This window comes from Bombus vosnesenskii, unplaced genomic scaffold (genome assembly GCF_011952255.1).
Source record: "Bombus vosnesenskii isolate JDL3184/JDL3185 unplaced genomic scaffold, Bvos_JDL3184-5_v1.1 scf7180000013277, whole genome shotgun sequence".
Lineage (NCBI taxonomy): Eukaryota > Metazoa > Arthropoda > Insecta > Hymenoptera > Apidae > Bombus > Bombus vosnesenskii.
Genome location: NW_022882935.1, coordinates 2,770 through 1,156,202, shown reverse-complemented (window position 1 = coordinate 1,156,202; position 1,153,433 = coordinate 2,770). Strand labels below are relative to the sequence as shown.

The following is a 1,153,433-nucleotide window of genomic DNA, read 5'->3' as shown; positions in this document are numbered from 1 at the left end:
CGAGTATAAAGTTCCATTGATTTCACCAATTGTATCGAAGCAGACGTTCTTTGAACAAATGTACTAGTGTCTCGAATGTAACATCAGCTCGAATGTCAAGACATCGGCAAGAATATTCAACATCCATAATATCCCATGAAGAATTAATAAGTATATATAATTAGTAAAACGTTTCTCAAGTCACATCGATCAGCTCCATAATTTGAAAGGTGATGATGTTACAAACATGGTTCCTTAAATTTACCTTACAATTTACCATTAATTATGACAACTTCTTGCTACGAATGAGCTTCTCAAACTATTTGTTTCTTGGGAACTCGATATTGATATTAATAAAAAAATATGCAGAGTATTGGTCAGTTTGATTTCTGAGAGACTCGAGCAAAAAATTGCAAGATCGTCATATTGCAAGACGGCAATCATCGAAAAATAGTGATCGTCCAAATACGTTTCAGAAATCGATGAAAGAAGAGGGAGGAACGAAAGTATGATTTACCAGTGCCTGTATTAGCGTGAAACTATCGAAGATTGTCTGGATATTCCGTACAGAACGTGGTATATACAACCAGAACTGGACAGTACTTGTTCAGTAGCGTATAGGTATAGCGACAGCTGGGTGGTACTTCCTATAAAGAGAGTGGAATATCGTGCTAACACAGGTATTAATTCTGGATAGAGGCCAGAAGCTCAGCAAAGACTGTTGGAAGCCTGGTACACGGCCAACCACTGTCCGATTAATTATATTTTACGATTTAACCGGCGATCCACGCTTCCTATTCTCGCGTGAAAAAGAACGTAGCTATATAGACGAACGAGGCGTTCGACAGAATTCTACCTTTCTAACCAGGAATTATCAATGGGACTGTGCTTTCGACGGGATTAGAGAGTAATCCTCGAATTTAGAAAGTCGAACACCATTCAAGGGAAATAACGCAAGAAATTGCATTGCAGGTATTGAGTTGTGACTAACGCGAGTTTAATCAATTTTCTGGCGTGTGTTATGGTTACAGGATTAAACTATGGTTATCTGATTTAAGAAATTGTATTTGATTATGTTAGATTATAGGGCATATTCGTTCGTTTGTCATTTTAGGTCAGATTATTTATTTATCTTTCTTTTTATAAAGTGCATCAATAATTCAAGAATACACGAGATCGATTATAAGGTTGAATTGGTAGTTAATAACAGAGCATACTTGTCGTTTTGATGGATTTCACATGGATCCTTCTTTACAATTGCAGACGATACGCGGATACTTTTCACGAAATTGATGTCGATTTTTATTTACGTAGAAATATGGGAACATATAACTATTTGTTTTCCTAAATATCATTTCAATTGAGATCGTCTACGTAAGAATCGTTGAAGCGTGACTCTTAAAACCTTATTTTTACAAGTATGTCGAAATATTTTCGTATAAAATTCTATGAACTTTATCTCGGAGTAATAAAGATGAAATATAAATTAAATATTTTTAATCGAGAATAATTGATACAATCTCTAGAAACTCAAGTGAAAAGATTTTGCAGAAGGATGACACTGTAACAAGTGCATATTATAAAAGTGGAAGATCAAATTTTTTGCAAACCGTTTTCTCGCCAGTAAATTTAACAGAGAGAGTCAGATAAAACTCTTTCTAGCGTGTCAGAGCAAAATTCTGTTTTTTAACGAACTGTAGGTAAAGTGAGGTACAAAATCGAAAACGTGTCTGTGAACGCGAGGGGAAACGAGTTGGAATTTTGTAGGTCAGAAAGAAAATGGAAGAAGAAAGAGAGATGAAAAAGAGAGAGAGAGAGAGAACACCGACGTCGTAAAACAAAGGTCCTGGTCTGACCTGACTAGCTTAGTAATTGCCTAGATTCTTGGTTTTCTCTCCTGTTCTTTGTCAATGGTCCATTTGCCGGCATCTATATCAATTAAGGCTTGCGTCAACAGATCGATTTCCAACCTCCGTGAATTAACATTCTTAATTTGTTATTTCCAGAATTACAAAGCTACATTAAAATAGTAAAATCGTTAGAAAATTAAACACGTATATAAATACATACGTTTAACGTAAATTATTAAAGTAGAAATATTTTTTGTCGTAATAAGACAATTTGTTTAAATCTCTGTTTTCTGTAAAAGCTGCTGCTACCCTAACAGAATTTGTATACTCCAATCTTACGTTTGTTCCGACAAACAAAAGGGCTTCTACTGTCATAAAAAAAACTGTAGTACAGAATTAATACGAGAAATAACGCGTATCGGCGACGACTTTTTCGTGCTGCCTTCGATATTGACAAATCTTTTAACGATAGAAAAAAGCAATTGGGTTAGGATTACAGCTGACAGTATTTAAGATAAAGAGAAGGTTAACAATGTTAAGCTTAACAATGGAACCTTTAACCCCTTTTTCTTCCACCCATATCACCATATCTCCATTCTTCCATACATATTCCACACTAAAAAGAAAAAGCAACTACTGAGAAGGAATAAAAATCATCAAATACATAATCATCGACGTATTTTCTCTTCTCTTCGAACGTTAAATCGGGAAGATTACTTCAGCCGTGGAAATAATACCTTAGGCAAAATCAATCAGTGCTGGCGGACAGATTAAAGCAAATACACTAATCTCGAGAGGAAATCTCTTTTACAGAAGGAAAATTGTATGGTAACGCGTTTCACTGGTAGCAAACACTCAACCTGAATACATTCAGAGACGCGGAAACCGCCTTGCTCCGGCTCCTTTTTAAGGAAAAAGTCACCGACCGCTTAACTACTGGCAAACGGGAGGATCTTTTGCCAGTCTTCGTCGTTTCGCGATTCTCACAGAGCCTGTTTTACCTTCATCCCGTGCACGATGCACACCGTTCAACATCAACCGGTATTATACGGTGTAGAGGAGGTCCCTCATTGTGGACGGGTGTTTATGGGTAGCTTTTATGCTGGTCGGCAACGAGCGTGTTCAAAGCGCAGAATAATGCCAGGCGTTGATGCGTTTAGACTTTCTTTTTCTTCCTTACGACCGGTCTAACATTGCATTAACAGTCGTTTAGAACTCTTAGATCCCCTCCTCCTTCTCTCCTTCGATAGCCCTCGAATACGGTCATTTATTAACATTTTATTTCGTTAAGTAACAGGCCGCGCATCACTGTAATTCAGTTGCTACGCTATGGCTACTTTCTAGTAAGCGATCTGTATTTAAATGGAGCATGTTTAGCGATTGCTGCATTATGTAGTTCGTGCGAGTGTTTCGCTGATATTTCTGTGAAACAGACTATAAATGTTTAATGATTATGAATGGGCTATAAATGTCTATGCATAATTTTATAGAAAATTTTAGCTGTACGTTAGATAATCTGATTGTGATGATATTAAATATTCGTTACTTTTTAGGAATATACCAGATCGAGAAACTCTGGTACTTTTGTTTGTCCTCGAAAGAAAAGAAATCAAGTGTTTTAACTTTTCTATTAATCAGCTCTCGATATAATATTCATCGTTAATCATAGTTATCTTGACAATTTACTTATTCCATGAATTTATGTATCTACAGAATTTTTCATTTTACTCTTTAACATTCTAACACTGCTTCTAAGAATTAATTTAACTCAAAAACTCCAAAACACCTTTATGAAGGGAGTATCTGAATCATTTTCAGATAAACGTAAGTGCTTTCTTCGAGTGCTTTCTTCGAGCGCTTTCTACGAGAAGTCACTTTAACCCGCGCCGTATATTTAAACCGCAAGGCTACGTGCTAAGACGTCTCCGCCGCTCGCCAGAATTTTCCTCACTCCGCGTTTCCATTTCATCCAAGTATCTCGGACCTGACCTGTCTCATCTGTACTCGCCGAGTCAAATTAGAACGTCTCTTCGTATTTTCACGTACCTACGCTATCACGCACACGTGCACCCGCTAATTGCGTATACACGTGCGTTTCTACTGTCATTCTTCTCGTTCGCATGCACAATACGTGTATTAGCTAGTTACGCAACTAACAGCTACGATATGTGGGTCGGTAGTAACGTTGTCGCAGACGTAATGAAACGAGACTCTAAACGCGTGCAAATACGCGCTACGATCACACACGTAGGCATCATTCAACTGGAAACTAATCGAAACCGGAGCGTCATTTGTGTACCTGGACGAAACACGCATCGTGCGTGCGTGACCAAGGCAGAATACACCTGAAGAGGATCCACGACACCAGAGAAGTTTGCAGTGCTGAAATATGCTACAACGTAACAGGAATTTGATTTAAAAGTTTAACACTAGTGATTTTATTGATATTAAAGTATTACATACTTGTTAAAATTATAAATTTGTCAATTAAATTTGTCAGCTGTTAAAAGTCATAAAAGTCGAAATTTGATAGTCAATTGGTATCGTTGGATGGTAGGTGATCCATACAACTAGGGGAAAAGTATGGATCATAAAATAAATATTTACATTAATTAAAAAATGTATCTATTATAATAATTAAACGTTGTAGGACTATACGTTCAGGATATCGCAACATCTTGCAATTAAAAAGATCATAGTAATTGGAAGTATTTTATGTTGTTTATTATTAATTGAAAGAAATACGAGAAATTTTCCACGTTCTCAGAAACTTTTATAATTAACTTGCAAGGCCTTCCTTTACACATGGGCATCGTATTACGTTAACGATCGTTAAGAGAATAATTCCATGAATACCATAAAACTCTGGATCCGTGCATTTGCATGTAGTTAACTAGTAAACTAACATTCGTCGCTAATTTCTGCATTTCACTATCCTCTATTATATGTTAACAAATAACTATTCACGTAACGTTTGTTTCCATATTGTAGGACTTTATATACGTTTCACAAATATATTTTTCCTTAATAAACTATCGTGAGTTTTAATTTATGTTCTGTACCTAATTTCGTATATATGATGTTGAAATACGTATCAATTTGGATCTAAAAGCTAATCAATGAACGTATTAAAAAGATGAGAATGAAAATTGCAAAGCCATGAATTATACACTGTTAAAGGCATTTATATAATACCAAGTCATTTGTGAGGAAAGATAGAAAGAAGATGAAATGAATCGCGGAAAATGATTGTATGTTAAAGATATTTGTTCGAGAAATAAGAATTCCGTCCAAGTAATGAAAACGTTGAACGAACTTCAGAGTTAAGGTTTTATTCCAGAAGAAAAATATTTTGTTCAGAGAAGAGTTCTAAATCTTTAAAGCAATTATTTTCAGATTAAAAACGTTGAAAGAATTTTATATTAAGTGGTAAAAATATTCGATTCGAGAAAGAATTCTGTATCTTTAAAATAATTATATTTTGATTGGAAACACTGAACCAATACTTAATAAATTGATATGAAAACAACACAACTTTCCCGCTTCTATAGTATAACCTGATATTAATTAATGAATTATTTATAAATTAAAAATAGGAAGTACCTTGTAGTTACAGGACTGTGCGTAAAGGAATTGACAAGATTGAAAAACGCTTTTATTTAAGCATACGTACTGCATCAGCGGAATGAACAGTAATATGAGATTGGTAGAACGTTACGTTTCATTGATTCATTATGTTGAGTCTCGAAGGAATGATACGAGATAGATACAGTCTACAGTAATAAGATAATGTCCGTTATTCGGGATCAACTGTAATAACTTCGTTGGAATTCCCATGGCTATTAAATAATGAAATTAACGTAAGTGCAATAGAACATCAACCTCGATGACTAAGAAGAAATCCGATTCACAGTTTCAAATACGCGTGGATATATAATTTTCTTTAGAATTCCAGCTTCAAAGCGTGATAATCTCTGTGCTGGTACTGAAACATACCGAGTGTTTGCAATTATTGTACGACTGGAATTTTCATAAATAAAATACAATCACATCTTTTAATACTCTTTTTATTCGCGTAAAAAATGTTTGAAATGTTGATCATGTTATTACATACAGAGTTATACTCTTCGAATTGTATTATTAATACAATAACGAAAGATTCGTAAATTCTTGAAAGTTATTATCCGTAACGTTATCAATGTTCAATTCATGTAGTTGATCAGATACTGAGCGGTCTAAATACAAGTGGGAGAAAAAGATAGGAATCGAGACTTGTAGTTAATATACGCTAACGTGACTAATTCTCAAAGTCGTTTCATCATGCATATTATTTTGCATTCTCGACTTATGATCTCAAAATGAATATTACCTCTCCAGTCGTACCGCAAAAACATAATCGTAAAATCTATACGAATATAACGAAGCAAACGACGAAGAAGAAACACTCTCATCGAAAAAAAATCAATTTGCAAACCAATAAAAGTTCTGAATCGTATGAAGCTTGCAAGCACATTAAAAGGAAGCAGCCTCGAGTAGGTACTAGCACGAACGAAGAGATAACTTCATTTTTCGTTATTTGCATACATTGCATATTATGCTGCTCATTTTGTTTCATTTCCAAGCGAACTGAAATTAATATGCGTCGTCGGTACAATGATACCGAATACCATTACTTTTGTACAAATAATTTTATTGTTCGGCCAAAGATTTACGAGCGGGCTGAGGACGCGTTTTATTTTTTATCCGAGCTGTACCACCGCACCGGTTAGGTCGGCTGGTCCACTGGGTGAACGAATGATAGGTATCTGCGAACCCAGATCGATGATAGTGACGAATTAGTACCGCCCCAAGAATTTATAAAAAGAACAATTTTTTTCGCTCTTTTACTCCGGACGTTTCATCTCAAAGAACGATCATTTCAAATGAGACAAAGCAATTAAATTTCCTCTGTTTCGAATGTTATTCATTTTTGGCAAATATCTCACTCCTGTCGATAGTAATGCACCTCTGATTAATGGAATAAAAACAATATCTTTATTGCCATGGGGCCTGCCACTATTTACTATCAAACGAAAACATAGAAAATCACTAAGAAAAATTCGACGGATGAAATTTCAAGAATTTCTCCAATAATGGTATAGATGATAATAATTAAAGCGTCCGAATAAATTAGAGCTCGACATATCGAAGATTAACAATTTTGAAGAATTCGTTTGGAAGTTTCATCATCGCTAAAAAAAATGTCTAAAAACAGTACACGTGGATAATCAGTTTCTCAGTTATTTTCAGCAACTATACGAGCAGGAAAGAATCGAGTCCAGCTGCTGAAACGAGTTTTACAACTGGTGCGATAAAAAGTACAGGTAAACGACATACGCGCGTTTTACTACGAGGCGTGAATGTTAACTACAAATCTGAAAAAAAAGAACGTTAGATCTTAGAAGGATAAAACAATCTGATAAAAGAGAGCAACACGAAAATAACAAAGTCGTAAAATGTGGCTTGAAATTCGAACGAGGCACTGGCTAAGCTGGAAAAAAAATAAGTTTCTGAACTGCTAATACAAATGAAAACGATATCGGTATAACGGTGACAGTGCACGTTGCCGATCGTCCATGTCAATGCACCGAAAAGAAAACTGCAATCGACGGATCGAACAAGTACATCGTGTTAATGTAAACGAGCATTACGTAAATCAAAGAACGACGGATGAACCTAACGATACCAGAGCGTCCATTAAAAAAGGATCTCAAGCTTAATGATCAGGCTGGTTCGATCGCCAATGAGATCGACCTTGATCTCTTGCACATATACGCGAAGTATTCATAGATAGCCTCGATTATTGAGGTCGTCTTCTATGAACCGCTTGGAACTGTACATTTACGTAATCCCCTTTGTCTAACGCCGCATGAATGGAGATACTTTCCTACAATGCCGATTTAAATGGGGTCTTGGGAATTCGCTTTAAATCAAATTGTTCTGGTTATATAGAAACTACGTTTAAGGTTGAAATTATATTTTCACTTGTGATTTCAATTGCGAGTGATTAGATAGCATACGAGTGAAATAAATTGAGCGATTACTTCTAACGAGTAATTAATTATATAAATCACTCGGTGGGAAGATTCTAGGAAATGAATTTTTTTCTTTTACTATATCGAACCTGTTATATCGCCTGTTGAGATAAGAAAAATTACGTGCAAGTAATTACGATTAGTAATATCCTCGTCGCGCAGAAAGATAAAAGTAAACAAAACTCATCGAAGATATGAAACGCCAAAACGTCACGGTTGCTTATTGCGAACTACACTATCGCTCATTGACGGGATGCAAACAAAGTTCATTCATATTCTCGCGCCTATATTAATAATTCTGAAAACCGTAGTCAATTAGCATTTTCTTCCTTTGTATATATCTACTCGTATTTTTCCCGCGAGTTCGAGTAATATTAAATTCGTATCTCTAATTTCGAATATTTCGCCACAAGAAAGAAACAACGAAGTCGACGAAACCGCGTATTAAGCTGACTGAAAAACAATTTACAGCGTAGGCTGCAGTTTGAAAGCGGAACACGCGGCCTATATTTAGTCCGGGTCCATGAAATTAAATATAATAAGGGAAACGCAACGGGTACGCAGTGGTTCGTAGGTTCATAGGCTGACCGAGCAAAGCACACAAGGCAGGACTCGCAAATATTTAGCCCACTTGCGCACGGGCAACGCAAACAAATATCAAACCTGTTGACGAAGCGTGTATCTGGAGCTCGGTGTTCCAGAAAATTTCGTTCTACCGGCGAAACAGCTTGCGTACGAATTTTGAAGGTTAGGCGGGTCCTCCGCTCGCTTTCGCGGGATTCCAAATAGACCGGAAACATTAAAAAAACGAACGCGCCGGAAGTAGAATACGGGGAACTGGCTGTGACATCGTTCGCCGTTGCTATCGCGAAGCGAATAAGGACGAATTGCCATCCGGTTAAACCGGTAGGTTACCAGCCTAATCTCACTGTGTCCGCTAATCAGAAGACTCGTGTGACACGTAGAACGTGTGTCGCGTAACGTAAGGGCGATATACATATACAGGTGTTGGCAGAAGGGAAAAGTCGTTGTGAATAGACAGTTGATACGAAAGACGGCGCCAGTTGGACTCTTGGCGATTCCAGGTAATGTAACAACTCGCCGATAAAAAATACAGGTGTACAAATTTGCTACTGTTATCTTGAAATCATTGAGAAAATATAAAGCTTTTTATTTACGACATAGACGTAAAATTTTGCGATACTGTTTGAAAATTTGAGAATTTATTACATTGTAACATGAATTCGTTCGGTTTTTATATTTATTACAATGTATGTGACATATAGATAAAACCAGAACGAATATTTGTTACAGTCCAATACTTATTTACTATGTACATGAATAATCCCTCTGCAATTAGGCATAACAAGGAGACTGAGCTTAAGTAAATTGTATAACAAAATTCTCGAGCCGAATAAAGAGACATATGAAGAAAATGTATATATACAGGGTGGTTGGTAATTGGTGTTATAAGCGGAAAGGGGGTGATTCTACGCGAAAAAAGAAATCGAAAATATAGAATAAAAATCTTTTTTTAATTTTTTTTTTTTAATTTTTCCATCGAGACAACGATCTACAGTGAGATCCGTTATAACGAGACGTGATAAAGTGCACGCGTACCGAGCGAAAATTCAAAGTCGATTTACTCGAAAACAAAGCCTCGAACGAAAAATATTTTTATTCTATATTTTCGACTTCTTTTTTCGCGTAGAATCACCCCCTTTCCGCTTGTACCACCAGTTACCAACCGCCCTGTATATGATTATAGTATCTTCTGTATGTAGGTACATAAATCAAATCGAATTTCTATTTTCAAAACTATTAATTCCGAGTATATATAATACATATATAGATTATAAATCCATAATTATGGTTATTGATAAATATTGGTTGAAAGCTACCTTTACAAGAAACATACGTAAGAAGCAAATGTTAAATTCTTTTCAATGATGTTTTTATAATACTGTGATCATACGACGTATAAATATATCCGTTCTCTTCATACAGATAACAGTTTTCCACGAAAATTAGTTTCTATTGATTAAAAATGGGAAGGAAACGTTTGAACAATATTACGCGCGGTTCTTTGCTTTCGCTATCGTTGAGAGCGAGCAGACCAGCCTCGTGGGCATTCGTGCGGGGTATCGGGAGAGCGGCTTAACTAATTTTTAACCCCCTTCCTACTGACCAGTTCTCGTGCACCGAAGCCGACATCGACGTTTGCTGTGTCCAGGTAAATTCGACTGCACACGTCTGTCACGTTTGTACGCGAACAAAAACAATAAAGAAACGACCTCCAGCGAGCACCCATTGTTCGCTGCTGCGTTTGAAAGATTCATAGAAAAATTTTATATCTATATTAATATCGGCGACATCTCGATTTCGTTTGCGAGTTGGCATATGTCTCTCTCGTTGGAATTGTAGAAGTTGAAGCTTGTTGGAAAATAAAGGAGCGACCAGTTGATAAACGAGAACTGTCAATAGATTGATATGTTAGGTAAATAAAAAATGCGGTTCTGGCAATGGTGATTATTTACACGTTTAAACGGGCATGGCAAAGTTGTACATGAAAGTAATTACATAGTACTTTGTCCACTTTTATATGTACAAATTATGGAACAGTTAAACTCGAAAAATATTATTTTCGAAGGAATCATTGTATTCCATACAAATTTAAAGATAGAAAATGTTATATGCTTTGCGCAAAAAAATGTTCTACAACAACGCTTCGGAAGAACTCTTTCCACGTAATTTGGAAGAAATATAAAGACAGAAGAAATATCAATACCATTACAAAATTCAACGATGTTAATTGAAAAGAAATTGCAAAAGAAATTGCAAAGTTAACGTATTATACGTTACCTACCAAAATTCCATTCAAAAAATTAAATTCCATCACATGCAATACAAATTTCCCAAAGTCCTATGCAACATTTAGGTTATCAACTCAACGCGCATCAATACAAAATTAAAACGAAACTAGGGTCCATTCGTTTCGTACCAAAAGTTCGAACAAATTTAATTCTAATCCTATGAACGATCCACGTGCCGAGAAAACCAGTTTCGAAAGGGAGATCCGAGCAGCTGTGCATCGCGTGGTGGGTTATCTAATTTTCAACCCCACGTACCACGCGAATGGGCATAAGTTACGCACAATACCTTTCCCAGGTGAATGTAAAGACACCTTGGCGCCGAGCGAAGCGTATTGTTCGAAATAGCAGACTGCCAGGGGCGAAACGAACAAAAAAGAAAGGGCAGGGTGGGCCTAACCACTGTGTACAGACTCACCGAAATTATTAATTATGCTTTCTGTGCACGGATATCCGCGTGCATCCGGATATCCGTGACACGAGAACGCACGTGTGTTCTTCGTGCCGCTTAGAATGCACGAGCGTGCGATATGCGTATCACCTAACGCATCACTTTCACAGATCGTACATATCTTTCACGATCTGTACTTTACCTATTTGCGTCATGTGTAAATATATATTTTATAATTTGATGTATCTCTGATGTTACACCGATGTAACACTCTTCATAAATATTAGTATACTTGCTGATTTCAAACGTAATATGGAAATTAATCTAGATTATCCAAGAAAAGATTGATCGATCGGAATTTTGTATCAATGCAAGAACGCCGTTCAATATACATAACCAACCCAAAAGTATACGGACACTTTTTTATTTTTTAACAAACTGTAATTTAATTACAAGATTATGGGACGCGTTGAATCGAAAAAATAAAATAATATCACGATTGATAAAAATTGATCCAAATAGTGATTGCAAGACGTAATAGATATAGAGACGAGAAAGAATTAAAGTTATTATACTGAATCGATGAGACTTCTATTATTATTACATTGGATATGGGTTCGCTACAGTTTTACTTTCAAACGAGGTAGTCATGTTTCAACATTTTGATAATTTCAATAATTTCTAACAATTTTTCAAGATTACTTTTAAACAAATGCCCTAATACTTACTTATGATCAAGAATGTACATAATGTCTAAAGCGCGGTTAAAAAATGCAGTAAACGTTAGTTACTCCCTCGTGGATGAATGTGTAACGGGAGGCGAGATTTGAAATTGTAATTTGATTACGACAGTAATTATATCGCCTTTGAGATTCGAGATTAAGTACAGGTACAGACAATTATGGTACTTCGTAACTTTTGTAAGATAATAAAGCTGTTCCGATGACTGCTTAGTTGTACTTCTAATTTAGAAACTAACAGTGGAACATAAATGTTATATATCAGTATGAAACTTTTGCTTTTCCCTTTTGGATTTGATATTACTTGCAATGTTTGGTCTTCATTTTAAGTGGTGTAATTTATTATTTTGATTGATTGTAATAAGAGAGAGAGAGAGAGTATCAATCCTGTCATCAATGTTCTATAATTACATCTAGATTATCGTAGATGTTGTAATAGTGCACATAGATTATATACTTTATCGAAGTTAATATCATACGATAAACGTTCCTATTGATAAAATGATCGAATACTGAATATAGTAGACATAATACGATATTATGTTATCCTTGCTATTTTAATACAACTTACAATGTTTAGATTCTAAATTATATGTTTTAATTAAAATGTTTGATACGTGCAGCAAAATATAGTTTATATTTTACTGTTTAAAATAATACGTCCATTTATCGATATTCGCACAGAGGTTCTTACAATAAATATAGTCATGAAGTAAATTGAGAATCCTTTACATTCTTTCATCCATTTAAATTACAAATTCAAATTTCCAAATTTTCAAACTTTCAAACTGAAGTTTTTAATTTAGATTTATATTGTTTAAATTTAATAAGTAATTTAATCTTGATTCGTCAATCTACCTCATTTTTATCTGCCTAACTACGTCGTATATAATAACGGGTGGTAAAAAATTATAATATCGAGTTGATCTTCCTTGGCAAACGTGACTGCGAACGACGCTTTAATTTCTAAATAATTCAAAACATTACAGAACAATATATGCGGAGTGAAAATCAAATTCCATGGTATACAATTATCGTAATACAGAAGAAGAGACGGAATTTTTATTACAATGATAAATAAAAATCTGTTAGGTCTCGCTAATAAACGTGTATCACACGAGCCAGATATTTCAGCGCATAAATAATTAAACCGCTTTGACGATAAAATGTAAAATACAGCATATAAAAACAGACTTCTTTTTTTTTCTACAAGTATTATTAAAACGATTAACTCGTCAGGTAACCATCGTAAACGGATTTTTTAAACGCTTTTAATGACAAACCAATTTTACGTTTTAATGAACTTCTAGTACCTTCACATAACAATAAAACGTTCCCTCGTCCTTTAATTAATCGCACCGGCTTTACAACAATAGAACGAAATCATCGAACGTAATGATCGCTACGTTTCACATTTATTCGAATTATAATGCATCGACGAAGACATTGTGCCTGAACGAACAAGTACTTTTCATCTTTATCGTTTTTTAATCGTCCCGCTAATGATTGTTGCAAGAATATTTTCATCGCGGTAACCTAAATCTAAACAAATTATTAAACGCTACCTTAGCCACGGAATTTTAAAGATATCCTGTTTTTCGCAAAGTTGATTAAAATACGTGACGTGAAAGCGTTATTACATTTTCTTCGTTGTTTTATGGAATTATACGATTATAGTGTAATCAACATTGTTTCAAATGAAAAACCAAGTTGGTGATTTCGTTACTAGCTGAAAGTAGTCCTGAATGCTATTAAATGTTTTTGTATAGTGCTTTAAAATCATCTTTTATAATTATCTCTCAAGATCATTTTGAAAGCAAATGTCACGCGTTATATTGTGAGCAAACGTGTCGATTTAATCCATTACTTTACAAATTATTTAATAAAAAAAGATATAAAATTCTTCGCACAAATAATTAAATCCGACATTTAATTTCAACATTTCGTACATCAATCATCACCTTCTTACTAACTTTATCTTATAATCGATTAACTTCAGCTTCACCTCCCAACCAAACAAAATACACGTCGTTAAACAACTTTCCACCCAGGACCAGTTCCGCAAGAAATCTACTTCACTTTACCTTATATTCAACTCAACGTAAATATTTCTACCCTTCTCTATTCTTTATATTTCTCGATCCGTATTACTCGACACAATTTGCTCGGATTGTCCCTAATTGCTCGAAAATTTCAATAATTCCATCGTTGCATCGTCCGAGCAACGGCTCGAATCAAGTTATATCGTTCTCGTCACGGTCGTCCTCGTCTCGTTGCATTTGGGTCATCGCCGCGTTCGTTTCGCGACGGATTCCGTCTCTCCTTCTTTCGAATCGCGCAACAGGAATACATATCAAGGAGGGCCATGGACATCGGCGGCCCACGTAAATTGCAGTGGCTCGCGAAAGTATTTGATCACTTCTAGAATATTTTTACGAATATATCATTTATTTCGAACAAAACATTTAGGGAGGGAGAGAGTTACGAGGTACGATTAACGTGATTAGGCTGCGAATTTTTATGGATTTATGGGAAACCTGAAAATACACAGCATACGCATAATATGCAAAAATATAGAAAATATCTAAAGCGTGGTACTTTTTATAATATTCAATAGGAAAAATAATCTTTCTCCAAACGTTATTTTTTCAATTATATTCATAAAAATATGAATTCTCGTATCTAGATATCCTGTAACTTCTCACATATGCATATTCGTAAAAATTGTCTACGTCGAGCATTGGAATATTTTCACGAGCCACTGCGTCTATAATCTTAGACGTATACGACACAATTTCGTGCATCGTTCACGCGAAAGCAGTTCCGAGCACACAAGTGTACACGGACTTCGCTAAACTCGAACAACAGGTGTGCAACTCGTATCGATAGCTGCGGCCACGCTTGCCAAGGAAACTGGGTTAGAAAAAGCTATGCTCGAGACTCCACGGTGACTATGACTATCGAACGTCGTACGAAACGCGACCGGTGAACTTGAAAGCGAAACGACTCCGACATGCCGATTCGAGGTGGCGACGTGACTTTCCGAATGCTAATTAAAATGTTGGTATTTATAGAAAAGGAAGGAATTAAACATTGCCGAATTAGTAGAGACAAATTGTGCTTTGCAGGAGATCTGAGATGACTTTAGACAATTAGTAGATACTAATTTATGGGTTAAGCTCTATTTTGCAGTTTTTTCGTAGATTGCAGCTTGGACAAAAATTTAAGAAAATTGAGATAAATAATTAATTGAGAGATAAATAATTAATTAATAAATAATTGAGTTAAACAATTCAATTTCAAGAACATGACATAATAGTGTGGTTTTTAAAGTACCAAGAAATTCACAAGAGTAGATAACAAGAAAAGATAACGTATAAGGGACAAAGATTTCGAACACAAAAATTGAATTTGTTTCAAAACTAAAAATTAAATAAAATTAAATTTCTTCTAATTTGCTAATTATTGTCTAATTTGCTGAAACAATGAAAGTGCAAAGTTATACTACTTCAAAATGTAATATAAATTCAATTATAGTAATCTGTAAACAAAAATCGAAAGCAGTATACGAAATATTTAAGGGAGAAACAAAGTCATCCGATATTAGATTTAAGTCATTATTTTAATAAAGTATAAATCTGCATAATTTATGACTGACTTTCTGAACGATTACAGCAGCTAAACGACGTATTGTCAATAACGAGGTTTACAAGACCAATAACTACCCGACTCTATTAGCAGGAAGACAAGCGTGGAAAAATGGCTGGGCGTTGGAGGGAAAACGGCGATTATTAATTGCAAATTTCCAATCTTGTTCCATGCAAGATCAATCGAAAACAATGGCCATTAAAAAATCCATTGAACGCTCGAATCAGCGTGACGGTACTATAATTGAAGTAATTGGAGCGACACGATGTTGAATCGCATCAACAGACGCTCGACCGCCCGTAACTTGCGCGAACTAACACGTATTATTGTGTTTCATTTTGTTTCTCCTTTTCTAATTTTTTTTTTTTTTTTTTAATTTTCTTTCGAATTTATCGCGCGACGCTGTCTGTCTCTAGTAATGTCTCGGTATTACCGGGAGTCTCGATTATGTATCGACTCGTGAGTGTCACGTCTTGACCGTGGGACGAAAGGCAACCCACGTTACCTCGCATGATTTATAGACAATAAAAAATACGGATCTACTCGTCGTAGCATCGTGAAAGCCTCAATGATGGTCGGTTGCGTAGGTAGGAAACTGCGATCGTATTCCGTTTCAAATTTTATTCAATGTCTATCGACGATATAGTGACACGAAAGATTCGAAATTCCCGGTAAAAATATCATATCAAATTAGTTAATATCGTACATATATGTATGTAGATGTTGTATTAAATTCGCGTACAAAATTTGAAATTATAATACGAATTTTTAATTACGAATTAGATTTGTGTGAGGTTTTTTAATTTCAGTCAGGCAATCTCAAATTCCGCGCCAAAAGTTCCAATGGATATTTCAAATTTTAAATCATGTATTCTACATCTTTTGTTCTAGTTAAATAGTTTCGACTTTCGCGTGGACAATTTAAACTCATATATCGAATTTTAAATATGGATTTAAAGTTTTTAAAGCTTTCCTGTTTGTAATTCGTTATGTAAACTTTTTAAAAAGTACTTTCATTCTACGCAAAAGTAATTGGATTGAAGAAATTAGATAGTGGAAATTAGATTTTCGCGCTTAAAAGTGTTTCATCTCCGAAGCAAATATTAATCTACCAAATTACATACATATTAATGTAGAATTCGATTTCAATTGTAACTTACAAAGTGTCATTTGAAGCGCAGTTTGTAAATATAAAAGAGCAATATATTATCCAACCGGTATAATCTCTTAAAATATGCTTCTAACGGATTTATGGTTTCGTTGGGATTCGAATTCCGCACGCGCCACAACGCGAGAAAATAAACGTCGATTGAAATCGTATCGCGTAACGCTATATGTAACAGGTAAATCATTTCGATCGAATCAAAATTTCATCGTATTCTTACGGAATCTTAAAAGCGGAATTTATGCAATAACTTGCATATTTAAAGTAACTATACAAAAATATAAAATAGTCGTATATTTATTATTTTCTCTACATTACAATTATATTTAAGCGCTTCTCTGATTAACATTCCTACAGTATATTCATTGATTCATCATTGAAAAATCCCAAAATGTTGTCAATTAACTAAATTCTAAACTGTTTGGAACAATTGCACGGATTTACGTAACTAAATATGGCCGCCACAGATCAGTAACGGTTAAAACAGTTAAACGCATACATATATACTATTAAATATATACGACTGAAAACATAACGTGTAACTTGAAATCGAATCGTATTTGAATTAGCGTCACCGTTTGAATTTGAAGCGCGCCGAAGTTCAGACCGTATACTGGTGCAATGAAAAGTACATATGTATATATACATATTATTTCACTAGAAATATAATTTGTCACTCGTCCCACGGTCGTTACACGCGACGCATCTTATACAACAAGCACGAGTCAAACGTTTACATCGCATCCACGCGAGCTGTGATTTAACTGCGGCGAGAAAGGAACACCTGTTTTCCTGTCTTACTCCGAACAGTGTTTTAAAATGACTCAACGTTATCATGATATGTTTATATTTTTTTATTTTTCGTTTACCTTTCTTGCCACTTTGCTCGTCGCCACGCAAAAAGAATATTGTACACATCTCCTAGTTACGATACTATAGATATTAGGACACCACTGCAAATTGTATTCAAACTGCTTTTTTTAAGCGTTATATTATAAATTTATTATTTCATTCGTATTACACGTGTCTTATCGTGTAAAATACTAAATAAAATAAAATTTATTAGTCTTTCAATGTATATAACAAGTGTCCTAATATTTATGGCTGATAGTGTACATGCAAACGAATAAAATATTATCGACTCACTTGATGTTTCGGCCTGCTCCGTGATCGCACAAGTAACTCCACGCTTCGTAGTAATCCAATGGACAAGTGAAAATACACAATAACTACCGTTTCACGAAATAACACGATCTCTCACCAAGCACGAGATAGAGTAACGTTGTGCACCCTATCGACGAGAACGTAGCCACGAATTCGAAAACGCGGGAATCGCGGGAATCGCGGGAATCAGACGACACTATTGTTCGTGCTTCTGTCGATACAAATGGATCGTCGTGTTATGAACACCGCGAAGAGACGCGATGACGCGTCTTCCGAAATGCCCCTCGATGATGACATTAATGTTTATTTACACCGGTCACCTCACTCGCGGCTTTGAGAAAACGGGAGAAACCACCAAAATACGACGCGACACACACGATCTACACGATAGGAGAGCTCGCGGCAGACTGACAAGTGACAATCGTAAGCCGGCGCAGCCCCACGCGCTACGCTATCCCTACTCACGCGCGTACACGCCTCACGCATGTCCATCCTATCTGTCGTGTGCATGTTCCTTCCTCTCGTCTCTTCAATTATCCGAGATTCTCTAGGATTCGACACATTGCTTTGTAATAATTTTCGGTTTTCGGAACAATTACCTGTAACTCTGCCAGCCCGCCATACTGCTGGCAATCGACTAGACTACTGCGCCACCATACGGTAAAATATTGTAACTGCAGTTATTCAAAAATATCTCGATTACATAGTATCGAAATATAAAAATTAAATATCGTTTATATTATTTTCTTGTTTTACATTAATGTCTGATTGCCAGAAATAGAAAATAATTTACGTTTTTATATACATATATATAGGATTTCTATGTGAGTATAATTGCTGTAAATGAGTCTTGAAAGTTTAACACAATCAGTGCGAAGTTGATACGTATATCGATATTACTTTTGTCTATTTTTAATATTTCTTAATTATCTAACGTCTGTTCTAATAATTTTTTAAGGAAAGGTAATTAAACAAATTTTTTTTTATCTTTTTCGTCACGGAAAGTTGGAATCTTAATAATAAAATATAATAATAATGAAATGTATCGGTAATTAATTAGCTATACGCCTATCGATTAAAATCGATGTTACAAAATAGCGGGATGTGGGCAATGGAGGGTGTAGACGTTTCTAAGCGTTCGTGTCAACAATTTTAAATTCATACAAATATAATAATTTCTTTGTATATTTTGTGAATAATAGCGATAAACAGTGATAAAGTTGCGTTGTGAACTTTGAATTTTGAACAGTAACTGTCATATGATTTTTATGCATGTAAGAACGGTATGGAATACATGTAAGGTTATTCTGTAATTGTTTGCTACATCGCAATAGGAGGTACTCCTTGGTGTCAAGGATAAACTCAAGGTACGTACTTAATATTAAAGGAAAATTATCTTTTAAGGTACAGCGAGCTTTGTGAAAGAAATTCAAATGTATGCGCATAATAGATCTTACATTAGATAGGAAATACCATGCAATTTTAGTTTATACTTACACAGATACTTATGTTTCAAGCGTTTTAATATATGGGGGTAGGGAAGCGAGTGGGAACTATGTAATATATAATTGCGAACATTATTTCTCATAATGATATATAAATTCTGTGTCTTTCATGAGAATATTAATTGTTTTATTTGTAACTTCATAAATATGTCGTATATGTATCATGTATAAGTATATATATAAGTATAATGTATCATGTGTGAAGTATGTTGTTACAAAATTCGGTTTGTAATTGTAGCCGAAATAGAGACAACTTCGTTTTAGAATATACCAAATTTGTGATTCCTTTTACAGGTTAGTATTGTTGGATCCTGTTCGTTACAATTATCGTGCATTTGTTATTTTAAAAAGACAAATTCGGTATGCTTCAAGATGAAGTTTAACCCGAAACAAAATAAATAACAAATTTTTAAATAATAAGAGCAAATAATTAAGGCTTGTAACATAATTTTAATATATGTGCTTACATTATCTTTATCAGAAAATCATAAACAGGTTTATAAACAAAAATGTGTATACTTTTAACGCTAGATAAAAGACAACATTTGTCAAACATTTCTTAAAACATTCACGGTAATAACTGTATTGATCTTAGCCAATGATAACAGATGCGCCTCATGATATTGATCTGCATTATGATCGAGTTAAGGGTTTATTTTCTACTTTAACTACAGGAGAGCTGAGTCAATGGTCGGTATAGAAGCTTCCTGCTTGAGCAACGACCGTTGGAACAGCATTGATTTCATCTTTCCTCGTAAGATGGCAACAACTCCAACAATCGCGACTGCCATAGATATTAACACGGATAAAACTGTGGCCAACTTCAACGATCGATTAACTGGTGAACTTCGTCTAATTGCCGCATCGCTAATTAAAATCAAGAACAAGAAGTTGGAACCAAATTAGGTATGCGTCTTCAAGTTTGGGAGAATTCTGTGTGCATATTTCTAACTAGATGAAATGAATATTAGTCTGTAGTTGTGAAACATTCAAGTTGGTATCTAAGTATCGAGAACGACGCTATCTAATATCGTAAGAAAACTTGTTGATAAGTGAAATTTTAAGTTTGCAATTACGAAACAATATTTCCAATTTATGAGAAAGATCTACATTAGTGTAATATCGTAAAATTAGTACTTCTAGTAATGTAATGTAGTAAAATTTTAACCTCTAATTGTAAATGTAAATAGACAATTTAGAAAGCGTTTCCAATAACCGTGTTCACCTTAATCTCTTTTTAGTTTGTGAAATCCACTTTAGATGGAATTTCATGGCATTCCTGCTGTTAGCTCGAAATAAATTTAGGCGATACATTTTGCGGAATCGCCAGCCGAGACGATATTGTCTTAGTAAGTCTTTCGGTGGCGAGCAGCACACTGGGGAGTGCACTTCCTACGAAATTCGATACGGAGAGCAAACTCGATTTAAGCTTTGGTCTCTTGACTCCGGCATCCCCAACTATCGCAACCAAGTGACTCGCGTTTGCTCTTACTTACAGGAAAGGCGGAACCGTGTGTCTCCAGCGATATGTCGCCAACCACCATAAACTTGAAAAGGCTGCAATTAGACGTGCACTTAACACGTTTCGAATCCATATATTTTTGAAAGGGAACAATGCTGCTTTAGTCATCAAGGTATTGTGTTTCATTTGGTATATGATATTATTTTAAAAATTGACATCACTGCCGCAATAAGGAGCCGGCTCTATTTTTCAGTAAGGGTAAATCAATAAAGATGAAATCAAAGTCAATTCAAATCAAATTACTTTCTCAAATAAGCTTTGAATCTATAGTTAGATGATATTCGTATTAATAAAATTTCATTTTTTTTAAATATGAAACTTTTTTTTTTATTTATTTGTTGAAATTACAATCAATTCTCGCGTTGAGAATTTTCAGTAATTTTTCTGGCGTGGCGCAGTGACATGGCTGTTTATTTACAATAAGTTAATACTATTATAGATAGGTATAATTTATAAGTATTATAAGTAAGTGCATATGCTTAGTTTGGATAATTAAAAATATGAAACTTTGAATATGAAACTTATATCTTTGTTTCTTTTTCAAAAAGTATAATTTAAATATTGGTGGTGCTTCTTATTGCTGTAGACTATTCAGTTGTTATTGTAGAATAATATTACAAAACTTGGAGGAATTTTTCAACGCAAACAACCTTTTATTTTATATTTAACCGTATATATATATATTGTATATACGTTATACGCAGTATACATACAAGGTAACTAACCAATAGTATTATAAATTGCTTTCTCGTACGTTATTAAAATATTAACAACAGTATTAACAACAAAACAAAATTATTTTTAATTCATCATTCATTCAATGAGGTATTTGATGAAAGGAATTATCCATTTTGTATTCTCTATCGATCACTTTCAATTTTTTAAATAGAATGATATGTAAATTACTGCCTATTTAGATAGCCGTATAGTAAAATAAATATCTTGTATGAATGCAGTATTCCGTTTATTGAAAATGTGCACATATTTTTCATATGGAGATTGTTTTCTTCTTCACAACGTAAAATAAATTATCGTATTTCAATACGTCCAAGTTATTAATATAAACTGTAAAATTTATTGTTATAATTAACAACAAAATGCTAAGTATCAGACGTTGGCATGAAATGATTATTGATTAAATATTTATTAATAACAAGACGCTTCGGTTACATGAATAATTAAAATTCGTATCGATCAAGATTACAATATGCAGAATAATTTATTGCAATACTCGTTATAATATTCGTCGTAATTAATCATGCAATTAATATTCCACATTTTATTTCATAAAAGTGGTAACCAATCATTTGATGTGCAATAAAATATATCTCGTTATTTAATTCATCTGAATAAACGATTAATTTCGACGAAAACATTTAACGAAATTCAATAAAAAAATAAAAAAAAAAGTCGACGGGGCTAGGACAGTTTAACCCGATATTAGCTCGGACAATTATTGTCCCTCTGGCATTGTCAATGTTTCATCACACGATGCAAACAAATTAAAACGCGGATCCAGCTCCGGGTCGAGTAATTAAGACGAAGAGAAGCGAGACGGAACAAAGTGAGTGTCTGAGTTACAGTGAAACTTGAAGAAGAAAAATGGGCGAACAAAACGGCCGTAGGAAGGCGGCGAAAAAAAGAAGCCCGAAAGAAAGAGAAAAAAGACACAAGAAGGAGAAGAAGCTTGCAGCCCGGAATTGTTAGAACAATGGGCAATTTAAACGAAGAAAGGATTGAAGTAAACGAACGAGGAAAAAGTCATGGTAAATGCTGTTAGAAAATAGAATTTCACGAGAAAGAGGAAGAAAATCTGCTGGATCGAATGTTTTAGAGCGGGAAGGAAGCAACGAAATAGGAAGAAGTAACAGAAGGAAAATAGAAGTGTTTACAAGAAAGGGAGACGATGTAAGGGTTGCACTGAAAACAAAGAAAACGAGCGAAAGAGGTAGAATACGGGAACAAAGAAAAGAATTAGAGAGCTGAAGGGGTAGCTGAGGGAAGAAGAAAAAAGGGAAGAAGGAGAAGAAGAGGCCAGTGCTTATATAAAAGTTGGAAGAAAACACAGAAGCTGTCGGTGGCGGCTGAAGAAGGCGCGATGATAGCGAGGCTCGGTGGTGATATTAAGTGCTCTTTTGCCGGGCAGAGATGTCTAGGACGATGATGAAAGCGCTCCTTTATTACTTTCTCGTAGGTGCGATTTGAATTTCAAGAGAACGCTTGGCCAACCTTGGTTGATTTCTCAAAAACGGAAGACCAATTTGTGTTGGTTCAGGAGAGTTATTAATTCGAACTAAACACCCGCTCTCTCTTTAGCGCCTCCAGCCTTCTGCAACTTACTTAACAAACACAAATAATACGTTAAACGACGATAAACGGCCTTGAACTTTCGCGAGAAATTGAGTCGCATTGTTTGAGCTTTGCGCATCGCCATTGACAAAGATTTCGAATAATTAATTACTATTATCAGGCCCACTAATTTAAAACAATTGCACGACCTTCATAATCGTTTTTTCGAGAGGTTGAACCTCTTTCTGCCTTTTTCCGTTAGTTTTATCATTGCACAAATGCATATTTTTCCCAATTTTCAGTTTCAATATAATATTTCGCTATATATATGTCGCTAACACTTATGATAGTTTTGTATTTTGTCATCGTATTATTCTTCGATCACGGTGATTAAAATTTTAAAAGCTTCGTTATTCGTTTTGTATAACAATTAACAAACGACAAGTCGTAATTTCGGTGGTCATATTAATTCAGTTGATTAATTAACCATTATCCATTTAGGTCAATGATACAGCTTGCTTTTCAATCAATATTTACCAGTTTGTATCAATAAGCTCTAAAGCATATGATATAAAATATGGATATTTATTATGTATTCTCCGGAAATATAAAAAACAGCAAATATCTTCATCCATATCACCAATCGGATATCTTATTTTAAACAAGATTCAAAAAGCAATATTCTACCAAAACTACTATTTTAAAAAGTTTTACAGTAACATAATATTTTAAAAAGTTTTCTCTCTATTATCCCCCTTACATTATTATTACTCAACTCTTAAAGGGAAGAAGGAGGAAAAGGAGATACAAATGGAAAATTCCATTATCTTATGGGTTCGAAGAAATTCCTGGATGTTATACGCTTACAGCGTCCTGTAGCAATGAGAATCCAGATCCTTGGCTATTTACCCAGGAACTTAGTCGAGCTGGAAACGCTTTCGGATGCAGCATCTCGATTCCCGATCCAGAAGCTCGTGTTGCGCCGCAAAAAAACGTTTTCAAGTCTCTTCTTCCATTTCTTCTTATCCCCTGCTCTGATCCCTCAACCCCTTGTACGACGATTCCCCTTGGTTTCTTTCCATCGTCGACCTGCTCTTCCAGCAGAAACTGTCGATATCTTTCGACTTCTTCCTCGTTCTCTCAACCGGTGAAAGAGCCGGAATATTGAAGTTTTCGGTCAGTGCCCGATTTTAACTATACGACCGTATCTCCAACAGGCAACGAATCCAGACGCGACTCGACTCGACTCGACTCGACTCAACTCCACGGAGAAAGAGACACTCCAGCGTGAAAACGGGGGTGGCTGAGAACGGGGTTGGTTCGGTAGCCGAGTTGGAAACTGAGTGAAACAGACAGAAAGCCGGGGAACGAGACGGACAGACAGACGAATCCGAGAGTCGCTGGAGAGGAGAGTGGAAAAAGAGAATGGCAGAAGCGAGAAAAGCCGAGGCAGAGGGGAGAGAGGTGAAAGGAGCAGGGGCCAGATATAAGAATCAAACAGTGGGTGGCGAGGGAGATGGGGAGAGATATCGTGGGTGGAGTGGAGAAAGAGAGAGAGATGGCAAGTAAACGAAGCCCTTTTGACTTTCTGGGTCAGGAAAGTCGATTACTCGGCACCCCAGCGCCTGGGAGAAGCTCTTAACTCTTCGCCAAAGTGTAAACAAGCCTTGATGCTCGACGTGCATGAATCTAACGGGTGTATCATTGTTTCACTCGCTTCGTGGATCCCCTATCGGCTTGATTAATTATCGTTCATCGATGATAAAGCGAACAAAGAGCTACTCGAGTTTCTTTCTTCCTGCTGTTTCTTCTTTTTAATTTGATATTCCAAATTTATATCTCATTTTCAGTTCGGACGAAATTTTTGCGAAATATTGAAATAAGTTGACTTTGCTTAATGATTAGCATAGATCTGATATCTAAAATCGTGTGAAATTTTTTTACGGTATGTTTTTAAGAAATAGATCCTATCGTCGATGGTAATATTTTAAAAATTGTTTGAACGTTTATCGTAAACGTTTGATTATTTTCAATGATACTAATCGGAAACTAATTGCGTTTATATTGTCGCAGAATGATAAATCATACTCTTCGGTGTTAACTTCATAAACTGTGACACCCGGTAGAGAGGAAAGCGACCGCGTAGCGAGGAACGACCACCCGTAGGGGGCTTCGCAACAGAAATCGTAATAATTACTAATTAAGCAACAGGCACACTTGAATCCGTAATTACTGCTCCCTTGGCACAGCTACGCAACAATTTTTAATTATTACGAGCCACCCAACGGAGAACAATCTGAATGCCTGCCTTCCCTTCGAACGAAACACTGCCACGTGCTTTTTCTCCTTTTTCACAAGATAGTTCCAGCTTTTTATATCCTCGCTGCGCTGCTAATACGCGGAATACGTTTGTTCTTGGATTTTTAGATATTATTGTCTTTGGGTGATGAGCTGCAGCTTTGTTCGATATCTCTAAAATACGGCTCAATGCATTTTAATTAATGGAATTATTAGTTGTGATGACAGAAAATCTACGAATGTAATTGTACGTAATTGTATGATATTAGTTAGATGCATGATGTTGATAGAGTTAGGAACTTTTGATAGGATTAATTCTTCCATTTGTCAGAGCTTAGAAATTATTTAAGCATAGAATTAAGTTAGCAATCTTTGAATACTGATATTTATCGTATTTATTGTATATACGTATTGTATAAAAATTGTACTGTGCTGAACGCTTCGTTGTGCATTTAGAGGAGATAATACGAAGGTGGTGTAATTGATGATTCGGTACAAAGCTATTGGTCGGTGGTATTCCATCATAGGACAGATTGACAGGTCGATGGATTCGTTGAAGAGCTGATTTAGGATACTATTTGTCCGCTATATGTCGAAAATGACAAAACCTAACTCTGGACCAACACGTGATATTACAGTCATGTCGAGAATTTTTTTTTTTTCATTGAAACGAATTACGCGTTGCAATAATGGAAACCGATTTAATTAGTTTCATCTGATAAACATACACGATCAGCGTTGTTCCAGGAAAATAAACGATCCATCGACAACGAATCGTTGCTATTTATTATATTGTAACTATTTCCACGATACGACACAATGTTATCATAAAGTCTCTACGCTGTCGGTGAAGTTCCTGCAATGAAACGTTACACGCGAATTCATGGCGAAATGTGTTCATTAAAAATTTACATAGTCCATACGCGAAAGATCGTTTGCTGCCAAAAGAGATGAGTTTATTTATGTAATATATTTTATTTAGATTTTACGAATTAGTATGTACGACTGTCTATCGCGTAGTATGTATAATTTATTAGAACGCGGGTGAAACTTCACGAGGCATCGTAAGAAAGTATGCGCGAATAAAATCTTAATTAAAATTAGGAAAAACTTCTATGAAACTTGGTACGTTAAATCAACACCTAATGTAAAATTGTTCTTGGATGAAATCTTTTTGATTGAATTCTTTTAATTTACATGCAAATGTTAGGTTTTATTCAAGCTTTCGTTTAGATAAAGATGATTTGCCCGTAACATTTTTATATATTTTTACTTGAAATAAGTTTTACAAAGTTACATCTATACAGCAGCAGAAGCTCTGTATTTGAAATTTGATTAGTTATTATTCGTTGGCACGATACTCATTCATGTTTACGTAGTGAAACAATATTTGTCGTATATTAGGAATTCCTTCATTAAAAATACCGTTATGGACCATTTGTATGAAAAAATATTGTAAATGTTTGTCGTAGACGTAGTTGAAAGTATCAGGAATCTATATATTTCGTAAAGCTTATGAAATTCGTACACTACTAAAGGAACAAACTTTAAGAAACGATCGATGTTACTTAATTTTTAAATCGGAAAGTGAAACTTGTCTTGTATCGTTATGTAAATTCTCTCGTTCTGCTTAACTTCTCTCGCCAAAATAATTTTGTCATGAAGCGTAATTGTTCATGGAGCAATTATTTTCGTTAATGGGAACAATTCGTCTCAAAAGTTCTCGTATCTGGTGGAATATGCTAAATTATACATCACTTTCTATCTTGTGGAAATGAGCAGTACGAAACCGGCTAGGTAAATATCAGGCGTGGAAGTAAACTCTCTCCGCCATGAACAGCATAATTTTCAACGGTGTCGGTGCTATTTCTGCAACTAGTACAGTCATCTGTCACCCAGCCCAGCCAGTTATCAATGGTCTAACGAATGTTTACAGTAATTCGGTGCTATTATTCATTGGCGATTCTCTAACGCGAAACTTCGCTTAGATCAGGATGCGTTCAATTACTGCCGATCTCCTGTTCATTGGCATTGCTCGTGGATAATTATATCCATTAAATTACGTTTCTACAGTATAGTCGGATTCGTCGAATGACAAAGTCGACTCTTGATTGTCACCAACGACGTTTAAGTTGGCCGCGTCGATTCCTGTGGATTCCCTTGTAACTGCGCCCCGTTCATTTCGACATAATGAACGCTCGAAGCGGAAATGATCCTCTCTTGCTGACACTTTTCTTACTTTGGTCCTTTCAAAAGAGATATCCTTTGAACGCATCCGAAGCGAACGTAAAGGGAATCGAATAAGAAGGGCGGTTCAAAAATGATAAAACGAGGAGTTTGTTCGAAGCGATCAGGGAAGGTGTTGCTGTTCAATTAAAGCTTAATGAAAATTTTCGTTTTCGTTTTACACGATTTTTCACTGTGTGATCGTAAAGTAATGAAAGAGAAGATAGGTTAAATGAAATGGCAGAGCGAAAGGTGTGTTGGAAGAGATGAAAGAAAGTGTTGACGTTCGACTAATGCTGAATGATAGTTCCCATTTTAAATATGGCTACGTTGTTTGGCCATAAGACATAAATGATGTTCGGTCTTTCTTTTAAACAAATATTCTTTAGATTTAGAATTCTCTCAATGATCTTTCATAATACAATTATTCTTACTGTCATGTTAGATTTCATTTTTGACTAATAGTTTAATACACCGCGCAAAGCAATTAAAGGGAAACAGGAAAGTCCTACGGTCTTAATGTATCGACATGTCTCTCGTATAATACTGTGATAAAGATTGACTTAATTAACGATAATCGTTAAAAACAAATATAGAGAATCGACATAAAAATCAAAGTGATACGGATTTTCCACATAATTATTTTAAACGGCATATTTACTTGTATAACAATCAATAATTTAATATAAATGAAATATTTATCAGACGTAAAAATTACAATCTATCGTAGGATTAAATATTATCTTCTTCCAATTTATTACATAGGTATTATTTCAAATCGTGTGTTTTTCCATCACTTCCATCGACAAACATTGCACACGTTAATTTTAAAAGTTTCATATAAATTGAAGGCAAATGGGAGAATATTCGCAATAAAAAATAAACGTACATGAAATACATGAAAATTGGCGTGTGGAAAAATCGAACTATCCTCGGATTAATCGTGAGCGTCGATCAAAAAAAAATAAATATTATTTCAAGCGTAGAGGATGCAGGTACAGAGATTCAGGGCGTGCCAACGAATGTGAAACGAGTTCTTGCGTTTTAAGGCGAAAAGTTTCTCGTTAATCTCTTTTCAACGGAGGTTACGAGATTTTCAACCGCAACCGCATACAGAATCGTCGTCCACGTGCATTCGCATACACAGTGAAGCCATTTGAAATGGTGGCGAACGTATCTAGGTAAGCTGTGTAAGGTCGTCTTTAGAAACCGCAAACGACGCTACCCTACGGCGCGGTCATTATTTATTAAACTCGCGATTTAATAGCCTGGAATTCCTTCTCGTAGAAATATCAACGAATTCGCGCAGGTATGTTCTGATATTTATGAGCCAAGAACGAGTCTTGTGCGACAACGAACGAAATTGGATGAGAAAGAAAAATGGTTGTTTTAATGGGTAGAAAAGTTTCCAGCTTCAAAACCGTGTGTTTGTAGTTCAAATAATTCCTAACTGCTTAGTGCAATCGTGTTTTCGAATAAAAAATGTGTATCATGTCAAACAGATGAAACTCTACGACAAGACTATCAGGTTATTCGATCGTTTTATTTCACAAAAAATGATGAAATTGTAAAGGACAAGTCTATAACTTATAACTTGTAATTTGTCAAAAACTGCATTAACGTTATTAGTTGAAAAACTACTGTGCAATCGAGCTCGGATTATGTATATATATTTAAGCCAATTATTTGAAAGGGAAAAGCGTTCTCCAAGAAGCAAATATCTAAGTAATATTCAAATTATTCCAAATAACATACAAATACAGAGTTGTCCATATTGCAATTGCTAATAGCAATTTGCCTTTGCGAAATAGCGTCGTATAGCGTTCACCCTCGCGTGTACATTACGTTAGACGCGGCTGTGAAAGTAAACAAATCGATGTCATGAAATTAACGCGAATCGAATCATATAGGCAATCGACATCAAAGGATCAGTAAGCAAATTAGCACGGAATCATCGGTTACTTCCTAACAACCCCTTTAAAAGCAAAGAGTCATAATGGAAGATTTATAAACCGTGCAAATAATCCGTGACAGCCTCTCGATGCTCGCATGCATACGACGTGAAATACGATTCTCGCGGAAGCTCGTCTTACTTCGGACGGAAATGACGTGAAATGTGAACGTACACGCGTCATCCTTGCATTATGCCTCTTATTTGAGAAGGAAACCATATCTGACGCGTCACTACCGCCGCGCATAACTTGTTGAAACTTTGAAAATTAGATCTACGATACGGATATATGCAAATGTAACTTTCAAAGAATGCAACGTGAACGAGATGCAAGTTTTAAAGTACAATTGAGGGAGAAAATTTGAAAATCGCTAGAAATTGTATGGTCATCGTACAAGTAATGCGATTTTAGTAAAAGTGGAATAGAAAATTTGATGGAAAAAGACGAAGAATTATAATAGAATGAGAGAATTCGTTCTCTCGTTCTATTTCAATTATTCTGTTAATCTATCGTTCTATTCTATTAATCTGTTATGCAGAAAAATGAACAACCGCGTTACGGTTCTGACTAAATTATCTCGTTTATTTGTAAAAAATTTACGTTTGATGAAAATATGCAAGAATCGTCGTAGATGTGTGTAACGTTTCTTTCCAGTTTTATGCCAAAGATTCTTTTAAAATATTAAAAACCATTTTTGTTCGTTGAAACGAAATATTCTCTTTGAAATATAACTAGGTATTTTCGCAAAGTATCTACAAAATTTAAACGCTCGCGTGTTTAATTAAATTAAGCTGGAAGAACATTTAATTATCACGAAACGTCTAAGTAACGTCACTCTTCGAGTTCCTCTATAATTTGGACTTTGATGTACATTTGGATACTAAATTTCCAACAAGCTTTAGATTTAGTTCTAACAAGTCGCGCGCTAACTTTGATGTAACTTAAACATAATTCCAACCCAATTTGTATGCGCATTACAGACACGTATAAGGACAAGTCTACGAACTTGGACACTAGGGACTAAACTAAAGGATTATCAATACGTAGTTATCAACACCTGGTTCTCTTGATAAATTAAATTATAGTCCTTGCAATAAATCGTACGCATAAAGTCTTACCCATAACTTACACCATATACAATTTCCTTCAAACGATCTCAAAATTCTAAGTATCGTTATTGGTGCCAGCGTAGTGCCAGCGGATTTGGTTACAGTTACAATAATCAAATTTTAGTTGTGTTGTAAAATATACGTACGTCAAAGGAAAAGGAATTCACGCGACATCGGATGACATTTGCTAGGGCTGTGAATTTTCTTGAGAAATAAGCTCTCATAGAATTCTATCAGACACCGACTGCACCTCAGAAGATAGGAATAGCCCTATTATTCCTTTCTCCAGGGAAAATGGGAAAATCAAGAGAGAGATTCTCGAGAGCTCGAGGGTCAAAGAGTACTAGGAGTGTACTAGGACATTAGTTCTGAGTATATTCTGGTTAGAATATAAAGAAAATTACTATAGTCGACATCGCTAGAAATAATTAAATCGTATCTGTGTATAAAACACAGTGCCCATATATATATATATATTGTAAAAGACGCTATCCATTAATATAATGCGGTGTAGTATAATCGTAAAGAAGATCGTGTTAATTTACGAAAATTGATTCGCCGAGTCTATTTCTCGAGTCTATAGAATGGACAACTTGCGTAATATCCAAAAGCTTGACGAAATAAAAATTGCCACGCCCTATCAACCCTAGCCAGTGACACGGTCATCGAACAGACGACGTCATTCACCCGGCCGTTTTCTTTTTTATTGTCCGACGGTCCGCTTCCTTACGATATTCGTTTCGACTTTTCTTTATTTCCGTTTGCTTAACGGTGCGGCCGCGAAACAAAGAGGATGGACGCCGAGGGGCGGTTATCGCGCAGCGCTCTTTTGTGTCTGCTCCTCTTCCTGCGGGCTCATCACCCAACCCTCCGCTATTCCTCCGCGCGGTCTTTCGGCCTTCCATAACTTTCCATTCCTCTGCACGGTATGCTCGCTACTTCGTCTAATCACTGGGTACCTCGTCGAGCTAAAAAGGAAAACGGAACGCGGCCGGAAGTGGGCGGAGGAAGGAAAAGGGACGAAGCGAGGCAAGAGAAGTCACGACCCCTGCGTAAACGGCGTACTTGCGCGGAAAAAGACCGCGATCGAGATCACGATACTACCTTGCAGCCTACAGAAAGGCGAATCAGTTTTTTACGAGGTTGAAGGGTGGCTAAAATTCGTCGCATTCGTCTCTTGATGAAACATGACAGGCGGACAATTTCTAGTCAAAGTGGAAAGTTGTACGAACACGTAGATTGTTTGATGTGGGTTTGTAACTTTCGGCTTAAGAGAGATAAATCGATGTATGAATGGTTTTTAGTGTTTGTAACTGTAACACGTTTGTTTAATATCGATCGGTTTTGTTTGATGCGAAATGTGAGGTTGTACAATATGATACGTTATTGTTGAATTTTAATACTCCGTGGCTGTAGATAATTGTGAAATATAATAATAACAGAATCTGGATTTACACATATGGAGTATTAAAAGTCAATGGAATTTTGAGATATTTTTTCATTAACGCAGTTTGCGAACGTGGTTTTATCCTTTTATGTTCAATCGTATTTTGTAAATTACTATTTCCATATCAGCCAAGGGAGTCGAAACAAATTTCCGTTTCCAACAAACATTGTGCTGATATTATATCTGTAAGTGGAGTGTGTATTTCATATTCAATGATAGAAATAATAAGTCGGGAGCATTTTTATATAAATCGAGCTTTTGATTTGTCCCGTCAGATTGATTATAGCAATACTTTGCTTCGATCATAAATTTTCATAAAATTGTAATTTTGATAACACTTTGTGTTATAATAAATCTGCGTTGCTATTATTTTAGTTCGTCTAACAAATATACGCATTAAATAACGTGAATCTAAAATTATTGGATATTCGAATAACGAGGAAAATAAATCGCGGACTTTACGCATAATCATGGACAAGAGTGGAATTTCATAGCCACTCTGTTTCAAGGTAATAAAATGACGATGATGCCACAAAAATCAATATCCAAATTACAAGGGATTAAAATATACACGTAAATTCATATAAACACGAGCGGAAGATCAATTTTAAGCTACGTTAATCGATAGAAAATTAAGCTTCGTTTCATGAAACTTTATACTTGAAAGCAAGTATTTAAAGTATTTGAATATTTATCATAGAAAACTTTCGCGTATATATTGTGTGTGTTATATAAAACATTCTCAAATTTCATTAGCGCTGTAACGAAATACGATTGCCATGATTATATTTCTAAGATGTGAAACAAGTTTGAAAGCGTACGTTATAATTTATTGTAAACGTATATTTAATAAACAATTAGAATACAGAATGAACAGCCATTTTAAACACATGGTAAGTCTTAAGTATGACCCGGATAATCGAGCATTTAAGTACTTTTCTGATCTTTGCGAAACATGCACTCGTACTAAATATCTTGTAATTCCTACAGATATATATATTTCTTTAAATTTATTCTAAACTTATTAAAAAACAGTCAAATCTCGTAACAATGCTAATAAAACGTCAAAATGATTCGTATAACATGTGTAGCATATTCGTAGAAGGTGTGTACAAGTGTTTGAATACCTTCGCGAACCAGTGTATAAAGTTAGGTGAATGAACATTTATTGATCCGTACTACTGCCGTATTTCCCTTGTTTTTGTTAAAGTTATTGCGATTTCTTATGGGAATACCATCGTTCAAGCAAATTATTCACGAAGCGGACTGCGAGCGGAAAACAATTTATCGGTTGCGGCGTATTGAAAGTGACGAGATCTGGAATTTAGGATGAAAGATCGGATGGCAAAGGCCGAGAGTTTCGGTGATTGCTAAGCTCTAAAGCTGGCTGCAGTTTGTCTTCTACTCTAGAACCGTTCAATATTCCATGCCTGCCAATTCTCCTTCGATCGACGATTAAAACTGCACCCGGCGAATTTCTACAGCTTTCTTCGCTAAGAGCATTCAGGTTTGCAGGATCGGTTGCTGGATGTTTAATGAATCTAACGTTGGAAAGGGAAACGAGATATCGAAGGGTAGAATTGCGGAGAGAAATCTTGGTAAATCTGCGGTACTTTCGAACCTGAGATAACATAGAAATTGTAAAATACACCGAGGGTTTTGCTTAATCCTTCAATCGTAACCTCTTTATCACAGTTTTCATTCTAGACAGATAGTCCTCAAGAACTGTGCAAGTAAGATACATTCTACGATATATATTTTGTAGACTTTTTACAATTATTAAGGCATAAATGTATATGATGGTACTGACAACGGTTCTGGAAAATATGAAATTCGAATAATTCGCATTATTTTTGTTTCTGTCGTTTACCTGGCTTATACAGAACCTATAAAAAATTGTTAGCTTGCGAAGATCCATTAGATCTGTAAATTCCATCGTTCAAAAATATAACGATTTAAATAAATTAGCACGAGAACGAGATAAAGACTCCATCGCGTGTATCTGATGAATTTTTGTCTTCATATATTTCTTATTTACATTTTTATATAGTGTTCCTGAGAGCTAGTGCCATATTATACTATTTACTACTCATTGTCAGAGAACACGAAAAAATTATTATTCTATACAAAAGAACTCTTAGACGGATTAATCTCCTTTTTAAAGGGTTAGTTTTTGTAGTCTTATACGAAGGAACCGTAGTTAAGATTTTGATAAATTCTTTTTCACGAAAGTTTATACGAATTGGTGAATGGTCTATTAAATAATCGAAATCATACTTGGTTTCTTTTGATACTCTTCGCGAATAGCTTTTTTATTCATATAATCGCGAAATATTACATTAACCGTGTGATTACCATTTCAAAGTCTTCGAACCTTAAGTCTGCTTTTATCGTACTTTAAAGCGTTCTTTCACTCTATTTTTTAACGTTTCGTTGTTTCTTTCCCATTTGTACGTACACGCGGATTTACCTCAAGCTCGAGCCATGTGAGATGGTCAGTGACAGACGTCGAGCCAGCGCATTTTACTATTACCAACAGCTACGTACGCACTTGCGGAAAAAATATAGGTCATGGCGCTTCCCGGCTTTTCAACTCTCATTCATCATCCGCGCGTTTTAAGTACAAAGACTTTGAAGGCTTGTATCTTGGGAGCCAATTGAGATACTAGGTTGGAACAAAGTGCATTTTAAATGCACGCTTTCTGCTATTTTCAATTGTACTTGTCGTCAAAAATTTCGAACCCATTTACAATAATTGTTCGCATTAAATGCGTCAGCGCCAAGTTGAAAGAAACTGCGTTAACTTTATCCATTGGAAGCACCGTTTCTTGAAAAAGTAAAACAAGTAAAAAAGCAAATCTTGATTTATTACTGTAATTTTTTCATATTTATTTTTACTATGTGTTTGTTCAGGAAAAAATTATCTATTAACTCTTGGTCTTGAGCCAAGTTCTTAAACAAACATAAAGTTTAGCTTGTTGCTAATTGTGTTAGAATATGATAAACGGTATACAGCAGTATGGAAATGAAGATTACGTTGTTTAGGGCATTAGAGGTGCAGTAGAGGAGTGTTTGAACAGAGTAGTTTGTGATCATAGTGTCAGTAAAAGAGTACACGATTACCTAAGGTCTTAAAACTTAGTGTTTGAGTCTAACAAAGATTTTGACACGGAGTTAATTAAACGCGGGGGATATATACAGAGTGTCTCCAATTTTTTGTGCATAATATACCTAAACCACTGGTGTTGTTATATTGTTCTCGCGTCGATCGTAACATTTCTATTATTAACATTTCATCCTCCGTGTTTATCCGAGAGAAGGCTTGCTACAATATTTACGGATACCGATGTCAACTTTGATAAAGAATCCTGAACCAGAAACCAAATAAAAGATACATACAAGGAAGTCGTAAATCGTGTATCTACACGATATCAAACTAAGCTCACAGGCGGAATCGGAACAGCAAGATTGCATTAAACGTGATCGTCCATTTTTCTTCCCCACTGCTTCATTTCCAGAAATGGCTGTAAGATCGTTCTTCCTTTCGCTCCTTCCAGACCTCCCCGACGTTGCCCGTCTATCAGAGGACGTCCACGAGGCTGCACGTGAAACAATTCAGCTATAGCAGCCGAATGTTTTATAGTTCTCGTCCGCGTGTAAATTGCTCGTACGAAACGCAATTTCTGTCCGTCGGGACGACGTTGCGCGTTTCGGTTGTATTCGTGTTTTCTATCCGAGAATCGAAGATGAAACTAGAGGCATTCGGTTCGAAATGCATTGAGATTCGTCTAACAAATTCGACGAGTACACCGAGGATGTTCGTGCATTTATGGAAAATTTAAAGGAACAAAGATGCACAAAACGTAAATACATGGTGTTATATATAAAATGTACAAATTATTCAAACTAAAATATTCATTATGACATTCAGGTGAAACAGATATTTACGTAGTCTCCATTTCTTTATTCCTATTCGTTAGAATGCAAATTCGGACGAACAATCACAGTTTGCTGGCGAGATTCCGTAACGTGATCCGTGATAAAATGAAGTATGTATAATTCATTTCACTAAGATGCTCTTTTAACTTATAAATTGCTACAAGTTTAATTTACGAGGGACGATTATTTAAATTTATCATATTCATAATCGCTTAAAGAAGAAACATTCAGAAACTGTTTTAGACAACTTGGAACATAATTATTTGCGGCGAAAAGTAAAATTAAGGTTTATAAATCGATAGAAATTTGTTGAGTTCCGTGAAAAGTATATAACAGACAGAAATCCACCGATTATTTTCGAATCTATTACAACGGGTCTTTCGCATGCCGAAAGCTTTTCATCTCTTACGAGTGGAATTCCAAACTGATCAATATCAATCGAGTTACTCGATACTTCGATTACCAGTGACCTATTAAAGTCGAGCTATAAATCGTGCAGAATTAAGTAAACGTAAACTATATTTTCATTACCTTTTACTATCCATCCTGAGCGCTGTACTGCATTTGAAATACGAATCACGAACCAGATATTGCTCATTTCAGTAGAGAAATTCCAATTCGAATAATGGAGAGTAGCAATTGACCGATGGAAGGTGATTGGTAATGCAATTCGTGACATCGGATTATATATCGCCCAATTATAAATGCCATCGTAATATTATTACCATAATGCTGGCAATTATGCACGAAACTTATATTTTTGAAAAATATGAAAATTAGTGTGTTATTGAATTTTACACGGATTAATTATAATTTCAAAGCTTTATATCATTATCGAAAACTACAATTCGCATATCACACCAAATAACAATTTAACTGCAAATTTATTCCAAGACATATCGTCTCCTCCGTATTTACTGCAGGATCTAAAATTAATTTCATGTTTTTAAAAGCTTCTTTGATACAACCATATTCCTCTATATCTCTTGAAGCTAACATCATTCATCAAAACGACGAGCCGTCGACGAGTCCGAAGATACAAGTGGTTGGTGAAAAAAAAGCTCGGGTATACACAGCAGGCGCCATAGACGCCATAGTCGTTTGACATCGATTCACAGGCAAAAAAAGTGATGAATCGAGGCCGAAAGGTGACAAGCTACGTCGACGATGAGGAGGTTTTGATGTTGGTTATCGGTTAAACGGAAGTCGGTATCACCGGCATTTGCTGTCTCTGAAAGCTAGCCGGAAGAAAGCATGCCTAGATTGACAGCATCGTGCGCGAGCTTTCTTGTGCCGTTTTCTGTCTGATTTTTCCCGTTGTCGAAATGGGAAAAAGTGCCGCGAGAAGTTGCAACGAGGTAAAGATGCCAGACGGTGAGCAAAAGAAAGCGCAGAGTCGAATGGGGGGATAAGAAACGGAGAAGGGAGGAAGAGAGACAGAGGAAGAGGTACAAAAGGCGAGAACGAAGACGTTTGGTTGGAGCTGAAGACGGGCAAAACAAAAGGCACGATGTTGAAAACCAGAAAATGCCTCGTGGGTCACGACGGGCACATGGTTCGCGAACAAAAAGCCACCGGATCTTTCCCTCAGAGAAAAATATTTAATCCCCTTCGTGCGTTCGCCAGCTTCTCTGGACGATCACCGAGCCAGACTGAGAGTGGCATTTTGCATTTTAAAGGGATTTATTAGAATAAGAGTTATCCCGACCTCGATCTCGTGAGAAAATTGAGAGAAAGATTGGTCCTTTGCTGGCGTCTTTTTGAAACGACCTCTTTGGTACTTTTTTCACGACTCTATTTATAATTTGCAGTCCTCGAAGACAGGCAGGAGGTTTTGAGGGAATAATTTTTATTTTATACGGCTTTATGAAGAATGCTTTGTGTAATATACGACAGAGTGTAATATATGACAGATAAGATTTTTGATATTATCAATGTGCAACTTCATGCATTGCAATGATCTTTTAATTAGTTGTTGTGGTAAACTGAACTTCAGCGAATACAGTTCATTCTTTCGTGTGTGAACTTGTAGTACTCGAACGGGACACGGATAGTGGGAAGAACGGGCCAAGTTCTATAAATTGTTTGCTTTTACCTGGGTTTAGATAAATGGAGTTATTAAAAATTTTATTATTTGAGAATTTTGTTCATCCAGCTTTCGAATCGAGATCTGTATCACTTATTCCAGCACTGTGAAAAATGCTATATAAAATTCTTGTACACGGAATATCGGATCATCTGTGTACGCTAGTGGTCTTGGCATGTGAGTCGAGCAAACATTTCCGCAAGTTGTTATATGCAAACGAACTTTAATGTATTCCCTTTCTGATATTACTCGTTTATAGTTTCTTCTGATCCGTAATTGAAAATTCTGTAATAAGCAGAGCTCTCGTTTAAGCGTTATAGAATATGTATGAGGGCATCTAGAATGCATTAAGGAAGTATAATATAAATGGGTGTTAGTTTTTTAAAATATACAAAAGAGAATAATAGAATATACGCAATAGGTACAATATATTAAGAAACTACTCAACAGCATTTCGAAACAGGATTGCTGTCGTTGAGATCGCAAGATCAAATTTCACGTAGAAGCGTCGAACAGTCCTTTAACACTCGCGTAAATCATTCCTTTATCGCCTATCCAAGCCTTTCAACGATCCTCGATATCCTTGTATCGCGATAAATATACCATTTCCTCGCGGCAAACATCGAATGATTACCATTCGCGAGCAACAAAGAGTCATGAAACGTAACGACGATTTCTCTTCAATTGATCCGGGTTATGTTTTAATAAAAATCCACGTAGAATCCTCTATGCATATAGTCAGCATTCATATTCTCCCTGCACCTTCATAACATTTCAACTACGAGTCGTTCACCGCCAACGAGTGTGCTCCGTCGATTCGAATTCATCGATGGGAAGTCGGCTAAGCGCGCACACACACACACCCTTATAAACCGTTACGGCATTTATCATCAAATAAGGCCACGAGTTTTCATTAGTCCGGAGGAAAGAGCACGGCGAAATATGGGAAAATTGGAATCTCTTTTCCATGGCTCGTTTTCCCGGAAGCAGACGATGAGACTTGGCACGAAGAACGAACGTTGGCTCGAGCCACAGAGCCGCGGTGAGTCGCGGGGTTAGAAGGGAGTGGCGCCGAACGTCAGCGGGGGTGGTACCACCGGGGATGGTTGAAAACTAGCGAAATGTCGATTCACGGCGACGGTATCGAGCGGAGGGTCGCGTTTATTTGTTCGTAGAAAACAAAGGCCGAGCAACAGGCCCTCTGCTCTTCGTCACCCTCTCTGCTGGTTTCGTTCCGCTCGTCGCTTCCGGCACCTTCGCCCTCGAATCGAAGCTCACCCTAGCGTCGTCGACTGGTACCTACTTGGAGAAATCAGAAATTCAAGGGAAAAGAAGCTTCGAGTGGTGGAAAACGCGATACGTTTCCGGTAAGTCAGTTTCGTACCAGAGAGAGGGCACGATGTAGTCGATCGAGTTTTATGGTGGACTTGCAACTTCAGTTCATACTCGAAATGGAAATCTACGGAAAATAGAGAGAGAGAGAGAGAGAGAGAGAGAGAGAAGGTTAGAGGTTGGAGGTTGGAGAAGTTGGTCGAACATATTGAAATGATCGGGGCAAAACGAACTAGGCCGTGATCACGTACAGAGAGAACCACCCTGCTGAGAATGATGGAACATTTTTTCTCTTGCGTTTCTCTTTTTCACGATAAATCGATTCGACTAGAAATATTATTCCGGTTGAACGGCATGTGTCCGAAAAATTGATCAGATATTCCCTGACCGATGCTTCGGTTTTAGTGAAATTTTAGAGGACGCACTTTTTCTCGTTTCAAAGTTTACGAGCAGAAAGCAGCGCAGAGCTGTAGAACCGGCAGGATTTATGGAATTGTACCTTTCACAAACCGCCATTCGTTCCGCCGAGTGTTCTGTTTATCTGCGCTTTGATTTATATTCCATACATTAACAGATCGATTCGTGCTCTATATTTTTGAAATGTACGAGATGAGACAGCTTGATCGTCGCGAGATTTTAAATTTTCTGATATTATCGATCGATGGTTGGATATATGAAATTAATACCCGTATACGAGTACTATAAAAATAATTGTAACAGTTAACAGCTTTAACTTTGTTATCGATGGAATTATTAAATTTTGAAAGCTTCGAAATTCAATCGAAGTTTAATCGAATAAAATTACTGTCATGTATAATAGCGTTGAAAAATTTGAGAATTTTAGTTGCTCCTATTCGGTCCTATTTAATTATTTAATTACAGTTATGAATTTTGGATCATTGTTGATTTCTACTTTGATCAAAGAATGTTTCTGTTACTTTCGTATACTATTAATTATTTATATACGATAATTTACAATAATTAATACCTATCTCTTAACATAATTCTCTACAACAGCGTGAAATCGAATAACCTTCTTAGCAGTCAGAATTTTCAAGAAAAATAAATCTCAGATTGCACATTCTAATTATAATTACAATACTAAAACATTTGAGCCAAATCATCCAATTCATTAATCATCGTTGCTTAACAAATTCCAACACATGACTCAAACTGAACCATCATCCTTTCCCGATATCAATCTGTATTTTTCATCACTATAAACTCTCGAATCTCCTGTCAACCATAAATCATACACAGTTATTACGCAAAATGTTAGCTACATCGACGTCATTGCATTAATCGCGCGCCACAGAACCAATAGACGCGTAATTTCGAGATTCAGCTAGATACTCGTTTAGTTCGGAAGCCAGGTCGGCTTGTAGCCTCCGTTACCAAGGATTTGCATATCTATGAGTGCAGCCCGATGTATATACGTGTAAAGGGCTAGGTATACAGCGAATAGGAAGTCGGCGTCGCATCCTAGAGGATAAAGACGGAAATACGTGAGGTATAGTTTCGCAAGGGGATGAAAGGCGAACAGTGGAAGGCTGTGGATGCCGTAGTGGGAAGGTCGTACGGCTATTTGTAATTGTAATTAGCAGCAGGCCAATTCATTACACCGAGGAGAGACGTACGGCGAAATATGGTCAGGTTAAGTTTGACTAAACGACCGATTGACGACTTATATACAATGGCTCGTGAAAGTACTTGAACAATTTGAAAATTTCTATGTGTGTATTGTACATGTATAAATGCTTTTCTATCAGTTTAGAAGATCTTTCTTAATCTGTCTTATAATAAAAAAAATCGAACAATTTGAAGATACAGAACTTGTCAAATAACAAAATAGTTCCACAAGGTTTGACAGCTATAAGACAATACTTTGCTATTGCATATTTCTGTTTAAAGATCAATTTAATCGTGTCATAATGATATTATTTTAGAGATTAAACATGAAAAAGATGTGAGAGACTAAAACGCTCTTTTAAATCAGATAAATAACAATTGAATCGCGTATTGTGTAAATATCGGCACATCGGAAGAGAAAATAAGATAAATTCTGTCTCCCAAGAAACAGCAATCGTCCACAAATTACATAATCCAAGTTTTAATACGTACGAACGATCGAATTGTAATTTTGATAGGACAGAGACAGAGACTCCGGTGAAATGCTGTTCTCGTGCGATAATGGGATGAAGATTTTATGCAGGATACCGTATTATAGCTCCGTCAAGGAACGAATGAAACGTGACGCACTGAAAGTTTGATGGTATCTCGTGTGACGAAGATTGAGGAGATAAGGGTGGCTTTTTGGTAGCTTTGAGGAAACGAGGATGGTATATACGAGTTTCAGAGAATATCTTTTTGTTTTTATGTAAAGTGCCTTTTGGTGGGACATGCGAGAATATCAGACACTTTCCGCTGGGAAGATTCTTGAGGAAGTGATATGCTGATTTATGAGAAATGTTCGTAGTTTGTGGGTTAGGCAGTAGATACACAGAGGGGAAAAAAAGAATAATGGTGGAAGTTTCTAGCAAATGTGAAGTTTAGGTGGTTTGTATCTTAGATAGTTTATATACGAAATAAGAATAAAATAACTCATATCGGCGAAGAAATCATATTAGACGCGTAACTTGAAATTTTTATTGACCACCGATATAAAAATATTTCTATTATCGCTATATCTAGAATTTATTTCTTTAATTTAAGATTGTTTGTTAAACTTCGATATTCTTAGCTTATATCATGCTTGAGCTATGCTTAAACTGGAAAGAATAAACTAATCGTTCGCTTAAGCATGTTAAACTTCGAGATTGAGGTTGATTCATCCAATAAACGCTGGCTGAAAGTGCAGTAAGAATTGATAAGTTTCGAAATTACTCCACAGCGGAGGAGTTTCCTTGCAACAACACCTCTAGGATCTTCGCAGACAAGCATAATTTTAGACACTTTCTGCAGGCTATGCACGATATAAGCAGCAAGATACAAGCGCGTCGTATCTTCCATGAAATGGTCCCATAACTGACCATTTAACCAACAATAAAAGGGAAATTCAGTTTAGGACAGGGGGTGAAAAGAGAAAGTCGCACGTGGCCCTTCCAAAAGACAATAGCCGTGTTCTCTGATTCAAGAGTCGAGAATCCATGTGTCTAGGCGAGGCAGAAACAAAACAAGGAAACGCGTGGAGAAGTAAGTGGAATGACCTTTGTTTCGCAATGTTGGAAAATTCGGGAGCGCTCGCTGGGGACGGCAAAATTGAAATCTTCTTTTGTCACCTCGTTTCCGGTCAGAGAGTCTTCAACGTAACGAGTTGAATCCATTTAGGAGATACGACGAATGTTAGAGAAAATGAGATAGTTTCGTGGAACTGGGAAACCTGTCAGAAGGTCTGTAGGAAATCATTGTGTTGCTAAAGGAAATAGAGCGACGATAGGTATAACGAGGGTGATGAGTTCAGAAAGTTCTACCGCAATATCGCACATATTTAACAATCAAATATTTCAGAATCTTTTAGATTGCTTTAAGATGTATTATATAATTCTGCTTCGCAATTTCCTCCTTGTCTTTTAATTGTTCTTTGTTGTTTTTATTCGCCAACGTTATGAAACTTTCCAATCGACAGTGAAGAGCATAGAAAGAGAGAGAGAGAGAGAGAAAATTAACATTTATGAAGTCACATATTTAATTTGCAAATGGAGAATTTAAACTTTTATCTTTACAGTATGGTTCTTATTCGCCAACGATATATTTATACTTATATCTATACTTATATCGTTTCACAGAAAAATTCAATAGATTATCAAAGTTCTATAACAAATCACTCGCACCACCGGAATGAAAATAAAAAATTTTATAATATCCTGTATTTTCCTTTTCTTTTTTTTGCGAATAGGGAATTTTGTAAAAATATCGCGAGTTTCAGGGGCGGCGGAAATAACTTATGATGGGGTCGCTGACAGTGTTCAGGATACGTAGCGAAAATGTTTCGAGCTTCATGAATAATTCACTGGCAGTCAAATTTGAATTCGATATTTGTAGATTACGCGGTCTCCGCTTGCGTGTTCATTTTTCGACAGTCTCTCGTGTTGTTTATTTAAGCATTATAGTAATACACGCGATTTCAGCGTGAAAATCGCCCGTGATAGCTATTTTTCTTCCTTTTTTCTCGGAAAATACCCAACGAATTATCGCCATTGGAAAAATATTTTGAAACGTTGGCAGAAAATTCGTGGGCGCTAATTGGCACGCAAAAATGTTCAACAACAACAAAAATTGCCAGCGTAATTCGCGCTCTTTGTTACTTCGATATTTTTTTATTTTTGAATATCCCGTTCGTTGGAAACCGTTCGATCATTACTGCGCCACAATAAGCGCACTTTTTAGCTGGCGAATGAAAGAAATCAAATTATGTTCGGTATGCTCGTCGATTCGATTTCGAAAAGCTTGTTGATTGACGGCGGAATTACCGCAAATTTTTCATTCTACGCGGTTTTCATTCATCAGGTACCTTTAATTATTTAGTTAAACATTGATCAAATATTGTCCGTATTACAGCGTTCTTTTTTATCTTTTTCCTATCCTTTTTTCTTTTTTGCTCTCGCGTGTATTCGCGTATTTGCGGGAATATATTGTGGCGGATCGGTACCAACAGGACGCCGACAGGTCGAGGCATCAACGCGGTCGTAACACCTCCCGGGCGATCCGCGGGTACCAACCGCCAACACCAGAGGGCTACTACGACGACAACGAGTCTGTCTGTCTCGCTAGCGGTCGAATATACGGGCGCACGATACAAATACCGCACCTAGCGAGACTCCCTCTACGTCTAAGGCAGGGACTACCGGGCATAGTGTTACTGACGAGTCCACCGGTAGTCCCGGAACGAAACGCGAATTCTTTTTTCACCTGGCAGCGACTACACTTCCTACAATATTTTGACCGACGATTTACACTGCCAGTTGATCTGCATTTTGTGAATGCATTCACGTACAGTGTGTTGTCTAGTATCGTAATGCGGTAGGAAAGCGCGAAATACTATCGAGAAGATAACGGTAGCGTGGCCTGAATAAAATCATGTATACATTGTGAACTGTTGTTACCTGGAAAAAACAACGAATTGCTTTTCAAAAGCAATTTGTTATCTGTGGAGTTTCCATTTTCTTGTTTGGTAGAATCAGTAGGCAGATATTTACGCGTTTATGGAAATATCGATTTATATCTCACTAAATGTTGAAAAAATATATCTTATGCGTAAAAACGAAAAGGATCAAAATTATACGCGGATGAAATAATTGTATTTTAAAATGATACGTAAAATGGTCCGTAAGGACAAAAATATTTGTTCAAGAAATTATATAAGATATCCGGAATAAAATACTGGCTGTAATAATTAATAAATGAAACAAATATTCCTTCAGATTATAGTAAATAAAAATGTGAACTTGTGTAGACATTTATAGTGGGGTTATTAAGAGTGATAGCTTTAAAGTAGCAAATGATTCAAAGAATCTTTCAATCTGATGAATGGACTGCTAAATGCGTTAAAATCGTGTAATAAATCACTTTCGAGTTAGCATGATCGCAAATTGATTAGAGAGCTGGCAAGGAATGAAACAGCTACGATTAAGCAAAGGAAAGTTAAGGGGTTAAATGACCGAAACGTGGTTGGTTATCGATCATCCATCGTTCGAAATGTTCAAATGCACGTGCAGTGAAATTAGTCGGTGATTGATACTTGTTATCAAAGTATAGTCACGTTATGGCAAAGAGGCGCATGTTATTACACAATATTATACTCTTCCTAGTTGAAATATGTAATTTTAATTAAATTCAAATTAAATTAAACTTTAAATTTTTAAACTTTTGTATAAATTTTACTTTAAAGTACATTTTTCGAATGTGCATGTGAATTTAAATTTGAAGATAAAACGCATAATTAACGAACGTAGCTCGTGAAATGATTTTAAAAACGTTTCGAGAAAGCGGGAAAAATATAGCTTAATTATAGATCGTAAAGTTTTAACGCTGTTACGCGAGGTATATAAATTACTCTGTATCGAACAGCAAACAGAATTTCAATGAGCAGCTTGGATATAATAATTTCATCAAACGGATCGATTTTGCGTTTATTTTAAGTCTCTTTTATCTGTTTTCGGACCTATATGATAGAACGTAATAAAAGCTACCTGAAATTTTACCAAACTTAAATCAGTTTATAGCGGTATTTGAATGCGAAAATGTTTTTAAAGCCCTACGCGAGTTTTCATCGGTAAATATTTTTCATATCCAAGATTTCTCATCAATGGAATAAAAGCGATATTCGGGCCAATATGTGACGTATTCAAAATTGTTTTCAAAGAAAATAATAGCAAATTGCTCCGTTATAACTTTTCGTTAACAATGTTCGACTTTAAACATTGCCCATGATATGTCCAACCTCGAACATCATAGAATGTTCAAAAATTTAATATACATACATATTTTATCGTGTACTGTTTTCCAAATATCTTAATGCATGTACGATAATTTTTCTATTAAAAATTGAATCTTTGTACGAATATAAAATTTCAATCGTTTTCATGAAATGGCAATATAAAGAATAAATGAAAATGGCAAGATAGGAGTTTTGGCCGTAAAAGGCACTCGGTAAGGGTTATTAGCATATAAATAGGTATTAGAAATCTGTATGGTTAAATATGATAGAGAGAGCATAGATGTGTGCTCCTCGTATTATGTGCATTTTGACGAAGGTTAGTGCTGCCTTCGGGGCACAATCTCACCTCATCGAGTGGTTAAAATTAATAGAGATCACCGTAGTTATCATTCACAGACGGTTCTATGTTCGTTGGCCTGCTTCAGAGATGACAAAATGGAACGAAGTATAAAGACGAGAGTTCTATCGCATATTATAAAATACACGTATTTCACTGTCGAGTGTTTTAAACTTTCTACGCAGAAATAATATTCCTATACCATTTGTGATCTCAGTAGAAGGTATAATTATAAAGAACAAGAAAGAGAGAGAGAGAGAAATTACGCTTTAACAAATATAAAGTTTATATTTCAAGGTTGCAGAAAAATTTCGTAAAAGGCGAAAAATTTTCTGAAATTTAGTATTCAAGAAACGAAGGAATTGTTCCAAAGTAAGTTATGTACAAAATATTTCAATGTAACATATTCAGGTTTCAATATATAAATACAGTAACATCAAAAAGTAGAATGAAACACCTATCGTTAAAACTAGCCACGAAGAAAGGCATTCTTTAACTCTTATTCTAGCTTCGAAGAAGCAAATAGCGAAATTATCCATCATACTAATAAAAATAAAAAAAAAGGAACAATTCTGCAATACTGAGAACAAAACTTACAGAATCCACTGTATCTGTTAGTATATGTATTTCTATAAATGTGTTACACATTAGATTTGAAGCAATCCTAGAGAAGCGTGGTATTCGAAAGAATGGCATATTAAAGGTAAATGCATGGCAGGATACGAGTAGACGGCCCAGATTGCATCTGACAGACTGTCGTAGAATTGGCTGCGCATTTCCTTTTTCCTAGGGAGGAAGGTCGCATTTCCTTTTCACAGAGAGATGGTGGGAGAAGGGGAGGAAAAAATACGAGCACCCTCGTGCCTCCAAGAAGTTCTTTTCCACGAGGATGGTCCTCTCGACCAGTCGCCTCGACAAGCAATCTCACGAAATTGAACCGCGCGATTTCACGTCGTTTCGCAGACGTTACCGTTCGCGTTCCCCTTCCGGTTCCACTGGTTTTCATTTGCACCAGGACTACGGAAACAGTTCGAACGAAGCAACGATCGTGAAACGTCAGGCAAAGTTCGCAAATTTTAATAGCTGAGAAACGAACGTCGTATTCGATTAATTCCTGCATTGACAAATGATTTAAAACGAGCCGGATGATATACGATCAATGATCGATTATATCACGTGAGATTAAAGTTTCGGCAGCGAGGTGTTACGGTGATATCAATCACTATGTTAATTAAAGGGCGATGAACTTGTCGGATTTCTGAAATTGAGGAGATAATTCGTAATTTCATTTTATTTAAAGCTTTTATGGCGTGTTAACGATAACCCAGGATAAAATTGCTGATTTCTTTTTGGACAATAACCATATTACTGTAGTGATTTTTAATACAAGCGATTTGAGCGATATATTGAGCTCAATATATCCTCCTTTTTCAACTCTTCATTATCAAACTACGCAGTGTACCGAAATGTATCGTTCTGTTAATGTCTCATCGCTTGGAGAAGAAAAATAATTTATGTAGGAAACAACATTTGTATTTTTATCGAGAAGTTGGAAATACTTGATGCAACGAAAACGTACGTGTCTGTATAATTTAGTGAAGCTATTGATAAATATCCCAGAATTCTTTTTACATTTTTTTGGAACTAACAGTAAAAAGCTAGATTTGAACTAATGGGTTAATAGCTATTTCTAGATACCTATTGCTAGATTTGTACAATTCCTATATAAAACTTACTTATTACGATTTTGGCACTGATTTTTATTTTGTGTATATTCAAACTGTCACCGCCCGCGTTTAATCTTAAAACATACGCAGAGAATATTTTACTGGATAGAAGATATTCGAAAGCAATTTGGCAGCCGTTTAAGTTAAACGCAAGGGAAATATTGCAGCGTGGTAAATGATTCCATTGGAAGGTTGAGTGTGTTGGTCTTGAAAGTTCCATCGATTTTTGCTTGGCGCGCCAAATATGTGCCATCCTAGCAATTTTGTCATCGAATTGGAATTTATGCTTCTTGGACGCAAAACGAAGCAATCTAGTTGCAGCGTCGTTCTTGCCGTTATAGAACACCAATTTTTTCTGAGTTTCGTTCGCGGTACAGAGCGGCAATACGTATATACATATAAATCATACATATAAAGAATGCAATACGTGCTCGAAATATTCAATCCTTCGAATTATCGATTCTTCAAAGTAATAATTTACGATGATACGTTCGTCAAATAGTTATTGGAATTCAGGTTATACAAGGATGATCGATATTGTTTCGCCTCACAATATCATATGATAAAGCTTTTGACGGTTATGGCAAGCCAAAAAACAAAAGATTTAAAAAATGGGACAGGTGAAAAATGGAAAACAAAAAATACTTACTGTACTCCACTATATCAAACGTGTAACATCAGAGATTGTAACCGAATGAAAAGCAAGATTATTCTGTTCGAAACAGAATGAAATGAAACTACTTAATAATTTCCCTTCGGAGAAAAATCTATTTATGGTTTAAAAAATATGTTGCTCGAGGAAGGGAAAAGTTCATGTAAAATTCTCCCTATAATTAACGATCTCTTGTTCGAAGAACATATTTCCTCTCGCCGTTTCGCAGCCTGGATCATCGATCAAGCACAAAATTAATAACTTATATTAACGTCTCGCGTGTACACGAAGGCGTTTGTAACGAATAGCTATCGGTTGTTTCCGTCTCGCTTATTTTCCCGGTGATTTTTCTACCCGCAGACATTGATATCCAACCTCTGCCTCTTTGTTCCACTCTGTCTCCATCTGTCTGGTGAAATAAGTAGGCCCAGTGGGGATTAAAACCGAGTTCTCGTGTCATCGGGTTAGAGTACGTCATTTAGTGGCTTTGTTCGTTCGTACGCGTCTTCTTGCCAGTTGTCTCTAACACGAGCCTCAATTCTACGTAATTTTACGTCTACGAACGATCGTATAACATTCACGAAACAGGTATATCACGTCGATCATTAAAAGGTGAAACTAGACGTTTCCACGCGGTTGTTTTTTCCAACTTAACGAACGTTACAAATTATGAACATTAATTTTCGTTAAATTTGTTACGATGTTTTGTTGTTTGGACAGCTGATGGATATAGAACTTCCATTTATGTTACGATATTGGCATATATGACACGGAGAGAGATTTGTATTCATTTCTACAATCCTGCTGTGACGTTTAACAGTTTCGTTTAAACAATCGAAACAAAAATCATTTATATACACGCTGTGAGGTACGTCCAAAAGCAGGGCAACTCCATAAAGAGACAAACTATGGCAAAGTAATACGTACAACCTGGATCTCGATTCACGACACGCGATTCTACGCTCGTAAGTTAGAAACGAACATCACGACGATGCCGTCGTTTCCCTTCCGACACTCTTTCGCATGGTTGGGTTGAAGCGCCCGAGGATCGCCGAAAACTAAAGTCGTAAAATTATACGTGTCCCGTTCCCTCCTGGCCGATTTCGTGGTTCGCTGCTCCGTGAAGATATACACGCGTATAGTTTGAACAGAAAGGGGAGATAGAGAAAAGGGGTTGATTCGTCTATTTCAAGTTCTCTCGAGGATGCCGAAGAAGCAGAAGGAGGCCCATGGAGGAAGGGACTGGTAAAGTTGTTTGGCCAAAAGTACGGTGAACTCGGTTTGTAGGCATCGATCGGACATCTAACGAGCTCCGGCTAACTAGTTTGTACCGAGATCGTTGCCACGAACAGTCCTATTTGAATCTGACTTTCACGTGGTAAAATGCAACACGATCAAAGGTGATAGACACGTTATTTGTTTGCAGTGAAAAAACTTAAAAACTTACCCGCGCCTTCGGCGTCTGCTTTAGTCCGATGGCTGGTTGGCTTCTGTTGCTCTGCAACAATAATTGAGAACGCCATGGTCAGTCGAAAGCAATTAATACGTTCCGCAACATTAATTATGCCGAACTGGCCTGTAAATTCTATTAATATTCGACGCGTTTATCACGGTGCCTTAATTATTTTGGCCGTGCAGTGGTCTCGGGTAGTATGATTTTTTAACTAGGTTGCTTGGAAAATTGCAAAACCAATGGGATCTACCTTGAATATAATAGAATAGGATAGAGCGCGGTACTATGGTGGTCGCCTGTAAGGGAAGTGTATAAAGCAGGAATGTATTTGCAGAAGAATTTGCAGAGCAGGAATATCTGGCTGAAATCTTCAATTTTTCCCTTGAAGGAAATGATTTTTCAGTTCGTTGAGCCTCGATTGATATTGCTGGATCACAGGTGACTACGATAGTTTACTTGTTTGTACTTTGAATCTGAATTCTGGATTTTATAAAAGAAAACAAAATCAAATATTCTGAAATTCAATAACCTTAATCCAAAGCGTTGTTAATAATCCGCCGATGTTGTTGGTAATCCAACGATATTACTTGAAAATTAGTCATAACTTCTACTACGAAGATCTTTATATAACAATAACTTTTTATACATAGTGATATATAAATGTTTTTCGCGTGAGTATTGTTATAGAAAAAAAGAATTCTGATAGCGACGAAAATGTGCAAAATATCTTTGTTGGTAAGAGACTCATTAACCTATTATTCCAGATGAACAATATGCAATGAGCAAAAGTTCTCCTCTTGTATCTGACGATCAAAATATTTAATTCAATTTGCCAGATTTAATATAATCTATCTACTATCGCCAAAAAGTGGTTGTAATTGAAATCAGAGTATAGCAGTAACATTCACAGAGTTATAGTAATATTTTCCAGTAATGCTTCTTTCTATAAATTCTACCAGATTTACATTTCCAATGCATACAAATGTCCCTCGCTTTCACAGTGAAAACTGTAAACGAAGCATTCATTTTCTCCGCGATAGATAGAAAACAGAACGTCCAACATTTTTTTGGAGCGATGTAAAACGGAGGGGCAAAAATATTCTTCTTTTTTTTTTACTAAAAGGGACTCCTGTTTCGCAAATATCGTACGCAAATATTTTTGGATTTCGTGCAAACGCTTTTCAGGACCTACCATTCTTCATCAAGTTTTGTTTTGAAGCAAAACTATGAATCCCAGCGTTTTCTTCCAGATTGCAGGCAAACAAGCATTAACCAATCGTGACTTGCATATAGATAAGAGCGCAACTATATTTCAATTAAATGTAATGTACTTATACATCTGAAATAAATACAAAGCGTATACCTGAAATATGAAACATCTCGAACGAAGAAGTACTTTTTTATAATACTCGATAAATTATCAAATTATATCAATTGTAACGATTAAATTAATTGTTATAAAATAACATTCATTTCTCCAATTGCGCCTATAAAGATACGGATTTTCATAAATATTTTCAATTTAATTATAATTCAGGATCGTGCAAGATAGATACGCTAATTGAACGTGCAAATAGCACGAATTGGACTAAAATAAAATTAACTCGACTACGGTAGCATTTAGGTTGCCTCGTCATCAGATGGAAACTGTATGAATTCACTCGTCCGAGTTTTCCGTGGTTGTTGGTTAACGCCGCGCGGCCTCCGTTCCTCTTCGATTGGCCAATTAAGATTTACGCATTTCCAGCAATGACGGGCCGACACGAGGATGCTGTACGGTTCGACAGTTTCCCTGAATTTATCGTTTTATCGTTTGTTCCTATACTAGACAGATTGCGCATAGAGCGACAGGCCACCCTTCTCGGTCGGATTTATTCGCTGCTGGGGAAACAACATTCTGAACGCCATAAAGGAACGCGATAACGGCACTCCCCTCTATGGACATACGCGGAATGCTCTTTACTCTTTAAATATTTATAATGGGAATCAATTGAATGTGCTTTTTGGTCGATGTTCAAAGACATCTGTAGAAAAGTACATATTACCGACTTCTGATCTTCCAAAGGAATTATGTAGGATGACTAAGATGATTTTGTAGGAAAAAGAATGTCACGGTTGATTTACTTCGTCATAACCTTTAGTTGGAAATCTTCAACTTTGAGCATTATACAACATTTTCATTCTTAAACATTCTGGTATTTTTGGAAACGTACACAGCTACTACGCAGTATGTTTATGTTATCCAAATTCATTCAAATATGGTCATGTTTTGCATCATTTTTATGGGAAAATTCCGAGAAAAATGTGTTTCTTTCATTAATGAGTAAATAACGAGTTAGTTGGTAGTTTGTAAAACATAGAACTTTATATGCTATGTTATCAAACTTGCTCTGGTTCTAGAGAATTTACAAGGACTAACAATTTGTAATTTGTGACTCGTAAAATTTCGTTAATGAACACTAATCCAATCGTATAATAGAGCCCCGTTAATTAAAATACTTTTTGAATGTGTCTCGAAATGTACTTCACTTCGGTACTTCACCGTTTTCTTACACGAACCCAGTGACGACCTTAATTAACAGCGTGATTTATTATTCGCTGTGTTTCAAAAGCATCCTACAAACTTACTTCAACATTCTGATTAACATCGCGAGTAAAAGTCTTTTCTATAGTGCGATTATAAACGCGAATGATAAATTAATATTGTGCGTGAATTCGAGCTCAGTTTCGTCATGTTGTAACTAGAAACAAGGTACCGAAGTTTCTGGTATGATAATGTTGTACTTAAAATTGTATTTTGAGTATAATTAACGTGTTTTGAGCCCATTGTTGGAGTTTCGAAACGAGTAACGAGTTCATTTGTTATTAGTTTGATACAAAAATTACTATAAATTTATCGGAATTCAATGAGATTTTTATGTATTGATGCGAAATCTGGAGATAAAAATTCATAGAATGCACACAAGACGCAAAATACCTGAAATAGAGTAATTCTTATAATATTGAGGAGATGAAACGAATCTCTCCTTAAATACTAAGGTTTACCAGTAATTTTTGCTTTAGTTGCGTTTGCTAAACACAGATATTTACGAATCTATGGAACAGAAATTTATTTCATTCGCCAAGTTCGTCATTTTTGTATCTTCGAATTTTTCGTAAATAGATAAATTCCGCAACCTGATATTTGGATTTCGATTAATCGCCATTCTAACATCATACGAAATATTAAGTCTAAGAAGGCAAAAGTAACAAGATGAGGATTGCCAGCCAGTTTACCATATCTCGAGAGAATTCAAAATCAACAACGGATACTATACGGATGAACAACGAACGTGGTGCTAATTACGCGGTTTATCTCGATTAATTCCGGATAATTGCGTCCACTAATTAGTCCAATTACTCCGATGGTTCGGCATAGCACGAATAACACTTGTCCTTCACGACACATCCTCATTGGTCGAAATGTCGCAAACTCAACCGCAGCAACTGTTATCTTCCTAGGTTGGATCCGTGTATTTCCAGTTGCCCATTTGCAGAATTACTTTACAGATATCACGATACTACTTCAAAACAACTATGCTTCCCACGAACATATGTACACCTATTCCAATATGTCAGTTTGTAACTAATTTTCATTTAATTTGCCCTTTGCTAAAATTATTTCGTTTAACAGTTTCGTTACTGTACGAAATTTGATTAAATATTATTAGGTAAATGATATAGCACGATTTATTTCCAAACTTATACTTGCGTATGTTTAGAAAATTATTTACACATTCTAGCCAAATTTCTAAATGGAAATAATACATATTTCTCCATTAAAGCTATATATAATTTTAACATCAAAGCTACGAAACTTGTTAGAATGAAAGGTTAGTTAGATTTTTCAATTTCGTCTTTAGAAAGATCAATTTTGAGATAATAATATTGTTAAAATAGAATTATATAACATAGTAGTATATTACAGATCGGCAGTTTTAATATTGAAATATTATACATGGTTTAATAAATCCGTTTAGATAAATTATTTGAATATTTTCAAATCAGCTACGACTAGTGGATCGTTTGTTTGATTTCTCAATTCACGGACGTCGTAGACTTTACAACGAGAGTGACAACAAATGTCAACCGTTTACAGCAGTTTTTGCATGTTTATTACGTTCGTCGCCTCCCCAAGAATTTCTTACGCAGTAGCTCATTCAATGTCGTGACGCCCGATGCTGTGGTTCTCGTATACGCTACTCGTAAGTTTTCACATTATAATATAATATTATCTTAATAATTTATCAACGCTGCGCTTTTAACGATATTAGTTACATTATTTCTTAAATTAATCAGGATATTGAATGGAAATTCAAGAATGTATTTAAGACGCTTCGATTATTATTTCCAACTTATTTGTTTAACGTTATGCAAATTACATATTATTTGAAATATTTATGTCTCGCGTTGTCACACTGCGATGTAATTATTTTGCACGAAACGTTACTTAGTCCGCTTCATCGTTAAAAAGTATTAAGTGATAATGAGAAACCGAAATAAATGCTTCATTCGTTTGGTCACTTTCACTAAAGGATCAAACTTTTTCGATTAGAACTTGCTTCCGAGTAACAAATTTTCACAAATTTACGTTATTTTACTGTGAAAAATCGATGGTCAATGAGTATTATACCTGCTTGTATTTTTCATCAAATAGATCGTTCCGCAAATTATTTTGTAGTTACGACTGTTGGAATTATCGTAAATTATTCTACGTTATTTGTTGTCAAAAGCTTCCACAAAAAATGTCCACAATTTTTTTCTCCATAGAGATCGATGATACTGTGTCGTTTTATTGAAAATTCTCGTTTTATTTTTCATTCCCACATTATGCTTCGTTCATGCATCGAATATCAACGCATATGAAATCGTATTTCGTTCGAAATGGAATCGTAGTTTTGATTTTGCTTTGAAATCCATATAGAATAGATTAATCCTCGAGATAAATAATCGTATTTCGTGTCACAATATCACCTAAACAAGTTTTTTGAAGCTATGCTTCTCACGAATCCAGTTCGTTAAGCTACGATCCAAACAATGTTTCGTTCACGTGTTGAATGTTGAATATGGTCAAATGATTGCAACAGTGTTTGTAAACGCGAATTATGGTTACTGCGACACTTGAAAACTACGCAAAATACGGTGAAGTGGAATTCTACGTGCTATATTTGTACTTAATTGACGTATCACTTATTACTGAAGAGTCAAATATTACAGAACATTAATTAACCAAAATTACAAATTATTCACAAACATATTTAACATTTAATTAGAGACATACAAGTACGTACAGATGGTCTATTTCAAAGTTCACCATAAATAATTAAATTTCCTATCGTTATTCAGAAACAAAATCATTTAAGAGAAAAATAGAAAAATTAAATCCTTACTTTAAATCAACATTAATAAAAGCCTACGCGATTATCAAAAACACCGTCTGTTATCAAATGATGAATATAGAAATCTTATTCTCCTATGAAATAGGAACATCAAATAGAAACGGAAAATACATCTTCCAGACTACTGTTAAATTATTCGTACGTTTACTTACGTTTTAATTAGGAATTAGTCGATGGTTCAATTTGGTGGAATTTATACTGCCTGAAGAAAGGGATAGAGTAAGTCAGAAAAGTCGAGAAATCGAGTTATCTTATACCCCGGTTCTTTACATTAAGCGGCACACTTGGGACACTAATTTCTCGAGATAGCTTGAAATTTGTTTGTGTTACCCTCGTTTCCGGAAGTTCATTTATAAACGAAATCGAGGGTTTCGGCTGCGTCGAATCATTCTTGTTAATCCAACTCGCGGATGTTTATTCAAAATTGCGTCACGAGGTTGAAAACCGAAATCGATTTCAATTTTCACGTAGAATTCGTCGAATGGAGGTACGGTCGCTCGCGTAGTCCTTTCAACGAGCAATTTATCGAAAGTTCATTGCTTCGACTCCCTATTAAATGACGGGATGATTGCGTCGTTCGTCTCGAAACGGCGGCAACGACTCGTCTACGAGTAATCTCGCGGACATTTGCGGAATTCAAGCGCGGTAACGTCGCAAAAAATTCCTTGCCGAATAAAAAACGCGTGTAATCATCAGGCATGACTGCAGCGACAGACACAAACGAGCCGGAAATTTAATCAAACTTTGCTGTTTCTTGCTCGGACGATCGCCAAAATTTGGCAGCGAGGCAGATCAGTTGCCTCTGTATTCCTTATTCCTATGAGTTTTCTATCGAATTGTCTCGCTGCTTGGCCGATGGATAATAATCTCGAAGTAGCTCGACCCAGTTTCGATAATTGTTCACCGGTCTGGTTCCTTCGAGTTGCCCGATTCTTCGTTTGTTTTGTCACTTCTCGTCTTTTCTCGCCGTTGCCATTTTTCTTGTCCCTTCCTCTAGCCGTTTTTATCGGTGGTTTAATCGTCGAAATACGGGTCGCATCCTAAATGCCTTTCGTACCGGCGAAAGAACAAATAATTAACTCGGCCGGTTCGACGGAAGAAATGCAAACTTCGCGAGAATTCGATGCGAGAATTCTGTCTGCGAATTTGTTTTTTTTTTTTTTTTTACAGAAGGACAATTTTAGCGACTGTCGTTAAGGTACAAGAGTTTAGAGACGTTTCATAAAGAAATTTATTTTAATTTTTGAGAAGAAAGTTATCAAGATGCAAGTAAAAATGATCTTTGTAGATGATTAACGTCGAGATAATTTTGATCTTTCTTTTTCTTTCTGTTTTTTAAGATCAGTTTTTCTGCTCGTTCAACAGAACATTTTCTAAAGTACATATATGTGTGGAAAACGAAAATTTACATACTCGGTATGTAAAGCTCCTTTCTCAAATATTTTCTTTTCTGCAATATCGATGGGCGTGGTTTCATACGTTTGTATTAAAAGAATCATGAATATTATTTCAAAGGGATAAAGAATTCTTCTCTCCTACAAGTCCTCTTAGATTATGTGAATGAGTCTCCGAGAATATTGAAAAAATTCTACCTCTTTTCATGTTCCGGATAGTAGAGTTTAAGCGATAAGCGATGTGTGGGAAAAATATGAATTTACTTTTTAGTGGAAAATTATAAATTATATCGAATACTGTGATAAATCTTGAAAATGCCAGAACAATTTTGTGTTTAAAGCTATCAAATCAATTATAATTTCTAACACAGAAAATCTTCACTTCATACACACCATTTATTACTTTGATTCCTCAATTTCTAATATATAATCCAATAAAATTTCAGTCATATAAAATAACGTTTTAAATCGGACAGGTTGTCTTTAATATAATAGAATATAAGAAAACAAGTTCCTTTCGCGATCGCGTAAAAGTGTTTTGTCAACTATTCAGTTAAGAACTATCAGCCACTATTGGTTGGCAACGTAGGTAATTCGAGCTGGAAGCAAACCGAGTAGAATTGAAAACAAATCAATTTATTCGAATGAAACGTGGCACGGGGGTAGATGATGGCGTGAGTAAGTGAAAAATCCGTTGTTAGATCACGTACGAAGGAAATGAGAATCCCACTTCGCGGAGGAAGCACTCAGCCACCTCCTACGATGCTCTATTCGAATAATTATACAATCGCCACGAACCCTTTTTGCAATCGCCAGTCGAAGTTAGACTGATATTCAATTCCAGGCGAAAGCAAGTTGAAACTGTTCGAACCGAATGTTATTGTTAGAGTGATAGTCGCTCGAAGAAAATTGCGGTCACGTTCAGGTTTTTCCGAACCTCATTAGCGGTGTGAACGTTTTCACTTTGCTCCAATCTAGAATCTCTACCACTGAACGCTATCGAGATAATAGAAGAAGAAAAAAAAGGAAGATAATAGCAACAAATTGGGAGGAAATCGACTACGCTTAATTTTTTACGAAGAGTGAAATAAAAATAATATTTGGATAGATATTGGAAACGTTCGAAGTATTTTTATACTAATATTTATTTTCTAGTACATTTTTGTGAAACAGTAAAAGCCCATTTGTAGCAGAAAATATTTCATTCGTAAAATCTTTTGAAATAATCCGTCAATTTTTGTGAGTAACTTATACCGTCGTTTGTTTCAATATTTGAAATAGTAGAATCGTTATTTACGATTCTTGAAATTTTCCATTTGTAGGTTGGGTATTCTATATGAAATTACGAATATATTATTAAATATTTAATAAAAGTGGCATATCGAAGTTCTTAGTCCGTGTCGAGGCAAAGTAGAGTCAAAGTTGTACAGTAGTAATAGCCCTGAATTTTCTTAAACAGATAAAAAAGGTATTTTATAATAATTATGTTGAATAAATGACTGTCCTTCCTAACTATTATGAGCGGGATTTTTATTACAGTAGATCTGCTGTTTAAGGACGTTCTTTACAAATGAAATTTTGTAATATCAAGATATCTTGTACAAGACACAGAATGTGAAATAATTTAAAACACCCGTATCGTGCGAAAGAAACAGAGAAATGAATAATGTTCGCGTTGTTCTCCTTCCTATTTTAATTTCATCTCATTAAAAGCCAGCTGTCTTTTTTAAAACGTGCAAAATTGTGAGGGATAATTCATGAAAAACTTACATTGTCAAGAAATGTAGTTCCTGAATGTTGAAGAGGGGTCGTTTTACAGTAAATTCTTCGTTCCGAAAGAAATTATTACAAACGAGATGTTTTTACAAATTACAAATATATTATTTTTTTAAACTGTTATATTAAGATTCGTCATTTTTAATACGATTAGTTAAAAATGTAAAGGAATACACGGTACCGTGAGGTTAATGAAATTTCATTCTTATTTACCGATTTATCGATAATATTACGGGAATGGTTTTCTATTTTAATAATATTTCACGGTAAGAGAAGACGCTAGGTTTTATTCATGCCAAATGAATTCATTTTGCTGAAATGGAATCATTTTATTTCCTCTTGTGATCGATACTGTTGAAATTCAGCGAATATTAATTAGTCAGTTGGGATACTCCAATTGCGAACGAAGAACTCTACGCAGATTCCCATTAAAATTCGAGTAAAAACCGACAATACATTGTCTAGAACATAGACAGACGAAACGATTGTTACTTAATTAATTTCGTATTGATTACAGACAAATCTTTTTCTTGCTAGTCCCATTTTTTGTAACAATATTTATATTTCGTAAACTTCCCTACGCATCTGTCTTGCCATTAATTTTTTTTAAGTGTTATAATTCCGTAGTGCTTGTTATAGCGATAATTATATTTCTACGGATCGTTGTATATTTAAAGGAGAAGAATCAACAGTGATTTTAATTCTCTTCGATTTGTTTGTAAAATTTCACCGTTTTATTTCAATTCCCAGCTTTTGTAATAATACATTACGAAAAAATAAATTCAACTCGTTTCTTGTTGAAGAATTAAACAATGAAATCAATTACTCGAAAACAAATGGATTTTTTTGTACATAGAATTTCGTACATTTTTTGTAACTGTAATTGCTAAAAAATATAATTCTGAAATGGTGAAATGTTTGCTGGTTTCGTAATTTTTACAGAATATATTAAAAAGTAGTAATTGCTTTTCTTCTCCCTCCCTTTAAAAATTCATTGTATTACGAAGGATAATTATAGAAATATGAAGAAACTAAAATGCAAGAAAATTACTATCCCCGAGTCATTCGAGACAAGAATTAATATGATACACCTTCGTTTCATTTCATAAATTTATGTCATGAGTTACATTTATTAATAAGAATATGAAAGGTTACATTTATTCCTTTCGCTCATATTATATTTCTGACAAATATTTATCAACTGTATTATTAACTTTTCAACTCTTTGTTATTTATGTTGTTTGTAATGTACAGATTTTTTAATATACATATATTAAATGTATTTTTTTGATTAAATGTTATAGGTATTACCATTCTGTGACTATGAAAGAATTCAATAAGCCTGTTCTGAAATATCAAACTAATATAATTACGTAATATAATATCATTCAAAAGTAATTTTCAATGTCCAATTTATTGCGAGAGTGGACATATAAAATGCAATGGAAAATTACAGATAGCGGTGTTTAATTTATGACGAAACTGATTAACTAATTGCAGTAACTGTAATCGATATTATTAATTATTCACTGAAATTACTTTCATCTCACCTGCTAACCGTACTTAATCAAATTTTAATGTTCATTTCGTGGTTTGCACTTATTTCGAAGTTTGGACCACGTTTCCAGCGATTGTCACCAATATTTTTATTGTCGGCTAACCTTGCTTTAATATTACGTTCGCTTCTCTATTATGCAATACGATATGACAGAGAATTTTCGTGGCGTGCGAGCTTTATGTTGTTTTACAAGATTTTCACAGAAAGATAACATCGATTTACTGCCAATGGCATAACGTTTTTAACGTACATCCACGTACCAGACCGCAATAAAAAATGGGAAATAGAAAAACATAAGGAATGGAATCGTGCGTTTTATTCGATCTCTTCCTATTTGATCTTGTACGGGTAAAATTGTTCCCGTTGTGCTAATCCTTTTTTAATACTCAAAAGCAACGAAAGTAAATCCGAATAGCAGGAATTTAATTCCATTGTGCCAACCTTTTATCGGATCTTTGTAACGAATATTAGACATGTATATTGAAAAGCTAGAACAAAAAATAGTTCCATATTTTTCATAAAAATTAAGACCAGACGCGTTGAAAATATAAGGAAAGAAACTTTTATGGAACAAGCGTATCGCGAATCATAATATCTAAAATTATTATCTATCAGGTTCAATCTACTTCCGCGCAACGATAATTCTAGCTTTCACTAAATTGTTCCATAGTTTCGACGACGCCGGTAAAACATCGCGAATACTTCAAATTCCTCTCGGATTCCCCTGGAATCTCATCATCAAAGTCAACACCAAAGCAAAAAACAAAATGTTTGGTACGATACTAAAGCATCGCTTCGTTCAGATTAGTTAAGCTACGTAGCTACGTGGATTGAAACTGATAGAGAGTGTCTGACGGAAAATGAAAAAGAACGAAAGGATGTTGTAACTGTTTGAAGAACGCATTAAGTACAAATTTCTCAATTATGAAAATATTGATTATAAAAATTACAAGTTTTTAGACCATCTTCGATGCTTTACACAAAACTGAATTAAACTATAAGATAAGCTAAACTGAAACATCGAGCTTGCGCTATATTGTCGCTAAATTATCCATAAAATCGCAACGCTCCATCAACGTTTATCGCAAGGACAAGAATTGAATAGAATGTAGCGATCAGAAGAACGAACCTCGAAATAGTTCGTAATGCATTGCGTCGCGTTCAGCAAGCTTGTATCGCTTTCATGCGCCACACGATTTGGGCACAACGACGCGCGAAATGTCGAAAATAACCAACTGCTCGCGGAATAACGTGTAACGGCGAATGGTAGGAAGTAAAGCGTGCGTTCGAAGCGGCCGTTCGATAACCGAAAACCGGAAAAAGCTGTAGCGACGTATCGACGGGCGCGTTAAAACGCGACTCGGATATTTTGCAGCGAGCTGACCGACAATGAAAACTCAATTAATATATTGCGACCGACCTGAACGACGCTCGAAGTCGACCAGGTCGAATCAACGGCAACGACCAGTGGTGAAACGTCTTTTTTCTCTTTCGTTTCGTTTCATTCATTCGTTCGATCCAACTTGTCGCGCGACCGAAATGGCGACTCGCCTCTAAGGAACGAACTACATATTCTACTCCCCAGAGAACCATTTCCATATACGCAGCATGCGCTGTTTCGAACTTTCGATTCCTACGTTACTTTTATATTCTTTTTTATTTCCTCTTTACGATATCCGTATCCGCAGTTCTCTTCGTTCGTTGTTAAATTTTTTAATCGTTATCCAAGTATCTGGGATAATTGTATCGATCTCGAAGAAAATGAGATTTCATCTCTTTCCCGAGCAATTCCATTTCAACCGCCAATATTCGTATTTTCCTGGTTTCTAGTACCGCAGTGTTCGTTTATTGCTATATTTGTTTGCTCTGCCTGGGTTTTTGCTTTAAACGGTGTTTGAGGAATCGAAGTTGATACTGTTAGAACGCAACAGAGACAGAATAAGAGCGTATGATGAATTCTTTCCAGGAAGGAAAATGAACTTGATTGCAAATATCAGCAGCGACTCGCTTTGCGATAAAGAGTGAAATATTGAAACTGAAATGTGTCAAAATGGTGGTAGATGTTGTGCTTTGATACGTGACGGCCATAAGGTTGAAATCTCGTTACGATCTTCGACCGTGACTTTTCAGGTCCGAACCATAAAACATCCCTGTATCTGTCATAACGTCACTCTTTCACCGGCACTATCTCTGCGTCAACAAACAAATTTTCTACTGTTTCTACTATTTTCGGAAGTCAGCCAATGTCATCACTCTCACAATATGTCGATTTCGTATAAATTTTCATCACTTTCAACCAGATTATACGTAGGGCGTTGCCTATGCATATATCAATGTTAGATCTAACACAAATTCGTACATGATTCACCGATAGCTTTCGATTTTTCTTCCGATAAAGAAAGTGAAAAAATGTTGGTGTCGCTTCTCGGGTTACGACTATATCAAATTTATAACAATAACAATATAATAATAATTTATAATATAATTTATAAATAATTTCTAAAGGAATTGTAAACGAGGAAACTACAATAAATCCATTTCAAAAATTCAACGCAGCTATTGAATCCAACTAAATGTTCTAAAATTATCAGTAATCGAAACTATAACAACAAGAACGTATCTTACTGATCTTATTTGTAACTAACGAGAAAAAAATGAATCAAGGGAAGTAATAATCGTGTTCATAAAAACAAATGACATTAATTAACGATTGAACTTGCTTAAGCGAAACAGAACGGTTCAGTAAATTCTTAGCAAGCACATGGTACGGAAGGAAAAGCAATTAAACAGGAAATAATTTAATGTTTACGTGTAAGCCGTATCTTTTCGCATATTTAGATTATTAACAACACTAAAAAATTATATCTTAGAACCGTATCGCGCGCGAATCATGAAGTTTATCGATCACCCGTTCGTCGTGTACGTGCTTGGATTTTTATTAGAGGTATCTCGTTGCCAGAGTAAAACCTGTTATGAATCTGCCGAGAACAACGGCACTTTTGCCTGCCTGGAAAAATACGAAAGTATAACAGGTATCGGTGTGATTTCGTTCGATTCATTGCGTTATTTAATATTCTTCTGCCTTCCTCTGTTTTACCTATTCCGAGCGGTAGTTTTATCGTGTTTCTCTTTCTTCTCGAAGCGAATGTTATTCAATTTCAACCATCGAAAAGAAATTATTTCACTTCGTAGCTCGCTCGTGAACGGTATTTGTAATTCATAAGAATTTCAATCGTATTCCTTATAATGTGTGTATAATTAAAGAACAATACCGCGTTAACGCAACATTTCGCTTGTGATTGTTTCTTCTGTCACTTTACGTTATTGAATTCTGTTTTTATGTAATTATGAAAAATAAATGCTTGATACCTTTCCCGTTAGTCTCCTTTAATTTACATACTACGATTTAATATTTATAATAGTGGAATAATCGTGTTTCAAATCTTCGAAACATCTATTATTTTGTAAAAAATGTCCATTCCTTCCAAAAGAAAAAAATATGTAAGAGCTATGGTACTTTGTTCACATCTTTCAACAACGTTGCGTCCATGGAGAGATATATATTAATCAATTAAAAATAATAATCATATATTATTGAAACAAATGTTTTAATTATTTTATTCGCTGTTTTCAATAGGTAGATATTATTTCACGTAACAAAGAACCAAAAACTTGGAATTAACGACTTTTCCGATATAACTTAATTCGATTATAATGCCAAAAAAAATCAACTTGTATTCCAACTACGCAAGCCTTTACTTCCCAAGCATAAAACTCTTCCAAAATTTTATCTTTAGAATCGTTTCTCTCAAAGTTTAATCACAGATCACAGTTACAAACGTTACTTCATTTTAATTCAACGATCTCACAAAATTTTATACAATTTAATAAAATTCCTTCAGAGATATAGTTGAAATGACGACGAATTTAAGGAAATAGAACGTACGTTAAACCGTGTAACTGCTGACATTAGTTGAACGAAACACGAAGCAAGATTTCCAACCATGATGTCGTTTTACGTGATTGCAACGGGCGGGTTTGCCTTTTAAACTCACAAATCGTATTTCCCGGTTCCGTGATCATTCTCGCTTTTTCTATGGATCAGCCGCAAATTCGAACAAAAAAGTTCCTGTTTTATCTGCAGTTGCAGAAGCCGCGGCTGTACGGCAAATCTGATTAACTCGTCGTGGCACGTCGTTCCGCGTGGCACGATTTTTAGTGGGACATGCAAACACACGGTCCTATCCGGGTTCAAAGATGTCCAACCTAGCTAGAGGCTCTCTCTCGCCTCCATTGTTATCTCGGACTTTTGTGGACCGTAGAACGGATTGTTTTCGGCTTCGCTGTCGACAGTTTTCATTTTGCTATTCAGAAAACTGTTGACGGTTTTTGTTACGCCTTCGTTGTTGCCCCGAAGTGTTTGCCCACGAATCACCGTGACTTACAACCGTAGACGGAAAACACTTTCTCGGAAAGGCCTTTGAATTGCGAGCACCATCGATTTTCCCCGCACCTGCTGATACGTTTTGAAGACTTTCGAAACGTTCAAAAAATTCAGAAACATTGGGACAGTTAATGTGGCAAATGTTTATTTTCTGTGGTTTTATCTTTCATCGGTGGAACAGGAGACATCGCAGTCGTAGATTTAATTAAAAATTTGTTCACTAGTGGATATCCTTACTCTGTTCACAAAAGTATTCCATTATAGCAGTAGATGTTCGATATTTCACGAAATATTCACGATTAAAGTTTCAAGACTGTATCATGATTTTTAGTTAAGATAATCAGCAAATGATATACTTGCGTGAAGGTAACATGTTGGAATTCTATTCACACTCGTAAGAAAGTTGTTTTTTAAACAGTAATTTTCTTGCAAGAATCACGAATACTATTTTGTTATACATATAAGGTGATAGAGGGTCTGATATTTAGAAGATCTGTGGTACCTTGGCCTTATCCAGAGGAGTAAAAAGTGTTTATTCGAAGTAATTTGCGAAAGCAATGCTCTCGATGTAAAGTCAACTTTTATTATTTAAGAAGCTGAAGTTTTCCAACCGAGTAGTGTTCTCAGTAAACGAACGATACAATAATTTTGTTACGCCTGATATAATTGTTCGTTACATAAAAATACGAGAAAATTTGATAGATTTAAAATTTGACTTTAATAGCAGAAACAGTTAGTGTCTTGTAGAGAAAGAGGTTACTTCCTGGTACACAAAAGATAGAAAAGGGCTACAAAGGGATCAAAATGTTTCGCATAATGCTTCACCATGAAGTACCACGTTTTACAGGAATTTTTTTAAATAAACGAGGATAAATTTAGTGTACGTTGGTTTCCTTCTTTTACACGAACATCATTATCGTCTTAAACAAGAAGGATAGCGTACGTAACGTTAGGGAGGGTCATTAATTTCAATTTGCAAGGATAATCCTGAAAGATGCGAGGAAATTGTGCTCGAGTTTCCCGAGAATAACTGCATTCTGTGAATTCATAGGATGCAACTGATAACATGGTTGTACGAAATGCATGTAAAAAACATAATTAACCGTATCCTAAGATGAAACATATACTTACTCCTAATTTATATTTAAAGCGGTTTAATATGAAATCAATAGTTATAAAACAGCGATGGAATTATTTTTCCCTTAATTTTTGTAATTTTAAGAAATTTGTTGAGATAGTTTGGCATAATTAATAAACAGTTAATTACAGTGATAGCAGTCATTCGTTAGTACGAGGTAGTATTTCTGTGCAATTTACATATAGATATGACTTCATTAACACGTATCAGCAATCAATTGGTAATCATTCACGAATAATGATTAAAACTATCGATTACCAGAGAATGGTCCATCTATCAACTTATTATCTACGCTTGATAACTATGATATTGAACGATTTAATGGACTTTCGTCGATAGCAGTAATACAAATTACGATTTTAATTCATGAAACTTGTCTTTATGAAATCATTACTGCCATTAATGAATTCGAACGTCCATCGATCCAACAAAAATTGATATACAACATTCGTGCATAGGACAAAGAACGTACGAAAGCAATGTTCTAAATGTCTAGAACTGAATTCCTGAGGTATACGTTTCCAATTAAATTATTGAAACATTTTTCTTCTCGAACGAAAAACATATATAAAATAAATATGTCGTAATTATAAAATTCATTTTTAACTATAATTAATTCCAGTTAATAAAATATTTATCTATCGGAGGAAGGCATTATTTGCTTCGAAATACTTATATCCCTTAACTTTTTCAGCGAGCGTGTGTAAATGTGTTTGCACAACTCTACAATTTTTCTTATATATAAGAGAAAAAGAAGAAAAAACAGCGTTCGATGGCTGGAAAAAAATTTACAAACCGTGTCAGTGATTCCCAATTGGTTAAGCTACTTAAATAAAAAAAAAAGTTCCCCTGCGAGCGTATCTACATATCGGAACTCGAGCGTTTTAATTCGGTCTCGATCTAATTTTTTTGTTCCTTGCCCATACTTTTTCCCGTCTGTTTCGTGATTCTGAATATTTCGAATCGTGGCTATCGTATCGAGGCCGCGTTATTCATTTCACCCGTTCCGTTTTTACATTTATTCCCGGCGATTCAATCGCGGCCGAATTTTCCCGGATTCTCGACACGCGAGGCAACTGTACTTTCCGCGAAACCGTATCACCGCGGCGAAACATGACGGAAATTCTCGCTGGTCGAGTTACGCTCCTTTCTGAATTTACGTTACTCGAGCTGGCGTGTCTCGAATGGCTTAGAGTGTTGCGGAGTCGCGGCTTTTGAAACCGCAACGCTACGAACTTTCCCGCGATCTTTGGTGACACAACATTCCCACGATTTAATGCAGACAGTGTGACTGACTTAGAGAGTAAACCACTTATCCAACGTACACGCTCGAGATAGTTCGACGATACGGTTTGGAATTAACTCTGCCACGTCTTTTGCGTTATTTTCGATTCAATCGTGTCTTTTTATCCCTAACAAGGAAAATTGTACAGGGATAGTTTTGAACGCTAGAATTACGAGAGTGGTCAAAGTAAACAACATATATGCGTAGTAGTCGTTTATTTTTTTCCTTTATATTATGAACATTTTTTCGGATGTCTTTCGCTTTGATTTTCTTGCTACAAGTTTCATACTTTAGTCGTCGGTATCTCTAGTGATTTGTCTAAATGTTTTAGTTGGACTGTGCTAAAATTTCCTTTAGAATGTTGAAATTCCTTTTGCTAAGTGAAATGAGCGTGGGATTGGGACACATAAATCTGTAACGAGATTAAAGTTGTGTTGAAGCGGTAAAATAGAAAACGGTATTTTTAAAATAGGCAAAATAGCTTTGATTAATTATTCCCCGAAAGTTCTATAGTTCTACCTTCTAATTATTTATCTAAGCGGGGTATTATCCTCTAATAGGTAATATCACATATTGAATAGATATAATTAAAAGAAAATTGTACAGCAATGGCTTCCCTTTATTAATATCCCCGTCAGTTTTCCGAAAATAAGAAATATATCTACTAGCGAAACGGTAAAAGAAGAAACGATTGAATGGAGGTGACATTAATAGAATAAGTTACTAGCTAGCCACGTTTCAATGCCTTCTGATAATATATTATCGAGATCCATTTCGATCCAATTCCTATCGCACGAATGAAAATATATCAATGGGGTCAAAAGCGCTTTAAAGGCCAGTCACTTGGAATGAGTTGTCCATAGGATCGCACGAAGGTCCCTTTCACGCTATAAATCTCCTAAAAACGATTCTCTTGAGCTGATGTTTGAAAAGATTGCACCGGGAGCTTTTACGAAGTTTTATTTCCTTGATAATTCCAAGCTCGAGTGGTACTTTATCGATGGTCAAGGAAAGGATAATTTTGCCGGTTCCTCGTCTTTCGTTATAATGCTGTAAAAACTACACGTTCCTTTCAATGCAAGAATCAGAGCTGCGATTATTGGAAACTCTTCAGTTTACTTGTATTCGAAGAGAAAGAGCGAAATAACGTTATTTCGTCTAAACGTAGGTAGAATACCGTGGATGTCCAATATACTAGTTTCAATTTTCGTAACACATGCAAATGTTTATACATATGAAATACAGATTGAGAAAAATTTATATAGACTACAACTAGGTACGATCTACTATTAATTTCATTAGAAATAAAGTAGTATGGTAAGAAAAATAAATTATTTGACACATACGATACCATATTTAGAAGCAAAAAATCATACACGACCTGGTACGAATTTTTTGAAATTATTCGACGTAAAATTACTTGAAAGTCGGTAGCTTGAACCGAGTTATCGTAACTATTTGACAAGTTATCCGTGTCAAAGCGCTTCCTGAGTGACAAGGAATGCATTATTAATCGATCGGCAATTACTTGTACAAACTGGATGGACCAGAGCTGAACCGCAAGCGCAACGTCCATTAACGTCGCAAAATTCTGTCACCGATGCGGCTCGTTCGGCTTTTATTTTTCACTTTTCCCGTTTACATCGCTAAGCACGAGTCGAGAGCGTCGAAAGAAGGAGACATTAATTACATTAGAACGAAACGCGCCCGCTTGCCTAGACACTTGGCTTAGTAATGTGGCTGTAACCGGGCGACAATCAAACTAATCAGCTGATAAAATCCCTTAAAGCATATAAGGGAAAGCAGACCACCTCTTCTTCTCTTTACAGATGGCATTTTCATCCGGCGATTCTCCACGCCAGAAAATAGGAGTATTGATAACCATGATGAAGCCCAACCACTCAGTTAACAATACTGGGCTCTGCCATGCCTATGCCCAAACTGGTAGTTGACTGACCAACTTTCATCCCCCCCCCCCCCTCCTTTAGGAGAAGGGGCCCGTTATATAGCGACACCAACGTGTCCTCACGCTCAAGATAATTGCTACACCGTGTGTATGGCGCGTGCACGGGCCGCCCGCATCTCCAGCTCAAGTAAAGCAATAAAATAGAACAGTAAGTTTAGTAGCAATAGTATCCCCTCCTGATCTTTGATCGCGGCAAGAAGATCCGAAGTAGGGGTGGTCGCTCCACTAGGAAACGTCACACTGCAAAAGGAGGGTAGAACCGAGCTTTGGATACAGTAGTCCCGCCATTCGTACATATCTTCCTTACATATCATTCTACCATATATATTAATGTCTTTCCTCTCTCCTCTCTTCTTCCATTGTGTCTAAGGTATAGTTCTGCTAGGTAAGCTTTACTGAAGAGTCCTACTAGCAGATCTCGCACGAAACGTTTCTCTCTCCTTTTCCTATATTTAAAAATTCTACTGGCTCATTGGCCGACGTTCCAACTTAAGCACGCAGAGCAAAATTACGCTTTATAAGACCATAATAAAACCTGTCTGGTCCTACGGAATCCAACTATGGGCAACAGCAAGTAATTCCAACATTGAAATACTCCAACGCTTCCAATCGAAAACGCTAAGATCTCTGGTAGATGCATCCTGGTATGTTACCAACGAAGCAATACATCGCGACCTCAAGATATCCACAGTCAAAGAAGAAATAAGAAAATGTAGTAACAGATATATCATAAGAGTTAACAACCATCGAAATCCCCTAATTATTAAATTACTTAATACGTCGGACCAGATTCGCAGGCTAAGAAAACACTATCCTTTAGTCCTAAGTACTAGATGCAGCTAGAAATAGACTTACTGTAAATTAGTTAGTCATGTCACTGCACCACGTCAGAGAAACTTACTCAAAATTCTCGATGCGAGAATTGATTGTAAAGTGCTTGTAAATAAGAAAAAAATTTTTTTTATTTATGCTTTCTCAAGTCGTTGTTTGTTTATTTGATACTCAACATCTGTGATGGAATATCTAATATGGAACTCCGGTCGCCGGGATTCGAACACGAGTCCAAATGTTCGCATCTAAGGCTCTAACCACTGCGCCGCCGTCGACCGGGAGTAGTTAGTGTGGAGTGGTGGTATTTTGTTGTCGAGTGCCACCACAGTAAGAATCCTCTAGCGAGTAAACGAGCCACCGAGCATGGGCCAGAGACGCGAATTCTCTTAACTTTGTATTGTAGCTGCTGTTACAAAGGCTCGTGAAAAATTGCCCGTAAAAAAGGAAATCCTTTCTCTTGGTTAACTGTGAACTCTTTTACGCTTTTAATACCGATACAGTACTAGCAAAGATACTAGTAAACATAGAAAAAAGTTGTGGGCTTGATTAATTACTAGAACGGGTTACGATAGTATTTCACGCTTTTTAAAGTTTTAAAGTCACTCTATTTTTAAATTGGACTATTTTATAAAAATTTATACGACTAATTTTAATCTTTGAAACAAAGATATTTTTGTATCGTATAATTTCAATTCACCTTCCTGTCAATTTTCTGATTCTTTGTACCCTGTCAAGGTTTCCTTTTCCGCAAAATATTTTATAATTTTTTAACATATATTGTATAATTGTTAATTTTGTTGCAATATTTTTCAGAACAGGAAGATATCTTTTAACAAGGAGATAAGCGTGATTCGCGATCGAGGAAACTAAAGACTTCACAGGTAAACGAGACAGTTAATCAATATGATCATTGATCCGTCAGTTAACCCTCTCATTCCCGAATTATTTAACAGTCACAAATATTTATTTGTTACATAATAAATAAACGATTCATTCAGATGTAGAATCCTGGCAGAAATCCTTTTCATCCACTAAATATTCGAACAAATTCTATATTCCAAATATTTTCTCCAATCTTGCATATTATCGGCTTTCGACGCAATTTTTCATCTTTAAATTTTCCACTCTCGAATGCGCAAATATACGCATCTAACGATTAATTTTTTTATATCATACTTGATTACCGTGGGAACGAGAGGGTTAATAAATTAATTGTGATTATTAGCAGTAACACTAGAACGATTGCATAGTACAAGCTAAACCAGAGTTTATTCGATCGACTCTGATACGTAGGCAAATAAACGACAAACCTTAAATCACGTGATAAATCTTTCTCGCAACACAAAAGTCGCGATACAATTCGCAATTCAGAAACTCTCTTCGCCTCGCGATTTTTATGGCGTATAACAACAAGAATGAAATATTCGCCTTTGTGTCGCCGAATCTTTTATGCCTTCCATTCTGCTACTTATTTCGCGCGAATTCCCGGAAAGGAACACCGGCCATTACTGAATTGCATCAGAGGGAAATTGGCCTAGAAGCCAGCCCCATAGTCGGTTGGATTCTCCGTTAGGTAGGTTAGGTAACGCACGGCGGTTGAAAATGCGAATTCTCTTTACTTCTCTATTGTCCACCGTACTCGCAAAGGGAATGAGAGGAAGACAGCAAGAGCGAGAGAGAAAGAGAGAGAGAGAGAAAGAGCGAGAGAGAGAGAGAGAGAGAGAGAACTGGGCTAGGGAGGAAGGGGATATTTGCTCTTCTGGGAAAGTAAACTCCAGAGCTTTTCATACACGCGCGACTCGTAGCGCTAACCCAATTTTACCGGTACGACGCCAACGAAGCTTCGGCGGCTACGTTTTCACCGAGAGACGGGTTATTTGCCTTACCTACACGCCACTACACGGTACCGTCTTTTATACAAAGTATTGGCAAAGGTTGGAAATGTCCCTGTAGGAAGAGTGCGCCCACGACAGTTAAAATAATATCAGTTCATGGTGAGGAAGCTTCGAAAATATTATTTGTTAGACGCGCTTTACGTGTTTTGAGAAATTTCTCTTAGGGAGATAAACCGAAAGAATGTGGGGGTCGAAGTGTTTGCTTTAGGAGGGAGCGGTTATACATGGAATGTATCATGCTACACGGTGGATAATATCGATTATCGAGTATCGTACTGTTACTGTCTTTTAAGGGTTTTATTTTTTAACTTTGAAATCTGCGATTACTTTTAGCGATAATAATTTACGAGGTAGTGCTACTGAATTAATTCATCAGATTTATTGCAATTGTATGTTTCTCTCGGTTTTGCCTCATTTTAATATGTTGACTACCACGATTAGTCAGTAACGATTGGCGATGTGGGAATTGATTGAGACAATTAAATTAGAAATGAACAGTACATATTCGTAAAATTGTCAATATTTTTAATACTGTGATAACAACGTGAGGTACTACTACAAATAGATAGGAAGAAAAGTTTCAGTAAATTAATTTTCTGATACGTATATTCGGCTGTATCGTATAAAATTTGCATAGCAGATAACATGTTAACCCAAATGCAGCTAATCTCTTTTTTTATATTATTCAAAATAACGTTATCATCCCTTTATTTAGATTTTAAGTTGAATACGTTAATTTCATTTCCCTACGTTACTATTATTTAATTTAAATAAATTGTCATTCTTTCAAAAGAACAGAATCATAAAATAAACTAAACTAAGCATAGATAACACGAGTATATACAATTTCTAGTTCTTACTTCGCATTCATTTATATGTAGTAATTGAAAAAACGAATAAATTACGAAAAATGCAGATCGTACACTTCGTACCGAATGTAAAGTTGAAAAACAAAGTAAAAAGTGAAAAAGACCGTGGAATTCTTGTACCAAGTCTTTATTTAGACGAGCGTGTTATATAGATATGAAATCTGGAATTCCCTATTCTAAACACGTGCACGCTGCAGCAGGTGACATCGTCGTCGGATGACGGTATCTAGTTTTATAGCACGAACAAAGTTGTCTAGACGAAAAGACCGAGTGTGGAAGTAGTAGAGTGAAAGGTACACAGGGCTCGTAACGAAGTTTTCAAAGACAACATGGAGTTTGATATCTAACGAGTTCATTCTACTCGGCTGCGATGGCAAAAACTGCAAGTGGAGATCTCTATCTGCCACTCTTTCCGGCCAGGTCACTCATCTATCTTCGTTCCACCCTCCTTTCGCACCCTTCTTCGTCTCTTTCCCTAGCAACCAATGTTGAGAAACGCGAAATTCGTTCTCCTACCCTTCGCGCGTTACTCACCCAAGGCTTCTGGATTTTAATTTTATAAGAAATTATTGGCGTATAAGCGACGTACTTTGATCGTTCGAGTGTCTCTTATTACGCATTTTACGTTTCATATAATTGTTTTCTTTATACTTAAAGCGTGTTTCTACAATCAAATAAATATAAGATTCGTGGCACGAATTATTTCTATCTTTTGATGGAAACTTGCATTTCTTTCAATCAACATTATACACCTTTATATGGTTATTTTAACGTAAAATTGTAGTTTCGAAATAGCGTTTCTACGATATAATTTTATATACTATTTTAGATTATAACAATGAATATCTAAACGTGCAAAATTATAACACTATTGATCCCTAATTGACTAGGACACAGTTAGCCGGAAAAATGTTTGCTCGATGTTATTTTGTATTTTATATTTTTCAGGATAAAAATTGTTGAGAATTTGTATCGCGTAAAATGCGGAGTACAAAATAAAATTAAATAACTTAAGACCACTGTTATGGTCGACTGTTCTATGATGTAAAGACTATTTTTTTATTAAAATAAATCATTTCTTGATATATGAATAAACAATTATCTCGTAGCATATTCGTGATCATGTTATACTGCTTTTAAAGTAAAATATAGTATCTTTACTTTGAAATGTGGCAAAATTGTATTCAAATAAAAATAACCCTGCTGTAAAATGCACTAAGGTCGTTATAGCTGCCTATACATCGTTACACCATGCAAAACGAAAAACTGAAAACTTTTCAACATCCATATCATTTTCAATCGTTAACGCCCTTACCTCTGACTCCGGTGACTGAACGATTAGCGACGTTCTCGGTGGTTTCTCGGGAGGTACCTTTTTCAAAGTTCCAGTAAACGAAGCCACGGAAGCAGTGCTGGACGGTGCTGAAGCTCCCTCGTGACCGTCGATTTGACACTGAAGTCGATGGAACTGTGAGAACGAAGTACGGGACGTATCGGCGCGATCGAATTGTGGCAGACACGGCAGTGGCATCTGCGACATGTTCGGTATCTGAATAGAATTCGGGTCGCTGGTGTCGTGTTGAAGCCTAGGTGATAATTTCTCGCAGACAGACGATTGGCAGGATTGATGATTAGAGTTCTGTGTATAGGAAGCGGTCAATAACGTTTGATGATGACTGTGCGGCGTATTCTGGCTTTGCGACGTGCAAATCTTATCGGTCGGTTGTTCTTGGTGGTTGGGCAGAGAATTCGATTGAATCTGGTGGATCTCGTTTCCGATCGAATGCGGCTGAAAATCGGTCGATCTTTGTAATTTATCGCACAGCTGGTTCTGTGCTTGCAAACTTTGCAGACGGGCTTGTAAATCACTTTGTTGATGTTGAAATTGCGCCACTTTGTCGAGGATTTGATTTTGATTCTGAAGACACTGAAGCTTCGCTTGTAGATCGCTTTGTTGACGCTCAAATTGGCTGAGTTTCTCGGATATTAAATCAAGATTCTGTTGATTTTGCAGTTGTTGCTGCTGGGACGTCAAAGCGTCGGATTTTTCGTTCTGTGTGTCTAGTTGACTTTGAAGATTATCGCTCTGGCTCTTGCTATGAGTTAGTAAGCTGGTCGAGATATTGTGGCTTTTACGATGGCTATGGATTATATGATCCACTTGATCGATCGGTTTACCTAAACTTGTTTCACCGAAGTCTGTTACCACAGTTAGGACAGTCTTGGTATCTAACTTTGCTTCGCTAAGGGCTGGATACTGATGGCATATATTAGGACTGGCTCTTTGAGAGGGAGCCGTACTAGCAGGTGGTCCAAGGTTCGCTACGGATCCACTAATGGGCTGCTCGTCGAACTCCTTTCTCGAGAGTTCCATGTGCTTCGTTAGATCAGCACTAACGTGTCGCAAATGTCGACGTTGTTCCATTATAGTCCTCTGACTGATGTTGGGTATAGGTTGAAAGGCCGATTGAGTCATTCTAGCTTCCTTGCGATCATCTGGTTGATGTATCTGTCTCGGGTCCCTCCTTTCCTCGGACTGATTACGAGAACGTGGACTGGTGGAGAGCATTTGATTCTGCATCATGTTTCTTTCGTGTTCCTGTCGTTGTCGTTGTTCAGCCCATATCGTTAGCTCTTGTCTAGTCTTCTCGAAATTTTGATTTACAAACGACGGACTTTTCTGTCCTGCGCGATCCGCGGATCCTTCGCGAATCGGCATGAAAGGCATAGGAGACCTTCTAACGTCTTCCATTCTCTTGCCTTCTATGGTCATCGGTGACCTCCTATGCTCGTCGAAGTAATCGGATCGTCTGTTTTCTTGCGGTATCGCTACTCTTTGATTAGGGCTCACGTTACCCCATTCGGGCTTTCTATCAGCCCCTATGCTCTTCCTATTTTCTTGTCTCGTATCAAAAGCCATCGGCGATACTCTTAAGCTCGTATCCAATCGCCTTTGATCAGGCGGATACACTTGATTGGTTTCGACTCGTTTCGGATCCACCATAGTTCCGGTCTTCCTCGCTGGCATCAATATTTCCTGATTCGTGTCACCAGGGAACGTGAACGTAATCGTATCGTTACGACGCTGGAAACTCGATGTAACGTCCACGGAAATAGATTTCCTGTGTTCAGGTCTGGTCACATATAGACCACAATCGGTTACCACGGTTTCGCACATCTTTTCTCGACCAGGTGGATCTCCATTCGTATCGACGTACAGACCGTCCTGTCTCGTCCTAGGGTTTTGATTAATGGCTGTCAGGTATCTTCTATCCTGAGTATCGGTTACGATCTGTGCGCCTTGCACGATTATCGCCCCGTCGCTTCGGTGAATTTGTTCTTGCGGAGGATTTTGATTGGGGTCGTATTTAGGTTTCTGCATACCTGGAACATCGACACTCGCAGACTTTCTGTGCCCTGTATCGTGAGTAATCTTCGAATTACCTCGTGGTGGAACCATAGGTTTGGGTCCACGACTGGGTCTCTCTGTAGTCGCCATTGCGAGACCATGAGTCACATTTTGGGCGATCGGTTGAATGATAGGCTGTGTCTGATATTGTCCAAGTTCCTGAGAGAATCTTTGAGGATTCGGTGATTGTTGTCCGAATTGTTGAGCGGGATACATTCCAGTATGAGGATTATACGGTACCGCGTTCATTACTGTTTGAGGATACTGACTATAGGAATACTGGGGTTGCCCGCCGAATTGAGCGTAACTAGCCGGTTGAGGTACGACAACGCCTGAAAAGTACGGTGGCTGAGGACTGGCGGATTGAGGAGGCATTTGCGATCCGTGTTGAACAGTTACGTATTGACCCTGTCCAGTGAACATCGGATTCGCTGCACCTCCTTGATACAACGCAGGATCTCTATATGTTACATCCCTCGTCACGTAACCAGCTCTTTCAGCGTATTGAGCTTGTTGAGGATACATCTGTTGAGGTCTCACCTCGAACTGACTTCGGATCTGCGTGTACTGAGTTTGATCGTAATCAGGCATGAATTGAGGCTGCGCTTGAACCGGTAGGGTTTGTGTACTAGTTTGAGAAACATGTTGCGTCCTCTCGAGAGCAGACTTTTCCTGGCTGTACTGTTGGGGTGGAAGTTGTCCACTAGGGGGGTGTCTATCCTCGGGAACACCGACCACAGGTTGCTTCCTTCCAGTCAGATATTGACCTGTCTGCTGAGTTTGCTGTTGCTGTTGTTGTTGTTGTTGTTGTTCTTGAGTTTGGCCGGCTGACTGGTTCTGTTGAACCCTATCTTGAGAGAATCTGTCATATTCTATGGTACGATTTTCAAAGCCGTTGGACAAATCTTGTTTCGCATTGTCGGCAAGCGGCTCAGCTCGGCCGTTTTGACACGCTGTCTGTTGATTCTCCATCGTTTGTCCAACCTGGTTTTGTTCCTGGCTATCGTTCACCCCTCCTGAACCAGACTGCGACATGTTGGCGGCCCCCACCGACGGTCGTCCGCCGATGTAGCCGAGAATTCGCCCCAATCCGCACACCGTGACGACTTACCGTGCAACTCTCTGTTGGAAATCTAGATTTTCGCTTGAACGCAATCGTCACGGATCGCGTTTTTACGCCTCGTATATTCCGCTAGGTCGACTCGAGGCATGTAAACGTCGATATTGATGTCGTTTGCTCTACGCCCGATCGCTGTTCCGTGATCCTTATTGAGTTTCCTCTTTTTACGTTGTCTTCTCGGTGATATAAACCGTGAAGGGAATGCAACAAAATTTTTCGCAATTTTTTTTCTATAATTTGTTTTCTTAACGTACTAATTTTTGTTTTTAAACGTGAAGTGAATTCGTTGCAGTTTTTCGATTCGAATATTTGACTCTTCGTTCGTCGAGTAATTTGCTAGCGAATTTTTTTTCTTTGTTCTTTCGATTATCCGAAAATTAACGGACGAGTTCGTCACACTGTTCTTGCGTTTTATTTATCCAGATCGTTTGCATCCGTTTTCCCGCCGGAGCTTCGTTAATAAATCGCAGACGCACCGAATAATATTACGTGAAAATTTGGAACGTTTGTCCAGACAGAAAGTCTCTGAGTGCCGCCCTCGAATTTCTCATTTTTCCACGAGCAAATGAGAATGCGCAATTGCAAATGTAATCTCTTTTATTGCGTCCCTTTGACGCGATCCCCGTTTCGTTTCGCAAATCTTTATCAATTATGCGTTATTGTTCCTTTTTTTCTTTTTTACTTCATGGTTTCCTTATCATCGGACGACAGAACGGATATTACGAAGGAGAACTGTTTGCCTTTTTACTATTCCTTGTCCGTAAATAGCAGTTACGCTGAAACGTGTCAGCGCGTAACAGCTCGCTCGTATCTCTCAGTTATTTTCGTTCGTCGTGAAAATGTTACTCCAAAAAATGTCATTCAGAAAGCTTTTTGGCTGTCATCGTTTGACTTCCACTCGAATTTTTCATAAAATATTGCGCTTGCCACGTATAATTCGTCGTTTAGATATACGATTTAAATAGCAATTCGAAAGGACACGATTAATCAGTGTAAATTCCTGGAAATATTAAAAAATTGAATACTTTTCCTTTGATTCTTTCGTTTTATTATCAGTTTCTCGAAAGCTTTTGATTTCTGCTGGGCAGTTTCCGTTATAATTTCCAATAACTTTCAATCCTGTAGCTGTTAACTTTAACAATGACGATTTGACGATTAACTGCTTCAAGTTGAAAGACAACATTTGATTTTATTGTTTCAGTTTCGTATTATATAACTTTCTTCTTTTATATTTAACAATAGAATTAGTACTCTTTCTATAGCGTTGACGTAATATGTCGTACTCGGAAAATCTGTAGAATCGATCTGGAAAAGAAAGGCACGAAATGGTACTTTCCATGTATCTTTTATAATTTTTCCTCGTAATATTCGGCGCAAAGTAATAAAATTGCATTCACGGTTGGTTATTTTGCAGAAATTCTGAAGTAGAAAATTACGAGTTTCTGTAATCAGGACAAAGAGGAGAATGTGAAGAACTTGCTTTCAATTATTACGCAAATTATTATTATTAATTCAAATGAATACAAGGAATTCTTCTTTATCTTCGTGTCGTTGTTAACCGAAGAGATAAAATGGTAAAAAATGTAAATGTCAAAAGAAGTAAGAAATGATTTTTGTAGTGTCAGGGTAATTTATTTTCATTCTGGGGGCTATCATAAGTATCGACTCCTTAGACTTTTGGTCGAAAAAGCTGTAGAATCAATACCCAGATAAACAAATTTAACCAATTTTTTTCTTTCTAACTCCGTAAAAATGTCACACGCTGATAGTGTACAGTTCGAGCGGTACATGTCATAGATGACAAAACTAATAAAGATGCTTTTGATTTATTTGAAATTTTTACTTCTAGAAATTACATCGTTTATCGTTTCAACTGTTCGATCAACCAACCCGTGCATGACCATACTTCATGCACAAAGAAACATAATATTAGTCAGCGACCGTCAATATACCAATTCGGAGAGTAATCTTTCCTACTCAAGCTCAGTCAGTTTTCACGCAAATGAAACGTCCAGCAGCGGTTTCTCGGCGCGTTTCTACGCCACAAAACCATGACTGACGTTAGAATAGTGGAACGAAAAAAGTTGAGCGAGAAGTTGGCGTAAACTGGTGGCCATTAGTTCGGAAATTTCACGAACGACTTGCAGATGGAAGCAGCTCGGTGAAAGCGCTTATTTACCATGGCTAAGAGCGACAGGTCTTCGGGAAAGGCTCGTACAATCCGCGTTTCAACTTATCGCCGACAATGACAAGCCCCTGAACAAAGAGTCGGTTGCTTCGGAGACGATCTGTTTCACTCTGAGGAACGCGAATTGTTTTCGTGATTTCCCAAGTGCCTCGTGATCACTTTAGTTTCACGGAGTGGGTGGCGCCCATCTCTCATTGCCGGAAAGTTACTCCGTGGCAAACGAAGACGTTGAAAATTTCTCACTGTCGTGGAGAACGCCGTGAATTATCGGCTCGCGTATCAGCGTTTACTTTCGTAATTTCTTTCCTGACACAACGATAGAGATTCACCTTGATTGCTTCCCGATAAATGGAGAATGGTCATACGAAAGCGAGCTCGACAGACAGGATGTATTATGGGACAATTAAAGAAAACTCTTTCTAAGTCTCGTACTGTCGGCGAGTTTTTGTTACTTTCACGGGACCATTCGCGACATTTTATTAGCGGTATATCTTGTGAAGCTGGCCATAACGTGGAGGCTGTGGTGGAAAGTTGGATAGAAAGGAAGACGAAGTGTTGCGCATTTATCTGTAATAAGAGGCGGTCATAAGCCCGTTTATGAGGCTCCGAATTTCCCCGAACAGCTACTGAAAGCGTTTTAACCATCGGAGCAAATGGTAAAATTAATGGGATTAGAGATTACGCGAAACTTTTATTTTAACAGTTCCTGATGTTACGGATTAACGGTAGTTATTCGAGATGAAACTAAATATCAAAGTAGATTTAAGCTTTGTTTATCACAGTCCTTTGCGGGATTTTATGCGAAGTACCTGGAATATCGATAAATTACACACGCCACTTTGCAATTGACACTATCCATCGGAGAGTCTTAAATTAACGAACTTTGTTCGAAATGTTGCGATGTGCGTTCAACCGACGCGCATAAAATGAACATCTGGTTTTGTAAATAAGAGACTCCGATTTCATCATTCGCAGGCCTCCCAATACGCACTTCAAACCGTGTCTAATAACTAGTCCTCATACATGGGGTTGAAAGGATTACACATGAATGGCCATTTGTAGGTTGAACGTTGTGTATCGTGAAATATGAACTGGTCGAAATGAAAATAAACGTTAAATGAAACAAACAGCTCGAATTAATTTTATTGAAGACCAATTTAAGGGAAAAAACACTTGCTTGATTGTTGTAGCATAATATGACATACAGGAAATTGTTATTCCGCAGCATATACAGGGCATTTAATTTAAATAAACGTGGAAAGATGGAATGTTCAATATTTGAAAAAATTATACAAAGGAATAATATAAATAAAAAAAACATATACTAATGTTTAACATTTTCTTAATCTTGCCATAACCGTGAAATCTCTGACGATTATTTTTGAACGATAAACGACAGCTATTTTCTCTATTTTAAACCAACGTTTCCGCGTAATCGACAGTTTGAACCGCGTAATCAATTCACCGATTTGCAATCAGTTGTCCATTGTGTATTGTACAAATCGCTGTGAACGATTCTAATTACGCAACGGGGTATCGTATTTCACCTCATTACCTTTTCTCTCTGTTCTTACACGTGTATACGTGTGTAGAGCTGAAAAGGGTATCGAAAGAGGCGTATCACGATCTCGTTAGAAACGGATAATAAACAACTTGAGAGTATTCTCTCGAATGTGTCTAAGGAAAATTTCCTAGTTGACTGTGAGCGTGCATCCTCGTATGGATATCTTGCTTTCACGCTTTACATATTTAAAAGAAATATATACGCACAGTCGCGTCTACAAATATACGTGTGCGTTTCCTTCATTTTGAATAGCTTCAACTTTTTCTCATTACTTTGTAGGGCATATTTTATTAAAGCGCACGTGACGCACTTTATTTATGTTAGGGAGCGTTATAAATATTATATACAGGGTGGTTGGTAACTGGTGGTACAAGCGGGTGAAAAGTGGTGGAAAGGGGGTGATTCTACGCGAAAAAAGAAGTCGAAAATATAGAATAAAAATTTTTCGTTCGAGGCTTTGTTTTCGAGAAAATCGACTTTGAATTTTTGGTCGGTACGCGTGCACTTTATCACGTCTCGTTATAACGGATCTCACTGTAGATCGTTGTTTCGATGGAAAAATTAAAAAAAAATAAAAATAAAAAAAATTTGTATTCTATATTTTCGACTTCTTTTTTCGCGTAGAATCACCCCCTTTCCGCTTGTACCACCAGTTACCAACCACCCTGTATAATATAGTATCAGCTGAAGGTTTTATTTTTTCGATTGTACATACAACAAATTTTCAGCTGGTTTCTTTTTATTAATTTTGAGTTAATGCCAGTTTGATTTTTCTCTTCAATTCTTGGATTACATAGAGACTCCAAACTTTTGTAAGACAGTTTGTACTATACTATACAGATGGCATAAATATATGTACATGAAAGATTAATTATTAGGTTGACGTAGTGCATACGAGATGTAATCTTTTTAAGTAGAATTTAACTAACAATACTTTGGTAACGATTGTTCGGTTTCATTATTCGAGATTTATGCGAACGATGTCATTCCTAGAGTTTAACAATTTCTTAAACGAGCTATTATGATTTCTAGCAGTGTCTCAGTAATTTTCATAATACTTTTTTAAAATTTAAATTCGTATAAGGAACGTATCTTAATTGTATCGTATGCTAGAATCATTTGCCAATTGGTATTGCAATTTACCGTCTAGATTTATCCAAAGACCATATATATTTTCATAGCATTCGGTATCAAGATCAAAATAATTTGATATACCGAGAATCTATCGTGGAATTGCTGAATGGGACTAGATGTGCCACTGTATGTGTAATAGGGAAATTGTATTAGAGCCTGTACATTGCATACTCATTGCCGCTGTTCGAATATTTACTTTATATTTAGTTGTATCTGCACAGGTGTGTATTTATATCCTATATACTATTCGTGTTTACTAAGTGTGCTTTGATGAGTTTCCTGTAGATGTACAAATTTGCCATTTGCACGCATGTGCATGCTATTACGCAAATGCACACATACCTGAATCAATCGCTAATTAGTCAGTATGATATTTCCGTGTGAATTACATCTTACGTCTTGGTAGTTTGATTTAAAAAGAAGTGATGAGTTTGCACTAGATAAATATTATTATTTACTAAATATAGTAACATAAAAAATGAAGTATTGTCGATGCTAAAGCTTGCAGGTAATTCGTACAACCAATCCGAAAGATATTCGTCGCATATAATGGTCGTTATCTTCGTCGTTAGTAGGTTGCATCGAATATTAGAATGATTTTCCATCTCTGTGCCAGACTCTGTGCGTAGGTTTCGTCTACGCGATTATATTGCTTTATCGATCCTTATCAATTTCTCTGACACAAATCCGATATGAAAACGAAACTCAGAATTTAATTTCTCTACTTAAATTACATCATAAAAGTCGATGCTAAGTGACGTCACTTATTTTTTCCTCCTTATATCTGGTATTCAATTTAATTTCCACGTTTCGAGCTGCGTATAGATACCACTTGGATGAAACGAAAATAAAACAAAAGCGACAATTTAATAAAAAATCTAACACGAAAGACGATTCAAAGCATAATAATTTAATAATCTAAAAATTAATAAATAAGTCAATATGTATTAATAAATAAGTCAATAAATTATTTAGAATACTCGAAATTATACAAATTATAAATTATATAACTATCTGTAATACCGTATAATTTCTCATTTCTTTTGCGATCTGAATAATCCATGCAAATGGTTGATGAGATTATAAATAATGAAAGAAAAAAAGGAATGATTCCTATAGTTGCAAAAAATGTGTTATCGAATATCGATACATTTCAATTCACTTAAATAAATAAAACACATTCAATATCTTCTTTTATCGAAGTAGCGTGCTACTAGTAAGTAGTAATGTAAAAGTAGTAATGTAAAAAAATGCTCGAAGCTTGAAGTATTAAGAACTTGAAGCTTTAGACTGCCTCTGAGAATTTTCAACGTACCTGTATTTCACAAAGCAATTATCCTATTAAATTTGTCAGCATATTTTAATCCGCGTTAAGTATTTTGCAAATCGGTTATTCGTTGTAAATTCCCCTTATACGAATGCGGCGTGTAAGATAAAAGCCTGCCTAAAGCTGTCTGTCCAATCCGCGTAAGTCAGCTTTCGCGCATCGTGTGCGATATCTTTCAATCGCATTTACCAGTTTTACGTGATTTCTTTCCCGTCAAAAATTGAAACCCTTTACGTTTCAAAAAGCTCGAGTAAAATGTTACTCTCCACGTTTGTTCTACTTGAACGTTTTAAAGAAATGGCAAACGGATATTCACGAAAGGCACCATTCAATTTTATTTTACGTAATGCAACAACTTTTCAAATAAGATTCATAGAAGAATAGAAATAAAAATATGACGATGAAGTCCATTCTTGCAATTTTCTGATTTTTATGGATGAGTGGTGCAATTGAGGTTGCTTTGACGAAGGAAATAATCTATTAAGTTAAATGCACTATTTAAGGATAAGTAATAAGTTTTTATCAAATTAAAAAAAAAATTTGGGACGATTAATATTTTTGAAATATCGAAGAGGATGACAGGCAAAAATACGTGTTTAATTCCAAACTAAAGTAAAAAGATAGCTTTAGTGAGCAATTTTTAAATTACTCTCCAATAAAAAAAAGGGGGAGAAGATATACTTCTCCCATGGCCTTCGATTGAAATCAATTAAAAACTAATCCAATTCGACGTATTACAAATCTGAAAACAGAAACACACAAACTATTTAACACGTTCGCTTTACAGTCACATTCAGGCTTCGTTCATAACTGAATTAGTAGTAAAATCTCATTTACTCGTCCATAGCGTACATATTTAACCACGTGTGTGGTATATAGCGAACGTAGGGTATCAAACGTGAAAATTGACGAGAATCGATTTCGTTTCTATGAATCCAATCTTGCATCGGGTAAATTGTGACGGATTGAAAGCAAACCGAGAAACGTATTGTACGTGTTCGAAAATTTGACGAGCTAGTCAGTCCTTTATTTCGACATTCCATATATATATTTTTTTTTCTCTCCGCTGAAGTACGCACGAAGAAATTCGTATCGAATTATCGACTTGTCAGTCGTGAAGAGAGTTCACCGGAAACTGACGATAACGCGAGGTCGTCGAATGGACCACGACCGAATTACACCAATTTCCTCGGCCTCGGCGCAGTCGTCTGGTTATCGGGAGTGCGATCGACTGTCGCGATGCATCGGGATCAATTGAAATCGGCTTGAAATCCTATTACTTGCCAGTACGACAAAACACGATAACCCGGTCACTTGGGCATTTATTTCGAAGGACTTTCCAATTTTCTCGTGGTATCAAGAACAATAAGATGCTATTTCTATACCATACTCAGGCTTGTCGGAATCTGCACCACAAGCGGTTTGGGTATTTACGATTTCGTCTGGAAGATGGTTATTCGTAATATCGGAAGCATAGAAAAAGCAGAAAAGGTAGAATTTCTCTGGATATGGAATAAGGTGACACTCTTTTTATTTTCGAGTCTATGAATTTTAATATCTGTTTTTGTTATGTTGTAAAAACAACAAGACACGACAAGATTACGATTTTTTAAGTGAGTTATGGATTTATTTGGTGTTTCGAGTAATAATTGAACAGCTCGGTAGAAAAATACTACGACTGTTTTGTTTTCAAAAAAATAAAAAAAGAGTACAAGAAATGATATATGCATGAGATCCATATTTGTTTAAAGGATTCTGTTATGAACTTTCAAATCTTTATGAAGCATAAAAATAGAATATGTAATATAATTTCTCCAATAATATGTATTTGACTTTAATCATACTTTCCCGACTATAGTTATTCTTACAGTAAAATAATCACAAAATAGATAATACAAGGTTATATTTTATTTATTTTACTGTATCCGAATGCTCGAATAGCGTCGTCAATAAACAGTTCTCGCATCTCAAACTCGATTAAAATCTTAATATCTCTCATTGACGACAACCGTAATCAAAGGATTAATAAAGCTTTAATTCTCCATAAAAAAAACTTTGATCGTTATGTTCAAATTTTTCTCAAATTTCATTAGAAACTTTACAAATTTCACGCTACAAACAGTCATCGAAACAATACACGTCTGCATAGGTTCAAATGCGAATTACATGGACTGAAGCAACTATACCCAAGATTCATTTCGTGCGGTTTAATTGAACGATCCTCCCCGGACTGGCGTTGAACCAGATTTTCCCAATTAACGTATCGAGTTCCATGGTCGATCCGGATCAATTAAAAATTGCCAGTGGTTCGCTGGCTCGTCGCGAAACTCATACGTCAGACGTAATTGGGCAAATTGGCTTGCGGTGGCGAGAACAAAAAACGCAGGGAAAGTGATAAGTTTTGATTTAAAATCCACTGGTGGGCCAAAACGACCCGGGTAGTCTCTCTTAATGTGATCTGCTCTCGTGCAAATTGCGGCACAGTTCTCTAGGAACACTCAGATAGGTAATACATGTGCATCGTTACATGTGCATACATGTTACGTAGGCGAGCGTAAGAGGTCGATGTGGAATCTACGTTGGAATGAAAATTCCGGACTTCCTGTGGACTTCTATAGACCGCAACGCGCATGATAATGATGTCGAAGTTGCCTCGAGGCTGGGAATTCCTTCGATTTCACGGGTGTTAATTTGTATCGTGCCTGTGGCGTATATTTTGCATAATGCATATGTACGTAGAACATCGGCCGAAAGTTTGGAAACAGTATGATTACTCAGAGAATATGCTATAACGATATGCAATATATTTTTTGCGATTCGTAGTTGATACAATGAAATGTCATATAGCGAGTGTAACTTTGAGTGGAACTTGAATGGAACGAGCGAAATTGTGAGTTAAATGGTAATAATGATTCTTAAATTTATTTTTCTCCAATTCTCCATCCTTAAAGGATTCACCGTGACAAAGATGAGTCAAGTATACCTGATTTATGTTAATAAATTTCTTGGTCTTTTAGTTTCGCTGCGTCTAATTTTGACGAAAGTCAAAGGATGTTTAGAAGAAACGTAACTGTTAAAAGATAAGCTAAGACAGAAACGAAGTGAATATATCTTTAGCATAAGCGTTAATTTTATTTATGTGCGGTTAAAGTCATAAAATACTATACAGTTTGTTTGTAATTGTTGTTAGTAATACGAAAGAAACTGCCTGTAAGTGTAGCTAAGAAGTTTTCAGATTTATTATCGATAGAATATTTATAGGATGATCTGCATCGATATTTCCTGGCCTTTCTCGATAGCTAAATAACCCCTGACCCTATTCTTTCTTCATATTTACATTAAAAGGTACCCTCAACAGGGTAAAGAAAGTACATCAAAATTGGATGCTTTAGACCGATTCTATATAAGCTTATATTTATAATAAAATAAACGATAAAATTCTTTATGGTTAAAAATTTTCTATAAAGCTAATTATAACTAAAAATATATGAAATTATATATGATATTATCGAGCAGAAATATCGTGAACTCTAATATATTTGAAAAAACAGTGATGCCTTTATAATATAGCACATATATCCGTGCCAAACACGAGGCTGAAATTTCAATCTATTCGATGAGCGCTTTAAAACTTGTGTGATGAGTTTAGAAACTGGGGTACGGATTTGTTGGGACGAATAGATGGAGAGTGATTTCAATATGTAGATGCGTACTTCGATCAGTGTTGTTCGTTTTATTCATAAAGCTTGAATTTAAACCAGATAAAAGGGACACGTGGGATAAAAGAATACCCGTGCCTCTATATAGACACTTCACATTCAATCTGAAGCTATCAGTCAATACTTCGTTGTCACACTTTTCTAAAAGCACCAACTTTCTTCTCGCGATTGCTATCGATAGTACTCGGCATAGTAGCTTTTTTACATTTTCAACACTACCAGTGACACGCTTGTATATTAACACAGCGAACATTTTTTTCATTTCAAGCTGTATTAATGGAATCAAAGTTAAAGATAGCGTAAAAGAAGTACATATCCATGTACTTTACAGAAATTCATTTGAATTTTTTGAGAAATACATTGTTGCGGCTAAACTTGTAAATTTTGTTTAACGAAAGATTAAGGTGGTCGTAGTGTTAAGACTGACTGTAAACCAGTTTGCTTACAATTTTATCTTGGAGGACTTTTACAAATCGGATGAGTATACAGATGTAAATTTTAATTGTCGAAATGTAGATCTTAAAATGGCTGTATGATATTGCTGGAGAAATTAGACGAATAAGCGTGTTTCTTTACAAAATGCATTTTAACGTAACATTTCACAGCTTCTTTTATGTCAGATGTATTTAGATCTTTATAAAACTTTTTGCAAAAAAAAAAAAGAAAAATTCGATGCTGAGAATTAGTTTGTGAAAACTGAAAGAGTATTTTAATAATAATAGCAATAATGAAATATTTCACAGCGATGAAACGAATAAGTGAAAGACAGTCACGTGTAGCGATGGATACTATGTCCAAGGCTAATTAATGGGAGTTTCAATTAAGAAAATACATTTTTCTATCCTTCGAAAAGAAAAAGCGAAGGCCAGAACTTTACCAATATTTAATTCGATAACTCACTCATAACGTGAAATAAGACTCCGCAGTGGCTAATAAATCTCCCTCGTAGCGAATACAAAGTTTGACCCTTTTTCCAACAAGGTACCAGAATTAGTATACAAACAGGGGAAAATTTCCCAAGAAAGGTAAAGAAGAATTTTTAATCGCGTTAAATTGTTCGTATAAATTAGAAGGTGCTACCAGTTACACAGGCTTTTTTCAGGCGTTTGCATCTTTATACTTTTCCCAGTAGTGGCAGTTAGGTTAGGGTCGCCTGATTTTCATATTTATCATACCGTTCGAAAGTTTCTTCCCTTAACTCGAAAACTTGTCCCCTTCTCGACGGCTGGAGGCATCGATGTGGAAGCTTCGCTTTATTTTGTTGCTTTGAGGAGAAAATTAAACTCCGCCGATCGTACATTTCGCTTCCTTTGCCGACAGACTCGAAGAATGAAACGTCAACAACGAATTGACTTTGCACCCTCTTCTTCTTTCACCTCTCCTACGTTCGTTCTTTGGAACTCATTAAGTTGGCCGGTGAAAACGTATCCCCGTGCATCTTCTCGTGAAAAATGAACGATGTAATTTCCCGTTCGTTGTTTCAATTTCGTATAACCGTAGCGTGGAATCGTTCCAGCGCAGTTTTCAACTGTAATACGCGACACAATTAAGAAAACTTTGTAATTTAGCGCTGGGATGCACGCCAGCTAAACTATACTACACGAAATGTTAAACAAGGCGAATAAAGAAATCGTAATATTCGAATTTAATTTCTTGGCTATGTTGTTTAAACGGTATCGTTTAGTCATTTTATCGAGATAGAATCTCTCGTTTTACCGTGACATTAAAAAAAAAATTTGTTGAATCGTTCGATACTTCGCGAGAGTTTCTAGAACGTTCTACAACTTGGAATTTTTAGAAGTTTGATGTTTTTGGTAATTTTTTTTAAGCCTTTTTACTAGAAAGATATTTTCTTCCCATAACATTACACCGTGATATCTCAGACCATCAGATATCGGAGACCATAGAAGAAAATGTTCGAAAAAATGTGACGAAATAACATGATCGTGGAACTTGAAAGAATCACCGTCATGACACTAAGGACCCTCCGAGGACCGTAATAAATGAAGCGAGTGCTCGGAGACTCTAAAATCTTCATGGTTGATGAAAAATGCTCTCCTTCGTCGGAAAGAGTAAAAGGAAAGAAATAGAAGATTTATCAGTAAAGTTACGTCGTTAGACGGGGAAAGATAGAAAAAAACGAAAATAAATGTACACAAATCTACAATAATTATCATAGAAATGCAAAATTATCTGATAAATTTTCCATATTAATACGTTTCAATAAATTACCGATATTTCGTTCATATTTCTTTTACGTTCGGAACAATCATACATATATGCAATAGTGATAAAATTCTGACGCTGCATTAATTCACGATACGGACTGGAGGAATTTATTACTTTGAAATCTTGAAAAATTAGAAACTGTATTCTGTGAGAAATACGCGATGCATATAACGCGATAGGGTAGAAAATTCTTGAAATTCTTTACTCAAGTCTTCTTTCCAATTAATCGGATAGAGATCAATGGAGAAAGAATATTAATGAGTCGCTTGAATGGAAAAAGGAACAAACCAACAAAGGGCGCATAGTTTTTGCATTTTATCGTGACTGTACAAAGCAGAAATCTTTTGTTCGAGATTAAGGCAGTATAATTTCAAAGGATGCGAGCGATCGCGTACTATCGAGAAAAGATACGAAACAGAGTGCACAATGGGAAATGGAAGATGAGAAAGTTTACGCGAGCTTTCGTACGTTCCTTTTTATCGTCGTTAATCAGTCGTTCGTTACCGGTAACTTACTTTCATGTTCGCGATCGTTACAGACACTGGTCGACGGGACTCGACCCATTTTATTTCACCGCAACAACAATTTGCTCGCCATCGAAGATAGTCACGAACGCCAGGATTAAAGTTATGGACCGTCGAACAAAAGGCACCTCTGAATGAAAAGAGGGCCGCGTGTTAACAACAGAACAACAAAAATGTGAGTGATGAGGATGCGAACGTTTGCCTAAACCGATTCGGTTCTCTCTGTCGAATGAATAAAACAAGCTGCTTCTTTCTGTGTTCCTTTGCCGTTCCTTTTCTCCTGTGCTCGTATGTACGCACGTATGCACTGGTTGAGTCTTTTAAAAAATTATAACCTCGCCAAGGAATACCGCAAAATGGATGCACAAAGGAAGAAAATTTTGCGGATAAAAGGACGTAATCTGACTTGCTTTTTAAAGAAAATATTTGTAGCATTTCTTTGTTCCGGGTATCTTAGAAATGTACGTAGGTAAGAAACAGCGAGAACGTAAAATGGAAGAAGAGCAAGGGAGTAAATTTCGTAATTTTATTTTATAGCAGCTACTATCGAGTAAAATGAAGAAGAAATGTTGAAAAATTAGTTTATTTCGTAGGATACTGTTCAGTTTTTACGAAAAGCTTTTCTCTCTATCTGTATGAATTGCATTACAGATGGACTGAAATTTCTTTGTTGCGGACGTTCCTTTATCCCGAGTTAACATGATCCTACTCTGTAACAGCTTAACGTATTTGGTAATCTTATATTGTTAATTAGTGGTGCATTATACCGCGTTATATTACTATGAATATGTATATTCGTATTGCCAGCTTCTTCTGATTTTTTGACAATAGCGATTCATATAATTAATTCATTAATCAATCAATTAATTATTAATTCTACAGTTACTTCGTGAGAAGAGAAATTTTAGCAAAGAGCTCTACGGAACATTTTTTAAAGAGATGATTGAATAATCCACGAAACGTGTTCCAATATTTCTCGATTCTTTTACACGATCATGTTTCAACAATCTGTTATCCTTAGCATGGAAACTCGTTTCTCCTTTTTATTCCTTTCTCTCGTATTTGAAGGTACCTTTTGAATTCTCAGACTTTCAGTGACTTCGCACGACCATCTTCGCGCGTTCGCTTCAAAAAATCAGTCTTCGCGCATTCGTTTATTAATATCAATCGTGTCTTTTTCACGAGTTTTCAGAGAACGAAAGCGCGCATCTGCAATTCTGAAACCAGCCGTGTATTCTTGGCCGTGCTTTCTGCTTCCTGGCTGCCAGGAAAAGCCATAGAAATGGGCTCTCGCATAATTCAACAACAGTCAGACCTCAACGTTTCGCGAACCGGTCGCCAGAGAATTCCATCCTTGAAAGCGCCGCCGTGCCTTTTATTATCCTGCGGCTTGAGACCCGTTGTCAAAGCAGCTAGTGATTTAACAATTTCCCGGGATTTAATCTCCACCAGTATCGGACAAGCATATAACAAGGCAAACTGCTTCGTTCTGTCGATAAAAATCTCCTCCATCCCTGCCCTTCGAGCGTTCTTTGCCCAGCAAGATTTCAATCTCGTTTTTCCGCGATAAATGTCGGCTTGTTTGATATGAAAGAGGAAATCGATATTAGAAATCGATGTTAATCTACCTTCGTTACGGAATAATGTTCGACATTATTAATAGGCTGCAATTTACACGGCCTTCTGACTTCGACAGATTTGAATATTGAAATGCTTCCATATATTTTGGGCGATGTTTCCAAATAGTTGCACGATCGCGATTCTGTTTTTACGGCACACTAGAATTTCTCCTTTTTTCGTGCTTCTCTTTTTTTTATGCGGTAAAGGCAAAAATAACGAATAACGATACTACGAATTTATTATATTTATTAATAAGTCCATGGCGTTAGTCGTTTGAATAATATTTCGCATAACGCGGTGGTAATCGTAGCAAACGAAGACGATGGTTCGTTTATGTTTTATAGTTCCCATAAAATATGGTCGATAATAGTTTAGATTAGGTTTCTATCGTTATTAAACATGGTATATTATATCATATTCATAATATATACACACGTCTCTGAAAAAAATGTTCGTTTAACGTATCAAAAATATGAAATCCATCCTCTGGAAATTTAAATTTAATTATTAAAATTATATTCTTCAGAGCTACGTACTTGCTACCGTTCTGTAAAAATTGTACCCTCGTGTGCACGAGTATATGTATTGTTATATTTATAGTTACTGGTTACTACGAAATTATATTTCAAATAAATGATTTAGTGGAGCAACGTAACACAGGAACGATAAATTCCAAATCGAATACAAAGTACGTAAAAATTTGGTTGTCATAATAAATTCAGAATACGGACGACTACCGTATAACGCAATATTTCAACGCGCGATCGTTTCTCGTTAACATTTTTCGTAACATTTATCGCCGATGAAATCCGTTTGAAATTTTAATTACGCATAACGAAGACATTTCTGTTTTTTATGTTCTGTAGCTTCTTTAGAATCCGTACGAAATAGGTTATGCTTTCGAAGAATTTAAATTAAACAATGTAAGAACCTCATATGCTGCTTATCTCCACCTCAATTTCTCGACTTTCTTCCTCTGCGTTTCATCGCTGGTAGATCCATTGAAATTCCAAAATATTTTATCCTTACAAGAGTACGCGGAACACGTAGGAATTTCCTTTGCCTTCTATGCTTCTTTTCTGGATCGTACTTCGCATACGACGAGCGTTTATTCGCAGAAAATCACTTCGGTTCCTTTTGAAATACATATAATTCCTGCTCGTACGAATAAGATACGGATTCTTGGTTGTCTTCACGTCAATTTCATTTAATGAGCCGCAAACTTACGCAATTTCTGGTCTTTCCTTTATCTGTTTGATGTTAAATACAATAAGGAAAAGAGACGTTGCTATCAGTTGAATAGAATTGGTCGAATACTTTACATTATTTATTAATTTGTTCAGCAGCGAAGACGAGCTGATCTGTCCCTTCGTTCATCCATTTTTTAAATATAATATTTTTTTTTTATTAAAGATCCTTTATTTTCTCGCGTTTCGTGTATATCTCTTTATCAAATTTTTATACAAGTTTTATTCATTATAGGAATTTTCTTGCTGCTTGAAATATGACTTAAAATTTGACTTTAGTCGTGGTATGAACGTATCAATTAAAAAATTACAAGGTGTTTGAATCTCGGTCGCTGTAGCAAATATTCCTCAACGTTTTAATTATAAAGCATACGAAATAATCCTATACCGAACATTTATATCCAATGTAAATATACTTCTACATTCGAAATTTACTGTTGCAATTATGATTCTGCCTTTCGAAACCGCCTATATATCGATTCTAACTACTCTGCATACTTACATAACGAATAAAACGAGATACGTTAATAATACAGAAACGAAGTTGAAAATCGACGTCGATCACGATGGAAACTCATACTCCGGCGATAGTAATATTAATTTATCGATGTTTATTATTATACGAACGAATTGAATAATTCTTACTGATTGCACGTCAGCTACAACGAATTTGTACAGAAGGGAATAACATTTTATCGTACCGTGATTTCAACGGTACAATCAAGAATTGTTAACCTTCAATTGTATAATCCTTTCGCGTATAATAAAATATTTCTAAATACAAAATTTATCTGTCACAAGACTATAGAGAAATAATTTTATAAATCCATTTCATTCTTTCTATATCTTTTTACGTGAAAAAAGATTTACATTTTTGATTTCCTTTTAAAATTCAATACATTATTGAACAATTCATGTTGACTAAATTTAAAAATAAATGAACTAATCATGTTGACTAAGTTGACAAATCCCTCATTTGGATTTAGAAATAAATATGTATTTTTATTGCTCTTTCGAATATTTTGGAAAAATTGCCACAAATTTAGCCATACGTTTAATTATATCGAAAGTTCATGACACGAGAGTTTATATCTCTGCAACCAACAGATTGCTCCCATTTTTAACGCTATATTGTATTAAATATGTACCTACTTGTTTTTATCATTTATTTTCTATCATACTTGCATAGATTAAGAAATCGGGATCGATTTATATTTTCCTCGCATGGTCTTCGAATGTGGAAGAAGACAATACATACAAATAACGCCGACATACTCGAGATCTAATACACGAGGGTAATAAAACAGAAAACAGTTTACTCAATTTATGAATAGACACTGTATTTATTGTCTTCTTTCGATACTTTATATCTTGAAGTCAAAAATACGTATATGTTTGCAAATGACAAACAGTATGTATTTAGCAATGGATTAATAAGTAATAAATTAGTGAACAATAAATTTGTTGAAGAAAGTTCGTCCGAGAATAAACTAGGAAGCTTGCAGAGATGGGAAAGAAAGAGAACGGATTAAACGAAGGTACAGAAAGTGAAATGAGAAGGGGAGAAAGGGAAAAAGGGAAGAAAAAGGGAAATCGAGGGAAAATGCACACAGACAAACGATGTGGACGTCGACGTCGACGGGAACGAGGACGGATCTTTGCTGGTCTTGTACACGTTTTCACGCGTTGCTGCCGCATGAAAAACCTTCGTGACAAGATAAAACGTTTTTCGCTGGGTTCTGGTCTGAAATTTCCGCGCGAGATACATTTAAAATTTCCGGCGAAATCGTCGATGGAGATGTCCGCGTGTACGCGAATTCGCTGGCATTAATTTTGCAAAGTGCTACTTGCACGTCGCTTGCGTCAAGAGCAAACTCAACGTCGCACGTATTTTTATTTATTTAACGTTACTTCGTCTGTCTCTGCGCAATTTGTGTTTCTGTCTTACTCCTAGAAAACGCAACTGCCGCCTGAACCTACGTCGCGCGCGTTTCCTTCGCGTTTGTCTTCCGCCCGAATAAATTGGCTACGAATTAACTGAAACGAATCACGGTGAACGGCCAAGCCTAATTTCCATGCTTGTTGGTTCTCGATCTAACGGTTTAACCTCCGCTGCTATGTCCATTCAAACATTCTCCGTGCTCCGTTAACGTTCGTATTTGAATATGCAGATTTCACCGCGGATTTTCGAAATTAACGCGAAACTACTCGAGAAGATTTCGCTGTTGTTTTCGCTTGTAATTCGGTTAAAATGTTAACTTAATAACGTTAACGAGCGTAACTCCGTTGTCAAGTTTGTGTCTTTAAGGTTACGAGCTAACGTTGTTCCTCATTTTTCTTTCCTTTTCTTCGTCCTTTTCATTTTCTTTCTAATAAAACAAAATGAAAGTGGGATGGGAAATGACGGAATTTAATCAAGATTTCACTACTGTAATTTAACAAAAAAACGACCTGTGACGGTTTAATATTGCTTTTCGCTGTGTGAGCTTGCTAATCTACTTCGATTCTACCTTTATGTCTTTTCTTTCTGCTTTCTTTCTCATGTTTTATATTTCGACATAGTTTATAATTAATGTAAATCGATAAGTGAATGAAAAACGGAAGAAATTACTTTCACGTAATTTCTACAGTGCCTGTTTATTGCCATTGATATACAGTGGCTCTGTTTTAGCCAATTTTTATTTTCAAGATGTTCGACAAAATTGAATGAATTAGAATGTAATGTTCGAGTTATATGCTCAGATTTTTTCCTGTTTATATAACGATTTCTTTTTATGGTGTAACAACATGCTACCGAATTATTTCCTGACATAATTGAGCTTCCAAAATGGAAAAAAAGAATAACTAAAAGAATGAATAAATTCCTATTACGTACAAGTGTCACAGAGACTTTCCCAAGCATTAAAAGACTTTCGCTGACAAATTATACAGATGGTAAAGTTTGAACTAAATTGTTTAGATTGCAACGTTATTCTAAACTAACGTGTTATCGCACAAGAAAGTAACATTGTGAGTAACATAAACTAAATGCAAGTAATGTAAGAATAGTAACTCAAGAGAAAATGTTTTTCTATTTCTTCGTTTATTTATTCTAAAATGACTTGTACTGCTTGATAACTGCACACTCTTCTTCTACTCTGGATGGTTGAACCAACTTTTAGTGTCGTACATCCACGACATACATCATCGATATCAAAACATTCAGTCATATATTTTCTATTCGCATGTGTTTCGAGAATCATCGCGATCGAGAGTGAAAAGAGGTCTGTGCTTCCATGAATCTTACTCTTTGAATTGTAAAACGGCTTTCGATAGAAAACATCTCCATTTGTTCGAGTCGCGGATTTCCCCGTTCAGACGTTCGATTCAACGTTCAGGGTAATCGATTTTACTGGCTGCATGCAGCGATTGTTTGTCGGGACACGGTATTTGATGAATCCCTGTAGGAACACGGGCACTTTAACATATATCTGGAGCGATGTTTCGCTTGGAAATCATGCACGTTCAGTTTAACTCACGACATTAACAGCGCTTCCGCGGATATGTCACAGTAACTTATTTCCGCGGTTAGTATCGACCTGTGCTTTCCATTGCAAACGGTTGCGCGTCTCTAATCTACCGTTTAATATATATATATATATATACACATAGAAGGCTTATATATATATACACACACATATACAGGTGCATGTACAACTATAGAGTCGTGAACGCCACTAAAGTACCGCGTGGCGCGCATCATAATCGAATAATGAAACGAGAGAGCAATTGAGGCTGATGAAAGGATTTTTGAACGGATTAAATAAAAGCATTATCCTCTTGATCGAGGGAAAATACCGCGAAAAAAAGATCTCACTGAAGCACCGTTTACGACTGTGAATACATTGGAACGCGCGGTCCATGTTTCTCGTAGCTATGGTGAAACCGCGATTCCGATATCCGAGCCGAGGAACGTATTACTTACCCATAGAAGGTATCATATGTTTGTCGCCAACAATAATTGCAACACGGTAGCCTGGTTACGTATTTTCTACCGAGTAATGTTCGAACATCTAAAATAAAACGAAGTAGAAGTACCTCTTCTGCTACGTATATGCGTCATACAAAATGTACAACTAGAAGTGGTACAACCGAAAGTGAAGTTGTTCTAGATATAAGAACGAATCGAAAACGTGGAATAATATTGTCCCGTGCGAGGCTTCGTTTCGAAGAATTTCAAAGTCGAAAAGTGGGTGTACGTGCATCGAATTTAAAGTGTCGATCGTGCGAAATTTTGATTGTTTAATACCGAATAGGTAATCGTAATAGTCGTTCGCACACTTCTACTTTGTTAGTTTCATTGCCATTGTATAATTTACGAAGCCTTCCGACAATCGCCACGCGATCTGCTTAATAATTTATATTCGTTTTATTCTCGTGATGCGCTTTTAAAATTTGCAATGAACCATGGAAAGGCAATAATCGTTCTAATGATTGTATCACTATTTACCGAAGCCAAATATATTGGCTATTCGTTGGTTATGAATCGAAATTTATTACGCAGTACGTTAGTTTAAGGTTGGCACGTATTTCACAGAAACTGGCAATATCCTAGTTACAGAAACTCGAATTTATTGCTCGGAGTTTAGAACGTTCGCTTTTCTCACCCTCGATAACCAACAGACGTGTCATATCGTACAAGCTTCTGAAGGGTAAAGCAGAAATTAGTTTTTAACAGCTCTTTGATGTATTTAATAGAGAATTCAGAGGTTAAAGCGTGTTTTAGAAGCCAAGAATTTTCTCTATTAATCATGTGATTAATCAAAGGATAGATATATCGCATTTTTATTTGCTACTTGATGATACCAGTTTTAAAAAACGTATAAAAACGCTTCTTCTTTGACAGACTTTCTCGCTAATAACTAATTTTTCACATGTGATATTTCTCTAAATTGATTAAATTCCCCTCGATTTCTTGATTGATAATAATTTTGTGATCTTACAATGTACAAAGAGTCATAAAATATAGAATGTTAGCTATAAAGCAAATAACATTTCTGCTTCGAGAAGAATTACGAATGAACTACGATGTGAACTTCACTGTTATTTACAATCTTCCTATGCTTCAACCGACGCTTTTGGGTAATAAGTTAAACCCACTGACACTCACAGATGCGCCAGTGTGTGGAAGATGGTCCGTGAATAAGAATTCCGAGAGGGAAAATGCCGAGGACGAAAACACGCGAACTTGGAAGACAAATGGACCAATCAATCCAGAAGAAAAACGTTGTGCTCAACCACAAGCTCTATTAAATTTATGAACCGCTTCTAACGTCAATTTTCGGAATATTTTGTTAGATTTTTCTTTCTAAACGTAGTTCGAAGATTTTTTTATATATCCGATAAATTATCTGAGTCTCCATTTAGTCATAAAAAGTGTTGAAAAATCATATGATATATAATTTATTATATAATATGTATGTGCAAAAATATGTGAAATATTCAAAATGGATTATTTATTATAATATCTAGTAGATAAAAGTTTCTATACAGGTTCTTTAGTTTATAAGAATCTGCAGTCTATCGATAATATTCAAGATTTCTCACTCGGTACACGTCATGATATCTAAAATTTATCGCGTCAATATATAATTATTGGCTAATGAATATAGACAGTTAAGTGGAGAGAGGATGTCATAGAAGCCGCTACTTAATTAATCAAAGCCACCTCAGTGTCAGTAGATAATCGAATTTTCTGATTGCAGGCGATTGTACGTAATATTATAAGTATATATTAGATACATTACGCATACTATTTTAAATCGACGATATCAACACCAAATTAATATTTTGCATCTTATAAATCAGTAATTGGCATAAACGAAATTTCCGCGAGAGCCTTGCGTAAGCGTTTCATTCGAGTTTAGTTTCGAAACAATTGGTCCGCTCGGAAACTATGTTACGTAACATTTTGTTCGGTTCTTGTTATCAATCATTGCGTAATTGCAAAGCTAACGCTGTCAATGATGTAACGAAACAGTATATACGTACAGTTAAAATGTTAGAGAAAATGATCATCTTTAAACAGACATAAATATGCCTTAATATATAATAATAAATTAAAGAAATTTGGTACCATTGGCAGGGATATTTGAGTTCCATTTTTTTAAATTATAAGGAGTAGGTATTAACAAAATTTCCCTATTGATATTATCAATTTGCATAATAATGGAAAAGTAAAGAAGTCGAATATTCTTTAATTAAGGAAAGATTCAAGTTTTAATTAGCGAGTTTTCGTTTCCTTTCTTTAATATTCTCAACTTTAGACGTGGGAAACGGACGAGAGAAATTTTAAAATTTCATAAGATTAGTAATTAAAATTTCATGCATTAATGTTCCATATTTAAATCAGCATTAGACAAAAATTCTACATTTTACTTCGAACTATCTTTTGTATTTTCACTGTCAGGACGCGCCATCTAAATTTCTTCCCGTATTCAAAGTTGATTAATATCTTTCAATAAAAATTCAACGTTTATTATCAGATAAATTTACAGTGGTACGTTTGTAGAGATCTGAAAGTTGTTTGGTAAAATACACGACTAAAATCTTGCCTATTTCTTCTGTCATATACTTGTTTATATACACCACAATCTATAAATATGGAGACACACAAAGAACAAGATAAACTTCAAGAGATCTTAATGATTTTATACGTGATATGTGATCCATATAAAAGCCTATACTTATCCCAATGCTTATGAACGGCAGAGTACGTTCGAAGATGAGCGTCAGAAGCCAAAGTGTAAATTTCTTCCGCGCCATGTGGCGAAAGTCGTTTTCCAAGGAACGTGACGTCTTGGTCCAAGAATTGAGATTATCGAATAAGAATAAAAAACCCACTATCTTAATAGAAAACCGATGTCTATTCGATGGCGACCGTAAAGGGGCACACGGTCGCTTTGGAATAGTAATTTTCTAAGAGAAAGGATCATTAGTCGTGTCGCCACGTGCGCGGTGCAAAGCACAAGCTAACCAACGCTACCACGTATTCCTCGCGCGGAAAATAATTTTCTACGCGTGCAAACGCGCCCATTCACCTCTCTGTCTACGTGTAAGTACACGGCCATGCATACACGGTGTTTTAAAAGTTGGAGTCTGACTTCAGGATCGTGTACAATAGGGATTAAAGAAGATTTCACTCGGTAGGAATGCAGGTTTAAGTGGTCGGGCTGGAAAGAGCACGCTAATTCTTACACGTACTTTCCGGCTCTAGCGTATTATTTACTGATACGGTCACATACTAATTCGATCGCGTGGCGAAGAAAGATCTCTCTTGCTTCTAACAGACCCAAACGAAATCTTTTCAGCATCGTTGCTCTATAGGTTCACCTATAACGAATAAAAGAACAAAAATGACAGTAAATTTGAAGGTAGATTTCGAAGAATGGCGTTTGCAACATCGTTTTTCTTCATTGTCAATCGATAGAGGTGATTAACGTAGTTTCTGAACGGTTCATTGAAAACGTCGTAGAACTCTGAAACCAGTGACGCTTAGATCGACGTTTATTAAGACTTCTTCTCTTATTTTAACAAGCACCACGTACATATTCCCGATGTTTGATCCCAATTTTTGAAACACCCTGTGTATATACACGCGCGCTGCGTACGTCTATGTAAAGTAGAAATTGTGCTTTGTGCATACAGAGCGCCGCGACAGACCTCCAGATGTAACGTACAATTTGCCAAAGCGCACCACGGCAAATGGCTTTCGGCGACTTTCATCCTTCAGCATGGTTTCGAAGCCGTGGAAAAGGGCACCGAGAAAAGGGAAGGAACGAAGGCCAGGTCGCCAACGGGGGAATGGAAAGGAAAAGGCATTTCAGAGGAAGAGCCTCGTAAATGGCTCGACCTTTAACCTCGCGATTTTCGATAGGAAAATGTGAAACTCATTTCCCTGTCTGAAGCGTGGAATCGAAAGACGATCTACTTGTGAGTATCGTATACGAGACAAAAGGCATTGAATACTTCTTGGTTATTGCGCGGCGAACGAAGTGCAATCGCGCGGGAATGATTTGACCAGTCGTTGAATGGAAACGGCTCTGTCTTCTTAATCGTGTGAAAAAAAAACAATATATTATATAGGGATGGATTAAATTAATCGAATTTGTCTGTAACTAACAGTTTATAGCAGTCGGTCTTTTCATCTCTCGTACGAATTGAGTTTATTTTCTAGTTACGAGTTTCATCGTATTATGGAAAGAAGAAGGGAAACTCGTTTAAAATGAGTGAATTTTAAAACGGGTGAATTTTTGATAGTCAGATATATGTCGAGGGCTGATTTAAGGCAAGGATTGTGTTTATGATTCGTTGATTCAAAAATCATAACATATTCTGACTGGTGAAGTATCGTGTGTGCCACATTAATTTTGTGAAAAATTTAAATCGTATATGTATAATTTTCCAACATGATACGAAATGTTATATTTTTCTTCTTAAATATAATGAGAGTATAAATGTTATAATTTTTACGTAGTTACGTTACTTTAAACTAAATCAACTAACTGTAAAAGTATTCGATAATCATAAAAGTGGTGTTTCCAATCCAAATAATACATTAATAATTTATCCAAGTTGAAATTAAACACAAATTGCATTATTTATGAAGTAACTTCCACTGTAGAGGTGTTAGATCAAAGAATTCAATGTCGGAATCGCATAAAGCTTTGCATGTTCTTTTAGTCTTTTGCTCTTTTTCTGTTAAATTGTTCAGAACGCCTCGATACGCTTGGCCGCTTAACGCTTGATTTTATTATCTAACTATGTCGTGCAAGATCCTGTAACTAAAGTAGTAATTGTAGTAACAGAGTTAAAGTGGCTGAAAGGTGTGTGTAAAACTTTCATTCCCTGTAATTACCAACTTAAACAGATAAAAGTTGGAGATGTGTAGAAGTAGGACTTTGTGGAATAGTGGGATACTTACCGCATGGTCGGGGGAAATTTTTATGTTAAAACGAGCGAACTAGTCAAGGGAGGAAGCGAGTATTAAGTTGGCTACTTTCGCGGAAGTAACGACCTCAATGAAGTTTCGTAAAGTTGCAATAAAAGTGTTTTCAGGTGCTGACGATAAAACATTTTCTACGGTATTAAGATATTCCGATGGTTACTTAAAAATATTTCTGTAATTCTACAAGCGATTTATAACATGAGATTTTTTGTAATTTCAAAGATACTTTACCCCAATTTAAACAAGAAGTGCCTGTTAGAAATATTCGTTGTAGCAACAGGAAGAATTCTTTAAATCTTTTTGCAAAAGTTTAAAATTTATTTTGTTAATTTTTGTATTATATTATCAATGAAGTTCGGACGGTTATATGCAAATTCGTGTACTTGTTAACATAATTAAAAAAATGGTACCTATATCTTTATTATGAATATTTTATACATTTTTTAATATCATGCGTATAGATTTTCTATAAATATATAAATATTCACGGTCTACTAGTTACGAATCGCCTAAAACTGGCACGTTAAAATTCCAATCTTTTTTCAAAATCCGCAGTCTAATTACTACGAAACATTGCGCCAAACCACACATATACGCCATTCTCTAGAAGATATCAAAAACAGGTCATAATAAAAACCCAAAACGACGAACTAAAATAATCAACTCGGTATACAAATAATAATATCAACTGTTCCAAAGCAAATAAAATACTAAAATATTCTGCCTGTCTTCGATGAAACCAATGAGCCGACATAGAACTATCCAAAACTCGCGAGAAACGAAATTGAAGGTGTCAGAGTGTTTGGCGCGGGAAATCAAATTTTCCGTCAGTAATTATTCCGTTCACTGGTTCAAAAATGTCGCCGCGTCTCGAGCTTGGTTTTCCCAGAGCGTTTCCTGTGAAGCTGTTATTAAAGGTACACGTTAACGCGTCGAATTTATTCAGGGCGCGTGCATCGTCGCCCGATGTCGAAAGCTTTTGTAGCTTGTGCCGATGTGCGACGAAGGTGAAGCGTAAACACGTCGGCGTGTTTGCAGCCTTTCACGAGAGAAGCGAATGTATCAAGGGAAACCAGATGTCTATGGAGAAGCAGATGGTATTGTAGGGTGAGAAGTTGCGAGGTTAGCAGGTGCGCGATAGAACAACTAACGAAGAAACGTTTGGTTTCAGCTTTCTCGTTTCAATGAGCTTTTCCGTTCGAGAAGTCGACCGCGAGACGAATTTTCTGACATTCGTTCGTGCCTCGAGCATCGTCTGTTTCTGAGATTGTGCGAGATAAACAGAGTGCATCGCTGAAAACGAAAGATAAACTCCGTATCAGCTTGCAGTTTGAAAACTATCTTTCTATGGTGAACGTGGAATTTTATGGATTTATAAATGATGTTATTATGATTATTATTAAGGTTAATGTGGTTGGATTTTATTGCACGAACCGTAGAAGATGAAATAAAATGGTGTACGAATAGTCGAAGTTCACAGTAGGGGTATTATTAAATCTTAATATTATTGTAATATTCTTAATATTTCAATTATTCAAATTGCGATTTGATAATGATAAACGTTGGTATGTAGTTATGTATTACGAGGGAAACTTTATTGCATAGTTTAAGTAATATTAACGAATGATGCAAATGAGTCTGCTGCGGTGCTCCACTGAATAAGTAGAATAATCCAAGATTGGTCAGCCATGACAGAACGTGTGTTGTCGCTTGAGCGTTTCTAGACACTTGATATTCCTGGCACGATTTGGGTTAATTACAAAATTTTACGTAAAAGGATCTGTAATAATTTTATTATTTGTTTGGTATTTTAGCGGCATATAATAAAATATAATGGTCGAGCAAGATTAATGTTTAGTTCGCATACATATTGTTAATGTTAATGTTATTTGAAATATTCAATATTCTAAAATTATGCAATTTTTTAAGGTATGGGCTAGACGAAAAAGATCCTCTAATATGATTTAAAAAATTTCCGATAAATAATTCTTTTGACGTGTTGCTTGTTTTAAAAATGGCGAATGTTGGCTTTAATTTTGATATATTTTACTAATATTATATCTTATTTACTAGACATCGTATATTTCTTTAAAATGTGAAAGGTATCCTTGGTCGTAAATATAATTCATTTTGATTGAAATTCGGCGCCTTCAAAATATCGTAAGAAATCCTCTGTGGTCTGTTTTCGTACACGGAGATATTTTTCTTCGAAAGATTTGATTTCGTACAATCTGATACCACAGCAGTAGAAACGGTCTTTAAATCTTTGTATTATCAGTGTTGTTGAGGGCAACACGCTGTTGTGTTGTGTGGTCACGAAGGGAGGAAGGCAGAGAGCAAACATTCTGGATGGTTTATGTGCAACATGTATATGTATGTGGCTGTGACAGTAGAAGCAGATCCCTGTTGTCAGACTGTGATGCTCACGAGCAGACCAACGTTGCTCAAGAGAGAAACGATTCAAAGTTTAAGTCGCTAATTGTTCTTGGTTTTTCTCGCAAGCTCAGAGGATACGAAATTTCCGAGGCAATGTTTCTCTCATTTTCGCGTGGAAATGAAATGTATATACAACGGAGTTATAACGTTACTTTGAAACTAACTTCGGAATAATAACAAATAAGTTAAGATATTATATTATTTCCGCGCCAACTCTAATGAAAAATATTAAGCAAATAATATGAAAGTAACTACTAAACTATCGATAAAACAATATCTGCTTTAAATATAAAAAGCGACAAATTCTTGCGTTGGAAATGTATAGATATAATAAATGTATGATTTAATTTTTAGCGTACATTTTTATGCGAGATAAAATAATACAAAATGATATCGAAGGGAGAGCGATAAAGTAATCAAAAGTAATAATGGATAAAAATAGTAAAAATGAAATAATCAAGAAAGATATAAAAAACGTTTATCCTGTATTAGTTTGAGTAATGGTAGAAAATTTCAAAAAAATATACCGCGTCGCTTAATTCGCGTCGTTTTCGCTGTACACATTTTCTCTCTTATTAAATTATAAACTTGGTAAAAAAAAAAAAAGAAAAGAAACGACGGAAGGTTACCGGAAATCTATCAAATTGCCATCAACCGCGAATCTTGTTTGGTCTCACTTTTTAATTGGAGATTTTTTGCGCGCGCAAGATGAATACACCATAATCGATATTTTGTCAGGCAGAAGTAACGCTGCAAAAGTGTTTTAACTTTTATCGTTAATTCCGCGGGCAATTATTAAACCGGTGAGAGCCGAGATTGTGCAATCAGCACACCAGCGGGCAACTGAAACAACAATTTCTGGTTTCTTAATTGTTAGTAATGAATTGCCCGAGGCATTTGAAAACATTTATTCAAACTTTAATACAATCGTATGCAAACTGATACTTTTTAATTCTATAAATTCATATTTGTACATGAAAGTATGGAAAGTGAAGGTTATTGATAAATTCTGTGAAACCTTTTTAATAACAAATGTTTATTAAATACTTGTACTTAATGGAGCGTACTAATTTGACCAAGTCGAACAATTTGAAACTGATACTTTCCTATTTCGAGAGACTGCACGCAATTACAGACATAAAATGAATCATTTCAACATCGAGCTATTTGGGAAAGTGTCCGAAAGATATATAGCGGTTCGAGAGAATGGGAAAAGTTTTCTAGTACATTTGAAAACACCTTAAAACTTATTTACTTTATCACATGTTGACGGAGTTTTCTATTGATTCTCCCATCAGTGTTTGTTTTCTCTCGCCGATTTGATACAATTTTCCACGCGATGAAAATACTTGTAGCTAGAATCACTTACATTGCCATCTCTGGATTTTTCTTACGATTCAATGAATTTCACCAATAATACGAATCGAATTATCTAAGAAGCTTCGCATGTTAATACAATTCCTATACATATGCGTACGACAGCTTTTCTGCTTTACGTACCCACGAAGGAATTTTGTATCGACATATTTTTCTCGAACATATTTCTCCTATCTCGCAAATGTTAAGAACGTTAAAAACCGATACATGGAATTTATTTTATGAAAATGAAGAAATCCTCCAGTACAAAAATAATTTCCATCTTTCTAATCCTTCCTAGTTTCAACAAACTAGATCAATATTATTATTCTCCAGAAAAAGCTTGTACAGCTTCTGTGTTTCATTAACTTTCCATTTCCCTGGGGATAATTATTACCATCTTGCAAATGTGTAGATAATACATCAACGAGTTAATGGGCGGTAGCCTAAGTCACCGTATCGTCGCGATATCAAGGTAAAAGCGAGCGACATTACCGTGGAACATGCAAATTCGCCTTGAGGAAATATTTAACGGCCGAGACGATCCATTACACGCGCGGAACTTGTAACAATAGTTAATATTCACGAGAGAGAGCCGAGCGACTCGGTCGCGGAAGGCTTTCGCACGGTATCAAGTACGAAAGGAACCGTTCTATTCGCTCGACGTTGTCTTACAGCTATGAAAGTTGCCGAAACGTAAGCTTCTCAGTCTTAGTTGAAGCCCCCTGGTCCGCTATCTCTCACGGCGTCGTTCTTTCGCAAAGACCTGAGAAAATAGACGAGCTTTCTTCTCTTTTTCCGGATCCGACGCTGCGAAAGCGCTTCCACCGACTGCTTCTTAAAAGGTGAGCCATTCGAGCCGATGTCACGTTCTCCTAACTGCATTATAATTTCCATGGAAAATCGCGCACGGTCAGAAATTCGCTGGCAAAGTGCCCTGCAAGACGGAGTCCGGATACTGGGTCAAGGAGAACGTGATATCGCGCATCATGTTCCCATGAGAAGTTTGTCATCCTCTGTCGAATCTCGCGTTAATCAGCCGTGTAACATACGGAGCTTGTGAGAAGTGCAGGGTTAACGAAGTATTCAGAAATATTTTCCTCCCTTTATATTCTTTTCCTTTTTACACAGTGAGGAACCTCTTGATCTTTTCACGGTTAGATGCATCTTTAATTTGTAATTTTACCGTCGTGTATGAAGAAAACTCGTTCCGCGATCTGCGACTTTGAATAAAATGAATATATAATAGTTTTGAATAATTTTAAATAGTTTAGAACGAAACTGGATACACGTGTGTATAATTATTCTGATTTATAACACGAGGCAACGTAATATGATTTTACGATAAAAAATTAAAATTCGAAACACAAAGTAAAGTGAAAAATAAGTTTAAACGAACAGATCTATATTTCATCTACATTTCCTAAGACACTGTTTCATTAAGTAATCCTTGAAAAAAGTTTCTACATTTCCGTGATCCAAGCTCGTGAAGTTTTGCGAACACGTAACAATGAAGAAACTTTAAGAAACATTCCTCACCGGACAAAAGTAGAAATTGAAAGAGAAGTCGTATCTTGCAAACATAAAAGAGAACGATTCCGGAAGCTCTTCTCTCGAAATATCCTCTGTTCCGGACTAAACTTTATCATTGATCTTTCCACCGTATAACATATAAATGTGAAAATATCCGGGACTAATCCTTGATTAATCTAGTTCTCTCGAAGACACAAAATTCTAGCTCGTATTTTCCTCGTTCCACTAGAAAAATACGGTACAAGTGGTTCTTTCTACGTTCGAACTGTACGTTTCTTCTTCACGGCACTTTCGTGATTAAGTACGTTTCTGCTTGTGTTTGCTCGTGTATGTATCACTTGGTTATCAGATTTTTAATAACGCGCTTTTTCGTTCGACTCTTCACCCGGTTGCATATTTTTCGTTGAATTTTCCGCTACGTAATGACGTGCTGTTTCATTTATTATAAAGTAACTTACAAAAGCTTCGTCTTGCGTGAAGCATTCATAATTAACCAATTTTCATTCTATAGATTCTACAATATGCTACTGCGTCTTTAAATATGTTTCGAATACAACGGGGATCTATTTCTGTAATATTCACAGACAGAATTTTTGGGTGAACTGCATTATATATCACGTATATATTAAGAGGATCGCTTTTTAAATATAAATTATAGTTATATATATATTTAGAAATATCTTTTGGGATATTCAATGTGTAATAATACAGATTTAATTTTAGCGTTTTACTTTTGAGAGAACCAGCTAATTATACTTTTGCTTCTAAAATTTACAGACAGAATTTTTAAGTAGGTGTCTTGTATATTACACATGCATTTAAATGGATGATTCTAAAAATATGAATTGTAGTTGTGTGTTAAAACATCTTTGATGATCGATACGTAATGACAAAAATACGATCAAATAGTTTTTCTTTTAGTAGAATTAAATAGTTTTCGTTTTAAGTAATAATTATTCATTATTCACTAGTCGTATTGCATTTGGAATACGCAAGTATAAATAAAAATGCTGTTGTGAAAAGAATTGTGATTTTTAATGTTAATAATAATTTAATGTGTGTTTAAAACATTAACAGCAATATTTTAATATTCTAACATTTTTATGGCATAATGAGAGCAATTAAGGAAACACACATGATTAAATATGTTTGTAGATCTGCTTCGTTTAATTAATTAGTTTAATGAGCTGCATTCTGCTTTTATTCCTCTCCACATTTTTTTATGTTAATGTTTCTTTATAATTATTGTGTCACAGGAATGCATACTAAAAGCACGTGAGTACACAATGACTTCTAGGCGAAATCGTAAAACTAACAAATATGAGAACGCCTATATGCGGTGGTTGAGCAAAATATGGGCCACCATTTTTTTCAATCATCTGCTCGTAACGATGCTTTACAATACGAAGTATGGTACACGTAAGCCTTATAATAATAAATAATAATATTTTAATAAGCTTTGTATCTTCTAAAGTACAAACACATTATAAAATTATCAACACATTGTATAATTATACGTATTATACGTATCTTGTTTTTCATAATATCCACGGTAAAGAACGTTCTTCATATATTCGCATAACAAGATACATAAGTAAATATGCAACTAAAATTCATGAATAATGTTTAACAAAAATAAATACGTAAATATGTCAGTAAAATTCGGATCAATTTTGTGAAAGACTTTTTTGCATGAAATTTTGTCGCCTTTATCTCATTTACGTACTATAAAGTTTATTATGCTTTCTATATGCATGGTATATAATGTTTCTAGGAGTTAGGCGAATTCTGTCTGCGAAAATATTGTTTTTACAATGTTTTTTATATTATTTTTAATTTTATATTTCTGTTTCTTTATTATATGGTCGTGGATGGTAGAAACAAATTTCATGGACAGCCTTGTATAGAACACGATGCATTTAAGTTTGGGACTCGTTTCACTGAAAATAAATGTTTATTGTTCAGTTAATTAACCGTTTATTATATTATAATGTTAAGATTAATATACTCTTGCTTGACGTGGCTTTCATTGTACGATAGTGTTTTTTTTCTTTTTTTGTTTTAATACGTTTAATTAAGCATAGAATATATTTTGCTTCCGACGCTTCTAATTATCGAAAATTCATAAACACTTTTCGGTAAATTACATTCTCTTTGTTATGCTGTTAAAGCCTTTGTTGCATGCTGCTAATTAATATGCCGGCAATACGTCCAAATTCGTTCCACCTTTACTAATTATTTAATCATCGGCCGGTAATTTATTCTCTTAGTGCTTATAATTAAACTCTTTCAATAAAAAGTCACAATCAAATGGGATTCTTTCCAATTAAACAATAGCTAGAAAGTTCATTTTATATCCAATATTTATACGCTTCATCAAGTATAAATAGTTTAAATCATTTTTACCATACTCGGTTTCTAAAATTAAACTTCTTAACCTTAATTAAACCGAATTTCTTTTTATACTCTGAGAGAAATTGCATTCAATTAATTCTTAATAACAGACACACGTTTCTTCAGATAATTTCATGAAGAGGACACAACATATTAGAATCTCAGACCAATTCTACTAAAAACAAATTCATTGGTCGCTAAATTTATTCATGATTTATACAAATATAATTTTCATATAAATTTCGTAAAATCGTTGTTAACGTTCGAATCGATACACGTAGCGGAAAGCATAGTGCGGTATTCGAAGAATAGTTCACGAGGCAAGAAAAATTGCGAGGGACCGCCGAAACATTTTTTACAAGAGGAAAAACTCGGTCGAATGCGACCTACGCGCGCACCTATTTCCTTTTGGATTCCCGTAAGCTCGTTGGTAACTATCTCGGCAAGCGAGATAGAGGCGGGTCGGTAAACTTCGCGTTAATTTCATGCAGATTCGAAAGGGTTAGCGGAGCAGGCTTGTGAACGGAGTATAATCCTCGACGGTGCTGTATACCGAGCAGTGACGGGTCTATGGAAAACGTCTCGGCTCCTTCATCCCTCTTCTGTTTTCCCGGATTAAATGATTTCTGCTCGTTGACCTCCGATTATTCATTTAAAGATTGTAATTACGAATCTTCCGCCTTCTATTTTGTACCATACGCCGAAGAACGTTTTTTTGCTAAGCTAAAGCTGAAAGTTTCCGAGCTAAGCTAAGAGTTAAGCTTTTTGTAAATTATTTTGTAAAATTCTGAAAAATCGTTAATCTTTTCTTTTTAATTCTACCATGCCTTTATTTTTAATTTTGTTATGTCATATGCTTTTCTAATTTTCCTATGTGACAGCTCTTTTTAATTTTTCTTATTTCTATGACATTAACAATATCACTTTCATAGATACAACATAGATACAACATGCAACATAGATTTTCTTTCCTCATGCTGTTAATCACTCGCACGAAACCATTTCGATTTTTTTCCCTAGATTTAAAAGAATTTCGTCTTCTTAAATATTTTCTCATCTTCCTGAACGAAAATAGATTTAAATAAAAACATTCAGTCTCCTTGGTTTGATTCAACCTGCTTCCGTATCTAACAGTCGAGAGGAGAAACGATTCTTGCATTGTGAATTCTGATTTTAAAAGCTTCAATTTCGCGAACTTGACTCTTGGACAATTATTCCAGTAGACGATCAAGAAATTAAGACGATGAACGATAATAAGTACCAAAGAAGACGTGAAAATCGATTTTTCATAATCTCGAAAAATTTACTTTAACGTTTACTGCGAACATTTATTTTTTCGGCTCGATCGAAAAGCGGAAAATTGTGAAATAACGTTTCATAGTAATTTATACCCAATATATACGTTGAGTATTCCGAAATAGAGAGAATTTCTAGCATACGGCATGACGATGAAAAATGAAAACCAGATCCTAAGCAAATCTGTTAATGCTATAATATTTCAGAATAGTCGAGTGAACCAACGTGTTCAATAATAATGTTCCAAAGGTGTCTTAAGATGTTCGGTCAGTGTTAAGTGGAACAGTCCTGTGTGTGTCATTTGCTTTGTCAGATCTTAAGGATTCTCTGCGTACACACAGTAGAATCAGTCATCGTTAGGCGAAATAACATTCTGTGTTTCCATTGCTTTATCGGAGCTCGAGGCTACATCGTATCTATTCACTAGGATTGAAATAACCACGTTTGAAACAATTGGAACGTTCATTACAATGTATACGAGGATTAATTGAGAAAATTGTTATCTTCGTACTTTTAAAAATAAGGATAAACCGTGACAAGAGACACAGAAAGAAAAACGAGCTCGAAACGTGAATTTCGAAATCGTGCAAATTTGAATGTTCTTTTATGTTTTCGTTCGTTATCCAAATCTATGTTATGCAAGCATAAAACGAGACAGAAAAGCAGGCAAACATTGTATTAGCTTTCAATTAATAACGTTGCATCGTATATTTGTACACAGGGACCTATATTTTGAGGTTTGACTGTCGAGAATGTCGTGATTTGTCTATTGATCCGTGAAAAACAGAAATCTGTTTGTTTTGCAGATAGTTAGTTAGCAGGATAATACCAATATGCAAGAGGATATGTTTTTAAGCTGTAGAATTCCAAACGTGTCTTAAATCGTACTACGTGTACTAAATTGTACATCGTAAAATATCTTTCTCTACTCAATGTGCTTTGTAAGTTATTTTCCGCAATATATTAACATCAAATACTCCAATATTATCAAATATGAATTATTTCACCAAACATTTCCATCTACTAATTTAATGTCCCTTGTCATGTTACTTTACATCTTGTTACAACTATTATAGCCCAAAAGCCTCGTTTTTTACTACTCAGCATACATTTTAAATTATTTTCGATACCATGTGTATCGTAAGATCAGATACTGTAGACTATGGATTATTATATAATGGGAAATTATCCAACGTCGGGATATTTGCTAAACGTAAATATTTTCGAGGTACACGGCGACACCACGAAAATGTACAAGCTGATAGCTCGAGTCAGAAACTCTGATGGCGCTAATAGAATCTGTAGCCAGCAGGCACGATAGGTGCGATATTCGTGGCGGGCACAATGCATCGGCGATCGTTAATCGAGAAAGCTGCAACTGCAGAGTGCGACGGGGCAACGTTGTCGCATGTTACGTCACTCTGTATTTATCGTAGCCAATCACTATGATAATCAGCTGAAACGAAAATTCGCCCACCCTTGAAATTATTTGCGTTATCACGCGAAAACTAATTGCACGTGGCTAATTAGACAACAGTTTCGTTGAAAATTATTGGTTGACCAACGTCCCGTGCCAAGCTTCGGTCACGCATCGAAGGCTGGTTGAAAAGGAAGATTTAGGGCTTCTAATTTCGTTCGGAAGCCGATACGTGTAGAATTAATTTATTGCGAACAGCCCGTGCAAATTGACCCTACGCGCGTCAAATTTGGACGCTATTGGTAATCGGTAATTTATTAATGAAGAATGCCATTTGTTCTAGTTCTGGAAATTGGAAATTCCGAGATTAATTATATATCTGACGTGTAATTTAGTCTTTGTATTTTGCATTCCTCGTGTTACTTTTATTCGATTCATCTTTCTGTTATTCGCGATCTTTATATTTTACAAGATTTCTTTTTATTGATTTTCTGCTTTATATTTCTGTAGGTCTAACTTGGATTTCGAAATAGGAGTATGATAATATACGTTTTATATTTCGTTATAATAACGTTAAATTTAAACGACAATCAAAGCTCTTTACCTATTAATATTACAGCAGTAACTTTAACGTTGATGAATTCTGTTAATCCGTACAACGAACATTTTGCCTGTTTCCACTAAATACAAATTTTAGATTATTTAACGTTCTCTTTTATACACGTTTTATTGGATTATTGGTCGCAGCTGGCACGAAAACAGGCAGTCATCTATCGATTGACAGGTATCGATTCATCGCGTACTTTGCTTGCGTTTAAGTGCTCTCTAACGGAACTGAAGCGCGAGTGACACTCGAACAGCGAAAAATCTAGTACAATTTTAACGTTTGTTTTCTGACTGGCATTCATTTCCTTTAGCGGCGACCGCAAACGCGTATCTCACAGCAGTGACCATACCGAAAGAAATAAAAATATCCTGACGTAATACGCAGTTTAAAACTAATCTGCAGAAACACGTTCGCGAATTGAACTTTCCTTCGCGCGAGAAAATGCTACCTACGTATTTCAGTTATTCTGCCGAATAAATGTTTGATATTATGCCGATAATTGAATCTTTTTCATTTTCATACCGTACTGAACTAAACACGTTGAAAATTGCAAACGCTTGTAATATATATTTTAATTTAGCGTAATTAGTCTAATAACGTTTGTCATTTTTCGTTTGAATATTTAAACTCACTCGATTTTTACTTTACTCTGTGATATTTCTAAATCCTTCGCTGAAATACGTCAAAATTTCCAAACAATTTCTCGACATAATAGTTTAAAGTACAGCGTATTGCTTTTACGTAAAATACCAGAATGTAAGAATTTACATAAACTTTACTACTCAACTACAGTACAGCTTTATTAACTCTTTGATAATAGAATAACTGTCATTGAATCTAAGTTTCGTCTAATAATTTAATAATATTAATGTTAATCTAGCGTAAATATCAATCTATCGTTAATCGTATGCCGATACCTAACGCTATCTACATACGTACGCCAACGTCTAATCCTATCGATGGAAATCAGGAACCAAAAGCAACATTCGTCGAAACGTTGACACGTTCTAAAAATTGGACGAACGGTCGGTCAAGATCGCGCGACGTTAACCGATTTCCTTACCGGAGATGAATTCTCTCCTCAAAGAGTTAACCATCGACATCCGAGGCGGATGTTTCGCTGAGGGAGAATGGACGTTGCCGTCAGTCTGTTGTCGACGGGCCCGTAAAAAACAGAGAGCAGGGCGCATCCGATTCGAAACGAACGAGTACGGTAACGCAGAGCGTGGAAGAGGCAGAGAAGCGAAGAGGAAAGAGGAGAGAGGGTTTGGTAGGATTGAGAACGGGAAGAAGTGGAAAGACGAACGGGGAACGGGGTGAGGAAAACACGAAAAATGCATCGTGCTTTGATACACGAGAACGATGCACGATCGGTGTACGTGTGTACACGCGTCCATAAAGTGTGGAATGCTTGGCCACGCCCGATCGACAGTCTGGTGAAGGAGCACATGGAAGTTGAAAAGGATACCGAAGGGATGGAAAAGAGCAAGAAGGCTGAACCGTCGAGCGCAGGCCTCCTCTTGACTCTCGCTCCACCACCTTTTCACGTCTGTTGTTTTCGCGCTTTTCTTCGTCGAATCGTTGCGAGTAAATACGTTATCGACGAGACAGACGTCGTAAAATCGAACGAACGTTCGCCAGAAGAAACACCAGCGACTGCTCTTCCCTGTGTCGGACCAAGCAAACCAAATTTTAATCGCCCTTACTGTTCTCGCGCTCTCGTTATCTATATTCGAGAGACGTGTTTCTTTCTTTTTTTTTATTTCTCTTCCTTTTTTAATGATCGAGTTCGTTCGTTGGAGGAAGAACGCGAATTATGACATTTCCAGAGGACTATGGCCGCTTGGACGAGAACTTTTGTCGATACTTGGGCTTTCATTGTGCGACGCTTCGCGATCCAACTCGCCAACTTCTTTCTGACGGAACAGGAAATCGACTTGGAACGGCAGACACGCGTTTTTATTATTTTCGAGTTTAATAACACGCTTTGAGGAAACGTTTACGAAGCGTTGAACAAAGTGGAAATTGTCTGGCATTCGGTGGCAATAAGAAGTTTTAATGATTTCAGAGTGATACGAGTTGTAAAAGTGATAAAGATTGACCAGAAACAAGGAATTCGAGGAAAATTGTGTTCCGAGATACGCCGTAGATGGATTATATAAAAATTTACTCGCTGGTATTTTTACGTTATTAATCTTACGTTCCAATTACTTTGTGAATTTAATAACCGTGTAATTTTAAACGTTGAAGTTTAACGAAGTTGCTTATGTTTATTTGAAAGAAATTTTTCAGCTAATACCACATTCTTCTCGATTATAATTATATATGAACTTTTGTTCATGTTCTAAAAGTTACTGAGATAGTAGAGGAACGCTAAAACGATAGAAACGTATCCGCGTGTGCCAATAAATAAATCTCTGAAAAATCGAGATAAAAGTCGAATTGGAGCACAGTTGCTCAATGACTCGTGAACTCGAAAATTCAGTGGCCGTAGAAAAACAAATATCGAAAGAGAAGCAGTAAGTCGAGAAACGGAAACGAGTTGGAAACGCAGCATGAGTTTCACGGACGATTCGCGTTAATGGAGCCAAAGGTATAGTTCATCGATCAGAAAGACAACGAGACTCAGTCGGTCTGTTTGGCGATTCGAAAATCGTGGTCGGGTGAGAATGTATCCGAGGTCGAGGTTCGATAACGGACAGGCGCGGAATTCTTGCGGAATTCTGGCGAACGGAAGTCGAGGAATTCGAGACGAATGCGTGGGGACGTTCGTCTTGAGGCGTATCGCAGCCGGGCTCCGGTGACTATTTGGTATTCGCGTCTGCTCGGTCCTGCAGACAGAATTTGACGCATGGACAACTTAATGCCGACTTCGAACGAGTCTTCGACGTCGAGACGCGCGTTCCGTCTCTTGGATTCTATATATCGAACGATTCCAAGACTCGTGAATCTTACTTTGTCTCGGTTTCGACAAACCCATCTGTTCCATGAAAAATTATGCAAAAGACCGAATCGTACAAACCGTTTAAATAACTGAACGTTTGGAGACGAAGATGCACAGAGAATGAAATATCGATATAAAAATCGTTCGACGTGAAAAGATATTTTTGAGAAAACGATTCTGAAACACTCTCGCGAATGAGGAATAGATTTATTATATATTTGGAATTTTGTGAAGGTATTTGTAGATTGATACTAACAGATTGAAGAAATTTTATAGCGATTTGCAAAATTGTATCAATTACGTTAAAATTATATTCATAATCTATTTATTATAGCTGAAGGATAGAGTTACAGATGAAAATATACAGTTGAACGTGAGCTGGGCTAATTGAACGAGAAAGGATTAAAAGATTGTAAAGTACTGTTATAGATGAAATCACAGAGAGACGAATCGATGAAAATGTACGAATGAAAAGGATTTAATATATGTGTTGAAATAATTGAACGAAAACGGATTCGACGAATTTATAAGTACGTTACAAAGTAACAGAGAAACGTAAGAGACTTACCGTTTGAGTTTTATGTATAATATTTAATGCAGTTGAGGATTTATTGCCAATCTAATATGAAATACAAAGGAAGATAAGATTTGTTCATCTTCAGTTTCCTTCACAAGTTCTTTCTACGTGAAAATTACGAAATAGGTATAATTCGCTTAGAAAGAATTCTATTCGTATTCTCTTGTTAAACTTTCTTCCCAATAAATTCCATAATATCGGTTGAACCAGCGAACGTCGGAAAGAAGACAGAATGACGGACACCTTTAACGACTGAAACTTTTCAGGGATTCGGCGATGCAGTTTACGAAAATCACTCGAGGCGGAAAGTAGTTTTTCGATTATCCTCTTGGGTTACCAACAATTTCCTCCTCTTTGAACCTGAAAACGGTAGTTCGCGTGGTTCAATACCACCGATGGCGAAAATATCTCCTTATACGAGGCTTGTGCATCCTGGATCGAGGTTTGCGATTAATATTCATCAACGTATCACCAAGTTTCCAAGTCTATTTTCGAAACTTGGAGAAGGTTAGCTAACGCCGCGTTAGCGCAGATGTCTCGTGGAATATCGTAACGTTTCTTATTCGCAAATACTTATAAAAATGCACGAACGTGTAAGCGGTATAGACTACGAGAGAAGAAGAAGAAGAAAAAAAAAAGAAGTAAATGCAGCCGAGTGTAATGCGAGATTTCACAACAATGCGTGAGCTTTTCATCCGTCCGAGGCAGTCAAGAATACTATCCTTTTCAAGAACAACGTAGCGGAAAGATGCGCATTCTGAAAAAAAATCGACCATTATTCTTCCGTTCTCGTACCTAGTTGAGCAAAATAGTATTACAGTCTTTGGTTTTCGCCTGATGGAAGCCCAGCTCGTCCCTCATTCTAATGGGATTGCTTTTAAATTTATGAGCCGTTCGCATTAATTTCATGTCGACTTCCATTGTAGCGCTAATTTTCTAGATTAATATGGATTATACCAATTTCACAAGTATTATTATTATTGAATTCAGACCAATTAACTTCTATGGTTATTTGTCACTTTGTTCAGGTTAGAAATTAATATTGGCTGCTCGTTCTGTTCGCTTCTCGGCTCGCTCTCAATTATGAGAATTTATTGACCTAGCTCTACATTATTCAAAGTCAGTATTAGATATAACAGAATGGCTAGATGCGAAAGTATATAGTTTTGTTGGGACGGCCACCGAGTTCTCTGCAAATATTTTTCTCAGAAGAAGTCCGTCTTTGGAGATCCGCGGAAATTGCGTTTTCCCGTTTTCCACGAAAAAGCTAATTACACAGAGTGGTACTACATTCAGCAGTTAACAGATAGAACAATTTAAAAGTTAAAGTTTCGCTGTTAGTTAGGGAAATTTCTAATTAACGATCGATCGAAGGAATCTCTCGAATCGAGATACTTTATCTGCCTTCCTTTGGATTTGCGTAATTAAAGAGAACTTTTACTCATAGCCTGTTCCAGACTATTTTAGAATAGATGCCTGATCAGCGTTGACCTATGCTACTTACATGTACGTTTAATCGTTATTATGATGTTATCTTCAATGTATTCGCGTTTAATCACGACATTCCATCTAACATGTAACCTTTCCCACTGTTTTTCAATTATTCGATCGATTTTAATGAATTTGCAAAAGAATTTCTACGGCAAAGTTACCTTTATGTTGCGATAACCTTTGTTGTGTTCCATTGTTAATAAACCAACGCGTATATACAAATGTAAAGATTTTATATTGTAATAAGCTTCGTTATCTTCGATTGACAGTAAACTAGCTCGAGTACGATGTAAATATGAAAATGAGAGCTAGTTCTCGATTGTAAAGGAACCGTGTCGAACTGTCGTTTCATCGTTTCCGGGTATCAACCAAAATTCTCTGCGTTACACGTCGTGTAACGTTCCATCAAGCTCTTCGCTCGTTTTCACCCAACAAAACAAATATTTCCCAAGCGAAGTCGTGGCAACTGCACAAAAATCTGAACCATCGTTTATCGAAACCAATCATGCACGCGTGGTCCATCAGCCGTTTCCCTCTATCACGCGTCTGTCCGATTAATAACGACGCTATTCGACCCACTATTTTGTTCCAGCACTAAGCTTTCGATTTGGCAGCACACGCGAATGCGCCAGATTTTCTCCGTGACGTTTCATTTTTGTTCGACAGATTTGCTTCGTCGTGCTCAGTTACTAATGTGTCGAGCAAAAAAGAACGTTTCCTTTATTGTGATCTATTTTGCAAAAATACGGGCTTTCGAGAACGAGACAATGAAAGTATGAAACCTGTATCAAGGGAATTAAAATGAAATTAAAATGGAATTAAAACGGAAGTAAAAATTTAACACAGGAACAAAAACCAGATTTGTTTCTACGTTCCACAAAAAATCATTCGACTCTTCGAAAAATGTATTCTCGTGAATTTATGAAATCTCGATGAAAAATCCCAAATTTCTCACTTTAATCACTCTGATAGTTCCAGCGTACAATGACACGAATCGAATCTATTATTTTTAAGTTAAAATTCAATCGGTTCGTCTGTAATTCTACGGATGTATTCTGTTAAGCTTATCAAATATTATCATTCATACTCTTCTGTTATAAGTCCTTTTATTCCTCTTTTGAAGAGAAACGTATGTCAATATAAAGAGAATTTTGAAATCGTAGAAACCATTCTAGTTTAATGTATTCAACATTGCTCTTCCAATTCTTAACTTTCGTAAGTACAAATGTCTTATCTGCATTGACCTATACTACTTACGCATACGCTTACTCATTACTAGTTTCTTACCTTCAATATATTCATGCTTAATTACCACTTGTGCTAATTAATTAATTACTATTACTATATATTTAATTTCTATTTATAAAATTAATTACATTTAATTAACTTTATCCAACTTACAATTCACCCAAAAACATCGCGAAAGAAAGTTACTAATCCATAAAATAAAAGTAATACAAAATTCACAAGGACTTTTATAATTCATTTTCATAGCTTCTGGTTTATTAAAAGATATTTTCTAGTGGTAAACACATGTGTGAGTAATGTAGACATTTTGATAACGATATTTAATTGTACGACAATTACCTCTGCAGCTGCATTGTACATTTTTGCATGTTTTATTAAGTATTTGCGTTATCCAGATCAGAATACACAAGAAAAATAGATAACCGAAATAAATAACATTGTTTCAATAGTATGCTTCTACGTACCACATAAATATTGATTACACAGCCTTTATTCTACATGTCTCATAAATTTCACTGATGAATAAACAGATTAAAAATCAATGTGTAGAATCAACAGCCTGGAATATCTAACACGAGAAAGAGTAGTTAACCTCTTAACCGTATTTTATGCTCACTGAATAATTGTTTAACTAGCCTGTATTATTCACACTGCGAGCTCGCAGACTATAAGAATTGATAGACAGCCAAGCATTTTTCCTAGTAACTATTAATTAATGTTTCGATCAGAATACGAGTTTTGTTCTCAAAGGAGCAATTCTATTAGAAATGAATCGAATACAAGAGCATAAAAACTTTAATAATTTTATTGACAAGAGTATAGAAACTTAAAAATCATATCTAAAGAATATATCAAATTTTCTATTTAAACGCGTAGTTTCAATAACGAAACGTAGAAATTTGAAGATTTCACTGGAATTACGATGAAACTGTATTATATCTAGAATTGGAAAATACAATTTCATTGATAATGAATCTTGCATGAAGACTTTAAATTTATATCGGTATTGTGTTGCACTTTCTAGAATTATTGGAATAGTGTCTACTGGGCATAATAATCTCTTCCTAAAGGTAGAATTTCATTAAAAAGGAATAGAATATAGGATCATTAATATTTGAGCCGTTTGAATTTTCCATCTTTCCAATGAACTAATCAAATTTGCATTAGTTGAAACGTGTGGTATGATAAAAGTTAGCTACGAATAATTACTGAAAGGAAGAAAGGATCGTCCGTGGCTGTTAGCTTGTGATCGAAATTTAATCAACGTTCATATTTAGAAGGCTGCGCTGTCTGGAATGGGCGAGTAGATACTATATCGATGGGTTTGACAAGGCCGACTATATATGTATATTATATTAAAAGTACGGAAGTCGAAGATTCGTTAGAAAAATAATTATTCGATGGAAAGCTTAAATTCTCGTTGTCATTCTTGAAAAGAAAGATTTGTACACGTAAAATGTTTGCACAAATTCAAAAGTACTATTTCGAAAGATAGCTTTAATCACAGATTGAAATATATCATAAATATTTACGATTTCGTGTAATAAATAATATTTATATATTTTATTTGTCACAGATTGGATCATGAATTTATGATAGTACATTTCATAAAAATGTAAAATCAGTTACAAGGTACAATATCAGAAAGATATTAATTCTCGTAATATTTTTCATAGAAATTGATTTTTGTGGACAACCGTTACATTAATATTTAAAATGTCATAAAAAATTGTGCAATAGATAGCGCAAGATTATTTAATCTATTTAAAAAGTGAATCCTTTATGGAATCTAGACTTATTGGATAACATGTTAATCGGGTCATTCATTAATTAGAAACTTCTGTAATTAGGAAAATAAAGATTAATAAAAGCAAATCAATTTCAGTTAGCTCGATTTTAGTTCTTGGAAATTTAGTAGAAATATAATATGATTTATTTTTGATAGAATTAAAACAACCTAGGAAGATAGGGAATTTTTTAAGCAAGAAATTATTATGCTCTGACGATTGGCGATGTAAATAATGAGCTAATATGCCTTTCTCAGTTAACATATTAATAAACAATACTGTTTTTTTTTACTTCTTTCTATTTAGGTTGCGGACAAAAATTTCTTCTCCAGAAATATTTTTTACACTTGAATCGATTCGTATAGTTAAAAATTTATCATCTTTAAAATGAATGTAAGACAGAAACTAAAATTTACTATACCGAATACTTCTAAAGTGAAATTTGTTCGTAAATCGAATAACAATTTACAACTCATCATATCAATAACAGAATTTCAACAAATAATTTCTCAAACACGTACCGTCACGCGAGCAAAGATTAATTCCAGCATCGAACGATCGAGAATAACTCTCGACGTTTCTCCACGGTTCGTTGACAGTCTATCAGCCGTGTTCCGCAAAAATATGGGCTACCGATCAATTTTTCAACTCGCAACACTCGAAACAAGATTCATCCGCGAAAAGTAAATCTCTGGTAACATCCTATTCCGCAATTGTACTCATTCAGGCTCGTCGACAAATCTGGTTAGCTTACGCGGTATTAAACCGATCAATTCTGAAGTTTCTGTTAAAAGCTGAACGCTAAGCTGACTGCGATGGTCAGACATAACTAATGAACTATTCTGTTCCGGAATATACAAAAGAATATGCGTGATTTTCTTTTTAACAATACTCGTAAATTTGTTATCGCGAAAGAAGACTATTTGTAAGAAAAATTCTCAAATTTCTTAGAGTAATCGCAACAATGAGTTACAAAACATTCAAGAGAATTTTACCCGTTTTTTACAATTACTATCATCCTCGGTGATTAATTTTTTGCTCTTATTATTTTCAACATAGTTAGGCAGTATACACGCAGTCACGAGTATATATTGGAACTCTAAATTAAATTAAAAAGTTCTATTTTATCTGTCACAAGTCCAAATTATTCAACGTAAATTCTTTCTAAATTAAAATTATGTCCTAAAATTATGAATAATATTTTTCCCAATATTCGCCACAAGCTCGCGCTTCTGTCGATGAATTAAAGTAGATAGACTTGGCGAGACAGACATCGACGTAACAATGTACTGCCAACGAATCGTCAGGTCTTTCAAAAGAAACAAAACTCTGTAGCGTTACAGATCGTTCGAGAAATGAAATAAAACTAGAAATGTCGTAGGAATCGTAGGATTTTCTTAATCGTGGCAAGCGAAGCGCAAAATGCAACGACACCGTGTCCGTACCTAGGAGAAATTTGTCGTAGTAATAGAAGGGACGATTTCCTCGTAATGCGCAGAAGATCGAAGGGATATTTCGGCTTAAGACATCTTGCGGTGCATCTGTTCATGACAGATGTGTATTTCCATGCGGATAGCTGTGTATGGTTTTATACCTAACTGATGTGGCTTGTCGAAGGATAGTGAAGTGAATAAATTCGACGCGCAGGCAAAATCATGTACATATTTGATGCTCGAATATTGATGACATGTAAAAAGATTTCAATTTTTAGATTTAGAACGTTATATGCGAGGCTTAAATGGTTGATAATTACTAAATTGCAGATGTTTTTATATTTGTTGAAATAGAACATAAGAAATAAAAATTAATGATTTACAAAATAATTATCTTTTCATTCCTAAAGTTTTCTGCGTTTTTCACGCCAGGTGCGAAGCGCATACTATCGTATAAGTGCATAAATTTATATTATTAATTGATTGAATGTACTTGGTACATTGTATTAATAATTGCTATATGATGATATTTAAGATGTGAAACTAGTATTATGTTTGATAACATGTCATTTACGAACCTCTCTCGAACTTCCGGAGGATTACATTGAATACAAATGTATGATACGTCGATCGAAATATTCCTTTGAAAAGAGCATTGGCCTTTCGAGATGCATTCCCATCGTATTAAATCGAGAGTCCGAACAAAACGAGTCCTTACATCGAAAATAATAAGAATCGCTTGGAACATCTTTCAAAGTGAATTTTTCGCGCTGGGAACCACAAATTTCAGATCAGTCTGTTTTCTTCGAGCAAACTCAACTTTCCTCGTTGGAAGTTACAAAGAATACCCAGAAATTCAAAGTCCTGCGACGCCACGAGCCATCTCTAACATCAATCGAACGGACGTGTTTCCATTCGACAAACAGTTTCCATGCTTTCTCGTGGTAATTCGGCGATAAAGGACGGGAATTGATTATCGAAAAGGGAATTACAATAAGACACGGTGAAATTTAAAAACTTCATCGCGCTTAATTTAACGATGTTATGCACATTGAGCGGACTGGATCGAGGATTTAGGACAGGTCTGCTTTATGTCAGAACTAGACGTGGGTTAGATCAGAGTTCCATGAGAATCATGTTTCTCTTTGTATAGAGAAACGTGCTTTCACGTTGATAGAACTTTGATACGTTCAATAATTTGCCGGCAGAAGGATGTCAGACCATTTCATGGATTAATTCTCATTATGTTGCTATGATGATAAAAATGATGGAACACTTAAGAAATGTATGAATATTCACTGTTATAAATCTACACACGTTATATATATTTTCTCCAAATTTGTAGTCTTGGCGTGTACCTTCTGTATTACATTTCACTCATTAACGATACTTTAGCATAAACATTCGTTCAGTTCTTAATCACTCGTCGTTTACACGAATTCTCATTTCTACAGTAGTACAGACTGTTATTACACCGACATCGATGGGCGTATGGGAAGAGTACAGAGTACTGCTGAGCCACGTCCAGACGATCGATCGTGATGTCCTGGCTTCTTATTTCGGTGATGAGTAACCGCATAACCGCGAAGGAATATCGATCACCTAAATGGCAATTAAATATCCGACACCTTGCCGATCATTAAATGACGCAGTGAATAAAAAACAGGAAAAGAGTCCTCGTAAATATCAAATATTCTCGTCTCTCTCGTAAACTTCGTAAGTTACGAAGACAATTCAAATACTACTTTCTGAAACAATGTTTATAGTCGATTCACGTTGCAACGATGGCGGTTGTGTATGTACAGAAATGAGCGCTGCTTTTACGAGTACTCAGAGCTGGCAAAGTAGCAGAAAAGGAGAAGCATACCCTCGGAAGTGCAATCACGAATTATTTCCTTTTTAAGTTCGATAAACAAGCCTGCAACCGACGAGTTTTATAGCTTTAATTCCAGATCCTCGTAAGAAACTTGGATATTCATTCGCGGGAAATTGAAATGGGACAAACTGTCGCTGGGCCGCTTTATGAACTGCAAAACTTGATTTCGCCGACCCGTATTCGCGGCCGAGGGCGAACTTTTCTTCGAAAGTTGCTCCTTTTCGCTCCGCCGCCGCTGCAAACCGGACCGGTAACTCGCTGGTTTTCCTCGAAGTAGCGACCACCCTCGGATCTACCGCTGTTTCGTTACTTTTTCCAATCCTTTTTCCGACGTAGCAGGCGAATTTATCAGGGTCGTGGAAAGTTTGCAAATCAAAGTTGTATCGAAATGTTTCCTGACGCTGTGCTCCCTGTGTGCTTCCTCGCTTCTCGTTCGACGCTAACTCTGTTTGGTCTTCCCGATCCGCTTTTGGAAAGCAGCGGCCGACGTTTGACGAAGGAACGTTAAATGTTTTAGCAAATGGGAATTATCAAGCATCAAAGCGTAATGTACTTTCCATGTACAAGAAAATGTTGGAAGGTTTATCAGCGATCTGGTCATGAAATAATTACTGAGTTTTATGTACTTGGTGGAAGTTTTTGGTCGTCAAATTTTCATGTTCCAATCTCTTTCGTTGTCATACAAAGAAAGGAACTTTGTGGTTTAAAAATGTATTTGAAATTTTTATTTTTAATTAAAAAGAGTAGTCAGGCATATTCAGACACTTGCTATGGCCTGAACTGCTTCTCCTAAACGAAAGAAACGGATCTTCTATACAGTATATACGTATAGTTATTGCTTAGGTCTCGCGAAATGAGAGAGTTAAAAAATTGTCTCTTGCTGGAGAGCTTTATTGTAATTATTACAAAATATTATTTATATCCACTGTACATTATATGTATGTATTTCTATATCTATACAAATATTGCTTCGTTAATTTTACATGGTTATCATATTTCTCTTTGTTACTATCATGTTTCTCCGTTACTTTCATTGCCAAAAATCGACGTCAGAGAAACGTATTACTTTTATAAAAAGCGTATAACTTTTATAAAAAGAGTATAATTAAGTTGCCTGAATGACCTTACTTTTTAAATTGAGCAACTTGTTTGCAATTAATTAAAAGTTGCAATAATTTTCTAGTCGCGTTTATCTATGGAGAAGTTCATTCTGCGCGTCAATAAATTCGGAAATTTACAATTTTAACCTCAACGTAACAAATAGCCCGTAACGTGTAACATTTCTAATAACTACCTCCCGCCAAACAGGAACAGAGAACTGTATTCATCCATCCATCACGCTGAAATAAGAATATCATTTACCGTGTCTCCGTTCGCGCGTTTATATTTCGCGGGAAACACGTTTACGCGAGAAAAGCCTGTATATCATGATTAAGTCAATGCGAAGCGACATCAATACCCTCGCCACAATATTTCACAACGACGGGCTGGAATAGTCGACGGTAGGGTCATGTACCGCGTCATTGTGGCCCGTGTAAGGCCCCAATACATACTCGCGTCGTATTCATGTTCTAACAGTATTTTTGTAGACAGGTCATGCACTTTTACAGACAGATGTTATTTGTATAGACAGATGTACAAAGTTTAAAGTTAACATTTATATTAGTATTGGTATTTATATGGGTATTAGTAATTTATTGTAGTGAAATCGTAGAAATGTAGTGAGTATCGTGGACAAAAAGGCCTAAGAGATATCGGGTAAACCATAAGCAATGAGAGCCGAGGCGCCATCGGGGCTGTCACGACCGGCACACTTCAAACCCGATGGACTGATGATGGAGATAAAGATGTGGCGGCACTCGGCGACAATGTACATCACCGAAGGTCCTTCCGCCGAATGTTCTAGAAGGCGTGCGTGTCAACGGTCGCGGACGCCTAACAAACGCGCGGATAGTGGGGATATTGAGGGGTGACAAAGGAAAAATAACCGAATCCGATCGGAAGTCGAGTTGTAAGAGTCAGTCTTGAAAAGTCACGCTTAGAGCTCGGAAGCAAGTTGTAAACCAAGTGTTAGAAAAAATAAAGATCCTTTTTTATTTTTCATCTTAAATTTGCTTTTTATTTTTTTTTTTTTTTTTTTTGTGTGTGTGTTATTTTACGTGACAGGCCCGTCAATGTGTCGTCGGTCCTTTAATTGAATAGTTTCGTAGAAAAGGACTACGTGGCCGCGAGAGGTTGCGGAACACGTGCGTGGTGGGTCTAAGAAAAGACAAAGGGATGCTAGAACGTTCAGTGTCAGTGGAGAAGCCAGAGAGTGTGAATCGAGAAGTCAAAGAGTGCGAGTTGCTTTGTCGGGGTAGTGTTGCTAGCGTTGACGTGAGAGTGTGGTCCGTGTGAGAGAGAGAGAGAGAGAGCGTTGGATCGGTGGTGACGAAAGCTGCAAATTAACTATCGAGTTGTCTAAATTATAGTCCGTTATTGCGATTAGTTCACATTAAACAACCATCGTTTTTCCGTTTAATCAACATCTGTACAATCCATTTATCGTAAATAAATCATAATAATATATTTACGATATTACAGTATTATTTATATTATTATAGACATATTATTCATTTATTATTCGGCGTATAGTCCGAAAGTAACGCGTCTCTTCCATGCGCACAGTGTTTAATACAAGCAGAGCTTAATAAACGTGACCCAGCTCACAAGTACGTAATCTGATTATCACCATATGAATATTATCACCATAATTATTCCTTACTACAAGTCGCTATTTAAAAATCTTCATGTATCACACATCTGCGAATTACAAGCTCGTTAAATTCAAGAAGTTAAGACTACAATTAATCAACAGTGGACTATATATCGTTAAAATGTGGGGACAAAGTGACACGTGTCGACCATGTGTATAGAACTTAATGCGCCTTGACACAACGGCAACCGAGCTCGCGAACACGCGGCCCGATTAGAATATTATCGCCATAACAGCGTGTACAATGGCGAGTCGTGTGGCGATCTATGGTTTCACAGTGTCACGCATGCTATAAATTAACGCCACGCACCGGACACCGAGGGTCACTACTCGCACACGATACTTTACTCAGGAATTTCTGTATTTCATGTTACACGCTGCATGCGCGATCATTAAACGACGAATAAAATACAGTTGGCCGCTTTCCGCTAATAGAATTATACGTCGATTGATCAATAAGAAAGTCTCATCTTCCTTTTTAACTGCTTTTTTCTTTTTTTTTTTTTTTTTTTAAGGAATATGTAATTGTCATTAAATGGCTATGCAGATGTAACGTTGTTGACGATGTACAGTGTCAGTTCGATTGCACCAATCGATTATTTGTCAGTAGACTGTGGGTGTTTATGAGTTTATAGGAAATTTAAAAGTAGTAAAAATATATAGAATGCACACAATATGCAGAAATACGAAAATATATCCAAAGTATAGCGATCAATATAATATTCAGTGGGTGCAACAAATTTCTATTTAGGTTGCATTGATTTAGTTATATTCAGAAATACACATATTAAATTGCATAGATATCTATAGCTTATTTATTAAAGTATATTAAACATACGTCGCATAGGAAATGCATCTTCGTTTGACATACGTACTGTTATATGATTTCTGTGGGCATATTCTGTTGCGTTGGTTTCAATTATTAGTTTCAATTAGTTTCGATTTAGTAGTTATGAAAATAATGGGAACATCGATCTTATAGCCAAACCAATTTTCATATGTTTCCCCGAACAAAGAAAAATATAACTGTGAATTATTTCGAAATAGATGATAAAAATGGTGTCTTAAATTCTTTCAACACAAATTTATAAGTTAGTTTCTCGAAGCTACTTGCAACCATAAATGGTTGCGAAACTATGCGAACAAGTAGTTTAATATAAGAGTCCGATAGCGTTGAAAAGTAATTTTCTATTCTTTCACAGCTTTTTAGAAAGGATGAGTGTAAGAGTGACTTACACGTAAATATAAAGTTAGTTAAAGTTTAATTTTAATTCTTAAAGTATCTTTGATAAAAATGTTCCATTAGAAACCACGATCTCGATCTCTGATTTTTGAATCTAGGATTTGCGCAGTTGTTGCTAATTCACTCTACTTGTTCAGCTTATTTGCGTAATAGGCGATGCGTGACTCTCGTTGCGACGAGAATTTTCAATTTCCTTCTCTCGCCGTAATTGCGTTCAGTTAGTGGACAGAATTGCGAATTATATAGAAATAGAACAATTGTATCGTTTTACTTGTTTGAGTGTGTATTTATTTTTAACCAGTCGGTTCCTTTGATTTTTTGGTGAATTTTTGTTTTGGAGGATGATGGTAGTTCGAGGAGAATATTGATATTCCGTTTATATTTTCGTTGAGTCGGTGTTCTACGAATGTCTACAAATTTTGGTCTTTATTTGCTTTCGACTTTTTCGTAGCAGTTTTTGGTAAATATTGTCTGATAGGTGTATTTTTGAGGAGGTATTTCAAACCACGATATGTTTAAACAGGAAGATTATATTTTATAAAATATTTTTATTTTCTGTTTTAAAACAATAATCTTAATCATCCTATTAACTCAATTCTCTTTATAAGGGAAACCTTTCTTAACTGTTTTTCAGGTACTTGAATACAAATGATGAGTTAGCAAGAAAAATTAACGAACTCTTTGCACGAGCGAATAATTAAACAATTTTTCTAAAAACTTGTCCAATGAATCTTCTTCTTATATTTGAAAAATGAAACGATTTATCTTGTATCGTCTATCACAGAATAGTTTAGTAAAATGTATTTTCATAATCCGCATAATATTTTGAATTATTGCAACATGGTTATAATAAATTAAGAGAGGATGCATACAGAGAATGAAATATAAGTAGACAAATATTATAAATGATCGTACAATTGCGGATCAGAGACTAATATAAAAACTAAGTAAAATACGAAAGGATTAAATCGTAACTCGTTAACGAAACGAGGTGCATCGCTTGGACGCTGTGCACCTGAAATCTAAATGAGAAATACGAATTGAAATGCGCATTACAAAATTATCGAATCGTCCCGACTGAGGGCGTGTAAAAGATGCAAATACCGTAATAATCGATGAAAAACGAAGGCGCAAAGGTATAGAACGGTGTCCCGTCGAAATTGTAATATCGGAATATTGTAATGAGGCTACTGATATTCCTATAAATTCGCTTAATCGGAATGCATGTGCAGTTACGTTCGCCATACGTTTAAATGAAACTCGTAGAACTCGTTGAAGCCACTTCGATGACTTGGTACGTGCACTGTAGCTAGACATGTAGTAACTAAAATTAGTTAAAACTCGAAAATAATTCATTTTTATACTTTTTTAAATTTTGTAAAATTTTTCAGTCATCTTGAATTTTTTTAAACGAAAGTCAAGTGTGTTTTCTGCAATGAAAATTACGGATAATATTAAAAATTTAATCGACAAAATTTACATTATTTTTATTGTTAAATTATTATTGTTTACTGCCTCAAGATAACGCTAGAAGATAGAATATTTTATTTTATTAAAAACTTTGCAAATTTTGCTTCTACGATAGTATTGAAAACATGGTAGCACAAATAACCACGATAAGCACGGAACGTCATATTATATTTCATGTTCGTATCATTGGCTGCGCATCTTTACAATGCTGCGAAGATATAATATATAACTACATTATGCTAACATAAGCTTCATGTTTTCATCGAAATTCTACAAAATATTACTAAGTGTCACAGAAATTGATAAACTATTGCGATACCAAAGACTTTCGAGTTTCAATGTATAAAAATATTGATACAACAGCATATTACGAAATAATTAGACACGGAAAATGAACGAACTTCATCCATCGATTAATACTAATTATCTACGAAGGTATAGAACTCTATGATCAATTTAACGAAATATGAATATAAGAATTCATTTGTTTCGCTCAGTTTCAGTGGAGTCAATGTAGGACAGTCGCGATAGGAAGTACAGAAACGAAATAAAATATAAAATAGATGCGTTAAATTACAAAGGCTTGAGTATTTTGTGGTATAATATTTCTATTTTATTAATTTCTTCGCGGAATACTCGGCTCTTTAACAACAATGCGAAATCGCAAACAATGAGATACTCTAATTCGTGTACAATTGCCTAATAACGTGATGCCTGTGGACATAATGGTAATAGGAAATGCATTATATTCCGCGCAGCTATTTCAAGCCATTAAACGTTACGCATTTAACAATTCTGCGTCGTCCAATTTAGGTATCCCGACGAGGACATTTGGACGCAGAAAATTGATCAATCTTCTCTACGATATTAACTGATAACTGAAACAAAACGAGATAGAACTTTTATCGCCTTTTTAATTGTAGGTAATATCGCGGAAAAATAATTTTTAAATATTATATTTCTAAGAATTTTTATTTCAATGTCTCTGGACAGATGAAACGGTATAATTGTAAGACAGTTTTAATGGGGAAAAGAAATTATAATTAAATCTGATACAGAGCAACGTAAAATAAAATTATGTAGTCTTCATCCCGCAGAGTGACATCTTTTTCTCTACTTTACACTTTCGTTCATTGAAATTAATCAAATTACATACACATTTTCAGAATAAATTTAATCGTGTCCATGTAAAATCTTAGCTAGCATTTCCACATATTTCTTATATATTTCTCAACTTTCTAGACAATTTTGATATTAACTTTTGATATGCTAGACGATTCGGAATATTTTATCCTATCCATCGTATTTTATTCTAAATATTCTATTCCTAAAATTGACTAAGCACAGAATATAAAATTCAATACATATATATCAATGGTGTATATAGATGATATTTTCACGTGTCCTCATAAATGTTTAACCCCACTTAAAAACCAGGAAATTCACGAAAAGATCTCTAACAAAAAAGAAAAAAAATGCTACTACGTGGAATAACCGTGGAACGAACATTCCGAGCGGAAAGGATTTTAAAAAATGTATCAAGCCAGTCGACCAAGTGATTCATAAACATCCGCACCTTTTAGCAGAGCATTTCATACGATATCCCCTCCCACCTGTTAAAATTAATATCCACCCTCGAATTTACTGCGAGTACGAAGTCTATAAAAATTATAGGGAACGCGTTTATCTAGAGCCAGAGGCCATGTTGATTCATGCGAAATCGATATTAATACTGTTCATAAATATGGGTACGCGGCGAGCTAAGAATCGTTAATATCGCGAAGCGATTCTCGTTTCGACACGGAGCGGCGGTAACGTGAACTCGCTGTTAATTAATCGGACGTCGATAATTAAAGGGAAGCCTGGTTAGTTCGATGTTTGTCTCCTGATACGAGTCTTTCCCCGGCAAATATTTGTTCGAATGGAGCACGATGTTTCAACCGAAAATATAGTCACATGGTACCTTGACCGGTGACGAATTGAAATAATATTCGATTTTTATGTCATCCGTTGAGCAATCGATCGCAGCCTTGTTAAAAATTAAAATTTCGTTAAATTTTAATTATTAACGTCGGTAGATTTATTACGCGTGAAAATAATTGCTCGTAGGTCAATAATTTGTGAATCGTTGAAGGGTGAATGAGATAAATTTGCATCGAAGTTTGTTAAGAAAAAGTTGGTTTATTAAACGTGATATCCCCTTTTTAATTAAATATCGTTGATAGCTTTTATAGAATAATGATAATAATGAACGAACGTTTGTGTGGTTTAAGTTCGTTTCGATAACGCTGATTAAGAAAATACCTTTTTGGTAATCGTGATATTTTCTCTCGATTAAATACTTCCAATGGTTTTCTTCGAGTGAACGAATGATTATTCAAATACTTCGAAATAAGTGCAGAAGGAAGGATATAAATTTCAAGCTGAATTGTAACGTTTGAGTATAACATATGTTAAATTTTAATTTAATGAACGAAACTAGCATCTTACAGTTTTCACTTTAATTTTTCGAATATTAAAGTCTGAAATAATCGTAAATCGAATTTCTTCGTAATCTCAAATTAATAAACGTATAGTTAACGTGATCCTCTGCGTTTCTTGAGCTGATAACCAATTTAATCACACCATCGCCTTCGTCAAAATATTTCATGTAAGTTAAGATTCACACACGTATCGTACATACGGATCGACAATTTCTTTTTCCAAAGTGTGAAAAGCAAATGGAAACATAGATTCTAGACCCAAGCACCGTAACGAGCTGTTGTTAAAAACGAGAATTAAGTACGTACACTTCAATTCGAAAGTTTCAGCAATTCTGTTCGCAGTGGCGAACAAAAATCATTAAAGTTGGTATCTGTGCATATCGATATTAGTAATTTTTCTATTAGGCCTGTTTCATCATATTATTAATACATTCGTAAAATTTTATATTGCTCTCTTCTCAAATTTTTCTTTGTCTGCCACTATATATATTTGCCTCGTGCTATTACCGTTACTTTTAGAATTTTGGACATCCTTCTAGTCTGTTCTTTAATCTGTTTAATCTGTTTATTTTACAAAGCGCGATATCTATCCATTTTCTTCCTAACATTTCCTATAATCTCCTGAAAATCATTTACATTTCAAAGCGAAATATGATGGAGACTGGCAAGTATGATACTTTTGAACGGAGCTGTATCTAGGCGGAGCAGCCACGGTTAAATATCGAAGTATCGTTTTCCCATCTTTCTCTTTGGCCTTTTTCTTCGTTTTATGATAGTCGTTCTACGACAGTTCCACGAGCCACGGATGTAAAAGCTCGCATAAAATATCTTCGATTCATTTCTCGATGTATTCATGACCGTAACGCTGTCTCGAGGTTCATACATCAATGATAACGTCCTTATTGGATGGCACTGCGACACAGGGATTCCGTGTATCAGAGGATTAAACTATCGCGACATTCGAACTCCTGTTACGATATGGAAACGCGAATTCGCAGAGGAAACTCGTTCCGAGCTGCGAAATTCGTACAATTTTCCGCGAGATTGCATCCATAAAGATTTTATTAATTCGAGATGCAGCACCGAGAACAGGCGCCTTTTTTCACCGGCCGTTTGAAAGATTAAGCGTTCCATCGTTCTGCGATAAATAATTCTTCGCGAGTCAAGTTCCTCCGCAGGATTTATCGAATTTGATGTTTTAGTCCTTGTTTTATAATAAGTAGCTCTCATCGATTGGTCTTTAGCGTATTCCAAAAGTAATTTCATCGAGACGTAACTCTTCTAAATAATCCTTTGTTACATTTTCTGTGATTGGTTCGTGAGTATAATCATGGTTCGTGAAACATTGTGTTATTATTACTTTATTTTGTTTTGTAATGCAACAAAATCAAGATAGTGGAATTTCGGATAATAGGATAACCATTTTTTGTATCAAGCTTGCTTTAGTTAAATAGATGTGAAATTGTCAGTTTGTTTCAATAGCTTAAAGATTCCATATTTTGTGGCTATTAAATTACCTATATAATAATACATATAATAATATCTGTAACAAGATATAATGGAAGCTTGAGTACGAAAAGCTCTATTATATTTTAGATATATCAAATTTTGTTATACGTGCTACGAATATAATAAAATTATTACTATGGAAAGCCAATAAACGTTAGATGGATGCATGACGTTATTGCTTTATGGTCGTTTTAATGAGCATCCTGGATTATACATCGTAATTGAATTCACTAATGGAAATATAATATCGCGATCCGATTGTCAATAACAACAGACTTGTTAGATATTTCGACAATGGCAATATTTTTTGATCGGAAGAATGGTATTAATCTGGCTGTCGATATCGCGAACGTGACGTTTCCCATAGTATTACAAATAATACAGCCCCTGTAAAGTTTAAACTCGGGTACATCAATAAAATAATGCTGGTAAGCTTTTTACGAACGAACGTGTCCGATATTAATTGTCAATTTTCCACGTAAAGGTATAGAGGATTTTATTCTTCTGCTCTTTTTTCTGACTTTTCATGGAACAGAAGACTTGAATCGTATTTCCATCATAGTAGGAGAATTATATTATCGTGCAAGGTATTCCAATATGTGTATTGGCAAACCGCTTATCCGACATAGATAGACGATAAATGTATAATTTTTTAATAAAATTTCATGAAACGCAAGGTTTTTTGTTACGTACGATATGAGCTTCTGTATTCCGATGAAAAAGATGAATACGAGGCGCTTCAAAAGATTCTTTCGCGTAAGATAAAATGTATAAAATGTACAAAATGAAATTGTTATTGAATTAGGATATGTTTGAATTCTGCATCTCTTAGTGATTAAGATAATATTCGTTTCACAGAGCAGAGTAATATTTATTTGAAGTCGTAGCTGATCATACACAAACGTAGACGAATGTTTTCCTTTATGTTTCGCACATTCTTTAAATGACATAATTTTAATCGCATAAATGTTTTCATATTTTATTATTGACTTACTATTTAAGATGTTGTTGTTTGATAATTAATTAAATTTATTTTAGATTGCTTCATCGATAGAAGTAGAGTAACATTTATATTCAAACTAGAAGTCTTATACAGAGATAGTCTCAATAACTTTAATCCGTTCCAAAGTATCAGTCCCACTCATTATGCATAAAAGCATAACTTAGCTTTAAAGACGTCGATTTAAAAACTCTATTTTCTCTTATCGAACTTATTTCAACGAAACAGCCTCTTCGGTATTATTTCCAATTTGATACTAGGGTTCGCTATAGACACAGCTGTCTTTCCATCTATGTATGAGTATCCTCCTAGTATTTTTCCTTTCACTAAAATTATATAAATTCCTCTTATATATTTTTATTCATAATTGCTACATTCAAAAAAAATTTCTTTATACCAAAAATTACACAAATTATCAATTAATAGATATCAAACTTATATTCAATAACAATAAATAAATGTTACATTTGATAACATCGTGACTATAATGAAATACCAAAAATGATGTCCTCTGTACAAGATATACACGCGTGAACGTAGCTGGAGACCTACATGATTTTTAATCAAATTTTAATCAACATTTTTCAGATCTTTGTCGCTCCCATATCTCCAATCGCTCTATCTGAATTACGGTATCTGACGCTAGTCTAACGTCAAAGATCGATTCAGCTAACGTTCTTATCGACAAGAGGCGCAAATGACATGCTTCACCCCGCTGAATAAAGTATCGGCGCGTTAAAGTGGCTCTCGACTGATCGAGAGAACAACGCATGCTAATTTACGGGTGGCGCGCGCTGACTCGCCGATAAAACGAGCCACGCAGAATCGTACGGCCGTAGTAGCATGGACGCGCGTGAATGTGTAATGAGCGGCATATATCGAGCCACGGACTTCCTCTTTCCTGCGAGTCTTCATCCCTGCGCCCTTTTTCCGTGGTGAAACGCCGCATTGGTTAAGCGATATCTACGATAATGGTGGATACAAGTAACGCCGAAGCGAAGCTACGCGATTTACCGATGCGGAGGAACATTCGAACGAACGAATGGCGGGCAGATTTCGTTGGAAAAGCGGACACACTAGGCGCCACTTTAATTATCGTTAATGAATTTTCCCACGATCCCAGAAAAATTGTGCTCGCCAACGTTTTTCGTTCGACGCCATCCGATTACACGATCTTTTCAGGAAAATGTAGATTTCAGGTCCTCTACTTTTTTCGTGTCGTATTTTGGGTTTGGTAATAGACGTTTTTCGCGCGACGAGAGAGGAAAGCATAGATGAGAAGGGTAAGTTAGATTATGTGGCCTTTTAATTTGTCACATTTATTTTAATTTATTTTAATCCTCTGACAGCGCAATAAAGTGATGAAACATTCAGAACGAATGATTTAACAAATAATTGTTTCAAAATTGGACAGATGTGAAAAAAATCCAGGAATGGAAACGGTGGGGAAAATGGGCTCAGAACACCTGAGTGGTTTTTTATCTATCTCTGATTTTAATATCTCTAGAAACTTTCAGCTTTGGCTATTTTAAAATCTGCAACTTACGAGTGAATTTGTCCAACTGACAATAATCGGTTTTGATGAAACTTTCTCATATTGGACGCGAATATTTTTTTTGGAAAATTTTCATATTGCAGGATTGTAAATTATTTTCGATCTTTAAAATAATATAAATGTTTTTCAGTCAATGTGTCAGAAATTACTAGTTATACAGTCCAATATGCTGTCTCCTTTTTCCTTTTTTTTCTTTTTTTTTTTCGTAAAGTAAAATAAATTTCGTAAGGGTGAAAAGTTGAAATATGGGAAGAAATTCAGAATGTATTTGAGTAATCGTTTTATGTATTTACGGCAACGCATTTTGCACGGCTAACAGAGGATCCACCCTTCATCCACCTAACGATGAATTGGTACATAATTAATGAAGGGATTTGCATCGATCGATGCTTCAAGTTGATGGTTCGGTAATTATTTCGGTGGTATAACGAGGAAATTCGTTTGGTTGTTATAGAGTTTGAGATATGCTGTGATTGCTAGTAAATGTTGTTCAAGTGAGTTGTGGAATATGAATGACGCGTTCGACGTTTGATTTCGTATTGGAAAACAATGCTTGACTTTGTTTGTTACGAGTTAACAAAGAGATTCTTTTTCGAAAATGTTTGATCCTGAAAATACAGAGCAAAAAATTACTCTGAATTGTTGCATATTCTAAAACTCATTAGAACACCGGAACGAAAAGATTCTCAAACTTTTTAAATCCATTTCATTAAAATTTAAAGATGTAGGTACTGTATAATAGAAATTATTAGTCGACAGAACTTTAGAGGATTTCCTCGCCACTTTAGCACTTTAATAATTTATTACTTATCGAGTTGGAAACTTCGAACTTAAAAAATCAATTAAAGTTTAGTAGAAGAAGGTAATATTTCATACAATGGATATGATTTTATTCGATACTGTCATTCACTATTTTCTACGTTGTCGGTAAATGAAATTATTTAAATTGATAGATCTGCAATTGTTGTATTAAAAATGTTGCAAAGATGAAAAGAAATTTGTATAATAATGATATTACAAGGACGATAAAAGTTTAGAGAATTGGAATGCCATTTATTTAATACAATATCTGAAGTACCTCGCTTCGTAAGTGATTAGAACCACGAATTTAATTTAATTTAATTAACTCCATCAATTAACAATTCCTAAGTAAGACGTTTGTCTATCTATTTGTATGTTTCGAAAAGATACTACGTTATTGATTCACAGGGCGTCAGCAGTAGTATTTTATTGGAAGTCATTGACCAGGCAAAAGTTTCGCCGGCGAGTGTAGGTCAGATGTTTCACCGTTCATTCATGAAACTTTGATCATATCGTAACAATGTAAATCCTGGGGAAACATTAAAGAAGCGAACATGCAGTGATAGCGTAAGAACGTATTAAGAAATAAAAATCCTTTTAAGTGTGGAAGGAAATATTTATTGAAACGGATTCATTGGTTTAAAATAGTCACAGATTTATTATAATTATAGTGAGAGATTGCGCACAAACATGTTACCAATAAACCGATAGAAAACTCCTGCGAAATATAAATTTTACGAATCTTTTTCTGCAACTGAGTCACTTCAACTTTTCAAAACTTTAAATTTCTCTATAAAAATTACATATAAATAGTTATTATATCGTTTTATAAACTTAACAATTCGAATACTTTTAAACATGTAGCAAGATTCGCACTTATATAATTATTAATGTAACTATTAATTTATACTGCTACTACTAATTTTAATATTAATATTAATTTTTAAAAAAAGTTGAAATATTTTTTCCAAAAAGATGTATCCTAATAGTAATTTATAGTCCACTTTACTACTTCAGACCCAATAAACGACTGTTTGCCAGTTTATACGGAGCCGCTGAAACTTCCTAATCAATTTCGTAGCTAGGCTTTTTTTTTATATCTCTGGCGGTGGCAGCGCGAGGCTAGTCAAATATAATCTTCGTAAAATCGTTGTTAGTTCGCGGACTTCGTAAAACTCGTCATATAAAGCCTGTTAGAAAAGTTGGCGGTAACGATGTAAGTTAAAAGCGATCACGATACACAGTTTCCTGATGGGAAATTTATGAGTGCTACATTCACGTGAGTTAAAAAAGGCAGAAACTGATTCGTATTATAAAAATCATAAATTTTCATAGGCTTGAAATAGCACGAAAAGAACAGAGAGGAGCAATGTAACTGGACCTTTAAAAGTCAGCAATTTTATAAATATATTTTAACCTATCGTACTGCGAAATTTGCTGGAATTTGCAGAAATTTGCACGTTAATGCACATCACAGGATTACATTTCCCACGAAAGTGAAATAGTTGCTTTCATATATTTTAGCTCTCTCTGTTACGAAAAATATAGTATATTATAACTCGTTAAGCTTCTTTACCGTTAGGTTTTATCGATTTCTTCTTTAATTGTGCGATTTTTATAGAAATAAACCCGTACAATCGACTAGAATATCGCTGGTTGCGAATAGCTATTGATCTAGAAGACAAGATGAATTTTTGTTTAAAGTACTCTTTTGGTGATTCATTTCGAAGGGTAATATAAAATTTTATAATACTCTTTCATGTGTTTTATGTACTTATATGTTATTAAATTTTGTCATACTTTTATGTATCTTATAATAGACTAAAATTCCATTTATCTGAATTTGTCGAGAGGCAAACAGTTCATGTAACACGCACAATATGAGAATTCAAATAATAAGAGATTATTGACTCTCACTATTTATGATTTCTCGTATATAATTAAAGTTCCCATATGTATGTTCAGATAAGTTAAATTCAATATTGGTAAACCAAAATTTTATTGCAGCAAATAGAATCTCTAATATCTTTATTTAAAAAGTAAATAATTAGATATATAGGTAATTTTCCTAACTTCTTCCTTTCATCAAACAATCGATACAATTTAATATGAATTTTCTATCCATAAAATGAAATATATTCTTCAGTGTCTAGAATAGTGCAAGTATTCTATATATTGAGTAAAAATTTTTGACTTGTAAGATTTATCCCTGTGATACAATTCTATTCACTGACTCGTAAAATCTTGTTCTCCGATGCAATCCTTTTTATTGAGTCGTAAACTTTCTTCTCCTCGCGCAGTCCTTTTTAGTGAGTTTTAAAATCTTTATTCTCGGATTCGCATTGGTCGCAGCTAAAAATATTTGTCATGCCTATTTTCACCAAGATATTCGACACGTTTGTCATTTTTGCTTTCCTAAACCTAATTATATGAAAATGTTACAATTAAAGTTATACTGCACAATTTCGTCAGTATTTTTCAAATTCACCAGTTGTAAAATTAATGGAGTATAATTTGTGGAAAGAAGAATTTTAATACACAGCGTTACAACGTACTGGAATACCGTAAACATTTTTGGTATAAATTGCAGCATAACTTTTTATTGTGTAAATATGTTTCATAATTTGTTGATTCACAGTTTTAATAAATATGTAATTAAACATATATCTCATGAAACGTCGTATCATGTGTTGCATTTCAAATTACAGCTAATTCTCAATGTTATAATCCTAAACCAGTGTCTACTACTAATTTCCTTGCATTTTTGCAGAAGAAGGGTCGAGATAAAAGGATTTTCTCTTAACCTGAATACATTAAGGGAATAATTAACTTATAGTTAGTAATTAGTATGTAGTAGCTGGCCTTTTTGGCTGTCAGTTAAAATGATATCACGTTAAAAATATTTTTACATTTCCCCATTCTTCAGAGTAGCCATATGAAATCTTAATTTTATATAACATAGAATAATGAAGATGGAAAAAGGTACGTAAATACGAATTATAGTCACATAGTCGTAATTCGTATTCATTCGCTATTCATTATTCATAATTATGCATTCACATTTCATTAGTCACAATTATTTACAATATTTACAAGTACAAACATAAATTGTTCATATTTCATTACACATAGCTACTATATCGACTGTAATTTAATTGTATGTTCGCAATGAATTATGTGTGCAATTTCGCCACGGTATAATATAATATACATATATATATATATTTATTGTAATTCTATTCCCTAGGAGGCTATAGGTTGGCACTTGGTTAAAAATTCTCCAATCACTCATCCCTCCACGTCACAATTATATCGCACTCTGTAACAAAATTATATATACCGTGTACAATAATTTTGCCAATTAATAATTCTGCTATTTTTCGTCTGAACCATAGCAAAGTCATTTTATAAAGCAAATCTCGGTACACAAAGATATCGTAGAAAATTATTCAGAACTGCAGAAATTACCATGACGAAATTGTGCACGTATAAACTTGCTGCTCCACTCGATTCGAAGAATTTTTCAATTTCCCTACAATTTCCCCGAAATTGCGGCTCACGCGATATTTCGTTCTCGTGGCCTATTTTCACGGGCGAAGAAAGATCGGTTTCAATCTCTAAAGAGTCAGACAAAATCGGAAAGAATGCCATTTCCTCGGAGCGAATCGACCGACGAATATCTCTTCTCGCACCGATTTTGATAACGCTTCCGCGATGCAAATCTCGAATAAAGGTGAAAAGGTCCGATACATCAAGGCCGTATCTCCCAACGAAACATACCGTACGAATATGTAAAGCATCCGAGGTATATATCTTAAAGGGATTTCACGTGTCGGAGATGATCGATGATTGTGTTTCCACCTTGTATCGCGGATCGATGGTTCGCGATCGATGCCAGCGAAACGGAAAGTCGTATAGCATCTTGGCACAGACTGGCTCATATTTCACGAGTTACTCGAAATGATATTGCACCGTTCGCCTCTGCTGCGAGAATCGCTCTATGATCTTTGAACTGTGACCTGATATGTGTGTGTACGTGTACTGTGTATACAGGGTGTTCAAGTAATCGTGGTCGAATCGGTAAAGGATCGATTCCACGGCGATTCTACAAATATATCGAAAACGTAGAATAAAATTTGTTCATTGGATGCTTCGTCTTCGGTAAAATCGAATTTTTGTCTAGTCTACGTGAACTTGATCGATTATCGACTGTTGAGGATGATGGTGTTCTACGTGAGGAAATGGGTACAAAGTGTAGAAGAAAATTTCTCGTTCGAGGCTTTGTTGTTCAGAAGACTTCAGCATGTTCACTTGATAAATTTTCGAACCCAGAATTCTTTTCGAAAACCATGCTGATCGGACGCCACAAATTCGAATGCACACATTACGATCACGAAGACTATTTCTTAAAATTTTTCTTAAAATTTGCAATGATTCGCGCTGTCTCGTTATCGATAAATAAATGTATAATCAATGCAAATGCAACTTGACTATGACATTTAGATACATAGGATTTCCTGTAAAGTTTATCCAATAATTAGCTATTGATGCTCAATCTTTCATCCAATAATTCTTAAATCAAGATTGAAATATTTAGATGCAGCAAATGCGCGTATATTTTGACGCAGAATAAACTATGAAAAATGTATACTTCGTCACATTGTTTAATCGTTTCTCGTTTTTAATTCAGACAGCAGAGGGTAATTTATATCCGCTAGAATATTTATTATTACTCGCCAAAACGAGAGTCAACTACATCACCTCGGTACAATTCATTTTTCAAAGAGTTTTCAATTATACATAGAAACGCGTACACCGCATTTATGGCAAATGTGATTATTATTTAAATAGGATTGTTAATGACGCCCGTGCTGTCCGTCATATTAATAAAAAAATATATTGATATTGAAAATAAGGGAGCTTTATTGATAATTTTCGTTTTAGAACATCTTCTCGTATTCATGTTCCTATGAGGATATTAAAATGAAAATTGAAAAACATATTTCAATGCAGATGTTGAAAAATATCTTGGAACGAAGGCAAAAACGCGAAACCTGTACTATCAATTTTCATTTAGAATTTTTACCGTTTTGAAACCTCAATAAGGATATCAGAACGAAAGCTTGAAAACAAATCTCGATCCAGATATTGGAAAAATCTGGAAACGGAACTAAAAACGAAAAAGCTACGGCTCTAGTTTCAAAATCTCTTCTCGTTTCCAAATCTCTATAAAGATTTTATAATAAAAGCAAGAAAGGAGACCTGCATAAAAATATACAAAATACCTCTGAATGAAAATAAAGTTAGAAATGTTGCTTTCAAGCTGCATTTACAGTTTCTCTTCTGGTTTTTGAAATATCAATAAAAATATTAACGAAAGTTTAAGATTTCCAATAAAAATGTTCGAAATGTCTCTGAATAAAACTACAAATTTTAATTTTCTTCTAGATCGTCTTAGAATTGTGGGAAAAAAGCTTATCCGAATAAAACGTGTTAAAAATCACCCCAATAAACGTATTAAACTGAAAATTTGCAAAGAAATCTTCACGAAGCTATAGAAAATATCAGCGATTGAACGAATAACTTAATTCATTCGTGTTTTACCGGTGTCAAAATACTCTGGTAGAAATATTTCCTTTGTTATTTTTAACTCGTTAATTAATTCGCAAAGGACCCCGCGAAGCAAACGCAGTTTGTACGCGTAAAAAGACTTGTCGGACGAATTGGCCATTGTTGCGACGAACATAGGAAATTCGTTGCTCGTGTCGTGAAATAGAAGCGCAGATTTGTACGGGTAAAGTCGGATTATAACTCGACTTTCGCGAAATCCACTGTCACCGAAGTTCTCGCCAACGATGTTGGCGCGCATCGTAAACGCGATGGAAGCCGTGTCCTTTAAATTTTCGGGATGTGTGCATTTAACGTAACTGCGATGTCAGCGCACATAAAATCTCTGATTTATTAGAGAAACGTGGAAACATTTTAATGACATGCAAACGTTACGCAATTTCTTTTAGTCGCATCTGATGCCTGCACTGTGTAATAATTAGACGCGAGATTACCGTCGTTTAGGATAATTTGAATTTTACCACGTTTACCTCTAGGGAATGCTTAAAAAATAGAAAAAGAATTAATTAAATGCGTTTTTTTTTTGGTATACGAGAAACTGGTTCAACTTTTTTAATGTGATTCATTTTCGAGTAATTTCACTCGCGACAAATTCGTTTCCCATTGGAAATATGTATTAATTACTTCGTAATTAATGTTTCGTAACGCATCAGCCGATTCAATTTTTTAACCGAAGTTAATTAAAAGTCGAAGCTCGAACATATACGAAAAGGCAGCTGGATTGTTGAATTTTATTGAAAGGGAAGAAATCAAGTAGTATTATGCAAATGATTGTTTTTCGTTTTTTGTTTGACCAACTTCAGCCATTATGATACGAATACAAAACGAGAAGGTAAGATATCGTTCTTTTTTTCACGTTCGATCAAATGAACGCTAAAAGAATGCTAAAAGTAAATTTAGCTGAGACCTCTACCATCATAACGACTCACGTTCATCCACGAACGTGAGTGCCTCTTTTGAGTAGCATATAAAGAAACAATAGAAACAACGAGTGGAGCATAAAAACGTTTAAGAGCTGACGATCTCGATCCACTTTGTTAGAAGAGGCAACAGGAAGGATCGATTTACGAGGGGTGGTTAAGGGGCCATGAGAACCTAATCAACGAGACAGGTACACAAGTGTAGATAAGTGATCAAAGTGATAACACAGGCCAGGTCGATCATTTAAACAGAATGGATATGTGTCTCTTGGAGAATAGCAACATTAGAAGTACGAGGTAGTTGCGCTTAACGATGCAAGTTCATCAAATACAGTGAATAAAGTGAAGTATCTAGAAACACGTGTTTCCCTTGTTTCATTAACAAAAAAGCGAATAAAGTTTCCATTTCGTCAAAAGCTTTCTTCATTCTAAGCATAAAATTTATTAAAATATTTCATTGTCCTTTTTTTCGTTTGAAAAAAGGGATGAAAATAACGAATAGGTGTTAAAAATGATAGTTTGAAATTCCTGTCTCTTATATTGATAGTAAATTTTATAATGCAATAAAGCTGTAGTAAAGGAATTTTTGTACTGTCATACTGCAATAAATTTCATAGTCAGTAAATTTTTTAGTGACAGAAGCATTGTACGTGATTCTTTTTATCGCTACATGTAATACCACTTTGTTATTTTATACTCGTTTTGTGGTAGTTTAACCCTTTCACCCCTGGAATTCCTCTGCAGTTTTGAACAAAATTTTCGATGTAACACGGTTCAGAAATCAATTGAATAGAAATGAAGAATATTTTTAAAGACATCAATTAATATAAATATCAATGCAAATATTTTAGAATTATTAATTATATATTTTACTTCGATTAATACAAAAATATACAGCCTTTAGTCAAATGAGTTTCTCCGATTCAAAAACGGCGGGATATCGATACGAATTCATCGTAAATCGAGAGACGAAATAGTGCAACTTTTTCAATTTCGAATTATCGAAGCTTACGACAATCCCTACCCCCTCCACCTTCGTTCGAATAGACTTCACTCCTTATTCAGAATAAATTGCAAAAATCTGATAATAAATTTTGAATGGTTTCATTTCGCAAGAGCAAGTATCCTATAAAAGTCTTCTCCACGGTACTCATGCAAACTTTATTAAAGTTTGGATTAATGCTTAATGCGAGCTCTGTCAAACAGCTTTTGCTATCTACTTGATTAAACTTAGCATTTGATAAAAGCTGCCGCGACTTTTACATCTGGAAATATCACAGAATTCATTTCATATTTCTTTCGGGTGAAAATCGCTGTTATTTAATAATTTCAAACGCTGTGCATTTATTAAAATGCGAAGCACCATAGCAGAGCAATAAGTCACATTTTTTCATGTCTCACAGAGAAAAAATTTTTAAATTCAGTATGTTGTCAAACAACTTCATATTACCAATTTTGTTCTCCCTTTGTTTCACCAAGAACCGACTTTCATTGCTTCTGCCAATAAAAAATCGTGAAACTTGCATCTTACGTTAATCGTGCGCTGTCTAACAAGAATCAACGTCGATAAAAAAAATTTCCCTTCAAAAGGACAAAAACAACTACAAACTCACAAACAACTACCTACATACACTGCAGGCATGTAATTAATTAATTAATTAATATCTCTTACAAAGAACTTGGAATTCTGCGCCTGGAGGCACAACATGTCTAACCCTCTATCTCTAATTAGATCCTAGTTTGAGTATACGCGAGGAAGCTTCTGAGGCTACTTCATCCTGTTTGAAGGGATAGGGAGAATAAACAAGGGATGCAAGAGAAGAACGGAGACTAAATGGAGAAAGTCGTATTTCTACTTTGAGGATGTGGGATGCGATAAGCTATCGTTTCGCACTTGAGAGCATCTCGCAAGAATATGTTAGGATCATAGTCGGTTGTAGTACGGTGTACGTATCACGAAAATAAAAAAAATCCCCAATTAAAAAAAAAAAATCCCCAATCGGGCGGTGGAAGCAGAGGGCAATTTTTACGTCAAAAGCCTTTTAATATTCGACTTCTTCAAGATTTTAAGAGAGCATTGATAATTTATCAATGTTTTGATAAATCAATCAAAAGTTTGGAATCATTGTGCGTTGTGTAGAGTATAAGAAAATATTTTAGAAATTTCTTTCGTAAAGATCCGTTGGAACGTAGATGATTACTGTTCATATTTGTAGCATTAATATCGAACAAATGAGAGAATTGAAGTTAAGTTTTGAGACTAAACTTTAAAACAGTATTTTGCGTTCTGAATTATAGTTACGCTATGCAGTAAAATTTGGATTCTCAATAATAATCGATAGTGTAACGTAGAGATTTGTAATAACATGGAACGTTTGATATTATGAATTTTGGAAATCACGCGTTGAATTGCTTCGTCAAATTCGCTGTATTGGATGAAGCTTATTAAGATAGCATTGATGAAGCTTTGATAATAAATTGATATTCCAGTCTATTAACAATCGCTGTATTCGCCACTGATGGTTCACGATATCATATGCCAAATGTAAATTTTACCAAAAGTTACGGGTAACAGATATTTATATATTTTTAAAAATATATTACCCTGCAAAAATTCTATTTTACAGAATTCTCTATTGTTTTGTATTATAATATTATATAAAATTCTATATTCAGTGAATTGATATGTCAGGTCCAACACATTATAAATAATCAGTTAGAAAATCAACCATTTATTTTACCTAATTTTCTACAAACTTCATTAACATTGAGGCATTAAATAATCTAAAGAAATAATACCTACATAAGCTATTACTTTCTGTTCCTCTAAGTTTCTGAATATGACGAAAAATGATTTAAGGCACGGTATACTTCGTGAATTATAGCGAAAATAATGGACATCTTGTCTCGAGGATATTTTAACGAATTTATGAAGCAATGCCAGCTCTTTATGCTAAAACGTTGAACGAGAAAGAGATTAGAAGATAAAAGAAACAACGCGAGAAGGAAATTGGAAGGAAACGAAGGAGAGTTTTCTCATTTTTCTCTCGTAGCGTACCGTAAATGCTGACAATCAACGTTTAGAGAAATTGATTGCCCATCGCATTTAAGATTAACCTTAATTAATTATGGATTAACGTTGGCAGTGAACGGCAATTAACTATAGATTAACTCCTGTTATTAAATTACGTCTAATCGCGAATTGCGTTCGTTAGGAAAACAATTCACCAGATAATTTAGTGAAAGATGAAATAATAGTACGTTTGTTAGTAACATTTCCTACATACAAAATGCAACGTTCAATGTATTATTGAAATTCGTTATGGATAATAGAATTGGATTTAATCAATAATTTCGTATTTACAATGTGCTAGAAAAGTGTTCTAATATTCAGTATGAAACGGTAATTAAGGTTTTTTCCTACAACAGAATTGTTTTGAACGAAATATCAAAGTTTATTAATACGTATTATCATTATAGTCAACATACAGCATAGTAGATAAATATTTTTGTTTATCGAGAAGAATGACACATCCCGATAATCACCGATATCCTGATATTTACAAAAATTAGTTCTCAGTCGTATATGTCATTCCTCTAACAAATCGACCATAGTATGAAATCTATAAATATTACTTCAAATAGTTTCGAAAAGGTTATGGCTGCCATACGTGTTAATGTCAAACAGAAAGCTCGTTTTACGACAATCGTAAAATAAAACAGTTACTCTTACACGAGGAGTTTTCCATGTATATGATGTAATTTGAATATTTCACGAGCAGTGAATGACGATCGTTCCTTCCTTTTACATGGAAGAGATACAAACAATGCATTTTCACGGTTACAAAACTAAGTAACAATCGCATTAGACGTTGAATATTTTTTGTGCCAGATGAGGTTTACTGAGTTGTCTCATTTCGTGATTAAATAATCGTGAGTCCTTGGGAGCACGGTCCGTTTAATCCTTTAGAAGCCCTGTCTCTTCACACACGTCGCGAACGCAATTAGATTTTGCTGGCAATGCCAGGCTTGCTATATCAGCGAAGAGAATTACATAAAATTTCCACGGTCACGTAAACGAATCGTTTTATTCCAGCGCCTACCGACTCATGAATATTCCATAGATCTCATTATTTACGTGTATTAAATATTTATAAATTCTTATGCCGTAGCAAATCATGTAAAAAATTGCTTCAATTTTTTGTTCGTGTACGATAAGAAATGGTAGAATAGCACTGATAACATAAAATATATTTGTTTACATTAAAATTTAACTACTTTGTAAGTAACGATAAAATTGTATGCAAAAATTGTGAGTAAACTCTGTAATAAAAATTGATCGTTGCATCTTCATACGAAACGAAAGATTAATCATTCGAAGTTCGTGTCTTTAACTTTATGTAAAGTCTTCAATGAAATCTCTTGGAAACTCTTCAGCCAGTGATCACAAACTTCAAGAAGACACGCGGTCAGACTAGTAACACGTAACAAAAGTTGCTCGCAGTAACAAGACGAATCACTGTACGAGAATATTTGAAAGTTGAGTCTTCGGCAAATACGGATTCTTTTATGCATGCTTCATGGGACAAAGACGTATGTGGGAAACTGAAAATGCAGGGAAGTTATATTGTTCCGAGGTATCTGACCTCTGGAAAATACGATCGGGTGGTTTCTGTGCAACGAAAACGCGATTCCCTGCAACCATTTTTCTTAGTAATTTTATACGGTGAGCACATCGTGTACATTGTATACATTGTGTATACAATGTGTACTGTGTACTGTGTATACAATGTCTACAGGATTTAGAGTATGTTTGGGAGATTACGGGATTATGAACTGACCAGGAATAGATTGAATTTCCTACGAAGGAATTTTACGAAGTAAATTGGCCCGCAAAGTTATTTTGCGAATAATGACACATCACCCGCGATTATCCACTGTATATTAAAATTCTACTTTTCAAAAACTTATTTTTATTCGTGTGCTATTACCCAAAAATTATACTATGACGCAATATGTTTCGTTATTGCCAGGCACGCCGATCGTCGTATATAAGTTTCTTGTTGTTTCTATTCTGTTGCGCTTTCTTTCCAATTTATATTTCTTTAACGTTTTGACACATTTCTAATTTTCCTCGGTGTTCCGCAAACGTCTGTTTTATTTTGCTATAACTTTTATACTACTTGTACCCTATATATATGTCGGAGATGAAAGGACATCGGGGCCTCCCTTTTGGAATGTTAGCGAAAACCTCAATACCCTAGTTCAGACTTTTACTAGAGCTACACTTAAGTAATAAAACGAAGAAATAATTGTAATGTTCTAATCCGATTATGGGTGCTCAAGGTTTATGACGATGGGCTTGGGCTCGAAGTGACACAACGGGTCACTGAACGTAGCCATGGTCACGGGAGGGGTGTACCTAACAAAGGTATGGAATAATTATATAGCTCTCCTTAAAAGCAAAGATTGACCCGAGAGGTGGGGAGAGGACTATATAAGGGCAGTTCCACTTCGAATGAGAGAGAGTCTATTTAGAGGAGTACTGCTTGCACGTGAGGATCGTGTATCGCATCGCATTCGTCGTCCCGTTGGCCGTGGATTCGTTATCGAACCTGAATTTATTGTCATCGACATCTCGACCATCCGATCGCCGCTGTTACTTATAGCCTCTTGTAATAATCACGTTTGTACCAACAAATATCAGCTATAACCACGATGGCAAATTCGAGCGAAGGTTCGTCAAACGCCCAAAATTCCAACATTAACCTGACATATATTTCTCAAAATTCTACGATCCCATATTACATCCAATACCATAAACTAAATAGCAAGGGTGTATTAAAATAATGGTAGCAACGAACGCTGATCATTAACGTATGACATAGCCCACAACAAGGATGAAAGTAAAAAGAGAGAGAGAGGGGAGAGAGTGCACGGCAGGGAACAATGCAGAAGGAAAATACAATAGCACGGCGGAATGGAGGAATGCATTTTCTCCTTGTAGATACTCGACAACGATGTCCTACGGCGCTTGAGAGCTTTTAGAGAGATATACGCTTGCAGCTAATTCCCGGGACGATCCCTTCTAACCTATGAGGTGAATTCTTGCGGAAAATTTGAAGCTGCGCCTATGGAATTTTGAAAGCGAATCAGCGAGAACCGCGGGAGGCGTTGCTTCATCGAGCACCGATGAATGGAACTTTTAATGCGCAATCGTTGCTGCCAGAAGCGATGAATTGAAATTCTGAGAGCTGCATATGTCTATGTACTATGTGCATGTGTGTGTGTGTGTGTGTGTGTGTGTGTGTGTGTGTGTGTGTGGGAGGCGGGGAGGTTACGTACGTGTGAACGATGTTACATCGAAGATTGCGCGGTTGGGCTTGAAAGAAAGGAGCTATTTGCGCGAGGTAAGGGGAATATTAAATTGTAGATGATTGCTTTCAAACGAATCGAACCTCAAGGGTTTAATTCGAATTTTCGAATGGCTGATAAAATATTGGAATGTAAAATAATTGTTCAACCGATATTCTGTCAGAAATTGCAGTACAATGAAATTTCGTTTATTGGGATTAAATTTTAGTTTTCAGTTGAATCAAATTATCTGAACGTAAAATTCTATTATTTGAACGAAAGATCATAGCGAGGAGAATCACTGAACTCATATTCCATCAGTTGCTGGTATTTTTATTGGTTCACATAAATGGAGTTCTGTCGTGGAAGACGTTAAATTTTTTGAATAATTTTAGATCAAAGAGTAATAAATAAATATATAAATCGGTCCTCAGTTCTGCATAATAAGCAAATAAAATGTACGAGTAAGAAAATAATTCATGCGGATTATATACGAATTTGTACAGTTACTATAATTAGTTTCTTTCATTCTCAAGAGAATAACACTCTTACTGATAAAATGACATTACGATAAAACAATCTACATGAATGTATTTACTAGCCTCTTTTCTGCAGTTTTCAACTGCTAACTACATTTTCATATGAATACCTATCATAAACATAAATGATTATGCGTAACATTTAAACGTGATGAATATTTCCACACAAACCTTACCCTGCATTTCACTATATCACGAAGAAGTATACGGACCTAGATTATAACACCCTACAAAATCGGACAACGCTCTTCTCTTTCATCCTGTTTCAGTATATCAAAAAGAAAAAAAGAGAGTGGAATAAGATAGGAGAGTAGAGAGGGAGAAGGGTTGTCTGTGCAAATTGAAAGCAGTCGCCAGCTGTGCAAATGTCTTTTCATTAACTGTTGAAATAGGTTGGCAGATTTTCTGGAATCTCGGCCGGCGAATTATCTGTTCACGATTCGACGATCAAAGGCCGACAGCACGGCACACGCGTGACCTGGAATTTCCGGCGACTCAAGTAAATGTAAACGGAAACCGACCCTTCTTACTGCAAATGGCGGCCTGCAAAGGGAGATACGGTCTTGATCCCCTCGTTACGTGCACCACGAAATTTGCCAACCACCTGTAATACTGGTAAGCCGTAAGAACCGCAGACACCTGCAATTATGATGTTCATTTTCAACTGATACACCAATGTCGAAAACCAATTATACAATGCCATAGTCTCGTTCCGTTTTGTCCGTCAATTTAAAGCCTTGTTCCGTTTTGTCTATTGATTTAAACCCCTGTTCCATTTTGTCCGTCGATTTAAAACCTCACTCACGTTAATTCGAATAGGTTTGAATCCCTTTATTTGTTTGATTATTATTTAGTTAATTTGAGATATTCTTTCCACTCTGGTTTTTGTACTGCTGATCCTTTAAATTTGATTTTAACGTTGCTTCGACATCACCAGCAACGATTCGTTTTTATACAGCGATTCGTTTATATCGAGATCGTTACGATCGATGCGATTTTAATATGAATAGAAATTGTACGAGAATTTATTAAGTTCTCCTTTGAATTTAGTAGACAAGTCAATTGGCTTCAAGTAATTTCAGATATTTTACTAATGCGAATCTGTTGTTTTATTTGATTGGAAATGTGCTTCCAAGTTTCGAGCAAAGTTTTGCTATTCCAACTATTGCTTTTCTTGTAAGGAATAAAAATTACTAAGTCGGGTAATTCACCCCCAGAAAGTTTTCATTTTCAAACTAATTGTAAATGATTTTTCTGAACTTTGTTTTCACTCGTATCTCTCATTAAGCGTTGCTTCTAATCATTAATTAATCATTAATATTAAATGACGCGAATGAAGTTTAATCGGCTGTTGTTTCTACAAAATGAACAACGTTCGATTGTGAGGCTTTCGTCCGATTATTATCAGGCAATATCTACAATCAAAATTTTCTATAGAGGGACATTGTTTTGGAGTTTGATTCGAGCCTGCGTGATATTCATATTTTTGGTATTGTTCACTGAAATTATCCGAGATACGATGATATTGGAATTTTGATGAAATATTATATAGACGACATAGATAATAGGGAATAACATTAAATATTTCTCGGTGGAATTTTAATACGGCGATGGATAGAATGTTTGAGCATCAAAGAATAAAGCGCGGTAAACATCGGTTGAAATTAATTCAACTTCACCTCTAAATAATTGAATAGAATGAGTTTGCCCTGCAATCACAGATACGACGTTTTGATTGCATCGCTCATTAATCTTGTTCTATATTTACTTACTAGAATAACTAATTAAGTGTTTACGGACGCTTCGCAGTGATTTGCATTTAAATCAAGATTCGAGACAAAAATCAAAATTCGCTGACCACGTTCGCCATGTTTGCACATTCACAGGTCACGTTCATACATTCGCAGACAACGATTTCACGTTCGCGCGTTCATAAGCCACATTCGCATGTTTGCAGGCCACGTTTACGAACCACGTTCACCAGCAACATTGGCACGTTCGTAGGTTCGGCTCGCGAGCAACGTTCGCACGTTTGCAGGTCGCGTTCTCATGTTCAACAGTTCAGTCTCCCTTCGCGCCTTTCTGTCGTCATATACGAGATATCTTTGACATTGTTCGAAATCTCTATTTTGCAAATACTTATATATCGAGATAATTTTATAAATAAATAAACATTTAACTGATTTTTAATATACAATAATCATTTTGTTACAAACAGTTGAAAAATATGAATAATTTGAGCGAGTTATCAACGGTACGGCTTACAAAATTATAAGAACTATATGTGTCACGAAATTGTACAAATTATTAGTAACTCGTCATTTATAGATTCTCTGAGATTTTTTCCGATCATATTTCAATCGTTCTGTCTGGATGAAAAATATTAAAAAAATGAAAGTGACATAATTTGAATCAGAAAAACAAAAGGTTTCTGTTATCTGAAGCATATCATAATATAATTCTAAAGGTATGATACAATAGAAAATAATTTGTACCTTTTTAAAATATTACTTTTTTGCAATGCGGCACAATGTTAATGATTGTCTACGTTTAAACTGCATATTTTCGTTTTCGTTAGAGTACTTCGTCATGAAAGTGTCCGTCATTTTGTTCGGTTCTTCTTAATAAAGCAATAATTCACGGTAAACCGCAATTCGATGCCATTAATCGGGCACACAAACCGCCGATAAAGGGATCGACCTCTCTCTTGTCTAACTCGACAGCATAAATTTCGATTTCCCACTTTCTCCGTTACATATCGCGTGCTCGACATTGTAATCCACCACGCCGTCTGTACGTGACAACCTCTCATGAAGTCCCGACCAGACTTCATTCCAACAAATTGTCCTGTCCATGAATTAATCGTTTATCGTGTCATCGGTTCTGTTCTAGTTTGTTAGGCTACTTCTTCCACCAATAATCCCTTTATAGGTTTTATCCCCGATATTTGAGCAGAAAGGACAGATTTAACGAAGACAGCAATTGAAAGCATTCTCGGTAGTAATAGGATAATCGGAGAAATAAAAATTTCTTCTTTGCGATAATTTATTCTCTGATTCCAGCAATTAGAGAATCGAACGTAAAGTGACTAATTACGAGATTTCAATTAATGGAGAATTTGTTCCTTCGAGCGATTGTTCTTTTTGAAACAAAGGTACCCCAAGAGCTACATGAATCAACGACGTTATCGATTCGTAGATATTCAGTAACATCGGCGTGATTTACAAACTTTACATTCACATTTCTTTAAAATATCGTATCGTTCGAACAGTAGTCTTGCAGTATATTCAGTAACTTGCTGGTCAGATAACGATAGAACGACGCATCGAATTGTAATAAAAGTGTCACAGGATTCCTTGTATCGTTCGCTATTGGATGTGTAGTTTCTTCAAAATTGCAATATTGCAAGTGACATTTGAGAACGGATTACATAGCTGTGGATTTATGACAGTTTACGTATAAATATTATTTCTCTGTAATCTTTAATCATTAAAATTGGTTTACGTATTTGAAATAGAGGGTAGTATGTTTTATCGGTAGTTAATATATCGATTTCGTGTTATCTGATCAGCAATTTAATCTAACCCACTATTTTCAATTTTTTTCAATAACGCTGTTAACGGTGTTTGCGAAATGAAAATCTTTCACTCTTCCATTACAGAGTTAATCTGATATATCGATTCGCACAAATTGTGAAGAAATATATTTTATTAAACATTGCAATGAGTATACGGCGTAGTTAGAAACAAAGATCATCGATGTCATTGATATTTTGAAAAATCACAGATTAAATAGTAATTATTTAATTCCATCTTTCAAATTGTTAACTTTCGACATAATACATTTGTTGCAATGTTTGGTCACGAACAGATCGCTAAATAAAATAACAACGAATATATTATAAATAATAATAATAATAACAATAATTAACTAAACATATATTTTTACTCCCTCTTTTATCCTCTTGTTTATTTATAATTATCCTTGCGCGCATATTTCTTCCTCTTGTTCTATTTCTCTGTCTCTCTCACTGAGTGCAACCGTTGCGAAAAGACATGGACGGGAAGCTTATGATGGTATCCCACGATAATCTCAAGCATTCTGTTCAAATACTCTTCAGTCACACCTGTCTAACACCCTACACCAAATATCCTTCAGTCGCACGCCTATCGTTCTATTCCAAACACTCCTCGCTCGCTCAACAAAATCCTATCGCTCTCACGCGTTTGATTTATCGTCGTCAGTTTCACGATTTAACTTTCGTATCGAAATGTCCGACGAGAAAATCAAAGCGCGGTCGTTATTCGTTTCGAGAATAATTAAAATTTCATTGCAGTTCAAATAAAATCGAAACTCATCAAACTTTACTTCCGAATTCGCTAAATCGGGCTCGCTGTACAAATTGATCGAACGAACATTTATCAGTGGTTCGACGAACATTTACAAGTCGCGCATTGACATTGACGATATTTAGTTACCAATATGTAATTCCTCCCTTTCTCTTTATTTCTTCTTGTCAAGATGCAATTACAGATCAATTTGCGCGCAATAATCGCGTGCTCCTTTTACGATACTAGTTAAACGTCGGTCAATCGAATAATTTACCAGAGTTTCCAAGTTTCTGTCTGCCATAAATCGATACCAATCTAGCGTACGTTAACGTTAATCGAAGGCAATGTGTTGGCAGTCTAAGATGTTTAACGTTGTCCTCGTTGTTTGCAGAAAGCTGCAACTCGCTTAACCGAAGCGAAATGAAGTTTTGCAAGTTTAGCGCATAAATTGGAAGCCGTTATGTCTTCATTTATTCGAGCATTCTCTAAGTACTACTTTGTAATGCGATGGTATCTTAATAAAAAGACGTTCTCTCCGTCTTTCCTCTTTCTCTCTCGGAAAGTTGATAGATAACAAGAAGAGACGTCAAAGAGAATCTCGCGACGGACCTGTTTTTCTACGAAATCAAGAAAACTGTTCATTGGAGACTTAATTGAGAAGTCGATAACGAGATAACGGATGGAAGTTGAATTGAAGTTTGTTGATTCCTGAAATGGAGCTGTTGGCTCTATATCCCAGACGTTCTCTTATCGATCATTGTGTATTGTTTGCCGATCGTTCTTGCCCCGATCATTCTCGATTATAACTTAGTTTCGAACGATAAAAATTAATCACTCATGACGCAAAGAAACGAAAAGGTACGGAAAAGCGCAGCGAAATACGTTCGGCGTTTCAGCGTTCGATATTTCGGAAATTTGTCCGTATAGCTGTTATTTTTTGTTCGAAATATTTTATTGGCATATTAAAGATTTTTCTGCTATTTTATCTGTACTTTGAAATATTCTATTTAATTACTTTTTTTAATCCTTCCTCTTTTTTTTTTTTTTTACTTTTACCGAATGAGATTAAACTAAACAACAAATAATATTTTAACTCTGTATGTTCTAATAGTATCTTATAGTACGATCTATGTTAAAATGCCATAATAAAATACCATAAATAGAAATAGGAATTAGAACCTGTCAAAGATTTATAAGTACACACTATATTTTCTCAAGTTTTTTGAAATAGTACAAGATGATATCAGCTTTCTAAGATACTTCTTAGATCTTCAATTAAGTAAATCAGGTGATTAATCTTTTTTTAATAATTCTTGATTCAGTTTCAGCAATGAAATCCACCATTTTCAATTCAATAAAGGTCTCTTGCCTTCAGTTCCTATCTTAGAGATTAAGATCACCGTTCTTGAACTTCTTAATTGGCACTGAAAATTCCCAACTTCGTTTTCTACGTCAGTAGCCATTGTGGCTTTCGAACTCCTGTTGAATTCGTTGAAAACAAGTTATACTTATACTTACACGTTCAATATCTTTTTACTTCGATTCATTTAATACATCATCGAAACGGAGAATATTTTCTTTTCGTGGATATAACTTTATCAACGAAAGAAAATATTCTCAATGTTGTTATTTCAAAAATATTTCAGACTTCTGAACTTTATGATTCGATATTCATATTATTAAACAGAGAATATAATTCAAACGTCATACTCTGCGAAAAATATTAGAGTTCTAATAAGAGCGGCATATATCCTGTGTAATCCTTCTCAGCGAGAGTCTGCCACCAAACAGAATAAAAAGCAGGTTCTACTCCAAGGATAAACCATCCATAAATAAGGGAGTAGGATCAAGTTCGATCACGTCATGTTCCCTTTAGGATAATTCATCGTATCTTTTGGGAAAAGCTATCACGCGACCCTCGCCTGTAGAGGCCACTAGCCTAGAAAAAGCGAGGATCAATCACAAAGTATCGATCCACTCGTATGACCTACGGGTCCGCAAAGAGCTTCACGAGTACAGCAAAATTTCCCTTCTTCCGAGTTTTGTTCAATGACGTCGTCCTTCCTTACAATAAGTCCTCGTTCTTGCGCCAAATGCATTTTTCATTAAAAAAAAGGAAAAAAATGACAATTTTGATAATACAGTAATGTACTTGTACGGTAAACTTGAATTTTGAAAATTGCAACGAATAACGTATAAGGTGGATTATTATATAGAAATTAATTTCCTACAGAGAAAATTGAGAATGTGCCTTACCACGTTTTTTTTCTGTGTAATCTTCGTATAATCTTCGAATGGAGTCTTCGGTGAGCGATTATTCTCGCGTCTTAAGCTCAATTCTTATCTTCGTTTCGTCGTCTAATGACGACAGCCGTGTTTAAAGGAGTATAGCAATTTAATCGGATTAGCCACGTGCTGCTTCTAGACATTTCCCTGTAGACTGACTTGCCACCGTGTAAACATCATTGTAACATGCAAACCTTGTCATACGTTGCGTTGTACACGCGTCGAATCGCTCGGTGAACGTCTGCTGTCGAACCACTGTCGAACCACTGTCGAACTCAGTGAGGGCATTCATCACGCTAGCCACAATCGCAGACGCAACGAATGTTCTGCTCGATTAACCGATCCAACTTAATCGCGCAACTGCAAGTCAGAGGTTGGCCGTTATATCATACAAATTTTCCTATTGTTAACGATTTAATACAGAAGTTCTTAATGGACGTTGGTCTCGCCTGAAACAAGACTCGCAAAAGTAATAGATTTTTGGGGAATACAGGGTGGGTGCGGCTGCTCGTTATTTCAACCAGCAGCAAACAGCTTTTATTTATTGGCCCATTTTACTTTGGTCTTGCTTAGAATCGTGCCGCATTCTTGCTTCTCCGAGTAGAACGTGCTTTACATTAACTTGGTATATATAAAATGTTGTTTTCTGGAATCATATTTTAAATTCAGTTGTAGTTTCCTCGAAGTGTGTATAGAATCGAAACATAATTCCAGAAAGTATTTGCACTCCATGATGTTTATTATGAATGAATGCTACGCATTTACTGATTAATTAGATTCGAGCATATTTGATTTTGTATCGTTTAGTAATACTTTAGCATGACTAAAAATATTTAATAATATGGAAATGAAATATAGAATCTCATAGGAAAACACTTCATTAGAGAATAGGGATATGTGTAAATATTTTCTCGATATCTGTATACGCTTTGTTTAATGATTTACGGTTTATAAAAGTTATCGAAATCCATAGGATCAACAAATTCTTCTAACATTGGAATCCACGAGTACGAGATCGAAAAGAGAAATGGTATGACAAAATTTCATATTTCCATCCCTCGGGTTCTTTCGATGGTCGTCTTTAATATATGAGATCCTGCGTTATCGTACGAAGATATTGGTTTCCATCTGTCCGGCAGTGTAGACGGTATTTCTATCGATATGATCCAATAATATTCGAAATAATTACATCTTTCATCTTGAAGTAAATTGATCGTATAAAAGAAATATTTAATTAATTCTTACCTAAGTTTCGTAAAAAAAAAACGACGAATATTACCACCTTAACGATTTCTCTAAGCCATAAAGATATCCCCGAGTGTAAAACGTTGCGTCTTTCATGCAACAAATCACATTTTACTAGCGACATTGAGCGCAGAAATTCCGTTAAGATAATCCGAACATAGGAATTCATTAAGATCTCGCCTCGATAAACTGAGTAGCCGCTTATGCCGTCGGCAGAGCAAGCTAGCAATTTACCGGGGATCGCACATTAAAGATTTAACCTGGCAGATCCACTGCAAAGCTTTTACGATTGAAGATTTTCCTCCGCGGTCAGCTGAAAGTGCTCACAGTGCGTTTAACGAGCGGTTCGCGTGCGATGCTTCGTCGCATGCTCGTATTTCCGCTCGATCGTATATTGATATCGCTACTGATATCGTTTCACGACAAACTGTGTTAGCGTTAATGCATCTACATTAAGTCTGGGAACGTCTGAATTATTTGTTTCGCCGTCTTATTCCTAACGCTGACTTTCGCTGCTGTCAGTAAATATTAACACCAGTTTCAGCGGTCGTATTATTATAAAGTATTAAGAAAGTAATTTTATGATAACCTTGGTGAGTTGATACAAGGGTTGATAAAAATTATCACATTTTTGGTTGACAATTTTATAGGAATTCTAAACGTAGATATGTTTTGTAGAAATTCTAGAAGACTAACTTTTTATAATTAACGAAAAGGTAGAAGTTTGAAGAGTTGGTTGTTACGATATCTGCATCCTACAGAGAAATGGAGAAAGTATTGTACGATATTTCGGTAAGATTCGACTAAAACATCGTCTTAAATATTTCTACTTTCTATTTATCTTATAGCTGAAATGTATAATGATAATACGCATGATAATACGACCGACGTTGCTTTAGTGAAAGGAAAAAATAGCTCGTGGATTAGTATAGTCCTGAAAAAATTCATTTGCACGTATCTTCTTCGCAGCGCTTGAAAAGCGTGTCGTTTCTTCTTTATTCACGACATATGTATGTCCATATAAAAACAACATAATAATAACCGACCTCCTCCTTTCTTTCTCCTTCGTGTTTATACCTTAGGTAATGCTTCATGCGGATTTTATATACCACTAAAAGGTTCGTAAGACACGTACGAGAACTTTTTCGCCAGTTTCGTGTTTAAGATATGGAAATTGCTTTAATCCCTTTAAGCGATCCACACTTTTTACATCCTTCGTTAATAAAGTCCTTTTAAAAATGTCATTATTCATAACGAGTTTTATATTTACGCAAGATTTGCATTTCTTTTAGATCCGTTCAATCTGCGTAAATATATGACAATTTATAGAAAGTTTGTAAATAGCAACGAACAAACGTGCATTTTAATATAAATACACTTTTGATCTGTTTCAGAAGAAAATCATGGATCTAAGAAGACCGAGGTACATTTTAATCTTCCGCGATGGTTCAGCGTAATATTCTTCGAAAATGGTAAGTGAATCGATCAACTTTTTCATTATCCACACTTGCTGCACTTGATTGCACTAAATTCGATTAAATTCAACGTTATATTAGACAGGAACAATCAAAACCGGTGCAATACCCTATACGCAAGGTTCGGAACAATATTGATTTTTAATAATTGATTGTTGCTTTAGTTAAACATTTATTTACAAATATACCTCCGATTCGAGTCAGCTGTGATTTTGTTCGTTTATCGCTTGGAATATCTTTTGAAAATTTTCCAATTATGCCTACATGCATCGTATTATTTTCACATCGATTTACGATTTGTTTTTCACAATCATTTTTCATCGCAGTTATCCCTTTACAATAAGAACCATATTCAATATTATATTCAAGGGTTATTTGATTATAGTTATACGTTTTTGTAATTAACATATTGTTGATATATCTCTATTAAATTAAGTTGTTGAACAAATGAATCTATTTTGCATGTTGAAAATAACAGGAATAGTATGAAATACACTGTCGAGTCAAATTCGATGTAGGATCGCTAACTCTTTTCGGCTAATAAATTCTATTTAGAGTCAATGATTTACTTAATATTTATATTGTAAAACTATAATGTAAAGCCTCGCTCCTTAAAATTATGTATACTCTCCGCGTGTATACATTCGGTTCAGTATTCCTTTCAACAATTTTTTCAATTTTCTCCTTTTGTCAGACCTATAGGATATGCGACTAAACGTTTCTTAGAGAAATGATTTAGACACGAAAGAGTTGACAGGAATTTAACATAATCGTGATTACACGCTGGATCTTTAAATTTCCATCGTATCCGTAATCATCATAGTAAATCTTCCGATCGACGTTTACGATTTGCTATTCATTACTTCGCGTCGTAGATTCACGATACAGCTGCTTTGATTAAACGTCAAATTACCTTGATTGCGGCATAAATTGAGACATTAGAATCGGCGATTAATCAGGATGACTTGGTCGACGCGTTTTCCCGTAGTTTCCATCCCCGCGACTTCGATTTCCTCGCCAGATTGAAACAACACGCTAGTAACTTCGCGAAGCCTGTCATTATGATTTCTTCGTTGTTAAATCTTTGAAAGTTTCGCCTAGCGTTTCGTTCGAGCAACTTGAAATACCATAGTATCCTGTGTTAATTAAACGTTGAATTAAATCCAGTCTTTCCATTACTTGCATAGGGCTCGTTATTTAAATTGATTTTAATTAATACAATTATTATAAAACTGACTCGTTTATTCTGCTCTATCGGAGCCTTTTCAGAGAGCACAAAGAGGACTGTACCATAGTTTTACAGATGCTTTAATAACTTTTAATCATTTCTTTCTTTTCCCTTTCTCTATTCATCTTTCTATATTCCCCGTTATCTCGCTTTTTTAACGCCAAATTAATTTAACGTCACGTGATATGGAAGTTTCATATATATTTAGGTACCTATCTGCAGTATATACCTGAATATATTATAGGAGATGATGAAAATAATTGATTTTGTGCACTTGTGTTTCTGAGTCAATAAAAGTCAGTATTAATTTTATTAGAAGCGCTTGCACGTTCTCATTAATTTATTCATTGCGAAGCTAAAGTATTATTATTCTGATAGGTTTGATAGTTTCAATGTTAGTATCGAAAATCACTTATTTCTGGATTTTTATGTTTCGATCTTTAGATTTTAGTAGATAAAATGATTTGTGACAGGACCAAACGGAGAACTACAACTTCTTTTCCTTTAAAAAGGAAACGAAACTTTGATTGCGAAAGATTAAACGAGGAACAGAGCGCTCTATTTAAGTCGTAAAAATGATTCTTTTATCAAAATATATAAAAAATACATTAAAAAAAGAAACGTTTGACGATATTTCATTCCAGGAAATGCGGCAAACGCAAACGTTATCGGTGCGCTCAGCAGATTTCTAAAAGTCCATATGACGCTCCCGATCTATTGCCCTTAACATGCCATTAAAGTCGGACGTGATTTCCATTTCGATGCAAATCGCGTAATTACAGCCGATGATGAATGACGACGACAGAGTATCGAGCCGTGGCAACGAGCCGAAGCGTTCCAATGGCCAGGAACCGCTTATAATTCTCGAAAGGGGACAAAACGAATAACGATCACGATTGTCCTTAACACACTTTCGCGTACACCTTTTTATTTATTCTTCTATCGCGTTCCGTCACGATTAAACCCTCCACTCGGTTTCTTCACCTTTAAGTTTTTCATTAATCTTCCTCCGCTGGCTCTCGCCGCTCTCGATCCACCACTGATCCACATATTTCCCGATTACGACGATGAACGCGGGTTTTGTTCCATCGTACACCTACATAGATACACGTTGTTCCACGATTTTCACTCTGACACACGCTGCTAGACGATAATTAGAACCAGAGTTCGATTACGTCGCAATTCCGAATAAATTCCATGGGAACTATGATCGTAACTTCGATCTTTTCCGTTAGGGTTTGTGTGTCAGGCGTAATTCATGACGTGACAGTGACTGTTATGGTGTTTTTCAAAGAAATTTAGAATCGATTTTCAATAACGGTTTTAGGATATTCTTTTAAGCCTCTTTCTAGTTCTCATATTTTTCCCCTACAGATTGTACTATTAGATATGGTTTATGATACGACAGTGACGTGCTATTTCTGACAGTTACAATTTAGGATTTATCAGTAAAGGTATCAGGATAATTTTTTCTTTAAAGTTCTAAGGTTTTAAGCAATTTTAAGGCAGAGTTCCTTTAAAAGTTTGAGACATTTTAATAAAATGGCCGTTAATTTCGGGGGATCATAAATTTCGATCACTGTCAAAGAAACCGCGTTAACAATTCCGATCGTTTGATATTCTTTTTCAGATATCGTTGTAACGAATCCGCGCGAATATTCTGTAATATAATATTTATAAAAGATGTCTATAATTATGCCTATAATATTAGATAACAGAACTCTAGGATATAAATTGGTCGAAACAAATTGCAGATAGAATGCGTTAACGCAATGTTGGCACTTACTGTGTTAAAAAAGAGAAAGGGAAAGAGAAAAACATAAAAAGAAGACAGAGCAGAGTAAAATTTGCTGGCCAGCATAATCCGTGGACGGATGAATCCGGCGAATTTCAATTCTCCACTTTTATCAGCGCGTTTCACGTACGATGCAGAGGGTAATCCAGCGACCACCTGTGTACGCTGCTGGTGCAGCGGGTCATCCGATGTCGACTACCAATACGGACTGTCAAAACAGGAGGGTCGTGCTCGCCCCGAGGCTTCGAACCCCAATTACGGCTAATCAGTTTCGTCGATGACATCTTTGAGCCGTGCACGGCTTTAATTAGGAGCACGGATGTCGCTTTTTGTCCTTGATTATTGGGATCGACGAATCGGTACGAGCCTGTCCTGCAAGATATACGTGAAATCTCTACGAGCAACGATTTCGCGAATCTACAGGGAATTTTGAATCTATAGAGGTGCAATTCGCCCATAATCTCGTCCACCGGACTTGTGCTTATTTTGAACAAAATAATTGCTAGAATTTAAATAGATCTTATTAACTTCTGAATTGATTCTGTTGTTTATTAATTAAAATACTGCGGCTTTTTTTTTACAAATTTATATTTTCGATGACACAATACGGAAGATAGAAGCTTGGTTGAAAATTATTTTCCCTTCTTATTAAGTATTCTGAAAAGCACTGCACTTTGGATATTTTATGTATATCTTCATACTACGCGCACTCTGTATAATTTTGCAATTTCCTGTAAATGGAATAAAAATCCGTAATCGATCCATAAACTACTCAGTTGCATTAGAATATGCGCGATTTTATGCTATGAAACGATCCATATTGTGAAACGAAGTTGGCGTTTGCGTCAAATGTTAATATTTACGTAATGTCAAAGGTACGGATATTCTACACTCTGCTTCAAGTAGGCAAGTATCCGGTGACTTATGGACATGACAGTATACATACGTCGAGAATATCTCGATGGGTGTAAACGTTTATTCGATAATAATTGTCCAGACACAGTTCGATTGTGTAGATTCCCTATGCAAATGAGCCGTTTTGCATGAACGTTTTGGGAGCCACTTGAATACGATTGCGGTTACCCCGATCTACCGATACGCGGCTTTACAAGTTTGTTATAAACGCAGTATTCGTTATTTGCTGCCTCGTCCCGTTACAGAGTACTGAGACTAATTTTAGATTATCTTGATTATTTATCGTGTATTTCTGTTTTATTCGGTCGATAGAAGTGGTAAAAAATTCGAGTTTAATGTATTAGGTGCAGGAAGAAATTCTGTGCTTTTGGTTTAATATTTTATAGTATAATTTTGCAATTTAGAATGAGCCATTTGAATTAAAATTTGATATGCCTTATTAGGTTTTGTGATAAATAATTGCAATGATATTTAATAATATTTAACGAAGTCATATAATGACGTTACGAACTTAATTCTATGAGAATGAATAGACAAACAGGATTAACGTTAAAAATGTTTAGAATATAAAAATGGATCGTGAAATAGTTTATTTCCTACATGTAATAGTTGGTGTGCAGTGCTACGTAAAACGTCAAACCTGAATTATTCAAACTACATCAGCTGAAAGTTTTAGATGATCCTCATTTCAGAAATATTTTCCACTTTCATTAAAGTTCTAGAGTAAAAGTGCATTGTGAAATATTTAACAGCAATATTTGCTTCGCTAAACAGCGATAAACTTTGTTACCGGTCATATTAACATTTCATACCACTATGCTTCGTGTTTTCACTAACATTTCCTTTTAAAATTATGATATCAGGTATCCTAGTTTAGAAACAACTATATAAAACTAAATACTATATATAATAACTATATACAATTAAAAAGAAACAACTATATAATACAATAAACGTATAATTAAATAAAAATTTCACATATTGTATATTTAGTTATAATGAATTTTATATGTATGTATGTAAATTCCAATCACCCTAAAATCATTAAACATACGAGAAAAAGAGATGGATAAAAAGTTAAAATATGAAATTATGTCACAAAATTCTTCAAAGTATATCACACACCTTCAAGATTGAATAATACTACCAATTGTACAATCCACGATTGAAATTCCATCGAAAAATCATTGAGAAATATTATTCAACGAAATCGAATAATAAATCAATAAAAGTATGACAAATTTTCTATATCTGATCGCACTAAGAACGCTTCAAATTCGAACCCCTGAAACAAATATGATTGCACATAATCCAGGTTCCACGAGTTAAATTTTGTAAATGTCTATATAAATTTTCCACCATTTACTTTCCACCATTACGAACATGATCGATGCTTCGACGAAAAATGATTTATCTCATTATCATTAGCAATATCATTGAAACTATAGGACAACATCAGGTTTGAGTATTTCATTGCATTAAGCACATCTCGAAACCCATTCTCTTGGAAGAAATATGGTTACGCACAACACAAGTTCATTAAGTTTAAACAAATTTCTCATAAAGAAACTTTTAACTTCTCGGTATCCTCATGAAGCGTACAAATTCACGCCCAAATAACCTGCAACCCATTTTTACCTGCAAATAACCATCGAGCAATATGGTTAGACGTAATCGAAATCGGATATTCCTCGACAAACCACACCATTGGTCGTAATCAATACGATCTAATGAATCGTGAAATCGTCATAATCGAGACGATGGTTGATGAAACGAAGCTGTGGAAAGTATTCGTAAGTCGATACCACTAAACCTTAGGGTAGTTAATCGAACGCGGCGATGTTTGTAGGGGTGATTTCGTGGCCGCGTAAACAAGAACTTTCTCACCCTCGTTCGAGCAGGCACGCGAACATGATATCGAGAGTCTAGCATCGAGTGCCAGTCGCGAAGAAAAATGTTTCGTTAAACTCGTCGTTCCAGCCAGGTGTAAAGATTTAGATATATAACTTTGGAACGAGCTTACAACATTAAGTCACCGATTATATAATATATTTGTCCGTTTGGTTGAGTCGTACAAATTCTTTGCCACGTCGAAGGAAATTCAATTGCAGGGTTTTTCATTCGATCTCTTTGAATCGCGTCGTTTCAGCCTTTCAGAGACGTTAAAATGGAAAGGTTCCTTTGGCCGACACCTTGGTGTCATTTAATTCTCTCGAAGCACGGTGAAAGGAAAATTCTTAGCATCTCGTGAATGTACAAAAGAAACGTCGAGCTTCCGCTACCGGTTAACGCGAGGAAAAAGAGAGGACGAAGAAAATATGGCGAACGAAGAAGCACGTTCAGTCCCTCGAACGCTTAACGTCGTTGATTAACATCCAAATGAAAGCCTTCAATTCTGAAACCGCGGCGGAAGCCGTTACATAACGAGCTTTAAGATGCGCAGGAGCGAAGTTCATTGAAATGCTGATGATCTTCAGCCATCCGACGCGTTCGGAAAGCTAAACGGCGACGAAACTTGCAGAAGTCAAAGAGCGCTCAGGGACGCCATGATTAATTATAGACGAACGCGTCGAGGTTGGCTTTATGGTATTCGAATCTCCAAGTGCCGAAGAACAAATCCGATGATCGAAAGGAAGGGCAAGTTCGAGTAAGCTTCTCTTATCTCCTTATCGTTCTTTTAAGAGAAGTCAGCTGGTTCTTATCGTGCAAAAATCTGTGGAAACCGGCTAGTCTTCCGGTTGCAGCTCGAGAAAGATTCCAAGACTTTCATTCGGAACTGAAGAAGTTTCCGCGAACTCCTATAAATTTTGATGCCTCCCTCAGATGGGCCGAACTATTCTTGCTGCTCTTACCGCGAAACTCTCCCAAGATTACTCTCCTTTTTTGTCGCTGTTTCGCGGTATGATTCGGCTCGTTCGTTGAACGAGCAAGAGCGAAACTTTGAGCCGGAATATTACGAGGAATATCACGTCGAACTGTATGTCGGGGTTCTCTCTTATAGAACTTACCAGGCCACGTTTCGTACGCCAGCGAGCCGATCGATTTTCGTTATGAGGGTTGATTCACGTGCTCGCCCTAGCGACATAGGGCGGGAATCCACGACGTTTAAAGCTGAACAACAGAGCATAATCCAAAACGATGTACGCCACGACGAATCAGAAGGACAGGCTCGATTCTCGAACGTGTTTCAATGGGCTCATCGTGGAACCTGTTGGATGTACACCTGAACAACGTTTTCACTGGATCACAACTCTGACGCTGCTTGCGTTTAACACTTCACTGAAAAACTGTCGTAACTCGGCCTTTCTCTATCACTGAAAACACACAAGACTTTTCTCATTCGACGGAAAACGATTCCATCCACATGGAGCGCGACTGCATTTTATCTTCTCGACAAACGCCAACACCTTTTTTTCCACGAAATCCTTACTACGGATCGACCGCTAATTAACGAGTCGATCCAGCGAGCCCGTTATCTATAAATATACCGGTTGATTATACCGTTGTTTCGCTTGGATTCATCCATTCATCACCCGTCATTTATCTTTACCCTCGGTTCGACGCACTGATCGACGTTAGGATCGAGACACGAACACAAAGATACGTACTCTCGCGATCACAACGATTCTCCACCGAATAGACGGCTCTCCCGTATAAAAGGCAAAACTACACCGATTAATTACGTCTCGAGAGCAAATCCACGTGACAGTGTTTTCCACGAGCAACGTTGCACTATCGAAAGAACTCGAAGATCCCCTCTGCTTCGTGACCCTCCGATAATCTCTTCTCCTCCGGTATACTCGCTTGCGAGATCGTGAACGTAAACCTTCCACCGCCCAAACGAGATTCACTTTAGACCTAGCTGTAGTTGGTGAACACCTCTCTCGCCCCCGTTTACACCCCACTCCGCGTATGTCCGCGCCCGTAGCAACTTCTACAGCGATAGGAATCGACGTCCTTCTCACAAGGACGTTCTTAGAGGAGAGTCGATCGACCGTGCCACATGGACACCTAACCTCAAATTTCGAGGACAGGCTAGCGCTGCCTCGTGTGTCGCACGAAGACTCGCCGCGCTCGACCACGTGTTCCACAGAGAAAGGATCGTACACGTCCGCCACCTGCGATCCTTCCTTGCCAAGTGTTACGGGTGGCCGCGATATGACTGAGCTGTTCGCGTGCACGCGTCACTTCGACGAACTGCAGCGACCCGGAATTTGCCCCTCGTCCTCGACACTGAACCGAACGGAACACCACCAGCACACGGTCCCCTTGTCTCGTAGCGCGCGCGCACCACAACGTTCAATGATACGACCGACCACTGATACGACGGCCCGAGAGGATACGGAGCTTCATTCAGGACAGGAAAGTTCGCGACGGGACCCCCAGCGAACTCGACGCAGCGTCGCTCGTTCCGGAACGAACGACGCCCTGTTGTCGTCGCGGCACGGGGTGAACGCACGACTTTGCGGATGACGATCCGCGCCCTCCACCACCCAGAAACTACCTTCCGCCGCTACCGCCACTACCGCCACCACCGTCTCCACCTCCACTACCGTCACCCACCACCACCACCGTCGCCATCCACCTCCACTGCTTCTACAACCACCTCCACTTCCTTCACTAATACCACCCAACGGATTCACCATACAACCTTACCAACTCTCGCTATGTGTATGTTGAGAATATTACCAATACCCGTAGCCCTCGTTGCGAAATCCTGCTCTACTGCTACCGCTACCGACCGAGTAGCTGCTATCCAGCTTGAGCGTAGCAACATCAACACGCTGATATTAACGTTAATGTTCTGTATCCTCTCTCTCTCTCTCTCTCTCTCTGTACCCCTGACCGTATACATACACGCGTGTGCGTGAACGGGGTTACAAGATAACAGGGTTGTGAGATTATGTAGCGAAACAGTGGTACAACTGCACGCAGGGTTGTTTAAATTTGCTATCCGTCACCCGTGAAGCTTCGCTGTTGTTGCCCCGTCAACGGGGGTGACTGATGAACGACCCGTGAGGCTAGGACCTCCTCCTCTGAAAATTCTATTACACTTGTATCGCAGATCTGTTGCTAGCCTAACAACGGGAAGGTTGTTTCCTGAACTACTTCTGTCACGTTTGTCATTGCTGGGACCAGTTATTTTTTTGCTCTTTCAACGACTCCTGATAAGATCTATCTTAACCAAACCCTTTCCTGTATCTTACATAGAGATCCTACAAACACCAACTCGCTGGCTAGTCCTACGAGACCGCGGTATACCTACCGTGCACCGTTCAAACGTGGTTTACACCCACACTCGTGCTCGAGCTTCTATACGCCCCACCAGCTCGATATCGACACCTACAACGGCGTAGATCCAACGAACACACGGAGAAGCTCTCTCTCTCTCCCTCTCTCTCTCTCTCTCTGCCTGTAAAAAGCAGATCCTGCCGTACGAAATTCTCAGCCAGTGGTTCTCCTCGCGCAGGTCAGAGAATTCCCGTGACGGTTGACAAGAATCGTCGACAAGGGGCGGTGGTGGTGCAGAGAGAAGAGAGGCTGGTCCACGGGTATCCTACTCGCTCCCTTGGTGGTTCTCCTGGTGTGTTTACGGGGCGTCTCGACGCAGGCGCCACCACGGGGTTGGGTGGTCACGCTTGGAAGTAGCAACGTCGATCGAATCCCCAATTGGGTGGGAGATGTGGGCACCTGAGGGATATCGGGGTGGCGGGAGGTTTCGTCTCGAGGTTAGGGGAAAACGGCGAACCCTCCGCACACAACGGTAGACCAACCTATACGGGACTCCGATAACATCGCCGCGACGCGGTTACGCGCGTCTTTGTGAATGGAGACAATGCGGAACGTGGCAATCCGACGCGAGAGAAGGTCGCGACTTTCGTCTTTTCAGAGATATCCGGTTTGGTCATACCGATGACCCACTTCGAACGCTTAGTTCCCCCGTTTCGATTAAACGGACCTTCTCTCCGTGACGTGGATGATAGCTCGTTTCTTGCTTCGTTAATGTCGCTGTGCTGCTGGATATTGGTAATTTCACAATTGGATCGATCAGTGTGGTCATTGCGAATGATCGATCGTTGTCGGTCGATGGGATTTTAATTAACTTTTCGTTGGTTTTGCCAGTCCCGATCTCTAGTTGAATAGGCTTGATTTGATGGTTTTTAGAGCTACTTTTATTCTTCTATTCCGTCATATCGAGAAAGTAGGTGGAGAAATATATTCAAACGCGATTTAGTGTAAAGGATGATGTCAAATTTAGTAAAGGTTGTGGAGCATAGTCTTCTCGGTTTACTATGAAAATCTATAAAAATCGCCATACGCAATTTCTATATCGAACATGTTTAACTTGGTGACTTTTTGACGTGATTTTTGTTTCCTGTGTGCAACATCATCTGTAATCCTGCAGCAAGGTAGGGAAATATCAGGATCAAAATATTTTCATATAAAGTATTTTTATATAAAGGATGATGGAATTTTAATATAAATTATAGAGCATAATCCTATCGGTTTAAGTTGCTCAGGAAATCGATGTACCTATTTGGGTATTGTAAACGTCATATTGATTGATGAAACCTATACGAAGATCCCATAGGAGCAGCTTATGAATCTTCAGCATGATCCTATTACATTAGTTACTGTAACTTTGGTAGTGTGTTAACTGACAAAATTAAAGCGAAATAAGGCAAAGTTTACGTCGTTAACTTCTTTTTAAACAATCGTTGTTTCCATACATATTCCATAAATTCTCTCGCATCTTGACTGAATTAATAATTAAATGTTTTTTTATTCAACTAAATTTACTTTAATTTTTTCAAACGATTATTCGTAGTAATCAAAATTTCATATGCTCCTGCAAATGCAATTGGAATGCTAGAACAAGCACAAAGTACAATAGAGGCGACGCATTCGTTGTATAATGCATGTAAAAATAAGAAAGCTGTCACGCCTCCTGGTTCGATCGCATTGGCTCGTTCTTTGAAAAGGACAACGATTCCATACTCCCGTTACATAAATGTTTGGCACGAAAATATTTCTTCTATTTACAAATCGAAAAAGATTTACAAAATAATAGATTTTACAAAAGAAAAAAAAATAATAATAATGCATCTGAGTTAAGAAACAAATAACGTCGAAGAATACACTGCCCTATCCATGTGTCGAGTGTTGGTAAAAAAAAAACACTCTGATAGAGAAGAACAAAGTTATGAACAAAGAAACGAGGCAACAGTTAGAAGAGTATTACGATGGAAATGTGCAATTCCACGAACGTTCACGCAACTTCGAGCAACGACAAAGGTTGCATTTCGCATCGGGGGCCGGTTTGAAATCGCTGGCACCACTTTAGGATCGATCAAAAAAAAATTTGGACGAGCGCTCGACGAGGATAACTGTAACGAACATTCATGCTCGATAAAGAACCGACGAGAAGAGAATGTCGACGGATTGATGAATTAATAAAAAAAAAAAAAAAAAAAAACAACAAAGGGAAAGAAAGAGGAGGAAAAAAAAGAAATAGGAGGAAGAGAAATGCAGCAGTCGGACCCGTGACGGAGCGAATCAAGCTCTGAGATCGCGTTTCTCTTTGTTTATTCGTTCTTTATCTATTCATTCAGCCGCTCTTTTCAGGTTTGCCTACTAATGGAAGAGCAGTTGAGAGTGTGTCAGTGAAACAGGTCGATGTTCTGTCCGACGGGCCTGAATTGAATCCATAGTTCGTCGTAATAATAAAAAGAAAACGAAGAAAAAGCAAGGGAAAAAAGATGGGATTCCATTTGCTTGGCAACTCGTACGACTAATAGAAGAAGAAATCATTTCCACAATATGATCTGTATGCCAAGTTTCGCGTGTTTGTCTGAACCGTGGTTATGATCCATCATTCTCTTCGATCTGGTTTATCTTTCCTTGAACCCCATTATACCACCATGATCGAGTTCCTAACATATTTTCCGGGGTAATAGGCGATCGGTGCAACCCTTGAAAATGCTCGGTGTTTGACGAGGGTATTATATCAAAGTTTCACGCCAATAGGAGGCTGATAGTTTTTTGATGGAAACTTGGTCTCCTGTTATCGAGATGATATTTTGTAGAGATGAGTCGAGATATTTGTTATGGTCTTAACAATTCGACGTTTTGGCAAAATTTTCCGAATCTTTATGCATTTGTGGAATATTTTTCTGGGTAAAAACATACAAAATGGACATAGTGCGCAAGAACATAGAAAATATCTAAAGTAATGTACTTGTTATAATATTTAGAACTGAAGCAGTTGTACAGTTATAGTTGCATTGTACAATTATGTAATTATCCAAGTTTTATACATTTATATATTTTATACTTATATCTACATAAGTATTATATTTTTTTATGATAGAAAGTGTTTTAAAATTGAAGCATTGGGAACAGAAATCTAAAATTCAAAATTATTCAACAATGAAGTTGAAATTTCATGAGGATAGTGCAGGCTTTAATATGTAGATTATTGATACAGTATCGCTGCATGACGATGACCCTGTCAATTATAACACAATGCGCTCGAGAAGCGTACTTGTATTATAATAAATCATACTTGATCACAGCTCGTTAAAGTACATTTCCATTAGAGTGCATTCAGTTGTAGAACACGTACTGTGTTGAATAGACTTGATTATTGTGAGCTATGGTGATAGTATTTAAATACAATTCTGGAGGAAATTACATTTACAAAACATTCCAATGCTTAGTACATTACTTAATTCGGTACTCGCTCTACCGCAATATCAACTCAAAACAATATGTACGTATGTTCCTCATTTCGATTTAGAGAATTAAAATGAGCTATCCGTGATTATGTATCACGCCCAACTACAATTAATCATTGAAATCCATGAGATTTCAGAGTAACTTTATATACAACAGTGTCAACCGAGAAATTTACATAAGTGTCAGCACATAATAAATACGCTGAAAATACAAATAAAGTAACATACAAGAGCCTCTGTGCAATTTATTGAATTTCAATTACAAGCAATAACAAACGACCTTCAATTATTATATATAATACGATAATCATGATTATACGACATATAATTAAATTACAACTGTGTACAAAATTATATTACAAATTGTTCTCTCAGTTATCGAAACAAAGTACATTCTTTTTAATGGTATTACTTCAAAGCCTCTATCCAAATAAATCCTTTATTCGAATAAAAACTAAAGGAAACTTTAACTACGATAAACAACAAAAAATAATGTTCAATCTCTGTACTATTCTGTACTATTCTCTCTCACGTTATTACGAACTAGAATCTCTCTACCCTCTATTTAAATACAAAAATCTAAAAAATCTGTCAGACCAGAGACCTCTCCATCCGTTATAGGATCCAACTTCGTGCCTCAACTGTAGACTACATTTTCTCGTTACTGCGTTAGCAATCAGTCACCTGACGCACGACCATATGTATCAGCTATCGTCGAATAAGAGTCTGTTATTGCTCCTCGATTTACGAAACCCTTCGGGGATCGCAAACTCACGAAGGGTCGACGACTCTGAACTGCCAGCTTCCACGCGACTGCGTCGGTCTCAAGTGCAGCTCTTAGCTCGAAGGCTAAAAGGGCTAGGAATCTTTGAGCAGGAGAGCTTTCTGAAGGAGGGGGATATATATCGGCTTGCCCTAGACCTTCGTTTCCCTGGCGTTTTACTTAGCCTGAGCTTGCAGTTCTGCGTCCCCATTACAAGACCTCGAGATCACCTAGCCCTCTGGCTAGTCGAGCACCAGTGACCCACCCTTTTTTTCTACCCTTACCTTTCGAAGTGTCCCTCTCCTCTTTCCCTTTCCTACAAATCGCTCTGTACGTTCGTAGAAATTTTCTGTACAAAGCATTTTGAAATTTCTTTAGGAATGTGCAATTTCAAACGGATCTGAAAATGTACATAGAAATTACAGGATATTTATTGCAAGCATACACTTGGTAATTTGACTGTTCAAAATGTTTAAACAGTCAATTATTCGCTATATTAGTAAGCTATAATATTGTAGTCAGTGCAGTCATATTTTTAGCACAAATTATGGCTCTGGTCCAAGCCTTCATTCAAGGATTAGGTGGAAATTTGAGTAAAGTTATCTGTGTTTCTTCTTTTTTTCTTTGTACTTTTGTTATTATTGCACTGACGTTCTTTATGTTTATACTCTGGTGGAAATTCTCTCTCGTACACGAAATAAATAAATAAATAAATAATACATTCGTAACAGGTATCTAACTTTGTACTAATATTCTTCTTTCTTCAGCTTGTGTATACTTCGGATTTGTTTCAAATTTGATCAACGTAATCGGGATAGTCATATCTGAGCTTGCAATTCCGCGCCCCCATTACGAGACCTCGAGATTACTTAGCCCTCCGGCTAGTTGAGCACCAGTGACCCACCCTTTTCTCCACCGTTGCCTTCGAGTGCCGCTCTTCTCTTTTCTTTTTCTCCACTCCTCAAACCGTCGATTCCACGATTCCTCCCTCGTGCTACGCTCTTTCGTACGTCATTCCCTCGACCACGTTCCCCTGCTTTACACCCGCGCGCGATAAGGGTTCGAACAATGTGGGTTATTACAGAGGGAAACACGCAGAAGCCAGAAGCTACATACGTTAGCGCGACAAATGTTTTCGAAGCTCAGTTCGGTGTTTAATGCAAACGTTGCCTCGACGACCGTTTTCAGCTTTTCCTTTCGCTGATACGCGAGAAGGGTGTCTGGCGTTGGTTTGCTTTGGCTACGTCGTGCTTTTCGTCGCTTTCGTCGAGAGTGGACATGGGGTGAATTTCTGTTTTTGCGGTTAAGAATGATGTAGGGACTTGGCCAAGTACTTGAAATGTCGCGAGCCGAGTAACGTACGCTTTAGCCGCTACATTTACTCGCTCCTGTGTTTCCAAACAGATTAAATTTGAATTTGGAGAATTGTTACATTGTATGGGATTATCTGGAAAGCATAAATCGAATATTATCGTGTAGGACCGTAATAATTTGTACTACTCTTTTTTTTTCAAGATAAGAAGAATCGTAGCAGTAAATACTTTTAAATTCATGCTTCGCTGTAAATATTGATTTTTAATCGATATAAACAATGTCTTTAGCTAGGATCATATATCGAGCGATTATTTCCACTTTCTTATTTCATCGTTCTTCTCGATAAAAAGAAACGATGCTTTTAAAGTAACAATACGACACAGATGCTTAGTTACACGTATGTGCCAAATAATTGGAGAAGCAAAAAATAAGGAGAATCGCTTAGAAGAAGACGAAAGAAATGTTTGCCGGAAGCGAGACAATTCGGTCCATCCAATAATCGACTTGAAATCGAGTAAGAAAAGTCTCGATTGCCCTGTACGATACAACAGTGCAAAGTGAAGTACAAGGAAATGCTATAAGCGGTTGCGCGAAAAGAAGACGAACAGAAAGAAAGCGATAAAGTAAAATGAAAAGGGATGCTTCGAACATACTAAAGGAATTCAGTGTTCAACTAGGTAGAAAACTTTATGGCTGATTCACGGTATGATAACCACTTAAACTCATCGTCGAGAGTGACGCGAAAAATATTTCCTGTAGAATTTATTACATCGTCGATTTATCGATAGCCAACTTTCTCGCCGTACCATAGCGAATTTTTTTGCAAGTCGACTCCTCGCGTCAGATTTAAATTTTCAGAAGACTCCTTCGAATTTCCTAATTCGTCTAAAATTTTCCCAGAGGTACAAACCAAATGTATAACTGTTAATTTATCATTTTCTTATTCCCGCAAACAACCTTTACAAATTTTTCCTGCGTATTCTGAATCGTTATTTTACACGAACATAAATACACATAATCTTGACCAGTAAATCGTCCTCTTGGTGATTTGAATCAATTATCACGTTTTGCGTGTGATCAACAAACCACGGATTTTTATGCTTTTATGAGAAATCCAAAATAGAGTATTTATCGTAATATAAATTTCTATGGAAATTCCTATTGCCCTAAATTTCTTCGTAGAAATATAAAAATGCATAAAAATCGATCGATCTGGTAATCGATAAATATTCTAATACTTACGAAGGATGGTAGAATGTGCATAAAAACTTTCTGTAGTAGATATTCAAATATTTTCACGAGCTACCGTATTTCACGAGAGATATCACATTGATCTGGTTAATCGCAAACAATCGTTACTTCGTATCACGTGAAATAGGATATCGGATCGTAGTAGCTAGTGGGAATTTCGAATGGCACGAATCTCGAATGAAAGGGAGGATTTCCGCAAATCCAGCGTCCATGACGAGCGAACGTTGGAAAGTGTCTTGAAGTGCTAAACCGTGTGTCGATATTAATACCCTGCCGAAATCCGTATCGAGAAGGAGGGACCGTCCTTACTTCCGGTCCGCTCTTTGAAACTCATGCCGCTGCAACGTGCTCAAAAGGACGAAAATTTAGCCGAGAGAGATCCTCTGGCAAGGAGGAATAACGTCTCGCATATAAGGAAAACTCGTTACAGCCGAAAGCATGTCCTCGTTTCACGAACTTATCGCGAGAACGTTCTACAGCTCCAGCCAAGGTTCAGCATATTTCAGTGCAAGTACTGAAGCTGCTTTCTCAAGATTTTTATGTTTGGATAATGGAAAGCTATGAAAACGGGTAACGAAGATTACTTCGTTTGACACAACGTTTTATAATGGAGTGCGATTATAAATTGAGCAGATGATGTATTATGCGTGTTACACGTGTACACATTCACGACGTATATACGACCTTAACATTCCACAGGGTGATACAAAGTTTCAATGAATAGGATGATATCGTAAATTGCATTTACATCGATATAAAAATTATTAGCTTGTGTGTAGAGAATCTTGTGCCACCCTTTCCAAGTAATGTAAGGGAATATTGGCGACGATACGGACGAACGTTATACATACGTGTGTATTATCTAACGTTTTCTAAAGTTTAAACGAAGATGAATGTATTTAATGAATACCAGTTATTGTCTTTGAAGATCGATAAATACGAGATAATGGAAATTTAATTTAGATAGGATAAATAATTACTATTGCTGAGACTATAAAGCAGAATACAGCTTCACTTGTTAAAAAATTGCACATTACTATGAAGAATTTGTTCGAACGTGTTCAAATTACATAATATCATAATATCTGAAACTGAATTCTAGAATTGCTCTCCTCGAAAACTCAAGGAAATATATAAAAAATCCTCTGCGATCTTTGACGAATTAAATATTTCAAAATTCCATTGTCTCAATTTTGCCACTCCTAATAGCCTATTCGTCGATCGAGCCGAATCACGATATCCAGCTTCCTTTTCTTCACACTAAAATTGCAAAAGGAATAACAAGAAACTTTCCGAGTCCGGCGGTTAATCAATTAATCAATCACAGGGAGTGAAACTAACGAGGCTGCCGTGACGAAACAGAAACGAGCAGCCCGACTTCCTTAGGAACTTGGAAGCGGCTGTTCAGGAAGAAACGGGTTACTGCTTTGCTACGGTGTGCCGGAAGTGAATTTTCCAGTTGGATGCTTGCTAGCCAAGTTGAAAAATAATCGCGGAGGGGGATTAGCAAGGGCGTGAAGCAGCGACGTTTCGACCCGGAGGCGCGCAAGCTTGAGGGAAAAAAAGGGTGTTCCGGGAGAGAAAGCCTCGCGAGAAGAAAGCCGCGCCAAGCTTACGAAGCCGAGCTTCCATGTTAAAGTTCTCCTGCATTGCAGAGACTACACGATACAACTCGGCGAAAAGCCATCTTCTAATAAATTTGGCGACGCAAAGCAACTGGGAGAACATAAAATGCGCGTTCTCTTCTTCCATCCTTAACACAGTACGTCTACGCGCTGATCGTACGTTAAGACTGTACATTCTTAGAACGCGGTATATAATAAATAAATAAAAAGATTTCGAATCCTTGTAGAACTTTAAAAATTCCGTATATGTCACTTCTTTACATAAAGATTTTCGGATTCAGTGCTATCAAAAGTTATGTATCGTTTGTAAAATGTATCATCGAGATGAAAAGAAAGCCTAAGGTCAGTCTATGAATTTTGAAATTTTGCAATTAAAAGTCTGTCGCTTTAAATGTCTGTTGTATCATCCAGAAAGCATCAAATCCTTGATCCTAAAAATAATATCATTTATCCTAGCATAATATACAGATATAAAAATTCTGACAACAAGTAGGAAACTCTTACACATTTAAGTTGCTCATCGTCTCCATTGGCAATAAAGTTAATTTTCAAAGTATAATTAATTTTTAAATCCTAGAAAGTAGTATATATAAACGTCCGTAAGCATTATAAATTTTATATAAATTATAATAATCTGTAATAAATTGTAATGTTCTGTTCTAAATATTCCAAATATTCTGAACACCGTACAATGATTATTTGTATGTAACGAGCAACTACAGATTCTTATAGCGATTCACAGTCAAGTTGGTGGTTGTAGCGCAGTGGCGCGGAAATCCGGGAATTTTCTGGACAAAAGGAACCCGGAAAATGAAGTCGCCCGGAATCGGCTTTGCGAATAGCGCCGTAAGAACTTCGGAATTAAGAGAGGGTTGTGGTGAGGCGATAACACCGATAATGCGGAACCGTGGAATAGAAAGGATGCCAACTGGTTAAAAGATATGGCACGTCGATCGCGGATGTGGTGGTTCTTCGAAGATGGAACTTTGCTTTTCATGCCGCGGAAATATTTCGCTTTTATTTGTTCTTAGCCCATTTAACGGGAAGTTTTTCACGCAATCGTAAATTGCTGATAAGAAATTTACAAAGAATTTTGAGGCATCTTTATTATCGTAATGCTTGCTCGCACGAGTATCTTTGTGTATGGTAATGGTCTTCTTAGTTTAAGTCGAAAAAATTTGCATAAAACTGCCCACTGTTAGAGATTTCGTTGGGAAAAGAAACGAAAGGTGGTTCTATAAGATCGAATTTGGTACAAAAATTCTCAAATTTTCAATTCTTAATAATATCCATTCATATTCTCCTAAAATTTAGTCAATGGCCAAACATTTTCTCGTTCCTACATTGTTATACCTATTATACACGTTATTATTATTCTACTTGTTATACTTATACAGTATTATATCTATTTAGCAAATCCAAAATATATTTGGATAAAGCCAAAATTTATGTAGGAGTATAGCTTCAGTTAGTTGAACAAAGGTGATATATAATGCACGAAATGTGGTAGACTCGGTATTACCATTGTTATTCAGATTAGGAACTAAATTCACATAGTTTATACGATTTTACTTATCTTACGAGATGAAACCAGAAGAAGTTTCGTTTTATTGTTAAACTGTACAGTATTAAATGATACTCTCGTTATCTTATGTGGATTATGAAAGTATTTAATTAATACGCTTTTTATTATACAATTTATATTATTTAAAACCTATACTATACGACTTTATATAAAGAGTTCTCATATCGTTATAGAGACATAGACATTTGAGATTTTTAACGTCGAATGTTATATCTGTCATTATCAATCACAGACGATATAAAAATGGAGTTAAAAATTGTTACATGTTTGCTAATAAAATTGTTAATTATTTCACGATATTATTCCGAAGTTTCCGCAATTGATCAGTTGCTTTAAACGGTGAAAATGTACGGACTTAACGCACACAGCGCGACTCAATATTAATTCGCTTTTAAAAGCTTTCAATCAGTTTTATCGGGTTCCATCGATTTCGTGGCTCTTTATACAGGACAATAGAATTCTACACTCGTTTTCAGCGTAACGTTTACGAAAAGTGGAAACTATTAATGCGTTTAAGCATAATTTTACGTCCGTCTGTTTTGTTTCGCGAGGCGCAAAACGCGCAACTCGCGTTCCCCCGCTGGCCACCGAGAAACGAAATTCTCGTTCAGAGGTCTAAAGCATAGCACAAAGGCACATTAGACACAAAAGGCACACGAGATAGCGTAATCAGAGCTTTGTTCGTGGTCAACGTACGATATTTATTTTCATTGCGCAATTATTGCCGTAATGTCCATTTCTAATGCGCAATGTTATCGTGTTTAAGTCGCGTGAATTTCACGTACCAGAAGCAGGTATTCCTCATGAATTTCGCATAAGCAGATTCTGCCAATTTGTTGGCAAACTAGCGTCGCTCGCGTTATCGCGTAATTGCACAAAAATACAAGAAAAAGATAGTTAAATATTCCTTCCGTTTACTTTACGTTAAAATCCTAGATGCGTTTATTTGGTTCCTGCTATTTCCTTCTTCATTATTTTGACGCTTTTGATATTATTAGGAAATATACCGAATGATAATCATCGATTTTCATATAATTTCGACATATGGTATAGTTCCCAAAGAAATATTTTACACGTGTATTTTTGTACATCAGTAATATCTTATTTTAAAGGGATGAAAAGTGTTCTCATAGTCGAGAATAAGAAACATATTCAGACTGGTATTTTGAAAGTCGTTGTAGTTAAAAGGATGATCTATATATACTTTATATGTTTATATATACAGAACAATAAAAAATATAATGGCATGACGTATTTTTAGGATTATTTCATCTTTATATAAATAGGATATAGATAAAATAGACATCTTCCTTTGTGCACGATCATAATTACAAACTAAAAACTAAAAAATAATTCGTCCATTAGTGTAAATCTTCTAAAATGCTGGACAATAAATCCTTTTATTGAATTTTAATCGAGAAACTCGGCAAAAACTTCGGCTAAAAATATGATGAAACATTTTCGAAACAGTCTGTACATCTCTGTGACTACTTCACTCTCATCAAGTGCTCTAAAGTGCATCGGACAAAACAACAGACCTAATTGAATCGTTATTCAAGTAGTAGGATGCATATTCACGCAATAGTATCAACACCCTAGCCGAGAGAAAGTTTCATCGGAACACGGAGGAAAAACAGAGAAAGTGAGCGCATACAGATGCACAGAGTGCACGTACACCCACGTACATGGTTGCAACCATCCGATAACATCGAATGTACAGGGGTAAAAGAGTACGTGCACGTGCGCGATAGAGAAAGTGCAGTGGCATAGCGAAGGGTGCGAACGAAAAGAGGGTGTTCTTGGCGTGGTCGCTGATTTCAAGGCGAATTTAATTTGTTCTGACGGTGCGCGCCCACTGTGCGACCATTTAAATTGTATTTTGCAAAGATCATTACCGATGCTTGACGTGCTGCGGCTAATTGGAAATTAAATCTTGGAAAAGCACGGAAAAAATTCAAATTAATCGAGATACGAATTTAACAGCGGCAACGTTAATTCTAAATCAACGTTTATTTTGTATTTTGTTTCGACGAATAAATGACGTGAAATTATACTTCTTTTTCGTTTTATTTGCTGCAATTGCCGCGTAATAGTCTGAAATGTAGTCTAAATGTAACTAACGGCAATAAAACTGATTTTAAATTCTGTCGCAAATATCAGGTTACACGTTACTGCAACTATTTGGAAATTAAATATAGAAAGAACTGTGTGAAAATAGAAGATCAATTGATGTTACGTTTAACAGTATTTCGATGCGTGCGTTCAATCCTACATTTTGCAATAAATTTTGATTCAACGTTATATTCCCAGGAATTTCATCGTATAACTCCGCTGGCAGTCATTGTGATCACACAGGATCTTTTTAATTTGATGAATATTTTTGATAAGAACTGCTGTTAGATATTCTTTCTTATTATATTCTTATTATAAATTATTTAAACGTAATGAAAAATAAAATAAATGACGAAACTATAATAGCCGAATTTGAAGAACTTTCGAATTGTAGGACGCATAATTTTTATAAATCTAAACTAATGAAATTAATCGATCAATGAGAAAGTGCGCTGAATCATATGAAAAATACTTTGATTAAAAAACCACGCAATTAGAGTTTTACTAATTAATCGACTTAATATGTACCACCACAATTCGTTATGCGATAACTTTCCAGCCCCTATTATCTGGCCAATTAAACGCGACATTCAAAATATCGCCAATATATTGTCAAACACCCCATAACCGAAACAATAATCCCCGAACGCGTTTACGTAAGCTTCACCCGCCACAACACAGAATTCCAACGCAACCCTCGCGTCTTGCCCCCTACCAATCGCTTAATTACCGAATAATCATCGTGCCTGCGGACCGACACGCAGAAATCTGTCTCCAAACATACGTTCCGCCTTCCAAGCTACGTGCACCCCACCGAATATACTTCATTCAACTACTTCAACATTGCCAACAGCACTCTCGCGAGCATCCACGCGCGGGTGCACAAAAGCACAAAGCACGCGACGATGCATCGCGCTGTCGACACATCGATTCGACTTACGCTATTCTCCACCAGCCTCAACCCCTTAACTCCGACCCTATCTCTGTCTTCGTTTCACGGTGCATCTGGTTGTCTCCATGGACGCGATACGCTTACTAAATATACACCACCGCCCAAAAGTTTGTGATAGTATATAATTTATTAGATTAACCCAGAAGTAATGCGGAATTTAAAATAACGGATCCTGTTACCTCATCAGCCTCGACACTGGGAGTTTTATAAAGTTAGAGTAGAAAATTGGTAGAGTAGAAAAGATTGGAATGGAAAATTAATGGGAATAATAGGATAACTTACTATTTACAAAATTATAAATGCTAACATCCAAGATATTATAGAGTAATTTTGTTATTTAAAGAGTTTACTATTGTCTACCGGTTTGGACGGCAAACTATAAATACGACATAGAAGATTCCTCCAAATTCATAGAGAGACTGTCGTAATTCATTTCAACAATTAATTGTAACATACCGGAATACACGAATTAATAACAAACTAATGGTCAAAACTACTACTTACTGTCTCTAACAAATATATTATACACATTCCCTTCTCAAAAATCTCGAATCACTTACAATCTAATAACGATGAATTTTGAATCTTTTTATGGAACAGTACGAATAAATTTTGAAACTTTAGTATACCTCCAACGCATAAACATGGATAAACATTGATACAAGTCCACAAAATTGTTCGCCTAAGAACTTATGAGCGGCAGTGTACAGCCGCACGTAAACTTTTCCACCCTCTGTTGCGCGCGCGGTCAACCCCCACGCAAATCAGCCAGGCCAACCCTGGATAGGAGTTGCGGAGGGTTCGACGAAGAAGGGGTGCGACGTGTTTCGTGTTCGTCAGAAAGCTCGGCAGCACGAAGGAACGACGCTGAAAAGCACGACAAGGAAAATAGCAGGAACACTGGAGACAAGTTTCACCGGCGGGGGTGAAAAAGGGGCGACACGACGGGATGTACACCGGCTCCTTCCTTTGCAACTCGTGCCGCCCCCGAAGGAACGTGTCCCTGGTGGAATACGGTTGTTATATCTACGATATACTTCCGGGATAATAATTATTCCCATGGAGGGCCGTCGCGGACCTTTATAAAACAAGAATTCCCACCGCCTTGTGGAAGAGTTTATTTAACAGGGGTGGCCGAACTTCAGCGACGGTATTCGGTTTGCCCGGCGATTGTTCGCTGCGATGAACGTTGATGAAGTTGGTGAATGCCGCGTATTGTTCGCGATTACTTGCACGCCGGTCAATTGCGATTGTTTTGCGACTGTACGAGCTATTGGTATTTCGACGGATTTTATTTTTTGTTGGAATTTATAGATGCTGCTTTTTTCTTTTTTTTCTATATGTTGTTTCGTCGTTAAGGAACGAAGTTTAAGGAGAAGATTACTTCGAGTGAGAGGGAAGATTCTTCGTTTTGGAGATCTTTTTAATGGATGAATATGTTGAGGGTTGAAATTTGGGGTAAATTTGTCTGTGGTTCATCAACTCGGAAATTGCGAGGCGATAAAATATTACATATCTGTGTAAAAAAACTTAACCTTCGCGATAATATTATTAATTTCTTTTTAGTTTCTGTTTGTAGATTCTATCTAAGCTAAAATTAAACGTAAAGTGCTTTCATAACCTTAACGATACAGCAGTGAATATTTGTTGAAACAAAATAGCGTCGCATGGAAGGAAATATTGATAATTAGCGATACTGTGCATGTCTAATAAAAAAGAAAATAATACTAATTTAAACAATCTTGGAATATGTACAGAATTTCTAAATCTCTCGTCATACAAACTCGCTTAAATGTTTTGATGTTTTGTCTGTATTCTAAAGTTTGAGATAAGAAAATTGGATGCAAACGTGATGTCAAACTTTGATTATCGAGTTTTATTATTGCAACAGAAAGTTTCGAAGTATTTCATTAAGAAGACGGCCTAAGTTGTAATACCGTGAAAATTCGATCGTTTGTATTTTACTTGTATGTTTAAGCAAAGAATAGTCTTCGTTTGTAGTTCGTGTTTAATTTACCGAGTTTGTTGAAAAGTTTGTAATTATCTTTAACAACTATGACGACGAATTTTCTGATATGAACATTTAGTTTCCACTTTCTACATTGACTGCTCGAAAATTGTTTCGAAATTTAACAACTTGTACAAGTTATATCTCCTTAATATATCTCCAAAGAATATCGAAGCTTTTAATTTTTTTTTTCTTTCTTTTTCTTGCAAAACTCATCTTTGGATTTAAAACTGTGATAACATGGTATGACGTGATGTTTCGGGAATTATTTTATTACCATCTACCAAGTAGGTATTCTATTTTGCCATTCTATAATATTGTTATATATAATTTAGAACAGCCATTAATTCTTAGTTCATCTGTTAGAACGAAGAACGGTAGTATCAACAGTAATGTAATTTTCTCATAAGCGAAGGAAAATTAGGTTACAGAGTATTAAACAGATAACGCGTGGTTATTGAATTTAAATACTCATATTCGCTTCATTAGGCTTTGTTAGAAGAGTTAACGTGCCTAATTAAAACCATTGTAACACACTACGTGCTTTACATTATTCTGCGAAGAACCATACAATGGACCATTAACACAACTGCTCCGTATAAAACTATACACATTAGGGTTCCTATTAGGCTACTGATTATTTGTTTACTGGAAAACTCTGAGAAATTTTACTTTATCTAATATTTTACATCATAAATATTTTTATATATTTTCAGATTTGTTTCAAACTTTATCAACTTGATCGTTTGTATTTTATTTCATTGTTCGTATTTTATCAACACGATAATTGTATAACGTCGCACACATATTCTGCAGAATATATACACCATAGGTTTCCACAAGTGTCCAAATATTTTCGTGAGCCTATGTACGAGTATGATATTAATAAAAGCGAATAATTTTCGATTCAGCACTAGAATCACTGTCGCAACATTTATCCAATCGATCAGACGCATCGATAAATTGGCAGAGGAAAGAAATACAATAAATCTGTAACCGATTACTTTCCGTTGGACAAGCAACGTAGAATTTATTTCATCGATTAAATCAGCATCGCTCTTTCCCGTGTGTGTACATGTGTATCTTTTTTTCCTACATTTCGCCTGAAAACAAGATAGGATAAACTGCAATATTGATTTAACGCGTGTCAAGAAGGTAAACGTGTTATTGCTTTATTCGGCACGACTAAACGCTGTCACAAACGCCCTTGGCTACGACGCAGTGGACAGCCTGTCACCCTCCGGTGAAATCGTCCCGCTCAAACAACTTGATAGTTTAGCTCTCGAAGCGAGATTGTAAGACTTCTTCTCAAACGAATCTCCGTGTCGGGCAAATAGACACAAGCTGCTTAAACTCACCGAACAGATTGCTCTCGTCTCTATCCATGAGCATCGCCTATATTCCCTCGCCATCTGGAACCTATATTTTTGTTCAGATTATCGTTTCGAGACCAGTTCGTCCCTTGAACTTTACAGAATGTTCATTTCTCTTGCATTATTTCCCAGCCATCGACTACGACGGAGTCGGATTCGACGAAAACGCCGTGAAAGATGGAACAGCATGAATATTCATTGCTGGAAATTTGGTGCTGCGAAATTTGTTGCCGAGCGCTGTGAAAAGTAGGTTGGGCCGATAACAATTTTGGGTAGGTTACAAAATAGCTGAAGGTAGTGAATTTTTGTCTGCTTTTATTATGGAGATAAGCCTATTTTTGATTAAAAATTGTTGTGATCCCGACGTAATTTGGTAGCTTAAATGGAATATTTTAATAGGACGTAAGTGGAAAGAGAATATAATATACCGTTTAGGTTCAAAGATATGTCTTTCAAAACTAAATCCGTGAAATGTTTGAGAAAGGGACGTATGTTTAAAAAATATTTATAGATATAGCGAAAATATATATTTCGTTCTAAAATCAAGCAAAAAATAATTTAATATTAAATATGTTAACGAAAATATTAAATTTAAAAACTGGTCTCATCTAAAAGAATGGAATATGTGAACGCTTGCAAAGCGTTTATTTAACATTCATTTAACTTTATGAAGTAACAACCTATCTCCCGAATGAATTTTTTACGAGGAGCTCTTACCCTATAAATTTTTAATGTATCTGAAACTCATCTATGTAATTAACTTATATCGAACAGCGTACAAAAAATGACTCAAAATTATTTTGAAGATTCCGTTAATTGCTCTCATAGAAGCGACGTAAAGCAGACGGTCGGCCATTAATTAGTAGCTGGCGAGTTAAAAACGAAACGTTAAAAGTACGAAGCTCGGCGTTGACGCTACTCTGTCATTTTCCCGGTAATTAAGCAACTTCTGTTCGTACCGATATTTTTAATCGTGAACGACGTGGCTTAACCCAGATTTCAACCGGAACATGTTTTTACCTACAACATGTTAAAAGTCAATGGGGAAATAAAAAGATAGATACCGAGTCAAAAAAAAAAAGGAAGGGGGCGGAAACAGAGAATCGTACCGTGACATCGTATCTGAAAAAAAAGATAGAGGAAAAAAAAGAATGAGATACGAAAGAAGCGTTGCCGAATTTCGTTTCTCTTTTAGCGGTGTTTGCCGAAGAAAGGGAAAAGAAGAGGGTTGAAAAGGGGTTGAAACACCGCTGGAGGATTCAAACGACGAAACAAGTATCGTGTTGCAAAGCCTTGACGGATACAGACGTGCGCGACTCATTTTCGGAAGTGGTTCATTTTTTATTATTCCTTTTTCCCTCTCTGAGTCGTGAAATGTCGTTCAGGAGCGTATCCTCTCGATGGAACGTCGACGAGGTTGCATACGGGGAAACGCTGTTTCTCCTTTCTCTCTCTCCTTTCATTTCTTTGTATTGGCGGTGCTTTCATATCAAAATGATCTTATTGGATCGACGGAAAAACTAGCAGAACTCCCGCAAAATAATGGCGAGTAATGAAGAATATAAAACGGACTTTGTACGAAACATTTGAAGTTAATACGCGTAGTAAGCACAGAAGCTTAAAATAAGCAGGCAAATAGAAAGACAATTCAGTTGTTTTCATATTCCAGCTCTCTTTGATGGAATTTGTGTCTTAATTGATGCTTATTGCGTTGTTTATAATAGAATATCAGGCGATCGCTGCAGTCAAAGAAGAGAGAAGTGTATATAAATTAAATGGTATTTATTTTTTCTGCTGTTACAAACAGTTTACTTGTCTAAAGCATTTTTTGACGAGAACGAAAATGTTACGTGTAATATAAGTTATTAATACGAAACTAGCATTAAATATGTTACGTGTATATGATACGTATGGTATCAAATTATCTTATTGGCTACTAGTTGTCACTAAAAGTTAGGAATACTACCCAGATTAACATAACATAAAGAAATAATATCTATGAGTTTGTTGAAGTACGTAAAGGAACATATAACGATCTCAGAAGAACAGAAAATTGAATCATCGATTAATTAAGCTGAAAGCTAGTTTAATACGTTTATCGATGGAGACAATCGTCGGAAGTAACGGATACGGAAAAACATGGTACACCGAGCGACTCAAATTACAAGACAAATGTTCGAGGAACGGCTGGCGAGAGATGAGCACAACTCATTCTCGAAAGTGCTACGTTTCTCGTGGCTCCTTTTCTCTGTGCCAGCCAGGACACGCAATTTAGAATGCATTTCTGTAATTCAAAACGCAAGGAAAGTTTCCTGAATTCGAGAAAAAAAAAAGAAGAGAAAAGGAAATAGAGAATACGAGACAGGAAATGCCAGAGAGTTGCGGTCGAAGAACAGAAAGACGCCTCGCTGAGAAACTTTCCATCCGACGTTTATTTCATTTTCAAGCGAGTATAAAAATATTCTACAATACAATAAAGGAATTTGAAATTTCACTAAAAGATAGAAAGATAGGAAAATAGGAAACAAATTATAAAACACTATATTATAAAATGATCGATTATGAAATAAATCGATTTCGTTCTACAGATAAAATAGCGATACAATGGTAAAATTAATAAAGCACTTAGTATTGTATAATATGTTCAATAAATCGGAATTTAGCCAAGGCACTTTGAAAGATCTCACCCGTTAAAAGAAACTCTAGGAACGAGCCATACGTTGCAGAAAAATGGAAACAGACGTATATCTCTTTAGCTCTTCGTCTTTCTTTTGTACATATTTTTTCGAAGAAAGAACTAAATAATATCTTTTTTTACCAAACAAATATTTTATTATTTAACAATTTTATTCATTTCATGAATGAAATCTCTCTGATTATTGTGAATTCACGTTAGAACACTCAATGAAATTATCTTCCTTCGCAAAATAAAGAAAAACCTAATGATACTATAAAACAAACAAAATGCGTAAACTCCCAATTTAAATTCCATTAGCCTCCCAATTAGAGTTTCAAAAACATTTTTACGCGTACGCGCAGTATTACGCAATTGATCATACAGGCAAGAGTTCGTTGAAGAGGTATCTTTCTCTGTTCCACTCTGAAAACGAAGAGAATCGAATCGGAAACCCAGAAACAGCGATATCAGCAAGCACGAAGGAAGAACGCAAAAAGTTCACACGAAAGAACATGGAACAGAGAAAGAAAGGAGACAGGAGAGAATGAAAAAGAACTAGAAGGCTGGCAGAGAAAAAAAGTACTGGCACCGGAGAGACGCATAATAGCAAAGGACTCAAACGAGGAGACAAGTGTCGTGCGACAAAGGGCCACCGGTAGGGGTTGCGCACGACTCATTTTCGGAAGTGGTTCATTTTTTATTATTTACAACCTCGTATACATGGTCTCGCTATGCTTAGACTAGCTTCCACCCCTGTATAATCCGACTGGAAGGAATAAAGGAGGTGAAACGAATGGTATTGCCTGGAAAGAGAGACGAGATCGAATATAGTAATAGTCGCAGGAAATAGGGAAGAATGAACGGAGGTGGATGAAAAGGGGAAGAGAATAGAGAAGAGAAGATGAAAGGGAAGATCGAAAGGAAGAAAGGAGGTCCTTCTTGCGTGTGAAGGTGAGACGAATAGTATTGCATGGGAAGGGACATGAGATGGAATACAGTAACATTCGTGAAATGTGTGGAAGAATGAACGAAGCCGGATGAAAGGGAAGAAGGATGGAGAGTAGATAAAAGAAGAGATCGAAAGGAAGAAAGAAAGTCCTTTTTGCGTGTCACAGAGTGAAAGAGGGTTCGTCGAAGATGGTCGTGAAAGGGTCAGGATGGCTATCTGGTGTCGGTAGAGTAAGAATAGAGAATTCTGGGAGCGTTGTGTCACAGTTTCAAACGTCGACGACTTTGGAAACGGGTGAAGGCGGGTTGCGCGACAGAAAAGCTGCTTCGATAGATAGTTTCGAAGAGTTGCTGGCCCGGTTGGACCTTGTGAACGACTTTTCATCTGGCCTTCGATCATCGACTCGTCGAACGGCTAAAGTGGCCAATTTTATCAAGTTTTGCCGACGTAATTACTGGTCGGTGTAAATAGGACAACGAGCTACGCGATAGACCTCCTTCGACCTATCTTCTCGATATGGTTTTTCCTCGATCACTGTAATTAAAATGTAACTGGATCGGAAGGGAACGTTGCCCGATTCATGGGATTAAAGCGTTACGATCGAGGGATGACCGATAGGGACATTAGCGTGTACTACGTTCAGGGACGCGTTTGAAGTTTGTTAGCGATGCGAAGGAACTGCGTACTGAAGCTTGATCAAGAACTAAGAAAAAATGGATGAGACGTGCGTTAATTAGAATCATAAATGAAAAACATGATAAGTCGTATTTCTCGTGTTTTACAGAGCAATTTCAGAAATCGATATTAAACTATTAAAACTATTTTTTTTTTAATCCTTTTGATAATTAGATAGAAACTAACATTATTCGTTTTTTACAAAAGACTTTGAATTTATCATTCATTTTCGAAAGACTAATATCCTTAAATCCATCAAACTATCGCCTTCTATAATTATTTCATGACAAAATTCTTATTTCTAGCTACCAAATGATATAAAAATCAGAAATTTATCAAAATCGAATGTGTACATTTTCCTCTAATGAAATTTTTCTTTACTTTCTAAATATAAGAAAGGCGAAATTTTCTAAGAGTCATTAAAATTATAAATTCAAATGTGTGTAACTAACATTTAAAAATTAGAACTAAAAGTTACAACTGGTAAATAAAAAAAATTACTCGATCTACTATTTTACCTTCTGGAGTGCTTTTCCAGGAAACTCTCCAATTTCATATTCTACATAACAAAGATAAAAATAGTTCGATCAAAAACAGTTAACCTTTATTGCATCGAACGAATTGCTCCGTCCTTTTCGAGTTCATCAAACACTGAATTTCCCATCTCAAAGAAATGCAGCATAATAGTATCTTCACAGGACGAATTATCGATTTTAATATTATTTTGCGTCAAACGGTGTTTTAAAGGTCCAAGTAATCTCCGTTATAAAGCGTATACCCAAAGGATTCGGGCTGAATTAAGACCGACTCAACTACTTAGAAGATTATTTTTCGAGTTTATTAAAAGCTCACTAACGCGCGCTTTATTAAACACTCCATATCGAAATGATATTAAATTCATCGTCATCTTCATCGCTCTTTCCATTTGATTTTGCTTAAGAATTCGTTATTTTTGTGTAATAAAGTGTCTCGGTAATTCTGCGCTAATTGAAATAGAAAATATCGTACACAGTAACAGAAATATATTCACTGTGTGTGATATACGGCTTTTAATCCTGAAAATATTTCCTCTCGATTTCAACGGCCATTCTCATGTTTTTTTCATGTCTCACTCGTGGAAATTAACAAAATGAATATCGTCGTGCAATCTAAATCCTATACGCTAATAATGTACATTCCGATTTTTGTTTCTTTTCCTTTTTTTTTTTTTTTTTTATGAATATACATTGACGTTGTATGAGTAAAATGTCACTGGAAGCTATTGTTATTATGTGCAATTTCAATTACCTGAATACACGGCAGCTTTTAATATTAACTTTCAATATGTAGAATCACGTGCTGAGAATTTTATTTGACGTACAGTAGACGACAAAAGAAAGTTTAAATATAGATGGTACCTTTGCACCATAATTTTACAAAATAGAGTTGTGTATGTCTGACAAGAGCAATGAATGAATATAGTATATGTTTCAGCTGCTCGTCAGCAACACGTTAAAAAGTATCTTGCACAAAAATTACTAACACGTGCATATGCACGAACAAATTGCTTAGCAATTCCAAACCTTCTTTTGTTCGCTGTTGTAAATATTTCAATATTTTCAATATGTGCAAAATGTAATAGAGATTCCCAAACGTAACACTACGAAGAACAAAATTAACAACCAAACAATTTTTACCGTCTACTTCTCGGCCATTACGTTGCCATATACGCAAACCAGCCAATTCCATTTTAATTACGTGCTAACGGACAATCGAGAGCAAAATTGAGAGGCAAAGTTTGCCTCTCAATCGCCACTAAAATTTTTTTATCGTCACGTTAAGGCCGAATGCGACTCATATTGATCGTGCCTTGAATCGATTCGTTCTCAATTGTCATTAACCTAGACAAGAAAAACGCTGGAACGATGTTCCGGGTCTGAGGGAATGGCGAAGGAAAAGAGCCTTGAAATTGCAATTCCTCTGTAAAAATAATCGTAAAGTGTGATCCAAAGTTCCCTAATGCCACTTAACGTTTCTACAACTGCGGTGTCGCGACGATCTGGCCAGGAACATCTGCGCGATCGTGAATTTAAAGAGTTCTTCGTTCTTCAGCGGTAGGCAAGAAGTTTCGATTATGACATCAGCGATGTTACGCGAGGCTGCATTAGTCCTGTACTTAGGAAATTCGTGGGAACTTGGCCGAAAGTTTTTCACGATCATTCGAGGTGCCTTCTCGAGCATACTTGGTCGGCCAGCGCACGGCCACCTTTGTTAAATGTTAATGCTGCTGGGATTTAACAAACCGCTCGTTGACCTTATTACACGGAAAATGGAGAAGTTCATTTCGGGGTGTTTAATGAGAGGAAGGTGTATTAATGGAAAACGAACTTCTTGGAATACGTTTTGAGTCTGCTATATCATAGTTAGTAGTCTAGTATAGGTATAGTATGTATATTTTATTCTTTGATGTTGATATTCCTATCATCCATATCTCATCTCTATCCATATTGCACGTTTACTACTTTCTAAGCTACAGTTACATATAATTATGGCATACTGTATGAAAAATGTTATTTTTTAAGTGCATTCCATTATCACATTTTTCAAGTAAATTTTGCTGCCATATAATATTATTTGTTTGTTTTTACATATTAAATGTAGCTTGTTTATTGTAATTATAATAATTAGCAGATTATATGGGATTACGTCTGATACTCCAACATTCTTAATACTCCAATAAATATCGAAGTTTGTAATAATAGAATAAATACAAGTATAATTTTCCACGTTCGTTATTACATCATGTTTCATGTATCCATTTCAATATCTTTTTCACAGTCCTTAATCCTGCACACTCATAATCGCTTTATTAACTAACTAACACAAATTCTGAGCACAATAATCCGTTCACAACATTTCTACGTATCACGAACGCGATTCGATTGCTTGAAACTCGTTCGTCATCGTTTCGTCAAGCAATGAATGTCATAGTCCCATCCCCGACATATTTTTCATCGCCTTCTTCCAACTGATCGTGATTAATCGGTGGGTTCAAGCATTGAAAGCAATGGAAACGGAGCAGGTAGAGCGAATAAAGGGACAGAATTAATTACCGGATGCACTCGTTGCGTACTGATCCTGACTCCTCCATCTTGGAAAGTGGTATCGGATATCAGAAGAAGATTTCTTTAGAATAGCCATCATAAAAATGGAAAACGTAAATAAAAGCATAAAGATCATGATTAAAAACAAGTGTAATCCTCGAAACAAGAGAATTAAAGAGAAACATCTACAATTATTTAATAAAGCAAGCGTTACCCTTGTAAGATCTTGTCCGAATGTATTCGTCTCATTCACAAAACATAGTCGCATTGTTATATAAAATTATTGGGTCAGGTCCATGTTTCGCCAATAAACGTGTTTCATCGATCATAACTCTTTCGCAATGCTTTGAATCACTTTAAACTTTCTACCATTCAGACACATTTACACAAAGATTCGTAATTTCTAACTATATTTTTGCTGTACAACCGAATACCATTCAAGTAATTTTCATCATCGGGTATAAAATACACGTGAAATAATTACCGCGCGCTAATGAAGGATGACTGTAATAATTACGCATGTCGTTAATACTTTAAGAGTCAATCGAAATTACATGATCGGCGGTCCAATGGAAGTATGCTTTGGCATAAATCTGGCGCTAATTCACACGTCAATTAGATGCACGCACATCATCTACACACGTTTAATGACGCAAATGTCTCTCTCTCGCTCTCTCTCTCTCTCTCTCTTTCTCTCTCTCTTTCTGAATACGATTTATATAATATAACCGGAGAACATACATACACACGATATAGGGATCCGTAAACGCAGTGATATTATTTATAAATGGGATAGAAATAACAAGCTTAAATTCATGAGGATTAATGAATAATAATTTGCTGGTCAATACGCGGTTCATTAATTAACACTGTAATAACGCAATAGGTAACCCATTAATAGAAACGTACAGATGTCCGAGCATTTATCAAACTACATAGATCGAATATAAATCCTTTTTCTTCCATAGTGCTTAATGTGCTTACAAGCGATGTTTGCGTTCGATCGAAATAATTCGATCGTTTAATAAGAAAACATTGGCCGATTCTTCGAGGAGAAATTTAATAAAACAGGGATTTGTTGTTCCACGGTTTATTCCTACTGTTTGCATTCTGCAGAAATTGCTGAGATAGCGCTGTTGAAATATTGGCATTCCAAGGGTAAATATAATAGTATCCCTGTGAAACTCGTTCGTTAACGTAAAAAGCACTATGTCGTATTTACATCGTCGGGATATGCAAATTTTGAGACCACGCTCGAATTTTCGGGCATTACTGCAATAATTAACTAATTAACGAGCAGTCTTTAATTAGGTATGTATATAATTACGCTATAACGAATTTGGATCTACAATTCTCATTTAAAATTCAAACTGATCAATTATAATTTCTCTAATTCTCTAAATTTAATGACAATCTAATTTTAAAAGAAATAAAAACAATGGATTTTCATAAATACATTTATTGCAAATAAACACGGGGGACACGAACAATAGTAAATTTCAAGCTAAATTTTGAAAGATATAATTACTTTTTTTTCCTTCTTAATTTTGATATTGATCAATGTGATTTTTTAGTCGACTCGATTATTACAGTTTTCACGTGGCAAATTGTTTCTACAATTTTAAATATAAACGCGTGTTTTTATATTGCTTTAATCATTGGATTTTTTACGGATAGTCGATTTGAAACATTTGTTATAGTCGTAACGGAGTAACAAGAACTCCAACTTATTTTATTACAAAGCTTTAAAAGCATGTAACGAAGTATGGAGGTATTCTCAAGTTTTGCGTTCTGGAGTATCGTATAACCTGAAAATGCTTGGATTGCAAGATTTTTAATAGCATGTATAATACGCTTCCAACTACCATAAAGCATAGTCTAGAATATACGAGATATTTCCTGAGTTATTAACAGAAAAGAATTCCGATTCCTTTTACACATATAATAATGAAAGGATTTTTAACAAAGAAAGAAAGAAATAGGATTTATTTACACTCTTTTTTTATAGCATAACATTGCTCTTGCTATTCTCCACAATAAAGGAAATATAGAATATCGCGTTTCTTTTACGTATATGATACTGAAAGAACTTTTAAGAAAGAAAAAAAAGACATAAAATTTATTTACACTCCTTTTATAGAAATAGATCTTTATTATTCTTCAGAATAAGAAAAGTATAGTAGATTTTGTATTTCTAGAGGTCAAATTTATGCTTTATTTTTACGTATTATAGAATATGCTCGTCAAAAAATATTCATAGTGTTATACAATCCTAATTTTTCTATAAATTTTAGATTCAATTATAATATTGTTTAATATTCAATTCACTTTGTACATGTACCAACGTCATTATATTTTCATAAAAACTCGATCAATCAAAAAGTCAATTTGCAAAGTCTTTATACACTGCCCGAACTTATCAAGAGAAATTAAAAATAAAGATTTCCTTTTTATATAGTAAATCGTGTTATTATATATAATAAGTTGTATAATTTCATATCGAAAGTATTATTATAACTAACTTATGTTATTCCACATTTAAGGGTTGTATTTAGACTTTTGGAACTGATTATATTCTTCCTCTTAAAAATAAAAACATCGGAAATTTTTATTCTGTCTCATTTTATCCCATTTCGCAACTTTGAAGTTTCACGTCACACCTCGTTATGCCATGTAATTGGACACAGAGAAAATTCTACAAAATTTCTTTCGGGAAATACGCGGATAAAGTGATCAAATTGATATAAACTCGGTTAACCGTCGCGGAGAAGAAAATTAATGGTTTCAAATGGATTCCAGATTCATCTTCCTTCCTTCGAACAGCTGCTTCTTCTTGTTTCAACGATCGTCTCGTTGCTTTCGGGGCGTAATATTAATTTTCATTGTAATTATCCTGCCGTATTGCAGGCGACGCGCTGTTTCATCGCATAGTAATCATCGAGGTGGCGTAGTCGCGATAAGAATGCCGTTTCTCACGTTACAAACAGCATCCTTTGTTTATGATAACGGAAGCAGATCGCGAACGTAGGAAGATTGTATTTTGAAATATATGTGCGAGCAATATGGTTGAAAGTGGAAGAGATAAAAGTGCAATAAAAATCTGGACTTTACGAGACTTTGTAGAATAACATAGTCATTCCGCTGTCATCCTCGAATTTTTCATATTATAATCACGCTTTCGTTTCAATCGAGAAAATGGTTTCTTATATTTTTAAAATATCTTTGCTTTGGCTTAAACTTAAGTAAATTTTCTTAAGGATAGAAATATAAGATACGATTAAAAATGATTCAAAGAATGTGTGACGCGTTAACTCTTGTCGTTGAAACGTAGAATTAAATTTTCTTTTTGTGATGAAATGTGGAATCGCGTGTTACGCTGTTTGAATTAAATTATGAAATTTTAATTAGTGATATTGGTAAAAGAAAATAGTAAAATATGTTTAGGATTTATAGAATAAAGCTGTAAAATCAAATTTAGATTAAATTGTGGAATTTACTAAGGTTAATTGAATTAGAAAAATAAAATGGATAAAAAGGTTAGTTTATTTGAAACGATAACTCTACTTGTTGTTTTGTATCATTGTATCATTTCATCCAATTCCGATATTAAATATTATTAAAAATAGTGGATACTATATTAAACTCTAGCGTCTCGACGTTTGTGTAATGATTTGTATCTTTCGATTTTTATTACCATTCTTTTCTGCATTTTGAAATCCAAACTCATTCGAAATCAAATGCACTGCACAAATTAACAGCTTCGTATTTGTACTTGTCTGAAATGTCCTGATTAAACATTCAGATTGCTATTATCCAATACACTGCAATACACTTTGATTTACCAACATTTGTACCGAAGAAAAATGGCCCTTTTATATTCTCTCCATTCTTTTTTCTCTGTCAACGTTCGAAACGAACATACGAAACGAAGTTACGGAAAAACAATATTTCACCAACGTCCATACATAACCTGAAAATACCCCATCGTTTATAGTAGCCTCTGCGATATAGGCAGAACCTAAATTAAAGCATCAAATATAGCGATGCCGAATGATACACTGACATCCAGGGCTACATATGCAGCATTTTATTTTTTCCAGTAGGCAGTAGAGTATAGTTAACCTGTTTGCCTTGTAACATAGAGTCACGTTCTATTCAATAAAGACCCTATATTTACAAAAGAGTTTAATTTGACCTATAATTCTTGTTTCTATCTTTCAGATTCGAGTTTATTTGATATTATTTGACTAGGACTATTAATCATTACTCGTCACATTACTATGATCACTAATTATCGATCCTATTATATGGCATACTTACGTTATATCATATAACACTGGTTATTAAAAGATACTCAACTCGAATCTAGCGATATTACCATTTCCATGCAGCCTACCATTTTCTATTTATTTCATATACATTTCATGCAGTATTCTAATTAATTTTCCAATCGCCTTATTTCTAAAGCTCTATTACCTTTTTGCTCGCTATCCTAAACCCGAGTCTTTAAGTGGGACGTAATTCGACTGTAAAGTTACTACGTATTATGAAATACGATATGATATACGACAAGCTCGACTCTATACGACCGACGTAGTGTATATATCGTACTTATTAACGCCATTACAACCTCCATTCAGTGGCGGTTCGAATCAGATAAACGTGCCAAGAGCGTCGTTATTAACAAGCGTTGATTGGTCACAACCGGACGGTCTGTCATCGATCGACATGAGAAAATGATTCAACGCTATCTCTCGAGCTCGACAGTCTCCAGTTTCGTCGGTAGATGACGATCCGTAACCGTAACGAACAGGTTTAATCAGTGTCAGAAATATCCTGCGGGCTTGTACGTCCTGCCATGGCACATACTTTAAATCCACCGCACGATATCACGATCCGCAAGCGCGATTCGAATGTAGAAGCAGCGGCAGGCAATTATAGGATTATTCCTATTGAATTTCCCTGGGGAGGAAAAAAAAAAGAGAATGAAAAGAACTCGAACGGTTTACCAGTTCTTTTCTCTTTTTTTCCGTTACCGTCGGGCTTCCCGTGCGTTTTGTTTAAATCATACCCATTGTTGCGGAACGACGTGTGAGGATTTCGTAACGGGAAAGTACGAAAATATGGCTCTCCCTTTTCGTCGTTTCACCAGGCCAATGCAAATTGAAACTAGGTCGAAATTAAATGAACACGCCTGTTACCCCGGTTTGAGAACACGTAAGTGGAGGAAGTGAAAAGAAACGCGTTACATTGTTATGGTTTCGTTGCTTTTGTAAACTTTTTGTTTCGCTGAATCGTATAACAGAGGGAAAAAGAGGAGAATTTGGAAAGAATATTTATGTGGAATTCTTTTCCTCTAATTGTGCGCATTGAACGTGTATAATTAGTCAATTGTACAGAATAATTTTCGAATATTAGTGGAAATATTATATTATGGATTTTTATTACTCGCAGTTCTATCTAAATTGTAGATTTTTATTGTATTGCGATTGTGTGTTTGCGTCATCAATACTCTAACAATTCTGAGCATTGTGGGAAACTTCTAGCCGATAACATTTTGTTTGGCGTTCTCATTGACCACTTGACCGTAACACGATTACAGAACAGAATTCACAAGCCTCTTAACGTGATGGCATTATGTACTGCTGGAATCATGAATGTGAAAGCAAACTTAGTATGTTGAAGTAACCTACATACTCATTAGTCAATGACACTATAGGTAAGTGGGAATACAGATCTACTGTCACAGTGACAAAGATCCTTAAAGATATTAATATAATCCGTTACATCTCACATTTTTATTATTCGTTAATCATTCTATTCAGAGGTATTAAAAATCGTAAAGGTGAAACAGAAAATTGCATGGAACTCTTTTTAATAAAAATGCACAGACAAAATTTTATAAGACAGACATAGACTACGTAATAATCAATCGCTACTATCCAACATATTATTTACTGAAAATTTGATTAGCAGTGAACACGTTAAACTACCAAGAGAATTAAATTTATCTTCACAAAACAACCCATTACGACCCTAACCGCACAACATCACGCTTCATAGTATCTACATTGCCACGCAAACTATATCCTAGGATCAATTTTCAATCACCAGAAAAGCATCAGCCACTGCCTTCAATTATCATCCCAGCACAAATCTACTCTGCCGCATCTTCGATCTTTCGTCCCTCTCCCTGCCTTCTCTTCTATCGCATCTTGAGAACTTTCTCGTTCCAACATCGAGTTTGTAATTAGCACCACGAAACACGCTGCTGGATCATAATAAACTTTGCACATACGTTTCGTCCTGCCTATCTTCTCGCCTTTTGCATCATTTCCATCTCGAAGTTACCCCGTCTTCGTCGGCCAGTCTTCGCTTCCTCGTCGCTCTAGCATCTCTGTTTCATGGTACGAGCACAGGATGGATACGTTCATAGAGAAAGAGAAAGGGAAAGAGAGAGAGAGAGAGTTAAAGCAGACCGTAATAATTTTGAATTCGGTTAACCCGACTCTGACACCGAAGCGAGCTTCTCCGCTCTACTTCGCGAACGAGCACCCCATTTTCCTTACACCGTTGGTCTAGTTCTCTCTCTCTCTCTCCCTCTCCCTCTCTCTCTCTCTAACTCACTCGCTTGCTCTGGAACTGCTGCACGCCGAGATAACCGCAATGAATCATCGCCCCGATAAGCAGACACGCTCATTCGTGAACGTTCAGGCAGTCTCGCGGACCATATCGTATCGCGACACGGTCCGATTTTGGTGAACACCGTACCTCTGACTTTGGTGCAGCCAGACTCGGTGACATTGGACTTGGAACGGGGAACTTCAAATGATAAGGTACGTGTCTGTTTGAAGGTAAAGCTATCGCGAGTTGCTCTCGAGATTATTTTTCTCGTTAGTGGACATTAGATAACGACTACCCACGTCACTATCCAAGTTGGCAGCGTCAGCCATTACGAGTCTTAAGAGTTTGGGAGGAAATACTCGCCGACGACCTGAATGGCTTAATTAACAAGCATCCGCCCAGCAAGCGGAAGATTCGGATTCGAATCCCGGCCCGACAACCCGATCCGCCGAATATTTTTCTCCAGACAGTGGTACGGACAGTCGTCCGCTAGCGAGAGATACTTTCCAGAGTAAATTCGCCATAGTTTTACTCTCGAATGGATATCTACCTAAAAAGACTTGGTACGTATACGATACGAGAAGCTGTCGTAAATTTGATTAAGGAGATGGCACAAAGACAAAGGAAGTAAGTACTATACTCTATCGCTTATTGTCAGCGTTACTACACCGCTGATTATGGATATTAGGACACCTACTTATTACTCTAGAGTTGGGGGAAACTCGACGAATTTTATTTTATTGAGTATTTTATGTTGACACGTACGATACTGCACGTTGTTTAATGTCCAGTATCATAGTATACTGTCACAAATTATTACTGCATAGCCGGGTTTTGAACTTTGAATGAGATGGGAATATCTTCAGATGGTAGATAATTTATTGTATCACGAACTACATTGAGGTCGACGTACTCTCAAATAGATTTATAATCTCAGTTTTTATATATTCTGATCTGGTTTTACGCTCTCGTTGAAGTCATACTGCATGGTACATTTTTCCGATTTTTATGTCGATATTGGAGAAATTTGATACTCTATTACAGTAGTTACAAGAATTACGTGAGAATGTAATTCATTGACTAGTTTTGAGAGTATATGCCTGTCACTTCCGGTGTATGATTTATCGTAGTAGAAAATAAAGCAATTGTAGCTATTTTTAAACGATAATTCGTAACACTTTCTATGTTGTAGCGAGCAAATTTTATTAGTATTAATTAATTAGGATATTATATTATAAAAATATAGTATTAAAAAATCCATGATATATCTTATTATTTTAATAATCAGTAAACATAGGGTCTAAGGAGTTACAATTTGCGTTGCGAGGATTAGGAATGAACAGAAAACTCGTTAGTGTTATAGAGACTTTCAATTGAAGGTTGTAATACGTTGTGGGCTTTTATTTCCGTTTCGGAAAATAAAATGGAACACGAGAGAAATTGAGAATTGGAGCTTGTTAATTGAAAACGTGAATAGAGTTTTTTTGCAAGTTTTATATTTGCGTCATTGATATATATTAGATCGCCCGAAAAGTTTCTTTCGTTTTATAAGGAAATAATGGATGCACAACATTTTCCATTTTATATTATTTTATCGAATTACATATGATCCATTTTGTTTTATCAAAATAAAGATATATCGTTGTATAAAGATGCATCGTTGTAAAAGATGTGTCTGTAAAAGAAAGACACTTTTCGGACAACCTAATACTTAGATTTGTGCACAACCGTGATCAGGAATAATTTATTAATAGAAAATTTTCTTCCACGAATTAAATTTTTTAAATAAGAGTCGCTACATTCGATAGATAATAACAGCATTAAACAAACATATTTTATGATTTTCTAGGCCAAAAATTATGATAATTAATATAGAACAAATAGTGTGGCAGTGTTAAAATAAATTTTTTTTCCTTTAGTCCGAGAGTGGTACGACGTAAATCAGCGTAAAACTGTGAAACTGCTAGAAGGCTCAAACGATAAAACTTTTCCGTCGAGCTGCTTCGCTTTGGTCCGAGATTAATAATATACACGATGTGAACGCGTCTTAAGCGTCTCTGTTTTAATTAAATTGAAATCCGCAGTAAAGCTTATTAGACGCTCTATTAAAAGAGCCTGGACACGGCAAAGAGAATTATTAATGTGTTAAAAGGAGAACGTTGATAGAAAGTAATAACGATTTAGAGATAATTTCTAAAAATAATCTATGTTTCGCGATTCTATTTGAACATCTGTTCGGTTATTTGATAAAACAATTAAACACTAAGTAAGAATAAGTAGTTATCTATTAGTAATTAATCAATGTTTGCCATTCTTCTATTAAGTTTTCCATTTTTCTGTTACAAAATTAGTCTAGTGACAAGTTCCATTGTTTTAAACTAAGCTCTTGGAAAACCACATTTTTTATGGAAGAGTCGAGTATATGTATTTGGTATATGTATTTGCATATATTTATATCTTATTATAAATACGTGTTTTTTTTATGAAAATAACTGCATTGACGACACAATGGACGACACATTTGCTAAAATATATTTTGTGCCCATATTTTCCGTATTTACCATTGCCATCCGACGTTCAAATAAGAAATATACGTATAATTATACGTTAATTTAACATACTTCCCGTCGCTGCTCGATATTTAAACAAGAAGTTTAACCAACAAAAGTGTAAAATGAAAATATCTCCATACATCAAACAATTAAAATTATTTATTTAAAATCACTTTACATATAAATTAATTTTAAATATTACATAAAAATAAAATTCGTATTATGCATATTATTTCTCGATTGTATAAATTAATAAAATAATGAACGGATTGGTGAAGTGATCTTTTTAATTATGTAAAAATCAGTGAAATTCTATGTTTCGGGAGGTGTATCGTATACAGAATAGTACTAGGAGGAATTTCGATCGATCCATCGAATAATTCTCTATTGTATTCTACGGTATTAATTGAAAGATCGTGTTCATTCTACGTAGATTACACGATGTCGTCTATGCTGCAGAGTTCGGTTGAGCATAATTCCATGCATAATGCGATCTTCTAGCGTTTCCATTGACTTCTACTTATCTCCTATATTAAGAGACAAAATTTACTCTGATTTCATAAAAGAATACAATAGAAATAGAGAACAAAGTACGCCATACAGTAAAAGTAATCATTTTCAATTCGAGTATTCTGATTTTGAGTGGATATCTGATGTAAAATGGACATCTAATATATTTTAATTTTATGAAGATAATATTAAGAATAGCGTTAGCCAACAACTGTTGCCCATTGCAAACTAAGAAATAGCTAAAAGAATTTCACTTTAAACTCGGAATATAAAATGAATGATTTATGATAACAAGTTTATATTAGCGAAGTGGTTTCAAATTTCTTCCAAATTTACGCGGACGCGATACTCTTTGAAAATCGACGCGGAACACGGTCCGATCGATTTCGATAATTCTCAAACCGGAACAAACTAACCACCGCGAAACGACGAATCAGCGCGTAACGTTCGAATTCCACCGCTAGTGGAATCGATTTCAAAAAGTTCCTGCACGCGAGTCAGTCGTTCCGGTTGCATCAGGCAATTTCGATAATTCGCAAACGTTGTCACCTTTTCAATCGATAACCGTCCGGCACAGGAAATCATCTCGATCGCCTTCGTTTTAAATTACGCGAGATTAAAGTGCCAATGCTGATAGCGTTCTCGTTTAATCTTCGTTCTACCTTTGATCCACGTTTATTACCTATTTATGACTTATCCTCTACAATTGCGATTTAATGGAACGATATATATCAAGGTGCGCGTTTATTCAGAGACTTTCTCCATGCTACGTCTTTTAGTCCGTTTTTCCAAACTTTAACATCAGGAGGAATAGTATTTAGTGTGTTCACAATCAAGTTGATAAATTATATATATTGTACATGTATGCGTATTACGACTCCAGTGTTATAGGCAGGATACACAAAATTTATTTAGTAATGTATCAATTAACATGGAGTAGAATACACGAGATGTCATACTCGTATTGAAATGGAAAGTACAAGTTTAGGAAGGAACTTTCACGTTGAAGGGCGGTTTGTTCTCTTAAACCTGAGTTATCGCAGCTAAGAAAGTACGTAATACTTTTGACTATTTTTCAAGTTTGAGCTATTCACGATCTTTCCTTTTCAGAACTGTAGCTCATTTCCAGGCTTCCATGTTTCTCAATTTCATTACATATATCATAATACAAACTTCTCGACGCATTTATAGAAAAAATATGACATAAATAACAGTTATAACACCAGCATGTTGCTCATATGCTAATAAAACAAAGAAACAAGAATAACATAAAAATCACCCTAAACTAAACCAACTCGCAAAGGATATCCTTCAAATATTCTTCAGAATTCGACAACTCGAACGCAATGTTACAGTCATCCGGATAGACGGGATATTCACAACACGTGCCAAGAACTCTCAAAACTTCAACTCATTTCCTGATCCCTCGAAACCCCTCGAGGAGAAGCTCGCGTGACGCGGTGTGCTCTCGAGTTTCACGAAAATTTCGTCGAGGAATCTCGCATCAAGCGGTTAACTCGAGTTAATCAGGTCGTCCATTTGGTTTCGCGTTATTCATCAAGACTTTTGCGACTATTGTTCCGCTCTCTGATGAGCCGTGTCCTTTGAACGACTGCTTTTGGTAATGTGGAGCGTATCTCGCGGAAAAACGACTACTTTAATGGCTGAAACGCGATCGTGAAACGAGAAACGAAGACAAAACGAGTATGAGAAACGTTGAAGAAAAATATACAGTCGAGGAGAAAAATGAGCAGACAAGTAGCAGAAACAGATATCAATCAGGTTTAATGGAATTAGTATTGGCGTTATATACTTGAATCTTATTTATTATCAGCGTATTTTTATACAAATTTTTATACAAATTCATACTTTCAAGGATAGAATTAAAAATATAAAATACAAATACAAAATCTGTTTATCCGCTAAATTGCATATTTCATTTCCGCTATCTGTTCACTTATTGTTGTCCCCAACCGTAAAATCATGTCTTCAGAGAACGCGTTTTAACGATGTATCACTGTCGCACGCGTTTGAGGATATATTCGGTGCTAAAACAACGAGTAATGGGAACAAAATGTAATATAATTTCCGGTTGGAAATGCTAGGCACGCGAACAAAGAAATTTCGTGTTGAAAGAACCAGCTAAGAGAAGATTGATTTATTCACACAAAAGGAAATTTCTTCGGAGTGCATCGTAATCGAATTCTGGATAAAGTTTATGTCTTGCAAGAGGAACATAAAATTTACGCGACATGGATAAATGAACGCTTGGAAATGATTGTGGAAGAATGTAGAACGATCAGTGATCACGATTGACATTATTTAGGAACATACTGGGAAAGTAATGTCTGCTTTTGATAATACTCGGAGAAGGTTCGAGTGGACCATATATGACAAAATCATTTCCCGAACATGACGTTTAGAATTAAATTTCTCTAATAATACGACGCGATCAAATAAAGAAAAAAAAAAGAAAAAGAAAAGGAGGAAGGTAAAAAGCGGTAGATCATGAAACGCAGAATCCAAAAGGGTAAAAGGGAAGGGTGGCATCTTCACTTTTCACACGACGTCACACTCGTTATTTCATGCTCGTTAACCCCGGCCATCGGGTAGCGGCCAGTTCGTAGCCGGCCGCGTTGCTTTTTAATTAAAAATTCTAGCCGCCTGTAGACAGTAATTTGAATTCATAGGTGGCAGCCATTGTCTTGGCAAACGGCGCGTTCTCTGGCAGCGGTTTTTTAAAAAGATGGTCACAGTGGACGAACGTGATACTGGGACAGGAAGAAGCGGAGAAGGAGGCCGAGACACGGCGACGATAACAATAATTATCCTGCCATTTTTCTTCGCCAATTTGGTCGTGAAACACGTGGCGCATTTCGCGTATCCGTTCGCCTGTGTCCTTCCTGTGGCCTCGCCTTTACTTCCGACTAGATTAGAAACGGTCCAATTGTTGTCCTCGCAAATTTCCACGAAAATTTCCTTGGAAACATTTACAAGCCTTTCACGTCGTCGTGAACGTGATAAGAGAAGTTCTCGTTTAGCCGGCTGTGATTCTGCTAATTTTCCTTCGCTGGGATTTCAGAGCGTCCAATTTGTAAAGGTGTAATGATGAGTGATGGGATAAACGAGGCATTGTTAACACTGTTGAAAGGATTGAGAGATGATCCTCATACCAGTGTCTTGCAAGTAGATGATCTTCGTTGTGTAATTGAAAATTGTTGTAAATTCATCCTTTTTCGTTCTTGATTCTTTTCTTCGTAAATGGAAGATGTTTATCTCGAATTAATTAATTAGTGAAGATATAATACAAGAATCGTTACTTAAACACGTTAAATTTACGAAACGAAGTAAAGAGATTCAGATCGAGATCAAACCGCAGATAGAAACTGACTGTTATTTAAAGAATTAATAGAAACCGTACTTGAATAATAATTTGAATGGATAGGAGCATACAACGATATCAAGCCATTCAAAATCATTCAAAGGTACTTCCTGGGTCTATATGGTCCTCGAGAGTGTATAACCTAGCGAATATCCTATACTTTCTACCACACTCTACTGACGTACCACGTTCTGTGACTATAACTTGATATTCTGTGCCAGACCTTTGATACCTCTTGTAAAATACGAACTGAAATTATCCGTATCTGCAACTCGATCGCGCGCAACATGTTAATACTAAAATTGATAAAATCAAAACATATTTCAGTAGTGAATTATTCGAAAAAGGAATTTTCTCTCATCGAGGGCAAATTAAGGAAAAGCTTCGAGGAAGACTTCCAAATAAAATATTAAAGCAAATAATTTTTATATATAAATTAATTTACGTATGATACGACTGATTCATCCATAGTAATTGATGTTTTAAATGCACGTTTATGCGAAAAGAGCATGCAAGATGCGTAAGATCTTCCGATTCCTATCGTATCGAGCATGAGCCTCTGTTCTTCCATCCTGCGGCTCGTTCCAGTGCAAGACAAACTTTAACTGCAAAGAGCATATCCAACGGCGGAAAATATGTACGCGGCTTTTGAAACCTTCAGAAGATAAACTCGACGGCTAAATGTACTGGAAAAATGGAGTTTGATGATGCAATATGAGTCGAAGACGCTCATCTAAGAGAAAGTACACAAATGGTCTCTGCTTCGGGTTAAATTTTTATCCCCTCGTTTAGTTTATAGTCCACTAATATCGTGGCAGTTTCCTTAATAAGGACGTTTTGCATGATACTTTAATAACTTGGGAAGGACCTACAATTTCCGTGTAATTCACAATAAATTTCATCCAATTTTGTTAAACTAAAAAATTCCTTCGAAGACTTTACACATTTAACGAAACAAGTCTAAAATTATTATATTATAACATTTTCATATAACCGTATATCGTATATAGATGGAATACAATAAAATTATTTGACATGTGAAAAAATTATTGAGCCGAGTAGAATCTTCTATTTTCGACTAATTAATAAGAAATAGCAGTATGGAGCTTTTTACCAAATTTTATTCCATTTAAAAACCTTCTCAACCCCTCCAAATTCGTCTGGAAATAAATGCGAATCTAAAATTATTGCATTAGGTTGTCCCAGAAGTTTCTTTCGTTTCATATCGTATATAATTCAATAAAATAATATAAAACAAAACATATTGTCCACCTATTACTTCCTTATAGAACGAAAGAAACTTTTGGGACAACCTCATATCGTAACATCTCCGAAAATTAATATTCTAACTAACATACTGGCATAATAAAATTATTTGCTACGAAAAGAAGTAATCAAATTCGATTAAAGTGTCTTATACATGCAAAGAAAATTCTATCCAAATTTTCTACGAGTAATTCGTCTGATAAATAGGCAAAAGAGAAAAAATCCACTCGCCTCGTTTCATCTTGATCGCGAACACAGTTACCGCGGTAATTCCTTCCATCTGCGCGACCCTCTGCAATCTCCACGTTTCTTTTCATAATTCATTTACTTCAGATCGCGTATCCTTTACGAGCCATCAACCTATCTCCACCTTCTACCTAAATCTGCATGTAATTTAGTTCGAATAAAGTGAATTTATTTGTACCGCTTCTTCGACGTAACTGGACAAGTGCTTTCGTTATTTTTCATTTCCTTTCATGATGTTCGTCCCTATTACACGGGATATCCGGCTTAAGAGCACCTTGCTTATTTGTTACACGCAGACATTTTCTCGAAACACGCCGATAGATAGTATTCTTCCTTGGTATTCGGTTCTACTTCTTCGTTTCCGTATTTGTTCCGTCTTTGTGCGCTCTTTGTGCCGGATGACAGAAGAATTTCCTCTCGTGGATATTCGCTATTCGACATACTCGCTTAGTGCTTTTCTCGTGATGGGAGTTCAGTCGTAGAAACGGTATCACGTTCAACGATTCTAAGAAAACGCTTCTACGATTGTAGCGCGATTTAAAACGAGGAATGCGGAGGTATTTGTTTTCGTTTCCTTTTCGTTTGTTTCATTAGAAAAAGTATTGCTTATTAGGTAAAGCATAATTCCACTTTACTTGGTGTTGAATTGTTTTCCACGATATCGAACACGTTCGAAAAATTTCAAGCTTGAATGGAGGAATTGACTAGTTAGTCTAAAACGAGTAACATCTACGTTTCTAGATTTTTAAATTCTCATGTTCTTGCGAATATTTCTTACATTATATATTCCAATGAAACAATCCATACCGTAATAAAAAAAATATAAAAAAGGTAGCGACCAAAATTTACGATCGCGTCAACGTTCTGAAATACGAATTTCTTTATTCGTAGAAATGGCACAGCTGGGTTTACAAGCACGCCATCGTTGAATTCTGTTCAGTTGTTAAGTAGACAGTGCGCTAGAAACGTGTTCGAAATGTTTAGTAAAATGTTTATCTCTACGGAGCAATTCCGAAAGCGACGAAGCTGCCTCGTTCACATAGTTTCACTTTAGAAGTTTCACATAACAAAAATTCACATAGATCTTTCTTCAAATTAATATTATTCGAGCGATCGAGTACCAAGATTCTGATTAAAAATGTTACGATCGAGAGATTTCTCAAATATCAAAATTTTCTTCTTATTAAATCTTCCTCTGTCGATACGATCGCAGTAGAAATATACTCAACCTTTCTCGATAAACCACGCTCTCTTTTCTTATTGAGACTGTTTTTCGTAATGAGATTCATCTGTTTCCGAATGAATTCTTTTTTTAAATAGAGTACATACATATGCATATATAGGAATGTCTCTTGTTCGATAAAATTACTTATTACTTTGGTAGAATATTTATAAATAATGATAGAAAATTTAACTCTTCCAGTTACAGTAAACAGCTACATTTTTCTAAAAAAAAAAAGAACTAACTTCACATACAGAATTGACGAGAAAATATAACATACTTTTATTCTTCTTATTTGGTGGAACATCAGATAAAATCCCATTTCTTCCAAATTTGTCTGTTTCTCTTAGTTCTTCTTCTTTCCTCTACGTCAAACATCTAAAACAACAACCGGAAGCAAACAAAGCCAAAGTTAAAATCCATCAACGGCCTATCGCAAGAACTAACGTCGACGGTTGTTCTCGCTTTCGTTCAACTTTAGCATTTTTCCGAAAAAATTCCAGCGTCCCTCGCTTTTTTCTTTTCCCAACGCCGTTCGCGTCTCCGAGGATACAACGTGTCTCAACCAAGGTGCATTGCGGTCCTGTAATTGGACACCACTAATGCACCTCAACCTCGTTTGTCGAACGTGAAGGGAATGAAAAGGAAGAAACAGGAAAGATCGAGCAACCGCTAAGAACGAGAGGAAAAGAAGGAAAAGAAGGAAGGAAGGAAGGAAGGGTGGAAAGAAGAAAATGAAAAAAAGTGTAAGTCGATACGGAAGGCGTCGTTATTTGGTTTATTCGTTCATCCGATCTGTTTCCCCTTTGGCTCGCTAGTTTCTACGGTGCTAGTATATTTTTGTTTGCTCGTTTGAACCTTCTCATGCTTTATTTACCGAATACTTGTATTTATACTCCACGATATAAAGAGAAACTTTAATTGGCCGATTTAATGAATATTTTTGAAACTTGAAATGTAATGTAGTGTCGATACAAAATCAGATGAAAATGTCGTATGCGACACTAATTTGTACATCGACTTATTGTGATATGAATCGAAATTTGAGCAGTCCGAGATTAATCGCGTGTTCCATACTCTAAAAAGATCGTTCGTTTAGTTTTATATTTAACTAAATTCTAACTGCGTTCACTACTAAATCTTTTTGCAACTTCGAAGGATATACTAGATCTTTTTACAATAAGTAAAAAACAAAATTGTAATTAATTGACTCTCATATGGCTCTCATTCCTTTAATGGACAGTTAATTCGTCTACTTTATATTCTATTTATCGTAAGTGTTCTAAATAAAGTTTAGTGAGATTATCCCATTTTTGACAAGGTTCAGACACGTTATCTGCAGCGAGCATCGCATGTTACTCACAGATCACCATAACTCACGTTTTACAAAACGGGTTCGATCGATAAATTTATGTCAGTAACATTTCTGAGAAACGGTAGCTACGGATTAATATGAGTTATGGCCGCTACTCTTCATTCAAAATCAGATATTTAAAAACATGAAACTAACACGTTTTAACATTGCCCATTTAAATCGCACGATGTACATCGATTTCTACAAGCAAGTCTTATTTCGCAAATCTATCACATCGGATACTATTGCCAAACTCAATTTATTGTTTCCTATCGCAACTGAGCACGAAAAGGTGCATTTCCATCCAGAAATAAACTATTGACATCAGATGTGACCCTTAAGACGAAGCAGAATTGATCCGATCCGCTTCGTTAGAGCACCAAAAATACGTGAGATATTCCGGAGTCTCTTTTAGATGCTTCATCCTATATAAATACATATAAATAGCATATATGATGTATTGTAATAATTACAGAACTCTAACCAATTTCAATTACGATCATTTTATTCTATAATCTTAATTTACACGCAGACTAATTATACAATTTCTATCATATACGACGACTAAAATAATCAATCGATAAAACACCTCGACATAATGCAGATGAAAACACATAAACTGTATTCCAATTACTCTATCCACCATCGCAAGACACCATATATCTTCAACTCCTCTCCATCTATCACCTACGAACTCTCTTTCTTCTTTTAATTTCCAAGTTCTATGTTCTCGTTGCTGATCAATCCGACACTTTCTGCCGCTTTCTTCCTTTCATATCACCAGATCCGGGTTTCGTTCACTTTTCAGCTCCGCTATTCCATCTTGTCCGTTGTAACGCGTCGGAAACCGCCATCACTCGAGTTCCCGCGCATCAGTCGATACTCTTCAGCCACGCGCGCGTTTTTCATATTTCATTCCTTCCGGCGGGCCTGTACCTCCCGCGGCTTTGTCGTTCGTTTGTCGTCGGCACCCTTAATTCTCTGTTTCGTCGGGAACACACGCCGATTTTCTTCGTCTTCTCCTTCTCACGTCGCTTTATTATCCGTCCTCTGCAATCCGGCAGCGCCGTGACTTTCTTCCTTTCCGCAATTTCCCCGTTCGTTCGTTTTTGTGCTTTGTCATCTGGCCAGTCCTCGCGTATTTTCCGCCATCTTTACCTCGACTCCCCTTCCGTGTTCTTTTTATTTCTCTCAGCTATCGCGGTCCAGAGCCTCGGATTTCATATTATTTCCTACGCGCTCCGTGTTTCCTCTGTACCGTGTGCCGCGTTCGTCTCCTGCGGCCCATTATCCTTCCCCCGAGCCGCTCCTTCCATCTCCAATACGCGTCTCGCGTATATAACATCGTTGTTTTCCCTTGCTCGGTTTCCACGACGTTTCGCTTTCTCATTTTCCGCGTCTCGTAACACAGCCTCCGCCAACTTTCTGATCCAGCCATCTCGTAGGAATGGTCGTTAGACGCGATTCGAGGTTAAATTCCGCGGTGGAAATTGCGTGTATGGTCTGATTTAAGTTTAAGTTAAGCGTAGTGTAAATAATCGGCTAATGCGAGTAATTTTCATATTTCGGCAAAGGTTAGCAAGTCATTAATTAAAGTTATTTACTGCGTTCTGAATTTAATAATACGAAGTATCTTTTAACGTCGTCGAAATAGATCGTTCTCCGTAGAAACAGTGACATTACTGATTAACATTACGGAATAGTTGCTTCAAGTAAGAAGATTGTCCAGGAGTTGTATTAAAAGTTCATTCTGCAAAAATAACCTGCAAAGGGAAATGGAATTAAACGGAGAAAAAAAGAAAATGAATACGATGAAACAAAGTCAAGGCATTTTCACCAATTCCAGTCTAAAATTCTATCGCTTAGTATTTTTTGAAATGGTTCCCATCAGGCTAATACAATTTTGCAGAAATTAGTTCTACGAAACGGACAAAAGCTTCGGAGAAATTAAAAAGAACGAGGCTCTTTGTATACACAGTTTGACCCAGAGCAGAGAGAACGCCTCTTGAGCCATGGTATATCTCAAATTCATATTTCACCTTATCGCTAAATTGCTCTCTGTATGTTCAATCTCCGCTCCGCTCTCACTGTCCGTGGCGGAGTTAAAATTCCCTTGGCTTTACACAAGATGCGTCGATAAATTTTCTAAAGGGTGTCCTTAGAAAATTTTCTCAGACTGTTTCCTTAAGAAAACACGGAGACGTAGATGTTAGATAATGTTTAAATGATTACGCTTACGCAATAAGCTATTAGGCGCCACTTTTGATGTCACAACTAATTATGTAAGAAATTATGTACCATATATCGTATTACCTATATAATTAATTATACCAAATAATCGAGTTTAGGCTGTAAGCGATCGTATTTCAAAAAGTATGTCACATTGAAAAGACTGTTATTTAAGAATTGAGTCGAATTTCCAATTAGCCGAAGTACCAAGACTATTTCGATTTTTTAACGGTGTATGTTCGTTTACAAAATGGAATGACATAACATAACGAGACGTAATCGAATAATCTTGCAGTAACATAGTACGTTTGACGTTTCAAAAGAGCTTTTCCTATTTGATCGAATGCTTCGATGGAAACTTCGTGTTCCAAACTATACTCCGAATCTAAAATCTTGACAGCCGAAACTTTTGCCATCTTTTTACTTGTAGGTATCTAATAACAGCTATCGATCCATACTCTTCCCTTCGTCAAAAACGTATCAACGAACCTGTCATCTCTCGCAAAACCATAACAACAGAACACGAAAATATCTATTATTAGCACTGTCACAAAATCATAAAGGTAATGCGCACAATGACTTGACGACGAATTTCACAAGCATTAAAAACCATACAACTGACAAGTACACGATTCGATGAAGAGCACTTCTAAGATACCAGGTCACTTGAACTTGCCTCGCATTATCGTTGATCCCGTTGTTCTTACGTCATCGCAGTCACAGTCGCTCGTCATAGTCGAGGTCAGAGCTTCGCAAGTTTGCCCTCTCTCGTGGCGAGGGTGCTGCAGCTCGAGATAGAGTCGCCGATTCTCGATTGCTTCGAAGTATCCACTCGCTGCGAGCTGAATGCTTCTCCATCTTCGACAAAGCGCGATAATCCGACCAAACTTTTGTTCGACGAAGACGCTGGCTCGGAACAAGAGCGAGAGAGGAAGCATGAATACAGGATGGTGACTGAAGGAGCAGATAGAGCGAAGAGCGAGAGAGAGAAAGGATACGCAAAAATCGAATATCTATTATTCCGGCGGCTCGACGATGAAACGTTGAAGAGGGTGACTCGGTGATCCTCGAAAGTTCACCTCGTTCTTTTAGATTGCGTCGTTACACTATTTTCTTGGCGAAACCGAAGAGGCTTTCTGCTGTCAGCCGGTCGTTCGATGCTTTTCAGCTGGAGAACTTTAATGGATAAATGTTCGATTCGTCTTGTTTTTCGGTCAGGGAACAGAGATGATCGATGAGGGAACTAATGATAAAGTATATGACGATAGAGAGTAAGAACGATAAAGTACAAGAACAATGTTAAAAATAGGCGAACTTTCGGAGTCATTTGGATTGAGAAATTCTTTCATAGCGTGACTCTGCATATTCTGTGGAAATAATAATGGAAAGAGATCCTAAGACGTGTTTCATATGCGAGAACTTTACAAATTTTCCACAAAATTTGCATCGTACGATATTTCTTTAAAATTATCATGATTCGCGTGAATAATTTTCAAGAGTAACGTGAATAGCGATAAAATTTATGGCCTCGGTTCTGACGGTCCATCGAAATATGTTTGCTTAACTCGGTTGAACATTAATTTCTGGAAATCTGTTTACTCGTAGGAATTCGGTTGTGTTTCCCAATACTATTCTATCTATCGATGTTCAGTTGTTCGGTAGATGATGCACGAGAAACGTGTCTAAAACGCATCGTGTTCGTTTGTGTGGAACGACTGTAGAAACACCACAAACGTATTTATCTAACAATATCGAAACAAATTAGATTAGGGATTGAATCTGAACATCCGTATAATACGATCAGCGACTCTTAAGTCGAAAGGATGTTATAAATATATAATTTCATACAAATTACAATTACGATATAAATAAATATCAATTGATAACGAAAAATTATTTCGTTATCGTTTAAACGTACCTATTCGTTTCATGAAATATTAAACCTTAATGTTTAACTTGGCAAAACTACATTAGCTTTTAAACTGCGTTGTCATTGAAACAAGAACATTTCACTAATTTCTAATAGATGAACGCAATAATTTACAGAAATAAATCTCTGAAATGTTATTAACGCGAACAGTAAATACTCCTATAATCGTTATTTAACTAGAATACATAGAGTATTTGCAAAATATTTGTAATACATTAATAACATGCTATTAGTTACGCCATTCATTACGGATAATAGTTCGGTATTGAATTTGTTATGCGTAAACAGTATTATGAATTATGAATCCGAATGTATATTCGAGGAAGCAATCCTTCATTTAACGAGCAAAGAAGGATTATTGTACGCGGAAAGGGAGAAAATTGAATGTGTTAGGTCGATAGGTGGATAACGTGGCATTAAAAGAAGATCATCGATCCCTCCGATTTCCTTGGAAATTTCCATTTCTCCCGAATGTAATACGTTAAGGCCGAAAGTGGGTGTGATTTGTCTGCTCAACGATATGACAGCTTCTTTCGTGCCTGAGATCCGTCTTTCAAAGGATCGAAAAATATTTTTATCACAAATATAATACATAGTTAATCTTGTGGTATATATATCGTTGGAAAATATTATTATTTAAAAATGTTATTTTCATTACAAACTTGCGATATACAGGGTGATTGGTAACTGGTGATACAAGCGGAAAGGGGGTGATTCTACGCGAAAAATGAAGTCGAAAATATAGAATAAAAATTTTTTTTTATTTTTTTATTTTTTATTTTTCCATCGAGACACCGATCTACAGTGAGATCCGTTATAACGAGACGCGATAAAGTGCACGCGTACCGACCAAAAATTCAAAGTCGATTTTCTCGAAAACGAAGTCTCGAACGAAAAATTTTTATTCTATATTTTCGACTTCTTTTTTCGCGTAGAATCACCCCCTTTCCGCTTGTACCACCAGTTACCAACCACCCTGTATATGTGTATACCTATAAGAATATTATTAGCAGACAAAATTGTCAATATAGAAATACTTTGACTTAGAATTAGAATTTCTTTATGTTACACGTTTTATTACGATTTTGTTATACGAATATTCAGGAAAGAATGGTGTCTAACGTTCAGAGAGTGTATTAAAATCAACGTTGTACGGAAAATCGTTCAAGACTTGGTTCGGCAAAATGCAAGATTAATATCGTTACTTTATTATAAAATTCTGATCAAAGGAAACATCGCAACTGCCAAGATTTTTAAAACGCATCGATCTTTCCCAAATATCATAAATGTCGACTTATGATCTCAACTGAGTCGCTAATAACCTGTTATAGTGATCGATATGAGTCTAAACAATCAATTAAGAAAGACAGATCGGTGTGACGTTATTCCAACTCGATCGATAAATTATGGAAAATATTCAACGACAAGTAATTTGTTTGCACGAGCGAAGGCTCGTCCAATTTCTTAAAGAGCCACGTATACACGTGGAGAGATTCAGAGAGGCGATCGATCGATCGAATTTATTCAAGAAAGAATCGTGTCACGGGAAAAATAGCGAAGGACGGGCGGTGCTTTACGCGCTAACAAATAATAGATCGCGTTGCGATGATCGAGAGGGCCATTTATCTTTGGTGAATCACGGACCACGAAAGGAAAGAATAATGACAAAACGCTTACCTTGCCGGAGCCCCTTGAGTTGCATAAGAGAACGCCGGCAGCGTGGATCCTGTACTCCTTGTCGAGTTGCTCGTGTTGTCCTTGAATCTTCCTGTCGACAAAAGCGAACGAAGTTGCGTTACATAATAGATCCATCGTTCATTAATATAGAAAAGAAAAGATAAGTCTTGTCTCAAGCGTTATCGTTTTTTCATTTTCCATTTTCTGTAAGATATTGTTTCGTGTCTGACAAAGCTTTTAAACTGTCTATTTTCTTAATTAGTATTTAATCTTTAACGGGTGCAGGTTTTAAGAAGATCGACAGATTGGTGGAAACGCGACAATCGAAAGCCCGAGGTAATATTTTTGTAACATCGTGTGCTTTACGAATTTCGTAAAAACATGATATCGAGTTGCATAAATATTCTGCTATACAGGTGCAAAATTACGTTACGCGATATTTCCGAAGATGCGTTTTATTTGCACGAACGTCTCAGTTACGGTATAAAGCTCGGTCGAAAAGTTCTCGACAGAGATGTAAACTTCGTGTCACTTGTACCAAACTATTACTCACTTATACTCTGACTTTTAAACTTCTTTATGTTTGTTGAATACAACTTTCCGATTCTCCATCTTCCCGTAGAAGATACAGTTAATATTTCCCGTAGACTTGTTAACAAGCATTTCTTTAATCTTCCTGGTACTTTCATAAAGTAGCCGCCGTCTTTGTTACCGAACCATCTTTTCGCACAAATTTTCCACCGATATTCAACAAAAAGATTTTAAACTCTCAGTTTCTCAATTCATTTTCATCGTCGTTTTTATCAATTTTCCCTGTTATCTATTAAACGATATATTACATTATATGTATATAGTATATTATCCAAGCCCATAAGAACAATCAAAATAAAATATCCATAAACAGGCGGACAACGTGCATGGTACGTACCACTGTACGTTATGCGATCTCGTACAATCGCTATAATCAATTATTAAACATATTATCACGATCGGTTTGCAGCAAAGGCATATCCTCGATTAGTATCATCCTTCCCTAATTAATCATCCTGAAACATCGAAACCAGCCTTCGTTGCTGCATCCCTCTACCAGTATCAAACTTCATTCCACACGTACGTAGATATTTACACTTCTTCTAATTTTTCTTAGTCAACCTCAGTCGAGCAAAGTTACTCTAAATCAGCCTTGCAAACGTGTCACTAAACGGCCCCAACGCAACGCAAGAAGTTCATTTGTAGACAAACACACGACCTGTTAATTCGTCTGGGTAGGTTTCGTTCGACGCTTTAATTCGCTTATTAGATCGTAGCAGGACTCGTGCTTAATTCGCCTTTACGAACTAGCCGCGCAAAGTGACTCGACGAGAAGATCTCAGCGTTTCACGGTAGTTTTCCCAGAGAAAATGAGGAAGAAGAGGAAAAAAAAACAGCGGGACAAAGCGTCGAAACGAGCGAACAGCCGAGGCAACGGTGGGTCGTGCAGACAAATTTTTCCAAGCGAGTTCCACGGTCACGGTGATTTACGAATCGAAGAAGTTGCACCGATGGGCGAACGTCTTCGCGGAAAGTTCGGCAATTACGAGCGAGCAAATAGCCTTACAAATTCATGGCGCGAATCAACCGGCCGTCGGTTCCTCCGGTGAACGCCCGGGGCTGATGGCTCGCCATCTAAATTGAATACGCTCTTTCTATTTCGATGCTTTCGATGACTTCCGCTGTTTTTCCTTTCCACTGATTTGTTTGTTGTTTGACGTACTGTGTAGATTTTTAACGGATATTTACTTGAAATCCGTTGCGCGAATTTACGCGAATCGTAGGTGAAGGAAATCGAGATTCGTTGTTACAGGATCGCAAAGTTTCGTTAAATAATAGGCAGATTTTCGTTGGAATGGATATAGAACGACGCGACATGTATATCCGTGTACATTTGCTTCTTGTGATACAGCAAATTCAAGGAACGTGATTCTTTTGTGATTTTTACCTCAGTGAAATATAGAAATATCGACTCATCCCATAAGTAACGCGGCTTCTCTGAGAATTCGTTCTATTTAAAACAATGAAAGTTGCTGCTATAGGAGTTTCTGAGAAACTGGAATGAAAAACTTAGTAGGAAAGTGTAATGAATTATAAAAGATACGGTAAAATTCGTGGTTGATCGATTTTCAGGCGATTTTTTTATCTTCGTCTGGTATATGAAAATCAGCGACCGCGTTATTTATAGGATGATCTAATGCGTGTAATTTTTTGTGGTCTTTATCAGAATAAGACGTATGCGTTAAGATATAATTTTTAAGATATTTTCATTTGTACGTTATCTGAACACGTTCTGTTCTCTTAAAAAATTACAATTTTATCTAATCATACGAATCTAGCACGCTATTATTAATAACGAAGGTGATTATTTAACGTCGTTTACGTGTCAGGCAATCCTTCGTCTCATAATTTATAATTCGTACAATATCCTATAATGTAGTTGTACCGCAACCAGAGTAGAGTCAGTACTTTTTTAATCAGTTTAACTAGCATCGTGACAGCGTCCTGTGTGTGTGGCTCGCTGAAGATTGAGCGAATAAACCACCCAACCACCCCACTCAAGACTCGTATATCACTGTCGGCGCGTGGTTCATCCACGGGGTTACCTCGAAATCCCTAAACAATCTAGATTCTCTCGCTCCATCCTATGGGTATCTGCAATGGCAGCATGTGCGTCATACTTCCGGCCACATGATTATCTCGTGAAATAGAAAACCTGACAAGGGAAACCGCTTTCGAGGGAAAATGTTTCAAAATACCTATTTTTCCAGCATATAATAACAGTTTGACATCGTTGAATATTGAATTATTAATGCAAACAACTGTTTTCCCCGCATTGAGCACACGTGTTGCAGTGCCTCCGCTATACCGGGTTTCATTTACTTTCCCAATATCGATTTTATTTTAGAAAGAGTTTTATAAAAGTTCATCAATTACGCTCTTCACAATATGTCGTCGTTTATATTGATTTAGCGTTCAAACACAGGGCAAATGTAATAAATAGAACAAAATGATAAATATAACGCTTATAAAGAATGTAAAAAGTTAATATCTGGGAAAACGTCCCTGAACTTTGATATTAAACGCAGAGGATCTGTCTCTGCTCGAATTCCTCTTCGCAACTTGTTCGATTTTAAAATCTCAGAAGAAATTAAACGCATGACAAACTTGGCGTTATTCGGTGTTCGCGTAATTCAACGCAATGGCATAATCAAGCACAATGACTTGGAAATGCGACGAGAATGGGAGAATGACTATTAAATTAACGAGCGTGAATTCTCGTGGGAATTTTAAAGAATCTTTTACCGCTACGCTATACTTGTTGGGGAAAGTGTTTTTAAAACGTGGAACCACTCGGTCGATTTTATCACAACCGAAGACAAAGTTAGTTCTCCGCAAAATCTTTCTGAATATTTTACGTGTATGCTTATCTGAAGGGACAGAAGCTTTTGGAAAGGCACGAAAACCGGCGCTCGTCGAAGTCGTTGAATAAATTTCATTATTAAGTAAAATTATCTTTCTAAAGTTCTTCCGAAGTGTTGGAGTAAGAAATTGCGCGAAGGCGATTTAACTTTTAAACGTTTCGAAGAAGAAGTATCCAGTGAATGATAAGAAAAAAACGTGGAGAAAAATGACAATCTTTGAAAGGGACAATTGCTTTTGAGAAGAAGAAAAGCCTTAAAAGCTATTCGTTTCAGAAGTTGTATAATATAATGTATGAAATGGCGGTCCTATTTTTGCAATAAAAAAATTGTCGTCCTTCTTATATCATCTACACCGTCTCTATAAACAATTTTTATTTCATATAACAATTGAAGGCACCGAATAAAACAACAAAAACTAATTCAAAATCGATCAGAATCAAACCACTTTTTTAAACACGCTATAAATTCACAGTCGACTGATATTCGTCGTACCAAACTTTTTCACTTCTGAATATGAAATTTAACTTTTTAATAAATAATATCTATTTGTTTGACGTTTCTTGGAATAGTTAACGAAATTAAAAAATTCCTCGTCGCATCAAACGCCCCGGATACAAAGACTCCTTTCCCGAAATATTCCACCATCGTACCACGCTTCCATTTTCAACAAGAAGAAACAAAAAGTCGCGAAAATCGAACATCGAGCACTGCGTTCTCTCGTGATTCGCGTATCGCTCCTTCGTTCAATTTCTCAGCTCTCTCTGTTCTCGAGAGGAATCGTCAATTATTCCGTTGTTTCTCGCACGTGTTTGCCACGGAACGCGAAACGAGTGGAGCCGCTTTTGACTCGAAACGCTTAATTGGACTCGCGGAAACGATGGAACTCGGCGCGTCGCGATGCCCGTAAATTCGTCGTCGGTGTATAATCGACGAGGCGCGCCTCCAAGCGTCCGCAAACAGCGCCGAAACGCCGCACCGCGAGAAGCTGTGTAAACACCGCCCATCAGACGAGGAGAGAAAAACGATGAAAAAAGGAAATGCTCGGCTTTACATATCGCTGACTCCTGAGAATTTTCTCCTCGGGCTGTCGTTGGAACTCTCGAGACGCTCGCGTCCGCAAGCGTCTCGCTAGACGCCGCTCCTAATTTTCGGGATTTCAGAAATCCGCGTATGCACCTGTTAACGTGATCCTCCGAGGCTGGATTTATTATCAAGAACGCTGAACCGAATTTCCATGGGATAATAATTAGGCTAAGAGGGGTGACAGGGGGTGTTAATGCGAAGGAGCGATAGTTACGAAAGGATGCTCGATGAAACATTGCTTGGAAATTATTTTGTAAAAGTTAAACGATGATTGGAGAGTTCGAGTTTTGAAAGTGGAGGTTCTTGGAATTTTTGTCGTCGCGAGTCATGTGTGTTGTTATTGAGATACGTATAATTGTGTGTGCTAGACTAAATTAGCCGCGTAGTAGTGACACGCGTATGTGAATACGAATGCATGAAAAATTTCGATCGGATAGAAAACCTTTAATAATAAAAATTCTAATTGTTTTTAAGATCTGCTGTAGCGAATATATTTAATGGTACTCCTTAATGATTTACTATACTTGGATTTACTCTGTCAAGTAAGGAAGTACGAAGAATGTTATTATGTGCGTTTATGTTTATTATGAGTGTATTAATCTATGTTTCGACAAAAACAGAATATATTATTGAGATACGTATAATTTTGTGTGCTAGACTAGATTAGCAGCGTAGTAGTGACACGCATATGTGAATACGAATGCATGAAAAATTTCGATCGGATAGAAAACCTTTAATAATAAAAATTCTAATTGTTTTTAAGATCTGCTGTAGCGAATATATTTAATGGTACTCCTTAATGATTTACTATACTTGGATTTACTCTGTCAAGTAAGGAAGTACGAAGAATGTTATTATGTACGTCTATGTTTATTGTGTGTGTATTAATCTATGTTTCGACAAAAACAGAATATATTATTGAGATACGTATAATTTTGTGTGCTAGGCTCGATTAGCCGCGTAGTAGTGATACGCGTATGTGAATACGAATGCATGAAAAATTTCGATCGGATAGTAAACCTTTAATAATAAAAATTCTAATTGTTTTTAAGATCTGCTGTAGCCAATATATGTAATGGTACTCCTTAATGATTTACTATGTCTACTTACTTGGATTTACTCTGTCAAGTAAGGAAGTACGAAGAATGTTATTATGTGCGTTTATGTTTATTATGAGTGTATTAATCTATGTTTCGACAAAAACAGAATATATTATTGAGATACGTATAATTTTGTGTGCTAGACTAGATTAGCAGCGTAGTAGTGACACGCATATGTGAATACGAATGCATGAAAAATTTCGATCGGATAGAAAACCTTTAATAATAAAAATTCTAATTGTTTTTAAGATCTGCTGTAGCGAATATATTTAATGGTACTCCTTAATGATTTACTATGCTTGGATTTACTCTGTCAAGTAAGGAAGTACAAAGAGGAACAAATAGAGTAAAAAGAATGTTATTATGTACGTCTATGTTTATTGTGTGTGTATTAATCTATGTTTCGACAAAAACAGAATATATTATTGAGATACGTATAATTTTGTGTGCTAGACTAGATTAGCCGCGTAGTAGTGACGCACGTATGTGAATATGAGTGTATGGAATTACGTGTGTGCACAGCGTCTCGAAAAACAGGCGAATGTAACCGTTCCGTTGGCAGTGTGATATGGAAGATGCTGAGACGCGTGCACATGTATATCGACGAAGATCCTGGAAATCGTCTATTAAATAAATCTAAAACTATTTTAATATGAATTCTAAGTGTAACCTTAGCGTTCCTTTGCTTTTATTTCGGCGATTAAGATGCACAATTCTCAACAGTTGTGTTTCTAAGAATTGAACGGTGTGCGAGAAACGTATTGTCCGATGGATTAAGTCAATTTTTCTAGGGAAGTATATTAAGTAACTTTGCTCAGGCTCAAGAAGGTTAAATGGTATTTATATAAGAAATTTTTTCTAATTGAATTGCAAATATGTGAAATGTGAATACGTCGTGTTGGATAGAAAAAATTCTGTTGAATCATAATTATACCGAAAAGCGCCTTTTCGGCGAAGAGACAGCTGTCCTCGCGGTTTAAATTTTACTTCAGACTATTAAATTTAATACGAGAATAGAAATTTTTACGTCGATTCTAAAAATGTATTAAATATTCGTTTACTAGTTTTTCGTCGATGAAAAATAATATTTAAGAAATTAAATATGAAAGGATCGTTTAACGACTCCATGTTGCTTAAATAAACATTGCTTTATGCATTCTCTGTTTTTAATACTACCAATGTACAATGGTATTAAAATTTATACAAAGCTACGGAAATTTCTCGCATACCTGTCGTATACATGATATTGTTAGATTAGACAGAAAAACGAACGTAGTTTGCAGCTGAATTTTTTACAATCTGTATGCTTGTTACATGTACAACTATGAGAGGAATTCTCAGCGAAGAATATTTTCCACCATTTCACTGAAAATACGTTACGGCATTATCCGTTAAAAATTCTAGAACGCTTTTAGATGGAAAGAAACTGTTTAATAAAAATTTCCTCCTACGCTATTGTTATTTATAAATTATCAAAGAAATTTTTTAAGTAACATTCGCACACATTTTGCCAAATATTCGTATCCACCGCGCATGATAATATACGAACGTCGTTTCAGGAATGGACTTACCTTTTTCCAATTTTACTTCGTAACAAGGTACGAAAGTCGGTGTTCGTATTTCAAGCAAAAACTGAAATTAAAAATGATACGAAACGTTTCATAAATAATAAGCTGTAGAGCATAGAATTTCTATATTCGTTGGCTTGCACTGTAATTAATATTTGCCCCGATCATAGTTGCATAAAGTTTCGGAATCTAGTAAATCTTATAATTAAATAAACGTACATAAAAATTCTTCGTTCGATCCTATAACATTCCTTCGCAACTTTGCTATAAACATTCTGCGATCTTGTCTAACTTTAATCACAAATTGTTCCAATATTTTACAAGATGCATATCTGGTAGTACTTTGGCAGTTAGTTAATTTAAATATTATCGTTGAAGTGGTCACCGCTTCTAAGAAAACTCTACATATGGTCTTTTTAGTTTTCTCGAGCACCGAAGCCATCGACAGCTTGTAGACAAAAGACTGCGACGAAGACAGACCATAAACAGCTAGCGTGCGGATCTGGACCAGCTCGAATCGTATTCTTACTTATAATTACACTTCTATTTAAATATATTTTCTACCTTACAATTTATCCACGAGTTTCTCTGTTTACACATCGAATAACCTCGACAATTATGAAATTTAAACGGAGAGATACCAAATTTATACGATTGTCCGAAATGATGCTTTCCTTTTATAAGGAAATAATAGACGCGCAATGTTTTTTCTTTTATATTAGTTTATTGGATTATTGTTGAAAATGACAACGTGAGTTCTTACTCGCCATTCACGTGCAGATGCGCCAGTTGCAATAAACGGTAACTAAAAGATAGTTCTAGATTCAATCGATAGATTTAATCGATAGGTTTAACATATCCTTTTGTTGTTATCCCTAGTCCATGTAAGCGTAATGTAGTCCATGTAAAGGTTTTTCGGTTCAGAAAGGTGTGATAGATTTATTCAAAGAATAAAATAACAGCTACTGTGATCCCATCTCTGAATACAGAAATAACAACAATTATGCGCGAACATAATAATAGAGATAGAACGAAATGGGTCATACCTGATTCAATAAAATAATATAAAACAAAAATTCTTGTTCGTCTATTATGGTCTTACGAAGCGAAAGAAACAACCTAATATATCCGTCTTGCCTCTTTCTCTTTAAAATAAGTATACTTTACAGCTCTTTCGCCTTATAAAGCATTTAAACTAATCGAATACTTCTATCTTTATCGCGCTATTACGTTGAAACGAAACTTTGATCCGAACGTTTCTAGATCCGAATTCCAAGTGATACCGATACGAGAGTTTGAAATTGGGGTGCGGAAGAAAAGTGTAGACTTATTCGAAACTCGATATAGGATATATGCAGAAAATGCGTGTAGTTTATCTACGTTGAATGAAAGAAGTTGTAAAATGAAAAAAAGGCGAGAATGTATTTTACGTGTTATATCATCTGTTGGAATACAACGATATCAATCGCATGCAGATGAGGTGATCGATCGTACGGATTCTTCCCTTCGTTGCCCAGCGATATCCCCACTAGCGTGCGTTCGTGAGATGCACCACGGCGGCTAGCACGTGCATGCTCTTTCGATAAATTCGCCGGAAGAAGCGCGAGGATATGGATGAAACATTCTCGATGGGCACGTCGAGAAGCTACTAGAAGGTTCTGTGACACATGTGACGCCACACAGACACCCACACAGACACCCACACAGGTCACACTCATTACTGCATAGAGAGTGGAGTTCTAAACCTTTTCAAGGGCCATGGGTCACTAAGCCAAGTCAGTCTGAATAACTAGCCAACTGTCTACATTCCACAACACTTACTTATATTCGCTGTAATAATTGTTTAATAAATATCACGTTATATTATTCCAGCACAAACATTGCGTCTTCCACAGATTATTAATCTTAATTCCAAGATTAAATTCTAACATCATCTTTGCCCATTACAATTTCCCATGAATACGTAAACATCGGCAATCTATTTACAACTAAAATTTCCAACCCATTCAAATGTTCGATTTTTTACGTTTAATTATCCTCTGAAACTACAAAAATCATCTTTTCTTTCCATCCGATTCCGCCAACTTCCCAATCCAAACACCGATACCCGCGCGGATATCGCTAGAGTCTGAAGAATCCGTGGAAACGAAATCCAAGGCAAACGTCAGGACACAAAATTAGCTGGGCGTGATCGTAGGGACGGGAAATTCATTAATCGCGGTGTACTTTACGCGCGACGAAACGCGCTGCAAGTTCGCAGTTTCGGCATCGACTTCGGGACGACTCGCGCCGGAAGCTACACGAAACTGCATAATTCCACGGTAGTTTGATCAAATTGTTAGTCCGCCGGAGGACAGCCGCTAATAAATCTTGAACGAGTTAATCCTCTCTCCCATTTGGAGGAAAGAGGGGTACAGGGCTGAGAAGAGAAGCTCGGAGTTGGTGTTACGAGGGTCCGGTGCCAACTTGCAAAATATATTATTCGAAGGCTACGGCTCGGCAAAATGAATGTTTCCTTAGTCGAGTTTTTCGTCCTACCGCGGCCATTTCGATAGCTTTTCCAGGCAAGTTTCGAACACGACGTGACCGGGAAGAAAATTCGCCGATTATTTTCGCCAATGATACGCCATACACTAAGCTTACTTTCTTAAGACAAAGTTTTCTTTATATTTTTGTATGAATTTTTACTTTCCTCTTCGTTTTCCCAGTCTCCTATTTATTATGGAAAAAAGGGCCTCGTCTAAGAGGAATTAAAAACGTTGATTTTCGATAGTCGTTTCGCGTTATATTAATCGACAAATGTTTATTCATAGAGGTTTAATGGCATAATATGAAATGAGAGATTGTTAACGCGTTGACTACCTCTGGGATCACCGGTGGTAGTCGGTTAGACTCGTTATGATACTACAGGGGCCACCGACGATGTCGGAATTGATACAAGTGTTTAAAGCGATGAACAGACTCTCTAAATTTTGTACGTTTCTAGCGTTAAGATAGTATTCTGTACGACAATGCAACACGATGCGTGGTAATACGTTTAAACAGTTATAGGTTTTAAACGTATTTCAAAATATATTGTCCTGAAGCAGATAAGAACATTTTAGAACATATGTGCGTAACAATTTAAAAGATAAATATGAAATTTAACTTGTATGTGTGTATGTGCTTTTATCATCGATATCACTCTCTTCTCAAATGTCATAAAGTGACGAAAGAAGTTTGATCAGTATTTTAATAAGAAGCACAATGCGTTTAATAGAACTGAAATAACATTTCATCTTGTGTAAATGCTCGTTCCTAAATTTCTACAGGACGGTTAAAAAATGGTCCTCGTATATTCGATATAAAGTTATTTTACTCGTATTTGTAGTATCGTATTATTCTTAACAAAATTTTTATAGTAAAAAAAATATTACACGCCGATAGAAAAGCACACGTGCGTATAACTTCGTGAGTAGAGTTCGTCTGACTAAATGTGTACTAATTCTACTTACGATATGGCGTGCAGCAATTCTTGTCGCTGCTTCTCTTTAACTTTTACACTTCCCCCTTCTTCGAGTGCAACTTGCAATTCTCTTTGTAGGACTGCTAATTTTCTGCGTTCCCCTTCCAAAAGCAAGGAGGTAACCTGCAACAAAAAGTATAAATTCCTAATTAGAAATTCTGAACATTGAGCATTCAGGAATGATCAAATTTTAATAATATTTTGTAAATAATTACTATCATGGAAAGTATATGGGAATTCATTTCGCTATAAATGGCAATAAAGAAAACACTAAGAAATCATTTCATTTAAAAAAAGTTGTAAATTATTAGACATTACTGTCTGAAAACGTAATATATCCTGCAAATGATAATGTCTTTTCTTCCCTTAATTAGCTACAAACGGTACATGTTACGAACGAAACACAGACGTGACATTATATAGGATTTCATGCGATATCCGGTAGACGTGTTATTACCCACAAACGATATCGTAACGCCAACAGTCGAGAACAACGCACGCTACGTACAGTTTTCTTTTTTACCGATAATCAATCCAATCTCAATCGATCGCAAACCGTCAGACGATAAAAGAGATAGATTGTCAAAAAAATCTTACAAACTAGAAAATCGATACGACGATCTATCTGAGCAACCCATGGCGCGTAATTCGAAAATTTCACCGATGCATTCTCTTCGATCTTACCATGATCTCCAATGCTATAATTCCTTCTTCCAATACATAAAGACGAACTTGGAACAAGAATAATTCCTTACACAAGTAAAGGGAGGGAAGAAAAGTTTTCTTAGAAAACTTCTTCCAGGAACGAAGGATCGAGCGTGGCGCGAAATTTGCTTTCCTGTTTAGCGCGATAACGATCTCGTGGTCTCCGTTTCTTGGTCGTGTTCTTCTCTAGGTGCATGCAACGTTTGCACGGCGATGTACCGGGTGTAGGTGCATCCACGTGTGTGTCTGCGGCCACGTACCTCGCTGAAATACGTGGAACTTGCCTAGATATATTCGAGGAGATACGAGAACAAGCGGCGTAAGACGCGAATGCGCGATCTACTAGTTTAACCTGCATGCGAATGCGTCTCGTAATTGGTTTAAACCACTGAATTTCTTACGAGTGTGTGACTTATTATTCCCAGATTATGCGAATTCGAGATTGGCCGAGTTTATATCTTTCCTGTGGATTTGAGGTGTTTACCGTGGTAAGCGTCGTGGTGAACTTCCGGTGAATGATAGTAAAACGTATTTGTGTTGTGGCGAATGAATAAATTTGTGCTAATTGTATGGAGTGAAAATGGAAACCGAAATAATTTATAGAGTTGGAAATTGGACTACAAGATTGATTAATTCTGGCGAATCTGGAAAATTAATGGAGTTAGGTACTCAAATTAAACTATGGTTTAGAGGCGATTAAAGTTGTAACAATAATAAATGGGCAATCGAAGATTAATTGGATTTGAACATTTTGCGTAAAACAGAACTTAAATTTGTTATGTTAGACTTATGAGAATCTAATGAATTATATAATAATCGTTCAAAGAGTATTTCTGATGTACTTGAAAGACAAAAGTATAATCCAAATATAAAAAGTTCCATCAATTTCCTAGAATCTGATTAGTAATCAGAATTATAATGCATTGCAATTAAGAAAAAGAATATAGAAATCGTACGTACGATTTTTTAATTTAGAAATTTACAATCATCGTAGTCGAACAATCGAATCCTAATTTCTTCACGAGATTCACATTCCATGAAACGATGTGGTTACCAAAAAAAAAAAAAAAAAGGAAAGAAATAGAAATTACAGAAAAATTACAGGAATAAAAGGCTTTTCGAAAGGTCTAAGAAAAACGAGGGATCGTGTGCGTTCATTGGACAATAGGAGAAAACAAAGCAATGAAACAACGTATACTCTCGAGCTGGTAACAAACTGCGATATGGTATCATTTGTTGTAGTTGGGCAACACTCACTTTAGCCAGTAATCCAGGAAACTTTATCGTGACATCACATTTTCGCGTCAAGTGGATCGAAAAGCTGTTATCAGTTGCAGCAGAGCTTCGATAGTACGAGATATTGACTCGCGGAATGGTGGTCAGCTAGACCAGTGGTCGAGTAGAAAGAGCAGAACGTCGATGATCATTCGCGATCACTAGAATTTTATTCTTGTAAAAATGATATCGTTGCGAGGACATTAAATATTTTAATTTAGTCGAACTGACTTCGATTTATATACAGGGTGGTTGGTAACTGGTGGTACAAGCGGAAAGGGGGTGGTTCTACGCGAAAAAAGAAGTCGAAAATATAGAATAAAAATTTTTCGTTCGAGGCTTTGTTTTCGAGAAAATCGACTTTGAATTTTCGGTCGGTACGCGTACACTTTATCGCGTCTCGTTATAACGGATCTCACTGTAGATCGTTGTCTCGATTGACGTTATTTTTTTTAATTTTTTAATTTTTAAAATTTTTAAATTTTTAAATTTTTAAATTTTTAAATTTTTAAATTTTTAAATTTTTAAATTTTTAAATTTTTAAATTTTTAAATTTTTAAATTTTTAAATTTTTAAATTTTTAAATTTTTAAATTTTTAAATTTTTATTCTATATTTTCGACTTCTTTTTTCGCGTAGAATCACCCCCTTTCCGCTTGTACCACCAATTACCAATCACCCTGTATATATATTAGGTCGTCCGGAAAGTTTCTCTCGTTTTATAAGGAAACAATGGATGCAGAATATTTTCTATTTTATATTATTTTATCGAATTACGTATGATCCATTTTGTTCTATCAAAATAGATATCACAACGTTCGACAGATTGGGTTTCGTGTTTGTATAAAGATGCGTCGTTGTAAAAGGCGTGTCTGCGAAAGAAAGACACTTTTCGGACAACCTGATATATGCAAATTGTCGTATGCAAATTTGAATATTTTCGATAGAAATATTATTTCACTATAATCAAACATAAAGTAAAATCACTAAGTAAGATAAAAATATAATGGTATTTAACTAGTTGCGTTAAAAATACATACGATATACCTGTTTATAAATTCAATCTACATATTCCTCTAAAATTCTGTATTATTTTACGTTACTCGGCTACTTAAAATTTCTTTCTATATTTATCGTCCAATTTCTTCCTAATATGCAATCAACGATCAACTAAGTACAATAATTTTTAATTCGACAGACATCTTCATACGCGTCATTCGATCGTTCATCGATGACGCTGATCGATGAAAGAAAAACGAATGGAAAATTGAACTTCCTCAACTTGCAAAACAGCTTTATTCATACGATATACGATGAAACAGAGGAGGAAGATATTTCTCAGCGATGCAGCTATTACGATTACCTGGCAGTTGAGTGACGTTACTCGGCTACGCAGATTATTAAAGATATAATTCTCCATGTTGGGTATAACAGTTTCTTTTTCCATCGAACTAACAAGGATATCGAATTACGACAGACAGGATAATAGCTTAGATCTTCGTAATCGTCTTTTAACGTAGCGACTATAGGAAGGGCATAATTAAAGAATTACATAAACTCGCATTTCGACAGACATCCTGCCGAATCATATTTCTAACTCTTCGTTTACCGGAAAAAGCAACAACGATCGATACCAGGCAAATTGTTCCTGCTTCGTCTTTATTATTCTTCGTTCTCTTCTCCTTCTTCTTTCTCTTGTCATCGTGACGATGGTCTTTCACATGCTTAAACAAACATAAGCGTTTGTTGATGAAAGAGAAAACCTGTCTTCCTTCATGGATGAAGGTTTAACGTGCGTTTTATTATGGGAAATGGACGCTCCTTGAAGTCTGATATGTAAATTTAAATACCTGCACGTTTGAGTTTTTCAAGACATTTTAAATAAACTCTGTCTATCGTCTAGCTCTAAACTATTGTGCTTTGTCGTGTTCGTATATTTTATTCTCTTATCTGTTAATTTTTTTCACAGATCGTCAACATATTGTAATTTAATTTCTTCCATCGTCCTGTATCGTTCTATTCGTAGAAAAATATCGTTCCGTGTCATTTTAGAAATTTAGATACGTCTGCCATTTTACAATATCGAAATTAAAATACTTTCTAAACTAATGAAACTTTGACATAAACAAATCGACACTGTTTTTTATGAGAAACGACAAGTTACATTGATATATTAAAGAATGTAAGATCTCATTTTAAAGAACGTGAGTTCTTGGTCAGTGACCTGGCTTGACCTTAATGCATCCACGTGGAAACATTCTACTTACATTTTCCGATGTCTCCCTCGACCTCTCGTAACCCTTAAAAGCATTCTATTCCTACTCATAGCATATTCCTTCAAGTATAGTAGATTATCGTCAACCGTTCTACATACGTAGGTTCTTTAAAAAGATCATAAGATTTTATAGGTTTTCAGTGTTTGAAGAATAAAAAATATTTAATCAACACATGTTAAAATATCAACATCCCGACTATCGAATATTGCTGATCAAGATATCGTTGATGTATATTATTCGTTGATTGCTATATCAAATACCAAATTTCATTTCACTCCAATATTCATTTCGTATTACTAACAAAATTACTGTAAATTATTTCTTTGGCAAAATCATAGTCAAAATGTATTGACTGACGTTTCAATTACAATCTCGTTCCAATAACGATTCTTTATTTCTTCAGAAACCATAAACATAATTTTCTTGTTAATATTTATTAAATATATATATACAATTTACTCGTTATTTATCAACGACAATAATTACAAGCATCGATTTCACACCATCGCTCGACAGACTTACGAAACAAAATTATTAAAAAAAAAAAAAAAAAAAACAAATCAAAAGCCGTCAGAAAAACGAGCCACGATGCAAATGCACCGCGAAGTCCGATCGAATTTCGTGAAATTGCAACCGGTGCAAAAATAACTCGACCTCGTTCGCGATTCGATCGATCGGCCGGACTTTCCGATCGCGGAAAAAGCGACGCGAGAAAAATCGCTCCGTTACGGCCTCGATTAACACCTTAACGACAAAGCATAACAAATAGTATCTTAACTATTATCTGTGGCGAATACGAATTAACATTTTACGCGAAATAATCACACTGCAGACTATAAACACCAGGATCCCAGTATACTTGTTACGTTCATTTATTACGTAGACTCTAACAAATAATATTTTTCGCTATGTGAGAACACACACGACGCGAATATACGATGACAAATTTATAATAAGATAATTATATAATATAAAAGCAACGGAAAGCATACAATTTGTTCTAAATATTAGTAGAGTCCTTTTGCACGACAAATTACAAGTTAGCTATGGATCATCGATTTGTTTTTATAATTTTTCGTTAAAAGGAATAATCAGAAATCTTGTATTTCGCAAAATCTTTCTCTTCAAATGTTGTTCATTCTATCGGCAAACTGTAACTGATAATTTTACTGATAATACAAATTTAACCAAATATTATTTTAAAGACGATCCACGTGTCCTAATAATTCGTAGTTTAGTTTTCTTTACATTTTTATACGAATTTTTACTTTCCTTTCTTCGTTTCCCAGTCTCCTATTTATTATGGAGAAAAGAGTTTTGTATAATTATTTATTACCGATAGTGTAACTACGAATCTTATTTTGCCATGTTACGTAAACGCTTCGACTTTGGCGAAGAAAATGCACAAATGTAATATTTCGAAAATAGTCGATTCAAAATGTTGAATACCTTTTTCCATCCTATTTAGTTATTGTGGCAGGCAGTGAAAGGATTAAACCTGTTTCCTTACGGACGTATTTCCTTTTGTCGTACGTAATGACAAAAGTCTCGAGGCAAATGGCTGCTAGAGGAGCGAAACGAACGAAATTATCCGCGATGAAAGGAGTAAACCGTGAAACGACAACACTAACCTTCGCGAACTAGCAAAAAGCAAGCAGAGAAGGGAAATAAAATATATTTCCGCGTCACTTAGGACTTAGACGATCGTTTGCCGGTGCATCCGCCAGTCTCGGTAACTTTTTGCATCATCCGCTGTCAGGACAACTGATTGTTGAATGGAGACGGAGAAAAGATAGGGGATAATTGAGACGTGCGTTTATGGCATTTGAAACGACTGTGTATACACTCGAGATTTATTGGGATATACGTATGTGTAAAATGTTTCCCAGTTATATCATGATCGCTTGGGTCAGAGTAACATTTAGAAGCGGATGTTGATAAATGTAGATTTATATTTTTATCGCCAAGATACTAAAGTTTGTTTCCAACAAAATTACGATTTTCCTGCTTCTTCGATGCCTATATACATACCTGGTTGATTATATCAATTGCACGTAAATTTAGTTATTGTCGCAACTATTATAATTATTCTCGTGAGTCTTCTTAACACTTTCGTTTATACTAATGAAATATATTCGAACTTCGTTGTACGTATATTTTGAGTTCAACAGTTTTGAAAAATTTCCTCCAAAAATAGCATACTCTAAACTATTATATTTCGAAAAAGTCTTTCTCTGCTTTGTAATTCTTTCATACTTCCATCTGTGCTAATGAAAGAACAGTGGACGTTTATTATTTATTTATGAAAAATTTAATCGTACAGAAACGTATAAGCTGCATATGATATGCAAGAATATAGGAAATATTCGAAGAAAATTATATTCCTAAATATAATATTTGGAGGATGAAGTAAATTTCTGTTTAGATTTTATTTCCTTAATTATATACTCGACAATCTAAATTTGCATAAACATCCCAGTCTACTAATGAGACTCACTCGAACTTCATCGTGTTTCTGCATTAACAGTCTTCAGAAATTTCCTCCGATAATGCCGTATGATAACCTATTTCAAAAAATCCATTCATCACCGATATCGCAATTCGTGTCTTCTGCAAACTTCATCAATTATACGATCGTTAAGAAGTAAGAAGTCCAGTGAATCGTCGAGAATTTTCAACTTAACATTCCACGTCGGTTGGCAGACCTAAACGCGATTAATCGATAGCCGTCCGACGAGCGCGGTTTCAGGCATTTGCGAAATGACATTTAATCGAATCGACGAAAAGGAAAGGAGGTGGAGGAAGACGGTGAAAAAAGAATTATTATGACGGATGTCGTAATTTCTTTGGTCGGTGCGTGGCGCATCGGTCGCGCCATTATCCGGTTACGCTTCCATGAACCCAGGACTGTTTTCACTTTTACGCGACGTATTATCATAAACACCGCGATCAAAATGATGGACCACCGTCACGATCCACTTCGATTCGTTTTTCAAACTCACTTGTGGTTTGTGCGTCGTTTGGACCACAATTTCGTAGTCGTTCTGGTACGTTGATGCGTTTTTGAATAGGCAAAAACTTTGAGCTTCTTGTAGGTTCTAGGAAATAGGTTCGAAGTTGCTTTTTTAACTCTTTCCTGATTATGAACATATACAGGATGGTTGGTAACTGATGGTACAATAAAAATTTAAAAATTTTAAAATTTTAAAAATTTTAAAAATAACGTCAATCGAGACAACGATCTACAGTGAGATCCGTTATAACGAGACGCGATAAAGTGCACGCGTACCGACCGAAAATTCAAAGTCGATTTTCTCGAAAACAAAGCCTCGAACGAAAAATTTTTATTCTATATTTTCGACTTCTTTTTTCGCGTAGAATCACCTCCTTTCCGCTTGTACCACCAGTTACCAACCACCCTGTATATATATTTATAGCGAAGATAACTCGAAAAATATGGAGGACTGAAGATTCCAATCCTATTAATTCTTAATAATTATATAATAACTCTCGATACATTTCTTCAAACCATGAAAACGTAGTGCGATAGACAAGAACGTATAACATGAAACTTTTATCGTAGTTGATCGATGTATCGTGTGCTCCTAAATTTTCAAATATGAGTCTATTCCAAATTCTCGATATCTTGACTCGCGCCATCGTAAGTTTTATCCTGTCGTATGAAAGAGAACGTTCGAGACGTTTCTGACGAAAGTTGGAGAATACATTAGGTCGATCAAAAGGATCTTCAGTTCTGGCTGTTTTGAAAAAGATATCGTTTCGATAGAATCTCACTTATGCTTGTCGGAGGACAAACAGTTTATACAATAACATTTCGCCAATTTTTCCCACTGCCTACTATTTTTCATTCGTCTTATAGCAGTTGGCGTTTAGATGCGTCGGTTCAACTGGCAGAATATCAGTTACTCTGAAATTAATTAAAATTTCGTTCGAGCAAATGGAATTCAGCTAAACGAAACTCTAACGTTACACATCCATTTTACAATTTCTCGCGTCGGATCCAAGTCGACCACGTAGACTCACGCATTACAGCTGATCGACGATTTAATGATCTCGTGACTCGACATTACCCCGTGGTATACATCGTGGCGATTAAAGCTACCAGGGGTCGATTGAATCGGGACGCGACACGATGTTCGTTCGCCGGGCATTAAGCCGTGTCGTTTATAATGAGCCGCGTCGCGATTAATTAGACTCGCGCCATATTGCCGGGTAATTAATAAAGCCTCATCGGTGATTACGATAGAAGCGAAGGGTAACATTTTATTCAGGGCCTGGTATATCTGCTCGGTCGATCAAATTATGTTAGAACGGCCACCGTGGCCCTGCCATCGCATAACATCTGTTTGTTCGATAATTCATGAAGCTCGTCGCGAAACATTCTGCTTCTGGTCTCTCCGCCGTTATTTTCTTCCTCTTCCAGACTCCCCTAGTTCTGCTTTCTCGCACGTCTTTCTCTCTTCTTATCTTATTTCTTTCCCGCGTTTTCCTTTTCGCGTCTCCTATGCATTAGCCTCCTTTAGCGATCATTAACTTTGTCACTAGGAGGTTTCTGCGTGGTTTCTTGGCTTCCTATTTTCATTTCGTGTACGGAGGGTTGTATTATACTGATTTTGAAGGAAGATAACATTGATATATACAGTAGCAGATGTACGTGGATTAGGTAAATGAATTTTATGTAGATGAAGGGCGCACGATATCGTATTTTTGTAAGTGACGAATACCGATCGGTAGATTACGAATGTTCGTCCATTAGCGTTCAGAGATATATAAAATGTATACGTAATACGTGAAAATATGTAAAATAATCAAAGTAAAATATTTTGAAGGTGAAATGTAACTCTAGTCGGGTTATATTCGGACGCGCAAGAAGCTAATTATTCAACGATATTTGATGACAAAAAAACTGATCGGTCAGCTGAAACGGGAAGTCGTCGATTACTCGACGATTATATTATCGAAACGAAGTAACCGTTAACCGGTGTAAGTTAGAACAAACTAATCTAATCGCTTTTGTAAGAATATAGAAAGGCTCGATCCTGATAGTATGTCTGCTACTTAAATGGAAAACTGGCGTAAAAAGTAGCGTGGATCTAATCCTTGGATCGGGATAAAGGCGAGTTAGTTGATCGTTACGTTTCATGACAGGGAATTATTAAGAAATCTCCGGAGAAAGGTAAGATTGTGGCAAAAACGAAATTACGCTGTTTCGTTCATCCGTGATCACATTACAGAGAGAAAACACGTGATAATGTCGCAAATTCTTCGCGATGATGTTCTTCGCCATCCGATAACAAAAACTTGTCTTGGAAGGCAGAAAGAGAGAAAGAAAGTTAAGCTTACTTTATTATCAGAAAATGTGTATCAATATTAAATATATATAGCTTCTTTCGTAATTGAAGTTCATACGCGTTCACGGTTTATTGATCTTCTAAATGTTGGTTATTACAGAAGAATTCTCTTTAAATTTTATTGCAAACCAGCAAAGAAATATTATAGGTTGTTCAACTCGGAATGATAGATTTCTCAGTCGTGTAAAAAGGTTTGCAACATTTAGTGTTCGAATATATATCGAATAATAATAATAATTAGAACATGATTAGCGAGTTCTTTCAATCATTTTATTGTGTATTGTACCTATGGGTATAATCGTTTCGGCATTTGTAAATTAACGTTTAGAAACTAAATTGATCGTTTCCGTTTTTTGTAGATTCGTTAATCTCAGTAATCTATGTAATTGACATTTAACTTTTTAGAGAAAAGATTGAATAACGAAACTGCGATAGAAAATTCGTTCGAAGGCAAAACTTCTGCCAAAAATTACGCAATCACGATACAGGTGAAACATTGTGAAACGATTTTTATGGTCGTTGAAGCGTGGAATGGGTAGATATAAAACGTCGACGTAAAGATTGGCAACGAGGCCGGATGAAAATCGATTGCAGGTGCTCGAAACGGCGCGAAACCAAAGAATTACGTACGATCGACCGATTCTGCGTGACCGACAGAGCTTTCCAATTTCGATCACCTTTTCGTCGATCGGCTCTATAGAAGAGAAAGGTGATGCCTTTCTAAAATGTACGATCGATCGCCTCTGATGAAAATCGATCGCAAGAAACCGGAAGTGAAAATGCATTGCCACGATACTACCACGCAAACTTTTTGCTTGGTGAACTGTGTTTTGTTACCTTTCTCCGTTAATTAGAGTGGCAGTTATGATGGAGCGGAAACAACGTCGATAAATGAATAAATTGCAATTAAGATAGTTGAAGGATGTCTTCGAGAAAAATGCTAGGTAAAAGGAGAGATTATGGAAAGATAGTTAAGAAATAAAAAAAGCTTATCGAATAATGTGACACGTTTATGGTGAAAGATGTGTGTCAAGGAATATTGTGACGGGAATGTATGTAGGAGGTGTAGAATAAAAGAAATTTATATCGGTTGAAGCGTAATCTCATAAAATTTTTATAGTATTTTTCTCGACTGTTCACTTTTCTCTTCTTTTTTATTTTCTTGCTTTTATTTCACTCTTATAGACGTTATCTTATTTCGACGATCAATTCTCTTCATAAAATATTCGATAAAATCCTGAGTCTATTGATAATTTTTAAAATTCGAAAAGAACTGCTTCAATTTGAAAGATCCTAAGTTGAGAAACGATTCGGGAAATGGTTAATTTATTGATCCAGATCTTTAGAAGGATCATTGGACGGAGAAAGGCGATATCGACGAATCGATCGATCGAGGAAGAAAGAGAGTCTGTGCAACAGACTTTCTTTGGTTGCTTCGGTTTCAAGTAGCCATTTGTTTTAGTAGTATGTACTATGCTTTCTGGGTCGTGCCTCTCACTGGCCTATACTCACTCTCTTGGCAAAAGTGACTATTGAATTTGCAACCCACCACCTTGTACGGTGAATGGGCTATCGATTCCGGATCGAATTTGTTTCTGACCTCGACAAGGATACCGGAGTCGGAGCTGAGTTAGACACCTGCCTTCAAAATAATTTTATTAAGCGTTAGTTGCGAGAACCTTTACACAATTCTATTGACGATAAAATAAGAGTTCAAATATCCGATCTACTACTTTAACATATCAGTTCATTCTCAATCTTCTTCTAATTCTGTTCCTGATGAATTTAAGTTGTTCAGATTGCGAGTACCGTTTCATAAAATTGCAGTTGCGCGCAGAAACTCGAAGAATTTGTCGAGAGAGAAACAAATTTAATTTGGTGTTGGAGTATTTTTCTTTAATGTTTATTCAGTGTCACAGTGTACATTTACTACTTTATGTTGAAATAATATTGATTAGATTATAATATTTGCAACTGGTCATCCGCAAGCATTATATGTCGTTCGAAATTTATTATTAGACGAACCAAATATAATTTTTCTTTCCAATCTGTTTCTCTTATTTTAATTCAGGATATGAGATAGCACAACTGTAATGTATAACGTTATGACTAATGATACCGACATCGTATAATATCGTCATTGAGATCGTATTCATATAGTAGAAATATTGCAGAAGCAATTACCTCGAGCTGCACGCCGAAGAGGTCTCGCGATCGACCAGGTCTTGAGGTTTCTAACTCCTGCATTTCGGCTTCTCTCTCTGCCAGTCCCATTTCTCCAAAATATCTGAAACATAGAAATCAAGAACAATTAAATTTACTCGTAATCTCTTACTTTTCCGTCATACAAAATTCTAATTTAATTCGATCTAAGGTGTTTCGTATATTTGTTGGCAGAAATAAAGAAAGTCGCTTTGTTCTTGTTCGTGTCTATACAAAAGAATCGCGATTGTTCGAACTGATAACATACGCAAAAGACTTATTTATTTTATAAATATTAATGTTAACCATACAGAAACAAAGTTTATCGAATTAAAATGTAACAGTTTCTTTTCTTACGGAGGACTATTCTTTCTAATTTTCCATTAATCGATATTCCGATAATCGATCGTCCCATTAATCAACGTTTTGCTAATCGAGGTTCTACATGCAGAAAATAAGAGGTAAATACGAAATCGTTGAAAGGTTATGATGTAAAAGGAATTGAAAGGTAACTTATTCCGATATATGTACGTGTACGTATACACGATGAAATGTATTATTCGGTGGTAACTAAAAAGATTACAAACTAGGAGCCCATACATAGATTAAATCTACGCAGTCCTCGAAAGTGTGCATAACAGAACAGTAAGTTTGGAGATCGATAGAGATCTATGTTGTTTCGCGAGATAGATCGAGATTCGGTTGATCTTTTGAAACTGGTGTTATATAGCAATGGAAGACAGGTTCTTCAGGTTGATTATTTGTATAGAACGTATGACTTGTATTGCAGTGAGACAGGTTGCATATTTCGTGTTATGCAACGTACATATTATCCAAATTCCCGTAATTAAACGTAACTTTTTATTGCAACGATTGAAATAAAAATTATAATAAGCTTTCTGTTATCATTGGATTGTTACAATGTGCTACATAAGCATTGAAAAAAATTGATTTACATAATGTTATAGAGTAGAGTGACTATGAGTTGTCTAATTGATATGCATTCTATAAAATAACGCATGCTGCATGTAAAATAAATTTGTAAATAAATTACCGCATCTATATCATATACGTGTACATAAAATATACGACATTTAGATACGTTGTATAATTATAACTACTGCTGTGGATTTGCAAATGGTAGAAAAGTTAAATCGTCACGAGTACGACATCACTGTGTTTAAAGTATCCGATTATATAAAGCGTTCCAGTCTTCGATGAAATTATAGACATTTTGAGAGTTATTCGTCGGAAGAATAATAATTGCTAAGAGCCATCAATTATTGATACCCATTATTGATTCGTCGTGAACAAATATTAGAAAGGAAAAATTCACAATGAATATAAATGAGGTACTAGAAGGGAAAAAGCTGTACAAACTACAAAATATTTCGTTGAACTTTAATAAAAATGATAAAATTAAATTTCAATAGAAAAATTTCTGTGTTTTCAAGTGTTCGGACACATCAAACATATGAACGGTGTTTATATCACCGACACCAAATCCGATCGATAATAAAACTCAGAAAACAACTAGAAGAGAAGCTGCGTAACGAGGGTCCGATCAGAGAGCGAGAGATTAAGTGGTTAAGTGAAACAACGCGCGAGTTTTGTACACATTGTTCGTCGGGATGAGTGGTCATGAATCATACGAGACAACGAGAGAACAATCCCTCGATGCTTGCAGGTGCAATTAAACGTCTCTAAACGTTGCGTGCCAAGCACAGCAGCAAATCAACTTCCTTCTTCCTTCTCTTCCCTATCTCACTGTCTACCTCCGTTCGTTTCATTCGTTCCTTTTTTTTTTTTTTTTTTTTATTTTGTTACGGGGACTGTTCTTAATGCAATTAGAAGAAGATCGGCGCGCGGCAAAACCCACGCGAAAACTCGTAACAATACAATGCGTCTCGCGGAAACAATGGATGCACTTGGAGCTTCTCGTACGCGCATCGACCTTAACGATACCGCCGACAGCGAGATTATTCGGTAATTATTCGTAATTAATTTCGCGGTGACGTTCGAACGACTGCGACTGCCCGGCATTGTCTGGTGGCTTTCACTGAATTATTTTAATTGCGTTAAAATCGATCGGATGTTCGGAGAAGGTATCGTGCAATTATGGAAATCGATGATCGGACCTACAAGTAGCATTGCGGATAAAGCTTTAACGAGGGAACGAAGATTTATCGATACGTATATACGTGTAAATATTTGCAACGTGGAAGTGATAAGTTGTTACATTAACCGTTTTGTTGGTTATTTCACTCTTTTATTGATTGTTGATTTAACAAAATAATTATTAACAGAAGTTACGTTTGATTAAATTATCCTCCGATGCGTCGTAATTATTTAAAAATTATACGGAAAAAAAGAATGTTTCAAGTAAGTAAATGTTAATAAGTTTGGTAATAATTATCTTAAATTATATAGCAATGTGATATTAAATGATTCGTTCCTGTAGTTTTTTATTGCGAAGAAGCAAGTTTTTCTAAATATCTGCAACGACAATTTATCACGTTATACGTGTATAGTTATAGATCGTTTATTTTTTTATAGTATAGGTAATAATACATTTTTTTAAATATATTATAGCCGTAATAAACATATAGATGGAAGATTAGATATGGAGTTTATTGTTTTTGTGTAATAAGAACGTATGAATATTTATTAGATGCAGAGAAAGATTTCACATTTTGTTTTACGATTTGCAGCAGTACGTCAGATTGAGATATCCTAGAGTTCTGTAGCGTGTTTATAGCGTCGGCATCAAATTTTTAAAATATCGTGCCGTTTGTCATTTTCTTCGCGATATTAACTCAGAAAAGCATCGTGAATACAATGGCAGTCGATAAAGTGCATATTCAACTCTGCAATGCCCTTGCATTTTAATCTAATAGAAACTATGCTGAAGTTGTTGAAATCATTCTTTTTCCTACTCTTGACGCCAATGCAGTAATATTGTATATATATTTTATGGAAAAAATATTTTTGATACTATTTTCCTTATAAACACTTCAGTAACTGATATTCCGATCAATTGATATATTGCGATCCCGATCTGCCATAAAAAAACGAAATTATATGATATATTGTATGATAATATGTAATTAATAGGTAATTTTATAGAATTAATTTTATACATACAATTAACTACCGTAAACTTTATTATACCCACAATAATTGTGAACTATTATACGACATTTCATGTAATTATATAACAGTATATAATTTGATACAAGAAAAGATGTTCAGCAGAATAATCTTATAAATGCCTTCATAAATTCTTTCACTTCACAATGGCTTACTTCGCACCTTTTATACTTAACTTCGTCCGACGAAATCAAAGTGAATAACTCTATTCGATTTCGCAGTTTTAACGACTCTGTTTCGTGTAACCAACATGAAAATGTCAAGCTGTCGCGTTAGAAAACCTTCACCGTGGTACTGCGTCAGCGATTGCGTTACGACCGGTAGATACCGGCAATTAGATTCTTTTTGTATGAAAGTTTCGTTGGCTATTTATCATTTCGCGTTCAATCATACTTACCGCGAAATACCGTGGAATTATAAGACTAGCTTTCCGCTTAATCGCTAGAGAACCATCTACCAACATTAGCCTTGCCCCTCATCTAACGCACGATCCGCTTATTATATTGAAATGATGCGCACCGCAGCTCGGTTTTCCACCTTTCCGACCAGCCTGCGTCTGACGAAACGTTATTTTGCAACGAGAACCAGCCAAGTTTCATACGAGTCACCATCGGATATTTTATAGAATTTATTCTCTTGGACAATTCGTATGTTCGAAAGTGAATCGGCGAGGAACAATGTTGCGAAACTTTGGCGCGGAATTTCGTAAAGGAAGCAAACATCGCTTCCTGGACGCATCCTACTGTTACGAGATCGAAGAATGTTAAAGAAGTAGAACGTACGATGATTCAGATTCTGGCGTGTTTCGACTTAAACTTATCATTTTACAATCGAATATTTTATAGGGCAAATTTTCCCTTTATTATCCTTCGACGATGGAGTATGTTTACTCTACTGGTTTTGTAAAAAAGATTTGTTAACCAGTTTTATCGAAAACAAATATATTTGTACTTCATTCAATTAATAATTTGTAAAAGAACAATAACCTATTACATTTCGATGGATTGTTTATATGCTACGAATTCGAGGATTAAGGTATTAACGAGGAACAACACCTTGATGTAATAGATTGATTTTATCGGAGCTTGGACCCGTAATCAAATTAGTTTTGGTGTCATTTCGAATTTTTATTCGCTTCTCCATCTAAAGCTTAAGAACATTTACACGGAAATTAGAAAGATTAATCAGTAGTTAGTTACGGCATTATATTCCTAAGCTTCTGAACTACTTGCGTTTGATTCGTTCGACCTTCGCTCTCTACGATTACTCATTCAAAACCTCGGAACACCTACTCGCGCATTTATCTTTATATTATCTACAAATCTACAAGTAAAATTTCTCTTAACATATTTACAATTTCATGTATTCTATAGTAATACTAATATATTATATGCCATCTTTTCGTCCAGACAAATACGCCTACATAGATATTTATTTATGAACGGATCAACAAATTTGTACGATAATCTTTTTTAAGCGATCTAAATTACGATATAGCAATAACGCAACCGAGAACAAAGCAGAAAATATGTATTTCGTTGCCACATGTGAAATTTCACAAGCGCGTACAATTTTTCTGAATTAAATGAATAAACGTGAAGCGGTATTTATCGCACATCCACTTAAACGTAACATGATTCTAACATGAGTCGTATTTTGTTAATTATCGTTTCAACGGAAAATTTCATAAGCTTCAAATAGTAGCCATCAATTAGAAAAAGAAACAATGATAAAAATGGTAAAATACCATAAAATGATAAATGGTAAAACACGAAAGTACGCTTCAAAATTGCACCAGACAAAGAAATTCCAGAAATACGAAAGAAATTATCACATCACTAACCACCATATATATATCAATAAACATTGATCGTAAATCAGAAAATAACGACGGCAGAATAAAATGTAAATACCAGACAGATAATTCCAGAAACACGAAAGAAATATGGTACCACATTTCCAACTTGCTTGGTTAAATCCCAAATATTAAACACGAAACAGAAAGTAACAGTGACAGAATAAAGTACGAAAATACGCTTCGAAGTGGTACCAAACGGAAAATTCCAGAAACGTAAGATGCTCTAGCTAGTGTATGGTGGAAGAAGCGTGGGTTAGAGGCGGAAGTAAAGATGGTCCGGAGGTGGCAACGCTAACGGGATCACCGATACGGATCATTAGCGTCGACCGATGTACCTGCGAGCGTTCGACCGAACGCGACCACGAAATCGCTCGGGTTGTTCGGATCGCGACCAATCTTGAAATCAAGTTGGCTGCATCACGTTGCCGGAATTTTCGCGTTTCGTTTTCCATGCCGTGAGTCACTGTAACTGCTGTTGCGAGATCCAACCACCGAGTGGTTGCGACGGAATCGCAACTGAGCGCGTTAAAACGATTTACTGAAATTACCGGAGACTTCCTCCCTATCTTCCTTCTTGTAGCTTTCTCGTCGTTTTCGTTCCCCTCGTTTCGTTTCCTATTGGTCCGTCTCATTTCGTTGCGACAATCGTTTATGCAAATGAAAATTCGCCGCGTTAATCGACGTGACCGCTTTTCGTTTAGAAACCTTCTCCTTTCTTCTTGTTCGTCTAATTGCAAATTACGACTAAAAATGAGTGTTTGTGGAAATTCAAGTGTTCGTTAGGTTATTTAATTGTAAGGTATTTGGTATCGTTTTATATATTTTGTGAAACAGATATCGTTGATGATTCCTTACCAGGTAAATTGCAGAATATGAATTCTGAAATGATATAACTAACGCCAAACTGTATCGCTGATAATTTAATCCTATTGATAGGAAAGATACTTCTCTGAGACGATACTTCTCCAGATTGAAAGGAGTATTTGTTTAGGGAACTTACAATTAGGAATTTGATTCCTCTCGTCTCTGTAAATTTATCATTGCTAACTATGGAGATTAAAGCTGTCGCAATTAAAAAGAAGTTCATTCGCAAAAGGATCTATTTCTTTATTGATAAATTTCCACTATCTCTGTTCAAACAAAACGATATACGAATCGTGTATTTTATAAAATTCGAAAAATTCTTTTCAGAACATAGATTCGATCCAATGGATTGTTTCAATGATAAAGGTTTATTTGCTGAGGGATATTTTCCCGTTATTAAATAAAGAAATATTTGCAATATTTCTGCCAAAATGGATCCAGTATTAAATTATTCTAGTTTAATAATCAATTAATAAAAAAGTATTCTCTCCAATCTCTTGCCAAGAAAATACAAATGTCATATATTTTAAAGGATTCCAAAAATGCTTTATAAAATCGGATATTAATCGACGGAGTTTTAGGAAAAATCCATTGCAAGACTACATTGCAAAAGAACGTGTTCTCCAACAATGTTAATCCACCATACTTAACCCAAACCACTAACTATTCTCCGTATTGTTAAATACCTTGTATTTCGAATAACCAATTTCAACCATTATTTCGCCACTTCGATATTCTTCGCACCTTTTACAAACTCGATACTCCTATTTCCAACACCCCATCAACGATACCTGAAATATTAACAAATCGACAGAAAAATCCAACGCTCTCGGAGAATCAATCCCTCCACACCATCAATCAAACTCACATCAGAATCATTCGGGGCACACCCACTCAACACGCGATTCGTCACGCGTTCGTTTCTCCGCCAAAAGTGCGCAAAAGGGGTTGAGACCGATGTTGACGCGTGAATTCAAAACACGCGTTGCCACGACGCTCCGGAAGCGAACAGGCCTCGTTATCGATTACAGGAAAAATTCTTTGTCATCAACGACCACTTGTACATATAAGGTGTCCCATGAAAATAAAAACCGAATAAATCCACCAATATGTCTGACGGAACATTGCGAATCTGAACGAAAGATCGTGTGTGCCTATCGCAAATCAAACTGAGGAGCAACTCTACATTCCGTAAGTTTGTCAATTTTCTTACCCGAAGATGTGATTAGTCTTGAACTTCTTAGGAAAACAAATTATTTATTTTCGTAAGTTTATTTCTTGGAACAAACTGACATAAGCGTGCGTGAATTTCACGGAAATTCATAAAAATGATTTAACCTTCCATACATTCTTCTTCGCTTTTCAATTTATGCGGTTGATCGATATAGCTTCCGATTCGTTCGCTTTCGAGATAATTCTTCTTTACTTTGCCCAAGCGAAGAGTCGTTTTTCTTTTTTCCTAGGACACGTTGTACATGTGTCTAATATGAGAACGTCGATGTGCGCCTTTCCTTATCAAGACCACGTGTCAAACTGTACGCGGATGGCAGTGGACAAAGTCAACGTTAGTTAGTCGAACATCGATCGTCGGAGCTGTCCTTTCTTCCAACGAAGATAATAATTAAAGTTCCAACGTCGGTGGCGTTTTGAACGGTTCCCCCCTCATCCCCGTTCCTGTCGTGTAAACAGGCCACGTACTACGCGTTTCAAGCCGCCCACGATGGATAAATAATAAGCAGCAATAACAACCTGCCAGGTAGTACGCGGCTTGCGCGTTATTACGTGCTGCTTTTATCTACCAGCGGGATCTCCAAGAGCTGTATCGCACCACCCTTCTTTCGTTTCGCTCACTTATCAACTTTTACCACGTGGAGACCCAGCCAGAACATCGCTGTTTGGTTTACGGCCGAGATTCGAGGAGACGCTTTTCGTTTTTAATCCTGCTATGATCCTTTTCATCTTTCTTCCTTTCTTTTTCGTATAATTGAGCTCGAGCTTTATTAACCCTTTGAAAGAAAGAGCAACTTCACTTATAAATGCGTTGCATTATTGGGAAGATTTTAGAAGTAGCGATTACTTCGAAGTTTCCTAAGGTAGCTAAATTGTGAATAACAGTTAGGAAAAGTTAAAAATTCGAGAGTAGAAGATTTTGAGAAAAATGATACTTAAATAATAATTACAATTAATTCGAGGTATAACAGCTTAAAATATAATTCTACATTCACGACATACACGAATAATTAACGAAATTTGCATCAGGATAAGAAATTTGTACGTTCATCGACGCTGTAAAGGTATACCGCATAGAGTTGCTATAATTCAATTATATATTTAAACATAACATTAATAACACGATTAAACATTCGAAAATTGAGATAGTATATTTAATTCCAACACTCGATAAAATAGGTAGGTGCCACGGCTAAAACTCGTTAGTTGAATAATTCCAATATTACGTCAGCATCATGGTCCACTTCGATTTCCCTGTCAAGCGACAAAAATGTTTCCATTTCCGACAAACGAGCACGCGCTCGGGAAAATTCGTGAAAACTTGAAAATCTTGATTCGAATCTACTACTATCGATCGCATAATACACCGTATTTACAAGTGGCTGCTCGGGGCCGCGTGGTCGAGCTATCGCGATCGGTTGTCAGCGCGAAATTTCAGACGAAATGTAGGAAGGTTAGTAGTAACAGCAAGGAATATTTATTCCAAGAATTACGGGAGCTGTATTAGCGTGCACTCGTCCAGACAGGTTCCACGAAGGTGCATAGGCGGCTCTTATGCACGCGATGCAGTTCGTTACGTTAAAGCGGAGCATGTAAATGAGTCTACACGAGCTCTCCTCTTCTTTTTTCTTTTTTTTTTTTTCGCGAACAGGTAGCCTACGAAGAGAAAAAGCAATCGGAATGCGCGTATATTTTTTTGTCTAATTAACTTTATACGATGCTACCGGTGTTGTACCTCGAAATTAATCTCGAGAGAGAAAAATAACGAGGCTTTCAGAAAGGATCACCGTTTCCAGTAAATTATTTGAATGTTTAGGCTGTATTTGTCAAGGGTTTCATTAACGGAGAGAGTAACGAGGAATTCTTATTATGACACTGGTCTTCCTGGAAGTAATTTTTGGAATCGAGAAAAAAAAGGAAGAGAAGGAAAGTAAAATTCATAGAAATTTCTGTTTCAATAAAATTTGGTATCTGCTCTATTTTATAGAATGAAATTTGGTATTAATAGCTGCTAGCTAAATTAATCAGTTATTTCCGTATGGAATACGATCAGAAGATACGTATAGCGTTCAAAGATACAAAATATCGAAATTAAAATACCTGTTATAATATTCGATAGGTGAAGAAAATTTTCCATTTAGGTTCCATTCTTTTAGTTATGTTTATAAAAATATGAAATTACGTAAATATATGTAATTTAATCACCATATAAGGGAAAGGCTTTATAAGGCTTTTAAATTAGATAATCGAAATACACATAGCTGATAAAACTTTTGTATTTAATAAAAATGTAAGTTTACAGTCTTCTTGGGATCGTTGACTAACTTTCTACTTATCTTCGCTGTTTTCTTTTTTAGTTAGCGATTGGTAAACGTGAACACGTTTTCACTATTGTCCTTCTGCACGTCAACGTGTCTCACAATTCTTACGTTTAAAGATATACAAGAAATCATAGTATTGCAACACGTTTCTGTTCGTCGGGTTTCCTCCGCTTTTATTGCTGAAGCTAGTTAAACAAATCGAGATACATAACAATTTCAGTATACACCTGCAATTTCTTTTCATTTCTTTTAATCGAACTTACTGTTTGATCACTATTAAAGAACAAAGAGTATAATTGTAGGAAATTGTAAAATCTTCACCTATGCTTCTTATTCGCAAATTCCCAAATCGCACTTGTACGACGTCCACTAATTAATCCAACGAATTATCAGTGACCGACAAGAGATTCGATCGATCGGTGCTCCTCGAAGGACTCGACGCTACTCAGCAATGCTCGAGGATGACTCATCCGCTTGAACTCACACGAAATGACTTCCTCTCGTATATACCTAGCGGCGTTCCGTTTCGACGCGGAGGATCACTGAATCGCGCCGCGGAATCGCGATTCGCTCGCGTGGCGAAACACGTCCCGACTGTTTCCAATCGACTGGACTGCCGAGTGGAAATTAACACGAAATTCGATTTGTTACGGGCTTGGTAATCCGGCGCGGTTTCTGCTCACCGGAAATCGTGCGCGGCTTATCGAGCTCTGATGGACAGATCACCTCGAAGGCAAGTAATTAGAAGATTATTACGCGTTATTAAGCGTAATTCTTACGAGATGAAGACGCGCAAGGAAGTTGAAAAAGCGATGTTGCGAGAATGCCGGAGAAATCGAGAAACACGAGAACACGTTTTGCTTTTTCTTGCCTGAAGTTTTAGAAGCTTTTCAGCATTCGGTAGTTTGATATCGATCATTGATAAGTGGCAACCGTTGGTAATTTTTCATTTTTCATTTTCGTCCATTTCTCATTTCCCTAATTTACCGTTGTCCTTGATGTCGGACCGATATAACGGTAAAGAATCAATATAATCAGCAGATAAATAATTGAACTGCAAATTTTTTTATTAGGAATAAATAACAGATGGAATATATATTTTTGTGTATTTAGGTATAAGATTCTTTGAAAATGTTTGGTATGTTGAATGGCAGCATTGGAATTTTGATAGAAATCAGATGATTTCTTTTTCCAGTTTTAGATTGGAATAATTCATTTACAGATACATTAAATCATATGTATACAAACGTGTTAATGTTAATGCGTTAACTTTAAGCGAGAGATTGAGCTATAGTTACTTGTCTTTCATTTATGTAAGTTTATACTGAATGAATTTAAAAAAATACGATCATTGAAATTCCTGTTCCAATTTGATAAGGATCGGTTAAAATTATTAGCAATAGAATACAGGAAAAACATATAAAGAGCGTGAAAAATAGCGCAGATATCTTCATCGTAACGTCGTTAGATCGTACATATGATAACTCATAAAAGAAATCTGTTTTATATCAACTTTTAACAACAATATTAATGTAAACTCGATACAGTGGTTGAATAATATCGAGTTTATGTTCATAATTGAATAGTCAAATTTTGATACCTTGATTTTTATGATATTCGTTGTCGTTATATCCACTGAGAATTTTTATTCATTTATGAGGGATTTAGAAATGGTGAAAATTTAACTCAATTTTTACATATGGCAATTTTCATGATCTCTATTGGCATTATAACCGGACAGATTTGCATGCATTTATACAAAATAACCGTACAAGCGTAAAAGTTCATAAAATGTATTCTCATTTAAACTATAGCGATTTCTGCCGATTATTGCAAAGACAAAAAGGATCGAATCGTACAACAACACAACTGTAAAAAATAAATTTTTAATGTAACATTAAAAGGACCATAAATTATAGATGGTACCAAATAAGAAATTAGAAAACCATCGATTTAATCAACCCTGACATACATTTGAAGGAATGCGTTTCCCTACTAGTGAAAACGAAAGACCGTTCCGCTTGAAGATGACGGTCAACGAACGAACGATGCACGCTGAGTGCAAAATAAGAGGGAAACGACAGAATTGTCCGACTTCTCCGAACGAGTCGAGTCCATTTGTGTGTCGTCAGGCTCGATTCCACTGCGCCAGATACCTAATCCTCTCACCTCGTTGCCTTTGGTTCACGGATCAGATTCCATCGAACAGCATTTGCATGTTTCCTAGTTCCGTGTTCGACACAGTGTATCGTTTGCATGCTCGTTTCATTTTCTTTTCGAACGCAATCAGGTTCTCACAGTGAAATTTATAAAAATCAAATAGTGGTTGATCTTTGTTTTACAAAAAAGTGAAATAATATCAAAGTAGTTTAATTCAAGATATGTATTACCTATCGGAGTCATTATGTGCTTCGTAGAAATCATTTTTAGTGTTCTTAAATTATAGCAGGTTCCGGTATGAACTAAAAAAGCTAATATCTAAGTCCCCTGAAATATTTATATAAATGTATATTTCGCTAATTATACGATTAGCGTTTCTACGTTGTCATTACATTAACTTTCTAAACACATTACGGTATTGGAAATCGACACGAAGAGTTATAAATATAAAAGCTTGATAAATATCCTAGAATTTTTGTGGGTCTTTTAAATTCCCAGAAGAAGGAAAATTAAGCTTGAACATACATAACCACCTTGCTTACTGAAAATTCTCAACGCGAGAATTGATTGTAATTTCAACAAATAAATAAAAAAAAAAATAACCACCTTGTCTATTAAGGATTAATCTATCTAATTGATCTGCTAGATCTGGTATATGATACTTTAATCGCCAACGTGTTAGTTCTAATTTGAAACAACTAATCTCAAAATAGCGATATAAAAGCACGCATTAATCTAAAATAAAAATATAATCGTCCTATTAAACGAACAGAGTCGCCTCCTAAAGACATACATGACACATACCAATAATCTTCTTTTTTCTTCGCTCGGTGTTATCATAAAAATATTGAAAACGTGCGACAAATTAGAAACGATAAAAGCGATTCGACTATTACACGCGTTCGCATCCGGAAAGGAGACTCAAATCCCACTCCGGACCCGCGATACTCCGCGAGAACACTGTGCAAACATTTTTCACCGTGAAACGACTTCCGGCGTGCTGGTTCGCCGAACGGAACGAGCTATTATGGCGACCGATGAACTTCGAAAGTGCAACGAATGTTCGCCGTAAACTCCGTCGCCTTTATCACAGTCTACGTATCGTAGCGCTCTGTGTCTAACACTGTTGCTTTTGTTCGTAATTAAGAGTAATTAGACGTGCCACCGATGTAACTTGCTAGGTGCGAGCGTATAATTACTTGTAAAAAGGCGGATGAAATGGCCGCAGCTTAATAAAGCATGTCATTATCTTTGTCTTTCTCCTTTTCTCTATCTTGCCCCGTCTTTTGACCGTTCTCTCGACACTTTTTCTCGCATGTGCGCTCTTTTATTTCCGGCAGAGATGTGAGACGAGCGTGCAGAATCGAGGCGCCTTTACGGCCCTACCCCCTTTGAACGATTCTTTTTGCCATTTTTTTTTTTCGTCTTTTAAACTTTCCCGCTATTCTTTCCGTCCGTTTCTCTTTTAGAGTTTTGATGGGGCGATTGTTTGATCTAATTCGATCATTAGCGTATTTGTTATTGAACATTTTAGAAGAAACTGCACGTTAGAAAAGTGTAAGCTTCTGCATAAGCATAAGAATTTACGATGTTTGTCTTGAAACTTACTCCGTCTTACTGCGTGACAGTGATGAAAAATACTCTTTTTGATATAAGATGTTTTACAATAAAAGGAACAATCGGGAATATGAAATTAAATTATGCGTGTAAGATGTTTTAAAGATGTTAAATAAAATAAGGAGGATTGTACAAAGTACCGGGTAATTAATCTGTATGCGAATATTTTATCGTAAATGTTCATTAATTCGCATTCGTAATATCTTCGCATGCTCTTCTGTTCCTCTTCTCCTTCTTCTTCTCTTTCTACAATTAGCAACTTTACTTGTTAGCTGCTTCCTTTGTTTTTTTCTGAACTCAATCACCAGTGTGAAGAAAAAATGCAAGGCCATTAATAATATCGCGATACAACCTCAAGATTGCACTAAAATTAGTTGTAGAAAGGAAACACGATATCAAAAGTGAAAATTTATAAATATTAAATATTTCGTTATGTTACCTTAAAGTCAAATTTATTACCACAAGAACGATGAATTAAGAAATTTCGTCTTGGAATTAAAAGCTCGATACGTTACATGGTAAAATTACAGAAAAAGGGAAATTAATTTTAACGACGCTTGATTTATACCTTGCTTTTCTATCTATGAAAACTTTGCACATAAATTAATTCACCAGAAGCTTTTGATTTTAAAGTGACACACGATGCTCATAACTCATCCTTCATAAAGATTCAGATATCCTGGCCACTATAAATCTTTATCATTTCTGCTTGAATACTAAATTATTTCTCTGGTATGACAGAACAAAGCACAGACTGCTTCCGCGATAAATCTTTTTCTCTGAAAATATATGACCAAAAATTCTATTTAAATCTAATGGTAATCCTTTTATTTACATGGAACAGTTTATCGTAAATATATGCTGAGTGACCCATAAAAATAAAAGTTCGGTTCTGCGTATTTTTAACTACATACTATTTAACACGTTCTGTATTTCCATATTCAAATGCAATAATAGAACTATTATACATGCATATATGAAGCAACGATCTTTCTCACCATAGTGTCCGAGTATTGATAAGCATCGCAATAAATTTGCATAAAAATCCGTAGTTTAATAACAGCCAATTATTAACACCAAATCTACCTATGCTTCCTTTAAATTTCTTTCAACTACAGTGAACGGCCAATTCCGAGAATTCGGCCGCTTATTCCGACAAATTTTTGTGAAAGCACTTAAGCTACCGAATTACAGCGTGCGAACGATGCCGAGTGCATGAACCCTTGTTGTCAACGAGCCGTACGAGACCAGCTTCTGGCTGAGCAAACAAAAACTGCATAACTGTGCAGCGCACGTGCCGGTTGAGAAGTGCGATTAACATGACCGGTAACGGCAAGTGGGTCACGACTACGCTTGGATAAAGTCGACCGATCAAGAACACTGGCCGATCCGTGACCTAGACGCCTCGACATTAACCCGCCACGGTCTATTCTTTTCCAATGTGATCCTTTCGTGATCGCCGCGCGATTGATGCACGATTATGGACATCGAAAGTCCTACGATGATGACATCGTTGAAAATGATAGTAATTACAGATGCACAGAAATGGATCGATCTTGGAGAAAATCGTTTCTATTGGTTTCGGTATATGGTATGGAACGAGTGGACATAGAAGATGCAACGACTTAGAATCGTGTTACGTCGAATTTATTTTGATGTAACTTTCCGATTTATCCTTTTGTATGATTTGACTGAGATTAACTTGTCATTGTATACTTTGTATATCTTACAGGTGGAGCCTGTATGTTAATAATCGCTTGAAATGTTAGGTGTCTGAAAAAATGTTTGAGTCTTTACGTAGCTTATGCAATGAATTTATTAAATCATTGAGTTTAAGAGTATGAAGTCTCTGAAGAAGGATGATGTTGCTCGGGTTATTCGTAAATTATTTCAGCTCAATAGAATCAATAAATCAATTAGAATGCATCAAATAATGTGCACAGCCGTATTAGAGAAACAGTAAGAACATGCTGAAATATTTACAAATAATTTCAATATAAAACGACGCGTTTCGACAAAATTCCTTCTCAAAATTATTAAAAATTGGATTTAACTTTTTGTAACGCGAACAGTCACGGACATTGAAACGTTTTATCTATCAGATTATGGAAAAAGATCTCTACCAGATAACATCGTAATCCTCGCACAGAGGAAATGCAACGTAACATTCGTAATGCTTGCATAATCCAAGTGCACGCGATCGTCCATAAATCGCTCAATCTTTCTGTTCGAGATATTATTTATGGCCAGAGTTGTATTTTCACCGCTTACACCCACGGAGGTTTAGCTGTCAATCCTTTACGTGAGATTACGACGAGCTGTCGCGACGATACGTCGCACAGTAGTTCAAAATAAAAGAAAGTATCTCTTTGATTATTAAGTAAACATATATTTTTCATTATAATTCCGTCGTTACGTCGTACAATGGACCAGAAGGAAAAAGTTATTTTTGGACGTTAAGTAGACAGAGTTTTTTTTATTATAATTCTATTATCGAGCCACAGAATGACTGAGTATAGAAAAGAATGATTCTGTTTAGCGTTGAATAAAAATTGTCATAGCAATTCTATTATTACATCGCACAGTATTTCGGAAAGTTGCTTTCTTTTTTCTTAACCTTAAGCAAATAGATGTTTTTCTAAATTTGCCTAAATTATGTATGAAGTTGTTCGACTTATTGTTTAATATTTTATTATTATATATTGATAAAAAATAATTATCTCCGTACTAAGTAATAAAATCTGAATCACTATGCGTCGGTAAATCGGGGAAAAATTAAAGGAGTGGCTAAATCGGAACGATCTATGGTCGATCATGACGAAACGATTTTATTTCGCACTATATATTATTTGCTGTTTAGTAGATACAATGAAAAGTTCAGTCGTAAATTCGAATTGTAGAAGGAGCATGGAATTGATAGGTTAGTGGGAAATTGTAGAGTAATTTATGGTGTGAAGCATAAAACGTAACAGGTGTTCTCTATGAAATAACCCGTTTGCGTGGTAGTGAAATGATTTCTGTAGATTGCCGTAGGTGTTGCGGAGGCTTTGGTTGAAATGATTGCTAGATGCTTTTTGCAAAGGTGTATACCTATAAACACAGTAAATTAAAAAATCATGTGAGAAACAGAGGTATGCACTGGAAGGTTTTGTAAGCGAAGAATTTTGGTCTTTAATAGAATTACGTTTCTCGTATGTGAGCTATACAGAATCCTAATTGATTTCGTTAAAATTTGTTGATTCTGATTCTCTAACACTTTTTTGTGATTAGCGTCGTTAAAATTGATAATTCGGTTTATCAATTCATACAACGTTTGAAAACTTTAAAAAATAATCATTGAACTATCGTAGACACTGGTCTAAAATAATACCAAACTATCAATATCAATATTCGAGAACGAAAGAATACGTTGATCTTATAATTAATCTATGTATGCGAATTTTTGCATGTTATGCGCATTCTGTAAATCTTCGCGTCTGTTAATTCCCCATAGACGCGTAAACGTGCACAAGTCCACTACTAACAAATTCGTTTGGGCAAGGAGTTCTTCTAGAATCCGAATTAATCGTACAAAGAAATACTTTGACTTATAGAAAGACCTAACCAGTAATCTTTTTAAGACTTGGATATAAATACTATGGCAAGTTGTAATTAAAAGTGCATTAAAACTTCCTCGACGCGTTCACATTTCTCAGAACTTGTTATATTAAGAATAAAAAGGAACTTTAATTCAGAAAGCAATAAAACTGAACACGGAAGGGTAAATAAATGTCATTAGGAAGAACTAACTAGGAAATGAGGTAATGCAGGGGCAGTGACGGTGAAAGGGAAGAAAATGAAGATTAAAAGTCACGTCATATCGCTGGTTGTCCATAATGGCGGTTATACAGTGAGCAACCTCGGTCTCTCTGCCGTCTTGTTTCGTTAGTTTGGTACGGGCCGTGGATTGGCCCGTCATTTAAATGCCAACGTACCCTCGAGACCGCCACGAACAGCTCTGAAAACAGCCCCGGTTCAGCGATAGGGGAAAGAATGGATAGAAAGGGTAGCTGCTGACAATTCGTCGAAATGCCAGTATTTCGATTCATCAACGCCCACTCTCTTATCCGACACATTTCTTCGTCAACGTTTGTAGTAGATCAAAATGCTGAAGATTCACTGTTCGATATATTTTCTAATTTGTAGAGTTAGATTTCTCTATTAACAGATATTAATTGTATTCCTTTATCAGTGCTTACTAATTTTATTAATTTATGTTTCTTTTATTAAAACTTTATTAACGGAGTACTTTTACTACGAACAATCATTTTTTTGTTCAAAATGATCGTATCTTTTAAATTAATCAAAATACCGATAGCAAAATGTCAGGATATAATTAAAGCACCTTTGATTAATATTTCATTGTTGGCGTGACCTGTTTCGTTATTGTAGTGTCGATAGATCTTTGTCGATAGAACATTTTATTTCTTTTTATTTCGAGCAAAGAGTAATCTTCGGCAAAAGGCAATGCTATGTAATATAAAAAATTGTTTTCTCCGTGACAGCGTAGACAGTTTTAGCAAAAAATGAAGTAGGTAGCATTTTCCGGTAAGCCATGCGGAATATAACTTGTCAAGTGAAGAGAACTCGTTGCCAATTTTTAGAGCATAAATCTTGCTGAAAGATGCCGGTAAACTTGCATGATTTTATTCCGCGGTATTGCGTCTGCTGGTTAAAAAGTATACCGCGAGTACCTGTTCGAATTTTCACTGGATGCAAGCTACATTGGCCAGGCAGCGAGCCAAACTTTTAAATCTTCAATGAATCACTTTCTGACAATAATACGAGCAGCAAGATGATAGAAAACGGACAATAAGAATTTCACAGCAGCTCAGGAAATAAGATACGTCTTCATAAGTCATCCGAGATTCATAATTCCGTCAAAGTGTCAGCAACGCGAAAAAATTCAGTATTAGTTAAATATTTTACGTCACTCTTCGCAATATATAATTTATTCCTAGTTCTTCGCAAAATATTTACAGACTATAATTTTTAAGTATAATTTAAAGATAGATATTCGTTGTTAAATAGTTATATAAGAAATTAAAAGTTCAATACCTCAGAGATTCAGAGTCTTGTTTCTTTTAAAGTTGTATCACGATACGAACGATTCTTACATATCAGAATTATACTAAATAATTCCTTTGAAAAAAGCAGTATTGATCGCTAATTATTTCTCTACTAATTTCTAAAGTTCTTCTTTGATTAGTCATTTGTAATTATTCGAACAACGCGTTTTTTCTTACCTAAATATAATCTGTAAATAGCAAACTATAATTACTACAACTTTTCATGTGAACTTACGAGTCACGTGTGGTATTAACTCGGAATATTTGAAAAAAAAGAGAAGTAATTTGTAAAAAAGAAGTCGTTCATTACGAGCAACATATTACATCTTATCTTTGTTTGTAAAATTTATTACAAAAAATAATCAGTTTTAAGGCGCGATAAGATGTTATGGTAACATTAAAATCATACATTGCATTGTTTTCTTCGAAATGGATTACATAGTAAGCGTTATTACTTATACAAATAAGACCTGCGCTTTTTAAAAATTAATACATAGACCATTCGTAATAACGTAATAGGAAAGAAAATTACAATGCGAAAGTATACAAATTATATACATCCCACATAATAGACTGACTCGTAATTAAATTTGTAGCTACAATTTCCAAATACTCGCATTCGCGTGTCTAAGAAGCATAATATGCAAGTATGTATCTACATTTGCCAGAAAATGCCCGGTAAAACGAAGCCAAAGCCAGTAACGCAGAATTTATGAAGGAGAATATACATTTTTCTCGAATCGAAGATCAGCTTCGACTTCGAATCACGTATCCCTCGTGACCAATATCTGCGTGTTTCAACATTGCTATCCGAGCAAACCAAAAATACTATTCGCATTTGCAACCAAATATTCTTCCCGCTTCGGTATTTTTCGTATGTACAGAATACATCGATATGGAAGTTTATTCCCATAGATAACGTGTTCGCTGCTTTATGGGCCACTAATAGTCCGCGATTGTTATCAGAGATAAGACTCCCATTAAATTAACAAAACTTCTCTTTTTCTCGTTCTTTAAACAGAATAGGTAGAAAAATTGATGAAAATGGGAAATTTGAACGTTTTTATATAATTTTTTAATTCGATGTTTAAGTTTCAAGGAAATTGTAAATCTTCTTATGCACAAAATCTATCAATAAGCGAAACGTTACCTCTTCTTCTTATTGCCTTGGTCTCATTTGTAAAATTCTACCAAAATTAACAATTTTTTACAGAAATAAAATTAGCAAGAGTAGCTGAAGTTTACTAAAATATAGAAATTGCGATAATAGCAAATTAATAAACAGTAATAGCGCTTGATATTAAATTTAACTCGTGTGTTAGAATGTCTACCAATACTGCGTTTTTACAATTAAGTTTATCGACGATTTATTACCAGCCGATGTCAGGTATCATTGCTTGAACTAATCCTATCAAAGTTTTTCCCTATCAATTTCGAGGAAGCTTTATCTAACTCGTAATTTACAAATTGTATTACAGCCTGGCGATAAAGAGCTTCACCGAAGCAATAAAGATATTCCAAGAACTTTGATAATAACGAGTTACCAATAATCGGTCATAATTAGAAAATGTTAAAGAATAAAATAATTGCCGATCATTTTATCGTTCTTACGATAATTTTGTAGCGAAATTATCTAATACATATATTCTATCGAAAATAAGCAAGTGTGAGGATACTTTTGAGCGTTAGTGTACGTCTACACGGGGCGCGGTATCGACACCTCGTAAAGCAAGAGGAAGTCGTACCTTTCTCGTGTGTGTACACGTCGCAATAAAACGAGCGTACACGCGCCGGTACACGAGTCGTACACGAACATAAAGCAATATTGATCCGACCTGTACGTTCCAGGTTGATTTTTCTTCGTTAGGAAATTCGACGAGCGTCCGGCTTGCGATAATATTTTGTTAGGTTCGTTATCGCCGGAATAGCCGCCTACATCAACGTCGACGACATCAGGAAATTGTACAAGGATAGGTTGTGGACATTTTTAATCACATGTAGCAACAACGACGCGGTGGATCGATATATTAATTATGTATGATAAACAAACTGTGGATGTTCGTGCAGTTTCATATATTTATAAACGTAAGTTGAGAAATGGAATTTAAATAAAAATTTCTTTCACCTATTAAGCGTTAGAATCTATAATTTCTATTGGATTTTCTATATATTTTTACAATTTAGGATCCGTAGATTATTAATTGGTAATAAGAAGAACTTTTTTTAAAAGGTTTATTGAGAATTAAGAGTTTTCTATTCCGATTTCCTTTAAGTTTTTCTTTTAACGATCGACAGAGAATAATAAAGTGTATTATTGTATTTAAGAAGACGTTGTTCTGTTAAAAATAATGCTAAACATAATTTTCATATATCGTGTACGTTTATACATACGAAAAAATTGCTGACGTCGACAATTACGTTTCTCTTGAGACCTTGACGGACAAATCAATCTCAACATTAAATATATCATAGTACGTGAAGATAAAAGAAAAACAAGAACAAAAGAATAAAATTAATCATGTATTACAATACATTAAGTACTTTAATATCTCGCTTTCGAAATGAGATTAAAATAACCGTGAGTTGTTGGGTAAGAGTTACACGTCATTCTTTGTACTCTATAAACACTATGGCAGCGTATTCACATAAAAGGAATGCTACGCAAACCTGCTAAAGTTGTTTCCATCGTTATAACATTACGTTTCGAAAGAACTTCAAAGACTCCAAATTCCTCGTGCGAAGATTTAAAATTCTATCTCAATCATCGCTTAATGTCACATAAAATAAATTAGAATTGCACTTGGAATTACAGTTACCATAAAACGATTTAAACGCTTTATCCAAACTCATAAAAACTAGATTACTCGTATAGAAAAGTTCCGATAAACAGCGTTTCCTCGTCAACCACGTGAAATACGTAACCTCGAACGAAACCCAGTTCTAAATGTCACTTTCTAGAACCTTTTGAGAATTTTTATTCCGAAACATACCTATAACTGTTGGCGACTATTTTTAGTTTCCGCTGCAAGTGAAATTTCAAATATTCGTGCACGAAAAAATTAACTTCAACTTCGATAATAATAATCTGACGTTCTGTTGCCACGCAGCCAAGTATCCCACACACGAAATGCAATTGCAACGAGGTGGAAAATCACCGCGCAGAATAATTACGCTGATTAAGTCGATAAAACAAAGGCCATCGTATAACTGAAAAGAGAAATATATATGCGCTTCTATTGAGGGTTATCGCACCACTCTATATATCGGCACCTCGTAAACGATATACAATATAGGGGGAGTCATTGATCTCCCGTTTACGCGAATCGCAGTAAAAGCGGTGTACATAGTTCTGGTATCTGTTTCGCACGCACTGGGTATCGTCGATGTGTAGTACTAAATCCTCGTCGTAAGTTAGATAGAATTACTCGGATAATTGGAAAATAATAATAAAATGCAATTTAATTTAATCGGAAATCTTTCAAGTTACAGTACCTAGGATCAATTTTAAAGCGTAGATGGTGCGGTTACTGTACAAAAGTATTTAGAAATTTGTAAGTAATTGAAAAAAAAGAAAAAGGTTAATATTCAATAGTTAAATTATAAGATTATAAATAGGTATCGATATGCAAAACGTCTCGTAAGCTAAATTAGGTATGATATAAGCTATGATATATTTTAAAGAAAGAAAAATTGCTGCCAATTTACGAGCGGTGGAATTTTCATCTTGTGAAGCAATAAACCCCTGAATTGTTCCGTTCGATCTTAAAAATAAACGAGTACAAGCCGACGAGAACGACTTTTCACGTGGATATAAAGAGTCGCTAATATCAGCGGTATATTTTACACCGTGATTAGCATTACTAAAATCAGGATAAGGCGTCATAAACGGGCTCGTAAAAATTAATTGAGCCATTCAAATTAATCAAGTTCGTAGATTATGTACGAGAAAAATCGCTGTAGAAAATATGATGTATCAACTTATGGTATACAATGTTTCCTTGTTTTCTAAATGAGCCTATTAATTTCAACCGAATTAACATCACGCACAAAGGTTAACAAACTCATCATAAACTAAGATTACCTAACTAATCTCTTTAGCGCGAGAATGAAACTATCTGTTCGTTTACACCGTTTAACTTTTCGTTTGAAATGTTTCTACTTCGATTAAACTAAATGGAGATATGAGAGAAACGAGTAGCCTTGTTTCATCGAATATTATCTAACGAATTGACTTTGGGAATTGCTAATTAGACACGATCAAAGGTATTAACAATTTAATAGCTCGAGCCAAATACGCAATCTGTACGCTGTACAATCTGAATAGAAATTCACAGAGAACTAATTTGAAAAGTAAAATAAAATTGAACGTATTGATGTGAAAGCGTCTAACGACAAGTTGGTCTTTAAAACTCTCAGTCGTGAAAAGCAAGATCTGTAACTTATAATAATAATATATTCACAATATTATTTAATTTCAATTTATTGCTACGCAAGTAACGCTCTTAATCCCTTTCGAAAGCTACGTACGACAGAAACACAACAATTAAATCGTATCACGGGACCATTCGTCGAAACGAGCCATTCTATCGAAAACCTGTAAAGCAGCAACGCGGAAGTCGTGATGGCAATAAACTCGAGCGTTCTTCCTCGGTCCGTGTATTCGCTGTATCGTCCAACAGGACAGCGTGACCTACGCGAGCTGCTTGAAAAATGCGCGGAGGCTGTGTTTAGATAGCGGGCTTAGCAGCTCGTTTAACAGGCGAAAGGGGGGAAAAAATCACGGTTCGTTTAGCGACACGCGGTTATATAACCGCGGTGGTGGTGGTGGTGGTTCGCGTTTTCAAGAGATCCTCTCTCGACTCCAGAGACCGTGAGAAATTCGAGCTGGAGTGCCGGGTCGATGATCCTCGAGGAACTCCTCGACGACCTTGAATTGGGAAAAAAACGCCTGGTTGATGATACGCGACCACCGGAAATCGCACTTATGGCAGGCTTTTCGTGGTGAAAGGAGAAATGATTACGGTGAACGAAAGGTTTTGTCAGCGTTAATAATATGGTTAATGATCGCGAAGGAGACTGTGATCACAGTGGTTTGGATTGTTTTCGAAGAGTGGCGCAGTTGTGTATAGGGAGTGGTGACAATTTTAGAAGGAAATTGCGGAGTTTCGTATAACAAAGGTATCATTTGATGTAGTTTTCTTTTCATGGGGCGGTTTAGAGGCACACGAATTGAACGTTTGGGATGTAGGAAATGTTATATATTTAGAGTTTTAATGCTTTTGTTGATCAATCGATTTGTATGATACTGAAATTCGATTATTTACCTGAGTCATAATACTCGAGTAACTATCGAAATTTCAAACTTTTGATATGACATGAAAATATATGAAAGATTCATCCAACTTTTCTGAGAATTCTCTTTACCTCTCGTCGTAGAACCAATCGAGAAACGAACACCAAAAAAGAACGCAAAAATAAGAGAAAAATGAAAGAAACGGTAATCTAAGGTGCCATGATCCAAGAGATCTACGCTAACTCGCCACAGATCGAAGATTCCCGCGATGAAATCGAGATGAGCAAGTTTCCAAGGCGTCTTGCAATTAGTGCAATATTTATCTTCTCGTGTTGCTTCACGGCCTACCGCGAAAGTCCGGTCGGAGAGCGCAACAGAAAGGGTAGGAAGGAAGTTTTCTATCGATCCGCGGCGATGTTTTGAGGTCAGGGCGCTGCGCCAGCACTGCGGCGACGGGGCACCGCGATGCCTACGTCGAAATCGTCAACAACCACGGAAACCATGACCGATGATCGTCGTGCCGACGACAATGATCTCTCTCGTGACTGTCCATGGATATGATCGCAACCCTCGCGCCCGGAAGTCACACGATTCTACGACCTTAATATCGGCCGTTTTCTTTTCCTTGGTCTACTTCCGGCAACCGCAATGCGGAGGAGCCCGGTTGCGAATCGCTGCAAGGAAATCGCTGCTATTTCTATTTTGTTGGCGAACTCGGTAGAACGCAAATACATAGTCGTTGGACAGTTCATTGCGTTTGATTTATTAATTTACTGACTGAAGAAGTGCGTTGACTCGTCCTATTTTTTCGAAATTATCAATATTTTGGACTGTGTTTATAGGAATTTTGAAAATTCTTTTGAGAATTTTAAGTAATATATTTATATTAAAGATATTACGTCATTTCATAAGTTTTATGAGTTTTCCCTTGTGGATTTTCAACGAAGTATTGTTATTCAAAGCAACATGTAGTTTCTTAATTACTATTTAAGTCTTCAATAGATTCAAACGCATAGTATTTAATAGAATCGACAGAGTAGCAAATGAATGGCGACTGGAATATCGAATCAGATCAAAGATATCTATAGCATTGTGTATAAGCATCGTGGAAAAGTATAATTGACGTCTAAAATTGTTGACTGATTCGATTAAATTGCTATAATCGAATATTGTGTGTATTTTGGAAATTATGATAATTTTAGATGCTAGTTTAGGAATTCAATGCGTAACCAGATTTTTGTACAATGTAGTGAAAGGATATTTTTAGTAGGTTTCAATGTAGATAAGTTGATAAAATTGTAGATAAAATTGTAAATATGTAGATAAAAAGATATGTGTTTTTCAGCAGTTTGATACAGCAGAACAAAGTTTGATACATTTCGTGGATAAAATATTTATTTCGCAGAAATTAATTACGATACTGAACAATTTTTACAAAAAAAGCTGAGAAGGAGAGCTACAAAATAACTGAATATTACTTTGCTGTTTAGGAGATTAAATAGACTAATGTTACTGTTTTATGTCCTTTCTCAAACTAATGTAAGGTGTATCATATAATAAAACCTTAAAACATATAGCACATATCAAATAATTAAGGAGAGAACTAAAAGTATAAAATAACAACGTTTCGGTAATTCCTAGGACAAAGTGCAATTACTCTAATTGCCAAGGAAAATAGTGTAAAAATATCCACGACCCAGCATTAGCCCTATTAAATCTAGAATGCGTGTGCGAACACTGAAGTTTTCACTAGGGAAATATAAAAATATCTCTCGTCAAATATTACCCAGAATATTTCACACAGCTTGGGAATAGGATTAAAAAATGCACGGAATTAAAATATTTTTCGTAGAACGAAAATACAAAATAGTACAGTAAAAAGCTATTATATTGTATATTGTAACATATTATATATTGTATATATCCTATATATTAGATATTGTATAAAATTTGTAAAATCGTTTCTAACAAGCGAGAAATTTTCTATATAATAAAAACTACATTATTTTGTATAAAATTCGTAAGATCGTTTTTAACGAACTAGAAATTTTCTATATGTAAAAAAAACTTTCGTAGTAAAAAATTCAATTTCTCGTTAAATAATAGATATCTCGTAAAAGTACAAATTATAGTAAACGAAACTGAACCAATTGTTGAAGTAATTACTTCAAGGAAAACTCTAAACCTTTTCTTTTGTATACTTGCGACACGGACACCGCTGTTTCGAAAACAACCGCTGTTTTAGTGAAGCAAAAAATTAAAAACAACGAGAGGTCCATATTATTGTGCTCTTCAATATGAATGTTGTATTGGGTTACAAGGTCTAGAAACAAAAGAGCTATAAGTAGATTCTTCTTACTGTTTCTTGTAGCCTTCAGCTAGAGTTACACACTAAGGTCAACTTTTTTGGTAATAAATGTATGCTTTGCTATAAATGTATGAACGTGCTCCCTATCATATTCTACTGTATTGTAACACTGAAAGAGTGAAAATCTGGATCAACATACACTATATATCTGTACTTATACTTGAACCTATACTTATTTCAATATATTGTTCTATTACAAATTCATCCATTCGTTCCTCTGTCAGTCAACCTCGACACCAATATTCTAAAACCTGCAACGAGCAATGTAATTTCAACAAAGAGGAACCAGTCACATTATACTGAAAGTGTTACGTTAAAACTTCGAAAAACACGTTGGATCGTAAGAAGAATACAAGCGTACCCCATTTCTTTTTCTTTTTTCTTTTTCGGTATCAGTTTCCCTCCATTAAATCCGCGTTACGTTCACAATTCTGCCGGATGACCGCAAGAAAAATACGAAAAACCGAGGATCACGTTAAACCAAATCACACTCCACGGAAGTTAAAGAAAGGAGATCAGTCGGTTGACGAAAAATCGAAGGAAAAGAAGCCAAGTTCCGGTGCGTCCTATCAGCTGTCTCCTTGAACGAGGTCGTGGCAGGTGGGCGTCACGCACCGTGGAATATATTCTGGAACGTTCTCTGTCCATGTATATCACGCGTACGGTGCTGAAGATAAAGAAACGAGGGAAAAGGGAATGACGCGGGGCAACGAAATTATCCGAGTGGCCGCAGACGTTCTTAATGCCACTCGTAACGGCACGACGCGGCGGAAACTGAAGGTACCAGGGTCGACTATTACGCGCCAGCTGTTCCCTTGCCCCCTGAATTTCTCCCTATGTAGCACTATCTGTCCTCTCCATGCGTGTAACGCTTTTCTATGGTGGGTGCGGGACGATTAGACTTGCTCTCTTGTGTCTCCTTAATTTGGGTTTGCGTGGCTCCGTTGGGAAACGTTTGGTGGGCTAAAAGCGAGGATTGTATGTTGGGAAGTTTTGTTCGGGGTTTGGTTTGGCTACCGTTCGTGTAATGAGACATAATCTAATGCAAAATATGATAGATGTAAATAATGAAAAATAAGTAAGTCAATTAAAAAAATGGATTATAATACAAATATGTATATTACAATTCCGTGATGTGACGGACAGTTTTAGTGGTGAAGTTCACCTTCGAACTGGTCGCACCAACTAAAAACAATGACGTGTCCGGCTGAGCTCTTTGTCGACACATCGGTCACTCTTGACCCACATATTGAAGTTACAGATAGTAATACCATTTAATAAATATTTTGCCAAAGTATTATTTTTCATTTAGCTTGTAGAGGAAATATAGTATTTTGCTTGACGTGTGGAACCGGCTCGATGATGAGAGTTAATAGAATTGTTACAAATAATAGATTACAAGCAAATGCAATTTACTATCAAAAACAAACAATTACGTAAGAAAGGGCAGGAGTGATAAAATCTATCATCGTGAAGCTAATCGAACGGAAAGATAAAATAGAAATGGAAACCAATTTACCACGACATACAATGTGTCTCTAATTTATCACAAATTGTGCCCGCTACGAAGTACTTATTTAATATTTATCGTGTATACGTTCAAATTACACGACGATTTACGTGGTTTATAAGCCGATAAAGGGTGATTGCTCGTGGATGAACAACTACGTATCGTCGTGTATGCGCGCGTGCTCACATATGCACATGTGTCAGGATGGCTGAACGTACGTTGAACATACGTGGACATGAATGACCGCATGGCATATGGCGTCCGTAGCCATCCCATACGGCGAATACTCTATCATTTTTTACGTTTTTTTTTTTTCTTTTCGGTTCTTACCAACCGCTATCTCACCGCTTCTGTTAGAGCAGCTAGTTGCAGGCCTCTTCTCAGGGAACATGGGGGGAATTGTGGTTAAGTAATGAGTTACTTTAAACCGGCCTTCTCCTTCATTTTGCGTCGGGGAGTGTACTACCGCGGTGGCTGGACTGCGTTTGCGGTGGGATTTTAAATATCGCTGCTGGATTGAAAGGGTATAGAGGGTAGAGCTCTTTTAATATTTTTTATGGAAGTTACTGTTAGGCTATATTTTTCAGTTCGGGGGTACTTTTAGCGGCTGTCTGAGGAGCCAGAGAACGGTGATTGTGCTGGTAGTCAGGGTTTCATGATGGGAAAGGTGGCATGGTACTCTTAAGCGAGGAAAAGGAATTATATACTTATATACTTATGGCTATCTTTTTACGACGATATCTTTTAATATGGGTTCAGCTGAGATTTAAAAGAAAATGATGGAAATTGAAATTTGTACGTAATAATAGGTTTGTAAGGAAAGATGGACTTTTTAAGTGTATTAAATTGTTTTTCTATTCCGATGTTAAAGTGCGAAAAAATTTTTACAGGAAATGGAAGTACATAAAGGTACAAAGTAATATATATAGGAAACGAGCATTCTCTTCTTGGAAACTGTAAAATTTCCTATGAATCGGTTCATTAACAAATATCGCTTCTCTCCATAGTCGGGCACAATAAGGTTAAAATCTGATACACTTGCCAAATAATTTTCATTCGCTATAATATAACCAAGGTTCCATCCAAAAGCCCAAAATCTCCCTATGCGTAGACGTATCTGGCCAAAAAGCGAAAACCAGATTTTATTCGAAGCGACGTTTGCTCAACGGTATGACTTTGCATAAATTTCCGTCGTTGTATTCGATTGAAAGAAGTTTTCTCGTAAGGGCAGTTCCAATCCCATAGCGCAATCCTCCATTGGCGCAAAAGTAAGTCATAGAAAGTCTCTTCCCTTCGGTGACCATCGTTGGCGTTTCGCTCGTGCACGCGAGACGTCACGCGACGCGGACGAAAGTGCCGATAGAAAAGTGAGTCGATTTTATATAGGCGCGTTTAATGACAGAGCTAGCTACAACGATTTTCATGACGTGTTCCATCGACGCGTTTCCTATATTTCTACTCGTCAATTACCCTCTGCCCGCAATAAACTGTTTCCTCGTGGACATGCAACCGGGTATTATGCAGGCCGGGATCGTAAAGAGAAGTTCGCAAGAGTAATACGAACGAATCGTGCGTACTCACGCTGCATACTTCGACTACGATGGTTTTAATAGCATTTTACCGAAGATTGGATATCACAGTGGCAAATTGCTGCAGTTATTTGAAAATACCTCTAGTAATAGCACGATGTAGTCTCGGGAAGATTATAATTATTAGAGAGCGGGTTAATTACAGTAGATATACATACGAGGATGAAGGAAATTATTAAGTATTTATTTATGTACTTTTTAGTTTGAGTAAATTGTATGTATACTGTGGTAATAACAAGCTATAATATATTTGGCGCATACATGATACATTAAAGTTGTATAAATAGATCTGAAATTGTGGATTTATTAATGATATTAGGTATTTTTCTGAACAGTGAATTATTAAATGTTATGTTCTCCAATTAAACATTTATCAAAGTAAATGGAATTGTTACGTAAATAAATAGATAAATAGATATAAAATCCTATTAATAATATCAATTTCTTCCTAATAGCAGGTTGTTAAATTAATTCTATATTCTTCAATTAGAAATTTATCGACGTAAATGAAATTACTGCCTGTAAAGTTAATTTCGAAGTAATAACAGAAGCAGTAGGAGGTTCGATGTAGATATAATTGAAAAAGTAATTTCGACATAATTAGTTAAATATGTTATGTCAATCGCTTCGCTTTTTCTCTTCCCTTTACTTCACTGAGTTGAGACTAGCTCTATAACAGGTATTTCCAAGATACATACGATCATCTTTACTGAAACCTTGGTCATATTGTCCTCTCACATCCACCTTTTAGATATTCGATTCTTTCTCACATTCCTAATACTCAACGCTAAATAATTCTTCATAAACGTTCGTACTAAACGTGTTCCCATATCATAATCTTCTGTAACTTTATCGCCTAATTTTCTACTAATACATATGCCGCGAATCCCTAAATGGTAGTTTGAAAAAAGCTTCTAAAAAGATATCGAGAAATGTGAAGAAGCAGAGAAAGGTTGCATTATGATAGTTTAACGTTTAGAAACATTAATTAATAATTTTCTAATGTGTACACTTTGCACTCAGCTTTAAATAATTATTCAAATTTCTAAAACGTATCGCAAAAAAGAGCAGAGAAAGGGAGGAAGAAGGACCGCATGGTGGTTGTCTAATTTCTTCCTAGTGAATTTTCCACAAAGCTCTGAATAATTGCCGAGAGTCTCCAAAATACAGCAAGAAAGCAGAGGAGACGGAATGAAAAATCGCGCGATGTCCGTCTAAAAAGTCGCAGGCCCGGGTTCCCCCATTTTTTATAGTCATCACGGGGAAACGAGTGGCCGATAAAAAGTCGAGCAGCCCGGATCCGTTTGCCCGGTCGGAAAAGCACCGGTATGCTTAATAATATTCTCGTGACCCGAGGCTGGTTAACGGGGAGCCCTCCGGTTGCTTATCGATCCGTGAACCGAGTCACGCGAACCGTCCAACCGCCCTGAACAGTCTTCCGAGGTAACGTGGACTGAAACTTTCCTTCCTTCCCTCGAAAATTTCAGCCACCCCCGAACGGTGAACCAGATCATGATTTCATAGATCAACTGATCGAAGGAAAGCCGGAATACTATACAGTAAAAGACCATTCATTGGAACTTGATTAAAAATTGTAATTAGCGTCCAATCGAATTGACTGCTATCGATCGAGTTCTGAGTGAACTTTTATTGTTTAATGATTATTATTTGGCAGTTTCTCTTAACGAAAAATCAGTAAAATCCTATTAATAAAGTTGTACTGTATCAAAAGCGCAAAGCTTTGTTTGTATTTGGAATAATTAATTGCCTTAAAATATGCTTTATAATTTATCAGGTTGACTAAAATTAACAGACTTTTCGAAATGACTGACCTCGGATTTTTCTATGTTACAATTACGTACTAGGAATATAAAAATACTTTTGACGAAATTAGTGTTGAGATAAAACATGATTACAATTATATATTTATAGGATATTTGATCGTAGACAGATTATGCTCGAATTTAGCCTTAATACGTTGGCAAACAATAAAATTATAATTAGTTGCTACGTAATCGGCTTCACGAAGTGCACAGAAGTCTTAAGAGTATACATGTTGAATGATTCTCACGTTGCAAGTTGGTTCCTTCCAGGTCGTGAAGTTGGACCAACTGATTTCAACGCCTAGACCGAATAGTTACTTAGAATAGATTGGATAAAGTTCGAAGATTACAGTTGTTAGGATTTAGAGGATTTTAGAGGGATAATTTATAGAACGGTAGAAATTTTCTTTCTTTAGTGTTTTCTAATTCGTGGGTCGCATAAAATATCAATGACGAATAAATCGATATAGAGTTGGGAGATTACAGATATTGTTTCGAAGTTTTAAAGGGAACATTACAATATCTTCTTCTTCTTTCATTCGACTGAAAATCGTTAAGAATTTTTACGCCTATTACGATCTAATTCTTCGATACACTACAGCCGTATCTTTGATTCATCGTTTGATTGACTAAGATACTGCCTTGATCGATATCGTATATTGCGTATCAATCTAAAACTAATAATTTTATTTCTATCTTGACATTAAATCGCAATAAATGTTTCAACATAGTACATATATACTTGGAATATTTTTCTAGATCGGTAGAACCTTTCATATTTTTTACGATGATTATCGTATCAAGAACAGCCTGATAAATCCAACCATATTCGTGAGGTACCAGAAATTCTTTGCTTTATCAGGCTATCGGTAACTATATCGGCGTGGCCATGCGACTCAAGAACGAAAGGATTGAAAAACGAGAAACGGATGAAGACGATTCACAAACGATAGTCTTGCAAATTCACCGATTCTACTTTGCCGTCTCCGATTAGGCAGCTTCCCTAAAAAGATTCCGAGGCTACGTACCGCGATGACCGTTTCGTAGTCGTTCCCAACTTTACATTCTAGACAGGGGTGAAGGGTAGCGGGATTGGAGGAGGTAGGTCACGCGAAGAATGGGCGGAGATTCCAAAAATAGGACCATTACTGATAAGGCCTAACCGAGGCGCTCCCGTAGGTGGGTGCGCGGTAGTAACCGATGGCAGGTGATAAAGCGGGGGAAATAGGGTGAGTTAAGGGTGCTGGTAGGTGATGATGGCGTTGGGCAAAACGGTGAAACCACCTAAGTCGATGCTTTTTCGTAACGACGCAACGAACCGCTTTACTGGCTTGGTAAGCTACGCTACTCTCGAAACTTGCGGATCACATAGCGAGAAATAAAATAAAAAGTTGAAACCTTCTCGACGCTGGGTTCTGTCTGTATCTCGAGTTTTAATTACGCGTTTAAGAGGATTACGGTAGAGCCATGTAGTAGTATTTAGTATCTCTGAACCGTGCAACAGCTAAATTGATCAACCGTGACGGATTTAGATAAATGAAGTTCTAGCGTAATTGGGTAGAAGGGTCGCTCGCAAAGATTCCGAATATCGGTAAAATGATTTCGAACTTTAGAGAGAAGATATTATAATATAGTTAGAGGACACGTGTGGAAGGTAGTTTACAAAGTTCAGTATTCGAGAGAGGCTGAGTGAACTTGGGAAACAGTAGCGAGGATATGAAAAGATAGAAGGTAGAGTCGAAATTTGGTCAGGTAGTGACTAGTGAAATCGATATTGATTTCATGATAGACTTGATTTAACCAATGAACTGTTACATTGAAAGATGTAGTAGAATTTAATTTTAGAAATTCGAATAATAATAGTTTTAATCCATAAAAACTTTAACATTTCTAAATATAAAAGGTACAGAAACGCATTGACTGGAACATAAGATATATTTAGGTACATATTAGAAATGAATACTTCTAGCGTTAAATATATCTCTAATCCCAGTTGCACGAAGCACTTTACATTCTCAAACCTTTATACATCTACGAAAATATCTTTCACCATCCGATCCCAAACAACTTTGATACCGGTATCTATCACCAATATCAACCTACCAAAGTAACGCCACTAAACATCAACGACGCCGCCTACGCTCGACATCGATCCCCGTTCACCGATATCAGTAGCTGTCGATATTCCGACACGGCGAAAATCCATCGTATAAATAAGTATACAGACTGGTAGGATCGACCTTCGCGGAACTTCCGTCGCTGGAACGATTTAGCAAAAGGGCACCGAGGCAGAGAGCGCGGACTACAGCGAGGAAACTCGTTCGAGACTTGGAACGAAACGAGACGCTTTCGAGCGGGGGTGCGCTGAGGGTGGCGCGACCAAGGGGGCGGTAGGAAAAAGGCACAAGAAAGGCTTGAGTGGCGTTCTACGAGGGAATCGCGTGACTACTCACGGATCAATAGTTTGCTCCTATATGTGTGCACGGGGTTCGGTTTAGGCGCCGCCGTCCGTTACCAAGGGGGCCGCGGAGAACGAAAATCGGTGCTCGCCTCGAACCGCTTCCGGGAACGTCTGCGAACTCATCTATTAAGGTATAGCGAAAACTTATGTTTTCTGTTGTGTAGGAACTTTCGAAGCTTAACTGTAAAACGGCTAATGGATTGTATCGTTTCTTTTAGTTATTAAATTGGTAATTAGATCACTGAGTAGAAAATGTTTCTCCCAAATAAGATTTCAATCGCGCATTATATATTCAACTGAAGCAATTACCATATGATTCATTATCGATCAGTAACTAGTCTTTGGTTAGTTTAGGTTTGTAAAAAATATCGAGTCTGGAATTCTTGTAAGCTTACTGTGACAATTTTTCTTCGAATAATCGAAATGTAAGTACATGTATATTTAAATACTATTGTATTTACTTAATTATTTATCATTTACATGCGATTTATTATTGAATTATTAGATTCCTTCTTCTTTAACGTGCTTCCAATTTGTTCCTCAATCGTGGAACAATTTCCAAACCATTAGACTAATGGATCCATCCCGTTTAACAGACCACTCTCAAAACATACACTTAAGATCAACACCGCTCGATTTACGTTCAAATCCATTATCCCGTAAAACTCGCCCTTCCAATACACTTTACCAAAAAACAAAACGACAACTGATCTTCTCAATCATCGGACAATATTCCCATCTCACCGTGTACAAAAATTCCCATCGGGAGGAACAACGCTGCGAGCGGATATTTTCAAGAATTTACTAACGCCAGGCGAGAAGGGTGGTTTTCACTATGATGAGCTGAAATGTGTGCGCGGTGGGGACGTTGTAAAAATGGCAAATTATAAACTATAAATCCAACGGAAAGGTGGCCATTTGTGGCGTAATGCAAGAACTATGCGGCCCGGAAACGAGAACGAAAATCGCGTTCTCCTTGTGATTTCAACGTCTGCCGCGCGTTACACCGCGGAACAACCCTTATTACCGCGCGTACGCGCGACGAGGAGGCTCGAGCGGAAAAGGTCGTGGCTGGAAGAGAGAAGGCGGAACGCGGTAGTAGAGCCTATCCACCAACCAGTAATGGCAGGTCGTATCGATCGTAACGAAATGTTCCTGGAAACGTGACGAGCTTCGGGCTGCTTTCGCTTCGTCCATTTATCGGTCGCGTAGCGTGCGTACGAGCTTAGAAACCTACGAGCCCACCCCAACTACGAAACTCGCGCGAATCCCGCCAGTTCTCGCGATTTACTTCCTCGCGAGTTTTAGAATGCGCTGTAGGTGGAAGTTAGTCGTGGAGATTTGGAGTTAATCATGGAAATTGCCAAGTTACTCAGCTTCGATGATTTATTTTGAAACCATCGCTAGAAACAACTAATTTTGTTTTTTCTTTTTATATAGTAGAATTATCATGTATAGATTCAAATAACTAATTTGTAATTTTTCATAGAAATTTTATAGATTTGTGGAAATTTGAATGGAGTTTCGTAAAATATATAGGTGAATGTTCGTTTCGTCTCTTTTATTATTTATTTATTCTTAGTCTATGCTTTTAGGCTTTGGACGACTTTCGGTTTACATCTCTTATAATGCCCTTACGTCACATCTGTTTCTCTTACTCTAAAATTTCTATTGTTATATACTGCTTATATCTATCTATTGCACCTTGCTTGCTCTCTCTCTCTCTCTCTAATAACTAACTACTAACTTGTTTCGTCTCTTTTATTCATTTGGTATAAGTTTGGTACTTTGGTTACTTGCTACTTTAATTGTAAGTCAACGGTTTATTCTTCATTCGCTTCTTTACTATCTTTTCTCGGACGCGCGTCTGGTATGCTTTTATGAAACCAGACAATCGATGTACGTATAAATGTTAGATATTATAAAATTACGTGGTCAGAATTATTCATAAGAAGAAAGAAATTGGGAAGTAACTGGTTAGAGACTTGGAGAAGCATAGTGATTTTAGTAATTTATGTTGAGAATTAAATATCAATTGCGTAAAAGGATTTTTTGTTATTGTTCTTTGGTTCTAAGATATTGAAATACGTCGTGAAGAACTTCAACTCTTCTATACCTACTAATTCTACGATACTACGAAGATATTATAAATCGCTTTTAAGTGATTTTTTCTAGACCAGCTGCCTGAAGTGAAAGGTCAGATCTTCTGCAATGATTCAGGGTGAGTAAGCAGAAGCGATAAATTCATCAATTTAAATTAAGAATGTAATTCTTCGATCTAAGAACGATTCCCTATAATTTTCTCTATCGATTGTGTAATACCATTACATTTTTACAAGTCACCCTCGATAACCTAAAACGTCTACCTGACGACAAACTATTCTCTGGTTGAGCATTAAGAACTAATTGCGTTTCGTAGCTTAAAATAAAATTGAAATTACGATGCTGATTCCACCCAGTAATCTACATTAGGAAAAAATTGAAGTACTTATTGCTTGTCTACTTAAACTTCTGCTTAAATAATAAAATTCTATTTTCTTCGCGTTGCGAGATATACATATAATACTTCTCACTCGCACGAGCGAAGATATACGAATAAATAAATATAAAACATAAGTAAAATACGAATCATTGAACGCTAACTCCAAACAAAAATACCGCGATACAAACCTTGCATAGGTAAACAGGAATATATCGATAAAGTATCGATAGAATACAAATTATCAACATCGAACTGGATAATTCTATCACAAATTACCAGAGCAACGCTTCGTTTGCTCGATGCACGATCTTATTCTTCGCCGGTAATCAAAATCCACTTTCAGAAACAAATTACTCGCATTTGGAATCGGCGTTGTCGCACCACAATACGATTCATCCCCTTAATGAAGTCCATAGGAAACGAGACTTCGCACTTCCTTCATTTGCATTGTCATCCACCACATCCTTGTCCCCGCCCCTTGAATCAATCGATTCCCGTCGCGAGGCGTAAATAAATTACCTCCGAGTGAGTCTGCCGTTTCCCTCCGTCTTTCTCTTCCACCTTTCTTCGTTCATCGTTCTCGTGTACACGCGAGACACGGAGACTCTTGGTACGTGCGCCACGATTCCGGCAGTCCGCGAAATGATTGATGGACTTTTTGGCGTTTTCTCGGTAAAGGCTTGGTATCGATTCAGCCGCTCATCCTTATGTATTTATTCGCCTGCGACGTGCGTGGATACGCATGCAAAACGAACGTATTTCCATAAGCGTATGTATCTGGCGAAACGGCGTGTACCTTTGTACGACGACTAGGAAAAACATTCGCTTAATTAAACCCCTTGGTGACGAACGTGTGCGCGATCGTTTCGCGATGAATCGTTCGGACGTTGAATGAAACGTGTAAGAAAATTTTCTGTTTCGCGTGAATGAATTTGCGACAAAGAATGAATGTTTTATTGCTGTATTTTATAAATCTATGGTTGAAGAGGAGGATCGATTTGGTAGAAAGCAGTGGAACTATTTAATTTTTAATAATAAATAAAATATTTATTTTTAAATAACGAAGTAAATTTTATAAGAGAATGGCTTTGAAGGGAATTGAAATTTTTGTTTTGAAATGAGATACGCTATGTTTTGTTAAATGGAAAGGATTGTAGATGTTCTAGCAGAATCGTTTAATTGTAATAATTGCGCATATGAAGACTTAACTTTTATTTACTATTTGACATTCCAGTGTTGTATTTACCCTAACTCGCTTCAATTTCAACGAAGAGTTAAGGTATCTGCTATTGAAATATAGTAGACTTGCTAAGATACAAAATCGTACTTACTTGTAGAGTATTTATTTTTAAATAACTCCAAATAAACGAAGCTGTGTCGATTAAAACCTTCAGAAATTTACAAATATCTTTAAACAGAATCTAATTTTTCTTGAAATTCGTCGTTGCGAACGTCGTACTGAAAATAGTAAACATAAAAAGAGACGGAATTAAGACAATATTAATATACGTATTGTACAAGATACATCTATAAGCGATATACAAAAGTACCAACACCATCGCATTAACAACAAACAAAATTCCAAGAAAACAAGAGACCACGAACCAAGAAATTTATCAAAGCCAGAGGAAAGGTAAGCGCTTCAAGTACACCGATTGTACATTCATCAAAACGTGATCATTTTTCCAACTAAAATGGCGTTTCCATTACTCGCAAAACCCGATTGTTCGAACGTTCTGACAAATGGAAGCCAGCTCCGCGTTGTCTATCATTTGTTACCCAAATTAAATCCAACCCGAGCCTGAAACGATAGAAGCAGCCGCGTTGAAAGCGGTTTGTGGAACGCCGAAAGGAGAAGTAGAGGGGCGAATAAACCGGAAGTACGGCCTCATGGTCGCGCAGTTCATTCAGACTCCGCTTTCAGGATCAGGCTAGCCTGTCCGCGAGCGTTCCTCCTCGTTCGACGTTAAACCACGTTGTCTTTCTCTTATTTTTCTTTCTTCCATCGCCGCGTACCGTGTTTCATCGCTCGAACAATAGAGCCACGATGCCGTAATGCACGCCAGAGGGTGATTAATAATTCCAGGAGCAAGCCGAGGCACGAAATCCGAAACATTTCCGGCAAGCGCGATCGCGGCATCGCATGGAAACGCGCGTGGCTCTCGGAAAACTTCCTGTGTTTGCGTTGGACGACACGCGGTTAAACAGCGGTTTGAAGTCGATTTGACGATCAGAAACTAAGAAAACAGGGCTTTCGTAGACCGAAGTGACCTTTATTCTGAAATTCCTAGAGAATTTTTCGATTGTTAAACTTTTAGGTTTTTAGATATGTAAGCTTCTAGATATTTAAGTTCTTGGATCTTTACATTCTTAGATTCCTAAATTTGTAGGTCTTGCCACTGTAGATTTTTCGATTTTTAGATATCTAGGTTTTCGAATCTTTAGTATTTTCAGGCTTTTACATCTTCAAATTATTCAGCTGGAAAAATTCACTTCGCGAATTTTCGCATTGTCGTGCTGTGATCCTCTCCGAGATTTGTATATTTTATTACGGGGTAAATTTCAGCAAAGAAATTTCAAGAGATAAATACGATACTTAAGCACACAGAAAGAAGAATAATTGTACGTTCCGCGTTATTTACACACGGTCGTTCACGCGTGTGCACAAACATTAACGTCTCCAAAGTACCGTGAAACAATCCAGACAATTAAAATTCTTCCTCCGTAAAGAGTCGTACGGCCGAGTCCCTTGAGCCGTTGGCCACTTTAGAACTAGGGTCAAGGATAAACAATAATAATAACAATTAGTTTTAATTGGTTGTGGAGCTATCAGTACGTTTCACGAATGGACATTTCGAGCAGTCAGTCACGCCCCAGACGGACAGAATCGTAAATTTACGGTTGGTGTGCCACGAGACGGAAACAGGGGGAGCATCAGGTGGAAGCGGAATTATGGACCCACCTGCCTTTGTACAAGCGGTCCCCTGCGTTATGTTTCTAGTTTGATTCTAGTTCTCTTGCACAGTATGTTCTCTGGAAAAATTTGCACATGGCTATTTAGCGAGGCATTGTAAACTAGTCGACGTACCGTGAAGCAATATGCTTAAAACTATTCGAGATAGGATGTTAAAACGTTGTACTTCTTTGTTGATAATTTCTTTATCGAACAGAAATTTACATTATGGGCTTTCTTCCGTGAAGATAGTTGCTTTATTTTTGTAAACAATATTTATTAAAGTTGTTATAAATACTTATTTATATAAAATACTTCACTGCGTTTAGAGAATATTTATGTGATCTTAAATAGGAAAATCAAACAATTTGGGATCTTTAACTAAAATTACTTCTTATTAGCTGTTTACTAAAAGATAATAATTATTCTTCTAGTTACCTTTGGCCACGTAACGATTAATTTGCACGCACGCAATTTGATGAATGTAATAATAAGAATTTGAAGGAGGAAATGGAAATTGTGTAGCAGTTGATGCGAGTGGAGATTCATATTACGGTGTGTTTAGCTATCTTCTTAATTGTCTACGAGAGATACGAACCAAGTTGTTCAAACTTAAATAGTTGCTCTTTTAACCTGAAAATAAGGAAAATTAAATTGTGTATGTATTGTCAGATATTAAATAATATATGATATATTTATTTGTGTAATTAAGAAGAAACTTTATATCTCCAAATACGCAGACAATATATTACAAATAACGCAATATCGAATACTCTCAAGTATTCGCGTAGAAAAAGAAAACTCGACAAATAGTGCCGACCCTAGTTTACCTAAGCAACCCACGCCTCTATCTCGCATCTCATCTGGGCACGAAAAATTTATGCGGGAAATGACGTTCGTGCATCGCGTGTTTGCTCGCACGATTATGCTATACCACCTAATACGACGTATATTAATACCGCAGTATAATATACTAAGACTGATGATTATACCAAAAATCCACAAGAAAACTACAACTCTCGAATAATATGAAAATCTCGAAATGAAAAATGTTTGTCGTGATTCTTTCGAGTCTTTATTAAAATTTATATTGCAACATCCAACAAGAAGAAGATACTTTAAACATAGAAAACGAAGAAAAGGGCAAGAGTACATATTTGGTAGTTGCATATTAAATATTCTTTGCTAGTTGCAGCAACTTGCTTCTGCGAATTCCTTATCGATTGATCCGCGATTCAGGCGACAGATAAGGGCTCTTGAAACCCCTGAAGCTATCGGATCTCAATATCAAAGAAGTGTAATAAATTAGGCGAAGAAACTATGCTAAAAATACTCAACAAAAAGCACGATTCTCAAACGAAATCTCAAACGAAAAATATCTATTGTTATACGGATGGTTCGGTGATACCTGTATTGAAATTTTTGTCAAAATCTCCATTAAAAGAATTGATGAACATAGAGAGAGAAAAAAAGAAAAATTCGTGTATTCTGCCTGATGATTGCAATAACTTGACAGCGCAAGTTTTCCATCGATTGACCCGTGACTCGCTGGACAGATAAGAGTTCTTGGAACCCTTCCGCGCTATCAGATCTCGAACGAAATGCAATAAATTAGAAGGCGAAGAAACAAGTAGCCGTAATTCATCGATGTTTATCAAAAAAATCGTAAACTAACAGATAGAGCAACCTTGTCGCGAGTCTGTCCACGTGGGAGGAGGTTAAGGACAGTCACGCGGGACACGAAACAGTTAAAAATATCGCTGCCTGAACAAAACGATCGATTCGAGGACGAGGAACGTTGTGGAAGCTCGTAACTTGGCCCACCAGTCGAACAACATTAGACAACTTTGACAAGCTTGAAGTATAAATTTAAGTCGTTAGAAGAAAAGAAAGAGAAAGGTAAGTCGATTTGTTGGTTGATGAGTGTTCTACTTTGTGGAGCAAATTTTTTCGTTAATTTGAGGCGAAAATTTGATAATTGCGATATTTGTATGGAAAAGAATATTGCGAAAAATACGAAGAAAAGAATCATTGGTTATTGTGCAATTTTTGATGCGAATGATCCCTGTTTTCGTGAAGTAAGTACGAATTTTAAGTTCTCCGAAGATTTGAGAAACTAAGAAGTTTGCACATCAATGGCTCGTTAATACGGATTAATTGACTAAATAGACAAAATTACTTTTTTGTTGTACGATTAAAGCAATTTATACCTTGACATTTTATATAGAATTCGATTAAATCAATATGAAATAAAAAGTATCTTAACTCTCTATGACAGATACGACGTATCTTATACGTATCTATCGTATTATGATGTATTTATCCATGTGACTTATGTACTCATACGCTTTTCCATTTGTAAAAAACAATGTGTTTTGAGTCACTTTTTTTTAAAAAAAAAAGACGCATTGTAGCAATAGCGATCAACAACTGCTATCGCAATATCAAATATCCTCAATACTAAAAGCAAAGCTAAAATCCAAAACTCTAAGTCCGAGTGAATATTCGAATATCTCGAAATTACGTAAAAATATGAACTACGTTTACTTTTCTCGATATTTCTCAATACTCAGGAAATTTAAACAAAGGAACATCGGCGAAAGCAAACCGACAAATTAAGATTAAAAATCACAAAGCACCATACAGTCGACTCAAGTTTATCCAGCGTCTCATAAACGTCAGCTATGCTTTCTCAGGTTCTTTAATCCCTTTTTCTCTTCTCCTCTTCGCAAAGCGAAACCGATTCGTTCGCGTTCCTCGTTCATTGTGCGCAGAAGAGCCGCATGAAAGGCAATTCCACAATGGGCGACCGACGATCCGGTTGGATCTTTCAATAAAGCCAGTGTTCCCTGGTCCCCTTGCCTCGCTCGTCGCGTTCACTCACCGGCGAATACGACTTGGAATTAAAAGTGAACGCCGATAGATCGCGAATATAAGAGGCCACGTCACTTCCTATTTCCGGGTACGGGACGATCCAGATCGCGTAACGCCGAAGCTGCATTGCGACTCGTTTAGAATTCGCTCTCATTTTGATTTTTTCATGGAACGCCGCTGCAGCTGAACAGTTTCCTGGGTTACCGCGATAGACCCATGGTTATCACGTTTCTGTTACGACAAGGAAATTATTTAGTAATTGTCGATTTATTTAGAGCGTGTTGGGTTTCATGACAAGGGAATCAGAAAATTTGGATGGAATTTTTTTATAAAAATGAGGATGAAGAAAAATTGAATGGCACTTGTAGGTGAATGTTAAGAATACATTTGTCGTTATGGGATTATTATTTTTATGGGAATTTTATTTCTCAAAATATTAAGAAATACTTAGATCTACAAGTTGTTTCAATAATATGAGACTGACAAAGGTTTGTAATTAGTTTTTCTGTTCCAAATTGTAGGAGATAATTGCATAATTGTTTTGAGATTGTACAATCCACAGAATGTTTAATAATATAAGAGCAATAAATACATGCCGCAAAATAAGATTTAAAGATGACAAAAGCATATTAACGCTCTGTTATCGTATAAGACGTACTGCAGGAAGCAAATGGAAATCACCATGGCGCCAGTATTAAAAGATGTCTATACTTACTGACGTCATTTCACATACCTGAATACGAATTAAGGGTACATAGATTGGATTATTATTTAGTGGTACGTCGATCTTTTATCGACTTGATTAATAACAGTCCGTTGTGAAATTATGAGATTTAAAGTGAAATTTTAAACGTGTCGAAAAATGAAAAATATTCTCGTCCCATTAAATTTGTCTATTATCGAAAAAACTAGAATACGCCATAAAATTATGGACATTGTGCGTAATAAATGTGGAAGTAGCACGATTTTTTGATACAAGATATACCTATTTGTACAATAACTGCCCAAAACTTTTTAGCGAAATTGTGTATTCTATCTTCCAACTTTCTTTCATTTCCTACTGAAACCGTACTTGACATATTACAATCTTACTCGAATACGTTACTATTCGCGACGATTTTACGGTCAGAAAATCGAAAAGACATTATTCTCGGTGTAACGACGCACCATTAAAATCCTACGAAGCAATCTCTGGCAATTTCATGAAAAGATTCAACGCCGTTTTGTGTCCAAACGACGCGACACTTAATTGTGTCCATCATTTGCTCGATGTCAACTTCTCTTACGTCAACGCTAGTTATATCCTTATGTGGCAAAATACACAGAATTACACAGAACAAAGTACGAAAGCTTCAGACGTTCCTGTTTTTCCGAGTAAACGCGTACTAGGCGATACAATAAGATAGACGCGAGGATAATAAAACAAATCGTCGGTAGCGTGTTATCTGTGCATTTTAATATTCATGAGTTACGCAAAATTGGTGTCCGTGAAAGGATCGAATCTAAAACGATCGATTCGTAGCTTTATTTTATTGCACGATCGTATCGATGATAATTACACGGTTAAGGTCTTTTATATTAGAAAACAGAGGGAACCGTGGATAGTGTCTTTGTTGATTCTAGATTGTGAAAATCACTTGGATAATAATAACCAACGGTCTGGAATAATTAGCAGGTTTAAATACTAATTCTTTAAGATACTAGATAAGCCACGCGGTTAAATTCGATCTTAATTCGCCCCTCTTTACAGCACAGATTCGTATCAACATCCATACGAAATGATAGATGACGACAACACACGGAAGCAGCTATGTGCGTCGCGATCAACAATGCCTTTTCTTCTTTTGTCGTGTTTTTATGGATGAACGTTATCTGTTCTTGTGGTCTAAGGGTGGTTCCGAGATTTAAAAGTGGTCTTCTGATTTTTATTTCTCGTATAAAGAGAGGAGATGGGTCGAAAATGGATCTCGAATTGAAAATATGAGTTGAATGTAGTATAGCAAATTATTACCCTTCCCCTTTGTCAAACGCATATCTAAGCTCTTATTACAAGATTCTTACAATTGGACGATCAGAACAGTATACTTAAAAAAATTAAATTTTTTACGTACATTTCAGTAATTCTAGTAATCTTATTTAATCAGTTTGTGTATATATATTCAACTTAAACATTTTGTTCCTGGAACTTCGATCTTGGTAGTCTAATAATTGATAGGCAGCCAAAAAAATGATCATAAATTATTCTTCGGAAAATTTGTCAACGGAAAACCTCTTTTAACAACTTCTATTTCTTCAACTAGTTCTAATTCTACTTATTTAATCTTCCTGTCAATATTGTTCTTCTATAAAAACAGAAAACGATTATAATAAATGAATACAAGAATTGGATCGTTGCTTTGATAAATTCAAAAGCAATGCCAGAATTAATTATATGTCCTGAGACTTAATAGCTAGCCTTCCGACTTTTATTTCTTCTGTAAAAGATAACCGGTGACTCGGGAATAGATTTCGAATTCAAAACACGAGCTACACGCAACGTATCGTTACATTCCTCTTTCTGGCGAGGCGCGTGTCCAAGTACTCGTACTAAAAGAAACAGAAACGTGAACAATTCCCCCTTACTCGACTTTCCTAAAAACCAAACAACCAACCAGAAGACAGAAGTCGAATCGTAAACGTCGGAAGGTGACGGCTACGTTGCGGAAGCGGCGCCGTGAAGAAGAGGGGAAAGAAAAATCGCATCTCTTGGGAAGGGTAAAGCGTAGAGAGAGGTAGCGTGACCGGTGGTGGCGCATCGCGACGGAGTATATTTCTTCGGGGATCGATCGATAGATCACGGCCGTGCATACGTTGGCCGCGTAATTTCGTGAATGCACGCACGTAGCCGAGCCGACGCACCGAGAAACGCAGGTGGTGGCGTGCAACGATAGGCGCACGGTCTGCCCGAACACCGGCGTGATCTATAATAGCGGCGGGTGGTGGTCTTGTGTACACGCGGGGCTGGCATGGCAACGGGGTCGATAAATAGCCCGGCACGGCACCGACTTCCGATTTCATCGTCGATGCTGCCGTGCCACGCCGGTATCGTGGCCTGTACCGGCATTCCCCGCGGTCCCAGCAATTCGCCTCTAAATCTTCGTTCAGATTAGTCGAATTACTTGAATTCAAACGGCTTGAGTTTATGTTTATACGAGTCGAATTATTCAACTCGAGGACGTTGACTGGAAGGAATCTGGGTTTAGGTGAACGACTGGAAGTAAGTAGGTACGAAGTTTCGAGTGGCGGATACTTAGAACGACGACGAGGACATGGATGATACATGCAAGCATGAAAGTTGACGTAACAATTTGTTAAGTTATAATATCGCTGTTACTTTGAAGGCAACCAATGGTTGGAAAAATCTCGGTTTTACTTAAACGTTCGAGCGATATTTCGAGTAGGACAACCGGTTCACATTTATTCGAACGTAAGCAATTTGAGTCGTAGTTCACGCTAATGTTTCTAACGATCTTTGTTAGTATTTTGTAGGTTGTTACATTTCTCTGTACTTTATACCTACGGTGGTAGTACGAAGTGATAAAAACAGGACAAAGACATTTTTACGGTGTCCGACTTTCCAATTACGTTGAGGGTGCGTATGCAAATTCGTTGGTTAAAGCTTCGTAAATAAAGTTGTCTGATACGAAGGCAAATTACGAAAGTGGTTAGAGTTCTAAGGTGTAATTAAGACGTAATGTTTAGCTGTACGGAGGGAACATATCTTTGAGAAGGTAATATTATATATTATGTATTACTATATTAGTAACTTTTGCAATACTGCATTTATTAACGAGTTGAAATTACATTTTAGAAATCGATTCTTTTATATTCATGGAAGTCGTAGTGAAAATCAATCGCACAAAATTTTATAACGCGCGATGAAGTCGACTAAAGATGCTTCATCGATGTATACTTAAAAAGAATCTTTAAATTCTCAAGTTAACAACATTCCGTATTTACACAAGTATCGATTATTAAATTGCAAAGTGATGTAACTTGTAATTAGAAATTATGCAACCGGTAGTAAACGTTTCCAAGCTAGGAATTTAAAAAATCTGTCACTTTCACATCCAAGAATTGCAGTAAAAAGAATACAAATATTACCTAACTATACCGATGAAAAATGATTTCCTCGACTATAAATTTGCCAAATCTGTTTCAATCCATTTATCAGTGAGATCTACGCAATTGTAATAACTAACAAAATCATCGTTTCACTTTCTGTCGTGCTTTTCACCATTAAAAAACTAAATTTCACCTTGTTTCCCTTAACAGACTCTCTCTACTTAAATATCATTATCTGCAAATTATTTTAACGATCTAATCGTTATTTGTATTAAAATATATCAAGGAAATTGTACTTCCTCGTGCTTAGTTAATTATATTATAATTAATGCTGTGTTTAAAAGGAAGGAGGAAAGGGAAATCCCTCGGTAACGTGCTAAGATCACGAAAAAGTCGCAGCTGCCGCTTCTTTATCTTCGCAACACTTAACAGAGAGTAGCATGACATTTAACTCAGAGTAACAAAGCCGAGGAACAAAAAAGTAACGTTAATTTCACCGGATAGCCGGTAGCCCCCGCATTTGCAACCTGTCGCGATAGAAGCTCCTTATCTGAGGCAGGTGCGCGTCTCTGAGAAAATGTAGACGCCAGTATAATAACTTCAACACAGCACGTTCCAATGTGTGCGGACCGTTTCCTTTTCGCTGCATTAGCTGGACGAATCGCTTTTACAATTATTATTCTTTACGCAACGCGACTCGAGAAAGCGAAAAAGCAAATGTTACATAACTAATTTGATGAAAAAGTTATTACCTTAATGATAAATTTTTCAAACTCATCCACTTACCAGTCCGATCTTTACAATTGTAATATAAAGTAACAAACTTATCATTTCAGTTTCTGTCACATTCTTTAGCATTGTAAACATAAATTTTATACTTTCTCCTTTCACAAATATATTATTTCAATACTTTGACGTTGATTTAATGTTTCTTCGTTCTAACCGAGACGCTATCAGAATTTCTATTTTTATTTTTTCATATGTTTTCTAGGACCATGTCATTTCCATCCAAATCCAACGTATTGGTTAAACTTTTGTATAATTATTCCCGTGTTATTCAAATTATCCGTTATTAGTGTAAGAATAATCATACTTTTGGAAAGATAGTACGTATATTCGGATTAATGTGTTTGATTATAATACGCATTACTATCCCTAAGAAAATATTCATAGATCTTGTTCATGGACTTGTTTAGAAGCAGAGAGAATAATTATGTGATTAATTCATCGAATGTGAATCATCGCTATAGTTTATATAATGATAATGAACAAGGCAAACCCTTAGTCGATTAATGTAATACGATTCCTGTTCGATCAATGTAATACGATTTGCATGACTAATAATCGTTATAGCAATTAGATGAAATTTTTAATTAATTTGTAAAATAATTGGAAGATGTTCCTTTAGTTATGGTATATTCCGCTATTATTATTATATCATAGATATTTAGAAGGAAAAAAGTTAAGCTTTCTTACATTAGATTCTAAGAAAAACTGGATTTCTATCTTTTACAAGAAATATAAAATGTTCGTTACAGTCTTGCTTGTCTTCCTTTAGAATATATTATCTCCAAAGTTACAACGCTTCCGAATATAACTATGATGTACTATGGTATTTATTTCTTTTTCTCGAATTCTTCCTTCACGTCTACTTTATAATATTTTAAAAAATAAAAAATTCGATGAGAAAGATAAAGGAGGAAGGGACAATAGAAACGTAGAAGACTTTAATCAAATATATTGTAATCTCTTTATTTATTTTATTTTATTTCATTTACATTTTATGTGTTTCATTGTATTACTAATATTCCATATTGTATGCATACGTATCTTTGCATCGTACCTGAAAATTTTGAGATCATTTTATCCATTGGTCATCCACTCCTACAAAATATAATTTTCCATAATTTTACTTTCATTCGTATTTATTACACATCTAACTAACGGTAGTGAGTTGTTTATGTACAGGTTCCAACTTAATAATTTACAATTCAGAAGTTGCAAGTACTTAGTTCTTTTTAAATAAATCTGCATTAAAAATTGCTTTTAAACAAAATTGATTAATACATAAATTACAATTTTGCAAAAGTAATCGAGTCTATTATTTCCTGAAAGGTTTCTCTAAATTTGCTTGTTATACTAAAAGCATTTTAGACAAACGATTCTTCTTATATATATAAAAAAAAAGAAATTACGATTAATGTATAAAAATGTAAATTCCAGCGCTAAACGATAGCAACATTAAATCTCATAACTATTTCCAATAATTCTATAAATCTAATCCAATAACGCATTAACGATAAATATCATTATTTTCCTCGCAATATATTTTTCTGAATTCATCTATCAATTCAGTGCTTCAAACGAGTTAATTTCATTTCTAAATACCTCTTGCGTTTGAGAAAGTTTATGAGAAGAGCAAAGTAATTTATCGATCATTGACGTTGTGAAAGGATCGTAAACTTCCTTCCTTCATTAACGCTTCCATATATGATTTTTTATCAATTTAACCGATATCTCTTTTAAACTGATCCTACGTAACATTGATCGTTTTGCTGCTTATCGACATTTAAAGAAAACACTGATAAAAATTAGTTTAGATAGAATTAGTACTAATTTAGCCACAGACTAAGTACGATTATCGCCTAGCAATTTTCTATTTCCGTTTCATGTAAATATTGACATTTTTCTACTGTGGAAATCGATAGTAAATAAAAAAATAAAATAATTTTCTGCAACAACGAAGAAAAGTTGTACCATTTAATTCACCGTCAGAGAAATATATCTCTATATGATTAAAAAAAACCATATTGTTAAGATTATTATGAAATTCACTTCAAAAATGTTAATTAATCGCCTTTGCTCTTTAGCTTAATTTCTAGTTTTTATTGTTTTACTTATCATTCTCTCCAACCATTCTTTATCATTTTCATTTTTAACTTCTATTATCTCAATTGTATATTTTTGTTCTTATTGTTCCTTCTTAAACGCGTCTCTCCCTTTGACCAAAGATACAAAATACGTTACTCGATCTACGAATGTAAATGCAAAACGGTTTTTGTTCGAAAGTAAACGGAGCAAATCGTCGTTGAGATGGTTTCGTGCGTCTCATTCGCAACACTACGAAGACGTAGTTAATCTTCGATCGACAACAGAAACGACACGCTCGACGGTGCAACCGTAGATGCATCGAGCGAAGTGAATCTTCTCCAATGCATCTACTTTCACCGATTAAAATGAACAACACGCTCGAACGATTCTCCAGGCAACCATCCTCTTCGATATTCCTCCTAGAATCGATATTCGATCGAGTGGCCACCTAGCTACCTGTCTTTTCGTGTCGCAAGATCTTTACTCTCGTGATTGACACGATTGTTAAGATCATTAGGAGTCGGTATAATAGAGCTGCATGTTCGATATTGTAAAATGCTTCGTTGCAAAACGATTTTCGTCACCTTTTGCTCGTCTTCTTTAGAGTTTGCTAATGGATTTGGAATTTGATTGAATCGAGATGGTAGGGCTTTGTAATTGTTTGAAAATGAAAATAAAGGGTGTTATAAATTATTATACATTTGTAATGCTACTCAGAATTGATAGAAAATCTTATTAAAAGGAACCATTAACTTTACGCTACTACATTAAGAATATTTAAGAATATATTTAAGACATTAATATACTAAAAAAATCGAAGAATTCAACAGTCGTTCACCATCAAAATCTGTTAATTGGGGCTCCTCGTTATAGATCATTTTACGGACTTTTATACCCACGAAATTAAAAGTTAATAAAGACGAATGAATCTCTATTAAGTTGATCTCGGTTCCCGCAATATGATGTAATTTATTTTCCCAGGTTGATGCCACGTAAAAGGTTGGATCCTGACAACGTGAAGTTAACCCTGCTGCAATCTTCGAACATTTATATTTCGGTCTTGCTTTCATCTTAGCAAACAAGAAGAATTTGACTATCGAAAATCATCAAGAAAAAGTAGCAAAGTTAAATAGAGAACTGATCGTATCGAAACCAAATAATCCAAATAACAATATAATTCGTCTTTTCCGTTTAACGAGTTAAGTTGTCCTTTCTCTAAAACAGAAGAAATATTTGCCAAAGATGCGAACGATTTCGAAAATAATTAGAAATTATTATCGGTATGATCGATCGTCCACGGTGAATCGGTATCCAGCAAGTGATGGCATTGCAAGATCCACGATTATACACTGCACATCTGTGAATTCTTCCAGTGCCAAGACCCGCCAGAACCTTTCCGATGTCCTTGATCTTCGTTTCCTCCTCCGCTTTTCCTCCGTCCGTGCTTGTGCAACATATTTCCCTTTCTCTTTCTTCTTATTTTACGCTCGCAGCACGTGCTTGTCGATGTCGTGAACCGTTTCTCGAGTAAATCGTTCGATCTTGAACAGAACCGTTCCTGCGTCGTTATCGTATTAGAACCGTTAAGTAATTTATAATGAGACAAAAAGTACATTAATTTACGTCGTTAGCTCTGCGCTCACTTTCCTCGATATCAATCTTTCTGCAGTCGGATTAAGGTAGTTAAAAATTGTGAAAATATTTTTTCTATTGTCTTATTAGAGAAATACTCTGGATATTAGCGTAGAGTGATTACCGTATCTTGCGAAGTAATTACAAAGTAATTCTGTCGGGTAGAGATGGATGATAATACTCTTTAGTACGGTGTCAGAATGATAAATTACGTTGAATTGTTGGATTCTGTGTGTATCAACATCGTAGGATTGTTTCATTTTTTATAATAATTTAGTAGTTAATCTACGAAGTAGAAATAAAAAGAAACGTATGATTATAGTCTTTCGTTCCATAAAATTGAAAAAATGAATTACGTTGAAATACTGGAGATCCTATACAGATTAATGTAACATAAGACACACGCCCATTTTGTACGACAATCTTAAAGTGGTGAAATAATTTTACAAAATGAAGATGAATCAAAATATGATATTTTTCATTTCTTCCGTGCTGCAAGATCGACATGATGAATCGTATTAAATTGTAAAAATCCTTCGTGGTATATACTTTCTATAATAATTTGCCAATCATTCTATAGAAGATAATACAAATATACTTGAAGACAATGCCCGTACGAATCACGAATTTCCTATGATTTACACAAGATAGAAGTTTCAAAAATAGTCAACAAATTTTCTATAAAAAATCTTCAACCAAAATAGAATTTCCAATACATGAACTTATATAACCATCATTCCTTTATCCGTAAAAAAAATTCCAATGGAAGAAACGAAAAAACCATCCAATTTCACACCGCTAACGCTGATCCATCAAAATTCGAGCAGGTAAACGAAAGTAGATCGTTTCGAACCGCGACGGCAACAGTGTCGAGATTTTACGAAACGAATTCGATAGAAAGCATTTTTTTGCTACGTGGGCGACGAGATTTCACAAGGGATTTGCGAAACGCGTTGACCTGCAGCAACGGTCGGTGAATGATTTACTAGCCGAGGATCAAATCGATTGCGAATTGAAAGTCCAATGAGCTGATTCTGTTAGGATTTCGCGAGACCGATCTTTATCGAATTGGCAGAAATGGTAATCTTCGGTTATGCGCCAAACAGTGAGTCAAATCGTATTACGCATACGTTGAATCGCTGGTCGAAAAATAAGTATAACTCTATTTCGTTGTGAAAAATGTTTAAAGATTAATGCTACGCGTATTTAGCGCGGAATGAGTTAAAAATAATATTCCCTCTTCCTATCAAAATTATCATCGTGTTTGTTCCACATGTGAAATTTGCGAAAAGATATTTGGTACGAGTAATTATGGAAAGAACGATTGATTTATGTGATTATTAATGAAATTTCTAAGATTGAAAATATGGAAGGAATTTGTTTTATCAGATAATTTTGTTTGTAACTAATTTTATAATTTGTGAACTAAAATTCGAATTAATTACGATAATTTGATTAATTTTCCATTGATTCGGTCAAGGAGAATTCTTCTGAGAAATCTTCCAATGCAGTATAATTTCTTTTAACAATTAACCAAGGCTCCTTGGTGATTATAAGGTCGTAACTAATTAAATGAACATTTCGATAAGAAAATATATATAAAAATGAATTTAATAAGCGTTTAATTCTGAATACAACTAGCATCCATATCGAAACACAATTATGAGAACAAGCAAAGGAAGTAAAAAATTAGAACTTTGGCGATCTTATCATGATCATAATCCATGATAAATTTACTCCATTTCAAACACACAAGGATCGCGTTAAAATTACATACATCTAATAGTTGCTTCCAAGTAACTGCAACGTAAGACCTGTTAAGGCTGTATTAAGGTAATCCGTAAAAAATGCAAACAACAGCCGCATAAAGTCAGTATAGCCATTTGAACGTATTAAATTACTATAAGCTTAACACTCAAGTGGTATTATTTGTTCATTGATGACGATGGCAATTCGTTCGTATTAGAATCAGGTTACATAATATGTAACTTAATATGTACATTGAATTTTACGTTGGAAAGAAAAATTAAATGAAATAAAAATATTTGTTTTACATTTGGAACATAAAACGATAAAGTTATGTCACAATTAAACCGACTCGTTATGTTCAATCTGCTGCTAAGACATATATTTTTATTTGCAAACATAAGTCAGCAAAGCTAAATAATAATGTAACATTAGATGGTATATGAAATTCCAAATGCAAAGATATTCACATGGGAATCATTCATTCCCTATAAAATAAAATTTTATCAATTACCATATTACAATAAGTGGACACTAGGATCAAATTCAAATTATACAGAATTAAATATCGATCCAATATTAAATCGCATTTCAATGATATTCATTAATTTTACACAAATTATACAAATCATTAATTTTCTATCGAATAAAATTTTACCAAATAACGTACTGCTACAAATCGATAGAATCGTACTGAAATTATGCAAAACCAAATAACAATCCAATATTCGACTAAACAACATCGATATTTAGATAAAATTATACAAAATAATAAAATAAAATTTTATCGATATTAATACAATGAAAATCTGAAATTCAACGATATTCTCGCGGAAACCATTTACTTTCCGTAAAGCAAAATTCTAATAATTACTCCACCGCTATATAAATTAGTGGAATCGAGTTAGAATTACGCAAAACTAATTTCGGTCGGATCGAATAGAGAATAGCCGGCGAACAAGCGGCGGGTGAGGTCTGTATCATGATCGAGCCACAATCGACGCAATTATCACGGCTGCGCAAAAAGCTGACCGCCATGGCGAGGTCGTTTATAGTGCATGACGAACGACAATAACGATTCCGTGATAGAGTCGCCAAAAGTTTTCCGGCCGCAGCTGTAAAACTCTTTCGTTTCCTGTTCGACATCGAATCGAACCGTCGCGCCACTCTTTTTCCTTTCTTTGCTCCACCCTGCATTTTCTTTTCTTCCCTGTCCCTTTCTTTTTTCTCGTTGATTCGTCGAAATGATTTCGTCACGATTCCCAACCGCGATAAACCGAAACGAAATGGTTCACGTTGCGATATCGATGGCGTGCAAGCGTTGCGAGGATTATCGCCGTGAATCGACGAAAAACACAATGAGCGAAGAAAATGCATCGTCTCGCCTTGCCAACTTGGGAAACTTATCGCGCTTAATAGACAGACGTAAAAGAAGTTTTCTAAGAAGCGTAAAACGAGATATCTCCAAAGTAGAATGTATTGCAGCGATTTATTTACGTGAAGCTTTAGGCTATTGATTCAGATCGATTAATTAAAAATGCGAAGGTGGCTTCATACTTTGTTAATTAACTTGAAATTTTTGATATTATCTGCTATTAAATAAACTCGCCGGACGTATAGTAGTTTTAATGTAATTTGTTTCAAAGATAAAACGGATATATTGATAATTCTTTTTATGTGTATTAAAAACGATTCAAAAATACCAATTAAGTGTATAAAAAATCACTTAAAACGATAAATACTGAAGCAGGATAAAAATGTTTAATATAGAATTAATATAATTTTGTTTCCCAGAAAGTTTTTAGAATTACTTTAAAATTTGTTTATAATACTAGTGGAATACGAGAAAAATAAATTATGTTTCATTCTTGCTTGAAGGAACAATTTCAAACGTCTTCGAACCACGTGTTATGCATTCCATGCATTCTTAACCACCTCTCTATCTCCGTCGTTCTTTTCATGTGCGATTCCATCAATTCGCAAATTCCATGAAATCATCTACATAACGATATTTCAATTAATAAAGTATTAGAAATTTGTTACTTTGGATATAATTAGTACATCAGAAATAAAATTAAATTGAAAAACATGAAAAAAGTAATAAAAAAAAGAAAAAACTTATGAAACGAAAAGTTCGAAATAATACACGCAATATCAAAATTTAAACGATCAGCCAGCCAAAAATAAAATATCACTTTACATTAAAATCTATTTCAGTATTAACTTGATCGCACCTGAAAACAGTTTTCAGATCAAACCTTCTCATAAAAATTTCTTGACTTTCGACACAAAGAGAAGTACTTCACAAAATGATAAATTTTTCAATCATCGATATTAACACCACCAAAAGCAAAAACAAAAAGAAAATGGACTAAAGTAAACCCAAATAAACACCAAATACGATAAATATCATTACCGATATTATAAACCAAAAATCCGAAAAATGAAAAAAGGCTCGAGGCTGTTTCCACAAAATTCAAGAGATCCAATTTCTATGCAATTTTTTCGTCGCGTGTATTCGTAAACGATACTCAATTTTCATTGCATATAAAAAAGTAACTATACGATTCTAACGAAATATAATTTTTCGGCGAGGAAGCGACGTGTTCAACGTGTACCTGTCCAAGGTAAAACGATCGCGTGAACGAAATGAAGAACGACGCACGGGCCGAACGCGGCACACGAACTGAACACGAAAAACCGACTGGACCCCCTCGTGAAACTTCGGTACCGGTCGCCTGGTGTCGTTTCAGCGTTCCATTCGGTTCCGCTCGGTTCCGTTCAGTTCCACGGAAACCACGATACTGATGGGCATCGAGCTTCTCCTGCGCGCTTCCCTCTTTTTCGCCCCCATTAATATACTCTCTCTTTACCTACGTTTCTCCCCTCGATTCGACCACGTCTTCTTTGACCTTGTTTTTCCCTTGTTTCTTTTTCTTCCGTATTGAATTTTTTTTCATTTTTTTTCTGTTATAACAAAATTTCTTTTTAAATTCTTGCGTGCGTAGCTGTTATTTAGAATAATCCTTTTAATAAATTTCAGGTTTTTAAATATTTCTCAGTGACTTTTTAGAACAATTTTGCTAAAGATTTTATCAATTTTTTTCCATGTTTGTCCAGCATAGCTGAAATTCTTCTTTCATTTGTAAGTTATGCGCGAATCGAATTTGACGCGAGGAATTTTGTACTGAAATGTTTGTCTTTTTTTGATATTTTTCTTCTTAATTTCATACTTTGAAATTTACTTTACGGGTGTATATCCTTCCTTAGTTTACCGTCTTAGTGTCCATTTAATTACTCGGTTAGTCTTTGTTTCCTTAAAAGAGTTACTCCTCGCGACATGCTTTAATTTACAATAGGATAAATTTCTTTTGTTCTTCGTTTAGTTTTTTGTAAAAAAAGAATTCGATCCTTTATCGTTTTCGATGCTTTACGATCAAATCATTCTTTCCACTATAATCCGTTTTACCTTCTACCACAAACCTTTCAACCACATTTTCAATATTCTCCCCTTTATGTTCTTCCTCCTGTAATTCTTAATTCCAGCCCACTTTCTACTTCATTTACAAGATCTTACCCTGAAACTTTCCCTCGATATTACACCCTTACTTCGTCATCAATATCATCTTACCGCTGAATACTTCATCTATCTCATCAATCTACCTCTGCGTTTCTTTCTTTTTTAGATACTCTACCACAGAATTAGGTAGATACTCTACCATTAAACACTAGCAAACATAATCTAACGAACCTAAACACCTCTCTCTCCTCTTCGTCCCTCCAATTTCCCCTTTACCACAATCTTACAAAGAAACATTTCCCTAACCAACTTCTAACTATTAGTACCATCAAACGTAATCCAACTAACCAATTTAAACACCTGGCTTCCTTCTTCGTCCCTCTAGTTTTCCCTCTACCACAATTTTAGCGACATTCTCCAAACCAACCACTAACCATTATTACTACCAAGCATAATTCAACTAACCAATCTAGCTACCTCGTTTCCTTCTTCGTCCCTCCAATTTCCTCTTTATCACAATTTTATAAAGCGACATTCTCAACGAACCTCTGACCGTTATTACGAATATAACTTCATCATGCCGTATCCTCGTCGTATCCACGAATTACTCGACCTTACCGCGACTCTTCCCTTTTTTTTCCCCTCGTCTCGTTTCTCTCACCTGTCTTCACTCCGTCTCTTCCTCTCTTCCCTCCATCGGTTTCCTGTTTCGCACGACTTTCGGCCGCCAACGACTGACCGAGACTACCAAGCCGCCGCGCGAGCAAGCGTGTCCGCGGGGGTGGCCGTTCGCCGCGACTGCGCCCCTTTTTTCGCCACGACCACCCCCTCCAGCTACCCTCTCGGGCATCGCAGCTCGTACGCGACAACACCGTACACATTCTCCGAACGGGACTAATTTCCTCGTGTTTTTTTTTCCCTCCTCGACCGTACGGTAATTTGTCGCGTCGTTGCTGTTGCGAAATTGTTTGCAATCGACCGCCCCTTGGTGGACGCTTCTCCGCTTTCCTCAAGAAAAGAAAAAAAAAAAAGAAAGCCTCGGGAGTGTTGGAATAACTCGATGATGGATGATCTTTCGGTTTGGATTAGCACAATTTTCAGTTTTACCCTGGAATTTTGTTCGAGTTTGACTCGTGTCTGTTTGTAGGATTTGCGTTAACGTTTGCTGTTGGAGGTAGCGTTAGAAGATTCGTAGTGTAGTTTGTGTTGTATTTCACCGGCTCTTCGTGGACACGTCTCTGCTCTTCTCTGGAAAAAACGAGAGTTCGAGGTGTTTTGAAATAATACGACGATGAATCTTTTGACTTGGGTTAGAGTATTTTCGACTTTATTCTCGAGCCTTATGAGAGTTCGGCTCGTATCTGTTCGAAGGGCTTTGTATTTAACTTTGTTGTAGCATTAGACGGTTTATAGTATTGTTTGTATTGGTCCTGAGTATCGGCGGTGTCATTAGGAATGAGAATATTTATAGGATCATAATGTTAAGAATTCTAAGAAAAATAAGTAGAAGACAAACAGAATATACGATATATAATCACGAAAATAAATAGAAATGTCAAGTATTGTAATATTCAAAGAACAAATTAGACTCTACTTAAGAATTTCGTGGAGAAGAGCAAAGACTGGAAAATCTCCCCATTTCGTAGAAACGGTCTCCGTGTGTTTTATAATATCTCGTTGAAAGAATGGCTTGATAATTTTTATAAAAACGACGCAGGTAAATTAATCTAGAGAGGAAAATGAAGTCACGCAAGAAGGTAGTCGCTGTGTTAAAACATTAATCGTCTATACTGTGTGAATACCTGAAGAAAATGGCGAAATTTTTAAACGACAAAGGCACGTTATTTCGTAATTACCAATGATATCTACATAAGCTTTATTTAAGATTCAAATTTATCACCGTCCACTAAAGTCATTTGACACCTTTTTCCGGAAAGCTCTAAATAAATTATCCAACTCCTATCGCACTGCTTTTATCAACTTAGATTCTTTTTATTCGTTTCGTTATTCATATTTTCTCTACTGTACGATTATTTATAGAATAATATGACGAGCCAAAAATCTCAGTGATATAAGTCAAGATTCTAGTCACGTATTTGAGCTCTTAAAAATAGCATCCTCTTAGTTTCATAATTAGGTAAGTTATAATTTTATTCTCTTTCGCAATACGAGGTAATATAGCGAATTTTTATAAAGATAAACGAGGAACATTGTTTTATAAACTATAATAAATGAACTGATTTATATCACTATGATTTTCATTCCATATAATATTATCAAAATACTAATATTTTCTTAAAATTAGAAATTCTCGAATCTGTCATCGTTAGATACCAAAAAGAACATACGTGAAAAACAAATCAACAACACAAGTTTCTAAAAGTAGCTTATAATATGATACAAATACCAGCGTTACCTATAAAATTTCAATAAAACAACTTTTCAACTCAGTTGTTCAAACTTTGCCCAATGGAATATCAAACAATCTCTCTTTATTTTTATTCCGACTTCTTCCTCTTCTTCCTCTTCTTCTTCTTCTTCTTGTTCTTCTTCTTCTGCTTCAAAACACAAAACTTCCAAATGATTTATATAAAAATTACCATAAGATTACCATAATAAAAATTCTTTGTCGCATTATTTACCAAACCAAAGCTTCGTTGCCCGCGGCAAAAATACTCTAACGACCACAAAACGATAAAGAACGACGAACGTAGAACAACGAAGTAGCAAACACGGTTGCCATAAAAATTCAGCGAACGCCATTTGCATATTGCGAAAATTCTACTTCGGTGTTAGATGGAATCCGTGTTCGTCGAAAAACGAATCATGCAGGTACGTGGTTTGGCCAACCGGAGAATCGCTAGAAATTGAAATGAGCGCGAAGAAAAGAAACGGGCAATTCGGGTCGAGAAAACTGGAACGTCCACGTTCCTCCCACGCGTTTCTATCCGCGATCGATAGTAACACGTCGCTCGGACTACACTGTTGGCATAATCAATACGGACTGATATATCTGTAATAGGAGCGAAAGACAGCCGGCTAGCAAATGGTAACAAAAAAAAATCCGAGGGGGAGAAGAGAAATAGCGATGATAGATCGTTGACGGACGAGCACACGATATAACTTGTCATTCGAGGAAGGGCTGACTAGCCGCAAAAATTGCGTGCATCCTGGGACAATGCTTATTCGTGTTGTTTTCCCTCGTGTGGTTGCTTGTACGAGTCCTTTCCTCGTTGCTTTATTTGAATAGAAGGTAGTTTTATAAGACGTACGTGATATTTTCAACTGTGATCGTAGATTTCTCGAATTGATTCTTTTTTAGTATTTTCGATACGAAAATGGTAAAAATAGTAGAGGATTTATATTGCGTTTGGTAGATAAAAGATAAGACATGTAGAGCATGTGAATTGTGATTGAGATTGAGAGACGTTAAATTAATAAAAATTATAGTCTTTAATATAATAAGTAATAGAAAATGATGAATATGGCGAATCCAATAAGCGAAGTAACACGCGCGCGGAATTATTAAATTGTAATTGAATTTTTAAAAAGGATTGCAAAGATGATAGGAATACTATGAACCAATTAGATTCGATAGAATTACTTTAATCAAATAAATGTTCGAACTTTCGCGTGTTTGTGATATCAACGTGAAAGTTTAAGATTTATAATGAATGGAAAATATCAACGTTACGATAAATCTTTAGATATCAGGTAGTTTATTTTTTCAGTTGCGATACATTCCGATGTTACGTGGATAAACGCGATTAATACGTTCAATTCGAATTGGCTTTAATTAAGCTTTCAACAAAACGTAATCAGAGCATCACTTTTACGAGTATATCAAAATTTCTATAATTCGTAGAAGAATTCTACAATAATTAGTTATCTTGTCTTTAATTCGTTGTACGTACAGTATGAAGGGAATTTAATTAAAATTAATTACTTCGTCTCGTTACAAGCACTGAAAGAGCGGTAAATTTGTTCATTTTCAAAGCCTATAAACTCCAATCTCCTTTCAGAAAATATTCATTTTTGTTCGCACGTTTGCATAGCACTTTATTGCGAGTGAAGGTTAAAAATTTAAAAGTTCAAGTTTCCAAGCAACCATCGACTGACGATAAGTTTTACCGACTACAGGTAGATTCATAAGTAGTTTCGTGTTTCTTATAATGAATGTCGATTGTCTCTCGTCTATGTATTTACGTCTTTGTAAAATATTATAAAAGTAGTATTATAAGTGAGACTGATTATGAACTTCGTAAGTAACGAATAAGTATTGTCTCATAAAATATTATCGACTTATCCTTCACTACGCTTTTAATACCAAAATCGATATGTGTCTAAAAGGAAAAAACTAAAATACAGAAGTTATCAATTACATCTTTTAATTTAAGGTGTAACGTTAATTTGTGTAACTTAATATTTCAAACAAAGTAAGGATTTGAACGACTAATAATTAATAACAAATTCTCTTTTAACGTTATACTAATTAAATATGAACTGTATAAATATATAATTAGAATTTTGTGTCATGCAAATTAAACGAAACACTGAAAGAACATTAAAGAACCTGTATATTATCATCAATATAATTAATGTAATTACGTGTTGTTAATTTTCCAACAAAATTCCGTTTTATCCCCAACGTCATATACAGAATAAATTAATTTATATTATATTGTTTATTACATTATTAATATTAACTTTTCTATTCATATCTTAATATAATCATATTCTAACAATTTATATTATTATATAAATAAACATTATGTACTAATCCAAAATCGAAAATGAATAAAATACATTTGATTTGAATGTAATTCTACATAATGGCAGAAAAGTATTAGCTAGATGCAATAAAGAAAACTAGGAAATTTAAATTATTTCTCAGATTCAGAAACTTGTACTCAATACATCATTATTTCCTTATATCTCTTACTAAAGTATCAATGATTGTAATGAATATCAACGATTTTAATGAGTATAAATGAGTATAAACGAGTAGTACTTATATTGCCACGTTATAATTAATAATACCATCAATCTTCTAACTAACTATTAGACGTATCTACCTACTGTAATTACGTAGAAACATCAGTGAAAGTATAGTAAGCTCATCTCCAAATTACATCATTAGTCTGTAATCTCATTTGAACGCTGCACATGATTTCTCTTCTCCGAGGCATCATCGAACGAGGCACAAAGAGAAGAGGAATTACTAAATAGTCATAACAATTTATTTCGTCTCAATCTCGTGTCAAAGAGTATTGCGCTAATTGAGAAGTTCAAGATAGTAAAGGATGCAAGTTCAAAAAATAATAAAAAACGAATCACTTCGTAGAGAAAGATTCCATGCAGAATGTAACAAACAGAAGCTATATGTACTAGACATTTGTTTAAGTATCATTAACATTTTACCCACGGGGCATAGTATAAAGTACCTATTATACAAATAAATACGTGTAATTAATTTTGCACATTGTTTTACCACTTATTTTTCCTTTTCCTTTCTTTATAGCGTTCGAGTGATAAGTGGATTGTTTCTTGTACTTGTATGATTCATCATTTCAACCCATCAATTCCGTAATACACAGAATATTCGTGTTAGAATAATTAAACCTAACTAATGACAAGCGTGGCTTACTTATTAATCCAATTTCATGGCTGTCAATTTAGCTTTGTTTAAACAAGACAAAGAACACCGCAATATCACGTGCAAATAATATTGCAATCAGTCGCAAGTTGTTATTGTATAGCACGTATTCGCGTATGCACGCGTGGAATAATCGCTAACCAACTTGCGTGCCTTTACAATGTAACAGCCTTATGTATTCATAAAGTGCATCAATTATTCATCAGGCTTGGAGCTGAATGGGCCACGAGAAGAAAATCGCTAAATTTCCTTGCTTTCTCAGGCTTACTTGTTAGCTATGTTTAAAGAAATGCGAGACGCGAGATGATCCATCGTCGATTATGTAACTTTTTTGCAATTATTACAAGCTCAATTACGATGTTGGAACACGGAAGAGGTGTACGGATCTGATGAATAACGCGAAAGGAAGCAAATATAGATACTTATACGCAGGTATACACACGCGTAACAACTTATGCGTATAAATCCGATCGCAACGGGTCCCGTATTACGAGAGAATTAGAATTAAAACAGATCTGCAATTATAGAAAGTATCTAATTATAGAAACGTTAAATGATAGAATAGTATCCAATGTGATGTTCGTTTTCAAGTGTTTTGTTGGGAAAGGGTTGGTCAAGGAATAGCTTTTTCTGCTCGATGAAGATATTAATTACTAATTTATTAGTAAGAGAAACAAGTCGTTTAAGAAGAATTTACGAAGCTACTTAAGGAAAAAGTGTTTGAAATAAACGCTGCACATACTGCTTTATAATATGTTAATTCTCTGAAGATAAAACATCTTCCCATCCTTCCCAATTTTTTCTTAACATGAATTTTTTAAACAAATTCATAGAAAATAGACCAGATAGTCCTGATGGTTCAGATAGGCCACATAGTTGAGAAATAGACCAAAATACGTCATCCATAAAAGTTAGAAATAATTTCAGTCTAGTCTTACAATGGTCAATTAAACGGAAACTTTGAATAGCACGTTTCGAAGAAATTTTTATTGACAATTCTGTTAAAACTAGAGCTACCGAAGTGGTCAAAATCGATGGTTGTTTGCCATAAAATCGGTTTTATAAATTTACATCGATCCATTTTAGGGCAGTTGACTGATGTATTTTAAAATACTTGTATTATATAAATTTCTTCGTACACCGTACATTTTAATTTGTTGCTCTTAAACTCCACGAATTATATACTTTATATATTTTTAAAATCTTACGCTGTAATAGTTCCAGTGTTAAGAATCCAATCGTTTTGCTCGCAACGACCAAACATAAGACAGCGAAGCACAAAGCGAATCACATTCTGTTATCTACCAAGCCCTGCAACGGATCAAACGACTTCCATTCTCTCAGCGGAATTAAATCGAATCAAGAATAAAGGGTAAGGAAGAGACGGAGCGTTGATTTACTCGGTTCTCTTGGTGCCAACAGAGACTTTATCTTTATCGTTGGTTCGCACGGTCTGTAACGGTGCTGAATTCCCTTGGGATCAGTCGTCGTGGCACAAGTGTAGGATGCAAATTCGCCCGACGAACCCTTGGAATTCGACGACGCTTCCGCTGTTTTGATCGCGGTTCACCGAGAATTCACAGCTACGATCACGTCGCATTTACATCTGAATAAGAGCGAAAAGAACCGAGTGAACGCGCTTTCAATTCGTGTGTATTGCGAATTCTACTTGAAAATAGGGTAGAGCATAGGTGAATTTGCTGCTGATTGAGTGGCAAGTTGGATGCGATTTTGATCACGTATTTCAGGATGAGGTTACGGGGTTGTCGCGTTTAAAGGAAGATAGTTTCTGGAGAGCAAATTTGGGATATTTGTGCGTGTTAAATATGTAAAAGATACGTAGTATTTCAAATACGTGTATGTAAAAGTGCAAAATATATCAGCAATATGTTCGGTATAGGGTAAAATTAAAGGGTAGAATAAAGAGATAACAATAAGAAGACGCAAAGTAGACAATTGACAAAGTAGACAAGAACGCAAAATAGAAAATTTAACACTAGAAATACCACGCCAGTCGAAACTACTGGTTCTACAATTTTACAAATGTGTCAACCCTCGCTTGGGGATCATGATCCCAGATGAATTAATAATGTATTACATAACATGGAATTCCTTCTGTAAGAAAGTAATAAATCGATAAATATAAAAATATTCCATTACTACGTATTTTTTAAAAACCAGTCATTTTGTCTGGTTTTGATAGAAATAGCTTCGTATTAACTATCGGTAGTTCTAGTGTTAATGATAATTTAACACAGATTTTAAGTATTTTCGTGTGTACTATAAACCGTATGAAATATTTAATTTGCGATAGAATATTTAACGATAGATATTTAACAATATCTTTGCAATTATTCCGATATTCTATGGTCTGTTTCTTCATAAGCTGTTTCTTCGAACTTACAATTTGCAGGTAAGATATAATGTTTATCTACTTCTACGTATAATATATATATTAAAAAATCATAAATGTACGACTTGATTAATTAATTATTAATTAATAATTAATTAAATTAATTATTAATTAATTAATTATTAATTAATTAATTAATTAATTATTAATTAATTAATTAATTAATTATTCTTGATATCGGCTAACCTTCAGAGGAAAAACATTACGAAAGAAAAGACAACGCATTGATCTTCCTATCCCGGTGTTTGCACACAGTCATATTGATCAATCGTCTTCCATATCTAAACAGATATGCGGAGCTTGCGAAATTTCTTTACACAGAATTGCAATAGGTACAGGGACGCACTTGAAATTTCTTTATGTACCTACATATAAGTACACTCGATGGAAAGTAAGCGAGGCAACTAAGGTGGTATTTTGTAAACGTAATTTTATCGACACGAATCGACACACTTAGAAGAATTATCTATTTCACGCTCTCACAAGCATTTTTCAATCATTTCTAAATCAACAGAATGTCATGTTATATGAAATGTCAATTTTCTAAATCATTTTTTTTTCCAACAACTATTTTTATCTTTTTATTTGAAACTGACAATTTTCTCTTTCAAAGATGATTTTAATTTCTTCACATTTTTACATTATACAAACGCATTTTTTCGTAACTCGTTGAAAATCAGATATTTCGTATGTTAGAGCTTAATATTTCTTCATATTTTATAAATATATTACTGTTTCAACAGTTCAAATATCTTCCATTTTAACGCTGGGAAATAGGGTAATCGAAACGGGCGATCATTCGTAATTTTTCATAATTTTATAGATTTACAGCGATGCATTTTGAAAGATTTCAGCGATCTTCTATTAAATTTCTAGATAAACTTATCGATTTGTCTTTTATGTTCTATTACTTGTACATACATATTTTGTATATCCTTTTACACATATTTTCTTCGCATAAATTACGTCCAGATATCATTTTCCATATACACAGAAATTTTCATGTTAAGTTTCTCTTTCATATGAATTTGATACCTACGTGCTTCAATCATCAGCAATGCTGCTATTAAACTCTGTCTAAAATCTTATGCAATCAGCCAGAAACAAACGCTAAAGGACATTGCTCGAGAAAAGGAAAAGGAAATTAGCATACACGATTCAAAGATAGGATGCAAATCCATCGCCGATCGATCTTCCGTACACGATCGATCGTTCCTCTACGATCGGCGTGTTCTACATTTAAATACGCATGAAGATCGGATCGATTACGAAAATGTCGCACGTGGAATAGCAGAAAATCACTGCGTGTTCGTTCAACGACGTCCAGAAAAATTTGCGACAGGAGTAGGAAAAAGACAGCAGACAAACCAGAGATAGAAAGTCTATTTGCATAACGAGCCACTGATAAATCAATCTATTCGCGAAGAAAGGAATTGCGAAGTGAAGCGTCGACAGGAATAAACAAGCGTGCAATGTGAAACGTGATTTCGTTTCGACGCTCGTTTCGATCATTTCTGCGGTGGATTCGTGTTAATTGACGGTGAGATCGTTGACTGAGTATTCAACGAACGGACGTAAATGGGGAGAAAAGCGGCAAGTATCGGCTAGAGCGAAACGGTAACGTCACGAGGTACCGTTATGTACATTATTCGTAATATTAGATTGATATTCGTTTGATATGATAGTGGCGTTTAAGATGAACGATGCTTTGTAATAGCATCGTGGAGATCTGGCAGATGCAATGACGAAGAAATATATCGATGGACTAATTTCTCCAAATTTCCCCATAAATTTGTCCTAAAGAATATGACCTTTTTACCTACGTAATCTTTTTTGTAAAATATGATTTTCCAATAATAACATTCAAACAAGAGTAAAAATCATGTACGATATTTAAACGATATTTATTATAGATCTAAAAACAGTATAGTTACCGATAGTTTTAGTTCTTGAAACTTCATGTAGAAACTTCAGAGCCATTACTTTTTTGGTTCTATATTAATCGCAAAATGTTTTCAGAATCGATTCTTCTATCGATTTTACAATAATGTAAATCTTACGCTCATCGCTTTTTTAACTCTCTTCTATTATCCATTTTTATTGCCCACTCTTATCGCGCAGTTGCTTAATAATATGAATTACGATACCTTGTCTAAGCTTTAGACTCGAAGAACAGATTTTACGAAACGATCGGACGAACGATCGTATGTTTTATCAATGTATACTAAAGTTTACGGTAGTTGCTCGGTACACGTGTGAGTACGATTAGCTCGTAACAAACATCGTAAGCTGCTGAACGTAACTTTTCTTCTCGTAAGGGGAAGAGATTCGACCACAAGCGGTTAACAAATAAATGACGAGGCTCGTATTCGATGCGTAGTTGGAGATTTCTCCGATCGAGTCGAGGTGAGCGCGAGCTGAAACTTTTCAACGAAGAGCAAAACGTTTCCGCGTTGCGCGTCTCTCTACGGCAGATGCGTGCGAAAGGAACAACTGAACGCGAAAGTTCGCGTTTTATGACCGTGGCATTACGCCGGCGGCAGCCCGGTTGAAACGTTAACGATCGAAACGTTTTCCTGTCTAAGCGACGATGATTCGACGAGTTTCGTAATCCGAGGGTGAAATGCTCCAGCCACGCACACCATCATCCTCGAGAAAAGTTGAGAAACGTTTGAAACGCGTTCGATTACACTACGTTGGATACAAGTCAAGTTTCTGCCACTCACAAAATCTCAAGTAAATCTTAAAATCTTTTCTAATTCGAGCTTCCAATTTTTCGAACATTTAATTCGACAAGTCCCGAGATCCTCGAATTAACTTTGTCAAATCCACCCAAATGAATGAACTGTATAAACAAAAGATATTAAACGCAACGCAGAAATTCCAATCCCTTTCTATCATTACCCATTACACGATAATTTTCAACAAAATCTTACAAAATCAAACCATCGTAAAAACCGTCAAACCTCTCACATTCGATCTACAATCTTACACGTATTTCACGAAATAGCAATAAAAAAGGAAAAAAGGAATATCTTTTTGTCTCGTGCTCTCCAAAGTGAACTTCGAAACTTCGCTGTTCAATTTCCCGAAAGTATGCCTATCTACGTACCATTGCATAAAGGCACCGACCTCTGCGTAAAAAGGTACAACGCACCTATCAAGAACAGCTCATATTCGCTATAGCGTATCCGAGAGATCAAGGAGAAGACGTATGATCGCATCTTGGTGGAGCATCTCGAAAAAAACTATCGCGTGCGTTTTAGCCAGCTCGGTGGACGACTCGACTCGCGTTCCTGGACGTTCCGCTTCTTCCTTGTCCGCGCAGAGGCGGCTAGAAAAAGCAAAGTGACGCGCAAGGCAGCGAGATGTATCTTGGGCAAACGCCACCACAAATCACCGCGATCGTTTCGCGAGAACGAGCGGAACCAAGTCCCTCTGGACGTCTTCTTCTTCTTCTTCTTCTTCTTCCTCTTCTTCTTCTTCTTCTTCTTCTTCTTCTTCGACAACGAGGGGAAAAAGAAATAGCCGGAAAAAGAGGGGAAAGTCTGGCGTGGAAAGGCTCGCGAGCACCATTTTCTCGCCTTCGACCAAGAAGCTTAATTGCGCGGATACCGTTTTAACGAAGTTGCGGGGAGAAGTTAATAAACTCTGGCTGAGCAATCAACGCTCATCCATCAGTTATATCGCGCCGTGTAAAACCTTATTGGCGAGTCGTGTTATGGTATACTATATATGCTCGGTGCCTTACTGTCTGCTGTCGTTCACCACAGAGAAACACTCGTTTAAATACTTAAACGCTTTCACCGTAGAACCTGTCGTACGTCCGAGAAATACAAACTATCAAGACTTATAATTATTACGACGAACAATTGGGTATCCTTCTTTTAAAATCTACTGTACAATCCACTACGTCTTAAATGTAAATGCGCGATATATATAAGGTTCAATTCTAGGATAATTCTGAAAATCGAGTTTATTGTGAAAATACTTAAATGAAATACAGAAGTAAACAACAATTAATAACAGTAATAATTAAATAAACAACAAGCAATTAATAACAGAAAACAATAAATAGCAAGTTCTGTGCAATGTCTACCTGAAAATCGAGAATCGATTTTCAGCGTCCTGAGCTACCGATATTTCTCCGTCAATCTTCAATGTTTTAAATAATTACTCTTCTTCTGTGATTTTGTCTATCTCCGATGTTGGTCTCTGTCCGTCCGTTTGGGAAATGCGTGTCTCTCAAAATGGCTCTGCGTAAAACAAAGAAAGCCGCTCTGTCCGTGAAACAAAAGAAGTCGTGCTGTCCGTAAAACAGAGAAAGTACCCTTGTTTATCCGCATTTGAACTCTTAGAGAGTTTACATATATATAGGAGATAATATTTGTTAAGTTTTGCGATATCGTTATTTTAATCGACGGTGAAAAGTTGTTTTAAACGACACGAAAGTTTAAAGAAGGCAAATATGGGAACGAAGGTGAATCGCGATTCTCGATGAAAGTCTTAAAACTATGACTCGCAAAGTTGAAGACTTGTATGGCTGGAATTTTCTAATCTGAAATTGAATCGAAGTTGAAACTGGATTCGGACGAACAGGTATTGACGAATGTAATACGAAGCAAATCTTTGGAATTCCTTTGTAGGTTCGATAGTAAAGTTGATCCACGTTCGTTTAAAAGATTACAACATTAGTAGTTTGTCGTGTAAAATCTTCCTAATCAAAAATCATCTTCTTTATGTCATATTGCTCGTCCAAAAATTCAGATACGTATACGTAGCTTCACGATTTTGGAACAATCGAAACAATTTTTACAACGTATATATTAACAACGTTAACGAACAGAACTCGTGGAAATGTAAGTAGAAATAGAAAATCCCACGAAGACATCGATCCTTAATCAGTCAATTTCGCGATTAAATCATATCTTGTAAGAAACGAGTAGCTGTGGAAGAACTTTTGAACGACCGTGTACATCCGATTCTTCTGCCGGCGAAACCACAAACAACACCATTCACAATATCTCTCCACTTGAAACCGATCCAGACCACGATGCTCGCAATCGAGGTCATACTCGTCCATAAAAATGGACGCGTTCTCGCGCCACTCCCCTGATTGTTAATCGAAGACGCGATCGAACTACGAAAAACAGAGAAACAAGTGGGCACGTTGGCTTAATTGCCGAGTTAATCTTCGAACAAACCACGGCACGCTGGTACAGTCGATCAACGACAAGAGGTTTCTTATTTTCACGAGGGGTATCGATAATCTTGCACTTCCTACGACGCTGATTACGTTCCTTTCTTCGTTTTCGTTCGCCAGAATGGCGCCGCTCTTCCAACGATTCGCTACGATTCTCTGAATCCTTGTCGTATATCTCGATCGACTTGGAGCGTGCTTATTAACCTCTTTTAATCGCCTCTTTAATCATTCGTTAAATATCGACGAGAGCGCGAAAGGAGAGACGTAATTCTTAAGACGATTTTTCTGTATCCATTAATCGTCGTAGTATCCATTTCACGATCGTAAAGACGAATTCGTATAAATTCTTATAGCTACGACCTTTCACTTTTTAATCTAATTCTTTAAATTAATAAATCTTAATAAAAAAAAGATCTATTACTATACGTGATATGATAATATTTGTATTTCTGTCCGCCTTGACTTTTGCACAAGTTCGGAATATCGTTGATCTTCGTAATAAAAATTGAGAATTTCATGGATTCTCCATTAAAAACAAGAAAGACGGATGAAATATCAGTGCAGAAATTGAATTTCATCGAAACAAAACTGCTATATCAGTTTTACAAATTATCGCGTAATAATAGAATCTCGTAGTCATAATCGAGTAACAATATCTCGAAATTGTATTTCCTGATAAAAGCAGCTGCAGTGCTTGCGAAAAGCCTCGGCTCTAATAATTTGATTGTACAAATGAAATAGCTTGAAAGTACTTGAATATGCAAAGTATGAAATTTTGTCATATTCTCAAATCTACTCTGCTCATCATACTTTAACGTTAAATAACTCGACCTAAAGTCCTGCCCAACTTAACGATATAATAATCTACTTTTTGTTAAACATGTATTTAAAAGATATAAGTCCCAGAACTCTACTTAATCCTGTTGTTTTCCTCGGATTCTTATTACATTCTATATACACAGAGTATTATATTTTTATAGATACTATTAAAATAAATAATTACTAAATATTTAATTTGATATCCAATATTATTTCACTATTGTCTCTGTACGTTCCATACATTTTACGAATAAAACGTTCCAAAAGAGAAGTAAGAAGAGCAGAACGATTAATGATCGAAGCAACAGCCCTAATAAATTCTCCGTAGCTCCGCAAAATCACCAAAGATCTCAGGGATCCGCAGATTACTCACCACTTTGCAGTTTCTCCAATCCCAACTGCTTCCCACTTCCTCCAATTCCACGTTTCACTTCACAATTCACCTGCCATCGGAAGATTCACCTCCTGTATTTATTATTCTCACTTTCCAACCCCGAGCAACGTCCTCGCTATATTTCGTCGTGCTCGGTCCAGCACGGATTGTCCTAACGAGAACAAAATCGGTGAATAGAGACGCGCGATTAATCAAGCAGAACCCGCGTGCTTTTATCGTGTCCCTCGTGCGGAACTTTATCGTCGCGTTGCAGAGATAATGCCGGGCCGTCTGCACGCCGACACGCTCACAGCGTCCCCGAAGCCCGACGCGCGTTAAATCGTGTAGAAATCCAGGTTGGATGTGCACCGGCCTGAAGCCGCAGAACTCGCGTCCCTGACCTGCTCAACCGGTGGCCTCGATGAATCACGCGACCGGTAGATCTTCGGCAAGACAATCGACGAAAGTTCTCAGTCGGTTGCAGGGTCAGGGCACTCACTTTCGATTATAGCCAAACGTTTTGTTTCTAATTAATTAAGTAGATTATTTCGTTGGATTTGGTTAGCAGATTGACCCTTTTTAACGTCGATCGATAGCCAGTTTCCGCGGTGTTCTGTTATTGGCTTTCTTGCTTCTCTAAGGTTTGCAAGCTTCTTATAGCTGAGTTCTAAGAACTCACACAGGGCACTCACGTTCGATCGTAGTTAAACACTTACTTTACCTGGTCTTGGTCTTTACTTGGACTTTACTTGGTCAAGAAGATTATTACGTTGGATCAGAATGCTAGATCGATCTTTTAACGCGATTCGATACTCAATTTCTGCAGTATTCTATCGTCTCTTTTGCTTACGAAGCTTCTATACGATTTCCAAGCTTCTTATAGATTGGTTCTGGAGAGATTCTGTAAAACGCTGTAAGCTTTCGTTAGTTGGTTCCGTAAAGTTTGTATAATTGTGCACGCGGACGTTCGTGAACTCTTACAGTTCACTTTTGTAGATTTTGTACAACCTTTTAACTTGATTTTCTTGTTGTTTTCTCAGAATAGCGTAGGCTTCCTCGATTTGCTTCTTCTTCGACTTAGGCGTAATTCTCTAGCAGTTTTTAGTACACTTTTATAGATTTTCGTATGTTTTAAGACTTTCTTAATTTACTTTTGGAGCTTTTGTAGAGTACTACAGTTTACTTCCGTAATCTTTGAAACATTTTACGGCAAAATATTGCATACTTTTCTTGCTTGCTCCCTTAATCTTTTACAGATTACAGTAAGCTTCCTTAACTTATCTCTATAGCTTTTGTGAAATTCTCTGAGAATCGTTAGCACGCTTCTGTACCTTTCGTGAAGTTCCGTAAACTTCCTCAACTTGCTTACCTAGCTTTTACAAAGTACTAGGAAGCTTTCTCCGCTGTAGCGTTAACGAAGTTCTCTGAACTTTTACACTTTTCTGTCTTTCTTTCGTCGATCTATTAAATCTTTGATCCTTCTTCACCTTCTACTTTCTTTTTCCTTTCTTCTACTGCGAACAAAATTTATATAATCTTTGCAAGCTATCCTTGCATCGTAATTTAGTATAATTGTCTTACGCTGAAATCAATGGCCTGTACGCACACTCGCCTTCAATGAAGTTTTAATTTTAACGAATTACTTTTAATTAGAGAAACTCTTTTGTTTCGAAAAGTAATAATTAAACGAATAACTTCTGAAAATTTGCAAATTCTATTTCGAAAAATTTGTTTGCGCAAACAACGGGAATATTATACAAATTAACGAGAATGCTTCGCTGGGAAAAGTGAGTTATGAAATTAGAAAAATTTATAATTGATTGCAATAATTCTACGCGGGTAGAAAGTATGTATAACGAAGCTGTATTTAATCCTGATTACAACGGAGTACACTTTTACGAAGTCTTAAAATTCCTTCCTTTATTATCTTCAATAATCTCGAGTTTCTTATTTTACGAGAAAGCTCGTGGTATTCCTTGGGAACAATAAATTCGTGGCCTTCGAGTTTAATCTTCAACGATGTTGCAGCCCTTAATTCCAGAAGTTGTTCGAGTTCGTTAGACTCGATTGAAGTGGAAGTTTCGCGATTGCGGTTTAACTTCCCGATACGATATTTCACTCGATTTTATTACACTTTTGATCAACGAACTCCTCTTTTGATTCGATCTTTGATTAATGGAAGAAATATGTTTCTACTAACAATGTTGCGATTGGAATCTTATTTCCATTGTGAAAAGCTTCGTTTCGTGCTGTACAATGTCCATTGAATAAAATGATCCGAAGAAAAGAAACGTTTCATAGAAGCACGATCACTGAAATAAGGATTTCTGATTTAAAAAAGCAATAAATATTACATCGAAACGGCGATTCTCTATCGGTTCATGAAGATTTAATTCAATCCCGGAACTTTAAATCGAATCCGTTGTTGCTATATTTTTCTACAAATCGACTCCTCTTTATCGTGTCAACGATATATTATTCGTTATCTTCGAAATGTCAATACGGCTTATTATCAGGTTGCGTCTGAATAGGCTTTGAACAAACTAAGCCGGTGATTTATTCCACGATTTTACACTACGATCCTCGATACGACACTTTTCAAACCGGTTTTCTCGCCTGGTTATCTCAATTCCCTCGCTAACCTAATTCTTTCTTTTCTACTCTAATGATCGCCGTATCTCTTCGATTAAAAAAAGAAAACGAAAAAAAATCACTTTATGAATCATCGAACTATTATCGATTAATTTACTTATCATTTAGAACATTTCCCGATCTCGATTTCCTAATCCCAAGACCAAGACACTTTGCTCGTCTTCAAAGGAAACAAAGTTATCGGCTAATCTGAAGCTGTTTTTCATTCAGAACATTTCTTTAATCTTTCAAGAGTACAAAACACTTAGATTCTCACGAAGAAAAAAGTTATCGATCGCTCGTGCTAAAATTTCCTAATCTCCAATTTAAGACACTTTATTCGTCCTCGCTACGACAAAAGAAATAATTACCGATCGATCACGCTAAAATTCCTTCCTACGGTGAACTGTGAAACTTCACGGCGAACAATTTAACCTTTCACTGCACGTGTTCGTCGAAACTTCGTCTCCGCCAAATTTCCATCCTTAGAACCCGCAATACTCGGATTATCACCCGGCAACTTGCCAATCTAATCCCTCTGTGGTACCGGGCCTCGTTTTCCTCTCGATCGGACAGCAAGAGACGAGGAACTCTCGTGCCAGAAGACAGAACTCTCGATCTCGAGTTCCTTGGACTTCCTCTTGAGAGCAAGTTAACCAACAATCCCGTGGTGTAGCTCTATCTAGATCAGCAACCTGTTGATCAGTCCTTTCGACGACTACCTTCGTTGCACGAGTCTTAACGAACAGATACCCGATCGAAAGTTTGCAATTTATTTAGAGCCAGATCTCGTCGAACATTGATCAGCTATTTGAATTTCCGATCGATTTTCTCGCGGTTAGGTCTTTGTGCACGAGATTCGTGACGATACTGTCGTCGTGAAACGATAGACTAGTCGATAGTCGCTGGAATTACGCTTTCGAGGCTGCTTCAACTGGAAACGGATTCGTCGAGGCGTCCAAACTTGGCCATCCAACTTCTAGATGTCCAAGTTGGACTCTGCGGCGTTGAATCGGCTACTGGGTCTTCCTAGAAAGTGCTTGGTACTCCCTGATTGGAGGCAAAGACGTGTTATGATCGATGGAACATTTGTCTCGTTGCATTAAGCGCAATTGTTTCTTAATTGTACAAAGGTATCGTAATTGGATTTGCTTCCTATTGGTTCTTCGACTGTATCTCTTCTTCTCTGATAAAGTAACGGTTGACCGTGAAGATTTTTTAATGTTTGCAGATAATATAGAAAGACTCTTTTAAAGGTACTTTGTTAGCTTTGTTGAAAGTAAGAAACTTTCTAAGATTCTTGTACCGTTTCTTCCTCTTATTTATTCCGCAAATTGTTTTATTCAACAATCTTACACGCGTAGGAAAGTTGTGCGGAATTTTCGAACGATCACCGAGTCTTCGCAACCAATAGTTCCCTTCTCTTACGAATAAGAATCCCTTAGAAATCCTATTCCACTCTGCAAGCACGACTGATGTCTCTACTCACTTCGTCGCAGTATCAACCACGCTCCTAAGCACCAAACAACCCCCCTGAAACACACTTCTCGACTTCTCTTTACCGCGTAATAACAACAATCACACATACACGCACAACGAGTGTCTTTCGATCTTTGCAATTTTATCCAGACTTTTGTCAGAGTACAAATTTCCAGCGACGATCCTCCAACGATTGCAATTTGATTTCTCAATCTATTTGCTATCGACGAGTCTCGTGAATTATCGCGATATCCTCCGAAAGGAGGATCGAGAATAGATCAAAACATCGCGTTGCTGGCGCGAACGAGGATCGAGTCGACGTAGGAGCGCGCAGACCGCGCGTTTTCGAACATGTTTCCCGGCGAAGTTCGATCGATTGGGGGCCGCGATATCGCTCGATCGGTAAGAACGGCGGCCGAGGGTTTGGCGACGAGCCGGAAGCGGCGGCGCGACCAAAATGGCGGAAGGTCAGGGTTCGCGCGGTAGATACGGACAGGACACGCGACAACGAGACCGATCGGAAACGTGTCGAAGGATAAAACCGAGCGCACGGCGCAGGTAAGAGAGGTTTTCGAGCAACTACGAGCCGGTCAGAAGGCGGCGTGTCTTTCTCCCCTGCATCGTGCATCAACTCGCCGGAGAGAGGGAAATGGCGAAACGATGGTAGGAGGTAGAGTGTAGTGCAAAAAGTACGCGGGGAGGGGAGACGTAGGTGAACGCGATAGATCTCTGTTCTCCGGGAATCGGTATCAGGATCCCGATTATAGATCAGATTAAGTACAGTACGTATTCGTACGCGACGATCAAAAAGACGTAGTCGTCTTTGTATAATGCGATCAAAGGATCGCAACTACCGTCCAATATATCGCGATCAAAAAAATTCCAATCACTCTCGTATAACGCGAACAAAAAAATTGACCTCGTGTCACGCGATCAAGAAATTGCAATCGACCTCGTTCCATATTTCCACGTTTTTTTTTTTTTTTTTCGTGAATTTTTGAACGAAAATCCTAGTGATCATGCCCGTATATATTGGGAATACTCTTCCTCTTTTAAGAAGATTTATAATAAGATTTATAATAATATTTCGTGTATAGCATAACGCGTCAGATACTTTGTAACTTGAAAAATAAACTGTAATCTACGTTGTCGTGCGTGATGTTTCTTCGCCTAGCTTGAATCCTGGAGGCGCCCCTACAAATATCGCCCACATATTTTTTAACCCTCGTGTTTATTTCAAATTATCGGTACCACACTTATCATCTGTAATTAGTGCAATGTCAATGTCGAGAGTAAAAAAGAAAGTGTTACGTTTAAAAAGATACTTGTTGTTAGTAAGATATCGCAAATAATAGCAAACGATATGAAAAATATTTCTTTCTGAATGGTATCGTAAGATCACGCATACACGCTATTAAAATTATTTCTTCGAATGGAATTTCAAACATCCATCAACTGTTACGTCTTTATTAAGTATTACGTTCCTCGCAATTTTAAACGTCCATCATCTGTTACGTCTTTATATTAAGTATTACATTTTTCGCAACAGGTATTACATAATCGAGATGATGCGTTAATAAATTTAATTGCCGGTTAATTTGAAAGTCACTGAGAAACAAGCGGAGATATAACGGAGATCGAACGAAGATACATTTTTTTAAAATAATGCTATATGTACTAAAGCCACGCTCTATTTCCATGATACTGTTTCGTCTGGAAATTGCCCGTCTGAACCGATTCTGAAAATGGAAATCATTAATTATCTGCGCGCTGCTAAAACGGTTAAGGAACATCACGATGTTGAAAGCTTGAGAGGCCGGTTTTTACAGTTACGTTTATGAAAATATGTACGTTTGAAATAGTAAACTGTGAGTGCTTGAATTTCAATAAACCGGACGAAACTTGACGATTATCTGAGAATTATTTAAAGCGAAAATAAAGACTCCAATGTTAGGAATTTTTAATAAAAAATGATTCAAGTAATTGTTTAGTTTTTAAAATGTCAGTTCTTAGCTGGCAACTCCAAACAACTACTGACAGATTTCGTAGTCTTCTTTTTACGATTGTTAAAGTCACGCACGAGTCTAGCAAAATTGATGTTCGCCCTTTTTGAGATAAAAACATAGTTATACGTATTACATCACTTTAATTACGGCTAAACCTCTTGGGAAAAAAACTAATTAACTTTAGTTTTATAAGTTTTCCAATTTCATTACTCTGTTGGATAATTACTGTTCGACTTGTAGAAAAATACTAAAACAAATAACTTTGGACAAAATGACAAATGACAAAAACTTACTCCTATGATTGTAGTTATCTTAAGAACGTAATTATTTATATTAATCTTAATTCGCAGAGCAAATTACAAATGCAGTAATGTTTGTAATATCGCCATTTTTGTCTGGTCTGTAATTTATCGAGTTGATCAAAGGTATAACTGTAGAACAGCTCGATTATGTGGCATACTTCTTGTAAAATGTTACAGGTCGATAGCTGTAGTTTTAATAACATTGTAGCGAACACCAAGTAGTTTCGCATAAAACTTAATCGGCTAGAAACAAAGTAAACAAATAATAATCTTATCGACCGGAATTACTGTTTTATCAAGTAATCGATCTTTCACAGGTTCCATAAGCGAAGAAACATGTACAAAACATTGTACAATTCATAAAATAGTATCAATCGTAATCTCCGTATTACGATAATCCCAACAATACTATTTGTTGACTAGAATTTTATAATCAATCTTCTGATATAGAAAATTGAACGTATTTCTTTTCATTTCGAGTAAAACTTCACTAACAAATTTGTTACTTAATTTCGTATTAGGATAAGGAGATTAGAACTTTACAAAGTTTGTCGAAAAATCTCTTTAAAGATCGCTTTTAAAATTATCTTCGTGTTAATTTTCTGAAGGATTCGATATAACTCTGTGAAGCATCGATTCGTAACGTTCACATGCTTGCTGTTGTAGAACCAACGTTCTACAAAGGAAGAAACATTTCAAAGACGATGCATTCGAGTCGCAATTTTACGCACAGCTGACTTCGCTAACCCTTTGCTGTCAGTTGGTTCCTGCCTAAAGCAACAGGTGGTCGTCGATGCCACGTGTCGATCCTGGAAACAACCTGCAATTTTGCATTTTGCAATCGCAGAATCTAATCAAACCAGCTACAACGATTTGAATAACGTAACATGATATCATCGACGTTAATTTTGCAAATTATTCGGATAAAAATAGGTTCTGTACCGCTATGAATTAGATTTAGCTGCATTTTTTAGAAGGCTGGGATAATTTCAATTGTTCGATACTAAAGATACAAAGTGTGTTTTCCACGAACAAAATCTGATAATTAAAACTAATATAAATAATATCTATAAATAAGATATAATTTCCATTTGTTAGGAGGTTACGATAATTTCAATTGCTCGATACTAAAGATATCAAAGTCTCCTTTTCCACGAACAAAATCTGATATCTAAAAGGTACAAATCTGATAATTGAAAGTAAAGTCTAATAGATGCAAAGTAAAGATCCAGAAAATCGGAGCAACGATACGTATAAAGAAGATTCGAAGACCTCGAATGAAAATTGCTATTTTATAAAAATAAGAAGATTTAATAATTCCAATTAATGTTTATTATTTTAATATTTAATCAAAGAGACGTGGCACGTGAATGAATTACAAAGTAGCCTTTGCCAATCTTTTAATAGCTCGTATATTGTTCGATAGGGATTTTACAGGTGTACATTAATGGGAACAACGTCGTAAATGACTCATCGTAAAGACAGCCGGAGTTTTGTGTCCATCACGCTACAAATCGTTTAATACGTGTTCGATACAATTTGAACCATCTATTTTAATAATCGGTAGACTTCGTTCCTATACATACGGCAGACAGATATACAAGAACATCATATCGTACAAAATAGTAGCAGTAGTATCACCACCAGTTTCGTTCCCACGGATTCTCCTTTTATATACGGTACCCTCTCATTGACCTTCGGTATTTCCAGCTTATCGTTCTATTTCGTAACAAATCTTATAAAAATACGATCTTCTAACTCTTTATTTGGCCACCGTTCCATTCTTTTCTCTATTCGTTTCTCTTCCTAATAAAAATACACAACCTTCCTTTCTTCGTTTCTGAATTTTAGATATATTTCGTAAAAAGTACGATACTCAAAGAGCTACGATAAATCGTAATTTTGTACCCCGTTTTCCTTCACCTTCTTTTTTTACTTTCAATTGAAACTACGTACGATAATGAATATATGAAATCAAATAGTCTCGCCGAAATCAACCCACAAAAATCTCATTTTTTCTTTGCTTCTCCGCTTTGACGAAGAAATTAAGAACTACCATAAATGAATTATACAGTGACGAATCAATGATAGGAAAATAACAATGTATCTAGATAACGAATATTGATGTATTTCTGAAAAAATATATAAAATATTGAAAGTAAAATACCTATTACGATATCTAATAAATGAAACGAATTTCCATTTTGATTCAATTCCTTCAGCGATTTCCTTAAAAAAATACGTGTCCATAAAAATGTACATCCACATTGTTCCAGCAATAAGCATACAAAATGATACCTAAATATATAAATAAGAAGTTTGATAAAGGCTTAATTAAATTGTTGTCTCGGCCTGACATCAAGAAACTACTAGATATCAATAAAATAAACAAGAACTCTTTTTAACCGGACATTGAGAAGTCACATTTTATTTTTAAGATAGTACCAAACATGAAACAAACAATAAACTTTGTTAAGCAATTTATCCGATAGTTAACCAAATTATCCTCGATCGTTTCAATCAGTCGCCAAATAAAGAGTTAAAACGCTTTCACCTTGTAGAGCAAAGAATCGAAACGATTACAGTGGTCGTCGCCTCGCTAGTTGCGCGTGTGTCTCGATCGTACATCGTGGAAAACATCCTCTCGTTCACGTCGAAATAAGCTTCTAAACCGAAACTCAGTGGCGTTGGAAAAATGGTAAAAATGGAAAAATTCGATGCTTTCTCTCGATTTTGCACGGTCGTTTTCGTCAATAAATATATACCGTACACAGAAATCGATCGAAAGAGGAAAACAATTGAAACATCACGGAAGGACCTTATTATCTACAAAAAGCCATATTAGATGAGCCATTCGATGACGAAAGACTTTTCTCACTTTTCTACTCCAACTTCCTTTCTTTTGCTCTTCTAATTTTCTCCTTTCCTTTTCGCTTTTTTTCTCTTTTAATTTGGTTGTTCGCTTATTATTTCTCTATCGTTTCTTTTGTACTTGTTTTGTCCCATTTTTAACCCTTAAAGGCTACCATGAGCGAAGTTTCACTTTGTGCACAAATTTTGTTTCTTCGTAATATATTAATCGTACGTTATATTCAACGTTACTCAGAGTTTTGTCTTATATTAATAATTACAATCGATAAATTTCCTACTTTTTTATTGCATACAATAAAGACAACGCTGAAACTGATTGACTGAAACTAATTTGAGTAAACCAACAGAAACTAATTTTTTGAAACGCGCTATAAATTCACAATCGGCTAATATTCCTAGTTATAAACCTTTGTATTTCTAAATATCAGACACACTCGAGTATGAAACCTATAGTTTACTCTCTCTTCCAACAAATACAATTTAAATTGTTGCTGCGAGCCCGTCAATTGCATTTGCTTGACTTCGTCATTTATGAAAATAACCAAAAATGTGCCGAGCCAGGGGTGAAATTTCATTCACGATAGTATTAGCGAGACTTTCTTGAACAACAGCTTCTAAGGGTTAATTTTCGTTTTATCCTCGGTTATATTCGCCGCGTGGAACTGAACGACGGATCAGAGGACTAAATGAAGGATTAAAGGCATTTCGACGCGTGTATAAATATGTAATGTAAATAAACGAGGAAAGAGCTTTGATTTCCTTCCACGAAACCAAAAACGCACTCGGGGCTGTTGTACTATGATCAATGATTTTTTTATTAAACAAATTAAATACAAAAGATCGCATCTTTTTTTCTCTGTTTTCCTTGTTGCTCGTACTGTCGACCGTGACGCGCAGTCGCTCCATTCTCGAGTTGATATAAATAATTAAAAACAACAGAAGAGAACGGGGGAGGGCAAGGGGCATTAAATAAAAAGTAAAAGAAGTCATCGAGAGGTAAAAGCAGGGCGGAGATCGTGGAAGAAGACGTTAAAGGCTTTTTCTACATGTTCTGACTCTCCCTCCATAAACATACTTGCATGCGCGCATTACACAAACGTTTCGTTTAAAATTAAAGGAAGAAGGAGAACTCGAGCTTCGGCAATTCAAGACCAGTGAAAACTTAATAATCGCCTGTGGGTCATCGTATTACTCTCATTCGAACGATTTCGCTCATTTCTTACAATTTCTTCGCTTATCCTCGCTTTCATCTCAAACCACGAAGTTCAATTCATTTTCAAATTTAATAAGAATGCGTTTTTAATCGAATAACGTTACGTCATATGACAAACGTCATTAGTAATTTGCCGATTTCATTCGTCGATTTGTTAAATTTGAATTTCGCGGGCAAATGAAGCGCAAATTGAAAAATTCATAAAGAGCGACGAAATCGCGAAAATTGAAACAATCGGTGAGACGTAAATGCTCCTTAGAATGAACCGCGTATCCTTGAACCGCCAAAGATGCAAAAAGAAAAACGAACAGAGGAAAAGAAAATTCACGAGCAGGAAGATCGTTTCGGGGAAAAGTTTGTAAAAAAAATACAAGAGATGATCGATCTTACGATAAATGACTCGGATGAAAAAGAAAAGGGAACGGAAATAACATCTTTTCCTGCCTGTTTCGTTCGTTTGTTCCTTCTACGATCGAGTTACGAAGAACCTTCTGATCGATATTTTAAATGCTGCTGGACACAACGCTCGCCATTGTCAAACACTTCCTTCGAGAACTTCTAGTACAGACATGTTACAAGTTTAATAATCACCACCATCTTTAAAAGTGAAAATTGGTAATTAAACAAATATAATATGGAATAAAATTATATATATAATCACGATCATGGAAAATTACCTCTATTATGTAGGTCCAAAGGATGACAATTTTCTTTCGCGTCTGAAGGTTAGAAAAAAGAAAAAAGTAATAAATAATTATGTAATCAAGTAGTGGAAACAAAAAGAGTTGAATTAACTCCACGAAAGGTAAAATTTCATAGTTTGAATATTCTAAATTTTAAACATTATTTAATTTCTATATATTGATTCATTTATGAACTAAATGCAGTTGAAATTAAGCTACTTTCTCAAGCAGTAAAAGTATTTTGTTCTCAACTGAACAAAAAATATATATGATGGAAATAAAATTTAAGATCTGTTTATTTGTTTTAAACCTTCATGTGTTACTATATTGAAAAAAAGTAAATATTAGTAAAAAAAATTAACAAAATATTTTATTATTGTAATATATTATAAATATAATTTATGATTGCGTATAAAAGGTATGCTGTTATCACTCGAACATGACACTTGTGAGTATATAATCTATTTTCACCTACTTTATAACATTTGTATGTCATATTTATCTTACAGTATGATATTTATTGTTTCGAGTCTTATTAAATTTTTATAAGGTACTACATAGTAAACAACAAAAAGCGCGCTGATGTTTGTATCACATTCGTATGTTAACATTTTGAATGTAATTTTTTGTTATAAAACATTTCTAATAAAACGTTTATATGAAATTTAACACAGATAAAATGCAATCTTTCTGACAAATAAAGAAATTCATGGCTGTTTTTAAGATTTTGCAGAAGGTATTACATTATCATCACAACACATATTTGTTTCACAGTCTTTTCCAGTAACTTTAAAGAAATTTAATAAAGAGAGAGGAGAATTTCTCGGCATTTTAGATACTTTTTGTGGTTCTGTCGATCGTGATCTAGTATTTCTCCTAGCAAGCACTGTACAAGAAACAGGGCTAGCCGACTTTTCTGATAATGTTTTTCTGACTTTTCCATATTTTTCTCTTCGTATTCTTGTTAACCAATCGACATTTTCTTTGTACTTTTCTGGAGATAACTGAAGTAAATGCGGCGCTGTGCCATCAATTACAAAATTTGGAAGATTCAACGTAGGTGAAAAATGAATTTCGTTATTCCTGTTTTCTCTACTAGATGAACTTGTACTGGGTTCATCAGATTCGTAGCCTCTGTTCAGTGACGAACTATTATCATTACATGGACTAAACAATCTTCGTGCACCACGATTTTCTAAATGAATACGTTTTGCAACGCGAGCAGATGTGAGGTTTTCTTGTATAGGAGATAAAACTGACTTAAATTTTCCATCAGACCAGGATCCACTCATCATTTGAAAATAATTTCTTTTCATTGAAGTAGTAACATTACACTGATTTCGACTATCTTCTACTTGATTGTAAGCATCTGATGAACTTGGTCCAGGTGTAGCATCTAATGAAAGAAAGAAAATAACATTGATAACAATATAGTAGTTATGATAGTTTAAATATTTTATGATTACATACTAGGCGTGGTATCAGATCCTGGTGTATGTTCTTGAGATATAACCCAACGTCGCGTAATAGTTGGTGTAGTTTCAAGTTTTAGATTTTCCAATGGATTTTTATTAAAGATAGCTTCTGCACGACCACGTATTTCTATTTCTTCATTATCTAGTTTATGTTCATGGCCAACTCTCCAAATTCGATGGCACGAATCATCAGAACATGTTACTATCTATTTAATTTTCAAAGGGGTATTAATGTTACATATAATAAATTTTAATATTAAAAATCAACAATGATATCGTTGTTAATACTTTTGTTTCTCGAACACTAGACCAGGCAATGCAAGTAACTTCTTCTGTATGTCCTAAGAGTTGTACAATTGGAGCTCCTGGTTTGTTTGTGTGCCAAATATATGCAAGTTCATCACTGGAACCACTAGCAAGATAACGTCCATCAGGACTTAAACAACTTTTAACATAATAAGTACGATTTTGATGTCCATAAAATTCTGCAACTAATATATGCAAAAGAAATAATAATATTAGTATTATTTTAAAATTTCATATCAATAATGTTTCTTATTATTATTCTTACTTGGTTTAGGATTGTAAGATGATATATTATATGCATATATAATATTATCCATACAACTTGCATATAGTGTAATTGTTGCAGGACATATTAACAATGACGAAAATCCATTCCTTGTACTATGTCCAGTATAATTCATTGTATGTTTAGCTAAAGGATCCTTTTTGTGAACAGTATAGTTTTTACGCAAATCCCAGACTTTTATTAAACTATGTCAATAATATAATTATTACTTTATTTGTTCATTAATTAGTAATTCATACAAGTGTATATTTAACTTACTAAACTTACCCATCTCCAGCAGAACATGAAATTAAAGTGAAATCATCTTGAAATACCAAACCAGTAATACTTTGTGCTCTGGATGATTGAGTGATTACCCTACGCTGTCGTACATTACTTATATTTCCAACATTATGTGCATTAATAATACAATTATCTGGTTTAGGTCGTTCATAATGATTAGCTCTAATATCCCATATCATGATAGAGCCATCTCTAGCTCCAGTTGCAAATACAGCTAAAACATTTTTTTTAATTAATATTTTGTTTTGTGCAATATGTATGTCAAAGCATATTAAGTATTAAAGAGATACCTTGATCCTGATAACGAAACACTGCAGTCTTAACACTTCTAATATGAGCATGGAAACAATCAATTTGTCTTATTTCAGAACCAGATACATCCCAAAGTCTAGCAGTATGATCTCCAGATGCTGTAACTAGTTTTAATTCTCCTGGCATCCAAGCAACATCAAATATTGCATTACGATGTGCCTGAAAGATATCAATTAAGTATATTTTTCTTATAGACTCTTAATAATATACTTTATGGTAACTTGATTTTATATGTAAAAGATTAAAGACTCAATACAATATAATAAGCATACCTGTGTTCCTTCCAAAGGTTGATTTGACATACTTTTGATATCTGTATCTTGTAATGCAATCTTTCCATCTTCATTAGCTAAAGCAATTATTTGTTCGTATCCTTTTGTAGTACAAAATCGGCATGCAAAAACTGGTGGTTCTGGATTAAAATCCAGTGCATCTGTATTTGGTGTTATACCTTTATACACATCATCTTTATAACATTTCAAACGATACAAAGCAACATCATAATCGTGTATTGATGCTGAAAAAATGTTTGTTTCTTTAAAATTCACGTTTTATCTTAAAAAATGAATATCATGCACAATCATTAGATTAAATACAACATTATGTTGGGTCACGTATAACCTATCATTTTTATATTCGCAATATATTTCAAAATCTTTTATTATATACGATCATAAAATGCAAATTACCAGATCCTTTTTCTCGTTCTACAATAGAATGCACTAAATTCATTCTGAAACTGCATGAAATTAATATTTATTACACAAAATAGTGTAAATACTTAAATTGTAAGCGGGAAAATCTGTCAGTTTTCCCGCACTTCTATATCAAGATAGTCTAATAGGGACATTCAATTATGGTTGAGCAATGGTAGGTTCACAAGTAAAATTTTTTGAGAATAAGACTGAAATAAAGATCAAAGTCCATGTCATGTTCAACATTTACTGGTACCAGAGAGGAAATGGTAGTACATAAGTAACCAGTAAAAAGGAATAGTAATATATATAAAAAGAAGCGAAATTTTTAAAAACTGCTAAATTTAAAGTAATTTTGAATATGCATTCTCTCGCAAAAAATAGTTTTTTAATGAAGAGAGGATTTCCTAAATATGGTATGTTAAATTACTTTGTGCTATGAATCATTGTAGAACAATAAAAACAATGCAAGTACATGATTCGCAAGTAATGATTCTTAATTATTTAGGTACAAAGTACAAAATTGGAAACTTTAAAATAAAAATGATTTAATAACTTTTTATGAGCACTGATGCTATTTATACAGTGTAATGATTTTTTACTAATATATAGTCAGTCAATAAATTTATTTAAGATTCCTAATTTTATAACACACTTATTATATTTATAGCATAATAAAATAGATACAATTATTTCCAAGTGCAAAATATACTTATTAAATATGTTATGAATGTGTAATTTATTTGTACTTTAGGTTCTGCAGTAAATTATTTAAAAACAAATAAGTTTTATGCAACTAAAAGCAATCATGCTGCTAAAAACATTGTATATATTGATGGTGTAAGAACACCATTTTTGCAATCTGGAACAAGTTATAAAAACTTGATGGCATATGATCTTGCCAGACAATCATTAGTGTAAGTTAACCTAAACACTAATTTTTATGCTAATTCAATTATAATAATATATCATATTTTATTACAAGGGCCTTACAAAACAAAATTAAATTTCCTAAAGAAATTGTTGAATACATTGTTTATGGTACAGTAATGCAAGAAATAAGAACTTCAAATATTGCGAGAGAAGCAGCTTTAGCAGCAGGATACAGTGATCGTACTCCTGCACACACTGTAACAATGGCATGCATCAGTAGTAATCAAGCTCTTACAACTGGTATGGGTTTGATTGCATGTGGTGTGTATGAAGTGATCGTTGCAGGTGGAGTGGAATTCATGTCAGATATACCAATTAGACATAGTAGACGTATGAGATCATTGATGTTACAAGCTAATAAGGCAAAATCAATTGGGCAAAAGTTACAACTTCTTACTAGTATTAGACCATCATATTTTGTACCAGATGTATATTACCTTTTATAACAAAATTATACTTTAATTATATCTACTTATATATTATATTTAACTGTACTTATATAATCGTAGTTACCTGCAGTAGCTGAATTTTCTAGTAATGAAACTATGGGACATAGTGGTGATAGATTAGCAGCTGCATTTGGAATTTCAAGGAAAGAACAGGATGAATATGCTTTGCGTTCACATACTTTGGCTGCTAAAGCACAACAACAAGGACACCTCACAGATGTAGTTCCCTATAAAGGTAATATTAAAATAAACGAAATAAATAAAATATGTTAATTGATCTGGGTATCTTTTCTAGTTCCAAATGTAAGTGAGGTAGTAAATAAAGACAATGGTATTCGCGTTTCAACACCTGAACAATTAGAAAAATTAAAACCAGCATTTGTTAAACCATATGGAGGAGTTACTGCTGCTAATGCATCTTTTTTAACTGATGGAGCATCAGCAGCTTTGATAATGACAGAAGAAAAAGCTCTTCAACTTGGTCTTACTCCAAAAGCATATTTAAGAAATTTCACTTATGTTTCCCAGGATCCTATTGATCAATTGCTCTTAGGACCAACCTATGTTATACCACAAGTAATACTTTATTGTCGTTAAATGTGCATTTTTAGAATTTTAACACATAATGTTTCAAATAAATTGTAGATACTCCAGAAAGCAAAATTAAATGTTAAAGACGTTGGAGTGTGGGAAATACATGAAGCTTTTGCGGGACAAATTTTAGCTAATTTAAAAGCATTAGATTCTGATTGGTTTGCACAAAATTACTTAGGAAGATCTTCAAAAGTAGGAGTACCAGATCTTAATCAATGGAACGCATGGGGTGGATCTTTATCAATTGGTCATCCATTTGCAGCAACTGGAGTTCGGTTAGCTACACATACCGCGAACCGACTTATCAAAGAAGATCAACAATTTGGAATAATTGCAGCTTGTGCAGCTGGAGGACAGGTAAAAGACATATAAAAAATAATTCACAATTATTATTATCTTATATTTATATTAAATAGATTTATTTTAATAACTATATGAATTATAGGGTGTTGGTATGATTATGGAAAGGTACCCTGGTGCTAAGGTTTGAGATGCAAAAAGGGGAAAACGAACGAATATAAATATTCCAAAAGAAATGTGGATATTACTTTAAAGAAAAGAGATTGTGTACAATTATAGTGTATGATAAAATATATATATTCTTTATAAGATAAATATATTAAAAAAAAATTTTGTATGTGATTTTTATGAAAAAAATTGTGTATTATTTGACATTTTTTGCGTACAATTTTTTGTTAATATATCTAATTTAATGCAACATGAAAAAGAGAAGGAAGTGATTGTTCTGTTAAATATTGTCTAACTGCATGATCTAAAATAGTTTTTATATCTTGACATCCATATAATACACGAGCTTTTAAAGACTCAAATTGAGACAAATGCAACCTTTGGCCTGCTCCTTGCGCTACTACTATCAAACCATCTTTTGATTTACTATCACTATTTGGTAATGCAACAACAGACAAAGTAACACCAGGAGCACATTCTTCTAGATAATTTGCATCTAGTACTCCTCTCCCTAATGTATTATCTTCATCTTCCGAAGATGGATTATTAATTAATGTTACAGTGCAACCTATAGCATAATTCTACAAAAAAGAAAACAATAATAAATTTAATGGTAAAGGTACTTTTTCCAATGAAAGTTACAGGACATTTGTTTCATTTTATATATTACCTTGATAGGAATTCCAGCATCAATTAAAGCAAGTGTAGCTGCATTTACAGATGTACAATATTCACTTCCATCAACTTGTAATGCTTCTACATAAATATCTATCTGTGAGCGAGGATATATTTCTAAATGTATTATGGCTTCCATTGCATGTTTTAATTGAAGAGATCTTTCTTGCGACTTTCTATCTCCTCTTGGTTTGCGTTTACGTTCTCCAGAAGATAAACTAAATACCGCCATGCTATATTGACAATTCACTATGCCTTTAGTTGTATTTCTTCCTGTAGAACCTCTTGGCTAAATAAACATAACATTAATCGTATATGGTTCAATGTATTAATATAAAAATTATAACGTACGATAAGTTGTTAACCTGATGAGGCCCATATACTGTAACCAAAATTTTAGTGTTACCCTGTTCGATATAAGCACTTCCATCGGCTTGACCAAAAACACCCATTTTTACACGAATCTGCCTTAATTCTAATGCTCGCCTACCATCTGGACGTAGCCCACTTTGATCTTCAATATTTTCTGCTTCGATCATTTTTCTCAAGAATTTTAAAACCAATGTAACCTATAAGCCTATAAGATAAAACTAGATCGTGGATTTGGACCGGTCTTAAGTGAGTCCCTTGAGTGATTTGACCTAATCGATCTCAACTTTAGCTGAAAGTACAAACTATTGAAGATTTCCTTATAAATTTATAAGAAAGTATTGCATTGATATACTTTTTTTCATAAATTAATTTATTTCAAATGTTTAAATCTAATTTAACTATTTCATTTATTTGAATTTGAAATATCAATACTTTCATAGGATTTATTTAACTAGTAATGTTTATAAACATATAGTGTTTCATAAACATTTAATAACGTTCCGTTATAAAACATTAAATAAAATATGAAGATAGTGAAATGCACATAAAATAAGATATTTTTAACAAATAACAACTACATAATTACTTGTATCATTTTATTTCATCTTTATTTTTAAAAAACAGTTAATACATTTCAATTTGTTTTTTTTTTTGCCAGTTTTTTGTACTAGTTCTATTCTAAAATTCCTAATTTTTCTAATACATCATGTTTATCGTTAAAATAATTTTTATACCACATTATATGATTATACTTTTCTTCAATTGTCATATATGGGTTCTTTGAAAGTCCAACACATACCAATTCCATAAAATGTCGTATTGGACCCTTAGGAGGACACCATGGTATCAACTCACGTTCTAAGAATACATGCTTTGAGAAATGCACATTTTGCTCCTTTTCCATCCCTATATATCATATAAAGAATCATATTTATAAGTTATATATAAAATAACACAGTCTAATTTTTCTACTCATACCTTGTTCATTATCTATAGGAAATTTCCATAGTTTTCCTTCTTTAGACCATTGAATCATTTCTTGAAATGCATTTGTAGGGTATTTAGATGTTAAAAATTGCAATTGCTCCCTTTCCCAAGTGTCCCACATTTTAAGTTTAGGAACATCAGTATTTTCCGGAAAATCGTCGAAGATTCTTTCATAATCTATATTATCCCTATAAAAAATTTTTTAATGGGTTAAGCCATAAATTTTTAGATTTATTTAATAAAATATGCAACCTCTCATTATCATCAATGATACTGGATCCCTTTTGCTGGCTCATTAGTTTTGCAATTACAGATGATTTTCTCAGAGTTTTATATTTTGGTATTTCAATCATTGATGGTTCCTTTTGTCTTTCATATTTTCTTTCAAACTTATCACTAGCATCCCTTACTTCCTTTTGCTGACTTTGTAGCTTATGAATGACAGACGGTTCCATTCGTCTTTCATATTCCTTTTGAAACTTATCATCAATATCCTTTCTCATACTTGACTGGCTTTTAAGCATTTCAATTATTGATGGTTCCTTTTGTCTTTCATATTTTCTTTCAAACTTATCACTAACATCCCTTACTTCCTTTTGCTGACTTTTTAGGTTATGAATTATAGATGGTTCCATTCGTCTTTCATATTTCATTTCAAACTTATCATCAATATCCTTTCTCATACTTGACTGGCTTTTAAGCATTTCAATTATTGATGGTTCCTTTTGTCTTTCATATTTTCTTTCAAACTTATCACTAACATCCCTTACTTCCTTTTGCTGACTTTGAAGCTTATGAATGATAGATGGTTCCATTCGTCTTTCATATTTCATTTCAAACTTATCATCAATATCCTTTCTCATACTTGACTGGCTTTTAAGCATTTCAATTATTGATGGTTCCTTTTGTCTTTCATATTTTCTTTCAAACTTATCATTAACATCCTTTACTTCCTTTTGCCGACTTTGAAGCTTACGAATTGTAGATAATTTTTGTGGTTCTTTAGATTCATTATTAATAGTCCTTGTCTTATCTTTAGCTTCATCTTCTTTACTACAAATAACATCAATATTTATATAATTTATTAGGATCATTTATTAGAATAAAAATATAATTTAAGCAAAAAAGTTATACTTAAACCTTTTACTGGATGTATTAACTATAGTCTGAATTTTACTGATATTATCTAACAAAACTGAAAGAATTTTTCCTTTATCTTGGTCTGATGTTGTAGTTAAAATTTGGGCTGCTTTGGTTAACTCATGCTCTATGATGAGAAATTTCTTGTCTTATTATGCATCTATCTTAAAATAAATTATAATTTCTTACCTATTTGTCTTCTTTTTCGTGCTGTTTTTGCACTTTGTAAGTAGTCTATACCTCTTAATTTCTTCAGAGAAAAGGAACATGAAATAAAAATTATAAGCATAGACACACATATTAAAAGAAATAAGTTTTATATTAAAGGTAGCGAAATATTTACATCTCTAATTTCATTAGAAATTTCAGCATCCGAATCAGAATCAGAAGAAGAAGAATCAGATGATGATGATGACAAATTAGTTCTTATTACATTAAACGTAATATTTAACCTTTGAAATGGCAATATAATTTGAGTTTTAGTACTCCTAGAAGTTAATAATTATGGGATTATGTAATATTATTTATTTGAATTATCATGTAGTTCATATAGAACTGATAGATAGGTTAATAAGGTTATTAAAATTATATAAATGAATACTTACTTCGAAAGAAAGAACGTAGCTAACATTTCGTTACGTTATTATATACATATATTGCTTACATATATACACTATTTTATTCTATTTTGCTATAAGAATTAATTTGCTATTAAATCTATAGCACAAATTAGTCAAATTCTAAATTACCATGTTACGGATTGATCCTAAATAAAGTCATTCCTGATTTTGCGAATAATATGTTTGTTAACAGTAAACTTAACATATATATTTTCTAATAAAATATAACTTTTTGATAAATTGTTTCTAAAATTTCATTTTAAAAAAATGTCAACATTACTCACTTAATATGAGCGTATAAATACATATATATGTACATGGTTACATATAGATATGTACAGTTTATAGAAACATGTTTACTACTTTTAAGTCTAATTTTCAACTTTTCCAACTCAGAAATTTTGTTTAATAAGTTGACACATATCTTACGTGTATTTTTGTATATTTTTGTAGATATTCCGTTTGAAATAAATAATGTAAATAAAATATGTAATGTTTTCAATTTGGTTTTGACTTACCTTAAATGAAAGAAAAATATATGTATTTTTTACATATTGAAATTACGTCTTATATTTCTTGATATAAAATGTATTTGATTTTTATGAAAAAAATGGTTTATTTACAAATTCGTAATTTATGAAGCTAGTTTATTGCATACACATAACAATATAATGTATCTTTTATTTTTCCTTTGAAATTGTGAGACAAAATATGTTATTAAGGTTTATGAAGTTCTATATCTCGTAATGAGATACAATAACTGGAAACTAGGAATTTAAGATACAATTATAATTTATAAATTTACATTTACAAAGCTTATAGTATAATTTTAATATTAAAATAAACTTACAAAATAATGCTATATCAAATATTAAATGGGTCGTAATAAAACCCAACACCGCCAATCTTGTAACAAAACTTAAAATGTAAAATAAATTGAAATTTCAAAATAATGGAAAAATTTAAAATTTATGCATTATTGTACAGCAAACGAATTATACTCTGACAAGAAGTTTACAAATTATCATTCCTCTTGTCAGTCACAAAATTTAAAAAAATGATTGTTTGGCAAAGCAACTAAAGTAATAATATTACATACGTGCCATTAAAAAACTTAAGTGAGCTGCATGCGTAATTACAAGGCGCGTTCTTTATCATATTAGTTTCTAGTAATTAATTAACTTATGCTTAATACCTAACTTGTTACTGTGATTGGGAAAATAAGTCAATTTAATGAAAGGTACAGCAATAAATTACGTAAGTGAATAAATATATATCAAAATATATGGTCAATATGAAACAGGTCCATTTATACTGCAATAGATAAAATTTCCTTCGTTGGACACATATAACTTTGGCTCTTTTTGCATGCCAGGGTAATAAAAAATATCAAATGTGTAAATGTGATATCAATCAAGACGAAGATAAATGGAGCATTATGTTTGGATCTTCTAAAGCTGATAATGGTAATTCACTTTTCTCTTCTTCAATGCGGGCATCTGAGACTTTTAGGAACTTAATCACCTTTTCAGTAGCAGCAATTCCACAGCTGCTTACTTCATTCTAGAATAAGTTATTCATATATCCAAATTTTCTGATAATTTTTATAGATGTGTATAAATAAAACAATTAAAAATAATTACCGATGCCGTTAAATTCATGAAATTGAAGAATTTCTGAAGTACAGACACCATAGTAGTAAAATTATTATCTGGAAGTCTACTGCGTACCAACAATTCATAATCCTAAAAGTATATGTATTACATTATTTTCTTCTATAGTATTAGCATTGTAATTTTAAACTTAAAAATTTATTACCTTATTATCCATTATTAAGTAACCAAGTAAAAGCACTACATATGCTCCTATTAAAGTATGTTCCATATGACGTCCCGCTTTTTGTAATACTACAAAAAGAATTTCTAAAATTATATTTTACAAAATTTATAATATCTTAAACAAAAATTATACAAACATTTTGTGACAGTTTCTTCAATGAATTCCTCTTGAGATTTAGTTGTTGTCGATACAGTTTCTGTTTGTTCAGAATCTTTTTTACCATCTAAAATAGCATCGGTTTTTTGTTCTTCGGCACGTGCTAATTCTTCTTGTTTATAAAATAGATCGATTAAACATTCTACTCCACTTTCCTCTGCTGTTTTTTTACAGAAGTAAATACAATATATCAGATCCACATCTTCATGAAAACAATATAATTTGTAAAATACCCACCGTCAAAAATATTTTCTATTGATGGGGGAGCTTTAGATTCGATAAGCAGCTGTTTATTATCATCACATTGTTCTACTAAATTTATTAATAAAATCAAAGCTAACATCATCATATCAAAACGTTTCTCTTCAGGAAGTGACTCGGGGACACGCAATAAAAGATACAAACTGCAATCTAAAACACCTGGTTGCAGGCCTAGTGATTTACTCCCAAAAGCTGAAATAATTATAAAACATTGTATTATACATTGGTAAAAGTAAATTATTAATATTTTTTGGAAGATAAAATATAATAAAGTCCTACATTGTCTATTAAATCGATGTGTAAGGTTAATAAGAACCTTAATAATAGCAAACAAGCATTCTCTAATAACAGCACCAGTGGAAGTTTTATCACTTGGGTCTATAGTAGGATAAATAGGAATTTCTTGTCCACAAAGATGATATAAATTTGCTAAAGTGCTGACTAAAATTCCATTCTCATATTTCAATAAATATACTTGATTTTCCTCATTCATATGAGTAACCTAAAAGAATTTCAATTAAAAAGGATAAATAAATGTATTGTAAACCGTATTATAAATTTTAAGTATGTATATCATTATATAAAACATAGATCTCACATTTTCTAATACACGTAAACATCTATCAACTTTACGCAATTTGTCTAATAATGGATCTGTCCAACCAGATTTTGTAATATTTTGGGTATTAATATGGCGATGACAATCTCTGATAGTCTTTACAATATGCTCTAAACCTCCCAATTCTCTAAGTTCTTCTTTAAACCATTCACCAGCACGTTTGGATGTAAGACTAAGGAGTGTTTCCATAGCAAGTTGACCAACCTAGAATTAATTTATGATATATTTGTTCATTTACTTTTTATATTTCTTTCCTGGTAATTATGAATAGAAATAATACTTACTGTTATATTATCAAGATTTAAATGTTTTGCATGTCCTTGAGCTTGAATATCAGCACATAACTGACGTACTTTTTCTTTATTTTTTAGAAGTTCTGCCCGACTAAGGCCACAATCATCAAGTGCATCTTTGTGACTGGCATCAGATTCTAACAAACTTAACATTAATTCTAAACAATCACGATCTAAATCCATAGCTAAACGATCTTGACTTAATACAAACATTACTGTTGCTGTACATAAAGCAAGACTCTACAAAACACATAGAGTTTCATTTAAATTTTCACATATATTATTAGACCTGATAAAATTTACATATATTACATTCTATGAAAATAAAACGTTACCTGATCTTTTGTTGCATCATGAAGAGCTTTGAAGAATTTAGCAACAGTGCCATGAGCACGTACATGCATACGAAATGCAGGTGCCATACATTTGCTTGCCAATCTTATAGCTGAAAGGCAGCGAGTAGCATTTGGATTGTTTTCTCTTAAAGTGTCTAATATATATTCAACATCATCATTAAACTCTTGAAATTCTCCACTTTCTTGAATTTGATGAGCTTTTTTCACATTTTTTACTACAGTATAGAACTAAAAAGACAAGTATTGTTCAATATCAAATTTGTAATAAATTAATATATTACAATGCATAAAGTATACAATGTACATACTCCCTTTACTTTCTTGCCACAGCGAACACTAGTTATAGCATCAGATTCATCTTCAAAATCTGCATCAGCTTCAGGGTACTTTACAACTCTTGTTAATTGTGAAGGATCGAATTCTTCTTCATAAGCTACAGGATCTGTACCACTATGAGATCCTGAAGCAGTAGTAGGTGTACTATTTCCAACATTAGAAGTATCTGTGGTACTAGATTCTTTATCACTATCACACCACTTGTGTTTGTACAAAGCTCTTCTTTTATTTCCATTTGTAGTACCTGTTGAGCGACTTTTAAAAATACTACCTTTCTTAGTAGCAGGCTTCTGAATAGTTGTACATGGAGTATTTAATGGTTGTAATTCTGTGACTGTACTAGTTACATGTAATGCTATATCATTTTCTGCATTACCACTCACACCTTCACTGTCATCACTCCCAGAAAACCAATCTTGATCAACTAAGGTTTTTGCTGTAGCTGTGTCATTATCAATAATACGGTTAGTTTGTTCTGTCTCTACTTCAGGATCAGGTTCTGGAGCTGGATCTGGTTCAACTTCTGGTTCTGTTTCTGTTCCTGAACCTAATGCTGGTTCTGTAGCTGGACCTGATTCTGGTACTGGGTCTGATTCTGATTTTAATTCATGTTGTAAAGTAGGTCCAGAAACTACTTCATTTGTTGGAATATCTATAGAACAGTGTTGGACTTCATCTGGAACAACTTCTGTATTTTCCTCAGTCTCTGAAGTATTCATCATCATTGGTCTTGTTTGCATAGGGTCAGAATCACTTGACAATATATCAATTAATTCTTGAGTTGTAGTTGGCAGTGGTTGATCACGCCCAATTAATGGTTCAATTGCTGGCTTACAAGAGTACGTAGAACCACAGTCAGTCTTAACAATATCATAATGAGATATTAATGTATTGTTGGAATCAGTTACAGATTTCCTAAGGGTTAAAGAAAGACCAGAACTATGTGAATTGGATGTTACTGGTGCTGTAGAGACAATAGAAGATGTTGTTGTTAAATCTAACTGCAGATTTTTTGCTCGACTACGGGTAGTTCTGCGCATTTCTGAATTTTCTAGAGGTATTGATACAGTCGAGATAATGGGTTCTTGAGAACGAACTGCTTTATGATCAGATTTAACATTCACATCCACATTAAAGTTTTTACGTTCCATATCTACTTTTGTGGGACTGATGAGGGGTGTAGAAATTCTATATGTTTCAGGTTCTGGCTGTTGAGTGTTCTGCACATTCCCATAGACTAGTCGTGCTGTACCTTTGCATATTCTCAATACAATAGGAGGTTTCCCTTCTTCTCTAATAGGAGGATCATTATTGATTCCTTCTAAAGTATCTGTCACTTTTTTAGCTGGAGCATTTGATACTTTTGTTAAGGATTGTTTTGGTTGTAGTTGTGATGGTGGTGGTGGTGGTGGTGGTGGTTGTGGAGAGATTTTTTGAGCACGGGCTCTACCATAATGTGAATCAGGTACTTGTCTATATATTGCCATATCCTGGCGAGATTCTTCTATTGAAGGTGGAACATTTCTACTTTTAAAAAATTTCTTAGGTTTAACAACTGGTGGTGCAACATCTGATTTATTGTCAGGATCAGTTTCAAAGGAAAATGGATCTTTCCCAGAATTTACACGAGCATTCTGATTTCCATAATCAAGCTTTACTCTTTTTGCACCAAAGGTATTGTGAATATCATCTCTCCTTCCTATAAATGAAATAATATTCACATAATTTCCTACAAAATTTATTCTTATTTGTTAAATCATTAATCATATAAATATTGCAACTGATAAATGCACAATGTATAGGTAGATTTATCTTCTGAATAAAATTATATATATAAAAGCAAAGTATGTGAAGTATATAGAATAAAACAAAATCTTACATTAAGTAATTTTTTAACATTCTATGTTGTTAGACACTAAATGTATGTTTAACATTTATTAATTAGATATAAATAAATATGTGTGACAAAGGATATAATTTATATTGACAAAGAAAGTACATACCATTGATATTTGTACTCCTTATAGATGTAAAAGATGTTATACCCCATTTCCCAACAGTGCCAGCTGATTTAGCAGCGGAAGGTCGATTGCTATTTTCCCTAAAAAGCTTATCAAATTGAATACTCCCAGGTGTCACACTACTGACCTTACGGCTGTAAGATTTTGTGTAACTACGGGACGTCATACTGTATTCTTCAGTATTTCAAAAGTGTTCCACATCTCAAAAGACACAAATAATATTTCTCTTCATTTTTTTAATTTAAGCATGTAGGAAATAAGCATTGATTGTTTGCACACTTGCGGAGAAGTGTTATGAGGAAAAAAACCTCAATTCATCGGAATCGTTGTTCGCGTTGATAATTAAAAACTTGAAATAAAAAATCAAGAAGCAATATCTTCGGAACATATGAAAGAAACAAACGCCATGTTTCATTTGCTATTTACCCCGATGCACAAATATATGAAACTGTAACTTCAAATTCGATTTATGTTCGGAAACATTGTTCTTATCTTAGTTATTCTTGATCCTATATTTTTACACTTAGCTTTAATTATTATAATTTTTATATGTCAGCATAAGTCCAACTAGAAATATTAGTCATAACATGATCTTGAGCCATCTGTCGATGTTTTTCGTTTCAAGATTTAGATACATACCATACACAAAAAAAAAAACGAGTAATACAATATACAAGATTGTAATACTTGTCGTCCTATCCAGTAGGTAGAGCTAAAATGCTATCTTCTACCTTTTATCTACCTTACCGGTAGAAAATCCTCCAATCAAAATTTATTTTATGTAATAAATGATGAATTGTGCTTTATGTGAATTTCAAACTCAAGAATCTTTAACTTTTAAGGATTCTTAGAAACAAATCAAATTATATATATATATTGTATATACGCATGGACATGCATATATGCAGATATGTATTTTGTAGATATGATTTCAATATTTTTCGATCTCACATTTATTTTATTTTGAAATATTTTACTGTATCTTAAGAAAGTATTTATGAATGGAATTAGTATTTTATACAACAATAACTGTTAAAAAAGTAATCAATAATTCTTAATTATGAAATATTATAGTTATCTATTTTTTAACACCGAAACCAAAGTTATTTAATTTTATATATTTTTCAATAAATTAAATATTGCATGGGGACATTTTTTAGGAACGAAAACACTATTACGATACAATTATACAACAGCCAATAAAAACCGTATTGAGGAAACTTACTACATAGAAGTGATAATCTGTCAAATAATGCTTGCAACTGTCAAGTTTTACACATATCTATACATATTTGATAATGTTTGTTGCTTTAAAAATTACATACATATAATTCTGCAAATATATGTACTGTTTTTATGTGTACCAAATGAAATTGAACAGTTTTTGTACCTAAATTGAAAGAATATATACGAAATTTTACTTTCTCTTTTTTAATTTTTAAAAGACATCAAACCAGAAAGTAATCTATGAATTTAGGCGTGTTTAATAGAGTTAATCTTAAGGTAATGGCGTAATACTTTTTTTTGTATTATTATAATATTTATTACAATAATTTTTCCATTATTATAATATTCTAATTATTATATCTATGTAGGATACCCAAGGAGGAATGTATTCCGAATGGGCTTCTCTAAGTGTTTTGATTCAACAAGGCTCAGAAGAAAGTCAAAGTGTCCTAGAAAAGTTTTCTCCTGGAGCAGGAAAAGAAGTTGCTTTATCTATTGTACGTCAGTTGGCTGCAAATCTTGGCATTACACAAGCAGCTGAGCCTAGTCCATTATGCACAGATAAGGAAGTACAATGGTGTATGGAAGTAATATGTTTTGGACTATCCTTACCTTTGGCTGAGCATGATACTGTTAGAGATTGTGTTAATGTATATTGTGAGTGGTTGTCTGCACTATATTCTACACCGAAGATATGTGTACCTAGACCAATCATAGATGATCCTAATTTCTATGCCAGAAAAATAATCAGCCATTTTCATAATTTATTTGTTCCACGAAAAGGAGAAGGTAAAATAAATCACTGTAATAAAATAAATCACCTTTTTCATATTTTCCTTTTGTTTTTTATATGTTTTTATAATACATAATGTGAATTTCTAACTCCAAAAAAGTTTAGTATTAATTAAATATTTAGCATGTTGGATATATTTTTATCTAACAGTTATTATCTTTTCCTTTGTAGTCTGGCCATTTTTATATCAGGATCTAGGTAATTTTGTAACTAAAATAACCACATTACATGAAGGACTAAATATAAAGAAGTTACATTTTAATGATAGTTATAAATACTTAATGATTGTAAAATATTAAATATTATTTACAGGAACAGATACAATTAATAGGCAAGCTGTTTTATGTCATAGAGTACTTAGAACATTGCAACAAATTGCAAGAGGACCTGCCACTTTAGAAAGAGAAACCTGGGAGAGTTTATTATTATTTCTTATTGGTATTAATGATGCACTTTTAGCTCCTCCAGCAACAAGAGAAGATGCTGGAGAGCAGTTATGTGAAAGAGTTCTAGGTGTATTGTTAGAGGTATTATGTTTTTGTAAGAAAAATGTTGTTATTGAATAAGCAGTTAAGCTAATAATTATATAAAAATACTTTTAGGTATGGTTAGTGGCATGTGAACGCAATTTTCCATCACCACCATTATGGCGCACATTAAGAGAGTCATGTCTTCGTTGGCGACACAGATTAGCATTGGTAGAACAATGGAATCGTGTTTGCCTTGCTCTTACAGCAAGGCTCTTGCAAATTATGTATGGTCCAATGTTCCCAGAATTAAAAATAAGTTAGTTATTTCAATTTATAATTTATTATTATATACATAATTATATTGTTCTTCACATAAGTAATTTATATCGTTATTAGACATGTAAATAATATACTTAGGTGAAGAAGATTCTCAACTTGTGCCACCTACAATGTCAGATGAAGCAGTGGCTCAAGCATGGTATAGATTGTTGCGAACTATAGGTGATCCTGTTGATCTATGCAGACCCGCTGTTATTTCACAGACTCAAGCATTTTTACAGTATGCTATTGCAAGTCCAAATGTAATAGATCCGTGTCAACATCCATGTTTACAGAGTTTGCCACAAATATTTTTAAAAGCCATTAAAGGTATAGCTGGACAAGTGGATGCTTTCCTTGGTAAGTACATATCTATATAATTGAATTATGTAAAGTTCTGTAATATCCAAATATAACTGATATCACACTTTTTTGGGGATCATATATATGCAAGTTATAAATTGTATATTCTACAAAAAAATTAAGATGATCTGTTTCAACACTTTTCCTATTTACTTTGAAATACCTATAATAGGATATGGAGTTTCCAACTTGCTTTGTTGGTGATGGTTGCACGCAGTCACAAATGTTTTAGGAGTTTCACAGGCATGTTGCTGGGAAGAATGTTGTGTATCTACCATCACATGTGGATCTGCTAGCACTGGAAGTGGAGGTGTAGGATGGGATAAATCAAGTAATAAGGATATGACACAACCTTCTCCTACACCTCCAACGCAACGCAGACTTGCCAAAAGTTTCAGTGTAACACCTTCTGCAGTGACTAAGGGTATTCAGCACTTATCTTTCGGTGTTTTATATTTATACACATGTCTTCTAAAATTGTATATATTTTTATCAAATATTTCTTTATATTTCTTCTCTCTCTCCTTTCCTATTTTGGAGAAATGTTACATTCTAAAAACAAACTGTTAGAAAAATATATTAAATTATCATTTATATTTTATAATTGTTTCCTATTATAGGAATTCCAAAAGCTTCCTTGATTGGTTTAACAACAAGTCGTGTGTCAAGTACACCACCTATGTTGATATCTAATTCAGGACCATCTTCAGCTTCAAGTACAACATGTAAGATGTAATAAATTATTTTTATTCAATAACAATTTTATTTAGAACATTATAAAATCCTTATATTTATAGCTATGACTTCATTAGTCCAAGACATTAGACCTCCTTTAGCTCCAGGGCGGCCAAAATGTAACAGTATATTACATCTTTTTGGTGAATGGTTATTCGAAGCTGCATTTATAGGTACTGATGGATGGTCACAAAATTTACCACGTAAGCATTATTCGATGCAATGTTCAATTTGATTAAGTAATATAAACATTAATGTTCTCAATAAACAGAACCATCAGGTGCATCAAAACGTCCATCTTCCGTACTTGTTGAGGGTCCTAGTTCTTTGCAAGAAACTGTTAATGATGTTCCACCAGCTCTTTGCATAGATCGTTATGAATCCGGAAGAGCAGAAGCTTTGGGAGCACTATGTCGAATATTTTGTGCTAAAAAGACCGGAGAAGAAATTTTACCTATTTATCTAGCTAGATTTTATCAAGCAATGAATCATGGTCTTAAAGTTGACGAGGTAATAAATTATTCGTTATAATTTTACACATATAACATTTGTAAAAATATATATAATCCGTATTTAAACCTTGTTTACAGTCCCGAGAATGCGGTGAAACGTTAGCAAGTATTCTTTTGAATTCTGCTGATTTATTTCGTCTAGATCTAAATGGTGTACAAGTATTAGTGCCTGCAGTAATATCGGCTTTAGAAACTGTACTTCCAGAAAAAGATTTAAAACTTAAATCTAATGTTGTATCAAAACCGGACTTACGAAGAGCCTCAATACATTTGTTAATATCAACGCTGGCGTTACCTCTACACTTTCAAGTAACTAATATATATAAAATATTTGTTTTATTATAATAATACAATTGTAAATTAAATAATTTCATACAATTTATACAATTTTTATCTTACAGAACCTTACTATCAAGGAACTTCCAACATTTCTAAGTTCGATGGTTACTGACAAAAATCATGTAACGTTTGCACAGTTAAAATCGAGACTTATGAATTTGCTTATAAACGCACTACAAGTTGAAACTGATTCTCAGAATACTCATATGTTGCTAGGTAATATTGCTTCAATATTTAATATACAACAATTTTTTATAATTTATTTTCCTTTTTAGGCGCTCTTCTGTTAAGTGTACAAGACTCTGCAGCAGCAGAAGAAGTTGAGCAAGTCACACAACCTGACGCTCTGGCACATGATTCTGCCGTAAATTTATTATCATCAGGTTTGTTATTTCGTGTATTACTTAAATGGTATTAAGTTGTATCTATACATACTGAAATTCTTAACATTTTTAAAGAATTATTCTAATGTTAAAATTCGAAAGGTAATTCCAAATTACATTATTCCAGTAATAATAACTGGAACTAATATTTCATTATTCGAGATGGCAACTTATTAACATTTATCAGTTGCTTGTAAATTAAAATTGAATTTTGCTTTATATCCAATGCAAGATCATAATGCTTAACATTACTTTCTTGTATTTGCTTTGTACGTGCTTCTGTAAGATGTCATTCATTTTTATTATTATAAGTTATGTTTTGTTATGCATTCATCATTGTACTGTTTCATCATTGCTTAATAGTCACCAGCGATTCTGCCAGTCAAATAAGTATATCCAGTGACCAACGCTCGCTCGGTGACACCTCTGATATTACAACTCTTCAAGAGGAATGTGTTGCATTTGGTAAATACAAGTATTTTTTATATTAGTTTTGTGTTTAATTATCGTGCATATAAGAAATGTTGTGAAATATCATCTATTTTTATTTCGATGTTTTTGTTATACATTGAAGCTTTCTTTGGATAACATTATGCAAAAGCTTGCATTTCAAAAGATTTGTAACATATATTGTACATAGTATTTTGAAAATTAGTTAAATTCGTACGTTTTTTATAATTAAATATATGGATTACTGTTACAGATTCAGCTCATGCTCTTTTTGTAAGAGCTACATATTTAGTTTGTCACAGATTAATATCATCATGGAAGACAGATTTAAATATTTCTCTAGCAGCTCTTGAGATATTATCAGGATTAGCTAGAACACGTATTCGTGAAACAGGTAAATTATAAAATTTATCAAAATATATAATAGTATTTTTTGATTTAGGAAATATGCCAACTCATATAATTTTAAATATTTTATACGCAGCAAGGAAATTAACAGGTTGAATTATATTCTATGATACAGTTTATAGTTTAAAATTTAATTACAAAATACTATATTTTTAATAAACATTGCAGATGCTTTAGAATGTAAACGGGCTGTGAAATGGCTCTGTGACTATATTGCATATCAATGTTGGCGTCCACCACCAGCTCATTCTAAAGATCTTCATTCTTCTATTGTTGCTGCATTTAGTTGTTTAAAAACTTGGCTCACTGCTCATTCACAACTATTACAAGTTATTAATTTATTTATATCTAATTGCAACAGACGTTAGCATTGCAACAAATTTATACTTACAATTAGAATCATTCTTTTAGGATAAGGATTGCTTAACAACAGTTCTGGAAGTAGTCGAACTTGGTGTGTCAGGAACAAAAAGTGTAGGAAAACCTGGTGAACCCATTAAAATGAAAGATGAGAAAGAATTAAAACCAGCATCTATGCGTGTTAGAGACGCTGCTGACGCGCTTCTTACCGTCATTTTAGAACAAGTATATTAGGCAATGTTATGATTGACAAATAATATATTTATGAAAGTATTTTAAGTAAATTTATTTGTTTACAGGTTGGTTATTTCCCTAGTGCATGTGGAGCACAATCATTGTCATCTTTACTAGATGAAGTATCACTTCTCCGACATTGTAATAGTTGGACTGGCGGTCGAGTTCCACGTCAAGCAGCAGTTGAAAGATTTCGATATTTTGTTGCAGAAAATGCTACTATATTAGCATTATTAGAAGAACCACTTGGAAATGATCAAGATCCACAACCTACTGTAACTGTATTAATACGTGGTCCATTTGGAAGACATGCTTGGACGATGCAGCTTCGACATTTACCAAGACATAGATCTAGTATAAGAAGTGTAAATACAAATCCAGGTCGACCACTGCCATTAGCTGAAGCTGCTCCACGAACAGATTACAAACCTAAATTTTTTCCTGATAATGTAGATCGAATTCCACATTGTAAAGTGTATGTTAAATTTCATCAACGTATTTTAATTCAATTAAAAATATTAAAAAATGGGATTTTATTGAAACACCCAAATTTTATTTAGGGATGAATCTATTCCAAGTTTAGAAGCAGTTATGAATGATAATGATGTAATCAGAAATGAACATCAAATTTTGACACAATTGTTAGAACGTCAAATGAATATTGAAACAAAATATTGTGATGGAAATGATAAAGTTTCAGAGGAAAAGACAGAAGAATGTGTACCACCTCACATTTGCCACGAATTTCAAACTGCACGTCTGTTTCTAAGTCATTTTGGTTTTTTAAATATCGAACCTAAAGAAAACAATGAATCTAGAAACAGTGGCCTTACTGCTTTAGATCCAACCATTCCAGGATTTTATTTAGACTTAGAAACTTTAGATAACATTAGTCCAAGAACATGTGATACTGTTTACATTTTTTATGTAAAAGCTGGTCAAAAAACTTCTACAGAAATATTATCTAACGTGGTAATTACATTTTTTATTTTAGAATACTTTATCACTGTATATTTACATCTATGTAAAGTAGTTTTATTTTTATAGTTACATGAATCGAATGTATCATCGAATTTCTTAGAATTCTTAAATTCTCTTGGCTGGCCAGTTTCTGTATCAACACATGCCGGTTGGACTGGACATATTTCTACTTCATGGAGAGTAACACCACAATTGAATGTACCACAACCAGCTCATAGTGATCATGGTGGAGCTCTTTATAATGGCGATACTCATGTACTTTATTGGGCAGATGTTAGCTCAGAAATTGCATTTGTTGTACCCACTCAGTTAAACAATATGGTAAATTCGGACTCACTGGAGGAAACAAGTTATGGTAGTGATATCAGTTCTAATCAAGGTACAACTTAAAACGAATGACAATGTATTAAAGAAAATAATATTATATTTTGTGAACGAATTATACAATAATTAATAATTGCAGTTTGGTTTGAAAGAAGCATTAGTGAAAGTACTTCACCTCGAAATAGTGGGACAGGACAGAATACAATGCAAAACTCGCGAACAATGTCACTTGATTTAGAAAAACAACCACCTAGTTTAACAGGATCTAATTCCTGTACCTCTTCTAATGTGGATTTAGTAAAACCAAGAAAAACAGCTAAACAAGTTTTACCTGTACAAACTGACATTAAAATTATGGTTGTTTGGCTAGAGAGTTTAGAGGATTTTGCTCAATTTCCAATTAGTATTATCACTTAAATAAAGATATTTATTTATTTTAATCAAATAAAGGAAATTTTATAATCCCATTTTATGTGCAGGTGATCTTCTTCCTTGTACTTATAGCGGTCTTGAACAATCAAGAGTCATTCAAGTATCAGATGTACAAGTAATTTTTCTCCAAGCTCTCAGTAGTGGATTAATGAGAGTCAGATTGCAAGGTCCAGTTTCTAGAATTAATTTGGCCACTCCACTAATAGATGGAATGGTTGTATCTAGAAGGGTATTGGGAACACTTGTTAGACAAACAGCATTAAATATGGGACGTAGGAAAAGGCTTGACAATGATAGGTATATAAAATTATAATTATAGTTTGGTCATATTAATATGTACAATATTTATAATATTTTACAGTTACCACCCACCACATGTACGTAGACGTTTGAAGATTCAAGAAATGGTACAAAAATATAAGAAAAATTTAACCGAACCAGAGCTACTAACACTTTTATTTAGTAGTACCCAAACTTATCAAATTTAATAAAATTAATATAAATTAAATTCACATCAAATTACATATATAATAAAGATATATTTCTGAATAATAAATATACATTACCATAGAATGATAAATTTAATTTTCCCATACTTTGTAATTTAGAATATAACTGTTTATTACACATGTATAATATTCAATATTTATATCATATTAAATCATGATCATATAATATTCATTATATAATATTATCATATATAATATAAAATATAACACATTCAAAATTAATATAGGAGGATTTTGGTTATATGAATAAAATTTTAGTAATGCCTGATTAACTGAACTTTAACTGAGCTCCTATTATTTGAACTACCACCGAGCCTCAATCTACTTATATGAACATGGAATTGTTTTAACAATAAGGTTGAAACAGTAGGGACTGTAGGGATACGTGTTATATAATATAAATTGGCAACATTATTATGCATTTAAAAGTACATGTTTCATGGAATCTCTTATATAAGCATGATCTATCGACTGAACGAAAAATCATAGCTGTTGGAGAGAAATAGGTGGACTCTTATTATATGAACAACCTAGTTATATGAACTAATTCGTTCCGTGACAGATTCATATAAACAGGGTTCTATTGTACTTATTTATAATATACAAGATGTTTCTTTTATCTCGAAAAATTAAAGTACCTCGTAAGTGATTGGTTCCAACAAAAAAATTCTTTTTACAATTATTGTTTGATGCGAAGGGCACGTCATGTGTTGCAAATTATATTTTTACAGGTCGGATGATGTGAGGAGACATTAAGGTCAACTTCATTTTTTTAAATGGGACTATATATTTTTTAATACATTAATCGATTTATCTCGGCATTAGCTATAAAAAGGTATTAACCTATTTATATCGAAAAACTACTAGTTTAGCAGATATTTTAACTTTAATTTCTCAAATTTAACGTATGAAAGACAAGGAAAGCGCGAGGCGGTATTTACGTTTTCTTTGTATATTTCATTTGATAATTTAAAGTGAAAATATCTGCTACAGTAAAGAGGAAATGCCAAACTAACATTTTTCAACACAAGTAGGTTAACTCTTTTTTATAGAGAATGCCAAGATGGTTCGATCAATGTATGTATTAAAAGATATATATGGTTCCATTTAAAAAAATGAAGTTGACCTTAATATCCCCCCACTATTGGATCTGCAAAAAGATAGATTGCATCACATAATGTGCCCTTTCATAGTAAATAACATTTGTTTTAAAAAAATATTTTTTTTATAAGATTAATGCCTTACGAGATATTTCGATTTTTTGAAATAAAGGAAACGCCCTGTAGATATGTAGCAATTAAAATATTTGAATCATTGAAAATATGTTATGTAACTTGTACAACAATGTTGGCTTTCTAATTATAAGACAAAATATATTTATTAATAATGTCTATAATTGTAAAAAAAATAACTATATAAAACAAATACTGCACAATTATATACTCACGTCATTTTTTCTTCCTTTGCTTTTTATATCTATATTAATGTTACAGTTATATAAAATGTTTTCCAACTATGTTAAATATAAAGTAATATACTACAGCCAATTAAGAATTAGGTTCCTATAAAATTGTTTTATCAATATACGTATAAAAAATATTATATTGTATCATTGCTTAAGATATTATTAAATTTTAATAGGAATAGACATGAATAATCAAAAGCAAATCAAGCGATTAGTAGAAGTGTATTTACACATACATTGCGTTATTATCTTTTATATCAGTACGCTAAATATAGCTGCGTCATTCTGTGACTTTGCACATTATGTAGTATCGTACACGTACATTGTTATACAATTTAATGAAATACAAAGTAAGAAACTCCTGATATACAGTTACCGTTTAAAATCGAAATTAAAAATCTTGTATACAATCAATCGTTATCTCAATAGACATTGTCAAATATTGATAGAATATTAATCTTTGGTATCGTATAGCTTAAGTAGATATCACACCTTCGGAAAAGCTTTATATCACGGAGACTTTTTCGTATATGGAAATCAAACCATAAATAATCTTTATTTTGTTCTTTCGTAATAGTAAAATGTAAAGTACAATTTTTCATTTAATTTTTTTTAGTTGCTCTGTTAGATGAAGAACTAGGATATGAAACATACAAATTGACGTAATTTATATTTGATCTGAAAACTTATTTTGATTAAAAGAAGTGTTAAAACTTATGTTGATTAAAAAAGTGATTAAAAGAACCTTTCATACATACTACAATACAGCATATATCAAGAAATATGGCAATGAAAAATAATTACATAATTCGTTATATCTCATGACAAATCAGAAAAATAAGCATAAAAATACAAGATACGCAGGTATTTTTAACTTTAAAAAGGGATATATACTTGCACATGTGAATGTAAAATCGTAATGAAAATAAAGAACTAGATATACATCTTTAAAAGAAATAAAATATCTAGAAATTCTTATACTTTAATAAAAAGTTATGTTACGTTTTAAATATATTGTTTTATTAATAACATATAAATTATTTATGATACATTTTAAAAGTTTCTATTATTCTCATTTTATCGAGTTTTCCATTTTCGGTTTTACAAACAATTCTATCTTTTTAAAAGTTGAACCGTTATTTCAGAATTTTGCGCATGTAATGTAAGCGATGACGTAATGCATCTTGATTGGGCAAATAAGCCAATGTTAAAATGTGAATCGGTCTCTATTCAGACACAGTTTACGTTTGTTTGAGAAAGTGAGCGGATAGTTGTGTACCAATTAGTTTTAGATAGATATATAAGGTAATATACATATAATGTAATTGTATATTTCTTCAATTGAACGCCTTCTAGTTGAGTAAGATCATTTATTGAAATTAACTGATATCTGTGTGTAGTGTAAAACACTTTATCTTGCTCAAGAAACCTATAAAAGGGTACCGATAAGTGTAATTCGGGTATATAACTGAAGAAAAAACCTATGAAGTAGCAAATGTATTTTTATGAAAGATCATACTATGGATCAATTTTGCGGTACTGACTTTTGGGTAAGAATTCTACTTGTACCTTCGATATGTTTTTGTTTTATTTGTATTATAAGATTTTTAAATTAAACTATAGATTATATATGATATTTGAAAATATAATATTATGTTTAATATTAAAGAATAGAGATATTAAAACATATTACTTGTATTGTTTTAGTAGTATTTAACAAATTTCAAAACGAAATATAATAATGTAATTTTGTTTAAATTAAGAAAGAATTTTTGTTATAATCTATAATAATATATGTTTAATACAAATGTTGTAATAATTCATATCTCCACATTTTAGAATAATAGTTTAACATGGAATACAGAAGATCCAGACATCACAGAATGTTTTCAGAAAACTGTGTTGATATGGGTGCCATGTACATTTTTATGGCTATTCTCTGGAATAGAAATTTATTATTTTTTAAACAGTAAAAGCAAAAATATCCCATACACATGGTTATTTATCTTAAAACAAATACTCATAGTAGCATTGATTATACTTAGTATTGTTGACATAGGAACAGCTATACATAGAAGTACTTATGTCAAAGTTTATAATGTTGATTATTGTACTCCAGTTATAAAAATTATTACTTTTGTAAGTATTATTAGAATATAGATTATTAAAATAGATTACACAAAAAATTAATGAATTTGAACTTACATGCTAGTAATATCATTTTTTTAACATTTTTATAGATTAAGGCAGGTACTTTAGTAATATATAATAAAAAATATGGCATGCAAACCTCTGGACTGTTATATTTATTTTGGTTTCTCCTTACCATATGCGGAGTTGTTCAATATAGAAGTTTATTAAGGTTATATATAAATAACGTATGTAATAATGGGTTCAGTAAATAATCAAACAATTGATATAAATTCATTATTAATTTATTAATTCTTTTTATATCATTTTTTTAGCACGAAGTTACTTATCCATTTATATCATACATGATATATTATCCAATAGTGGTATTTCTATTCTTATTGAACTTCTTGGTTGATGCAGAGCCTAAATATTCAGAATATCCCAACGTAAGTAAACATATATCATATTCTTAATACGTGACATTATGCATGAAATAAAACATTAGGATTTAATGTTCTATATTGTATTTATAGGTTGAAAAGCCATGTCCAGAACAAAGATCTTCGTTTCCAGCAAAAATCTTTTTTACTTGGTTTGATTCAATGGCATGGAAAGGTTTTAAAACACCTCTAGAAACTACAGATTTATGGACAATAAATCCAGAAGACACAGCTAAAGAAATTGTACCTAAATTCAACAAATATTGGAATAAAAGTGCACAAAAAAGTAACAAGTAAGTGTGATATTTATAAATATTTAATATTAGAGAATAAAAATATAGTAAAAATGAATGAATAGAATCAAATAAATTTTATCATATATTACATTAGTAATAAGATATCAATTTACTTTCGCTAACAAGAGTATTTTGGACTTACTGTAGGTAAGTTAATTAAATCGTATATATAGCTGAGCATATAAATATAAACTTAAGTTTTATCTGTTTCTAGTGTACAAAATACTAAGGCATCATTCAGAAAATCATCTGGTCGAGTAGATTTTAATAATGAATATAAGAAAAAGACATCATCAGTTTTGCTTCCTCTTTGCAAAGCTTTTGGTGCCACATTTTTATTTGGAGCTGCACTTAAATTCGTGCAAGATATTGTAATTTTCGCTAGTCCTCAAATATTAAGGTAAGCAAATGAATTTTAATGTTCTTTATATTAAAAATTAATTACATAAAATCATAGCTGAAAACTAATGATGCTTCTAATATAGGTTACTCATCGATTTTATTGAGAAACCCGAACCGCTATGGAAAGGCTATTTTTATGCAGTTTTACTCTTACTTACAGCTACATTTCAAACATTAGTTTTGTCTCAATATTTTCATCGTATGCTCTTAGTTGGATTACGAGTACGTACTGCGTTAATTGCAGCAATTTATCGAAAAGCATTGAGAATATCTAATTCCGCCAGAAAAGAGTCAACAGTTGGTGAAATAGTAAACTTAATGTCCGTGGATGCACAAAGATTTATGGATTTAACGGCATATATAAATATGATTTGGTCTGCACCAATGCAGATAGTTTTAGCATTATATTTTTTATGGGAAATTTTGGGGCCAGCTGTGCTTGCTGGTTTAGCTGTTCTACTTATTCTCATCCCAATAAATGTCTTAATCACTAATAGAGTTAAGACACTACAAATTAGACAAATGAAATATAAAGATGAAAGAGTTAAATTAATGAACGAAGTACTTAATGGTATAAAAGTATTAAAGCTATATGCATGGGAACCCTCGTTTGAGGAACAAATACTGAAGATACGTGCAAAGGAAATTAAAGTACTTAAAGAAACAGCATATCTCAATTCTGGAATAAGTTTTATCTGGTCTTTTGCACCTTTTTTAGTAAGTTTTTAAAGATGAGTTAAGGATGAACATGATTTTTATGTTTACCTATGTTTTTATTGTTTTCTTTCATTATTTATTTACTTTTTCTTTTTTTTTATAAACTTTGTAGGTCTCACTGGTGTCCTTTGCAACCTATGTACTTATAGATGAAAACAATCGTTTAAGTAGCAAAGTTGCTTTTGTTTCACTCAGTCTTTTTAATATCTTAAGGTTTCCACTTTCTATATTACCTATGATAATTGGTAACATGGTTCAGGTAAATAAAAATTTCTTATATTAAATTACAATGCAATCACGATTTTTCTTTTTTAATATAATGTATAATACCTAGGCTTATGTTTCCGTAAAACGTATTAATAAATTCATGAATTCAGAAGAGTTAGATCCAAATAATGTCCAGCATGATCCATCTGAATGTAAGTTTCTGATGATTTTTATATATTTGCGACTATTACGTACTGGATATATCATATATATTAATGTGATGTAGCATACACATTATTAATTGAGAATGGCACCTTTGCATGGGATTTGGAAAATATTGAAAGACCAACATTAAGAAATATCAATCTTCATGTAGAACAGGGTCAATTGATAGCTGTTGTTGGTACTGTAGGATCAGGGAAAAGTTCTCTTTTATCAGCTCTTCTTGGAGAAATGGACAAAATAAGTGGTAGAGTCAATACGAAAGTAAATACTTCATTAGATAAATGTCAAAATTTTTAATATGAAAGATTTCTTTATGTTATTATATGTTTTTTTTATAAATAGGGTTCTATAGCATTTGTGCCTCAACAAGCATGGATTCAAAATGCTTCGTTACAAGATAATGTTTTATTTGGGAAGTCAATGCACAAAAATGTATATAATCGCGTAATTGAATCATGTGCATTAAATCCAGATTTAAAAGTGCTACCTGCGGGTGATCAAACTGAAATTGGAGAAAAAGGAATAAATTTATCTGGTGGGCAAAAACAGAGAGTATCATTGGCAAGAGCAGTGTACAATGATTCCGATACTTATTTTTTGGATGATCCATTGAGTGCAGTAGATTCACATGTTGGAAAACATATATTTGAAAACGTAATTGGCCCTAGTGGTCTGCTTAGGAAGAAAACTAGAATACTTGTCACACATGGTATTACTTATTTACCTGAAGTTGATAACATCATTGTTCTTAAAGATGGTGAAATAACAGAAGTTGGAACTTACAAAGAACTTTTAGAAAAAAGAGGAGCCTTTTCTGAGTTTCTAGTGCAACATCTTCAAGAAGGTATATACCACTTTTTCTAATTTTTCTAGTTTCTTCTATTCAGTTTCTATTTAGGTATTCTATTTTGTATTAATTTTTCATTATATTTTTCATGAATCTAAGTTGGAAATCGTAAGTCAGTGAAAAAAGTAATTGCGATTCCTTTTCCTACTTCAATTTATGTGATTGTCCAGAAAATGGTTTATATTGCATTTGGCTTGTGATATTAGAGTATCAAGGATGTTAGTATTTTTTGCAATTTGCTACTATTAAAACTTATCAGCCAGCTTGTAGCATAAAGTAACCTTCACATCAATTTTGTTTCTTACTATTCTTGTAGCATAATATATTTTCTCCTTTGTTCAAAAGAGAAAGATATGCATGTAAGATTTTACTGCATGTTAAATTTGAATCAGAGACTTATTGAAATGAAGTAACTAGTGTTATAATTCTTTCTGTAATTTATTTTTGAACTATTGAAATTAACAGCCATGATTTGCTGAATGCATTCAAGGTTTTGTTATTTTAATGTAAAAGTGTATCCTATTACTATTTTCTAATTTCAAGATACTATTCAAGATATTTATCCTTTAATATGTTATGTTAGTTTATATTTTTCTGTGACAAATTTGAAATAGTACATGCTGATGGCGGATCAGAGGCAGATCTGCATGAAATTAAACAACATTTGGAATCTACAATTGGATCAAATGAACTCCAACAGAAATTAACAAGAGGTAGATCAAGAATGTCAGAAAGTCAAAGTGAATCTGGTTCAATGGTTGATAAAAGATCCTTAAATGGTTCGTTGAAAAGGTAAAATTATATTATATATTATTATATTTATATAAAATATATTTGTTATTATTTATATACATATATCTATATGTGTAGATCTTTTATTAATTTTTTAGACAGTATTCTACAAGTAGTCAGCAATCTGGTACTTACGAAAATAGCAATAAGATAAAAGAAACGAAGTTATTACCTCCAAAATCAGGAGAAAAATTAATAGAGGTGGAAAAAACTGAAACTGGAAGTGTAAGTTGTTATTTTTCTTATTTGATAAGATTATTGAAAAAAATGTAATTTTATGTATTACTTTTACTATCAAGGTTAAATGGCGAGTCTATTCTCATTACTTCAAATCCATTGGTTGGTTTTTATCAATATCGACAATTATAATGAACGCTATTTTTCAAGGATTTAATATTGGTTCAAACGCTTGGCTCAGTGTATGGTCAGACAGTAATTTAACAACTTATAATAATACAGTCGATCATGCTAAACAAAATATGTATCTTGGAGTTTATGGTGGACTTGGTCTTGGTCAAGGTATGTTCTTAAAAATTTATAATTATTTGTCTTTTGATTAGTGTTTCTTAGAATTAGAATTTTACAAATAACAATTATATAAGGTAAGATTATCTCCCAAAAATATGTAATATCCCAAGTATTTTTCAGTACAGTAATTGTCTTATTTATCATAAATTAAATATTGTTTTAAAGGCGTGTTCCTTCACAGACTACACAGTTTTAAGACAATTAAATTTTGTTGATTAATTTTAAACTGTTATAATAAAACAAAATGTGCTTGTACAAAATGCGTATGTGACTAACTGTTTGTATATAAACATTATAAAACCATTATATTTTTCTTATACATTTTGTTTGAAATTACGCAATTAAAACTAAAATACTAACGAAATCTTAAAATATTAGTGCGAGTGCGGTTTGCTGTGTTAACAGAATATTTATAAATAAAATAAAGCTTTGTAGAGATATATGTATGTTTAAATGCAATTATTTCAATTACTTTTGCTGTTCAAAATTAATTTTATCGCATTTTATCGCAATTAATATGTCGCATGTACTTATTTACTTTATTCACTGATCAATTCACATATATGTATAAGCTCATGTAATATTTATGTATAATATTTGAGCATGAAGTAGAGAGATAACAAAGCTTTTTATTACCTATCTATTATCAAAATATATAAATTTTATATGTTTTATATTTTTAAATTTTCATACTTATTATAATCCAATTGTTATTGAAACTGCAAATTTATTTATTTTTTATATACACATAAGTGTGTACTTTATATTTCTATCTAGTCAGGTTGAATTACTAATAATATTAACATGCTATATCATTTTTTCATAATAATAGAACAATGATTATTTACGTAAAAATGCACTTTGTAGTAACCAGTACTTAAACAAAGAAAATTTATCATTCAATGTTATTTTTTATACTATAATCTTTACAATCTCTTACCAATTCTGTTTGATACTACATCGTTTTAGAAAAAACAGTAATGTAATACTTTATACTTTATCACAAACATAAAAATTTGATCAATCAGTATTAATGAAAAAAATTTATTAATGAAAAAATTTAAAGTAGTATCTAAAATTTGAATACGTTTGGAATATAAGAATTTGTTTAAAGAATAATAGCGATTAAAAGATGACAGTAGTAATGTGCACGTTTATTAATTAATTTATGTTACTTAGTTAATTTTGTTAGGATAAATAAAGTTAGGTAATTTTGATGTAAGGATTTATTCATGTTCTGTTAATATGCTACAATAATATCAGTATCTTTTAATTATAAATGCATCTTAATACATGTGTGACTGTAAAAAGGGACTTGCACATGGTATTAAGCAGATGGTGAGAAATAACAAAACTCGATATTATTGCTAAAAAGATTAATTTTTCATTTAAATTTATAATGTATGTGAAATGGAAATATTGCAAGAACTGATGCAATTCTTGATATATAATCGTTAGGTTTAATGATATACCAAAGTTCTCACCAATCATTGTAGGCGTGACAGTGCTTGGAGGGGCATTAATCTTGGCAAAAGGAACGATACGCGCTTCCATGCATCTCTTCGAGAATACGTTGCAACGTGTTCTCCGGAACCCAATGTCATTTTTTGACAAAACTCCAACCGGTCGAATTCTTAATCGACTCTCTAAAGACACTGATGTCATTGATAATACGCTGCCATCCATACTGCGTTCTTGGATTACTTGCCTCTTTGGGGTATGATATTTTCAAGTTGTAAATACTGTGCTTAACAAATTCTAAATCTCATCAAAGATTATGAATTAAGTTTATATCCACTTACGCAGTGGCTATGTTTAATAATGGTTCCAATCATTTATATCTAATTGTGCTCATAAAAAAATATAAGCTTTTTAAATATAAAAAGAAATTGAAATACAAATGTTTGCATGCATATACAGATCAAAGGGTTTCATGCACTGATTATTTGAAAAAGAAAGTATTTCTATTTATTAACGTCATTATAATAGTCAGTCAATAGTTATTTTATTCACAAAAGTACATTAACTTATTGGACAAGTGTTCGTTAAAAAATGTTTGAGATTTTATTCATAATCTATATTTTCTTAATGTAAAATCTAGTAGAATTCATTCTTATATTTGGGGATAGATAAGATCTTACTTTAATTCATGATTATGTTTTCCTTAGTATAATAAAATATATTGTGTGGTGACCGTATTTTGTTAATATCTACATATATTTTGTTGGAATGTTAATATATATTTTGTTTAATCAATATCAACCACCATTTTAATGTTTAAATCTTATCATAAAAATTGTAATTAGCAATAAATGTCAACTTTAACAATCTTTTGATACAGTCACCAACAATCTATAGTATAAAAACCTACAGAGCAATAATAACATCATAATCAGTAAGGTAATGGACACAATTATACAATCAATGTTTTTATAAAAAAGTAACATTGCTTGTGCTTCAAAGTAGTACATATCTTTTGTATCAAATATGGAAACTTCTCTAAGTATGCTTGATTTGCTTGTGTATTGTTTCATTATTCATATCTGGCATGCCACACCACAGCAAACTTCACCACCTCGCATAACATAAGACAGATTAGTATTTTTAATTTTTTCATATTACAAACTTATAGTTGTTAAAAAATATAGATGAAATGAACTTCTATTTGTTTATGGATACTAGAAGTGAATAGTGCTTTCAAACCATTCTTATTATATGATAATAAATTATATTATAAACTATTTGTTTTGAATAAAACTTCAAAATAACAATGAAAAATTCATATAAAAATATTAAATGGAAAGAATTTATAGAGTGCCTTAGATTCTTAAAAATTTTGGTCATATTTGTACCATTTTATTAGAATGGTTACAATGAAAGCAAATCATGTCTGATGTTGTAGCGATGGCGAGTTTTTTCTGCGATTTGGCACCGCAACTGGGCTGCTGGCTGGCTGCTCGCCAGATGCACATAATGATGCTGCGTGCAGTGATGCGTGCTCCATTGACCTTCTTTGATACGACTCCTACTGGTCGTATTATCTCCAGGTTTGCTAAAGATGTCGACGTACTGGACACATCTCTTCCCCAACAAATTTCCGATAGCATCTATTGTTTGTTTGAGGTAATTTTTGGAAATACCTGAACCAAATTAAGATGATTGACTATAACCATTTCCATGCTATAATTCCTTAAATCATAATTCATTGGATGCTCATATACTTCTATTTCGCTAAAGGGTTGGTATTTCCTGAATAATCATCAAAAACATCTTGATCATTTAATCATTCTGCAATCTTACATCGAATGATGTATTACATTACTTCAATTATAATTCTTTAATGAACTCTAAGTATTTAATAATGATATGTAATTTTAAATAATTTGGTGTAAAAACATTGTGTAAATTGAGATCAAGTATAATTGTGTCCCTTCCAATAAATTACTATTATAATTTATTGTGTTAAAATTACCGAATATGAAGAGAGTATGCCTGTGTAGCAAATGGTAGAGATGCTGGTGCAAGCATTCTTTAATTGAAATGAATATAGTTTTGTACTCAATTGTGTATTAATGTCTGGAAATATAGATATGGGTGCTTCATCTAAGAACTTGCATGATCATTAACTCATAAGTTCTTTGTATCAAAGCTAGTTTCTGGTTACTATTTCATGATTATATACATGTATTTATATGTATTGATTATATGTATATGAGTGTTTGATTTTATCTTTTGTTTTTATTCTTTAAGGAATATTTTTTTTACTGAATATTATCTTCATATTACAGGTCATAGCCACTTTAGTGGTTATAAGTTTTAGTACACCAGAATTTATAGCAGTCATAATACCAATAAGTGTAATTTATTACTTTGTTCAACGCTTATATGTTGCATCCTCAAGACAGTTGAAACGTTTAGAATCTGTTTCAAGATCTCCTATATATTCACATTTTAGTGAAACAGTTTCTGGTATGTAAAATATTTATTTTATTATTGATTTATAATTTTAGAATAATTAAGTAGCAAAAATATATAATTATGTATAGTTAATATCAGTAATTGATTTATTAGGAGCACAGATGATTAGGGCATTTGGAGTGCAAGACCGATTTATTCAAGAATCTGAAAGTAAAGTAGATTTTAATCAGATGTGCTATTATCCTAGTATAATTGCAAACAGGTATAAATTTTTCCTACAAATTTTAATGTCAAATGAATATTAAAGTTAAAATGATTATATGAAATGTGATTCATTGTTTTGTTGCAGATGGTTAGCAGTACGTTTAGAAATGGTTGGAAATTTAATTATTTTCTTTGCTGCATTGTTTGCTGTATTAGGTAGAGACACTATACAATCTGGTGTAGTTGGTTTATCAGTTAGTTATGCTTTACAAGTAAGTTATACATATAAACGAGATATGAGATATATGCACTACTCATTACTGCTTTCATTACTGAGTAATGAATAAAAATGTTGATTAACTTGATTTTAAAACAAATTTTTATAAAAATTGTCACTTTAGGTTACTCAAACATTGAATTGGTTAGTACGAATGACTTCTGATGTTGAAACTAACATAGTAGCTGTAGAAAGAATAAAAGAATACGGAGAAACCCCTCAAGAAGCAGCATGGAAAAATCCAGATTATACAGTACCTAAAGATTGGCCTTTGCAAGGGCGAGTAGAATTTAAAGATTACAAAGTTCGTTATAGGGAAGGCTTAGACCTTGTTCTTCGTGGATTATCATTTTCCGTTAAGGGAGGAGAAAAGGTTGGCATCGTTGGTAGAACTGGTGCTGGGAAATCGTCTTTGACATTAGCTCTATTTAGAATAATAGAAGCAGCTGATGGAAAGATTATTATCGATGACATTGATATTACTAAATTGGGACTTCATGATCTAAGATCTAGATTGACTATTATTCCTCAAGATCCTGTATTATTCTCAGGAAGTTTAAGGATAAATTTAGATCCTTTCAGTTATTATACTGATGATGAAATTTGGCGAGCTTTGGAACATGCGCATCTTAAATCCTTTGTAAAAAGTGAATACTATTTTATTGATAAATAGTATTGAGAAATTACGTGGGAAATATAATGTCTTATTACGTTTTAGACTTGCCAAATGGTCTTTTATATGAATTATCAGAAGGTGGAGAGAATCTAAGTATAGGTCAACGACAATTAATATGTTTAGCAAGAGCATTGCTTCGGAAAACGAAAGTACTGATTCTCGATGAAGCCACAGCTTCAGTTGATTTAGAAACAGATGATTTAATTCAAACAACAATTAGACAAGAGTTCCAAGATTGCACAGTTCTTACGATAGCTCATAGACTTAATACAATTCTTGATTCAGACAGGTATGTTTTACAAGTTTGTAATATAATTTTCAAAGTAATGATTGATATTAAATAAAAAAACTCCTAATAGGGTCATTGTGCTGGATAATGGGCGCATCATGGAATATGATTCTCCAGACACATTGCTGCATAATTCGACTAGTTTGTTCAGTAGTATAGCTAAAGATGCAGGCCTTGCTACATAGATAAAATGCATATCGCAAATACTGTATAAGCAATGAAACAATGATAATTTCTAATCTATGAATATATAATAACAACAAAAGGTATAGCAATTCATTTATATAGAGAAAGGCAAGGTATGCTTAGATTTGAAAGAATCGAAAATTTTGTAGAGCATTTTTCAGTCAAATCTTACATCATTTTTAAATATTATCAAGCACAGCCCATTTGTAAAGTAGTACGGATGTCCGTTACTTAAAGTACTGCCATTTTAGCGGCACAGTTGTGCTGAGTAGCAACAATTTTTAAACACGTATATATTGTTTTAATAATTTAAATTTTGTAAGCTCAAGCTTACACAGTATATAAAATTTAAGCAACGTACAAAATACAACAGTATTGTTTAGTTATTTTTATTTCCATTAAACTTTATTATACCCATACTGCCTTATTTTTATTTTACATCACAGGAATTATATATATACAAATACGTAGCATCATTTACTTTTGCTGTTGATTTGTCTTGGTTAAAATTGTTACTCCATTCTGTACTGTTTGACAAATATGATGCATCTTCAAGCTGTGTAAATAGTATTCTCTAATATTTATGAATTTAAGACAAAATAAAAGATTACAATTTTATATAATATATGAAGGTTTTATTTTTATTGTTTAATATTTTAATTTTTCAAATATTATAAATTATGTACGTTTTATACATACAGTATATTAATGTACAAAATAATAGACTTCGCTAATGCCATGCAATCTTTAAAATGTAGTAAAGAATAATTAAATTCTGCTTCGTTCACAATTTGTCACGTTTTATGAATATTATTTATAGTATTGTACTCGATAATAATTGTATTCTTAATCTCACATTTCATTGTTTTCAATTATTTTTGATAATTACTTCGAGAGAATAAATGCTTATATGAACACAATTATAATTGATATGGTACTAAACAAAATAATACAAGAACATTCACGAATATGTAGATGTTCCTTGACCTCAAAGTAACTGTATTTTATGAATATATTATAGATATATATGTATAGCAATTTGTACTTTAAATTGTTTATAAATCTACATTACATTGACATTTTCATAGCACATTTTATACAAAAAATTAGACATTTGATTCACAAGTATTGTTGCTTCGTTTCCTGGTTACGTCAAGTCAAATTTGTTAATAAAATAATTCATTCCTTAATTTAGCAACACTAATGCTCATTTTCGAAAATCAAGTTAGATAAAAATATTTCAAAGTCAATAAATTATATAAAAATAAAGTAACTTTAACTTTTTTTCCTTTTTATTTATTTTCATAAACAAAATATTCTATTGCTGGTAATTATGACAAAATTAAATATTCGTAGAAGACACTGATTTATTAAAAACAATAATTATAATTTTGTTTAATAGCAAAGATAACTTAATTTTTAACATATTCATCATGTAAATCGTTTAAAATTCACTATTTTTTGCAAAAATATGTTACAATATTCGATACGTATATAGACAACAGTAAACACAAAATATTTGACGCAAGATTTATATTACTTATGGTTCATTATATATAAATTTGATGTACATATACTCATTACAATATTTGTGTATGTAAGCAATCAGAATTACAGATCGTTTCATGTATATATATATTATATATTATATATATAATTATATACATTATATATATAATATATATTATAAATTATATATATAATTATATACATTATATATATATATATATATAAACAATTTGTAGCTTGGAATATCTTTAAACATTCAAATAAACTTTACATGTATATGTTTGATTTGATATAAAATAATGAAGATTATTACAAAGCATTGAAACGTAAACGAAATGTACGAGTTTAAATCAAAGCATGGTAACAACTGCTTCCTAAAAAGAGTACATATTTATAACATTCTTTACAATTGCACTAAATCTTTTTCTAACATTTTGCCGATTGCAATAAACATTGATATTCTTATTCAAGCACATCAATGTCTCTGCGAGACTTTTCAATTAGCTAGATCTTAAAAGCAAAAGAATATATACATACACACGTAGTTATATTAAACTCACAAAGGTATACATTAATGCGTATAGATATATCCTTTGGTACTAATAAATTTATTAATTTAAGATAAAGTTTGAATAATATATTTAACGCTAACATTATGCACCAGACATTACTCGTTCTTTTTATTTGCTTCACTTTTTGGACGATCTTTGATAGATTCTTGCTTTTTGTCTTTAATCATTTTAACTTCCATTTCGCCAGAAAAGCCAAATTCATTTACTCTAGCATGATCAGTTTTATATATCCATCTTTGGTACAAAAATATAAAGAAAACGATGTCATCGCGGAAACAACCAATTCTATATAATGTTGGCATCTTTACAACAAATGCAAAAATATCATCAATAAATGTATTTAAAAATTTATAAGACATCATACGCCATGGAAGATGTGCCACGCTTTTTAATTTGTAATTAATAAATAACTGTGGTGTCATCATAATAAATCCAAACGTTAATAAAAACCCATAGAGCATATTAAGAACCCAAGAATACCATCCTTTATGTTCTAAATACATCAATGAATAAATTGCATATCCTCCTAGAAGAGGATAAAGAGTCCACGATAAATATTTAAAAGCAAGCCTATCATATTCTTTTGTGGATGATTCTACATATGATCCTTTATCATGGAAACTTATTTTTGGGAAGATATTGAGTATTTTTGAGTTTCTATCAACAGTAATATTTACGACCTTATTAATTTTCCATATTTCTATGCATAAACCTATCGCGCAACTAATCCGAACCACTGTATTTGTGTCGTTGTCAAGAACATACAATGAAACAATCAATGATTGAAAAACATTGAAAAATACAGATCGAACTGACAGTCCTTCCAATGAATTACGATTGTTCCAGAATTGTATATCTAAAAAAATACATAAAAGAGCATTTAAAAATAATTTATAATTTAATAATTGTCTATTTATAAACATTAAATTACTTATTTTTAACTTTACCATTTTTAAATGCTAAAAATTCGAATACACTGTGTAATACTGATACAATTATAGTCAGACCCAATAGGTAAGGATTAGTTTCCAATAGTGTTTCTTTTAAAGTATCTTGATCATCGTCTTCTTCGTCTGTTGAATCTCCTATATAAAAATATTATTAGAAAACTTTGTTTGTACTTACTTTAATGTTATTCACAAAATAACATACCCATAAGTGAAGATATCCATTTATTTCTCATTGACTGAGCTGCATAAATTTGCCACTTAAATAATGAAAGTGGTTGATAAGTTAATCTAAGTTCAAGCTCTTTAACAGTATCATTTAAGGGTTGATAATCTCTTTGCATATTCCAAAAATCGTTCATATATATTATAGGCTTATAGAATTTCTCACCAGGTAAAAAATGAATATCTATTGAAAAGAAGTATTTATATTAATTACATACATTTACATAAATAAAGATTAAAATATGTTAAGGGGAAACTTACATGTATCTAAAGGTGGAGATATTTGACCATATACCCAGTTAGTATGATCTGTTACTAAATTAATGGTTAAATTTGGATGCCAATGTGATAAATATTCTTGATTCATTAGTTCAGCTTTCTACAATGAATATGAATATAAATATCTTTACTTTCATATATATATAAAATGAACTACAAAGTATACACACCTCAATTTCTTCTTTACTTGCAGTAGTTTCACCAGTTAATAGATTGTGCCTTTTTTGATATTTAACTTTTTTGAATTTATTTAACATTTTTCTAGAGTACGACATATAATCTCCTGCATAGTTTTTTCCATCTTTGGGGTTCGGAGACTTTCCACTTTTAGTGACATATATATGAAGATATATAGACCCATTATTTTTTAATTGATCGGTTGCAACGAATTTATAATTTCTAACTTTTGATCCATCTTGAAATGGTCCACTGTACCAATCTCCATATACTAATCCTTGTTCTAACCATACTAATGTTCTTGGATCATCAAATTGCTTAAAATTCTCTGATTCTGATAAATAAACATGTAAGTCAAATAATGTTCCATTTTCAAATATATTTACAGCATGTGAATGTGCTGGATTGATAACACCAGGAAACTGAGAATTATCAGTTTGAAGTCGTCTGAATAGATGACTGATACAATAGATGATGAGGGCACGTATAATTAAGGATTTTGTTATTGCGAAAAATGATTCTAGGCGTGTTGGTTGATATTTTTTCCTTTGATCGTCAATTTCTGCGTTTACCTATATATATATATATAGAAGAAAAAATAAGTTTTTAACATATAACTTCGATAAGATTAAAATAAACGAAATTTGCAATATCATCGCTGTATTGAACAAAACAGGTTGCAACGATTATTTACATTAGGTTTATTACACCACTAAACAATTATTTATATATCATTGATAAATTTACAAATTTGGTAAATTATATATTATACTGGAATCAATTTTTAAAGAACTTTTCAAGTGAAATTAACATGTGAAACGACAATAAAATTAAGCTCATTACTTTTGATGAAATACGATAAATATTTCCAGGGATAAAATAAATTGTAAAATGAGAAAATACAAGACAACAATACATATAATTAACGCACATCTCTTTCTTCGTTGTTTTCTGTAGAAACTAATTCTCCATTTTGTTGATTGTTATCCATACTATCTTTGATGCTTACTTCCTTACGATCGTGATTATCATTTTCAGCACCCACCATTTTTGTGTTCAGATTGTTTCTCGTGCCCGTTTATTGGCGTGTATTCCCTTTGCATTTTCAGAGGGAGTTGTACATACCGGATATACAATATATTTCATAAATCACATGTTTCATGACACTGAACTTGAATTCCTCGTATATTTAATCAAATAATATAAAATATATGCGATGAAATGTATTTACTATTTTTGATATTATAACTAAATTCGTTAAACTTATAAATAATAACACATAAATTGATTGTTAGTAAAATTATAGATAATTTATAATCATTAACATTCCAACTTAAAAAAAATAAAAACGTAAAATACGAACTAGTTCTCTGTCAATTTTCAACTTTTCTAAATAAATCTCTTTTAATAAATGCTATTCAGCTTCATGTCTGTTGTTATATTACTAGTGATATCTAACTAGGAGAATAAATAGTTAATTAAGATTGGACCTGAAAAATCACATGTTTTGGCGGGAATAATGTGACATCTTGGAACAGGTTAGATGCAACCTGTTATCAATTATTGTAATAAACTTTTGTGACGTTATTGTATTATATCTTTAAATTAAAATTATGTGGTGCACTACGCCTGAAATTTCATGGCATAATCGTGATCCAGTTTTAAGTATTGATATACAGGCTGGAGTTTATGAAACGCCAGAGAATGAAATTTTTTGGCGACTTGTCACTGGCGGTGCTGACTCGCACGTCTTGGTAATATTATACAAATAATTCGTATTAAATATTTTTATATTAAATATAATCTAGAATAGAAATTTTTATTTGTGAATTACTTCATAAAATTAGATATGGCATTTAACAACGAATGATAGTGGAGTTGCTACTGTGAAATGTGTAACCGATTTAGAACGACATCAAAGAGCAGTAAATGTAGTGCGATTTTCACCGTCGAAAGATATTTTAGCATCAGGAGACGATGGTTGGTAATATTATAAAGGATTAATTAGGAAGAGATTTTTATTAAAACTAAAATACATTGCAGAATCAACTATAATTTTATGGAAACAAAAGGAGGACTGTGAATTTTTTATTAATTCTGATGAATCTAAAGATAAAGAAAAATGGATTTCCTGGAAAGTATTAAGAGGACACCTTGAGGATGTTTATGATATCAGTTGGTCTCCAAATTCTGATATGTTAGTTTCGGGATCTGTAGATAATACAGCTATTTTATGGGATGTTCACAAAGGGCGTTCTGTATGCATATTATCCGACCATAAAGGTTTTGTACAAGGAGTTTCATGGGATCCTTGTAATCAATATATATCTACAATAAGTACAGATAGGTAAATATATTAAATGTTAATAATATTTGTGATACTTTTAATATAATCATCAAATAATTTGTTTATAGGATATGTCGTTTGATTGATATAAATACTAAAAGGACAGTGCAGCGGGTTTACAAGGCAAAAATTCCAACACCACCAGACCATCCACTAAAAGATAAAGTAGTACGCTTGTTCTATGATGATACTTTTAAATCATTCTTTAGAAGATTAACATTTTCTACCGATGGATTATTACTTATTGTACCTTCTGGTATAATTGAACCTTTAGAAACTACTGAAAGAATATCTAATACAACTTTAATTTTCTCAAGATATAATTTAAAAGAGTAAGTTATTTATATTTTACATATTAACATATGATTATTATTATATAATAATCTAATTATATAGTAGATATAATGTGATGTCATTTTTAGACCTCTTCTACTTTTACCTTCTTTGGATGATTGCACTATCGCAGTTCGATGTTGTCCAGTTTATTTTGAATTACGAAAGGATGGCCCAACACCAGTGATAGCATTACCCTACAGAATGGTGTTTGCTGTTGCAACTCAGCATTCAATAATGATTTACGATACACAACAAATTTCACCAATTGCTGTGATATCAAATATTCATTATACCAGATTAACTGATGTTGCATGGTAAGCAATGATTACATAACATTATTTTTAAATGAGAAGAAAAAATTAATCTATTTGATGCTCCTAGGTCAAGCGATGGTAGAATATTAATAGCTTCTTCAACAGATGGATATTGTTCTATAATACAATTTCAAAAAGGTGAATTAGGTGAAGAATGTAAAAGGCAAAGTAGTACCACAACAAAATCTACCACTATTAATAATGATTTTATGCAATCTACGACATTAAATTCTAGTGCTAAAGATACATCAGAAAAACATTTATCGACCAACGATATAGATAATAGTGCTATGGATATTGAGATTATAAAATCAAAAGAAAAAGAAACTTTCATTAGGAATCCAGAAAGTGCCTTAAATCAAGATAATAAATTATTAGATAACATTATTAACGAGAAAAATGACATAAACAATAAGGAAACAGAAGAGACTGAAGATATTGTATTAGTTTATAACGAAGAAAGCACTACTGAAGTTACGAAAGCAAATATAAAACATACACCTAAGGAAAAAGAAGTGCCATTAATAATTTCTAATAAAGCACCCCGAAGAGTACAATTAATTACACTTTCTAGCCCAAAGGGATTTAAAAAAGAGTAATTTCGAGTTTGAAATACGACTAGCAATTAAAAAATATATTGACATATCTATATATATTTTTGTAATATTTCCTTTTGTATATTATATTTTGTATTATTGCAATAAATATATAAATTATAGATTTGATTTATGACTATTATCGTCTTCCATTTAATTTATTAATTTTCGTTTAATTTTCCGCGGCATTCGTTATATAGTACGATATAATTAATTAATTATGTACAAATCGTATATGACCATTATAATATTTTTATTTATATTTGTATAGCCGTTCACATAAAAAAAAATGCTTGTAATTCTGATAAATTTTCATAAATTGTTTCATCTCCTTTATTTATTACCTAACGAATTATGTAATCTATTAATTATTACAATTTGACGATACGTTTGAAGTATCATACAACTTTTTGTCTCATTTATATTTTAACTATACGCGGACACTATAGCAGTAGCCTTTGTCACCTGTGAAACTTAGAACAGATATTATATATCTATGAATAATAATATGGCGTATCACAGTGATCTGACTATTCGTTCAGTCAGACAGTAGTTGAATCGTGGTTCGTCCTGACACGTTTTTTCACCCTTAAGATTTTACATCATCAACCATGGTAAGTATATTAATTATCATACATTTTATTGTTATTTCATAAAAATTGTAATTAAAAGCTATAATTATAATCTATTGTAGTTAAAGTTATTTTTAATAATTATAGTTATTATAGACATCGATTAAAAAAATTTTAAATACAAAAATTTCAATTTTCTTATTATATTATCATTGGGAAAGATTGAATTTTCGAATACATATAGTGATTCTTATATGCTATAATAGTTAATAGATTATAATTCAATTCAAAACTATGCAGTACTAACATTGTGTATAACCAGCATATCCTTTAATTATAATATACTGTGCTTCCTTCTAGTTTAATCGACCGATTAGAGAACTGTCAATAGCAAATCGTGTATAAGACAGTTCCCGAAGTTAAGGTTCATACAACGAATACATTATAGTTGGATAAATATTTCAGGGAATCAAGAGATCGATTTTTAACTAACGCGGCATAGAACCCAATAAACAAAACTCCAATTTACATATTTACAACTTGAATTTCAATTTAGCTTATTAATTGCAATGCAAATAATGTTTAAATAATATCCATTTTTGTCTTTGAAAATATATTTAAAATACTAACGATCGAACGAAGTAAAGTTTTTAACTGCTGGTTAGTACGAGTGTTTCATAATTCACAATCGGAAGATTTCACAGAAGACAATTAAGTTGGTCGTTTTAAAAAGAATATCTCAAAATATTCATGTTTACCGCAAGAAAAGTAAAAGAAACGTAACAATTAAATTGACGCGTATACTCTGGCGAGAATCGTAATTTTAATCTTTTTAAATTCATATTGATGTCGTAATAAATTCTGTTTTGCATTAAGAATTAAAATATTCTCTAAATTTAATTACATTATAGAGTAATAATAATCATAAGTGTATTAGTACGTATATTTGAATGTATAATATACACGTGTATAGAAAAATGATCGATCGAATCGGTAGTTGTTCCTTTCGCTCCGAAGATCATTTGTTTGGCGACCGCAAAATTGTGTCACGTACAAAACGATGTTCGATCAAGCTGCTATGGTTACAGTATGTCAACCTGTAAAAATCGATTTTTAGCATGATGCACCTAGAGAATGTAAACTACCGGAAGAGTCTATGACTCTCCTATGCCCCGTATGCATAGCGGCAACGAGTCGATCTCTAACTATAATGTCCTCTTTTAGATCGCGACTAGATTATTAAACGAAGATATGATAGGTCAAGGTAAAAAAGCTCTGCGATTGACTGACAGGTATAAGATTGCTTTATGTCGATGGAATTTCGACATGTCAGTTCGACAATCACATCGTGCTGAGTGCTTTAACTGATCTAGTTTAGAAACGTACAAGTTAAGTGATTCGCTTATTTCAATCTGCCGACGTCTTTTATAAACCATTTCAACGGAAAAATTCGATCCCATCTATTTCTAACGATGAAAATTCCTATTTCATACCTTTTTAAACAACAAGAAACAGCTTATGCAACTTATGTCATTTGAGATGTTTCACAAAGCGAAAACGTATATAAACGTTAATCGAATACAATTAAATAGTAGTTTTAAATATTCTTTTGTTCGTGCTTTGTACTTTTTATTAATCGTCTCCATACAAAGTAATTGATGGCAAAAGAGTTACATTAAAAGATAATGGCAAAAAAGGTATGGCATTCAAATTATGGCAGACAAAGTCGATAGTAAATTCAGACGTTTCATTTTTATTACTACGGATCTTCGATCGTAATTAAAATCGGTTTATAATAATAGTGTTAAATACGGTTATGACAATTATTAAATATTTTTATTCATATATTATTACAGCGGGAATGTATATCCATTCATATTGGACAAGCTGGCGTCCAAATGGGTAACGCTTGCTGGGAACTATACTGCTTGGAACATGGAATTCAACCTAATGGACAAATGCCCAGTGATACCACCGTTGGTTACGGGGATGATTCTTTCAACACATTCTTTTCCGAGACCGACTCAGGAAAACACGTTCCAAGAGCCGTGTTCGTTGATCTCGAACCAACAGTAGTAGGCAAGTTATTGACGAAAAAGTCTCGATTTCCTTGCTAAAATGTTTCCATGATGTTTTAGATGAGGTTCGTACAGGTACATATAGAGAACTGTTCCATCCGGAGCAGCTAATCACGGGCAAAGAGGATGCCGCGAATAATTACGCGCGAGGCCATTACACCATAGGTATACGTCATACGTGCAATTTGCGTAAATTGAAAATTTGAACAACGAATTATCTTTACTCTCGTTTTCTTCGTCTCTTTCAATTTTAAATTGTATTCTCTAGGGAAAGAAATTGTAGACCTGACTTTGGATCGAATTCGCAGACTCACTGAACGATGCAAAGGTCTGCAGGGTTTTCTAATCTTCCATTCGTTCGGTGGTGGCACAGGATCAGGATTTTCGAGTTTAGTGATGGAAAGATTGTCCGTTGATTATCCAAAGAAAAGTAAATTGACTTTCAGTATTTATCCCGCGCCTCAGGTAAACGCGATTAAAAATATGAACTTTTAATATTCGTTAACGGTAAATTATAATAATTATGTGTTATATGATGAGTTATTTATTAGGTATCGACTGCCGTTGTAGAACCATATAACGCGATTCTTTATACACATCCAACATTAGAACATTGCGACGTGGCCTTCATAGTTGACAATCAAGTATGTATTCCTACTCCGTATCTGCGATTCTTATGATCAATCAAAGTTCAAGTTTAAAATACCATCACTTCGCGCCTTCTATATCAATTTATTAATAATTGATAACGTTTCACATAGGCCATTTATGAATTATGCAGAAGGAATTTAAGCATCGATAGACCTACGTACACAAATTTAAATCGTTTAATTGGACAAATCGTTTCATCAATAACCGCAAGTTTACGATTCGATGGAGCTCTTAACGTTGACCTTACCGAATTTCAAACAAATTTAGTACCATATCCGCGTATTCATTTTCCTCTTGTAAGTCAGTTATAAATATTTCGTAATTCTGCTAAAAATAAAAATATAATATATATATACATGACTTATTATATTTTTATTTTATATGTACATATATAGATTTATGTAATAATGTTGTAAAATTTCATTTGTGCTCTACGATACAAATATTTCAAACGTTTTAGTAAGACGTAACAAAATTTATAGCTTATATTCTGTAGGCAACTTACGCTCCAGTTTTATCAGCTGCAAATGCTAGTCATGAGAGAATTACAGTAGCGGAGATAACGAATTCGTGTTTTGAACCAAATCATCAAATGGTGAATTGTGATCCGCGTAGAGGAAAATACATGGCAGTTTGCATGCTTTACAGAGGAGATGTTGTTCCCAAAGATGTGAATGCTGCTATTGCGACGATCAAACGACAGAAACACATTCAATTTGTCGAATGGTGTCCGACTGGTTTTAAGGTTCGTTCGACAATTATGTAAGACAATTTTTCCTTATATGAAAAAGAAAGAGGAATATTTAACGCGGCCTTTACAAAACAGGACTGCATAAGAAATATTTTAAATTAGTTAGAAGACATTAATCCTTGTCAAAAATTCTAATTATACCAACGGAAGAGGTAGTCAGATATAGTTAAATTCCAGTCACATAGACATAGAATTGTATTTTTTACTACACTTTTTGTAGGTAGGAATAAATTATCAACCGCCCACTGTGGTACCAGGAGGTGATCTTGCAAAAGTAGAAAGAGCTGTATGTTGTCTTTGTAACACCACTGCAATAGTTGAAGCATGGGCTAGAATCGATAATAAATTTGATCTGATGTATGCTAAACGAGCGTTTGTTCATTGGTAAACTGATATCTCTATTATTTTGTGGCATTTAAATTTGAGAAGAAGTTTTTTAATCTTCCTAAACCTTTTTAAATATAGGTTTGTCGGTGAAGGTATGGAGGAAGGTGAATTTTCGGAAGCGAGAGAAGACTTAGCAGCTTTAGAATTGGATTATCGTGAAGTTCAAGAAGACGCAGCAAATACCGAAGATGAAGAAGAATATTGATTCTTTAAATGTATCGAAAATGTATTATTTACACTCAATTTTCTGATTAAAATATAATAAATAAGATTAATAACTTGCGCGTTTATCGTGAAAATTTATATTTCGTTTTCGTTTGTACTATACTAGGTAATATGATCCATGAACCAATCATTGAATTTTACTGAGTTACTGAGAACAAAAATACATTTTATTTTACAAGTATAACTAGTTAATTATCTGAAAAAAAATAAAACAACTGTATTTTAAAAATGTATACTATAAAAATTTAAATATAAGTTATTATAAAATAAATTTTACATAAAATATTATTTTAATCCCCCCCCCCTAATTTTTCTATGAAGGAATCCTCCGCTAGTTCAAAAATTCTGTTTCTATAAAATTTTCATTCAGCCCTACTAATCCGCTGCGCACGCTCTATTTGCGCTTACTCGAGAAAATGTATAAAAGGACTCTTTAGAATACTTCCTATTCAAATTTTCAAATTAAAAATTTTCAAATTTTTCAAATTAAAAGTATAACAAATTGAAAGTCTCGTCAATAAGAATTAGGCTCCATCAATTGTCATGTATTATTCACCCGCCATATTCATTTACATATCTTCAATTTCGAAAACTTTTCATGTATCCAATTTTTTCTAACGCAAATTACGCATTGTATTATAATAAAACAAAATTCTGTAATAGAATAGATATCTTATCAATAAATAGTATTAATTTATGGCGTGTAATAAGACATCCAATCGGATTCCTCATAGTGAATCTCCATTAAGATTTCGACATATAACTATTTGGAAAGCGATGCAAGTATTAATATTTTTTAACATTACTACCTGGAAAATGATACTAACTTGAAAAATACGCAACCTCCAATCCTGGGTCCATTGCATATATAGTTTATACGTATATTTTATATGCATATGTGTATTATATGTATATTTTTTCAAAATTCTTTTTTTCCCTTAGGCAACAAGTAAACTGTTAACACCCATTGCGGGTCACCGTGGCATATTGTAAAATATTACAAGGCATGTTTCGACCGTTCGCGGAGAGACGCGGTCGCGAGGAAAACGCGTCAGCGAGAGGCGTAAATTCTCGCTACGATTCGGTTAATCGACGCCCGAAGTAGTCGTTCCCCTGTTTAGGTTAAGATAACAGAGGTGGTTAAATGAATATGACACAGTAGAGTAAGTTATATTTCACCGTTTATTCCAACAACTTATAACGAAGGCAGTTACGCTGGTGCGTATGTACGAGATGAGTGAGTGACTGATCTACGGGTGTGTATACCCGGTTAAAGGATGTTGACCGTTCGAAGGATGTAAAATCAGTACTGTCTTGGGAGACGATGCTGTGTCGGAGGAAAGCTAAGGATGGGTGTGTCTAGCGCACGGGACCATCGGATTTGTTGGTGACGATTTTAGTTAGGAGAGTGAGGGAATAGGCTTCTTTGTTAATTGGTTAAACGAAGGGTCTTAACCGCCCTCGAGAGAAAGTGGTTAGTGGGAGGAAAGTTGCATCATACGTGAGAAGAACTAACTTTCCCTTGTCAAGCCGTGGTAGACAATAGTCTCTAGAAATTCTTCGGAAACAGACGTTTGTTTGGTTTGAAGGACCTCTACTAGGAAATCTATGAGATTTATGGAAGGTACTTGAGACTATTGAGGGTACGCAGTGAGTATCCGAAGACATTTGGCTGCCATCTTGCCCGCGGTGTCTGGCCTCGGCTAGGTAGAGTGTTAGGCGACGTAACAAGGCATTACACAGGATATCACGTAAAATATTACAGAGACGTCGTGGGATGCCTGCGTGAGTGTATTTAGTTTTAATTAATTATAAGATAGATAAATTAAGATTATTGTGCGCGCATTCTATGCAATGATACCCTTGTCTATTTTAGAACGAAAAATAAAAATCTCTTGTCTCATCTCCCTCTCGCTTTTCGAATAGAACAAAATTGTCACTTCATGATCGTTCGGTTCTTTCAAGCTGTAGCGCGACGTACTCACTCGCACGTATATCGGCTACGAACAAGTGATCAGACATTCGATAATTTGTAAGTCATTCTCTCTGAGCTGGCAGTTATCCTCTCTCGGATACTGCCTCGTCGTTCACGCGACGAGACCATGGAATTGTTATTGCACCGGCACTGTCTGCGGAGTCCAACCGAGGAATCGCAGCCTTGACCGATTTTTACTAGCCGAAATACTGGTGTCGGATCCTGTAACTCGACATCCTCGGTCAGCCTATTCAGTTCTTCAGATCCCCACTGTTCAGTAATGGATATGTTCCGATTGCTATGCCGTAAATGCACGAACTTTGACTGATCCACCGCAAACATTGTCGGTTTGACCTTAGACAGGAATAAGGGTGTGCACGTGCAAAGAGAAAGTAGCTGCGAAAGAAATAGGGCGGCAGAGATAATAGGGTACCTAAAAGATTTACATGAACGGACAACGACAAGATCTCGAGAAAATCCAGACTCCTTCAAGGGCCATACATGATTTGTTTCATAACTGCTAATTCAATACGGCTCTCAACTGAACATTGCTTAACGAAGTGTTTCCTTTACCAAGTTCTGACTTCCTCTTATTTGGCTACACTTAGTGAATATCTGGACAACGTAGACTTTTTTATTCGTGTATACAACTAATGAGTTTAAATTTCCCCCTCGGTTTATACGAGATGTCTCTAGTCTCTAGATTCTAGATATAATTAACGAAACTATATTCAGACGACTATATTAAAGACAAGTTCATGTGATAACGTAGTATATAAGAATATTGTTTTTCTATCCTAAACATCAGCAAACGTTATCATGTACATTTGAAAACATTTGTGTAACGATAACAAAATACTATATGATACGCGTAGACATTTACGAAAGATTTTTTTACTATACTCACTATTTATTACTTACCGAGTATATATTAAGTTTTATAAAATAAAAGTATTACAATGTTAAACCAACAATGTGCGATTTTGACTGTCATTGACTCATATATCCAGCCACTTTTAATCCATGTTTTATCCACTGATAAACTTGGTTAGTTTAGTACATAAAATATGTTATGATAATTTATAATTATATTATTATATTCTTTTATTCTTTTATAAGGAGTTTGCTGCAAAACAATTGAGATAGATTCTATGTCATCCAGTTGTGGGAAAGTACAAGGAGATCGTTTTAAATTATCTATACCTTATGCTAAACAAAATTTAACTTGGAATGTTCTGTTTGATTCGCAATGTCCTGAAATGGGACCTGATTTCATATTTAATGACAATACATTCCTAGCAGATATGGATGTGGATGCATTATCTGCCAAAGTACCTAGTCTTGCTAAATGGAATCCCAATGATGAAAATGCATTATTGAATGTTCTTAGAGAACTTTTATCATGCTACAAACAACATCAGGTTTGTGATTGTTACATATAAATTTTTTAATACTGGAACTACATCAAATTTGATACATTTTTCTTTTAAATCAGGTACAATTACTTCAGAAGCAAGCTAGATTACAATTAGAGTATAATATGCTAATGAATTCAGGAGAAGTCAACACAGAGGATGTTGAAGTAATATTGTTACCATCTAGTTCTAAACCAACGGAAGCTAGATTTTTAATAAGTTTATCAGTGGATGTTTCGCAGTTAGAAATTCGTACTTGTAAATCAGAAAGTGACATTGCAATGCTTCTTGTAACATTTTCTGGAACAGATTGGAGTCGTATTACTCCACAACTTTATTTTTCAAAATCTTTAGAGGAGTCGCTTAGTGGAACAGGTGAATTACATTTACCACACTTTCCATCTGACACATACCTACTACGATATATACCAAAAGTAAAAAAATATATTGCAGGAAAGGTATGTAACTTGTTTTAATTTTGTCCTTGTGCTATAATAATTATGAATAAAATAAATATTGTTTTAGGTAAACTCAGTTGTCCAAAGCTTAAAGAGAAGAAGAGATTATATAGCAGCATGTTCATTTATCCACCATAAATGTCTTTTAGAATATGATTCTATAAACTGTAAATATGTGACATTTTTGGTATGTGTAGATGACTTTTTTGCATGTGTGCACATTCGATTTCCATTTGGATTTCCTCAAGAACCACCTCTAGTTGAATTACGCTCAATATATCATTTGACTCAACGTACTGCCTACAGTGAAAGACTAAAATATCCTTATGATGTTTCATGGTCGCCAAAGTTTATGGTAGAACGGTTGTGTCAAACCATTTACTCGTATTTACAAACATTTAAATTCAATTCTATCAAAAATTGTTCAGGAAATCAAAGTTAGTTTATTACATAATTTAAATTATTTTAGTTACTTGTTACATTAACATAAATCTCTCTTTGTACATACTGATAATTATTCTTTCTAAATAAATCCATATAAAAATAAAAATAAATATAACACTACCTACTACGAGAATAACCAAAAGATTATTTTATTATTATTTAATATTAATATTTATTTTCTATATAATCGATAATAATAAAGTATTTTATACTTATAAGCGTGTAATTTTATATGTAAAATTAAAAACTTTTGCCATATACATGTGTATATAAGACAATGTCAAAATGTAAACCATTGGAATCTGCGATAAATTTCAGTTTCGCTGTTCAATCGACTCATTGTCGTGTGAAGTACATGATGATCTCGAAACGATTTCGAAGGATAAAATAAAATTAATTTCATACGTACAGTTTTTAATGCAAGTGCTGAAAGATATTATTAAATAAAAATAATCAATATTTTCTACTGAGATTAACATTTCTTTGCATTAATAAAAAGAATAATCACAGTTTACTGTAAGAGGTTATATTCTTTCCCACTATACATACATATATTTGTATGTAACAAAATTAATAAATGATATCATATATTAAGGGTTATATAAAACCTTCCTTGTCTAACAATAAATTTATTTTTGGAAGAGCATCATATACCAGTATGCTGAAATATTTGAATCAAACGGAAAGCATCAATGTAGATAAAGATTTATTTGAGAAATATAAGTTTAGCGTCGATCAATTAATGGAACTTGCTGGCCAAAGTTGTGCTATTGCCATTGCTCGTACTTATCCATCGCTTAAAAATTCTAAGCAAAAAATTTTGATTTGTTGTGGCCCAGGAAACAATGGTGGTGATGGACTTGTTTGCGCTAGACACTTAAAACAATTTGGATATTTGCCTGAAATTTATTATCCTAAAAGGACAAGCAATACACTGTATGAAAATTTACTGCATCAGTGCATTGAAAATGATATTCCCTTATTAAAGGATGATGTAGAATACATTGCTTCAAAGCAACTTCATCAATTTGGTCTTATAGTGGATGCAATATTTGGATTTAGTTTTAAGCCACCTATAAGGGATACATTTATTCCCATTATTCACCTGTTAGAAAATACGACTGTTCCAATTTGTAGTATTGATATACCATCAGGTTGGAATGTTGAAGATGGACCACCTACAGAAGGCGGAATAAAACCAGAAATGCTTGTATCACTAACAGCGCCAAAATTATGTGCTAAAAAATTTGAAGGGAAGTATCATTATTTAGGTGGTCGATTTGTACCTAAAAAATTGGATAAAGCATATAGCCTTAATCTACCTGAATATCCAGGAACTGATTTAATTCTTTTGTTAAATTAAGTCTTCATACAAACTTTAATTACTTGCATTTTTTATTACAAATATGTACAAGAATCGAAAATAAAATATTTATAACTGTTGATAAGCAGCTATATTGTTCTATATTTACAGATATATATTTTATTTTCCATAGAAATACTGTACATATATATATATCCTACCTGTATAATAAAATAAATGTGAGCAATGTGAGTTTTTTTATTTATGTTAATAATATTCAGTAGCTAAAGAAATAGCTTTCGCCTATAGCATCGCCATGACGAATCTTGCACGCAGTTTGACATTGTTTTTGTTTCGTTTTGATTTAAATCCGTCGCTACATGTACTTCTTTCATGTATATCGACGGCGGTTAAAATCTAACAAATTAACATTCATGAATGCTATAAACTGCTTATGGGCATAGGGATATATATATTCGCATGTACATGTAGGCGGTACATCTATGTCCCAGATATAAAGAAGTCTGGACCTCGATTCCGGACATTCGCTAGAGAAAAGTGGAACTTAAAAATAACATTAAAATAACAACTTTATTATCCTTGATGTTCGCCTTATTATGAACTATAAAATGTTCCTCATTTATATTTTATATCACGGATTTCGCTCCATTTCGTATATTGTAAACAATATACGCTTAGTGTATAAAATGTTGACAAATTAATTAATTTATTAAAAAGATATATAACAGGAAATTTACATGTTAAAGTATTCTATTTCCTTGAATATTTTGCCTGTTATTTAATAATATCTTTTCTTGGCGTTTCTTTTCCTCCTTAAATGCTTCGCTATTTGCCTTCCGTTCTATTCGCCTTTCCTGAAATTAATAACAAACAATTTTTTATTTGTATTATATGTTTTTGGCTTGTTATGTATGTATACAATTAGCATGATAATTTTACTCTTCTATATTCTTTAAGTGCACTTTTTCTTCGTTTTCTTTCTTCCGTAGTTTCATTTTTAGATCTTATACTTAATGTACTTAAGGTAGATTTCATAGTTTCTGCAACAGACTGAGGATATTTTGGTTTACAACTTTCATTTTCCTGATCAAATTGAGCCAATGTTTTAGCAGTCAATTTTCCAAGACACCCGTCTAAAACATTTTCTGGTATACCTGTTTTTGGATTGACTTTGATCTTTCGTGGATACTACAAGAGAATTCACACATCATAATTTCACATAACAAAAGGAATAAAATAAATGAACAATTATTCTTAAGCAACAACCAACCTTGGGTTCAGAAATTAACTTTGGATGATTATAAATATTACTGTATGTACTAATAATACTTTCACAATCCCATTTATCTTTTTCTCTTGCATTAACTACAAGTTCTTCTAAATGATTTTCATCCTCGGAGCTAGAATACTCCTTTTCCAAAATTCTCACTCTATCTTTCATCAATTGTGCAACATTATCTGCCTATGAAAATGAAAAGAAATGTGCTTAATTCTCTCTATTACAAATGCAGCTACTATTAACTTACATCTTTGTTTTGCTGCTTTTCAAATTCTGCTGCACACTGAAGAACTAAATCTGAGTTTGGTGCAATATGTCCTTCAATTTCATCACAATCTAACGCGCCAATTTCATCTTCATCGTATGCTATATACATCTGTATAAATAATGATACACGTTTATCAAATAAAATGTATAAGGAGTTGGAAAAAGGAGTCCTCTTGAGTATGGGTGTGATTGGCTATTTCTTGTAGACTCAACATAATCATAAAATCATAAAATTAAACTTACATATTTATCGTGAAAGTATCATATATACAAATGAAACAATATAGTAACACGTAGTGGTGAGTGATAGGGAGTAGTACCACCCTTGATCCTGTGTACCCAGTAAGACTTCTTTCCAGCTATGTTCAGTATATCATATCAATAAATACTTACTCTTTCAAATTTATCATCAAGAAGAGTAAGTTGCTTGTTTCTTCTTATTACGCTACTGCTCATTGAATATTCTGTAAAACGGGATTTTGTCTCTTCTTCTTTAAAGGTGTATTGAGATCCATTTAAACTACACACTTCATCTTGTTCTTCGTCGGATAATTCCAAATGCCCCTCAGATGAAACATCAGATACTTGATCTGACTCATTTAAATCATATTTTTGAGATATAAGTCAGCCATTTTATGTACATAATGTATTCTTATAGATACATACCACTTTCTTCTTGTAAAATTTCATCATCGCTGTTGATTGCATTAGCTAATTCTACAAAATTATCATCTAATTGATTTTCTGGATCATCATAGTCGAAATCATCATCCATAGCAGCAACTATATCTGGATCTAAGTCTAGTTGCAACCCTGAAACTGGAGCTGCTTTATTTAAAAGACCAACTTTTTCTTCTACATTTGAAGCAAATACAGAGGATGGTAAACTAATTTTTGGCATATTTGTTTGATCATTTGATTTTGAAGTTGTACAATCCACGCGTTCCCATTCAGCTGTCAAAGAATTAACATCTTTAAGATGTTTCAAATAATCATAATCATCATCAAAATATATTCCATATTTTCGCTGCTCCTCTTTACGCTTATTATCATCTATCTTTTTTTTCTCGAGTTTAGAAGCTTGTGTATGTCCAACAGGTACAAGCACGCGTTCTGGTGCTGTTTCATCGGCGATTAATGGATCTCTTTGTGATCGATGAACTAAATGAAATGTTACTGAATTTTTCTTATCAATGAATTTCTTTGTTTTTCCCTTCGGCTGAAAATTGTAAAAGATCAGATGCATAATGTAGAAATAACCTAATGCACAAATATGTGTATAACCTCATTAATATACTAACTTACCATTTTTTAAATATTTTTTTATTCAACAAGTTTAAAAAATTCAAAGACAGATTAATAACAGAACATTTACTTAAAATTGCTTAAAGATTTAATTCTACAATCACTGTTCTGATCACGATAATGCATATAGATTTGCTCTATAATATTTTATATGACTGTAGTTCCGAGCGAACGCGGAAGCATGCGATTTACAAGTAGTTCTCAACCAAGTGGGGAAGATAGTATTTATATACACATCATATACATATTTAAGATGTAACTGTGTATGTGTACATGACATGACTGTACACATGATAACTAAATACATTAGCATCATAATTTTTATACAGTTTCTATTTAAAGTAACAAGATGATAATAAAATATGCCATTTATATTAATAAATTACATATAAATATACTGGAAAATGAATGAGATACATTTATCGTGTTTGAGTCTATTGTTGTCTTCCCTACCAGTCATTGTTATAGCGTTCACTATTGATATTCGATAAATACGTGACAAGCCTTCAAGGGAATACGGAAAATGGGGCTATTTGATCGTTTAGCAAATCTTTTAGGTTTTAGGAAAAAAGAAGTAAACGTTTTAGTAGTGGGCCTTAATAATAGTGGTAAGTCGACGGTCATAAATAATTTCAAACGCGAGGATGACCGTTGCATAGACATAGTACCCACTGTTGGGTATAATGTTGAAAAATTTTCATGTAAGTTAAATGATAACGAGTGAACGACATTCGATGTTGAATTGACGTGCTTAAAGCCACATTTCTATACTATTACTTGCACTAGTTGATCTGATGGAGCACTAATTGCCGGTTAACGTAATAGAACAAAACAAATATATTATATTTCAAATAAGATTTATTTTTAAATAATAAATATATATATATATGTATAAGCAATATAAACAATATTTTGTAGATTCTATTAGGTAAACTATGGAATATTCATATTACAGAAATTTCTTAGTCTTTTTAATTCTATTATGAAGCACATTGTGCTTTGAACTTTGTGATTTTGATTGAATTAAAGACTTCACTTTTTTTCTCATTTTTCTTTGCAATAATTTTACAGGTGTATGATTCTGAAGTGTATCTCTTTTAAGTTTACTTGTTCCCACAACATTCAAATTATTTTCACTTGCGATATCACTAATATCAATATTAGTCGATAAATTGACATTAGAAGAATGCTGTTCATTTTGACATATTGGAGTACTGGTAACTGGTTTATTTAATTGTTCATTTATTTGCTTATCTTTCAATACGGTTGCATCAGAAAGTATAGTATTAACATTATTTTGTAATTTTGAGTCGTTCTGTAAATTTGATTTGACCTTCAGTTTTGTCTGTTTTAATTTCTTTTGTTTTGAATTATTTACATTAGGTATTGATTTGATAACACTAATATCTTGCTGCCTCACAGACTGTTTAATATTTTGCAATCTCTGCTTCTTACTTTGTAAGGGGACAGAACTTTGATCAGCTTTATATGTACTTGAAATGTTAAGAAACTTTTTTTCTTTTGATACTTCTTTCTTTTGTCCTTTTTTTACCTCCTGTTTCTTGCTCCAAAGTATTAAAGATTTCCTTTGTGGCAATGTAAAACTATCTAAAAATCCTTCCGTTTCCAAATCGCCCAAAGGCTAAAAATACAAATGATGTTTTTAGTTGAATTTACAATTTTTGCTAGAAGAAATTAAAAATTTTACATACATTTATATCCAGTGGACTATCTTCGTTATCTTCTTTTGCCCATGTAAATGCTTTCATATCCAATATATTCTCAAATGCTATATGTAAATCAAATTGCTTAAAACACACTAAAGATGATTTTAGATAGTTTTGGAAGTTTTTATGTAGTCCATTCTCTGTTACCGAATCTATCTCAATTTTGTATGGCCTGGTTTCATTAATATTATATAAGAGATATATTATTATAGTTATATATGAATCAGTATTTTCATTATGCACCCCCATCAGTTCTAAATTAATTTGGGTGTATCCTAAATTTGTTTGTAACTTACAGTTTTTTATATGAGAAATATTATGCTAAAAATTAAAATAAATATTTAATATTTTGTTTCCAACCGTTATGTAGAAAAATAAGTTCATAAGCTATATGTACCATCAATGTTGTGTATTGTTCTTGTCTTATGAAATAGCAATCTATATACTGTTTACAAATTTTCAAAAAATGAGGTACATTTTTTAACTCATGGATAGGAAAATCACATATCACATCTTGTAAGTCAATACCCATTGGCATCACCCATTTTCCTAAAATTCCTTTATATTGGTCATTCAAAATTTGTACAGCAAAAACATTATTTTTGTCATATTTATTCAAAGGTGAAAAATTAAACACATGTTCCTGTTTTGAGAATTTGACACAGTGAAAACCGGAATATCTATATAATTCGGACTCTAATTGTAAATTGATATCTTGAACTTCATCGATTGTCAGGCACTTGGTAATGTTTGAATGAACACATTTAGTGTTCCCAAATTTTAATATGTCCAAACTACATTCAATTTGCAAAATTATAGATTTCAATTGATGTATTTGAGTTTTTAATCTGCTTTTCAGTTCATCTATAGAGCCTGAAATTGAATGATACTTAATATATTATCTTCATCACAAATGTTATAGGGTTAGACTTTTTTAGATGAACGTATAGCTTACTTTTATTTTCGTCTGAATTTTTTTCATTAATAATATTTTCTAAAATATTATGTACTTCCATACTTTTTAATAATTTATTTACAAGTCGACTATTACTTTTAAAGACTATCGCGTCAATATATCTCCATTATACTTCTCTTCAGTGATTCTCATTTATTTTAATATATAAAATATAAATGATGGTGAAGGAATAGGTGGCGCCCCATAAGATGAATAATATGTACATATTTCATTATATGCAATAATGTATTTATTGAATACACATATGTACATTTACGTTTCTCGTAAATCAATATTACCTCGTTATTTTATACTGTTCTTTATAATCGCATACCATAGAATACTAATAATACATTTTAACATGTTTTCAGTTAAAAATATTAGTTTCACGGCATTTGATATGTCAGGTCATGATCGTCATAGACCATTATGGGAACATTATTATAAAGATTGCCATGGTATTATCTTTATCATCGATAGCAGCGACAAATTACGATTGGTTGTTGTCAAAGAAGAATTAGATATGCTTCTCCAACATCCAGATGTAGCTGGTATATATTATTTCCTTACTTTTTCATATTGAATATTGTATGTCGTGTTTTCTTTATTGAATTTTATTTATCGAATATTATAGGACGTAAAATACCGATTCTCTTTCTGGCAAATAAAATGGACTTGCCTGATTCTTTAACCACTGTCAAACTTGTTGCTGGGCTTGGTCTTGATCGTATACAGAACAAACCCTGGCATATACGAGCGACAAATGCAATTACTGGAGAAGGTTTACAGTTAGGCATAGAATGGCTTACAGATCAAATTCGTGACATATATATAAATAAAAGATAAAAATAAATTTAATGTATCCGATGCTTTAATGCTCGTGAAAGTTAAGCAGACAACAAATTAATCGATTATATAGTCTGTTTGAAATTCGACATTTAAATATTTCAGACAGCGATTTCATGAATGAAATTGAAATAGAGAATGAATGAACATTATATACTCACGTGACTCTAGTCATCAACGAATCTGTTCAATAATAGACGAATGTACATATGTACATTGAATTATATTTGTACCATAATTCGTTCACACATTGCTCGATAGCAATGATTATTATTTAACTGTATTATTTTGTAAACTGTGTATTTCTGTCGATAAATTTTACGATACATGCAATAAATTTATGTATCTCTGATAGATGGCGTTTCCAAATGCTTATTCTACGTCAGAAATTATTTGTGCGTGGACTATAAGTACTGTGACTGTGTGTGATATCGATTGGTGACATTTGACAAGACGACGTGGATTTCTTAATTAATATAATTTAATGTAATATTTCGAAATATTGACAAAAAGATGAAGGGAGATTTCACGATTTATGTTTTATTTACACTTTTATTTAAATTTATAAAATGTAACAGTGTAAATAAATATGCATTGCTTATGCCGAATGTTACATCAAGTAGGGTAAGTAAATACAGAAATATTTAGAGAAGTAGTTTTGCATTTAACTGTATATTTCAAGATACCAATATGAAATATATTTTTTTATATGTGTTTAACGACGTTATAATTAATATCTTTCTCGTTTTAACGTTTCAATCTAATGCTTAATTTATGTCAAGCAAATAATATAGGAACAATACAAAGAGATAATGATAACATATTTTCCTTATTTTTAGGAGGAATTGTATTTGTGTACCCCTGTTAAAGTAGATCCTTCCCAGAACTACTATTTGACAGGTTTTGAACCAAATGCAATGGCAGGTGTTCATCATATACTTTTATATGGTTGTGGAAAACCTGGTAGCTCAAAATCAGTATGGAATTGCGGAGAAATGGGACATGGTATAAATAATAACGAAGATACAATCGTTCCCTGTGCAGAAAATTCTCAGGTATGTAATATAAAATGATGTAGAAGAATAATTTAAGAATTTAAAGAGAAATATTATAAATACCTAATTATATTATCATTTTATATAGATATTATATGCCTGGGCCAGAGATGCTCCAACATTAATTTTACCAGAAGGGGTGGGTTTCAAAGTTGGTGGGGACTCCTCGATTAAATATCTAGTTCTGCAGGTCCATTATGCGCATACTGCAAAATTTCAAAATGCTGGCACTGACGACTCTGGTGTATTTCTCTATTACACATTACGTCCATTGAATAAATTAGCTGGTGTTCTCCTTTTGGGAACTGGAGGTGTTATACCACCTCGAAGTACAACATACATGGAAACAGCTTGCAGAATAAAAGAGAACAAAACTATTTATCCTTTTGCATATAGAACCCATACTCATTCACTCGGTAAAGTAGTTTCTGGATATTTGATAAAACCAGATTACACTTGGATAGAATTAGGCAAAAGAGATCCTTTAACACCTCAAATGTTTTATCTTATACATAAAAATGTTTCTGCTGAACAAGGTGATCAAATAGCAGCCCGTTGTACTATGCATAGTACACGCGATAGTTGGACATACATTGGTGCTACTAAAGCTGATGAAATGTGCAATTTTTATTTGATGTATTATGTTGAAAATGACGAACCACTATCTATGAAATATTGTTTTACCAGTGGTCCTCCTAACTATTATTGGAAAAATGCTGGTCTATTTAATATTCCTACTATAGAGGCATCTAGTTTATAATGTAATATCGATTTTAAGTGTCCCGGTTAAAAATTGGTACAGATATGAAGCTGTTAATCAGGCTGTATACGGATGAACTTCTGAAGCGGAAGTATCTGTGTGATGCCGAGTTAATAATGAAAGTACTTTATCTATTTGTTACAAAATAAAATTTGTTTTCAGATTTAAGTTGACATTGCTCGCACTTTATACAGTGTGTTGTGTATTATTATTTATTACTTTTTGTTATTAATAGTTTGTATACAAAAAAGAGTACTTAATTAGTTTTATACAAGTATACAATGTACACTAATGTTTTACATCCAACTGTAAAGAAAATAAGATTTTGTATCAAGCCTACTATCGATCAGAACGTTTCTAATGTACCTGCTGTTAATTTCAATTCATTATTATTGCCCATGTACAGCGAGAGAAGAAATATCTATTACTCCAGAAAAACTCTATCTTTTCTATTAAAAGTCTTTAATTCAGTCTAATATAATCAACAAATATTAACTAAAACTATGGCATCGGTGATATTTTTTGCCATATCTATGAACCATATACATGCGTTAATATAAATTATCTTAGTTAATATTTTTGAAAATTCAGCAATGCTTCGAAAATTAGAAGAAGAAGACGTCACTAATAATTAAACGTGATAGAAAGTAAAATATTTTCACAATATAATACCTATATCGTATTATGATTATGATGTGATTTTACTTTATCTCTAGGTGTAGCAATTAAAACTTATATTGCAAGTTATACAAAAGATGCAGAGATGCATTTCTATGAATATTCATTTAATAATATTGTTTCAATACATTAATAAATCATGCATATATTATAAAATGTCTCAGTTGCATAATTCTCATTTCGCTTTCCTTTCACGTTGAGCATAGGGATACGGATTGCAATTTTTATTACTATAGTTTTATAAATACATGCAACAAAAGTGTTTTGCAAAGTTTATTCTCTTAAGATTTAGTTCTCTTGAAAAGTATGTCGATAACCTTGGTCGTACGTTTTTGGAAAACAAATGAGCGGAGAAAGTGCAATGAGTATATAAAAGAATCTATTGATGTGGTCGAGCACTTTCAAAGTTACCGATTCTCTACTCGCTAAAGAAACGCACGATATTTCACCGATTTTAAGTTCTGCATCGTTTTTCGTACTTCCATATAGGGCAGAACAATTTACACGAGGAACATCCTAATTCATTCGTTGTTCCGTGGAAAGAAAGTTAATACGTGTTTTCACTGTTTTCGTCGAAGTTGGGCGGAGAGGGAGTTGGGTGAATTCATTTTTAATTATATTTCAAACTTCTGAGTTAATCATATTGATTTGTAAAGTTATTACGTGTAAAATTGAAGACCGGTTTCTTTCTTTACATCGTTTATACTTCAGTGCGCTCTTTTTCTTTTTTTTGAGAACGATTTAATATCAACGATCGCGCGACTTTGTTACGAAGAAACAAAAAGAAACGATGTAATTCGCTATGAAAACCAAGCGATTCCTTTTGAAAAGTTGCATACATAAATTTATATCGTATATTTGTTTTCCCATTATATTTACCTACGATGTAGCTTCCTTCCTTTCGTACGGGTGTAAAAGAAGTTATACAGAAACGAAACATCGATGCTGCTATATACAAAATCAGAATGGATTTTTATGCGACAGAGTAAATTAATTATAGATTTAGTTCTATGAAAGTAATTGATTCCACGATGAAGCGTAGTATTGAAATAATACGTTGCTGTGAAAGTAAAATTGACTCGAAGCCACGGTATACTTTATATTTCCGGTTCTTAAACGTGTTCCTTCATATATGACGACTTACGACTTCGTTAGTGGCTTGGTTGTTTCTTTTCAAACTTAAAAGCTAATAAAGGTCAGGAATTAAGCTCATCAACAGGAAAGAGAATGTTGTTAGAACAAGAACAAATACGATACAGCGCGTTAGCCTATAACGTTAGATATTTCTGCGTTAACATACATTTTTCCATTAAACAAAAATAGGACGTTGTCGAGATCTGTTAACTTCTGGTTTCATCAACGATTATTCAAGAAAGTTACTTAAGAATATTTAGTGTGATAATTGCGCTGAATTTTTCTGAAACGAAACCTTCAACTTTCGTTTCAAACTTCTTAACCTATAACATCGAAACGAAAACGAAGTGCATTCCGAAAGAACCGAATTGTTGTAACTTCTTCACCTTCTTCCTCCTTCTCTTTCTTCTTTGTCCTTTGTAAGGATACGTATCTTATCCTTTATACGAAACCAAAGACTATCATTTTTTTTTAGTAATATTTATACATATATATGTATGAACATGGGACGCGCTGATCATAACAATCAGAGTTCAGTAATGCGTCAATGAAAACAGCACGTCACGCGCACATAAAAGTATCATCGTTGGTAAAAGCATGTCTCGTCGTTAGGAAAGCGACCGAAGCACATGCAGCCCGATCGACCATACATATCCTCTGCAGACAACTTCGAAAGTAAGGCCTCGATCACGTTTTGTTCGAAGCAACTTGGGGCACGAACCAAATAGACCCGACTTAAGTTTTGTTTCTTTCGTTTCTCTCCCCCTCGCTATCCCCCTTCCACATTTTCCTTATTTCTTTTATCGAGCTCTATTTCTCATTGTCGATCGTAAATTACGCTTCGTGGATCTTCTTGCCTTTCCATTCCACAAGAGGAAGCGATATAACCGAGTTATATACAATAAAGTCGAATTACGAATCGCATTTTTCTTTTAAAATTCAACTCGGCAGATTTCCATTTCAGAAGCGGCCACCGCCTTACGGTTAATTAATGCGCGAAAGTCTACGATCTAATTGAACCGTGTACTTGGATCGTGCAAATTTTCTTAAAGGCAACCGTCTTATCGGTTTGATTTCGCTACACGTATAGGTCGTATGAACCAGATATTACTGCAGACTAGAAGTCCGATTAAGCTTTAGATTCGAAAACATATCTTGCCCATTAACGGCAAACGAGGCTACATTGCGTCGAGTCGAACGCGCGTATTTGTCAATGTGGCACATCTTCGAAGAATTCTAGCGAGAATAGATACGCGTTAAACGCTCGGCTTTCCTTCGATAGTATTTTTGTATGCTGTACATATTTATTTCCCCCTCTTTTTTCTTTTTTCATTTTTTCTTTCTTTCCCGTTCTATCTCCTCCTCCTCCTCCCCCCCCCCTCTCCTCCCTCCCTCGCTCGTTTCAACGCATCGCTTTATACACGCTCGCTCAAATTCTTCGATTCTATCGGTAAGAACAATCGATACTTTGTGCCTTCGATCTAGCATCGGACGATCTAAGAGATCGCAGAAGACGGTGTAGAACTATCCTTGGAAATTTATCCCAGGAAAGTTTAGTCGATACATTATGCGTAAAACTGTGGAACGTTTGGAGGATACGGGGTTGTGGTTGCACCGCATGGTGGGATGCATCGTTATGGGGGATGTAGCTGAACCCAACGCTAGCGATAACTCTGCCGAGTGCAAAATCGGTGGTGAGAGAAAAGAGGGTGATGGGAAGGAGAGAGAGAGAGAGAGAAAGAGAGAGAGAGAGAGGCACGTGGGACAAGAGAGAAGTCGCGATTGGTTAAGTCGGTTGGAAAAGCCCGTCTGACTCCTCGACCGGCCGGCACTTTGCTCAGTTCTCCACTGCGCTTCGAACGAACCGGAGCTTTCGCTAAACAAATCCGACGAGAGTCTCGTTACTTTTCGCGATTTTTCGGTTATATCATACATATCCACGCACGCACAAACATACACGCACACACGCACGCATACGCACAACTCAACGATCGATCGTTTGATTTCGCAGTTCGCTTAAAACAACTCGGTTTGTATGTTTATCGCTCGAGAAAGATAATCTTCCAAATATTTTTCGTCGAAGAAATTTGTCTCGTCGTTTCGGTCTTATTTCTTGTCTTGGTTCTCTTGATTCCTCATCCTCGTCCGTTACCCTTGCCGGTTTCTAATCGTTCAAAGACAAAAGAAAAGAAAACGTAACGAAAACGAGAGAGATTACGGAGGAAGAGAAGCTATGCCCGTGAACGAGAAAACGTCGTTAGTTTTTGTTTAAGGTTCCTCGATAGATTTACAGCTATCGCTTCCAAATAGAAGGGATTACTGGTACAAGGAAAAGGGATTCGCTACAACCGCGGTAAGTTTTTTCCATTTCTTTTCATTGTTCTCGTTTCTGCGTTGAATAGTACGAGCGAAGAACCGACGAAGCGACATGTAGAACGAATACGCTATGCGTATAAAAAGAGGAACGCTTAAAACGCATCTGCAACATACGATCATATTGGTTTTACGCATTCGCCAGCTTGATGTTCGAACGTCGAAAACTGGACCATTCCATTGACAAGACGGATGTGAAACGTTTGAGTTTTAACGAAAGATTTCTCGAAACAGCGTAATGCCGCGCGTATACAGCATGCATACAATTTGTGCATGTACGAACGAAAATGAGTTCACACTAATGCTACCCATTAACAGGAAATTCGTACCGCGACACGCGAAACCGTTGCCACCGAGGATTCGTGAATACCGTAGGTTCCAACGTATCACCGAAACTTGACTCAAGCGCGGCTTTGATTTAAGCACGATTCAAATTTTCTTTATACGTAAAAGGATACCGTTCTTGTTCGTTTTACTTTTCGCATGATTTGACCGTTTCCATCGTTCCTAGTCTCTTCGAGAAAATACGTTTAACAGAGAAGCGAAGCTTGTGCGAGGAACATTACGGTTTCTGTACGCAATTCGTCCACGTATAGCTGTCACGAATTCGAAAAACACGTTACAATAGCCACGTAGAACGAAATAGTCTATCGTGGGAGAATTTCAATTATAGGTTATAAGAGCCGAAAGGCTCGCACAGCATCGAACGAACCGCGGTTTTCTATGCTCGTGCAATTCGTGCGATTGTACGCTCTTTAATCGTTTCGGTTTACGGGTGTACTTATCGATTTCTCGCGCTAACGCGATCTCGAATTCAGTACTCAAAGCCACCTTTTCATCGACGTTAATTATTTTCCACGTTTACTTAACTTAAGAAGGAACGTCATAGGTCTATGAATACGTTGCTAGAGGATCGTGTCTACGCGCGATTTTAAATTTGACGATTAAATTGGAACGAGAGACGCGCAGAGAAGCGAACAAATTTTGACGGATCGAGTTTCTCAGACATTCTAAGTGTCAAGAGGTGGAACTCTACGTTAGTTGTTTAAACTCGGTTCATCGCGTACCCAGTTAGGGTTTCTGCAACGCGAACGTACGAATTCATCGGCGAACGAATGGAAATTTCTTTAATATCGAATCACGCCGGAAACTGTGACATAGACTTGGCAAGGCTTTTACTGAAATCAACTTTTTCATGCGAATCAGCCTAAACAGCGTTCGCGGATAACACATATAGAAACTATTCGAACTAGGTCGCCATCTTTTTTCCTCTATTCCGCAATACCGTACTCGGGTATCCAATCCCCGATTGGACTGTTGGCGCGCGCGAAATTACATCTGTGTCTTTCATCGACATTCAGGAAGAGTGCCAAAGTTTCTTCTCCGTATGTAGCGTGCTCGCTTGCAAGAAACCGCTCTTCCATCCTCAACATCCTATTCTTTCGATCGATGATGTTATGTACTTGTTATAGGTTATATTCCAAGACGATTACGCTATTTCAAATGCGATGCGTTTCACGTTCGCAACTGTCTCGATGTTTAACAGTTACACCGGTCGAAAGCCCCATCGATTTTCTTGGAAACTAATTAAATGCGTTTCGACTTAAACATATTACGCGCATACTACAGCGGCAGAGTACAGGTATAATCGAAACACTTTTCAGTAATAGACTCGCAAATAAATTTTCGATACGACAGGATATTGCATATACATGTGATTCATGATCGCATCTACGTACACGCAGATACGAAGTGTTCTCGTTCTTCTTCTTCTCCTCTGCGAGTCTCCTACGAGCACGCTGCGTATGGATATCTTTCTTGGTAACCAAGAAACGGGAGCGATGCTTTTGTCTGCGACGATCTTCGTAAAGTCAAAGAAAAATTGATAGATATTCTTGTATCGTTGACGCGCTCCTACTTTCTGTATATAACTCGATCGAAAGATTCATATGACAAGAACATTTTCGATATCTAAGATTCGAGGTTTAAGATTCAACGAGTCGAAAAGTAGAGGAGACGGGGAAAGATCGTTGGAAAATATTAATTTTTCTATGCACACGTTTATGAAGATGCAATAAAATATCTGTCATGCTAAGGAAAAGAGAAGCAGAGAAAGCTAGAGCCACGGGAGGATTCGATATTTTACGAATAACGAATTTAATCGAGCAAGAAAGTTTTATTTTATACTGCGCACCTTACTACGTCTTTTTTCTTTGACAATAAAAAGTATCGATCGATATCCAGCGAGCCAGGGGAAACGCAAATCAAGAGCAATTTCGTGAAAAGGTCCATCGACTCTCTCGTGATTTTAACACGATGGCAGACTCTTAAATCGTTAATCGTCTCGATCGAAACTTCGCTCGCTATTCGATCAAAGAAGTTTTATAAATTTCGCGAAAAGGGACAAGAAATCAATATATTCGTTTTTTTTTTCTTTCATTTTAACAACAGCGTCATGCAACTATAACCATACTCGACGACCTAAATTACGGATTGCAGGCAAAGAATTCGCTGGAAAAGAATACGAGCGAAAGAAATACGTCCCTGTCTTGTTGTCGTAATTTATTTCATGGGATTGATGCCGTTCACGGGAACCCATAACTTTCGTTATTTCTCCAATCAGGCGGAAGACCACCTAGAAAAGAACCGGTGAAATCCTCATCGATGTAAGGAGCGAACACATGTAAATCGCGTGACCCCTATTCGGGACACGATTCCAACGGAAGTACAGAAAATCTTTACGAATTATACGGAACTACTATACGTACTTTCTTCTTTTAGGATCTCTGTATTAACGCTTCTGGCCCCCTCCCCTCTTTCTCTTTCCCCCTCTCCACTCCCTTGTGAAAAGAAAGAAAGAAAGAAAGAAAGAAAGAAAGAAAGAAAGAAAGAAAGAAAGAAAGCGAAGACACGCAAAATAGCGTCGTATAGTGGCAATCGATCGATCGTGTGTTAATTCAATGAGATTTTTACGTGGACGCGTAACCAGCGAAATCGGTGTTACGTTAAGCAACGACAAGGGTTCGATCGGTTTCTCGGATCGAATTGTCAGCCTTATCTCGACGTCTTGACGGGCAAGGTCCGAGGTCTGCGGGCCGACTACTTTTTCTCGCTTTTGCGGGCTTTTATTGCTCGCGCTACGTCGCGTCCAGCCGATCGGGAAAGATTCGTGGGACAGCGTTTCGGCACGGTTTCGCATGAGTATCCCGTACACAGGAGAGGCAACCACGATGAAAATTTCATCGCACGCGAGAGGAGGAGCGGTAGCGGGACCGAACGGCCTGCATACGTAATACACCTTCTTAGCTAATATAGGCCGGTTTCGTTTTGGGGCCACGACTCCCCTCGCGGCCCCCTTGCCGATGTGTCTCGTTAAAGTCTTGTTTCTCCTTTCGATGAAAAGAACAGCTGTTTTCGTTCTATCGGACCCCTCGATCTTCGCATTTTCACCACGCGCCATCTCGCCTCTGTTTTCTTTTCACGACATCCGCTAGACGTCCACGATGCGCGCTTACTCATCGGCTGCAATTACGATCACGATTGTCTCGCTTTCGTGCAGCGAACACTTGCATTGCCTTGCCTCGCGATGCTCAGCCTCTACTCGCTCGGCTACTAACCTCGATAGGTAATTTCTCAACTTCAACATCTCGAGATACCGAGACAGCACTTTCGTTCGAACGCGGCGATTTTGTTCCCCGGAAGCTGCTGGTCGCACAGGCCAACTTCAACGTCGATCGTCCGATTCCCCCGGATCAACGTAGCTGGAACGTGGGACGTGATCGTGCGACGATACCTTTACACACTAATACACGGCACACGGAAATTTTACAGGCATTTACAGACGCGTTCACACGCGCACGATAACCTTGTGTGGTCCGCAGGAGAGAGATAAAGTGAAACCATGGGGCCACGCTGTCTCGCGAGCCAACCTCGATCTCAGGGCCGTTCGCGCCGCACCGTTTCTTCCCGCTCCGGTTTTCATCTGCCCTTCTCTTTTCATCTCTTCTCTTCGTTCCTCTCTTTTTCTCCTCTCTTCGTTTCTCTTCTCATTCCTTCCCTTACCTTACCTTACCTTACCTTACCGTACCGTACCGTACCGTACCGTACCGTACCTTATCTTACCTTGCCTTTCCTTTTCTCTTTCTTCTCTAGCCCTCTAAATAACAGCCCCGTCAATTCCCATATATTACACCATGATAGTAAAGTTTTAACAAATCATCCGTTTGTTGCTCTTCCTCCTCCAGATTCTCCACCTCCCCCTCCCCCCCTCCCCTCTCTCTCGATCTCAATCTCCGCGCTTTTTTGCTTTATCGTTGAACCGCGTGCAACCAACAAAAAGTAATTAAGGGCGCTGATGGCTACAATTTTCTGTTTTTGGCACACGGTGAAACAGAAGTATATTTTCGAGATACCGGTAAGACGTAATGTGCACTACATGGTTAGTAAGCAGGGACGGTCCGATGGCGGTCCGTGGATAATTTTTCGCACGACTGGAACGGTATTCGAACAACCTTAATTTCGCTCTAATTTTTTCCCCGCTAATTACATAAGTGCGCGAGTATTTCTTTAACTCGACTTCTCGTAGGTTCGTTGTAAATTCGATTTCTGTAAATCCGACGATCCGCCCGCGACGTTTTCGTCTTCGCGTGTAACCGCAAAGTAACGTACGACCGACCAAACGAGTAAATATCAGGCGCGAACATTCGTCGTGCGTTGTGTCGCGATCGATTTAGAAAGTGTTCGCGACGACGCGTTTTGTTATTCATCGAGAGACGAACGTCTCGTTTGGTGTAGCGCGAAAGCCAAACGCGGCCCGACAATCCCAACGGTCTATCGACGGTCTCGCGAATCGATTCGGAACGAATCGGATCGGGGAGGTGCGTTCTATAGTAGCGGAAACGATAACGTCGCTATCGACGCGCTCAGAGTTATCGCAACGTCGATTAAACGTACATATTTATATATATATATACGTAGTTGCCTTCGTAACGCTGTTGGAAAATTTCGGATGGACATTGTTTGTTACGTTCGATCGGAAGTTCAAGGTCGAATCACGGCGAATCAGAAGGCGGCATCGTAGAAGGCGGCATTCTTTGCTTGTTCGTTCATGCTGGCCACGTTCTTTCTTTGGGAATCTTATTCCAGCGACAGAGGAGAGAGAGGATCTCGGCGCCCGGAGCACCGTCTACCGTTACCACGTGTCTCTCTCTTTTTTTCTCTCGTTCCTCGTTTCGATATACATACATACGTTGTACCACGATCGCACGTGCAAATACCATGGAAACCGCTTCCAGCGGACTTTCTGAAACCTGTGCATTAACAAACATCCCTTCGTCTCGACCTACTACTGTCCGTTTTTCAATTGAACAGCGCCGACTCTGATATCAGGATAGAGATTAGGAAGTAGACGCGACCAAGGGATGACGATGTTCGTCGTTGTGTGACTGTTGCGTGTCGTTACAATGATTTGCACGTGTTTCGGGTGAAAGTATTACCATCGCGTCGTATCGTTCGACGCTTTTGAATCCGAATTCACGGGCGAGTTTCGCGCGTGCGCACGCGCACGTGCGCGTACCTCGCCATTTCAACCGTCTTTTCTGGCCCACTCCCCGAACTACAGTCCCCTTTTACGGAATTTATTAATAACTCGCGTATAAACGCGACCGACAGAACAAACTCAAATTTCACGCAAGCGCGATCTTTCCCCCGAGCCTGAACTTCCGCGTCTTTCGTCGATTAGCCGCGATTGATTTCGAGCAGGACGAGAACAGTTCTCGAACATCGAACACGTTGGTAGCGCCTCGTCGCGGATGAAATCCGACTAAACAAAGCGATAAGATAGCGAAAATCCGAGCGCCTTAGCACGAGTGACCATCGGGGCAACATCCGGTCGCTCTATCCGTTCTCAGAAGTATACGATCGATGCCTTTTCTCACTGCCACGAATAAAAGAATTTAAATACTCGCCCTAAAATCATGCGAGTCGGTCTTGAACAGTCACGCCTAGTGCTCACGAGTGTATTATAAAGCAGAAAAAAATAAAGTTTCTTTTTTTTAAATTTCTTTTTATTTTACGCGACAACTCTTCTCGTTATCGCTGTTCCACGCATCTCGATCGATCTTGAACGAAGCGTATTCATCGAACGAAACGACTTGTCGATACTCTCGGAAGAAAAGATACGAATACGGAGTATCGTGAACGTGTCTCGATTCCAGAAATTAGAATTAGATTCTATATCGTTGTAACGGAAGACTGAAACTGGTTGATAGCGCGTAGCAATGCTACCTTATCAAAAATTTGACTGTTTCAGAAAATGTCGAGGAGATCGGCGAATCTACTACGTAGATGGTTATTTTTGGTGGGGCTGATCTGTTGTTCGTCGTGTCAAAGCGCTTCCTCTACGTTCGAAAACAAGACTGGTAAGTCACCGATTTCTACCTCAATTTTCCTTCGTTTTTTTCTTTATCCTTTATTCCAAATAGATACCGTAGACGAGAACATTAGAAATATCTAGCCGATCGTAGAATTTGTCGAAGAATACGATCGCCTATTGGGACGACTTGATTAATCGAACGTTAGATTACGCAGTCGTCGACGTGCTCTTCCGTATGCGAACGGAGAACGGTCGCGACACGATGCAATCGATGTCTCGCGTTACGGCAATTTTTCCCGTTGAGTATTTTAATTTACGTATCGTGGAAACTTCGTACGCCGTCGAAAATGTTTCGAATCGATCGAAGCGAACTTCACCAATTCGAAATCGTCGCGTGCCCTAGGCGTACGTGTATGTAAATGGCGAATATCATGGAATCGCTTAGTTTTCGACACTGTCGATTGTCAACCATTCTGCCGCCAAGCGAATATTTCAATCTATAGACACCATAGATTTGTATTTAGTAAAAACGTATTGCCATTTGGCGAGAAATTTTACATATACATCTCCTGTGTGCCTAAGCGTATGTGTCGGGTCAGTAGGTCACTCAGCTCGGTGCTAAAAGAACACTCACGCGTATCGATACACATGCAACGTAGGAAAACGCTTGTATACACGTGTGGCGTATGCTCGCCTGTTAGGCGATACACACCCAACATGTATATACATATGTACCTCTTCGTTCGACCTTACTTTATTGGAATAATCCTTTTCGAAAAATTGTGTGTGTGTGTGTATGAGAGAGAGAGAAATAGAGATGGAGAGAGAGAGAGAATAACGTACGAGCGTAATAAGTGCAATATAATAAATAAGAGAAAGAAGTAACGTGGTAAATTCATTTATCGTTAAATCGGTCGTTAAATTTATCGTTAAATCAGACGCGGCATTTGATTAAACTCTTGCAACGCGACTAAACAGTCAGCGATGAAAAATTTGGAAAATAGATAATATTTATATTATCCCTGGTATTTTCCAAAACAATCGAATTTCTGCTAAGGTAGCGTTGCAACGTATATATATACGTTGGTAACTGGTGGTACAAGCGGAGAGGGGGTGATTCTACGCGAAAAAAGAAGTCGAAAATATAGAATAAAAATTTTTCGTTCGAGGCTTCGTTTTCGAGAAAATCGACTTTGAATTTTTGGTCGGTACGCGTTCACTTTATCGCGTCTCGTTGTAACGGATCTCACTGTAGATCGTTGTCTCGATGGAAAAATTAAAAAAAAAATGTTTATTCTATATTTTCGACTTCTTTTTTCGCGTAGAATCACCCCCTTCCCGCTCGTACCACCAGTTACCAACCACCCTGTATATATGTCTATGTATTGGGTTTTTAATAGGAGTGATTTGAAGCTAGCGACAATAAATCTGGGACACGAAAGAAATTCGTTCCTCTTGTCCCGACGATAGCAGGGAGTGCAAGTACTTAACCTTAATGAATCTTTGCTCAGTTGTCAACGAATGGAGCAAGGTGCTCCGACGAAAAATAAAAATCAGGCGTACTAGACGATTATACTTAAGCCTGGTCCAGACTGACAGATTATCTGTAAACAGTGTACATGTCGCCAGGCAGTGTAAATACACAGATTTTTCTGCGAATTTTCCGCGGGCAACACATGCGGTTTGACCGTGGATAATTGTCTGTTAGTCTGAACCAAGCTTTACGTTTGCTCGTTTTCGCCTATGTATACGTACCATCGTGTGCGAGTATTTCTTGTTTGGCCAGACACTCGTGCGATAATTTTGAGAAAGTAGAGACGTATACGTATTTTGTATTTCGAACGTCGTGTATGCGTCGTCCTTAGTCGCATGACACGAACGAACACGATCCGACCGCAGTTGTAGTTATTTCTGCAAACAATTTACTATCGCTCGCGCGAATCCTTGCAACTCTGAAGCGCGTACAACGAACTTGGATAAAATACATTTTTACCACTACGTGCGTGTTCGTGACAGTGGACGACGCGAACGAGAAAAAGAACCAATTCGTTGAGAGACATATTCGCTTTGCCATCCCCATAGGTCATCTCTACGCGACAACCATCGTTCCCTTTTTCTTCCTTTTTTTTTTTTTTGCAGAGCTCGCGTTTTCTCCTTGCACTGCACTGTCGCGTCGAGACGATCGGTTATTTAAAGCACATCAACGATCGTTACAAGCAGAAATGGACAAGAGAAATCATTCTGCTGTCGCGCCGTCGCACAATCGATATCGTTTTTCCTCTTTGAGCGAAAACGTTTGGCAACGTCACCGCGTCCTATTCATCCACTGTTGCGTCTTATAACGCGTCGCTTTAACTCGTTTGATAAATTCGTTGGTACGGAACCAGATTGTACAGCAATGGGATTGATAGAATTAGTTGATTTCGATTAGAACGAGCAAAGAGATTGCAGTCGATTGTCGATTGATCGTTCGATACGACTGGTTGCTGTTCGTTCGAAAATATACAGGGTGGTTGGTAGCTGGTGGTACAAGCGGAAAAGGGGTGATTCTACGCGAAAAAAGAAGTCGAAAATATAGAATAAACATTTTTTTTTTAATTTCTCCATCGAGACAACGATCTACAGTGAGGTCCGTTATAACTAGACGCGATAAAGTGCACGCGTACCGACCGAAAATTCAAAGTCGATTTTCTCGAAAACGAAGCCTCGAACGAAAAATGTTTATTCTATATTTTAGACTTATTTTTTCACGTAGAATCACCCCCTTTCCGCTTGTACCACCAGTTACCAACCATCCCGTATTTCATGCGTTCTATTCAGATTTTCCACGCGTTTCTATCGTTTCGTCTTTCAGCCAAGTGAATCGAACTATTTTGTTTGCAGGCCAAAATGAAGGCAAGCCGCGGGTATTTTCGCCAAGAATGGATTACGACGAGTGGACACCGCTTGGCCGTGGAGATCCTCTGAAGAACAATCCGACCTTCGATTATGTTCCTCCTGTGCTCGATAGAGTTCAATATTGGCTGGATTCTCACACGACCGAGCCATCCGCGAAACGCGACGTCCTCGTTTTGGGAGTTACCGCGAAGAAAACCAGCCCCAAAATAGCGGAACAGTTTTTGAAATTCGTAGACGGGCCAAAATTCACGAGATCGAATCATCAGGATGTTCCGTATAGAAACGATTTCACCGGTAGCACCGGTGCAGAACCGCCGAAAGTCGTGAGAACGAGCAACTTTCGAAACGGGCCGATCGACTATAGGAATCAAAATAGAATTCAATCGATACCAGCTAGCTATTATCCTAGTCCGTTTTACAATCAAAAGACAGAACCTTACACGATGATGTTACCACCACCGTTGACTCACAAGGACAAAATCGTCAGCTTTGTCGAGTCTACTCAACAGCAGCAGCAGCAGCAACAGCAGCAACAATACAACACGCAAACGGAAGAAGGACCCGTGCTTCAGGACCCACAATTCTACGCTTCGCAACCTCCATCGAAAAGTTACAACCAGCAGCAACCGGGAAAATCACAATTCCAGTCTCAAACTTTGTCCAAGTTTTCTCAAAACAAAAGCCCGCTTCAAACTGTCTCTATGCAAGTGGAAACGATCAAGAGCGTGCACGGTTCTTCGCCGTCGCAGCCTACGAAGCTCAAGTACGAAAGCGTGGCGACCACGCCATCCGTTTCCTTCGAAAAGTCCAATCTGATTTATCAGTCGACGCAAACTTTATCCGGCGGCTGGCCAACCGGTAGCAACGGTGTTCCGTCGTCGACGTCGACCATATCGGACGCTAGTCAATCCATTCGGCATACTACCGATTACTCTCACGATCAATACGAAATCGATCACCACGTCGCGGCGGCATCTTCGAATCACCAAGTTGTCATCGAACAGAACGCGAATATAATAGTCGACGGAGACAACAACAAGGACGAGGATGTGATTATAGGTCAAAAGGAGAAGGTCGATTCGTCGAATACGGTGTCACCCGTTACAACGACCTCTACGTCAAATTTCGCTGATGATAAAAAGGAAAATACGGACGAACGGAATACCACCCGATCGTCCGAAAAAATGCACATCGTTATCGCTAATTCGCCCCATAGCCTGGACACTGAGACGACGCACGAGACGAAAAAAGGGCAAGTGGCGGTCGTGATGCCGGCCAACTATTCGGAAAAGAAGTTCACTCATGCTGCTTCGAGTTCAGAATTGAAGCCGCCGGAAACCACCGCTGTAGCCGGTCTCGTGGAAAATTCGACGACGATGGGAACGGAAGTGGGAATCGAAAGCTCGTCGAAAAACGAGTTTCAGCCAGTTCGAAATTTACCGATCGAGTCTTCGATCTTTCCACAGAGTTCTCAGTCCACTGCCATTTTACCGAACAAATTGATGCCGACCTATCAGAAGCAGCACCACGCGGTGCATTTCCACTCGACGATGGCGCCGTTTTCGTCCCGACATCCTGTCGATTCTTTGCTCGCGTTTGCACCACCGCAAGCTCCACTTTCTTCGATCATGCACCCACAGGGTAGACCTAACCATGGGACGATGCACCTTGCCGATAGCATGCGTCCAACCGTTGGTTTCCGAGCTCCAGTCTCGATGTCGATGTTTCCGCCGATGACACATATGCACGCACCGCCTCCGCCCATGAGGTCAACGATCGATCATATCGGATCATCGATCGTCGGAGATCAGTCGAGCGCGCATCGATCGCCGCCGCAGTTACAGAATTTGCCCTCGATGTTCATCGATTCGCCACCGCGAACTTCGACTTTGATCGCGCACTCGATCGCCACGGAGGATCATTATTTCGATCGGCATCGATCTCGCGTACCAGAGACCACTACGTCTATCCTTCCCACGCCTACTTCTCTTCCTTTTTTGCCTACCGCTTCATCGTCCTCGGTCGAGAATTCGGCTTTGGCCGTTGTCGACGCAAACACGCGACATTTGCAAACGAACGACCGAGATTCTTCGGGGAAAAAGGCACCGGCCGACGAGAACGAGCAAGAAGAAGACAGAGAAAAGGAGAAAGAGAAAGTGGAAATGGAAGTGGAAATGGAAGAACAAGAGAAGCGGGAGAAGGAACGAGACAGCCGGAAGAAGATATCGATCGGGTCGTCCTCGGTTCGTCCTCCGGACTCGACGACTCCTCCGATCACTACCATGCCGAGCTTGACCACGGATCCCATCTTCTCGCATTATAAACAACCGGCCAAACCTATCCGTGGCCCGATGTACCTTATCATTCAAGGCCATTCAAAGGTGAAGACTTACAAACCTACCGTGAGCAAGCACGGCGTACCGGTAGAGGGAAACGAGATCCCGGAAAGCGTCACCGAGAGACAACTGTCGAAGTTCGAGCAATTCGTTCAAGAGAACACGAAAAACAGGAACAGCGCGACAGCAGCAGCGATCGAGAAGAAGAAGACGGAAGAAAAGGCGCGCGCCGAGAAGCTCGCGAAAGCTCGGCAAAATAATCTGATGAGTCTGGTAGCGAGCGGTTTAGCAAGTTTCACCGTACCACCTTCTTCTTCCGCGGCCGAAGACGAACGCCGAGGAAACACAGTGACCACGATCGAGATCAACGCCAATTAAGACTGTTCGCGCAGACAGGTCAACGGATTTTCTTGCAAAACGCGACGATACGCTCCAAGCATCAATACGAAATCGAGATTCGACTTGGCTCTAGGTTCCACACACCTATTACGATAAACGCGAACGTCGTTTTATACGGAACACGACAAGTTCGATCGTACGAAATTCGATCGAGCAAATATCACGTTCGAATCGGTCGAACCAGCAAATATCCGCAAGCTAATCGAAATAGCAAACGATAAGAATACGCAAACGCGAATCCGCAGCGAGTTCGTTCGATCGTAATCTGTCGGATATTTGGCTCGCGTTTCAACGATCGAATCTCCTTCGATTATTTTCAATTACTTTGTCACGTAATTACGCGATCACCTTTGCAGAGGCTCATCGTGGTAGATCCGCGATCAATCGACCTAGCACGGTCTCTCGTCTTCGATACGAGAACGCGCGCCAATTTCTAATGTGCCAGTATATGTACACACACACGATCGCGCGTACAAAATAAATGCGTATAAATTATTGATACACGCATGCGCGCATATACGTAGATATATGCGCTCATGTATACGTATAAGTGAAATATACAGGGTGGTTGGCAACTGATGGTACAAGCGGAAAGGGGGTGATTCTACGCGAGAAAAGAAGTCGAAAATATAGAATAAAAATTTAAAAATTTAAAAATTTTAAAAATTAAAAAAATAACGTCAATCGAGACAACGATCTACAGTGAGATCCGTTATAACGAGACTCGATAAAGTGCACGCGTACCGACCAAAACTTCAAAGTCGATTTTCTCGAAAACGAAGCCTCGAACGAAAAACGTTTATTCTATATTTTCGACTTCTTTTTTCGCGTAGAATCACCCCGTTTCCGCTTGTACCGGCCAGTTACCAACCAGCCTGTATACGTCGCGTGTCGTGACGAATCAGCGGATCGCTCAACCTAGAACTGTTTTCAACGCGTAAATTATTATTGTAAATTATTGCACGACCGATTGTCGTCTCGCGAAACAGTCTTTTCACTTGGTACCGTTCTTCCTGTTCGAAACAATCGATCCTAGCTCGAACACGCACTTGGATGTACACGTGAAAAGGTGCAAGATATCCATGAAACGTATTTATCGCAATATCGTATGATAATATCATCGATTATTATCACAACCATCGCGATCGATGATATATCTGTTGTATCGTTACGTCGATACACGATTACCGCTTTTCCGATCGATGTGACTCATGCACGTTTTATAAGCGATTCGATCGGTCCAGATCATCGATTACTAATTCGACGCAAATATTTACATCCGCGTTCACGATCACGTTGACGCTCACGCTCACGCTCACGATAAGAGTCAGATTTCCATAGACGTTGCCATCGCATACAGTTCGTATTGTATTATTAACGCTAGTCTTACGTCTACCAGTCATCGTGCTTATCGTATATACACCAATATCCAACTTCGTATTTCAATCGTTTTATTTACTTGTTGAAATTGGTTACGATCGTAGCGGCGGTGACTGTATGTCCGGTCGTTATCACGACGATACTTAACAGTTACGTTTCACGGTATTACAAAATACAAAAGGTATCGCGAATTCGGACGTTACACGACGAGTAAAAACGATGGTTTGTGCGTGGCAGCGTAACGGGTCACGTACTCGATATTATAAAAGGTGTACGCGAAACGGATTCGGAGCATCGTTTTCGTACGTACTCTATAAGTGTGTACTATGTTACGTACGATGAATTGTACCTGACGGTCACACGTTTTGTTGTTTTTCCGTTTATCAATAAATTATCGCATTATAGGTTACTATAATTTCTACTTTTGCAAGCGTCTATCCAGACTTATTTTGCCAGTTGCTTTCGAACGTTTCGGTTTCCGATGGGAGGAAAAGATCGGTCACGAGGCGTCGCGTCATTTTTATCGACCATCGTTGATACGTTAGGATCGAGAAAGAAACGGCGATCGATTACGCGCGTCCATTGAATGATTTATCGGCGAAACGAGGTTCTCCGGGGGGAACAGCGTTCGCGCAATGTTGAAACTGTTGAAACGGTACTTGATCGCGATTTATCGGCATTAACGTGCCTTAATTTTCGCTTTTTACTTCGAACAGTTTTCGATCCTTCGAAGTAAGCTTCCCCTTTCTTTCTAATCAAAAGTTACAATTTTTCGATCGTCCTGCGCGATGCGTCGCGACGACGTACCTCGATCCTTTCCGACCTATCGAACAGAAATGGCAAAATGGTGTGTCGAGAAGCGTCGATCCGATTCACCGATCGTTCGTACCTGTACAAAGTAATGTCGTACGCAAAACGAAAAGAGAGGAGAGAGCTACGTCGAAGGACGACAGGAAGGCGGAAAGCTGAGAAGAATCGGGACGAGTAGAAGGAGGAGGTCGAGGTGCATCGAAAGTACGAATTTAAAGCTAATTTATGGCGTAATTTAGCATCAATGTCGATAACATAAATCTGTCACAGAGAGGACAGGGGATCGAACCCTGTGTACATGGACATGCCGAGAAAAAAGTCGACGAAATAACGTTACCGGCACGTAGGACCGACGAGCACCGACTACAGATACACCGCGGCACATGTCTCTTCTCGAAACAGCTTCTTACAGCTTCGTTCCCATCGATCCGCACACCATGACCTAGCCGCTGCTGATTCTTATCGACTCCACATAATCGAACAATTAACAATCCGCTCGTTCTTTGTCGTATTACACGTAGCGTCGTTAACTTTCTTTTCCTTTCGTCGAGGGGTTTCTACGGATCGCAACGGAGAGATCGCTTTTAGAACTCGTTGCTTCAAAACCTCGAAAAGGGGTCATCGAACGTAGAACATAGAGCGAAGAACGCGATGTTAATCGACGCACGAAAAAGGGTTCCATCGCTGGGAAAACAGCGAACATCGAACCGTCGATTATCGCTTTGCTCTCTGTCCTCGTTCCTGTAAAAGACGAAAGCAAAGACGACAGATACCATCGTCAACGACAAAGTTAAGGTTAAGCTAGGTTCGCTTGTAATAACCACTCAACGTCGATGTAGGTGCGATCGATGATAAGGAGAAAAACACGGACGAAACGATTCGTTCGATTTTTCAACATATTGGCAAGATTACCGAACACGAGCAACCGGTGTGAAAAGTGGGTCGACCGACTCGGGTTAAAAACGAGATTGTACAATTAAAAGGATCGGTTGGTTACAGCGATTGGGAAGAATTTCCGCTGGGAAGAGACTCGATAGCAGCAGCACTTTAAAACCGTGATTATTTATTCAGGGCCCGAAAGGAAGATACGGAACGTGAGAAAAATGTCCGGCACGAACATTACGTTGATGCGCGTTGATTGAGAGGCACGATGGAGGAAAGGTCATGCCCGTCACCACCTTAATAAAAGTTAAATGGGCGCGGGGATGAGCTCGCGGCATTATCTTACCGTTAGCAGTGGATGCGACGTGGTGGGTATTATCGATACTCACCGACTCGACGCGCAAAAATTCAACGCGGATCTCCTTCGAGCTTCGCCACTCGTCTTCGAGTCTTATGTTTATACACGTGCGAATCGGCGTAGCGAAAAGGCTGCGCTTATATTAGTAACGCGTCAAGCTGTTTACCGAGAAACGATCCGAGCTTAGATCAAACGGAAGAACGTTATATTTATTTCTAGGAGAATCGTGGAAAAAGTTGTTCTGCCATTTGTGGCCGATCGTACGCGCCACTTCCATCCTGTTGCAGTACGCTGTATCCTACGCATCCTTCCCTTCTGTTTTCCTCGTATTTCCGCCCTTTACTTAAGACTAACGCGTCTGACTGCAAACTGTCTATTTCTTGTCATTTACACCAGGCTCGTCGATCGATTCCAATATAGTATATGTATACACGTAAATTGTTTCACTTATCGTCGGCGTCGATCGATGGAGCATCGGATGTATGTGTATTTCCAGGCGAATTCCTTCAAGATGGAATCTTTTAATACTCGACGAACACACTGATCAATGATTAATAATGGTAAATGGCTTGTTTCTCTTCGTTCTACGTTTTCGTCCTTGTCTGATCTGTATCGCGTCGCGCCGCGTCGTACCGCGTCGTACCGCGTCGCGACGCAACTATAATCTGGAACGTGATGTTCGTCTACGTCTACACGGGAAGCACAGGCCTCATTACACCACTGTGGAAACTAGAAACCAGTTGTAAAAACTAACCCAATATCGGTGTCTCCGTATACCTCTCTCCCTGCCCCTTCCGAGCTCAGCTTCGAGGCTCTCTTTAGCCTCGCTTCGACTCTGGTACCTGGAACCCACGCAACATTTGCTACTTCCCTAGATCCCTGGCTGTTGTTGCAACCAAGTTTACGTTTCTAATCAATGAAATCGCAACGAGATAAATCTGCGACGTCGAACTAACAGCAAACCGAGATCGAGGGAATCGCATGGTTACTAAAAGTTCGCAGTGATCTGACGATGGAAACGAGTCGAAAAAGATGTCGTTAAGTCGAACGGCGCTGCGCGTCTGTATCTAATTCCTATTCGCCGCCGATCGCGCAATCTCGGTGTATAGCTCGTGAACCAAGTAAAGTCCTCTCGCTAGATACTCGATCGTTGAAGATCGTTGAAAACGCGCTCGCGGTAATTCTCAATCGCTTAGTAATGTTATTCTAAAAAGAAGGAGATCGTAAATCGTTTCCGCCGTGTCGTACGGATCAACAGCGGGATCGACAGTTTCTTCAGATCGTATCAGATTTACGGCTTCGTGCGTGTCTTTGCGTAAGCGCATTTGCGTCTCCATTATATACGCTTTTTCTAGTAGGTTAGAACGCGGTTTCGCGAATTTCACTCGGTCAAGCCAAAGAAACTTTCACGCTACACAATTAGTACTTGTACTTTGATACTGCTGATTCAAAACGAGACACGAGATCAAGAAATTGAAGTGGCGGTGGCGAGAGTGGCTTAGAGCTCGCGCAAAGAAACGAAATATGTATGTAGTACGTGAGTTCTAGAAACACACTGACGACGACGCACCGACGACGCGAAGACTCGTCGTTTCCTCGTATCGATGAATCGCTGCGTGTCTCTCATCCGCCGTACACCAACCGCTTCCTGTCGCACGCATCCATCATCTGCCTCTCTTTCCCTTCTTCACGACTATATGCGTCACAGCAACCGGTAGCTATAGTTTTTGCACGACGAAACATTCAACGAACGAACAGCAAGTTCGTATTTTCGGCGTCAAGTTTCGCGATACACAGTCCAAAGTCTATCACGCGCGACTCACCGATCGACGTAAGATGTAAGTATGCGAATACAGTACGTACGTGATAGAACGCGACCCAAGTGTTTACACGTTTCTATGGAATTCCACGACCTCTTTTCGTTCTTTCTTGTCCGTTCGAGAACCTTCGTACATACATATATTTCCTCCAGGTTGTGCGGTTTGTCCTCCGTATACGGAATACAGATACAGATCGTACTACCGATCGCTTAGCTTTTCGTACGGGCGATGAACGTTCCTTATTAAACTAATTCTAAGCGAATAGCGCAGATTCGACGCGATCGTCACCGAGTCTTCCCACCGGTGAAAGTGGAATGGAAATCACATCCTGCTCGAGTAGAGCAAACTCTTGCTCGCGTGTCACAAGTCTCATACGGTCTACGTCTAGTGAATGCAGTACAGTACGACCCGCGCGAGAAGAATGTTAACGTAGATTCGAAACGATTCAAAACTAGTGCGTTTCGACGTATACCGACATCTAGGTACTTACTAGGTAGGTAGGATACGAAAAGAAAGTCAGTCACCGATTCGAACGGCGTGGAAAGTGTCGTTTGGTTCCGGGTACGACGACCCACCGATCTTTCGCGTAGTCTTCCACACTATTTACTTACGTACGACGTACGTTTCGCGACGCGCGGCATCGGTTCAAACGAGACAATAATTGTCGAAGCTTGCTTGCGTCCTCTTTAGACACTTCGTTCCCTTACGCTGCCAAATACATACGTAATTGTGTCTTTCGTCGTCTTTTTCTCTGTAATTGCAAGTAAGTTGTACCACTTCCACTTCTATCCAGTACGATAGTACATATTTACATATAGTATACCAGTTGCATAAAATATGACAAAATGACGCAAACGAACGCGATATATCTATTACGTAAACTTACTATTTATTAGCATAATTATTACATGCGAAACGATGGTCGTAAACTTACATATCAAAATGATTAACCAATGCGGATACATATTACGTAAATGTAACTATACAAATATATTTATATCACAGTCGTAGACAAAGAAATCAATACGTTAGTCGATATCGAAGTTATTTCGTACATACAATCAAGTGTTTAGAGATCATCACCGAAAATCCCTAGTGATTTGAAGCAGGCAAACACGTTCGATAGTTATTTCTCACCGATAAATAGATTGACGGTATGCTTGAGCGCGAACAATTTAATTATTCTCTTGATATTCCTTATACGATACGCTTTAACGATGACAACAACGACACTACGCGTCTTTGGAACAGAAAACATACTGTTTAACCACGCTTCTCCATTCCCATTTTTCCTATCTTTCTCTTTTCTTTCTCCTTCTCTCTTCCATCGTTTTTTCACACCCTATTAATCGATGCCAATAACGTTAATAAACTCTGTCTAGCAGCAAAAGTCCCATGTCGAAAAACGGTTAGTGGTAACGATCAACGTCGAATAACGAAGATACGTGTTAACGCTATTATCATTATCGTGTCTATGTTTAACGCGTTTTTCTAAATATAGGACGAATGATAAAACCAGTCTTATCGTAGTCGTTATTCGGACAGAATTCGTTAGTTCGATACGCATTACGTTGGAAGAGTGATACAATTTCTTGGCTGAGCATTCGAACGCGTTATTAAAAAAGGAAGCATTTTGTCGTGAAACCGTTAGGATGCGACACAATAAAAATCCATAAAATCTGAAAAATGCCTTCGATTTTCTGTTCGCTTCCCTCGACTCGTGTTTTATATCCCACCCACACTACGTATAGTATATATATATATATATATATTACGTACATGTATTGAATTCATTCGAATTTGTTCAAATGGGAATTTTTTTAAATTTCAGAACGACTCGTATATAACATTAACATTTTAATTCGTCGTGCCGCATAAAACTCACTGACGATACAACTACAGCGAACTTTAACGACAAATGTGAAGACAACGATCGAAATGAGCGTGGCATCGCTCGTTAATGATGGATGCCAAATGTTTCCAAGAGAATATTATTACAAGAACTCTTAAATAAACTCTTAAACTCGCACCAAGTATTTCAAAGACGAGATGTTGCATGTACCATGGGTTGTGCTTCTTCGAGCAAAATCGTTGAATTCAACGATATTCTTAAGAACACAAACCTTCGAAAGTTACGATTATAGTAGAAGGAATAATAGGCTATTTGTTTTGATTTTTCTTCTTCTCGATTCGAGAATTTCTTGCTTCTCAGGCATCTCCGAGCGATCGAGATTCATAACGATTCTTCTTCTTCTTCTTCTGATTAGTTGTTTTTTTTCTTTTTAGTCTTACGAAAAGAAGGAAGACCAAAAAAGAAGAGAAAGGGAAGAAGAACAAAGATCAGTCGATACGTTCCTTTTGCTTTCTTCTTCTGCGATATTATATATCGAGATAAAACGCAGTAGAAAGGCGATAGATCTGGCAAATCGTCTGATTTTGTTCGTCCTCGAAAGCTCGAAGGGTATATGCCATATTTTTCAGGTAATCTTATCTTATCGGATACATAGATCCCTAGAACATAGGCGCAATAGATGAACGAGCAACGCGACAGAATCTGAACAACTCTACGAATCTGAACGATTGCCCGGCTTCTCGTTATCTCAAAAATTTGCTTCCAAAGAATTTTCTAGCTCGTTCAAAGGCGGCACCATAGTTTGAAGGGAAAAATATCGGGATCGATCGGCAGCGTCGACGCTCGTCACGTGCTGAAATTGACAGGGTTGGCTGATATTACTCTTGGCCGGTAAAACCACTTTCTTCTGCACGGGCTTCTTCTTTTTCTTCCCTGGTATCGAGAGACTAATGTTCTCTGGACAAGAAACGAGTCTTTCTATGTGTTGCCAAAGGTCGTTCGCGGCTTTCGGATTATCGAAGCTGAGTCCCGCGAGGCGCGTGTGATCGGACGAAAGACACATCGTATGAAAAGCCGGGCCCGATACCTGCGAAACATAATTTTTCAAAACGAACTCTAGTCGTTTAGTAATTACTTATAAATTACCGATCGACTGACCGACAACATGTCTTTTACCTTGTACGACGACAAATTGTCGATGGTCTCCCTCCAAAGAGTAAAACAAGTGCCACGTTCTGCCAACAGAATTTGAATCCGCCTCTTGGATCTCGATCGGGTTTCTCCAAGATCCAAAACTACCACGGGTATGCCGGTAAACCGAAGCTCCCATCTTTCGGTTTGCGACGCGCTTCCCAGATACAAGTTGGCCAACGACTCGCAAACGAACACCTGTTGTCGTTCGAAAGAAACAAAACGATGATACAATACGTACACTTGCATTTTGGCAAAGAGCACGCACAGCTTCGCTTACCTGAGACTTCAAACCCCTGAAAAACGTTTCCAGTTGTTCCCGTTCCATCTGGCTCACTGGCTCCAAACGCGATTCGTCGCTGTTTTCAGAACTATCGCTACCTTCATAGCTAGACGTGGCTGAGGTGTCTGCCTCTCCCGTCGACGATAATCGCCTCCTCGCAGCTCCACTGTATTCACTGTAGTAGGAAGAACTGTGCAGCGACAGGTTCGACTGCAACGTAGGGCAGGAAGATGCGTATACCGGCGGCGGGGCATTCATCTTTTCCTGAAAACCAAACAAACGATTGCACTTGTTCGATCGGAATCGAAAGCCCATAACCACAACCCTCTTGTTTATTTCGCGAGACGGAATAGAAGCCAAACGAAAACAATACAGATATTATACGAAAGTACCAAGATCCATGTCAGTGCTCTGTCATTCGATCGTTCGTTTGTTCCGAGTTAACAGGGAATGTTTCTCACGTATCTTTTCGATCTTTTGACGATCGACCGCGTCTAGATAAAATGTTACACGAAAGAACCATCGGTGAAATCGATGACGCGACACGATCCACGATTATTCCTTCGATCCTCTCCGTCTGACTTCTTCACGGGTTAAATTTGACGGCGACTATTACGATGACGTTGATGGCGCGACGACACGTTCTCTGCGCTAAAGAACAAAATGGTACGTGTTCGATCGAATACGAAATGCGAGAGGCACAGTCAAAGTGAGAAACATAAGGGACACACCGTCCGATAGTAGCATGGATAAAGCTAATCAACCAATAACGTTTTAGCAACGACCCACTTAATCATGGCGAGAAAAGTTCCACTCTTGTCCGACCTTAATTCGATCACAGCGACGCCTTTAACGAGTTAGTCGGGTGAGTAATCACGGTCTAAGTGCATGGGTTGTCGCATCGTCGCACGGGCGATGCCATTATTCGGTCCCATCGTTAAGAATTCCCTGATAAAAGTGTCAGCCTCTCGATTAAAATTTGACATCGACGTCTCGTCCAATATTAGAATACGTTACGTATCTACGTTTACCGCGAAAGTGGGAGAAGGAATGGTCGTTTTCGATGAACTCGACGCTGTCGTAAAGTTAAGCGCGCGCATAGGCCGAAAATGTCATACGTAGAAAGAAAACAATGTGAAGCACGAAGCGTGACGATGAGCGACAGAGAGCAGTCTCCATGAGAGATTTCTTTTCATCTCCGTAATGCGTATATCATATGTATTAGGTACGCGCGACGTAAGGAAAAATTAGAGAAAATTTGGGCAAAGCTATCCTTATACTGTTATTGTAGTAGCTGCCCGCCCTCACCGCTGTGACACGCCCGCATACTTAGTTTACGCTCTTCGAGTAACGATATTCCTACACGCTCGAGAATCGAAAGGAGAATCGATAGAAAGATGGCGGTTCGTGTGCGAGTGTATACGAAACGTATTGTGCGTGCCGGAAGCGCATTATCTACGTTATCTATAACGATATAACACGCTCGACAAGGATGCACCATTGTTTTAAACCGGCAAGAACTTGGTTCTTGGTTTTGTCCGTAGATCAACTGCCGATAAGTATGTTCGCGGACTGTTTCTTTTCGCGTTCTCACGGGACGACCGATTGTTCGCAGCCGTGGGTACAAAATTCTCTGTGCCCTCCCATCCTAGAAAAATCTTGAGGACGAATCGAAATCGGTGATTATAACAAAACGAAAGAAAACGTACGTTGACGAACTAAGCAGCAACGAAACCTGTTTCTACTCGTAACTTGACGAACACGGATGTGCGGAGTGTGTGCATACGCGCAGGAAATTCGTGGGAGTAGTCGGCAAAAACGATTTTACAGAAAGAGATTATTGATTGATTATCGCAGGGAGGAAGAAAGGAGAAATCGATAGCGTGTTGTACGTACATTTGAATATTTCGACACTCGTATAATAATTGCAATTTGATTATTCTTACAATCGTATGAAGCTGCACGCGTAAGTAGCAAGATAATTTGTACTAATCTTAATGCGAGCGTATTATGTAGATATACTTTCCGCAAAATTGTCTACACTCGTAATTTGTACGATGACATCATTCCCATCGCTACTTTCCAACTGTCACACTTATATCGGATCTCTCTCACGCGGAACGCTTTCTTCTCCATTCCGTTATCTCTTTGCCTCCATCTTTCAGTCGCGTCGTTCTTCTTGCGATGCGCGACGAACGTTCGACGCTGCGAATAGAAACACGATAAACGCTTGGTAAAACGTAGCGAAACCCGAAACCAACAGTTTCGGACGTACGAAGCTCTTTTCAGTTCTCCTCGCGTCATGTCATTGTTCGCCGCATACTATTGTCCGTTATTACATACCTTCGTTGTGCCCTTGTTTCGCGAATTACGCTTACCCAAGGCTGCGTTCAAACATCGTGGACATTCGCGTTTATTCATTTCATACGTGTTTCATACGTGCATATATGTTTCATACAACTAGGTTTTCGCGCGCCCACCGATCGATCGCCAGCCATTCAACAAACTCAGGCTATAGAGAGCAACGAGATCGGTCTGCGTCTCTGTGAATTATTGTCAAACGCGCGGACTTTTCTGGTATAGCCGTAGTTGTTGTCCACAGAAGTTGCACGCAATAACGACGGGCAACGGCAGAGACGTCGCGTCGTGTTACTCGAATAACTAACCATGAGTGAGCAACAAGTATCGTAATTATTACAGAGCTGCGAACGACGGCCGTAACGAGGCATGCCGTCATCTTCGTCAACAACTGGCTACACCCCAAAGAAATCGTCCACATATTTTGTCGAGTTCGTTCAGTTTTATCAACTCGGTATTTTGATATCGATTATCTTCTGCGTATACTACTGATTCCAGTATGATAGCTTACGGTAGTTCGCGAGTTACGTAATGGAAATATAGTACGAGAGACGGACGGACGAGTCCAATAACGAGTACCTAAGTCGTTGCTCGTTACGCGTAAAATGTAAGTAGTAGCATCGTGTCGTAAACACGCACATCTATATTTATTACATTTTTTTGCTAATGATTTCCGGATGATTCACGTATTATCAAACATCCGTAAACGTGGTACATCGCGTATACGATAAAACCAGAACGAGATGCCACCGTACGTGCGCATTCGATGCATGAAAATATTTGCAAATTATCGATTATCAGGCCGCGAAAAGAGAGAATCGAGACGCGTGAGCTTACGCAGAAAAGCTCTTGATTCGCTTGTCTAACAACGAGAGTGGTCTACGTGCACGTGTCGGTTAAGCATGCAGCTCTTTGTACGCATACAGTTACGATCACCGCTACAGATGACCGAACCTCTTAGCACTCTGTATATGTAGCTACGTGTTTTCAAAATATCGTTCGGGAGAAAGTAACAGATACAAAAGGGTTTTCGTAACTCGAACATCGAGTACGTAGCAAGCGAGGTTTATACGAAAGCGATGTAAACGGAAAACGTTTATCGATGGACGATACCATTGATAAAGGCTATCGACGTTTGAACATCATCGCGTCGTTAGTTGGCGATTCGTGAGAAGCAGAGACAGCGCGCAAAGACGATAAGAGCGTCGACTATCTCGCAGAATACACGCGATATCAATTTAGAGCTGATGATTTGTTTCCGCCTACGTAGTCTCTTAGTCATCGAGTCCCCTCGTTGAATATCAACCGGACAATGTGAGATGTCTTTGAAATTGCGTCGCCAGATACATATGTATTATATATACGTACATATATAGTATATATATATATATATAGGTACCCATGCGTATTCCTTTTTCTGTTTTATTCGCCCGTTCATTTTTCGTTAATATTTACCGCCAGCATCAGCTTCCATACGCGTAATAACGTCCATGTAGGTGAAGCGCATACATTTGCAACGTATCGAAAAACGCGGTAGAACATGCGCGTAGATTCTCGTCACGTGTTTACATGTTACTCACGCAATTAGTCATCGTTATTGATATAAGCGGTAAGAAGTTTCTCATTCTCTAACAAACACGTACGTAGTATGCATATGTGGTACGTAGGTGCTTGCATACTCATAAGTTGATACGGAAAACTAGCAAGAACGTCGAACGTTGTTAACGTATGTCGTGGTTAATTGCGTAATATCGCCAAGCGATTATTCACTCTTAACGATCAACGATTCATCTTGTGTAACTATTCGTAACGATTCATAGGAGTATAGCAGTATCGGTTATAATTTGAGAAATTTGAGAAATTCACGATTATCTCGTTCACGTTCTTTACACAATACCGTGGTCCTCTTCCGGGTTGCCTTCTTCTCGAGCTATCCCAGATTTTGCTACTCCGTCATCAGAATATGCAAATAGTATCTGCGATCGAGTCGATCACTTCTCCCGATCTTACCGTGAGTTAAGGCGATCGGTGTTGCGATTATCTAACTCCTAGCGCGTTATTACAAATCGACTTTCTTTATCCGCCCAATTATATTTTTTCTCATATACAGGGTGGTTGGTAACTGGCGGTACAAGCGGAAAAGGGGTGATTCTACGCGAAAAAGAAGTCGAAAATATACAATAAACATTTTTTCTTTTTTTTTAATTTTTTTTTAAATCTACAGCGAGATCCGTTATAACGAGACGCGATAAAGTGCACGCGTACCGACCAAAAATTCAAAGTCGATTTTCTCGAAAACGAAGCCTCGAACGAAAAATTTTTATTCTATATTTTCGACTTTTTTTTTCGCGTAGAATCACCCCCTTTCCGCTTGTACCGCCAGTTACCAATCACCCTGTATATTCGTATTTCTTTTTTGTTTCCTTCGTCGTGCATCTATCGTTGTTCTCTACCGTAATTCCTTCTCCTCTTTCTCGTACCATAACAGCTGGCTTGTGCTCGTTAATTTTCTAAATAGACGAATAAACAAATTACGCGTCAACGAAACGATATCGTTTCAACTGATCGATAGAACGAAATTTGAAACCGTCGCGCGATCATCTACGATTACTCGTTTATCCGTTTGCGACGCGTAATACGCGTACGATTACTTTGCCAAGGAAGATATTCAAGTTTTCACGTAGGAACGACGACAGTTTGAGAGTTCGAGCGCGAAGGATGGATCGATGAAACAGGGTTCTGGGAACAGGTTATCCTGGCAGAGGGGAGGCTGGAGGCGAAGAACCTCGATTCCGAAGCTGCCCTTCGGCGTGACGTCATCGTCCGCTATGCATCAGGTTATCGTTCAGAGTTGGCGTTGCTCAAGACCGCTTGCCGCTAGGACGAAAAATATTCCTCTACCATCGTCCATAGTTATTCGATTCTCCTTCCGATATTCGCAAAATGCTGCTCGAATATAAACATCGTGCTCTCTCTTTTCCCCGCCTCTCTCTACCTCCTTTCTCTCTTTGACAATCGGTTGTTTAACGGGACTGCTTTTCGCTCTGCCGACTCGTTGTTCCGTTCGGTACAAGCCATATTAGGGTTAAGTTCCTTCTGCCACGTTAGAATTCTCTCGGCAGGGTATCTTGTTTAAGTCGAAGCGATTCTCGCGCGCGAGTTCGTATAACGAGGAAACGAAGGCGATCGAGCGTGTCTCGGAACGCCGCCAGACTATAGGAAATATTCCCTCGTCTACTCGAATGCGAAAACGCTCAAACGAAACGTTCCGTCTGCACAAATGTCCGGCCTAGCAGTCTGGTCACGTTCGCGGAACGTGAGTTATCGTCCTCGAAAAATAATAACGCTCTCTTCAGGGCCAGCCCGTATCGTTTACCTTCTACGAGTGTGTCTACGATTGTTCGGCGAACGCGACGTCGTGCGAGTAGCATTTATTCTCTGCTCAGCTCTCGTTTCGATGCTTGATTAGCCAAATGTCTAGGAAAAACAGTTTCCGCGCCGATCCTATTTTATTTCGTTCGACGCTGATCAAAGTTGCGATTAAAACGGCAATCTCGTGAGAATCGCGCGAACGCGGTGTGGCGAGAACGCGAGCCAAGTTATTCGCGTTCCGTCAGGATTCTCCTTATGCAGATATACATCTTTTTCCTTTCTAGACTCGTTAATACGCAGAACCTTTTCAAACCGACTCGAGCCGATTTATGCCGCGCTATATTTATAGCGCTTCGAACAGAGCTTCCGCGGTTTCTGCTGCATTTTTCCTAATAACGACAAGCACAAAGTGGCACGAGAATAATTAAGCAACGTGCAACCGATACGAAATCGTTTTTGTTCCGATAGTGACTGTAACACCATCCGTGTTACCTGTGAATTCACAAGAAATTACATAAAGTCGTTTTAGTCCGTGGTGATAATATATTCTTGACGTCGTGTCGCGAACAATTGTAGCGAACGTTAAAGCCAGTAGCGAGACTGCGGTAAGAAAAAAGGAAATAAAGCGCTGGAATTTGTATAGTCGGCCCAAGCCGCGGTCTTTTACGTTCGCAAAGATTCCTAAACGAAATATGTAACAAACAAGTATATGTAAGCGTATATGACGCAAGCGTCACGAGTATTGTCTGCTTTCGACTGGTTTCGGCCAACCGGATATGAAACAGACTCCCAAGGGTTAAGTTAAGAGGCATTAACGGACAAACAGAACCGTTAATGATTCATTAGCTCGTATACCAGGATCACGGCAGTTAACCGGTCACTTTAGTTCGCGTGTCCGTCCGAGATACAACTTTACACGTAATATCATTTTGAAACAGCCAAATAATATAAAACAGTACGGTTCGATATTTTAACAGTAGCTCGTGGTGCGATTCGATCGTTATCGCGCTCGCGTTAGATAACGTTTACGGTGACTATGCGTCGATCAAGAAACTTGTATATTAAGTTTTAGCAGCGGAGGCTGAACCGGCCGACCTACAAATCGTAAATTCGACCTTGTTCCAACCTGTCCTCTCGGTCAGTCTTCCTGTTTCGAACGAGGTTTTAGGGTCTTGACGCACGATGCTCGCTCGTAAGAAGAAGAGACAATCTCTTCCATAGCAAATATTTTCCAATTGCAAATGATAATTTATCACTTATGGAGATAGTCAATGTCCTTGCCTATCTTATTCCTTAATTATTCTGTCAAAAGTCCAGGACGACTAGTAGAACAGATTTCGACGACAAACGATTTCGATGGCGTAAATAAATTAAAAAGACTCGTAAACTAACAAAATATCTTCGACCAGATGTTCACACGCGCGCTCGAATTTAAGTCTACGGTGGTTTTCTTCCTTCTTCTTCTTCTTTTTTCTCTCTCTCTCTCTCTCTCTCTCTCTTTCTATCGAATATAGCGTAAAAAGATGTTAAGTTCCCTAAGGGTCATAGTCCCTTTTAGTCGGATGAAAGAGAAAACGAAACGCGACATACTGCTCCGGCGTACCGAGCCGGTTGCGTAGGACAATATAGCTACGTGTATGCGTACAGATTGTGTCCGTCATTGTATCTGTTTAACTCGTACACAGTCGTTTCTGCATCGTTGCTACGTTTCGATTTGGTTTGTTCACGGTTAAACAAAAGGCAACAGATACAATTGAAAAAAAGCAAACTTGGTTATTTTCGTTGAAATAAAAAATGCGAAGCATCGATTGCGAGGCGAAGCAGACTTGTCTCTCTACTCTACGTATGCAAAATGTGCGGCGAAGATGCGAGCAAAGGAAGAGAAGGAGTTTGAAGAGAAAGAAAAGACGCGCGATGGCTCTTCTTCGGTTGGTTGTGTTCTTCTTAAACCGACGATAAATGTGTTTCATCGGAATCGTTGTTCATTCATTCGCCCGGCTCTGCCAAACGCGGAGGACGTCGTAAAACCGGTTTAATTTTAAAATGTGCGTAGAATCCATCTATTAAAAAAATGGCTCGTTTTTTACAGGCCAATAACTCTATCGCCGCGATCTTACGAGTCTGGAACGCGAGAAGAAGAGTTTGGAAAACGCAAGAGAAGAAGAGAGAGGAAACGTAGGTAAAAGTAAAAGTAGTAAAAAATGGACGCTCAAAGTGCTGATAAAGTCATCGTCTTACGTATCTTCTTCGTATTCGTTCTTTTCTTTCCCCTTGTGTGCGCCGAATGATATAAGTTCGAGTCTTTCGTATACAAGTAAATATCGCTTCTTGGCATTGATAGCGACGCAACTCAATAGATGTTTCTATTTTTATCGCGTAGAACGTTGTATTTATAATTTCGTCAGTCTTGTGTCAGAGGGCAATTGCATTAGTAAAGCTTGTGTTTGGTATTTTCAAAAACGTCGATACTAAGAAGTTTCTTCTCTAAAGTGTACATTTTTTAAGTTGTTCCACTATCAATGTCAAGTAGCGGTATGTACGTGCACGTGTATAGCTATCTATACGCGCTGCACCAACAAACACCTCGACTTGACGCAGGACCATTCTAAACGGGGACATTAGAAGAATGAAATGAACAGCCCTTTTCGACCATAGACAAGTAGGTTGTCGCATCTACTACATATAAGCGGAAAACCTCTATGACAACCACAATTTTGTTCGTTCCGCTTCTAAAATACGAACCAACAGGTATATATCATACATATTTAAATGTTACGATAAAAGATCGTACTTCAACTTGTACTCACTGTGATAGATTATGATCGTCATACTGGTTGTACGACATAAACCATCGATTACTTTCGTACATAGGTAACCGCGCCTAGAAGTTGAATTTGTCTTTCTTCGATACAATTCCAAATATATACAGGGTGGTTGGTAACTGATGGTACAAGCGGAAAGGGGGTGATTCTACGCGAAAAAAGAGGTCGAAAATATGGAATAAGAATTTTTCGTTCGAGGCTTTGTTTTCGAGAAAATCGACTTTGAATTGTCGGTCGGTACGCGTGCACTTTATCGCGTCTCGTTATAACGGACCTCACTGTAAATTTTTAAAAAAATTAAAAAAGAAAATTTTTATTCCATATTTTCGACTTCTTTTTTTGGCGTAGAATCACCCCCTTTCCGCTTCTACCGCCAGTTACCAACCACCCTGTATATTATTTTTTAGGGTGCTCTAAGATTAGTAATATATTACATATCGTCAATATTTCAAGGTTCTTAACTAAAAGAATCAATATTTATCGTCGATACGATGTTGTCAATATTATACGACCATATGATGTTGAGAACTTTGAAATATCGACGATATTATTGATTGTATGTGGACAAAGCCTCGTAAACCGGTTTCGTTCGTTAAACCTCTCTTACTCGAAATATTCGATAAGAAACAGCACACTATAACTCGAAGACCTTAGATTTTTCCTTAAGATGCTTAACGAGATTCGGTTGAAACATGAACCCACCGGTATACAATTATCGACAATTACCTATGCATATGTCTGACGCGTGTAACCGTTAAAAATAAAGAACGAACTTCACAGTTACGCAATAATTAATTAAATTAAAGAAATTAAAGAATATTTTAAGAAATTAATGAAAAGAAGAATTTAATTAAATCAAAGAATTAAAGAAAAGACGAAGCGAAGACAAATGTGAGCACACATTACGAACACAGCGCGATAACCACCAGTTACGTACGTACTTATTTAACTGAGAAACGTTGATTGTTCGAAAGGTTCTCGTACAATGTCTCTTTGAAGTTGTATCGTTTGGAAGGACAAAGTCTCGTCGTCAAACGAAATTGTATCTGTATCTCTTGTCCATTGTACCACGTAAGCGAAAGTTACGAACAAGCTCTTAAGGCGAAAAGTGATTTTATACGTTCTATGATAGAAATATGGAAACTGGTCGAATGTCGCGAGCATCTTTTTCATCGCGAAATCCGAGTATCTTTCGTACCGTGACCAAGGCGAGATTCCTACACTGGTTGGGAAGCGACTCGGGACCAACGGAAAAGTTTACAGAGAGAAAGAGAAACCAAGTGTCGGGAGAAAGGTGAAGAACGAGAGGCTAAGGAGACCGGACGATAGGTCGATGAACCGGACAAGAGCCCTGGGCCTCATTGCCTCTTCTTCTCTGTTCTTTTTCTTTCCTTTTCACTTTGCCCCCTTGTCGTTATATTTCTCTGCTTCGGACTTTTGCATAACATAAGTGCGCGTATCGTATTTTAACTCGCGAAGAGCACGAGATACCTCGTCCGTATTTGGATAGTATTTAGAGACAGATATCGGATGTAAAAAGGAAGATAAGAGGAAAAGCAGGAAAATGAAATGGAAACGAAGTAATGCGGAAATGCGAATAAACGTAACCGTTGTTAACGCAAAATTAATCTTGTCGTAGTAAGCAAGCAGCCGGGCAAAACGCAATCCGATTTCTCCCCGATCGTAACTTTCAATGTCGTGGGTGAACTGGCTTCGGCTGGCGGGTTTCGATTGCTCGTAGCGTGAACGGATATCCGGAGAATCGTGCGGTTCTTACTCTCTCGCCAAGTTCTAGATTCCTGATTTCTCTGACCGCGCGAGATTCATACTCGAGCAACCATGTTACATATATGTAATAATGTATATGTATATAGTATACACACAACCACACACACACACACACACAAAATACTAATTACTATATTCGTACGTGTTACATAGTGGACATACATATATATACAGGGTGATTGGTAATTGGTGGTACAAGCGGAAAGGGGGTGATTCTACGCGAAAAAAGAAGTCGAAAATATAGAATAAAAATTTTTCATTCGAGGCTTCGTTTTCGAGAAAATCGACTTTGAATTTTTGGTCGGTACGCGTGCACTTTATCGCGTCTCGTTATAACGGACCTCACTGTAGATTTAAAAAAAAATTAAAAAAAAAAAAAATTTTTTTATTCTGTATTTTCGACTTCTTTTTTCGCGTAGAATCACCCCCTTTCCGTTTGTGTCACCAGTTACCAACCACCCTGTATATATACGCGTCGACATGTTCACGTAACAGCGAACAAACGCACTTGGAAAAACTCAAGTTGTTTCTTTCGAACTTAGACTCGCTCGATAAGTATTTCCACTTTCCGTTTTTTACCTGCGATTACCAGCCGCGTCATTTCCGTTGCGGCGTATTTTTGCACTCTAAACAAACGAACACATCAACGCGACTACGACGAATTAACGTTAATTGTCAAAATCTAGATCCACATCGATGAGAAGTTATCGTTCGTTGCGGCCACGCTGTATTGAGACGATAATGGCGACGACACGATGGAACAACAGAGTTTCTTAAAAATTTAAAAAAACTATCGTCCTAATATAAGCGCCTTTTTCCCAAGAATCGTACTATATGTTCGAAAGAAGAAAAAAGAAAAAAAGAAGAAAAGCGGAGAATTTGTATCAAAGTGGGAACGAAACGATATTCACCTTGTTACGAAACAATATTATACGTACGACGAATTTCATTGAAAAAACGGTCACGTTCGATACGATTTATTCGCTGCGTGTGCCTGACATACTCATCTAATTTTCAGGTATGCTATCGATAGTCAGTTCGCGTGATTAGTTAAGCGATTTCGCGGTTCTGCGTTCCTTCCCTGTCGCGCAGTTAAGTCGGTCCAACGCTTACCAACGTTCCAAGGATTGCTTGTGAACTTTATTCAACGGATTACGAAAATAAATATGCTCAGTCAAACGATTACGAGTCTCTTTCTTCATGCTGCAATTACAAATTTCAAATTTTCCCAGTTAGCGTTTTCATCGAGTTGAGATATCGAGCGTACGAATTGCGCGAAAATTAATTATCGTAACGAAATGGCGTGCGATGGGTAGACATTGATCGATTTAACGTGCGCGCAACACCGAGTTACGGTTCGTAATCGCGTTTCCCTTTTGCTTCTGTTCCCGCGTTCTGATTTCAAGTAACAGACTTTTTCTTCTCTCGAGAAAGAAGCGAAGTCACCGTCGTCGTCTTTTCCTCTGCAATTCTTTCAAAAAGGATTTTCAGTGTCTTCTCCCAGTTACCAAAGAATTAAAGGAGAAGGGAGAACAAGATACGCGTTTGATGGAGCGCGAATGTGCAAATTGAACTCGTAAACTACGAACGCTCTGTGTGTATTCAACTTTACGACTCCTGCGCGTAGCGCAACAACGATTTACGGTTAACCGAACGCTTTGTTATCCTCGTTAACGGAAACTAATCGTAGGCGTGGACAAGTTCCCCTAACGAGTTTAACGCGCCGAAGATCTTCGATCCCGGGATAAGCCCGTAACCGCTCATCGTGGCGATCCACTGAAACTACAATCTACAAAATCGAAGGGAAACAACGCGCACAGGTGGTTTAATGCGGTGGTCGGGACGTGAACAATTTTTCAAATCCTATCAATGAGTAAATAAACATCGTTGTAAATTAGGATACCTGCCTGCTGCAATGGTTATTGTGGAATCTTGTGATCGTAATCGAAATAGTCCGGGTGTTCTTCGATATAAGTACGAAACAAAGTCACAGAATGCACAGGAAGAATCGGTCTATCTAATGTTTATAAGGAGCAACCAAAATGTGAAATTCGCATCACGTATCGACATAAATACAGCCGCGTTTCTCGCGATTTACCGTCTATAATAGTGATATTTCTTTCTCTCTCTTTATTGTTAGTAATGTAGACAGGCGGATCGGTCGCGTTGCTGCGTCCTTTTCCAGAGGAACGCCGATGTTCCTCGTTCTTCTAATTTTCGAAGTTCAAAGCGTCGTCGATACGTCTACGCACGTTCGATCGAGTAACATTCGGCGCAACGCAAATTCCAACGGTACAAGATTTCGGTTTCATCTGTCAAAGATATGTTTAATGGATCTCGAAACTCGACATTTCGAAATATTTCGGCAAACTTGCCGCTAGTCGGCTAAGTACCAATTTATATACATACATAAATGCGTGTGTCAAAGAAAATGATATACATACTTACACGTCCGTGCAGAGTAATCCGCGAAAGGTTGGGGGTCTCGAAATCCTGTTTCACGTTTAGGGACGAACACGGGAAAGATTCAAACGCGTCGATCGTGCATGACTGCTGTTGCCACGATGACAGCTCGTTCGATACACCGATCGACGCGCGTCACCTGATCCACCGATTATGAGAAGCGACTCCTTCGCTTAGGGTTAGAACGAGTCGATTAATCGAAGAGGATGTGTGAATCCACGTCGAAAGGAGTTTCTCCCGTCTCTCCCTCTTTTTCAGTCTTATCACTCGGCGACGTGGTAAAAGAGAACAAGAGATAGGTTACGGACAGAATAATGGAACATTCGTGTGCTAGCAATTCTGAAAGAAACGCGAAAGCGACGGAAAAACTCTGCCGAAACGACGCTCACGAACAGTGACGATAGACTGTAGACCGAGGTTCCTCGCGGAGTCGTGGAGACTGAGGAGCAGCTTGGCGCAGCTCCGACGAATCGAGTTGCTCGACCGCGCGCGTACCCTTGCGAGCAACGCCAGAATTGCCCAGAATTCCCAACGAACACCACCGTGGAGGCGCGCGAAGCGCGAACCGCTCCGGCCACCAGCACGTCCGAATCTCAATTCATGTACTTAATCGCGCATCATGCACTGCCTCGTGTCGTGACGTACGACACAGTTCGTGTTCACGCACGCCTTCTTCGCTAATTTACTATTCTTCCATGTCTCCTCTCTTTTTTTTTATACTCGTCTTTCGTCGCTCGACGTCACGTCGTCCAAATATATCCATTTTTTTGTCGACGTATCCTTTGAATTTAAACTCGTTCATAGTGTGTTCTAACTTTGTGTTCTAACTTCCAGCTCACTCGCATTTTGCTTTTTGTGTTTGTCCTCTACTATCTTTCTGCATATTGAAAATTAGATATTTACTTGCATACCTGAAAATATTACTATTAGAAATATGTTACGCAGAAAAATGATAACAGAAACACGCAATTTTTCCCGCGTCGATATTGTCGATTTTGTCCACGTTCCTGTATGTTATTTCGACCGAAAGTCGATGGAAATCTGATAGCGTTCCAAGTTATTATTGCTACACGTTCAATGCAATTTCTTTGCATATTGGAACTAACGACGCTCGCGCTACTCTCGCGTGAGAAACATTTATGTCGAAAAGCTCGAATATAACGGATAACGACTGGAACGTATCGAATTCATCGAGTTCGTTGCCCTTACATACACGTCGATCCGCGGTGAATGGTTTGCTAGTTAAACATCAAATTAACCATACTTAATACACTTTTGTTTACAATTAATTTCATTCCCGACGCAAAGTGCAATGTCCTGATTTACGTGATTATTATATATATTATATCTTTAAAAATGTATAGATTGTATACGAGGGACGGAGGTTCGCAACTTGTACAAACCAACAATTACTGCTCGTGTAATTTTGGTTCTATCTTAAATTACATAAATAAAGCTTTTATTTTACAACTTTATAGATATATGTACAATATGTTATTTTAGTTATAATTGTCAATAGAATCCCACTTCTTTCTTACTGTTAAATTTATAAAACTCTATGTCCGTTCGATACAATGTCTTTTTTTTATCAAGCAGAAATGGAAAAATCTAGTTGATCGTTGCTGAGGCATTGTTGATTGTTGTTGTTAAAAAAGGTGGCTTCACGATAAGAAAACTATTAGTTTATCTTACAAATAATAGGATTACTGCCAAAGAGAAAATCATAGATGTAAATACAACAGTTGACGTTGCCGAATTGCATTCGTCCGTTTCGCAGAGTTTACATGAACCGTTATTTTCGCAGAAATCATCTTCCGTGGTACAACCCCTGGATTCCGTGCCATTCTCTATAAGAGAAAAATACATGTGTAACTAATTAACAAAACCTAAGTTCATTTACGTGTTTCACGTCAACACAAACTTCGAATAAACTATGCGTATCGAAAAAATAATATAGAAAAATGCCTTACCAATTTTTAAATAACAGTGATATGTAACGTTGTCATTAACGGACTGTATTCGTGGGAACCGACCGATTACACTTCTACGCTTTCTATCAGTATTCATGTCAACTAAAAATACATATAAAAAACATATTATGTACTGTAAAGATATAACAAGTATAATTTGTAATTTCATTTTGCACAACTATCCAATCTATTATATTTTTACTGTACGTTATGAAACAGGAGCTGAAACCCCCTTCTAATACATCAAAGGAACAACGATTACAAACTGAATCATACGAGATAAATATTACGTTTCTTGCCTGAAGCGTTGGTCGTTGAGTCAGTCGTGACTGAAGCCGTGGCCGTTGATTTATTCTCGGCTGTAGTATTTTCTCTTGGTGTAGTCGTGGTCGTTGATGGTTTAGTCGATGGTTGAGTCGATGGTTTAGTCGATGGTTTAGTCGATGGTTTAGTCGATGGTTGAGTCGATGGTTTAGTCGATGGTTGAGTCGATGGTTTAGTCGATGGTTGAGTCGATGGTTTAGTCGATGGTTGAGTCGATGGTTTAGTCGATGGTTTAGTCGATGATTGAGTCGATGGTTTAGTCGATGATTGAGTCGATGGTTTAGTCGATGATTGAGTCGATGGTTGAGTCGATGGTTCAGCCGATGGTTCAGCCGATGGTTCAGCCGATGGTTCAGCCGATGGTTCAGCCGATGGTTCAGCCGATGGTTCAGCCGATGGTTCAGCCGATGGTTCAGCCGATGGTTCAGCCGATGGTTCAGCCGATGGTTCAGCCGATGGTTCAGCCGATGGTTCAGCCGATGGTTCAGTCGATGGTTCAGTCGATGGTTCAGCCGATGGTACAGTTGGGGTTGTATTCGTGTCTGGAGGATTTATCTTGCACGTTTCCGTGGAAACTTTCTGTTCTTTACACGAATCGCCGTCGCATTTGAAGCACTTGAGCGTTCGTTCCCCTAATTTAAAGACAAATATATAATATCTGTTCATATGTAAATTTAAAAATTATACGTGGATATTTGATTGCACTGATACATTACCCGATTGCGAGGCAACGAGTCCGATCGTGAACAAGATTATTAAAAATTCGTGCACTCTCATGTTTCTTGCTATAACTATTTAATTCACGTCGATGCTACGAATGTTCATCCACGAATGCTGAAAAGCTTGGAGGTGTAGAAATACCCTTTGCTGGCTTATCATGGAAACTTCACCCTTATCGGGATAGATATCTTCAATCAATATCACTACCTTGACAAGATACGCGATTAACGTATAAAAAATCATATGCCGTTAATTTCTTGTTCCTCGTTATCTGTGTCTATTTCTTTATCGTACTGACCTCATTGGCGGAAAGGAAATTGTATTTTTCAACGGATCAAAGAAACGAAGTATCGTTGCTTGTGAATCATGAATCAGTCTTCATTCTATAAATGATATTAATTTTGCGCAATTTTACAACTACGTATACCATAAATCGTATAATGGGATGATCCGTTTAAATGATCAAACGTATGAAGTAAAACATTACTTCAAATATTACAAGACACAATTTATTCAATCGTATCTATATCTTATACATTCTACATATTATTATCTTTTTAAGTGCGATATTCGAGCAAATAAAAGAGAAAAGAACTTTTAGACGGTGAGATGCTGATATTCAAGTAAAAAGTTAAATATTCGTCACTGTTCAATTTTGTTCTATCTGATCTATTTAATTTCTTTTTAATTAGATTTAATTTACCACAGTTGTTGGAATAACTATTTTTCGAGCAATATCTGTTTTATATTTCATATTCTACTATCGTCAGTTGTCAAAAAATATAATGGAAACATTTCTTTTATAATTCGATAAGACATCGAGTAAAATAGGTGATTATCTTGGGACGAATAAAATTTTTAATTAAGATACAGAAGATAGAATCGATGTGATAAGATAAGTAATGACTATACTTCACTATTCGATTAATTGCGACGATTGATCTAACGTCACTGAAAATAATGGCGAAATTAACTACCCCGTACATGTTACACGTATATTTGATATTAGTGAAATTTGAATAATTTTCCTTATACAATCTTATTTATGTCGTTCGTAATATTCCACTCCAAGAAATAAGCAACAAGTGGACGCTCATCGGTTAATGCTATCGGGATGCAGCGATTACGTGATACGATCATTAAGATTTGGCGAACCTCGAATCGTATGTATACGAGACGCAAAAAAAAGCACCTAAAGGTGCGATTGCAATATACAACGATGGCAAGCAGGTGACTTCTATGCTCGTTATTATCTTTAAACAACGATTTCTGGCATCTACCTATACATATATGGGCAAGGGTTGCGGAAAAATTCTTGGAAGGCCAACTTCCATGATTGCTTTATTTCTATCAAACATGCAGTCGTGTAATTCTATAATTTCAGAATATCGTTTAAGCTTTAAAAGGCTTATTTTTTAAGCTTTAAGGAAGAATCTTATTTCCACTTTCGTAATCGACGTTTTAATATTCTTTACACATGGGCTATAGATATGCACGATGTAGTTCAATATAACGAATACGATAGACAAAAGTAATAATTTTGATATCGCAGAAATAGGTAGCTATTAAATATAAGATAAATTAGCAAAAATTATGCTTGACAGATACAAAACGTATTAAAGATAAACACGAAACGACAATAATAACTAACGCTAAAATGATTCTCACTCTAAATCGCGCCCTACTCACTTTTCACTCTGTTATTGTTCTAAACTATCGACTGTAACTTACTGATTTTTTTTTTTTTTTTTTTTTTTGTGAATTTACACGTTTATCTTAATGTTTCTTTTGGTGCTTTTGGTGGACAATATGAAGGATATAACGATAGGTACTACTTCGTCGATAATTTTAACGATTTTTTTCGGGTATAAATAACGGAGTCGCGGACGATTTCGACAAACACAGGAAGATCGCACAAGTTACATACGTAGCAATAACAGACATTCGAGAACCATGAAAGCCATGAGATTCTTACTTTGCGTTGCAGTCATTTTTATGATTGCCTTTATTTCTGCGAGCAATGCTAACCCAGAACCTAATCCTTCGCCAGAGGCGGTAAGTTACGGATTATTTTACCCTTGAATTTGTTGTTTGTCCACGGTCATCTTCAAAATATTTGCATGCTGCTTTTTAAGAAACGATATTCCACTTTGATTAACTTCGATTTGGGAAACATTGGAAGTTTCAATAACGCGTAACTAGACCTGTTAAACTTGATTCGTTTACACGTAACCTGTACGATGCTATTGGAATTTTTGTGTTTCTTTTCAGGATCCGAAAGCAATTAATATAATGAAAATCTTAGGAAAACTTGGAGTAGCGTTGTCTCACTTGAAATAACCGACCTCAACGATACGTGTACGACGGGTGCAGGCACGACCAGCGGCTTTTAAATCTGACGAGTTTATGTGCATATATGTATACGTAACTAATTAGAAACATGTAAAAATTGGCCATATAAATTTTTTGTCGTTTGACTACACATATAAAAGTTTTTGTCATTGCATTTTCTTTCGACGATCCTTATTCCCTTTTTGTCCTTCCGTCTACTTTATCCGATTGAAATGACACAGACAGCCATTGTTAGTTTCTAAATAGATAAGCGCAAAAGCGATAGATAAGCAGAACGCAACATATTTAATCGTCATTTTCACATACACAGATATATCCATGATCGCGTGCTTTTGGTTTTACGTAGCTGATTAAGTTATTTATCGATACTTTATTTAATCCACCGTGTACCTCGATAGAAACCTAGTCCCGTTCTACTTAATTAAAAACTAAATTCACGATTATGTTGACAATCAACGAAATCTCTAATCAGCTAAATTATAATCAAAATAATCATCAAAATTAGAAAAGATAACTCCATAGGTACTACCACTTCATCTTTATTTTCCGACTTTCATCCGAGTCCGACCGGCATGTCAGTATACTGTCCGCGCCCAACGTGAAGACAGATTCGTTACGAAACTTTGCAGTTAATTCGTTGAACCGAGATCAAAGAAAGATGTGCTCGAACAGCAAATTTTCAACGAAATTTTGTTCGTGCTTTCGATTCGCGATCGATAATTCCTAATGGACGAAAGAGTGGCCAAGGTGTGAATGAAACGTATCGTTGTTAAATAGCTGTCAGCTTTGACAATATTGTTTCCTGATACGTGTTTATGCGTGAAAAGTAACATGTACAATGTACTTGCTTGGCGTTAAAATAGTCGTAAAGCGTGTGTTTGTACGTAACGAGAAATAAGGAGGCCAATGATATTCAAGTAAAAAGTCAAATATTCGCCAGCGTTCAATTTTGTTCTATCCGAGTTATTTAATTTCTTTTTAATCGTATTTAATTTACCACGGTTGTTGGAGCGTCTATTTTTTCCAATTATATCTGTTTTATATTTTATATTCTACTATTGTCGGTCGCTAAAAAATATAATAGAAACTTTTCTTTTATGATTCTATAAGTCATCGTATAAAATAGATGATTATCTTGGGACTAATAAAATTTTTAATTAAAATACAGAGGATAGAATCGATGCGATAAGATAAATAGTGACTATGCTTCACTATTCGATTAATTGCGACGATTGATCTAACGACACTGAAAATAATGGCAAAAATAACTACCCCGTACATGTTACACGTATATTTGATATTAGTGAAATTTGAATAATCTTCCTTATACAATCTTATTTATGTCGTTCGTAATATTCCAATCCAAAAAATAAGCAACAAGTGGACGGTCATCGGTTAATACTATGGGGATTTGGCGAATCTCGAATTGTATGTATACGAATCGCAAAAAAGGCACCTAAAGTTACAATTGCAATATACAACGATGGCAAGCAGGTGACCTCTATGCTCGTTACTATCTTTAAACAACGATTTCTGGCATCTATCTATACATACAGGATGGTTGGTAACTGGTGGTACAAGCGGAAAGGGGGTGATTCTACGCGAAAAAAGAAGTCGAAAATATAGAATAAAAATTTTTCGTTCGAGGCTTCGTTTTCGAGAAAATCGACTGTGAATTTTCGCTCGGTACGCGTGCACTTTATCGCGTCTCGTTATAACGGATCTCACTGTAGATTTCTAAAAAAATTTTTTAAATAAAAAAAGAAATTTTTATTCTATATTTTCGACTTCTTTTTTCGCGTAGAATCACCACCTTTCCGCCTGTACCGCCAGTTACCAACCACCCTGTATATGCAACGGTTGCGGAAAAATTTTTGTAAGGTCAACTTCCATGGTTGCTTTATTTCTATCAATCATGCAGTAGTGTAAGTTTATAATTTCAGAATATCGTTTAAGCTTTAAAAGGCTTATTTTTTAAGCTTTAAGATGGAATCTTATTTCCATTTTCGTAATCGACATTTTAATATTCCTTACACGTGAGTCGTAGATATACACGATACAGTTTAATATAACGAATATGATAAGCAAAAGTAATTCTCACTCTAAATCGCGTTCTACGCACTTTTCACGCTGTTATTGTTCTAAGCTATCGACTGTAACTTACTGATTTTTTTTTTGTGGTAAATGTACACGTTTATCTTAATGTTTTTTTTTTTGGTACTTTTGGTGGACAATATGAAGGATATAACGATAGGTATTACTTCGTCGATAATTTTAACGATTTTTTTCGGGTATAAATAACGGAGCCGCGGACGATTTCGACAAACACAGGAAGATCGCACAAGTTACATACGTAGCAATAACAAACATTCGAGAACCATGAAAGCCATGAGATTCTTACTTTGCGTTGCAGTCATTTTTATGATTGCCTTTATTTCTGCGAGCAATGCTAACCCAGAACCTAATCCTTCGCCAGAGGCGGTAAGTTACGAATTATTTTATTCTTGAATTTGTTGTTTGTCCACGGTCATCTTCAAAATATTTGCATGTTGCTTTTTAAGAAACGATATTCCAAGAAAACATCGGAAGTTTCAATAACGCGTAACTGGACCTGTTAAACTTGATTCGTTTACACGTAACCTGTACGATGCTATTGGAATTTTTGTGTTTCTTTTCAGGATCCGGAAGCAATTAACCTAAAGAAAATCTTAGGAAAACTTGGAGTAGTGTTGTCTCACTTGGCATAACCGACCTCGACGATACGTGTACGACGGGGTGCAGGCACGACCAACGGCTTTTAAATCTGACGAGTTTATATGCATATATGTATACGTAACTAATTCGAAACATGTAGAAATTGGCCATATAAATTTTTTGTCGTTTGACTAGACATATAAAACTTTTCGTCATTGCATTTTCTTTCGACGATCCTTATTCCCTTTTTGTCCTTCCGTCTACTTTTACGCGATTGAAATGGACACTGATAGTCATTGTTAGTTTCTAAATAGATAAGCGCATAAGCGATAGATAAGCAGAACGCAACATATTTAATCGTCATTTTCGTAGTATACACACTTTTGGCTTTACGTAGCTGATTAAGTTATTTATCGATACTTTATTCACTCCGCCGTGTACCTGGATAGAAACCTAGTTCCGTTCTACTTAATTAAAAACCTAATATATCGATACTTGTGCGAAGAAAGCTAAAATCACGATTATGTTCGGAATCAACGAAATCTCTAATCACCTGAATAATAATCGAAATAATCAAAATTACAAAAGATAATTCCACAAGTACTTCCACTTCATCTTTATTTTCCTACTTTCATCCGAATCTGATCAACATGTCGGTATACTGTCGGTGTACGCATCCAACGTGAAGACAGATTCGTTACGAAACTTTCCAGTAAATTCGTTGAACCGAGATCAAAGAAAAATATGCTCGAACAGAAAATTTTCTGTTCGTACTTTCGATCGCGATCGATAATTCCAAATGGACGAAAGAGTGGCCAAGGTGTGAACGAAATGTATTGTCGTTAAATAGCTGCTAGCTTTGACAGTGGATCGACAATATCGTTTCGTGGTACGTGTTTAAGCGTGGAAAGTAACATGTACAGTGTACTTGCTTGGCGTCGAAATAGTCGTAACGCGTGTGTTTGCACGCAACGAGAAATAAGGAGGCCAAAGATGACGCCTTTGCATTCACGCATTCACGTTCCTGCAAAGAAAGAGGTAGTTCACTGCTGGCCAAGTTCAGGGCTAACCAGTATACGACGTACTACGTGTAGGTATGTGCTGTACATAGTGTACGTATGTACTTTTCTACTAAGCAAGAAACACGCCCCATAAAATCACGCAACCCTGCTTCTTTGCTCTTTGGAAAACGCCATAGCGTAAAAGCCGAGTTTATCTGCAATAATAACTTCCAACAATATCGCAAATACATACTATCTATGATTACTTTGCTTTTTTTTACCGTTCCCATTTCTGTTGCTCCTTTTGTATCGCGATACCGTGGTATTTAACGTGGCGTTTTTTCTACACTCCGAAAGACTGCGTATAGACTCAAGGTAATAGTGGCCGGTAGAACAACTAAAAATACGAATTAACGGCAAAGAAGGAGAAAAAAGGAAATGAAAATACATTTCGTTTGCTTTCGTCTGCGATATCGGTCCTCTGGAATACGACTGGACAAGAAGACCAGGAAAGTTTCGAAAAGCCAGAGGTCTGTTTGCGTAGTGCTCGACACGCATATAGTGCGCGGCACACTTTGGTTCGAGCAGGAAGATACGAGATACGAGGCTCGAACGGATTCGCATACTGCTAGACGATGTTCCTTTCGTCCTCCTTGGTCCCCTCTCGTCTACCTCGCTGCATCGCGTTCCCGCGCTCAACCAGCACAGCAACTTCAGTCTCGCTCTCTACCGTCTGCATCCTGGAATGCGGTTGTTCCACTCTACACCGACGCTATACACCAGCTCTCCTCTCGCTTCCAACCGAGTCGCGTACGCAACAATGCTTGTGACATAAGAAATACAAATCGGAAGAAAGAGACTACTTCGTCGTTTGTCATTTTCTTTTCTTTTCTTTCTTTTTTTTTTTTTTTTTTCTTTTCGTCTAATCAAACTTCTCGTATTTCTACGTGCTCGAAATATTCGTACGTTTAACGCGGTAATTGCGTCGATCGACGCAACGTCACGGAAGTAGGCTGCTTCGTACCGGTCGTTTGTTGAATTCGTCTTCGACATCGCGAAGATCCGGCGGATCTGCAAATCCGCTGTCTTCGTAACGAGCGCATCGCGACCCTGGCGATCTAGGAGGATGCATCGTATGTATGCTGAAACAGAGTGGTTAGCGCGTTTTCGCTACTATTTCGTTACTTTCGATCTCGGTTTCTGATCGCAACAGGCACACGAGCAAAGAGAAATTGCTCGTATCGCGTACGAGCAAATATCGATAACGTTCTTTTCTATACAACGCTGTATCAGTTATGGCACGTTTCTCGCACGTATTCTCAGATATGTGGAAAAAGAAAAACCGAATCCGACCTAAGCAAACCGACATTATCGTCTATGAAAGATAAACCGAAGATGGGGCTTTACCTTGTACATCTGGAAGGACTGGTCGTATCCAATGGCTCGTCGTATCGGCGCGACAGCATGGTGAAATCACGATGTGCCGCTATTGTTTTTTGCAGTCGCGAAATTATCTCGTAATCGGGTGTGCAAATTGGTTCCGATAATAATTTCACCACGGAAACACGGAAACTTTGCAGCTGAAGGAGGAAACCGTAACGATTGAAAGATCGAAACCACGCAAGCTCGCGCGATGTCAAGTTCGTTGGCAAACGCCTACTTACCTGGGATTCCCTTTTCGTCATCTCGGAAAGATTTTGTTTGACTTGCGCCAGCTCGTCCCTAAGCAGTTGCAACGAATGGTCGCTGATGGATCTTTCCTGCTCGGCAGTCTCGCTCGTTGTTCTCATCTGTTCTTTCAAGAGGGTTAATTTTCTGTTGCATCGAGTTCTCAGCATCTCGCTCTCGACCAGCCGTTTTTGAACCTCTTCTATCTTTCGACTGCGTTCCAAAGCCGCTATCTAGTTTTCAAACATCGACTCTCACCACTCTGTGTGTGTGTGTGTGTGTGTGTGTGTGTGTGTGCGTGTGCGTGCGTGCGTGTGTCGTTTAGCGCGGTAAGAGGAAACAAACAAGAAGATTACTTTGTAATCCGCGGCTTCCGTCAATTGGGCGCTTAGCTCGCGATTTCTTGACCTCTCTTCCAAAAGTTGAACTTGCAAGCGATCGGTTTGTTTCGACAACTTCTTCGCTCTTGAAACGAACGATTAGTCGTCAAGGTGGAGAAACGCTTTGCAACGTTTTCCAATTGCTACCTATATTGCGGAAAAGCGCGGTAAATTCGCTGTACGTGTACGTACCGAAGATTCGCTTCGTCTCTCTCGCTTTGCAGCAACGATTTCATTTTCACGCTGTCCTCTTGAAGCGATAATTTTCTGCGAAGGAGATCCAAATGAAGATCCCGGCGTTGCAATTGCTCCCGAAGCGTCCTTACGCGACGCTGCAGCTGATACACCACCGAGGTCTAAGTAGCAAGGGAAACAAGAGAAAGAAGAACTGACAGACGCGTGAACTGTGAATAGAATTGCGCGTACGATAATAAAAGCGTGTTATGGTCGCGACAGAAATAGCGTTCTCGAGCGTCGTCGTCGCGTCCCATACGAAATAAAATTCAGAAAATTGGACCATTTGGTAAATCTCGCCCGCCAATTTGGCTTACTTCTTTCATAGAAGGAAGCTCGTGGAAGGATCGCTCGCGTCGAATCCTCGGTAAGATGGTGTAGTCGCAGCACGAGAACTGCGCGACCGCGGAAACCGCAACATTTGCGACGCAAACAAACACAGAACAAACGAGACAACACATTAGCAATTTGATGGAGAAAGTGAAATCGAACCTCGAGTCAGTTGGATATCTCGTATTTTTTACCTTATCCACTAATTTGTCGGTTTCTAATCTGGCCAGTTGCTCGGCTCGTATCAGAAGCGATTCCGTTTGAAGATCGAGACCCATTTCCTCCGAGATCTCGTCCAATTGCATCGCTTTTCCTAGTCGGTTGAGAAACGTTACGAACTGGAACAATTCGAAACGCACGATACGTACGATCGATCGAAATCACGTCGCTTTAAAGCCGTCGCTTTACACGTGCGCGCGTACATCCGTACATGTGCATACGGTTACCATTTGTTTTTCTCTGCGCAGAGATTCCTTCAACAGCTCGCAATCGGTCAACTCGGTTTCTAATTTGCGAACTTTATTCCCCAGGTCCGATCGTTCGTCCTCGAGATTTCGCATCTTCGCCACAGTCGTTTCGATCAATTCGCCCTGCCGAGTAGTCGATTCCGTCGCCGCGTTTACCTTGTCTCGAAGCTTTTGAATCGCCTAGGCAAGAGGAAAGATTCGTTCAACGAATTACGAATTTTCCGTTTCCACTCGACGCTTGCGTGCAACGGGGCACGTTATCAAACGTCACGTCCTTAGATAATAGGAAAACGAATAAGAAATACAAGAGCCTGATCTTTGTTCTCGGCCAAGATCTCCCTAATGCGATCCTTAATGACGTTCTCGTGAGACTCGATGAATCTGTTCGGACCGCTGACGAGCGTTGCCAACGATTCCAAAAGGTGGCGTAACTCGGTTTGCGCGCGCTGACACTTTTCGTCCCGTTGCGTCAGATCTTCTGCGAAGAAGAAGAAGGAGGAGAAGAAGGAAAAGAAGAAAGAAGAGAAGACGAAGAACGAGAAACGCGAAGAATATATTCGCCAAACGAATCACCTCGCAGCTGTCCGATCAACGCCTCTTGATTCGATATATTTCCGGTCGCGTTGCTTATGCTTCTGTTCGCGTTTAACAATTTATCCCTCAACCCGTCCAGTTCCCTTTCCGCCACTTTGTATCGCATCTCCAGGCATTCTTTGTCCTGACAAACAAGCGATCGAGATCTCTGAGTTCCGTCAGCGGCAAATTTCGCAAGCACGCGCCTCGAGAGATAAACGGATACCTGTCTGAGACGATCCAAGTCGACCAATTGCGAAGATACTTGACGCTGAAGTTGTTCCTTCTCGGCTACGGTACGGTCCAACGCATCCCGGCAGCTTCTAAAGTCTACCTCGGCGGTAGTCAGTTGCGCTTCGATACTCGTACTCTTCGCGCGAACGCGATTCGCTTCTTGCACCAGCTCCTCCACTTTGTGCATCACGATTTCAGGACTAGGATGAACGGTTTCGCGATACTCGACGCTCAATGCGTTCGCCAATCTCCGCGTAAATTCCTTTATCGAAAGAGCATATCGACCGTGTAAACGACAAATCGATCGATCGCGATAAAATCGGCTTGGAGTTTGCGGATCAAACCTGAAAACTTGAACGGGCTCGTTCTCTCGATTCGATCTCTTCCGACACGGTCTGTTCAAGCTGACGTATCTTCTTCTCGTATTCCCGATTCTTCTCCTGATGATACTTTAAATCTCGTTGCAAAGAACGTAGCACGGTCTCGTTCCTTCCTTGGCTCGTATAAAGATTCCTCTCGCGTTCTTCCAATTCCTAAACCGTCGAATAGAGAAAGAACGAAGGTCAAATATTACCAACTAAAGAAGCCGAAAGTGACCTGTATGCGTTTCTTCAAGCTCGACACGATGGAATTCTGTCTGGCTGCTTGTTCGCGAAGTTGTTCTGCCTCTAACTGCAACTCGGCTATTCGTTGATCCCGGAATCTCACGAGATTCTTCGTTTCTTGAAGCTAGGCGCGAACATACTGCCGATTATTATTATCCGACTATCGCATCGCCGATCAAAGTCAGATGGAACAGGTTTACCTCGGACATCAACCGGTCGCGTTTATACTCGAGTGCTGCTAGCTCGCTCCTCAACGTGGTCGTTAGATCGTGGGTCATGGCTTCCTCCTCGACGATCTACGGTAACAGATTCAAAAGCTGATATATCAAATATATCTACTTTCTAGCGATATCAGGGAACGGCCATACAAGCGACGCTTTATTCGGCTTTTATCTGATTCTTAGAGTCACTCGACGAAGCTTCGTGAAACGCAACGTGCAAGCGGCGTTCTATCTTCCGCTTCCGATTTTATTTCCGTGCGATCGCTTCGACCGTGCACGCTATGCCGCCTACGAACGCGTTGTCTATCCCGGGTGATCGTTTCTAGTACGTTGGAAAGTATTCGAAAATTTATGTCTTAAGTTAATGTCCTAGCTCCCGAGTAAAAAATATCCGCGTCGATTTCGCGTTTCGATTCGTTTGGATCGAAAGACAACGGTTTTTTCGAATACACGGCGATGAAGCTCGTTGCCTTGAAACTCGTGTATTTCGTCGATAATTTCCTTTACAGCCACTCGCTATTATCAGATGCTCTTATCCGTTTTAATAGGAAGCCTATGCCGTGGTAACGGCACGATTGTCATAGACCAGCAAAGATTTACAGAAACATACCGATTTAATATTTCGCGGCTGCGACCACGAATGCGCAAGAAACCGAGTGCAGACGAGGGTGAACGAGGGAGACAGGGATAAAAGCGTACGGCGACAGGTAGAATCGATTGTATGCAGCAACGCTATGGCAACCGAGGTAACCCCTGGCCACTCGCGTGCCAGTCAATATCTACGTTAAACAAACGCACGATCCAAGTAATTGGACGATCGCTGACGAAAAAAAAAAATAAGCAAATTCGATTTCGATCATGATATCGTCAAATCGGCTAATTCGAAAATAAAATACAATTTGTTCGATCGTGTCGGTTGTTTATCATCCGGCGTACTAGCCGCTCGCGTAGATCGCGAGTAATCGTAATCGAGGGGGAAACGAGTTCGACAAATTGCATCCCGTACGTACGCAACTAGTCGTCGTTCCCCGTCGATAGTCTCCTTCGAAACGAAATCCTCGTGCAAAATGTGAACGACGAGTGGTTTGCGATTGCGTTGACATCGACAAAAGCAAAAACAAACTATCAACGCGAATGTTTACGCGGTAGAAAAAGAAAGTGCGTTTGACGAGAAGAATTTGCTAATATGTACAGTCATTCCACGTATGTATGTATCTAATATAGATATGTGCAAATAAACGGGTGCGTCTAGGCTCTTGTGATAGATTTGATGTGACGCGAACGAAGAACACCTTTCGAGGCGATGATATACAAAGCGTTTGGAAAATCCGAAGGTCCTCCTCGGTGGCCTCCTTTCCTTCTTCCGTAGCTTCCCTCGACTCCTCCGTTTCTCTTCTTTCTTCCTCGCACGACATCTTCCTCGCTGCTCTCCGACTCTCGAAACTTTTCAGCTTCTACACTATACATATGTATACAACTACGCGATCGTTCCACGTTGCGCGACCACTTAAAAAGAAAGATCTGCTTTCTTCATTGACATTTTATTAGAAATTCTTCGGAGTAACGAGGGCCTCCGAACGCAACGTTCGAGGGTGTAAAAGCGTTTCCAACAAAGAGGACGCGTCGATGCGCAACGAACCGTCGTTTTAGCATCCCCTTCGCGACGCCGACTTCCAGGCAATCGAATTTCATTGATCCCTAGAAACTACCCTCCGTCTTTTTCAACTCCCCATCTCCGATAAATATCTTCAAATATTTTTTAACATTGCTCTCTTTCTCTCTCTCTCTCTCTCTCTCTCTCTCTCTCTCTCTCTTTGTAGAAAGTGTGCCATACAATCGCGTTTCCATAATATTCGGCGATATGCAATGTCATATCTTTAGAGTATAGGTGAATTGGCAAGATTAAACTTTTCTTAATTGCACTCTAAAAGCGATATGCCCGATCGTAAGATTACAGGTAGGAATTATAAGAAATGATAAGCTACTGCTACTTCGTAAGAAAACTGACTGATAACATAATCAATTCGCCGTTAACGAAGAAACCGTTGATCGTCTCTCTTCAACGATAAGGTTCCAATTTTTAACGGTTGAACGATTATGTTAGTCGATTGGAATCAGCGTCTGTATCCACGAGTGCGAAATTCGACGATCATTCAAATTGTATCGTAATAATCGTAATTTAAATGGTCGAAGCTAATTTCCATTCGCGCGATCTCGATAACTAAAATACTCCAGTCGATTCGTCTATGAAGCAATATTTATTGTACGTTGAACAATGACAGATTGAAATACGCCTGGCAGACTTTCGATGCACGCATTACATAGATAACGATCGTTCGGACTTAACGATTGATTCGGATTCTTATCAAGTCAAACGTGTTATATCTCTAAGTGCGTGCTGCCTACAATACATCGCTTGCAATTATACGAACAGAAAACTATGAACATTACAATAAACAACATTTACCGTTACACGTAATTAACGCCGTGAATCTTAACAACAAATGGAACGTTTAAACTTTACGAATAAATTTTATAGTCACGTTCGGTTCTTATCGGTTGACTTTGACCAATCATTAGTCGCAATTCGGGTATTAAAATTGCACAAAAGGACGTAAAATTTACGCGCCACATTTATGACTGTAATAACATTGTATCGCAATAGTAAAGATGATCGTGATTGTACTGATCCGTTGATAGGGGACGATATTTTTGTTAAAATTAGTTTTAGTGTTTGCGTTCGATTATATAAATACATTTGAAATGCTGTAATTGTGAGAGAAGAAAATACGAAGACTACAAATGTATTACTCAGCAGTTCACTTATCTTACATCAGCTATGACCCTGAACCGAATGTGATAACTGTTATTATATATTACATAATTATCTTGCTGTTAATACGTATATACTTTCTTTTTGACATTAGGTATTTAGAAATCGAATGGGATATGGAATTTTTCACAGAACCTCGTAAAAATACCAGTCGTTGGGACCCTTCCAGGCAACAAGGTCGATTAGTGAACAGTTGTTACGCGAATTGCAGATATGTTGCGCATATTATTCATCTAAATGTAAAACTCTAAATATAAAATAGAATACGATTTCTTAAACTAATATTCAAATAAAACAATAAGTTCTTTGCAATTTAACAGATATAACATCTAGCGAACAATACCTGTTCTCATAGTTAGAGGTAGAGTACGATACAGGGATACGTCACAGATGATAAATCGTCCTTGATACACTTATCCTTATAAATTCTAAATGCGATGTAATGTAATGTATAAATGTAAATAAACTAAGTAACATGTAAATTATATCGTAAGTCAGAGTAAGGGATAAGAAAAAAGAGTTAAATGGTTACGGTTAAAAAATATGACAGGTATAATTTGAATTGGCGCGCGAAAATTCAAGTAACAGGAAGCGAAGTACATGCGATATGGCTTCTATCATTACGCCACCTTTCGTTGAAATAATACTGTCTTAAATTATGTAAGAATTGCTGGTAAAACAGAAGAAGGAGCACAATGAACTAGATTAAATTAATTAAATTCTAAATTATAGAGACATTGACTAAGTACAGGATGGGTCCGTCGTTACAGGGGACTTCGTTCGGTCGTATATGTACACAGTACATAGTTCTGAAAACTGCCGTGGAAAGGGTAAAGTCCTTAACGCCGAGAGTTTACTTTAGAAATCGATCACCACAGAACGCTGGGAACAAACGGTTAGGATTTTGTATTTCATGTCATCCTTCGATGAAGGCAATAACTATGATCGAACATAAAAAATATAAACTAAAAACCACATAAGAGGTACAGAATAGACGTGACATTTAATGCTTTTTCGTATCCCACGTTTTGGGAGTCGCCTGATATCCTTACTATTTTCGGATCACATGCGACGTTATCGATCGAGCATGGTACTTGTTTGAATAAAAACTAAAGTCTTGTATAAAAATATAAATAAAATATAAAACAGGGTATGCAATCGTAAAAAAGTATAGAATTCTATTCTTCTATTATACTTCAGACAACATACACACTGTCAAAATAATAAATTATTGCAGAACAATATGTAGATGATTCGATTAATTACTTTCAAATAAAATTGTAATTTCATACATCTGAAACATAGAAATGTGAATTTTGTATGCTTCCTATTTTCATCTTTGTATACTCAAATCAATTATTAATTATGTATTATCAAGTATAGGTAGTCTGACTTACAATCGGAAATTCGCAACACAATTTATCAGTGACCCAACAGCCAAATTACGTCTAATGGTAAAATCAAAAGACTAACGAAAGAAATAGAGGGAGCAACAAAAAGAGCAAAAGATGAACAAAATTTTATGTCTGTAGCTAAATACATACATCGGTCAAGCACCCAATCTTCATTAACATACTAAAACTAAGCCTTGAATTGGCAAAAATCGCAAAATCTCGAATGAGTTGGCGGTATGTGCATTCGATGCTCTAGGTTGATGGTAAAACAGCCTCAAAAGGATTTAAGTACACGACCCTTTCTTTCCGAGAACTTAATCGAGAAATTATGTTCTTGGTACAGCAATTTCGTATGATTTAAATTTTTTGATCACAATTTTTACCCGCAAAATTGTAAAAATATATAGGAATACTACAGTAAATAAAAATAACCAAAAATTTATCAAAATAAGTTGTACAAATTTAATAAAAACAACATGTCAATACCAATTGATTGGATCAATGTATGAATTGATAAATACGAAATTTAAAAATTATTCATATTGTATTGTAATAATCGTAATTTAAATCGGTAAAGCTAATTTCGATTTACGCGATCTCGATGACTAAAACACTCCAGATGATTCGTCTATGAAGTAACATTTATTGTACGTTCAACAACAACAGATTGGAATGCGCTTCGCAAACCTTCGATGCGCGCATTAGATAGATAACAATCGTTCAAATTTAACGACTGATTCATGCGATCTTCTTATCAAGTTAAACATGTTATCTCTTTAAGTGCGAGCTGCGTGCAATATATCACTTGTAATTATACGAACAGAAAATTACGAACATTGCATAAACAACATTTACTGTTAGACATAATTAACACTGTGACTCTTAACAATAAATAAAACGTCTAAACTTTACGAATGAATTTTATAGTCACGTTCGGTTCCTATCGATCGACTTTGACCAATCATTAGTCGCAATTAGGGTATTAAAATTGCACAAAAGGATGTAAAATTTATGCACGACATTTATGACTGTAATAACATTGTATCGCAATAGTAAAGATGATCGTAATTGTACTGCTCTGTTGATAGGGGGAAAATATTTTTGTTAAAATTAATTTTAATGTTTGCGTTCGATTATATAAATACATTTGAAATGCTGTAATTGTGACAGAAGAAAATGTGAAGACTACTCACTTATTTTGCGTCAGCTATGTCTGATCCTGAACTGAATAGAATAAATGTTTTTATATATCACACAATTATCTTACTCTTAACAGGTATCTACGTTCGTTTTGTTGTTAGGTATTTGCAAATCGAATGGAATATGAGATTTTGTACAAAACCTCATAAAAACACTAGTCATTGAGACCCTTCAAGGTGGTATGATTGGCAAGTCAACAGTTGTCATGCGAAGTGTAGATATGTTTCGGATATTATTCATCGGAAATATAAATATGTAAAATAAAATACGATTTCTTAAATTAATATTAAAAAAAAAACGATAAGTACTTCATAGATTAACAGATATAACATTGGACGAGCGACATCTGTTGTCATACTTAGAGATGTACGATGTAGGCATGCGCCACAGATGATAAATCTCTTGATACGACTCACCGTTTTAAATTCTAAATTCTAAATCATACAAGCATTGACTAAATACAACAGATAGACCCGTCATTATATAGAACTCCGTGTTTCAGATTCTAAAATACCAACCTTGGCAAAATCAGAGTGTCTCTTACACCCTCCGCAATTTACAACGGCGTACATAGGAATTAGGTATAATGTGTCCATCAAGACTAGGTCGTAAACGTAAACAAAATTTAATTACTGCGGTTGATACTCAAATGTTACCTGTTGGCAGTCGCAGTAATCAAATTCCGTCTACGTTTACTGCGTCGTCTCGTTGGACAAACTATTCGTACGTGTTATGATTTAATTTGATTAAATAAAGTCAGTTATTTAGTTGAAAGCATAAATCATGTTTAGTTTGAAATAAAATTATATTTTTAATAATTATAATAACAGGAAAGAGAGAGGAGGAAGAAACGTGAAAATAAATGAAGAGAGAAAGAAAAAAGGAGACAAAATGTAGAAAGAGACGAGAGAAAGGTAAAAAGCTATGAGAAGGAAATGAAATAAATTATACTTTGTCTACAATAATAACAAAGAATGCAAGCAACTAATAATGTTAACATAACCACTCAAACCTCTATTCACGGTCATATAAACACGTCTCGACACTCATATGGCGAAAGCATAAAAGGAACCATCCGAGAATTGAGTCGTGAAAAATCAACATGGAAAATAAGGTTTACGTTTTGCGCATCCATGAAATGCTATGAATGTTTCAGATAAAAACAAAAAGACTCTATTCATCGTTGTCTTACATGTTAATTTTTCACGATTTGTTTATATGACCATATGTATACTTGCATCGATAAAATCACATACGATGTGAAAATCGTAAGATTGGACACGACAAAACTGGCACGAGTGGTTGAATGTCAGATCTATCCTGTAGTTACAATTAGTCAACGGTAGAGGGCGTGATATGATAAAATTTCTGATTTTTCGAACGCAATCAGTTTCAGAACGCATAACACCAATTTCCATAAAATATCATCTCGTCTCTAGTAAAAATGTGTACAAGTGTGTCATCTATACTAGTATTTTTTCTATGATACTAGTGTCCTAAAGTTTTGATATGGGCACATTATACACGTTAATATGTGGTTAATATTGTTTAAAATCATCTAAAAACTTATATAGAAGCTATTTTCGTTTTACATAAATTGTACTAGATGTTGTTTCAGTTTTGTCACGTGGGTTGCAAGACCAAAATTAATGCGACATTTTTAAATGTTACACGACACTATGTAAATAATTTTGCCTTCCGCCTTACTTTACCTAATATGTTTATAATTAACCACTTATAAATTTTAATTTAGGCAAGGGCGATAGTTAAAATTCGACGAAAAGAGAATGACGTCGCTGATAATGAAGTAAAACATGAGAAAACAAAAACACCAATAATAAAATGTAAAAAGCAGATGTATGATTTTTACGAAGGTGATAAATTTTCCAAAGAAAAACCGATATTGGCCAGTCAGAGCTGGAAAAACAGAAAGTCTAAAGGCGATCATTTCTTTATATACCCTTACAACAATGTATTTTTTGTTTATAATAATTTGTATCTATAGCTATATTATTGTAATTCTTTTACCGATCGTAATTAATTCTTCAGGACGTTGTGGAAACAAATGAGGAAGTTGGTTCTGAAACATTTCAGGATCTTGATGTAAATGCTTCTTTATGTAATAATTTAGAAGATTTAAATATATACGAACCTTTAGAAATCCAAAAGCTTGGAATACCAAAAATTTTTCAAGAGTGTAATGTATTAATAGCAGCAGAAACAGGATGTGGGAAAACATTAGCTTATCTTCTGCCATTGATAACTAAAATTGTGTTATGGAAACAAAAAGAAGAGCAAAGAAGCATAAATACACCATTAGGATTAATCGTAACTCCTTCAAGAGAATTAACAGTACAAATCGGGGTTTGTAGCAATAATTTAATATAATCCTTTCACTTATGAGAAGAGTGTTTAAAAAATATATTCTTTTTCTTAGTTGCAACTAATTAAGCTATCTAAGCACCTTAATATTAAAACAAAGATAGTCACTGGTGGGAGGACAAAAAAGATAATATCGGATCCTCCTGTGGGGAACATTGATATTCTAGTTTGTAGTTTTGGAGTTGTTAGTAAATTGACAACATTTGGTATATATGATCTCGCATTTGTAAGATTTGTCGTGTTAGACGAAGCAGATTCTTTGTTTCATTCTTCCTTTGAGACAAAGCTAAAAATATTTCTGAGGAGAATACCGGTATGTAGAATAAAAAAATAGATAAAGCATTCCATGAAATAATTATGCACGATAATACTTCTTAGTAACTACTTTAATTTGTATAGATTGGGTATCATCAGTACGATACAACTGAGAATGAATTTCCTAAAACAGCCCAACTCGTTTTAGTCTCTGCATCAATTCCGTCAGGTCTTAAAACTGTGCTGAGCGACATCATAAATGTAAGTAGTATGCGAATTATTTGTAAAATAATTTCATTTTAAAGGATTATAATAACTTGTTTATAGATAAATTCTTTGGAACATGTAACAACGGAAAAATTACATAGAATACTGATTCCACAAAAGTTTGTAAGATTAATTCCAAGCCAAAAGCCCATAGAGCTTGTGAAATATGTAAAAAGCAAAGTATTAAATAAACAGCGTGTAATTGTATTCAGCAATCGAAATAGTACCTCCTATTGGATTTCCTTATTTTTACACGAATGCGGTGTCAAAGTTACAAATTTAAATGGCGATATGCCATTACATGTACGACGAGGAAAATACGGGGAATTCCTAAATGGCAAAACAATGGTGTTATCTACAACGAACGGAGGATCCCAAGGTTTAGATACAATAATGGTTAATCATATCTTAAATTATGATTTTCCCTTAGACACGTCCAGCTACATACACAGGTATTCAATTTAAATAAGTGACGATCGTTCTAAATTCTAAATGCTCTATTTGAAAAAGACAGTAAAGTATTACACATTTTATTTAGATGCGGTCGAGCTGGCAGAATAGGTACCATAGGTGTGTCCAGAGTAACAAATTTTATTTCCAAACCGGGCGAAATCGTCGTAGTTCAAAAAATTGAAAGGGCAGTTAGAAAAATGAAACCAATACCTGTGTTTAACCTTCTGGATAGGGAAGACGAAAAGGAAGAAGAAACAGAATACAATTTTACAGAGGAAATGATCGAAGATCTAGATGAAGTCGAAAATATTCCATACTGAAATTTATATATTATGAATAAAAAAAGGACGTTTGCTTGTTATAAAATTTGACCGCTTTTTCAGTCACTTCTATTATTTTCTTTCCATTCTGTCTATTTTCGTGATACACGTTCGCTGATACGAAAAGTCTTCTGTGAAGCCTTTGCAATGAATGTGGATAGGGTCGAAGAATCTATCCAAGTGTCATCGCCCTTAAACCTATTCAGTTCTATTAAAGGTTCGACTTTTAACAAAGTTAGTAAGAAATGTTTGTTAACCCTACGCTTGGTGTTGATTTGTTTTATCTTTGAAATTTCAAAATTTTATGTTTTTGGTTCGAGAAAGGATGCACCCACACATGTGTTTCCATTCATCCGTCGATCCAATGTTCCGTCATGTCCGGCGACACTCCCACACTGACCGCCTACACGTATCGCAAGCAGAACTTCTATAATAATCCGGACCGTGCGTCTAGACCAGTTTATTACTCGCATTGACTTTTAGTGAAATTAAGCGTGCTTACTCGTGCTAACATTTGTCACTCTCTCTTCCTCTCTATAAAGGGTGTGTCATACAATCGCGTTTCCGTAATATTCCGCGGTACACAATGTCATGCCTTTACAGTGCAGGTGATCACTCATGAATCAGCGAAATCAAATTTTTCTCGATATCTTAAAAAATGTTTACCTCGATCGTAAGTTTAGCAAAATATGTATCGGAAAGATGTATCAAATTAAAATCGTTCTTGTTATCTGTTTCGTAAGAAACGATAAGCTACCGTGTTACTTCGTAAGAAAAATGGCTGGTAACATAACCAGTTTCTTATTAACGAAAAAAACTGTTAACTGTCGAAAAAAGAAGAAACGGTAATATAGTAAATAGGAATAGAGTAATGAAAATGAATTACATAATTAGTATTAGTGGTTGCGTGACACGTAAGACATACATGGGGGAATTTCATAGATATACGTCCAGATGCTCGAATTAAAAACCGTCGCTGTAGGTTAATGAAAGTATTTTCTGAATAAATTCAAAATCTTGTATATAATTCTTTAAGTAGGTACATATACATATCTTCGTTCGAACATTGACAAACGACTGCCCCAAAAACATTGTACATATTTCAATTATTTAAAAAACGATGTCTTGCAGCTTTCGTCTCCCATAGCAACTATAATCCGATATTATAACAGAGCATTCGATGTTCTAATTTAATCTTAATTTCTGAATTAAAGAATCGGACACGGCTGACCTGTATTACAAAGAGTCAATTCGTTGAATTACGGTCGCAGTGAATCTGATTAGGACAAACGTTAGAACATTTTCGACGATTCTCTGTACAATTTTTTAGTTAGTCGGCATCATCAAATTTATGAGTAAGATAGACTTAGTCGAAGAAGAAAAAAATGATAGAATCTATTTCTCGGGATATGAGTTACGACTTTAAGAAAGAGAAGAATGTAAAATTGAAAAAATATCAATCGTACAATGTGCGAGTACATATGTATTATATATAAAAATAATATAATAAATAATAAAATAAAAATATATAGAAATAAAAATATTTGATATGTTCTCGTCCGCCGGCAATTTATCCTTGTAACGAGCGGTATAGTTTCGAAGAGACGCGAACGTCGAAGTACAATGGAGTGGGGATCTCGGTGGCTGTCGTCGTAATAGAAGCGAACTCAGTCGTTTTGCGGCGCGCAACCTGTTAGCGTCGTGGTATCGTGTACGGTGATATGATCTACGGTTTCGTTCCATTTAACGTTCATTTATACGATTTCTTTGTTCAAATAGAAATCTCGTAGTGTTTCGTCTGTTCACGATTAAAATCTAAAAAGTATTACTTTCACGCAAAGGGTAATTCGAAATTCATGTACCGATATCGTCGAAGGAAAGGATACGGATCGACACGCCAGGTCCGGGTTGACGAACCCTCTGTGAAAGAGGCGGACACGTCGGTTCCGTAAAAATGCAGCGCGTCGTTGGAGCATTTGGTTAACACGCAATATACCTGCAAGTCGCGCGCGAACGATACTCGGCAAACAACGTTGTGAAAATCCAGTCAAACAAGGGAGCAGTTTATTGCGTTGCACTTGCAGTAGTAAGGAAACTGATCAAGAAAAGGAATTTCTCGGTATATGTATTCGGAAGAACGACAACAACGACGACGACGACGACGACGACGACGACGACGACGACGACGACGTATCGGCAGCACGTTGTTGGATCGCTGCCCTGGAGAGAATCGAGTTTCAATCTCGAATCGATGGATTTTCAAACTCAACCGACCAAACTTATATATAGTACGAGCGATCGTGCCTTGCGAAGTAACCACTTTGCATCAGGCAAAAATATATCGTGAATTCGTACAACGTGTTTAATAACAATACATCTGATTGATCGTTGATCGTTCGATCGGAATCCAGTGATATGTGCGAAGAGAACCGAAGCCAGGAAGGGACGCGAAGATAGGAAACGTGCGTGCTGAATGAGTGGTGTGTCAGTGGGAACGATTTCGTTTATTTTGTGTCGATAAAAAGATTCGGAAGCCGCTATATTGGAGAAGAAGCGAGAAAGCGGCGTGCCGCTCTTCTGTGTACCGCGGCAAAGGCGATCGTCGCAGCCCGAAAATGTAAGTTCTCTCTGAATCAGTAGGTTACTACATTTCTAGAATGAATATCCGTTTCCGGTGCATTTCGAACGTCCGGTAAGTGCAACTGTATTTGTGACGCGTTTCTGAGAACGAAGTCATCGCGATACGATACGATACGTTATACGTAGAGTATATACACGTTCGAGTGTAAATCTTTGCTAGAGATTTAAAACCGTTTGCCACAAATACAATTTTCCGGAAGGTGAACGTTTTGCGAAAGAACTATCTCCTGCTGCGAAACGCTAATTCATATTCCGCAAGAAAGTTGGGTTAATGTCGAGGAATACCGGTAGGTGAAGGTCACCGTTGTTCACTGGACGCCAATACCGTAGTACCAGTGAATTCGTGGCGCTGCAACACATACATACATACATACATACATACATACATACATACATACATACATACATACATACATACGTATATACGTTTGTAAATACGTACGTATGTACGTAACTACATCATATACGTATATATGTATGTATATACGTATATGTAGCGTAGATTTTCTGCTAATCGAGTAGCGATTTCTCATTTAAATTTTTATAGTGTATTATATATTTTTTTCTTTTGCCATTCGCAGAGACTTATTGAAAGAACGAAGTGTATACTTCTTCGCGTAACGGCTTTTCCAATGCCTAACCTTAACCACGATTTTTAACTCTTTTCAGTCTCCAATTCTCCAACTTTTTATTTTGAAAGTGCTTCTTCTATAATCGTAACCAGTGTATTTCGTTCTGTGAACGTGAGTGTGTAAGGTAATTTTTCACGATAATTGTACGGATTGGTCGTTTCATTGACTTGAAATGGAATATTCGAGGGCGTGATGCGATTCGATCGACCACCCACGTGTCTGCGAAATAGCGTTAACGAATTCGTTCTTGTTTAACATTTTAACAGAATAGATTAATCGAGATAAACGATTTCGTATTTTTGTCACGATCGGCGTAACGTCGAATATACTTCTAATATATTATATTTATACGTATACGTATATTTATACTGGTTAGAGTCGCAAATACAGTTGACCGTCCAGTACATTTTACGATCAATATGTATTTTTACGAAAAAGCGGTGAAAACGAACGTATCCCAATGTAGCCATTCCAGGGAGAGAAAACTTTGCGCGTAGCGTATAATGTTATTGTATTCTCAGCACGTATAGGCATTGGGAGTTCGTTATTACGCCTACTTCCGGTGGTCAGTTCATGGCGTGGAGTCGCTCAAGCTTTAACGGGCTGCTCGAATATTTCAAGTATACATATATTTCTCTCGCGATGGAAAATTTGAACGTGTTCCATGCGTTTGTTTAACATATACGCTAAAAAAAAAAAAAAAAAAAATAGCCGAAAAAATACCTACATTTGTGTCGATTTAAAGCATATTCTAGACTATGCGTATCTGTATAGAAATTTCCGGATGCTTAGAAACACGGACGAGGAAAAATATACCTGAACCGAATGGTTCGTGTGAAAGGCCCAACCTACTATTTGAAAATTCCGAAGAAGAACGCCAATCCCAGATGGAATTTTAGGACAGCTGCAGGCGCATACCTAAGCCATACCCAGGCAGACTTGCCTCGGGTCTACAGATATAATAGGCCCGTAAAGTCGATCCCTCGTCCTAACTCCACTCCCTTCGAAATTGATAGATAAAAATTACTCCGCTTTTGCTCAGATTGTAATCGAAGTAGAACTCTCGTTTAAAAACATTTTGCCCGCTAACTCGTACAATATCAACGACTTTCTAAACTCCTGACCACAGAAGTGGAAAATCTTTCCGTTTACCGGTAGATGACTTTACTCGATCCAGTTGTTTAAAATCATCATGCCCGAGATGTTTGTTCGTCGATTGTTGCAACACAGTCCCATTACTACTATATCCACGAGACACAGAGAAGAAGCGGAATGTTAGCGAGTAAACGTGTTTTTCCTGAACGACCTATATCGTGGATCGCCTAGGGCCTAGACTGTTTCCTGCAGCAATAACCTTCCCACTAGAGACGAATATATCGTCGGTGATCGTATGCCGGTGTTGGGTTGACAGGATACAGGTTCTTTAAAAGTAATCAAAGGCAATTAATTAAAGCCGGATGCGTCGATTGACCTCTGAATAAGTTTGCCAGGGTTCGAGCACCGGAGATTTGGCCCTTTCGTTCCAACTTTCGAGCTTGTTCTTCGTCGTCGTCGGCCACTGAAAGCGATCATGCTCGATCTAAACGCGTCCACAAACTCGTTCCATATCGAAGATCGAAGAAATTGTATATAATCGTTGTAGCAGATACAAAACACCGATCGTAAGGTCGTAAGTACATCTAAGCGTAAAAACAAGATAAAAATAAATTCGTTTTTTTCACAACACTGTCTGCCGCCGTCTTTCCATCTATTTACATTTCTATTTCGATTTGTGGAAAAGAGGAAAAATTAAGATGGGAAAAAAAAACAGAAGAAAAAATACAAATTCAAATCGAAATAAGGCAACGAAAGGATCGAATATCCGCGCGACAAAATTCTCGTAAATGATCGTCGTTGGAATTCCAGGTCGTCGAGGGGAGCGAACTCTACCTACCTATACACGATAGAGCATATGCTAAGCGATACATGTAAAATAAAAAGAATCGAAATAGCGAAAGGACAAGCTAGAGCAGTCCAGCTCGTAGGCTGAACGATATGCGACACGGGGATCGATAATTGCGACGAAATATATAGAATTTAGTGGAAACAACGGAACGAGCGATTCTCGCTGGGAAAAATCGAACGCGAACGCAATACCTATGCACATATGTATATACTGTTATATCACAGCGTGCGGCTAACTGTAAAAACATCGAACAAGGTAGTAGATGAACGTCTAGCTACTTACGGGCAGCGTTGTCACCAGTGCGTACGCTCAAGTACGCTGCGTCGGAAAAGCACCGTCACCTGACACGCGAGCGACCACGAGACCCCTTGCCGAGAAGTTTGCTTCTCTCTGCTAGGAGGAATAGCGGCTCACCATCTCATTCACCGACTCTCGTTTTACTTGTTTTATGATTTGCAAGTGCTGCTTCGTCTCGCACCTGGAACGCTGTATATCCGTATAATTGCGAAATAAAACGACGATCTATGCCATCTTATACGAAGTTTAGCATCTCGAATACGTTCAGGATCGCCCTACGATCTACAACGGCGAAGCTTTCGTCACGCGATTCGGTAAAGTCGCCTGATTTTATTTTGGCTTTGGTGAACGCCTGCTTTCACGATCCTTTCGTCGAAATACGCGTAACTCGCGCGCTTATCCGTTACGAAAGTAACCGTGTCTTGGAAGAAACGTTCCACTTGTCTTTTTACGGAGGTGCGAATAAAACGCACGCGTAGCATGGTAGTACGTAGCGGTTTCGATGATTTCGAAGCGATTCAACTTCCCGTTGGGGAACGCGAGTTGACTCGCGTCTCGCCACAGCTTTCCAAGCGATTCCAACCGTTCGGCTCGACAATGGTAATTTTAATTTCGTGGTCGCGCGTCGATCTTGCTCGCGTTCAAATTCGCGAGCGATTCGCGTTTAAGGACGGTGCCGTATTAGGTCAGTAACATTCGGGTGTTTCTCGAGGTGGAACGAAGAATAATAATAAGAGGAATCCAGCAGCCTCCTCCTTCCTCCTTATCCTCGATTCTCTCAGTTGGGTTAGGCTTGCCCCGAGTGACTCTTCGAAGTAACGGCATCTCGGACGGCATCCTCTTCCTTCTCGTTCGACTTTGCGCCTCCGAATACTCTCAACGTTCGCATTCACCGACAACAAGCTCCCCTCCGCCTTTCTCTTTTTTTTCTTCTTCTTCTGCTCCTCCTTTCCTTTTTCTACTCACTGGCACGCACGCACGCTGCGTTACGCGTCAAGGGACGTGCTTGCTTGTGGATCGTGAATGCATCTGAGAATCTCTTTCCGGCTGTGAAAGTTTCTTCCCTTGGATACGCCATGTCTGCACCTACGAAATACTTCATCGATAAGAGACGTTTGCGCGTAAAATACGTGAACGCGTCAAATCGATTTTCTATCGTTCTCGATCCCTCGATGACGTAACGCTCCGAGATGAGTAATCGCTTTTCGACCAGTGACTATTGGTATCGTATGTAATCGATGAGAAAGTTTACGTCGAACTTCGACTAACGATAATTCCTTCCACGAAAATCAACTCGAACAGCGACCAAAGGGTCAAACGAAACGGCATTCGAACCTTACGTTTGTTCGCGCGAACAAATTGTCGAAGCATGCGTTGCGTCGACGAGTAGCGGACGTTTCAGCGTTATATATCTATCTACGCGTTGAAACGCGTCGTTTCTCGGGTTTCTTCGGCCGATGCCAGGAAATCTATGTAACGAAGAAATCGTAGAAACGAGACGTTTCGCAAATCGGCTTCACCGCGCGTCCCGTTTCAATTTTCTGGGTCATGGTGCGAGCACGGTGCTCTTTCTCGGCCTTTCTATTTCGGTGCACTCGACTCCTCGTCGTCCAGCTTGTCTTCGCGTCATGCGTTAACCTCGCGCGAACAGAAACACCAGGTTTTTGTATCTTCGATTCGCTCGGTCGCCACGGGAGTATCTTCTCGCGAGCAATTTCGATAAATATCCGAAAAGGCTGTGACATTTCTTCGCGTTCCTACGACTCTGAACAGGTGGCGCGCGACTCGAAATTCCGTCGAAATCGAATCGAGTGGATCGATTAGTCGAAAGAAAACCGTGAATCGAGTGAAGTCTCCGACCACGTTATTCGACCGTAGTTCGATCGACGCGATGAATGAACGGTTGCCTTCCTTGTTAGAATGCGACGAACGCGGGCCAACTGTTGGCGATAAACGCGGTTTTGACAAACGCCCGTTAGATTTCAGGGGTGAGAATCGAGTGACATTCGAGCAAGGTACACCCGTGACGAGATATCGTGGCGGCGATGGCTTTCACTGAGCCTACTAACTGTCCCAGAAGATAAAACGGCACGAAACGAGCAACGTAGTAGCGCGACAGTATACCTAACCTTACGACCGTTTGCTGCGATTCGATTTTACGAAACTCGCCTTACATCGAAATTCACGGAGAAACGAATATTTTCTGGCAACGTGTCCAGATAAAAATCGGCACTTGCGGACGACGACAGTGGAAAAGGGAAAGTGGAGAAAGACAAAACGCAAACGACTCCTTGCTTTTCATGATTCGAGTTATTACGCTATCTCTTGTAATTCTCGTTCCCGCTTTCACCGTTTTCGCGGAAACAGCCGATCCCAAGGAGAACGCATGGACAATACGTAGTTTGCGCGTAAATCGTAATGCCTTTGTAATCGTTCATCGTTAAAGTAGGAAGCAAATTTACGAACGAACTTTGGATACCTTTTACTGGAAAGTTGGAGATCGGAAAACCAAATGTACGGCGGTGCATAATAAAAGGAAGCGATAGAACGCGAATAGATTCCGATAGGAATTGCGCGAAGCGGCCGATGTTACGCGATCTTGGTTGCATCGAGTACCGGACACGAATCGTTACGCGTCGAACCTTTCGTCGTTCCAGCGGTGCTCAAGAAGATCGCTTCCAGCCGATAACGAAGCTGGTTGCCCTACCAGCGGAACGCCTATGAATAAGTCGGTTTCCTTGCGTAACGCATCCTCGGACATGCCGCGCCGCGATCCTCTTCCTTCGTCTTTCGTTGATATTTTCTCGTGGTACTCGGAAACGTCGCACGTTCAAAAAAAGAGAAACGGTTCCTTTCGCGTCGCTCGTGATCCACTGCCTCTCTTTCTTTCGTGTTGACGCGCCAACGACTCGTATCGTCAGCCGTCGTATATACAGTCGTATATACATATCAAGACGTTGTTCGTCGTCCTTGCCATTTTGTCCTTTCTTCCTTCTTTTTCTCTTTCTTCGCAAACAAATACACAAGACGGTGCATCGCTGGGCTTTCGCGATCCATTAAACTACATATCGTGTAGCGCGTGGATAGGCCCGCTGTGAGAGTAAAACACGCTGCGACTCGGTCAAGCTCGATTCCTATTCTTCGAATAATCGTTTTACGGGTAAAAAGAAATTCTTGTTCGAATAGAAATCGCATCGAGTAAGCTACGTCGTTGATTAAACGGTCGCGCGGGGGTTAGGTAGGTTAGGCAACTATGGAAGAACGGGTGAAGAAGGAGAGAGCGAGCCGAGGGGCGGAGGGAGTGTAGGGGAGGACTTCCGGTGCTCAGGGCCGTAGCTCGCCCTCAGCGTTTATTCTCGACTCCCTTTCTCCGGGCAGTACAAAGGACTCTCTCCGGATCGTCTCGAGAAGCGTCGCATCATCGCTAAACGTGTCTCGAAAGGAATCGCTTTTAGTTTTTCGAAGAGATAAGGAAGAAACCATTCTCATCGACCAGACGAGACGAACATGCGTGCTCCTCTGTATTTCTAATATCTTCGATATTTTACGTTTTACGTAAGTGCGAGGTTATGCGTTACAATACGTAGCGGAAGCAGGATAATTTTCAAGCCGGTTGCGTTCAATGCCGTAAGTAGATCTCGTTTGAAATCTCTCGTTTAGATTAGGTTCGAGGGACCACTCGATGATATAGCGTTACGTATCCGATGGATATAAAACGGAGAGCGATCGTAAATCATAGTCTGTGAAAAAGGCATTCGATACCAGCGCGGCCGCGGCTCTGCGTTCGACTAGCATTAATCGTAATTAGAACTCGAGAAGCGTTAAAGCAGCTGTCGGTGTGTGTCGCATCGATCTCACGATTTACATCACTCCGCATACAATGCAAGTACGAAGTTTTCTTTATTTTTCGAACAATAGTTTCTTCTCCGATGCTCTTCGCACTGTATTCAAACACGTAAGTCCTTTGTCTGTCATAGACAAACGAATCGGGGAACGACCGAGAATCCTTTGCCTTTTTTCCTCGTCCGAATATCGGTAAACTCGTTTGCTGTCGTATCGTACGTATAGTACGATAAGGAGCTATCGTACGTTTCGAATAGCGGCTTCTCGTTCCAACGAAAAGCTCGAATACGTTCGAGTTGAAATAAACAGAGACTCGTGCGTCGTCGCGTCCGCCTTTTCAGACATCGAGCATGCCTTTGTTTCTCAGCGGGAGCCCGTTACCTTCTTCTCTTCCCATTCCCGTTTTCTTAGATTCCAGATCGCACTTGCCACCCCATCGACGTGATTTCTTCCCGGTTAAACGTTGAACCATTTCGCGGCTCTTCGTATCGATAGACATCGAACAAATATGGAAACTGTGAAATATAGCGAGCACGATAGATGGCCTGCGCGTGTTTATTCAAACTTGACTCTCCATCGTCCTTCCATCGGCTGCTAGGCAACTTACAATTATCGGCGTTGTTCGTTTAGAGTTTCGAAGTTTCAAAATTGTCCTCGTAAGACGATGTTAGTTGCGCGTAGATATCGACGCGCCATACCTTTTCGTAGGATGGATTTTCCAAGGCAGAGAAGAGAAACGATTCTTTTGGCGGGTCATCGACGAACGAACGTCTCGCTCCCGAAAAACGATCGCACCACGGAAACGAGGGTAACGACCGAACGAACGAACCGAATGGCTGTGTATTCTCAGGCGAGTTACACTCACCGCGTGCGGACTCGTTGCGTGGACGGCTGCCAACTTCTCTTCACGATTCTCGATTCCATCGCGAAGGGTCAACGATCGAACGCTCCTTGTATTTCGCAGCGAGAAAGAATCTATCGAACGCGATTTATCGAAACGAACGGTCTCCGATTACGTTTCGAGTCGGACGGACCGTGACCGAGTACGAAAACACGCGTGGCTCGTATCTCGTATGTATCGTTCGCATCTTTGCAAACTCGACGCGTGGTCGCGTTCCAACTCCACGTTGGCCCGAAATATCATATTATTTTTATCGCGAACAATGCACGACAATGATCGCGATACGAACGTACATATTTATAGATGGTCCGTTAAAAATCACGTATCCGGACCACGAAGGTGCCGAACGAACAGGCTCGTAGTACGGGACCGGTCTTTTAATTCTTTCTTTTTCTCAGTCGCTCTCTCGCTCGATAAACGCCCTTCGTACTCCTGAACGTGCTTACGGACGTACTCGTACTCATTGGCATAGACCACCGCTGCTTTAAGAGCAACGCTGTGCCACAAAACGTCGTCCTGTCGCGTCGGTGGACGACGTAAATACGCGATCAATGAAACTGGCAATGAAATATCGCGTATTTATTCGCTCAAAATCAATGAGTAGAACAGCGTATATCTTCGTGAATGGTACAGGGTGGGGTTGGTAACTGGTGGTACAAGCGGAAAGGGGGTGATTCTACGCGAAAAAAGAAGTCGAAAATATAGAATAAAAATTTTCTTTTTTAATTTTTTTTTTAATTTTTTTTTTTAATTTTTGTAAAAATTTACAGTGAGCTCCGTTATAACGAGACGCGATAAAGTGCACGCGTACCGACCGACGATTCAAAGTCGATTTTCTCGAAAACAAAGCCTCGAACGAAAAATTCTTATTCTATATTTTCGACTTGTTTTTTCGCGTAGAATCACCCCCTTTCCGCTTGTTACCACCAATTACCAACCACCCTGTATATTATGTCTGCGTTATATTTACGAAGTAAAGTTTGCTCGTGAAAAAAAAAAAAGAAAATAGAAAAGCAATTGAAACGAGACAAATGGGCGGAAAGAGGAAAACAAAAGGGTCAGGAGGTTGAAATTGAAATCGAAAACGCAGAGAGAAATCGTGGCATATGCCAGAACCTTCTGCAGTGGAACGAGAGAATGAACGCAGAGGATCGGCTTTGCGATCGCCATATGTTCCCTCGAGTATCTTCGATTCGCTAGGATCGATTAGCGAACGTACTAATTCACCGTCGCTTCGACGTATCGCTAGAAATTCGTCGTACTTTTTACAACGCAAACTTTTTCCACGTTTCTTCCGACGTTTTATCGTTCAAGTTGATCGCGTTCGATTTTCACGAGTTGTTCGAAGACGGAATATATCTCGCGAGTTCCTCTTTAAAATTCTACTTTCCGATTCGCGTATAATCGTATCGCGTCCTAACCGAATTACCTTCTTCGTTCTACGATAGCGTTCAGGTTTGCCACTTTTGCCGATGCACACGTGTAATCCTACGATCAAACGCGCAACCTGCGATCGGTGTTATAGGACCGTGCGCCTATTTATTAGCCTATCTACCATATTAAGGAGGTATTCTGGTCTAGAGGCACGAATTTCGCGCGATTTTTGAAGCTCTGTACAAGCGAAAGAAAAAATATTTTTGCTATCCTTCTTCTTAGCATTTGTTTATTGATATTTCGAGATTACGTAAAAAATTCACCGAAGAAAAAAACTCAATATTTAAAAAGTTACGAGCTGGCAAAGTGGGTGCTGCCAGAAAAAACGGGGTGTCGTGGCGTGCACGATATCAACCCTTCTGGTCATCCGAAACAAAAAATGCGAACGGATTCTTAGTTAGTATGGATGCCGCTATCGTCTGAGTCTTGGAAAAGTCAATACAACATTTCTTCACAAAATGACGGCCGTTTGAAAACAAATTTCTTATTTCGCACGGGTTTTTCGACAATTCCGAACGTTTAAAAAAATAGTAATATTAAAGATTTTGAGCTGAGCGTGGTCCGGACGATAGACGAGTATATAAGGAATATTCGGACCAAATTTTAAATAAATCGGTTCGTTAGAACTTGAGATATCGTGCACGCCAACTTTCGAGCAAAACGCGTTTAAAGTTTTGAGACGTAGGTACTCGGACAGCGTCTACCGTTTATTGCACGTTGGCCCCGGTCGGACCGGATCAGATGCTGCGTCACAAAAACGACTGTAACTCATAAAATAATGGAAATTTTGAAAAATCCTTTTAAGGGCATATTCTTGAATGTCTAAACTTTGGAAATACGAACAAGAAAATTTTCGATCTTTTCAAATTTCTAGACCAGAATACCCCCTTAAAGGAATAGTGCAATGCCTGATTGAAATGTGCCGTCGATGCGTTCTCTTTCGCGATCGCGAAATCATCGATCGAACGATCGGTGTTGGCACGCGTGGGTCATTCCGGCGGAACCGTGCCGTTTGCGCGATATCGCGCTCGATCACCGAGACACGAAAAATGTGGCGCTGAGATAACAGCAACCAATAAGTTACGTATAACGCGCTCTTTGTCCACCGTATCTCTGCCGTTCTTCTTTTCTTTTTGTTCCACCGGCCACGGCGATCTGTCACGAATATTCGGCCGCGTTCCCCCGTGAAACCGCGAACGTACCAAATCAGCGCGCATTCTCCTTAGAGACGTTTGAGGGAAACGAGGAAACGGTGCGTGCGAACGATGCAAGCTCGATAAATTTCGTGTCGTGCTTAGCATCGAGTTGGTCGTTATTTTTAGTCGATTAATCGTTCCAGCCGCGTTTCATTCCCCTCTTTTTCGTTCGAGTACGAAGAAAAAGGAAGTCGTTGACCCGATACGTCAGCCTTGCGTAACAAAAGCTTTACACACGTGACCCGTACGTTAATCTTCGTATGTACGCATGCCGACCGATACCAGAGGAAAAGAAAGAAAGTGACGACAAATGCGTCTGTGGGAGCCTGGTCGGGTCTGTGCCACGAAACCGATAAACGCGATACGGACGGACGACGAGGTACCGAAAATTATTCCAGCCCGTTTCGTCTCTCGTCGTGTCTCTTTTACCTCCTGGGAGATCCGAATGCCCCTTTAGCTTCACGTTGTCCTACGTTACAACTCGTCGAGCCTCCTACGTTGTTCCAAAAAAAGAAAACGATCTACCATCGCGCGTTGCTCGCCTACGCGTATACTACGTACGTAGATTCGTTAAATTCTTCTAGCGGATTAACACACGCTTCGACCAAACGTACGAAACAATTAGCATCTCGTTTAAATAAATACGTCGACTCTGCGAAAACGTTGGGCGAAAGAGTCGCGTTGTCCGTCACGTAACCGGTGTACACGGTTACGTAGGATTCTATTGGCACATCACTGATGATAGTACAAGATCAAGATCGAGATCAGGCAAAGCAGGGACGAAGGGGAGGGGGGGGTCGTGCATTACCTCCATCCCTACCGTACCCCTTGGTCGAAACACGTCGGAACACGTTGATACACGACGTAACATTCATTCGCGATCTTACCGTTGTCAACCGTAGATACTCTCTTGTTCGTCGGTGAGTCAGTCGAGCGACAGAGTTGGTGCAAAGCAGTGGCGATTCACGATTCGGGGAGATATCGATGCCGATTAAGATCAAGATCGTGGACAGCTTAATGGAGGCGGTGATACGACTCACGCCGTCCCCGAAGAAGAAAAGCGAGATAAATTACGCGAAAGCGAGCAGAACCGCCGTCGAAAACGCCCGAAGGATGAAAACGTGTGCAGAGGCGTGTGTATGCGAAGCGTGGGAATATCTGGAAAAGACACGACAGGTACAATGCGGCGGGATGGTTTCGAATTTTGCAATTAACGCAAAGAAGCGCGTGTTCGTGCAATTTCGAGCGCGATTATGGGCAATTGGAAAAAATAAACGGGTACGAGGATAAATAGGCGCGCGAGGGCGGTTCGATGGCAGGGCACTCCGGACGCGCGTTACATAAGAAATACCGACGTTTGAAACGGGGTTTGTGTTAGGCCATACATATACAGTTATATAGGTAACCGGGAGAAAGAGAGAGAGAAAGACAGAGAGAGAGAGAGAGAGAATAGTTGGAAAGGAACAAGGATCGCTTTGAGACCCGATCCGCGTACGTATATTCCGACTGACTGCTCTTACTGCTCTTAGCCATCGGATGGGATGACTCACGAGCCGAGGAGAAGAAACTGCGCCCGCCTCCGACCAGATCCCGCATTCCTCCTCGATTGTCCCAATTTGAAAGAGCGCATTCCTGAAAGCTTACTAGCGCGGGTCGCTGCAGGACGCACCGACGTATCTCATCATCTTCTTCTTCTTCTTCTCTTCTTTATTGCAGCGTCGTTGAAGAATATCGAATTTATCGGGGTCGCGATATTCGTCACCGATACGTCGATTCGCATCGACGCGATATATATCCGAAGTACGCGTTCGTTATCTCGACGACGATACGATATTACCGTAGCAAGATCGTAGTTAACTCGGCCAACGTAGAGTGGAACGCAAAGTCGCACCGATTTATATGGAAACATGTGGTCACCATGCGCGTTCGGTAGCTCGCGACGAGAGAGCTTCCCCTAGCGAGAGCACAGTCCCGTCTTTCGATTAACCAACAAAAAAGCGTGTAATCGCTCGGCTGGGGACCACGCGCAGACCTCCTTTGCGTAACATACGCCGTGGGGATCTTTCCTCGTTATGATGAACGCGTTTATCGAAAACGCTGAAACGCAAGATAGTTGTTTGCCACGCGATTTTCCATGCGTCGTCTCATAAATAACCGCGTATACGCATATACCGTATACCGTCCGTATTTCCACTCGTTCGACGCAAGACGATCGACAAAGACGAACCGAGAGAAGACCGACCGGTCGCAAGTTCGTTGTCCCGACTTCCTTTTTCCTTCTCCCTCTTCCCTCTTTCCTCCCTTCTTTTCGGTTCTGCGCCCCTGTCTTCATTTCTTCCTTTGCAAATGTTACACGTAGATACGGCGACGACGACGGAATTTCACCGACGCGCAGTTCATCGTTCCTGACTCTGTCAAACTCTGTACAAGTACGTATTCCGATTGATGGTTCCGCTCGTACGAACGAGCACAAGTCGAATCGCGTCGGAATTATCAACGCGCCAAGTTTGCTTCGAAATGTACTTAATCGATAAAGGCACACGCTCGCGATACCTGCTCGTAGCATACGCCGTTAACATTTCGAGGACCGTATGCTCTGACAAACGGAAATCAGTCTGAATTGGCGCATATTTTTGCAGCGATCGAGAAGATTCAAAAGGTGGCTCGGCAAGTTCGTTTCGATTTACATTTAGATTCGATATACGACCATCGAATTATATAGGTACCATTTTGTTCCACAACTTTTCTCCATTTTTCACGCCACTTGAATATTCCATTCTTCGAGAATCTCTTAGGTGGCTCGGCGAGGAACTTCCCAATATGATTTTTTATGTCGATCAGATTCCTTAAAAATCGAAACGAAGTTCCTGAGTAGCATTTAACAGGCGTAATATTTTATTAAAAATCAGCAAGCTTATTTAAAGATACTTCTAGTGACGTTTTTTCGTGTGATATGCTTGGAAACAATTTGCCCGATGCAGAGACACTGAGCAAAATTAATTATTTTATTAGATTTCTTAAAAATCGGAACGAACTTTCTGAGCAACATTTGAAAAGCATAATATTTTATTAAAAATCAGCGAGCTCGTTTAAAGATACTTCTAGTGACGTTTTTTCGTGTGATATGCTTGGAAACAATTTGCCCGATGCAGAGACACTGAGCAAAATTTATTATTTTGTTAAATTTCTTAAAAATCGAAACGAATTTTCTGAGCAGCATTTGACAGGCGTAATATTTTATTAAAAATCAGCAAGCTCGTTTAAAGATACTTCCAATAACGTTTTTTCGTGTGATATGCTTGGAAACAATTTGCCCGATGCAGAGACACTGAGCAAAATTTATTATTTTGTTAAATTTCTTAAAAATCGAAACGAATTTTCTGAGCAGCATTTAACAGGCTTAATATTTTATTAAAAATCAGCAAGCTCATTTAAAGATACTTCTAGTGACGTTTTTTCGTGTGATATGCTTGAAAACAATTTGTCCGATGGAGAGGCACTGAGCAAAATTTATTATTTTGTTAAATTTCTTATAAATCGGAACGATCTTTCTGAGCAGCATTTGACAGCGTAATATTTTATTAAAAATCAACGAGCACGTTTAAAGATATTTCCGGTGACGTATTTTCGTGCGATATGCTTGGAAACAATTTGTCCGATGCAGAGACACTGAGCAGAATTTATTATTTTGTTAAATTCCTTAAAAATCGGAACGAACTTTCTGAGCAACATTTGACAAGCATAATATTTTATTAAAAATCGGCAAGCTTATTTAAAGATACTTCTAGTGACGTTTTTTCGTGTGATATGCTTGAAAACAATTTGTCCGATGGAGAGGCACTGAGCAAAATTTATAATTTTATTAAATTCCTTATAGATCGGAATGATCTTTCTGAGCAGCATTTGACAGGCGTAATATTTTATTAAAAATCAGCAAGCTTATTTAAAGATACTTCTAGTGACGTTTTTTCGTGCGATATGCTTGGAAACAATTTGCCCGATGCAGAGACACTGACCAAAATTGATTATTTTATTAGATTTCTTATAAATCGGAACGATCTTTCCGAGCGATTAATATTATTAAATCTAATATATTGATAACATTTTCGTATTATTCAAGCGTGTAATATAAAAACACATTCGTAAGATTTTGTCTATAGTATCCATTGTTTTTATTTAACAGTGGTTAACGTTTCCATAGGATACCGCATAAAGTATGTAAGATTCGAATTCGCTTTTAAGATCGCAAAGTGTCAAGGTTCCCTTGTCGTTGCTTGCGATTGTGCGCGTGACTTTAAAAAGGAGACCGGATTCGAAACGAAAATTTTCAGCAAGCGATGCGCGCGTGCGGCGATAATGGTGATAGACGTAGGTAGCATCGATTCGAACTTGGAACGTTGGCCTCGGCTATGAAACTAGCAATCGCGTCGAATGACGAATGACGCGAGCAGAGGGAGGCGGTAAGCAGATAGTAGGCCGTTATCTCGCAGAAGCCGCACCACTTTCTTTCAATGAATTCGCAGTCAATGAATTCGCACGATTAAAATAGATAATTACCCGTTGGTTGCGTACAAGCTAGTTGCATACGGTTGCATCGCGGTTGCAATCAACGGACGGAAACCAGTAGAAAAACCAGTATTTTACCATGGTAATGGCGCTCGATGTTATTACAATCTCTCGCTGGCAACCTCGTTTACGATCCCAGAAAGGGGCGAAATAATATTCTATCTAGCGTGGCTTTATACGGCCGTGCATTTACGCTCGAGGGATCCGCGAAAAATGCGTGCGATTCCTTTCCGCAACCAACGTCTGACGGAAAACTCGCTTAACAGGGAACAGCGATTGTTGTGAAAAAAGGCAATTGTTTCTTGGTTCTCGTTCCCAGAGAACAGCCATTTGCCATTATCGCGAAGCTCGATTAAATATTTCCAAGAGCTTGCTGCCGCTGGCGATGGTTCGCGTGGTTAATCATCCGGGACTCGCGGAAGGGAACCGACGTCGCGTCACCTCCGGTCGAATGAATCGAGAAACGATGAAAATTCGTGGACGCGATTTCCACCGTACGGAACTCGGCGAAGACTTTAAAGAAAGGAAAGGAAAGACGAAACCTGTAAAGCGTGTGCGCGCATTCTTCGCGCGCGACACAACAGCTTCGCGATACGCTCTCGTAGACCGTACGAAGAATGCCAAGCCAATTTACATAACTAGTTCGGATGATCGGCGTCCGTTTCGCGCAACACCTAGTCGAATCTACTACTACGTTATACGCGCCTGTACACGGCTACACCCGCGTTTTTATTCGTATTTTTAAGTCGCGTGCCGTCGCTCGCCTAATTCTCCTACAACGTCGTAACATAACGCATCGTATTTTCGTTCGCAGGCGCGAGCCAGCGTCCTCGAATCTCACCAGCGCGATCGTTATCGTGTAACATATCTAATACGTGTGGCCGGTGTGTATCGCAGCCGCCAGCGATATCATTTCAACGTTATCGCAAGGAAGATAAGCCTGGTCGACGGAAAATCGTAACGTTTATCGGACGAAATCGTAGTCCCTTTCATCGTGGCGTCGTAACTGTCGTAATAACGTTTTCGGGAATTGCGTTACGGCGAGAAACACGTGCGAATATCTTTTCTCGAGACCGATTACGACAGAGCAGATATTATTGGCCTGCTCCACTTTTTTTCCCTCGATCGTGTTTCCTCGTTACGCGGAAAATATCGTTGCTGGTTTCGGGCGATGAAAACGGACAGAACGGTGCAAGTAGAGCTGCTTAGGTGTATTGCTTTTTTACAGCGTTGGACAAAAATTCGCGTGAACGATATACCCGTGTCCAAGGAGTCGCCGAGGTTCGGCCAGCGCGGTTTCCATTTACGTTCTTACGATCACACGTACGCGAACATCGTGTCACGGATAGATTCGACGATACGGCCGCGATGAACGATGGTTCTGCGGTTACACGCAACTCGAACGTTCCCACAACGCAACGCGTGTACGTAAAAGTCGTCGTACAGGTTCTTCGGTGCGCCTTCGATCGTTTCTGTCTCGTCTTTAACGACACGACCCTGGTCGACGAACGTCCAGCAATTCGATACTCGAACCGACGCGACACTCCGTTCCGTTCGTCGTTCTACCACGTGTTACGCATGGCAGAATGTTTACGAAGCGTCCAGGATAGAGAAAGCTTCGCATCGCGATTTTGCAGAATCAGAGCGGAGGAACCTTTCGAACGAAAGAAACGAAAACGTTAGCTTCCGACACGGACTGGCCTGTGCCGACATCCGGCGACGAGACAGGCTCGTCACACGGTTGACAGGATTCCGAATTCCCTTCTCTTCTACTTGTCTCGGTTTCGCCATCGTTCGCAGGTTCTTTGCAAGTACGTGCATACTTAGCGTGCACGCGTTTTGCCCATATACAGGGTGGTTGGTAACTGGTGGTACGAACGGAAAGGGGGTGATTCTACGCGAAAAAACAAGTCGAAAATATAGAATAAGAATTTTTCGTTCGAGGCTTTGTTTTCGAGAAAATCGACTTTGAATCGTCGGTCGGTACGCGTGCCCTTTTATCGCGCCTCGTTATAACGGAACCCACTGTAGATTGTAGTTGTCTCGATTGAAAAATTAAAAAAAGAAAAGAAAATTTTATTCTATATTTTCGACTTGTTTTTTCGCGTAGAATCCCCCCTCCCCCCTCCCTTTCCGCTTGTACCGCCAGTTATCAACCACCCTGTATATACGTACGTTTGTTCGATTTGTTAATTCGAAGCGTACGCAGACGACAGTCGCAACAGTAACGAGAAGCAGCGTGGTTAATATCTCATCGGCCGAACAAATCACGTAGAATTCTGAGAACTTTCGCACGGTGTATAATCTCGTTGGAAAAACACGGCGAAGCATAGGCGCACGCGCTTGCCTACGAGATTCGACGACGAATCAACGTTTCACGGTCGCGATCGCCGCGTAAATACCATTCGCTCCGATTTTAAAAACGCTAGACGGGGCGAGACGACGGTGACGAAGCACCGAGGCGAAACGGAACCGACGAGGTCGAACGAGAGAACGCGTGGAATGCAACAGGCCACCGGGACAACCGGCGACGATGATCGTTTGCGCCAAATACCTTGAAACCATCTCGATCATCGTCGCTCCGTTAGCGCGCGTCGCGGTTTCTTCCTCCGCGGATCCTCGTTCGTATTCGATCGTTCTTGATATCTGAATCGGTGGCCTTCGCCGCGCAAAGCGTTCGTGGCGTTGCGTGGAGCTCGAGATCCAGCGAGGGACGCGGGTGAAACGCGCGTGCGCGTCATCGATTAATCCTGGTTTCGATCGTTCGTAGCGTACAAACTACGAGATACCGGTTCTCTTTGACAATGGAAAATCGCCCATTCATCGAACGCATCTCGCAGTGCTGAACAAGAGCGGCACGCCCGCTTGTAAGTACGCGTCGTGATTCACCGACTGTCACGATTCTCCCTATCCGCGCGCGCACTCTTCGAACCACCTTGTTATCAGCGTGCAAATACTAGAAAATACTACAGTTCTATGCCTGTGCCATAGATTTCGTCAACGTGAGAACCTCGTGGTGGTAAAGGATAAGGAAGTAGCTGGAGTCGGAGAACGACGATGCCGAGTGGCAGAGCGATTTGTCGGATCCGATCGGAGACTTGGTCGCGCGAATAATTTCCGTCGCACGTACTTGCGCTCGTAGCTACCGTTTTCTTCGCAAAAAGACTAGCAAAGTACGAAACCCACGAGACACGGTCTAGATGCGTAGGCGCGTGCTCGCGTAGAACGTGCACGCGTAAGTAGGAATCTAATTAGCCGTCCTACTTTGCGTCGCGGTTCGTCTTCGCGTAAACCACGCGCACGCAACGATCTCCACGAACATCCGGAACACATTTACTTACTTTCGGTCTAACGATTTCGCCCTCTTTCGTCGAACGCCATTCTCAACCTTATTTTACGCTCTCGGTCGATCGTTGTTGACAGAATGAAGAGATGATCGCAAGCCTACCGATACACAGCGGCGGCGTCGGCGGCGGTGGAGGAGGAGGAGGAGGCGGAGGAGGAGGAGGAGGTGGAGGCGGAGGCGGAGGTAGCAGCAGTGGGCCGAGTAGCCGCGTGGGTCGTGGTCTGGCCCTTCATAGGTCAAATTCGAGTTTAGAGCTTCCTCACAGTCCAACGGATCCTGGGTCTCGCGTACCGGAACCTCCCCTGAGGAGGGAGTATGGATCTCAGGGTAAGTGGCGCGTACGGCGTTACCGCGTAAGCCAAAGGAGCAAAGATTTCGATAAAAACCGATTTCGCGTGGTCGAAACGAGAGTCAAAGGTCGAGGATTTCACCCGCAGGAAGCATCGATGTAGTGGCTCAATCGGTAACGGTCGGAGAGAATTTGTTCGCGATGCTACAAGACTTGAGGCCGTCGACATCGGTGCCGACGGCGACTACCCCCCAGGCATCGGATCAACGGTGTTCGGTTGGCATGGAGTACCTGAGACGCGTGCCAGACGGGCAAATGGTCGTCGACACGGACGAAGTCTGCGGCCCGACCGGTAACTCCAGTCCCAAGTTACGATTGAAGCTGCAGAGATTGTGGGGAGCGAAGGCCCAGTCCCGGCCCATGGAGGAGAGCTGCAGCAGCCCCGTCGGTGTTTCAGCCGACGTGGAGGAGAGGCACAGAAGGCGAGCGTTCGCTCACTACGATTGTCAGTCGCTCACCGCGAATCTCGGCTACGCAGCCAAGCTGAGAGGTATTCTGCTCGCCAGAAGAAGGAACACCGCGACTGGCGCCTCAGCCGCGAGTTCCTTCAGAGCGTCGACTCCCGACGAGGCGCCGGAAGAGGACGCCGGTGACGGGAGAGGTAGGTAGCAGCCCAGAATTAGATCATACGTGATCGGATAACGCGATCGCTCCAGTCAACTTCTCGCTTTTCCGCGTAGGTAACAATTTACTGGAATCGTGTCCCTTCTTCCGGAACGAAATCGGCGGCGAGGGAGAACGGGAGGTGGGCCTTACTCGATCCTCTCCGGGCAATGGAGTTCACAGACCATCTTTGTCGTACGGTGTCGCGGTTTTGGAACCAGCGCCGGGCGAAACATCCTGGAAGCATAGCTGTCCTCTGCAGAAACGGCCGCTACCTATCGAGAGCATCGACGAGGGTGCTCATTATTACAGACGGTATTTTCTCGGTAAGCGTGAGACGCGCGACGAACGATCGACTCGCGACTTATCGTAATCAACGAGTAACGACGACGTCGACGTGGTTTGCTCAGGTCGAGACCATCAGAATTGGTTCGGTATGGACGAACAGCTGGGTCCGGTTGCCATCAGCATTCGAAAGGACGCCAATCAGTATAGAATAATAGTTCGTACGTCCGAGTTGTTGACGCTTCGCGGTTCGGTCCCGGAAGAAGCTCTCGGTGGCATAAGGCCACAGGGCAGGTTACCGACCCGAGAATTGCTGGAGTTAGTCGCGCCGGAGGTTCAACTCGCTTGCCTCCGTTTAGGAACTCCCACCGCCGACGAAGCTTTGGCTAGATTGGACGAACAGGGACTCTCTAACAAATACAAAGTGGGCGTTCTTTACTGCAGATCCGGTCAAAGAACCGAAGAAGAAATGTACAACAATCAGCACGCCGGACCTGCTTTTCTCGAGTTTCTCGATACCATCGGTGAGACCGAATCCACGCAAAAAATCCCTTCTCCTTCTTCCTTTCGTCGTATCGTAATTCGACGTACTTACGCGCGTGTTACGTTGCATGTGTACGATAGGTCAAAGAATCAGGCTGCGAGGATTCGAAGGGTACAAGGCCGGTTTAGACACGAGAACCGATTCGACCGGCACCCACGCAGTCGCCGCGACCTATAGAGGGGCGGAAGTAACTTTTCACGTGTCAACGATGCTACCCTTTACGCCGAATAACAGACAACAGCTGCTCAGGAAGAGGCACATTGGAAACGATATAGTCACGATCGTTTTTCAGGTAAGCTATATTCGCTTGCGTGACACGGGCATCGATCGTCCAACCATACTCTGTGTGACACACGTGCGTTGTTCGGTATAATAGGAACCTGGTGCGCTACCGTTCAGTCCGCGAAGAATACGCTCGCAATTTCAACACGTTTTCATCGTGGTCAGAGCGGTCGACCCATGTTCCGACAACACTCAGTACAAGGTAGCCGTTTCGAGGAGCAAAGAAGTACCGATTTTCGGGCCACCAGTTCCTCAGGGTGCCACGTTCACCAAGGGAAAAGCGTTCGCCGACTTTATCTTGGCGAAAGTGATCAACGCGGAAAATGCCGCGCACAGGTAGCAAACGATATTACGCGTTAGATTGCAAGATAGCGACGCAAACTTTTCGTAATTGTCCTTTTCCGTAGATCCGAGAAATTTGCCACCATGGCGACTAGGACGAGGCAAGAGTACTTGAAGGACCTCGCTAGCAACTATTCTTCTACCACGATGGTCGACACCGGGCAAAAATTTTGTAAGTTGTTTTCCGATCGTACGATTTCCACCTTAATCTTGACCTTCGCCTTGACCTCCACCTAAGCCTCAACTCCGACAACCCCAACCTCGACTTGGTCCTTTCGAACGAACAATCCACGACTTATGTTTTCGTACAGCTATGCTGTCGTTCAGCAGCAAGAAGAAAACGGCCGTACGTCCGAGACTATCTTGCGACGCTTTGCAGCGTGGCGCGATATGCTGGCAGGTGATACTGGAAGATAGCAATCAGAACACGGATTCCTATCTAGGAATAAGCGTGGATACGATCGTCCTGATCGAGGAACACTCCAGACAGATCGTATTCGTTACTCCGTGCGCCAGCGTACTCGGATGGCATGCTCAAACAAACAGGTGCCGATTTTTTAGTTTCTCGATTCAGCACGATGCACTTGTACGTAAAACGCGCACGACGCGAACGAAACTACGTTGTGTATTCTAATTCGTTCGCTGTGTTACAGCTTGAGATTGTACTATCATCAGGGAGAATGCATTACGATTCACGTGCGAGGCGATTATGGGGAAAGGGACGAATTAATGGAGATAGTGGCACGTCTGCGAGCGGTAACTCCAGGATCCCCGGCCACGGAACTCTCTTTGAAGAGAAACAGCCTGGGACAGTTGGGTTTTCACGTTCAACCGGACGGTGTGGTGACGCAAGTCGAAAGTCTGGGACTGTCTTGGCAAGCGGGATTGAGACAAGGGTCTAGGCTCGTCGAGATCTGCAAAGTAGCCGTGTCCACATTGAGTCACGATCAAATGGTCGACTTGTTGAAAACGAGCGCGCAGGTCACTGTGACAGTGATACCGCCCAACACCGACGGTAATCCCAGGAGGTAAGAGACACGAGACTAATTTCCTGTATTCGTCGACGTCTCATTTTCTCGCCCCTTTCTCGCCTGCCCCCTTATTTTTCGTTCTCGCGTCTTCTGTCATTCGTTGTTTTTTTTCTTTTTTCGTTTGCTGCGAAAAACAGAGGATGTACGCTGCAAAACTGCCAGTATTTGTCAACGAACTACGAAGGTGACTACGAGAATGTAACCAGTCCCGATAATACGCCGACTCAGCAGACAGCCATGTCTCATCAGAGACGTTACGAGCGATCGTTCAGTCCGCCACGATCGAGCAACAGCTCCGGCTATGGGACAGGATCTAGTTCTAGGTCGTTCAACGATCCACGCTTCCCCATGGAGGGTACAATGACCAGTAGTAGTAGCGGGCATAGCAGCAACGACGATCGTTGGTAAGAATAATACAGCCGTGAGTTTAAATAGCGCGAGTATTAGTTTAAAACTAGACGTCTTTCCCGTTTCTTGCGGTCAGGTACGAGCTTTTGGAGCCACAAGACCAAGAGGGCACTGGGTACCGTACCAGTACCGGTACTCCTCCACCACCCCTTCCAGTCAGGCAATCCTTCCAGATGATCGCTTCGAAGTCCTCGTCCCAGAGGAAAGACAAGGAATCGCACTATGCGAGTAGCAAACAGTTTTCAGAGAATTCGAAACATCATCACGGCCAGCAACAGCAGGATCATTATGCGAAAGATGGCAATTACGCGTCATCGAAAGCGGTACAGGCTGATAACAATGCGAGACACGATAGTTATCAAAGGCAATTGGATAACGTTCATCGTTCCAGTCAGGATCACGTTCCGTCGAGTTACGTGAAACTTCAAAAAGAAAAGTACGAGATTAGCAAGCAAGAAAATCTGTACGCCTCCCAGAGGGAACTTCAGAAAAACGATATGCACTACGTTACTCACCAAAAGTTGAACACGTCGAATTCTTTGCCTTTAGCGCAGAACGCATCTTATAGCCTGCCAAAGTCTAGTAGTAATAACAATCTTGGATCTAGATGCAACGAGTACGAGCAGCAGCAACAACACGACGGAAAATTGGAAAGAAATTCTAAATACGATGCGCAAGACGAAAAGGTGCTGCTGCTGGATCGAACGTCGTCCAAGTACGAGCAAGACGCAAGAGCCCACGAGAAGAGAACAGCGACGATCAATTACGAATATGCCGAAGAGATATACGAGAGACGAAACAGCAAATACGATATGGATATCGGCAAGTATGAGATTGAATGTCAACACGGCGTTGCCGAAAGGAAGCACGCCGGCAGCGGCAGCGGTGATAGCGTGGAACAAAATCGAGAATCGATCAGATACGAATTACCGCACGAATTTAAAGTCGGCGAGAAGGTTACCTGTCTAAAAACTAGCATCAGCGAGAGACCGGTCCCTCACAAGATAAACGTCGAGTATCGTCAGACGAAAGACTTTGCCGCGAGCCTTCCACCGGAAGTTAGAATTGGCGATACCGGTGGTAATTGCCTAGAGGTGGCTACTCTACCCAGCGAGGACGAACTATCGAACGGATCTGGAAGCGTATCGCCTCGACTGAGAAGAGCAACGAACAAACATCGACCCGGAAATCTGACCCCTTCGAGCGCTGGTTCGAGGAATCAGAGTCCCAGGCCGAAAAGTGCAGGAGTACGAAATTCTCATAGAAATTCCGCGAATTTAACTTCGAGCACTCTTCAAGAGGATCTGATGAAGCTGATCAACCCCGATTACATGGCCGACGATGATCAAATAACGAACAATAACGTAACCGGAAACGCACTCGTCGCCAATCACAATTCGAACAAGATCAACAACAATATACTCGAGATTCAAAACAGGTGTAGATCGAGAGAAAATTTATGCGGCAACGGCGGCAATGCGTTGACCGTTCTACCAACGAACAGCCAAGAGAACGGAACCGGATCCGAAGTAATTCTAACGATGGCTAGACCGGCCACGGTCATTTCGAACGCAAGCACCGCGTCCAGTCCTGCGCCGAGCGAGAACAAGTTGTCGAAGGAAGAGAGGTAAGCACTGCTCATCGGTATACTACTCTACCGTACAATATCGTACCATACTGTACCGTACAGATACGATAGATGTTCGAACTTCGCTTTTCTACATTATAGAATACACTATGTGTGTGTGTGTCTGTAATCTCTGAGTTTAGATTGTCACCGCGTGTTACCAAACCTACCCATTCGATTTCCAAAGCACCGACCAACTTGACGTCCGTCAAAGACGCGAAAAATCATAACGATACGGACGTGGATCGTTGGCAAAATCACCACGTGGATTCTAGATCAAAGCAGCACGCCCAAGAGTGGTCCGACGACAGACTTATCGATGGATGCAATACCATCGCGTAAGTTTAGCGACGCGACGTTCAATCTCGTACGCGCTACACGATATATACGATGTATATTAATCGCCAAGCATTTTTCCTTCAAATTCTCTTTCTCTTTTTCTTTCCTCTCCAATCTACTACTCGACACGCCTGTTCCAATCAACCACCGCTTTTTCTATGTTTCAGAAATTCCGTGTCGGATTTGCAGTCCCATCTGTCCACGCTCGAGCTAAGAGTAGCCAGAGAGACACGCCGAAGGCTTTCCCTGGAGGACGAGGTGCGTCGTTTGCGAGACGAAAATCGACGCCTACAGGATGAAAGCCACGCGGCTGCGCAACAGCTTCGACGTTTCACCGAATGGTTCTTTCAAACGATAGACCATCAATAATTCCAAAATAACGAAATTCGAATATCTTCGTTCTAGGATAGTCGCGTCCGAACAATCGTTCGTTCTTTTCTTCTCTTTTCTTTTTCTCTCGTTCTTCTACGATCGTGCTGCAAAGTCCACACGATCACCCTTTTGTAACACCAGTATTATGCTAGTTTTGCGTTTCTTCGGATTTAAAGATTAAAGGGCGCGAATCAAAGGCGTACATCGTTCACGATATCGCGACTCGTGGTTAGTCTGTATCATAGATTTAGTCTTAGATAGTTATAAGGGTACAAAGTAAGTTACCATCGGATTGCGCTCTATCCAACTTCGATCGAACGTTTAAAACTAAGAGCTAGCGCGTAGATAAGAGATAGTAGCGGCGGTTTTAGACGCCGCGTGCATTCGGAGTAACGTTGCTTCGTTCGCGATGTGCGTTAATCACGATTACGCGTGTTACTTTGAAACGACCAAATATTCCTAGCTGTGTAAGAATCATCTTAATTCATTCGTAATTTATTACGTATTTTTTGTATCACCGTTAAGATTAAGGAATCATTTCCGTGCGTGTTCAGAAGTTGAAAAACATTCCTTGTTCACGAAACGCCATGTCGATCGTGTTTGCCTTGGTCAACCGAGGCGTATGCGTACGTTTGTCGCCAAGAAGTTTATACATTCTTCGCGAAGACAAAAAGACACGGCCCGTCGACGAGCAGTCTGTAAAAAACGATGAGACCAATCGATAATAAAAAGAAATGCACACCTCACTGAGAGGATCGTTTATTTTTTACGAGTACAAATACAAATACACACGATAAATGAAGATGGAATCGTTTCGAAACCTCGAGGAGGAAGATGGTAACGTGAAGAGAGGAGAAGGGAATGGCAAGACGTGTTCTTTCAGCAACAATAACCACGACACGTAGAATAAAATAGTTTATTGTAATTCACAGAAAAAAACAAGACATTTCCATGATGCCTGAAAACTCACTGTTCCGTATCGGTTAACAATAGTTGTGATTACACGTTCTTTTCTGTTCGGGACCAACGGAAATACCGCTGATGAGCGCATTCGTCTATCATGCGTTGAACGTCCGAGTGAATAATACAGATTATTCGACCATATAATCTACGGTAAAATTTTTTTTTTTACGATAATCCGCTCTTTAAACAGCTTGTAACAGATTCTGGTTTTCTTTTATATGTATGTACTTATATACATGCGTGCGTATATCTATATCAGAATACCCGTCTGTCTGAAGGGAAAAACCTGTAACCGCAATCTCACGCGATGGTACACATATCGTGTGTGAAAAGATGTAACGATCATCGCACGACGAAGCGATGAATCGTAACCGTCTCTCGGTGTTTCGACTTACGAAATCCACATACCATCAGGGGTATACAAGGTAAACCAGATGTCGTATCGCGCTATCTGCTTACAATTAGTCGGAGTCCGATCCTAGACTAACGATGTTTCCAAATACCGTTTCGATCAACTGATTGCGAACGCGTTCCAACCTCTCCTCCAAATATGCTCCTTCGCTCATCTGTTTTCGCTCCGTACCATGAAACCCGTTCCGTACCATTCCATTCTACTACGACTCGGCCATCGTCATCACCGACACATATCGCATCCCCCCACGATCGCATTCTAGATCTAGACAGCCAGCGCTCGCAACACGCAATACACGTATTATCGGGATCGGAAAGTTTGCGCGATCTGTCGACAATCCGTTCGCTTCTTAAGTACTTACATAAGAATGTGTGCTATAGCAAATGTAATTAGCTTAACGCATTCGTACGTTTGCAAGTTGATTTTACTCTCTAGTTAGCATAGCGCAGCGTCTCCTCGTTACGCGCCTAGCGAAACACGTTCCGTCGAAGGTTAAACTCGATCGAACGCATACTAAGCGTGTTATCGTTGATAAAGAACGATTACCGCGCCCGTGTTACCACCGGTGCTCGTTCTACGAGCGCGGTAAGAAGCATGTATCATCCTTGAATCGCGCGTTTGTTATTCCATGCAATCTTCCGAGATCCTCCGCCTACTCTCACGTTCCCTGCTATAATCATAGAAAAACTCGATCCACAAAGCGAACAGCTGTTCAAACGCTCGATCTTTCCCTGTCATTTTCCCTGTTCCTCTTATAAACATCATCCACGTTTTTCCCCTCCTTTCTTCTCCGTTTCTCTTTTTCCTATGTCGATACGCCTCGGTAATAGAATACCGTGAAACTAGACAACCAGTAACATAACGACGAAGAGTGAGAACAGAATGACAGAATGAGAACGAAAAATATATACGCTAGTCGTTTCCGACTGTAGCGTTGTATGGCACTAAAAACGAATAAGCATAAACATACGCTGTCACCTCTATTCCTCCTCCTGTTCCGAATGTTTGATTTTTTAGCATTGGAAAAGCGGCAACATCTTACACCGGTAAAACTAGAATTGGTTCGAGAAAGAGAATGGGGGGGGGGGGGGGGGGACCGAAAGAAACAGAGAGGAATTTCGTGGAGAGTTTACCAAGATGACGAAAAGAAATAGCACGCGATCTTGTTCTCATCTTCTTCGAGACGAATCGATGAAGTGCGGTGGTAACAAGGTTAAGGAAAAATGAAAGAAAAACAAGTACACGAAGGATTAATATTGATACGACTGGCAAACGGGAAAACACGAACGGAGGCGGAGGTTTATGAAGTATGCGTAGTGTTTCCTCCCATCGATACGTCCAAACGAGGATCGATGATCGAATAATGATCGAACTGCCGGAAAAAAATGTCGGACGAGAACGAGATCGATAACGGATAGACGCTTCGTCGGTATTCCTTTTCTCGACTATTTTTCGATTATCCATCGTCGTTTCCTATTTTTTCTACAGTTGTTTCGAATTCTCATCGCAGACACATTTCGCTTCCCTAATTTGCTTCGAGCATGCGATGACCGTTACCGTGACACTGAAACGGATGTTGCAATCTTTCATCCCTAAACGTCCGAATATTACGAATATTAATATTTCAAAGAGAGAAAGAGAGAGAGAGAGAGAGAAAGATAGAGAGAGAGAACACCTCTACGCGACATAGCTAATACAAAAATACTGTTCTGTTGCATCAGTTCTTCTCCTATTATTCCTATTACTTTTATGCATAGTAATCCCTGTAGTCTCTTAAAACGTTCCTTTACCGCTGTCAAAGAAATAAGAAAAGAAAAAAAAGAAAAAAAACAACAAAATACTACACGCGAAACGATATAATTTAGTGACAAAAGTATTCCTTCGTCCAGTAACGACCGTTACTTTTCTTTTTTACATTTTCAATTATCTTCCCTTCTGCTTCGTCGCAATATGTTGCAGAATGATAATAACGCATAAAACCGCGGACACAATTGGTTCGTAGAATATTCGGATTTAAAATAATTAAAAAATAAGTTACAAAACAGCAAGTAGGAACAAGTCAGTTCCTGTTCGAAAAACACATGTATACATTTACGTTTCGACGATGAAAAATAATAATCCGTCTTGTACGTACACGAGTGTACAATATCTCAATTTTACAAGAATCTATACTCGCAACGCACGCGTTACGCTCCCTTTCTATGTGAATTACAATTTTCGATACACACGATGACGATACAATTTTCACACAATGTCGATTACACGGTAACGCGCTACATATCCAGGAGAGAAAAATACGTGTCTGATCGGTAATATTATCTCAAAAACGCATTGAAAAAGATTCGAAAACATTACTTATATTAATACGCGAACGGTACGGATTCAACGGACACCCTCTTCTTCCCCGTTTCTTTTTCCTTTGTCTTTCTCTCTCGTATCTACTCTCGTTTCTACAGCCTTTTAAAATAATTACAATTCGGCGCCGCGCGTTAACAATTTCACCTCGTGCGACAAAATGAAAACCTACCGACGCCGAGTCATCAGTTACATACTACAATTATTAATTATATAATTATGTATATATGTGTGAGTGTGTGTACAGATACATATATATATACGCATACGCGCGCGCACACATATATATATTTATGTATATATATATATATATATATAGTATAATATAGTATATATTCAGCATCACAGTAAGATAGCGCCCTTCATTATTTAAGTGATCGTCGGTTTGCTCGGATCGTTTATATTCATTTCATTCAACAACATATACTACAACAATCCGCCTAGATATCGTCGTGGAATAATTTGTATTCGCATCAATATCGATGTCACGATTACTTTTCTAGTATTCGGTTTGTATCGTGTCCGTAGGAGTGCACCTGTACAAGAGGACAAGCATCGGAGAAATAAAAGTCGTAGAAAGGTGTTGTGTGCCCGACTGAAAGCCACTAATGATAATCAACGATTTCACCTAGCATCGCGCGCGTACGTAGCGTGCATCGATAATTTTCCAAAATACTGATAGTTGATCGAAGGGCGACAAAGCGGCACGTGACTTGATCTGTAATTAAAACGCCAAGTAAAGGGGCAAAAGAATTAGGAAAATCTTCATCTTCGGATTCTCTGATACGCACGTAAAGGAGTGACGCGTGCTACGTCGGAAGAAATTATTTGTACGTTACACGACGTCGCGAAAAACTCTCAGGAACTTCATACGCATCGCGTACGTATCCTTTTTCCCATTTCGCGATCAACCTAACGAGCTATCGTATCTCGTTCCATATATGTACTGTGAAACACACGCGCACACACATACACATACACGCACACGCATATACACACACGTTACGGACGAAATATCGTCCAATACTTTTCACTCTGTGTACCACGTTTCGGTGGACTACGTTTCACCTGTTCTACCTATCGAGTGACGAAAGAATAGAATCTAGTAGTAGATACTTATAATTACTCTGAAAATAAATAGTTATAAAAATAAGCGAGAATTTTATGCTTAAAATACCTTAGGTAAAAACTTAATTAGTTTGCACCACTTACGGAGTGTGGAATGTGTGTGGTCTCTCTTACTACATCATAAAAGCGTACGTCTAACAAAAGATTTAACTATCGTGTAAAAAACATTAACGACAACTTGTTAATTGTAATATATGCGAAGTGCGATAGTTCGATAAAAAACACGTGGATCAATAAATAAAGGTGCAACAAGAGATTAGAAATAGGATAAAAGACGAGATCGAAACTAATCGATCCGCCGACGATCATCGTTACTGATCGTAGAATAAATAACTGTGCTAAGAATCTGATCTCTCCGCGAAGATACATTAGGTACATTGTCCGATTCGTTTTTCTATTCCATTTGCGCAATCACAATTCCTCTAGTCCCACGCCATTCCTATCCTCACAACCGATCACCCATCCACACCACCCTTACCCAATCGACATGAAATTTATTCACAGCTTTACGCACTGTGGAAGAGACAAGATATTTTTACAGTTAAATACATATTCAACGTGAAAATACGAAGAAACGTAAGCACTCACGGTTTCGGCACATTTAACTTAAAATCGAGAAAACCCTTTTTGTACTCTTCTATAAATTTGTTCGCATCTATTTTTTACTTATTATCTAACGACGATCGTACGTTCCAAAAATTACGCGCGAACATACTCTGTGGAAATCCGCGCGACAATTGAAAGCATCGGAATCGTTCCTTGAAACGAAAACGCGCACGAGACACGGGGTTCGAACAAAACGGCACAACGTCGTCGTCATCGCTATATCGTCCGCTTTCCGGAGTAAAATAGCTGTAGACGGAAACGCGAGAAGCTTGGGTCAGAAATTCACTCGAACAGAATGAAACCGTGAGCAAAGATTGAGATTCTTTTCCGACCAAAATGAATCCAGTGGCACTATATCTGCGCTGCTCTTACATCAATACTTTACGATACCGAAACGCCGGTCAAAAATCTTATACTATTCGCGACGCGTCCTTTTTGGACGTTGACTAACTCCAACCTCGTCGGTATTACGCGATTTTTTACCGATTTGTACCTGGCTCTGTGCGGTTAGCTGCAACGATATCGCATGCGTGTTTAACTTTTCAGCCAACAACAAGTCTTTCAGACCCTTCATTTTCTGACTGTACAAAGTTATCCTTGGTCTTTCGTGTTCGGAATCAGTCTCTACCTCGGGATCAAGGTTCTCCTGGGAAGTGGAAGGTGCGGGAGGTAAAGCGTCATCCGACGGAGCAACAAACGGTTCCCCGCCACCCTGTAGCAGGTAATCCCTATTAAGTATCTTTTCGCTACAGGCTGCCGTCAACGCTTGAATACTAGGATGCATCGGTGCTGGGTTAGGAGGTACTTTAGACTCTAAGCTTTTGATCAGGTCGCGGGCCGCGTTGCCCCTCTCTTTAGTTTTACAGTAATTGTTGTTATTATTGTTCAGTGTTTCCTCCGGACTTGTCTCCCTTTTCTGCGATTTTTCTTCTTCCTGTTTCGCTTCCACGTCATAACAATCGATAATTACCTGAGCACGAATACTAGCATCGAACTTTGAAATGGTATTTACCAATGGTCGTGCCCATCCTATGTGTAATACCGGCGTGTTTGCTCCTTCTTCCCACTGACAAATTCCGTCATAAAACCTCAACAAATAAGCGAAACAGCGCGGTTGTCGTAACAAGCGTTCATCGGCTCGTACCGTATGAGGTATAAGCTCGTTCGCTATTTCCAACAATTCCTTGTATATCTCTCCATCGTCCCTCGAATAGTCATACCTATTGCACATTAGAATTGGAATAGTCCAATGAGATTACAAATTCCGTAATCTCATTTCGGATATCATATTCTCTGTCGATTGCTACTTACTTCCTTAAAACATCTGCCGCGTCTGCCCATGATGACAACGCATTGGCATGCAATCCGTGTCTATACAAGTAGCCACCTTGATAAGTATATGGATACACGTGAGCATTTCCATAATATTTCCTCGCTGATCGTATAGCTTCCTAGAAATTACACGTTAAGAAATTACGTGCATTCTTTACTAAAATTATTAACAAGTTCAACTACTAGTACTCGTTCGTAACTTGTAAAATACCTGAAAGAGATCTATGGCAGGAGGCCTGCCTGGAGTCGGAGCTGCTTCCTCGAGATCTCCCAGATTACCAAGAGCCATAGGATACTTGGCGAGATGACCCAAATCGTACAACAGCCATAACAGTTCTTGTTGAAGCAATGCAACCTCAGCTGCATCCGATGTAGCGCTTAAACTAGGATTTATAGCCGATACTATGGTGGCAACTTCCATTGCTCTAGAGCATACTACAGCTTGTCCATTCACATATAACCACGACCGAGAAGCTACACCAGGTTCGACTGGTTGGCCACGTTTATCCTCGTTTCCCTTTCCTAATGAAAGACATACGATCAGGTTTAGTAGTTATCAAATTGCATCAGGTTCAATATCTTTCTAACTTCAGGTATGGCTTACCATGCCAAGTAACTTCAGCAGTTTCAGTTCCATCCTCCCCGTAAACCACCCAGGCGTGATCTTCTGACATAGCAAGGTGTACATCTTTAAATCCCAATACCTGACAGCCGGCAACCACGGCAAAGGCAACGCCGAAACAATCCAATTTATTAGCTGTGAGGTAGCTATAGAGACTTTGTAAGTGCGCGCGATCTTTGTAATAGCTTCTTGTTAGAGAGTTCCATATAACGTCGGAGACTTTTTTGACGAGTTCTCTAGTCGCGTATCTCGTATCGTAAACCGTAAGATCTACCGCACCCTTAATCACTGCGTGAAACTTGGTATAAAGTGCTTCGGCAATATGAAACTCAACAGCCGGCAATTTCGGCTCGTCAAAAACAGTGGTCTCCTGCGACGCAAATGTTCTATTGCAGGTTAGGGAATTCTCGACTGCACCGACGAGAATCGAGAGCAAAGCCAAATCTGGTTCCGAGCTGTTTTCTAACTGATTTTGGAAGATTCGTACGATCGAGGAGATGCTCTGAATAGGAAATAGTGCCTTATCCTCGTCTCGAAAACCCGCCATGTCGCGATTGGCAGGCTGAACACACGAGATCGAGATCTTTGCTCAAACCACGAGTGTCATCCTGTTTCACGTTTATCTTGACAGAAACTCTCGACGAAATCGTGTGATCCGTGTGACTTCCTTTTCCTTGACTAACGATATACGCTAGTCAATGTCGATTTTCTTCTTCTCAATGCGAAACTTTTACATTTCCGCATCACAAAACGAACCACAACCGTATATCACCTAGCGGCGCGCCGCCACTAGGACCGTTTCCAACACTGCTCTATCATACAACAAAACGAAAAGGCGAGTTTCTGCGCGAGCGACGTCAGTTCAACGTAAATTAAACAATTACCGACACGCGCGTTTTACGTTCTAGAATTTTCCACAGAATCAGTGCACTAATTTAAGACACCTTCAGCTCTCGAAACATCTATTTCTCCATATATTCATATGGTGTTCAATTTCATTTACCTTCAATTTGCTTTATACTTTGATATTCATTTATATAAATTGTTCATGCACATATATACGACCAACAGTATATGGTAGCTAACAGTATATGTTAGCTGGTATAAACGCAGCAGGTACACATGTACATTAACCAATTAAATGAAATATTTTCTATACAATATATTCAACTATATTATATTTTATTTATTTATTACTATAACAACACAAAACATACGTAAAACAGTATTAATTATCTCAAACAGTATGTTGTTACAATTGTCTCTCTAAATTACTTTTCATCTTATTATATGTATATTTGTCTTTAAAATGTTTTTTAAATGGGAGTTATTGCGATTTCAATTCTATTATTCTAGGATTGACTTTCGCCCATTTCTATCTTAAATCCATATTTCCGATTATTTCAAATAACGAATACTTTTTGTCGTATTTATATCTACTATTGCAATCCGGCACAATGCACGCACGAGACATCTTATCATAAATTTTTCTCGCAATTACAGTCACGATCGTATATTCCACTCGTTTCTCCTTTCTATTCGAATGTATGGCGGCCTAGTGACAGTTTCTGTTGCCCGTCGCATAGCGGCGTAGTTGTTGCCGGACTGTAGTGCAGCATTCGTTAAGACATTTTCAATCTTAAGTCGTCTTTCATAAACGGTTTGTCTTTTGTGATTTATAAAATATCGGTATAACATATATTTTTCACGGTGCTTAATTTACAGCGTGCATTCACTGGTCTACGCTTTACGTAATAAATTGTTTCGTTGCTGCGCACAATAAAATGAAAGTCACGATAAAAAGTAAGTATTCAAATTGGAATGTTCAACCTGCTCGTAAGTACATTTCGTTTATTTTTGCAATTACCGATAACTAGGCGTATGAAGCAGATACAAGTTGCTATATCATTTGTACTATTTATTTACAGTTTTCGTTATCATTTAATCGTGTATATTAAATCACGAACCGCTAGATACAGAAGTAAACAATTGTAAACATTTTTTAAGGTTGGACTGGTGTTGCCACCTGGCGTTGGATAGCAAACGATGACAATTGCGGTATATGTAGAATGCCTTTTGATGCCAGTTGTCCAGACTGTAAGATTCCTGGAGACGATTGTCCTTTAGGTAAGTTTAATTTAATTTCTTGAATTAGTGAAGATCGAAGCTCGATACTCGGGTAAAACTGATTAAGCGCGTTTATCGAGTGAAAAAAAATGAAAACACGAAGGTATCAAACGATTGTTTGGTTTATCGAATCGTTTATTTTTTGCGATTATATAGTAACGAAAGTAATAGGGAAAATAGCGCAGAGAAAAGATGGATGAGAAACGACGAGGGTTCGATAGAGCGAAGGTTTGTAAAATGCCGCGACAGCGTTTGCGCAGCTGTAGACATTAATATCGATCGGTGTGCCGAATGAAACGGATCGCTTGCACACGATACCTCACGTTCTGACGCGCGCGTACTCGCGCGTGTCAATGTAAACTGAACGAAGTCTGGTGATTACCGGTGGTTATCGATAACATAAAGTGTGTGTGTCCACGATACTTAACCGAGGAAGAAACGTTTATAGCGTAAAAACGTTCTATACTGTTCCAGTTTGGGGCCAATGCTCGCATTGCTTCCACATACACTGCATCATGAAGTGGTTGCATTCCCAGCAAACCAGGCATCTCTGTCCGATGTGTCGTCAAGAATGGAAGTTCAAGGAGTAGTTGGTTTGCCGATAGTCCCGCAGGTGTCAGCACGCAACGAGTAATCAGGTAATGTCGTTCATTGTGAGTCGTATGTACCAAGGGAATTCATTCGAGGCGAAGCACTCCATCAATTTCTATTCGACGAAAACGTTAGCTGCCGTTCGCCATCGTTTCTTTCCACATTATGGCCATTGTTGCACGTTCTTTGGAAATTCTCGATCTCTTACAGTAAAAAGGTGGCATATTTTGTTGCAATTTAACTAAAAAAAGCGTAACGACGAAATAGGTTTGCTTGACGTACATACGTACTTGCGTGTACATACATATATTGCCGTTTCACGTACACCGCCACCTTTTAATTCTCCCTATGAAAATTTGCCGACTTTCGCTTCTACGACTTCGCTTCTGTTCTGTGCAAAGTTCGTCTAAAACGATTCACGACCACGATGCAGGTCACGAAACAAAGCTTTACAATTAATCGACCGTTATCGTTGTTAAATTCTATGAGTGGACATAATCGTACAGCGATCAATGGACAATTGATTCTTAGCAATTACTCGTGAATCCACGATGGTTCGATGAAAACCGCTACGGAAACGGAATTGCCCATTATTAGCGAAAATTACTCAAAATTAGCAGTAGTAGGGTGACGGGAGATTTCGTTGGAAAACATGATTCGGTTAGATCGCGTCGAATCGTAGAGTTAACGGTGCATTTGGATGTAATAAAGAGATTCTCGTAGCCCGCGCTTACGTAACAGTATTTCACGAGTGCGAGCAGTCGTTATGCGAATGCAGTATCACATCAGGGAAGCTCTCTTGTCGATCGTGCGTAATTTAATACCGTGCGATTCACATTTTACGATACGCGCGCGCGTTCTTTAGCGAATTTATTTATGGTAGCAGTGTTATCTAACGCCATCTAATGCCATACGGCTGGTGTGCAGCGAGCGCAGCTCTTTGCGGCGCAATCCGGAACATTTGCAATTTCTGTGACTGAACCGCGCTCAACAAAATTTCACTTTACCGATTTATCATTTTTCTCGTCTACTTTTTCCACTAATCGTGAACATCGTCTTGCAAGAGAATATCATAAGTAAGATTTTTGAGGTGACGCGTCTCGTGTTATCGGATTATCGGTTAATCCGGAATCGAAAAATCGACGACTTTTATACGATGCAGCGCACAACAGTTTGCAAATGTAGGATCGATTCGGCTTCCGTGCGAACGAATTAGGGTGAAAGTAGAACGAGCGACTGTTCTGTACGTCGTGAAACAGAGTGCGAAATTCGAAGGTATTCACGTATATTCGCGCAACATCGTCGCACGACCATCGTTATTTCACAAATATATATTTCGAGATACACTGTAACGATCAACATGTACGAATGCTCGACAGCACTTTGAGGAACCTAATTACAAGTTGTATCGAAATGGCTCGAATGTTTTGAGAAAATATTACCAAATATGGGCTTTATCGATGTAATTGCATTCCTTAAATTTTCTACTACGTGTATCTATATACACAGCTGCGTAATCGACTCGTTCTTTCCATCTTCGGGCCTGCGAATAGTATCGCGATAGTAGTCGCAACCGTTTCAGTCTGCAGGCCTTTCCGGCGTGTCCTTTTGCTAGCTGACTGGTTGTCTGGCTGGCTGGTGGTACACCGACGTGCCATTTCGCACACGTATACATGGTCGGGAAAGATAGGCGCGAAGGTTCGGCGTAGCACGTCCATCGCTCGGTTGTCTATCCGATGCTGCTGCCTCGAGAACTTGGGCTGGAGCTCGAGTTCGAGCTCAGTCACGTGGTTCCTCGAACGCGAAGGATGTTTGTGGGATCGCGGAGTCAGTTAGCAGCGGATCGTTCAGCGAGTAACCGAGAGAAACGGAGCATAGAACGCGCTACCGCGGTGGACCACTAGTCGATCCAAAGAGGGGAAAGGGGTCAAGAGACATAGGATAGAGGCGATAGCGGATCGAGGATACCAGGGACCGAGTTTCTTCAACCGAGTCCTCGTCGGTCTAACCTAACGTGCCGCTTCGCCTCGCATCGCCTCGCCTCGCCTCGCCTCGCCTCACCTCGCCTCGCCTTACCTCGCCTCACCTCGCCTCACCGCACCTCACCTCGCCTCGCCTAGCCTCACTGTACCGCACCTCACCGCACCGTACCTCACCTCGCCTCACCTCGCTTCACCTCACCACAGCTTACCTCACCTCACCTCACCTCACCTCACCTCACCGTACCTCACCTCACCGCACCGCAGTTCCTCTCACTTCGTCTCACCTCGTCTTACCTTGCCACGACTCGCCACAACTCGCCTCAACTCGCATCAACTCGACTCGCTTCACATCGCGGCAACGTTTCGCGCTTGTTTCGCGTTTGAATGATCCAGCGTCTTTGAAAATGTCGCGCGTTCCTCGAATCGAACCTGGTGATTTCTCGTGAAACCGCGAGTCACGGAGACGATCGTACGCGCGACGATCGAGTAATTATTTTTTATCTGCGTTGGTGCTTCTCAAAGGAACAACTCATGTGTACGAGTACTGGGAGGAGGTGGAACAGAACGAAGACCGAAGGTGGATGAGAGATAACTCACAGAGGATAAATAGTAAAACCGGAGTGAAAGAGAAACTACGTGGTTGAACGTCGCACTGCATTGGCGTACTGTGCTGGAATCGCGCCGACGTTGATCGCCTAGCGAACGTCAAAATCTATGGAACATAAAACACGCAACGAACGACGTTCGACGAACGATTTCGTCGCTTAATTTCGAACGTCGATTTACCATCGATAACGGCAATAACACGACTCCGGGTAACTGTCGGTCAGTCGTCGCCCAGCGAAACGAAGTGTTTCGAATGTGACATAATCGACCGGTAGAGACTTATTGTCGGAATAAACCGAGATGGAACGAATGTAGAAACAGAGATAACCGAGATTGTCGTTATCGGAAACGACCTCGATTACGGTGTGTATCGGATAAAACAGAAGCATGTTCGTGGTACGGTGAGACGACGGTAGCCGCTCGTAGAGAAGGGCCGTTGCAGTGGAAGAGATCGCAGATAAAATGCACTTGGCAGCGACGCAGAGACCTCACCCACCACCGGTACCACCACGGCCGAGTCGGCAGGTGGTCGCCGAAGCCCTTAAAAGATCACCAAGGCCACCCTGTCCGACCAGGCAGGCCCCACCACCGCCCAACACGAAACCGTGGAGATCCGATCGAGACCGATCGAACAATCGGCAACAGGTGGTGAGTCCGGCCGCTGGTCGTACGGTCGTTTACGAGTCGATCAAAGACTCGATTCCGAAAGAAACCGGCAGCGAAGGCGGTGATCACGACGATCCGGTTCGGCACGTCGTCGACAAGGGTCCCGGCGATGGCGGCAACGGCGGTGAACCCGTTGCCCGAGTCTCGAGTGAAAGGCGCGTGGACGAGGACGACCGTCGTGGAAATCCGCGGGAAAGGCGGGTCCGTACACCCGTCGTCGGACAGGAATATCAGGGAAATTCCAGTGAATGGAACGCCGTCACCGGTGACGTCGTTTCTTCGCCTACATCGCGTCGGAAAGAAGATGCTTCGATTTCGTGTCGAGAGTATTCCAGTGTCTTCGAACGCGTGACCCTCGACGAACGCTTTTTCAACGGTGTGACCAGCGCTGTGAGATCACCGGTGAACGAGGAGAACGGTAAACAGTGTATCGATGGACCAACATGGGACAACGCGACATCCGAGTCGGCGATTTCTCGGACGACGGAATCGTCCGATCACGGCGACGTCGTCTCCAAACCTCCGTCGGTGGTCGAGTCGCGCGTATCTCTGAACGATGTTCTACGTTGTCAGGATACGCCGTGCGACACGTCGGAGTCGACGATTGGAAAATCGAAATCGAGCAGCATCTCGGAGAGAAGCGAACGTTCGGAGAGAAGGCCGATACCGACTCAACGATCGTGTCTCGTAAAATATCGCGACGCGACGACGAAGAAAAGCTCCGAGACTCAGTCCGCGGAAGGTTCGAACGCAAACGGTCAACCTTCGGTTTCGAACGTTGACCGTGCTACGGTGGTTGTTATCGACGAACTGAACCGTAAAGCTACGACATCGAACGATAATTCCGACAAGCAGAACGATCGCGGTGAGCGTGTCGTCGACCACGACGATCACCGCGACGATCGCCACGACGGGGACAGAGCCAACGAAAATGATAACGACAACGACAACATTCATCGGCAGGATTGGCTAGAGGCCGGTATCCGCTATTCATCCACGCAGATTAGACTGTCTGGCGAAGACGGGGACGTCGTCGATGGAACGCGAATCAACGGATATAATCGTTGTGAAAACGAGAAATTCAGCAATTTGAACGTTCCGAGGTAGTTTAACGCGAATGAGATCGCATCGATGTAACTTTAAAGTTAGAAAAAGTCGCTGGAACGGTGCACGTGTCGTTAACGCGTTCGTACATCTCGCGATCTTCATATCCACTGTAAAACACATACGTGGAGCCCGATTCGTTCGAATATAACGATGCAGTGATTCGATAGGCGATTTTCTCGACTCGCAAGATACGCTTTCTGCCATAATTTTAATCGCGTGACAAAACACTCGACGGAAAAGAACGAGTAAAGTAAGATGCCGGATGTACTGTTCGTAGTTTCTTTTTCCTCGCGTAATATCAGAGTATCGTCCCGTTTCTAATTTTCCTTACCTGCTAACCTACTTCGTCGCCGTTCGTGCGAAACAGTGGCGTTCAAACGAACAACCGAACACCGTATCAAGGTCCGTGCAGTCGAACGAACGTTTTGCCACAGCTAAAGGTCGTCGATGGAATCGCGATCTCGCGTTTCGTCGAGTAAACTTTCGCGATTTCTAGCTACGACCGATCGTTTTGAATAAACTGTGCGAATAGATAACGGAGTGTGTCTCCTCCGATGTTCCATTCGATTCTTTTCTTTTCGTTGATCGAATGAAATTCTCGTTCTTTTCCAGCATACAAGAAAGGATCGCCATGTCTTCCCTGCAAGGTCTACCACCGTTACCGAGAAGTCTCAGTGGATTCAATTTGAGCGGTGGACGAAGCGAGGGTTGCGAGCCACCTCCGCCGCCCACCAGATCTTCCAGTAAAACACAAAGAGGCGGTAAAACTTCGATCCAATCGTCGTCCAGGCCATCGCCACCTGCTCGACAGCTTACCACGTTGGATACGCAGCTGGCCATACTCAGGAGAGAAATGGTGGTTATTGAAAACTTCGTAGCATCGGATCCTTACACCTGTTCATTGTCTAGCGCCAGATCATTTTTTGCCAGTAGATAGGAAGTGTTTATTAGAAAAAGACAACAGAAAGGGTATTGATCGAATAAAGATATAATCGCGAGAGGATGCTGATTCGAATAGGCGGTGTTAATCATGCGTTTCTGTCAAGATTATAGATTAACGAGTCACAAGGAAAATTCCACGGATTTACGAGTCACGACGCAAGGTTTCTATAAATGGTGGAAGGTCGGAATAATGAAAACGTCACTCATCGCGTGTTAGCGGAATGTCAAGCTTTGTAACTAAGATGAAAACCAGACGTTTTTCAAGCATAATCAGCCTTTCTATCACCTCGTACATGTCGCGTTAAACGGAGTCGTTCCGATCGGATCCGTTACCTCGAGGCCTTATTACGCGTGTATGCCACATAGTAAAACACGGTGAATATGTATTCAAAGCGTGGGCTTTTCTCTCGAGAAACTAACGCGTTCTTTGTGTCATCCGTTGTGTCGAGGATAAGCTTTTCTTCCTCTTTCCCTCTTCCTTTGAATCAGGTCGACAGAAAGCTATTTTACTAGCAAGATAGTCTATATCCGTCTGTCTATATCGCGTCTAGTCCAATTTTCGATCTACGATGTACGATGAATATCGCGGTCGCCGTCCAAAAGATAGTTCGCTCGAAAGTCGGGCTAATAGTTTAATAGTTAATCCACACACGGAGGGAACTGGCACAGCCGCTCCCACGCTGCATTCCCTCAGGCGTGACTCCCCTCTTCGCCTCCTTTTTTCTGGCCGCTCTCTTTCACCTTCGTTCCTTTCTACCTCTACTCTCGTTCTTCCCTCCTTTCTTGTTCCTTCGTTCTTGGTCAACACCTCTCATTCCCATTCTCATTTTGCATCTCCTACCCAATTCCCTCTTCCTTCATTCCCACGGCAGGTACCACGAGAGTCGCCACTCTCTTGGGAGTACATCGCATCAGTTAGTAAATTTGGAATTCCACCGCTTGGCAACCGCATGCCAAAAGCGAATGCGTCTCGTTGGATCAAACACTTTGTGACGTTTCTTTCTTAAGTAGTAAACAATAGCGCTATAACTGACGGATAACGATTAAATCCATTTATACTTATATAACGTTTTACAGTTTGGCCTTCGACAACTGGATCTCTCTTTGCTCGCTCAACTTTGGTCCCTGAACGAATCTATACAAGAATTTCGACAACTGTTGCAAGAACAAGAAGACAGAGCGCCATCTCCTTCGCCCAGCAGCGAAGAAGGGGACGACACCTCTTACGGAACTCACCCTCCACCTCCACCGAGAAGACCGGCTCCTGGTGTACACCTGCATAGACCACCCAGGCCACCCAGACCGGCCAGGCCTCCACCTAGCGACGAATCGCCATCTAGCGAAGAATACGGAGCTGTTTGACGCGTACAACTTCACGCTATACTTGTGTCAAATCGTCTCCTCCAACTACTTGATCATAAGTTTTGACGCGTTATAAGAGATAAAAGGTCTTGTTTAAAGAATTGGTAGAAGGTGACTCGGCGATTCGACGTCGATCGATACGGTTGCTTCTACCTGTACAAGTCCGAACGATGTTATCTAAGAATACAATCTAATGCATCGTTATAAAAAAACTTGTTGATGCTCGAAGGTACCTGTAACGTTACATTTCATTACGGAGACATCGGAAATTCTACTATTCCATAGCGTTTCTCGCAATTGCAATCGCTCAGTGGCGATAGATCGTTGCGGAATTGCGCAGCGTGCGAATTGTACGGAGAAATGGCTATTTAAATACGCATGTACCATTCTTTAATTCGCAAAACTGTGAATGTCAATCCAAAAAAACAACGATCCTCTTTCTCTTTGTATATATATACATACATATATGTATATATACATATTGAATATGTATATATCATATGTATATATATAGAGAGAGATATACACTTACATATATTTCTTAGATAAGGAAAAATTTTATTATCCTCAATAAGAACTATTTTAATTCGATACGCTCTTTTTCTCTATTTGTGATAGCAGTCGAAGGGGCCTTTGATTACTTGATAACTACGATAGACATTCGTTTGCGCTAATCGAGATTTATCCACGATTATTGGTTGGAAGATATTTAGAAACGATCCGAGTCTACGGCACGATGAAACGGCTAGTGAGATCCAAAGAACCGCATTCGGAAGTTCTTGTCTCTTCCATGTTTCTCCACTATTACGTCCATTACAGTTTTCTTTCTTGTTAAAATGAACGGACAAACGCACCGATAAGCCAGACGATAAGAATCTTCGAATTACGATACGACTTATAAAGATTTATGTACATTAATTCGAGTATGTAAAATAAAGGGAAGAATAGATGATACGGAAAATATAATTAGTAAGTTTAATATAACGTGAAAAAATGCAGTGTGATTTACGAGGTTTCTTCGTTTTTCGTTATTTGCTTCCATTTCTACTATCGTGTGTATCAGTGGTTTGTAAGTCGAAATTTCAATCGTAGATGGCGCTTTTTTTCGGTATTTGCTTCCATTTCTACTCTCGTACGTACCAGTGGTTTATAAGTTGAAACCCTAATCGTAGATGGCGCTCGTGTTTCGATATTTGCTTCCATTTTTACTCTCGTACGTATCAGTGGTTTATAAGTCGAAACTAATCGTAGGTGGCGCTGTCTACTCGAAAGTTGTAAGTTTTAACCTGACCGTAGCTGTAAGGTTATGTGTTCATTGCTTCGTGCGATAGTGAAAGATTATTTCGGACAATGGCCAACGATCACGGAAACGACGAAAGAGGTAAAAAACGAAAGAGGAAACGATCTCAAATTCAGATGGCAAAAAAGTTGGCACGGCAACGAAATCATGGGTCCGACATAGACTCCGAGACTTACCAGTACATGGTGCACATCCTGGAGTTAATGAAAAGCGATTTCTCTACCACCGAAGAAAAATTGATATTTGTGAATAACGTGTACGAACAAACTCTTGGTCGAGAAGTCGAATATGCCCGGAATCAGGTTGGTTCCAGGATACTGGACTCGCTTTTAAAGTACGCGAGGTTAGAAACGATTGAGAGGTTAGTCGCTGCTTTCAAATCTACTTTACGACCTCTCAGTAGCGACACGTTCGCTAGCCATGTTTTGCAAAAGATCATAGTAGTTTGCGCCGATAGAGGAAACAAAACGACGATTTCGGGATCGTGCATCGAACGAGATGCAGATATCAATATAGAGGTTAAAGATTCGGAAATAGAATCTTACAACGGCATCGTGTTGAAACTAAGCAAATATTTTATCAACAATATAGAGGAGTTTGTATTCGATACGTATGCTAATCATGTTTTGAGAACTGTCATAGAATGTCTCGGCGGGCTGATTGACAAGTCTGACAGTAGTAGCGATAAAAAAAAGGTGATATTTGGCGAAAGACGATCGGTCATACAAGAGTACAAAGACTTATTATTCGAAACGTGCAACAGATTATACAGGTGGCCCCGGTTTCTAGAATTTGGTCAAGACGAACTTACATCTGGATTATTGCAAAGCGTCTTATATTCTTTGAACGGTACGTTTCCGGAATTGATGGAATCGTACATTAAAAAAATTACGACAGAATGTTTCAAGCCTGGAGAGGAGGAGCAGGAACCGTCCAACATTTTTCACGCAGAAAGTTCGACCAGATTGCTGGAGGCTTGCTTATCGGTAGCCAGTCCCAAATCTTTGTATACGATTTACGAAGAATATTTTTCAGGTAATTTGAAACGGCTATCGTCGATGCGGAGCACAAATTTCAGCGTACAGCGATTATTCGATCACTGTACCGCTAAGGAACATTTCGAACAATTATTCGAAGAAATTCACACGCATTTCACCGAACTCCTCGACACGGGTCATACCGGTGTTTTGGTTAGCGTGGCGAATGCATGTTTGAGACTGCAAACGAAACAAGGTGCGTTTGTAACTGATCTGTTGAAAGTTCTAGGGTGTGAAACAAACGAGAGACAGCATCGAATCGTGGCGTGTGTAGTTAGCCTAAGAACGTTCGAACATTGGGAAAATTCAGAAGGGAAAAAGGAAAACGATTTGAAACGTTCGATCAGCTTACACGGAAGTTTGATCGTACAGGACATTCTTAGGTTTAACAAACCCATAAAAATGGTTAATTCTTTGTTGGAAACAGACGTGGAGGAACTAGCGCAAATATTTGAAGATCCGAAAGGCAGCCGCATCGTAGACGCTTTTATGGACAGCAAATACATCGGCGAGAAAAGCAGGGAGAAGCTTGCGAAGAAATTGAAAGGATACTGGGCGCAATTAGCTCGCAGTACACACGGTTCCAGAAGCTTGGACAGAATATGGGAATGGGCGCGTATAAATCAGAGAACATTGATCGTGGAAGAGTTAGCAGCAGTCGGAGAATCTTTACGTTCGACCAAATCCGGACAAATCATGTCTAACAAACTAAACGTTCCGCTATTTACGAGAAACAAGAAAGATTGGATGGAAGCGTTAGGAAAGGAAGAAAAGACCAGATCCCTTTTTGTAGATATAATTGGGAATACGGCGAAAAAAGGGAAATAACGTTTTTCTATGAAATTGTCGCGACACTCGACAACAAATACCGCCACTCGACACTAACTTCGACCGAACGACGGTAGCGCTGTGGTTAGCGTTTTAGGTTACGAACGTTCGGGACCCGGGATCGGAAGAAAAAATGGCGCAGTACCCCAGCAGCAGCGACATCTACAGCCAGCAGCTACAAGTATCACGGACAACACTTTTTACACCTCAAAATCTTGTTGTTTATATTAATGAAATTCCTCCGTGTGTAAAAAAAAAAAAAAGAAAAATGTAAAGAATATAAACGCAAAAGAGAATAACGATGCCAGTGCTCGTTCTTTAAGCGTTATGACACAGAATAATCATGTATTTTCTTAATTTGTAAATACAATCTATAGAATCCATCATACATCCCTGCAACTTAATACAGCTAGAAAAACATACAACGATTCGTAGTCTAGATTTGAGCAAAGTCCTCTCCTAACGCGCGCACGACTGATAAACTCGTTTCATCTGCCGACTCGACAATGACTAGACTCGTAAACGTATACATGCGTTTATACACTGTTACGCGTATAAAATAAAACATCGTATTAATCTATCAATTGACTAGGAGAAAGATCGATAGCGCACTACTTTACGCGGTACATCGACTTCGGTAAAAGAAGAGGAAAATTGAATGTATTACGCCACGTTTCGTGTTACTTATATTACGGCTCTAAGACGAATGAAACAATAACGATCGTGGAACAACAACGGAAAATTATCCTAAACTTATTTCGATGAAACACGCGAAATATCCCCGCGTCAAAGGTAATCGTTTCTTCGTGCTACATGTTCGTAGAGACCTAGAGAGCGTATAACGTGTCGTCATTTTCTTTGTTATCATCTTTTGGTATTTTATCTTCTTGTTTCTTTGGTAGCGTAAAATCACGTAGTATCATAAAAATTACGTTTATGGGATCGTTTGCTGTTTGGGCGGCATTATTTCGTTTGTCTTTCAATTTTTATTCGTACCTTCGCCGTACGAAATATCGAAATATAGCAAGAATCGGCACTATTCTTATATTTGATATTTGCAATATTTAAAACGATCGTTTATTCGAACCATCTACGATCCGAAATATACATATATACACTTTGTATTATTTATCTCTACTTTGTCGCTTCGATCAAATAGCAATACAACAAACCGTTACACGTACTATCCTAGAGAAGAAATTCGACCAACGGTTACACCTACGATCATAGAGAGGAAAAATTTCCGTTTTATCCGCATCGCGTACTGTTCCCGTAACTTTGCATCTGTAGATACTGAAGGAATTGCTTTAACCATTTAGCTTGACGATGTTACCGACGAATGAATTTCGGAAAATATACGCAACTTTGCCTCGTAGAAGTATGCAACGGTGGTAGTAGTGTAGTAGAACAAAAACGCAACCGAGTGGCATATAGCCTGTACCAAGTAGCTAAACCAGTAGAAATGGGAAAGGGGCAGCGAAGATGTATGATTCGACATAGAGGAAGGAGCGTATGTATCGCGAGCGCGCGGTGTCTGGCGGTACGAACGCCGTTAACATTAACGCGAATCGTATTGGACCGGTCTAGTGAATCGTCGGAATCGATAATAGTTGCTGTCGTAACGTCACTTTCCTTTGGTCGCGCCGCTGGCCGGTATCGGTGCTGCGACGTTCGCCTCGTTCACGCTAGCGATTCTTGGCGGACTGCGAGACGCGGATCTTCGAGGTTCGCGAGGCGGAGGATTGTTACACGTCGCGTGGTGACCTCCGGCCTCCCAGTCTCGATGTTGACAAAAGGAGCCACAGTATCGCGCTATTCCGCAGCCACCGCACGTTTCCAACGCTGGTCTGCCACAGTTCCAACAACTCTGAAAACCGATTTGACGGTGCGAGCAAACGGTAGGATCGGCATCGCGACGACGAAACGTCACATATACTCACGGATCCCGAGACGGTTTGCAATTGCGTCGCTGCTTCCTTCTCGTCTTCGCTGATCGACGGAATCGAGTTGGAAACGGAATTGGTCGGTGTGGTGGCAACGGTCCTAGCGTTCGCATCGACCGCTCCATGGTTACCATGTACTCGAAGGTACGATCCTTGGCGAAGGCCGCCGCCGTGGTTTCTTTGAGACAACGGAACATCCAGCATTCGATGAACTCGTAGGCGTTCGTTCGCTCTAGACTCGGCTACCGCCACTCTCACGGCGCGCTGTACCTCGGCCATCACGGCCCTCTTCACGGCCTCTTCTAAAAAGACGAGCGAGAACGGCTGGATATTTCGCGTGTTCCATCGAAACGCGTTCGACAAATAGATTACATTCGGACGAAGAAAGAGAAAGAAAATACCAACCGTCTTTCCTCTTCACTTCCGCCACCTTATCCTCGATCGCTCTGATCGTCTGAGCCACGATCTCGCCGGATAATCGTTTCAAGCTACCCTCGCGATCGCCCGTCGAAGATTCTACCTGTGAACCGTTGGTCGATGACGGATTGTTACCGGCAACGGTGGTACCGGTACTGCCGCCATTCTGAGCCGGTACAGTGCTCGTGGCAGCTAAGGGAGGCGCCGGTGTCGACGCTGCGAAACATCCACGAGTCTGTAGTATGGCCAAAGCTTTCTTCGTCTTTTCCACCATACCGAGGATACAGTTCAACATCATATGAATGTTCTTCCATTCGTCGTCCAGGCTTCCGTTTTGCGTTTGCACGTGACTTATTTGTTGCTGCTGCTGCTGCTGCTGCTGCTGTTGTCGAGCCAGGTGATGAGGACCGGAGAACGCGTTCATCTGACTAATTTGCACGGAACTGGTCGGTATCGAGTTAGAACCGTCACCCTGGCCATGACCATGAGCGTGGCCGTGACTCTGACCGTGACCGTGAGCGTGACCGTGACCGTGACCGTGAGCATGACGATGTCCGAGACCTTGAATCGATCCACTCGACGAATGAAGCGGATGATACCAGCAATAAGGGGAGGAACCGTCGCCGGACGGTTGCTGTTGCGGTTGCGGCGGATGATGATGACTCCATGGATTCGTCAGTCTCTTTCCATAGACCGGAACGTCCTCGAGGAGAGCGCCACCGTTCTCGTAATACCTGCGATATTTCGATCAGCGATAAACGAAGTCGCGAACGCGACAACGAACGGAAAGAGGACGAACGAACGAGGAGACGATCGTTCCCAGAATCGTACGCCGTTGCGTGGTCGCGTACAGCTCGGAGGCGGAATGGAATCGTGAAAGCGGTGATGCGGAGCAAAGGGAGAATGTAGGCTGCATTGGTAGAACGTTGATAGGTAGAGGTACTCGAGGCAAGTTTGCCGGTAGTCGAAGGGTAGGGAGTAGGACGGCCGGGGTGTTCGAGAAAGGTGGTGCCCCGATGATATATGGAAACGTCAGGAGCAGACATATCGAGAGGAGGCCAGGCTGGCTGCGCCAACGCGCACGTCGCGTTTTGTCGCCTTTGGATTCGCGTCGCGTCGGCGCCCGTTTCTCCAGCCAGGCGAACACATCCTATTCCGACGGGAAATACCTAAACGTCCTTTATATACGAACGATCGATCGATTCTAGATCACGGTCGACCGCGATCGTCTATTTGCCGAAACATCGGAGCGTTGGCATCGCGCGGACGCGTGAAATCCTTCAGCGATCGATCGTTCGACCGCCGAGGGGATTCGATAAGCGAGCCATCGTTTCTCTATTGGTTTGCCAAACACGACTGAGAAATGCAGGCTCCTGGCCAAGATTTTACCGAAACCAGCCGTGCCACGCATCGCCGCTTTTGCGGCTTGGCAAACGTACTACGTACGCGCGCAGGTGCGTCGCGTTCGTTACTCCGTGAATTATCGTTATAGACGAGCAAAGATTTCGCGCGGTCGTGTTCGACCGCGAGCAATTTACGCGTGGCGATTTATACGTTGCCGATACGTTCGCAACGCGATCGCCGTTGCGCGGTTATCGCGCGTGGAAATCGATGGAAAAACGAATGAGACAGATCGCGCCGAAAACGATCGGTAACGCGACCCTAAACTTACGGTGTATCGGAGGCGCGTCGCTTCGGTGCGTGCGATGTGCCGCTGGAATAATGATGGAAACCGGGCGTAGCGTTGTTCGTGTGCTGAATGGCGCCAATACCAGGGTTCGAATTGGATCTGATGCCGTAATGAGCAGGGCACTGGTTGCCGCCGTTTCCACTCGCAGCTCCGTTACCGGCGTACTCCCCGAAGATCTCGACGTGGTCCGACGCAGTCACCAAACCGACAGCCTCCAGAACCGCCGCCTCGTTCGATCGCAAAAACTGCGCGCAACTCTGTGGAAAAGAGAAGCAAACGCGTATTTGATCGTTATCCGTTTTACGAATGCCGCCGACTCGAGGTGACGGTTGAGCGATCGATCGACTCGATTTCCTCGTACTCCGCTCGAAGGAGGAAAAGAAACGTCGATCGGCCACGATTCTTCGATATTTCCGAAGGCTGACGACTTTCGTACAAAGTTCGCAACTCGTTAGCCTCCTTTGAGCCGCGTACTCGTCAACCTAGGATTTATCGCTTCCAATATCATATCGGAGTTCTTCTCCGTCGGCAGGTTTCTTGCTTTCGCGACTCTCAATTAACGCGATCAACGATCGGTAAAGTTACGCGTGTAACAGCACGTTGGATCGAATATCAGCGGCTGTTCGCTTGCCGTACGAACGTAATACACAGAAGGAAAGGAACGAACGGAAAGGAAGGGTGACGGCTGGCGAAGGAATTAATCGTCGTTACCCCTCGTTCGATATTTTACCGCTAGCTGCCTCGAGAAATGTAAATCCTTCTTATTAATTTGCAATTCGTTACCACGCTACGACTCGCTCGTCCGTGTTCCTCGGTACACATTTTCCATCCTTTTGTCTTTCGCTGATCTCTCTTCTCTTTTCCTCTGTTCTCGCCTCCGGATTCGCCCGGTCGTCTTCCATTTTATTTTCGCCGTCTCGAGAGACAAGTACCAGCTGGGAACGGTAACGCGGTCGAAAATCTCTCTTCCGTTCATTTTTCCCACTGAACTTTATTCTTCGTCCTAATTCAGTCGGAATACGAAGTCCAATTTGCTACGAATCAGACTTACGTATACGCGCGCATTGTTCTTTCGCTTTGCGTAAATTTCGATCGTCGTTGCAATCGTCGAACGCATCGTAGTTTACGGCAGCGTTTGTTTCAACGTTTCTCACGTTGGCCACGGTTTTCGACTTTTTAATTCGTTAAGAAGGGAAAAACGAATGGAAAACACAGAGAAAGAGAAACAGGAAGCGAACAAACGACGTCGCTCGACGAATCCCGTTTTTCGTTAAGACGCCAGACTTCTCGCGTTGGTCTTTATATCTTCGATTCGGTCGTCTGTCTTTCCGTGAAACAGGCTGGCGCGCCTCACCCACGAGTCGCGAAGTAGCCTGGGAAATTAAAACAGGTCGACAGCCGGTCAGCCCGAGTTCTGTTGATTTTACCCGCTACTCCCGAACGCGTTTGCTCTCCTCCGCCTTCGTTGTGGAAAATTCAGCGACTGTGTGCGTGACATAACTCTAACCTATATCGAAGCACGGCTAGTCGACGGTAACCTTCGAGGCGTTAGAAATTTGGATCGGGAGGAAAAAATAAGGAAAATTTCTTTCCGCGCAGAGTCTTTCGCCAGCCGAGTACAAATCCAGCGGAACTCACTTGGTTGGTTGCTCTGGCAGCGTTGCTCAAATCTCTCTGCAGGGATGGCAATTGTTGCTTCAGATGCGGTAGGACGAAACCTTTCAGGGAATAGTTGGTCGCTTCCTGGAGGGCCGAGTGAAATTCCTCCGCGGTCATAGTGCCGCTCTACAAAGAAAAAAAAGTCGTCCGTATAGTCGGCTAATTGTCGGAAACAAGAGGCGAGGCGAACTTTACGTTTGTCACGTGCCACGATGTTTTACGATGTAGCACGGGTATAGCAGGTGTCGCGTTTGTGGAACGCACGCGAGCTTCATACGCGCCCGATCGCGTTATACGTATTCGAGATATTTGCCAGAGTTTGAACGAGCTCGAGACATCTCGTATCGTTTCGACGACCATGGCATTGTTAGAGCGATTTTCGTTCGTTCCTCTTATCAGAAGCGTTAGAATTTAATCTCGGAATTAAGATTAATAATCTGTGGAAGACACGATGTTTCTGTGGAAGAAACGATATTACGTGATATTTATTAAACAATTGTTACGGGAAATATAGGTGAGTGTCGTGGAACGTAGACAGTTGGCTGGTCATTCTCAGACTGACCGACTTGGTGACCCATGGCCCATGAAAAGGCTTCGAACCCCACTCTCTATGCAGTAACGAGTGTAACCCGTGTAGATGTCTGTGTGGCGTCACACGTGCCACGGAACCTTCTAGTAGCTTCCCGACGTGCCCGATGTCCTTACGCTTCTTCCGCCGAATTCTCGAAAGAGCATGCACGCGCTACGTCTGACGAACGCGCGCTAGCGAGGATATCGTTGGGCAACGAAGGGAAGAATCCGTTCGATCGATCGCCTCGTCTGTATGCGATTAATATCGTTGTATTGCAACGAGAAGAAAAGAGAAAAAAAAAAGGAAATGCGGGAAAAAGAAGAAAGAAAGAGAAGCGATTGTCTAGTTTCATTTGACGAGAACGCGTTGCGCGTTGTTCGTCGTCGCTCGGATCAACTCGCGTGTTACGTTCCCTTCGAGGCAACTTCGTCAGCCGATACGCGCGCGTTACTTATGCTCGGATCGGTTTACGACTACTCGCGATCGCGCATGCTACGACCGACTGGCAGGAAACACGCGCAGCCACGGATCGCGCTAGCTAAATTCGTAAGGTTGGCATGGACGATAGGAAACCAAAGAAGCGAGGAGAAGAAAACGTGTGACGGATTTACCAGAAGCGCCAACACCAGGGTAAGCACAGTGTCGCCGGTGTCAGGAGAGATGCCCGTAGCGAATTTCACGACGGTACCGAGCACGCTCTTGAGCTCACCGTGACCGGCGAAAACACCGGCGATGCATCTGTTGCCGGTGCTAGTAGCAGCGGTGGTGGTGCTGTTGCTGCCGTTGCCGTTCGACGGTGCGGGTACATCGCTTTGCTCTTCCGTCCTGCAGTTGGCCACGGATCCGTTGGCGCTTGCACCGCTGCTAACCACGCTGCCACTGCCACCGCCGGTACCGCTGCTTCCAGCGGATCCAGTCGCGTCCTCCGATTCGGGTTTGAGGTAGTGCGAGGGTAAAGGACTACCGCTGTCGGAGGACGCCGAGCAAACAACGATCGTTGTTCCTTTGTGATCTGTCCGAGGCGCGCCGTTGCTCTGTTTCGGTTGTCCGATTGCCGGTACCGCGGTTGAAATCTTTTGATGATGAGAGCAGGGCGAATGAACTTCCGGCTGAGCATCTTCTCGCGAGACCTTGTCCCTTGCTGCCGAGGACACTGAAACAAAATATTCGTTGGTTCGTTCGCCGCGCTGAAGGGAGACGGGATTCGCGCAAGGAGATCGTCAAAGGGAAAAGCTACGATTTGTTTCGTTAAAGTGGGGAGAGAGAGAGAGAGAGAGAGAGAGAGAGAGAAAGAGAACGTTTAACGCGGCAAAGGGACGGGGCGCCCGCAAACGTCCTTTGTGCTCGGTACATCCGGGGAACCGTCAACCACGGACCACGTGAAACGGGCAGGCGAATCGGCCACTCGTTTACAAACGCGTTGATAGGCGCACACACTCGCATCGGTGCGAGGCACAGATGCGCGTCAACCGTGTGCTCTGTGCGTGGGAGCAGCGGATAACATGCAATTACGGGCCGTGTCATCCACCTTGCCTTGTTCCCATTCCGTGTACCGCGCGTTATCTCGCGGAATGCCTCCGGCTTCGTGGTATGCGTGGCAAAGCCCGGCGTTCGAATACGTATGCCAATACCGAAAAGTTATACGACGAACGATCTCGCGTCTTGTCGTTTCGTGGCCCTGTCGTATCATCGTCTCGCGTGTCTAGCGCCAGAAATCGTCCGATCACGCAACCCTGACTACGCTTAATCGACAAAACGATATCCCTTGCCTTTCGTTTCTTCGCCTACCTTCTCCCTTCGCTGTTCGGCGCTCCGTCTCGCTAACGCGCATCTACGCCTCCGTCAGCGTGCAAACGCGAATCGACGCTAGGCGCGACGAACCGTGTAAAACAGAGGGAAAGGGTCAAACGAAAGAAGGTCGCCGCCGCTGCCGTGTCACTGCCACCTGACGTCGGTAGCCAACAGCTAATTACCTGTATCCGAACTCGGGCTAAACTACCTAGAACGCACCTTACGGTCGTCGTGCGACGGCATCGATCGCAAATCCAGTTCGTAATATCGCCCCGCCCAACGTCCCCCGATCGAAATTCTTCCTACGTTCGTCGTTCCCGAGGCGCTGAAAACGCGCAAAGGGAACAAGGAACTGGGAAAGAAAACCCGAATAGCGCGTGCATATTACGAAAAAATCCGCAAGAGAAAATAGAGCAACGAGAAGATTCGTGGACGACGATTCGTAGCCGTGAATTATTGGAAACTCTTGCGCGAAGCGGTTATCGACAGAGATCGGTTAGTTGGGAGAGAAAAGCGTTCCAAGAAACGCGTATCTCGCGGTAACAGCGGTGACGGCGGCGGCGGCGGCGGCGGCGGCGGCAGCTTCGGCAGCACCTGGAGCACACGGGAGAAGCAGCGTGGAGGCGGTTCGTTGTCTTCGTAGACGACCGTTGCACGAGTACCAAGGGAGATCGATAAAGCGCACGTGCTCCACTCGGCTGAGAGTCCCTGGGTGGAAGTAAGTACGCTGGGACTCAGCTGTCGCCTCCTAATTGCCGGGACAATGCAACAGATGGCTTTGATCGCAATCCCTTCCTAGCCGCACCCCATGCTCTCCTATTCGCCTCTCCTCCCTTCTCCTTCTCCCTTTCTTCTCTCTGCACCGCCGTCTCTTTCCACTCGTTTTTCCGTCTTTTTTCTCGGCCTGTCTCTGCCGATTTTCCGAATGCTCGTTCTCTCTTCGCCGTATCGTAAGCAACGAGGTGGTTACCCGCTGTAAGGTACGAATACGACGCGTCGTCCTACGGATCCAGCGAAATCCGATTTACTAACGCGAAGTTTAACGCGTTCGCGTTCGATTCGTATCCCGGAGGAAAGTTTCACGGGGAATCGCGTGTGTTACGTCGGCTGAAAAGAAAGATAGATGCGTTCTGTACGCCGTAAGCATATCCGGAAGAAGAAGGTGCGAGGATGGGAACGAGCGCGCGACTACGAGCCGTGGTACGGGTGACTACGAGCCGTGGTACGGGCGACTATCGCAAAATACCTCGAACGGCAGCGTCGGGGATGCCGACGGTGTACCGGATATGATATCAGCCTCGAGCAGAATCCCGCTGGAAGCGTTGGACGTGCCTTATCGCGTCTGGTCCAGGCAGTCAGCCGGTTCCACCAACAGACCTAACCAACACACCGAGGCCGACCAACCAACCACCCGGCCTCGCTGACTGTTCGCAGGAGTTTCCGCGTCGACCGTTCTACGATCACGCACACACGTTTCCGTTGGCTTACGGTGCACGTGCTCCACTTTGCGCCATCTTTTCTTTTTCTCGTTTTCTGCCCCCCCCCCCCCCCCCCCCTCCGCTCCTTCCGTACGACCATGCTCTTCCACGAGTAAACGCGGTCGCGCTTACGTCAAACTTACCGAACAGATTTCGGAGGAAATCTGGCACGCGTGTCCCCGATCATCCAACCAGACGTCGCACGCGTGTTCCACGAACTTGGCAGAATCGAAAAAACGATCGATTACGAATACGAGACAGTAGGATGGAACCCTGTTCGGACGAACGGACCGTGACGGGCCTTTGACGAGAGAAGCGGCGCGACCTTTTTTCCCCCAGCCCCGTTCCCAAAGTAGCTGCGGGCTCCAGTAGCCCGTCTGCTAGATAACCTGTTCGGTCTGAACGTACGATTCGAACGAGAGCACGGTCGCGGACTAGATATACGGGTACCCCTATGCAATATCCCGAACTAACGTTCGATGCGCCCACAGCTAACCCGACCGAACGTTTTCGCGCGCCAACGCTCGAAACACGCGCGGATGTATTCCTCCTTCTCCACTTTCCTTTCTCTTACTCTTTTTCTTTCTCTCTTTCTCTCTCTCTTTCTCTCTCTCTCTCTCTCTCTCGGACATCCATCGTGACCGTCCGTCTGGCGTACGAGGCGGCCGAGTGGTTAGAGCGCGTCTTTTGCTCACGGACCATCGCCACGGACTCGATCGGTCGAACGAAGAAAATAGAAAACAACGCACCCTTGATCTTGGTCTTGAGGTCGAGATCGACGGGAAAGGGATCGGCGTTGACCAGGACGGAAGACGCTGGCGCCGATAGATGACAAACCACGCCGGTAGATTGGTGCAGCGCAGAGGTGGCCGCTGGTGACGATACGTTCGGTACGGTGGTCGGTGGAGTGGTAGCGACGCTGGCAACTACGCCACCGGTACCGTTGACGATCGTGCTGGAGTTGGGCGGCGTTACGATGCTCGCGACGGTTGCCAGCGACGTCGACGTTGTCGCCGTCGTGGTCGTCGCCGTCGTGGTCGTCGTCATGCTCGTCGTAGTGGTCGTCGTCGTCGTGGTCGTTGTCTTGGTGGTCGCGGTCGTTGTCGTCGTTGGCGTCGTCATCGTTGTCGTCGCTGTCGTGGTCGCCGACGACGCTTCCGACGATTGTTGATAACCGAAGTATTCCTTGGCCTCTTCCTTCACCTTGTGCAGCGGAGTACTGGTAGTTGCCATTCCATCCTCCACCTTCATGCTCTCGTCACCCGACTTCTTGCCTGTTCAACATGCGATCCATTGATTCGCTATTTTTTCGACGAGCGCGCATACGCGTTTATTCTTACCGAAAAGCGGAAAAACAGCCGCGAGCTATCTAAGGCTAGATAGGCTCGGTCGGCGCGTGGAACGCGTTCGACAAAGCCGTGCGGAGATCGGAGAAGGAACCGAGCCGAAGATACAGGCGGGCGATCGCGCGTCCCACCGCGATTCGTATTTGATCGATTCGATTTCGCGATTACCTCGACGCGCCGTGTCGCATCGCGCCGTGCCTCGACGGTCGCATATTTCGCGTACGTGCTCAGCAACTAGCAGCCGACCACGCATACCGATGACCGATTTTAATGGAAGCGGCAGTTTTACAAACCAGCCGGGATCTATCGCGATTCGGCGATTCGACGACTCGCTCTGAATATCCAAATAATTGAACGTTGCAGAGCGGCCAACCGAATAAATAACGGCCGTTAAGCGCGCGATTAAACGGAGAATACAGGCACGATCGCCGTCAGGCGTTTCCGTTTCTCGAAACGAAACTCGTCCGCGTAAATTCCTACAACGTCGTTTCCGATCGTCGAGGGGAAAAAGGGAAGCCTATAGTCGCGATGTTTCGCGATTCGGAAAGTGGAACGTCGAAATGGAACCTGGAGCGTAGGTAACCGTAGACGCGGGACTGCCTTCGGGGTGGCACATGGTCTCGTTATTAACGCGAAATGCAAAGAGGAAACGAACGACGAAAGCGGCCGAGCGGTCGGTCGATGCCGCTTTTCTCCACGCGAATCGTAAAAACGATAACGAGCCCCCGATCGCGATCATCGGCCGAATTGCCGAATAAATTAACGGCATCGTCGATCGCCCGGAGCAAACTGCTTCCACGGCATAGAATTTCATTGAAATTAACACGGCGACGCCGGCGATCGACCTACGCGGCGCTTTAACGTCCGGGCAAAGTTTTCGAGCGTTGCAGAAAAGTAATTATCCGGATTAATTTCCACGTTGACCGTAACGAGGGACGCGCGGCGAGGTGGAATACCGGCGAGGATACCGGAGGTGGGAGCGGTTTGCGAGTCGCGCGTACCTCTCTACGGCAACGCGATGCCGCGTACGATTGCATATCGTTGGAAACGATATCGGTGCGTCGATCGGTTCACGAACGATATTCATTGGTGGATCGCGCGCGCGGAATCCTACGAACGCGATGGTTGAACGCGCCTCGCTGGAAAGCGCGTAACACGCTCGACCTGTCGACCGGCCTTTATCGCGACAGATGGCTCGGATAATTTTAATCGCCGTCACGGCCCATCTCTCCTTCTGTTGTTACAGATGTCTGCAATTTACGCGACCCGGTTGTCGCGAGTCGCAAGTGTTTCCACGTATATACGTATCGCTGGTCGACTCTGTCGAGAGCGATTAGCTCGGAAAATCCAGGCCGAGTATTCGTAGCTGGCCCTTTCGATCTATCGAATATCGCGAGTCGACGCGGGTGGAATCGATCGGCGTTTCGCAAAAGCGAGAGAAAAGAGAGGAAGAGGGAAGAGAGAAGGAAGAGGGGCCGGGGGTAGATGCGCGGCCGCGGCAATTCGTTAAGACGCTTAGTTAAGCAAACAAGAGCGCAGAGTCGGTGGGAAACGATATACGTGCCATGGCAGAAAATCCAAGGCTCTACCGTCGGTAATTGCGCGCAGCTGTGTTGCGCGCACGGGGATACGAACGCGAGCTCACGTACGCTTTTTTTCCCCGATCGAACCGCGCCGCGTCGAAGGATTCTCGTTCGCGCGACCCTTTGCCGCCGAACGTTTTCCCCGCTACGCTTTCCCTGCAGAGAGCAACGAGCATCGAACGAGCGAAGGGCGCGTAAGTCCTTCCGCGAGATAGCTGAGAAGACAACGCCGACGACAAAGAGCAGGTTTGGATCGATCGCGAACGCGTTTCAAAGGAAACGACTTCGCCATCGCGGCAGACTGCGCTTGTGTTTATACATATGTCCTGCACATGGTACGGTGCTCGTCGGAGAGGAGATGGCGCACGCCCGCGCGGCCGGATAGGAACGCAATTTCCAATATTAGAACGGGCAACCAAGAGGAAGCTGCCAGGCAACCGGACCAGATGTCTGCCGTACTGAAAGACCGCGTCGCGTACGTTTGGCTTCCTTTCATTACAAAAATGTCACGCACAGCCATCGTGTGTCTTCTTGCTCGCACCGGCCTTTGACGGAGGCGCTTTCCCCCACTCTTCCGCCCGCCTCCTTCACCCTCTTGTTCGACCTCTGTGCGCGTCATCGCGTAACGAAGAATCGCCGCGGAGCACACGATCGAACGGCATACCTTTGTCGAAGGCAAATCTCGAGCGGAGGTTGCCGAAACGCGACTATCACTTTTCCCACCGCAAAACGCTCGTTTCGCCGCTGGCAAGAACCTCGGCCGGGGCAACCAGTTGCGAAGCTCGAACTCGTTCGCGTTACGAAGATGTCACGAGCAGACAAAGGTCGCGTTCAGCTCGGCATTTGACGTTTCGCTCGTTGCGCTCGCCCACCTATCCGGCTTCACGGTCCGCTCTTCGCCCGGGGAAAGCCACGAGAAATTGCGGTGTACCGAAAAAAGTGCGCGTGCAGCGAATTACGCGTTTACCAAACGTATCCCCCTTCCCTAACCCGTTCGGTATCTCTGTTATTTCAGCAGGATTTCTTCTTTCGCAAGACTTTTTATTATCATCGTCGACACATTGTTGCGCGCTTAATCGATTTGCCCGCGTTTTCCTGCCGCACCTCGCCGAGAAAAACTTCGTCCAACGACAAGCGTGCAAACCGGCCATCGTTGCGAACACCTACCACTCGCCGCTCTGTAAAAATCATCGATTTTCTTCGAAGCGTCCAACTTGTCCACGATGGCTGACCAGGTCCGTCGATCGGCACAGGATACGCCAGGTTTACCAGGTAGCGCGGCTAGGGTCGAGCGGCCAAAGAGCAAAAGAAAACGAGAGAACAAGGCTGGCAGGGAAAGGAAAAAGAAGGAGAGAGAGAGAGAGAGGGAGAGAGAAGGCGCGCAAGATTAATAATATAGGAAAGCCAAAGCTATGCCACCCTCCGACGAGCTTTCCTCTGCCTCACTTCTGTTACCAACAGTTAATCGATATAATACTTGAGATGAGAGTATAGCGGGCCAACGCTAGCGCGTGTCTCGTGCTGCTACGTATGGACGCACACGCGACTGAATTTGCGTCCACGAGCACGACCGATCGCGTTTCCGTGTTCGCCGCTTCCCGTTATCCACAAACGTCCATTGCGTGTTAATCGGATTCGCCGAGTACGCCAAGTCGATGGCTCTTCCCCGATCGATCGATCGATCGATCGATCCGGTTCATAGTGCAACGTGCACGCCACGCGTTAAGCTACCAACGTTTCGCGATCCGATTCTCCGATTCTGCGTCGTGAATCGATTTCTTTCGAAAACTCGGAATTGTCGCTACAGGAACGACAGCGGAAATTTATATGGAAAAGTTGCGTCGTTTCATTCGCTTCGAACGCAACTGGCTGCAACTTTTCTCGTTCTAATGTTTACGACCTCTGGAAGAATTTAAAGCGTCGCTAATCGAAAATCGGAAGAATTTAGTCGTCTGCCGAGGTGCCGGGTTCGAGCTCGAGCAACGGGTGTGCGCGAATATCGCGTATCGTTTGATCGACGGCGAAATGGTTAATGGTCGATGGTTAATCGCGAGCAGGTACGCCATCGATTATTGACAAATATCGTGCGAAACGATGCACCTGGCGCTTTTCCTGCTTCGGTTTTCTACTCACTGGTAGCCTATCTATTTCGTTTCTCGAAAAACGACCGAGTTTCCTCGAGCATCGGTTCGGCTGGTTACCTTCCGCCGTTCCTCTCTTCCTTTCGTTCGACACACACGTGCGCGCACGAGACTTTCGTCCGTTTACTTCGACGAGAACGGCCTTACGACGGTCGTGTTTCATCTTATTCGTATTCCGGACAGTTTCGTCGTTCTTCTCTTTTTTCCATTGGACCGCGTTGCTTTGCCGTCGATGCGAAACGCAAAGTAGTTGGCTTTTTAAATAGATTCGAACTCGTCGAACACCGTCGAGCATTTGAAATTTACTCGTCTCAAAGCTACTAGAATCGAGAAGATCCGCCTACCTCTTTCGATCACCGATCGAGGGCTTTCGGTCCTGTCAGCCTGACGATCGACCTTCGGGAAATCCAAAAGGGCTGCAGCGCGAAACGGACCGCGCGATTTCTCGATCGTCGACGTCACCGTCGGTCACCGGCGACACCGATCTAGCGAAATCGTCGCGATCGGCGCGTGACCACCACGACCACGCGTTTCATCGCGTCCACCGTTTCCCTTTGCAAACGATCGCGAACGATCGAACGACGACAGCAGCGGTAGAACCGCGAGGCGCGAACAGAAGGTGAAGAGCGGAGACAACGAGGAAATTTCGCGGGCGAGAAACAGAGCGTGCGCGATAGGAAGGAACGCGAAGCACGGACGGCTGTCGCCAGCCGACTGAACGTCTCGTCGCGCCGGAGAACTGGAAGAACGGCGCCGACCGGAGGTGGACGAGGAAGAGAGGTGGTGGCTTGCAATCTCTACCACGCAACCTCTACTCTCGCTCCGTGGCTGCACCGGCAATTCTGCCATCCACCGTCCTCTGGACCATCGAAACAATCGGCCAGGAACAGGCGGGAACCGAGAGATACGCGACACTCGCTACGATCTTCTCGGTTTTCCATTGAAATTTTCATCGACTGGATCGTAACGGATCCAAGAACTCGCCACCACGGCCGATGGCCGGTGATCGCAAAACTAAATTCAAGGTAGACGTACTTACGCGTTTGAAAGCTGCGCGAGCGAACCGCGGTAATACGGCCGGTATATATATGCACGCGTGGTTATCGTAAACGGGCTAGTTTGCTCTTGACGCGTCGATATATTCTCGCGAAGAAAGTCTCTGCGGTTGAAACTGAGAAATAGCTCGCCATCCTCTCGTCTTCCTTTCCTCTTATTCTCGCGACGATCTTCGTACGTCGCGCCGTATCTCTCCGATCGACCAATTTTTTCGGTCTCGCGCGACTCGCGTACCACGTGACCGAACCAGAAAACATCGCCGGTAAAAAGGTATAATCGGAAGAAAGAAGAGAGAGAAAACGAAGGATCGTCCTAAGTATCGATTCCGCTTCTATCGATTTCGAACGCGTACACGTGTACATCGATCGGACATTCGATATCGTGATCGATCGACTCTTCGTTTAGAACGTGACAACAACGCTCGCGAACGCTTCAAACTTGTAAGTATCGTGCACGCAATCGAAATCCGTGACCATGGCCACGCTTCTCTATACTCCGGACCAACGCCAACTACCTATACGCGTATGCGCGCTAGATAGAATATCTCTCTATCCCTGTCCCTGCCCCTGCTTATCGGCACGAATTCATGCGCGACCACACCAACACACGCGCGCCGCTCTACCGGCCTATTATACGTATTATTAGCACTCCGTCACGGTCCTGTCATCGGCATGTACGCTCCTCTACGTGCGCGCGTCATCGCGCCGAAATTCCTGAATAACCTCTACACCGTTTTCCGTACCTCTATCTTCCGTCAATTTTCAACGGGCCCCGTTTCCCACTTTTCCTTCCGTATCGAACAAAGATCGTCGCCTCGAATCCGTACGACGTAACAACGAGTCGTCCCTCCAATCGTAAGAAATCAGAGTCGCATATATCGTTTCTCGATGCTTACCGGCTCGCGATTATTCGTAGAGAAATGATGAGCACGACCGTTAGTGGAAGAAAGAATCGCGTCGTGCCCGATAATCGGACGTGTTATTGCTATTCGCGCGCGATTGAATTGCGTTAGGATTTCGACGCAAAGTTCGATACGTCGGACGAGTAATCGTAAGTTTCAGCGGCGGCTGATGCCGTCATTCGCAGGCAAACGAATCTTGCGTTTTACACGCCGATTGGAACGTACCGATGCGCGCACTCGTAATTTACGACTTATCGGCTCTGATCCGAGTAATTTTCGCGCTTGTGAAAATTATACCGACGTAGCTCGTGTTCGTCCAACGAATTTCCTCTCCTCGCCCTCTCTCGCTCTTTCTCTCTCTCTCTCTTCGTTTATCCCTACCCACCACCTCCCCTTCCCTCTTTTCGCTATCTCACTCACTCTCCCTTCCACCATACCGTGGAAGTGACGCACAAAATCGCGCTGCCGGCACGGGCTGGCTTGTACCGAGATGTCGATACCACGAAGAGCGGATGTCAATAGCACGAAGTCACTCCTTTCGCGAGAGAGAAACCGCGTCAGCCGATTTTACAGCATTTTCGCGGTACTGTGTAGAAAAACGCACAACCGTATTGTTGCTCGATCGACGATCCCCCGATCGGAATATGCGTTCGCGTAGCTATCCGCGAAAATCGATCGCGCCACGAATCCAACTTGCGGGATGAAAGGGCCAACTTTTTAACGAAAACTTTTCCAAACCTTAGTTTTCTAAGCTTCTGGAAACTCGTGTCAGCTAGAAGCTGCACGCCGCGCCGCTCGTTCGCCGGATCGACCCTCTTGGAAACGTTCGATCCGGACCACTGTTTCTGACACCCTTCATCGAGTTAACGGGTATGCCTCGGTCGTGCTTTTCTATTACTTTGCGCCGCTCAAAAACGGATTCCGCTGTGTCCGTGACGCAGAATTATCAAGATCAAGTACAGTCTTGACGACAAAGCGTTGCACCACGAGTGCTGGTGCATGCAAACTATCGCGACACCGAAATTTCCATGTCTCTCGCACTTTACGACTCTTTCCATGCCGTGCCGCTCTCAACAGATTCAAAGAGGCTGCTTCTCCGAATAATTACACGACTAGCATCGTTGTGTCTCGCGTTCACAAAGAACGCGTATTGTATTACGCTACGTATACTTGCTATACAGTCTGGCTGCTATACAGTGTGGCCGCGGTAAAAACGAGAGCGACTATCGAACGAAACAGGTGAGCCGGATAAAATTAAACAGCTGTTTCCTCGTTTTACCGAACCATCAGCAGCTTAGCTTCTTCTTCCTGGGCTCGCGTCCCTCTTCCATCCGGATATATCACGTATCTTCTATTCGTTTGCTTATGGTTTGTCCGACTGAATCATCGTGAAGCTCTTGAAATTCTCTCGCGTGAAATCGATTAAATCAATCGATTCGTTGTTTTAAAATGTGCCTACGGTCATGTCGTTTAAACCTTTTCTATGTGTCTTTCATTCTATATCTTACGATACATCTTTACCGTAGTAAAATATTCATTTGAGTGTTGTTTCGAGTATCGAATTGTTATTTGTTCATACAATGTAAGAAGTTGAATCGAGCATCGCGTAGTGAAAAATTGTGCTCGGAAAATTTATCATCTTATTTTAAAATGCCGAAACGTCCTCGAAAATGGAATAGAGCGAGAGAGAAGGCGAGAGAAAGAGAAATTGAGAAACGGATAGAAAACAGCTGAGACGCAGCTGGTTTCTGGCATCGCGACGGCTGGCGTCTTCCGCGCGAAGAACGTCGCGCCTGCCTTCTGTATATACGTGCATATGTGTGACGTGTGTGTATAGTACAAACCATCCATGGTAGAAAGCAGAATCGAAATCGCTCCTCAAAAAACATATTTAGAGGAGAAACAATAAACGATTTTGAAAAGTTTTACAATTCGTGTCAGAAATACGAATGAGAAAAATATAGAAAGAACATTTATGTAAAAGGCAGAGGAATGTTTACATTAAAAAATTAACATAGATGAATTGATTCCGTTAATAAATTTCACTTCAAAAAATGGCCTGTTTTAACGTATATTCTTTCAATAGCCCGTACCTCTAATGGACTCGTTGCTTGTCATGGTCCTCATCGGCACCTGTTATGTATAAGTAGAAACACCGTCCTAACTATTCGAGTGTCGATATTTGATACGACGTATTGTGCGCGATAATTTGCAACTGCTGTGTAAACTGGCTTCGTCTATTAATCCTAACGATATTCGCGCGCGAGACGTCCAGCCAGACTTTCTTGTTCACATCTTTACCGACATCTCTGAGCTTTAACGAAAACTACGAGTCACCGGTAAAATCGATGCCGTTCGAACATATTTCCGATTATTTCGTTTCGTTAGAAAATATACCACTCTCCTCGCAATCTATCCTATAACACGCATTGTACTTACCGCTACGAAATGATCGACTCTTCTACAGTGTACAAATAATACTTTATTATTTCGTCGACACTGACAAAATTCACAGATTTGCAATTTACAAATATGTATACGGTTGCGCGTACATCTACTTTTGTACGTTGTGTATAATCGAAACTTTCCAAATTTTCATAGCCGGCTGCCACCGATGGAACTAAACCGTTATTGTCGGCTAACCATTTTCGCGATAACGTTAACGTATAAAATATCAATCTTCTCTTTCCTCCCTTTTTATTATCGTTATTTTTTCTTTTTTTTGAGGATATTCTTCTTTTTTGTAGTCTTCTAATTTTCTAACTCTGGAACAAATGCTTTAACCAGTATCGGACGTGCAGGACGAAGTTTCGGCGTTACTGTGATCGTTGTTGCTCTCCGTTGATGAACTATCGTTGCTCTTTATTCGTCGTTTCCGCAGCTTTGCAAATTGAAACTCCTCAACCGGCACTGTACATCAACAATTGAAGTCGGTATTAGTTTCGTTTACGTAATTAAATAACGTATTCGGGAAAAGGAACGACCTCGTATACCCTAACGAGTGGGAAATAGATCCAAGTAAATTACGTCTAACAAAATCGAAATATAACATCTGTATTTTTTTCTTTTGTTTTTTTCGTACTATCTCTAAAATTCATTTCATTACAGTGTAACTCTTACGTTACAGCCATAGCGAACCGAAATCGCTTTAAACCAACTCGTCAAGCGATACCTTTCTGCTACATTTCGATATCTAACACTCTGCTATCACACGCATCTATCACATACTATGGCTGTAACATGTACATAGTTTTACGCTAACAATGCTTAGAAAGGAATTACCTATGTACCTTTCTACCACAGGACAATAAATACTGACTTAATTGCTTAATATATATCAAAGTGTTGCGTCTCATTGGCGAACCGTTCGACAATAAGACACGTGTGTTATTTACGATACTTTTCATGTTTCTTCAAATTTACAGAAATTTCATTAACTTTATGTACTACACACATACACATGTATATATATATATATGTGTGTGTATATATATATATATATATATATTTCAATTCGGTGTAGAAGTCGCCACGAAACACATGCGATGTATATTATACGAGTATAAAGGATTTTTAAATAAAAGTGTTGCATCGACCAACTGATCACCTTCTACTGATCAACTTCGTATTACAATTTATTTATCAAAAAGGATTAACATTGTTGAATATCTTCGCTTATAATTGAATATGTATAATGGCTGTCATTATACTTCATTTATTCACTCATAATACTACATACTAAAATTTTTGTCTAACTGAGCGAAGAACATTAAAAATGGTTGTACAGATAAGTACACATATCACAAATACAAATGTCGAATCTCAATAATTAGTTCGTTTGGTTCAGCGAATGATTTTAAAAAAATTTTAATAAAGAAAATAAAAAGAACAAAAAGTAGAAGCATCGTAAAACCTTAACGACGAATAACTTGTCACAATGTAAGTAAATTTCTTATACGGTAATACGATTACTTGTACTGCTAGTTTGGTTACCATCAGAATCTGGATCTCGATCAATAACAGTATTAGAGGCGCTTGGTAGTGGTACTATTTCAGGTTCAAGCGGTTTTACAGGGCAATCTACATCTTCGACGATTACTTCTTCCGCTAAACTGCTTCTTACCGCTTCTATGTTAACAAAATATATCACGCTAACATATCATCAACATACCATTATTCACATGTATGTTTTTAAAATAGATTACACATATATGCTTACCATTAAATGCTTGTGGATATTGCTGACTCAGTTTGTTCTTTACGATACGAATTCTTTTGAAAATATAATCCAAATCTCTCTTCATTTCCACTAATAATGTTGTGTGTTTTTTAAACTCATTGCCAGCAGTCTTAAATCTATTTATCGACAACTGATTGCAGTTGGTCAACATCTCGTTGGTTTTTTCAAACCTCTGCAACCTGTGAAGCAATAACTTAATACATAACAGACACAGTAAAAAGATATTGCATATACACTGGTACTTGAACAAATATTTGGAAAAGTATTCTTACATTTGCTTTTGTGCTCTTATCATAGATTCTACATCCTGTTGATCAACAATTCCAGCCAAACCCTGGATAAATACCTCTGGCGCTGTATAGTTTTGAAAGCATTCAAAACTTCCGGTATCAGACTCTGGTGTACCTTGTGCCGTTGCCATCTTCTTTCTTTTTTTTTTTAAATCTCATATAGTATAAATACGATATTTGCTCGTGTACAATCTTAACGCGACCATGTCTTTCTGCCTCAATCAAGTACTCTAATCATATTGCTTCTTTCTATAATAATTTACACGGTAGAGTGTACATTTTATTTTTATAAATCTTTATCGAGTTCGCAATAATAATTGTAGAGAAACAATGTTGACATTATTATGAACTAATTATAAAGGATCGAACTGTAGTTAAATGATGAATTTATAGACGAGTAAGCAATGTAATAACATAAGTTTTGTTTGCTTAAAGTTGTACGTCTTTTTTTTTCAGAACTTTTGTCACATATTAACTCGACGTTAGCACGATATATACTAAACACTACATGTGTAATTACTGGAACTGCTCGTTCTTGCTGACTTGCTGATGATCGATGATACATTTACCATTGTATTTACATGGCAGAGACGTCACGTTTCAATTTTACACAAAATCGAAGGAAATAATTTTTTAACAAATAACTTTAATGTTCGCTTTTCAACATGATTTTATACAATCGAATTCACTGTGTTTTCAACTGAACTAAATGTAGTACGTGGCACGATAGTACATATTAAACAAACCACACGCTTCACCTTCAACAGCTGTTCGAAGTCAAATGTTTTCAAGAAGGTTGGTAGAAGATTCAGCATTCAAATTTCCACAGTGACTGTTGTATCCCAAACCGAAGGTTCGGAAATCTTGTGCAGCAAATAATAATTCGAAGAATCACTTGTGTCTTTCGATTCGGAATGGCACAAAATATAAATCCATTTTATTCGTCTCAAAATACTCCGAGTAAAGCTGCAGAGGAAAAACAGAATATACCAAAAGACAAGCATGCAGTTAGTAAACGGTACGCCAACTTTTTCGAATATTTAAAATACACAACTGATCTTGCTCCTATATATTATTTATTTAATATCATTTTTTTTTATCTATAGCCATCCCAGATTCTTTTCACTTTATACTAAGAATTTCATATAGCAAATACGTATCTTAATGTAATAGTAATAGAATACATAACCTATTTACAATGTTTGAGCGATTGATTTAATATTAGCTGGTTCTTAGATTACATATAAATATCCTCGAGCATAATTATATTTTATGCTAGATTTATCCATACAATCGACTTTTTCCTATGATATTAATAAGGCCAAATATATGCGTATAGATTGCAAAAGGAACTCATGGTTTTGATGACGAGCACAGAAAAAGGTGTTTCTGCCTTTCCAGATGGAGAAAATTTATTCAAATGGATAGGAACTATTACGGGACCAAGGGATACGGTAATAATTGCTCTATTCATAATGAAAATAGTAATAGATACAAGAGAACTTTTATTTTCATTTATTGTTGCAGGTTTATGCTGGTCTTACATATAAATTAACTTTAGAATTTCCCCATAGTTACCCATATAGTGCTCCAATTGTACGTTTCGCTACTCCTTGTTTTCATCCAAACGTGGATGCAGTGGGTAATATTTGTTTGGATATATTAAAAGAGAAATGGAGCGCTTTATACGATGTGCGTACTATATTGTTATCTATACAATCTCTTCTTAGTGGTAAGTAACTTTGGATCGATGTTATGCAAAATGCTGACAAACAAATATCACAAACTCCGTTCCTTCTTTTAGAACCTAACAATGAGAGTCCCCTCAATCCACAGGCAGCAAAACTATGGAACGATCAGACAAAGTATAAAAAACATTTAACAGAAGAATACCACAGAACTTTGAATCGCGATCAACAAGATTCATGATAAGGGTATTTTTATAATGATCATGGCTTGTTCATTATTTTTATTTCTATCAATGTTACATCTAGGTATAAGATATAGAAAAACGAACTGCACCGAATTTATGTACTTCATTATAGAAAATTTCATCTCCTATTATCTTTTGCACTCGTATACCCTATCATGCAAAAAGGACATATAAACACACTTTATATTGTTCATCGCGATCATATTTGTTATATAATTTCGTCAGTCTGTCTTGAAAATGTATAGAAATTTGTATAATGCTTTTAAGACTGTATGCGGATTAAACATTTTTATATCGTCAATTTGTATCAGAAGCTTTTATTTATTTTTATTTTTATTTTTAATATATGGTACATTGGATATATTTTACGGTTTCCATGCATACGAGTGACAGTGATCATTGACGTTACATTATCGATAATTATTGTATATTTAAAAAATAAATATTTTAAACACTAAAATTATGAAATTCATTATACTTTCGCAAACTGTTTTGTTCAAAAATAAATACGTAACGATTTTCGTACGTTTAAGTAAAGTCGTACTATTATATAAAACTGTACTTAACTGATTGATGTTAGTCATCTTCAAAGTAATAGATATTATTATTTTACCAAGTATAATAAATGATCTGTTATGAGCAATTGTAACAATATAATTAAAATGTAATGCAGAAAAACAGTGAAGCATCCTAGCCCCGTTATTTTATGAGAGCGTTGAATTATCAAATATACATTTTCGTAAAAAAAAAAAAATGGAACATAAGAAGAGTGTATTAGTCTCGAACGTACTCGAAAAGTGTGAAGTACTTTGTAATAACACCATGCAAGTATATATTATTGCCTGATATTTTTTCTTCTCAACATAATATACACGCTGTCGTTAGAATTATCCTTATGCCATAGATACTATAGTATATATGCGAATTTGAAAGTCATCTATTTTAAATATTAAAAACATCAATAATTAATAATAGTTACATAAGCGCGATGCTTGAAGAAGGAAAATAAGAAGTACATGTTTAGAATGAAAAATATTTTAGAGCAACGTGAGAAGTTTAGGAAGAGCGAAGAATATCAAATGTCCTATATTAATTATTTATTGAAATACATCTATATAGATCCGACGCTTTGTTCAAGAAGATACTACACGTTCAAAATATCACATTGCCGAATCAAAGTACCAAATGCCCAATCATATATATTATTTACAATTTTACTGTTTCATTTATTTAGTAAGTATTTAAATGCATAGATTCTTAAGAAAGTTTAAAGTCGCTATTTATGTATATCGGTTGTCTTCTCAGCAGTTCAATTATTTATTAATTAATTCGAAATAAATTCGAATTTGAACTTTTATCGACGATTCGTAACCCATTATCCACGTAATGTATTATACATACGGTATTATACATAATAAACATATTACATGGATAATGGTTTACGCAACGTATACCATTGAAATCTAAGAAAAATGTTTAAAGCAAATTCAATATCTCGCGGTACTATCACGTAAGCAACATCACATAAAGACAGATCGGTGAATCGGTTGAGTCAACAAGAAAGTCGCCAGCCATGCTAGTGATGTTTCATCGAAATTTCGCTAATATATTGTGGCGTAAGCTTTTTTCGATGGATAAGTACACGGTACTCTTCGACACTCCAAGAACATGTTTTAGAGGGAACATATACATACGTATATATGTATCAAAATACGATTACAAATAAAAGTTGTAATACTTTTCAATCGGAACAAAAAATTAATGTAAGTGGAGTCAACATCAATTACCTGAGAGTTGGTACGGCTGAACATCCAGTTTTGTTTTTACCAGATGCCTTAGGTAAGCAACTTTACAAAAATTATCACGTTCAACACAATTGCGGTCGTGCTAATTGTATTTGGCGAAGGTGCTGCTATCTAGGGATAGGGAATTGATTGTTAAAAATATAGCTAAATAGTCATAGCCTCAATCAAATTCAGCATTTGAACGATACAATTTTTTCGTGCAAATGTATGTACATACATATGTTTGAAGATAATTTTTCGAATATGTCGAAATTAATATGTCCAATATTTATTATATTTCAAAATAAAAATTGTTAAAAACTCGAAACGAGAGACACGTCACTAATGTAAATCTAAAATTGAATTGTAATACCACGGTACAGATTCGACTTGGACGACGCATCTTAAACCATAAATAGAGGGATTGGACGATGAAAAATTTACTACGGTGGTATGAGATTCTCCGGGCGATGGAAAATCAAAACCACCCGACAGGACATTACCAAATGATTTTTTTCAACGTGACACCGATTAAGCATACCATTTAACGAAGGTTACATAATATTTTCATTGATAAGTTGGAGCGATGGTGGTATCACGGTTCGCTTCCATGTTCCCCGATAATGTTCGAAAGATGGTAGCCGTTGCTGTAAACGCCTATGTAACGTCGAAAGAAATCAACATTTAGAAAAGTATATCCTTTCACTCTATTCATTGAAAATCAGTTGGCGCTAGCGATCGTTTTATTATCCTTTCGTTTGGATGTCGATAGAATACCAAAATGTAGATAGTTGGTCCGAAAAAATGCGAGCTCCACTAATAGAAATATACGGGGAGGTCTATTTCCGAAGAACTTGGTCTAATTGGACAGATGCAATTTTGAGAATTTGTGAAAAACAACACGGTGACTTATGCAAAGTGTTGCTAACGCAAATTAAATGTCCCAGTTTGATGATTCAAGGAACAAGGACCCTATGGTACTCGCCGAGCATCCAATTTACTTGAAGGATCACATCGTCGGAGCAAAGTTTGTATCTTATTTATATTACGATCTAATGGCTAACGATAAAGTCGATGATAAATCATTTCAGGTTGCAAATTTTTTGAAGAGAAGCGCATAATTTGCATTTACGATATCCTGAGGAATTTAACGAGATCGTTATCAAGTTTTTAATCGGCTGATCGATGGTTTCACGATATACATAAATATGTGGTAGATATGATATACAGTCTTATATACCTTTTTTTTATCTCGATACATTTGTGGTCATCGTAACGTAATATAATAATGTTTTTTTTTTTTTAGTGAGCACTGGTAATACCTATGATTAATCGCAAATGTTAGAAAAAGCATCCTTATTAAGAGTTCGAACAACGTTTGTTCTACACTACGCTGAGTGCGTGATATAGCGTAAAGGACACACGTGGGATAACCGGCACAGGAATCAAGTCAGAGAAAGGAGCTATGAAACCACGTGGGCGATGGAGGCTTTCCGTTGGCTTACCTCTTTTGACAAGGGACGTTTCCAAATAACGTTTCCGCCTTTTTCATTGAAAATTAATTTCCAAATAATCTTCTCCAAATTCCTAGTTTCTATTCAACGTTATTTTATTCTTAAATAAATCTTGCTTCCCGTTATGCGTTGAAAATATGATTGCATTATTATATTAAATAGTGTAAATATCGTAATACGATTAAATTTGACGAGAAAAACGAAATTAGCGCGGAAATAAAAGAAGAGGCACAATATTAGTACAATTCGATACGAATGTCAAGAACCGCCCAACCGAAATATCCGCAATGCGCTTCGCACGAAAATCGATCGTGTCCCTCGTCTCGGCTACGCCCCAAGGAACCATTTGCCAGGGGTCTGCCAACGATATTTCGCTTTATATCTTTCTTACTTACGGTCTTGGTGTACACAACCTATTTATATCTTAAAATCGAATATAAGAATACCATAAATAGGAAACGAATTTGTAAAGCGAAACAAATTTGGGTAAAGCGAATCTTTGAGATTCGTATCGAGGCATTGCGCGCAGATAGAAAGTGGTCTTGTGCCACTTATTATGCGAGTGGCTTCACAGTCAAGAATATTCAAATAAATATTCATCGGATATCTACATGTTATTTTACGCTAACATATCTATCCGTACCAAGTACGGGATAATTGAAATTGCATAATGCACAGATCAGACCTAATCTATGACGATTAAATCATCTCCCAGTTTGAATGATCCTCGAGAAGGTGAATATGCCAATAATGACAATGAGTTATGATAAAACAGATAATTATCACCGTATAATAAAATCTGCTGTCATGTTTGCCGCTTTTTTCAGGATATATAAAATCATACTGGAAACTGTGTTACGTAAGTTCAATCGTTATAAGCAATGAAAAAAGACGACTAGTAAAGGTGACATATAAAATGCAACGGGCGTATCCAAACATGGGCAGACTGCTTCGCGATTCGATCATGTGAACCTCTCCTTATTCTTCAGGTTCTTTTCTCTATCAGGTTGGTTTTGCGCAGCAAATGCTTCGCTATCGATATCCTAAGAGTATCTTTTAAACACAACAAACACGACATTTGGAAGGGAAAATCCTATTGTATAAGAAACAAAATAACACTTGCAAAGTATACGTTAAAAATTGTAATCTCGTTTCGATAGAAACATCGTGTTTTATCGAACAGCCATCTATTCTGCAACAACAAATAGATTTTTTTTTTTTAGCCAAATACAAATAAAAGTTAAATATATAAATGTCTTTCCCGATTTGGAAACGAGACAGCTTGTTACGATGACATCACCGCGAGGTGTTGCTCGGCAACCGGACTGCCGCAAAATTGGATATTCTCGGTTTTTGATATATCGTCATCGTGCTATAACTAACGTTACCGTTTAATATAACTTAATTGTTTGTTTTATCTTCCTATGCGTCACGTTGTTCGACACTTAGCACAAAGCTATTAACGCTAAATCGAGTCATACTAACGAGTTTTATCCTACTTGTAATGAAAAGATACGCGTTACAGGTGCAAAATGCTGCTTCTTTCGATATTCGACGAATACGAGATGAGATATGTAGATACGTTAGAAATGAGAAGTAGAACGGAACAAAGCAAAGAATAAAACTGAAAATATCGAAAGAAGGCAGGATTCAAAAGAGAAAAGAGAAAAGAGATGATGGAGAAGAACGACCGTATGACTCACAATCAGATTTCGAAGCTACCGTTATCGAGTTGGTTCTCTTGATCCACAGCTCCGGCACTCTGTCCAAAGTAGAAAACGATACCATTTACGGCAACTTGCGGGTCCGTTGTTACTCCTTTTCAGACCTGTATCGCTCGAGATTGCTCGAGAAAGTGGTCGTACGTCAAAATCTTGTCCCCGATACAACTCGACCACCCCCACTGGTTTTCTCATGGCAAACCTTTTGATGTTCCGAACCTTTTCCAAATATATGGAAATGTACGTACAAAACATAAGCAAACTTCAGCAGCCTATTGCAAATATATCATTCTCAAAAGTGGCGCAATTATTGTAATTGAGACACGGATATACGCTTGCGGAAATATTTACGCGTATTTGTCGTGCACGACAACGTCCTCGGGATCAATAAAAGTTGAGGCGGGGCAAGGTTTGGTCTGACCGTCGCGTCGTTCCGACTCGGTTCTCCCGAGTCGTCTTCGTCGTTCTTATCATCGATGATATATTATCTTCGAAACGCATGAACGACGCGTAAAACCGTTTTCGTTTGTTCATCCGATCGACAATTAAAATACGTACATTGGTCGATTCGACAAAGTAGAGTACTAGTCGTTACCAAAGAATTTTACTCTTTTTTACTCTTTTACTCTTACGTCACTTCATCTACTATCGTAATCTCCAATTGTTCGTTTCAAGAGTATAAACAATATGATGCACCTTATATAGAAAAAGGGGATGCATCTAACAATAAGTACGTTGCTGAAGCTCGATAGCATCGTGACTCATAGTCAACCCTTGTCACATTGCGTACAAAATATCGCGACTGTCATTATCAGCAAAGGACATCATTTGCGATTTACTTGCACGATACCGCTGTTTCCTTAATAAAAAAAATTTACTAATTCGCTGAATGTCTATTTGCATTGTATCCTGTATAGTATACTATGTTTTGTATTTGAAGCATCTGTCAACAGCGACTGTTCGCGAGAACGAAATTCGATTAGGATAATCGTGACTCACCCTTATCATATACAAAATAGAGTATTTCGATAAGTGATATCTAAATGAGACGAACCGATTACGAGCAAGTATATCTATTCGAACAAACGCATCAGGCTAAAAGGAATAAAGAGGAATAAGTAAGAAGCGGAAAGAATGTTGAAATTTCTTTTTCATCGACATAGGAAAGTACACGTGGACTTCTCGTTTTTGTTTCGTCTAAATTAGATGTGATGTCAGCGAGCGTTCCTGCTCGCGGATTCGTTTAATCGTACGACTAACGAAGGACAATCAGATTGGAGTACCGCTGTATCGCATCGGCCTTATTCTCTCGAATCGACCTCGTGACACATAATCGGCTTTTATTCATGCATAGTATCGTACTTACATACTTGCACGACCCTTCTTTGCTAGCGAAAGTTTTTCGTTGACGAGATAGGCCAAGTCTGACCGATGACCGGTGTATTCTACTACATTTTCGTTCCTCGCGGTATGTAGTAGCGCACATCCAAAAACAACGACGAAAGACGATCGACTCCCGATAGAGAGAATACGTTTTCCGATTAACGAGAGAGTAGAAACGAGAAACTCGTTAGACAAAAAGTTACTACGTTAGAGCGTATACGAACGACCAGAGGTGGACGCATTCTTCGATCCTGTCGGTTAGAATTTACCTTGATAATAAATATGATCCCCCGTTATTGGCAGGTCCGTTATGTTCGCGTACTGTGACGCGCGTCTATCAATGCGAGACAGTGTTTGCGCGTACTCTCAAGCAAGTACGTGCGAGCGAATATACGATACACATACACCGAGATGCGCGGGCGTGTACACTATCATGGTTGAATTTTTTCCTTCGAAACGAAGAGCGAGTGATCCATACATGGTAACGGTGAGAAGACTGGCTTACGCGTTGCAACGCGTAACCCACCCTACCTGCTCTCCTGTCGCCACTCGTTCGCCTTCCGTTCTTCTCTCCTGCTTGTAAAGTTACATACTTCCATAACATTCTATATGCACGTATACACACATTTACTTTCGTCTACTTTTTATGCGTAACTTTACTTATATATCGAACATATAGTTGATTAATAAACTTTCGCGTGTACGATACAACTGACTAACACTCGAAAGCGACCATAGATATCTATTATATCAAGTAATTGACGATAAGTGTCATTTGAGGAAAGATTGACGAAAACGATTACCGTCTAGTGCGAATACTTTTCGGGAAAGCCTTTCGCCAACCAGAACTAAAGCTACTTTATCGTAGCAGTAGCCTAAAGGGCGTACATACATTTTTTAAACATCTTTTTAGTAGGTCCGCAATACATACATATGTATTTGGGTGGGTGTGTACTACGCCGGTGAGTCACGTATCGACTTTTCTCCCAGCCAACTTCAGGTAATCAGGGTGGGTTTAGGACATACCCATCATTTAGCTAAGGGTGGAGGAAATACGTGTACGTTCATCGATGAGATCATCGAATATTGTACCAACGAAAAAAGAAAATTAAAAATGTTGCTAGTTTAATAAAATATCTTGATAAAATATCTTCGCATAGTACAATTTTATTTAAAAGGCAGGTATATATTTTAAGGATTAGAACATAAATTTGCGTTGAATTTTATTTCAGTTATTTCATAATAACCGACAGTAACATCATTTATATGCAAATTACATACGTACATACGTGAAAAACTCGCAATTACATGCGTAGAATTTATCTAGCTTGGGGCTGAGAAACGGACGAACGTTCGAAAATTGTTGTTACGATAACTGAATTATAATCATGTTTGTAGCAATCGAAATGATTGCGGTTTTAAGGAGAAGGAAAATCTCGAGAGTATTAAAAAAAAAGAGGTCGCATTCGTAGGCCGACAGCGTTGGCCTGCAATTTTGGCGAATTGAAATTTTGTCAACGATCATATCCGCAGAGGCTGGAGCGCAGAATCGTATGAGAAGTTGGCAACGTTGTCGACGCTGGCTGGTGAACAGGCGGCGGGGCTTGGATATCAACCAATCAGAAACGTTGCTTGAGCCTCCCCACGTCACTCCCCGCAATCCTGCCGAAGCTTGAAAATCTGTAACGGACGCCGCTGCCTGGGCATATTCGTTTCTGGGCTCTCGTGACGAGTTAGCGTGTATCTCGTCGTTAGTTCGATTATCGCAGTAAGCTTCGAAAAAGACCAAAAAGCTACCGAGCAACATGAGGGAAATCGTCCACATTCAAGCTGGCCAGTGCGGTAACCAAATTGGCGCAAAGGTGAGTGTTTCGAATTGAAAAGTATTCGAAATAATTGAATCCGTGGCCGCGTGGAAAAGGAGAACGCTTCTTTGTTCGTAGCGTCGCGTCGCGTTGTAATTGGTGCTAGTAGAATCGTGTCTTTCGTATATGTTTTATATATTTTCTGCATATCGTATAATTGTAACTATTACTATAGTCGGAACGTAGAGAAATGAAAAAGTCGAATGTAGTGAAAAAAAAATGCGACTCGCTTGACTCGCGCATAGATATCTTTCGAACGTTTTTCTTGCGTGCGTGTGTGTGTGTGTGTTGCTTGAAGAATCTAAAACAGGAAATGACTTAAAATTCATAAAATCTTAACGAGACCTATTTTGACGAAAGACCGTGTTACACTCGAGCTACGTGTACGTGTACCGCTGGCATGCGAAAAAACGGCAACCTCGCTCGGTCGAAGACCTGTCATGGCGACAGAACTTCGCCGGCCGGCTGGTATACTTAACGGTTTTTTTCCCGTCAGCCCGTCTCTTTTCTAACGAAGCACTGTCGTCAAGTGTTTCAAATATACATTCCTTAACTATTTTGTCTCTGCCTCTCTCATTTATCGTAAATGTCAATGCACTTTTCAAGAGAAAATGCTGAAAACCGGTATCCATTAAAAAATTTGTACATAAATGTTTTACTTAGCCCTTTGAGCATGGGCGTGGTCTATCTCCGGCGCCGGGATACACCGGTTGATGCGGCAACGGAATCGAACCCGCGGTTGCGCGCGCAATCGTTCTCCTCTCCTCTCCTTCTCGCTGTATCTCTTTCTCCCATCGACATTCTCTCTAGCGCGCACGCATACATACATGCATACATGCACAGCAGGCACATACACAACATATCAGTATGTAAATTCTTCGTTCACATCTTTCCGTTTTTTACAAGTTCCATACAAAATTCATTTTCACGCTTTCGAACGTCATAGTTATCTCGTTTATACTACAAAATATTTTATATTATTTTTTATAAAATCAAATCCTATCTGTGCTGCAAATAACTTGCTACAGGATGCGAATAGCAATGATAAAATTGTTTATTAATTAAAAATTAATTAAAAATCAGAGTTGAAAAAACGTAACGTAAAACGAATTTACATACTGAGATTACGTTATGTAATATGGACACATATATATACGATATAACTATTATAACAATTTACTTGTGAAAAAAGCGGACACGTAGCAAGTAATGCAGTTGTAGTTTACGCTCTCATAGTTTTCAAGGTTGTTTCATTGGGTCAACGTCCGTTCCCTAAATTACCCACTTCGATCCGTAATATTATATCCGTAATATCGATTTTTTAACGAAAATGTTTTCTTGTAAATGTTTTATGCGGATTATGATCTCTGTAGCGTGATTTACCAACCACTCAACAATTGTGCAACAGTTACAATTACCCATTTAGGGATCTTGGTAATCCAAGGACATCGTGTATTACGTAGTACGGTGAAACGTTTCCAAATACAGAAAGAAGCTATCCTTTCGCCATTTTCTTTTGCGTTACCCCGCTCGGTTTTAAATTATTTTATGTTGGCAACAACAGACTGGTGTCTGGTAGTAACCCAGGTATATCGATCCTCTCTCAGACTATATATTCTTTGGCCGCCATTTTGTGCAACATCGTTCGTACATTAAAAAATCAACGTTCGACCAATAATAATAATCGTCCCTATGGCGCACATGCGAAAAAATTTTACTTTGTTCAGATCTTCCAAAAATATGGGGAAAGATAATTATTAAATAAATTAAAACATTTAGATATATTATATTCTATATTCTATATAAATCAACGATGGTATCATTTTACCGATTGCACAACTATTTTTTGTATCATAATTTATGACGCTAGATTATTTTTGTTCCCCTTTAATCTTTACGAACATACTAAATATATAAGAACTGTCGTAATTCAGTTGATTATGGCTCGACGTGTTACATGTATGTACAACGTCATGATAAATATCTCGACTTCCGAAATACATATGTATGTATATGTACAAAATGAAATGAATAGATCTCGGAAGGGAGCAAGGGAGAAGCCAGAGTGCATACATAAATCGAGTGTACCGCCTTATGATAATTAGACAAGATTGGTATTGCAGTCATCATTTCTATATATAGCGATGACATTGGTGACTCATCTTACTACGACATTGTACATATATCGCGTGTATAATATGTCGCCGGTAGTGGGAGATAGTAAGATTATGCGTGGACAGTGTTCACTTCCTATTAATGACGATCATATATGATTACGTTGGTTAAATAAATCTACGTGGGACATTATAGTTTCCGTAGATGTATTATAGTTAACATTACAGCGATACCAATCGGCGGATGCTTGCATTAACATTAGTGTTATTTCAAAATATTTAACCAGGAATTATTGCATGATCGTAAATTGGAATAACTAGAAAGAAGCGAGAGGGGATGTAAGATATAAGCAGTTTGAAGGTGACGCCAATTTAACGTAGAAACATTACCGACCTATGATAACGTTCTACGACATATCGTATCAACGATATAATTTTCTAATAATTTCGTATATCATGAACTTGTGCGTTACATGCTATACATATATATTCGTACATATTATCTGTTATTCTATGCGCTATGTCGATTATTGGATAATACCTTCTATTCCGTATCCGGTGATATAACTTCTATCTTCGACATTTCACAATAGAATATTTGTCCACATCATTGGTTGGTATTTCGAGAATGCATCGATTTCCAGAAATATACTGCTGCTGCAAGGTCTTTGAACTACGGTTAGGAGAGGTTGCGTGCACAGCAGTCGTGTGTTAACTAGTAGAGAAGGCGCACGATTGCGCCTTGCATTTGTTCGTTGCATGCTATCCATATTTCGCATTCGTCCACGTTTAGAAGCAATTAATTGCCAACGGTTATAGACCAATGATCATCTCTCTAGATTCGAGTAAAATGCGCGTATATAAATTAATTAATCTTCACTGGTGAGGCCGGTTCCAATGATTCGTTAGCAGCATTGAAATAGAAAGAAAAATGCACGCGTGTGTACATGTAGTATAGGTACGAAGAAGAGAAGAAAAAAAAAAAAACGAAAAGAAGAAACTTCCATCCTGGCTGCGCCTTAATGACCGCTTGTATTACGATTAATTACACGCGAGCTATTTGCCGGCGAGGTCGTTGAACCGTTCTTCTCGGTCGATAATACGGAAGACTGAAACGGATGCAGGGGTAATCGCGAGGAGAAAGCATCGACTAGCACCAAGTACGATTTCTTTCTCGAGTATACGCGCACGCGTTCTTTCGTGTCTAGCATTTAAAACGCGAAGAATCGTTAAATCGTGTAACTGATTTTTAACAAATACGAATTATCGTTTGTTACAGTTTTGGGAAATTATCAGCGACGAGCATGGTATCGACCCAACCGGTACTTACCACGGTGACTCCGACCTTCAGTTGGAGAGAATCAACGTATACTACAATGAAGCGTCCGGTGGTAAATACGTACCACGTGCCATCCTCGTTGATTTGGAGCCAGGCACGATGGATTCCGTTCGCTCGGGACCTTTCGGACAAATATTCAGACCAGACAACTTCGTATTTGGGCAGTCCGGAGCTGGTAACAACTGGGCGAAAGGCCATTACACCGAGGGCGCCGAGCTGGTAGACTCGGTCCTCGATGTAGTCAGAAAAGAAGCCGAAAGCTGCGATTGCTTGCAAGGTTTCCAACTGACTCACTCTTTGGGCGGTGGTACTGGATCCGGCATGGGAACGCTGCTCATTTCGAAAATTCGCGAAGAATACCCCGATAGAATCATGAACACATACTCGGTCGTACCGTCTCCCAAGGTATCAGATACCGTCGTAGAACCGTACAACGCAACACTTTCCGTACATCAACTGGTAGAGAACACGGATGAAACTTACTGTATCGACAACGAGGCCCTTTACGATATTTGCTTCCGCACTCTGAAATTATCTACGCCCACCTACGGTGATTTGAATCATCTCGTCTCCCTCACGATGTCCGGTGTCACCACTTGCCTAAGGTTCCCTGGTCAGTTGAACGCTGATCTGAGGAAACTCGCCGTAAATATGGTACCGTTCCCCCGTCTCCATTTCTTCATGCCAGGATTCGCACCACTCACCTCCCGTGGCAGCCAACAATACAGAGCTCTCTCTGTACCCGAACTCACTCAACAGATGTTCGATGCAAAGAACATGATGGCGGCATGCGATCCCAGGCATGGAAGATATCTCACAGTAGCAGCAATTTTCCGTGGCAGAATGTCGATGAAGGAAGTCGACGAGCAAATGCTCAACATTCAAAACAAGAACAGCTCCTACTTCGTCGAATGGATCCCGAACAACGTGAAGACAGCCGTCTGCGACATCCCACCTCGCGGCTTGAAGATGTCCGCCACCTTTATCGGCAACTCGACGGCTATCCAGGAGCTGTTCAAGAGAATCTCCGAACAATTCACCGCTATGTTCAGGAGAAAAGCTTTCCTTCATTGGTACACCGGCGAGGGTATGGACGAGATGGAATTCACCGAAGCCGAGTCGAACATGAACGATCTGGTTTCGGAGTATCAGCAATACCAAGAAGCCACCGCGGACGAGGATGCGGAATTCGACGAGGAACAGGAAGCGGAAGTCGACGAAAATTAAACACGTACTCCCTACTTTACTCTACTCTATCTACCATTCATCCCCCCATCCTTGTCCTTTTCGCTCTCGTACTGCTTCTTAACTCTGCGTTCATTTCTCTTTCTTTTTTCCCTATTCCGACTCCTTTTTTTTTTATTTCCTTTTTACAGTCTGTTCAGGCGCGCTTTTTTCATCAGTACCACCACTACACATACACATACTCCTCGCATTCTTTGAATAATTCGATCATAAAAATCCTTTTTTATCGTCTTTTTTTCTATACCATTTATTTGGATTATGTAGTTTGCGAGGCGCGTCTTTGTATTCAGTGTATAACCGCTGTTGCGGCCAGCATCATCTTTGAATAAATTATTATCATATAAGTGTACGTTTTTATAAGAATCCCTTATTATTTTCGTACTATTCTTATCGTGTTCGACGATTCATCCTTTGTATTTATAAAATTACATTGTAGGCATATGTTTATTTATATTTGTGCTCTTCATCTATTAACTTTTATACTATGACAAAGATCTGAATAAAGTAGATCATTAATTAAAGAAGTACTAAGAGAGGTATCGTAATTAATATCCAGTTAACTCGACGAAGTACTTAAGTTAAATTCGAAATCAGTTGGTTTCGCCTAAAAGAAGGGAGAAAGCTACACAATTTTATGCGTACGGTGTTGAAATTGAAATCGGAACAAGGTAGAAATTTGCTTCGATATACATTATTTTCAGATCATTGGAGAAATGATCTTTAGATATTCTATGCAACATCTGCAAGTACGTACGTACTTAAGTACTTGCGGTATAACGTAGAAATCGTAGGACGTCATTAACAGTATTAGTGAAAATATCAGATGGTGTCGCCATCTGTTGAAACGAAACGATTGTCATAATCGTCAAACGATTGGAACGACCTCTATCCCGATATTTTTATTTACGGATGCGGTACCTATTAACCACAAAAAGGAAATCGACGTCAATCACAAAGGAAATGTTCGTATATATTTACTCAAACAGTATATCCTAATTAGCAATTTGTCGCGTATAAATTTTAGAGGAATTATATCGTAGACTACAAGTAATTGATTACAGGAAACTCGATAGAAAGACGTCTAGGTACGTGTACATACGGCGAGCACTTTGATGTCTTCGCGATATTAAATACTTCCGAATCGTTACAAATGATCATGTTTCTCTGCACAATTTTCTAGCTTTTTTAAACAGGAAATAATTAATCGCGAACAGGAGATAGAAAAATTGGAAGATTCGAAATTTTCCGGAATCATACTTCGAATGTAAAGTTTCTAATTTACACGTAGGGGATAGGATAAATTTAACGTGCATTTGAGAGTCTCGCTAGCCGACTAACGGATTAACACAGTTAAGTAAATGGAATCGGAACACCGTATCTCTCGGCGATCCACCACCTCCGTACTGCTCATCGACATAAACATCGTGGCGAAATTTTACTCACGATCTCAAGATCGTGAGATCTCCAAATCTTTCTGTTTCATGATTTTTTAAAACATAACTGATCGATACGACGCGAGGGTTCAGGAATCGATCGTCGCGTTATAATTTTTGATAAAGACGTTGACAGCGACGCTGAAATCGCTGGAAAAGCGACGGAAGAACGCGTATCGTCCGTATGTGGAGGTAAATTTTCTTGGACTAATTGTAAGGCGGCAGACAACGACCTCACGGAATAGAAGGTATGACTCATCGTCCGGCTATACGAAGCGGCGTAGCGCGATGTCTCGCTTCGTGAATTCGACCAAACTCGAGACGGTGGTTACCAATTACCGCAACTCGTGTTCCATTCTATCCTCGATTTCAGCGACGTACCCTGCTCTGATTTATCGTATCTAGATATTATTCGATCGAAGATACAGTTGGTCGTCGTTATGAAACGTCCGTTAAGCGTGCGTAGGACAGGGACAGGATGGCGGAACAGAAGAAGATAGGGATAACCTTTACTGCCTCTCGAATCGATACATATCGATTTGTGCTATTAAAAATCGGCACGCTTCAAACGATACTGGAAAATAACTAAAATTGGCGAGGAACGAACGTACAGTGGAACATAAAGAGGAACAAGGTCGATGGCACGAGTCGGGGGTGAAGAACACAGGGAGCGAGTTACAATAATAGAAAAAGGGATTTTACAGCGGCAGGGGATCGTGCAACGATAGTAAGCGCAGCTGGAGACGAAGCAACGCGACTATCGTGTCCCTTTCAACGGGAATAACAACGAAGAATGACGAGTGGCGCACCACGTTTTAAGAGTGACTCACGAGACGAATGCACTCCCAGTCTCATTTAGCTCTTGCCGGTTGCTTTCCTTCTTTTTCTCGTTTTTTTTTTTCACTTCCTCTTTTTGTTTAAACGATATCGAAAGAACGCATGAAATTCGGGCGATGAGCCCACGTAAATTCGAACGAAGGTTATCGAACAATTTCCGCAAAATATAGCGCACAGTGGCGAAAGACATTCTCGCGATCGAGTTACATTTCCGCTGGATGCGCTTTGAGTCCATCGAACCGGATATCCTGCTGTTCTCGGCTCCCCAGTGGACGGTACTTTTTTTCGAGCGTGCAAACGAACCATCGTTGCACGAAGCCCCGTCTAGGCTCGCGAAAGCATCGATCGGAGGTCGATCGGATCGCGTGGCTCGAAAACGTGGAAAGACGAACGAAACGTTAGAAGAGAAAGAGAAGAGAAAATGTTTGGGGGTCCGGAGGGTTAGTAGCCGGGAGTCGAACGCGATCGAGCCGACGAGTTATCGTCCTGTGGAGGCTGTCGGTCGGCACGTCGCGTCGGCTGGTCGACTCATGCGACGTACCACGCCGGTTGGAGAATCTTCTCCCCCTCCGTGTGGTCCGTGCTGCCAGGCTAGAGGCGCATCGCGTAACCGAGTGGAGAGTCGACCTCAGGACACCGACACGAGCACGTTTCCTCGTCAGTTTCGTTCCGCAGGCTCCACTCCACTGGTGCACTCCTGCGCGACACTCGTCCGTACTCGGTTCGCTGCACACGTTCTCTTGCAACGCACGCCACATACCGACGACGTTTCTTCGCTGTGAGTCTATTCTCTCTCGCTTCGACCCTTCTCGATATTCCAAGGATATCAATCAGCGGAGCCGTACGCTTAGCCGGCGCACCTATCTTCTCGGTTCGCAAAGGGAACGCGGAGAAAGGCCAGTTTCGAAATGAGGGAAATCGTGCATCTGCAGGCTGGACAATGCGGAAACCAGATCGGTGCAAAGGTAGGTCTACTTTACTACAAGGTGATTCTCTCGCTGGAGACTCCAGAAGGATAAGTGGTCGTTGGCCCGTGCGCATATGTTAGAACTGAAAATAAGATTGCAAGCGAATCACGCGTATACGATACGAGCGATACCTTCGACGTCGGGAGAATGCCCGATCTGCGGCTTCTCTTTTTAAGAATCTTAACGAGAAGATCACCCTGTATCACTAGTTCGCTAGTTCGCCGGATGTACGTACACCGATCTACGATATACTCGTTCCTTTGTTTCCTTCGGAATTTCTCTGCAATCGACCAATTCTTCCGTCCTTCTCGCAACTTTTCTTTTTACGAGTCGATACTGAACGAACATGTTCCCTCCTGCTCCTCCTCCTCCACCTCCTCTTTTCTCTTTATCCGTCTTCCTCTCTCTCTCTCTCTTCTTATTCTCCGTACACTCGGGCCGAGCACTTAATCGAATTAAAGATAAGGCGTCGGCGGTGGCAACAACGCGACACGACGACGGTGAGCAATGAGATGGAATTTGAAGTGTCTCCTACTCCAATCTGTTCGCGACAAAGGTCCATTCGCTTCGCTGACGCTCGAGAACCGGGCGCAAGCGTTTCGACCGTCCCCCGGAGATCGTTCGTCCTCTGTCGTCGCCTAATTGAGAAATTCAAGGGAATAGGTAGAATTCTCCTTTGGAAAAGTATCCGCGATACGTAAATGTACGAAGCATACGGAACCCATAGATGGTGCGCCCTTTTCATTTTCTTTGTCTCTTTACGAACGAGTTAAAATCATGTTCCGCCCTCGATGTTCGGGACGACCACGAAACTCCGCCATGTGGAAAACGACCGGCTGATCGGTCAACTGTAAATCGCATCTAGAACAAAAAAGACTGGTTCGGGCGATCGGAAAGAAAGGCGGAGCGTAACAAGCGCGATCCTAATTGCCGGCATACCGTACCGATAATTAAGCGTTGCGCGACTTTAACATAGCGCAGTCGAGTCGCGCGAAACGAAAAGGCGAACGAAACGGATCGTACCTATCTTTATCGTTGTCGCTGCCGCCGCGCCGTCCAGAGAATCACGATGTATAGATGCTATTAATAGAAGCGGGAGAAAATAGCGAGGGCGAGACAAATGGAGAACGTAGAGCAAGGGAAGCTATGCTCGATGAGTTTACTCCGAGTTGGCAGCAGAGTCGCCATTAATTTCCTGTATATTCGTTTTTAGACGAGCCGTGCGCTTCTCTCGTTATCTATCCTGCGCGAAGTAGCTTTCGCTCTGTTGTTACGTTCAGTGTACCGTAAAAGAGAAGAGAAACAGAGACGAATAGAGGGTAAAGGATGGTGACGAGACAAACGAGCGACTAGCGTTAGAATTTTCGACATTTGCCGACAAATTTCTCTTACACGCGTCGTTACTTACGTTATAGTTCTGGGAAGTAATCTCCGAGGAACATGGCATCGACCAATCGGGCATCTATCACGGAGACAGCGATTTGCAATTGGAGCGAATTTCCGTCTACTATAACGAAGCTTCTGGTAAGACAAATTTTCTCTTATCTTTCCTTTTTTTTCTCTTGCTCGTTGAGAGAGAGAGACAGAGAGAGAGAGACAGAGAGAGAGAGGCGACGAACCCTTTGAAACACGAAGCGCGAAACTCGTTCTCGGAAGGCCGCGGTCGAGCAGAAGAAAGCGCTCGATCGGGGTTCGCGAATTTCGCGCGCTCTAAAATAGAAACGCGGTTGCTGCGACATGGTGGAACGTAGGAAAAAACGAACGACAAAGGCGAACGCGCGTTCTGCGACGAAAATAGCCGCTTTGTCCGTTCGCCACCCTTGGCTTTCGACATCCTGGACGTGAAAGATCGGACGAACCCATGCTCGATCCAACCGTGGAAAATAGCGTATAATTAAGTAGCGTACGATTCGAAAACGGCGCACTGCGCGTTTCCGTCGACCATTTAAAGTACGAGTTAGCCGCGACGTTGCTTTCGGTGGAATGACAATCGACGTTTCGAAGCTGTTTAGTATGAAGGACGATACACGCGGCGCATTGGTTTCGGAAGGCAGGAGCGCGTGTCCGGCTCATTCTTCCATTTATGGATCGAAACCGAAATCGAAACGGAAACGTTCTTTTATCCACCGTGTTATCACGTATTGTTGCAGTGGCGACCTCGACAAACGGAGGAAAGTACGTGCCGAGGGCCATTCTCCTGGACCTGGAGCCAGGAACAATGGACGCCGTTCGATCAGGAGCGTACGGGAAGCTGTTCCGGCCGGACAATTTCGTGTTCGGTCAGTCCGGAGCGGGCAACAACTGGGCAAAGGGACACTACACCGAGGGTGCTGAATTGGTCGACTCGGTGTTGGACGTGGTCAGGAAAGAGTGCGAGAATTGCGACTGCCTGCAGGGCTTTCAGCTGACTCACTCTCTCGGTGGCGGCACCGGATCCGGTATGGGGACGCTGCTCATCTCCAAGATTCGCGAGGAATACCCGGATCGAATCATGAACACGTACTCGGTGATGCCGTCGCCGAAAGTGTCGGACACGGTGGTGGAGCCGTACAACGCTACCCTGTCGGTTCATCAACTGGTCGAGAATACCGACGAGACCTACTGTATCGATAACGAGGCGCTCTACGACATCTGCTTCCGCACCTTGAAGGTCTCGAATCCTAGCTACGGCGATTTGAATCATCTGGTCTCGTTGACCATGTCGGGCGTGACAACTTGCCTCAGGTTTCCCGGACAGCTGAACGCCGATTTGCGAAAGCTCGCGGTCAACATGGTTCCGTTTCCACGTCTGCACTTTTTCATGCCTGGCTTTGCTCCGTTAACCTCTAGATCCATGCAACAGTATTCCGCCCTGTCGGTGCCGGAGCTCACGCAGCAGATGTTCGACGCGAAGAACATGATGGCCGCCTGCGATCCCAGACACGGCCGATACTTGACGGTGGCCGCCGTGTTTCGCGGCAGAATGTCGATGAAGGAGGTGGACGAGCAAATGCTCAGCGTGCAGAACAAAAATAGCTCTTACTTCGTCGAATGGATCCCGAACAACGTGAAGACCGCCGTTTGCGACATTCCGCCCAAGGGTCTGAAAATGTCCTCGACCTTCATCGGGAACACCACCGCCATTCAGGAGCTGTTCAAGCGAATCTCCGAGCAATTCACAGCGATGTTCCGTAGAAAAGCCTTCCTGCACTGGTACACCGGCGAAGGCATGGACGAGATGGAGTTCACCGAGGCTGAGTCGAACATGAACGATTTGGTCTCGGAGTATCAACAGTACCAAGAAGCCACTGCCGAGGAAGATTTCGAAGCCGAGGAGTGCGCCGACGACTTTGAGACTTGCGATCAAGAGTAAATCGACCGCCGATCGTTTCCTCCGAAGGAACTACTTTTCCACCGAACGAGACGTTTCTCTCTTTATCCTCGTCCTTGTCCTTATCGTTGTCCTTCTCTTCTTTTCGCTTCTCTCCTCTCCATCTCCCGTCTCCTCGTCGCCCGATCTGTTCCATTCTCTCCCTCTGTCGCGACTTTTGTCTCGATTCGGTGGTAGCTCTCTGCGATATCTCTGTCTTTTTATACTTTTGTACGTAAAAAATACATTTTATGATCGCGGTAAGCGTTCGCCGCGGCGACCGGCGAATCGAGTGGCTCGGCAGAGCTTCACGCCGGTTGCCGTATCTCGCATCGCGACTACCGAAAAGTGAAAAAATAGCGGAAAATTTGCACGGAGAAATCATGGGGCATCTCTGGCACGCGAACCTGGAGGATCCATCGTTCTCGAAGGATAGCGACTTTACCAAAGTACCCGAACCAAAAATCTACTCTGTTCCGTTGCATCCACGGCAACGATATCTCGTATGCGTATTAATAGTGGCACGCGTTTTGCAATGTGTAGCGCAAGTTTGTTCCTTGCAAAAATATACGTTTTTTTTCAATTATTTTTCTTTCCCCCTCGTATCGTTCCCCGTATCGTTCCCGTACCATTTCCCATGTCATCGATCGCACGCTCGAGCGATCCAAGTCGACTAGACCCGTCTCTCGGTCAATCCTCGTACTCCGCCACCAGATCCTCGACGAAGCTGGTTTCCATCGTCGCTTCTTGTTGCCGTTGATACTCCGAGACGAGATCGTACATCGTCGATCGGGAGTCGGAAAATTCGGTCTCGTCCATTCCTTCGGCCGTGTACCAATGCAAATACGCCCGTTTCTTCATCATACCGTCGAACGCGTCCACCAACCTTTTGAACGGTTCCTGTATCGCCGTCGTGTTCGATACCATGCTGGCGTTCATGGCGAGTCCTCGCGGAGCGATGTCGCACATCGCGGTTTGAACGTTGTTCGGTATCCACTCGATGAAATACGGACTGTTTCTGTTTCGCATATTCGACATTTGCTCGTCGACGAGCTGCAAGCATACCAAAGCGATTGGGTTTTATAAACGAAAGAGCGCGCTTCACTCGACCGCATGCGCGCGCTATTAAACTAAAGCAGCTGCGTTTTCCGACCTTGGTCGACATTCTGCCTCTGAAGATGGCAGCCACCGTGAGGAATTTGGCCTGTCTCGGGTCGCAGCACACGAACATGCTGTTCGCGTTAAACAACTGCTGCGTCAATTCCGGTACCGAGAGCACCGTGTACGGGGCGGCGCTTCGGGAGAGGAGGGGCGCGTATGCGGGAACGAAAAAGTGGAGCCTCGGGAAGGGCACTAGGTTGATCAGTAATTTTCTCAGGTCGGTATTTAATTGGCCGGGAAATCTGAAGCAAGCCGTGATTCCTGACATGTAACTGGATACCAAGTGATTCGCGTCGCTGAACGTTGGCGTGATGATCTTTAAGACGCGCATGCAAATGTGATGCAACGCTCGATTGTCGATGCAGAACGTTTGATCGGTGTACTCGATCAATTTGCCGAGAGTGAGGATCGCGTTGTACGGTTCTACCACCACGTCCGACATCACCGGCGACGGTATCACGCTGTAAGTCTTGAGTATTCTCTCCGGATATTCCTCCTTTAGCCTGGTCATTAGCAACGCGGTCATTCCACCGCCAGTTCCGCCGCCCAGCGAATGGACTATTTGAATACCTGAATATCAAACCAGCGAGCCAAAACTAGATATGCACGATATTACGTATACGCGGCGGCGATGACGACAACGACAACGACGACGACGACGACGACGACTACGACTACGAACCTTGCATCAAGTCGCAAGCCTCGGCTTCCGCGCGAATCAGATCTAACGCAATGTCGGCTAATTCGGCGCCTTCGGTGTAGTAACCCTTCGCCCAATTATTCGCCGCGCCAGCCTGACCCGTCGCAAAGTTGTCCGGCTTGAACAGTTTTCCGCATGGTCCGGACATCACCGAGTCCAAGCTTCCTGGATCGAGATCGACCAGAACAGCTCTCGGAACGAATCTACCACCTAAAAAAAGTTTTATCCGTTCGGCGTCTTTTTCGTTCGTTTTTTCGACTCCTCCGAGACGATACCTGGACCTTCCACGAAATATACGTTCATTCGCTGCAGTTGGAGCTCGGAATCCCCTTGAAACATTCCGTCCATGTTCAGACCGTGCTCGTCCGAGATTACCTCCCAAAACTACGAGACAATCGTCTACCGGTTGCGTGGGATGATATCGTATACACGAAAATACGGTTAGTAAATGCGCGCGGGCTTACCTTCGCTCCGACGTTGTTGCCACATTGGCCGATCTGCACGTGTACGATTTCCCGCATTTTCTCTACCTTCGGTTTAAGTCTACCAACGATTTGTCATCGAAGAATGTTCGTTCGATTTGGTCCGGAAAAGGAAAGGAAAGAAGGGAATAGTTTAAAACGTCACGGATCTACAGAGTCAAGTTCACTCGACCGACCCATCGTGCGCATCGTTTCGATTATCGAGAGATTCGAGCGCTCGCCCGACAGCGTCGCGTCTGTTTCGCGCGCAACATCGCCAAAGATCGATACATCGATCAATATGGCGATATAATTGCAACGCGCATGCGCAGGCGTGCGCGCCCACTCGCAACCAAATTCCATCGAAATTGTGATGCCATAAAGAATATCTATTAAACGTTCAACAAAGATAATACAACGTTTTCTAAATTACTTACAAAATATGTATACGCGTGTATTCGTGTATATGCCGTATGTGTAGGTGTACGTGTACGTATTTATATAATATTATAAGGGTATCATGCGAGCATTTCTGGTGGCATGTGTGTGTGTACATATACATAGGTAAAAATTCATCGAAAATAACAAACGTAAAAAGGTTAATGTACAAATGAAAAATCAGCTGATCGAAAAATACGGTACAAAGGTAAGAAAGGTTTCGCTCGCGAAACAGCGTATTTCGCGGTGGTGGCGTTTGATCGAACGAAGGGATGGATCGACGAGGAATTTGCGCAGTGGCTTCGAAGTGGCTGGCTTCCGAAAGCGATAGAAAGTTGTCGTCTCGTTTTTCGTTCCTCATTTCTCCGTCTCTTCCTCCTCGTCGAACTCTCCGTCGTCCTCCACGGTGGCTTCTTGGTATTGCTGATATTCCGAGACCAGATCGTTCATGTTCGACTCGGCTTCGGTGAATTCCATCTCGTCCATACCCTCGCCGGTGTACCAATGAAGGAAAGCTTTTCTCCTGAACATGGCGGTGAATTGTTCGGAGATTCTCTTGAACAGCTCCTGGATAGCAGTGGAGTTGCCGATGAAGGTGGCGGACATCTTCAAGCCGCGAGGCGGAATGTCGCAAACGGCCGTTTTCACGTTGTTCGGGATCCACTCGACGAAGTAAAAGCTGTTCTTGTTTTGAATGTTGAGCATTTGCTCGTCGACCTCCTTCATCGACATTCTACCACGGAACACCGCAGCCACCGTTAGATATCGTCCGTGTCTGGGGTCGCAGGCCGCCATCATGTTCTTCGCGTCGAACATCTGTTGAGTGAGTTCCGGGACCGTCAACGCTCTGTACTGTTGGCTTCCTCTAGAGGTGAGCGGCGCGAAGCCAGGCATGAAAAAATGCAGACGCGGGAACGGAACCATGTTGACCGCCAACTTCCGCAGATCGGCGTTCAGTTGTCCGGGGAATCTGAGACAAGTAGTCACTCCCGACATCGTCGCCGACACCAGATGGTTCAAGTCCCCGTATGTCGGGGTGGATAACTTGAGCGTGCGGAAGCAAATGTCGTAGAGCGCTTCGTTGTCGATGCAGTAAGCTTGGTCGGTGTTCTCGACCAGTTGATGGACCGAAAGGGTGGCGTTATAAGGCTCGACCACGGTGTCGGATACCTTCGGCGATGGTACCACCGAGAACGTGGTCATTATCCTGTCGGGATATTCTTCGCGGATCTTGGAGATCAAAAGAGTGCCCATACCGGAACCGGTACCACCGCCCAGCGAATGAGTCAGTTGGAAACCTTGCAAGCAGTCGCAACTCTCCGCTTCCTTTCTCACCACGTCGAGCACCGAGTCCACCAGTTCCGCGCCCTCCGTGTAATGTCCTTTCGCCCAATTGTTGCCCGCTCCGGACTGACCGAACACGAAATTGTCCGGTCGAAAGATGTGTCCGAACGGGCCCGACCGCACCGAGTCCATCGTACCAGGTTCCAAATCGACAAGAATCGCGCGCGGTACGTACTTTCCACCGGACGCTTCGTTGTAGTACACGTTGATCCTTTCCAACTGCAGGTCCGAGTCTCCGTGATAGATGCCGCTCGGATCGATGCCATGCTCGTCGGAGATCACCTCCCAGAACTAATATTCGCAAAAGCGTTATCGAGCGCAAAAGCTGAACGTCGAACGCGAACGCGAACGCGAAAGGTTAGTCGGTAGGTATTTTCATAACAGGAAGCTGGATCCTGATATACCGTACGTACGTCTTTCCGGTCGAAGAAAAAAGCCGAGATTCGTTTAACTATTGGCAAGTTTGGCGGCGGTTATGACACTAACCTTGGCACCGATTTGGTTGCCACATTGTCCAGCTTGAATGTGCACGATTTCCCTCATCTCTGTATCGCGAGGAACACGGAGGAAGAAAGGAAAAACGTCGCCGAAATTTCAACAACGGCCAGATCGAAATTGCTGGAACATCCACGGAGGTTGGTGGCGGTGGCGGTGGCGGTGGTGGTGGTCCGTGATCGGTAGAACGTCCAAAGACGAGGCACAGATCCGTGACTCCTCCTCGACTCGACGATGCCCTTGTCGCTAGCACGTCCAGCGCATTTCGCGCAAACAGAAACAGACGAACGTTCGTTTCTCCTTGGCGACGCGGAATCGCGTCTAATCGCGATCCTATTCGCCATTAATTCTCATTTCTCAGTGGCACGTCGCAACGATCGTCGGAGTGGATCTCGTAACGACCAATGGAATTCACAGGAAAACGGCGAACGCAACGGAAAACGAATAAATAGTATCTGAAATACCGACAGATAGGCGCGCGCATATCTATCTATCCATCTATCTAGTAGATACGCGACTGATCGTATCTACTAGAAGCGCGTGGCTTGTTCCGCCACGCTGTTCGATTCACTGCGTTCGTCTTTGTTCCACGACGATGATCAGTGGATCGTCGACGCGTTTGTCAACGGGCAGCGCGAGCTCTTTTCCTGTATCCTGTTCGGTTGGGCTCGCGCGTTCGACGGACGGCGAATTCTCGGCTTCCAGGTGGGTCGTGGCAGGCGTTGTCGCTGCTTCCGCCGCTGCTGCCGATGCCGCTGGCTCCTCTTGCAACGAAGCGGACGGCAACGAACGATTTCCCGGTCGACCGTTCACCAGGAATCTCAGTGGCACGGACTCCGACTTGGCGTTCGAGTCTGCGCCCTCCTTCCTGAAAAACGCATCATCGTCGTTCTCACGCGGAAACAGCGATCGCGAGGACAAAGACAAAGACGACGGCGACGACGACGACGAGGACGACAACGACGACGATACTGACTTTGGTAACGTGGGGCAGGACCAGAGCTTGAAGTCGGCTCCGAACAACTCGCCCTCCTCGATCGTTTGCGGCAGGTGAATATTGAGGGTTTCCGGCAGAAAGATGGACGTGAGAGCTCCGGCCACGCTGAGCGTGCCCATTATGATCAGCGGCAGAACTCTCGAGTAGACCGCCAGATGAACGATGTACGGGAAAGCGAGCAGCCCGATGCCGGCGATGAACGAGGCGATGCCCATCGCTTGCGATCTCAACACCGTCGGCAACAGCTCGCCGACGAACACGTAGAAGACCGCGAACGACGCGGCGATACCGAACTTGCCGATCATTGCCAGAGATACAGTGACCCAAACGGCGTCTGCTGCGACACACGCGCCACACGTGTAAATAGATCGGTAAAGTGGACAAACTCGAGAGACAGTGTCTCGCATACCTTCGGGAACGAACATGCAGGAGACGCAAGCGAGTCCGCCTAGAAGCATCGTCAGGCACAATACCCATCGCCTGCCCAGCCGGTCCATAGCGTACCACGTTATCACGTACGACGGTATCTCCACGAGTCCACCTGCAACAACGCTCGCCGATAACCATCGAAAAGGTAGAGTTCCACGTGCGCGCGTACTCCGTCTCGTATCCGCGAGCATTGGCGTGTCGCGACGCGCATGCGAAAGTATGTTTACGAGAGACGTTTAGACGCTCGGGCCAAGGCCGCTCGCGGCAAGAAAATATCGCGTTTTACCGATAAAGAAGGCTAGATAATCGGAGACACCGAGATTCGTCGCGTTATACGACAGTCCATTGTAGACGACCGCGTTCGCCACCCAGTCGAACGCCAGGATGAAGAACTTTTTCCTGATGTTCGGGTTCCTGATCAAATCCATCGGCGTAGCCGCCGGTGGCGGCGATCGATCCTCGGTCTCCGGGTTCGGTTCCGGGTTCTCCCCTGAATTCGTCCCGTTGCAGGACACCCCTTGCCTCCGCAGAATCTCCACCTGAAATCGTCCACTTCTTCTTTCTTTTCTGCCTACGTCTCGCGCGACTCGCATACTCGTGCACGGAACTTGGAAAAGCCGATCGCAGCGTCCTTCGTTACCTCCATTTTTCGAAGAAAGTTGTTCGGCACCGTTCTACCGTTGATCTTCGCCATTCGTTGCACGATCACCTCCGCCTCGTCTATCCTGTTCTTGCTGAGAAGCCATCGCGGCGACTCCGGAATGATCCAGTAGTAGCTGAAGAGAAGAACGAACGGAACCGAGGTAGCCAGCGACAGGGTGAACCAATGCCTGAGCAAGTAGCCCTGCAAAATGGAAACAGGCTAACGTATACGGCAGAGTCGCGAGACAGACGAAGGACGGAACGATACGCGTTACCAGCACGGCTAGAAGAGACATCGCCGACGCGAAGAACATGCTAATGACCATTCCGGCGAACGTTCTGTACCTCGGGCCCATCAACTCCAGAGCTGAAAGCAAAAATGTTGCGGAGAGCGGAACGGTTGGAGAACGCCGCGGAGCTGGAAGCCACGACACAACGTACCTAGTATAAAGGGTATCTGATAAATGGCTGGGAAAGAGAGACCGTTCACGGTCCTCAACGCCGTGTAGATGACGTAGTTGGGGCTGAAACTGGTGGCGATCGAGAATATCACCTCGAGGAAAAGTATAGCGAAGAGCGCCGTCCTTCTACCCCATTTGTCCGCGATCCAGCCGAACACCACGTTCCCAAACAGACTGCCGACGTAGAAGAAGGTCGTAGATGTGGAAGGCCACCAGCTGTTGTCGCATACCAAGTCTAGCTATGTGGATGCAGTCAGCGATTGAAACGCTACGCCCTTGGCGAAAATCTGGTCTTCGCGAGTTTCCTCGGATCGCCCGTTATCATCCGCGGGGGTCGCGGGAACCCCGAACACACGGGCTAAACAGTCGGCGATACGATGGCGAGCGCGTATGACGAATTTTCGCCGATCTTCGCAGACTCGCGATCGATCGAGCGCGCGTCGCTCGTTTCACACAGATCGCTTGATAAATAGAGAAGGGGCGAGGAAGGGGGAGGGAGACAAAGCGAAACAGATTGCGTTCACGTACTCGAACGCGATGCGATTGCGTCAAGCGTCTCAATCGCTCGACGATACGGTATTCCTAGCGCGTAACGCGGCGAGACGCGGGTACTTGAGTTTCGATGGCCGCGGCCGAATTCGCGTTTCTGTCGCCGCGGTTGACCAATAACGGCGCCGCGGCGTACAAAGAGAATCGGCGGCGATCCGCGTGCGACAAAGGAACGACACGACGATGTAAACACGTGCGAGCAAACGAAATCATCGACATCGAGCGTCGATGAGCCTCGGCAAATAAATCGCGCCGGTGGTCGTTAATAGGTTTAACACGAACTCTGATTTACGCAAATTGCCACTCACGGACTTTTGATGTCTGCGTGAAACGCAAAAGGTAAATTGCATGGAAATGCGGGAGCGCTCACGATACGACGGCATCGAGTTATTGTCAAGGGCAGTACACGCACCCGTAGGACGTTAACGACGAGCGAGCGCGCGTTTTATCACCCTGACACACTTCGAAAACGATACGCGAGCGACTCGCGTCGCTCGTTTTCCATTCTCCTGCGTTCGCTCGCGCGATCTAATCGCGACGAAAGTTCGTCTTTCGAGTCTCTCGGCTCGGGAAGCCGCGGCTCCACCGCCAGTTCCGTCGAGTTCTCGGTTCGCCACGCGGGCACACGGCGATGCTGAATTTTCGGCGTACGTCTGCGCGCTTCGATCTTGCACGGGGCACCGTTCACCCGATAGAAAGGGTCATCGCGTCGGAAAGTTGGACAGGCGGAACGGAAGGATAGGATTTGCCTCGATCGCTCTCTGTGCGTCATACGTCTGCGTAAATCCGGACCGTGTAAATACGCACGGCACGCACACCCTCCGCGTTCATATACTCGTGTCGGAGCGACACGCATGGAACGGGCGGCACGCGGGGAACGAGGGGCTCGAGTAGGCCACGAACCAGAGCAAGGAAAGGAAGGGGGAAAGGGGATGGGAAACGGGAAGAGATCGGGGATGGGAAAAAGAGGGAAAGAGGCGACGCGTGCAGGCCGATTTCTTTTCCGTCGATCGCCAGGCTTCGAAAACGGTCACGTCGTCGCATCGAAGGCTACCGAACCGACGCGATCTAAGTCGCGAGACGCGGGCTGCCGTTGTTCGCAGCAGCGATAGCGAGGCGACCCAGTCCGGACCGGAAGTGACGCGCGGAGGTTCACGGGGCAACCGAATTCGATCGTTTCGATCGTTGTTTACGTCACGAGACGAAAAACGCGGACGCCGACGCTCTCTCGCTCTATCTGTCACTCCCTCTCGTCGCCCCTCCGATACCCTCGACAGGAGCGGTGTCGGCAGTTCGTACGAGGCATTTGATGCGACAGATCGCATGACCGGATGCGGGGGTAGGTAAATTGGTCGGCAATTGGCGATGTCACCGGAGAGTCCGCAAGCTATCGGTCGGTTACTCGGGCCGCTCCTTCTCGGTGCCCGACTCACCTGGCCGCGTGCATCGTCTTCGACGCTCGTCGCGGCTGCGATAAACGCGCGTCATCGACGGAGCGTCGTTTCGACGAGAAAGAGAGAGAAAGAGAAAGAGAGAGAAAGATAAAGAGAGAGAGAGAGAGAGAGAGAGAGCCGAGAACCTAGCACCTAGATCCTCGACCCCGTGTGTGTATTACGATCTCGTTACGCGCCGCGACCAGCACGGTTCACCAGCGTTGTCTAATTGCGACAATTTAATAACGCGTTAATGGACCGCTCGCGAACGAGACCACCGCGTGACGAGGCCGCGCGCGACCTCTCTGGCCTCTCTCCTCGTCGCTTTGAGAAACGCGACGCGCAACTTCCATCGAACGCGTGTATTCGTGTTTCCGGCTACCACGCGCACTTCGATCACGAGCACACACACACACACACACACACACCGGTAGCCGTTCGCGATTCCCACCAATCAAAGAGTACGCGGAAATCGAACGGTCGATTCCGGCCCTCGAGCTTTCACGGAAAAGGAAATTACCGAGCGGAAAGAGGAGGTTAACGGGGACCGATCGGGGCCGCGGCGGCAACCGGCCGATGACGAGGAACCGAGCACGCGCGCACGCGGTTCCACGAACGGGACCGGCCGAGCTTAACTCGAGCCGCGTTGAGATCCCGCGTCGCGGGAGAACTACGACACAAAGGCCAAGGCGAATTGCCCCGCGAAACGCGAAACTCGACACTCGGCTCGTGCCACGAGCCGCGCGAAATTCCTCGAGATGTCGATTAACGCGTAGCAGAATTATGTAAACGACGTCGGAGTCGCGTCGAGTTTGGCGATCGGCGAACAGCGAAAAAGAGCAAAAGTCGAGTTTACCTCGGTGACAAGAGTGCTGTCGTAGTCTCGAGTATCGTAGATCCATCCGTGTCGACACTTGGTCACGGGCCAGTCAGGGTTACCGACCGGTGGCGGTGGCAACCCAGTCCTCGACCTCACCGGCTCCTCGCCCTCTTCCTTCGTCGCGTTCTCGAGGACCGCGCGCTCCAACCACGATTCCACTATCGCCGTGTAGTTTACGTCGTACATTTTGCACTTGGAGTACTTCTTCACTTTGCCCTCGGACTTCTCTACGTACGGTAGCGAGAGCGCCTTTCTCTCCTCCAACGTCATCAGATCCGTCAGATTCTCCAACTCGGGAATTCTGCACCAATGCTCCGGAGACGCGCTCACGAACACCTGTGTCGGACGAAACACGGTTTTTAAAGATGCGAAAGCTGAGCGAACGGCAGAAGCTGGCGCTTCGATCGACGCCTCGACTCACTTGCGAAAACGCGAGAAAAGCCGCGGGAAGAGTGGCCGATATGCATAGAAGATAGTACATGATATTCTGATATTTGCCCTTCTCGCCCACGTGCACCAACACCTCGTCGAAGTCGATCGAGCTCATGTTTCCGCTGCTGTCGCTTCACCACCGCGTTTTACGAACAACCACGACGACACTTTCCTCACGTCGACGATCCTCGGCGATTCGACGGTTACGCGACGACGACGACGACGGCGACGACGACGACGATGATATCGGTTCGAATCACGCGGCATGACCGCCGCCACGCGTCTTCGAGGGCATGCAGCAGCGGACGACCATCGGCACGCACCACCACCGTGTTTTCCTCTCCTCGGAATCGCGCTTCTCCGAAACGTTTTCGCCCACCGAAAGTCCCTGCTATCGAACCACCGGATTCCTCTTGTTTCCTCACCGATAGCGCCGCTTCTCCGACGATCATTCGACCGCGATCGACCGACGACGCGTCGAGTCGCGCATCGCAATCGCGCGCTCAATCTACGCGATCTAGGAGAACGCGCGATAAATAATCGGCTCGAACGTGTCGCGATATCTCCGACTGGACGAGGCCGACCACGATCTACGTTCCACGATTCTATGTCCCGCTACGAAGGTAACGCGGCGCTTCCACCACGGAACGCTTCTGCTGCTTCGAATTCGGAATCGCGTAAAGCGCGGCGAACGCACGTCTTCGCGCGTTCTTATATGCCGCGAGCATAGCGCCGGCCGCGTTTAGCCATTGCCGGAGAACACCTCCTCTCTTCCAATCCTCCCGAGCATCGTCTTCGACGGCGTCCCTCCGCCTCTCCGCCGCAGCGCCGCCGCCGCCGCCGCCGCCGCCGCCGCTACCGCCGCCGCTCCGATACACCGCTTCACCGTCGTCTTTACTCAACGCCGATCTTCGCCGACCCTACAGCTAAGCGCAATTTTTCCGTGCACCACCATGCGCGCCGATTCTTCGGATCGCGCGCTCCGACTCCTTCCTACGTTTCCTTTGGCTCCGCGTTCCTCTTCCTCCGCTTGTCTCCTCGTATCCCGTCTCCTCCGCCCGTTGGATCTTCTACCTGCCACGCGATATCCACTCAAATCGTAGCTTCGTGACTCGCGAGATAGTTTCCGCGTATTCGGCCCAGCCGAGAGACAGGAAAATCGCGAAAGATAGAGAAAGAGGGCAAAGGTAGGGTCGACGACGCGATTTTACGGCTTTTCTATTCTCAACGATCTCGTGGACGAACGTTTGGGGTTACCAGCGCGCTCGGCGTCGATGTCGCAACGAGAACGGAATGCGAACCTCGTTTTCTCGTCGGTGAACGAACGTGTGCGCGCCGTTACGACTAACGAAGCGTCGTGATTCGACTAAACGTATCGTAAACCGCGAGCAAACGGCGGAAACTAACCGAGACGAGAACGTCTCGACAATTTGTCCGTCCACGAGACCACGGTTCGGTCGGTTGGCTGGCCGGCCGGAAAGCTTGCAGAAACGAGAGACGCGGATCGGTCGGCCACGCTGACGTCCTTACTCTCGTCTCGTCGTTTCCTCTCGTTTAATCTCGTTTCGACTTTGTGCAACGCGTCTTCGTTCTTATCGTCTAAAGGAAACGCGACACGACCGAACGCGAGAGTTCGTGTCCTCGGTGACGACCGCGACAACGTCGTCCATCGTCAATTGAAATCGTCACGACATCCGCCACGACGACGAGTCACCCGTTTCCGATTGCAGTCTGTCTTCGAAACCGGACCATCCCTAAGCCTATCTCCTCGATGCTACCTGTTCGCGTATCTCGAATGTGCGCCATCCATTTTGCACCCGGATTCATCTCCACGTGACGCACGCGGCCGCATCCTCGAGCCTCTCGTCGCTCTCTGCAATTGCGAGTGACGTCACAAACGCAAACAACGTCATCCCGCTTCGCACGCCGTCTCGTACCCGCTCGTGCTCGCTTCCTCTTATTCGGGCCAACGCGCGGCCAACCTTATCGTTCTTGTTTCCCTCCCCTTTCCCCTTTTGCCGTTCGCATTCCACGCTTTTCGTCTTTCGTCCTTCGTCTTTCACCTAAAAGCTTTTTAATTCTAACTCGAATCTCATCCAGCCTCTGTAGGATCGACGTCGATCCGATATACGTTTTAATCTCGGACAAAAATCAAATTTTTGTCTCTTACGATTTTCGTCTAATCGTTTGGTTACGCAACGCGATAGCGCGAAGCCGCTCGTTTCCCGTTCTCGCGCGCCTCTTATTTTCCGCGTTTCAACCGCATCAGCCCGCTTTTCCTTGTCCCCTTCGTCGCTCCGCGTTTCCTATTCCTCCGTTGTTCCATTCTCGTAGTCGTTCGAGAGAATTTTCTATAGATCGATGACGACGATCGGCAGCTTGTTCTTCGCCGCAAACAGTTTGTTTTTGCGACGATCGACCACGATAATCTCGCGAGAACGCCAAGATAACGCGCCGACGTAATGTTATATGGCTGCACGGTTTTTGCTTTTGCTACCGGATAGTTAAACAACTCGATTTATGACAGCGTTGGCAGCTCACGTCAAAATTTTTCCATCCGATTACCGAGACATCGCGTGCTCTTTTTCATCTCGAACGCGCTCGTGCTTTTGCGAGTAAAGCCGCGCGGCGATCACTCTATCTATCGTATGGCTGCCGCTTCCGATTTCTCTTTCAACCGTTCGCCTCCGCGCGATACAAATTTTTAAATCGCTCTCGACCGATATTCATCCGTTTCCCTGCGAGTAACTCGCCCCGCCTAGCCCCCTAGTTTCGCTACGCGTCGCGTCGCGTCTCGTTTCGTTTCAAGCTTTTTCTCATCTTCTTTCGCGATTTTCGTCTCGTTTTTCATACGCTCTAGCGCGAAAAATTTTCCTATCGAAAATCTTACCGATCGAAGCAGACGATCTTTCGAAGAAGATCCTTTCAAAATTTGTTCGATGTCACTGATCCGACGAATCAACGAGAAATACCTGCGTAACGTCGTTATTTACATCGCGGAACCAGCTTCCGAGCACCCGCGTGCCAATTTCTATACAATTCAAATAAAGAAACTTACTGAACGATTTGATCACTACACACGATTCATCGTTCACGGGACACCCGTGTCCGTTCATCCACGATATATCGATTCACTATCTTCGATTCTTACGACCGCGTTCGACGAGTATCGATTCGATTCAGTTGCTTTTTCCCAAACGAGATCCTGTTTCGAATACGCGATGCTTCGTATATCGTCGTTCATTCTTGGATTTCCACGTTCGCGCGTCTCTTTGGTCACCTTTAACCCCCGCCTAGTGCATCCACACGCTTCTCCTTATCCAAACTTCTTTCGCGACCACGCTGTTTCCCGCGTATCTTCCTTTTCTTTTCCCCCCTTTAACACTTTCGCTTCCTCTCGCTCCCTCTCTCACCCTCCCTCTTTCTTTCCTTTCCTCTCCTCCCCACCCTTTGTAGTTTGTTCGTTCTCCCTCGACACAGGATAGACCGACGACGGCGGTGGCTACCACTAGAAGGAGCAAGTAGCCTCCATCGCGAACTGAAACTGAAGCAATCGTGGATACAAGGGGTCCGTCCACGGTATCCCATCCTCCTATCTATCGTTTCGAACGTCCCCCTTGGACCCTCTCTCGTACTCTCACTCCGTCTTCGTCCCCCTTGTTCCACGCTTCTTGATCCTCTCTCGGTCTCTCTCGCGTAAACCGTCCTATGCGCTTCCCTCCACGATCCTCCGGGACTCTCCCTTACCCTCCTCTTCGCCTCGATCGCCACTCTCCTATCGCACTACACGCTCGACTACTATCTCGACTATTAATATAAAAGAGGGTTCCTCGACACTCGCCGCCCGGTAATTGTACGGCGTGTACCACAACCGGACCTCTATCGCTCACTCGAATTTACGCGTACACTCGCGCTAATTCTTTCCTCCTCCTCTTACTCCTCTACTTCTTTCTATGTACTTACACCATTCACGCATACAACCCTTTACGCAACCCCATCTTCTTCCTTCGTATTCATCGAGGTACATCCAAGTACCAATCACGCCGATCGCTTCGAGACCGCTTCGCTTTTCCCTTCTCTTCTACGTGAATCGAAGCTCAAAACGTCTATCTCTTCGATCGATTCTAATCTCAACAATCTCGATCGATGTCGTTCGATTTCGGCGTAAAGTAAGCAAAATAGAGTAACGTGCAACACCTTAAAGATACGTTTTATGCATTTTTTATATGTTTAGATCGTACTCGATCGCACGTTTTCTTTTCCTTTCTGTAGAGAAATTAAAAAAACATGTATTATGCATGTGCTATGAAACAACTGTGCGAAAACATTTTCGTTTAAGTAAATTCAATGGGGCACAAGATGTCCCGCGCCCTATACGATTCACATCGAGACGCGTTTCCATGGTAATGCAACATGGAGGATAGAAACACAGACATGTTGCGTGTTCCTTTAAAATATGACGAGCATGTTAGGTTGAAAGTCAAAGCGGGGCGTTTACATTTCTGTATTTTTGATTCTACCAAAATGTGGTAAACGGTAATACGAAAATGGATAAGGACGGTGAAATTTTTAGCTACAAGGCGAAAAAACCAAATCACGTAAGAAGACTGAGCTTTGGCCAAACGAGTCTAACCTCAGACGTGGTTAACCAATTTCGGGATGGTGTGTTGTTAATTGATCAAAACCTAACAGATATACCATGTACGAGGAAAGGCGAATTTGTTTCCATACAGGATGAAACTTGCATCGATTATATTTTGCCTACGAAAGAAACATCGTACTGGTCACCCGTTTTAGGTACATCTGTCTCCTCTAGAACCGTCTCTACGAGAACTTCGCCGATTTTAGGTAAGCAGTTGGTAAATAAACGGGGTTATGAAAAAATTGTGAAAAGCTTGATTAATAAAAAAATCTTCCTTCTTTTCTGTCGAAGGTAGTAGAAAGCGTATGAAGCTGAACAATACCAACAGAAAAGAAAATATCAGAAGAAATTTATTTGAACCTCTGTTCGACACAGTTCCTCTCGATGCTTCTCCGATACTTGCAGGAAAATCTCACAAAAGAAACAGAAGAAAAAAGTCGCGACGCAAAGTCCTAGATCATATTGAAAATATACAAGTAGAAAGTAACGCAAGATCTCCTGTAATTTGTACCAAAGTATATAATAAACCAAAGGAAGTTGTATCTCCTGTTTTGGGTAGCCGTTCTTATTGTTGTAAGCACAAGCAAAGGAAGCCAAAGAAGGAACAGGATAAAGTAACGGATAACTGTATAAGCTCTAACGTAAATACCACTGATGCTTATAGCTCGGTCGATAAAGGTAGTTTGAAGGAAGAAAGCAAGTGGGAAATGTTGTGCAGCCAAAAGATATGTGCATCGATGATAGAGTTAGAAAATTGTTTTGAAGACGATAACTTAAATATACCCTTGTGTAAAGATTCAAACATTTCGGAAGACTCTGTAGCATCGGATTCATCGACGATTAAAACAAAGTTAAATATCGAGGATAGTCCAAAGGATGGGGAAGATATCGTGAATATTGAAACTGAATCTAGTTCCGAAGACTATGATGGCAGAAAAGATGGTGCATATATAAGCAACGATTCTGACAAAGATTCTAGCGTTTGTGATTATATAGAAGACACGGATACACAACATGTAGGTTCATTTTGTAAAGTTGCGTCGTTACATTCGCAAACATCCGATACAGATTCGGATGACACGTTCTATTCCGAAGCGGAATTGTGTCCGGACCCGCTTTCCAATGTACGATGCTCTTCTCAGAATATTTCTCAAACTTCGACGCAAGTTACAGATACCAAGTCAGCGAGCCAAACTGAAATTATCGTTAACACGAAAACATCACCATATGGAACGCATACAGATTCGTCTACAATGAAATTAACTATTTTAGACTCTGGGAAAAAAAGGAGGAAACCAAAAAGGTAGTTTTAAATGAATATTTGTTGTTATTTATGATTATAAATATAACAGCGTTATTTATGATTATAAATTCGTTGCTTCTTCATTTTACATTATAGGGGTAGTTTGATGGAGAAACTGCAGTCAATGGTTAATAGACAAATATCGTTTGCACGTATATGGAAACATCGACTAAAACAAGCGATGAACCAAAATCTTTCTATACCATGCGTTACCGTTTCTGTGCAAACATGTATAACGCGTTTTAATAGGCAATTTTTGGAGGGAATTGTGATCGAGGATCCATTTAATTTGTTATCGCACGGGGAAAGAAGTAACTCCGTCAAATTTATAAATATCATGACAATTCCCGATGTAGTAGGTAGAATTGAAATGAAATTCGAATGCTTAGTACAAATTTTTCCTCCGTGGGAAACTCTAGACGACAAAGAATCAACGTTGAATGTGACCTACATACGTGTTGTACCTGACTGCCAGACAGACGGTCAACTGTATAAAAAAAACTTGAATCAGTCTAGAACGTTGTTTATTAAAGACTTTCATTGTCGGTGTATCGATGAAAACAGAATGTTTTCGACTTGCAAAAATCGTTTTAACAAACCAAACATTATTGAAAAACTATTTATCGATTGAACACTACTGATAGGGATAAAAATCCAACGGTAAATTCTTCGACCTAACGTTCTACTGTATCGAATGTATTTTTTATTTACTCTTGTTATTTATCTGTGTACATCATACACGATGTGGCGTTTGTTAATACTGTTATTATTGTTATTTTTTCATAATTGGCTTGTTAATCTTTATTAATGGGGTTATGAAGAATTGTCCGTTGATCCAGAAGAAATGATATGTTAACTTCGCAATATAGGCTATTTTTGTACAGTCTGTTATCTATCGTAAATTTGCTCTAGTAAATCATTCGTTAAACGAAACTGACATCTCTGTTTACTTTGCATTTCTATGTATTTACGTTACCCTGTATCTTGCTCGACGCATAATGCATATTACACACATACAGATTACACATGCATGCATACGAGTAGAGTAGAATTGACTTTTTTAAAACGAAAATCGTCCGATAGATGGCTGATTTTTCTGGCGCAGGACGCCTTCCGTAATATCGTTAGATCAATTTCTTTTTCGTGCGTGCAGTTTTACAATAATTTTGACAGTTTTCTTAGCTTTATGCAATCGCGAGGGTCATAAAGGAAAAATATCTAAGACGTAAGTATTTACACCACCAATATTTCATCCTACGCCTTTATAGTTTCTTATCACCCCCGTTGTTTGACATTTTACTTAACGTTTCTTTCATATATATATATATATATATATATATGTAATTATAGATTTCATTGCAATGCAATCGTTTACTTGTTACCCGCTGTATACCTTTGTTGTACCTTATCTTATTTTCCCATAACCCTTTTCGAATGATTATTTACCGTAGACTAATTCAGCTAATTTAACCTAACTTAACCTAACAAAATCTGGCGTTTACGATAACGTGTGTTACTTTGCCGCAGGAATAAAAATGTCAATAGCTCAAGATCGACCAGAACTTTACGAAGAAGTGAAGCTTTACAAGAATGCTCGAGAAAGAGAAAAGCACGATAATCAAGCTGACTTGTATGCGGTTGTGAACACGTTGCAGCATTTGGAGAAAGCTTATATCAGAGATTGTGTAACTCCAAAGGAGTATACGGCTGCGTGTAGCAAATTATTGGTGCAATACAGAGCGGCTTTCAAACAGGTACCAGAACTTTGTAAAAAACTTGTCAGTGTTAACTGTTAAGTAGTTGTAACCTCTTGTTGCTTATTCGTACAGGTACAAAGCGATCAATTTCCCACTATAGACGCGTTTGCCAGAGCATTTCGATTAGATTGTCCAGCCGCGCTGGAGAGAATCAAGGAAGACAGACCGATAACCATAAAGGATGACAAAGGAAATACATCTAAGTGCATCGCAGACATTGTTTCTTTATTTATTACGTTAATGGATAAATTGCGATTGGAAATCAAAGCAATGGATCAATTACATCCAGATTTAAGAGATTTAGTGGACACAATGAATCGGCTGAGCATATTACCGAGCGATTTCGATGGCAAAGAAAAAGTGGCGGAATGGTTGCAAACTCTTAGCAATATGTCCGCTTCTGACGAGTTGTCCGACACTCAAGTCAGGCAATTGATCTTCGACTTGGAAACATCTTACAATGCTTTCAACAAAATTCTTCACAATTCTTCGTAATATCGGTAGCTTATTTCGCACCGTACCGAAACATACGTCTATAGGATGCTCGTATCCTCAATCGCTGCGCGATGGTTCTTCTCTGAATGTTTCGTTTCGCGTCTTTCTTTCAGGCCATCTCGAAACTGTGCGCAAATATACCTATTTTCTACGCGATTTTTTCTAACGATAAGATATGTACGCGATAATATAACGACGACTGTAACATATAAAACAATGTACATAGATGCTATCAATTGAAAAAATATAACTAATAGTAGGTGCTTGTTATTACGTTGAATATCATGTATTTTATTTATATCCTGTTTCTCCAAGTACATCTGTTCCAGGGAGAATTCACCGGAAGTCCTGTGTAGATCTGAGAAAATAAATCTATTGTATCTGAAACACGCATTGCATTTATCAAGCAGAATCTCTGCTTTTCTGTTGCTGTGTTAAAAGAATAGTGAGAATAAGTAGTCGATATGCGATAAGATGAGCAGATTTTCTTCCCACCAATCGCACCGATAAAGACTCGTAAAAGAGGCGGAACAGGAACAAGTTTTCAACGATCGAACGCACCCCGAAATTAGCGACATTTGCCAGTTATCGTGCAAATTTACAAGTTTCAAACTCCCCTTTGATTCGTCCTCATTTTACATTCATTTTCCGTTTCCGTTCTATTACGTTCGCCTTGCGACAAGTTTTTTTCTTACATTTAAAATAGTAATAATACTTATTTGTAATTAGCGAGAAAGAGAACCCTTCTGTTCGTATATGAGAACATATGGTTACATACTACAGAGTACTCCGGAAGACGAATTTAGGATAAAAAATAACAATACTATGTAACATAAGATAAGCGAAAAAAGCAGAAAAAGAAAATAGTAAATTGGTATATACAAATGATGATTAATAATTGCAAACCGTATTGCACCTGATAGTTTGAAGGAAAGATTTACAGAAGAAGTCGATAGAATTACAAAATTAGTTAGCAATTATATATAAGAGGTTAAGACAATTCTATTTGCTGTAATTAGTTCGACGGGTTACGAGATTTAAAGAGGGCAGGATATTTAGGGAGATGAGTAGGAAGTTTTCTTTCCTTTCCAACCTCTATCCCTCTTTTACTTCTTCGCACAGCTGTTCATTTCCCTAGCCATCGATATAAATCACTTTTCTGACTGCGAAATTTAATAAAGACATCGTGTGAAATTTAGTCAAACGAATTTTACGTGGTTTATCAACGGCACGTCCGATCCACTTCGACAATTTCGAGATTTTTTATCGTGAGTGCGTATTCGAAAAACGAGAACAATTTGTGGTGCGTTCTTTTATTCGGTTGAACGAAACTCTATTAAACGAACTCTATTGGATCTTATTGGACGTTTTTTAGACGAAAATAATTGGCAAAATGAACGCGATCCGCGGCAAGTCGACGTAAGTTTGTTCATATTTGTGAAACAATTTCAGTAACCCATTGATTTGGAATCTTTTTGGAGCAAGGAGTAAATGATCCGAGATACAGGCAAGTAATTAATTAGCAGGAAAGACCGATTATCATCGAGAGTTTTCAACCGTGGAAATTAGGAATGGAAAGTAGGAGTTTAACAAATTTACAAAAAAACTTGGACGATTAGAAAATATTATTTTTTTTTTTTGTTTTCTAATTACGAATAACTATTACAAATCGACGAGAGAATTTTTTTTCTTTACCAATAACAAACAATGAAACAAAAAATTCTCTTCATTGTTCGGGCTGTTTGTATAAATATAAAGGTTGAAATCTATCTGAATAAAAAATATCTTAGCGTTCGAAATGAAACGATACGGAAGATGCCGTGTGAAAATCGCAACGAACGTTTCCTTTCTTTCTCTCGTACGTGTATCGTCGAAGGATTCGACTTTATCCGATAGGTTGAACGCGACGCGATAATCCGTTTCTTGTCGCACAGACAAATCGCTGGTCGGGCACGATAGGCCGCTGCTAATCCTTGGTCTGATCCGAGATTAAATCGAACGCGAACGTGTCCCCGCACTTTCGGCGCATTTGATTCTTCCATCGATGTTCTTGGGTCGAACGTTCGGAATCGTCTACGGAAATGACACTCCCTCCCCTAAGAATCCTTTCACGCATTTATTCACTAGATTGAATCGATCGATCAAGGTACAAGAACGAGAATTGTCTCGTTGTAGTAGTTCCCCGTTGCACCGCTCATACAGCGCACTGTATCGATCATCCTGCTGTCTGGAAAGGTTAAACGCGCACGGGTGTTGTTCGAAGCTTTACCTCCCCGAAAGTAATTATGTATGAATCGAACGATTGATTTGGTTAGCTCGAGTATAGGGTGATAGCAGTCCCATGCCAGTTTGCCTGCTTTTATTTCTCATCCTCGTTTCGACATCCAACTTTTTTTCGTGGACAACATGTCGAACGAATCAATGAGAGAATCCATTGTTCACGGTATAGAGCGTAAAGGCCTGGCGCGCGAATTGGCGGTAACAGACCGTTTCGATTATCGATAATTCAGCGCACAAATAAAGGAGTATCTCGATGCAAACTTAACGCGTATTTCAGTTCTCGACACAGAGGAAAAACGTAGTAGTGGCGATAGTAGTAGTGGTGGTAATAGTAACAGGAGTAAGAGGAATAGGAGGGGGAAAGCGCAACCGGCACGCGTTTCGCTACGGAAGCTGCTACGATTTTTAAAAACAAACGGAGACACAAGCTTTGCTTCCTCCCGGCTCGATTTTGCGGTGAAAGACGAAACTCCGCGGTGATTCTTCTACCGTGGCGTTGCGCCACTTTCCTGGCTTCTGGTTTGCTCAGCGGGAGGTAACTCGAGGCCTCTCGCTCTCTCGTCCTCCCTCACCATCTTCGCGACAATTTTCTTTCGTTTGTTCACGGTTTCCGACTCGAAACGTCCGGTCTGCCTCCTGTCTGGTATCGTCTCGATCGATATCCGATTTTTATCCTTCATATTCATCGGCAAAGTTTACGTCGCATCTCGTTAAAATTTGCTTGTAACTTTCCCAGCCAATAAAATAGTAGGACAAAGAGAATAAGTAGCACCGTGACATCGATAATTACGTTACCGACGTAATTCGAGCTATCGGCCTACTTAGCTCCGCTTATTTTATCTTATATTTCCCATCCGACAGAACCGCAGATTACTTGCTCGTTTCTTAACCTGCGACTCAGTGGTAATGGGAGACCATATCAGCAACGTTCTAACGGTCTTATCATTGGAGTAACAAATTAGCGAAACGCTTTAACGAGTTTTATTTAATTTCGACATTGTATTCCTATCGTCCACTTCGCGACATCTCCTCCTACTCGATCACAAGTCGTGCGGCGTTTGATGCGCGACCGAGTATCGGTATAATTTGCTGGGTAGCATAGAGACGATCGCCATCGAGCGGCCTATATTAGTTTTTGGTGTGTTTTATTGATAGGATTGTAAATACAGTTGGCAAATTTATCGGAAATACAATCGAAATATATATATACAGATATGTACAACGCCGATCTTGATCCCTCTCGCTGACGGGAGGGACAGTTTCACGAGTGTGCGCTGCAACATTTATTTTAAATAAGCTTAAGTTCTCGAATACTCGCAATTTTCGCTTCGAACGAAGCTGAGAAATGGTCGCTCGCATATTTCTAGGTAAAAAATAGTATGTGAAGAGAAAAGGGGAGAAAAGAAAAACAACAACATGAAAAGTGACGAAAAATAGCGCGATTAAAGCAAGTAATTGGAAAGATGGGCGCGACAAAACCGAACACGGAGAAGGGTAGACGGAAACTTCTATCGGGGACTAGAAAACGTTTACTCGACTCGTTACTTTTCGTTAAAGCTTACGAGTTTATGTGCATGCGTGCTTGTTTCTTCGTAGCGTATTTGCGTTCTTTTTTCCTCTGTACGTTCCTCCCTTCCTTTTATTTCTCGCAATGCATCTTACTAAATATCAATAGAGGTTTATCTTACGCCTACGCGACTACTACACTTATACGTATCGATATGGATAAGAATACGACCGCGCTGATGATCGTTAGACGGAAAACGTTTCGGCTTACCTACTTATCGAGAATGGCAGTCTTCGATTCGATAAATCTTGCTATTGGCAGTGATTTTGCACGAAAACTCGAGAAAATTCCGCGCGTCGTAAGAATCGCCGTTTGCAGAATAGAATAAATGGATATTTCGATTCGACGTCGTCCAGACATACTTTCCCTTTTATAAAATTCCGTTTATTCACCGAGAAAGGTTGGCAAAATCTCGTTAAAAGGCACATCGTTTCATCGAAACGATATCGCCGAACGTGAACGGATGGATCGACGGGCAACCAGACACACGCTGGTTACCTCGCGTGTACTTTACGAGAGGCCACGAACCATTTACGAACGTAAAAACAAAAACTAGCACGGTGATCTCCAAAAAACCGACAAAGTACATTTTCGAATAGAGAATAAAATATCGAGTGACTGCTCGATATCTGCAGAAAAAAAAACTAGATTTACATTTGAAAAATCATCGTTAACCGGTCGTACATCAGTTGGTCTCACCGAGGCACTCCTCGACGATCTTCTCGAGCTGACCGTTGAATTCCCTGGACGATTTGTCGGTCGGAGCCGAAGCGGAACCGAGCGAGCCGACTTCCTGCAAGAGGCCCTTCTTCAGGACACTTAGGTACCCCTAGCTCTGAATCGCGTCCGTCATGTATTCCTCGTGCAACGCCAACAGGTGACGAGGGACGTCTAAGGCTGTGTGCAAAGTGACGGTCACCCCGCGATTCAAGCTGACAGCTGGATAAAACACGCCGTACAGATCGCGAAACGCGATTCCCCCTTGCGGTTGGTCGTTGACGAAGAAACGAAGCGTATGCGTCGTGTCCAGATCCAAGAGAACGCCCACCGTCGAGCCTTGTTGCACGCCACCTTCGGTTCTTTGCGCGTGTCCCCCGCCGTGCATGAACCAAGAACGTTGCCGATCTATGTACATGCTCCAACCTTTGTCGTCCTTGCCTACGGGTGAAATCGCTGTTAGAGAATTTCGGTGGCCGTGATCGGCGACGCTACGTAAATCAACTCACCGAGCATTCGATCTCGCGATACTTCGGCTCTGGCTATACCGAACGCCGGATCGGTGTCGCTGTGATAACGATCGATCGTCAGCTCCCAATAATGGACGCCCCGTGAAAATCCGACGCTCGAGAGGACGACTCGATGCTCGTAGCCTTCGCAGGACGCGCTCATCGCATCCTCGGAAATTGATACCTCCTGTGGTATACCGGATGCCCCGGTCGCCCACGAGAACCACGCCACTGTTCAACAAAGCGATACGGATCCCCGTGCCGTTAAATAATCGAACGATCGATTCTGCTCGTCGCTCGGTTTCTACTCTACCATTGTTCTCGAATGACGACCGACGAAATCGAGTGGACAAACTCGATGCGACTACTACACTCGCTCTGGTCGATGTCGTCGTCACTCCGAGTAGTGGAAATCGAACACTGCGCGAGATAGAAACCGGAACCACGGCTAAGGCTCGCGCGATACCGATATATGTACACCGTACATGCTCGCGTATATCGAAATGTCGCGGACAAATCGGATTTTCGTTCCCGATATACTCTTGAGACGCGTATCGCTTCGATAAATCCTAGTCGACGATGAATATTCTCGAAATTGCGTCAGCGTCATCCAATCGCGTCTCGTACAAATATCGTCGTCGGCGCCGACGAGCTGAGGTTTTCATTTATCTCGACACACGTTCTGCTGGAAATCGATCGGCCGTCGCTCCATCTCTGGTAACCGTTGATATTTGTTCGTTCCGCGACGATTTACTCTCGGCGAGAAACGCATCGGGACACGACGGAGAAAATGACAAAAAGACGGGATATAGCGACGCTAGGCGAAGCGTAAGAAAGTAGAGAAAGAAAGGGAGACTCACCCTCGGCTGTCTGAAGACCGATCAACTCCGAATACTCGCCTTCCCCGGCGCTATTGAACGCCCTCACTCTGGCGTTGTACAGAGAATTGAAATGCAATCCGTCCACGGTGCAGATCGTCTCTCGGCCACAGTATACTTCCTGATCAAACACACGACGAGACAATTCATTCAGACAGCTGGATTCTCGATGGAATACAACTTCGATGCGCCGTGTATCGTTCGCCAATCGTCTTACTATATTCGTCGAGCGGTGGACGCGACGCTGAGCGAAAAATTTCTTATTTACCCTGAACTCGCCGCCGCACCCATCGTCCAGTTCCAATAGGTACCCCTCGATCGCAGGACCTCGTTGACCTGCGCACCCTACGATTCCGTGTCCAGGTGGAGGTTGCCAAGCGACTGTCACGCTGTTGTTTTCCGCGCTGCATTCTTCCGGTATCAATATCGGGGCTCCAGGGGCTACAAAAATTCCCAGCTACACGTCTCCAACCAGCGACAACCAACCGATAAAATCAGAAAGAAAGAAAGAAAGAAACACAAAGGCGATTCTTCGCTGTTTCTTGCTCCAGCGAAAGAGCTTCCAACTACCCATAGAATCTCTAGATACGCTGCAGAGACGAGGCTCGCCGATAAAACTTCTTCGAGAATCTCGCAGGGACTGAAACTTTCGTACGATCGGCGAACGCTCGAGAACACGATTCGGCTGGAGATATTTGCGCGAAACTCTTTTATGAAATTAAAAGCGTATAAGCGTGATGTCGTGTTTGCGAACTGTCCGGACTTGGGTTAACCTTCTTGAAAGAGAGAAAGAGAGAGAGAGAACAGACAGACAGAAAGGGGGGAGAGAGAGAGGCAAAAACGCCTGTTCAAACAAACCGTACTTAAAAAAGTATACCGTGAAGTTACACAAAAATTTGTCGTCAATAAACAGAAACGCGAGTTGGAAAGTTTCGATTCCTTCGTCCAATTACCTGCGATCGGGAATCGTTCTTCTCCTTCCGATGCTGCGTCCAACATAAGGCAAACAGTTTACATTCGACCAATGTCACGAAACGAAGCAATTTTCGTACAGTGCATCTTTCTTTGTTCTTTTTCTTGCACCCTCGACAAACCAGAGATGTCGATGTCGAAAGAGGAAATAATCATCCTTATTTACACGTTACAAAGTACAACTCGATGTTCGAGCCTTTGGTTTGTCTCGCGGTTAAGAAAGAAGAAACGAAAAGGAAGTAAATCGACGGGATCGTGATACAGAGAAAAGCGTAAAAAAGGATCGAATCGGATCGATTCGAACGTGAAGCGGAGAGTGGGAAAAGGGAAGCAGATGAGAAAGAGAGAGAGAAAGAGAGAGAGAGAGAGCTTACGTTTCAACTGAACAAAGGTAAGTTGATCGATAGCGCGACGCAACGGTTTGTCATCCAGAGTAAGATCGAGCAACGGCAGTCGAGCGATTTCTTGGACTCCCTCGGCGCCACCCCAAGAGCCAGCAGCGGTAGCAGCTCTGACAGAGAGCATTCCACCGATTTGGAGAAAAGCCGCGCTATCGTTTTCTTTTAAGGCTTCGATGCAAAAGGTGAGAAGCGCGGTGGTCGCCTGTAGGTGAGACGCGCATCTGGCCACTTGATCCCGCAAAGAACGCACTCTCGCCTCACGGGTTTGCCGCGCCGCTTCGATCAGTCGAGATTTTCTCGCCTGTAAAAGACTCACCAAATTCGCCACCCTATCCTCCACCTCTTCCTCCAACGTGACGCACTCCTCCTGTCAACATACGTGAAAATCGTCAAAGTTCCGTTCGTTCGAACGAAAAGGATACGATCACACGATTCGTCAAATATTTATCGCTCCCTCGTGTACCGTACATTCGCTGCGTGTCTTTTGTCATTTCAAACGATGATATCTAATTGCCAGCGTAGGAGCAGGACGCATAGGACGCTGAGACGAAGTATTGGCGTTGGCGACACGGACGCGCCGATATATCAGCGTGGACAAAGCGATGCGGCGGACGCTACCAACTAGCGGATACAGAGGCGAATGAGCGAAAGGAGCAGGAATTGTCGACACGGGAAAACGGACGAAAAAGAGAAGAAAGGGAGAGTGCGGCAAAGAGAGAAAGGGAAGCAGCTGATGTAATTATCGCGCGTATAGTCCTCCCGTAATTTCACGGAGACCAAACCTGACGAGGGGAAATTTAAGAGGAACGTTCAAGGTAAATACTCACGTGCACTTTGTCCGTCATTCCCTTGAGCCTCTGAATGAATTCCGTCGTCGAGCGGGCTCTTTCCGATAGTTGTTGCAAATTTTGCGAGAGCTCCGTCTGTAACCGCATCAAACGATTATCGCGTTAACGCCGAATTTGCATTTTCCCTTAACACTCTTACCGAGGCGCCGAACGAACTACAGTATCGATTTTGTTGTTCCCGTATATCCCTTCGTTCGTCTGTCTGTTTGGCTGCTGGCTTTTCGATATCTACCGAACTAGACGAACGTCGCGTCGGTAGTTTGTGCCAGGATGTAATCGAGTTACTCTTGCCGGATTAGCTACGACCGCAGCTCCGTCCTAGCTAATTTCCGCAATTTTACTCGTTAACTTTCCAAAGGAAATCCTACGGACGATTGGCAATACCGCACCGCCATCGTCAAATTCTTCGGAAATTCTCCGGTTAACAAGTCGGTTGCTTCTCTTATTCGTTGCGGTTAGTTGGCAAGATCTTTCGATCCGCGTGTTTCTTTCGTTGACGAGATATCGGCCGGCGTATCGCGGATACCGAAACGATGCGTCGCGGCGCAGGAAACGTTAATTAAGTGGCTCGATCGAATCTCGCTGGGCTACTCGTTGTAAGTAATTGCAACGGTCGAGGGTGCTCGGATCGATCTCGCCAAGCATTCTCCTTTCTCGAGACCTCCTTTATGCGCGCATCGTGTACGTATCGTTGTAACTCACCGATATTCTCTCTGATGGCTTTTTCCGAGCGCAATTCGTACAGAATGTAAACTATGTACGAGGAGATTTTGTCCGTATCGTTTTCGACGCCGTTTCGATCGAGAAACGGTTAACGATCGTATCAGCTTGTCGAGAAACAGGTAGGGAAGATCGTTTCGAGATATCCGTTCGGTGTCGCTTAATTCTCGATGGATATCGCAAAGGAAAGCTTCCTTAGGACGTCGTCGCTTATCCGTGGCAAAATCTACGAGTCGTAAGGAAGATCGCGCGTCGTTTACCGCAATCTAGAAGCGTCACGACGACGCGACAAATGTCGACGATGTCGAATTAAAAGCCAGGTCGACGACCGTTCGCTCTATCCTCTTGTTCGTAAATCACGGCGCACTGCATTTTCATCAGACAGTGGCAACACCCTTCCTTCTTTCTGCTTTGTATCGTCCTTCTTACTTAACGTTAACCAGAACAAAGTCATCGTTCGAGGTTACGAACGATACCGATGCGAAACCGAGGAAGTTGATACTTTTATACTGGCGTCTATCCGTCACGCGTATAAAATCTCGGTGAATAGATGTTCGATCGACGATGTGAGATGAAAGGAAGAGAGGAAGGAAGCGATAGAGCTCCGCTATGGACTACGTTTTATGTTACGCGCATATATCCACGACACAGATAGATACAAAAGACAGAAAACACCCATTTTCGAGCTGTTTCAACGACGATGTCTGGCATGCGGAGGAACGGCGGCTTCGGCTGAAATCGATTGTGTTCTATTCGACCACGACTACCACTACCGGTTGGCCAACTTGCGTACATCTACGTGACAAACAGGAGCAGACAACTTTAATTCGTTGCGTTAATCGACTTCGATAACTTATATAATACGATGGTAGATAGACCTTGATTGATACGTCGATTGATCGAATCAACGTTTGTGCCAGATTCCATCGGTCCTCGACAGCTGCCCTTTCGCTTCACGTTGCTGAATCGTATCGATAACGAACGTATCGTAGACGCAACCATAATCGCTACTTACGGGCCAATTGTAACTAAAACTACATAGTTCGATAAGGAATAAATTCGGTAACATTTTCACCGAAGTCGAGCGAAATTATGTACTAATTGCCGAAACGTGTAATCATGGTATCGTACTATCTAAGCATAATGTATACTTGTGTGTACACATATACATATATCGCGAGATGGCAAAGCTCCCTCATGGGGCTCCTGACAGAAACAAACCTTCGCGTTCGCCTGCAGACCCTTACACTTTCCACAGGCGTGCGCGCGTACAGCTCGCCATCGATTCGCCAGAAATATCAACCCCCAGTCAAATATTCTATCTCTTTTCACACGTACGTGCTCCTTTGCCTCTGAATCGCGATTCACGTTATCGTTTACGCGAAAGTTCGAAAGTATCGTAGATAAACACGTTCGAAAGATCGTAGAGTAAATTTAAAAAGACGATTAATCCCCCACTTGGCGGCCAATTTACGGCACGTGTCGTATCCTAAAGTAACCGACATAAAAGAAGTCGGCCCGTTCCTTACGCACCCTACGCCACGCACAGATACTACTCTACCTTCGTATTTATTACGCGTTCCCTACCCTTAAACAGTGACTCACCACTTTTTTCAGCTTCGTTTCAGCCATCCTTCTGCCTCGTATTTACGCCGCGCGCTTCCAAATTGGATTTTTCGTAGAAAATTCGAAACATAGAAGGCTTCTACAGCTGCGAGCCACCGGAGCATCTTCGAATCCGTAAGCAAAAAATTTGCAAGTTATCAGGACGATATTTTTAGAAGATGAAAGGGAAGGAAACGAAGCGACCGCGACTCGTACTTACACGTCGTGGACGACGAACCATAAGACGGCTCGTTCCTTGAACCATAACGGCACCACATACCATTCGATCATTCTCTGCTACGAAAGATGTTTCCAACGAACCGAATAGCGTTTATCGAGACTGCAGAAAGAGAAATTTATTCACGTATGAAACGAGGGAACCAGAAGGGAGTAAACAGGAGGGGAGAAGAGGGGGAGAGAAAGAGCAACTTATCGACTCGACTAGGGTGCATTTTCCATCGTTAAATTCGCAATGAAACACGCCGATTCGGTTGGAGGGGAATCAAAGGACGAGTAACAGAGAAAAGGAAAGAGAATGCGGGGGCGCTGGCGAGGAAATCTTCACGCCATGGCACGCCACGGCACATTTCGTGCGTAGCAGCACTATGTAATAAGACGTGCGTTTTCATCCTTGGCTAGCCTCTGACCCTGTGCGTGTATCGCGCATCACTTTATCACGACCGATCAAGCCACCATAAATATCTGAGACATTCTGCCGACATTTCTATGAATAGTACTCCCGTAACGAGCGTCAGACGCTTCCCTCTGCTAACGAATTCACCGGCTAACTCTAAATATATCGGTAATTTGACGTCTGATAATTACGATATCATATCAAATTCTCTGCTGTGCGAGGAGACAAAATGGGATCACCTAAAAAGCGATAGATCGACGCAGAGAAGAAAATTTGCGTATACGCGACGGCTCGATCTTGCGTTACTTATTCGATGTTAGCGAATAAATTACACGAAAACCAGACGTTTCGACGGTAAAAGCGTATGGCGCAAGAGCATCCCGTGCGCATACTTTTTCCAATACGCGCGTCTACGCACGCGTATACGTACCTTTTGTTTATTTACCTACGGGAGGACCCATACAGAGTATCAAAGTCTGGCACTGTTTCAAGAACTATTTTCGTTTGTAAGCTCTCGCGTCCCCGTTGCACTTGCCGTTTCCCCTTCATCTTCGCCTCGTAATTCTCTTACCGCGATTCCCAATTCCCCTTTTTCCCCGAAATTCACCGTAACAACTCGTCTACCAATTCAGCAGAAATTTTTGGAAAATTCCTTCGAAGCGAATGCCGGCCACTGCTTCAATTTCGAACGCACGGCGCGCAGATTCTCGTCTCTGGCCCTGAAATTTAAACGCGGGTGGTGTTCTTCCGTCGACCATCTGTCAGCCATAGAACTCAATTCCATCCACCCTCTTCATCTTCTTCGCGCGCGTTTCCAACCACTTACGTGACTCTTTCTACTTTCACCGCGTTTATTTAGAACGCGCCCGTTCTCCTCTTTATCCCAAGATGTCAATTTTCATGAAATATTCGCGCTCTCTATCTCGCTAGAAACGTCCCTGCTTATGCCAAGCTGGACAAAATGTATTATCATCCGCGATAGCATGGTCCTCGTGCAATGACATATCGACGACACAACTAGACGACTAATATCTCGCTCGTGAACAGACGCGATTCCATACTGACGTTACTTCAATCGCAGCATCGAACCGTTATCACCGATTTATTGCGGGATATACAAATATCGGGGCTTCGTCAACCGGACGAACTTTATAGACAGCGCTTGATCGAACTGACTAGATGCACCTCGAACGGAATAATGCTTCTCCGCTTTATGTTCCATTTTTCGCTACGAATACGAGTCGTTTGCCAAAACGAACATAGTCTTAAAATACTCGGCGAGAAATGAAACCATATTAAACGTTATTAGCGACGACGTCGTTTCAAAGCGGTTTTCATTTCGAGGCGGTACGTTAAATCGCGTCGCAAAGAAAGAGAGAAAAAAAAACGGGAGAAAGAAAATATTAAAGAAGAAAGGAAAAGAAAGGCGAAGAAGGAGAAAAGCAAGAACCGCGGACGTACAGCCGTAGCCACAGTCGTGGCATTAACGAAGACGCGGTCGGCCGTTCTAGCCTTTCCTCGAGGATTCATCTCTGTTCCATGTATCGTCGTCGACAGCTAACAAACCAGCTGCTAGTCACGCGTATGAAAGGCATCTTACGTTGTATGTGTATGTACGTACGCGTACACAACTACCGAGCCATTTTCCGACAAGTTTCCATTTATGGAATCTAATGATACGCGACTCGTCTAGAAGGTTTCGCGTACTTGGGTATTCGCTTTTGCCAAGACATCGGTCTTTCGATTTTCTACCCGTTCCTCTATACCTTTCGAGTTGTTACTCCCGCTCGAAACTTATCCGAGCTGTATCGCGTTATCGACGAAACAACGAGACGTCGCGTCGTTTTATCGTCTTACTGCCTCGTCAGAATCGTCGCATCGAGGATAGCTGCGTGAGAACGAGATGAAAGAGCCGTGCGTACACGCGAAAGGATACGAGAACAGAATCGAATATCGAGGGGTGAAAATATAATAAGAACACTTGTCGAGAACACGATGCGCGCTCCAATTTCTTCTATGCTCTCGATTGTACGCGGAAAGGCCACGTGTGGACGACCTTTTTTCTTCAGATTCATCGAGCCCCATTCTCGTTTCGAAGAATCGAACAATACAAATTTTACGCTCCCATGGCAAGCCGGATGCGATCACGATTACGCGAACAATTAGTCGAGGAAACGTACTCTTTTCTCTCTTTCTAAACGCATACGCGCTTATGTATGCCGGCTTAATAACGGATATACATCGATCGCGCGACTATTCGTTAGGTTATCGCATCCTGTAACGTCGATTCGTTAAAGTTACATAGAAAGGTACAATGAGATAAAGAACCGTGTCTGTGATATTCGAATTTTGTTGAATTACGAGAAACTATGCCGCCGCTGGTATTCGATTCGTAATTATGTAGCACGTTGTGGCGATGCGACATGCTGTTATTTACATCGAATCGTCGGTAGAAGGTGATCGATCGACAAACGAAACGAACGGCAAGATCGCGAAAGCGATGTAAACAGACAGGTGTGCGCAAGTTTGGAAGAATTATCGCGTCACAGATATAGAACGATATATCCAGCGTAAGTCGATCCAATAATTTCCTCGACTTTTCTCTCGCTTTAGCTGCGGCGGCGGTCGTTGATCTCTAGTTGCCGCATGTACCAAAATAGTCACAATGATCGTGCTCCGTAAATGAACTTAGAACTAGTTTCGTCAAGGTCACTGACAAATCCGTCATTGCTTCGAACCAAGGGCGAAGACAGTAGAGATAATGCTTGTCTGATAACAGAGCCGGATTGTTCTGTTCCATTATCCGTAGAAACATCGCGACCACGAAGATTCGTCGATATTCGTTGGCCAAGAATAAAAGATAAAAAGACTTGCCTTTTGGGCCTTGCAGGCTGCGGCTAACGGCAGTACATCGTGGGGATGGGCTGCGTGACGATCTCGAAGACAAAGAGCGCATATTGCGATCTTGCAAAGAGCGCAGTAAAGCGTCAACGTTTCGCCGTTGTGATCGGTACATAGCGGTGTAGTTTCCATGGCAGGGCCGCGAGCACCTTTACCTCCGTTCGATTGCCAGCTGCCCCGAGGCGGGCCCAGATTGTGCGTTGCCAAAGGTCCCCTTTTCGGATGACACGATTCTCTGCATCCGTCGCAATACAACACCTAAAACAACCATCGCCGAATCTTTTAGTTTTCGTCGAAATTTTATCTTTCGTCTACGCGAAACGTCTATTCACCGATTCTATCCGATCGATACGTTCGAAAAGGTAAATAAACATACGCAAAAATACTACTCTCGGTTTCGTCTCGACTTCTTCACGCGCCAGATGCGTTTCCTTAATTTCGACTCGACGCTTGTCGATCGTAATCATCGAGAAACGTAAAAACGTAAGAACAAAGAAAGGGATATTTTTAATCGCGTAATTACGTAGCAGGTTATCGCGCCACTGAAACAAACTGACGGATGACGTATGGACATTTGCATACGCGTTTTACTCGCGTGTATGTCAAAGTTTATAGCGGATTATATTCACAGCGATCGGATGGATATAGAACAAGATAGAAGAATAGAAGGATCGGGAAGAGAAGAGAAGAAACGCGAGGAAAGAAAAGTACAGAGGAGCGTTAACCAACCTCGCATTGCTCGCAGGCGACAGTCGCGTCCCGAGGTTCGGCTTCGCACATTTGACATTGCAGTCTCGTGTTTCTCGATTCTTGATATTTCTCTACGATATGTTGCATCGCCCTGTACTTGGGCAAATTGTGAGCCCCTCCTTCGTCGAAGTAAACGGTTTTCTGACAAACGGGACAGGAGAGACACAAAGTGCCTCCTGACGGTGGAAAGCCTCCGTTTCCGGGTGTGCCAACATAGCTTCCTGGTCGCGAGCTGGTCGACGTGCTGCTGCACACCACTCCGGAATCCGTCTCGGAAAGAATCGAGAGTTTATCGGCTTCCTGGTCGGATCCTGGCGCGTTCGATGAATCGGTTGTCGACTCCGGGGGAGAATCCGGGGGTGCTTGCAGATTAACAGCGCACGCCAGACAAAGGGCATGCCAACAGGGTAAAAGTACCGGCTCGACGAATAATTCTTTGCAACAAGGGCATCGTAGCTCGTCCTCCATCCTCGCGAGTCCTCGCGAATCTTCGCGACGAGAAAAAGACTCGTCGCGCGCGCGCCTTCCAAGTACGAGTACTTACTTCTCGCTGACCTCCACCAACCGTTTGCTGACTCTCTTCCAATCCCTGCACTCTCAGCTTCTTCTCTATTTCGATCACGCTCTTTCTTCTTTCGCAATTCTTTCGAACGTTCCCGCTACGCTTTCTTGTATTTCCTATGATCTCTCTCCTGCAACATACCTTTCTTTCCACGCCTACAACAATATTATGCTCCTTCGTCCAACGAAAATAACGACGCGCGGCAATGTACCGCTTTTTCACTCCGGTAAACTAGAAATTTTATTTCGATGGCGGCTTCTCGATTCATTCGGTACAATGATACACCACCAGAACGGTGTACCCTCTTCTCTCAAAGTGAATCACATTCGTTCGGGGAGATCATCTCGTATCTTGTCTTTCTTTCGATTATCCTTCGTCCATCGATTGCACGTACATCACATGCGATCCATAAAAGTACCGACTTTACATTTTTCACTGATCCAGTTTGCAAGAGACGCCCAACGCAACTACTGTATATCTTACTTCTTCTCAACTAAGTCCACTCAAATTTCGATTCGATTCGTTCTTCAAATTACTACCGCGATTACACCAATTTATCATTTAACTAAGTATGTAAATCTATTATTTCGTTTCAGTTTTATAAATACCGGCACAACAAATTCACCATACGACACACATTGCGAGACGTCACCGGGTTGACTGACTCCCGACGCCGTAGTACCTTTGCGCATCGTAGACGCGCACTATGGTTCAGGGACGACATTCGCCATTTACCACCCGGCCATCATACAGAATATTCATTTTTTACTACTTTCGCGTCTCTTTTGTATCTATTCCTTTGCTGTACCCACTAATATGTAATATACATACATACATATATACATATATATAGACGTACTATTTTTCGTGATTTATTTATGCATCTCTAAAAATGTGTCATTAATATCGTTAGACTTTCAGACGATGTAAGTATACATGTACATAGATAGCCGTAAAAATCATATAAAAGCCATTGGTAATCACAAATGACATATACTTCCCTGTTCTTTCGTCATATTCTATTGAAAAGAGTTGCAAATGGTCCACGTTATTTGCTATATAATTGTTATAACATAAACAATTTTGTCAAATTTTCATTTCGATGACATTTTTTCGATATTCCTCGTCCATCGATTTTTTAAATAACTCGGGATACACGCACCTAAACGTGTGCTACTTGAAATCCGATCACAATAAGCAACAAATTTTCATCATATCTCGTTCGCTCATGGACCTAAAAAAAGATCGACGGTAACTAGGAGAGACAAAAGAATGTTGATGAAGGAAAATTCGTACGTAAATAAAGAAAAATAAATTCAGATTGCTAGATTCTCGATTGCATCGCCTTGTGTCTCATAATTTTAATTAAAATAACAAAATAAGTTTATTTATTTCTTTCTACATCGATTCTCTCCTTCGCTTTAAATCGATAAGATAAAATTCATGTATCCACGTGCAAGGATAATTACGAACTTAATGATATGAAAAGAAACCCGTAGAGGCGCCACATACTAGGTAATACTACACAACTTTATCAAGCGACATCAGGCACACACTGAAAATTGACGTCACAACTATGCATATATTTGTTGGTTCGGTAAGCGAAAAAATGTACGATTAGGAGATATTTCACGTAGAATTTCATATGAGATGACAATTTTTCGAAAATTTGCAGGTAAGAGAATGCTTCATGGTCCGCTTGGTTATTCTTCCTTCATTGTTGGTTAACGCACGTGCTTTTTATCATATCTGTATATGTACACCATGTTAAAAATATCATTGAAAATTTGGTAATGCAAATTAACCAAAGGTTAATCAAATAAACTCGTATTTTTGTGCAAACATATACATCTAAACGTAATGTTAATTCTTGATAATGGTGTTTCTTTAAACTCAATCGAATTCAAGCATGACACGCCATAACACATGATTTCCGAAATATCAATATATGTACATGTTTTAACGCATACTTGGAAAAATTATTTTCTCAGAGTTTCGAATAAAACTGATTCTCATCTCTCTTTTTTTTAGTAAAATTTCATGTGGTTGATCATCGTACAAAATCAAATATGTTTGCATTATTGACAAAAAGAATTTTGTTACCGCAACTTATTTGTGCATATCGTTGTAGATCCACTTCCAGGTTAGTCGATTTTATAAAGTGTTATACCTTTTTATTTATTCGACCTGAATTGACATTAATCCAAAAGAGATATCGTAAACAGAGACGGTCTGGGGCTTACAGTTTTACCGGGATATTATTAACACGACTGGTCCTCCATTTTTAGTTCATTGATTAAATTTTAGATAGAGTGCCACCAAATCCGTACCGGTCCACAGGGATTTTTCCCAATTTCCCCGATGTCCCCGACCAGTCCGCTGCTGATCGCAAAATTTAAAAACTAACTAACATACAGCGCGCAGCTTTCAAATTGCACGAATTAAATGAAATTATAAATACATATTATTTGTAACTGAATAATTTCAGTGCAGAATCATGTGGCGCGTTCGATTTAGTTATCGTTGGAGGTGGCATTGTTGGATGCGCCACTGCACGAGAAATGTTAATAAGACATCCTAACTTAAAGATGGCGATCGTTGAGAAAGAAAACGCTCTGGCGATGCATCAAACAGGACACAATAGCGGTGTAGTACACGCTGGAATTTATTACAAACCTGGCAGTATGAAAGTAAAAACATAGCAACAATTGCATGTTTCTTAACGTGCCTCCTCTTCTTTCCTTTTAAAAGAAATATTGCTTTGCTCGAATACAATATGACATTTTTAACTGTACAGTAGAATAACGCTTCGTTAAGAGATTTTTGATCCGGCAGGAACTGATTGCAGGCAAAACTATGCGTGGAAGGATTAAAGCTATCCTATGAATACTTCTGCAAACACGATATACCTCACAACAAAGTTGGAAAACTTATAGTAGCTCAAAATAAAGACCAAATTAAACAATTGGACGATTTATATGATCGAGGAATAAAAAATAACGTACCGGATCTCCAATTAGTTGAGAAAGATTGTATATCGAAATACGAAGCTAAATGTCAAGTATTAAAATTATTGTGTTGTTTTTGTAATCGTAAAAATAAGAAACATATATATATATATATATATATATATATATATATATATATATATATATATATAAAGAAAAAACTATTACGAGTTTCAAAGACTATAATAACAGGAATAATACGTATCTGCTGTACAGGGAGAAAAAGCATTATGGTCACCGTGGACAGGTATCGTCGATTGGGCGGTGGTTTGTAAATATTTTGCCAATGAATTTCAAAAAATGGGTGGGAAAGTATATTTAAATTACGAAGTTACCGGTTTCTCGGAAATGACAGAATCCAAAGGCAAGGAAGAATTATCTCCGATTTTAGTACAATCGAAAGATAAAGTACGTTTAGATGTTACACGCAAGTTCTATAGTGCGCTATATAGTTCTATCATGCGTAACTTTTTTTCATCTTGTTGTTATATCACAGTGTATCCCGACAAAATATGTGTTAACGTGTGCTGGTTTACACTCGGATCGTCTAGCAGTAATGACAGGATGTGATCTTAGTCCACGTATCGTTCCATTCCGAGGCGAATACTTATTGCTGAGCGATAGCAAAAGGCATTTATGCACCACCAATATATATCCTGTTCCAGACCCTAGATTCCCATTTTTGGGCGTTCATTTTACTCCTAGAGTCAATGGCGAAATATGGCTTGGACCAAACGCAGTTTTAGCATTTGCCAGAGAGGGTTATCGGTACATAAGCTAATAAGTTTTAATTGTATATAATATTTGAATATGCAATTATTCATTATGATATATTCTTAGGTGGCGCGATATAAATATAAGAGACTGTATAGAAATGGCAAAATTTCCCGGATTGTATAAACTCTGTTTCCGGTACTTTATACCAGGATGCAAAGAAATGATTAAATCAATTTTTTATCCACTTGCACTCAGAGATTTGCAAAAATTTATTCCCGAAGTATCTTTTAGAGACGTAAAAAGGTAAACAAAAGACTCTAATATTTCATATTTTATCCTATCGCGGCCGATCGATCATTTTTAATGCATTTATTTACTTACACAGAGGACCAGCGGGTGTTAGAGCACAGGCATTGGACAATAATGGTAATTTAGTAGACGATTTTGTATTCGATGGAGGGAAAGGTAGTATCGGTGGTAGAGTGATGCATTGTCGTAACGCACCTTCTCCAGCGGCAACCAGCGCCATGGCAATAGCTAAATTTATTGCCGATAAACTGGAAACCGATTTCAAGCTTTAACGAGTCTGTAAACTTTAATCTTTAGTTAGAAGGAAATTTAAATAATGAATACTAAAATTCATTGTGTCCAATAATACATGCAAAATTGAAAATTTATGTTTTATAAGTATGTGCGAAAATGTATGCACGAGAATAACTTGTGCTCATGACTCGTGTATATGTAAATCGTAACATGCAAAAAAACATATTTTGTGTTTTTTATGGAACAAAACATTCGTATTACGAAGGACATTCTCTAAAAATAATATTTTAACTTTATGTCACAATATTATTATAACAAGATACAATAATTCTACTATCCATCTTTTTCACTTTTTTCTTTTCCTCTCCCTTCCTTTCCTCTCCTTTCTTCTTTTATTATTTACCTTCCTATTGATTATTTCGGGAATTTTTTAGTCTATATAATTACCATTATCGAATAGAAATATGAAAATTGCTAATTTTACGTTCATCGTCGTCGCGATGTTGATAGAACGTAAAGCATAGAATTTGAGTAGGTGGAAAGATATGATTTTAAACTCCATCGTGATAATTTGAAAAAATTTAAGGCTGAGGTATCTTTCATAGTTGCTTAAAAATGCAATTGCATTTATATGAAATTACATTAAATTATTTTAAACCCTGTTCCTGATATAATGAGACGCGAATTTGCAAAGTCCCAAGCTGCAGTCGTGTGGAACCCCATATTCGAAAGAACAACTCCATATTCACTTAAAGCAAACATGGAATAAACTGCAATGAAATGAGCGCATCTCATGAATACCTACTATTGTTTACTTGGTTCTGCTGAAATCAATTGACTCACCTAGAGGTTCACAATATTTATTGTGCCTATAAAAAAAGTAACAGGCAAATATTATACAGACTAAATTTAACATCATGGATCTTCGCTTCCACTTTAAGGAAGTAACTTCGAAGGATTCCTTAGCAATGTTACGACAATTTCTCATGATAAAATATGCTATCTGCATATGAATAAAAGACGTTATTAAAAACGTTATGAAAGATAATTTGTGGAAGGCTGAAATAATATAAATTATGTTTTATATTTCAAACATATATCACGCACTGACATCTTTTATACGTACCATAATTTTCAACAGATGTCCAAAAAGTTAATGTTACAAGAGATATGTTTTCAACAGCATAGGTAACTGTCACAATATTACAAATATTTTGTGCCCATTTATAGATATGTTCTTTATAATAACGACGATACATTACTAATACTAAAATTCGTATCAAAGCCTGTATGGCTATTGCAATTTTCCAAACATCTCTTTGTGGTCTATAATGTCCAATAGCAGCAGAGACAGATGGTAAAAAGTTATAAACCTAGCATAGAAGATAATATTACATACATACAAACACACGTGAGCGCGCACGCACACACAACTTATGTTTGTGCAAATATTTTCATAATTTTATATCAGCATGGAAAATATAGTTACCTTACAATGAGTAGAGGTAGAATGCTCAAAATTGTATACGATAGACCATATAATACAAAATATAAATGCGAAAAAGGGCAGAGATACGGTAAACCATGCTATTTTAGCAAAAGGTAAAACGAATCGCGCTTTCAACATGTCGCCTTCCACTAGCGGAATATATTCTGACCCTATTCTGGACTTGTTCATCGTATTATATTCTAGATTATAATTTACGTCATCGAAAACCATCGAATACCCTTAATAGGCTAAAGTGCAAAACGTTTCATCGGTACGCGTAACACGCGTTCCGTTTTTCTTTTTCTTATTACGTTGCTCGGTGTTAAATACAAAATGTCATATCGAATCGAATAATCATTGTGAAATTTCGAAGAAAGACAATTTAACGCGGCGAACAATTTCGATTCTCTTGTCACTAACATTTTTCACATGAAATTTGAGGAAAGGCACAATAATATCATCTTAATGCAAATATAATCGATCACTCGTCGCATACACAATACTCTACACGACATACATCATGACGCAGGAAAGGCGAGAATAAACAAACTAAAATTCTCTATAATGTTTCATACTTCCAATTCCAGATGGCGCTAGTTGATCACTTGCTATTTGCGACCTTTCACAGTTGGTACATACTTTACAGTTTACATCGCCTACGCCCTACGCTATCAGCTGTTTCGCTTTTATGTGTTGTTTCATACGGTGATATCGTACGAGTGGTGTTTTCGTTTACTTTTACGTTTACATACACTTTTATATAGGGGAACCTATCTTAGTTTAATGAAAATGTTATACAACGCGAAGGAAACGTTAATGAAGCAAATCAAAATTTAAAAATATTTCGAATAAATGTGCTTAACTTTTTGAGGTTAGATTTTCGAGTGATTAAAAAAAAGACAGTTTTATAGGAACTATTTATTTCATCGTTCATAATCAATGAAGACGCATTAAGAATCCTTCTCCAGGACTTAAAAGATGTAAGTACAGTATTATACAACTTTTTTTGATAGTAAACACATATATATATATTCATTTATATGAATGCTTATATGTACGTATGTACATCGAACATTCTTACATACATTTATTGCTTCTCTTTCTCGCTTTACACTTGTATGCACGTGTACGTATCTTTACGTGAATACATAAAAAATACATATTCAATAAACATCATTGCATCTTGTCATGCCGGACTACTTTTTTCATTATTACACTACACACGTAACTGGTTTCTGATTCGTTTAAAATCCGTATTGCAGTTTCTTCTAACCTAAAAGTTTAATATTTTTAAACAGAACAATAGGCAGTTATAATACTAAGTATTTCGTACTCGTTGTGGAACAGAACAGAACGCGGTAATACGAATAGAAATGTTGGCAATCGTTATGCTGTTGGCAAATTTTTGTGCAATAAGCGTCGATGAAACGAGCACAAGGACAGTTGTGGAAAAATTCAATAGTGCTGATACGTTAGGAGTTTTGATGTAGTAATAAAAATAAAACGGAAAAAGTAGCGAAAAAGATAGGATTTGGTGAGCGAAAAAGAGAGAACCGAGAGAAAGAAGTAAAAGAGAATTTAGCTAGTTTCGAGTTTCGATCAAATTAGACGCAATGCGTCGAGAGGGTCTGCCAGAAGACCACCGCAAGAATACAAAATCACCGTATTGCACTGAGAGGCAAGCACGAAACCATTTCGGTACTTCTTACCTACTTGCTTATTGGCAACCTCGTCGATTCAAATCTGATCGACTCGTATCATATCGTTTCGAATTGTATTGTATCTATCGTACTGTATTGTATCATTCACCGTGCCTCGTTCTTTCAGGAGCTGTTTACTTTTCCGATTCTGTTCGTATTGTCGTCAACCGACTTCCTCTCAGAGAAAAATCGATATTTATCGATATTTCTAGAAATGATTAACTTTCGTTGCTACATTCCGAATGTTTTATATCGAACATCGCATTAAGATGTATTTAAATCAACAAAAAAGGAATGTCAGGAAAAACTGCAGAAAAGCTACCTCTTCTCCGATTTCAATGATTTTGAAGTATGTTACAAACATCAACATTTTGAACAACTACTTCTTACGCATATAAACGATAATCGATCTCGGTTTCCGAGATATTCGCAAGAAACTGTCGGTACCATCATGGTGAATTCTGCCTATATTGTGCGTGCGCAGCAGCGTATTCATCATTATTGGTTGCCAACCACCTCACGGCACGGCGGTCGGATAAAATAACGCCTAACCTAAATCTAATTTTTATCTTTTGTGTATAGTTTATATAGGTTTGAATTAAATGTCACTTTACCCAGACGTTGCGCCGTGACGCGGCCAACAACCAATAATGACGCATACGCTGTTATGGACGCACAATTATGGGCAGAATTCATTGTAGCGATGCCGATAGTTTTTCGCAAATATCTCGGAAACTAAGTCCAACCGTCGGTTATATTTATAGGAAGAAACCGTTCAAAATGTCGATTTTTGTAATATATTCGAAAATCATCGAAATCGGAGAGCAGATAGCAGTTCCCTATAGTTTCACCAAATGTCGATTTCCTGAACTCGAAAGTAAACGTAAGGAAAAGATTCGTTTCCGCGTATCTTATTGGTTAATTCGCGTTTTAACGAGGTGCGAGAAAATCTATATGCGTCTTGGCAAACAGAGACTATCAGCTACGCGCTTGAATGAAAGCAGAAGTATCGTTGTCTCCAACTTCTATTCGTGTCAAATAACATAAAGTGAGTAGATTATGTACGAATGGACCAACTCTCCCTCTATCTGCTACTATCTTTTCTTTCCCCTTCCCTTTCCATCCTTTGCAGTTGCATAAGCGCAATAGGTAGCTACATACACGTGTCGACACACGCAAATTGCCCCGCTACAAAAGATTACCGAAAATACACAAATCGAACTTGTACGTTTATTACAATTTGCGGAATGTGCAAAACGAACCATATTACGGCTGATCTGTACGCGGAATGATGAAAATGACACGATCTCGCTGGATAGAATCGCGTGACAAAAATAATTGCACTATATCGCCCTGCAATGCGAGATTACCTTTATCGTCGCATCTTCGTTAGCTAGCATTTTTTCCTCGTTCATCCAACGACCGAGTTTAAATTCAGAATAATCATCTCGACAACGATATTTTCGACAAATAGAAATCGTTTGGCTGGTAAGCCGCGTATAACAGTTGCACTACGGTGTAAAGTATTCTACCGCGTTACGTTTTACGTAATAATGCCGTTAAAAATTCTGTCTCGTTTAAGGCAAATTGGATCGGCCGCAGCCGGACCGATTAAAATCGACCAGACAACTCAAACAGATACCTTGTCGCGCTATTTCAAAGCTCGTCCGAGCCGTGTCCGCTACATATCTATAATTACTAGATACGCTATATAAATACACACATACCTATACACTTTTCTTCGCGAAGCCATGTCTCATCCCCGCATCCTGATAATCCTGTCGATGTTTGTTTATTTTTATGAATCATAGGCACAAGCTAGCGCCACCACCGCGCTTTGCGGACTAAAAAAGCGAAGCCAACGCGGAGAAAATGAGAGCGCGGTATTGAGAAAAATGTTTTGACTTTGGCCGTAAAGTTTCATTGGAAAAAGTTTAAGAGAATAATCGCCTGGACGCGAGATAAAAGATTCGAGGGACACAGCCTCTCGTATCGTGTAAGATCTCTTCTCACGATATCATCGTATATTTGCCAGTTTTCCGGGATAGCGCCACGAATAGCGCCACGTTTGTCGTAACCTCGATACGTTGTCGGGACAGAGTGGCAGAGCATCGGCGAACTCACGGCGCCGCCCGATTTTCAAACTTTATTCTACGCGTTACTAGTTGGCTGGTTGGATCGTTTCGAGTCCGGGCTACTATCCTTAAAAGAGGCAAAGATCGAAACTTTCGGAAATAGACGATATCTCCGTAGCGTTAGTTAATTGCAAGTAGAAAGCTAGTCTTCCCTAGTTTTGTTTCTACTTTTTCTTCTCGTACGAAAGGGGATCGAGCAAGCGAGCGACAGAGACAGAGACAGAGACGGGGATAGAAAAAGTAGAAACGAAGGGAGAAGGAAGAACGAACGCGAAGAGGAGAAAAGAGACGCAGTGAATCAAAGCGAGAATGGGTCAGAGAGAGGTGTCGGGGGAGCAATGCGGCTGGGGTGTGAGGGAGGAGAGGGCAAAGGGACGGGGTGTATCGGAGGGTGAAGTTGCGCGGAGTGGAAAGCGGATAAAAGAGACGGGAGGATGCGCGCAGGCGTGAAACGGACGCGGTGAACGCTCGGCATCCGCGTGGCGCGAGTTAGAAGTTGGCTTCGCGCTTTTAGTCTCAGCTCGTGTCCCTTGTCTCGTTCATCCTCGTTCACCCGTCTTCGTAGAGGAACGAAGAACCAAGAGTCGTTGCCGAGACATCGAATTCGTCCCGACCGAGTCTCGAGTCGTCGAACTTGCAAAGGCAAGGGGAAAGCAAAGGAAAGGAAAAGAAGTTAAAAGAGAAAGAAAAAAGAAAAGGAAAGAAATGCATGGCGTTACGATGAAGCATGTCGATGATCCGGTCGGCGTTGACCGTTCACATGTTTCGATGTTTGGTACGAAACGCGTCCTTTCGTAGCATCGGAAGAGCACATTTCGATGGAAAGCGCGACCGGAAAAAGAGAAAATGTCCGAGAAGTGTACAATCGGCGAGCCGCAGATACAAAAAGTGGGACATGACGGCATTCTCGAAGACAAAATAGGGAAAAAGAAAAGTACCGCGCAACGACGATGGCGCATCCTCGCTAAGGCGCTGATCGGCCCCCAGGAACCAATTTCGGTGGACACGAAGGACGAGATCTCGGTTCGCCGTTTCACCAGTTTCGACTTGTTAAGAGTGGACCGCATGGAGAGCAGTGCCGCGGATCCAGATTCCGCAGTTTGGTACGAATATTCGACGGTTTTAGAGAACAAGCTGTTTACCGTAGAGATCCGTCGATTAAACAAGAATTTTACGGCGAACGAATTGATCGGCTTCAACAATACCGGCAACATCTGCGTCTGGCCGTCGGAGGAATGTTTGGCATACTATTTGTTGAAAAACCGACAGCTGTGTCGAAACAGAAAAGTCCTCGAACTCGGCGGCGGTATGAGCTGTCTGGCAGGGGTGATCGTCGCCAAGTACTGCGATCCGAAGGAAATCGCACTGACAGATGGCAACGTGACCAGCGTGAACAACGTACGACGTATCATATTTAGGAACGGTATGACCGATTTCGTGGATTGCGGCGTGGTTCAATGGGCCAAAGCGGCCAGGGCGATCAGGGCAGCCAGATCGGTCAGGGCGTTCGCACACCCGCACCCCAACGGCCTTCGAGTCAAGGTGAATTCTTCTTCTCGCGTCTATTACGCGTCTCGTCTTGCTCACGCGCGCGCCCCTCTATCGTCTCGTGCACCTCCTCGTAGAGTAGAGCGACGATGATAGGGAAGCAGCAACTATTCCGTACACGATGGGAACACGCGGTGCTCGTTACATACGCCACGCGGTATCCCCGCTAACCTAACGCACCGCATCGCGCGCGAGCTTTCCAGCGTTCGTCCTTTCTCGAGCTTTTCCATCAACGAGAATCGCGCGTGCGCGCTTTTCTCTAGCACGATGCTACGGACAAATTCCAGTTGGTCTGCCGCGACTCTTTATGCTTGAGTTTTCTCTCGTTCTTGACCGATCGCGATCCGTTTTTGTTCCTTCGAGAATCGCGAAAACGTTTACCCTTTGAACGAGATGAGCTCGCGATTTCCTCGATACGTTACGCCAATTGTACCTCCGAGTCGACGATTACAAAAATTATCGCCACTACGTAATTCGTTCGATCCACAACGAACACGACGACCACAATGTCTCGTTCGCTGCCGCACCAATTACATTTTTCCTGCATCTCGTACCGCATCAATCGTTTGCTCGATCGATCGGTGTCCCCGTGTCATCGTGATTGAGATCATCGTTGTCGTCGTCGTCGTCGCCGTCCTTGCTGATTAAAGCCGCAAAGTGCAACGGAATTTTCACTCGTCGTTCGATCGAAGCTGTTCGAGTGTTCGGTAAAAGCTTGGGAATTTCTGAATTGAATTTTTACCGGTAGAGCTGGACTGGCGGCGCCAAGGATGTTGCAAAATTTACGGGAAAGCTATACGACGTGATCCTGTGCGCGGACTGTCTCTTCTTCGACGAGGCTCGGTCAGACTTGGTGGAAACGATCTACGGTTGGCTGGCAAACGACGGCGTCGCCTTGGTGATGGCGCCAAGACGAGGATCTACTTTCGAGCAATTCACCGAAGCAGCGGTAAAACGAGGTTTCGTCGCGCGACGAATAGACCGTTACGATGGAATGATTTGGTCGAGGCATCTGGAGCTGTTGGAGCACAGCCAGGAGTATTGTCCAGACCTCCATTATCCGATCCTTTTGGAGCTGACCAAGCAAAAGAAAACGTCACCCGGATGATACGTGTCGATGGTCGAGCAGCTCGCCAACAAGATCACCATCCACATCCACATCTAGATTCAAAGAGTTCCTCCCTGGCCCATTTTATCTCGATTCCGGGCCATTCCCTTATACCATTCCGTTACTATCCGACTAGTTTAGCTTTTCCACCCGATCGATTTTTACCTCTTTTTCTCTGCTTTTTCCTCTATGCAGTCTTCTCTCGAATAGGCAATCGAATATTTTTCGCCATCCATATCCGTTCTTCGAATATACCTAATATCATAAGTAGCTACCAATTTAAAGCAACTACGAACGTGAAATCGTACTATCGAGTATAATCGAATCGTTCGAAAACGCATTCGATGAAACGTTAACCGATATACATACGTGGTTCTACTATTGATCGATAGTTACGGTTAAAGATTGCTTTTCCATTACACGATACGCGTTACCCGAACGAGTTGTAAACGATAGTATTTCAAGTACCTGATGTTAGACTGATAGAAGCGAAAAATGGCAATGGCGATTCTCGTAAGTGCACTGGGACGGTTTATCGCTGCGAGAATAGAAAAGAAATTGGCATTCGTACGTATCTAGCGTGGATTATAGAAACAGTCGTGCGATTGTACGATAAAGGAAACGTAAAGAAAAGGACACGGTAAAGGCGTATACGGTAACACGTATACACGGTTTATCCGATAACGCTTGTTTCGTTCCTCCCCTCGTTAGACTTTAAGAAATCAATTTTTCCTAAAAACGGCACACGTTTGTCGGTGTTTGAAGAAATTTCGAGTTTTCTTTCATATATCAACGCTGTCATGACAGCAACGGTCGGCGTACGAGCAGATCGAAGCTAACGACCAACGTCAATCGCTATCGTAAATCTTCTTCGCGAATGCTTTTTGCCGTTTATATGCCACCTTTTCGATCTAGCTTTCAATCGAGGGTCCAAAACGATCTTTCTACGAGATAAAGACGAAAGACTTTTTTACATGTAGCCGTATGTATATATACGTACTATGGATCCGTATATCGTTGCGCGTTTCAGCAGCTCTTTAAGTTCGATTAAAATTATCTTTTTTTTTTTTTAAATAAACGATCCAAAAACAAACGAACTTTCGAATTAATCAAGCGATGCGGTATACGTACAAAGTGTATATACATCGCGGTAAATGCCAATTCGAACTACGCGATTAATATTTATACGTACGCGTAAATATTTATTCGTTCGTATCGATCGAACGAAAATGATTTTTCTGAAATATCTGAAATCCTGATGATTACCACGTATAGCACAATTTCCTCCCTTTCCTTTTTCCTCCTTCTCTTCGTTCCTTTCCTGCTTTATCCTCCTTTTATCTATATATTTTCTTTCACCTTTTCCCTTACAAACGAGTTGCAGCGCAGACCGAACAATTACTACAAAGGACCAACCTAGTTCAGCATAGTCAAAGCTACCAAATTTCCATTCTTGCGTACTTATCTGTATCATTACGGAGATAACGACGAGTATTTGTACGTACGTGCGTATGTGAGTATAGATGTATGTGTGTCAGATATGTAAGGAAATTATTACAAATAAAATATTTTCACTTATTCCTTTGAATATGGCGTTTTGCGATCGATCCCAACCGTCTAGCAGTTTTTCGACTACAACTAGTGCTAGCCAGGTGCTCTCGCACAATTTCACTTTCCTGTCAAACGACAGAGAACGTCAAACGGCGTTCTGCAATCTACACGTGCTGTCTTTTCATCGATTTTATACCTATACTTTTCTACGATATTTTTCTTTTGCTCTCCGTCTCGCGTTATCGTCATTTTCCTCGTCTTTTCTTTTTTTCTTTCTCTCGTTCTTTCTTATTTGCACGATATATTTCCGATTCATACGATCGATCGTTAATCGACTAATAATTATGTAGTACGATCATCATAATTCGTGCAGATTATTTTTAGCTTTCTGTTGAAAGGTTTGGATAGAAAGTACGTTCATCGTATCCGTTTACATATTTATTATTAGTACTTGGTAGATGTTTACCGACCTTCCCCTATATAGAACTACAATGCAATGCAATCATGTATGGCGTTCTCATCGATTGAAAAAAAAAACGCTCTGCCTGTGCTATTATTAATCGCCGTTAGTAATCACTGTTTGTTGTATGGAACAAAAGTGATGTAATCGAGTTCCGCAAATTTATCGATAGAATCGCCGTTCGAAATTCCGATGCATCTCATTGACAAGTAAAATCGACGTCGAATCGTTCGAAAGCTGTATCGAACCTGCCAACTGGACTACCGAATTCTAACGTAACCGGTTTGTCACTGTTTCATAGTTGTGTTATCGTTGTCCATGAAACCCACGTGGACCGGTGCATCCTCCTTCGGATTTTCCGTATTTGCCCGCCACTCGAAGAAAATAAATGCACGGATATTCGTGTAAAAATACATGGAAGATCATCTTTTTACGTTAATCGATGGACGATCGGAGCGAAATTATTCAACTGTTAGGCATCGTAAACAGTTCTCCTGCTTTCCAATCGTAGCTGCCTTCCAGCCACTGATAAACAAACGCATTGATCGAATCGAACGACTCAAATAGAATTTATCGAATATTGGTGCATGGAGACTCGCAAGAAGAAAGAGAGAAACAGAGAGCGCGCAAATGCGACAGTAAAGAGCCATAATAGGATGTTGCTTGCGCTTCGTAGATAGGACTACTCGAAACAGGCCACATGGAATAACGGTGAAACAACAGATAAAGATTTTCCCTACTTGCGTGTATATTTAGAGCGAGTGGAATTGGAACGGTTGGTCGTTTATCAGAATTTTCATATCGCGTACCTGTTCCATCGTTAATGAGAATGACATGGCTGCTGTATGCATTCATCTAACGCGTATATTGATTTCCAGCATTGGGCTCGTTATAAATTGTATAGGTTCTCGCGAATGTTGGTGTTCTCTGGTAAAAGATATTCGTCGTGATAAACGACACCATGTGTTTTATTCGTTATTCGTATTAGTTAATCGTGAACAGTGGCAAAAAAAGACGAACAAGCCACGAAGTAACGACATTGATATTGCACGCGGTTTATAAGACGCGTCTTTTAAACGTTGAAACACGTATACAACCCCCCAAGATAAAATTAGAACAAACCACGAACCTTTTTTCCGCTCGAGCGTAGACCTATAAAACGATGTAACAAACCCGGTTCGGAACGGCGCCATATATTTTCAAATCATTTGGTCGTCGAAATTCTCTTTTAAACAATTCCAGGCAAATTCTCGTTCCGACAATCTAATAACGTAACGATAATGTCTGTAAGCTTTGAGGGAAAGGCTTTGGACGGCCGAACATGTAATACTTATGAACGAATAAATACGATCGCGTTCCATCCTGTACCATCTCTCCTGTCTAAAAATAAATCGTTGCGTAAAATTAAGGGCGTGCCTGATGGGTACATCGTGGTGGTCGTGGTCGTGATCGTGATCGTCGTCGTGGTCGTCTCGTCGTCGTTGGTCGTCGGGGAAATTACATTTCATAGGTGCCAATTGTTTTTGGCTGGCCGCTACTCGAAATTTATCAAAGATTTTTCTGACTCGCAACAAGCTAGTTTCGCAAGCTAATTCTCCGTTTGAGCAACTTCATCCTACGTCCTACAGATGGTCATACGATTGGACGATTGCTTAAAACGAATCTCTGTTTCCCTCTGTCAGCATCGTTTCAAGATGTGTACGATCATTCTCGAAAAAATTCCACCCGCTTTGGATATAAACGCCTATCTTGATCAAACACTCATGCCAAAAAGTAAGCACGGAAATATACTCTGGTGTTGGCCGATTACAAGAACGGCATCGTGGCTGACGGTTCTATTCGCGTGCTATACGTTCGACTGGCGAGGATGCTGGTGGATTTCGAGCCTCGAACAATTTTGCCCTCGCCCTCGCTGCGAACAACTACGTACACCGAACGTCCTATCGAGCCTCTATCGAGCGCACTTCCGTTCCATTAAAAATCGAGAAATCAGCAGGAAAAAGGTCGTCGATTATAGATAGATAAAGTTGTTGCCACGTGTACTATGAAACAGAACGTGTTTAACAGTCGTAATGTTGCGACAGAGAATTGCGGAAAGTACGAACGATGCACCTAACACAAAGATACCAGGGTACCAATTGGCTCCTAGACGATTAGCTAGTTGGCCAACCTTAATCTTCCCGCTACTTATTTATAGGCTTGTGTTACTATTAATACACGCTCTATTATTGTCATAACGTGGCATTGTTGAAGGAATTGCGATTTGTTCGATGGACGACTAGCGAAAATAAAAAGGTCGAGTGTTATCGCAGACAAAACGCGTTCAAACGAACGAACGCGATCATCCGATCATGCAAATTTCAGTAATTCCCAAAGCTACGACATGATTGTCTAATTGCCAACTAATTTCCAACGAACGTTATTAATCTCTCGTTTCTTTTTCCTCTTCTTTCTTTCTTCCACGATAATTTGTCTTGCCGCAAGAGTAATCCAGATTGTCCCATTGGAACATCGTGTATGATACGCGAAAAGAAAAGGGAAGAAAAATACGGAGGAGTTGTATTAAATTTTGTTCCAGGGCGGACTATTGGAAGTCTCAAGGCCGTAAATTTTGTGACTTCTGTAAGTGTTGGATTGCTGACAATAAACCTAGTATCGATTTTCACGAAGGCGGTAAGAAGCACAAGGAAAATGTTAGCAAACGACTTAAGGAAATCCACAAGAACAGTGCAAAGCAGGCGAAGCAGAACAAGAAAATCGAAGGCGATATTAAGAAAATGGAGAACGTACGTTCTTTTTATTTGTTAGATGTGCGCGCTGTTAATGAAATAAAAAATGTGCAAGGTATTATTCAACGAGCATTTGAGACAGTTCATTGTTTCTCTTTGTTTCTCGCATTTAGGCAGCTATGGCCGCATACTTGAAGGATGTAGAAAACAATACGAGAGATATGACCGCGGACAGAATCATCAAAGAGAAATTCAATCGGTTAGAAACAAAAGACGTGAGTATTTGACATTACCTATATTAATGAAAGCATTGCATTAGTGGAATCTTTCGTCATCTTAATTCGTTTTTGACAAAAGGAAAAAGAAAGGAGAAAATGCATACATTGCAGGTGCCGTTGAATTTCAATCGTGTAGCGACAGCCACTACGGAAACACAGTTTAAGTTTAAAGGTGAAAATCAACAGGTGGGAATTCGAATACCAATCGATCGTTCTATCCTGAACAACCTCTTTAACCTACTCATCCGTGAAAGCTTTCGACAACTATAACAACAGACATTGTAACATTTCAGTTTTCTCAGGAAGTCGATCCATGCGATCCAATTCTTTCGAGACATACAACGCAACAATCGAAATCTCAACAAAGAGGCGATAATAGGAACCAAGGGAAAAGCAGAATAGGAAAGGGAAAAGGAAAAGGGAAAAGAATCGTGGAAGACGAGCGTCCTGCGAAACCTGTTCAAAAACTTTGGTACGAAGCTCTCAGTCCCGAAGGGTACACATATTACTGGCACATCGAAAGCAACGGTGAGTACATATTATATCCGTGTATGTATGTATATCAATTTCGAACTTTTTTCTACTTCGTTCTTTTCCTCTTTTCCCTTCTTTTTCTTCTTTCTTACTTTTCGCATAATTCTCCGCTTCTGTTAATTATAGTTCTCTTGGTATACATTTTATACGCTAGAATCCGTTTGGGATCCACCAGAGGAAGGATACATGACGTTCGCGGAACAAGAAGAAGAAGCAAAGGAACAAGCGCTTCAAGAGGAATTATTAAAGCAACTGGAGAAGGAAGAAGCGATCGCAAATGCGGACATCCTCGAAGAGAAACGGGCCAATGCCGAGAGGCAAAAGTTGAAGGAACTGAGAAAGGTACCCGGTACCCAATCACAACTAGGAACAAATGAAAATACAGCAGAGAAAACGGAAACCGGAACCGAAGAGGAAAGCCGACCGTATAGGCGAGACTATAGCATTCCGCTAAAATCGCATCCATATGGACCTTGGCAAACTGTTCAAAAGATGTAAGTATCGTTCTGAAATAACACACGCATACAAAACAGAAAGAGGATAAAAGGAAAAAATAAAACAACGTTCGAACATGTTCCGTTTCAGCGAAACGAAACCGGTGGATTTTCAGTTGCCACAGCAAAAGCAACTGCAATTACAATTGCCCGTCTTCGAGAAAACAGAACCGACGTCGGTGCAAAGAACTTTCAGAGAAAAAGTTATCACGCAAATCGACGTAGCTGACAGTGACGATGATGGACAACCAACTAAATTTAAGAAACGAAAAGTTGGTAATAGAAATGTACGACAGAGATTAACCGATGACTGATAATAATCGTGCCAATGATTAACGTGTATTTGCTCGAATGTTACACGTTATACTCATTTTAATCGCACGAACATATCATTCTTATGTTCTTTAGAAATTACACCGTTCATTTAGCATAAATTATCCCAAGAACTCAATGATTCTATTATTTTCTTACGACTTGTAGATTCTTACTAGAGAAATACAAACAAGATCCAAATAAGATCGTTATATTTTAAGCATGTTTAAAAACAGATATCACATGTATGAAATGATAATATACGATGAAATATCTTTTTCATCGGTAGTTTATGTAACACAAGTTACATAAAAGACGGCAATTTCTCTTCATTCAATTGATTTTTTGTTTCCTTTTCTGTTTCCTTTCCCGCTACACACCATACGAATGTGTTTACTATACGATCAGGTACTTTGACAAAATCTAATATCTCGTCCGACTGACGAATGGTGAAAAGCGTTATTTACAATGTTCTCAAATTAGTTCAGGTAGCGGTGCATTTCTTTTAGCAATTTCATTTGACGAAACATATTGTTTATTGTCTAACGCGTAAAAAATACCGTTAAGTCGATCCAAAATTACTTGACGAGGTTGCCCCTTCGTTTCTGGGATAAGAATAAAAATGAACGCGAAAGTAGTCGCGCAAAAGATCCCGAACAGAAAGAAACAGCCGTGCATACCTAACAATGCGAGTACACTTGGAAACAACTTAACGACGACGAACGCCATGCCCCAAGCGGTAAACATCCCGAGAGTTACTATGGAACTCGCAACATCTCTGCTAAGTATTTCCGAAGAGATCACGTATGGACCTGGTCCCATACCTAAACCGTATGTGATCATATAAACGGACAAGGCTACTATTGAAATCCAACTGAACTGGCTAACATCGTATCCAAGAGTTTGCAGGTAACAGAACACTCCGAGCACAAAGTGACATGTACCCATCCCTAAACAGGAGGTTAAAAGCAACGGTCTTCTACCAACTCTTTCCACCAACGTGGTAGATAAGCACGAGCCAAACACTTGAATCACGCCCACGATAATTGCCGAACTGTTTGGTGACAGTGAACTTCCTGATATCCTAAATATCGTTTCTGTATAGCTTATCTACGGAAAAGAAAAGGAACATGTCAATATAAAAAAGCTGACCGACGTATACAGTCGTGCGAATGTTTTCTTACCATAACAAATATCCCGGCAAGTTGTTGTCCACCGAATAGCCCCAATGTAATGAACAATCCTTTGATCGTTGCTTGGTCTCGAAACATCTCTGACAGCTTGTTCGTCGATCGTCCCGGAACGTCCAACTCTTTCGCTTCTTCCTGTAAACGCAACATTTCTCGCTCCATCGTCGGCTTGTGACCGCCTCTCAACCATGTTAGACTCCTACAGGAAATACGAAAAAGAACGTCGCGCCAAAATTGTAAACATTGCGCGTGTTCGTTTGATCGCGAAAAAATTGCCCACGCTTACCTAGCCGCTTCGTTGATTCGATTGCGTCGCAACAAATACACAGGCGATTCCGGTACGAAAGGAAACAGCACGATGTACAATAAAGGTAATGCGAGCATTATGATCGAGAATAACCGATATGAGAGCACAGCTCCAAGTATATAGCCAAGAAGAATGCCGCCATTCAACAAGAATACCAGTAGGCTGCCTAACATTCCGCGTATTCCATCGCTCGCGATTTCAGACACGTACAGCGGCACCAAAAACAATGCCATCCCACCAGATATACCCGCAAAGAAACGCGCGATAAATAAGTACGTTTGTTGCGTCGCGATGATAGTAAACAACCAATTGGAACAAAGTGCGAAAGCCATCAAATAACCGGTCATCTTACGCCCGAATCTATTTGCTATCGTGCCGACTATCAAACTCGTTAAAGCAGCTGTAATGCATGTGATGCCGGTCAACCAGGATGCTGCTTCGTCCGTCATCGGCTCGTTACCAACTGGCGGATTCTCACTTTGTAGTTGCGGTATCGTTGGCGATTGCCAACCTATCATTGTTCCAAGCGACAGAGATGAGATGTTTGCTAGAAAAGAACACGTTATTACTTCTAGTTCTCTCTATTGTAAACTATGCCTACCTTCACTCCTATCTATTCGACGATACTCACCGATTAGCGCAACGACAAGTTGTCGAAACCTCCCTGGCTCGTCTATCTTACTCCCCTTCACCATTGTTTCCCTTATAACTTTCTTTTTTTTTTTATCTATCTCACCCTACCTTTTTCTCGCCCGATTCCCCTATTGCAATTCTTCTTTATCCCAAAACAAAATACGTACTCTCCTGTCTGTCTGTCTGTCTGTGTGCTCGCCCACCTGCCCGTTCAAAATCCTTAGTACTGGAGAACTTTTCTATTCCTAATAAACGGTTTTCTTTCCCTGTACGTTAACGCAGTCTTTCTGCCGCCAAAACTTCGTTACTTTGTTCAATTTATACCGATCGGTAATCGTTTCATTACCGAACTCGAATAAGTCAAATATAGTTCTCTTATCTTCTATTTCGCCTAGCTCCCTTATTCTGTGTGTACTCGACAAACAATCACGTATTTGTCATAATCACTTTCCCCGCCATCCTTTTTTACTTTTCCATTCTTATTTTCCGCAAATTTAAATTCAATTCTTATAACAATATAAATTCTCTTCCTTATATTTGTTCTTTGTTTTCCTATTAAACATGAACTTTAATAGTTGTTACAAGCTTACGAAAAATATTTTCAATTCTGCAAATAAAATCGTTTCATTATCGTCACCTCAACATAATTAAACATTCCGCTATGATTTACTGCTAGTTCTATGTTACCGGCTCTTAACTCGGGGTTAATTTACGATCTCCTACCAGTATCTTCAAGCGAAGGGTTTTAAATTAATTCATATACTCCCATGTACATATCAATTTTCCGTGCATAATTCCACGTAATTCGTCATGCGACAGTACCATGATAATATCACAAATAACTATATAAGTACTTATGTTATATATTGCAATTTTACAATGATAAGTAAAATTCCACTAATTAGAGCGATTATTTGATAAAATAAAAGAACTGTTCATGGCAAATTTCTTAATCATTGCCTAGGCAGATTCGTCCGTCTACAAGCAGCACCTATCGCATCAATCATGCTGGTGCAATTAACTCTTTCTTTATCAACTACAGTTATAACTTTATGTTTCTATCATCTTGCTTTTAGAATATTGGATGGACAAATAGATCATTTTTAATAAAAGTATTATATAGTTAGTTAAATATATACAACACATATTTAACATCAGCGATGACTGATAACTATCGTGTGATATTCGATTCGTGCAGGAATGAGTACTTGTGCGAAGAGACGCGACGTACGAAAGTGTTACATTAAATATGTATGTATAGATGTATTTGCAACTATGCTCACACTGATGCAGTACGTCAGAACGTATCTGGCTAGATAACAGCGAAGCAGGTATTTAACCTAACAAAACTTTCCTTTGTGTTCTATATCTGCAAAATCGTCAGAATACCAAAAAAGACAAACGGAAATTCACATCATTTCTAAATAAATATTGTTAAATTATAAGAACGAATTTGCATTAAAAATAATAATTTTGTTTTTTAAAAAATCTAAACGGCAATATTGGACTGACAAATACTGGCAATGTTAATTTTAATTAGTAAAGGAGATATTTTTTTAATAACATAATATATTCTTTTATCTCGTCTTTTACTTTACTATACTCTTTCTTCGTTCTTAATCTTAAGCTCTAAACTCCTTAACTTGTTCAATATAACTTGTATTATAAAGATGTCTTCTTAGCAACTGAAAGAAATATTGCAGACACTTTCCATTTGCGTAACACTTCAATTTCAAAAGAAACTTGGAAAAGTTTTATGAATATATATAAATTAAATATGACATTCATGATATGTTTTTATTTGCTATGTCACCTCACCTATGATATTATTACATAGATCGCAGTATTTCATGAAACTTCTCTTGAATTGATTGTTACATATTACTTTTCTTTTACAACAACATTTCTTTTTGTTCTTCCTGAAAGATGCGCTAAGTCTTTCTGTATTCAACGTTGTATTTATACATATCCTGAATCATGGCATGGCACTGCAGTGGAGCTACAAACCAAGAAATGGTAACTAAATTAAAAGGTAAAGTCTCTTTGTAATAACTTTGATAAATTGACACTGAGTACCGATATGGCAATATGGTAATATACAGTACTTAATTATGAAATTGTGTTTTAGAAGCAGGTATTTTAACAACGGACAGAGCAGAAGCAGCAATGCTTGCTGTAGATAGAGCACGCTATTATCATGAATCAAATCCATATCTTGATCAACCAAGAAAAATTGGTTACAATGTTACAATTAGTGCTCCCCACATGGTTAGTAAACTACTTTATATATACTTATTATTTAGGTTATACACATATTATATAATAAACTATTGTTACACAAATGATTAAAAAATATGTAATAACAAATTTGGATATAATAACTAGCAAAATTATAGAAATTTATCTACTTTAAATTTAGAACTATACCTACTTCTAGAGTAAAACAAACATTGTTTTTCAGCATGCATATGCCTTGTCCATTCTCTCTGACCAATTATTTGACGGAGCAAAAGCACTGGATGTTGGTTCAGGATCTGGTTATTTGTCAGCATGTATGGCATTTATGGTGGGTCCACGTGGTCATGTGGTTGGGATCGATCATATTCCAGAGCTAATAGAAATCTCTACGAAAAACGTAAGCGAAGACTGTCCTCATTTCATCAAGGAAGAACGCATTAAATTTGTAGGTAAGAAAATGCCAAGCTGTAAACACGTTGTTGCAATTTCTATTCACGAATAGTTGGTGTCGGGAAAAAGGAATTCCTTGCCAGTATCTGGTCTTTTTCCTACGACCTTTGAAAACTTCACATATTCAAGAATTTGAAAATAACGTAGATATGTTGAAGTAAAAAATAATCGTAATCCACCAACGTGGATTAGGTATGTACCTTGCCACGAAGAATCAAACAGGACTGTGTCCACCAACTGCGTGACTTTGTCTGTGCATTATATAAAACATAGACCAAAGACTAACAACAGGTCATTGTAAATACGCCTAGTGGGAGACGGCCGATTGGGATATGCTGCTGAAGCCCCTTACAACGCGATTCATGTTGGAGCGGCGGCGGAAACTTTACCACAACAGGTACCGCAATATGCCTAAAGATATAAACATATGTATATACCATTACATATTCTTGTAACAAATTATTAAGATTGAAGATTGTCTTGCGTTTCAGTTGATAGATCAACTAACTCCTGGTGGACGGCTGGTTTGTCCGGTCGTTGCCATAGAAGGTCTTCAGAGGTTTCAAGATCTGGTACAAGTAGATAAGAACATTGATGGTACGATCACAAAAAAAAAGCTAATGCAAGTCTCCTATATTCCTCTTACCGATCCTGCTACTCAATTATCAAATGATTATTAATACAATATATTCAAACACATAGAAATTATATAAGCAACTTTCAGTGACGAAACGCAAGATTATCATTGACTGATTATGTCGCGATAACAATGATTTTCTCAAAGAATGTTAACTCGAACGAATATATTTCTTCTTTTTCTCTCGCGTTACTTAATATTCTTGAGATAATGGTTTTTTTTACTGACACGTGCAATGATAAAATATATTTTCCATGTATGAACTAGCTCAACGGAGTGTTCGCTTAATAATGTACCACTGGTATTGTTATAATAACTAAGCACATGATTAATGATATACATCTAAGTAAAGTTGATGAAATTCGTTTGAATATTCTGAATTATTTTTCATTGTTCACATATTTAAAAAAAATAACAAATGTATGTATTTAATGGATTATTTATAGATATAAGTTTTTAGTCTTTAGATTAGCTTAGTTTAGTTACATAAATCGAATAATATAAAGACAGACTGCTTGAAATTTGGTTTTGAAATTGCCGCCATAGTAGCATAGTGATATTTGTCGGTCTTGTGTATAAAAGCTAACCTAAAAAAAGGAAATCAATGTAACGATGAGGTGTGTCCGCAACGCAAATAGATTAGTTTTTAGCAAAAACTGAAATTATTGGAAGTTATTGGTGGTTTTACGTTGGAAAGATTATCGAATCTATAAAGGATTTCGTGATTCAACAAAGAATACTTGTTAAATTATGAAGTAACAGAGAACATTAAATGAAAAAATAGGAAACAACTTCGAACATTAATTTTCACGTCAACCAAACGAAAACAGTTTGAATATGGTACTTGAGACGGTTAGGATTTGCAATAAGGAGCAGAAAATAATCGTTGGTCGTGGATGTGTTCAAAACGTCGATCAACAAAATTTCTACGCGATGTGTCGGACTAAAATTTGCAATCCAGATTAAATAGAATGCTGCAATTACACATAGAGCGGAAACAGGTAATTAAAGCTGTAATTTACTTTTTTATAGCTGTTTTACCGTTGACATTGATAATCTAATAGCTATTATAGTTAAAAGAAACAAATTATTATAAACCAATCATAAATTTTTATTTCGTGTATTTTATCCTGTTTATTTCTAATCAATAGTCGTAAGTTTTTTTTAGATATGAATATCTAAATATGGAACGCGATATAAATTAATACAAATATTAATTTAATATTAAATAGATATCTCTATTCTATTTATCGTGATTTCAAGTTAATATTTGATCCGAATCACTAGTAATTCCAGTCGAAGCTGTAAATTTTTTTATAATCACAATAATTGAATAAAAGATCCTTATTACGACTTAGAATATAATTTAGCATTTAAATCTAAAGTTATCAATCAAAGTTGATGAAACGTAGTTTAACTATGCGTCTAGTTTCTCGTTCATTGTCAATGTCATTTTTCGTTGAATAAATACATATGTATGCATATAAATACATATATGCAGGTTAATTATGTAAGAACATATATATCTATCTAATATAAAATATTTATATTGATATCATTGTATTTTTATTTATCATTATCTATTATTATCATCCAAGGTTCTTTATTAGAACGTACACAGTAACGTAATTGTGATGGTGAATGAATATATATATACATATACAATTTAATATTTGCTAAAGTAGTGAAAGGATTGACCGGTTTAAGTGGATAGCGAGCAGCAGATTACACAAAAAAGATAAAAAAAAAGTAAAATGATTTGTCATGCAACCTTCAACCGGTTTTGTTTCGATTGCCAACTGTAAAAAGTGTATTCGTTAATTTTGCACGTCCAGTTTGGAATGATCATAAATACTAATATTTCAGAATAAGCGAAACGGTATTTTAAATTTTATATATATATATATACACGTTCGTACATATAAATGAATATTGATGTAAAGTTGGTATGCATCAAACGCACATTTTTAAAACATTCAGGAACGTTTAACAATACTTGTGAGAAAGAAGGTATTCACGAGTATTTATCGCCAACCCGCAGTCTGTCTTCAAATCGATATCGACCGCTGACTGACAGCGAATTTTCTTTTTATGTATGTACATATGTACACACATTATGTTAGCAAATGTTAGCGAATACCCATAAATACGTTATGTAGGTACGCGGCCGACGGATGCCCGACTTCACAAGCATCTATGCGTACATACATCATATATCGAAAATCGATTCTGCCAAGGCAAAGAAATGTGTAATACAATTTAATAGATCAAAGGTGTAACATGATTTGAATAAATTAAAAAAATGCGTCAAAACAAGAACGCTTGTCGTCTGATAAGATGTAAAGTAACGATAAAAATACAGAAATATATTTTGTTTTCCTAGAAATATTATGATAGGAACCATTCGATAGCAATAATTAATGACAGTGATTAAATTAAGAATTAACGATTAAAGATAGAAAAGAATGACAAAAAGTAGAAGCTATGTACATAAAAATATGACACGATGTGTCGCAACCTTTTAGCAGATATTCGTTCGATATGAAAAGAAACGCGCGTCTGATTCACGGTTCAGTATAACGTCGGCCGTTTCCTTGATAGGAGTTGATTATAATACGATTTCGTGTGTGAGCCACGCCGAAATTTGGTTTGTTTTACACTATCACTTACTACGTATACAATTATATATTTATATTAATTTTTGTCTCCCCTTTTCTCTTAGTCTTTCTTTTTTTTTTTTTCCATCTTTCTCCTCGCCCCCTCTGATCCCTCTATCGTAGCTCTTGCCTCTGTCCAAGTTATTACGATTTTTGAGTCAGCAATACAATAGGAGAGTGTCCCAATATCAGAACTATAGTGACAAGTAGTGGTAATGATTATGTTTTAGCATGTAACGAACCGCGAGGTAATCTAATTATAATGATATTACGTTATAGTTTTAATGGCGCGTCGTGTTCAACGATAAATTTATTGGAACCAGTGCCCATGGCTTTTTACAGGGATTTATTGTCGGTTGAAAGAACACTATATCAAAGCGAAAACAAATTCTTGGAATAGCGAGAGCAAGTTTTTTTTAGTTGATTACTGAATGAACAGGAGACTGGTTCTATACGATGATTCATCAGTTTCCATAGGACTGCGAAGAATCGAGCCGCTTAATAAAACAGTTATATCTTTCAATGACTATGTCGAATCGTAAAACACATTAACTTGAAACGAGGTTATCCGAACTTAACTTAAACTGACTGAACATAGTATAAGCATTCCTATCTGAGTATTTCTATTTCAATATCGATCGTGACCCTGTACACTCTTCTTGATATCGACCTTCTTAGAATGCCCGATGTATTCCGATCCGGTTGCTTAGAAGAAAGCGGATAAGTTCGTTCAGCATATTGTACTTTTTAACGTAAATTTATCGATACGGATATTTAACCGCATGATCGAAACAGATTGCTTCAATATCATTACGAAAGAATTAGATCGATCGCGTTTGAAATTTTCCGCGCAATTTTTGCCGCCATGTGATTACATAAACGCGAGACAATTTTAACATTTGAAGGAAGAGAATATCTATTAGAAAAAGTATGTAAGAAATAATCGTAAACAAAGCGAGAAAGTAAAATTTCTTTCTAAAGTTTCGGGAAATTGATTCATATACCGATCGAAATATACAAGGTGGTCCGGTACGCGTGCACTTTATCGCCTCTCGTTATAACGGATCTCACTGTAGATTTTTAAAAAAATTTTAAAAAAAATTTTTATTCTATATTTTCGACTTCTTTTCTCACGTAGAATCACCCCCTTTCCGCTTATACCGACAGTTACCAATCACCCTGTATACACGTACTTATATAGAGATGCGAGTATAGCAAGATCATCGATAATAGCTTACTGTAACGAAGCGTAATGGTAAACAGTTCGATAAATCTTTAAGTTTACATTTATTCTTACATGGAAAGTTTTATAATTGTTGAAGATAACGTGTTACGTAAGTACGTACTATTTATCCAAATGATGTCAAACAGAAAAATAAAGTAATTTCTTTTGATCGATATAAATTTCTAAATGAACGACCGTTTGATTTTAAATTGTATAGCTGTCCGGATGGTCGTGATCGAACGATGAGTTGCGCGATTCCTGCAAAGTATACAGGTTTCCGCGTTTTGCATCATAGATATGAAATTGTACCGGTTTGCGTCTTATCATATACCGTGACAGTCGCGATTATGTATGCACATGATATACGTATCATTGCACAGTTGTATATCGTTTTCTTGAAATGTCTCTACTTCCTACGATATTTATACTTATTTTCTCCTCTTTATTCTACTCTTCATTCCCTTTATTTTCTTTTTTCTCTTTTTATCGTTTACACGCATTTCATTTCATTTACAAACATCGAGCGATTTGCTCCTTCGTTTTTTCCACGACTACACAGGATATTTACAGAACATTGTCGGTGTTTGTTTGTTACAGCTGTTGAATTGGAACGATTGACCGAATAAACGAGAACAACAAATCGGTACAACGATGCAAAATTGTTGTGACGATGGCGATAACGACGTCGTCTATAAGGATGTGGTCATTATAGGTACGATTCGCTCGCCAATACGAAATTTGTATCCACTAGGTAACACATATACCTGTACTAGAATCCAAAAGATTCGTAAATTTGCCTGGTGTCGTTTAAAGGAGATACGTTTCCTTTTAAACGCTTCCTTTTACTTACAAGATTATCCTTAAAATTCTAAAAAACAGAAGAGTCTCTGTAAGCCATACCGATCGATCGAATCTTTTGGCCTCTAGTGTAATTAAGTTCGATACGATGGTATTCTCGTTGATCGATTTCGTGATCAGGTAATTCCGTATATGGTCAATATATTAGGTGAAGTGCTACGATCTGTACAGATCGTAGCACACGATTTCAGGTGGAAACACACGGTAACGGCCGTTTTTCCCGTGATAATACGCGCCGAAGTATCGCGAAAAAGCACTGCGAAAGGATAAAAGAATCGGTATTGTCTGTATTCTATACACAGGGTGGTGTGTATGTTTTGTTCAGGAAACGGACCTAGTGGAATATGCCTTTCTTTCATGCTTGCTGGAAATTGGCCTTATTATACCGGTGAACCACATCCCGCCGATGAAATGCTCACAGCCAGATTACACTCGAGCACGAGATCCGGAAATGATGACGAGGAATGTTGCGATAGGACGAGTCAAGAACAACAACAATTAGGGAATGAATCGAGATGCCATCGATGGCACGAGAGTGAGAATACCAAGTTGAGAAAATGTCAGGGGAACGGCGGTGGAAGGGGCTTGGCGAGCAGTACGCGTTGCAAATTGGAATGCCTTTCTTCCGGACTGGAAGGTAGAGCCGGTGGTCGGCCTTTGGCTCTTCTTATGGACCAACTTCAACATCCTTGTGTCGATGCTGGCCTTGATGTGCCGTCTCTGCTTACCTGGAAATCGGTCGAGCAACATCCTGAGCATAAAGTGATCGATCACATTGTGCTCGGTAAAGGTCAACCTGGTGGTTCATGGCAGGTAACGAACGTGGGACATGTTTTATCGGGTAACGGGCTTGCGGTTAGTTGAGCCGCGTACCGCGGTGATGACAAAGAAATCTGACGATACACCCCGATGTTGGCGATACCGCCGGTAAAGAAACGATCAACGATGTTGTTGATCTGTTCTCGGTTTCTTTGTTCCCTTGCTACGTATTTCCTTCGGTTCGGCAGTCGCAAATCTTCCACCTAACCAATTTATTCGAATCGATAGAGTTTACGAATACGTCACGAATATCGTTCGACAGGCGAGAACGTTTATCATTACACAAGTTAAACGTGTTTCAAGATTCAATTTAGAATTGATGAATTAATTGTGTGTTAGTCGATGGATCCAAACGTGTTGACCATCAGCTTGAACCGATGGATGTCGTTGCCCGATTTAGACATAAGACAATGGGAGATGTTGGTCGAGTCCGAAGAACTTCAAAAAGCAAATTCGACAGAGGGTAAACCGTCGTGCATGTACTATGCCTTTCAAGAGAAACCGAGTGCATGTAAAACGGCTAGCAGAATTTCTGTCGGTACAGTAGCTGCCTACTACAAAGATTACGTACGGAGAAAAAAGTTGGAGCAATACTTTCGATGGTTGGTTCGCACAATAATTTATCGTAGTTGCAATGCTCGCGAGTTGTGTCGCATCTTGTAACCGCTAATCACATGGACGTTTACTTTTTAGCGAGACTGTAGTTACTTCAGTGAGACTGTGCTGCGATTCTCGTCATCATCATCATCCACAACAACAACAACAACAACAACAACAACAACAACAACAAGATCGTTACGGATGGATAGTCGATGGCTTCGATAAACAAACAGGGAAACCGTTTCGCTATCGCTGCAAAAGAGTCGTCCTTGCCACAGGCACGACCGATTTATCAAATCAATTGGGTATAGCCGGTGAAGATTCTCAACTTGATTGGGTAACGCACGATCTAAACAAGCTGGAATCAAGATTGGATCATTTGATTAGTCATCAGCAACATGGTACGCGAAATGCTTCTTTCCTTTTCTCTCGAAGCAGCTTAAGCTTTGCTAAAATTACTTGGAATTAGATTATGGAAAAACTCGATGGTCGATTCAATTTTAGCAAACGAAGTAGAGGAACGACGGCAACCAATTGATCCGGTATTAGTGATCGGTTCCGGACTAAGTGCTGCCGATGCAATCATGGCCGTTCGTTTTCATGGCATTCCCGTCTTGCACGCATTTCGTGACTCGTCCAACGAATGGAATAAATCAAACGACGAGAAAATACGCACTATCTATGATAGATTGCAAGGTCTACCCAGCTCGATGTATCCCGAATATCACAAGGTATACGAGATGATGGCTGATGGTGGTACTAATTATCCTCTATACAAAGCATTACCGGGGTACACGTTGCTCGGACTTACCGCAAATGATACTGATTTCATCGATGGTGCCGGATTCGAAAAACATCCGATGGTTACGCTTGTCGACCCAGACGGATGCGCACACGCTTTTCGTGTCTCTGCCGTAGCCATCCTTATCGGTATGTATCAAATCCGTACAAAGCAAAACCAAATCATACTTTCGTTTCGCTTGTTAAAGATTTTCAGCTAAGAAAATTCGTTCGTTCACAGGTTACAAGCCTGATTTGTCCTATCTCAAAGCTGACGGTATCGGGCTTGGTAAATATTTCGAGAAACCCATAGATGGTAAATCGAATCCTATCGAGGTTGACGATTTTACTTATGAAGTAACCAAAGCCCCGAGATCTGGACTTTACGCTTTAGGTCCTTTAGTCGGTGATAATTTCGTACGTTACATACTCGGTGGAGCGTTTGCAATTTTAGTTCACATTCTAAATACCTCGTCTCCGTCTTTCACTTGAGTAATGTGTAGTCGCACAAGCCTCTTAACTCATGTTCGATCGATTCTGAGTCTCCGCAGAATCATACACAAACCGCACGCGTTTTTTATTCGTACATTCTGTATTATACTTATCCAGGAACGTTTTTCTCTATTCAGCTGATGTACCTTTCTATCACCGTGTATAAAAACAAAGTAAACGTAAACTCTTTTACGCGTAAATGATATCCAAATTGTTTATCGCACGATGCAAATTTGTCCCTTAGTTTTTCAAAATGCGTGCGTACTTTTAACAAAATCTACACGAAACTGCTTATACAAGTATATTAAGGTTTTTATCATGAATCTTGACCAAGGAAAACAAATCCGATCATACAGATGATACAATAAAATTCATACGACTTTAACATCAGCATTTAGTGCATTCCATTTATTAGAATAAACTTTTTATTACAGAATTGCAGTATTGCGAATCACATATTGAACGTTAAACTACTTCTTCATAGGTAGGTACTATTCCATAGGTTGAATTTTCTTCAACATAATAAATCTCAGAAGAAAGCGTATTTTACGAATTTCTATTGTTCCTTGGTTAACGAATCGTTTCTAATTTGTATAACGTAAGATTTTTATAAAACTGAATAAATAATTATACCACACTCGGAGTTTATGTAACACATGTTTGCATACATTCACGAGTACGCACATACCGTGTGAAACAAACGAAGAATATGCAGATACTATAATTTATATGAATAATTATCTTTATAAGTATACAAGTACGTGCAAGCAAGAAAATCGTTCAAACTCTCGTAACAGTAATATTTTTTTAAAAATTCAGTCTATATATATGTATATACATAGATAAATAGACATAGATATATAAACGATATAGATATAAAATATATGTACCGCTCAGTCTGTGATAAAAAAAAGTGCAATATTCGAGGAAAATTTATTTAGTGTTCATAAGAATGAAAATTCAATATTGTTAACTAATGTTATTATTTATCTTAATGTCTATTAAACTATATCAAAAAATATTTATTTATGATATTTAAGTCAATGTTAAATAATATAATAATCATAGCATACGTTCGATAAAATATTCATTTATTTTAAAACAGGAAAGGAAACAACTGCAATACACTACACACACAAGAGTAAGTTCACCTTTCATATTTCTTTTTCTCTTGTATACTATACTACATCAGGCCAGACTAGACTACTAAAATTGTCAATCAGCTAAAAGGCGACAATCTGCCGATCGACATTTATCATGCCTTTTTACGGTTCATTTTATTTGTGAACACATTTGATTTCCGTTTGTTTCAGCTACTCTTTGTTTTATTAAAAATTTACAGCTGTAATCTCAACGTAAATATATGTTACAGTTAATTTAAATTCAAAATATAATTAAAAATTATGATTATTAATATTTACATTTATATTATATATAAGTCTTAAGACCCCCATCACATGTAATGATGTATACAATAAACAATACGGAATAAATATCCGGAAATAAGTCAACACTATGGAATGATTTCGAGCATGAAATGAAAAGAATAATTGATACGGTCACAAAAATAAAATATGTATCTGCTTAATTATATTCCACGTTACTTTCCTGTTTACGTTGTATCAGAAATTTCCCAAAGTATTTTATCGAAAAATATTTTTTGCCCAAATTATACATTATGTAAGCATGTTTTTCATTTTTTACAAAAATAATTAATAACAAATTATATACTAAAATGCAATCGTGCAAATTGAAATAGAAATTTCATGTTTTAAATACAACAAAAAGAAAACTGACTAGAATAATGGCGCCTGCAAGCACGACTATACAATACAATTTTTTATTGGCTCTTTGATAAGAGTCTGCCTTTCTCAGTTGTTTGTAACCCTCTTGTACTTGTACCTGTGTCTGTTCAATATTATAATCGATCCTATCCAAAATGGTACCTTGATCCTGCACCATACTTGCTAAATCCTATTCAAGAATAATTTTTTATTTATTATTTTATACAGTAACTTTAATATTGTTCATAAACTCATCCAATATGTCAATCTTCAAAACCACTTACTTTGAATATATGCCTGAGATCTGCTATACTTTGAACTATGTTGCCAATCTGTTCTTCTCTTTCTGCGGCTAATTTCATTCTATCTTCAGGATCCTCCAATTGTAAAAGTACAGAATCTTGTTGTTGTTGTTCTCTATTATCCCAAGAATCTGAATTTGTTTCGTTTGACTCCATTAACCATGTGTCTGCTGCAGCATTATTTAAAAATATTGACCGATCTTCTGTAAAAAATTGGTTACTCCTCTCTTCTCTTGACTTTACCTCTAAAATAATTAAGCAAAGTCAAACATTTTTTTCTTCGTGTAACCAGCCTACAGGAAAATCAGACATGTCTATAAATCATACGTGTTAAATAGTGATTCTGAGCTGATCTGTATCGTAGACCCAGCTCTTGTAAAGCTGTTGAAAGTGCCATTACTGCGCTTATGGCTAATTGACGTTCCACAGATCCAGTAGCATGCCTTGCTGCAGTTTTTATTGTTTGTACTTGATGATAACCGCTAGAAAATGCACGTCCTATTTCTCGTGTCAGTTGTTCCATTTGTCTCTCTTCCTGTAGACATGTTTTTAACGATTTGCTCTCTAATAATTAAGTAATCAAAATAAATCAGAAGGATTGTTTAATCTTCTGGCGAAAGTATATGAATACTTTAGTTTTAGCATAACGATCATTGTGGTTAATGACAAACCTGTGATGTATCGTCTAATGTTGGCCTAGTTAATTGTTTAGCATGTAACTCTACTAAGCTGTCTATTTTGACACGCAATCTACTTAAAATATATTGGGTCTCCTCCAAGGCATCTGTCCATACAGGTGGTGCGTTACTTTCCAAATTAACATTTTTTAATTCGACGTTGTCCGAGGTACCAGAATCCGAAGCCACTAGTGCCATTCGGTCAGACAAATTCTAAAATGTTGTATCCCATTATTTAACCTCTAAATTTCCCATGAAAAGATTAATGTCGCCGATTTTTCGTAAATTATAGGTTATGTATATCATACTTGTTCGGCATATATGTGCTTGCTTTGTAAAGCATTATTTCGCATTAAAATGAATGGTTCTGTTAAATTTCGCATAGCCATTTTGATCAAATTCTTTATTAATTCGCTAAATGATTTATAACAGTTCGCTACTTGTCACACTCCTTTTTACGTAGAGCAACTCTACCTTCTCAATATGCTCCATCTGTCATCGCGAAACAATTGAAATAGTTTATCAATTAAAATTATTAAATAAGTCTTCAGTATATATTTTGCTAAAACCTTTATTTCAGCCGTCATAAGTTAAAAAATACTGCTTAGCTGCCGAAAAATGTGCATTTTTTAATTTTGCCACCTGTCGATTTGATATAATTAAATATGTAATACATATATATACGTATTATATACTTCAAACGTAAATATCTTAAGATTAAATGTTGGGAATGGTATAATTATAAAGATCGTCGAATTTGTTTTTCACTTTCTACAAAGGTATCAGATAATAAATATAGAGCCCTATTTAAAAAAATACTGATGGTTTCAAAATCCCGTAAAAAAGATAATCATGAGCAAAAGCTGATACATGTAGCCCTTCAAATAACGTAACCTTGTCCTAAGAAATATTTTCGTGCAACATACAACAATAAATAAGATATTTATGTATATAACACCTTGTATATAACATATACATATATCACATACTTGCTCGAAAATTCGAATAATAAAAAGATTCGTGCAAAATATTATCCGGTATACTATACGCGTGCCTATTCTGTTATAAAATATCGATCTATTCACGCAACATTCCTCTAAACTAACTTACGTTAAATTTGAAAATTTAGCATGGTTCTGTGTATGTTTTCGTTATGAGTAATTACTTGCAATTATTTATCATTGATTACATAAAAAACATTTTGTGATATCAATAATACATATTTTTTTATTAAATTATCTTAGTAGAATGTTTTGGACAGACTGTCCATTACATATACATACACATTACATTACTTGTAACATTGATACATAAATCTTAAATGTATGTAACTAACTGTAATTACATTAATTTAATTTTTAATCATTCAAGTTTTAAAACTTTGTCGCTCCCCCTATTTACTAGGAATATACTTACATACACTATCTTAATATAAATTTTATATTTTTCTTGTTAATTCAAATTAGCTTTATTTTCAATAGCTTCAATAATTAATGGCCTAGTACTATAAAGATTTCCAATTGTTACTTGTCTCTTAATAATTTGAAGACTTTCCAATCCTCTATTATAACATTCATTGATCTTCTCTTTATCCTGTATAGTCTTGTTCTGTTGAAACTCATGTCGAATTTTACGTAAAGCATACATCCTATAATAAGTATAAGATTAGATTCTTACAAAACAAATAAGGATATAATTTATAACTTAAACGTTAATAACATTTGTGAAAATAATATCTTTTATTCTGTCGTTAACAATTTTTTAAAATAATTAGAGTTTGATTAATTTTAGTATGTCCAATTGCAAAATTATAATCAATAATAATTAACTTAATAATTTTTACTTGCCGATAATTGTATGAATTCCATTTTTTGCTTTCTCGAATTAGATTTCGATAGAGACTCAAAATAACCTTCCGACTACTAGCCATCATTTACGATACATCATAGATCAAATACATCATAGATAGATATCTCACGTGTATAGTGATATATATATGTACTCTAATCCTGAATATCTCAAATTAAAATGCATTGTATTTTACGCATTGATTCCTCATTTTACTTTAAATTTGTTTTTTGCTACTTACTCATTATTACATTTCTGAGTAATACATTTTTATAATCAATAATGGCATAAAAAAGAAGGTTTCATGCTTCAGTGAGTTAGTTTAATGCTTTCCTTTGGAAAATACAAAACTCATGCTTCAATAAATATTAATATTGTAAATTGTCCTTAAATTTTTGAAAGCAGAATAGTTTTCGTTATAAATTAGTGTACGTACCAATTTCTATTAATTATATTGAAAAATAATACAATTCCGCCAATCTAAAATATTTAGAGTTTAATATCATGTCATAATGATTCTGCAACGGTTAGGTTATTTATTACAAATGTATTATATTGCTTTAACTATTTAAATACTTTTATAAATAATGATTAAAATATATTTTTACAGGTGCATGATGAAATACTTTGGGCGTTATAGTAAAAAAATATTATTTGGTAGAACCTTTTGTACAACAAGTCAAGCTGTAGAAAACAATGTAATATTATTAGGTGACATTTTTCCAAAAGATAACTGGACAAATATCGGTGAAAACATTTTTTCCAAATTGGGAAGAAATTTACACATTACCCCATATCATCCTTTATCTCATGTTCGTCAACGTATTGTTAACTATTTTCATACGCAATTTTATAACCGTATCGGAAATCCTATATTTAGTGTATATGATAATCTCTCTCCTATAGTTCCAGTAACTCAAAATTTTGATTCCCTTCTTATACCAAAGGGTCATCCGTCTAGAAACCAAAGTGATTGTTATTATGTCAATCAAAATATTGTGCTCAGATCTCATACAACAGCTCATCAGTCAGAGTTGATTTCAATGGGTTTGAACAATTTCATTGTAGTTGGAGATGTTTATCGTAGAGATGAAATAGATTCTACGCATTATCCTGTTTTCCATCAAGTAGATGTTGTCAGATTATGTACAACAGAGGAAGTATTTCAAAATGTGAATGATTCTGATGGGTTAAGGGTATTTGAACATAGAGGTATAGAAACTGATGAAAAACAAGCGTGTCATACCTTGGAATCTGTAAAACTAATGGAACATGAATTAAAAAATACTTTAATGGGTTTAGCACAAGTGCTCTTTGGATCAGGTAATTTTAAGAAGAAGAAGAATCTCTGATGTTAATTGGTATGAGATGTAAAATATGAACTTGTAATTGTAGAAATTCAATGCAAATGGGTTCAACAATATTTTCCTTTCACTCATCCTTCATGGGAACTAGAAGTCTCCTATAAAGATCAGTGGATTGAAGTATTGGGATGTGGTATTATGCGTCAGGAGATTTTACAAAATTCGGGTGCAGGAGAACGCATTGGATGGGCATTTGGATTGGGATTGGAAAGACTAGCTATGTGTTTATATGATATCCCCAATATTAGATTGTTTTGGAGTAAAGACACTGGTTTCTTAAATCAATTCAAATTTGAAGATCATAATACAGCAATAAAATATAAGGTACAGAAATTAATAAACTAATAAATATTGCATTAAAAGAAAAATTTTTAATTAAATTTCTGTATTACAGGCAATTAGCATTTATCCCCAGTGTAAAAATGATATAAGTTTTTGGTTGCCTGAAGATAAAAGTTACTCGTCGAACGATTTTTACGATATAGTAAGAGATGTTGGTGGTGATAAAGTAGAACAAGTTATATTAAAAGATGAATTCACTCACCCCACAACCAAGAAATTGTCACACTGCTACACTATAATATACAGACATATGGAACGTACATTATCAAAACGAGAAGTACACAATATTCACGATCAAATTGCAAAACTTGCAGCTAAGAAATTACATGTTACAGTTAGATAAATAAAAAAATTAATTCATTAAAGAAATAAAGTATTTGTGTATTATTTACTATGTCTTTTTCATAACTAGATCCATTTTTTATGGGCAAACGAAAAAAATGGAATCTCAGTACTATGTTAGTTACATTTATTGTATTAACACTATATATATATTACAGAATATAATTATTATTAAACTATTATGAATAAACTGATAAACATCCTTAATGCCTTGATAACATTTCAGTGCGCTTACAGGATTAAAAAGAAAATCGGCATAATGTTCAAATGAATGTATTATTATTATACTTTTCACATAAATTAATTATAAATGTGTCATTAGGTCAAATACCTTACGCAGAAATAAGTATATATTCTACACATATGATACAGTTCATCAACGTCGTAGCTAACAACAGTTATTTCTAGATCTACAATCTTACTTAATATATGCATAAATATAAAAATCGATTTCTTTTATTTTAGCATTGTACATACGCGACAAGTAAGTTACATTACATTGTATCATATTATATTAAAATTGAAATTAATAAATTCTATTTAAAATATAAAAGGAAAATATCCTATATTAAAGTAAGACGATAACAAACAGGAATCGTGGCATTTAATTTATAAAAATAAGAATTTAACTTTACTTTTAACGTACGAATTTAACGTACTTTTACGTATTTATTAAATACATTTAGAAAACTTTAAAGCATTATATGCTTTTGATCAGCTGATTATGTATGTCCTGTAAACTCAATGTATATATATATATATATATATATATATAAATGCTACAAATAGTATGCGATCGAATACATACGATAGATAGGAGACGAAATCGAGTAAAATGCTATTACATATTATGCGAACATATTTCATAAAAGAAAATATCTTATTGGTTGCTAGAATAAATAAAAATGAACAAAAACAGATTTAAATAATTTCTTTTCAATTATCACAATTTCAACTTGTTTCAATTTACAATGTGAAAAATTAAGGATATGTTTACATTATTATGATATTCTGCATAAACATAATATTAATAATGATAACAGTAACGAGTTATTCATGATATTTATCATTAATTTAGAATTTAAAGAAATATTAAATCTGATCTATTCTACATAGTAAAGCATTTAGTATAATATATTTAGAACAAAAGCAATTGTAATTTTCGTTAACAATTACATTTTGATGTCAAGTTGTAACGTTCTATCGCTTCAATATTTCCAGAATATTTAGAAGAATATTCAAGAACTTTATAAAATGCAAACGCACTTAGCAAAGAGCGTAAATCAGAGACTATTGATAATTAATCTTAAAAACAGTTTCTTCATAGCACTTTTCCAATACAGATCAGAATTTTCTAAATTCTCCGTGTAAGTTACTTTTATAAAGTGAAACTGTTATGCACGAAATTTAAGATAATTTGGTGTAACTTGGAGGAGAAAACTTTTTTCGTAAAAATTTTAAGATATATAATGGCATGCAAGAAATTAAAGTTATTAGCAATACTTTCCACAAAAAGTCAGTAGTCTTGATAAACTCGGCATCTGTGTTATAAATAGAAAGAAGTGATTAAAGTTTCTTTAGATAAATGTATCTCTCTCTTTTTTTTTAAATATATGATATATTATATGATATATTAAATATTAATTGTACATACCAAAATAATCTTTGAGAACGACTAGAGATAATAAATAAAGCGCCAATGAGAAAATCTCCGCAAGTATCATAATATGATGCCATGTTCTAATAGTTAAAGCTACCATTATTAACTCTGTCAAGACAAGTGCTGTGAAACTTATGGCCACTATATGAATGAATTCATCTTCGAACATTATAAGTGCGCCATACATTATAACTCCACCTGCAAGATGATTTAAACAATTAATATGTTGTTGTATGGTATATAGTCAATGACAACAACAAAAAAACTTATACCTTGGTATATGCTTATTAAAATCCACATGAAGAATGTCTTATAAGACAACGATCGACCCTTACTGAGTTCTTTATAAAGTTCTGGGTAAGTAAGTGCAATTTTTCCTGATACATCTTTGTCTAGTACCAAAGAAAATACGGGAAACATCGTATATATTGTTCCATAACTACAAATTTATTATTATTATTTGACGTGCTAGTATTGTTATATCATATTCAATTATATGTATATATATGTATATATATTATATATATACACGTATATATGTGTTCTGAAATCATTTAATTCTTTCTTACCCAACCATTAAAAATCCCTGATACAAAGATACAGACGACAAATAAAAGACTGCAGAAAACACGGCTTGCATGGTGGAAATAATTAAACCTCGATGAATAACGAATTGACTTAAAGCAGCGGAGCGTTTGTAACTTCTACGACCGTGAACTAATAAAAGATTAGCCAAATGACTGAATTGAGAAATGGAAAAATCTGCGGCCAGAGAAGCTTGTCTTCCTTCGAGTCCTTCAAGGCCTATACCTAAAAAGAGAAATGAACATCAGCGGTTTGTTGACATCTATCCTACGATTCACTTAAATACTATGAGAAATATACTTACCAGCATCTGCTGCTTGTATCATCGATACATCGTTGCCTCCATCACCGACAGCTGCGGTTCTCTTGCCAGTATGTCTTTGAATAAGACTAACAACTTCGGCTTTTTGCGTGGGTGAACATCGACAGCAAACAACAGCCGGTGAACCGCATGCTAGTTCCAAGAATTCTTGTTCGTAATATTGCAAACATACCTCTAAAGAATCTCCGCTGATGACTAAGGCACAGTCTTGTTTTTTACGGAAGGTATTTAATTCCAAATGCGCATCCGTGCGAGTTACCACCGATTTGAAAACATGAAGACTTTGCGTTCGTGAAACCAAACGCGAAGATTTTGCTATACAAGTTGCCGTTTCCAGCTTGTCACCCGTTAACATCCAAATCTAAAGATCATAGGAAAAGATATTGCAAGAAAAATTATTATCAAAACAAACAAAAGAGTTTATTCTCGCGTAATATGTGAAGTGGAAAAGATGCGATGTACCTTAATTCCAGCATTCCTTAATAGCTCCAATGTAGGCCTTACTCTGTCCTGTAATCTATCTTCGACACCGGTTACACATAATAATTCCATTTCCCTCTCTAAACTTTCGACAACTGCGGCAACTCTTGAAACGCGATCGCTAACGCTCATTCTTGCTGAATTATATCTAAAAAAAAATCATCTTCAGTGTAGTCGAATTATTATATACATTTTGCCATTTAGCACATAGTAATTTGCCAATACCTTGCTTCAAAATCAAGATATTGCTCTTCCGTCAAATTTTTTTTTGCAACAACTAACGTTCTTAAACCTTCTCGAGCCATATTACCACATTCTTCCTCAAGCCAATCGTTATACTGTACTATTCCAGACATTACTACGTCCGCACCTTTCAGATAAAATACTATTTCAGAACTAGATTCTTCCTTTACTATTATCCCCATTCGTTTAGTCTCTGATGTAAATGGAAATATTTGTAAGATCGTATAGTTCAAAATTTTGCCATTTGGAGCTTTTAGTTGCATAAAATTCAAATCGCGCTTTACTAAAGCTAATCCCATTTCCTCCGTCCACTTGACCAATGCTACTTCATCTGGACTAGAAGCCTGGTAATTACGTTTTTGTTCTGGCAAATAGTAATGTTGGTCTGCTTCTGTTTGACTGAAAGTAGAAATGAAGTAAAGGTACACCTCATACAATTTTACGTGGCATATCTTTACGAAAATTACCTTTGAATAGAACCAGAATCTCCTGTTTCTCCTGTTTGTATACTCATTGTATCTAAATTAGTTGATTTAGGTACTTCATCGTAAACTGGTGTTACATTATGACACAATGCCAGAGCATGCACAGCATCATATATTCTAGTACTTTCAGATCTTCTTACTTTCCCACTATGTATAGATGCTGATGGTTTTACTGGTGAAGTTTCTGAATTTGTAGAATAACATGTTTTTAATACAGTCATAATTTCATCAAATGTTTCTTGCCCATAAGATATCATGCCCAAATGTAATTTCTTGAAAACCATTTTATTTTGTGTCAATGTGCCAGTTTTGTCACTTAATAAATATGAAATACGACCAAGTTCTTCTGGAATAGTAGTAGTTCTTACAACCGTTCCAGCAATTTCTTTGTCCCTTTGTATGCACCAAGCATAAAAAGCCTTTCCCATGTCTAAATTCACTCTTAAACTGATTGGTATTATGTAAGAAAATAACAAAACGAAGCGAAACATATAACGATACCATGGCCCATTGAATCCTTTTAAAGACATCATTACCAAAGCTAATCCAATCACAGCACAAAATAAAACCTACAAAATTAAAATTCATTCGACATTTAGTAAATAGTAAAGTGAAATTGCAGAATGTACCAGATGTTTTCATAATATGATACAACACCTTTGTCAACTGATTTATTTCCTGATCTAATAAACCAACTTTCGATCGTGGGGCGGAGTGATTCATAAGAGATCTAGTTTCTTGCCCTGTATATACTACAACACCAAGAGCTGAACCTGATGCTATTGCTGTATTTGCCCATAGAGTATTATCCACTCCTAAACTTTCTTCACTGCTGTATCCATCATACTACAAATTGTAATACAATCATTTATTAATAACTGTACTACATATGTAAATATTAAGAGCAAGTTAGATATTTAGAAATTTACTCTGGTAAACGTTCCAATAAAGCTATGGATATCTTTTTGTGGCTTCTCAACATATATGCTTGCTTTAATATCAAACAATTGAGAATTATTTTCCAATTTTTGAGTAGCTGGAACAGCCAGTCGCAACTTCCAATCTGTTTCTCCATCCAATTGATCTGTTCTCACAAAGCATGCACCCGATCTTTCCGTGGTTCGCAATAGGACTAAGTCAGCTGGTACTCTCTGACCTTTTTCTACTATAACCTTGGAAAAAAATTACATAAATGAATACTTCTATTCATGTTTCTATTTGATTATTTTATATTTCTACTTTCTTACCAAATCGCCTACTCTCAATTTAGAACTTGGTACTAATTCCGGAGTATCAAAACCTTTTACTAATCTATAATACTTTTGGGCATTGACTTCTTTGTCCCTTTTGTATCGTCTGAAGTCATCGATTGCTTCTCGACAAATCGTAACAGTTAACACGAAACATAAAGGTCCCCAATATGTATATAAGTATCCTATTCGAATGTCTGGTATGAATTGAGATATGGCCATAAGCAAAAAATATAGATTTAAGAAAAATTTAAATTGTTGGAATAGAACCTAAAAAGATAAAATAACAAATATTAAATATTTTTATTCTATGTCATGACAGGAAATGACATAGTTATCAATGTTCTTTACCAGAGGTAAAAAGGTCACAATATTATATTTCTGATTTCTTATGACATTAGTAGGAAATTTTTCATGCATCAGTTGACCAATGTGAATGACTCTAGCTCTTAATTCACGTTCTCTGCAACATCTTCTCCACATCCATGTACAACATCTATAAAGATACAATAATAAATAAGTAGAAAACTAAAAAATTAAAGTACATCGCCAATTTTTTACTTTACCTTTTTATTGTTTGCACAACCATATTGTTGTTAAATTAATAAGAAAAATTATGAAAAGAATATTCAGACTTTGGATACAACAATGTCAATGAAGAGATACGTGTTTATTGTTGTATGAAATATGAACATAAATTTAACATAATTACTATGTTGAAATCGAACATCTTGGAAATAATTAGCAATATTTATTTAATTATTTAGCAAGAATTTAGAGAAAAAAAGAAAAAGCTGCATAGAAATCGAAGTTTCTTAGGGGAAGTAAAATGTACGTCACCTTGTCCACGAATTGTCATTTCGCGGTCTAGATATTAGAGGAATATCCTCTTTCGATAGCCTTATAACATTGCTTTGTGTCTCCATTTAGATATTTCTTTGTAGACACAGCAGACACATTTGTAATCACAAATTAGGTAAAGAAACACTTTTATTCAGTCTTTCGCTAAAAAACACTGTCAAAAAGTATCTTTCGATATTCAACACAGATCTGTTATGACATCATAACATCCACGAAGTACAAGTTTACAAGATGAATTCGCCAATCTATAAACCTACTATACCGATGTATTCCATTTATTATATTTTTCGCATTCTTTTTATCTTTTCTCACTGTGAGTAAAATCATGCAAAATTTATTTACATATACTATGTTCAAATATGTTTAATTTGCTCGCTTTCTTTGTTCTCTATCAATTATGTATATATGTATTTTTAGTAACCCTTAATAGACCGACTTTAAAAAAAAATTGTTGTTATAATACGTACTCTTCACAAATAAGATTTGAAAAGTGTATTGTATAAATATAGACGCATCAGTACAATTATATGATGTATTTTCGAATTGTACGTTATTAAAAATAGAAAGACACTATTAAATACGTATATTTGGAAATGCAAACATTTTGAAACTTGTTACTACGATATCGTTTATCGATGAGTAGATAAGATATATTTTGATGGGAAATTTTCACGTGATATCCTATTCGTTTCTTTTTTCTTTTCTCATATTTTCCATTTTTTAAAGACTTATTTACACATTTATTTACGTAATTTCGATGGATTTTTATCATTTGTTATGTTGGCTACCAGTAGAATTAATACGCAGCTAGTAATTCGTTGATCGAGTATCACATTTGTTTCTATTCAATCTTTTGTTCAAGTTAATGATGGGTTATCGAATCTATAACTTACCCACAAAGACAGTTCTTGAGGAATATAGAAAAATCGTTTATTCGCCGTCTTCGTGAAGTTAAAAGTCGTATACTATCTTCAGAAGGTTGAAGAAGATAGTCAGTTTCTTCATCCATTTCAAAATCCCGCTCATCAGAGCTCAAACGTAATGGCATTTCTTCTAACCGCATATTTTTTTCACGTATCACTCGATAAATTTTCTTTCCCATTTACCACAGGTACACAACTATTACTATTATGTATTATGTATATCTATCTTTATGGTATGCTATATATGCACCACGCGTGTACATGTATATTCTTTACATATATGTACATCATATACATAGAAACATACGTACAAACATACACACACATACATATAGCTCCATTTATATTTTTTCAGTGACAAAACATGCTAAGGATAATTCTCACTGGCTTTCTTTAACCATTGTATTATATACATCACATGACATCAGTGTTACACCATCTAAATATACCTGTACATATACAGGTATTTACGTGTATTTTGTACCTTACTTCAGACCTTGCTTAAATAGAATCGTGATTTTCGATAGGTTAACATTTTCTATTTATTTGTTTAATTAACATTTAAAATAACACCGTCAATTGACATTCTATCGAATGATTTAATTGTTTTATTTATTTACGAAATGCGTGCATACATGCGACATTCATGCATACATGCACAATGTTCTTTTTCCCACGTACGTACGTGTACGCATCGCGAAATATTATTCAAACGACAACAGTAATATCGAGTATGAAACTTTCGAGGCATTTCAGTTCAAGACAAAAATAAATTCAAATTTTTCGGAATTTCGATTGATCTTCAAACTAATTGTCAATCAACTATGATCGCGATACTTCTAACTGATATTACAGTGCGTGCGGCCATGTTAAGTACTCTATGATCACGTGATTCGCTTGGTTTTCTAGACGCATGCCTATATTATACTTTGAACCGTTTGAAATAAATTTTCAACATTTTTAGAATTTATATACATGTAAAAAATCATAAGCTCAATTTCATAAGTTTATTTCGTACGTGCGTATAACTCGTAAAATATTTTTATTATAAAACTCGTTAATCTCTCTCGTTAAAATTTATTACTCAAGTACGACTTCGTAAAGCAATGCTAATGATTTAATCGTATCCTTAAAAATCTCGTCTTGATATACCGCGTTGATAAGTAGATTTCGAAAGAGCTGCGTACACATTTCTTTTTCGTTTTGTCCCATAAAACTTACTGTTAAATGAAATCTATTGCATTTACTCAAAGTGCATAAAATGTCAACAATAAACTCTATATTATCCGTAATCGAAATATTTCGAAAGCATATGTCGATTATTTCGACGAACAACGATGGAGAAATTTCTGTGCAAAAAATTTTCTCTCGTAGAGTATATCTGAAATAACAAGTTAGATGCATTCATTTCCTATTCTTGTTCGATTTAAAAAGGAATACCTTACCTGGACATTTTGAGATAATGAAATTTTTCTTTATGCCCTTTAATAGTTTTCCAAACTTGTATAAATTTTACATATGTGGTGGGTATTTCATTTGCAGAAATATTATCACTCTTACTCCATAATTTTAAACGATCTTCGGATTGTTGTTGTTGCATTTCTTGTTTTTCAAATGGCATTACCACATTCGAATTATCAATATGAACAATGGGATTCCAACATCTCTTTATTTTAGATTTTACATCGTCACATTTTAAAGGTTTTAGATGAGCAGCATTCACCTGGTGACAGATTCGATATGGGAGAAATTATTTTATATTAGATATATAAATAATGATATTTTCGATAAAAATATGCTCTTATACCAGTTGTCTAAAATCTTCATACGTAGGCACATTCTGTTCTATTGCTCTGAGTTTAGCATCATTCTGTAATTTGTATAGCTTATCCGCACTAAGAGCCTGTAGAAGTTCTAATTCCATATTTTTATAATTTATGGGTGATCTTAATTTGCTCATTTGTACAGAGTAGGAAACTTTAAAAATATTCCGTCCTTTAGACAGCACGATAGACAAAACAAGAAGCTAACAAATATTTATTATTAGTCATAGTAAACAGTTGTTATAGCAACTTGCTATGGATACAATTCTGCTTTATCAATAGGTACGTATACATACATATGTATGTATCTTCCTTGAGCATAAGAGGAAATTTACGTACAAGAATGTCAAGAAAGATCATAATCATAAGAGTTTATTATGTATACTGTATGTAAGATGCAGTTTTTATATCAACAAAGTATCTCAATATATTAAACGACTGGGAACATATGCTACAGACGAGACATCTGTGATAATATTACAAAATAGTATTATCTTCTGATGTTAAGATCTTTTTTGTTACTTTGCTCTGTCTTTTTTTATACAATCTATCATGAGTTCTTTTCATTTCTAAAATTTCCTTCATTTCTTCCTTGTCTTCTTCCTAAAAATGTTTCACTTTTTACAACTATAATCATTCGTTATACATGTGTATTTACATAATATATACATATGTATATAGAGATATTTTTTACCGATTGACTCAATCGAAGTACTAACGCCCTTCGACCATCGGACATTGGCTGCGAATAGTCCATTAATTTTTTAAGCCTTTCCTGTGGACTTACTCCTCTTTCTACTACCAAAACTATACGTGCCCACTGTGATGTTAATTCCAGTATTAATAACTGAATAATAATTAATAAATATTCCTATAAATGGAAAAAGTAGGGGATGAAAGAAAAACTTACTTGTCTTTGCCATTCGTTTCTTGTCTCCGCGATTTTCTGATATGTATTTCCCATCATAGCAATTAACATATTTACCAATAATATGGCAACGATTGCCATATATACCACAAATAAGAACTACGACACAATGAATGTTTCTATTGTAGTCATATATTCACTAGAAGAGTAGATGCGAGGTAATTACCTTAGCTTCCATCTCGTGTTGCGTTCTCTCAAACGCGCCATAGTAATCTCCAAAGTTCGTCATGCTCATAAGGAACATTGCCATTATACTTTCTACCGGCGACGGCATTGGGTTGCTCACCGAATCATCTACTCCTTCTGGTGTGTTTGGATTATCGAAAGATAGGAATATGATGTAATATGCTGAAGAAAGGAAAGGCAAGAAAAGAAAAGACAATCTTTTGATAGGCATTGTAAAATAAATTAGGGAAGGGAAATATGAAAAATATAGATTTACGTTGTATTACATTGTTGTATGTAAATACGTAATATTAGAAGTAAATAAGAGATAATGCTCGAAAGGAAATGAATATGGTGCTCGATGTACTTAAACTATGTAATAATGTATCACGGTATAAGTGTTACAAGTTGGTAAGTATGCATAAAGTTGGCTCGATGCCTACGATATGTAAATTTGTTACGTTTCAGAATGTATGATATACCAGCGTAATAATATGTGTCAATGTCGCTTGCGATGTAGAAATTCCCAGACGAGAGATTAAGTCATAAGGTGAAGGTAAACTCGTAATTTGCTCGATATCGTTACACTTTGATTAACGACTGTAAGGGAAGAGGAAGAAGCGTCATTGGTATATTTATTCGCACGTTTCGATCTAATTGACCGGTTGATTCTCACGAATCGATCGTAAGTTTATTTCTGTCCGTGATCTATGTTCAAAAGATACGAGAGATACGCGATACGATGTATCTGTTATCGCATTTATGTTAAAAGATTCTGGTCAAAGTAGAGGTGCGAAAGGGACAGAATGTGTAATGGAAAAATTCTTCCAGAGAGAAGAACTTTGTTTTCAAGTTACCTTGAGAAAATCCCATTACAAAGACCAAATAAATGGAGACGAAACGGAGTAAATCACCCATGATCATTCTGTAAATCATCACAACAAACGGACCGACCGTTTTGAAACCTCTGCAGAAAAATAAAAAATACGGTGCCGTCGTTAACATCACTACAACTGCCAACATATCTTCAACTTGATCGGCGCAAGCCAACCTCAGCAATGGAAAGGACAGTAATATACAACAGGAGAAGAGGAACATTACTCGCGACGGCGCAGTCATCTAGAAATTAATTTCTTTCGTTAGTACAATATTTTAATTTGTAACCGCGTACTGAAATTTCTGCGGTCTATCGGTTTATCAACGAAACACCGTCTTTTTTCTTCATTCCTTTTCCTTTCCTCTCTATGTTCTCTCCCTGGTAATTTCACTGATAAGGAACCAATATTAGACGCATTATTTACTAAACGTTTTCTTTTTCAGATAAAAGCGCTTGATAAAGGAACAGATGATATCATCCTCTTACTAGATTCTCAATGAACATGTTAAGACCGAGAAATCTGGCTTCGCGCAGTGCTGCAATAATATAAAGAATAGCCGCAATCTCCATTAATATTTCGGCGATTAGTCGAATCTTGGCCGATAATGTTGTTAGATGCATCAGTCTACACTTTTCTGTGAGATTGTTCCACCTAATATCGAAAATATGCATTAAGAGTCATCTTGGACGTATACGTGGTCGCTAATAAACATTTTGAAATTTGTATTTTTGTATTAATCGGATTTGATCCGGGATTATTCACATATTATATAACGTACCAGTTGTGTTTGTTACTACCAGGAGAAACTGTATTATTATCGAAAGGTATCGTCGAATTTATAAAGACGACACTGTCGTTGATCGCCGTAATTTTTAGATAATCCGTTGGTGTATCGTTATTCTTGGAGTAGAAATGTTCGGCTGGTCGAATAGCTATCCCGTAAGAATCGTTGAGCAATTCGATCTCGTTTTGAGATCGGTCTGTCGAGAAAATGTTCAAGATAGACGTTAGATCGGTGACGATATCGAGCTTCAGTTTATCAAAGCTTGCCGTTGTTACGTTCGAAGGATGTTTTATATTCGAGGTAAAAGCAGTGGTAACAGCTTTATCGAGAAGAAGGGATAGATTTAAATTTTGAGAAGTTTTGGTAACGTTTGGGAGGAGTTGCTCTGGTTTTAGAGTTGTTATGGGCGATTCGATGGATGGAACAGAGACACGAGGAGTGACAGCGAGTGAGGAAGTCGACGATGTTATCGTTGGACCGGGTCGAAGAGTAAAGCTGATCAATGACAGAATAAAGTAGAAACAAAAAAGAAAAAATTGACGATAGAACCGAGACTTGACGAAAGTGTTCCACTTGGCATTTAATAGATCGACCAGGACACCGTCCATCAATTCCAAGTGTTCGTCCTTTTCCTATATATATATGAGAAATATCGTATGTCAATAAAGGATGACAAATAGAAAGTAAACTGTTGCGTAATTTAGATTTTCGACTCACGCCAAATACCACCAGATTCAAAGCGGAATTATGACTGATGCTTCCTGTAACAACATCGATCGTGTCGACTTGCGATAAAGGATAAGCTGCACACGTAATACTCCCGATCTGCCAATAAATCTCCCGCTCGATGTTCAAGATATGAAAAAACAGTTCGATTCTAGCTAATTTCGCCGATAACGTCAAAGGTGTTAAATGTTGAGCATTTCTGATCGCTAACGACGCACCCACTTCATATGCCATATCGAACGTAGTCTTGCTCGGAAAAACAATCGATCGAATAAACTTATTGCTGGTTTTGCCATTTCCGGGTTAGTCCTGTGGCAGATGCTTACCAGTTTTTCATAGATGACCAACATATGTAAAACAGTATTTCCATTTGTGTCTTGCTTGTCGGGATCCGCTCCTCTGGCGAGTATTAATCTGTAACATTCTTCCTGCCCTAAACATGCGGCGAAACTTAAAGGATACTCGCCCCAGTAAACGTATCTATGCAAATAGAACGAAAGTCACTCGACATTTGTATTCCACTCGAGTAAATCTTCTTTACCCGCTATAATCCGTTTCCGGAGCTACGCAAACCCATTCATGATCCAGGCTGTCCGATCTCGACGCTTTTTGATCCTCCGGACACATAAAGTTCCCCACGCATCTTTCGTGTACGTCCGCACCGCTGTCCAAGAGGAATTTTACCAATGCTGGATCTTCATTTACTATCGCGATGTGTAATGCGCTCTCACCTATCAAGAACAACCGAGCAGATGAATTTACGATGCGCCCTGACGCGAAACGAATTTATTCGTTTACATCGTGTTCACCGCGCTTATTATACTTACTAACCGTAATATTCATCACTGATATATACATCGTTGATAAGCTTAGGGTAAAAACGTAATAAACGTTTAGCCAGATCAATGTGAATAGCAGTCGAGTGTAACATGCACAAGTGTAAAATCGTTTCACCGACTGCTCCTCTTTCGCCTAAGCTCCAACAGACTAGTCTGTACTTGCTTTTATCTATTAAATCGAAAGAAATATGTTAAAAATTTACATCTCTATCGTCTTTATCGATCGTTTACCAATTTTTGTCTCGTCCAATTCATCCTCATTTTGCATATCTTTGTCTATATCGTAATCGGCAGGATTCTCCATAGATCTCAACGGTGGAAGCTGTTACGTAATCGATCATTCATAATAAAAAGATATTCATAAAAAAAACGTTCAAGCTAATTACTCATCTATATCATATGATATCTAATTGTATATCGTTCTACCATTTTGTGCTTCGGACGATCCTTGTTTCGCAGTAAAACCAACTTTTCGATTGGAATCCATTTACCTCTACCCTTATTGTATAAATACGGTTCTACTTTGGTTCTTAGAGCATGGTCCAATTCCGCGTACTGTTTAGTTTGCGTTGCCCTTTTCATCATATTTACCAATAAACCACCTCCTACACAAGATTAAGAAGACGTTTCGCTTTCATCATTCTCGTTTATGATTCAACTTACCTTTCATGTCGACTAATTTGTAAAGCAAGATAGAAGATGCGTCCGTTTGTTTCTTTACTCCGCTGGATACATTGCTCTCCGTATTTCCCATCTTATCCTCTTTTCTTACTAGAACGACACACGACGAGAGTTACTGATAGTCGATCAAATGGTTTCACCTTGATCATACACAGTTCTCTCATCCGCTTACTACATACATATGTATTACGTTGCCATGGAACACTTTCTCAATATCGATCACTCAATCGTTGTTTGATGAAATACCGGCGGTCTACTAAAAGGATTCCTATCTCCTTGATAATAAAAAAATGTATCAAAAAATGTAACGAAATGAAAAAAAATCGACGATCGATCTATTTCACGGAATAACATTTACTTTTTCGACTTTTAAATAGCGTTGCACATGGAAGCGAACTCCTATTTACAGATACAACGAATATGCACATGTGAATCTATAAAAAGAAAAAAACTAGATAGTAGAAAAGAAAACGACACAAACATACCATCGTACCATAAATCATATTATTAATAATACAGTGTATATAAAAAAAATAACATCTAAAGAACAACCAAAGGCTCCGGAGGGATTCGAACCCTCGATCTCCTGTTTACTAGACAGGCGCTTTAACCAACTAAGCCACGGCGCCTAGTTGGTCCCTACATGATCAAAAACTTCAATTTAGAGGAATTAAAATAATATGATTTAATATATTTAATGTTTTACTGTTAATTAAGTATTTGAATTCCTTAAAACATATTACGATATTCCACATCGTAATTAAAGCTCATAGACATTTTACATGTACATAAATGGTTATATATATATAATAATATATTATCACGTTAGAAAGTTAATGTTGCGTATTATATCTATATTTTGATATACATTCGTGTAATTTTATTCACGATATTAAAGAAATTTACGATCCAACGTACATGTGGCTCGTTGGTCTAGGGGTATGATTCTCGCTTAGGGTGCGAGAGGTCCCGGGTTCAAATCCCGGACGAGCCCTGGTTTCGGTACCTTTTTTTAGTACTCGTTATTCTTTGCGCACATTAAAAATTGTGGTATTTCTTTTATTTTGCCCATTTTCTGTAAAAAGTTAGATATGCCTTTCCCTCTAAAGATAATTAACGATAAGAAATTGATCGGTCCGAAAAAGAATATAATTTCTCATATTAGAAGCGTAGCCGAATATTTTGAACTTGAAAGTTATCCGTTTAAGAAATTGTTTGACTTGGACGTAATTATAACGAATTGAATTATTGAATCTAATCGAATGAAATAGAATCACGCGGTATCTACGACGATCACGTACGAGTGTTCACCAGGAGTTTAATCGAAGACCTTTGAATATTCAAGCAATGACGAATCTTCGGGGAAGAAGTCACAAGGAGATCCGGTAAATAATCAAGAGGAAACCGAATCGCGATATACCATGGTACGCAGTCACGGGCTGACTAGGCATTTAGTTCGCGTTTACCTAGCGTATTCGCGGGCCAGTTAAGCTCTCGCTTTCGAGCCGCCAGCACCGACAGATCTTCTCCAATTGTTTCCAATCGCAAGTCCGCGTAACTTTGAATTTACCTTACGACTCGCGTTCGTCAGATTTGCACCAACATCCAAGTCTACTTCACCTTTCTCCTTTGAATACAGCCAATTTTTTTTTATCATTCTAATCTCTCCTTGGTTTTCTTATTCTCATTCCTCCAATCGTCCTTTCTTCCTACCTTCCTTCCTTCCTTCCTTCCTTCCTTCCCTCCTTCCTTCCTTTTCCCTTTCCTTTCTTCCTTGTTTCCCTCCTGCCATTCCTTTCTTCGTTCCTTCTTTCTTTCAAACATCTGTCGTTGGTTTTACTGTAAAACGATCAAAGATTTTTAAACGTGTACCAGGACCGTTTCTCACAGGCGTCTACTACTGCTGAGTACCACAAAGCAGATGCTTGTTGATATCGCAAAAACAAGTCCAAGAAGTTTGCTGTTTCTTCGGATCAGAAAATCTCTTCCAACCACGAGTAAGTGAAACTTTGCTACAAAACATTTGACGATCGTCAATTACCCAAATATCGGTGGAACGTGATTTTCTTCTTGTTGATTATCTTATCATCGATATTTCAATTGCATTTATCTCAACTCATGATCGCGGATTCAAATTGTTCGTGCTAATGAAAATTAACGTTTATATCGCGATTTTGGAAAATTATAATTACATATTCGCCTGAGCGACTGCTTCGTGTGAAATTCCATTGTAAAATCGGGACAGTTGATCTGAAACAAAATTTGTATAGACGAAAACGCGGTAAGTCAAATGATTTTGAATCATCAGTGGAACGAAACATCTTGTATATACAATGTGCAAACATCTTGTTGCGTAACGGTCTATCGTAAACGATTCGGAGCACGTTTTTAAACAAACGTACCTGTCATGAATACGAAAATTATACTGTTGTCATTCACGTTTAAGAATTATCTCATTCACGTTGCGTGCGTACCTATACGCGTGTATATGCATGGAAATGAAGTGAGTAATTTCGAATAATTTCAAATCAATCGAATTACTGTTTTACGGTAGAGAAGTGAACATCGATTTGCACAAAATTCTTGACGTTTGCATGGATGTTCCGACAAATCGATGATATCGTGCACCGAAACTATATCATCGATAGTTGCGATCACACAACTCTTACCCCAAATACATAACGTAAAGAAAACGATCGGAATTTGGGACAATGGGCATATACCTACGCTTTAATATGACGTTCGCGTTATTTTTAGCGTCAACAATTTGAAAGATCACGTATAAGCATTGGCACGTCTTACGATAAACAGATTAAATGAAGAAGAAGAGGATGATGAAGAAGGAGAAGAGAAAAAAGGAAAAGAAAAAATAATCGGTAGAGAAAGAGACGTTTGAGGTTGAGGGTCGGAAGAGGTAGGAGGAAGATAGGTGGAAGAAGAGGAAAGAGAATAATTTGGAAAGTGAAACTTGGTTTAATTTTAGCAACGTTAAACGGATCATGTTTAATATAAATCTTAAAGAAGCGCAATGCTTGCGAACCTAGTGCTTCGATGGGGGAAAAATGATGAGATAAAAAGAGGGGGAATCGATTCGTATTTCACGAGGTATTATTTCGAGGAACAATTACGCGTCCAAATCGACGGAAAGTTGATCGCCCGATAAAGAAAAATCTGTCGGATCGAGAACGATACACGTATACAAGCCTGAAGAAAATATCGAATAAATGGCTGGAAGAATATCAAACAATAAATTTGCCGACGCATGAGATCACATCGATGGAACGTACGTTCGTTTGTTTTATCGATAAAAGTAATCTTTGCACCCTGTAGCGTTGAAATTCGTGTAAAAATATACGGCGCCCATTAACCTCTTTCTTTAACCTCGATTTTCGTCAATTGAGTTATTTTTAAAATAGCCTCCGATCGCATACGAGTCACTATAATTATATACCGCTTACTTTTCTAATTCTTTCAATCTTTCTTGCTGGGAAAATTTAACGACTGTTAACAAGATTAATAATGCTACGGCATGTCGATTTCGCGCGATTTTTCCCGATCGTTTTTCCCGCGTTACACGATATTCGAATAATTCGAGTAATTTTTATATGTATCGTCTTACTTGTCTTTTTATTAATATACATGTGTATATATTGTACATGTATAGGTATAAAACGTTACGTTACGCGCGTTTCCGATATGATATGACCAAAAGCCAAGGTTTATCGGAAACGAATGATCACACATACATTGACGTGTTGCGTTCAACACGATGCATAATCGCTTGAAACCAAATAATGGACAAGATCATCTTCGTTTATAAGATTATCTATCATGTCAATCGATACTCAATTGAATGAATCGCGTATGCTGTATCGAGTTCAATACAATTGGAACATTTCTTTCATTCACCGTAACAAATTTTTTGTCAATGCATTCATTTTAATCGTCATCGTTGTTGTCATCCATGAAAGGTTGCATACTTTTCCATTGACTGCATTCATTGAATAATAGAATGTTGAACGCGAGCGTATGATACAACCGATAAAATGCTAGACGTACTATTATGCGTCACGCGCGTTTTCATAGTTACATATGAGATCGGTCGTGATAGTATACGCTGACGTTTACATGTCGAATATTATTGAATCGAGTACGAAGACCGAAAAGCGACATCTTCTCGAGTGCAAAGCTGAAATCGCGATATTCGAATAGAATTGCCCTTAATTTTCAAATTACGTGAACCGTTTATTCTCGGCCAGATACTTGTCATTCTCAGTCTGTTTCTAATGAAACTAAAAACGGGTCAAGATCGACGATGCGACGGTCGAGTCGTGCGTATCTATTCGATATACAACGTAAAGTAGAAGTCATAAGTAGAATTCGCTTCGAAGATTCGAAAGTTTTTAACGCGAAATGTGTATTATTTTGTGCTGCGAAAATTTCGAACGCTCGAACAATCGCTAATGGCGATACGTCTATGTATATGAAAGGAAATAAACGTAAAACATGACACGTTCCAGTCTGATAAATTCCATTAATATTATAATGCAATAAACTGCGTTCGATAACAAGCGTCTACAAACGCTTGATCGTTCGATGCGTTTGACGATCCGTTTTATCGTCGCCAGCCCCGACGCTATTGTCATCGTTATCTAATAAATGCGAACAAATCGCGCGATTTTTCGTTCCACTGTTTCACGGTCAAATCGCGACCTACTTCTATCCCGTTTGTGAAACAGAGAATACCCGCGCGTGACATTTAACGAGGAAGAAAGAGAAAACGTTTGAAATGGTTCCAAAAAGATATCCGATGATTTTACGTACAGTTGGCATTGCAACCGTTAATCACTGCCAATTGCTGCCTAGTCCCATGGACCTGACCCAATAATGCAGAAGATTACGTACAAAAGCGAAAACAAGAACGAGAACGAGAAATTCCTACTTGCATTTTACGCAATTTAGTACCGTTGAGATCGAAATCGATCAAAATATCGATCATTGTTTTCCGTTTAAGTAAGTCGCTTGATTTCGTCAAGGATGAAGAGTCATAAGGGTAGATAAGGCCAGCAAAGAAATGCCACTAAAGATGCGAACGTTGAATCGATTTGCAGGAAACGACGAACGCGTGGAAAATGCGATCCTGGAAAGGCTCAGCGTGCGGTATTTTTCTTCTGGCTGTGGTGTCGTCGATCGTCGATGGGATCCCCGATTTTTCGGACTTGCCGGCAGGTCCTTATTGCGCCAAATGGTATCCACTAGGCGATTGTTGTACAGGTCGTCAGGACGAGTGTAGTACTCCGATTCTCAGCACCGTTTGTTACTGCGATGATTTTTGCAACCGAGAGAAACAAGAAGATTGCTGTCCAGATTATTGGAGCCACTGCAAAGGAATCGAACCCAACATCACTCTACCACCGCCGCAAGAAACAAGACGTTCGTAACTAACAAAAGTCTATTCGAAGATCATTTCCAGCGAGACAGAACTATTCATAGACAATTGCTTGTTTCAGGTTGCTATTTCCAGGGGAAATATTACAACCAAGACCAAACATTTACAATCAATTGCAATATATGGTATATTTATTTTGTATATCGCAAACGCTTAACAGATTCGCATACTTATTTTCGGTAAACTCATCAACGATACATGTACGGTCTTTCAGCAAATGTACGGTAATGGGTAGAGACACGGAAGTATTTTGCGAACAGCATCGATGCTTGCAAACCCCAGAACTAATAGATGAGATCAACTCGCAGGATTTGAGTTGGAGGGCACGAAATTACTCCGAGTTTTGGGGTAGAACGTTAGACGAAGGTGTGAAACTGCGCTTGGGTACTTTAAATCCGTCACGATCGGTAAGAAGCGTAAATTTCTTCGATGTTTACTTCAGTAATTTCGATTCGTTTCGATTCGAATGCGATCAATTCGAGCAAATTCGATCAACCGTTGCGTCCATCGGGCATCCAAGGTTTACAGAATGAATTCCGTGCGACGGATTTACGATCCGGAGTCCCTACCACGAGAGTTCGACGCCAGGATTCGTTGGCCTCGAGAGATCTCGGACATAGACGATCAAGGTTGGTGCGGCGCATCCTGGGCTATTTCTGCGACACGCGTCGCTTCAGACAGATTTGCCTTAATGAGTAAGGGAGCCGATAGCGTCCTTCTCAGCGCACAGCATTTACTCTCGTGTAACAACAGAGGACAACAAGCTTGCAGCGGCGGATATTTGGACAGAGCCTGGCTATACATGCGAAAATTCGGGTAATTCTTGGTTAAATCATCGTTACGCTATGTTTTTTATGCCCCAATCTTTTCGCAACTCTATCTACAGATACTATAACTACCATAAGTAGTATACATATAAGTATACAGTACAGTATAAGTGTACAGATACTATAACTACTCGGCTACCTGATTTTTATCTTTTCTTTTTCTGCGATTTCACTTCTTAGCCTAGTCGACGAAGAATGTTATCCATGGGAAGGCACGAACGTACAATGCAAGTTGCGAAAGAGAACAGACTTGAAGACCGCCGGTTGTCGTCCTCCGGTAAATCCACTTCGAACAGAATTATATAAAGTTGGGCCGGCTTATCGGTTAGGCAACGAAACCGATATTATGTACGAAATTTTAACATCTGGACCAGTGCAGGGTAAGTGATTTCTTGTAAATCTGACATTTTTTCTTTATTCGCAAACACTTAACAAAGAGGTCGATGAGATCTAACGACGACAATACTTTTAGCAACCATGAAAGTTTATCAAGACTTTTTCTCTTATGAATCCGGAATATATAAACACACAGCAACCACCGAACACTATGCATTTGGCTATCATTCGGTTAGGATTATCGGATGGGGGGAAGATACGTCCGCGCATCGTTATCGCAACTTACCAATTAAGTATTGGGTAAGGCTCCTCTAATTCTTCTACCTATTTTTCTACCCTCACATTGAAACGATTACGTACTGATAAATAATACGTAACGAATTTTTTGCTCCAGTTGGTCGTTAACTCTTGGGGTCAGCAATGGGGCGAGAGCGGTCTGTTTCGAATTCAAAGAGGAACTAATGAGTGTGATATCGAATCGTTCGTAGTAGCAGTATGGGCGAAAACTATCTAAGGAAAGGTGCAAGAATCAGGAAATGCTGCATTTATCTATCGAATCGTATATTGCGTTGCGTTGCGTTGCGTTGCGTTGCGCCTTATTTCTATCAATATACGAAATCGATTCGTGTTCGATTCATCGTTATTTCCTTTGCATCATTATATATATATTTTTCTCATTCACAACAAATTCCATTTAACATATTTTATTAACGTATCAATTATTGTTTGCACACAGTTTAAGAAACAAATGAAACGATTGCCAAATACTTTCTCACCATATATGTAGGCAACACCATGTATAAACTAATTCATCTGTATGTTAGGGAATAAAATATCAGATGTTCTGAATATATTAATATATTTTTGCATAAAGTAGTTTTCTAACTGACCCTTATTGAAACACGTCACTGACGCTTGTTCGTATCTGGCACTCGTTATCACTTCTATAGTGATTACCGGCTATTTTACCTGCGTGGCTATTTTTCAAACTACCACGCTACGTCGAGCACTTCTACAATGCGGTCTGTATACTTCCAACTTATCTTTTGGTGTATTCATCGCAGAATAATCGATCGGAAATGGCACGTTATTGCCCCGAATTAAGCAGGAATCTGTCATACCGAGAAAATGTTCTCCTGGTCCGAACGGACCGCGACCGAATAAAAAGTTGGCGAATACGAGTTGGTATTGTGGCCAACCGAGACGATGGTCTCCGTTCTAAAGAAAATGCAAAAATTAATTGTTTTAATATTTCCCTTGCCTATTTACATCGCACTATTTTATTCCCGTCCCACCAATCATCAAACCCTTTCCCACTCTCTTTCATGCACTCTTGATTTTTTCTTCTTATTATGCATCTCCCATAATTTTCTTTTATCCTCCTACATTTTCACGCGTGCTAATCTTAACAATAATATCAACCGTAAAAAGTATCTATCATATATGTAGTATAGCGTAGTATTCCTTTATAGTATAGCGTAGTGTAGTACAGTATAGTATAATATAGTACAGTATAGTATAGCTTATTACCGACGTCACAGAATTATATGCCATATCCAGACATTTGGAGATCCTGTCAGAGTCTAGGCCAACGACTGATCCGTAAAACGAGCCAAGCTCTTTCTTCGAAATCACTCCATTCACTGAGCTATTGATAGCAAGGAAAAATATTCGTGGCAAAATTTTTAACCAAAATGGAATGTCATTGTAAGATGCGCCTCCAGCTGGTGCGACAACGCGCGCCCACCAACATAACCATTCCTCCAGGCTGATCTTTCCTTGGTCACCTTCCTTCTTTTTCTCTTGGAAGATTAAGTCCGCTAGTCCTTGTTCGGCCTCTATTAATCGTAAATATTCGGGCCCGTTCCATGACCAATCTGCGAATCTTCTCAGTCGCTTTCAAAAATATTGAACTATTAACATAAATCTTTCGATAATATATATAAAAATATTGAACTATTAACATATATCTTTCGATAAAATATATTATATATTATCGATTATATATATAAGGTCTATTTGTAGATATACCTCTGAAAGCATTCGAAAATCTTTTCGATTAATAAAACCATCTCTATCGTGGTCCAAAAGATAAGTGAAAAAATGTGAAAACTTGTCGCGTTGAATGGGCGCTAAATCCTTTAACTTTCCTCCCCTCCTGGCTTCTTCTATAGCGATCAGATTTTCGTCGCTTGGATATCGACTCACCCATGTTGCTGTTTTACCGAAAATATAAAGGAGAAACAAAGAAGAAAGCAAAAGAAAAAGAAAAAAGTTTGGTTAATGTAAAATGATATTCTGATAATAATAGCGTAAACTATAAACGCATATATTAACGCATACTTTGCGTATGGAGACTTGTAATATACCTACATATGTATATAATAAAAATAATATCTGTGTTTCTCTATGTTTTTACCGCCTTTATTTTATCCATTCAAATCTGGTCTATCATATTTTAAGTTCTGTTGTTATATCTAACGTTCAAGCTTCGTGAACAAAAATGACAAAATCTTACTCCAAACGTGTACGCTCCAACTAGGATGTTCCAATTGTTTATTCGAAACAGGATCATTAACGATTTCATCGACATTAGTCGAAACAGTTCGCCATCTCTTCAACAAATCTTTCGTTCTGTCGCGTGTACGATCACAAGCTTGTCGCCAGTTCGCGATAAATTTGCGCGGCACTTTCAATGCGTTATTCTCTTCCAGGCCAAGTTCTTGGCTACCAGCGGAACTTCTGCTTCTTTTGTCGGTCGTTTCGGTTTCCGTTGCCGTTTCGTTTCCTTCTACGACCTCTTGCATCGATGGATAATAAATCGGATCCTTTATACTGTCTGAGCGACTCTCCATCGCGGACTACGTCTCCTTAACTACCACTTATTCGTGCTACCTCTCCTGAAATAATCAATTCCTCGACAAGAGGTCACCAGGTCGCTCGATAATGGAACTGTCTGTACCGTCTAATATTTTCATAACTGGTTTTGTATTTTCATCGTATCGTCGAACATCCTCCTACATTTCCCACTGTAACTTTTGATTTATCTTGACAATTGATTGCGGGTCGAAAATCAAATCTCTTACGATTCTTTTAAACGTCCAACTATAAGCGAATTAATCTGTGATGCTCTTGACAAAAGTGTCATTTTAACAGAAAGGAAACCTTAAAAAAGAAAGAAAGAGAAATATTTGTTAAAAATTGTCATTTTCGGAATTTAATTAGTTTATTTATTTGTTATATTCATCTTACTGAACTTATCTACATATTTAAATGCGCATTAGAATCACCTTAAACTTCCTAACTCCAATTCGATATTTCGAATGAATTTGTGCATCAATTATTAAGTTTTTTCTACGCTGTACGATTATAATCCGATAACTATTCTGGTGATTTCATTTACCTTTTTCTTACATTATCGGTGGATGAAACACATAAAAAATTTGTTGCTTTTTCCTTCCCATAGATGTCCCCGTGATACTTGTAACATCGAGTACACTATCTTCAGTACTTGGTATACAATGGCTTAATACGTCGACGCCAGAAAGGTTATATTTCCCTTCCTTCTATTTCAATTGTCGAGGGTGAGTGCTACGTGATTGAAATCGTGTTATATCTCAAGAATCCAATCGTATTTCTGTATCGCTCGTGGAAGAGATTTATTGTCAAGAGTACTCGTACAAAATGTTCTTATGATTTTATTCGTTATTTTCACGAGAATGCTATATTTATTGTGTCAATGAAGTTAACCTTTTCATTTATTGTATCTCATGCTTCGTTTCCTTTTATTTCCTTAGACATCTTGATTTTAATTATTGTTGATGCTTCTTTAGATTAAGTTTAATTCAGTATTGTTTTTTCTCAGGGCTTCGCAATGGGTGCATATAAATATATGCAGGAGTTGTATCGCAAGAAGCAGAGCGATGTGCTGCGATTCTTGCTTCGTGTCAGATGTTGGCAATATCGTCAATTGACTAAAATGCATCGTGCTCCCAGACCATCTAGACCCGATAAAGCACGTCGCTTGGGTTACAAAGCTAAAGAAGGTATAAATCATAGTTTCTCAATAAGAAATATAAAATGACAAACTTTACCAAATTTTAACATTTTCAAATCAAGCTAGTTACATTACATTAATCTACTTTAATCGTATAATTTTAGTTCTTACACTTATTTTTTTATCATTATTTTTATTTTTACACGTAAAATATCTGCAACATTGAATGTTTAAAAAGTACAGATGATGAGATGTACATGCACCACTCTTACAATTACATGGTGATTTGTATATACTGACATTGTTTTTTTTTTCTAATTTAAACTATGTAAAATTTATGTATATTTAATATAATACACATGAGAATTTTACTATCAATATGCAGGTTTTGTGATATTTAGAATTCGTGTACGAAGAGGTGGTCGTAAACGTCCTGTTCCCAAAGGTGCAACTTATGGAAAGCCAAAAAGTCATGGCGTTAATCAGTTGAAGCCTACTAGAAAATTACAGTCTGTTGCTGAGGTAAGTTCATAACTGGGATACCACTTTACATATAGAGACCAATTCTTGCTCTTTTGTTTTTACTTTTTGATTAATAGACAAATAATATTTTGTAATTTAATTATCTTCAGGAACGTGTTGGCCGTCGTTGTGGTGGTCTACGAGTTTTAAACAGTTATTGGGTAGCTCAGGATTCTTCGTATAAATATTATGAAGTTATCCTGATTGATCCAGCACATAAGGTAATTTTCATAATATTTGAACAATTTATACACATACTTTAATAGAATATGATGATATTGTTATATGTTACTGAAATATTGTGATTTTTTATCTTCCTTGGATGTCTGAGTGAATAAATACAGTAAAAGAGATTTACAATACAGTTACAAGAGATGTATTATTAATATTCGATTATATTTCAGGCAATACGTAATGATCCAAAAGTTAACTGGATATGTAATGCAGTACATAAGCATCGTGAACTTCGTGGAAAGACATCAGCGGGCAGAAGTTCGCGAGGTTTAGGGAAAGGACACCGTTACTCACAAACTATCGGTGGTTCTCGTCGTGCAGCGTGGTTGAGAAGAAACTCTTTGTCACTTCGCAGAAAACGATAAATTTCTTAAGTATTTCGAATAATGATCTTCACGTGTATACGATACATCATTTCATTGATATATTAGAAATATTTGTATCAATATTGTGGTATATCTTGTACGAAATAAATGTTTCTTTCCTAATGGGTTATTTTATATACTTTTTTCTTATATTCGATTTAGTTATATGTACAAGTCTCAAATTTTTTTTATTTTGATGGGATATTAAAACTCATAATTCTGTGCAACAAATTTCTGTATTTATCCATTATACATATAATCTAAAAATAGCGTTAAAAAATATATTTTATTGTCCAGGGCCAGACAGTGACTTATCCATGAACTTTTTCTTTGCAAAACATAGCCACCATTTGCTTGGTTTACCATCTTCACCATATACCTTTTCTACAAGCCTAACACCTGTTTCTTGTCTTATTTGCTGTAAATATTGCCTCATAGTATCTGTGGAAAAAGAAACAATTTTTTTTATCTAATACCTGCATCCTTTTTGATAAAAAATTAACGCAATATTTATATTACCTGCTTCTACGGGATTACTTGGTTTTGCATATACAGAATTCAAAGGAAAACCAGGATCACCAGGGATGTCAAATTTTGATATAGCAAGAGAATACATTTCATTTGTTGCTTGAGCTTGAGTTGCACACTTCTGTAATCTCTTCAAGCACTCAGTTATATATAACGTAATATAAATTAAAACTCTATCAGCTTCGCTCTAAAATGACGCAATTCCTATTGCTTTTCAAATATAGATTTAACTCCAAATAAAGATAAAATTAATACCTTAATTTCATATGTCCTAAAGAACACATTTGCCTTAAAGAAATACAATGCTTCGTCAATTATATCTAGATCTTTATTGTTGAAGGGAGGTGCAGGGCCCCTAAAATGCGTTCTAATTGGCAAAAGTGCCATATTACCCACATTTCCATTATTTTCAATGAAACTTGAATGATATGCCTATAATAAAAAACAACTGACATGTCCGTATAGTACTATAATAAATTTGATAAGAATAAAACGTATGTACATAAGAAAATCTATGGTAACAGTAAGTGTCAATAAAAATGATCTACCAATAGTACACGTAGTGTTCAATATTACATTAAAGCATGTTACTTACAGGCATATTGACAAATCAATGTAAAAGATGTACCGTTTAAATCTATAACTTTTCACATATATAACGTCAAACGAGCGTATTCACCTTACATGTAACATGCAAATCAATACATCATATACACATTTTTGATTAAAGACAGTAAAGTTAACAGGATACGTGAGTAATACTGAGTATATACAGCCAGCTTCAAGAGCATAAAAATTCTAACAACACCTAACAAGTTCTAGGTCTTTTGGTATAAATTATAAAGTAATTGAATTTTTAACATTTCAATCATTTCAATTTTGTTTTACATATAAATGTAAATATAATCACGTATAATTTGCTCCTTAATGATATTTCTCATTTTCAATATTGTAACTAGTGTAAGAATTCTTTGATTGGTAGACTAACCAACGTTCTTACTACCCACTTTATTCTATTCGTTTATAAGTATCTACCCTGCATACATATGTAGATCTAGAAAATATTATACTTTTTGTCATATTCAATGTTACATAATTTCTAATTCGAATCGTGAAATTTTGTATAGTAAAATTTATTCTAGTAATAATCCAATGAAATGCATTTTTTATTTTTTAGATTGGTTATTCTATTCATTTTATGCGAGAATTACTTCCGGTCATTTCCGTTAAATGGCGACGACGATGGATAGTTCGTATCGCAGTGTGTGGTCGTAACATCTTCTTCGTGATTTTGAGGAACCAATTAATTGTTCTTTTAGTCTATCATAATTTTATTACTCCAGTTAGTTCATGTACGATAATTTGTTTAGAAAATTATACGTGCAAGAACGATAAAATCGAAAGCATAAGCGTGCCTTTTGTCGGATCCTTTTGTATAAGAATAATGGCCGAAGTTGAAGGAAAAAAGCTTACTGAACTGCGAGTTATAGATCTAAAAACAGAACTTGAACGACGCGGGCTAGATAAAACTGGCAATAAAGCTGCACTTCTCGAGCGTCTTTCCAAAGTAAATTTTCTTACTTCTCATACTGCTTATTAAGATATCGTTAATAGCATTACTCGTTATTTTATCGCCATTTTAACCCTCTTGATATCATTGATAGTTTATTTTAGTAGTAATCTACGTATATGATTACAGAAAATTAATTTCGTTAAACAACCACTATAATATTACCTTTTTAAAATACAAATTTTATTTTCTAATTACAGTTAGCTAATGAAATTAGAGTTCGTAATCCGGAAATCTTACATTTTTTAAACTGTTGTTGTTATTATAATTAAGGTAATGTCATTATTATGTTGATGTGTAAAGGCCATAACAGACGAAGGTCAAGATCCTGATGAATACTTGATTGTACCTTGTGGTGGATTATGCAAAGTTAGCCCAAGGAAAAACAGTGGTATGTTATTTTGCCTTCTGAGAGACAAATTTAATGTTATTTATTCAAACTATCTATATTTCCCTTTTGATTTTAGTAACAGGTACAACAAATCAAGATGAATCTGTTGATACATTAGAGAACCAGAAGGAGGAAAGTATGGAGATATTGGATACTAACGAAGCAAAACTCAAAGTAGAAACAAAGTCTGTTGCAGAAGAGGATACAACAGCATCCAAGACGGAAGTAAGTGTGGTCAATATGTTTCTTATATGTATTTTATGAATTATAAAATAAATGGACAAGTATTCTAGGAACAACAAAATGAAGTCCAAAATAATGTTAATAAAGAAATGGAACACAAGCAGGAACTTAAAAATCAATTGAATAAAAGTTCAATTGAAAATACACAGACTACTGATAAAAAAGTAGAATCTGATGTAGCTACTGTAGTAAATCAAACCACAACTAATTCAGTTTCGACCGTTGAGGCTAATGGTATCGACAATGAAGATTCCATCAATCTAACTATTGGCGAAGATGAAGAAAATCTCCTTGCGGAGGAGGTAACGGATTTAATTAAATCGTGACTCTAACATTTAAAGAAGGGAGAGGCAGGGATGGGACAAAAAAGAAAATAAACAAAAGTAATCGTGTATGTTATCTTGTATGTTTCAGACAGAATCTCACGAGAGGCATAAGGGTAAGTTTTATCATGTATTGGACTTCACGTATATATGTACATATATGTATATACATATATACATACATATACACATATCTATTTATATGTATATGTATGTATGAATAGTCTAAGATTTCAAGGAATAAATATAGCGCTACTATTGTCGATGGTCACGAGTAAGTTATTTAAGTATGTGGCATCAAGACTAAGGGACATGTTTATCTACGTGTAAACCCTCACCTATTCAGAATTACGAGCGCGCTGAATCTGTCAACAAAGTTACTCTTCATGCTTCATTTTACATCCGATCTTCGAGCTTCATATGTGCAATCAAGCACACGTGCAGGAATGGATGCACACCCATTTGTCATGTGGACATGACAGCAGTAATATACCAGCAATGTATCATGGCACGATGATCGACAAGGTTTCAACTGAAATGAAACGTACATTCGCCGACGTTCTTGCGCGCAGTTTAATATCAACAAAGTTAATGTTGATATTATGTTCCACAAGTTTATCCCATAAGTGCTAGTCTATAAGTTAGTTAACGTTAGAGTTTGATATAAAGTTACATTTAATTCTACCTAACCACATAGAGCATCGTTGGATCGTTTGGTCTCCGAATTGTGTGGATACAAGAAGACTCAAGAGTATCTCAAGTCAAAACTCTTCCCAGTATGTGGTTGATGATGCATCGTTATTTATCACGCCGGAAAAATCAATGCCTTACAACTATTGACTTAAAATTATCGCATGTTATTTTAACGTGCAGATATGTTGCTCTCGCAAAAATCATAGTTATCGACATAACCTTCTACGTGCGCACGCGCGCGTATGTGTTCCTTTTTTCAACCTTTTCAGCTTTTTTTTCTCCTTTTCCGTCTACTCTCCTTTCTTCTTTCCCGCATTACCTTTAGATTTCCTGAAATGTTTCTTTTAATTTAGGCTTTGGTTCAGAGTCCGTTTCGTGTAAAGGTACAAAGGTAACTTTAAGTTATTAGAAAATCGAAAGAAAACAAAGATAAAGTAGGGTCGCTATGGATTATACCATTGAAGAGCGAATTTGTGATATTGCAATCATGCGATCTTCATCATAATTTGCTCCGCAATCTGTTAGTGGTTCGGGAAAATTCCATGCAGGAAATACAGGCCACTAAGCAGCAGGAGTGTTAGGGAGGGAGAAGAAATCTGGCTTCGCAGAAAGTGACTATGCTACCTTGATTGTCTCTGCAGATGGAGGAGAGAAGAAGAAAGTGGAAGAAAGCAAGAAGGGAGAGTCTAAAGGGAGCAGTAGACCAGAACCCGGTGCCAACAACAAGGAAGGGACAACATCAGGTGGAAACGTCGGGACGAAGAGCAAGCAGGACGGTGGTGGAGACGGAAGCAAGAGGTTGGTCTCTCATTGCTAAACGGTTCACAGTGGTACGACAACGAAATGTCACACAACTCTATGCTAGCGATGCTCTTCCGCCGCATAAAATACCATCAGGATAATATACTGTCGAACGATGGATTCCAAGCTGAATTATTCGTCACAATCGCACGCAAGATTACTTTATTCCCTTTTTTTCAATCGCATACGAAGTTCCTTTCCAATCTCGTATGTTTAGGCTATAATTCTTAACTCTGGAAAGTATGTTAAGAAATCGAGAAATTGGCTAGCAAACTTAACCAAATCAAGTCCTATATAAACCACTCCTAATCATAAACGAATATTTTTCGATGGTGTGTTATACGATCTACAATTACCAATGAAAGCGATTTCATATGCTACCTCTTCCCTCTCTGGTGAAGATATTCGTTTATTAAACAAACAGCAGTTTCGTCGAGCATGGTAGCAAGATATATTAGCATCTCGAGATAAATCATACAATCGACTGATCCCGCTTAAGCCTTAACGCGACATCAAGCAATCATATCATTCACCGAAGACACTACTACTATATATTGCGTGTGTGTCGATACTTGTTGCAAGTTGCAAAGAAGTGCCAAGCCTACTCGGAAGAACTACGAAGGAGATGCCCCATTTTTGGAAAGCTTGTGTAAAAGGGATACACAATAATACAAATATATTTACCGCACGGACATACTTTCGTTACTCACGAATGATGAAAACTGGATTCAACTGCAATGAAAACATAGTAATTTCTTTAAACTGGTAACAAATTGTATCGCAACGATACATACAAGAGAACGTCAAAACGAATATCTAATTATTCCTACTGTTACTGTTATTGTTGTTTCCATTATTGTTGTTGTTGCTGCCGCTGCTGTTGTTATTGTTATCTTTATCATTGTTAACAATGATGATGGTGCTAATGATGATGCTGGTGATAATAATAATGATGATAATAATAATAATCATGATAACGATGACGATGACGACGATGGTCATAATAATAGCGATATCATTATAAAAATAAAAGTTGCTAGCCAAATTTATATGCTTAACATAGTTACAGAGGTACCTAATTAAGCCTCGATAAAAACAAACAAAATCATTATTTCTAATATGTTATCTTTCATATGTAATAAGGATTGTTCAAATGATTACCAGTCATAATGAAAATAATAATTGTTTTCAGCGTGGAGTCTAGCAACAAGAGTCAAAAAAGGGATGATAAAGGTAACTATGAAATGATTTCTTAAATTTTGTTTACAGAATTGTAATTGAATTTTCAAATTAAAATTAACGGGATATTATCGTAGCTCATATAATTGCACCTGGCACATTTCTTTACTTTTTATTTGTAATTATTTTATTTGTTGTGCAGACAAGAAGACTTCACAAGTCAGCCCTGTTAATGCAAGCAGTAGAAACTTGTGGGTATCTGGATTGTCTTCGAGTACCCGTGCGACAGATTTGAAACAAATATTCTCAAAATATGGAAAAGTGATTGGTGCAAAAGTGGTTACGAATGCAAGAACGCCGGGAGCAAGATGCTACGGATATGTAACCATGTCCACCAGTGAGGATGCCGCAAAATGTATACAACATTTACATAGAACTGAACTTCATGGGCGTGTAATATCCGTAGAGAAGGTAGATGAAACAAGAAAAAAAGAAAAGAAAGGCTTCTTAAGCCATTGTCCTCTTAAATCTTCTGGCATACATTCCCTCATGGCATGTTCTCTCATTTCGTGTTTAAAGGCCAAAGGCGATACTCAGCAGAGTCACATGCGTAAACGGGATACCACGAATGGAAAATCCGAGAAGAAGGAAGAAAAGGAAAAAATAAAGGATAATCATGAGATCAGTGATCGGAAGGATAAGGAAACGAAGAAAGAAACTGAGGATAAAGGATCAGAAGCAAGTAAGTAATTTTGTAATAAATAATTTACGTAAAATAATATTACGTGTGTTGTAAAAGGAACGTTTAAATGTACTGCAACAGCGAAAAAATCAGACGAGAAAAACAACGAGAATATCGAAAATAAAAAGATGGACGTACAAGAGAAGAAAGATGAAGTTTCAAAGGATGCCGATTCTCGGTCAACGAAGTCCACTAGCAAGAAACCGGAGAGCGAGAGAGGAAGACGCGACGAGAAGAGAATTCGATCCTGGGATCATCATCGATCTCATAGTCGATCCCGCAGCCGCGAACGGCGTAGACGTGATGACGTGCTGACGTTTGCAAAGATCAGGGTAAAAGCCAGTATTACTTACCGGTGATAAGGGAGGAAGATATTTTTCTACCGTTTAGCGATTTAGCTATCGAAAGATCAGTTACGAAGCTAGGCCCTGACATACAAGCATGCCATGTGTATTTTCAGGAGGAGCGAGAAAGACAAAGACTACGGGAAAGAGAGAGGATGCTTCGTGAAGAAGAACGAAGGAGAAGAGAGGATATGGAGCGGCAACGTGAAGTAGAACGTAGGCAAAGAGAAGAAGCTGCACGATTGGAAAGAGAACGGGAGAAATTGCGAAGGGAAAGAGAAAGAATCGAGCAGGAGAAAGCCGAATTGCTCCGACTTGAACGGGAACGTCAGAAACTGGAGCGGGAAAAGCTAGAGCGAGAAAGATTGGAACTGAAAAGGCAACAGATGCGTTTAGAAGAGAGCAGGCGTGCTCCGCCTCCGCCGTCTATCAAGAGATGTTCCAGCGATAGAAGGGATCCTAGAGACATGTACGTTGAGCCAGATAGAAAGCGAATAACCACCGAACATAGTCGAAAACACATTCCGGAACGTGTGAGTGATCGTCGTGGTGAAATTTTGGATCGTGTCTCAGATAGACGATTAGACGCTTCTCCACCTACTCGCTACGAATCTAGTAGGTAAGACACGCGTGTCATTCCTGATATATGTCTTTGCCTTAACGCAAGAGAATGGAAGCAGAGAAAATATGAAAAAATCGTAACACAAATTACAGATCCGCACAAGATTTAGGGTTAAAGAAGGAATTTAAACGCAGCAGCGAGTTTACTTCACGCAGTAGTCGTCCCGATAGCTTTTCAGATGTATCTCGAGGAAGGGAAGTGATCGTTCGCCGAGAAACTCTCGGCACGACTGCAACGTCTATCGATCCTCGACAAGTTAAGGAAAGGTAAAATAGAGAGAGAGAGAGAGAAGAGAGAATTATTTAATGTTTTGATACAATACGCAGTTTGATTTTCCAAACTATAGAAACGTTTTTGTATAGATACGAACGTGCAAGTACAACCACTTATAATCGTGACCGTGATGTGAGACGTTCTGAAACAGATACCCATAGGAGCTCTAGGGATAGTCATACACGATATAGTGAAAGCTTCAAACCTACGGGCTCCAGTACACCACGTTAGTATATTAAAAAGATTTAAACGGTTTCAAAAAATTGTTAAATTAAATTAAGTTAATATTAAACCATACCAATACTTGCTGTACGCACGCACAGGCGATAGTCGTTACGTTGAAAGTAATCGAACAACTAGTAGCTGGCACTCTGGACCTCCGTCTACAAAATCATTTAATTCCGTACCAAGTAGTGGGACCCGAGATCCACGAAATGAACCATCCAGTTGGAGTTCTAGGTCCTCTGATAATGTAAACAGGTACATAACAAACTAAATCTCTTTTCTTTTTCTTTCTTGATAAATTTCCATACAATTTCTAAGCAAGGAGCCTAACAATAATCGAATTGATTTTAGATGGAGTAATTCAAGTAGCATGGGAAACACATTACGACATCCAGTACCACCAACGTATCAAAGTGGTCCTATTCAATCTATGGGATTGACAGCACCTGGGACAGCGCCCTCGTACGATCGTTTTGATCCATATAAATCGTCTTTGCCAAGCATGAGGAAATATTGATCTTGTATCGCTGATCTGTACCATTATAATGAATAATTGATGAATTTTTGTATCCACGTGTTTCTGATGCTGGACACACGTGTGCGCTCACACTTTCACATATGCACACGCACACTAAATTATTATTTATATGATTATTAAATCAAACTTCATTATACTTCAGTAATTAATCATATACGTAAATTTTAGTTCCAAGCACTTGCGTGCATTTGATTGTGATTCGTAGAGCAGATGCAAATAACTTCACTGGTGGATAAGTGACGTGTACATACATGTGTTAAAATTCATTTTCGACGCTCGCAGTGGTGTCGCTACCCTTAAATGAAATTTTTAATGAATTGAATGTCTCACTCCCGATACTCGTCTAATCTATCATTAATAACGAGTTTTGAATCCATGGGTTCACTCTATATCCATGCAAAATTTGGCATCATTTCCTTAAATAGCTTCTGAATTTGTGATTCAGGAGTGGAAAAAGGAAATTGTACTTCTACTATTACTGTTTCTACTGCTATTGCTATTAGTACTAGTGCTACTGCTACTATAACTATTGTTATTATTACTATGTTCTCACTGCTGCAAGCAGATACTTGAGTGGTATTCATTGCGATAAATGTAAACATACAATATAGCTTATGCGCTATAATATTCGGCGTATGTGTAATACCAAGGTTTAATAGATTTTTGTACATTTGTTAATAGCCACGATTTAGAGATCTAGAAAGAGACGATCGAAGTGGGACAAACTATTTTTCGTTTGTCTACAGCGTAATTACATTTATAAGATATATCGATTGTTATTTGCAACTTCTTTCAAACAGTGACGCGCATTCATTTATATCATTGGAGATATATATTCTTCTAGAGTAATAAGACATACCATATAGCGTTATAAACAATTACATCGTGTACCTTCGATTAATTCCTTGTAGAAATACGTACATATTCTCGTAAGAATGTGACTGAACGATTTGTATATTAAATTCCACAAGACAACAGTGTATCTTATGACATTGAAATTTAGGTTCTTACGTGAAGCACGCATACCATGTTTCAGTATAGCGCCAACTATCATAATATAAATAAATTTATGATATATTAGAACTATTTGTTTTTAAATAACACTAATATTCACGCGAGACAGTCTCTTTTTGGTCGGCGGATTGCATTCAAAACACGAGACTTTCGAACTGTTAGTGATGAAATGGATAGTTTATCGGAACTGAAACGAGTTGCTCACGTTATATGGTATTTGGTGCGTAGTCATTGTATCGCGATAGATAGCAAAAGGAGAACGAGTAGAAATACACGACAGAGGAGAACACTTTCCCTCGGTCGAAAAGTCATGGATGGCGGTTCCCATGAAAGAAGAAAAGAGAAAAGACCGAGAGAATGGGTGAGAGTGAGGGAATAATTTCATCGGGAACGAAGTATGTCGAGGTCTTTTCACGGTCAGTCATCGTGAACAAGGTTTATCGCGTATAATCGTGATTGTACGATTCGATGATTTCCTTCCTCCGCTTGAATTTTTTCATTTGGCCCCTCCCCCCTCTTTTTCGATCCTTCTCAACCCCCTCCATCGCCATGTCATCCTTTCCCTCCTTGTTTTCGCTACCTTATTTCCGCTCCCCTCTTTCACGTCCCCCTCCAACCCCTCGGTGGAGCTCGATAGACGATGAACAATCCGCCGGTAGTCTCGCGAACGCGATAACTTTGTTAAAATAGTTAAACGTGCGTTTCCGATCGCGGATGTTGAGTGTGGTAACGATAAAAAAGCGTGGAATGTCTGTAAAAAGGATCGGTTGAATGTTTTCTCTGGATCAGGATGTCGTCGTCCACCGTTTTGAGTAAGTTTTCTGTCTTTAAATACGTGGTTCAAGCACGGTAACGCGGGAACGGGCGCCCGCTGTCATTCAACTTTGTGAACGATACTTATTCCTTATCGAACGTTTAACGATATCGATCATCGATAGAAGAACATTAGAAAGCAAAAGATCGAACTTCATTCGAGAATTTCGCGATATATATTCGCATGGTAAAATCAAGAACATCGATTCGTATTTTATCGCGTCACGTTAACGCGCGAAAACTTTTAAACCACTTTACTTAAAATTTAAACTTTTATTCTCGACTTTTCAAACGCTAACAAATTCGGAATCATTTTTACGTGTCCCAGTTACACATTGTTTGATGACGACGCTACGCGATACTTGTGTTAGATTAGAAATTATACCAGGGATCGTTAATTCTCATTTGTTAGTGATCAAGGTGTGTCTCTGTTGAGCAATTCGTACGATGTGAGCCAAAGGGGCGCGTAAAAGAACGCGCATCGCTACAATATGCAAGGAAATGTTTTACAATGCTGTACGATGTGAAATGTTAAATTAAATCGATACATGCATGACACTATTATGTTTTGTACTCGTCGATGAACACAAAGGTATCGTTGGCTATAAACTTGAAAAAAGGACGGTGTAATATTTCATGAGATAAGAAGAAAGTAACGACGATGATCAGCGATCTTGGATGATCAGCTCTTCTCTCGGTTGTGTTATCGTAGGAGAGTGTAGCACGAGCTTGGTGATGAATCAGTGAATGGAAGGAAGGCACACTTTCTCGTCGAGCAACTTTCACCATCGATGAAATCCGTGTGCGTAGACCGATGATTCCAAAAACGTTCGCTTGATCGTTCGCTTTCTTTTGTCCTCCTCTTGAGAAAAAGTTTCAAGGAAGCGGCGCGCATCGTTTACAAGCAATAACCTTGAATCACTTTTCACGAGTTTCAGCGATTTTTCTAATCTAATCCCGAGTAAGAACTCTGATAGCGGTGTAATAATATTTTAAAATACAACATTCTAATGCAACAGATTCGCGAAACTAAACAAGTTTCACCAATGGCTTCGTTACGCTTCCGATTCGATTTCACGGTGAATCGAGTTACCTTCTTCTTCTACGCTGCCAACACGCTTTTCCTATCGATTTTACTTTTAGACTCGCGATTGAAACTCGAGAAATTGTGTTAATAGGTTATCGACGTAATCGGGCAATATGTTATTCGACAAGCTTATGTTGTACACCGGATAGCGTGATTAACAAATTTTCAAATATAATGACGTTAACGTCGTCATCAAATACTATGTTTGAAGAAAGCAGCGTATAACGCTGGCGGTAAATATTCGGTTTTACGATAATTACACCGCTTACATTTTAGATCTTAATTCATTGATTAATTCATGATCTTAATTCATTGAGAAGACAATAATTTTTCGAAAAGAAACTATTAATCGATCGGTCAAATCGCGAATTTATTTTCAGTTTCCGTTTCTGTTAAATTACAGTATTCCTTGTAGAAGAAAAAGGGAGATAGATTCTATTGTAATTGATGCTTACAGAATACTACCTACTAGTTCTATTGTATGCTATCTGCTGATATACACGAATGTTTCAGAATTGTGCACAGTATGGAGTTTGCTAACGAGTTCCTGGTCATACACCGAACAAATCGCCCACTATCGTTATCATACCGGTAAGTAACGGATCTCATCATAAATCTGCCATGTTGTTGTGTGATGTAAAGCTACATATATACATATTGGGAGAAACGAAATCTCGAATTGACCCGTTCAGATACGAATTCGTTTACATACGCGCGTATACATGTAGCATTGTAATAACATGTACGCGATATGAACGATACAGCATCGAATAGATACGGATCATCTGAAAAGTTTGTGATACCAATGCGAGGATGGAGTGAAACGGATGGATGGGATAGCAGTTATTCGCAAAGGTCACCTCCTGCAATTTTTCGGAGGAACACACACATTAGACCTTATGTAAGGTTAGCGAAAGTCGAACAGGAACGAGAACAACCGGATCCATTGGTTACGATCACTGAAACTTTGGGTGCTTTAAACACTGTCGGCAGTTACATCGTCAATATGACCAGAGGTATGGAGAATTCGAGTTACCCGCCAAAGGAATTACCATCGGCTATATACACTATCTCGAAGAATATTTTAGGTAAGATTTTGAAGTAAAATAATCTCTTATTTTTAACGAATCTACACGATTCTGTCATGCTCGTTTTTAGGACGCAACGTAACAGATAGCATTGCACCGTTAGTTCGAGGAGTAGCTCTGCCTTTGCGACCTATACCGACCGGCAGTTCCTCCTCCTCCTCCTCCTCCTCCTCCTCTCCTTCCTCCTCCTTCTCTTCTTCTTCCGCGATTGAGATCAACCAGGAGAGTAAGGAAAAAGAATCTGTGATACCGTCGGTCGGCTGCACCACGGCGGACGGTTACCCCGGAAAGTGTCAAGATTTGAGTAATTGTCCTCAACTGTTGCTAGATTTGACCAAACTCAGACAGTCATTATGCTTCAAAAGTTTATTCGTTCCGGGAGTCTGTTGTCAATCGACGGATAAAATTGACACTAATGGGACGAGGTAAATAGAACGATCAGATGCCACCACATAAGGGGGCTTGTGTCCGTTGTATATGATTTTGATACTTTCAACCGATTTGAAATTTTTAGTCCGATAGTCGGTACGATCTCAACCTCGGGGATCGAATCAGCTGTACATCCACCATCGCGACCACCAATCCGTCCGACGAAACCACATCAAACTCCTCGACCAATACCGCTGTTTCCCGTTGCCTCTGCTACCACGGTTACGACCGCGCCGACGAATCTCCCCGGGCTGTTAACTACAGAATTCGTCCCTGTATCCTCCCCCGTTGTCGACTTATCAGTGAACCATTCAAACAATTTCTTTGGTTCTTCTACCACCGGCGGCACTATCGATACTAATTTCATACAGGACGACGAAGGTAAACGATCACAGTACGTTAATGAATATATAAATTACATAAACCGTATGTGTGCGTGCGCGCGTGTTCGCGTAGAAACTAATTAGAGAAGCGATAGCAACGTATAAATTGTTTTCCTCGATAGAATGTGGAGTAAGGAATTCGGGTAAGTATCGAGTAGTCGGAGGAGAGGAAGCTCTTCCTGGACGTTGGCCTTGGATGGCGGCCATATTCTTGCATGGCTCGAAACGCACGGAATTTTGGTGTGGTGGATCTCTTATCGGACCGCGGTATATTCTTACCGCGGCCCATTGTACGCGCGATCACCGTCAACGGCCGTAAGTTGCTCGTTCGTAAGTAAACGTATTCATATTTTCTACTGGAAAACGGATAAAATAGCGGCTTTCGAACGTTTGTATAGATTTGCCGCGAGACAATTCACTGTGCGTCTCGGGGATATTGACCTTGAAAGAAACGACGAACCATCCGCCCCAGAAACCTACGCGGTCAAGCAAATTCACGCACATCCAAAATTTTCTCGTGTTGGATTTTACAATGACATTGCGGTTCTCGAACTGACTAGGATCGTTCGAAAATCTCCTTATGTTATACCGATCTGTCTGCCGCCAGTACATTATCGAAAGGAGCGATTTGCTGGCGCAAGGCCGACTGTAGTCGGATGGGGTACAACTTACTACGGTATGTACATATCTGTCATATTTCACTTTTTACTTTTTATTCGTGCACTTTTATTCGTTTTACGTAATACTACTAACACATACTGCTTAATCGTAGCATGCAAGTATGCATCTATTCCTCTTTTGGTATCATATTCCTTTGAATAAATCTTTCAATCTTCTTGAGAATCGAACCGGCTCGTCTTTTCCGACAGGTGGGAAAGAAAGCACGGTACAAAGACAAGCGGTGCTGCCAGTATGGAGGAACGAAGACTGCAACGCAGCTTACTTTCAACCAATTACCAGTAATTTTCTATGCGCTGGTTACAGTCAAGGTGGCAAAGACGCTTGTCAAGGGGATTCCGGTGGTCCGCTTATGCTTAGAGCTGACGGCAGATGGATTCAAATCGGTATCGTTTCATTCGGCAACAAATGTGGAGAACCCGGATATCCGGGAGTATATACGCGTGTCACCGAATATATAGACTGGATTAAAAGTAATTTAAGTTAAGAGCGAGAAACTTCCGATCCTTGCTAAAATGAATTTGTACTTTCAAGTTCCAAATGCTCGGTATGATATTTTTTTATGGTAATACGTTTGTATACCTCTGATTGTGAGTGCCAAGAATCCTTATTTATACGTACCCTGTCTATATTATTATATATGCACTAACGTGAACAGGTATAGCATCGGTATATGCATATACCCGTGCATTTGTGTTATAATTCTCACTTATATTATAATTATTGTATATACGTGCGCACACTTACGCATAGTTTAATAAATTATATGTATAAATTAAATTTACCTACTTACTATTATAATGTGATGAGCACTGCATGAACTTAGCTGCGATGTCTTAATTGTCAGTTTTTCGATTGTTTCAGCTTGGGTGAATCATTCATTTATACCAATTTATACCAATTATCTATCTAACCGTCAATCGCTCGTTTATTTATCTAGAATTACACGATTCGTTTTTACAATGTATCCTTAATTTCTTTCGATCTTGGAAAATTTTCTACATCTGTAAGTCGCCTTTCGTTACTATAGCATATTGTAATCGATCATGTTTTTAAACTACATGTATGTATATGTACATGCATTACATGGAAGAAATATTTTCGACTCGATTTTCCATTCAATCTTTCATTTTGATGTTCGACAAAACGACGACCATAGTAATATGAAATACTTCAACATTTCGGAATGAAAAGTAAAAGTACTTCGGTTCAAAATTTTGGAAATTTCGTCGAACAAATGATTGATGAAGCATTAGAAAATAATGGTTAGTAGCTCAGTGTAGTAGCTAACAGTGTCTTTTAACAACGTTTAAATCTATTATAGAGCAAATGACACAGTTCCATCGAATGATCTATGAGAAATGGAATATCAAGAAATTATCCGAGTTAGAGAATACCGAATGGATGCGAAATGAAAATAAATCGTTAGAATCAGATAAACAGGTATCAACGAGTAATGAGTAAAAGTTTTACAATATTTGTGGACAAATTTTGAGTTTTCAAATTTTAGAACATATCGGCAACGGTCGCGCATCGTAGATCACGCCGTCACAAACATAAGCGATCCTCCTTAATGATCTTTTGTAAAATACCTACGAGTGAAAGAAACTTGATGGGGCAATCGTTGACGATGCAAGCACACAACTCAGTTTCAATCGTCAAGAAACAATCTACTACTAACAAAAGCGACAATTTCAGTGAACTAAATGACATTAATTTCGGTGATACTAAAATTGTCGAACTTTGGAAGAATTCGACAAAACGAGCGACGGATGAATTGCAAATTGCGACAAACAATGTTCTCGCGAAAGCCTGCAAACCTGATCGTATCCACGGGTTATTATTTCACTGAATAAAATTTCTTCAAATATATTTATATATTTTTAGAGAATTTTAATATATATATATATATATATATATATATATATATATATATATTTGCTTAAAAAATAAAATACAGATTAGTCAAGCAACAACAAAGTAGGAGAAAGTTATCCTTCGAAGACTGGAAAGATAAAAAAACCGTTATATATCAGCAGATACTTAGAAAAATAGAAACCGAACGGCAGCGGAAGTTACTTGAAAATTTGGCAAATATGAAATGGAAAAAAGTAATACGGCAGGTGTAGATTATAATCCATTCTATAATTTTTTTGTCAAGTTCCCCGTAATATTATTAAACAATTTTATTTATTTATTTTTTGTTTTTTACTTAGGCACAAATACGCAAAAAGCAGGAAGATAAATATCGTCAAAAGCAGAAATTATTTCGTAGAAAACACTTTGAAACGACTAAACGAACAGGTGCGATAGTAAAATCTAATTGTGATAGCATCCATGAAGCACAAATTATCAATGAATGTGTTTTGTATACGCCGAAAAATCAAAAAGAAATAAAATTGGATAAAGAAAAAAGAATCGTATCGAATATTATGCAGTAAAATCTTTTAGATATAATATCTACACCATTACAAAAATGGGAGATAAGGGGAAGATGAGGAAGAAATGATTTTTGTACTTTTCAGGGGATCAAAATTGAATAGTGCAGCAAGTAACGGTCGAAAGAATAAAACAGTTTTGATGGAGGATTCCATGGAAAACATTAAATTCTATTTTTGGTTAAATCAATTGAATTGTGCTCTTCATAAGAAGTATTTACGCGAACGCCGACATCTTGTACGATCATTTTATTGTCAACCTTTCTATTACGGGAGTGCAACACCTTATATCAAATAATTATAATTATAAAGGCATATTTCAAATCTTTTGTGTCATTCGCCTATGGAAAATGTACTGGTGAAATTACACATAAAACTTCAAATCTCAGGATAATATAATCTCTTTTTCCCTCTCTCTCCATCATTACTATCATAAAAATTTTAGATTTATTTAACATCATGTTTAAGAGTTGATGGCAAGCTTCGTATATAAAGCTCTATGCTGGCCTGGAATTATTTGCAAACCTATTTATAATTGGAAACATTGTAAAAATGCTCTCATAAATATAAATAATAGCTAAATCAAACGGAATTTATCGTATTAAATTAAAAACTCATCTTAATATATCGTTTCTCCAGTTATTCTATAAACATCCCTTTCTTACAGATCAGCTGTAACAAATAAAGCGGTACAGTATACTGATTTTCAGTATTGTATACATATATACTATATTGTATACACATATACAAGCATAATTTATCATTTTTAGCATTCTTTAACTTTTGTTCTAACATATCCATTCATACAATCTAATGCTTTAAAATAAACTTTAGATTGTAACTTTTAAATTGTAATATCTATAACATGTTTAAACTCATTTTATCTTTATACCTAATAATATTTACAAATATAATAAGTAAGCGTGCGTTCTCAATGAAGTCAAATACATACTACTTTTAAATGTAAAAATTTGTTTTTAAAATTAAACTCTACAGTAGAAAGTGTAAATTCTTCTAACCTCGTTCAGACACGTTTTGTCAGTGTTATTTACAAATTTTTCCAATTCAAAGTACGACTACTATATTTATTACCAAGTATTACATATTAAATTATGTATATTTACATGCACTTTCAGTCACTTTGATATATATACATTCATTTAATATTTGGCATCTGTTTGTTTTATATTTGTAACCCAATAAAAAACTTAAATATTCGTCATTTAATAATATCGTTGTATATGAAAAAAAATATACTCAATTATCAAATTTATATAAGTGTGACATAGTTCAATGAACCAAATACATACACATACATGTACACCAGATTCTTATAGGATTTTCTTGTTCGCACTTATCTGGAGTTTTATTTGTTTTTTCTTACCTTTACAATTTTAATAATATTACAATTCATTTAATGTAAAAAATTTGTGGTGTGAATATGTAACGCATTATTAATTATATATTTAAGTATATGAACATTAACATTAACCTAAACCTAGCAAGTGATATGTTATTTTGATCGGAAATAAAAAGTATCTGTAATATTTGAGCAAACATTATGGAAAAGGAAGGTAACTTATTTCAATATAATAAATTAACAAAATAATTATACGTACGATTTCTTTTCTTAGAAATCTGTCAATACTTCAATGGCATCATCAAAAATGAAAAAGATGTTTCTGCTGGGATGGCTGCTATACGCACATTACTAAAAGTTTTGCAGTATTCAAAATGTAAGAATATATTAATATACTTTTAAAGAAAACATATCTGTATTATACATTTATCTTTTTTTACAGCTGAAACAGTTCAAGAACTCAGGTATTGTCTACAAAATGCAATAGATGCGATGAGATCCACTGAAAATCCTGTAACTGCTATTGCATCTGGCAGTGAATTATTCCTTCGTTTTATAACTTTGGCTACATTAGATACTCCTGTAAGGATATTATTGTACAATTTGTTAGGATTCCTTGTTTCATGTCAGTCCTTTTCCCTTTGTTTCTTGTTATCTTATTTTACAAGTACATTTAAAATCTGCAGTCACATTGATCGTTGTTCTATATTATTTGATATTAGTCATTTGCAGAATGCAAGGGTATCATGCTTCATAGAGGGAAGATGTTTTATGAGAAATTAGTAGCTGCCAGAGGAAAAGTAGCAAAAGTTGCAGCACACTTTATTAAGGATGGTTCTGTAATTTTATTTGTTTTATAATTTCTTTTTTTTAAGATCCCTCTTGATTCCCAATTATAATATTACATTTTGTTTTAGAAAATACTTACTCATTCAAAGTCTAGAGTTGTATTGCAAGCAATGAAGGGAGCTGTTGAAAGTAATAAAATATTTGAAGTATATGTAACATGTTCTTCTCCAGATAATAGTGGGTATGTATTCTTATAATAACTTAAAATGCTTGTTTATGTATAATATGTTTGTTTTCTTTTCATGTTTACCAATGGGCAGGCAGGAAATGTGTCAAAATTTGACAGATTTAGGTGTATCTTGCACATTAATATTAGATTCTGCAATGGGATATGTTATGGAACAAGTTGATATGGTTATGGTAGGAGCAGAAGGGGTCGCAGAAAGTGGAGGTGTCATTAATAAGGTGTATTAGAGTTTCCTTAATTGATTATTAACATTGTGAATTCTCATTTTCATGTAATACTTTGCATTTGTAGGTTGGCACATATACAATGGCAATGTGTGCTAAAGAAGTAAAAAAACCATTTTATGTATTAACGGAGAGTTTCAAATTTTCAAGAATATATCCATTAAATCAAGTCGATCTTCCAAATGAATTTAAGGTAGTGTGCTAAAATTTTCCCAGTTGTTTCTAATTAAGATATAGTACATATTTAAGGATTTGTTTTTTATTGTCTTTTTCTGTACAGTATACAGCAAGCACGTTAAAAAAGGACTTACGGAAAGAACATCCATTAGTTGATTATACACCTCCACATTATATCAGCCTCTTATTTACTGATTTAGGTATATTAACACCTTCAGCTGTAAGTGATGAACTTATTAAATTATACTTGTAAAAAATTGTAATTTCGTACAGATGATTTTAATAAGAATATAGATAGAAATAAAAATACTTAAATGGTAACAATAACAAGTATTTAAACACCTTAACAATAAAAATTCAAACTTTATAAAAGGCTTCCATACAAGTTTTATTAATTTTTAAAATAATATTGAGTATTGTAGAATAACAACACATTCGTTTTCCTTTTCAAATTGCAACTCGAAATAACATATAATAAAGCATATAAACAATGATATAATACAACAGAGTTTAACTGTTTTGAACATTTATAAATTCTCCACTAGTTATGACTTTACAGAGGATAACTTACGCATTTCGCACAATACATACATGTATAAGATATCTATAGGCACAATTTTAATATTAAACATGATATTATCTAACACATCTCAATAGTTAAGCGTACACCGTGTATTGAACAGCAATAACTAATAAATTCTGTGACTTTTGATAAAAATAAAAAAAATTGTAAGTTCCTTATATATTAATAAGTTATGTATTATAAAAATCAAATTTTTTAAAAATTTGGAACTTCGTTACATGTATAAATAATGTTACAAAATTTTTATATTTATAGTTTCGAATTAATGAAATATGTTTAGTATGCTTATTGCGAAAATCTGTTCTGAATGAATTTGAGACCTAACATTCTTTATTTCACCGATCAATACTGATTATTAAAATTGAATTATTATTTGGACGGATAAATAATATAAGGAATTTTATGGCAGAACTGTTAATATAAAAATCAAGAACATGAACAATAGAAAATGTATCGGTATTGGGTCATCCTGAAAATACTCGGAGTTTTTGAATCTTCCATTTTGACAGAAATACCCAATACAATTTTATATACTATTATATCAGAGTACGATACATATTCACACTTCCTATTCACAATATATATAAATACAATGCAAAAGTGAAAATATCAATGGTTCACTATGAAAATGTCAAATGTCGTTTGATTCAATGTTCGATTGAATTTCGGTGAAACGTTATACATTTTAAATCCTAATACAATCAATTTATTCTGGAATGCTAGTGCATGGAAAGAATGATGTACTTTAAGACAAATAATGAGAAATAGTGATATTTACAAACGAATATCATAATAAAGCAAATTGGTAATCACTAAAATACAGTTCCTTTTTTCTTAGTGGAATTTAGATATTCAGCATTTTATAGGTATTTATAATAAGGAGAATATTATTACCTGTAAAATTTATTGTCATTCAATTGAGTTCAAGGCCTTTTCTTTTAAATTTTATGAAAACATAAATCATTGCGTTGCTTGAGATTTTCATAGCAAATCAAAGATGTATCATATGTATACGTCTTAATGAGCATTATTTTTTAAAGCTCATAATCGGAGATATTATAAGACTTGTATAAGAAAATCGAGAGCTACAATAAACAATATGAGAAAAATATTATTCATAACACAGCTTAGCACCGACATAAAATTATTTATAAATACGCTTGAGAAAGCGTCTCAACAACAGTATATATTTGATCGAAATGAGGACGCTTCTCCGGTTCATATTCCCAACATCGTAACATTAAACGATATATTTCATCGGGTGTATTTTCTGGTGCTGGCATTCGATAACCTAAGAACGGAAAGAGAAATTTTTATTTAAGTTCTACATGTAAAATACTTTATGTATATGTTTATGAGTATAGTTAATACTCAATAGTAATAATCATAATAATGAAAGTGTAATAAGGACTATGACGCAAATATTACCTGCATCTATCTTTTCGCGAGCTTGAGAATTAGACATTCCACTATAAGGATTTCCACCTTTAGAAAATATCTCCCACATTAAGATTCCATAACTCCACACATCACAAAGCGACGTATATTTACCTATAGAAAATATTACAGTGAAAAATAGTATTAGAATCCTAAATATACATCTAACACACAATATCTTTTCAACTACCAAAATTTAATGCCTCTGGCGCAGTCCATTTAATTGGAATTTGTTTCATACCATCTGATACTATATACTCTTCTTCTTCTCGTGACATTCCGAAATCTGATATTTTTACTATAGATTCATATCCTAAAGATAAAATATATTATACTTGGTATTTTTACAATTCATATGTCTTGCGTAAATAATTTTTATAATAACTAAAAATATGTTCACATACACACACATTTACCTACGAGACAGTTTCGAGCAGCCAAGTCCCTATGAATACAATATTTAGATTCCAAATAGCGCATACCTGCAGCTGCATCTTTACACATTCGAAGTTGTTCTTGTTGCGTAATAGTATTAGCATTTTTTCTTAAATAAGTTAACAGGGAACCACCTATCATACATATTAATTTGATATCAACAAACAATTGTACTCCACAATTTGAAAAATATTTAACTCTAAATATTTAATTCCAAAACAGATTAATTTATTGAATATACCAGGTACTAATTCCATAACAATCATAATAGGTTGTTTTTGGACACAAATTCCTATAAGCTTTACTATATTGGGATGATCGTATTGCTTCAATATTCGTCCTTCTTGTAAGAATTTACGTTTTTGTTCATCCGGTAACGTTACTTTGCAAGTTTTTACAGCCACTTCAGTCTTACAAGTTTTCAACTGCGCTTTATATACATCTCCAAAGTTACCCTAAAAATGTACAATCTTTTACAATTGAACATCTATTTTTATTCTATGTATATAAATTTTTTGAAATGACAAGTTTTCTAAATTAGGCGAAATTCATACTAATTCAACTTAAAGTTAGCTATTAATTACTTATTAGATTTCGAGTCGTTTAAAAAACTAAAGTAACTTCTTTTTTCTTTAAATTTCAATCATATACCCGTCCTATCTTTTCTAGGAGAATTACATCGTCGTTATTGAGTTCCCAACGTTCACGTAAAATTGGTGTTTTGAGAATAGCTCCAGATCGACTAGTCACTGGCAATCCGGATAACCATTGGTGCCTGATTAATTCTTGAATCGATGGAAATGTAGGACCTTCGAATCTGTAATGCCCCTAAAATTAATAAATATACATACAATTTGTTTCTGTGCCCTTTGAATTATATGAAGTGAATTATATTACATAATTAAAAACGCAACAGATTGCTTACTTCAGGAGTAGTTTGTACAATGAAATGTTTATGTCCATCCCAGCAAACAGATAAAACTATTTGGCATTCATCATTTCGTGTTGTTTCGCGTACTAAGAAATCTCCTTCAGTTACGAGTAATCTCACAACTTCTTCTCTTGGTAACACACCATGAAACCACTCTTCCTCCATAAGATCACCACTTCCATTTCCCTTTTGACTTGTTAAATGCGATATCCCACGGAATGTCTATAACATACACATAACATATTCCATCTAAAAAGTAAAACAGGACACATCTAGAACATGAGATATCATCCTTCCTCTTGTCTATTTTAATTATTATCATTAAAACGCATCGCAAATGTTAGTTTAGGATCACAATCGAATGCAATTTATTTGCATAATAAGATAAACATGCTTAATATTAAAAGTCACACACAAAATATTACTAATTTAATTATAAACGCTTTATAACACATGTATATTCCTGTATAAACATATGTATAACATTGTAAAGATAAAAAAGAAGCGATTACGCATGAAATACGTTTATATTCGTACAACAAATGGATAACATATGAAAAAAACATACAACTGGTAGAGTATTATCTGCTTTTGAGGTAGGACCTTCGCTACTCGATCTAATTGTTCCATCTTTTGTGTCGTTTATTATCGGTAACGATTTGAAGGGAGATCTAAATATTGTCATGAACCGTTGATTTCTTCGTAATGTAAACAGACCAATATCTGCAACTGTATTTTTCTGCAAGGGCAGTGATTCTAGCTAAATCTATTGATCCTCCAGAAACAAATAGTTTTGTATTGAAAAACTATTTTGCAGTAGAACAGTTTTCAACATTCTTGGAAGAAATACCCATAATATTTATAGAAATATCTACTACTTGACTTGATTGATATTGTTCTTATAAATACCTTACTAATAGAAGGCGAATCAGCGAAAGAGCTTTCCATTGAAAGATCATATCCAAGTGGTAATTCTTCGCAACCTAATTCATTTAAGGCAGCTCTAATAACATCCACTTGCCGCTGAAGTCTCTTTTCTTGACAGCGTAATCGCAATTCTTCTCTTTCACGGGAGTAATCCAAAATTGATATTCTAACATACAACAAAAAAATAGAAAAGGAGTAAAATAAATCCATTTTAATACTAGTAATATAATAACATTTAGACATTATTTATGAACACAATATATTCTTACTTAGAATCGCTATTGTTCTCTGATGGATATGGTGGGTTTTGTCGACTCTGTTGAGTTGCTTTCAAAGAAGTTTCCAATTCTGTTAGCCTATTTCTTAACCAATCTATAGTCAAATTATCTACTGTTAATTTATTTGGCAACAATTTTCCTGATGTATCATCTACAAGGTTCTCATCGAAAATAAATCTTATCGGTGACGCTGGTCGCGTTCTGTATCGAACATTAACAAATTATTAATATTATTCACATTAAACTGTAATGATAAAAATAAGTCTGAAATGAATACCTGTGCTTCCCTATAAAATCCCTGTACTCTTCTACAGGCTTTACAGAATCAACAGCTTTTTGCATTCGCCGATGTATCTCTTGAAATTTATCTGTCGTAAAATCAGAATATTTCACTATGTCCTGAAGTATGGTTTTCCTATCATGCAAAAAACAAGGTTTTAATATTTGCGGTATAATGTATGTCGTTGATGGAATAATCATTATTAATTTTTACCTTTTCTATCAGCATATGCTTGCATAAAAATTTCACATAAAATGTGTTAACAATTTATAGAATAAAACATAAATATATAAATTCTTTTAGAATCTAGAATCAAGAAGATGCTCTTACCATGATGTTATAAATTCTTGATGAATCGCTTGTTGTCGGTGAAGCAAACTGGGTAAGTAACAAGTTCTGAGGTCATGTTCACACTCTGTTACAGCACCCAAAAGCAATACATATTCATTGTGGGTAAGATGAAGTTTCCTACAGGCTTTCTGATATTTTTCTCTTACTTCATCCAATTTTCTGCCAACTCTACCGGCTGAACAGATATCATGAGCGACAATAAACAAATTTAGATTAATAAGCAGTATAAATACTTACACTTGACATAATGTTCTTCAAAACGGGATCTCATCAATTTGTACATTTCTAAATTCTTCTGATATTCCAGCTTTTTCCTGGCGACATCTTCAGTCAACTAGATTATGCAATAAACATACAATAAATAAAACGATAGGTATTTGTTTTTAGTATAGAACTTTCTTGTTGCTTGCTCTCTACCTGTTGAAATTGATTGTTCAACCACGTTTGCTCCTCCTGATACACTTTCCTAGCTCGTCTTCTTTCAGAATATAATGTCATAATGTGTTCAACTACTATAGCTTCGATCGAATCTGCCTGCTGCTTGATTAATTTTGCAGTCTGATCAATAGAGTCCATAATATCTCTCCAGCTCTACAATACATTACCAAATAAGCAAATGTTTCTAAGGAGCCACTGTAAATTCTTGAAAAAAAAATTATAGACTTCAACTGTAAATTTAGTTCGAATTTCGAGGGAGTACCTGCGCTATTAGACTACCAACGAGATCCTCGTTACGTTCAATCTTCTTCCCTTGCATAGTCAGGGAGGAGATTGTCGAAGCATATTCACGGTCTGATTTAACTTTAATCGTTAAACACCGTCTCATCGTTTCCAGAAGCTTAATTTCAGCATCTTGACGGGCAAGTAATGCCTCGTGTGATGACTGTCCTTGTAAACTCGTAGAGAAACCCATCCCGCTTATCGTGTACAACTAAAAATCGCCGTCTTACCGACTTCTTTAGACGTGTCACGAACAAAAATTCATTCTTACGCTAGACGAATGCAATGACATTAATGGTACCAGACAATCTAATAAACTTGAATGAATCATTTATCGAAATACCACATTGCAAACAAAAGTTCATATGCACATTATTTAATTAAAGTTCCATATATCTCTGCGGCTCAGTTGGCTGAGATCAACACTTATATTTATACAGTCCACAGACCTCAAACTGCAAAAATTTACTTTTATTTCTGAAATACCGCCATGAAACCACAAATAAAATAGACGACCAATTCAAGTTCGATGAAAATGAAACGAACCAGTAGTATAATATATCATGAATGCGTTAAAGCTTCGACCAATAGCTTATGTTTTTTACACATATATATACACATGTATACTATGAACTCCGCGAATAACATAAGAGAATTTCATTTTAATTTTTGTGTATTCAACAAAAATCTAAAATCCTATGCAAAATAAACTATAGTATTACTATAGTATACAATGTGATTAATAATTTGACAATTCTTTGAAAATTATTAATTGTAATATGTAATGCATTAAAAAGTATTGCAGCGTTAATCTATATTGACTTTATTATCGATGCTTAAAATGCTATAGGTTCGTTTTCATAAAAATTTCATTCGGAATTCGAAATCTGCACATTGCACTCTCTATACTGATCTGTATCATACTCCAGTAAGTACGTAGTATGTTAACGAGTAAGAGTTAAGAGTTCGATTTTTATGTACGGTTTATTTTAGCGTGGTGCCTGGCCTCTATTTTAGTACTACAGCAAGATGGCTAAAATGCAAGGTCTTTCATGGCAAACCTTTAAAAAGAATTCGATGGTACGTAAAAGATCATGGCCGAAGAATCATATGGCAAGGAAATATAATTATTTATTTCTCTTTAGTTAGCTCCGCTGTTCTTTTGTATCGGATTCGGAGCATTGTTCTCATCGGGTTATTTATTACGTCTGGCTTTTCGGAGCCCCGATGTTACTTGGAATTCTAGAAAAAATCCTGAGCCATGGAACGAATATAAAAACAAAGAATATAAGGTATGTTATATCAATAATAATGAAAATAATAAAAATGATATGTAACTAATAAAATAGATGATATTTAAATCCCATTGTGTCAAGTCAACCATATAAAATATTGCCTGATAGTTATTTTAAGCGATTAATTACAATCCAAAATTTGCGTAATTACTAAATTTCTTAATTTTTATTTTCAGTTCATATCGGTTCAAGATAGGTCTAAGTACTATGCTTCACCTCCAGAGTACTAAAAAGCATGTTCTTTGCTAAATTAGTGCTAGTTAGAGAAAGTTAAATGAAATTGAATTAACTTGTAATATACATATGTATGTAGATGATTCTCAATTATGATAGTTATTATTATTATACTGTAAGTGATAATTAACAACACTGTCAAATTATAAATACATTGTATACATAAAATTTAAGTGGTAAATAATATTTAAATATGAAATAAACATATATACATATATTATTTCCTATGACAATCTTATTAATCATTGCATTTGTTAAGAAATATATATTTTAAATAACTATAAAGTATAATATTTTTTAGTATATATTAAATTATGCAAATAATAATCTGAATAAGGTTACGGTACTTAATCAATGGTTAGGAATAGTACAGCCATGCGAAAAGTCATGACAGATATGTTTGAAATATCTTGTGATAATGTAACAGAACATTTTTATCGATTATATACATGTTGTGTTAAATTACTGAACGTATCGCAAGAGAGCGCTACGTCGATACCGAGCTAGCTATCATTCTTTTCTTCGTTAATAATAATAACTAAATTCGTCGAACCGCTTGAATAATTATATTTTTTGAATTCATATATATGTATATATGTACACACACACACACACACATATGTATATGTATATATATACACATAAAGTATTATTTAAGCTGCAAAGTTTCCGAATTTGGGGAACAAATTTCTCGTATCTGAAATAAATTTGTATTTGTGAATACATGTGTTTCACGTGATAATGACATGCTTATTTAAGAGCGCGCAAAAAATGTTTCCACATAATACTACTTATGTTCTAAGAAGAACGTGATACGCTTGTACCAATTAGTATAGGTAAGGCTTAATACGTTTCATAAATGCATTCTATAATACTTAATTAAAATATAATTGTTTCCAATAATAATAAATATTTCTTTTATTAACATATTCTATATTTATCATTTATTTTATGATTTATATATGCAATTCAGTGTGTAAATTTTAAAATTTTTTAAAGATATAGTTTGAAATTTATTCATTTGATTTAGATAATAGAAAATATTTAACAGTTGTGTAAAAAGTTTATACATAAAAATATGGATACAACTTGGGAGGATTTTTATGCTAAACACCCACCACCTCAAGACTTTAATCAGAATGAAATATTATTGAAAGCATTTGTAGAACGACAATTGAAGAGAAATAATAAAGTCGTGTTAGTAACAGTGAGTATTTGCTTTTCCACCATTATATATTGTATAGATATTGTTATTTGAAATTAGTATGCATCAATTTTATAGAGCGGGGGTACAACGATACCTTTAGAACACAATACGGTAAGATTCGTTGACAATTTTAGCGCAGGGACAAGAGGGTCTGCATCTACGGAATATTTCCTAGAAAATGGATATGCTGTAATTTTTATGCATAGGTATTTTATACCAATACATATTTAAAAACATATTATATGCTTATATACTTTATCACTTATTTATATGTAATTTACCTATTTGCAGGGTTAATTCTCTGGAACCTTTTTCAAGACATTTTAAGGGTCAGAAAATTTTGGATATGTTGGAGATCAATGAACAAAGTGGGGAAAGCACGATCACAGGTATATATATTTCCTGTAGATTGTTAAAAAAAATTGTATAACAATGCATATAAATGCTCATAATATGGTTGTTTTCAGTCTTACCACAATATAGAGAAAACGTGATAAAAGTATTACACAAATATAAAGAAATTTTGAATCAAGATAAATTATTGCAACTCACTTTCACTACGCTTTCTGAATATCTTTGGCTTCTTCGATCTGCCTGTCAAGCATTAGCTTGTCTTAAAAATAAAGCAATTTTGTATCTTGCAGCTGCAGTTTCAGATTTCTATATCCCATCTAATGAATTGGTACACAAGTTTAAAATTTTCTATTAATTTTCTATATTCATGCACGCATACACATGTATATAAATGATTTTTAAATTTCCAGTCTTTTCACAAAATTTCTTCTAGTGGACCGCCAACAATATCTCTACAGTTAGTGCCAAAAATATTAGCTCCTCTCGTAAGTTTGTGGGTTCCAGAGGCTTTTGTAATATCTTTTAAATTAGAAACTGATGAAAGTCTTCTAATTTCAAAAGCAAGAAATGCACTAAATAAGTACAAACACAACGTGAGTAATAACAATGAAATAAGTAGTATAGTAAAAAGTGAATAAATTTATTTTTTTACACATATTGCAATTTTTTTTCTAGTTAGTTATAGGAAACATGTTGCATACTCGAAAACAAGAAGTTACGATTGTCAGTCAAGAGAATAATGATGTTATTTCTCTTACTAACGAGCAATTAAATAAAGGTGAAGAAATCGAACAATCGATTGTCAGTATTCTCATTGATAAACACAGAACTTTTATACAATCTACCAAACAATGTAATTAATGTATATCTTGTCTATATATATTCAATTAATAAAACTCATTTTAATGTAAACAATATTGAATAAATATTACTCAATTTTATTTTCTTTTATTATTGATAACTAATGATTAGCAGTTCATTATTAAATTGGTAAGTGTTGTTATTTTAGTGAAATTTTAAAAAATGAATAAAAAGTATTAACTTTTATTTTTTGTATAATATTATTTACATGTTAAAATAAATATAGTCTTACGTGACGCATGCACTCATCCATACACATAGTTATTTAATTTTTTGAGGCTAAACAATGTACATATGTATTCGTTTAGCGTGAATCACTAATGTGAATGAAAACAATTTCAAATGACTATCATTACAACATATTCTACAGAGGGCTTAATTTCGAATCGTCTAAAACCATACATTTATGGATTGACGTAAATCTATTTGGATAGTTACTTTTTTATAAAATATAGATAACAGTACTTACTGTACGATTCAGGACTAAATTAAATGTAATAGCATATCAATTTTTAAGACTTGTTATATACATATTAATTTTATCAATTAATTGCCTATCTGTAGTTTCGCACTGACCTAGTAAGTAAGTTAACGCATTAACATCTTTTTGTTCTATCGCCGTTTGAACGGCCTCGTTCATCATTCTATAAGAATATATTATTTCATTATATTGTTCGAGATCGTGAAATAAATAATTTACGTGAGTTTACCTACTTTAATTTAACTAAGTATTTTACTTTTAATTCGTCCCTTACTTTAGGTAAATATTTTTTCGCTTCTCTTTCTTCATTATATTTTAAACATTGGTCTATAAAAGGCTAGAATAAGTGGGAAAATATATATTTAGTAACAAAGTATTTTTAAATAAAAATTATATATCGATATGAATAAGTAAATTCTATTTAATACTTTGAGATATTGGTTACCTCATAACCAATAGGGGATTTTTTACTTTTGGAGAATTTTTCCAATTCGTTCCATACGCCCTGCTCGGCCAAACATTGTATTCGTAACCACCAATATCTAAAGAAGATAAAGAAATTTTTTACTCTTCATACATCGATAGTAATATAAAAGAAAATATCTTTCAAAAATATAGACTGTACCTTCGATCCGATATTTTATACTCAGATCTTAATTTATCAGCTAATTTGTATTCATTGCGCAATAGTAATACTTTTACAGTATCCTGAAGTGGTTTCCCTACAATCGGTTTCTTTAATACATCTTCCATCGACCTTTGATAGCGCAATAATTTTATTTGTTCTTCTGTCAAAGCTGCATTAGTATCGTTACGAGCTAACTTGAAATTCTCCTGTGCAGATTGTAATAATGCTTCTCTTGACATCGTATTCTAAAATGTATCATAAATTCTGATGTAAAGTAATGAAATATGTGGATGCTTCTAGACGATCGAGTATATAATATTATAATTATATTGATTTTTGTAAACCTTTCGCTGATAACTCTCGGTAATGAACCATATCGCTTGAGAATGAAAATCATCATATTGATTATAAATATCGCGAAGTGTTTCTCGATTATGATTTTGACAGTATTTGATGTATAAAGCCATAGCTAAAGGACAGTGCATTATGGACATCTGTAGGGAATGAGCCCAATGAGAAATATATTAAGAATCGAATTTCTATCTCTACTGGATCGATTGATAATAAAATGTTACCTGAAAATCACCGAGTGGCATGTTCTCCCTGAGATGAAGTATTACGGTATAAACCAAATCTGTATTTCCACTTTCAACAGCTTTACGTAAAGCGGCTCTTTCTTCACCAAGCGTTAATAAAAGTGGCACTTGTTGATGCGCACGTGGTTCGTAATCAATCAGCTAGAAACAATATATAAGAGTGTAACATATGATAATATATTAGACGAAACAAAGAACTGTTTAACAATTAGTTGTTTAATAATAACGATCTACTTTAATTGCTAGTTGTTTTCGGCCGCAGTCGGCTGCTCTTCTTGCAATTTCGCTATAAGAAACACCAGGCGCGTAGCCTAATTTATCAGCTATTTCTTCTGCTATTTGTTCCTTATCTAATTGCGTTTGTTTTACCTATTACAAGAAAATTTATTCGTATAGATATCGTAGACGATCGAGCAAGTGAAACTAAACAACAAATGTTACTTTATAGCAAGCCCAATGAGCTAATATTCGACTTTCTCCATCGATCTCTGGTAACTGAAGATGCCGTGCAATTTGTATACTTAGATAGTAATGTCTTCTTGCAACGAGTCTATCCAATAACACTTGACTCGTGAGAATAGTGAATCTGTCATCATTAAGGCATTGTATTACATCATTGAAGGCGGTAAAATTAAAAGAAAGATATTAAATGAAAGGATACTGTGTATATGTTAGTGGAATTCCAATTGCGGGGTGCCTTACTGCATTTAAAACTCTTAAAGTTCGACACATGTTGACGTAATACTCAGGATTAATTGTTTTACTAAATCCTTTCCCAAATTTAGCAGCCTAGAAGTATTGATACAAGGAATATACATTCATAAATATGTACATATTTATATCGTAGAAGTAAGAATAGAAAGAAGGAGAACAAGAAGAAGAACAATAACAAATAACAGTTAAAGATTTTACCCTCATTAAAAGCTTTTGTGTTTCAAAATCAAATTCATGGCCAGCTCCATCGATGCAAGCTTTTATCGCAGGATCTAATTTATCTTTGACTAAATCCATGTAACTATCAGCTTTGTGACTCCTTTTTTGAAACTGTTTAGAAGCTTCCAATAAATAAGACGCAGGATCGGTTGAATTAATTCGAAATATTTTTTGAACGACATTCGGTACTTTTTGTATCATTTCATGAGAAGAACCAGATAATACACGTACACCATCAATCTCTGTAATAAGATGTACCGGTCCATCGTACGTATATATTATGGTTTCGGCTGTTCGTCCGATTACCATTACGGTACTATTCCAACTACATATTACAGCTTCTGTTCCACACCTGTAAATTCTTGTATAAATATCATTGAGTCCTTTTATCATGATATTATATAAAAAATAATGTAAACATATTAACCATGCTATGTTTTCTAAAGGCTCTTTCATATTTGTATAATGTTCACAATATTTTTCATTGAAATCTATAGTACCCATGTACAAATGCCCAGTATCCGTATAAAGAGCGATATGACGATTGTTTCCAGACACTGCCATGGCGACTATAGTGAACACTTTATTGTGTCTGGTAAAAAGGTTGTCCTAGAAATATAAAATTGTTTGAAACATTAAAAACGCATTTCTCTTTGTCTCTCAACATTCAAAGTTTTTATATTATACAAATGGTATATGAGTTGCAGTTTGATGAGACTGATGTATCACAAATATCCCATCTCTGTTCGATAATATCACACGTGTTTCTCTATCGCAATGAACTAAACACCAGCATTCAATTTGCCCGCCATATCCTGAAGGGTACAGAAACATTAATATTACAGACCAGTTTATTGGATTAATCAGTAGTGTAAGAAAATATGTTTTATCTACTTACTAGGAATTTCAGATATTTGTCTAACTTTTGGTTCAACTATATTATTCACTAAAAATATACGATTAGTAGATGTCAGAACTGCAATACCAGTTCCACTGTAACTGACAAAAAATTTTGCTTCTACAACCTTAGTATCTTTTACTTCCTGGCACAAAAAAATATCAACACAATCAGAATATTTTAGAGAAACAATCTTCACATATTTTAATTAGCTACAAATTATAAGTATAAATCTAGTATCTAAGTATAAATATCATACGTTTCCCATACTAAAAGCATGTTGATATGTTCCAAACATATCATATATATGAACCATGCCATCGTCTTCTACACATAGTAATTCTTCTTGTTGAGACCAGCCCAAAAGAATTAGTTGCCCACCACTCCACTAAAAGAAATGACAATCATAATCATGATATAGTAAAAAAGATAAATTTAAAATAGAAAATAGCTTTTGAAACTTTTACTTGCAACTTGGCTGTTAGTTTTCCAGAAGATGTGTATAAATATATCGTAGGCTTATTCGCTCCTTGAACTTTCACCAATTTCTTAGAATTTCTGGTGACTGCAATAGAACCTCCATAAGGAGCTGCCACTAACACATTATTACTTGATACTTCGTCTTGGAAAGATAACGGATACAATTCAAATTTTCTAAAAAATAAATAATTTTCATGAATAATGAAGTTGTTTTCTTTCTTCCTCTGTTTCTTGTTTACACAGTACCATTTCGATACCATAACTTTATACTGTTATATTACCTAAAATAGATGTCTCGACCCAAAGGAAACCAATCGGCGGTTAACATTGCTAACATTTTTATAAACGACCAAAACTCGATCCTTATTCTAATCAAATGCTTTAATTCATGGATTTTGTCCTAATAGTAAAGAATAACGTAAAAACAAATATGTAAAATTACAGCTGCGTCCACGGTCATATACATAATAACAACAATACACAAGTCTGACAATAACACTCGTTCAATTTTTGGTGGAAGTTGTGGGATATGTCATCATTTTGATGTATATTAGTTCTCTTATTAGCCGCATGGCGCTAACACAAAATTCCTAACGCACATGTGCGTTTGGCGACCAATACGCTGTTCCGTGATGAACAACAGAAGTTATCACTAGGCTGCTACACATTTGAAAAAAGAGATAAGTAGAGAGTAAACAAAAGCGCTTAAGTATACGATCATGATTGTAATTTCGAGAAAAATTTATAATGAAGGTGTCTTGTATTAGATGCAATTAGAGGTGCTTATAGTTTTCATTTTTATGCACATATTATTAAATTTCATAACTTTATATGATAACTATAATATGTACAAGTGAAAATATGTATAATATTTATAAGAGAAAAAATTACGAAAAAAATAATTGAGTCAAAAATATTATTTATACCATGTTAGCTATTTTCATATTGCGTACAAAATATTTTTTATAGCGTAATAATTAAAAGAAATATTTAGATAAAATAAACTGTAACTAACGTAATTATAAGTTTTTAATAAACTAGATTGAACGTAGATTCACGTAAAGTGGTGCGCGATGCGCAAGAGATACACATATATAGGAAAAACTATATTGTCACATACACCTTATATAGATATGTTTATTTTATTTTAATATTTTTTCTGTGTTAAGTGGTCTGAACTTGTAATAAAAAAGAAGGGATCTAAATGTGCAACACTTTTTTCAAGACCATCGTTTTGTGTACCTTTTCCTATGTAATTTTCCTTCAAAATGCCTGTAATTGTTATGTCAGGTAACTAATTAAGGAATGGTTTGACACTAAGATATTAACCTTATTTTTATTATTAAGAAAGCTATTTCTTATTAATTAAAAGTTATTTCTTATAAGTATAAAGTTATTCTTCTCTCTAGGAACTGATTATCGATAATGTCGATAAACATGGACGACGGTCGAAAGTAACCGAAAAAATTCTCTCATTAATTATGGATATCGGCAACGAAACAAAATTCTGTCATCGATCATGATTATTGGTAACGAAAAAAATGTTGATTGCTCGTAATGGTTATTTGTGAGCTGACCACTTAAAAACGAATATTTCTGCATCATTGAATTTTTCGAAAAATTTCTTGAAGACCTAGTGATCATCGTTTCTCATCTAAATAACATCATCTTTTTATCAATGAATTTTTCATACAAATTTTAGAAATAATTATTATTTTTGGCAATAGAAATACATAGATCCAGCGGTTATTTGGGAAAATAGAATCAAAGTTATTCGAAGAGCAGTGATAAGGGTCAATAATGGTCGAGATAATAACACAGTAAACACGTAATTCTATTTGAGAAATGTACTAATTGTTGGGTTGAAAAAAAGAAAATGAAATAACGAAAGGCATGTACCATAAGTGCTATACTGAAAAAAAGAAAATGAGGTAGAGAAAAGCATGTAAGTAGTAATGTATCGAAACAATTTAGGTGGCAAAATCGGAAATACCGAACGAATGTAGTGGCAGTGAAAGGTTGTCCGATAAAACATTCCTATATCCATTCGATTACATCTCATGTTCTTTTCCCAAACTGTCCGTGCTGTATATGTATATATATACATTTATGTACAGAGGCGTGTATCGTATGTCGTATACCGTTCATTCGACTCTTTACCGTTTCCCCTACCTGGGAGAATCGGTCGCGTCGTACGTTGAGCTGGTATCTCGAGCGTAGGTAACCCCGTTACGTTCCTGTCTGCGAATTTACCGTCGAGAAGGACAGCAAAAGGCGCGTGTTACTCTCCCGTCTTCCCCTTCTTCTTTTGCCTCGATCGCAATTTTTCATCATTACAGTTAACGTGCCGTACAATTCTAGTCTTCTGATAATTTCCTTTGAAAGTTCGGTTTTCAAATGAGAGTTCGAAGCGATCGAATCTACCGCTTCTTTTATTCGCCTCTTCGTTAGGACCAAGAAAATTCGAGGCAAGTAAAGTCAAGACAAGTCGAGTCGGGTCAGATCGGATCACATCGGATCGGATCGTCCTATCGAGAAAGCTCGAATCACGAGAAACTTGTTGCCAGAACAGACGAAGGATTCTTGTGTTTCGGACAAACAAACAAGAGTTAACTTAACAAACTGAGTTGAAAGTGTCTAGAAGAAACCCGGCCAATTAGGCGGCCGTGGTTAAATGGTTAAGCGATGAAGCGAGATTGTTAGTGGTTCGATCGAGTGTTTCGATTACACCGATCGACGTTCAGTTTGATCGACTGGTGATGTCCCATTGGAATAAGCTACAGTAGATGCGGTGTGAAACAGCGAATATGAGAAGAACGTAAGTTATTGCCCTTTTCACTTTTCCACGCGCTATTCTCTTTTCAACGATTTTATAATTTTACCGCGATACGTTAACCGATATATTAAAGATTTGCGATGAATCTACAGAGACGAGATCGGTAGAGCGGTGTATATTGTCTCGCGATACGGAAAATGATGTATTGGAGAAAGAAAATCAAATGGGTTTTCGAGTGGAAACGAACATATTAATTTAGTCAGAACAAAGAACTATGTCGCGTACCAATCTAGTCGGATCACATAGTTACAACAGAGAATCTGACGCATAAAATTCCTTCGAGGTCGCGCGCGCCTTCTCCATTCGTTTCATCTTTAAACCTGTTCTTCTCTGCGCGTAATCGCGCGCGATGCGGTCGACGTGGTAACTTTGATTCATACTACGCGTGTTGCTATTTTGTTGATCCGAATCCGAATTCGAAACCGAAGCCGAACCCAAGTCGAAGATGAAATATATGAAAGTGGAGATTGGTTTTCATAGTTTTTCATGCGAGTTTCATAGCGAACTTTACGTATTTCTAGCAAAGTAGCAATGTGAACGAACAATTCGAGTTTGGCCGAGAGCGGAGAATAAAATCACCGTTATACATAGGCATACCGCGTTCGAGCGAAGCTGCTGTTGCCTCTGCTACCGTCTCGTCTTTTACATTCTCTCTCGCCCGTCCTCGTATTTCGTTACATTCCTTTTTCTTCTTCTTTTTTCCTGTCAGTGAATTAAAGAAACTAGGAATGCTAACAGAATAGAAAGACAAGAATAAGATTAAGTAAATAATATGACCGATCGTTTCTAGGTGGTATTTACCGATACTTATTTGTTCACTTTGGAACGTTGTTCCGACTAGAGAAGCAGAATGGATACCGTGCGTCGAGTTAAAACGGGAATTACACGTCCCGTGCAAATGTACCATCTCGACGGAATACAGTCGATCGATCGAGATGAACTGCGATCGAGTGGTGTTTACGCGAAACACGATGGATAGTCTAAAAGGGGAACCGATTGTTTCCATTAGTCAGAGAAATAGCGGATATAACGCTCTACCGGAGGACTTGCTCAATTCTGACTTGAATCTGAAAAAATTAGATCTGTCGGGCAATTCGATTCACAGATTGATGGATCGCTTGCTCCGTGTACAAACCCGATTGGAGGAACTAAAGCTTGCCGATAATCTATTAGGCGATAACCTAAATCCGATATTCTCGAGCAATGAGTTTCACGGTATGAAACAACTGAAACTACTCGATCTGAGCAGGAACGGACTTCGAAGTTTAGAAGAAGGGATCTTTAAAGGATGCGAAAGCCTCGAACAGCTTTACTTGGACGGTAACAATTTGACAACGGTACCGACGATGTCTTTGAAGGGACTTGGATCGATCAGAGTGCTTTCGCTATCTGACAATAATATCGGTACGCAAAGAAGGACGAGAAAAAGAACGAAAGTAGAGTAACTCGTCTATTTGCTTATTCGACGAATAATACCGATAACGGCAGTGATTCCTCTTTCTTTGGTTTTTCTTTTCAGAATCCCTTCCACGAGCCGCTTTCTCGATATTAGGTGACTCGCTATTGCGATTAGATCTCAGTGAAAACGAATTGTCCCATATGGAAGACGATGCATTGTCAGGGCTCGAACGATTACTTTTACTAAACCTATCTCGCAACGATCTTAACCGTTTTAACAGCGATGTTTTTAAAGGTACTTGGATATTTGTTTCGTTACACGTTGTTCTAACGAAGCACTATAAGTTAGTAATTCGTTCGTGAGAACGATCGAATGAACGAATAAAACTATAGAATCATGACTGTTTTTAGGGGCTTACAATTTATTGCAGTTGGATTTGTCAACAAATTTTCTGCGAGAATTCCCAAGCGATGCACTGAGACATTTAACGGACTTGAAGTTTCTCAATATGTCGAACAATTTAATCGATGTAAGTAACTACGATCCGCACCACGCTTTTTTTGTTCTTTTTTTTGTCGAAGGAGAAAAGACGAAAGAGAACGGTTTTCATTTTTAGGAGATTGATCATCGACATTTATCATCTTTGGGAGAGCTGCAAGTATTGGATCTTAGCCGAAATAACATCGGTCGGCTAGATTTCGGTACGTTTTCCAAGTTGTCCGAGTTAACTAGGCTCGACTTAAGCCTGAACGCATTACGCACGGTACGTATCAAGAGTAAAAAAGAGAGAGAAAGAGACAGAAAGAGACGAGGTGTTGAGGTAGAAAGAGAGAAAAGGTTGATCGCGTTCTTATCTAAATTGAAATAAAATCGAATCTGTTGCAGATTGACGAATCATCGTTCAATGGTTTAAACAAATTAAAATGGCTCTCGTTGCAAGACAACAACATCTTACTAGTACCAGCCCTGGCTCTGACTAGGTTACCATCTTTAGCTCATCTTCATATGGAATTCAATCGAGTCGCTGCTCTGCCGACCGAGTTGATCCAAGCAACAGCCTCGAATCTCGTAACACTGGCGCTCACTCGAAATTTAGTTCGAGAAATACCCGCTGGTCTGTTCCAGGACTTTGAAAGGTTGATCAGTATCGAATTATCCGGCAATATGCTGTCAAGGATCACACGCGACACGTTCGTTGGATTGGAAGAAACGCTGCTCGAGTTGGATGTATCCTCCAATAGGCTGACCTCGATCGGCGAGCTTCCTCTAAGACGGTTGATCTCTCTTAATTTATCGGGGAATCGGCTAACGCGAATCTCTCCGGAAACGTTCGATCATTTGAAAAGAATTCGATATTTAAATCTGAGCTCGAACCCGCTTTACGGTGGTTTCCCTCCGGTGTTCCCCTTCTCCGTGCTCGATCTCGACGTTTCGCGTACCGATCTAAGCATCCTGCCGTCGGTACTGTTTCGCAACCTCGAATCACTCGAGAGGCTATCGATCGCCGGCAATCGATTGGAAAGAATCGAGTCAGGTACGTTCAACCGATTGGTTAATCTTTCGAGAATCGACTTGTCTGAGAATCGCATCGAGCATATCGAGAACGAGGCTTTCGTGGGATTGACCAATCTATACGAACTGAATTTACGAGGTAACAGGTTGAGTTCGTTTACCGGAGAACACTTTGACACCGGAACAGGCTTGGAGAGCCTCGATTTGTCTTCGAATCAAATAGATCAATTATCACCGACCGCCTTCGCGATACATCCGAGATTACGAGAGCTTCGTCTCTCAGATAATCGATTTCTCTACTTTCCCACGGACTATCTGAAACCTCTGCAATTTCTCGAATGGCTGAATTTGTCGGGAAATGAGTTGAAGTCCGTCGACGAGTTCGCCTTTTCTCAGCTTGTTCGTCTTCGGTCGCTAAATCTTGCCGCGAATCGGATCGAGTCCGTCAACGAACTAGCTTTTCATAATTCTACGCAGTTGCAGCTAATCGATCTTTCGGGCAACGATATCGAGACGTTAAGCGAGAGGACGATGGAGGGTCTTCTTCGTTTGGAGCATTTGAATCTTCGGGACAATCGTTTAACTTCTCTTCCGGAAACGATCTTTGATCCAAGCAGAGTCCGTTCCGTCGAAAGTATCGATTTGTCCGGGAATCGGCTAACCGAGATCCCGATTAGATCGCTACAGCGACAAATTGGGTTCCTTTTTAGGTTAAACCTAGCTCGAAACAGAATGGTTGAACTGTTTAGTCAAGAGGTCGCCAGCAACGTGAAGGAACTCGATTTATCGGATAATCCGTTGAGCGAGAACGCCGTCAAAGGAATATTGGGAGAGGCCAAGATTCTCCGATTCTTGAACCTGGCGAATACCGGGATCGAACGTCTGATGGTCAGGCTCGAGACGCCGTTCCTTAAGCGGCTCGATCTTTCTAGGAACGGGCTGTCCGACCTCCGGGTAACGACTCTCGAACGCGCTACCATGCTCGAAACGTTAAACCTCTCGGGGAACAAATTCTCCGATTTATCTAGTTTGAACAAAGCATTCCAAGCCTTGCCTGCGCTCCGAAGATTAGACATATCCGACAACCATGTGAAAACGATCAACGAGACCGATTTCGATGGTTTGGCCGGCTTGCGTTTCCTGACGATGACAAATCTGCCGAATTGTACGAGAATCGAGCGAACCGCTTTCAAATCGCTCGGAAAGCTTCGCTCTCTGGCCGCCTACGATTACCCTAAATTGGGCTATTTCGACGTCCAGGGAGTACTCAAACGAATGAACAATTTGGAAACGCTCGATATCGAGATCAAGGATTCCTCGGTAAGCAACGAACAATTATCGATACGTTCGCACCCTCGACTTAAGGAGGTGATCCTACGAGGAGTCAGGCTCAGAAGCATTCTATCTAGCTCGTTAGTCGGCGTTCGAGGACCTAAGCTGATATTCGGCCTGAAAAATACTTCCGTCGACTCGATACCGGCAGCTCTCTTCTTTCCGGTACCCCGCTCCACCGAATTGGAATTGGACATCTCCGGCAGCAAATTCACCACTCTATCCAACCAATTCCTTTCGGCGCTTGATGAACGAATCGGTTCCGTCAAGATCAAGGGACTCCGCTATAATCCGATCGATTGCAATTGCGACGCGAGACAACTCTGGAAATGGCTTAAAACGATCGGCGATGACGATCCTTCAAATCTCGTTCTCTGTTACACTCCGATCAACTTAGCTGGATCGATCTTAATCAATCTCGCGGAACATCGATTGTCTTGCGACTTGACCTCCGGCGCCTCTGTCGATGAATTCATCAACGATACCACCGCTACCATCCACGTTCTCGCTTCTTCATCCTCCTCTGATTCTTTTTCCTCTTCCTCCTCCTCTTCTTATTCCAATCCTACCGTCAGATCGACGTTTTCGGAACCCGAGATTATTTGGACCGTAGCACCACCGGTTCAAAACACTGATCGAAATAAGCATTACAATGGCGATCATGCAACTTCTTCGTCAGCCGGTTCCTCCGCCGGTACGGACGATACACTTATCATTGGTATCGTTGGTGGCGTCGTAGCGTTCATAGCTCTGATCGTAGTCGTGATCTGTGTGTGCCGATTTAGGTGGTCTTCTGACCGAATCGATCAAACGCGTTTAGCCGTAGCGGCCGCGACCAGCAGTATTCCTGACGCCTCGATGGTCAGGCCTGCCAGCGCTTACTCCGGCAAGATCAATCATGAACTTTATCTCGGCTCTTACAACGAATCCACGTTGGATCGTGGGAATACGATGGCTTCTTCCATTCCAACTATACCTCACCAAATAATGCCTTTGGTTCAACCACCGATGCATCTCATGCATACCCTTTTAACTCCTACTCAAACTCAACCGCAATCACAGTCCCAACTGCAAACGCAACAATTTTACGGATATTGCGACGGCTCTTTACCTGTTTATATTGCTTGCTCCACTGATACCAAGTGTGACAGATAACGAAATAACCCACATCTTTCCATTGCATACACACGTATACCTCATAGTTTACTCGCTCATGTTCCACTCACTGTCAATAGCGTGTCGTCGTGTTTATGTTCATTTAACGTAACTCGTATAAACTCACGCTCGCAAGTAAGTGTATGTACGTATAGATAAGCCCCGTACATGTGTGCAGCCTCATACATAACACCACCTTACATACAATTTATATATTATATGAATCAACGTATACCTACGTTGATACTCTCTCCCTCTCTTTCTTTTAGCAACGAATTTATATATTTTATATGAATTATACAAGTTATATATTTTAATACATTGTTTTTCACTATTTACTGCTTTATACATAGTATGTAAATGTTTCTGTATTTACGATGACTATTCAATTTTTTTGAAAACGAAGCTGGAGAAGTTGAAAGATACGATTCCATCATGAATATCATGTGACACATATACACGCGCGCGCGATTCTTAACCTCACAACTCTGGTTCATAGATGGCATAACAAAATCTTTGATTTTTTGGACGATCGGTATTTCAGAACATGACACTAAGATCCATAAGATGCCATATCCATTCTACATATGTAATATGTACATCTCATATGTATATCTCATCTGATAATGCTTTCACTTTAAATGTCATATTTAATTTCTACCCGTTATCGATAATCGAAACGTATCAATCGAGAAGTCGCAAATTACGTGTATTTAGAAATGTGTGAGTAAGGAGTCGTATGTATCTACTCGTATCTATGAGAACGCACACCGCGTGCATAGATAACGTAACCTTATTTCGCGATCGTGATATGTCAAAAGACGTTTACGTGACATATCGATATTCTCATGTACTTATCTACTTACATATAAATATTTTCTTATAAAAAGAAGTTCTGGTTTTTTGGTTTTGTTTCTACAGAAATGTCAATTCTCTACAGCATTCTGGACCAAATGATATAAACCTAGTATTCGATACTTATTTTGTATGTATGTTTGCTACGAGTTTCCGTACTTTACTCGAACAATTCTTACAAATGTTATTTCTTTTCAGTCACAAACCAACAAACTAACTGCATATAAGTGATATTATTACATATGAGTATCAAAAAAACAATGATCTTGGCTATTTTCAATCGATCGGTCATTGTACATCCATTTCAAATATTTCAATGTTATGTAAACATATCAAACATCTGAAAAAGTGTATGCTATAACGTAGCTAAACAAAATGTAATGCAAAAACAGCAGAGATTTTGTGTGTGTGTGTGTGAGAGAGAGAGGGCGCGGAGGGGGAGAAAGGTAAGACACCAGAAGAAACAAGAAATCAAGAAAAGTAACATAACTGAAAAAACATCACAACATTTTATCGGTTTCCTGAAAGTATTAAATTACAAGATATCAAATATGGATTGAGTCAATTTGCATGCGATGAATTGACTGGAAGGTAATTGTTACTATTTCAAAGAATCGTGTTTCACTTTGTATATGTTTCAAAAAGTTACGCTTTATAGGACCTAAGAATACATGCCATAACATGATACAACCTTTTCTCGAGGAAGGTGCCTGGTGTTACTGGGTCGTCTCTATTGGAGCATTGTTGTGCTTCCTTGGTCTCATTGTTGCTTGTATTTGCAGCTGTCGTCGTAATGAGAACAAGTAAACTGTTTATACATTTATACTTATGAATTATCGTTATCATCTCTGAAAAGAATAACATTTCATACATTTCTGCTAACAATAATAAAGTTACATTTTATATTGGAATTAAGAATGCAATTTTTCGTATCATTTACAAGGATACGTTCAGTTGTAATTCCTTTAAATAGGAATGAATTTCTCGGCCTTGCTGGAATGGTAACTCTAAATGATTCTGACAATGATGGCTTTAATGGGATTCCGATGGCAGATGCCCTTCGTATAGCAACGCAAGATATCATTGACAGTGGAAAAAGGTTCCTGTCCTAATATCGATTTAGCGTTATGCTGTTTTGTTAAATATAAATTCTCATAACTTGTAATAGTTTGCAAAATTTTCAAACTTAATCACAATTATTAATATGTCAACTAGTATTATATGAAATGATGAGCTCTATCTGACTTGAAACTATGAAACTTTTGCATTACATATATAGGTCAACCAGTGCCAACAGAAGTCTTCCAGATATTCCAAAAGACAAAGGAAAGAGGCATGAAAATACAGGAACATCTGTATCTCAAGATATTTATGAAATCACTGAAACGATTGGTGATCAGTCCGAGCTCTACGCCACAGTACGAGATACAGGTATATCCGATAGAATAGATTGACGTTTATTAATTACATACAATGAGACATAGATTAATTTTATCGAAAACATATTCCACGTCAGGAATGTGTCTCCTTTTCTTTAACGACAATATCGCTTTTAATATGTTTATAGCAAAAGAGCAGATATCTAAACTGGACGTGCCAGAAGTTTTACATCAAAATCCATCATTGAGCCAAGAAACTTCGGATGATCAATATTTAAGATTTGCGTCGTCCCCTAATTCAGACAATGGTACAAACACAAAAATAATTATCAAATCATTATTATCAATCATCTCAAATCATCATTATAATGTAACCATTTATGCTTATTCCAGTTGAACATCCATATGCTCAAGTTCAAAATGTTCAAAAAACAGAGGCTAATCAATCGAGTCGGTAATGATTGCAGAGTCATAAGTATAGTTGTATTATAGTTTCCTTTTTTTATGATAATACTATTGAATATATATTTCTCTACTTCTACTTTTACATTAAAAGTGGAAAATGAATAAAAAATATTACAGAAATAATATTAAACAAGCAATCAATGTCGACAAGCCATCGACGTCAACGTCTCAAAGTAACGGAAACCCGGTTGCACCACCAAGGACTCGTCGATCTTCGTCGCATAATTCTCTTTTGTCTGCCGAAACCGGGCCATGTGATATTCAGGCGGCCAATGCCATATCGGGTGGAGTACAAGCTAATCAAGATTTGCCTTACATGACGCCACCACTGTTAATGTTACTGCCTCAACCACCGCAACCTCAGTCAAATAGCCCGCAACAACATTTTAGCGGAGATTCTCAAGATTCTAGTAAATATTTACATTTCTGTCCTATAAGTCAATCTTCGATTACGCTTTTTAGACTTACTTTGATGAAAGCGCACTCCATACACATTTGTATATACGCGGATTCGTATAACATTATATTCATAGTCCATATATGTACATAATTCATATGCTTCGTATAACGCTGTTTCTTATAACGCGAAACGTATCCCCGCGTTATACGTTCATCTTTTTATATATATTCTTTCTTCTTCTGTTCTTGCATATATACTTCTATATATATTTGTTTTTCTCTTTTTCATTTCACATAGAAGGATACACAAGCATCAGTGTAAGAGAGCCCCTAGCTAACATAATTGCGCAGACGAAGACAATTTGTCGACAGAGCCAATCTGTTCGACCCCTCACGGATCCTCATTATGCGACTGTATCGGATGATTCTGGTATATACGTATTTGAACAGTGTACACAACGTGTATTCTTTGCTTTATTTTTTCTTACTTTTTTCATCATTGATAAGCGATATTGTTTCACTTGACAGACGAAATGTATGCTGCGATCGACGAACAAGACAAGGTATACACTAGCGGTAGCGAAACATACGCACAAATACAACCGACGATGACAGAGATTCAACGAGTACAAAACGAGCAAACATTATTCTCCCGCGTTCCGTCTCGTTCCGATGAAACTTACCCTGCTCCGCAACCACCGAGCGTCGATAGTTTACGGCATGTTGCACATGCACATTCAAGACAAGGTAATAATTCTTTTCACATTCTATTTTATACGCGTATTCGCGCGTTTCAATTATTTAATAAATATCTTTTTACCAAGTCTCGTATCATAATATTACAGCTTCGTCGTCGAGTGCCAATAGTTCTATCGTAAATCCTGGATCGCCAAAGCCTGAGAAACGTCAAGCGAATTCACCGTTACCGCCTCCGCCGGAAGGGACAGCAGAAGTATACGCATTAATCGAGAAGAAGCCAAAAAGCGATGACCGAATGAAATCAGCTTTATCCAGTGGGAAATCTCTAGAGGATATGTACGCGAAAGTAATGAAGAAAAAGAAAGACGCGGAAGAACAGCAAAATGATGCGCATTCAAATTCTCAGGGAAGCCTGCATTCTGATACATTTGTCCTTGGTTCTGTTCGAAAATCAAGTCTTGTTGAAAGTAACAGAATTGCATCGTCTAGTCATGATTCTATGGAAATACAAAAGAAGGAATCCGATTCCGTCGGTGATGTCGGTAATTTTCATTCGGAAACGGACGTTTTGATGAAATCATCCCCTCCTTCATCGTCTAGAACTGATGACGGGTTGGACTCGTCGAATTTCACGCTCGGTCATGGATACGAAGTTATGAACAGTGATTTACCTAAAAAACATTCAACCACTCGCGAGTCCTGTGATCCGAACTATGAAGTGTTATGCCCACAACAATGCCTCACTATGGATACTGCAACAGACTATCAGCAAACTAGCAACTCCGTTCCGATTTCTTTACGAAATAACGTAGATTTACCAACCACTTCTTCCCTTTCTACTTCTTCTCCTTCAACTTCTTCATCATCATCTTCATCTTCTTCTTCTTCTTCTTATTCCATGCCATTCAAACATCGACAAATTAGTAACGCTAGTAGTGAAGATCCAGGATACGAGAAAGTAAAGTTAAGGAGCAGATCCGAAATGGATCCAGACACGGACTCGGAACCGAATTATGAAAGTATGCCGCATGATTCAGGAGAACCAAATTACGCTTCAGTTTGCAGACCTGGTGACAGCGACACAGACCCTAATTACGAATCTGTTAATCACGGAGATCCTAATTACGAGAGCGTGAAATATATGAGTGTTACTCGCACCGAGGAACCGCCATACGAACAAGTGAATACATATAAACTCGAACAAGATCCGAATGGATACGAGAAAGTGCAGAAAAATATATTGTTTAACGCTGATTACGAACAGATACATCAAAATCATTCTTCTAAGCCGATTAATGGAGATACCGATGACGAGCAATATGTGCAAGTCTAATCGAATATTCTCCTTCGTTTCCCTTTCGTTGTTTTCTTTTACCGCTGTCATGCTCCTTTTATAATCCTTTGTATCATCATATTTTCTAACATTTTTTCATATGACTTTCTGTTGTCCATTGCTTCATGCTTGTTTCTTCTTTAACTTTGTCCATCAACTCTATTTCTCTAACAATCGTACAGTTAATTGTTTAATCGTCATTCTTCACTTTTTATTTTACTCGACCTTAAATTTTTTTTTATTATGATGAAATGCAAATTATAAGATCGAATTGAGGAAAAGTGTATAATGTAAATAATGCGATTCGTTTTCGTTTCATCATTCTGATTCGATTTAGTTTTACCGTTATTTCTATGTTTTTCCCCTTGTCCCGTTTCTCGCTGTTCTTTTTTCTCAAATAACATCAAATGGCATGTATCGTACTCGTAAGGTGTGTTGCATTTGAACATATGTTTACGATAACATCTTGCAGAACTCGTAATTAGTAACTTCGATGATAATGTAATTGCATACATATGTATGTAAAATATGTTTGAACATAACCTTTGAACATAACATGATCTTACTTCCGGCGCTAATTTATGGAAAATGAATATATGTCGCGATTAAATGCATTCATTTTAAATATAATGATTTGTAGTCTTTTATATGTATTTTTCACGAGATCGAACGTTTTTCGGTAAAATAAAAGAAAGCAAAAAAGAAACAAAAGGGAGTTGTCTTGTTCTGTAAAATCCTGCTAAAAAGGGAAATTGAATCAAAATCGAAACCACAAATATATATCACACACAAATCTGTTACATCCTTTATTATTTCGCGCACTTCTCCTTGTTTCGTGTGATTTTTTTTTAGAAATGCGATGTACTTCACGCCTATCAAATTTGTTATTCTCTTCATTTACTATGAACATGTTAAATACCATCGTTCCCTGTGTATTTGGCTATACATTTTTCTTTGTTTCTTCGTTTCTATTCCCTTTCTTTTTTCTCTCGCTATCGTTATTTTTCTTTTCGTTAGACACAAATTAAAATCTATGTCCGCTTTCAAGATTCATGCAAAATGCGAAACATTTAAACATAAGATAACTATTAAGTAAAGGGGGAGCAAAAAGTAAAAAATTCGACGCGTAAAATTTTTTTGTCAATGTAACTTGCTGCTCAATCATTTCGTGTTCGGTATTTGATCAAACACGATTATTCTTGATTACGTCTGATTCTCACTTGTATAAAATCGTATAATGTAACTATCATATCAAATGGCAGCATTTATAGATTTCATATACATTTATACGCGACGTATTTCTTAACAGTCCTGTTTTGTTAGTGTGCGTTGCATACAACATAAAATTGAGTTGTTCTGTATAAAAATTGTATAATTGTTTGAAAGTAAACAATAATCTAAGGTAGTGGGAAATATAAAACTTTTGAGAAACAAATAGGTATCATGGTAGGTTTGGATCGTTCAAATAATCTTCCTCAATCGTACGAATTAAAAAAATAGAAGTAGGGGTTAAAAATGTTATCACAAAAATATACATATCGTGATTTATGAAACCACTGTATGTATATTACTCATCACACCAAGAAATAGGACGCAACTACGTGAACTTGAACTGGCCATTTCAAGCTACAGATCTTATCGCTCGACAATTGTATATGCTTAAAACTAAAAAAATAACATTTACAAAGAAATTGCGTAGGTACTATTTGTGAAATGATCACGTTCTCACATGTGTAAAATATGTATGCGCGTTGCGTACAACTAGTTACATGCTACGTGAACGGATTACGCAAGGGAAGGATGCATGTGGTAACATGTTCTTCTATATAATCGAACATTTCAACCAGATACGAATATAACGTAATGTTATTACTTCAACCATACTTTGCCCCTGGACTCGGCTAAATACATGCAAGAAAATATAAGAAAAAGGTGTCAATGACAACGCATTGACGTAACAATAACGATAAATCTAGTTAACTCGAAGTAAAAATATATTTTACTTATTCTTTTGGAGGATCAGGAGCTTCGGAAATATCGTTAACAATAACCGGACCTTTTCATTTCTTTCACTCCATCTTCAATGAAACACAACTGATGCAACGATTTATTTTCCATTCAAATTATTGCCGAATTACAGCTCGGCTATTTGTCGCGTTCTTATCTTTACGCTTCTCTGTATACGATCCTATATATTGCATCAATAATTATATATATTAAAAATACGCTATTTTAAAAGGAGTCGAAGCTTAAAAAAAAAGGAAAACGGGGAGAGGTATACAAACTGCGTTCAGCCATACGTCTACAAGAAAATAAATCGTGCGTTACAGAATAACATACAATGAATCATTCTAAAAAATGCATACATGATTTTTATTATTCGAATATAGACTAATCTTGATAAAATTGGAGCAAGTTGAAGCTTATTCGAAGATTCTTTTGCGCATATCGATGATAACTGTATCGTTATGATGAAACGCCTCGTTAAACACGAAAATGGAGTAGTTAACTGATCCTCGGGAGATGAGTACAAATGAGGTAGAAATGAGGTAAAAACGCGACGTTTCAGTGGTTTAATATAACTGTAACGTGAATAAAATAAGGTAACAAACAAATGTTCAAATAATATGACACGATGTGTCACACACTGTTGAGACTGCTGGCTTCCTCGACATCGCTCTCGCTCATTGGACTAGTCGATGATTCTAGGTGATATCTTGAATCACTAGTCAAATCTTGATAGTGTTGTTGCTGTTGTTGCTGTTGCTGATATTGATGCTGGTGCTGATGGTGATGATGATGAAAGTGGTGATGATGTTGAAGAAGGTTTTCATTATGATAACATTGATGCCTCTCGTCTATGCGATGACGCAGATCGTCAAGATGCCCAGTTTGAACTCGTCTTCTTAGTTTTCGATGACACAAAAGACAAACGATCAATGACATCAATATAATACCGATGGCACCACCCACGGAAACAGCGTAATTATTCGTCTGTACAACTATATCACCTGAAATATAATAATTTCTTGTCAAACGTTTGTTCAATCTAAAACTTGTCCATATTCTCTCTAATGTCCATTTTTGTATTTCGTCTCTTTTCTAGCTCCTCGTTTACAAAACATAAAATCTACACAATTATGTACAATTCGTTGAAAGTTTAATCGAATTTTTGTACGATTGCTGATCATTCAACTAGCTTCATTTGTTTTATACTCGTAGCATATTTAAACGAAACCTATAGAAAGATGGTAGCGGAAAAAGTAAAACGCGGCGGAACGGAGGATGTAGTTAAAAAGATAGTCGAAGATAATGTGCGTGGTTGACATGGTTGATAGTCTTCGAAAGAGGAAAGAAATTTTGAAAAAGATGAAAGATTTAACAGCAAAAGGAACGAAGGGGAAAGGAAAGAAAAGTGAAAAAAGGAAAGAGTGTGGATTAGGAGCATCTGTAAGAGGAGAGGGACAGCGCGAACATGTGAACGCGTGTCTGTGAGAAAAAGAGAAGATCCACATGCTATTTTATATGAACAAATTTGCATTCACTGTAATCATGCGTTTTTTCTATAAACTTTGTGTAAAACGTGAGAGAAACTTTTAAGACAATATAAACGTAAATTTCGAGATTACAATATAATTGGTATACTTGAAAAACAGCGATATTTTCGATACAATTTTTGTAGAATTATATGGTATTGTATATGTAAGTACATATGTCATAATAATCAAATGTGAGAAGTTTTCTACTTAAAAATAAGTGAAATAATAAAGAGGGATAATAGCGCGCAGTGGTGCAAATGACTTTACATGTTACATTTGAAATTATACATATATACGTGTATAAAATGAATATGAAGGTGGTTGTGCGTCCGTCATCTATCCGCGTTTCTATTTGTATACACATAATACATTGGTTGACATTAAAAAAGTTACTGTATAATTAATTTGTTGTTGTATAAAAATTAAGAGCGATACATGTGCAATATTGTGAGTGAACTCACGTGATAGGGGAGATCATAACATGCCGGATCGTCGGAAGCTTCATGAAGGGCTCAGATGGCCACGAACACAAAGCACAGAGAGAGAAGAAGCATGGCAGAGACTCCAGCCAGTGCTGGCGACAATGGGGCTGATGCTGCACCTGCGACACCACACACAGTCATTCACCCATTCAATCTCCCCATTCTTTCACCTGTACACACAGCTACGTACTACTTACCCAAAATATTACGCAATTCAGTACATACTTGTCTTTCTCTTCAACTTCTATCTACCATTTGTTCTCTACTTACTAGTTAATCTTTTTCCAATGTCGAACATTGTTCCCCTATCCTACTCCATTGCTATACGTAATTACGAATATCTTGGAAAACGTGTATTGTACGCGTGTGCAAGGTGAACACTAACATGAACACTTTCTTTTATCGTAAACGATCGAAACGATATCGAAAACGATCTAGAAGTGAAGTCATGATTTACGCGATAACATTACGTGTCCGATACCTTCGAGCAAAATGAACTGAAAAATACATGCAGATTCGTGCAGAATTTACCAATTTGCATCATCTGAAAATCATATTCTTATATTCAGATATCCAAATTCAGATGTCAGATATGTATAATAATGATGTATATATATAATACGTATTGCTATACACTATTTTTACTTTTATACGTTTAACGAGAACGAGATAGACAATTCGGTTCAATTCCGAACGATATCGTACTGTATAATAGTCAGTAGCAGGTTTGATTTTAATCGGATATTTACATGTGTATACAGTATACATCCATAGAAGATGCATGCATACATACACACTCGCGTATATGCATGCATAACATATACGTGAGAAGGATTAGTTAAAGGTACTGTACTCGGTAGAAAAAGAATACGCTTGGAGAATTTGTAGAGTAATTGAATAATTAAGTATCTATTGAATGATCTGAAGAAATTACAAGTTTGATATTGGATTCGGAAATGTATGCGTGTGTGAATGCGTGTGTGTCTATCTGTTTCGCGTATATGTATGTATATGTGTGTACGTGCGTTCGTGTATGCACACGCACACACATATGGGTACAGAGTTCACGCGGCGGTATAATGTTTATACATTTACACGTATAGTGTATGGTGGAAAATGTGCACGTTGTCATCCTCGCTAGATGAGAACGTAATACACACGATAATTTTACACAGCTATAGATAGTAAAAGCAAAATAAAAGAAGAGTAGAATTGAACCACACGTTTCTAAGAACTTGACTCGATGTTTTTCTAACGATTGCGAAACTTACAATTTTCTTCATCCGTAGTGTCGTTTGGGCCACAATTACGAATGTTATTACACCGAAGTGACCCTGCAATGCAGTATTTATTTTCGCCGCAAAGAAACTGATTCTGGCAGTCGGTATTTGTGCTCACTTCGGTCCACGTTGCTTTAAATCCCATTTGTCCGACCGCTTTATCAGCCAATATGAAGCTAAAACAAAATAAGGAAAGTAGAAGGCGCGATCAATGCTCATGTTCTTTATTCTTTCACTTAAACGCGACCGTGATCGATGTTCGTAAAGTCATAAACACGAAATAGGAAGCAATAAAGAATCACTTGTGCGAAAAACAAACCTAAGTCGCATGTTATTGTCCACAGAGAGGTAAGTCCAATTTTTGTCTAGAGTTTGAATACCACACATTTCGACAGGCGTGGACGATGTGGAATACCATATGCGCAGCACCGCAGCAGGACAACCACGAACTGAAGAAATTACATTTCTTTATTGCTGCTAGCAACTTCGATTGAGATTTAGGCCCTCCACTTAAACCAACTCCATTAATCGATAGAATCAAACTATTGAAAAACATGGATATACCTGATTGATCACCCTCTACCGAAAATGCTTCAAAGTGTAGTAATATTCGCTGATTCGGTCGGACTCTTATAAACCAATTGCAAGTTTTACTAGCCAGATTTCTTGCGGGTCCATCGTATTTGTTTGGGTAATTCGGACTAGCAATGACTCCATAATTCACACTGCTTATATTCGATCCGCAATCTGCAATGTGACAAATACAGCGACAAACAATTTGTATTCGTTCTTGCTTTCTAAATAAAGTAATTAAAGATTTACAGAAATTTAATCAATTTTGACGCGAAGGATTTGAGTTTTATTACAATTACGTACCTCCAAAAATAGGTTTCGCTACTTGGAACGTGTAACGCGCTTTGAAACCGCTATAAACCAACTCAGAATCCGAATGCAGAATCACTTTTAAGCCGAGAGCACCGAGATTTGATTCCACCGGTCCCGGAGCCGTATTACCACAATATCTACCTATTAATTTTTCCGTATTATCTCGATACGTATTATATATCTCCAACCAATCATCTTGGCAAATTCCCACTCTGAGACAAGAGACACGTGCGATTGTACATCAGCAGCAACAATAGTACAATAATAATTGAGAAACTTACCCGTAATGTCCGGTCGTCATATTCGTATTTTTCGTTCGAACTTTAAAATAATCAAATATTAAGGTAACTTGTTCGTTTGGCGTAGCTATGAAAACATACGTGCAATTTGTGTTGCTTGGATAATTACTAGGATGTCGCGGAGAATTAAAATCTCCTTTTTTGCGAGAGGAACTGCGGTACGTGAAAGTGCAGCTGCCATCGGGTGCCGCGGTGCCCGGTATCTTATACTCTGTTTCAAAACTGTAACTATAAGAACAAATGCGTCACATATGCTGCTTTCTCTTATCGTGCAATTTGTTATCTCATTTAAGAAGACTTTGCGTATTAGATTAGTCTGTTACCATGCTTTAAAGCCTTGTCCTTGAGATTCTCCGCTGCTAAATACCATCACGAGTCTTGGACCATCGCTAACTACAGGGCTCGGATTGCTCTCCGAACCGCACAATTCGTAATCGAATTTATCGTAAGAATCTGTTGCTTCTTGTCCTTTCAAATACAACTTCAAATATCCATCGGTACAGGATGAACTAAACGACGAGCAGGCAAAAGAACGACGAAGGGAATACACATTGCGTACCATATTGGAAACGAACAAACAATTTGTTTAATTGCGATCAAAATTGACAAGAGAAACATTTTAACAGTAATGTAATTATACTTACTCTCCTATCGTCTTATTTTTTGGTATTTTAAATTGTCTGAATTCTAATCGAACGCGTTCAAGATGCTGGGAATCTTGCATTCCATAAATGAAATACCGACACACAACCTTTGGTATATATGGAAATGGATAGTTTGGGCTAACCACGAATCCAGATGATTCCTTCTTACTCAATATCTTCTGATCGCACTCTGATCCTCGTATATGCTCACCCTCGTAAGTGGTGATGAAGTCTGAGCAGATAGAATCGAGCGTGTACACACACACATACATACATACATACGTTCACGCGCATTTATATATACATATATGTATCCATGCATATATGCATATTGTACGCGTACACATATACGCCCGAGATTAAGAAAAAAGAAGGGACAGAACAAAGTGTCGTTTGCAACTGGATGCAACTCTTTACAATTGCTCGATCAATAATAAGATTTATAGCATTTATGAATTACGATATTTCAACTTACCTAATTTAACGAAACTCTCAGAGAATTCAAAGATACCCTTGAATCCACGATTTTGTGTGTTCGCTGTACGTTGAAGTGTAACGAACAGTACGTACAAACTAGACTCTGATGAATATAATACCAAATTTCGTTGTTGACCACAATATGTTCCGATAACAGCCGACGTATTGTCTAAACCATCGTACACTTTTAGATAATCTAAGGGACAACTGCAAAATACAAGAATGTTACAGGAGGCAATTAGAAAAGTACGCAGCCGCTTAACGCGGAAGTACATAAACAGCTACATACTGTTGACCTCCAAAGAACAAATCGAAATCTCGAAACTCAAGGCGTACTCGTTGACCTTGTACTCCGATAAATTGATAACTGCATGTAAGACCTTTCGGATATGTGCCCGGATAAGTAGGAGATAATATACTGCCGTTGCGTTTGTTTTCTGACTCTACCTTGAATGAGCATGGTGTGCTAGGAGCTGGAGTTCCCACTTCGTATTCAGCTGCGAACAATCCAAACATTAGTGAGAATTGGTAGAAGCGAAAATAAGCTTGTGTGTGTGTGTGTGTGTGTGTGTGTAACCAGTTGATGGTTAAAATTTCAAGTACAGGGCAAATGGTGCTTACGTACATGCATTGATAAACGCATATGTACCGCCGAACAGGCTAGGGAATGTAATATTTTTATCAGTGTAGAAACTAAGAGCGATTCCCTGATAAAGAGACACACGCCTGCGAGGTGGGATCGGACCACAAAAACGACCACCGAAAGGAGTTTCCACCAACTTGCTGGTATTCTCCGATCGTATTTCCGTGTACAAGTCCATATATTCGTGACCACAACTGAAAACCAAGTTTTTCCTAGTTCATCTGCGAACAAAAATAGTTTGGCCGCGAGCAAATTATATCGATACCTAACGTATGTAAATACTTACGCGGGTAACTCCCCAACAGCGGATCCACTACAAAAATATGGATAATTAATCAATAAATAGAGCTCATATGCATCGACACAAAAACTGGCACAAATAAAGAAATGATATTTTACCGCTTTAATTTAAAAGAAATTACTCACTCTGGTGGTGTACCCCGAAGGCCGAATGAATTGAATTTCAATTCGACTCGTTGTCGCGGCCCAGCGAAAAATATATATACGCATTGTCTGGAATCCCCATCGGGGTTAATTATCGTCGGAGCATGAAAGGTTCCATTTGGTGGACCATCTGGCGTACTTATAAACTTCTGATCACACTCTGTGAAATTATACATGCGTCAAAATATTTTTTATATGTGAAAGAGCTTGGTACATGTCCTGTTTAATACTACTCTTCTCGTTAGTAAGATCACAACTTATACACACTGTTGACTTACTATCAATTTGCTATTACTTCAATTTTTCCGACAACCGACAACAGTAAAAATGATAAACGCGTCTCAGTTTAGGTATATTTAAATTGCCTACTGTAAATACACAAACAAACGCCAAATATCATTAACTCCTTACCAAAGAAACTTATTTATTATTAATGTTAACGTATGACGACAATTGTTGCTGATTCTATCTTGTTATCACTGAACAATTATCTAAATCCAGTTGATTTGAAACGAACATCATCACTAACCTGTACTGCTGCGAGGACAAAGTAGTAAGAATAAGATAAAAGCAGCAGAAATCAAATTATTCCCAGAAGCATGCCAGTAGAGTATCGAAGCCATACTGCATCCTAGGAATACACATTTGCATTTTGCTGAATCAATTTCGTCTCGATTGAAATCATGATGTATATACTTTTTATTCGCTATTACGGCCAAATTGTAGAGAAACCACTAATAGTGGCAACTGTGATTTTACCATATCGTCAGTTTCTATTCCACACACAGGAAAAATATTCAACATCGATCTTCAAGATCATCTGCAATTACATGAGTTCAAGCAAGTTAGATTACTCCGCTAATTCCGTTGTATTTTATATGCTATAATATAACGTTGAAATTTATAATTAACACAGAACATTTAAAATGAATGTAATCAAACCAATGTTACATATCTATTGTATGTATGTTTTATCGAGCATTTACGATAGCGAATATCGTCTCACAAGAATCTCTTTTCGTCTCACAAACACCATACTGAACGATTAAAGTGGAGAATTGAAAAGTTGTAAGTATAAATGACATCGAGTATGCCAATAGACACAGGTTACTTTCCAAGTCACCTCTGCCGCCACACCTCACCAACTCGTTAAACGAACAAGACCCGTTCAGTTCTTTACATTCTTATAGGTTGATGTACCGAAGAAAAATAGAAGGAAAAGAGAAAAAGAAAAAGAACTGATTAACTAGTTTTGTTATGCATTATGACACTGTAGTATATCATAAACTTTTGTCATCAGTTATAACTAAATATCATAAAAAACTTCTCCACGCTCATTTTGCAGAATCGGTCTAGATGCCAATACGGAAGAAATGAATTCAAATACCACGTAAACACACGAAGATACAAAGCAATTCGATTAATATCCTGAACACGTGTCACGTTTATTTGCCACGCCCTCATTTTAGCCCTTTATGCCATTCACCGCATCATTCACTATTATTCTTACGATCACGACATATGTATTATTTTCGGTTTGTTACATATCGTTATGTTACGGTATAGTTCATAATACAGTTGTACAAATCGTAAAACAATTTTGGAAGAAAACAAAACACCTTAGTATTCAAAGCACCCCGCCGCATTGTACCCTGTCATCGTCGTCGCCATCATCTTCCCTCTTTGAATTTCGATAAGGATAGCAAAATGGTCAATAACACAGTAGCGCCGCTAGTGACACCCGAGAATTTTGCGCGCCACATACTATGGACCACTAACCTCTTTACTATATGGCCTGAACAATTTTACTAAACGTTATTTTTTCCATTTACAAAAATAATACGTATCACTGTAGTAAATGAAATTTGTTCATGTCATAAACCGTCATGTTCGGCCCATTTTTCATGCGAAAAAAAACGAAGAATGAAAAAGAAAAGATGCATACGTACACACACTTGATAACGATCCATGGTAAATATAACATATAACGCGCATCATATGATCTTTTCAGCGACTCATTATACACCATATACAACAAAGGAAATTTCATCCAATTTGTAACTGAAAAAAATCTTTCACTCTCGTTTTGATGTATCTAAGAAATGCAAATGTCGGTCAATGCAAGTCATCAAATTCTTCGCGATACGAATTGCACAAAGTCAATTACTTACATACTTGTACGTATTGCTTTCTATGTTTTTTTTCTCACCAGAAATATATTAAATACACTTCAAATATGTACACTTAGTATGTGCGTATATATCGTAGGTATGCACTTTAGAAAATCATGTTCAAAATTGAAATTTTACACTTCATATGCTATAACATTCGAATAAGTGGAACGTGATGGGAAAATTTAAACTCGTATCGAGTGATGGGAAAATTTAAATATCGTTTATAAGATTAAATTCTTTAATATCTTTTTTTATAAAAGTCCCTTGCTTTCTCTTTTCATCTACAGAAACACTGGATAATTGCATAAAAATCGGGATCCAAGTTTTGCGGTTATACAGATGTAGAAACGATTCTATTTCTGAAGACTGAGATTCTAAACGTACCGAACGTGGAAAATGACAATACGAGTGAAAGAGAAAGAAAGGCTGAAAGTCAAAGCGTCCGGCAACATATAAAGCCCGCGACAAACTGGGACCTTTAATTAAAAAATCCAACTTTCTTATTTTTTATTTTAACTCAAAAATCAAATTTCCTTATTTTTGATTTGTGATGAATGAAAACTTTTACATTAAACTTTTACTTTAAACTTTTGCTTTAAACATGTTCGTTACATTTTTCTAACTAAAATGATACCAAACACAATATAATTTGGAGCATATTTTCTTACTTAGTAAATGATAATTAAGTACATACCAATAAGTAAACATAATTCAAATTATATCGTGCTTGGCCTCATTTTAATCACAGAGTCATCACAAATACGTTAGTGAAAGTTTAATTTAAAAAAAATAAAAAGGTTTCACTTTTGAATTAGTACGTACTATACATTGTCTTAGTGATACCTTACACTGCATCATGTTATGCTGCTCGATCACGGCGGGTCACGATTGGGCTTCGGAACCTCTTCCGCCGTGATGGAAATGACGACTGTGTAATTACGTAGAGGATCTTTTTTGTACAATAATCCAGTGTGTAGCTTTTTTGAAAATATTACTTTACCCTATTATGTAGCACAATCTTGTTAAAACTATATACACTAGATCGCGAGGAACGGAACAATATGTAACAGATGTGGCTAAACGATAACAGAAAATATATTGGTTTTAACGTTGATTTTTCATTATCGCGTATTTCGTTGCCGTTATTATACTTGACAATAAAATAAATGTAAAATCAACACGGTACCGTTTCGACACTTTAGTTACATGAGAACAGAAAAACAGGTACTGAGTGTGTACCTATATACAATATGTTGCGTGTGCTCGCGCAAATATTTGCACAGGAATATATGTATGATTAAATGAAAAGAGAAAAGAACTGACAAAACGATACAATAGATACATAACGCGTTAAGCAACCCTTGATCAGTCTGCTTCTGCGGAAGTACTGCCTACCCCAACACGCCCTAACGATAGGGTAGAGGTCGCTAGAGTGAATCAGAGTGGGGAGAAACAACTGATTCAGGGATTGCCTAATGCATAATTAAAATACAATAAATATAGATACAGATGAATTTTATTCGGTTCATCTTTTTAGAACCAAATCCGTCGTCTAATCGAAAGAAGGCATTAGGCCGATAATAGAAATAAATGACATATAGTGGATGAAGAAAAGGGGAAAGAACAATGTATTTTAATAGTATACAAATAAATATATCATCGTTTAAGAAAGGTAATTCACATACAACTGTTTATTGAGACATGTAGAATACATCTGGTCATACACAAAAATCTTTGACACTTTAAATCAAGCTCCTAGCCCGAAAAAGGAACCATTTCAACATTATTTTAAATTCATCAATAATTATTACGTTCAACTACGTCACACTAAAATTAGGGACAACTTTTCAAATTGCGGGAATTAAAAAAAAGCAAAGCAATTGGAAGATGATGAATAATAATAATAAAAAATAATCTGAAAACGCAATTATCAACGTTAAAAGAATTTGGTCGTTTGAAATTTGTTGTTCACTTTTAGCCGTGGAGCTGACACGTGGCATGTGTGGCGCGAGAAACATAAACCATATATATGTTCGTGTGAATAGTGTTACGTACATTTTTTTCCTTTTTTTTTTTTGTTTTTTTAAATATTTTTCTTTCATTTTGTTTCCGTACAATTCTTCATTTTTGTTGATTTCCTCATTAGTGCTAAATAACATCACGTCACAAAATGCATATCCGCAGGAATATAATATATAATATATTTATATATAATTAAAAAACACGTCTTTTTGGGTCGTTATTAACATAAATTGAGCGACCCAAAAATCACACAACATCCGCTTGACACGGGCCAACCAAGAAGAGTCAAGTTCCCAAGGATGTGTGCCGCAAATTAGGGCAATGACCGGGTAAAAGGGTGCGCGCGGCTACAGCATCGTCAGCCACAGTGGTGCATTATCCTAAATGCGACCGATAACCCCCAGGCACCCCAGCTGCCACACCGGTCAATTGTATAAAATAGCAAAGGATAAATGATATAATATTGGGGCGCCTTAACGCTGGGGTAGGGCCAATATCGTAACGCTAGTACCTAGATCAGTCTAAAGTCTCGTCACCGTGAACTGCCTCCGCTTTTGCCAGGTTATGCTTCCTTGCCCCCGCAAGCTGAACTTTTCCTCTTTTTTCGTTCGCTCGTTTCTTCTTTCTTTCTTTCCTTTCTTTCTTTCTTTCGTTCTCGCATACTTGCTTCCCATCTGCCTGCCTTATACAAGTATATAATCTTCCTCTATTATAATTTCGAAGGAAAACCAGAATTTATATTGAAACGTTATTGTGTTACAAAAACCCACTCAGTATAATTAGCAATATCATTCTTATCATATCGTTAATATTAATATTATTATATCCTTGATATTATGTTTTTATAAATAGGATGTGTAGATAAGTAGAATAGGTAGGTATAAAATATGGTAAGTGAATAATGAGTTACGAGGAAAAAGGACTAAAGAAATGAAAGGTAATAACGTTGATTGGCATGGATAAGATCAGTAATTTTTTTCAACTGCTGGCTTTTCTCTAGCTTCCCTCTATTCTTTCGCTTCCCTTCTTCTTCTTCTCTTCCACTCATTTACTCGCCGATTCACTCAGTCGTACACTCACTCGTTCACTCTCGCCCTCTTTCTTTCCTTTTTTATCCACTCCGATGTCCTATCAACCATTTTCATTCACGCACTTCCGTTCTTCCTTTTTCTTACGTCTTGCTTTATCTACGTACCAATCGCACGCTCGTTCATTCCTTTTCTCTCTACTTGTTTCATTTACACGACCGCATGACCGGGGACAGGAAGTAGAAGTGAGGGAACTTGGATCGTTAGTTTACAGCTGTGTGTCATCGTTACGAGATTTGTATCAATGACAAAATAAAATCGGACTTGAGTAATTATGAATAAAATGTGCAACAAAATATTCGTCGATACGAGAGTTTAAAACCAATCGACCACTATATATCGATAGTCTGTTGTTTGTGGAAATTGATCGATTAAAAAGCCATCAATGAATAGGAATCGTGGGCATGTTTTGTTTTTTGCCTGGTTGTTTAATTCCTTGACATTCCTTTTATTATTCTCACACGGAATTGCATTTCTTTCATACCTACTCCTGTATGCATTGTATCCAACGAGCCCGAAGTTTATGCTAGTTTTTTTCGTTGATGCTATATACGATAAGACAATACGGTGATATGCAGTCACTTCGTTACAAATGAATTGATCTTTCTCATCTTTTATCTACTTTTTTCGTCACAATTCGGGGGTATGTGTAAAACGCTATTAGGCTTCGCTTATGTTTTTCATTTCAATTATTCTCCAGAACAGGGGGTGTCTGGGCTCCAGGGACAGGGACCAACTATAGCCCGCATTTGCAACTCTTACTAATTAACTAACAGGCTAACAATAACAACGAGTCAACACTCAAAATGTGTGCTGTATGTGTTCATGCATTTGTAAACGCTGTGTACACTTTACACATCCTAAATCAATCCGTGACTATCATTATCAAATTCGGTAGTCAGTCGCTCTAAAAAGAAACTTGCCTACGTGTGGCAAAGATTCCGCGAACATAAAAATTTTGAAAGTAAAATTTAATATAAGAATACAAACGAAACATATAACATTTTTTCCCCTATTTATTTCGTTCGGCTGTACGCATTCAACGGTTCTTTGTTCGATTCTCTAACTACGAAATAGGAAAAACAAAATAAACGGAATAAAAACGAGAAAGAATAAGATTATAAAATAGAGACAATGAATAATAAACCTAGAAAACAGATATGTCACCGATTTATAAATTCTAACTTTTCCATTATTTGGACGTTTTCATTACAAATTTTCCTATACAAACGAATCTTTTACTAAATAATTTTGTTGCCTTAATAGCTTTAATTTCTTCAGTCCATCCGTTCGTTTTCATCATCTTAATCTACTCTTTCCGTACTTGGTACTCTAATCCTTACTCCCGATCGTAATCGAACAAATGAGAAATATTTTCACGCAGAACCGTTGATTTCTAACGTTTCACATTCCATCTTTGTAAAACCTGCCTGACTCTTAATAATAATAATAATAGTTTCACTGACTGTACACATTATAGACCAGCAATAGAAGGTCTAGTGGCGCTTGGCGCGCTCCACGCATCATACATGCATACGTGTGCGCGTATACGTGCACACGCAGCCCACACAGCCTACCCACACACGCACGCACACACAAACGCATGCACGCACACATCACGCATACACTACATGCATATACACCCGCGCACCGCGCGTGCACACACAGACATACGCGCACACCATACGTAAGCACGCACTCGTAAAACGTGTTATATAGAATTTTCTCTTTCTTTACTCTTGTAAAAAGAAAGAAAAAACTACTTAAATTGATCGCTACAACGATAAATTTGTAATATTTCATTCACGCTCATAAACCAATTCACTCGTTCTTACAGCCTTTCATACCAATCTCCTCCTCGTCCATATTGCCATTTTTACTTCCGCTTCTTCATTCTTTCCTACATGCTTTTATTTTATCCTTCCACGTCCCATCATCACATGTATCTTCTTTCTCTTTTCCTCTTGTTCTTGTCTCTCCCATATGTATACTCCTCTCCTTGATCTATCCATCACGTACACGCATTCTCGCACATACACACGAAAATCCAAATTGTAGCATAATAAAATCGCAGGCTTCCGTGATTTTTCTTAATTAATACAAGCCATCACAATCCCAATGTCAACATCGCTGATCTTTGTATCACTTGGCAGTAAACAATGTGACAATGTAGTAGTACTTAGATTAGTATATATATATATATACGTGTATATATATGTATGTGTATATATATATATATATGTATATATATAGTAATAGTACGGGGTGGGTTGTTGGGTGGTCACTCCGATGTAATAATTAGTCCCAGTGGCACATCACTGTATATATAATCACAACAACAGCGGGCGATGGTGGTGACGCCTAGTACGACGCTTCACGCGCTTCCTCATGTTCCTTCGTCCATTCGATCATTTGATGATTAAATAGGCATAAAAACATTTACAATTGCCAAATTTTATAGAGTAAATAGCATTATACGTAAGTTTTCTATCTCCTCTCGATTGATCTTTCCTTCTCTTCCAAGTTCCTCCTAACATTACTACTCTTTGTTTCCTCCCTTTTTTTCGTAATTACATTTTGCTTTCGTTGCTTTTCATTTTGCATCCTTCTTCGTACATTACAGCAACTCCAATGTATATACGTTGTTTGTTCTTTCGTTAATTCTCTCGCCGTGCGTGCTTGCGTGCGTACTTAGATGGGTGCGTGCGTGCGTGTTCACTCACAGACTTGTAGAAGTTAGCTCCATGACTGATAGGAGTCTTGATACCATTCGTGATCATCGCTGGAAATACCGCCAAGTGTGGCGGCCTTACCTCCGAATCCTATGTCACCGCCGCCACCACCACCACTGCCACCATTCACACTCGCCAATCCGTACGCATTGCCCAGTGGTTGTTGGGCGAGGGGTTGGTTTCCCCAGTTGCTCTGGAAGCGACGCTTAGATTCCCCCTGGTTCTGGTGACCCCCGTCAAATTTTCGTTTACCTGCTGTACAAAGAAACAAACAGATCTCTGTCAAATTAAATTTTCTCATTGCGATAAACATTTGTCTCGAACCTTTTCAACTGCGACAACACAATCTCTCCCGCCCATACACACACGCTTGCACTCACGCACGCATGCATCCATTTTGCCATTGTTTCGAATCGCTCGTTCGAATCGCATGAGTACGTGTGCCAAGACTGGGCTGTTAAATGTGTAAAATAAAACGGAACAAAGCAATCTATTCAATGATACAACCGAATGATATTCTGCAGAGTGTTATTGATCGTTCGATATATCAACGAAGTGACTGAAGAACGTAACTAAAAGTTAGTGCTATGGGAAACATATGACGTTGATTGGAAGAGAACCAGTTAATCGACTCTAACTTTGGGAAAATGTCAGATATTTGGAGATATTACGATTGAACGCGTACCGAAAGTGGATATTATCTCGAGAACAAATAGATTCTCATGGTTTTGAACAATCTATCCGGAAATGGAGGATTGGAATTCGTATCGCTCTGATTTAAAGTAGAAATGACAATTACAAAGAAAATCAAAGTATAACACGGTAATAACTACTCCATTTAATGTAACAACTGCACTTTTTAAAATATTCGACCGATCGATTGTGATCATTGCGCATTTACATTTCATTCAGCCACTACAATGTAAAAAAAATACAAACGGTTGAAGATTTAAAAGAAAAATGTAAGGAATGAAATACAACTAACTGTTTAAGACTATAGCTTCAATGGGCACGTAATTTTATCGGACTCGCATTTTCCCAAATACGTTAGAACAATCTCATCAAATGTTTGACACTTGACCGATTTGATTCGTCATGACTTTCCATTGAAACTATACCCATCGAATGAACAAAAGGAAACGAAATAGTAGTAGAAAGTACAGAAAAGAAAGGATTAAATGTCGCATAAAGGAAAGTAAAAGAAGGTAAAGCAAACTAAGAGTAAATATAATTAATTAGATTTTACGAGAATATTACTAATTTGCAATACGTGATGCAAAATTCGAACGATGATCGGAAGAAGCTTAAATGAAAATGTCTATTGATTCTCGCACACACATGATGAGACGTGATTAAAAAGTAGAACTTTTAGTTGATAATAGAAAACGAAAAATAAAGAACAGGAAAGAAAGAACTATAGTGAAAGGTGAAAGGAAGCGTGAAGAAAAGAAAGCAAAATAGAAGAAAAAAGAAAGGGGGGGGGGGGAATGATGGATAGGAAACAGGCATATGGCAATTAGCGAATACTGATAAAAGTGATGATAGAAATATAAAGAGAAAAATAGCGTATGAAAATAATGTTAAAAGATGATTGATTTATTGTGGAGATACAGACCATCCTCACCTGGTAAACTTCCCTTGGCGCGGACCCCCCCACGAGCGGACAGCCGCTGGACCCCACGAGCCCCTGAAGTTGCGGGGTTGCGTCCCCCCCTGACTGGCCCACGGACTTGGGGGCCACCGACTCGGCCACGCGGCACTACTCCACGGCCACGTCCAGCCTGACCAAATAACACAACACCCAATCGTTACCCTATATGACATTTCTTACATTCCTAGTATAGATTTGCGTATATTCACGATTCTATAATACTTTACATTTAAATTTTACGCGAACTTGGACAACACAACCGTGTATCCTCTCGGCTTTCCTTTATCGACCCCTTTTCTCTTTTTTAACTAGTCATTAACAATTAACATCCTATATAACATTTCGATCGACTTATTGATCGTTTGTTCATAGATAATCCCTAACACCTGATTTCGTAGTTACTTACATACCCGAATTAAACAATTTCTTTATTCGACGATTAACCTCACCGTTTAAATTTCATTTTAGAATTAATACCCTGTTGTATATATATGTACATTTGATAACCACTAAATATATTCATACACGTATTATATACAAAAAAACGTACACGTAAACGTACAGGTACAAATTAGCATGTATATGTATATACTGATACAAAATGGTTGTGTATGTACGCGCTATAAATATGTATAAATGTACTTACGTACATGCGCGTGGGTGCAAGCATCTATTTATTTATACGTATATTATACGTATATGCATACGTATATACATGCAAATAATACATACAAAATTATGCGCGCGCGTGGCCGCATATAAGCGCGCGCGCCCATATGTGTATGTATATGTGGATACATGGACTGGTAGGTGTGTAAATGGTTAGGTGGATGTATTTAATGAACGATAGCAAGGATTGGTAAAAGATATGATATGCGTTGCACGAAAAGCGGAAACAAGGTAGGAAAGGATATGATAAGGATAATCTAGGAAAAGAGCTGGGTAGGATATGAGGTAGTTATTTATATATGTGTATATAGATTAGTCAAATATACACAATGGCATACAGAACGATGCAACGGATGTAGGGTTCACCTAAAACCAAATCTTACTAACCACATTTTTTTACAGACAGCAGTAGTATTAGCAGAATTATCCAAAGCGGAAAGCTTATTGTATTGGGATGGCGAAGGAACTTTAAGCGACACAACATACTGCACTGTCAGCTAGAACAAAATTCAACAAATCAAAATTTAAATAGTATAAGCAGCGTAACATCACACAGCAGGGTATTATACAATGTATAAGCATAAGCGATATTTTATATATGTACATCGAAGCAAGCAACAAACATCAAGAGTTTCATCATCGATGCTAGAAATTACTGGCAAGTACAAATCTCGTCATCGTTTCTTTTCTTTTTTCTTTTCTTTCCATTCTATACTTTCAATTAGCTCTTCATCTCTATTCTATTAGCTTCCTATGTCAAATTGTAATTCTCAATATAATAATATTATCCAGACGCATGTAGACATGCGCAACCACGCATAAATATGCCACAACAATGTATAAGTTTCTTATGAATGCTACATCAATCTTAAGCTATCGAATATATCATATATACTTTTGTCTTTATACAGTCTTTCCTCCTGGCTCTGTTCATAGCCTATGCTACGATAATAAATACTACGATAACCTCTTTTCACAAACATACCAAAATTTTCAAATAATATCATCTAATAAACATTTATGCGAACGATATCTAATGAAATACAAAATGTGAACAAATTTGTAATCCTTTTTAAGAATAGAAACACCATAGTGTAACATATTATACATATTACACTATAAAATTATGAGTGTGAAATAAAATTTTCACGAAGAAGGAAACAGAAGCGCGTTCTCAGAAAATTGCAGATCCGCATTTGGACTGAAAAGCATCTCGAGATAACCATCGTCTTTTCATATCTTATTATTAGCCAAGTAGGTTCAAGATAAAAATTATGTATATGCTAACATCCTACTGATGTTACTGGCAATACTGAACAAAGCTAATATCATATAAAGAGATCAAATATAATTGATACGTCGCGTTGCGAGAGGCACACTATGTACGAGGGAAAACGGTTTAAACGAAAATATGAAAACTATTTTAATTCTAACGATACAGTCAACGCTCAACCTCGCGATCAATGACAATACACACGCATTCGTTATCAGCTGATTAATATCGAGGAAGTAAAGGTCGATGTCGAGAAAGCTAATTTTATTTTTTGAGGACGAATCGATACTATCACGATATGAAGACAATAAAGTTGAAATAAATCCGAATCTTATATATCTATTGAAAACAGAAATTGTGAAAAAACTTCATCTATCTATCTGCTCATCTGCTTATCTATTTACCGACATACCTACCTACCTATCCATCTATCTATCGTATTGAATAATTTAATTATATGTCCTATGATTGGGCAATGAAATAATTAATCAGTTTGCAAATTAATATAATGATGGTACAGTTGTAATAATATCCACAGAGTATAGTGTCTTACTTGGGCATCCCTGCAACTTGTTATATAAATATATATACATATAAATGTACATGCACAATGTGTATATATATATGTATATATATATATTTAAATGTATCATATCCGAGCCACGAGACTCACACGTCGCTCTCTTCGGAAGGAGAAACTACAAACAGGTATATTAAACACGTCCTGTACTCAATTACATCTATTTACAATAATTTACATGTATATTATCTATTTTGCGCATGCGCACATGTTTATATACATATGCATGTACGTACACGTATAGATATAATACATATATGTGTGTGTATATATATATGCATGCACGCGTCCACACGCTTAAACGCACATATACATAGATACATACATACATACATACTTGGTGGAAAGAATGTAGTGAAGTGACCTTACCTACCTACCATTCACTCAGAAGACTCATGGTGAAATCACTTTTTTAACACTTCAAGTTGTTTCAATGTATGCCACACTATAAGAGAATTTTTTATAAGAATCTTTTATAAAAAACACGATATTTAGTTGACAAACATAAAATTTCAATGGGTTGTTAATCTACTAATCAAAATGTTTCTTAATCACATTTATCCCTGGTTTTTTTTCTGTGCTTATCGCACATTTCAATTCTAATTACATTTCTTCCACCCTCGACATACTCGTATGTACATACATATACATATATATCACATACTACGAAACGCATAGTAGGAGCTCTAGTAATATTTTTACCTACAAATAGAAGTTCTTCAAATATTAACAATATGGTGAGCAAATATTAGGAAAACTTACAACACTATATGGTTTATATGTTGTTTTGTCATAGAAAAATATGTAGAAATACAAGGAAAATCGTACCTTTTCCATTCGTTTGTTATACATGTCTCTATTTATCCCTCCCTCTTGTTATTATATATATCTTCAATGTTTTTTTTCTTTTTTTCCGTTCCTCTCTCACTTTCCTGTATTCTAATAGCTTTTCCCGGCTATATTGTTATTGCAAAATTTTGGAATGGGTCTACCATGGCTCAGATATGATTAGCAAGCAATTTGAAAGTGGCAGTGTGTTCGACTTACAGGATAACGTTAGTCTAAGCGATGGAATTAGTAGTAGATGTAACAAATATGTAGGACATTCCACGCCCCCCTCCCCATCTTTCTCTGCGCGCGCGCCCGTAGTCTCACATCTTTCTCACTTTCCAGTCTCTAATATACATATGCACACTGTCTCACAGATATACATCAATTTTATTGCAATGACATTGTTTTCTAATCTTGTGTGAAAAAAAGATTCCAAATGTATCTCAAGCGCATTCCATTTGATTATTCTTACAAAGCTTTACCAAATAAATGCAGAATACATCTATTACTTATTTCGTGTAAGCGTTAAATCTGAGTATAACCAGATTTATACTCATAATTTACTAAAATAGGCTAAGTAATGAATGGGAGAATGAGCAAATAAAAAAATGTACATATAGAAATAGATGGGGACAGAAAAAAAATATATAATCTATAGTATATACACATATGATTATTCAAACACACAAAATGCAGACATACATTCACGCATTCATGACAGGTAGCACACGTGTCGTTGGTATAGAAACACTTACATATAAGGATATGCACTAGTGCGCGCATCTAAATTATATGTCCACGTTTCCATGCTTATACGTATACTTACATCGGTAAATAACAAGTTAATGCACACTCTGATTAAACGATAAAATGGGCAGGTTGTTTGGAGAGAGTAAAATGGATTATATATTATGTATGTACTTGGGATACATCCGCGAACACTGTGCCACAGTCAAATTACTATTGATGTGTGTATATATGTATATATGTATACATACATATACATATACATATATATATGTGTACATACAGACACACACACATACATACATAAATATTAAAAAAGTAATAATGATTCAATAACGGAAACGACTTTAGAACCATTAAAAAAGGCGACCCACCGGTTGAGGCTGCCTGCCTCTCCCTCTGGCAGGTGGCGGAGGCGGCGCGTAATCGAAATAGTAATCTTCGTATCGATAATAGTCATCGTAATATGGATCACTGTAGCCACCTCGATAATCCCCATAACCGTAATAGTCGTAATCATAATCTATAAAAACACACATTACAAATAGACCCAAATTTAGCCACGATATATCCAATTGACAACTTATTCAAAACTAATACTCGTGTTTTCTATGAGAAAAGGCATGCCGGGAAAAGATGGTTTTAAAACTTCAATGATAGGAAACAAAAAAAAGAAAAAGAAAAAAATATACATCCGAACATTACATATTGCGATTTTATTCGCAGTCGTATATATATAATATATATATGGAATATCAAATAATATAATTAAAATCATCACGGAAACATATATTACTTTCACTATATAACAGCGATACTGCAAAGAAAAACTCAATAATTACCCTACCACCATCACGTATCCTGGTAAAAACTTCACGCCCTATTCGGATCGTAGAAAATTGTTAGTTTGTAATTTTACATCAACCCTGTAAGAAAGCTCTCTTCTCACGCACACGCACACACGCACACAGTCTCTCTCTCTCTCTCTCTTTCTCTCTCCCCCCTCTCGCTCCCTTGCTTGACTTCTTTCCTTCATTCTCAATTCATTCAAATTGATCAAATCGTATGTATCGTCACTGTACAAGTGGTTGATCTAATTAAAATATCACAACAGAGATAATGATATGATTTTTTGCAATTTTCGATGATCCGATATGAGCGTCTTTACAATGTTGGATACATAGTTCCAAAAGAGAAAAAATACAAAACTCTACTAAATGGTACTCTACTACTTTCCATTCGTAATTCAATATCGCATCTTACCTATTTCCATGAGAGCTGAAACCAAATTTATTGAATTTATGATGCATACGAAATCAACAAAATACACACACTTACACAAAACGAAGTAGAACAAACAACATAAAAAAAGTAGAGAGAGAGAAAAAAAGAAACTGAAAGACATTTTTCTTGGCAATGCGTATAATTATACACCGCCACAAAATAAATCTCACTCAAATATTATTATATGTAAATACAAAACAAACAATACACATGCAGTTACTTCTTTTTCGAGTGTGCGTGTTATGTGCGTCTGTCTGTCAGTCCCTGTTCATCTGTTGCACGCGCGCACACACGCGCGTGTGTATGTGAGACATAACAGGTATCGCAGGAAGTGGTAGTGGTAAGGCAATAAGGTGCTCTTATTATGATGCTAAGCCACACGTGGCATACATATGCATAATCGTACATATGTATGAGAACTCTTTAATGTTGTAAACTGACCGACTTTTGTTCGATAAACTATTTCGTAAACCCGATTATTGTGTACTGTTTACAGAGTTATGCACTGATAAAAACAACAATCGAGGAAAAGAACAAAAAGGAAAAAGAAAAAGAAAAGGGGGAGTAAGAAAATGAAATACTGCATAACAATTGAAAATGTAATCATAATAGGCTCAGACCAAATTCGATTTACCAGATTATTATACAAATGCAGCTTTCAGGTTTAATAAATGAATGAAAAGGTATTTCAGCCGTTAAGCACTTTCTCACTACACCTTCTAATATGATAAAAGACAAAATATACACAAGTTTGAATCTATTTAACATTTAAATTCCCTAGAGTATATCAAAACTGTCCTGGTTCTCCATTTGAAAATTAAACATCTTTATTCTCAAACAAACGTGTGTATCTAATTATATACTCAATACGATTTCATGATCAATAAACAAGTTGAATCGAATAAAATACTAGGGTCATGGTTCTAGAGGTAAAGAAAGCAAGGTTTAAACACTAAGGATACGATATTATCAGTTGTTGAATATATCTGTACTTTTGTTCTCACGTATGTAACATCATGCGCGTAAGCTAAGGTATGTAGTGAGATAGTGAAAAATCCCCAAAAGCATGCGGGATGTTTATATTACATAACATTACCATAAGAAATCGATATAAACGATCTAACAATGATTTGTGTTTATATAAATCTGAAAAATAAAACATTAGTATTTTAAATCTATAAAAAAGTTCGTTAATAAATTTTTTAATCGTCACATTTTCTTAGCATCAACAGATTGATATTTTAATTTGACATATTTTACAATTTCAATCATCTAAGCAATCCATTTACGTAATATGATTTTTTCAGATTTTGCATCATATAGGTATAAACTGAATCCATAATTTGTTACATGTTAATAATATCAACGATTTTATAGAAAACTTATACATAGAAAATTAAATATTTTTACAAAATTAAGATATGGTCTAAGCCTAAAGATGAATCAAGTTGACTGCAAGCGAAAACAAAAACTTACTTTAATAGGAACAAAATGTGTACATATACGTAATACACGTTATTTCCTTCTATGTGAAATATTATTAAAGGGGTGACGAAATGCAATTAAAGTGTTACATACAAATACATGAATATATATGTATAAACACGTGTGTATATGTTTAATTCCGATTAAATCTAGAGAAATATCAACGAGCGCGATAAACATAAAGACGGATCGGTACTTACCATAATCGCCTCTTCCCATTTGTCCTCGCATACCTGCGCCAGTACCTCGAGGACCTTGTCCTGGTCCGCGAACTGGCATAGGTCCTCCCATCATGCTTGGATGCGACGGAGATCCTCTGTGCAATAGAAAATTTAATTATTATGTGGAAAAATGCAAATCAACAGATAGATTAGGATTAAAAGCTGCATCGAACAAATATATTGAATTTACCCGCTTCGGCCCTGAAACATTTGCATCATTCTTCGCTCCCTAGCACGAAGCATTTCTTCTTTTTTCTTTTTATCGGACGGCGGTTTCGCAAGGGATACCTCGATGTGAGAACCTCCGATTTCTTTCCCGTTTAATTCATTCATTGCCTAAGACAAAACAAACAATACCACATCATGTCTGCATTATACCAAATATTCATATTAAATGGCTTTAATTTATCAGTAATGCCTTACCTTAACGGCATTGTCTCTTTCTTCAAAATGGACGAAGGCATAGTCTTTGATCTTTTTTACTCTTTCGATATTACCATACTGTTCAAAACTTTCTTTCAATTTTTCTTCCGAACAGTCTTGTGTTAAATTTTTAACATACAAGACGCGTACCTAAAGTATACAATTTAATAGGTAACCAATCGTATCATGACATTCTCACAGTGTATATCAATTATTCACCTTAGACATGGTTTGTTCGTCAGGCTCTTCTTGAGGATCAGCCCAATCAACTATGATATCACAGCCCCATACTTTGATGCGACCGGTACTTAGTCTTCGTTTGGCTAAGGAAGCAGCTTTGTGAGATTCATATTCTAAGAAGCAAAAGCCTCTATTTTTCTTCTTGTCATCCGGTGAACTGTAGATAATCACCTCGGTCAGACCAGCTACATGATGAAAAATTACACAAAATAGATCAATAAATCTCAGCAGAACATTAAATTAAGTAGAGAAAGAGAGAGAGAGAGAGAGAGAAAGAGAAGAGGGGAGAAAGAGAGAGAGAGAGAGATGTCTACTAGTTAAAAAGAAGAAAAACAGTGAAGCGGAGGAAGACGCAAAGAAAACGAGGATGAAAAAATAAAATAAGAAAGAGAAAAATAGATAGATATAAATTATGTTGAGTCGTCATTTCGCAAACATATATATATATACATGGGATATACATACAGGGAATTCCAGGATGGATAATACAACTGAATAGTAAGTTATTCTATACAAGAAGCCTTATATTCAAAAAAATTGAATTGGACATTTTTACGGCAAATTCTGAACTGAATATAAACCTGATACAACCGAGCAGAGAGTTATTCAACAAGCAAAACTGAGATGCAAATATTAAATAAAATAATTCTATTTTAGATCTCGTTTTCCGAAAAATTGTACTTTTTCTCTTTCAATTTATCTCTGCCTGCTGAGAGATATCTACCTGTCCTGAGACACCCTGTTTGTATCAGCAGCTGCATTAAGTAATCTTACACATCGCGAATTATATGAATACAAACAGTTTGAATCACTGAATTTCATTTTTTTCAATACGTTACTAATGTACCCATGAAACGGCCTAGAAGGTAATTAAAAAAGTAGAAAAAGACAGTAAATGATAAAGAGTGAGGACGAGAGAGAAAAGAGAGAAAATTTTATAGATAAGTTTATCGTCTAATTTACAAACTGAACGATTCATTGAAAACATCAAAATATCAAAATTAGAACATCAAGTACATCATTAGATATTAAATTATATTATGAAAATTAATAAAATGACATGGTTAAAACGGGAAATAATTACTTTTACATGAAACATGATTGTTTTTACTTAAGGATACATATATAGCGTGTGTGTCATCAGGTGTGTGTATATATACACACCCATGCACACAAATCATTTAGTTCTTGCCAAAAATAAGAAAAACAATATCGAAGCGGATTGTAATTCTAATCAAGTTATTAATTACTAATCAATTAATTTAATGTTATTTCGTATCTCATATATTATTTCTAAAAAAAAAAAGATATTAATTACGATGGTAAATATGTGATGAAATTATTCTGCAATTAGTAGTTTAGACATCGTCTTCTTCGATTCTAAATCTGATTTTGAAAAATTGTTAAATTCGATTGACGGACTTCATCTTTTTCTACTAATACAAATACTCACGTCTAAAATCTTTGTCCTCAAAATCTTTCTCCCGATCATAAGCAATAAATTATTTTCGTTTCTCGCAAAATCTATGTTTGATACTGAAAGACGAACATTTGCTACAATCGTAGCAGATTTTGAGAACATGGTATGTACACGTTATATCATACAATGAGTTATAAAACCCTTAGTTGAATGCGCACACACGCTTAAATGAAAAGTAAAATACACTACAAGTACAGGTATACAAATACCCCGCTTCTCAGTAGACATCTGGCCATATCCTTCAAGTACACACAGAACACAAATTACTTTATAACAGGAATGTTTCTAGCTTGCGTGAATTACGTCAAGTTAAAAGATACACTTTTAATTATAATACATACACATACATATACGTTAATATGTTATTTGTGATAATACGCGATCCGTTATAACTTGTATACGTGTTAGTCCACATAATGTATATGTGTTTATAATATAACGCACACATGTGATTATACGTATACGTGTATGTATGCATATGCGCGCAATAAAAATTTAAAACTTGAATATAGAATTAAGTAATCTTCCCACCAAAATAAATTATAAAACATAAATTTCATAAATTACGGCTAATATAATTTATACATCGTCAAATAAAAATTCAATATTCAAAAATACTTCTACATATGTAAAAATACCCCGAACAATGTTTCAAGAAGACAGGAAGAAAAGAAAGGATACTTGTAAAGTTCTATTCGCGTGTCACCGAATCGAATAATTTGTAAAAATCTCTGAAACATGTTTGTAAATTTTGATAGTTTCTGCTCTCTATCCTGCTCTATCACCATGTGTTGCTTAGTTATACAAAGGAATAATAAACATAGTTAAAAACCGAAGAATATACTATGATTAAATGAAAATATCATGCTATTAGAATTTACATGCATCGCAGTGATTGATTTACGAATATAGAAAAGATTGGTCTTTCGTGAAATTGTATGAGAGTTGAAATCTTTGTCAATTAGTATTTATAAATACAGCTAATATCATATACGACGTATTTTCCAAACTAACAGTAGCATCTGTAAAAACAACCAAACTATTGTTTCTCTATAAAATGTTATTGTTCATTAACTGTCACCATTCTCTGTTTTTTTCTTTCTTTTAATTTAATCCTACTCTCCTTCCTCTCAGTTTAAAAGTTGGTTTGTACACGTGCGCACACACGCACACACACACGTAAACTCACACACAGAGTATGTATGTACACGTGTATAAATGAACATACAACATGGCATCTGCTAGAAATGCACCTGGTCTTAAAGCAATAAAACGCGCGCCTATGTGTATTTAAGTAATTCATCAGTGAAAAAAAGAAAATAAGAGAGAGAGAAAGAGAGAAAGAGAGAGAGAAAGAGAGAGAGAGAAAGAGAGAGAGAGAGAAAGAGAGAGAGAAAGAGAGAGGGAGGGATTGTCAGAGTAATTCAGATGCCTTGTGACCTTTTTTCCCCATAAATTCTGATTATTTAACCTTATGCCTCTTGAATCCAATATTAACATTTTACTTTATCATGTTTTGCCATTATCTCCTCTCTGAGTCCAGACTTAAGTATTACATGCAAGAATGCTATTGCAAACACACATATAAGTGACAAATATCGTACACATTCATTCAATCACTCGGACTGATTTTACATTCGTAACAAATACATCAGAGGAAATTAGAAACGAGTAGAACATTTTTCCATTGAACAAAATGCTACATTTTACCAGACGTTGATAGCAAAGTTATCCAATATAGTTTAAACGGGTAACACACACATGTAAAATTCTTATGATTGTAAACGATTCCACGTTTATTATTGCTACTCTTGATATACTTTCAGTTACTTCTCTTTTCTTTTCAGACCTTACTCCAATCTTTAGAGATGTTTTCGCGTCCCAAAATCAATCATACAAATAAAAAATGTTTTCATCGATTAGGTATATAATTTAAAGAAAGTAAATATATGAAAAAAATTGTATACACAACGTACTATGACGAACAACTATTTAAAGAGCATTTATTCATATGAAACAATTGAAATTAATACTCTGAACGAAAAGCTCGAGAAACACAGACACGACTATCAGAATATTTAAGTTTCATACATATAATAGTGAGATATATTATTTATATATATACATATATATATATATATTTATATTATATATATATTTATGTATTATATATATAAAATAATAAATTAAATGTCATGATTGTGGGACACATTTTAATATAAAAATTCGTTAATCAATTACGGCCAATTTTTTATCCAAAAATTAATAAACAACATAATATGTAGTAGCAGCATAAAAATGAAAAATTCTTTTCGAGAGTGGAAAATAAAAATTGACAGTGTTTGTGGTGAGAATGTGTGCGAAATGTTTTACAGGTGGAAAAATATATTCTATGACATATGTATCAATTTGAGAAGGAATCTGCCTAATTGGTAATGATGCAAGAGGGTAAAATTAACCCACCTGGCACCTCTAACAAAAATCGGATACAAATAGCCGATCATTAAAAAATAAGAGTTTTATCCCACCATTTTTTCCTATAGAATTTTCTTTGGTTACTGCTTGCTGATTTAAGGACAATTATCAACTTACGTGCGTGCTTTGTAAATTCTTCGAACAAGTCATCTCGGTCTCGATTCTTTGGAATATTTCCCACAAACAAGCGGTGATTGTTATAAGATACGGTAACACCAATCTTTTTCCCTTTCCGAATCTCATAATCATTCAGCTGTAAGAATAATGTGGAAGGAGAGTGCCAATTAAGCTTGCCTTTTATAATTTCACCTGCTTATTGGCTGTCTGAACGTGGGATATCGTGAAGCGACCTTCAGGGAAATTATATATGTCTTATACGAAGGGAGAGGGCAAGCATATCAATAGATGAACATGGAAAATTAAACTGGAATTAATCAACGTATATCGTCGGTGAATTGGTAAATAGGCAGGTAGATAAATAGATGAGTAGATGAATACATAGGTGGGAGATAAGTATGTAAGAAGAAAGGGAGGTAGGTAAGTAGGTAGGTGGGTAGGCTGAGCTATGTACAAAGTATTCGAAAATGATTTTTCACAAGCATCGTAGCGTTACTCTACGTTCTCCAGGTCGGTGAAAATGTGAAAAAGTAACCGTAAAATTGTCTTTGACCTTGGAATTCAAGATCAAATTATTCTTTTTATTGTATCGTCTTTCATTCATCATGAAGATTAAAAATTCCAAAGGAACTAGGGGTCGTGACTCAACCGTTCTCTCTTAGAAAACGATATTGAAGTTCCACTAGTTTTTAAACTCACTTTATTCATGCAGTTCGTTTGGAAAAAATGTGAAAGTTCCATTAGTTCCCAAACTCACTTTATTTGTAATATGCTTACATTTTACATTCATCTGCATCATTCCATTTTATAGATGCAGAGGAAGTAGCATCTATTGTGGCACTTAGATACTCCAGATCTACCATTATATATCCCATTTCTTCCTCTCTCGGTATTTGAACAGACTTAGACGCACATTTCTCTATTGCAGTCAAGTTTTAACCCAAAGTTACACATTGACTTTAGACGATGAAAACAATTAGTGTCAGAAATTCACTAATTTCTGAATAAAGTATTTGGATCATCGTGGATGGAATGCGGACCTGCTCCTTACTTGTGGCTTTCTTCTGCACCAGTTTTAACTTTGTGAATTTCTTTTTTTGGGGAGCGATAAAAAAATTGTTTATGGTTCCGGTGAATAGATTACATCCGTTGAACAATTAAAATATCGGATTGAATATGGTTTTCATCGGTTAAAGTCAATGTGTAATTTTTAAAAGAAACTTGAGCGGAATATAGAAATGCGAGTCTAAATCTATTTAAATAGCGAGAAATAAAGAAAAAAAAAGGAATAAAAGGAATATATGGGGCATATAATAGCGGATCTAGGGTATCTACATACGACATTAGTTTTTTTTTTTTCTACACTGACAGTAAAATATAAACATGTCACAGATAAAGTGAGTTCGAAAACTAATGAAACTTCCATATTTTTTCGAAGAGAACAGTGAGTTTTAGACCCATGATTCCTTTGAGACTTTGGTTCTTCAAGATAAGTAAGATAAAACGCAACAAAAAATTGACCTTGAAATTTAAGGCCAGTCGATTTTGCATCCACTTTTTTACAGATCTTCGCCGATTCAGAGGTGTAGGATAATACTACGATACTTGTGACAAATCATGTTCGAATACCCTGTACAGACAGTGCAAGACTGCTTCGCAAAGTGCATACCTGCCTTGCACTGAAGCATGTCTCGCGGCGAGACTGCTGCGTGGCGAGATCAAAGATGCCTCGTAGTTCCTTACTCGCTTCCTTTGGGCTTCGCTTGCTTGCCTCGCGTTCTCTACGTTAGGACACGAGGCAACTCGAGCGAGGCAGACTCGCGAGGCAGACTTGTGAGGCCGCCTCGCAGTGTCTGTACATAGCTTTCGATAGCTAGATAGGTAGGTAGGTGGATGGGAGTGCCTGTCCGTTTGTTAGCGAGCCAAACGCCCCAGCGGTCCACGCATATCTCCCATACCCCCATGCTCGAGGTCCAGTCATGAATCGCGTTAACATGATGCAAAAATTGATAACAACCACGCAGGACAGCGCGCGTTATTTTCATTAATTTTTTACCTCAATGTATAATTTTAATAATTGTACCATACTGAATTGCTTCCACATTTTCTCTTCTAACTAATTTGTCTCTTTTTTTCTTCTTTTCTTTTGTATTGTCAATAACAAATAAAGAAAGAATAAATATGACAAAAAGAAACAGCAAAGAAAATATAATAGAAAAAAGGTAAACTAAACTATACGTTCAAATCGCCAAAAAGATCAAAACTGATCAAGACTGATCAAGACTGATCAAGACTGATTGTGTAGGTATGTGTGTGTTTACGCGCGCAAATATGAAACTGTGTGATATGGTACGCGTGTATGATAGGCAAAGGACGAATGGCGTTGATCGTAGTGGTAGTAGTGATGGTCTGGTACTGGCAATGATATGATACTGACCCTATAATGAAGTTGCAACGAAACGATAATGGTGGTGATGGTGGTAGTGGTGATGATGATGATGAAGATGATGATGAAGATGATGATGATGATGATGACGACGATGATGATGATAACGATTACAGCGACGTCAACAATAGCGGCAATGGAAATTCAGAGAACTAAACGGAAAGGAAATGCTAGAGGGAGAAAAAGAAATATCAACTAGGAGAAAAGAAAGGAAATATAATGAATAAAAGTAGGAAGCATAGAACTCATAACTCAACCTAAATATGCGAGGAAAAGAAGACTTGGACCAGAGAGGTGTTACTGTTCACTAATAAACCGAGAGGCAAGGAGACTGATCAGAACTGAAGGTGTCATAGGTAACTGAAGATCACACGGTCGCACGCACGATCGTGTATTTTTTCTTGGATGCTCCATAACTCCATACCATCTACAACCACTACTTAAAAGCTACCACTCGTAAGTTACAATACAGGTAGACAGGTAGGTATAGGTAGATAGGTAGGTACACACGCCTCGAATTCACTTTACCTGTTAATTTACCAAATTCCTCCAGAATCTCCTCTTTGCCTTTCGATTTTGGTATGTTCCCCACGAAAAGTCGTAGATTAGGTACGCTAATGTTTACTTTCAGATTCTTGCCGGGTTTTATTTCGTGATTATCGAGCTGTGGGATGAAGAAAACAAACACATGCCTAATATTGTTCCAATGAGATACACTTCATGTTTTATCTACTTGCGATAAACAAAAGAATTTAGGAAAAATTTTTCAAAATATGCAATTTAGTAAAATAATTAACATGGCCTGGTTCCATGAAAGCGAGAAAGTGGCATGCGCTTTGTCGCTCGAGTCTTCACAATATAGGAAACCGGCGTTCACGTATGTGCTCCTGTAAACAAATTTTAAGCCTACCAATTTTCAAAATTTTGTTACAAAAATTGTCACTGTCCAACGAAAGTCAACCAATTAAGTAGATATACCCCTAACCAATTAAACCACGCGAATTTCTTTTTTTCGCATCGTCAATGTTTAGGAAAGTTCTCCACTCCCAATTTTGCCCACTGAGCAAAGAGGAGAGCTGGAAAAAGAAACTCATCCATAGGACATCATTATCGTATGCATGTATGTATATACACACATACATACGTACGTACGCATATACCTATGCGCGCGCGCGCGCGCGTGTATACATGTGTTCACATGTGTTTTTATGTATGTGCGTGCGTGTGTATATGTCTACATCTATGCGTGTATGCATATATATGTACATACGAGTATGTGTAATATGCGTGTATGTGCGCGCGCGCGCGTGTGTGCCTATACTTTTATGCATATGTGCATTTATTTTCTGTTTTGCTGCTGTTAAGTATTTGGGATGTGTTGGGCATAATTATATACTTAAAAATATAAATTAGAGGTCAGGAACATATATATGTATAAAATGAATATGTGGATTGTTCCTAACTATAGACATTGAATCTCAATTTTGTTACTCTTTACAATTAGTGAAACAATGCTAAAATATTTACGTTAAGACTACAATTAAAAAAAAAAAAGGAATACAGAAAGAAAGAGAAAACGCAAGTCACAACATAGAACAAGCCACATGGGAATATGAAAAAAATGTATTCGAAATGTTTAATGCAAAAAGAAAAAGAAGAAAAGGAAAAAAAAAACATGTTTCATACTATTTTCGATTCGACGAATTTCAACAAAAATTCGACGATTCTATCATCGCTTCTTTTGAAAGAAGTATTAAAACGATAAATAAAAAACTCAATAAAACATATTACAGAAACAGTAAGAAACCAAAGAAATATAACATATGCAATGATATGTTTAAACATTTCGAAAAGTTACTTATTTTGGTAGCAATAACAATTTTGTAACATTTCTAAAGTTCTTCTAAAAAAAAGTGAAGGGCATTGATATGTTCATAACAAGATGTTTTAAACTAGGAAAACAGAATTGTACGCTTCACAAACATGTACCTACATAATGATAAAAAATAATTTGGAAAATATCTACATACCTCTCTAACAGCTTGCTGCGCAGCCTCTCGGTTAGTAAAAGTGATAAACGCATATCCTCTATTGCAACCTGCCATCGGATCCATCATTAATCTTAAATCCCAAATTTTCCCACATTTTTCAAATAAAGGGATTAACTCATCTTCGTACATATCCTTTGGAATTTTTCCACAAAATACCTTTCATAAAAACAGAAGCATACAAAATGAGATAAAAATGAAAAGATTAACAATAATTGTATTAAAAAAATAGAAAAGAGTATTAGGAAAATGCAACTCGATCAAACAGAAGAGCAATAACTTATTGCTTTACCTCACAGCCAGTCCCTGGTGTGGGACCTTCCCAGTTTGGAGGAGGACCTCCATATTTCCGTTGTCCTGTTGTTACATCCAAAGGGTACCCAGTTCGTTCAAGAATCATCTAAAGTATGTTATTAGGATATTAGTTTTATATCTTTTTTATAATTCAAGTAACTCTGTAAATAGTTATAAACATCAAACTGACAAAATAAATATTTACCTTTATTTTGTCCTCATCCGGTGCTTTTGGAGCAGTACTGGTACCAGTACCCTGTCCAGCTCGACTTTTCTGTCTATAGGTTTTCATTACACCACAAAGGTATGCAGATTTATTTGATACGTGCTCTAAATTAGATTCAAGAAACTGTGTGAGTACATTTAATGCACCATCAACTGGAAATTCCTTTAATGCATCTAATGCTCTTTCATCCAAATCTACATGAGCTAATTTTCCTGTTTTATAAATTTCATCCAATTTCGCAGCTACTTTTTCATCCAGTCCGTACTGAATCAATTTTGAAAAATCTTCTGTCCTCTCTACATATTCCATTTCCTCCTTAGACTGTTTCTCTTCCATTTTTATCTCCCCATTTCCCTCTGCCATAGCTGCAACATATTATTTTAATTATCAGAACAACATCTTTGGTTTTTCCCTTGGTTCATATTGCTTTGTTTAAATTTATATCATCTTGGTTTATTATTCCAAAATAAATTATGCTTTAAATTATTATTCATTATCACTCAAATATCTACAAACTCTAAATATTTGGCACAAAACACTGTTATATGTGTTATAGAATTTATAACATCTGCCATGTTATAAATTTGTTTTCCTTACTTAAATGTTAAAGTACAAAGTATTAAAAATATTCAGATATTAAGAGCACTCATTAATCTATATAAAATATATTACTCAACATGTCTTGTATGTAATACTTAAAACAAATTTCAAATTCTCATAACTAGTTACAAATATCATCAGCAACTAGTAATCAAATAATTGAAAAACAAACTTACTTATAACTGTTAAAAACTTGGAAAACTTTTGTTTTTTGCATAAAAAATTTAAATCTCTTCGACGTATTTTTTAATAATATTTATTGTATACTTTATAACATATATGCAAAATCTTATATTTTTATAATACTTAATAACATTGTTCATACACATTTATACTATACTGAGATTTTTCAATATCAATATTTGAATAACTTTTTGACTAGAATATCAGTAATATAGAACATTAAAAACAATATATTAGAAAAAATAAGATAATATATACAAGATGAATGTATAAACATATAAATAAATAAAACAAAAGGAAATAAATGAAATTTGAAAAGGAATGTTAATACACCTATGGTCGAAAATGGAGTAGATGAAATAGAGGCAATGTAATGAACGTGATCGGAACGCCAACACCACTACTCGACATATAACGCACAGTCTGTACAATTTCCCGCGTTTACAAACGATCAACATATCAAAACTTTAAGATATCATCGATTGCTTGGTACAAAAAAATAATAAAGAGATTTTGATAAATATCATCGATATATCATTATAGACATTTTATACCTACTCCTTAATTTGAAATATACAATAAAGAAATGACTCCATTATCGAACAATGCACTTTAAACTAAAAGAATTGAATTATTATAATAAAAAATAGTTTGAAAATAATGCATTCACAGTAATGAATACGCAACATGGAAATTTTGCTCGAAAGGAAATGTAATTGGTATTTTTTGCATATAGCTTGCCGGCCGGCAATAGACTTGCATCCATATTTCTTGAAGGATGCAATGCACTTTTACACTCACGATAACATCACACCCGCTGTTCTAACTAACCGATTTCTGCTTGTGTTTATTAAAGGATTATTAAAGGAGCACACTACATAGAAATAATTCACGATATTCATAGGAAGAATAATTGCATATACCTTGGAAAGTAAATGAACAAAATCCTCCTGTGAGGAAATGGCGATAGACGTCAACGTGATTGCAGACTACGGGGTTCACAAAACGACGCGCAAAGATACGCTCGAACCCAGCGACACGAGTTAGCCATTTTCTTTCGAAGTATATTCGCGAATTCTGATTGGTTCATGCAAAAGGTTGAGAAGAAAAAGTTGACCATGCAATATGCACTCATGAAATAACGAATTTCGTACTTGAAATCTGCATGCACAATATATTATGTACGTATCATTCTTCCACGGGGAAATTTCAATTACTAGCTAATTTTATTCGTTTCAAATTATTTTTAATAGATAAGAAACAGATATGTACATATATATAAAGAGAGATAGGTCTACTTACGTACATATGTATACGCATAAAATATTTTGAGACTAACTGACAATGATTTACATATGCTAGAAGTTCTACTTGCTTCACACAATTTTTATATCGTACAACCAACCTTATCTTTTACTTTTATTCAATAATGAAGAATTTAAGCGTAAAATTTCACTACTTCAATCTACTACTACGTAAATCGTATGATTTTCGTTATTATCAAAATAGTAAACTCTACTTACTTAATAAAAACAATCATTACAAATGGTTTTGCGGAATATAATCTAGAAATTCGCATGATTTCAATTCACATATTTAATACATTATTTATTTGAAATAATGTTAAAATAAAAAATAAAGTTAAAAAATTAAATAAACCCCAAGACTAATGATAACAAAATTCGATACCATTCTTGAAAAAAAAGAATATGTACGTAATTGTATGTAAAGTATAACGTATATCTTTAGTCTTAATCTTTACTTGATATTAATGTAAATGTAGTAATACAATCTATAAAATACGTAAAAATATTAGTTATTTATTTAGATAAAATGGAAAAGAGATCAGAATTTATAAGAATATTAAGCGAATCAGGATTAAATGTGCCATAACCTCCGAACATAATAATACAATATAAAAGTATACCTGTACAAAATTTGAAATCTTCACAGTATTAATTTTGAACAAATTATAAAACGAAGCACCAGATACCACACAAAACAGTCACAAGCTTTTAATTGATAGAAAATTCATATTACAGAGACCACCACCGTTACACGAATACAAACTTGCATATACTTCTGCTCACTTTTACGTTGTATGTAAACCGTGTAACCGTGTGTATTAAAAATTGCATTTAACACTTGATAGTATTGGATGAAAAGTAATGCAGTAAATTTAGTCTTGTAGGCACTTGGAAAGCTCCGATAATATTGCAGTGATGGTGACGGTAAGTGAAGTAAGCCCGGGCGCAGCGTTTTGATATCATGTAGTGCCTACATAGCCGTAATGCATAAATTGGACTGCCTCGCTGAAAGAGAGGTGCAAGCCCTACAAAACCAAACCAGTTTCCTCGGTTGCTTGCTTGCTTGCTTGCTAGTTGCGCCCCAATCCAATCCGATTCAACCGCTTACCTCTCTTCGCGGTATATGCGAGCCCCGCCTTAGTCAGGCTCGTCGCTATTCTCCTGTATCCCTGTACCATTCCTTCCAATTTTCTTTCTCTTTTTTTCTCTTTTCATCTCTTTTCTTTTCTTTTCTTTCTGTTCCTTTCCTCTTCACTCCTCTCCTCTCCACGTCCTTTTTTCCTTTCGTTTTCATAAAACATTTCTGCAATTTTTCACTAATTCATCTTCAAGCACAGTCATTTTCGTTGCAATCCATGTATTTCCTGTCATTCCTTTTCTTATCTTTTATTGCAATTTTATACGTACATCGTTACGCACATTTATATACATACTCAAGATTAAACTGTGATGCAACAATCCAAAAATATATAGTTTACTATTTAAAATATACTACATATAAATGCAATAATAGTAACCTATTAATTCGTCTAGAAATATAAACGTTGATTACGAGACATTCTAAATGTCAAATAATATATTTAAAAAATTCTTTTATTTAGAACTTAAAAAAGAATACATTTGAAAATGGGTAAATACATTCTACAAATAAAGCTAGGCAGATATTGTGCACATACAGTATACTGTATATGTCTGTATAAAATTTATAAGACTTACTTATACTTACATATATATATATATACACACACACATATCATACTAATATAATAGTATAATATTATATTACAATATTCACTAATTCCCAGTATATAAGTAGATCTTATTTGCGAGCGCGCAATTTCAATAACTCGAAAGAAGAAATCGTAAAAAATCTAAAACTTTCTATTATGTTTTTATATTTATGTGGAAAATTGTTCATTTCTACCATCGTTAAATGTTCCGTGAATGATTAAATAAAAGTTAGCCAATATTCTGAACGATTTTGTTAAACGTGAGAAATAACGTTCAAGATAAGAGAACGCATTACAGACAAGGAGATACGGTCCTGAATTCAACCGTAAACCGCCTGTCTGGTTGAGCACGCACCCGCGTCCCTCAAAGGAGAAGAAGTAACAAAGACAGATGGTGCTCGTATGTTGGCTCGCAGAAACCTGTTCCTTCAGAACTTTTCCGTTTTCTTAATTTTTGTTCGTTCAAATTCCATCTGCGTCGAAAAATAGTTTTATTTCTGATCATAATCGATAACTGCCAATCCATAGAGTATTCTTAAACAACAATCATTTCGCTTACCGTACTATTACTCATATTTCTTTTTTCGCTTTGTTTCCTCTCTCTCTTTCACCTTCTCTTTTTCTATCTCTCATTACTTAGCTGTCTGCACTCTCCACAGACAATGCATTTTTTGCTCGACTCCAGACCCATTGTCGTGGGAGGTTGGAATTTTAACGTAGAAAAATTTGTACAAATAAATATATGTACATTTACTCAAAATCTAAAGCAAACTTGATACTTTTGGCATTAACACGCCTTGAACAGCCAATATTATGTGTAACATATATTGTAAAGGAGAATATCGCAGCTCACATCAATTACATTCCTGATCAATAAAAAATTTAACGAGTTATTATAAATCAAATTAATATTATTATTAACAATTTTTCTCCAATATTTGTTACATTTATTTGTTAAAAAACATGAAGTTTGAAAAGCCATTCGGCGAGAAATGTTTAATATTACTTTAGAAAACTATTTCCCACGTTAACGAATCGAAAACCTTGAACTGCGTGCAGACATCGCAGAAATTTTCTCAGGAACCAGTACAGTCGTATTAAAGCATGAGGCGGACCCCCAGCAAGTTGTCTCTTCAAAATACTTGTTTAGCTATGAGAAATTCTCCTTTTTTCGCATCCCAAATAAATAGGGATGAACCTGCATTGGAATAATGGCATAGCAAGCAGAGTACTTACTCCATACTCTGGAGAGTCAAACCCTTAGAGGGGTCGTTGGACCAAGATGCTATACAAATTATCATAATAAAAAAATATTTAAATGTAATCTTATACTAAGCTTTAGTTTATCTTTTCTGTCCCTTTTCTTTCCTTTCCTTGTTTTCTTTTCTCTCAAATTGTTTTAAAATATTTTTTATCATGTTATAAACAGCTTACGTTTTGCACTTTTTTATCGTAAGGATACAAATTACGTTCATAATGAGTTAATAAGAAATTATTTAAAACTAAAACTATTAACAAATCTACTAAAGGTGATACACTCCAATAAACATTAATTATTATACGCTGATTTTTTATACTTATTGTTAGAGTGATTTCAAATAATGGCGGTTGGATCATCTGAAAGATGATTTAAACAACGAAAGTTAACTCTAATTTGGTATAGAAGCGATGACGTCAGAACTCAGGCATTATGTAGTAGCATAGCTTTCCTATGAAGCATGCTCTCTACTGAGTTGGGTATATTTATGCTTGTCTCAATCCTCAATGTAGTTTCGTGTAGGATGTGAATGAACGTTGTTTATACGTGAAAGAACCTACGTGGTTTTTACTATTCTAATTGCATTCTACTATTTTCCATTTTACAATGAACCAATATAGTATGATATCGTTATAGAAACCCTAACATACATATCTATTAGAAGATGGAAATTATCAGTTTGAAAATATATACGACAGTGATCGTAAGCTTTTATTGTTTGGGCGTTGTCGGACAATATGAATGGCAAGCCAGAGATGCATTTAACGAAATTCGTTTAAAAATGGACAAGATCAACGAAGAAAATTGCCCTATTCAACATCTCGGAGATCTCTATCTACCGGAAGACGCAGTCTCTCATTTACCTGACATCAAAGATATCAATATTAATCCTGTGTTTCCAAATAGAACTGCTTTATTACATCTTCATAACATGGCTCTTAGTAGATCATTTTTTTGGAGTTATATTTTACAATCCAGATTCATACGACCTGCTATCAATGATACATATGATCCAGGCATGATGTATTATTTCTTATCAACAGTCGCCGATGTTTCTGCAAATCCACATATAAATGCTTCTGCTATATATTTTTCACCAAATATGTCTTATTCGCCATCGTATCGAGGCTTTTTTAACAAAACTATGCCTAGATTTGCTCCACGAACGTTTAGAGCTGATGATTTTAACGATCCTATACATTTAGAAAGAATGTCCACAAGAAATACATTTAACGTACAAGATCTTGGTGCATTTGCCAGTGGTAGCCTTAGCGAAGATTATACAACAGATTATTACCGTATAAATGAATGGTAAACAGAAACTTGATTAATATTTGTATATGCTCTATAATTAATTATACATTGTTCTATATTGTCAACTTTATTCATCTAGGTACAAGAAGTGGTTACCAGATAATGTTGACAAAAGGCACGATACTAAAACTACTTATCAAGTTGAAATTAGATATGCTAACAACACTAATGAAACATTTACATTTCATGGACCGCGCGGTACTATTATAAAAATTAATGGATTAAAACAAACAAAACTTTACTATGTTAATTTTTTTTTTCTTCATTTTATATAGGTGCGGATGAATATCCTGGGCCAGTAAGATGGACCAGACCATATTATGATTGTGGAAGATCAAATCGATGGCTCGTAGCAGCAGTTGTACCTATCGCAGATATTTATCCAAGACATACAGGATTCAGACATATCGAATATCCAACGTATATATTTGTATATTGTCTGAATTGGACCAATTTGTTTCAACTCTATTTTAAACTACTTACCTTTGTTTCAGCTATACTGCCATATCAGTAATTGAAATGGATTTCGAACGAATAGATATAAATCAGTGCCCAAAGGGAAAAGGAAATAGTGGTCCAAATAAATTTGCAGATACTGCTAGATGTAAAACAGAAACTACCGAGGTACTAAGCATAAAGAGACTACTGTATATTTAATATTGATCAAAAAACTTGTTTCTTCTCTAATCTAACTTGTATATCTTTATGTAGTGTGAACCATTACATGGCTGGGGTTTTCGAAGAGGAGGATATCAATGTAGATGTAAACCAGGTTTCAGATTGCCAAATGTAGTACGACGTCCATATTTAGGTGAAATTATAGAAAGAGCAACTCAAGAACAATATTATAATGGGTTCGATTGCTCTCGAATAGGATGTAAGCTTCAGTGGTTTTACCGTCTTTACTTCATTTTCTTTCCTCATTATATTCTATATTGTTCATAATATCATACCTTTTTAACTCATAGGGATTCATAAGATGCCTGTACAATGGGAGAAGGCAAAACCAGATGTTAGAGAAAAATATCTTGAGCAGTTTTATCATTACAGAAATTATTCCATTGGACCAGAAGCATTAAGATCCGAACAAATTAATATCGACCAAACTCTTAAATTTATTTTAAGTATCAATTCAAAAACTTGCAAGAGGTCTGCTAAGAAATCTTTATATTCTTACGCTTTTGTTCCTTTTTTTTTTTTTTAAGTAATCTTGTAAGTAAAACGATAAAAATTATCTTGTCTATATCATTTCAAATTACAGTTACACAGAAGAAGATTTAACGTTACTTGGAGATATAGCCTTTGGAGCCAAAGAATTTTTTGAAAATGAAGCAAAAATGGCAACTAGATTAGCAAACTTTATTAGTGCATTCCTACAAACTTCTGATTCTCATGAAGTTTATTCAGGTAAAAGAGTAGCAGATAGGCCACTTACTGAAGATCAAATGATTGGGGAGACATTAGCTTTAGTTCTTGGAGACACTAAAATATATTCTGCTGAAATGTTATGGGACCGTAATAAATTCACAAATAGAACCTTCTTTGCTCCATATGCTTATAAAACTGAATTAAATACTCGAAAATTTAAAGTTGAAGATTTAGCCAGACTCGATGATCCAGGTAAAATTGGAATTGAGTTGAACAATATCATTGCTATTAAAATATGATTATTCTAAAGATATCTTTTTATGTTATAGGTAATGTTTATACAAAAAAGAATTATTTTAAATTGCTAAAACAACGATGGGCTACAAATTTCGATGAATTGGAAAAGTATTACATGAAGATAAAGATTAGATACAATGAAACTGGCGAATACCTTAAAAAGTATGAGCATTATCCCAATTCTTACAGGTAATTATTATTAAAAAAAGAAATTAGATCATTTAGATCTAATGAGATCACATATGAGAATACTCTACTCATAGTATTAAAAATGAAGAAAAATCGATCTCGTAAATAAAATTGATTTTAATGTCTGGGAATACATATTCGTTTGTATAGGGCAGCAAACCTGAATCACGGACATTGGACAACTCCGTACTTCGATTGCAACGGCAAAGTAAAGAAATGGGTAATTACCTATGCATCCCCATTTTTTGGCCTGGACAGCTTGAAAAAGAAACTGGAATTCAAGTAAGTATATTTCTATCCACATGGACAACCAAGAAAGGTATAGTATATGCATGAGAAATCGAATGTGAGATAGTCCAGAAGGATAGAAAACCTGTTTGGGTTCAAAGAGAGAAGATCAAAAAAGAAAGATCATACATTTTATATTAAAATCTTTACAGAGGTATTGTGGCTGTTACCATGGATCTACTTCAACTTGATATCAATCAATGTGACGATGTATTTCACGCTCCAAATGCGTTTAAGGGTACACACAAGTGTGATAAGAAAACTTCATACGTAAGAGATACTATTTACTCTTAAATTAAATATTTATTTAATATTCCCACTATATCGTATGTATATGTGTGCAGGCGTATGTATATATATTTATCGTTGTGTTAATATATGTGTATATAGTGCGTGCCAATTCTTGGAAGAGGCTTTGAAACAGGCGGATACAAATGTGAATGTAAGCAAGGTTTTGAATATCCATTCGAAGACTTAATCACATACTATGATGGCCAATTAGTAGAAGCTGAATTTAATAATTTAGTTAACGATGAAAAAACTAGGTAATTGACATTATATGAATCGATATAATTATAATTTTAATATATGATTGTTTGTAACATAACTGGTGTCTTAACATAAACATTTATTTCGCAGATACGATATGTTCAAATGTCGATTAGCTGCTGCCACGTCGATTCAAGTCAATTGGATATTATTATTGGTATCGATAATATTGTATCATTTTATAGGAGATAATTACCTCGTAGTAATCTCGTAATAATGCGACGCACTATTATATTAATCATCAAGATATGATTTTAAGAATATAATCCGTCCACTAATGTAGAATGACATCCGTCCATTCGGATAGTACAATCGGGCAAGGGGTGACGAATTTTCAAATTCAATTTTCTTAAAAACGAAATTTCAAACGGAAAAGATTTTCTTTTTCAACATATTTTTCCTTATACAATCTATATACTTCCTGCCTGTTTATATTACCCGACCTAAAACACTCTGTATAATATCGATTATTGTACTGTTGTACTACCTTTTTGAGAGCACTTTTGCTTGTTTTGTTGTTATAGTTATTATTATTAATTCGCAGAATATTGGTAATGAAATGAAACTCTGTGAAGTTTTCAACAAATGATTCTATTAGAAAAAAGTTAACAAAAATACTTTTGGAAATTGTTATTCTTATAAATTGTTCATTTTTAAATTATACTCTTGGTATTACTGTATACTACAGTTTATGCTATATTGAAATTAATCATTTAAACTATATTTTATTGTATGTACATGTTAGTACTTTGGAAAACGTAACTTATGATATACATTTATTATTGTTATAATATAATGTCATTTTTAATCATTTTGTATTTTTTATACTATAACAATGTATTGTAAATATAATTAAATCAGCTTATTTTACATATTTTGTACCCAATTACTTTACCTTACTTCTTGTAAGTATTTCAACACTTAATTTTATTTTAACTTTTTTACTACTTCAGCAAAGTAACAAGCTAAGTTTAATTTTGTGAATTTTAACTTTATCATTAAACTTTAATATAACAAAGTTAATCAAATTACTTCCCTTGACGCTAATCTGACTGACAGTTATACATTTAAAATAGTAAAAAAAAATCAAAATAAAATTGAGATGTTAAGGAAACAGATAATATTAAAATAACAAATTAATAACGTAATTAACATTGTAACACTATTTAATATTTTATTTACATGTATCTATTAATATTTAATTTACATTTGCAACTGTCTAATTTATTATAAAAACTGTTATTTTTACTGTTTGATATTTCATTTATATTTGAAAATTATATATTATTATATTTACATGTGCTTGGAATTTTAGTGGGAACGAACGGTTACCAACAATGTTAATTTAGAACAAATGCTAATGATATCCATTCAAAAAAATAAATTAAACAATTGCAAACATTTGTCTTATCGCTTGTTATTCCTCTTTATTTATATAATGATATTTAATAAATCTAACGCTTTGAGTAAGTTGTGCACCTTCGTTCACAAAATGACAGGCAAAAAGAAGTAAGTTGCGTGGTTCAACCTTCAATGCAAAGCGCATAAACATTGCTGAATACAAGCATAAGGCTGAAAAAGATTAATATAATATCTTATAAACTTTAATGCATCTTTGTAGTTTCGAAATGTTCAATAATACATGTATAGATATAATTCATAGATTTAATATATCACAGTTTTGATATATTTTATTCTGATATTTTTAAATAATATGCAAATACTCTGAATTTATCTGAGTATTGTAAAAAGCACATATATATATACATATATTATTATATTTATATACATTCATAAATACATTAGAAATTCAATTTTTCTATAGAAATCCTACTTTATATAAAGAATAACTAATATATTATAGTAAAACTATGTTATAGCAAGTGCATAGAGGAAAATTATGAGTATTATATCTTGATATATAGAAATCTTACTCTTTTTGTATAAATACAACATAATTTTACCCATTTTCACATTTGCACTTGATAAATTTTAATAGATAACTAACATGTATGAGAAACAAATAAAATAGACGAACTAACCAAGTGTCATCTTTCCACTGATAAATTTCGGATCCCTTTGTATATCAGCGATCGCTGCGATAGGAATACCCCAATTAGCTATAGGTCCCCAAAAATGTGTACTAAAACAAAGGAATACATTGAAATTACTTAATCAATTTAACATTATTCTAAATTAAATATGAAGTAACAGAATTTACACGTGCATACACTCATATGTATGTACATTCAAATTCCATATTATTTACCTCATTAAATAATCTCGAGTTTCTTTACTCGATAGCAATTTCTTTACACGATTCATCTTGTCACGTTCTTCTCTTTCTTTCTCCTGGCTTTTCTAGTAAATTGATTTTCTTTCAAACAAAACCAACCGAAGACGTTACATAGATTCGAGTAAAACAACTTCGAAAGAATAATGGATATCAGTATCAGTCTAGTTATATAAACGATTAGCATAATGGATTTGGACATTAACCGAAAACTATTTCATAAGAGCTTTGAGTCGATAAAATTTGACCGTATATGTACGTAATCTCAATGTTAAAGAAAATATCTTTCTTTGTTCAGAAACATTTTTTTATTTTTGCTTTAACCACTAAATAGTCAATAATATGATGCATAAAATATAACATAAACAATTTTATAACTAATTGACTTCTTTAGTTGTTGAAGATATACATATGTGATTTCCTTCATTTAAATACTTCATACTCAATAAAATTTCGTAATTCGACTTCGTAATTCCATGATACTGAAAATATTTTAATTTTACACGCGAATTAACAGGAATTGATCCATAATTAGGATGTGAGAAATAATTTCAAACAATTAAGCATTAAACGTATTTTTAATTTAGAATAATTATTCAAAAAATATATACAAAGTTTATAATATATTATACTACCTTACAAAACTAATTTGTTTCTCCTCTTTTCATGATATAATTACAAAGCAAAAAAGGATGATACAAAATGTACAACTATAATTCAGAAACGCTTGCCTATAATATGCAAATTAACAGATCTATATATCATATTGTAATTGCAATAGATATAATTTATGAAACAAATCTGTAATGCGAAACCATAAACTTTCAATGATACTACAATTTGTTAGGTGAGTCAAGCTTGCTTTAGCATATAATTTAATATGAAACCAATGGGTATTATTTTATAGCTGGATAACATACAGAAGTAAAGTATTATATACATATATATTTCATAATATAAGAATATTTTTTGATACATAATAAGAGGTACTTGTCGCTCATTATATGTTTAAGTTTAACATGTTGACTGCTACATGTTCATAAAATACAAACACTTACTTTTACCTTTCATATACATGTTTCTATTGGTGCTTTGAAAAAATATTGCTACTACACTAATAATTTTTAAGAACTATCATTTGTGTTAGATACATAATGTTTCTGTATAAACAATTACATGTATAATAACAATTTTCATATTAAATTGCAATATTTACTTATAGTACACAGACCATCTTTACTTTACTTTACTTCTTTTCTGTGAATAGTTACTGGTATCATCGAATCATCAAATCAGGTAAACGTTAAAAAAAAAAACAATCTATGTTAAATTGGTGCGATGAGCATCGTGTTAAAGGAATAATTTTAATAAATATCGATTGTTGTGTATGAATAATAAAAGTAGGTTATCATTTCATTTCAACTATTCTATGATGCAATGTATAATGAATAGTGAATAGTATTCAGAAAAACATATGCAAATGTATTTTAACAATCGAGCAACGAATACCCACGACGAACACGACGTTTTTTCATGTATCTATTTCGTATATCATTTCTTAATTGATCGTTTCTAGTTTATAATAAAAGATACGTTAATGCTTTGTTCTCAAATGTTCGTATTAATTGTAAGATCGCATTTGTTGAACTGTATGAAACTACATATAAATGTCACTGTTTCGCATGTATCTATTTCGTATAAACTAAAGATATAGATGTAAAAGTATGTATACAAAAAGTAAAATTAGCAATTGTTGACTGGGAACTAGGGTTACTTTTATGACAATAAGAGTAAATCCCTTTGGTATTCATTATTCGTTATTTGTGAAATGTGATGTAATACAATACTCGATTCTTTTCACCAACCAGCGACTTTATATTTGTATGTATGCATATCCCGTAAGCTTCATTGTTTTGTACCAATTTAAATAAATATGTATGAATTGATTTCATATTTTAATGTTTGCAAATAGCAAATTGTTAATTTAAATGCATCATACATAAGATTTCTAGGATTTTCCTCTTCATTTTCCTTTTTTTCATTTGTTATCAATCGATAATATTAATAGATTATTGAAATGGCTGTAAGAATCCCTAAAATATACATACGAAAAGATATTTGAAATTACTTTTTTGACAATACACACTCAATTTACTTTTCGTATTTAAATATAATATAAAATAATATAGATTTATCAAAGAAATAAAAGACGAAATTAATTTCCTTTAATTTCTGATTGTCTGTTTTTATTTTTGTTTTTGTATTCTTTCGTATCAAATATGTTTCTTCCGTTATACATACGTATTACAATGTGTCATTGTTCGGGAACACGTATATAAACATTTATCACCTGCTGTTGTTAACATGGGATCATTTAAAAATGATCATAAAGTAGGCATAAAAAATAGATACTTTATCATATTTTTTTATCAATCTTCTTCTCATCTTATATAAAAACTTACTTTTCCTTTGGTACATACAGCACACAATAAGCATACAAATTAGTAGTAATTATTTCGGCTAGTTTCCAAATTAATCTTAATATGGAACAAATAAAAAACAAAACAAAATTTTGTAAAACTTGAAGTTAATTTTCAGATACCAATCAGTATTGTTGCCATTATATCATATCATTTTAACATATTTTTATATCTATCGATTTTTATCAATCTATTATAACTTCAATTAACTATTGAGGAGGAAAGGAAACATTTTTCTGTTTTCTATCAATACATTATTAATATATTAACACATGCATAAAAAAAAGAAGAAGAAGAAAAGAAAGAGAAAAGAAAGTTATTTTTACTTTGTACATGATACATACATTCATACAGTAATGCAGTGTTCATTCTCTTCGTTTCTATGAATGGGTAGCGTCCTAATATGATAATATTAAATTTTTCTTTCTTAACGAATCAATCGAGTGTAATAACTATCGTTGCATGTTACTTTGGAAAAAATCAACTGGTTCGTTAACATGTATAGATATATACGAAGATATCTGTATTACACATTAGTAATAAACAGAAAACATGGTGACGATACTGAATAAATTGTTACTGCAATAGCGTGCTTCATTTAATGATTTTCTACCATTCTAGAGTATTGGAAAGTTATCAAAACAAACAATGGTATTTGCTTACATCTAAAAGTCCCATTTGTTTGTAACATCAGATACATAGGAAGAAAATGATCCATTTTAAAGATATCAGAATCAGAAAATTTCTTTAATACAACTATTACCGTTGAAAATTAAGGCTTTTCGCTTTTTAGAAAATTAATTATGGTATAGAAATTATTACGATGCATTTGTAATCTTAGTCAGCGTAACGATACTATTTACTGTCGTATTTTTGTTTAAATTACATTACTAACGATGTACTTTCGATGCAATCAAAGTTGTTTAGTTATTCACTGCTTATCATCGAATCTAAAATAGATTACCAAATCCAACGTAAGTTGCATACACCTCTAATTACTTCGGAAAAATATAAAAGATATCCGGCATGTAAAATGTATACGGCATGATAATAAATCAATGAAAATTTCTTAAACTTAAAGGATATTTAATGAATAGAAGAAATAAGTGAGGAAATGAGAGAACAGAAGAGAGAGAGACAGAGAGAGAGAGAGAGAGAGAGAGGAGAGAAAGAAAGAGAGAAAGAAGAAATGGGAAGATAGGTTTGATCATTAACAGCCGCATAAAATATGCAATGAACACATTACATCCATTCAAAAATCTATACAGTAACAATTAATATTAATATATTTGTCACGTTATTAATCGTTCAATATAAAAAAAAGAAGTTAAATAAGGCCAATAGATTTAAAAGCCGCATTATTCTAATTATCTGCAATATCACAGTACTTGCTGAAACATACAAACACACGTTTCCGATAGGCACAGGAGCCAATACCAATGACAATGGCAAGCACAATATTTTTCTTTCTATAAACATACTATATACGAGTATATATTGTCCAACCATCGATCGTTTTCTTTTTTTTCTTTCGATTCGTAATCATTACATAATTTGTAATTATCACGTTTAGAAATTGATATGCCTTATCAAAAATTAATTTCATATTCTTCTTAAAAATTCGTACATATTTTTTTTCTTTTTTCCTTTTTTTTACCACACTTTATAGGAAATTTTAAGAATGATCGCGTCACATTATAATAATAAAAGTCTATAGAAATGTATCGTGTAAAAACATGACGAATGCCCACAAATTTGAATTTTACAATTACATATAATTCCATTCTCTACAATACTGCATAATCCCAACAGTTATCAATTAAGAAAAGTCTGCCCTTTCAAAAATAGCGATTCATTCAACGACTCTGCGATTATAACACAAGGGTAAGAAAAAGAAGAATAAAAGAGAGAAAAAGAAAAAAACAAGTTAGAAAACAAACGAGTATGATATGTTATTGAAACTAAGGAACAAACGCGAGGGTTTCCGTTTTATGTATGACCATTGTTCTTTTTCTCCTTCCCATGTAAAACATAGCATGGTGTGCGCATATACACACTGTACTTATATGTATGTGCGCGCACGCGTGTATGCATGCTCACTTGTCCACTTCAACCCAAACACACACGTACACACACTTTCTCACTCGCATACCCTCTGTCATACACAGACGCGCGTGCGCGTGCGCATTCACGATTTAACAAAGAATTTTATGATTCGCATTATTCTAACTACTTGTCGATTCAGAAGAAACTTTTTCGGATAATATTTACAAACTCAGATTTTTCCCAAAAGAAAAAAAAAGAAGAAGAGATATATGAAAGATTGCGTTATTGTCGACTTGGCGGATACAAAAAGTTCTAAAGCTACTGTCATACGTAAACTGGACCTTGATTGTCATTATCGTCCAAACTTATTCGACTAGGATACGCAGGACCACCACCATCGTCAAAGAAGCGTCTAAAGGTGAATTCAAAGAAACCATGAAATGGTTTGCCATTATCTAGTAATTCGTCGGATTTGTTAGAATCGGACGATTCCGAATTCCGTAATTTATCGGGATCCACTGGATCAAAATTACTTGTATCGGTAGGATATTGTATTCGAGGTATGTGAGGAGCTACTTGCCGACGCAGTCCTTTCTCAAAGTCAATGCTCGCAAAAAATGGATGATTCTTTACTTCATCTGCATTCTTACCTAGCCGCCGATCTGCACCAACGCATAATTTTAGTATCAAATCCATACCTTCAGCGGATAGATTTGCTTGCTTCGGGATATGCAGAGTAGTTTCCCAATTGATCACCTGCAATATATGATATATCTCAAAGCTGCATTCAACATGCTATACCTGATGACAAAAAAGCAAGCAAATAAGTATCACAACTACCTTGTATTGTGTCTCGGCTGGAGTATTAGCAAGAAAAGGTGGAGAACCAACTAACATTTCATATAAAATTACACCGACACTCCACCAATCGCACAACTGAGTATACCCTGTCCTTTGTAGTACCTCTGGTGCGATATAATTCGGTGTTCCAACCAAAGAATGGGCTAAACATCTTTGATGTTCTCTGTGTCTTCTACGTTCCAATGGTTTTAACTGGATGCAACGACATTCGTTATTCCAATCGTCGGCAGGATCCATCGAATCTTGTTTGCCATGTCCTATTTCAACATGAATAACAACATTGATATAATTGTAACTATATATGTATACATAAAGACACAAAGACATATGCATATATTAGAATGTAAAAATAAATCAATTAATAGGGAGCATACCATTTTGTTGATAATATTTAGAGTTATGAGTCCAACGAAATCCTGTACATAAGCCAAAATCTGTTAATTTGATATGTCCATCTCGATCAATTAAAATATTGTCCGGTTTAATGTCTCTATGAATAAAACCCATTTTATGAACACTTTCTACCGCGCACGTTAGCTCAGCAATATAAAATCTTGCTAGAGGTTCCTTAAAAATGCCAAATTTGATCAGCAACGACATCAAGTCGCCACCAGGTATATAGTCCATTACAAAATATAAATTGTCCTTATCTTGAAAGGAATAATAGAGCTTCACAACCCATTCGTTATCAGCCTCTGCTAATATATCTCTTTCAGCTTTAACATGAGCAACTTGATTACGATTTAACACATCCGCTTTCCTTAGAGTCTTCATAGCATAAAATTGATTGGTATCGAGTTTCCTAACAAGCGTTACTTCGCCAAAAGCGCCAACTCCGATTGGTTTGATTTTCGTAAACATCGATTTATCCATTTTTGCCCGTTTCAATCTAATATAATTCGATTCCTTCTGTGACAACATTTTCCTCATTTGACATTGAGCTTCCGCGCTAAGACCTATTTTAGCCATTTCTGTTTCCAGCTGAAGCCGACGGTATAATCGTTGCTTGTGAGATTTTAATACATTTTCAACGTGTTGTTCCATGAAGAATTTAAACGCCTGCGGAGAATAATTACGAACTTTACAATCTCTGCGTTCCTCTTCTTTTTCTTTACTCATATGTTTGCGCTCCGGTATTGGAGACTGATGCTTGATTTTGTAAGACGAAGGCGATGAACCAGCACCTTTTGCTCCATTGCTGTCTGGTGAATGATTATTATTATTATTGTTGTTGTTATTATTGCTGTTGCCACCACTACTGCTATTACTGTTGTTGTTACTGGTGTTACCATTGTTACCAACGTTGTTATTAGTTCTCAAAGAAATGGACGTGGATGTTACTGGAGGTAAAGGCGGCGCTTCTGCAGGATGTTGACATCCATCTGCCGGTGAATATTTTCTTTGTAACGGAGGATGTAATGCGACTGGAGAAGACCTTAGGGTCGTGTTATTATCTATCGTTGATATGCAGCTAGGATCATCTGTGGTAGCTGTTCCATAGGGAGGTGGAGGTACTGGGTGATGCATGCCTCGTTGTGCTGCTAATGCTTGCATCGTTGTCGCGTAACTTGGCGGTTCTGTAGTAGGCACGCCTACCGAAACACCCAAGTTTATATTATTTGTCGATGTTGCACCAATTGTGCCACTGTTCAATGGTGGATACGCAGGTGGTGGTTGTTGTGACGATTGTTGCTGCTGTTGCTGCTGCGGCTGTTGCTGTTGCTGCTGCTGCTGTTGCGGCTGTGGTTGCTGTTGTTGCTTTTGTTGAATGGACGATGCGTACGATGGTGGAGGTGGAGGTGTGTTACTAGTAGTGGAAATCGGTTGTGGAGAAGTCGGTGCGATTGCAGTTTGTAATACAGGTTTTTGTACTTGTGTACTCTTAACAGATTGCATAATGATCGGTGGTTGTGTTTTCGCCTGTCGTGCACCCCAAGCTTGTAATGGAGTCGGTCTAGCCATCGATGCTTGTGTACTCGGAGATATAGCGGAAACAGTGATCGGGCTTGGAGAACCGGCCGACGTTGGACCGGAATAGATACCAGAGGAAGGGCTTTTGCGATAATCTTGCTGAGACTGCGTAGGGCTTTGCCTGTTTTGTATAGAGGCACTATAAGATGGTGGTTGTACTGGACCAGCCGACGAAGAAGACACTATGGGATACGGTGGTGGTGGTTCGACTTGAGTATTAGTACTGTTATTGCTTGTTTGATAAATACTGAGAGCTTGCATTTGTTGAGAAAGTTGTTGCTGTACTTGCGGACCATTCTGAACGATCATGGGCTGACGACAATTAGAATTATTATTTGAACTCGCTACCGGACTTGTACCTCTTTGTGGTAGATTGACCGATGTTGAGATTGGTCCAGTATTACCAGGTGTAGTAGGAGGTGGCCGCGTTGGAACAACCGGAGCAGGAGACATTCTCTTAAGCATTTGCTGCATATTAGTAGGTACGTTTGGCTGATTATATGGAGCGTGAGGTGGTGGCGGCGGCGGTGGTGTAGAACTGCATCTAGGAGGTGGAGGAGGAGGTGGTTCTCGTTCTACAAAATTGCTCGGCGAATATTGTCGACTCAATTGCGGATGTGGGCTAAGTTCTGTCAAACGTGGACTATCGGATCGTGAACTTCCTGCTCCACTATCCAATGCGGGACTACCACGTTGTAAACTCAACTCTCTTTCCAAACTAGGTTTCCTTATTAATTTGCTGTTAAGTTTACCGAGACCGTTCAAAGATTCTCCCTGTGCCTGCTTTAAGAATTCTATAGCTGCATCTAGACGCCAACCAGCTAACTTCAACGCGCGCATTGCAATTTCCTGTACACATATATGGTATAATATAAAATTTTGCTACACAATGTCAACCACCAGCTAGTTTTTAATACACTTGTTGCTATAAACAGTATTTTTCTAATGTTTATAACGATACACGTACCTCTGAATATCCCATTGCTAAAAGCTGAGCTAGTAATTGTCGTTGATCAGATTTATCAATGGTAGAACCTGAAGCTGCAGAGAGACCACTAAGTCCTGAAGCAGAACTAATGCCACTGGTCGTTGATAAAGTGGATATAGTACTAGCAGCGCTGGAGCCTACTTCGCCTGCTCCTCCGATATTCGCAAAAGGTAGCAAAGAATTGCGAATTTCAGCCAAAGCTTTTTGATGATATCCAGAGCCACGAGTGCTCGATTTGCTAACCGTGGGTGGATTCATAGTGGCCCATGCTAGGCCTTCTCAGACCTAGCTTTAATCCGGCTGTGACATATATATATATATATACATACATCTAAAACATAATACCGAGTTATTTTCTTACAATGTTGTAACATTGCTATAACATTTTGCTATCGTATTTATTGTACGATATCATTCTGAATGATTACATATTCCTTCCAAAAATATCAATTCCATCCAAAAATACTTGAAATTCTGAACACATAAATTGTTAACAACTATTTCATACTTGCAATGCTATCTAATCAAATCCATAGTTGATAGGTCACTTGTAATACATATAATATAAATTCCTTTATACCACATAATGCTTGTAAAACTAGTTAAATGCAAATATATTTTAATATAGAGCTTTTGTGTTGTCATTAGAGTGCTATTACTATGCGTTACACAAAATACAAACAACAAATTGTGATTTGAAAAATACAATGTCCATTATTAAGTACACTTCTATTGAAATATTTCCAATTATATACACGATAAAATAATGTTAATAATAATAATCTGATAAATGTTAAAAGAATATGTTACAAGTTATAATAGATTTTAAATGCTTTCGGAATCACTTTACTCATTTTGTTCAGCATTCATATGTAATATATTTTATTTGAAAATTTTGTTTCGGTCATTGAATGCAAACAGCTTCATGTGTAATGTTACAAACGACTTTTCATATCTTGGTAAGTACATAATGTTGAGATCCATCAAAAATCTAACCTATTCATTAGATGCGTGACGGATCACTCCAGAAAGTCCTCTGTACGTAAAATGGGCTACGGTAGCACACACTTTCTTCAGAAGACAGAAGGCATTGGCTACGAAATTTCTTGAAATAAGTTTAACTGAAACAGCAATCAGGAGAGAACGACTTCAGAGCATATTCTATTCTCACGTTTCCACAGAATCCATGTGACGAGGTTAACGTGCACATAGAACTTTTAATTCACTATTTTCCCTTAAAACTAATTCTGTGCTATTCCAATTTACAATCGTAATTACTTCAGCAACAACAAAGAAAGGTACAGCCGTAAATTACTAAAGTAACTGGCAGCCATTTTGAAGTGCCACATTCCTACACCGACTTGACACTCTTTTTCGTAATTTACGATATGCACTAAGTTCGTGCGCGAAAAAACAAATAGCTCTTTCTAATTAATACGTAATACGGTTAACGTTTATTACTTCTCCAAGAAAATGGCAGATGATTTTGGGAAAGTAATACTTTAAATACATCGATTATGCAAAATTTATTTAGCCTTTTACAACTATGTATCTCTTTCTCCTATAAATAAAAATGTCAATACATTATATTATTGCTTCTTTTCTCTAACTTAAGAATTATTTTCTATATTTTTAATCAACGTTTAAATCTATTTAAGGTCAGGGAAAAGAGTGAAAGAGAGGGTGGGAGGGCGAGGAAGAGAGTTAAAGTGCTGCTCTTAAAAAATCTTCACTTCTTTTCTTAAATATTCACCATACCCTTATTACTTTCGCAGTTTTAATAATTAGTTATGTGTGATATTCAAATGATAACAAAATCTGTGCAAACATATTATTATCATTTTTAATTTTATTTAAATATAATTATAACAATAATAATGTAATTATATCATTCTTGTTAAGTCCAGCGTCTATATAACTTAATTATTTGAACAGATGAATAGAAAATATCGAATTGACAAAATTAATTTGATTAATCTGATCATTTCTTTGTTATCATAATGCACAATGGTGCGCGCGCGCATACACTTGTGTTTGTATGTAAATGTTAAAATCAGTATGTATTGAAATTGAAAAGTATGAAATAAAATTGAATCTGAATGGCAAGGGGAGAATAAAATTAATATAAATTACTGTCGTATTTAAATTTCATTATAACATAATTTTTTTAATTATTCATGTTTTCATAGATATTATCATTAAACCTTTTAAAGCAATAATATATAAGACATTTACATTGTAACTTGTTATTATTACAACTCACCACACAAATATAACATATATGTTATATAAAGTCAGATTAGAGTTGCATGAAATATTTTTTATCATTTTTACTTCGTATTTATTGCCTATTCCTCTTCTTATGATCTTTATGATTGTTATTGTTATGTTATTGTTCATTGTTATGTTGATATTCATAGAACAAACATCACATAAAACTTAAATTTTTTAGTGTTACGTTAATTTTCTGATACCTGTTAAACAACAAAAATATGGAACATCGGATTGCATTTAACAACGATCATAATTTACAATAAAATTTAATCAATAATATTAACATTGAATTATTTACAGTTTCTGCGCTATGTGTGTACGCGCGTATGTGTAATGTTTTTTTCACTTACTTGGCTATTGGCCGCATTTTGACTATTTTTCATTGAATTAAGTCAAATTATAGTTGAATTATAATAAAATACTTACAATTTTAATGTAACACACAAATGGGCCCACCTTTAGCAATGTTACTTTGTATTATGAAATAAAAGTGACATTATTCTAATTTATATTATATTTCATTTTCGTAATATATTACTAATATTGTTACTTTACTAATATTATTAATGGATGTGGTATGCATTAATCGTCACACTTAATTAAATGTAAAAAGTTATGACATCGGTTTTATTACATATTCTCATATAATTATAAGGGAATCAATATTGTTATAATAGAAAACGTTATACATTTATAATTATATAAATGAAACAAATAACAATTAATTACATATGTATGCAATGATGCAAAATAGACAATGATGTATACACGTACAACATTTTATAGTTTAGTTTTATGCTTAGACTTCGTTTAGCTTAAACTCCGTTAAATTTATACAGAGATTAATTCTCAGCTCAGATAGTCAACGTGGGATGCGTGCTTTTAATTTTAATTAATCATTTGATAGATATATCTTAGTAAATTGTAAACACCCGTCATAGGACGCCGTGAAATATCATGAGGACATCGTGGGATGTATATTTAGATTTAATTAATTTAGCGATATATATATAAAGCAGTTCTGAACTTTTCACTTTAAGTCAAACAATGTATCTTCGTAAAAAAGGCACGCACAATATACTTATATATATTATATATATATATATATATATATATATATATATATATATATATATATATATATATATATATATATATATATATATATATATATATATATAACAGTGCCTATATATAACTGTATATAATATAAATATATATATATACTAACTGTTATATATATATGTATATTGTGCGTAATTGTGTGTAAGTATATATATATATATATAAGTATATTTTTTTACGAAGATACGTTGTTTGACTTAAAGCGAAAAGTTCAAAACTGCTTTATCTAATATCAAATATTAAATTATGTATGAAATAGAACAATTGATTTAACAAAATGTTTATAGTTTCAGTTTTTAAAAATTTCCCTCGAATTTAAAATCTTTGATACAAAAAGGTTGCCAATAGGGTTGCGATCTAATGTACCTAATGTACCTCAGATTAGTATCTAATATCTATCTTTAGTATCTACAGGTATCTATCTTTAGTTCAGCTTTACTTTTAAGTAGGTTTCAGTTGTAAGATCTAGATTAAGTTAATTTTAAACCTCATTATTGTATAACAAGGGATAACGAGGAAGTTATTATTTATTTTAGTCTTAAATCTTAGTCTTAAGTCTTACTTTTAAATCGGGTCACAATGTTAATTTTAAGCCTTAGTTTGGACAGATCGATGTACTTGATTGATATATATTTATCCGCAGAAGCAAGCTTTTGGTGATCTTTTTGTTCCTTTCGTTGATCTTTTACTCTTTCCACTGGCCGTAATCTATCTGTTTGGGTTATCGATAAATTGTATTGCGAGTTTCTGAATCAGACTATCTATACTTGATAATATACATATAATTAATAACTTATTTGAGAATATAAAAATGAAAATAGAAAAGATTAAAAAATTTACATTTTTATGTTTCATGCGTATGAGACTACAATTTTATTTGAAACTAATTAAACGAATCGTCTAATTATGTGTAATGTACATGTGTAATATACGTAATTTGTGTACAGTATTTTATTATTTTGATAATGTGTCATGCTTTCTCAAATATTGTAAAAGTATAAAATTCTATACTTCGTTGTCGATTATGGGATATCGTGTTCTGCATATATTTTATTTAGAATTTCATACATGGTTCTAGTTTTAATTCTAACTGGTATTATACTGTATCGGTAACATCGCATGTGACGCGAAAATGGTAACGGGGTCAAGTGACCTCCAAGACGTGGATCGCGAAAAAGCATCGCAAGTCACGTCTATTCTATTAGAACTATTCTATTAAGACGATTAAATCAATAGATGTAAAAAAATATTGTTCTATTGTATTCATAAAACAGAAATATGTGTGTGTATGTCGCTAATCTATCTTTTGATAAAAATCATTGATTTAACATTTGTAAAAAGTATTGTTCATTATGCCAGTGAGGTAATAAAAATAGTTCAATTTGACAACATTTTGTTAAAACAAATATACAGATTATATTTCATGAGTCAACAAATGAATTGCGATACATTATTAACAATTTTTGTAAGCAAACTGATGTGGTTTAAATTGTGGTGATCTATACCTAGTAAGCGTTTATCTTTAGAATTTATATTCATTTCGTAAAATAATTGGTAGATGCTTTATGTACAAAATTATCGCATACAATAGTTACATTAAAGAACAAGTCCTTGATACGATAGACCATCCGTTTCTGGAGATTCCATTCTATTCCTTAAATGTTCTAATGTATTAGCTAAATGTTTTTGAATTTGTTCTGTTTCTTCACTAACTTCTAGGTTGGGGAGTTCTTCTTTAATCTTTGCGATCACTTGATTTACAATATCAACAGTGAACTGAAAATAAATAGCTGTTAAGATATATACATTAATAAAAGCTCTCAAGAACATCAGTAATTCTTACCGTAGTATTGTCTTTCTCATAGAAATAAATGTAATGATTTAATAGTTCTACATACAATTGTACTTGAACTGAAGTATCCATGCACTGATTTGCAATTTTGATACCTTTTCTTAAACATTCTAATACCCTAGATTTATTTTGCATCTAAAATAATTGCGCAATTATATTTGATTATATTTTTTAATAATACTATTAAATGCTACACATGTATAATCATATTTACATATTACTAAGAATATACATATATATATATATTCTTATATATATATATATATTACTAAGAATATATATACATAACACTCACCTCTTTTCCACCGGTTGCTAATGATTTTCCAGACCAGAATATATGAGAGCAAATAGCAATTCCTCTACATTGATCTGGTTTTCTTAATAATTTGCTAGCATATAAAACACATTGATTGCGTATTGGTTCTGCATTTTCTTCACAAAAACAACTCATTTGCTCAAATGTAGCAATGATCAATGTAATAGCTGCTAACTGCGCCTTAGAATCACTTATTTCATCTTCATATATTGAAAATGCTTGACTCATAAATTCATAAGCAACCATCTCAAAATTATCAAAACGAATTTCTCCTATTGCTATTGCACCCTGAAGAAATAATCTCAATGGCAGTTCGGCCAGTTCTGCCTTCATTAAAGCTGTAATAGTTGCATGACAGAATTGAAAGATTTTTTGACATTTTTTCTGCCACATTTCATCCTACAAAAACAGAAAATTAAGTTAATCGTCTAATCTAAATGTTACAGCAAGTAAGTTAGTAATTTATTAACTTGATCCTTTAATCCCTTATATGTGAAAGCAAGTTGGTAAGCTTGAAATACAATTGGTGGTAGAGTATATTTTATTCTCTTATTTCCACCAGCACTAAAATGTTTTCTGGCTGCGCTTAATATCATATATTGTTGATCAGCTGTCTCAGACTTAAAATGATGTATTAATCTACCAAGAAGACCCTGTTCTTCTGCAAAGTCTTCAGGATCTTCTTCTATATTGGGTTGATCTGGTTGGTCTTGTACCAATGGAGATACCATAGAAAGAACTGCATCTACTTGTTCTTGAGTTGGTATTAAAGTCTCATTTTCTAAAATGTTTGTTATTATATAAATAGCTAATAACTTTCTGCCTTCATAGTCAAAGTAATCTAGTAATGGAGCAAAATGCTCAAGCTTCAAAACAGTTAAGATGTTTTTATAGTTATCTATTGGAATTTTCATTAGTCTCACTAATTCTCTTGATACAGCACTATTATACTCAAGCCTGAAAATTTATTAAATTCGTTACATAATTACGTTTAAAAACTTAATTCTATTGTATTATACATACTTATCTACATTCTGCTTTTGGAATATTTGAACAGTTGTTAACAAAACTTTATCCACATAGTTTACTCTATCAGGATAACACTTATGTGCTAAATTAATGAGGGCTACTTGAAGAGAAACTATGTCCTCTGGGGGCATATCTTGTCTAGTCTGCAAATGATAACTAATTTTAACAATAAAAAAGATTATTAATTCAGTAAATATTACTAAAAATAATTCTCAGACTTAAACTAGGTGAGTAAGGATAACTTATATATTGGTAAGTGATCACATTAATATCAAATCTATGTAGTACTTCATCATCACAGAAATTATAAATTCAGTAAAATTTAGTTAATACTATACATCCTTCTATTTCACAAATTATATTTACCTGTATAATTATAGCTATCTGATCACTGAAAACATCAAAAAGTTTTACATCCTGTGGAATTCCTGGCACTTGATTAGGACTTCCTGGTCCTCCCACACCATCTGATCTTTGACTAAATGCTGCAAGACGGTCTATTAACGAAATAATTATATTTTTTACATTTACACCATTCTGCAACTCAGCGCAAGATTTTAAAAATGCATTTAAAGTTTGTAGATGAAATTCATCAGGAAAAACCTAAATAAAAATATGGATATATTATTAATTATACTACACTGTTACTTCAAACATTTTTCGTTATTTTAATTACTTGTATTATGCACTCCATAAGATATTCTTGAGCAATTGCATCTCTGCAACTGACTACTTGTTCTAGAATGCCTGGTAAAACACGCTAAAAACCATTATTATTAGCCAATAACAAACGCTTTTTAATAATTCAACAAATTAAATGTATTTAAGATCAACCTTTTTGTATTTCTCTAAAGTAACTGATTCCAACTGGCTAAGTCGTACAAGATTAGTTCCCACTAATATTCTAAGTTCTTCTCTTTCTCTTTCCCTTCTTTCTCTATCTCTAGTATGACCTTGATGTTGCATGCGTACCCATAATTTATTCATTTCAGCGAAATTCATCAAGACAAAGTCTATACTGTCACGGACCTAAGAAAGAATAATTATTTGCTTTTGCATAATTGCATAATTTGTATAATTTGCTTTTATACATACACTTCCATCTTCATCATCTTCTTCAGCAACATCGGGTAAAATGTTACGAGTGCACTGTAGTAGGTAATTCCTTAAAAAGAGACCCCTTAAAGGATGCTGAACTCCTCTACACATTTCTACCAAATCTCTTAATAAGTCTCTTTTTAATCCAGGTGTTGTTTTGATATATACTAATCCAACAGTGATAAGTAGATACCTATAAGAATATATATATTATCAGGATATCATGATTAATAGCATATTAACTATGCAAACTTAATGCGCATAATGTATACTGGCATGATACTTCTATAATAAACTTACAGTCTGGGTACAATATTTCCAACATATTGCACTAATTCATATAAATCTGTAACTTTTCTCCCTTTCTGAAATTCATCTAACAAATAAAGTTCTAAATGTCTTAGTTCATCAGTAATAGCCATATCTAACATTAAATGTAAAGAAAAATATATTGTTGTTATCTTATTATTAAAAGTAATTAGTTATTTAAAATTAATAAGGATACATAATTCATAGTAACTTTTTGGACTTAAAAGAGATGTTCGAAGTTCTCCTAACATTGTAGCTGCATGTTTTAATGCATCCATCAATTTGGATTTGTCCAAACAGTGTTTCATTTGAAAAGCTTGTACTTTAACCACACCAATTGCATCTTCAAGTAGTTTTTCTTGCTCTTCTACTCCCGTTATAGCAGGTGTCATTGGCTGCGAGAAAAATAAAGATACCTACCAGGAACACCAGGTAGTACCATGCTAGGTAAGCCACTCAATGCAAGCATGCACCATTTTATGCTTCTATGATAGAAAAGAAGCAAGGAGGAACTAATCTACTATATTATATCTATAAAACTAACCCATTAATATTTATAAAACGAAAGAATTACATAAATTATGCAACAAGCAAATAATCCTCTGATTTTACAATGCATTTATAATAAAAATGTACTATAATTAAAATATTCTTGATGCAGGTTTCAAGTTTTATTATTTTTGATACAATGTTTGATTAAAGTTAGAGGTTATAATTTTAGCAAAATATTATTAAATAAAAGAAAATGTATTATTAAAATGACTTTTCTATCGCACTTAATAAAAGATTAAAAAATGTCAGACGGACCTTAAACATTCACTGAAATGTTCAATATAAACAACGAAATTTTGACGACAGTTAACCTTCATGACACTAAAATAATTTTGCTAAGGATAATTTCTTATATTTTCGTTCGAATTCGATTGGCATATAATGGACTGTTTCCATAAGCAAGGATTTAACATGCTTTTTAAGTTTAAATTTATGCTTACCATTTTCTTTTTCTTAAAAAAAACTCTACACTTATTTCCCGCACTTGAAACACCCACCGCTGAAAGTGACACGCTCCATATGAACTGTATATATATACTAGTATATGTAATTATCATGGACATAGAAATATATATTCCTACAGATATGTACTTTGTAGTAATTACAAATATGTACTTCGAATTAGATGTACTGATATACAAAGACTAATATTTGTATATATTATACATACATACATATATATATATATATATATATATATATATATATATATATATATATAATATTTGTTGTTATAACAGATAAAATTATTTCTATTTATATTGAACTATAAAAAAGGTTTCTCTTAATAATTCATGATATTTAATCATAAATATTGATTTTATAATTTTCCTCTACTAAATTGAATATTTATCAAGATCTTAATTATTTTATTTAGTAGATAATGTGCTTATGATATCATTGATTGAAGGAGTAAATAAATGTTCATACTTTTATAGATTTTATACTTTTTTATTTATAAATATTACATGTACAAGATTACATCTGAGAGTATTCATCATATACGAGATTATCCAAGGGGAGCCTATCTGTAGCAACCTGCTCCTATTGAATAAACAATCTTTTTATGAATCAGAACTTTTAATATGAACTGATCATAAACTGTGAAATATCAATTAACCTTCAATGATTTCATATATATATCCAGTTCATCCTCAGTCTCAGTTTCATTTGTATCTTCAGTTGGACCTATAGTTTCAGGTGATTCTGAATCAAAATATTTATCTTCTTCATCTTGTGTTCTTATATCTATGTTGTCATATGCTTCATTGTCATCAACAGTGCTGGAAAGATATAAAAAAATATATTTATAATGTACAAACAATAAACTAAAATCCCATTATGAAATTAAATATTATACTTATAAATACCTGTAATCAAAATCTAAATCTTTCCCATCCAAAAAGCTTTGGTACATATTTGTCACAAATTCTTGTTTTAATACTTGCTTTTCAGATTTTGAAATGCAATGTGGCTTTTTTACTGCTTCATTTTTATGTTCTATTTCATTCTCTAAGCTGGATGTTTTACCCCAATATGTAGTTTTTTCTTCATTATCCTTTGAATCATATATATCCTCTTGTTCTTCATCTGTATCATTTTCCTCTATTACATTTTGTTCTTCTTCCTCTTGTAATTTTTGTTTCATTTTTAAATTATCCCGTTCAATATTTTCCATTAATAAATTCACAAAAGTAATATTTTTAGTATCTATATTATCCCTAAGTTTCTTTTGTTCCTCAGTCATATATTGTCCAATTAAATGTTCGTATAACAATGGATTTCTTTTCATCATTTCAGTTTCACTAAAGTATTCCCCTTTTTCTATTAATGTTTTTAAGGCCTGGTATCTTCTATTTCTAACATCTGTTTGTCTTTTTGAGTTGTTGAAATATCTTTGTAATCTATTACAATGATAAGCGACTTCATAATCTTCATCTTTACAGTTTTCGAAAAACTTTAAGTGTTCTTTTTTCATATAATGACCAAATTTGGACAAGAATAAACAGTAACTTTTTTTAAGAATATTACGTGCAATTATTAGCTTTTCTTTAAAAGTTAAATCTGGATCATCTTTTTGTTGACTCTTAAAAATTGCCTTACTTTTTGCTATATGATGCAACAGTTCCTCTTTTAAATTTTTATCCACTTCATTTAAAGAAGTTTGTTGAGAATCATTTTCGTTATTTTTGTAATCTACAGTCATATCCGGGGCATTATTTTGTGTATCTTCTTGCTTATTCATGTTTAATCACACTGTTTTATTTGATAACCACAATTTTAACATAATTCAATCAGTACGATTAATTTATTGATTTGTATTACATCTCATATATTGTAATTCTACATTTACTGGCGACGTAAATCATTTTTAAAATAATGCTTTTGTTTTTATTTTTAATTTAATGTATGTTTTTTATACAATCCATATCATATACGTCATCGACACTGGCTGTCATCAAAAATCTAACCTACAAGTTTGCTTTGATATGAGACTGTATAATTCGAAATATGATGCACCACGATATATATAATAAATATTAAGATACATATATATATATATATTAGTTTATAAACTCAAATACATATTTCATCAGTAAGTACATTATAATATGGCAAATCTGTTATGTTATTGTAGGTTGTCTCTTAATTATTATTTCAAACAATGTTTGCAAACAAATTGGTATTTGGAATAACAGATAAGAAATTTTACAAAATAATAAGTGCTTAGTTGTTAATTATGTGCAATAGGAATTTCATACTTCTACAACTTATTACAAAGTAGATATTGTGTCTACATAAGTAGGCATTGATTCTTCTGTAATATACTTTGTTTTACAAAGGTGCATTTTTTAGTTTGAACTTATTTGTAGATTTTAAATATGGATAGGTGGTTAACTGATGATGATGAAGAAACATGGAAATGGAATTGGACAGAATTATGTGGATACAGTGGAGGCATTAAGCCTTTAAATCCAGATACCCATGATCTTGATATTTGCTTTCAACAACTTTGTCTCCAGGTAATTCATTGACACTGATGTTTCATGTGCATAAATCATACATATTATAATATCTTTTAAAATACTTTTTAGATTCCAGTTTTAATCTGTATCGCTATAATTTCTGCTTATCACTGTGGAAAAAGAAACATATATCCTATTCGTCATTTTGGCTCTAATTATGTTATAAAGTTGAGACTTATAATTACAGTGTGCCTTATAATTCTTCCTATACTTAGAGCATATATTATTCTTAGTAATACTGTTCTTGCTCCACCAAAGCATGTATTATCTAGTAATGATCAGATACAAGAATATATTATGACATCAACTAAAAAGCCAGATGTATCTTTGGAGGATTCAAGTATATTACATCATATACAAGATGAATGGAATCGTACTATTGATTTTGCAAAATCAATTCTTTTCCCAAAGAACAGCATTCAGAATATCACCGAATCTTCTGTTATTTCTAACACACAAGAATATGGTCTAATATTAACTGCAGTCAAAGATAAAGTTACATCAGCTAAACCTATTGACTACCTTGTGGCAGGTACTGAAGGATTAGCATGGGTTGTTCATCTTTGTTTCATAACAAGCTTAAGAAGAGGAAGGAATTTTAATCCACGTGGCCCAGTTTCACTTCGGGCATTAATATTTTTATTGATTGTTATTTCTACATTGCTGTTAAGAAGTCATATCAAGTACAATCCTCAAAATGATGTTCTACCAAATTTGTCATTGGGATTCAGTATCAGTGTCGTCACTCTATTAATACTTTATGCTATAACATTGATACCCAGTCATAGTAATTTACAAGATATGAGATCATCTCAATTTAATGAAGTAAGTTATTATAAGTTGTTTATTTCCAAATATAGTGGTTCATATTATCAGTGATTAGTGTTTTTTGTTTGCTTATCAGTGTAAGAGATTTCAGACATCTGCTACTAAATGTATGTGCTGTTACCAAATTGACTATGATATCTAAAATCATGGATTATTAAGTAAATATAGATATCACAAATCAATGAGAAATATGTTTATAGATAGGAGAACAAACTGCACTATTGAGTACTCCTAATTCTTCTTATGTAAGATTTCCCGAAGGGCAGGACCCAATTTATCTTGGGACTGCTATGGAGGATGCAACCACATCTTCCAAACTTATATTTCGTTGGGTAAATTCATTAATGGAAAAGGGTATTCATGGTTTATTAAATCATTCAGATGATTTATTTGATTTACCGGAATATATCAGCACTAATACAATTAATCAAAAGATCGACAAGCATCTACAAAATATGGTAAATGTAATATTATACTTTTTCAACTATGTTAATGACCAAAATAGTTACTTTTACATTTATAAATACATTGTAGCCAAATGATATAACTAATCAAGTAGAAAATTTTGAGTCAATATCAGAAGCACATGTTCAAACAGTTACAAACAAAATGACCTTGTTTAACTTATTGCATAAATGCTTTGGTTGGGAGTTTTATTCTGTTGGAATATTAAAATTTATCACTGACTCTACTTCATTTATGGGACCATTAATACTGAGCAAATTAATCGGTTTTATTGAAGACAAAAATGAACCTGTCTTATATGGATACCTATATGCATCATTAATATTTATAAGTGCTTTAATAGGTAGGTATTCATAAAACTGACTAATCCTTGAATAAGGAATATGTTTGCTGGAGGCCCTAACGATTTTCTTATTTTAGGAGCATTTTGTAATACTCATTTCACCTTCTGGATGTCAGTAGTTGGTTTAAAAATTCGTTGTACAGTTGTAACTTTGTTATATAGAAAGATTTTGCACTCTTCAAATATCCAATTGAAGCAGCAATTTAATTTTGGTGAAATTGCTAATTTTATGAGTACGGATAGTGATAGACTTGTTAACAGTTGTGCAAGTTTTCATGCATTTTGGAGTATACCATTACAAGTAATTTCTTATTTTATTCTATAGCTCTATTAAAAATCGATTTATGAGCACTTAATATACTTCTATATTTATATGTTTTTCAGTTAATTGTAACATTATATCTTCTATACAAGCTAATAGGAGTTTCATTCTTAGCTGGAATTGCTTTTGCAATAATACTTATACCTATAAATAAAGCGATAGCAACTCAAATTGGAAAATATAGCACGAAATTAATGGAATGTAAAGATCAAAGGGTGAGACTTGTAGGAGAAACATTACGTGGAATAACTACGATTAAATTAAATGTGTGGGAAGACCATTTTTTGCGCAATATATCAAGTTAGTGAATCTTCAGAAATACGAATTTGTTTTTTTATCATTCTCTCATCTTCGTACATGATATTTTATGTTTTCGTTTTTTTTATACAGAATTGCGTGAAAATGAGATTAAATATTTACGGGGTAGAAAATATCTAGATGCTTTATGTGTTTACTTTTGGGCTACAACACCTGTATTGATATCTATATTAACATTTGCTACGTATGTACTCCTTGGACATGAACTTGATGCAAAGACAGTATTTACTAGTATGGCATTATTGAACATGTTAATAGCTCCACTAAATGCATTTCCATGGGTTTTGAATGGTCTTACAGAAGCTTGGGTATCACTTAAGAGAATTCAGAAAATGTTAGATGTGAGTTAAGGTTGCAGTTTAGTTGCGTTTTATAGGCTTAAAATTGATTAAAAAATATTAATTAAGTTCAACTTAATATAGTTACCAGATGCGGATATGTCATCATATTATTCAAAACCACCGCCTGGAATAGATTTAGTGCTTCAGGATACAATGTTTAGCATAAACACAGATCAAAATATAGAACAAAATGGTCTTACTACTCCTAAAGATGTCACAAGCCCATCTGGTAGTTCAGAGTCTAGAAAGATTGTTACCTTTGAAGATGATGCTATTTTTAGTCTACATGACATTAATATTACTGTTCCAAAGGTAATAACATTGCAATCTATTTTAATTGAATTAAATTTTATGAATTGTGTACTTTGTTCTAGGGACACTTAATTGGTATTATAGGAGAAGTAGGTAGCGGAAAATCACTACTTTTAGATGGTATTTTAGGTGAAATTATTAAAGTTCGTGGTACGATAGCAGTAAATGACATCGAAAACGGTTTTGCGTATGTAAAACAAAATCCGTGGTTGCAACGTGGTACAATTCGAGACAACATTCTTTTTGGGAAATCATATGATTACAATAAATATAAGTAAGTATTGATGAATTGTATTTGAGAAAAAATATTGCAGTATTCGTAATTTAAGTAAATTATTTATAACAGGAATATTTTGAAAGCATGTGCTCTCAGTGCTGATTTAAATTCCTTGCCTAAGAAAGATCTAACACCTATTGGTGAGGCAGGAAACACGTTAAGTGGAGGTCAAAAGACAAGAATTTCTTTGGCACGTGCTGTTTATGCGGATAAAGATATTTATTTATTAGACGATGTTTTAGCGACTTTAGATCCAAAAGTTGCTAATTATATATTTAAACGTGTTATTATGGGTTTACTGAATAACAAAACAAGATTGTTATGTACTCATCAAACTCGATATTTAATGTATGCAAATTTAGTAATAGAAATGTCAAAAGGCAGAATCATTAATCAGGGTAAACCAAGTGACATGTTACCTGATATAGAAGATTACTTATTATCTTCAGAGTCTATAGAGCCAGACTTAGACAGCATATCCATAAATGATTTACCAAGAGAACTAAATCAAACTGATAAAAACAAAAAGGATCCCTTGCTTGATGAAGAATATAAAGAAAAAGGCAAAGTTCAACTTGGTGTATATAATTGTTACATAAAAGCAATAGGATATTATTTAGCAATTTCAATAATGCTCTCTATGTTCCTAATGCAAAGTTCCAAAAACGTCACGGATTTATGGCTTTCTTATTGGGTTACTCACAGTAACAAAAGTGTAACTAATATCACAGACAGCTCACCAACTTTACGATTAAATCATGTCTTTGACAATTATAATATAAGCACTAATTATTATTTAACGGTATATTCGCTATTAGCTGTATTTAATACATTATTCACATTAATGAGAGCATTTATGTTTGCATATGGTGGAATTCAAGCAGCAATTTCTATACACAAACAACTTTTAAAGGTTGTAGTACGGGTATGTAAGCTTCATAAAAAATACCTAATATCATGCTAAAATATATAGCCCGAATAACATAGGATATTTCCTTAGGCTAAAGCTGTATTTTTTGATATTCAACCATTTGGAAGAATTCTAAATAGGTTTTCGTCCGACACATATACAGTCGATGATAGTCTTCCTTTCATCGCTAATATATTATTCGCTCAGCTATTTGGATTGATTGCAACAGTTATTGTCATAGCCTATGGAATACCGTGGATACTTTTGGTACTGGCGCCATTAATACCGGTTTATCATTGGATTCAAAATCATTATAGGTGTGTTGCTTGAAACATTACGCGAATGTGTCTCGAATCACATGTTATTTTATTAAAATTTTTAGATTAACATCGAGAGAATTGAAGCGTTTATCTAGTGCCGCACTTTCACCATTATATGCACATTTTAATGAAACTCTACATGGACTATCTACCATTAGAGCTTTTCGCATGGTATCTCGCTTCAAACAAGCAAACGAACTCTTGTTAGAAATCAGTCAAAAAGCGCAGTTTGCGTCGTTTGCAGTAAGCCAGTGGCTTGCATTAAGATTACAACTCATTGGAGTAGCACTTTTAGCAGGAGTGAGCAATATAGCAGTTTTACAACATCAATATGACATTGCGGACCCTGGTTTAATAGGTCTTATTATTACTTACACATTGTCCGTGACTGGGCTGCTATCTGGCGTAGTAAACGCATTTGTTGAAACGGAGAGGGAAATGATCGCGGTTGAACGTGTAAAACAGTATTTAGAGAATGTTCCAGTAGAAACTGCGAAAGGAGAAAATCCACCATATGCTTGGCCGAGTCAAGGTGTAATTGAATTTAGGAACGTCGTTTTAAAATATAGGTAATTAACACAACTAATTAAATGCTATTATTCAGTATTATAATCGATGTTTAAACCATGCAGAGAGCATTTAGTGCCATCATTGAATGGCATATCATTTGTCACGAGGCCAGCAGAAAAAATTGGAATTGTTGGTCGTACAGGTGCTGGTAAAAGTTCCCTGTTTGCTTCATTATTTAGATTGACGGAAGTAACTTCCGGGAGCATATTGATCGATAACGTGAACATACGAACCTTACAACTAAATGCAATAAGGTAAGTTGCGTCAAACTAGTTACCCAATTTAAGAAATGATTAATTTATCAGTATAGACAAGTAAGAGTTTAAATCATTTCAGATCTCGATTAGCTATCATACCTCAAAATCCATTTTTATTTTCGGGTACGATACGAGAAAATCTTGATCCGCTAAATCAATATCCAGACTTACAAATATATAAAGCTCTCGAGAAATGCAAAATTCATTCGTTGGTACATCGTTTAGGGGGTCTTGGTGCTACTTTAAATGAAAGTGGTAACAATTTTAGTGCAGGACAAAGGCAATTGTTGTGTTTAGTCAGAGCAATTTTACATAACGCTAAGGTATTATCAAGTTTTTAAATTGGAAATACAAGATAATTTATTTTATATAATTTTTAATTATTAATCTATTCTTATAGATCGTCTGTATCGATGAAGCTACGGCAAACGTTGATCAAGAAACGGACAAGTTTATTCAAGCGACAATAAAGTCTTCCTTCCAGACCGCTACAGTACTCACTATAGCGCATAGGATAAGGACGATCATGTACTGTGATAGGTATGTTAGTTTTACAGTTTACTCTAAACGTGTATGTTTGATACGTATCTTTTTTTATTTTAGAGTTCTTGTAATGGGAGATGGCGAAGTTTTAGAATTTGAAGAACCGAATTTATTGATTCAAAATGTTAATTCCCATTTCTATCATTTAGTAAGCCAAGAATTTTCTGATAAGGAATGAACGTTCTAAGACTAGATATGTTTCATCCAAATATATTTATTTTTTCTTACGCAACGAACTTTTTACAAGTACGTAGTCTTATAATGTGACACGGTATTAGTTATTTTTACTGCATATAGCATAACGCACCTTGTACATCATCGGTAAGAAATTTGTATTTTGTCCTATCATAATTATTAAATAAATCGTAATTATTTTCGTACGAATATAATCTATAAGAATATAAATAATGTGCTAATTTAGTAAACGTATTAGGAGATTACGATACAAGACAAATATTTGATTTTTTATTGTTTTATACTTAAGATATTTGTACTAAGTCAGACTACCTCTTATGTTGTCGGTAATGTACGTAAAAATTCATAAAAATCGATATATCCTTTTCTGTAACGATCTAATTCTTTGAACATCGTTTGCCATATTGTCGGTAATACTTTCAAGTTGACAGACTTGCTTGCAGAATAGAAGTCATCCAATATTAAATATCCTTTATCTACAACAGAGGCTCCTTGATGTCATTGAAAACTCTATTATTAACAATACCTACGATCCTTATCCAGTAAAGCGAATAATAAATCTGCATTAACGTATGAATCATCCTTTTTACTCTTCTTGAACACCCATGATTCAAACTCTCCGTACAGAATTCTCTCGGTAGACTGAAAAATCTGCTTCACTTCCGTCTACAGATCAAGACAACAATTAAACTTTTTTTAAGCAAAAAATTATTTTCTTCTTAAAAAAAGGACTTTACTTTGTTCGGGCGACATCCGAAGACAACAGTCATCGCTATTTTATACTCTCGTTTGCTCAAAGATCCCCTTCCATCAACGTCGGCATAGTTAAAGGCCTGAAATCAAATTTCAAATCACCAAAATTTCGGATATTACAACTATTACCGCGATCGAATCTCCATCTTACAATGCTCGCGCGATCCTTGATGCCGTTTGGCTTCATCTCGGCCTTCCCGAATGGATCCGGCTAGAATGAAACTTTCTTGAACGATTTCCATATTAAGCAATTTGATGAAAGCGAGGTGTTGCCTGCAGTCGCGTAATAGCGTAATAAGAGGCAGAAGGTATCGGTCTTTCACGCGAGGAGCTCGGCCGACACGCATTATATTGTAATTAAAGCGGTGTCTCTCCTTTCAGGCTGTGGTATTTTGTAATATTCATCGCGGGGCCAATTAACGCCGCCGCGGGACACGTACACGCGTGCTTCTGCGGCTGTGTGCGCCCGATGACATAACGCGTCTGCTATATCCGGCATTCAACGGACGTTTTCGCGGCCTCTGTTACCGTTCTTCGTCGCTGAAAACTAATGAGCTGTAACCCCGGCTGACTTTACTTCCCGGTTTTTAATTACCCGCCATTTAAATCCGTTTATTCCTTTTTTTCTGTTCCACGCATATACGTATATCGTAATGGGGACGATATTATTTTTCACGCGCATCCGCTCGATGAAACAGGCTAATACGACGACAGGCCAGTACGATTATTTATATGGCGTTAATGATGTACGTTTCGCACGATCGTCCGTCGTACGTTCTCACCGCGATATCGACGACAGTTTAAACAAAACATATACCTCGCAGATGTTGTGTTTATTTCTTAACGACGATTTCATACGAGGCTAAACGTTTCTACGTGTGACAGAATTCTGATAAAATCTGTACGGTTGAACGATCGTATCGATTCGGAGAGTTCCTTCGAGACAAACTGAACTATGACCAACGATAGGCGCTCTTTTGTCAAAGGTACCACGTTTCAATAACGCAGTTTCCTTGTCTGCAATCCGTTCGAGTTTCGTGCCCCTTTGGAAGTAACGAATCAAGTAATTTTCATAATTCTTCGTCTCTCCGCGATTCTCAGGGCGACGCGCCGTCACAGATGGGAATCTAGCGTGGCGGCAGGAGCTCTGTTTTTTTTTTTTTTCTTTTTTGCTCTTTATAGACGCGACGACGAGCCGCCTTTGAAACACGTGTGCTTCCGGCGCAAAGCACAGGCAATCTCGGCTTAAAAGCGGAGCCTTATGGTGTCGTCGTGTCATCGGCCGATACTCTTCGGCAGATTATAAAATGCGCGTAGGTAAACGTTCGTAAAGAATAAGTTTACGGTATGGATATTTCATCCATCGTAAAACAGAAGTTTACAGTACGGTATCGCATTTTCTGCCATTGAGGAAGAGGAAGTTCCGCTGCAGCATCGCAGGGTTTACGTGTACAGGTTCTCCTTAAAAAGAGGATTAAACGCGAAGCGTGGAATATTTGAAATTTCATCTTGGATGTAGTTCGTCTCGTGACACAGCCGGTATACGCACAGCCCTTCGCTCTTGCGCGTCTCGCTGGGCACTCGAGGCTTGAAGCACAGTCACTAGCGTAGGGGGCTTGCCGGCTACCCCAAAAGTGCACCTATCAAGGGTTGGTTTCAACGAGCTCACAGCCCTGGAGACCCTCACTATCGCGGCGACTGCGCACCGCTCTTCGAAAACTAGTTCGCGTTTTGTTATTGGATTCTCGGGCGACGTTTCGAGTTGGCGAACAGCGGAAATCGCGTGTCGAGATCGAACGGAAAATGTATGCTCGTTTGTATGTCGCACGGTAACGTACTAACACGCGTTAATGTTAACGCGTAGTTTACCGGTTGACTCGTTGCAATTTGCATGCGTTTCCATTTCACGCACTATTTGCCTGCGGGGCGATGCGTGGTCACGCCTCGAATATCGTTGCATTTATCTAAGAATATTACTCGTCGTTAATAAACATAGTCGAAACATAGCGTTTGATGTCTGCGGGTTTATCGTCAGTGCGGTGCGATCTCCACGGTAGCGAAGGGTGTCTAGGTCTTCGTTCGTCCTTGAAGTTACACAGAAAATATGCCAATATCGTTCGAATGAGGGGTTGTGGGGCGGATAAGGAAGCTAGGCAACGATGGCGCGATTGCCAGCGAACGCTGTGGAGAAACGTTTACCAGCGATCGTGTCTACGCCTCTGTTAAACGGTTTCTCGCGTGGAAGAAAAATTTGATTCGCAGGCCATGGTGAAACGCGTTCTCTTCCGTCGTGGACACACACGCATGATGTCAAGCGACTGGCTGATTACATGGCAACGGACCATATATTTGCATTAAGCCGCGACTCACCATAACTCATTACGTCCACAATTCTCTTTCGTCAGTCGGCAACATGTTGGCCGCATAAATCACAATTTGCCCTCCACCGCTCACAGGTGGACACGACTAGCCGAGCTCGAATCTTGAAAACGCCATGCGATCGCAGTGTGCACCATGCAAAACCGAAACGATACCCGGTGTCGTGTTTAATTGACTCTGACGTTATATCCATGTGTGCCTGGTAATTACGGAATCGTAATGACGATCTCTACATTTGGAAATTTAGCACCATGAATGAAATGCGCGAAAGCGATCGATGATTTTTCTTATCGACGACTAGAATCTGTTTCATGGCGTTTCGAGGCGGTCGATTAGTATTGGCCGTGCGGTGTTTTTCGCGAGTGCGAGTCCAATTTCGGGTAGAGGTCGAGGCTCCGCGGCGCGCTGCGACGATGAGACGTCTCTCGACGCCGTGTTGACGCGGCGCGTTGACACAGCGGCGGCCGTGTTTGTAGAACAATGTCCCCGCGGTATTACTAGAAATAAAAAAACGGGATAGACGTGTCACCAGACGAGTAACGCCTCTCATATTTCCATTAAGTAAGGCAAGACACAGCCGGATAACGGATATAACGGACGCGAGCTATGGCTTTTACCGTGATTAGTGCATCATGCAATGGGAAGGTTCGTAAGGTATAGAGGTGCGTGTGAACGTTCTTGCATATTGCACGCATATAGTATAAATGCGTTTGCGATATTACGCGCGCGCGCGCTCACGCACGCTCCTCGGCTATCGCCATGGATTTCGAAGTCTAGTTCGTTCGTATTGGGTTCTTCCCCGGGGAGAGAGACTATCGCACCGCCCGGAAATTTTCTCCTTCTTCTGTCGTCTGCCAGTCCGTTCTTCGTGCGAAACACGCACTTACACATTGGTTGGATAAATGAAATCCTTCGACATTGAATCCATTAAGCCGGTTCGGTATCGTCCACGAGGAGCATCCTTAATAACGTTCGTTCGTGTTTTCCTGAATGCGAATGGTTGGGGTATGCGCGTTCTTCACGCTATATTTTCACGCGTAAAACCCTTATCGCCTGCTGCGTAAGTACTATTATGCGTTTGCAAAATAAAAAATAAAAGAAAGAAAAAAAAAAAGGAAAGAAATGGAAAAGAAACGATGGGAGACGGGTGGGGGGAAGGAGAGAAAAGGGAGAAGGAAACGCAACTTCTGAATTTCAGTCAAGGATCGTCGAGACGATGTTTCGGTGAAACTTTCTATACGTGTGCGCTCTCTGTCGCGACACGGTCGTGCTCGCATTATACGGTCTGTCGCGACGAGAAATAGCGGAGACACGAAGGTGGCGGGTCTTCTACATTTACTTCTGTTCCGTAGAATCATTACTACGTCCCGAGCTAAGCCAAGCGTATGGGCGCCTGTTGACGGCAGCCGTTGATGCGTTAAAGGGACGAGGAGATAAGTTTTTTTCGCGAATTATGAAGGCGCTCATTCATTACGTGTTCCGTAATTGACGAGTTGCACGAAAGAGGATGGAGCTAGTATCAACAACGCTCTCTTCCCGTCAAGATCCTATCTGCCGGTAGTAACGTTATTTCTTCTCCTTTTCCCCTCGCTTCTTTTCTTTTTTTAACATCTCCATTAGCGACCAATGAGTCCCGCTTACGATCATCGATGAAAAATTCCACGAAATACCGGAATATGTTTCGCTGCAGTATCGGTAATTGAACAGGGAGGGTGAAAGAGTATTGCCGCGGCGAACGTTGCTGTAGTCAGATTCGATTTCGTAATTCATTAGCATAGAATTTCCGATGAGCTATGCTTTGTTCGTTCGACATTATAATAATTTAACCGAAAGCTATCGGAGGCGGGGGTTGCGATTGCCGTGGTCCATGCAATTGGCTTCCACCTGATGCGAAATAGATGCAGCTCCGAGTGGATCGAGTCCATTCGTATCATACCAAATGTGGCATAGGCGGTAATTGGATTTCTCTCTCTCTCTCTCTCTCTCTGTAGATTTGTTTGTGCGTGGTCAGCGACTAAAAAAGTCGGCACGCGTACGATTTTGAAAATAGAAAGAGATTTAACTCGCAAATCGAGCAAGAAAGCAAGAAGATCTTTGAAAGAGAAAAGAAACTCGTGGCAGTTTTAATATATTTGGAACGTTCACAAAGCTCGCGCTTTTCTACTCATCGTCTTGATATTTCATCTCTATCTATCTACTTCGTCTTTGCTTTATGCTTTGCTCGTAAAACCTCGCCAAGCGTTTTCTTGTCGGTCTTCGTTTCTTGAATTGATTACGCTTACCCCGCTACGGCGTTATCCCTTTACCTAACGGGTCGCTAATTAAAGGCAGGGTAAAAGTCGATCGATCTTCTCACAACGATCTTGAAACAGTATATCCGTTTCCCCGATTCCTGGTACAGGCAACGGGTTCGGTGGTTTCTCCGTCGTCGATAGGGGGCTTCTTAGTCGAGCGAACACTTACTCGCTTACAGAACACCCTCTCTCGTTTTCCTTCTTCTTTTTCTTCTTTTAATCTCTCCTGCTTGTCTCGTATCCGGTTTCACCTCCGTTCCCCGCTAGCTTTGCCGTTAAACAAGAGCTGACAAAAACACGTGTAACTTTCAATTGGTCGAGCAGTCACTTCGGAGATTCTCAACGGGGTTCCTTAATTGGGTTAAATAAATTCGGCTGGCTGGCATATGTGTACAGAGCAGGATGGAGGTGGCGTTCGTGCGCGTCCGTGCGACGCGTATCGAAACTATAGTCGAACATGGTAAGACGAACCCTTCGCAGTGTTCGTGTTGTTGCAAAGGGTTGAAATTGAGCGGGGGATGACCCACGTTGAGGAATTCGATAAACGAACTCCAGGGAAATTTATTTGCCTAAGCCGGACTTAGCCTTGTACGATCCGTGCACGTTCGCGGATGACGAAGGAAGGAGAAACGATCCGGCGCGGCGCCCGATTCCACGGACATGCCCGGCTTTTTATAAATATTTAAAGGCAGCTGGGTAGTTTGCGAATCCGCGACGATATTCCGAAGCCTGTTAATGCAGCGAGGTCTGTATTAAAGCCTCGTCAATATCGGTACCGGCAACAGGCCGTTACAGTATCCGGATGAAAAAGAGGTAACGACCGAGGGGTGTGAGGAGAATTGGAGGCGAGCGACCATCGTTTGTCTGGCTGGCGGAGTTTCCGCTCGGAACTATAAGGACTCCGCGCTTTAATGGAATAAAGAACCGGAGGAAAGTACTGAATTTTCTAGCCGTGGGATCTTGCTTGTAAACGATATTATTACGAGGTCGTGTTGAAAATATTGCGACGTTTTCGCGTCGGCGAGGATGTTCCATTTAGTCGGACGATTCAGAAAATGAGGGACGATTTGCCGCTTCGACGAACGTCGTCCTGTTCGTTCCATCCACAACCGTGGTACACTATGATTGCGTGCGTGAAAAGCGACACGTACGGAGGGAGATGCACGCATACAACTAACATCGCGGAACGTTGGAACGCGGCAAAGTTTAATACGTGCGCACGTATATTTTATATGAAACGAAATCGATGGATTTGATTTCATCAAGTAGAATGTTCGATGGCCCTGTACCGCGATAAAAGACGATTTTCAACGGGACGGTCGAGCCGGGATTTTTCATATGTTTCCTTGTTGCTAGGTGGCGACACCTTTTTCCGCTATGAAGAATGTAACCAATTTCCGGCACATACATCAGCCACAATTTTAATCACCGACTCGGAACCTTTCATCGTCCCTGGCGATGTCCACGGAGAACAGGAAGATCTACAAGAAGATAAAAAAGACCACCGAGAAGGACAAACGTATGGCACAGCTGGAGAAAGAGATCGCTCGATTGGAGAACGAGAACAGCAAATTAAAACGCGACAGTGCCGAGTATGAGAGTGGCCTCGCTGCTTTTAGCGGCACGTCGCGTTTTGCCACTGAATTTTCTTCGTTCAGCCGTAACGTGCCATCTGACACGAACAAACGGCCGCTTTCACAGAAGCCAGAGGACAATCTTGCGAATGCGTTGCAATCGAAGGGCAACCCGGAGAATGGCAATCGTAAAAAGAAACTGCGTATGAGATTGATGAAAAGTAGAAAAAATGACAATAAAAAATGAAAGAAGAAATATCTGTTCTCCGTGGACTCGCATTTTATATACGAAATTCTACGAATAAAATATCCATTCGACATTGACATATTCGAGAGCGCCATATCGAATTCTCGACAGGAGGCACGTTCACGCGATGTCCATTTGGGCTTCGGGTCATCAAATTTCCGAATCATGTATCGAATTTAATCAGGAAAATTGTCGATATCGAAGCGACGGAAGGCGATGCCAACGCATTTGGAAGTAATACCATGCCAGCAGAAGCAAGTGATTAGAAAATATATTCGGGATGTACCCTGTACTCGGATAAAACCGAAGAAACAGAAGGAAGTGTCGTGTTCAGGTAGTGAACGCAAGAGATCCTGCAAGCAGGTCGAAGATGTGTGTTCTACGTCGAAACGCACCCAACCGGTAACGTGTCCGCCTAAACAACCGGTCAAGAAATGCGTTCAAGCGAGTCCAAAAACGTGTCCGGGAAGAGAGCGTACAAGCCCGCCGAGATCTTGTCCAAAATGCGAGAGCAATCGAATTCAAAAGTTGGAAAGCGAAGTGGGATATAATTTTCGCGCGAATCGACCGGTTGACTGACTTCTTACGAATAATTCGTTGTCAGTGAATAACGAACTGATTCGTTTATCCGTGTAGAATATCGTTCGCTATGAATCCACTCTCTGTTGCTTAAGGGTTTCGTTCGCAAAGATATTCGAATAATCAGTCAATCGGTTCGATGCGGCAACCTTTGCACGACAATAAAATATCCTATTCGTAGGTGTACCAATTGCGGAAGGAGATCGAGTGCATGAAATACGAGCGAAAAGAAGCGGAGAAGGCGATCCAAAAGGCTATTCTTCGTGGAGCCCGTGCTCTCGGCGGAAGATTTAAACCCACGGTACCGGGATCGATCGAGAAACTTCTCGATATTTGCAACAGCAACGCGCCCTCCCAATCCACGTCCTCGGTCAGTCTCTGTACGACGAAAACTGTATCGCCGATGGTTCACACGTGTCATAACAAAACGTGGAGAAAAGAGGAGTTCGATTATTGCGAAGGTTGCACTCCATTAGTCGGCTCTCGCGATTAAATCCAGCTTCGTTGAAAAAACGTCGAATGTACTCGTTGGAAAGTTGTCGGCGTCGCCTGCAATAAACTTACCCGAAATACACTGGATATTGGATAATGATTGTAATTAATTACTTTCGCGATCGGGAATGAATGAAAATAACCAACGAATAAAACCCAGACGGGTTTTATCGCATGGTAATAATTTCCTACGAAACGCGTTAATTAATAAACGGGTAAGAGCGTGCGGGGTGGACCCGACGCCGATTTAATTACACGTAACCGTACGTGCCAACATACGCACTAACGGTGCTTTAGTCGCGTAGACTCGCCGTACACGTACCCTATCATCAGAATGGCATCGTTAACACCGATAATCTTCCCTGAACCGAGTACGGAGCCACTCGACTTACAGGGAGACCTCGCGTGCGAGTACACCGGAAATCTTGGTGCGTACCACGTTCCACAAAGTGCGAAAAATAATTAACGAAATATCAAAGAAATATTTTGTTCTGTGTGAGAACCCGACACGGTACGATTCATCGAGATCATTAAGGTTCGACGAATCGACCGTTTCGTTTAGCTGCGATTCCCAAGGTTCCGCGAACAGCCAGGATGTCACGGCCGCGTCAAACGTAACGGGACACTTTACCGGATAATTATCTTCCGTTAATGATACAACGTGAAACAACAATGAAACATTATATCGCGTTGGTGAATCAGAGTAACCGTTTGTTGTTTATCTGCATCGATGCAGCGCCATGGTATTTTGTTGGCTATTGATCGCCGATGATGAGTCTTGATATTCAATCCGTAAATGCGATGATGGTTTGCCGGATCATCGTTGGCGCTCGATTACGAGTCTCTTTCCAATGGTCATGCTCGAAAAAGCGGCGATAAACGGACCGGTACTGTTATAAAATTTCGCTGGAATATTCGATTCCGCGTTGTCCATTGTTTCGACCTCTCGATGGTTTGCGAGGACAAAGTTGTGCTAATCTGTTACGCGTAAAATTTCCAATCGACGTTTTTCAATACGGAAACAAAAGCGGAAAAACACTAGGAAAAACACAAAGAAAAAAGGAATAAATATAAAAAAAATAAAGGGTTCGGGATGTTTCGGTAATTCGAGGGGAATGAAAACATTCATTTCGGCTTGCGGCGGCGTATAAACTATAAAATTGCTTCTCTATTTGAGCAAACAATCGGGGTGCGGTCGATAAGATCCGTTTTGTGTTAGTTGACCAAAACGGGGTCGTAAAACCTGTCGCGGTGTGGTCGTGGAGGGCCGTATTGTAAATTGATAGCGATAAAATCTACTCATCTCTGGGTTTATTCGGCTCGAGTCGAGCGTACCGCGGCTGTCTGTGGCATTATGCAGCGCGTACCAGCGAAATGGCAAGATTATTTTAAGGCGTATCTCGGTCTTATACGATTTCACGTGCCTCCTTCCAGATCTTCTGCTTCTCGTCTCCGGGTTTTCACGTTTAACCAGGGTATAAGTTAGCCTCGGTGGAAGTAGGCACTGCGACCAGCTCGCGAGTAAGCAAGCAACCAACCAAGAAAGAAAAGAACCTGTGTCTGCTGATGGTTCCTTTGCGATATCGTTCTTGGCAAATATTAGGTAGTTCCGTCTACTAGAAAACGGTCCAATGTTTTCATTTAATATCCTGTGAATGTCGAGCGGACTCGCAACCGGCATTCACGGAAAAGATTGCGAGAGCCATTTTCCGTGACTAGTGAGCGATGTCGTCTTTGAGATAAAGTACCCTGAGAAAGATTTGTATGAGCCGCAGACAAGACGCGTCTTACGAGTTAAAGGGGTTGTTATAGTAGTCTTTGCGATATAGCAAGATTGTAAAATCGGTCAAGCGTTTTAACTTTGCCGGAAGTCGTGCTCGATCTGACGGATACACGCGAGATCTTGTACATTTCTGTGAACGTGACGAATATCTACTAATATCCTCGACTAGTTGCAGCTTAATTCCGAAAAACATCAAATTTTCATCGAGAAAGCTAGGAAGCGCATGATTCACGAATTAACGTATCATTCCTTATGTCATGCCTTGATTTAGCATCTCGCTGTCGTATCACTATTGCCCTTCAACCGGAACGCACAAAGAGCGCAAACAAGTTACTACCTTCTTATCGTTTCCTGTCCTCTTTCATTATTATTATCGTTATTTAGAAGAAGAAACGACGTTGAACGAACGAATTGTGAGTACGCGGTAAAGCGGCATGCGTCGACGCGATAAATTAACAACGATCGCCAGGTTGATATTCGAAGTTTATCGCGACGTACTTATCTATGAGAGCAACGTGCTCGAAAGCGCGATGAATAGCAGCAACAGAAATTGGACGGCACGGCGTTGGAAAGCGCACTAATTCAGATCAAATGCCATGAATTCCAGCTACGCATCAAAGGCAGTCACGTCGAGGCCGTTCACGTATTACCGCGTGTCGTGATAAACGCGCGATAACCACGATTAAAGACGGCGAAACACGCGTAGCTTTGTATCAAAATCAATGAACGATCGACCGACCGGGAATCGGTTTCTCGTTAAATGATCAAATAGATTCGAGGAGACTGGAAATCCTGAGCCGAGGCGATTGAAACGTGAGCTCGTTGAAATACGTACTCTGGGAATAATAATAATGTCTAAGGGAAATCACGCGGCGGGATGAGACCGGGCTTGTAATAATTCCTGTTTTCTCTTTTGCGATAAAGTTTTACAATCGCCGACCGTTCACTTCAAAGCGGAGCCCCAACGAAGAGGGTGTATAAGGGTGAGAGACTCTGATCACCGATGCTACGAGGAGGGAGCAAAGAGTGAGGAGAAATCCGTTAATAGTTCGTTATTAAAATAAAAGAGGCAGACGAGTGGGTAGACCGATTGCGGCTAAAATGTATATCCAATCTGATAGGTAAACCGATGTAAACCAATGAAATATGAAACAGGAATAATAAGCTCGCCCTGCCGCTTCCCTTTTATCTCCTATTACCATATCTCGGTCAAAACTTTCAATGCTTTACGAGCTTTTTAACGAGAAAAATAAGAGCTTATTTATCGGACGGCATTCATAAATCACAACGAATTTATTGCTTACAACATGCTTGAAAATTTACATTGCGAATAAAGTAGCGCGATGAGTCGATTTATTCCGACCGCGCGACCATTCCAAATAAAATGCGCGTGTTAGAGTCGTTCAAGCCGAGACGACAAATTCGTGCTTACGAGAGTGTAATGATTTGGACACTCCCGTTGGACGGACGCCAGAATTTCCAGTCGTGTTTGGACATCGCGGCCCGATCGCGGTAACGTTTTAGCTGTTCGCTAGACACCGTGAGCGAGTTAATTAAGCGGCTGCTCGTTTTCTTTCTTCTTTTTCTCTCGATCACGCTTGAACTTTCATTCTCCGTAACTTTTCTCCTTGTCTCATGCCTTTCACGCGATCCACGCAACTGACACTGACCGTCTGACAAAAGAATCAGAGAGGAAACATTGATCACCATGAACACGAAACTTTCGAAATGTTTTCGTCGCGAACGAATTAAAATATCACGGATACTCGATTAACTTTTCAACTAGCCAGGGGAAAAGATTTAATTTTGAATGAATCTGCCAAAAGGAAAAGCGCACGATGGCAGCGGTCAAGTAGGCACGTCCTGTTTTTACGGTGGTAGCGAAACAGCTATGTCACACGGTGAAATATCGTTCGAACGTAGGAATTCGTGTCGTGTACACGTGGAGAATTTTTAAATTTAAGCGATAATCATTCCTTTTGGTATGGAGAGGTATTCCACCTGTCGCGAACTTCATTGTCATCCCGGTCGTATTTTCCTCACGCGAGTAATAGGAATTGTCGGTCGCGAGCACGCGGCCAGCGGTAGATTATCGTCGGCGGCACGGCGCAGCAATTCTTGCGGCTTGACACGATGTAATATTTCAACGCCGCCTTGACAATATTTTTCACTGTTCCGAGCACCGAGGTGGGTATATCACGAGAGTAGGAAATATCAGTGGATGACTGTAGCTTCATACGCGGTTCTGACATGATTGCTAGAAGATCGTGATAGCGTTCAACTTCTTTTTGTCCAGAGAAGTTTCAACGTTCACCTTTGCTTCGTTGTTGAAAAAATGTTAGTCGCGACCGTTATCATAGACACGTTGCTCGACAGTTTCAACGTTGTTAGATATTCGAAATCGCGAATTCATTTATCACGGTTGCGAAGAAACGACGTCATCATGCTGAACGCTGCTTTGGAAAAATGCTGCCAGCTACGAACGAATGATAGAAACGCGGATTTAGATATTACCGATATACTTACGCAAGGGCGTTAGATGCACGATCGTGAAATACGCGAATATCGCAGACGCAAGTACGAATCGAGAACGGTATAAGGAACTCGGTGCCTTCCGAGTTGTAGTCGTAACGGGTGTTCTCGATTGTGCGAGGCGCAGCGGGTTCTTTCTTTCAGCTTTCTCGAAAAAAAAAAAAAAAAGAACGACGACCCTTGCAAGAACGGAAAAGCCATCAGCGCTGATAAATAAAATGTTAGCGCTGCACCGTCGCACCGACTGTCTGCTCTGGCGCGTATTCTTATTAAACGCATCTGTATACGTGTGTATATATACGTACACTTGAACTCTGTGCTTTTCGCCTGGGGTGCGTTAGGGGGTGCGTGGACGATGTGGCTCGGTGAAGCACGCACACGTATAGATCCCAGCCACCCTCACTCTTTCTCTCTCTCTGCTGTTGCTGGCTGCTGCTACCGCTACCGCTGCTACCAGTGAAACGCATGCACTCCAACCAAACAAAAGCGACCTGTGCCACCCTTACTCCTTTCCACCTCCATCAGGCAGCTTTATGCTGCTCTTACGTAATGCTCCGACTTATGTCTACCTATAGGAGATTGATCGAGCTTGCACAATCTCGTCAACGTATAACCCTATCAGGTGCCAAGGAAATTAGCGAATCGGACGTTGTACGATCCTCGTGAAACGTTATCGTTTGATCGTAGGTACGGTAACTATTACTTTGATCAAAAGCCTCGTATTCAAAGACGACAGACGACATATTGCCTAGAATACTCAACCTCGTGTTTAACGTTTTGCCTGTCCAACAAGGAAGTCAAGATTTTTCTCGCGACCGTGAGATTCCGCGAACCGTCGACGATTGGAAGAATCTTGTAATGGCGAACATGCATACTCTTGTTCGTCTGGGAGTCGTTCGCTTCTCACGGCGACTCCTTTTTCTCAGACGTCGTCACGGAAAACAACGTAGAAGCATTTCTTCTGCGGCGACGCATCGTTTGCAACTTCAATAATCCGACGAATGGACTGACACGAACGAAGAACACCAATGGCCACCGCCAGTCGCATAGTCTCGTTACATTTTCTCCTTCCGCGTCATTATACCGTCGCGAGACAAAAACTTTTGCCCTGCGGATTTTCTTTTCTGCGTTCACCCTTTAAGTAAACGGGCGTTTACTGGGGCAAAGTGAGCCACCATCCATAATTATTGTTCGTATTCGAAGAACCGACACGTAATATTCACGTCGCGCAAATTCGCCCGAGTTTATAACAGCGGAATGGAAATTATCGTCATTAATGACAGGCTGAAAGTGCACGGCACCGGTATTCGTTTCGAACCGCAGCCTCCTCTTGACTTCTTGACGACGTGCGTGTAAAAGTACCAAGAAATCGTGACACGGCGGAGCGGCTTTTGCCGCGTTTATTATGTGCAATGTAGGGGGGGACGAAGTGGCACATAATTTTTACGAAAGAGAAGCTCGACTCGATCCAAGGGATTCAATCCGTCCGTTTCTCAACCCCTTTTCACAAGCGTTTGACGCCAATCCCATGCTCTCACCCGACTCTTTAGACGGTTTTAGATTTCCTTTTTATTTTCTTCGTATTTTACTTGAACTTTCATATACGTTTGCGTCGAAGAAAAATGAAGACGCTCCTTTTTCCGCAGTTTACAGGTTACGAAACAATTTTATCTTCACAAGTACGATGAGTTTCGTATGGACTTTACCGCTGCAAAGCAACGGGATGACAACTGGACAATCTCCGTAACGAAACTCGTTTAAATGTGCCGTGACTGGATGCACGAACGCGAGAATGCATCGTGTGCAGAAACTGTATGTATCATCAAGAGATAACGCTTGTATAAGAGATGGCGATGGATCGGAGAATCGGTTCGTACTTAGTCGGATAGGGGACGAAACGAGTCTTATTAGAAAAAAGAAAACGTATAAATAAAGATACTTTATCCGAGCAATGTCGCACGCGGGAAGTTGGCAACATTCTAATTTCTTGCGTCGCGATCTTCGAGCGTTGATTTTAATTGATTCGTCCCCTCGGGCGTTAACGAAGTCCACTTGTTTTATACAGCAGCTGCATTTGTGCGGGATCGCCTGGTGGTGTATACGTAGCACAAGGGAATTGTAAGTGTGGCGCCGGCGTTTCCAATCTCGTATCCTACGTCCTAGCGTAGCGCCATTCCGAGCAGTGTTTTTTTACCTCGTGCCAGGGAAAAAGCGACGCGATACTCTGCCGACCGTAAACACGAGAAAATTATCGTAAGCTCGGCTAAAAGGTAGCGGCGGCAATGTAATGCCGGCGTGCTCGTTGTTTATGCTTTTTAGTCGGTACTAATGGCGAGGAAAAACATGGGTAACATAAAGTGGCGTCGTCTGTTCGTTAGTTGCAATGTGCAATGAACAAATTTTCGATTCGCCTTCTGCGCGCGTCGTCGTCGCGTTAAAAGCTTACTTTTGCGATCGACGTTACATTGATAAATGGTTTCCCATTGGAAAAGAGTAAAAGACCGTTCGATATTGGTGAATTAAGGGTGTGGATCGATTGAGAATCGATCGCGTGGGCGTAGAACGAGATCGGAAAGAGCGGTACAGCTGATCGTGCGCTTGTTGTACAATGTTGCACGCATCAGGACTAACTTAGAGAGAGTGAGAGAGAGAGAGAGAGAGGGAGAGAGAGAGTGAAACAATGGGCAGGTCGAGAAAAGGGGTACGTTTTGCGGTCGTAGAAAGCAGAATAAAGGTGCCGGGTAATGTGATATATGGGATCGATTTGAATCCAACGTTTAAACCGCAAGCCATAATTCAATCTCAATCGTTTTCTTTTCTGTTCCTTCGTTTGTCTGCTCTTTCTACTTGGTGTTGGTTCTCTTTGTTGCACTAGTTCGTGTAGTATCACCTAAGGCCACGTTCGATACTCGATATATACTTATGTAGGTACATCCGAGCTACTCTCGTACTACCTGGTCATGCATCTTATAACATGTACGCATATCGCGAATCGTTGAGTCTTTAAAGTCTCGTTCACACCGAGTTTTCGATGATGGAGATATATCGAGCCACACTTTCGCTCCTACGCGAAGACCAGGAGATTCTACGCTATCTTTCTATCCATCCGGCTGTTCTTGACACTGCAATATATTATCTCGTGTAAGGAGCAATCAAATCGAAAGACCCTCCGTTGAAATTCAATCGAATGCAATTTTATATTATCCGTGACGCGACGGCACGAAGGATGAACCCCGCCTATTTTGAACGTCATGAAAATTAATTTAGAATTCATAGAGGGTAGTGATAAGATGTACATTTCGAGAGGCGTCATACGCTTGGTGAGGCTCGAGCCTCGTATCGCACACGCACTCGCTTTTCTGTAGGAATGTACGTGTAAGAACGCGTGTCAAGTTGTCTGGGTTGGGGCACATAAGAGACGAAAAGCCGACGACATTGAGAGAGGGACTCCGAGGGTAGTTTGTCAAGGTCCCTAAATAAGGTAATTAATATTAATGCAGATGGTACACCGATGAAGCGTGAAATTCAGACAGATTCGAATTCGTTTCATTACGGTTGATTAAAAATTCTTTCGCTTAAAATTTATTTCAACCTTCCGGACTGTTTCGACGTATATTATATTAAAATTATATATCGCAACAAGGTTGAATAACTGGTTCCTTTTATACGAAGATATATTTATTATCGAAAAATACATGTATCTATCTGTTGTCGGAATTTATTGAAATCCACCCAGTCGTTCGTATGGTGGAAGAAAAGTTCAATTTCACGTTATATTATAGTTGAACTGTTTCGCTTAAAATTCAATACCCTCTTACTTTACGTTTTACATACAGTCTCCGCTCGAGGTCCCTGGTGCAGCCTCTTAATAAGCGAAAAAAGTTACGGCCACGACGCTTCGGTGACCGTAGTCATGCAGAAAACACCAAACGTCCTGTACGATTGCAGCCGTACTACGGCTGGTAATCAAGCTAATAATAAACGAGGCAAAAGAACGAAATCTCTCCTTCTGTTTATAGGAATATCATCGTATCCAAGGACAATGTCCAGGTACGTACGACTCTCCATACGCTATTTACGCTGACCAGAGTAGGGATTGACTCTCGGTAGTGGTACATACTTAAAGGGGATCTCCAGTTGGAGGAGAGAGACAGAGAAGGACGAGTCGACGAGAGGAAGGGAAACAGCGAGGGCTAGAGGGGAGAATATAGAGAGAGAATGAGAAAGAGATATGGGGTCCCGTATACGTTCGTTCCTACAGAGAAGAAGACGACGAGGAGAATGTGGAGGGGGGGGGCATCGGCACGGGAACAGCGCGGGCAGTGCACGCGCAGCCGCCGGGACGCGCGCATCCCGTGTGCATTCGCGCTCTTCCAACACCACAGGAGGAGCCCGCGAAATCTCGATTAACGCGGCACTGTGCAACGTGCCTCGCGACCGTGGTGATCAACATACGATATATCGCTATCGTGATTTACGTCTGTCTTCGAGATTGTCGTTTTCTTTTTAAAGAAACGCGCCATCGCGAGATGACGAAACGAACGATTTGCGACGGCGATCGCAGCGACGTGAAGTTGACAGCGGAGTTCGAGACCGGCCCGGTACTCGATGTATTTCTCGAAACTCGAGCGCGATAATCGCAATGGAAATCGTACGGCAACCGTAGTGATCGTCTAATCGCGCGAATTCGTGGAATCTCGTCGGTGACAAGCGGGTCGACATTGTACCATTATGTCGCAGTTGCTTCTCGTTCGTTGTGAAAGGTAAACAAAAGCGAAGAAGCGTCATCGGTATCGCGCATTCTTTCGAAGGTCGTTTCCAGTGTGCGATTCAACACCGATAAATTCGGTCGTATACGAACGAATGGCGCGCGTCTCATCGTGAAAGTACCCCGAGTCGTGATTTCATCGTGAATCGTTCCTTTGCCACGTGCTTTTCGTTACGCGTTACATCAAGTTCGAGAGAAAGGGCGGTTACTTTATTTCGGGCGTGGATAATCGTGGCGAGTGAATAATACGCGAGTGTCACGAAGCATTCTCGCCGATGCGTCGTCGGTCCTTGTAAATGAGAACTGACCGTCCCCCCCCCTCCCCCCGTGTAGAGAAGGCTGTGATTACTTTTTTCCTCGGGCGTGAAGAATTTCGTAGAATTCACGATCGCGAATTCGAGAATACGCCAGTGGAACCGGTTATATCGTGGGAGCCGCAACAAAGGGCCGGTCCTGATCGAAGGAAGAAATCGGCAGAAAATATTTTTCGACCTTTCGTGTCGACGATCGCTGGTCCTTATCTGGCGGTGATGACGCGGAAGGGGGCGCAACAGGAATTTGACGGTTGTGTATGAAGTGTGACGGCTAAGTGCGATCGAACAGGTGCATCGAAACGAAACCCACGGACAACGATGAAGTATCGGAGAGTGACGTTCGCTTGCAACGAATAGCTGTATCGTTCGCCTGCAACTGGTGAGTCTCCGATTTAAATAATTCAATTATTAACGTTATATTAATAATTTATATCGCGCGGTATATTTTCAATAACGAACGTCGTCGTGATCTAACTTGTCGCTCGCTTCTTTATTTCTCGCACTTGAATATTTTCGAGCTTGAAACGATTATATAGACAGTAAATCTTTATATATACATATATGTCAACGTATTCGCGTGTATATATATATATATATTAGACTAGATAAATTATATTAGAGTAGATTATATAGACAGTAGAGCTTTATATACAGTGTCATTGGTAACTGGTGGTACAAGCGGAAAGGGGGTGATTCTACGCGAAAATGTCGAAAATATGGAATAAAAATTTTTTTTTTAATTTTTTTTTAAATCTACAGTGAGATCCGTTATAACGAGACGTGATAAGTGCACGCGTACCGAGCGAAAATTCAAAGTCGATTTTCTCGAAAACAAAGCTTCAAACGAAAAATTTTTATTCTATATTTTCGACTTCTTTTTTTCGCGTAGAATCACCCCATTTCCGCTTGTATCACCAGACCCTGTATATAAATATATACACGCGAATACGTTGACGCGTGATAATTTTATTCCGGGAATGCTGTACTTGATTTTTGATTATGCACGTATGAGAAAACTAGTAATTTTAAAAAGATATAACGCGAAACGTATCCATTAAATTGTAAGGAGAATCACTGTATAAATTACCAGTTTCTACATTGAAATACAAAGATTTACAATGAGATTTTTGCATACCGTCGTACCTCTCAGATAGAGACGTTTTTAAAAGAACAGTGGCCGTAATTGCCGCTACAAGTTTTGCAATCGCTTAACGTTGCTATATACCAATATTGGAAGGGATAGTTGCGACACTTATCGCCGTCTTTGAAAGTGCAGCCACTTGAGAGAAGTATTGCGGGTTAGCATCCGTTGCTTCGTATATTCGCTATCTTTACACATGCCTTTCTTCTTTCACCACCTCTCCTGTTCTCCGTTGCTCATTCTCTTCTCTGCCGCTCGTCGATCGGTCGTTGTTTTTTCTTCTTAAAAGGGACTTGCCGAGTAGCGAGAATTAATGTCGAGTGCACAAGGGATTTCGAATCAGTAGCTATTTCCGCTATTGTCGTGGTGGCGGGTGTGTGTGCGCGCGCGCGCGCTCCATCTCCGACCCCTCGCCGTTTCCTCCACGCCGTTATATGTATAGGTACGCGTCACGAACGCGATTTTTACGTCGAGATACATCGGGAACAATACCGGTGGGGCGGTGGTTAATATCCAAGGATATAATTATTCGACGATAGAGACTAATAGAGCGAACCAGTACGCACGGTGGGAACGACAAAGGAACAAAAACAGCGGGGGAAATCCGGCGAAGGAAGAGGCATACATCGCGATACGGTGTACGATGAATTGTCGCGCCCCATTGGGACAAGGTATTTTTGTGATCTTCGCGTTTATCGAAGGAAGGAAGGTTCGCGAACACAGAACGCTCACGAGGATGTATAGGTCGTTCCGATGGGAAACAGTGGTACAAGACGGAGCCAGAGACAAATAGCTTGTCTCCCGTTCGCTTCCTTTTTCTTGGGCGACGATCGGCCTCGCCGAGATATAAGTGCATAAGAGATGAGAGGCCAAGAAAAACAGAATTCCCAGTTCGTGCGTTCCCACCTAGACGAGGAACGCTCAAAGGGAACCGCCAGACGTCGTGGAATTAGAGTTGTTGTATTCCTCGTGCGAACCACATCTCCTTGGGTATTTCGAGACGTCTCACGGAGAATCTATGAATCGCGCGAGAATCCGAAATCACAAAGGAAAATTCGTGCGCATCGCGAATCCATAGGAACACGATACATTTGGCAATCAGACGCATGAATGAATAAGCTCAGACGGTCGATGCGTGACCGTTTAACCAAACGGAGGGACGCGGCGCTTGTCTTTCACCCTCGTGTCCGAACTCTATTACGTATAAAACAATATTGGCTCGGTCGCGTCAATGGCGCCAATGTTTATAACTAATTACCGACGGCGGAAGGGAGAGTCGGGGAAACGCGAACGGCTGGAACGGAGACCAGCGACAGTCGTTTGAATAACATTCGCCTGAACTAGGTAGACAGACACAATGCAGACAAGAGCGGGAGCGAGACGGTGAATTAGATGACCAGAGGGGCGGCGAAGGGAAGTTTCATTTTGAACGAGGAGCATTCTCTGTGCTCGTCCGACCTCGATCTAAACGGGCAATATTAGCTATTGACTTTGGCTCATGGGGTTTGTCGATGGTCGGCTAAGTGATGGCGTTGGCTCGGATCGTTTGGTATAGGGAACATTTCGATTCTGTCTCCTCCCCGTGGTTCATCGTTACAAGCAGGCCAAATTCTGCTAATTTCTCCTGTAAATAAAAGCATCGACATGTACGACATCGAACACGAGAAAGCCAACTAATTGTAAGTTGGGCTCTCGCTCCTTCCGTCACAGTTTTCCCTTTCTCCTTCCAATTCGATTTGGTTTAGCGTTACGAGTGTCGCTACAGCTGTCGACCTGTCTAGGGTTCACGTTCCGTATGTTGTTCGTTCATGTTCGTGACCTATCCACGGAGCTTTTCGTTGGGGTTCACGGACGCTCGTAAAACTTGGCGTCGTGGGTAGGTACGCGTGTGCGTTTTCATGTTCTTACTCTTAGCAGTTTGTCTCTTCCGAATGGCGTCTGGTATAAATGAAAGTTTCTTTCCGAGCGGACTTTTGTCCCGCAGTTTTGTATTCATCGTAAGCCTGGCTCCCCCTAGGGGATAACTTTATACATCGCGAATAAAAGATTTCGATAAAATCTTGCCTATACCCTTTTGTTTATTTATTTGGTATCGAACGAACCAACGAACCTGGTGGCGTATACGCGCGTAAAATCGATCAAGCTAAAAGCCAATATATTTAACTATAAAGGACAAGGATTCGGTTTAAATTTCCTCGATGAGGGCGTTCCGATTGTAACATAGTGGACCCGTATTCGAGGTGCACCAAGTGCAGCTTCTCAAAGATAGCGAAGTCTTTGAAAATTATTCAACGTCTCGGTGACAAATTCTAGCGTCTGTGGGTCTCATTCGTCGTTTCATTCAATGATAATTACCGAACTTAGCGAGACCTTTTCGACCGGACAATGAATCCTCGGAAGATATTGCTCCTGGATTTCAACAATAGCACGGACTGACAATAAAGGAGTTCGCTTCTATATCTTCAAAAATACGTTTGAGAAGGAACGAAACCGACCGAAATGGGAAGAGTAGGAGAAAATGCGAGTAAAAGTTGACGTTGAAATGCTTCGAGGTCATTGCGCGATACAGTTTACGACGAAAAGGTTAGACAGTTTGGTGTCTCTCGTATTTCCAGACCCGATAATTATTCATTTTCCTGTGCGCAATTTCGCTTAATTTAACTGCAAACGATGGCTTGTCCTATACGTTTGCCGAGAACTGGGTCCCCTCCTATTGGTTTATCTCCAACGGTAATAACCCTTTATGGGTTTCGCAGACTGGCTTAATATAAACTGCGATTTAATTGCCGAGCTGCTCGATAAATCATGCATCGGCTATAAATTTGCGGAGGGCCTTGGCAGCATGGCGCCGGTCACGTGTATCACTAACAATAAAAGTAATAGAATCTTATCGGCGACCAGAACAATGATATTTCACGAGAAACGTTAAGCATCACCCGGCTCGTTTTCTTTCGTCGTTTATCGTCGCATAAATCCAGATAAAATATCAACGGTAATATCCTAGGACGAAATGGAGCGCGGAAACGCGCGATTTACTTTATCACCGTGACGTTGCCTAAACCTTACGGCGAACCATCGAGTCAATACGAAATTCTTGATCCGGTTGAATCTCGCAATTATTTTACTTTAGCTACACGCGATTACCGTGTCACGTATAGCTTTCGCGTCGTTAAATTTGTCCGCTGTTAATCATACGAAGCTTCACGAGAGAACAGTTTCAGCGATTCATTTTATATTTACATTTCAACCGTTATCTCGTTAAACGTTTACGCTGTCGGATGTTTTCCCGATTCATCTCGCCGTAGAGGTTTACGCAGGTTACAATCGAGCATCAAGGTGATGAAAAGTGGTAACTAGAACGAAGTAGAGCGCAATAGATTGGAGGGGTGAGAAGACACGAGGAAAAGGAATACCGTAAATTCTAGAGCCAGTTTGAATATTGGTCGGTGAGCGATCGAGCGCCCTCGAGCTGGATTTCTTTGCTCGAATCTGCGCGAGCTGTTGGGGTCACCGACCTCGAGCTACTTTGCGAATCGTTGATTTACGGTTTGAAATACAACTCAAATTATGTTTGTTGCTAATTAAGAACGTGAGTTAGCTTGGCGAGTAGCTGCGTGCAGAAATCGATGCCGCAGAAACCGCGATCTTCGACCCCGCGTCAAAGATCGAATGGCCTCGTAATCCTAATGCTCCGAGATACTCTCGTTTTACAAATTGATATTACCATCGTTAACGTTACCGCTGCCGTACGGTTAAGAAGATTTTTCCTTCAAAACAAAAACCAAACTACCTAGGGGAAAGAAAGTAAGTACCGTGAGTTTCGTGTTGGGAAAAGGAAGACGATTTCGGAGGAAAATTGGCAGTTCGTATCGGTAACGGACGATTAGGCAGATGCGATTCTTATTGTTGGACTGTAACACGAGGCAGAATAACACTCGTGCGTGAATAAAAGAGCGAACTCCGACGAATCGACACCATCTGGTGTACCTGAGTGGCTGCTGCATTACCCTTGAAAGCTCACCGCTCTCGAGTGACGCGGCTCTCCTATGCCGCGGGTGCATTCATCGCGTAATTAACGTCTCGTAATTATGGCCGTGGAAGAGAGAGAGTCTGGACGTCTCGTGGTCGTGCGTGCGCAAGCGCCCTTGTTGCTCCTGGATATTATGAGCTTTCATGGGGCTCCACGTGAATAAGGCGCTTGGCGTTTCTGAAGAGGGTGTTACGAGCATTATGGACCTCTCGACGATGGACCGAGTGTTGGTCAACGAGCCGTTCATCGCTCGTTCAAGGTGCAACGCGTCTTAGCCTCTCTTTGACGACCAGCAAGGCCTCTCGTTTTCTCCCACGCGTTCTGTTTCTCTTTCCTTCCGGTGTATGCGCGGCCTGGGGACCTAAATCCGTATCGCTCGTCCTCACCGTGCCATGCCTTTATGTCTCCTCGATTCAGTGACACACGCGTCGTGGCTCGTCGCCCGTGCACGCCTGGCGTGCATACTGAAACCATTCCAACAGGAATTCGTTAAGCCGGCGTTAAGCTAGACTGCTCGAAGGAAACCAATGGCGACGATCCTTCTTGTTCGGGCTTCCACTTAGACGAATGGAACCGTACGACCTCTCTGTTCTGTATGCACCTTAAGAGCCACTTTCCACTCGCCACCCGCCAATGAGCCTTCGAGGTGATTCTTTTTCCTCGGAAGGGTTCCTATACTCGCTATCCGCGCTACTTCTCTCTTGTATCGCTCAGCCACGAAACGCGAGTCGCACGAAAGTCTCGTCCAATGGAAGATTTATCCCATCCAATGAAACTTCCGTTTCGGCACGGCGTAAAATCAAACGTACATTTGTCTTCGCTTTTAATCCAATGGACGAGAGAAAAAGAGGCTCGAATCTCTGAAACTCCTTGCAGCGGTGATCGATGTCGCTTACCGTATAGGGTCGGTATTGTGTTTTCCTTTTTTCTCCTTCGTGGTATCGAATTGGTTGACGTAGCGAGACAATTTGTTACGAGGTTGCGCAAAAACAGGCAACGGCGAACTGGTCGGGAAACAGAGGGGAAAGGATAGGAGAATAATAACGGTCGGACGTACAAAGTCGGGACTAGTAACGCGAATAATGTCGAAAGTTAGTCCGGGCGGACCGACGTCGACGTTATGCACGGCGCTCACCTCTGACCTTGCGGTCGGCGAGTGAACGGAAGTTATGCGTCTGAATCGTTTCGTGGAACAAGCAGGAAATGCAGTCCGGCTCGAGCAAACCGTTACGACCCGTGAGGGAATCATTACCACTTTGGTGCATCGTACATTGAGAGTAGTACGCCCCCCCTGAGGATATGCTCGACTTTCGCCCTCTATATCCTGTCTCGGACGTCTCTTGTCTGCTTGCTTGCTTGCATTCTATCCGAGAGTCGGCAACCCTATTGTTCAAAGGACGACGCGCATAGAACGAGGATAGAGGAAAAAAATTTCAATAACATAGATCTTGCTGGCGAACACGGTCAGGGGTCAGCTCCCTGATTTAAATTTAAATTGCTACTAAATTACCGTGCCGTTTCAATCCCTTTGATCTCGTTTGATTTACCCGAGAAATAACATAATTCAGATTTTTCTCTGCCTGGGGGTGTCCGGTTGAACAACGCCGCCACGACCACTTTGTATGTTCGGGTTGCGCGCCAGAAAGACGCGATTTTACCAAATGAAATTTGATTCGTGAGCGGTGCGCTCTTTCTCTCGTCGCGCGCCACCGACCTCGCGTTGTTCCTTCGGGTTCGCTAATTGCACCGAATGCCAAGCCGACTAACAAAACACGTTTTACCTTTGTTGGACCTCCTAAGGACAGAGGGAAGGCACGAGCCGCAATTCGTTCGTGAAATTGGTCACGTGGCTGGAAATGTTTTGAACGCGTGTACGGAACGAGCGATCCGTTTCTGCGAACGAGGGGCGAGTCGCTTCGATCGATTCAGCGATTTGTTACGTAAGCGAATGTGCCTGGTTTTATGGCACTCGCGTTTGTCACGCTACTGAAATCCTCGTCACGTGTGTACGAAAAAAGAAAGAGCCTGGATGGAAACAGGTCTAGAACCCGAGGGAGGTCTAACCAAAGTTTCTTTGTTACCGCGTTACGCACATCCCTAGGCTTGATATTCTCTTTGGGTTTTGTTGTTCTCGTTTTGTCGAGGATAAACGGAGAACGATAGAATGGGCAGTCATTGGACCGAGCCTCTTATTATTTATTATCGTTCTTCGTTAACGAGACGAATTTAATAGTCGATCGCGAGCAATATTTGATGTTTTTCAATGTCGTTGCGATCACGTCGGATAATCGCGGGAAAAAGGGGGACACGGTCTCTGATAGCGCCAATATCAATTGGCGCGAAATATCGCCGATTCTCGTGCAATTTCAACCTGTACGAATCGGCTGTTTTCGAGGAGTCAGAAACAGCTTGTTTCGATATTACTCGACACCGAGATCGAAGAGGCAAACGAGAAGCACGAAAAGAATCCCGCTCGTTTCGCTGTGTCGAGGACAAACGAGAAATTATTGCCGGTCCGTGGCGGGTAGCAGGCTGCAAACGGTCAGATAGATATTACGATTGCAATTGCATTTCGATTCGTTGGCATTTAGTCGTTGTTAGTTGGACAACGACGGGCCGCTTTCATCTAACGAGTAATAACCGGCAGAAGTGTTTCTGATTCGCGAACGGCAGCCATCCTCGCGGAATCTTCTTGAGGAGTAATAAATGTGCACCTCGGTAACAGATACGAATATCGAGGGTCCGTTAAGCTCGGTACACGCTATTGCTTCCGGACGATCGCGGGATTTTATGGGGAATTAAAAGTTTTGCATCCTGTCTGTAGCCTCAACCGATCGATGATGAATAAAACATCGTTCTGCGTGGGTGAGTCTCATTATTTACGCAGTTACGTGCTCACCTGTGCAATCTAAAATCAATGTAGCCGCGGCACGTAAATATCGACGACACCGATGCGAGACACAACTTTACACGAGTTTCGCCGTTGCACCCGTGACATCGACGAAAAATCAATACTTTCCGCCAACCTGAAATATTCTATCTGCTGTTTCGGACGAATTTTCGATTTCCATCCTGTCGACGAGACTGATCACGGTTCCCAAAAAAGAAAAAAAAAAGGGGGGGGGGAGGGGCAGAAATTGACGAATATCCAGTCGTTATCATCGCGTAGATTTGTGCACGGGGACACCTGACTTTGCAAATATTTTCATTTTAAACACTGTCAAGGTCAACAAAGTTCTTTTACCTCGAGGATCATTGGCTGCACTCCCGGAGACGTATATAGAATTCCGAAGTATGTGGGCGAGAGGGCAACCAGTATTCCTCGTTCGAATTTCACTCGCACGCGTTACGCCGCCACGTGGCCCCACGTGGTTCCTGGGGGACCGGGAATCCCGTATTTCATTCGATCACTGACCAACTTCTAAAATCGTGCTGAGAATCATTTTACGGAACTGAGAGAACGATGCTGACACGCGTGATCTGCCTCACGTTTAACTCTGATTCTTTGCTTGTGTGAATTCCGTGCGACTTTGGATTAGAAGGACGATCGATGATTCGTTCCGCTCGTTAAAGCTTGGCTTAATACGATCAAACGGTCTGTCCCGAGTTCGGAACGAAATCGTTTGCAGGAACAGAATGGTGGTCGCACAGTCGAGATCAAAAGGAAGATATCCTTTCTCCATGGCGTATACGCGAAGTATATTCATTTTCACCTTTTGCATAGTTACCTGCGACGTAATTTTTCAAACTTTTTGCACCGTATATTTGTTACGACCTGTCCATGTTTGGTGGAAACTAACGAATTTGTTTCGTCTTGTGGGAAGTTGCGGAAAAAGCAGAGTTGATTAGTTACGTAAATGGCGAATAAAGCGTAACGCTCGTTAATAACAGGTTTCGTTACAATATTTCCCAATGAGACATATCGAATTGGGCTGTAATTGGTGGTTTAGATACGAAAATGAGGGTTTGGTTACTACATCGAGAGAGAGAGAGAGAGAGACAGAGAGAAAGAAGTAATTATACACTAAACCGATGAACGCCTGTTGCAGTAATGATGCTTTTATACCGGCCTTTCTCCTCTATCGGAAACCGAATCGTATATTTGCACGCTGTCGTTCGATGTTTCCGTTAATAATAGAATAGAAACGACGCCAATTTAAGCTCCACCCTAATGCATCCGTGCAGGCAAGGCGATACTCGTTTGCGTACGGCTAACGATCATACCATGCAGGGTAAACTATTGCTTGGGTCAATATTGAATGTCTTCCGAAATTCTCCTGAGTAGATTTAACGTGTTACGGAATATACAAAGCGTCGTCTAGGAGCGATGCGTTCAATCGAATATTTTTTTGAAATTTGTCGAACGATGAAAAGTCGAAAATCCACGAGAACCTAATTAAAGAAACTATTCTCCGGGGTAAAAATTATCGGTGAATAGTTCAATAATAACTATAATCTATCCTTTATGGATACGTCTACTGCATATTTATAACTATATCGAGCTGGAACTTGTTCTACCCAGCTTAGTAGTTATTCACGTAGACAATACTTAGTTATACGACGTCGTGATGCGAGAGCTTGGCAAACTTTAGAGATTTAACCCGTGATCTTGGAATAAATTTGTCCACAGGGAGAATAGTGGGTAAATCAGAGTAGTCGAGACAAAAGGAAAAAAAAATGGAAGAAAAATAGGAAACGAGGCGGGGAAGAAAAGAGGATGAGATTCGGGAAATCGCTTCAGACTTTGCTACGTTGTATAGCGTAACGAATGAATAAGACAGTCGTGCTATTCAGGAATTGAATCGAACGGTTGCTGGCGGGCGTGCGCGGTTTTTATCATCGGTAGTCATCCTCCGACACCATTATTATCATCCTACGGACCCGTCAAGCTATTTATACGCTGCTGATCATCGGATTCGTTCCTCTCGCTTTCTCTGTTTCACCGTTGGCTTATCCCGGCTTGTTATGCCCGAGTTAACACGGCAACTCTTTCGACGCATCGAGCTCCGTTCTCCGGATTTTCGTAACTTTCCCTCTGTAATTTATTCCGCGCTCAGGGAGGCGCGGTACACTCGCGAGACTCGATTCAGATACTGATTCCGGGAATCTCGTTTTTATTATTTGGCGGTACTGCCGAGCAGATATTTTCCTTTCCTCTCCCATAGCTGTTCTCTTTTTCATCGTACTTCTTTCCATTTTCTCTCGAGCGGTTTACCAAACGCGAAGGAAAAATAGCGTGCATATGTATGGAACACAGGAGGGGGCGGTTCGAATGCGTACGTTGCCGTTTACGTAGTCTTTGCATTGCTGCTTTTATTATATACTCATCTCCATTCTGATCTTAAAGCCCTCAAATATCGATCGCAATCCGATGGAAACGATACGTACCTATAACGACGCGTCTAGGTCCTCAAACGTACAAATAGGATTGCATCCGTAGTTTGGCATGCCGTTCCATTCCGGTGGGATGGCGATTAGGCTGAGAGTCTTTCTTGATTCTCCCGTTACTCTTGATCCAGCTGCTTTACAGTCGTCGGTATTATTAAGTGTCCTCAGCTTTGCCACGCAAAGAGCTTTTTGCGGATATCGTGAATGAAACGTCGATCAGAGGGAAATTTGTCCGTCGAGTGAGAAGATTTTAAGCCGTGTCTTACCCATCGTTGCCTGCTCCGTTCTATACCGTTTCAAGCACGGTCAATGAGATACAGATTCTGTATCGCAGGATGCTCGCTCGATATTAATTTTTCTTCCGTTACCTTAGATCGTTTCTCCGCGTAAATCGATCGCTTGGTATCTTCGATCTAAGTGATTCGATAGCACGCGGTACCTGGATAAAAGTGTATCAGAAGCGCGTTGTGTTACCGGCAATATCGTAATGACGCCGTAGAATTTGTATGCGCGTTGCGTTCGCACAACCGATATCATTGCGGATCGAAGGAATATTCATTGAGGGAATCTACTATTGAGTTCTTCTCGACACGACGTCGAAAGCCACTCTGGATACCCCGGTAGTCAATATACACCGCTACATATCCGTTTTCCCTGGGAAAACCAACCTAGTCGAAAGGACTTGCCTTATTGAAAGCGGAGAAGGTCGTAGCTGGGGGCTGAAACTCGCTAAGAGAGGGTTTATTGAAGCCACGTACACTACCGTATTTATGATTCGAGTATCGTCTCTCGATAACCTGCAACTACCAACGATCCAACTATCCAAGCGCATACGTCTATACGTATACGTGGTGTTGATTTATTTAATAAATAGCGCGACGCTGGCATTCATATTAGATGCAACGCTGCGAGACCCGTAGGGTGGTAAACGTGCACGGAAGGGAAGCAATGCTACGAGTGGGCGGGCGGAAGGGAGGAGGAGATGAGAGAGAGAGAGAGAGAGAGGGCAGAGGAATAAAATTGATTGGAATACTCGCGTTGCTGCTTGAATCGCTCCGAGAGAAAAGTCTCTATTTTCACGATACACTGTTTCATTATATCAACGAATATATTTGATCTTGTTTCACGAATATATACGAGAGCTATTAATTCGTCGAGTATACGAGATTTATCGATTGATAAATCACTGAATCTTTCAACTTGGCTATCGCTAACTTCGTTCAGAAACGTTCTGAGAGCCTCTGACTCGTCAGGCAATAAAGATCAACCTCTCAATCTAAACATCCTGTCTTCGTTCCATCGTGTTTCCATTCGCGCGACGTCGGGTATACATCACTGGCAATCTCTAGAGCAAAACTCGCCTTTCATTTCCTCGAACTTTTCGAAACCTCGTTGATCTCGAACGCATCGATAATATAATATGCGTATCGTTTCACGCGTGGGACAACAGAGTAGTACCGTGGTTATGGTTACGCGTTCCGTCAACAGCAAGGACATTATTCGGCGCCACAGACAATACGCATCTTATATTAATTACTACATCGTACCGGCAATAATTAAATTACGCTTAATTGGCCTCAACGTAATACAACCCGTTGGTCATCGGGCAGCTACGTTCTGCATTCGATTACTTTTAGTTGATTAAATTGTACGATCCAATGAAATTGGTTTATTCGATAAAAGCTAACGCGTGGTTAACAGTGGGCGTGTATCGGGCACCGTTTATGTTCTCAAACATTTTCATCGTGAGATACAACGGCTGTATTTCCGTTACATTTTGCCATATCTAATTTTTTCTTTATAAAACAATAAACGCTGTTCGCGTAGACGATAGAGAATCGCGTATCGGTCGTTTTATCTCTTCCCATCTTTTTAAACGAGTCGACACGTATGTTTATGATCGTTTTGCTGCAAATAAAACGGAGTACTACATCTCGCTACGAGTCCACCTCGTTAGCGGAAGGGAAGCGAGAAAGCGTGCAATAAAACAACCTCTCCACTCGTCTGCAGACGACACCTTACCACTTCATCCCCATTCTGGCACACTGGCCCTTATCTTTTAAAGCTTCGGTTTAAACACGGAAATCGATGCGCCCGTAACAAAAAGCGGCCATCTCCCTACGTTCTGGAAAATACCAAGGGAGTTTCCTAAATTCTTTCCTGTATACACGGTCTCTTGTAATCTACAAAGAAACACGGGCTACCTGGACTAGGCACGAATGTGTAAGACCAACTTTCACGTGAATTATAGCAACCCGTTCGTTTGGGCACGTGTGTGCGTGGCAATGTTTCACCTTAATTGCTAGGACGGCGATGAAAACGTTTCAATACCGTTTTATTGGCATCCGTTTGCGCGTGTGGTTGCACCGATCAAATATTTACCTTGTCTGCGAAGTTTTTCTTGAAATCCGAAAATACTCTTAAATTAACGAAGCGCATCGGAACTTTTCCGGTCGGAAATATCGCCCGAAAGGTACCACGGAGTATGGTTAAAGTAATCGTGGAAAATCTCTCTGTTGTATGTGGCCGGAAATATAAAAATCTCTCTGCGAGGAACTTTTTTTCCCAGCGGGCCGAGCGCGCTCCAATGTTTTTCTTTTTTTTTTTGGCGTTCGAGTAGCTATTAACTAATACTCTGCGAACTTGAATGTCAAACAAGCTGCGGGCAAAAATTTCAGGTTATTCGCAACGCGGAGGTTTGTGAAACTCGGTGATTCTAACTTGATGATGCCTTCTTGTTTGAATTTTCAACTTTGCAATTGGAGATCGCGTAAATTAGACGTCCGCGTAAACACGATAGGCTACCGAAGTTTCTCTCCCCTTTGCTACCCTCTGTTATTTTTATTCGTATTTCGAACCGTGCTTTTCCTACTAATCGGAATTACTCCACTTTCGTCTGTTTCGCAAATCATGACTTTTGCACGTCCGCGTGGAAACGCGACGTCTATTACACCATGGACACCGTAAGCAAAAGGATTAATACCTTACATACGTCGCTTGCTGTTCGCCATCGGTTTCGGTAAAATCAACATGGTGCGGGTCAAAAAGAGAGAGGAGACTTCCCGATAAGATACGAACAATAAATGACTCGCATTGCAACGATATATGTCCCCTGAATGGGTTCGCACACGTTTCTACCTGGGGTGACAATGTCGCGAACGCCTGAGGGGCGAATTCGGTAGAAGGAAAGTAGAAGAGGGTCGTTGTTGGCGTTACACGTCGTTGGAAATTTACGTGGATCGATACGCAGCCGTTAATCGGCCAATAAAAATAATTCGCACGTGTGGCCATTACTTTTCGAAGGGACCCTGGCCTCGATCGGCGCCTTATATTTCGTGTACTTTATTACACGATATTATTCTCGGTCCGCTAGTGGTGCTGCCGTGGCCCGTGGGCGAGAGCCTTTTACGAGTTAACCATTTCGCGGTCGACTAAAACGGCATTGCAAGGTAGAAGACGAGAGAATAGAAGAAGCAGGGGAAAAAGGAGAAGACGGAGAAGAAGACGATGACGCTGAGGAGCCAGGAGAAACGAGGGAGGCCTGGGATAAACGCGGGCCAGGTTTCAGAAGGACGAGCCACGAGAAGAAAACAAAGAGCCGAAGACGAGGGAAAATACGCGAGAACGAGCACGACCGCGCGCTCGCTGAACAAAAAGTATGCGAAGCATGCTCGCGTACCGGCGCCTCGCTTCACCTCTCCCCCCCTGTTACCGCCGGAGAAGATGAAAAATCTGTTGAACTGACGTTCATTGGGAAATTGCAAGCAGCCGCCTTTGGGACAGAATGATTAATGTGTGCTAGACGCTCCGCCTATATATGCATCGAGTACCTATGTATACATACCTCTTCGGAACTTTCGGCCAAGCCTTTCCAATTCCGATTACCAGTCAAACTTTTCCTTCGAAAATCTTGCAAGTCGCGAGAGTACTCGTCGAATCTTAGCGCTCGAAACTTTTTCTTTGCTACCCGTATTTCGTTTCAGTCGGAATATCAGTTTATATTTTCGCGTTATCGTATCGTGTCGTATCGTCGGTTTCGCGCATCGCGTCTCGTCTGGTCTGTTGGCGTCTCGTCTTCTCGACGTCGCGTCTACTGCGCGGCAGGTTGCATCACGTTTCTCCATCAGAGGATAGAGAAGTAGCCGTAACGTATTTTTAATTACGCTCACCATTCAGGCGTGCTAGGTGATGCGACGAGGTTGGATGAGCGCCGCTGTTAAATGGCACGATTATCTGTCTCGTGCTTTATTTGCTGCTCGTTGCTCGCGTTCTACTTCGCCCTCCGTCTCTGTCCTTTTTCTTTTTTTTCTGTTATACTCTTGCCTCGACTGGAGCATTGACTCGAGAGGGTTTTTGCACGGTGAAGAGGTCGGCAACTCGCGCACCGTAGTATGGGGGAGGTCCTTAAAAACAGATCCATTAAAGTTTTTCCGGCGCTTTCCGAGGTGGTAGTGGTTACTCGGTGAGTACCGGGTAAGATTGCGCGTTTCTCCTATTCACGTTCACGTGTATAACGTCGTAGGCAACGGACCCCACGATGTAGTAACCGTTCGCCACCGGATACAGGAGAAAACTCTCGCCGAGCTCTTTCCATTTTCCTACTAAAACAGTTCCTGCCATCTCTTTCTCTATCTTTTCCTATCGTCGTTAATTTTTACTTCAGAATCGCCTTTCACTTCGTTCCTCGCCATTCCTTCTCCGCTTTCGTTCTTCTCTTCATCGAGTAGACAATTCTCTTGCATTACAATAAACACTTTTGTTCGTTCGGCCGACGCGTACTTTTGTCTCGCTGATCAACGTTAACGAACGTCTCCGGCTAATTCGTCGTTGTCGCGAGAGTCCGACGTATTCTCGAATAGTTCCTCGAACCGGAAAAAAAAGACGAACGGCGTCTCGCGGCGTCTTTCTTTCGCGTTTCTTTCAACTACTTGGCATCATCAATATTGGAAAGTGATGTACGCGAACCAGCGTGTTTTGTGAGTTTGGCACTGGAAGAGCCACTCGAGCACGCGAAGTCAATGTGAAAAGTTTACCGCGGCCACGCCTTGTAAATTCACGATATACGGTAAATCAAACCCGCTCGCTTTCATGCTTCTTTCGTAGCCCGGGCTTTTTCCTTTACCAACATACAGGCGATGCATCAGACTGCCTTCTAATTTAACATTCCGTGCTTCCCACCTTGGGAAATCCGATTTGGCTGTGACGCTAGATGAACCGGAGCCGTTGCGCCGAGAGAACGAGGATCATCCCGACTGGTCGGAGCGTCAGAAAGTAAAAGGAGCGAAACGACCATGATAACAATGTACATGGATGAACGCATAATGTCAAGAGGAAAGAGAAGACAATCTTTTTCCGGGCACAATCGCGTCTTCCGTCCGATATTTGCTCTTTAATAACACCGTCAGATAGAATTTCCAATTCTAGGAGGTCGCGATTCCGAGAAGATCGCGTAGCCCTCGCCAAGTCCGGAAAGGTTAAATGGATTCATCTCGGAGGATCGGCTTAAAGTTCCGTGAAGAAACGCGCGAGGGTGTCTCGAGATAAACGCGGCGGGTCTCGAATCTTTTTGCCGGTGGGCTCGCTCTTTGCTGAAGTTATTGGAAATTATTGAAAAGATGAAGAGGAGAGGAACGCGATTGAGGTCTTAAAAAGCGGCGGTCTTTAAGTTGAAACGAGAACCGCTATAAACCGATATTAACGAAGATTTCGCGGGTAGAATGGGAACACCTTTTGCCGGTGTTCTCGTGGAACCTTTGCTCGTTGAATAATGCTCGTAAAGCTCCCTATCGTTTGCGCAATGTTCCCCTTCTGTCACAACGGCGGGTGATAGAAAGATTTTCGCGACTGGAATCCGATCTCCGCGCGAGTCGGAATCGTGGCTCGTGGAACGATTTGCGTGCCGCCGCTTTAAATGCGACCGCTTTCCGCCGTCTAGAGGACCCAGAGGTATAACGAGTCTTTTTCGTTCGTAATGAGAAGACGGTTCGCCGATTCCTCTGAGAAGAAAGGAACATGCACCGAAGAAGGGGGTAGTTCTCTGTCCAACGAAACGTTCTTCTCGGCTTTTTTCGCTGAACGTCTCGAACGGTGGCAACTGGCTGGATGCATCTTGGCTCTGTGCCGTTCCTCGCTTGTCTTCTTTCATCGGGAAATTATTGTTTCGAGAGGATGTCGAATTTTTGTTGGCCGCCAACGTTGACGTAGGTCGTCTAGACGTGCCGTAGACTGCGCGCATTACGGAAGAAAACTGGGGTAAGAAAAGGAGGGTGAATTTCGCCGGTATTGCGCCTGGGGATCTCGCATTCTTGCCCGTAAATTGCGCTTCTACGCCTGAGTGCCAGTAAAAGTGGGTTGGTTGGGGTCTTCCGTGAATTGGGTTGCGGCTCTCTGTTCAAGGAGAAAGAACAGATTGTTTAAGCGATTTCGCCGGCAATTTGTCGTTTGACTTTAATTGGTGCTACGATCGATTTAAACCGATTACGCTCGTGTAAATTGACGGACGTTTTGACGTGTAGTTTACGAATCTCGCTCGACGAAGGTTTAGGCCTGGGAAGAACCAGTCACACCGATAGAAATTCGAGCCTCTGGAAGATAGGAAGGCGGAAGGACGAAGAGAAACGTCCATCGACGTAGACGACGGTAGAAACTGGACTCGAATCCTTTCGTGGTGACCATTAACGATGACGCGGTGGAAGCCTCGGGGACAGGCCAAAGTCTTAGACGAGTAGGGTTTAAAACTAAAAGCATTCCTTGCGATTATTGACAAGGGTAACCGCTCACCGCTATACGTTTCACAGCACCTATAGCCCTTCTGCCCTCTCTCTAGGCCCATCCACTTAAAAGCATTCTCGTGAATTATTCACGCGACACTAAGATCTTGATGCGCAGAGAATTTCATTATTTTCTTCTCGCGTTTCATAACCTCTCGCGAAACGTAAACGATATAGACGAGACGCGTCGGGAAATCTTGTTGTCACCCGTTTCCACGTTAATTTAGTCCTTTTGAAATACGATCTTCTTTATTTTCTCTTCGTAGCAGCGATGATAAGGGAAATCGCGTTATGACGGAAGGATCGGGTAAATTGATATTACGCGTGCGGCGCGTGCTTCTAGGTTTCCGCTTGAAAGTTGCACGCGTTTTCCATGGGCACATCTTATGGCGAAATCGGTCTGAGACAGTACATGGAAACGGCTCGCACGACTTACGAATGGAAATAAATCCTTCAGGGCGGACGGTTCTCTCGCGCGACGCCGGTTTCACGTACAGGAAATCCCGAATAAATCCAAACAAACGCGTGTACAGCAGGAGCGAGGATCAGACCTCGCCACCTACGATTTCGAAAGGGACGAGGTTTTATTTATAGGTGCTTTGACCGCGGCACATGGCGTGGCACGCGCGGAATCACGCGTGTTTCCGTATAACCGAGGTGCACGCATCGGAGTAAATTATTTGGATAAGTCAACGACGCCTTCGGTACGCCGCATCACTGTTCCTCGAATCGCCGAACCAACTACCGTGTCTTTGACGAAAAAATGTTTAACATTCTGCAAGCTGCTGTGATCGATGACCAAGTTATTGGGTTACGATATTTTTCTACCTTCGTTCGACAATGAGGAAGCGAAGGAAAGTTATATGTCTACTTCCATTTTTTCTTTTTTTTTTTTTCTTTTTTTCTCGAGAATAATAGACGACAGAGTGGTCGTCGCATGACTTATTGGTCGTAACGTACTCGAAAGTTCTCGAAACGTTTCTACGGCCTCCTAAAAGAGAAATCGAACCTTCCGATGTTCACGATGTTTAAACTACGTGGGACAGATTTGCTTTTTTTTTGTCTCTACACCGCTCTCAGTGCTTTCGATAGGACATTCGTTTAATGGCCGGCTAAATATTGACTCCCGGTTATTCGGTTTACCTGTGACCTGGTCATCAGAGTGTTTCGTTGCCTGTGAACCTGTCTGTCTAGCAGGAACAAGTGGGGGAAGAGTAGGTAGAAAATGGTACGTAAGAAGATACACACCCGTAGCCATGGGTCTCTTAACGACGTAGCCTGCATAGATAATCGTAGAACGACTCGCCTCGATCGCGAATGTTTACCCATTGTACCAGTCTGTATGGCTCGGTTCTTACAGTCGCTTCTCTCAATTCTTTGAAAATTTGATCGTTCCGAATCTTTCGAAACTTTTCGAACGCGTGGTCGACGTAATTATGTCGTCGCGTAACCATTCTGCAGCGAATGCAAAATAGAAAGATTCAAAATAACAAGGATAGAACGAGCACGCACTGTCTCGCGGGGGGACGTTCTCGACTACTTGGTCATTGGAGAGCGACGGATAAGCGATCGGCGTCGAAGCGATATCGTAACGAGCACCGCGACGCCTGCACGCTTCTCTATCGAGATTTCCCCTCGTGTCAGCTGGCCGTTCGGTTAGCCAAATAAAACCAACACGTTTTTAATGGATCGCGGACAAACTCTTGACTCTTGCGCTCTGTTGTGTGCGGTACTTGGGCGCGTTCGCGCGTAGTTGTGTGCACCGGCTATTCGAGCGGTCGCAGAGGCGTCTAGGGATTGGAAACGAAAATATATCGAGACCGTGGTACCGAGTCGGAGGTGGTTTGCCAGTGAGATGGCTACAAACGGGTTCCGATGGTAGACGCCTATATTCGTTTTGACGTTCCTCGTGCCGTTTCTTCTCGGGTGTAAATGTAATTTGTAGGTCTCGACCGTTCTCGAATTTCTAGCCGCAACCAGTTGAGGAAGAATCCATCGGCAGGTTAGATAGGTCAATTAGCGGAGCAGACGTGTACGGAGCTGGAATTGGATCGTTCTATCGATTTTCGCCTACAAGCGAAACGTTGCACATAGTAGGCATGTAAGTGGTCGTATGGGTTCGATCAAATAAATCTATCGCTAGGTTTCGCAATCGATAAATCGATACGCTGGTTTTCAGCAGTGAGAAACAAAGCGAGAAGCCGAACGAAGAAAAAGAATTAATTGAAATCAAATAGCCGGACGTCGGAATCGAAACCGTGAGCACGGATTGCAGCGGGCAATGTGCGTTCAATTTCTGGCCGGGTAGTTTATTTCGTGCAGCGAGAAGTTGGCCGTGTGTAGAGGAAAAATCGAGTCCGACAAAAATTCGCCGGGGTCTCTCTGTACGGCGCTCACGGTGCTCGGTCGTCTATCGTGTAGCGTCGTGTTTCATATCCTAGATTTCTAGCAACAAGTGACGCGTTCTTCCGATACTTTCTTTTCCGACATCTCTTGGGCTCGCTTAGGTGTCCCTCGTAGTTCCGACCAACAGCGCCGCGTGGCATTTAGCATTTTTGCTCGGCGTTTTTCCTTTGTGTCTCCGCGCTCCACTGCCGCTCGTCGTTTTGCTCGCGTTCGTGTTTCGCTTTACAACGAGCCGAGTCGGTCGCTCTCCACGTTGAACGATCAAACCCTTTCCGGTGGCGCTGTTCAGGATTCAAAGGACTTGCTAGCGATTCCAAGACTTAATCGATAACTCTTCTTCGCTCGTTCTCTCCTTTCCTCGTACATTTCTCCTTCCTTCCATCCCTTTTCATTTCATCGTTAATTCGTGGTCGCCTTCGTCAGACGATAATACGCGCGTTTCGACGAGTTCGTCTGCACACTTTGTTCGACGTTGGCGGGAGAGGAACGCCGTGTACCGCGTGGATCGGAAGAGGAAGAGGGGTCCTCATCGACGGATCGACAAGGGATGGAAAGAGCCGAAGAGGATTTAAACCAGTGCGACGTTGCGTGCAAAGCGAGAAGGAGAGGAGTTAATGGATCCTGTGGGATGCTAATGGGCTACAGCCGTGCGCTCGCGCTCTGTTTACAGCCAAAGCCAATTACAGCTAATTCGACGGCTATTTATTAGTCGATTAGTCGGATATATACCGGGAGACCACCATTCAAAAACGTCTTTGGGACGACGATAATCAAGGAAACTTCACCGATTATGCAGCGTGCTCGTGCCTCACGTTCTTTCTCATTTCGTCTTTCCCAAACGAGCATTTAATTTCGACGACGAATTCAGCGACGATTGTGAGCCGTGGTGGCTTAAGTATTGTTTTTAAGGTTCTAAGAAACGAGGATCTAATTATACGAAGTAGCCGAAACACCTTTCGGATAGAGAGAGAAAGAGAGAAAGAGAGAGGGAGAGAAAGAAAAGCTACTCGCCTCACAAGTTGGCTATGTAATAAACGTTCCTGGAGAACGGTTCTTAAAGTACTTTGAAACGTTTCTGGAAATAATTGAATTTAGCCAGATCCAAGTCGTTTTGACCCGTTCACGGGCCGTTATAAATGCCCGCTAATAGGTTTCAAGATTTTCTTCGAGTGGCCGAGGAAAGAAATCGAGGTGGAACTTTAATGGCTATTTTCGTTTTTCTTTTCGTTTTTTCTTCTTGCGTTTTCTTTTTCTTGTTTTCCTTTTCTTTTGTTAGCGAACGCAGGCGGCTGCAAGCTTGTCCGCGGCAAGCACGAGCAAAACAATGCAATTAGTCGAACGATTATTGCTTTTGTACCCTCGAATCGATTGCGCGTGGCTTTGAAATCGAAGCATCGGAACAGTCGGTTGTCGTTTTTTCGGTTCCTTTAAGCACTTTGTTGCATTTTCATGAATTTCATTCGGCAAACGTTTGAAGTCTCTCCCTTCCATTCGCTGTTTAATCGATCTCGGTTCTTTCTGCTTTTCTATTTTGTTCGTCCTCCCTTGCTTCGTTTCCCACCACGTTCTCGATTAACATTTAAAAGCCACACGAAAACGTCGATTGCTCAACGAACTGAGAACCCCTGGTCTTGACCTCGAGGCTCCATTAGACAAGGTGATTGCATTCCTGTGCTAGTGGCTTCGAATAAAGGAATCGCCGTTTCTGGTGGTCTCCTTATTCTTGATCTTCTTCCCTCGATAGTCATGGAAGTGGACGAGAAAAAGATGGAAAGGGTAGAGGCACGAGAAAGGACAAAAAAGAGGAGAGAAAATAAGAGAACGGAGGATAAAGCGTTCGAAACTTCTCGATCCCCCAATACGACTCAATACCGCTAGCGGCAAATCGGTAGCCCGGGCATTTATCGCCTCTCGTTCAACGTTAATTCGGAAAATCCTTGATGTTCCGGAGCGGACAAATAAATTGGAAACATCGATTATCCGTAGATTTACCTCGAGAAGACGCTGTTACCTCCGAAAGAAAAATTATCGAACGTTAAACCGCTGCTCTCTTTGTTCGAGATTTCTTTGGTCATTTCGTTCGTAGATGTGATCCTACTCGCCCGTCAGGAACATTCGTTACTCAGGCTGTTTTTTAAAATGTTGCTGAAAGCGCGTCTTACCTGAGACAGGAGAGAGACCCAAGGGAGGAACGAAGGTTCGAAGCTTAGCCAACGAGAGGAATGGAATCTGCAACGGGACGACCAACTACGAGGGGGATGATTCGTCGGCCTGGAAAAAATCGGCCTTTATTGTTTTCGTTAGGTTTCCCTTCTCGCGACCCCTGCCGTGTCTCTCGTTCCATTTGGGATCCTGGTCCTTTTCCGTTTTTGGAGCTCTCTCGGTCGGCAAAAGGAAGAGAAAAGCGAAGAAGTGGACGAACGAGGGAATGCGGGAAGAGGTAACAGGAAAAGCTAAGAGTGGTGGTAATGGGTGTTGAATAATAAAGAGAGCCATTCCCGGCGAATCGCTTGGTCTTTCTTATTTCCAGCCAAGCCAGTCGATCCTAAGAGGAAATTAAAAAATTTCTACGTCCCGCCACGACGTCCCGTGGATTCTGCCCTTCTTCTTCGTTTCGTGATTTAATCGAGAGACAATGGTGTACGTTCCCCAGTTTATTTCATCTCGACATCGCTGCGGTTGCTAGGTCATCGTCGGAGTCGTTTGCAAGAGCCCCGCACGAGCAAACCTACGAGAGAAAAATTGTCGTAGCGCTAAAATCGTTCTTTCCGTAGCAGATTTTCTAGAATAGTTATCTGGTTACACGAGGGGAACAGAGACGTATTGTTGCAAAACCGCGAGCGAATCCACTTCGATTTAAAGTTGAATGTAATGGCTGGAGAGCCATATAGTTGCTCTCATGAAAATTAATCCTACACAGACGACAGTAGATCGTAAATGTAAATAAGTTTGCACGAGTCGATCGACTATATATTTTCTTAATCGCGAATGGATGACTGGTTAGAAGCCAGGACTGGTCGCCCTTATGTTATAGATCTTGTAATGCAACGTGTCACGAGTGCACAGAGGAGAGGCACGACACCCCTTGGAGCGAACATAAAGGGACCGAAACTATCCCCCCGTGGAGGTGTTTGCATAGGCCAGCTGTTGACGGCTAGCCCGAGGCCGCAAAAGCTTTAAGCATCCAACCCAATCAGTCTTGGTCGTTTGTCGATGAAAATTGCGAAAAACATTCGCGACTTCCTTTGAACCTTTTCTCCCTGCGCGTTTTCATCGGAGAAACGTAATGTGGTTGGACGTTCCTTTAAAAAAAATTCTAGGACCGCGTTAAACGCCGTAACGTTGAATAGATGGCGCGGCAAGGAAATCGAAATTTCCTTCCTGCTCGTACATATACGCTCGTTTCTCAGCGGTTGGAATTTCTCATCGAGCAAGACCGCGCGTATAAACGTACGTGGCGAAACAACGAGGAAAATAATGGAGCGTGTAGGATAAACTCGCGCGATCGGAGACGTGACGAGCAGATCGCTTCCTCTCTAATTAGGCACGTGCGTAGGTATGCGGAGATCGGTTCGGCAGGCGTGCGCACGATTAACAATAGCTAATCCATGTATTCACGGCGCTGTATGGCTGTCGGAGAGTGGATTCTCCGGGTGGTTGGTGTGCGTGCGCGCATCGGTGCCCTACGCGGAGAGAAAGCCCATAGAGAGGCAAACGTGGATATACAGGTACTTGTGTGTACCCTATGGGTTCCGCGGATAAAGGAACCTAGCAGCCATATGGCGCCACGTTCAGGTCCTTACTCTCCCTTTCGTGTGCACCTACCAGTGACTCTCTTTCCCTCTCCCACTCCTCTTTCTCTCTCGCCTTGATACATTCAACTCGATTCTCTAATGGCTTTGTGCACGCTGATTATACCCGCTACTTCCTAGCTAGTGTGTTCACGTGGGTGGACATGCGCGTGATGTAATCGAGAGTCGGTATAGTAGTCGGCACCCTAAGCGGTTCCGAGGATCTGGAGCACCACTCCTCGTAGAGACCAGCGTGGATCAGCGTTTCTCAAACTATCTGCGAGACACGTTACGCGATCGACGTTAAATGACTCACAAAGGGAAAATCGCCGTGCGCATCGTGTTTGGTAGATTGGATTATCGGGAACGACGATTACTTAGCGTCGAACCACTCGCGGCTATGTTTAAAAACGACCCTTCTATCGGACAGAGTTTGAGAAACGCGAAATAGATAAGCGGACGGACGAACGGCGAGGTAGCATTCTCTAACAGCGAGATGCTAATTGTGAAAACGTTGAGATCGCGCAGACAAAGAAAGGAATAAAGAAACGGTAAAGGACCTGGTGGAGATTAGAGATGAAAGTACATCGGGGTAATGGATGCAGCTCGTACAATCGTAATTTCTCCGTAGCAGGTAGTTGTTAGTGTATACAGAGGAGGAACCGGGCCAGACGTGACTATTCCAATGGCTGCATTTTGTCTTTTCACCACGGTAAACTTCCGCGCTCTGACAAGCTTCCTATTCTCTGTGCAGCTTCTTCTTACGCCTAATCCGGAAAGTTTGGCTGGGGGCCGACAGACAATGGATCTTCCTTCAAAGTTTTATTATGCGAAAACCTCGCGCGCATTATCGCTGAATAAATTTGGCGCAACCGGAGCATCCTATTGGTCTGATAAAGCTGTCGATACAGCAAAAATTTCGCGAGAATCAAAGCGATGCAGGGATTGCAGTAATTGAGATATAAACGAACGAACGTTTACGTGTGACTGGACGGAGCGTTAACTTGTAGCGCGTTATATACGAGGAATTAATGGGAATGTAATTTCATTATTGAAATTTCTGTTTTCAACCACAAAAGCGTGTACGTTCAAGCGAACGTTACGACTTGCATCGGACGCGTTTGGACGAGAGTGCGAGTTCGCGATGGAGAAATAAAATACACCTCGAGCGATTATTATTCGCAAGCCGATCAACGGAGCAGACAACATCGTGGATGTTTCGCGAATAACAATTAGCTAAGGGGATGGCGTACGGTCGAGAGGAGGACTTAAATGCAGCTTAACGATTCACCAGCGACTCCTCTACCGTCAAGTTTTTCAACCGTTTTCGTCTCACTTAATTAGTACCGTTCTCCTCGTTTTCGTCGCCTTCGCCGACGTCGACGTTGCACTCGTTGATGGCGGCGTCGTTATTTTTCATTTTTCTTTCTTGACAGACGCCTTAACGAGTTGCCCGGCGATCGAGAGAAAATCAGCGCCAACTTATAGAGCGGTCGAGAGCACTTTGTCAATTGGATCGAAATAATCGCGGCCGTCGGAGCGTGCGTTTCCCTTGAAGCTTTTTAAAAAATTGCTTCCATTTAGAGCCACGATTTATATACATGCGTAGATTGTATACATACAAAGGTTCGCGAACATAGATATCGTCTACGTTTCCTCGAATTTCCACCGTTCGAATATCCGTTTCTCCGTATGTATCGTACGAGCAACGATTTTAGCTAGTTCGCAGGATATTCGATTCTCCCAAAACCGCAGTGGAAACGCGCACCAGCGAAACGATGCCGAAATAATGGCACGTCGTTAGTGTCGTTACTTCGATTGAGAATCGCGTATGGACTAGCGTAATCCGACCAATCAGTGCGGCCGATTCGGCTCCACCGATCCCATTCTTTTTTTTCGTTGATCGCCCGCGAATCATTCCAGCCGCGTATTCAAAACATTTCGATGAATTTGAAATTCGATCACGTTCGACTGTCGGACATATGGAGCGTGCACGGAACGCTATCGCGCGCGCGAGCCGATGATCGTCGCGCGGCGCGTCGGGAATACGATCGTGACGGTAGCGGTGCATATTTATGCTTCGATACGTCGAAGTCGTCATCGCCGGCAAATGAACGGAGTGACGTTACCCAGCTGCAACGCTAGTCATCAATATTTCATATTTGTTCGTTGCTGCAACAACCAACAAGGAGCTCCCACAGGGGTTGCCGCGCTTTGTCACGGGGTTCGAAGTCGTCGCTCCTATCGACACGGCGTTACGTCCCTTTACGTCCTACACGAGCCTTCGAATCCTTCGATCGACGCCCCTCCGCGTTTCTTATTTTATCACCGTGGTCGTTCGCGATGATTCATCCGAACGGCGCTGAATTTCGAATTTCTCGCTAGACCCGCTAGGAAATACACGACGAGCACACGGGGGGTCGTAAATTTCTAACAGTTGGACATTCCGCGACGATAACGAAGGCACGACGTTCCGTATGCGACAGCCGATACCGAGGAATTTATTGGGCCATAAGGCCGAGGAGGATGCGAGAATATCGCGCCATTTTAGTGGCAATAAAGACTACTTTGTAGCTGGCGCGTAGATATTGGAACGACGAGGTGTAATCGTAACGACGCCGCCGTTACCGGACCGTCGTACTTTTTACATCTACGAGGATCGACAACGGTGATTTGTTTCTCTTTCTCTGCAACAAACGACAGAGATCAGTAAACGACGAGACGACGCAACAAGCGTAATTCTGCTTAGGTGTAAAGACGCGAGGTGCACGTACACCCCGATGGTGACGTACGACGTACGTCGTCGTTGCCCGCGCGTCTGTCGTTACGACGACGTTATATTCGCATGATTCGCGGGAACGAGCCGATCAACTCGACTTTATCCCCCTTAAAATCCCCACGCACTGTTCGGATCAATTCTACGCCCCTTGCTACTATGCCACGTGTTTCCTTGGCATTCCCCGTTCGCTTGCATCGTTTCTGCGGAGCACGTTAGCGGCACGATTTAACGAGGCATGAGTTAATGCTAACGTCGTGTTTCGCGCGTTTATAAACCTGTGCGTAGGTACGTTGAGCTACGCTTCTGTATACCGTGGCTACGAGCAGCTACACGTCCGCACGATGCACACCGACACGCAGATAAAACGCGCGGCAGGATCGCGTACGCGGGAATGTTATACATGCCTTCATCAAACCCCGTAATTTCTGTAGACGGTCCACCCCCTGTCGCACTCGACAACGCTAAGGATCTTACTTTTGAAATACAGGCTGACATAGTCGAGCGACGTGGAGTCGGTTCTGGTCGTCTTACTAATTCGGTGTTCCCTTTGTTGGCCTGGTTATTTATCGCGATTCTTTCTACCGCGGCAGAGAGAAATACCACGCTATAAATATAGACGGAGCCCGTGATAAGTTTGATTCCCTACACGGGAGTAAGACACGACAGTGATATAATGGAAGACCGGTTGATTCGAAAGTTGACGAAGGTCTTACTTTCCTGTTGGAAATCGCGATATTTATGCGTATGCGTGTATATGTGTATCAGGGAGATTTATTCAGTCGGCAAAGTGGAGGATCGTTTGCGACGGTTCTTAAATCCCCACACGTTCCAATGCGTTTTTTCAACGCCGGCCGCGAAACCGCGTTTTCCTCTAAGGGCAAATGACGTCTGGGGAAATCAGCGCGAGTGTAATACAACTTTGGAATTCTATATTAAAAATTTGAGTTCAATATACATGCTATAGATAGAAGAGAGGAGAAGAGAGGATTAACACGTGCACGTAGTTTATCGAACGGAAGGAAGGTTCTCTAAGATTTTCCTTGGAACATTTTCGGAATTTATCTTTCGCTCTTTCGAAGTATTCGTTATGTTTCAAGATTTTCGTCTACCGGCAGTCCATATTTTCTTTCTCTCTTATTTTCTGGCCATTTTCCGGCTCTCGTACCTCTTTTCCATCCTCTAAGTTTCTCGCGTCTCTCGCGTACTTCGTTATCTTCGTTCCTTCTTTGTGAATATTTTCTCGAAGGAAACCGGAGAAGACGCTTATTCCGTTCGGCTTTGATCAGACACGGGACTGCAGCGTCGCGAGATATTTGAAATCGTAACTCTCTTTACCTGCTGGATCGGGCAAGGAACCGTCTCGGCCCATACTTTCGGCCAATTAAAACGTCGCGAAAGTTGGACGTAATACATTGCCCTACCGGCTCGTCCCTCCCTCGTCCTTTTATGATTTTACCTCGTTACCCGTCCTTTCTACTAAATACCGTCGCAAACAAGATTTTATCTGGAAACAGTCGTGCCGTGCGAAAGGGCGCGAAACTTTTCGCAACGCTACATTCAACGACGACTCTTTTGCTTTCGTTCGCGAAACTTAGCAATTTTTCTATGTACGAGGCACGGTGAGACTCGAGTTTCTTCCTTTCAAGATTTACATGGCCTTGACGTAAGAGCCGCTATATAGGCGTCGACGCGGTCTTTCCGGTGTTGAATCCCGTTGCGCGATATTCGACGAAAACGTTAAGCCGAGCATAAGGCGAGTAGAATGTGGATCACAGTCGAAAGACGAGACACGAACTAGAGGAAAGGAAGGAAGCGAAAAGAGGTGCGGAAGAACTCTCGGTGCAGTTACGTAGCGTCTCAAGGATGTACTTGAATCGCGTCGAAGGGAGTGTCTGTGTGTAAGCGTACGGGAGACGACGATACCAACGCTGACTGTGTAACAACGGACGGTTCTCTGATGACGAGTCACCGGCTACCAGTTCCGTGCTAATTCAGGATAATGTTTAGTGACCGGCAGAGATACGAGAGAGCTGAGATACGCAGGTGTAAGCACAGGGAGACAGAGAGATAGGGGTAGAACAGCAAAGCTCACGAGGAGACACTGTCACAAATTTCAACCGCACCACATAGTTCCACCCTCGTTTCAGCAGTCTCCTCTCGTTGTCTAGTGATTGCTTGCTTTGATCTCTGTAATCATCAGGCCCCCGCTACTCCTTCGGAGTCTCCATCACACGACTTAAGTTCTCGTCACCTTGTTCGGCTTCCTCTTCGTGCTTTTCAGCCCTTGTTCGTCACTCGATGTCCGGCCAAATGCTTCTCGTCAGATGAGAGCAATAATAACGCTTCTTGGCTCGTGATAATCAATCCCCACCAGAGATAAAGGGAAAGAGATGGATAGATAGAGAAAGAGAGAAAGAGAGAGAGAGAGAATAAGAGAGAGTCTTGAGAAGTGAGTGGCATTATTCTTCTTCGCGTCGTTATTTGGATCTTTCAGGCGGAGTCTGGATTCTTTTTTCTTTTACAGAAGATTGTATATTTTATACCAACAACTTGTATGCTGCAACTAGGTTAACGAGAATGCTTTGAAAAAATGTCGAGTAATTTACCCGGCTATTCGAGTTGAAGAGAGACTATCTCGTTTAATTTCCATGATCACGACTCTACGTCTGAAGCTAGACCCTTTTAACGTTCGTTTTATTTGAATGTTAGCAGCCTTGTACGATGTATTTCATCTAGACTGAAGAGTCTCGAGGAAGTAAAAATAGGCCAGGATAGATATCGTCGAGGTTCGTTTCATAGACGACGATATGAATTTATTAATTCAGTCGATGTAGTAGCAAGCTTTGACAACGTTGAACGACATCCTTGAACGTTAAGCTAGTCAGGAACTTTTTCCTCTGTGGATGGAAAAGAGACGCTCAGGAAAAACAAACCGGGAACCTCTCTGTTGCTAACCGTCCATTGCCGAAACTCTGTTTCGGATAGCGCCAGACACCGGATTTTCTATCACCACCAGAACACGCTGAATTCTCTCTGTCCGCACACGTACACACACGCTCGCCTCTGTTTTCGGGGTAGGAAATTAATTATGCAATTTCGTTCGTTCATTATGTTAAGCACCGATTATTCATTTTATTAGCCCCTTTGTTGTTAATTTGCGAGAGATTCACACGAGGTTGATTTTCTCGTTAAAATTATGTTTCCTGACTTCTCCTTTTTTCGTCGTTGCAATCCGCCGTTTATAGCCCATTCTCGTTAAAATATAATTGATGGAACGCGTACGCTCGACTTTCGTCCTCTTCGGCGACTGGTTAAAAGAGATCCGCGAATAAATGAATAATTAATTAAGCCCAAGGAAATGGGCAGGGAATCGAAGGTAATGGAGGGCTTAGGACGGTAACCTAACCGGAAAGGGTTGAAACGACAATAAAATGGTCGAACTCGTAACGTAGGAAAACATGGCAATGTATAGAGGCGCGTGAATCGGCATGGAGGCCAATTTAAATGCAGATCGAGGTTTAAACGCGACCAACGTTCGAACACATGAGTCCACCAGCACCCTCGAACCACGTTTCTCTACCCATTTTCACCCGGTAATGCTACCGTTGGGATTTTAATCGTGAATTTCCACCCGACGCGATGCTCACGCTCCCCATTTTCCGTCTGCTGATCCCTAGCTTTTTCTCTATTTGGTAATTGCCATACAGTCGACTTTCTTCGCGCTTAATTCGCTGTTCGAAACGCAGTATCGAGCAATACGCATCGCCAACTTTTTTATCGAGTCCCTTCGTCGAAACGGAGAATCAGCTGGGTGAAACGGTGCAAGAGTCTACTCATATTTGCGGTTCCTTTGAATCGGTCCGATAAATCGAAAGGATTGGGGCATTGATTACGCGAGGGAAGCGTCAGGGTGACGAAGCGTCGCCTATGAATATTCAGAAATCGTGCGTATCGTCGCTGTGTGACGCATATATTCGCCGGCAGCTGACACGTACCGAGAAAAGGGGGCAGAGGGTAGGGAGAGATTAAAAGCGGAAGAAGCAGAGGAAAGGAGTGGACCGATGCGAAGAAGGATGATGATAATAGATAAGGGTCGTGTCTTGCGTATCGTTCGTCTCGCGTTACCCGTTATAGGATGGGGGAGCGCCGATAATCCGCTTAGACTCGACAGACAGATAAACTGTTTATTATTACTTCGGTTCGGACTGGCGGCTGTGTATAAGAACTCGAGTCGACCGATGGAAGGTTCGATATCAGTCAGTCAGTCAGCGAGTCAGCCGTTCTTGCCCCCCCCTCGCAACCATAAAATCCATTTTCCCGCTTCTGAAAGGGACGAGATTCGACCTGGGAAGGGCTCCGCGAGGACTCGCCGGGTAATCCAGTTTTATTACTTTTCAGTCAGCGCGGGGGAATAAAAGAGATATTTTCCACTTATCCCGGATTATTTCGGAGTTAATATCTAACGAAGGAAAATAATCGTGGTACACTCGTAGGTTCACCAATCGCCGGTTACATTTCAACGTCTTGCTCGCGCGTTCGTTTGCTTTTCCTAGATAATCCCCGCCAGTGATTTCCCATTCGCGTCGCGTATGACTTTCCAGTTCGTCGTTCGAATCCCGATCTTTCAAACGATCGGGAATATCCAAACGACTGGACGACCAAAGTACGCGACAGACGTGTCCGCGAGAATTGCGCGACCGAGGGAGAGGGTGTCTGGAATCGATGAGTAGCCGCACCTATATATCGCTGTCGCCTCTGTTATTGGTTAATCAAATAGTAAATACCCTTGATTAGCTACGGGATGCTTTTGCTGCATCTATCTAATAATACCTGCCAGATGGCCGGACAGATTTCTGCACGGGAATCCCTTGGAGCGTGTCTAATTCTGGAACGATATTAGTCTCGATGCAGTATATCGCCGATTATTTGGATGTTGTTCTTCGTCGGTCTCGTTTTACCGTTACGACTGAAAATTCTGATTGAGGCTTCTGCTTATTTTGAATTGTCTATTTTGACGCGTGTAATTTAAGGAAATCGACTCAGACGACCCGGAAAATCTATTATTTCAGTATAACCTCGATTTCAGTTACGATTTTCGACGCTTTATAAATGTAGATTGTCAAATATTCAAACGTTCGAATCGTTATAGCGTTGCGCGTGACGTAAAGGGAAGTCTAATAAAAACGGTTTCAACGTTATTAACAGATCATATAAAAATATTCTTCCAAAAAATATGAGATCCCGGTCAGGAAGCCGCGAACGTTCTCAAACGGATCAAATGTATTTTACGCGACGCCCAAATGGATCGCGAGGAAAGAAACGGTCGCGATTAAATTATCTTCGATTATCTTCAATTTATATCTTAATGAACGCCGTGGGCTATGATGCCGCAGTTCCTATGACGCCGGAAAGACGAGACGCGCGTCTCGCTAAATTTATGCGACCCGCTTGTAAAGACTCGTGCGAGCACAAGGCCGTGTTTGCGTGTGCGTTGGAGCAGGGCGAACCGTGCGTGAGCATACGCGGTTCATGCTCCGCACGGTCTGCGACGATAGAGTCATAATGCGATGAGGTAATGGGCGACGTCGTGATTAAATGCAACGCGGAGCTCTGTAGCATTCTGATCTCCATGGACAGCGCCGGTTAAAGGAGGCTTAGTGACTCCGCACCGATCGATATTCGATGCAACGATGTAAAATACGGTGGACCATTTTGTGGACGACGTCTCCCGTAAGTCGCAGTTTCGGCTAGATTAACACGTCAAGTTTTCTGTAACGAAGAGGAGACGAAACTCAGGCATTAGAAAAAGATACTAGGATTAAGGCCACCTTTGGAATTCTTACCGTTAATCCTTCGTTTCTTAAATATTCAAATACCCAAATTTATATGCGCACAGAGAGATATGAAAGACGCAGAGCGGCAATCAAATTTTAGAATAATACATCAATTACGACACATCGATTAGCAATAGAGAACCGAGAAAGACGATTCGACTTGGCCGGTGATCCACGACCGAAAACAAACAAAATAATCGAGCGGAGGAGCAGGAAAGGAGCAGGAACGACGGCAGGATTGGGTCGAATCGTTCAATGGTCGGAGGTTGACTGAAATGCGATTAGACATTTTTGACACAAAGGGATTCGTGATCCGGCTGGAACCTGTTGAGAGCGATCAAAGACTCGTTTCTCTTATTGCTCATCGGTCTGTTCTTTCTAATCCGGACGTTCCTCGGCCTTTCGACCAGCGAGAAAAATAGTCGCGGATTGGTATATTCTGTGTCGTGACCGATTCGTTATTCCCTGGATGGCATCGGTTCGAAGCTTTTTTGATTCCATTCTCACCGGTTGGTTGGTTTTCAAACGCGAAAGCGACGAGCACGGCGCGTAACGCGTTTCACTGGAAGAGGAGATAATTTAAAAAGATACTCGCACGCTCGTACGCGCGCTTTCTAATTAAGTCGAGCTTTTAAACAGAACGTGCCCGACAAGCCAGAAGAAACGCGACTCGTGATAGTCGTGGCAGATGGTTAAGCGAGCATCGCTAATTCTTAAGCTGGCAAAGACGACGGCATGGCGAGCAGCAATGCTCGCGAGAAAAACAGGCTGCGAGTCGAAACGAAAAGCGCGGTGTTTTAGCCAGTACGAGGGGCGCCGGGGTGAAAAAGGGGAAAAAGGGTAGAGGGAAAATATTATAAAAGGTAGGCGAAACGGAAAAACGACGGAAGCGTGTCGCGTGTATCCTGTTTTCAGGCTAGATTCAGTAGTCTAGCCGAGCGGTAACAGGCGCGACTGAGGGGAAGGGGAGCTCCTTTTGCAGGATGGTGCGAGCGAATACCGTAGAGGGAAGGTGGTGAAGAAGGAAAAACGGCCTGGTGTCTGTTGCGTGCTTTGAGTTAAGTGGTACTGTTTATTGTTTGCGCTTTAGGACGCGTGGGTCTTCATTAGCAGGAATTGCAGCGAGACTCCTCGAAGGGCGGCACGCGGAGACGAATATAACAAAGAAGAAGTCGAAGAAGAAACCTGGCTACTTCCGGCATCTCGTTAATTAATTAAATTAAGATGCTCGCTGCTAGTCGTTGCCAGTCGTCCCCATCTTCCCCGTGATATATACCGATATAGTATATGTATATACACACTATATATTCCGAGCGGCTTCTAAATGCCAAGGGCAGTCCGTTTTTCATGAATGCAGATTAATTGCGCGACCCCAAGACACGTTGCAAAGGGGTCGAGGCAAAGTGAGTGGCAAGAGCCGAAGGTGGGAGAGATTAAGGGCGGTAGGTGACGAGTTTTTGGTAATCGAAACGGCGATTCGCGCGAGCAAAGAGAAACGCGCATGACAGCCTCGGAACAATCGTGATCGACACGCGACAGAACACGAAACGGTATTCCTATCGGGTTGGCCGGTGCGCCATTTTTCATTATTTGAACGAATGAATGCCCACGGGCGTAGCAGTGTATGCGATTAGCAATTTCGCTCGCGCTCGTCTATCAGGGAAATGCCTCCTTGCTTTTGTACCCGGCCACCCCCGTTCTCTATTTTTCGCACCCCGATGGACCCCCACAGGCTGTGAGTCAGAAGTCATACACGCGTACACACACATATATAGGGGGATGGATAGGCCGTGACTGAGAGTACAGAGGCTGATTTTGGCGATGTTACGGCGCCCCATCAGCTGAGTTATGGCATCCATAACTAGCACCTACGTCTTTCATTAACCCCGGCATTGTCGCGTGTACTGCGACCGCGTCGTTAAAGGGGGACTGAAAGATCGTCAGGGGCTAGGGAAGAGACACCTATTTGTTTTTGCTGCACTCGTATTTGCCTGCCATATGTCCCACTTATCGTACCTCCGTACGTTCTACGGCTGTAAAATCTATAGGTCCGTGCTTCGTACGGTTCAACGATCGATTTCGTTCTTTTGTCTCTTGCTCTCCGAGAGATAGAATCCTTGATACCGAGGATTAAGTGATTCGAGCGGTTCCGCGTGCTCCCCTGCTTCGACGACAAACAACATCAATCATGACCGCGTATTGGATACTTGGCGACATTCGTGCCGACGGACGAGAGCCAATATGGCTGTTTGATTCGAACAAACGTTAGTGAAAAAGAATGAGATCTTGATCGATGAACGAGAGGATTTCGAACCGCGTTTAGAACGGATAACGTATCAGCGTGCGAACATCTGTGACGAAACACAGTCGTGCGTGTCGTATCGTATCGTATACTAGACGAGAGGAACTCGACACGACGGTGCGTTACCAGTGCATGCGATCGAGCTTTAAGTTAGACTTTTTCTTCTTGGAACGAGGGTAAAATATCGCGTGCCGTCGAGGGACGAAATTAATCGCGGCGACCTTCGTACCGATACGAATAAAAAGATGGAAATCCCGCTTTCGCGCACGGTATTAGGGGCATCGAGATAGTTGGGGCATGTTCAGCCGGAGAATTCTCCCTTTTTTTCTTTCTGCAGGTTGCCGCTGGTCGGTCGGGCGTTTATTAAAATGTTTATTCGACGACGTCGAAATCTAGCCTGGCTGTTGTTTTACGAGCGTGGCCGGTGCTTTCCCTGTGCGAGCGTTTCGAACTGCTATAGTCTAACGCGCACTGTCTGCAGCCGAGTGGTTGGCGAAAAAAATTCCCTCCTAAAAAATGCACGAGTAGCGAACGCACGCCGGCAAATTTTTCCTGGTTGCCGGTAAATTACTTCTTTACCTTGTTTTTTTCCATCGTTAGCGTGTGGACCTTTCGTCGATGCGAACGAAACGCATCGCAGGGTAAACACGAATTCTCTCTTTCTCTCGTCAGACGGTTTGCTGCGTGCGCCGACTATTCCCCGTAAAAAATTCACCGACAACCGATTTTAGAATTCATCGTTTTGCCAGCACCGGAGCAGGCAAATTTATTGAAAATTAATCGACAACGGTATTGTCTTTCACTGGGAAAAAATATCGGCCGGACGGGCATCGAAACGCTCGTTTTTCCACGGCGCGGAGCGGGGGTAGTTTTATATAACATCAGTCCGAAAAATTCGTTTGGCGGTTCGAACCGTGGCGTGATTTTAAAAACGACCGGCGAACGAAGGAGCACGAGGCGCAAGGGTGTCGCGATGAGAAACGAGCTGTATTTTTAGCGCAACCTTTCGCATCTGGGTGGCCCGACTGCTTTTTAGCGTCTGCTAAACACCGACACAAAGATAAACTAATTTGTCCCGGATTTATAAAGTCCGCCTGTCCTCCTCCATCCTCGTGAAAGTGATACATAGATCGTTTATACATCTAAACAAACATCGACTAAATCACGTTTGCGTGCAAATATTGTCGCAGCTTGTTTGCCCAGTTCCCAAAACATCGGTCAAATTATTCCGAAACTCATGTTAATTTAAACGATTGCCACGAATTTTCCGGTCCGAGCAAATAACGTTTTCATCGACGTTCATCGTTTGACCTTTTTGTACAAATTTATACGCTACAACATTCCACTGTAAACGTTGGAAACGCGCGGACGTTGTTTCGATATCACTGGTATTCCACGAGATTTCTTTCTATTCTTACCTAAAATGTATCGTCGAAATGCGTACATTTTCCACGAGTTCCATCAATTTGAAAACTTTACACGTAGCCGCTATCAGGATCGCAACCGTCCGAACATTGGATATACTAATTCTGTCATGATTCGCGGCGATCACGATCCGTCATGCGCTACAATGCGATCGTTGGAAGAACACGGAGAGAGGGTCAGTCGCAGCAGTGTGTCGAGCACGTGATATTTTCGATACGGGATTGCCATGAGAACAGAACGGGACTAGTCACATGTGCTGACCACGTCACGAGATGAGAAACTCCTGTATGCGTTTTAGTCGAACCGTTGCACAGAGCTGTGTACCGCTGCGTCGATGATTAATAGGAATCGACAGATCCTCGATGTTGTAGCCAGTGTAAATAGCGTCGATAAATTTTCAGATGGCTCCGTAACGAGCTCGCGAACAAGGAAATATTTTTTCTCTGTCCGACGTCTTCCTGGATTCCGCTTAGAGAATCATTCGCGCGATCGCGGTCGTAACAAATGGCGCGAACAGCTTGACGCGTGACACCGATCGCTTCGTTACTGTTCCATTGAGCGGAATTAATCGATCGATTCGGTGTTGTGTGTTGGCCATTGTACGAGAAATATGGCGAAATACGAATAAATCTCGTCGACGCGGTGTACACGATGGAGTGGAGATAATAGACTAGATGGATTTTAGAATGCATGGCGCACCAGGTGTGAGAGTAACGCGACGAGGCTGGAAGACTTGAATGAAAAGGTTCGATACGCGAATCAGGATAACAGGATTGGCGGGATGTGTAAAAGACTGGAACGAGGATACGGCTGAACACGAAATATTTCATGAAATTACAAGGATAGATAGTAATGCGTGTTGGTGGATTCGTCCCGGAGCGGTGTACTCTGTGCGTGCGGAGGCTGTGTGAGCGGAAGCGTGAAACCATGAATACAAGCTGCACGATTTCCATAATTTCAATAACGCGCAACTTTCTCGCCGACTTAATATACCGTAAAAATAATTACTGCCGCGGAAATGGATTCAGGAGCGATCGTGTCGCGAGGTTGGGAAGAAAACGCGATATCGTCGACCAGGTGGCGTGTATTCATCGCCTCGCGAGCGAGGAGCCAGGTGGCGAGAAAGAGATCCTGGCTTCGTCGTAAGAGGGAGGACGCGTCTGGGGCATCGCGAGCCCGGCTGGATTCAACACCACCAACTTTCGTACCTTCGCAATGCGATACATTGTTTTCGTCCGTATGCTGGTAGAAATACGTCGCTTTATTTTTTCTCTCTTTCTTTCCGCGTCCCGTGTATTTTCAACAAGTGTGTTTTCCCTTATAGCCTCGTATCTAGGGGTAGCTTGGACTTCTCTCTGCCTTTCTCTCTCTCTCTCTCTCTCTCTCTCTCAACGCATTTGTCGACTCTCGAGTAGGTGTTATTGTGTTATACGGATACGACAGCTTTCGAGATGCCTCTGTTCGCATACTCGAATCCCGGGTAAACGTGATTATTTTTCGCAATTTGCTAAGCAGATGCCTTCATTGTGCGCAGCTCTACCGTGGCAGGAGTTTGTTTTCGCCTCCCTTTCTCGCTTCCAGCCCCCCTTTCTTTTCCTCTGACCTTCTCTCCCTCATCGAGCCCTCGTCTCGCCGTGTCGACCAGCGACAGGATTTTTTTTTTCTTTCCACCTGTGTACACGACGTCGTGTACGCGTTCGCGTTTATTCGCGAATACATACGAGCCTCGCGACTCCGCTTTCCGTCTCCTCTCACGCTGCTCACCCCCTTCTAGACGTGCTCGGGCGTTCGTTGATACACGTAGACACGCAAAACGCGCGAATCCACGCACGCCGGGGGCTGCATATTTTAACCAACTTGCCTACGTGCATTGTCTTCTCGGAGTTCCCGACTCGCTACGCTATACATCGAGAAATAATGATCGTACCCAACAGCATTCTGCTGCTCCATCTCTATTCTTTGTGAGAGAGCAAAGCATCTGTGACAACAATGTTGCACTACGCTCGAGAGATTGCGCGAACCGTGTCCTTTTCTCGCTTCGATTGTGTCCTCCCCCGCGATGGGTATCAAGGAGGGTGAGCCTCGCGGATCGCTGCGAGGCTTCTTTCGCGGGATATCCTGTTTCTGTTTACGCCGAAACGTTTCGTTGTTGGGAACGCGAAAGGGGTTGTTGCTCGTTCTCCTCTTTCGACAGGTCGTTCGGTCGAGTTAGACGGGTGAAACGAGGCGTCGAACGAGGCGATGCGTCGAGGACGCTGAATAAGAACAAGAGGGGTTGCGGTGGGTCGGTGATTAAAAACGATAATCTCGACTTGGGACTGACTGGTCTCCATTGAAAGTCGATATCGGCCGTCGTCATTTTCGCGGATCATCTCTTGTCCTTTGATTCGCGGTTCATCACGGTTAACACCACGTACGCGTATACTCCACGAGCGTTTCGTCGGAACGCAGGATCATTTCGAAGACGTCCAGATGAGAATTTACATTGATTGGCCCGCATAATTGAATCGCATTCAGGCTTAATGAGCTCATTGTGTACGCGTACGGTACAGTTCATCGAAGCGTGTCGCGGAGGTATCGCGCATCGGAGCCTTCGTTGATTCGATTGTCCTGACAGTTGAATTGTCGCTACAGAGAGTCGATACTGCGATTGTACCGACGTCGAGGCGCGCGGGGACGAAGGTCTCCGGCTGAACGGACACACCTGTTTGCGTCTTCCTTTCCGCGTGATTTATGCGCGTGCCAATTGAATTATTTTCGCTGCGCTTTCGAATACGATTCATCCGCGTGACGAGCGGAAGACGATCGACGAATCGCTAGAATCCAAGTGGTGGCACGTGTCGAAGAAACTACATCTCGATGGTTAATGGAATATCCTGCACGTAGCAGGAAGTTCGCTTCCTTTCGTTCTCCTGTTACAAGCAGGTTACTCGTCGTGCCACCAATTCGAACGATTAATATTTAATTGATCCATTTTTCGATCAGCTTCTAGAATTGTTCTTCGCAAAACGAATGAAGTAGCTATCGTCTTTCTCGTGTCTTCCGCCTTCTTAACGATATATGCATCCCGTTGAAAGAGCTCCGCGGAAGTTCACGAAGCTCGCACTTCTTCCGGTAGAGCGGCCAGATTGCGGAACCGACGAATTTCGAAGAATGGATCCCACGAGAGGGTACAAGTATCCGTCACGCCGCTTGCTTCCTGAAGGAGTTGCCTTTTTCGACTCATCTTCAACGCTGTGCCTGCCGCTTCTCTTCGCTATACATTATGTTTTCCCGAACGCATTCACGACTTTTTGCACCGAGGGGCTTCGGAAGTGCGCAGCGCGCAACTTTAACCCTTTTTCTTGCTCGTCTTTTCCTCTCGAGGATCTTTTGATGCTCCGTGATTTCGAGTCACGCTTGAGAAGGTTCGCGAGTACCTTCGAACGTCGTCCTTTCTTCAATTGGTTTCCTCGTACGAGTCGTGCAACCGAAGGCTCCTGCTCCCGCCAGTTTCCGTGTGTCGAATGGAAATTCGGGATCGACTTCTCTCTTTTTTTTTTTTTTTTTTCTTCTTACAGCGGAAGTACCGACTTCTCTGCGCGAAACGTTACCCTTCCACCTCGAACGCGATACAAACGTCGAGACTACTACGCGAATCACGGGAACACTGGCGACGCAGTCAATCGTGTGGCAGAGAAAGAAGAAAGATTGGAACCGAATTAAGGGTGGCGAGGTTACATGAACGTAAGGAGGGGAGGGGAATGACGGAAAACGGAGAAAACCAGCACGCGAGAGGGGCAAGGGGAGAGATCGCGGGCGTCACTTTGGTGGCAGGCTACGTTGAAAGCGCTCATTGAAATGGCTCGCGGCAGTCTGACGTACGCAGATCATTAATTGAAATTCCGTTACGCAAATGCTACGTGCACGTACGCGCGTCCTATGCAACGCGTTCGACGCATTCGCACACGAACAGACGACCGTCTCGGGGATACGCTCGAGTACCAGCACCAGACTAGATTCTATCGTTTTTATCGAGGTAAATTAGCGAGGGCATGCGCTTAATTAGGAACACACGTCCGCCTGGTATTCGTGTTTCGCTTAACCCGCACGGCTGTTTTTACCCTGTGCAGTTGTAAAAATAATTGGACAGGCCACATTGTTGCCGCGGAATCGCGTAGGTGGGAACACAAGGGTTGAAAGAATAACGGAGAATTAATGATACGTTTAAATAAAGCGGCGATTATGAAAGTGGCGATACGGTATTGCACGTATGCTCGCGATGTAAAATAAAAAAATTCGAGCACGCTAGGCAGACCAGCGTATTGTTTGGCCGCAGCCGCATATCGGAGGAAATTGTTTCGGAAATAATTAAAACGTTTAAAGGTCGAATAGGATTTCGCGAAAGCACGTGACGAACAAAGCGCGCGGAGAAGCGAGGGATTCGGTTTCTGTCTCGCGCGCTCGGTCCCCGTGATTTTTCCGTCTCCTTTTTACGGGCCTCTCCTCTGTGTACTCCGCACGCTGTGCACGCGACTTTCGGAATCGCTCTTTCGAAGTTCACCGGCAATCTCTGTGATGTCTGCCTGGCCTTGCGAGCACAAGAGAAAATGGCACTTTTGTGTCCCGGTTACTAATGCGTCTCGTAATAATTTCGTTTTTTTTGTCGACTGCCTTTTACGTGACTCGTTTCCTCGTCGCAATTTCTGGATCGTTCCTTTCTTTTTCTCTACGTGCACCGTACAGACGGTATAGAGGACGACGGGTACACACGTGGAAATCAGCCGACGGAAAAGAGACGAAAAGAAAAAAGGAAAAAATAGAAAGAAGAATCCCTGAAGTTTTATCTCTGCAGGCTTGACAACGCGACATTTTGTATTATTTCCAGAAACGATATGGAAGTACGGACAGAGAGACCTCGAACGGCTGGCCGGATAGCACCGACCGGACGCGTTACTCCGACCATACATCAAACAGGTGGAGGAAGAAGAAAAGCGATACCAGTTCCGCCGCCGAGGGTGCCGACCCCCATGCCCACCGCAAACAATAATCAACAAAAGTAAGTAAATTATGTTCTCGATAGACTGTGTCGCGTTTTCCCGTTTCGTTCGATCGAAAAATATATCTCCCGCCACGCTCTGAAACCCCAGACCATCGGCGAAAATGAGAATCAGGGCGTCGACGATAAAGCGACGCTCGCAAATTGCATTGTACATGGTGTTTAAAGAGTAATTATACCCTATATAATAAAATTCGGCGGCAATTATATTACGAAAGTACATCGTTTAACTCCTGCATTGATATCGAAAGATCTTCGTTTCTGCGACGAAAAGCCCACAATAAAAATTTTAAATCGCGTAAATCCATATTGAATAGAGAATCAAATAAGAATAGAGCGATCCACTTTGATCAAGTTCTCGATCTGTCTCGTGCAAAGTCGCGTCACTTAATCATCTGTGGCTATCACTCTACGACCCTTACACGACTGTTGCCTTTTAATGGTCTCGCTGTAATCGTCGACCGCTGCCGCGTCGTCAGAATTAACGGCTTTTCTATCGCAGTAGCTTATAATTTACTAATTCCTTGTATCTTCGTTCAATAAATCGTTCTTCTTGCCGCTATTTTTGTCCGCTTCGTATCTACGCCGATATAATTCGATCGACCTTACTACGCTTTTAAACTCGCTGTCCTAAATTCGAAAAGAAACGACCGCGATCTTTTTCGGAATCGGCGACTCGATTCACGCGATGCGAGCATTCCGTAGAATGATAGGTCTGCCCTGCGACTTGCTCGTAATAACTCATCCCAAATATCTGAACTCTGACGATGAATAGAACGGTTGTTGGCGGTCCGCGAGGCTCGTATCAGTTTCCGACGCAACATGTACTTCTAGTTGACGATACGACGTTCGGGCTTGAGTTGGTATTCGCGTCGAACACCAGGAAAGAGAGAGAGAGAGAGAGACGATGCCATTAAGTTAGTGGGATTAGACGCGCGCAGAGTTCGGTCCCGACTGATCAAAGTTTACCGAGGTACCGGTCATTCGGCGTACTCTCCACCAATTTCAAGATGTTCTCGGCAATATATAGTATTTCGTGTAGTTTCTAGAAACCTGGGGTATAGCTGGTAACTGCGTGTCTGGTTCAATTACATTAGGCGTACGATTGTGTAAGCGTTAGATCACGGTTTTACAATTTCCCCACCTTAGAACCTTCGAGATTCGAATCTCTTCTATAGGAAGGGAATAACTGGTAACGAATCGGAAGTTAGAATAGTAGAAATGGAAGGGTCCGCGAAGCATTCTTAGACCGCGAATGAATCGAAATCGAAGGTATAGGGATGCTTCGGGTCGTGGCTCGCAAAGTGACGTGGTTGTTCATCGTCCCTCCCGATAGAGCGTACAACTTTATCTTGCGGTTTAGGGGGATTTTGCGCGGATTTCCGGCTATATCGGGCATCGACTAGGGCCAGGATAGGCAGGCTCCATTAAGTACGACGTAGCAGCGAAACACAGAGAGTTTGGTCCGTCTGATTAAAGTTCACGAAACACGAGACCACCGGCCACTTTACCGATCTCTTCGACCAATCTACTTCGACCACACGTTGAATTCGCTCGGTACACGGATTTGCGGGGTTCTTTACCGCCTCCTCCTTGCACCATCGTATTAACTCTACCGTACATAAACGACTATCGTTCGTTCTCCATTCGATCGTTATTTCTGCCTTTAGAAGATTAGCAAGTCCGATTGCACCGAGGATACTCGAGCGGGCTGCGTTCGTTGTTTTAATTGTGCTGCTTTTAGTAGCTTGTTAACTAATGCGGATTATTAAGGGGAACGTTATTCCTGTTCAGGTATCGAAGAACATGGCAGTGGGATGAGAAAACTGGCTGCGTCCAGTCAGACTAGTTATTCCGCGACGCGGTGGCGGCCTGACATCGTGGTTCCGATAGAGTCATAAAATGTATAGCGCACGTTGCCAGCCACTCACTGTGCACTTCTGTTTCGTGACGCATTCCAGCCACGTAGAAGTCTTAACGGAGTACCATATTCACCGACCAAGTAGCGAATTCATTTCCCAGACGTCCCATATCCTGTGACGAGATGCGCGTTTTCGGCGCGTATGTATCCGAGATATCCCCTTGCGGGCTCAATTCCGCGTCTTTTCGCTCGTTTAAGTATCGCGTTCTTTCGTATCGCGGAAATTGGTTTCGTCGTTCGATCTTCATCTCGCGAATCGTAAAACAAATTCGCGAAAGATAGGTACGCGTGCCATTCTAACGAAGTTGTCGCGTGTCGCGCAGTTTCGTTCCGATCGCGCTCCGAGTTTACACGGAAACAAGTTCGAACGATTTCGCACGCGTGTGGTTCGCATACGATTAATTTGGGTAAAACGATACGAAAGGCACGTAGGGTAGAAAATCAAATTCAGTAAATTCCGTGTTTTCGTATCGCGCCGTTGGCGATGATTGGCTGGCAGTTCAAATTTTTAACGAGTCTCGCAGTACCGCGAAATTAATTACGTAACGACTAGGGTTTCTTTCCACGGGTTGGAAATCAAATTCCCCTCTTCGCATTTCCGCGAGTTTACTCTCCTCTCTTCCTCTGGCCAACTAACGCCGACGGCACCTTTGTGTCCTCGCTGATACATATATTAATCCGTTATTAAAACGCGAGAAGTATCGCCGCGTACTTGTCGAATGCCAACGTGTAAATATATTTTCCTCCCTTCCACTAATTATGCCTCTGACATGAAAACGAGAGTCACCACGTCGATTAAACAGCGCCGTCCGTTAATTAACGCGCGGTATTATTTCCTTCTGCGAATTTAGCAGCAGTAGATTCGCAAAAAGTTGGTAACAACTCGAAACCCGGCACGATCCTTGTACGAATATTCGACGAACGGCAGAGGGTCCTAATCCGGGGCTGGTGGTTTAACGAGAGAAAGAGACGATGGGAGAGGGGCACGGAACTGTACGGATGGGAGGCCGGAAAGAGAAAGACCAAGAGATTAGAGATCTACAACTTATCTCGAAAAGTGGTTTCCGTCGTTGTACAAGTGGTCGTAAGCGGCTTACAGGCGCATCTATGTGATTTCGGTACGTATCTCGCACGACTTTAATACACGGATAAATCTGCATTCTATTAATTAGAGATTCGAATCTGCTCGGCTGTCGGAACGTGTCCCCCGTCACAGCATCTCTTTACCATTGTAAAAGGAACAAGTTGACGAAAGAGACGAGAGTCAGAAAAGAGGAGGCATTCACGCGTCTGGTGACGTGCACCAGACTCGTTTTATGTGCCATTTACCGCACAAGTACATTGACGGTCGGTCTACCTGGACTGGGCTGTAGTAGCGGGCGTAGTTATCCGACGGATAAAAAACTCGCAAACGCGCCGGAGTAAAATCGTTTTAATTTCATTGGTTCGGGCTAATTACCTCTCTGGGCGATCGGTTACCGAATTCCCGCGGTTGCGAGTCTCACGCGTCTGTCTGCGAGGAGACGCGTTCCATGTGCTCGTTGGAGATGGCGTTGGAGAAGGCTCGACGAGCCTTTTTCCCTTATCCCTCTCTGGCTTTCTTCGTTTTCCCTTTTTTCCTGCCTCTTTTTTTTTTTACGAATTCTGATCGGGTACTAATACGATGAGAACGACCGTATGGACGGTTGAGAGCGTACGGTTTTGCATTTTCACCGCAGAACGTGGATCGAACGAGCAACGTGGAGAAGTTTGAAGCGCGATATTCGTGAAAATGAGCCAATTATCCAAAATGTACGCAACCGTGCGAATTTTTCCGAGAGAATGTTAATTAATTAGCGACGGACCGTGGACGCAGTAACCGATCCCCTGGCCGAATAGCGTGTACGCTTTGCGAAACAGGCAAAGGTTCATTAGATCTTTCATCATAGGCTGAAATTCTGTGGACCACAGGGCAAATAGTTCGCCGCCGCTTTATATAAAGCAGAGAAGCTTTGTATCAAAGAGAGCTACCCGTATGTATTCGTTAGATGGTATTTAGCATAGTTCCAATGAGCGATGGAAGCCCAGTCTCGGCTTGGCGAGTGTCAGGTATTCGCCTGCGTTTCACTGGACGAAGAATCGTCGATGCGAATCGTTAAATTCCGTCCGTGCTTCGTCGGTGTCGATGAGACACTCTGTTACGACTCGCCGTACATAGAAACGGCTATAGAGGTGCAGATGGCGCAAAAGGGACGTTTTAACTGTGCAAATCTACATCGTTATGGAACCAATTATTACAAAAATGTCATGTCATTTCGAGGTAATTCGCGATTTCACGTAGATAGCGAGAAGATTTAATTACTGAATATCGATAACATCGATTTCGCATTAACTTGCCAAAGACGAACAGACGCTTCGAAGAGGATAGTTGGAAGTTCGATTCATATCGGGGGAAACTGGCAACCTGATGGAAAGCGTTTCGATACGGCTTTCGATTCGCAGACAGTGCGCGTTCGGGTCGACTGTTTCGCTCGAGGAGAACGACTCGGTTGGAAAAAGTTCGTCGGCCGGTTCGTCAATGAAGCGATACGGAGGCAACATTTATTACTATTTACTGTGACAAGTGGGATGGAACCTAAACTCGCCTTTTTGCCGTCGAGTCCGCAAAGCGTTCTTCTCAAAGGATCAAAGCTTCGTTCGTTCTGTTCGCGAATCCACAGCACGCGCGTATTCATTTTTTCGAGTACGCTCGTTCGGACGCTGCGTTGCCTGGACGTAAGCCGAGAAAGCGAAAACGTATAAAGAGAAAAGCGCGCCGAGCAGCGAAAGCAACCACCATGGACACAACTGGAATCAAAACGATGCTATATCCATGTGGCAGTATCGATCTAACTCGCGAACGCATTCGGTCGTGAGCTTTGCTCGTTACGTAAGGTTAATGTGGAAAGAGTCTCTTTGTTTGTATCTGATCTTTGTTCGCTTGTATATGAGTCCGACCCCCATGGTCATTGCGTTTATCTGTTCGGCGTTCTCTTGGACGATACCTGTATCTTGCACTCGCTCCTAATAGACTCCACTTTCCCTGCTTACTTTTAACGAGATTTGTTTTTCACAAGACCCGATACCATAATTGCATCAACGATCTACTTGTCTCCTCGAGGGCTTACGGGCTCATTAGCGGCGATAAAGCGACTACCACGGCCGGCCTCTGTTTTATAAATAATTTCAGCTGGTCGTAACGATACTTTTTGAATAATTTATCTCGTCGTTATCGATTGTCCAGCTACTCGTTTCTCGCCTCTAACGGACGATCTAACGCTCGAGAGACGAGAAGGGATCGTGGGGCGCGAAAGAATTTCACCGCGAAGTCGTTCCTAATCTGTTTACATTTAATATATTCATTATCGTAACGGGGCTTTGAGAGGGCGAGGATTTGATTTTTCGACGCGTGCAAACGCATCGTGAGGCTGGTAGAAGAAGAGCAGAGCGTTGCCTTTGATAGGAGCTGGAAGCGCGTGCGAACGTGCCATCTCGAAATACGTCAAGCGATTTAATGAGCCGGATTTCACGGGATCGGCGTCGAATGGGGAACGGGAATCTTCCTATGGGAACTCAGTGGCGTATGAGCCGATCGGTAGGGTATTGGGGAACGAAATGCATGGGCGAAAATGGCGAGAGGCAGGGTGGGTGAACGCGGAAAACCGGGGTCAAAAGCCCGCAGAAATTTTCAACAAAGCCGCTCATTGTGTTCGCGAGTGGCAAAAGGGGTGCCAAGCCACGTATATAATGTTCCTCTGACGAACCCCGTCCGCTTTCTTTTTTTCGCCGCGCTTACGCACTGGTTGCGTACCTGTCGCAAAAATAGCATTGCAGGTAAACCACTCGGCGCGCCGTTTCCACGCGCGTCTCTTTTTGTATTTTTCGTACGTCGGTGCGTGTCGTTCGATTGTCACTCGCACGGCTCGACTTTGATGGGTGTTATAACCAAGCCATGTATTTCGATTTTCAACACTGTTGCTCTCTTCCACTCGACTAATTTGACTCGCGTAATATTTGCCGGTTTCGCGTGTATTTCACTTGATAGATCGATTCGTTGGTTCCAAATAATTGCCTCGCCGTACCGGACAAAAATATTCCCCCCTTTAAACGACTATCGGGTCGTGCGAGTGAAAAATATTGCGAGTATTCGTGTAATTTTCAAATTTTAATCGTCGCCCACTCCATTCCCGAGTATTTAAAAGGGAATCAACGGGGTAGAGGGACGAGGAAATAGAGGATCGAAAACTGCGATACGCGCGTGCTCGGAACCTTTGAGACTGCATTTTTTTTATTTTCAAAGACACTGTTTGACAGATGCCCCCTGATCCTCTGCACCCTCGTTACGAGCCTCAAATCTCTTCGAATCAACGGGGTCGCCGATTTCACCCCTTCTGTATTCTTTTTTCCGCCTTCGTCCTGTTCTGCTCTGGTTCACTCATCGCACACCCTCTGTCGCGCTTTTCGGGCCTTTATAAAGCTGTGAACGCGTGATAATCGAGGACGTCGCTTCGATTGGGGCGATCTCGCACCTTTGTCGACTGTCGAACCGTTATGCTATAACGAGTCAGCGATGGTTAAGTTGGTTGAAGTGGCTGCTGGTTAAAGAGAACGTCTCTCTCTCTCTCTCTCTCTCCATGCTCCTCGTCCCTCGCCGTATATCCGGTCAGGATACCATTGTATGCACTTGTCGCCGCGTAGATTCGTGTCATTCACGGTGGTCCCGATACTCTTCTTGTCGCAGACGAAACGATATCGATGACGCTTTACTCGTTTTGCCCGTGTTTCCATCGTCTTTCTATCGCTCTCGATGCCGGGAGCAAGTGTTGACGGCGCTGTAAATTTATTTAGGTTCTCATAAGCGCGGTTTCTCATAGAACTCGTGTCGCGTACTTTTCCCAACGTTATCACGGAACGGGATCGATCGCAACGAAAAAGCAAGAAGATTTATTCGCAACAAGTTGTCGGTATTGAGATCTCCGACGTGGTAATCGTTGTGCAACTTATTTTACCGTGATTAGCATAATTGAATCGATCGTAGACTTACAGCTGGATCGACGATCCTGTTTTATCGGCGCGCGATATATACCCCGTGTCACGATTAGAAGCGAAGTCGTATCTCGATCTGGTGGCAATCCGGGGAACCATGGACGCCGGGACGCCTGATGCTTCCAGGCGTCTCCGTTAGCGGGCGCCACTCTGCGGTTACGGGGTAACACCAGCTGGATTCGTTTCAACCCTCCGTGCTGCTCGCTGCTGGAACCTCTGTCCACTCGGCGTCCGACTTTCGACGAAGCTGTTGGCGTGTGTCAGAGCTCTGTCCCTCAGGGTGAATCTCGCTTGGCAGTATCTATCGATCGTCGAGTGAATGTTCGATCGTTGAAAGTTTAGATGGAAGACATTGGAGCGATCTAAAGAGTCAAAGTAGATTCTAAATCAAAATCATCTACTTGTCGGACAACCGGCCCGACCAATTGAGCTATTCAGCTCGTCGACAGATTGCTTCTCGCTTAATGGCTACCGTTGTAATAGAGTAGTCGGTGTTTTTATTAACGTCGTTGGAACCGTGTCGTTAGCGCCGATAGCTATACGTCAAGCGTCGATGAGAAATTACGAGAATCGCGACGAGGCGTTGATGGAGGCCTGGTGTCCGACATCGTCGTGGTGCAGGAACGCGAATTTATGACTCTCCATCTTCGGTCGGTAGTTACTGTTGAAACGGCTGGTAGACGATAGCCGAAGCAATGTACGGAATCGCATCGCAATTATTCGCATGGTGAATAGTTTATCAGGCGATAGGGTCGTTAACCTAATGGAAACGGCGTTAAGGCGAGGATCGATATGGTGCACTTCGTCGCCCGACATCCTTGCCGAGGCCAATCGCGAGAAAACGGGCCGTGAGAGGCGAGAAAATCCGCGCCGGCTCTAATAGCGCGTGAATACATTTAATGGACCCATTTGAATTATAATGGCCGATCGAGATATTCCGATTGGCAGTTGCCATCCGACAGATCTCGGCTTGTTTCTCCGCTGCCTAATCTTTTTCAGAGATTAGAAACCGGTACGCTCTCTCGACTGGGTCCCGTTATTGAGCCATTATCGACTTTTAAAGTTCCTACGATTATGATGGAGCACGGTGGCGCGCGAGCTTTCCATCGGTAACCGAGGAAACCAGATTTTTCAAAGGCTCGAGCCGCGAATCGACACGACGTGTCGCGTTACTACGGGGATTATGATAATTCGTTTCGAAAGATTCACCAACACACGCACGAAAATAGGTGACAGATACAGAGACACCGTGTGACTCTCGCGCGGTTTACGTTACGAGTGCGTTCATCGTCGCGAGATACGTGCGAACGTTATTTTTTTTTTTTTTTTTTTTTATAGCGGCAGCGAACGTTATAAAACGGCTCGTAGCTTTTTATCGACGTTAATTCCGCGGAAGTACGTCGTAGTGGGTAGTTTTACGACGAGCTTCGCGATTCGCGCGTCGAATTCCAGATTTCTGGTTGACCTCGTAAAAACATCGAGAACGCTGTTTATCCGATTTCACGGCGATCGAAAGCAGCGCGACGCTCGTTAACTCTCGATTAAGTCTAGCAGATGTTATTCGCGAGTCGCCTCCGACCGAGTCGCTTCGGAATATATCGGAATAAATATTCACCAGGACTTTAAAGCCGAGGATCCGAGTCCAGACGGAAGTCGAGACGCAAGCTCTGTGTTCGACGTTGCAATCGATAACGTAAATGTAGCCGAGCGAAGCAGCGTCATATCGCTATGGGCTAGGATGGTGGTCGTTAACGCCGTCGAACATAATTATTTATAATTTATTTAATATCCATGTTTTAACGATGTTAATTACACGGCAAGGGGCGCTCAGCGTCGCCGCTCCGACGTAATCACCCCTCGGGACGTTGGCGCTCCAATCTCTCGCTACCTTCAAAACACCTGTACTCCTCCTTCCGCGTGTCTTTCATAATGACTTCGTTCGCTCCACTTCCACATGCTAACAATTGTTACCTCGACACGACACGTTCCTTCTTCCTTACCGCGATACCGTAGGAGATGCTTCTTTTTCTTCGTTTCTCTCTCCCTGTTTCGTCGTCATCGCGATCATTACGTACTCGTATATCTGGAGAAGAGGCATAGGGACGCGCGCAATTTAGGAAACGTCGACGGAACGTTTGTCACGCACGCGAGCCATCGTTTTCGATTGCCGACGCTCACTAAAATCGACTGTTTATTTCAACGATCGATAACGAGGCTGTGAAATTCAGCCTTCGATGAGAACGGTTTGTGCGCCATTGGCGCACGTCGCCCGTCTTAGTTACCTATAATGACGGTAAATTACCATCCCTATCACGCCACGTTCCCGTGACTGCGGTGAGGAACGACGAAAAATCGGGACGCGTGGGTGGCTGAGGTAACCGTGGGTCCTCGATGTCCGAGTGAGTGTCGAGCGTATTCCATCGCGGACGAACAAACCGTAGAACACGAATCACGTACAGAGACACAGGGATACGCGTGTTGAGTAAATCGACGAGTTAACCGCGTCCTGGTGCAACGATCCCCTATGAATAATCGACACTGTGTTCACCCGCGTTTGCTTAACTCGGTGGGTGTACAAGTGGGTGGCAGACGTGGATCATAGGATTATCCTGTTCATGGTGAACGTCGTTGGACCCGAGGACCATCCGTTATTGTTTCGATCGTGGGACTCGAGGACCGTCCGCGGGAAAAAATGTTGGGTTTAGCGTTGCGTGTAAATTAGAAAACCGATTTGTTTTTTCCTGTTTGCTGTCGACTCGGCTCTTTGTTGGACGCGTTGCGACCGTTGTAGCGGATTTGCATCGGCGTTCGATCGCAAACGATAAGACGTAGGTGTGATCATTGGTGCAACGGTGTGTCCGACCGCCGACACGCGTAGCAACGCGAAGCATATTGTAAAATTCCATGATTTATTCGTCGAGCGTCGACTTTTCCGATCGAAATAAATTCCACGAGCGGACGGGATTCGTTACGCCGCCGTATCGACAAGATCGGCAGAAATATTCGCTGGATCGGCTTTCGCCGTATTTATTGCCTCCTTCTCGTTTTGTTCTTCTCTTCTGGTAGCGTGCGAGCGTGAAAACTGGATCAACGACACGGGGGATAACCCGGTATCCTAACGAGCGACGCGCAGTTGCGTTGTAGCAACAAATAGCCCAACGCACCCGGCTTATCCGCTTCCATTCGTTTCGATCCGAGAGTGTCTGGTTCATTATCGGTCGCAACGCTCGGTTACATCTTTTAACGAACGTGTAACGAATGTCCCGGACGATAGGTCGACAGATAACGGAGCAAATGAAATTGTCAGGGACGACGAGGCGGATCGAGTTAACGATAGGTGCTCCACTCCTCCGAGATTCTCTCGTGCGTGCTTCTGGAACATCGTGTCGTTTTCTTTAGCTGTCGTTTAGCTAGATAATAAATACGATATAATTTTACGAAGCAAATTGAGAGTTGCGCAAATTTACTTCGTATTTCCACGCCGTTATCCGCTTTCATACCTCACTCTGTGGTATAAATCGCGAGCGTTTTCGTATTTAAGCAACATCGTGGAACTCGTATACTGCCGATTGGATTCTGGGCCGCGATAACGTATCGATCTGCCAGCTACAGTCCGATGTTTGGCTAGATAATCTCGGCCAGATACACAATAGCCATATTTTCACGATATTGTCTTTAACCGTTTCCGCGTAGCGAGAAATAATCGCGCGCACGTGAGAGGCATACTCTCCGTTGCGTATAGTTTACACGAGAAGATAATGCTCGCTCTTTTAAGCATTCTCCTCGGTAAATTATGCTTATCTCGGCTCGCAGGTCCAGGTATCGCCAGGCGGATACCTGTCGCCGCGATGACAAACGCGCGTTTGTTCATTATTTTATCGGCGTCAAACGCGCCGTTTCGAAATGTCTTCGAATCGCCCCTTACATTGTTAACCGTTGGTTCTTTTCTCGACCGTGCTCGACCTTCCATTCGACCATGTGGGAACGAACGATCGGTGTCCCTCGATCGGCCACAATAAAAACGCGACACTCGCGATCCCTCGCCGGATATTTATCGCCGGTGAGATTACAGTCGAGTAAATAAACAGTAAATTATCGTAAAGGCGGTGCATGGCGCAAGCGACGCGCGAATACCGTCGATCCGTAGAACCGATTCGAAATTTACGTTTCTCGTTGCCCGCAACGCGACGCGGACGTGGCCGATAAAGAGTTCCTTCGATTCGATCGAGCTGTTCGATCGTCGCTGAGTTCGGCCGAAATTCGCAGCCACGAAAGGCAACTTAGGCGAGAAAATGCTCGACGAGGGAGAGACGAACGGGGGAAGGGGGTAAAAGGACGAGGGAAGGACGAGAGAAGCGGGGAATGTAGCAGGCGCGTGCATTGTGTCAGTTCAGCGAGGTATCGTGTACGACGCACAAGCTTCGTGGAACGAGGATCTCGTGCTTCGTGGCGTGTCCTCATCCACGTACTTGGCGTATATCGCGTAACAGAAGTCTGAAACGGACGGCGGAGATAGAGGAGCGCAGCATGAAGCGAGTTTGCTTCCGCACGAACGATCGGACGAGAGTGTCGTGCACAAACAACCGGATGCGTTAATTTCTCCCCCGACATACTTTTCCTCGTCTATGCACCGCGTTTCTCTGAGAAGCGACTCTGCCGAATGTGAGTACACGATGGTCGATGATACCGTTTCGTATAGACGAGAGCCCCGGCAATTTATCTTACTTTCGAAACGTAGCTCGCTCGCCGAGGCTAATCCCGGTGTATCTTGAAGAAGGACGACAGGAAGCGGGAGCCGTAGTCGCGATAAGTCGGACGCGAGAAATGGGAAAAATGCTGATAGGAAAATCCATCGGGTTGTTAGAGGTCTGTTTACGATTAAACTCGGGTCGCAAATCTCGTTCGATACTCGCGATTGTCTCTCGTGGCAGAGATTTGACCGGATGTGGCGAGGTTTCAGAAGGTGTCCGGCCTCGTCGGTCCGTTCCGATACATCCAAGCGTGTAACGCGCGTACAAATCAATTCACGCGGAATGTCTGGTGCCGAGCTTTGGACTGATGTTGATGGATAAACGGCTCGTGACCGGTTGATGTCCGATTTGTCATCGTACAATGGATGTATAAGCCGCTGCGAGAAATAACGCTCGTTTTTAGATCCACATTGCTGGGCGCCATTTACGACAGGGAGGTGTCGCGCGGCCACATTCCGCGGCATTGTCCTGGAAGCGGTATCCCGCGGAGCAGCGGTATAGAATCGCGGGAATCCTATACGCTCGGTGCAATTTCGATTTGTCCGCTCGATATTCGATAATCGACGTTCGTTATACGTCCTTCGCGCCTGGATACTTCTTTTATGGGCGTTCCAAGCGTCTTGCCCGCTGCAGGGTGTTTCGTCGTAAGCTATTGGCGAACGCGCTTCCAGATGCACGTTTCTTGCACGATTTGAGGTCTGCGGTTTGGAATCTCCGGGAAAGTCGCGCCGTTTTCTTTGTCCTTCCGCGGCCGTGTAACGATCGCGCGTAAAGCCATTGGCGCGCGTCGGCCGGCCGAAATCCGACGCCCGAGTGAAATATCCTAAAATTATGCGGTAATATCTGGCAGCGACATACGCGGGCTCCCGAGGGTGCGGTGGTGGCTGCGTCACCTGCGAGAAAGGAACAGAGGAGGATACGACAACGGCCGCCCTCGGGGTCCCAGTGCCGGTGCTTTTGCCTCTGGTTTCCTCGCCTCCTGCGGTGAACATTTTCATAAACTCCCTCATAAAGCATATTCCTATTCTTGCGCCCATATTCTCGCCGGGAGGCTCGGCCTGGTATTAATTATACCCGAAGAAACGCGTAATCCGATTGTTTAAATGGACGCTTGTAGCGCGTGGCATGTGCGCGATCGCTGTGTTCAATCAGCGTCGCTTTGTTTAGGTGCGTTTGTTTAGCGTTTTAAGAATTATTTTTCGAGGAACGAAAGATGGCCGTAAGTGGTCCGAGGGACGGTCGTTCCAAGTTAACGTAAGCAGCTATCTTTGGTAGCGTGTCACGGAATTAATTTGTTCGTGACAGATGACGAGAAGAACGTCCCTTTGTATCCTTTCGTGGGCGATTGCATTTCGTAAGCGGTCGATGAATACGAATGAACGACAGCTTTGTCCTGTGTTCCGTGATTCGCGCGATCACGATCTCCGGATCTACGGTGCTCGTTGTTCCGTCGCGATCGTGTGACATTACTCGGTGGGATTTATTCGTCGCCACGTTTCAAAAACGGCTGTCAGACGATTCTTAAGTGGTATCTTTGCTCTTTATCTCGTCGTTTGTAATATACCTCGTATGGATCGTTCTCTGGACGAACTCTGTTCGCGAAGTACTAAACGTTTCATCGACGAATGCGTTCCACTCGGTTGCATAAAAGTTTCCAGGGACTTGTTACGATCGTCATCCGGCTTTATGGACGCTAGTAGTTCCGGCTAAGAGGGTGAATTCGTCCGAACGACGTAATGAAATGTCGTGCCTAAGACGCTATTGCGCGACAAGACAACGCACTTATGGGATCCTCGGAGTATGAGAGGGCGAAATGTGCGTATACTTGCGCGCTTACCCGTTTAGGGTGGTTGCTAAACATTCGTACACAACCGTCTCTCTATTACACGTACGTTTATCGCTACTTTGTGCGTCTCCTTTTATTCATCTCGCAACTATATTACCATTTCAACGAAAGTATCCTTGAACTTGCCGTCTTTGGAGAAGACGAACGACGTATCCTTATCTCTTAAAATATCCATGTTTTTATCAACTCGATGATACGCTGAAAACTCGAGGCAAATAAGAGGGAAGTAATACCAAAAGATCCGTCTTGGGATCGTTTCGAACCTCTATCGAAATCCTTTTTCCTTTCGAGTACGGAACTGCAGGCCCGCGAACGAGAATCCTGGGTAACGGGCAGGAAAACGATGAGAAAAGTAGTTGTCGGCGAGCGTTAACGTCTTCCCGGTCAGTGGCTCGACCGCCCCTTAAGAGGAAACCATTTTCTAGCAGCGAGATTCCCTGATCCAGACGGACAAAGGGTCAGAACCCGATATCTTCCGAAACATTCCACGCGAGGAAGAACAGAATCATATCGTTCCTTCTTGCTGCTTATGAAGCGTTACGTAAGCACAAAAAAGGAATCATTTCGAAGTGATAGACGAAGAATCTATCTCTTTTGAGATCCTCCGAAGATTATTTAACGGTTTACCCTTTTAAAAACAGGGAAAAGGATAGTTGGTATAAAAAATCAGAGAACGAGGAGCGAGAGAATAATAAACAAGGAGAAACGAAAATGAATAGATCGGTAGAAGAGAGGACGATAAAAGGAGCGAGCGAGGAGGGTAAAGGAGAGAAAAAGGTTCTTTAGGGAGAAGGGAAATGGAATAAGAGACTACGTTGAAACGTAGAATTTATCGTGACCGTGTTGTTAAGGTGAATCGTTATCGCGTGGCTTTGTAAGGGCTTGGATTATTAGAATATCGACTGCATGATACGTCAGAAGTCTCGTCACGTGTCGAAGTTTGTCTGGAATGGGAGGAGGATCGAAGGCTCGTTAACTCCGTATTATCCCCTGACTTATTTCAACGACCCTGTAAGAATATTTGGAAATACAGTTTGGGAACCGTAATTCCACGGCTTTCCACGAAACTTTTTCTCCGTGATCTAACTGGTAGGTGTTTCTCGATTTGTTTCAACTCGCTACACAATGGCGTTAGAGGAAAACGGTGTCTTTAAAGTGGATCCCGATGAACCAAATTGCCAACGAATTAATCGACGAATGCCTCAACTGCAACGACGGAATCTAACGTCTGCCGCGCGTCTACGATCTGTCGCTGTCTCTCTTTGTCTAGCTCTTAACCACTGTTACTCAGGCATTTGCCGTCAATTTCGATCCATCGTTCCATCATCTCGAGGCTAAAGTGTCGATCGAATTACATTATGGCTCGTAGGCCGCGTTCGTTGCCCTCGCCTTCCGCTCTCCTCCCAAGAAAAGCCTATTGCATATGAATATAAGTATATTATCATAATATGACGCCTAGGGTGGCGCCTCTTCTGGTTCGCTGCTAGGGGCTCGAAATCCTGCGCTGCGGGCTTAGGCGAAAGGGAAGCCACTTTTACAAGATGCGTATGGATGGAAATCCTGATAGGTATCTTCTGGAATGTACGGCACGCTGTCTCGAGGAGATTGAGCAAAATAAGCGTCGATGTATATATATTGTCTGAGCACATACTTAACGTAAAGTATGCCCGGGTTCGTAAGAAGAGATGCATGCCTCCGTGCCGCTATGCTACGCGTGTACACGTTGAATATACGGAATGGAAACGGGCGTGGGAGAGAGACGCGTGGAGGGAGACGTATGCGAGAGACGTATAAAGTGGCTCGAGCCATGATAAATGAATCAAAGGATAATCTAATAATTTAGATGGAGAGATTACACGGCAGCAAAAGTTGCATTCAACGTTACACGTATCACGGTGCTATTACTTGCTCTTTTACGGAGATCGTTCCGTCCTCGGTTTCACAGGAAGAAGAGTGGAAGAGAAAGGTTGGACTGGCTGGATTGCGATACAGGTCAGCGGCGCGCCAAGGATTAATTTAATTTTCACGTCGATAGGATGGCAGATACAACGCGAGCTGGTGCAATAGCCACGGGGATTGATTATCTTTCTCCACGGTTAGCGGTTGTTCGACAGCCGACAAGTCGCCGAACAATGCGATCCGCGTCTCGATCGAACGTCTATATTTATCCCGATGGCTCCCGACTGGATTTGTCCGTCAATTAACGGCCGCGCCTTAATTAACGCCAGCTCCACGAGCCCTTCCTCTCCCTCAGCTTGTTCAGATAAAATGTCAAAGGATGCTATCCGAGGACTCAGGTGGACACTCCGGGGAAAGAGAGAGCTCTTGGGCTCTCTTTACGCCGAACAACGCAGAGTAGATTTCACGTAATCTACCTGCCAGCAGAAGAAAGGAGTTATCTTGCTAGAACGATCTAACGTTTCAACAAACATGTCGCGGCAATTGTAAAGGGCAAGTAGATCCCTAGACTCACGGACAATATGCAGATAAAAGAAAAAGGGATCGCTGCCCGGTGTCCTCCGCTAATGGAATAAATAATGCGGAACGGAGAACAGTTGCCTCAACTGCTCCATTGTGTTCGCCCGACTTCGCAGGAATCGAGTTAATCGTTTTATTATGTCCTCTGCCGTCTTTAAGGCCGCCCCGAAAGAAGATGGAGAGACTGCCGGAGAAAAAAAATTCTCCTGGCCAGAGATTGGAACCGAACGGACTTTAATTACAGTTAAAACGACAATGGCAGCAGACGACGATGCTCGTCGGGACATCGGCTTGGAGAGCATTCGTCGATAACTCGACCGACTCGGCTCGATTCATCGGTAGCGCGTTCCACCTGCTAAAACAACTTGTTCTTCAGCCTAAGCCCGCAGTGATTTAACAGCTGTTCGCAACAAACGGGGACACATTTTGCTAACGCTCTAACAAGTACACCGGGATTGTCTTACGTGGTGTGGATGGAAAACGCGCTGGTAGCTGTAAAAACTATTGCGGTCGGCTGCCTGGTGAACGCGTTTCGAAGCCGGCAGCAGGTTAAATCAATGACCATTAGTTCGATAGCAGAGTTTTTACTAGGGTCCCTCGGTTGGCCCTCCCACGGGCCAGTCGTTGCTTCGGCTACCGGCTCGGGGGAGAACAATGGGCCACAAATCACCGCTGGAACCAGCTAAATCTCGTTTCGCGAACTCTCGGACGGCCACGTAAGTCCTAACGATACGCGGAATAAAAGAAACGGTTTCTTCGTCTCGTCTCCGTCCGGTCTCGCACCTTTTTTCTCCGCTACTGTGGTCGAACCAGGAGAATCAATTCGAACGAATAAATTCAATGGTTCTTTTGTGCCCGCTCCGATCGATTCCTTTTTTCTCGCGCTCGGCCCGGTTCGAGCGCGGCGCATTGCGGATCGAAAGGAGGACACCGTGATAAAACGAAGCAGTTTCCGTTTTATTATCGCGCTATGGCGCGACCGAGCCGCTTGCATCCGGTTTCAAGTTGGTCCGCAGCGAACCGGCGGATCGCGTTTTCCAGCGCGTCTTCGGTTTTCTCGCGCTACTTGCTTTTCGACTTAACGGAGCACACGGTTCTCGGGGCAGAAGGTTCTCTTCGATCGGGGATAGACGTCGGGCTCGTTGTCGAGTTTTACTGCCCGTGGCCGGTAAAATCCTTCGTACGAGATCATCCCTGTTCGGACAGGATATATGGAGAACAACGAGCTTGGAAGGGATGCAGGGAAAAGGGTGGGTGTTGCCGGGAACCGTTTACGGGGAAAATGTCTTGGCCGTTTGGTAAAAAAAATTTCAACGAAGCCAGTGATGAGACTGCAGGCGGAAGAGAAATATAACGCAGTAGGGAATGGCGGGACGAGATAAAAAGAGAATGGGGTATCCTGGACGATTATCGTTATCATCGATGGGCAACGGTGCTACCAACCACAGTGGCTCGAGTACCTACTTACAGGCGCGAGAGCACGATACTCGGATATTACAGATATTTCTCCGATACGGGGGTGCGCGACGTGTGGCAGACGGATGGAAAAGGAAGAAAACGAAGAGAAGGGAAACGATAGAGCGAGCGAAGAATAAGGACGGAAGAGTGGAAAGGGCGGAGAAAGTCGGGTTAAGAAAGAAGAGACGTCGCTGCATAAGCCCGGGGGCTGCTGGCGTGCCGATACGATCTGATAGTCTATTTATCATTCGCCGCGCTTACCTTCCTCTCCACCCTTCGTTTAGTTTTCACGGAGTCTTTACCTGACGGTCTTTACCTCCTAGCCGCGTAACCACCGCGTACCTCTCGGCAATCGCGTCGACGCGACGTGACGCGCGAAGAGAAAAGACCCAGGAAGAAGATGGCGTTTCCTCGATGCGAAATTATGCGAGTCGACGATGTATCGTGTACACGAGGGCAACAAATACCGTAACACTATTGCTGCGATATCAAGGATTGGATATTCCGTTGTTCATCGAACGACAGGATACCCTGGTCCCTCGTATACGCGAAATGTTAGCGTGTTCGACTCGGAGGGATACCAATGCCGAGTTATTTCTATCGTGACTTACGTCGGTTCTTACTGGTTCGTGCGATGAATACGCCACTGATACGAGACAGAAGGACGGGGAGGCAAAGAGAAGGATATATGTTTGACGACTGGACCCGATTGTATCGTATAGGCGAGCACGGTTAGTCCAATGGCAGATCGATATCGCGACTCTTAACGGATTTACGACCCGTCTTATCTCACAAAGGTACCGACGACCACGCACCGCGAGACCACTCGGATGTTATCGCTTAACGATTTTGTTCTGGACTTTACCTGGGTTCAATGCCAACGATTGTCCGACGGCTATGAGGAACCCGCGCACGACCAATCGCTCGAGACGATATCGTTTAGATATTCGATCGACAGCGTCCGGATCCGACCTCTTTTCTCCCTTCACGACTCGCGAAGGTAGCGTGATCGTGTCCAGACTCACGTCGCAAGTGTATAACAGCGCAGAGAATATCGATACTCCGTTATCCCGGAAGAATTAGAACGTACAGAGAACGTCGGTTCGACCAAATAGCTTGCGAATTGCTAGTTTTTCTAGGAAGCAGTATCGAAACCTTCGAGTTGGAATACCAACGAATCCAGCGGCGCGTCGCTCAACGAGATCCTTTTCGTAGAACTTGAGAAAACTCGACGCGTCGATTGAATTTCAATTGCTCAAACAGTCTGTCGAGTAACGCTCGAGTTTCCGCGGCAAATTGAGTTTGTTACATGGATACACGCGGGGTCGGAGAAATTTTTCGAAACTGCTGCGAGGAAGTAGGAACGGAACGGTCGAGACGCTCCGCGGAAGTCGAACCTAACCCGATGGATGAAAGTCGTCTCGTTAGCCGGTAATAGCCGACATCGGGAACGTGCGAACGAGCTCCGAGGCGGAGTCGCGAGATCTCAAGGATCAGCCTCGCGTTCGTGCACGATATCGTTTGAACCGACTTCCGTGGCGCGTTCCACTCACGACCGAGAGGGTTCTTCGATGCGGATCTCGCGGCTCGAAACCGCGCATTACAAAGCATTACGCGGCGCGTACTAACGCGCGGTGCCTCGCGTAATCACCGGATCGTTTACGCGAATGCGCCGGCAGGCCCGATTAATACGCTCACCGCGAGCGGGCTGAAGCTACTAGCGAGAAGCTGGTTTCCCGATAGACGAGGCTAGAAACGTTGTTGCGCCGAATGGGCCTCGCCGATTTACATATCGCACATGTCGGGTACTTGTCTCGAAGCATTTGCCTCCATGGGCTCGAATTATCACGAAAACCTGCGGTGCTTGGCTGCTAGTCGGCCGTGAAACGCATCGGCGGGGAGACGCCACGATAACACGCACGCATGCACGCACGCATGCACGCACGCTGCCATGTTCGTACACGCATACCTATATCGAACGGTTATCGTGGAATTCGTTCTCTGTTCTCTGCCTTTCTGATTCCTCGTAAACGCAGAGCGAACTCTCTCGAGATTTTGCGGATATCTTCGACCAAGGGAATAAGTCGGTAGGCAGAATTGGCGTTTCAGTTGCAAACGTATTTTTTCTACCAGTTGGACGTCGTCTCTAAGTAACAACGTTCGATCGGACGCGACGATCGGCTGTATCGAGTTAGCGCACGTACAGATGAAACTTGGTAATGAAACGAATCGGTTCTAGTATAATTTCCTCGTAAAGAACACGCGATATCGGGTTCGGAATAGTAATGAAGCTTGCACGGTAGCCGCGCGTTAGCGTGACGCGGAGATTGCGCGTGGCTCGCGACTCGGCCGAAGGGAAATAGACTTTTCACCGTGAACGTTCGTCTACGGGGCCATTAGCAGGCGAGCCGATCGTACGTTATAAACGTAACTCTCGACTCCGATGCTCGTCGCCTCCTTTGGAAACAACCGGTTAACTGTATACGTTTCAGAAGTCTGAATCGGAGGATCGGAGAGCGGCCGATTTTATTCCCACTAAATACACGGATTTGCGTTTCGCACCAGGGCCGTTTTAATGGAAGTCGGCGTTTTATCGGCCATGAAAATCGACTCGCTCCTTGCTAAGAAGATTATTTATGCTCCTCGATTTTCGATGTTCTTCGAGAAAAGTCCCAAAAACGCGCGTCGCGTATTCATCGGTTGCGAATGTTTTTTGACACGATGCTTCATACGGAGATTGTAAATCGATGGTGAAACGGTGAACGACTCTGACCAAAGAGCGGTTGTTTTACCGAAACACGGGATCGTTATTCTTCGATTCTTTCCGAAACATCGATCAGCGTTTATTGATTTCTCGGGTATCGAAATCGCCGTAAAGCCGTGCACGGCGCTGCACTCACCTGCTGTGTTAGTGGCTGCCTGTTGCCTTAACGACGTTACGCGGACAGGTAGTGAACGAGAGTATCCGTTAAACTATCGAGTTTATCGTGCAGAAGATCGTAAAATCTGGCAGGAGAATCCTCGCGGGCTCCCGATTCTACTACGCTCTCCGACAGGATGAATTATGGCCAAGGCCGAAATTTGCCGAGGCTCCCTTTTTATCATTATTCTTCCTGGCCGGAAATAAAACGATAGCCGGTGTGCTCGACTTTTATCGATGCTAGCTTTCGCCTGGTTTTCTCGGCTAGAAAGCCTCTTCCGCTCGATGGTTTGTTATTTCGAGCGGGCGTCTCGAAAACGAGACGAAATTTTTCGTCCAGAAACGCGTGAATTTCCGTGAGAAAGTCCGCCGTCTGACACGTAGTAGGACACACCTGTGGTAACCGTGGACAACGAAAACGTACGATTGGTCGAGATTTACCGCTGGTCGTGGGTTTGTAAACCCTGCGAAGACCCGTGTAGCCCGAGAGATTATCCGAAAGAGTGGTGGTCCGTTGCACGATCTATTCTCGACCAGAGTTCGTTGTCACACAGTCGCGTACACCTTTCGCGGCCCTCTTTCTTCGCTCGCATATGGCTACTCTTTCTTGTCGTACTATTAACTCCCACACGGATCTCGCTTGAAAGGGTGAAACAGAGAAGAGCGAGCCCTTGTCGTGTTATGGTACATCTTGAATAGGTAAAGTCACTCGCGCAGGAAGGAGCGTGCATTTACAGAAAGATAATTAGCACAAGTGCCATTGAGCACGAAAAGCAGAAGCCGGGGAACGACAAAGAACGAGTTCGTGGGCTGTCGGAGAACGGTGTGTACAACCTGCTGAAACATCGCGATCAAAGCGCGACGATGTTGTTGTTCGAGTTGCTGTCGCGGAAAGCTGGGCTTCGCGTGAATTGTCAGCCCCGTCGCCAGTTATTTATATACCCGTTTCGAGGTTTCGTTAAAGGGTCCATCGGCCGGGGAATTCGCACGCTTGAGGAGGGTCGAAGGCGCGAAACGTTTCTGATATCAGGAAACTGGCGTTTAACTCTCGTAGAATAGTCGACGATATGGTGGCTCGAAGACGGTTGGGCGTCGATCCGTGGAAGGGTCGATAATTTCGTCGGTTTCTAGGCATCTCGAGCGTAATTTAACGCAAGGCCTAGAGCGGCAGCTGTGCCTCGACGGTGGCGGACACGGGACCGCAGAGTCACGATAAACTCTCGTAATTCACTTACGCGATATCCTGCCAGCGTATAAAGCCGTCGGTAAAGCGCGGGCACGCCGGGTAAATTCCGTATTGAATGCGAATACCCTTTTCGTAACATTCGTATACGCGTGTATACGATTATTCATACCTGACCATTGTACGTGCTCAACGCAGGATCTATCGTGCGTCGTAATATTCATCGGGACGGACAACAGATGGAAATTTTGATACACCGCGCGTAGCCAGCCGGCGGAGTAATGGGTTCCATGTGCGTGTAATTCCTTTCAGCGAGAGAAAAAAAACCGTGGAAAAAAGTCGTCAAGCTTCTAGCTTACTAATAGCGTATTAGGAGACGCGATGCTTGTTCTGCCTTGAAGAGGAGTTAATAAAATTCAATTTGTTTTTTTTTTTTATCACGTTGGTTTATTTGTTGAAAACTTAAGTTTCTTTATTCGCGATATATAGTCTTGGAAAATGGTAGTTACTTATTGCGTATAAAATCTTAGAGGATTAGAGATAGGTGACACGGTCGATCGAGATTCCGGATGAAGCCAATCAAGGTATCGCGAACGATAACCATGCGGAACGTAATGATCTGGCGGTGGCACGATCCGTATTGTTGTCGGTCTCCTAATTGCGAACTGTTTCAGCGTGCAATAGGCGCGACGTGCAATCTGGCAGCGACGATGGTCGGTGACGGTGGTGATGGTGTGGCGGTCGCACAATAGATTCGGTTTGATGCATTGCCGGAGCGCAGGAGACCGTTAATTTCGTGCCCTCCTGGCCCACAAGCGCGGTATCGCGCGCCGATTGCTGTTCTCCGTCAAACGTCGTTCGCGTTAATAACTCATCGAAGTAAATAATAGTGTTTGCCAAGATAGGCCAGAGAATCCCACTAACCCGTAGTTTGTCACCGCCGAGATTCCAAAGCATCGATCGGTTCCTCTCGTTAATACGCGCCCCGTTTATGTCGTTAATACGACCAGTCGCGTCCATCCATTGTAAACGGACCATATCGATCGCGTGCATGTAATCGCGGGGAATGATCGACGAGACCCGAGCTACGCGCTAAAGGGTTTCGAAAAGAATGTAACGTGGATGAAATAGACGGCGTATATTTGAGATAGACCCTGGTGGTTTGTGGAAAACCGAATGCTCGTCTACGGAGTTGGTTAAACTTGCGACGACTCGAAGGAGAGACGAGCGTGACAAAGCAAGGGTTAGAATTGCATTTTGGAACGTGATTCCCAGCTCGGTGATGCGAAACTTGGATGACGCGAGACTGTACGGTGTCGTGAAATATTTGCTTTCGAGGAAAACGATCGTACCACGTAATAGAGGGTCTCTTTACACGGCTAAGACCGGTTTAATAATAGGTTTAATTACGAGCGTGATTCACGTGCCAGCTTGTCTAATATTTATGTTAATGTACTCCGCTGCTTCGCCGGTGGGTCCGTCTCGTCTGAGAAACGTTCCGATCGCTGTCATCGAGCGTAATCACGCCCACGGCCCGCTTATGCGGCCAACACGGTTCCCAGAAACGTTGGACGATGCTCATGTTCGTTCTCTCGCGTTTGTTCCAGAAACAATGCCAACGTCGACGCCCCGGCTCCGGTGCCAGCTCAAAGGAAAGAGCCCCACGAAAACATCGCCCGGATAGCAAAGCGCTATCTCGACGATAACATGCAGCAGGCGTGGATCAATCCTCGTCTAATATCGATGGTGAGTGAATATAAATGCAATAATTATACGCCACGTTAGACGATGATACCGGTATCTAACGTTCTCACGTTCCTGTCCTAGTAAATCCATTATCCCTGGTAGACACGCGTTCAGCTGTAATTTCAACCGGACAACAAATTAGTTTGTCCACGAGAAACCTGAAACGTCGACAAGTTTTTGCGACAATTTCGCTCCGCGGAAACTGCCGAACGAGTATAGTAATTAAACTGCGAAGCTCTAGCGGTACTCCCAAGGGAAACTCGATTTTTTTTTTCAAGTCCTATCCTTCGTTTTCGTCTTGCTCTTTTTTCCTTTTCCGTCTCTTTCGCAACTTTCACAAATTTCGTTGAAATTTCCTGAAACCAAGAGAGACCTGCTCTGTCGCGCGTCTATACCGACGTTTCGTTTATTAATCCAGACAGTCGGCTCGCGCCGCAAATTCTCTATCTCTACAACGCAATTTACGTGCCTCAAAGCGTTTAAACGGTCGCACGGATAGGTAGTTAGAAATAACGAGTAGTAGGCGTTTGCAATATCGCGGGAATAAAACTTGTCCAGAGTCGGTAGAGTCGGTCGAGCGAGCAACGATGCTTCTCGTTTAAAGTCCACCGACTAGTCCGGTCGACTCGGCATTCGAACTGGCCCCCAAGATTAAGATACGCATACACTTGCCCAAGATTCGCTGTCAAAGACGTATAATCGCGTGCACCTTGTAACGCGTTCTTCTCTCGTTATTTTCTACCCACGTTCTTTCGTATCGAGCAACTCGTTTCACGACTCGATCTCCAGGGAAGCATCGAAAGTGGAAAATTCGATAGGAAATTTACGTTTCGAGGCAACTATCGGCCATTTACGGACGCGTTAGAATTTTCATCGGACCGGTTCGCAAACGGTTATTGAAATTCCGCTTCGCCCGTTCCACTTTGTACGCGATATATTCGGATGACGGGACGCACTGCGTTGCAGAGTCGTGTTGCTATATCGGCGTCCACGGGAATTGGCATTCACGCGGTAGACTCGGCTGCAGACAAGTAGAACGAGTGGACGAGTCATTAAGCGAGCCAATAACAAACTCGTGATCCACATAACCCTTCGTTATGTCCGCGGCCGTTATTAGCCCATGCTAGCCAGCAATCATCGCTGTGCCAGGTACGACGAGTCGTTTCGTAACGCCGGGGTCCAGCGCGAAGTCGTAATTTTCTTTTCTTTCCTGCTCCTGCTCCGGACCTTCTTCCCCGCCCTTTTCTCTTGTTCTCCACCTTCTTTTCCTTGTTCGACCGTGGACTCCTCCTTGCCACGACCTTACGTAACATCTTCGACGTGTTTCCCTGTGCTTGGCCGAGTCGATAATTCGACCTGCCAGCTCGCACACCTGCGTGCACCGTGCCAGTGGCGTAATCAGTCGTATTCGTTTAGCCCTGTTCAGCCCTATTCCAGGATACTCTACTCGCGTTGGTAACTTCGTTCGAAGCTAGTCTTAAATTCGTTTTGTTTCGTCTGTCGACGATCCCGATAGCTGATAAAGCTCGCAGAACCTCTGTGTAATTATTCGTTGATCTGCCTGTCGGTCTGACGATACGATTAAAGAGACAGAGAAAAATCGCGCATAAATTCGACAACGAAATAGCCCGGCATCGCGGCTGTTCGCGAAGCAACGTCTACCCCGGGGTTACGAACAAAGTTACGAGTCACGGGAAATGACACGTCTCAACGGACGACGTGCCAGGCGGTGATGAGCGGCGACAGGCGACGAGCTACGCACGAAATAACGTACATTACCGTTTGCCATCGTATCTGATCGCCAGACGCGTATTTGTCAAATCGGTTAAAACGCGGCGATCCACGTACGCAGCAGAACGAGGCCGCCTCGCGGTCACGCTACTGTCGTCACACTTGTGTACGCGCGCGTGTTCACCAGTCCCGACAGGATTTACGATCGTTCCACGTTACTTATTGCTGCCAGCTTTATTAGCATAATCGGCCGCTCGGAGGATAGATTACCCCGTGAAACCGGATCATCGTTCGATCGGCAATTCGATCTTCCGCAGCAACGGCTGTAGCTTTCCGCGCAGCTCGACAGCACGAGTTTTGAAGCGTACATGCCGGTAGTCTACTTCCGTTAGCATCCAACGACGCCATTTGTTCGGTAGCTTCCACGATGAAACCAGATCTTAAATTAAAGCTTCGACTGGCGGCACCGATTGATGGCGCGACACGAGTGCACGCAGTGATTCGTTAGTATGCAGTTTATTAAGAAATATTCAAATCAAATGTAAAACTATCGTAGAACACCTGTCGACAACCAGGTGCCTGCAGGTTTAAACATCGATCACCGCGATCTATCGAAGAATGGGTAAAAAGGCATTTTTTTCAGGAATAGTTTTTTAATCTATATAGCACTTACGGCTTTGATTTTTATGAACTTTCGAGCTTAATTTACTCCGTCCTCTGATCTGTTACTTGGTCGAGTGCTCGGTGCCAACTCAGCGTCTACTTCGTGGTCAGCCGTAGTGGTCACCGGTGGTCACTTGCTCCAAAATTGTTCTCGTCAACTACGCTACTACTTTACCGCGGGCAGTGTCCAATTCGTGGTCGTGCAACGATCGCTGGTGGACGCTTTCTACAAAATCGCTCTTGATGATTGCTCGATTACCGTGTGTTTCTGCTGGTTCCGGTTCCAAATAATTTTCGAGCGCAGCCTCTTTACTTATCGGTACGAAAACGTGACACGATATGTGCGAATTATACACGATAGATATCGTGTATATAATTTGCCACTTCGTGGCGAGATAGATAGCGTATATAATTTATCGCGTTGCAACCGGTTCTGAATTCCCGGTGACTTTCTTCTGTGATCGATAGGCATCGTTTCCGAAAAAACGTTGCTACAAGGAGACAAATTCGATTATACAGAGTTTACCCGATAGATTAATATTCATATAAGATTGCGTCTTTCAATTTGCGCCGCGATTAGAATTATTGCGCGCGCGATGGGAACGAGGGCGTTAACGTACAAATAAATCACAAATCATGCGTTGTCGTCGTGCGAAGTTTCAACGCGATATATTTCGGACGATTGATAGCGCGGCGAGGAAAGTTAATTAAGGAACGGACGAAACAAGATTCGTTCGTAGTCCCGTCAGCCATTTAATAATCTCGAAAATTCGCACGATTAGGAGAAGGCACAGGGAGCAAACGTGCACGTCGCTCCCTCCGTGTCTACGTTCGTCCACGTGTATCTATGAGGGCACACGTATACACAACGGAGCCGTCTATTCTGACGCGATTCCCCGAGTGCCCTGCACTCAGTTCCTCTAATAACAATAATAATAAGAAGGGATGGAGGCCCGTTTTAATCAGAGGGTCTGCCTGCCTGACGTGATTAACTCGAAGAGCTCTGGGAAGACGAGCAGAAACCGATGGAGAAGCGAAGAGGGATGAAAAAGGGGGAAAGATGCGGGGTGGCTGCTGTCATTTTCGGTGTTTATCATATCAGTGAGCCGAGAGGGGCTTGATTTCGTCGCCTTCGCGCAGCAAGATGGGGTTAAATCTTGGATTTCACGGCCGATTTGTACCCCCTTTCCAACATCCTCTTTCCTCCGTCCCTTTTTTTCCCGGCATTGCCATCGAGCGCTCACCACCGTCCGTGCCGATCTGCCCTTCGCCATTACTCAACCGTTCGAGCGTAGAAAATGCTCGGAGTGCCCCTCTTTTATTTTCGCCGTGGCCGTTTTCCAGTCGACAGGAGATAGTACAAGTATTACGTAATGTTAATGTACAGCCGTTGACTTTATCGGGACGGTCATAAATCGAGCTCGTGCGACGACAACGAGCAATAAGAGAAAAAGCAGATAATTAAGTCTTGTCCGACCGGTGAATTATTTGCTCGGTAATCGAGCGGCGCGTCTACGCGTTCTACGCGTATCCCGATTTTCTCACGATATCTTTCGAAGACGATAGGAGACGGAGTTACGACACGCTGTACCTACGTAAGATACACGCGAGAACGTTATAAGCCCGGTCGCGTCTATTGTTCGCGATTTTATCGTGGACAATTTAAAAACGAAGACCCACGGATGAATAATGCTATTATGTGTGCTATTGAAAACGAGCAGAGAGAACCTCTTGAACGCGGTAGAGGAGGATTTTACTTGGAAGACATCGCTCTTCTTCCCGGAATTAAAGTCATGTCTATGGGGTTCCGACATTGAGAACGTCTCTGCTATTTCTCTTCCCGGTCCCGTCGTTGCCTTACGTCTCGCGCTTTACTTTGGACGTCTAATTAACAAGGTTTTCCTGAGGGTTTTCAAGACGTCTTGCTACCGACAAGTAACCGACGAAGCAGTAAATACCGTTGCGTGGCAATCGATTTGCATCGCGGTATCTCCTTCTCGCTCTCGCTTGTCTTTTATCGGGCATCCCTTTCGAGTCTCGCGCTATACTCGGTGAATTTTACGACGGAACACCTTTTCGATATTTCTCCGGGCGGTGATTCCATGCGGCCAGATCGAAGAACCCCGAGCTTCGATGGTGCGGAAGAAACTGGTTTCTTCCGAGTCGAAAGAATCCGCCGAGTCACCCCGTGCAGAAATTACACCGGGGTGCGATGACTTCTTGAGTAGTATCGCGCCTCGGTGTTCTCGCTATTTTCGTTGCAAGTCGCTCCGTAACCTTCGAGGTCGATGAATATTTCTCGCATTTCTTTCTTCCAAGTTTCCTAGCTTCCTTGTATCTTTGCCAGCCTCGATGATACATTCTCTTTACAAAGTTGTTCTGCTTTGATAAGAAACCCGTTTTCACCAACGGTGTAACGTCCTTGGAAGAACGATTACGAAGGGATTAAGGTACGTTGGCGTAGAAAATGGTACTCGGAAGTGGCGCGTATCGATCCTCGCAGCGCAAAGTTGAAGATCTCGCGAACGCAAAGCGTCGTAGACTCGTTGGGGACAGATAAGGGAAGAAGGATAGGAGGCTGGTTTAATATTCTGCTTTGTTCGCTTCATTAGCGCGGCACAAAAGTGGCTTAAAATAATTGAGTCTACGCCGGGTATAATAGCCATTCTGATATCCCATTGTCGGTTAGCTCGGACTCTTGATTCGTGGCGTTATCAATGCCTGCTTATTTCCTTCATTGTAATTGCGCGCACCCTTTGTTTTTGTTTAATTTTTCAACCCCTCCGATATCTTCCGACCACCACGACGTTCCTCCTATACGTCCTCCACGCTCGTCCGCATCGTCTCCCGCTATTCACTCGCATTCCACTCCATTCGCCACCCCTCTGCCCGACCAAAAATTCTCATTTATTATCAAGCGGTTGCATGTTCGTACCGGGCGCGGCCGCCTCTACGCTTTTTCTCGCCAGCGTTTCTGCGAAGGATCGCCTGGCGACGGATCGGTCATTCGTCATGGAAAATTCCTTAATCGTTCGACTCGTTACACGCGACAGCCCCGTCAGCATTGAGAAAACTGCTTCGAATAGAGAAAAGAGAAAACAGCGATGTATTCTTTGCGAGTAAGCGGAAACTTTCGTCGTATTCGTTAACGACACGATGCAGGAGCTAAAGTCCGGAAAGGCTGAAGAAGAGTGTTGCCGGATACTTTGGACGAGGCATCAAAAAATTATCGATACGAAGGACGAAAAGAAAATAGGGAAGTTCGGCAGAACGAAAGAATTCCTTTTAATTAACATCCTAGACATTAGCTACGAATTAGCGACGAATACGCGACCGGTTACCGACAATATCTCGCCGCGACGTTGCGTGTTCCTCGAAGAAAAACTGTGGCTGGCCGGAAAAACGCGGAGTTCGAATCCCAAATTAAATAAAGCATTCATAAATTCTCGACAAGGGGCAGCTGGCCTGGAGGCAGCGACGGCGTATGCAGGTTTTACGTTTTTCTTGCCCGAGAAGAAAGTACAGCCGGCTGCGTTTTAATTCCGTTGTTCAATCCCCTCGTCCCTTCTTCTGTTTTTCCTGGCCCCTCTTCTTCACCCGCCGAACGCGATTCCCTTTTTCTTCCGATATTTCTTTTTTTTCTTCTACGCCTAATATTCTTATCCAGTAGCGCTCTCGGTACCGCGGTTCGCATTTCTCGCGCTCCTTCCGGTAATATCCGGCTACTTTCCCTCCATAAACCTTTAAGTTTATGGTAAATTGGCCGGGGGATTCTCATACCTTTTTCCAGCGATGTTTCTCTTTTTTTCTTTTCCCTCTTTCCACGGTGTCTTCCTTCTTCGAAGCCGTGTTCCCTGTTCCTCAGCGTGCATTGTTTCTCAGCCGCGTTTTCCGTGCGATATCCGCGGCCAAAGACGCGGAGCACACCGTTCTGCTTCTTTTCCCTCGGCGTTTCCAAGCGCCCCTTTCAAACGGCGGTGACAATGCCTCGCTTTGACGACGACACGCTAGCGTGCCGTATCGTCGCGTGGTGTCTCGTTAGATATTCTCGCTGAAAAACTCGCCGGAAGGCTGGAATTCTCTCGGTTTTCATCAGACTGCCAGGGAAAATTCAAGACGCTCGAGTGAAAAATTATCTTGGCCCGTCTGAAAAATGATTGACCGGTCTCCGGATCCGTTTAGTCGGATCGCCGCCCCCCGTAAATCCGTGCTCGAGCGTTCCAGACCCATGTCAGCGCGTTGTTTTGATGGGTGTACGGCTGGAGCAGCGAGTTTTCGAGTAATTAATAACGAGAAGTCGTGTACACGGTTTTCGGGTAGCAACTTAAGCCCCAGCGTGTTTCACGACGTCGAAGAACGCGAGGGTGCAAATGAAACTTGCGAAGTCTGCGTCGAGTGTCTCGAATGCCGCGCGGATTCTCCTTAATATAGAAGCATCGTTTCGCGTAGCTCGCTTCATCGCGCTGAATCCGACCTTTCTGCTCTATTTCAGCGAAAGAATTTCCTCGTCGTTTGCCGAGAATATGCAACCGGGCAAATGAACAGCGGAGGGATGCCTTTCGATTTTCCGATCGTGAAACAAATTGTATCCTAACGCTATCGTTTATCTATGTGAAACGTCTTCCAGAGACATAAATTCTTTCCAAATGCTATTAGACGACTTTAAACGCCCTCGCGAGCCTCGTACTTGGTCGACGATTCTCTGAAGATCGTGTTGGAGAAAAGGCTATTCACGATAAGTCAGTTCCAAGAATCAATCGAGGCAGGAATAGGCTGCCTGGCAGAAGTCATAAATGCAGTGGCGTCATAATTTTATGGATAGCGCTTGGCGTGTACGTTAGACTGTCGCAGTGTATACGTTCTCGTGAGTGTAAGTCGGCGAGTATAAGGGGTAATATCGTGGAACGAGGGATACCTTCCGCAAATCCTTCTGATCCCCCTTCAATGCACGGTCTGACGTCTTAAGGTTATGATACCTTCTCGGGGACCGGGACGATACCACCCCCGGTTTAATATTTATAAACCAGATATATCGTCGCGTACCTGCTCGCTTCTCGCGCAGCAAACGTTCTATTCCCGGTTGAAACGAGGGAAATCGGCTACGGACGAAAACCAGGACGTTTTCCGGGCAATCTGCAGTTTTACGCGATTGTCTTCAACGTTATTCCTAATTATCGAAACGGCCTTGTTCGATCGTCGAATCAATCGATTTTTCTTCAGCCGCGGGAATTAAGGCCGCCGCCTATTCTTCGCGACACGGACGCGTGCAGACGTACGGAACCGTTGGACGGGGTTGCTGCGATCTCGAGCGAACGAACTTCCGCTCGTGTCGTGGCGTGATTCCCGCGACGTGGATGTCGAAGGTGACGGCGCCGGCAACGCCCTAAAAAGACTCGGGTCATTTGGCAAAGTGCTACTTTGTGTCACATAAAAAAAGCGACGTCGTCCCTCAACAACGCCGGTTATTTCGTAGTCAGCGTTTTTCGTCGTTCGAATTTTTCTCGCCCCCTTTCGCAGCTACCCCTCTGCGGAAAGCGAACCACCGAACCGCGTCGTTTCGTTTCGTCGCCACGCGTAGCGAGGGCGCGGTCTTTCTACGCGGTTCTTCGATCCGAATAGACGGGACTGGATGAAAATGGTGCGAATTTGGGGCGTACCATTCGCGCAATTAGCTTCAAAAGAGAGGAGGCGCGGTTCGAAAGCTGCGGATAGCTCGATCGACGAAAACAATCTGGCCGAGGGCAACGGAAAACTCGGATTTCGCGGCCTCGGTGTACCGAACCGTGCACGAACGATCTCCTTTTCTTCGTGGAAATTGTTGTTGGGAAACGATAGCAAAGAGGAAGAAGGAGGACGCTGGCCGTTCGTACACGCTCGAAATATCCTCGGTATCGTTCGTTCGCGCCCGGGTAACGTTGGAAATGGCAATAAAAGATAAGAAGACGGTTACCGTCGAACGAACGTTGCAATGGATCGCGAAAGATTAACTTTCACGTCGGCGATTTGCATAGCGGATGCCTAGCACGCCGTAGATACGTATCTATTTTCCGAGCTATGCGTTCTACCTTACGTAAACGTAAACGGCGGCAGCCGTGGTCAGGTGTGTACCGGTGAAATCGACGATAAAAACGTTCTACCATCTACCTACCTTCTATCGCCTCGTAGATACGAGCGGGGATAGGATCGAACGAGAAATAACTTTGGCGAAATTCTGCAGGCAGTTCGAACGGCATTATCGTTACCAGATTGTAATTACACGGCGAAAGGGGATGAAGATGAATTTGTTATCTCCCCTTGATCCCTTTGCCCATTCGTTGGTTCATCCTGTGTCCCCGAAACGCTGAAAACTACGGCGAAAGTTTTCAGAAGTCTTTCGACGAGAATCTGCCAGTTGAAGGGAGCGAGGGAGTGGATAAAAAAAAAAAAAATTGGGTAACAGCTTAATCGTTTCGGAAATGCATAGTGCGTAGTCCGGGCAATAAGTTATCCGTGGCAAGAGAAAAGATCGTCGGCGCTCGACGAAGGGATGGAAGCGAGGCGAGTATGTCGACGTGGTGAATCAGGGACAAGAGGTGGTGAGGGGTGGAGAGTGAGAGAAAGAGAGAGAGAGAGAAAGTGAGAGAGGGGGAGAGAGGGAGAGAGAGGGAACGGAGCAAGGAAGCAGAACGTCGAGCGTCGTTAATTTATGGACTTATTTTTCCCGGCGTGCGGTCGCAATTAATCCTGCGCTTTAATTGCTTCGTAACGCGCCCTACGAAAGAATCTTTCGATTTGATTAATCGGATTCGACGAATGTCGCCGCCCGGCCCCGACAAACGGGACGAATCGTTATGTACCGGAAAGGAGGAACCTTCTTTGGTTTTTGTATTCTTCGTACATTTGTCGCGACCAACCGTGATTTCGTTCGCGTAGTCTGCGGCCTCGAATCGGCGCCACGTTTCATAACGATTAAACAACGTGGTAAGAATCGGCGGAAAAATTAGAATGCCGTTGAGCCGTTCACGTTCGCCATATTCGAGAAAAATATTGTATATCGTGACGTCTACGTTCGATAAAAAGAAAAGTGGAAATGGTGAATCCGCTGATGGAGGGTGGACGGCGCGACCTTTTGAGAAAAAATAATCGAAATATTTAGAGGGACGATAGAGAGCGGCCTATAAAATTCCATCAAATTCCGGACCTCCACGAAAACCGAGTGTAAATTAATCCATGGACGTTTGGACGTCCGCAGGCATCCTGCTGGACGTATCGGACATTTAAATCGTTGAAATACCAAACCAGAGACAATGGACTCGGTTTTACGGCGCGCGTAGGAATACCTGGATAGTATAAAAAATTAAAGGCCGTTGGATTTTATAGTTTTATTGGGAAAATGCGTTCGGTGGATAGCGCGCGAGAGCTTTCCTTTCTCCCGCCTCGGACCGAAAATAATTACTTTCTGTCCTATTCGTTTGGGAAACCGTGCACTCGCGCCAACTACCCTCTCCCCCCCTCTTTCCACTCTTTTGTTTTTGTTTCGGGGAAATTTGCAAAAATTCGCGAGATCCCGCGCGCGACCATGCGTCGAGTAAATCGAGAGAGTTATATAGAGTCGCTGGTTTCACGCACCGATGAACAAATCAAATCGACGAGCGGCCTGCCATGGAACCGAAAAGTTACATCGTTTGTTTCTCGGTTTCCGATATATGGTTTTAATCTAAACCCGATCGAAAACGGAGAATTCGTCATGGTTCGCTGGCCGTCGACACGTTTTCCCAGGTGCACACGCGTTACGTGGCTTTTTCCATATATTGTCTCCTCTTCCGGCCTGGCTGAGCGTTTGACACCTGCTACCATGAATTCTTATCCTCTGAAGCGTAAACGACGCGATGCGACGTGATTTAGTTTACGCGATGAAACTTTATCTGCTACATCGTTGAAATCCTATAGAGCAAGCGTCTCTTATTAATTAACTCGCGACAAAGTTAGTGGCGCCTGGAATACCGACGGTCCGCATCTCCTTCGGAAATGAGAAATTTGTCCGGAGGTTGTCCCTCTGACCTTTATCTGACTCGAGGCCGGTCGTTTCCACTGCAATGTAACATTCTCCCGGTAGAAATAACAACCTCCTGATGCACTTAACGATCTCAGCACGGTATCGTTCGCCGTTTCACGGTCATTTCTCTTCGACCCCGAAATTAGTGGGGTGGAAAGATACGCGATTCTCGGATATTCCTGGTAAGTAGCGGGCAATAGCCTAAATACTCGTACGCTTGTGAAACGAAAGTAACGCGAGATCCAACGGAGCCGAGGGAGAGAGACGGGATTTACGGCCACTTTATTTCTCGTCAGACGGTGGAAAAGAAAGCACGGGGAAAGATAGGAAAAGAGGAGGAGAAGATCGCGCGGCGAGTCGTCTGCGTTGTCGAAAAATTTATCATTTAATTTATTGGTCTCGCGGCTGTACAGTTTACTTTAGCCGTCTCGAGAGGGCAACGCGAGGAATATTTGATCGGTGAGAGAGTGCCCATGGGCGCCCGAAAGCCTGTCATCTCTGTTTCGTGCTGGTAGAACGAAGGAGAAAAACCGATACGCGAACACGCAGCCCCGATTCGATTGAATTTTCTGAACGATTTATCGCGTTGCCTACCTGAAAACGTAGTTCGGATTAATCGAGACATCTGAAAACTTGGCAAAATGTGTCAACGGTACGATACCAACAGTCCGTAACATCTTTTCTACTCTCATTTAGTTAATATTGCGCGCAAATAAAATTTATCGATAAATAAATTAAAAGCGAGCGCAGCGCAGATTTCGAACTCCAACTTTGACGTTTCGCCGGCGTGCTACAAGAACTCTCGTTTCTTCTCCTTCTTATAAATCATATTTCTATTCGGTCGGTTAATCTGGGGACCCCATAGCCACGCTGCACACCACGCGGCTATGTTTTTATGCCATTTGCCGGGAACGTGAAATAATCGTCGTCGCCGCTATGGTCGTTGTCGTTATCGTCGATCAGCCGCAGAAATTTTCCCGTCGTTATTTTCGTACGAAACAAGGCGATATAATCGTAGCTGGTAATTCGCGTAAAATTCGATCGGCAGAATTTTCTCGGGTGCGAATGAAACACAGCGCGTGTACAGTTTCGTCCAGTTTGCTTTTATTAAGCCGGCCAGCTTGTTCGAAATTAAACGGTACGCATTAATAAGTAATTTAATGACGAACATGCGGCGCGTTAGTAATATTCCGAATGCCAGGATTAGCGTATCATATTGCGTATTCATCGTTGCAAGCACGTCCATTGATCGAGCCGGGATGACGAAATTTTTCTGGCCGCGCAACGAATCGTTGAACACCGCGCATTAATGAGCCCCGGCATGTTATATAATATAATGCGTTATTATAAAAGTGTTAATGGCCGTGGTGTGGCGGGATATTAAAGCCGGACCGGCGTATCGGAATTCGTTATAGGTTCGGGGGAACGCGCGCCGCTATCGACAAAACTTTCCCGTCACTCTTGGAATGGCCGACAGCGCGAGGCCTTCTCTCGGACACACGATATATTGTGGTTGGATCGACGTGTGCTCGTCGGATTTCCATGTTCAGGAATTCCGTAGGAATTCGTCGGCCGTCTCATTCGCCGTGATTTCGCCCGACAGCGTGTCCTTCTTCTTTTTTCGCGTGCCTTCGTTCGCCTTCTCTCCACCCCTTTTCTTTCACCTTGGCGATAAACAGACAACCTTCTTAAAGTCTAACGTAATGTCGTATCCGCGGCATTTTCTCTTCGTTTCCGTGTCTACCTCCGATCGCTTTGTATCGTGCATCGGAGACTCATCTGTCTGCCTATACGACGCGACCCCTGCCGACGCTACCGTCGAAAATCGAGGCTGAAACCGATATCGAGTCGCGACGAAGCGGCGAGGGTGCGCGAATAATTTTCAGCGGCCAGAACGCCGGCGAATCGATCGTGAAAATTGAATATTCTCGTTAAGAAAATATTTCCACAGGCTCGGCCGCGCGGATTAAACTGGCTTTGAATCTCACCGTTTTCCCGGTTACCCTTCGCCAACCCGTCGTTGCCTGGCGTTTCAAGCACGTCAGCTGTCTCTTCCGTCTGGTCCCTCTGCTGTTCCTACATCGAGGACGCCCGTTTCAAAAATCTTCAGAGCGTCTGGATGCCAAGTCGCAATTAAAATAATTATTTTTAAAGTACGCCGTGCCGGCCAACGTATGTATCGACGATTATCGCGTGCTCGACGGCCGAATCTCGCGTATAAAACTATGCGTTCAGAGAAATAAAACAATTTCCGTTATTTCCGGCAGGATAGTTGCACGTTTGCGGCTGCAGTTGTTCCAAATGAAAATGTAAATATTATATCGAATACGTTCGCATGGATTCCTTTAAATAGGATCGATTCAAAATGAAAATGATCTGTCGATCGCAGTATATATCTTTTCTCAACAATTTTGTTATCGCACGTTTTATCGTGTAGCCGTTCTCGCTGCCGAGATGCTTCTGGCCGATAACGTTGGCCACCCCAGTATGTGTACCGGAATTTCATAGTGTTTCGTCCACGATACTTGTGGTCTGCAGCCATGTGGTCCACCCCTTGCGACCGCGGACTTGACGGCTGATTGAAAAGTTGCTGCTCCCCCAATCTGCAAGATGAGTCTTCGAAATTAAATCACCGCTATCGAAGGCGTGGCATCGTGGGGTATATGATTGCGGGATCGATGGACCCAGTTCGGATCTTTTCCGCATTCGTTTCACAGACCATTAGGTCACGTTGAGGGTTGCTTCCAAGAGAACCGTCGAATCTTTTGTGTCTTAAAGGAACAATTATATCGTGGTAGATCGTTTAACTATCGTTAATCTCGTGTATTCTTGGAAATCTTCCCATTATGATCTAATCATTTATCGTTATGATCGTATTACGATCATTGTTCGTCGAACGTTTTTCCGTCAAAGGAAACGATCGTCGAGTTGGCGACTCGTGACACGAGAAGTAGACGAGGATGATAGCCGGCGTGCGTGTCACGCTGCAATTTGTCCGAAACGGTTTCGACTCGCAACCGTGGAGACCACCTGGGTAGATCGCATTAACGACATTTTTACGTGAGAGCGCGAGACACACGCGAGCCAGTCGGTTCGAGTCCTGCGGGAAGAAGGAGACTCTCGCTGCCGGCAAAAGAGCGGAAGACGGAGAAACGTGTTTGGTTAATCAGATTAGTAGCGTAATTAGCGGACCCAGAAATTCGAGCTTCCACCACGTACCGATGCACCCCGATTCACCTGTAAATTCTTCGTAGTCGTGTGGGTAATTAGCGATCGCGATTCGTTAATTACACGCATTAACGAGAGACATGGCACCGGGTCCCTGATGGATCTCTGATGGATCCGTGAATCGCATGGCTAGGGATATTTGCTGGTAATTAATTGTCGCCAGTGAAAAGCGACGCGGACACTTGTCACTCTGGATGATGCTTCCGGCGCGGCAAGTCATTGCGGGATACCAACGGAACCAACGATAATGAATTAAAAACTCTTCTTTCTCCTGTTGGAAGAATTTTAATATTTACCAATGATCTCGAAGTCGAGCCTAGAAAGATGCGGTTCACCGCCAGCAGTTGCTTCTTTCTCGTAATTAAAATCCAGCGGGCACCGTGTTTCCATTACGCGAGAACGAGAGTCCGACGGGGATGCGAGAGGCAGCTCGTTACAAGAGTTGTCCGAACGTACAGCTCGAGAAAGGGAGGACATTTGGCCTCCATTATGCGGAGGTCACGCGCGTTAGGCCGACATAATATGCGATGGAGGCCTGTTCTTTTGGTTGGCGAGCGCTCTGTCAGGCTCTCGAGTCAAGCCGCGAAAAGGACGCGCCTCGCGATACGAAGCGGTTAAATGAAAAGCCGTCTTTAGAAAGCCAGCGGAGGCTGTATCGCTACGTCAGGTTCTTACGAAAACGAGAACAGAGGGAAGAAAAGGTGGACGACGCATCTTGTCGCGCGACAATCATGGCGCTGCCTCGAGGTTGTTAAGGGAAGTAACCGACGACCTCGTTATTTTCCCTTGGTCCGGCCGCAAACGCGGGGACGTCGATGCAAAGATGCCGAGGAACCCGGTGATATTTTAACCGATCAAGAATCGCTACGACTGTTTTCCTAACAAGAAAGTACAGACTTTGTTGTTCCTGCAAGAAACTCGTCTCCTACATTTTTCTACGATGCTACATCTAGGTAAACACCCTTCTTTTGTTTTCGTATCTTCGAATAAGCCTTTCTTGATAGATAGCTTTTAGGATATAGCTAGTGGTACTCTCATTTTCCGTCTCCGCCCTTCTACAGAGACGGTTGATCGCCACGTTTTCACGTTTTGTCAGACGCTTTCCGACAATATCCGAGACGGTAAACAGACGCCACGTCGCGTCGCAGCGGTTCTTAATTAAGATTTACGAGCGGTCTGGCCACGGCGACCTTCGACCTCGATCGGTCGAAAGCAATCGGAAGCAATTTCCCGGGGATGCGTAAGACATAAACCATTCTGACACCAACGTGTTCCCGAGGAATCGGGTCGGGCTTCATCCGCGCGGGGACAGACCGCAGAGGGAGCGCGGAAACGTTGAACGGAAACTACGGACGGACCATCTCATCCGCAGTGCGCTTTAATCAATGCTAACAATCCGTTTATTATTCGAAGGGTCGAGCCCAAACCGAGGGACAGGGTGGAACGAAACCATGACTTTTCGTGAAGCTTGCGAGGGTCAGTACCCGCCCATAGGTCGATGAAATTGCGTTACCGCGTCCAAGTGACGCCAAATCGACGCGGTTGGGCTAACACTCGAGCGTACCCCTCGTTCGTCTTCAAAGGAACATTGGCACGCGAATCGAAAACACTTTCAACGAGGACTGTTCGCTTGAAATTAACGGCTAACCTTGTGTACGCTGTGTTTCATTGGTCGGAAGTGACCCAAGACCCGGAATATTTGCAGAAAAAATTAAACGACTGGGGGTTGGTGTAAAATTGTCCTTGGAATCTCGGGGAGCAAATGCCGCGAGTACATTCATCGAAGCAAGTTTTTCTTTCGAAAGTTACTTCTCGAGGAAGCTCTATATATCGAACCGTGGCTGGTCATAAGAAAATTGGAATAGGGCCACTCGTTCGAACGCAATTAAAGTTCCAACTCGGCTACCGCTGATTTATGGATCGTAAAGAAGATTCGTTACTCGTCCCAATAGTTCTCTTTGTTTTAAATAGAATTCGCTCTCAATGGCATGGTGGCGCGAGCCTTGCTCTCTGCGTTCCTTTCGTTTCTTTTGCCTTCGTAAAACTTTCGTTCTCGCGAGTTGCCTTCAACCTCCGCATGGTCATTGCCAAGTTCGTTACTCCTTCCGTCGCGAGTGCGTTATTTCGCATAGGAAAAGTGCACGCCGTTTCCAACCGTCGCACGCGTGACGAAACAATTGTAAATGATTATTGCCCGCGATAATATCAACCGGCGTCCTCTTTACGCTTACAATCGCGCGTGCAGTCCGAGTGCACTCGGGGTTCGCGCGTGCATTTTTCGAGCAGGGGGCCACAAAGACGCCGCGGTTTTAATTACAATGCAATTTTCCTTGCGTCGCTCGCCCCCTTTGAAACGCCGTTAGGCTTCCACTCGAACACACGGAGCAATCACGCGCTCGTACGCGAGTATTGGTTGCGGCGGTCTCGTGGCGACGTAGCGTACCGCTACGTTTTGATCCGCGAAGATTAAAGGAACCCCGCCCTTTTCTCTCCCTTCTGTGTATCACGATACACCGACTCATCCCCCCGAGCCGCAACATAGCGTCTACCGCAAGTGTGCAAATATCCCGAAGACCCGCAACAACTATTCCCCACGATAGTCTCCTTCGGACCGTAGACATTTGTCTGGCTGCAGCGTCTAAGTGCCTGCAAATCGACTCAAAGTGGCGAATATCACAAAGCGGTATACATGCGTGAAAATATTGCGATTTTAAGCAAACGGATATTTCATCATCGACAACGTATAGGCTTCGCAGATGTTACAAAACAAAAATTCGATTTCGAATTATTATCGTATTATTTTCTCATCGGGTCATCGCTTAGGAAACTACTTACATATATATCCACCTGCCATTAGTCGAGATGCCGTGTAAAACCCATTTGCGATCCAATTCTAGCTGATAAATTCCAGAAAACGCACGAGTCACTGGCGGAATAGATATTCAGCCTGGGGAGAGAGGACGCAAGAACTATAATGGATTATCGGTCGAGGGAGGTTGATCGGTAATCGAATATCAGTCGGGGTTAAAATCCATCAAATCCTCCTGCAGCATCCGTCGACGCGACAAGTTACTCTCGCTTTTCCATCTATCGATCTCACTCGATCGCGCGGCTGGTGAACTGCAGTCTCATTGTTATCGCACGGTCACGACGTTCGTTGGGGGACGTTTCATCGCCTGTGCTTAACTTACTGTGCCTGTCTGTTACGAGCGTGGCCCGAGCAGAGATCGTTCTCTGGAAACTTAGCTTTTTACGCGGATCGAAAGCCCGACGGTGGTTGGCTCTTCTAGCGGGCAAACGAGCCTACGAATGCCGAGTAATTTCTTTGTCGTCCTTTAGAAGCGACGTTCCCTGGATATAAATCAAGGAGACCTCTTAAGGGTGGCGTGATTCAGCGGAACGCTTTTGTCGTAGCCAAGTGGTCCTTCCTCTCTTGCTTTTCGCCCTGATACTTTATACCGAGTCGAGGAGGACGTTCGGAATCGAGTCCTCCGCGAAGACTGCAAACGACGCGTTCCACCGTTGTTCTTTCCTCCGAGCGATTTTCCATGCTGCCTATGATCAACGATCGACCATCTTTTCCTCTGATTTTATCCCACTCTAGGTGCACGCGGTGTTTGGTACACGCGGTACCCGATTACCAGTGAATGATCGATGACGATGGAAAGTTCGACGCGGTAAAAGCGAGACGGCCAAAGTGGACAGCGTTGCGAGAACGAAACATTCGTAACGTTATTGTTTGGAGGCTGACGAAGCTCACCACTGTTAAGGCTGACGTTCCCATCCGTCATGATGTCGTCGGGCGTCCACGAGCCTTTCAACCCTCATAGAGGCGCCATCACCAGCGCGACGGAACCCCATGTGCGCGTGGCGCGAGCGTAATCGTGCACCAGGTGCCTCGCTAACGTCTCCTAACGAAGGACACAACCCCCGTCGTGCCTTTCGTCCGTTTTCTCCCTTTCACCTGTCCCTCCCTGCCACTCCGCCCCTTCGTCCCTCCCTCCACTCTTTTTTTCTTCTTTCTTTTGCCAACAGGAGAGGCAAGACACTCGGAAAGACGGGCCTGCTTCTCTTAACAAGCATTGAGCAACTCTCTCTCGGTACTCGGGACGTAAAAGGGACTTTTTGCTTGTTAGATTGTTTGCTCTTGTCGAATGGGAGAGGGTAGAGAAGGTTCGGTTTTTGCTGCGGAGTATAACACGGCGTTCGTCTTCTTTTAGAAAGAGCTGCACGTTGGAGCGGGTAACGTGCACTTTTTTGTCGGTCTTCCACAGTCGATCGGCTCGCAGAGATCGTCGAAGATCGTGAGATCCTTAGATGCTATCGCATCGTTGGATATGCAATGCCGCAAAAAAAAACTCGATGAAAGAACTGCCCCCGAATAATATTTGTTCACGCTTGTACCGCTAACGACCCTCTTCTCGCGGTCCGTTAAAGTTCGTGATTCGGAGATTTGTTAGCAGCATCCACTGCTCCCCCTTTTCTTTGTTCTCCGGTAAAAATCATAATGAGTGCGGAGAGACATGTTCGAGATGTAATATAAGACGGTAGCGGCGAAAGAATTACATTCTGAGAAATGGTAGGACGTGCCTAAGTTACTTTATAGTTACCAAATAACGCTTGAAAAGATCAGCGTCGTACAGGCCGTAGTATTATAGAAACTTGCACGATATTTTCCCGTTTCTACCGTCCGTTGTCCTGAGATTTCAATTTTTTTGTCTACTATCCTGTGAGATTTCATCAATTATTCGTCAGCACTTATTCCTGTTAAATCAACGAGGCGGTTTTATTCCTGCCTCTACTTGCCGATATCGTCTATAAGCGGCATAAGTATCCGCATGGATATCTCTGCAGATTTTACAAATCCTTTGGCCAAACAAGTGGCGAGGATCTGGCAGGTGCCATTTGCCATTGAAATCCTACTGCCATTAGAGACGTCCGATCTAAATCCCGCTGGCATTTGCGCACCGGATTGTCGTCTTATCCTCGTGTCTCTCTTCGTCCGTCTTTCTCCATCGTACACGTTCCTCTCATTTTATCCGGGACGCGCATTCTCTGCCTTCGTCCGCGTTACTCGCGTTCACCCTCGTGCATTTCGGTCTTGTTATTTCACTACTCGACCCTTCGCGCCGGCCGGTTACTCGCCAATGTAGAATTTCTCGTGGACCGTTTCTGGCAGCGAACGTTACCCTGTTAAGATCCACAAAGCAAACAGCGGGCCGGAGATAAGAGTGTCCTTCGGGAGCCCGCCAAGGATAACAGAGAGCTTTAAAAGGTTCGTGACGTCCTTGTCGGCACTTTCCGTGCGGACGTTCTTCAAATTCGATTCGCCGTTCGTTGTTCTCTCGCTATACTAACGCGTGATGCAGTTTTTTTTTTTTCAAGCACCGTTACACGTTTTTCCCTCCTTTTCTTCGTAGAATATAAAACATTAAAATTGAGACCAAAGTAGAGTAAATTTTCACGACAGCCTACGACACGAGAGACGCCATTGACAGACGAACGGATGATTTCAGCCTTGTTCGTTCAATTTCCATAATGTAGCTGTTCATTCAATTTCCAGAACGAACGGTGGGTCGTTTCCTGGCGTTCGTCGACTGGCGCCCCATTAACAATGCTGCTTTTCAATTCGGCTTCTTATTACGTATTCAATTAATCCGTAGATCTTATGCATCGCGGATACGTCCTGCACCACGTTTCTCCAGACGTGCGCGAGACAAACGTACAAGGGTAGAGTTAGCAAAATAACGGAAATAATTTAAAACTTTATCAACGCTGAGTGTACCGGATTTCCTCGGTCTAAACGGAGCTGCATTAAAGGGATTAGTTGCTGGAGAAATATCGCACAGAGTCGGTGGGCGTTGTATTCTTTCGCAGTCCAGGAAGAAAATGCTGAAAGCGACACAATCGATAGACGCTGAAATTCTCTTACAAGGGTGTAACGTGCGCGATCATCTCCCTGATCTGTTACTCGCGTGATTCTCCATCGTCGAATGATAAGATTAACCATGGAATCCGATAAATCATCGTCGTCTGCCTCTAAATATATTAACAGATAGATCTCATATTTACTCCGTGGCGAATCTAGGTTTTTTAGTTGACACGAATACCGTTTTCTCGTCTCTGTGAACGTCAAAGGCGATTGCACGATCCACGTGCAATCCGGCAGTCTAGATACTGTTGTTTTTCGCGGTGGTTCAGCCGGTCTTGGGCTGCTTCGTTCCTCATTTTCGTAGATGCAGCGATGCGAGAGAGCTGACTGTGTCCCGCGATGATTATTCGAAGTGATCAGGGAGAGGGGAGGGGATGTTGCCTGCAATGCATAGGGCAAACTCGAGCGTAAGAGATTGCTCTCTGCTCCGCTTTTCTATCTTCGACCGTTATCCTTGAGTTTTCCCTTTGTCTGGCTCTTTGGCCGTGACGCGACGGCTCCTTTAACGCCCTCGTGTCAGTTAGTCGATCAGCGGAATCTAGCGGTTCTACGCACGCCTTTCAAAAGCCCTTAGCGCCGCCGATATTAAAAGAGACGCGTCCCTTATTCCGTTCCCGCCGACCCTCTTCTATTTCCACCTATCCCACGGAATAAAAAAATCGTCCTTGTGGAGGATCGAGCGGAAGTTTGTGCGCGATAGTATTCGCGGCTACGAACAGGCGAGTCGCGACGAATTAATAATTCAGGCCGATCTGTTTCTCTTACGAAAACTCGTAAATTATCGCGGGAACAATGAAACGCTCTTGATAGGAAAATCGCAGCGATGATCTACAGGCCTGTACACACTGGCATACTATCGCCGGCAACGTTGTATGTCGACAGTCGGTTGTCTGTACAGATCTGATAATTGCACGCTTAGAAATCGGCCGATTTCAGTCGATCGACGTCTGAGGTGCCGAGGTTCGCGTCCACGTCACTTTCGCTTGAAACGTGGATTCACCTGCCGTAGCTGCTGATCTCGCTTTCACGCGTGTAATAATTGCAAGAATCGAAGAAAAAGAGAGAGTCTGCGATCTTGGCGACTTCAACAAATTGCCGAGACAACTTAACGACGGTTGGGATGCAGCGTTGCCAGCGATCGCGTCCCAGTCTGTATAGGCCTCGACGGTATAGTTTAGCTCGGAATATTAACCCCTTCACCGTAACAAACCACTTTATTCCGAAACAAAACACTCGACAGAATGAAGGAAGACATCCTCGTTCGTTCGACCAACCGGCCGTCTCTAATTTGATCGCTGTGCACGGCGAGGGAGGGGATGATGGCATTGAGACAGGTCAGTCCGCTGTGAAAATCGGATATGTACCGGCCCCGTTAACCCATCCGCCAGGGGGAAATCCAGTTATGATTCCGTGTGAGTGGAGCCGTTTTGTTGTTTTTAGCTGGCGGTTAGCTACGAATCGCGCTCGACGATCTCTCGGTCGGTGGTCGCCCGCTCGCGAAATCGATTAGTTACGCGAAACAATAAGCGGACGATAAATTAGGTTTACGAACAATCGGGGATATAATCGTTTCGTCGTGAAATGGTTTCGCAGATTCCATTGATTTTCCTACTGAACGTAGAACCGTGTATTACAGGAATATAATTTTAAACGTGGTCTTTTGTTTTCTTGGTGTCCTTTGCCACTCGAAGAAGAACAACAGAGCTGCGCGTACTGGCAGCTAATGAAACGGCCAAGTGGTTTTCTTCTTCGTAATATTTATCGCGCGGTGGCAGCGGTTTGCGAGCTCGATAACCACAATCGAGTTTGTTACCTGCCTTTATTTCGTGTTCGGACGTGGAACTTTGTTTCGGGCACGTTTGCACGTTAACCAAGGGTACCATGGCGAGACCATACGACCATCTACATCGTGCCAACTCCTTCCACCGCTTCTCCTAGTTCTCTCAACCTCCTTTCCGTCCCGTCTTTCTCGCTTCATCCCTCTCTCCGCAAATTCCGTCTCCCTTCTCCGACAAGCTCCTACATCCATCCCCCCTTGCCACTGTTGGTGGTTCCGGGGAAAATATTAGCCGCGGGCTTCGTAGCGTTAAAGGGGGACGGTTAAATTAATAATTCGCAAATTGCCAAGAGAAATGCCGCTCGTACCTCAGCACCGGCATCTCCCTCCACGTCCCGTTGCTCCTTTTCGCTGCAGTTTGCGGCGTTTCGACTCGGCTGCGAGGGTGGAACCAACGACGCAGGCCAGTCCGTCGACTCGAAACCACCGCTATTTTCGACAACCATCGTCGGTTAAACGACTAATTAGCCTCGCGAGGTCACGGTAAGAAGGTTCGTCGGTATTCTCGAGAACGTTCAAGCATCGACTTCGTTAGCCTTTCTTGCGTCGCAAGACTCTCGCTTTTTCGTGTCCTCCAAGAGAATTTCTTGGAAACCGTCTCTCGTTCTGCTTGAGATTAATTATGCTCACGGTTCACTCGTTATTACGATCGGGGACACGATTTCTCTTTTGTCGGGGGGACGATTATCAACCGTGGCGTTGAACACTGTGATCAACCGAGTTTTTTCTCCATGGGCACCGCGTTTCCGATGTCGAGAGATAAATTCCGGCGCAGCACGTGGAATGTACCGACGCGACTCGACGAAGAGGAAAAAAAAGGAAAAGGGCGAAACAGCAGGGAATCGCTTACCGATTTCGCCTAGCGCCGCTAATAATACTAATCGGTCGACCGTCTGCGCGAAGGTGGTCGTTTCCTCCGCGGACACCCCGTGTATATAGCGCGACTGCCTGAATAATTTCACCGGTAACCGTAATTACGGGGCCCCGTTCGCAGACACGGCACGGGCCCGCGTCCAACTCCGTCGTTCTGTAACGAAGCTTATTATTGCCAACGCAAACAACGTTATTATCGTCTTCCGGAATGGAACTTTCAAAAATTCTATTAATATTTATGCACGCAGTAGATAGTTACGAGGCACGAAGAAAGTCGCCTCGCGTTTCACCAGTATCAATGTCGTTATACGCTGGAAGATTCCACGAAAGGTGCTCGAGTTTCATCTTAACGTTGCTCTCGTGAATCGCTTTATAATCGTAACATGATTGATAGCCAAAGAAGGATGATACGTAATTATCGGCCCCCTCGTTAATAATATCGAACCGTGATCCGCGCGCAAAGAAGCTTACATTGTTGGGTTATTAAAGATGCAGCGTTAAAGACGGTATAAACTCGCGAAGTTTGGCGGATCCATTAATTTTCGAAAGATTGCTACGGAGACGAGATAAATAATCGGCGAGGGGAAATGCAGAAGATACATCGGCGAGACGCGCGCCGGGTCTATCTATCCTCCGGGTAGTTGGAAAGGCTGAAAAGACTTTCTAGCCGATTCGATGCAATATCCGTCGCGTAGCCGGATCGGATGGCGACGCTTGGAATACGTTCGGAGGACTATCGCTCTCGGCGCGTGTACTTTAGAAAACACGGTAGCCTTCTTTTATTTCTGGCGAGGTGAGCGGGCGCGGACGATCGAGCACGTGTACACGGGAAATTGAAGGATGAAGATAAATGAGAGTTCTGCCGCGACGGACTATCAATATTGCGCGTATCGTGCATTCGGGGACACGTTGTCTACGTAGCGAGTCGGCCGAAGTATCGAATCCAGCGCCGAACGATCGACCGCGTCATTCTTATTTGCAACCGATACTTCCGGTCTGTTCTTTCTCCGCCGCGTCGTTTTCACCTCGTCCGTCGAGTCGACGTACTCCGCTTGGCGCGTATTTCGATCAAGATCGAAGATTAATTTTCTGGTGTCGAGAGCGAATTATTCCGGTCTCTTTGAATATAATTGGAAGAAAATGGCCGGTGAATGACGCGGCTTCTAGACTCCCTCCGCTCTGGACAACCTTTCTCTTTAATTATATTTAATAATGGCAGCTGTGTTCAGTCGGGAAAAGTCGATCGCGCCCCTCCCCCCTCCCCTAGTATTCAGGCCAGTTTGACGCAAGTTTCGAAAAGCGATCGATCTCTTTGATCGATAAGCTCGACGACCGTGAACGAATCTTGGAAAATCTGCGGTGATTCGGTTGGTCGCGACCAGTAAATTCCGACAGTCTCTTTCGAGAGATAGTTCGAGGATGAGGGAAGGGATTGTGGGCTAAAGATCCAGACACGCTTTAACGAGCCGTGTACGAGGTAACGAGACTGAATGCAGGCTTCGCAACCCTTTCTTTCGTCGGTGCGGAGCAAAGGAAGATTGCGATTTCGTGTGCTTCGGGCGCCTTTTCAACATGTTAATTGTATATTTGAGGTAAGGTGATAAACAAGGCTGTGGCTCGGTAGCTCGCTGCCGTTGGAGTCTTCATTACAGCTGGTAATATATAACCGAGGCCCCTGAGGGGGCACTCTCGATGTTCTAGAAGAAGTTATGAACTCCGATATACCCGGTGACCCGGCAACGATTACTTGTCAAACGTTGCTCTCTCGACCGAGCTCGATCAGCGAAATTTGATTTCAGGTCAAAAGATTAGCCATCGAGGCAGCTCGAAAGCACCGATTACCGGAGGAATAATCGACGGCTAGGCATATTTCCCATAATGTCTTTTCCACTTTTCTTCCCTCTTGTTCTCGACTTGGTCTCGAGTCATTCGGACGTTAATTCGAATTTTAATTCGCGATATTAGAGCGACGAGCGCAATTGTCCCCCGCGGAGAAGGGAAGCTGGCAGGGCGCAATCTCGTCGAAAGCGGATTGCTGCGAGTTCGTCGAATCGTCTAATCGCGATCTCGCATCTGCCGGTGCCACTGCCTCGCAGCGTACTCTGGATAAGGGCTCGAGCAGCGAAGAGAAAAAAAGTGAAAAAGACGAGAGAAACCCGCGTGATCACGGTTGTATCGTGAAAGCGGCTCTCTCGCAACGTGCACACATACACGCGCAATCGATTGGCCTTCGGGTCCGGAGGTGCGAACCGGTTCCTCGAGCGCGACTCGATTTTCGACGTGGAATTCGGAGCCGAGCGAAGGAGACCGGCTTCCTGCAACCCTCTTCAGACGTTTCGGACCAGGGGTTCGCTCGGACCGCTTTTCTCGGGGCCGAGCGAAAGAACCGCAGAAAGAAGCAGAAGAGGAAGAAGAAGCAGCGACGCTTTATCCGCGAAACAGAGGTAGACAGAGACGCGAAGACACGCCCCCTCGGTGTCAGATTTTATTTATCGCACCGTGGTTTTTTGTTTCACGGTAAATACTGCGGGCATTTAGGAGTAAGACGTTCCCCGATTTATGGTCTCCGGCCTGCCCCGAGTCCTTCTTCTTATTCCTTTGCTTCGTCGAGCGCCCTTGAATCGTTTTCTCCTCCCGACTCGAAGCGTAGCCCTTCTGGATCTTCCTGCCGTTTTCGGCCTTCCGCGTCGCGACTCCTCTTTTACCCTACGTTCATTCAGAGTCAGAGTAACGTTCATTTCTCGGCTCTTTCGTTTCAGATAAACATGGAAGCTGTCACGTCGACCGATTACGATTCGTCCAATCTCAGCAGAAATTTTAATCAGGTGGGCTTCAACACTTACAACTACTCGCAGTTCGAGGAGAAATATAAGCCGCGGCAAGTGTTCAAGTACGGCGACGAGTATCTGGAGTACGGTCGCAACTCGGTCAGACTGGGGCTGAACGAGAGGTTCGCGAGATTATCGTCGAGGCATCAGGACGGTGTCGGGAAAATCGATCAGAGGTACTTGCGGAGTCACTCGCAGCCCGAGAGACAGCATCATTCGACCCACGAGACACGATCCAAGTCGCAAGATTCGCGAGAATTAACTTTCTATCAGATCGATCCGCCCGTCAGAGCGGAGAACGTTCAACATCATTCGAAGGCTCATCGTTCCGCGGTGGAGAAGGGCCAGGGCAAAAAAGAACTGACCTTCTACGAGATCGATGGGCCCGCGACGCAAGAAAAGGCGAAAGACGGCAAGTTCGAGAGCTGCAAGGACAGAAGCGACAAACGGGACAAGTCGCACACCGTCCAGGAAAAAGCGATCCCTCCGAAGCACGCGAAGCAGGGCCATCAGGAACAGAAGACGAGCGCGCCGCCGAACTATCAGCTGAATAGATCGCAGTCTGACCTAACGGAATGTCAACTGCCAAATTATTACAGGCATCAGAACAATCCTTACATCGATCCACCCAAGTACAGACAATTCGACAGACCGCCCAAGTATCAGGAGACGCCGCCGAGGTCCGAACCGCCTCCGAAGTACTCGGAAGTGGCTAGACGTCAGGACGATTACAAACGCGTACAGGTGAGTCCGACTCTCGTATGTATAATTGCGTTCCTCTCATGTTGCCAAGAATCATTTTCCTGTTCCCTGGATTCCTACATTCCCAGTTTCCTGCGGGAATTAAGTTTTCACGAATTCAGAACAATTAGCGGTAACGCGTAATGTTGTCAATTGGACAGGAGGACAGGAGCAAACGACAAGGTGGAGGAGTAGGAGGAGGAGGAGGAGGAGGAGGAGGAGGAATAGGAGGAGGGAGTATAGGTACCGGTACCGGTGGTGGCGTTGGCGGTGGCGGCAGCGGCGGTGGTGGTAACTCCAGCAGGGGAACCGGCGGCACTCATGGCGCCGAGACGCCCTCTAATCTGGCCAGTATCACGCCAACCGCGCGAGAAGCAACACGCGGTCCTTCGTCGCGGTCGCGACTCCCGTACAAGTCGTGCGACACGCGTTGCCCGAACAACAATAACAATAATAACTCGACCAAGGAGGAGACGTACGAGGATGGTACCGAGGACTGCGAAGTGATATCGTCGTCGAGGTGTCACGCGGACTCGTCCAAATCGTTCCACCATCATCAAAATCGGTCTTGCGGAATCGGTGTGGGAACCGGTGGTGGTTGTGGTACCGTTTCTGGTAATGTTTGCCACGGTGGTTCCGGTGTGCCGTGCGATTCGTCGACGTGCGACCGGTACAAGGGTGCCGTGGATTCTTTGCTGAAGGCTAGTGAGGCGGTGCAAGGACGTTTGTGCGATAGATCGATGTTGAAGATCGAGAAACCGTCGACGAAGGCGATTCTTCACGGTATCGAGGGCATCGGAAAGTGCGGGGATAGAATGAAATCGGCGCAAGAACTCGGTTACGGGAAGCACGAGACCGGCAAGTCTAAGAGTCACGATGTCGGTCACGGGTTCAAGGTCGAGAACATTAAGTACTACGGCGAGTTGAAGGGTTACGATTTCAAATCGTACGGGACTATCGATAAGCCGACGGTTGTTTCTGCCCACGAGAAATCGCATTTGCACGGGCCGGAGAAGAACGGTCACGAGAAGTGTCACTCGAAAACGTCCTCCTCGTCCGCGATGCAGAGTTACGGCCTGTCCAAGGTCGCCGGTGAACGTCCAGCGGAGAAGAGCGTGTACGCCGATCACTATTATCACCGATCGTCGCACTCGAAGCCGCAAAGCGCGTATCAAGTGTACCAGGAGACCAAGTACTCGTACAACGTGAGCGGGGTACCAGGGACGCCGGCGCAGGCCAGCGCAGCCGCAGCTTTCTTCGCAAGGTCAGTTACTCAATCAACTATACTACTCGCGATCACGCGCGTCCACCTGTTTCCGCTAAAGATTTACGACCCTGCCGTTCATTCTTCTCTGGTCATTGTTCCTTCTGGCTATCTGTAATTGTCCGCTGTCTGACTACCGTTTGTTTACGCGACGCCTCCTTCGGCTGGACGTTCGTTTGGTCGGCGAACGGAACGTATCGTTCACCTTTGACGAAACGTATCGTCGTGTGATACGGAATATTCCCGTAAGCTATTCGTGCATTCGACCCTCTTGTATTTCGAAATCGTAGTTTTCTAACCTAACGCGTATTGTTTTTTATTTGTTTCGTTTTTTCTCACTAACCAGAGTGTAGCAGTTTTTAAGCCGTTCTTAATACGTTGGCACGGAAACAGACCATCCAGTTCTGAAAACAAAGCGAACTGGAGCCAATTAAACATCCAAGGGCTCGATTCTCTCTGTTCTCGTGTGCGTGACGCGAAGGTCTGAAAGGAAGAAGGAGTTGCGTTCTCGCGAACAATCGCGGATTCACAGGGTACAGGATCTCAAAGGTAGCGGTTGCGAGCTGCGCAGAGGGTTGCTGCAGATTTTCTCGAGATGCCTGGACCTTTGATCTCTGGGGCACGCGTCTTCGACAAACGATGTTGGAACGAAAAGCGTGCAGCTGGGAGCTCGCGTGAGAGCGTTCGGTCGAGCATAAATCGCATGTGGTTTACGCGGCGGGATAAACCTCTTCCCGGGGATACGGGTGTTTTCCCTTTAACCCTAGCCGCGACCTACCTGTCCGTAATAAACCTTACCTCTGGCTGGATGCTGCGAAGTCGAACGGCGGTCTTCGTGTATTTTGTATCCGTGTTCGCGGGTATCGAGAGCGCGCACGCAGTGCAAACTAACCGCGTCGACACGGTGCACGATCGCAGTTGTCCGCGAACGCTATGTCGAGTTATTAGCTGAAGGTAATTACCAGCGGCGCGGTTAATAACGATCTATCGCGAAATCGAGGCTTTCTCAATCGCTGTCATTAATACACGATCCCGGGAAAAGGCGCGCGGTACTTCGCGGAAAGAAAAATTACGCTCTGGAATGTCCCACGGCGTGCGTCGCGCGTTAACGAAAGGTAAGGCTTCGCGATTTCGAAGAATATTCCAGATCCGGGAGCAGAAATAATCGCGAACGACCAGCGCCTGTCGCGATAAAAGTTTTCTGGAATGCGTTTTCCTCGAGCTAGTGCCGGCGATCGGTGACGATAAACGCCGTCGCGATTCTCGCTCGATCGGACTTTAAACGGCCGAACAGGCAATCGTATATCGTTAATGGATCGTGGCGTCGGCAATACAGTGGTCCTCGAACGTGATCGTGACCCGGCTGCGAGAACGATTCCGATGGACTCCGTCTCACGAGAGAGTGGCGCCTCGCGTCCTTCCTCTTTCTTTCATTGTTTGCTATCCTTCGTTGTTCGTACCGGGATTCGTTGGAATCGGTGTTTACCGTCTCGTAGGAAGTGGCCGAGTGCGACGAGAATTGAAATTAATCGCGCTTCGGCCAGCCGTACGACGTATCTGCTGTTTCTTCGTACGACTACTGGTTTGAACGGTGAACGCGCGAGGGTCATTCCGTCTGCCGTTCTCGAACCAGCCAGTACCGGAGACAATCGCCAGCGAAACGACTTTGCGAATTTATTTTGAGCCCCGAACGCGAAACTTGTCTCGTTTCGAACGAGATTCGCCTTCCTTTTCCCTCGATATTCCCTCGTTCCCGTCCATGATCGGTCGCCACGTATACCGGTAGTCTGTGGCGAAGTATTTGGTCGTTGCGAATACAGCCGCCTCTCGAAGTCGCCGGAATACGAGTGTCGTCCCGTTACTTTCGAACTTCATGAATATTCGGCGCGGCTTCGTCGTCTCGCGTTCGGGGATCGAAAGGAACGAGTATAGCCACTTGTATTACGGCAGGCAACGAGCTTTTTTTCTTCCAGGCTTCTTCTTCTTCCTCGTGTTATCTCCACGCGTCAATTTCCCGATGGGTTTGCCCGGGCACTGAAGTGAACTTGGAATTTCACAAGTTCACCGGAGCGGTTCTAGAAGAGATTCTAGCGAAGCTGACGCGACAGATAAAATTGACCAAGGGTGGGTGCAGGTCGCGTTCCCTTGTCCATGGGGGGTAAAGCACGGAGTGAGGGAAGGTGTGAAACAGAGAGAGGACGCGAGACGAAGAAGGCGGTGGGCCAAGTCCGCCCGTATTGTTAACCGTCGTGATTTTATTGGCCCTTTATATTGCCTTCACGCTTCTCCCCTCCGTTTCTCGACTCGATGTTCGACTCTTCCTTCGGCCGCCGGGGGCTTCTCTTTATTTCCCTGTCCTTTATTTCAGCAACGTTTCGCCTCTCGAAACGTGCTCCGGTTGCCTCGGAACGATTTTTACGAGACGATCGCTTGCCGCCTCTCTGGAAATTGCAATGTCGAGCTTCGAGGAATAACCTCCTTCGCGACACTGTGTCGCGTGTTTTCGTCGAAATATCGACAGAGAAAGAGCGTAGGGGTAGGAGGGAGAGGGAGCAAGAATGTGAATTAACTCGAAAGGAAACGATCGGACGAGGTTGATATTGAAATGCATCGATGTGTACTCACGGTTTAACTCCGCTGCGCTCGATGAACGCATAATACAACAGAGACCGGTGACTGTTCGATGAGAAGGGACGCGTTGAAAGAGAATCGACGAAACGAAGGGAAACATCCGGAGTTCTCTTGGTCGAATGACACACGCTCTCTTCTATACGTACGTGCTCGTATTTATGCCTGCGACGACGTTTGTCTGTGTTTCGTAGAACGGAGTCTAGTCTCGTGCGCGCGTCACCAGATCTTATCGTCGATAGGAGAGTGGTCCTTAATTGGACAGGTGACATTTCCTCTTCAGTTTTCTCGCGTAATTCTCTCGACTCTCTGTTCCTCGCCGAAAGGACTGTTTCTTCTCACGGAGATTGCTCCCGTCGCTGTTTCACTATTTTGGAGGCAAACGTATCGACGCGGCTGATACTCGATATGCGATTTATTCCGATTAAACGAAATTTTTTTTTTTTCCGGACGGAGAGAATAATCGCACGAAAACCAAGAGATCAATTTTCTCGCGCTTCGAGGAGCGGTATCTCGAGTTAACAAGTGTCGGTGAACTGGAAAAGAGGTGGATGGAAGATGCAGAAATGACCTCGAAGGCTTGGGCGCCGGTCCACACCGGCCGAATATATCCGGTAGGTCACCGTGGGTTTGAACTCTTCGTTCAACAGGTAGCGCTCTCGTAGTCCGGGTTTGCCAGCGACCCGTCCCTCTCCATTATATTCATATCATGTAAATGCGCCCTACCGCTCCGGCTGCCTCCTATTTTCCACCCTTGCACCAGACCAGACGCGAGCCTGTACCAAACAGACAGAGAGGTAACGAGTACGTTGACGAGACGAGAACGGTGTATAGAGAGAAACGGAGAGAAAACGAGAGACGAGAGACCGTGGAAGAAGAGAATCGGTCGGGATGACGAGGAGGTCGGGAAAAGAGATGGAAAGAGATGAGAGGTATATCGAGATGGGAGAAGGTAGAACTCTACTTTGCATTTATTCTAATGGGATAATACTCGGTGTCTTGGCACCCGGTCGTGGCACCTCGTTTAGTATAATAATTCCTGCGGAATACATCCGCTGCGCGATACCTCTGATTATCTTCGTCGAAGGGGGTTCATATTTTTCTTTTTTCTTCACGAGTCAAGCGTGTTGTTGTATAGGTGAATGCAGGCACGCTAGGCGCCCAGTGTCGTCGCGTGGGCGACACGTACGTAGGCCTGTCCATCTTTTCTTTTATAACGCCAGCCAGTGTTAACGCATCGACTATTAAGTTAAGCGACGCCCGTATGTCACTGTAATACCTACATGGGTCGGGCGGCTATAAAGAATCACCGAAATCACGCTAAAAGGTTCCCAGGAATTAATCTTCTATTTAAAACGACCGTTTCGTCTCGTGTCCACGCTTCGTTAACGATCGCGGCACGTTGGGTGGAATTCTTGGCTCGAAATCGCGGCTCGAGCCACTCGGCCAACGAGATGTTCGTCTTCTTAGACGTCGTCGTCGTAGACACGCGTTGATAAGCTAGCTCCGTGTTGTCGGTGTACAATTCGTTGCCGCGTTCACGTTGCCGCTTAATTTTCGGGTCCCGTTGGTTGCTGATCGGTGAAACGAAGGGGCCGGTTTCGCCCGGTCCCGATTGAGACCTCGATTTCGCCAATTAGAAGAGAAATGCGCGTATTACGTCGATTAACCGTGCGGAATCTTAACGAGTTTCACGAGCGATTATTAAAAGCCGATAGCTGTGGATGAGCGCGTGTACATCGAGCTGCAAAACGGAGCCAATCGACAGGGTATGGAGAAGAGAAAGAGATTCAGAAAGAGACCAGGTAGAGGGGCGAAGTTTGTAATTATCTTGCCGGACGTAGTTGCGGCTACGCGAGCCAATGCGAGCGAGCAATTATGTCACGCTTCGGTATCGATATTACTTTTCAATTTGATCCTGATGGAAGCACACCGCTCGTCTCTTCACCGTTCGCCACAACAACGTTCCCGTTTCGTTAGTTCTCGCTCGTTCTTCCTCTCCCCTTTCATCCTCAGTTTTTTACTCGGTTCTCGCGACGCTCCCGTTCATCATTCTCTCCGCTGTTCGTGACGCCAATTAACGGACGGCGACGTGCAACGCGAACACCTATGATTAGCTGGTTAAGTCGGCGCGATGCGGATATTGAAATCGCACGTTGGTGTAATTACGAAAAAGGAACGACCAGATCGGGTACTTGGTGAACTTGGCCTAAATTACCGCCACGCTAAGTGGCTTCTACTCCGTTTATTATTTATGGAATAATAACGGCAATACGGTCCATCGTATCTGCTCCTGCAACCAGCCACCGTTTACGTTGCTTCTCCCTCGTAATTCTAACACGGTGCAACGAACGCGTTACCGTCTGTCGTTTAATATTCCCGTATTACAATGATCCCTTTACGACGCTAATGATCTTTCACAAAATCTGTCTTTCGGTCGTGATACTTTTATCGTGTAGCAGAAAGTTGCAGAACGCGCTCGTTGTTATTCCTACGCACTCATTTTGTATTCATTTAGTTCGATAAGCGACGATCGCACGATAAACTCGATTGAAATTGAAGTCTATTACCGCGACACCTGTCGTGCGTAATTTCTACGTTGAAAAAACTGTCTCGATAGTCGGCCATGTAAAACTGTAACGGCTGATAGGTAATAATTAACGAAGCACATCACGCGGCTATCTCAATTTTCGAACGGAATCAGAAATTACGATTGAAACGCAAGTTAAACGACTGGTGTATGGAGAAGCGGTGCATCGTACGTGACCGAGCGTTCTCGTACCTGTCGCGATAGCAGGGCTGGCGCGAGAGTCATTAGTTATCCAGCATTATAGCCCAGAAACGATTCGAATCAATTTGGAGGTTCGTAACCCCCGGTATACGTGGGTCTCGTGACTGCTCCATATATCACCGGACGTTGGCCAAACGATGCAGTCTGGGCACCAGGCCGAAAGAGAGAGATTGAAATTTTCTTTGAACGTCCAGATTTTCGTAAGGTTCGAGGGGAAAAACGATCCTGACGAGGGTGCAATTTCGCCGGGTCTGTTCGACGTGAAGGGTTCTTCGGTTCTTCCGCACGGGCCAAGTTAAATTGTTCTTTTTTTTTTTTTTTTTTAATAAAGGTCTTGAAGGTTTACGGCGTTGATTGTTCGGCCTTCGTACGTCGGTCGTATCGAGGCAAATTGCACGGGAGACGGGTGAAAAGAAGCGGACGTCACCGCGATCGTGCGTCTCGACCGGGACAATGACGCGGTGAATTGTGCCGGGGAATTTGCATACATGTAAATTGAACGTACACGAGGCTCGCATCGACGCGCGCTGTAATTATCAATTATTTTCAGCCGTTGTATTCGCGATGTTAATTTAACCTGGCGACCTCTCACGGGCCTCCATGTAAATGACTTTCCAGTTTTTCGCGACTCGTTTATTCGATCGATTAACTCGTTTCTTGTTAAAAGAGAAATATTCTATCGTTGAACGAGAAAGGAAAAAGGTATGGCGCCATCGTGAATAGTCGCGGAGCGAGTCTCGTATCCCGTATTTTCTAGTCCTCTCGTCGCGAATCCGACGTTACTATACAAATATTTTACGATTACGAAGCTTACCAAAGCTTACCAAAGCGATCATGCCGGAGGAACGGACAGAATTTAAACGACGGTCGACCATTTAGTCGCTCGAATCACGTGCGCCAAGAATTTTTCGCGGGACTTGCGCCTCGCGATTTTCTCATGGCCATTCCCTCTGTTTGATTATGACAAAGGCGACCCTGGTTGGCCAGAGAAGAGTTTGAAAATGTATTTTCCGGAACCGGCACCGAGACAATGGTGCCGCCACACGGATATTTAATTACGAGTATGTTCCGGCTAGCGAAAAAGAGATGAAGCGCCGGCTTTGTTTATGAATACGCGCCGAGCGCAGGGGACTTTATGAAAATACGTCCTACAATGGAACTAATAACGCGAAACGCAATATGCTTTGTAGATCGCGGCAGAACTAACAAGAAAATGGTAAACGGAGAACGTGGATCGAGTCGAAGCGATCGTCCCTAGAACGTCACGCTAAATTTTCAGGTAAATTTTGGTTTTCTTCGTTGGCCGATAAAAATTTCTCACGCTGTATAGCACACCGGCTACGTGTACGCGTATGTAATATTCGTTTCGAAACATGAAAATATCCTCGTCGAGACCTTTCGTCCGATCGTTTTCTAGATTCAATTATAGATCCTCGACTACGCCTAAGAAAAAGGTCGGTCGCGTTGATAAATCAGTGCGGCGAGAACATTCGTGCCGTGATATAGTCGTAGCTTGTTTCACCTTCTCCCTTCCGGGGCAAAGTGTCACGATTTCGTGGATAATAACGCCAACTGGACCAGTTTCGTCATATTTCAGCCGCACTCGTTGCTCCGTACGTCGGAAATACGCGCGCCAAAAACTGCCTCACTCTCGGCGACAATTGTCAAACGAGTCCCCTCGTGAGCAGCAGAGATTTCTTTTACGAAGCAGCGGAACTCGATCGATTCGTTCGCTTTTTCTCGCGTTTAATACGGTATCGCGGACGATTCGAAAAAACGAAGGATCTCGTAAGTAACGGACGACGATGAGACGACGCGTATACGCGAGGAATTGACGCGCCGTGAATCGCCACGACGGTGTAACGAACAGCTCAATTAGACGCGCCGTAAAATGCAAATGTATGCGCGTGCCGACTTCTCGAACGTGCTAGGCAAGCTTTTCTTGCGCGAAACGTGCACGCGTGTTTCGCGTGATGATGCGATCGAGACCGACGCTGACCGCCCTCGAATTTGTTATTCGTTTCGCGGATACCACTCGCCAGCCTTTCTGTAAAGGGTTCTCGTAAGCTCGGTGAAATTTTGAGATCTACACGCGTGCAAGACGACTCGCGATATTAGTATTTCGCTTCCGTCTCGAAGCTCCATGGAACGCGAAAAAAGGCGAACTTCAACGGGAATAATGTTCAAAGGATATTAAAATTTCACGGGTACTGGCTCCTTTGAAAATTCCCGCCGTATCGAATGCCCATCGTCGTACACACGTGCGCGTACTTGCTGTATATATATATATATATATATATATATATATATATATATTGTATATACATATATACACACACGTACACACGCGTGTATACACGTTCGAAACAGCTACTTACTAGACACGGTAGAACATACGCGTTTGTGATTCAGCGCGTAGGTAGAAAAGTCGTTCGTCCGTAACCAAACGGATGTAATAACTTTAATTGTTAATTAACGCTGGCTTTGTGTCGGACACCGAGGAAGCCCTGCCCCCTCTGCTCGAATATTGCTTTACCGTGCTTTGTTCTTTGCCCGTGGAACTCTTTGCGATTCAAATGTCATTTCCTAAGTCTCGCGTCGCAGAGGTAATTAATACCCTTGAATTTAATAACACCAAGTCTGCGGGTACCTAGCTGGATGAAGATTTATGTTTTTAATTAGCGCCGGTCCGCTCTCTGTCGTTTAATTATGATCCCCTGCACGCGGACCTTTGAATTTCCCGCGTTTGAACTACGCTATTTGTGCCGACGAAATCCACTTTTCTCCCAGCGAGTGCGCGTCTCTCTCGTTCAGGCCTGATTAGGTTCATTCGCGATTGCAGCTGTCGATGCGTTTGTCTCTTGTAATTGGCTCGTTTAACAGGAATTTTTATCGCACGATCTTGTCCCGTTCATCAGCACAGAAAAATGTCTATCAATTGTAAATGCTTGCCGAGTCGTTTAGAGAGTCATTCGGCAGGGTTTATCATCCCGTTGTGATCTTAATCGGAGTTCCGTCTGTCATGAAATTAGACGATAGAAATCTGAAAGCCGAGCTAATTATCGAAAATTAAGAGCGAACCGAGTGAAATAGGAGATAATCAAGAATGATTGAAATTCCATTGGAACGATGGATCGTACCAGGTGTCAAGGTGAAAGCCGGCGAGTAGGATTTGTCAATCCAGCCGGTTGCATAGGAGGGTGGATCTCATAGAATTCGTGCAGCGTAACTTTTTACGTAACACGATGGTCGATTCATCATCCTGGCCACTCGATCAACGCCATGCGGATGTTGCTCTAAAAAGAATCTACCGAAGAAGAGGAAGAAGAAGAAGAAAAAGGAGGCGGATGATGAAGTCGTCCGACTAAAACACTTTTACGGTGTGTAGCGTCTGTTCGATTCTTTAAACTCCAAGCGAAAGTATCCTCTCCCGTTCGCTTTTCGTTAAACGCTTCGATACCAATTGAAAAGTCAAAAAAAAAAAAAAAAAAAAGAAAGAAAAAAGGAAAAGACGAGAAAAAATACGTTTTACCGGCGGAACGATAATGTTTCACGCGGAGTCTCGTTAACGGTTAAAACGAGAAGGGGAAAGGCGTCTTTTTCCCGAGGTTTGTCCGTCAATCTTCGTCGCTGGGTGCGGCATTAGTACGCCAGTCAGGTAGGATCGGTTACGCGGAGATCTCTCCCGCCATGGTGTCACAAGATCGGACGAAGATAGAGAGAAAGCGATTGCCCGATGACCAGATGTATTAAGATCGAATTTAGGGACGGATCGGCGTCCTGATGGATCGTTCGTCGATTACGTGGTCTAATCCGACTACTATGACTACGGTAAACTAGGGTCACCGGGACATAATTTGTCATTCCGGTCTTGTTCGCGGTCCCTCGTCCCCGCCAGATCGAATCGACGTCGCCGCCAGAAATATTCCTGTTTTCCTTTCTGATCGCGGAGAAAAATGGTCTAGTAATTTTCCTCGTGGTTTTCATCGTTCTCCCCCTTCTAAGCGAGACTGGTAACGAGTCCTCGATCATCGTTAAACATTTTAAGGGACGCATAAAGCTCGGAGAAATGCGATAAAACGCGCGAATGTAACACGATATATCGAGCAGGTAGCGGAGTCTCTTGCGGTAGACGAAGGCTAAAACCGATACGGTTTACGAGAAGGCGCGATGTGACACGTTTGCGGGAAAATTTAGGGAAGATCGAGGCTCGTAACGTTAAGAATCGTACACGAGCATGGCCCATTAAGCGCGCGAATATTTCGTACGTGTGTCGGTCTCGCGACAACCTTCTTTCGGGCTGCGTATCTCGCGCATCGAGATGTCGGTCCACGATACGACCAGCAATATACGCGAACAACTTCGAACGATGCCTCTCCGACTGAATACGGGATACGACACTGAAACGTGTGTCGACTCGAATCTCAATTCGGCTATAGCGGGTCACCTGGCACCATTTAAGGGCCTCGTTCCCTTCTATCGTTCGGAGTGCAGCTTTTTTTTGAAATTTTCTCCGTAATTTTATACGAGCAGAACGAGCTTATCGGTGGGCTATCTCGAACCAGATGCGATCGTCCGCGACCGTCGTGCACAGCTTTCCTTTAGCAAGTCTCCGTAGAATGGTAGCTCCAGGCAACCCTTGGCGCAGTTATAGTTGGATAACGTCTAATAGATGCGCCTTCGTATCTTTAGATGGAATTTTAAAGCCAGAGCGTATAAGATTAGATCGATGCATTGAGGTTTACGGGGTTCTTCGTCGTGGATCGAGGCTGGAAGCTAAGCCGCGGTGATCTACGAAACGGAGAAGAACGCGTACTCTCGTTGTGTTTGTTCGTTACTGATACACGGCTAGAGAAACGAGAATGATTAATGGCCGTTAGGTACGGTGAAGGCAGTGTCGCGTGTAAGAAGATCAAGACATTGTTACAAAGTACGTTATCTCCAAGACTTCGTTCTGCAACAGTTTTTTCTCGACTTAATTTCCCAATGACTTGGAAGGTAAAATCTGCCGTAACTATCGGCGACTACTAGATTACTACTACTATTATTACTACTGCTGCTAATACTACTATTCGACGACTACTTGGTAACTGTTAGATAAATGCGTTGAAATCGTTCGAAGAAACTAAGCGCCAGGCTTTCACGATGCAGGAAAATCGATAGAATTACGCAAGTGTTAAGTAGACCGCACGCGATAGCCGATCGTTCTTTCACAGGCTGGCGATCGAAGTGGACGCGTGTCCCATGGAGATAGCGCGGCGAACGTTTCCCGATCGGCATCGAGAATCGAGTATCCTGATGGCCGGGTATCGGCCCTCGAGCGCCGGTAGAGCCGACGATCCTTCAATTAGAAATCTCACGCGGTAGCGGCAACACGAGGCGGCGCGGCGTACATGCCGTTGCTGTTACTGCCATTATCGTTGCCGTTATGCACCGCTATTGCTGTTACTCTCGTCGTTATTTTGATAGTCAGCCAAGAACGGCTGTCTCCTTTTTTATCATCGAGTGCCCGCATCCGTTTCGCACAGGCAACCAGAAAAGTTGCTCCGTGCTCCAAGAATCTTCGTCTGGAGATTGAAATCGAGGTGTTCTCGCTTCGAGAAACGTGTTTGCTTGGAGATTGAAATTTTCTCGAGAGAAAAGGTAGCGGAAGGAGGATCGGGTAAGACGACGATAGAGTTTAATCTTTGAAAGCTTCTCGAGTCGAAATCGCAAACGAACTAGAGACGCTATATGGTTAGAAAATCCATCTCGCGAAATATCGCGACGGCAGAACCGGCGGCGAGCGATCTTTTCACGAGCATCGAAATCTGATACGCGTCGCGGGGACGTTAAACGATGGAAAAGCTATCCGGCGGAGCACGAGAGTTGGCCCGCTTCGATGTCGGCGAAGGAGAATAAATAACGCCCGAGGATTCGGAGCTACGCATATTCAGCGGGAACGAGAAGGGCAAGGATAAATCCATTTTCTACCGCCACGGAATAAGATATAAGTGTTATGTCAGTCCCGACCCCTCGAACAGGCTTTCCGCCCAGTTCCGGCCGCATCTTTCGCTTCTTCGTCGAACCGTCCGCCCCCTGCCCCTCCTCCGTCGAAATCCTTGAAACGCTTGCTCGAGATTTCGAGGGTCAGAATTGGGCGCGCGAAAGGTTAGGAATATTTAAGAGCGTCGTTACGAGTCGCAATAGCCTGCTCTTTGCCCTTTTCGAAACTTAGGGGAACTCGTGGCAAAGCTGTTCCCCGAATCGGACAAAATTTCGGATGCGTTGTTGCGCGCGACAAGGGGCGAAGAAAATTGCAAGGACAGATTATTTTTTCTTTTCTCCTCGAAAGAGCGGGAACTAAGAAAATCGCGTGTCTATCCGCGACGATGGTATGCATCGCAGAAATTATTATATTTGCAAATATGCAAGGAAACGAGAAGGAAAGGGTGCACGCAAACGCGCCGCTGGTGAACGTAACTGCGGGCGGAAAATAACGAGGGCCCGTTCCCCACGAGTCTGCGGGGAATATCCGCGCGTCAAGGATCGCGTCACGGTAGTCTGCCAACTGTTTACACTCGGAGGGTGAAGTAAGTGAATAAATTTAATGGGTGGCATCGTCGGCCGACTATGCCGGGGATCCAGCGAAATAATAGATTATTTTCGCCTGTAACTCGAGGCGAGCTCTCTTCTCCACCTTTCGGTTTAGCCATTGAAACCACCCCGATATCACTGGTAACGGTTCATCGAAATTCAACCGACCGGCAACGAGCAATTAAATCGATTAGCTTTCTCGACACTTGGCGTGGTCAAGACTGGTTGCGGTTTGGGAAAGTGCAACGCGGTAAGCTGCCTGTTTACATCTAGGGGGTTGAAGCGTGTAAATAAAGTTAATGGTTCTAGCAGGTTGGTGGGTGGCGTCGGTAGAGAACGGGCAATTAATTACGAGGGAAAAAGAGAGGGGTCAGAGGGGGAGGATTAAAGGTGAACACACGAGGAGAGGCAGGGTGATGGTGAATTCGTTGTAGGTTCTGGAGCCGTTGCGGTGGCACGACGTTATCACGGTATCGTGCAATATTGTAATTATATTGCCGCACGTCACGACAGCGCAGCGTAGCGTAGCGACGAAAAAATGCCGTGGCCACGATTCGTCCTGGTGAATGACGGCTATGCTCGGCCGATTACTCCGTTTTCCAGGTCGAGCGTGATTTACCTGCTTCCTCTCCTAGGCGGCGGCAGCGGCAGCGACCTTACAGTCGAACGAATCGCAATCGTTGGAAACGCCTTCCACTGTTGCGTGAAATAACGAAACTGACCCGACCGTGCGCTCGTAATATCGTTTCTCGTTGCTCGCGATATCCGGACCCGATGTTGCTTATCACCGGTCAACGGCGTCCGCTAATGGGAAAGGGTTGCTGGTGAAAAAGGAGGGACGTTCTCGTGCACGGAAGTCGATCGACACGGACAGCAACGTGACGCCGTTCTGGCTTCCGTTCTCGTAGACATTGTCGCCTGATACAAAGAGCAGCAGTTTACCAGCTAGAACGCTTGGAAGATGAAAGCCTCTTTTCGAGGGATTCGCGGGAACGGAATCGCTATCGTAAATTCTGTGATCGACGCGGAAGTTTGGAACAACGGTTCTGCGGTGAATCTCTCTTCAGGTAGAATATTCCCAGTTCGATTAAACTCCAACTACTTACGTCTAGAATTGAAAATTATGTAGGCCCTTGTTCAACTGGTCTTCCATCTGACTCTGTCAGTTACCGTTAAACACACCGATCAATCCGTCGAATCCGAGCCGCGATCTTGTTTTGGTCGTAATACTTAACCTCCACATACGTATAAATTTTCGATAATATCACTCGCCAAAGCGTACGGTAGAAGACGTCTAGCACGCGCAATCGAGAACGCACAATTCTGCGTCTAGTTACGTGCGTGGTAATTATCGTGGAAGGCAGTGGAAGGGGTAGATGCAGGCATTGCCTTATTTGCATTCTGGCGTCTCGAGGCACGCGGAATTCGCGATCTTACCATACAAACTGTGCACACATTTCATATATTCTGCGTTCCACACTGAATCGCTGCCGCCTGTACGAGATTTCGCTAGTTGTCGACGCTCAGGCCAACCTCGGCGACGTTAATTACACTGCCAGGTTGCTCCACCGGAGTTGCACGAGTTATCCTCACGTCGATACGGAATTACGAATCCCAGCACCGTTTCTTCTGCCAGCTTGCCTCGTTTTTCGTCGTGACACTTTGCCAAGTAGCTCGTTCGTCATTATCGATTGCATTCGATCGAGTTGCTTCGTTTTGGTCGTACGCGGATTGTGACTCGACCAGTGCCATAATTTCTCTGCCGTTCAGGCGTGTTCCTTCGCGTACCGAAGATAGAACGTAATGGAAGTCGTGTTTTCGAGAACGTGACATCGCTGCCTTCCAATAATTACAAAACCTCGCAATCCCCGATGCAGACCAATCAGCTTGCTCTCAAAGTTGAGTAATAGCTGCATCGAGCACGGGATAGTCCTAACTTTCCTAACAACTTTCGTTGATGAAGTGTTAATTACTCGATGTCAGAGTATTCCGTGTCACGCAACTCGTGTCCCATCAGCGTCCGTGCGTTTCGCACTGTCGTCGTTGTTGTTTACAGATTCCTCCGGATACTTCGTATCGTCACTCGAAGCCATTTGGGTATTAGGATTGACAGAAAGGAACGACCTAAATAGCTGAATTCATACAGAGGGAACGAAAGCGCGTCTAGAGCACCGCAGATCACTCGTGTCGTTACATTTTCCTCCCGATGAGTTTTTAAACTCCCCTTCAACTCGTGTCGTCCGTGTTTGCCAGCGCGCACGATGGCCATTTCGATATTAGAATCAGCCTGAAAGTAGCTACGAGCGGATACCTCGGTCGACAGGATACGCATTTACTCGCTGAACAAAAGGTCGCGTGTTTTTAAACCGGTCAGCCATTCGTTTCGATCATGTACATTTAACCTCGATTCTATAATCGTGAAACCCCGAGGAAACGGGGGCGATCCATGAATTCACGACAACGTCACGCAGAGCGATTCGAGGCGAGGATCGAGCTGCGTTTTCGGGGGCGAACGTTTCACGCGTAGACCGCGATCAGTCGTGGTTGTTTATCTGAGATGGAGATTCGACCGGTGCCTCGAGTTGACAGTGTTATGGATCACCGTGGTGCGTGCGTCCGTGCGTGGCTGCGTGCGTGGCTGCGTGCGTGCACTACACGTGCGTGCTCGACTCGCCGTTTGCCCGGAACGTCCGTCAACTCCCTTCGTTCTTCGTCGAGCGAGATCCCTTTCCGCAGCACAGAGTGCCGCCACTAGGTCAAACGGAACGATCACGCTCGATATATCTCGTTACGTGAAACACGAACGGATCGCTGTGTGGTGAAACCGAAAATTAGTTCTTTGTCTCCATTCGGACACACCCGGCTCCTTCTGGTATCGATTCTTCCGCTCCGCAACGAATCGACCGCTGTAAACTTTATGGTTGTTCGTTCGTTCTTCGGTGTCCCCTCGTTGTTCCAGGAAATCGTTTTCTGAAATGGTCTGCGAGTGGCTGTCGAAGCTCTATCGATAGCTTCGGCGTGACATAATCGGGTAATACACGGTATGGATTTATTACAAGATCGTTCTTTTACATCGATAAAAAAAGAAAAAAAAAAAAAAAGAAAAGAGAAAAACGTTAAAGATCTCTTTCATTTAACGTCGTTCTACCTCTGTTACTTTTAAAGCACGTTATCAACGTCCGCGATTATTAATAACACGGTGGTAACTCGATCTTGCATTTTCGTGTTGCAACTTCCTGTTGCAGCATTATCGATGCCCGTAGCGTGCTCGCCTGTATTTGTCATCGGCATCGACCAAACGCGAACGCTGCTGGTGGTAGCGAAGGGTCAAAGTGTCGATTAATGACAGCGAGTGTTGTCCTCGCAGCTTCCTGGTTCGCGACGGGTGCGGAACTCTGGTCGACGCCGTTTCCACCGCAGTGTGTCACCGTCTCACGGTACACGCATGCATGCACTTGAACGAGCAGGCGCCGCTCCATTTACAAACGCGCGGTCATTCAGCATTGTTAGATTGCTCGCTAACACGACATTAATACATCGGGCAAGAGTTATGAGGCCGCGACATGGCAGAGGTAAGGGAAGGAAGGTCGGGACTTTGAAAAATCGTCTCATGCGCTAAAAGCATCAGAGATTAAAATTAAATCCGGTCGCCGCCACCCTCTCGATACACCACCCTCTTCCACTCACTCCCTTTCTTCGTCGCTCACCCTCTCTTCTACTCGTTCTTTCCTTCGCTTTGGGGCGCTGCGTGCTCGAAACTCGCTACGTACACCGCCGCGTTTCTCCCCCATGGCTGCGAGGGGTCGAGGCGATTTTTTGTTGATAATTAAACGACGATAAATTACGCCCGCTAATCTCGTTCCATCGAATTCCAAAGCGAGAATTTTTCACCAAATATTTCGAAGTAATCGCACGCTCTCCAGGCTCGTTCTCCCGGGGTTGTTCCTTCGCGTGTTGGTAAATTCTCGCGGAGGAAGAGAGCGAGGAAAAATAGCGAGAAAAATTACACACCCCGAAATAGCAACTAGAACCGAGATCTCAGCCAGCTTTCTAGCGATTAAAAATTGGTTAGAGGTGTAGGTTATCGAGCAAAAATTCTGAGAAATGAGAGTTCAAGATGCATCCCTTTCGTTGAGGCATACTTTAAAAGTTGGTCAGTCATAGACGTCCGAAGCTCTTTCTCTTTCGTTCTGCCAGTTAGTCCGTGGTATCGTAATATCCTTCTGAACAGATCGAAAGCTTTCACGATCTCTGCTCCAGTGACACCGTTTGCACGGCGATTCGACCCAGTGTCAAAGGCTGGAAAGAAACGGTCCAGTTTTGCGGCTCTTTGAAAAATGAGACGGTCGCGCGCGTTTTATTTATTTGCATGGAGCCTGCGTTGCCGCATGGACTCAGCACTTTCCAATCTTTTTGCGCATGGCCGTTCGAAGGTTTTTGACGGACCGGCCGGAGAGTCGTTCGGAATTTAATTACGGTACCGCGACTGGCTTTTCGGGTGAGTGACCGGGCCGAATTTACCAGCGTAGCGGTGTGGTTAAGCCGAAATTGCCATCGTACGCGGCTGCACGAGCCGGGTGCATGAGCCGATAATTGAAATGCATTTTTCCGCCGACTGGAAAGCGCCGTGAACCGGTGTATTTAACCCGCGACCTTTTTCCCCTCCATGGAGAACGAGTTTTTCATCCCAATTTGCCCGGCTAAAAGCGATCGAACCCCGAATTAGAGCGCCATTTCCGATCGACACCGTTATTCGCACTCGATGGCTCTCGTTTCCTTCTTTTTCTTCCCTACCAGGGCATATGCTTATGAACGTCGGTGGATAGGCGAGGTAGTTTTTATCGGGACACCCGGTGTGTACATCGATTGCGCGACTACAGTTTCCTACGGTTATCGTCCGCGCTGGACCCATACGGTTTTCTACGCCGGCGGCGAAGGTGGCGTTAGCGTTCCATTTCGCCGGGAGAAAGGATATTTCAATTAAAAATCCATTTTTTTTGTTCTCTCCATACGCTAATGGGGCGCCGGTTTCATTAAAAGCTCGTCTTTTTGCCCGTTTCGAGTGCCGTGCGATTATTGTGTGCATTCTAGTCATTAAGTCGCGCGTTAAATCCGGCGTTTCGAAGGTTCGTGTTTTTAATTTTAATATTTGCACGGGCTTCTGAATTTTCACGGTTACGGAATTCATCTGGGAAAATTACGGGTTCGCGGTTATTTCCACGGAAAACAAACGGACAGCGAACGATAGGAAACAAGAGGCACTTGTCAGAGTCGAACTGATCCCAGATGACGTTTCTACAGGAATCCGATTAATCCAAAGCCCATGATAATTGCAACAGCCGCGCTGTCAGATATCCCGGTAAAGCGAAATCTGTTCGATGAGCCATTAAGAGGCGAGTCGAGCATCGATTCCACAGGAAGATACTGTTCTTCCTTCCAATTCCGACGTTTCCGTAATTGCCAGCTTCTGTCGGAGGATCTTAACCCATGGAGAGGAAGAGACTGCGGGAGGGCGAAGAGGTACGAGCCACGGATGAAAGATCGAGAGACGAGCCGCGTGCGAGAGGCAAAAAGAAGGAGGAAGGGAATCGGAGACGGACTAATCCCCTAAGATAATCCGGCGCGAAAACAAATTAAAGATGATAATACTCGGATAATGGGTTTTTGAGCATCGGCCTGTTTCTGACTTCTCATCGAACAGGCAATTTCGGTTTTCGTGGCTACGATTTGGCGGCTTCGCGCCACCCACGGAACAAGGCAGCACGGAAAAACGTAGGAAACGAACGCGGAGGGAAATACAGTGGGAAACGAAATCACCGAGGGACGATAAAGAGCGACGGCCACACCCTGCCGCCGGAGACAAATATTATTGGGACGAGATTAATCGTTCGAGACGAATCCACGCGGTGGAAGATTCTTCGTGCACGAGACATCGCATCGGCTCGTATTTGCTCTCCCCTATTCCTGCTAATACGAATTTCGAGGATATTGGTCGGAGGATAGAGGTTTCCAGTGTTCGAGGGTAGGTACGACGCGTCGAACACCTATCGTGCGTGTGCCCCCTTTGCAATTTCGTGCGATAGCCGCCGGTGTCTGAGAGCAGTAACTCCATCCCTTCTCGAGTTGGCGCGAATCGGAGACAATCGAAGCAGCATCGACCAGGGTATTACCCACGGTAATATATGCGAAACACGGCTTAAACTCGCTTATATACGCGGCAGAATAGGCGAGGAACGAGAATGCACGGGCCACGGGGTCGCTTTATTTCGACTCTTTGGCTCGCCGATTTTGCGAAACACGAAGCATTCTCAAAGGGTGCATCGAGAATGTGGTCAAGGGGTTGAGCGATCGAGTCGAGATTCCCTCGTAGCCTAGCGCCTATTCAGACAGCTCGAGGAACACGGTGAACGGCACCGCCGGTTCTTGCCAAAAATATTCCAACTATTCCAGCCCATTAATAGGCAAGGACACTGATACCGGACGCGTCCTTCGTCTTACACCCAGTAGAAGTTGGCGGACGATCACCGAGTCTCGTTCGACTGGGAAAATTCGTGTTTTAGAACTAGATCCGGAGCTTAGATCTTCGTGACTCGTCGCTGTTCGATCTTTCTGTAACGTTGGAAATGGCGATTAGATTTCTCGAATTCTTCGTAATTCGTCCCAATTAACGCTCTCGCTTGTTCGGAACAATGTAACAAACACGGTAGACTATGAATTACGCAAGTTACATGGGAATTACTCAGTTACATCCCGCGGCCGGTCTACGCGTGCCGACTGGTTAACGAGCAAAAATTCAAACAATACACGGAAACAGACAATAGCCGCGTTTCCATTCTCGACCGAGGAGGTAGCGTTACACCACGTCGAATAATTAACGATCAATGGCACAGACGAGCGGCAACATTTTCCACAATTAAGACGAGAAATACCGCGATGTTGGCGAGTACAATGAAGTGGCGACGAGACGGGCCGGGGCGCGAGAACAAAATTCCGCGGTGCGACTCAACGCATTGACGCGTCGACGTGTGACGCGTTAAAATGATCATCCCCCGAAGCGGCCTGTGCGCGCATCCACGCGTCACACGAAAAAATATTTTACCCGTTCCTGTCGAGATGTCCACGACGCAAGATGTACGAGAGTTGCGAAGCGCGGGCAGTAGTTGTCGACGGATAAAAAAAACGAGAAAAAGGAAGGATACGGGCCGAGCCGGGTAACGTTTTGATATTCATTATCGGTGGCAGGTTGTCAGCGAACGAAACATAATTACGGCGGCGGTTGATCCGCGAGTCTGGTCGCCTCTCTGACGGCTTCCTCCGCGCGTATCCTGTCCAACCGGTATCTCCCTCTCTTTGCCAGCCAGCAAATTATATTCATATTTGGGGGATTACGTCGACGATCCCTCTGGATCAAGAGAACCTTAAAGGGCCGACGCTCGCCGTGCTAATTATTTCCCGGCAGTCTCCCGCTCAGATTCAATTTCGCCTCGGCGGACACGGCCCAAACGATGGAAATTACTCCGTTGCCTGCATCGTCTTCGAATCTCTCACTAATTACGCTACTTGCTCAGTCTTTGGACCAGCTTCGGTTCGTCTTTCGGTGATCGGACGTCAAACCGAAGATCTCAACGATTGGCCATACGAGATTTTCTTATCGTCACGCGACGCTTCGATCAAACGAATTTGATTCTAAAATAACGAAGAGCACGTTGCAATCCGTCTACGTCAAGCGCACTTCGCTTGAAGTTTTACCTGTAACTTTGGGAATCTCGCGAGCCACACCTAGAACAGGACGATGATCTGTCTTGTGGATCTATCGACATCCACCGTGGGAACGTTTCCCATGCCCTTCTTCGCGGATTCAGATACCGCAACTTGCAGGACTACAGCTTCGCTCTAATGCCAACTCGAAAGTAGGCTAAGCCGAATTCTCGAGAACTTCTGAAACAATGCGGCGGCAGAGGATTTAACGACGAACGCAAGGAATTGCTCTAGCTGGTGGAAAAGTTGCCGCTTTTCATCGGTATTTCGCGATCACTTGCTCGGTGAAATAAGTCGTTGAAACACCCCATCCACTTGAATTCTCTATTCTCTCGCGCCGTCTGCTTTCGAGATTTAGTGTACGCAGTTGTGGCGTTATACGATTCCGTGAGTGTGTAGGGTAGATCGAACGACTCTTGCAAGAAGGGGACCGTTTTGGAGATTTAAACGAGAGGTCTGTTCCTTTTGAAATGGAAGCATATATTCGTTTTACGATACCGTATAATGTAATCGTTACAGCTTCTCGTGATGGGACTTGAAAAACAGTGGGTACTCGACAGTCACGGTACTAGAACACAAAATGTCATCTATTTTATCCAGTATACGTTGCAGTATTCAGTAGAAACGTGACACCGGTGCGTCTAGGCCGCTGTTCAAATATAAACACGTTATCGACATGAATTTCGAGCGAGCAGAGAGTAGGTACAGGTGTTGCAGTTCGCGATATCGCATGGAAATGGACCGATCGCGAGGTTGCATCGTTTCAAGATGTCGCCCGATTCTCTCGTTTGCCGCGGATCATTTACTATTCGCGTGTCGCGGCACACAGTAGGAAACGTATCTAATAACCGCATTTATATTCGCGTCGCGTACGGATCGACCCCTCGAGAAGTTTGAGTTCGGCTCATCGGGAAACCGGCTCGTCGTTGCCTTCGTCCTGCGTCCTACGAGGATTATGAGTCGCGTGTATGAAAAACACTGGCGTCGTCGGTGTATCGGAACAATATGTAAAACGAGAGCGAGATAGCAACGGGAACAACATCGGGACATAGGGAAAATTTATCGCCAGAGTTTTCGCGAGATTTAGTTTCTCGGATGGCGTGTACGAAATACAATGGGAGTTCTTCGCTTCTGAAGGAATTTCCGGGTTACCATGAACACGCGATCGTTTCTTTTTACAGATCAACTTCGACGCTCCCTATGGCCGATCGTGACGAGTGTAGAAATTGCCGTAGCGGCTGAAATATTTTTCGGTCAGCGTCGAATCCCAATGCCAGACTTCTTGCGGAGTCTTTTGCTTTAGAATTTCGAGGGGCTTGCAAAACAGAGACGCGTTGCATCGACGCGGAAAATTAATGGCACAATTTTCTTCTACGTTTCGGGGATAAACCGACGATTCCGTCGGTGCACAGATATTTATGGCTTTTATATTCTAGGTCGCTTTTTGTCTCGTCCGTTTGCGTCCTTTCACGCAAGAACAGGCACATACTTGGCATGTACTTTCAGCTTTTCCTTCTAAAGTTTTTGCCTCGTCCTGTCAAACGTCGTTCGTTCAGCCCTTCCACGGTTAACATGGGGGGGAGAAGGGCGAGTCACGAACGCTGGAATTTACATTTCGCAGGTTCGAACCTCTCGAACGCGTTGAACGCGAAATCGCGAGTCAACGAGACGAGACGTTGAGCACCGAAAACAATTTCGTGACGAGTCGAATTTACATTCGTCTTGCGAGTCGACGATATTCAACTGTACGAAAAGCCTAATTAGTCGTATCTTTGAGCGAGAACGAAATTCCCAACCATCTTCACCTCGTTCGCTTCTCCTGCAAGGTATAATAGATTCTAGCCGAATTGCGATATCCTTCGTGGAGGTTTATCCTGCAATCTCGCGTAACGTATAATTATCCTTTAAACAGACAACCTGCTCTCCAAGAGGGCAGAAGGAAAAGAGTAACAAGGGAGCGTAAAAATGGCAGGTTACACGCAGCTCGTTATCCCAATACCGAAGAAACTTCCTGCGGTCGCGAATGATCGTTTCACAGGCCTCGCTAGCAGGGGCGTCTTTAAATTACGTACGCCGGAGATGAGGAGGTACGCGTGCCTATCCGATAGAAGAGTAGACGAAACGAGATGGTACAGAAAGAGCAAGAGAGAGGAAAGGGATCGACAACGGGCTCGTTTGAGCGTGCTAAACCGTCGAGGTTAAACCGCAGTCAGTCGTCACGGACGTGGCTCGTAGGATCGAGACAGGGGTGGATTCCGATAGACAATGGGGGTGGTATCGTGGAATCGCGTCCTGGCACGCATTGTGCGCATCCCCTAACGATGCCCGATTACTATCCCCCGTTGGTTTGTTTCGTGGGGTCGCGTTCGAACGGCATCCTCCTGCGATCTCTCGAGTTAAGCGACGATCCTTGTTCCGTTTCCACGATGGGCTCGTCTATGCAGCTCCGAGCAAATCGTTTCGAAAACGCGCACGTCCGAAACGATAAAACGACATTTATTCTTTATGCGACCGTGTCGATAAAAGTCATCGAGGTTTCTTCTTCTCGGTGTACTCGTCTCTCTTTCTCTCGTTGTTCCCACGTCGAACAGCGTGTTACGTTTCTTAGACACGCGGGCGGGTTTCTGGTGGATACGAATCGTGGAGGGGTTCAGGAGGATCGACGTGACAGAATTTCGGAGATAAGTATCCAGTAGTGATCGATGCTCCGGCTAAAAATCTTGATTCATAGCTCACGGGTGATGTCGTGGGATCTCTAGTCCTCTTCTGGCTCTTAGATTTCCTCCCGTTCTCTCGGTCCGTGGCTTCGTGGAAGCCTCGTGACGTCAGGTGCATGGGAATCGACAGGAACCACGAACATGAGTTTCGACAGGCGGATAGAAACGGACGTAGATTCACTCGCAAGAACGATCCGTAATCTCGATAGAGCGGGACGTCATCGATGTGCCATCCTACCTCTCACGAATCGGACACCGGATGGTCCGATTCGGTGGCCGGAGGCTCTTCGGGTTATATCTGGTGGCGAGAACGCGAGGAGTGTCTCTTCTGTTGCGTGGTTTCGTACGTGCTCGATTTTCAACGAAGAAGACCGAGAAAAGCGGCAGAAAGAGAGAAAACAGAGCTGGGGAAGAGCTTTTTGCGCGAGGCTCTATCGACCCAGTCGAAAATTCCAATTTATACCGCGCGACGGAATAATTAGCAATGGCGGGAAATGGCGCGACGGTTTTTGCGCGGGTCTTTATCACGATCAAACGAATTATTCGACATTACTTCGGTGGTGCGGGTTTAATATAGACCGGTCGGGTCGAGCTGACACCACCGCCGGTCAGGATAAGCCAATATACGAGCAGGCTTACCGTTAATCCGGCGATTTTTAAATTATCTTCACGAAATTGCGTCCCGCCAGGATAGAGGACAACTTCTGAAACTGCCAGATAGCATTGCCAGTAGTGACGTCGCGTCGGTCCGCTTAGCGTTGCCAAGTTCTGGCCAGCTCGGATCACGTTTGATCCTTTTGGGTATACGCGACTCCCTCGAACAGCGTCGTGTCGCGTCGGCACGCGTCCCTTCACCGACCAAGGACCGATGAATTTCCAGGCAAGTTCCATTTACTCTATTTGAAACGCGCAGCTTTTTAACCTTCCTCTTCCGCCCATGCAAACTGTTGCCTGTCTAGGCTTTCCTTTTGGAGCCACGACGAACAAAATGTAAACCGCCCCGGGTGGTCGGCGAGAGCCGGGCCGACTGTGCTTTCTACCTTTTTCCCTGTCGGAACACCGGAGCGGCACCGGCGCAAATATTAAAATCTTCTTGGCCCTTCCGCGCGTTCCGGCTAATTACGAACGAGCGGAATCCGCTACGACGGCGGATTATCTCGTCCATCTAATCGCGCGTTCCCGATTTTGCCCGTGACACGCGGAGAAATTCAACTTACGGTTGAATTCAGGGACGAAAGAACCACTCGAAGTGAAAAGGAGACGGAAGGGAAGAAAGAGGAAGCCCTGTGGAAGACTTCGCTGGATTTTCTACGAGCAACTTCGATGGAGAGAGGCGAGGCGGAAGATAGACGAACGAACGAAGACGAGGTCTCGTTTGCATGAAAGATTGATAGAGAAGGAATCCAGGGATACGACGAAGAAGAGAGGAATCGAGGAAGGGAATGGTTGCCGACTCGACCGCAAACACCTCACGTAGCATCGCGTAGATTAAAGCCTGTCCCGAGTCGGTTGACGCTTGTGTGGGAATGTGCGTGGCAAACGCGTGGCGAAAACACACGGGAAATCTTGCGAGTTCGCGGCAGAAAAGGAGACAAGGAAGCGTACGTACGCTAGAGCCAAGAGTGCGAGGTGATAAGGAAAAGGGAAAAGGCCTGAGCGAGGTTCGAAACGGCGAAGAAAAATCAACTACGGAATACTCGTCGGGATCAGACACGCATTCCGGGGAACTTAGTTTCCGTAAGCTGTCGTATTTTGGGGGGCGAGGATCAACGATACGCCGCGCAGGAGCCCGGCAAACTTTTCCAATTATCTTGTATTAAAAGGTGGCGCGATCGGCACCGAGGTTGTCGCCGACGACAATTTTTTACCTACAACCCCGAACACGAATGTCTCTCGATGCGTGAACGGCATATTCGAGGGCGTCTCTTCAGCGTGCCGAGGGGTGAGCCTCGCGAGAGACTACGAGATATTACGCGTTCGACCGTCTACATCTGCTTTTCCATATCGCTTGTCGCACCGCAAGGGGATGGAACTTCAATTTTGCGGAAGGCGTCAACGTGCCTGGCGAACAACCGCTTTAATCGGACGAATTCCCGCACTTTTACGATCGTGATTCATCGAAGGCGCCAGCCGCCACCCCCCTTTGGCTCCTTGAATTTGCAGCCTTAAGCCAGATGGTTTCACGATCCATTCGATGTAAAGACCTTGGTCATCTTCGACGCTTATGCCACTTATTACCTATAAAAATATGTCTATATCGTAGTTAGTGGTATTTTCACGGGCAAAGGAACACGAAACGATACTTTGAGGAAAGTCTTAAAAACCTGCAGGAATATGGAGTCGGTTTTCTGGTTCCAACTAGGAACGGACGATGGCGCGTCATCGAAGACCATAAACGCGCACGAGGGTCGCTCGGCCGTAATTTTCAGCCGTAAAAGAGAGATATAGGCCGATGGGTGACTTAGGCCGGCGTCGCGTTAGCCTAGTCGTTATTATTTTACTGGCTCTAAACGGCCGCCACTGAATACGCGGGAGCGAAACAGGAATCGTACACGATCCCGACTAGTCGATTCTGTTTCTAGGAAACGAGCGCCAACGTTAATGCACCGTTACGTGCTGTCCAAGTACAGGAGTTGCGAGCCTCATCGGGGTAATTCGAGGGTAAATTTGAAAATTTTACGCTCGACAAATGTTATACCAGTTATACCAGGCTCGCGTTTAAACCTCTTATTCAGACGGCTGCTATCTGTAATGCTTTCATCTTTCAAAGGTCATCGCGTTTTCATAAAAAGGCAGAAACATCGTTAGGTGCACTTTGGTTACGGGTTGAAAAGCACATGCACGACGTAGAATGTAATACGTTTAATTGAACAGCCATGAGCGTCCCGGCGAAGAGGCTCGATGTTATCTGAACACGAAAGGTCGATGAAGTTCGGTCTCGGTGCACGAAAGAAGAATTAATTCCTGCCCGTAAAGTTTCCCATTATGTTAACAGCCCCTGTGGACGATAAACTTCCCGTGAATCGCAATTATATGGCGTCTACGTGCTTCAGCCGTAATATATGTATTTCTCTTCGTACGTCAGATTCGTCGGTCGTAAATGGAATTACCTTGGCGATAGAAAACTCGTACGATATCGGCCAAGAGAAACAGAGAGGAATGGTAAGGCTGCGCGAAGAAAAATTGCCGGAGCTGCGCGTGAGCGAAGGGAAAAAACGATTCGACTTAATCCTCGTACGCACTTACGTGGAAACGTGGCGTGAAAAGCATTCACCGTGGAGCCTGGATCAGTTTCCTTCGGATATAATGCCGGTGAAATGGTCGCTTTAGTATGATATATGTATCACTTACGCGGGGTGATAATGAAAAGATTTGCTGGCTCTTTATGACTTCCGTGGCTGTTAACCGGCATCCCGCGTTGCTTTCCCTCTAACCTCTCTCTCTTTCTCTCTCTCTCTCTCTCTCTCTCTCTCTCTTTCTCTCTCTGTCACCCGAGATTTTTTAGTTTCACCATGGTGCACGTTCGAGCCGCGACGCTATCGCTTTCGTTGCACTCGCAGAACTTCCCTATTAATTTTTCATTAGCCACTCATCCGACGAAATTAACCGTCTCTGCCGTCTTTGACCGTGACACAGGTCCAAGCTGGAAAGCAGAATTTTCATTCGCATGAAAAGAAATTGATATTCCCTGGTGCACGACTCAAAGCTGATCGCGTTGTCTCTCGTCCGCGTATTAAGTCTTTCGCTAGCCTTTTCGTCTGTCCCGTGGCGTAACGTTCGTGATCCGGGCGAAATCTTTGGAAACATTGGTTTCAACGACAGATACCTCTCTCCCTTCTAAATGTAACGACACTTCCACTTGTCGGCAGACAAAGGGAAACTTAGCGAGTACAGTTTGCTCTCGGATTCTACCGTTCCTTGTCAAAAGCACTTACCACTCATTAAACACTCGAACATCGCTGCGACACGACCCTGAAACTATCGTCCGCGAGGAAACATTCTCGAAAGAACAAACTCGTAAAATCGCTGTAAACGCTCGTCTACGTTTACATTTACACGAGCTGCGTGGACTCCGCATAGTTGTGCCCATTTCTCGTCGCCATGCAATTTCTCCGAGTTTCTCGAGCTGTTTGGTAAATCCGGGACGACAAATCTCGCGTGCTGAATTAGCAGGCGCGAAGGCGCTTTAGAAATCGCATACAGTGTGCAGCATGGCGTATCAGCTGGTAGTTAGATGGATGAACGATGCTGGGAAAACGCGGCGCACGGTCTCGCGCGCCATTATTTCCGCGTGCACGCTAAATCACACTTAAAGCTCGAGCCGCTCTTCTCGAATGTGCGCTCTCTACGCCACGACCTTCCACTCTATTTCCACCGGCAGCTTTTACTCTCGGAGACTGTGGCCCGGTAACGAGTCGACGGGCATCGAGCCGAGGAAAAATTGGATTCCTGAAATTTCGAGGCTGGAATTTTTTAATACGCGCCTCTCTCGTAAATGTTGCGTCTGCCGTTCGTGCTCTTCCTTCGAGAGACTTCAAAGAGGTTGCTCTCGGTCGGGAATTTCTCTTCGGCTAAACAGTCAAAGAGAAAGAGGGAGGACATTTCCGCGAGTACGCGGGTTTCGTGCGCGTTTTAATTGAGCAAGTACGAGCAGCCGGGTTTTCCAGCATCGGCACGCGACGACTACTTTCCAAGCGACAGAGGATGTTAATAATATTCCCATCGAGTCGATCGTCCGTTTATAACCTCATAAACTATTCGCCGTTTAGAAAGCCGCGTCTCGCGGTGAATTTATCAGGCGAGAAAGCCTCCCCTGACAGCCGGCGCAGCGACGTCCGCAAACATCATTTAGCACTCTCACCCACGCGAATTCCCCGCGTGAATCCAACGAGTGTCGTTGCCTAAAATCGCGTCACGGGGAAGGAGCTTGAATAAACAACGCAACCGTGGAAAGAAGGGAAATCATTTATTAATTCGTCGCGAGAGTTCCGAGGAATTAGGCGGAATGGTTCGGTTGGACGGTGGTCGCGTCGGAGGCTGAAAATTCCAATGTTAAAAGCTTCAGTTCCCTAACTAATATCGTCGTCGGTCGCTTGGATGAAATCCTCGCGGCTCGCACACATTTTTCTTTGGTCAATTTAAACGCTGTCTACGAGTCGCGGTCGTGATAGCCTCGCGCGAGCTTTCTTTTCATTTTCCTCGTTTTCTGCCTTTTCAGCGTCGCCGTTTTTTTCCCTCGTGAATTTTATTTATCACTCGCGATACCCGTGTAGCACGTCGAATAAATTCGCCGAGTCTCGAAGCGGATCGCGGACGAAAATAAAGCGTGCGGCGCGCGTGCCGCTCATGCGACACCTTCGTTTTACTAGTCTTGCAGCGACGGATTCTCCGGAGGCCGAGTCGTGCGACGGGTTAGAGGTCCGGCCACGGTTGAACGACTCGATTCCCGGTCGCAGCGACGCCACGCGATGGGGCTGTTTGTCGCGCGCCAAGTCGACCAAGCGCTCGCGCTTTAATCAGCCCTGTCCTTTGGTTGGAAATGTTAACGTTGCTCTCGTCGCGGTTCCCTCATTGTCGCACTTTTAAACTATTGCGGAGATTCAAATCCCTTTGCGCGTTTCTTTGGGAAATGCATGAAAAATTCGAACGAGTAGCTCGTTCCTAATAGACGAGCCGGCCGTAAATTTACCAGCGCCGCGAAAACGTTTGAACTACGACTAGAATCACACTGGCGCGCTTCCAAACTCGGTGTTCGCGCAGCCACCGTAACCACAACTACTCTGGCATAACACGGCGCTAAATATCAGGGTAAACGAGCGGCTGAACAAGTCGAAGATTTAATTGCTGTAGCGAACGGTGCTGGTCGTGATAATTCATCTTTCGTAATGTCGCGCGATTCGAAGGCGCCGATCCGCGTCACCTGCACGTGGTTACACATCGAGGTGGAACCGGCCGCGGTAAGGGCGCGTCGATGGGCCTCGAAACGATCGATCGGCTTCTACTGAATCATGCGGGTGTCTGGCACGAGCCACACGGAATATTTCACCGCGGTCGTTCGCTAGGACAAACGAAAGAGCGCCACTTAGGTGGGGAGTAATATACGTTGCCGAGGGCGGTAACTGTCCCCGTATATTACGTCCCGCGTGTCCACGGGGACATACATTCCAACCGGCTGTATCCACGGTAAACAATGTCGCGAGAGTCGTGCCTAAACGATTCCTCGTGTCTGCAGTTATTTTGGCAATTAATCGCCGGCTCCTGCCGCTGAAATATCGTGTTTCTTGCGTCGCGCTGCTGACTTTTTCATTCCTCTTTGCTCCTATCGTTCGTTCGTGCGTTCTTTCTTTCTCATTTCGCGCTTTCATCCTGCCGTTCGTCCACTCGAACAGCAACTGACGATCGAAGACGACGATGACGAAGGCTCTTAACGATCGTTCTGCCGTCCTCGGCCGGCACGTACCGCAAAGTTTCACTGTCGCGGTGTTTCGCTCGGTGATATCACAGGAGGTAGTCTCGACCTCCTTTTTCGTCGATATTCACCGGCCAGGAGATCGACATCTTACGCCCGACGCTTTGATACCGTCTGTTGTTCCTTTTACTTCTCGGTTGTGCAGGGTGTTCGATCGCAGTTCGAAATTTGTTAAACGGCCAGCAACGAGAAAGCGTCTATGTGCCGACGACACGACGAAGTTTATTACGGATTTCGCAAAGCTCCGCGTTCCAAGTTGCTGGAACTTTTATCGAGGAGCGAGCGATCGCCGACGAAAAAACAATGAACAACCGTCGTTTGCACGTGTATACCGAGAACGATCGACCTCTCGATCGCAGCGTTGGCAACGTTCTTCCTTCCTTTGGCCGCTTCATTTCTCGCGTATTAAAGTAGAATTAAACAGGGTCCGGCAACGAGGATGATGGAGGAGTGTGCATATGAAAAATCGCCGTCTGAGCGTAAGCGACGAAAGGATATTACGATTGTCACGTTTTTCCTGTTAGAATCGTAAATCTTCACTGCTGGTTTCCGCCAACGTACCGCCGAGGGTGTACGGGTGTTCGCCTCGTTTCGTTTCGTTTACAAGCGAAATTTTCTAGAACCGATAAGCGCGTCGCCTCGGCTCTTGCTCTCACGTGCCACTTCGCGATCCGTGCACGTTTACGGAAGTTCCGATCGTAACGCGCTTTTATCAGCGCTCGATAGGATAATGTGGAGTGGTCGTGTAAGTTCCTCCACTCGCTTTGTCGTTCACGAGTTTCGCGGTAAACAATTTTATCACCTCACTGCGAAAACTCTTCGAATTTTACAGCTATTCCTACCCATGCTACCCCTACTACATTGCCCATTTAGTTATAAATTCAATGTATCGAAACTTTCAACTTATTTCTCGTTGATTTCGCTTGGAGTGTCTACGCAAATTGCCTTCGCGAGTAAATTGCTTTCCTCCGATTCATATTTAAAATTCTAACTGATTCCTGGCGCGGAGGGCGATCAATCTTACTTCCGAGTCGCCTCCCCGGCCCTATCCGTCTTTCCAATAAAACGATACTCGCGATAAACCTTTCGAAGCCAATTAGGGGCTAATTGATTTTAACTGTAAATCTATGAGCCCTTTCCTCGGCCGGTTCTGCGGGATTGCGGTTAAGACGGGGACCGGAGATCTCTGCCAACCAGCCAGTTGTTCCCGATAAATTTACGATGACTGAACTCCCTCTTCTTACGCTGCACGCTCGTTTTCGCCTGTTTCCAAGCGTTAATGAGAGCCGATCGCGTCGTGCCATCTGTCTTTCCGCGATTCCTTTTGTCTCGCTGCCAGTCTTTCTACCCTCTTTCCGTTTCCGCATCCGTTTTGCGGAAGCGCTTATTATTAAACGTTCCTCCGTTCGACTCTTTATCTTATTAAGAAGCTTTCGCGTAATAAGCGTTCGAAAGGAAGCAAATACTATTTACACTCGTGAGTGCCAGTTGCTTTATTATTGTGGATAGTGCATAGCGTATAAGAATTTACTACGTAAATATATTGGCAGATTTAAAGGTCCATCGTGGAGTTAGTTGACGCGAACCGGTTGATTCGTGTTCGTCAGATTTTCCAAGGAACGACCTTTTCGATGGCCCTTGACTGTAGACAAAAATAATCGCGTTGAAAACTCACAGCCCTCCGTTGTTCAAACATTTCAATAAATTAAAATACTCACTGCAGCCTAAATACGGAACGCAGACCTGTCCCTTGGCACAATCGCTGTCCTTCTTGCAATTTTCATGCGTTTCCCGTTTGCGCCGGTCGTCCGAGATCTGCACCGCGACTACGTCCGACTCGTCCTGTCGTTTCAAACAAAAAATTTGATCGCGAGACAGTGACACGAGTTTGTTCAAAGTATAGGTTGAAACGTATCTGAAATAATTCTACTCCATTGGCCAGCGTTTTTCCCTACTTTCTGTCTCGAGCAAGAAGATTCGGTTCTTTTAATACCTCCGAGTGATTTAGTACAAAAGGATCGAAGCGAAAGCTTCTTTTACTCACTGACTCTCCACTGCGATCTCCTAAGCGGATCACGTGAACCTCTGGCTCGTCCTGCGGGTGAAGGACCAAGGACGATTAGAACATGATCGCGATTTACCAGAAACGATTGAACTACGCGTTTGTTCGGTAGGACTAGCTCGTATCTTCGTACCTTGTCGTTCTTAACGATGCACCGAGTTGCCGAAACAACGTACACGAACAGTAGAATCAGAAACAGTCGGCTCATCTTTGCTTCTCGTCTTGTTCACGCGGTCTGGCAAACACTGTCCGATGCTAATACGAATTGCTCTTTAAATACAGAATCTATGCGTCATCTTCGTCGTAAACCTAGATCCATTATCGTTACAGACAGGTAGCAATTAACCGAACAGATTAACCGATCTTCGTCGAATTGTCATACGTTTGGATTATTATTGGAAAATAATCTGGAAAGTCCATAGATGGAGGAAAGATAGTCAGCGTCATAAACCACTGTCAATCGCGATCGCTTCATTTTCGCACAACGGTCTTTATCTAAATTGGAAAAACAGAATGGCCCGTAAAACGGGTCACGAATTCCAACGAACGACAATTACGTTCTGCCGTTTACGAGCCATCGTTAGAAAATGCGTTGTACGGCATGAAACGAGGCGACTGATTCGCGTCGATCGTTCGCGATATCATCGCGATTCGGTCGTTTCATTAAGCCCGCTATGGGTGAATGAATTCCGTAAAACTCATATGTCCGGTGAAAAACGAACATCGAACGAGGAAGGGAGAGGCTTGTTCCGCCCTCGGAAGTCCACGTTCTTCCTGTTATCGCTCTCGTTTCGACGCTTTAATTACCAGGCCCATTAATAATACGATGATTACGTACGGCTAATAATATACTGTAGTTGATCAAAAGCATCCTCAAATATAACTTTAAAAATTCATCGTCACGTTGAAATCGTTCAATCGTTTTTAACGTTTGCAGCGGTAAGTTTTATAAAACGCGAGTAATGAAATATCTTCTTCGCAAAAAATTGGATGTTTAGGAATTTAGAAGAACATCAAAGGCTTTTCCCAACCATTTTTATATCACTCAGTGACGGAGGGATATAAAAATTTGCCGACCCCGTCAGAAGCATCCGTTTTACGCGACTTTTTACGTCCTAAGAGATTAATTATGCATGCCTGATGTAGCTACGGTCGTTCGACGAGAATGTTCTAGCCTGTGTAATGGTTGCGCTGTTCGAAGACGTGGATACGTTGAGTCGATTCAGGACAAGTATCATAAAAGTCTCAGATAGATTTATCACTCGACGTAAATTTCTGTCGTATCGTTCCGCGACTCGGTTCTACTTTTGTGTCGATTTCCTAGAAAATGACAGCTCGTCGATCGACAGATAAGATGACTCGCGTTGAAAACTAATCGCGCTAATTAATGGCTATCGAGTGAAAGTACAGAAAATTCTGTTTCATGCGAAATTAATAGCATCGAGATGCAGGATTTATAGATCGGGAAATTTTATTACACCTGCCATGCAATGTTTTTCAGTAATTCGGTTACTTTTACATTTTAATGTACGATTGCTCTGGACTATAAAATAATAATAATAGTAATTCAAGTTTAGCGTAATTCGTAAATTTACGTTGCGAAGGGTAGGACAAAATCTCTGATTCCTCCGAAGTTCGATATTTCAATTCGTGGAACGCGAAGTTCCATAAGGCGATAAGTCTATTCCGTACCTATCCGACAGTAACGTCACAGCGAGGGTGAAAGGCGGTCGCGTTTGCATAGTCACGACAGAGATGTCGAAGTTGCGGCCGAGTCGAAACCAGCGGTCCCCCGGCGGACACTCGACGTGACCGGCGGTCCTTTGTTCGCTTGATTACCGAACACCCTTGAAACTAGTCATTAGCTTGGCAAATAGAGAAGTCCGTGCCCGCAAACCCGCGAGTCGGAGATGGCAAGGTGTTCGCTTGCGAATAATTGGCCTGTGAATTAATTTGACCGCGCGTTTCCTAATGCTATTCCGTTTTATTTAACTCCTCGCCGGTAACGAACTTTTCGAATGCGAGCATGCACATAGTTATTTATTTTATTTGCGTCAAGTTGGTTATCCTTAGAACGATTCAACGGAGGATTATACAGCGGTATAATCGATCAAACGTGAAAAACGCTATTCTTGAAAAGGGGAATTCGCAAACAAGTAGAGTAAAGAGGAGAAACGCGATTAGATGCGATTCCAGCGGTGACACGCCGAGAACCTAAAAGCGTCGTAAGGTCGACGAAAGAGTTGGCGGAACGCGCTCGAGAGGCTGCGACGCTTCGTAATCTCGCGTAGAAAAAGAGAAAGAGAGTGGGGAAAAAAAAAAAGAATATCGCGTGGAAACGGTGCGAGGAACGGGTCAAACGACGCTTAGCGATACAACTGGTAGTAGCGTTAAACGGTCGACTCGGCGTCGGACACGCGCGAAAATAAATGGAAGGAAAAGGCGTCGAATTCAGCGAGATCGTTCGTCAGTCTCGTATATTTAGACCGTGACTCCTCTGTGTGTCGCGACGCGTTCTATCCTCCCTTCCCTGTCTCGTATCATCGTGATTTTCGCGTGTTCGTTATACGTCTTCCGTTCATCGACAAAAGTCCCTTAATCCGTGGAAAATAAAATTGGACGCGGTCGATCGCGTCGGGATTAACGTTTCATCGGATGGACGGCGAACTTTATTCGGTTCTGGTCGAGTCGAATAACTGGTTACAATTTCGGTCGTTGGCGTAATCCGGTTCGAATGGAGAATTACAAGTTAAAATTTTACAGACTGATTATCAGCGACGGAGGCATCAAATTATTTAATATCGATACGCTGGTTTGGTGGACGCGCCAGCGGGGTGGGGGCATCTATTATTTGATATTGATTTCGTTGAAAGCGTGTACACTAGCGTACAAGTCGGCACGATTCGAATCGTGGGAAAGCAGCTTAATTGGAACGATTATCTACCCAGTCAAAGAGATAGCGACCAGCATTTCATGATGCACTTACGTAACGATTAAACCGCGTGTATAGGCCACGAGGATACGTTCAAGGTACATCGTTAACGATGAAACTAATGCGGGACTGAGATTGGCTGGCGTGGTCGATAGAGAGAATTCCCTCATCACGGAGCGAAACCGGGTCCTCCACGCTCCTTCCCATTTACGTGCGATATCTCGTAGTTCTAATAGCGGGGCCGCCTTGTCTTACGGTTCATCGATAGGCTGTATTGAAAAATTGTCGTAATTGCGTTTAATCCGTATTACGTTATTAAATCGATCGAAGTCACGATCTGTCGGTTACTCGCGTCCACGCGATCAGTCGAATAATCGAGAACATTAAGTTTCCTTTTTCTCGTTCCTAGTCTCGAAACCATAAACGATAAGCGATTATCGCAGTGGTCAAGTGGTTCGTTTTTTGGTAACGAAGCATCGTTAAGTATCTCTTTTCGTATATACAGTTTTCAAGTGGTGAGACCTGTTTCGCAACGAGAGAAAACGAGGCAAAGGAACGACTCTGTTTCCTATCGAAATCGACGGCGGGACGTTTCCTCTCGAACGATACCGATCGAAGGGCATACGTCTTCGTCCATCCACGAGACGTCGCTTCTGGAAAACAAACTAGCTCCGTTTGAGAATGCAGTCGCCACCCTCGTGTCTCACACATAGACTAATTTCTACGAGCGTTCCTCGTGACGTCTCAAGGGAGCAATGACGGGGCTCGAACAGAGCCATTTGCCGGTGTGTAGCCATTGAATTCTATCCATTTATTCGATTCGAGCCCGCAGAGACGGCTGGCGAAAGTTCTAATTTCTCCATACGTCGCGTAATTTCTCTCCCACGTTAATTAACGTCACGCTTAAGTACCCGTAAATGAAATCGAGAAGCGAGAGATAAACATCGACGATTTCAAAGCTGTTCTACGATCGCCAAAAGATACGGTAGACTCGAAACTAGCCCATCATCGTAGCTTGTCATAGATCACGCGTGTACGAGGCATTGTGAAAGACTCGAAGGCATCGTAAATATACACATATACCATAACTGTGCGCTACAGAGTTCGTGACTTAATCTGCAAGGGTATCTAGGCTATTTACGGCCGCGTTACACTGCTCGTAGATTTATGAGCCGATTCGGGTTTCGTGCTTTTAGATCTTTACTCCCTCGGCCCTTTCCCTTGTGCTCTTTCGATACCGTGGATCGACGCGCCGTCGTTTAATATCCGCGATGCACCGATACCCGCCGCGCATTTGCGTAATTGCGCGCGCGTTTCCATTTTATCCGTTGATTTTTCGCGAACCGCCACGCCGGTCACATCCGACCGGCGTTTCGAACCGTCCATTCGAAATAAATAAGCAATAACCAACGAGGTAATCGCGAGAATGGTCAGAATTCAGTGATCGATTGGCCATTTTTGTTTGCCATTGAGATTAAAATTCCAACTTTGAAATGCTTTTAATAGGATGATACTAATGGCCGCTGTTACTCGCATTTTCTCTTTTACTCCTAACAGTACATACGTGCAACCAGGAAAAGCCTCAGAACTCGCAAGTTTCTCGGAATCGGGCGAAACGAGCGCGACTTTTCTCGGTCTCGCGGTAAGCTTGGAAGACCGCGAGCAAAGTGCGAAACTGAAAAGAAATAAAGGAGAAGGGTGATCGAGCACGTGGATAGGGGTTCCGCGAGTCTAAGCGTACACACGCCAGATTCTCGCGGTTTCTTCGAAAGTTGGGTGCCACTATGGCGCATGGAACGGCGCGTACAAGACACCCCGAACACGATACTCCACTCCGAGAATCTCAAGACGATGCACCGGTCTGGATTTCCGCTTTAGACTGCTATTATGCCGACGAATCGTGAGTTAGGCGAGGGTGAACGTCGGCCTTAAGCCGAGCCGCAGTGATATATCCGCGATCGCATAGCTTCCGGGCTTTTCTCGGCATCGAGTCGTGAAAATTCTCCGCGAGATTTCCGCAAAGTCGTGTATGAACCTCCGAGGACGTGTCTGAGGAGCGATTCTAGCCTTGGCAGGATAAACAAGCGTCATAAACTCTTGGTCTACGATTCGGGCGTCTAATTACGAAGTATCCGATAAATATCGTTCGATCGAGCGAATGAATCGAGCCGAACGAACATCTTACGAAGTTAGTTTCACCCTCAGATCGAGGAGATGATCGTCGTCATTTTTTCTTCCGACCCTCGACGGACGTTTTGATCTATAAGTCAACTAGCGTTCTTTCGTTCTTAATTGGGCCACGGATTAATTCCCTTCGAGTGTCTGACCGCGACGATTTATTCGACGAGAAGCAGTGGCGGCAGGAGAAGCGGGAGATAAGCAAGACAGAGGAAAGTAGAGGAAGAGCGAGGAGGATTACGAGGACTTAACTAAACGGACAGCGTCGGGCGGTAGGATGCTTCTTGACGTTTTATCGCGACACGCGTTGCCCGTTGCTGTCGACCGATCGGATTAAGTGCCGTCGCGTGGAAATTATTTGGGAAGCGTTAAATATCATCGCTACCCGGTCGTATAGTTAATGAGAGGACGCGAACAACCGAAAATACGTCGGTTTTGCGGCGATGACAATGTCTGGAAATTCGAACGATCGACACGTTGGTCTCTATGTAATAATTGGTAATTATTTAATAAAGCCGAAGAGGCGGCAGACGCATTGTACGGGTCGCAATACGTGCCGGCCGCGCCATATCCAGGCAAAATATTCGAATATAATTAACGCATGCGACACCTTGACGTTTTATCCGTTTCCGGACCGTCCTCGTCACGGTTAATTAATAATAAGCGTTTAATTAAGCGAATGGACGTGCGCTTTTGCCGATTGCGTTCGCATTACCGATGGTTGTGCATGTTGCCATTCGTCGTGCTCCGGTATACTGGGTGGGTTTGATCAGTCTTGCATCTTGAGACTGCGCGTACTATCAATTTAAAACTTACGCGTTTCAGATTTTTAATTCTAAACTCGAAACTCGACATTTTTCTACCTCTGCCGATAAATCCCGATAAATGAATTTATTTTCTCCGATAAAGACAAAGGTTATAAATAATGTCAAATCGAAACTAGATTACGCAAGGTGGCAATGCATCTCTGATCCACCTGGTATATTCACAGGATCGACGCGAGTGTCATTTACGGCACGTTTTCATGGCGTCGGCGTGCTTCGTTCGGCCGACAATTCGGTTGGCGGTCCGTGTCACTGTCACAATGCGATCCACCGTTGAAACATATCGTTCAATTATTCCTAAACTAATATTTATCACTGACTGGCGGGCCGATGGCGCTCGACCGGGGCGCGCATTTATCGTAGCTTCGTTCGTGACGCACCCCTGGTTGTCGCGCGCGCTCGCCTCCCTTGAAATATGAACGAGAAACGTTACGACTTTGCGAGATTTTACGAGCCATCGTAATTCCGCGGTGCGTTATATACGCCACGGTCACAGCCAGAGAGAATCGTAAGGGAATTATAGAACGCTTCCGCGTCCTCTGCGTTGCGAGTGGGAAAAGGCAATGGAAGGGACAGAGAGTCGTTTTTAGGGTGGTCCATGACACCACTTTAGGGCAAACATCCCGGTAGCTCGTATCGAGCTACGGACGAACGTGGGGATAGCCAGTATCCGTCTTAATTTTCGAACGTAGTTCGTAAATAAGTTTGCGTAGAAGTGGATCGCCAGGTCGGCCGCGGGGATGGGGACGCGTCTAACTGAATTATGGGAATTAGCGAGCCGGTGATTTGGCAGGGGCGTCGAAGATTAATGGAAGGAGCGGCCGAACGATTGAAATCGTTCGTCTCTTGTCAACAAGTTGTTCTTCCAGGATTTCGGTCTTCGTTATCTTTGATTAGTAGGTTCTTCCACTCTTGTTGTTCAATTTGCAAGTTAAGCGTCGAAGAATTATCAGTCAGATTCATCGGTTAGCGTTAACCGCTGCGATTTCGTAGCTTAAAACCGGATCGTGATACAAGATCGTCGATTTTTCTTCGCTCTCAAGCTGGTTGTTGCGATAAAGAAAGTAGTTAGACAGCTAGGAGTTTTACAAACGACACTGTCACGCGTATTGTACGTTCGTGCGTCGGTCGCGATTTCGATTCCGCGATTACGATCGAATTTCACTCGTCCTTTCTCGAAGTAAGCCTAGCCTCGAGCATGATAATTAATAAACAAACTCATAGATATGCGATAGAGCGTCGGGGTGAGCAGGTCGCGTGAGATATTACGTGCTGAGGGGTTGGTTCGCTTATCGACGATTAGAAACGCGATTGCCTGCTCGTTGGGATGTTTCCCGATCCCCGTGTGTTCGACTTTCCCCCCCATCCCCCTGCTCGGTCGCCATTTTATTCGTTCGAACCTACTGTTCTTTTTTATTTCCGTTTCGAATGGAAAAAGCGACACCACTTAAGGGATGAAACGGTTTTAACGGGAAAAGTAAGGAGAAGAGGAAAAGTGGTCGGAACGGTAGGCTTCGTGGGACGAAATTCGCGGTAAAAGTCTAGCTGTATCGGGCAAAAACAAGGGTGAGTTACGAGCAAAGGGTGCGTCGGTTGGTCCTCTCGCTCGTTCCTCAACCTCCGTGCCCTCGCCGAGTGGATAATTCGAGCGATACATTTGAATTTCCCGCCATTACCTCATCCCACTAAGTATCTACCGTCTCCTCTTATTTTTCCTAGTCCCCATCCACTATCTACATCCCTTCCTGGCCATCAGGAATTTCCATTAGCTAATTACCGACTCGACGGATAGGCGGCTCCGCGTTTTTGCCTCTTTTAACCCTCTCGATGGTCCTGGGGATTAGATTCCTTCGTACGACCTTCGAGAAGCAAGGAATCCCAAGATCGGACCAATTAAAACTCAATTAACACGTCAGCCGCGCGAAATTTGAATTTGACCTAAAAATCGAGTCTGACAGCGTGTTGGCCCGTTGCCAAGACTACAGTCGAACGAAAGCGATAGTAGAATTCGGATGTAATAATCGCAGATACGATTATTAATCGTCACGGCCGCTTTTCACTTATTATTTACGCGATTCGTGATCGTAGCCGCGAGGATGCCCGTAATTATCGCGACCGCACGAATTCAGCCGATCGAACGAGAAGGCCAGGTTTTATCATTTACACTTTACACCGTAATTAACGCGTGTGCAACAATTAGCCGCGATTAGAGCGAAATCGCGTGGAATAAATTACGCCGCGGGAATCAACGACGGAAGTTCGTGCTGCGCGTAAACCCCCCTCTCGCCGATATAATTTATCGCCGGCTCTTCGTCACGATCGTAACCGCGATATTATTTCTCTAACTGTTCCTATGTTTCTCTGTTTCAGGTAAGTGGAACAACGACGCTACTTGCCGCTATCGAGGGATATCCGTCGTGCCAGAATCTCCCGATAAATACGTTTTCGAGGCAGTACTTCGTTCGAAATCAATTGGCAAACAGTCTTAATTGATTTTGGGATACTCCTCGGAATCCTTAGAATTCCATTCGCTTCGCGTTACCACGGCGCATTTCGTACGACGCGCTCGAGGACAACGTTTCGGTAACTGGTACGATCAGCCCTCTCGAAGAAGAAGAAAAAGAAATAAAAAAGAAAGAGGAATCGGTAACAGCAAGGGGCTAAGTGGGTAATGTAATGGGTCTCGGTTAACGCCAAAAGCGTCCGAAACTGTTGGAGGGTGGCGACGACGGAATTTTAGCTATTTCCTACGGATTGTCTCAGGGACGTATTTTTCGAAGGGCGAGTCGGTCGTCGAGGGAAGGGTAAGCTACGAGTACATAGCGATTTCCAGCAATCTTATTTACAATATATTTCGGCCCGACAGACAGGAGGACCTTCTTGCTATTGTACAAAAGAGTTGCATAAATACGATTGGACTCGCTCGCAGGGATTCCACTAAAAAATTGAAGATACGTTTGGCGTATTGGTCGATACGATACTATTCGTGGGATATATTCGTGTATTTCACGGTAAGGTTCGTTTTATTTTGCCCTCTCAAAAGCAACGACGCGGCGATGGCGCGACGTTTCGCGCTCGATGCTCGCACGATCTTCGCGAAGGTTGTAAAGGTTCTCCCCGTATCTCGTTCGCTATGGACGTTTGCCCGATAAATTATTCCTTTTTTTTTTCGATTTTATGACTCGTAACGCCTGTATAGGTCTGTATCGCTCTGAAAGTCGCGTATTTCACGCGTACACCGATCGATCGGCGCGCACAATACCTGCGTTCTCTCGGTTGAATAAGTTGCCGCGCGATGAACGTTAGGCCCGCGTTGTTGACTTATTGCGCAAGTTTTCGGCTGCGAGGCAATTCGAGGCGGCGCAGCCTGAAAACAAAGTTTTTGGAGACTCACGGGAACGCCGCTGTGTTAGGCCGTTTATACCTCCTACGCCCCAGTTTACGCTGGTTTAATTATCGGTTGTAAATCAAGGCCGTCCGAAGGGGACGAAGGGTGAAAAGGGGAGAGGTTCGTCGATAAATCTCCGCGACTACTTTGCACCGAAATAACCGAGAGTGGCTGCGGAACGGCACGAAACCTGCCCGAGGATTGACTCGTATCGCTCTCTTCTTAATTAATTTTTGCTAATCCCGCGGCTCGATCGAATCAACGCCCGTCGAATCCAGAGACACCGGGGGTTGGAAAGTTTCGCGAAAAATTCCACGCCGTGGCGGCACGTCGAGAAGTTCTTCAACTCGTCGGATGGTAATATTTGCATAAGTAGTCTGCGGGATCGTTAAATCCACGCCGGAAATTAGGGACGATATTTAAATATGCGCTGTAAAAGTACCACTGGCGATATTTTCCTCGCGATCATCGCCATTTCATCTCGACGAATCGTTCTTTTGCATCTTCCATGTCGATGTGCTTAAAGGAGGAACAGTTAGTCCCGAACGTTGCTCTCTCTCTTGCCACGATCGTTCATTGAAAAAGCTCGTTTCTCGCACGGCCAGCCAAAGGGCTCTTCATCAACCAGGGACTATCGAACGGCTAGGATTGCGAGAGTCTCGCCAAGGGAGCGCTTTCCTTGAGCCAACCTCGCCGAAAACGAGGGATCTTCGGAACACCTAGCTGCCAACCGACTCTGTAACGAAGGTCACAGGGGAGGATAGACGCGCCTCCTCGAGATTCCGTGGAGAGAGCAGCGAGATACGAGGAAGAAAGATTCGATATCGGCTGAGAATCGATTTCTCGACTTCTTGCCGGACTTTCGCGCAGCGAAATTCGATCGTCATCGAGAAAGGCTTTTCTCGAGGACTCTTCGAGAGACGGACAGAGGGAGGGGTGACTGTGCTAACGAAGCCACTCCCTCGTCTCTTCAGTGACCCTTGTTTCACTCCACTTTACGCTGGAGACTGCTCTTCCTCATGGAAATTACTTCCGCGCGTGATTCTCATGACTGTCCATTTTTTCCTCGAAGCCGGGGATCGAGTGGAGTAAGAGACTCGGAGATCGTCCAAGTTTCCTCGTAATATCGATTCTCGTTCGAACAGTTTCGAAGCAACGACTCTCGGCGATATCGGTCTATCGCTCGTTTAAAACTTCCGACCGCAACGAGCCACTCGCTTCGTTGCGAGCAACAAATCGCGAAACACGCTCGATAGCACTTTCATTAAGGGCGCTCCTTCTTTTCGATAGGCAAAATCGAGTCGAGGAATTTTTATAGAGGTCCGCCGTGCGTACAGGGGCTGCTGCAGTCTTTATCGTCGACGATCTTCGAAGGAGATAAGCCTAAAGACAATAGGGTGGCAGTAGGAAATGACAGCGCACGGAACTTGGAGATTCAGGACGGACTAAGGGTCGTGAAATCTTTCCCTGGCTCGCAACCTGTGCGCTCCCCTCTCGGTATTTTATAAACTTGCCGAATCCCCGGCTCGCGAAAGTGCCTCCTTGAGTTCTCGACACACTCGCCGAGGATACGGATCGAGATGGAAAAATGGTTGGGAGAAGGGATTTCCTCCCCTCTTCGTGACACGGTAAATCCGTCGGAAGTTGACGGAGGCACGATGCTGATTCGGAGAAAAAGGTCCACTTCTACGTGCCGCTATTTCTACTTATGCCGCAGAAACGCTGAATCGTTGCTAAATTACGCACGATGTCCCCTCGTGTTCTTCGTAACGTGCCACGAGAAACAATCGGATCGCTCGAGATGATTTTTCGATATCGCCCCTCCTTCGCTGCTTTTCTTCTTCCATCTCGAACCGGATAGTCTTACCAATCGCGTAAATCTGCCGATCGTAACTCACCTATTATTAATCACTAACTGCAGTGAAGCGACGCGTTAATCTCGCGAAGCAAAGCCGATCTGGAATCTATGCAAATACAATTACCCTGCTCTTTAGCATCGAGCTTCGGTTCGCAGCCCTTGGCACGGAGATCGGTCGGTCCTTATCAGCTCGTTCTTCAGAGTATCCTGCAAACGAGGCGGGATCATCCCGGGGACTATGTTAATGCAATGGGGAGAGCCTTATCCTGCGGGATTAGCCGGGTTCGCGGCTCGTTCTTCTCCTTTTTGTTTCTCCGCTTTTTCCTCCGGATCGATCGACCGACTCTCCACGTTGCTTCTACTTATTTTCTAACCGTCCACCGGAACCGCAAAGACGTACGGAATACTCCTGACAAACGCGTTAATTCGCCAGACGTTACCTACTCGCCGACTTATCATCTTCGTCTGTAAACCGTCGATGAAAGAAAAAAAAAGAGCAACGTCGAACTCGTCAGAAAAGCAGAGATCTCTGTCGGTGCTCGGCCCGTGAATGTTTAAAGTGGCTGCTAAAAAGCACGTTTCCGCGAACTCAGGATGTTTTCGCAAAGCAACACGCACGGTTCGCGCCAAAAATAATCTCCGCGTCTCTCTGCTAGTCGGCAGAGGCAAAGTTTTGCTCGTAAAAACAAAGTTACACTGGTACGCTCCTTATCTGGTTCGTTCTGGCCAGGTTGTAGCCAACCGAAGATAACGCGATCAGGCTAAAGTGCATCGGGCGCTCCCGATGCAAACCCGTTGGCTCCCGAGGTCACACTATCAACCGCCCACCAGATCCTAATCGATGGAAACCTGCGAAGGGGATGCTTTATTGCAGCTTCCGCTCTGCGACGGGTCGCTTTCATCGCGACGAAATTCGTCGTCCTTGTAACAGTCGATTCTGCCCCGATAATTCTTTCGTTTCGTTTCGTCGCGTTCGAAACGACGACGTACACACGAATAGGATATGTTTGCGTTGTAATCGTAACGAAAGGTTAGGTTTAGGACGTAATAAGATTAGGGCGAGGGGTATATTTAGAGTAGACGGATAGGGTTCGAAAATGGCACGGTAGGTTCCCTATGAAGCGGTCGGAACAAGTGGAGGGCGGTTTAAAATAACGGTGGCAACCACCGGCCTGGTGGCCCTTACACGAAGATTTTTATGACCGCCAAGTGTTTTCGGGGCCAGCCTCTGCTTAGCCAGGAGTTAATGGCGCCAGACGACGTTCAGATACTTTTTGTTTGTTCGTCCCGAAAAGAAACGCGACATTGTGTCCGGTGGTAACGGGGCGGTGCAGCAGCACGGTGAATCTTCAAACGTTTCATTCCTTTCTTTCCTTTTCTCTTTTATGGAACAGACTACGGTCTACTTTAAGCTTCGATTTACTCGAAGCTCGATCGAGCGTGTCGAAGCAACATTGCAAAAGTCAATCGGTCGCACGCGTACCCCGAAAAGATTACCAACGAAAGAGGGTGGCGGTTGAATTATGCACCCTGCAAATAACCTTAGAGAGTCACGTACCCGTTCGCTAATATACGACACTGTATCCGTTTTTACGGGGATTGTCGAATCGCGTTAAACTCTCCCTCGGTGGCCGATTATGCGCAACGAACCTTCGTTCTCGATCGAGATCGATGTCACGAGTTTCCCCCGTAGGAATTGGCGATTCGGGCGACCGGGTCGTCTGTCAACGGCGTGAAAAAAATTGATCGTTAATGAGCGCTGGGATGGTGGGTCTGGTCGAAGGGGTATTAAAATCACGCTGGCGTCGAGGGGATCGTTCGGCGACACGATTGTCTCCGTTTTTTCAAGTTAATCGGTGGCAAATTCGCCCTTTGATTCCTGGACGCGGCGGCGCGGGCAATTAATGACGGAGGAAAATGTAATTAATAAAAGGTCGGCCTGAGATCGTTTTGCAAGCTCGAAGAATCGTAAGTCGAAGCTTAGAGCTGATGTCACTTCCGGCCTTTGAACACAATGGCGCTTAATCGACCGGAAGAGGTCAGATTCGGTCAGCTTCGTCGAATATTTGCCCTACTTTCCATATATTTTCCTTCGCGTTAAATCTGATTGCTCTTTCCCGGCAATTCTATCTACGGAATATTTTATCTAATATCGTTCGCAAATCTTTCGCTATAATTCGTCCGAAAACAAACGCCGCGGCAGCTTAAACGAAGACGACCCGCCTAGCGCAAGTTCCTATCAAATCGTTTCGTAGAAAAGATCGAACGATCCTTCCACGACTAAAAACTACACCCAATACTCGCGCATAGAGAAAGATAAAAAACCCGGAACGTCCATCGAGAGAACGTCGTACGCTTGTCGCGGCGCGCAGGGAACGAGGACGAAAAAACACGCCTGGTATCCGCGGCAGACGATTCCGGGGATAACACCGCAGTCGATTAACAGCCCCAGCCATACTACCGACATACACGAAGATCTCGCTTTCAATTTCGGTCCGCCACATTTTAATCACCGGCGATAACTCTTCCGATATATCGTAGTTGTCCGCTTGCCCTCTGGTCCTATCGCGTCGTTTCCCTGCCGCTCTTCGTCCCGTTGCGTGGCTCCTCGATGCCGCAACGCAATCCCACGGAAGAAAGCAATTCGACATCGAGTTGGCCCTCGATCGGGCCGCACGCTCGCCCACGCCAACTCTTCGATATCTCCTGGACTCGGTCATTGTATGCGCTTTCGCCGCAACGCCGATGAATAGTTAACTTTTCCACGGCGCCCGTACAAAGTGGGGCAGTGTGTACCGTGGCGTCCCGGACGCGTTCCGTCTGCATCGATATTGCATCGTACACGTATATTCCCCGGGAGTTGGTGCTTCCGCGTGGCTTCTCCGCATTCTCAGCGGGATATGCGAGCCTGTCGGGACGTACGTCGATCGATGCCGTCCGCGCTCAATGCACGATGAAAGGTCTAATTTCCATACGCGCTCCGCTTGCATCGCACCGGGCCCTACCGTCGTGAATTTGTATCTAGCGCAATTCCCGCGTGTCATATATGCCAGCGTGTCTTGGTGCAAGCGGAGGCTGAACGCTGTTGGCGGATATATTACCTGGGCAGCCGTATTCCAACCGATTTTAATCGACATCCCCTGAGATAGACCGAGCCATGGCCGTTTACCATCCACCTTTTCGCTAGCACGTTTTTCTTTATTCAAACGACGGGCCGTGCGTTTTTTGACTCGTTTCCCGTATGCCTCGGAATAAACGACCGCTCTATTCCGCTTTATGGTTCTTTGTCAGCCCTGCCAGAACCGCCATCGATGAATTCAAGTTGCCGAACGTCGTGCATCAAACGTAGAAAATTTGCTACTAAGCAGAAATGCGAGGTTATAATTTGATAAGCGCGAATATCGAATTTGATGTGAAATTAATCGTCGAAGTGGTCACCACTTTTAAGAAAACTCTACATCTGGTCTTTTTAGTTTTCTCAAGCACCGAAGCCATCGACAACGTGTAGACAAAAGACTGCGAAGACAGACCATAAACAGTAGACAGGCGATGTTGGCTTCGGGGTTTTCAGTTATTGGGTAACACAGTTAGCGTGCGGATCTGGACCTGCTCAAATTGTATTCTTACTTATAATTACACTTCTATTTAAATATATTTTCTGCCTTACAATTTATCCACGAGTTTTCTCTGTTTACGCATCGAATAACCTCAACATTAATGGTATAAAATTGAAAGATTTCTGCAATTTTACGCGAGGTTAATACGCGCTCTCTTACGATCGCGTGGATGAAATTCGACGATAAAATCGCGCCACGTTACTCGCACAGCTAACTTACGTTTTCGTGTACGCGGTTCACGGCCAACGGCGTGGGCCGGAAATGGGTCAAAGCCGAATGACACGGCTGCCAGATCGATTCCGCGCGATCTCGCCCGCTGCTTTATCGTCACGACGGGATATCCAGAGGTCATTAACGCGAGAAGAAAAGCTCGGATAAGTTACGTGCCAGCTAAAGAGCACTTGCCTCCCCGAACAGTGATAGGCTTTCTCCCGGTAATGACAACGCCAATGCCGAGTAATCGACGTTCTGTTGCTCTCGCGAACAGAAACTTGGATATCGCCTTTGAAACTATCGACTTGGAGTCTTTTTCTAACCAAACTCGATCGACACGAGATAGATAGATGCAAATAAAGATCATACTATGCGCAGTATTATGCATCTTTTGCGTTTGCTTCGCGTGATTAATCTCGCTCGGGTCTTCGTTTTTATGTCAACGACATTCCTGTTTGAAACACACAAAAAGACTTAAAAGGAAGGGAAAAGAAAAAAAAATGAAGAATATAAGAATAAAATTGGTACTTTGTCATCTTTCACGAACTTGAAAAATTTCTTCTGAAAGGATACGAGGGTCGCCCGGAAAGTACTACCCGTTTACGTATAAAAGCTATATAAAACGATGGAATGTACTTGTAGAAGGTTACCTAGCTTCGTTCCGGTATTCACCTAAGCCGTGCAAAGTTTTATGTTTAAATGTTTAATATGGTCGTTGCATCCTAAAACGTTTAAAATGACGACGCGAATTGAAAATCTCGTCGATAAAGCTTCCGCGCGTTTAAAAAGCTAAAGAAATTCTTCCAAGAGGAATTCACCACCGAATTATAGCAGTTAACGGTAATAGACTTATGGATGAATTATTGGCAAGACCATCGGTACGGCAATTCAATGGGGGCAGAAAAACTGTACGTGGTCGTAAGCATTCAGGCCGCCCGTCTCTCATTACAGAGGAGCCGAAGAACGTGTCTGCGATTTCATTGCAAATGATATTCATTGTAGCTTTTTTGCAAACCTTAAAGCGTTGTTTGGTCGACAATGCTTCGCGAGAAACGATGATTTATAGGATTGCGTAAGACGATGGTTATGTGAACTGGCGGCGGAAGCGTATGACGAAGATATAGAAAAACTCGTATAACGTTACGATAATTGTTCAAACAGAGCTGGTGGTTGTATCGTGAAACAACTTAATATACATACTATAATTAGAAATAAAGAAAGCTTTTTAAGATACATTTGTATCGTTGTCCTTTCGAAACGTGTATTACTTTGTGGACGATCCTAGCGTGATAAATCGAAAGTGATCCAAAGAACGTATTTTTATTAAGAGTCGTAATAAGAAAAGGTCACGCGACACAATTAGACTAAGTAAAAGAACGAAGGACGAGACAAAGGAAAGTTTCCTGCCATTCCGATAACTTCATCCCCTTCGTAGTTGCACAATACTTTCGAATCAAGAGACCAGACGAAAGACCTTTGAACGGAGGCAAAGAGAGAAAGATACGGTTCTAATTAGCCGTGTTATTTTTCCGAAGAAGTTGATGTTGATCGAATGGAACGTTTCCATTCCGGGCATTTGTCCCGAGCGACGGAAAGAGAGCAAACCCTCCGGCACGGTTAGCGAAGAGTCGTCCCACGGGAGAACGAACGTTAGCCGAGAATCGTGGAGGGACGTGCGAGAGATTTGTGTATTTTGACGAGTTTCAGCCTCGTCGGAAACCGGATGTCTCCACTCCGTCGGCTCGAGGCGCGACCAGCTGTCTCACCGCTTTCGACCTCACTCCCCTCTCGCTTTACCCTCTCTCGATCCTGTCTCTCCTTCTGTCCAGGACGCGTCGTTATAAATGCAAATAACCGCTCTCTTTCTCTATTTATCCTCTTTTTTTTTCCGCTTCGCGGTTCCTTGTCCGGACAGCGGGAAACGCGGGCTAATTAGTAAGAGAGATTAAGGGGAAATTTATTTGGTCGAGATTTCATCCCGCGCTCCGATGCACCTCGTCTCTGGGGTTGCGTTTCGTTCGCGAAAATTGACGAACTACATTGTACCCCTTTCGTTTCGATTCATACGCTTAACTCAATTACGACTCTTTCGTTGATTAGTGGAATTGCTGGTTTCATTGTACAGTCGAAAGAGGAGAGGAATCCTTTGACGAAAGCGAGTTTATCAATCGACGTTCCTCGTATTGCCCAAAAAGACCGATTCGATAGAGAGTTATCGTAGGATATCGGCTGCGTATCGAGCTCGTTGAAGGCGCGAATAGAACGAAAGAGTGGGAACAGGCTATCATAAACATCGTGACAAGTTCATTCGAAGGGAGGATCGTTTTTACAGAGAATGTTTCCGATCGTCCGAGGGAAAAGTGTAGAGAAACCGGGAGGTGGCGCGTGCGCGAGCACTCACCACCGAGTCTTGGTTTACGGCGTGGTGGCGCGACGCCAGGCGTCGTCAGTAGCGCGGCGTGCGCCGTCACACTCGCACGTTACTCCTTCAGAAGCCGCGCATTCCTATGTAGCTCGCGTTGGCGCACGTTCTGTCTACGATTCGTCGCGTATTACCGAACCTTTTTATTTTTATTAACATCCAGGTTCGATCGTTCGTCTACTCGTTGTAGGATACAGAAACGAAAGGACATCTAAAGACATTGTCATAGTGTTCTCCAGTGACGTGTGAACAGGCAACGCGAATTCCATTATTGATAATGACGCGAAGATAATATTACGGAAACAAAAAAAAAAAAAAAAAAGAGAAAGTACCGGACCAAGGGAATCATCCCTCTGAATCAATTTACCGTTCGATCGGAAAATTATCAGATAAAAAGAGAGAGAAATAAATGACAGAATCCAGGTACCAAAGTAAACGCGAATAATCGATGGGAAATTAAGCGGAAAAGACGTAACTAAAACTGTGTTTTTCACCGTGGCACAAGTAAATACGGACGACAGGATAAACGCGATCGCGGTCTAACGTCAGCTTCGTAGGAAGTTTTTGCCGGGCTGCGTCGGTCGAGTTGTGTTCCGGCTTTCGTGCAGAACGGTATTCAATACGCGGGACGGTGCGTTCGCGGTTATCGCGGCGGAATAAATCGCGATAAATTGCCGGTTCGTGCGGAGCGGCGCCTGCACACGTTATACGGCCTCCTCGCACGTGTCGCGCTTCCACGGTGAAACCGGCTCCTGTTTTCCCCGTTTGTTACCGACGTTTTACGCTATTACCAGTTTATTAGCCCGTTACTCGTGCCGTGATGCTTTCCCGTGTCGATTAATCAACCGGCGACATCGACATCGCTTCTCTCGGCTGACGTTCCTGTCGAGGCTGATACCTCGAAGTCTGGACCTCTGATGATCCGCGACCGTTCGACCGCTCGAACGACTCGCGTTCTTTCCCCAACCACGTTATATTTTTTCCTTCTCAATAGATAATTTAGCGATGATTCGTTTAAAGGGGATCGTTGATTGCGTTACGTTATCGTTCGATGGTTTACGATCGATCCGCGTACGAGCGTGATGTTCGTCGAACATTGGTCGTACTCGCCACCGATGAGCTGTGAAAAAGTGTTGTGAAAAGGAGTATACAGTGAAGTTACTCGTGTCACACGGCGAGAGCATCGACGAGCCAGAGGAAAGTTCCTTGCTGAAATCGGTGGAACGACATGGCGACTGGACAGCAGGAGGGCAAGGAATCTCCCAGGTATTTCTTTTCGATCCACACCGTCACGTCACGTCGAGTCGTAATTATCGCTGCTTCATAGAGGGAATTTTATTAATCCCAAGACGCGTGAAACGTGTTCAGCCTTTATACGCTCACTTCCTTTGTTCGACCGAACAATTTTGGTAGAGGAGTCACGTTTAGTTCACGAAGGCAGAGAGAAATCCTTCGCTTCGCTGTTTCCTAAGATACGCGAACTATTCGTCGAGTGGTTCTCACCAACAAACCATTTACCTCCGATAATCTTCTGGCTTACTGTGGTAGAAACATCTCGATATACTCCATGACGATGGACGATGGAACCGCTCCACTCATTATCGCGTCGACGCAAATAATTAATTGTCAACGAGCGATGAAGTCGGGAAGCGATCCGCTGACGCACCTTTGAGCCGCGTCTCGCGTCCAATTACCGGCAAATGGGACGGTTCTCGCGGGTTATATCCCGTTTGAGCGCGAGTTTATGCAACGCCGGATAGATTTGTTTTCGGCGGAGCACTTGAAAATTAAATGCGCGCAATAATAATCGCGTAGGCACGTAGATCGCGACGCGAAACGAGCGGGCCGTGTACGTTTCGCGCGATCGACCGTGTGCAGTTGCAGCTGCACACGTGCAACTCTGGCTTTAGGTACATAATGCCGTTGGTGAGAGGTAAAGGGTGGCAGGCGAAAGAGGGGGAAAGGGGCAGCGAATGCGAAATTGCAAACAAAACTTGAAATGCGTGTCCCCGCTCTCCGTACGGACGACATAATAACTAATTAAAAATACGCAAATTGCTGCACCCTCGTTAATGGGAATAGCGTGTGAGCGACTGTCCGACAATCACACGCGGGGAGTAATTATTCGCGATTTCGTCGCGAGACATTTGCAGACAGCGATCCGCGTGCATCGACACGCGTGAATTCACGCGATACCTGGCTACGAGTCTCGTGACGAAGCTTGTGGGAAACGTAGATGATGATGGGCGAAATTTACCAGCGAACAGGCGATAAAATTGTACAAATTAGTCGTTAATATGAAATTCTAGATAGTCAATCGTCTGCTTAACGTAAGCGCGTACAATGCGCTGATCGTCGGACGAATCGGCAATCGGAACTGGGATAAACGTCCAAGTACTTTCTTATTGCGACTAGGGGTAGGTTTTAGTCGCGTAAATCGCTGGAGAGAAAACGCCAACGTTGGCCTAGATGCAGTTTTATTCCGGATAGCCAGCAGCGAATGCGTAGATGAAAATCGTGGAAAAAGGGCAACGAGAGAAACGACGGAGCATCTGTCGTAGAACGCGTTGCGGTAAATAATCCGGCGGTAGCGTTGCACTAGCGGAATACTCGTGATCAGCCGCAAACTATCTAAGTCGCGAATTCTGCTGGAATTTAATCTGAGCAAGAAGACGCGAACGTAATCTCGGTAGTTCACCGAATTATGAAACAGCGGCGAACAAGTTTTCCATTTCCCTATCTGGAACTAGAGGGTAGGATGTGAAGCAAAGACGTACGACCTGAAGGGAAGATTCTCGTAATTTTTCCATCGACATGGGTCTGACCTCTGGTCCACGGCCCTTCTCACGATGCTCGTTTCCACTTATTACGATTCGGCGTCGTACCCTCGAAAGGAGACTCCAATATTCCGGATATTGTACGAACACCATGCCACCCGATTATTTTCTTCTTCTTTTTTCTTTTTTTTTACTCCGCTGTGCTCGTCCGGTTATTACGAAACTCGCTTTCAACGAAGGCTGGCAGTGCTGCTGCCGCTGCGGAGGCTCTAGCTATACGCGGCAGAGCGGAGAAAAATGTCGGATGTATGCCCGTAGGGCTTTGTCATTTTCGTCGTGGGCTCTCGCAGCTTTTCCGCGCTTTTCTACTCGGCGCGGAGCTCGTTTCGCCTGCCATCGGCGAAAACCCTTTTCTTCTGGACCATGGCGCGCCACTGGCAATGAAAATACACGGGGCGCACACCGTCTCTCCTTTATTTTTAACGCGCGATATATATTGGCAGGTTCTTTGTGAGTGTTTCGCGCCTACATCGACGAAACGCGATTTCTACTCGCCGCCTGGGGAGATAGCGAATTCGATTTCGCACCACTTTGATCGCCAGAGTATATCTTTAATTAAGTCTTCTTATTGACGCGTTCGGAATTTTCCACTTTATATTTTCGCCTTCATTGAAACGACTATTTGCCAGAAGCGATGCGATGAAACTTGCGTGGGTTAGTATCGCGAGAAATCGATGGCTGGAGTATACAATACTAAAGAGGCACTACATTAACGGCGCGCTCCACTCCATTTATATTTAATCGCCGCGATGTTTACAGTACTGTCGAAGATATCGCGCTCAACGTATACACCGATATCGACCTATATCCAGTCTCATTTTCATTTTCCCATAATTTAACCAGAATGGACCATCTTCCGATCGAATAACGGCGTTCGAACGACGAAGCGTTTCACCCCAACAGCTCCGAAAAGTGCGTAGTCATCGCGTAACAGGTTTCTATTGTTCCCTCGCGTCCGAATCAATTGGTCACGAAGCTAGCCACGAACCCTAAAACGCTTGTGTTTCTCGAAGAACTTTCGGCCCTAGCTTAAATCAGGGAAAGTTGGTCAGAACGAAAATAAGAAGGCGCGTGTGTGGACCACGAGTGTGGAATACGTGACGCGACCAAGCAAAAGGATGATTGGTAACGAGAAGAAGAAACGATGAATTTCATTGGCTTGGCTGAATGGCACGTGTGGACTTACGCGTGTACTTCGCGGACCAGCTGTTTCGTACCCTTCGTCTCTATTTGTTTATCTCTGTCTGGCCGGCCTTAAGCTTTTCTTGCGGATCCGTCTTGTGTTTGTTCTCCTCGCCATCGTTCCTTTTCCTGAGATCTCTTCCTCGACCGTTCGGAGAAGTTTGCACAGCCAAGCCCCCGATACATTTTTCCCCTTTTTCCTATCGAGAAGAAAAGGAGATGGAGGCAAGGCCAAGGAGGTAAAGGCTCGATACGCGGCGTCGAAAGGAAAATAATAAATCTAATATTAATCTCATATTCCTTGGCTGGTCCATCCTTTGATGCTGCAGCGACTCCTTACCTACAACCAGGGAATATCCAGGGGATAGAGACTCGCGCTGCTTCGAATTTTCTCCGTTGAAACGGGCTCCACGTCCCTCGCGACTACGTCAACCACAAACTAAGGGTAGAAAACGCTGAATCTCATTTCGGTTGGTTTTTCTTTTTCGCTGAAAATTTGCGGCCGGACCACGGTCGGGACGAATTTCCTTTTTCTCCCATTTCCTTTTATTTTTCCATCGCGTTTCTACGGCAGGTCGACGGATCTCCATGCGCGCGGATTCGTTCGCTAACGTTACATAATACCTATTTTGTCGAGTCTTTTACCGGCGGTCGGTGACTAACGAACGATTCTTCGCGGCAGAAAGGAAAGTGTCTCGTCAGCGTCAGTCTGAAAGGACGAGGAAAAGCCTGTCGGAAGGCCCCGCTGCGAAAATTGCGCCCCGCCCGCTGCTATGCACGTACGCGAGACCGAGACGAGTCGGTGTAATTTGTTTTCGGCCTTCTTTGCCTGCTCTTCTTTTTTGCACCGTTCTTCGTCTTCCCTCTCCTCCACCTCGTCCTCCGCGTTCTCCTCCTTCTTGGCAGCTTTTTCTCTGTCTCGCGTGTATTTTCGAGAAGCAGCTACCTAATGAAGCTCGTCCGAACGGACAGCGGCTTCATCGAGAAATATTTCTCGTTGCTCCGCTCCAGCCACCCGTTCCATCTAATTTCGTGGCTTCTTCGCGAAACAGACATCGAGTGGCTCGGCTTCTATTCCTCCGTGGCGCGGCCCCATTGGCATTTCGTCCCGTCGATATTCCCGTCAATTCCGGTTGACACGTAATTATTTCGGCATTTGCAGCTCGCCGTTTATCTCTCGCGGTTTTCGTCGTCGTTGTCGTAACAACCTCCGCCGCTCGTATCTCCTCTTTCTTCCTTCTTCTTTTTCCTTTCCTTTCTCTCCTTTCAACTGTTCGTGACTGTAAATCACCGACGGGGAAACGAATTGCGAACGGTGCCGGGGGATTAGGACGAGCTCATACGCTTTAATTAATTACTTTTCTGGTGCGCGTTGGCGGAAGTTTCCTTTGGAAAGGCAACTGCCGGACTCTTGGTGGCGCGCGACTCCATTACTCGTCTCTTTGAAAATTAGTTTGAGCATCGCGGCTCGAGATGCATGCGCGCGCGCGCGCGCACAAGCGAGCGACCTAGCGCTCGACCCGGTAGGGTAGTTAGTCGGGGGGCGAAGCGGTGGGCTAAACTCGCGCATAATGACGGCAGATTGAAAAAGTTTGCCGGAACCGGCAGCGGTCGGGACGGACGGGGTTGCTTTTTTTCTTCTCTCCACGGGAACATCGCGTCGCAGTTCAACCGGTTTAAATGGAGGTTATGCGCGATTATCCTCTTTTGCCGCGTACTTCCGCGCGCGACGATACCTTTCTGAAAGCGCGACAACGACGCGAATGGAATTCTCGCGGGAGTGGCTTTTAAAAGCGATACGGAATTGGGTTCCTCCGTTGCTTGTATAGCAAGTTTTTTCCACGTTATAGCAATACAGTTAAAATTAGCGCTCGAGTAAGGTACACTTATCGTTAAGATCGTATTCACGCGCCACGGGGGACGCATCCTTAAGACGTCGAGAAAATACGATCGCTCCATCGACCCGTCTCCTATCTGCGGTGGCGCGTCACCAATTTCTTCGTATTCTCTCAAGAAATTTGCCTTTCAAACAAGATGCTCCGTCGCAATCGCAAAAATACCTCTTTCTCTAAAGCACATGGAAAGCGGGATGGTATCGCGTGACTCGCGTCTGCGCCTCGTCTCTAATAACGAGAACCGTATACGCAGTTTCGTTGGATGCCGACGTTTCGAAGGCGCCAACAAAAATAACAGCAATAAAAAATAACAGCATGGAACGGCCGTTAATTACAGATGCTCCTTTTATCTAGATACATTCCCGCGTATATACGGATATTCGTATAACCGAGGGTAAGAGTAACGGGCGCAGCCAACGAAAAAGCAGGTACCGAAGCGCGCTAACACGAAAAATCCAAGGAAGAAAGGCGAAGTTCTTTCGAGGTCGAGATGTGTCGGTGATCGAGCTCACGCTTCCACGAAGGCAGAAAGAAGAAGGACCGCTTCCTTGACCGAACACAGAAAGGCTCGGGTCACTCCCTCCGTCGAGCCACCTTTGGCAGTCGATCGAGCCCATTCAGGTCGAACCGAAGCGCGGGCCACCACCGATTACGGACTTATTTATCGGTCCTATTGTCCTCTCGGTTTGATCCCCGGGTTCTCCCCGACCCCCAAGGCCGCGTCAAAGACCCGACGTCCTTTCTTTCCCGTCGCGACATATTACCTTTCGCGTTCGATCCGATCGTCGGCCGCTTTTCTATCCGCGTCGGTTTTCGAGTCTCTGGTAATTTGTCAATCGCCTTCGGCCCCGACGTTGTGCTACCTTAAATCAACGTTATCTTTTCGCTGACGTTTGAGAAAACGTCACTCGACATTAGAGACCGCGAGCGTTCACCCCGATTTTTCCAGTGATTTTTCGCCGTCCCGGAGGTAAAGCACTGCCGTCACGAAGACACACGCAAAGACACGACATCACGTTGAAACGATAGTGCGTTTCTCGCGAAGGTGGAAACAGACTGCGGATTCTTCACGGAAGGAGATAGAAGCGGAGAGCTTTGGCCGGGCCTGATGGTAGAAGCTGGTCGAAAAAGTCTTCCTTTCCAGAGAAATTACATCTCCGGTTTATACATAGCGGCTAGATGAAAGTCAACTCGAAATGCATCTTGGATGTATAGAGGGGGAAAAGAGGATAAGTCCACCGAAACGGCCAATGGCTTTTCAGCCAGCCCTTCTTTCCCTCCTTTGGAAAACCGATATCCGCTGAAAGAGGTGTCTGTGGCACGTTTCTTCACTGCCGGTGTATATCTGGACGCCGATGCAAAGTGCACAAAAGCGGCGAAACGTCGTTGGAAATAGCATTTTACAAGCCGCTCCCGATGTACATCCATTTGTATTCGTTCCTCTCCCTTTCTGGTACTCCCGTCCACAGCTGGGGCTGCGTTTCAAGGGGGAGGATACAAAGCACGCGTATGTGCGTGTGTATACAGAGGTCGTGATAAAACATCGAGAACGATACGAGAAAAGCGTCTTACGGTTACCGATGCCTCTTGTCCGATTCCTGGACACAAATCGCTCTTATTCCCCTCGTCTCGGTGATTTATCGCGTGTTTGCTTCGTTCTGACCACCGAGATTTCACGGATTTCGACGATAACGAGTAGTAAGACTTTCGTATCCCCGAAGAAACTTCTTCGACCGATAGCACCTTTAACAGGCAAACTCTATCGTCTGCATAATCTGCAATGACCAAACCCGTTTTCCTCGGCACTCGACCATGGCCATGACCATGAATCTTTGTCGAGAATTCATTTTCCTCGAGCAGAGACAGCTTAATCCGGCCAGGGTTGCCGCACGAATAGCAAAACGGCGAGCAAAGGACAGTAAGAAGGAGAAGAAGAATAAGACGGTCGGAAGTTTCTTAATTATGCGAGTGCGTGGCTGCCGAGGATAAGCCTCGAGGTTGAACCGGTGTTCGTCCTCTCGCACGACGTCTCTATTTCGGCCCTCTCCTCTCACCTCCACTCTTCTCTACGTGACGTGCACGTTGAACGTCCGACATTCATCGCTCGATATATACCTCCAGGGGGTGGAGGAGGTCTGATCTCACGTCCCTGTCGCACTCGGCAACGTCTCTTTGGCCATCCCTCGTCGCGTCGCAGCTCCTCCTTTGAGGAGCTTTCTTCATCGTTCACCCTCGCTCGCCTCGATCCATCTCTATATAGCCGCCCAGGCTGTACCGTGCAGTCGCTCAGTTGCGTGGCACCACCGGTATGGAAATAAGATCGATAGTATTGTTTCGCGGTTTGCACCGCGAAATTGGGTCGTATTTTATTTGTTGGGAACCCATCAGGACTCGGAACGCGTCCTCCTCGTCCCTTCCTCGTGACAGTCACGGGGGACACCGGGTAACCCCCGTACACGCCCTGATTTATTGATCGCCGATCGCGCCTTTCTTTCTCGATATTCATGATACGATTGCTTCCAGCCTATTTTCCGCTCAAGGAGGAGACCGTTCTCCCCTTCGAAGAACTATCGTTCGAATCATTGGCCACGCAGGCGATTTCGATTATTTTTACACGCAGTTGCGTGCTTCGTCCATATGCGTTCCACGAGGCTGTTACGTGTTTACGAGTTTTATAGGAAAATTCATTACCAAGCAAGGAGCGGTGCTACCTACAAAATATTAAGTGTTTCTTACACGAACACACGAGCGGCTAAGTTTTACAAGTTGGTCGCGAGGCTGGCAGAGGCGATGATAGGTAGAACAAGAGGCGCGACACTCGCAGGATCATCGAATTACCAGGAAAACCGGCTGCTCGCGAGTTGTATCGTAAAATCTAGATGAAAATTACGGGGAAACGAGGCGAGCTACGTGCTCGTCATATTATTCAGAGCGAACAAGAGGGCGAGAATGCGCGTGATGGCGCACGGACGGAACAAATACAAAGACACAGATGGGAAAGAGCGTGACTATCGCGTCTATTCGTATTACGTTATGTCAAAGCCGACGCATCCATCATACGACCGCTGACACGTCGCGGCCTCTTTTTCACCCATGAACATGCGCGCGATGGCACGCACACACGCGTAAACGCGCGTGAAACACGCTGATCCTCGGCTCCTCCCCGGGGACGGCCGCGTTGTCAGACAACCCGCTGACATGACCTCCAAGGTGACGCCACCACGCTTTCAGGAATATTCGTAGCAACGTATTTCTCCGCGGCGCGGTAATTTCATCCTTGTCATCGGCCAACTTTTCTTCCTACCGGGACTCAAAATTGCGGACACGTTGCCGACCTTTTTTTCTCGTTTCTGTAATGCTTCGCTGGTTCGGTAACTATATGCGTGCAAAAATGAATTACTATACATTTCGAGGCATTGGCACGAAACGGGGACGAGGGAGTGGTGCGTTGAAACGGTTTCGATTAACGAAGTCGGTGCAAACACGCGGCTCCGGTGCCCTCGAGTCTCTTTGAAAAATGAATTACGAGCGAGGGCGAGGCGGCACAAAGACGTCGGACAATTTTAATTCGAGGATCGCGGAGCGTCTCGTGGCTCGTAACTCACGCCGTTTGCGGCGCCACTAAAGATATTTTAATTGTTCGAAATTTACCATACCGGTTCTTTGATCTGTCCGTGGCGACCGAAATGGTCGACGATTCCCAACGAAAACGTTGTCCTTCTTTTTTCACCACGGTAAACCACCGGTGGCTTTAAAAAAAGAAGAAAACAGTGTCGAAGAGATTAAGAAGCTGCTTTACGTCCAATCTTCTTCCTCCTCCGATCCACTGCAATACGGTGCTCTTTTTGCGCCAGTAGATTCGGTCGTGATTGGCAGGACGAAGAATCCTCTTTCGCGCAGGTTCGTTAACAGGCCGCCAGCGGCAGGGATCGGATTATTCCCAATTATTTCGCGTCCGTTCATCGACTTGGCGATAAACGTTCGGCCACGTATACCCAACGTGAAGTACTACCGGGCGACGATTAATCGCGCGTATTACGCAAACGAGCCGGCGATTGTTACGCGTTCGTCGTACAAAAAGAGTGCACTCGAGGGAGAGAGCGTCCCCTTTGATGTCGCGACTCTCTCCATTATCGACGCTACTCGGAGACATCGCGATCAAAAGTAGACCGCGGGCTGTGTTTCAACGATGGCCGTACGAACGGTTCTACTCTCGCTTTCGCACGAGTTGTCGAGAGAAAGTAGACGCTCGCGAATTTCACTCGAGGCAACAAAGCTCCTCCGTTTCTTAGACAACAAAACACTACCTGCGTGTCGCAACCATAGGCCAATCGTATCTAGAAGGAACCAGACCCAACGTCCAAGCTCTCAAAAAACTCGAATAACCAAAATTCCGCGCAAAAAGGGTTTGGAGGACGTCTGTCTGCCAACGGTGTGGCCTCGCGTTTTCTGCCTAAGACAGGAGCCGAGCGAACGAGTCGTTGCGTTGGTTTAATTACCGATGCAAACGTAAAGTGGTACCATGCAATCCTCTCAAAGCGCGTGCCGCGCTGACCATTTCCTCTCTTCGCGGCGAAGTCACGCGGAGCAGCAAACGAGGAGGATCTTTGTTGTCCGGGAGTGTGTGCGCAAGCAGACGGGCTCTCGGGCGAAGGACGAGGGACGGCGGGATGCGAGCCTGTACGTAAGCCTTCTCGAAACTTGGCGAATACTTGGTTGAAACACGAAACTTCTTGCATCGAGTGAATGTTGGATGAAAGACGGAAGGGATAAGACGAGAAGGTGGCGGCTGTGGCAGCGAGGGGGACGATGGGAGCAGAGCCAGAGGGGATCTTCCGCAAGAAGTCGAGGCTCGGTGCTCGCTGTTGCCGCTACACCGTTTACTCGCTCGCTCGTTCGTCGGCATTGGTTTCCGTTGCTACGTTCCAGACTGCGTATGGACAGCTCGAAAGCTGTCTGTACCAGCTCGTGCCTCTCCTCGCCACAATTTCGCTATTGCCTCTCCGGTATACAGATGCATCCCTCTATTTGCCTGCCACCACTCCGGCGCAGCGTTCTTCGATCTTCCGCGTGCAATTCTACGAGCTGATGAAACATGCTGCTCCGCGGCCTCTTGCTCCCTGTGTCCGCGGTCTAAGTTTTGTATCATCAAGTCTGCTCTGTTTGAAGTTTCTTCTTCTTAAGCTCGATAGTATCGAGTCTACGGATTACCGATATCATAACGAAGGTAATTCACGTCGTGACAGATATGCCAGTCGCAAATACCGGTCGTAAAAACCGTAACTGATCGCCGGTTCGACGAGAATTTATAGTCGGTTCTGTTACACCAGGTGAAGAACGGTACTGCACCTGTCATCTGCACACCGGCCGGAACGTTAAATGAAGATGAATGACGAGACCGGGTAGCTCGCGATGCAAAGATGTTCGTGGCTGATCGGCGCGTATCTTATGATCGCGCGATACGCGGCTATCGATCGCCGGGGGTTGCTCGTAAAGTCGAAGCTTACGATTAGAGGCGGAACAAGCGGGTAGAGGCGCTTGTCTCGCGTGTATTAACGCGAATGGAACAGACCTGACGGCTGATGGTCGAACTAACCGGGTTCCGAGCTCAAGCTGGGGCTTTTGAAGTCGCATAGTTTCCAGTGCTGGCACGCAGACATTGCGTGTCCACGAGGACTTCACCGTGCCAGAGAAAGGGATGGACGATGGCGTAGAGGGGTGGCGGCGGGTGCAACTACGACCGTTTGTCGTCACGTACAGCACCGGCTACGTGAATAGTTTGCAAATTAAGATCGCGTACGCAACGCTGAACGCTCGAACCACGTTGACCAGGTGATAGTCACGACAGGACACTAAGGGGATTGATTTGCTCGGTTGTTACTAGTAGATGATTTCTTTTGAATACGACGATAGTTCGACAAAATGTTAAACTCAATTCGAGGATGTTGTATTATGAAAGAGGCAAAGGACGTCGTAGCGGAGGTACTAAAGCCAAAGGAGTTTAATCGACCGATTTCATTTTACGAGAACGCTCGATATTATTTTGAAACAGTCCCGGTGCTACGAAGAAATTGCATTACACCGTTGGATATCGACAAAGGCGTTACTAAGCTCGAATGGTACTTCCCCTATATTTTCCATTTCATGCTCTCTCTTTCTTCTCTTTCTCCTTTCTTGATTTCTTTCTCGTTTTGTCTCGAAGCCTTTACGACCTGGCAAAGGAAGAAGAGTTTGTAGTCCACGTAGACCGGATTTTTTTTACCTCTATCTGCCGATCTTACCTTCGTAGACACAAACAGGTTTAATTGAACAAAGAAACGGGTATTCACAATCTACTAGAGTACATATCACGCTTCGCAAATGCTTACATTTATACGCGAGATCATCGATAAACAACTGACATCGACGCGTATTTCTTCCCACTTTTATCCTCATCTCGTACAGACGATTCATACGGATTCGTTTCTCTTGTTCGCTCGTTGCTAAATCATCCAACTGATCAGCGTCTATTATCGAAAGGATGTTAAAGCGAATAGTGTTTCTCGTTCAAACGTTATCAGCCAAGATGAGTGGAGATCGCGTCGTGAATCGAGCTCGGCCGTTCGTTCGAAGAGCGAGCACCTGTCGGACTGCATTTGGCTTCAACTACTCAGAAGGCAGCCGCGGCTGACCGCAACAACGTCTATACTACTGCCGGTTGTGGCGTCCTGTTACATTGTCGGTGCGGCGAGTTGGATCCCGGCAAAGTCTGTCCAACCGACTCCTTAGTCAGGATCTCGAGGGAAATGGACGACGTCTCGGCAGGTAATTGCGCGAAAGCCAGCGAGCAAAGAGGCGAAGGAAGACGACGAGGAGGAGGAGGAGGAGGAGGAGGAGGATGAGGATGAGGAAGGAGACAGCCGAGAAGAGAACGCGAGGATGGAGTGGAAAAGTGTATTATCGGAGACGTCCCGGTTCCAGTTCGCCCGGGGTAGCATTAGAGATATTACACGGGGTCTCGAGTAGCATTAAGGGTCATGTTATATTTCGCGGCCGCGACGGCGAATCTCTGAAGAGAAATTCCGCGTGGCGGTAAGGTCGAGCAGGCGTCCCGAACGTCTCTCAATAAGCGCGATGGAACCATAAATATTAGCGCGGCCGCGTGACGCGTATCCGCGCGAAATTTTCACGAGCTTTCCATGTAACAACGGAGAGGGATACGTAAACAGGGAGGAAATATTTTTATGGATAATACGTTTTAGTTCGCGTTCAATATCAGCGTTACGATACGAGACGCGTTACCAAGTTGGGATGAAACTGGGCGTGTACCGAGCTTCGTCTACTAGAAGAAAAAAATACGTCGGTGTCGTCTCGCGTCGTGACGTTTTAAGTCGCGTCGCGACTTGCTGGTAGAAGATTAAACTGATGGAACGCTGTGAGGAAGGGGGAGCAGCGGAAACCGTGAAAGAAAACCCGAGGATTGAGAAGAAAGAAACATGATCTCTCGCGGTCGAAGCCTGTGTTTTCGCTTTATTACTCGGAGATAAATGTTAACGAGTCGGACATATTGACGCTGTTTCATAGTATTCGTAATATTGTACGTCTCACGGACCAGTAGGCGAACGTGGCGAGCGTTTAGCTGTCGCGCGAACGGCTATAAACTCTTCGGTGCAATCCGCCAGGTTTCTTGGGTTTAGTGACTCGCGTTGCTTGCCACGGTACGTAGTGTCATATTTAAGTGCACCGTAACTCCGGTAACCCTTGAAGATTCCCTTTACAGGTTCGAGGAGCGTGCTAGCTACCGGAAGACAAACGAGCGTCGTTCCGGCAGAGGGTATCAGGCGGTGAAGGTTTTTCAAATCAGCACGCGTCGCCTGTTAGCGGAACGTTACATTTTCGTGTAGTCGATCCGCTGGTAACACGAAGGAAACTCGCGCTGATACTTTCGTCACGGAACAGGCAAGAAAATGGGACGATTATATGTCAGGCAAGATGAAATGGAACCACAATGGTTGCGTTTGTTCGCTTCGCGTGTTCGATCGTAAACGTACGAGGCAGCAAGGCGATTCGTAAGGAATTAAATGGAAACAGGGATAGGCTAAGTTGCGACGTTACTCGAGATTCTCTATAGTCATAAATCTGACGAACCTTGAGATTCAACGAACGTAAAGTCTTTGGAAAGTCTCGAGGCGTTGCCGGAGGTAATTTACAGAGCGTTTCACAGGCATTGATAGTTGCCCGATAGCGAGACTTTCTATAACCTCGATCCGCACCTACGGGAATATTTTACCGCTTTAACACCGCGCGCTACCTTCCCCAGACTGTCGATAACGCGAAATTTCATGGCAACCCGTATAGAACGCGTGACTTCTCCCCCGCGACTATGCCAAAGTCCTGTCTGACATTTTTAAGAAATTCCTCACCGTCTTACCTGGGTCCCTATCCCTCTCCCTCTCCCTATCCGCCGTTTTCTTGCCGTCGCTCCCGGCTGACATTATGCTAACCAGACTCCAACCCCTCGATATTTCGAAGCTTCGACGCTTCCTCGTGATCTACGAGCTCGCTATCCCCTCTCCCTCGTCACGCTTTTTCGCTTGTTAACGTGTTCCTCGCGTAGACGAGCACCGACTAGTCGACGAACTCGCGCTCCCTACGGGAGTATTCGAGAAATCGAATCGGAGGCAGCTTTGCCAGTTTCGATTTATTATCTTTAACCCAGAGGTAGTTGTTTTCCTTCCTCGTCGCGTGGACCGTTCAATGTTTTGCGGTCGATATCTGCCACACGAGAACACTCTCGCAAAAAGTTGGTCTTCGCAAAGTTAATCTTCTTCGTGTTTATGAATTTTATATCGCACGGTGCCAAACTACCGTACGATCTTTCCAACGTTCTCTAACTTTTTACGGGTCACAGGAACGATAATCCACGGGTTAACATCTTGATATCGAGCGAAACTTCCGGCAACGATATGATTTATTTTGAGGGATTCGGTGCTCAGACGTGTTCCTGTCATGCGCGTGGCATATTTCAGCGTTATTTCGGCGACGGAAATTCGATACGCGCCGTCGCGTCGTCGGGACAGCGAAATCGGAGCGATCGTCGCCCGTCGACGTCGGTTTATCGAAAATTTATTCGTCCCACCGACATGTGACTGGCTCTCGCTTTGAAGAGAACCGACAGCCAACGAGCATCGTCACTGTTGACAAATGAAAGTTACTCGATATTGCGCCAATAAAATTCTATCCGCCCAATAAATGCCCGGTCCCTTCAAACAGCGACGCGCGCGCTCCAAGAAATGCACCCCTTCGAGCACGACCTTTGCGCCACGATTTTTCCTCCTATCCGCTACCAACGAATAACAATTTTCACGTCGTTTCGCTTTTTACTTATCGTAATAATACGTAACGATCTACATTTTCGCTACGCAATCTAAAAAATAATTATCTTTCTTATTGAATCGTGAACGCGTTTCAAATTGAACCTTGACGGGAAACTGCGAGATTGCTTGGTAAAATACGTTTTCGACGTGACGAACGGGCCGCGTAAAGCTGTCGTAGGTGAAATTCGCGAAGACGCCGGAAAGTTGAAGCGAAACGAGCTCGCGAACGGAACACCACCGTTTCTGGACCGGAAGGTTTTACGTCGCCGTGGTAAAAGGCCAGGCGAATCCCCAGGTGCATTCATATTTCTCTGGGCTACGCGGCTACGGAACTGCGCGCGCAAATAACTCTTCCGGCAAGTTTCCGCGAACTTGCGAACGCTTGTTCGCCGCTTCGAAGGCGCCGCGAGTATTTACATAGTCATTTGCAGCAGCGATGCGCGCTTTCCGTCGCTAGAACCGTGTCGAATCGTTGATCTTCCGTCGACCATTAGCCGTTCCGGGGAATTGTCGAACATTTTACGAGTCGTGGTTTCCCTCGTGAATCTCAAAGTTCGATCTTTAAATTAAAGCATTCGCGCGAAACCGGTCGCCCTAACTTACCAAGTTAGCGAGCACGTAGGTACTCGATTTTCGAAGGCGTGTAATCTAACGCGATTGGTTTTTTTTTTCTTTTTAAGGAAGCCTACCGAATTTTTCATACTTGATTATAACTTCGCTGGAATCCTAGCAGCGTAGAGTTTACGATGCAAAAAATTAAGTCTACCAGCGGTGGAAAGTCTAGCAGACGATTCGGATTCACCAGTAATACGATAAGTCGTCGAATATTTCCATCAGGCGTGGTCGAGGAGGCGATCGGTAGTCGAGAACGGTCTTCGAAGAGAGAAAAAGAGAGAGATAGAACGAGAGAGACAGCCCTCTCGATGGCAACGGCAATCAAACTTTTCCGTAACACAAATCAGATTTCCACGGTTGCTCGCGCGTTGTCGGATCACCTCCGCTCTCCCCGATTTTCATCCCGATCGTTGTCGTCGCCTTCTTGAATATTTATGGCCGCTCAAGACAGACGAGTCACGGATCCCCGGTAAGAAGGCACTTCTTGCATCCTGCCGTTAATACGACGAATGAATCAGGACAATATTGGAAAATTACCCGTGTAACGCGCTATGAAACGAAGCGATCGTCTGTCACGTAACTGCGAGACACCCCTGGGGTCTCTCTGGACGCGAAAGCGTAACTATATTTCACAGTCCCCCGGCGGGATTACTTTTTCGCGAATCTGCCCACACCCCTTTCTTTTCCTTCCCCGCGTTGTTTCATCTCGCTGGTCCGTTCCAGTCCGCTCTGTACTTTTTCTCCATGGCCGATAAATACGCGGCTTTTTTCATTGCACTTGCCACGAGCCGGCACATCGCCCCTACCTATCTATCCCCTGCACCAACGTTCGTTGCAACCAACCCCGTGCACGTCGCTGATGGACGAGGAGCCGCGCTCATCCCTCTTCTATATACATCAATTTGGCGAGTTCGCGTACGTATATACACGTAGGCGCGCGTATCGAAGGGAGCCTGGGTGATATTTTCCCTACCCTCCCCCTCCCCTCCTCCGCCCCATCATTCCACCCTCAACCCCGTCGATTTTGCCTTCCCTCGGCCGACGCTCCTTTCTGTTTCGTTCTTATCAATTCGAGCGTAATGTGTCTGCAGGATGAAACACATCGCGTTGCGCAGGATCACAAAGAGTCGGCTCTCGCTACTGAAGGACCCCGTCAAGGGGTTCGGTCCATCTGTAGCCCGTAATTTCCGCTTTTGCTTGGTCGCAAGCTTTTCGCTTCATTTTTCTTTCGGTCGCATCACGACGTCGTCCGCGAATCCTATTCTTATCGTCGGCTTTATCGACGTATACAGGCTGCGGAATTATCGCGATTTTCAGCCCGTGAAACGAGCTGTCGTTTCGCTGCTCGCGTCAACGTCGACCTTCTTAATACGAAACCTGAATGTTTTGCAACTGACGTTCTCGAAGAAAATTCTTTGACTTTTTAATACGTATTCAAATAGTATTAGGTAGTCGGAAAAGTTTCTTTCGTTTTATGAGGAAATAATAGACGCACAATGTGTTCTGTTTTATGTTATTTTGTCGAATTACGCACTATCCATTTTGTTCTATTGAGATAAACACCGTGATATTTCACAGACTTGGTTTCACGTTTGTATGAAGGTGCACTGTTGTAAAAAACACGTTTGTTTGTACAGTGTACGTTGTAATAAACCTAATACATTATTTTTGAAAAAAAGGATAGCCATATTTTATGACCAAATACTGGGAGTGTCTCGTAAATCTACAAGGGATGTTAAACGGTGGAAACAATTTGATCAAAGCTAGTAGCTGCAAGCAGCTGAGGCATCCTTTGCCTTTCTCTTAACGTGCCCCCCACCCTGATCATTCGCCGGCATCCCGTATGATTTACGACACGAGAACGAGCACGTACGGCCATGTAAGTTAAACGGCCTTCTCACGCACGGCCCGTTTCCTGAAGTTGTTGCGAATTTCGCGTGCGATACGCCGCGGTAAGGCGCATCCGGATGGTTATTGTTCTTCGAAGAAATTTGAGGCGTGTTTCGTTACCAACCAAACGTGATTCCATTCTCCTTTTAGATTATGACTCCTCGGTTCATCTACTTTTTCTATTTCTATTGAGCCGCGAAGAGAAGAACTCTGTATCGTGTAATCCGCGAAGTGGTCGACAAATTGATGACTCGATTGAGAATCTTTGTCACAATTTATTTCGGAATTTCAGTCGACAGTAGTCGAGAAAGAATTTTGGCACTGTACGCGTTGAAAGCTATCGATTGGAACGGCAGATGGATGGTAGGCGCGAGGAGTATTACGGAAAGAGTCTCCTCTTGATTATCTTGAGCGTTCGAAGCGCGGACGTAGTTGGAGAGGGGGAGTCGATAGAAATGCGTAGGATGTAGAGAAAATGCGAGAGGCCGCTGAATACGTGGACGGGATTTTTCACGAATCGATTATGGCAATTCAATCAGGGACACCGAGGGCCAGAGGTGGGAGACGAGGATTTGTCGTTTCGACGCCAGCCGAACCTCCGGGATGTGGTTTATCCGAACTCCTATCCGCGCCCTCTCGGATGTTCTCCATCCATTCCGCCGGAATACTCGGTGTTTTCTTTCCGTTTCCGGGTAGCTGGATAGAGTGGAGTATGAACAAGTGGCTGGGAAGAGAGGCAGCTAACGGAATTGGTAAGTTTGTCGAACCGTCGCCAGCGTAAGTCGAATGAGAGAAACAATGGGAAATGGAAAATTGTGTGCAATTTTCAAACTATTTTCAACTTAAAAGATAAAAAATTCTACTTGCACGTGTTGATCATTTTAAACACCGTAATTACACATCGCGTGAAAAACGCGAACGCACGAAACAGTGTTTTTAATTTGCCGAATCACGATCCTCCTCAATTACTTTAATCAATTTCGTCGTCCTGTCTTCCAGCCTGGCCGTGCCCAACCCTAAGAGAGATCATAGCAGAGAAAAAGCCGGCTGATGTATTCTCGGCGCTGTTGGGCGTGGAAGCTCGCGTGCACGCGTCTTTTTAGAAGTTTTTAATTCCTAGCGAGCCGCGTATCAGTCGCGTCGGAGCGGCAGATATGCGACCTTGCTAACGGCCCCCGACGTTTAAAGCGCTTCGCGCCATAATTTCCTTGATTAAGCCGAGATACGTGGCGAGTTGCCAAGAAAGTTGGCCGGAGAAGGACGAAGGGCGGTCGAGGGCGCCAGTGTCCGCTCGCTCGTAAATAACATCGCGAATTAAGCGTGTAATTTCCGCGCGAATTACGAGTGTGCCTCTCTTTTTGCTCCTCGATGCTTTCGTTACGATATAAAACGGAGAAGCGAGTGCGGCGGAGGAAGGGAGGAAAAAAATAGAGAGGAAGGAGAAAGAGAGGGAAAATTTATGACCGTGGCGGCGAGACGCGAGGCCCTGACGGGCTCTGTCAACGTCGGACACGGTCAGCGACGTATGATCGATGCCACTGCAATCGGATTACGCGAACATTTTTATAGCGTTCGCCGTTTTAATGCCTTTTAACTCATTCACTTTGTCAGCCAGGGAATCAATAGCAAGTCGCAGCTGTGTTAGTCCCATGCAACTAAGAAACAAATACAGGAGACATAAAAAAATATTTCCACATTATCGTATTTGTTGTAACACTTATATAGTGATGAGGTTATTCGATGCGAATTCGAAACAGAGAAACTCGTGGATAGATTGTAAGGTAGAAAATATATTTAAATAGAAGTGTAATTATAAGTAAGAATACAATTTGAGCTGGTCCAGATCCACACGCTAGCTGTGTTACCCAATAACTGAAAACCCCGAAGCCAACGTCGCCTGTCTACTGTTTATGGTCTGCCTTCGTCGCAGTCTTTTGTCTACACGCTGTCGATGGCTTCGGTGCTTGAGAAAACTAAAAAAGAACAGATGTAGAGTTTTCTTAGAAGCGGTGACCACTTCAACATATAACAATCAATTAGCGAAGCGTAGTTATTTCTATCTTTATGATTTCAAATTGGCTACTGCTCCCGCGAGGTCATTTGATTTCTTTCATAAGTGGCTAGAATTTTTCTATCATTCGTGATATCGCAGGTGATCGTCGATTAAAGAGACACGGGAAAATGACCTCTCGTCGAAGATTGAGAACACGCGAGCACCAGTACGCATCTGTTCCTCGTGATTGATGTGTAGATTGCGTTTGCGCGATGCGCACCTGCGTCCTCCGGCCCTGCCGCTTCGTTTTCAGATTCTCGAAACGTGCTACGGCTGATGAAAGAAGCGACCGAATTTTTTTTTTTCTCTTTCGAAAGGGGAGACCTTCGTGTTCGCTGGAGTATCAGGCATTTTCTTTGATGAAATTCTGCCGCGAGAAAAACCCGAAGCACTACTTGATTATATTTAGCGTGTTTGATGTAAAATACCCTCGAGCTTGTCATATTTCAGACTCGTGTCAGATCTACGACATAGCTCTACAGTTCTTTACAAGTGTCATACGCGTGTTCTCTTGTACGCTACGTGTTCAACGATATTCGTTGGAGTTTCCTTTCGCTGGAGTAGAGTCGTACTGTTCGCAACAGGTTTGTAAATGCTAATGAATCAAGGGGCTGCTATATCTTTCTTTGCGATATCTTTCCAACAATATTAATCTGCCGAACAGGAGCGTCATGTTACTCTCTCTTCCGACCAACGAAATATTAAGGAATTTAATTAAAGTAGACTGCATGGAACGAAACAGAAAAGTGACGCGTGGACGGGACTTGCTCGCGAAGTACATTTCCTCGATCATACTGTTGACTCTGACGTCTGGCTGTCTCAAAGTATCCGAAGTTTCCCTCCAGTCGAAACTTACTTTTCTCGTTTAAATATTTGACCGAGTGAAATAAGTTTCTCGCGTCCCTTCGTCTACTCGACGAGCGATCGACGGTCATCCAGGAGACTGTCACCAATTTACGAACGAGTTTTCTTTCCTACACCGCAACGTTGACGTCTCGATGGCTCGTCGGCGCCTCGATTATCGACATCACGATTCCGGCCAACGATCAGTTGCACGCATCGTCGAGCGTAGCTGAAAAATCGACGGTGACCGAATAAAAAAGCAGGCAGTAAAAACGGTTTGGAAAATCGTTGGTGGATTCGAACGGCGCCGATTCGTTCGTTCGAGTTTCGGTTCGTAAAATCGCGGCTGACAACTGACACCGAAGGGGACAGCAAATAATTAAAACGGGCATAAAAGTCGAAATGCCGGGGGTCCCGCCGTTTGGGGAAGGGACGAACGACGCGATGATTTCGCGGTTGCAACTCGTTAGGATGGGCAACGGTGTCGTTGATCGGCGAGCTCAAAAACGAATAATTTTTACGATAGTCATTCGCGTGTCACGATACGTTATTGGCTCTCGTCTATCGTTTACGATACTTCATTGAAGATCAATCGTTCGTTTGAAGTCGTCGAAACAATCTCGTTTTTTATGGTCCTGCCGCGAAAATAAAAGAATAAACTATAATAGAAAATAGTAGAAAAAACTATAAACTCGCTGTAGATCGTAACGATAGTTGAACGAGTAAAGCGACACTTTTATTCAGTCAACTGTACGTACCGTCCGGCACCGCCAAAAATTTATCTCCACCAGCTGAACCACTTCAGCTCGGTAGCGAATTTTTTACGTCCCGTCGTCGTTGCACCGTGTGGTTGCGTTAAAAAATCATGCCATCCAGTACGATTGCCAGGCGCACGGTATCTTCTCGTGAGACTATTAGCCTCGGTCCATGAAGAGGCGAGGCAAACGATGCGGATTATTCGGACGAGTAATACGGCCCGGAAGTCGTGGCTGATGGGGAACGTTGATAACTGGTTCGTGTCCACCCCCGTGTTCACGGTCCTTTCTATTTTTTATGACGCCCTACAGGGCGGTTGCAAATGCTTGTACGCGTACACCGCAACGAGGACTGCGTGTACGATGGAGCGGGAAAGAAGGAGCGAGAGCGGAAGTGGGCGAGGGGCGGGCGAGAGAGTTGGCTCTCTCGTTGGTATTTCCAATTTCACAGAGCGTGGGTTAACGAGGCCCGAGGGCTGGAGAAGTTAGGGCGACCAAGCCCCTGAAACGTCCTCTGCCCCGCCAAAAGTGAGCCCTACGGTCCCAGTGTTATACCTCTTTACCCTGTTCCCTCTCTGTTCGTTCGTCTGTCTGTCTCTCTCTATCTCACTCGACGAGTTTCTGGTGGCGCACCCCTTTAAACGCGGTGCCCTGCTACGCGCACGGGGTTCCAGCACATTACCTTCGCTGATTACCGGCCTGCCTCGCGGAGTATGTCACCCAGTCACCCTCGAGACACATACCTTCTGCGATCCAGCGACCCTTTCCTACGGCTCCTTCGTATCTTCGAGATAGGCATCGCAGGAAACGTTCGAGACGAACGAACGACCGTCTGCCAGCGCGGCGCTCTTCTCTCCTGAGATTTAAGCGGTTCCTCGATTTCACAGCGCGTGCCTTGTGTGTCTGTACCCGGCGAATTCCATCCTGTGAAAAGTTTATTAGACACGCGAGATCGTGTGCGTTGCGCCTCCGTGATTTACTCGGTGCGTTCTTGCGAGTTAATGTGGTTTATGGTAATATCAAGGATGGATCGGTATCGCAGTATTATAATATACTGTATCCTGTTTACATTTCAGAGCAGCTCAGAAGTTAAACCTTTCATCGAGCCCCCATCGTCGACGTCGCTCAGGCGACGAGAACATCGGCTCCGACGAGCAACCAATCTTTCCGAATGGATACGCCGCCCTTCTTCTCAAATCACCTCCTCCAGCGCCTCCGGCTCTTCTGCGGAGGATAGGCGTCAAGGAGCTCACCGGTGTCGGCAAGGTAAGTTTACTTTTCACCTAAGTTATAGAGAATTCTTCGCATATATTAGTCGAACCAGTGCTACCCATTCGTCAGCCAGAAAATAGTGTTTCCATGAGCCGATAGTTTAATCAGAGACAGGAACACGTGTAGTTGGTTCGAGGCGGAAAGGCTCTTGGCTTCCGACTCGTTCGTCCATCGTTCAGCTTAGAACCGCGTGTGCTCGAAACGACCTCGTGGCAATCCCAAATCCATCGTATCGGATTCCACTGCAGACACGCGACCTTCTCTCTAGCTCTAGAGTGTTGAAGCGAGGCCGCGTGCTCGCTCGTACAGGACGTCCAGGGTGCAGCGTGGAAATCTTGGCGAGGGCGCGCGAATTGAAATGCAGATGAGCGTCTCGCGCTGGTATAAGCCGTGGTTGCTCTCCTATCCGCTCTACCCCTTCGCCTTCCTCTTCCCGTTCTCGCTCAAATTTTCTTCCATCGCAATGCGTCCTCCTTACCGCGATTACCTGCTCGCTTGAATATTCGCCCCCGACGATGATTCACCTTCGCGTCGGCTGAAATGAACTATGTTGGGATATCCACGGAGAACAGCCATAACGATATAGTTTACTGCAAACTATCCAGGTGGACTGAAGCGAAACTTCGATCGTGAAGATAACCTCGTTTAGAAAAATATGTTATTATCATTTGTTCCTCGAACAAAGAGTCGCAGAATCGCGTTAGCCTCGTTCCAACATTGTTTCTTTGCTGTTAAGAAACGCACGGACGAGGCAACGTGTCCCAGATATTTCAGGAAGCCAACCAGTGCACTAGATACTAGCACGTCAAAGGGGATGCTCGTTACGCAGCGAGACGCGAACCCTTCTTCGTGGAATAAAAGCGGGCGATGCGGGAGCTAGCAGCAAGCTGGTGCTGCGCGTGAGCCAGCGCAACCCGGTTGGAATTGTTGAAAATTAATTCATGAGAAATAAGGGTTTGTTGTTTACCAGTCGGCGAAGCTAATTAAAACGGGGTGAGGTCGTCGAATGAGGAAGAAGATGGCTGGTAGGCGAAGAGATATACATAGAGACAGAGAGAGTCGAAGTTGTCTCCTTTAAAAGACGAGCTATATTATTTCGCAGCGTATTCCAGCTTTGTCTTTTCTCTCTCCTAGCTTCCGTCCGGCTTTCGCGCGTGTACGTGTGCGACAGCTCACGTTTGCTCGGGAAACGAGATTTCCATGGGGTTCGGTTGCACGAAGAAAAGTTTGAAAAGAGAAGTTCTGTCGCCAAACGCGACACACGCGTTTCGAATCAATTAGGAGTCGAAGGCGTGAACGTACTGGAGAAAAGTCGAAAACAAATTTACCTGACAGTAAATGAAATTGTAAAAGATCTAGGTGAATCTTTGTGCGTTCCTCTTCTCTATACCTGTATATTCCCATTGAAGATCGCGGAAATATCGATCTTGGTTTAGTATCAATTCAACCTCTTTACCTGAAAATTTCCTTTCACTTCTGACGCGAGCACTTTAATCCGCGCAAAGGGAGGCAACCAGAATGACGGCGAATCGAGAGAAATCGAGCGAGGAACGATCGAAGTCAGGATTAGACAGGTAACGTGACAGTCGTGCGGCGATGGTAGGCGAGCTTTGCCCGCGTAATTATCGTTTCTATGAGAGACGGGGACGGCAGTATGCGCGCAGCTGTCGAGTCCGGTCGGCCACCTCACAGACAGTCGAATATTTAGTGTCTCTATGAAGAGAGTAATTAAACCGGCCGTTGGCGCGTCTAATACTGGCCAAACGTGGCTTTGCTTTGGCTTTCTGCTCGTGTAGTCGCGAGCCGTCTCTGCCGCGACCGGTAGCCAGATTCGTTGCTTCTCTCTCGCGTGCGAGCGTTTTACAGGATGCAAGAGACTTTAACGGTGCTCCTCTGGTCGTCTGTCAGTCTGTCTGTCCGTACCGTTGCCGTCGGTACTTTCGAGTCGCGCTGTCGGCTTCCAATTTGGCTTCCAGCCGATGCGACAAAGCTGTGTTCTGGTTTCGTCATTTAAGTATAAACTCCTGTTTCGGCTCCACGGCATCATCTACCGAGCAAATTGCGCGCCGCTTCGCGTGCAACCAAACACGTTCGTAGCTTCTGAACGATCTTCCTTTTTTTTTTTTGTTAAGATCGTCGATATCCTCGTTAGGTTGCGGCGAAGTAGACGAATTCATTGTGAGAGAGAAATGGAACTTTTTATCGTATAATTGTGGTAAATTGGAATGGATAGAAACGCAAGAAAGGAATTTATCGATTACAATTTAATATGAACGTTCGTCGCTCCCGAAATCTTTTTCTCGTTGAATCGGGGCGATGAAGAGGTCGAGCCGGAGGCCGGGACTCTCAGAAGGTAAACATTGTGATTTCCGGCGAATCTCGATCCAATATGCGACCCGTGTGGCCTCAATCTACGAAAGAAAAACCATGGATGGGCAGATTGGACAGGACGCTGGCGCAATCGGGGAAGATTCAGCCTCCGAGTCGGACAAACGCAAAGTCAATAATCCATCGGTGGAAGGAAAAGAGAGGAGCGTGATTTTTATGGGCTCGTACGACCGTGTACCAACAATTTTCTCTTCTTCCTCGAGGCTGGTTCGCCGATGCGAAAGAAGGACGAGCGCACGAGAGACGAAGAGACGGAAAATGGTAGCCGGGCTTGCGGCCAGTGCCGCGAGAGCCGGGCGAAATGAACCGTGATCAGGCCGATGCTCGTAGTTCCCATTCTGAAAACAAGCGGGAATTCTCTTACGAACTCGATCACCTCTAAGACAAAGAGACGAGAAAGAGGGCGAACTCGCGCGCGTGCTTCGTACGTGGAAACCCCTGTTCGTGGCACTCGACTCGCCGGAAAGGAACAACGGGGGTCGGAAATGAACGCCGGGAAATGAAGTTTTAAAGCCGGACGAGTGGAACGCAGTCGCGATCGAGACGATTCGTTTTGCACCGATGGGAAATATTTTTTAATCTCATTCGTGCCCCGTACAGTACGTTCCCGTCGCAATAGGATCGTAAAAGAAACGGGAAAAACGGAAAAACCTTTCCAGATAAAGTTTTAACGATGAAATATATTTTTTGCGTTATTAGGAACTTTCATCGAAAATAATTTCATTACCGAGATGTGTTTTACCCTGGCTGAAAAATTTTCTAATTTTTCCTCAAACGTACGCGGTCCTCCACTTCGCTAAAGTTCTCAAATTTAATCTGTTTCTGTACGGTCCATCAGTCCGAACGAACATAGCTACCTTTCCAATTCGGTCGATTTAGACAAACGCTTCCCATTTTCCCGTACTTTGTTAACGAAGTTTGTTAACAACACGCGACGAGCTTCTGGTCGAGTTCGTTCCAATCAGACGCGGTAATTCGTTTCTCCGTAGGATTATTCCGACGACGAATGGATCGAATTTTAGCGAGCGAATCGACCCGGCCGAGAAGCAAGGGGGCCAATCGCGGGTCGCGAATAGGGGAGATAGATTTATAGGGGAGAAAGTGACCGTGGACGCGCGGCGCGGAAAGTTTTCCCCCGGAAATCATTTCGCTAATTCGAGAGAATCGACGCGTACGGGGGAACGGCGTCCCGTCACCCTGGGAAAAGGAAAGTTTTATGGGCTGTTCGATGCGTCTCGACTACCACTTACCACCCTCGGCATTATTCATTTATTAATAGCCCATTCGCGGCTCTTCTCTCCCTTCCTTCTCCTCGACAGACAGATTTTTTCTCCGAGAGTATTTCCTTATTAATAGGTTCTTACATATTTTCAATGGTAATAAAAGAAAATACAGCATCTATTGCCACAGGATGGATCGATCGATCGCAGTTATTCGCAGCGTGCCCTGGAGATAGACGCGAGGACATGCGCAATTTGATCGAGGAAGCTGCTGACCAAGACGCGTCGCGGTCAGTGGCTTAAACCCGCGCGTTTGCTAGGGTTTATTGAAATGTCCGGTTTTAGGTGGCCTCTGGTCCCTCCTTGGGTTCAAGACTTGCCGAGGGAGAAACCCTCTCTGACCTCGGAATACGTAATGAGGACTTTTGATTTTCCCTGAGCCATGACCCGTAGGATAGAACTTTGGTTAGGCGAGTCCTGACCAATCGTGCGTATTATTGGACTCGAAAGGATCGTCTCGTTTTATGAACATCCTGCGGTATTTTAAAATTCTCTCTAAACGAATTTTATCTTCGAAAGAATCGTTTCGATACGATAAATTATACAGCTAAAAATGGCGACAGTCTGGCGAGGCTCTAATTCGATTTTAGGCGATTCCGCTCTAATAGAGCGCCATAACAAACTCGGGCCGAATGGGGTTATTTTAATAATGAATTAATCCGAGGGGCGTTATAGGCAGTGAGAAGACCGACATAGGGGTGTTTGCGGACGGTCCGTAGGGAGCATGGGTACCGCGTGGCCCACGTGGTACCCACAGGATAATTGGAGGTCACTGCGGTTTTAGGGACTCCTCCGGCCCCTTCTGAACCGTTCTACGTAAACCCTTACGTACGGGCCAGTATGTACGGCAGTTCGACTGCTGGCATTATCCGGATTCCTGATTCGCTTTGCTGCATAATAATTAAGGATTTTGCGTGTCGTGATAGAGTGCTGTGCTACCGCGCTGGCGGCACAAAGCAGCTTGGTCGAAGGGAACCTGACTACGATCACCGCGGTCGAACCACCTTTGGCCAGATTGCCTTCCTAACGATCTTCGGTGAGCGAACGTTTCCTAAAAACCCGAACGGTAAATACACAATCACCGATACATTTTAATCTCTTGGATTCCCTTTGAAGAATATAATGCACCTGTCTGATCAAGTTCGACCTTATCTCCTGGGATACGGTATCCGTCAAGCAACAAACAAGGTGCCTGACAAAGTCTGTTATCGAAATTGCTAGACAATGTGGCGTGAATTTGGCAGAGAAAGTGACACAGCGTGAACAGAGGATGCAAGGAGAATGTGTGGAGGATAATTACGCGCACACCTTTTGGACTGTCGTTTTTCAGGCCTGCGGGACCGACGTTGCTGCGATGTAAATATAGCTCGGCACGATGACGACCAAACGGCCGAAAAGCGTTTAATTAGCGAACGAGGTTTGATCGGATTTCAGTGGAGGTGCAATTAAATTGGCGGACAGACGAGTGACAGTAGCTAGGAGGAAACGAGCCACGGAATTATTTTGTTGCTGGCCCGTGAAACTATCGATCGTCGGTTATCGTTTCGGTCCCTTCTTCCTTCGCGTTCTCCAGCGATGCGCGAATTTTCCAAGTTCGCTCCATTTACCATCTCATACGGAAATCCGGAAATATACGCGATCGAACAAGCAACGGAGAGTCAATTAATCAAATAGCATGTATCAAACCATTGAAAATCCGCTCGATATTGCATATCAAGTTTCCTCTGTTTTCGCGTGTATTAACGTCGCTCCATTATTCGATCAGCTTGGCTCGCTATTTCTGGACTTATCTACTCGTCGCTGGATTCGTATTCATTTAGAATTCGCGCATGAATTCTTTAAAGTTTTAACGAGCTTCCATTTTTAGATGGTAATGCGATTATTCTGCCACATGTCACAGATCTTTCCTGACGTACGAAGATATGGCAGCAGAAAGTACAATTCGTTGGACGTACACGTTCAACGATAAGCGATACGTCGTCGTCGCCGAAAGTAATTAAGCATGCGCATTTGAAAACGGTGGGAATCTAACGTGAAAAAGGATGTAGAAAATCGTGGCACGTTTAACGTTCTAGTGCTCAGTCGCTAGTTGAAATTATGAAACAAAGGGAAACTCGCTGCGTGAGTGGAGCCGCGGCGAAGCCTAGGTTTCACCTTAGAAAAGCGTAACGTTTTCACGCATTCATCGGGGCCCGCCTTTAGGCGAGGCGCGGCTGCACCCGTCGGGAAAAGTATTTCAAACTGAATTCCTATTTGATTCATCTCGGTCAAGCCGAGAAACCGCGTGCATTCTCTCGTGGACTGCGCCACGTTAGACAAACTAATTAATAATTACCACATACATCCAACTGCTCGTTCTTCTCGCTGCGTTTACTCACGTTTCCTAGCTGCCGGATGAAACACGAAGAAAAAAAAATCTGGGACACGCTCGTTTGCACGTCACATATCATCAAGCTCTTAGAATGCTGAAGTAACGTCGACGTGTCGATTCGGATTGAAGAACGCTCGACAGCCGTGCGTTATTTACGAGCTTCCACACGTACCTTCCATGCTCGTTCATTATGGATGATGTATCACCATGGTCGTGAAACCTGTATTCCGAATGAGTTTCTTATTTGATTACGTCTATCCCGTTATCTAGTCACGAACGTATCGACTTTACCATCAGGGATGATCCTTTTCCTATCGGTTTTCTCTCTCTTTCCTCCCACGTTTGTTCCTCGGACTTTTCCACGGTTTCTTTTTTTCCCCCTAATTGCTCAGATAGTCTGCGCGCCATGTTGGCGATCGTCGATATAGCTGGGCTCGCGCGGATAGTCGAAGTTTTACGATACTTCCTACTGGAATTCCCCTGATCGCTTGTAAACTGGATTTTCAGCCGGGGCCACGTATCGTAAAACATGGAGAGCAGTTAGAAGTTGGGCGCGGGGGTTGTACTCTGTTTTATTCAGGGGATCGCGCACCTGTCTTCGACGAGTTTACACGTGGCAAGGGTCGGTAATTTCGGAGGAACAGTACTCGGCTCGAAAGAGGTCGCGCGCATTAGCACTTTTACCGCGTGAATTTATTCGAAATTTCATGGCGGCATGAGCCAAGGGACGCTGGGAGACGCTTTTACGAGCCTGTGAATTTATTAGGAACGTAAGAGGAGTGAGGGGGAAAGGAAGGATGGGAGGATGATGGAAGACACCGGTGGCCGACGCGAACCGCGTGTTCCACGCTGTTCGTACGCGGACGTTAGTTTTGACAGGCTAATCCGTAAAGGAACGCGTTCGCTTGACGAGCCGCCGAATTATTTGCCCGGCTAAGTGTATATTTTTACGGAAGCGGCTCGTCGCTTGCCACCTGCCGTTTGTCAAATGCCGCCATCAACTAATGACAGGGTGTGTTCGTTCGAACCGAAACTCGTAATCGCGGTCAAAGCGTCACGAACAGCTTTTATTTTCCGCCGAGTTTATCGTTAATGTAACCTCTGGTAAAACGAGTACAGAAAAAGAAGAGGCATTAGCCGCTTCGTGGATAACCGACGTTTTCATAAGTTGTAAAAGACGACGTATTCAATGGCGAAATAGCGCAGCTATTAGATTCACAAAGTAAAAAGTTAATAACAAAGTGAACGCCAGGTGGCTCGCAAAAGTGTGTCCACAATTGTGGAAAGGATAACGGAATGGTGTACGCGATTGAAAGATCGAATGGATTATGTTCGAGCCAGTCGATTTACAACAACGTAGAGAGATTTATTCGGCGAGACAAAAGTCATGGTGAAAACACGTACCCCGTTTGTCACGCGTTTTCCCAGCTACATATGAAGTTCTCGCGTAGCAAAAATTTATTGGCCGACCGGATTTCCATCGTACAAATGAGAAATTCCAGAGAAAACGACCGCGCCCCCTCTCGATGCCACGTAGAATTACAGTGAAATTCACGCAGCACGCTTCGTTCGTTCGTACACGATTCAATTGGCATGGTCGGGCTGAAAAGCGTGTCCGGGGGATTTAAAGCGCGCACCTCGATTCGCGTGTGCACGGTTTCGTTTTAAACGAGAGGGCAGATGCTACTGACAATGCTTCTTGCGCGCAGACGCGCTTGTTCAGCATACAAGCCGTGTATTTCCTGCACGAGCTTCTATTAGATTCTCTCGCCGGCTCGTTCGCAAAGTTTCTATCGTAATTACCCATTCTAAGCGGTTTAACGAGCCGTGGTTCCACTAAACACCCCTGTAGCTACCATCTTGTTAGCCGGCGAATAAGTTGGCCTCGCGGCGCGTATTTGACGGCCGCGAACCTGCGCAGCTTCCTCTTGTTTCAATTTTCATTCCTCCAACGCTTCCTAAAACAGCAAATTCACGAAGGATTTTAATAGCTATAGACTAAGAAACGCACTGATCGCTCGATTATACCCTTTCCTTCTTCGTGCCTTCTCTTTTTCACTCTTCTTCTTTCACCTTTTGCTTCTTCTTTGGTTTCTAATAAAGCAATCGTAGACTGTGCAGACAAAGACTCGCGTGAATGACACGACAAATGAGAGGAACGATATATTCACTTTCTGGTAAATGACCGGTGGATGAATATTTCGGTGTAAGCGAAACTAAATGAGACGAGATCCGACTAGCAGGTTGCGGGGAACTGCACGCCTACCCAGCACCGAGGAAACGTTGTTTAATTTCGGCAAACACGTCCGGTGTGTCGGGGCTTCCTGTGTATCGCGGGTGAGTAACACGATTCCGGACGGAAAGCAACCACAGTTCCAAGCGGAACCCCTTCTGCGAATTTTATCGTCGTTTCTGTCATTCTCATCGGCCATTCGTAAGCTCCAACTTGGCGTTTTAATTTCCAGCTTCAACTTTATCTTAACGAACCGGCGATCGGTTCTGCCAGCGCCGTCTTTCATCCGAGAAAATCACCTTAAGTCGAATTATCGCGAGAACCAAAGTAAAATAAAGACCAATTACTGGATGGAAACAGCAAAACTTAATATGGAAAGTTGCGACACGTCGCGCAACTCCGCGCTCGAACATTCGACGATCACGAGTCCCTGGAGGGTCAGAGGCTGCACGAAATGATCCAGCTCCCTTTATCTCTCTTTTCCTCTCTCTCTCTCCCTCTCTGTGCCTGTCGCCCTGGCGCTCTGTCGAACCGGTGCCGCTTTAATAAATGTCCCTGACGCGTGGTCGGCAAGGGTACAAATCGCCTGGAACCGCAGACACAATGCTTAGTAATGGTGAGCGACGGGTTCGTGCAATGTCCCCCAGCATTACCGGTTCCTGGTAGCGCGCGCGATACCCATTCGTTATGTTCCTTGGCCGTGCCGGCGTGGGCCGCGCGAGCGCTCGTCCAGCGCGATTTCGGCGCAAATCGTTGAACAAACGACCTTAATTAATCCTGCTCGTTCGCCTGGCCATTGCTAGGCAAGCTTTATCGCCATCTGACGCGAAACCATCCTGGACCGTCATTCGCTTTGATCTCCAAATAATTGAGATTCTCGTGATTTGAATCGTGTCTGCTCGAAGTCTCTTGGGTCGTTGGGAAATCTGCGTTTTCTGGGAAACCTATCATGTTGTGTTTGTGGTTTGACGACTTTTTATTTTAATTCGTACGAGCAACGTTGATAGTAACGCAGAGTGTACGTACAATGACGTACCGAGCCTCGTCGTCGCGAGAGGTTCGATGGAATTTCGTGGCGGCTCGAAATTCCTCGTGCAAACTCCTCAGAAACTCTCGAGACGTCGACGATAGGACGAGGCTGCTAGTAATACCATAAAACTCGATACGTGCTCGTGCTTATGGATTATCGATATTTACCTGGCTGGCGCGTACGTCTCGCCACGAGGGCCATTCCGCCCTAGATCCTGAATAAACAATATTCTCAGGGTTGCCGGAGAGTAAGTCGGACCGTCGTGTCGTCTTGGAAGCATTCATATGACCGTCACCTTCTCTCGAATTCCCTTTGAAATTTACTCTTTACACCGTCTTCGTTCTCTGCGCGTTTCAAGTTTATTACGGTGCATCTCGGTCGCAACAAAGCCGCTTGAGGATATCTCCGACGGCGAATAAAATAGCGCAAAAACCTACGGCGTGTCGTCCTTTTCTCGACTGGACTCGATGGGCTTCAATCCTTAAAACGACTTCTCAGAAACGAGTATCCGATTCTCCTTCGAAATATCATCGAGATATTAATTGTTAACAAAATATGGAAGAAAAGTCGTACTAGACGCGCGATCGATGTTTTTAAACTCTCTCTTGATTTCCACCGAATCTGCATACAGATTCTCCTCTCGTAATCTATCGTTTCTCATGGTCGACGAATAAAAAAAATTAGGCATTCGTTGGAAACGCGAATAGAGCGAGCAGCGAAACGCGATAGAGAGAACGCGATAGAGAAAGGGGAGAGGGGGTTAGGAGAGTCGAGCGAAATTGCGTTGCAAACGAGTAACACGAGTCGTTAGCGGCTAATCCAACAGAGAGCAGGAAACGTAGGGGACACAGGGGACCGAAGCACCGCGAATTCACCCCCGGTGTAGGGCTGGGTCGAGTTCAAGAGTTGCGCGAAAACAAGCGGACAGGTTTCGAGGGGTCGAGTAGAGAAAGGCGGCTCGCAGATGAGCGACGCGGACCAGTACACGGGGCAACGCGGGGACCAGCAACGTTGTTGATTCAAGTGGGCACGTGATAAAAATGACAATGATGAGTTAATGCAATAACTATGTACCTTCCGACCCTCGTGCACGCGGCTAGTCAAGCGGGGACACTCGTTTCGTTTGCGTTTGCTGGTGTTTGCGACTACACTACAGACTATAAGTATATAGTATTTGGTATAATGGATACGTTAACCGCAAAATTTCGATTTTGTAGAATCGATCATTCTCTGTCATCGGATCAAACTAGAATAGCGTTTTACTAATTGGCTGGACGTCAAGCATAAAAATTATTTGTTATCGATTAATTGATTATGTTCGTCGCTATCAGGTAGTGATATTTTAATACGACTACTAAAGTTTAATAACTTTGATAAAAGACTGTTCGCTGCAAAATAAGAGTACGTGCAGACACTTTTTATAGGAAGTTTATTTTTAGGAAAATCTAGCTATCTTCCAGCTGCTAGGTTGTCCGAAAAGTTTCTTTCGTTTTATAAGGAAATAACGTTTTTTGTTTTATATTATTTCGTCGAATTACGTACGATCCATTTTGTTCTGTTGAGATAAACATCGCGACATTTCACAGACATGGTTTCACGTTTGTATAAAGCTGCGCTGTTGTAAAAAAAAAAAAAAAAAAAAAACACGTTTGCGAAAGAAAGACACTTTTCAGACAACCTAGTACATTAATAACATTAGTTACTTAGTCGAGGAAGTTAGCGCGAAGTAGTGACAGAGATGGCAGGGCTAGTTAATGTCTGCGGATCTGTTAGACCTTTCTCGTCTCGTTTCGGTCACTTTAGGTGCTTTCCTTTGCCACCGTTAGCACAGTTGGACATTGGTTCCAATTGGCGTTTCCGCGAATGGAGAGCGAATAATGGGCTGGGCAAGCGTCTCATCGACACTCGGTGCGCGACGTTTCACCAGAGCGGAGAGAATGGCCGTGGAAACAAAGGTGCGGAAATACTTCTGAAGGGTAGTATACCGTACAGACGCATCCATCCGGTGCACCGTTTTCCAATTCGAGCACGCGCGCCCTTTCGCTCTCGTCGCGTCGTTCTCCCTTTAGCCGGATCTCGACTGGCGTAGACAGAGATGCAGGGAACCAGGGATCAGGGAGGGACTCGGATAAACCTCGGTGGCCATAGCCGATGGAAACTGTATTCCTGGTATTTAGCGCGGGCCCTACCAATTTACTTCGCGCGGGCAATAAACCCCGGCTAAACGGGATTAATGCCTGGCAGTCTCGTGCACTCCAACTTTCGATACTCCTCCCATCGTCCCTGCTATCGCACGACCGAAGAAACCAGTCCATTTTCACCGTTGTCCTCCTGAATTCCTTTATTTCTCTCTGACCCATGGATGCTGGATCGTGTTCCCTTCTGCTGTACGATTCGCGTCAAGCTTGACACGATTATGATATCTACGTTTCAGTTGGGGTTAGGTCCGTAGGATTTAGGTTGTCGGGGTTACATTGACACCTTATTAACCGGTCGAATAAATGTCTCACGTTTATACGAAGTATGTCGTATATCGCAGGGGCTATGATCGAATTACGTAATATTTTAATCTTGGTCTATTATCCGCGCGTTGGCGAGTTAGACACTCTTTTGATCGAATAACTTTACATAAAATACTAACGGCTTAACGAAATCGGTTTGAACGTGAATTTATAATTGAAAAACAGTCTCTCTAACTCAGACGTGGATTCCTTATCGACCTCCGCCACTCCTTCTCCCCATTCCTCTGTTACATGTTCCAACGGAATATCGATGGGCGTACAAAGGGTCGCACGGATTTCGGGCCTTGCAACAGTTTTTGGAGCTAATTGGCCGCTGGATGAGCGAGAACAGTGCACGCTGACCGAGGGCCGGTGCATAATTAATCCAACGTCGGCTGACCTCGCGGTGCACCGACCACTGTTGCCGGTGTTTGCGCATTTTGAATGGCCAGTTGGCAGCGGGGCCGATAGCCAGTTTGGCCGAGAATACATTGACTTCTCTGCAGTCGACGAAATACCGAGGTTGCCCGGAGGCTTTCCAAATTGGCAAGGTGCTTTCATCCTCCATAGCCCTCTTCCCTCGCGGCCGTTCATCGACTGCATTGAAAATTTCAGCCGCGATTCCGTCTCGCTTGACCGCTCGGATTTACTCGATTAAGCCCGACCAAGATTTCAGCACACGAGGTGAAAGTTTTGCCGTGCGTGGGTCGCGCGATCGTATTTTAACAGCGCATGATGTTGCGGTTGCATGTTTATCGTAACGTCGGATGTAACGTCAACCTCTTCGAGATAAATTTGTCGAGTAGCGAAGAAGAATTCCATCCTTCTAGAACTATGGAACAGGTTTAACGAGCGTGGAGGAAACGAAGCGAACGTTTATCGAACCGTATCAAAATCGCGGTATTTTTCGCCGGATCTTCGCGTTCGGTGACCCTCTTCCGTGGTCGGGGCGGAATTATTTGTTCTACTTTAATGATTTGCTCGTAAATAATTCCTTCTCCATTAGACGATCGTGAAGGCTATCGTGAAGGCGGTTGGCAGGTGGTGGGGGAGGGCGGAAAGGGTGTTTACCAAGCCGAGCTACCGGCGTGTTCTAAGTGAACGAGTGCATCGAGCGACTTCCACAAAGAGAATATTCATAAAGTCACCAAGACCGCCCTTGTCCTTTAGGGCGTCGGTGGTACAGGGTGGCGTCGGGTGGGACAACAGGATGGAAAGCAAGTTGTACGAGCTGGCTGAGCCGCTTAACGGCAGACGATACCCATCTAGTTCGCCTACCCCCTTGGGCCACCCCTTCCTCGAACAGCGGCTTCCCGAATCCTTCTTACCAACGAACCAGCTTTACCGATCGAACCGATCGTTGGCTTCGGATCTCAGGCGCATAATAATTTATGTCTGTCGTCGTCGGTGCAGCTGCGTGCCGCTGCAGGAAGTAGCAGCGTCGTTTCAACGACCTTGCGGAGTATCAATTTTATTGCAACGCGGCTGAGAGAGCGAAACTACCCCAGCGAGAGCCGATAAAACGCGCGCCACCGGCTGAAATATCGAGTCGCGCGTCGTCTTTATTAGCTTCGCTATCCTCGCTATCGACTTTGGACGTGGACGCGTGCACGAACCACGGACACGATTTTAACGAGTATTCCATAGACTTTTTGGACCCGATGAAAGAGAGGGAGAGGCTGCGGCGGTGATTTACGATGGGTATCGAGTTCGTTGTCGTTGTCGATCGGAACTCGATGGACACCATCGAGGATCGAAGATACAGTACGAGCACGGGCGAGGGTGAGTTATACAAAGATCAAGGTCGGACAGACGAGCCACGGAGAGCGGGTTCGAATCAAATTTTATCGGCGGCTCGTCCCGTTAACGCCGAAGGCCTTAGCCTGTTTTACATTTAAAACGCATTACCGCGCCGCTCGTTTCGAATCCCATGCGGCGATAAAATGAAATTAATGGTCGCGCCCGCCAATTCGAGATATATCGACGGAACGAGCGAAGGGGAAGCGAGACCGGCCTCTCTCGCGGCTCACGGACGCACAGTTTCGAGCGAGAGGGAGACAGAGGAAGAATGAAACGGGGGGAGGAAGAGAGAGAAACAGGTGAACAGGAGGCGAGATAACGGGAGATAGCGATCTCGCGCGACTCTTGACCGTTCCACCAGGAAAGATAGATTTCTTAACAGGAAATGAAAGAGCAGGCTCACGTGCTGCAATACCAAAGACTTCGACCTCTCGCCGACCGGTCGTGTTACTCGCTCGAGCGCGAACGTTCGAAGAAGCTTCGCGAACGTATGAAATTTCACTCCTCGTTACAGAGGAATTCTACAGACGGAGAAACTGTTTCCATCGTTTCTACGGAAAAGTTTGCGTCGCCGAGAAGTCAGGACGATCTACTCGTCCACTTTCCCTGTTAGTATTTGCTAAGCAGCTTTTTCATATTTGCGTTAGGACGTTGGTAGTCTCGAAGGTGTAATACTCCTGAAGGTTTCGTTGATCTTACGATCCCTATCATCGACCCAACACGAGTTACTCGATTTCGGAATGTCATCTCTGGTCCGATGTTACCGGTTGGCGGGTAAAAAGGAGACCAGGAGGAACATTAAGTGGTTTGCTGGCAAAGGTACGCGAGCACGGTTCAATCTAAAGACGAGCTCGGGCAAAAAAGAAAGGCGAAAACTTAGGAAACAGCCATTTCCCTGCATTAGGCGAGGCGCTTTTTGCTCCAGGGGGTTGTAGCTGGTGGATATAGCTCGCGAGGAGGTAGGAAATATGAGGGGACCCTCACGGTAATAGACGAGCACTATTAATTAGGTAGATTAAACTTTAAGTGCCCATCGTTAGCCGGGACTGTAGGTGGTTCGTTATCCTCTAAAGAGAACGAAGGAAAAAAAGCGGAAGAACGGAAAGGGAAAACAAAGTACACGGGGACTCTGTACCTTTCTCATTTTTCCCCTTTCCCTTCTCTCTGTCCATGTTGGCGTTTACGCGAAATGAGCGCAAGAAACGACGGAGGATAGAGGATACTTGGCTTGGGTTTTAAAGGCACCAAGCGGAATAGGATATAAAGGACAATCGGACAGCGCGCGTAAACGTTGAGTATCGTTCCCGGTCTGATCGAGGCCAGAAGAAAAATTCGTTTCCGGTTTAATTCTTTCCAGTTGCGTAAAAGAGCCTGGCAACGCATCGTTGGTCAGAATCGAGTATGCTTTTCATGGAACAAAAGTTTCTGGTCGACCTATCGTATAAAGCGGCGCAGTTTAGTTTTAAGAAAAGTAAGGAAGAATCCCGAATACGGTTGTTTGCTGCCGCTTTTTTCCCTTTGCATCTCTCTCATGACACGATTGCTGTCTTTTTGTCTCTGGCATTGCTTCTCCGGTTACCGGCATCGTCGCGTTTCTTCCGTCCCCGACTCCCGCGGGACTTCCGGTTCACGAGCGTCCGCTTCTAATGGACTCCCCCAAGACCGACGTTCTTGTTCCGAGTGGACAGCGAAAGGAAGTAACAGCTTTAAGAGAAATTGCGTTTGATCTGTTCTCGGTATCCAGCGGCCTGGCGGCAAAATAGAAAGATCGAGAAGGCGGCGGCCTTGCTCTTCTCCTTCCGCCTCATTTCCCCGCTTCGTTGGTATTAATTTCATCCGTTGGAATTTCCAGTTTGCTTTTCCTTCAATTCTCTCCCTTCCACTCCCTTTTCCTTTGCTTGGCTTTCCCGGCTTTCGACCGACCTCTTTGATTTTCTTCGTGACTTTCCTCTGCCATCGCTGTTAGCCCGCTTTGGGCTCTGACAAAATTGGTTTGGTAGATTCGATTATTGGTAACCTCCTTAAATTTCCTTTTGATACAACCTGTACAAAGAAAAGGCACACGCTGCTTTTGCACGCCTTTCTGGCCATTCCAGTTAATCCTAAATTGTAGGAAAAGATGAACGTCGCAGATATGATATTCTAGAGTCGTCCAGCGACGTAATCATTTGCATAGAAATCTTTTAGTTTAACCGCATGATAGAAATCGATAACTGAGATAAAATCCGCGCGCTCATTTTATTTGCCAGGTAATTGACGAAACTCTTTATTCGTTTGATACTCGTACGGAAATCTTTGTATCAGGTAAACGTCCCGTACGTATGTCGCCAATCTTGACACGGGTTGTCGAGCGTTCGAATAATTAAATATTGCGAGTTCATCGATCAGGATTCAGGATTTCCCAGGTGGACGAGGTCGGAATGAAAGAACGCAGGAGGACCGGCTGTATTGCCTCCGTCTCCGTTTCTCCAGTCAATAATCGATAATGGGTTTGTATTCGCAGGACTGTGAACCATGCCACCCCTCCCCCGACCTTCGCCTCTTCCTCTGTATGGCCTGATGCCGGGCCCGTTTGGAACTTTAATAAAATATCTGAAATACCAATATTGTTTCACGCCAACGATCATCCCTGTCACTTGGAGAACGATTCAGCTCGTCCCTTGTATTTTATCTCTTCGTGTAATTTGCATCCCTCTTTTCCCCTCATATCGCCGAGAAAATCATGGTATTCCATTCGCATGGTGTTTAAAGACAGCAAAATCGCCGGTAGTAGTTGCCCCGAAATCATAGATACGGTCGACGAGGCGGACAGAAACGACGAAAGCTCAAGCACTCTGGGAGTGGTCAGGCTATTACGGTGTCGTTACGGGCGAAGGAAAAGTGCTCGTAGACGGCGGAAGTCTGCAAAGTCCGCGCGGAGAGCAAACGGATCCTGTCAAACTTTGATTTTCAGGTTCAGCCGTCTGGTCCCGCGTTTGACATGAACTTTCTCCGTGCACCCTCGCATGCTCGTTTTGTCCGAGCAAGAAAGTGAAAAGACTGAGAAACGGACGAAGGGAAAAGTTCTTTCCGAAAAAGTTGAGTGCTCGCCCGTCTTATCGGCGAACAGAGGCTTAAACAATACCTATGTCATCCCGCCTCGATTCTTCGTCTATAGTTGAGCGTAATTCCACTGGAATGCTCGGGACACGATGCTCGGAATTGTTCGAAATTTTCGAACTCGAACGAATTTTCCTACCGCCCTCTCCCCCTCTTGAGTCTCGAGCAGCTTCGTGGATCGCGGGTGAGTGTGCTCGAGACTCGCTCAGCTTCATCGAGAAAGATTAATTCTTGACATTGTGTTTGCGTGTTCATCGTCGGTTATTATAGTTATACTAAAGATGAGTCTTGGTATACGTAGCTCGTCTTGGGAACAGTTATGCTTTTGGGATGCTTTTCGAGAACGACGAGTCTAGTGCCTCGAAGTACGTAGACGTATCGTAGATTGTCGCAGCATCGAATAGCAGTCGCCAAGCGTCCTACATTTATTATCTCGATAGAGGAATGTCGCTAAGCCGAGCGAAAACTGAACCCTCAGGTATCACAGGGATTCATCCTATCGTCATTAATTCTGCACGATTCCCCAACTTTAAAATTAAACGGAACACTGTGTAACACAGGGGAGAGCAATAGAATTTCTACCTTCTTTCTTTAAATGCCATCCAGAATCGGAGGCATCCAATTTAAAGACTCTGTGTTTATTCTTTTGCCGAGGCAAGAAGGATTCGCGACATGCGAAGAATCCGCTCTCGTTTAGTATTCCCTTTGCTGAAATTTTCCATCGAATCGAAAGCTAAAACGACCCCATACCGGTGACTTCTGTCGACTGTTTCTTGCCGTTACGGTAACGTGACGTTGGACGTTTAGGAGCGTGGGACGAGGGTCGCGCGGATTCTTTTGGACGCGTGTCGGTTGTTAGCCGGCGCAAAAAGTCGTCTTATGAACCGCGTGAGAGGGCAAAACAGTGTCGAAACGTCGTCACGCAGTCGGATAGCTGGCCACCGCCGACAAAAACGCTAGTTTCACGCAAACTCGACCCTTCTCAGACCAGGAACGGTCTGTTGGAAAACAATGCGTGTACGTTCTTTTCCGTCCTTTTCGTTTCCGCGTTTTATTTTTATCTTTTCTTCCCCTTCATTCTTTTATTCTTTGACGTTTTTGCCGCGTCAAATCAGAGGCTATCCGTCGCTCTTTCGGAATCTGCTTGATCCACCGCAGACGCGTCACGGATATCGTTCAGCCGTGGAAAATGCACTAGGATTTTGGAAATTGAATCTTCGACAAGGTAGTTCCCTTTTTCTCTTTGCTGGTCTCGAAACCGTAGAAACGATATCGCAAGATTTCACCGAGATATACGGTCTCTTTGATCGCGAACACGGATTTTTCGAGATGTTCTACAATTTTGTTTAGCATCGAGAGAAAGCACGCGCCTGTCCTGGCAAAGGTCAACGTCCGAATAGCAAGAAATGCTAGAAACTTGCAGCGAATCGTTGCATCCGCTTTAATAAAGTTTGACGTAAGGCTGACATGTATCGACAGAGGGTTATAATCCCTTTGGCCGATGTAATAATACTGGCGAGTGTCTGAAAGACGCTTCTACAGCAGCTTTCACAAATACTTTCGTCTGGTCGTTGTTCGAATCTCAACTCTAAGCCTTTCCTCCCTGAAATAGTCTGCTTAGAGAGTCGCACGAACTCTCTTCTCTCGTCCAGAAGCGAAGGAACGCTCTTATAAGAAACAATACCTTGGCCGACTATGCTGTCTCCCGGTCGTTTAACTTCCACCTCTTCGCAGCGTCTTCCCTTTTTCATTGCAATTTTATCCTCGATCTCGTGTGCGCGTTTCGGTACGTGCCCAGGACGCTATATTAATCTATCCTCTCGTCCGTGGTACCCGAGATTAAATTCAGAGTCCTCGGCTTGCGAACAGGCTCGGGAAATAATCTCAGGTATCTGCGTGAGTGCATGACATTGCAACCGGAATTCAGGTTTTTTTAAAAGAAGAAAATCGGTTCGGACATAAATTTTTCGAGTGATGTGTCATACATGGAATTCTCCTTATTAATTATGGGATCGGATCGGTCCTCCGAGCAGCCCAAGTGCTCTTAGGACGCCCTTAAAACGACGCCATAATTATTATTTAACGTAAAAACGAAATGGGGTGGTATCGGTTTCCCCCGTTAAAATGTAACGCGAAAAATCAGTGAAACGTGAAAATGAGGAGAGACGGTTTGAAATTGGGGAAGCGCTCTCGAAATCCCGCAGACTTTTATTTTTAATAGCATCGACGGTTGAAGAAAGTTGGGCGACCGAGTAAATAAGTGGAGATAGAAGAAATTCAACCCTAAGCCAGCCATCCCCTTTTAAATTCTCGAGGTGCTAGCACGTCGAGGGTGGGTGTTGGCACCTCGAGAACCGTATACATACTCGTATATATACGTACATATACACACAGATATATACATATATATGCATGAAGGTACATATACGTGTAAGTATATGTACGTATAAGAAGAAACGCAAATCCATCCTCTGCTCTCGTCTGGAATTCTCTTTGCGTGATCCCTTCTTTCTTTTTTCTCCGCGGGCGTTGCGTAGACGTATCCTTATCTGCCGCGGGAAAAAGGGAGTAATGGAGAAGGGAAAAAGAGAAGGATTCCGGCGTTCTCGCGACTCTCCTTCGCGTTCTCTGTTTCTGGCGAGGAACTTCGGTTATTTGACTTGCTAATGAACTGAAAATACTCGGCAGGATTGTGGGAAGGGAAGACAGAATCATCGCAGTCCGTCGAAGACCGGTTTCGCACCTTTTTCTCTTTCATTGGCCGCCATTGTCCCCGTTTCTCGGTTTTCTCACAGATCTCGCTTCCGCAAAATTTCATGCCAACATAAAGCGCACGGATGCAGGTTAATATTCTGGAAAAACAAAAAATGAAAACGACAAGTATCGTGGTGCGATCAAAGGGGAGAAAAACTCGCCCTCAAGTATTTGCTTCCAATTAGTCGACACGTGTCGCATGCTTCGATATATTTATGGTTGTTTTTGCACCCCGGAGGGACTAACCCTATGCGACAATAAGGGGCGAAACTATCAAAACCTGCTCACCCTATTCTAATCTTTCATGCACCCATGCTCTGCGGTTTTGACACGGTTAACGCGAGACGAAAGGAAAAATAATGTCAGAGTTGGTAGTAGTTGATAAAATTGACTCGATCCACTCGAAACTGCATTACGTTCTCGCTTCTTGATATTCAAATCGGTCGACACAAAGGTTGTTTCAAAGGCTTGCCAACCAATTTAAATTTGTCAATCGCTTTAAATCCTCGCCATTAATTTATGTTCCACGTCGAAACCGTAGCCAGTAAGATTTCCCAGGCTTTAGTTAAAAAATTCCCAAGGACCAAGTCGGAATCTATTATTCGTGGTTGGCGCGCGCACGTAGGGGTGCGTCGGGGCCCCAGTCAGAGGCGGGCTGAAGGGATGGGCGCGTTCGATGTATTATTAATCCTCGCCTAACAATGAACACAGGACCAGCGGAATTCGCAAATTGAGTCCGCGAAGAGCATTTGTAATCCGAGGGCTGACGAGCCGTGTCCGGATAATTATTATTTCATCGACATAGGATCTTACGTTTTGTCCGAACCGTAAAAATAACGAACTAATTCCAAATCGTGCACGCGTCCATATACAATGGCAGTTGTTGGTCTTCCGATTGTTCGTTGTCCGATAGCAATGGCAATGTTCGCGAACGCGCTCATCCGACGCGAATCACGTAAGTAATTACAAATTTCGCGTTTCGAGAGCGTTACTCTCGTTAGTTCCATGTTCGTGAATATTAATACTCTTCTATTGTCTGGTTCCAGCCGCGAGAAGAGGGAGCCTCGGCAACGCGACTTCGCTGTTATAAATAACGAAAATCGCATCTCGTCCGCTGGCCGAGTTCGCTTTCTCGTCCTGGTACTCTCGCGAGTCCTAAAACTTTTACAAGGTCTTTCGAGCGTTTCGTCCTTGGCGCTACCCCCTGTCGCACCCTTTCTTCGCCCGTTCTCTCCTTCCCTAAGGCCCTTCGCAGGGATGAGTGACGTCCGTCGAGGGTGCACGGTATGAGATAACCTTTGCGCCCGATGGGCGAAAAAGTTAAGTGTATAATTACTTTAGGATGACGAAGCTCGCCGCTCGCCAAGAATTCGCTGACTGTAATTTAAATCGAGCTGAGGGTAGTTCCTGTGCCGACTACCAGGGGTAATTTGTAAATTCGTAAACGACGAGAAAACGGTTTCAATCTTGTTCTCGAATTAACAACGTCTCTTCAGTGTTCTCTGATTTATTTATGCTTCCCATGTGTGCGGATTAATCGAATCGAATCCGCGCGTACCATCCATTTATCTTCGTGGTCATAAACTCTAGAGTAGATTCGAAAAGTCGTCCCCCGTGATCACTGGCTCGATCTGATTCACGGTAGTCGTTTAATCGGAATAAAAAGAAGAAGACGAGTTTAGGGAACGATCTCGCCGGAGGTATTAAAATGTTAATAAGATCGGACCGATCTAATTGACGAACGAAAGAAAAAAATGGCTGGAGGCGAAATTTTTGACCCACTGTTCAATTCCATCAGGCTGCTTCTCGTCCGAGCTCCGTTCCTCGTCGACCGTAAGCCGTTTCCTCTCGAGAATAAGCGCGTCCATCAAACGTCTCGTTACGACGTAGTTCCTGTACCGTTCCACCCGCCGCGTTCTTCCTTTCTTCCCTTTTTTTTTCTCCCCACCGTTCCTCCTCTTCTCTTCCCCATCTCTTCCATTCTTTCGTCCACGTGGAAAGAGAAAGAGTATCTTATCTGTAATGAAAATGACTAAAATAATTTGACGTGATCAGAGAAGGAGACGCAGTTAAATTAAACCCTTGTCAAAGGGAAACTCCGCGACGCGGCGATTTAATAGAACGAAGAAGAGGAGGAAATGGGGGAGGGAACAGAAAAAGGAAACGCGCGAACGAGAGAAATAAAAAGGAAAGAAAAACGACAAAGTAGTTTCCGTAGATAGTTGTTTCGCGCGATGATTCGTTCCGACCTGCCTATGTTCGAGACGGAAGAAAAATTTACGTGGAATCGTAATTGCACAGCCACCGGTAATGGATGCTTTATTTATGGGTTAACGGATGCGATGCGTACGGACGTTTTCTGTACGTTATTAGCCGATAATTAAAGTCGCAATTGTTGCGCGGGTTTCGATTACTGGAAATATCTTTTATGAGTCTCACGATACGAGACTCATCCCACCTTTCTCTTTGTGTTTCACAATAATCGTCGGCATCGTCTCATTCAATAAAAAGCAACACGGTTTACGCTTCGCGAGATAATTTTATTCCTCGTCCCGCGTTGCGCCAAGGTACAACCTCGCAGTCTTGCCGTTTCAACTAGAAACCAATAATTTGCCGAGTGAAGCCTGCAATGGGAAATAATCCTCGAACGCAATGAATTTTCAACAGGTTGCCCGTACACCGCGCAAAAGTCGCTGATATTACGATTGTTGCAATGGATTTCCTTTTGAAAAACGGATTTACTTTGTCATCGGATTTGCGAATGATGCGCGTCATCACTCACGAATCGCTGTAGCCGCTTTTTGGCTGTATCGGATGACGCTTGATCAAGGACAAGCCCGAATCCGCCGGTACATTTTCGAAAAAGGGAAAAATCTGGATGGAACGACGCGACGAAAGCGCGTACAGTGCGCTTAACGGCACGAGGTATAACGGGAGAAATCCCATCAAAGGCAGCGTGTAATTTTGGAGCGCGCACGCACGTACACTCTCTCTTCTCTCGGTTCGGTCGCAGCCGATCGCACAGGCGCGCTCACGCGCTACCCCGGCCATTCCTCTCCACCGGACATCCGTACAAAGTAGCAGCTTGATGGCCAGCCCGGCGACGTATTACGAGACTCCGGGACGTTAAATTTTTAATGGCCGCGGCTTAATTGTGCTTTGAATCCGAGCGGCGGTCGCGAGCCCGGCCAGAAAGAACTGGCAAATTAGGGGTGGAACGAGATGGAAAAGGGAACCGAGCGTTGCTCGTCCGGCTCACGGCCAGGACTCTCTCTGATATTCATGCATAGATGAAATGTACCGAGAAGTAGAACTGCTCCGGGCCTGCTCTAAAATGCATTACTGAAAGAAACACCGCTGCGTTCCACCTACCCCCGTGCCGAGAAACCGGCCATATCGAGATATCGGCGTTCGAAATTCGCTTGTAAATTTCCCATTCTCCGAACCTCTTGCGCCCACGCGATTCCTTCGCTTCTCGTGAATAATTTTTTGCGAAAAATGTCCGCGGCGTTGCTCTATCGATATTCTTCGACGAACCGACGATACCAGAGGAACAGCAAGGTACTTATTCGGTGGAGTGTTCTTGGCAGACAGCTCGGCGAATCTCGTTAATTACAGCCGAAACAGATGGCCGCTATTTTCGACACGGCTCGTTGGACCGCGACAACTACCAACTGTCCGGAAGAATCGCGACAGGAGTAAGTTTCTCATCGATTTTCTCGTAGCATGGCCGTTTTCAATCTGCCCAGCTTCCGGCTCGTGGTACTCCTTTTCTGTTCTCTTTTATTTTCCCGACGACGAGCATTCGAATTTGAGGCGAGCCTCGCGTTCCTTTCGCCGCACCCTTCTCTCTCTCTCTCTCTCTCGTTTTTCCACTATTTGATTTCACCCCATGCGCGATGCGGTGCGCCGAAAGAGAGAGCATTCCGAACAGAAGCGGAAACTTGCATTCCTGGAAAAAGGATTTAATTACTCGACTACGAATGTTTCGATCGAATGCGCTGGCAAGAGATTGTCTGTTGCTCGCTACTCCATGAACGTGTATATCGATAATTCTCCTGTGTATTTTGGTTGATCGTTTAATAGTTCTCCGTTATAACGCAGAATGAGAACAAAAACGTGAGAAAATGAGAACCACTGAAATATCTCGGCGTTTCATTCCGCGAACTAGCAATTTTTCCCCGGCGTGACGCATTTTCGCGCAAGTTTCTTCCGGGTGGTCAGGGCCTCGGATCGACGTGCTCCAACTGAAGAGAGTCACGTGCCGAGGAGACCGTATTCCCCAGGGAAAGTGGCTCTCGCACCTGAAACAGTTCCCGCATCAAAGGCTCACGCGACTGCGATTGTTTCGTCACTCGAGCGCTGCGAAAGCCCTTCAACTCTCGTCGCGGGCTGTCGACTCGTGGTGCGATTGTACGCGTCGCATCCCGTGGCTTGCGACAGTTCTTTCAGGCCACGAATCAAGCCCTGTGTTTAGGGTATAAGATATCCCAAGTTTACGACACGGACAGCGTATCTGCTATTTTTCGAGAAATTAGAATTTTCCCACATTGCACGTTATAAAGTTTACAACTGGAACCATGTCGGCAACTTAATTAGCATTTTAAGCGCCCGACGGATTCGCAAATAGCAAACGACGTGTCATGAACTTTGACACCAGTCGAGAACTCGACACTAGATCACAGGACGATGTCGCTAACTGGACGTTACGCTACACCCTCGACCAGGTACGTACATGACGCACAACTTGCGAGACGCCCGCGACATATCGATAGTCGCTGTCATTGAGACCGTTGACAAAAACGCAGTTCATAGACTGACGCATAAAATATAAGCAACAGGCACTTAGAGAATAAGGCACTTCAAAATAGACATTCGACAAAATCACAATCATAATAGAACTCTTGAATCAACCCTCCACCCTGAGCGTTAATATCGTCCAAGGTTCGCGACCCCATCGAACAGTTTCGATTTAACCGATTGCCAACTAGTGGACAGGACGCAACAAGCTGTTGCCTGGTTGCGAGCGTATTTCTTCGAGCTTGCGGCTTTCATAGTCGCATCCCGATTCTCCGCGATACTTAAACGAGGTCTGAATAATTTACGCGGGTACGAGCGCAATTAAATTAAAGAAATAAGAAAACAAAGACAGTCTTCGGATAGTTGTAACGCGACGTCATCACGGCGTTTTAGCCCTTTCGCTTCGGCGGTCCAGTCCGCCGAACTACTGTCACTGAACGGAAACGCGCGCCAGAAATACGCACAATGTGCATGGTTGCTGTATATACGTTTTCCTAAATCTTAAATAACAATAATTCTTGTAAGAACCGTATATGAAATATCGCTTCACTGCCAATGGATTTAATAGATTTTTTTAGCATAGTATACGATCGTTTGGACATTTGAAATATATTTGGACATTTGAAACGTTTTGATGTTGTTTCAACAATGAGTAATTTTAAGAAATGATTAATCCAATATGTCGATAAAATCAACAGAAGATGTTCTGCCGATAACGAAAAAATATATTATTGACTACAGATAGCGCTTGTATATGCATCATTTGTGTTAGAATTTAATCTTAAAGTTAAGATAAATAAGACACAATGTTTATGTTGAAATAATATTATGTGATATTTATTAAACAAAATTACAGAACCAAATGTATTTAAAATATAAGTGAGTGTTGTGGATTGTTGACAGTTGGCCAGTTACTCTCAGATTGACTGTACGTAGTGATCCATGGTCCCTTAAAAGATTTTGAACCCCATTCTCTATACAGTAGTGAGTATGACCTGTGTAAGTGTCCTGTTCAAATGCCTGTGTAGATGTCTGTATAAGATTAATATCGTTGTATTCCAACAATGTGGATGATTTGGATGTATATGCGACGCTCGTACCCACAGGTCATCTCGCAGTTGCCGCCTATAAGCGACGCTCGAAGCGAAAGGGTTAATCCCTCCCTCGAATAAGAGAAACCAATGTTCGCCTGTTAACGAGCATAACCGGCGTCCACGTTCGTCGAGTATGTCTCCAACTTCGCGGTCCCCTTGCATTGGAGCAACCGCGACCTTAACTGTGAAAATCTTCTTCGCACTTGGCCACGAGATCGCCGTAAGCGTGTCGATTCGCAACCGTTGGCTATGGTTTGTGAATCAACGCTCGTCTTATGGAACACACACCATCCATGCAGCAATTCGTTGGACGTTCTTACGCGCTTGGGGACAACTTTTGCTCCGTTTTACAACATCCTATTGCTGCTCACGTCGAAAATTTCCGGACACGTACCGAGTGTACCTTGGGCTTGTTGTTCCCGGTTACTCGGAGATGTAGCGAAAATGTTTAACTCAGCGTCTTAAGGGAAACTTTAGGAATCGTAGAAACGATATTTCGACGTTCCACGGGAACGATTATCTTCCCTCTTGGCGCGCTTAATAGCGAGACGTGTGGCAAGATTGAGCGTGGGGGATGAAAGAGCGGCGGAAAATTTCACCGATACCAGGGTAAGGCAACACAACAGGAAAGTGTCACTGGAGGACAAAGGTAGTGCACCCTCAGGTGTTGTTCCCGGTCGGTGGCAACCCTTTCGGGGTAATAATCGGGAACGATACCCCGGAGAGGCGTTCGAGCCACTGTGTATTAGAACGAATGGTAATGATGGAGCGGTGCATACTAACGATGTTTATTATTCGAGTTCTGAATGCTGACCCTATTCGATTCTCTGGTCTGGCAATCTTCTTACGTATCAAGGTACCTCTTTTGATTGAAATTCAAAGAGAGCTTGTTTCTTCAGAAGCCACGTCCTCGACTAAACTTCAAACGATAGATGCTAAATATTCTTCTGCTCTATCAAACGGAAGAGAGATACGAATACTCGAATAATCTTCATATTATGTAGACTAACAACGCTAAAAACTCGCTTCGTTGACAGCGATACCAAACGAGGTAAAATCCTTCGCGGTAAACGCACCTCTCCGTAGTGTATCGTCCATTATCAGGATACCAGGTAACAACTCTTTAACGCAGGAGTCAAAGAGCGAGCCAGTAAACGTTGGCGATAATACGATCTGAATATAAGCAAAGATTAAGATAAATCCGGTTAACGGATGGAAGAAGAGGGTTCGTTACTGGCTCCTTCCAGGAAGGTTCCGAGCTCGCGCTCATAAATCCAATATAATTGGAAGCAATTAGAACGTATCGAGGTTTAGATATCCGTGGCGGACTTCTTAATCGGTGAATTTAATTGGGGAGGAAACGGAGATGGGGTAAGATAAAATTCTAATCGACGTGCGACGCGTACAATTTCGGCTGCATTTTCCGTAGCCGGTCACCGAACTTTATTTATAATTCAGCGTTGCCCGCGGTGGCGGTGTATCCAGCGGATTTAACTCGTCGACGATGACAACGACGACGACGAGGTCGTTGCCATTCCGTGAATTATCGAATATCGTGGTCGACGAATTCGTGACGAATTCGTGGCGAGTAGCAACGATCCAGGTGAAGAGGCTGCCGAGGGAAGATCGATTTCGAGAGATTTGACTCGGTAAGCGGCATGGATAGGGGTCGTCAATGGGGCCAGGGGTTGAGCAGATTGGAGGTAGGGTACGTTCCGTCGCGGCCCACGAGGATGGACGGAATTTAGATTGCTTATTAAACGACGAATAAATAAGCGACGGCGAGCCGACGACTCGACGGAGTTCTCCGTGTCCCCGGAAATTTCTTCGGACGCGCGAAAGAACTCGTGACGTTCGATTTCACTTTACTCTTATTGCTTTACCGGGTTGGAGATACGACGTTCGGGGCCTATTCAGGGTTTACTCTTATCCATTGTTAGGGCAGCAGTGGCTGTGGAAGGTTAAAGAATGTTTTCGGATTACGTCGGTCGAGTAAGAAACGCATAGCCATTTCTCAGAATTGGCTTTTCCATCGTGGGAAGACAGACCGCGATATATCACTAAAACGGTTCGCCGAAATACGTTTACGAAAGACTCGAGATTTCTCCTGCGTGTCGAGAGCAGACATTTTCACCGTGAAAATCGGACTCGCGGATTTCCTGGTAAACGACAAGGTAAACGTTCCTTAGTTCAGGATACGTTTCCGGAAGGAGACAAACTCCAACGGTTGAGGCCTCCGCGAAAACATCTAGAAAACGCGGACCGTGGCGCTACTAAACTACAATTTTAATTTGAAAAGCTCAGACGAGCTTGCGGTCCCTTCCATGATCCTCCATTGTACCATTTCCAGCACAAGGGAAGCTGAAACCGGCCTTATTGTTCACGACCGTACTAACGCTGTTAATACTCGCCTGCTATCGTTCGACGTCCGTTCCTGATGCTGTTCACTAATCCTGAGAAGTAACGCGGTTCTCGTGAAATCGTTCGAGGAACCGACGTCTCTGTGCTCTTTGATTCCGTTTCGCTGGTATTTCAAATTCTTTAATGGTTTAATTCCTTTCTATTTCCTTTTTTCAGGTGTCCCTTTGTTTCTGCTTGTTCGGAATTTGGTGGTTTTACGCTGGAACGCGAAGAGAAAGTAACCACAGTTACGTAGAGAGAGGTGGGAAGGTTCTTATCGCGGTGGTAGTTGAAATCTAGGATCGATACTCCTCCGGTCCATCTCGATTTCATACGATTCAGTTGAGCCACCGCTTGAGCCACGCTTCATTATTCACGAAAAGACATCCGTCCCGCGGAAATAATTCACGAAGCCGGCTGTGAGAATTCAAATCGCGAAGGAGGATCCATTAGGTCCGCTCTAAAATTCCGAATCGATCGTCTGGCAAATTTATGTGATCCCATTCGGGCCACTACGGTTTTTGACGTCCCTCCATTGTATCGTGTAGCCGCGTTCGATGGCGTCCCTTAGATGTGTCATTTCTTACGTTCGATCTGAATTTTCCCCGAAGAAAAATCTTAGACCGACAACTCGAACTTTCTGCCATTTCTCAAATCACGAGTCTTTGTCCGTATATCGAATTCTTTCCATCCTTTTGTCAAACTTTTTTCTTATTTTTCCAATTTTTTTTTTTTTAAACAAAGACTTTATCTATTTATCGAGCGGCTAAAAACGCAAAGACTCGTTAATGTGCGAGCTGTGTGTTGCAAATTTTCTAAACTTGAGAGATTCTCCGCTGTCCTTTTTACTATCCAGCAAGAATTCGATACCATTCTTCGGTGATGGTGAAAATATCCGTTTCGCGGCGGATAACACGCCGGTTAACCGTCGTGACGGTTAGCCAGGAAGTATCAAGGGTGGAGGGAACGGTAGCCTCCGACGCTCTTCTCCGGCTGCTTTTGTGGGAAATAATTGAGACATGAAATACCGACGCGGCGCGCGCGGGTTTTGACGTAAGCATTCCATTGTCTTCCGCCGCCTCCTTTAGAGCAGGCGAGAGGATATGAAAAACAGAGAGAGGGCTGCAGCCGCGGAGAATAAAAGCCCTCTCTCGGTGGTGGTGTGCCTTAACCGAAGGGTGGAGGAACAAGGAGAGACGGAGAAAGAAAAGGAGAAGACCTTCCAGTCGGTGTACTCCTCGTCTAAAGAACGCTGGATTAAAGCGCATCGTTAGTGCATCCGTTGCTTCTCATGACTCTGTTCGCCGGTCGTTTAAACATGGATTATAAAATTTATCGGTCGTGATCCATCTATCGGATCGAGACATTCACCGGCAGGCGAATCTTTTAAATCGATCCATCGCTTGAGACTAGCAAAGAGACGTCGGTTCGTCTGCCAGAGAACGAACTATTTCTATTGCCAAAGAAACAGGAAATCGTGGTTTCTGCAGGAGACACGGAGTTCTAGAAATTTATAAATTCCTCTGGAATTCCGAGATTTATTCGAGATATTTTGGATAAACCGCAGTGTATCTCGTAGAACGCAGAAAGGAAGAAATGGGAAATTCATCCGTCCGTTGTTTCTTCCTTTCAGTTTGCATTTTTTGATCCTCGGTACGCTGATAGGAATCGTGGGGACGTTGACGCAAAATGAAAATAAGAGCAGCAGATAAAGTAGGAATGAAAATTATTTCTGGTCGGTGGAGCGTGCTATGGCAACAGCATTGAACAAGAATCGCAGGTAGAACGTTAGACATGCCCTCTCCAAGAACGAAATACCGCGGTCGAGATGTCAAAGTTTGTTTAAATAATATATAACGATATAATCCGTAGTCGGTGTCTCGAGACCGACGCGGAAAATGAAAAACGGGCCGGAGGTCCCTGTGCATTACTTCGTTAATTTTAATTGCTCTGGCAACTCGTAATTCTGGTTAGTTCTACGCCCTTCTTTCTCTCTTTTCCTGCTCTCTTGAATAGCCGAAGAACTAGTTGCCGCGAGAAAATAAATCGTCATGACTATACAAAATGCCGTTGAAACGAAGAACAGGAACGAATCGATAGGAAGGAAAATTGTCGTCGATTGTACCGATCGTTTGCTAACGAACGAATCAGAAATTCGTGAAATTTACCCGATTCTCGATTGTATCATTTATTTATAAAACGACCATCGAGCAATTCGAACGAACACGTTCTACTTGAAACAGCAAACGACTACGTGTAGTTCGAAGTTTTGTGAAAATAATAAATTTGAAATCCGCACGAAAAACAACGTGCGAAAAAGGGAACAATAAAAGTAGTATAGAATAACACGATTAAAAGAAGAAGATGAAATACAGAAAGCTTGATCCCCGGGATCTGGTGTCTCGTTTGCAATTTGCGGCTCGCGCTTCGAACACGAATTTGCGGCGTGTGCTCGTCCCAGCAACCCTCGTTGCATAGACGTGTCTGGGGTGCATCGGTGGCTCATGGAAACTCGACACTCGCCGCTAAATACTAGCCGCGCTCGATATTCGATATTCGTCGGTCGCATTATCCGCACGCGCATCTGCTGAAATCCGGAAACCAGCGGCGTGCAAAGGGATGCTCTCGTGCGTGCGGGGGATGAAAAGTCAACGGGCGAGGGCAGGGGGTAGGAGAGGAGAGAAGAAGAGAGGCGGTTAGAGAGACGAGCGCGTTCAAAGTGGCGAACTTCAGAAGTATGGAGTGGCGAAGTTTAAAATACGTGTTTTTCCGGCGACGAGTTTACAGGCTGACTTATGGGGACGCAGTTGGTCGCGTCTAGATTCGGGGAAGATATTTATTTCGACGGTGTTTCGAGCTATCGTCGCTGTCGTCACTGCGTTTCAATCGAAAAGTGGCGCGTTGTAGACGGCAGGAAAAGCGAGGAAAACGAAGAGCCGTCGAAAGCTGGCTCAAAGGAGCCGCGAGACCGCGCCAGACGACGCCGACGACATCGCGCGCGTTATTCCCGCGCGGGCACCGCCAAGTCCGCGCACGTTCGCCGCAACTTTCGCTGAGCCAGCGTGTACGGATGCGGGTAATTTATTCGCGTGTACAGAGAGTCGATTGTCTTTCTCAAACGAGCCGAGTTGCTATAGTTGCTATATTTAGGGAATCGTCGGTACTAAGAGTTCTGACCTTGCTCTCTTTCGACAGTTGGCTCCGAATTGCGTTCGAGTTTGCTTCGCGTATTAACGAGGCAACGCTGCAATGCGGCGGAAAGGGAATTGTTCTTAGTGTTACGACCATTTGTATCTTGACGAATACGTAGGTACGCGATGAAAAAAACGCCTATTTAATTCCGTTTTAATATTTTTTGAATTTTTGCTACCGCTAGATTTATTGTAAGCGGAGTCAAAATAGGAACATAGTATACGCACTTCGTGAAAATGGACGGCCTTCGTTCAGATTTATCAAGCAGCTTAAACGTACTTTTGTCGACGATTTCTCGACGAGACTGGCAATCTCGTATACACATTCCGTGGAGATCACGTCATTCCGTGGCTTTCGCGATGGACATTCGCATAATTCAAGTGGAACGAGCGCATATGCGCACGTTAGAGCGTGCATCGCCTACAAATGCGCGCGATGTGCTTGAAATTCTGCCGAATGCGGCCGCGTTCAACCTTGTTCCGATGCGAAGCAGTTGCGCTAATTTCACGGACCTGTTGTACCCAGTTGGGACGATTTCACAGCAATATCAAAGAATCTACGCGAATGTCAAGATATTGATTCCTTCGAATACAAAGTAAAATGATCGCTTATCGTTGGTAGTCTAATAATGCCGAAGTTTTTCTTGCTTCTACTTAATGAACGATGTTAGACCGTAGTCGACGACGACCGTAAGCAGTGCGTTAATTAAGACTATTTATTTTTACGACAGCCTGCTTCCTAATATAGCAACCGTGTCAGAAACTCCTTAAATACAAGGTACACGTAATTTCGACTGGCCAAGTATTCAACCAGGTAACGCTTGCCTGTTTAATTACGTCTGTCAGTTTTACGCGACCTTCCAGAACGGGGTTGTTAAAAATTTACAGCCTGCGAAGGGAAGCGTCCCGGCCGACGAGGCCAGGAAGTACCAGGTTAACTACTATGACTCGGTGCTGGCCGACTTTACGCCGTTCAATTATCCACAGCGTCGGGACGTTACGGGGTAATATCGCGGAGGGAAGGGGTAGGTAGGTGGAAATTTGCGTTAACGCGAATACCAACGTCGGCGGGGATGCAATGTGCTGCAAGCCTTGTAGATCAGTTCGCGACCAAGCACAAGGACGACCGTCTTCCACCACGCCCGACGTCTTGTCTATGTTCTCATTTTCGTCAGATAAACCTCCGACAAACCTCTTAATGCCAAGCACAGTCCGTATTTCGGAACATTCGCACGGTCCGCTCGTTCTGGTTACTAGACGTATTACGTTACGTTGAACAAGCCTGACCGCTCTAACGTTTGTTATTTCGAGTATCATCCACAGTTTCTAACTCGTGTAACATTGTAGCGATCCTTCATGGATTTTGAAGTTCGACTTTGAATTTGATAATTCTTCACCGAAACGCGATATGATTTCGTTGAGTTCCTTGATCTGCAAATGATTCTGGTTGTCTATGATAGATTTCGATGATCTCTTTTACCTTCTTGAATCTCGATCGCTTATAATATGAACTCGGCGAGTCTCGTAACCTTCGAACGACCTCTCGGAGTGTCAATGACTTGACCTCGATGACTCTTCGCCTTTTATCGTATCACGATTACAAGGTTCGAGTCATTCGACTTTCGTCTTGTTTTTATCAAGCCACTACAGGTTACGTCATGCTAAAAGTCAATGCCATGCACCTTCTACGTTTCACGTGTTTTTTCTTCAAGCCGTCGCTGGAAACGTTAGAGGGTGAGCCAGGTTCAAGGAGTGTGGGTTTGTATTTACAGGAGCGTGGGTCGCGTGCCTGGTGGCATAACGCCAGCCGTACATCGGACACCCCTTTTCCGAGCTGCAAACCATTGGAGACGATATCGAGGTGCGCGTGCGTATCGTATATCATTGATAAACGTCCATATCGAAGCTCTTGCCGTTATCTTACCGGGAGTTTCCCCCGCGCAGGTCCCAGTCTCGATCATCCCGTCGCACGATTTCTGTATCGCGATCTCTCGCCAATGCGAGGCACGCGGGTTATTCCACGCTGGCCAACCCCTAAACTCCGTTATTATCGCTGGACTTCGACAGGAAATACGATAGAACGATCGTATCTCGCGATAGAGAAGATCGAAGCCAGTTCGATAAATCGCACTAGCAACCACGAAATCGAGTGTGCCGTTCGAATGGATGATTTTTCCGAGTGTGAAAGGGAGAAGCATTTAGGAAATCTCGTGACAGCCTCTTGTCCGGCTCGCATCACGCCATGGTGTTCCCCTAATGGCGCATTAACGTGGCGACCGCACGAGTCTAAAAGGTGCTCTACCGGCAGAGCATAGCGACGAAGAGAAAGAAAAGGAAAAGTAGAAAAGAGCCATGAACAGGGGTGGAGGGTGGAGATAGACAAGACAGACAGATAAGACGGGAAAAGCAGGTTGATATTCCTCACGTGCTACCGTCGTGAAGTAACGAGCGCATTTACTCCGTTACTACGACCAAACACGAAGTTTCCTCTTTCATCGACATTTCCAAGTTTTCGTATCCTGCCCGTGGGATTTAAAGGGCATTCGCCGTAACGCTTCGTCAACGACGATTTATACATCATTGGTTCTCGTCAATAAATCCATAGGAGTTTGCTCTTTTTAATGAAACAAATCGACAGAGTAGATATTCCAACAATTGCGGACTCGACGGCTACGCCGCTTACTTTTAACGCGATTAACCCCGATCACGTTCCTTTTAATCTACCAGCCGCGAAAATCGCCGTATTCCCGCGTGATTCTACATACATTCCGCAGAGAGCGGTTCGTTAGTTGCAGCACCGAATTTCTCTGTCCCTGGAGTGCTCCTTCCACTCAACGCGTCGTTCTCTTTCCAACGAATCGACTGCAGGCTACCAACCGTAGACCGATAGTCTGTCGAGAGGGTGGACCGGACAACGTCCAGTAGCCCGGGGTGATACTCGCAGGCCTTGATACCGGCTGGTGACCAGCTAGCGCAGCGTTCCCTGGTTCCCAGGACTAATGTTCCCTCGGGCGGGAATCCTGGTATCTGTGTACACCCAGTGAACTTGTCGTGTTCCATCTCCGCGACCCCTCCGCCACTCTCTCTGCTAGTCGTTATAATAAAGGACCGATCTCCGAGATAATTGCACGCGGCTCGTCGTAAAACGCTTTACATACGCAGTAAAAGAAACGTTAATCACAGAAGCATCTGGCCAACGATGAACGACTGCCTCCGCTTTTACGTCGCGTAATCGAGTTATCGGGCAATAAAGCGGGAATTAACGCGTCCTTCTTCTTCTTGTTTCAACCCTCGTACTCTGTGATTCCTCTCTGATGAAACAATCTTTTTTTTTCACAGCATGCAATCGGACGAACGCGAGCGTAAGAGGGCGTGGGATTTTGAACCGAGCGTGATTTAAGAGACTTTTCGTGCATGTTATGGGTTGGTAGATACTCGAAATTGACGTAAAAAATTGTAGAAAGCAACGAAGCGAAGATGAAGAGCAGCGGAGAAATTTCTTCGGTCGAAAGTAAATGCGGCAGGTCACCGAACCGAAAGGGTCAACGCCCCGCATGGAAAAAGAAAACGAAGGCTCGCATCTGAATGAGTTAAGGGCAAACCCCTTCGTTACGAATTTCCGTTGGGACTGCCGGCGCATAGATATAGCTTTTTTCTCTCTGGTTTCTCCGCAAACGAGGCAGGCAAAACCGCGTCGAACGTCTGAACAGTCGCGACAATTTCGCGATTGTCGCGTCGATTGGCTTCTCGAAGAAAGCTCGCGTGGTAGGCGTTGCGTAATTTTCCGGCCAGGAGGATGATTTTGACAGGTAAATTCGGCCCGACTCTTTGATTTCGACTCTTTTTTGACGACGGTCCCGTCCGAGACTCTTGGAGCGAGACAAGCAACGAGACGCATATACATATATATATACCTGGTCGCATATACGGCGAAAAACTGCGTTCGAATTGGCCGCTGGGACCAATATTTTTGAAGATTAAGAGAAGAGGTGGAGCTCCATCGAATCATGGGGAAAGGGGAAATTGAATCGTACTGTTTCCCGTGTGTTCATTCTTCCAAGTCGTCGTTCCCCGTAGCCGTTGTCCTTGGCTTCTCTCCAGAAAATATAACCCACTAGTGCGGCACTCCACGTCTTCCTTCTTCTTTTCTTTCCTCCGCCTCTCCAAGCTACTCGCCATCTACTGCCATTCGCGAAACGGTCAGGAAGAAGTGGCAGCCGATAAATATCGAAACACTTAACTCCTGTTATCATAGGGGCTGAATTTGATGTTCGAGAGCACTGAGCGTCTTTCTTCCGTCCACGACGGCACTCGTTCACCTCTTTCTCTCACCGTCTTTCTTTTTCCCGCCTCTTAATCCGTTGGTATTTTTCTTGCCCACCTCTCGATCGTCTTTCACTTTTCATCCGATCGTGATAGCCTTCGCTTGTTCGCTGGTAAGTCGTGGAGAGCCAGACGGATAACTAGTTCTTTAGAAAGGCGATCTAGCGTGTCAATTTGTCAGATATTTCCCGGATATATCCAAGGACAATTTTAATTCAGCTTTCATTTTCGCGGACGAGGATTATTATAAGAAAAAGAAGGTACATGGTATTGGAGTAAATTCGTTTAAAATAGTCCGGCAGAGCCGCGTTCACTCGCGGAAAGGGCTCGAATTAAATCTGATTAGCGAGAGACGACGCGGTCCGTAAATTTGATAGGCGAGGGTTAATGGAAAAGTCACACGAGACGATAATTTGAAACGGCGGTTCTCGCGGTCTCGCAAGGACGCGCGTACGGTTTCACGCGATAAACGTTTTAAAAATACAGAAAATACGATACCCACAGAGAAAACTCTGTTAATAGCCTTCCTGAAATCAACCCTTCTCGCAATTTCCAGATCGTCTTCCAAGACACATTCTCCGCTATATCCACCAAAATTCGATACAATTACGAATTTTCTCCAATTGTCGCTGGAGCATCAACAATCGTTAGTGACGGAACCAAGGGTTTCATTTGCGTGATTCCCGATTCGACCGCGAGAATCTCGGCGTGAATCGCATGGACGAAGGAAAGATACTCGAGAAATGGAGATAATTATGCTGGAGTCAGAGCTGCAAGGCATCGTTCGTCGCGGTGTATCGGGTTTATCTATGTACAGCTGACTGAATAGATCCGCGCCACCGGATTTACCTCGACAGCATAACGGATATCCTATTATCCATTAACATACAACAGGGTCGACGACACCTCGGAGTGCGCTCCCATCCATTCGAGGATCCATCGATTTCGTCGGGACGTTGCCCGCCTGCCTCCGTTTTCTCGCGATATTTCTGCAAGCGTGCGGTATTTCCAGCGTCAGTCGCGGTAACGTCGTTAAACAAGTGGAATAATTGTCTGTCACGCGACGGAGCTGTCACTCGAATTAGAAACTTCGTGGATTTTCCGGGCATCGAACGACGACCGAGCTTTGAAAGATTTAGACAGACCGCGAGAGGTCGATCACCTTTTTCGCGCTCTCTCTCCACCTTCCGACTACTCGACTATTTTTCACTTCCATTCGGTCGTTATATGCAACGTTATCTATATATACCATTGATATATGGAATATATGAAACGTTAACGCCGCCAGTTTTTGGTATAGTTTCGTACTCCAAGTTTCGAAATTCCATCGTTATAGTGTTCTACAGTTCTGTGCTGTTGAGGTTGAGGTTGACTGATCGAAGAACGAGTGGATGAATTTGTAATGGAAAAGTATATTGAAATAATTAAAGGTATAAGTATAATGTATAAGTGTAAGTTTATGCTGATTCAGATCCTTACTCTCTTAGTGTTACTTGACAATAGAACGATAGGGAGCATGTTCATATATTTCTAGCAAAAGGACATTACCAAAAATGTTAAGCTTGTAGCTTTGACTAGAGGCTACAGGGAACGTAAATAGAAGTCTGTTCATTAGTTCCATTATTCCTAGACGTTGCAACTCAAAACATAATGTATACTCAAAGGTACAATAATATGCACTGCTCCTTATTTAAAATATTTATATTTCTGAGTAATAGTAGTCTCCGGGTCACGGATATACCTAAATAAAGATGTTTCCTGAAGAAGAAGAATTTTTCCTGAAGTAGTTACTTCGACATGTACGAATGGCAAAGAAGTGAGATTTGGATACCGAAGATGGTTGGCACAACCTTTTCGCTATCGAAATCTTAAACATTTAGAGAAAGAATTGTATAATTTAATCGGATGGTTCCCGAATAAGCCTTTCGGTAGAATCCTCGTGTTAATAGCTCGGTTATCATTGCAAATCACGACAGCAGCTAACCGAGGGAAACGAGCCGCTGCAGGAACATATTTTATTCCTCTCAATTATGACTGCCTCCTTTTAATTTACGAACCACCAAGCAGATCGGCTAATGGCAGCGGTACATCGTTTAAAGTCATGTTCCATCGTATTTGCAATATTTGCATGGGGTAGGACAAGAAGGAAGAGGAAAGAGCAGTTTCACCAACGCACCGCGTATAAAGCCACTCTAACGAGGTCTCGATTTATCGGACACGCAGTCCGTTACCTCTTTCCGAGCACGTTGTCATTACGTGGCATTATGCGGTTTTCCCGTTTGAAGTGTTAATCAACTGGCCACCGCATTCCTTGCCGCGCGTAAACGAACTCTAAATAGCCCGAAACGTAAACAGCCTGTCACTGCGAAAAGGGCTGTTTTCCCCCTTTCCGTCCTCCTTTTTTTCCCTTCCACTTTTTCCTTTTTCCAACTACCGCACTTTCCGTTTTCCTCACCGCTTTGTATTCGATATCGCGACACGACTCTTTGGCAAATAACGTCCGCGCTGAAAAAGCTGCAGAACGAACTTAGACAGCGTGAAAAAAATCAAAGTGCAGCCAGCTCTCGGTGTTTTCCGCTATCGTCCTTCTTCGCTATTTGCAGCGTTACGAATCACGACGTCCACTAATCTCGCGCGCACTAACGGAAAAACAGAAACGTCAGGGGATTTTTGCAGGCTCGTTGCCGCCCGCTAATCGAATCCAACCGAAGGACGAGAGACAGGCGTTAACAGCGAGATCAAAGCTCTTCCATATATCCTTCGGCGCGTCGCTGGCAAAGCGCGACGATACGCCGCGCCGACGAGAGGGCTGATGGAAAAAAAAGGTATTACGCCGACGAGAGGGTGAAGGCGTGAACGAGGCGAGCCGCAACGCGACACCGATCCCACGCAGCTGCGTGCGGTAATGCGAGCCAGTAATTACGTTATTCGCAGCTGATTGCCGCTACGCCCGGTAGCCGCGCGTTCGCGTTTAACGCGATTATCAAGGAATCGATCATTTATTCCCAGCCACCGTCCTGGTATTTCCAACTTTCCGGCTGTGTGCGCCGCTACTTTTCACCCTCTGCTTCGCTTCCCTCGTCTTCGACAGCCGCCGAAAAGTTTCCTTTGATTGGACGACGGGCGCAATTAAAGCGGCACAACAGAAGTTGGTCCACCGGACGAAAGAAGCACGAGGATCGACGCTGTGTTCTCCTTGCTAATGAGCCGGAGACAGTAGACACGGGCCAACTTCCTACCCAATGAAAGGGACTGCCTTCCTTCGTCGTTTCGCCGTGTTTGTCCACCGGTTCACGCGACTGGACGAGGTTAATCATTTACGATGATCCTGAATCTTTTTCTGTTTTGTCAACCAGTTATTACGGTCCGAACGGTCAGTATTATGACTTGATCTCTGTGTGTTCTGTCCGCTTCCTTCGTCACACGATTCCATGTTATCCAATTTGAAAATTCGTATTCCTTACCTTTGTGATTATATGAGAAAAACTAATTCTTCCTTATGGACGCGTCTGTATTTGGAAGAAAGACAGGAACCTATTTCTACCGCTGAACAATTCGAAATCAAGAGATGACACATTTATTGTATGAATGACCGGTTAATTTTAGTAACTTCAGGCGAAATGCGACAGATTGATTCCAAGTTCAATGTAGCCTGTTTTGTTACATTCCCTAGCAACAGCTTCGTATTCTCGAACAGGTCCGGCAGCATCGTGAAAGGGAAAAAGGGGTGCATCGCTAGATAAGGTCTCTCGAAGCCCCCGGCGCTCGATTCGACAAAGGAAAAGCCCGTGGGAGCACGGCACCCGAGTACTTTCTCAGGTAACATTCTCCATAGGCGTCCATCGAACGTTCCTCTCTCGCCATTTCTTCTTTTTGTCCTCTTGGTTCGAGGGCCGTTTGAAAAATCGAAACGTCGTAGAGAGTTCCCGGGGGAGAGCGGAAAGAGAGGGATGGGATCGCGTTTGCTCTCCTTTTCCGCGGGACTTTATCAGGACACACTCGGGTTGAAGCGAAACCTCGGTTTTTGCGTTGGACGGGGAAGTACCTTGAATGGGGTTCCAACGTTTTCGTGCTGGCGGAACCATCTCATTTGCATAATGCTGTTAGTACTGCTTGGGTGGCGATGCCCCCGCGCCGCGGGGGCGAGCGGTGGCCGCCAGACCGGCGGAATTGCACTTCGGGAGAAAGCGAAACGACGCGACGCTGAAACCAGACCAGGCCTACAGTAGTGGCGCGTTTCGAGACTGGAAGCGTGTCACTCGAAAGTGAATTCGCTTTCTTGCCTTGAGCCACGCTCGTTGCCTGTTTCGTTTTGTTTGGGGAGAATACTGCGCGACCAGACGTGTTCTTCATCCCTTTTCGCACTGTCTAACTACGCGATCCGTTCGATGTTCGTCAGCGATTATCGATCGAACGTGAAACTTTTACTTGCGCTTTTATACATTATTTTATAAATAAATTAATAGATTATTCAAAAGAACTAAAGTAAGATATAACGGTGATTTGAAATAGAAGAATTTATTTATTCTTGGTATCGTCCTCTCGCGATTTGTCTCGAAAATATATGACACTGATGAAAGTCATCACATGGATGAAGGTCTTTTATCGTACCGTTGATCCCATGCTAAAAAGGGTGAACTGGCTACAAGCACGCTGAACGGGGGGATTTTGAATGACGGGCACGTTCCTGCAATATGCATAACCGGGACTCGAACACGGGAAACCTCTTTGTGAGGCGCGACCGGTCCACTAAATCATTCATTGCCTTGGACCGTCTCGGATGACTAATTAACGCCGCTGCAGATCGCTTTGTCGAGACGTTCCTGCTTACCTAATCAATATAATTCCTGTCTGTATTTATCCGATTGATAATTTTCCGAGCGTGATGGACAATCTCAATTCGCTTAATCAATTACCACGAAAGTAGCCAATGAAATTCAGTCAAATTTCCAATTCGCTCTGATCGCTCCTCCCATCGGAGCTTAACACCGTATTTTCAGATAACGATCAGCTCGAAATATTATCTCTAACGTCATCGCTCCTGAGACAGAGGGTTTTCCTTAAAATTCCTCCCAGTAAGAGCAAAGACTCTTCTTGGAGTATCCTTAAGACAATTCACTTCGCTTCACCGTTCGATCCGACGCTATAAAAATCAATTTTCCTCTGCTGCAACGAAGCTAAATAGTCCCTCGAAGTCGTCTAACCCTCGGGTAGACGTTCCTCTTTCTCCGTTCTTGGATATGTTGCAGCAGTTCCCTGGCGTTCGTTTCCTCCGTGTAACGTCGTTATTCGAAGATTGACGCGTGCCCACGCGAACGAGCCTTTTCAGACCGATTGAACGATTTGAATTAACGGTCGATAGAGGAAGGGACAGACGGTCGGGGGGGGGGGCAGGTTTTTATCGGAACCGATACGGGAGTGGTCGATGTCCCCGGTTAAGGAGAGGCTATAAACCAGGAGTTGCGAACAAATCAATGTGAGTGCTTTCGAGGCTGAGGACGTAACTCGGGGACGATCGAGGAAAGGAGAACAGGAGAAATGGAGAGGGTCGCTCATTTACTTTGACGGCCTACACGGCCGCACGTGAACCCCCGCCACGAGAAACTATCAATTCGAGACCATGGAGGACCATTTCCCTCTCTCTTGGCTTCAGTTAACCCGAAGAAAGCTACCCTTGAAAGCTGCCTTGAATTCCGCGTTCCGATCCATGTGTCGGTTTTATCACTTTTATCGAAATGCGAGTGAAACTGAAAAGAGAATCGTCGACATCTTTCTTCGCTTCGTTCGTCTCGAAAAAGAGAGATCAATCTAGATCTAGTGGAAAGTCGCTCTTCGAATTCTTTGCTGTTGGAAAAATCGATAGTTAATTAGAAACTGGTAACGACCAACCGTTTCGCAACCATTCGTTCCTTTCTATCTCGTTCTGGGGATTAAAGTTTCTGAAACTCGTGGAGAACCAGAGAAGCAGGTCCGGGTTTTACGATGAGAAAGATTTCGCGAGAAAGCGAGCGAGGTCTGCGGTTGACAGATCTCCCTTGGACAACGGAAGTCCAGGAATTGAAAACGGACGCGCACCTAAGAGGAAACACGCCTCCTACCAGTGGAAACTGAAATCGCTCTGCGAGGACTTTCAAGTTTTATAGACCGTTCGGGAACGCGTCTGGACGAATGGTACTCCAATCGACCTTAATCGCGTGGACCGTCGTATAGCTGGTTCTTAATCATTTGGAAAACGTGCGAACCAGAATTTTTTTCTTTTTTTTTTTTTTTTTTTAAGAAATAAGGAAACATTAGCGAGGCTTTTAACGAGTCCATGGTCACGCGTAGTCGCTTAACGAGGAAGCATTGTCGAAGTTGGTGGAAGGAGGGAAAGATTGTTGCCAGAAGCAAGAAACTCGCATTACATGGAGGACAATAAAATCATCGTGGGCCAGCGGCCGTCTGGAGTTTAAAATTAGTGGCGAACGCGAGACGGAACTTTCTCGCCGCATAAAAATCCATTGTTCTTTTCAAGTTTCTTAATTGTCTCGCTAACCTTACGACACCGTGGCGAGTTCGTATGTCTCGTTGTAACGGCGCCATGGTTCCGTCGAGGAAGTAGATTTTAAGCTGTCATTCGGTACTAACAAACATCAGATGATCAACAGTAAACATAAAGAATAATTGTTATTCGACGTATTCGAGTCTTGTGTATATTCGTTTTTAGAGAAATAGATGTCGATCGGTATGTCTCTTTAATTTGGAATGCGAATACATCGATGTTGATTTGATGCAGTTCACGTGGCACGCTGTTAAGTGAATGAAATCCTTCAGAACGAAAGCATCTGCCTTTTACGCTGTTACCCAAGACAGCGATACAAGTACCGAGAAAATATTCCAAGTGTATCGTGGCCGTGACATAGAGCAGCTATTGACAGGTGAAGTGCCTCGCTAGCGGAGGGTGCATTAAAATGAGGATCAGAGAACAGTAACGCCTGGCGCTTGAGTTCCTTCGCAACCCCTTGCCGAGCTACTAAAAGTTATCGTCCTGACTCGAGAAAAAAAAAAAAATAGACTATCATCGATTTCATGGTACATGGGCGCGCGGGGATGAATCGGTAGCCTCGTTTACCATAAATTTTAACAAAGGATGGATGAAGGACGGGATACTGGCCCCGGGCCAGCGAAGAATTGTCGCGCAGGTTCGAAGAAAAAAAGGTGCAAGAATAATCGGGGGTGGAGGGTGGGCCAAGGGGCAAGGATGGTTTACGAGCAACCAGAGGGCACGGCAAGTCGGTTTATCGAGTCTCGACCAGTGGGGCTATTGAATGAACAGCCGTTTAACCCAGGCGGCGTATTGTCGGACCAGACATCACGGAAATTCGACTCTCTACCCTTCTGACTCGTCTCGTCCCTTTCGTCTAACCATTTCATTTTTTTTTCTTCTTCCTTTTTCTTCAGCACGTGGAAATAGCTGGTAGACCACGTCAACACTCGCGTCGAAGAGGAATCTCATGCATCTTTGATGCAGCGTGGTCCTTCTGCACAGGCGTGACTGCTGCTGCGACTTGAAGCGTACGTGGCTGAGACACCTTGCTCGAGTTTACACCGCGCTACCGTGTATGCTTGCCTATAGGGATTCCGTTGATTCTGATATTTTATTCGGTTTTTTCTCTCGGCTATCCGTTGTCCGTTTTCCCGACCTGGGTCTCCAAGGATTTCGGATAGATTTCTCTTGCGGCGGTTTCAGACGTGAACGTGAGAAGCTAACGTTAGACCGAGCACGTACGTTAGCGCGTAAACGCAAGCATATTTAATGGACAGGAGACCTGGGACGTGCGTTCGCTCGATTTCGAAGCGGTCGTAAAGAAAGTGGAATGTCCCCGGGTGGAATTCGCATCGATTTTCCGGCAACCGCTTTCGCTAGCGCGTTAACGCGCGTTCGGTGGAACTGTTCGTCTCTCTGCAGATCTTATCGACGGTTCCGGGTAATCGTCGGTAATTAGATGGTGCAAATTATTCGGTGCGCGCTCCGGTCTGGATGGAATTTATGGGAGCGTCGATCGTGGCTCTCGTGCGATACCATGCGATGAACTCTCATCATGATCCGATAGATTTACCGTCAATTCGTCCTTCACAACTGTGTTTTTCGCTCTTTGCTCGTCGGAGGCCTCTTAAAACATCCAGATTGGGTAAATAAACGCACACTCATTTGCCAAAAACGTACGAAACTTCATTTGCATTCGAAAACCAATATTGATCGCAAAGTTACACAGAAAGAAAGTGAATCGAAGCTAAGAAAACACGTCCAGTCGACAGAATTTATTTGCAACCTCGACCAAAAACCACCTTCCTTTCGCGTCACCATTTTTTTACCATGCACCCTCCCACCCTATAGCGTACGCTGCGAGCTGAAATTATCATTTAGCCCGCGAGGCTACAGCGTATCTTCGTTTAGTCGGCCAGGAGACAATTTACGACACTTTCCGCGGGCCCGGCGTGCTTAATCCGCGCCTTCAGCCTCGAGCGTTTCCCCGCGACACAGTCGCTGTTCCACCACCTCTGTCTAACGTTGTACGCATGTGTACGTACCTAATATACGAATCGCGTTTAATCCCGAGAGCCGGCTTCTGCACGCGACAACGCGAAACCAAGGGAATCCGTGGCTCGACGAACTTCAAAGACACGGCAGGACCGTGCAGGGTCGATTCTCGAGCCACTAGTCGAGCCCCTAAAGTGCCTTTCGTGTGAGCAATCGCGCTGTCGCGAACCTGTAAAAAATGGATTGTAGCGTAAATTAGGCTGCTTTTGTCGTAAGCTGGCGTATTTGCCAGAGGAAGGCGATCAACGGATGGCACGTGACGCTGGACCCTTTTTGGCTTCTCCGTTACCAGCCAGACGTGGATTAACTCTGATAACAGAAATAGCGCGAACAAGAGTTGTCTTTATCGTTACATGTCCCAATCCATTTCTTCTTCCTTTCTGCCTACCTTTCTTCCAAGCGTGAAGTTTTCTTTTTCTTTTATAAATCGTATTTAGATCGGAAATTCGGACGCTCGCTGTTAACACAGTTTGTGATGAACACACGAGTATTAACATCTTATTCTTCCACGTTCTTCTATCTGCGTTCATCGGGCGCGTAACATCTATTTAGCCTTTTAATATTTACGTGAAACCACCGACGACTCTATTAACGCCAAAAACGAAGCCGTACACGCGGATCGATAATTGAAACGCGTCACAAATCAACGTCTACACGCGTGTACGTACACGTGCCATAGGCGCCATGTCGAAGCCATAACGCAATTTGTCTGCGCTTGGGGGCAACCGGCTTAAAACGTTTTTTTTCCTAGAAAGTCACCACTGCACGGAGAGAATGAGACTCGACTTTATTAAGTGGAGAGTCGAAAAAAGGGGCGTAGGACAGAAGGTCGGTTGTTCGCTTTGCCGAAATTTTCAGCAATTTTTCATCCCCTTTCGCGGCGGTCCTCGTGAAGGGTGGACGACGAGTCTCGGTCGTTCTCTTCTTCACGGCTTACTCCCTCATCGGTGCCAGTTTAGCCGAGTAATAAATGACACACGGACGCACCTACTTTTCAATCGGACCTTCTAAGAGTCAATAAGTGTCGACGGATGATATACAGTCCCGTGCGTGGCGTAATAAGGACGCAAGACGTTCACGGAGCAGGGTGGACTCGAAGAAAATTCTACGAGCGATTGAAGAAATTTCCTTGCCGTTTGTGATATAGGAGGATGCGAAAACATTACACGTAAAACTGAGTAGGAAACGAATGAAAAACGTGGAATAAAATTCCTCTTTATGTTATTACAAATTCCAGCGAAAAACGTAGGTACAAAATGAGAAGCATCCACGTAACGTTCGAACGCGTGAAATTCGTTCATCGCCGAGTCCAGGCAACGGCTGAATCGTAAATAATCCTTTTGCGGTGATTTTGTGGCTAGCACGGATACGCCGATGCACGTATACCACCGGCCACGTAACAATACTGCATAATAAGCAACATTGAAATTAGGCAGGCCAAGAGAGTTTTAATATAAATTCATACGAGCCAGCTTCATGAATTATTCACCGGCGTAATTTGGAAAAACAAATGCCGAATAAGCAACCCGTGCGTACCATCTACGCACGTCACAAAGGGGCGAGATTGTTTTAAACGCTCGTGAAAAAAGTCATAAAGCTTGACGTTTCAAAACAACCCACGCTACTCGCACGATTTTTAGTCTTATTTTTTGTCAGATATTAATCCACGGTGGTTGTATGAATATTTAAGTGGAATTACAAAAAAGTCTTCGCGGCTTATTTCAACATTAAAGTACGGAGAAAACCGTGGTAATGGACAAGTTCATCCGAGAACGATTCGAAAGAAATGAGCGGATACGTCTCACTGATGCATCAAAAGATGACGTTTCAAATTGACGGTACAACTCGTCGGCTGCGCAGCTCGAAGAAAAGAGCGCGACAGATCCGTGTCCGTCTGACGCGGAGTAAATTGCATCCCGAGTTACCCACGTATATATGCGACCGGTCTTTTCGTCGGCAAACATGAAAGTGCACTCTCGTGAGTTGGCAACTCGCGAAATACCATTAGGAGCGCCGCTTGCTCCGTTTATTAAGAGTTATGATCGTACGAGACACTTATTAGTATTAGGTCGACCACGTTGCGCCGCGACGTGAGAAGGTCGGTCGCATCGATGTCTAACGACGCGTCTGCCACCGCTTACAACGGACCTAGACACCAGACGCGTTTAGCCATCACGGCCAAAGGTAGCATCATCCTGAAATCGAAATTTAAATTCGAATTTGAATTTGTAAATTATGAAATTGTTGCACACAGTTCTTAAACACGATTCATAAATTCAGAACGAGTTCGATGGGGGGGAATTTATTCAATCGACGAAAACGTGTTCGTCTTTAAACTCCTCGGTTCCCACTTCGTATCACGAGTACGCTTTCTTCGATATTCGCTCCCTTTCGAATGTTCTCGCGCAGGGGAGGATCGAACACGCACCCTCGATGAACCTAGTTCCCGATGGCCCGGTAATACCGGCATCCGGACCACTTTTCGCAGTTTAACGAGACGGCCTGGCTCGAACTTGATCTACGTTTAGATATTTTTCTCATCAGCGCTCGGCCCGGTAAACGGCTCGCAGCCATCGGCAGGATACGAGCGGACGCTAGACGTCGAGGGGTGGCATGCTGACTGCATGGGGTGGACTTGACAAAGAGAGAGAGAGAGAGAGAGAGCAGCGCAGGGCCGCGCGGGGAAGACATATTTTTCTTGAAATTTGTCGCGGCTATCTGCCCAAAGGGATCTACCCTCGCATATAATTCCCAGCCGGAGAAGCTGCAAATCTCCAGTTCTCTATCTCTCCAACAACCCCCTTTGCTCGACCGCCCCGCCACGCCCAACCCTGCGGCTGATATAAACGTTTAAGATTTCTACGTTTACACGTCCTTTTCCTCATCCGTGTCACGAGCTCGACTCGGTAATAAACGCGAACTAAACACGCCGTTCCTTCGCGAGTCTCGCGATCCGACGCCTCCTCGGAGCGAGGTAACGAGTTCAGGGTTCAACCGTTCCTGTATTTTACGCGGAGTTAATTTGCTCGTAGTTGAACGTTCGAAGTTTGTTGGTCTGCCCGAGGGGAACATTATGCGAGTTTACTTGCACCGGAGATTTGACAGAAAACGCGCTATGTTGCTCGTACGTTTGTGGTTTGTATAATAGTACTTGCATGTGTAGGAAGAATCATGGGATCTCAGGGCCGAATAGGCCGTTTGACGAATATTTTATTCGTTCCTTTCTTTATCGATCTTTGCATGTATAACTTAAACTTCCCCTTACGGAGGAATTTTTGGGACTTCCCAACTTCCTAATGTTTTACGGAAATGAACTAATTCCTCCATAGATAAAGCACATTTTCCCTGCGGCGAAATTTCGTAAGTTCGGCGCAGCGATGATATCCGTTATCGTTAATCCGACGCGTTGGTATCTTCGCCAGGGGCGACTGAGTTATGCAACGGAAGAAGGGAGCGCCATATTTCACGTAATCCTCGTCGCGTGGTTTGGAGGGTCTCGTTAAGGTACAGCCTTGCATTCGTGACAATCGTGGCACGCGCTCTCATCGCGCGCCATGGCCATTTCTCTAAAATATATAGACGTAACCAGCAAGATTTGAGGAGAACGAATGGAAGGGTGGTGGAATGTTCGTCGCGAGACGTCTGAGGATAGTCCACCAGAAGGAAGCGTCGGATAAAGTCACGCACGCTATTTAGGAGCGGATTTTGTACGGGAAGTGGCATTTGGACGATCGTCACGCGCCTAATTCCACGTGTAGCCGTTGTCCCATCTTTTCTCGCGCTCCTAACTTGAGGGCTTGCTGTGTCATAGTTAATGCGTATATATTAGTAAGCCGATGTCTCGTGCGAGATAGTATGAGGATTAGTCGAAGTCAATTCGTAGGATTTTGCTCTACTGAATATTATAGAAATTCCAAATAATGGTTTACTCTTCGATTCGCTTTTTAACACGTTGGTCGCCCAGCGTGATTCGGCTAAGTTCCCTGCCGGGCCCAAATCCGATCGCCGGTACGCAGAACGTGAATAGAGCGACAAGCGCGAATTCATTGTTTATCGCCTTCGATTCATCGTAAAGAAAAGATTATTTAGTTCCGAAATGGAGAAAGCGATAAACTTTGCAGTTGGAATATTCCGAGGGATGGCAGATATCTCAGATATTTCAATTAGTCGAGAAGCTTACTTGTGAGACGTACATCAGTGATTTTTTCACCCTCAAAATGTTCGGTACACAGCGTGAAAATATATTTGAAAGTGAGGAGAGTAGTGATACGACTATTGCTCGAAGTGCCCAAAATGGTATAATGTGTTTTTAATATTTTTATGTTGTATATCCTATATGTAATATCCTATATTTAATTAACTCGAACAAGAAGAGCGTCACCCAAGTACGGGTGACGGGTCTCCACGGAAGTGTACCCGTCACATAGATATGGGAAACTCGTGCTACACTGCAACTATTCAACGTACGACATAAGTCAGAAGGGTGTCGAAAATATGTCAACGTATCTACTGTATGCACCCAACCCCAATCTGGGTCAGTGGAGTCAAGGTCGTCTTCTTTAATTCGCCGATTTCCTATGCAAGTTACCCCTCGTTGGCACGCTGGTGGCGGGGCTATGGAAAGACGCGTAGCCGGAAAGACAGTCGACTGTGAAACTCGTTCGCCGGCAAAGAAGCCATCCCCGGACAAGCTCCGATCCCCATGAAAGCGTACATATTTAACGTGACCCCTCGTGAATAATCGATGCGCGAAGGCGCTAGCCATTTGTACTTCTCCGGTTGCTAACTGCGCCTGCTTTAAAGATTCACGGGAAACGTCAAGCCGTCTCTTTTTCCGCCGCCCTGCAACTACAGTTGTCTTCCTTAGCCGGTAGAAAGTTGAAAACAAGGGAAGTCTCGTGCAGTTTCTATTGTTTTATCCTGCTACGTGTCTGTATTTTCGTGTTCTTTCTACCTTTTTCGATGAGAAATTACATCAACTCCGTCATAAAAATTGAAACTGAATTTTCAGACGATATCAATGACTTGCAACGATTTCTTGGCAGCTTTCCCCCGATAGAATCCTTTAAGGAAAACAGATTAATTTGTGATTCTATTACCAGATTCGATCATAAACCAGTTCCTTTTTTTCACAGAAATATCTAAAATGTAAATGACTAATCGCGTAGAAGTCGGGTTCGAGCGAAATCATCTGTTCAGAGTGAAATAAATCGTAGCTATGTTGGAGAAGGGTCGCGTTCGTTCCCGTGGAATTTCAGTGGAAGAAAAGGCGAGCGATTGAATCGTCGCGGGTCCTGCCTCTTCCACAACCTCCTTTCTTCTCTTCAGAATCTGCTTGCACAGCCTCCTCGTAGATCGACGCGGATACGGCTCATGAATAAAATCGTAATTTTTCAGATTACCTTCGCAACAGATTCTCGACTTTGAGGGAGAGCGGAGATCGTGCGATAACGGGCCTCTCGAAAATCACGCGGCAGTTCCCAATGTATCGAGTTTTCATTTTTCACCGATTTCACCGGCTACCTGCTACCGGTCGAGAAGCAAGCGTCTTTCTCGAAGCTTGTAACACAGCCTTGCCCGAGTATCGAGCGAATGTAACAACCTGTCTCGAGCTCGTCACGCGAGTAAACAGCTTCGGCTAATGAAAGCAAAACAGGGAGCTCGCGCGTTCTCTGCTCCGCTTAGAATCGCGCAGTACGACGTTGACTTGGGATTTCTCCGCGTGCTGCACTCCTTGAGAAATTAATAACGTCGTGAAATTAATGGAAGCTTGGCTCGTGAAAAAATACCGAAAATCGTCAAACGCGAGTTCTCAAAAGTAAAAAAGGGAACGAAGGCTGCGGCGAGAACGAAACGTCGTTTGTCGCGGTTATGGAAGAATTCCGGAAAATGCTGGAAAACTTCGCGATTCTTGATACGGCACGGTGCACATGCGAAGGAACAAATAGTCAATCTCCATTTGCTCGTTCCACCTGCTTTCCTCGAAAGACAAATTTCCACGAACATTTACCCGCGCATGATCAATTTGTAAAGTGCACCAGACACCGCGATACTTTAACGTCTTTCCTCAGTCTATACTCGCGAATTCCCACTGTGCGAGATATCGAGACACTCGGCCAAAGAAAAGATACTCGTCGCGACGCTGATGCAACTCGAGCATAAAAATCTATCAACCTCTCTCACGAGTATATTTCGATATAAAGAAAGTTCCTCTGGGTTCTCTTTCCACGCCTTACTCCGTCGAAAGCGGTTTAAACACGTCGACGTTACTTGTAAGTACGGCAAACCGAAAATTACCGTTTTAACGTATATCAGACGATTCGTTCGCGAGACAAACTCGCGCGATTTTCTACTTCTGCTCGTAGACACACGCGTACATTGATATTAATGTTGCTGTTTCCCTCCTCTGGTTGGTGGATTAATATTAATCGTCGCAGGTCGTACGTAGCCGTGTTTCACGGGTCGGACGTACCCCGGGAGATCTGTTCCTCCCAAAAACATTCATCCTAGGACGCCCCTTCGAGAGAGGAGTATCTCTGTGCGCGAATGTTCAACGTCCTTGAAAAGTTGACTCGACGTTTTCCACGCGAGGGAGAAAGGATTGGTAGAAGGCCGTCGTTTCAGCCTACGGAACATGGTTTTAAGAAGTCCCTGGTGAAACGGCGATGCACACGCACGCCACCGCTGCTCTCTGTAGTTTACGACCCGAGAAACTAACTACTCGGTAGCACCGCGTATAAATTTTACAGAAACACTCTCGTAAATATCGTTCGGGAACACGTTGATGTTGTTTCGATGGCGTCGATAACGGACCTTTTCCGGCGAATGAAAAGTCGACGTCCGCGTCCGTTCGATCGAAACCTGCCGTTAATGACACGTCATTCGAGCTGAAATACATTGTTGGAATAATTGTAGCGCGAAACGTTCGCGTTGTCGCTATTCGAGGAGCGCGAAGCCAAGATGAATAGGAGGCGACGCGGTTTTCCGGGTGTTGGAAACGAACGATTCGCGTTCGGTCGCGAATTCCGCGAATTTAATGCCGCGACGAGCCATTACGACGAGCCATTCGCGAATCTGCGAATGCACGCGACTCGCGATTGCAACCGCTCGACCTTAATTCGTTACTTCGCGAGCACGGCTTTCGTAGCATGTCATTTTCTGACCAATTATCGCGTGGCTTTCGCGGTTTTATTAATTAACGACATCGCTCGCTGCGACGTAGCATGTGAGTGGCCATTCATAGGGAAGCTTGCTACGGGCGAGACTGTCTGTAAAACCGAGCAGTTTGCGGAGGGGAAAAATAAGGAACCAGAAGAAAAGCGAAGAAAAAGAGAAAAAGGAAAATACTTTGGTCGGGGATGGAAAAAACCTAGCGCGAACGAGAAAAATTCGTTCGTGTTCCACTTGCTCGACGATTTTCACGTTTATCCCGAGCAAGGTCCAATTGTACGTTTAACCGAGTTATATAGCGATAAGAGATATTTCGGTGGCTGAATTATCCGTGCGATTATTCCTTCGCGTCTGCCTACCTGGTTGACTGCTGCTCGATTCGTTGCAGCTCTAGGAAGAAATAACGCGGGCGAATTAACTCGTTCGAAACGTTCTCGGTTACACCATGGAACGGATTAACTGGCCGTGGTGCGGTTTGAAAGCCACGTGTAACGCATTAAGCGAGTGAAACGTGAACGTAATTGCATCGTAATTAAACCATTAGCGGGGCTGGGTAAAAAGAATAGAGAATGCAGGACGAAATCAAAATGCGTGGCAGGTTGCGTAGCAGAGGCGCAGAATGATTTCGGGTAAATAAAGCTGTTGCGCTCGCAACCGGCATACGAATACGTCGGGAACATTTTTACTCGCTGGTGAACAAACGAATCAATTTTTTCGACATGCGGCCGATGCCGCCACGCTTTGCATAATCCAGCTGAAGCAGTTGGAAATCTAAATGGCCACCGGCGACACGATTGGTCCTCGATCTCCGGGCTCGGATCCACGAGGGATTAACCCTTTTTTATAAAATTATAAAACGATATTTCGCCAGACATATCGAGCTTTCACAGCCCGACGAACCTGCGCTCGATCGTTTCGGATTTATAAAAATACTTTCTTTTTTCCTCTAGTTCGTTAATCACCGTTTTCCACCGGAATTATGCATCAACGTATTTCGAGTGCACGTTTTTTAACTGAGTGGAAGCTCGGTTGAACTCTTTACGAGGGATACATGTATCGTTAACTGTTTCGGAGAACGCTTTCGATTTTCGTCGGTCGGTCGAGTATGACCGTTGGAACGGATCGATCGTCCGTTTCGTTTTTACCGCCGACCAATTAAATTTGAAGACTCGTGATCGATAGACGAAATATCATAGGAAGTAATAAAGAAATAAAAATATGTATTACGGGGATAGCAATATTTTGACAGAAAATTTTGTACAATATTGCGTTTGAAATTTTGAACAGAATAGTTGCCAAATACTCTCTAAGACAACGTGGAAGATGGTATCCTAGGCAAGGATGAAAACCAAGGGTGGAGGTGTGGCTGTTTAGATCGGCAAACAAGGTAAACCACGCCATTATCGAAGATCGTCACAATACCTGAAGACACTCCCCCGGGATCTCATATTCTTGAAGACGCTTCAAGACAAAAATGTCATGAATTTATGAATTATGAATTAGAACAGTATAAGAACACACGGTAATGGCGTGACTTTAACGATATAGCATTTTTTTTCCTTTCTTATCAGGATTGAACCGTCATGGAGAAGTAGCGAGAATAAGAGAAGCGAGAAATAACACAGTTAACGTAAGGAGTTGTAAGGCAGATTAATTCTGAATAGTAGGCAAAAGCTTTTCAAATCTTTCTCTGGGAAAATCTGGTAAATATTTTTTCCAATCTTTGTATTTGATTGTACGGGCATGTCGCGTTTCCCTTTCACACGATCGAGTGATTGTTTACGCGCGAGAACGCATTTCGCTAGAGAAACGGCGACGCAAACGCGGATCCCTCGTACCTGTTGAAGACTCCAGGTGCACTGGCGTGTAAAGAACGTAGCTGGCGCCGTACAACTCGCTCATCCCTAGGCACCGGCTCGATAATTCAATACACAGGGAAAACCAACGGGGTCCGCTTCGTCTCCTTTCCTTTGGCATGTTGCGCGTGAACGCTTGTTTATGCGGATCCAGCGACGGAACACGGGAAATTGAATAAAGTCGAAGAGAACGGTCTACCGTTCGGATACATCGAGCGGAATGATATATTTGACAAGTTCGCCTATTGCTACGTGAATATTACATGCGCGATAGCGAGCACCGTCCGACCATACACGCGCCGCTTCCACTTCGATCCGACTATCGTTTCTTCCTGTTCTTTCCTTTGCTTCTACTTTGTAGGCGGCTCCTTTTTCTCGTACGCGCGTCTGGTACATCTCTCTTAATCGTTCCTCTTCTTCTCACTTTCACCTTCTCGCTTTATGCGTTCGCCTGTATTTGCATCTCTGGCAATATACATCATACGAGACATCAGATACGACTGGAAACGCTAAACTACCGTTTCTGTGTAATGTGGCACGAATACAAACAGCTCGGGGGAACAACGAGCGAAACCAGAGAGAGAAGAATGTCTTTGGAGTAGCGAATCGAGCGTGTAATAGGAGACATAATTGAGCCGGCGCGGCCTCCGAGTGTTTGCGTCTGACCACTCACGGGAATGCATCACTTGCCTCGTCAATCCTCGATCCAGGTCGAAGTGTTCATTTGAGAAGCGCCAAACGATTCGACGCTTTGCGTGAACTCTCGATATCGGCTACGTATGTTCCGTGACGCTTGTCGTAACTTTGTAAATGAAATTTTCTTTGAAGAATCTATTATACAGTGCTAATTGATTCGATGCTTCATTTAGAAATAGAAATATCTATGTTAATTAGATACTTCAACCTGGTTTTCTTTCTATTGGACATATAAAATACAATAGACAAAAAAGACAATAAAAGACAAAAAATTCGTACGTTCAAAGCGGGGTAATACTCTTCAAAGAATAAAAGGAAAAATAATATCGTAAAAAATGTTATCGAGAGCGGCAGCGAAGAGTTATCGGCGATTCAATTGAGTGAGTACGTGTATTAATTTGAAGAATCGGGACTCATCGACCCGCAACAGTATCTTCTTTTTCCTCTTTTCTTAGAAAGTACGCGTGCGCCGTGCATCACGGTGTTCGTTTATGAATATGTAGAGGGTGCTCCACCGGTGGTGGTGGTGGTGGTGGTGGTCAGACACCGGAAAACTCTAGATAGCCAGCGCATGAATATGCTAAGCGCATCGCGGGTTCGAGGGCTAAAGTAATTCTTTTTCTCGCTGCATCGACCCCGGGCGGAGGCCATCCGTCCATGCTGCCAGAGAATGATTTCGCGCCAGCGGACGCTTTTTTTCTCGCAATATATCTCGTCCACTCTTTATCTACTTTCCTTTCACCTGTGACACACTGGCCGTCAGAAGCACCGTCGAATTTCATCTTCCCTATCGGAGAATATCTTTTTCGTTTTCCATGTCCGTACGTGAAATACATGGCCGCGAATGTCGCGAAAATCAATTGCCCCAAATGGCAGAAACGAACCACGAGAATTCCCAATACGATCGTGCTATCTTTTCCATCTTCGCGTTGTGTTTACTCTGCTTTAAGTATGCTAATTTATTAGATTTATAGGAACACGTATCGCGGCGTCAAGTTCAGGATCAAAGGGTCGTGTGCAAGGCTTGGGATAAAAAAAATGTTGTATCGAGCGGGGCCAAATTCGCGTGACGCGTGGCCGTTAACGCGACCGTGTAATTATCGTTCTAACCAGCGTGCGCGGGCATATTTTTCGCGACGTTTCAGCGAGAGAAGTGAATAATCAAAGACCAGAACCGTCGACAAGGCCTATTTTCGCGATCGGCGCAGCGCTGCGACTCGGTCATTAACGATGCAAGATTTAACGCGACGCGACTCGGCTCGCCCCGAGGTGAGTGATTTTTTACAAGGTCGCGATTCCCGTGTCGTTTCTCGGACGGAGGAAAAGAAAATGAAAAAAGGAGGAGGAGAGATAAAACAACCGCTGATAATAATATCTCGGTGGCGTGACGGTCAACCATAAAAACCGGCGCGTAATTGTTGTCGTCGCTGGTAATTGCACGTATTTCTGCAATACGGACCGCTTTCCTGGCTGACTTCCCCTTTCTCTCTTTCACGTTCTCACTCTGTCCCTCCGCTAAGGCCAATCTGACGATCGATGTGCTAAAATCCGAGATAAAGCTCCAACTTTCCCTTCGCTCGTAATTTTCGGTTTTCATATCGAGGAACGGGCTTCGTGACGAGCTGCCGTAACGAAGGAAACTGCGCGATATTAATGTCCAGGTTTGCCGATAGTTTTCGGCGAAACGGGAACGTATTCCGGGAGAAAACGTTGTTTTGAAATTATTCTGCGCTTACTATTGTCCACCCCATCCCATATGGGATTAACGGTCCACTAAAATCCGTGTTTCATGGGTCTCGTAAAAGTTATCGTTGCGAATTCTCGAGCAAAGAGCAACAGATCGAGTCAAATCGATCGGTCGATATCGCGTACCTCGAATGACTTCGATGTCATCACGACGGTGGTAAGATCTTGTCGGGAGTGAAGTATTTTACGATGTCTGATGATGAACTGTCCTCCTACGTTGTTGATTCTCCTTGCCAGCCGTTGGGTTTCGTCTGTCCATCGTGCCTTTCCGGCTGGGTCCTCGGAGTCATTAGTTTTACAGCTCGAGGAGGACACGTAATCCGGAATCTCCTAAAGAAGGGAATAGGTCTGTCCGTGCCATAAATTAACGGCCACTCAAAACTCCGAACAGTTATAGTCGCTAATGCGTTTTCTTCGAGCGTTAGAAAGAGGATAGCAACGACGATTAATCCGAGTCGATAAGGAGGGAAAAACATGGTTGGGAGGAACGAGACGTAGATCGTCAGGGATATCAACGATCTTTAATCCTCGTGCATGATTCGAGACTTAATCCTCGCTCGTAGACGGCAATCGTCGCGTCTTCGCCATCGAGATTTATTGCCCTGTGGCTTCAGGCAGACGCGAGAAATTTACATTCCCGGGTATACGGCGTACGTCTTGGCTCACGACTGTTTGAAGCTGTAGCCAAACGTCGGATCGTCTGCCCGACTACTTTGCTCGACTCGACTCGTCGAAATTACCAGGGATTACGACAGCTAGCCAGTTGCGTTTGGAAACGCGATGAAGAATTGCCTCGCGACGATCAATCACGCGTTCTCCGGTAATTTCTATCGTATCGGATTAACAACTTATCATTGGCGAATAAAGGAATACGCTCGATGGTTGTATCTATTGAGACAAGAAGATAGAACTTACAAAAGATTTCGGGAAACGACGAGCCTTGATCTCGACGACAATGTGCCTACGTCTTTGCGACGTCGTCTTGCGACATTAAACCTTGGCTCGCGGTTACGTTTATCGGGAGATGCGTTTCTCGTCTGACTGGTCGTTGACGACGATCACAAGCGACGAGGGAATAAAGATAGAAAAGAGTCAGGGTCAGGGCAACGCCGAGTCCCGTTTTGATTATTTTCCGAGGCACGACGAAAAATTTCACCGTGGAACGACCGACAGGAGTCTTAATGGACCTCCTGGTGCGCGCCATTATGCTCAAAGGATGAAAGGGTCCTTCAAAGGATCCTTGGCTCCACTTTCATTTGCATTCGGGATTGGAAGAGGCCAGCCTCTCTGCCGGTTGCTTCGTCGGGCTAGACGATTATCCCGGCCGCGGCCGACGGTCCCGGTCTCGTAATGAAAAATTGGGTCAGCGGGGTTAGGGATGAGGAGTAAAAATGACAACGATAACGGAGGAAATAAGCGACTAGGATCGGAGGGAGAGAGAGAGAGAGAGAGAGAGAGATAGAGGGAGAGAAGAAAAGATTCGACGGGGGGTGACTTCTCGGTGGAACGAAGTGGCCCGAAATTAGTTTACCTTTGGAAAGCAATTTCTTCCTTTTTCTTAGCTCGTGGCGTGCCTCGCTTCGCTTCCTGTCGGACGTAAAGGCTATTTTTCCCGTTGCGGGGCCGTCGATTCCTCGGAAAGATTGCCGCGGAAACGAAAATAATAAAGGAACTACGCACGATCGAAGAGCAATATCTGCTAACGTTCCGAGTAATATCGGCCACGATTGTTCCCGGTTCGTCGTCTACCTTTTCGATCCCGTTTGTTTTCCGTGTACACCCCTGTGGCTTTAGAAAGGATCTCCTGTCTGTAAATCCTATTTACTTTCTCGACTTTTCGAGGTAGAAAAGTTGCGAACGGAGAATCGATGTTTCTTCGAATAAGTTGAGGCAGAAGTTTCGGTACTGTTATTTAGCTTGGTAATGGCTCGGAGAAGAGCGAACGTATCGATGCGATTCGATTGTCAATATCACGAAGGTTGCAGAAAGCTCACGAGGATCGAACCGGTAATATCTTATCGAATTTCGACGCAGATGCAACTTTATCGAATCATCGATCTTCTTCTCCTTTTCTGCTTGACGGAGCAACTCGCTCTCTTATCACGTCCCGTTTCGATCTTCGCCATCGACATCTCGGTGAAAAATCGTCCGGTCACCACACGGAACTTTCCTTTCCGCTTGTAAAATCTGTTTACAGATTTCAGACCTTTGGGACATAATTTCTGACAATTTCTCGCCGGATTAATCCACATAAATCAGTCAGAGTTTCGAGTTTTTCCGATTCGACTGGCGGCTTGAAGAAGCAGGGAGAGAATGATAGAAAGGGAATTGATGACACGCATAATTCATGACCCTAGTCAAGCTGCTTTGCTCGTATTTGGATTGGCATAATCCGGCGGCTTAACGTTCGAACCACTGGAGCAGACATTTATCTCGCGCCCAAACTCGGGATTATCGCCGAATAACCTTTTTCCGGACGCGTAAGCAGCCGTAGGTGGCGGATTAATTACAACCAAACACCTTCTTCGCTGTGATAACAACCTACGGAATCGGATCAATCCCTCTGCTCGATTCTCTGCTTAAATTCCACGGCTCGACTTTTCATTCCGCCAACGTCCTCGAAATCTCCTCCTCTCGATGCCTCGGCAATTAAATCAAAGGGGAAATTCGTTCGAAACTTTCCTTCACTCGGTTTCAAAGAGTTTCCCTTCCCACTGGACGGAGCGTCACAGAGCAGCGCAGAAGGGTGGAACAGGTAGGGGCCGGTAAGCGAGTGCAGCTAAGTAAACCGCGCGTTTCAAGCTGTTCCTTTTCACGTCGCTAGACACCGCGATATTATAACATGTACACCCGCCATTATACAGCCATTACTACGCTACACCATTGTGTAGAAGCCGTGTCACGCTAAAGTAGCGTGTGGCACGCTTCTGCCGTACCTATCGCTGCTTGACTGACAACCCTAACCGAGCCGCTGGTCACCCCTTCGCAACCCCCTCAAACCTTCTGGCTACTAGCTGCGCCAGCGAGACAACCGCGGAGGTATTGCGTTACCAGGTTCGTTGGCGCGACATCATAATCCCTCGGTAAATCGTGAAATTCCACGACAACCGCGAGATGAGTGACGCACCGACCAATAAGGAAACTTGCAGCTGATGCTTCGTTAGCGCATGAACCACGAGAGATTTTTAATCGGCAGGTTATTTGAGAATTTCAGTAAGCAGCGAGAATGCCGAAGAGGAAAGCGAAGAAAAGGTGGATAAAGAACCGGACGAGGTGTAAACGAAGGGTTGCTGCAGCATGAAAGGGGACGTTTTTGCTCGCCTGTAACTGTGATAGTCAATTTATCATGTATGCTTCTTTATTACACGTTGGAGTAGTAGCTAACCCTCGGGAATGAAAATCCGGCTGGTAGCATTCTGTGTCTCGGAATTACGTCGTTTCAGCGAGTCCTGCTGCTCGACGAGAAAGAGGAAGGTTCGCTGGGTCGGTGGATTGCGTCCTCGTCTCAGGAAAATCACATTTGTCGGCGGCCGCGCCCCTGACGAAGGGCGTCGGCCCACCCCTGACCCATTTTGCGACGCAAATTTCATTCGAATAGCCCGAAGCTCTCCGCGTTACGAATTCCTCCGCTCTCCTCGACTTTCACTCACAGATGTTCGCCTCCAGGCCGAGTATTTAGATACCTCTATGCGTCTAGCTGGAACAGATAACCGGTCCCTTAAGGCAGAGATGGCTTCCAAGGTTTCATACACGGTCGTCTAAATTTCGAGTTGTCGAATCAAAGGTCTCTAACCGGCTAGTTCTCGTTATCAAACGCTTTATCTTTGCGTTCGAGAACGCGTAATAACGGGCTCGACGTTCGACCATAAGTCGAGCCGAGTTGGATGTGGCGAAGTTTCGCGACTGGTAAATCAGAAACTTGCAGCTCCCGACATCCCGCTACCTGGATATTTAGACTAATTATTATCAAACTATAACTGCGCGCTCGAGCGTAAGAAGTTGCCGCAACTATCTTCCTGTTCCTCGTCATTCCAGCGAATTTATAAGTGTTTACCTGACTAAAGGACGTCGGCATCTCTTGGTTCCTGATTAAACGTATACTTAAAAGCGTAGCTAGACTCATCCAACATCTTCTATTTGATCGAGGTTGATTTAAATCGATCAAACAAGGAGATAGGATAAAATTTACAATAAGAAATCATTATCTTTGCATAGGTTGAAAAAATGAATTTACGTCGCTGACCTATCGACCTGGTTTTTGTTTGATATTTCGAAAGCGCGCCGTTTCAACAGCGCGCCGTGTTGTATAGTTTTTCGAATAATTAATCCGCACGGGCCGATGAAAAATCCAAACTACGATCGAAGTGGCATAAATGCACCGCTGCATTATCGCAGGTCTCGTGTGATGGAAAAAAGCTGGTGCCGGGAATTTGATTACAGGCAGGAAATCGTTAACACGTCGGAAATCGATTACGTCCGCGCTGGGTACGTTGACGTGGCTCCTCTTTAAACAATGCCACGCTCCAGAACGGCGTCCCGTTAATCATGTTTTTCACAATCCATCCCTGGACGAAGCTCCGGGATATGCTGCGAAATAATAATATCTGAATGTATTTTCGAACAACTCGCGTTGGATTCGACGCGAATAAATTTCAAAAAGAAAACACACAGCCGGTGTTCCGAGTATCTCGACACTGGATTTTATCTGTTGGATTAAAAAACCGAAGAGCACGTAAAGTAAAATTCGCTCGTACGGTGGCAGTGTAGAAACTTTTCTGTGGATTAACCTCTTTCGTTGGTTCGGGGAAAGCAAGCATATCGAGGAAGTTCCTTATCAAGCGTGTCGGATAAAGTCGTTATACGAGACAGAGAGGCATTAATAGCCGAAATCGATCGACGAGCGGCTCGCCTCGGGCCACGTTCGTCGATGACGTTACTACCGTTTTAACGAAGGGGTTGCCCGCCATCAAGGAATCGCGTTTTCCCTGCAGACGATGATTATTTAGATTATCTTGCGCGATCGTCGTGTAATCTCCGTGTAGCAAGAAGGAGAGATACAGAGAGAGAGAGAAAGAGAGAGAGACAGACAGAGAGAGATGGAAAGAGAGAGAGAGAGAGATAGAGATAGAGACAGAGAGAGATAGGCAGACAGACAGAGACAGAGGGACACAGAGAGAGAGAGAGAGAGAGAGAAGCTGCGTCTCGCAATCGCTTTGATGACATTCGCCTTCGAAGTTCGAATCCCCCTAGGGCTGCGTTTCGCCTCTCTTATAACGGGGCGATGCCGGCTCTTGTCGCGATTAAAAGCCAAAGCGCAGTTCGATTAATTCCGGTTATTTGCGTCGAGTCGATCGGCTGGAACGTTGGATGGTTTATTTGTCTCTCCCTTGCTGTTGCCTGTCTGTTTCATCCGCGTGTACCTAAGAATTGTTTCGAGTCTTTTACGCGTCAACTACACAGGCGACCTCGAGCATTTTCGTGACTCGTTCTTTTCCGAATCAACCTACAATGCACGTTTCACGGAGAACTGGAGAATCTCTCATGGTCTGTCTGTTCGTCATCGAAGCTGTGTGTTCGATGATCCTTGACCAAAGAAGAATACGCTATCGATGCGTTTCAAGAGACCCGATCGCGACACTCGAGTGATTTCTTTTGACGTGACAAACGATCGAACGCTGTGAAATGATGTCGCCAGACACGAGAGACTCGCGAGACAGCAAAACGCAAATTTGCACCGAAGTTCAGAGGAAATGTCACGATTGCGCGACAAGAGCAAGATCGTAAATTGGCGGATAATGCTCGCTGCTGCCATAAAACATTCCTATACTTTAACGTCCGTCCGGAAAACGACAGCGTAGCCGGTGTATGAGGCTGGCCGCGACTCATTCCCGTTTGGACGTTGAGAAATTAACGGCGACCTTCCGGCTCGGGCCCGTTTCCGGCGGCAGCGTCGCGGGCCTCGGTTAAAAGCGAGAAACTGCATCGAATCAACGCCTCCGACCACCGGACGGAACCGGCCACCCTCCGACCTCGCCGATAGAGACAATCACGATGATATCTTCTTTATTGCACCCACGTGTACGTTGCAAAGAAACAGCGTGGAACACCGAGAATCGCGAACCGCGGCGTCAACTTTAATCAGCATACGATTTACGCGGGTAATCCGTGGCGACCGAGCAGAAAACTCGAACAAAGGGGCGAAGGTTGTTGCACCGGCCTTGGAAGGCAGTGGATGCGAGATAAAGGCAAGAGTTATAGCGATAGTGGCAGGGAGCCGTGAAATTTAGAGAATCGGTGAATAGAAACGGACAAGTTGGCAGCGTGCCTAGGCACGGCCCAGCAGGGATCATTAGGGTAAGATTGAAGACTACAATGGAGTAAATTGTGAAGACGTACGAGGACGTCGGACGAAGACACTATTTATTAGTATTTATGCGAGTGTAGCGTCGCGTTGTCTTTGATTATCCAACAAAGAATCGTGGCTGCAATTTGAGATGTCGTGTTAGCAACGGACAGCATTGCTCTTGGTCCGGTGCATTTACATTTACATTCCGACTTTTTGTTCGGAAAATGTTACTCGAGTAGTTTTCGTGGTGGCTACGGAGAGGTCAAAAGTTGTTTTCGGAAGTATTTAAACCGATGGTCCACGGGACCAATTAATTCGTGTAAATTTCGCGTGTGTCCCGTGTAGAGAGGACGCGGCGAATCGGTGGCGGCTAACTTCGGTCCCTTTAAAGTTTTCCCGATCGTTGGAGCGAGCGCCGATTTAGCTGGAATTCTCTTGGTGTTTTATCGACGGATACGAAAAAGGTCCGGCAAGAGAAATCTACCGTTCACGTGGGCCATTCTTGCACACGACGGACAAACAGGATGGAAGGAGAACAGAAATGTATCCGCGTTGGCGGCTCGAGAACACGATTCCTTGAGTCGTTCGTGCGGAACAGATATCCAGCACCAAAATCAGCCTCGTTACGAGATGTATGTGCACGTGGGTCAAAGGGAAGAAGGGAATGGAAGAGGGAGGCAAGGAGACAGGAAGACAAAGTGAATCGCGCGAGTAACATGCAAAACGGGAGATGAAAAGGAAAAAAAGGAAGAACCGAGAAGAATAGAAGGAGGAGGAGGTAATCGATATGCAGAGTTTTCTCAATAAGACTGGAAAGGAACTATTTTATTTCCGGTCGTTCGATCGCTAGCACTCGGTCTTCTCACGGTAAACTACTACGTACTGAGACGTCCGGCGTTCGTGGAAAAGGAAAAGGTATCCAGAGGAATTGAGAAACGAACGGCGAGCAGAGAAAGAAAACGCGCGCCTATTTCCCATGTAGTTCGGTGTCCTGAACCGAGGCCGTTCCGTATGCAAAAGATAGAACGTGCGCCGCAATCGGAACGAAATCTCGAAACGCAATTTCCTGAACGGCCGACCAAACGGATGCAGCATCGCCTGTCCGCTGTATCACCGATGTAACATCGATCTTCGAGCTACGAACGCAGTTTTAATGAGCGCGTCCATGCATCCACTTCCCGCCGCTGTTGTTTCATTTTCAGTGTCTCGTCACGATACACTCGATCGAAGATGGACGTTTCTTTCTCATGCGGCACGCAGTGTATCACTTTCTGGACACTTCCGTCGCGTTACGTAACAATTATCCAACAAGTATTGCGGCGTAGCACGAAACTCGAATAGAGTGGTTCAAAGTGAGATTAGTCTCTCGAGACAGCTATGTAATTTGCCACTCGTAAGTCCGAAATCGATACCGTCTCTAACCAACGTCGAATCAACGTCGATCATTTAAACCTTCGAATCAGATCGACGATATCGGAAGCGAGCCTACGAACGGTGGCACGAAGCGTTACGCGTCTGGTCTTATCAAAGTTCATCAACCCGGTGTTGTATTAGTTTCTCCCAGACTGCTTTAAACGCCAAGAGAAGCAGCATGGTGGTTCATTGAACCAGGTCGTTTAATGTGGGTCGTCGTAATTCTAGACCCGACGTCTATTTTCCGGGCCGAAGCTGTCCATCAGATAATTCTGATGAGGCTATTGTTCGCCCGGAAGAAGATTTCATTCGTTACGTAACATTAACCTATTTCAGCGGATCCGCTGGACGTCTTCCTACAGAGGGACGATCTATTTTTGTCCAACTACTCTTTACTACGTTTACGACGGATCAACGATCCTATAAACGTTATTAATAGATTCGACAACTTCTCTTTTATCGCGAACATCGCTTTAAGTAACGGCTCCATTTTTTTGCTTGCAGGTGAAAGTTATGCTAAAAGTGTCACCCGGAGAAGGCGGTAGCTTTTTCAACGCGGACAAGAGGAAGAAACAGGTGACGCTGGTCGACCCAACGGCTGGACAATCCTCTTCGGCGGACGATCGAAGGCCGACCGTGGCAGCACCGAAAATGTTTGCCTTCGATGCGATATTTACCGAGGAGGACTCTCAGGTACACTCGATGATTTCCATTCGACTACCCCTTTCTTCCATTCCCTTTGCGAGTCCCCAATAATTCAGAAACAGCGATTTTTATCGTGCTGTTCCCCTCGATTGCCTCTCGAACTCCTTTAGAAAATGTAGAATTCCATGGCACGGGGTCTTTCCTCTATCGCGAGCGGGAAGAATCGTTTTTCCACGCGTGTTGGGGACTGGCACCGGACTCTTTCGAGCGACGCTGCGAAGATAAATATGGAAAGAGAGGAATTCTGGAGGAAATTAAGGACGAGAGCAAGCGCGCGAGACGCGGAGAAATCTGAACGTTGAAACGTCTACGTGGTACGTCGTCGAGTCGCACTCATCCTAGAGACGCAGGAGACGTTCCTGCCGGGCGCATAACTAAACTAATTTCCCGACCTCGAAACTCCACCTCCCGGCAGGAAAATTCAACCTCGCCGATCTCTCTTCGTCCCTCGAACCCTCGGGCGGGCGTTGCTTCTTGCTCGTGACTTCTCGTTCTTCGGGAAGCGCGAGGAGATCCGATCTAACTCCGATAGTCGTGATTATTTTCGAATTTGCGCGTTTCAAGCTGCCTTTCACCCGCGAGCTTTCTCCCTTATCCCCACTCCTCTCGTCTTCCTCTTTCGTGAAACGATATCCCTGAGCGCATACAAAATCCTACCAATCACGGAGCACTGGTAAATCATCGTTTCCTCCGCAACGTTTTCCCCATTTCTCGACAATCCTGGTTCCAGATAAATGGAAAAACAGCATCAGATCGATCAGCGTCTCCCGTCGAGCAGTGCCGAAGACGACGAGGTAGATCGATCCTTTTTCCTATCCCTCGCACGCTTACCGCGACGAATTTTATTGCCGTGGCATTGATGAACGACATCGCCACGGCGAACGTCATCGGGGAGCGCGGCGGGCGTTATAATATCGCGGGATGCATGCATGCCGGGTAGCCCGGACGTGTATATACGTGCACCGAGATATTTCGATGCTCTCCAGGGACATTATCGAGCGTCGGATTCAAATGAACCCGGAGCTACTCGGTTTTCCCGGCGACTCCCCTCGCCATCCGAGAATCTCTCTCGGTTTCTCTTCCGCGGCACCCTCTCTGTCTCACTCCGTGGCTGCTGCCAGTCCTCTCCAGGGACTAGCCTGCCCTTCGTTCCCCGCCTGTGGCGCGTTCCTCTGGCTCTTTGACGCCACTCACACCCCTATCCGCCACTGTTTAGAAGAACCATGCAAAGCAATCGATTGATTCGATCAAATGTCCACGTCGCGACGATTGTCATCCAAAGTTACAATGGCTCTTCGTTCCCTCTTTTATGCCTTTCCCTTTTTTATCTTCTTTTTCCGTCCCTTTCCTGTTTTCCTTTTGATTCTTTCGGTTGTCCATCGTGTGCGTCGTGGTGGTGTTCCTCCGAACGAGCGCGTTCTTTCGGACAGAGGCCAAACCTCGAAGTCGAATTGTGGCCGAAGGGGGAGAGTCACGGGGAGAAAACTTGTAGAGAGAATGCGTGCCCTCGTCCTAGGGGACGGTTCGTCCTTTTCGACAACCAGCGGACGAGCACGGGGCCGTGTGAATATTTCAGGACCGACCGATTCGGACTCCAAAGTGGTTCATCTTTAACTAGTATCTCTCTCGTCCCTTCCATCTTTTTCGATTGCCTGTTGCGATTGGTCGACGATGGTAGTTTAAGATAATTCTCTTTACGTCTTCCGATAGAACGAGATTTCAAACGATTTTAAACAATTTCAAACGTATAGTCCAGTGTATTCGTATTCGTATGGCGTAATCAGCAAAGGTGGATTTTTTTCTTCGGTCTGTTCGAACGAATTCGATTGGTATCCTGGTTGATTGACAAGCACCTCGTTAGCGTGTTGTAATTGGTCGACAACGCGACCGCCTTCAAAAACGAGGATTTCGCCGGCTGGAATTACACACACGGGAAATGTAATCCAGCCTCGTCCGCAATTCCCGTCGACCGATAATCTTCGACCAGCGGATACCTTTGCTGTCTGCGTCCGCAAATACGTGAACCGCGAATGCCCGACCGCTGTGTGGAAATGTGTCCCAATATGACGCGCAAACAGACCGCGCTAGCTTGATTATGGGTCAGTCGTAAATTAACATCGTCGATAGAAGCCATTGGTCGTTTAATGGCACCTCTGCGCCGTTTCATACGGACCCGGAACGCGTGAAATCTGCTCTGCACGGATCAAGAGAGACTCTTTAATGCATTGCGAATTCGTACAGTATTTATCTTAAAAGTAATTTTGCCTGGAAAAGAATCGTCGCTTGACACGAATTTGACATATACTCTGTAGCGTTCTGTAAATGTCAGCCCGGGTTCAAAGTTTTCTAAAAGAGTGAACGTTGTTGAACTTCCGTCTGCGCGAAGCGAAAGAAACGTGGAAAAAGGGGAGAGGAAAGTTCTTGGCAGGCTGATATCGCTACAAGGAAACGCGAAAGAAAACCGCATTACTTGGACTAAGCGTGGAATCGTCGATAAATTCGTAATATCCTTCGCTGTCAGAGCCATTCATTCTCGCGAGTTGCGGCCATTACCTAAGAAGAATAGACACGTACAGGTTGCCACCGCAGAAGTAGTTTCACGCTCGCTGTAAGTTTATTTCCGCGGAACTGGCACCGAGGAAAAAGACGCCAAAGAAAGCACGATGCTACGAAGGGAAATGTCTTTGAAGTTCCAATTTGTTCGATGCCCGTGCTGCTGCGTGGCTTGGTTTGAGGCGTTGTTACCCGAACACAGTTGAGTGGTGCCGCTTACGGAGCCGGCAATTTGCCAAGTACGATACTCGAAACTTCCGAATTCGGTTACATTCACGATGCAAACATTCTGCACCGCGTAATTTTTCCGAGAAAATTGCATTTGGAATTGCTTAGAGGATAGAGGGTAGGTGCTGAAATTTTAAATTCCATCCTTCTTCTTTCGTACGGTTCACTTTTTACCACCATGGATAACCGACACGGAACAACGACGCGATTCGATTAACGAACAGATCGCAGATTTCCGTGACACAAAGCCGCGCCTCCATACACGTTCTCGACGATCCTCGAGCTCACACTCGTCCGATGACGGAATAATCTTCGAGGCGCGAAATAAACCTCGTACAAGCTTGGTCAGGATACTTATCCGTCAACAGAGGCTGAAGCGAAAGGCTGTCGATCTCAGGTGTCTCGACAACGTCTAGGAAAAGGACGCGAAGTGTGCTAGACCCCGAGCATGCTCACGGATCCGTTCGGTGTGCAAATGAAACCTGGCCAAATTAATTGAACATCCATCTCAATTACGGGGCTCCGTAGGTGAATACGCCGGGGCTAGACGCGTTCCCGTTCGAGATCTTACGCTTGTGTACACTGCATATATTGCCGCTGGCCGCCGACAATTCTATCCCCGCGGACGATCTGCTAGGACAATGCATCCTGGACAGAATAATTCACTGAAGCCATTATGGTCGGTGCAGGACAAGGGCTTTATTATTGACTTACGACTAATAGTCACGCTGTGGATTACGCGCGTGTGTACGGTTCGGTACGCGCTTGCGTACTTTCTCCGTCTCTACAAGCAACGGCGTATTCCCTTCTCTCGCGGCACGGTTCGATCTATTGCTCATTTCCCAGCGAATGCTAATCGAACGGGCCCCGCTGAAACGCCTGGAAATTCACGGTACGTAGCTTCTCGTTCTCCTCGGTGGGTTTCCGAGTGTCCCGACGAAAATGGATCGGTTGCGCGTCCTCCTTCCATTCTCTCTGCTCCACGCAGACGGGATTAGCCGTTCGAAGCGTATCGACGCCGGATTCTTATTAAATCGTCGAGTCGAAGGCCGACGAATTCTTATTAAGAGGAAAGAATCCGCCGATACCTTTGCGCCGCTCCTCTCTAATTTGCCGCCTGGTTTCGATTATGGAGATTACCGAAAAATTATGCTCCACCCTGCTCCTATTCGCCGCGAAATTAAAGCGGGGCAGGGTTTGCGGTTCAATCGGTCCTGGGGATGGATCGTCTGTGTTTTTACCTTTCCACGGGAATAAACGTAGTTCGGATTATAGGGAATAAAGTGCACGTATTTTTAACGAATGCAGTTTAATCTACGCAGTGTTATTTCGTATATTTATCGTCGTTTATGACACCGTACGCTTCACCACCGTTTCAAACGTATAAATCGCTCGACGAACCAATAAATTCGTGCCGCGCGCTTCCTCTTGGTTAATCGGTTTTTTCTTTTTCTATTTTTTTGTATTTTTTTTTCTTTATATACGGCTGATCGATCCACAAAGCAAATGCATCGCGTTTCATCAGAATTCGTTGGCCGCGTCATAGTCAGACTCGCCATTATTCCTACACTCGCAACAGCCACTATGTTGCACCCGTGCGTTGATCAGGCATTCTGTCTGTCTCGTGTCCCTCTTTGAAAACGTATCGCCGTGTAATCGATGCGCACTTGGACAACGTTAGAAAAACCTAGTCGATCCCGGATCCTGTCCGGGAGTGAATGAATAAGCAGCCCTCGAATAGGGGTTGATAGCGACGTTCTAACGGTAGAGTCATGCTAATCTGTAAACCAATCATACGGGCCCGTGGAACGGATCCACCCCAATTGGCCGCATCTATATTCCTTGTTCTGCCTCGTGTCCGGATCCGTCCGACCGGATCTTCGCATAGTCTGTCCGAACGATGCATTTCCATATTACAGTAAGATTAATTCGGGCCACGAGCTGGCTTTCCGAAACCCCTGATGAAGTTTGGCAGGTGTCTGACACGCGTCAGCCGTCCCAAAAGCGAGACGTCACTCTCCCGGAGATCGTGGATTTCGGTCAGCTACGTGCTGCCCGATTCGTGGTTTCGTTCGTGCGTTCTTCCATCTCGAAATCGTTAGGAAAAAAGTAATTTTTCCCTGTTTATACGGAACGATTTTTCAAACAGTCCCGACGAAACTCTGTTAATTATTTTTAACAATTACTGTTCCAAGCGGTTCGGAAACTCGCGATGAGAAGAGGAGAACGAGCTAGGCCGGCTAGCGGGGCCGGAAGAGAACTGGAAACGAAACGCGGATAGGGTTACTAACGATTTCGATTCTGCATCGGTCAAACCGAGCGTTGGATTTTCCGAATGCTTTTTTGATCCCACCAGTCACCGCACACGCCTCGCTGTTGGGGTAGCGTGGTTGCTTTTCGAACAAGCTGACGCGAGCCTGCTGTCTCGCTCACTTTTCAGGCGTCAATGACGCCAATCTCCCGTGTAAATCGCGACATATTTCACCGACTACCGAGGTCGCTCGCGCGTCTCCATATCTGCTCGCACCCTCCCTTCCACGTTTCCGCTTTGACAAACTCGTGATCGGCCTTACCGCGACGCTTCGAATACGCGTCGGATAAAAAGTTCTTTGGTCGTTATCCCGGGGGTTAACGCGTCACGCGGAATATCTCGACGAAGTCGACGAGTTGAAAATACCGTGTTGAGCTGCTATACTTTAGAAGGAAAGGGCAGCAAGAACCGATCATCGTCGCGAGCGCGCTCTCTCGATCTCTCTCGTACGAGCGATTCCTCGCGACGTTGCTGAAATAGTTGTCACTCGTGAACGCACTTTGATCGCTGGAACGTCCAATATTCCACGAGAGCGTCGAGCATATCGGTGAATCGATCCGCGTCGAATATTTCCGGCGACGATCGGCCAGCTCGATCGAATCGGAATTTATTTATAAGCGAGTAAGTCGCCGAACGAACCACGGTGCGGTGAACAAAAACCGGATGTCACGCATATGGCGACGCAATTTTCGGAATTATCGGCTCGTGAACGAGCGCGAGCGTTCCGCGCGTACATGCACGATCGGCGCACGCATCGTCGCTCGTAGACACGACGAAACGAGAGCGAAAACTACCCTCTCGGGTCTGTTTGTTTTTGATATGGTTTTCATCGAACGATCCAGCGATGTTGCACGCGCCAGCTGCGTCTACATGCAAATGGTAAACCGCCTACTTTCCTCGAATGGCGCAGGTAATGGTCTCTACAATATACAGAGATCGTAAAATCGGCCGAGTGTCAGCCGATCGTGTATGATTCGAGTATACGGTATCACGTAATTGTATACGTAATTTCGTAGTTACGTTTCATTCTATCTATAACACACGTAAATTCTAGATATCCCGTACACTCTAGGAAGATCGTATCTTTCGAGCAAATTCAGGTTTTCGTAGAAACTTCGCTTTTTCTTTGATTTTGCAATTATATTTGACACATTTTCATGTTATCTCATCTGTTTTGCAATTGTTAGAATTATTGTTTCAAGTATCTTTTCTATGGACTGTAACTATCTAGATGGCCAGCTTTCATCGACATGGCGACGCAATCAACAAACGTGATTTTCGTAACGTTCACACAATTAACCGATAGTAATTGCACTGACGGATGTTATGCTAGGGACATCGTTGGCAGCTACATCATACGCTGATTCAACGCGATTTTCCGCTACGTAAACTAACTTCATCAATGTCTATGCCAATGACCGTATCGACAAACTTCATCTCATACGAATTACAACGCGTTTCCGCTCGTTTCGTATACTTTCTTCGTTAAATGTAAAAAAGGCTTTCGTAAGATCCTAGGTTCGATACTCTCGACAAGAGTAAACCAAGTTCGACGAATCGGCCACGCGTTTTAAAAGAAACTCTAACGAATCCACGAAAGTGCCAGGGTTTAAGAAAATGGAAGCGGCTGCGACACCTGTTTCGTTCACCCCGACACACTAACGGCATTCGAGGCATCTGGAAACTTGCGAATTAAGAGATTCGCGGAGGGGGGGTCATTCGATTATTTCCAGCCATTAAAAGGGTCCCGCGTTTCTTCACGGCGACACCCCATTGCAAACGGAACTCCTTTTTCCCGTAGCGTCTTTTCGAACTTTCTTACACGAGTTTTACATTTCGCCAAGAAGGGTGAATTTGGAGAGAAAGAGAGGAACAAACAGCAAGAAGGGAAAGGAATGGGAACGAAGGAAAGAGGAGCGTAACTGGAAGTTGCTCCTCGGCGAAGAAGAAGTCTGTCTTGGACCACGAGCATCGACGACCCCCTTTCTTCTCCCCTTTCGACCCTTCCCGGTTTCATTGGTATTCCACGCGGCAGCACCAATATTGCGTTACTAGAACGCGTCCTGCAAGTGGAATAGACGCGACGCAGGCCACCACGACACTGGCTAACGTCGCTTGTAAGTCACACCATGATGCCTTCTACTCCCTTTTAATTTACACTCGCCGAAATTAATGTTCGCTTCGTCCTCTTCGCGATAGAGACGCTCGGCTTCTTGCTCGATTTCTTTCAATCGCTGGTCCGGGTATCCACCTCGGAAGGGGAAGCTTCTTTAAGAAAGAGAAAATTCTTGTCGCGGAGTTGTTGGTAACGTTTCTTGTACAAATTTCAGTTCGTTTTCTTAAGCGTTCCCTGGGTAGTCGGTAAAGCTCGCCTGCTTTTTCCGTGGATGGGACATTTTCATGGGAATTTTTTACGGGGTGGCCGGGATCGTCGTAAGCTTTAAAAGTCTCCGAGGAAAGGATCCTCGATGGCAAGACGTTTCAGAGATGGCTGGCAAAGAGCTACGTAACGACGAGTTTGCGATTGTAATTACAGGATATTTTCTTTAAACGTGTATATTTGAAGTTTAACCGATTAATAAATTCTTCTGCAATGCCTCGGTGTTCATGACGAGTAGAACGAGCGAGTGACGTAGCATCGAGAAAGGATTGAAATTCAACGCATTATCAAGCGTACGAGTAACGGCCGCGGAGGGGATGTTTTCCACGCGGTACAACGTCGGGCCAACCCTTCGTTCCTCTCAATTCCGTGCGGGATCGCGGAATCAAGTGTTTGAGATTATGACGGAGGCTTCGGTCACGTATTTCATTAACTGTGATGCCGTCGGTTCCGCTAGGCAGCCGAGGCGCGTAGGGAGAGAGAGAGAGAGAGTGGCGGATCTCTCGAGGGTGCAGGTAGCCGCGAAATATGTTTGCTTTGCGTTACATCCCCCTGGGATGATCCCGTTATAATTATGAATGTCCTTGTTGTCCCGCAGACCTCTTCTTCGCCTCTTTCCACTTCTTCTTCCCCTCTCCATTAATCTCGTCGAGGATTTCGACGCTTTCGCGTTATCGTCTTTTTTAGATAGGCGAATGGTTCTCGCGATTTTGAAGCGGATAAGTCGTGGATCGCGTTTCCATCGATCGGAATCGTTTTCCCGTCGCGCTTGCAATCGACGAGTATCGAGGAGATTCGTTCTTTTTAGAACGGGCGTACTTTGAAACGAGCAACGACAGATTGGAATTACCATATTGGAGGAGGGACTGGACTTCTTATTTCCGTTTCCTTTAGAGCAGAGGCAGGAAAAAACGCAGCCTGAAGGGTTTCCTCTATCCAAATCGCTCGCTCCATCTTCCGTGCAGTTCTCCTCTCGCGTTGTCCCCTTGCAAAACTATCTCTACCATTCTCCTTCTTACCTTCTCTTTCTCTCTTCTTTCTTCGCTCGCTCAAACTCTGCTCTCGCCACCGAGCTTTCATCTCCCCCTGTTCCATCTCGGGCCTCGAGATTCATCCGATTCTCGTCCACGAAGATTTCAATCTTGTTTGGTCGAGGTATCGACACGTTCTCATCTTCCTCTCGATATTCCCAGCAACCTGCTCCCCTTCCCTTCGTTTTCTCTCTTGCTCACATCCTTCCTACTTTTTGTCCCGTTCTACTCTCTCTCTCTCTCTCTCTCTCTCTCTCTGACCACCCTTTCTGGCCGCGAAACGTTTACTAACCCTTGCGAGAGTAAAAGAGAAGATGGTCGATGTCTATATCGATCGGTCAGGACGAATCGAGTGCAGGCTCGAAGGAAATTCCCGGTTGCTTCCGCAGGAAATTCGCGAAACGCCTGGGTCGAGAGACCCTTCATAGATTCGTAGCCTCTTTTCCCATTTTTCTCTCCTTTTCTCTTTTTTTTTTTTTTTTTTTTGTTGGTAAGGACCCTCCGCTAGTCTCGCTAGCAGCACCGAGATGATCTCACGACCGCTCGCAAATCTATGTAACGAGAAACGGACGCAGTCTGGCGAAAGATGGAACGCGAGCTAAAAATCTGGCCGTTGACGCGCTCTTTCTCGGCGCCGGAAAAGACTTTCCCAGTCTATGAATATATTAAAAGCAAACAAAGCCGCTCCTCCCGTAATCCTCGCGTCCTCGTCTCTCTAGAAGCACCGTCTTCGCTCAGCGGACGTAACGCTCGTCCCGTTTATTAAACCGTCCCGCAAACGGTTTCTTAAGCACTTTAAGTTAAGCTTCGTCGTTACCCTCGAAAGACCTGGTTGGTGTCTCGTCCGACGAAAGGAGAGGAAGACGATAGCGGACCTCCATCACGACGAGGAACAATTAAAATCGCGTCCATCGTGCTTGAAAGTGCCTCGCCTGTCGTTATTAAATAACCTAACTCGAAGCTAACTTTGGATAATCAAATTGATATCAATTATCGTCAAGCAAATAAAACGAAAACACTCTTTCAAACTTGGAACGTTAATTTGAGGAAAAATGGAATTTTCTTTTTCCTTCGGTATTATGAATAATTTTAACGTAACTTTTTGCATGGCTTTGCTTTTTGTCTTTGTTTGACGTTTCTTACATTTGTTTCAGACGGAGATCTGCTCGAGTGCCCTGACGGACGTCATCCACGCGGTTATCAACGGAACGGACGGCTGCCTCTTCTGTTTCGGACACGCGGGACTAGGTGAGTCTATCTATGATTTCCAAGATACAAAATCTCCTCTCGAACTGACTTTGGTATCGAGGGATTTCTCACGACGTAGATCCAATAAAAAGCTCGTTAAACATTTTTCATCGTTCCGCGCGGAGTGACAACGTCTTCTGGTTCGCTCCTTTCCGTCCGCACATTGTTCGACAAAGTCCGTCGTCCCCGTAGACAAAACGTCATTGTCCGTCCCTCGAACGGAGCTCATCCCGACAGAGCATGGAAACAATTACATGAAATATGAATACCACGGGGAATTTCTCGTCCTTCTTATCGTCCTACTACTCTCTTCCCCATCGTGGTACGTTCGAACGTCAAGATGCATCTGTTCCAGCTAGAAGTGAGCTTTTTACGCAACTTGTTTACTGCAATTGCAGATACGGCAGAAGTACCGGCGACTCGTTGTCGAAAATTAGATGAAAATCGTGGAACGAAGTTTGTTTTGCATAATTGCACGACTAGTCGAGCATCGCTCGACAACCGGAGAACACAGGGTTATCTTTGGAAACTTGAATTTCACTCGTCTGGGAGGAACTCCCTGATGGAAAAGTCCGAGCTCTATCTCCAGCCACGAATTAACCATTCGCCGGATGAACCTATCGCGACGGCGATTCTTTATTTACACATCGTTCCCCCTGCGTTGCACCGCAGCGTCCATTTTCACCGGCGCGGCAGTTTGTCGCTCGATTTTCATCGTTCTGCAAGAAGCTAAGGGAAAGAAAGAGTACCGACGCGGTGGGCGAGACGCGCGCGAGTTGTTTTACATTTTAAGTAGTGATATCGAGTTTGCATGCAAATGCATGATTATGCGAGGAAACCGAGGGGAAGGAAGATTTTCTCGGGTCGGAGAAGGAAGTGGCGAGATGCGTGGATACCGGCGGGAAAACGGACGAGGAGAGTAAGGAGGCGAGAACGAGGAACGAAAAGGTGGAGTCGAAAGGAAACGAGATAATGTATGCTACTGGGACACGAGCTTTCTCGCTTTCTCTCTTTCTCTCCCTTTTACCTCTCGCTCCCTTCTCCACGCTCTTCTTCCACCTTTCGAATCTTAACGCACACCGGAGATTATCTTCGCCTCGTCTCGCTGTATTTTCAACGGAAATAACTTCCGAGCTGATGGATTTATGGCAAGTCATGCAAAGAGGCCGATTAAACCTCTCTACCGAGTTCCGCCGCTTGTGTACCCACCGGTATACCGCACAGTTATCAGTGGTAAATACTCGAATTCGGAATATTCGACGTTAGCAGTTTCTTTGAACGATACTCGTCGAAAGATGTCGTTTTAGTTTCCTAAATGAATTTTTTAAACGATCGAAGATGAGATGTCACGATCGATCGAAATTTTCTTGCAAGGAATAATTCAGTGAAGAGGAAAATGCGTCGTACGGCGAAAGAAGATACGATAGACTAGCGAGAAAGATAAAAGGGTCTACGAGATGGGCGAAGATAAAGAAACGCGAGAGGAGAAAGACGTGGAAGGAACTTTCATCCCTTCGCACCTCCGCCAAAGATACTTGAGGCAAGTCCGCGAGCAAACTGCTTTTGATCATAGCTACGACAACGCACTTTTCTCCCTTTCTCTTTTCGTCTATGTGTCATTCCTCTTCCCCTCTGTTCTTTCCCTTTCTTTGTAGCCGGACTCCCCTAACTCTTTACCTCCCCGCTTCCTGTTGCTTTGACACAGAGAGAAGCACCAGCGAAACGCGGAACAAAAGGAGAGAGGAGACGAAGTCCGCGAGGTGAGACGAGGCGAGACGAGACGAGACGAGACGAGACGAGACGAGAGGAAGAGGGAAAAGGGAGCGCAAGGAAAAGGAGCTTATGCATCGTAAGCAATCGAACGAATCTTAAAGTTATGCGCCTTTCCTGGTTCTCTCTTCGCGTGATTCAACGAGCCATCTACTTCGAGTCGCGAAAAGACGACGGGGGCCACGATTCAAGAAGAAATCGCGAGACACCCACGGGAAACAAGAAAAAAGCAAGTGGAACGACTACGAAACGACTACGAAACGACTACGGCTGGAAGGTCCCTTTGAAAGCAACAGGATTTGTCGTACAGAAAATTGTAAGGGGCGGACCGAGGAGGAGAGAGGACGAAGAGGCAGCGCGCGCTCCCTGCATGACAGCCAGACAATGCGGCCTTTTGTACTTTGTAACGCGGTGCTAATTACTCCGCATCAGCCACAACCCTTAAGGTACACGCTGTCGAACCCTTTTACCGCGAGAAACCACTGAGAAAGCAGATTAACCAACAAAACGAGAAGAGAGCTAGCGAAGAACGCGCGAGCCTGTCGCCCGCCGCTTTGACATGCAAATACTCGCGATAATTATACCGGGAAACGATGGTTCGCGCTTCGTTTTTACTGCGAGCGCGGCCCGATTCAGCACCACCACCACGATACGAATTCCGCGAGTTGTTTCTCGCAATGCTTCCGCTTTGCGGTGGAAATTCGCGAGAAACGAAATCGATACTATGGTTCAGCCAACCAACAGAAGCATCGTTTTCGCCGTACAGATCATTTCCTTTCAGAAGAATTCGCGAATACGTTCGTTTCCGTACGCGTTCTCCGAGATTCCGTTTGACGTTCGATCTCGAACGCATAGGCGAACGAACATCGCGGAAACGTTCAGACAGAACTAGGGTTTCGATTCCTATTTACCGTTCACGTAAGCGATTGTGCGCCACGTGATATTCTTTTCCCCGCTGATGGAGGGGAGGGTGGGATGAACTCGAAGGGAATTTCAATCGGTAGATGCATCGGCTTTAAAGCAGTCGTACGCGAGTGTCGCGCTAAAGATTTTCCCTGTCGTGGTTCCCTCGGAACATTTCTCGCCCCCTTTCCATCCCTCTTTGCCGTTAGTGGGAGTTCTCGCGGAATCTTTCCGCTTGTCCGCGTTTCAGTCGTTGACTCGATGCTGAGAAGCAACGATACGCGCAGCTGTTCGCGGAACCGATGCATCGTCGATCGCAGTTCCTTTCGAAATTGTTCGATCTCGTTGATTCGAAAGATCGCCAAAATTTCTAGAACACGCGATGCAAAATAGGCCGCGGGATTCTCCCTTTAGAGAGATTAATTACGATTAAACCGCGTAACGTTTTTCAATCTGACCGGAAAGTCGACTCGTAAACGAATGCCCGTTGAACTCCCTCTTCTTCCCGGTTTCTAATTAAATAACAACATAATTCACCGTCTTACGTTAAAACAATTAAATAACGTTTAAGATTCAGCGACGGCTGCCGGTGCTTTTCCATTATTTCGCCGTTGCCAGCAGCCAACGTGAGAACCCAACCCTCGAATTCTTACGCCTTCCGCTTTCAATTCCCGTCGTTTCTCCTTTCGTTCGGTCCTTCACTTTCCTACCATACCTTTTCTTCCCTCTTTTTTTCGGTTGAACTCTTGCGCCGCACCCGTATTGTTTTATGATTTTAATAAGACTTTTTCGTTTACCTATCGGCAATATCTCTTGGCTCGCGAACTTGCCGCCTTTTCGCGCTGAATTCCAAAGTTCCACCTTTCGCTAGGAGGACGAAGAATGCCATTCTGGCTGAGTGTGCCGTAGACCGGGAGATTCTATAGACATTGGAGAAAAATAGAGGCTTAAAGAAGATGACTAGAATCGGATATCAGCCAGTGGCGAAGATAAGTAGAATTACGCTGTCGTGGTCAGACACTGACGCGATGACCCGAAGTTCGTTCGATGGAAGAATTCGAGCTATTGTTTTTAACGGTCCTTCCATAAATAACCACGGACGTCTGAACTCACGAAATAGCCGCCATTCGTTTCACCTGTCACCGATGAAAGCCACGGACTTGTAATGGTAACCGAATTAATCGGTTCCAATCTATCCTCGGTATAAATTCGTCGCTGACGAGTTACGCATTGTAACTATGATCGAGCGTTGATCGCGCTCGCATTTCCCATGGCGCCCCGGTAAATAGTAAACAAATTAATTGTCGCCGACCGGGACCACAAACCAAGCGTCGCGATTGTTGCGCGCTTCGTCGATCTGTAGATTTGCCATGTACATGGACGGCGGATTTTCGAAGGGCAACCGTGCGAATCGATCTCGTAGTGGCACGTGGTTGCACGAAAAGCGAGGGAAATCAATCGGGAGACCCATTGTTTGTTCCATGGTCACGATTAATCGGGCTGACGCATGCCACGCCTCGACATCGCATACAAGTGCGCCACAGAACTGTTTTAATTTATGAATGATAACGCGTGTCTCTACGTATTTTGTGTCAACGGCGACGTATTTTTAGGAACCGCCGGTGTCAATTAGTCCGACGCTGTTCAACCGTAGCACAATTTATGTTGGATATTCGAACCGCGTATAGCCAGTGAAAGCGAGGATGAGCAGAGATGTCCAACGATGGCTAATGGCTGGAAGTCACGTAGCCATCGGCTGTCGACGGTATAATTGCTTAGAAGGAGAGCACTTTGCACTCATCCATAAAAATTCGATATTTGTATAATTAAAACTTTGTTTTACTCTTTCAGGCAAATCTCATACGATGTTGGGCACACCGGAGGCAGGGCACACATTAGGAGCGATCCCGTGCGCGATAGCTTGGCTTTTCCGCGGAATTTCCGAGCAGCGACAAAGGACAGGCGCCAGATTCAGTGTAAGGGTCAGTTGCGTAGAATTAACCACCGGCCAACAGCAGCTGAGGGATCTTCTCGCGGCTCACGCCAACGGTAAGTAAATACGAGCCGGATCACCGACATACCAGCCATGTAACCGCTACACAAAGCGTAGGTTGAGAGAATATAACGAGAAAATGAAGAAACAAGATGGAAACGCAAATACTCTTTCCACGTTTACCTACTACTTTCCAGCAAGTTCGTAAGAAACATCAGAAACTGAAGACTTATCTCTGTCCATCCATCCAGACACAGACACGTCCATTCATCATCCGAATCACCCAAGTTTGAATCGAGTCGGGGAAAACGAACCTTGTGACCACAGGACGCCGGATAGAGTTTCGGTTACAAATTACGCGCAACATTTGTAACGTAATCTCCGCAACGGCGTCGAACTTTTCTCGTTTTAACGCACTCCGATCGCGATAGCATTGTGCTCGCGGCGTGTCGAAGAAACTTGAGTCGTAAGAAACACTTGGCTCGAGCTTGGTCCTCTCGTTTTAGGAGTTCGTCTCCTCTAGTCTCTATAAAAGAAACGTCTTAGATCAATACTTATGTCTATGTCCGTATATATACAGATAAACCTAAACGCAGAGGGGTTGAAAGTTTCCACAGGTCCTCCGTGATAGGGTTGCACGTTCGCCGCAATTAATTCGATGCTTGGAACAATGCAGGGGAGTACAATCGTTTTGGATTAATTAGTGCCGAGTGCAGCGAAGAGAATTGTCGTCCGTCGATAAGCTGATTGCGGAGACTTGGTCTAATCTTCAGAACCTTGTTTCCTCTATCTAATCACGGATGCGTGGAAATCGATCACGCGAATTCTAATTATGGTTATACCTGATAAATCGTATTGGTGTTTCGAAGAGCGACACATGCGCAATTGTGAAAACAATGTTTGTTATAAGGAATAGTCTAAGTTAGGGTTCAAATATTCTACTAACGATCGGCGAAGATGGAGGAGAGAAAAATTACAATTTTCTGAAAATATCGATCGATAATGGACAAAACAGCAAGACTCAAAGTGAATTTGTCATCCTGGAAGCATCGTCGGGCTAAATTATATCGATAAAAAAGGAGTAGGCGGGATCGTAAGAGCCCGTTACGGTTCGAAATGCGCGGACTCGGCATAAAATGGAGAGGCAAATTACATCCGAAAACCGCATATTCCGCTCACTTGATACTACAGCTCGCGTTCCATCGAGCTTCCATTTCAGACGACTGGCTTCTCAGCGTCCTTCGATCGACAAGAATGGTCAGTCATAATGCCAGAAGATGCACCGATCGAACGCCCGTAAGAATGAAATCGTTGCTTTCAATTCTTGCTTCTTTTGGTTCTCGTCGCATCCGTAGAAGATTCGACGGATAGTATGCAGGAAACAGGACGAGAATCGTTCCGGTCGTCATTTGGTTTCGTCTTCACGGACCACCTCGTCCACTCGGTGGCCCGTAAAATTGAGGGGTAAGATTATTTCTGGTCTTCCCTCCTTTCGTCTTCCACGTTTTCTCTTTGTCTTATTCTCTCCCTCCGTACTCTTCTTCCTTGTTCTCGCTCTTTGCTCGCCGCCTGCGAAAGAATTGCAAGGAACAACTCCTAGGAGGACTAATAAGAAACCGAAGGGTGGATTCTTCTCTGCTGTGGTGCACTTATGGGAACTCTCTGGAAGTCGGGGAGCACGAGAAACAAGCTTTCTTCGAACCATCTCTGAAAATTAACCTTCGTCCACTTCTAACCTTCTCGATTCTTTTACGATATCGTTGAATAGCCGATATAGGAGGAAAACCATATTTTCGCATCAACTTTTCATGCTTGTTCGAGGTAATTGCCTCGCGAATCATACGCTCCGCTGTTCTTAGAACTCTGTTAACTATCGAGGGAATGTATCAACGACGCGCACGATGTTTAATGGTGGTTTTTTTTCGGAAACGACCGAGCTTTATCGCGCACTTAAACGTGTGTCGAAATTATCGTCGAAGCGATCCACGTGGGTGGTATGATGCATTAAGATTGAATTTAAAAATTAAAAAGGCTACGCGGACACGCGGTGCATTAAGAAACAATTCACGGCGTACAATGTAACCAAAGTTATCGTGATCGTGCCGTGAAAGAGGATAAATGCAAAAGGGTCATAATCCCAAAGGGTTACAATCGTAGTAAATTTCGCAGCTGACATTAACGCAGAAGTCGCGTGCCACGTTGGAACGTGGCATATTAAACTGCGGCGTCGAACGGTAAACTGTTCCTCGAACGTTGCCACGCACAGGAGCCCGTCCATAAACTGGTACCAATTCCTTTTTTCTTTTTTTTTTTTTTTTTTACTATTTACGCCTTTAATTTATGTACTCCGTGGAGCAAACGAAGCTCTAAGCCCTCTGTTTTAAAACGAACGCGACGATGTACTTGTATGGCAAATTTCAAGGGACAGAACTTTTCTCGCTGTTTACCTGTTTGTTTGTTCAAAAAGCTTAGTACACACGTTACTTTCTTCGAGTGCGATTTGCCTCGCGTTAATTCCAGTTTAGAAATGCGACGCGTGTGCGGATCCAAGTTTTAACGAAAGACTCTGTTTCCGGTTGACTGGAACGCTAACCGATTAAGACGCGGTGCAATTAATTTTCCAGGTTATTAAATAATTAACTCGTATCTCGAGGCCTGCAGAGACGTTCGACTGTCGCTTGTTTCATCCTCTCCTCGTTTCGACTTTCTCAGGGCGTTTCTCTGTCCTTTGTCGTTGCCTCGTGACTTGGCGCACCGAGAGAGCGTCGTTTCCCTCGGCCGACACACCCTCGAACTTCGACTTTTCTACCGGTGAACTCGATAATCCCGGCCCCGGTAATTATTTAAAGTTTTCGGCGTTTCCCGGGTCTCGAAGACCCGAGGACCAGAAACGAAATACCTTTCGTCTTTGCGGTAATTTACTTTTGTTTCTTTCACCCCTACTCCGCTTCGGTTAATCTTTACTTCCGCACCATTTTCGTTGGGTTTCTATTTGTCTTGCCATGGCGAGTGTACGCGATAAACGAGTTCGCAGGAACGCTCGCACCGCTTTTTGAGAGTAGAACGAAGAGGATGAGACACGCCGTGAATCTGCTGTGTATATACTATGCAGGTTTTCGAAGCGGTCGCGTGCATTTCAATGGTGGCGAGAAAGGAAAATATTTTCTAGGATATTTTTCGTATGAGATTCTCTCGCCGCGAGAGAGGCGAGACGAACGGCGGAGCTCGGGGCTCGCAATAATTTTCATCGTGACTCGCGCCACGGTTATTGTTTTATACTCCTCCGTCGGGTTGGCGCGTAAAGCGGATAAGAAGGAAGATAAGGACGAGGGAGGAGAGAATAATGGAGGAAACGTCGTCGTAGCTATGCCGTCACTGGAGCACGCCGCTTTTAACGTAACGCGCATAAAACGCAGATGGGAGTGTTCTTCCTTTAGTTTTGTTCCGTGGAATGCTGCGGAACGGAGACGGGGATCGATGGAGAATTGAAAGGAGTACCACGGGAATTTTTATTTCCCTTGGCTCGTTCAGGAATTGCGAGGGAATTTTCATTCGATTATGATCAACGTTACGTATCGCCTCTTGTGCCGGTTGCAAATAGGAAGAAAAGCGTTTGTTTCATTCGCAAATGCACCGGCAATGCAAAGATATTTTGCTCCCATTGAGAACAGAGGCGGCGCTTCGATCGCGCGAATTATTTGTCAATATCCATTTGTTTGTTGGCTGGCCGAAACGATCGATCGAATAACCTCGAAGCCGCGTGTTTGCATTTCGATATACACCAGAAAGTACATGGGATCGATAGGGGAGTCGGGCATGTAACCAATGGTGCATTTGCGGTCGAAAACAGTTTCTATTCGTTCTTGCTTTCAAAACGTGTATCGTAGTCCTGTTACCAGCTATTTTATTCATCGAATCGCGCCGGTTTGTTCAAATTATTCGGAGGATATTAGCCTGCTCGATGGGCGAATTAGATCTGTCAAGTTGATTTCCAGCACGATCGCGTTTCATCCTCAAATTTTTCACGTCGAAACACATTCGTTGAATCATCAATTGTCAACGTTATATTTGTCATAAAATCCCCTTCCGCTCCTTTCGAGTCCCCAGGATGAATCGTTTACCGGAGACGGTAACTTTTACGAGGGGGATACGAAGCGGGATCTACCGTGCGGTTGGCAATTAAAGAAAACCATCGTCGTCTTACGTACCGGCTGGCTTTCGAGCAAATGGTAGCGAGCAATGGCCCATGCCCCGGCCCTCTGTTCCGCGTCGAGCAGAAATTGGAGATCGTTTCGTTAACGACAGCTTTCCTCACTTCGTCACTTGAAAGTTTAATGACGTGAGGTCTTGCCAGCTTTCGGCCGGAAAGTAAATTGTTGGTTTACGCCGGTAATAATTTTTCTTATACCATCGTAAAAGTCGAACGTCGCGAATGTTCTGCGATCGAATGACTTTGACGTCGATCTCGTCTCCGAACGAGCTCTTTCCCTTTCAATTTCTGTCATGAACCCGAAGCGGGAGTATCATTCGTTTCCGCTATGTGAGAATTAGATAAAAATTTAGTCTTCGTTAGTTTTAGCGCTGATGATTTTTAGAGTTAACAACGCGGTTGCTTTAACGGAAAATCGGAGCGCTGCGAGATATTGATCTGGTGGTAGGGAAGTAAAGGGTAAATGCAATTAGAAAAATCTGACGTAGAAATTGGAATAGATCGATGCAGGAAACGGTAGGAAGAGAATATCCTAGAGTTTGAACAAAACAAACGTAGCAGTAACAGAAGCGTAGAGCGAACCATATGAAAGAATAACACGTGAAGTTAATTTTAATGGCCGTTCCATGGATTAACAGGCGAACGAGGGAAGCCGGCGAGGCGGCGTCTCTATTATCCTGTTCCTCTTTTTGCAAGATTTCACCTGATATGCCAGTGTTTGCCAAGCGTAGGGAAAATTCTCGAAAGCAACGGAGCGCGCACGAGCCAGCTTCCCACGCGTGTTTCATTAAGAGATTCGATTCTCCGCGATAATAAAAGTGTACCCTCAGCTTCTTCCTCCCACCGACCGGTTGTTCCGATCGGAGACGCGCGCGGTCATAAGAATCGCATAAAGCCATTGAGAAGGGAGAGCAAGCAATAAGTCCGCGAGTATTAAATTAAAGGCAGCTCGAATTAAAAGTACTCGCGCAATTTATTCCCGGTGTATAAATAAAGTTAACGACTAAATGAGCATTCCCGTGCTTATTACGGCGAGAAATGATTTATAGAAAACTTTCTCCGTCGGTCTCCCCTTCTTCCTCTTTCTTTCTCTCAGTTGGGGAAAAATACGCGGAACGTGGCTACGCGCGTCTCCCTACGGATCCTCGAGTTATAGTCAAGACGGGACTGACTTTCACGACGGACGAATATTCGCAGCCGCTTATTACCAGCTTTTCCCGTGGTGCCCTCCGGCTCTATCCGTAGTCTCCACGACCTACGACCTTTTCTACTTCTCAGGGCACTACCTGAAACAGAACCGTGGCCCTTCGCCTCTCGCTACTGCGCGTCCCCACGAGACATCGCCCACGAGGAGAACGAAGAGAACGAGAAAAAGGAGAAGAGAAATGAAGAGAACGGCGCGAGCCAGTGGTCTTTGCGCCGTACACTTATTTCGCCGAACATATGACCGTGCAGAGCACATCTTCCACAATTCCGTGCGACGACTGTTTCTACTTTAATACCAGGATCCGGGCGTTCGTTAATTTTCTTGCTTCTTCCCTCGCCGTTCCTCTCGTATTTCTTACGACACGAAAAGCGAAGCGTATAACGTAGACACAGGAGAAAAAGCGAAAGTTCGGCGTTACGAGCGAATGGAGATACCAATGGTCGAGCGAATTACAGGGAAAAGCTGCGCCATGTCCGACGAATTATTATCGATCCCCTGGAAAACGAGTTACCGCTTCCGCCGGTTCCGATCCGCGACTGATACAGCGACCGATGATTATCGGGCTCGCTGCGAAAGAAGAAAAAACAACGATGCCAGGAAGATTGAGGCTTCCGTCTGATTTTTCGCGCAGCCAAGAGAGAAGGTAGCGTTTAAGGCAGCGTTCTTTTCTGTTTTTCCCTCGTCGAACGACTATTATACTTCGAACCGTTTCGTCGTTTACTCTATTTTTAGACCCCTTAATAGCCGTCGCCCTATGTTAAACTTGCAGGCCAGTTTCCCTGGTAAGAACCAGCAACCGTTTCAAGGAGAATATACCTACGCGACGCGTTTGGCAAAACAGTCTCGTCGTTCTTGGTCATTCAGAAAGCCGGAAACAGATTTTTTCACTGCCCATCGTTTGGTTCACCCTCGGGGGAGTCGATTGGCCCAACTCTGCTAGTATTCGAAACGCGTCGAAAAACGATTTATCCGCCACCCTCGAACCCTATGCGAAGAGAAGACAGTGGTAAGCGGATCGCAGGGTGTATCCATATTCCGGCGAGTTCTTCTCGCGGAAGATCGGCGTTTTATTTCCACGGATTTCCAAGCAACGTCTCCTCGTCTCTTCCATCGTTGCGAACCACCGTCACGCGGCACAGATGCCGACAATATTACTTTTTCCTGTCCTTTTTATGGATATTGCCACGCCTCTGCTGCATTAATACGTCCGAGCGGGCATGCTCTTCTCGGTAACGTCGCTTTGTTTTTCGTTAACCTTGCCTTATATTCTCTCTTTTAACGAAGACGAACCGTTTGATCATTTGGAAATAAAGATCCCCAAGTTTGAAAATATTTGTGTCGTAAGATATTTTTCCATATTACGAGCTAGAGTTTCCTGTTTTTGACTCGTATTGCCTTCACAAGGATCGAGTTTATAGTAATCTTGTCTGTCTGCGGTCTCCAGGGTAGTTAGAAAATGTCGTAAAAAGGAGATAAATAACAGATATCATGCCGAACGATATAATGGAAACGAGGCAACCATTACGCGCTCTTTTACGATACTAAGAATACGTTGACGAGATAATAAACCGTTAATTGAACATTCAACAGGCAGATTAAGCATCTTATCTAAACAGTTCTACAAAACAGTTCGAAACAACAGTTTACGAGTATCCCTGTTTTTTCATATTTGTCCAGTGCACCTCGAGGTTCCGTAACAAAAGGAAATATCAGATTTTTACGGTGCACGTCTCGAAGAATCGATAGGTACATAATCACGATCGTTGTCTTTCAATATTCCCCCGGCATCGTTTCGCATCGAAAGCTTTCTCCAAGGCGCTGGCAATATGTCACTGGCGAGGCTGTACATAAAACACGCTGGTTTACGAGCTGATCAGATGGCGCGTGTGTTATTACGAAAACTTCAGAAACCCTTTCTCGAACGCAGAAACGCGATAAAATTTTGCTCCTCTAGAAGGTTATAAATTTCTGATCAATCTTTGCGTCGGATCTTTGTATCGATTTCACGGAGGACCTATCCACTGGTAGGATCAAATCGGGATTTTTCATCTATCGAATGACGCTCCTGACTAGATATACTTTTGAAGAAATCCGTGATAGCAGGACGACGACGACGAGGCTGTAACAGTGCTTTTACACTGATCACTATTTACAGCTACGTTCCGCATTACGTTGATTATTCGCGCAAAGACCCGTGGCTATGGCCAAACACAAGCCAGTCGTCGATAGTTATCGGCGATAACGCGCCGGGATATCTCTACGGCGCGCATCTTTCCACGTTTTATCGATGTCGTAAGTCAGCTGGAGACGATCCGCGGATATTCCGTGGTCTAGGCGGGGCCGATTTACGCTTCTGTCTAGCGTCCACCTGCATCGCTATGCCCCTCCTATCTGCGATTTTATTTTTCCATCAAATAACAGCGTCGGCTACTGAACGTTGCTCGCGATTGGCGTGCCGCTTACTTCCCCTCCATAACCCAACCAACGTTTTTCTCTGTATTTCCTCGTGTTTCTCCGCGCGATACTTCCTTCGAGTAACAACAGGAAAAGTTACTTTTATCCTCGCGGAATAATACCATTCCGTTAAGTGTACCATTTCACAAACAACTTACAGAGGGCGTATTTATTACGGTATTTCCGTGTCAAAAGAAACCGTGTCGACACGTGTTATTATTTACCGTGTAGGCTGACGACGAGCGTAACAAGGGGAACGCGTGTAACGTGATTTGCGACGGCTCTTTGTTCCCAGATTCCGAGCAGTCGCCGGCTGTGTACTTGAGGGACGACCCACTGTTCGGCAGCCTGCAGCTGCAGCAGCACAGCGAGCTTCGTGCACCGACTGCGGAACGTGCCGCCTTCTATTTGGACGCAGCGGTCGCGGGTCGACAACGAGAGGACGGAGACGCGCACATGCTCTACACTCTACACGTTTATCAGTACAGCGTCGCCGGCAAGGGTGGAGGTAAGTCACCGTTTTCCTTCCTCCACCGATTCCCTCTGCTCCTTCGTAGTCGCCGCTCGTAAACAACGTTTGTCATCGAGCTTCGTAAACTAGAAACCCTCTCTTGATCTGCAGCGGCTTCCGTTCATGGAGAGCGACGATTTTCCACCGACTCTGTGAAACTGTTTCTATCGTTTCTCGCAGGGTATCCCTGGACCCGATAACGCGATTTACTTGAGTATCATTATTATGTGGCGTATGAAATTTTTTGGGCACGCTGACACGAGAATCAAACGTTACGTTAATTAACGTTATTACATCCCCGTAATTTCTGCAAACTGATTTCGTGACACGAACCTTCATCTTACGTTCGTAGAATAGATAAACGTGTCAGTAGTTCACGCGCATTTCCAAGTTCCTAGAATCGTTTTCGTCGGTAATGACCAGATAAAGTTCCGAGCAATGACCAGCTAACGTAACCATATCGTAATCGATTTTTCACGCACGTCGAATATATTTGTCGATATTTTTAATTCTCAGTTGCCGGAGGCAGAAGCAGGCTGCACTTAATGGACTTGGGTAATTCGGATCGCGGCAAGTCCTCTGGCGGGATCCCCTTGTCGGGACTAGGCAATATCCTGCTAGCGATCTTCAACGGGCAGAAGCATTTGCCGTACAAGGAACACAAGTTAACCCAATTATTGAAGGAGTGTCTCGGCTCGTTGACGTGTCACGCCGCGATGATCGCCCACGTGTCTCCCAACGCTCAACACTACACGGAGACGCTAACCACCGTGCAACTGGCGTCCCGCATTCACCGAATGAGGCGGAGAAAGATCAAGTTCGTCGGTGGGGGCACGCAGGGGACAGGCAGCGGTGGAAGTTCCGGCGAAGAAGCGGCCAGGCAGAACAGCGAGTGCGATCCGAGCTCCAGCGATCTGTCGGCGGATACGGTGATCTATGTCGGTCCCAGTACGGACGACGCGACAGACGGCGAACATCCCCCCGTTTATATACCCAGTCTGAATTCCGGAGACAATCGTTGCGCTATGGGGAGAGTGCTTCGTGGATCAGCGGCAGAGAGACCTTGCAAGATGCCGGAAGAACGCAGTCCGGTTCATAAATCGACGAAAGCGGTGAAGACCTTGACGCAGACAGCCTCGAAGCAGACTTCTCCGGCGCACACCGCCACTCCGAAGGCCAGTCCGGCCAGGAAAATTTCGTCGACCAAGGTTCCCTCGTCGAAGGTGAACGATTCGCCTGGAAGCAAGATTCCAGTTGCTGCGCCTAGCGGTGGTTCGGACGAACAGTGGATAGACGGTCCCAGGATCTCCAAGTCGAAGGTCGCGGAGGCTAGACACATGTTGAAAGATCCTCACCACAAGAGGGAAACTTGGATCGACGGGCCCATGCAATTGACTGGTCCGCCTACGTTGCAGCTACATACTCAGCAACATTCCTCTGGCTACGGATTCATGGACAGCCACAAGAAGAGTATGATTAGAAAGTGGGTGGAGAATCAGTCGTCACAGATCCAGAAGAACAGACACGCAGCAGCCAGAATCGAGTCTTCGAAGATGTCCGGACAGTCGTCGCAATTTAAGGAACTGACCACGTTCAAGACGTGCGGAGCTATGGACGACGACGATACTTCGTTGTCTACGGTCGAGAGCGACAGCCTGAAGGCGAACGAGATCGAGGATATCACCGAGAAATTGGGCGCCAAGCTGAATCTTCTGAACGTCAAGTCCAACACGGATTCCGGACTGGATCTGACAGCCAGTCCTGTCATGGACGACAGCGTGGACAAAGGGAAGCTGGATCTTCAGGAGGACGAAGACGACGACGAGGAGATCGTTGTACCTCCACCGTTGCCCCTCATAGAGCCACTGAGCAACGGAGTGAGCAGAGAAGTCTCGATGGAGAGCCTGAATCTGTCGCACAAGGACATAGTCCTGCCATCCAGGCATTCGTTGTCTTCCGAGGACGAGATCTTAGAAATCGTCGAGGTCGAGGATTTGGAACCCGTCCCCATGCAGGACTCGTGTCTTCAAGTGACGGAAGAGGACATCGCGATGTGTATGGGAGAAAATCCTTTGCCCGAGAGCGATCAAGAGGAGCATCCTTTAAGAATTCTCAGTCAAGAGAATCTCACCGTCGTATCGACGTTCACTGGTAAGTAAATATGTGCGTTTTTTATCGTCTACGCAGTATTCCATCACTGTTCGGTATTACCATCCGCTTGTATCGCGGGGTATTACGCGTGGAAATATTTAGAGCTTTCCACGATGGTTTCTCGCGACGTTCATGTCGCAACGTGTCCTCTCCGCCGTTCTATCTTCCGATTCTTTTTCTCGTTCGAAGAGTACTCGAACGAAATGCTTCGAAGATTGTTTCTGGAGAGAGTCGATTCTTAGATCTTTCTGGCTTGGTAATAGCGCGCTCGATGGAAAACAATCATATTGCGAGGAAAAAAGGAGAAGACAGCTCGAGGATTGTAACGATCGAGAAGAGAGAAAGGGAGATTGGAAGCGGCTCGATATAATTACTCGTCAATACTCTCCGTCTTCGAAGCCGTGCTCGAAAAAGACTGCTTCCAACTAAATGCGCTGTTCCTTTTCATCGCTACTTATCTTGCCATTTCTTTCGTTTTTATCGACGACCGAGCAGCGTCTCGCTAGATAGACAGGAAAAACGAATATGTATTAATTTGCAGATTCGATGTCGGTGATGTCGGACACGGAACGATACAGGCCTCAGTATCCGCCTCCAGTTGGCGCCGGTGTCCTGCCCAGGCCATACTTCGACCACGAGGACTTCCTAGAGCAAGAGACCAGGCACAAGTTCGACCAATTGGCTCGACTCCACGAGCTCTACCAAAGCAAGCTAGCGCTCGCTAACGTCTCCAACTCGGTCACCTATCAAAGGGAGAACTCTTCGAACGTCAGAGAAGCTCCATGTAAGTTTCCGAAAGTTTGTTCCGAACAAGAGGACGCTACTCGATCTTTCACCAACTGTGTGTGTTTTCTGTGTGCGTTATCGACCCTTTCGTTGCGTTTCTAGACTCCGACTTTCTTCCTTTTCCGAACCTCATAACCGCAAAAAAGGCTGTCGCCTTCGATCGGCTACGTCTAGCAAGAATCTGAACGAAACGAAACCGGCAACGAGAGGGTCGAGTCTCATCGAGAAGAGTCCTCTAAAACAAAATCACCCTGTCAGCCAACCGGCGTAGGTCTACAACAACTATCACATTAACGCAGGACAAATTCCAGCCGCCCCCGTCTTCCGTCCGCCGTCGCGCTGTCAGTCCTTGTCCCTCTCGGACGTGATGTTCAACGACAACGCGAGCAATCACGGCAGCATCTACAGCGAACCGGCGTACATCGCCGGCAAGTCCGATCAGGAGAAGATCTGCGACAATTGTCGTCAGAGCATGTCGAGACCGGCCACTGCTTCCTACTGGTATCCGAACAGTGTGGCGCACATAGCCAGTCCCCGGAGATACTGTGGCAAACTGGGTGACTGCAACATCTCCAGCCTGAGGCATCCCGATGGCGCCTCGAATCCTAATCTCAAGGAAGAGGTGGAGAGGCTACCAGGGAACGGAGCTTCAGGTTCAGATCCAGAGGAGGAATACGTCGAGGCGAAGAAACTGTTCACGGCGGCTGAGAGGCCTGAGAGGACTGTCACTGGCAAGTCCGATATCGAGGAGGATCTCAAGGTTCAAGGTGAGAATTTCGATTTACTCGATTAAAAATTGGAAACTGTCGATTAGCTCTGGATTATTTGGAACCATACAGCATCCATAGGATTCTACAATCATCTTCTTTGTTTTGCTGTAGCTGAGGTTTGGTTTAGGTATAATACCACTGAGAGTATTGTATCTCCAACTTTCTTGCAGCAACAGCACCGTTGCAGCTGTCCATTCCATCACCGGCGCCATCCTCGGGACGAATGCAGCGTAAAATTACAAGTCTGGGCTCTTCGATGGGTCTGAACAAGGAGGGCTACGATTCTGGCGCCGATTCCACGCCACGGGCAGCGAAACTCTCGCCAGCTACTTTGTCTAGGCATCGTGCGGAAAGTTCTGGCTACGACAGCATCGTCAGAGACAGCGAAACCAGCAGCATCGCCAGCGACTCGTCCAGGCATACCGGAGCTCTTCAAGAGCACCAAGGTATATTTATCGCCGATTTCCTGATACTTCTCCGCGATCTCGAACGAGAAACGCTTGCAACGGAAAATAAATATCATCTAGAGGAAGATCGATAGAAACGTTGCAATTACTTGGAGTAGTTAGTTCGTAGTTAACTTCTCAAGAGATTGACCGATACCGCATGTCCTTCTTCACATTTCATTAGTAACTGCATGCCATTAATTACGTATTCCCTATCACTCGAAGAATCTTGCACAAGTAAAATCGTAACGATCTGTCAAGCGTAAAGCAAACGCAACTAATAAAAGACGAAAAAAAAAAAGAATTTATCGATAACGGGAAGATGAAATCTGTGCATGTTTGTAACATCTAACGATTGCATAAAGTCACGTAGATAGCTTAGCTTGCCAGCTAAAGCTCCGTGAAACGATGTAAAAACCCTCTAAAATGGTCCCTCCGTACGGTGGTTCTCCTCAGGTGGCGCGCTGGGGGTTCTAACCTCGACGTTGTGCGGGTGTTTCAGCGGTGGAACAGCGGGTGGCAGAGTGCGGGCTCCGGTCACGGGCCCAGTGCCGGGCCCATCTGCCACGGGCGCCATCCGCGCTGCCGGGGATACTCGCGTACACAAGCGAGGACGTGGACATCCTGGACAGGCGCGCACGGTTGCGCTCGGATCCACGTGGCACGATGTCCAGGATACACAACCTGCGACTACGGCAGCGCCTTCTTAGGCTAGAGCTGCGTGACGCTAAGAGGCGCCTGATGGTGCCCGATGCTCGCTGGAGCTACGATCGTAAGTTTGTTTCTACTTTCAAAAAGATCTCCTGCGTCGGAAAGGGAGAGAGGAAGCTGTTCTACTATGATAAAGTTGGTTTACTATTGTAGTTCACGTAGAGGAGAGTATGGACTGGCGAGATCCGTCGTTCCTGGAAGCGCTCGAGGCGGAGACGTGTATCCTGCAGAAGCGAGTGCAAGCCTGTAAGAGCCACGTTCTTTTGATCACCTGCTTCGACTCCTGCCCACGGCAACCATGCACGCGGCAGGCGGAATCGCCTACAGGGATTCGGATCACCTAACCTAGACTTGGGTCAGCGCGCTCGACCGCGTGCTGATCGCTAAACGTTCGCTAAACGGATCGCTAAACGGATCGCTATATGAACGATTAGAAACGAGACGAGCGAGGTCGCTGATGGGAAGATAGGAATAAAGAGAAGAAAAGAGAATCGTTGTCACGATGTCGCTCGACTCCGTCCAATAGTTGTTAAATGACAAATTTAGTCGTATCGTGATCGTCGTCGCCATTGTTACGCACGTGTAATAATCGATCGTAAGGAAGCTTTCATCCCATTTTTGTGCAAGGGTAAAGCGTCGTTCGCGTTAACGAGCCGAGAAACTTGTTGCGTTTGAATCTCGGGCTATCTCCTGGATGCCGACGTTCCATACAGAAGGGAATTTTTACGATGATTTCTACGATGTTCTAGCGATGTTGAAACGATTGTTAACGGAGATAACGCGTAGAACGCGAGACGCATACTTGTTGACTTAAAATAATTTAGCGTACGAGTTGGTGCTGCATTTTTTATACCGATCGACCGTCGAGGATTCAACTGTTAGGTAAATTCACCGAATCGTCGCTCCTGATTCGAATTCCAAATGAATTCCAAGCCGTCGAGAAATATGATCTTTCGATGATACAAGCTGCACTTGACAATTCAGAGTGCTAAGCTTCGAGAACAACACTGAGATAATTACAGCGAGTGATTTTGTGCGCTTGGAACCAGTTAACCAGTATCGAGGAAAGTCATTATAGTGTGTCGTGCGTGCTTGATCGATCGAAGATCGAGCATCGAATCTGTCTACGTTAAGAAACGGAAGATAAGAAGGTGACGACAGAGAAAAAGACAGATCAATTCTATTGATCTCTCGCTACGGTGCTGATCTTCGATCGACGATCCGGGATCGAAATTTAAATTGAATAGATTCTTTTGGATCGCACCGAATTCGTATGGTAAAATGATACGTCGAATTTAAGGAAATAAAGAAAAGACAAACAGTGCAAGATGAAGATATAAAGAATATATGTAATACCATAAAGTGGTGGTAGTCATCGGGTGATAGTGCCGCCAAAGGAGAAAGCAAGAGAATCCTTTCGTATGGTAAACGATTGACGGAATAAAAGGCAAGGGAAAATAACGGCGATGAAACGCGTCGTAGTCATTGTATTTAACGCACGCACGTTAATTCAAGAATATTATCGTAGCTTTAATCGTTATCAACAGTTACCGCACTTCGTAGGGCTCTGTAATTCACTTTAGAAGCGAAGACGAGAACCGATGAGAATGTGAGAGCGAGCGAACGAACGAGAGAACGAGCACGAGAGAAAAACACAACGGGAGGGATGAAATAACGAGCGCGAAAGTAACCGAGAAAAAGATGCTGCGCGACAGAGTGTTACTTTTCCACGGTAAACATATTCGTAATCGTAAAAGTTGCTCGGTACGCCAGCGCTCTCTGTTTTTTCGTGTGAGATGAAAGATGCATAGCAAACGTTTGAGAGAGAGAGAGAGAGAGAGAGAGAGAGAGAGAGAACAGGATGGAGTACGCGAAGTTTAAACGCGAGAATCACGCGTAGAGCCAAGACGTGGGCGTATAGATCGTGGAAGGGAGAACGAGCCACGGAGAATGAAAATAGACGGGATGAAAATAAATCGGGAATGCCGGTAATGCGCGGCAGAAACAGAGAGATTCCAGCTTTCTGATGCAAACTGTGCCGTGTCCGCAGCTGATATCGATGAAAATCGCCCGGGTCTCTGCCGCTCAATCGCTTGTATATGGCTATGTATAATATCATATCCGCGTTCTTCGCTCCTTACGCGATGTGCAATCTTAGCCCGCCCATATCGCACTGCCAATCTAAGAGCTTAATTCCCTTTTATACATATACGATTTAAGCATACCAGATTCTACGTAGGTCTATAAATATCGTCAAATCGATTCGTAAATATTTCCAGAAAAAGCTGCTTCGCTTCTTGAAATTTTTCTTACAACTCAATATCAGTAACAACAACGAAGCGATAGTGCGTCTAGTTTAGTCTTATCTGTCCAGATTTGATGGTATCTGTAGACCGTAATCACGAGTCAGACGTATATTCTGACGATTAAGACTAATCATTAAAGCGGGACAAGGCTGCACACAATGAGTAACGAGCCTGCTTACCGAGCAACGCAGGATCGCCGATCCCCGCTAGTTGCAGAGAATCGTTCTCGAAGCTACCGGATCGATCGATCGTAAGCCGAAATTCCTGTGTCATTGTCCGTTGTTAAACGAACCCGTACGCTATTCGTCCAATTGTTCTTAACCCGCCACTGCCGAATACACGCGTCCCATGATCGATCATCTTCGATCGTCGTCCTCCGCGCGATGTTCGTGACTTCTTCCTTTCTGGTTCAGTTCAATCCGAACTTGTCCTGCGACCGATTCCAGACGCGTACAAGGACGTTCAATACGCACGACGATCTTCTCTTCCCGATTGTACCTTCCAGGAATCGCTTCTTTCTTTTTTACCAAGAAAGATGTCGTTTCAGAATAAAATAACCCATCTCGAGATTCGATATTCCAATCGTCTCCTACGTTACTCGTTTCCTTTCCTTTTCTCCGTCTACCTTACCCGTTTTACGTTCGAGCTAGGGAAGCGCGTCACTCCGTCTACCGTGAAATACGACTAGTAAGCGATTTAACAAGTAATAGCAATTTACGATTAAGGATTTAACCGACCTCCGCATCATCCCGCTCGAGGAAGCGGCCAACCCAGAGTATACCACATACGCGCACACATACCTAACAGAAATACACGAGAATCTACCGTAAACACGCGCCTACTGTATCATAGTACTTGTATCATATTTATATTTTATATGTACAAATTAGTCATGTAATTTCTTGTAATAAAGATCAATTTACAACGTATACGGACGAGCACGATTTTCGGATCGCGGTTGTAACCTTTTTTTCTCGCCCGCGCCGACGAGTTTTTCCCCCTCGAATTCCAGGCAATTTGGTCAGCGACCAAAGAGGACGGAAAAGAGGCAAGGGGAAGCCAGATTCCACGGAAGAATTCCTCGGACAAATTATTGGGTTGCGTTGTGAGCCGCGGTGCCCGACGAAGTGCGCGGCGAACGCAGAATTTGCTTCGTTCGACCGCGACTGGCCAACTATCGAACGATCCTCGTGCGAGCTCGCAACGAGCGAAGAACAATGCTCAAGGAGGTTGCATCCGCGATCCATGTACAACCATCTATGACGAAACGCACGAGATTGAATAGAACACGGTACAGGTAAGGATGTAATTAGAGGCGGAACCGAGTCGCGGAAGCGAACTAATGACGCGGAAGAGGAACAATGAACTTCGTGGATTTCAACCTGCAAGTCTGATATGCTTTAGTGTGTTCATCCTGGGAGGGGTCCCGTACTTCCCGTACAAATTTGAAACGAAGGGTGTTTCAAAGGGGAATTTAAACGAAATGGGATCGAATTATTCGAATGGATGTTCTCTATGTTGTATGTTTTCGTCGGTCGATTCGTTATTTACAGGCCTGAGAAACTAATTATATTTACTTCTTCTACATTTTCGACCTTGCTTCGTTTCGTTTCGCGGAAGAATGAGATTGAATCTTAAGAAGAAGTAGGAAATAATTTCTCATTAAAAGAGACGTTAGATTAGAAGATTCAGATTGGACAGAAATCGCAGAATTTTTACGATCGTTCGATGTGCACGTGGAATAGAGCAACCTTGAAATACAATTGCAAAGCTCCCGATGTGAATGACGATTATTGCTATAATTAAATCATTAAAAGCTCGTGCAAAGATCACGCCGCGTAATCCGGCAGACCTTGGCGATCGAAACTGCAATTGAATGAACCGCGAAATGAAACTCGTTTGCGTTGCGCGCAACAGATAATAGATAACGCTTTGCCGAATAAAAATAAGCTCGTATCTTTGCTACAGTATTTCCCTTCCGATGCATTATACAACCATGATGCTATCGTAAATTATTTAAAGAGACGTAGAACACTAAATTAACGGGAAAATGAATGAATTCGAAGCTATAGATATTATCGGAAGCCTGATAATTAAGTCGAGTCAATGATAATCAGTTGTAGTAAACAGGATAAGTATTATTTATGGACACTCTGTGTGCGTGGCTTCGTGGAATTTTGAGCAGACATAATAACACGTAAGACTATGACGTTTAGACAGTAATATAACGAACATCGATAATTCTAAACATATAGGTCTTTGGATTTATAGCGTAATTAGCCAGATTCATAGCGCAATTAAACTAGAAATTAGATTTATAACGTAACTGACATAATAGATTGATCGTATCGCGATCAATTTCGTCGTTTCTCACGTCCTGATCTGTTATCGTTTACCTGTTGCACTTCTAGAAAATACAAAGTCAATCTGCGCCACTTCTATATTTATCGCGAGGAGTTTCATTCCAAGGAGGTTACGAAAATCGGAAATACGAAGGAATAAAAAATTTAAAAAAGATATAAAGACACCCACAATATCGCGCGAAACCGCGACAATACTCGCGTGTGCCCTCGCTGGAATAGAGGCGAGCGATCCGAGACAGACTGTGTCGATGGAGGGGGTAGTAGCACGAAATTATCGGCGGCACCGGGAGAGAGCAGAGAGACGATGTTTCGTGCGTTCGAAAGAAGAGCGGCCGAGAGGATGAGCGGGCAAAGGCGATTAAGGGGCGGCAAGCGAGAACTCATCGTCGTCGTGGCGGTGTCGATCGACAGTAGCGTGAAGGCAGTCCGAGAGAGAATGACTCGTCGCGCGCGTCCTCTCAGCGTCTCGCGGCTGGCTGTGGTGCTGGCCCTGGTTGGGGCCCTACTCGCGCCTTTCGCCGCAGCCCTCAACAAGAACGACTTGTACCCTTACACGACACCTGGTTCCTCGATCCTACAATCGGACGTAAACGGGTTGCTTCTATCCGCGGAGACAATTCTCAAGACACCGATCGCATTCTACGATAAGATCTTCAATTCCATATTCGTGAGTACACCAGTTTATATCTTTTTTTTTTTATTTATTTATCGGTGATTTGTTTCTCCAGATTATTGATTTTAATTTATTCCACCCTGATTTCTTTTCCTTGCGTTTCAACGGATCGATTGGAAAAAGTGAGATTGGTTGAGAGTTTTCGCGATAAAATGTTCTATATTACGCGTTAAATCGGCAAAGCACGCGGATTTATTTTAAAGCTAGACAGGAAGCCACACGATTCGACAGATAAATCGTTATTTTTATCCAGCAGCGTGGATCTCTGTGGTTTTCCATCGGGCGACGGTGGCCACTCGCATCCGGCCCCGTTTAATTTCGGTGCTCACAAAAATACACGGTAAAACTTCGATAGAGGGCCACGGGCTGCAGCCGCTCGAACGTCGAATAACCCTTGCAGCGCGCGAAATTGTGTAAACACGAAGCGCGCGTGCCACTGTTTACGCTTTGTGAGGAAAGGGAGAGCGCAACAGGAAAATCGTTTATTTAATGTTTTAAATTAGGACCGGCACTCGTGCGCGTTGCACGATGAAACGTCTCTTCTCCCTTGTTTAAATATAACAAGCCGTTCCCTCGGGAAACGCATCGTTTCGTTTTGCCTCGATAGATGTAACGAGGAGAGGAGAAAGAAAATTTGAAAAACGTAGAGATCGAAGAAGGCGAGGCAGAAGCAACCACATTTTCGACGATGGTGTAATTCGTTTCGTTGATATTAATTCGCGCGGAACGAGGGAAAGCCAAGAACATTCGGTCATCCCCTTAATTCGGCTCGTGGTCTAATCTGGCGTCATTTTCTGGCGTGACACGAATTCATTGTCCGCGATGACGGTCAAACGGCCGCAGCCGGCGCGCAATCGCTTAATTGCGCTTGGGTCGTCGCACGAGCAGCTTCTCATATTCTCTGTCTCGGTACGCGTCACTTGTCACGCGGATCATGTTCCCCCGAACGTGGAACTCGTCCCTTCGGCGATCGGCTGAACGAGAGCTTTGCGATAAGATTCACAGTTTCACGGAAACTTCTCGAACACCGAAGACAATTGTCAGATACGCGAGGATCGATTCGAGAATGAAACTCTTCCTCCGAGACAAGGAAAGAGACAGATAAGATGTCCTTAAATTATCGACATTCGAATTTTTGACGCAATGCCATTAGATTAGTCGCGAACGCTATTGAGTCATGGAAGGCAAACACTGCGAGATTAGAGGAGGACTGTAGTTAGTTCTCCGGTGATCTCACTTTTCCACGAACCGATTCGCAAGCGTCGTACGGAGCGTGAATGGACATTGATTGCACGGTACGCCTCCCCCACGCGTACGGATGCGACGTAGGTATTCGGATGAATCTTCGTTCTAATTGATCCAAGCGAGTCAAGGTGCGTGATCTCATGCGTGTCGAGCGGCGTCATGTTTTCATCGCCGCGTAAAAAGCCGCACGTAGGAAAACACGCTATCGGCTCGAGGTAACTGCAACCCGTGACTCGTGACGCCGATAGAACCCATTTACGGCTGACCGGCTGCTACCTTCTTAATAAGATGTCCTTCATTGATACGTTAAACGTTGCGTAATTATAATTACCTGGTAGAAAAATAGCTTGGAAATAACAATTTTATAGCTTACTTCACCGTACCCCCTACTTTGCTACATCGACCACGTGCACGATGACGATGAATCTCGTAGTATAGCGTTCCATTCATCGACACGCTCGATAACGCGATCGTCATGCCGTGCCGAATAGTGGACACGTTATCAACGCGACATTCGCGTTTCGGCACCGTGCATTTATCGAATGAACCTGCTAAATGTTTTCGACGACCGGAAGGGAGACGAATTATCGGCAAATAATCGCAGGATACTCGGTTAACGAGTGGAGAACGGAGTCTCGATCGCTAAGATACGCGAAGAGACGAGCATACGCGTATTCGAGCATTCTCGTTCATCAAGATGTGGTCCCGATAGGTGGGATCAGGCGCGCTGTTAACTGCGACTTCCTCGATCCATTTCGCCTTGGCTCGAAAGCCAGGCTCGTTTTTCGCGCAGCCGCACGTAATTAAGCTCCGTCGAGCATCAGATAAATATTTAATTAGCCTTCTTCCCCATTACGCAAGGACGTAGAGGAGGCACGATAAACCGACGAGACACGCAGGCAAAAGTAGCGCTGAAATTTCCGAACAACAATCGACGAACGTCGCTAATTAAATAGATAAATACGTAAGCGGGATTCGACGCGCGTTTGATTCATCGAGTGGAAAAGGGAGAAACGGCGCGAAGCGGCAATTAGCCGGCGCATATTGCGCGCCGTTCCGCGGAAATTGAACCGAGAGCGAAGAGAGATACCTGTTGGTTATCCGCGTGTTCGTCCGCGAACGATACGATCTCGCTAAACGAATGGTATCGGAAGCCGGCCGGTGGATTTGCATCCAGATGGACGTTAATGCGACCGACGATTTACGGCGTAAACGCAGCCAATTAGCCTTGACGCTTTCCCACATTAGTTAGCGGACGATTTGTAGGAGGAGCGCACCGGGGACGTTGTGAAATTCCGCGAACGATTCTTCCAGATCTTCCCGGCGACGTCATGCCGCGTCGCGAAGCCCAATTAGGCTTGTTTGAAAAGTTCCTGGTTAATTAAATTACCGCCAATAACGTAGTCGTGTGAAATTATTTCTAATGTAAGCAGTCTCTTGGCAAATGACAAATTCGAGAGGAAGCCGCGTGTCGCTTACTGTAAAACGTTACGCCGCCACTGTCAGATATGTCCCATTGATTTAACGACTCTAAATCGAGCAATCAAAGTGCAGTCGATTAACGGGCAATCGTCGCGTTAGATGGCAATCAGGAACAAAGAATCAGGCGTTAAATGTCTGATAATTTATCGCACGCGACGAAAATGTCTGAATCTAAATGCAATTTCTTAGGAGAATCGAAGGGATTGAAACTTGAATAGATGTTTGGCATGCAAACCTGCGTTAGGTCCGACGAATTGATTGACACAGATACGAGCTGCGATATATCCGCGACGGTCTACTTAGAAGCTCTGCCTACACGACAATCATCTCTATTTCGTCGCTTATCGTCGACGATTCGCAGTCATCAGAATGATTGCGGCCGATTACACGATTGCGTTAGCGCGTGCGACTCGCCTTGTCCACCCCGTGTCTCGAAAACATGATCTATCCTCGTAGAAAGAAAGAAAAGTGGATCGTTCGCTCTCGGAACGATCTTCGTCGAGAGTGTGATCGTTAGCTAACGTTGGAAACGCGTAGGTTCCAGGCGCGATTGCGCGATCATCCCCAGACCGCGAATCTCTGCTCGTTATTCCTGTAAAGTGTCCCGTGAAACGATCGAATTTTCAAGTTTAAACGTGCACGAAGTTGCCATTTAACGGAGCCGCGGTTGTTGTTTGCCCGGCTAATTGAAGCTCTCGTGGATCGCGGTTTTCCAGTGACCGCGTCCCAGTGATTTCTTCTTTCGCGTTTGATTTTGTTGAAGTTTCGAGAGTTATCGAGATAACATCTCTCTGCTCGTGAAAGTCCTCTTTCCCCTGAGCTAAATTCGAATAACAGCCCGCGGAAACTGATTATTCGAACGAGCGAAAAATTATCCCAGTAACAGACAATAAATCTAACCAACTGTCCGATCGTGTCGTCGTGTATATTTAAAATTACGAGGAGGTGGAATTACAGTCGGTTCATTTGAATTATTCCATTCGATGCGAGTCCCCTCGGGTTTTTATTTAACGAGCGAGCAGCTGGCATAATCAGTGACATCAGGAAGAGAATCGGCGAGTAAGATGGATTCGTCGTATTACTTCCAGGCAGCCTCTATCTATTTTCACCGTATTCTCTCTCGTTCACGATTACCGGGGATTACGTGTGTGCGTGTGTGTCATCGGCTCAGCTGTGACCTACGACCCAAGCGATAGCCCCGACGGAGATAGCGTTAGTCCCGACTCTCCTCTCGAAACTCGCCACTGTCAAAACGTTCGAGTACGGATCGAGAGAAAGACAAGCGAGAGAGAGAGAGAGAGAGAGAGAAGGACAGTCGGAGAAGACGCGATCGATGTCCACTCTCGAGCTGGTTGCCATGTCCCATCGATTATCGGTGATCCCGGCTTGCCGGTGCCCTCGTAATTATCACACGAAAAATCGTCTAATCGGAAATGGCAAACTCGTGCCGATTGTCATTGATCGTGGCCGGGAATAAAAGGAGAGAGAAGCTGGACGGTTGAACGGAATAATTACGGCGACTTGGATGTGGACTCTTTTCTTTTTCCACTCGTTTTTTCTTCTCCTTGAACTTTTTTTTCAATTAGATTCCGATGGCGTGAAATTGGTCGCATCGATCGCGAAGAAAAGGCTCGATTGACCGCGACGCGGTTTCAAAGCAGAATTAGAACTGTTTCTTCGCGTTGAAGTCACTGGATGAAATTGCGCGAAACTGAAGGGACAAACGTTGAATCGGGATGAAATTGTGCGATTGAAAAAGTAAAACAGCCTTTGAGAGATCGTGAGAGTTCTTTTAAAATCCGACAAAATCCGGATAGTTACAGAATAAAACGAATAAAATGACCAAATAATATAATAAAACTGTATGCATATAATGCCACGCATTTAAAGAGCAACGTGACAGCGAGTCGGCGCCTGATAAAGAGGATCTTTGTCTGGTCAATTTAATTTGTGTCAATTCTTACGACCAGATCGCTCGTTGAATAATACGCGCAGGCTTGGGTGTTAAATTCGACACGATAGTAATATCCGTAGCACGTGAAAACAATACGAGCGTTGAACAATCAGAAGTTCGGGCCGAGAAATCGGGACGTGAGAGCGGTCGAAACCAGGCCGGAATTTCGTTGACGTGTTAAACTTCGTCAATTAGCCAGGGTCGTTAACTACGAAGCTTCACTTCCGTCTTTCCATTTGTTTGGTACTCGACCTGGGAGCGCATTGTTCATGCGTGTTATGACACTGTTTCATAATCGTATCGAGCTGTGAAATTGTCCGCTTGGTAGGCATTTGATACAGCGTAACAATCGAATATTCAAAGATACGATCTGCAAACTAAGAGATTCAACGTTTAAACTTGAATCTCGATCGAACTTCGTCTACTATCCTCGCATTATTTCGCGATTATCTTTACCAAGATCGAAGCGTCGTTCTGAAAAATATTTCTCAAGTGAAAACCAAAGTTGTCAACAACTCTGAAGCGTTTAAACCTCTTCTTCCAGATTTGAATCTCGGTGACCCAAAAATACGCGACAAAGTAGGCCGCGCGTAGACAGAGGTCCAGCCGATGAAAACATTCGCGGGGAAGTAAAAATAGAGTTTCGGTGAAGTTTTAATTTGGTCCTCGTGAAACGTTGGGAATCGTTTCTCCGTGGCGCCGACGGCACAGCTGCTCCCGCCACGAATGTGGAGCAACGCGCGCGCCTTTCAGTTTAGCCAATTGACGGAACGACGTCTACTCTCGCAGACGCGTGGCATCAAGCTGAGCAGCTTCAAACTCGAGCCCTTTCTAGTATCTCAGCTTCGTTAAACGACGCGTACACCGGGTGAATGACTTTTGGTGTGCATACGAGACGTCTCGTTACATCATCCACGGATTCCCGACACGTGCTCATACTATTTACCTGTCTAATAACAACCACTACACATGCGTCTAGGCAACTCTGCAGAACGTCGTCTTTCTCCACTCTTTAGTTTTAATAACCGTTCGTTGAACCGATGTTGCGATAAGGAAGTTGTAAGATTTAAAATTTTAATTATAGAGAAGAGGGCGATTGGACTACCAAACGAGAACGTAAAATGCGTTCAGAAGCTATCGAAAATTTCTTGAGTTCTCTTAGTTCTTATTTCATGGTTTCGCTCGGATTAAAGAGAATCTAGATATGCAGATTCCTACCTGGAGGCAGGATCGCATCGTAGAAGGTGGAGAAATTTAGAAACCTCCCTGTAGGGGGTGTGGAGCAAAAGTTGGATAAAGACCGTTGGGGAAATTTTATCTCTGGATTGCATCGAACGGATAACGAAAGTTCGCCGACGCAGCCTGTGAGATCTTCCGTTTCGATTCTCATTCGCGTAATGAGACTTTTAATTACGAAGAGCTGAATACAGAAGTAAGGGCTAAAGAGATTACCTTACCTGGTTGCAGGTAAACGGAAATGGCGTCCTCTCTTTCGCAAGGGCCATGCAAAGGTTTTTCAATATCGCATTCCCGCTCGACGATCCGGTTATCGCGCCGCTCTATACACACGTTGACACTAGCGGTTCTGGAAGAGTGTATTATGGCGAAACGGACGCACCGACAGTCCTTGCCAGAGCCGGAGGAATGGTTCGTAGCGCTTTCGCGGATGCCGCAGATTTCGTACCGACTCATGTTTTCCTCGCCACATGGCTGGCCGTTGGATACTATAACGGAAAGAGCGACAAGGTGAGTGGAAGTGAGTCGACTTGCTAAGAATAAAGGCAAATTTTCTCACGTGCAAGATACACCGCTGAATAAACGAGGCGAAACCGATCGCTATCTTTCGTTTTTTCTGATTTAATTCGATTCCTCTTAGGTGAACACGTACCAGGTAGCTATCTCGTCGAATGGTACGCATTCTTACGTGGAACTATTGTATCCGGAGAATGGTGTACAGTGGATTCAAGGTGAGTCGCACCCGAATGGTTTGCCTGACGCGAAGGCACAAGCAGGATTAATGAGCGAAGGAAGAATGTACACGTTGAAGGGTTCCGGGACGGATCAGATTCAGAATGTCGACAAGTGAGTCACTGGATGCCTGTTTAAAGTACGATTTATCTTGTCTTTGACCGAGAAAGTAATCCTCGTCGTCCTTCAGATGGTCGAACGTGAACAGACCTGGACAATGGTTGTTCCAAGTAGGACCGATCTCCGACGACAGCGACGTGAAAGTTCCCGACAATATCGAAGGTAAATTTTCTATCGACTATCGATCCTTAGCTTAGATTGTTGCAACTTTTCGTTCGATCGTTTTTCTTCGGACTGTACCATGTGTTTCCTTATTGCTTTATCGATCAGATAGCAGCGCATCGAATCAGGTACCAAATTGTAGAATAGGAGCAACGACTTGCCACAGCAGGGCGACGTGTGTCGACTACGAGGTGGGCTTCTGCTGCCACTGCAAGCAAGGATTCTTCGGCAATGGGAAATCCTGCCTGCCAAACGGTGAGAATCGTCGTTTCACGGTTCCACTTCGTCGTAAAGCCAGCAACCCCCTCAATTATACGCGAGTCACGTTCCTTTGATGTAGCCACGCTACATAAAAATTCGCTTTCAAGAGGTGCCCGTACTTTTAACCGACTCTTCCCTTTTCGACAACGACAAGTGTCGCGAAACGAACGCCGACAACAGACGATTCCGGTCGCGTTCTCTCTGATCTATTCATAGATCACGGCGACCGACTACGCGGCTCTTTCGATGACCTCGTAAAACAGCGGATTCTCGGAACTAGGCCCTTTGAATAGCAAGATTCCGTAACCGACCACCGTGGTTTACGACGAGTACGAGCTAATTTCAGTTAATAGCTAAGAAAATTTAAAGGATTGTACAAATTTGTAGATATTCCACTGCGTGTAAACGGCCGAGTTGCCGGCACGATCAACGACGTGGAGTTCCCTGCTAGAGATCTTCAGTGCTACGTGCAACCGAAAGATGGAAGAACGTACACGGCTCTATCGAGAGTACCCGAGGAAATTGGCGCCAGTTTTCAATTGTTGGGTAATCTGGGCAGTGTGATCGGTTGGCTGTTCGCTAAACCGATCGGCGAGACGAAAAATGGATACGAGCTTACAGGTACTTTCCGACGATGTTACAGTGTACTGCTGACAAGCTTCACGAACAAAATACCAGTCTAACTTCACAGAGTGAAAGAAGCATCGTCTCGTCACACTGGTTGGTAGATTGTTTCTACAAATTGTATGGCCTGACAAATGACTTCTTGTCAGCAGAGCACTATACAATTATTCTACGTCGCTTCTCCTAGCTTTATTCCGTTTTATTATTCCCTTTCCCTCTTATTTCCTAACAAAACCAAAGACTCAAGACGAAACCATTGTTAACAACGGTTAACGTAGAGAAACGATCGATTCAGGGGGCATGTTCAATCATACGACGGTGCTGACGTATCCGTCAACGGGCGACAAACTAACGATACGAAGCAATTACCTCGGGTTGGACGTGTTCGGTCAGCTGAAAGTGGAGGCAATGATCGAAGGTACGTTGCCGCAGTTGGCGAGAGACACCAACGTCGATTACGGTGACTACGAAGAACTTTATACGAGAGCGCAGGCCGGCGTGATCCGCGCGCAGAGCGAGAGAACTTGCAAACTGAACGAAGGTGGGGAAGAGCGGGAACTCGCTTTTATCCAAGACGAAACTATCGTTTATAACGAGTGTCCGTATCTGAACGTCGAACCCGAGGACGACACGACCAGATTGAAGTTCTACAGAGGTGTCACTACTTACGAGGCAACCGAGGGAATTATACGTTTCGCGGTGAATACAAAAGTGGCGCCCCTCGAAGAAGAAGATCCCTGTATCCAGGGAAGAGAGACCTGCAGCGACCACAGCTTCTGCGTCGTCGACGGCGATAGCTTTAAGTGTGTCTGCAGTCCTGGGTAAGAAGTTTCACTTTGATTTACGCGTGTATTCTCCGAAGATCGCGTATAAGATTTAGGAGAACGTCAAAGGGATATCTTCTTCTCGTTCTTACGGTAGTACGGTTAGATATGTTGAAAAATCGGGAAGGTTTTTATTTCGTTCGTAGATAAATCACCACGGTGATACTCTTCTCGCGGAAACGTACAATTTTCTCTTTTTCTTTATCAGCTATCAGTATTTGTACGAAGAGGACGGGAGCGCAGTTTGCGTGGATGTGAACGAATGTACCGCCGGAAATCACATGTGCTCTCCCGACGCGCAGTGCATTAATCAAGAAGGCAGCCACACGTGTCAGTGCAGGCCCGGATTCTCCGGTGATGGTCGAATCTGCGAAAGTGAGTTACCAACGAACGGATATTACCGTAGTCTGATAACTCGCCTAGCTACTAGTTCAACTGGAAAATCGATATTTTCGAGGCTCTCCGCGGTGAGACTCTGTTTTACGAATTGTCAGTAAGTAGCGTACCTTTTGTCGAAAATACAGGTCTTCCTTCTTGCGAGGAAACAAGATGCGAGAATTACGAGCAATGCGTGATGATCGAAGGTGCGCCTAACTGCATCTGTTTGCCTGGATTCGAGGATACCGAACAGGGTTGCTATCCTACGTCGCAACGTGGTAAGAACGCTCATCGTCTGATTTTCTACATGAGAAATAGTTGGGTTGCTACTATACGACGAGTTGTTGCAGCTTCCTGCGATGTCGAGGATAACTGCTCGTCCAATGGTATCTGCAATTTCGACACCGAGAGGCAGAAGCACGTGTGCATCTGCTTACCAGGCTTCGTTGGTAAGGATTTACTACACGATAACGCAAAGAAACATTCTGTAAATCGATTTAATCGTGCGATTTAAATTTGAAATATTTCGCGTATTACAGAGGATATCGAATTAGTCCGAAATATCGTGGTACTTTGCAAAAGTAATTGAATCCACCTGCTAATACAAATTTCAATATCTTCAAACGCAACTACCAAGCAGCTAATTCCATTGTAGCTAGTCAGAAACTTGAGAGACGATGACAAAATTGAATTACTACGGAATCGCAATGGTTTCGGGCGATTCGTACGAAATCGTGCAATTTCCTCTTGTTCCACTATGCGATGATTTGCAAACGAATCTCGCGATAACCTTCCGTGTCAACGATCGCTATCGTTTCCAGGCGATGGCTACACGTGTTACCCGGAAGCAGAGCCAACCGCAGTGGACGAACCGCCGAAACCGCAGTGTGTGGAGGAGATGTGCTGGTGTCCAAGGGGCTGGGAATATCGGAATAACGAATGTATGTCGCAGGAAGGGTCTGGAAGGTCTACTGACGTCTCTCCCGATCGGGACTGTAAGTACAACAAAGGGACGTTCGTACAAATGCATTCTTCGACCGCAATGTCGCTCGAATTCGTTTGGTTTATTAATCTTGGGCTTTGAGAATTTGAAACAGTGAAATTGCACGACAAAGTATTTATATTACGAATTTGAGGATTTAAGTAAATCGTAATGAGAGTTTCAGTCTTATGCTAAAGGGAATACACGGAAATACTAAATTTAATTATAAATTTAAAATAGATAGAAATTTTAATCTTTCGAGGAAGAAGATTATAGAAGTATTAAATTTAATTACAAATTTAATCCTCAAGCGGATTGACACGTATCGATGCATGACAACTAATCGCACGTAGAACATGATTCGATGCGGAGCCGTGATAGCACAAAATACGAAATGATTATAATTATCCCGTGTGATTTGCGATGATTACTAACCAGCAGCGACGAACGGTTTGCATCGTGCTTTCTAGTATCGGCACACCCAGTCCCGGAATGCTACGAAGACCACTGCGTATGTCCTTGGAGTCACAGTTACGACCATTCAAGGGAAATTTGCGTGCCTCGGCCCGGATTCAACCACGAAACGATGGGTCCATCTGGATTTCACTGTACGATGATACTCAGCTTGGCTTCAGCTAATTTTGCCTATTAACAAAATCTTTCGCACGAGCTACACGCTTTCTGCACACGTCGATTAAATTCCTTTCGTTCACTATCTAATCTATTTACCAACAGATTTACTGTCCTATTGACAATTTTGAAATACTAGTGTATAAAACGATATGGTTTAGCTCGACGATTAATATCACGCGAGCAATATGACGGTCAACCTGTTACAAAACATTTGGCACGTCTCCACGAAGGCGTAAACGCTTTCAAACACGATCGATGCGATCGACTCACAAAAACCCGTCACGAAACGCTCGGACGTGGATAGTCGAAGCAATTACGGATCATCGGGTAGAGCATTATCGTAATTGCACACGCTTGTGTCCAGTGTCGTGCAACGTGGTGAACAGGTGTCACCCCTACGCTCAATGTATCTACATGGCTACCACCGGGGACTACGAGTGTCGCTGCAATCCCGGTTACGAGGGCGATGGTATGGAGTGTGCAAAAACAGGTACGTTAACTTGCATCTTGTTCTTCCTTCGTTCCCACGAAATATCACCGTTCACATTCGAGGGAAAATACCATGGCGTTGTTATTTGTCGAGTGAATGAAAAGTGTTGTTCTGGCACAGAGGTGTCCTGTTTGGAGGTGGACATTTGCGACCCGAACGCGTCTTGCCAGCAGGAGGAGTCCTTAGCCAAGTGTGTGTGCAATCCAGGATTCGAAGGGGACGGAACTACGTGCAGTGCTATCGGTCATATCACCTTCCATATTTTTTTTTCTATTTTTTTCAATTCCTCTATCGTACATTTTTACTCGTAAAATGTCTATCTTAAAATTACGGATTCTCTTGTACTTGCTTCTATTCAGTCTGTGTTCGCGAAAGCCGAGAAACGTCACGCTTTGACACTTCCACAGTTGCATGATCACACACGATAAAATCAATTGTAAAAACATTCCTGAAACGAATCACGATCGATTGTAAAAATTCGTTTGCTTGAACGATCGTTTCTGATGCAGACGAATGCAGCAGCACCACTGATTGCCTGGAGAACGAACGATGCTCGTACAATCCGGCAAACTCGCGGTACGAGTGCACGTGTAATCCAGGATTCAGTATGGTTGATGGTCGCTGCGTGGTATCCGACTGCTCAACGAATCCGTCTCAGTGCCACGTAAACGCGCAGTGCGTATCCACCGGCGAAGGTGGCTACAAGTGCGTCTGCATCGAGGGATACAACGGTGACGGAGTCCGTCAATGCGTCGAGAACCACATTGGCTGCAACGTGCTGAATAATTGCGGCAGGAACGCGGTCTGTGGCTACAATCAAACCTCCGCGAATTTCGCCTGCGTTTGCCAGTCGGTATGTTTATTGAATCCGCAAATTCGTCCTGAATTATGGGTTTCTAGGTGAAATTGGTGAGATGAGATATTGGTGGAGTTGCTGATAATTCGATAGAGCAGTTGAAAGTGGTATAAGAACGCTGCCGATCAGTTAACTTTGAACTCGGTTCGAGCGGGAACAGTAGTAGTGGACTAAGCGTAGCCAGACATAGCACCATTAGCAGTCTCGTAAGATTTACAAAGTAGAGAAAGAATGTAACTGATCGGACAACTTTGAAAGTGCTCCAGAACGAAATAGTAGAAACGAACGGTCGGTAGTCAGACATGGTGCTGTTGACAACTTTATAGGATATTTCCAAATGTGTAAGAAAGTTATTGGCGAAATATAAACGCGAGATTATACGAGCCGTGACAGTAGAAACAAAACGTGGATAGTCAGGACAATCAGACACGACTATTCTTTGTTCTCTAACGCACTACATAAAGCTACAACTAATTCGTTGGATAGAAATGTCGTTGTCTAACGAATTGTGACTACTTGCAGGGCTATTATGGCGACGGTTTCACGTGTTTACCCCAGTCATCCTGCAGACACGAACCAACGATCTGTTCGCCAGACGCTACGTGTGTGGCCGCCGGAGAAAATCAGTTTGCTTGCGTATGCAACGAAGGTTTCGCCGGAGATGGGACCAACTGCGAGCAAAGACCAAAACACGAAGCAAACTTCCTGCTGGTGAATCAAGGAATGGCTACGTTGAGGATTCCGTTCGCGCCGACGCACGAAGATCTCGGTAGCCCGATTTACATAGCGTACACACAGATGGCTATCGCGATCGACATCGATTGCATGAACGGGAAAGCCTACTCGAGCGACATCACCGGTAAATGTCAATATTCTTGAAACTTTACGTCGCCGGGATTACGGAGGAAATTTCTGACGAAAATATCACCAGCGAAGAAGCTCTGTCTAGACGAGATTTATTTTCCAGGTAATCGAATAATCGAGTTAACGTACAACGGATCGATGGCTGAGACGTTCTTGCCGAAAGTTAGCAGCCCCGAGGGACTGGCGGTCGATTGGATCTCGAGAAATATTTTCTGGACCGACTCGGGCAAAACGACCGTCGAGGTAGCCAATCTCGAGACGAAGAAGCGGAAGGTGCTCGTTTCAGACGGACTGGTCAATCCTAGAGGAATAGCTGTACACCCGTATCGCGGGTGAGTATTGTTTTTTCGAATTCGACCATCCATTCGCTAGCCAGTAAATTGAACGCAAAGCGTCTGTTGCCTGGAAATTAATTATAATTTAACGGTATTGGGTTAAGGAGAAAATGTAAAAGCTTGTAACACGAAATGAGGAAATTTGATCGTTTGCAGGAAGATATTTTGGTCGGATTGGAACCGTGCGTCGCCGAAATTGGAGTGGGCCAACGAGGATGGAACCGGTCGTGCAATCTTCCTTCAAGGGGATTATGTGAAGTTACCGAATTCATTAAGTATCGATTGGGCGATGGATGAGCTGTGCTGGGCGGACGCCGGAACGTTTACGATAAGTAAGGACAGATGTTCCCATGAAATTTTCTCTGCTAACAGACACGCCACGATCGTCGTCTCGTAACTCGATAATTTCACTCCGTGCTTTTTTTTATAATCGTTCGCAGGCTGCATGGAAATCGATAGCAGGAATATCAACGTGATCGCCAACGAGCTCACCTATCCGTTCGGTCTCGCGATTTCCCAGCAGAAATATTATTGGACCGATTGGAAGACGTAAGTTGTCGATAAAACAGCACTTCGTTATCTCGTATTGTACTCGGCCTAAACAAAAAGATACTCGACATAAATTGAATATTCGAGCGATATCGTAGTTAAAACGCTTTCAGCGTTATCGAACAGCCAGTAAAATATCTTTCGAGATAGTAAAGCTTAAGCGTGAATCATAACGAGCTAGGAAAATCGAGTAGAGTACCATGCAAGTTTGGAGATATTTCAATCATCCATTATTTACCGTCGTAGTCACAAAATCGAAGTTGCCATGAAGAGCACCGGGGACAGGAAGCCGCCCATATCGGTACCACCAGGGGGAAGCGGTAAATTATACGGAATAGTCGTCGTTCCTGAGTCGTGCCCGAGAGGTAAATCAAGTTTTATGTCATCGTTCCTCTCCTGTTCTCCGTCAAACTGATCACCCTCTTAAAAATATATTAAACGGATCGAATACCATAATTCCGTATTATCGTTCGTACCGTAACGATAATTGGATTAATCATGGTCGTAAATTATCGTTTGTCTGTTCACGACAGTGACCAACGCCTGTCAGTTCGAAAACGGAAGGTGTAACAAGGATCAGCTATGTCTGCCGAATGGTCAAAGCGGTAGAACGTGTGCGTGTGCGGACGACGCGACAGGACCATGCACTGACACACAGTAATGTTTGTAATTGGTCGTGGAAGATTCGGAAGACATCACAAGGCTCGGTCAGCCGATCAAAACGAAAGAATGTTTGTTATTTGATCGCCGGGGTGGCGTCGGACCACTCCTTAGATTACGTGTAAATTATAATATTCTACTTTGTATGATTAGTTTTTATCGTCCACGTATTCGAGTAACACAATCTTTTGTATCTAAAATACGGAGTCCGCAGCGTGAAGCTGGCTGTATGGTGCTGCGACTCGGTGACACGTTATTTAATAAAAGTAAAATAATAAAATAAGGGATACACCCTGTCTACCATATTTTTATGCGATACCTTGTTACTACGGCGAGTATATATTTTATATACCTCTGTTATCCTTTTATATCGTAATCAGTGAAAAGTTGTACAAGTTCTTGCATGTAAAGTGTCTTCATCCATGCACGAAGTGGGAACTTCGTTCGAACAGACAGGCAACTACGTTAAAGCAAAAGAAGAAGAAGAGGCAGAAGAGATTAATTTCCTAAACGATTAAGAGTACCGAGGCGACGCTCTGTCGACATACTAGTAACAGAGAAAAAAGTAAAATTGCTCTCGCTAGCTGAAGCTACCGAAGCTTTGATTCGGCTTTTGAACGCCATTCTATACCGAACCGAAACCTCCGCGTAGTAATCCACTACGAAGGCAAGCCCGTGAACAGGAAGCCAATTACTGTGTTCATTACCGACGTAACAGCCGGCCATTTCATTTTCCCGTCGCTATATAACGTTAATAAGCAACTACTTACAGGCCTAATAAGAATAACACGGCTGGAAGTCGCGGTATAAAAACGAATCTCCGCTTACCTACGATCAATTACCTTTCTTCGTGAGGCTCAGGTCTAAAAGTAGAAGCACCACGAGAAAGAAGATAAAGTAGCAAAAGGAGAGGTTGATTGAAAAGTGGCATCGGCATCTGTATCGCAAAGAGGATTTATCGACGAATAATCCGGATAAGACAATTAAATTTTCCTTACCGCAATCTCTTTGAATGCGTTTAATTGGCTGACCGCAAAATCGACAAAGAGTCGTTGCGGTCCAACGACGATGCAATGGGTGCTGAAGCGAAGAGGAGCGACGGCAAGCAAGAGAAAGCGACAAAGGGCATCAAACTTAGCTCACCACCACAACCGTAGAGAGACAAGAATCTCCTAGTAATGCGTCTCCAAGGAGTTTTCTCGTATTTCCACTGTTCAGCCGGGAAAGAAATGTATGACGGAAGAGTCCTCCGCCTTCTGTCTCACCGAGAAATTACGCGGCTTTTTCATCGATCGACTCCAACTCTTCTGGTCGAGATAAAGCGCGCGTATCTTGCTTGCCATTGTGAACATTTCCTGACATTGACGTCGCCGTTGTTTGTTGTAAAACAACACAAATATTTAACTGCGAGGTAAACAAGTTCATGGGAGAAGTTATTTGTAACGCAAACACGTAACGGAAGCCAATATCGAGAAACATGGTGGATATTGTTTTCTTATGAATATCGATGCGAGCTTCCCCCTGCTTCCCATTGGGAATAGCAAAAGTCTGTTATTTACACAGGCGATTTCTCCACCCAAACCTCCAGCATCGGTTGGTTTCAATTACCGAAACCACGATCAAAGGTTTCACTACGAATCAGTGACCGGCGATTGAGCGATCGCTTAATTTGCCATAAAGCGAACTTGTACAACGTTTACGGCTGCATTTACAGAAGCATCGAACAGGGCATCGTTCATAACACGTTGGCAATGCTCCCTTTTTGGTCGTTACCTCGGAAACTAAACGCGTTGTCTCGAACGATTGCCTGAATATGAACGTTAAGAACTACTGGGTGGCAGGCAAACGGTAATATCCAAACCAAGCACGGATAATCCAGAGACGAAGATAAATTTACATACGAGAATTTTCTTCGCCGAGTTTTCAATATTTACGGAGGATATGCAAGAAAGCGATCGGATAACCAGTTAGAAAGTTAAGAAAACCTATTCCGAGAGCGAACAGAAAGAGTTTTCCACGTGTCTGAAGGTTCGCAAACGTTTCGCATGCTTGCTTCGCAGTCCGAACGCAGTTACCTTTCGCCGTGATACACCGTGATTCTTCGCAGAGGCCAAAGAAAATCTAGACAGAAGCAGACGAGCGAACAGATCAACGTTAATTCACATGGGGGTTAATGTTGTACGGTTGGAAGATCAAAGTACGTTTGCAACGAAGGTCTCGAGAAAATTGAAGGAGAAGTATCGCGGCGGTCAGTAACGAGTCGAACGATGCGTTTTTCCAGGGAGGAACAAGCGGCGAGCGCTCGCTCAGACCCGCAATTTGCAATTTGCAAAAGAGGCAGCGCTTTTGTCGATCGGAGGCCGGTGAATGGCCACGCGAATTGGAAAACGTCGGTTAGACGTCTGCTAGTGACGGGTGCTCGATCAGCCGGTTGCGCCGTGCCCTTTTGCCGCAGCCGCCGACTTTCCTCTGCCTCGGCTGCTTTCGCTTCACACCACCGCATTTCCCTCCCTTTCTTTTTAATTTCATCGCACCGAGTGAATTAGTGGCCTGTTCCCCACCGACCGGCCGGCTTCCTTCGTTCGCCGTCGAATAAATGGCTGACCGAGTTCCAGTGAAATCGAGAGTTACTGCATCAACTGTGTTCCCCTGTGTTTTTAAATCGCTGGATTATCGATAATGATGACTCGTGGAATCGGTCGCCTGTGTATAAACTGCGGCAGTTTAAACCTCATGGGTCTTTCTTTTCTCATTAGCTGCGAGAAGTAAGTACACTGGCGTTCGCTTCTGTATTATAGAAGTAATTCCGAGATAAAGTTGCGTCAAGTTTTAATACACAAATTTGTGTCTGATATCGAGAGAATATAAAGCTGCACACCCTACGCTCTTCACTTTTACGAGACTCTCAACCTTGCAAAGCGATGCCACAAATAATCAGCCGACTCAGGACAACTGTTCGTTTGTCCATACCGTCGTCGAAATATGTCGGTAAATTTTGTTAATCTTCGTAATACAGAGGTGCTCGTTTGATTATTTTCCGGCATCGGAAACGCATTGGTTCGCGAACGAGTTTCCGCCCACCACGTCGTCGAAACGAACACCAGCAGCAGTTATACGGGTGTGCCCGTGTGGTTTAAACGAATGCGACGAAACAGCAAGTTTGATTACTTCGTGAAACATTTTACCGCATCAAGCTTTCCTTTGATAGCGCGATTGTGAGCGCACACCGGACACATGGGGCGCCACGTAAGAAAGACAGCAGCGTGGGTGTTTTTCGGTATGTGGAGTAGGAAACGTCCCAAAGGAGGCGTCGGCGTTGTCAGCAAATAGCCGTGCCGCCTCTCGTTAACATTTACATCTCTGATATCGCCGTTTCCGATGCACGAATATTTGCAAGATCTCGATTACGCTTTACACACGCTGTTTATTTAGCCAAGAGCAACTTCTGTCAGTCCCGTAGACATCGTATACACGACATCTTCGATCTACTAGGAATGAACATTTTCCACGTTTTGTTCTGTCTTGCGTACGAGTTTTGAACACCTAAAATCTATTTGTGTTATCGACATCGATCTCCGTGAATTTTTTTAACTATAACTAGACTCCTATCTCGCAGAGTTTGTAGGAGTATTAGGTACTATCTGCAGAGCCACGAGACAGATTCTTTTTTCCCAGTAATTTTCCATGGTGTCAGCAACGAAACGAGTACCGGTTCCAGCTGTTACTTCATATTGTTACCAAGGATCCTTTATACCCTGTAGCTCACGTAGCTTCCATTTCGCGATATCCCTCGGTGTTTCCCCCTAACGTTACCGGTATTTCTGCAAACATTAGAAAAGTGTTCACGGTCAGCAACTGCGGAGGGGCCGCGGTTGCTGGCCACAGCGGAAACGCAAACGAGATTACGCCGCTATCTGGCCGAGTGTCGGCGACAGAGGAAAATAAGAAGCGGTTCCTGGCGACGTGACGGCAACAATTATGCGACAATTAACGGGCAACGCAATTACCACGCACACTGGCTACCGCAAATTTCCACGGAACCCCTCGCTGAAACCCTACGCTACGTCATTCGAAACCACATGCGCTTACACACGTGCATATACGAAGGCGTGAAGGTTCTTTGCAGTCACGGGACGAGGGAGGAAAAGCAAAGAACCGCGTTCGAGAGGCAAGTGGAGGATCGAGCCAGGAGGGTTCGACGGGTCGCGAATTGGATGCGTCGAGACAGTCGAACGCAGAAGTTCTTGCGTAGAAGATCGCGAGAGTTCGCGCGGAACTCGCGACCAGGCCGCCGAACCATACCGGCGCGTCTAGTCCGCGTGCTCGCGCGAAGAGTAGGCCAGGAGGGGTGAACGAAGAGGAGCCGTGCTACAGTCAGTCGGCGGTGAGACTCCGCGTGCGACATCTCGTTGCCGTGGCTCTTTCCTACCCTCTGCGGTCCGGCCCTCGCGATTTTCCGCTTGTTTGTCACGTGTGTTTATGTGCTTAACTTCGATCACGACGAGGAGACAGAGGGTGGCGACTCCTCGAGTGAAACGCAATCGTGTAAAGTTCGATTAAAAGTGCGGCTTTTTATGGGGACGAGTCTGCGCTTGATCGTTACTAGGATCGGTTGAAAGTATTGGGTAGGAGGACGAGTGGTCGTAGGGTAGGGTCCGACTTTTATGGGTGTTTCATGAAGTAACGTTGGGTCTCCCTGTTACATATTGTTCGACGATTCGGTCGGAGCAGAGACCGATGCACGGCCGCGACAAAAATATCCACGAAAAATCTCGGCAGGCGGCCAAGCGGCCTCGAAAGATCGCTACGGTTCGAGGGACGGGTTTGATAAGATAATTTAAAGAGGGTCTCGAGTCGTCGAACGTTTGATCTCGCTGGACTTCGCGGATTTTTCTTCAGAGAGGACGAGTAGTTTTTCCTTGGCGTACGAAAGCTTTGAAACGACATCTCGCAGACACGCGTGGCAATGAAAGGAATAGTTGGCGAATTTTAAATAATTAATTTTCATTTTTCATTGGAATCAAGTAAAAAATTCTAGTTAACTCGAGCGTCGGAATTTTTTCGCCATGCCTTAACCACTGGCTGCACGAAGATCGACGATTTAAAGTCGGCCAAAAAAATCAGGCATGAGATTGCTCGGTTTTACGAAGTGGTTGTTCACGTGGCTATGCATATTCAGTCTGCCAAGGGAAAAACAAACGAATGAGAAGTTTATACCGGTATCCACGGGAAAACCGGCACGGCGATTTTCAGCGGGGCGCGTGCTTTCTCTTTCTCTCGTTTCTTCCATGCCCGCGTCGGCAACCAAACGAGCGTTTTTATTTCGTCGCCGGGAAGGAGATTAACAACCGAGGTAAACAGTTTACCGTAGGACAAAGTGCAGAAGCCATAGGAACTCGCGATTTCACCAAAAAATCCAACAGGCCGCGAGCTCTTCCATCAACGTGTCACGCGGAAAACAAGCTCGCGCTTCATTTCACGCGCATGTTCTCGTGTATTCCATAGAAAGATCCATCCATTGATGTTAAAAATTGTCAATGGAAGGAAAAACGCGTGAAAACGTTTTGTCATTTTGCTTGGCGACGGAGCGTAAGCGTTAACGAGATAGAAATCATTCAAAGTAATCGTCTCGAAAGCAAGAGACGCACGCTCAAAAGTCACTCGAATCAAAGAGATAATCCATTCACGGCTTATCGAAGAACAGGCTTATCGGTTTTCAATTTACACGGATGCTTCGATACTTTGCTGTTCTCTATGAGGAATATTCGATCGCCAGTCACGCTGCTGATATACTTCGATCCTTCCTATCGTCCCATAAAATACCACACCACACAACCCCTATCGGCATAACCCTGGCCGTTTTGTTTATGCGCTTTTATCGAAGCTAGGCCGTCGGTCTATCAACTTTTACTCTCGTCGATAAATCATTCTACCTCTCTCTTCTTTGTTTTTCTCCTTCTGCCGTCGTATATATATATATATCGTTCGAGACTCGAAAATATTTGTCACGTACGAATAACGAGGTAGTGGTGGATTCGCACGCAAATGTAACCGCGTCGATTCAACGCGATAGTCCCAGGGGGATTCGCGGAGTTCTAACTCCGGCAAATCCACGCGATCAAGCACAGCTCGTCGCCAATTTGCACGCTGAATCGGCCACTGATATTGCAGCCGCTGCCGCCACATTCGGTCACGCGCCGGATGAAATCCAGAGCCGAGTGGCAACAAGATTGCAGAAACGTATGTGATCCGCGAGTGAGAACGAGTGAAACGCGACGAACAAGGAACGCGATCGTGAACGAGCAGAACGCGTCAAAATTCGCGTGTGTGCTCGCACTAAATATAAGAGAAACACGGGCTATCCATGTGAAAAACAAAGGGTTGTTTGTCAGTGTGTGTGATCGTGGATCGCGCGTGCATCGACGAAGATCATCGAGCGAGATCGTGTAGCAACAACGGATCCGTGGAAGCTGGGAGGAACGTTAAATGAATGTTGTTGCAAGGGGTGGCTGTGATCGTGAGAGTAGAAACGGTGCACGGCGGAATCGGCCGATTTCAAGTCATAAATGCGCGAGAGGAGGAGCCCACAATGGTGGCTCAGCTCCCGCAACAAGTTCTACTGCTGCTCGTACTCGGTGAGTGGCACATGCTCGCTGTCTATATTCTATTATATATTTAGGCGGTGGTCAAGTTGGCCGAATAGTCTTCCGTCCCGCGTTCCTCTAAAATATAGCATCGACCAGCCGATCGTTATGCCCGATCGTTCTCATTCGTCTCGGCTCGCTCGAGTCTCGAGACTGGGCACGATGAATATCGCGCTGCTACCTGTTACGCAGCTATTTGTTTCCCTGAAAGATTTCCTTCCTATTCCCGAGCGAAGCCTTTAATCGAATGATAGAAGTTGCCATGGCTGTATTCGCGATAATTTCGTTTCACGAATTCGTCCGAAACAAAATACAATTACACGTATATCGATTCGTTTCGGCGACCTAGAGGAATCAAGAGTTTCGCGTAACTAGGTTTAGCTAGTCGATCAGTCGACAGTCACAAAATTTTAACAGACTAATTTATCGATTCGGTACTCGGAGAACTTCTATCGGAAAGTTTGTCAAATCGTGTTAATTGTCCGCCCTATCGACGCGATGTCCGTCAATGGGGTTTGTGTCGCTTCTGATTTCTGTCAATTCGGGCGTCTATCGATTGGCTGGTCGGTGACCGCGCTAACAAAAATCTCCGCCAATCAATTCCTCCGTCAATAGGGAAGCTCGTCAAGCCGCGCGCATAATCTAGACATTTCGCACGATCAATTACATTGTTCCGTGTCAGGAGGTTGAATTGCGCTTTCAGCCAGACGGTAACTAGAACAGTTTGCATTGTTCTTGGTGAAGCAAAGTGTAAACTGTCGCTAGCTTTCAGAAACGCGGATTCTGTCTCGCGCCGAGACAAAGAGATTCCTTGTATTTTTAAAGCAGAAGCAAAATCGCGGGCAAAATTTCGCTTTCGCCCATTATCGCGTGGAATTTCAACGTCTTCGTCCCGAGTTCGATATCGATTTGGTTGCTTGTTCTCTTCCAACCTTAATTCGGTTGCGTTGAACCGCGTTGTCGGACAGGCAGAAAATTTGGAGCTCGATCGACTTGACTAGGAAGGGACGATATGGTCGGATGGCTAATCCAGTAGAAGCCAACCCACTAGAACGAGAAGCGACGTTTAATTAAACAGGATTATTCGGATAGAAGTAAAATGAATAAAGTTTCCTCGAAGAAGACCGCGCCTCAAGATACACCGTATAAACTTGCCCCGACTATAAACACGAGATCAGAGGCTGTCTGTCGCCGAGCTTGGAGATTCAGGCACAGACATTTTAACGCGCTGTGGTAATTGCAAAATTATACGACGAATCGTGGAACAACTATGACGAACTCGACCCTTTTACGTGTCATGATTATCGATCCATAATGTCCACTCGTGGCCTTGCATCGTTGTATCCTAGAAGAATAACTCACGACATCTTGTTTGCTTATAAAGTGTTTAATAGCCTTATAGAACGTCCTCGAATCATCGAGAATTTGTCAATGTTCGTACTAGAAATTTACGACACTACGATCTCCTTTGGGTGCATCCTCGCAATGCACGATATGTCGTTTAAGTACGTTACTGATTTTAATTACAACACGTTAAATATCAACAATACATATCCACCTCCATCGATGTATTTCCTTAAATTTCCGGAGCAATTGAAACCTTTTACCGCGTCTCATCTCGATTCAAGATTAAATTATAACTTACAATGTGTGATATACCAGTGTATAATCTAATGGGTTCCTCTCTTAAATAAATTACAATTTAAATCGAAATAACCACATCCTGCGGAACGCGCGATCGTCGCTTTGGTCGTTACGCTCTTCGGTGATCACAGAATGGTACAATGAATATCGCGCGTAACGTCGACTTATTCGTAGTCATTTACGCGTCAAACGAGAGAGACATAGCGAGAGCAATGTTCCAACGTAGGAATATCAGTCTCGTTGCCAAGAAGTCTGCGCCGTTTAGATAAGTTCCGTCTAAGCTGCGTCAAAGGAAAGGCACATCGATCCGTGAAACAAAACTGTTCCTATTGCAGAGGGAGGTAGTTGGTTCAAAGAGCGCAGCTGCATCGCTTCTCGCGAGCCAACCGACTCGATTGCCTTTTTATCACTTGAGCGACGTTATATCGGATCCGTTTCTCTTTTGTTCGGCATCGCGACATCATTCGTTGTCACTTTACAGTAGGGAATTCGCGTCCACGACGCGTGACATCGTTCGGGAAACGACGAGGCGCTTTCCTCGTCCGGAAGGATGAACGATGTCGACGAACGAGGACAAGTTTTGTCGTGCTGCGGTAGCAGTTTTGCCCGAGTCCGTCTCGAACAATGCACGACAGAGAACGCGTCGCTCAAAGAGATCGTCGAAAACACCCTTGGTGGCGGCCAAACTTGTCCGTCGTTACGATAAATCAGCTCCTCTTATTTGCGTACGCTCTAATTTGCGTCCGTTTCACCAAGTTTGCTTTAGCATTGTACTTGGCTCTTCTTGCGCCGTGACCCGATCGAAACCGGTCAAACGGTTAATCTTTGACCGCGTTCGTCTAAACGTAGTCTAAACAATGCCGATAGATTTATAACCACATACGGGTTACACGTCGATACGCTTGAATATCGGCTGGCACGTGGCTAATCGAATCAGCGATTCACAAAGGAACGACAAACGTAGCTGCCGACAGGCACGGTAATCGGATTTCATTCATTCGCGGATTACGTGCTTCTCGTAGGTTCACGAACGAAGATGTGAGAACGGCGAATCGCCTGTCGAATAACGAGAACGAGATGCTCGGCACATTTTTCATTACGAATTATGTTTGATTGATTATTACGCTCTGTCGATCCGATGTTCGTGCCGACTCATAAATTTCCATAGAAAAGCGTGAGTCACGGCATACGGAGCAGCCAATCATGATTTCAATATCGAAACCATCCACCGATCTTTTGACGAATTGTACGTCATCGAAAACGTACGTTCTATCAGCCGGAGAATACTCGAAAGGGATAAAAGCGGACGACCGATTTCATCGAGATGTGATCTCAGAGTAATTACCGTTCTCCGGTAGACAGCGACTATTGTCTTTGCAGGACACTTCGGAATTTCAAGAATTAATCGAATTATCGATGCTACAACGTCCTCCGTTGTAGCGGCAAATCAATTTGCGCTCGGCGAATCCTCTGATAATTTTCCAGCGACGGTCGAGTTTTCGTTTCGATCTTCGCTATTTGCACTGGACGATGGAGTTTTACGATTTCCATTTGTCATCTGTCTTCTTGCATGTCTGCCTATCTTTCGAGGCGCTTTTCACACAAACACTTTTAAAATCCTCTTTTCGCTGGTTCCGAGTAAGCACATTATCGGCTTGCAGCTTCGTTACTGCTCGACATTTCCATCTCGGAGACGGACCACGTTCCTCTTTGTTTCCCTAGCTCCTAGGAAGCCAGGCAAACGTTCGATCCTGTTTGAAGACAACACGCGGCTGCATGCGCGCTTTATCTTCAACGTTTCATCTTTCAAAAGACGACATTTTATCCCCTGCTACTTCGCTGCTCCATTTCGCTGCTCGTCGATCTTTCTATCGAGGATTACCCGGACGTTTCAGGGGTTTCTTTCATTCGTTATTCGATGCTGAACGAGCTCGTAAACTCGATGCAAAATTGAAGCTAGGATTCGAGCGAATACAGTTGATAACCGAATTGAAGGTTCAAAGGAATAGATATTGAAAGGGGAGTGCTTTGTTTTCTATCGGCCGGCTCTTGAAAGGCTATTCTACGAGCAAATGACTACGTTCAAGTACTCGATTCGCTGCGAAGGATAGCTGAACTAGATCGAACACCTCACAGGCCGAAACCGAATATTATGGAAAAGCCTTGCTCGAGATTAAGCGGCTACATTTAACCAGTTTCACCTCTAAATGGACTGTATGCAACGTGATTTCAGCGAGTTCACCGGTTGTATTAAATATATCTCGGCAACTTGAGCACGTGAAATTTCCACATTCACCGAAGCTAAAGATACCAGCGCCCATTCACCGTCGACGTCCCTCGCGGCGTCGATTTCGCGCGCTCGCAATTATTCAGCTCCTCGGGCGTCCCGGCGCGGTCGCATTTTTCCCCGTGACACCTGACGTCGACGTCGACGTTGTCATCGCGGTTGAACGCTGCTAGCGACATTAAGCATTTCAATAAAGGAAGAAAGGCGAATCTCGGCGTACAAAGGGGCTATGCAGCGCCAACTTATCCCTCGTCATCGCAATAACGCATTTATGACGAGACCGTGTAACACGATGGAATAAAGCGTTGTTACGGCCTGACGAACTTTCGCCTGCGGAAAAAATAATATAAAAACTTTGTACGAGAGATTTTCGCGTTACGAGGCACCAGGTCAGTTCTCGGTTTTCAGGATTTATGAAAGAAGATGACGGAGGAAGGAGTCGTGATTCGTGAACGATATTTCTCGGGATCATTGCAATCCCGCGAACGCGTTCGCGGGAATTACGTGGGCACGGGGGCTGCGGTGTATGCGCGGCGATCATCGAGTTCGCAAATTTAATATCAGCCGGAGGAAAAGCTTGATAAACTCTGCTATCAGCGTCGACCGGGTTAAAACCCTGAGAGCCAGGCTCGGCGTAGGAGTTGCTCCCTTGGCCGACGCCGAGGTTTATTAAAGTCAATATATCGCACGGACAATTTGCAGCTCTAATTGGTAATAAATATTACGGCGTGGCGCCGCGAACCATGACGTTGCGGGCAAGATACTGGATCGCGAGTTTCCGCGACTGGAATTTAGAATATCAAATTGAAATTCGTATATGGATGATTCGATGGATCAATAGGTTCCACGTTGGCCAGGAATAAACGTGTTTACTGGCAGGTTCCGCTGCGGAATAATATTTTAGAAAGCAACATATAAATTGTGACAGCGGTTCATACGAGATGGAGAATTCGAGGGTCGGTTACACGAACCAACGATATACGGCAATGTAGTCGATGTTTTGTCGATACTGCAACGAAATTCGGAGCGCCACGCTCACGCGTAGCGTAACCATTCGCAAACCGACGTGTAAAACTGTTTACCATCGAGCATGGTGGAGATGGTGCGCAAACAGTGGACCGTGGTGCAGAGAACGTGACGAGGAGTGACCAAGATCGTGCTCAAACGCAACAGAGGACCCAGTTATAGTTCTCAAGTATATGAGATCCGTTAATCCATTCTTTGGTTGCACGAGCAGTCCTCGACAATGGAACAAAGGAACGAATATCCGAAATTCAGAGGCAAAGAGGCGGACCAATTTTCGCCTGAAAATATTATCGAGCATCTATATTTCCGAATGGGGATCCGGGTGCAGCGGAACTGCAGCGTCGACGATAGATAAAATTCTAATAATTAATAGGTATCCCGTCTGTTTGTTCCACGAGTTATCGTTTCAACCCACGAAAAAAGCTTCTATCGCTTGGCTCGAGAGTAAGGTAGGTTATATATCGAGAATCGGTCGTAAAAAATCCAGTAGCGATTTTAAGAATCGATAAACGATGTTATTGCCACATCGAGTTGAAGCACGACGCAGGATGTACAGGATCTAGAGGACGACAGATTTGAACTCGTAATCGCATCGCAAAAGGATCGCAGGATACTCGAGACTGTTTAGTTTATAACGCAAACGACGATATGGAAGGGGCAAGTCGATTAGCGCCAATTGATCACGCGCGAACGTTCGTCCGTTCGGGTAAAATTCGATAATGATAGATTTTAGTGCTAGTGCGAATAAATCGGCAATGCAGCGTATAACGCGGCAACAGAACGCAGGGAACGAATCTTTCGAAAGAAGCACGCAATCGGAACGTAACCGTAGAAATTCGCTTAATTAAATTTGCAGTCTCGCCAGTATCAATGAAGACTTCGATTAATTGCACGCGGAAGCGTTCATCAGTGAAATTGGATTTCGCGCAAGCCCGTAGGAACGCGTCGTTTCCACTCGATTTTCTCTTCCCAACATGGGCAATAAGCACGGCACCCTTGAACCCTGCGGAGCTGCTGCTTTCTCCCATTGCCGATCGCAATTATGCATTTACAATGCCCGAAAAGGGTCCAAGGGTTCAAAGCGCGCGACTATCTCCCCGAGACTTAAGCTCGAGGGTGTCTTACGAGCGGTCGAACGGATCACCGAACGACGAGGAACGACCAGACCAGAGTATTAGTCGTTTGTCTCTTGAAACAACAATGCAATTTAATACAGAGGGGGGAGATAGCGATGCTTATCCGGGAAAATACTTGCCGCAGGATATAGCGGATATCGTTTGATTTTTACAACTATGATGGTACTTATCTTCAATAATTTAAATCTCCTGACAGTGATAGGATAATATTTAATATCTTTGTCAGTAAAGTAGCTAAAGATATTGCTGACTAGTGCGGATATCTTCCATCTGCTCTCTCTCAATGTGCAGTCAACCGCGGTTAAGAGGTTGAAGATGTTATCTGTCGTTACGCACTGAGCAGCGTCGCACATTGCATCGATACTATTAGGTTATCCGAAAAGTTTCTTTCGTTTTGTGAGGAAATAATAGACGCACGACGTTTTTTGTTTTATTACATCCATTTTGTTCTGTTGGGATAAACACCGTGACATTTCACAGACTTGGTTTCACATTTGTATGAAAGTGCACTGTTGTAGGAAACATGTTTGCGAAAAAAAGACATTTTTCGGACAACCTAATATAATTTCATAAATCGAATGGTCAATCTTGCCATCTGAATATCGATACCTTTGGTTAATCTATAGTATCCTTAAGACATTCAGTCCAGCATTTCATATGGCAATATTCTCTTTCCTTTTATACTTTGTTTTTCTATCATTATTCCTTATATATATGTACTTTCCCCCCTTTTTTTCGTATATATGTATTTATTACTCTATTTTCTGTCCTCTACGTCTATCACATCTTTACGTTCTATCGGTGGATTTGTCCCGTAAATATAGACACATAAATAAATAAATAAAATTAGGTTTTTCTTGCTGTTCGCTACGTGTTTTGTTCATTATCTCCGTTAGATAAAAATACGATAAAAAAGAACTTTTTCACTTCGAGGTTGCAGAAGTCTCAAAACGGAGGGCATAATGATCTTGCCATAAAAACGATGAAATGCGAGGGATAACTTATAACTTTTTCGTAAGTAGCTCGATACAAATCTCGCGGTAATGTGTTTGCCAAGTTGGAGAACGACCGAACGATTACGCACGATAAGCTCGTGGAAGAACGATGATCGAGCGAAAGGCGATGCGGGCGAGGAAAGACTGATCCGAGGGCAAGAAAGTCTGAAACAAGTGGACGACGGTACTTACAGGTCTAGAGACTATTTGAAGCGTATAAACGGACCTCGAGGAGTGTTTAAATGCGTTGGCTGTCGGGTTATTTCAAAGAAATAGGGGACACGAACCCAGTCGCGGCCTTTGCGGCTCTCGAGACGGCTCTATCAGAGTACCGAAAATGGATTTTCTCGCGAGCAGGCATCATGAAAAATGGATCGCTCGAAAACACCTTCCAGGTTTGAGTCTACATCGTTTTGCAATCATGAAAAATCGTCAATGGATCAAGCTTCGTTCGAGTCGGTTGGATACTTCTTATTAATTTACGATCATAAAAATTCGAATAGTATAGTGTAGTATCGTGGAAATTAAGATATGAATTTTTTCCCGATTACTTACAATTTATTAATTGGACAGAAAACGATGTTTGTTTAACTGAAACTAAATGCGATACTCGTATCTATCTCAAATAACTTTACAGTTATTTGGCAACTCTCGTCACAACGAATCTAACACACACACTCTCTCTCTCTCTCTCTCACTAGCAACTCTAACAACTCTACAACACTGACAACTCGATCAATTCTCTCAACTCTACTCTTCGACGTCTCGATCAACTCTTTCAACACTACTCTTCGATGTCTTGATCAACTCTTTCAACTCTACTCTTCGATGTCTCGATCAACTCTGAGTCACGCAACACACACACTTTTCGACTCGCATACTCTGACCTGTCGGTCAACCCACCCTTTTACATTAGTCACATATGCGCTCTTAAATGTAAACGAACCACAGAAAGACGACGTACACGGTGTTTTCTAATTTCAACCCGTCTCTAATTCAAATTACTTTACGATATTACGATAGTATAATCATAAAACTAACAATAAGATATAAAACATCGCTGTTCGTTGTTTCGTCCAGCGCGAAAAAAGTGCGGCCTGTAAATTGAAAAGAAAAAGCAACGTTACCGCCGGAGTTATCGAAACTATGAAAGAACGATAGAATTTATCAAGATACACAGAGGATATCGGTGAAATCGGTGGAAAATATCGGGCAACGAGGACGTTTCCGGCGACGCAGCAGTCCACTTCCGGCCGGAAGCTTCCGGTTACAGCGGCGGACTCGAAATCACTCGGTGAGAACTTCTGTTCGCGTTTTATTGTTGCTACGCACGAACGAGCTTCCAACGTAGCGTACCATCGGGCGTAGCTATGGACATTGCTTCTCCATGGAAAATATTTTCGTGAAACTCGAGAACGGTTTAAAAGTTCGAGTGGTTTGAGACACCTCCCACGATCCTCGAAACCAATGGAATCGAGCGTCGTGTTATTTAGCAATTCAGCGAACTCGATGAAATTTCGTTCAACTTTTCCAAATGTTTTCTCTCGCTTTCAGACATTTACAGTCGTTGAATGTTTTCTCGGTATTCGATCGAGGCACCGAGATAGCAAGGAAACGCATAACTCGCGTATAAAGCACAGCACGCGGAAAAAATCACCGAACCGTTTTCCTCTGCGTTTAAACAAAGCGATTCGTTTCTCTCGAAACAACGTTTAGAGGCAACGTATTATTGGCCTTTTTCTGGCTCTCGCCAGTAACGATTGTCTTTCAGCGAGCCAACTGATCGTGGGATCGAGCGATTTTCGTTCCTGTCGGTTAGCGTCACTAACGAAACACCGTTTCCATGGATCTGATATTGCCGCGTGGAATTGCCTTCCATTGCTTCGTGAAATGTTCATTGCTTCGTTGGCTAAACGTTATCGAATTATTTTGTGCCCTCGCTCGTTATGGATTACTCGTTATTTCCGAACGTTTGGCAATCACTCGGGGTCTCGGGAAATGCAATTCTTTCCAGGGTTAATGGAGTTCGTTGCGCTATTCCGAATGCAACTTAAGATAGCAAAAGGTATTTATGAATGGAAAAATTTCGGGTTTCGCGCTCTGTGAAATCGGTGCGGTATCATAGGTTGATAAAAATTCCATTTCTATATCGAGTACCTATATTATTCGACGGCCATTGAAATTCCCGTGCATACTACTATCGAGTACTTCCGTTTCTCGATTCGACGGTAGCGATTATTTGTTCGGTGGATTGAAAGCAACGTAAGGGTTTCATCGATTATCGGGAATAACTGCATTATTACATTCCTGTGGACGCCGGACGGCGCAAATGGCCCGATCGTAAATGAATCGAGATTCTTTTGATACAACGTTACTCTCTGAATTGTTTCTATCAACGCGCCGGTGTATGCTGGATTCGCGAAAATGCCAGATAATACCCTCTAAAAGCCATAAAACATTTCGTAGGTACCGATACGAGCCGTTCATTTTTGTTGCCTACTACTTGACTCAACGCGATAAAAATGAACGTCCGATAAAAGCGATACGGTACCCTTAGACACCGAATGTATGTACATAAGATAATGTATGTACACGTGCATAGGATATAAAAAGCAATTCCCCATTGTATCGACCATTTTCTACTCAACGAGATTCGCATGGACGTTCCCTTCCAGGTAGCTTAGTAACAATAAGACAGGGAAAAAATCTTAATCCCGCCATCCCGAAATTAACCTGAATATCTGGGAGAACAGAATGCAACGCCATAAACTGGAATTCTCGGACAACTCGACGGCACATACCGTGGGATTCAGACGAGCACCTCTAATCTCTTGCTTGCCTCGTGCTGCCAGAAACCCTAGGGTAATTGTCACAAGGGATTAAACCTGTCCCTTAATTACATTTCGATGAACCAATCGGACGTACGTACAGTCAGAATATTACCTCTGTCTTAATGAACAAAAGGTACACGCTTGATAGAAAGCTTTAATGGAATTCGACCCTATTTCCACCATTCTTCACGAGCTTTTCAAAGTTACGGCAAATACACGGACAGAGTCGACAGAGCATAATTACCGAGTAACCGGCATCTCTTGTTGCTCGATCTCCACGTTCAACGGATCGCGAAGCGCCCTCGGCAAAATTGAACCGTCTTAAAATACACCACGCGTCCCGTGTGCTCTCGAGACGAGCGCGGCCGAAGGGCTCGTGATTTGGCCACGAGCAGTGGCGGGCATACACACGCCGAAACAGCTCGTACGCGAATTAATGATATTAATACATCAACCTACATTCACAGGCACTGTGCTCACGCGGTACAACGAGAGACGAAGGTTACAGGATGTGAGTTTTGTTAATACATGTGAGCTCGATGTTGCTCGAGCTCCCCTCGAATCGACCCAATTTCGTGAAATTTTTGGCAGCCGATTCCAAACGATTTCGACTCGTGTGTCTCCACGTAAAGAAAAATAACCAAATATCGCGATGATGTTCCAGCGATTGGAACGGACGTTTACATTGAATATCTTATTCTTCTCTTTCTTTTTTTTCTTCCAAAGTCTAAGGGGACTGAGAAAGGGACGGCGGCTAGAGACCGTCTATCACTCGCGCCAAATCGATCGTATTTGCATAGAAATAGCTGGCACGTCCAGCTGCGTCTTCGTGGAAATCCGGAGACTCGAATTCAATCTTCGTCGCTCCTCGATTGTCCGGCAGCTCGAACGAAAATTAGTATGGCGCCGCGGGGAAATAACGTGGAAAAGATTTCAATTGCTCTCTTTCTCTGATTGTAATTGGAAAAAAAGGGGATAAATACCAAATGGAAATTGGAAAGTAAATAAAGTCGCTTTATCTTCGATAATCTATGGGTCTCGGCGAAACGAGGCAAAGGTCGTGAAGTTTTCTAAAGGTACAAAAGCGAACGTCGGTCGATCGTGAGCCATGTAAATTACACTGAGCGTCGTCCGATTTGCTGGCTGCGCACAATCCCTTTTCTCTCTTTCATTCGTCTACGCCTGGTATCTCGTTTTCCGTTCGAGCGAATAAACCGTCCCGTCGTGCCCTCATTTTACGCTGCGGCCCTTCGTTGCGAACGGAAAGTTAACACGAAGTTCGACGAAGAGAGGACTTCGCTGCCGCTAACTAAATGCCTATTCGAAACAAGGCTATGCCGTGTACCTATATACAAGCCATGGATTCTTCTTTTACGACTATCATATTGTCTCAGAGTGAAGCTAAAACATCGTCTGTATTTCGGTAGGAAAACTCGCTTGTACCTAGGTACGTATACGCGCACGCAAACATTGCGAGAAAAGTGAAAAAGAAAAATAAGGGGAGAGGAAAACGCAGAGAGCAAACGTAACAAGGAGACAACGTAATCGGTCTCTGGCAGTGAGCTCTAAATCTGAAATTGTTTATCCGACGCTAGATTTCCCGTGAAAAAACCGACGGACTACGGTGAATTCGTTAAATCACGCTGCCGTGAAACTCCGTTCTATTTCCGGTTTCTTAGCTAGCGGGCTCGGCAACGCCGGCAAGAGAAAGGCGATTCGCTGACAAATTTCGAATCCTGGCTACGAGACGATATCTCGTACGTCTCGAGCCACGGCCAGGGCAAACATTTGCGCCAACATAATTCTCGGGAAGAAAAGGCGAATGTTGAAGTTAAGCGGGGAACTGGAGCATGGGCTGCAGGATAATAAGAGAAACGGCCGAGGGAAATAGCGGAAGAGCAGTACGGAAGCGCGAGAAGGAAACCGCGACGAACAAAGAGAAAAATATTCGAACCAGACCGTGTGGTTAGCAGACCGAATCCACCATATCCCTAACAAGATACAGTTGCCAGATATCTTACAAAAAATTTCTTGACAATTTCAACGATTCGGCTAATCTATAGTTTCGAGTTATGAGCCCCGTTAACAGCCAAAGGAATTTTCTAATTAAGTCGTTGCAAAAGTAATAATTTGGCGATTGATGTGACGGCATTAGAGCTAACGGAGCGAGCTAGTCTCTAGTCTACGGAAGTCGAGTGCTTTTGACGGACTGCTGCGCTTTCTTGCCAGACGAAGCTGGAATTCTTTGACGTAGAATGTCGTTTACTGCTACATTTCTTATTTACTTCTTTATCTCCCGAGACGAAAGTTGGGAAGAGAAGTATGTTTAGCTCTTCTCGAATAGCTTTTCGTTTCTTTTATACTTTAAGGGCTTCCGCGTTGCGCGACACGTATATAAGCCATCGAAAACTACAACTCTGTCGCGTAAAACGTTTGAAAAACGCCGCAGTTAACAACACGAATCGAGTTTCGATTGGGCATACGTTGCGGCGTTTATCCATATTGTCAAAAGCGAAATTCATCTTCGCGGACGGACAGCGCAGGTATAACGAGCGGAAGGCGAAAATCGGGTTCGGCGAAAACTTGGTCCATTACCATTGGGAAACATTTCGCGGTGTGTCGTTTCGTCCCGGCTCGTTTGTCAATGCAAAGTTTTGACGGTTCTGGCCATTCACGTTGTATGTATACGAGCTGAATTTATCCAAGGTAGAGAACGAGGAACCGAAGGGAAAAAAGAACTCGAACTACAGAAGAAAAACTGACTACGGCGAACGAAAATATTGGGAGAACGAAATGGGGAAAAACGAGAACGAAAAGATAATCCGAATAGGTATACCGCCGCGGTTAGGAAAAAGTCGCAGCTCTGAATAAATTGTAAAAACTTTCCGCGAACGGGTACGAGATATGTTAATAGACTATTTTCTTTCCTTTTGACGCAAATTAATGATGTTCGTGGACATACAGATCGATCCAATTTCGTCGGTGATTAAACAGATTGATGAAAGAATGCTCGTTATTTTCCGATAGCCGCAAACAGCTAATATCAGTAATCGCAAATATCGCGTTGAAAAACCGTTGCAAACATTCGAGTCGATTGCACGAGAATCCTGGCATCGCTGTAGGTGCCACTCAAAATAATGTTAGGCAGATCTCTCTTTGTCGATGCACCGAGCTCTAGCGAATTCCTGTGGCTTTGAGGCTAATTAAGCCCGCTGCTGAGAACATGGTTTATTAAACAATGACTATTCCAACGGATAACAACATCGATGTTGACGAAGTTCGAGAAAGTCTCGAATAGCTGAATCCGTGTAGCCGAAGCGGATCCAAAGTTTGCTTGGTTTCGCCCAAATGTTCAAGAAATTACGCGCCCATACTAATCTGATCCACGAAGAAGTAGCAAGTTTCTCGCCTTACGGCCAATTCCAGCGAGTTTTGTAAATATGGGCAAGAAGATACAAGACGAACAACTACGGTCTTTAAATGGCTTCCTACGTTTCAGACAGAAAGCTACTTCGTGATTTTATAGTCCAACTACCAGATGTGACCAGAATTCGACCATCGTTTCGTATTTATACGCGTTACCTTGGCTTGGAATAAAAGGTGGCTTCGAAATTGTAATTAAGCCGGGTTGAAAATCATTCTCTTCGTAAGTTATAAATAAATAACAGCGCGCTACTGTTCTCAATCGACAGCTTCTATGTGAATTATACAACGTTGTTACACCTCGAATGTGGTCAATTGGCTATTGAACTTTTGCTGGTATTTTAATACATAATGATCTCTGGACCATGGCCGGGAAACAGTGGCCATTAACATAACGATCTATAGTCATACGTCAGGCAAATTCGTGGCTGTACGTACTTATTGATCGGGTCGACACTTTCTCTGCGCTTTCAGTCGAACGCTCCGTACTCCGTTCGCGGGAATTTATGATCCGCCGATAAAAGGGTCGAACAAAAACGTCCTAGCCAACGTTTACTGGTCCACGAACGACGAATCGTTATTACGCGCAGCACGTAATTAAATTTTCATAGTCCGCATGCGGCGTACCGTGAAACGTTCGCCGGTCGTTCGTTTGGCGCCATGCCTTCCTCGTTCAACTCTATTTCTTACGCTTCCACGTAATTCATGCATGTGATTTTCTACCAAGGATGATGGAAATTTGTAGACGAAGAAGGAACATAGGAAATTTTCATTCTTCCACCTTAGGAATAGCAAATTTTTCAGCGATATCGTCCGTCAAAGGAAAAAAGAAAAAAAAAAAGGAAAAAAACAGAGAAATTTTAAGGAATCGTACGGAAAAAGATGAGATAAAATTGAAACACGTGTAACTTGTCAGAAGGATAATGGGGCTGGACGGATACTGTAACTGAGATTCGTCCAATTTTATTACATTTAGAACGATAATATTTTCCTGGCCAAGCTATTCGTTCGTTTCAAGTAGAAAATCTTGACGACACAGACCCGTTCCGCATTCCTTTTCCTGCGGACAGCGTACAGTGTACACGAGCATAATATCCATGTCAGCGTTCAACGTAAACTTACGATTATACCCGCCTCAGTAAAATTTTAAGGAATTCTGCTCACGACATTCAAACAAATTACTCGTGCCTCGTTGCGTTCTTAACGCGTGCCGTCCTTCGCTTCGTTGAGCCATTTTACCGACAGGTATTGTCGTCTATCAAAAGATAACACGTCAAAGGCCTCTCTGTTACGACGTTCTTTCCCTCGCTGTCCTCTATGACGCGGTTTCGCTATTGATTTAAACACGGGATCGACGCAGTTCTATCGTCGATACGCGTGGCGAATTGCGTTATACGATGTTTCGATCATTTATCGAGCGATACACGGTGAAATTGAAACATGGCGAAACAGGTGCGTTGATACCGCGTCCTTTGGTTTCGTTTGGTTCGTTTGATTCATTTATTCCTTGAATTCTACTGCTTGCAGTTGGTGGTTGACAGTTTCGTATGTAAAACATGGCTAACAAACGCTACACATACACACGCCTGAAGCGTTATCCGTATAAAAATTCAATAATATTGTTCGATAACGAGCGCATCAGTCAGTGATCCACTGTAAACTTGCCGTAGATTGAGATGTCCGACCAAAAACGGTCTTATTTCACTTGTCGCCCGGTCAGAGGCGATAGTCGTTCGACCTATCAATGTTTCAAGCGACGCTGGAGCATCTCGATCGCGGTCACATCGTTGGATTTCATTCGCTACAATCAAACACTCTATCAAACATCTCGTTGCTGTCTCGTTTTCAGACAGTTCTACCGTTTTCTTCTGGCGAGACCCTCTTTGCCGGTTTCTCGTCTTCTCTCGCAATTAAACGCTTTACTGCCTCCTTCGCGATCAAGTGCTTTACCATTACCTTCGCTACACGACGTCTCGGCTGCCAATCTCTACACGACTATTTTTATAGTCACATACTCGATTAACGGTCGTGCGATTAAATATTTTATCGCTCCCTTTACGAGTCATTGTTCCGCTCTTCTCCGACGATCGAAATAATCTACGCTTAACTTACGTTCTGCACGAAACATCTTAACCCAGTTTTCCTCGATATCGAACAGCCAGTTTATCCATATTTACAGGACAGTCTAAAGCAAACAGATAACAAGGGTGACGCAGATGGTCGTAAAAAAGAGAAGACAGAAGAGAAAGAAAACGTGTGTCGAGCGACGTCACAAAGGGCGTTACAGACGAACGCGTAATCGGATTACCCTCATAATCAAGAATCAAGCATCGATCGATTCCCCCAGTTGGGTACTTCCACTCGACAGGACGAAGCTTTCGGGAAGCAACGACGCGGCGATGCACGCCTCTTGAAATCCCCTTGAGCAACCTGGCGTACGTGAGCGGGATAAAGGATTAGCCTCGTTTAGGACACGCGAGTCGTGACACGCCGCCCGTGAAATCTTATTAGTCGAAAAACGCGGCTCGGATGGAAAGATCCGAGATAAAGCGCGATTGAGCGTTATCCAAGGTAAAACGCGAAGGCTACGCTCGCGGAGATGCTCGATAGTCGATGCTGTCTCCTGCCCTCTAGAAATTCATCCCTTTTTAAAGCGGTTGAACTCGACGATCGGGATGAGCGAGAACAATTACGGCATACGATGCTAGATACGATGCTGCTAGGTACACGGTTTTCAAGTTGCAGCGTGCAAATTCCAACGAACACTCGACGAAGTTACGAGATGTTCACCGGAGGCTGCGCAACCGAAAATCTGCTGAATGTTGGCCGGAGACGTTGCTCCTCTTCCGCTAGCTTATTTCATTCGAACAACCATCGCTTTGCTTCATTTTCTAGAGCAGTATTTCCCTATCTCTCTTTTTTATTCTGTTTTCCTTCGTCCTTCTTTTTTGGAATATTCTCTCCGCTGGACGCTTTCACAAAGAGAACATCGCCGAAACGAAATTCAGAGGCGGAAGCAAGTGGCTTAATTGGCAAAGCAGATTGCCACGAGATGGCAAGTTCTTAATAGACTCCACGAATCTGTGCACTGTTGACTTGTAACATTTTATGCTGGTACTACGGACTCCGGAATTTCGGCCTCTGTTATTTGTCAAAGGCGTTTAAGAAAGTCTATAATCCTCTTAACGAAGTCATTGGAAATTTCCAGAAAATTTTATATGCGATATTCAGACACGATTTAACCTTCATGCAGCAGAATTAATTGAAATCGCGATACATCGATAGCACGCAGATTGCACGGGTTAAAAATAATTCGATTTAGCCATAAATTGCCACCGCCCAATGGACACTGTCAGCCAAACGTTGTTCGCGTTTAGCGTAACTGATGACGCATTCAGCCGAACAGAAAGCGACTAGACGCGCGACATCCATGTTCATCCAACGAGTCACGAATAAACACCGGCTGTCACAATATTGGTCCGCAGGAATATCGCTGAGCGCATATCCACTAGCCAGCCGCTCGGAAGTCGGCTGAATCTAGATTATGGACAGACGTCGTAACGCTGTCTCGGGGCGTTGTCGTTGATCGCACGTGTCACTTTCGCCTGGCCGGAGAAATCTTATGTGTATTCCAAAAGAGCGGGAGAAGATTGAAGCGGGTTGCAACATGGGTCGGACGTACGAATGACATGGAGAAATTTTCTGTGAAATGAAACGTTTCTCATCCGATTGATCGAAAAATTCTTCCCTATGGTGCAGTATTTATCGAATACATTTAAATTCGGTAACTTTCGTCTCAGAGTTTTTTGGAAAATTAGAGAGTCGTCCTTGAAATAATACAGTACGTAAGATTACAGGATTTTAAACGAAATTTTAAACAAAGCCCATGAAAATTGTCGGATGTGAGATGCTAAGATTTTCCAGGCCGATCACATATTGTGAGTAAACAGCAGCGGAAAAGGAGGCAAACAAATTCAATGTAGCATCTTGCTGGAACGGTGCCCGAAAGAATAGCAGCGAAACAGTAACCAGGCGGAGTCTTTATTTGCACGTGGGAACTCGGGGCGGATCTGAAAGAAAGCCGCAAGATAACCGCAGCATCGGATACGAGTCTATGTAAGAGTTTCGAGTGGTTGCGCGCCAGTATGGTACAACAACTTTAATTTGTTTACACACGAACGAGGCAACGACCACGCTGTACTCCATTATCCGTAGGACTGATAATAGAGAAGTTCAGAAGCGGCACTGGGTCCAGTAGGCGTTCGATCCAAGTAGTTACTAACAAATTTTTGACGCGGAATCTCGTTTAAGTTTCTCGAGTAGAAAATAATGAAGTTGCCACGGACAGAGGCAAAACTGCTCAAACTTCCGACCGATAGGCTCGACAGGCTAATCAGTTTTCAACCGATGTTTCAGTTAGCAAATAATCCGATAAAAAAAATTGAGATAGACGAGGAATCCTGGTCTCGCTTGCACTCGTAACGCGAAGTTATCTCGCTGACAGGTACAAGAGCGCGTCAGACGTTATCCGCAAACATCCTTTTCGTTCTCGACCTTAAGTCCTTTCCATTCGCGTCGGTTCCGGCAAGTAGGTTAGTCAGATAAGTCCAGACGCCTACGTGGTGCGATGGGGCACGATGTGGACGTTAAAACAGAGGCATCTTGCTTGCTCTATCTCGGATATAACCTTTCAACGGTGAATACCGTTCTAATCTGCTGTAAACACGGACGTGGTATTCTCAGCGAAGGAACCCGCGTCGTTCGCTATCATTCTGACACGGAAGAGAACGAAAATTTGCGAAATGTTAGCGCCATTTGGCCGGATTAGTCGACGTGCAACGCCATAAATGCCAGTCCGCAAATGTCGGTCGCCTTAAACGTGCCGCGTTTATTCTCTTCCGTGTTCCTCGTGCTACCGTCGAGCTTTAGGCGATTCGCCTAGCTTACACGGTGCGAATGAAAAGCGAAACCGAGGTCCACGATGGCCGATAAGAGAACGTCGAATGCTCTCGCGCGAAAGCTGCTGAGACGCGTAAAATAATTTTCTGCGACAGGATCGACCGCTTACGGAGAACCGTGTATTTTTGGTTCCGAAAATTTCTACTGGAAGATATTACGTAGAAGTTACGCAGTGAAACGAAATTGTGTGACGTCAAGAAAATTCCCCGCTATCTAGCTTAGGTTGTGAACACGAACAATAGGATTTTTGTTTCGCGGCACACGCGGAAGTGAACTACCGTTTTGTTCTTTTCGTGCTATACGCCGTGTGACGTTTGAAAATTGTTCCTTTTTTCTTCGTACAATTTTACGTCGCTTTAATCTGCGTCCGACATTTGGCGACGCGTTCAGTTATCGTTTAACTCAACACCACTTTATACCGTATAGGGTGTAAAATTTACACCTATTACACTCAATCGACACGCCAGTGCAACATCTAGGGCCCCTAGCTACGTGACCTAGATCCACGTGCATGCAACGCATTGAGCACCTAAGTACGTACAATAGCCGTATCTGCGGCGAACTACCATTAAGATAACTTTTAGCTTATCTAAAACTAAATAATATTTCGATATGAACCAATAATCAAGGATATACAGGTTAAGTGCTATTAAGGATAACGATTGCATGAGCTGTAGAAGCGATCGTTATTCATCAGCAGAATGATAACGTATTGGTCAGACACTCTTCGCAGCACACAGTAAAAACATATTTAACCCATAAAATAAAATAATTCTAATAAAATAACTTCTCTCCCATGATTATTTCTGCCAATTGGTAGAATACGAAATTACTGGTTAAACGAATTCTTCTTGTGAAATCGTTATATTTTATTATCGAACTCCCTTTTCCCAGCGGCAATTTGAGAGGTCACGTCGATGAGTGGGTGTTAGTACAATTTTTTTGCCAGACATCGACGATTTTAATATGTGCCTGCTGTTGAAGGTATCTCATAGCGGCGCTAAACGCGGGTCACGTTCGCGACCGATTAAAATCGAAGCGGAACGGCGCAACAGCGTGCAACTCGATTGTCGACGCGACGCAATGCTGCTTCGTTTCCCGCCGGCGTAAACGTCTCGTGGCTGATTCTGCTTTCGTGACGCGCAAAAAATCGCACACCACTAGCGGGCGTCTCTTGTTCCCACGGATGACCATCGAATTATCGGGATCCCTCTTCACAGCCTGTCCGATGCTATACCATTCCATTAAATCCACTTCGCGCCTTCTCGCCTTTTACTTGTTTGCCGCAACGGAATTCTATTCCGTTATATCCTATCCTATATTATATTTATATCCTATATCTTTCTATATCTTTCTCCATTTTTCTTGTCGGTTGCCTTACAGGCAGAGATTGTGACGAGACCCTGTCGAACCTATGCCGGATCGAAGTGTTAATTATCAAAATAGAGCAAGGCCATTATTAACAAGCAGTTTTATGCAACGCTCCTTCAACCTCTTTTTATCAAAATTAGATCTATTGAATCGATGAGCCTCGGTATAAAGTATACTTCGTAAATGACGATGTAAATATTTTCTATCACGAGCTATTAAATAAAGTGTACGTTCTATGCCTATATGTAAGCAGAAGCCTTTTCTTATCGGTGTTAGAAAGTTACACTCTTAAAGAAACACAAGTGCAAGGAGGAACACGCTGAGAGCAGACTGGTCGAGAATGTACGATCAAGGTGATGCAGACTCGACCAACTTCGCGGGAACAATACGTGCTATCCAGATGACGCTGATAAAGGGGAAGTTATGCGGAAGCACTTTGTGCTTCGCACCAGAACCTACAAAGTATTAGATTTACGTAGTTGCCGGGTGAGCCAGGCTCAATGAACAACAAACTTCTGTACCAGCTGCGTAATTGAAGGAAGTCGATGAAATTCGATATACGCGAATTAAAAATACGGGCGAGTCGCGCATTTACGAGCTTTTTTAGTTGTCAGGTAGATCGTCAGATAGGGTGGGAACGAACGAAGACTCGGTTTCCTGCTGCGAAATAAAGTCAACGTGCCGAGAATATCGCTGCGAAGACTCAACGCTGGCAATTCCGTGTGCTGGCTGTGAAATATCGCGAACCGGTCGGGTTCGCGCGACGCTCGTCGTAATTAACTTTCCGATTACGCCTCTTGAATTAACGAAGGTCATCTGTATTCAAGCAAAGGGAAAAATTCACAGCGACCTATCGAACCGAGTCGGAAACTTCCTCTTACGCGTACTTTGCGAGAAGACGGAAACCAAGTCTGGAATAAGTAGTTCCGTGTTAATTTCTCGAGATTCGAAACGAATTATGACCGACACCGGAAAGCAAATTACACAGTACCTTGCGTATATATTTGAATGGGTCGTGGCGGTTGCCGCTTCGATGAAATTTTAGCAGGCAACGAGCATGAGCTGTTGCGAACGGGTGTTATAATTGAAATGAAAACGAAGGCGTCCATAACGAGTAGAAATAACGAACGGTTGTAACGATAGAAACACGGTACTTCCCCCGAAAATTCTTCAGAAATGACACGAAAAATGGAATGCGCTACAAAAAACAAAAAAAAAATAGATAGGGAGACGTACTTTATTAATGACGCTTAAATACTCTTTATGGTAGAAATAACAAAGCAGCTTTATCGCATCAGGCTAAAACGTTACTGTCCTTATTACCATGCGGAAACTTCTGACTCGACGAGCAACGTGTTATTACACGACTAAACAACTAGCTGTTGCTGCTGTTTTAACAAAGGGAACAGAATCGTCAAGACTTAAGGAATAACCTGAACGAGCGTTGAAAATTTAATGAAAGCGATAAAAGTTCGCACGCTATACTTTCAGCCTCGAAATGCCGGACTGGATTTATGACACCGTGTGACAAAGAGATTACGAACTTTCTACCAGATTCAATCCTAATCCCATAAATCTAGGGCGACGTGTATAGCTAATGCTTTTAGCATTAGCTTGTCTACAACGGATTGTCAAGTTAGGAATCCCATATACATAGGCACCTAAACTATCAAAAGCTTCTAAATATACTTTGCAACTGACTGACTTAAGTACGAGAAATAACTTGAAGCAACACCGTCACGAGGAAACCTTATCGTAATTTTAACATTTTCCTGTTACCTTATTTTGTATTATATACAAATATTATAGAATATCAGTATACACGTGCTCTAGAATACACAGAACTCTATCTCGAATTTTAATTTCAAATGCGGACAATAACCTCCTGGATCGATGATCCCTGGACTGGAGCGAGTCCCTAGCCGCGGCGCGCGCAATAACGAAACAACGCGAAAGATTGAAACACAGCCTCCAGGGGACAGTGCACGTATGTTTCCTCATAACTACCGAAATTGCCGCGAACGTTGAGGATGACGCGTGCTGTGCTTGTTCGTTAATTAGCGGTGCGAGGTTACGTTACTTCGGCACGGACCTCGGAACGAAACTTCGCAGGTTCTCGCAAGACACGACATCCTGCATCTCACCGGAGCCGTACATCTGATAACGTGGAGTTTCGATCCGCGAGCAGTTGTCACAACGTTGCCTCGTTCTCGCTCGAATTCACCAGATATCCAGGAAAAATTCTGATGAGAATCGACGAGTGGAATGCAAAACGGCTGCCGATCGAACGGCTGCCATACGTCTCGCGGGAACGTTTATTGTCTCACGTACGCAACAAATTGTATTTTAATACGCAACAGCAGCGTTCACGCTTCCCCGGTAGACCGTAATACGATTTACAATGTGAAATACGCTACGTGCCGAATAAAAGTTCCAATAGTTGGATTGGCGAGACCCGTGTTTGAACGTATAGAGCAATTCTGATAGGATATTTGATGGAATTTCGGTCGATAAGCAAAAGTGGAGGTAACGTAGCGCGATAAATCGTCCATGTTGAAATGAGCATAAGCCATGTTTGTCAAATCAGGCAATTGCGAAACACGATACTCGAGTACCTCTGGGAACATTCGCGAATAATCCAGATTCTCAGAGAGCTATTCTCGGGGTAGTTCAGCCTTCGTCACCTTCATAGCACATTCAGAATCAGATAGTATATTTATTCGAGTTCGACTGTAACTCTAGCTTCGTCACGGTGTTTGCCTTCCATCCCCTACCCTTCGTAACTATCCTTCGACGAACTTGATTCATAAATATGAAGGCACGCGATGAGTAAAAGGATTATGAGACCATCTTAATTTCTGTGTGACGATTCCGATAGAAAATCTTCCGTTTGAAAAGAATAACGGAACCTCGAGGAAGGTTCGTCAGGATAGACGACAGGCCGCAACCGGGTACACGGACTGCAAGCGTATCTCCCTCGATTGTTGAAACTCTCATCGAACACGATAATCAGAAGCCAACGCGACGATAATGGGTTGGCGAGAATGCCACGTGATTGATGGATGAGAACATGCACGTGTTACCTGCTGGCCTGCCATTGTGACGTATCGAAGCTAGGGGTTAGGTTTAATGCACGTGCAACGGAGCCGCGAGGGTAATTAATCGTTGGATGCAGCATTTTTGCTGTCGAACAGTGGGTCATGCACAGTAGGCCGCCGCTGGGAAAGATGTACCGCGTGATGGAACGTTGGCATCGAGCGACCGTGTCCGAAAATCAATCGGAATTCCTCGGCGAAAATTAACGACAACTTCCGAGAAAACAACGTAGAAGTTTCACATGCAAACTTTATGCCTCGGAAGGAGACAAAGTTAGAAGAGAGTCAAAGCAAACAAACCTTCGAAATCCGTGTTTTAAAGTAAGTGCTAATTTTCTCCAAGTTTTATGCTATTCGCAACTTTGTCGAGTCGTCTGTCGGATTAATTTTACCCGGAACATCTTTTAATTTTAAAAGATTCCGACGCTGGTGAAAACCAAAAAATGGTTGTAACCGTTGCATGGTGGTTCGTAAAGTTGAGCGCAAAACAAAATGAAAACGGCGCAGCGTGTGTGCTTTATTTAATAACTCGTCTCGTTGCCACGAGCAGCGTTTTATCATCGTCTCGGTTTACTCCTTATTTCTCACTGGAACACACACAGAGGAAGCGTTAAATTTCCTGGGTGCGATATTTTCATTCAATTTCGGCACTGCTGTTTTCGATTTTTAAACATTTAACATGCAGCTACTGCTTATTTCATTATCGCTACTTTATCCAATGATTTTTATTTTATCATTCCGTCACAATATTGAAAAACAAATGTCGTATATCAATAAGCTCATTAAAATTACTCAAGCTAGAACAGCCTAAACTTATGGCAGAATGTTCATTTACGAAATCAATCGAACGATTACATATATTGCCTTGACACCCTTAGTCTCATAAAGCTTAACGTTACACCTAGAGCTTTCCAGTCCAATCTGTTATTCCACTCATCTTGGAATTTAACGAACTTTGCTGCAAATTACCTTGGCCATATCTGTAACAGGCTAACTCCTTCGCTCACTGACCGATTTCATTAAAAAATCGAGAAAAATACATTTTGTAAATATTAACTCAACAGTAAATCCACACTATATTTGGTTTACACTTATTTTGCATTATTTTATATACCACTGTTAATCCCCGTGATTGATTGAATATTGCGATCGTTCGAGGTTTCTTGGATTCTGCACACGGTGTGCCAACTAAGTAAAAACTAGCTTGCTAAAGTCGAAAGAGTATCAAATAAACCAGCGATGACGAGATCTAACTAGAGACAACAAGCAACTATTAGCTAGGACATGTGACGACTACGAATATCGACTCTGCGACGAGTGACGACTAAGGAGGACAAGCAGCAACTAAGAATGGCGATTGACAACTAACTACTTATTTCTAAGAAGACCAATTTTGCAGTCACCCTCTTCCAATGAGTCTGTAACGAGACGTATCCCTTGAGCCGGGGCAAAGAAGTTAGTCTCAGGGTGGACGGGGATCCCGCCAAGTCAAAACTCGGCATTACAAAATATCAAAATACCATTAGGTCCGGTACCAAGCACTTGGATGCCAGAAGATCCTTTGAAACATGACTATGTGATACTTTTCATACAATGATCGACTTTTAACAAGACGAATTTTTACCAAGTACAGCATATGGGTTGTAAGTCGACCTGCTAAGAAAATTTATTGAATAGCGACCTAAAATATATACGATGCTTCGCTGTATCACAAAGTCCTCGTTGCATTATTTAATAATCACTATGCGTTACTTGTGTTTACCAATTATACGAATAAATATTACGTAAATAATGGAAATTGCATAAAATTCTGCACCATCAGTTGTTGAATTTAATACTGAAATGATCGAGGTTGTCGGAAGCACAATCACGGACATCCTCAAATAGAAAATGGAAAATCGAATTACTCCCATTGGTACCCGCTGATGTCGGATCTTTTGTCTTTTGTATTCTGGTCGTCCCAGCGAATTGTCTTTTAATTTCCTCTCATCTCCGAGGCTCTTCGATTTTTCAGCGGATAAGATGCGAGGAAATGAAAGACCTAGGAAAAGCTTTCTTGTTTCTAGGGTCAACAAGAACGAAGGTCGTCTTTGCAACTATCGAAATCCACCTATTACGTATTCAGCCGTCCATTACAGATTTCTCATTGTTCGCATAAATGAGACTCGTAAATACAGCGGTGCAAATGCTGTCTCTCTCTCTCTCTCTCTCTCTCCGTGGCACAAGCCAGATTCCGGAACAATCTCGTATTTGCCATTCCTGCAATGATATATTATAGCAGCAAGGCCTTGTAAATGGTTACAGAACTGTGCTAATTACACGCTCAGAATGTATCATACTATCGTTCGCAAATACGATTTGCATATATCGCGTCTTATCGGCAACTTTTCAACTCAACTTTGCCTTCAACTTTTTCCACTTGTTCGCAGAATGTAACCTGTCGTATTTTCATCTCTTGTTACATTTTCTATTTCTATTTTCTCTTTTCTAACGCTGACATTATTTTTAATATTGCGCTTTCCGTAGTTTCCTGAAATTCCTTCCCGGCTCTTTGCCTGCACGCTGCTTTTATTGCTGGAATTCCACATTTCTCGGAAAGATAAGATTTTCTCGTTGCTGAAATTTTTTCCAAAATCAACTCTCTCCGCATATCCTCGAACGCAACTGCATTCTTATCATGATAATATTTCTAATTGTAAATCTTACTTTTATCACGATACGATATTCCTGAAGAATATAGTAGTTGAGAAACTTGCGGAGGCAAATTAATCCTTATCATTGATCAGCCATCTACTCTGTTCGCCAAAATAGTTGAAACTAAAAGGAAACTTTCAGAAATGGCCACGGTAATCAGGTGGTAACCAAGAACGATTTTGGAGAAAGCGGTCTGTAGTGATCACTAACTGACCACGAGACGAGCGCTGTCCGCAGTAGAATATGCCGACCAAAGGATAATTGCCGATAACTTGAAATATATCTTTGCACGTTTGACACTTGTGGAGTCCAAATTAGGAGAATTAGATAAAATTCCTTATAATAAATGCACGTTATCCATCCTTCTTCAATTTGGGAGCGAGTAATAACCTGGAATGGCACCTATTTACCTACTAATGCTTTGGGGAACATCCATACTCGAGTCGACTATTCTCTAACGACGTTCATAAGAGCGTATTCTCGCTGCTTTCAAGCCCAATTCCGCGCGTACGAAATCTCCTAATTATTCTAAATGCTGCATCAACTGATCTCTCTAATATTGAAGAGACAATTAAAGGAGACTTCGCACAGTTCCTATTAAATGGATCTGGTTCGTTGTTGCTGTAAAATCTCGACTCACACGCGAACATCCAAGAAAAGCGTGCCTATCGGCAAAATTTTCGATAAAATTTCAGTTCCAATCATGCAGTGTATATTAACCGCGGAAACGGAGACTACTCTGCTTCGACGTACCACATTCAATAGTGGTTAACGTACCGTAAACCCTGGTGAACGCTGTTCGGACTATGAGATAGCTAGCCAGCTTCGCTGAAATTAACGATTTCTATGCCTGAGCGACGCATATAATAACTTCATACCATACGAAAAACGTACTAAAATCCTGCAAAATAAATCTCGTCGAGTATAGTCACGATCACGAATTCGCCAGAAACGAATCTTGTTACCTTCTACTCACTACGTTCTCGACCATACTCTAATTCACCGCGCAGATCAGATATTCCACCGGATCATGGCGTTAGTATTTACACGTGACCGCTTTCTGCCTCAATCAACCTGATGGACGGTACTCATTATCCCTGGGTGGCCGTTCCAATCAGGGTTGGAACAGAGGGAAATTACAAGCGATTTTTTCTTTGCGCGCTGATATGAATGGCCCTTGCGCAAATAAGCCCGTGATCAGTCGTCATAGAGGACCTAACACGAACCGAAGAGATATCTGCGTGTTCCTTCTTCCGTTTCACGCGGCTCGTGTAAATGTCACGTACTGCGTGAATTCACACTGGTCGATCCGATACACACCGGCAGCTTTGAACGTGATTCCGTTCGTTACGTTGATTCGTCGAATGGAAACGTCCGCGGACAAGCTCATCGGACTAGAATCGCAACGATAGTCATCGGACAGACGATGATCGCGATAACGTCACCGAGACGGATGCGCATTAGTCGGGACTTGCATCCGATTAACGCGAGCTGCCGTCCAACGTTAACTGGCCACCGCATCAATGCGACACGCGATGCCCTCCAAGGCAATGGACGCTCCTTCACGCGTAGATTGCATCTCAATTTGTGGGACGAACCGCGGCAGAATGATGTTCCTAATTGAAGATCTCAGGATCGCTTCTTAACGTTGACGCCGTGCATCACACGCTAAACACCGTGAATCACTCGCGTCACAGGTGAATGCTTTCGTTCCTGTCGAAGGAGAACAGACTTTTAGTAGTCTGTATAGAATTTACCGTAAGCTTCTTTCGACTGAAATTCTCCTTCAACGGAGGATCCTTGCTGTACGTGTGAAACTGATATCAAACAATTTCGTTAACAGCACAGACGTCACAGAAGAAGTGGCTTTTAGGAAGCTTCGCTGATGAGTTTCTAACATTTTCGTTCCGCGGAGAGCAAACTGATGCTGACAGCGAATATAATAAACGTGAGGTAATATAGGGTGCGTTAAATAATCACAATATTTAGGTCAACAATATATTTATTAACAAGTGTCTTTGTTTCGACCACTCGCGGGGAGACGCGATCGCGAGAAATCACGTCAACGGGAGTCGTAAATTCCCGTTACGATTAGATAATCGACGCCACGAAATGATCGATCCCCTATTTCGGTTAGGGTAATAGGGCTGGTTCGAATGAGGTTACACTGAATTAACAGGTATAACTTAATGTTTATTCCAACAACTTTGTAAAGAAGATAATTACATTGATGCGTATGTGCAAGTTAAATAGATGATTGATTTAAGTATAAAAGACCGATAATGACATGTTGACTGTTCTAACGATGAAGAATAAGTGAGGTAAAGTGACCATGCTGTATCGGAGGAAAGCTAGTCGTAGGTGGGTCTAATCTACAAGAAAGAGCTGATTTGTCAAGGACAAGGTTTCATTGGGAGAGTGAGGGAAGGACTTCGCTGTCAATTGGTTACTTCTTTAGGTTGGTTGGTGAGGACGGGTGCTAACCGACCCCGAGAGAGAGTTGCTAGTGGGAAGCATCATATGTGAGAAAACTAACTTTCCCGTAGTAACAATAAGCTTTAGAAACGATTCAGTAAAGAGAGGTTTGTTCGATCTGAAGGACCTTAGCTAGCAAATTCCTGAGATTTATGATGGGTCCTTGAGACTATTGAGGATACGCAGTAAGGATGAGCAGACATCTGGTTCCCATCTTGCCCGCGGTGTGTGGCCTGGTCTAGGTAGAGTGTCGCTCGACGTAACAGTCTTCTTTTGCTCGTTTCGCTGGTCGATCTCGCTGCTCGGTTACAACTCGACTTTATCGCTTCCTTGTTCGAACTTAACTGTCGATCGGATTCGATTCTTTTCTTTTTGTCGCCCCTCAATATCCCCACGCACGCCTTCTCGAAAATTTGGCGAAAGGACCGTTGGGATATTGGTGGCTCATTAGGCACTTCGTTTCGACGATATACATTGTTGTCGAGTACCGCTACGAACGTCACGATACAAGTGATTGAACTGCTTATATCGATTGATAGCTGACACACGAGATTCGACAATGTTTGCGGTTAGCGGCGATAATTACCGACCAGGATTACAAAATGATCCTGCAACTTGAAAAATGCGTATAGATACCACGCGTGGAAATTTCATCTTGATAGAACGTGGTCGGTGAAAAAAGACGACTCAGCAAATAACGAAATATCGGATAGTAAAATCAATCTAGCGAATTCATTAAAAAGTTCATCATAAACAACAATCGACCTCGCGTGTTTCGTAACGTTTTTTTTTCTTATTTCTGTGGCTTCTGACCAGAGGGAAAATTAGTCGTCCATCCAAACGCGTGGAAAATTTTGTTCACGGCGGAAGCAGGCGGATAGCAGGTCGCTGGTTGAAATTTCCTCTGTCGAGATTCAAACGAATCGACCATTAAGTTCGCGAAATCTGCGAACTCGCGTAGGCACGTACCGATTCTCCACGCAGTTATCGCGACATTTATTGGCGATATTTTCTCTGGCAACAGCTTGCCCGCTACTTTCTATTGTTATTCGAATTCACGGTGTAACACTCCTCTCGGTAACTCTGCTCCAGCGAATGCAAAAACTACTGTCGTGTCGCGAACGAATTAAAAACAAGTCACGTTACACGTGTTACTGCAAACTTTGCATTAATTTGCATATATCCGAGACCAGCGCCATTCTTCAATGCTGCCCGATGTATCTTCAATATCATTTTGTTTCATCAATCGTACCTAAACGAGGTACAGCGGAACATATATACGAAAAAATGCGAAGGAAAGACAGGAAAAAAGTAAGTTCGTGTACGATAGTTGGCCGTAAATTTCAATTCTCCCAATGTATAGGTGAATATCGCTATAAATAATAGCGAGCGAATTAGCCTTTATGCAATTACCTGAATAAATCGCGGAAACGAGAGTGAGATATGGTAGCCGGGAACGAGCAACAAACGAGTGTAGAACGTGGGAAGGGTGGGTAAATCGGTGAGCATTAACGCGGAATATCGTTGACTATTTAAACCTAATGCGGCCCGATAAAAGTCCCAGGGCCACCCTTTTGTTCTTTCTTCCCTCTGTTTCTCGCCATTGTACCACCGCGAACAATTAAAATCCACGAAGGGCGCGAAGCTGCGGAATAATAACTAGGGTGAATGTTGCTTTTAAGCTTGATAAAGGGACGAACTGGCCGGAGGGCGTACGAATGAACGCGACGACACGGTAAACGTTAGAAACAGTTGGTAATTCGTAGCAATTTCGTGTGATTTAGCTGCCCCTGGTTGGCGAGAATTAATCGGTTGGATGCCGCTGAAAAACGCGGAGATGAAACGATCGCGACGATCCACCATTGCTCTTGCGGCTGAGATCGTAAAAACAAGAAGGATCCTTCTTGAAATCCGTGGTGAAAAATTCGTTAACTTATCTTTGGCAACGGAACCGCCCTCTTCCCAACAGGAGAAAGAAGGAGAGAAAAGTGGATGAAGAAATTTGGTGTATGAGGCATTTATCAGGAAATATATGTAAGTTCATCTTCGCGATGGGAACTGTTTCATTTAAAAATGAGTAGAGATTCGACGCGATGGGGCATAGATCATGTAACGAAACGAGGATAAGCCGGAATTATGACAGATTAGTTCCTTTAGGACTAATTTCGGCCGAGTTAGCTTGATACATGGCCGATCTAGTCGATTGATCAACCGAACAAACAGAGGTAATGCAAAATAAAATTGAAGGTTACCGAAATAACAACGTATTGAACCAATTTTACAGAAAAACTACATGAGCTACGCGTTACGCTGATCGAACGAGTATACAGATTAATTAAAGTTGCGCGGACAGGATCGTGTAACTCATTCATCGTTTTATTTTTTTCCCCGCCTAGCCAGTTGACAATTCCAGATAGCGGCTTGTGATCGATGGACGCGATTTACATGAGCCATGACGCGAGCTGCGAAAATAACACGAAACACTGGTCCAGTGTAAAGATTCAATTAAACCGCTCTGTAACTTCGAAATTTAATAAAACCCGATCAAAATTTTACATCCATTTTAATAAAGTTAAATAGAATTTCGATAATATTCCAATTTTTTTAAATAATATTCCAAATGGGAACGGATTAAAACCATTGAATCTTATCAAAGAAACGAGTTTTCGTTTTCACCGTGTCGAATTCAGATCGATCGATAAACTTTCGCTTGAGAAACGAACGAACACTTTGTCTCCCGTGCGAGTGCGACCACGAGAAAATTTGTTTGCACGCATAACTCTCTTGTCATCGATTATACAACAGGAAAATAACTCAAACTCAATGACGTGTAATTATTACGGAACATGTAATTCACGATTGTTGTGCTGTCGCCTTTCGTAATATTCGCAATCGTGCGTCTGGATACACACAGTGTGGAGGAGAGAATATATCGGAACAGCTGGAAGGTAATTCGGATAAACGAGACAGTTCACACGTGTGATTTTCTAATGAGAACGACGTAGTACGTACGAGTTTTTGGCTCGTGGAAGTTTGAGCTAGCTACCAGCAAACCGCGTAACTCAGAATTTAGCGGACCACACGAGGCAAAGGGAAAAAAGGAAAAGATTGCTGGTTTGATTCTGGAGAACAGGAAATCGTGAAGCCGAGATTTTGCGAGAAGCTTCGTTGCAGTTTACAATGTTATATTGTAATAAATATGGGATGGTGTGACGTCAGGGAAGGACGTGGCGTGAGGGATGATTGTTTATAAACGTTGTCAAGATATGTTAATGTCGTCAAGGAGTGTTGTGAGCGTTACCAAGGTTTGTTAAGGGAAAAATGAGCGTGGAAAGTGCTGTCAGAGTTGAATTTATCGTGGTCGAGTGAAGTTCGTCGTGTTGTTGTGTCGTAGAATTAGTGAGAAACGAATACGCGAAACGCGGCATTATATTCGATTTTGTGTGAGTGCTACGATATTGTATTTATCATACTGTTTTCTGTTAACTTATAATATAACATTCCTACATAAATAATTAGTTATATCTTTTAAATAGGAATAAATATTTATATCTTTTTTGTTTCCTTTGTCGTATATTTATTGTTCAGTATTGTAACTCCTTTTCTTCTCTCTGTCATAGAATTTGTGCCGGTGATATGTTAAACAAATTTGCTAAATAAAGAGAACGAAAAGTCTCGAAATGTCTCGAAATCGTCGAAAAAAAATGTCGAACGATCCTGTCGTCGAATATAACGAATGTTCGTAATTATTGAGAACGAAAATCGACCGAACCCGATGGATGACACGATTGTCAGTTTCAGCGATTCGGGTTAAAAATATTGAAAAGGGGGAAGCTTCGTCGATATTTGGGTCAGTCGAGCGATTTGAACGCGTATATTGATACGATAATCGTATTTGGCGAATTTCCGTGGCGGTCGTTTAAAGGGAGAAGCGATAAGAGCGTTCGGGACAAATCGTAGAAATTTCAATCGGGCGTGAAGAGCGAGAAACGAACGCGTCCACGATAGAATAGCTTTAGGGCCCTGAACCGGAAGTCCACGTTGGACGTCCTGGTCATAAAACAGAGTTGTCGCTGCTGGCGTTGTAATATTTCATGTCTGGAAGAAAAAAGAAACTGGCGAGAAAAAGGGAATCTCACATAATGTAGAACATTGGAAAGCGCGTTATACTTGAACTCTGGGTCAACCATTGGTCTTGCTACCATCATCGACCTTTCGATTTCCTGCAGCAATTCGAAATCCTTCGCCTTTGTGCCTCGTATTTCAAGAAGTATAGCGCTCTGGTAATCCTCTTTCTATTCCACCTGCAATTTACTTGGTTCGACTGCGATGCGGTTCATAATCAATCGACGGATAAAATGAAATCGAAGGACCAGCAACTATAGTGGATCAATTTTCCCGTAAAATTTTCAATTTCAATAACTCTATCTCACCTTTCGATTCTTTCCTTTAGAATTTCGTTCACACGGTCTCTTTTATTGTCGCGTCTGACGCGTAACGATCTGTATCTACTTCAACGATATTACGAGGCTGGTATTTGGAATGCGTTCAACGGTGTTACGCGTGCGCGATTAGAAAGGAAGGAGAATCGCGAATTACTCGATAAATTCGCTCAATCTTTCCGAAAATTAGTTAAATAGCAATGTGTTCTGAAGTAATCACGATATGCGAGAGTCGCCATTATTTATTTACCACACAATGGTAATATCGCCATTGATTTTGTTAGAAATAACGAATGGCCTACAAACGCAATCTATATGATCGTGCTCTTACATTCCTGGAAATTATACCACGAAATTGCGTACGTGCTGTTCGTGCGTCAATTAACACGGCGTTGGTACGAAATTACGTGTTTGGCGACTTTTACACACTCGGTAGAAGTCCCGCTCTTCTGCTAGTTCGGCTGATTTTCGGCAGCGTAACAATCGAGCACCGGCGCTTGCTTACTTTTTAATTTCTATTAACTACGTTCGAGTTTCTGCATCGATACTCAAGAGATGAGTGGCACACCGACATGGGAATTGAAGTTCGCGAAGGGCAGAATTCAAAATTAAAAATCAAACTGTTTCGAGTTTAGATCCTCCAATTTATTAGGTTGACAATTTTCCTGGAATATTTGTCAAGCAATCCATCGACGATACATATCGTCGGGTGATTGAATTATTTTAAACGTTCGCTTAATTCAACGCGATTCGATCCATCGACCGAATATCAATTTTTTAGTAATATCCGCTATACTGACGCAGTATGATTTGTCGAGTGAGCCGCGGCAGCATCAAAGCCAAAAGCCTTCGTTTCTATAAATTCAATTCGCTTCACAAAATTTCAAATATGCGCTCCTCTTTCTGTGCTCGGTGCAGATTCACGGCACACCGGGCCACAGAGAGAATAATGGAAATGCTCCGGCGAATCTGGTTTGCAGCGGAGCATCCTATGAAACTGCGAAAAGGAATCCAAGAAACCAGTTTCGCGATACAGATTCATAATTTCGTAATGAAATACCATCAAGCCACCTAACTGCGCGTGTCATTCACCAATGCGCCAATGAATATACCTAGTTAGATCGAGCTTCAAGGCAGCTGACTGGAAATTAATGCCCCGGCAGCTCTTGTTACTCGACAGCGAGTATGCATGCTTGGTGCTTTGTTAGGTTCAAACGAATGATTTATCATTTGCATTCGATCCTCGATTTGCGTTGCAAATCCCGCGTTTTCATTACAACGGACGTCCGAATGCACAAAATGGACCTTCTCGTCAAAAGAAACGAAAGAAAACAAGTATGGATTACTTAACGCGAGTTACCACTTAATGCGAGTAAACCACTAGCCCCATACAATTTCCATTTGCACAAATTGCCGCGTCTAACGCAGTTAAAAGGGAACTAACTTTTCCATCTGGATAACTGTAACTCGTTTAAGTTCGCGCCTACGTTTATAAGCTGAACACAATTTATTTTTTCGAAAAATGAATTCCGCGACGCGGGGCTTGGAGATGCTCGACTTCCTCGAATCGTAAATCATTTTTCAAACGTAACGTTGTTAAAGGAAACGTAATTCATTCGGCGTAATGAAATGCAGTTTCCAGAAACGAAGTAAAACAACGAAAAGTCGATAAAAGTCGATCGAATGCTGTTACTGGCACGCTTCCGCAGGTTTGGTCAACACATTCCGAGCATCTTGCAAGCACGAGCAAACTTGCTCGTACATCTTCGGACGGATTATCCGGATTACCGACTGGTGTACCAACTTTTTTTCGTCTTTACGGGCGAAACTTTATTGAGACGCACGTATATTTCGATAATGCTCGATTCCATTATTCCACGACCCTCCTGCATAGACGCCGGTTCTTCGTTCGATCCACGGCTCTTTATCGAGCGCTAAAGAGGGACATTCGTCTTCCATTTTTATGCTCCCCCTACCATAGATGTTGCCCTGCCCCGAGGGACGATTCCCACAACATCTCGGTAACTTCGATATTTTGCTGCGTACGTAGACCGTTTCCATGGAAAGTGAATGCATCTTCAAAAATATCTTCTCCGCGGATCAAGAAACTCGGAAACTTTACGACTATTTTATTTGTTCCCTCGAATTTGCGAAGCCATCGCGATTTATTACTGCTGTGAATATCGATTCGTGGTACGAAGTGTCAGTGTCACCTTCTTGCATGGTTATTTGGAAATAGCTTGATTCGAAATACAAAAATATCGAACTAGTGTCATGGATCCTCTTCTTTATCGAATATGCCTGATACTTACCCTGCAAGCAGTCGACCGAACGCGTCTAATGATCGTATTTGCGTGCAACGCATTAGTCGTGCATTAGTACGCTTGGCACGATCGCAAAACCCGTTTCGCTATAAATAAGCCCGGCTACTACCCAAAACACGACCATAATAACCGCGCGACATTACCATAATTCTGATAAGCGGACGGTGACACCTGCGATTCATGCGATTGTTTTCCCATTATTATTGGCAACAAAAAATCATCAGCGCCCATCGAAAAGAAATTCACGACTGAGACTTCGAAACGGTGGAAAATTCTTCCTACATCGTCTCCGTTAATGAAATTTTACTATTTTCTGGTTACTTCGTTTTCACGAAGACAAGAGTCGAAAGCGTGACACCTCTCCAATAGGCAGAAAATAAAATGATATGAAATATATCACGAGAGCGATTTCGCGAGCAACGTGACACGCTCGTCGCCGGAAAATTTACATTCGAATAAAAGCATGTATCGATCGTTGATGTTTATTTATCGGGATTGCCGACGTGGAATTCGTTTCAAGTAAATGGGAACGAAATCGCGGCCGCGCGCAACTCGCTCCACAGGTCGTTCGGCCCCGTTTTATTGTAACTGTTCGCCAAACTTGACTTTCTCTCGTATAAATTTCTCGGCTGTATAACTTTACGAGGAAACGATAGACGTTACGCTCGCGTGCTCCCCGCAAAATAGTTCGCGACCGCGTGCATGAAACGAGAAGCCCGTATTACCCACTCGTTCGGACTCTGCAAAATTTTCCACCGTCGAAACTTTCCTTTATGCCTGATATTATTTTCATCGAGCTAACTCGCGATTAGCTTGAATTAAAAGCAGCCAAAATATATATTACATTTTATATATTACATTTTAAGTTCGCGTATAATTCACGTATACGTACGTGGACGATTATTAATTTCTTTCGAACGATATCGTTCGATACGCTTCACGGTGCTCGCTTCTAATTTCGCAACGATGAACTAATCTTGCGCTAGATCGGTAAGGATTTACGTAATACCTAAAAAAGCAGACGTATGCGTTATGGAATTTTAATGCATCGCATCCCGGCCCATGAAGAGAGGAAGCGGCAACAGAACCGTAAAACGCAAATCTCTTTCTCTGTCCTGCTTCCTGCTCTTTTTTTTTTTATTCTCCTTTCCCTTCTATTTTTCCCTATTCGTACCGTTTCGCGGCAGTCGTAAAGCAGAGAACTCGTGCTCGACTATACGCACCGTTTCAACCGTTGGTTCGTAATATAAAAATCAGCGGTTTTATTTCTCCAATAGTTTCGACTTATCTACGATCAAAGCGTCGCGTTAGCGAATTTTCAACGATGCGTTTGTAATTGATCGCTTAATAAAGCCACGTTGCGTATTTTTAATGCATCTGACGCGTACAGTGATTCGCATGAAAATTAATGCCTTTCCTCTTCGCACTGTCTACTCCAATGTGTACGTACGTCTGTCTCTCCGTGTTGTGACTGCAATGAATAATTCTCGACTACTTGCATTCAACGCCCGTATTCATTGTTACGACTATAGTTAACATATCTACAGCGTGATATCGTACCACGGAAAAGGCGTATATAACCTGCCGTGTTATGTCGCAGAATTTCCAGAAAATATGCTTTTTAAATACGATTGACTGTACGACAGACAAATTCTAACGCGATGTTTACTACTTACTCGCTTGAATAAAATTTCTTCCTTTCGTATAAGGGAAGGGGACGAAGGAAGAAGGGAAACAGCAGAGAGATTTGGCGAATAGGCGACAGCTTATTCAACGAGAAATTGAAGCAGTAAAGCAAAAACAAAGGGGTAAACGAGACGAAACCGCAGCTAAGGCCTCTTGCCTTCTTTATTTTATTTTTACTGTTCGCGTCGGGAACGCAACCCACTCGTCGGTATATTCAGAATTATTAAACGGCCGTAACGCGGTAAAGACACGTGCCATGAACGACTTTACTTTTGATCCCGAATTTTACGTTGATGGGGCAAAAGTGGCACTTGGGAATTTTTCTATCCCCACTCTTCCTTCTCTCCCTTTCTCTCTCTCTCTCTCTCTCTCACTCTCTCTCTCTCTCAGTACAGAAGAGTTGTTTCGCAGAAGAAAGGGTGGAATAAACTCCGTGTTAACTGGGAAACACTTCCAACGTCGCTGCGAGCTATGTCTCGGGACAAGAAAGTCGACTGCTGCAGGCACACTCAGAGTCGAGCTGCACGAGAACTTTTCCCTTTTAAAAGCAGTTTAAGTTTCAAGCGTTTTCTCGGTGAAACGGAGAGTTTGTTCACATACTCGCTTTATACGCGTTACCCTTTCTGTCTTTTTCTTCCTGCTCTTTCTCTCATTTTCCTCTGCGATACGCAGCCCTCTTCTTTTTTTAGATGGCACGAGAATGTAGTTGGCTTTTCGTGTCCTTGCAGAACATTCCTGAACAACTCGGAGAGCTACATAATAGAACTTCGATCGTTCGACAATGAGCCCGTTGCGAAAGTGGCGGCTGCTATTTCGAAAGATGAAACGTGGGCGATCCTTTTTAGAAGCATACAGATGTATGCAGAAACGAAGCTCTTTTCTACTTACGCTCGATTTAAAGGACAACGCGTTCCTCCTCTTATCAAAAATAGCAATCGTAAAAGTAATACCGATTAACGAACCGAGCAATTTCACTGATTAAACGAGATCCATCGACGAGCGAGCGTATCTCATTCGATGGCTGGCAACCGCGTCTCCAGCGAGCGAGTTCGTCGCTGGAAATTTCGCTGGCAAATTCCGTGGATGCCTGGGACAAAACCGTGTTCGTAAACTTACGTAAAGGGAGCGAAGAGAAAAGAGAAAAACCCGATGATTGGTAATAAGTTGCGAGAGTCGGCGCGCCTCGCGCGAAGGAGAGTCCAAAATTAACGTGAACGCGGGTCGATGGGAAGAGGAAACGGTAGAGAGATGGTCGAGGACAGGAAAAGCGGTGCAACCGCGAGAAAAGGATAGAACGCACGGTCCCTCTATATTTAGAACTCGCGCATACCAGGCATTGTCAACGATTTCAGGCATGAAGTCGAGCGTGTCGTGGTCCGAGAAGAGCTTGCGAGCGTTCGGCGCGCGTAAACGCGATTCCCGTAACAGCACGGCGCGACGTTGACCGACATTACCGAATTTAATCGCCGGTGTTTCCCGGAAGGCTAACGACGATGCACTGCCCTCGATAGGACATGGCGCATTGTCGCGCGGAAATTTCGTTTGGAAGTTTGTTCGCGCTTCGGGTATTTCGCGGGCGACTGTCAATTTCGCTGGCGAAATCGTGGCTCGAGCAATTTATCGTCGCCTCGGCGCCAGTTACAAAACCGATTACGTATTAAATAACATCGCACGCAACATAGAATTCGTAGGATGCTAACGTTACCCAAGTGATCTCTCCGAGAGCTCCGATGATTCGAGGTACGGCTGCTAAATACGTAAACACGCTCGCCTAAGTACTCGCAAACAACTATAGAGTCCATTAAATTTACGTCGAAGGTATTGTGCTTCCTTGGCGCTCCCAACCATCCTTCTTACCCCTTTCCAGAATACATTTATCTCTTCAAACATACCCTCCAATCTACCACCCTTTTCGTCTTTCGCTTCCTGGAAGACGAATTCATTACAGCAAAAGCATGCCCGATTGGGCGGAACAACGCTCAGTCGTTACGTAGTTACGTAGATAAATACGCGATGCTCCTGTTTCTTCGAAACACGAATGGAGACGAGAATGGACTCTGTTTGCGGGCTTAATTTTATTTCAAAATGCTCGGGATCTTCCATTTGAAATTCATCGAAATTTATGCAACGAAATACGAACGAAACTTCACGGTGCTCTGGACTCTAATGGAAAAAGTCTGAAGTACGAAGCGTTTACAATCGTATTCTCGTTGTCGTAAAAAGCACGCATTCTTCTTTCGCCACGCAAGAGTCAATGAATCGTTAGACTAATTGGAAAGCAACAAGAGCGTAGAATGCTCATTACAGCTACTGTCCGAAGTGCTGGCACTTGTGGACCACACAATTAATGTCTAGTCGCTAATGGTTTTATGGACGTGGAGAACTCACTGGGTTGCACGAAATCCCGGAGAATTTCCATTATAAATCGTCGGCTGTGGTGGCGTGGGCCGGGCAAAGTCAGCGAAAAAGATGGATGGTACGCGCCACGAAAGATGGTAGGTGGAGTTTCCACCGAGATTCGACCGGAACAGATCTAATGTTACGATCCTCGTACGCTCGATGGTTACTGGCTTCGCGCCCAGTTTTTCTTCCGGGGAACATTCTCCCAGCTTGGAGCCTCTTTCATCTTTAGAGATCAACACCGTTTTCAAATCAACAGTTACGGGCTTTCGTTTCCTTACGAGTTACAGAATTAAACGATGCGGCACCGTTAACCAGCGTTAAAGACCATAATAACGCGTCTTGCGTAATCCGCTTTTCCACGGCAACAATTTAATATGCCAATATCCAAAGAGATTTCAGAGTTTCTAATAAAATAAGAAGTATTCGGGAGGCTGGTAGTGGGCGGTGAACGACGGTGCACAGCGATATGCTTCTGGCTGCTGAATTTTAATCGAAGAATAGCGAAAGGGATCTTAATTTTAGGAAATTTCCGAGAATAGAAGCCGCACCTTTCGTGGCAGTGCACCAGCCGGGAAACATCGGGACCGTAAATGCGGCATAAATTTCCCGGGCAAGCCGGTGCCTCGCAGGATCAGGAAAGAAGCCAATCTCCTGAAAAGCGTTAAATTATTAAACCGAATGGAAATGAATACGTTCGCCGTCAAGGGGAAATTTTAGACACGCGGTATTGTGCCTCTGTGCTTTTCCAGTCCGGAGAGTTAGAACTTCGTTAAACATTCGTTCGATTACTGCTTAAGTAATATTACGTTACAACTTCCCTGTACATCGAACAAACCCGGTATATTAGCCGGTTGTTTGAAATTCCTCGCGGCTACTTGTGACGTAGAGTCTCTTGGGATCCGTCGGCAAAGGTACAAAATATCTCCGAATCGCTAGGAAGGAAAATCTGCGTATTCAAGTGAGAAACATTTCGTACGCGTCAGGCCCAACGCTTTACTTAAAGTTGGAATATCAGAAGGGGAGCAGGTCGACGATAAATCTGCCTGGTCGCCGTTTCTCGTCTGTTTTCCTTGTATCGGGGGTTCGACCACAGATGCCGGATTTCCAAGACTTATTCCACCCATCAGTCGCTCTGATAGTTGTCACATTTATGATAAAAAAAAATCGACGTAAAAAACTTCGATTGGATGTAACGGTTGGGAAACTCGGGACAAGGAAAAACCATTTGGAAATCCGGTAATCCTATAGCATCCTGTCTATATCGGTGCCACGGTAAAAGTCTAAATATTCGAATCGATTAAGCGATCTCCGTACGTGGTCTTCGTTAAACTAACCATCAAGTATCCGATCAATCGTGCGAAATTTTTCAACCATTCGACGCAGTGCTGTCCGATAATGAAGATCGAAAGTTTCGTGGCGAGAACGTACTAAAACTGTCGGTCGAATTGACGGCCGATTAAGGTGGAAGAAGGAGCGTCCGGTCATGCGTATATCGAATTCCTTCGTACTCTTTTGAGAAGCCAGAAGGTAGTCGTAGATCGGTGAACAGGCATTCCTCGAAGGGAATGTCGTGGTTTATTTTAGTACGAAGGATGTGCTCGTTGTTCTCGACACACTGGCTTCCAGGCGAATCGGAATTTTTGACCGAGTCTCATAGTGTCGCTTGTGGCTAGTGGGATTTTCGTCGTTAAGTTTTGATCGACATTCTTCGCCAAGTCTTTAGTTGTCTTCGAACGTTTCTTTAAACAGCGAAACATCGTATCAGCAAGTTCTAGAATTCCATGAATCGACGCGTGAACTAATTTCCATCATGCTATTGCTTCGTAATGCAAAAGTTGCGGAAGCTTCGGTTCACTGTAAGTTTCTTCGAGTGAATCAGCATAAAGAGACAAGCAAGAAATCTTCGAAACAGAAGCGCGAAACTTTCTACGCGCGACTTTCCGACATCCCACGAGAAGAATCAATCGTTACGCACCAGCTATTGTGTCTTGTTCACCGTCATTTTAAGAGGATAAACAATCTGGAAGTAGAACTTGATGCACCTATGTGCCTCTGAAAGCTCGAACAAAAATTGAATCGATTTGGCGCATACGAGTATCGTACAACGAGATCCATCATTCCTCAGATTTCAGATCCTATCGATGAACCAATTTCTTCGGTTCACACGGCCTTATCGTCTCTTCAACCAGAACCATCTGTTTGAAAATTGAAAATTCCCGTTCGTGGGTATTCATCCTGATCGAGATGTCCAGCTGGAATTTAAATTCAGTGAAATATCTGAGGGCGATAATCGAGACGAATAATTAATAATCACGAAGAAAGGGATTGTCCGAAAGAAAATTAATTTTGCCTTTTCCGCGTAGCTTGCGTGGAATAAAATTTCAGACAGCGAGAAACATAAATCAGACGGCGTTGGCCGGGTTTAACGAAGGGTCAAGCCGTAGATCCCGTTCTCTCGTCTTTGCCGTTGGCTTCGCGCCCCGATCGTTTCTCGTATTTTACAACTGACCATAGATAAAACTCTATAATTCATTGGTAAACAGGAAAGTTTTTGTTTACGGTTACTGCACGATGGACTTTACGGCTGACACGTCCGGAATCGCGAATATTGTTCGTGCGACTTCGATTTATCGTCCCGGGAACTATCCTGCTGGGGCGAACCAATCAGTTTAACGACAAATCGGCCAGACTCTAAATAAATAAATAAGTTTCGGCGTAAAATTCAATCGATAGAAACAGATACGATACTGCAAATTTCACGGCGATATAATCCGCTTACAACGAGAACGATTTTCCAAACAAAAACAATGATCTACATGAAAATAACGAGAAGAGTAGGTGTCTCGTAATTTTTTTGGAGGATCTCACAATTAATTTAGGATAATTTCATATTACAGAGTACGCTAAATTTTTCACGATGCTTTATCGCATTCTATAAATATTATTCTACATACAGAAAGTTGTGTTCTTATAGAAATACGAATAGTTGCATTGATCGCGCACCAAACACGATTTTGTGTCTGCGATTCGGTCGAGTGAGACAAGTGCTCCGTGCAGCGCCCACCCTTTTTATAGGAACAATTCCGTGGCTGCACGTTGCATGGGAGCGAAGAAAATGGAATTCCTCATTCTACACGTCGAAGTTATCTATGAATATACGTATGTAATAGATGTACATGTGATCGCAATAGTATCTGAATGCAGAATGCATGAAAAATTTCGATCGGATGAAAAACCTTTAATAATAAAAATTCTAATTGTTTCTAAGATCTGTTGTAGCGAATATATTTAATGGTACTCCTTAATGATTTACTATGTTTGGATTTGCTCTATCAAGTAGGGAAGTACGAAGAGGAACAAATAGAGTAAAAAGAATGTTACTATGTACGTTTATGTTTATTATGTGTGTATTAATCTATGTTTCGACGAAAATAGAATGTATTATTGAGATACGTATAATTTTGCTAGACTAGATTGGCCGCGTAGTACTGACACACGTATGTGAATATGAGTGTGTGGAAGTAAGCGTGTGCGCGGCATTTGGAAAAACAGACGAATGCAACTGTTCTGTCTGGTGTGGAAGATGGTGAGACAAAGAAAGTGCTGAGATGCGTGCAAATGTATATCGACGAAGATCCTGGAAATCGTTTATTAAATAAATCTAAAACTATTTTAATATGAATTCTAAGTGTAACCTTAGTGTTCCTTTACTTTTATTTCGGCAATTAAGATCCACAATTCTCAACATATATAGAAATTGATACGTAAAAAATTAGGAAAATAACGAACGTGGGAAACTATATGTAAAGCTTGCGCGTTGATTTTTCAACGGAAAGGCAATTTTCGCTGCTCGCGAATGATGCGGCGTGTAGACAATTCCTCGGAAGTTAGTCGATAATTCTATCTTGCCACGCGGCATAAATCTATGCTAGTTTCCCGTGCAAGTTAGCGAAGTTTCCAATTTGTATTGTATAACGTTCCTGCGTAGCGGAGCAACAAGTTTTAATCGCCATCTAACACGTCCTCGCGCGAACTGCGAGCTTCGTAACATCGAAATTTCACGGACGTGGATCGCGAAACGAAGAACGTGGAAAGCGAAGAATCGTGAAACACTCCTCGGCGAAGGCTAGTTGGATATGAATTTCTGAAAGTGATATATCCCATTCCTTTGGAGAATCACGTAGAAGGATTCTTCGCAGTCGGGGGCCAAGACGAGAGATTCTATATTCGAGAAACTTTTTCGATTTATCATCGAGTGCTTGCCGTGCCGCTCGTATTGCCAGGGAAACGTCTCGGGTACACGGTAACTTCGGCAAGCAAATAGATTCCTCGACGTGGAAGGATTAAAAGTTCGACGAATAACGTTGCCCTTCTGTTCGATGACGATTGCTAGGCTTTTACCGAAACATCCAAGAACACACGCTCGACAAATAATTTTCTAGCAGTGAAAAATACCTGATGATGTTGGCGCAAATTCCGCGAGCGAAAGTTTGTCAACACTTCGCGAATGCAAAATCTTCTAACACTTAGACCGGGTTGGTAAAATCTGCCATAACTGTTGCAACGTAATATATTTGTAGGTCGGAGTTTCAAAGTCTGCCCTTTTCGTTGGTTCATTGATCAGATCTGTCATAAATATACGAGAATCGGTAATTGTGCGTCCGTGTATTATAATAATTTCCATTTTGCAAATATTTGCCTGATACATTTCGCGTTTTCGTACTGTTTTAATTAGCTCCACGCGGTTCGAAATATTAATGGCCCAATTGTTACATGAAGCAACGCAATATCCGGCACCTATTCATTTAATTATTTGTAATTCATTCAATGGCGAATTTACGTCATTGTGTTATAAGTTGTTTCTTTTTTATACGAATCCAACTATCGAAGAACAAAGCTTCAGTTATATAACTAGGTTAATTTATGCGCAAGTAAGTACTATTTATCAATGTAATTACGACCAGGTATGATTTAAATTAGACTCTATTGTTCGTCAGACAGTCCTATCGATCTTTTTGTCTTTTAAAGCATTCGCGCTTTAAACTCGGCTCGACGAAACTTTGAATATTAAACAACAAGAGGGGTATAAACGCAAAAAGACAAATCATAGCAAACCCATTAATGTACAAAAATGGCTTTCAGTAATCTTCCAAAGGACTCGCTCTTTCTCTTGAAAATTATTCAACAGCTCGCGGGACGTTGTCCTGTTTCGATCCAACAAACGCTCTTTGGCAGCTACATATAAGGAGGATTCATACTCGTGTTAATCCTGCAGGGATTCGCACGTTGTAGAGTTTAGCTGATTAACTGCTAACTTTTCCTTTCTTTTTGGTAACAGGATTTATTTCACAGAGAGTACAGAAGCGAACGGTAGAAATTGAACTTCGACCTCGGACCACGGTCCGTTCGACATTACATTAAAACGTTCTCCGCTTGTTCCGTTAATTGCGTCCCGGGGCGTCGTCAATTAATAGAATGAAACGAAGCGGGACCACGTGCATGCCCAGCTGCGAGAAAATGAATTGGTGGCAAATTAAATGATACAAAAGGGAAAAGAAGCAGGCACAAGCGAGCTAGACAGTTGCGCAAAGCGGTATCCCGTGGGAAATTATAAATAGAAGGTATAATACTGAGACCAGCGCGCAGTCTGACATTGCGGTACCTAATACAAATAGTTAAACCAACCGACCAATTTATTTGAATTATCATGCAGCTTTTACGAACCGCTACATCGTATCTATAATTGTCTGTCGTTATCGGACCTGACTCTCGATATCTAAATTTCGAAAGTTACATGGAGTTCGATAGAAAACCAACGACTTCTCCAACTATTGGGTTTCTCGTGTTACGATAAGGAGAGATCAACTATTAAAACGCGGAAACGCCGTTGGCGAAACGAGGAGCGGAACGTACTGCGAAGAAAACAATTACTGGCTGGCTATGGAAAAGGTGTAGACTATGTAGGAACGAGTACGAAATCGAGGCGGATCCTATCTCGACGAAAGAAAGATGAGATTCTTAAAGGAAAAAGGAATAAAACCGTAAACAACGTGGTAAAATCTTGCGGTACATGAAAGAAGGAGGATAGCGCTCAGCCGTTCTTTCTCCTGGTACAGCGATGGAAGACGAAACGTGCTTTTAAACTGAGGCACTGAACAGGGCAAAAAGAAAAGGAACATCGGTACGAAAAGGGTGTGAAAAGGGAAAACGGGACACGTTCTACACGCGCAAGGATCAGATTTACGTGGCCAACAGGAGAAGATATACACTTTTGGCGCGACTTTTGCAGCAAGAAATCAGTCACAGAAACGCTTTGCCCGAAGAATTTCTCGAGATTCTCTAAAAAGCCCTATGACGGTGTCGCGTTTCAAATTTCAAGATAAACCGGTCGAAGCGCGAGCTGATAAGTGGCGTCGTCGGTTAAAGAGGAAAACGTGAATCAGTCGAGGGGTACTTCACCGTTGAAACCGCTGCAGACACTCTAACATTTTCCTTGATCTCTTTGCCTCGAGCACGCTCCAAAATTCTTAACTACATACTTTAAAGAAATTAAACACCTTTTAATCGAAGCTGCAAATCCGTCGAATCTGTCCAATATAAAATAGTTGTAGTTACGTTGCCGCTAAATTTAGAACTCTTTGTTGATATATATTGCAGGACTTCGAATCGAGAGAGAAGAATCTTTCAAGAGCATGGAATGTTCAACGTTGAATATTCCGTGACAGTGACAGAGACAAAGACTTCTGAAACAGCGGCGATCTTTTCGAGCGACGCGACGTACGAAAGTTCTGTTTTCACATTTCTGCATATCGATGCTGTCAAAGAACAACATACATCCAACGTTACGTTCCATAATGGACAAACGTACACTGAGCAAATTCCAACGGGCCCGAGCTATACATTTTTCCTTGAAGTACAAAAATAAACAAAGAAACGTCTGGTTTCGCTAGTATCTCGTGCGCTAATATTTGTTAATGAAATTTGCGAGTTCCATAGAACAGGCAGCAGGATTATGTAATAGACGTGGCGACGATTCTACGACATTTTGCGTGAAAGGAGTACGTCCATAAATGATGCAAATTAACGGACTGTCCGCGAAAGAGAATGACATGGGTGTGGTTGATTAAATTGTACTAGACACGGACGTAGGAAAGTAATTCTTATTCTTTGCTGCGGAGGATTTTTATCATTTTACACTCCATTATCGTACTAAAATTATTTATAAAAGAATATACGGAGTTTATAAGAGTAGACAATGGAGAAGTAAATACGTTAAAACTAAGAATAAACAAATTACAAATCTACAGCACGAAATTCCTTAAATTAAGAACTTGTAATGTCATAAATCTCGAAACAATATTCCTGTGAAACGGATCCTTTTGTGAATTATTGTGCTTGTCGTATGCACTCGCTGCTTAACGAGAAAATGGGAAAACTCGTACCATTTGAAATCCACATGCTTGGAACGTTTACACAATAGCTTCCGGTAAGGGAAAGATATTTCAAAAATTTTTATGAAAATCTTTCATACCTCGCTATAAAACATCGAGACTAAAGAACGTGTTTACGTTGATTTTGTTCTCTTTTCGCGCCAGAGACTTGAATCGTTTCGTCGTAGGTTATTCAACGATTTCGCAATTTTACCAGTGGAGAATAAATTCGAGAATTACGGCGTTCGTTGCGATAGAGGCCTTTCGAGAAAGTCGCGCAACTCCATGACAAATTCAGTTACGTATCGAACGGAATTCGGCTACGTTTGTGCGTCCGTCGATGTCAAACCCAGATCGCGCACTGCGTTGATAGCAACTAGGAAAACGAGGGAAAAAAATAAACATAGTCGAAACAGCGAAATCGATTGCACCGCGTTTTTTTTCCGCGAACCGAATTTACAAGTTTCGTCTTTGTCGAGAGCGTAGTCTCTCGACTAGATCGGCCTAAACTAGTTTCTGGCCGATTATTTTGTTTTTTTCTCCGTTTTTTGTCTCTTCGTTCCTTTATATTCCACATGGCAAGCGCGTGGTGAATAAAATTTCGCGAATACAATTTTCAACATATTACGGAAAAACGCATTAACGTAAAGAAAGAGAACGTACATTTAACGAATACCAAACATCCTTAGCCGATTATAAGATCGTTGAATTTCTCGACGTTCAGTTGCTGCAGCGGTTCGTCGAGCGAAACATATATTTCGAGATTTCCGTTGGCTGAAACATTTCGCCGAGAAGAGAATATTCTAGTACTATACAAGGCTTATAATAACTAAAATATCATTAGAAAATGGCAACTATTAACAAGCTTCTCTTGACCATTAATGTTTCAGTCACTGGGACGGCCGCGGAAGCCACACGCGAGACGGAGGAGTCACTGTGGAATACGTACGACACGAGAAGGAGCGGCCGAACCTTTGCCTCGTCCTTCAGTACGGAACGTACCACCGGAGAAACCAAATCTATCGGAAAGTTTCACCAGACAACTTCCTGGCACGCGGACAGCTCGAGTTCCCGGGAACGAGTCACGCTGGACTTGTTAAAACCGACCAGCGAGAGCCTGGACGAGGACGAAGAGGAGGAAGAGAAGATCGAAATGAACAGGAATATCGAAGCGACGTATAGGACGGGAAAGAATGACACGGGAAAAGTGAAAATCTCGAACGAAAACGCGACCGTGTTTTCGAGGAGTATGAATGACACAAGGCAGAAAATAAATCTATCTACTTCACGGACGTTTATCCAATCAACGCCAGAACGATGGAGCTTTAACGCGAACATCATTTCCCCGGCAAGTTTTGACAACGTAAGTCGTATCATGTTTCTGCTGTTAACCTTACGTCTCCTCGATTATCGCTGCTATGTAACTTGCACGACTAGAGGAAGAACGAAACGATCTGGTTTCACTGTTCGTTGCCGCTATAAGGCAATTGAAAACGAAGGGACTAATGAAATCTCGAGCGATAAAAGAATTAAACGCGAAATAATATACATTATTTGAACGTAATAACGGTAGATATATATTTTCCGCGTGGCCAATGATTTTACAGCAGGTCGATAACTATAATTTAACGTTATCACGATACCAGTTACCCAAAGCATCGTTACGCCGTTATATAATTAACGACCTGACACCTGAGGATTAGAGGATTATTGCTTATCGATCGTGTAAATTTTCAATCCTGCCAGACTTAAACTAACGTTAGCTTTAAAATTGAACCGTACCAGGTGTAATAGCCAAGAAAAAGTTCCATACACCTCGTGTAAACTATCACGTAACTTTCAAATATGTGTAGATAGTGGCGACGCAGAAAGCCAAGTTATTCGACTCCTGGAAAAATCGGAGGAATGTCAGCACAACGCCGACTCCGTTCGTTGTAAACGACGTTATACGTCGTCAAATGAGGCACGTTACAGAAAAGAACGCGTGCGAGAAATTCACTATCGGTGACGACACTAAACAAGAATTTTACAGTCCGAGGTATCCAGAAAACTATCCAAACCTCACGGAGTGCGTGAAAGTCCTGGAAGGTGAGTAAACGTTTTTCTCTTCCTCGTTTAGGTCGTTTCGAAAGATAAAAGACTACTCTTTGCGAAATCGTTTTGATATTGTTCCATATTCGAAACACGAAATGCCACGAGCATGGTATATTACATCAAACAGAGTAAATTTATTATAGCAGCGAGTTTCCACTTATCTCGATAACTCGTGGAATTAACTAGACGCTAACTGTGCACGTCGGAGTTCGAGTTTGATATTCCACTCGTTTCATATGTATAAGTTCGTCGTAGCCTGCTGGCTACGGCACCGACCAAACTTCGAAAAGGGGCGAACGACTAACACGCGCGACGCCGTGATTGATACACTCTGGTGGTTTCGTTGGTCCGACGAGGAGATACTGTCCGATGCCGACAGTAAATTTCTCTGCCGCTCGTCGATACAATGCATTCGTGCACGTCGGCGAGTCGAAAGAAGCGCATCAATTTTTCCCTTCTCGCTGTCCGCTCGGATGTCGAATAAACAGTGGCAAGCATCGAATTTATAATAAACGGGCCACAGGGAAAACTAGCACGGAGAATTAATAGCGTCGGCAAACTGCGGTGTTTCGTCGCGACCGATCGCTCGTAAAGGAAACGCATTACGATTCGCGACGAGCAAACAACTGATTCCACGCTACTTTTACCACCGTGAATTCAACGCGAAACTACATCCTTCTTGCATCCTTGACGTATCAACCGACCCGGGAAGAGTAATTGCGTAAAACGGTCTGGCGAATGCGAGTCGAAATAATAAATCATGCCTGGGTCCAAGTTTTGATAACGAATCGATAAATCATGGACGAGGCGACTGGAAATCCATTCTCGCGAGGAACGCGAGAAACATTTCCCGAACAATCATGTAAAAACTTGATTCCATAAAAATGATGAAGATATTCATTACCTTTTATCGGTATCCCTTTTCACGGTTTCTGGAAGTTCCTGAAGAATACTGTCTGGGCAACGAACGTAATTACGTGCATTTATGGTTCCATTTGCGTCAAATATACGAACCGTGACGCGAGATACCCGTAACTCTTTCGTCCTTTCGTTCCAGGGTTAGGGTGAGTAAACGAAGAGAAAGAGGTAGTAAAAGGCACGAGCCATTCGAGGAACGCTCGTTCCTTTTAGATGATCCAAACGCCTCGAAACGCGTCGGATTGAGCAAACGAGGGCAGCTGGGTCGTGTTGGAAATTGAGTCAGGGTCGACGAGCCTCAGACTGTGGACGCGCCGAATCTTCTTCTGACGTACCAAAATAGTATCCGCCGCGATCGCTGGTCCTCGGCCGAGTTTTGGAAACGATAGGTTCGACAGCAGTCGCATCTGTTTTCTTTGTGTAAAAACCGTAAAATTCCCGGTTGGAAGCCGGTTTTCCAAATAAAAATAAATATCAGAAGGCAACGTTGTAAATCATTTATGAGCGTAGCTTGCAGACCGGTGAATAAATTCAGATTGAACCGCTTGTAAATCACACACAACCGGATGTCGATACGAACCGATGTGCCTTATTTCCTTTCTGGGCGTCTAACGTGCGCTACGCTATTGGCTCGGATTTACATGTGAGGGCGGATCGTCATGGATTACGAATAGCTGCGGTACGTAGCGAGTTTAAACCGTTACAACGTGCGCTGAATACGTTTAAGAATGTATTTTCTCTGATAATATTCTTTCCACGGTTTATCCTGACCGGCTGATAAGAGAGAGCTGCTGCAATTGCTTGTCGACTGATAAGAAAGTATAATCTTCGTTTAAAATAGCCTGTTTAAAGCTTCGTACGAACGAAATTATATCGTTGATGCTGGAAGGAAACGAGAATCAATACGAGAACGTTAGCTTAAACGATCCTTGCAGCACGATGTGATTAGATGATTTGGAAACACCGATTATCCTATGGTTAGGAGCTATTTACGATTGAAATCATTTAATCGAAAGATTTTTGAATAGATATGTGCGAAGGGAATTATTTCTAAAATAACATCAAAGATCGTTTTCGTAAATGTGGAATTCAATTTTTCTGGTTATTTACACTCACGAACCGATTAGTGACGAACAACATACTATAACTAGCATCATTAAAGGGACCAATATGTTGATGCAACGCAACCTCTATTACATTGATCGAAGTGATTACGACATATTAAGCACCCTATGTAAATTACGACATCCAATTATCCTAAACATCAATACGGAACTGGCAGGGATTAAGGAAGTTTCGGCGTAAATTGACGCAATTCACTCTCCGTTAAATCGTTTGAAATTGTATAAATTGCGCAACAACAGTGCTATTAAGTTGCACCGTGGCGCATTTAGTTACCATCGTTTCAAAACTCAACAGCGCAATCGTTGTTATTTCAAGTGCTGTTCTTAGTTTGCCACCTTCGTTTCCTTCCTATGATTTCTTACGTGTCTAGGTGAACTCGTTAAACTCGACGAAAGCCTAGTTCTCGACACACGACGACGAATCGTCGAAACTTTTGGAGGATCATCGAGCGAAACAAAGGTCAATGTTTCAATCACGTTTCGGCCGGTATGTCCCGGCGACAGGCCAGACACGATCAAAGTTTAATTGGAACAATTCGAACTTCTCTCTACTGTCGCGACGCTCAAAGACGAACCGCTCGAAGCGAGGGCAGATCTATGTGCGCGCGCGTTCGAGTCCAACTGCAATTGCGAATTGATGGACGATCGAGCGCAAAGACTACTTGATTGTGTGCTCGATGTAGCACAGATAACGGGTAGTTTAGATCGGAATTGGTATTCCGTATGCATTCGCGATGCAGCTTCAGATTCGTACGAATCCTATGTTGGAAAAACACGCGGACCGCAAAGGCTAATGCAACCTAAATGTATGGTGCGATTACTGAAAGGACACGATAAATCCGTCAACGTGATCAGTTCGTTCCCATTTGCTTCTTTTCCGCGACGCTGTATCGATAAGTTTAATGGATTTCTGCAATTTTTCAAAAGAATTCAAAAAAGAAGGGGAAAAAATAGATCTGGAGAATCTCCTTTGAATAAAATAACTGATCGAGAACGAAACATTCGCGGTGGAACATTCCTCGTATGTCGTGCTTGTGCGATATTGCATTTGCCACGATAACATTTTCTCGTTCTAGAAAATCGCTCGGTCGTAAACTACAGATTTTGCTGGTTCATCGGCAAGTTCCAAGAAACACTGGAAATTAGAACAATAATCGAGTCAATGAATCGACGCCGCTATATAACGCGGACACGGCTCTCGTTCGCCTTCCTTTTTAATTCTTTCTATTCTGGCTGACGCTCCTGATCGAAGAGCTCACGCAAACAGGCCAAGTAACCCTTGCGGAGAAACCGGCATCGGGAGAAGGTCCTAATTGCACGGATGAAACCTTTTTAATTGCTCGCTCGTGAACACGATAACGCGGTTACATCGGTATCATTATGAAATGTGGGACACCTTTAAGCAGTTGGAGCCACTCAGGCACGTTAATGAGATCACAGTTGGTTGGAGACTGAATAAGCATTCGCCGGATGAAACGCGATCGAACCTCTTCCGTTTTGTGGAATAACGAAGAAATGGGGCTCGAAGAACAGCAGTTCGTTAAACGGGTACGCTTGATCTCCCTTGAAGAACCGTGCGGTAACCTGACCAAACGACACAACTTCTTTTCTAATTACGAACGAATAATCAAACTCTCTCTCTCTTTGCGATCGTCGCCATCGCCAAATCGGTGGAATTCACCGATAATACGGCTTATAAATTACTAGCGTAATCCGTGACATAGTCATCCATGCGAAGGACAACCGGTTCTAAGCTCGAGGAACATGTGACGCCGCTTATCGATCCCATTTACGGGCGTCGGTCGACTTCCAATGTCGAGTAAAGAAGATCGACCTTCGAAAGTGGATAACGAGGACACCATGTTTCGCGAACGATAACCAAAGAAAGCGGAAATCTGGCGAAACGCGAAAAGTTGCGAATGACACTTGGACGAACGCGACCACGATCACGACACGAGACTCGATCATACTCCATTTTTCGCAGACATCATCGCTACTTGATACTTCGTTACCAGTTCGTTCTCCCTGTCTCGTTACCTGTAACCACCAACCAATTTAGCAGCAGTGTAGGCAAGCGCAATTTAAAGCGCGTCGACGAGCGTACCACGGCTTTCTTACCTCTGCCAAGTTTCGCGTTTCACGCTACGGAACACAGACTAGCGATAAAAAGTTTCCCTCTACCACGTGTGTAACATCGAGGCACGTTCGTTTGTCTCCTTTACCACTTATATCTCACCATTATTGCCAGTTTTTACGTTGAACGCGATCGGAATTGTGCTAAATGGTGTGAGTCAGAGACGCGATCGTGCTATTCGACGGCAAGGTTAATACTTTCGATGTTTGGACATGACCCGCGGGAGACATCGAAGGGTAGAAACTGGTAAAAAACGAAAAGAAAGGAAAAAGGTAGCAACCTAGAGCCCGAGAGAAAAAGGCTTTCTAGAATCGTCGGAGATAGGAGGAAGTCGTGGCTAAGTTCCAAAGTGGACGAGCAAATCTAGTTATCAACCACTCAGGAGGTAAGGGGCCATCAAAGAACCGTTTAATGCGACCCCACGTAAATCAAGGGCGACCGCCCTTCTGCCGTCTCCGTGTTTCGTGGAACATCGAAATACTCTAAGGCCGAGAGTCTGTGCAAGGGAAGCCATTAATTGCGGTAAGACACTGCGCTTGTCCTTGAACTAAAATGGCGCTAAAGACCACCCACAATGTGCGTTCCCATCGATCAACTTTACCGAAGAAACTGCTACCGATTACACCCCAATTGCACCGTCGAAGGAACGGCCTAACTTATGTTGAGAAAGATCAATCGAGAGTAAACCAGATTGTAGGAAAGTTAGGTGATTTATCAGTGGAAAAGGAAAGAAGAGATAACACATAATATGTTTCCACGCTAACGAACAAGTCACAACTTCCATGGGCGATAAAATGATAAAGAACCAAGACATTTTTCCACGGACATTTTTAATCAACGGAACGGCCAGAGATTACGTGCGATTTAACGATTTCGATCGTTGAAATTACTTCGGTCCGTGTTCGAATCGGTAAATTCATTGGGGAGCAAGGACAGCGCAGTTAGCTGTGATAAAGTTGGTGCTGGTTAATTCCTTCTTGCGGCTGGCTCGTTCTCCATTGTCCTCTACAGCCGCGTTCCATGACGAGTGGCATCGTCGAACGCACCTCTAACTGCAATGAATCACTACGAAAGCGGAAATCTCGGCCGAGCGACCGTTTAAGCGCGTACAACGAAGTGCATCGATGCATTCCCATCTATTCTATCCTGATGTCTATACATCAGCCTGTGACAAAACGACGTGTTCTCGGTTCGTTTCAATCGTAATGTCGAATAAGCGCAAGAAAATCGCCTTCGAAGCGCTAAACAAATCGTTTTAATTCAACCTGCGCGCATCGAGCGAATCGAACGTAATGTCGTTTCATCTGTGCTTTACGATACGTTAATTTTTCTCCCGATATTCCTTGCTACAAATCAACCTTTCTCCAAACGATCGTGACGACATCTTTAGAGAGACATTGGACAAAATCCAAAGAAAAGCGCCACTGGAAAAATTCATCAAATTATATCGTCGAAGAAACTGTATTTAATTCACGATCGAACGTTGAGGAATACGCGAGTCCCAAAGTGTAGATAAAGAAGAGCACTGGTATATAAAATCCCTGAGGATCTGTCTCGGCAAACTCTCCCCTTCATCGGCTCTTAACAACGTATCTCCGAAAATGGCTCGCTTTTCAGGATGGATCATGCCCCTTCTCGGTCATCCTTGTCGGGAGTGCTCGTTAAATGTTCTCACTCAACGGGATACGACTTGATGCGAATGTAAAAGAATCGGCTCGCTCTATTTCCCAAACTCGTAGCGTCCTTAAGCCGCCTAATACCGTGTAAAATATAGCTAGCCTTCCCGCGGCTCCGACTAAAATATAGTCGTGTCTCTCCCCTTTACATTTCCCTCTAACGGCGGTTTTTCGCGGAATCCAATTCATTGGTTTCTCCTGCGTTAATGAAAACCATAAAAATGTTTCCTTCTTTTTACATCGGATGATCACGATCCAATTTTTACGATGCCTTTCCACCGACTCTCAGCTAAATATAATTTAACGAACGGTCGACATTTTACGCTCAGTTAAACAAGACGGGTGATCACTTTTTCGCGACTGTTTTTCGCTCGATATTCGTCGTTATACCATAGAAATAATCCTTCGCAGCAGACCGATCTATTATCGTCGACCCTTTGCCGATTTAATGGTCGTCCTCAAAGTAAATGGATATATTACACGAATCCGTGGGTGGATCTGAATAGGATATCATAAATCATCGACCATGAAAAAATGAGTTCCAGACAGGTTACAGTAGAGGTCGCGAAACATTTTCGAGAGATTTAAACGTAACAGAAAGTAAACTCGGGACTGGATTCCATGGAGACCTCGTTCTCCCCTTCTTATTCCATTCCATTCGAAGGAAAAGTGAAATAAAATCGCAATAAAGTTTGCTCGTTTGCCGCGCAATGAAAGCGAAATACCGAGTGCAAATTTATTTACATCTGTCATTAGGCTGTTAGCTCAATATTCAGTGAAACGTCGTTTGCACTGGCCGGCGATATAATTCCATCGCTTCAAGAATACAAACTATTTCTATTCGCGTGGAAATAGGTGCGATAAGTCGTCAAAGAAATAATCAAGTTGAAAATTGAAAAAAAATTATCCAGCAAAGAATTGAATTGACGTTACTTTCGCGTTATAAATTCATCATTTCTCTCGAATAAAGAAGCTTTTACATCGTCCCGGCTTCAAGCATAAAGAGAACTCTGTTTTTAGATATAGATTAATTTTATGTTATTTTATTTATATATGTATATATCGTGTATATATTTTTCATATTTATTTATTTACTTTGGAAACGATGCTACAGTATGCACGGTACTTATTCGATTTAGCATAAAGTCGGAAATTTGAACAAAAAATTTTCACGAAATCATGAAATCTAAAACGGAAAACGTAACGTTCAAAATCCAACGCGTATATAAAATCGGATTTCCACATTTTACTTTTGTTTTCGCAAAAGAAAAATAACAGTTATACTTTATATCAATGTTTCGAATTAAAAATGTCTTGTTTGCTTTCGTTTCATAAATATCTGCACGCGCCAGAATATATTTCTGTCTATGGTTTTACCATGGGAAAAGTTTGCAAATATTAATCGGCGGTGCAGTTGCAAGAAATAAATATCCAATTTGAACAAGGAGGGAAACTACACCATTTTACCGGGGCTTCGGGAACAGACCGACTAGGTCATTCAACTCTCAGGAACCGTGCAACGCTCTTCCTTATCTTGCCAATCTCTATGGAAAATTCGATGAACTACCCGTGGAGATGCTGATCATTATTGCGACCACGAATTCAGGCTATTGGCTTGAGACCTTCAAAAGTCCATTACACTTCTTTTTATAGAAACTTTTGAACAATTTTCACTAAAATTACCAGAATAAAATTTATACTCTACCCTAGAAAAATCTGTTTGACGAGTAATTTTTTAATCTTTCTGTGAAAACTTTTACATTTCCAAATGGAGGTAATTATACGTTTTCGGCTCTTAATATATTCTACGTTATAATTCACATTAAATAGAGCGATATCTTTTAAAATTATTCGTCCGAAATTACTCGAAAGATCAATAATAAATTTTAGGTATACGAAAGCTAAGCACGTACGATTGCAATATTTTTTCGCGGTAGACACCTAAGAAAGGCTTTCTTCTTACCCTTCTCGATACCTCTCGATATCTGACATCATGGATAAAATCCACGCCCATTAGTTACGGATATATTTCTACGATCGTGCCGCAGAATGAAACTCTAATCACGTTCTCGTAGAAATCATCCTCGAGCTTTCGTTCTAAGTTCCCGGGAATACTGGTGGAAAATGTGCGAAAATTTGTACAGACTTCGTGACTCGCGGGGTTTCTTCGTACGCTAGCTACGAAAAATACGAAACGCCGGTGAAAATTCGACTGGTTTATTGGGAAGGGAACGCTAGTAGTTACGGAAGACGAGAGGTATGGAACCTGATAGTCAGAGGAAAATGGCAGTGGGTTCCAAGACAGACGAGTTCGTAGAACGTCAGGTTAGAACCACGATGTACACTAATATCGCGAATGGTCGAATATTTGCGTGTACCTTGGATTTCACGGCTCAGGTAAGTTCTGCGATGACGGAAGCCATTTACTCCATACGTAAACGATGTTCACGGTGGCTGAGACGTCGTGAAAGTTGGTGTTAGATATCGACGACGGCGAAAGCTTAAACTTGGAACAGATATCGCACCCTCTCGCTCGAAATTACTAGATTCGTGGTTTCGCAGTACGTTTGCCGCTCAGCGATTAGGTAGACTGGGTCGATAGAAATTCGTGGCATCCAGAACTGCGATGCGCAGTGACACCGTTACAGGTGTAACTATGTACATAACGCCGTGACGCTTACTTCTGAAAAGACTAAGAAATTGGAGGAGAGGAAACGCGAGAGGCGGGTTGATAAATAAGTCGTGAACGTCGTACAATAGCGGAGAATTGCGAAACCCTTTGAGAATGGCCCTTAATTTCTACAATGATTACAAGCAGCAGACGGAAGGTGACACAATCAAAAGATAATGAAGCGTGAAAATAGGAGAAGAAGACTCTTTGAATCTGTTGAAAAACTCGATCGATCGCACCGCGACTGGAATACTGGTATTTCCGTGCGAAAGCGGACAGTAGTTGGGGCGAGATTGCCACCGCTTTAGAGTTTCCTCCCCCTCCGAGAAAATAGTCGCCACGCAGACCTTTATTCCTTCCTTCTTTTCTGTCCCGCTTTTTATCGTTTCCTTCTTTCTTCACATCGAAGAAACGCGGCTCCGTCAATGGAGGGCTCGAAGCGCCATTCAAAAAAGAGCCAAGAACGGTCGTTGTTCGATGGCGAAGTCGTGACATTTTAGTGTCACGTACGATACCGTTCTCCACTCAGTCGTAGGTTCGGAATCAATCGTCAACTGCGATTTTTACGGTAGATGTGTCGTGTCGCGATGGATTTCCTGCTGTTGGTAAGTCTCATATAGAAAATATTCGTTCGTCCTTCGGACGAAAACGAGTTCGCTGTTCGCGTGGGCTGGCCGCAGATGATAGCCAGAATTTCATTCACAGCGCAACATAAATACACGAATGAAAATAACATCTTCGTCGTGAGCATGACATTCCTATGCGGTTGTATAGCGAGAAAGCCACTAATAATACTCGTTTCGAAATCGTACCTTATCCGGATCATCAATACGATTTATCGCGTACATCCCCAGAGTACGTTATTCACGGAAACCGTTTACGTACTTTTAATTGCCACGAAAATAGACGATCCATTTCTTCGAGTGGCGTTTAGCGATCGCTCAGAAACAAATACGCGGCTTTTATACCACGATTTTCAGTCAATAATTTCCTTCATATCGCGATCGGACGGGTATAAATTTTTACGCGGCGCACAAATGGCGATACGGACGAGATATTTTATTCACAAATACCAAGTATTTATGAGCGAACCGTAAACAACGCGCAAGTACTATCCTTTCCCTACATACGATGGACTTTTGGTTCACCGCTTGTCCGATCTCCGCTGTGTTATATGGTACAAAGCGTTCATCGAACCATTTGGAATTTAGAGATGATTTCATATATCCAGGTGCGTTCGTGCGTATCTCATTTTGACAAAGGAATCTTTGCTAGCTTGAAATAATTATACCTAAGAGGAACCAGAGAGTTGGAAACGCGTTAATTGTTCGACAGAGCGGCAGCAATCTCTCTACGATTCAGCAAGTGAAACGAAACGTGAGAACTATACGCACACAACCTACAGCCAAATACCGCGGAATTCCCCTCGTTGCGTTGCTAGAAAGATCAAGTGAATTCTAACGATCGATTCGCGGTAAATAATTCTTGGATAATCTTGGTACGTGCGAGGAAAGTAAAGTCACGTTTGCATGCCAACGACTTCATTACAGATCGCATCAGCGATCGACTGGGATTTATATACGAATAGCACAGTTCGATGCTAAGAAAGCGATCGGACAGGCTGATTTTGCAAATCGCACGTTCACGATGTCACCATACGCCCGAGATTCTGTCGCGTATAAAAGAACATCGATTTCGATTTATTGCGTGGAAAACGCGAGAACGATAGGTTCGCGACTCTAACGCTCGCCAGATAACTTGTCAGGTATTAAAGAACATATCCGACGAAGCAGAAGTTCCTAACCTTCTTCTTGAAAACGAAAAGCTTCGTCGGCGGAATCTTATGGGCCGCTTCTTTTAACGATCAATTCTTTCCAAGAATTTATGTCGCGATAAATGAGTTGCTTTTTGCCAGTAGATAAAAAGCACGTAGAAAGTACCGCGTTGTAAGTTAAACCGGGTACTTTACGGTATAAGACGAGTCAAAAAAGTTGCGCGACGAATACGAAGAATAACCTGGCCGATTGCCAGGTCGACTTTCGACGTTAACGACGTTAGAACATTCCTTCGTGTAAGCCGACCAAACGGCCAAACTCATGCATAACAATCCAAACAATGCGTGTGTGACATCGCTTCGTATTTAGGTGGCGGTTTTCCGTAAATAGCAAATTAAAAATATTATCCCGAAATATTATTAACAAAATCGGTTATCATACATAATTCTGCGAACAGATGACATGGTTTTATCTTCAGATTCTGCGAGAACTTCAGAAACCCTTTAAAACTGAAAACTCTACGACTTTCTGGTTAGACCCCACCTTGAGTACGCGAGCGTTATATGGTCGCCACGTCACACTAAATATGTTCGATTTATTGAAAGATCACAACATAAATTCGTAGGTTTTGTATCGCGTTCGCTAAACTGTCCCATTCACTCCACAGACTCAACATTCCAACACTTGAGTGAGAAAGAAGATTAGTTGACGTTTTATTTCTTTCCAAAATTATAAATAAGTTATTGTTAATAGACTGTCTGTCGCTCGTTCGATTAATTAATTTTAATACACGAACACGTCCTTCACACAACACTCCTGCTTCCCCTGTTGAATTATTTAACAACGATTTTACATTTATTGGTTTTATCGGAATAATATACCGAATAAATAAATCATCAGAATATGCAGCTATGCGAATATTAATTGATCTTTTCTCTGGATCAATCGATAAATACAGACGAGTGACTATGAGATCAAACTACTCTCAGAATACACTGTACTCACTTTTCTGCCTGTACTTTTATATCTGTATCTTGTTAGATTAATTCTCTTCTTCTCTTTACCCGGTTTGTAACGTTAATTAAATCCGTGCAAGAAAAATAAAACAGCTTACTTTCGCATTCTTCGATAAACAGTTTCTTTCATGATTACAAAAATCACTGAATTCGGAGAAACGTCTCTATATTCGCTGTTTTCACGGTTTCTAACGAGAACGTTACCCTTCTCTCGTTTCAGCTAAGGAAGGCATGCTGTTGAAGCTCGACTTTCGAGACGAATTCAAACTCGAGGGGAGTGCAGACTGTCGTTACGATTTTCTCGAGGTACGTGACGGCCAGCACGGCTACTCCAATCTCCTCGGTAACTTCTGTGGCAAGAATTTCCCCCCAGAGATCACGTCGAAGACGAGATATCTCTGGCTGCGATTCCACAGTGACGATAGCATCGAGGACAAGGGCTTCAAGGCCGTTTGGAGTATGATACCAAGACCAACCTATCGTAAGTCCACAGTATTTCGATCCATCTACCAGTCTGTCACGTTGTCACAGTAAGATTTTCTTATTAGAAACGAATCTATTCCAATCAAGAATCCGTTGAGATTATTCGCGAGATACGAAATTCCAGGTTGCAAATTATTTCGTAGCTTCTGCAAACATGGTACGCGTACATCACGTGCCGATAAGTCATGGTCTGTGTATAGTAATATTTTGCACCAGGAAAATATCGATTAGTTGCTTCCCGTTGATAAATTTTATTAAAGTTGGAGCGCGCGCGTATACAGAAAGAGAGAAACTAGCGAAATATCTGTATGTCAGGATAAAAATTGTTGCCCATTCATTGAAAACAAACGCGAGTGATGACCGGCGGTTCTCAGATTAGAATACTCGGTCGGACATTAGCCTCGACGACATCGGCGAACGTTGGGAAGCTTCCAATCCACCGGATTTCCCGCTCCAACTACGACCTCTGTGCAGAATTTTTTTTATCTTGACTAGTAATAAATTCTACGTCCGAAAAACTAGTGCTCGAAGCTGACTGAAAATAATTTCAACGTAATTTCTGTTACTGTACCGAAACACTGTCAATATTTGAGTACTGCTCCAGTAATCCATAAAATGTTACAGTTGGAGCCGAGTTTCATGTTGAAAATTTCAGAATAAATTGTTCATACAAAGCGATACATCTGCTGCAATTTTGCATTTTCACGTAGTTTTACAAATCAGTTTTACGGCAATGTTAATTCAATACTTCGTAAGTACTTATACGCGTTGCAGTCTCCCTCGCAAAAGCTTCCCGTTTTGCTCTGCTCGAGTAGACCAGATTACCAGAAATACGGCTCCGATATTCATTCGCGTCTCATACAGCTCATTATTTCCGCGCATTTGCCCTGATCCGGAGCGATGAATGCCGTTTGAGTATTTGGTTGCTCTTAATACGCTCCAGAACGCATGGCTTTCGAAGCCACCGCGAATCAGTCTTAATGAGGGACAAACATTAAAACTCTGCTACTATGATAACGTCAAATTCAAACATCGACGGGAAAGGAAATTAATCAGAAGCCGAGGGGGGGGGGTGCATTTTTTCGCGCGTTTGATTCATTTCCTCTTGTTCATTGTGTTCCTCCGGCCGCGAATTTTATAATGCCAATTCGGCACGGGAAATCAATTATTTCTCGAACAATGGCTGGAGATTTTTTGTTGTTTCCCGCGGTCCACGTTTCCCGCTCTTTTTTCTTTTCTGTCCCTTTCTGACCCACGAACGCTGTTTGGCTCGTGGTGAATACGTTTTCTATTGGCTCTCGACATTGGCATCGAAGCTCGCGCTCGTAAATGAGCGAGTTGCATTATACGCGAGAAATGAAACGTACACGCGAATTAGTCGAGGCAAATAAACACCTGACGACGAGCCTGGGGAAAACGTAATACTGTAATAGGTGTGATTCACAGCGGGAGTGCCACCAGAACCGGAGCCGTGTGTCAAATACGTGAACGGCGTGCAGGCAATTATTAGCAGCGATGACGTGCAGGACAAGAAGATTGTCGCTGAGAAGGAAGGCATCCCCTTGGATTGCATGTGGAACATCACCGTCAATGAAGGATGGAAGGTAATTTCATCAATTTCGTCAATTTACGTCAACACCATTTCGCTAATATTTCACGAATTTCCCTCTGTCGATAATGCCTCGATAATCCTTTAAACTAGTTCATTAAAAAGAGAAAAAAAGTACGCAACAACAAAAAGGCAAACGTGCGATGCACCGTATATTTTGAATTGAATCTTCCAAAATACTTGATGACTTGTCCCTTTGCTATCAATCTACCTTTGATCCCTGTCTCACCACTATTTGGACGCCCATTCTTTTTGGTCAAACGAAATCACGTCTGGCAAAAAAATTCCGGTAATTGCGATGCCCGCTTTGCCTCATAAAATATACTGAGTAATTGGTGAAAATTTTTTGGGTTTTCTCGATCGTCATCAGAACAGAGATAGAGGGAAAAGGAAAGGACCCTTCACTGAGCTTTATCACAGGAACACGTACAACTTTCAGATTCAGCTGGTATTCTCGGATCCCTTCAAACTGCAACGACCAAACGAGTGCGACGCCAACTTCGTGGACATATTCAAAGAACGCACTGACATGTCCTCCAGAGAGAAGAATTTCTGCGGCAGCATCGCCGACACCGTCCTCATCGGGGCCAATACCGCCTTTGTCAGGTTTTACGCGGAGCCTAAAGCACTGAACAGCAGCTTCGAGGCCGTCATGACAGCGCTCAGAGACAGAGATCCGGGAGACAAACGTGAGTTCACAAACATCCTCGATTAATTGTTCACCGTTGTCTGCGACAGCTTTTATCTCCGCGTAATATCATTCACGATATTACTTCACCGAATACAATTGCCGTTTGAGATTCGTTAAAGGAATTGCGTATTCTACCTGACAAAATACCATCGCGCTCTTATTAAATGTTCGTATCGAATAGCTAACGAAAATTTTACTTTACAAACAAATCATGACATTACGGGACAGGATATTAGCCAATAATGTTAATTAACATGTAGCTGGGCATGTTTATATGTGTTTACGATAACGTAGTTATCATTGCGTTAAAATGTAATGAACGACAACGAGTAAAGCTTTCAAGCTTTATGCACAGCATATGAAAACTGTTTATTTCGATAAGGTGTATAAATATTTATTCGCTTGATAAGATTATTAATTAAATAGCGTGTCACGAATACCAGGAAATTACAGAAACTTATCAAATGTCGCGAACGATCTGTTAAGAGACGAAAGGAGATAACCCAATTACATTTTGTAACGACTTGTTGTATAATAATAGAACACACCTTAGTAACTGGTGTCTCACGGACCGTCAAGAACTAGGAAGTTTAATTTCTATTATAACGAATGCCGTGCGAATATCGCGAAGATCTTTGTTCACGGCACGCAAGCAATTCGGTGTTAAGTTTCATTAAATTTAACGCCGGGAATGCATTCGTACTCGGAAATGGACAGATACTGGCCTAATGGAAATCTATGAATTAACGTCGCCTCGCCTGCGTTTTATGACGAACATACGAACAATGAAAAATACTGGGAAGAAACGAAAGAGCAATTAGATGATTGCTCGACTAATCATCTATAAAATGAAAGGTTATAATTTCTCTGTTTGTCAACGATCATAAATTGGTAGATATTAACAATGCGGACATTCCATTAACCGAAGTGACTTGTTACCGATAGTTTACGTAACACGCTGATTACGGAAGAGGAATCGTTAATAGTAGACGAAATATCGATAATACACAGTAGAAAGTAGCAAATTGGGAGACGCGAATATCGATCTTACTCGACCGAAGTCGCGATTTGATTCTGACGAAGTCGATAAGAACGATGGAACGTTTCTTACGTTCGACTTTTTTTTTTTTTCTTGTACGTGGAGAAAACCTCGTGGACACTCCGCTGCTGCAGTAATCGCGTAACAGCAGAGTAGCGTCGTACTCCTACCAACTAAAACTCCAGGATGACCATCCTACGCGTGTCTTACGTTCGACCTACTCCTTCCAATTGATCAGACCTGTTCCTCTTGCTGCATGCTTCGAATAATTATTTTGCTACGGAGAACAAAATATTAAATTTTCGCTAAAATATCGCTAAAATTCCATAGAACGATGGATATCCTCGTTCGCAACACGGAAAAAGTGGAATCATGGAGACAATGCCTTTGCTTCTATTACTCATACGATATTTCACAATCAAAAGAAAACGATCACGAGCCGGAAGCCTCCTTTTGTTTAAGCGATGAACTGGTTCGATTTCGGGCCCAATCGAACACCCAGAACTGACGATTACAGCGATATCGATAATATATATATATATATATATATGTCGGATTATCATTAGGATTTAAAGCGCGTAACGATTCTTTGTTTGAGTTAGCCATCTTTTAACGAGACAGAGATTATATTTACGCGAATATACAAGATTTTACAAAATATTATGAGTATTGAGTTTAATGAATGATAAGATTAACGGACGTTAAGTTTAACCAATAATTAGATTAAAGAATAATAAATTTAACGAACAATAAGAGGTACGAATAATATGTTTTACGAATAATAAATTTAACGAATAATGAGATTAACGATTGATAGGTTTAACGAATAATGAATTTAATTAACACTATTAACAATGTTTCCGGGGTTCTAACGAATCCACGGTCAACGGGATAACTCTTTGCTATGCGTAGAATAATTTTAAACACAAAAATACGATTGCTGAGACACTCGGTAAATTGCTCGATGTATCACTTTCCAAGGCGATCACACGAATGAATATCCGATGAAAATCTTTTTCGCTGTACGACTGCATTTTTTGTTATATGCTCGCTGGAGACATCGAGAAGGTTCCAATCGTTGTTGCTAGGCAATTTCTGTCAAAAGTTTGTTGTATACTCTTTGGAAACATCGAGAAAGATCCAAACGCCGATACTAGGCAGTTTCTGTCTGGAGATTGATTCCTAATACAACGCGTGTCCCATTATATCAGCATCTCTAAAGTACAATTCTATGTGATTTCTAGAGAGAACAATACAACCGATCCACACCTTCGTCAGGCAAAACGTTTATCCCGTGACCGTGGCTACGTTCGGCGACCAGTTGTCACCTCGAACCCACTTTCGCTTTCACAAATGTCAAACAATTACAAATGACAATTGCTTAATTACAGTTATGATAAAATCTAGGCTAAAGCATTAAAAGGCTTCCTCAAAATTGCAAAGGGAAGGCTCCGGTTTTCCTTTCATCTCCGACATATATATATATCGAAAATATATAATCGTCTTAACCAGTTCATATCACAGAGAATAATCGCTCGCGAACGGATCCCACTTCTAAATTAATGGTGGTAGACTTGGCTGAATGGCAAATGGAGTAAGCCGCTGCGGTGCAGATACACGTACGAAATTTCCCGTTCTATCTCGGCACGAGAAGAATCTCAGCCTCTCTACACCTGCCACACTTGCAGAACTAATATCTTACGAGCGACTTGCCCGCGGACTCGAGCAAAATTCACTTATTCCCCTATCTCTCGTACGATAAGATTTCAAATGAAAATTTTCTTGTACGGCTCTTCGTTCGCAGTACAAACGCGAGATTATAAGAACAATAGATTAACAAGTCGCCAACGTTGATACTTAAAAATTTGATTCTATTTTCCTTCGCATTTTTCTTTTCCCTATTTAACAAAGTCACTCTCGTGTTCGTGCTGCTTTAATATCGCGGAAGAGTTAGTAGTAAAATCAAGCAATTACCTTTCTAATTTTACATTTAACGCGACTGTTCTATGAGAAGTTTAAATCTAATCAGAATATATAACAACGTTATGTTCTCGTTAATTTGTTGCAGCTTGCCTCGATAATGAGTTTTATTGCGAGGATGCAACATGCATCGCCGCTGAATTGCAGTGCAATGGGAGAATCAATTGTCGTTTCCGATGGGACGAAGAAGATCAATCTTGCAACGTGAGTGAGCGAAATTTATATTCGGGAGGACAATTTCTATGCTAATCCTTCTGAAGCCCTTAAATATTTCCTGATAGCCAAATCTGGATCATTTCTACTTTGTATTCCTTGTTCTGAGTTATCCTTTCTGTCTCACCTCCTGGTACTCTTTGTCTTCTCAAAACGGCATCGTTTATGCAAGCACAGTGAACGCTTTCCGCGTTATCAGCTAGCGAACAAGTATCGTGGAAAAGTTGACTGCAGTTTTGTTTTATGTATGTCAACGTAAAATAGGGAACTTCAAAGATCTCGAGCAACTTTAGGGAACCATAGCGAAAGGACGGTAAAATGGGACTTTAATAAGATCTCTTCGTCATTATAACTGTTGTGACTAGCAGACCCATTCGGAAGCATTTCTATTGTGTCACTGTAAGCCAGACTACTTCAGCGAGAGCTCGCAGTACTCGAGCGCTGTCACGAGGAAAATTCTTCGGCTTTACGTACAATATAAAGCGCTATTAAAACAAACGGATAATTATCGTAATCTATAAGCAATGTAATACGGTTTAAAGAGATTTGGAGATGATCGTTGTAAGGATGGCCACATTATCCGGTTCACTGTAGATGTATGATATACTGTGCCGCAAGAATGGCACGTTGTCTAGACATAATCGCTTTTCTCTCTTTTGCTCTGCTTCCGTTTGTTCCAGGAGGTTGATTACATTATTCGACGAAAGTTCAGTACTTCTGTTTAAAGACCCTGCCTCACACATATCGAGTACGTACATCAATACCTCACACACGCTAGGAAGTAAGGCCATCGTATCCCCGTTAAAAGCCTATAAAGTGCAGCGAAACGTTGGCCATTTCCTGATTAACATAAAAAGAACAACAAGGAATCGTAGGCAATTAAACCGAACAGAGTTATGGAAATTTCCACGTGTTGATTAGTATTTCGGGAACTATCGATTAAGCTAGCCGTAGCAGTGTAATAAACTCCGGGAATCCGGTATATACGACTCCGACAAAGACTTAATATCCTTTCGTCTTTTCATTTCCCGCCTCTCTGTCCGGGTTCTCGCCGGTTAATTAATTTATTCAAAGCTGCATTTGCCAAGCTGAGACAATCGTTTCGTTTTCCTGACCTTCGACTCGCGTCCACTACTGAGGCCGTAATTTCACTATGCTCCAATGCTGCGTATCGTTGGTCTTTTCCAAGGGAGAACGCTTGCGATTTCGGGGCGGAAATTGTATGCACTTTTGACAAATTACCCGAACATGCTACCTTTGAAACGATGCCACGATGCCATCGATGAATCGATGGATATTAATCTAACAGCAAATAATGGCAGCGATATGCTATCATTCGATCGCATGCTTGTTTCTACGTGAGCGTCTCTGTTTGACGTTATTCGGCAAACTAGGATCGATGTGCTACGAGTGCACCCTTAATCGGTACGTAAGAGACATCGATTCGTCCTTGTTTCGAGTGTGCTAGCACATCGTCTCATGAATCATGACGCCTCCCGATCGTTGCTGTCCGATAATCTGATTAACGTTCCAATTCGTATTTCCATAAGAAACGGGAACGATCGCTTCCAACGAACAACGTTCATCCAATAAACCTCGGATTTTATGTCTTCTTAGGATAGTAGAAAAAACACAATCGTCGATCGAGTAGCTCGTTAAGATCAAATCGGAAAAACAGAGTAGTTGGACTATCCCCTTAAACGAAACCCTTCTTTTCCTCCAAGTGAAAAGTTAAGATTAAAAGGAGTAGCCGCAAATAGAGTCCCGATCCGACAGGTTCTCCGACAGGTAAGGCAAAAAGGAAGCTCCCACTTAAACCGCAAAAACGTGACTCCTTTTGAGGTCACTTGTTCCGTAATATTCATCCGTAAGGTCGTGAACTTCTTGTCCCTGGGCGGCGAGCCACGCTAAAAAGGTTATCCCATTGAAAGATGGTCGTTCTTGGATTCCTTTGTACTCGTGCGATTTATTGGGAACGCGGTGCACACAAAGCTTTTCCTCCTGTTTCACTGTAGCGCACGAACAACGTCCCGGGAATCCATTTCTATTTTCCCGGAAACTTGACGAGCGTGAAAAGCCACGATATAAACAACTCTCGCTCTCCCAGACCTGTGAAACATACTGCCTCCATTCTGCTACCCATTTTTTAGATGGTATGTGGCTCGCATCCGCGATGCAAATGTTTTTAATGCAACGGCCGTTTTTGACGTACCTTTTCTCTTTCTCGTTCACTACCACCATCGCCCAAACGCATTTAACGATTTTCAAAACACTGGCAACAACCAGCTATCGAATAACCACACCGCTTGCTCTACTATTTCTCATTCCGTGCTGGCAAGATTGCCACAATAGGAGAAAGCACATTGAATTCTCGGATCACTGAATGCGGTGTATCGTATCGCGCAAGAACCTCTCTATACCGTATCGATAACTCTATCAAGTTTCCAGCGTGTACGTTCTACATGAATTCATCTGGGCTGTCGTATGAAATCGACATTACGGCTGTGTCCTTTCCAATGTTCCTTCGGCTTCGTATTCCGGCCACCTGACAGCAAGCCAGACCGTGACGGAGTAATGTAAAAAATGATCCCAACTCCGTTTCTCTTTCGAGCAGTTTGTTTAATGTTTTCTGCCGGTATACAGAGAATTACACGAACGACCGAGGTATTTTTTACTGGGATTACTCAAACAGCAGAAACTCGGAGACAGATGGCCAGCTATAATATTTTTCAGAACCGTATAAAAGGATATCGAAATTGCGCTTGGACATGACACGAAGGAGCACGATAAATGTAGAAAATTAAACTCGGACCTTTAGGAAGGTACGAAAGGGAACGTCCGTAATTCCGTAATTACCGGCAAATTATTTAAAGAGTCTAGTGTCCGACTCAAGTACAGAATCGATAAAATTATTATTACCGGCGTTTGCGAACTAGTTTGAACCACTGAGATTGTTGTTCGCTACTTCCCTTATTTCTGTCCCGAGGCCTTCTACTATCTGTCCCTTTTACTATACCTAGTCGTGTCTCATGACTGCAATAAAGCACAGCGAGATTGTACGACGCGATAGTAGACCCGTTCGCATGGGAAAACAACCACGAAATTGACGGCACGAATAGAATGCACAACGAAATCGTGGCGAATACACGATGGTAACCATCCTATCCAATTTTATTTCCCTCTAATGGAAAGTGCATCCCTACACCACTTACTTCGTTTAGCGCTTGCTGGTAAATACTAATGGGAAGCAGACTCTATGAAAAAAAAGAGATACCATAGGGAAACTGTCGAAACGTCCGATGCAATGTTTCCTTGAACGTTATTAAACTATGCATACGATTACATAAACCTAAAAGTTTTGAACAACAATGAAATTATGTATCATCGTCCCGAGCTAAAAAGTATAGCTCGACGATAGATATTGGAATCTCGATTAACTTCCATTCAAGTATCAATCTTCGTAATTCAATCGTACGATTCAAATGAAATAAATCGTATTTGATTGTTCCTCGATCGACCAGATCGCGCTTTCATTTATATCCATCGTCGCTCTTCTTCTAAAGATATCGATTTCACAGCGACACCGGGTGTCAAGATATTCTATAATAATTACCGCCGCAAGAATGTTCTTTAATTATTATTCCTTCCCGTGATGCCAACCCTAGCCTTGCGATAACATAACACGGTAATCGAGAACATAACAGAATCCTTAACATATATTCGTTACTTCCTCGCTAATGAGAAGTTCTTCAGTGTTTTTTACCTCGCGACTAATTATTTCTTTCCTCGAGCGAAAAAAGCGGATCCTCACCGGACTATCATTAATTTCAACGCGGCAAGGTGTGAATCTGACTCCACAGTGATCCGGGTCAAGGAATAAATGAACCTGTGCATAACTCCGCGAGGATTCTCAGTTGTCATTAAGAAAAATTCAGTAGGATAAAGTTGCGATCGGCAAGATCCTTTGTCAACGAGGATGCGTTCGTACGTCGCCGAGTATTAATTACGTAACTGATAGAAATAATCTCGCGCGTGTCACAGCGGAAGACTTTTAAATTTTATAAGATTATCCGATAATGATATAGAAGATCACCAGCGTTGATCAAGTTTGCAAACAACATCTTTTTTGCAGAAGGCAAATACTTTCCACCATGTGAACGCAGAGAAAGATGACGTTTACTTGGAAATTCGGTAAAGCGAGTACCGCTTGAATAATTAGAAATGAAAAAGATCCGAGTAAACAGCAAAATCATCTTAAAGCGAAAAAAAGTTTGGAGACAAGCGAAGAGCCTAAGTTAAAGCGAAATAATCACGATGGGGAGAAAATAAAAGTTTCAATAAATCAATGATCTTAATATCGTTATTTTAACTATTGAAGAAAACAAGAGTAGAAGAAGAAAACAGTGTGAATGGCAAAAAACGTTACCTACAAAAAACTCTTCATTATACTCGATATGACGTCCAGTAGCGTAAAGCCGAATAAATATCAATACGATCGAAAATATTGGAGTTTCGCTTGCAGGCCGGGATAAATCCCTGTTCGATAGAGGAGGAAAGCATCAAAAGTATCTCTTGTCGCGAATGCAGTAGCCGTTCGAAATGTATTTTTGCACAGACTTTTGCAAACACGTAAACCGTCCGTTGGAGTGTACTCGGCCATATAAGCATAACAATAAACCTCTCGGGCTTACGGAAGCAGAAAGAGGCATTTTCAACCCCTCAACTAGAATTTCTCGTTCTCCCTTGGCCATCTCTTCTTCTCTCCCCCTCCACTTGGTTGCACTAACATTGGTTCCAGCTTTCTCCGAGGAATGTTAGAGGATCTAATGCTCAGAAATCTCATTCGGTAGACATTCAGAAATGCTCCACAGGCATCTCCGTGAAAAACAGGAGCACGATAACTCCGTCTATTTTGTTAATGGCGCCGGCTTTTCACAAAATGTGATCATTATGAGCGTTGTTCTTATTATTCTTATCTCGGCCACGTATGCTCGTGCTTTAGCGATCCACTTGGACGTGAAAAAAATCAGGACGCATTACCAACGAAAACAAGATCATCACATTATCCTTTCAACTCGAGAATAACAGAACTGCGTTAATTCTAATCTAAGCTATTTTTATACGTATCAGGTACATTTCATCCTCTATTATACCACTTGAACACCGATTCTACCCTAGTAATCGTAAAACCGTAGTGGTCATTTTTATACGCGTTCGTAGAAGTTCTTGGCCAAACGAGAGGATTTCAAAATTAAGCCTCTGGCGAAATATGTTCGCCGTATCGGCTAAATTCCCACCATTTATAACTTCGCATGACACACAGATACAGCGATAGAGATAAGGCGAAAACGAGAAGAAAATGAAAATCGTAGTGTTTGGCGCTGTACAGCGATATAGGACCTTTATTTTCACGAGCCCGCGATGAAAGAATATTATTCTCGAATTTTCATTTGTACACGTACGAGAAGACGTGTCACACGTCATTCGACATTTTGACTATCTAATAGCGTGACTTTGCTGATGGCAAACGCGAGAAACAAGATATAGAAACGGTAAGAAAAGGACAAAACTCGGTTTATCATGTTACACGTAATATCCCGCATTGCATTACGGTAACTATTCTCAATGTGCATGTATTTAGTAATCAACCGACAAAATGCGCATGCATGATCTATGAAATATCTGTATACTCGAACAGATAATTGATCAGATACGATACATAGTTTCTTGTTAACAATATTTTTTATGAAATCTTCTCGAAATCAATTATTATTATATTATATCAAGAATATAGTTCATAATATGCTTCTGGTGAAATTCAATATCTTTGTTGGAAATCATAACCATTAATATCAACCATAACTTCCTAATGTAAGTAAGTTTCAAATTATTCAATGTAAACTAATTCGCATTACTTGAAGCGTCGTGGGTTCCAAATTGTTTACGATCTATCAAGAACTTCCCTACCTTATTTTTGCTTTACAGAAGAAGAAATCTCGATTGATCGACTCCCAGCACATCGTTATAATCCTCATCGTTTTCTCGCTGATTATGTTTGGCATGAGTTTCGCCTTCGTTTTCAACTGCGTGAGGAAACTGGTCCGGGATCATCGAATCATTCGGGTAAGTGACATTCTTTTTATCGTACATCTCTGTAACCATGCCAATCTGTTAGAAAATAATTAAGGATATAAATATCTTCACTGATGTAAAGCAGTTTAGCATGGAATTCTTCCAGCACGATCTTAACGCTTGTACGTTTGAATTTCTCGCTATTTATATTTCGATCACGATCATGATACATATTCAGGCTGTTCGTGTTCTATGTCAAAATCCTCTCAGCGTTAGCTTCGACAACCGATTATACTTAAAATTGTTATTTTTATCCAAAGAACGTGACACGTTTGCCAATCTTCGAAGATGCATTATATTTTAAAGGCCGCATACAATATCGTGGACAATACAAGATGTACGTATCGACAAATCACGAAAGACTGGAGGTTCTTTGTGCATTATACACGATTCGCCTTGTTACACGTTCCTAGAATTTCAATTACATTTCGAACACAGCAGGATTTCGATTCGGTTCACGACCTGAACTTGTCACGTACGATCACACGTGTCTAACATTCACGCAACTCGGAAAAGATTGATGCGGCACAATACGAAATGAGTCCACGGTTCGTTTCATCCATTCACGAAGAATGGAAAACTGGAGTTTGAAAGGCCGAATTATAAATGCAGGGGAACAACACATTAATGAGAAAATGAAAACTAATTCTGAACGAACGATCAATTTGAAAATACGGTAATTGTTTATGGATAATTGTCAAGGTTCCGTAAAACTATAGTCATTAGTGATACAACTCTGCATAATTATAATTATCGAATATTTTGCAGCCGACCTTTTCATTTATTTCACCAAGTAAACTAAATACATACATCCAAATTTTCAAATATTACAATTTTCATATATTAAAAATTTTTAATATTAAAATCACCAGATATTCAAATTTTTAAACGTTCAAATTTACAAATAATCCAACTTTTTAATATTTTAAGTTTCAGTTTGAGATTTCCCCAATTCTCGAACCGTGATAGAGCGAAACGATGTTGTTCGAATACGGTATTGTACGGAGAATTCGCCAATTCTCGAACTACGTTAGATCGAATCTGCGGTGTAAGAGTACCGTGTTATACGGGAGATACCTGCATTGCTTATATTCGTGGTAAACCGATACTATTGATCGGTCGTTTCACTATCATGGAAAGTACGTTATTTGTAATATTAATCCAACATATGAGTTACCGAGACAGTGACTCTTCATTTTATTGAAAAAAAAACAAAAAAAAAATGGATGAAAAACCATTGAATAATTAAAATCAATGGCCATCTCTTGTAATATTAATCCCGCGAATCAAAAGTGGCATACGGTATCACGCTATAATATTCATTCAAAGCTAACAACTGATGTGTCATTTACAAAGCTTCTTGAAATTGAAACCTAGAATAATATTAACAACATTGTGTGAGAATGTGATATTGAAAGGTATCAAATGGATAATGTTTCGTATTGTCAATTGAAATATAGCGTATCATAAAATACACATGTTAATCCCCTGTTATTGATCGAATAAATAATGGTTATTTTGCAACTAAGGAGACAAAAATATTTGAATAAGATTGCTCTATTTCAATAGTACAAATACCATTAACAAGGAATGGTCACTAGAAACTTTTGACTAGCATACGCTATTTACGCTGCGATATTTAACCGACTAATTGGAAGAATTCGTTTGTCTTGTCCAGGAACACATTAGACAATCCAGAGAAAATCGATTAGACGAACTCGGACGAAAGACAACACCCTGTCCAATCTCGTCTTCCAGAACAGACATCAGGGACCGAGGAAGCGACTCGCCGAGCCTGGAAGTGATTCCCAGCAAAGAACTTTTACAGCCCACTACGCTAATACCACAGGACTATACGAAAGATCTCGTATTGGAGATGGCTTACAATACGAGGGACATGAATGACATCCATCAAAGTAACAATGTTAGTAATGCAACACAGGAACGTCTACAGGAAAACAACGAGGAACCAGAAATGCGCGACAATTCTTGTCAAACACGAGAAAGCCTTTTCGAGCCTCGAATCTCGGACAGTATAATACCCGTGGGTTTCACGACATTCGGCGTTCGTGGACCGGGCTCTCAAAACGGGACCAATCATCTTCATCATCACCGTCATCATCACCTCCACCATCATCAAAGTCCGACACAGTCGCGCCAAAGTGGTCAGTCTTCTCAGCACAGTATGCAGCAGTCTTCCGAGCACAGTTCTCAACAGCCAGGCTCTCAATGCTCTGGTTGTAGTCCAGCATCAAGAGGTCGGGACGGCAGTATGGGTATTTGTCCAAAACACAACCCAATCCCAGCTCCGCCCGGCTGGTCAACTCACGAATCTAGTTATCCGTTACCTCTGCATCAAGGCTCTTCTTACCCGGAACATCCGGATTACCCGTCGTATCAAAGGTTTCAAAGCCCGAAGCCAAGCAGAGAAAACAGTGTCTATCGCCAATCGCCGAAATTATTGAGGCAAGGAACGACTGGTTCCGGAGAGAGATACGGCAGTTCTGTCTATGGATCTGGACACGGATCTAGTAATACATCGAGCACCCAACACTCCGGCACGCCCAAGTGTTCGCAACAAACGACATCTGACGCTAGGTACAGAGCAGAGGCGGTGATAGAGGTAGATCAGAGGCGACCTTTCAGTATAGAGAGCACAAAGAGCGCACCGGACGTGATCGCAACGCACTGACGCCGGGGTCCTGGGGATTGGGAGCCGTACAAGAGACGCCATCCCCGTCAAACAGTCGCTGATCTTCAGTTGCCTAGTCGGAACGATGGTAACAAAGTCACCGTAGCTACGCAGAGCTCCTTGGACGACGATGCTTCGACAAGTTCAACGATAGAGGCGAATTCGTCCTCCTGATCCACGCATACCGGCGCGATCGATCGGCCTGGTCAATTAGACCGTGCAATTTCGGGCGACTCTAATTTATCCCTGGACAAGACTACGCAGGATGTCCTACGAACTGCCGAAACACCGAGATCTCTTAGTACGGGAAAGCAAAACGACGTTCCGTTTCCGAGATCGGTGGAAATCGGCAAAATAAAAGAACCAGAGACTCGTCTGGGCAATATCGGTGAAATCGGCGGAATAGATCTAAACGATGCCTCCGTTTCGGAGTCTATAGAGACAAATACGAGGACATTGCGCGGTGATGTTGCGATCCTACAGTCGACTGGACGCGACGAGATGCAGTCAATGGATGGTGTTCCGGTTTCGAAAGTATCGTCAGCCAGGCTGGCTTTAAAACTGAACGATCTCCCGATCCTGAGACCCCCTGAGGCCTTCGGAGCTCCCATTTTCCGTTGCAAAACACCGACCCTAGCGTGGCAACACTGCGGTTGCCCATCGCATTCCCATTTACCGCCACGAAGATCCTCGGTCATCTGGAGTGCCTTGAAACACTACAGTCAGGAGCCCTTCTATCGAACCTGGCCTAACAGAACTAGCAGAAGGTTCGTTCGACCATCGAGGAGGACCGTGGGCACCCAGAGTTCATTGGATGGCTCGCGATCGTCTCTTAGCGCTCTCCGTTGTGTCGTCAGATCGATCGATATGACCGAAAGGTCGATGGATCTGGAGATCGGAGCTACAATACCATTCTAGGGTTTACTTTTAATTCGGGAGGAGTTATCTTCCGTATGTTGTATCGGTTGGATCACGGACCAAAGATTTTTGTAAGCGAGAAAACGGTCCACGCTCTATTATTGTTAATAATACGATACGAGTTTAAAATTGTTTTCTGTTATCGCTTAAATCGGATCAATCAATCGATGTTCGATAAAAAAAAAAACGCTGTTTAGTGATCGCGTTGTGTTGATCGCAAATTCTCGTTAACGTTACACTACGATCTTCACTGTTGCTATATTGATACGTTCCTTTCGTCGTAAATAATACTATATCGCGTTGAAACCAAAACACATTAGCGAAATGTATGCATTATGTTTTTCGAGGGCATACGTCTCTCGTCATATCGTATATTTGTGGTATATTAATGTTAATTGAGGCAAAAAACTTACTATACTTCCGATCCTTTCCACTGCATTCTCCTTCATTGCATTGCACCATTGGAAGCAGCAAGCGAAGGACACGTTGCGGACTACATATAATTTGTGATTCGAAACTCGTATTTGTCGAGTAAGTACGATGTTTTTTTCGCGAAGAAAATCGTGCCACACAGAATGCAAACATATCGAGACCGAGACACATTTCGTAATGGCGATATAACATCTACGATACTGGCATGCATATTACTATAGTTTTAATCGAACAACTTCAAAGTGATCACATAGTGTTTACACAGTTCAATAAAAATCAAAGTGAAGTGGTTAGAAAACCCGTTAAAGGGAGACGCAACATATTACGAGATGATTACGGGAAGTTACCTCGGCCAACGAGTAAGTAGATTTGTAATTAAAATATGTCACTCGCGCCTAATGAACGACGATATTCAAGTCGAACGTAGCCTAACCCTTTTTTACACGCGGTATAGATTTCGCGATTCGAATATCTAAGCGTACGGTTATGATACTACGATAGGCAAACTATTTTTCCACGGTGTTTCCACTAATAATCGAGCATCGAGCATGTTATACCCGCACTCGATCGGAAAAAAAGAATCGAAAGAATGCATTTATGAGTCGATAACGTGTTCCATTTCGAATATATCCGATTCGAATCGTCGATAGTTATCGATCAGAATGATCGATCGTCACGTTTGTAACGTACATACATATAAATTCGTCTCGATGAGTGAGTGAGAACGTTTGTTTGCCAATTTTCTGTAAAGTTTCTGTAAACTTCCCTAGAATCGCGTTATGGGGAATTTTGCTTTGTACGATAACATATTTGACATTTTCAGAAAATGCGATCGTGTACGCACGCATTTTATTGGCAATTGATTCGTTTCTTTTCGTTGTATGCTATTCGTTCGATCGTTTGAATGAGACAGGAATACATACAAGATTTCGTGAACAATTGAAATTTCAAGACCAGCGTGCATCAATCATCTAGCAACCAGGTAAATGATTAAATTAGTCAATTAAATGTTAAACGATCGTGCGAGGAAAAAGAAAGAGTAGTAGTGAAACTAAAAATGGAAGGAAAAGTGTGAACAACATGCGTGTTAACCGTAAGCATTGTAAGCAGATACGTTGTAAAGCTGTCAGGAACCTAACCTAACTTATTATTAGTAATCAAACAATTCTCGCTTCTGTACAGATTACGTATTGCCCGTTATCATTTAGGACAGAATGTACAGAGTGTACACATTTGTATATAAATGACACACGAAATGTCTGTTCAAATGATACGTCAGACAGATAATAAATATAGTACTTTTAAAATGGCCCAGACTTTCGATCTAATCGTATACGTTTCCTTATAAATTCTTTTTTTAACCAACTGCTTTCCCTTCCATTTGTTCCCCTCAATGTAATTTTCGTTTAATAAATTCTGGGAATTTTTCACAAAGGTAAGTCAATATTCTATCTAATAATAAATTCTCTAAGCATTGCTTGACTGTCTTGCTTCTTTAATTAATCTTGCAGCACTCGCCTATTCGCATCAAATTTAACGTTTTAATAGGGTTTTTCTTAAGGAGTGTAAAGTTTAACAAAAGCGTTCGCTCTCCGGTTTGCTCGTTTGGCGTTATTAACTTTCTCGTAGCCCGAGGCATTTCGGTCCTTAAACACTTCCTTCCATATACATAGCTCTTAATTAGCTTCAAATGATTTGCAGATCGCATCTCAAGATTTACGTACCGCGATAATTAGCTAGCTCTCCTTTTACATATTACGCGGTGTCCTATATCGTCTTGATATACTTAGAAATACATCCCGCGGTTAAATTAAACAAATTCCTCGGTCGGAATTATCATAACCAATTGAATTTACTTTGCATAAAGGAGATAATAGGCAGGGAAAGAGTTAATATCCGCGTGGACTTTCCGCGTACTGCTAAAAAGTATCGTGTTAAACGGCCAGAGGACCTTGACTTTTGCTCATTTAGCGGAAACCCAGCCGTTTGACGAGGGTAGTTAAAAAAAAAATGCGAATAATGAAGACAGATGAGTTAAATCGCGGCAAAATGTGACTCCGCCGCTGTTGGTACGTTGCATCCTAGCATACATATTCATATAATATGTGTACACGCGCGATGTGCTATGTACTACATCTATGTATAATAATCTATATGGTCATACGTAGTACTATACTCAGTCATCTTTATCTCTTCCGCATAATTTGTAATTTATGTACGCTCTCGGGTCGCCGTAGTTCCGTCGATCTCCGCGATCACGCGATGACAATGATGCGTTATATTTCACAGTGATTCTTCTGTCACTTTACCAAACGATATTTCAAAGAAATTTACAGCACAGATTCGTGCCACGGAACTCTAGTGAAAAGGTTAATGCACGAAACGATGCAACGTTGATTTCCCTTACATCATAATTTTTTATCAATCCTTGTTGTGGAGATTTCTTGCTTTTTATCTAAGTTATATTTTCGCGTTCAGTGGTATGATAAAAGCGAACAATTTTCTACCGATAGTATGACTATCGTTTGCTGTATTTTGAATTTTCCGGCTTTAAATAATTAATCGAATTTAATTTAATTAAAATGCAAACTTAACATTGAAAATTATAGAAAGTAGAAATTTAAGTAAAGTTGAAAACTTAAGTTTTAAACGTGTCCCTGTTTTTTTTTTTAGTTAAATTTTAGTTAGGTCAATACCTGAGGGAAGTAGCAAATAGAAATTCATGATATAGCATTATCATATTCTCTTTTGAATAGTTTTATATTTAATTTAAACGTACGATATGAGTTACCTAGCTCACACCACTGTCATGATGCAGTTGTGAATTTTCGAATTCATAATATATTCTCTGATCTCAATTTCCAGATTCATTTAATTTACGTCTTTACCAGTTATGTGATAATCCTTTTATTATGTGCTCTTGTACTGTCTCTTCAACTCTGTTATTTTGCAGACTACGATAACTAATTTACACCGTGCTTACATCACATTTGTATAACAGAATTTAGTATTCATATAGCAAAATGTACATATTAAACTGTTTATTTGAAATATTGATTAATCAGAAATGTATTAACGAGATATCGTAACACTAAAACTTGCTTAAATATTTGGATTTCAAATAAACAGAAATGTTGATAATATTCTGAATAACACGTTTCTATAAAAATGACCGTTCAAACATTAATCTTCAAATCCCAACTCTATTTCAATGTAATACCTACCAGGTATAATCTAAATTTTGAATATGAACCGCATATATTTCCCAAATAATCCAAATAAACGTAATTAAACTCGCATATGGCGGTCAAATTATTTATTACTCATAAACGATTGGAAATTTTCAACGATTTTCATGATATATCGCATGGAATATTCAGGTGGTTGCCCAGCAAGCAGAAATAGTCATGCGTAAAGCCAACGTATTGAACTGGGACGGTGAATTTTTTAATTTATCCGTGACATCACTGTCACTTAAATCTGAGTAATCCGATTAGAGATATTACGAAGATCAACCTGTTACTAGAGCCAAGAACATCCGGCTGAATGTGTAATCTTTAGCCAATGACGAGTTCTCTACGAAAGATTTTCAAGGGATCTCTGGCGGCGTGAGACGGTCTCGATACATATCTAGTAGGGTTCAGTTGACGGAATTTCCTTTTCGAATAAAAATATACGAGATAAAGAGCTTTCTAGCGAGTGCGACAGACACATTTATTCCATTTTCGTACCTCCCGCCGTCTTCCTTTTTTATTGTCAGTCATTTCCGTTTCTTGATGCGACAAGTATTTATCGAGAACTATTATACGTTGGCCATTCGCCAAGGTGTTCCCTGTACAATCTAATGAAATCGTTTTCTCAGAGAAACCGCACGTCCCACCAAATCGATATAAGTAAATAAAAAAATAATAATGTCATTCACATGACAAAGTAGTCCTCGTTCGTAAAACGACATTTCCGTAAAACGACCTATGATAGAGACGCTCTCCTGTTTTGAAAGGTGGTTGAATTCTCATATTATACTTCCAAAGTCGGAAGTCGGGTGCGCAACAGAACGAAGATAGGAAAGGCGGAAAGGAACGATACAATGGGAAAGCAAGCCTCTAGTTTCCACCCCATCTTTATTTATTGAGACATCCGTGGGTTACGGCGAATCGAAGTCGAGAGTTTTATGCTCATTGGAAGATCGCGTCTTTATGACGCCGCGCCGTAAAATAAGCATTTCGAAAGCATCCGGAAGAAGGATCTTTTTCTATGTAGCACCGAGCGAGGAGTACAAGAAAGGGGTCATGGAATCCGGTTTATATAGGAGGGTGAGGCTGTTCGAGTAGCAGACGTCGCGGTAAATATACGTTTGTAGGTCGTGAATGTTCCTACTAGTAGCTCATGCACACAGGCATCGAACGCATTCGCTTCTCTCTCTGTATCAGTGGAAAGATCTGTGTTTTTACCAAGCCACTGTAAGATAAATATTCCTTTCCTTTTTACCATGCTGTTCAGGAGTGAAAAAGGACCGCCTCTTTTCAGTTCTCCGGTAGACATGTACCGTGTCTCTGGTATTTTGGTGATAGGATACAAATCCTAGCCATCGTGTCTTCTTAAAATGTATCACATCGCGCCCTGTTCTACCATGAGACGAACGTCTTTTTCTTCGAGGTATTGGCGGAACAAAAACGACGATCATCGACTTTCGAAGATTAATGTTTTCACCGAAGAAAGATTTCACGACATAATGGTCGTGGTAACAGCTTGGTGGTAAATTTATTCGAAGGTAGGAAATAAAAGAAGACAAAGGGTTTGCTCCACGGTGGAAGTTGATCGAGAAAGAATTTGCCACGAAAGGACACTTACCGCGGGGACGAAAAAAAAAGAAAGAATTTTACATCCATTGGAAGATCACAATTTCATGACGTCGCGACATCTCGCGCGGATTGATATACGACCACTAAAAGGACTTTTAGAGCGCGTCCCTGACTTCCTAGTGGCAAGAATGCCTATTGGAAAATTACACTCCTCGTCGCAGACGGTTCGTGAACCATTATTCCTTGAAGGGTAGTATATTTCCTACCGTCTCGTAGGGGTATAAATATACCTTAATGGCATTGTCCTCGGAGGCGTGATCGACCTACTTATTTCACCTGGCGGACTAACGAAAATTGGACAATACGTTTTACTGTCCCTTCTAAATATTCCTTTTACTTGGTTTATCTTTTAATCCTGTGATTAAACAAGTACGCGCGAAACGAAAGAAGAGTTTGGTTTGAGCTTCTTACAAGCATGCTAAATACCAATTAATTAACTAATTATTTTTAGATAATCTACCGCTGTTACGCTAACGTGTTCCTCATCCACCACGATTTTTTGTTCACAGCTTTCCGAGGTATTAATGAAATTGTTGATTACGGATTTAAGGCTAATGTTCTGTGCAAACCCTTTATGTATAACCATTTATCCATTCTCTTCTCTATCCATTTGTTGTTTCATTAAATATGTGAAGAGATATTAAAAATAAAAATTGTCAAATGTATTTATATGATCTTAATTCTTTCATCTTCGAGTTGTAAATAATTCTAGCTGATAATTTAATTAGTTATTATCCGTATTAAAATCTGCTGAAACTTTGGATATACTTTGAATACAGGAGTACATAAATTGTCCTCCCAAAGGAAGAATAACTTTCCCAATTAATATACGTTTAACGGTAATGGAAACTTTCTTGTAACTCTGGCGTATCGATACTTCTTATCGAATAATGATAATTAAAATCGACCAGCCATCTGCTCTTGTGTTAGCTGCTTTTCGTTAGCCTTTTTCCGTTTCCTGGCTGCACGTCGAAAGTTCCGTAGCCTCGATATCAGGGTGGAAATAAAGTCATCGGAGCCTCAATTTTCCAGCTGATCTGTCGCGGATAAGGTAGATCGATGTATCCGCGAGAGGCTCGGCCCGTGTAAACAGTGTCATTCCTGTGTTAGGAAAAGAGAAAGAGAGCGAGTGGCGTGGTAGAAAAACGGCGCAAACATCGCCGAGGATGGAAAAACAGCAAGAAGGAAAATGGAAGAATAAGGTCTCAGCTTTACAGCGTGGCTTTCGCGCGTGTACTGCGAGATGGCCGCGAATCAGCCTCTCGCATCTGCATCGTTCCGCATTTGCATCCGCCGCAACATACGGGACTCGTAATATCGGTGGGATGGCGATTTATGACCGCCCATCGGTTGCTGTCACTTTTAATAAAAATGTAAATACGCGGTCTGATATCCTTGAAACAGCATCAATTCGTATAACTTTATTCTGACTATGAATACCCCATAACACGGAGATTATGCCTTCGCCGTTTCTTTTTTCTATTCTTTTCTTCATCCCCCGTCCTGTTTCTCTAATCGACGCTAATAACGTTCATTTTCATTTCCGACATGCCTAGGGCATATTTTCGCATATTATACAAGGTGTTTCATTATACAGAGTACACAGAATATATATACAGAATGATCGTTTGCATAGAAGTTGGACTCATTGAAGTGGAATAATCACGTCCTCTCGATAATATTGGAGAATTTTGCAAAATGAAATCGGCCGATGCGCAAAAGTACCGTCAAAAATATCCGGAACTTGTATTTCAATTTATAGAAACATTTTTGTAAACATTAAAAAGATTATATTTTTTTCGCGTTGCTTCGCGAATTTTAACTGCGTACACTCTGTTTTCTGCCATTTAACACACTCTCCATTTGCGGGATTAAAATGAGTCACCATATACGCGGTTGCAGCGTCATGAGTTTGCAGATAATATCCATTTACGAAGGGGCTCGGTTTGTGAAAGTTGTACGCTTTTTGATTTGAATTATGAATATCAAAAAGTCAGTAGAATTAAATAAAGTTCTAATGGGATGGAGGGTGGTATAATGAATTCGGAGTTCGCGATTCATACAGAGCATTTTGGAAATTCGGGTTGGCCAGCGTGATATTTGTTGGACGAAAGATCAGATCAATGGAAATTTAATTAACCCGAGGGTAAGCGGAAAGTAAAGGAGAACGTCTGGCTAATTCGTTCTGCCGCGGTTAATACCTTTCCTCCTCTACAAATCCGCTCGCCTCTTTCATCGAGTTGCTCTCTTGCGGATTATCGTAAAGGAATCGACTTCGTAAGGATCTGTTCATTCGCGTAAAACCTATCGCTGTATACTTCTCTCTTATGCAGCCTTTCTCTTTTCTCCTTTCCCTCTTTCCGAAGTAAAATCGTTGCTCTACTCTTGATTAAACTGCTCGATTTTCGATATCGATCATGCCTCCGCTTGTTCACTTTTCATAGAAATGGAAGAACGTACTGAAGAACACGACCGAGAAACTGGTATGTACTGCGAGTATTTCACGATCTCTTAGAAACATTTTTGCCATTGAATCGAAACGGTCGAGTAAGTTAATTTTGCGCGTGGCTCGCTGGAGAAACGTGCGTCGGCCACTGCTATTTATACGTTAACGTAGGTACGCCAACGTTTTCCGAATAAATTCCGCTGTCCCGTGGCTACTGTATCAGACGTCGTTCCGAATTAACTTCGGTCATGAAATCTATAAAATCCGCGGAACAATCTACCGACGCAACGAGATATTCCTAGGCACGAAGATGACTTGGATCACGTTTCAACGCGTAACGCCACGAAGTAACATACTCTCGTTTCTATGACCTAGCCTATTTTGTAATACTTTTTAATTCTGCAAGTTGGAAATCATAGACCATTTTCTACTATATATATGATATACGTATATAAGAAACGAATGGTTAAAAATGCAATCGAAGGTAATTTACTTATTGAACGCGATGGTCACGCGAATGATAGAACCTGGCAATATTTCCAATTAATTTCACAGATCACTTCGCGGTGTTGGGAGATACAGAGACAAATTCAATCTCGTTCCCTACAGTCAGATCGCCATGAAATCACGCACATCCATCGGACAATTATTAAATTAATCGTTGTAGTTAATAGACCGACTGTAATCGAGCATTCTGTAAATAAGCATTTCACTGCCTGGTAACAGAATTTTGCACGTATATGTTGCGTATAATAACATTGCGTATAGAGACAGGTTTTCATTGGTCGAACGTAAAATGTCTCGGAATTCTCTCGTTCGTAACTTGCACGCGATCCGTGAAACGATTCCAAATCAAGCCAGGCACAGCTATGGTGGAATTTGATTACATTAGCATTCGACGCGGTCGGGATTATAGGCGAGTTAAGTTTTATAAGCGTTCCGCGTTAAGTTTCGAAGTTAGCCCCAGTAGCTATTCAACGCGAATAATAAACTACGCAGGAAGTTGTCCGCATTCGGTAGCCGAGTTTTCTTGGTTTCACGTGCAATCGATGGCCGACTATTGCCTTAAGTACTCCGTGGCTATATTCAATTAAGGTTTACGGGAAGGATCAAGCAGCGAAAGTTTAATCCCTGCCGGATGGCCGATGGATCCGACGAATCGCGTCGCATTGCCTATATTGGACTCAAATTACGGTATAACGAGATACTTGGCTGAAATTGTGCAATATATCTCTTTACTTGCCCTTGCCAAAGAACTGTTTATTCCGCTCTGCTCGGCCATTACGTTCAGGAGTAATAAACTTTATTATCACATCTTACGTCGAAGTTGTCACCTTAATGGAAAGTATCATAGACAGGACGAGAAATTTCGAAAGAACTGATACTTCGTCGACTCTTTTCGCGATTTAGAGCGCGACCGTGCGAAAATTTCGCTTTTATCGCCACTATCACGGCTCCTCTGTCTTCGTTATGCTATCGTAAAGCATAGTGTATTTAATGCTTCTTCGTTCACTTTGAAGAGGATTTGAAATTTAAGTGGCAGACGATCGATCTCTCTTGGCTGCCAATGAAAAGAACTCCAAGTGCGTTCGAGGATGCACCTTTTCGTTAAGCTCCCCTTTTTTCCTCTTCTATTTCCCTTTCTATCCGTAAGAGAGGTAGCATTTGAGTACTTAAAGGACGATTCCCAGCAACGGTGTAAATTGCTGTCTCTTGCTGTTACTCTCGAATGAATCACGCTAATTAATGCGAAGGTAGCCTTCTTTGTAACTCGGATAATCGAGTCAGCCGGAGTATGAACTGAATAATGTTGGTTCTAGAAACTGTTAACTACTAACTACTAACACTATATGCATCGAATTTTGTTACATATAGCGAATTATATCGTCTAACATTCGTAGTACTTGGTTTATTCTCTCGAACGCGACCAAAGGCTGGCAATTAATCTCTGTCCAACAAATGACTATCTGTAAATTCGGAATTAAGACGTGCGAGTGCAATTTAGTTGCGTTATATTGCTCCGCTTAGAAGTAGATACGTAATACAGAAATACGAAACACTTATCTTAAATATATTAGAAAGCGATGCATATACAGGGTGGTTGGTAACTGGTGGTTCAAGCGGAAAGGGGGTGATTCTACGCGAAAAAAGAAGTCGAAAATATAGAAAATATAGAAAATAGTCAAACGAAAAATTTTTATTCTATATTTTCGACTTCTTTTTTCGCGTAGAATCACCCTTTTCGCTTGTACCACCAGTTACCAACCACCCTGTATAAACACGTATGATATGTGTATTTCAACGCGTATTTCAATTATAATTATCGACGATGATTGTTAATGACATAAATTTGGTTTCACTGCGAGATGATTATTCGTCATCTTTTCGTGGATTAATTGCCTATTACCATAGGACAGCAGCGAAACGTTTAATTGGGAAAGCTTCGCACTCTTTCCGTGAATTATTAATTACACATCGCATCAAATCGTTGGGACGTGGTGCCAGTGCAGGAAGTAAGAGAATCATAGCCGGAAATAGAGCGCTGCGTAGCGTTTTAGCGACGGATACTATTGAAACGCGAGCGATCCTACGTGTAGGATCAACAAACGGAGTACTCGAAAAGCAGAAAAATATTTCAACGATCGCTTTGCAATTTGTCAGAAAGCTGAATACAAATATATCTTGGATCTTTCTCTTACACAACGTATAATTCTCTATAATATCTACCGACCTTTAAATCTGTGCACTTTGTACGATTTGCTTTGCGATTTTTAACACAAGCTACATGATAACAATATGACGAAAGAAACATCGGTCTCCAATCGTTGATTTTTCAATTATCATCGCTTTAAACGACTCGAAATATGTAAAACTGAGCTGAAAATTTGTTATACAGTGTCATGTATCTAGCGTATTACTATCGTGGATATTATCTGGGGCTCGTGACAATCGGAAAGTTGAAATTCGCTCAGTATGTCGAGGATTATCATTTACCGCTTATCCAATTGCCGGTGCACGGAGATAGGACCCTCTAGACGACGCCAGCGAATGCCCAAAGGGATACATCGTATTGTATGCACTCGCTTATTATGCGACCAAGCGGTCGGGATGTCTAGCACGCAGCTACGACAAACGACGCCACGTGCCGAGTTGCATCGTTTGCTCGCCTGTTCTAGAGACTTGTTCAAATTGTAATATCCCGTATTACGGTCAATTCTGAGTTTCTCCGCTTGACTCGAAGGAAATTTCGATGCCAACCGTTGAAATCAAACAACAAATGGAGTCGAGTGAGGGGTGGAACGACTTCAGCGTGCTGGAATTGATGAAAAACAAACAATACATATTACTAGTATCATTTACACAGAAAACGTATTAATTCATCATGCAGAGAAATGTTTATCAGGCAGCTATTTATCAGGCAGAAGAAACGAGCGTTAATTCTGTAATACCATGACAGATGGAACGATCGTGTGACGACTTTGAAAAAAATAACGCAATCGACCTTGTTAATCATCTATTGCTTCGTATGCTACCAGCGTCTGAAAATTTATCTTACGTTTTATTTACGGCATAGTTTTATCGAAAAATTGGATACAACACACCTGCGTTTCTTTTAAATGGATCCATGTACGCTTGTATTTACAAAACTTTCAGTCTTAAACAATGGCTGTGATATACATGAATCGTTCGTTAAAGCATTAACTGTCCGGATTGTGTATCCGTCGATACGCGGGAAGGGGAAACGAACAAAAATTGCTTGCGAATATAATGGATAGCAACGGTCGAATTTTCGTTTCGAAACGCGAAACATCCGTGGTAGTACGGGAAACTAATAAACTGCGAACGTTCAATCGTTTCTGCTGCCCTTTTCCCCTCACTTTTTCTCTTTAATGGCAGACGCACTCATTTCGCAGCTATTCAATTGAAAAAATAAATAACCAAACATCGAACGTCGCTGACTTGACAGTACTGCGTAATTTGAAATAAAATTACATCGACTCTATGTGACAATGCTCAGCCAATGGATAGCAATTACATCGACACATCGCCGTTCGAATGTTTCTACTTCGTGATTAAAAAGAAACATCGAGCTGGGTGTTTAATGACTCCGTGGTCAAACACGATGAATTTAGGTCGGTAAAAAGAAAGGAAACACACTGCTTCTTCTCTCTGCGGCCTCGTAGAAATAATAATGACCGAAAGGAAATCCATTGTTCGCCCGGAAGGCGCAATAATTAATCACACTTTTACGCCGGTTACAGAAGGGTTCTACTCAAGGCTAATTCTGGTCGAGGCCGTACCCTGATTACCCGTTAACAATGTTAAACGCCAACTATTATTTCATCCATTATTCGTGCAACAATGTGCCCCCTACTTATTCACACTTCCTTCGACCTATTCGTTTCTTTCTGCTAGCTATTTATAGCCGAAGGAAAAAGAGAAAAATGGAATTCTGTCACCAACGAAACGATAAAAAAGATTATTTGCTTTCCAGCTTTGGACGAGATAATTCACCGAAGTTATATCTCGCGAAGAAAAATTCTCTGTAATCCTTCTATACCTTATTTAGTTTGCAAGTTCTCGTTTCCTCTTTTCTATCCATTTTCTATCTATTTTTCTATCTCGTTTCCTCCATTTTTCTATCGAAATAGGCCAGCACGATTCGATAATACTTTTTGCGAATCTTTAATCATTAACTAACTAACGTTAGCACTGAAGGTGAATCGCAAACTGTATTGCTCGACATCCTGCAGAAAATCAAGCTTTATCGTAATTGCTACTGCGGCGATACAACAGCCTCTCCTCCTTCTCCTAGGATGGTCTGACGCCATTAAGGATCTTTACGTCGTGCCGTTTTCCACTCCCATTTTCCAGCCCGTAATTAGCGTATGAATTAGTCATCCTTCTTTCCTTGATCATTCTGATTCTACTGGCTCTTCGTTCCATTCGATCTCGTTAAAAAATAAAAGATCCACTGCGATTTCTATTATACAGAATTATTATTATTATCGTATGCAAACGAAATTTTTCGATCGAAATTCTGATTGTCTGAAAATTTGTATAATACAAGTGTTCGCTTAAAATTCGTATCTCGCATCTTCATCCTGTCGTTGTTTATTAAGGTCGAGAAAACAAACAGCAAGTGAGTGGTTTAATTAACGAGCTCGCCAGAATCAGATAGGATCAAGTCTCTCGCTATTAGACGCGTCGCTTAACGTTGGGCAGGATAATTCGTTAACGTCACGAACAATTAGCAATGAAACACCACTCTGTCTCGATGGATAGCGTTTTTAATTTTCTGGACCAAAAACTGTTTTGAATGGAAGAACGTTTGCCGGTGTGAGCGTGACCTGAAGCGGAATTCGAGTTGTCCGCAGCCCGCTCGTTACCGACGACTCCCCTGGGAGCGCAACCCTCTGGTTCATTCCGTGGCACCTCTTTCATCCCTCGGGAAAGCCGGTAAGCCAAAGGGAAGCAAGGTGATGCGGTAGCCGCGCACATTGAAACATACGCTCTCCGCTTTCGCTTACCCTTCTATATTCGCCCGCGCATCCACATTGCAACATTCACACAGACTCAGATATCTCCGTCACTCTCGTTCTTACCACAGATAAAGGAAGAAGTCGCGAGGATTGGCAAAATCCAGACATTGAATCGAGCGCACCCTCGGGTACGAAGATTACGCCCTCCTCTTCGTCTCTATTCCACCATCGCGTACTGTCTGCCAGCACTTTCACCATTCCGATTTTTTGCTCCCTTTTCTCGGACCTTTTCTACGTCTCATTCTCTCCGAGCTAACAGTTACCTTCGCCCCGCTGTTGAAAGCTGATAAATCCGCGAACGATCGACGATACTTGAAAACGACTAGAACGCGAATTGGCCGGGCCATTTCGACGCGAGAATATTTTTAAGGGCGACAAAGTATCGAACAGAGGGAGGAAGACAGGAAAGCGTAGCGACGTAGTCGCGACCTATTCGCTTTGATCTCAGTCACGGAATATCGCGCTGTGTTTCGCGCGTCAGCTTCGTCAGATTAGAATTTCGAATATCGATGGATGTTACGAGTTATCGGAGATATTCCACGGGGTATCTGGATTACATTTACGATGACCGCTATTTTCCTCTATCTGGCAAAGGTATTTCGTGCTCTTGTCTGGAAGGTAGAAACACGTGTACGAAAGATTTCGCGGAGAGAGCTATACAGATTTTGGTGCTTCATGAATCTCAAAAGAAGGAAGCTATCGCAGACTAGTTCGCGAAGAAGTTCGCCAAGGCATTTACGAATGCGCGCAGGCTCCTCGAATCAGCATTAATACATCAGTTCGTACGAACTTGCCGGTTTCCTTGAGACGGTATTTCAAGCTGATGAACCAGCCTCGAAACTCTCCTCGCTATAGTTCCGCTTTGTCGTCTCTCGGGATCATTCGCGCGAACCTACCGATGCGAAGGTGGCGAGAAGTTGGTCGCGAGTTTAACGCCGAGTTTACGTAAATTTTGTTTACGCGTGCATCTGGGACGGGGATAGGGGATACAAGAGAGAGTGGTCGTAACAAACGTAAAGGGCAGAGTCGCGGCCAGAAAGGTGAATCGAGACGGAAGACGCAACTGTGTATTGAGAACGGTGGTGGAAAGAAACGAATTGTTAGAAAAATAATACCGGAGACGTCGTAGTATTTGTATCGGGATACGAAGTTCAGCGGGGATGTTATTAAAGTGTCAGGATTGTATCGTTAGCCGCAGGGATAACGACCGAGGTAAACCCAAGAAAATGGAAACACAATCGCGAAGAATTACGACTTGGCCCGCGTAAAAAGAGGACGCACGAATCGGAAGAAAAATTCTCGTACTTTCTTCGATAATGAAGTTCGTAGAAGAAAAAAAGAAAATTTTATTCGCATGTTTTCGCCGTTCCGTCGCGCCTGCACTCTGCTCGTGAATACTCCCCGGCGTAATTACCTTCATGCCGAGCTTTACCGGTTTCTATGAAGGATGATAGTTTGCGAATACTGGCGGCCAACTATCGGAACGACTAACTTTGTTCGCGGCAAAGCTTGCTCGATATTTCGAGTAAGCTAATGAACGAAGAATACATTAAAGGAACAAACAGCCAAATCGATGGATGGATTTATAGTTTGTCGGCACGTAATTGTCGTTCACGGCGAGCAAAGAGTATTTCTCTTGTACAGAATATAATAGAGGAAGGAAAAGGATTAATTCGTTTGATAAACGAATCGAGGATTTGTGTCGGGAAGAAATGCGAAAGGATTGCCACTCGAGATAATTTAGACTTTGGTAACGAGAGAGGAAAGTTACTCGAAAGATTCAACAATGACGAAATTCAAAGCAATCTCCTTAACAAGGGACGACGATTAAAATTCGAAGATCGATTTCGAGGATTTCCCCGAGGCGCTATCTTGACGCGTCTAGCATCTCATTCTGCACAAAGTTGCCTTATCGCCTCGTTCGTCGACTAACCGTAATTAATTCGACGGATGGTTTCCTCGAACCATCTTCCACCCCAGACTTTCGCACGTCTGCAATAACGACGACCTACTATCAAAACGCTTTGTTAGTAGTCTAGTCCAAAAGCAGCGTCTCTCCTTCGCCTTTCATTCGCCCAGCTAATTATCGTTCACGCGCGGGCCTCTTATCTTCTCTGGTTGTCACGCGAGTCCTGGGTTCTAAGCAAATTACAACAGAGCGGCCTCTACGTACTACGGAAATTACGAGGAAATCCAATGATACGCGATTTTCGACTAACGTTCCGCAAAAAAATAACCGTTTTACGTCGACGTGAAAAATGTAAGCTCATCGAGTTTACAGCAAACGAGGTACAAACCGTTCTGGTTATCCCAGCTTGCGTTGATTGTGTGACGCGTGTTTTTCCGGTATCCACTCACGCTCTATTGCTTGAAAGAATCACAGTCACAATTAAACTTTTCGAGCGACGAATCGTCGAGAACCCTTCTCGTTCCTGCTTTGAAAACTTCGTTTCCGCGTTTCCATTCAACAAGTGCTTTGCACGCTCGATTGTACGCTGAAACAAGCGGAAAAACAGAAAACATCGCGCTATCGGTACTCCGTTATCTAAGGACGCGAAAACGTTTCGATTTCCTTCGGGGGAATCCGTTTCCTTGAGAAACTTGGAACGTTACTCCAGGATTCGATGCCACCGAGAGACTCGGTCGAACACTTCAGTATGTCGGTTAACAAACTGATAACCGCGCGAACCCAGACGGAAGCCAGCGTATCGAACTGCTTGATGAAACTTCTGGAATCGAGGGGAGACAAAGTTCACCGAGGCGAAGTCTGCCACTCGACTTGCTGCGGTCTTAAGAAATCTTATTCACGGAGCTACGAGACGACTTGTTCGAGTGCAGCAAATATAATCGCTTCGAAGGATCGCTTCTTATATCTCGTATGACAGTAACACGATATAGTCTACTTACAATTTGAAACAAAATTTATTCGTGTTCTACAAGCAAAGTCTAAACGTACGTTTTTCTTTGTCAAACTTCGTCCAAAAGGATAAAGAAAAATCGACCATTCGGACGGAAAACGGATAATCTGCTACCGAACAATCCGTCTCGAAATAAAGAAACGCTTAAAAATATAGAACACAGCGTACTTTCCTTTACGGATGTAGTCGTCTTGGTCCTGTTAATATTTATCAGTCGGTGGCAACTGTAAGAAAATTTCCTGGCACAGAGTCAGAATGGTTTAAATATCTGTTACAAGGGAGAACACTCTCAAGGGTTTAATATCCAAAAAGTACTATGACGTGGAAGTCAACAAAACCGTAAGGAGTTTCACGCCTCTGGCTTCGAGTTTAAGATCGAATCGCCGGCCCAGATCTTTCTCCAATGTATCGGTCTCTATACCCAAGGTACATAGAACGGTACGTGCTACTGACTGCACTTCGTATTGTATGGACCGAAATACTGTGTGCATGACACAATTCAGATCCCGGCTTAACCCGCCGCAGCCTGCATCTTGATCGCGAAAGATCGTCTTATTGCGTGCTTCGAAGAAATCGATCAGCATTCTTTGGCCTATCCAGAAGCTTAATGCGCTTTCCGTTCGTCCGATCCTTCTTTTATGCGCTCATTAGATATATTGCTCTCGTGAACTGGTTCCTCAGAAGAGCATTTCAAGGTGGCTCGCGAGAAGATCGCGAAATATTCGTGGATTTTCTTCATTAAATATATGAGGTTTCTTGGGAGTACATTTCAAGGCAATCGAAGAAAGCGTTGAAGCAACTTAAAGTAATATTCCACAGTCGGTGATTTATCGTTTGTTGCATAGTTAAAAGTTCCGCTTCTTTCATCGGAAACTAACTTTCGCCTTGGAAAATCAAGGGAGAGAAAGGTAAGACTTTTAAAAAGAACTACGCTGCTTCACCTTTAGGGCGAGTGGTATATCTTAGCGAGTTAAATAAGTAGGGTAGAAAGTGCCGGTGATTAACTCGAAAGAAAATGAAAACGAAGGGGAAGAGGAAACCTTTGGTAATAGTTCAACGATGATTAATATCCGAGCTTCATCGGCGTTCAACTTGTGGAAACTCGTTACAAATTAATTAAACCACAGGAGTGCCAGTAGAGTGTGATTTATTATATCGGATTATCAAAGGATACAAATGATGTACCGTGGAACGCCTATAAACATTTGCTCGAACCTTTAACGTTTCAGTGAAAAAACAATGGCCATTTTGAATTTGTCAAGTTCAACTCTGTATATACACCAGTATAAATATAAATCACTGTGTAAGAAGATTAATTTTGTAGAGGCAAAATCGACACTCTCGAATCCGGATTAAACATCCATTTTGTCGATGTCAATCAATCGTTTGCGAATATTCGTTTCACGATGGTTCCGTTGAAAAGCCGAAAAACGTCGCCCATTTACCATCATTGCATTCGCTGGGCATAGCAACAAATTACGATCGAATCAAATCTTTTCCCTCTATCCCGATACTACGGCTTTTCGATTCGTATCGATTGGATCGATCGCCAATCATCCACACCGACAAACCACACAACTTGTTCGGTATCGCTGGACACCAATGGTACGCACTTACATACGTTCAAGTGATATAGAAGAGGAGGATTATACACGGACACGATCAACACGATTGATCTTCCATCCGCAAATAATGTGATCGAAAGTTCTGGACACAAGATTCCCGGCAGTGGCTCTGTCTACATTTCCGACTCCAGATTTATGATCTCGTTTCAGGAAATTCTTTGTTTTTGACTAACCGGATAGGATAATATTTTACGCGAATACAGAGCCAATTTCTCTTCCTTAGAACACACAGAGAACTCTGTCTGTTGCAATGGCCGGACAACTTTTCGAAAGATCAATGAGCGGCCGTTGCTCCAAACGCTTTTCCGTGCTGGAATATCGAATAGGTATCATGATGAGCACGCGGAAGCTAATGTTATAAAACATAATGAACTATTCATTGGCTGTCCGGATTAATTTATCACCGGATTAACGGGTTTGCGACGATGAAATTCGCGAACTATTAATACGGAAATGGAAATTGTTGTTACGTTACCGAATCGTTCGTACGATATCTAATACTCGGTACAGATCGAAAATCGAAATACCTAAAGGGGATAGGGTGTTCAACTGGAATTTTGTTTCATTGGATCGAATAGAAATTTTAGAATTTTACAGATGGAATGGAATCTTGTGTAATAGTTTTAACGATAACTGTGTGAAGTAATAACTCACACGGTAACAATTTAGGTAGCTTTTACAGGTGCATAACCTCAGGAAACGTTTTCTATTTAGGTTGACTCCACAGAGATTACTGTGCTAAGTTTACACGTGCAAGATAGAGACTTGTAAAGTTGGAGATTGCCGCGCTAAGTTTGCAAGTACAATGCTCGACAAATCGGCTGTCCCTAGCGGGATGCAAATTTTCGAGGATATATTTCTAATTGATACGTTCCTGAATATATTACTATTCGATCGTACACGAATCGTTTATCATTTACCCTTGGAGAGGCGTTTCGTACACGTTTTGTTCATTTAAAAAATTTTGCGTGGAACGATTGTAATCTAAGCTACTGAACGATCCTTCATTTTCCTCATACTACATTATCGATACGCATCACGCACAAAATATCATTCATGAAAAGAACTTTCGTACCTCTCTTATTCTCCGCTCGAAAGAAGTGAAATACTTTACCACGTGATCGCGAAAGGGTGGCCAAATGCCTGATAAAGTCTGGTCTCGTTTTCTGAAATGCTCTTATTTTCTCAGTGCTTTTAACTCTCGTTAGCAGTGCATATTGGACTTCCCCTAAACTTTTAAAGAAGGAACCGGATATTACCAGCTTCTCTCTTCGAAGAAATTACCTTTATAAACGATGATTTATACATGTATAAGATAATAGTTAGGAACAATTCGGCTGACTTCTCTTGACGAAAATGAAATCACGATTGCCGAGGTTACTTTTTTAATTTCATCAAGATATCGCTGCCATTTGTACTCGGGTGTGGCAGGCGTCGCTAAAGGAAAGACGGTAAAAAGCTTAACTAGATTTTTCCTCGCGTTACATCTTCCAGGATTTATTATAAGACTTTCGCGTAGAAAAATGGAACGTCTGTGGTCTTTTTTATCGTCCGTTTTTTTTTTCTTTGTAAAACAAGAACCTTGAGAAGCCGACGGCGAAAAGAGAATAATTACGCCCGTTGTGTCCTATGAAACGTTGCACCCGATTTCACCGAGCAAATGTATTCAGGTTTCTTATGCAAATTGCCATACGAGAACCCAATGGAACTGAATCCGCAGCGACGCGACGATACCATCCCCGACAGGTTGCTTCGACAATTTCGCATGCCCCTGCCATAGTTTCTTGTTCTTTTTCCCATACATTGTAAAACGAGAAATGTTTATTCTGAAACGATCGAACGTTTCACCGGGCTTCGATGCATTTATCTGAAAATTTATCATGATGTTGCGCTACACAGCTTTGCCTATTCAAACAGTGCGGAACAAAAAAGCTGGCATCGCGCGCAATGGCTTTGCAAACAATCGGAAGAAAGACGTAAACGAAAAATCTGGAATATCCACAGAGGAAAAACGCCAAGCTATACAGGGGAACTTCCAAGGCTAAACTGAGACTCGCCGTGTTTCCCGGCTATCATTTTTCCCAGCTAGATGTCTACCGTGACCGGATTTTTACACCCATATTTGTTTGCTTTCAATTTCATGCAAAATCTCGATCGTCTAAATTCACTTCGCTGTTTTCCTGGTGTTTGGAAAATCCTTTGTTGTCACGAGCCACTCTTTCTCTTTCTATTTATCAACGATTGATGTTTCCATTAATCGAGAACAAACTTCGTTTAATTCACGCTACAAGTAAACTCGGCAGAAAGATTGCCACATGTTAACTAGCCTCGTATGTTAGAATCACGAACGTAGAAGGAACTCGATGTAATTGCTATTTGAAGCTTTCTTCTCTTTCTTCTTTTTTCTTTTTTTTTTTTTTTTTTGTTAGAAAGACGCGTTTGTGGCTATGTAACGCGCAGACACGTTCGATGAGGACTAATTTTTGGAAGATTTCGTTTCAGAATGATCCATTAATCCGACGCTATTGGCGAATTCGCAGCTTGTGTACAGCTTATTTTCCTCGTCAGAGTAACCTACCGACAAATCTGGTCGTTCAGCCTGTTACGTGCAGATACACTGCGGGACATGTGCAACCAGTAAGCACGGCGGATTCGTATCGACAGTGAACAGATTGCGCTGTATTTTACGTAGCTGCCCCGGCATTTCGATTCGTGATCCAAGCCGTCTGCTCCTGGAACAGCTGATAACGTGGCACGGCCAATTACCGTTGACACACCGACGCTCGAAGATCAAGCGAGACAACCCACCCTCTGACTAAAATCGCTCAAAAGGTTTGTCTCTTTTCCTTCGTAACGCTTAAGGAATTTTCTTTTTTAACGATCGACCCGAATCGTAAGCTTGACGTGCGCGTCGAGGCTTCGTCGCTGACACGCGAATCTCCGTAAATCGGATTTAATAAAAGTCGGCAAACGTATCGTACGTTCTTTATCGAATACGGCAGGTACGATATTGTCGACTGTTTCGCTACGAGCGTGCGCCACAAATAGTTTTCAGAAAAAAATTGTTAGTCTTTCACTCGCAAAAAGCTTGGGAAAAATCAGAATTGTGATATATGGATACATTGTTTGTTTCTAATACTAATCGAGAATTTCGATATGGAAAGTTTGATAGTGGGTTTAGCGATACAAGTTGTCCGGTAGATAGAGAAGTACAGGATGGCTGAAAACGCGAACGAGAGGGTACGAGTGGTCAACTCGTACATGTAAATTGCTGGAATTCACATTTCGCAATTTGGCGATGAATATTATAAATCGTATCACTTCGCGCGGTATTGTCAAATGAGGAATTATTAAACCAAATATAACGATACACGTATTGTTCGCAATTTACGAATATACGTTTCCTTCGAGCGTCGCTGAAGCATATTGCGATCAATTTGTATCAATCAAGAGGAATTTTTATTTTGTGGAGAAATATAATGCTTCGAAAAACACATATTACAAGTGATATTCTTTGTATTTTAGCGAGATTAGATTTATCGGTAAGCACATCCTGTTGGTTACAGAGGTAGAATTCCATCTAGCAGAATTACGATCATTGTTACATGATGTGCGTTGCTCAGAATTCGGAGTATCGACTTCAACGCGACAATAGGAGGGACGATAATTTTATGGTCGGACCAGTTTGCAGTAGAACATGGCCGTGTGACTAGGTAGGCGTATTAGAATTATCTCCGTAATAAACGACACGAGCACCAAATACAGCGTAGAGGCCATTCGAAACATTTAAATAAACAATCGATTCATCTCGAATTGTCTCGCTGCGATTCTGTTACCTGTTCTGTCCGCTGTTCTGCGATTCCGTAGCCGGCAGTTTAATTCGATCCTTCGGTATATCTGCTCGTCGTTAGAAACGCCACATGTACGCGATGTGTATTGTCGAAAGGTATGAAAATCTAGATCAGAGGAAGCGTGATTCTCAATGGCGATGCAATATGTATGGTAATGGCGACAAGAACGAAAACTGTCATTTACTTTCCCTCTATCAGCCGGTCTTTCGTCGCTCAGCCCTGATTGTCGACATTTCTTCAAATTACTCTATCGTCATCGTGATTCGTGTCTGAGGGTTGCCCTTAAAATACTTCGATCAGGTCGATTGTTGGCAATTCGTGTGAACGAGAACTCGACCAGATCCCAGATTGTTGTCCATGGTTAGCTATTTTCTCCGTGGAAAAACATCTGGCTTTGTTGATTGAATACTTTCCGCGGTGATTGGATTTGAAACTAGCCAACGCGAAGGATAGCTGCTTTTTATCTCTATTGAAACGGAGACAAAGAATAAACGAAGGGGACGTAAGTTCACGCAACGAAAATATTTTTTATCGGCAAGCAGGATTATCGAGGATTGGCAAAAAGGGTCATCTCGTGATGGAATTTCTCAGGCAAGAAGGGAGGCTAGACAGCATGGAGTAATACCTCGATAATGAAATTCCCGAGAAAATTAATTAATCGAACTTGAGACATCCGTCCACTTAATAGTCGACTGCTGTCGCATTTAGGACCATCAATTATATAATGGAACGGTGATCGATACGGAAGACGGTTTTTCAAGATGAAGTTTTTCGTCGTTGTGATTTAAAGCGGTCGCGCTCAGCGTTCGATGTGAATGTATTGAACAATCACATGCAACTCGATCGTTGCTTCTACACCGTGCAAATCGACTCGTTCCTCGTTTAAACGAATTTAACTTGAACGGAAGAGGAGAAGGAACTAAATTTGAGTTTGATCTGCTTGGAAGGTAAACGATTCTCTGTTGAACCCTCTCGATTCAATAATGCATCTCTGAAGATTGGAAGAGCCAAAAGAATATTACAACGATTTCGTTCAATTTCAGCGATAGCGCGAGACGAGCTTTGAATTTGTTCGCTTTTTTAAAATATTTCGAACAAATGAAACGGATGAGACGGTGTGAGGGGTAAGAAATGAAAAATCGATGCGTGAAGGGTAGCGAGGGATGTTCTCTCGATTTTTCAGATGGCATCCATTTCTACGACGAGATTCTCTCGTTCGAGAGGAACTCCTCGAGATTAGGGATAGCCAGAAGGAAGAGGAAGAAGAAGAAGAAAAGGTAAAATCAAGGTTAACCTGCAAGTCGTGTACCTACCAGGCCACTTACCAAGCTTTCTTTTCGAAGCTCATTCCTTCTCTGACCGCACATTTTGCACTTTCCTTCCCGTTATTTCCTCTCGATAGCTTTTACACCCGGTCCAAGATCCTCGTCCGGTCGATTGCCTGAAAAAAAGACCACGACCTATCCCGGCTTCCGTAGATTTGTTCGAAGAAAAGCGTAAAATAGGTTGTCAGCTTTGATATTCAGGTCTTCCGCGCTAGAATTCACGAGTTTTTTAAATCAGCCACCCCACTCTCGCGCGATTTTGCAGAACTGAAATACTATCAACGAGATTCAAAATATCTTCCGAATGATTTTTCATATTTCATCCTCGATATTACAGTTTTCAGATATAGTAGAAACAGGAAATTTTCATCGTAATTTATGGAATGCGTAAAGTGTGCGCGCTGATGTAAAAACGAGCAGTATCTACGAGTTTAATCGTACGAATGCTCGACTAACCCCTTCGAAACAATTTAATCCTTTGATCATTTAGCATTCCGCGTACCGCATCGAAACGGGGAAAGCAAAATTGAGGCAGAAACGGTGTAACACAGAGAACGCGAATAGTTCTCTTCTTAGCGGAATAAATGCTGATTCATCGAGTTGAGGAAATTATGGCCGAAGAATTTTTAAGAAGCGTGAGTCTCAGGCTGATCGTATCGATCGTTTTATATTCGCTCATCGAACGCGAATGCATATTTCTATCATTCTTTGCCGGAGTCGTCTTCTTTTTATTTCGCACCCCTATTCAGCTTTCTGTCTGCTCGACTCCAACCTCTTTCAATCTCGCGTTCGCGCAACGCGATGTAAACGACGCATCCACTATCCGCGTTTAATCAGCCTGAAAACGGGCCAGGATATGACAAGTGGAGCATCACTTTGATAGTTTTCATCGGCCAACTTTTCAGAAATATCTCTCCTTTGGATATCGTGTATTTTCACTAACTGCCAGATTCTCGCGATTATACCATCGTATTAGGCATTTTATTTTATTATCCCGGAAACTCGTTTACGAGGATTCATTCGGAAGACGGAGAAAGTCTGATGTAAGGAATGAAACTGGCCGGTGAAGTTTCAGCTTTTCTCGGTCGAGACTCTAAGAATTCTGAATATTAATATCCTGCCCGAGATGGAAAATCCGATGGCCAATGAGGGAGGAAGAATGAATGGCAAAATGCAGTAAGACTGAAAATTAAAATGGAAAGACAATGAAGTAAAAGTCGTAGACTCCGACGACACGCCAGTAGAGGAATCTTCGAATTCCAACGGTTTCTTCAACTTGTCTTCGACTTGTTTCTTCCACTTGTCATCTTATATATCAACCACGAAATATCACGTACGATACACGACTCTATCTATCTATAAAGCTCCGCTTCCCAGAGGCTTAAACCCAAAAACTGCATCATACAACGAAAAATGTAAAGCGCCGACACATAATACAGCATGGCTACGTCGTACCGCCGCGTATCGGTAACTTTGCCTAACATACCATTACAAAACTTCATGTTTATTGTGAATAATGTACTTAGAATCTGTATTTTCTGGACTCAATAAACTCCTTTGTAAAAAAAAAAAAAAACTCTATCTATCTATCTCTTCCTCTATCTATTTATCTATCTATCTATCTCTTCCTTTGTCGAAACGATTGAGATCGCGCACGTTTATTAACGCGTTCTTCTATCGCAGCTAAAATGAAAACAACTCGTCCTAGTTGTTCCTCTTAATCTCCATTTGAAAATTATGATACGGCGATGCTAAAAATCTAAAGATAGAATCGTTGATATTCCGGAGCATGAATTGGAAAATGACAATCATCCAGGTAAATAATTGCGTTGAATAAACGAACAGTACTGGAGCACAGTGGAAATTAACGGAGTCTTGCGCGAACGGCAATAGGGAAGAAATGTGCAGAAACCACTGTTTGAGAACTATTTAATGGTGGCCGCGTGTACAAATACCAGGCATGCATAATGTAGCATTCAAACTTGCTGATACTAGCGCTGGTTCTACCGTGAATTTCCGCAAAGAAAGACTCACTCGGTATACAAATGAATGTGGTTTAATAGAAAAACCAGTATGTATATTCAGATCGTCGCGATGAATACCGATCTTGTAAAAGGACATTTGCAGCTGATGAGGGTCAACGTAGAATTCTCGACGAAAATCAAGAAAAATAATCGGTTTCCTAACGAACAAAGGAATTTGTGATTCAGGTCATGAAGTGGAGATTGTAAATAAAGATTCAGAATCGCGAAATAATTAAACTCGAGGCGAGAAACAACGAGTTTAAAAATGTTTTAAGATAACTTGCCTCCGTGTAATCGAGGAGGAAGTGCAGTTTCGCTGTGCGATCGAACGATTATTATTGGCTTTAAAAATACATCTTTGTGAGTTTAATTTTATATGTATAAAAATGCAAATGCAAGTTGCTGTACGGAATTTCAAAGACCCTAACGAGAAAGCGTTATGTATCGTCGATCGAGATACTAAGAAGAACGGTAGCGGGACTTCGATTCAATTTCCGCGACATTAAAGCGAAAACGCTTGGTGATGCGTGTATGACCGACCAAACGAATCGATTGTTGCCGAACGAGCAAAAATGTCCAAAAACCGAAGCGTTCCTTCTCTGCAAATTTAACGAACAATTTAGTCGTGCGCGGTTTCACATTGACTAACAACAGCACAAGCTGGATATTTTTCGTCCATGTCCTGCTATTTATTGTACAAAAAAAAATCGGATAATCTTCGTTCTTTGTCCCTTTTCTTTCTAATATTTCTGTCCCGTGTGCAAACATTTTAAGCACGAACTTTTCAAACGCGCGATTCACGTTTATCAGAAATAATCCCGAACGTTTTGTTCAAAATAAAACATTATAAATGAATTTAATATCCATTTACTGATAAAATATTTTTGAATACGCCGTTTATCTGCGATAACGCATATTACCTTCGATATTCTGCCTGAGCGACTCTTTCTGCCAGAGGAAAACTGAACAATATGTGAACGCTAATCTAGATATCATTTCGTTCGCTGAAGCGTACAAACAGAATGTCCCTAGACTCCACGAAATAAGAGAAGTTTCTTAATGTCAAATCGATAAATGAAGCAGTCGAGCAAGTTGCCAGCAAACCGGAAAGAATACAGCATCCCCTTGCTTATGGCATGCTGCCACATACCGTGACCTTGGGTCCCTTGCAATTTCAAGCGTATGCACGATCAGTGAAATATCGGGCTATTTAGCTGATATCGGAACAGCAATAAATCGCAACGACGATATTAGGAGGAAAACAAAAAAGAGTATAGTCATCGGAACGAAACACTGGGATGAATAATTTTTCTAGGCAGAAAGCGTTCGCGATATAACAAGAGGCACAATTTTCGCGAAGTGCTCGTATTAAGCGTTCCACGTGGATGGCACATTTCACGCATATCGGATCGAACAGTACCTTTAAGCGTAGAACAAGTGAAGAACAAGGCAGAATACGTTGACAGGCTTTCATGGCTGAGAGCGTCTGAAATAGGTTCATGTGGTATCGATGGAAATGGAAGAAGTGAATGGAAATTAACGGTAGATCCGCTGGAATTGTTCTATCGCGCGAGAAAAGCCAAATGTGTTCCGTTGGAAAGTAAATTTCATATCGTGTGCACGGTTAATTTCTGTCAAAGAGCGGAGGAGAGCATAGAGAGACAACTTATCCTTTTTCGTCGAGACCGTCCTCTTCGCGAAGCATCTGGCAGAAAAAACATCGACGGCCAAGATTTATTACTGCATATTATTGCATATTACAAGCGAGTGGAAGGGCGAAACTTCTTATTGGAGTTAAGTTTAATTAAAGCGTTCCCGTGATTCGCGTGAATTCACAGAAGTGCAATTTACGTAGTCGCATGGCGGTCCGCGAATTTTAATAAAATTCCTCCTTCTTTTGGTCATGTTTTAATGCACTTTGCGGTGAACTGCATGTTTCATTCCGAATATTTACTGTTCTATCCGAAATACACGAGCTCGCGTATTTACACAACCGTGATCCTCTTTACGGTTAGAAGAAAAAAAAATGTCACGTTTTAAAACCCGAGATTCTACGATCGTGCGGGTCCTCCTTCCTGGCTCGTTTTGACGACCGTCTGTTGAAACGTTCGCGACACTTCGATAAGACCGTCGATTTTCTAGCTCCGCGAGCACCATCTCGTTCCGTTATCCATCGACCCTCCAATTATCGGCTTCGTGTCCAAGCCAGAGATTTTGAAGCGTTCCAAGAGACAGCCACATCGAAGGAGGTACGAAAGTTCTCGCGTTATCTGCAATCTCATTGCAGTGTATCGCTTTTCTTACTGATTCGTCGCGAGAATCGTCGATATAATTATAGCAGATAAAAGAAATTCCGTTCTCCGCTGTGGAGAGAAAGAGAATCGAATAAATTGTTATTCTGGTCGAGCACCAGGCTCCATTTTTAAACGATCGCGCCGATAATTGTACGAATTAAGCTGGAAACGTTACAATAATTATACATACACGCGCGTTAAATTCCATCCGTGCTCTTTGCATAATACGTATCGATTGGTTCACGTTCATCGTAGAATTCCCGTAGGCATTGCAAAGGTGGCTTACAATTCAATTATATCAAGCTATACGCCCTCACGTGGCGTGTTGGCTTAATGCTTTCTCGCTGCGGATAATTAAATTAACGAACTAATAAAAGCAAGACGTGCCCGACTCCGCGAGTACCGTGATAGCTTCGCCCACCTCCTGAAATCAACTTCCCAAACTTCCCCAATAAATTCTATACTTTTTTAATAATTCAATTCGAACGAGATTCCCAAGTAAATTCTTTACACCTTCGTATACAGGGCTGCGGAAATCGTCCTTCCGAGTAACAGCATGAATTTATGCATGATGATCGATTCGTTCTTGCGATCTGCCGTACCTGCCTTTCATGAGAAATTAGTCTTGCAGAATAAAACCTGAAGAAATTTGATGAAACAGAGAGCTTCACGCGGCACAGGAGATACATTCTCGATGTATGGGATGCAAAGTACGTCGTGTCTCGCTGATGCATCGATTAATTTTGCTATATGCGGACGAGAAGATATCTGCGAATAGAGAAATAAATAAACGTAGGGATAAATGGAGATAAATCTTTTATTCGCAACCTTCTTATATAACGAAAATGAGAATGCTACAAGCGAGGATTGTAGTTGTATAAAAGTACATCCATACAACCATGTAGACGCAAAAAGTTACAATTAACTTTCAGAAAATGTAGAATATACGGTTATTTAAGAAGCAAATATATTCATTCTACCTACGATGCAGTTTTCACAAATGCTGTTCACCCCCGAGGGGGAGTTTCAAACCAGTTCCACATTTGTTACATACGTGTTCGTTAATCTTGAACATTTAGATATTGATCGGTCCGTCTAATAAGAACAAATTATAAAAATTGTTAGCTCAATAAAAAAGTCACTATGTTTTTGTTAGAGATAGAGATACAAAAACGAAGCTATTAAAAATTGGCCAAATTCGCCAAAAGATCCTAAGAATTTCTACTTTTTATCAACATTTCTCGGCTATCGTTCCCGAATTTTAATCCTCGACGACGTGACGTATAATTTAAATTAATATCCGAGTTTGGTCGAACTTGCATCTGCGTTCGCGCTCAATAATCCCGAAATCAATGGCATTGTCTTTATTGTTCTAAACTACTGTCGAGCCTGTTGGGCAATTCAAGCTCCTCGCACGCGCCGGACTAACTCTCTATTCGTCGAGAACTATTTATCGGAATAAAATACGGCGGGGAATCGGTTCACCCTAACGCGCAGATAAACGCCGGAGCAAAGGCTCGTTCCGCCTGCCCGTAAATCGAATAAGCCCTTTTCTTTTTACGAAACAAACGAATTATCACGTGCCGTTCATCGTCGCTAGAATTTACATGACGCGGAAAATCGCAGCGTATTAAAAATATAATACTGAACAAACAGTATGGCTAGGACGCCTATCATCACCGCGCCCGATGTTTTCTTTCCATCTTTCATGGAAAGTAAATACGATTTCTCGGTTCTGATTCACCCCTTGCCGAGGGAAACGAGAATTTATCCACGTGGATTCATTTTTCTTCCTTGTTGTTACGTTTCGAAATCTTTCGATAAAAAGCTCCGGTACGTCGTCACCGAAGATTCTATTTCTCTTCGGTGGAAACAATACGAAATGGATACACCGTAATTGCACGAACAGGATAAGTAAAAGGTCTCGACACGGATAAACTGTGATTAAAAAGTAAAGCTGCCGGATATTTCTAACTTTTCCCCTGGCTATCCTTCGCCGCGAGTAATCACTCTGCCGGGCAATTTTAACCGGCATTCATTCGGTAATTCCTCCTTAATTAACCTACTGTAAGTTCGGATGAATTTGAAGGAATAAGAAGCGACTCGACGATGTGATGTATGCAAATTGCCACAGGTTGAAACGGTATCGCAGAACTTCTTCGCCTTAATAAACCGTCTGCTGTATAATAATTCGTCTCGAGAGTAACGCAATAATAAAATTTATGCCGTCGGAATGTGCAGTTATTAGCAGAAAATGAAAAAATCATTGATAAATTTTAACTGAATGGACTCGGCGAAAAATTAAGATGCCTCTTCGCTCGTCGTTTCGCTCGTGTTTCGCGCATGTTGCGCAACTTCCGTAGTTTCTGAGAGCGATTTCTTCCTCCGAGTGCTACGAGACAAGAGGCTAATCAGATCCTGGTTCTTACCTCGGGAAAAATATGTTTTCCTTCCGGCACGACGTCTTCGTCTACTTTTTTCAATTTCGTAAAAAGATAAACGCCGGCGAAGAAACGCGTACGCGAAACAAAACGACGTGCTAGAAAGGTAAAATTTAATTTATCATTCCGAGCAAAATGATGTTTAATTAGCTCGAACAGCGGGAATGTGGCAAGCTCGATCATACAGAATATATCTTGTTAGCTCGCATCCGCCGATATCGAGCAAATCCCACTATGCAATCTCGAACAAAGCCTCGTTTCGCGTTAATCGATTGCGTAATCTGCGAATATCTTCGTACAGTTTCGCTCGCGTTTCTAGTGAGAAGATGGAGTTTGTTGGCGAAACTTTGATGATACCTCCGACCTTTGCAAACAAGCCTAGAACGATCGGACAAGATCGCATCGTTCAAATCGAAGTTCTACTTGCCTTTAGGTGCAACATAATTACGCTTGTACCAGACGAAGCTTCCCTGCCGGGCTTGTAAATTGAATGTAA

The 1,153,433-nt window shown here is 40.3% G+C and overlaps 79 protein-coding genes, 5 long non-coding RNA genes, 2 other non-coding genes and 2 pseudogenes across 193 annotated transcripts; 48 read left to right on the top strand and 40 right to left on the bottom strand.

Annotated features, from left to right (window-relative positions):
• Positions 1-50,173: 50,173 nt before the first annotated feature.
• On the bottom strand, positions 50,174-167,568 carry LOC117231997. The gene is made up of 3 exons (XM_033491060.1): positions 166,788-167,568; positions 74,101-78,619; positions 50,174-50,236 (listed from the first exon to the last, which is right to left on the bottom strand). The coding sequence occupies exons 2-3, from the start codon at positions 77,227-77,229 to the stop codon at positions 50,174-50,176; spliced, it is 3,192 nt and encodes a 1,063-aa protein (XP_033346951.1). The 5' UTR covers positions 77,230-78,619; positions 166,788-167,568.
• Positions 167,569-285,927: 118,359 nt separating this feature from the next.
• Positions 285,928-309,067, bottom strand: LOC117232002. Of its 2 annotated transcripts, none has more exons than XR_004493051.1 (3): positions 308,415-309,067; positions 294,612-295,198; positions 285,928-288,593 (listed from the first exon to the last, which is right to left on the bottom strand). It is a non-coding gene; the product is annotated as an uncharacterized LOC117232002 (long non-coding RNA). The 2 variants fall into 2 exon arrangements; XR_004493052.1 differs by lacking the exon at positions 285,928-288,593 and having other exon boundaries at positions 294,155-294,958; positions 295,058-295,198; positions 308,415-309,065.
• A 7,178-nt stretch (positions 309,068-316,245) lies between these two features.
• LOC117231977 lies at positions 316,246-317,608 on the bottom strand (annotated as a pseudogene).
• A 2,333-nt stretch (positions 317,609-319,941) lies between these two features.
• LOC117231972 (protein lethal(2)denticleless) lies at positions 319,942-323,095 on the bottom strand. Its single transcript, XM_033491013.1, has 8 exons — positions 322,950-323,095; positions 322,533-322,777; positions 322,239-322,419; positions 321,934-322,162; positions 321,646-321,851; positions 321,363-321,565; positions 321,070-321,280; positions 319,942-320,995 (listed from the first exon to the last, which is right to left on the bottom strand). Exons 1-8 carry the CDS (start codon positions 322,990-322,992, stop codon positions 320,319-320,321), a joined length of 1,995 nt encoding a protein of 664 aa, XP_033346904.1. The 5' UTR covers positions 322,993-323,095; the 3' UTR covers positions 319,942-320,318.
• Positions 323,096-323,166: 71 nt separating this feature from the next.
• LOC117231974 (trifunctional enzyme subunit beta, mitochondrial) lies at positions 323,167-325,485 on the top strand. Its single transcript, XM_033491015.1, has 7 exons — positions 323,167-323,371; positions 323,710-323,872; positions 323,941-324,316; positions 324,398-324,572; positions 324,633-324,913; positions 324,983-325,288; positions 325,377-325,485. The coding sequence occupies exons 1-7, from the start codon at positions 323,317-323,319 to the stop codon at positions 325,419-325,421; spliced, it is 1,401 nt and encodes a 466-aa protein (XP_033346906.1). The 5' UTR covers positions 323,167-323,316; the 3' UTR covers positions 325,422-325,485.
• Positions 325,311-326,687, bottom strand: LOC117231975 (exosome complex component RRP41). 2 transcript variants are annotated; one of them, XM_033491016.1, is made up of 3 exons: positions 326,440-326,687; positions 326,070-326,363; positions 325,311-325,980 (listed from the first exon to the last, which is right to left on the bottom strand). In XM_033491016.1, the coding sequence occupies exons 1-3, from the start codon at positions 326,611-326,613 to the stop codon at positions 325,636-325,638; spliced, it is 813 nt and encodes a 270-aa protein (XP_033346907.1). In that variant the 5' UTR covers positions 326,614-326,687; the 3' UTR covers positions 325,311-325,635. The 2 variants fall into 2 exon arrangements, with proteins under 2 accessions (XP_033346907.1, XP_033346908.1); XM_033491017.1 differs by having other exon boundaries at positions 326,481-326,680.
• A 348-nt stretch (positions 326,688-327,035) lies between these two features.
• On the bottom strand, positions 327,036-329,498 carry LOC117231973 (28S ribosomal protein S31, mitochondrial). Its single transcript, XM_033491014.1, has 7 exons — positions 329,179-329,498; positions 328,917-329,061; positions 328,763-328,823; positions 328,574-328,700; positions 327,686-328,486; positions 327,425-327,621; positions 327,036-327,352 (listed from the first exon to the last, which is right to left on the bottom strand). The coding sequence occupies exons 1-7, from the start codon at positions 329,202-329,204 to the stop codon at positions 327,120-327,122; spliced, it is 1,590 nt and encodes a 529-aa protein (XP_033346905.1). The 5' UTR covers positions 329,205-329,498; the 3' UTR covers positions 327,036-327,119.
• A 645-nt stretch (positions 329,499-330,143) lies between these two features.
• Positions 330,144-335,746, bottom strand: LOC117231982 (protein wings apart-like). 2 transcript variants are annotated; one of them, XM_033491039.1, is made up of 11 exons: positions 335,057-335,240; positions 333,026-334,752; positions 332,697-332,945; positions 332,353-332,601; positions 332,048-332,272; positions 331,729-331,951; positions 331,426-331,641; positions 331,169-331,348; positions 331,012-331,100; positions 330,837-330,938; positions 330,144-330,756 (listed from the first exon to the last, which is right to left on the bottom strand). In XM_033491039.1, exons 1-11 carry the CDS (start codon positions 335,238-335,240, stop codon positions 330,607-330,609), a joined length of 3,594 nt encoding a protein of 1,197 aa, XP_033346930.1. In that variant the 3' UTR covers positions 330,144-330,606. The 2 variants fall into 2 exon arrangements, with proteins under 2 accessions (XP_033346930.1, XP_033346931.1); XM_033491040.1 differs by having other exon boundaries at positions 330,567-330,756; positions 331,169-331,345; positions 335,057-335,746.
• Positions 335,747-336,239: 493 nt separating this feature from the next.
• LOC117231979 (ral GTPase-activating protein subunit beta) lies at positions 336,240-344,043 on the top strand. 7 transcript variants are annotated; one of them, XM_033491025.1, is made up of 25 exons: positions 336,240-336,374; positions 336,517-336,577; positions 336,670-337,090; positions 337,266-337,292; positions 337,407-337,621; positions 337,697-337,880; positions 337,982-338,242; positions 338,478-338,669; positions 338,866-338,970; positions 339,043-339,183; positions 339,252-339,490; positions 339,571-339,801; positions 339,894-340,047; positions 340,107-340,214; positions 340,578-340,679; positions 340,918-341,058; positions 341,149-341,163; positions 341,241-341,401; positions 341,484-341,657; positions 341,732-342,141; positions 342,227-342,638; positions 342,714-343,026; positions 343,111-343,374; positions 343,451-343,700; positions 343,765-344,043. In XM_033491025.1, the coding sequence occupies exons 2-25, from the start codon at positions 336,542-336,544 to the stop codon at positions 343,889-343,891; spliced, it is 4,683 nt and encodes a 1,560-aa protein (XP_033346916.1). In that variant the 5' UTR covers positions 336,240-336,374; positions 336,517-336,541; the 3' UTR covers positions 343,892-344,043. The 7 variants fall into 7 exon arrangements, with proteins under 7 accessions (XP_033346916.1, XP_033346919.1, XP_033346920.1 ...); XM_033491029.1 differs by having other exon boundaries at positions 336,250-336,577; positions 336,670-336,798; positions 336,863-337,090; XM_033491024.1 differs by having other exon boundaries at positions 336,250-336,577.
• A 2,491-nt stretch (positions 344,044-346,534) lies between these two features.
• Positions 346,535-358,139, top strand: LOC117231981 (multidrug resistance-associated protein 1). 7 transcript variants are annotated; one of them, XM_033491032.1, is made up of 24 exons: positions 346,535-346,682; positions 346,778-346,927; positions 347,217-347,516; positions 347,618-347,755; positions 347,843-347,956; positions 348,044-348,243; positions 348,373-348,393; positions 348,461-348,646; positions 348,732-349,365; positions 349,478-349,624; positions 349,700-349,784; positions 349,859-350,058; positions 350,140-350,641; positions 350,744-350,752; positions 351,259-351,436; positions 351,535-351,661; positions 351,736-351,955; positions 354,867-355,087; positions 355,753-355,933; positions 356,036-356,144; positions 356,232-356,358; positions 356,488-357,010; positions 357,082-357,328; positions 357,399-358,139. In XM_033491032.1, the coding sequence occupies exons 2-24, from the start codon at positions 346,883-346,885 to the stop codon at positions 357,511-357,513; spliced, it is 4,629 nt and encodes a 1,542-aa protein (XP_033346923.1). In that variant the 5' UTR covers positions 346,535-346,682; positions 346,778-346,882; the 3' UTR covers positions 357,514-358,139. The 7 variants fall into 7 exon arrangements, with proteins under 7 accessions (XP_033346923.1, XP_033346922.1, XP_033346927.1 ...); XM_033491031.1 differs by lacking the exon at positions 354,867-355,087 and adding an exon at positions 353,461-353,681; XM_033491036.1 differs by lacking the exon at positions 348,373-348,393.
• Positions 358,140-359,460: 1,321 nt separating this feature from the next.
• LOC117231983 (cleft lip and palate transmembrane protein 1 homolog) lies at positions 359,461-362,411 on the bottom strand. Its single transcript, XM_033491041.1, has 6 exons — positions 362,155-362,411; positions 361,217-361,795; positions 361,029-361,146; positions 360,748-360,951; positions 360,543-360,680; positions 359,461-360,451 (listed from the first exon to the last, which is right to left on the bottom strand). The coding sequence occupies exons 1-6, from the start codon at positions 362,269-362,271 to the stop codon at positions 359,691-359,693; spliced, it is 1,917 nt and encodes a 638-aa protein (XP_033346932.1). The 5' UTR covers positions 362,272-362,411; the 3' UTR covers positions 359,461-359,690.
• A 110-nt stretch (positions 362,412-362,521) lies between these two features.
• LOC117231984 (chromatin assembly factor 1 subunit B) lies at positions 362,522-364,950 on the top strand. Its single transcript, XM_033491042.1, has 6 exons — positions 362,522-362,977; positions 363,071-363,203; positions 363,267-363,570; positions 363,639-363,902; positions 363,993-364,220; positions 364,288-364,950. Exons 1-6 carry the CDS (start codon positions 362,837-362,839, stop codon positions 364,817-364,819), a joined length of 1,602 nt encoding a protein of 533 aa, XP_033346933.1. The 5' UTR covers positions 362,522-362,836; the 3' UTR covers positions 364,820-364,950.
• A 160-nt stretch (positions 364,951-365,110) lies between these two features.
• On the top strand, positions 365,111-369,628 carry LOC117231989 (tubulin alpha-2/alpha-4 chain-like). 2 transcript variants are annotated; one of them, XM_033491047.1, is made up of 9 exons: positions 365,111-365,430; positions 367,245-367,467; positions 367,527-367,631; positions 367,735-367,931; positions 368,018-368,110; positions 368,228-368,413; positions 368,614-368,862; positions 369,089-369,252; positions 369,334-369,628. In XM_033491047.1, exons 1-9 carry the CDS (start codon positions 365,428-365,430, stop codon positions 369,458-369,460), a joined length of 1,347 nt encoding a protein of 448 aa, XP_033346938.1. In that variant the 5' UTR covers positions 365,111-365,427; the 3' UTR covers positions 369,461-369,628. The 2 variants fall into 2 exon arrangements, with proteins under 2 accessions (XP_033346938.1, XP_033346937.1); XM_033491046.1 differs by lacking the exon at positions 365,111-365,430 and adding an exon at positions 366,360-367,085.
• A 2,576-nt stretch (positions 369,629-372,204) lies between these two features.
• Positions 372,205-373,877, top strand: LOC117231990 (BRISC and BRCA1-A complex member 2-like). Its single transcript, XM_033491049.1, has 4 exons — positions 372,205-372,502; positions 372,575-372,876; positions 372,951-373,328; positions 373,396-373,877. The coding sequence occupies exons 1-4, from the start codon at positions 372,415-372,417 to the stop codon at positions 373,768-373,770; spliced, it is 1,143 nt and encodes a 380-aa protein (XP_033346940.1). The 5' UTR covers positions 372,205-372,414; the 3' UTR covers positions 373,771-373,877.
• Positions 373,878-374,075: 198 nt separating this feature from the next.
• LOC117231992 (NAD(P)H-hydrate epimerase) lies at positions 374,076-375,227 on the top strand. Its single transcript, XM_033491051.1, has 2 exons — positions 374,076-374,318; positions 374,416-375,227. The coding sequence occupies exon 2, from the start codon at positions 374,431-374,433 to the stop codon at positions 375,133-375,135; it is 705 nt and encodes a 234-aa protein (XP_033346942.1). The 5' UTR covers positions 374,076-374,318; positions 374,416-374,430; the 3' UTR covers positions 375,136-375,227.
• A 420-nt stretch (positions 375,228-375,647) lies between these two features.
• LOC117231988 (protein LTV1 homolog) lies at positions 375,648-378,149 on the bottom strand. Its single transcript, XM_033491045.1, has 7 exons — positions 377,948-378,149; positions 377,309-377,861; positions 377,036-377,232; positions 376,623-376,751; positions 376,367-376,558; positions 376,036-376,284; positions 375,648-375,950 (listed from the first exon to the last, which is right to left on the bottom strand). Exons 1-7 carry the CDS (start codon positions 377,948-377,950, stop codon positions 375,837-375,839), a joined length of 1,437 nt encoding a protein of 478 aa, XP_033346936.1. The 5' UTR covers positions 377,951-378,149; the 3' UTR covers positions 375,648-375,836.
• Positions 378,150-378,337: 188 nt separating this feature from the next.
• On the top strand, positions 378,338-381,696 carry LOC117231993 (ADP-ribosylation factor-like protein 6). Of its 2 annotated transcripts, none has more exons than XM_033491052.1 (3): positions 378,338-378,648; positions 381,001-381,180; positions 381,264-381,696. In XM_033491052.1, the coding sequence occupies exons 1-3, from the start codon at positions 378,471-378,473 to the stop codon at positions 381,473-381,475; spliced, it is 570 nt and encodes a 189-aa protein (XP_033346943.1). In that variant the 5' UTR covers positions 378,338-378,470; the 3' UTR covers positions 381,476-381,696. The 2 variants fall into 2 exon arrangements, with proteins under 2 accessions (XP_033346943.1, XP_033346944.1); XM_033491053.1 differs by having other exon boundaries at positions 378,341-378,555.
• Positions 378,882-380,810, bottom strand: LOC117231985. The gene is made up of 4 exons (XM_033491044.1): positions 380,630-380,810; positions 380,072-380,547; positions 379,660-379,995; positions 378,882-379,589 (listed from the first exon to the last, which is right to left on the bottom strand). The coding sequence occupies exons 1-4, from the start codon at positions 380,688-380,690 to the stop codon at positions 378,897-378,899; spliced, it is 1,566 nt and encodes a 521-aa protein (XP_033346935.1). The 5' UTR covers positions 380,691-380,810; the 3' UTR covers positions 378,882-378,896.
• A 123-nt stretch (positions 381,697-381,819) lies between the features above and the next one.
• On the top strand, positions 381,820-383,655 carry LOC117231991 (peptidylglycine alpha-hydroxylating monooxygenase). The gene is made up of 3 exons (XM_033491050.1): positions 381,820-382,099; positions 382,315-382,530; positions 382,619-383,655. Exons 1-3 carry the CDS (start codon positions 381,989-381,991, stop codon positions 383,288-383,290), a joined length of 999 nt encoding a protein of 332 aa, XP_033346941.1. The 5' UTR covers positions 381,820-381,988; the 3' UTR covers positions 383,291-383,655.
• A 3,306-nt stretch (positions 383,656-386,961) lies between these two features.
• On the top strand, positions 386,962-400,039 carry LOC117232061. The gene is made up of 3 exons (XM_033491199.1): positions 386,962-387,455; positions 393,786-393,894; positions 396,732-400,039. The coding sequence occupies exons 2-3, from the start codon at positions 393,789-393,791 to the stop codon at positions 399,458-399,460; spliced, it is 2,835 nt and encodes a 944-aa protein (XP_033347090.1). The 5' UTR covers positions 386,962-387,455; positions 393,786-393,788; the 3' UTR covers positions 399,461-400,039.
• A 5,558-nt stretch (positions 400,040-405,597) lies between these two features.
• LOC117232063 lies at positions 405,598-421,432 on the bottom strand. Of its 4 annotated transcripts, none has more exons than XM_033491203.1 (4): positions 420,842-421,432; positions 408,055-408,321; positions 407,760-407,972; positions 405,598-407,670 (listed from the first exon to the last, which is right to left on the bottom strand). In XM_033491203.1, the coding sequence occupies exons 2-4, from the start codon at positions 408,313-408,315 to the stop codon at positions 407,332-407,334; spliced, it is 813 nt and encodes a 270-aa protein (XP_033347094.1). In that variant the 5' UTR covers positions 408,316-408,321; positions 420,842-421,432; the 3' UTR covers positions 405,598-407,331. The 4 variants fall into 4 exon arrangements, with proteins under 4 accessions (XP_033347094.1, XP_033347093.1, XP_033347092.1 ...); XM_033491202.1 differs by having other exon boundaries at positions 420,846-421,431; XM_033491201.1 differs by lacking the exon at positions 420,842-421,432 and adding an exon at positions 410,401-410,493.
• An 868-nt stretch (positions 421,433-422,300) lies between these two features.
• Positions 422,301-424,147, bottom strand: LOC117232062 (circumsporozoite protein-like). The gene is made up of 4 exons (XM_033491200.1): positions 423,871-424,147; positions 423,121-423,786; positions 422,831-422,932; positions 422,301-422,707 (listed from the first exon to the last, which is right to left on the bottom strand). The coding sequence occupies exons 1-4, from the start codon at positions 423,929-423,931 to the stop codon at positions 422,544-422,546; spliced, it is 993 nt and encodes a 330-aa protein (XP_033347091.1). The 5' UTR covers positions 423,932-424,147; the 3' UTR covers positions 422,301-422,543.
• A 4,419-nt stretch (positions 424,148-428,566) lies between these two features.
• On the top strand, positions 428,567-429,116 carry LOC117232005 (melittin-like). The gene is made up of 2 exons (XM_033491073.1): positions 428,567-428,707; positions 428,905-429,116. The coding sequence occupies exons 1-2, from the start codon at positions 428,606-428,608 to the stop codon at positions 428,971-428,973; spliced, it is 171 nt and encodes a 56-aa protein (XP_033346964.1). The 5' UTR covers positions 428,567-428,605; the 3' UTR covers positions 428,974-429,116.
• Positions 429,117-430,367: 1,251 nt separating this feature from the next.
• Positions 430,368-436,365, bottom strand: LOC117232004 (coiled-coil domain-containing protein 170). 4 transcript variants are annotated; one of them, XM_033491071.1, is made up of 16 exons: positions 435,926-436,365; positions 434,613-434,708; positions 434,405-434,536; positions 434,152-434,340; positions 433,800-434,069; positions 433,574-433,718; positions 433,306-433,475; positions 432,980-433,180; positions 432,728-432,871; positions 432,521-432,598; positions 432,162-432,325; positions 431,946-432,054; positions 431,586-431,822; positions 431,329-431,501; positions 430,946-431,063; positions 430,368-430,661 (listed from the first exon to the last, which is right to left on the bottom strand). In XM_033491071.1, exons 1-16 carry the CDS (start codon positions 436,046-436,048, stop codon positions 430,635-430,637), a joined length of 2,376 nt encoding a protein of 791 aa, XP_033346962.1. In that variant the 5' UTR covers positions 436,049-436,365; the 3' UTR covers positions 430,368-430,634. The 4 variants fall into 4 exon arrangements, with proteins under 4 accessions (XP_033346962.1, XP_033346960.1, XP_033346963.1 ...); XM_033491069.1 differs by having other exon boundaries at positions 430,369-430,661; positions 433,306-433,478; positions 435,926-436,364; XM_033491072.1 differs by lacking the exon at positions 432,521-432,598 and having other exon boundaries at positions 430,371-430,661; positions 433,306-433,478; positions 435,926-436,362.
• A 4,562-nt stretch (positions 436,366-440,927) lies between these two features.
• On the top strand, positions 440,928-443,971 carry LOC117232003 (probable ATP-dependent RNA helicase DDX28). 2 transcript variants are annotated; one of them, XM_033491068.1, is made up of 7 exons: positions 440,928-440,974; positions 441,814-442,032; positions 442,110-442,424; positions 442,498-442,755; positions 442,842-442,958; positions 443,025-443,416; positions 443,503-443,745. In XM_033491068.1, the coding sequence occupies exons 2-7, from the start codon at positions 441,916-441,918 to the stop codon at positions 443,735-443,737; spliced, it is 1,434 nt and encodes a 477-aa protein (XP_033346959.1). In that variant the 5' UTR covers positions 440,928-440,974; positions 441,814-441,915; the 3' UTR covers positions 443,738-443,745. The 2 variants fall into 2 exon arrangements, with proteins under 2 accessions (XP_033346959.1, XP_033346957.1); XM_033491066.1 differs by lacking the exon at positions 440,928-440,974 and adding an exon at positions 441,531-441,741 and having other exon boundaries at positions 443,503-443,971.
• A 1,310-nt stretch (positions 443,972-445,281) lies between these two features.
• Positions 445,282-471,471, top strand: LOC117232068 (signal-induced proliferation-associated 1-like protein 1). 2 transcript variants are annotated; one of them, XM_033491210.1, is made up of 14 exons: positions 445,283-446,354; positions 464,615-464,864; positions 464,975-465,487; positions 465,567-465,815; positions 465,900-466,298; positions 466,399-466,610; positions 466,695-466,936; positions 467,008-467,114; positions 467,254-467,488; positions 467,596-467,970; positions 468,111-468,377; positions 468,458-470,008; positions 470,152-470,346; positions 470,515-471,471. In XM_033491210.1, exons 2-14 carry the CDS (start codon positions 464,624-464,626, stop codon positions 470,714-470,716), a joined length of 4,788 nt encoding a protein of 1,595 aa, XP_033347101.1. In that variant the 5' UTR covers positions 445,283-446,354; positions 464,615-464,623; the 3' UTR covers positions 470,717-471,471. The 2 variants fall into 2 exon arrangements, with proteins under 2 accessions (XP_033347102.1, XP_033347101.1); XM_033491211.1 differs by lacking the exon at positions 470,152-470,346 and having other exon boundaries at positions 445,282-446,354.
• Positions 471,472-471,621: 150 nt separating this feature from the next.
• LOC117232069 (menin) lies at positions 471,622-478,968 on the bottom strand. Its single transcript, XM_033491212.1, has 4 exons — positions 478,120-478,968; positions 477,727-478,037; positions 477,495-477,634; positions 471,622-477,403 (listed from the first exon to the last, which is right to left on the bottom strand). The coding sequence occupies exons 1-4, from the start codon at positions 478,682-478,684 to the stop codon at positions 476,599-476,601; spliced, it is 1,821 nt and encodes a 606-aa protein (XP_033347103.1). The 5' UTR covers positions 478,685-478,968; the 3' UTR covers positions 471,622-476,598.
• A 706-nt stretch (positions 478,969-479,674) lies between these two features.
• LOC117232031 (anaphase-promoting complex subunit 11) lies at positions 479,675-480,902 on the top strand. The gene is made up of 4 exons (XM_033491132.1): positions 479,675-479,797; positions 479,863-479,940; positions 480,145-480,264; positions 480,739-480,902. Exons 2-4 carry the CDS (start codon positions 479,922-479,924, stop codon positions 480,852-480,854), a joined length of 255 nt encoding a protein of 84 aa, XP_033347023.1. The 5' UTR covers positions 479,675-479,797; positions 479,863-479,921; the 3' UTR covers positions 480,855-480,902.
• A 1,085-nt stretch (positions 480,903-481,987) lies between these two features.
• LOC117232011 (uncharacterized protein DDB_G0284459-like) lies at positions 481,988-487,938 on the top strand. 3 transcript variants are annotated; one of them, XM_033491098.1, is made up of 4 exons: positions 481,988-482,130; positions 483,360-485,212; positions 485,829-486,072; positions 487,236-487,938. In XM_033491098.1, exons 2-4 carry the CDS (start codon positions 483,906-483,908, stop codon positions 487,518-487,520), a joined length of 1,836 nt encoding a protein of 611 aa, XP_033346989.1. In that variant the 5' UTR covers positions 481,988-482,130; positions 483,360-483,905; the 3' UTR covers positions 487,521-487,938. The 3 variants fall into 3 exon arrangements, with proteins under 3 accessions (XP_033346989.1, XP_033346988.1, XP_033346986.1); XM_033491097.1 differs by lacking the exon at positions 481,988-482,130 and adding an exon at positions 482,535-482,853; XM_033491095.1 differs by lacking the exon at positions 481,988-482,130 and having other exon boundaries at positions 483,053-485,212.
• On the top strand, positions 486,079-486,544 carry LOC117232037. The gene is made up of 2 exons (XR_004493056.1): positions 486,079-486,185; positions 486,263-486,544. It is a non-coding gene; the product is annotated as an uncharacterized LOC117232037 (long non-coding RNA).
• Positions 487,939-488,720: 782 nt separating the features above from the next.
• Positions 488,721-491,073, top strand: LOC117232012 (nucleolar protein 9). Its single transcript, XM_033491099.1, has one exon. It carries the CDS (start codon positions 488,871-488,873, stop codon positions 490,683-490,685), a length of 1,815 nt encoding a protein of 604 aa, XP_033346990.1. The 5' UTR covers positions 488,721-488,870; the 3' UTR covers positions 490,686-491,073.
• On the bottom strand, positions 491,003-509,835 carry LOC117232007 (protein CBFA2T1-like). Of its 5 annotated transcripts, none has more exons than XM_033491078.1 (8): positions 509,355-509,835; positions 500,984-501,508; positions 497,577-498,118; positions 496,374-496,520; positions 494,718-494,992; positions 493,034-493,779; positions 492,626-492,930; positions 491,003-492,552 (listed from the first exon to the last, which is right to left on the bottom strand). In XM_033491078.1, exons 1-8 carry the CDS (start codon positions 509,386-509,388, stop codon positions 492,310-492,312), a joined length of 2,817 nt encoding a protein of 938 aa, XP_033346969.1. In that variant the 5' UTR covers positions 509,389-509,835; the 3' UTR covers positions 491,003-492,309. The 5 variants fall into 5 exon arrangements, with proteins under 5 accessions (XP_033346969.1, XP_033346972.1, XP_033346973.1 ...); XM_033491081.1 differs by lacking the exon at positions 509,355-509,835 and adding an exon at positions 508,000-508,322; XM_033491082.1 differs by lacking the exon at positions 509,355-509,835 and adding an exon at positions 507,487-507,508.
• A 142-nt stretch (positions 509,836-509,977) lies between these two features.
• On the bottom strand, positions 509,978-512,350 carry LOC117232027 (kxDL motif-containing protein CG10681). The gene is made up of 4 exons (XM_033491128.1): positions 511,774-512,350; positions 511,481-511,680; positions 511,255-511,389; positions 509,978-510,171 (listed from the first exon to the last, which is right to left on the bottom strand). The coding sequence occupies exons 1-4, from the start codon at positions 511,920-511,922 to the stop codon at positions 510,041-510,043; spliced, it is 615 nt and encodes a 204-aa protein (XP_033347019.1). The 5' UTR covers positions 511,923-512,350; the 3' UTR covers positions 509,978-510,040.
• A 291-nt stretch (positions 512,351-512,641) lies between these two features.
• LOC117232028 (ubiquitin-conjugating enzyme E2 C) lies at positions 512,642-514,256 on the top strand. Its single transcript, XM_033491129.1, has 4 exons — positions 512,642-512,809; positions 513,131-513,245; positions 513,319-513,523; positions 513,596-514,256. Exons 1-4 carry the CDS (start codon positions 512,706-512,708, stop codon positions 513,718-513,720), a joined length of 549 nt encoding a protein of 182 aa, XP_033347020.1. The 5' UTR covers positions 512,642-512,705; the 3' UTR covers positions 513,721-514,256.
• A 1,024-nt stretch (positions 514,257-515,280) lies between these two features.
• Positions 515,281-518,695, top strand: LOC117232033 (valacyclovir hydrolase). The gene is given in 7 exon segments (XM_033491133.1): positions 515,281-515,563; positions 515,892-516,056; positions 516,059-516,107; positions 516,109-516,200; positions 516,281-516,466; positions 516,469-516,535; positions 516,600-518,695. Coding segments are annotated over 7 exon segments (789 nt in total). The 5' UTR covers positions 515,281-515,424; the 3' UTR covers positions 516,691-518,695.
• A 1,741-nt stretch (positions 518,696-520,436) lies between these two features.
• On the top strand, positions 520,437-521,651 carry LOC117231996. Its single transcript, XM_033491059.1, has 2 exons — positions 520,437-520,613; positions 521,043-521,651. Exons 1-2 carry the CDS (start codon positions 520,437-520,439, stop codon positions 521,253-521,255), a joined length of 390 nt encoding a protein of 129 aa, XP_033346950.1. The 3' UTR covers positions 521,256-521,651.
• A 143-nt stretch (positions 521,652-521,794) lies between these two features.
• Positions 521,795-527,033, top strand: LOC117232017 (tubulin beta-1 chain). The gene is made up of 2 exons (XM_033491108.1): positions 521,795-521,988; positions 525,385-527,033. Exons 1-2 carry the CDS (start codon positions 521,932-521,934, stop codon positions 526,669-526,671), a joined length of 1,344 nt encoding a protein of 447 aa, XP_033346999.1. The 5' UTR covers positions 521,795-521,931; the 3' UTR covers positions 526,672-527,033.
• Positions 527,034-529,073: 2,040 nt separating this feature from the next.
• On the top strand, positions 529,074-533,862 carry LOC117232016 (tubulin beta chain-like). Its single transcript, XM_033491107.1, has 3 exons — positions 529,074-529,924; positions 531,343-531,451; positions 532,078-533,862. The coding sequence occupies exons 1-3, from the start codon at positions 529,868-529,870 to the stop codon at positions 533,277-533,279; spliced, it is 1,368 nt and encodes a 455-aa protein (XP_033346998.1). The 5' UTR covers positions 529,074-529,867; the 3' UTR covers positions 533,280-533,862.
• An 86-nt stretch (positions 533,863-533,948) lies between these two features.
• On the bottom strand, positions 533,949-535,841 carry LOC117232032 (annotated as a pseudogene).
• Positions 535,842-536,315: 474 nt separating this feature from the next.
• LOC117232018 (tubulin beta chain-like) lies at positions 536,316-538,275 on the bottom strand. The gene is made up of 2 exons (XM_033491109.1): positions 537,867-538,275; positions 536,316-537,671 (listed from the first exon to the last, which is right to left on the bottom strand). Exons 1-2 carry the CDS (start codon positions 537,921-537,923, stop codon positions 536,394-536,396), a joined length of 1,335 nt encoding a protein of 444 aa, XP_033347000.1. The 5' UTR covers positions 537,924-538,275; the 3' UTR covers positions 536,316-536,393.
• Positions 538,276-538,335: 60 nt separating this feature from the next.
• LOC117232009 (organic cation transporter 1-like) lies at positions 538,336-544,729 on the bottom strand. Of its 4 annotated transcripts, XM_033491091.1 has the most exons (9): positions 543,688-544,728; positions 543,243-543,602; positions 540,385-540,643; positions 540,219-540,310; positions 539,942-540,145; positions 539,588-539,840; positions 539,282-539,413; positions 538,852-539,209; positions 538,336-538,743 (listed from the first exon to the last, which is right to left on the bottom strand). In XM_033491091.1, exons 1-9 carry the CDS (start codon positions 543,811-543,813, stop codon positions 538,443-538,445), a joined length of 2,085 nt encoding a protein of 694 aa, XP_033346982.1. In that variant the 5' UTR covers positions 543,814-544,728; the 3' UTR covers positions 538,336-538,442. The 4 variants fall into 4 exon arrangements, with proteins under 4 accessions (XP_033346982.1, XP_033346980.1, XP_033346981.1 ...); XM_033491089.1 differs by having other exon boundaries at positions 538,336-539,209; positions 543,688-544,729; XM_033491090.1 differs by having other exon boundaries at positions 538,336-539,206.
• Positions 544,730-548,166: 3,437 nt separating this feature from the next.
• Positions 548,167-552,168, top strand: LOC117232026 (vacuolar protein sorting-associated protein 28 homolog). Of its 2 annotated transcripts, XM_033491127.1 has the most exons (5): positions 548,167-548,546; positions 548,632-549,643; positions 549,740-550,002; positions 551,171-551,397; positions 551,473-552,168. In XM_033491127.1, exons 1-5 carry the CDS (start codon positions 548,246-548,248, stop codon positions 551,893-551,895), a joined length of 2,226 nt encoding a protein of 741 aa, XP_033347018.1. In that variant the 5' UTR covers positions 548,167-548,245; the 3' UTR covers positions 551,896-552,168. The 2 variants fall into 2 exon arrangements, with proteins under 2 accessions (XP_033347018.1, XP_033347017.1); XM_033491126.1 differs by lacking the exons at positions 548,167-548,546; positions 548,632-549,643; positions 549,740-550,002 and adding an exon at positions 550,733-550,868.
• On the bottom strand, positions 552,064-553,530 carry LOC117232036. The gene is made up of 2 exons (XR_004493055.1): positions 553,453-553,530; positions 552,064-553,366 (listed from the first exon to the last, which is right to left on the bottom strand). It is a non-coding gene; the product is annotated as an uncharacterized LOC117232036 (long non-coding RNA).
• A 1,773-nt stretch (positions 553,531-555,303) lies between these two features.
• LOC117232010 (E3 ubiquitin-protein ligase TRIM9) lies at positions 555,304-570,089 on the bottom strand. Of its 2 annotated transcripts, XM_033491093.1 has the most exons (11): positions 569,916-570,089; positions 568,237-568,473; positions 566,657-568,125; positions 565,901-566,185; positions 560,047-560,142; positions 559,193-559,586; positions 558,800-558,832; positions 558,115-558,287; positions 557,829-557,967; positions 556,969-557,199; positions 555,304-556,900 (listed from the first exon to the last, which is right to left on the bottom strand). In XM_033491093.1, exons 3-11 carry the CDS (start codon positions 567,143-567,145, stop codon positions 556,572-556,574), a joined length of 2,169 nt encoding a protein of 722 aa, XP_033346984.1. In that variant the 5' UTR covers positions 567,146-568,125; positions 568,237-568,473; positions 569,916-570,089; the 3' UTR covers positions 555,304-556,571. The 2 variants fall into 2 exon arrangements, with proteins under 2 accessions (XP_033346984.1, XP_033346985.1); XM_033491094.1 differs by lacking the exon at positions 558,800-558,832.
• Positions 568,743-571,844, top strand: LOC117232015 (L-2-hydroxyglutarate dehydrogenase, mitochondrial). 2 transcript variants are annotated; one of them, XM_033491106.1, is made up of 8 exons: positions 568,743-568,836; positions 569,271-569,382; positions 569,728-569,929; positions 570,088-570,300; positions 570,464-570,655; positions 570,744-571,015; positions 571,088-571,267; positions 571,350-571,844. In XM_033491106.1, the coding sequence occupies exons 2-8, from the start codon at positions 569,309-569,311 to the stop codon at positions 571,543-571,545; spliced, it is 1,329 nt and encodes a 442-aa protein (XP_033346997.1). In that variant the 5' UTR covers positions 568,743-568,836; positions 569,271-569,308; the 3' UTR covers positions 571,546-571,844. The 2 variants fall into 2 exon arrangements, with proteins under 2 accessions (XP_033346997.1, XP_033346995.1); XM_033491104.1 differs by having other exon boundaries at positions 568,758-568,914.
• On the bottom strand, positions 571,782-573,537 carry LOC117232023 (post-GPI attachment to proteins factor 2-like). The gene is made up of 4 exons (XM_033491120.1): positions 572,997-573,537; positions 572,634-572,880; positions 572,351-572,566; positions 571,782-572,277 (listed from the first exon to the last, which is right to left on the bottom strand). Exons 1-4 carry the CDS (start codon positions 573,225-573,227, stop codon positions 572,150-572,152), a joined length of 822 nt encoding a protein of 273 aa, XP_033347011.1. The 5' UTR covers positions 573,228-573,537; the 3' UTR covers positions 571,782-572,149.
• A 103-nt stretch (positions 573,538-573,640) lies between these two features.
• LOC117232020 (WW domain-binding protein 4) lies at positions 573,641-586,127 on the top strand. 2 transcript variants are annotated; one of them, XM_033491115.1, is made up of 7 exons: positions 573,641-573,976; positions 584,077-584,284; positions 584,401-584,502; positions 584,617-584,691; positions 584,799-585,033; positions 585,194-585,533; positions 585,625-586,127. In XM_033491115.1, coding segments are annotated over exons 1-7 (1,185 nt in total). In that variant the 5' UTR covers positions 573,641-573,974; the 3' UTR covers positions 585,848-586,127. The 2 variants fall into 2 exon arrangements, with proteins under 2 accessions (XP_033347006.1, XP_033347007.1); XM_033491116.1 differs by lacking the exon at positions 584,617-584,691.
• On the top strand, positions 577,061-581,075 carry LOC117232021 (calmodulin-lysine N-methyltransferase). The gene is made up of 2 exons (XM_033491117.1): positions 577,061-578,373; positions 579,128-581,075. The coding sequence occupies exons 1-2, from the start codon at positions 577,678-577,680 to the stop codon at positions 579,485-579,487; spliced, it is 1,056 nt and encodes a 351-aa protein (XP_033347008.1). The 5' UTR covers positions 577,061-577,677; the 3' UTR covers positions 579,488-581,075.
• LOC117232014 (facilitated trehalose transporter Tret1-like) lies at positions 586,041-588,308 on the bottom strand. Its single transcript, XM_033491103.1, has 4 exons — positions 587,974-588,308; positions 587,322-587,889; positions 587,030-587,234; positions 586,041-586,955 (listed from the first exon to the last, which is right to left on the bottom strand). Exons 1-4 carry the CDS (start codon positions 588,035-588,037, stop codon positions 586,320-586,322), a joined length of 1,473 nt encoding a protein of 490 aa, XP_033346994.1. The 5' UTR covers positions 588,038-588,308; the 3' UTR covers positions 586,041-586,319.
• A 912-nt stretch (positions 588,309-589,220) lies between these two features.
• LOC117232025 (protein-L-isoaspartate(D-aspartate) O-methyltransferase-like) lies at positions 589,221-591,671 on the top strand. Of its 2 annotated transcripts, XM_033491125.1 has the most exons (6): positions 589,221-589,306; positions 589,902-590,007; positions 590,104-590,243; positions 590,437-590,662; positions 590,975-591,060; positions 591,155-591,671. In XM_033491125.1, the coding sequence occupies exons 2-6, from the start codon at positions 589,953-589,955 to the stop codon at positions 591,341-591,343; spliced, it is 696 nt and encodes a 231-aa protein (XP_033347016.1). In that variant the 5' UTR covers positions 589,221-589,306; positions 589,902-589,952; the 3' UTR covers positions 591,344-591,671. The 2 variants fall into 2 exon arrangements, with proteins under 2 accessions (XP_033347016.1, XP_033347015.1); XM_033491124.1 differs by lacking the exon at positions 589,221-589,306 and having other exon boundaries at positions 589,702-590,007.
• Positions 591,672-591,811: 140 nt separating this feature from the next.
• LOC117232013 (oxidative stress-induced growth inhibitor 1-like) lies at positions 591,812-599,545 on the top strand. Of its 3 annotated transcripts, none has more exons than XM_033491102.1 (7): positions 591,812-592,301; positions 595,780-595,894; positions 596,366-596,853; positions 597,199-597,461; positions 597,553-597,860; positions 597,964-598,389; positions 599,166-599,545. In XM_033491102.1, exons 2-7 carry the CDS (start codon positions 595,834-595,836, stop codon positions 599,198-599,200), a joined length of 1,581 nt encoding a protein of 526 aa, XP_033346993.1. In that variant the 5' UTR covers positions 591,812-592,301; positions 595,780-595,833; the 3' UTR covers positions 599,201-599,545. The 3 variants fall into 3 exon arrangements, with proteins under 3 accessions (XP_033346993.1, XP_033346991.1, XP_033346992.1); XM_033491100.1 differs by lacking the exon at positions 599,166-599,545 and adding an exon at positions 598,481-599,124; XM_033491101.1 differs by lacking the exon at positions 591,812-592,301 and adding an exon at positions 593,803-593,947 and having other exon boundaries at positions 598,481-599,368.
• A 492-nt stretch (positions 599,546-600,037) lies between these two features.
• LOC117232022 (syntaxin-16) lies at positions 600,038-603,053 on the bottom strand. Of its 2 annotated transcripts, XM_033491118.1 has the most exons (6): positions 602,920-603,053; positions 601,803-601,986; positions 601,489-601,707; positions 601,145-601,352; positions 600,800-601,062; positions 600,038-600,705 (listed from the first exon to the last, which is right to left on the bottom strand). In XM_033491118.1, exons 2-6 carry the CDS (start codon positions 601,881-601,883, stop codon positions 600,496-600,498), a joined length of 981 nt encoding a protein of 326 aa, XP_033347009.1. In that variant the 5' UTR covers positions 601,884-601,986; positions 602,920-603,053; the 3' UTR covers positions 600,038-600,495. The 2 variants fall into 2 exon arrangements, with proteins under 2 accessions (XP_033347009.1, XP_033347010.1); XM_033491119.1 differs by lacking the exon at positions 602,920-603,053 and having other exon boundaries at positions 601,489-601,734; positions 601,803-601,940.
• LOC117232019 (probable phenylalanine--tRNA ligase, mitochondrial) lies at positions 602,159-605,421 on the top strand. 4 transcript variants are annotated; one of them, XM_033491113.1, is made up of 4 exons: positions 602,159-602,273; positions 603,953-604,665; positions 604,738-605,030; positions 605,101-605,421. In XM_033491113.1, exons 2-4 carry the CDS (start codon positions 603,957-603,959, stop codon positions 605,389-605,391), a joined length of 1,293 nt encoding a protein of 430 aa, XP_033347004.1. In that variant the 5' UTR covers positions 602,159-602,273; positions 603,953-603,956; the 3' UTR covers positions 605,392-605,421. The 4 variants fall into 4 exon arrangements, with proteins under 4 accessions (XP_033347004.1, XP_033347002.1, XP_033347003.1 ...); XM_033491111.1 differs by lacking the exon at positions 602,159-602,273 and adding an exon at positions 603,565-603,654; XM_033491112.1 differs by lacking the exon at positions 602,159-602,273 and adding an exon at positions 603,684-603,770.
• LOC117232029 (LYR motif-containing protein 4) lies at positions 602,864-603,597 on the bottom strand. Its single transcript, XM_033491130.1, has 2 exons — positions 603,342-603,597; positions 602,864-603,142 (listed from the first exon to the last, which is right to left on the bottom strand). The coding sequence occupies exons 1-2, from the start codon at positions 603,425-603,427 to the stop codon at positions 602,947-602,949; spliced, it is 282 nt and encodes a 93-aa protein (XP_033347021.1). The 5' UTR covers positions 603,428-603,597; the 3' UTR covers positions 602,864-602,946.
• An 889-nt stretch (positions 605,422-606,310) lies between the features above and the next one.
• Positions 606,311-613,078, bottom strand: LOC117232006 (probable phospholipid-transporting ATPase IIB). Of its 3 annotated transcripts, none has more exons than XM_033491074.1 (13): positions 612,170-613,078; positions 610,767-610,911; positions 610,413-610,685; positions 610,095-610,337; positions 609,823-610,011; positions 609,148-609,734; positions 608,663-609,079; positions 608,420-608,585; positions 607,940-608,318; positions 607,620-607,860; positions 607,323-607,489; positions 607,045-607,248; positions 606,311-606,931 (listed from the first exon to the last, which is right to left on the bottom strand). In XM_033491074.1, exons 1-13 carry the CDS (start codon positions 612,376-612,378, stop codon positions 606,798-606,800), a joined length of 3,354 nt encoding a protein of 1,117 aa, XP_033346965.1. In that variant the 5' UTR covers positions 612,379-613,078; the 3' UTR covers positions 606,311-606,797. The 3 variants fall into 3 exon arrangements, with proteins under 3 accessions (XP_033346965.1, XP_033346966.1, XP_033346968.1); XM_033491075.1 differs by lacking the exon at positions 612,170-613,078 and adding an exon at positions 611,256-611,595; XM_033491077.1 differs by lacking the exon at positions 612,170-613,078 and adding an exon at positions 610,982-611,170.
• Positions 613,079-613,198: 120 nt separating this feature from the next.
• LOC117232024 (coiled-coil domain-containing protein 103) lies at positions 613,199-614,442 on the bottom strand. Of its 2 annotated transcripts, XM_033491121.1 has the most exons (4): positions 614,319-614,442; positions 614,007-614,176; positions 613,645-613,922; positions 613,199-613,580 (listed from the first exon to the last, which is right to left on the bottom strand). In XM_033491121.1, the coding sequence occupies exons 1-4, from the start codon at positions 614,386-614,388 to the stop codon at positions 613,280-613,282; spliced, it is 819 nt and encodes a 272-aa protein (XP_033347012.1). In that variant the 5' UTR covers positions 614,389-614,442; the 3' UTR covers positions 613,199-613,279. The 2 variants fall into 2 exon arrangements, with proteins under 2 accessions (XP_033347012.1, XP_033347014.1); XM_033491123.1 differs by lacking the exon at positions 614,319-614,442 and having other exon boundaries at positions 614,007-614,258.
• On the bottom strand, positions 614,379-619,446 carry LOC117232008 (transient receptor potential cation channel subfamily V member 5). 5 transcript variants are annotated; one of them, XM_033491083.1, is made up of 14 exons: positions 619,006-619,445; positions 618,769-618,947; positions 618,574-618,664; positions 618,335-618,511; positions 618,045-618,234; positions 617,830-617,983; positions 617,495-617,749; positions 616,772-617,409; positions 616,479-616,644; positions 615,973-616,234; positions 615,117-615,298; positions 614,933-615,049; positions 614,717-614,842; positions 614,379-614,625 (listed from the first exon to the last, which is right to left on the bottom strand). In XM_033491083.1, the coding sequence occupies exons 1-14, from the start codon at positions 619,094-619,096 to the stop codon at positions 614,500-614,502; spliced, it is 2,754 nt and encodes a 917-aa protein (XP_033346974.1). In that variant the 5' UTR covers positions 619,097-619,445; the 3' UTR covers positions 614,379-614,499. The 5 variants fall into 5 exon arrangements, with proteins under 5 accessions (XP_033346974.1, XP_033346975.1, XP_033346978.1 ...); XM_033491084.1 differs by having other exon boundaries at positions 615,117-615,253; XM_033491087.1 differs by having other exon boundaries at positions 618,769-619,113; positions 619,203-619,445.
• Positions 615,344-615,822, top strand: LOC117232034. Its single transcript, XR_004493053.1, has 2 exons — positions 615,344-615,526; positions 615,584-615,822. It is a non-coding gene; the product is annotated as an uncharacterized LOC117232034 (long non-coding RNA).
• LOC117232035 lies at positions 616,112-616,718 on the top strand. The gene is made up of 2 exons (XR_004493054.1): positions 616,112-616,253; positions 616,436-616,718. It is a non-coding gene; the product is annotated as an uncharacterized LOC117232035 (long non-coding RNA).
• A 132-nt stretch (positions 619,447-619,578) lies between the features above and the next one.
• Positions 619,579-619,652, bottom strand: Trnat-agu. Its single transcript has one exon. It is a non-coding gene; the product is annotated as a tRNA-Thr (tRNA).
• A 293-nt stretch (positions 619,653-619,945) lies between these two features.
• Positions 619,946-620,017, top strand: Trnap-agg. The gene has a single exon. It is a non-coding gene; the product is annotated as a tRNA-Pro (tRNA).
• Positions 620,018-620,449: 432 nt separating this feature from the next.
• LOC117232051 (tubulointerstitial nephritis antigen-like) lies at positions 620,450-626,496 on the top strand. 2 transcript variants are annotated; one of them, XM_033491184.1, is made up of 8 exons: positions 620,450-621,020; positions 624,135-624,456; positions 624,534-624,597; positions 624,687-624,879; positions 624,993-625,288; positions 625,480-625,679; positions 625,772-625,935; positions 626,030-626,496. In XM_033491184.1, the coding sequence occupies exons 2-8, from the start codon at positions 624,156-624,158 to the stop codon at positions 626,147-626,149; spliced, it is 1,338 nt and encodes a 445-aa protein (XP_033347075.1). In that variant the 5' UTR covers positions 620,450-621,020; positions 624,135-624,155; the 3' UTR covers positions 626,150-626,496. The 2 variants fall into 2 exon arrangements, with proteins under 2 accessions (XP_033347075.1, XP_033347073.1); XM_033491182.1 differs by lacking the exon at positions 620,450-621,020 and adding an exon at positions 621,900-622,306.
• On the bottom strand, positions 626,324-628,799 carry LOC117232052. 2 transcript variants are annotated; one of them, XM_033491186.1, is made up of 5 exons: positions 628,598-628,799; positions 628,154-628,535; positions 627,667-627,851; positions 627,166-627,531; positions 626,324-626,853 (listed from the first exon to the last, which is right to left on the bottom strand). In XM_033491186.1, the coding sequence occupies exons 2-5, from the start codon at positions 628,488-628,490 to the stop codon at positions 626,620-626,622; spliced, it is 1,122 nt and encodes a 373-aa protein (XP_033347077.1). In that variant the 5' UTR covers positions 628,491-628,535; positions 628,598-628,799; the 3' UTR covers positions 626,324-626,619. The 2 variants fall into 2 exon arrangements, with proteins under 2 accessions (XP_033347077.1, XP_033347076.1); XM_033491185.1 differs by having other exon boundaries at positions 628,154-628,798.
• Positions 628,800-629,114: 315 nt separating this feature from the next.
• On the top strand, positions 629,115-630,872 carry LOC117232055 (60S ribosomal protein L15). Its single transcript, XM_033491190.1, has 5 exons — positions 629,115-629,219; positions 629,501-629,681; positions 630,018-630,154; positions 630,265-630,375; positions 630,559-630,872. The coding sequence occupies exons 2-5, from the start codon at positions 629,510-629,512 to the stop codon at positions 630,751-630,753; spliced, it is 615 nt and encodes a 204-aa protein (XP_033347081.1). The 5' UTR covers positions 629,115-629,219; positions 629,501-629,509; the 3' UTR covers positions 630,754-630,872.
• Positions 630,873-630,970: 98 nt separating this feature from the next.
• On the bottom strand, positions 630,971-632,108 carry LOC117232056 (actin-related protein 2/3 complex subunit 3). Its single transcript, XM_033491191.1, has 4 exons — positions 631,877-632,108; positions 631,537-631,713; positions 631,273-631,468; positions 630,971-631,194 (listed from the first exon to the last, which is right to left on the bottom strand). The coding sequence occupies exons 1-4, from the start codon at positions 631,880-631,882 to the stop codon at positions 631,040-631,042; spliced, it is 534 nt and encodes a 177-aa protein (XP_033347082.1). The 5' UTR covers positions 631,883-632,108; the 3' UTR covers positions 630,971-631,039.
• Positions 632,109-632,489: 381 nt separating this feature from the next.
• Positions 632,490-639,366, top strand: LOC117232041 (SAFB-like transcription modulator). Of its 2 annotated transcripts, none has more exons than XM_033491140.1 (15): positions 632,490-632,848; positions 633,155-633,242; positions 633,319-633,467; positions 633,536-633,787; positions 633,900-633,924; positions 635,143-635,299; positions 636,495-636,535; positions 636,684-636,952; positions 637,061-637,223; positions 637,305-637,555; positions 637,684-638,186; positions 638,282-638,455; positions 638,552-638,688; positions 638,786-638,942; positions 639,039-639,366. In XM_033491140.1, the coding sequence occupies exons 1-15, from the start codon at positions 632,726-632,728 to the stop codon at positions 639,202-639,204; spliced, it is 2,655 nt and encodes an 884-aa protein (XP_033347031.1). In that variant the 5' UTR covers positions 632,490-632,725; the 3' UTR covers positions 639,205-639,366. The 2 variants fall into 2 exon arrangements, with proteins under 2 accessions (XP_033347031.1, XP_033347029.1); XM_033491138.1 differs by having other exon boundaries at positions 637,281-637,555.
• Positions 639,355-657,615, top strand: LOC117232058 (cytochrome c oxidase subunit NDUFA4). 4 transcript variants are annotated; one of them, XM_033491195.1, is made up of 4 exons: positions 639,355-639,366; positions 656,888-656,974; positions 657,040-657,186; positions 657,366-657,615. In XM_033491195.1, the coding sequence occupies exons 2-4, from the start codon at positions 656,924-656,926 to the stop codon at positions 657,417-657,419; spliced, it is 252 nt and encodes an 83-aa protein (XP_033347086.1). In that variant the 5' UTR covers positions 639,355-639,366; positions 656,888-656,923; the 3' UTR covers positions 657,420-657,615. The 4 variants fall into 4 exon arrangements, with proteins under 4 accessions (XP_033347086.1, XP_033347084.1, XP_033347085.1 ...); XM_033491193.1 differs by lacking the exon at positions 639,355-639,366 and adding an exon at positions 656,680-656,822; XM_033491194.1 differs by lacking the exon at positions 639,355-639,366 and adding an exon at positions 656,750-656,826.
• Positions 640,323-645,497, top strand: LOC117232050 (clotting factor B). 2 transcript variants are annotated; one of them, XM_033491180.1, is made up of 8 exons: positions 640,323-641,051; positions 642,653-642,730; positions 642,914-643,227; positions 643,298-643,652; positions 643,742-644,037; positions 644,162-644,354; positions 644,438-644,715; positions 644,909-645,497. In XM_033491180.1, exons 1-8 carry the CDS (start codon positions 641,011-641,013, stop codon positions 645,202-645,204), a joined length of 1,851 nt encoding a protein of 616 aa, XP_033347071.1. In that variant the 5' UTR covers positions 640,323-641,010; the 3' UTR covers positions 645,205-645,497. The 2 variants fall into 2 exon arrangements, with proteins under 2 accessions (XP_033347071.1, XP_033347072.1); XM_033491181.1 differs by having other exon boundaries at positions 642,904-643,227.
• Positions 645,623-647,538, top strand: LOC117232059. Its single transcript, XM_033491197.1, has 6 exons — positions 645,623-645,982; positions 646,042-646,160; positions 646,228-646,553; positions 646,678-646,840; positions 646,934-647,154; positions 647,243-647,538. The coding sequence occupies exons 1-6, from the start codon at positions 645,904-645,906 to the stop codon at positions 647,451-647,453; spliced, it is 1,119 nt and encodes a 372-aa protein (XP_033347088.1). The 5' UTR covers positions 645,623-645,903; the 3' UTR covers positions 647,454-647,538.
• LOC117232054 (translation initiation factor eIF-2B subunit alpha) lies at positions 648,311-650,261 on the top strand. The gene is made up of 8 exons (XM_033491189.1): positions 648,311-648,729; positions 648,790-648,891; positions 648,958-649,097; positions 649,238-649,354; positions 649,433-649,545; positions 649,625-649,769; positions 649,843-649,968; positions 650,056-650,261. Exons 1-8 carry the CDS (start codon positions 648,717-648,719, stop codon positions 650,203-650,205), a joined length of 906 nt encoding a protein of 301 aa, XP_033347080.1. The 5' UTR covers positions 648,311-648,716; the 3' UTR covers positions 650,206-650,261.
• On the bottom strand, positions 650,325-656,484 carry LOC117232044 (tyrosine-protein kinase Fer). Of its 6 annotated transcripts, none has more exons than XM_033491152.1 (15): positions 655,875-656,483; positions 655,592-655,765; positions 655,412-655,508; positions 655,154-655,349; positions 654,821-654,958; positions 654,535-654,744; positions 654,248-654,431; positions 653,907-654,077; positions 653,333-653,560; positions 653,059-653,235; positions 652,649-652,862; positions 652,455-652,541; positions 652,163-652,285; positions 651,964-652,086; positions 650,325-651,826 (listed from the first exon to the last, which is right to left on the bottom strand). In XM_033491152.1, exons 1-15 carry the CDS (start codon positions 656,085-656,087, stop codon positions 651,684-651,686), a joined length of 2,478 nt encoding a protein of 825 aa, XP_033347043.1. In that variant the 5' UTR covers positions 656,088-656,483; the 3' UTR covers positions 650,325-651,683. The 6 variants fall into 6 exon arrangements, with proteins under 6 accessions (XP_033347043.1, XP_033347042.1, XP_033347041.1 ...); XM_033491151.1 differs by having other exon boundaries at positions 652,389-652,541; positions 653,086-653,235; XM_033491150.1 differs by having other exon boundaries at positions 652,389-652,541; positions 655,875-656,482.
• Positions 657,616-658,072: 457 nt separating the features above from the next.
• On the top strand, positions 658,073-659,925 carry LOC117232053 (uncharacterized protein C4B3.18). 2 transcript variants are annotated; one of them, XM_033491187.1, is made up of 7 exons: positions 658,073-658,259; positions 658,454-658,630; positions 658,706-658,836; positions 658,922-659,019; positions 659,098-659,312; positions 659,395-659,577; positions 659,660-659,925. In XM_033491187.1, the coding sequence occupies exons 2-7, from the start codon at positions 658,502-658,504 to the stop codon at positions 659,843-659,845; spliced, it is 942 nt and encodes a 313-aa protein (XP_033347078.1). In that variant the 5' UTR covers positions 658,073-658,259; positions 658,454-658,501; the 3' UTR covers positions 659,846-659,925. The 2 variants fall into 2 exon arrangements, with proteins under 2 accessions (XP_033347078.1, XP_033347079.1); XM_033491188.1 differs by having other exon boundaries at positions 658,074-658,259; positions 659,664-659,784.
• An 87-nt stretch (positions 659,926-660,012) lies between these two features.
• Positions 660,013-664,442, bottom strand: LOC117232045 (vacuolar protein sorting-associated protein 16 homolog). 5 transcript variants are annotated; one of them, XM_033491158.1, is made up of 17 exons: positions 664,143-664,442; positions 663,849-664,035; positions 663,641-663,769; positions 663,382-663,526; positions 663,171-663,298; positions 662,911-663,092; positions 662,463-662,835; positions 662,212-662,339; positions 661,992-662,136; positions 661,785-661,919; positions 661,530-661,691; positions 661,299-661,448; positions 660,952-661,199; positions 660,772-660,868; positions 660,560-660,663; positions 660,315-660,489; positions 660,013-660,235 (listed from the first exon to the last, which is right to left on the bottom strand). In XM_033491158.1, exons 1-16 carry the CDS (start codon positions 664,196-664,198, stop codon positions 660,351-660,353), a joined length of 2,508 nt encoding a protein of 835 aa, XP_033347049.1. In that variant the 5' UTR covers positions 664,199-664,442; the 3' UTR covers positions 660,013-660,235; positions 660,315-660,350. The 5 variants fall into 5 exon arrangements, with proteins under 5 accessions (XP_033347049.1, XP_033347048.1, XP_033347051.1 ...); XM_033491157.1 differs by having other exon boundaries at positions 660,013-660,489; positions 664,143-664,441; XM_033491160.1 differs by lacking the exon at positions 664,143-664,442 and having other exon boundaries at positions 660,013-660,489; positions 663,673-663,769; positions 663,849-663,990.
• Positions 664,443-665,373: 931 nt separating this feature from the next.
• On the top strand, positions 665,374-673,200 carry LOC117232040 (protein artichoke). Its single transcript, XM_033491137.1, has 7 exons — positions 665,374-666,679; positions 667,488-668,101; positions 668,217-668,390; positions 668,507-668,625; positions 668,713-668,859; positions 668,982-673,080; positions 673,149-673,200. Exons 1-6 carry the CDS (start codon positions 666,648-666,650, stop codon positions 672,093-672,095), a joined length of 4,200 nt encoding a protein of 1,399 aa, XP_033347028.1. The 5' UTR covers positions 665,374-666,647; the 3' UTR covers positions 672,096-673,080; positions 673,149-673,200.
• Positions 673,201-673,401: 201 nt separating this feature from the next.
• Positions 673,402-677,938, top strand: LOC117232046 (serine-rich adhesin for platelets). Of its 4 annotated transcripts, none has more exons than XM_033491164.1 (10): positions 673,402-673,541; positions 673,609-673,753; positions 673,924-674,049; positions 674,230-674,381; positions 674,518-674,637; positions 674,723-674,783; positions 674,912-675,204; positions 675,492-675,623; positions 675,722-675,940; positions 676,039-677,938. In XM_033491164.1, the coding sequence occupies exons 2-10, from the start codon at positions 673,632-673,634 to the stop codon at positions 677,223-677,225; spliced, it is 2,412 nt and encodes an 803-aa protein (XP_033347055.1). In that variant the 5' UTR covers positions 673,402-673,541; positions 673,609-673,631; the 3' UTR covers positions 677,226-677,938. The 4 variants fall into 4 exon arrangements, with proteins under 4 accessions (XP_033347055.1, XP_033347054.1, XP_033347053.1 ...); XM_033491163.1 differs by having other exon boundaries at positions 673,894-674,049; positions 675,495-675,623; XM_033491162.1 differs by having other exon boundaries at positions 673,894-674,049.
• Positions 677,939-679,553: 1,615 nt separating this feature from the next.
• Positions 679,554-689,490, bottom strand: LOC117232042 (dorsal-ventral patterning tolloid-like protein 1). Of its 10 annotated transcripts, XR_004493057.1 has the most exons (17): positions 687,538-687,689; positions 686,678-686,738; positions 686,448-686,549; positions 685,901-686,078; positions 685,761-685,787; positions 685,457-685,668; positions 685,121-685,328; positions 684,830-685,038; positions 684,355-684,586; positions 684,034-684,219; positions 683,693-683,938; positions 683,403-683,623; positions 683,091-683,273; positions 682,846-682,975; positions 682,518-682,702; positions 681,226-681,365; positions 680,153-680,236 (listed from the first exon to the last, which is right to left on the bottom strand). XR_004493057.1 is itself a non-coding variant. In XM_033491142.1 (16 exons), exons 3-16 carry the CDS (start codon positions 686,539-686,541, stop codon positions 679,866-679,868), a joined length of 2,682 nt encoding a protein of 893 aa, XP_033347033.1. In that variant the 5' UTR covers positions 686,542-686,549; positions 686,678-686,738; positions 689,332-689,490; the 3' UTR covers positions 679,554-679,865. The 10 variants fall into 10 exon arrangements, 9 of the variants coding, with proteins under 9 accessions (XP_033347033.1, XP_033347036.1, XP_033347032.1 ...); XM_033491142.1 differs by lacking the exons at positions 681,226-681,365; positions 687,538-687,689 and adding an exon at positions 689,332-689,490 and having other exon boundaries at positions 679,554-680,236; XM_033491145.1 differs by lacking the exon at positions 681,226-681,365 and having other exon boundaries at positions 679,554-680,236; positions 686,615-686,738; positions 687,538-687,690.
• A 264-nt stretch (positions 689,491-689,754) lies between these two features.
• LOC117232048 (heterogeneous nuclear ribonucleoprotein Q) lies at positions 689,755-715,588 on the bottom strand. 13 transcript variants are annotated; one of them, XM_033491172.1, is made up of 13 exons: positions 715,135-715,588; positions 712,404-712,789; positions 712,197-712,304; positions 711,887-712,063; positions 710,385-710,520; positions 703,318-703,523; positions 703,099-703,248; positions 702,866-703,011; positions 702,655-702,770; positions 700,949-700,963; positions 700,060-700,208; positions 695,550-695,715; positions 693,939-694,189 (listed from the first exon to the last, which is right to left on the bottom strand). In XM_033491172.1, the coding sequence occupies exons 2-13, from the start codon at positions 712,785-712,787 to the stop codon at positions 693,939-693,941; spliced, it is 2,004 nt and encodes a 667-aa protein (XP_033347063.1). In that variant the 5' UTR covers positions 712,788-712,789; positions 715,135-715,588. The 13 variants fall into 13 exon arrangements, with proteins under 13 accessions (XP_033347060.1, XP_033347064.1, XP_033347065.1 ...); XM_033491166.1 differs by lacking the exon at positions 710,385-710,520 and adding an exon at positions 707,411-707,546 and having other exon boundaries at positions 715,135-715,587; XM_033491170.1 differs by lacking the exon at positions 710,385-710,520 and adding an exon at positions 707,411-707,546 and having other exon boundaries at positions 715,298-715,587.
• A 2,379-nt stretch (positions 715,589-717,967) lies between these two features.
• Positions 717,968-721,868, top strand: LOC117232066. Its single transcript, XM_033491207.1, has 12 exons — positions 717,968-718,813; positions 718,896-719,014; positions 719,092-719,236; positions 719,311-719,440; positions 719,528-719,693; positions 719,785-719,965; positions 720,078-720,436; positions 720,514-720,670; positions 720,821-720,952; positions 721,111-721,228; positions 721,349-721,503; positions 721,598-721,868. The coding sequence occupies exons 1-12, from the start codon at positions 718,167-718,169 to the stop codon at positions 721,719-721,721; spliced, it is 2,433 nt and encodes an 810-aa protein (XP_033347098.1). The 5' UTR covers positions 717,968-718,166; the 3' UTR covers positions 721,722-721,868.
• Positions 721,869-722,891: 1,023 nt separating this feature from the next.
• On the bottom strand, positions 722,892-724,091 carry LOC117232067 (mitochondrial pyruvate carrier 1). The gene is made up of 3 exons (XM_033491209.1): positions 723,777-724,091; positions 723,550-723,650; positions 722,892-723,079 (listed from the first exon to the last, which is right to left on the bottom strand). The coding sequence occupies exons 1-3, from the start codon at positions 723,830-723,832 to the stop codon at positions 722,925-722,927; spliced, it is 312 nt and encodes a 103-aa protein (XP_033347100.1). The 5' UTR covers positions 723,833-724,091; the 3' UTR covers positions 722,892-722,924.
• Positions 724,092-724,725: 634 nt separating this feature from the next.
• On the bottom strand, positions 724,726-733,516 carry LOC117232065 (serine/threonine-protein kinase Warts). Of its 2 annotated transcripts, none has more exons than XM_033491205.1 (5): positions 733,143-733,516; positions 732,126-732,477; positions 729,562-732,007; positions 729,167-729,444; positions 724,726-729,082 (listed from the first exon to the last, which is right to left on the bottom strand). In XM_033491205.1, exons 2-5 carry the CDS (start codon positions 732,402-732,404, stop codon positions 728,651-728,653), a joined length of 3,435 nt encoding a protein of 1,144 aa, XP_033347096.1. In that variant the 5' UTR covers positions 732,405-732,477; positions 733,143-733,516; the 3' UTR covers positions 724,726-728,650. The 2 variants fall into 2 exon arrangements, with proteins under 2 accessions (XP_033347096.1, XP_033347097.1); XM_033491206.1 differs by having other exon boundaries at positions 732,126-732,446.
• A 3,388-nt stretch (positions 733,517-736,904) lies between these two features.
• On the bottom strand, positions 736,905-743,185 carry LOC117231970 (vacuolar protein sorting-associated protein 35-like). Of its 3 annotated transcripts, XM_033491011.1 has the most exons (13): positions 742,072-743,185; positions 741,822-741,984; positions 740,346-740,544; positions 740,141-740,264; positions 739,838-740,033; positions 739,577-739,771; positions 739,419-739,502; positions 739,109-739,345; positions 738,737-738,885; positions 738,184-738,670; positions 737,693-738,112; positions 737,389-737,532; positions 736,905-737,321 (listed from the first exon to the last, which is right to left on the bottom strand). In XM_033491011.1, the coding sequence occupies exons 1-13, from the start codon at positions 742,944-742,946 to the stop codon at positions 737,142-737,144; spliced, it is 3,453 nt and encodes a 1,150-aa protein (XP_033346902.1). In that variant the 5' UTR covers positions 742,947-743,185; the 3' UTR covers positions 736,905-737,141. The 3 variants fall into 3 exon arrangements, with proteins under 3 accessions (XP_033346902.1, XP_033346900.1, XP_033346901.1); XM_033491009.1 differs by lacking the exons at positions 741,822-741,984; positions 742,072-743,185 and adding an exon at positions 741,142-741,273 and having other exon boundaries at positions 740,346-740,565; XM_033491010.1 differs by lacking the exons at positions 741,822-741,984; positions 742,072-743,185 and adding an exon at positions 741,142-741,273 and having other exon boundaries at positions 737,142-737,321.
• A 72-nt stretch (positions 743,186-743,257) lies between these two features.
• LOC117231969 (multidrug resistance-associated protein 7) lies at positions 743,258-750,301 on the top strand. The gene is made up of 17 exons (XM_033491007.1): positions 743,258-743,297; positions 743,575-743,724; positions 743,797-744,552; positions 744,756-745,013; positions 745,090-745,363; positions 745,441-745,664; positions 745,748-745,985; positions 746,076-746,344; positions 746,426-746,656; positions 746,719-746,930; positions 747,003-747,858; positions 747,934-748,160; positions 748,226-748,732; positions 748,796-748,987; positions 749,070-749,313; positions 749,391-749,530; positions 749,594-750,301. The coding sequence occupies exons 2-17, from the start codon at positions 743,584-743,586 to the stop codon at positions 749,709-749,711; spliced, it is 4,887 nt and encodes a 1,628-aa protein (XP_033346898.1). The 5' UTR covers positions 743,258-743,297; positions 743,575-743,583; the 3' UTR covers positions 749,712-750,301.
• Positions 750,005-751,260, bottom strand: LOC117231971 (EF-hand calcium-binding domain-containing protein 11-like). The gene is made up of 4 exons (XM_033491012.1): positions 750,633-751,260; positions 750,466-750,561; positions 750,259-750,394; positions 750,005-750,204 (listed from the first exon to the last, which is right to left on the bottom strand). The coding sequence occupies exons 1-4, from the start codon at positions 750,666-750,668 to the stop codon at positions 750,044-750,046; spliced, it is 429 nt and encodes a 142-aa protein (XP_033346903.1). The 5' UTR covers positions 750,669-751,260; the 3' UTR covers positions 750,005-750,043.
• A 5,903-nt stretch (positions 751,261-757,163) lies between these two features.
• LOC117232038 lies at positions 757,164-759,929 on the top strand. Its single transcript, XM_033491135.1, has 2 exons — positions 757,164-757,515; positions 757,736-759,929. Exons 1-2 carry the CDS (start codon positions 757,192-757,194, stop codon positions 758,045-758,047), a joined length of 636 nt encoding a protein of 211 aa, XP_033347026.1. The 5' UTR covers positions 757,164-757,191; the 3' UTR covers positions 758,048-759,929.
• Positions 759,930-766,670: 6,741 nt separating this feature from the next.
• Positions 766,671-1,024,654, top strand: LOC117231999. Of its 4 annotated transcripts, none has more exons than XR_004493050.1 (16): positions 766,672-767,822; positions 808,177-808,347; positions 831,576-831,714; positions 856,773-857,585; positions 857,744-858,846; positions 929,782-929,971; positions 993,554-993,742; positions 1,003,412-1,003,505; positions 1,008,030-1,008,227; positions 1,016,338-1,016,550; positions 1,017,070-1,018,704; positions 1,019,246-1,019,488; positions 1,019,802-1,020,257; positions 1,020,431-1,020,706; positions 1,021,163-1,021,478; positions 1,021,571-1,021,711. XR_004493050.1 is itself a non-coding variant. In XM_033491062.1 (16 exons), the coding sequence occupies exons 2-16, from the start codon at positions 808,184-808,186 to the stop codon at positions 1,021,759-1,021,761; spliced, it is 6,174 nt and encodes a 2,057-aa protein (XP_033346953.1). In that variant the 5' UTR covers positions 766,672-767,822; positions 808,177-808,183; the 3' UTR covers positions 1,021,762-1,024,654. The 4 variants fall into 4 exon arrangements, 3 of the variants coding, with proteins under 3 accessions (XP_033346955.1, XP_033346954.1, XP_033346953.1); XM_033491062.1 differs by having other exon boundaries at positions 1,021,209-1,021,478; positions 1,021,571-1,024,654; XM_033491064.1 differs by lacking the exons at positions 1,020,431-1,020,706; positions 1,021,163-1,021,478; positions 1,021,571-1,021,711 and having other exon boundaries at positions 766,671-767,822; positions 1,019,790-1,019,928.
• On the bottom strand, positions 889,254-890,114 carry LOC117232001. Its single transcript, XM_033491065.1, has 4 exons — positions 889,981-890,114; positions 889,830-889,880; positions 889,504-889,627; positions 889,254-889,427 (listed from the first exon to the last, which is right to left on the bottom strand). The coding sequence occupies exons 1-4, from the start codon at positions 890,053-890,055 to the stop codon at positions 889,357-889,359; spliced, it is 321 nt and encodes a 106-aa protein (XP_033346956.1). The 5' UTR covers positions 890,056-890,114; the 3' UTR covers positions 889,254-889,356.
• Positions 1,024,655-1,026,411: 1,757 nt separating the features above from the next.
• Positions 1,026,412-1,041,435, top strand: LOC117231978 (nidogen). 5 transcript variants are annotated; one of them, XM_033491018.1, is made up of 21 exons: positions 1,026,412-1,026,753; positions 1,032,908-1,033,186; positions 1,033,317-1,033,522; positions 1,033,599-1,033,690; positions 1,033,799-1,033,945; positions 1,034,339-1,034,572; positions 1,034,871-1,035,396; positions 1,035,608-1,035,774; positions 1,035,924-1,036,055; positions 1,036,128-1,036,226; positions 1,036,599-1,036,772; positions 1,037,230-1,037,367; positions 1,037,757-1,037,882; positions 1,038,003-1,038,125; positions 1,038,392-1,038,735; positions 1,039,261-1,039,597; positions 1,039,706-1,039,934; positions 1,040,094-1,040,269; positions 1,040,378-1,040,486; positions 1,040,733-1,040,851; positions 1,041,020-1,041,435. In XM_033491018.1, the coding sequence occupies exons 1-21, from the start codon at positions 1,026,427-1,026,429 to the stop codon at positions 1,041,145-1,041,147; spliced, it is 4,212 nt and encodes a 1,403-aa protein (XP_033346909.1). In that variant the 5' UTR covers positions 1,026,412-1,026,426; the 3' UTR covers positions 1,041,148-1,041,435. The 5 variants fall into 5 exon arrangements, with proteins under 5 accessions (XP_033346909.1, XP_033346912.1, XP_033346911.1 ...); XM_033491021.1 differs by lacking the exon at positions 1,037,230-1,037,367; XM_033491020.1 differs by lacking the exon at positions 1,038,003-1,038,125.
• Positions 1,041,436-1,045,386: 3,951 nt separating this feature from the next.
• LOC117231994 lies at positions 1,045,387-1,124,915 on the top strand. 5 transcript variants are annotated; one of them, XM_033491055.1, is made up of 11 exons: positions 1,045,397-1,045,794; positions 1,046,326-1,046,499; positions 1,047,318-1,047,781; positions 1,094,902-1,095,374; positions 1,095,865-1,096,099; positions 1,107,640-1,107,900; positions 1,109,349-1,109,506; positions 1,109,951-1,110,200; positions 1,113,310-1,113,425; positions 1,119,420-1,119,557; positions 1,121,245-1,122,258. In XM_033491055.1, the coding sequence occupies exons 3-11, from the start codon at positions 1,047,637-1,047,639 to the stop codon at positions 1,122,256-1,122,258; spliced, it is 2,790 nt and encodes a 929-aa protein (XP_033346946.1). In that variant the 5' UTR covers positions 1,045,397-1,045,794; positions 1,046,326-1,046,499; positions 1,047,318-1,047,636. The 5 variants fall into 5 exon arrangements, with proteins under 5 accessions (XP_033346947.1, XP_033346946.1, XP_033346949.1 ...); XM_033491056.1 differs by lacking the exon at positions 1,046,326-1,046,499 and having other exon boundaries at positions 1,045,387-1,045,530; XM_033491058.1 differs by having other exon boundaries at positions 1,045,397-1,046,499; positions 1,121,245-1,124,915.
• Positions 1,124,916-1,153,433: the final 28,518 nt, after the last annotated feature.

Bases quoted from the DNA above. Each gene is read 5' to 3' on its own strand.
- LOC117231997 (XM_033491060.1), bottom strand. From the start codon at position 77,229: ATGTCGCAGTCTGGTTCAGGAGGGGTGAACGATAGCCAGGAACAAAAC. The intron at 50,237-74,100 runs GTAAGGGCGTTA...TTATTGTTGCAG, and splicing joins TTCAGTCACCGGAGTCAGAG to AGCAACAGAAGCCAACCAGC.
- LOC117231972 (XM_033491013.1), bottom strand. From the start codon at position 322,992: ATGAATTTAGTGCATTCTATTGTAGAACGAGAAAAAGGATCTG. The intron at 322,163-322,238 runs GTATCTCTTTAA...AAAATGTTTTAG, and splicing joins GTTTCGTTATCAGGATCAAG to CTGTATTTGCAACTGGAGCT. The intron at 320,996-321,069 runs GTATGTAATCAT...TTCTTTCATTAG, and splicing joins AGGATCTGATACCACGCCTA to ATGCTACACCTGGACCAAGT.
- LOC117231974 (XM_033491015.1), top strand. From the start codon at position 323,317: ATGCATTCTCTCGCAAAAAATAGTTTTTTAATGAAGAGAGGATTTCCT. The intron at 324,317-324,397 runs GTATATTACCTT...ATATAATCGTAG, and splicing joins CATCATATTTTGTACCAGAT to TTACCTGCAGTAGCTGAATT. The intron at 324,573-324,632 runs GTAATATTAAAA...TATCTTTTCTAG, and splicing joins AGATGTAGTTCCCTATAAAG to TTCCAAATGTAAGTGAGGTA.
- LOC117231975 (XM_033491016.1), bottom strand. From the start codon at position 326,613: ATGATCGAAGCAGAAAATATTGAAGATCAAAGTGGGCTACGTCCAGAT. The intron at 326,364-326,439 runs GTTAACAACTTA...ATGTTTATTTAG, and splicing joins CAGTATATGGGCCTCATCAG to CCAAGAGGTTCTACAGGAAG. The intron at 325,981-326,069 runs GTAATATATAAA...TCTTTTTTGTAG, and splicing joins ATGCTGGAATTCCTATCAAG to AATTATGCTATAGGTTGCAC.
- LOC117231973 (XM_033491014.1), bottom strand. From the start codon at position 329,204: ATGTTAGCTACGTTCTTTCTTTCGAA. The intron at 329,062-329,178 runs GTAAGTATTCAT...ATTAACTTCTAG, and splicing joins GCTACGTTCTTTCTTTCGAA to GAGTACTAAAACTCAAATTA. The intron at 328,487-328,573 runs GTTTAAGTATAA...TGTTATTTGTAG, and splicing joins GTTAATACATCCAGTAAAAG to TAAAGAAGATGAAGCTAAAG.
- LOC117231982 (XM_033491039.1), bottom strand. From the start codon at position 335,240: ATGACGTCCCGTAGTTACACAAAATCTTACAGCCGTAAGGTCAGTAGT. The intron at 331,952-332,047 runs GTGAGATCTATG...AAATTCTTTTAG, and splicing joins GTTTACGTGTATTAGAAAAT to GTTACTCATATGAATGAGGA. The intron at 331,349-331,425 runs GTGGGTATTTTA...GTAAAAAAACAG, and splicing joins AATAGAAAATATTTTTGACG to CAGAGGAAAGTGGAGTAGAA.
- LOC117231979 (XM_033491025.1), top strand. From the start codon at position 336,542: ATGAATTTAGGCGTGTTTAATAGAGTTAATCTTAAG. The intron at 339,184-339,251 runs GTAAGCATTATT...CTCAATAAACAG, and splicing joins ATGGTCACAAAATTTACCAC to AACCATCAGGTGCATCAAAA. The intron at 343,027-343,110 runs GTACAACTTAAA...TAATAATTGCAG, and splicing joins TGATATCAGTTCTAATCAAG to TTTGGTTTGAAAGAAGCATT.
- LOC117231981 (XM_033491032.1), top strand. From the start codon at position 346,883: ATGAAAGATCATACTATGGATCAATTTTGCGGTACTGACTTTTGG. The intron at 347,957-348,043 runs GTAAGTAAACAT...TTGTATTTATAG, and splicing joins AATATTCAGAATATCCCAAC to GTTGAAAAGCCATGTCCAGA. The intron at 356,145-356,231 runs GTATAAATTTTT...GTTTTGTTGCAG, and splicing joins CCTAGTATAATTGCAAACAG to ATGGTTAGCAGTACGTTTAG.
- LOC117231983 (XM_033491041.1), bottom strand. From the start codon at position 362,271: ATGGTGGGTGCTGAAAATGATAATCACGATCGTAAGGAAGTAAGCATC. The intron at 361,796-362,154 runs GTGCGTTAATTA...ATATATATATAG, and splicing joins AAAACAACGAAGAAAGAGAT to GTAAACGCAGAAATTGACGA. The intron at 361,147-361,216 runs GTGTGTATACTT...TATTCATTGTAG, and splicing joins CAAGTAAAGAAGAAATTGAG to AAAGCTGAACTAATGAATCA.
- LOC117231984 (XM_033491042.1), top strand. From the start codon at position 362,837: ATGTGGTGCACTACGCCTGAAATTTCATGGCATAATCGTGATCCAGTT. The intron at 363,204-363,266 runs GTTGGTAATATT...AATACATTGCAG, and splicing joins TTTAGCATCAGGAGACGATG to AATCAACTATAATTTTATGG. The intron at 364,221-364,287 runs GTAAGCAATGAT...TGATGCTCCTAG, and splicing joins AGATTAACTGATGTTGCATG to GTCAAGCGATGGTAGAATAT.
- LOC117231989 (XM_033491046.1), top strand. The intron at 367,468-367,526 runs GCAAGTTATTGA...ATGATGTTTTAG, and splicing joins TCTCGAACCAACAGTAGTAG to ATGAGGTTCGTACAGGTACA. The intron at 368,863-369,088 runs GTTCGTTCGACA...CACTTTTTGTAG, and splicing joins GGTGTCCGACTGGTTTTAAG to GTAGGAATAAATTATCAACC.
- LOC117231990 (XM_033491049.1), top strand. From the start codon at position 372,415: ATGTTAAACCAACAATGTGCGATTTTGACTGTCATTGACTCATATATC. The intron at 372,503-372,574 runs GTTAGTTTAGTA...TTCTTTTATAAG, and splicing joins TTTATCCACTGATAAACTTG to GAGTTTGCTGCAAAACAATT. The intron at 372,877-372,950 runs GTTTGTGATTGT...CTTTTAAATCAG, and splicing joins CATGCTACAAACAACATCAG to GTACAATTACTTCAGAAGCA.
- LOC117231992 (XM_033491051.1), top strand. From the start codon at position 374,431: ATGCTGAAATATTTGAATCAAACGGAAAGCATCAATGTAGATAAAGAT.
- LOC117231988 (XM_033491045.1), bottom strand. The intron at 376,559-376,622 runs GTAAGTTAATAG...TCATTTTCATAG, and splicing joins AAAAGCAGCAAAACAAAGAT to GCAGATAATGTTGCACAATT. The intron at 376,285-376,366 runs GTTGGTTGTTGC...ATTCTCTTGTAG, and splicing joins AGTTAATTTCTGAACCCAAG to TATCCACGAAAGATCAAAGT.
- LOC117231993 (XM_033491052.1), top strand. From the start codon at position 378,471: ATGGGGCTATTTGATCGTTTAGCAAATCTTTTAGGTTTTAGGAAAAAA. The intron at 378,649-381,000 runs GTAAGTTAAATG...ACATGTTTTCAG, and splicing joins TAATGTTGAAAAATTTTCAT to TTAAAAATATTAGTTTCACG. The intron at 381,181-381,263 runs GTATATATTATT...CGAATATTATAG, and splicing joins CCAACATCCAGATGTAGCTG to GACGTAAAATACCGATTCTC.
- LOC117231985 (XM_033491044.1), bottom strand. From the start codon at position 380,690: ATGGAAGTACATAATATTTTAGAAAATATTATTAATGAAAAAAATTCA. The intron at 380,548-380,629 runs GTAAGCTATACG...ATTCAATTTCAG, and splicing joins AAATTCAGACGAAAATAAAA to GCTCTATAGATGAACTGAAA. The intron at 379,590-379,659 runs GTATGTAAAATT...TTGTATTTTTAG, and splicing joins ATAGTCCACTGGATATAAAT to CCTTTGGGCGATTTGGAAAC.
- LOC117231991 (XM_033491050.1), top strand. From the start codon at position 381,989: ATGAAGGGAGATTTCACGATTTATGTTTTATTTACACTTTTATTTAAA. The intron at 382,100-382,314 runs GTAAGTAAATAC...CCTTATTTTTAG, and splicing joins CGAATGTTACATCAAGTAGG to GAGGAATTGTATTTGTGTAC. The intron at 382,531-382,618 runs GTATGTAATATA...CATTTTATATAG, and splicing joins CCTGTGCAGAAAATTCTCAG to ATATTATATGCCTGGGCCAG.
- LOC117232061 (XM_033491199.1), top strand. From the start codon at position 393,789: ATGTCGAGGAGATCGGCGAATCTACTACGTAGATGGTTATTTTTGGTG. The intron at 393,895-396,731 runs GTAAGTCACCGA...TTTTGTTTGCAG, and splicing joins TACGTTCGAAAACAAGACTG to GCCAAAATGAAGGCAAGCCG.
- LOC117232063 (XM_033491201.1), bottom strand. From the start codon at position 410,478: ATGAATAAACGCGAATGTCCACGATGTTTGAACGCAGCCTTGGGTAAG. The intron at 408,322-410,400 runs GTATGTAATAAC...TTTGGTTTTCAG, and splicing joins GAAACAAGGGCACAACGAAG to GAAAAGATGAATGCCCCGCC. The intron at 407,671-407,759 runs GTAAAAGACATG...TATGTTTCGCAG, and splicing joins ACAATTTGTCGTCGTACAAG to GTATCGGGCCCGGCTTTTCA.
- LOC117232062 (XM_033491200.1), bottom strand. From the start codon at position 423,931: ATGAGAGTGCACGAATTTTTAATAATCTTGTTCACGATCGGACTCGTT. The intron at 423,787-423,870 runs GTAATGTATCAG...TCTTTAAATTAG, and splicing joins ACTCGTTGCCTCGCAATCGG to GGGAACGAACGCTCAAGTGC. The intron at 422,933-423,120 runs GTAATATTTATC...ATGTATTTTTAG, and splicing joins CAACGCTTCAGGCAAGAAAC to TTGACATGAATACTGATAGA.
- LOC117232005 (XM_033491073.1), top strand. From the start codon at position 428,606: ATGAAAGCCATGAGATTCTTACTTTGCGTTGCAGTCATTTTTATGATT. The intron at 428,708-428,904 runs GTAAGTTACGAA...GTTTCTTTTCAG, and splicing joins CTAATCCTTCGCCAGAGGCG to GATCCGGAAGCAATTAACCT.
- LOC117232004 (XM_033491069.1), bottom strand. From the start codon at position 436,048: ATGTCGTGCGAGGAAGAAAGAAGAGAAACGGAGGAGTCGAGGGAAGCT. The intron at 433,719-433,799 runs GTATCCGTTTAT...CTTGTTTGTCAG, and splicing joins ACTTGGATCGTCTCAGACAG to GACAAAGAATGCCTGGAGAT. The intron at 431,064-431,328 runs GTAAAGCCCCAT...ACTCTGTTTCAG, and splicing joins AGTCCTTCCAGATGTACAAG to CATACATACGATGCATCCTC.
- LOC117232003 (XM_033491066.1), top strand. From the start codon at position 441,667: ATGTTGTTTCAGTTTTGTCACGTGGGTTGCAAGACCAAAATTAATGCG. The intron at 442,033-442,109 runs GTATTTTTTGTT...TTAATTCTTCAG, and splicing joins TTATATACCCTTACAACAAT to GACGTTGTGGAAACAAATGA. The intron at 442,425-442,497 runs GTTTGTAGCAAT...TCTTTTTCTTAG, and splicing joins AATTAACAGTACAAATCGGG to TTGCAACTAATTAAGCTATC.
- LOC117232068 (XM_033491210.1), top strand. From the start codon at position 464,624: ATGATCGCAAGCCTACCGATACACAGCGGCGGCGTCGGCGGCGGTGGA. The intron at 464,865-464,974 runs GTAAGTGGCGCG...TTTCACCCGCAG, and splicing joins GAGGGAGTATGGATCTCAGG to GAAGCATCGATGTAGTGGCT. The intron at 467,115-467,253 runs GTAAGTTGTTTT...GTTTTCGTACAG, and splicing joins CGACACCGGGCAAAAATTTT to CTATGCTGTCGTTCAGCAGC.
- LOC117232069 (XM_033491212.1), bottom strand. From the start codon at position 478,684: ATGGCGGGTTTTCGAGACGAGGATAAGGCACTATTTCCTATTCAGAGC. The intron at 477,635-477,726 runs GTATTTTACAAG...TGTAATTTCTAG, and splicing joins CTGCCATAGATCTCTTTCAG to GAAGCTATACGATCAGCGAG. The intron at 477,404-477,494 runs GTAAGTAGCAAT...AATGTGCAATAG, and splicing joins GCGGCAGATGTTTTAAGGAA to GTATGACTATTCGAGGGACG.
- LOC117232031 (XM_033491132.1), top strand. The intron at 480,265-480,738 runs GTAAGTTTAATT...ATACTGTTCCAG, and splicing joins TGGAGACGATTGTCCTTTAG to TTTGGGGCCAATGCTCGCAT.
- LOC117232011 (XM_033491098.1), top strand. From the start codon at position 483,906: ATGCACTTGGCAGCGACGCAGAGACCTCACCCACCACCGGTACCACCA. The intron at 485,213-485,828 runs GTAGTTTAACGC...GTTCTTTTCCAG, and splicing joins AGCAATTTGAACGTTCCGAG to CATACAAGAAAGGATCGCCA. The intron at 486,073-487,235 runs GTGGTTATTGAA...AACGTTTTACAG, and splicing joins CCATACTCAGGAGAGAAATG to TTTGGCCTTCGACAACTGGA.
- LOC117232012 (XM_033491099.1), top strand. From the start codon at position 488,871: ATGGCCAACGATCACGGAAACGACGAAAGAGGTAAAAAACGAAAGAGG.
- LOC117232007 (XM_033491078.1), bottom strand. From the start codon at position 509,388: ATGAGGACCATGACAAGCAACGAGTCCATTAGAG. The intron at 498,119-500,983 runs GTGCGTTGTTTT...ATTTTGTTTCAG, and splicing joins CCTCAAGACCAAGATCAAGG to TGTCCTCGGCAGCAAGGGAC. The intron at 492,553-492,625 runs GTGAGTATATGT...ATCGGTTTTCAG, and splicing joins TGCAAACCGTCTCGGGATCC to AGTTGTTGGAACTGTGGCAG.
- LOC117232027 (XM_033491128.1), bottom strand. From the start codon at position 511,922: ATGGCAACGGCACAAGGTACACCAGAGTCTGATACCGGAAGTTTTGAA. The intron at 511,681-511,773 runs GTAAGAATACTT...ATTGCTTCACAG, and splicing joins ATAAGAGCACAAAAGCAAAT to GTTGCAGAGGTTTGAAAAAA. The intron at 510,172-511,254 runs GTAACCAAACTA...GTTGATGTACAG, and splicing joins TCGAGATCCAGATTCTGATG to TGCCGGTTGAGGAGTTTCAA.
- LOC117232028 (XM_033491129.1), top strand. From the start codon at position 512,706: ATGGCACAAAATATAAATCCATTTTATTCGTCTCAAAATACTCCGAGT. The intron at 512,810-513,130 runs GTACGCCAACTT...ATATGCGTATAG, and splicing joins AAGCATGCAGTTAGTAAACG to ATTGCAAAAGGAACTCATGG. The intron at 513,246-513,318 runs GTAATAATTGCT...TTATTGTTGCAG, and splicing joins TTACGGGACCAAGGGATACG to GTTTATGCTGGTCTTACATA.
- LOC117231996 (XM_033491059.1), top strand. From the start codon at position 520,437: ATGTTCGCGTACTGTGACGCGCGTCTATCAATGCGAGACAGTGTTTGC. The intron at 520,614-521,042 runs GTGAGAAGACTG...TCTTTTTAGTAG, and splicing joins GTGATCCATACATGGTAACG to GTCCGCAATACATACATATG.
- LOC117232017 (XM_033491108.1), top strand. From the start codon at position 521,932: ATGAGGGAAATCGTCCACATTCAAGCTGGCCAGTGCGGTAACCAAATT. The intron at 521,989-525,384 runs GTGAGTGTTTCG...CGTTTGTTACAG, and splicing joins GTAACCAAATTGGCGCAAAG to TTTTGGGAAATTATCAGCGA.
- LOC117232016 (XM_033491107.1), top strand. From the start codon at position 529,868: ATGAGGGAAATCGTGCATCTGCAGGCTGGACAATGCGGAAACCAGATC. The intron at 529,925-531,342 runs GTAGGTCTACTT...CTTACGTTATAG, and splicing joins GAAACCAGATCGGTGCAAAG to TTCTGGGAAGTAATCTCCGA. The intron at 531,452-532,077 runs GTAAGACAAATT...GTATTGTTGCAG, and splicing joins CTACTATAACGAAGCTTCTG to TGGCGACCTCGACAAACGGA.
- LOC117232018 (XM_033491109.1), bottom strand. From the start codon at position 537,923: ATGAGGGAAATCGTGCACATTCAAGCTGGACAATGTGGCAACCAAATC. The intron at 537,672-537,866 runs GTTAGTGTCATA...TGCGAATATTAG, and splicing joins GCAACCAAATCGGTGCCAAG to TTCTGGGAGGTGATCTCCGA.
- LOC117232009 (XM_033491089.1), bottom strand. From the start codon at position 543,813: ATGAGCTCGATCGACTTCGACGAGGTGTTGGTGCACGTGGGCGAGAAG. The intron at 540,311-540,384 runs GTACGTTGTGTC...TTTTGCTTTCAG, and splicing joins TCAGATACCCTTTATACTAG to CTCTGGAGTTGATGGGCCCG. The intron at 539,841-539,941 runs GTAACGAAGGAC...GGACGATTTCAG, and splicing joins ACTTTCTTCGAAAAATGGAG to GTGGAGATTCTGCGGAGGCA.
- LOC117232026 (XM_033491127.1), top strand. From the start codon at position 548,246: ATGGATAAGGACGGTGAAATTTTTAGCTACAAGGCGAAAAAACCAAAT. The intron at 549,644-549,739 runs GTAGTTTTAAAT...TTTACATTATAG, and splicing joins AAAAGGAGGAAACCAAAAAG to GGGTAGTTTGATGGAGAAAC. The intron at 551,398-551,472 runs GTACCAGAACTT...TTATTCGTACAG, and splicing joins ACAGAGCGGCTTTCAAACAG to GTACAAAGCGATCAATTTCC.
- LOC117232010 (XM_033491093.1), bottom strand. From the start codon at position 567,145: ATGGAGGACGAGCTACGATGCCCTTGTTGCAAAGAATTATTCGTCGAG. The intron at 559,587-560,046 runs GTGAGTATTTAC...GTATGTTGACAG, and splicing joins GAATGACGGACAAAGTGCAC to GAGGAGTGCGTCACGTTGGA. The intron at 558,833-559,192 runs GTAAGCTCTCTC...TGTTGGACGCAG, and splicing joins TACCTTTGTTCAGTTGAAAC to CATCGGAAGGAGAAGAACGA.
- LOC117232015 (XM_033491104.1), top strand. From the start codon at position 568,890: ATGACAATTTTTCGAAAATTTGCAG. The intron at 568,915-569,270 runs GTAAGAGAATGC...TCTTTTTTTTAG, and splicing joins AATTTTTCGAAAATTTGCAG to TAAAATTTCATGTGGTTGAT. The intron at 570,656-570,743 runs GTACGTTTAGAT...GTTATATCACAG, and splicing joins TAGTACAATCGAAAGATAAA to TGTATCCCGACAAAATATGT.
- LOC117232023 (XM_033491120.1), bottom strand. From the start codon at position 573,227: ATGGTTTTCGATGACGTAAATTATAATCTAGAATATAATACGATGAAC. The intron at 572,881-572,996 runs GTAACTATATTT...CTTCTATGCTAG, and splicing joins CTACCTCTACTCATTGTAAG to GTTTATAACTTTTTACCATC. The intron at 572,567-572,633 runs GTACGTATAAAA...ATATTATTTCAG, and splicing joins GACATCTGTTGAAAATTATG to CCTTCCACAAATTATCTTTC.
- LOC117232020 (XM_033491115.1), top strand. The intron at 584,285-584,400 runs GTACGTTCTTTT...TCTCGCATTTAG, and splicing joins ATATTAAGAAAATGGAGAAC to GCAGCTATGGCCGCATACTT. The intron at 584,692-584,798 runs GTGGGAATTCGA...GTAACATTTCAG, and splicing joins TTAAAGGTGAAAATCAACAG to TTTTCTCAGGAAGTCGATCC.
- LOC117232021 (XM_033491117.1), top strand. From the start codon at position 577,678: ATGTCCGAGAAGTGTACAATCGGCGAGCCGCAGATACAAAAAGTGGGA. The intron at 578,374-579,127 runs GTGAATTCTTCT...TTTTACCGGTAG, and splicing joins CCAACGGCCTTCGAGTCAAG to AGCTGGACTGGCGGCGCCAA.
- LOC117232014 (XM_033491103.1), bottom strand. From the start codon at position 588,037: ATGGTGAAGGGGAGTAAGATAGACGAGCCAGGGAGGTTTCGACAACTT. The intron at 587,890-587,973 runs GTGAGTATCGTC...GTTCTTTTCTAG, and splicing joins ACTTGTCGTTGCGCTAATCG to CAAACATCTCATCTCTGTCG. The intron at 587,235-587,321 runs GTAAGCGTGGGC...TATTTCCTGTAG, and splicing joins CGAATCAACGAAGCGGCTAG to GAGTCTAACATGGTTGAGAG.
- LOC117232025 (XM_033491125.1), top strand. From the start codon at position 589,953: ATGGCATGGCACTGCAGTGGAGCTACAAACCAAGAAATGGTAACTAAA. The intron at 590,244-590,436 runs GTTAGTAAACTA...ATTGTTTTTCAG, and splicing joins CAATTAGTGCTCCCCACATG to CATGCATATGCCTTGTCCAT. The intron at 591,061-591,154 runs GTACCGCAATAT...CTTGCGTTTCAG, and splicing joins CGGAAACTTTACCACAACAG to TTGATAGATCAACTAACTCC.
- LOC117232013 (XM_033491101.1), top strand. From the start codon at position 595,834: ATGCAAAATTGTTGTGACGATGGCGATAACGACGTCGTCTATAAGGAT. The intron at 596,854-597,198 runs GTAACGAACGTG...ATTGTGTGTTAG, and splicing joins AACCTGGTGGTTCATGGCAG to TCGATGGATCCAAACGTGTT. The intron at 597,861-597,963 runs GTACGCGAAATG...ATTCAATTTTAG, and splicing joins GATTAGTCATCAGCAACATG to CAAACGAAGTAGAGGAACGA.
- LOC117232022 (XM_033491118.1), bottom strand. From the start codon at position 601,883: ATGGCTATGCGAAATTTAACAGAACCATTCATTTTAATGCGAAATAAT. The intron at 601,708-601,802 runs GTATGATATACA...ACAACATTTTAG, and splicing joins AGCACATATATGCCGAACAA to AATTTGTCTGACCGAATGGC. The intron at 600,706-600,799 runs GTAAGTGGTTTT...ATTCTTGAATAG, and splicing joins ATCTCAGGCATATATTCAAA to GATTTAGCAAGTATGGTGCA.
- LOC117232029 (XM_033491130.1), bottom strand. From the start codon at position 603,427: ATGATGGCTAGTAGTCGGAAGGTTATTTTGAGTCTCTATCGAAATCTA. The intron at 603,143-603,341 runs GCAAGTAAAAAT...TACTTATTATAG, and splicing joins TGGAATTCATACAATTATCG to GATGTATGCTTTACGTAAAA.
- LOC117232019 (XM_033491110.1), top strand. The intron at 604,666-604,737 runs GTAATTTTAAGA...TTGTAATTGTAG, and splicing joins ACAAGTGCTCTTTGGATCAG to AAATTCAATGCAAATGGGTT. The intron at 605,031-605,100 runs GTACAGAAATTA...TCTGTATTACAG, and splicing joins ATACAGCAATAAAATATAAG to GCAATTAGCATTTATCCCCA.
- LOC117232006 (XM_033491074.1), bottom strand. From the start codon at position 612,378: ATGGGAAAGAAAATTTATCGAGTGATACGTGAAAAAAATATGCGGTTA. The intron at 608,586-608,662 runs GTATTGGCAAAT...ATTTTTTTTTAG, and splicing joins TATCTTGATTTTGAAGCAAG to ATATAATTCAGCAAGAATGA. The intron at 606,932-607,044 runs GTATGTACAATT...TTTATAACACAG, and splicing joins CGTTCTCAAAGATTATTTTG to ATGCCGAGTTTATCAAGACT.
- LOC117232024 (XM_033491121.1), bottom strand. From the start codon at position 614,388: ATGATTATGATCTTTCTTGACATTCTTGTACGTAAATTTCCTCTTATG. The intron at 613,923-614,006 runs GTATAAGAGCAT...ATCTGTCACCAG, and splicing joins ATGAAGATTTTAGACAACTG to GTGAATGCTGCTCATCTAAA. The intron at 613,581-613,644 runs GTAAGGTATTCC...TTGTTATTTCAG, and splicing joins CATTATCTCAAAATGTCCAG to ATATACTCTACGAGAGAAAA.
- LOC117232008 (XM_033491083.1), bottom strand. From the start codon at position 619,096: ATGGGAAATACGGAGAGCAATGTATCCAGCGGAGTAAAGAAACAAACG. The intron at 618,665-618,768 runs GTAGAACGATAT...ATTACGTAACAG, and splicing joins ATCGTCCGAAGCACAAAATG to CTTCCACCGTTGAGATCTAT. The intron at 615,050-615,116 runs GTAATTACCTCG...ATTGTGTCGTAG, and splicing joins AACACGAGATGGAAGCTAAG to TTCTTATTTGTGGTATATAT.
- LOC117232051 (XM_033491182.1), top strand. From the start codon at position 622,286: ATGAGATCACATCGATGGAAC. The intron at 624,598-624,686 runs GTATATTTATTT...ACGGTCTTTCAG, and splicing joins ACAATCAATTGCAATATATG to CAAATGTACGGTAATGGGTA. The intron at 625,289-625,479 runs GTAATTCTTGGT...TTCACTTCTTAG, and splicing joins CTATACATGCGAAAATTCGG to CCTAGTCGACGAAGAATGTT.
- LOC117232052 (XM_033491186.1), bottom strand. From the start codon at position 628,490: ATGGAGAGTCGCTCAGACAGTATAAAGGATCCGATTTATTATCCATCG. The intron at 627,852-628,153 runs GTAAGATTTTGT...TCGGTAAAACAG, and splicing joins TTGGAGCGTACACGTTTGGA to CAACATGGGTGAGTCGATAT. The intron at 627,532-627,666 runs GTATATCTACAA...TATTTTTGAAAG, and splicing joins ATTTTCGAATGCTTTCAGAG to CGACTGAGAAGATTCGCAGA.
- LOC117232055 (XM_033491190.1), top strand. From the start codon at position 629,510: ATGGGTGCATATAAATATATGCAGGAGTTGTATCGCAAGAAGCAGAGC. The intron at 630,155-630,264 runs GTAAGTTCATAA...AATTATCTTCAG, and splicing joins AATTACAGTCTGTTGCTGAG to GAACGTGTTGGCCGTCGTTG. The intron at 630,376-630,558 runs GTAATTTTCATA...ATTATATTTCAG, and splicing joins TGATTGATCCAGCACATAAG to GCAATACGTAATGATCCAAA.
- LOC117232056 (XM_033491191.1), bottom strand. The intron at 631,469-631,536 runs GTATTAATTTTA...GCGTCATTTTAG, and splicing joins TTAGGACATATGAAATTAAG to AGCGAAGCTGATAGAGTTTT. The intron at 631,195-631,272 runs GTAATATAAATA...CTTTTTCCACAG, and splicing joins AAGTAATCCCGTAGAAGCAG to ATACTATGAGGCAATATTTA.
- LOC117232041 (XM_033491138.1), top strand. From the start codon at position 632,726: ATGGCCGAAGTTGAAGGAAAAAAGCTTACTGAACTGCGAGTTATAGAT. The intron at 637,556-637,683 runs GTAAAAGCCAGT...GTGTATTTTCAG, and splicing joins TGACGTTTGCAAAGATCAGG to GAGGAGCGAGAAAGACAAAG. The intron at 638,187-638,281 runs GTAAGACACGCG...CACAAATTACAG, and splicing joins ACTCGCTACGAATCTAGTAG to ATCCGCACAAGATTTAGGGT.
- LOC117232050 (XM_033491180.1), top strand. From the start codon at position 641,011: ATGTTTTCTCTGGATCAGGATGTCGTCGTCCACCGTTTTGA. The intron at 642,731-642,913 runs GTAAGTAACGGA...AGCATCGAATAG, and splicing joins CCACTATCGTTATCATACCG to ATACGGATCATCTGAAAAGT. The intron at 644,355-644,437 runs GTAAGTTGCTCG...ACGTTTGTATAG, and splicing joins CGCGATCACCGTCAACGGCC to ATTTGCCGCGAGACAATTCA.
- LOC117232059 (XM_033491197.1), top strand. From the start codon at position 645,904: ATGAAAAGTAAAAGTACTTCGGTTCAAAATTTTGGAAATTTCGTCGAA. The intron at 645,983-646,041 runs GTTAGTAGCTCA...AATCTATTATAG, and splicing joins TGAAGCATTAGAAAATAATG to AGCAAATGACACAGTTCCAT. The intron at 646,841-646,933 runs GTGTAGATTATA...TTTTTTACTTAG, and splicing joins GGAAAAAAGTAATACGGCAG to GCACAAATACGCAAAAAGCA.
- LOC117232054 (XM_033491189.1), top strand. The intron at 649,546-649,624 runs GTATGTATTCTT...ACCAATGGGCAG, and splicing joins TCTTCTCCAGATAATAGTGG to GCAGGAAATGTGTCAAAATT. The intron at 649,770-649,842 runs GTGTATTAGAGT...TTGCATTTGTAG, and splicing joins GTGGAGGTGTCATTAATAAG to GTTGGCACATATACAATGGC.
- LOC117232044 (XM_033491150.1), bottom strand. From the start codon at position 656,087: ATGGGTTTCTCTACGAGTTTACAAGGACAGTCATCACACGAGGCATTA. The intron at 654,078-654,247 runs GTATTTATAAGA...CTGCCCTTGCAG, and splicing joins ATTCGCCTTCTATTAGTAAG to AAAAATACAGTTGCAGATAT. The intron at 653,236-653,332 runs GTAAGCAATCTG...TATTAATTTTAG, and splicing joins TTGTACAAACTACTCCTGAA to GGGCATTACAGATTCGAAGG.
- LOC117232058 (XM_033491195.1), top strand. From the start codon at position 656,924: ATGGCTAAAATGCAAGGTCTTTCATGGCAAACCTTTAAAAAGAATTCG. The intron at 656,975-657,039 runs GTACGTAAAAGA...ATTTCTCTTTAG, and splicing joins CCTTTAAAAAGAATTCGATG to TTAGCTCCGCTGTTCTTTTG. The intron at 657,187-657,365 runs GTATGTTATATC...TTTTATTTTCAG, and splicing joins ATAAAAACAAAGAATATAAG to TTCATATCGGTTCAAGATAG.
- LOC117232053 (XM_033491187.1), top strand. From the start codon at position 658,502: ATGGATACAACTTGGGAGGATTTTTATGCTAAACACCCACCACCTCAA. The intron at 659,020-659,097 runs GTATATATATTT...GGTTGTTTTCAG, and splicing joins TGGGGAAAGCACGATCACAG to TCTTACCACAATATAGAGAA. The intron at 659,313-659,394 runs GTACACAAGTTT...TTAAATTTCCAG, and splicing joins ATATCCCATCTAATGAATTG to TCTTTTCACAAAATTTCTTC.
- LOC117232045 (XM_033491158.1), bottom strand. From the start codon at position 664,198: ATGTTAGCAATGTTAACCGCCGATTGGTTTCCTTTGGGTCGAGACATC. The intron at 663,770-663,848 runs GTAAAAGTTTCA...CATTTCTTTTAG, and splicing joins AACTAACAGCCAAGTTGCAA to TGGAGTGGTGGGCAACTAAT. The intron at 662,340-662,462 runs GTAAAATCTTTA...CAATACTTCTAG, and splicing joins CACAAAAGCTTTTAATGAGG to GCTGCTAAATTTGGGAAAGG.
- LOC117232040 (XM_033491137.1), top strand. From the start codon at position 666,648: ATGCGGTGTGAAACAGCGAATATGAGAAGAAC. The intron at 668,391-668,506 runs GTACTTGGATAT...GACTGTTTTTAG, and splicing joins TAACAGCGATGTTTTTAAAG to GGGCTTACAATTTATTGCAG. The intron at 668,626-668,712 runs GTAAGTAACTAC...TTTCATTTTTAG, and splicing joins TGTCGAACAATTTAATCGAT to GAGATTGATCATCGACATTT.
- LOC117232046 (XM_033491162.1), top strand. From the start codon at position 673,632: ATGATACAACCTTTTCTCGAGGAAGGTGCCTGGTGTTACTGGGTCGTC. The intron at 674,050-674,229 runs GTTCCTGTCCTA...TTACATATATAG, and splicing joins ATCATTGACAGTGGAAAAAG to GTCAACCAGTGCCAACAGAA. The intron at 674,784-674,911 runs GTAATGATTGCA...AAAATATTACAG, and splicing joins GAGGCTAATCAATCGAGTCG to AAATAATATTAAACAAGCAA.
- LOC117232042 (XM_033491142.1), bottom strand. From the start codon at position 686,541: ATGGCTTCGATACTCTACTGGCATGCTTCTGGGAATAATTTGATTTCT. The intron at 685,329-685,456 runs GTACGTAAGCAC...GATTGTTCGCAG, and splicing joins ATATGCGTTTATCAATGCAT to CTGAATACGAAGTGGGAACT. The intron at 683,274-683,402 runs GTACGTAATTGT...GTCACATTGCAG, and splicing joins AGCGAAACCTATTTTTGGAG to ATTGCGGATCGAATATAAGC.
- LOC117232048 (XM_033491172.1), bottom strand. From the start codon at position 712,787: ATGGCAGAGGGAAATGGGGAGATAAAAATGGAAGAGAAACAGTCTAAG. The intron at 712,064-712,196 runs GTAAAGCAATAA...TTTTTATGAAAG, and splicing joins CACCAGGGACTGGCTGTGAG to GTATTTTGTGGAAAAATTCC. The intron at 702,771-702,865 runs GTAAATTCAATA...TCTATTGCACAG, and splicing joins ATGTTTCAGGGCCGAAGCGG to AGGATCTCCGTCGCATCCAA.
- LOC117232066 (XM_033491207.1), top strand. From the start codon at position 718,167: ATGGAAATTATCAGTTTGAAAATATATACGACAGTGATCGTAAGCTTT. The intron at 720,671-720,820 runs GTAATTATTATT...TCGTTTGTATAG, and splicing joins CATTATCCCAATTCTTACAG to GGCAGCAAACCTGAATCACG. The intron at 721,229-721,348 runs GTAAGAGATACT...ATGTGTATATAG, and splicing joins GTGATAAGAAAACTTCATAC to TGCGTGCCAATTCTTGGAAG.
- LOC117232067 (XM_033491209.1), bottom strand. From the start codon at position 723,832: ATGAATCGTGTAAAGAAATTGCTATCGAGTAAAGAAACTCGAGATTAT. The intron at 723,651-723,776 runs GTAAATAATATG...CCTTTGTTTTAG, and splicing joins ACTCGAGATTATTTAATGAG to TACACATTTTTGGGGACCTA. The intron at 723,080-723,549 runs GTTAGTTCGTCT...AATCTTTTTCAG, and splicing joins CAGTGGAAAGATGACACTTG to CCTTATGCTTGTATTCAGCA.
- LOC117232065 (XM_033491205.1), bottom strand. From the start codon at position 732,404: ATGAATCCACCCACGGTTAGCAAATCGAGCACTCGTGGCTCTGGATAT. The intron at 732,008-732,125 runs GTACGTGTATCG...ATATGTGTACAG, and splicing joins TAGCAATGGGATATTCAGAG to GAAATTGCAATGCGCGCGTT. The intron at 729,445-729,561 runs GTATGCTCCCTA...ATGTTGAAATAG, and splicing joins TAAATATTATCAACAAAATG to GACATGGCAAACAAGATTCG.
- LOC117231970 (XM_033491011.1), bottom strand. From the start codon at position 742,946: ATGAATAAGCAAGAAGATACACAAAATAATGCCCCGGATATGACTGTA. The intron at 741,985-742,071 runs GTATTTATAAGT...ATATCTTTCCAG, and splicing joins GATTTAGATTTTGATTACAG to CACTGTTGATGACAATGAAG. The intron at 739,503-739,576 runs GTTGATCTTAAA...AATGGTTTTTAG, and splicing joins CTTTAGAGAAATACAAAAAG to CGTGTTTTACCAGGCATTCT.
- LOC117231969 (XM_033491007.1), top strand. From the start codon at position 743,584: ATGGATAGGTGGTTAACTGATGATGATGAAGAAACATGGAAATGGAAT. The intron at 745,986-746,075 runs GTTAGTGAATCT...TTTTTTATACAG, and splicing joins TTTTTTGCGCAATATATCAA to AATTGCGTGAAAATGAGATT. The intron at 749,314-749,390 runs GTATTATCAAGT...CTATTCTTATAG, and splicing joins CAATTTTACATAACGCTAAG to ATCGTCTGTATCGATGAAGC.
- LOC117231971 (XM_033491012.1), bottom strand. From the start codon at position 750,668: ATGAAGCCAAACGGCATCAAGGATCGCGCGAGCATT. The intron at 750,395-750,465 runs GTAAAGTCCTTT...CTTGATCTGTAG, and splicing joins TCGGATGTCGCCCGAACAAA to ACGGAAGTGAAGCAGATTTT. The intron at 750,205-750,258 runs GTAGGTATTGTT...CCTCTGTTGTAG, and splicing joins CGCTTTACTGGATAAGGATC to ATAAAGGATATTTAATATTG.
- LOC117232038 (XM_033491135.1), top strand. From the start codon at position 757,192: ATGCCAACGCATTTGGAAGTAATACCATGCCAGCAGAAGCAAGTGATT. The intron at 757,516-757,735 runs GTGGGATATAAT...TCCTATTCGTAG, and splicing joins TTCAAAAGTTGGAAAGCGAA to GTGTACCAATTGCGGAAGGA.
- LOC117231999 (XM_033491062.1), top strand. From the start codon at position 808,184: ATGGAAGTACGGACAGAGAGACCTCGAACGGCTGGCCGGATAGCACCG. The intron at 808,348-831,575 runs GTAAGTAAATTA...CGTTTGTTCCAG, and splicing joins GCAAACAATAATCAACAAAA to AAACAATGCCAACGTCGACG. The intron at 1,016,551-1,017,069 runs GTAAGTCACCGT...TTTAATTCTCAG, and splicing joins CGTCGCCGGCAAGGGTGGAG to TTGCCGGAGGCAGAAGCAGG.
- LOC117232001 (XM_033491065.1), bottom strand. From the start codon at position 890,055: ATGAGCCGACTGTTTCTGATTCTACTGTTCGTGTACGTTGTTTCGGCA. The intron at 889,881-889,980 runs GTACGAAGATAC...CTTCACCCGCAG, and splicing joins GCATCGTTAAGAACGACAAG to GACGAGCCAGAGGTTCACGT. The intron at 889,428-889,503 runs GTGAGTATTTTA...TTTTGTCTACAG, and splicing joins CGTTCCGTATTTAGGCTGCA to TCAAGGGCCATCGAAAAGGT.
- LOC117231978 (XM_033491018.1), top strand. From the start codon at position 1,026,427: ATGAGCGGGCAAAGGCGATTAAGGGGCGGCAAGCGAGAACTCATCGTC. The intron at 1,034,573-1,034,870 runs GTACTTTCCGAC...CGATCGATTCAG, and splicing joins AAATGGATACGAGCTTACAG to GGGGCATGTTCAATCATACG. The intron at 1,035,775-1,035,923 runs GTGAGTTACCAA...TCGAAAATACAG, and splicing joins TGATGGTCGAATCTGCGAAA to GTCTTCCTTCTTGCGAGGAA.
- LOC117231994 (XM_033491058.1), top strand. From the start codon at position 1,047,637: ATGTTGTTGCAAGGGGTGGCTGTGATCGTGAGAGTAGAAACGGTGCAC. The intron at 1,047,782-1,094,901 runs GTGAGTGGCACA...TTAATGTTTCAG, and splicing joins TCTACTGCTGCTCGTACTCG to TCACTGGGACGGCCGCGGAA. The intron at 1,113,426-1,119,419 runs GTGAGTGAGCGA...TTTGCTTTACAG, and splicing joins AAGAAGATCAATCTTGCAAC to AAGAAGAAATCTCGATTGAT.